Source organism: Gopherus evgoodei, chromosome 5, assembly GCF_007399415.2.
Source record: "Gopherus evgoodei ecotype Sinaloan lineage chromosome 5, rGopEvg1_v1.p, whole genome shotgun sequence".
NCBI classification, from domain to species: domain Eukaryota; kingdom Metazoa; phylum Chordata; order Testudines; family Testudinidae; genus Gopherus; species Gopherus evgoodei.
Window position 1 is genome coordinate 86,342,170 of NC_044326.1, and position 1,136,014 is coordinate 87,478,183.

Genomic DNA, 1,136,014 nt, shown 5'->3' on the forward strand with positions numbered 1-1,136,014 from the left:
GAATACCATAATCATTACACTAAAGATTATAAGGGAGGCAGGAGCCACTGCTGCCACCTTGAACTTCTCCCTGCCTCTACACCTTTTATGTGGATTTAGGTATGCTCCGAGCACTCTTAGCAGATCGAGTCCTCCTGGCAAGGCTGGGGGAGGGGAGGAGAAACAACTATCTTCCCCTGGTGTGAAGATTGCACTGACTCTTAGGCATAAATTAGGTGTCCAGATGCCTGCCTGAGGCATCAGTGTGCATGCTCAGAGGCAGAAACTTAGGTTCCAAGGGGACTTTTACAGCAAACGTTTAGGGGCCAATTAAGGCACCTACGGAGTTAGGAAGCAGCTGAGTGGAGGATTTGTGGGTCTCAGTAGTGGCCAAATCTGGTACTTGAATCCTTTTGTATATCTAGGCCTATGTCACTGTCACCAAGAGCTGGTTGACAAAAGTAATATTTTATGAAAAATATAAAAGAAATGAACTTTTGGAGGGTGATTGATTTTTTTATTTTATTTATTTATTTTTAGTATTTTTGTTTATGAAGACAAAATTCCAAATCACAGGATTAAATATTTTGTTTCAGTGGGTAAAACATTTTCTCTCACTATCACATTTTTTTCTACTGGAAAATGGAAGAAAAATTTAAAAAATGACAGGTGTTTCTCTCTCCCTTCCCCTACACAGCCACACTTCTTTACACTGCAAGAAAGGGATGAGAAGCTTTTAAAAGAGAGAGAGAGTAGGTTTTCCCACCAAAATGTAACAAAACATTTCAAAAAACCTTATTTAGAAATTTCATTTAAAAAGTAAATAAGTGCTGTGAAAATGGACATTTTCACAAGATAATTTCTGTTGATGGGAAAGCCATTTTTCCTCCAAAAAAGCTAATGAAAATATGTTGACCAACATGTGTATTGTCTCTGTTCATGACATGTATATCCTGATTGTTTTTTCTTTCCTTTAGGAAAGCTCATTATTTTGATTTTTCTTTACTTCTCCCTCAAAGGCAAATTCTTTTAATAGCCCCCTTTCTGTTATAGACTTGTGCCCTTAATTACCTTTAATTGTTCTTTCAGCTAGATTATGGCTACCTTTCCTATAATCAACGTGTGTCAGCCTGCTTAGAGCTCTGCCTCTAACACTTTAGTAGTGGGATCTCTTTTGAATGCGTCTTCCTCTGAACAACTTTTGCTGCTGTTTCTACACACCCACACACACACCCCAGTTTCAAAGCTGCAGTGAAATGTGAGGCCTTCCTCAGTAAACAGTCTCTATATATTCTGTGTGGATTCTATATATTAATGTGTAACTTATTTCCATGATATATAATTGTAAAACTGGTAGCACTGTGACAGCTTTCTTAATTGAGCCACATAAGAGGAAATGGATTCACCTTCATGTTATTTCTTTTATGAACTGGATGATAAATGTTCATACAGAAATGTTGTAATTTGTGCAAATCTTTCATCATCAGGGTTCTGTGAAACCTTCAAAGTACACAGTGCACAGTTTTTACTCCCTTTAAACCCAGCTGAGCTGGAACTCTTCTCTTGTACTATCTCATTAACTTCAAAATACTGCTTCAGCCTGTGTTGGCCAGGCGTCTCTAAAGAGCACTATCAAAAAGGTATCCTTTTTTTCAGTATTTCTTGACATGCTCTCTGTGCAGCTGAGCAAGTTATAGTATCCACACCACATGCCTAATGCTGCTCAGGTGGAAATTGAAGAGACAGCAGCAGTCTGTATCATACACAAGTAAAATCTGTGAGGTTGGGTTCCTTTTCTCCAAGCATAAGGTTCTTAAGTCCTTATCATTGGGTGTAATGCTTAGTTGAGTTTTGAATACAAAGCAACTATACACTCATAACTCTGTGAATCATAACAAGCTTTTTTTCTGCCACAGCAATAATTTTTAAAATAGTGCCACTTTAGAGAAGCACAGTAAATACAAATAGTAACTTTAAGTAACTTGAAGCCTGTAACACTGATTGAAATTGAATCCGAAGACTTATGAGGGCCTTGTGTTTTTTCCAACCCCATATACAGATTTTCATCATTTTAATTTTCATAGCAGAGTAGTCTGGATGTATTTTATTTGTATACAGTTATTACTTTTAATTCACTCGAATTCTCTATTTTCTAAAGTTTAATTCATTTAAAAATAATAAAACTTTTGTCAGTAATACCTTTCAGCAGATTCACTTAGAGCTGGGTGAAATTTTTTTCAGCAAGTAGTAATGTCACTGAAAAATGCCTGTTTGGAGGGCACCAAAACTATTTGCAAATTCAGGTTGAATTCAGCAAATAGTTTCAGCCAAAAAACCTCATAATTCTTTTTTTTTTTAATATCAAAACAAAAAGACATTTTGAAATGAAACATTTTGTTGTAGAAACAGCATTTCATTTTGAAATTTAGCTAATTTTGTAAGGGTGAAACTCATTCATAAAATGACCTGAAACTAAACAGAAAATTGGGGGTGGAGGGTGGTTTCAGGTTGAAAAAAACATTTTGTTTGGCCCTACATTATTTTCTCCCCAGTTTTTTGTTGCAGCAAGAAAAACAAAAACAAAAAAATTGTTTTGATGTGAACCAAACTGCAATGTTTACAATTTGTCCCCCAAACCAAAAACAAAGCATTAGCTCATCTCTAGATTCACTACATAGTTTTTATATAGCACAGCACAGTCTTCTTCTCCAGGATTTTTTTTTTAAAAAAGCTTCAGTTACTATCTGTCTCTCTCTATTTATGAAGATATTTGGCTAGATTCTGCAATTGAAATTAAACTGGTGAACCCTCGTGCCCATGCAAAGACCCACTCAGGTCAATCAATGCTAGGATCAACACACATGGATCTGATTGCTAGGTCAGGGCTAAAATGTATCTATAGCTAGATAAACGTTTATAGATATAGATACACCAAAGCAAACTAAAGTTTCCATTGAAGTCTATGGGTCCTTTGCCTTTGATCTGAATGTGTGCCATTTGAAAGGGAAATAAATGGAATGCAATAACAAACTTTTTAAAAGTTAATAATATAGCAATTAAATTAGGTAATAAAAAGCTTATAGAATTGGATGATTCTTCATTTTTCTTCCTGCAGGCTATCCAAAGCAAGCTGCTAGATTTGTTTTAAAGTATGGTTATACTCTGAAAAAGTGGCGCAGTAAGAATGTCATTGTGGTGATTAATGTTTGCTATCTTTCAACAACTTCCAGACTACATTTTTTTAGTATACAAATCAAACAATATTTTTGCTGTCATCTCTGCAAACTCAAACTGAGCTTTGAGAATCACAGTATATTCTCTGGCTCTGACATCACCAATAATAAAGATTCTCCAGTATATGTCTGATCATTTTAACCAATAATTTGCATGCTAACACTGAATAAATGTACATTTAATTGAATGATTTGTTAATGTAAATGAGATAATCAAATGCATAAATTGAGATGCGTGTGCACCAATTTTCTGCACATCAAAGAATACCTCTTTATAAACATAGTCCATTATATTTATTCTTTGGAAATTTTTAAGATCTCAAAGAGTCAGAACTCCCTACAGATTAGCAAGTATCTCATAAAGCAGGGGTCGACAACCTTTCAGAAGTGGTGTACCGAGTCTTCATTTTTTTCACTCTAATTTAAGGTTGCACATGCCAGTAATACTTTTTAGCGTTTTTAGGTCTCTTTCTATAAGTCTATAATATATAATTAAACTATTGTTGTATGTAAAGTAAATAAGGTTTTAAAAATGTTTAAGAAGCTTCATTTAAAATTAAATTAAAATGCAGAGCCCCCCCGGACTGGTGGCCAGGAGCCGGGCAGTATGAGTGCCACTGAAAATCAGCTCGTGTGCCACCTTTGTCATGCGTGCCATAGGTTGGCTACTTCTGTCATAAAGACAACATTTTGGCTTTCCCCACTTATTGCATGTGCAGGGCTCAGTTGTGTCTTTAGGGTCTGACCTTCTAGTAATCTATTCCTTGCATTGCCTGACTTGTACTGCCAGCTGATGCATAGGGGCCAGGGCTTCAACAACAGCCCTTCTTCACCTCTGCAGTTCCCTGCCCCTTTTGAGGATTCTGCATCTCCCGGTCCATATGGAAGGAGCAGTTCCTGTTCCCCTGGCAGGGCCGGCTTTAGGCCGATTCGCCTGATTCCCGGGAATCGGGCCCCGCGCCTAAGAGGGCCCCGCTCCTTAGGCGCCTTTTTAATTTATTTTACTTACTCCGACTGCGGCCTGCTCCGGGGTCTTCCATGGCCCCGCTCCCCTGACCAAAGCACCGGCGAGAGCGTGGCTGCCCCACAGCCCCGCTCTCCTGACTGGCGTTCCAGCTGGAGTGCGGCAAGCCCCGTGCCCCCGGCTGGAGCTCCGGGCACTTTAAACAGCCCCCAGAGCCCTGGGATAGCGGGGGGCTTGGGGGCTATTTAAAGGGCTGGGGCTCCAGCTGCCTCTGCTGCATCCCCTGACCTGCCCACACCAGCCCTCCCACCTGCCGCCAGCTCTGCACCCCCTGCCCACAGCCAGCCCCTACCAAACCCCCTGCCCTGTCGCCAGCCAACTCCTGCTACACACCCCTTCAGCCCTGCCCAAGCCAGCCATCCCCACACACACACCCCTGCCCGCACCAGCCCTGCACTGCCCTGTCTCCAGCCAACCCCTGCTGCACCCCCCTGTCTGAAGCCAGCCAATCCCACACTGCTCTGTCTCCAACCCTGCCAACCCCTGCTGCACTCCCCTGCGGCCCTGCCTGAAGCCAACCCGCCCCATGCTCCCCTGTCTCCAGCCAGCCCCGCACCCCTTGCCCTGCCTGCAGCCAGACCCTACCTCCAGTCAGCCCCTGCCCTGCCTCAAACCAGCCCCATGTCCACTGCTGCCCTGCAGTTCCCAGGCCAGTAACCTGCACACCTGCTTCAATGAGGGGGGCAGGGAGCAGCTGGAACCCACACGTGCACACCCCCAGGGAGTGGCGGGGACCCACACATGTGAAACGGCAGTCATTAATAACCAATCAACAACATATATGATGCAATGTACATAATTTTTAATTTTATTATTTATATAGTTATTGAAAGTAAATAATACATGGAAGAAATGGAAAGCTTTTTTTTACACTTTTTTCTTTTCAAGTCATCCCTGCCAGGGCCCTGCCGAAAGTGTTCAAATTGGGCCCCGCACTTCCTAAAGCCGGCCCTGTCCCCTGGGAGCACAAAGCCTGCATGCCCTGCTGCAACACAGGCCTGGTCTACACTACATGTTTATACCAATTTTAGCAGAGTTAAACTGATTTAACGCTGCACCCGTCCACACAACGAGGCCCTTTATATCGATATAAAGGGCTCTTTAAACTGGTTTCTGTACTCCTCCCCAACGAGCAGGGCCAGCTCTAGCCATTTCGCTGCCCCAAGCACGGCGGCACGCCGCGGGGGGCGCTCTGCCGCTCGCCGGTCCCGTGGCTCCGGTGAACCTCCCGCAGGCGTCCCAGCGGACCCTCCACAGGCATGCCTGCGGGAGGTCCACTGGAGCCGCCTGCCACCCTCCCGGCAACCGGCAGAGCGCCCCCCACGGCATGCCGCCTCAAGCACTCGCTTGGCGCGCTGGGGCCTGGAGCCAGCCCTGCCGACGAGAGGAGTAGCGCTGAAATCGGTATTACCATATCAGATTAGGGTTAGTGTGGTCACAAATCAATGGTATTGGCCTCCAGGTGGTATCCCACAGTGCACCACTGTGACCGCTCTGGACAGCAATCTGAATTAGGATGCACTGGCCAGGTAGACAGGAAAAGCCCCGCGAACTTTTGAATTTCATTTCCTGTTTGGCCAGCGTGGAGAGCTCACCAGCACAGGTGACCACGCAGAGCTCATCACCACAGGTAACAATGCAGTCTCCTGAGAATAGAAAAAGAGCTCCAGCATGGACCGCATGGGAGGTACTGGATCTGATCGCTATATGGGGAGAGGATTCAGTGCTAACAGAACTCCGTTCCAAAAGACGAAATGAAAAAACATTTGAAAAAATTTCCAAGGCTATAATGGAGAAAGGCCACATCAGGGACTCAGTGCAGTGCAGAGTGAAAGTTAAGGAGCTCAGACAAGCCTACCAGAAAACCAAAGAAGCAAACGGAAGGTCCAGGGCAGGGCCGAAAACATACCACTTCTACACTGAGCTGCTTGCAATTCTAGGGGGGTCCGCCACCACTACCCCACCCCTGTCCGTGGATTCCAAGGTGGGGGTGGTAATCTCAGCCATGCCTGAGGATTCTGCGGACGGGGAAGATGGAGGATGAGCTTGCAGAGAGCACACAGCCAGGAGCTTTTTCTCACTCAGAAGGAATTACCCTCCCAGCCCTCCCAAGCCACTAGCCCAGAAAATGAAGCCATGGAAGCAACCTCTGGTGAGTGTACCTTTGTAAATATAAAACGTGGTTTAAAAGCAAGCATTTTTTAATGATTGATTTGCCCTGAGGACTTGGGATGCATTCACGGCCAGTACAGTTATTGGAAAAGTTTGTTAACATGTCTGGGGATGGAGCGGAAATCCTCCAGGGACATCTCCATGAAGCTCTCCTGGAGGTACTCCAAAAGCCTTTGCAGAAGGTTTCTGGGCAAGGCAGCCTTATTCCGTCCACCATGGTAGGACACTTGACCACGCCATGCATGTAGCAAGTAATCTGGTATCATTGCATTACAAAGCCTAGCTGGGTATGGTCCCGGTGATTGCTGGCATTCAAGCAACATCCATTCTTTATCTCGCTGTGTTATCCTCAGGAGAGTGATATCGTTCATGGTAACCTGGTTGAAATTCAGGAATTTATTTAAGGGGACAGAGATGGCCATTCCTACTGGGCTGTTTGCCTGTTGCTTAAAAGAAATCCTTCCTTGCAAGTAGCCAAGCGGCAGGAGGAGGGGGGGGGGTAATGGCGCTGAGCTTTTTCACGTTTGGCTAGCAGGGATCTTCCCTGCTACCAGCCACATGGTGGTGGGGGGTAAGGGGGATGATTAGCAGTGATCTTCCATGATACCAGCCACTTCGTGGGGGGAGGGGTAAAGCGATCATCCCAGAGAATTGGATGGGGGCGGTGGTTTCTGCTGCTGCATGTTAACAGGAAAGAAGCAGCACTGAACAGGATTTGCTTGATATTTGGGAAAGGAGGACACTGTGTATATGAAGGCTGCAGAAGCCAAAAGACAATGGCTTACCATGGCCGCATGGAAGCTGAATTCTGCTGCCCAGACCTGCATCTGTGAGATCTCTAACACCAGAGCCGCAGGCACTCAAGATGCAAAATGCGACCTTGTAGTGAAATCACATGTGCTATGTAAGGTGAATAGTGTTGTTCACTGTGAAAGAGTATAACCATTGTTCTGTAAAATGTATCTTTTCAAATACTTCTCTCCCTTTTTTACCTCCCTCATGCAACTGCAAATTTTTCAAGCCTCCCTACTCCATCCCGAAGGCTATCTCAGATAAGGCAGAAGAAAAAAAAGACACAAGACAAAATGTTCTCGGAAATCATGGAAGTAACCCGCAATGAAAGAGCTCATCTGAATGAGTGGAAGGACGTGGTATCAAATTACAGGAAAGATGCCAGTGAACGTGAGGACAGGAGGGACCAACATGAGGATAGGAGGGACGAACGTGAGGAGAGGAGAGACGCTTGAGATGAGAGTGGCGGCAGAAAGATCAGAGGTGTAGGCAGGAAGATCAGCAGCGGCAGGATGAAACCCTGGGGCTGCTGCGTGATCAAACTGACATCCTCTGACATCTGGTGGAGCTTCAGGAAGAGCAGCGGGGTCACAGAGTGCCGCTGCAGCCCCTGTGTAACCACCCTCACCACTCACCATGTTCCATATCTTCCTCACCCAGACGTGTAAGAACGCGTGGGGGAAGGCTTCGTGCACCCGCCCACTCCACCCCCATGGACAGTCCAACCAAAAGGCTGTCATTACTTTGAAATATTTTTAGTGGCCTTTTCCTTCCCTCCTATCCTCCTCCCAAACCACACCCAGGATAGCTTGTCAGTTCTCTCCCTCTTTTTATAATGACTTTTTAATAAAGAATACATGATTTTTAAACAATAGTGACTTTATTTCCTTAAGCAAGCTGTTATCGAAGGGGGAGGGTGGGTTGCTTGCAGGGAATGAGTCAATCAGCAGTGGGGGTTCATCAAAGGGAAACAAACACAACAGTCACACTGTACCCTGGCCCGTGATGAAACTCGTTTTCAAAGCTTCTCTGATGCGCACCGCTTTGTGGTGTGCTCTTCTAATCGCCCTGGTGTCTGGCTGCACATAATCAGTGGCCAGGTGATTTGCCTCAGCCTCCCACCCCGCCATAAAGGTCTCCCCCTTACTCTCACAGAGATTGTGGAGCACACAGCAAGCAGCAATAACAATGGGGACACTGGTTTGGCTGAGGTCTGCGTGAGTCAGTAATGTGCACCAGCGCACCTTTAAACAGCCAAATGCACATTCTACCACCATTCTGCACTTGATCAGCCTGTAGTTGAACAGCTCCTGACTACTGTCCAGGCTGCCTGTGTATGGCTTGATGAGCCATGGCATCAAGGGGTAGGCTGGGTCACCCAGGATAACTACAGGCATTTCAACATCCCCAACTGTTATTTTCTGGTCTGGGAAGTAAGTCCCTTGCTGCAGCCGTTTAAACAGAGTAGTGTTTCTGAAGATGCGAGCGTCATGAACCCTTCCTGGCCATCCCACGTGGATGTTGGTGAAATGTCCCTTGTGATCCACCAGTGCTTGCAGCACCATTGAAAAGTACCCCTTGCGGTTTACGTACTAGGTGCCCTGGTGCTCCGGTGCCAAGATAGGGATATGGGTTCCATCTATCGCCCCCCCACAGTTAGGGAATCCCATTGCAGCAAAGCCATCCACTATGACCTGCACGTTTCCCAGAATCACAACCTTTTGTAGCAGGAGCTTAATGATTGCTTTGGCTACTTGCATCACAGCAGCCCCCACAGTAGATTTTCCCACTCCAAATTGATTTCTGACTGACCGGTAGCTGTCTGGCGTTGCAAGCTTCCAGAGGGCTATTGCCACTCGCTTCTCAACTGTGAGGGCTGTTCTCATCTTGGTATTATGGCATTTCAGAGCAGGGGAAAGCAAGTCACAAAGTTCCATGAAAGTGCCCTTATGCATGCGAAAGTTTTGCAGCCACTGCGAATCGTCCCAAACCTGCAAAACTATGTGGTCCCACCAGTCTGTGCTTGTTTTCCGGGCCCAAAATCGGCGTTCAATGACTAGAACCTGCCCCATTATCAGCAGGATCTCCAAAGCGCAGGGGCCTGCGGTTTGAGAGAATTCTGTGTCTATGTCCTCATCACTCTCGTCACCACTCTGCCGTAGCCGCCTCCTCCTCGCCTGGCTTTGCAGGTCCTGGTTCAGCACAGACTGCACGAGAATGCACAAGGTGTTTACAATGTCCATGATTGCAGTCTTGATCTGAGCAGGGTCCATGCTTGCTGTGCTATGGCATTTGCACAACAGGAAAAAAGGCGCGAAAGGATTGTCTGCTGCTTTCACGGAGGGAGGGGTGAGGTTGTACTCAGAACCACCCGCGACAATGTTTTTTGCCCCATCAGGCACTGGGATCTCAAGAATTCCAAGGGGCTGAGGAGACTGCGGGAACTATGGGATAGCTATGGAATAGCTACCCACAGTGCAACGCTCCGGAAATCGACGCTACCCTCGGTACATGGACGCACACCGCCGAATTAATGTGCTTAGTGTGGCCGCGTGCACTCGACTTTATACAATCTGTTTTACAAAACCGGTTTATGTAAAATCAGAATAATACCGTAGTGTAGACATACCCACAGATATGCAAGAGAGGAAGTTCTTTGTGCTCGCTTCTTCAGCCCCACATCATCTGCCTACCTAATAAGCAGCCATGTACTATCTGGTCCTTAATTAACAGCTTCCAGATCATTTGCAATGGTCACTGGAATAGAGAGAGATTGTAACATATGTCCTGGTGCTGCCATTTAAATTGCATCAGATACCCTTGTAGAGAATGTATTCTGTAGAAGCAAGAGTCTTAGAAATAGCTGAATAGGAAAATTTTGTGTGGATAACAGTCTGGTATCCATTTCTGTGTTCCAACAGAGAACCATTTTTCAGAAGAGCTCAGCTACCATTGAGGCACTTCAGCATGAACTTGATTTTCAGAACTACTCAGCCCCCATTATGTGTTGAACTCATTTCAAAATCTGGCCCTGAGTATGCTGAGCAGTTTTGAAAATATAGCCCATATATCTAACCTCTATAGTCACAGATTGCTGAAAGGCTGTTCCATAGGGAAATTACAGGAGATTTTGCTGAAAACTCTGTCTCCTGCTACTGAAATAATGAGCCAAGTGTATTTCACGAAAAGCAACATCTCTCAGCACATTAGGAAAAATAAAAGAAATTAGTAAAAGAGTAAGAAACACAATTAAACCAGAGGCTAACTTCCAAATGTTAGTACAATAAACATTATGGGCCAGATTCTGATCTCAGTTACCACAGTGACTGGAGTAACTCTACCAAAGTCAAAGGAATCTAGCTGAGACTAGAATCTGCCCTTATGGGTATGTATATATTGTCCAAAATGTGACAGAACTGCCTAGGCAATCTTAATCTGTCTTTTAAAATTTTGCTGTATTTGAAAAACAGCCTTTGATGACCTCTAACTCTGGAAACGTGTTGTTGTTAGAGTTGCTCATCATGTAGCATATATTCAACTTCAACTCTACTGGAGTTATTCCTGTAGAAAGGACCCTGGTTAGTGGAGCTACTTTTGAGCATCATATTTAAAAAGAAGAATGTATCACTAAACTGCACACCATGAAGCCACAGCAACTTAGGCAAAACTAAGAATAAACCTCATCACCAAATTGCTGCATCAGAGAAAAGCTGTAGCGAGAGGTATTCAGAATTCAGGGCACAAACTCCAGAATCAGTCAGCCATTTGGGAGAGGCGGAGCAAATATCAAACATTCACATTAGTTAGCGAACTATGCAGAATTGACAGGGACTGCCACCACTGGCTGAGGCACCTACACACATTTTTACTCTTAAATATTCTATGTAGAATGTCTGTTGTCACTATATGTACATCCCTTTGGGGAGGGAACAACATCAGCCTGCTCGAGCATAGTGACTCAGTTCTGCATTTGCTTCTCAGTTTCAATATTAGTTGCATAACTATGCCCAGTATAGGTCTGGTTCATTATAGATGTTCTTATTCTGGTAGGTACGAACAGGGCCATCCTTAGGATTTATGGGGCCCTATGCAGTATTATTAAACTGGTGCCAGACAGCAGCCTGGGCTGGCAGCCTTGCGTGAGGAGGGATGAGGAATCAAAGGATACCAAGCTGCCCGGCCTGCCTCACAGCGGCAGAGAGTCACAGTTCCCCACAGAGACCCCCGTACCCTCTCCCTCACACAGAATGCACAGCACCAGCACATTTGGCTCTGTGAATATGGCCCCTGCCTAAGGAGATTGCAGTGCACACTGGGTGTGTGGGAGCCAACCTGCTTTTACCTGTTGTCATGGGCAGTGGGTGAAGCTGCCGCTTGGGAGGCTAGCTCCCCAACCTACCTCTTTTGCCTGTGGCCCTGCCGATTCTCCACTCCTGCTCTGCCCCAGGCCCTGTCCCCACTCTGCCCCTCCCCATGTCTCCCTCCTCTCTTCCCCACTCATCCCTGCTTATACCTTTCCAGCCAAATCCCTGAACCCAAATGAAGCAAATGACATGAAAGAAATTGCAGAAGAGTGTTTTTTCAAAAGAAAATGGAGCACGTTTTCCACTGTATGTCAGATGGTGAAGACTGGACATGCAGAAGGTACCTAATTAAAAGCACTAAACTTGGGAATAAAAAATGTCAGTCACAGGTATTTTGATATGCCCTGAAGTTTGTCAGAGATTTATTTGCAAAAACTTCGTAGTAAGGGCCAGTCAGCTGTCCTGCTGAATACAACATTAAATATTGTGGAATACATGATGCAGCTCTTCTGTTTTACATTTTCTTATTCAGTATTTCTAAGCTGATTTTATATTTTAAATGTACTCTTAAGCCTTCATGAAGTAATCATTCTAGATGTCTACATATTTAACTCACTGAAACAAAGACATCATTTTAAATTAATCAGTGACAGAGGTTTAGTGTGTTCATAATAATGTACATTGCTTTTAGAAAAAGGGAACACTAATCTACTTTGTGTAATCTCCATAACAATAGACATGTTTATGAAATTTCACTAACTTTAAAAAAATATGTTCCCAAAGATTTTAGGCATAGCAAAGGCTTTATATCTTAGGCCATGTCTACATCTAAAATTTTGCAGCGCTGGTTGTTACAGCTGTATTAGTACAGCTGTATAGGGCCAGCGCTGCAGAGTGGCCACACTTACAGCAACCAGCGCTGCAAGTGGTGTTAGATGTGGCCACACTGCAGCGCTGTTGGGCGGCTTCAAGGGGGGTTCCGGGAACGCGAGAGCAAACCGGGAAAGGAGACCAGCTTCGCCGCGGTTTGCTCTCGCGTTCCCGGAGCCACCCTGCAAACCGCAGGGAAGGAGACCTGCTTGCTCGGCGGTTCGGGGAACGAGAGAGCAAACCGGGAAAGGAGACCAGCTTTGCCGCGGTTTGCTCTCGCGTTCCCGGAGCCACCCTGCAAACCGCAGGGAAGGAGACCTGCTTGCTCGGCGGTTCGGGGAACGAGAGAGCAAACCGGGAAAGGAGACCAGCTTCACCGCGGTTTGCTCTCGCGTTCCCGGAGCCACCCTGCAAACCGCAGGGAAGGAGACCTGCTTGCTCGGCGGTTCGGGGAACGAGAGAGCAAACCGGGAAAGGAGACCAGCTTCGCCGCGGTTTGCTCTCGCGTTCCCGGAGCCACCCTGCAAACCGCAGGGAAGGAGACCTGCTTGCTCGGGGTTCCGGGAACGAGAGAGCAAACCGGGAAAGGAGACCAGCTTGATTACCAGAGGCTTCCTCCTTCCACGGAGGTCAAGAAAAGCGCTGGTAAGTGTCTACATTGGATTACCAGCGCTGGATCCTCTACACCCGAGACAAAACGGGAGTACGGCCAGCGCTGCAAACAGGGAGTTGCAGCGCTGGTGATGCCCTGCAGATGTGTACACCTTCAAAGTTGCAGCGCTGTAACTCCCTCACCAGCGCTGCAACTTTCTGATGTAGACAAGCCCTTAGTAAGGTACTGATTTTGCTGGAGGGTTCTCTTAAAACTAGTTAATCAAATAGTCAGAAGTAAAGAAAGGGAAACTCGTTTGTCCAGCTATCTGGAAGGAACAGGCTGTTGTCCCTTTAAGGGCTGTCTTCAACAATGGGGGTGAAGGGAGAAAGAGATGGGCAGAAAGGACAGGAAGCAAGAACTTTGGAAGCAAGTTTTTTGTACTATAGTAATTCAAATGAAAATGTATATTTTAGATAAGGGTGGTCTTTTGAAGGATTTATTTAAAAAAAACTGTATGTCTGAAGGTCCAAGCATTTAACACTAAAGATGAATGCTCAGATTGTGCATCTAAAAATCTATTTAAGGATTTTTTTAGAGATATGATTTTATAATCTTTAGCAATCTGCTAATGAAATATTTTTAAAGCAAATTTTAAACTAAGGTCCTGTAGACTAACATGTTCTGAGTAAATATTACAGTAATGCACAACAGTAAATTCAGAGACTGACAGTATATACCTGGGGGTTGGCAAATTCCTGTTAAATGGCTTCATTACCACTTGAATGGCTCTTTAACCCTTTCATTGTTGTGCTAATAGGTCTGGCAGGCTAGAAGGCTTTTTCACTTTTAATTAGATCCCCTCCAATAGAAGACTCATCAGGCTGTGGGAGCTAGCTGTGGGAGCCTGCAGGAAGGGTCAGAACAGGGATAGGAAGAGGTGGGGAATGTGGACCCTAAAACCCAGCAGTGCCCTAAATTTTCAGGTGCCCTATGCCGCGGCATATGCCTAAGAACGGCCCTGGATATTAAATGTTTTCATAATCACAAACTGTTTGCTTTGGGTTTTCCTATTATTGAAAGGCAGACACAGGCCCACTGCTATTACTGACTTCAATATTTGCTTCAATATCTGCTTCAATATATGCTCAAGTGATATATGTCTATAGCAGTATTCTGAGAGCTGAATATTTTTCTGCCCATCCCATTTTTTTTTAATTTGTCATTTAAGGGTTGCACAGTACTTGTTCATGTTCTGTGATTTTAATGCAATTTATTTGATATATTCTTTCCTAGAATGAATACTATTTGGTATGTCTGTGATTCCCCTCAAAGGCTCCTCCTGCTCTGTTGCATCTGTGTTACATAGTCACCACTAGAACTGGTTAACTAATATTAAAAGGGATGCATGAATATTTTTATGAATAAAAGCAGACATTTTTTCTTGATATTATTTGAAGGGTTATAACATTGATTATTTGCATGTATTCAGACAGCCGCTTGTAAAAAGGGCTGTGAATTTCAAGTTTGCATGGATTTTAGCACCACTTATTATTAAGGCTACATTTTAGTCATGGGTATTTTTTGTAAAAGTCATGGACAGATCATGGGCAGTGAACAAAAATTCACAGCTTGTCACCTGTCCATGACTTTTACTATATACCTCTGATTAAAAATGGAGAGGGGCTTCTCAGGGGTCCCACGGGGGCTGGGGGAGGGCAGCCTGGGTGCTAGGAAGTGGGGCAGGTGGTGGCGTGCGGCCCAGGACCCCTGCTGTTACTGGGGGGTTGCAGTGGTGGAGCTGGTAGACATGCTTCCTGCCTGGCTCCGCGCCTCCTTCCCGCCCCCCAGCAGCAACAGAGTTTGGGTGTGGGAGAGGGCAGGGGGTTGGGGTAGGTTGAGGTGGGTTCTGGGCAGTGCTTACCTGGGGGGGCTCCCCAGAAGCAGTGACATCCTCCTCACTCAGCTACTAGGTGGAGGCGTGGCCAGGTAGTGCTGTGTGCTGCTTCTGCCCAGAGCGCTGGCTTCACAGTGCTCATTGGCTGGGAACCGCAGCTAATGGGAACTGCCAGGTGGAGGCAGCACACAGAGCTGCCTGGCCATGCCTCAGCCTAGGAGCTGAGCAAGGGGGATGTTGCAGCTTCCAGGGAGCCCCCAGGTAAGCACCGCTCAAAGCCCACCTCATCCTATCCCGTGCCCCAACCCTTTTCCCCCCCCTCTCTCCTCCTACCTGTTGGGAAGGAAGAGAGAATTTTTTTGTTACTTTTCTTTTTCTTTTCTCTTTCTCATTTGTTTGTGAGCTCCTTGTGTGGAAAAGTCAAAGACTCTTAGATTTCCACAGGGTCCAAAACCAGAAGGGAGCACTGTGATCATCTAGTCTGACCTCTTGTATAACATAGGCCATAGAACTTCCCCAAAATAATTCCTAAAGCAGATCTGTTACATTGGCATCGAGTTTCTAATCTGCCGCTGGGGGAAGAAGAGGGGGCTGCCCAGGCCCCACCCCCACCTTGCTTCTTTCCAGTCCCACGCTGCCCCACCCCTTCCTGTCCCAGCCCCGCCCCTGGCCCACCCAGTTCCACCCCATCCCCCAAGCACTGCGCCCTCGCTCACCCCCCACAGCGAAACAACTGATCTGCAGCAGGCTGTAGGTGCTGGGAGGGAGTGGGAGGCACTGATCTGAAGGGCCCACCAATGGGCATGAGGCGCTGGGGAGAAGGGGAGGTTCTGGTAGGGGGGCTGCCGGTGGCTGCTGAGCACCCACCATTTTTTCCCCGTGGGTGCTCCAGAAAAACACTGGAAAAACATCCAATCTTGATTTTAAAATTGTCTAACTTAAACTTCCAGTTACTGGACTGTGTTATTTTTTTCTCTGCTAGAGTGAAGAGCCCATAATCAAATATTTGTTCCCCATGCAGGTACTTACAGATTGTACTCAAGTCACCCATTCGCCTTCTCTTTGTTAGACTCAAGGAGCTCACTCCACTTAGCATATCATTATGAGGCATGTTTTCTAGTCCGTTAGTCATTTGTGTGGCTCTTCTATGAACCCTCTCCAATTTATCAACATCCTTCTTGCATTGTGGGCACCAGAATTGGACACAGATGAGTTTTGCATTTAGAGAAGAGTATTGCATTTACTTCTGAATGTGGTGAGGTCAGTGCTTATTCTTATCTCTTGTGGGGGCAAGTTCTCCAACCATCACAAGCCTTCCACTTTGGATGATTGTTTTATTATTCTAATGCAATGCTAGCTGCTTTGGGAGGCCCTGATTGTGGCAAAAAAGGTGATTTTTTTTCCCCCCAGGTAGCTAGAGCCAGTCCTGTGGGAGAGTTTCTGTTAACATCAATGGACTTTGGATCTGGCCTTTAGTGCTTATGTCCTGATGCATGTGGGCTAACAAGTGTTATACATTTTACTCTCATTAACTAATTCTGAAGAAATTGCATTAGTCATCTGTACGGAGGCACAATCAAAAATGTTGCTGTTGAAATATTTTCTAGTTATTTCTAAAGGCAAAGAAAAATCAAAATATTCATAACACTTCTTCCTTCTTAGTTTAAGCATATAGACTTCTACTTAAATGAATATGCTCTGTGCTTGCCTAACAATTATCACTTGAGATTCAATTCAGCAGAGATTCAGCACTGTTAACAAGTCAATACAAAATGTGCTATTTGTCACTGAACCTGCTGTCAGATTGCATGATGCTTCTTTACATTGCCCAATCTGTTTGAGAAAGGTTCTCATGATTCTGTGTCAGGCAATATCAGGCTTATTCAAATAAATTTATGAAGATTAACAGTGAAATTGAAAGTGATCTGATGAGGGGCTTTTTGGTTATCATAAAGAGACTTATCGTATAATACTTTCTGGATGGGATTAATTTATCATTGAGTATCATTATATCATCTGTGATAGCCTGTTGGCCTGAGTACATGATAGACATGGAACCTTCTTCAAAATGTTGATGACAACTGCAGTTTGGCACTGGGGGATATGATTCTGATAGTTTTGTATGGCGGATGCGGAAGAGATGACATAACTTGTGATCCATGCGAAGAACATAAAGGCACCATACTTCAGTTATCAGCACCTATTTGCTACTTCCCCAGGTATTATACTTGGCATAATTATAGATCTGACACTATCCAACAACAGTTCAACAACAAATGAAAATTACTGGTGACCCACCATGCTTTAGGCAGATTTCATTGTCAATTTAAAATAATCTTTCTTGTGTTCCATAGGAAAGGTGCTCAGATACCACAGTGATAAGGAATAGGAGATGATGGCTTGATCCTGACAGATGCTGAGTACCTCTAATTCCCATTGAATTCGGTAAGAATTATGGGTTATCTACTCCTCTCAGAATTATGCTTTTAATACAGAACTAGACTGGTAAAGAAGGTAAGAAGAAAGAAATGAGTGGTTTTGGCTATGTGGACAGGGCCTAAGTCGGTCACTGGAGAACCACTAAGGTTTCCAGTGCAATTTTATGTTACCTTTAATTAAAACCTTAGGCAAATAATATTGGGAAGCCACTAGTATTAAACTTCAATGGGATTAATCATGTGCTTAAAGCTAAGCATGTGCTTAAGTACTTGGCTGGACTGGAGACTAAAACAGGTTTCTCAGTATTTGTTTTGTGACTGCCTGTACAGGACAGATACTCATTTGTTCTGATCTGAGCAAACAAAGAAAGAGCTTCCTCATGAGATAATCAAAAGCTTTTATTTATTATTGCTGAGCAACCCAAATTAAACAGATAAATGTTAACATTTCCTTTAAACTTTGTGTATGAAATTGGTACATAGAAAGTCAGCTTTTGTGTATTAAAACATACCTAGGAAGTTGACAAAATCAAAGACAATATTGTGCAATTTTACATACCAGTTTCCATTTCATGTAGGCAGGGTAGTTTTCAGGGATGAGCACAGAGTTAGGAGTCAAGAACTCCTGATTTTTAACACCAGTTCTGCTACTGACTTGCTGTTTAGCCTTACACAAGACACTTTTATCTCTCTGCCTTATAATTCCCACCTATAACCTAAAGAGGATAATTTTTTAAAAACTTTTTGCATGGGTGTAGTGAACGTTACTTAATCAATATTCCTATAATGCTTTGAACATTTAAAGGTCATTATATAAATTATTGTTCTTATGCTCTATTGAGATCAGAGGCTTCCATGTGACGGAGCCACGTTTGACCGATACTCAGTTAGTTTTGCCCAATAGATTCAGCAACAACTTTTATCTTTCAAATCTGCCTCTTATCTGAGAGATCTTTGAGCTCCTGTCTATCCCACAGTGCCCCCAAAGTCACGGTTCCGTGAAGTGTGGTGATCAGTGTTTGTTGAGCTCCCTTTTCCCAGCGGCTGCTGATAGCCGCTGCTGATAGCAGCTGCTACTACTGCTAAGTCTCTCTTTTCTGGAGGATACTGGCCTGTCTTCAATAGCACTAGCCCCTGGAAATTCTATGGAGGGTTCCAGCCCACTTGGTGATCTTGGGAAAGGTGGAGGTGGAGCTGCTAGGGCCACTGGAATTATCAGTGTTACCTGGATTACACTACGGTAATTCTTAATTTAAAGGGAGCTTGTGATGACATGGTGTCCAAAATGAAGAATATAGAAAAGGTACATGTTACTTCTATTAAGTGCCTTACACTGCCACCACCACCCCCTTAAATTTCACATACCTTTTAACTCCTTCTTTCTTACTTGTAAGAGAGACGAGGTGTTTCACTGGAATAACTTCTGTGGGTGAAAGAGACATGTTTTTGAGCTACACAGAGCTCTTCTTCATCTCTTATTTACCTGTAAGGCACTTAATGCATTCTGATGGAACTTTCATCATCAAATGCCAAATCTGCAAAAGGAAAAATCCAAGATCTTCTTACAGAGTTGCATTACAAATCTGATGTTTGCATACAAACAGCTAGTCAGGTGGCTAAATTGACCTTGTGCCTCTCCTTAAAAGTTGGCCTCGAATTCCCTGGTCAGCCTCTGAAATCAGAACCAACATGTTGATTTGTTTATCTGAAATGCAAGCTAAAATTTCTGAGGGAGGGCTTATATCAGCTGTGGAACTCACATGCTCTTTGGTGCTCTGCTTCCAGCAATTGCCTGCTGCTTCAGAAAAAGGTGGAAAAACCCACTATAATACATATAATGCTGCACATCGGAAAATAATTCCTTCCAGACTTCAGATACATCCAGTTTATACCAAGAAGCATGAGATATTAATATCATTGTCATTATCTAAATTATCCTAGTTATAAATGGCATTAGTGATCATAAAATCTTGCACTTAAAAAAAATCCAAACTTAGTAATTGTTTTAACAAAGCCCATTCAATATTTGTTAAACAGAAACATAAAGATAGCTTGGTCAGCAGGATTTGACTTCAAGGCTTCTGAATTTGTGAATAGTTGACTATCGTGGGGTTGGTCATTACTGAGCCTGCTAAAAAAATACCTTTACGAGACAGGTATTTTAAATGTTATGTAACTATAAATGGCTGCAGTGCTGATGCACACCAAACCTTTTCAGCTATTCAGCAGTGCCCCAAGTGCACTGTAACTCAGAGACAAGCACTGAAAGTGCTTGAGCTTCTAGGCCCTATAGCCTCTACCTCTGGCCACTGGCTCTGTGTACCCAAGAATTCCCTTCCTGCCAGGGCCGGCTCTAGGCACCAGCCTTCCAAGCATGTGCTTGGGCGGCACTTTCTAAGGGGCGGCAAAACCCACCCCACCCCCCTTTTATTTATTTATTTATTTATTGCTTGGAGTGGCACAGCCCACTCGGGCGGGGAAACGCTGCACCACCCTGGGGAGACTAAGACTGGCAGCGGCAGCAGGACCCCTTCTCCCTCCCTGCATCCCAGGCCCTGCTTCCCTCTCTCCCCGGCTCCTCACACACTCTGGGAGCCCCTCTTGCAGCCGCAGCCCGGGCTCAGCTCCCCCTCCCTCCTTGGCTCTTCACACACTCTGGGAGCCCCTCTCGCCGCTGCCATAGCCTGCACTCGGCTCCAGGGCCTGGGCTGCGGCAGCGAGAGGAGCTCCCAGAGTGTGTGAGGAGCCAGGGAGAGAGGGAAGCGGGGTCCCCTGGAGCCAAGCCCAGGTGTATGAGGAGGTGAGCAGGTGGTTGGGTTCGTCAGTGCTGAGCAGGTAGCCCTGCAACTGGAGAGGATCGCCTTCCCACCTGCCGGGGGTGGGCCAGGGCAAGGTGAGGCTGAAGAGCCGCAGGTCCGGGGGTGTCTCCAGGTCCTTGGCCAGCATGTCGAGGTTGAGGGCGGTGAGCAAGAACTGCTCCACCTCGACCACCAGCAGCGCCCCAAAGCCCAGGGAGTGGGACGTGTTCTCCGCGCCGCCCCGCAGCCGCACGACCACCTGGAAGTACTCCCACTCGGCGCCGCCCAGCAGTTCCACCCGCATGGGGATGAAGTTGCGGCTGGGCCAGGGCTCAGCCACCATGTGTTAGTAGCGGATCCGACGTTTGAGGGTGGGGAGCCTAGTGTTGGGGAAGCAGGGGGTGTGTGGAGGGGGAAGAGAGAGCTCAGAGCTGGGGTGGTGGGGCACTGGTGGGCGGGGGGGAGCCCAGGGCTGGGGTGGGCGAGGGAGCCAAAAAAATTTTTACTTGGGGCCGCAAAAAGCCTAGAGCCAGCCCTGCTTCCTGCTTCTCTCTGCTCAGTCTTCTAGCTGCAAGGCCCTTGCTACTTCGCATAACTGCTGCATAGATCTGAATCTGGTAGCAATGTCTGCCAGTCACAGTCAGTCCAGGTCTGGCTTGCCAGCTCCTGCTGCAGTCTGCACCACTTCCTCTTTGCCTCATGGTTGCTTCCATCTTGCCATGCTACTGCTGCCTTCCCCCTAGTGTGTAGTTTCCCATTCAGCATCACCATCCCAGTTATAAGGTGAGGTTTTGGCAATTGGATGGCTTAGAGGATTGGTAATTGGAAACTAGAGAGAGTTATAAACAAAACAGAATATTTTGACTTATATAATGTCATAATGTCATGTCCTATTGTATGACGAGATGACAAATCATGCCACATTCTGCACTGCTACTTTTGGCATATCAAACTAATGCAAACATAATCAAAATATTGCAAAAATAAAAAATAAAAGTTAAAACAAAAATGACATGTTGAAATGAAATTTCAAAAATTTTACAGAACAAAATTTTCTGAACAATTTTTGTAGAATTTTTATTTTGTAGGAAATTTCAACATTTGTTTTCATTCCAGTTCAGCACAAAAACAAATGTCAAAACATCAGAGTTTCCCATTAAATGGAAATTCTGAGTTTTGACTAGCTCTATTCATAACCAGTTGCAGAAGGGGAAGCAAAAGGCAGTTGGGCAGGGGGCATCTATTAACTCTATGTCTAGCCATGCTGCTGATTCAAACACTTCTGTTTAAAATCACAAAGTATAACACAGTTCTTTTTCGCAATCAAATACATACTTTCTTATTAACACAGTTGCCCTTTCGGGGCACAAATCAGAGCCTTGAGGGCCATAAGTAGGTGACAGATGTCCCAATTTCATAGGGACAGTCCCGATATTTGGGGCGTTTTCTTATATAGGTGCCAATTACTTCTCCCCCTCCCTGATTTTTCACAGTGGTTCCCAAACTGGGGTTCGTGAACCCCTGGGAGTTCACAAAATGTTACAGGGGGTTCTTGGGAAAAAAATCCCTAATGGCAGACAGAACTTTCCCTAGGGACCCCATGGGCAGCACGGGGCCAGCAGCCCAGAGCCCCTGGACTTCCAAGAGCTAGGCAGATCAAAGCAAGCATATCTATCACACTGAGGAGATTTAAACTTCAAGACCCCTTATCAGAAATGGAAAGGGAGGTGGATATTTTTTGCTGTTTTTAAAATTAAATAGGCAGCTAGTATTGTTTTTAAAATTATGATGAAGAACAAGCTTAAGCTTTGTTGTAACGTGCGTTGTTTGCCTTGACTGCTGAAGACCTGAATCCTTGTGTAGGAGGAACTCTTTGAGTTGGCTTCTTCATGTTGTTTCACATCTGATATTCCTTGATGAAACATAGGAGCCATGTCCTATAACAGGCTTATTCAAAGTGATACAAGCTATGAAAGTGAGATCTTGAAAGAGTGTTGCCATTTTCATAATGTAATAAAAATATACTGTAACGATAAATAATAATAAATAGTGTGTAATAAGCATGTCATAAAAACAAATTTTATATTTCTAAGATCACTGCTTTTATAATTTATGCTCAGGTAAATGAGAAAATCCCTGGAAATATTCATTTTTAGGAGGGGTGCATAAGACTTGACATTTTAGTGAAAGTGGTTCACAGGTTGTTAAAGTTTGGGAACCACTGCCCTAGCCGTAAATGGCCACTGGGCCAAAGAGCAGACATCAGTTCCATATATATGTAAGCAAGAGTAATCCAATTTGCATTTTCATATTTTATTCTTGCTTTGTTGGTTAGGACTGCAGATCTGTCAAACCTTAACAATCGATGAACAAAATTTGTATGTCACCTATTTTTGCTGAAAACCTTTTTTCTCCATAATTCAAGTGGAAGCAGTCATTCCTCCATCATCCAAACCACTTCCAAAAAAAAACCTCTTCAAAGTCTTTTGCCTCTTAAGAGAAGTAGTAAAACCCAGTGTATTTGTTCTGCAGACTTATTCCTACTGAGTTTGTGATCTTGTCATCTGTCTACAAAAGACTCATTTTCAAGGAGAATGAAAAATGGATCTCTTCTGTTATGAGAGACTCACCTCTGTATGCCTCATTGGTACTTTCAGCTATCATGACAGTGGCTACCTAGCAACCATGTCTTTCAATTCTAGACAGCTTTATTTAAAAATATCTCTCTCTCTCTACCAGTGTGTAGTGGGGAAGATGCCTTAAAATATTAATTTACTTGGCTGTGATAAGCTAAAGCATCTCCTTTTTGAGAAATTAAAAAAAAAAATCAACAGTGTGGAGAAACACAAAAAAGGCTTATTTGTTAGCCGTATAGGAGTTCCTGTTTACGTTCAAGGTACTGCTCTACTGTACCTCAGACTGCAAGATACAAAAATTGTAACCTGTTGCAAAAAGCCTACAGAACATTAAGATGTACAAACATAAATCCCTTCAACACTAACAAAAACAGCACTTATAACAATTCAGACCCTTGCTAGTAGGTGGTCTTTATACTTATGCTACAGAAGGAATTGCTGTTACTCCTTGAACGTTACTGCTTATAACACCTACTTTTTTGCCCAGAAGGCTGGTTGGCGCTTTGCTCTAAAGAGAGGAATTAGTTGTGCTTGGTGTCCTGATACAAAAAGCAACTAATGGTAGCAAGCAGGACAAAGACAAAGGAACCTGACTTAAACCTGAATTACGTTAAACTTGTCAAGTTTTTTCCCCCTATGACAAGCAAAATTAAAAAGAGGATATATATATTATATATATATATTGCACAGAGCTTATCTGATGTCTCCCTTTTTCCACGCTGTATGGAACAATACCTAATGAAGAAGAAAATCTATTCCTCTTCATATTTACATTGGCACAGTTGCAGTAATTCATGGGAGAATATAACTCTTCAAAAAATGTTTAATATGGTTTTACATTTAACCACAGCACCATGGTGTTCTGAATGTAGGCCTCTTTCAGTAGTTTTTTCCCAAACGTTCAGACCAATTCCTTCATTGCATCTTTTTTCACTTGATTCACAAGAATTGTCAGGAATATAGAAAGTTCAGATAAGGAGTTCATATTATGACATTATTCAGAATTCTTTCGTTGGTAGTTGTCTTCCTCTGTCTCTCATTTACAATTGGCTCACTGTAGCAGTTGTGTCCTACATAGTATGGTATGATTGTCCATATGACTGAGTAATTTTTTACTTCAGTAGTTGTAGGATCAGACAGTTACTGACTGCTAGTTTTCCTTTAACTCACCAAAGACCTGATATGAAGAGATAATGAGCATCCATAACTTCTTTTATAGGTAATGGTAGCCCACATCTCTCAGAATTAGGTTTTAGTTGTCTTCAGGTGTCACATTTTTCTGCCCAAATCTATAGAACAGCACAGATTGATTAGTTATTTAATTTTTTATTCTCATGCTCTTATGTGATCATGCTTTTATTATCATGGGTCTCTGCCCCAAAGAGCTTGCAATCAAAGTATAAGATAAGAGACAAGAGATGGCTACAGAGAGACAGGTGAATACAGGGAAACAATGAGCAGCCTACCAATGTCTGTTTTTTGTAGGCATCACACCAAAAGAAAGTTTTAAGGAGGGATTTGAAGGAAGATGAGTTAGTTTTGTGGATGCTTACAAGGAGCAGCATAGGAAATAGTATGAAGATGCTTGTTTACAAACTTAACAAGTGAGTGAGGGGTGCTGGTATCATGGATTGATCAGAGGTGGGAGTCAATCTTTGGATACTGAATGAAAGAGGATAGGTAGAATAGGTAAAGGTGGTGAAGGGCCTTGAAAGTGAAGACGGGAAGCTTATGTCTGATGTGAAAGAGGGAGGGGAGGCAGTGGAGCGATGCAAAAAGAAGGGTGACATGGTCAAAGTGACAAGCTAGAAATAGTGTCAGAGGGGTTGCCGTGTTAGTCTGAATCTGTTAAAAGTGACAAAGAGTCCTGTGGCACCTTATAGACTAACAGAAGTATTGGAGCATAAGCTTTCATGGGTGAACACCCACTTGGTCAGACCATGGAAATGTGCATGCAATATATTATAGTCATATGCATATATTTGTATCTATTTCTCTACTTTAGTGGTTCCCAAACTTGTTTCGCCACTTGTGCAGGGAAAGCCCCTGGCAGGCCAGGCCAGTTTGTTTACCTGCCACATCTGCAGGTTTGGCCGATCGTGGCTTCCTGTGGCCGCGGTTCGCTGCTCCAGGCCAATGGGAGCTGCTGGAAGTGGTGGCCAGTACGTCCCTCGGCCTGCGCCACTTCCAGCAGCTCCCATTGGCCTGGAGCAGCGAACCGCAGCCACTGGGAGCCACAACTGGCCGAACTGTGGAAGCGGCAGGTAAACAAAACAGCCCGGCCCGCCAGGGGCTTTTCCTGCACAAGCGGAGGAACAAGTTTGGGAACCACTGCTCTACTTATATGGTTCCGGTCCCAGTAGTATCTGAGCACCCCACAATCATTAATGAATTTATCTTCACACCACCTCTGTGAAGCAGGGATCTATTATTATCTGTGAAATTGGGATGGGGAGATGAGGTGACTTGCCCAAAGTCACACAGGAAGTCTCTGTCGGAGCTAGGAATTGAATACAGTCCCAGTCCAATGCTGTAACCACAATAAAATCCTTCCAGTCAGGCTCCTTTAAAACTGAATTAACATGAGTTTTCATGCTCCTAAACTACTATAGGGTAATTTCTAAATCTTTTCTGTATATATTCTATATTGCAGATCCTACTCTCTCATGACAAGGAAAGCATAATAAGTGGGAAGATTAAATGTTTATGACCTTGAATTTATAGACCATAGTACTAGAATTCTTTCCAAAGAGATCATATATAAAAGAAAATATTGAGTTCTGACAAAATGGCTAAACATGCTCATGAGGCATGTTGAATAGAAAGGCAATAAGTATTAAGTAATTCTGGTTTTGGTTTATATGTAAATATTTCATTCGGCACACAAAACAATTTAATCAAATCAGTTTTCATTAATATATATGTATTACCTGTGGTAATTTTGGTAATTATCATTATTTTAAGAAAATTTATATTTCCTAACCATTAAAAATACAAAACCACACACTTCCTGTCTACATAACAATAAAAGGGTGCATATCACTGTCGTCATTTTGGCATGAATAGTTCCAGTTGACATTAAGACAAGTCATAATCCATGGAAACAGACATCCCAAATTCCCATTTATACCATGTGAGTTAAACCCTGCAGCCAACAGAAGGGTTGTGGAAGGCACCAGAGGAAGAAAAACTGGTGAAGTTCAACTGCATATGGTGAGTGTCCTAGGCCACCAGGGGATTCTGCTCCATTTATGACCACAGCACAGTGGTCTCACAGTAGTAGGTCTCACAACACCACCATGCAGGGGCTTTTTGAAGATGGAGTCAGATTGAGGGAGCTATAGAGGAATAGACCTGTAATAGATTATTTTGACCAATACACCAGTGTGTCAGGGGCCACAAGTGTTGCGGATGTTACTGCAGCCCTAACAGAAGCTCTGAATCCACAGAGGAATTTTGCAGGAGACCTGAATTGGTTGTGGAAATATTCCCCTTGACACTGCTTAATACCCATATGCAATGCCTGAATAAATGGACTTTACACAGCTGTCAGGATTTGACCCCTTATTAGTGAGGTTGAAAGAGAAACATCCCATAGGCAAATAAAACAAAGAATTACCAATAGAAGAACAACAGCATGGAAGCAGACAGAATAATAGACAAGACAAGCACAGTCAAGCAAATGACTAAATGTATGTCAGAAATGTTACATGAGCATTATATAACATATAGAGGATTGCTGAGTACAGGTGTGTGAGTATCCTAAGGGTAGTGAGTGGGCAACACTTCTGAATATCAGGCCACTTTTTTTAGCAGTTTGAATATGGATTTAGGAATCTAACTTTAGGCTTCCAGGCTTGAAAATGTTGGACAATATAACTAAATAAAAATGTATGATCAGGCATGTGTCATTTATTGCACTCTCAATAAGTAACTACAGTAATTACTCTAGTTAAACTATAGATGCAAAATGCAATTAAAGATAAATCTTATTTTAGCAATGTTGTACTTTTAATGGGGCAGAATGAAATTAGTATGATTTAGTCAAGATTTTTGTTTAACAAAACGCACTTAGTGAGTTAAATTCATCTCTGGTGTAAGCCCACAAAAAACAGTGGAAGTATACCAGCGATGAATTAGGGATGATCCCTGGATGAATTTGGCTCAATTTATCTAATGGTTACTGCAGGGAACAAGAAACCTGATCTAGAGGTGCCTTGATGCTTGCAGCTCCCTGGCCCAGATCCTCAAAGGAATTTAGGGTCCTTATTTCCATTGTGGAAAATACCTTCGAGGATCTGGGCCCCAATCATACTAAGCACTCAAATTTGGAAAATTAAACTCTCCTTATCTCAGTTTTCCCATCTGTAAAATGAGGATAAAAACATGTCTACCTCACAAGAGTGCTGAGGCTTAATCAAAGTTTGAAAGACTTCATGATCCATGGAGGAATTATAATTATCATTCATTAGAATTGAAGATTAATCTTTGATTCTAAGGAGATTTGATCCATTACTATTTTTATTATATCTAATGAGCTTCAATTTGATTTATTTTCATAGTCTGTAATTTTGAAGTAACAGGAAAAGGTCATACTGGGGGCTCTAAGGTGTCTTCCTGGTATCAAGGATTCTATTAAGTACGTTGAACTGATGTAAATCTATTAGTTTATCCAAGGAGTATAATTGTATACCTTAGTCTTCAAGGGAAAGCAGCAACTACCTCTGTTAATTACTGTTTCATTGCTAGTACCCCAGAGCAAGCACAGTTAGATGTTCAATGTTCCAAAGTAATTGGTAATGACTTAGTTAGAACCAATACAACACATTTATACTAACTACAAAGGTTAATTGGCAGAACTGAAAATAAGTGTAAGAATTTAGCAATTATCCAGCACTGAAACAAAAAATAACAAATAACAAAAAGCTGAATCCTATTTACAAGCCAGCATGAATGTTTGTAAAAATAATAAATGTGTATTTAAGTGCTGCTTAAGTAGATACCTAATATATCAATAACAAGAAAGTATTATCTATGAGTCACCATCCAAATTCAACATACGTACAGGAAAATAAACCTTAAAAAAAAAATGAGAACCAACTGTTAAAAGACCCCCATTCTGCTTTGCAGATGTGGGTCATCATAACCACATTGTAGTAAATATTAAAGCAAAAAATATTCCAGAGAGAATTCATAGTAAATAGCAGTAGTAGTGATTTCCTAATTTCCATTGTCAGTGTCTGCTAATATTTACTCTCTAGTGGACAGTTCCTTGGGGCAATTTTGGTAGTGTATGCAAAGAAAGTTTTTGTTTATTTTTACAGCAACATTAAAGCTAGTAAGATACTAACTAGAAAACCAAGAAAGAAACAGTTAAAGATGGAAATATTGGAATGGCTAGTCTGGTGAATATGGAAAGGCAGAGGATACTGATGGGCTAATATCATTGGCAATGTCTGGTTATGGTGTCTGATAATATAGTTAGAATTACCATATTTTCTAAATAAAAAAGGGATACTTTTGTACTGCCATTCATATTCAAGATAAAATGTATACTTATTTTAAAAAATGTGCTGATGCTATTGCTGTGACACAGTTCTTGGAGTGGTTACATTTTTTCCAGTAATTTACTCATTTAATGAGTTTGTCTTGAATCACCGAACAAGTGCAACTGACATTACTCTGAGCAAGAGAACAGCTTGGACAGCATGTATACTCATTCCATTTTTCTTTTCAGTCCAAATGCTGTTCACTACACTGAAATTGCCCCACTGAACAACCTGTTCCTTGTGAATACAGAGCAAATTCTACTTGATATAGCAGTATGTCTTGAATTACATTTTGTAGTTATTAAAAAAATTGATTAAATGACAACCTAGGACATTTCATGTTTCCTGAAAGAAGTCCCTGGCACACCAAGATATCATGTGAAAAACTGGGTCTGTCCCAGATAGTCATATTAAATATAGTACTCAAAACCATTTTAGATATTTCATTAATTTCTTCTGGCATGTAGCATTACTAGCAATAGAGAGGATAAGTGACTTACTGTCAAAGCTAATTCCCCACTCTGGCACTTCTAGTGAAGAAGGTGGGAGCCTGCAAGAATTCTAAAAATTAATACTGGCCACTCCAGGCTTGTATTAAACTCCCAAGGTTACAGCTTTTCTCTGACCTGAGATTGGTAGATGCTGCTACCACCCAAGTGCAGAACCTCTTTGAGAGCCCAGGAAGGCACACTTGGGAATTCCTTCCTGTAGGGTACCCTCAAACCCTTTCACTCCACCTCCAGGGAAGAGCTGAGAACGAAGAAGGGGAAAAAAGGAAATTAGCTGTTGCCACCAGCTAATTAAACAACGTGCACAAACCCCTTAAGACACAAATATCCAATTCTGTTCTTAAAAAAGGTAAATTTTATTAATAAAAAAAAGAAACTATATCTGGCAACTCAGGCTATTGCTAGATTTTAAAAGAGCTACTACAAGGATTAAGTACCAATAATAGCTTTCTTGAGGTCCAGCTTAAAGGTTACAAACAAAACAAAAGCACCTGGGGTTAGCACAGAGGAATCCACAAGCCATAACAAAATAAAAGGGATAAATCCAATCGCTTCTTCCTAGACATTTCCTGATCTACTTACATATCTGGGGTTTTAAATGAGTAGTTTCTAGGTATGATACTGATCATTTTTTCATCCCTGGCCCAAACGTCTTACAACATAGCTGCTCCCCTGTCCACCTCTCCCCAGGAGAACAGACAGACAGAGAAAAGGGGAGTCTTTTCAATTTTAAAAAGTTCTAGCCTTCCCATTGGCTCTTTTGGCCAGGTGCCCACTCACTTCCTTTTACCTATGCAGAGCAGTGAGACTTTTTAACCCTTTACAGGTAGAGCAATTATAGAACAGCTACTAAGAGGGATTTTATAGCTCCTGGCTGGCTGGGTGTCCATAAAAATGAGTCCTCCCCCCGTCCCCTTCATTTATCACACGAATAAAGCTTTTGGCAGAGCTGGGAAGAGAATTCAGGCTCCAATATTGTCCTGCAACACCAACACTTTTGAAATCTCAGTTTTGAATCAGTTATGGAGACATATTCTGCCAGAAACCTGATAAACTGCAGGTGTAATGGTATCAAAAACAGCCTGCTAAATTTGCTAAGAGATTTGCCACCAATTTGTGGATAAAATTTATTTTCCTATACTTCAAATGTATTTTTCCCACACTGAGAAGGAAGCTTCTTAACAAAAAAAAAAAAAAAAAAAGACTGTATTTATTAAAACTGTGCATAGCTATAGTGAATTTAGTGGCAATCTTGTACCTTCATAAATGAAGTTGCTTCCCTTTGGCAGCTGGTCTGATACTTGTTTTTGTTTACGCATAGTGCCAAAAACAGTTAAGGACTACACTTCTAGAGTAACTTCGTGATAGGGTGGGATAATTCATGTCATTTGTCATTTTCAGCAGGGCAAATGTTTCTAAACCTTATTCCTAACTCTCCTCTGACTTAAACCAGTTTTATACCAGTACAGTTTCAAGGGAGTTACTCATACTGATTTAAATCATGAATGAGATTAGAAGCTGGTTCATTGATTGGAAAAACCTTTTAATGGCCACGTATTTAGGAGTGCATCATCCAAAATTAAGTTAGGGTAGGAGGGAAATTTACAACACTCATAAAACTATTCCTAGCAATCAATGATTAGATCAGGGTGGCCAACCTGTGGCTCCAGAGCCGCATGCAACTCTTCAAACAAAAATATGCAGGTCTTGCTAGGAGCTGACTCTGGGGGAAAATGGTAAGTGCTCAGCACCCACCAGCAACCCTATCAGCCCCTACTCCCTGCTCCAGCTCCTCCCACCCACCAGTGGCTCCCTGATCAGAGCCTCCTCCTCCCTCGCCTAGCGCCTCTCGACCACCACGATCAGCTGTTTCATGGTGTTCAAAAGGCTCTGGGGGGCGGGGGGAGAAGGGCAAAGGAGTGAGAATGCGGTGTTCAGCCTCACCCTTCCGTCCCACAGCACCTTCTCCTCCCTCTCTGTGCCTCCCCCCGCCACAATCAGCTGTTCTGCAACGCACAGGAGGACACAGCTCACTCGGGGGAGGGGGCAGGAAGAGGCAGGGCAGATGAGGACTTGGAAAAATGGGTGGAGTGAGGCAGAGCCAGGGGTCCAGCATCCGCTGGCCGACACCGGTGTCTCCTTGAATAAAGCATACAGTGACTAGCTGGTGTGGAAATTTTTAATCAAAATTTATCTTACACCATCTAACAATGGAAGGCAAGAGCAAACAGGAAATAAAATGTACAGATGAAAATTGAGGCTTCCAACAGGAGTGGGAGAATGAGTACTTTTTCGTTGTACGTAATGGTAAGGCCATGTGTCTTCTTTGCCAGACGTGTATCTCTCAGTTCAAATCTTCAGACTTGCAGCATCATTTTGCTTCTAGCAGTGCACATATGGATCAAGAATTCCCACAAGGTTCTGAACTCCACATTTAAAAACTGAAAACTTTGAAAAAACAAACAGATGTAGAAGTCCAGTTCTTCACCAGATTTGCCAACTGATCACAGACTGTAATGTTAGCCTCCTATTATGTGGCCTGGGACATAGCCCGTGCAAAAAAGCCCTACTCTGAAGTAGAGCTTATAAAAACGTGCCTCACTGATGTGATTTCAATCCTGTTACCAGAGAATGAGAATCTACAGAAGAAAATTTCTGGCCTGCAGCTTTCACACTACACAATAGAACGCAGAATCTCCAACCTGAATAGTGACATTGAATCGCAACTGCACTCGCAACTTCAGCAGTTTGAGTATTTGAGCATCGCTTTGGATGAGTCATGCCATGCACAGGATAAACCTCAGTTATCTGTATTTGTCCGCACTGTGTCTGATGACTGTGTTTTAAGGGAAGAACTCCTCAATATCATGTCACTAAAGGACACAATTCATGGATGAGATCTAAAGGAAGTGTTGATGTTTGTAGTTGCAAAAAGCCATTTGCCTTTACAGAAGCTTACTGCCATTGCAATGGATGGGGCTCCGTCCTCTGGGGATCTGCGAATGGATTAGTAGGACTTTGTAAATCTGATGAGAGCATTCCTGAATTTTGGACGTTTCACTGTATTATTCATCGAGAGCAACTGGTATCTACAAATCTCAGATTTGATCATGTCGTGAAACCTGTCTTGCACATTGTGAAATTCATTCTCTCATATGCACTCAATCACAGACAATTTCAAAATCTAATTGAAGAACTGGATGAAGACAACTCCCCTGCCAATTTGCCATTTCACTGCGCAGTTCGATGGCTCTCGAGAGGTAAAGTTATTTCCTGTTTTTTCGAGCTCCTGGAGCCAGTAAAATTGTTTACAGAGAAGCACAGAATACTCCCCAAGCTTACAAATCCTGGATGGGTTCTAGACTTGGCATTTCTTGCAGACATGCTGCTGCATTTGCATAAACTAAACATGGGCTTACAAGGAAAATTCCAGTTGCTGGCTGATCTAGTGCAAGGCCTTTTTGCATTCATAAACAAACTGCTGTTGTTTCACAGACAAATGCTTGAGGGAGAGCTGACACACTTTCCCTCAATGTCACAACTTCAAGCCAGATCAAAAAAAGATGCAGCAGAACCCCTAAAACGGAGCGCAACTAGATATGCGAGCATGATTAAAGATCTTAAGGACAGTTTTGAGGAAAGATTCCAAGATTTGCAGCAGAAAAGACCTCAAATCATATTTCTGATTGACCCTTAGTGCTGAAGCCGATTGTCTGAAGCCTCCTTTAGTCACTGATGAAGTGACATCCCAGAGGGAAATAATAGAACTTTTGGAAGATGACAGATTGAAATCTGTTCAGAAGACAGAGGGGACCCTTACTTTCCAGAAATCTATACCAAACGATAAATACTCCAACATCAGAGGTGCAGCTGTAAAATTAATCTTGATGTTTGCCTCGACCTATCTTTGTGAGTCTGTTTTCTCAACACTCAAACATGTTAAATCCAAGCACTGATCCATTTTGACAGCCACTTAAGAAAACTGCTGTGTGTGAGCACAACTGAACACAAACTAAACTTCAAGGGCATTGTTGAAAGCAAAGATTGCCAGAAGCCCCACAAAGTAAAAGGTTAAAATATTTTTACAGTCAACTATATAGATTATCAACTTATATAATGATTATGTTTATGCATACACACACACACACATATATACATTACATATTACTGTGGCTCTTTGGCATTGTACATTGGTAAATTCTGGCTCCTTCTCAGGCTCAGATTGGCCATCCTGGATTAGATTTATACTCTGTCATGTGAACTATAAGAGTCCCTTCCTTTTTGATGTCATTCTATAGGGATTCAGTTACCCCCACTCATTACATATACATAGACCAGACAGACTCACACAGCAAAAACAAGTTATAGTACAATAATCTTTAATAATCACAAACATAAAAATATATGTGTGAGCCTTTATGAGGCATTTTTACCTGAAATAGTAGAAATTCTGTTTGTTTAAAAGTGAAGATTAGAAAAAGTGGTGTCAGTCAAATAAATCTGTTCTCCCAAAGATCAAGCACTATAGCCATCCATGTGCTTTGCTCTGATTAATTTTATATTAAATAATATTTGTTTTGAAATTTTCAGCAGTGTTTAAAAGGAGGGTTAATTTTCTCATGAGCATGTGCTGAAAAGTGTCCTTGTGCATTCAGTCAACTGACTTCACAATCCCTAGTGGTACTCTTCTGAAACTGTTACAGAATGTATTGGTTGCATATTTCATTTGTTTCTGGAAAAAGTAATTAGCTGAGTGCTTAATTAATTATAAGTGATTTTTCCTTCATGAATCATGGTCAGCTGACTGAAGGCTTGATGGCAGTCAGTAATAATTGATTAATACATTTATCAGGATAACTACAGTGTACTTGGAAAACAAGGTGACAGGCACCTTGGAAATACCTAATGGCCTGGTGTAAATCAGAGACTTCCACTGAAATTAATGGGACTATTTTGATCTCACCAGTTGAGAAAGCAGGCCAATGTATTTAGATATAGTTCTAAAACGTAGAAGTCCCATGGACAAATTTTGCCTTAAGCTAAGCAAGCACACTTACTTTAACAAGGTAGTGCATCAGGACAATAATTTGCCCTTTAATTTTGACAAATTCACATTTCTGGAATAAACTTAATTTTAAAAAGACCTAAAATGCCTGAAATGTTTTTAAAATACATAAAGTTTTGCACTTCTAAGGCTTCTTTTATCCAAGCATCTCAAACTATTTCATAAAGGTTTCTATTTCTATTCTATTTCATTATACTTATTTTTATAAGGAGGAGGAAACTGAGGCATAGAGATTAAGTAAATAGTGCAAGGTCCCACTAGTTAGTGGGAGGAGTGGGAACAGAAATTTGGTCTCCTGACACCCAGTACCCTGTCCTGTACTTACCAACAACTTCAAACAAGAATGTATTTAGAAGAATGTATAAATTTGTGTTAGTAGTTCTGCTAGTGTCCAAGGAAAATTGTATCTTTCTGCATCAAACTTCCTTATTGGGATTCAGCTCCCTCAGAAAGCTCTTTCCCACCTTAGCATTCTCTGCATTTTCAGAAGGTTTAGATACTCCAATGATGGATACTAATAAATGTTGCGATAGACAGTCAAGCTTAACAACACAGGGAATGGGAAAGGGAAATAGGGCTATGGAGTAATTGACATGATTGAGACTCAGCAACAGCACAGTCAACCACAATCCCACTTAGTCTACACACTACACTCTCCAATACATTCACACCCAAAATGTATTCATTCCATACTCTGCATTCTCCTGCTCATTCATTCAATACTCACTTCCCACTTCTACACTTATTCAATACTTATCCATGATGGGGTCCTGTAAGCCGGTTGTGTCGGGGCTCGTCCCCCTCAGGCGCAGCGGGGAGCCAGGGCGCCTCCTTACGCACTGCAGTCCGGGTCGGCTTAGTCCCTCGGCAGGTGTTGAGTGGGGTATAAGGTCTGTAAACAGGGTAGAGCCCCAGCCCTCTAGCCGGGATCGGGGCTCTCAAAGTCAATAAGCCCCGGCCCTTGGACAGGGCGGGCAGCAATAGTTCAGGCTCAGGCCCCTAGCAGGGGCTGAGCAAACACAGTATCAGCCCGGGCCCTTGGCTCGGGCGGGACACCAAACAAAAGTCTAGTTAGCCCTAGCCTCTTGGGTCAGGGCAGAGCAGTGACAAAGTCAACGGGGCCCAGCCCATGGTTCGGGCGGGGCACCAAACACAAGTCTAATTAGCTCTGGCCCTTTGGGTCAGGGCAGAGCAGTGGCAAAGTCAAAGGGGCCCAGCCCTTGGTCCGGGCAGGGCACCAAACACAAGTCTAATTAGCTCTGGCCCTTTGGGTCAGGGCAGAGCAGTGGCAAAGTCAACGGGGCCCAGCCCTTGGTTCGAGCGGGGCACTAAACACAAGTCTAATTAGCTCTAGCCCTTGGGGTCAGGGCAGAGCAGTGGCAAAGTCAACGGGGCCCAGCCCTTGGTTCAGGCGGGGCACCAAACACAAGTCTAATTTGCCCTGGCCCTTTGGGTCAGGGCAGAGCAGTGGCAACAGGCGGGAAGAGGGGGAGTCTGCCACCCGGTTACGGGTGGCAGGGGGAACGCAGGCCCTCCCACTCCACTGCGTTCCAGCCCGGGGCCCTAGCAGCGGTCAAGACCCGCTGCGGTCAGTGGGGATCCTGGCCACAACACACTGACATGGGTTCGGGCTCTTCCGGAGCCAAACCAGGGTCGGCTACCCCCGGGCCACTTCCGACCTCCCCCTCTCTGGGTACCTGGTCCTTGCCAGCGTCGTCTGGGGGGTCCCAGACCATGGGTTCCTCCGGGTACCGGTCGTGGGGAAGCTCAGGCCACTCCTCGGGGTATCGGGCACACAGCAGGTCAGGCCGACGTTCCTCCAGGTACCGGATCTGAGGCAAGTCCAGCCAGCGCTCCTCTGGGTAGTTGGCGCGGGGCAGGTCCGGCCAGCGCTCCTCTGGGTAGTTGGCGCGGGGCAGGTCCGGCCAGCGTTCCTCTGGGTAGTGGGCGTGGGGCAGGTCCGGCCAGCGTTCCTCTGGGTAGTTGGCGCGGGGCAGGTCCGGCCAGCGCTCCTCCAGGTAGTGGGCGTGGGGCAGGTCAGGCCAGCGCTCCTCGGGGTAGTGGGCGCGGGGCAGGTCCGGCCCGGCGGGAGCCCGGGCACCAGCATCTGTCCTCTCCGGCAGCCTACTTCCAACTGAGTGCTGGGGCTGGGCTTTTATACTTCCTGTCCTGCCCCTTGACTTCTGGGGGGCGGGGACAGGCCGTGCTGACTCCGCCTACTGAGGCGCCTTCTCTGGCTCGTCCCCCTCAGGCACGGCGGGGAGCCAGGGCGCCTCCTTACAGGTCCCCAGGGTACAACCTAGAACTGTGGTACCACTGTGCCCTATTAACTCTCCAGTCTGGGCTGTCTCTCACAATGCTTTGATAGTGACAACAGCAAACCCTTCCAGGTGCTGTAATCACGTAGCCCAACAGCATGTGGAGCCCCTCATCCAGCTAAGTTGTGTGAATGCTCCCTGAGACACTCACGAGTCACACAGAGAGGCACCAGCAAATCTCCCACACCCCCAGCCTTCCACTCCAGAACTGTTTCATCTTGCCCTGGTCAGAAGCCTGACCAGTGTAAGTTCATTACCCAGTCCACCCCTCCCTTGATGTGGAGAGGACACACTCCAGCCTTTGTAAACTGAGTTGAGATTTCCCAAGCACTTCAACCAAAACACACTGTTATAGGTAAAATATAAAACAGATTTAACAACTACAGACTATTGATTATAAATGGTAGGCACAAAAGATCAAAGTAGTACCAAAGAAAATAAAAGGTAAGCGCATAGTCTAAATCTTAAGCCTTATTAGACTAAGCAGTATTTGGATCAAGCAATTTTTCTCACTCCACTGGATGTTGCAGTTCTTAATACATAGACTTCCCTTGTAAGCCTGGGACCAGTCTCCTCATTTCAAGTCTATTTCTGCCCAGCATACTTGTTGCTTCCAGCATAGATGGAGGAGGAAAAAGGCAAAACCATGATGCCACTGTCCCATATTTTATATTCTCAGTCTATGTGCCTGGAAGACACTAGTCCAGGCATGCCTGGTGGGACTTGTTGAGTTACAGGGTTGACAATCCCCATTGTGTGGTGCTTGTGCAACTGTCATTGAATTGTAAATCCCTTGTTTACTATTCCTCCTGCTGGCAATGGCTGATGATGATTGTTCAATGCCTACCCAGTCACCTCCTTTGTTGTTGTCACTGGACAGCTAGCAACGTGCAACTCTCAAACTCACAACATATTTCAATAACAAGCATACAGCAAAATCGCATAACTTCATATGCACTAATGATATACATATTTTGACAGAACAATGGGTTTCAGCATATCATGACCTTTTCTATGACATCTTACATGTCATGCTTTGTATGAATATCACAGCCATATATGAATGATGAATATTGGGGTTACAGTGTGCTGCTTTGAGGTACAGTGTGTTACACTCACACAGTTGATACTAATTCTTTCCCACATGCTACAGGCAACTTTTATCCATTTCCCACTTGCACCCACTCCCCTGTATTTTAACACACCTACATCCACTCACATTAATTTTTTTCTCCACTCCTCCACATCACTCACTATCTGACTCTCCATACACTTATTTCACACCAAGTTCCACATTCCACATCTAGTTTTGCACTATCCATGCTTCCACACTTATCCATTCACTACTCCACTCTCATTCACATGCTCCCCCATATTTTTCCCACGACTACATAGTTATTCAATCTACCTCAGGTATCCCCAAAGCTCACTCATTCCACACACACTCTTCCATATCCATTCATATTGAGTACACACACTAACCATACTACACACTCAGGCTTGATCCAAAACTCCTGCACTCCAGTTATTCAGTCCTCAGACACAACTTCATACCTGTTTTTCCCACACTCGTTTGATCGGCACTCATTCATTCCACAAGCACACCCAGTCAATCCAAATTCACACCTACATATCTGCCATCAATCAGAGATAAGATGAGAAAAGAAATTTCATTAACCCTTCCCAGCATCTACTGGGGAAGTGGAAATGAAGGAGACGGTCACCAATACGCCTTACTTCCATAAGCAGAACTCTCAAAAGCTGGGTACAGGACTATTCTTTCATTCAAGTAAATTTGCCCCTGTGCAGAGGGCCAGCACAAGTCCTATGCACTACTTAAATACCATATAGGTCCTATTTGAAGGCTCTACGTGGGATTTAAATGGTATATAGGCCTTGTGCTGGTCCTCTGTATGGAGTCCATTTCACCCTCAAACTCAGAATGCATGGTGTGTTGGGCTTTGGATCAGGCCCAGAATGAAGCACTCCATTATAACGAAGGCAATTACTTTTAATAAATGACTATCCATTTAGAAATAATTACTTTAATTATTTTATTTTTTAAAACATTTTCAAAATAAGTATTTAAATTTAATTTAATTTCCATCCAAAAAGCTAGTTATTTTTATTTTGTGTTGGTAGTCTGAAATTGCACTGCATGCAGCTTTCCTCTCCTTTCCTAATAAGCTATCTATAAATAAATGTTGCACACCTGCCTCCTCCCTGTATACCATCCAACTGATTCTAAGAACCAAACATGTATGTAGTCGTCTGTTAAAAGCTTTACTAAAGCCTAGGCAGGAAACATCATATGCACTGCTTTTTGTCAATTGCCTATTTACTTCCTCAGTCAAAGAATTTAGATTGCTCTAGCATGCTCTACATCTTTGTGAAACATTTTGCCAAGCAATTATAATGTAAAAAATCCATTTCCTCATTCTGTACTTTGTGGCAGTTTGCAGACTTTTACTTGAGCCTGAAGTTGCACTAACTGCACTAACTTCCTGATTATTTTCCTTTTGAAAGGGGAAGGTAACATGAGTAACCTTCCAGTCCTCTGCAATTATTCTTGATACCAGGGACAGGCTCACTATGCACACCAACATTTGGAACAACTGAAGATCAATTATGACATAATCCTAGAACCACATTCCAATGTTTGTGAAGATACCACACCTATTAATCAAGGATAATCTAGAATTACACAACCAAGTTCTGCTACGTGTTAAAGATCTGCAACCCTAGTTACTCTGAAGTTGTATACACATTACTGATTGCAGATGTTGACGCAGCAGGTGTGTATTAGCATTGCTCCTTTAAGGTCAGTGGAGCTATGGTGATTTACACCATGTAAAGATCTGACCCATGATTAAGGCAACATTTATGTCACGTAGGTCATGGAATCTGTGACTTCCCAAGACCTCTGTGACATTCACTGCTTCAGCACTAGGGGCTGCGGGACTCTGGAGCTGGTAGCCAGCAGGGCCCTAGCAGGGTTTTGATGAAGGGGGGCCCCCTGCAATGTTCCAGTGACAGGTGACAGATTACTGAGGGGGCCCTTCTTAGGGTTCCAGCAACGGGCAACAGCCTCACGTGGGAGGGATGGGGATGCCTCAGGTGAGTGGCTAGGGGTGTCCTGTTTTCCCTTTGGGAAACATGGTCACCCTGCAGCTCCCAACTGCAGTGGGAAGAGGGGGAACCCCACAGCTCCCAGACACCACAGTGGCAGGGGAAACCATGGAACCACAGCAGCAAAAGTCACAGACAGGTCCCAGCTTCTGTGAATTTTTGTTTATTGCCTGTGACCTGTCCGTGACTCTTACTAAAAATAACTATGACAAAATCTTAGCCTCACCCATGATGTGTATTTGCACAGATTCTTTGTGCCTCTCAAAAGATGGAAAAATTTAACTATTTAGTTCTTTTCTCATTTCTAAACCTATTGTGAATATCAATATCCTTATCAAACAGCATCATATTTTGCACACCATGTTGGGTATTTGCATTTAGAAGTTAGCACACCCAAGTGTCCACACTTACATTTGAATGTGATCCATACTGTACCTATATGGGACCCCCCCTTAGTCTCATGTACTTTAAGGCAGTAAAAATGGGCCTTAAAGTGAGTGTAATGTAACTTACACCCACTTTAAGGCATCTTGACATGACCACAATGATGTAAAGAGATCTTAATAAAAATGAGAATCTGGTCTGTAAAGTGGATATAGAACCTAACCCAGAGTCCATTGAAGTCAATGGAAAAGTTCCATTGACTAGAATGAAGCTGTTGATGACAACCTTATAGAATCATAGAATCATAGAACTGGAAGGGATCTTGAGATGTCATCTAGCCCAGTCCTCTGCACTTACGGCAGGACTAAGTATTATCTAGACCAGGGGTCGGCAACCTTTCAGATGTGGTGTTCCAAGTCTTCATTTATTCACTCTGATTTAAGGTTTCGCATGCCAGTAATACATTTTAACATTTTTAGAAGATCTCTTTCTATAAGTCTATAATATATAACTAAACTATTGTTGTATGTAAAGTAAATAAGGTTTTTAAAATGTTTAAGAAGCTTCATTTAAAATTAAATTAAAATTGCAGAGCCCCTCGGATTGGTGATGAGGATCCGGGCAGTGTGAGTGCCACTGAAAATCAGCTCGTGTGCCGCCTTTGGCACACGTGCCATAGGTTGCCTACCCCTGATATAGAACATCTCTTACAGGTGTTTGTCCAACCTACTCTTAAAAATATCCAATGATGGAGATTCTACAACCTACTTAGGCAATTTATTCTAGTGCTTAACTACTCTGACAGTTAGGAAGTTTTTCCTAATTTCCAACATAAACCGCCCTTGCTGCAATTTAAGCCCATTGCTTCTTGTCCTATCCTCAGAGGTTCAGGAGAACAGTTTTTCTCCCTCCTTCTTGTAACAACTTTTTATGTACTTGAAAACTGTTATGTTTCCTCTCAGTCTTCTGTTCTCCAGACTAAATAAACCCAATATTTTCAAACTTCCCTCTTAGGCCTTGCTTTCAAGACCTTTAATCATTTTTGTTGCTCTTCTCTGGACTTTCTCCAATTTGTCCACATCTTTCCTGAAATGTGGCACCCAGACCTGGATACAATACTCCAGTTGAGGCCTAATCAGTGTGGAGTAGAGCAGAAGAATTACTTATTGTGTCTTGCTTACAATACTCCTGCTAATACATCCAAAAATGATGTTCACTTTTTTTGCAACAGTGTTATGCTGTTGACTCATATTTAGCTTGTCATCCACTGTGACCCCCAGATCCCTTTCCACAGTACTCCTTGCTAGGTAGTCATTTCCCATTTTGTATATGTGCAACTGATTGTTCTTTCCTAAGTGGAGTACTTTGCATTTGTCCTTACTGAGTTTCATCCTATTTACTTCAGTTTGTCCAGATCATTTTGAATTTTAATCCTATTCTCCAAAGCACTTGCAACCCCTCCCACTTGGTATCATCCGCAAACTCCCTATGCCATAATCTAAATCGTTGATGAAGATGTTGAACAGAACCAGACCCAGAACCGATCCCTGCGGAGCCCCACTCATTATGCCCTTCCAGCATGACTGAGAACCACTGATAACTACTCTCTGGGAATGATTTTCCAACCAGTTATTTCTAGTGCCATCTAGGTTGTATTACCCTAGTTTTTTTATGAGAAGGTCATGCGAGACAGTATCAAAAGCCTTATTAAAGTCAAGATATACCACATCTACCACTCCCTCCCCTATCCACAAGGCTTGTTACCCTGTCAAAGAAACCTATCAAGTTGGTTTGACATGATTTTTTCTTGACAAATCCATGATGACTGTTACTTATCACTTCATTATCTTCTAGGTGTTTGCAAACTGATTTCTTAATTATTTGCTCCATTATCGTTCCGGGTACAGAAGTTAAGCTGACCTGTCTGTAATTCCCCAGGTTGTCCTTATTTCCCTTTTTATAGATGGGCACTATATTTGCCCTTTTCCAGTCTTCTGGAATGTCTTCCATCTTCCATGACTTTTCAAAGATAATTGCTAATGGCTCAGATATCTCCTCAATCAGCCCCTTGATTATTCTAGGATGCATTTCATCAGGTTCTGGTGATTCAAAGGCATATAACTTGTCTAAGTAATTTTTGACTTGTTCGTTCCCTATTTTAGACTCTGATTCTACCTTATTTTCAGTGGCATTCACTGTGTTAGACGTCTAATCACCACCAACCTTCTTGGTGAAAACTGAAACAAAGAAGTCATTAAGCACCTCTGCCACTTACACATTTTCTGTTACTGTCTTTTCCCCCTCATTGAGTAATGGGCCTACTCTGTCCTTGGTCTTCCTCTTGCTTCTAATATGTTTATTTACTAGCATTTCGAATTCTTCCTGCTTAGTCCCCATACTTATAGACTCATAGACTCATAGACCCTAGCACCGGAAGGGACCTCGAGAGGTCATCGAGTCCAGTCCCCTGCCCTCATGGAGGACCAAATACTGTCTAGACCATCCCTAAGAGACATTTATACTTCTTGCATTAGTATACAGACATCTAAGATACTGATTTGATTCCTCCCCCCCAGTTCTGTCTTGTCTCTCCCTTATTTCTGCTATAACTGCCCATGCTCCCCCAGATTCCAACCCTTCTCCCAGGTCTCCATGTTTTTGACTTACCTGTGGGCTTTGGTCACCTGCCCCTGTATTATTTGTTTTGTAGTAGCACTTGGTAACCCCTATAATGGACCAGGACCCTTGGACTATACAAATACCTAACAAAAAGAATGTCCCTGCCCCAAGAGCTTACCATCTAACTATAATCTTAGCAGACAATGACAAAGTGAATGGTCATGATAATTTTGTCAAAGCTAGAATTGGTGCTACAGCTCCTGAAATATGAGTCACAAGAGCAGTTGGGGACATTACATATACCTATTCAGTAGTGACTCAGTGTAGTTAGGAGCTTTTGAAGCAATTAAACAGTTGCACCCACAAGGAAAAGAAATTAGTAGTAGTATAAATGTTGCGAATACCGTTGAAATAATGGAATTTTTACCATGTCAGTGAACAACAGTTTCATTACCCTTCAGTCTGCACTAAATATTGCTCAGTCTAGTACTAGGACAAAACTCCTGTTAAAGCCAATGAGGAAGTAATGAAGATCCATAGTATGTTGTAAGTAAGGAAAGTTTTCATATAGGGTTACTTTCATCTTATATTTACAGATATTTCAGCCATGCACTGAAGAATACAGTGTAAGGTAGTTAAGCAGATATACATTACACTGAATTATTTTTTCAGCTGACCCATATACATTCCATTCATATTAGTGAGATACTTTAAATGCAGGTGGTCACTTTTTTGTGTGTGAAAATAAGGGGAAATATCTGATTTAAGTTCCTGTAATTCTTGAGCTGGAACCCTAGAAAGGAATCCTTTGAACTAGATGCAATGGCCCCTTATTGTGTTTTTGTTTACAGAACAATCATATTATTAAAAAAAACCCTGACTTAATCATACACCGTCATTATGGAAAGAGTACTATGAAAGGGTTTCAGACTTACTTTATGTCAGTGTAACTCTATTGATTTCCACAGGTTTATGTCAGTTTGCACCATCTAGGGGTAAAACCAGTTGGTGGGTGAGAGGTGCAGTTTTATTAATATTTTCAAGATTTCTCCATTCCAAGGATTTCTTAAAAGTCTACACCTTTTCAAGAAACATTTGAGAGTTCTATACATTATCTTTAAAATGTCCAGACATGTCCCTTGAAAGAGATTTGACTACTTATAAATTAAGACAGTAGTCAATCAACTAATGGGATTTAATCCAACTAGCAAACAGTCTTTGAAAGTGTTGAAGAAAAAAGACACAATAAATTAGGAACATTTTTTTAATGAGTAGAAAATGATTTTTGATCCATTTCCAAGTCATTAAAGCCTTTCTCATCCTACCTAAATCCCAGCCAGAATACCTTAATAGCCTTTAGAGTCACAATTGAATTGACTTTGGAATTAAACTTGTAACAGTCAAAAGTAACATACTTTTGATGACATAGGAAATGATAAGGGTAATATTTCATCTTCTAATGTTTAACACTTAAAAGTACTATTAACTTTATATTTGAATAAAAAATATTTTAGGACAGAAAATATTTACATTTAAAACAGAATAACTGTAGATTTCTTGAATTGATGTAATCTTCTTTACTTTTACATGAGAAATATGCATTAACAATATAAATTGCTTTAACATAACTGACTATAAGACTTTACCAAGAGTGTTAAAAATGTTCTTATCCTCAGTCAGAGCATTCACACACACAGATATGAAGGTTAGTCTTGTTTCTTATCTGAAAGAAATATATTTACTGTATTTATCATGTGTGTATGCATGAACGTATACACAGAATTAGAAAAACAATTATAATTGCTTTTACCAAGTATAGTATGAATTCTTGTTTTTTCATATTGTGCTTTGTTACACTCTAAGAATAAACTTTCATGGGTACTTAGGAAAAAAATGAGTTTCGGTAAGATTCTTTCCTTTGGCTGAACTATGTTAAAATTATTTTAAACTTCTTTACTGCATTACCATCCTTATGTGATTTTCCAAAAACCAGACTGAATCCAAATCCATGATTTGATTCTGAACAGATATACCAGGGCAAAATTCTGCAGTTGATTTCCATGGATTTCAGCATTTGATGTCAAGTATCTACAGTTTCAATAACTACAGACATGCCTACAAATACATTGTCTGGCAGATCTCTGTTATAACATAAGAACATAAGAACAGCATACTGGGTCAGACCAGAAGTCCATCTAGCCCAGCATCCTGTCTACCGACAGTGGCCAATGTCTGGTGCCCCAGAGGGAATGAACAGAGCAGGTAATCAAGTGATCTGTCCCCTGTCGTCCATTCCCAGCTTCTAGCAAATAGAAGTTAAGAACACCATCCCTGTCCATCCTGGCTAATAGCCATTCATGGACTTATCCTCCATGAATTTATCTAGCTCTTTTTTGAACCCTATTATAGTCTTGGCCTTCACAACATCCTCAGGCATAGAGTTCCACAGGTTGACTGGGCATTGTGTGAAGAAATATTTCCTTTTGTTTGTTTTAAACCTACTGCCTATTAATTTTATTTTGTGACCCCTAGTTCTTGTGTTATGAGAAGGCGCAAATAACACTTCCTTATTTACTTTCTCCACACCAGTCATGATTTTATAGACTTTAATCATATCCCCCCTTAGTCATCTCTTTTCCAAGCTGCAAAGTCTCAATCTTATTAATCTTTCCTCATACGGAAGCCGTTCCGTACCCCTAATCATCTTTGTTGCTGTTTTCTATACCTTTCCCAATTCCAATATATCTTTTTTGAGATGGGGCAATCACATCTGCACGCAGTATTCAAGATGTGGGCATACTATGGATGTATATAAAGGCAATACGATATTTTCTGTCAGTATCTTTCCCCTTTTTAATCATTCCCAACATTCTGTTAGCTTTTTTGAGTGCCACTGCACATTGAGTGGATATTTTCAGATAACTATCCACAATGACGCAAACATGTCTCTCTTGAGTGAAAACAGCTGATTTAGATCCCATCATTTTATATGCATATTTGGGGGTTATAGTTTCCAATGTGCATTACTTTGCATTTATCAACATTGAATTTCATCTGCCATTTTGTTGCCCAGTGGGGTGACCAGACAGCAAATGTGAAAAATTGGGACAGGGAGTGGGGTATAATAGGAGCCTATATAAGAAAAAGACCCCAAAATGTCCCTGTAAAATCAGGACATCTGGTCACCCTATTTCCCATTCACCCAATTTTGTGAGATCCCTTTGTAGCTCTTTGCATCCATCTGTTCCTGGTGACTTATTACTGTTTAATTTATCAGTTTGTTCCAAAACCTGTTCTAATGACACCTCAATCTGGGACAGTTCCTCAGATTTGTCACCTAAAAAGAATGGCTCAGGTTTGGGAATCTCCCTAACATCCTCAGCTGTGAAGACCAATGCAGAAAATCCATTTAGTTTCTCTGCAATGGCCTTATCGCCCTTGAGTGCTCTTTTAGCATCCCAATCATCCAGTGACCCCACTGGTTGCTTAACAGGCTTCCTGCTTCTGATGTACTTAAAAAAATGTTGATATTACTTTTTGAGTCTGGCTAGCTGTTCTTGAAATTCTTTTTGGCCTTCCTAATTATATTTTTACACTTCATTTCCCAGAGTCTATGCTCCTTTCTATTTTCCTCACTGGGGCCTTGGCTACACTAGCGCTTTACAGCGCTGCAACTTTCTCGCTCAGGGGTGTGAAAAAACACCCCCCTGAGCGCAGCAAGTTACAGCGCTGTAAAGCGCCAGTGTAAACAGTGCCCCAGCGCTGGGAGCGCGGTTCCCAGCGCTGTAAGCTAATCCCCACGGGGAGGTGGAGTACCTGCAGTGCTGGGAGAGCTCTCTCCCAGCGCTGACGCTGTGACCACACTCACACTTCAAAGCGCTGCCGTGGGAGCGCTCCCGTGGCAAAGCTGTACAGCTGCAAGTGTAGCCATACCCTAGGATTTAACTTAGACTTTTAAAAGGATGCCTTTTTGCCTCTCACTGCTTCTTTTACTTTGTTATTTAGCCACAGTGGTACTTTTTTGGTTCTCTTATTATGTTTTTTAAATTTGGGGGATACATTTGTGTTGAGCCTCTTATAGAGAGAATTTTCTCTGTCATAAAGATAATATGCTGATCTTTGTACCTCAGGGAGCTTTTATCTTTAAATAACAATAACATAGACAACCTGGCATAAGATATTAGTGTTTTGTACTTTCTCTAAAAAAAATCACTGATTTCCTGTTTGATCAAGAATTGTATTTTCAAAGTGCTGTCAGAGCAAATTTCCACTTTTTCAGATTTTTTTTCTATTTTCTGTTCTACACCAATCCCTATGATATGTGAGTGCCTGCCTTGCTTCTTTTGCTTTCTGCCTTTGGTACACATGATAAAGACATTTAGGGAGATAATAAAAATAAAACAGAAGTTATTTCCTTATTGCCAATACCTCTCTAAATCAGATATTTATTCTTCTCTTCTTTTGTACAGTGTTTGGGCCTGATCCTAGAATTATTTTCTCATACAGGTAGTCCTATTGAGCATTGTTGGCAGCTATGATGATTACCAAGTGGCTAAGGGTTTGCAGGAACAACTCCTTACTCTTCCTTAGACAAATTCCAGGACCATTATCCTATAATGTGTGTAGTGTTCAAATATCAGGAACATAAAAAATCATAAGACTGGCTTAAAATCATGAAGTTTTTTCAAAAAGTCATACACTTTGTTCTTTTTATTTGCCTTCTACTTTCTGGGTCTTTAGGGTGCACTCAGATCAAGTTTTCCAGCTTTTCTGTTCAACTATGAGGGTTAGAAACATATTACTCGTTTAAATGAAAGCTGAGAGACATACATAATCGCAGGTCTCCGGGAAGATGGTCTTTAAGAAAAACCAACTATCAGGAGATTTGGAATAAAACCACAGGACTTGGAAACAGTGTATTGGCACATAGGTAGTCCCCTGTGCCTGTATGGAGCCCCACTGAAGTTAATGAGGCTCCTTGGAGGTCTACTCATATGCCATGCAATATCAAGGCCTTGAATTCTACAAGACTTGAAATTGATTCCATCCTCCACTCTCTCTCCACATCTATTTATTTTAAAACTTCTATTTTTACACAAAGGGTCATAAACATTCAATAGCAGAAGAAGAAAGCCAATATATTTCACACAGCAAATACTCATCAATTGTGCAATGTCACCAAAGAGCATAAGGTACAGTAAAGTCACCTACAGCTGTAAGTGCCCCATTATTCATTCTTACTCAAACCATCAAAAGGTTTCTTCTATACTCAAAATCAGCCATATGGCCCTTAGACGAGGACTCTAAAGAGTTTAAACAGGTTCTTCATTACTGATCCTGATTGCAGTGAGTAATTTAAGTGTCCATGGGGTGTCAAAGATATAATGATACAAGGCATACACACCAAAAAAATGGGAATGCTTTTTGAGCTTAACACCAAATGAACACTGGCAAAGTGTCTGAAGAATTGTTTCCTCCAATCCCTGAAAGACATTTCTTTCATATCCTGTTTTTGTTTCTAGCCTTCAATGTGACTGTCCCTTCAAACCAAACAGAGTAGTATAATGTCTGTGGGGGAGGGGATGGCTTTAAAATCAAGGAACCTCCACAATATATTACAATTCATTGCAATGAAGCACTCAAAGAAAACCCATAACTTCCTGCAGTCATCAGAGTAAAATCTTGTAGAATTTGCAGTTTTGGAGCATCAGTACTGATTGAGGAGAAGAGTGACCTAGGCTGCTTGGGGAGCTTTCTTTGGTTGATAGCTTGTGGCTAGCCTGGTTAGGTATATTTAAATATTTAATTTTGTCTACCCTGGTAAAAATATGAGCCAGATGAAGAGGTCAGTGCAGGATTTGTACTAGAGAGGAAGCATGTCCACTAAGGACTGTACTCATTTGTTTCAGTTTTGATCAGTTAGAACAAAAACACATGGCTGCTCCACCCAACCTAACAATCCCAATGTCCCTGGGCTAGGTCCACAAAATGGCAACTAAATGCTAGTTGCCTTGCTCACTAGTGGAATTACAACCCCCAGACTCCCTATGCATTGTGTAGGGAGAGTTAAACACCTAAGAAAAGACTCACAGACCCAAGCAAGCTGAACAGGGAGCCACCTAAATTAGTCAGTAGGAAATGTCAAGGAGAGGTAGTTAGGCACCTAAGTGTGGGATGGAAGGCAGTGCCTCCCTCCGCTTTGGATTCTCAGCTGTGAACCCTCTTCTAGAATTTAGATGCCTATGCCAAGTAAATCCTTTCTCAGGCCTGGTCTACACTACGCGTTTAAACCGAATTTAGCAGCATTAAACCAATTTAACCCTGCACCCATCCACACAACGAAGCCTCCGATATATATATCGATATAAAGGGTTCTTTAAACCGGTTTCTGTACTTCTCCCCGATGAGAGGAGTAGCGCTGAAATCAGTATTGCCATGACAGATTAGGGTTAGTGTGGCCACAAATTGACGGTATTGGCCTCCGGGCGGTATCCCACAGTGCACCATTGTGACCGCCCTGGAAAGCAATCTGAACTCAGATGCACTGGCCAGGTAGACAGGAGAAGCCCCTCGAACTTTTGAATTTCATTTCCTGTTTGCTCAGCGTGGAGCTCTGATCAGCACGGGTGGCGATGCAGTCCCAAATCCAAAAAGAGCTCCAGCATGGACCGTACGGGAGATACTGGATCTGATCGCTGTATGAGGAGACAAATCTGTTCTATCAGAGCTCTGTTACAGAAGACGAAATGACAAAGCATTTGAAAAAATCTCCAGGCTATGATAGACAGAGGCCACAGCACAGTGCTGTGTGACAAGCGTAACGGAAAGCCAAATAATCAAATGGACGCTCATGGAAGGAGGGAGGGGGTACTGAGGACTCCAGCTATCCCATAGTCCCCGCAGACTCCGAAAAGTATTTGCATTCTTGGCTGAGCTCCCAATGCATGAAGGGTCAAAAACATTTTCCCGGGTGTTACAGGGTATATGTCGTCAATTTACACCGTTCCTCCCACCCCGAAAGAAAAGGGAAAAAAAAACGTTTCTCACCTTTTTTCAATGTCACCCTATGTCTACTGCATGCCGCTGGTAGACAGAGTGCTGCAGCACTGAACACTAGCATCCCCTTGCCAATGGCAGATGGTACAATATGACTGCTATCCATCGTCGTCATCAGCCCATGAGTGCTCCTGGCTGGCCTCGGTGAGATCGGCCGGGAGCGCAGGGGTAAAAATGGGAATGACTCCTGGTCATCCCTGGCAGATGGTACAGAATGGCTGGTAACCGTCTTCATCATAGCAACTGGAGGCTGAGCTCTATCAGCACCCCCTTTTCATATCTAAAGAAAAGATTCTGTACTGCCTGGACTATCATAGCAGTGGGAGGCTTCCTCCCCCTCATTTTATCTCACTAAAAAGTCAGTGTTTCTTATTCCTGCATTCTTTATGACTTCATCACACAAATGGAGGGACACTGCCACGGTAGCCCAGGAGGATTGGGGGAAGAGGGAAGCAATGGGTGGGGTTGTTGCAGGGGCACCCCCTGGAATGGCATGCAGCTCATCATTTCTGCGGGATCTCTGGGGCTCTGACACGGAGTTCTCTAGTACACTTGCCCCATATTCTAGTCATTCCCATTTTTGTCCATGCGCCCCGGCCGACCTCAGTGAGGCCAGTCAGGAGCACCCATGACAGCAGCAGACGGTACAGAACGACTGATAACTGTCATCGCCAATTTACAATGGCATGGCAGACAGTGCAATAGGGATGGTAACCGTCTCTGCTACCTTGCAAAGGCAAATGAATGCTGCTCTGTAGCACTGCAGTACTGCGTCTGTCAGCAGCATCCGGTACACACATGGTGACAGTGACAAAAGGCAAAACGGGCTCTATGGTTGCTATGCTATGGTATCTGCCAGGGCAATCCAGGGAAAAAGGGCACAAAATGATTGTCTGCCATTGCTTTCACGGAGGAAGGATTGAGTGATGACATTTACCCAGAATCACCCGCGGCACTGTTTTTGCATTGGGATCTCAACCCAGAATTCCAATGGGCGGAGGAGACTGCGGGAACTATGGGATAGCTACAGAATAGCTACCCACAGTGCAACGCTCCGGAAATCGACGCTAGCCTCGATACATGGACGCACACCGCCGAATTAATGTGCTTAGTGTGGCCACGTGCACTTGACTTTATACAATCTGTTTTACAAAACCGGTTTATGTAAAATCGGAATAATCCCATAGTGTAGACATACCCACAGAAAGCAGAGAAAGACAGAGATACTCCCAATAGTCTGGTGGTTAGGGCACTCTCCTGAAATGTAGTCGACCTGTTTTCAAATCCTCATTTTATTCAAAGTTTCCGTGGCAGAGATTGAGAGAGACTCACCCCAAAAATGAGCGCTTCATAGCTAGCCAGCCACATTTTGCCCCAGATGCCACTTTTTAGGTAGAGCTCATTTCAATTATCTAATCACTAGGTGACAAAGGTATGGATGATGATTATGAGGTTGGCCTCTGAAAGGAGAGGAATACAAAATATCTGTCTTGGCCACTGCTCCTGCCTGATTTAAAATCAGGAGAGGAGCTGAAAGAGACCCCAAACTGCACACTTGTGTAACAAATGATGTGTATACATCCTCACTGAAATCTTCCAGTTCCTTCCTCCAACCTACCAACATCACTTCAGATTTAACTGCAATAAGTCTGAGCCAGTTAGCTCTCATCCATGCCCCACTTCACATAGTGTGTATGGATATTGTTTATGTATTTACATATATATTTTGGATGGGTACATGTACCTGAAATTGAAAATTAATTAAAAATACTAACATTTGTAATTTGTGACTCTGAGAAGGGGCATAGCAATCTTGAAGGGTAAGCCCCACCAAGCCAGGTAGCGTTGAGGTTTTGTAGTTAAATTCCTGAAAGTGTGTTCACAGTCATCTCAAAGAGGCACTCCCAGCTGTGAAGTGATCAGATGCAGCTGAGCCTAGGGAGGCTGAGAATGTTAAAATGAGGTGGAGCTGCTCTCAGGGGTACCTTGGGGGGTTATTTAGAAGCATGAATACAGTGCTCTTGAGAGAGGATGTCTGACCTGCTTGTGTTTACAAGTAATTTTTAGTGTTTAATGATTTAAACTAACTGAAGAGAATGTGATTATTGGTGTTCTTCTGATTACACAAGAAAGAGCTGTTTGTCTAAACTGGGCCTTCTGTGAAGTTACATGCTAGGAGTGAAATTCATGCTATACACAGAGCCAGCACGAGATCTATTTGCCATTTGTTTTAAGGGCTTCAGCTGTCTGCTACAGGAGTGAACTTCCACTGTAGGTGCACATTGTAGGCTCTGCCGCAGTATTTTTAATATGAACTAATAAATCCATATATTACAAATACAAGAGGATTTGTGTTATAACTCTTATGTGAGTTATCATCACATCACCAATATGTATGTCCACTGACTTTCTGCTCTCTATTCCATGGCTCTTATTTTATTTTATTTTAATTTTTTTTTGCCTCACTCTTTTTGCTATTCTAGCCCCATTTCAACAATTTGAAAGGCTCTCTTTTGTATTGTTTTATATAATCACCTACCTAATATTACTTCACCTTAGCATTCACTGTATTCTCTGCCATGTTCTTTTTACAGCCCTTTGCTTCAGAGTAGAAAATATTACTGCCAGAAATTCTCACAGTGTCTTTCTAGGTGGCTCCTTCCTTGACTTTTCCACTTTAAGACTTAGCATAGTTGTCACTCTGGGAAGTCTAGTCAATGACTGCCTGGCACATGCTGCTGGCCACCAATATCCATCATCAGTTAAACAGCATATTGATGGAAGTCTATCCTCTGACTGTAGACAGAACCCTCTTGCCTGAGTCCTTATTCTTCAGAACAAAACCCATGTAACAAACGTGAAGATGATGGACATAAAACAGTAGTTCCTTGCTATCCCTAACTTGGTGATACTTTTTCCTTCTTGTAATTGTGATTAAATGCTGAATCTCATTCTGAAATGGATGAGGTACTGTACATAATATCCGCATGAGAATTATTTTTTTATGGGAAATTTATGAATTCAGTGTCAAACAGCAGCAGAACACCAACTATATTATATAGACATTCTGTAATTTCAGCTACAATATTCCACTCTGAATGATCTGTCACATCATGGTGACACATGGCTAGCATTATTTCATTCCAGTCAGCCATCTGTACTGATACTTTTAGCCAATATCTTGCCACCAGGAAATTAGTTCTTGGAGATATATTTTCAGTGCAGTGCAGCGGGAAATAGATAATTATTTTTAAAAAGAATTGGTAGCCTGCCTGCCCCTCTCTCTTTCTCTGTCACATATGATGCCTATAACCATGGTCTCAAAGCATCTAGTAGGATGGGGAAATCTGAAAATTGATCTGAAAGTATAATTTTGGATAGTCATTCCCACTTCAGGACAGTTCATTGGCAAAATATATATCCATCTAAATGGTTGACTGCAAAATTCCGAAGATGCCAAAATTGTAAATATGGCAAACAACAAGGAAGAATTAAAACAGATCCAAAGAAAGCCTAATCTAGGTGATTTACAATGAAATATAATTGTAAATATACAATTCAGTGTAGACAAATGTAGAATAGTGATAATAGGAACAATTAATCAAAATATGGGATGGCATAAATGGATCTGTCACACAATATACTGAAAAAGGAAAAAATACAGGTATTTATCATGAAAAAAATCCCTGAAACATTCAGTCCAGCTTATAAGATTCATAAGTAAGGCTACAATTTTGGCACAGGTATTGTTATATATATATATAAATAGTGAGATGCTTAAAGCAGTGGTTCTCAACCAGGGGCCTTGGGCCTCTGGGGGTGGGGGGCGCTGCAAGCAGGTTTCAGGGGGTCCACCAAGCATAGCCAGTGTTAGACTCGCTATGACCCAGGGCAGAAAGCCAAAGCCCCACCGCATGGGACCGCAGCCCAGGGCACCAAGACCTACTACCCTAGGCTGAAGCCAAAGTCTGAGTAACTTAGTTTCGCAGTGCCCCCTGTGGCAGGGGCCCTGGGCAATTGCCCTGCTTGTTACCCTCTAATATCTGGCTTTTATATGCAGAAGAACAGTTGTTATGACGCAGCTGGGCTGTGGAGTTTTTATAGCACGGGGAGGGGGCTCAGAAAGGTTGAGAACCCCTGGCTTAAAGGATAGTAGCCATTCAACATGTTAAAAGAGAGAGAAATTCCGTTACCTTCAGCTGAAGGGAGTTGGACACTGGTTTACAGAAATAATAAAAAACAATAAAAATCTATATCAGAGATTTTTCTAGCCAAGTGCAAACACTAGGCTGTTAATCGGAGGCTTCACCAGCAGCTAATTCCACTTTGAGCAGTGTTAGCTTTAATATTTAAATAAATAACCTCCAGGGCTTTGCAGTTTTTGGATATCAATTATTGGGCAAAGCAGAAAGCTGATAGCGGTGACAAACCTGAAGTCTCCATCCTTGATCAGTTTTCTCAGGCTGACCAAAAAAACAATGATAAGTTCTTAAAAGTCCTCCCTACACCTGCAGGAATTTCAGAGAAACAAGTCAATCAGAGAAGGATTCTAGATTTGTAGCTTCTGCTGCATGTGAGATTTTCTATATTTGGGAAAAAATATATCCTTAAAAGACATTAATTTTCTTTCAAGCACCCTTATAACTCCAGTTACAATCAATAGAAGTTCAGTTAGTGCTTGGAAGAAAACAGGCCCATAAGTGAGGCCTACCTTATCTTCCCAGCAGAGAATATCTATCCCTAATGAAGAAATTTCCTCCAAAGTACTTATCAACCTTCATATTATTACTGTTACAACTTACAAATGCATTATTCAAAGTCTTGGGTGGAACTTAAATGTTTCATTTGAGAAATTATGCAATATTATGAAAATGCTACTTTACATAATAGACCTCAGCCAATTTGTCTACTTGAATGATTTACAACTGGTACAGATATTATCATAAAAATATACAAGTAAATTACTCTGATCTTGAGTTTTCTTTCTGTACAGAGTAGCCTTTAATTCTGTGTTGTTATCTTTTGAAGCATATCATTGTTACGATGATTGCAACATGCATACAAAACAGACTTTGTGGGAGGGAATAACTTATTGTAGCAATTTAGGGAGGCAGCAAGATTTTGTAATAAACTTTCCATAGCAGTCACATTGCAGATTTTTTAAAACAGTGCTTAGTCAAAATAAAGCATAAGATGTTGCAAAAATTCAGTGAGGAGGAGAGTAAATAAGCCCAGAGATATAATTAAGGTATGTACTCACTCTAGGGGCATCTGTTGTTAATTCTAAGATATACTTTTTAAAAGTTTGAGAGTCTCACCTCTGTTCTTGCTCATTCACACCAAACTCCAAGAAGTGTAAAGGGGGCTTCAAACCACTTTAGCCCTCCTAGGCTATGAATTCTGTACTAAACCTCTGGGTGGCAAAGCACAGAATCTCCCTCAACAGGTTAGATTCTTAATTACACTAGGACCCTTCAACATTCTCCATTAGTATGAGTGTAGATTACATTTACACCCTTTTAAAGACCCTTGACATTACCAGAATGGAGAATCAGGGCCAAAAGTTTTATTTCCACATTCAACATTTCTGCATACTTTAAAAATACACAAATCATATTTGCCTGCAAATATGTGCAGTAGCAGAATGTTTATAATGTACAAGATAGAGTACGTACATCTTGATTACTAACGCCCAGATATAGAATCCAGTGCATGACAAAGACTTAAAAGGAGGGAAATTTTACAAAAATAATCAGGAAACTTAAAATGCTGTCAGATTCATTCCTTTAGTTTGTTTCTCTTTCTGCACCCTCAGTTTCAGGATTCTTCATTTCTGATGTAAATAATTTTCAACAACATTACTGACCGGACACCAAATTTGTGCAAAATCTTACTAAATGGGTGGCATCCTTTGAAATGACAGACATTTAAGAGGTATGGGAGAGGGTGTTTCTTTGCAACCTTTATCTTGACAGTTAGTGATTTAACTTTTTCTTTAAGGTGTTGGGAATAATATCTTGAGGCAAATTTCATAGCAGGTCATAACTAACCCTGCCTGAAATGCTATGTCCCTTCTTTACCTTCTAGTCTTTCAAGGGACAGTATGTGGCAAAAGTAGAAAAATAACTTTAAATTAAGGTTTCAAATATTATTTTCAATAAAGGGTTAACAACCACTGCAAATGCATTTACACTAGCTGGGTCTGAAGTTGAAGTAAATGGAGCATTTAAAGGGAAATAACAGATACCATCAGACAGGATAGATAATTACAAATGCTGAAGATTACAAATGCTGCTGTTAATTAAGAGGGACAGAGAAGTTTGAACAAGGTTCCTTTTTGTTTCAGAGCATCAAGAAGCAAAGAGTGGGCTTTCTAGTCCAACCTCCCAAGCCACATATCTAAGCCCATTCAGCATTATGAACAAAAGAATACTGTGTGATAGGGAGGAGTTTCTTAGAATTGAACCATATTTCACCTGAAGGAACAGCTGGAACAGTTTGAAGAAAAAGCAATCAAAAGCAGTCTGGCTGATGTCTCAAAATGGTCTTCTTGGGAGCCGGTCCAAAGCAGTTTGCTGGAATTCTAAAAGTTGTGTTCTGCATCAGGGCATTATTAACTTTACTTTTGTCACATAACAGAATTTGCAGCCAAAAGTGCACATACTTGTATATAAATTTAGAAAAGGGTACAGTATCCTGTGGGAAATATTTCTTTACTTACAGAGTAATTAACTCTTTCCAAGAGATCAGATTTTCTTGACCATTTGGAAACCATGTAAATATTTAATACAATAGAAAACAAGGAGCTTGTCTCCACCAACAGTGTTCACAGGATTGTTGTTTGTGAAGCACTCTGAAGATAAAAAGTGCCTGATATCATTTTCTATTAAATACAGTTATTTATTATTTCAGCATTATTATATATACATTCATTTGGTTTCAATTGTTCAGTCCTCCACTATGTTTATGCTGAAGGTAACTGTTTACTTTGTATCTTGCCATACATTTAGGCAGGAAAATAAAAGGGGGAGTATTTAATCCAAGTAGTCATTTTAACAAGAGATATAAGAGAGAGATTAGGAGGCATGGAATGTTCTAAAGCCTATGCTGCAAAGCACTTCAGCTGGTGTGAATTAAGTGTGTTTGGCTCAAACTCTGTTGCATTAGAAAAGATAAAATACCACTTCATATAGAAATGCATTAAATCCACTATGTTTACAGTGCAGTGTACCACAGTTGGACATCACAGTCTGAGCATTTTGTGGCTCTTTGAGCAAGCAGGTGCATTGCTACTTACACTACAGCTGAATTTGGTCCAATATGTCCACTCTCTCCCAGTTTTCTTCCCTAACCCCAGCTAAAGGGAGGAACTGAAAAAGGTCTTCCTCTTCTTTTCAGCTGTCACTTTTCTAGCATTTTGGAGCACAGTGGAGTCCTAGTCCAAATAATTAAAATTAATAAGGGGAAGGATTCCAGTGGCTCCAGTCCTGTTTACCCAGTGCTCCCTATTTGATTTCCATATGTTTGGTAGAGTGAGGAGTACTCTTCTTCTGAGACCTACAGCAACCCCAAAAGCTGCAGGCAAGTTTACGACTAGAGTTTGATGATCATGTCCATGGAGAAATGGATGTTTGAATATGACTGAGTAAAGGCTTCAGCAATCTGGACTCCCACCCTCCTTATGTATGATGAGTACGGATCCTGAAAGGAGCATTTAAGGTTCTGGGTTCCGGAATGTTGCAAAAAGGGAAATGTGACTTATTCAATATCCAATCCAAATCCATACCGTTTGGCTGAAGAAGTTGCCACCTTTACTCCTCCAAAATAGCCATTAAGGAGGCAACATAGTCTTCTTCCCTCCACCTCCAGAATGTCTCCTGAGGACAGTTTTGCAATCCTCCTGAATGTGGAATGCCTCATGAATGGGAATTAAGGAGTAAACCTTTCACTTCTATGTCACTGATTCAAATGCGTACCAGCCTGGCAGTGATTACCAATTGATGGGTGTCTGATGTCAGTGTAATAAGCTGCTGTTTTTGAAAAACAAATTCTGCCACTACATCTGCCTCAGTAACCCTGGTGGTTTCAAGGAGATGCACAGGTATAACTAACACCAAAATTTGTCCCCAGGTGTCTTCATCCCAAAAACTACATCTATTTTGCCATCAGTTGGCATCCTTGTTGGCAGTCACAGCAGAGAAATTAAGGACTGAAAAAAACTGGCATGGAGATTGAACTGTCCACTGGTTTCTAGAGGTGATCCCTCAGAGTAGCCATTACTGCCACTCCCTCCCCAGGCCAGATCTGTTCTTTGGATAGGGAACTTGTCTTCAGGGCTATCAAACAGCACTTCTCACAAGCATTACTTTAACTTTAAAAATATTATGAAATCATCATCTGCAAGACTGCAAAAAGTAATTCCTAGTTTCCTTCTGCTTTCTAGTCCGGTTGTTGCAGACCTGTCTGTGTGTGTATCTAGGCGGAAGTGAGAATGTGGATTTTAAGGATGATGTCCTGGCAAAGTTCCCATGAACTTAATGTGCCTTTCACCCTAAGGCTGCACTCCTTCATCACATGTTAGAAGTCAGCCAATAGCTACACCGTATAGTATCTTGTTTGAGTGTGTTATTGATGAGATGCTGTGTTTCAGATGGTAAACACAGATCTCACACTTTATTTTCCCTGTCACCCAGCTTTGTATATACAGATTTATTTTCCAAAGTCATGCATGCAGATTATTGTTGTTGTTGTTGTTGTCTAAGTGAGGAAATAATGGGGCCAAAAGATCATTTTAGATCCCCTCCTTGAACAGAAGATCAAATGTACCATATCTGAACTTACACAAATATCAGGAAATGAAAAAAGCCAACTATTTATAGGTCTAACTGGGTGGTCACCTAAATATGCAAATCCCCAGTTTATATATGCAATCATCTTGTTAGCCAGTGCAAATTACCCATGTAGTTTCACTTACATATTTGCGTATGCAATTGCATGGCTAACTTTATGCAAATCAGACCCAAACAACTCTGGCCCAGGCTTAGAAAAGTAACACACAATAGCAATATACTATAACAGGTGCCTGCTTTAGTAAAACTGAGAATCTGGACAATACACATCACATTTGTAATCACAATAACAACACTGTTCATTGATCACTACACAAGAAACGTACCTCTGACTCCATCTACACACAACTATGCATGCCAGTGGGTAATTCATTACTGTGCATGCCACCCAAGTATGGCTGTTGCTGGAAATGTACATAATAGTGATTATATGTGTCAGTGGGATTTCCCAGTACATGATATCTCACAATGACATGTGGACACTGTCCCAATGAGACTCCTCAATTAGGTGTGACTATGGTAGCAGTGCACAATCATTAAATAGTATGGGTGGGTGTCTTGATGCCCTGAGTTTGGGTATTCTGAATGCTGATGACGGATACATGAGTACATTTTCCTCTGCTTTAGAGTAAGAGATATGGGAGCTATATTATATGATATCCTTTTTACAGAAACTGAGCCTGGTGTCCTGAGAATTCTCCTAATCAGTTTGATATTCTTAGTAGCTAGTGTTTCATTCTGATTTTAACATTATCAGAACTATATGTATATCTAATAGACACATACAGCTGCCCAGTGTCTCTCCATCTGCCTTAACCATTAGATTAACTATTTAAGAGGTAGAAGACCATTTTCACAAGACATGGCACAAATTCTGAGAGTGCAGAATCTGTTCTAATGGTGTTGCAAGCTAAAAATAGCACTTTTGTTGACCCATTGGGGGCAACGAAGACGTGTTATTCTTGCTATCAAAATGATCTTTGGATCTCTGTGTGTGTGCATGTGTGTGTGTAGATGCACATGCAAAGAAGGAATAGTTTCTCATTGTAACTAAGATAAATCAATTTTCAATATCTCAAATTTACCTTGTGACTCCCATAAGAGGGTTTGGCTCTCAGTTTGATAAAAATTGTTGTAAAACAATAAAAGCTCTGTGTCATTACTGAATACCAGCATGCTAAATGATGTATAAAGCAGCCAAACGGACGTATTCTGTTCTCAGTCCATGCCAAAAGTACCACGAGACTGCAAATGAGGATCATATGTGGATTCAGCCATTCTGACACAAACAACTCAATAAAAGTACAGGTTTTAAAAATACAGCCTTAAAACCAAATAGCTTCTGATGGTTATTGTGAAGAAGTATTAGTTTATGCCTAATGTTTTAGATTAGTTTCCTTACGTATGTTTCAGTTCTCAGAAAAGCTTCCTGATTCACAGGTTTCTTCGTTGTAAAATTAACTTGTGAAGGGAGGATATCCAATGCATGATGGCTATCTCCTGTGGGTGAAGGTGAGGCAAAGTAGTGTAAAACAAATCAAACAGGAGGGGTAAAATCATAGCACTGGTTAAAAGTAACACATTAGAGACTTGCCCAATTTCTGCATTAAGAGATTACCTCCAATTCTGTTCTGATAGCTTCCATCGAGCTCTAGAAAAAGCCTAACACTATGTGTTGCTCTACCCTTGTAGTTCTCTGCCATAGCCCTTTTAAATTTGAGCATCTAGCTCAGCAGCTATGTCTAGGGTGACCAGACAGCAAGTGTGAAAAATCAGGACAGGGGGTGGGGGATAATAGGAGCCTATATAAGAAAAAGACCAAAAATCAGGACTGTCTCTATAAAATTGGGACATCTGGTCACCCCAGCTTTGTCTGATTTTCACATTGTTTTGTTCTCATGTTGTTAAAGTAGTTTTGAATAAAATTTTAGCCAGACATTGCAGCTGAGTGTGTGCCATTGTTCAGCTGGTAGAACTCCAGAACAGACAGATAGGTGAAATGTTTATTTAAACAGACATTTAATTTTATGCAGCTCTGTGATTGTGTTCTTAAACGTCCTCCAACACCTGAACCTCAGGAAAAAGCCTCCTGATGAGAGAGAAATTTGTTTCTCATGGACTAGATTAGGGATCGGCAGCCTTTCAGCAGTGGTGTGCCGCGTCTTCATTTATTCACTCTAATTTAAGGTTTCATGTGCTAGTAATACATTTTAACATTTTAAGAAGGTCTCTTTCTATAAGTCTATAATATATAACTAAACTATTGTTGTATGTAAAGTAAATAAGGTTTTAAAATGTTTAAGAAACTTAATTTAAAATTAAATTAAAATGCAGAGCTCCCAAACCGGTGGCCAGGACCCGGCAGTGTGAGTGCCACTGAAAATCAGCTCCCATGCCGCCTTCAGCACACATGCCATAGGTTGCCTACCTCTGGACTAGATCATAGTTTTAAGCTATAGTGAAGGTGGATGAAAGGTGGCATGTAGGTGCAGTTCACCACCTGTAGGGGGTGAAAGCAGCCTCAGATTATCATCAGGTGGACAGAGCCCCCACCAACAAGCCACCCCTCCTGAAAAGTGTGTAGTGTTCCTGTTAAACTAAGACTCTCTGAAACTTATGCTCACAGGGGAGAAAGAACCAGGATTTTGACTCTCTCCTTTGCAGATGTACAAAAGAGGGGAAGAGCCCCTTGAACCCTTTCCAGCCACCTTTATGCCTCCATACAGGAGCAGTCAGAATCTAGCTCTCTCATGACGATTTGGCCATCTCCAAAGGCTGAGGGTGGGGGAGGGAAGGAATTGCTCATTAACACTTCCCTAGGTTCAAGTGGCATTGTGACAAAGACTGTCTGCTACATAGTTTCCCTGCAGCAGCCTCTAAACAGGGAGAAACCATCCACAAGATTTCAGCTCCACTCCATGTCAGTGGAGTCAGACTGATCTGAGGAGTTTCCACCAGCTTTGTGCCACAGAGCAGAGTGAGGCCAGGATCTGTCCCTTCATTAATTAAAAAAAAAAAAGCCACATTAGTTCTAAAGAGAACACAATTATCTTTCTGTTTTGCTCTTTGTACTAATTTATGTCTCTCCTTCCATATAGAGATATTGAGCTGCCTAGCCTTTTTCTTACGCTTTGAGCTATGTCCACTTTATGATTTTTGGGGGTGGAGGAAAGAAAGTTAGGTCACGACTTTTTGATTTTTGTGTAGCTTCAGTACATATTTGACAGCATTGAAAGCAAATCTAGACCAGGAAGGCAGACATTCTTTGAAGTTATACAGTAGTGCTTGAGGAGGTATATTCCAGAGAGCTTTCAAAATTTATTTAAAGAAAAATGACCTTGTTGTGCAACTTTGTTTGGAACTGTTAATTAAAATTAACGATCTTGCTACTCTGCGCTGGCTTGTTTCTGTGATCCAGATAGTCCATTCTGCTGCCTGCTCTAGTCTGTTTCTTAGGTCAGATGAGGAACCAGGAAGCTGATGATAGACTGAGTGGGGTTTAGACATTAACGGCATTAAGTGGCAACTTTTTGAGCCTTTCTAGGTATTTGGAATTTAAGGCATGTCCACAGACAATAAGAATGTGTTGGTAATTCTTGTAAAATATTAAGAGATTTCCCTCCAAAATCTGTGGAATCTCTGTAGGGTTGGGAGGTACTTTTATCCCTGCTTTATCTGGTCCTACTCCTATTGTAATCTGATGCTAGTTAACATTGCAATATAATCACCTCACTGTTACCTTTGGCTACCATGGTCTGTTTGTTGTCTTTTATCATATACCTAGATAGTAAGCTTTTGGGGGCAGGGATCCTCTTTTTGCCATGGTATGTACAGTGTCTAGGGCAACAGTCACTGATAAATGCCTCTAGATAATACTGCAATAATAATAAGTAGTTCAAATATTTATTAGTTTTTCCTCCTGTCAGACAAAATTTTATTGAAAACCCAACTGTCTCACATACTCTTCAAACCACACCAAGGAAAAGCATGATCTGATTTCTTGTGAGTCATTCCAAGGTTTGTTCTGACAAAATGGTTGCTCACCCACACTAGATAGTCTAGAAATGGAGGACCAGATTCATCAGTACATTCCAGGTGGCTTACACTGGTCCAGTGATGCAGAATAGCTCTAAACCTGGCCTAACCAACTAGTTCAGACAGACTTACAGCTTGTAATAAGAAGTAGTAAAATGCAGCTGGAGCTTACTGGTGAAACTGTCCCTTATTATGTTAGATCCACAGACAGTTCCATTATTTTTGCTAGGTGTGCAGGGAACTTTGCAGAGAAATAAAAGAGACGACTAGAGCTGGTTGAAATTTCCCCATTAACATTTGAAAACTTCAACCAGCTCTTGTGATGGGTCTCTGCAACAAGGAACTTACAAAGTAGGGAATTGAATTGCACTCTTAGGAACCGGATCTGCACATGGGGGATGATGACAAAAAGCATCACCCAGATCTGCTCCAGCAAGTATAGGTTTAAGGGCATTACCCCTACTTGCAACTGAAAACCACTTTTAAAAAATATCCATTCTGTGTCATTCTGCAGACGCTTCTACAGCCCAGTAGCCAGTCAAAGTTGCTTCTGCAGCCATTGCTCACCCAATCCTTCACTCTACTCATTCTCTGCCCATTTCCAAACCCTGTCTACAAGAGTAGATATAGATAACTCTAACCTATCTGAACTCTGCAGCACACAGGGATACCTTCCTGAAATCCTGTCTCCCACATCCTGGCCTTGCACTGGGGAACTGCACCAGTCCTCTCACAAGGAGGAATTCCATGTCTGCTGAGGACAAGCTGGAGATGACCCGTGTGCTTATAACATGGCACATGTGAAAAAGATAAAGAACTTCAGAAGATTTACAGTATCCCTTATGGAAAAGTCTTTATAGAATTTAATTTTTGAAAAAAAACTTACCTGTAGGTTATTTAAACCAACCTCTAAAATCTAATAGAAACTAGTATCTATGAATTCTACAGGAAGATTTAAAAAAAAATTATTGAAAGAAGATCATTCTCTATTAAATCCTGTCCCTAGAGTAATTCCTACAGAACCCTATTACACTTGTAGACAACACTATTGGTTGCCTTCCTATTAAACTTTGAAGGACTTTTTCTATAAGGAATGTAACCAAATTATTGTATCATATAAATTATTACCTTTATGTAAATATGTGATAAGATAAATGGAATCTGAAATGATTAACTAACCTTTCATTTAACAACATTTCTGACATTTCATGCAAGGAATGAGGACTAACCTGCTTTACTGGGGCTTTAACTATGGAATATTTGGGATATGTAATGGTCATTAATAGAGCTTGATTATACTTTTGATCATCTTTGTACAGTTATTGGAAATATGATAATAAAATAAAGAAACAATCAAACATCAGTTCTCCATGGCCCAGACTCAGACATGTTTTAGTGGAACTACTATTATTCCCTGTAGCTCAGATTCACTGACATCGATTAGACTACTTATGTGCTTAAAGTTAGGCATGTGCTTAAGTAACTTGCTGAATTGGGGCCTTGAGTCTAGTCATCTGTAATCTTATTCTGTTTAGTCTGTCATCCTTTTTTTATCTGCCAACTATTTAGAAAAAATAATTCATTTTTTACTCTAAATGATGCGTACAAAAATTGTTTCAGCAAAATCTATAGATTTTAAAGATTCAGTATGAAAAATAGAGACACAACATCAGCAGGAACAGTACTTTACTTTGATTAAAACTACAGCAAACTGCTTGTATTTTCTTAGTTTTGCATATTACAATTAGGAATTTTCATAGCCCTCACACTTTTAAAATATACTTGCATGTTCATGAAGAATATAAGGGTTTTCCTTGTAGTAGAAGGGGATTTAGAGACATTTTGTATTGATTACTTGTAGATTGTATGTCCTTAAGCTTTACATATTTACAAAAAGAAAAACATTAAGGGCCTAATTTCAAAAATGACTGTACAAACAAGCATGTATTTGCACATGCAAAATGCATAATAGTGCATACAAGTGTCAGTTTACAATAGGAGTTATGTAAGCATGTGTGTTTGTCCACAGTTATCGGGGTACCTGTGCATATTTTGTGGCTTTCTTTTTTTTTTAATTTGGACCCAAGAAGTAATTTCATAAACCCTTTTCAATACATTTTAACTGCCTGTCAACAATACTATCTATGTTGTAACTTCATTAACTTTATTATCTTTGAAAAAAAAATTCCTCTTATCAGCCCTAGGGACATCATTTACATGAGATTACAGCTGCAGCCGGGGACTGATAGAAAACCCATTGAAATCAATGGGAGTCTTCTCTATGACTGCTATGGGCTTTGAGTCAGCCCTGATCAATGATCAATACTCTTTCTACCTACATTTCACTTCTCCAGTTTTTCTAAGGCATCTTTCCTGCTGTTTTCTCCATGTCCTTCTTCCCTAAATCTGAAATTCAGCCACCCTTCTACCCCCAAATTTTCCCCTAAAAGTCTCTTTGCAGTCTCTTTTTAGATCAGTGGTCAACAACCAGTCGATCACGATCAACTGGTCGATCCTGGAGACTTCCAGTCGATCATGCTCTCTGGCAGTGTAACAGGGCTGCTGCTAAGGCAGGCTCCCTGCCTGTCCCAGCCCCACACCCCTCCCAAAAGCAGCCAGCAAGACCCCATGGCCCAGGGTGAGGGGGCATGCAGGGGTCTCCGTGCGCTGCTCCTGTCTGCAAGCACTGCCCCTGCAGCTCCCATTGGCTGGGAAAGGGGAGCTGTGGCCAATGGAAGCTGCGGGGGTAGTGCCTGCAGAGCGGGGCCATGTGTGGAGCCACATACCCACCCCCAGGAGCCAGAGGGGCACACTGGCCTCTTCCGGGAGTGGTGTGGGGCCGGGCCAGGAAGGGAACCTGCCTTAGCCCTGCTGCACCTCCAACCGGAAGCCACTTGAGGTAAGCACCTCCTGGGCAGAGCCTGCACCCCAACCCTCCTCCTGGAGCCAGCACCCCGTACTCCCTCCGGCACCCCAACCCCCTGCCCCAGCCCTGACCCCCTCATGTATCCAAACTCCCTCCCAGAACCCGCACCCCACACCCCCTCTGGCACCCCAGCCTCCTGCCCCAAGCTTAGCCTGGAACCCCCTCACACACTGTGACCCTCTTGGCCCCAGCCCAGAGCCCACACACCCTCCCAAACCCCAATGCCCTGCCCCAGCCCAGTGAAAGTGAGTGAGGGTAGGGGAGAGCAAGCGACAGAGGGGGAGGATGGAGTGAGTGGGGTGGGGTTTCGGCAAAGATCCTAGGTTGCCCTTAAATTCAAAAAATGATCTTGGGCGTAAAAAAGGTAGGAGACCACTGTTTTAGATTACCTGCCCATTCTGACAGGCATATCAGCTTGCTGTCTCCCTCATGGTTATATTCTTCACTCCATATGTCCACTTGATCTCCATTAATCCTCCACAGGATTAATACTTATAAATATATCAAAAAATCCTTCTGTAATTTTTGTGCTTAGTCAGGTCTGTATGTCAGATGATATAAGCACTGAAAACTTCATTTTATGTCTGAGTGAGATTATGATCCTCCAGCTAGAAGCTAAGGGAACAAACATTCCAAAGTACTCACTGGCTAATCCAATCTCTTTACCTGTGTCTTATAGCTGTTATCCCAATATATCAGGCTGCCTCAAAAAAAAAACAAAAAAAACCCAACCATAATGCTATGCCTGTCTCCTCTCCTCTTTACTCATTTTTATTTGTGTGATGTTCAGATAATTTGGTTAATCAGTTGTACCTACTTTGTTTCTTGGTTTCATCTACTTAGTCTTCTGCATGTTATTGTCCTGATATTTTTTGCTTTACTTAGTTTTTCTTTCCAGTATTTTTGCTTTGCTGCTGTTTGCAGAACTGACCAGTCTTCCACATGTTCTGTATTTTTCTACACACATTTTTTTCTCAATAAAAGTCTTCCATTGGGCCTTTTAAGGCTTTGTAGGTCAACACCATCACTGAGAAGAACACTGTCCAGAAGCCAAATAAGCTAGTGCAGATTCTGTTAGCACAGGTATTATGTGCTCATGGTAGAATACTCCTCTTATCAAGCATGATGCCACATTTTGCATTAGTGTCAGTTTCCACATGAAATCAAGGCAGAGCCCATGTGAAGTAGTCTAGTCTAGAGGTGATGAAAATATGAATCTTGGTGTAAGATCCAGATTCTAAATCAAAGGCCATAACCTCTTGACCAGATCAGAAGAAATTAATCTGTTTTTGCAGCTGTACCTATCTGATCATTCCACAGCAACCGAGAGTCTAACCAGACCTCCAAATTGCAGACTTTGGTCACAAATGTTAGATGTATAGCTTCAGTCAGTGGGCCAGTTATAACACCTGATAGTTGCCATCGTCACCTCAGTCTTCACAGGATTTAGCTTCAACCTGTTCACTATCACCCATATCCCAGTTGTGCCCAAACACAGAGAAATGCAATCAACTGAACTCTCTGGATTGGATGAGACAGAAATGTACAGTGGGGTATCATCGAGAACATTTCAGCCCAAATCTTCTCATTAAGGGCCTGCTCCAATACCAATTGAAGTCAGTGGAAAGATGCCCATTAACTTCAGTGGCCTTTGGATCAGGCCTTAACTCTCCAACTTGCCAAATATATACATGGAGTCAGAAGGGTGACAGAGTAGATTCTTATCATATTCTATATGATCATGCCCTCAGCACGGAAGCAATCAACCAATATTACCCTTGGAACCTCTCTGTGAAAAAGGACCAAAGCCACTGAAATATAGCCCTGTCTCCTGAAAGAGACTGAAAACCTATCAACAAAACCTCATAAGTGTCGAAGACAGCAATAGTTCTAGCAATATCAGTATGGACACCTGGTATGAAATCCTGGCATTGCTGAAGTCAATAGGAGTTTTGCCATTGACTTCAATGAGACATTATTTCACCCCTTTATCCATCTCTGGGGGGGAAATCATTAACCAATCTTTAAGCTGTATCCAAGTCAGAATTCCAATTGCTCAGGCATCCAGATAATTTGAGTTTTCTTGTCACAACATTTTCCATAATTATAACCAAAAACTGAATACTGAAGGACAGTTCTTTCATCCGCTATTTTGTTGACATGCTCCAAGAATTTGAGCAGATTAGAGAAGAAGGATTTTCTGTCAGTAGTCATGATATCACCTGTATCTTGGTGTTTTCATATTATTATTCTACATTATTGTTTCAATCAGTTTTCCTGGGACTGAAATCATACATATTGACTGGTAATTCTTGGGGTAACCACTAGAATCTTTTTTTTAATACAGGCATAAAACCTGTAGCTGATCTCAGTCAGAGTTTGTTTGTAGTTCAGCTGCTTCATTTTCAAATACTTCTGTCAGGTTATGATGACATGTTGCTCTTTAATTTATCAGTTTCTGCCAGCATGCCTTCTTTTAACAACTCGGTTTTTAATAGTGCCTCGTCTTTACTACCAGAGAACAGTGAGCATGTCCTCCAAAATCCTCTGTGTGGTAAAGAGTGGTGCAAAGAAGATATAAGTTCTGAGGAGTAATCAGCCTGCTCTACCTTTATTAGAAGGCTGCTCCCATCTAAGGGAGTTTGTCACTCCTTGCCATCCTTGGTCCCCTCCCATCAGGAAACTAGCTTTTTCGGGTTACAGGATCTGGGTAGCCAGTTGTGAGATAGGCCAACTCCACAGTGAGGCTATATGATGTGTCTCTAAATAGTTCTGTTCCTCCAGATGCCATAAAAGCCTCAGTCATTGGGAACTTTGCTCTGTGACTACATGTTTTGGGGCAATAGGGTTTATAACACATTTTGAGATGCAGAAAATCAATTTTAATATTCCTACAAAAACTAACTATTGTAGCAGAAGGTTATTAAATGCTGCCAGCCACTCTTTTGCACTGGAGGTCTGAAGACAAGTCCTGCAAAACTAAAAGGACACTCAATCCCTTTTTCAGGCAATTACTATTGTGACAGTAATTATGAGTATGACACACTGTAGGGAAACTGAAATAAAAACTGCATTTTTCCATCTTAATCCCCTTCAGAACACTGTTTCATCTGTTAAAACAAAAGATGAAACATGATGCTGTGCCAATATGTTCATAGAGAAAACCCTGTTTGTTCCAGCATCACGTCAAAGACCAAATGAGGAAACCTAACACCAGCATCAAGAGACTGAAAATCCCAATAGAGAATGCTGAAAAAGAAAATCCCCAAACAGAAGATTTAAAAAGAAAGTTAATGTCCTACTAGTCACTATAAAAAGACATCCCATGTTTGTAACTGTCTTTGAAGTATGGGACTCTTAATTGGATCCCTTAGCATATTTTACTACATTTAAAGCATTAAACTAGACCCATCCAGATTCTTTGTGGCCTGCAACAGACCCCAATGGCTATATTCCTTTTAATGGTTGAACTTCACAGATAAGAAAAGGGTAGTAAAGAAATCAGATCTATGCTGTATTTCCAGTTCTGCCTTGGGCTTCCTATGCATGCGATCTTGGCCAAGAATCTGTCTACACTGCAATTAAAAACCCACAGCTGGTCCATGTTAGCTGATTCAGGCTCATGGGGCCTGGGCTAAGGGGCATTTAATTCTGGTATAAATGTTTGGGCTCAGGCTGGAGCTCGGGCTCTAGGACCCCCATGGGGGGGGAGGGTCCCAAAATGTCTACACCACTATGAAATAGCCCCTTAGCACAAGCCTGAGTCAGCTGACATGGACCAGCTGCGTGTGTTTAATTGCCATGTAGATATACCCTGAGAAAGGGATAATCAATAGGAGGACCGCGGGCCAAATCTGGACCACCAGACGCTTTTGAACAGATCCCAAAATCTTTTTATTTACTTACTATTATCATAATTGTTATTTTTTGTATTATTTCCTCTTATTATTTTGTATTATTTCCTGGACTTTGACTATACCTTGAGCAAGAAATTTGAACCTTGACAAAAAAATAATTGACTACCTATGCCCTAAGGCCTTGATTCAGCAAAGAACTTAAACGTGTGGTTAAGTCCACCCCTATTCAGCAAAACATGTAAGTAGGGTCAGCCTTATGGGTAGGCGACCACTCAGAGCGCCGTGGTCAGGGAAAGTGCCATGGTCAAGAGGCCTGGGGTGCAAGGCTGTGGAATGGAGGTTGGGGCAATGGGAGATGGAGGCAACAGGTTCTCAGGGGTTGGGAGGGCAGGGGTGCCAAAATACAAGTTTGCCCAGGGCGCCATTTTCCTTATAGCTAGCCCTGCATGTAAGCATGTGCTTCAGTCCCACTGCCTTTAATGACTTAATTGGGACTTAAGTACAGGTTTAAAGTTAAAGCCTGTTTAAGTACTTTGCTGAATCAGGGGGTTAATGTCTCTGTGGCTTCGTTTCATCATCTATAAAATGCTTTAAAACTCTCATGGATATTGTAAGGTTATATTCATTATGTTTTTGAAGCAAGATGGAAAGCACTAAAGAAATGCCTAAAAGGTGTGTCAAATGGGGAAAGAGAATTGTAGAAATTGAGCAAGTCAGGCATCTGACCTTTTAAGATTGTAAAAGACTGTATTTTCAAAGTTTCAGAATTACAGAATCAGGGATTTCAGCTACTGGGATTATTAAAAGAGAATGTTCTATCATTTTTCACTAATTGAGACTGTTTGGTGCTGCCCAAAAAGTGCATATCTACAAATAATGGGTTATTTGGTATCAAATCATAATACTCAACTTCGGAAAAATCAATTAATATTTTTTCTTGGTGAAAGTAATGCTTTATAATTTTGTCCAGATCCTGTCACTAACTGTTCTCACTGAAGTAAATTATTTAAATAAAAGTGAGTTTTGCCACTGACTTCAGTGGAAGCAGCATTGGGCACTTTTTTTCCTCTTTGGTCAGTAGAGTTGGTTGAAAAGTTTCCAACAGAACAGTTTGTTGTTGGCAAATATTGATTCAACAAAATCAAAACTTTTCATAGGAATGTGCTGATTTTATCAGACTTTGTGCGGAAAATGGCTGAACTGCAATGAAAGGCTGTATTAATAATATATTATAAAAGACAAATCTAAATGAAATATTTTGACCTTATCAAAAAGAAACCTTTCAATAAGATCAAAATGAAATGTTTTCAGAATATTTAGTTTTGCAAAAAATTCTGAGATTTCAACTTTGGCCCATTTCTGGTGAAACCAAATTTTGAAATCGTGGAATTTCCTGTGGGACAAAAATTTTAAATTTTGATCAGCTGTAGTCATCAGCAACATAAGTGAAGTGCATTTAAAGTACATCAGCCAGGCGACAATTCTAACTCGTGCATCCCTGCCTTTCCAGAATTGTTTAGTGTGCGTTGTACGTGCACTGACACTTCATTATTTGCTGATATCGAGTGTTTTCTCTTCTCTGACTGGTTTCTCTTTTGTATTTGTACATGCTTACCTCTTCCCTTCCTAATGCATTCTGGAAGACTACACTACTGATAATTCATGAAGCTATACATCATTTTCATTTAATAATAAGAAATAGTTATGTTGCCCAAGATTTCTATGTAATACATATGAAAATCAGCCTTGTGTTTGACACAGCACAAACCTTTTCAAACTGGGCCTTGTTTCACAAATAAGTAGCTGTTCAAGAAATACTTATCCTATTTTTTATTTTCTTCTAAATGTTCCACATAATAGCACCATGAAGCCAGTTCTAAAAGAAATACATGTTAAGTGCAAAGAGCCAAATACAATAAAGCTGGGAGCAAACGGTTCATACAGCACATTTGTATGTGTACCAAACTACAAGATATATATTTCTAAGACAAACAAATGTTGTTGTGAATAACTGTTGGTATTATAATCCATCTGCTCTCAAAAGTGAGAAGGTGCATCAGAAATATTTTAAATATATTGCTTCAGAAGGATTCAGGAAATAACAGGTTTCAGTGACTACGTCATCAGAAAAAAAATTCAGTGTAGAAATGATTGCAGAGAAGTCAAATCAGATATTTCTGAACCCATAGTGACATGTAAGTACAGTGTATTGTATAGTACCATATACACTTCAGCGTTATAAGAACAATAGGTATAACCATCTGAACTTTACATAAGAGCCCTCAAAATGCATAGTTTTCAGATGGACATTGCAATGTATCAAGGAACACTGTAGACTGCAGATTTCTGAGTGATTGAAAAAAATCTGTGTTCTATTTTTGCTAGGGCAAAATTCTTCTTGTAGAGATTCTTGCTTTTAACTGCTATTTTGATGTCGCTCCCTAAAAGCAACAAAGGCTGCACAGCTTTTACTAAATTCTTTGATACCACAAACATTTATTTCCAATGTGTGACTGGCACAGGGAGAGGTCTGAAAATTCATACTACAGAAACACATGGTTTGGATTCAGCTGATATCAGCCACTACAGGGGCTAGACTTTAAGAATGTTTTATTAAAGATGACTAGATAACAGGGCCTAGAAATATGTATATAGATAAAGAGTTCAAAGTGCATGTTTCTGGTTTCCTGAAACGGGCTCCCTAGTTACTTCTATAAGTGAATTATATACATCATTTTCCTACCTTGCACCAAATGGTGGACAATTGTTCCTGCTATAATTCAAAAGATTACTTCACAATGCTGAATATTTTGAAAACTGCCACGTATTATCAATAGAGTAAGTCATATATCACATGCTAGACATTCTAAATTATGTCTGCTTTCTTCAAGAGGTTATATTCCAAAACAAAACTATACAGATTGCAAAATTTGTGACATACATGTCTTTGATGTAAAAGTAGGGCTTCTGATTTTAGTTTAACTGATAAACACTGATAAAACACCCTGATTTACAAAAAGGGGGAAAAAATGGGTGTACCCAGTAAATGCTGGAAAAACACCAGAAATGGTTACTTGTATCTAAGAGTTTGTCTACATAGAGTAGTAATGTGGACTACAGGAGTGTAACTTCTGAAGTGCAGTAACATGTTGCACATTTAATTGTTCTGTGTAGACCCTGCTGGTGCATACTGAAGCTTCCCTAGTGCACTTTAACATAGTGCTGTTTGAAACAGTACTATATTAAGGTGCACAAGAGAACATTACAAAGAGATTACTCATTACAAATATTATATATATATACATATATATATAAACACACACATTACACACAAAGACAGAACCAAGACAAATCCTGATTTTTTTTGGACATCTGTTAAAAAAAAATTAAAATTTATAAACCCTGAAGAACAGAAGCCCTATGTAGAAAGGTATGTCACATAACTGCTTTTCGACTGTGGGTGCCAAGCTGTGCTATATCAGCTGCTAGTTTTTGATATGTCACATTTCAAAAGCAAGAGTGTGATATGTCTATTACTTCAAAACACACACTTGTCAAATTTTAAAAAAATGTTTCGCTGCCTTTCATATGTTATATTCTGTTTTGTTCTCTCACTCTTGTGGCCAGATTTGCTCCTGCAGCAAATCCACTGACAATGTTTTTACACCCTAACTAAATTTGTCTCATGGTGCATATAAACTGTTAAAAACAACTGTGCCCATTTTGTATGCAGTGTTGTTGTAGCTGTGTTTCCCCAGACCTGAAGAAGAACTCTGTGTAAGCTTTGAAGCTTGTCTCTCTCACCAACAGAAATTGGTCCAATAAAAGATTTTACCTCACCCATCTTGTCTTATACCCATTTTGTTCATTTTTGAAGTTTGATATTTCAAAATATGATGCTAAATTATTATATAGCAATATAAATCTAAATGATATAAATTCATATTGAGGGTTTAATTCATGCTGCATCCTGTTTCTTATATTATGCAATCTCAAAGTGCTGGTACACGGCAGGTAAGTGCAGTTTTCATATAAGCAGTCTGAGATATACAAGAGGAGGGTTATACCATATGTGCTCTATGGTGGCTTTTTTTACTTCGGTAGAATCAAATGACGCCAAGTACCAACAAAATCGAAATCATATTATTGGGAATGGTCATTTGTATTAGGACCTTTACATTTGTAAATATGCATGCACTGTAGTTCTTCTCATCTTATAAGAATGGGCCTAACTATGGGCTTTTGTTAAGACTCTGACCATGCCCAGTGTGAACTAGATGTTTCAAGAAGCCTAAGCTGAGCTGGGATGAACTGAATGGACTTAGTTGTGCTGTGTCCTTTCTCTTGATCAATTTTTATTATTTTACTTATATTATTATTAAACATTAAAACAATAAAAATGTCAACTCTTTCTCAGGACAATAAACAATGAATCTTAAAAGCTATCTAATGTAAAAGCTGTCTCAGCAACAAAGTGTTGCTGTACTTTTTTTTTAAACCAACACACTTTTTTCAGTCTGGTGTCTATAGGTACTCAACTGAAAGGAAATATTCTATTTGCTGTGTTACTCTACTTTTGAATGCAAACTAGTCCCTGCATGCTAGAGAGGCAGCTGTGAGACACCTGCCATTTTTTGTTTCAGCTCAAATGCAGAATGTTACAGTGAGCCACTATATTCTTTCTCTCATGGAACTTTGTGTTTGTTAAATTTTCCTTCCCTGGAAATAAAAGTGTCTTGACAAACAAATACATTATTTGCTTTCATGTATTCAGGGGGACCAACCCTATAATGGAAAACAGGGAATGGGAGGATCTCTTTGGCTGAGGAACAACTGTACTGAAGAAGATGGGGCAGCAGCACTTGGACTGAGGAACAGAGGGTCTAGCAGATAATGAAACTACATGTCACTGAGCTCTCCATGAAGAGATTGTAGCAGCTGTTGGACTGCCGTAGCATTCTTTCCCTGAGCTCTTTGATCTGGCTCCGGGGTGACTCTGCTATTTCTTTCCCCAGACCTCTTTTCTCATCCAACAGAGGGCAAATTCTCCATTCTGAAAGGGGAACAAGGTAACAGATGGATTTGCTTCCCTACCAGTGGCAGGTCAAAGGCCCTCCTGAAGGAGAGTAGTGGACATTCTGGCAATCACTGAAAACTCTTCAGGGAAGTAAGAAGGAGATTAGCAATGAGGCATAGCTGCTCTTACCCCCCTCTTACCTCTTCTTAGCTAGGATGACAATATTTCCCAAAGTGAAAATGAGAGACCACATGGCGCACTCTCCCAATGCAAGGCTGGCCCAAGCCACCTGCCGTCACCGCTATATCTCCCCCATCCCCCAAATGTTCCTCTGTGCCCTCCTAGAAGGACACGCCCCACTTTTTTTGGCAAAACTGGGCCTTTGTCCTGTTAGCTTTTGCCAACTGATGACCAGTTAGCAAGACCAAATGGAATAAAGGCCTAGTTTTTCCAAAAAAGTCAGGATGTCTGGGTCAGGGTTTAAAAGGGGGACTGTCCCAGCCAAAACAGGACATATGGTCACCCTACCCTTATCTTTCCATTCAATCGGGGTTTCCTTCAAAACCTCAGTTTGAAAGTGTTTGTGATTAGTGGGGGGGAGGGGGGAAATCCCTAAACTGTTCATAAGCCTCTCCTTAAAGTTTTATTATCAAGAATTTTTTTCCATGTAAAACAGACTGCTTTGACTTCAGAGAGAAACCCAGAAATGCCCCCACCTTGTCCTTAAATTCTACTCACTGAATGAAGACCCTCAAGCCAGGTATCACTTCAACCCAACCCAGTCTCCATTCAGGTAAAAGGTTATAACAGCCATAACGAGGACCATTGAGAGCTGAGGGATAACTATGAAGTCAGCCTCCTGTGAGTACAGTACTTTAAGACACCTTGCCAATGAAAATTGGTCCAGTACAGGGCAGTTCTAAATCCTCATCTACACCCTCACCCCCAAATATGGTCTGTGATGAATTAAGTATCCTCTGCTTTAGAGTATTTGAATAATTAAAAAGAGCCTAAATAGGTTTTTAGCTTCCCTGCTTGTTATTTTGTAAATAAGTAGAGAGAGGGAGCTGATAGAGGGGTTGGGTTGATTCTCTACCCAGCTCTCTGCCACAGCAGAGATTAGAGCATCCTCTCCAGCCACTCCTTCTCCCTGCCCTGCCACATCCCTCCCCATCCCTGACACACACCCTGAGCCAAGAGCAGACTAGGAGATGAGCTAGTTAAGATAGCTCATTACCCACAGCTCTTCACCCACAGCAGATGCTGGGGAATTCCCTGGCACTGGCCATTTGCACAGCCTGTTAGCTGCAAAAGGAAGAGGACAGGACAGAAAATCTACCCCAGAATGTTTTCTTGTGAAGTTTTCTCATGTGCTGTGTACCATGTATATTTAAAATGCAGTCTTACGCAGCCTGAGAAAATTATTCATTATTAAACAAGTATTCCCTTGCTTAAATCTCTTCTCTTTCTGTTTAGCATTTACAAAGGACAAAGTGAATTAAACTCTCAGACAACTGTCAGTGAGAGAAAGGAAATGCAAACACTGAATTGTGTACAAATTTCTCTTACGCATTTAACAATCAATATATATTCTATTTCATCATGCACTTTAATGCTTTTACTTATTCTGCCTTAGTAAACCTTGACATTTTAAATTAAAACCTTTGAGCTGCACAACTCCTACTTGTTCAATGAGAATGTAAGAACAGTGATACCTTTTACCCCAGCTCTGTACTCATAGTTAAGGACCTGATCATTCTCCTTGATTCATGCATGAGGGAGCCCACATAACATTAGGGGTGAGCTACCACTGAGGCACAATCTGTTCCTGAGATCCTACAGAAGGTCTCAGTGGGGTCCATAAGCTGTATGTGGATTGAGTGAGGGGCAAAGAATGATTGCAAAGGATAATGCACATGTCCGTACAGGGGAACAAGATAAGAAACAAGGTGGTTCAAGAAACAGCCATCTGTGGAGGCTTCCTTGGCCGCATGGCTCCAGTGGAGTCAATGTGAAGATATAGAGTCTCTGGATGAATGTCCTTGTGCCTCAAACCGACCCACTAAGAATTCAGGAATTTATAAGTTTGGGTTTGAGAAGCTCCTTTATTTTTTGAGATGATGCAAGTTCCAGCCCTTCAATGAAAGAATTGTCAAGGAAATCACACAGGGTGTTTTCTTTTCCCACTGTCCCTTTCTTGTCTGAGGTTTCCATGTATGTGAGTTATCTCCTCCTAAGTTAAAGTGTTATCCTGAAATGCTATCCAAACATGTCAGAGGCTAAATAGGTCACACTGACTTGAGCACTAGATTAGTTTCCACTGAAACTTTGCTAAGGTACCTCACTGCCAACTTTTATCACTTCTACCATATTATGTCTGAGCCTTTTTTGGTATATCACTCCAAGTCAGGTTGGTAAATAAAAGTTCATTACAGATCTGACTTTAACTTTTGGCCTAATGAGGCACAAAGTTGGTGTTTTAATCTACTTTACCACTTATCCCTCTGGGGATTCATAACTCAGCCATGAATGTTTGTTTTGAGCAGAAACTTGTTATGCAGGTTCTCAGCCTGGGAGCAATTTCAGGGTGGAAGGAGAAACATTCAAGCAGCAATAGTGCACATGGGCTGGAACACCTGGGAATAGCAGGCGTGGTAGAAGGATGGGAGGCGGGGTGGCCTGGGGAGCAAAAATGGGAGGGGGAGAGTTACAAGACATGTATCTAATATCACCTTGGATAATTTGCTCATGTGTTTTGTCTGCTATTGTTTGTCTGCCTTGACCTTTTTTAGACTTTAGGATGGTGTCTGGTCTTCCTACAGCTTCATACAGGACCTAGCCCAATGTACCATGACTGTAGACTATTGGTGTTAATATAGCAATATAATTATGATAAAATCTGTTTGGTTGTTTTTCATTTATAAAATTGGACATTTTGTGTTTGTCAGCACACATTTGTACATTTTTAATTATTATAACCAGAGGGGTTTTTTTTACATAGCTTAATGTTTTAAAGGATTATATTGTATTTTAGATACTTATATGGTACTCATTATCATAGTATGAGTGTCTCAAAATCTCTAATGTTTTCATTATCACAACACCTATGTGTGGTAGAGAACTGCTATTATCTCAATTTCACAGCTGGGAACTGAGGCATAGACAGGCTAAGTGACTTGCCTGATGTCACACAGAAAGTCTCTGGGAGACAGAGACATCAACCCAGGTCTCCTGAGGCCTAGGCTATGGCCTTTGCTACTGGACCATTCTAATGTGGACTAGAAACTCTAACAGTTAAAACGGGGATCAGCAACCTTTGGCACATGGACGGTCAGGGAAATCTGCCGGTGGGCCGGGACGGTTGTTTACCTGCAGCATCCACAGGTTCAGCCAGTCGCAGATCCAAACACATCCCTCAGCCCACGCCGCTTCCCACAGCCCCCCATTCACCTGGAATGGTGAACCACAGCCAGTGGGAGCTGTGATCAGCCATACTTGCGGACGCTGCAGGTAAATAAACCAGTCCAGCCCAGCAGCAGATTTCCCTGGTGGGCCGTGTGCCACAGGTTGCCGATTCCTAAATTAAAACATAAAATGAAAGAGTTACCTCCTCTTGGAAAGTGTGTGTGTGGGTGGGTGGGGGGGTATATATGTCATGTTTCCCTGCAGAGTCCCTAGATTTTACTTTTTAGAGTCCCAACTTTACATTAAGGATATTAATGGGTGGACAAATAAGAAAAATGGTCCTAAGGAAAGGGTTTTTTTTGTTATCTTAAATTCTCATTCTATTCTGATGAAGACTAAAACAAGTCTTAAGAAACAAGTTTCTGATTTTGCTTACATAGCAATTTCTTTCTCCAAGCATCTTTCATTGGGTCTTAGTTAATTATTTTAATTACAGTCTGCCTAGATTTTGAAACTTTAAGTGAAAATCTCAGAAAATGAAAACAACATTTAGAAAACTGTATATATATATATATATATGTATATACACACATACACACTCTGCTTCTGGTCAAAAGCATACATGCAATCCCCACACACAGTTTAGGTATGTAAATCTCGATGTTATGGATTGTGTAGGTGGAGGCACAGAACCTTAGCTGCAGCCAGTGTTTGCTAGACGGAGGTGCAGAGGAAAATTGCAAAACAGACATTAGTGGCTTCCCTACTACTGAACTAGTTTTTAGCAGCTGGTTATGTCAGCAAGAAGCCAGTTTACTTTCTAGCCCCTTTCTTCTAACCCCAAAACCAGGAGACAGCACAGCTTCACCGGCTGAATTCCCTCCTGGAACTTGCTCACAATGGAGTTCTCGGTTGGCCTGTTATGCCAGCTTTGTGACTGATTGGAGCTGCTTCAGCAATGCAAAGCAGCTTATGCAGTGGCCAAGGATTTGAGCCATAATGTCTAGCTATAGTATGCAAGTACACTGTAATGCACATTCTTTAGAAAATACAAAATAATCAAAGTTGCATGTGCACAAATGCATACAGGGTTGAGTCTCTCTTGAAAGTTTGGCCCTTCATACCAATCCCACAGGAGGATATGACCACTAAAAGGCTGCCCCACAGAGAATGAAATGATCAATTATCAGGTCACCAACATAGCCTTCATCTTCAACAACCAAGTGAAAAAGGCAATGCTCACATGCTAACAGCAGCTATCTGTCATCATGCAGTTTCAATAACAAGACAGCAAGAGTATGCAAAAGTGTGATCTGAATTAAGCCTGCCAATGTTATCAGTGGTGTCATTATACAATATGATGCTATATCACACAGGATGCCTGGCACAGCCATACATGGCTCCGTATGTGATGCAGGAAAATGGCTACATAGCAGTGTCAAATGAACACAGCAATCATAATCAGCCATTTGCATAAGACTTTGCTAGAGACCAGTTTACAAGTAAACACTGGACATACAATCACTTTTGCTGTAACTCCATACAACGCTATTATAATAGCAAGTAATAGCAAAGTACTTTGCACGTGGCTATACCAACCAGTCACGTCTTCATGGGAATCAAACTATATCATCCACACCCTGAAACTAATGAGGGCCTTTTGACCCAATAAATTACATAAGAGTGGCTGTTGCTAGAGGCAGTCATGCAGACCGAAATCAAAATAAGTGGCCATGCACCTATGTCTTGAGTTGCTGAGTCACTAACAGGGAAAGTAACTAGTGGTTCAACAGGTATCTCTATGTTATGTGTATTGTATCAACCACGTCAAACTACATGATCCATTGTCATGCCACAAAGAAAATTCTTCAAATATGCAGTATCTCATTGAACACCCAACAAGCTGCAAATGTCATAGGAAAACACCATGAAATATCTGGCACTGAGAAACTGTCAAATGATATCCCATCAGTGAGAGACTCACGTAGGCCATATGTAGATCCACACCCATAAAAACACTGCCTCACTATACATAATTGTAGATATGTAGCATAGACAGAAACCATATCTTTTGGTAATTGTTCCAGTGCTTGTTAAAAATTTGAGTCTTCTCAGTTTGAATTGTTCTCGCTTCAACTTCTAGCTATTGGAATTTGTTTTTCCTTTATCTGCTAAATTAAAGAGTTCAAATTCACATGGTTGTTGCCAGTTTCTCAGTTGCCTCTTTAACAAATAAGCAACAAGGAAATGAAGGTGTATATATATATATAAGCCATGCAAGAGGTCATCAAATAACAAAAGTATGTTCATACTCATGATCTCCATTTTCTTACCCTCATATTATCACATATTGAGTTGTGTCCTCAGCCGCTATAATAGCAAGACAAATATGGGTAGGCTCAGCACATCATTGCTATACTGTAAATGCTCTTCACAATTTATTCCACACAGGCAGAGGGCATCTGCCTTCCATTTTCACCCTCAACTTCATGGAGCTCCCCACCATGTCATTGGTCCCAATTAATGGATAGTACAGACACATGCCCTAGATTGAAGAATATTAGGCACCAGTAGAGTCATTAAGAGGATGAGGAGTAGAAGTACTGGAGGAGCATGAATATATCACAGATAATTAACTTTATCTTCTATAGCAAATATGCTTTATAATTCAGGTACGCATGTTAGCTGTAAACAAACAATTAATATGTCTTGTGCTTCTCATTTTGTCTGATAAATACAGCTATGAAAACAGCCTATCTTTACCCCAGAATATATGAGACCACACCACCCCCAAACCACATAAGACTTATATGTCTATTGAGAGACAAACAGAATTAGGTATCCCCTCCAATTTCCCTTTGTGGAAAAAAAGGCAAATCATCAAATCTGGTATCAGTGTGTACACCACCACAGCTGACAATTCTGCTACCTGCCTTCCTTCTGCTTTACATATTCATATCAGCATTAACATGCTTTAAAGTCCCCGTTGCTTGTCCAGGAGCAGTTATGTCAGTGCTGAGTGCTTTTGCATGTTACACCCTACATATCCAATGACTTACTTAAAGCTGATTACACCTCACATACATTTGAGCATGTCACATCAGACAGGTGCCACAAAAGATAGCTTAGTTACTACCATGAATGTAATAAATGTAGTAATGATCATGTGTCATCTAAAAATAACACAGTGCACAAAAACTCCAGGGCACTGCCTAATCTATTACGTGATATGTATGGTTTGAAAACATGGGTTGAGGCTTCTGCATCATCTCAAACATGCTCTGGAAATCAAATATGTATATCCACAGGGAGGAGTTAGGCGCACACATGTGAGCAAATGTGTTTATCATAACAACACGCACTAGCAGAGGACATTTACTGTGGCAGTACAGGGAACAGCCACAGACCCTACCATTATTTTTAGATTTGTACAAAGTGTCATAAAAGAGCAACCATCCAATGCTCTAGAGCAGGGGTTCCCAAACTTGTTTTGCAGCTTGTTCAGGGTAAGCTCCTGGCAGGCCACAAGACAGTTTATTTAGCTGACCGTCTGCAGGTACGGCCTCTTGCAGCTTCCAGTGGCTGCAGTTCGCCAGTCCTGGCCAATGGGAGCTGGACTCTGATTCTGTCCCCATTGAAATGAAAACTGCAATTGATTTCAATGGGGCAGGATCAAGGCTGTGGAAAGGAAGTGAGTTCCAAAGGTCATTCTTATAGAAAAGGGGCTTCATCCCAGGTATGTCTGCTGACCATAACTGTGGCAATATGTCACAGGGAGAGAGAAACAGAGAGACTCTCTTGGATAGCTAGGTCCCAGGCCATTTAGGCTCTCTATGTCAAAAACAACAACTTAAAATAAATCCAGACACCAACAGGAAGCCAGTGCAATTTGTAAAGTTCAAGTTTAATATACTCATAGAAAAATACATCACTCAGTAAGTGAGATGCCAAATTCTGCACCAGTTGACAACAGTCTAATCTTAAGGAGGCAAAGGTAGGAATGACAGCTGCAAGGTCCACACTGAAAGAAATGGATGCAAGTTACCAGCCAGCTGTAGATGTAAAATGGCTGACGTGGGTAGAGCTGCCACCTGATCTGGTAACAGCTGCTAGTCTATCCAGCCTCCTGATTACTAACCCAATCAGCCAAAGGTGAGTACACACACTCAGTCAAAGAGGAAGAAATAACTCCTGACATTTCTTCTGGTTGCTCCTCAAACCAACCAATATCATCCCAGTCTTTTCTGGGCTAAGTCTCAGCCAATTAACTCTCATTCACCCTTAACCACATAACACAGAAACCTCAAAACTCTCAATCATAGCTCTGGACTAGATTGGGGAAGATGAATATTTCACATATGGAGGTCAGTGTGCCAACTACTGTATTGTGCATGCTAGCACTGGCACAAGATTAACATATACACCCAAAGAAATGCACAGTAATAACAGTTTTATTACAAACAAGTAAAATAAAGAATTCTGCTTATGCATAGCTATTGAAGAACCACCTTCAAAGATCAAAATATAGATTACTTCCATCAAAGAACAAAACTTTACAGAATATACAAATCCCAACTGATACCATACACAACGAGTGGATTTGTGCAGTTATGGTAGTCATATTAACCCACAAACACGTAACAGCCTGGATATGGCAGACCCTACACTGTACTTTAACTGTGGTACAGGATTTTCCCTTATATGGGCACTCAGGGTATGTCTACACTACGGGATTATTCCGATTTTACATAAACCGGTTTTGTAAAACAGATTGTATAAAGTCGAGTGCACACGGCCACACTAAGCACATTAATTCGGTGGTGTGCGTCCATGTACCGAGGCTAGCATCGATTTCTGGAGCGTTGCACTGTGGGTAGCTATCCCGTAACTATCCCATAGTTCCCGCAGTCTCCCCTGCCCATTGGAATTCTGGGTTGAGATCCCAATGCATGATGGTGCAAAAATAGTGTCACGGGTCATTCTGGGTAAATGTCGTCACTCATTCCTTCCTCCATGAAAGCAATGGCGGACAATCATTTCGCGCCCTTTTTCCCTGGATTGCACTGGCAGACGCCATAGCATGGCAACCATGGAGCCCGTTTTGCCTTTTGTCACTGTCACCATATGTGTACTGGATGCCGCTGACAGAGGCGGTACTGCAGCGCTACACAGCAGCATTCATTTGCCTTTACAAAATAGCAGAGACGATTATCAGTTGTTCTGTACCATCTGCCATGCCATTGTAAATTGGCGATGACATGATGGTTATCAGTCGTTCTGTATCATCTGCTGCTGTCATGGGTGCTCCTGGCTGAGATTGGCCGGGGGGGCAAAGACAAAAATGGGAATGACTCCCCAGGTCATTCCCTCCTTTATGTTGTATCTAAAAATAGAGGCAGTCCTGCCTAGAATATGGGGCAAGTGTGCTAGAGAACCAGTGTACCAGAGAGCATAGCCGCTCCGTGTCAGATCCAACAGAAATGATGAGCTGCATGCCATTCTAGGAGGTGCCCCTGCAACAACCCCATTCTTTAATTCTCTGCTCCCCCAACCTTCCTAGGCTACCGTTGCAGTGTCCCCCCCATTTGTGTGATGAAGTAATAAAGAATGCAGGAAAAAGAAACACTGACTTGTTAGTGAGATAAAATGAGGGGAGGCAGCCTCCAGCTGCTATGATAGTCCAGGCAGGACATTAAGCGGTGCGCGGGAGAGGAGCCCAACCTCCCGCTGCTATGATAGTCCAGGCAGTACAGAATCTTTTCTTTAGACATGAAAGGAGGGGGCTGATGGAGCTAAGCCCCCAGTTGCTATGATGAAGACGGTTACCAGCCATTCTGTACCATCTACTGGGAATGACCGGGAGTCATTCCTATTTTTACCCAGGCGCCCCGGCTGACCTCACCTGAGGCCAGCCAGGAGCACTCACAGGCTGATGATGATGATAGATAGCCGTCATATTGTACCATCTGCCACCGGGGAGGGGATGGGAGAGGGTGCTCCTGTTCCTTGCCCCAGCACCATGTCTACCAGCAGCATGCAGTAGACATAGGGTGACATATAAGGAAGTCAAGAAATGATTTTTTTCCCTTTTCTTTCATGGGGGGCGGTAAATTGACAAGCTATACCCTGAACACCGCGGACAATGTGTTTGACTCTACAGGCATTTGGAGCTCAGCCAAGAATGGAAATGCTTTTCGGAGACTGCGGGGACTGTGGGATAGCTGGAGTCCTCAGTACCCCCTCCCTCCCTCCATGAGCATCCATTTGATTATTTGGCTTTCCGTTACGCTTGTCACGCAGCACTATGCTGAATCCCTGCTGTGGCCTCTGGCTGGAGATTTTTTCAAATGCTTTGTCATTTCGTCTTCTGGAACGGAGGTCTGATAGAACAGATTTGCCTCCCCATACAGCAATCAGATCCAGTATCTCCCGTACGGTCCATGCTGGAGCTCTTTTTGGATTTGGGACTTCATCGCCACCCGTGCTGATCAGAGCTCCACTCTGGGCAAACAGGAAATGAAATTCAAAAGTTTGCGGGGCTTTTCCTGTTTACCTGGCCAGTGCATCCGAGTTCGGATTGCTGTCCAGAGTGGTCACAATGGTGCACTGTGGGATACCACCCGGAGGCCAATACCATCGATTTGCAGCCACACTAACTCTAATCCGACATGGCAATACCAATTTCAGCGCTACTCCTCTCGTTGGGGAGGAGTACAGAAACCGGTTTAAAGAGCCCTTTATATTGATATAAAGGGCCTCGTTGTGTGGACGGGTGCAGCCTTAAATCGGTTTAACACTGCTAAATTTGGTTTAAATGCGTAGTGTAGACCAGGCCTTAGAAGCAATCCTGATCTCCACATCTGTGGATAGCCCCTGGGTAGTGGAATCAATGCACCAATGTTTTATGTCTCTATTTCTCTCTTCTTTTTTGTCTTTTTCTTTCCTTTTTTTTTTCCTGTTTCTTTTCTCTCTGGGTGTATTGTTCTCTCCCCCATTCTTTTATCTACTGATTGCTTCTTTTCCTCCCTCATTGTTTTTCTCCCTTTGGGCCTAGGTTGTGGATCTCTTACTCAAATCATTGAGCACATATTTATACAAGCAGTCCCACTGAATTCCTAAGTGCTTGTTGGCATATGTAAGGTCTCCACAATCTGGACCTTCATGTTTTTCTCTCTTTCCCCTTTCAGATAGTTCCCTCCACCTCTTCATCTTTATTATGTACGTGTCTTCCCATCGTTTACCTATTTGGTGAAGAAATAGCACAGAAATAATATTTCGAGTGAATGAGAAAAAGTGGACTTCTGATGTTTTCCATTATATGAATATGAGAAATTAGTGTGTGCAATTTGGATAGAACACTGGCCTAGAACTCAAGGGCCCTGGGTTCTATTTCTGGCTGTGTCACTGGCCTGCTGGATGAGCTTGGTCCAATGACTTTGTCTCTCTGTGAATCAGTTTCCTAATTTGTAAAATGGGGTTCATGATAATGACTTACTTTCCAAAGTGCTTTGAATTAAAAACACTCAGTATTATTATTCATCAACCTCCACAGAGTTCATTACTCTATCCTAGCCCCACTGATTTATCCTAGCTGAAGGTCTGGCCCATTAAATGAATTCTTTCAGAATCAACCGTCTGAAAGAGCTAAGGATGATTCTCTTTCAAAGGGATTTAATAGCAGAAGTAGAGTGACATGTCACTAAATGGTCTTTGCATACAATATCTGCATTGAAATTTTGCAGATTTAATTTACCAGTGAGAATTAATAACATTTGCAGTTTTCCACAGCTTCCAGAGCACTTGCAGTGCTTCTAAAACTAGTAGCTTCATCACTAGAGTTAAAAACGTAAGATGATTAATATTCTTAGACAACATTTTATTAGCTACAAAAGGCTGAGAAGTTTTTGATTTTCATTTACAGTGTATTATGCGTTTTTCATGGGCTTTGGGGTTCCCTGTGATTACTAAGAAGTCAGTTTTAACACCTACTCAGAGCACAAAATGGTTACATTTTACTGTACGCACACTGAGTCAAACTTGAATAGACCTTTGTTGAAAGAAAGAAAGAAAGAAAGAAAGAAAGAAAGAAAGAAAGAAAATGTCTTTGTCAGTTAGTTTTTAAAAAATCAAATATAATCTGTGCCCCCAGGAACAACTGCAAATATTTTTGGGTTCATGAGTTATTAGCAACTTTCTTTTGTCACATTATTTTCCAGACATAGTCAGGCATAAACTGGAATCTTCAGGAGACTGGAATTCATAAGTGGATCTGTCTGATTTAGCTATCCAAGATCTGGAATGGTAGAAATCGAATATGATTTTCAGTTACACAATTATATTTCATTTCAAGATCCTTATCAACGGGACATTCAATATTGGAGAATAATTATTGTATACCTTGGATAATACAGCAGTAGTGCCAAGTACAGTTTAACCAAAAGTAAAGAAAATTTTATATATCATACAGCATTGGAAAGGTACCACTACAGAACTGGTTTATAGAGTGAGAAATAATATTTTTAAAAATGATATCTGGCTACATATATATAGATGCCAGGGGTCTCCTGACCTTGCACAGCCAGTACAAGGGCCTATCTCAGTTAAAATCCTTAAACTTAAAAGTAAGGCAGAGGCTCAGAGCTACTCGTGAGGAGCAGAGTCAAGAACCACAAGACCATCTAATTTGCAAGTGATTAATTCATATAAATATGTAATTAAAACAAAGCCTCTTTGAAAAAAAAAGAATTAGTATTTTAAAAAAAGAAGCAGTTATAAATGCTCATTCTACTGTTTGCTACACAACTGTGGATAAACTACTCTGTGGTAACTCTAAAAAGAAAGATGCAAAGTCTGCTTTAGTTTTCTCCAGTTTTATTTACAGTTCAGCAACTTCAGTCTGAATACAGGACAGCTTCTCTCTGATGTCATCAGTCATTGAAAATCACTCCTGCTCCCTAGGACCAGCCAAGCCTCATATTTCTGTGTATACGTTCTCCTGAAGTTGCAGCTCTCCCACTGACAAACAGTTAGATTCAACAGAAAACAAATAGGTAATTTGCACAGAGCAGTAATATCCCACTTGAAATTCTTTGGTGAATCTACAAGGAGTCATACAATAACAAGAAGTCACAAAATCTTTAAGCCTCATAGAAGCAACCATTTCCACTGAGGTTGACATATTGTTCCAAGGAATTGCTCAAGATCTATTAAAGAGTTAGCTTGATAAGGTGGTCACATATTTAACATTTTTCAACACAGACAGAAAGAGCTATCAGTAAGGGTCCAGCACTGGTTCAACAGCAAGATGACCTGTTCAGCAGAAAGGTCAACCTACAAGGAAACCTCATACCGAAGAAAAAAACCTGCTCTACAATGGAAAGATAAAGAACTGTTTGCAGGAGATAGCTCACTTCATACAAATGATCTCCTCACCTCTTGTGCTTCACAGTTCCCAACTCTTGGATATAACTCAACCCACCTAGAGCCATGTAATCCAGGAGAGCTACTACGGGGACATCTTAGACACAGGAGAGGATCCATGGATTTTGATATAGGTATGTTCTGATGATTTATTACTGTATAATTTATAAAGCATGTTAGTGTAGCAAGCCCAGGTACCATTATTATCATTTCTGTGCTGTTATTACCAGACAGAAAGGAGGATCCAGTAGTTAGGGAAATAGCCTAGGAATTGGGAGAGTTGAGTTCAGTTCTTTGCTCTCCCAAAGACTTATTGTGTGACCAAATCACTTAGTCTTTCTGGCCCATGTGCTCAAAGATATTTAGGTGCCTAACTTGCACTGAAATCAGTAGGAGTTAGGTGCAACTTTTGATCATCTAGGCAGGGGCGGCTCTAGGTATTTTGTCGCCCCAAGCACTGCAGGCAGACTGCCCTCGGCAGCTTGCCTGCGGGAGGTCTCTGGTCCCGTGGATTCGGCGGCACACCTGCACGAAGCCACGGGACCAGTGGACCCTCTGCAGGCTTGCAGCCGAAGGCAACCTGCCTGCCGCCTTCGCGGAAGCCAGCAGAGCGCCCCCGCGGCTTGCTGCCCCAAGCACACACTTGGCGTGCTGGTGCCCGGAGCTGCCCCTGCATCTAGGCCTCTGTTCCCAGAGTATAAACGAGGGATAATAGCACCACTCTACCTCAGAGATGTTGTGAGGATACATATTTTAAAGACTAAGAGGCACTCATATGCTACAGTAATGGGATTCATACATGTCTTAGATAGATATTATTTATTTAGTGCCAAAAGGGCCAGACAAGGGACTTATCCCAAAGAGCTTAGAATCCGCTTTAAAAATACACTTGCAATTTTGTGATGGGAAACTGCCCACTGGAGTTATTTTTGGTTAGGGGCTGTTTACACACAGAGGTTGGAAGGCATAATGGTCATGGTCTCTTGTCAAATCAGGTTTTTTCTATAGTTTGCTTTCTTTTTCTGATCACTGTTTATTTTGGAAAAAGAATGAGTCTTTTGCCTGGTGGGCCTGTTTCTTCCCCTCTCTAGCTAATCTTTGAAACAAAGACACAGTCTCTTTAAAATTCTTCCTAGGCTGACTGATGTTCATTCATCAGGGAACAAACCCATCCCTATGTTGGGTATTGCTAAGCAACTCAGGGAGTTCTTCAGTCGCATTTCCAAGAGCTCAGTCATTTAGGGTGGCCATCTTTCAAGTCAGCTCCAGCTGTTCTTATGAAAATACACTGCGTATATCAAAGTACACCCCTTTCCTACTTGTGATCCATTAAAAAACTCTTCTCCTGGGAAGAAATGATCTCCCTTCTCTTCCCAACTTCTTCCATTTCTGTAGTTGAGGGTGAAGAGCTCCTGAGATGGGGCTTTCACTATGACTCCTGGGTTTAGGGATGTGAATGAGATTTCCATGCTTGCCTCATCAGAGACGTTTTTAACTGAGAAGGTATTATTAACCCTACTTACAGATGGGTAAGTGAGGTGCAGAGAAATTAAGAACTTCATTCAAAGTTACAGAAAAAAGTCTGTAGCACCACCAGAAATTGAATACTGATCTTCTGAGTCCCTGTTGAGTACCCTAACTACAAGACCATCTCTGATAAATGAGGGGGGGAGCTCCCTCTTATGGACACCCAGTGAGCTCTAAAGTCCCTCTTCATGGCTGTTCTCTGCTTGCTTTATCTGAAAAAGGTTAAAAAAAATCCACCAGATAAAGGAAAGGGGTTGTTAAGGCACCTGACCAAAAGAGCCAATGGGAAGGCTGGAACTTTTTAAAATGGGGAAAAAACTTCCCCTTTGTGTCCGTAGTTGTTCTCTGGGAAAGAGGGGGAACAGGGAGTAGTTATGCTGTGAGAAGATGAAGGTCAGATATGAAAATCATCAGACCATATCTAGAGCTACTTATTTAACAACCCAGATATGTAAGTAGATCATGAATGTTTAGAAAGATGCGGTTAGGTTAATTTCTTATTGGCTTGTGGACTCCTCTGTGCTAACCCCAGCTGCTTTTGTTGGCTTGAAACCTTTAAGCTAATACTCAAGAAAGCTACTTTGGGTGCTTAATTTTTGGAATTGCTCTTCTAAAATCTAGCAATACCCTGAGTTTTCAGATGGTTTTTTTTCCTTCTTCTTGTTTTTAAAAATGTTTTCCTTTTTTAAGATCGGGATTTGAATTTTTGTGTCTTGAGGTTTGTGCACATGTTTTTTAATTAGCTGGTGGTAACAGCTGATTTCCTTTGTTTTTCTTTCTCAACTCTTCCCTGGGTGGGTGTGGGTGTGGGTGTGTGTGAAAGCGCTTGAGGGTACCCCACAGGAAGGAATTCCCAAGTGCTCCTTCCTGAGTTCCAAGGGGTTTTGCATTTGGGTGGTGGCAGCATTACCTATCCAAGGTCAGAGAGAAGCTGTAACCTTGGGAGTTTAATACAAGCCTGGAGTGGCCAGTATTAGTTTTTACAATCCTTGCAGGCCCCCACTTTCTGCACTTGAAGTGCCAAAGTGGGGAATCAGCCTTGACATCCATCCTTCCTCCTCCTCCTCATTCACTCCAATTCTGTGTGACAGTGGAGTGCTGATTCAATGTGCTTCCTGCAGCATAGCCAGCAATTTAGGGGCAGTATAGGCAGTATCTGGTCACTAAAACATTTTGGAACAGATTTATACCTGACATAAGTGGGAGCAACTGGGCTATGCCAAGGCTGAATTTGCCTCTGTATCCATCATGCTACATTTTTATTTTGCTGAATAGGATGAGAAGCTTTTTGGTAAACTGCACCCAGTGAACACCGTATAGTCCAGCTCTACTGCAGCTTCCTATATACTGTCACACATGAGGTCTTAGAATCAATGAGTTGGGTAGAGTCCGGGTCAATCATATGCCAGGACACAGATCCATCAACCATTGCCCTCTGTAAAAAAAGTGATGCAAAGGCCACAGACCCAGAATATTTTAATCTTGACTGCGGAGTGGCTCTGCTGCTACCTCACACTGCAGTACCTACACCATGTGTGAAGAGGCCCCAATGTCTAGCACCCACAAGACAAATTAAGTCAAAGATGTTAAATCATGTGTAGGGCTTTGTGCTCTGCCCTATGGGAATTTTCACCCATTACACTATTCAAAAGAGAAAAAAATAACAAGTTTGGCATTGTTAGAGTACTTGTGGGTACCCTTTAAATGAAGATGAGTTTGTTTTCCGTTTCCCAGTTGCCTTATATTATGTTTATATTCAATTTCCTAATTCTCTGCCAGGTTTTTGGACATGAGCATGCCAATCTCTGAAAAAGAAGGGGGAGGATGCTGTGACTTTATATGCTTCTTAAAAGTATTGCCTCTGAAAGGATCACTCCAGTTGGCATTAGTAAACATTTCAATGTCATTGCCAGAAGCACCATTTTCAGGAGTGAGTAATACTTGCATCATCTTACAAAATGGTGACAGTCATCAATTCACATGTATTTAATTCAGCTTGGGACCTCTGAACATACTGTCTTGAAAATACCTTAAATTTGCTGTACCACAGTGACCTTGTCTACCTTCCTGTGTGTAAATGAAAAGACTAACTGTGCCATATTTATTAATAACTTTCTATCCTGTTTTAAAAAAGAGAGACAAATCCGCTTTCAAAACATTTGCATTGCCCATTTACTTCTTACACAAAAGAAGCCAATAACCTAGTAGAGGGATGCATACAAAACTATGATCCAGAATTTCTATGAAACTCCAAAGACAAATGATGAAATCCTGCTTTTATTGGTTGAAGTCATGATGGAGAGAACAGTATTGAGCCTTGTGTTGGTTACAAGAATTTCACTGCTGGCTCTGAGCAAGAAGCTCCCCTGCTTGGTGGGGCTTCAGGTGCTGCAGATTGTCAGTGTGCATGTTGCCGATTGAGGCCTGGCCATGCCTTCTAGCCAACAGACCACAACACTTTGGGAGTCATGGTTCTCTAGCCATCGTATTATCAGAACCTGCTCTCCAGAATTCTCTTAGGAATCTTGCACTGCTGTGCATGGGGGAATAGGCTTACTATGCCCTATTCTCCATACTGATGAACCTGAGAAGAACAAAATAGGATAAAGCCCACAGTTTTATAAACAAATTTCAGTAAACACTTTCAAGAAATAGTATAATCATGTTCCGTTCCTTTGGTGCTTGCTGTAATAAGATTAATCATGATGCACTCAATCAGTGCTAATGTGGATGTTATGAGTATCTGTGTAGGACTGCCTCTGTAATTCAGCATTAATTAGCTGAATCATTATTTTAGAGTGTTACTGAATCATCTTACAATTACCACCTAACTTGGTGCTTGTAAATGAGACAACAGAAGGAAATTCTTTTAAAGGGTATAATAAACATACCATTCTGTCTTCTTTAGACAGTTCTTCATTGTAATGTTCTGTGAGATGTAAAGCTACTGCCATTGCTTCCACCTATACCTTGTGGATTTATTAATTGTAATAATTTCAAATGAAAATGAATATTATTCAGCTTTATTACTCAGTAACTTATCTTCATGAGCACAAAGGTAACCATGTTGCTTCTTCATCAACCTAACTGTAAGGACAATTAAAATTCCTCTGCTCAAAATTCCTCTGGGATAGAAGGAATCATCTGCTAATTCCCATAATCTGTTTTGTTAGTAACCCATCTTCTCTAATTCCCATCAAAATCAGACCTAGTCATTATACACTAAAAATCCACATTCCTGCTTGGATGAGGTACAGATCTGTAGAATTCCACATGCATTTTATTGCCACTAATCATGTTGCTTTATACATGTATTTTGGAAGAAAAATTATCAAAGTATAGCATGTATTGCAAATGATAATGTACCATATGCTCCTGCCTTACATGTGCTGAAATAATGGCAGCCAAAAGAACTGTCAAAGCAAATGGAAAAGAGTTTTAGATCATCTGATTGGCACAACCCAATATTCAGCTGCAACATACATTTAAAAACAGGTTCTGACTGGAACTCACCAAAAGAACTTGGAAGCATAGTTTATTCACCAGAAAATGCAAACAAATTAACAACACAGTTTTGGCCCCCCAAAAAATTTGTTTTCAGGACTTAGGCTCCATTCACAAAGTGGTGTGAGAAGTAGGAAGTGATGATGAGTCTGCTACTGCCTCCTTTCTAAGCTCTAGCCCAGTGATTAGGGCACTCATCAGGATGTGTGGCCCTGGGTTCAATCCTCCTGTCTGTGGAGAAGGAGATCCAAGTTCAGATTCTATCTGCAGAGGCGAGTGCTATGAGATGTTCTGCAGGTTGAGGCCGTTCCTCTCTCTATAAAATACTTGACTAGTTATTGATCCAGAAAAATGAGCATGAGAATGATTCTGTCACCTGGTTGTTAGGACACTCCTTGGGAAAATAGGACCCAGGTTTATATTCTGGCATCTTCCAGCCATTTTGTGACTCTAGCCCTTCATTTCCTTTCATTTTCTTTTAAAAAGTGCCCAGAAATGAAATGTTCAGTTTGACCAAAATGAACTTCTTGTTGACTTTTTTTGATTTGCTGAAATCTTTTGGAATTTTCAAGTTTGGTTCAAATCAATTTTTTTTTCAATTTTTCAGAACTTTCAATGAACCAAAGAATCAGTTATTCAGTCTACTCTAATTTAAACATTTTGCTCAGCCTGCATGTGTACAAGAGAAACAACTGAGTGCATAGAAAAATAGCATTTGTTAAATCATCTTCTGAGTGTGCATACATATATTTATAAAGGAACAAATACAAAGAGGCATTTTAACAAATAAACCTGCTTCAATCCTCAGAGTTTCCACAGTCATTCTACTTAGGCAAAGGAGAATATCTGGAAGATCAACAAACTTGGGTTCCATTAGACCACTTGGGGAATAAATGTTGTGCAACAAGTTATACTAGGAAGCAGACATTTCTTTCATGCTTTAGTTTTTCAGGGTATTTTCAGAGATTTGCAGCAGACATTTATATTCTGAATACTCTTGGCTATCACATGCTTCCTACGTGGGAGTCACTGGCATATCTGAAGCTTCTCCCTTAATAGTGTTTTGCAATGAGGTCTGAGGGCATTAAGGTACTTAAGTAGCTAAGTAATCCTAACAATGAAACAAAAATCAATATGTAGATATGAAAAATTAAGATAGATACTTGAAAAATCTTTGTCATGGACATATTTTGGCTTTCCTGTCCTTGATACTACATCCTATGCAGTACTGAAATAATGAAATAGTTTATTGTGAGTGATTCTGGATGTTGCTCATGCACCCAAATTATGAAATATTAAATCTTTTTCTTAATATTTACAGAAAGATGTGATTTTCATATCCTGGCATGTTTGTTATTTTGAGACTAAGCCAGTTATTTATTAGGGTTTACTCTGTAGTTCCTATAAAGAGAGAATATTACTATTGTAATTGCTCTTCTCACTAGAATCATGATAGCATTCACTCCTCATAGTATGTGGCTTAAATCATGAGGAAAAAACACAGTACAGTTAAACAGTTTCATGGTAAACATAGCCTACAAAAGATGAATGAGCTACACATTACCATGATTTCACAGGTGATAGGTGATTTTTCTTGTAAAAGCAGCAAAGAATCCTGTGGCATCTTATAGACTAACAGATGTTTTGGAGCATGAGCTTTCGTGAGTGAATACCCACTTCCTCAGATGCATCAGGATTCTTTGCTGCTTTTACAGATCCAGACTAACACGGCTACCCCTCTGATACTTGACACCATGCAAGGCACTGCATTTAGCCGTATGGAGTGGAAATCCATCAATGCATCTGAGGAAGTGGGTATTCACCCACGAAAGCTCATGCTCCAAAACGTCTGTTAGTCTATTAGGTGCCACAGGATTCTTTGCTGCTTTTACAGACCAGACTAACACGGCTACCCCTCTGATACTTGATTTTTCTTGTGTTTACCAAAATGAGCTTTCCTATCTGTAATGGGATGTAAAGCCCCCAAAGGCAGAAAAAGAATTAAATGGAGCCAAAAACCATTAGTTCACTTGGTTGCACCAATGAAGGGAGGGCAATTTAGAATTAGGCCCAATTTAGGATTAGGCCCAGTGGGGAGAAGTTAGATGTCTAAATTAAGGATGAGTCCCAGCTGAGAGGAGCATTGGTGACTAAGAAAGGAAGAACTTCCTGGCAGTAGAAAAGAGCCAGGAAGTTGTAGGGGCTGGGATAAACTCCTGAGAAGGGAAATACCAGTAAATAGCTATGTGAGATAGTGGAAAGTTACAGAAGTAGAGTGAATGTCTGTGGTGAGTCTTGACAAAAGGATAAGATGCCAGGAGGCAGACTGGGGGTTGTTGTTTTTTTCTGGAGGAAATAGAGAGCCTTATTAGGGGAGGTAGATAATCGATGGGCTTCTAGTGAGACAGCCCTGGGAGGTATTTTCTGCCAGAAAAAACTCCATAGAGCTGGGGAAGGGGTGAAGAATTCTGTGGAGGAGAGAGCCCAGTAAGGGGCTATGGTAAAGGGCCTAGGGGCAGAGTGAGGGAGGTAGAACTCCTGTAAAGAATCTGAAGGAGCAGAGTTTAGCTGCTTGCTCGAGTCCCTGGATTGGGGCCAACAGTTAAGGAAGAGCTTGGTTTCACTTAGTGGCTACTGAGAGGTGGTATGAGAGCCCTCTGGTGTGAAGACCTGGCATAAAGTCATTGGACTACTGTTCTGTGGGGCTTTCTCTTACCCCAGAAAGGGTGAGACTGAATGTGACCTGGCTGGAGAGCTGGAATGAGAAGAAGCAGACTCCTAGACAAGAGGGTACTGGAGGAGGAAACTATTGTGGTTTGCCCACCAACAAGGGGGTATGCTAGCTGGTGAGTCACTCTTCTATGCTATCTCTTTATTCAAATATCGTTCCTTCATGGGTTCCCATGAGAAAAATCTAGTGCTGCTCATATGCTATAATCTAAGCAATCCCCCATCCTTGGAGAAGCAGTCTGTTTCCTCTTGCATTCTAACTCTTTCCTGCTTATACCACTTGTGTAAGATTGATGGTGATGCCATATGAAAATAGTGAGGACTTGGCCATCTAATAAAAAGTATACACCATCACTTATCCCTGCAATCAACTTTAAAAAAAGCTGGCCCAGGTCCATTATTAGGAAACATGCTTACTAGACAATACAATATGAAGCCTATAAAAGGCTATGGGAGGAGAACTTCTGCATATACTCTGCAGGGCCAGGGGTGGCCCCCAGCTGAAAATCTCAGATCTGAGTTCAGGTTGTTTTCAAACTCCACCCACAACTTGAACTCTGTTCAGATTTGCAATGTTGCAAATGATGATACATGCACTAATCAGAACTTGGATCTGAGGCTGGATTTTAAAAAATCATCCAAATTGAGAGATTCTGATTTAGGGGGCTGCATCAGGCCCATCTTTAACCAGAAATTCTGTATTAAAAAATATACACACACACACCCCTACCTATATTGACCTTGCCAGCATTGGAAAAGAAAGCCTGAGTATGTAACTTTATTTAGCACCAGATTTAATGCTTTCCTAAAAGTAACTCTGAAGTGAATCCATTAAAACAAATCGTTGTGCCTGGCCAGAAACCAATTATTATTTTTTATGAATAACTGCTCACCTGTCTCTTGGAGCTGTAGCTTAAATGTAACATGACTTGGAAATACTTCTAAAGGAAAGGTGAATTTCTGCCTTTAAAAAGTGTTTCTTTCATCTGATCCAAAGAGTAAAGCTGGGTATGGATACACGACTTACTTCAGTACCTGACTCACCAGTATCTTGGAATATCTCTGGAGCTAAATTACGGATCATGTGCTGACAATGAACAAGAGAGTGGAAGGACATACGTCTGTCTCCTATAGCAAAGGATGGGAACATGGATTAAATGTACATCTTGGTGGTTAGCTCACAGTCTGATGGTACACCTCTAGCTCGATATAACACTGTCGTCGGGAGCCAAAAAATCTTACCATGTTATAGGTGAAACTATGTTATATTGAATTTGCTTTGATCCAGTAGAGTGCACAGCCCTGCCCCCCTGGAGCACTGCTTTACTGCGTTATATCCGAATTCATGTTATATCGGGTCGTGTTATGTCGAGGTAGAGGTGTAGTACAAAAAGGCATTTGCAAAAGCAGATCTTGTGATCTCTCACTTGATTACAGCTACCTTATTTTTCATGGTTGTGGTGGTGATTTGTTGGTTGGTTTGTTTTTTAAAGGAGCCTGCTTCAGAAAATGGTCCTCCCTATGGATTTACTACTCTTTCAGATATACTGCTTGCTTGGAGCTGGAGTCAAGATCAGAAAGCCTGTAATTTCTGCCTTTCCTGTTCATCAGATCTCTTGATGGTGGCAAGCCTATATGATATGCTATTGCAAAGTATACAGTAGTCAGCTTTACATTTTAGTCCACCAAAAAGAAAGCTCACCCAAGACTCTGCATAACTATGCAGCAATCTGTAAATCATGGTTTGTTTTTTGAAATCTGAATATTTCTGGTGGCGCTCAAACTAGTATTTAACTTCTCTGCACCTGTTGAACTGTCCTCATCCTTGTCCTGTACCAGTTTAGTTGCAACAGTTTCTAGACTCAAGGCTGTCAATAGAAGATTCCCAGGAGAACTCAAAGGTCTTGGGAGTTCAAAAAGGGGGAAACAAACTTGGTAGTCCCAGTTCAACACTACTGTTTTTCTCTTGACAGGTCCAGTTTATGATCTAACATAGCTACTAGATCTAGTGGCAAATCTGGAAAATGCAGTTTCATTCAATTCAGCATCCCTTCCTTCTTCCAATTAAATCTTTTATTTCCCATTATTCTGAGGATGCAGTAACTTCAATCAAAGCACTTGCACAAAAATAAGTTCCCAAGTATCTACTTCACTATTTGCCTTAATTTGATACTTTCTTCCCAATGGGAAGAATTCAGTCCTATTGGATACCATTTAGTGATTGTCTTGACTTTTGGGGGACATCCCCATCTCTAATACTGTACAGCCTGACTAAAAGATTCCTACATATTTAAGTAATCTGTGTAGCAAAGCATAGCTTTATTTTTATTAGGGGGTCTCGGCTGTCAAATCTAATTTTAATTTCCAATAAGTATAATCCATTATACTACTTAACGCTTCCACAGTGTCACGCTCATAGTCTGCTTTCCTGGGTTCACTGAAGCAATCTTTTCTGCTTCTTAATCTAACAAGGATCCTCCTAAAATAAAGAAGTGCCACCCCCCATATTCCAAACAATCTCTGCCTTCCTATATTCACTTGTTTTCCCCACAAACTGCAGATGACCTCCAACTTTAAAATAATGAGTCTTAAGTATCTTCAAGAGGCAAACTGAATCCTTTCCCTGTATCCATTACAGTGGCTTTTTAGTGCAAATGTCTATAAAGAAAAACAAATATATTTTGGCTTGGTTTTTTAAGGTGAAATGTCCATTGCGCAATGTTCATAAAATATTAACTATTGTATTCTAGATTACCAGAACACCTGGCGTAATGTGCACCAGAACAAAACCAAACTCAATAGAAACTATTATATTTTCCAGTTGAGTGACTGCAGCTATAATTCATTACACTAGTGAATTTTGAAACCCTTTCACAGTGTCTGAATAATCAAGCCTGTATCATTAGGCTGGGTCACAAGTTTCAGCTTCAAGATAGACAACTAAAAGGAGATCTGGGGAGCTGTACTCTTCTTTTATTTGAGGAACACTGGCCCTCTAGAAACTGGGTGAAGAACCATTTTAAATTATGGGCTAGCCCCAACCACTTCAGTGGATGCCTTAAATAAAACGCCCCCATTTTAAATCAAGTCTGTCCAATTTGCCTGCTTACTTAGAAATGATAAATTAAAATGCAATAATCGTCTCAGGAAAGGGACAACACAGTTTACTACAATGATGGTTTTATGCATACTATGCATGGAATGACTTCTAAGGACAATTACACATAGTGCATTTTTAGTACAGTGTAGTTAAAGCTAAACTACCAGGACCCTGAAACAGATTAAGGAGTGCTCTTCTCCCTCTGGCCTGATTCTCCTTCATAACCGTAGATCCTCAAAGAAGCCACCATTTCCCTGCCCTAATGGGGGCTATATTGCCTAGGAACAGAGGTGAAAGTAAGCGGTCTGGCATACCAGCAAGTATGCTGGTAAGTTCTTTAAGTTACTTTCACCCCTGCCTAAGAACAAGATGGCAAGAGTTCTAGAGCCAGCACAGCATGTCTGTGAGACTGGCTCTTGCCTATTACAGCTGCACCAGGATCAACAGCATTTCAGGGCAGAACTTCTGTTTTGTTCTGGGAAGGGCTGGGGGAAGGAGAAAGAGTCATGAACATCTTTTTTGTAGCTGTCTTACAAGGGTTTTATATCCTGATTCTCCCAACTTCTCCACTTCAATTTTCTTGCCAAAGACAGACTTTAAAAAGGCATTTAGTCTCTTCTAAAGGTTGGCATCATTAATGTCAAACTCTCCCTCGCCTATTATCTGCTACTTTTTCCTATAGTCTCTTGTCTAAAAGTACCTTTTTATCTTATTGGGTTAGCCCAACACATTGTGTTCTTCTGATGCCAGGGATCTATTTCCTGCCAACTGTGATAGACTCTCCATATTGTTTGGTTGCCGTTATGCTGCTCTTCCATTTCCAGTACAGGGTTCCAGTCCAGCTCTCTCAATCTGAGTTCTCCTTTATGAAGTCACATAAGCCATTCTTTTTGTTCTCTGATTATTTTTTTTCAGGAAGTGCTGTGTGCTCTAATTATAGTAGCTTTTAGAATCCTCATCCATTCTGTCACACTGATAGATTCTAGTAGTTCCTCCTATTGCACCTTGTAAGAATTAACTTTCCAAAATCAGCTTTCTTGAAATGTAATACTTTTTATTCTGACCTATTCCTTGCAATGTTAAAGTACTTTTGTGGTCATGATACTGTAGCCTGCTTCACTAGTATTCTCATCTTTATCAGTAAGATGTAAATGAAGAATGACTTCTCTGCTTTTGATTCATACTTTTTTCTCTGCATAAAACAGAAATTCTAGTGATTCCTTGTCCTACCAATCTTGACACTAATAATCTGTCACAAACATGGTATCTTAAGGCTTCAAGTACCTGGAAACCTGGTCCAATAATCTATCTTTCCTCCATCCTAATAGTCTGTAGCAGATGCCCACTATTTACTTTTTTGGCTTTTATTCTTGTATTCTTACCTTAAGAAATTAACCACTATCTTCTTCCTTGTCAAACTCTCATTGGCAGTGTTCAGTAGATAATTTTTTTAACAAGTAATCCCTGCTTTGTGTCTGACAGCATAGACTGATCTCCTCTCTACTGATGTTCCACCTAGCAAATCAACCTACCAGTTTTCACTATGCCTCTTAGAAAAAGGAGATTATGATTTATCACTTCTAGTTTGCCTTGTTTTCCATATTCCTTCTATCTTATAGACACTCTTCTTGGTGTACAGTTCTTATTCTTCTGTTGAAGTAAAACTCCTTCAGACTTCTTTGTATATTGGAAGTATCAGTTTGTGAAGTTTCCTCTTCCTCATTTCAGATCTGGTTTAAAGCCTGCCTAACAAGCCCTGCCAGTTCTGAACTAAAATCCATATACTATTTGCTTATATGGAGATCATCTGGATTAGACTTTAGACAGCATTCCACTGATCCATGAATTCAAAAGTCTTCTGCCAACATTTTATCTCTACTATGTCATCTTTCAGTTGGCATCAGAAAGGATCTCAAAGATCAACCCTTCAGTCCTAGATGACATCCTTAATATTATTGGATCATTTGTCTGCAATTAGATTAGATAAGGTGAATTCTCAATCATTCTTCAAGATAATCTCCTTGCTTTTATTCCATCGCCTATCCTCCTTCTCAGGAGAAAGCATACCATACAGTATCAAAGCTTCTTCTGTAGTTGTACTATTAGAGATTGAATTACTATCTTTTGTCCTTATGTTTAATTTATCAAGCATAGTGAGTAACAGTTCTGTCTACCTCATTTAGACACTGGACAAATTATTTAGGTGTTAGACTCAGCATGGTCCTATTCCTTTCCCTTCCTGAGATTCTGCTTCAGTAAATGTGTCAGAACTAATGGTACGTCTAGGGAGAGAATACTTACCTGCTTCTCATTGAAGACACAGAAATGGATAACCCCATAATCAGGAAAATAAGAGTACGCTGAAGGCTATCAGTTACACTGTTGCTTCTGCTGATAAATAATATGGCAATATTTCTACATTTGGTGTACAGTTGCTAACTTCCAGTTACTGCTGAGAAAATAATGCTGAATAAATCAAATATTACATTTACATGGAATATTTGTACAGATCTGAATTTTTAAATGGACTGCAACTGGCCATGTTCATTTCCCCCTTTGTCTTTACTTTCCAGGAACACTTGAGTAACCTGGATCCTACTGTCAAAATTGGTCATGAAAAGCAGATCTCAAAGGTACATATGCAAGTATGGTAGGGGCAGAAGCCAAACTTCAGATGTGCATGTACATCCTCCTCCTGAATGGGAACAGAAAACAAGGGCCATAGTGGAGTTAAGCACTAAATGCTTTCAGGCTCTGGGCTGCTGTGACTTACCTGACTAGGCTCAGCTATGTAATGCAGTTTGATCCTGGAATAGCTGTGACTAGTCCACAGAGGTAAAAATCCTGAAAATATACTTGCATAACAAACTGAGGGAAGCATGAGCTGCTTGCTTTCCCCATACAACAATCAAATACACTTAATCACACGATCAAGCTCATGTCAAATTGTCTGGAACAGCCTGTTTACTGATGGCAAGTGGGCATAACGGTATACACCTTGAGCCAGTAAAAGCATAGCTACTAGTAGGACCTAGTGACAATAATCCCATTTCTGTCACTTCCTTCTCCCATCATGCTCATTTTTATTTTTTTAATGTGAGCAAACATGGGATTGAAGACAAGAAGTTGGCAATAACTGGTATGAGGGATGAGTGTAGGGATTGCATGTTATGTATATCTGAGGTCTTCAGGACATGAGGGAGAGTGTTCCCCGCCTAAGATGGTAGCTCATCTTAATGGTGATTGATTGGAATGACAGCATACTTTAGGATGCAGAATCCATTCTAGTCTGTTTGAAGTGTGTGTGTGTGTGTGTGGGTGTGTTTTTGGTTTTTTGGTTTTTAAATCTTAACTTTCATGATAAAACCAGCTATGTACTTCTCACTATGCATGAGGAATTAATAACCAGACTAGCATGGTCATGCAGTAGTTTGATTCGTAAAATGCCAATGCATTTATTAATCCTTATACCAGTGACAAGACTCCAACTTTCTTGCTTCAGACAATCTCTCTCTCTCTCTCTCTCTCTCTCTCTCTCTCTCTCCCCCCCCCCGCCCCGGCATGTCCCTGATTTCCTCCCTTCTAGCCACATACAAATTTGACTTCTCCTGTATCGCTTATCAAACCATGCTAGATTTCCTTCAGGGCAGATGCTGCTTGCGCTTGATGAGCATGCATTTCTTGTGGGTTCACAACAGAACTTGGAGGTGACCTTATTCATGTCCTTGCACGGACTCCAGTCTGTTGTGACTGCATCCAGTCACTTCATTATCCCATAGGGGCGTGGTTTGTTTGTTTTTTTGGTTTTTGTTTATTTTTTAACGTCTGAATTACAGACGCCCGGGCTCTGGGAAATGACTGGTCATGGTTCCTAGTTGTGGGTCTCAAGCATGCTCCCATCTCTCTCACTTCTTTGGTGAGGAGGGTGCAGGAGGGCAGAATAGAGAAAGCACTGGAATCTCTGAGTGTCCAAATTCAACCTAATGTTCTGGATCGGTGATGTTGGCTTGGACCCTTACACTGGTTTATATGTGTCCCAAGAGTACAGGTATAGCCAATTGTCTTCATAGTGGCTTCATACCTGATATAGGCTGAATAACTAATGAACAGCTGCTAAGTATATCATTAGGACTTGATACAACCTTCATTTCAGCCAGGGTTGTGATGGTAGGCTGCAGAATAGGGTTACAGTGAGACAAAAATGCTGCCTTTTTTTTCATGTGTCTTTCATAATCCCTCATCTAGGGAAAAGAAATTTAAATGGCTCCACTTTCTAATCTATGCAGGATGAATCTGAAGGTAGAATCATGTGGCCCAGCCCCCAGGTTATTTTGTGGAAGTTGGCACACTGCATGAGCTGGTCCTGCTAGGGCACAACCTACACAGGAATTGCATATTTAAAACTCAGACTGATCCAAAATCCCCTGAAGTCAATGGGACTCTCTCATTTAACATTGGACACACTTCACCGTCCACTAAAGTTTATCACTTTTCCTTAACTATAAAGTGTTCATTTAATCAAGTGTATCTGTAGAACACTACATTTCAGTCAGGTTCTATCTTAGCTTTCTCTCTTCCAAAAACTAAATTCTTGACTCTTGAAAAAGATCTTCAAGCCTCAATATTACTGTGATGCAGTTCCTTACTTTGCTATTTATATAATATCTTTGCATATATAATTTTGGAATTCTAAATGGATATGAATTCCTCATTCCATAAGGAAAGTAAGATTGTACATATAGTATGCCACTGTAAAGCGAACTTCTCCTTGGATTTCAAGAGTCTTGAATTAGACTTGACCTTGTTATCCAAATTATTATGACATTTCTGTTCCTCAAATGAGTGCTTCCTCTAGAGTTGTGAACAGTAAGTAAATTTACTAGCCTATAGAGTGATTAAAGTGCCTCTAACTTGCATTTGATATATTATGTGGTGGAAGATGTGTTTTGGGGTTTTTTGCTGTTACACGACAAACTCAGGCACAGTGTTTAAATACAGTACTATTGCATTTACTAAAAGACTTTACTCAGATTACTGTTACATTTGATACTATAAAAATGCTAGTAGATAAATATTAAGATTCAATTAGCTGCGCAACAATTTGTTTGGAAATTAATATTGCACTAAGTCAGTGTTCTATTAATTTTTTAAAGTTCTTATATTTATAATTTATGCTTTCATGCAAATATTAAGTGTATGTAGTATACAAACTGGAAGTTGAAAATAAGGTACATAAATTGATATGGCAATATTAAAATATTAAAGCTACAAGAAACAAAGTTCTGCATATATTATTGCTTCTGCTACATCTACCCTACCATTGCCAATAAAACCTAATATTTTAAATATATAGCTCCTTGCATTTGGAACTAAACTATCAGTAAAAATCATGACTTGAAATATGCTGGAAACGTATTTTCAAAATGCATGTCCTGGCCCTCCATACAAGCTCGTGGTTGCTAATGTCAACATGCATTAGCAATGAAATTGTACTATACTTAGATGTGGTTCAACCACATCTATGGGCTGAGCCATTAAAGAGCATTTTTAAAAAAGAGAAGAAATAAACTAGGTGAAAGGGAAAATGTCTTGTCGGCTAAAACAATCAAGTATATCTATAATTAGCATTAAATGGTTCAAAATAGACTGCAGAATAATCTAGTACAGTAGGCTGAATTTAGACTTCACCATTATTCCTGTAGCTCCCAAAACACTTTCCTAATTTAGAGACCATTGGTGGATGAGAAATGTGAAAGCTGCGGAGTTTTGGTGGTGATTTTATTTGGCAATACATTAGCCATAGCAAATTTACCCCATCTTTAGGAACAAAGATGACAACTGCTATAGCATGACTAACCCTTGTCTGTCTGCTGCTTTCAATCTCATGTGTCTGACATGAGTGGACCTCTCCTCTAATGCAAGGGATGAGAATTTCTCATCTAAGGTGTTCACATTGCTGCTCTTGACCTCCTTGAAAAATTATGATGATGGTCTGTATTTGCTTATTGCTACATTGCTGTGGGAGCCCATCACAGAATTTTGAATGTTGGTTACATATTTATATGCACATTTTAAATTATTTTAAAAATTTTACTAATTCTATATTTATAATTTCACCATAGTCCTTAAGCTCCCCCTTTTTTAGTGTACATAGTCACAAGTGTTTTTCCAAAATGCATTTTATTTCTTGATCTAGTCTGGCTCTTTATATTAAAAAATATAATGCTGTTTTCTTGTTCAATGTTATCTTTGCTAGTGATAACTGTTAAAATGCTGCTAAAATACATATAGTGCCAACAACTGACAAGTGACATGCTCCTATGAGCCGCAAGCAGAAAACAAGTGGGGTTTCCCTTGAATTTGTGGAAAACTTGTGAGCATCCTGTACCTTCTCCCCCTCCTCCAGGAGTGCTTTATTCTTCCTGTAACCATCACTATATAGAGTATAATAGAAAACAGACATACAATTAATACACAAGATAAATTTTCTAATATGAAAAAATCTGACTTTTAAAAAAAAATACAGGTGCAATCATGTCAAAACCCTACGTCCCCTCCCCCCCAAACAAACCAAAAAATGTCAGGGGCTTGCTTTCTTTTACACTCTCACTTATTATGGAAATGAAAATTTAATTGCAAACTTTATTCTTTGAAAAAGTTAAAAATGCAAAAGAAGAGAGTCATTAGTATACAAGGTGATAGTATCAATTGTGGAATATACAATCACATTATTGTGATTTGCAGGATTATTTAAGTCATTAAATAGAGGTTTTCTTCTGCTTATGAACTGCAAATTGTAGCCCATACTTTGTAGCTCTGTTTAAACAAATTATCTGTATTCCAAACCAGACTTGACACACAAAGAAGAGAATAGAAGGTTCCTAATTTTTGTTAAAATACATATCAGTACATTTCTCCCTTTTCAGCTACATTATGTGTGAATATAGTTTGCTAGTGTGGGCATAGTGAAATATTGGTTTTCAATTAAAAACAACAGTAATTGTACTATTGAATTCTGTCATTCTAAAGTCTGGCCTTACAACTGTCTTAGGCTTCTTGAGTTAACATTTATCAAGTTCATCATAAACTTCAGATGGATGCGTGGACAGAGTAGACAATAACTGAATTAAAAAGCGGGCCTCAGTGGCTACCTAGGTTCATGCACATGCATAACTTTACTTTTATGAGTAATGTTGTGGGTCAACTGACATCTGGAAAACTACTCCTGCATCTTTGCAGGATCATGATCACAACCCTGAACTCTAAAACAAATGTATATAAAATTGGGCATGTTCTTAAGCACCTTACTGAGTCAGGGCCTTAACGTACAGCTGTCTCTTCAGACTTTATTTTTCACTAAGAAAATAAAATTAGAATATATTTAACATCTTAAAATAAACAAAATCAAACTTCTAAAATTCCAGCTATAAGTGAAATATTAATGTCATTCTCATTAAAAGTGAACACTAAAGCTAAATACACAAGTTTTTCTGGGTCATGAAAGCAAAGGGTAACACTCTACCCCTATTAACTGCTTGTGACCCTTGCATGCAGTAAATGGGGTTTGGTATCCCTATTTTACAGATGTGGAAAGGAGATACAGAAGTTAAAGCAAAAATGTTCAGACTTGTGTGTGTATAAATGTAAGCATCCAACTTTAGGTACCTACATAAATGGCCTGATTGTGCAAGTATGGCCCTTCTAAAGCACCTGTTGAAGTTCATGGTAACTATGGATGCTCAATACCTCAGGAGTTAGGGAGCCATATTTTGAGCCTGTGCTGAGTCACAACGATAACATCTCTATCTTAACTAGCCAAAGCCCAAATGTGGAATGCAGGAAACTTAAGCTGTGAAATTATTTTGTTTACTGTAAATAACTCTGTACCTTCAGTTACATAATTCTTCAATTCTAATGTAAATAACTTTCAGTCATAAATTTGCAACCCTCACTTTTGTAATCTTATTGCTAACTCTGGGTCTACAATGAGTGACTGCCCTCAAGATGGGGGACATCTGAGCAATGTCGATGTCAAAGTCTCTGAGGGCTGGTCCACACTAGGGGGGGGAAATCGATCTTAGATACGCAACTTCAGCTACGTGAATAACGTAGCTGAAGTCGAATATCTAAGATCGGATTACTCACCCATCCAGACGGCGCGGGATCGATGTTCGCGGCTCTCCCTGTCAATTCCGGAACTCCGTTGGGGTTGATGGAGTTCCGGAATCGATATAAGCACGCTCGGGGATCGATATATCGCGTCTAGATATATCGATCCCCGAGCAATCGATTTTAACCCGCCGATACGGCGGGTAGTCTGGACGTACCCTCAGTTGGAATTAGTCCTTTGTAAACTCAGTCCTTGCTCAGACCATGCTGGTTCTCACACACTTGAGCTTCCTCTTGCAGCCAACCATTGGATGCTCAGCAGAGATGGTTCAGCAGCAGGCAGTTTGTGCTGGTTTTAGCACCACCTGTGTGTTGGGCTAGAGCTGCCTGTGAGATGATGCTGGGGTTGTCCCTTGTTCCCCCCCAAAAGATGAAACAGCTAGGGCTATGGATTTTCAGAACCCCAGAGGCCAACTCTGGGGTGTAACTTTGAAGGAGAGAACTGTAGGAAAAAGCCTGTAACAGGCTTTCACTCCAATGACTGGTTTGAGCACATGGGTAGTGAAACAATTTGCATAATGGGGGTGACATTGAACAAACTGTAAATTCACCCTGCATAGGATGGAAACTACTTCAAGCGTGGGGGTGTTAGCACCCCTCGTTTCACAAGCTGTTAGAGCGGTTTCCAGGCTATGTGGGCACAAGGCTGGGGGTGGAAAGAGAGGGCTTCGTGGGTGGAAGCTGATATTCGCCCTAGGGAGGGCGAAGGCCGGCTCTCGCACATGAAGCTGAGCAGCACACACCTGCGGGGAGAAAGCCAGCTGGGCTGTGTGTCAGGCTGGCCAGGAGTCAGTCAGCCCCGCGCTAACTTTCATCATTCCAGCGCCGTCAGAGCGGAGCCGGATTTCCCTCGCCCACTGGAGCCAAGGAGGTGTCCCCCGACCGGGCTTTAAGGAGGGCAGGGCTAATGCCCGGGGCAACACCAGCCCTATGGCCGCAGGTCAGCGCGAACCCGTCACGGCCCTTCCAGCCAGGGCAGAAGGTGGCTCCCGCCGTGCGTCACCGCACAGAGCCCCGGCCGCGGCAGCAGCCGCCCCTACCCTCCATTCTCGGGCAGCAGCAGCAGCAGCAAGCGCTTCTCTCCGCCTGACGGCTACGGCGTGGCCCTGCCCACTGGCCGGGCCTGCTCCGCTCGCCTCCCCCCTGCCCCGCTAGGTGTCTGGGCGAACGCGGCGCGGCCAGCCGGAGCAAAGCGACTCCAAGTCCCTGCGGCGCTCGCTCCTCCTGCCGCCGCCGCTGCGGGGAAGGCGGGGGTGGGCTCCAGCGCTTCAGACTGGTGCTGTCAGAGCCGAGAGACACGCTCCGCCTGGGGAGAAGGGAGGGAGCTATACTCCTCCCCCCTGGCCTGCCTCCCTCCTTCCTTCCTCCCTCCCTCTCCTCCAGCAGCTCCACAAACCAGGAACCAGAGCCAGCTGCAGCCTCCTGTGCGTGAGAAAAACACGGGGAAGCCAAGCGGGGAGTGCGGAGCAGCGCCAGGAGAGGGAAGGTGAAGGAGGACGGAAGCAGGAGGGGAAGCACAGAGAGGTTGTCAACATAAAAGGGAGGAAAAAGTTTACACCCGTGTTACTCTCGCCTCCCTCTTCCTGGGTGGCGTCGCCGGGAGTTTTACCTGGAATGGCAAGTTTTTTTCAGGGTGGCTCTTTCTCCGACTCCCCCCTCCAGCAGCGGATGAGGGTGTGACACAAGGGGGAACCCGCCCCGCCACCTAATCCTCTATGGTGGGAGCTGTCACCAAGAGCAGAGAGGAGCTGATCCGGGTGGACTTCACTGTTTCCAGCTCCACTCTTACAGTGCTGCAGCCCCCCGTGGTGCTGGAGTCAGAGAGGAACTGCTGCCGCTGGGGGTTGTGTGTGAGAGTGTTACAGCCCCCTTCTTCCAGGATATAACTAAAACCACCTCGAGCATTTTAAGTCGCATCTTCATCATTCGTTTCCTCCTAATTCTTGCTATTGCTGCTTGTTGGATGGCTTGTTAGCAATAGCTGGGGGTCTTGCCTCCTCCAGCCGCCCCACCATGTCCTAGATAAGGTGAGTGCAGTCAAATCACTTTGCACAGAGTCCTGGGGGAAAGGCCGGGTAGAGAGCGTTTCTTTATGGGGAAAGCAATAGAGCAAAAAAGCGAGGATCGACTATGTTAGTTTGGAGGGCAGTGTGTTGAGAGGGGAGAACTAATAACTGTGTCTACAGAGATTTTTCAGCAGAAAGATTGTGTGTCCAGGTCAAGATCGGTTCTATTAAAATCAGCTAAAACTTAGGTTGTTTTTTTTTTAAAAAAACCTTGTTCATTGCTTAAATAATAACTCATTAGCAGCCGTGTCTCTGGGTAGCTCTGCTAGGTCTGGGAGCCAGGCTCATTCCTCGGCCCATGTCTACTGCTGGGTCTGGAAGTGGAGATCAATTTTTGGCAGAATATTAAAACATGGAAGGCACGTGACTTTTTAAAAAATAATCCTAAAGTAAATACGTTACTGCGCCCATCTGATAAAAAATGTAACCCCTAGTTTTCTAAAATATAAATTCCACGGAATATTTAAATATATTTCTCTACTCTTAAACCGCTTTTATTGCACGATTCTTCTGCAGATTTCCCTTTTTCCCAGGGTACCTCTAATTTTATGGGATTTGCTCGGGGCATGAGGGAGTTTATTCTTGTCTGGGAATTAAATGGAGAGAGATGGGATCAAGGGGGGCGGGGAGTGTCTGTGTCAGGTTTTAGCTGGCGAGAAAGAGAAGCTCTCTACACCATTGCTGCTGGTGTCAAAATCTGGAGAAGGGGAAACATACATTTTCATTGATTGATGCTTAGGAGTGCCCGTCATTATTGCTGATTTTGAAGCCCAGGGTTAAAGGATGTTGGTAAAGAACTACTGAGGAATGTATCATTTTAAAGTTTACATTGTTCTTTTCTTTTTAAAATATTTCTAAACTTTGGAAACTAGCAAACAAGGACGATGAAATTAAATGCTTCAGGCTCCAGACAGCGACTCGAGTTTTAAAACCGTTTTATTGCTCTCATTTATCATTTACCCTCACTTGAAAAGGACGAAAAGAGAGAAAATCTGTGCGCAGCATTTACAAAGGCTCACTAGGCGCAATAAAATGAACCCAGAGACAAGCAAAGGACAAGTCCTTGAACCTTAGTGAGTTTCTCTGTTTTAAATCATTACTGCATCGATAACATGCATATTCATACATTGTTTAAACACGGAAATTGAAATGGAAACGTGATAGTCTTGCTGCACGGGTAAGAGGCGATGATTATAAGCACAGAAAGGAAAAGGCTGCGTCCTTCCAAATTTGCTCCCTGGCCAGTCAAGCTGCTCACCTTGGCGCAGGTGGAGTTAACTTTGTCTCCAGGAGACTGCGGTGGGCGGAGACAAAGGCTCCCTTTTTATAGACCCTAGTTTCTAGCTCTACCTGAGGAGAGGAACCACCCCCACTCCCAAGCCTGCCTTCAGTCAAAGGAGTGGGGAGTGAAATGGACAAAACCCCAAGCGGGGAGGGCACGCTCTGCATCATAGCCCTGCCAAGACTCCGTTGGGAGGGAGCCTCCCTCCTGGATTCATTTCAAGGCACTCTTAAAAAGTATTTCCCTCGTTAATTTATAATGAGGTGTTTTTAACTCCTCCAGTCGATAACAGCGGGCAACTGTCCTGACTCCACTCCGGCTGGGGAATTGGACTAGAAGGGATGTTTGGAGGGCTGCACCTTGCATTGGGAGAGGTAGCTCTGTCCCAGGCTCTGCGCTCTCTCAACGAGCCTCTGTGGCTTTAAGGAGCGATACATTTTCCAGTCTGTGTCGCAGCAACTTTGTATCAGTCATGTCGCCTGCCCGTTGATTGAAACGGCTTTCGTCCAATGAGAAACCCTCTTGAGCCGAATAGCGCGTCTCTTCTCTTTCTCTCCGCCAGTAGAGGCAACTGAAGGGCGGGATATTAACTTGAACTTTATCTGAGCATGTGACATATTTTTAAAAGGACTTGGCACCTTTTTTTTTTCTTTCTTCGTCTGCCCTGTTCAGTGTCATTGGGCGGCGTAGCGAACTTCTGGTTAAGAGGAAAGCCAGCGGATTTACCTGCTGGCGAATAATTATTTCTTGTTCTAATGTGAAACCATCTGCATTTTCTGGCCTGGATGTTGGATTTAGGTGGGTTACACTTTAATGGAAATGCGGACTGTAGCAACAGGTGGAGACAGATAGCGCAGGTGTGCGGGGGAAGCACTGTCAGTTCTTGTCCTCTTATGGCTCAGTGTCGTTGTATCCACTTTGCAAAGGAGGTAGGGCTTTGCGATGTTTTCTTTTTGCAAGGGGAGATGGGGCTTCAGATGTCCCTTTTTAGTGCCGGAGATGCTGCATGTTTTTATTATTTTATGATTTTAGTCTAGGATCTTTGTGTTTAGAATGCATATGGTCATTTACAAGTGTGCCTTGTACCCAAGCTTTCCCACACCAAGAGATTTCCCCCCCCCCCAAAAAAGTTTTGTTTATTGCATTTTAAAAAGCAGATCCACAGATCAGATTTGTAATTGTTAATTAGAAATAGGTCAGAAAGTTTCAACAACTTCCAGTATAAAATCAGCTGTCTTAAACCTAGGTAGAAGTCAAACTGAGTACATGCAGTGATCTGTTTAATGTTCATCAGTCTGTAATTGGTTTTCTTTATATATATTAAATCAATTTGCTAGCTATGTTTCATGGTTTTTTGGTTTCAGTGACAAACATCCTCAATGTTTCCTTGATTTCTCTGGCATCATTTTGTTTTGTACGGTTAGTCAGAGGGACTATTCCTTATGTTCCATTCTTGGCCTTTTATTCAGATGTACTGTACAGATCCATTTGTGTATTGTAGTATAATCATTTTCATACTGTAAATTAGAATTATGTGTCTCTCAAACTTAGCTAACTGTGCCTATATTTTATAATCCAATACAGAATATCTAATTTTCCCATGAAAATATAAAGCTAAACTGTTTAGTGAGGTGAGGGGCATGGGATCTGAGAAAAAGAGCACATTAAAACATAAAGAAAATACTTTCTATACTCCATTTTCTATCTTTGGTAATTTTTCATATTTGTATAAAAAAGCTTTCTCTAGCTGTGTGATCCTATTCTGAAGCCTTAATTCTGATTTTATGCCATCACAGAATGTTGTCTTGAAAATAATTAAGAAATCATAAATTACGCATTCTATCACTGTAGGATAAGTGAGAGGAAGTGATGAGTATTGAGGGAGAAAATTCTAAATTCAGCAAAGATATCTTTTGATAATTAACACACAAGGCAAAGCAAATAGCCATTTGTCTTTCATCTAATTCTTATGTTTAATGTGACATTGCTGAGAAAAAAACAGAACTAGTTCATTTTTAATCCTTAATGCAAATAAGGAAATAAATTCAATCCATGTTTTCAAACTATTGTAATTCTAAATAAAAAATTAAATAACTTGAAGAAATAAAAAATTAGAAAAATAAGTAAAGATTTTAAAACAGTTCAGCAACTAGGAATATGCCACATTCCTTCCTTGCATGCCGCACACACAAAATCCCATGTAATGCTCTATGTCTTAAGACAAATGAAGAAGAAAAAAATAGTGGATATATTTATTTCTCCAAGGGGCATATACTACCCTATTTAGCATGTGGGATACCCTTTACCATTCATGGGAATTCTGCGAAAGAAAGAGGAATGTGAACCATTTTCTGCTCTGTTACCCTGTGCAATGCTGTTGAAGTAACTGTGATTGCCTGGGAGTCATTGACAGAAGAATGTGGTCCTCAGTCCTTAACTTTGCATTTAAGATTTTCAGCTGTCAGACTTTCATTAGTCCAGTCCTTCTATCTGCTTTCATTTGTAAATGGTACTTCGCTAACTTGGGAAAGTCAGGTCTGAGGATAAAACTTGGATCTCCTGAGTAGTATTACATCTAGGTCATCAAAGTGGCACACTAATGAATGATATTTAAAGAAAACTCAAATAACAACAAAGAAATATAACATTTCCAAGTTAGTCACTGATTTAGATACACCTCTACCTCGATATAACGCTGTCTTGGGAGCCAAAAAAATCTTACCGTGTTATAGGTGAAACCGCGTTACATCGAACTTGGTTTGATCCGCTGGAGTGCGCAAACCCCCGCCCCGAGCGCTGCTTTACCGCATTATATCCAAATTCGTGTTATATTGGGGTAGAGGTGTATTAGAATTTAAAAAAACTGGATTTAGTTCTGATTTCCTTACACTTAGGTGACCTTCCCAGTACAGGGATTCCAGGCACCATATAATTTCATTTTTATTTGACCGTTGCTGAGAAATGGGTTTTATGCCTGATTATCTGGCGACTTGGACTGCAAAGACTGCATTTGTTGAATGTTCTGTGGTGAAACACTTAGGTCACAAATGTTAATGTTCAAATACACTTTTGATGTTGGGGGAACAGGTTTGTTCATAATATGCATTTGCCATTTTATAAATATTTATAAGTATAATTTCCAACATAAATACAGTCCCTTCCTCCATTGTCAGCTCTTGTGAATTAGACTCTGGGTTAAAACTTCTTAGAGATTTGTAAAAATGTCTGTACAGTACATGGTGTATAGATAGGATGTGCATACACAAGTCAATGGATTCTTTTATCAATTTTTGCTTTTAAAAAACAAACCAAAACCTGATCCCATCAGCAATCCGAAATAGACTTCTTAGCATTAGTACCCACTGCAACACGTATTGATGACAATAATCAGCACTACCAAGGGACCTGTTTGTCACGTGTTTTTATTTATAATTTTAGACCTAGCTTATATCTGGCTATATATAAATCTTTCCAGGCTTTTTACCCCTCCCAAAATGTATCTTCCAAAGAATGGACCTCTTACTATAGCTGCTGGACCAGGAAATTTGCCACTTTGACTGCTATAGGCTTTGATTTGTTAAACTTTTCAAGTTTATATGCCTAATGCTTAGGCACTAAAGATGAAATTTACCCCTGTGCAGTGGTGTCTATGCACCACTTAAGTTCTATGGCTTAAATGGACATAAGTGGTGCACAAGTCTTCTGCTGGGCCTCTGCACAGGATTGAAATTCACTCTAAATCCATATTTATGCCTCTAAATGAGTGTTCTCACTTTTAGAAATGCTGATTGCTCCATGGCTTCATTTGGTTTCAGAGAGTATTGGGGGGTCTCAACATGTTTTAAATATGTTTCTTTAGGAGTCTAAAATATTGGTTTATGTGTGTAACTGTAGGCATTTATGTTTGAAAACTTTAATGTATATGCACACACTTTGACATGTAGGTAACTGGTTTATTGAAGAGCATCACAATTTTGGCTGTGCAAGGAATTCAACTTGATGCCAAACATAATGCTTTTATTGGTCCATAATTTCGTAAATTTTTGTGCAACACTTGTGGCTAAGGCGCAGTTGTCTACTTTTAACCTCATCCTTGATGGAACTGTCAGCAGTGATAGGTGTACATAAGTTTCTATCTGTTCTATGACTTCACTGCAGCTGCATTTCAACACTTTATGCATCATCTCTTTTCCAAGATGCATGTCGTCATCTTGGCATTTATTATATATCCAAGCAGACTGCATAAATTTTCCTAGGTAGCAAGGAATCTAACCATTAATTCAAACGTATGCCCAGTTATATGATGTCATCTGCATAAACTAAGGAGCTTAACTCAAGATTACCCAATGTCATGGTCTCCAACTTGTCTACCATTCTTAATGTCCAGTTTAAGAACATAATGGAAAGCGATCATGATCCCATGTCTTACACCAAACTTTGACTTAAACCAGTTGCTTGCTTTTCCAATGATTTTTATGGCACTGCAGGAGTCCTTATACAATTACATACATGAGTGTAATGATCTATCTGAAACTTTATATGATTTTTGCTACTTTCCATAATGTTTTCTTCCAAACAGTATTACTCTCTGGTCTGGAAGCAGCTGATTTCATTAAGCAGACATCTGATGGCTGGAGGCAGTACAAATGAAAGTTCTTCCAAAGGTGACAGGTGTAAAGTCCAATGATTTTAAGACAGATAAAGAAATTAAATGGAGAGGAGGATGTGAAATTGGGTTTTCAGATGGCTGCCATTGAAAAAGATTACTTTGGTGGAGACATTGCAGAAGACAAACACATAAGATGCCAAAGAAAATAATACAAACACCACAGAAGCTGACCAGTGACTAGATGGTGGGATATTATATGCAGGGACATGATGAGGCAGGCCTTTAATGGAGGAACAAGCAATGGATAGGAATCAGTGGTGATGCTGTACTGCTCTCTATGTCTGCAAAGATGCTTTTGGCTGAAAAAAGAAGAAATTCAGGGTCAGGACTCTCTATATATTTTAAGCAAAAAATATAAATCCTGTTTTCAAATTCTTTTATTTAGGTGAGTACAAACTTTTTAAAAAATTGGGGAGGAAAAAAATGTCACGGTTTGAAATAGATTGGACATTAACATTGAATACTGAGCACTCAATATATTGATCAAACTAAAAAAATCCTTTTGTATACTGTAAGGTTTATAAGTATTTATGTTTAATTTTGTCCATAACTTTTAAAATCACTAAAATAGTCATTGAACTAACATTTAATTCAATAAAGTCTTTATTTGTTAGATTTTTTTTGAAAATAATGTAGGACTAGATAGTACATTTTATGCACAGCTGTGGTAGGTGAGGAGTATTTTGCTTACAGTCTTTTTCAGGGTACAGCTCATTTTCTACCTGGCCTGGCTAGCATAGAGGGCAGTGTGGAATCATGGGTCCATTCACTGCCTGTCCTTCTCCTCCCACTTTACTCATTTGTTCTCTGGAGGAAGCATTGCCTGTGCAGGCTTTGTGCTTCCCTCAGCTCCCAGAGGTAAGGTTTAATGGCCCTCTAAAGTAGTTGCATAGGCAGGAGGTGATCTGTACACCCTCCTATTTGTCTGCATGGCTATGTTACGACTAATCAAAATCTATGGTGCTGTTTTATGATATTAGATTTTATATAGAGAAATAACATCACATGATAAAAGTATTTTACATTTATTAACATCTCTGAATTGTCATATGGAATCATAAAAAGCCTATCATTTATTAATTTTACTTTTTTGTATTTTTTCGTAGTTATGGAGACAAAAGGATACTACAGTTACCCAGAAGGCTTAGACATGGAGAAACGGTGGGGTCAAGTTTCTCAGTCTGTGGAGTATTCTTCAGGTGCTGGAGAACGGACTGATGAGAGTAACTATATGGAGATTGTAAACATAAGCTGTGTATCGGGTGCTTTTCCAAACAGCAATGCTCAAGGAAACAGCAAAGAAAAACCTGAACTACTCCCTAGCCTGCAGCAAGATAATAATCAGCCTGGTATTTTAAACTCTGACATAAAGAGTGAGTCAGACTCAAAGGAACTTTCAGCAACAGTTGCTGAATCTATGGGTTTATACATGGATTCCATACGAGATGCTGATTATAGCTACGATCAGCAAAATCAACAAGGGAGCATAAGTCCTGGGAAGACTTATCAAAATGTTGAGCAGCTGGTAAAGTTCTATAAGGAAAATGGCCATTGTGCCTCTCCTTAAACAGTGCAAATAGGCCCTTGAGATCTTTGATATCAGACTCTGAAAGTTCTGTGAATGGTGGTCTCATGCACACTATTGTCAAAAGCCCTATAATGTGTCCTGAGAGAACTCCTTCTGGCAGTAGTCCTCAGAACATGACTCCTTCAGTTTGTAGCCCCAACTGGCATTAACTGTGTATCCTCAACTACTTCTGCTAATTTTGTAAATTTTCCAGTGCACAGCCCAGTCAGCCAGGGAACTCCTTTGTCATGCTCACCTAACATTGAAAACCGGAGCTCTAGGTTGCACAGTCCTGCACATGTTAGTAATGTGGGATCTCCTCTTTCTAGTCCTATAAGTAGCATGAAATCACCAATTTCAAGCCCTCCTAGTCACTGCAGTGTGAAATCTCCAGTCTCAAGTCCTAATAATATCACTATGGAGATCTTCTGTGTCCAGTCCTGCAAATATGAACTCAAGGTGCTCTATTGCCAGCCCTTCCAATACAAATAATAGGTCCAGTCTTTCTAGTCCAGCTGTTAGCACTGTGGGATCTTCTATCTGTAGCCCAGTAAACAATGCCCTAGGCTTCCCTGCTTCTGGTGCACCTGCTGGACCTAGCACAGGCCAAGATACTATTCCTAGTCCAGAAACAAAAGACAAGGTGCTCAAGAAATCACATTTCCTAAAATGGAAGAAATAGAGAATGCCATCTCAACAATTGTGTAGCTGGTCAGATGAATCTTGTTCAGTTTATAAAGCCGACCCAGATGGAGCATTCGGTAGCTCATGTATTGGAGGAAAACAGTAAATCAACTCTGATTCCCCATTTTCAGTACCAGTAAAACAGGAATCAGCTAAACATTCTTGTTCTGGTGCCTCTTTTAAAGGGAATCAAGCAGTAAATCCCATTTCCATTTATGGATGGTTCATATTTTTCTTTTATGGATGACCAAAGACTATTATTCTCTTTCTGGGATTTTAGGACCACCTGTTTCATCATTTGATGGCAATTGTGAAGGTAGTGGGTTTCCAAATCCAGGCCTACCTGTGGGTATTAAACAGGAGCCTGATGATGGCAGCTATTATCAAGAGAACAGTATGCCATCGTCTGCCATTGTTGGTGTGAATTCAGGTGGACAATCATTTCACTACAGGATTGGAGCTCAAGGCACGATATCTCTATCACGACCTGTTGCTAGAGAGCAGACTTTTCAGCATGTGAGCTCATTTCCTCCAGTCAGTACACTAGTTGAGACATGGAAATCACATACTGACTTAGCATCCAGAAGACATGATGGGTATCCAGTTTTAGAATACATTCCAGAAAATGTGTCAAGGTGAGCAAACTGAAATCCTGTTTGTTTTTTCATACTACACAATGTCTAAATAAGTATGACTGTTTGTTCCCCCCCCCCACCAATTTAGGCTTGATATTTTCTTTTTAATTTCTGAAGCTGGATACATTTTTCTTTACTAGGTGCATTTCAGTGATTTATTAGTCAGTTTCTCCATTAATCTTGCTAGATTTTGATTCTGGTTTTAATAAAAACAACCTGCACGTTTCATATTCAATATTTAAATACATTATATATTATCATTAGATGTGACAGTGCTACTTTTTGAGCTTCTTCCACAATAAGTATTTTTTTTTAATAGTGGAGCTTGTTTCCATTACTTTCATGTATCATATACTGGCTGTTCTTTCTTGGTTGTTGCTTTGATGCTTTGTACTGTTGATGATGGTCAGAAGGAAATAAACAGAATGGAAATGGTACATTAGGGACTTAAAGTTTCTAAGTTTTGTGTTATGAACTTGTATCCATCTTTAATTGACTAAATTTAAAAACTAAGCATGCGGGTCTGTGGCAAACGTTCTGAATCGTAATTATATGAACAGTGTGGTTTACACATGCATAGAAATTTCTCTTAAACTGAGGAGGGTTTTTAAAGACTTGACACATTTGAAACAACTACAGTCTGATTTAGGCACTTCTGGTGAAGTGAACTATGCCAATATCATTTGAATTGTGTACTACTTTTCTGAATCATAAGTAGTCATGCTTTAATAACAAATGGAGTATCCCTATACTTCAAATAGAACAGTGTATGTATTTAGGGCAATAATATTTAGAATAGGGAAGGTATTAAAAGAAGCTGCAAGTAAGTGCAAATAATTGACTTTAGAATTGTTGATAGTATACATTTATCATAGTTCTGTACTAACACCACAAATGAGTAGTAATATACTTTGCACTAATATAACACACTTCAACCTGGGATCTCAGTGAATCTTATAAAATGGATGGTATTGTGCCTATTTAATAGAGATTTGAAGTCCTTCTCTACAGAGGAAGGAAACATGGAGACCTATAATTAAGCACTGTGTAGCTGTACTGATGATAGTGTTGGTGGAAGTTGTACTGTAAACAGGGCTTAAGCATTTTCATTGTGTTATCTATCTAACCTTGCTCAGAGCACACCTGAACACTCTCTACTTTACAGCTTGCACTGTCGCTACTGCCAGGAGAACTGCACTGGTGGACTCCTTTGGTGAATCACATGTCCAGTTTTGACAGTGTAGGTGCAGCCAGAACAATTTGCTGAAGGTTGTGCAGAATACTCAGTTGAAGAGTTGGGGACAGAACTCATGTTTTCCCACCCCAGGTCCATTGCTCTGATAGTAGATTCATTACCTTTTGGGAATGCAAACATTTATCTTTTCCTTTCGGGGGAGGGGGGAGGGAGAAATCGCAGAAAAATATATTCTATTTTATACTTTTTTTTTCAGATTTTTTTTAAATTGTATGTTCTAATTTAAAAAACAAACTGAATATACTACTGTGGCTGACAGGATGGAAATCTGTCTACATTAAGCCTATGGGCAAAAGAATTAAAGAAATACTAAAATGTTCTCCCTAAGCCTGAAAAACATGTAAATAAACACCAATCCAGTCTTTCTTCCTCCACCCTATCATTTTCCAAGCCATATTTCACATTTGCTTTGGCTATCCATAAAGCACATATTTACTGACATACATTTTTTTTTGGTATCTGTCTCAACTTGAAAAGTGTATACTCCACCCCTAATACAAAACTTGGGTATACCGCAATCTGGCACATTTACGTTTTAAAATATAGTTTTCTGCATCCTAGAATAAAGTTCACTAGAGGATTAGTGAAATATTTAAAGGAAAGAAATCACATTGAGGTCATTACTTCTGTAAGTAGTCCTAGTGACATCCGTGAGAGTACTTGCATCACTAAGTGCTACTCATCATGAATAAGGGTTTGCAATGCTCATATGTTATGACTTTTTTGGTGTTTCACTTTGTGACATTGTATACATTTTATTGTTATAAGCATGTTCACCCAACAATTAAATGCCTAAACTGCTCTTTAGGGACATATGAAATTCTTAACAGTATTGTAGCAATGTCTTGTGATTTGCTTGTCACAATAGTCAAGGATAGCTCTACCCACTTATTTGCCTCTTTTTAGACCAATAGGTAAAAATCAGTGCCCTCAGAGTGGAATCTAAACTTTTGATGCATGTTTGGTATGAGTGTCAGTGTTGTCCTTACTATGTATATGACCCAGATCCTGAAATTTTTATCATGTCCGTATACTGCTGCATTAAGGAGAAGTTATTACTTATTCCCATAATACAAGAACTAGGGGTCACCAAATGAAATAATAGGTAGCAGGTTTAAAACAAATAAAAGGAAGTTCTTCGCACAGCACACAGTCAACTTGTGGAACTCCTTACCTGAGGAGGTTGTGAAGGCTGGGACTCTAACAGTGTTTAAAGGGAACTGGATAAATTCATGGTGGCTAAGTCCATAAATGGCTATTAGCCAGGAAGGGTAAAGAATGGTGTCCATAGCCTCTGTTCATCGGAGGATGGAGATGAATGGCAGGAGAGAGATCACTTGATCATTGCCTGTTTGCTTCACTCCCTCTGGGGCACCTTGCATTGGCCACTGTTGGTCTGACCCGGTACGGCCATTCTTATGTTCTTAGCCCCATTGAAGATGATGTGGGGCTTTGTCTTGGCATAGCAGTCCACCCATCTGTTGTACATTTCAGTGTGGGAGCATGTATTATCATTTTCACAGCATAACCCTATTGTGGTGGTAAAACAATACTACTATTAAGCTGTTTGGAATGGCTCTGTAATACAGGTACAATCATAGTTCCATCATCAGCCTTATTTACAAATGCACTTTCTATAATTTTTTTGAAGGGAAACAATCTGACCTGAAAAAAAATTGTTCTTTGAGTGGAGAAGATTTTATTCTTTGTATGAAGTTTGAAAGAAATTGCAGTCCTCATTTTCACATTATAGATTAGTAAATTTCATAGGTCATTTTGCACGTAGAGTAAATTCTCTTGGATACTTTTTTAAATCAGAAATGGCTTGTATTTTTTACTTAAATGTATTGTAGTTGTCTTAGTATTTGTTACTTAGGATTGTGTTTGAAGGAAAATTCAAAACATAAGAACTTTTGTTTATTTGCTAATGATTGGCGTGCGTGTGGTATTTATATAGTGTTTAATGGAGATAGGAATCTCTTTGCCACAGAGAAACTAATTTTCTCTTTAGTGCAGAAAGAGATCTGTTCAGAAGTCAGAAAATACTGATACGTGCAGAAAACTTTCATATAAGATGTCACTTTTTTTTTTAGGAACGGTTATCTCCATACTAAGTTTCAAAACACAACTGTAACTCTTTCTTTCTTAGTCCCTGTCTACCCTGTAATGCGGGGGGACACACCTTATGCTATTCCTTTTCAGACTGCACATAACGAACACTAAGATGCCCTCTAATTACTGCTGCCTTACATGGTGAAGCCATAGGATGGCTGGGTATGGAGCAAAGTTAAATTTAGGTTTTGAGAATTAATCTTGAGGCCATAATGAGAATGAATATTCTTTTCTTAAAATGATACCTATTAAACTGGGGCTTTCACAAGTCAGTTGTGGTTGCTAACCAGATCTAATAAACATTATCCAGACATAACAGATTCTTGCACCATGCTCATTATGCCTAGTACAAACCATCATCAGGAACATTCCCCTTTTCTCCTCATTTATTTTGTCATTGTTTTTTCATAGTTGTTGCTCTTTTGATGTTTAGTCAATAAGGGTTTATTATTTGTAGAACTAGTACTTAATATGATGAGGAAAGATGTCTTACCATGAAAAATACATTTGCTTTTGAATTTTATGCTAATGTGTATACAGCATGTTTTGTTTTTTTTTTAAATTAGGTGCATAAATGTTTGTGTGCATCACCCATGTGAATAACATTTCTTAGAAATATCATTCATTTTGAAAAAATATAAAGTAAATAGCAACATGGGTTTAAAACCAGTCAGGTATGTTTGGTTGTGTGACTTCATTGAAAGAAATGTGTATTTGGAATGAAATAAGATATTTTTTAAAAGTAATTGCTCATCTGAGGCAAAATGCAGTTGTAAGACTCATGATCATGCTAGCTTATAATTTTCAAAACGGTTAAGTAAGAAACAACAGTAAAACTGAAAAAGATAACCTTCTGCTTCAGAATTGATGAAAAAGCCCTCAGCGCCAATGTGCCTTTCTCAGCAACTTACCAGAACTCCTCACACATGTATATACTTTCATTTTATTTTTTTTCTTAGTCATCTTGGTGCAAAAAGCAACCAATATTTTCTATAGGTTTACCACTAACAGCTATTTAAGAGTAATTTCTTTAGTAATTTAAAATTCACATATTGGGCCAATTCATCCCCTTACACAGTAAAATCCTTTGTGGCAATCCTCCCAACACCATCCCACTGGAGGGATCTGCCTGTTGCATTCCGCCCCCCAAATCGTGCTTGTTCCCTAACCCAGTGGATTTATGGCAGAGTGGCTCTATAGTAGCTATGCTACTAGGGATTTCATGGTTGCTGTCTTCGGGGCACCCAAGTATAGCAGGGATTGGGAAGAGGATATTGCAGAAAAGATAATACAGCCTCAGTGGGGCCAGAGAGGGACAATGTGTATCTCTCCCCCAACCCTAGCTCACCCCACTCCTCTCCCCAACCTGACCAGTTTCAACTTCCTCTCCCAACATAGTTCCCAAGTGGAATGTGGTCACATCCCCTTCCTGTTCAAGAGTGGGAAGATCCATGCACAGATGGTGAGGAAACAACCCTGGGGCATTGACTTAGATTTGTGGTTCAGAAGTGTTACTTGTTCAGACAGGTGATAAAAGAAATTACTCAAGTTTAACTCTTTTATTTTCCAGTGATTTGAATTACATTTTTGGCCAGTGCCATTTCAGTTTGATAGGTCCATTTTTAACTCTGTGCCCCACCACAGATCCCCCCCATACTAAGCTACTTGGATCCTTCCTTGCTGAGCTGCCTGCCCCCACCTGGGCACCTGGCACGGCGGGGCAGGGCCCTGGGATGTTTCTGGGACAGGCCCGGTCCTTGTGCTGTGTCAGTATTGGGTTCAGCGTCACTGCTGCGTCCGTGTTCTGGGGGGGAGGAGCTGCTCAGTGGTCTCCCACCTCCTGTACAGCCAGAGGCCTGTGCCTCCCCAATGCCATGGTGGAACTCACATTTATTTGACAAATAAAATTTGCAGAATTTTAAAATATTTTGTGCAGAATTTTTAATTTTCTGGCACAGAATTTTTACTCTTTTGGCACAGAATGCCCTCAGAAGTAAGTTTTAATATCATGATTGGGTTGTGGGGGGGATGGAGAGGAGGGCTCAGAAAAAGTTTGAGAACCCCTGTACTAGAGGACTTTATACAACAGTACAAGCTGCTAAAATGTTCTCCAAACTTGACAAGTTTTTTCCCCACCTTAGCTTCCCAAAAGTAGTACAGTGAAACCCTGCTATAATGTGACCTTTGGGGTCCAAAAAAATCCATCGTGCTAAATGCGGGGTCGCCAGTATAGCGGGGTTTCAAATCAGTCAGTTTTTCAGTGGTCCCCAAAGCAGTGCATTGAGTGCACCACCTAGTGCCCCTGGTGCCTGGTGCCCAGCAGGGGAGAGGAGCCGCGGCTCCCTGCCTGCCAGAGACAGAGAACTCGGGGCTGCGGATGCCAATGCTCTCTGTCCTTGGCAGGCGCGGGACTGCGGCTTCTCTCCCGCTTCAAGAGGAGCCACGGTTCCCTGCCTGCTGGGGACAGAGAGCACCGGCGCCCGTAGCCTTGGAGAAGCTGGAGAGAAGCTGGGGCCCCACGGCTGCTGGGGACAGAGAGCACCAGTGCCAGCAAGCCTCGGAATTCTCTGTCCCCAGCAGGTACGGGGCTGCAGCTTCTCTCCCCTGCCATGGTGTTGGGGACCATTGGTACAGTACCATACTGTATATACTGTACTTTAAAGGGGAGCAACCTGTGATCGCGTTATATGCGATTTCACGTTATGGCAGGGTTTGACTGTATTATGAAAAGTTTGTCACTAAGTAATGATTCTTTGTTAATGTAAAGTTAGTTTTAAGCATAGTTTTGCTTTCTTCCATTTTTTTACATGATCGATTATCTTTGTAGCTTATTTATGTTATTTTTTTAACAATTTTTGGTGTAGTCTTGGTAAAGCAGCAACTACTGTGTATTTTTTTTATTTCCCTCAATAGGAGAGTAAATGAGAATTTACAAGATCACATGAATATTTGAGGCCAAATGTTCAAAGTGTTACTTAGCTGTTCCTATGTGCATTTATGTGCCCAGTGGTCTGCTGTTTTTGTTTCCTCAGTTGTTTGTGGGCTTTTTGTGCTCACAAAATCAGATTTTGTAAATATATAGCACAACATTTCAAAGATACTCTGAAAATTTGGCTTTGAGGCTTAATTTTCAATGGAAAAAAATGTTAATACAAGATAATTTCTATTGGATGCTGCATCCAAAAATTGTCAGTGAAAGGTCCACATAGAGCAAAATATGTGACATGGATGTTTGTGCCCGAGAGAGCTGCATATTTAAATCTGTTTATGCACAACACTGGCTTTTTTAAGGTTTTTATTAATGTTCTGACCTCCAGATTTTCATAAGACAAAAAGCCATGGGGTATGGAAACACTTACAGAGGAAACTTGACAATTTGCCCTAATTGCTGAATTTGTAACTGAAAGAACACACAGAGAATAGGATACTGCAACACATATTATTTGGTTAATTTATTATGAAAATAATAGCCTAGTATTGTACTTTCATAATGTACTTTCAGTAATATAAGACCTCGTAACAGAAGTCTGCTATTAAAGCTTTGCTGAGAGGTGAGAAGATGGCACCAATTTTTGTGTGCAGATTCTAAAATATGCAGATTAAAGAAATCTAAATTAGCAAAATTCTACTGAAAATACAACTCACTGTATATAAGCGATCAAAAACTGGTTCGTTTATAAGCTGACTCTCCCCCACTGAGACAGATAAGTAAAAATGGAAATTTTGTATAACCTGTTCATAAGCCGACCCAATAATTCAGGGGTCAGTGTGTTAAGAGAGGAATCAAAGGGTAATTCAGTTTTGGTCAATTTTTTTTCTATCATTCCACAACTTTACATTCTGATTCTAAACAAAACTTGTTTATTTACATACAGAAGCATAACTATTTTTAAATAGTCCCTTAATTAAAAAAAATTATATAGGCACTTCAGCTGCTATCATACAACTTCTTTCCTGGCATTACCTCTGCGTATATATATAAAAATCGTGATTCAGACCCTCCAGTTGCAAGATCTTTACAAAATAAGTTTCACCTTTTTAAAATCTACCTTTTGATTTTTGAGAACCTAAGGAGATGTATGTTATATCAGATTCAACATGAAACTTTAATGCATTACTTCCTCCAGCTCAAAAGGGAAATTCAGTTACTTACCTGGTGTGAGCACCATCTGTTCTCTCCATCCTTCTTCCTTGTAATTATCTCCCCTTTTGTGCTCCACCCCTTCATGTTCCTGGCTGTCCCAAGCATTCATGTCTTCCTATACTTCCCTTCCTTTGCCCTCACAGTTAGTTATTTCCTACCATTCACAGTCTCTTCTCTGCCATTCCTGTTCCCTATCATACCATCAGACTTCCTTCTGGCCATGCTACACTACAGAGTTGCAGCGCTGGTGAGGGGGTTACAGCACTGCAACTTAGGATGTGGCCACACTTGCAAAGCACAGCCAGCGCTGCAACTCCCTGGTTGCAGCGCTGGCTGTACACCCGGTCGAGCCTCGGGTGTAGCGATTCCAGCGCTGGTGATCCAGCGCTGGTCAGCAAGTGTGGACCCCCACCAGCGCATTTATTGACCTCCGGCGTATAGGAGGTATCCCAGAATTCCTGTCCACAAGCAAAACACCGGAAGAAAGGGAGAGCTCAGAGTTCAGCCAAACGGCTTATTTAAAAAACAACACAGCTCTGTTTGCTGATCGAGCGGAGGCAGGCAGGGGAATTACTTTGGAATGTTCACAGCTGTTTGCTTGAAGAGAGAAACAGCACGCTCAACGGCAGAGGGGGAGGGGGAAGTCCATGTGAGCAGAGCTTATCTGGTTCTGACGGCTATTTAGGAGTACAAATTTGCATTTAGTGAATGACGAGAGGGGGTGGGCGAAGGGGTCAGAACTTTTAAAATGATTGAAGTGGCACTGTGTGTCTTCCAGTCCTTAGAACTTGCAAGGCAGGGAGCTGAGAACAGTGTCAACTCCAAAAATCCATTCTCTCTGTCTCCTCCACACTCCCTGGCACATTCCACCCCACTCCCCTCTTTTGAAAAGCACGTTGCAGCCAATTGAATGCTGGGATAGCTGCCCACAATGCATCACTCTCAACAGCGCTGCAAATGCTGCAAATGTGGCCACACTGCAGCGCTGGTAGCTGTCAGTGTGGCCACACTGCAGCGCTGGCCCTACACAGCTGTATGAACACAGCTGTAACTACCAGCGCTGCTGAACTGTAAGTGTAGCCATGGCCCCAGTTCCTCCTTTTCCCTGACTGTTCTCCATCTCCTTCCTGATGGCAACATGAGGAACTTAAAAAACAAACAAACATCAAATATTGTGCATCTCATGATAAAATCATGAGTTGGTGACATTGCTTTTCCCACAATCCTTGTCTTTCCACCCTCTTTGACCAAAATATCTTGACTGCTCCATGCCTGTATGTCCACACACCTGCACAGAGGCAACTCTTTTTCCACCCTACATATCAACTATCACAATCTCACATACCAGCATCAGCACCCACCTTTATCCTGTGACCAGCATGAGATTGTAGGCAGGCAGTTTGGCAAGAAGATCTCTCTCACTGTACTCCAGGGAGTGGGAATGCTCCATTCTTAAATGATTCTCCCCATGAAAGTACGAGGGGTTCTTCTATCCCCCTCCCTACAGATGAGGGATGGAGAACCATGGCTGTCTTATATGCCTCTAGGGAGCCACCATGGCCTCTGTCTCACTGAAAATGGGGGATGGGGAAGCTGGAAGGTTGTTCTCTTTTTCTCACTTCAGAGGCATGAGGAGGAGACAGAGAGGGCTTCTAGAAACTGAATTGGTTTGCTGCTGGAAGAGCAAGCAGGAACTTCTATCTGTGCTCTGATTCTTCTGTTTGTCTTGCTTTCAGCTGTGTTTGAATCCCAGTGCTGAACTTTAAGCAAACAAAAAGATCAAAACTCTTCTTGCTTGGCTTGACTGCATTTCCGCAGGATACTGATAGGAACTTACCATGCCCCTTTTATAGACACTGAATTAAAAACAACTGAAACAAATGCTAGAAAATCTTTTGTCTTATTAAGTTTCTGCTTCTGTAGCATTGTTAAGAAATGCAGTTCTGTTTGTTAACTTTGCAAACAATATTTAATGGCTGGACCCTGCTCTTTCTGAAATGAATGAGAGTTTTGCCATTGATTTACTTGTGGGCGTATTCCTGCTCCTACTGTAAGGTAGATAACGGTGACTAAGTTAATTATGCTTTTCGTATTTATGCATTATTTGATCTGGAATTACTAAGATGTCTTGCTTTTTTTTTTAACACCTTTTTTGAGTGTTTAGATTTGATTTAACAGAGAATGCACTGTATATTTTATATGGGAATAACCTTTGTACGAATTGTATTACCTAAATATTTCCTTTTTCTTTTATTTCTTTTTTTTTACAGAAAATAAGGACTGCATAGATAATATACCTAAATTTCAGATTTCATTTTACTTCTGGATCAGAATTCTTCAATTAAATACATGCTAGGACAACATTTAGTCAGTTATGAATTAAACTGACTTAAAAGCTTTTTTCTGAAATAAGATTCTCTTTTGGGCTTTTTTTTCTGTTGCACTGCTCTTGAATTATCATTAGTATTTGAAATCTTAACTCTTTGTGATCCATGGTCACAGGCAGGGCATGGTTTTTAAGGTGAATTATCCAGGGACGACTTGAATTGTCTGACAAGAAAATAAGATAGTCACAGTTTATTAGCATTTGCTTTCATTTACTTTAAGATTAAACTGTTTTATGCAAATGTTGTGCCTCACCCAAGGACAAGATGATGTCTGATTGGACCCACATTTAGAAACTGTGGTTGCACTGAATGATCAGCACATCACATTGAGGCTGAAAATTTACCTTCCAACTCTTTCTTTCTCCTTTTTTTTCTTTTCTTTTTTTTTTTAAACCTCACCAAATGAAGATTACTCCCAAGGTGCAGTAGAGTAGAACGTGCAAAATGAGTGTAATTATACATGTACACGTCTCCTGGAGGGCACTATAAGCTACTAGGATAGTAAATTATTTATTTAGCTTTTTAAAAATAAGCAAAAAGATTGTCAGGCATGAGATCAGTTTTGTAGCTGCAGTTTAGATATGCTCATCAGTCAGTGAACTCAACATTTTTAAGCATAAGCCAGTATCAGGAAATAAGTAATTAAATTTGTCCACAGTGGAATTTTAGTTTTCCCAGACTGTCAAAATATAGAGTTTTTCCTAGCCCTTTTGCTAACGTTTTTTCTGAATTCCATATTATCCTAACATGATACTGCAGTTATGTGAAACCTGTAAATAGACTACATTTCCATTTCTTTTTTTGTCTGTCTTTTCATGTGTTGCTGCTGCCTTTTTATGAGCGATAAGGATGCAGATGGCACTGAAAAATTGCATTTAAAAAAAAATTGTGTCTACCTAAATCTACAGTGCTATTTCAAGAGTGCAATGCTGAAATGTACGCCTTGCATGAATGTAGAAATAACTTTTAAATATTTTTTCTTTTGCTTATTTTTCTTTAATAAAATTTTAAGACTGTTGAAACATACTGTGAAACAAGTTAAGTAATGGCACTGTTTACCTGATTGTTTTTCATAAGGGTGAAGACACATTAATTCAAAGCAATGGAAATCAAAAGTACTATCTTTTGGTGCTGAAACGTCAGAATTCATTTTTTCCGTTTAATTTATTCTTTAGAGTAGATTGAGCTATGTTTTTAAGAGGCTGCTCATGAAATTTAGAGATCACACTGTACGATTCTGAATCCCTTAAATTGGTTTAAGCAGTTTGCTAGGCAAAGCAGTGGTCTGTTCAGAAGAGTTTTTGTAATCATGCTTTGTTACACAATGGCAGATTCAGGCCACAGAGGACAAGGGATTGCAGTTACGTTTAGTTCGTATTCAGATAGAGCCAAAAGCCCATATTTTCAAAAATGGACATTTGAATAGTGTGTGTAAATCCTGAAGTGCTTGCACAAGTCAGAAATTTGTAAACACACATCTGTGTACTTCATAACCCTCACTTATGTGCACATTGACAGCGCTGCTCCCATAAATCAGGCCATTTTGAAACTTTGTGTCATAGTCTAAAAGTCCCAGTTTACTCTGGCAACATCTTGCCTTTAAAAATCAATCTTGGTTTGTATACTTAGCTCTTTTATTAACACTGTTAAAAACTACGGAGTGATTAAGGGAGGATTTTAAGATTAGGCTGTATTCCTAGTTCAAGGACAACTAATGATCTGATTTCAAAAACATCAGAATTGAAGCTGGAAATGAAAATTGGCCTCTTTTCGCTGTTTCCTTGTAAATACCATCAAATTGGGAGAAGGAGATGTTGCACTTCTGAGACAATGCATCATGGCAATAACCTTTTAGCTGTGCAGACTAAGGACCTTGGTTCAAAAGAGGATATTAGCATTATTTATTCTGTCTACAGAAAAAAATAATTACAAAACAGGGTGCGATTGTCACGGTTCTTTTTTCTTAAGGAGTAGAATAGTTTGAAATTGCAGATTAAGATTAAAGTAAGTGGGAAATTTGCTGTGGTTCTATCAATAGTGTTCATGAGCGGTCAGTTCTGTTACTCTGACTGTATCCAAAATTGTACTACAGAGTACAGTCAGGAATGATGCATTTGCTTATTTACATTATGTATAGGTTTGTATATGCACTACATCCATGAGTCCTGCTACTCTTAAAATGAGGGTTTTGCACCTGCCCTGGGGTTTTGCACCTGCCCTGCTTCAGGGGAGTTTCATGCACCCAAGCAGGGAGGGAATTCTTGGGGGGAGGGAGCTGGGATTCCCCAGCTAAACATCTTCCTGCAATGAATTGTATAGGGAAGCAACTGGAGGCTGCTGCTGTGGCCCTGAGATGCCAATAGAGGCCACAGAGCTCCTCCATTCATAGTGTTGCAGCCCTGGGGAAGAATCTGTTCCCCCTATTCCCTGCTGACCTCTTCAGTTTATAGTGTGTTTATTCAGGTGTGCTGGGGGAGGATTGCATCTTGGTTTGAATTATTTTTTAGCACCAAGTCTTATTTAAGTTAATAATTAAAAACAAATGTTGGTCACTAAACATTCTTTAAGGATTTGGTTTACAAAAAAGTTACTTAAATGACTAACCTGTTAGCACTTTACACTAAGCCTTTATCATAGACCAGCATGCTGTAAAAGGTGAAGTAAAACCACATTTCAGCAGGAGTAGCCATGTAAACCCTGTATAACTTAACCATCAGAGTCCTTCAAATACACTATGGAATAACTGAATAATTTAAATAAATTCAATTATAATTCCTTAAATCTGTATTTGAATTTGTGCAAACTAGCAGGAAGATGAACAAAGTGTGAGGTGGTGGAGTGGAGGGGAGAGTCAGACATGTCAGTCATGTCAGTTTCTATTCAGTATATGGAAGTAAATATTGGATACTACCCAAAATTTTATTACCACTGCCAGCTAACTCTTTGTAATTTTTTTAATGAAATAATTTATTTGATTTGCACTTTTTGTAACTACCCCTTTCATGTCTTGAGACAGAAATTTAGATTTTTAAAAAAACATCAATGTGCCTCAGGTGGCACCTGACCAGGATTTATCACTGAATTTGGTCCACTGGTCCATCATTAGCTTCCCTGGTCCACGGAGTGCAATCTGAACACTGGTCCATGTGTGTCCCTGCCCTCCCCTTCCCGTACCAGAATTGACATTAAGACATAGATTAGACACCACATTTTTGACTTATTAAATATGGGTCAGTGACAGTGTCAGTCTGCAGAAACAGATAATGTGCTGTTATTCATTTCAAATTAAACTTTTGGGGGAGGAAAGGAGGGGCCTCTAACCTTCACATTTTAATATGTTTTGTACAAAAGTTTCAATTTATTTAAAAGAAATCAGGAGTGAGTTATGGTGAAAAGTATGTGTAACTATTAGCAATATAATTTTCTTTTTAAAGTGGGACTAGTCTGCAGCAAAAATAGATTTAAGAGTGCCCTATTTTTATCAATGAACTCACCTCTGCAGAGGGCCAGCAAAAGTGTTTGACACCATTTTGGCCTGAACCTGATGACCTTCAAGGACTCAGTGCAGCATTCCTCTTCTATACCAGGTGTTTGGAAATGGAAAGGAATTGTAATTGTAGCCATGGGAAATTATTCAAGAGGGGGGGAAATTTGAGGTGGGTTATTTTAAATTGTTGCACTTTTATTTATAAGTTACGTCAGGAGATTCAAGAACATATGGATGGGCTTCCTTTTTAGCACTGCTATAAATAAAAACAAAGTCTAAGTCCAATACAAGGACAGTGGAACTTTAGTGATTAATAAGCCTTGAGATGTCCCTCTTTACAGGAATGAATTTCCTCCATTTGAGGTGGTAAAAACATCCACATGTGGTATACACACATGCATACGTGCACACGTGCATTATACACCTGATTTGTCATAAAAAAGCAAAGAGGTGTGGTGGTATAGGCAGCTTAGTTAGATACTGCCAAGTAGTAGTAAATTTTGCAAACTAATTTAACAGATCAAACTGCCTTGTATTGAAAAACAAGCTATCTTATGGATCAATACAACTTTATAAAAGCAAACTTATTGTATCACAGCTAGTTATACATTGTAAAGGCCGGATAAATTCATTTTAACATGGAATGAAACTGAATCAAAAGTTTTGAATGTTTTTACCTTATGTACACAAAGTATCCTTGTAAGGCTAATGCTATTTGAGTCAAATATAATTAGTTGATTTCCAAATAAAATATAAAGTTGCGTTTATTAATATGGTACCTTTTATATAACGTTTTCAATATGTTGGCTTCCTAATATTTTATAATTTGTTTTTTACTACTTTACATGAAAATGGATAAAATAAGAAGGAAAACATTAAAATGTCCTTCTAAATTAGAGAGAATATTTTATTTTATGATTCTTCTGTATGTCTAGCAGTCTGTTTTTGTTTTTCTAATATACCAATAACATCATTCTTGGATGCTAGAGTGTCTTGACACCTTCCACAAAACTCTCATGAAGAGTTTCCTTTTCATTATTCTCAGATCTTCTGTGCTCTGACAGTGAAGTCTTCTCCTATTGCAGTTGTAAATACACACAACTGATCGACTTCCTGGACCTATATTAAGTCCTCCCTGCTCTCAGTAGGAATGGGGTTTATATACCCATCACAGGTACATTATATCCCCAAAGTTCCTGAAAAGCAAATGCATTGGGGCAGTAATTCTTGGTTGGAGGATATACTACCTTTTTTCTACTATGCAGAGTACACCAAATTTAGAGGTGATCTAAGTGGTGTCATAAGTTACATGTCAGTAAATCAGTGTTCATCAAGGTAATTTGTATACTGAAGGCACAGAAGATTAGATGTTCGGGTCATAGCAGGAATAGTAACAGCATCAGGAGCGGGAAGGAATAAGGAAATGAGAGACTATGAAATTGAAAGGAAATTTAATAAGAATGTGGAAAGAGAGAGGAAACAAGAAAAGCAAGATAGGTATTGGCATAAAAACTTGGCATATAATAAAAAATATAACATAGTGGGGAAAACCTGAGAGATACTAAGTCCTCTCCATTCTCTTTGGCGTTACTGAGAGTTGTGTCCCAAATCTCTCGGGATTTTAGTTCAACACGTTTAAAAATAGGTTAATCTTTTTCAGTATTTCTAATCTAAGGAAATCTAAAAGAGGATTTTGATAACTGTGTTCTCTGACTCCTGATATCTTACCTGGGTGGGTTAAGGACTCCTTAATTTGTTCTGTATTGGGAGCACTACAAGTGTAATAGTTCATAAGGGCATATATTAAATCCTCTGTCAATTAATGGAAGAATGTTTTACAGTCATCTGCAATTCAATAGAAAACCTTGCATTTATATTTTTTTCATTAGCTACAAACACAAACATGCAATTCAGCAGGACTTTATTTTGTATGTTATCTTGACTATTATGTGTAAATTGTCCCAAACAATTTTGCTGTTATAAGTTTCACATATCAAAAAATAGTTTTCAAATTGTATTAATATAACAACATAATATTAGGAGTGTAACACAGGAAAGTTGGACATAGAGCATGAATTCTACCCTTGGGGCTCCTTCAACCAGTCGTAGACAAGAGCAGCATCATACTGTAAACTAGGCTTGAAGTAAACATTGTTTCTTAGCAATAATTGTAAGATTAAGTAAAATCATGCTCTACAAGATATTATTTCCATAGTACGCAATTGTTTTCATCTATCTAATCTTATCTATCTAGCTAATATGCTACCACTTAAAATAATACTAGATTTTGTAAGTGAAGATCTTTGGTTGGTCCACGTGTCTGATGACAAGTTAACTCAAATATTATAAAGGAGGGGGAGCATGGACTGCCTTCTGCAATAAAATGAAACCCTGCCCTAATTGAGGTCTCTAGATACTACCACAATATAATAGTAAAAATGGGTGTATGTTTTACATTGTGGTGTAATTCAAGCCTGCCAATAGATGCCATAATTTGGGGTTATCTGCATATCCAACATAAAGGGAGAGAATATGCATCAATTTAGATTGTGTTCTGACTTGCAGAACTTTAGCTTACAGGTGGGGAAATCTCTGTAGTTGGTGGCCTGATTCTTTCATGTACTTTGGTTTTACACTAATGTTCCTCTGCTGGTGTGAAAGAATTCAGCCCAATAGTTCCTGTAAAAGGAGACCCATGAATTATCAGCCTGCCCAGTAATGACATACAAAGGCTGTCTATAAGTGAGTTGGTATTCGAATCTCCATTAATCTCTACTATATAGGTGTGTATGTAGTATAAATAAAATCTTATCTTCTTAAGAGAAATAGAACTCTGGGATCTAGTTTTGCCCAAAGTGGGGAGAGAGAGAGAGAGAGAGAGAGCGTGTGTGTGTATGTAAGGGAGGAGGAGCAAGGCATGGAAAAATTTGGTTGACCAGTTAATGTCTGAGTTTTTGAGCCTATAAATAGAGTCCAGCAGAATATTTCTAGCTAGTTATGGTGAAAGTCAGTGGCCATGCAGGAGATTGGTTCTGCTCTCGGGGTGGGGGAAGCATAGGAGGTGTATTGAAAATCAAGCAGTGAAATCAATAAAAAAAATTTCTCCATTCGGGCTTCAGTTTGTGTGTCAGTCCTGTGTATTCTGAGCAAAAACTACATCAGCAGCCTGATATAAGCCTTTAAAAGACCCAGAAAAGTAGCAGTAACGAGAGAAGTCAGAACTCAGCATTCAGTGGTGTACACAGTTGTTGGAATGATTATAGTACTCTCTTGGTGCTAGGTATATTAGAGAAAGGGAATTAAAGAGAGAAAACTGAAAGCTAAATTTTTAGCCATTATAATGGAAAATAAATTATTCTTATAAATTGGAATTTAAGGAGTTTGTTTTAAAAAAAGGAAAAAGATGACATTTTAATGTGCAAACTGGTTAAAATATCTTTTGAATCCAGAAACCAGAATATACAGAGGGGCACATTCTACTTCTGCAATTGTAGGGGAAACTTCTAGAAAAGTAATATTGAATGCTTGTGAAAAACAGCTGTCAAATTTCCTTTTCAAACCAGTTCAATGTAATGTAACCAACAAGAGATTTTTCTGTGATATTTTACAGTATTGCTAGAGTATAAAATAGTTTATATTGAGGAGATTGTTTTACCAATGACGAATAACTTTCATCTGAAAGCAATCAGAGAACTAACTGTGAAACCTTGGGCTTTGATCATGCAAATATGTGAGTAATTTAGTGCATATGAGTAACTCTCTACAAATCAGTAGATCCAAACTTCTGCGTAAATTTTTGTAGGACTGGGGCCTTCAACTGCTGTGATTTTCTGTATAGTAAATGAGTCTGTGGAGAACAGTATTAACCACAGAAATGGTATGTCTGCCCTGGATGGGAAGAAACTAATGACAACACTGTTGCTCTTTTGACTTGTAATGGTCAACTGTTTTTTTTTTCAAGTAATATATCAGAATACTGATTCTATATTGAATTGTTAAGACAACGATATAGGTTGGAGCTATGAACTCAAGAGTTTGTCTGCTGACACGTATTATGAAGTGTCTGTGCCTGGTTGCAGTTGCAGCTTTAGTTTTATCATAAAAAAATCAAATAGAAAACCAAATACAATAAAACACTGAAGTGCGTCAACACTCAGTGCTACTTTTCTTTAGGGCAGTGTTTCTCAAACTTGGGATACCACTTGTGTAGAGAAAGCCCCTGGCTGGCAGAACCGGTTGTTTACCTGCTGTGCCTGCAGATCCGGCCGATCGCGGCTCCCACTGTCCGCGGTTCGCTGCTCCAGGCCAATGGGAGCTGCTGGAAGTGGCGCGGGCCGAGGGATGTACTGGCCACCGCTTCCAGCAGCTCCCGTTGGCCTGGAGCAGCGAACTGTGGCCAGTGGGAGGCATGACTGGACCTGCAGACGTGGTAGGTAAACAAACCAGCCCGGCCCGCCAAGGGCTTTCCCTACACAAGCGACGTCCCCAGTTTGGGAAACACTGCTTTAGGGCATGTCTACACTTGCCATTTAAAATGCAGAAAATCTCCTTTTTGCGCAAAAATCTCAGGACTATTTATATTTGCCAATGACTTTTTTTACAGTGAAATTCAGAAATTTCACTGCAAACAGAAAACCACCTCCACAAGAGGCGTATGGCTCTTACCAGTGATACTTTTGCAATGATGTGCGAGTGAAGACACGTTCTTCCTCTTTAGATAGCTTTTAGCCTCTGGAGGATATCCCATAGTGTCTGCGTGACCACTCTAGCCATAAGTTGTGCTGCTCTGATGCCAGGTAAACAGACGTCTGCCCCTCCCTCTGTAAAGCTCCGGGAACTTTTAAATTCCCCTTCCTGTTTTTGGCAAGTGCTCACTTATCTGGCCAGGTGACAATGCCTGCTCCACGGAGCAAACGATTCCTGCTTGGAGCAATGGTGAGCTACTGAAGCTGATCAGTATTTGTGGAGAGGAGACTGTGCAGGGACCAAGGATGCCCTGCGATCAAACTCCCCCCGCCCCCCACAAGACCTGATCTATCAAAATGGAGAGAGCTGCACTGTGGGATAGCTGCCCTCAGTGCGCTGCTCTCATCGGAGATGGAAGTGCTGCAAATGTGAACACTATCTGATGCCTGTGGAAGTGAGTGAGAATACATACCAGCGCTTTTATTTTACTGGTTCCCTATCACCAGTGAAACTCAATCAAATTCTGACAATGTCTACACTTGCAATCTTCTTTCATTATAAACTTCTTAATTTTTGTTCACTTTAGTGCTTGTAATGATAGTTCTAAAATTTTTAATACATTTAGTCTCAGTTTATGGTAGCTGTAATGTACTTCAGTTTTCTGCATTAGTTAGAGTAAGGGCATATACTGAGAGGATGAGAGAACAAACATGATACAGATGCCATTGGAATATGCTCAGATACCATAGTGATGAGAGCAGTATAAAGAACCTATGTAGAACAGAATAGAAACAAATATCTTTGTCTGCCAAGAGGTTTACTGAACCACTTTTTGTCTATCTTAATATTCATAGTAGTAGAACACAGTCTATGGTAATGTAAATACAGTAAAGATTTTTTTCATAAATAATTCTACAGTTTGAGTCTGAACTCAGAATTATTTTAGTGGAAAACTAGAGAGGTTGGAGGAGAGACTAATTGTGAAAAAGAGTAATTCTCTTATACAGTGAAAGCTTTATTCATTAAAACTTGCATTGTCTAAAAGAGAAACTGATGGACAAGTTATTAATCAGGTAGGTTTTATTTATTAAATAGGCAAATGTTTCCCTTTCAAATGACATTACTATCTCAATTCATTACAGAAAGTGTTATTACTGTACAAGTTGATGTTATCCATGTGCTATTTGGAAAAAAAGCTATGATTATAATGAACAAATATTTTAACTCTAAGATATTAAAACTTAACCTCAAAAGAACTGTACTAACATCGTTCAACTTAAGAAGAAAATTCCACCCTGCATCAGCTGGGTGAAATTCGATCCCCATTTAAGCCAATGGGAGTTTTGCTGTTAACTGTAATTCACATTTACAGTTTGTGATGTTTTGGAGATCTATTCCAGAATGGTTCATTCTAGGGGGGAAATGTAACTTTTAAATATTGTCAAGATAGATGTGACCTAGAGTCATATACTATGCACAGAAAGCACAGTTATATATAATACTTAAAACTTTTGTGGGCTACTTTCACTTACGTGTTAGTTTTTATCTAAGTTCTGGGAACTACTGGTCTAAACTTGTTCCGCTGCTTGTGAAGGGAAAGCCCCTGGTGGGCTGGGCCAGTTTGTTTACCTGCCGTGTCTGCAGATTTGGCCGATCGCTGCTCCCAGTGGCGTCGATTTGCCTCTCCAAGCCAATGAGAGCTGCGGGAAGCGGTGTGGGCTGAGGGATGTACTGGCTGCTGCTTCCCACAGCCCCCATTGGCCTGGAGCAGTGAACCACGGCCACTAGGAGCTGCAATCGGCCGAACCTGTGGATGTGGCAGGTAAAGAAACTGGCTTGGCCTGCCAGGGGCTTTCCCTTCACAAGCAGCGGAACAAGTCAGGTAACCACTGTTCTAGACATTTTGGAAAATAAAATAAAATAATGTATTAAGTTACTTTTTCAATTCCTTTTCTGTCATGTATCTGGGAACTTTACTCAAATGTACGCCACATTTTATGAAGTAGGACACCAACATTGCATGATTTATATAACTAGTCTTCTTCTGCCATCTCTGCATTTAGATTATGGAAAAAAATAGAAGAAGCTTGTTTTAAGTGAGATCAGGGTAGAGCCCTAACATAACACATTTCAAGAGTTCTGATAAAGTGGATTCTTCCTTCTTTCTTTGTTTCATTTCAAAGTCATGTATTTAATATGTATGTCATGTGTCCAAAAAAGGGCAGCAGCAGCTCTGGATTTAGTGGTGTTTTTTATCATTTCTAGTTTCTGAAATACTGGCTGCTCAGATTTTCAGGACAGAAGGGCTACTGTGTAATTCTTGGATGCATAAACAGGAGAATGTCAAGTAGAAGTAGGGAAGTTGTATTAGCTCTGTATTTGGCACTGCTGTAACTTCCGCTGAAATATTATGTCCTAGTTCTGGTGTCCATAATTCCAGAAGGATATGATAATTTGGAGAGGGTTCAGAGATGAGCCACAAGAATGGACTGGAAAACATGCCTTGCAGCGATAGATTCCAAGAGCTCAATCTACTTACCCTATTTTAAAAGTGAAAAGGCTAAGGGGGTGACCTGATCATGGTTGAAAAGTACCTGTATGGGGAGATATTTGATACTAGACTCTTCAAACTAGTATACAAAGGTGTAACATAGCATACAAATATCCTGTGAGTGGTAGTTGAAGCTGAACAACTTCAGACTGGAAAATAGGCATACACACGAAAAATAGCACTGTGGGGAGTTAACCATGAAAACAAGAGTTGTGATGGATACTCCATTTCTGGCAATTTTAAAAACAAGATGGAATTTTTTTCTAATTGATATGCTCTGGTTCAAATAGGAATTATGATGGGGAAATTTTATGGCTTGTAATACATGGGAGGTCAGGACTAGATAATTACAGTGGTCTCTTTTGGCTTTGTAATCCATGAATCCTATGTTCAGTGGTAAAGTCCTGTCTCTATTGAAGTCATTGGGAGTTCTTCTGCAGGCTTCAGTTGGCACAAGATGTGGTGCTAGGGTCCTGATTCTGTATAGACTTAAGCACTTGTGTAACTTTATACACGTAAGTACTTCTGTTAAAGTCAATGGGACTACTCATGTGTATAGTTTAGTCACAAACCTAAAGTCTTTGCAGGATCTGAGCCTAAATGCATAGTTAATTGGTATTACCTGTTACTGTATGTCTTATTTCTGAGTTGCTCTTTTTTGCACATTGAATTGTGTTCTTGTGATTCATACCATGAATTCCTTACAACCTTCCAAACCCTGCCTCTAATGACTTGAATCTTTTGTTATTTTGTGATTGATTGTGGTGCTACAAACTGTATCAAATCAAAACCCCCACAAGGCATCTTTTGAAGGAACTGTCTGACCTTTGATTTAACTGCCTCACAAATTACTTATCTGGTGGATATGTGGTTTTTTAGCATCCTGCTACATTTGGATCAAGTCTGTGAAATAGTTTGAGATATCTGAAGAACAGAGAACCTGATGGGTTACTTCATGCCTTGCTTAGGTCCAGCCATTCAGAGAACCAGCAAGGCTGCATGTTGAATTAAATAAGGAATTATATATAAAGGCGGTGGATGTACAGTATTACATTCTGTATATTTATTACAGAATAGGTTTTAGTACAGATTTCTATTGTCAAAGTCTGATTTTTCTCTTAAATGTTTGTACACTGATATGACATTCTATACCTTGAGGCAGCATACTGTAACCCCCATATTCCTCTTTCATATAATCATGATATTACATATAAAGCATGCCTTGTAAGGTATCAGGGGAAAGATTATGATCTGCTGGAAGTAATTTCTCTATCTATATATGTGTATCATTAATACATATGAAGTTATGAGAATTGTGTTGTATGATGGTCAGTAAAACATGCTGTGAATTGGGGAATCAGCCAGATATTACTTCCCCGGAGGCAACAGAAAGGAAAATAACCAACACTCAGGTGGGGTGTCAAACAACCCATCAACTGCTGTTGTCCAGCAAGGGAGTTACAGTGCAACGAGTCACCTGTATGAGGCCACACCGGGGAATTGCTCAGCTTTGCTTGGAGAGACTCAGCAATGCCCCCCAGACATGCCTGGACATGTGCTCCCTAAGCACATGGACTGAGGGTATAAAACAGACAGAGTGGACACATATTGGGCCCTTCTCCTGCCTCCACCTTCGCTGAAAGCAACAAAAGAAGACAAGACTCCAACGAAGGAGATTAGCCCAGGTTTAAGGAACAAACCTGTATATTAAGGACTGCAGTATCCAGTGGGGGTGAGAAAAACTGCTTAATCTAGATGTTGCCCAGTCTAATAGAGTTGAGAATTTAGATTGTGTGCTTATTTAATTTTATTTTGGAGACCACTCTGACTTTTTGCCTATCACTTATCACTAAAAATCTACCTTTGTAGTTAATAAATCTGCTCGTTTATTCTACCTGAAGCAGTATGTTTGGTTTGAAGTGTGTCAGAGACTCCTCGTAGAATAACAAGCCTGGTACATATCAGTTTTTTTTGTTAAATTGATGAACTCATGCCCGCTGGACACTGCAAGCTGATATAATTGGATACTGCAAGATGAAGGTTCCTAAGGTTCTGTCTGGGACTGGAGATTGGCTAGTGTCATGCAGTTACACAATCCAAGGAGCAGCTACATGCTAGACACTATGAACGCCCAGGAATGGGGGTTTTCACAGCGGCTCCCAGAGTCAAGGATTGGGACTAGTAGATCACCAGTCCAAGATAACACTACAGGGGAATGTCATAACTGGTAAAGTACAACTGTAGCTATGTGTAAGAAAATGTGAGTGAGAAATAGATTAGCAAAGGAGCTGTTTGCATTTGATGTTTCATGCATTGTACAAGTGGTGGTTTGTAAAATAGATTTTATCCCTTGGGATCTAATAAGAGGCTACAGACTTATTTGGTTTATAAATCTGCGTAGGATATTATTTTAGATCTCCATAGAGAAAAGGCCAGTGAATGTCTCTTAAGTTATCAATTCCTCTATGGGAAACTATATAAAAACTAGAAAATATAATACTATATAATTTAGGAACACTATATGTAATGTGGGTTGAGAGACAATTACAGTGTTTTATTTCCCTGTATTTTACATTTTACTAAATGGATTCCAGCAACAATTGGTTTCTGGCTGTAATGCTATTTGTAAGTGTTTTATGAAGCTGCGGAGCAAATTACTGTGGTGTACCAGATAAAATCAGATCCTGATTTCATTCTTGAAAGCCATATCATGAGTAGTTGCTACTTATGGAGTTATACATACTTACCTATATAAACCAAGACACAAATCAATCTTTTCAATCTCAAAGGTCAGTTTTTAAAGCTATTTGATGACTAGGACCTTTTCTGTACTTACATCACTTTTTAGAGTTTACTGGTTTAAAAGCTGCTCTTTAGTTGTACCGATATGCATAAAATATTGGGAATTGTAGATGTTTGCTTCTCATAAAGGCCTGTTGTCTGGTCTCCTATTGAAGGGGCTGGTCTTCTAGTACCTTTACTTGATAAGAATCAACTTTTATATTGGGTCACAAGTGTTTAAAAACAGAAATATGTTTACTGTCAGTAGCATTATTGACATTAGCTTCCCCATGTACCTAATTTGATAACATATTGCATACTTTCAGTGATCTGCTTTGGAATCCTGAATTGCTTCTACCAGATTGTTAGGAAAGTCCTGTAGATTTTGCAAAGAGAAAGTTCCATATCATGTTTAGATAAGTCTTGACTTCAGCAAATTAGTGTTACTTTTCATACTGAAAGGCTAGTTTCTCAAGTGGATGTGGGTTAGAACACAATGATGATATAGAGAGAAAACCGTTCTGTAAAGACTAGCTACAATAAATATGTGGGTAGTAGGAGTTAGGATTTTTTGAAATAAAACAGTCGGTATTCCATTTGAAAAATGAAGTATTTATGTTAAAACATGTACACTGATCAGCCATTGTCTCCTGCTTCAATGCAATTTTTTGAGCTGGCTCCTCCATTTAGGTAACTTAACATTTGTTGCAATACATTTTACAAATAAATGATACTTCCTTACCAGAACCATATTCAGTAGTCTCTTGAACATGATTAAATCAGTTAGTAAACATCACCATGCCTTCTTGTCTCAGTCTCTCTAAGCTCCACACCAATTCAACTCCAGCTAGCAGGGATGACAGTCTTTGGTCATCTCAAATTCTAGAAATGTGTGAGAATGGTGAGTGATCCCCAGAGAAGGAAACCCTTTCCTTCACTCTGAAGCAAGACGGAAGATTCTGAGTGCGCCTCGCAGAAAGAGTGTTGGCAGTAGGGGAGTTTGATGTGCTCTGGGAAGCAATGGAACAATCCTGGATTTTGTTACAAAATAGGTTATTGAAGTCTAGGCAAAAGCCCTGCCTGTTTCCCTTTCCATGACGACATCAAGGATGTGGTAATGGAAACCTGGGATATGCCAGATGCTTGAATCTCTTTAGGGCTAAACATTATTTTTACTGCCTCCGTGAAAGGTGTGTTGAGATCTGTGAGTCATGCCTGTGTATAAAACTGATGTCACCCATCCTGAAAAGGTGGTTTTCTAATAGGAACCTGAGGATACATCATGAGCTTAAAGCAACAATAACTACAAAACCCAACTAAACTAAGACACTCCACTCCATCCACTTCTCCCTCTGGGAGCAAGAGAAGAGACAAACATGTGATGGATGTAAGTCATGATGCTTAATGCACTACTGGAAAGTGCTCTGATACTACCGTGATGAGTTGAATATTATAACCTATATAGAATAGGATAGAATGACATGCCAATGTGACCTCCAGTTTCTTTATCAGACAAGTAAATGAAAAAAAGTCTGGGCCAACCTCTGTTTGTTTTCCAAGTTCATATATAGTGATGATGGTCGTTTATTATTTGTATTTCAGTAGTGCTTAGAGTCCCTCAATATACTGGCTTCTTTACAAATTTTAGACAGTTCCTGCTGGTGTCCCTGCTATTTACATGTAAGCTTACAGGGAAGAGCATCCTCTGGTTAAGGGCATGATGCCAGAAAAGATGACTCATTGCCACTTTATTCACAGGAATAACATTATTGAGGAGTCTTGATTCAAGCTCATTAGAACCTCCATATTGAAAAGAACATCTTGGTGGAGACCAAGAATCTTCATGGTTCTCGTTCACTCACCAGGATGCTCATGTCCTCATGGATATCCTTTCAGGTCTTGCATAGTAAGACTTCTAGAACTCATCTTGTAGCAAGAGGCCCCAAGGAAGATGGCTGAGTTCACTAAGAAGGCCAAAGAGAATTTTTTCAAAGTGAGGGAAGCCAACCTCCACAGATCCATTTCTTTCACCAGCAGCAGGCGGTGGAAGGGAGAACACAAAGTGTCACTGGATACTGTTCATGATCTCTTCAGTTTACTTACTAATTCCACTCTTCCAGATTCTCATAGGTTTGCCTGATATGCCAATTTTTCTGCCAGAGGAACAAGAAGCAATAGGACATGCCCTATCCCATCTGGATATCAAAAAGGTCTGGAGGGCCAGAGTAGGAGCATTTTACAGGGATATATTTTCAACTGTTTGTAGTGCCTGATAGATAGGGGGGGGTCTCAGTCTAGTCCTAGATCTGAAGTTCTTCAGTGCCTTCCTTTCCCTTCTATTCTGCAGCCTACACTTTTCTCTCATAAACGATATTCCAGGGTGGATGCTATATAGCCTTAGCTACTGCCCAGAACAAATTCATTATCATAAAATGAATTCCCTCTATGAGCCTGGAAATTTGTTTTGCATTAAAAATAAACTTTTTGCTTTTACATATGTTTGTGAAAATAAGTGCTTTGGAAATACTCCCCTCTCCCCACTACTTAGTCAGCATCTTCCAGGTGGTGTTGAGCATATCTCAGGATCAGGCCTGAAGTGTCAGTACATCTTAGTGCTTTAAGTAGGTTACATGCATTGTAAATCTCTGTTTTCCTGTAACTCTCTGTGTATGTGCTTGTTTTTACCAAGGACTACTGGAGAACAATACTGTCTTTTTTTTTCCAGCATCTAGTGGGTTTAATTAGGCCAAATAAATACTTTGAGAGCATTAGCTGTGATTTGCCTCATTAGATAGAAATGCACATTTTATAGGTTCTGCTCACTTTACTGTATTCACCAGAAAATTCAGAGTACTTCTAAATGAATGTATGTTTTGTTAGGCAATGTTCTGTTGTATACTTTTAAATATATACATTTTACTAATGTATACTTAAAATTTTTGGCATCATAACTGTTTGGCATCATAACTGACTGGTGTATTGTAAAAGTATACTTCAGAAAGTGAGGTATATATCTGGAAGGAAAGAGGAAAAAGCAAAAAGGGGGAGGGGGGTGACAAATGTACAAAAAACACGAAATTAAGTCTCAAATATTTCAATGTTTTCCATTAATAGAAATTCGTAAACTTGGAGACTCTAGCTCAAGCTTTTGTGTCCTCAAAAGTGATAAGTGTTTGCTCACAAAATATCTCAAGTGATTTTAATTCCCCTAGTACCTGTGACCTGACAGTTGGGGCACAAATGCATGTTGTCCTTGTGGAAAGGTAAATTTAAAAACTTCAGACACTACCAATGCTAACCCTTGCTTTCCTAGCAACTCTTATTTCTGTCTTAAGTCTTTAAACGATTTTAATTACGTTGCTGAGATTCTGGAATATAATGGCAACAGCATAAAATTATTTTATGAGGCTATCTCTTATTTGAACTCACTGAGTTTCTTTTTAAAAAAAGACTGTGCTAGTGTGAGCTGCTACTGCATATGAGACCAGAATAAAAATGATCCTGGCTGGCAAAGAAAAAGAGGTAGTTGGTTGAAAACTTGTGTGTTCTCTCAGGGATACTGCACCAGATGAATGTGTGACACACAAATGTCTTTGTTGGAAAGACAGAGCATATGGTCCAGGTCTGAGCGAGAGTGTTCAGAATTAAAAACAAAAACAAACTCCTTAATATGTTAACGTAACAGTCACCAAAAATTAGTTTAGAGGATATTTGTTCTTGAATTGGAATGAGCATTTCAAATGGAAATCTTCAGAATGTGAGATTGCTATATGGAATATAAGAGCGATTGTCAATGGATAATTAAACAAGTGATAGCTAATAAAATATACAGCCCATTGCTTCAAACTAAGAAATTGTAACTCTGCCTTAGGGATGAATGTTTTTCATTATTTTTTAATTGTTGCCAGTGTTGACCTTAAAGGTCTTTTTCTGGCAGATAATTTGTTATGGCAAGGATGAGATCACTAAGTAATTTAGCACAAGCTGCATGATGCAAATACTTTCCTAATATTATAGAATGCTGATGTGGTAAGAGTTGTGTTTTCTAGGCATTGGTTCTCCATATTTAGTGATTCCCCCCCCCCCAATCATACGTTAAAAGGACACTTCTTTAGCTTTGCAGGACAATGACTGTAGGTAATATAGTAGCAGCATTAACAGTATCCATGGGATTTATGATAGGTTCTGAAAAAGAACAGTAGACTTCAATAAAAATATTACTGTACTGTAAAATTCTCAGTAGAATTCTTGGCTCCTGGTAATATTTGTATCATACCAAAAACAAATAACGACTTTTCCTTGTTTGGTTGGTTCATGAAAGCATCTATATAGTTTGTAGGGTTTCTCCACACACTGAAGTGAATGTCTGTGGTATCTGAGGTTCCAGAGCCTGTATTCAAGAAACTGAGTGTTGCTAAATTTAGTTGGTTATATACTGCAACTCTGTATTATGATTTCAGTGTTTGCACAGATAGGTGCTAAAAATATATATTAAGTAAATATCAAATATTGCCATGACTAGTATTTACAATCTATTTTAAATTTTCAGCAATTAAATATTTTTGATCAAGTAGCAGATACACCTGCTTAGTAGGGAAGATACATGGTTTCCAAATGTGTGTTTGTGTGTGTGTTGGTTTAGGATATTTTTTGGTGTTTGTGTGTGGCTGCTCTTATCCTGCAGTTCAGTTGCCTCAGTTTTTGGGCTAAAATATTTGGCTTGTTCTATCTTCATAAATATGAACAAAATGAAGTTTAATGATTGTTGATGAGAGAGAGATTCTTGCTCACGTTAGTGCCGAAAGATGAAGTCTAGCTCTTGTTACCAATATTAATGATGTCATGTAATGTAATAGATTAAAATTAATATAATTATTAATTGGATTTTCATTTTAATCTTTACTACAAACAAAGACTAGCCATGAGCCTGAGAAATGTGCTATGCATATTCTTGGACCAAAATTTTACCTACTGCTGATTGTTCTCTAATGAGGAAAGGCTGCTAGATACAAAACACCTAGTTTTTATTCTACTGTTGTACATTCTTATTTTTAAATAGTTACTGCAGAAAACTTGCATTGATTTGGCCTTCAGTAATTTATAGACCCAATAATTTCACAAGCAATTTCCCTGCTCTTCTGTGTTTTTTAAAAATGAGATTTTTTCCTATGTGCAGCTTAATGTCAGAAGCAGACCTGTCACTCAAATTCACAAGTTAGTCTCATGTTTTGGACTGAGTTCAAAATTGTTCTGCTTCTCCACAACAACAACAATTTTTATACTCTTTTCCCAAAATTTTCATTGGGGATATATCATGATTTAGTTACATTAAGTATACAATCCTGGTGATTGCAACCAATAAATGTATTTTATCACTATGTTGCAAAAACAAGTGCACACTATACAAGTGACTGAAAGGAGCAAAAGGATTTTTCATAGAATGACATGCTTCCTATATTAGGTTATCAGCTGCACTGCTTGGAAAAAGATGAATTGAGTCAGATAAACAAGTTAAAAATCTCTGATATACGTCAATTTTTATAAACTTATAGATGTATTCTGTGACTCATAATTTCTTTACTGTGTTCCCTTATTTTCATGCAATACTCTTTTACTATAACATCTGGATAGTCCCATGGAGGGGAGGACTTGCTCCTGAGTAACAGGTATGGTTCTATTTCTAGCTGCATTGAGAAGAGAAAACACAGCAGGATTTTTGGACAAAAAAATGGAAGAAAACAAAAGAACAGGACTGTGGGTTTTTTTTTTGTTTGGTGGTTTGTTTGTTTTTAAGTTGAGCCACATGTTCAATTACATGTGCCCTAGTCCTTTCTGAGCTACACGTATGGCACAAAGCAGCCACATTCTGTCTTCAAGTGGCCAGCGAAGAATTTCCCTGGCCATTGGGAACTTCTCCACTGGTATAAAATAAACAGAGCCAGCTCCTGAGCCAGCCATCTCACTTCTTGTCCTGGCATAAGAGGTGTGTGTGGGGTGGTAGAGGGGCATGTTGACGGGGTGGGAATTCAAGTTCGCTTGTTTTGAGGGATGTTCTAATATATTTTGCAGCTAAATATGTAAATTTCTGCTTTTAGTCATAATCAGTTTAGTGACCTCCACATTTTTAAAATGATCTTGCAGATAAGATGCAAAACTGAAATCTTAGCTACATGTGCTTATTAAAGAGACTGTGGCTCTTTTCTCATGACCAGACTGTTCTCATACCGACTTGCAATGTGGGAAATTCCATGTATGTTTCACTCAATTACCCCCACTTCCCTGCAGATTAAATTAGATGCGGGGAAAAGATGACCTAATCTAAACTCAGTTAAACTTAAACTCATGCTTCATATTGCTGTATGCCGTCAGATGAGTTAAACAGTTCCTCTATTTAATCTTAGAGGTGGCTGTATTTCAGTAGTAGATGAAGGGAATCCTCTGTAATTTGTACTTGTCTTAAATATACAAAATGCTTAGGGTTATTCAAATAAGCTAATAGTATTTTGAAAAAGGAGGCACTGCTGGTCAGAGTGACCCGAGTTAACTGCCTTTTTCTTTCTCAGTGCTCATATCTTGCAGGCGTCGTAACATATTTGTCATGACATGGGTTGCACCTGTTCAACAGAAGATATACAGCTGAGTGATAGCCACTTACTGTAGGTAATGAAGGCTGTATTGTGTCATTACCTCTTCTATAATTCTTGTGTAGATATTGCAGCAGGAGAAGGAGATGGATAGATACATGTGGAACTCTGCATGTGAAGCAGTTCCCATGGTCACTGTTTCTAGAACTTGTTTGAGAGGAATGAATGAAGCCATTTGTAGTTCTGTGCTGGCTATTCCTGCTATATCATGTGTTGGTCACCAGCACCTTTTGGAAAGACTCTGTCAAAAGCTAAAATATTGGGTGGTAATGGAGGATGGGCATTCTAACCATCGCCATAAGAATGTCACGAGACCCAGTACTTATTGTCAACAGGTTATGCCTAAACAAGTTACCTCAGCAAAAGAAGAACCCTGAATGTAACAGGTCCTCGAGGGGATGGCTACACAGTAATGTAAGCCTAGAGTTAGTGAAACTCAAGTCAGTAGACCCATGTAAGGGAACCCTCGGCTTGAATGTCTGCATTGCATTTTAACCTTAGATTAAGGATTATCTGACCTGTGCTCGAACCTATGGCTCTAGAGTCCACACTGCAGTGCACAGAACTGAGTCAAAGTAACCCTGTCCCAGAGTGCCTAGCACACCCCCAACACCTAGTGTTGACACTGTAGCCCTACAAATGTGTTGCACTGTGGGAAAATGCTACTGCCCACCCTGTTTCCTAAATGTGGTGGTGCTATTGATGACTCGGATGCTCATAAGGAGAACATGAGAACATAAACTGCATAATTAGCTCATTTCATGGTTGTCTAAGAAGAATGGCTGAAGTTTGAGAAGGCTTCTGAGCTACCATTTAATCTAAGAATTGGGCTCTCTGCTTTTAGGCTGAATCACATTGACTGGAAAATGCCCATGTGCACCTGTTCTGAAAATAATTAGCACATCAGTCTCCATGGTAGTAAAATGAAACTTTGCAATTCTTAATTTTTAAAATGGGATGTTCAATTGAGCTGTTTTTAAAATTTTTTTTTATTTAATTTATTTTTATCTGTTTTTGAAGTTTGACATATAATGTAGGTTTGGGAGGAAACACATAAGCGCAGCCTAGCCTGGCTGCTGCCAGCTGCAGAGAGATGAAGTGCATCCCCAGGGCTTGGAGTGCACTGTGCTCCAGCAGCCCCTGGGGAGCCCTTATCCCTGGCCATGGGAGGGCAGGAAAGGCCCAGGAGCAATGAAGATCTGGAGCTGGAGCCGCAGAAGACTGTGGGGAAGTTTAGGGGCTGGTTCCCATTTGCCTCCCTGACAGTGCGTGCTGCCTGGGTGTCCCTGCAAAATGTAGCCCCAGGGAGGGCAGGGTGGGGGACAGAGAACAGAGCGGGGACCAAGGTGGTGGGGTAGCAATGTATATCAATGATGAGGTAGCCTGTAAAGAAATAAGAAGTGATGGAATGGATAAGACAGAGTCTGTCTGGGCAAAAATCACATTGGGAAAGAAAGCTACTAGAGCCTCCCCTGAGATAGTGCTTGGAGTGTGCTACAGACTGCCGGGATCCAATTTGGATATGGATAGAGACCTCTTAAATGTTTTTAATGAAGTAAACACTAATGGGAATTGTGTGATCATGGGAGACTTTAACTTCCCATTTATAGACTGGAGGACAAGTTCTAGTAATAATAATAGAGCTCAGATTTTTCTGGATGTGATAACTGATGGATTCCTTCACCAAGTCGTTGAAGAACCAACAAGATGGGATGCCATTTTAGATTTGGTTTTGGTGAGTAGTGAGGACCTCATAGGAGAAATGGTTGTAGGAGACAGCCTTGGTTTGAGTGATCATGAGCTAATTCAGTTCAAGCTAGATGGAAAGACAAATAAAAATAGATCTGGGACTTGATTTCAAAAGGGCTAACTTTAAATAATTAAGGAAATTAGTTAGGGAAGTGGATTGGACTGAAGAACTTGTGGATCTAAAGGTGGAGGAGGCCTGGAATTACTTCAAGTCGAAGTTGCAGAAGCTATCAGAAGCCTGCATCCCAAGAAAGGGGGGAAAAATCATAGGCAGGAGTTGTAGACCAAGCTGGATGAGCAAACATCTCAGAGAGGTGATTAAGAAAAAGCAGAAAGCCTACAAAGAGTGGAAGATGGGCGGGATTAGCAAGGAAAGCTACCTTATTGAGGTCAGAACATGTAAGGATAAGGTAAGAAAGGCCAAAAGCCATGTACAGTTGAACCTTGCAAAGGGGATTAAAACCAATAGTAAAAGGTTTTATAGCTATACAAATAAGAAGAAAAGAAAGAAAGAAGTGGGACTGCTAAACACTGAGGATGGAGTGGAGGTTAAGGATAATCTAGGCATGGCCAAATATCTAAACAAATACTTTGCCTCAGTCTTTAATGGTGAGCTTAGGGATAATGGTAGGATGACAAATGGGAATGAGGATATGGAGGTAGATATTACCACATCCGAGGTAGAAGCCAAACTCTAACAGTTTAATGGGACTAAATCGGGGAGCCCAGATAATCTTTATCTAAGAATATTAAAGGAACTGGCACATGAAATTGCAAGCCCATTAGCAAGAATTTTTAAAGAATCAGTAAACTCAAGGGTTGTACTGTACGACTGGAGAATTGCTAACATAGTTTCTATTTTTAAGAAAGAGAAAAAAATGTGATCCGAGTAACTATAGGTCTATTAGTTTGACATCTGTAGTATGCAAGGTCTTGGAAAATTTTTTGAAGGAGAAAGTAGTTAAGGACATTGAGGTCAGTGGTAATTGGGACAAAATACAACATGGTTTTACAAAAGGTAGATCGTGTCAAACCAACCTGATCTCCTTATTTGAGAAGGTAACAGATTTTTTAGACAAAGGAAACACAGTGAATCTTATTTACCTCAATTTCAGTAAGGCATTTGATACGGTTCCACATGGGGAATTATTAGCTAAATTGGAAAAGATGGGGATCAATATGAAAATTGAAAGAAGGATAAGGAACTGGTTAAAGGGGAGACTACAGTGGGTCATACTGAAAGGTGAACTGTCAGGCTGAAAGGAGGTTACTAGTGGAGTTCCTCAGGGATCGATTTTGGGACCAATCTTATTTAATCTTTTGATTACTGACCTTGGCACAAAAAATGGGAATGTGCTAATAAAGTTTGCAGATGACACAAAGCTGGGAGGTATTGCTAATACAGAGAAGGACTGGGATATCATACAGGAAGATCTAGATCACCTTGTAAACTGGCGTGGTAATAGGATGAAATTTAGTAGTGCAAAATGCAAGGTCATGCATTTAGGGATTACTAACAAGAATTTTGGTTATAAATTGGGGACACATCAGTTGGAGGAGAAGGACCTTGGAGTATTAGTTGATCACAGGATGACTATGAGTCGCCAATGTGATATGGCTGTTAAAATAGGTAATGCGGTCTTGGGATGCATCAGGCGAGGTATTTCCAGTAAAGATAAGGAGGTGTTAATACCATTATACAAGGCACCGGTGAGACCTCATCTGGAATATTGTGTGCAGTTCTGGTCTCCCATGTTTAAGAAGGATGAATTCGTACTGAAACTGGAACAGGTACATAGAAGGGCTACTAGGATGATCTGAGGAATGGAAAACTTGTCTTATGAAAGGACACTGAAAGAGCTTGGCTTGTTTAGCCTAACCAAAAGAAGGCTGAGGGGAGATATGATTGCTCTCTATGAATATATCAGAGGGATAAATAGCAGGGAGGGAGAGGAATTATTTAAACTTAGTACCAATGTGGACACGAGCAAATGGATATAAACTGGACATTAGGAAGTTTAGACTTGAAATTAGACAAAGGTTTCTAACAATTAGAGGAGTGAAGTTCTGGAACAGCCTTCCAAGGGGAATAGTGGGGGCAAAAGACATATCTGGCTTCAAGACTAAGCTTGATAAATTTATGGAGGGGATGGTATGATGAGATAGCCTAATTTTGGCAATTACTTGATCTTTGATTATTAGCAGGTAAATATGCCCAGTGGTCTAAGATGGGATGTTAGATGGGGTGGGATCTGAGTTACTACAGAGAATTCTTTTTTGGGTGCTGGCGGGTGAGTCTTGCCTACATGCTGACGGTTTAACTGATATTTGGGGTCGGGAAGGAATTTTCCTCCAAGGTAGATTGTCAGAGGCCCTGGAGGTTTTTCGCCTTCCTTTGCAGCGTGAGGCATGGGTCACTTGCTGGAGGATTCTCTGCACCTTGCGGTCTTTAAACCACGATTTGAGGACTTCAGTAACTCAGAGAAAGGTAAGGGGGTTGATACATGAGTGGGTGTGTTAGATTCTGTGGCCTGCATTGTGCAGGAGGTCGACGAGATGATCATAATGGTTCCTTCTGACCTTAAAGTCTATGAGTCTGAGTCTATAAGTGACTGCCCTGAAGGGAGGGGGAGTAGCCAGATGTTTGGGATCATTGCTTCTCTGGCTGTGCTGAACAGAGCTGCCAGCTTTTTAGTTATCTGCTGGTACACGTGGTCATTCCTTGTGCTTTTGCTGAAGTCCAAAGTTTTACTGGTCTCACAAGACAGATTCACCAAAATCTGGAAGCAAGTGTTGTGTATTCCACTGAAAAGCTGAAATGTCAAGTCCATTTTTAGGTTGAGGGCTGATATTGTCATTGGACCAGAGTAAATTTTTTTGGTGGTAATCTTGAGGTGTAGGGAAGGGGCAAAGAGTGCACATTTTTTGGGGGGGGGAAGGTAAAGGTAAATATTTGGAGGAAGGTCCGTTTTCTTATTTATTTTTAAATGGCTTATTAAAACTACTTGGATATTTGGAATGTTGCCAGATGCAGACTAATGATAGAGTGCAGGTAAGGTCATCAAAAGTGCATGATAAATTGCAGAGTTGATAAATTCCACTTAACACATAGGTTGATATTACCTGCACATAGCTGGAGGTCCAGTTTCTCTCCTTTCTGAGAGTGAAATGATTGGCTGACGGAATGGGAGTTTAATACTTCTGAGCGCAGCTCTTTATTCCCAAATGTGTTCATGCATTTGGTCTAGTCACTCCACTTACTAATTCTCCTTCTTTCTTTTCCATAATTCAATTCACCTATTATTATCCACGCTTTTCTTTCTCTTTGCCACTTGTCTTCTCACTAATTTTCCCCTCTTCTCATTTCTCTGTCCTAATACAGTTCCTTCTTGTCAGTTTTCCTTTCCCACTCTCATTCACGTTGTCCCATTTGCTCATCCTGTCTCATCCATTCATTCATTTTCTCACCTCCTTCTCATTTAATCTTTCTTGCTCCCTCATCCCATCTCTCTCCCCATCACTAGTGTGATTCTCACTCACCACTCCCCTGTCTCAGTCATTTCTCATTCTCTCCTCCCCTTCCTTTCTCTCTCTGCTCATTTAGTCATTCAGCGCTTCCAGGATCTTCACTCTCCTTTACTCCTGGCCTGAAGTTGGGAAAGGAGATGTCATGATTTTCACTCTCCTATGTCTAGGTGTGGGGAGATAATGAGATCTTCATAGTTTTGCAGGCCTGAGAGATTTGGAGCTGCCAGAATCTACTCTTTCCCTCTCAAATCTGAAATTAGGGAGTCACTGGTATCTTCATTCTCCCTCCCCCCACACCTTCCCCACAGGACTCGGGGAAGGACTACATTGCTGGGATATTTACTGCTCCAGATTTTGTGACACTGATAAATGAAATTGTTTTTAATTGTTCACTTTATTAATGTAACTTCTGTTCACCATTCACTACACTTGCCTACACTGTAACTTCTGTTCCATATTGTAATTCAACCCCCATTTTAAAATACTCACTCCATTTTGTAAAAGCTTCCTCCAACCTTCATTTTTGCAAACCCTGCTGTAATCGTATTAGTTTAGTTTAGATGTGTGAATGAGGTATGTGTGGATGACGGAATCAACCTCCAGCCCCAGCCTGTCCTGATGAGATAAAGTTCAAATACCAACGGCTGAAGACCTAGACAACAGCCCTAAACTAAGTAAGAAGCATCCACCCTAAAAAGAAAAGGGCAACAGAACAACAGAAGGAAGATCAAAGCCAGGTTCAAGGCTGAAAGTCACGCCTGCAATTGATGGGTGATCAGTCTAAACCCAGAGGCAGCGTGACACAGCAAGACCTATAGACTTTGAATCCAAACTAAAAGCCTATAAAAAAGAAGGGTGAGATGAGAGACTCTGGGTAACATTCTGCTGCCAACATAGAAGGACATCAGTGCCTGCCCAGCAGAGATCCAGCTTGTCCTTGTGCCTGGCTTTCCTGGCCAGTTAGCCGCCACAAGTTACGAACCCAAGCTACAAAATCAAGCTATGAACTTAAGCTATCTTCAGGACTGGTAACTATGCAGCAGCTGCAGAACATCTGATGGATGTGTGTGTGTGTGTGTGTGTGTGTGTGTGTGTGAATGTGTGTGTGTGTGTGTGTGTGTATAGGTAATAGGTATAATGTGTGTGTATAAGAATTGAGATATTAGTTATTAGTCATAAATTATTATCATAATAAATGTAGCATCTTTGTCTTGTCCCCTTTAATAAGATCCTGCTGGTTTTTACTGGTCTAGTATAATTGGTATAACAATTTGACAGGAGCTGCACTGAGACTTTCACTGGTTGCAGGTTTGAGGTGAGTGGAGCCATGGGGATGTTCACTCATTCTGTCCCATGGCCAAGGGTATAGATCCTGTGCTGGCCGAATATCAGGTTGTCATGGTATAATCCCCCACTCTGAACCTTAGCATCCAAAAGATGGGGTACCAGCACGAATTCCTCTAAGCTCAATTACCAGCTTAGTACTTGTAGCGCTGCCACCAACCAGGAATTCCAGTGCCTGGTACACTCTGGTCCCCCAAAACCTTGCCCGGGGACCCCCAATACCCAGACCCTCTGGATCTTAATGCAAGGAAAGTAAACCCTTTCCCTCACCGTTGTCTCTCCCAGACTTCCTCGCCCTGGGTTACCCTGGAAGATCACTGTGATTCAAACTCCTTGAATCTTGAAACAGAGAGGAAAATCCACCTTCCCCCCCTCCTTCTCTCTCCCCCTCCCAGACTCTCCCTGAGAGAGAAAGTAATCCTAACACAGAGAGAAAATTAACCTTCTCTCCCCTTTCCCTCCTTTCTCCCCACCAATTCCCTGGTGGATCCAGACCCAGTCCCCTGGGGTCTCACCAGAATAAAAAAAACAATCAGGTTCTTAAACAAGAAAAGCTTTTAATTAAAGAAAGAAAAAAACAGTAAAAATTATCTTTGTACATTTAAGATGGAATATGTTACAGGGTCTTTCAGCTATAGACACTGGGAATACCCTCCCAGCCTAAGTATACAAGTACAAATTAAAATCCTTTCAGCAAAATACAAATTTGAACTCCTTCCAGCCAAATACACATTTGCAGATAAAGAAAACAAACATAAGCCTAACTCGCCTTAACCACCTAGTACTTACTATTCTGGACATATATGAGACTGTATCAGAGAGATTGGAGAGAAACCTGGTTGCATGTCTGGTCCCTCTGAGAACCCGGAGAGAACAATAACCAAAAACTAACAGCACACACAAAAACTTCCCTCCCTCAAGATTTGAATGTATCCTGTCCCCTGACTGGTCCTCTGGTCAGGTGACAGCCGGGCTCACTGAACTTGGTAACCCTTTACAGGCAAAAGAGACATGAAGTACTACTGTTCTATTAACCCTTAACTATCTGTTTATGACACGCCCCCCAAATCGCTGACAGTGTGGAACCTCACTGGCGGTGATTTCTCCCTAGAACTTTAGAATAAACAGATTAATAAACACATACACCTTTACATATACTACTAACTATGTAAAACTACAAGATTCTTTACATTGTAAGGACCATTTTTAACTAGTTGATTCTGGGAAACTTTCACTAGAGAGTGCATCAGCTACTTTGTTTGAAGCTCCTGAAATGTGTTGAACTTCAAAATCAAAATCTTGGAGAGCTAAACTCCATCGAAGCAGTTTTTTGTTATTTCCCTTGGCAGTATGAAACCATTTTAGCGCAGCATGGTCGGTCTGCAGCTGGAACTGCCGTCCCCAAACGTATGGATGCAGCTTTTCCAGGGCGTAGACAATGGCGTAGCATTCCTTTTCACTGACTGACCAGTGACTTTCCTTCTCAGACAGTTCTTTGCTGAGAAACACGACAGGATGGAAGTTGTGATCCAGTCCTTCCTGCATGAGAACTGCTCCCACACCACGCTCATATGCGTCGGTGGTTACCATGAATGGTTTGTCAAAGTCCGGGGCCCTTAGCACAGGGTCAGACATGAGCGTCGCCTTAAGCTGGGTAAAGGCCTTCTGACACTCATCAGTCCACTTAACTGCATTTGGCTAGGTCTTTTTGGTCAGGTCGGTCAGTGGGGCAGCGATTTGGCTGTAGTGTGGTACAAATAGCCTGTAATACCCGGCCAAGCCTAAGAAGGATTGGACCTGTTTTTTGGACTTTGGGACAGGCTACTTTTGAATAGCCTCCACCTTGGCCTATAGGGGGTTTATGGTTCCTCGACCCACCTGGTAGGGTGGGGTTCTAATTGGGTGAGCATTACCTGTGTCAATGGAGTGGTATGCCCGTTCAGTCCGCCCTGGGGTGGCTGAGAACAATGGGGCGAAGCTAGTGCACAGCTCCTTGATCTGTTGCCGCTGCAGATGTTCCAGGGTTGTGGAGAGGTTCACCTCTTCCATGCCACTGTCTTTTTTCCCTTCATAGTAGACACTGTCAGGCCACTCAGCGTCATCTCCTCCCTGGGCTGTAAACTGACAAACCTTTAAGTCTCTGGAATAAAAGAGCTTGAGAGAATTAACGTGGTACACTTTGGGCTTTAGGGAGGAATTGGGAAATGCTATGAGGTAGTTAACAGCTCCCAGGCACTCCTGGACTGTGAATGGCCCTTCCCATGATGCTTCCATCTTATGGGCCTGTTGCGCCTTCAAGACCATAACCTGGTCTCCTACCTTGAAGGAACGCTCTCTATTATGTCTATCATAACAAGCCTTTTGCTCTTTTTGAGCATCCTTTTGGTTTTGTTTAGCGAGGGCTAAAGAGTGTTGGAGGGTGTTTTGTAGGTTGCTTACAAAGTCCAAAATGTTAGTTCCTGGAGAGGGTGTAAACCCCTCCCATTGCTGCTTCACCAACTGTAATGGCCCTTTAACCTCGTGGCCATACACAAGCTCAAACGGTGAGAACCCTAAACTGGGATGTGGTACAGCCCTGTAGGCAAAGAGCAACTGCTGCAACACTAGGTCCCAGTCATTGGAGTGTTCATTCACGAATTTATGTATCATGGCCCCCAAAGTTCCATTAAACCTTTCCACCAGGCCATTGGTTTGATGGTGGTACGGGGTGGCAACTAAGTGATTCACCCCATGAGTCTCCCACAGTTCTTTAATGGTCCCTGCCAGCAAATTAGTCCCTGAATCCGTAAGGATGTCGGAGGGCCAACCTACCCTGGCAAAAATGCCTGTTAGGGCCTGGCACACAGTTTTAGCCCTGGTGTTGCCTAGAGCTACTGCTTCCGGCCATCGGGTAGCAAAGTCCACGAAAGTCAGTATGTACTGCTTTCCTCTGGGGGTCTTCTTTGGGAAAGGACTCAGAATATTCACAGCTACTCGCTGAAATGGAACCTCAATTATGGGGAGTGGCTGCAGAGGGGCCTTGCCCTGGTCTTGGGGCTTTCCCACTTTTTGGCACATCTCACAAGACCGGACATACTTGGCAACATCCTTGCCCATCCCCTCCCAGTGGAAGGACTTACCCAACCTGTCTTTGGTTCTGTTCACCCTAGCATGGCCACTGGGATGATCATGGGCTAAGCTTAAGAGCTTCCCCCGGTACCTAGCTGGAATCACCAACTGTTTTTGTGGATGCCAGTCTTTCCGGTGTCCACCAGAAAGAGTCTCCTTATATAAAAGCCCTTGTTCTATAACAAACTGGGATCGGTTAGAAGAGTTGAGAGGCAGTGGGATGCTCCGTGCTGCCGCCCACGCTTTTTGAAGGCTGTCATCTGCTTCCTGCTCAGTCTGGAACTATTTCCTGGAGGCTGGAGACACCAGTTCTTCCTTAGACTGTGGACTTGGGCTTGGTCCTTCGGGAAGCGATGTAGGTGATGGGGCTGTTTTCGTGGCTGGTGAACCGCTCTCCGCTGGTGCACCAGGTGGTATTTCAGGCTCTGGCTGAACCTCTTGGGAATAGTGGTCTGCTGCTTCTGCCAGTTCAGGCTCACTGGCGTCCTCTGGCGTTGGGGTTGAAGATGCATTTGTAAGCGCTGGTGTCAGTGCTGGCAATGGTTCTGGTGCTGGTTGCGTTTCCAGGTCTGGGTCTGGGACTGGAGGTACTGTGGCTGTTGCAGTCGTTGGCAGGGGATCCGGGTCCACTATCTCTGTCTGGGTCTCTGCTAACACAGACAGGGCCCCTGTGGACAGCTCAGGAACAGGGATGGGTCTGGAAGCTTGCCTGGCTTGGCTGCGTGTAACCATTCCCACCCTCTTGGCTCACTTTACCTGGTTGGCCAAGTCAGTAGCATGGGGATGTGATAATTGTTATAGACTGCAAAAGTCCACATTCCTGACCAGCCTTTGTATTGGACAGGCAGTTTAGCTGTAGGCAAGTCTACAGCTTGTGAAATGAAGGGGTAAATTGTCACTTGGGCCTTTGGGTTGACGAATTTGAGATCCACTAAGGATTGGTGGATAGCTGACACTTGTGCTCCTGTGTCTCTCCACGCGATAACCTTCTTCCCGCCCACTCAAAATTTCCCTTTGCTCCGAGGGTATTTGAGAGGCAGCTGGGCCTGGGGATCTTTGGAGTGATGGAGATATAATGAACTGCACTCGGTTGGGGTTCTTGGGGCAGTTGGCCTTTATATGTCCCAGTTCATTACACTTGAAGCATCGCCCAGCTGACTGGTCACTGGGCCAAGGTGGGTTACTGGAGATTGGTGAGGTGAGAGAATAGGGAGTCGGCGACTTTCCTTGGGTTGTAGGTGGGGTCCTGGGTTGCCCTCGGTGATAGGGTTTATAGTTGGTGTGCCCCCTGTGGTATTCACTCCCCTTGATAGTAGCTCTTTTCTTTTCTGCCGCTTCCACCCATCTGGCTCCAATCTCCCCCACCTCGGTTACAGTTTTGGGCTTCCCATCTAGGATGTACCTTTGTGTTTCCTCCGGAACACCCTCTAAGAACTGTTCCAATTGTATTAGGAGTTGCATCTCATCCAGAGATTTAACATTGGCTCCTGATATCCAGGCATTATAATTCTTTCCAATGTGGTAGGCGTGTCGGGTGAATGACACATCTGGTTTCCACTTTAGGGCTCTGAACCTCCGACGGGCATGCTCAGGTGTTATCCCCATTCTGTATCTGGCCTTGGTTTGAAAAAGTTTATAATCGTTCATGTTCTCCTAAGGCATTTCAGCTGCCACCTCTGCTAGGGGTCCACTGAGCAGTGGCCTCAGCTCTATCATGTACTGGTCTTCAGTGATGCTGTACCCATGGCAGGTCCTTTCAAAATTTTCTAGGAAGGCCTCAGTGTCATCACCTGCCTTGTAGGTGGAAAATTTCTTGGGATGTGGAACAATAACTGGCGAAGGGTTGTTAGGATTGGCTGTGTTCTTCTGCTTAGCCTGTTCTAATTCCAGGACCTGCTGGTGGGCCTCCCTCTGGAGTTCTATCTGTCTTCTGTGGGCTGCCTCTTTTTCTTGCCTCTCTCTTTCCCTCTCTTCCCTCTCTCTTTCCATCTCTTTTTCTTTTATCTCCAGCTATCTCCTGTGGGCAGCCTCTCTTTCTCTTTCTCTCAGCTCCATCTCTTTTTGTTTTATTTCTAGTTCTTGTAGTTTCTTTTCCATGTCTCGCTTGTGGTCTACATCTTTGATTGGTTCCTCTGCCTCCAGTTTTGCCTGTTCCTGTTTCAGGGTGTCCTTGGTAGTCATGGTTTCTGCTTTCTGGTGTTGGGGCGCCCTTTGCTGTTTACTGCCTGAAATGCTGCTTCTCTGTTGCATCCTTAGGGTTGCTAAGCAACCCTGTCTTTTTTTAACAACTTCTACCTTGCTATTCCCAACAGAGTTAGAAAGAAAAAAAACCATTCATTTGCAAATGTGTTTTGCTGCTGTATGGTGACTCACAACTGGAGTCCCTTTGTTTAACAAAGATCCTCGTTAAACCCTAATGCCTTTGCCTTCAGAGTACTCAGAAGGGAGAGACCAAAAAAACTTGCAGACCTTTGCTTTTAAAAACTATCTCCTCTAGCCTGCTTTACACACAACTAGCAGGGAAAGAGAAAGAAAAAATCCTACTGGCTTTTGCTTCTAAACCCAAACCTCAGTCTGCCTGCAGATAGCTAGCAGGGAGAGAAATAAAAACCTCACTGGCTTTTGGATTCTATCTGTCTCTCCCACATGCTGCACACCATGTTATGGTATAATCCCTCACTCTGAACCTTAGCATCCAAAAGATGGGTACCAGCATGAATTCCTCTAAGATCAATTACCAGCTTAGCACTTGTAGCGCTGCCACCAACCAGGAATTCCAGTGCCTGGTACACTCTGGTCCCCCCAAAACCTTGCCCGGGGACCCCCAAGACCCAGACCCTCTGGATCTTAACGCAAGGAAAGTAAACCCTTTCCCCCCGTTGCCTCTCCCAGACTTTCCCTCCCTGGGTTACCCTGGAAGATCACTGTGATTCAAACTCTTTGAATCTTAAAACAGAGAGGAAAATTCACCTTCCCCCCTCCTTCTCTCTCCCCCTCCCAGACTCACCCTGAGAGAGAAAGTAATCCTAACACAGAGAGAAAATTAACCTTCTCTCCCCTTTCCCTCCTTTCTCCCCACCAATTCCCTGGTCGATCCAAACCCAGTCTCACCAGAATAAAAAAACAATCAGGTTCTTAAACAAGAAAAGCTTTTAATTAAAGAAAGAAAAAAACAGTAAAATTATCTTTGTAAATTTAAGATGGAATATGTTACAGGGTCTTTCAGCTATAGACACTGGGAATACCCTCCCAGCCTAAGTATACAAGTACAAATTAAAATCCTTTCAGCAAAATACAAATTTGAACTCCTTCCAGCCAAATACACATTTGCCAATAAAGAAAACAAACATAAGCCTAACTCGCCTTAACTACCTAGTACTTACTATTCTGGACATATATGAGACTGTATCAGAGAGATTGGAGAGAAACCTGGTTGCACGTCTGGTCCCTCTGAGAACCCAGAGAGAACAACAACCAAAAACTAACAGCACACACAAAAACTTCCCTCCCTCAAGATTTGAAAGTATCCTGTCCCCTGACTGGTCCTCTGGTCAGGTGACAGCCGGGCTCACTGAACTTGGTAACCCTTTACAGGCAAAAGAGACATAAAGTACTACTGTTCTATTAACCCTTAACTATCTGTTTATGACACAGGTACAGCGGAAAGCAATTGTTCTTATCTTGGTTCCTCTTGCATTTCCTGCTCTATAGCTTCAATGGCTGGAATCCCCTGCTAAGTACCTCTAGAGAAGCCATTTAGGCACACATCAATGAGGGAACCCCGGTGCACTGCGGTGTGAGTGTTCTTACCATTCAAAGCCCCTTTGTCTAGCTTGCTGTTTCTTACTGCCTCCTGCAGTCTCTCATGTTTTTAAGAGATGTTCTAGAAGCTTTTTAGGCTTAAAGTATGGGTATCCATTGAGGGGGATATGTTCCAAGAGGAGGCAATTTCTGACTTGTTACTCATCCTTGAAGAAATAAATCTCAGTGAATTACTCACCGTTCTTCTCCCTGTAGAGTTGAGGTGGCTGAAATTTCATATTAGTATTTTATTGATGTTTTAATTGACTGCTATTATGGAGGTATTTTTACCCCTCATTTCAAAGAAACTGACTGTTGTAATACTGCTCGGAGCCTATGTACCTCAGCAAGGACAGTGCCAAAATCCCTCCCAGCAGGTCAAATGGTTTAGAATTAGGTGTAGGAATTTTGCTTTAGGTCTCTAGGTAGGAGCGTAGACAACCCTAAGAGGGGTAAGAGAAGAGCACTTAGGAGTTTATCTCATTTTCAGGAAAATAACCATGTTCATATACTCTCAGGAATGAAGTTTAAATCCTCAAAAGGCCAAATTCTCTGCTGGTGCAGCTTTAGCAAAACCAGGAGAATTACACCAGCAGTGAATTTGGACCTCAGAGTTAAGGTTGGAGTTCCAGTTTTAGCCAGCTGTGTTATATAAATTGATATCTCCAAACCTTATATGATGTAAAACATCATACAGTATATGCGACCAGGTTTGGGGGAAACATAAATATGAACTAAACCATGTTAACCAGTATATTACTTTCTTATTCAAGTAGTTGGCTTTAATAAGTTAAATTGTTAATATTACTACTACCCTAACATTTCTCATTCCTTTGCATGTTCTTTTTTGAATGTATTTAAGAGTTTTCTTAATGTTCATAAAAAGTATTGGGCTGAAAAAATATGGGTTTAATTATATGAAGTTTTACTTTCATATTGACTACTTTCAAGAGTATGTCTGAAGCACACAAAACCAGCAACACCACACTGAATCCTTTTGTCCTTCCTGTTGGGTGAAACAGTAGATAGCCTACTGTAAATATGGATGACTGCCAATCTGTGTCGCAGATTCTTTTTCTAATACTGTAAACTGGCAAGAGATCAAGAATTGCAGTTCTTCCTTTTATTTACTTTCTCCATCTGCATTACAGTTCAGTGAATAAGAGGAAAACACGGCTGACTTAAATGTTGAGTGAAAGTTTCATATTGACTAACCATTGCAAAAAATATATTTTTTTCCCATTTCTTTTTGGTGATACTGGAAATATCAATTACTTCATATGGAATAGATTAAATCATTGAAAAGGCAATGCAGAGATTTAAATGAGGACTGAACATAATATGCATAATACAAAATACTTGACTACTTCTGACTTGATGCTTGTGTGCTTTCTGCTAACGTCTTTCACATTCATATTAATAATATGCACTTTATCTATCATGAGAAGTTTTATAAAGTGTTTTCTTTCTGGCAGACTGAGGCTTCCTGAAATAGCTCCTAGGTTCTCTATTCTGTGCGGGTTTTTTATGAAAGAAGCACAGGGAAACTGAAAAGGAGTGTGTAGTTCCTCCAACTGGTTTTCAAATACAAGGCACGTCTTGAAGTTTATTTTATTTGCATACCAGGAAGAGAATAGGAAATGCTGTTTTTTGTCTAATTGTGTTGCTAATATAATGGACATTCCCTACTAAAAATAAGGGGAATTAAATTACTTTTTATTTATATTATGTAAGGCTTACTAAAATTTTCATGGTTTATACACAGAGAAATAAAGTTCTACAAGGATATAATTTGAAAATCAAATAAGATAAAATCATATTTAACAAATACCATGTTTAATGTACAAATTGGGATTTTTAACAAATATTATCAAATCTCATAGTATACTGCAGTTGGTTCAAATATCTCGCTGTAACAGTTACATTGTATTGCCCAGTTAGCAATATATAGCTTTATTGTGTGTGTTTCTTACCTGGTGGTGAATCTTGAAATATATTGTACAGTTTAAATTTATACAGATCTATGAAAGGTATCAGTAACAGTAAAAAATGTTTCATGAAGTTATAAATTATGGTTGATTTAATTTATGTATGTTAGGGTTCCTTTTTACACATTGAATTGTACCCTCCACTGGAAATTTGGGGGGCTATGGTTTGTGGGAAGGGAGGATGGGTAGTTCTGTTTTCAAGGTGCTGGACTGTGACTCAGGAAACTTGGGTTCAATTTTTGACTCTGCCACAGACTTGCTGTATCAGACTGGCCAAGTTCTTAAAATCTATTTATGCCTCAGTTCCTCACTTGTTAGGTGAGATACTACTACTTTCCTATCTCATAGCAGTGTGGCAGGGATACATTTGTGAATGTTTGTGAGGAATTGTGATACTACTTGAGAGGAACTGTATGAGTTGTTTTTAAATTATATTTACTTGAAGTGTTTAGAATGTTCTCTTCCCCCAGAAAAGGGCATTTATTGCAGGTCTGTAGCATACAAATGAAGGGGTGGGGGGAGAGACACACAAATATTTCTTGCAGGATGCTTAAAATTCTGCAAGATTCCTTCCTTTAGTGCCTTTCTTCATTTTGTTGGAAAGAAATTTACTCTTTTTTGCTACTTGGGTAGCATAATTCGTTATTTCTGAAGTAAATAATTTTTAACTATGAAATTGAGAGGCTATGAAATTTAGAACGTAGGGAATACTGGGACTAAAATATGAATACCTACCTCAAAATGAGTTAAATTTGAGAGAAGTGTTCTGAAAATGAGAGCACCTTAAAAGGGAAAAAATTAAACACTTGTTTTCCTAAGTGAAAAGGAAACTCTTTTTTTGAAGAAAACTCCCTTGAAGGTGCAAATCAGAAAAAAATATCAGTCTATAACTGATATCAGTCAGGAATTTCTCCCTCTCTGACTTTAGTTGTTTTTATTGAAAACTTTAGTTCAGGCTCATTCAAAATGTGTATGAAAGACTTATTGAAAAATGACACATAGTTCAGGGGAAATGTCTGAAAGTTAATTAGCCTGAACAAAATCTAGCCCAAGAAAATCAATATAAATATCTTGCAGACACAAACCCATTACCATTTTAGAGTCCCTTTTATTAAATTTGTAGCTGTTTTGAAAAGCTTTTTCAGAATTGCATGTCACCTAGAAAATTGGAATTCATTCCTTTTAACCATCTTTCCCCTTAAAGGGGAAAATAAACTGAATTCCCATTTTAAAAATCCTTTATAGTCTTTATATTTTTAACTCCTCTCTATTTATTGTTAAAGTGATGACATTTCATCTCTTAGCTTGACTAATTTGTTTTACCGCCATGTTAAATTAAGGAAAAAATAGAGAAGTATCTGTACAGAGTTTGAGGTAGGGTATATCCTCGAGGAACAGGTCGTTCTGAGTTAAATCACACTATATTAAAAAAACATTTTCTCCTATTGATACTATGCACAGATTTTCTGGATTTTTATAGAATAATCTGCAAATTTCAATTGATCTTCTTTTTGAAAATTCCAAGTAATTAAATATTTAACATAAATACTAGATTGATTGCTTTAGCATAGAAGGCCATATTATGATAGAATTTTGCAATGTCTATTGCTATTTCTTAGCGTTTCCTAATGAGGGCATACAGTTATTCATGTTACCCAGCTCTCCAAATTTGATTTTTGTATTTATCTCCTAATTGGGCTTTCATTAAAATTGATCTGGAAGCAATAGAACATGGATTTCATACTTGCTTCTTGGTATAGGGGTTCAAAGTATTAATAAAAATCTTTGCCTAGCGTGGATGTCTCCAAAATTACATTTGGCAGTAAACGAATAGGTTCAGTTGAAGGTTTTATTGACTGTGTATATAGACTTAAACAATTTAGGACTGAGGTACTTAAACACTGTCTTTTATCCTTTTATATCACCAAGGTAGTTAAAATAAGCCAAATTTACCTCTCCTCCAAGGTTCCTTATGGATCAGGTGAGGGCTGGGCCAGCTTTGTTCAGGGACCCCGTCTGTGAAGTCCTCCTAGTGAGAATTACCTGCGAAATCCACGCTGTTGGCTGGTGTCCAAAAGAAGTGTTGAGGCTGGCTATAAAATCCCTGATCCTCCCACAAAAAAATTTCAAGACACTTCACAGAATCACTTCTGATCTCTCAAGTAAAGTCAGCTAAATTGGGTCCCTTCCCTACCCCCTCCCCATAAATAAATTCTGCCCCACAAGTAGCTCTTCTGCTATAACTCCTGCCATTATTTCCCTGCTCCTGAAAATGAATAGAAAAACACCCTCTGCTCTGCTCCCTTCATCGTCCTCCTTCTGCAGGTCACAATCAAATGGAACCTGCCCATACTGAGTAGCAGAAAATACCTACCATCTTTTATGCACTAAATGCATTTCTGTTGAAGTGTCATTGGAAATTGTGGAGGATTCTATTTACACACCATTAATTACAGTAAATTTTGTAGTATTTTCTCAGGGTGGTCTGATGTGATAATGGATGCAATTTACTGGTGTTTTGTTGGATTGATTAATTAGCCAAAAGGATCCTTGAAATTCTAGCCATCTTTGCTAAAACAGATCTGCTCTCATGAGTCAGGAAACGTACTCTGCAATTGTTTTACTGTTGTCTCTCTGCTGGACCCCATATGAGAGAGACCTGCAGGCCAAGACCATCCTAACCCTCACATTCTGGCACTCTCTAGGGTGGAAGAACCTCCATATCCCATATTGCTCCAGAAAGATCTGGGATCCTCTGAGGATAGTAGTTACTAAACACAAACTTTCAGGATTTGGGAGCTTCTGGGACTCCTCTAACCCAAATACCTTGAGATGCAGGCAATAAATTTGACACACACAAACCCTTAGTCTTCACGTCACAGGTGACAAACCAGGTTGTGCAGATGTCCATTGAGACAAAACAAATGGTGAGGTCCTAAATCAATAAGCAGTGTGCTTTAGGAACAAGAGATTATCATGAGAAGCACTATTTCTCAAGATGACAATCTTTTCTTTTGTATGAATGTAAAAGAAGGGAAGACAAATAATTTTTATCAGCTATTACATATTGTGGTTCTCAAAGTTTTTTCAGATATCAATTCCATGAGGAAATCCATTTCAGGTTTATTTTTGTTTTGTTTTTCTCTTTACTGGTAGGAGGAGAACTGAGACAGGAAAAGACGTGGGTATCTCTCAGCATATAAATTAAACATACAATGTGTTTTATACAGAATGGAAACATTCATAGATTTTTACCTGACTACCTAAAGTGAAAATTCTGAACCTGAATTACTGGCTAACATTAGAGAAAAAAAGTGTGTTTTCTTGCCCTAATTTTGAATATACTTACTGGTGTCTGTAGGCATACTCCTGGTGTGTAGGCCTACTTACAATGTATCATGTTAAGCACTTGTATTAGTATTTGCAGGATCAGGGCCTTATTTTACGGATTAACCTGAATTTTTAACTTGCTTTATTTATTAAAATATGCTCTATCAACTTCATCTGTTGCTGCTTTCTGCAGTGACTTACAGTGACTTACAGTACCTGATCGCTTGATAATTAGTAAGGTCAAAGAAGTGTCACTATCTCAGAAATGAACGTGTAGCCCTTTGTTTTGAGGAAACAGTGTACTTTTGAGATTTACATAAAATATAATGTTAATATAATGGACAAAACTTAATTTTCTAGAGAGCTCAATTGAGAATACCCTGGAAATTGTCTTATTTTCTTGTTGCTGAGGAGCATGAGGAGTGAAGTAAATGAAAAGATTTATTTAGTTATAATGTAGAATTCAGTAGTTTTTCACCTCAGAAAATTGTAACGCGGCCTGACTGGTTGTCTGCTCAGACACACGTAGAATGAAATAGCAGAGGTCAAGCTGAAGTGCATTTCCAGAACTTTTAAAGAAATTTATTTTAAGATTAAGAATATATGACTTGTTTCCAAAGGTGTATGTGTTTTGAGTGTATATGCATCGTGTCTGTTTCTTGCCTACACCATCACCTTCCTGAAAAGGTGGCCTCAATTTATAGAAAAGAAACCTTCATAAAAATTGTATTGTATAAAAATATTTTTCCAGATAATATTTTGAACATTATTTCATGTATTTTACTAGTTTGAGCTCAGTCTGCTGTACATTATAAAGGTTACTTGGTCAGCACTACAGTAGTTACAGTAAAGTTGCAATACAGTTTCCATTATAACAGTCTTTTTCACATATTCATAGGTATCTGAAACATTCGTCTTTTTTTTTTAAGTGACCTTTTCTATGCTTGTATTCTGTGTGAAAGTGTGTTTGCTTAAAAGGATTAAACACAATCCCTTCCACTATTTTTTCATTTTGAGTAGAGAGAAAAATTACATTGTTTCTATTATAAAAAATCAGACATTTTTAGCAATAGCTACAGCAAAAATGGCTAAAGCTTGACAATTGGTACAAATGCATTCTTCATCAGATTAGTGTGTATGCTTGAAGTAAAAAATAATTGGTTTTGATATAATGAGGATATCACAGATGGAAAATTGCTTACTGAACACTTAGAATACAAAGTTTCATTGTTTATAGGTACATATGTAAAGGCTTCAATCCTGTCCCTAGTAAGCATTAGGTGTAGTGCGAGGGGAGTCACAAAGAGGAACTGTTGGTTGCTTTGTGATCTTGAGATCAACTGGATGCTATTTCAGCCTCCATCTTCTAAACTACACATGGTTGGCTGCAGCTCTAAGGTGCCAATGCAGGAGGTGTCAGTTGTCAATGTGCTTTGTACTCCACCCATAAACCATTCCTACTCCAGAAGCCAAAACAGGGGTGGCATAAAAGCTGGCCATGCCAGGTTTGGCTACTAAGAGGTTCCCTTTACTCGACGGGATTGCCCAGTTGAGGAGGTATGCCAGCTTCCTGTTCTCTTGTGACACCAGATCAACACAAAGGGACTGGAACAGAGGTCAGGGTTGAGCACACAGTTTGGTGCATGCGAGGTGCACCTAATTCAAGGTTTTACAAGCTTTTAATTTTTGTTATCTTCTAAAGTTTGGAAATTAAATGGACACCTATGTTAATGCTACATTATGATTGCATAGTATAAATAATATCAGAGTGCAAAAGTTTAGGTTCCAGTAGCAACGAGTCTGTCACATTTCACACATGCATCATTTTCTATTCCTGTTTTTTCTTATTCAATATACAATGTAATAACTATCTATCTATTTTAGATATTATATGGCTGCCATCAATGTAGTAGCTGAGCGCCTCACAAACATGAATAATTTTATCCTTGCTACATCCCTGTGAGGGAGGGGAGCTTATCCCCATTTTACAGATGGAGAACTGAGGCAAAGAGAGTTCTAGTGACTTGCTCAAAGTCGCATAGGAATTCTGCCAGAGCTTGGAACTGAACACAAATCTCCTGAGTCTCAGTCCAGTGACAAGTATATTACTGTTTATGATGAAATTATACACACACTGTTATGTATAGAGGATGTCCAGAAAGACTCGGTTAACATTACTACTTAATTTTTGCCTTCCTTTACTTTTTGTAACTTTAATGGTGCACAGATTTTGCTGTGGTTCTCAGTGAAAGGGAGAGAGCATCCCCTCTGCCCGGGATGGTGGTGTTAAAAGCCCCAGCAAAGGATGATGGCGGGCCCTGAAATCCCCAACCAAATGTCCTGAAAGAATACCCTGAAATCCCTGGCAGAGAAGCTGCGGGAGCTCTGAAAAAAGCCCTTGCAAGTGATGGGTGCGTTGGTCTATGTTTTGGCGAGTCCATGATTAGCAGATGGATTGTTGTGAGAGGACAGTGAAATTTGTTTTGCTATATTAACTATTGTAGAGCCATCAGTCTGAATATATTGATTCTATATTTACCCTATAGAATGTGGAATAGTTTAATCGTGCTGGCATTTTTAAGTAGTTTCCTATTTATTGCTCAGCAGTGAATGCATGATCTGTGGCTTCCTTCCTCTTCCTCTTTTGTCACTTTCTCGTAATCTCAAGTACAATTCCTTTATAATGTAAATAGTATATATTTCCAATTGCAATTGAATGAGTATTAGTTTCAGATAGCTAATGAACTGAAGAACTCAACTTGATTATCTCATCATTCAATCCACTAGCCTGTCTTAAATTCTTGGCTAATCACTCTTTATACATGATTGCATACTTCGAATTGTTTTTGATACTTCAGCATTTTTTGTATTTTAATAGGGAGTTGGACTTCTTTGTAAGTATCTCTTCAGCTTTTTAATGTATTTGATTTTTGTTTTAAATAAATAACCTTGCTAATTTGCACTAATGATTGAGACACCCTTGCAAATTTTGTAAATTGGTCAGTGAACAATAAAAATATCAAGAGTAATGCATAACAAAATACACTTGATTTATGTGAGTATAGTTTATTTTTAATTATTTAAAACAGTTTATGCTGTACTAAGAAAAGTTCTGCATCATCTTTTGTAAAAGCTATTTGGTCTTAGTAAAACAAGACTTCACAGCCAGGATGGGCAGGGATGCAAAACCATATAACACTCTGCTTTTAATCACTGTTCAGAAATGGAGAGAGATTACCATGAGAGAGAGAGAGAGAGAGAGAGAGTATTATTGACTGTACAGATTAACAAAGTGTGAGTTAGTACTGTACGGACTTATTGAATCAAACGTTTATGGACATTTAATGTTTATGGAACTTGCAAATACTCAATTCCTCTCAGGATTTGGCAATTTGATTCCATTTATAATGTACAGATATACCAACAGATCAAACAGAAGTTACCAAATGTGTTTTTACCGTGAATTGGTGGTTGTATTAGATTCATCTTCACCAGAGGCTGGAAGGCATCTCTTCTCCCCCTCAGACATGTGCGGAGAGCATCCTGTGTTCATGGACTTGCCCCTAACTGTGTGGAAAGAGGATCACCTCCTGATGCAGGATGTGGGATCTATGGGTGCGGTTAAGGTGGGGCTGGAAGAATACACTGGTGTCCACTCAACAATCTTGTTGGGGAATACATTGAAAATTTTGGCTATATTAACATTCTGCAGAGACTGTTCTATGCCAGCTGACCATCCTTTAAAGCCAAGCAAACTGTTTTCTTGCTTCCAGGTTCATGATTTCACTGCATGTCAGACTTAGTGGAACAAATTCCTCCCTCTCCCATCAACTCCTAAATGACTGTCTTCTTTTCAGCTAAGGAGGTGGCTTCCCAGCTGCGGAAGGGTTTTCCCTGGCAGAGTCTAGCCTTTATGTATAGTTCTGTTCTCATACTTCCTCCATGACTGCCAAGTATGTCACTCTGTTTTGGATGTACAGTCAACACTGCTTCATTTTTGCATCCGTATAGAGTATTACTGAGTTGTCTGTACCTTGATTTCTTCTGTCACTGTTAAGAATTGAAGTGCCAGATTTGTTTCCATACAAGGTCTCAGCATGTAAAATAAGTCTTTGAATGATCTCTTGTGCAAAAATGTGGTTGCAGCCCACTTTTCTTGTTTTGCTGTTTCCCTCCAAGCAGGAGTTTATTGTACTGACAGGGTAGCTCCTTATCAACAATAAATATTTTCAGTAGCATATGGTTCCTCATCTAATGGCCATGTGGCACTTGGAACCTTAAATATGAAATAAAATACGGACTTCAGAGGGATGCCAGTGTGATGTGAGATGTGATCTCCAAAAAAAAAATTAGTAAGTAGAATGTGTCTTTCTAATGTAATATAATGAACAGTTATTCAGCAAACTAATTGTACATTAATTGCTTTCTTGGAATATGCTATGCTAGCCTGAACATATGACATTTATAATGTGACTCAACTATGTTGTCACTTTTAATCTAAAAGTGAACAAGGAGAACATGTTATACTGGGCTGTAAACATCTCTAATTTGCCCGGATCTCATAAGTCCAGTGGGCCCTATAGGGAACTGTCAGGCTCTGGCTGCTCTTTCTTCAGCTTCTGTTGTATTAGCCACCAGGGATTTTGTACAGAGGAAGAAAGGAAGTGAAGAGAGGATAGCATGGGTTGAGGTGGACATTTTGGATGAGTGAGACAAAAGAAGTAGGATATAGAAAGTGGGAGCACTTGATTGTTTTTTCCAACTGGGGGCCCATTTTGGCACATACATGAATAAGGCTGCACCCATGATTTCACATGAACATTGAATTGCAACCCCTGAATGTGAAACTTTACAATAGACTTGTCATTAGTTGTGTGAAGAAATTTCCCTCTTGTTGGTCCTGGTACTGTTTAGACTTGTTATTGATTGGTTTCCAATGTTAAAAAGTAGATGGTGGGTTTGGTCTGCTTCTTGCTCTAGGATTGCCAAGCCTCCAGTTTTCTACCAGAATGCCCAGTTGAAAAGAGACACTGGTGGCTCCAGTCAGCACTGCTGATCAGGCTGCTAAAAGTCCAGTCAGCGGCGCAGCAGAGCTAAGGTGGGCTCCCTAACTGCCCTGGCTCCATGTGGCTCCTGGAAGTGGTTGGCATGTATGGCTCCTAGGTGCAGGGGCCAGCGAGGTGCTGTGCACTGCCCCAGCCCTGAGCACTGGCTCCGCAGCTTCCATTGGCCCAGGTTTGTACTCTGCACAGCTAGCCACCATGGTTAACTTTTGTGTCTTGTGTGCTACCTCCGATGAGAGCTAGCATGAGTATATGTACACAAGCTGGGAATCCCACTACGAGCTAGCAGTATACCTGTAGACTCCGCTATCAGGAGATGAGGTTAACCTAACTAGAGATTTGGGTGTGAACTGTAACGTTGGGAACTCTGAACTTAAGTCCCAATAACTTTTGCAGAGCTGCAGCCCCACACTGGGCTGCAAAAGGGCCTGCAGGGACTGCCCATACCTTTATAGTACTGTTATTGGAGTTGCAGCTAAGTTGCTGACATTTCCAAAGTAAAGATCCAGGACAGTATACCACAGTACACTGCTTTGTGAGTCTAACCAGCTAGAGTTTTACTTTTCACCCATATTTTAAAAAATAAAGTATTCATTTGAAAATGAACTACTTGACCAACTATTAAAAAGTCTGATTGATCCTCTCTAGTTAATCTGTTACCCTCGTCTTCCATAAATATCATAGAATTAAGATATTTCAAGGCATATTACATAGAATCAGTGTTGCTAATCAAATAGTTTGTGTGTTATGATCTCCTCTGACATCTGAAAATGAATGTAAGGAATGGGAGAACTCATGTTCAGAAAACAAGGTAACTGTGCTAAAGAATATATCATTCTGTCTTTTCATAAGTAAGGCACTTTATCGTTATGCCTATCCAAACTTCTGTCTGGTGTTTTTTACAACAACCTGAATAATGGTAAAGAGTCAGACTCTTAACTCTAATCGGCATGGTCAACAAATAGTTAGATGTCTAATGTTTCTCATAAATCATTGCTGATGTAATTATTGGCATGAGCAAAATTGCACTCACAAAAAATAGAATAGAATGCTCAAAGGTCTGGGCCTTTATCTCTACATTTTCACCAATAGATTTACTGGAACAAAAATTTAGTACCTCTAGTACCAAAATTTAGTACCGACGCCATCAGTACTTCATTCTGGTCCTCATTCAGCAAGGTATTTAAGTTCATGCATAACTTGTTGCCCCAAGTGCAACACCTCAATACAATACCTGTGGAAATGTGTAGTAATCAAAAACTTGTGAGATTGAATACTAACCTATTTTATGAAATGCACAAACCAACAAGAAGCTTACTGCTGACCCCATTCTGCATATCCTGGTACTGGACATAGGAAAAAATATGAAAATTGAAAACATGCTGGGTAAAATTTTCAAAAGTACCTAAATCCCATTTTCAAAAGTGACTTAGACACTATGGGACACATTTACAAAGATATTTAGGGGCTGGATCCACATAGGGATATAGGTGCTGTGCCATCCAGTGGAATTCTCAGCACTGAGTTAGGTGCCCAGGCTCCCTATACAATGCATGGGGAGAGTTGGTCACCTAAGAAAGGGACCCTTGGAAGACAGCAATGTGAGCAGGGATCTACCTAAGCTAGCCAGTAAAAAAAGTCAAGGAGGGGTACACCTAAGCATTGACCCTCAGGGATAGCTAGGTGCCTGTTTCAATTTGGGATTCACAGCCATGCAGGGTTATTTATTTATGGAAAGGGGAAGATTGAGACTCCCCCCTCTCCCAGTAGCCAACAGCCTTGTGGTCAGGACACTCACCTGGGATTTGGGAGACCTGGCTTCAAGTCCCTGCCCTGTATCAGGCACAGTAGGGATTTGAAAACAGGTCTCCCACATCCCAGGTGAGTGCCCTGAACTCTGGGCTGTGGGTTATTCTTGCGTCAGTCAGCCTGCCCCCAAATTCCTCATCTAGTCACCCTGCCTGTAAAAGTTTGACCAAAGAAAGCTTTGTCCACGCACATTAGTGAAAATGAATAAAAAGAAGTATGAACACTATAAAAATGAAATTCTATATCAAGGTTGTAAAAAATAAATAAATTATTTTTCTCTGTGTTCACCCACCTACAGTGCAGATGACATTGTGGTGTTCTATTCTATGTAGGTTCTTATACTGCCCTCATCACCATAGTATCTGAGTCCCAGATTTTCAAAGGTATTTAGGTGCCTAAAGATGTAGATAGGTGCTTTTGTAAATCACATTTGTCACCTAAGCAAGTTAGGTGTCTAACTGCCTTTGAAATCAATGGGAGTGCTTAGGTACTTTTTTAAATCCCACTATGTACTTATCTACATTTTTAGGCACCTAATTACCTTTGAAAATCTATCCCTGTGTCTTCCAGTAATGCATGAAGTAAGTAATGTGACTGTCTCATGTGATTCACATGTGGCTCATTCCACACGTGGTGGTGTCATCCTTACTGCCAGCCAAGCCTTTTTGTCTTCTTTCTGGGTTTGGCATAGGATAGCAACCATTCCTTCTTGTGAAACTGATGTCTGAATATGGACTTACGCTCTGGTGAAAATGCACAAATGTAGACATGTCTGTTGAATTTGAAAAATAATTAACTTTAATTTGGCCCTGATTCCCTAACTTCTAACCATGTGAGTAGTTCCAGTGAAACAAATGGGGCTCAGTGATAGCACATGGGGTTGCCTGCCTGAAACAGCTTGTATTACTCAGAGCTTAACCAGGAGTCTGTGTTCCACAACATGCTGAAATTTATATATGTTCATACTAGAAAATTTACCATATAGCAATTTATTTGATCCTTCAACTAATTCATGCTTTTTATGTTATAACAAAGGTAAATGACAGTTTATTGTAGCTTTTCTGAAACTGTATTCTGGACATTATTTTTAACATGTATTTAGGGGAAAAAAACAGCACTGAGGAGCAATAATATACATTTTTATTGTTTCAACACCACCACATCAGCATTTCCTGTAAGAACGTATATTGGAGTAGACCATGTATACAGTAAACTTTTATAAAGTGGTTATTCAAATTAATTTCTTTAGCCAGGTTTATAAATACGTAAATTATACTAAAATGTCAGTTATTTATACATTAACTTTATAGAGTTTAAAAATAAGAGGAGAATTTTGATGGATTTCTAAATAGGTGTGCTGTGCAATGTTGGGAACTGATTATAGGTATGTTTTCTTTGTGCGGATGATAATGAGAATAAAAGTAACCACTACACTGTAAGTAAATGTTGTTTAGATAAGTATTCTGAAGATATGTCTTGTTCTTTACAAATATGATTGCTTTGATAAGACAAGATTCAAAACTAGCTACTTGGTGAACTGCTTACATTTCTGGTTCAACTTTGTTGGTCAGCTTTAGTTTACAGGATAAATTTGGTATCGACAACAATAAATTGTGTACTGATAACAAGGAAAACTGTATTTCAACATTTGTGTCAAGGAGTTCATGGTAAACCATTTTTCATAAATTTCCCCGGACGTGGTGGTGGTGTGCTGTTCTCATCACACAAATACAATGCTTTCTTTTATTTCTTCCTTGTTTGATAAATGTCACACTATAAAGGAGGAGAATTATTTCCTTTTCTCATCATTCTAATAAATGAATGAGAATTGTTTTGTCTGCATGTCTGTAGCATGTAAAAGTATATTTCTGTCACAGGGAGAATTTATACAAGACATTAGTAATGTATACATATTCAAACTGAATTACCTAATCTTTTGTGTCACTAATGCTATCCATAATATTATCTTGTAGGTTAGCCCTAGTATAATCAACTTGGTAAACATTATCTACTGTGTTGTTTAGTGACAACTGCATGCAATCCTTCCAATTCTTCAGAAATTATATAGTGCTGAAATTAGAACACACAGGATAGTATTCAGAATATTAGCACTATTGTTTTGCAGATACAGCACTGGCATTATAACATTTGCTGTGCATTAAAGTTTTATTCAGTTTCTCAAAATTTATTACAAAAGCTGTCAAAACATTTTTGTGTTTTTAATATATTGCTTATTTCCATTGAAAGGTTATTTTCTCAACCCATTTCATCATATTTTTATTAGTCTAGAAAACTGCATTATTGACACTTTTTAAAATAAAGCAAAAGAGCAAAGCAAATTGAGAATTTTAAGTGCTATAAGCATACAAGAATTTTTAAGAACAAGGACTGAAGTTATAGCAGAACCCACAAGAATTTTAGAATTGTGTGTCCTAGTAGAGCGCCATCATGAGGTAATTTATTGTAATACAGCAGAAAGCTACCCAATTGATAACTTAATTTCACAAACTATTCTACAGTAACTACTATAGCTTATTTTGAGCATTCATTTCTCTCTTCCACTGATGAAAGTATTGATTGTGGATCGGTTAGTCCAGATTTGCAAAATTCATAACTTAAAAGGAAAGAACCTTAAATAACATTAAAGCATTAAGGTCCTTATATTGTGTTCAATCTTCTGATTTACACACAATCCTCTCTCTCACCCATCTATTTTAATAAAAGCTATTCAGTTAAGCAGTTTGTTTTATAAAATATGACTTTATTTCTTATAGAGGAAGTTAATTTGCATATGTATATGTAAGGATGGATGCTCATAGGCCCTCTTTCACAGCAGTGTTTGGGCTGAATGTGGACTTCCATAAGAAAATCATATTTATCATGTGCGTTGTTTTTGTTAGAGAGTGCTGTACCAGTTTGAGTGGGATTGTGTGGCTGGGCTGCTTGTGATGTTCGAAGGCAGCCTTGAGGGTCCCTTCTGGTTTATATGGATGCTCCTAAAAGGTCACGTTTCAGGGTTTCAGCTGGCCACCTGTAGGGATCAGGAAGGGATCCCCCCTTTTCCACTCCCCTCCCCATGTGGCAGGGTTTCTGTTTTCTTGCTTGCTTGCTTGTTTGTTTATTGCGTTCCTCTGAAGCATCAGAGATGGCCACGGCTGTAGGTGGGACATTGGACCAGTTGGGCCAGGGCCCTAAGGTGGCATTGAGCATTATTTCTATGAGGCTTGGTTGTCTGCTTTGTGCTTCCATGGTCGGGGCCTAACTAATGACCATATGAGGAGTCAAGAAGGAATTTTCTCCCAGGTCAGACTGGCAGTGACCTTGGGAGGTGAGAGTGGGGGTTGCCTTTCTTTGCGGAATGGAGTATGAATTGCTTGCCAGGGCCATCTGGGTATATCTCAATCAATTTCCTGCCATTGTGGAGGCCGCAGTCAGCGGTGCATCTCATTTCTTCCTATTCTTAGCCTGTGGCACTGCATAGTTTAGTCTCCTAAGGCTGTAATATCTTGGTCTAATTTCAGTTGTTGGGTTTGGTGTGTGGGCGCTGGGTGATGATGATGACCTGGAATACAGAGGAGATCAGAATAGATGATCTAGTGGTCTTGTCTGGCCTTAAACTTCTGTCTCCTCCCCACTGCACCCAGAAACTCTAAGAGGTATTGTTCATAATCCACTGTGATGCCAAGCTGAAGGAATTTGTTGAGGTGGGCACTTCCATGCTGTTCTAGTGCAGGACATTGCTTGCAAGTCTCAGTCCAGCCCCATACATACTATTATGCTGTTATACTTTGTACAACACCATGTGATTGGATCCAGATGCATCCCTGTATTCAATTTGAATGTAATATATACAATGTAGAAATAGCACTTGCCATGTGTAAAATGTCAGTCAAAACTCTGTGCAATGGCATTTTCTTATCTGATAAGTGTGGAAAAAAAACAATGACTGCAGGAAAACAGATAACCCTTTCTAATTACAGCTGACTTGAAACTCAGTTCTATTTCACACTGGCTGGTTGCTGCTTAAATACTATGGTCCTGATCCAAAGTCTATTGAAGTAAATGGAAAGACTCCCACTGCGTTCAGTTGACTTTGGATCAGGCCCTCTAAAAGTACATTTTTATTAATACTACTAATGTACTTTGAAGAGAAAAAACAGAGTAGTAAACTGCGAATAGAATATATAAGGCAGACTCAAACCTACTATGCTGCAAGAATTATTAATTTCTAAGTAAAGAACCTCTATTTCTATTGGGGGAAATGAGTGGGGCGGGGAGACCATAAAGTTGCTATTGGCCAACAGAACAGAACCATCTGCTAGAATTATGAATGGTTGGCTAAGCTTAATAGCCATCTCTGTCCTAATCAGTAGCAATTATTTTAGTAAATGGTAATCAAAGAAGCAGGTGAACAAAGATGGGAATAATGTATAACATTTGGAAAAAATGAAAGTGGAAAACGTTTAAGAAATAGTTAAGAGTTCCAACAATGGGGTGTTTTTCAGTGTCAGGTTTTATAATCAATCTCTCAAAAGGCACTGCACATGCCATGTGATGATTAGCTTCAGTTGTAAAGAGTTTTACAATGTTTTGCCACTTCCTTTTTCTTTTTTTGTTCTTTCCTTCTTTCTTTTCTTTTTTGTGACATTCCATTTCTCTTCTGCAAACAGCTAGGATGAACTTGAGCATTCTCTGTTTTCCGTTAGGTCTGATTTGCTACAGTTTTCTGCCTTTAAATTACTTCTGAACCACAGAATCTGGCAAGGCCCTTTGGAAGGCATTTGAGGACAACTACTTGATCTGGAATTCAGCCATGTACAGTATTTGAAGGCATAGAACAAAACAGTATACATTTGGATTGTTTTACTAAATGTTTATGACTCTTCCAGGAGAATTAAAGAGAAATCTTTATTAAGACGCAGTATGTAAATACTCACTTTTATTGTATCAAGAAAAGCTTTCAACTTTTCTGTATGAAGACAAAGGCCTATTTAACGGCCTTTCCTTAGAAGTGTCCCTAATCTAACATTTCTTGTCTAGTCACAGCAGATTAAGCACATATAAGAATTGCTAACATCAGATGTACTTAATAATTTAAGGAGGACTGGCCAGTTTAATAGATTAATCACTTCTGTTACAGCTTTGCCACCATAGTTGAAATTCAGTCTGAAGAAAAGCAAATGCAAATCTTTATAATCGCTGACAGCAACTCCGTTTCGAGAATAAGTGTTTTGATATTTTGTGCCAAATTCTAACCTCACTTACACCCATTCTACCTCATTGACTTAAGTGTGTTGTATGGATGTGTAAATTAAAGCAAAAATTGGGCTTCTGTGTCAACTTAGTCTCTTAAAAAGAAGACACTCAGTAAAGAAAATAGTTATAGGCTATCTGCTTTCATAATAGCTGCCATGTAGCAGTTTCCATCAGTAAATTTTGAAGTGTTTATAAGGAGATATCTGTATCCTATTATTGGGGAAACCAAGGCACTGAGAAGTGAAGTGACATACTTAAGTCACCAAGCAGGTCAGCAAGAGGTTTAGGAGATGTGGATTTTATTCCCAACTCCTGGTTTAGTGCCCATTCCACACTACCTCCTCTTACCAGTTGAAAAACCCCTCATGAAAGTATGTGAACTGAAATCTAATTTTGAGAATGTGTTTGAGAGAGACTAGTGGCACAACATGGAGAGGCATGTATTATTAGACACTAGTACCAAGGCATTAAACATGCTTTTAAACAACCAAGGATCTCAGTCTGTGTAATGACTGGAGCATGAGTTAGCTGCCATTTTTTCTTATCCTCTGCAGCTTGTTGTCTTTGTGTGACAATTTCATTGTGTTTCCAGGAACTTTAAACATAAAGGATTACTTTTTCTAAATGTGGCCAGTATTTTTGTGCACACAACTTGATGTACAGAATCACTTATGGTGTTTTTACCACATTTCCATGTGCAAAACAAAACTTGCACATGCAAATTTAGCATATGTGGACTCTTCCCATATAAATTGCAATTTCCATGTGTGATACAGCTTAAAAATTGAATATAAATGGGAGACCAGCTTGAAACCCTTGGAAAATTTGATGCAAATAGATAGTGCTGTTTTTTCTAGGTCAATTTTATTTCTGATGTTAAAGGCGATAAATTCTAAATTAAGGACATTGCAGATGAATACATAGAACAGTTCTTTGTTTTTAAGACTGAGAGCTAAGTATCTGTTGCTGAAAACAGTGTGGTGTATTTAAAGTACACTAAAGATTTTTGGCTCTCATCAAGCAATGCTATGTTTATAAAGTAGCTCAGATTCATGATATTCGTTCTATAACTTTGTGACTTTCTTGTGTGCCCTACCAATGTACTACTGAAATTAATGTGTGTTAAAAGATTATTCTGACTTATCAGCAAGTTTGATTAATTCTCAAGGTGTAGTCATTGCATTTTAAAGTATAGTAAGGGCCAAATTTTCTGCTTTGCAATGGTTACTGTTCACCAGCTGAAGAACGCTAGAGTGCAGTGTGTGCCTCCTTGTCCTATATGCCCCCTATGCTTGTGTCTGCTACGAGCGTGGCATTGGAGTTGGCTCGGTCCCTATGCATTCTGAGGACTCCCCCATGTTTAGGGAATCCTAACTGGAGAGATGCAGGTGTTTCTGTCCCCAGAGCAGTGCAAGGCAGGAGATGGATTGTGTGTCTGCCCTACATTGTGTAAAGGCATAGTCCCTGCAAAGTGCTGAGTAAAAAGAACAGGAGTACTTGTTACACCTTAGAGACTAACAAATTATTTGAGCATAAGCTTTCATGGGCTATAGCCCACTTCATCGAACGCATAGAATGGAACATATAGTGAGGAGATATATATACGTACAGAGAATATGAAAAGGTGGGAAGGAAGGACAGCACCTTTCAGCATCATGCCCCTACTTGTCAAAATACATTTTGAGGAATGTTGTCAATGTATATTTGCAGTCATTACTTTTATGTAAGGAAGAATGATCTGTGAGTATTTCTCTTTCTTTTGTTGTGAACTCTTGCCCAAATACTTTCTTAATTAAAAAAAAAAAATTAAAAAACCCACTATTGATGATTGCAATTCACACAGACCTTTTTCTACTTTATTGCTGGTATGTATTGTACCTCCATAATCCTTGCACACAGTACATTTAATAATTAATAAATACATCATGTAAAAGTAAGTCTTAAGGTACCTCATATAAACACTGAGTTCCCTAATAGCTCTTTCTTAAGGTTGATTAGCAGAAAATCCATTAAGTTGGTGCTGTTTGAGGAAAAATGTGAGAGCCTGAGGAATGGAATATTTCCTTCATAATCTTTAGAGTGGCTTTTTGTTTTCTTTTCAGGAACCGGTTGAAAATGTACCTTTATTGAGCCAAAAGTAAAATATTTTACATGTGAAACATTGCATAGTAGCAGGTTCAGTTCAAGAGCGCATGAAATTTCCACCTGCTTCCTGATGCCAATTAGGGTGCAGCAACAGGATCATTTAGAATAAAAAGGGCAGGAAGTGACAAAAAGCTTGTAGCTATCTGTGTATATGGGAGTTCTAGGAGTTATTAGAAAATAAATGTTTTTTCATAATTTTGTAATGTTGGAAAAATGAAGATTTAAGTACCTGATGATGAAAAAGCTACTTTATTTTTAAGGCTGTTAGGAGTTACTAAAAATAACATTTACAGATTCAGAGATGTGGGAACAATATTAGGAAGAGGGCACATGTTCTGTTCACAACTGGTTATTATGGGACAAGAGGAAAAATAGCTGAAATGCAAAGTTTTCCAAAGTTGGATTTTGTTTTGTATATAGTATCCAACCATGCCTTATGAATTCCATTTCACATAACAAACATAAAAGGAACGAGAGCAATATGTATTTTATGGAAGAGTCATCTCTTAATTGATTCATTGAGAAAAGATTTAGAATATTTTATTTCAAATAAGCAAAGCTTAAAGAAAGGCCTGGCCTACACCTAAAACATAGGTCGACCTAGTTACATTGCTCAGCTCAGTGAAAAATTCCATGCCCTATGTGATATAGTTAGGTTGACCTAACCCCACTGTAGATGCAGTTTGATTGGTTGACCTAATCCCCACTGTAGATGCAGTTTGGTTGATGGAAGAATTCTTCCATTGACTTAGCTACTGTCTCTTGGAGGGGATGGTTTTTCTACAGTGATAGAAAAATCTCCTCCCTCGCTGTAGCAAGTGCCTACCTACACTGCAGAGACATAGCTGTAGCCTGTGCCACTGTAGTGTTAGGTACACAAAACTCTACTCAGGGTCGGCTCCAGGGGCCAGTTTAGCAAGCAGGTGCTTGGGGTGGCCACTCCGTAGAGGGGGTGGCACGTCCAGGTATTGGCAGCAATTCGGCGGAGGGTCCCTCGCTCCTGCTCAGAGCCAAGGACCTCCCACTGAATTGCCGCGGATTGCGACTTTTTTTTTTTTTGGCTGCTTGGGCCCTGCCCTTACTGACAAACATTAAACAACTCTGCCACTGTTAATTTCCTCTGCCACTCAGCTTATTTGATGCCTAGCCCATCATTGTTCTGGCCTCTTCTCTCTAATTTCTCTTCTCTGCTTAGAAGAACTCCCCATGCTTCATGGAAGTAATTCTGTTACAAAAAAGTGCTAAATTGCTGTCTACAAGACTTTTTTTTTCTTTTCCTCCCTTCCTAATACAGAGTTGTTTTGAGCAGCAAGGAGAAACTTGGCAGTGCTCAGTGCATTCCTCATTTGTGTTCAGCTGCAGAAGAATGAAACAGAGATTGGAGCAATACAGTGGTGGTATTTAAAGATTCTACTACAGTAGTAGAGTAGACTAATACAATTCTATTAATATGGCTCAATAGTAAGAGAATATTCCTTAAACTACTGCATTCCATGCAATACAGTTTATTTGTATGAAGCTGCAAATAGATGTCAGTGGGATACAATACTTCAGAGGTCGGTGCAACTACTGCCTTACACGCAAGAAAAAGAAAGCAACACAGTAAATGGAATAAAAGAAAGAGAAATGAAATGTAAAAGCAGCAAAGACTTAAGTAGTCTCGCAGCATCTGCTAGTCTCAGTGAGAGGAGAATGGAAGAATGCAGTAATAAGAGGACGGGAAGAGTGAATGGAGTTTAGTGTCAATCAGATTAAAGTGTACAGAAAAGTTTTTAAGGTGAAAGTTGAAGAAGAGTATTAGATTGGATGATGGCATTCCAGATAGAAGAGAGAGAGCCCCCAGCTGGGTAGTCACGGGAATGGGACAGTCAGGAATGCATGAGTGGGGCGTCATTGGATGATAGATACAAGACTAGAAAGTTAGGGTCGGGTGAGTCCAGGGAGAGTTTTGAAAAACCAGGCCAATGACATGAATTGGATCAGTGAAAGATATAAATATGTTACAGTGACATAATTATGGATGTTTTAAGGTTTTACTTTCTGGAGTTAGAGAATAGTCTTGTTAACAGAATTCTGGATCCTTGCTGTTTTAGACTGTAGGATTAGGAAGAACCACAAAAAGAAAAAATTGTGCTAGTTGAGGATGGTATGTGATTGAGGCACGAATAAGAATTTAAATAGAATATGCAGTTAAAATAAATAACTTCTGCTTCACACTGGTGAGTATGTGGGATATTATTGAAAGAATCCAAAATGACTGTGCACACACTTTTAAATAAAACTAAATAAATTACATTCTATAAACGTTTTATTAGAACATCTTCATGCATGAGTTTTCAACTTATGTCCCAAATGAAATGTTTTGGGTTTTTTAAGTCCATTGACTGAATTTTAAATTCTGATGTTCAGTTACCATGAAAATGAGCACCTTTTCAGTGCCTAGATAGATTCCTTAGAAGCAATTGCATCCAGATCTTGGTCAATTTCAAGTTAATGTACACTAAGCAGCGACCCATTAATAAGTGGAGGTTATAGTAAAACACTCATTGAGATAGCAATGGTGTTGGAAATGGGTATTAATGTAGTTTGAATGGCTTTCTTTCATGGTAAAAATAGTATTTATTATACATACAATAGAAATTTAAACCTAATTCAGGGTCTCATGAGTTTACTGACGTAACTTTTCTCATCCACACTGTCATGATTGGGATGTCAGCTGTCTGATCCAGTGGTCGTAGCAGGCGTCAGTAGTCAGGCTGGGGTCAGATACCAGGAGGTCAGAGTTGAAACAGTTTAGAGGGCAAAGAGAGTTAAGTGTTAAGAGGCAGGCAAGGTCAGATTACCAGGTGATCAGGGTCAGGTGCCAGGTTATAAACGGCAATCAAATAGGGAGGTCATAGATCAACTTGGGTCAGAAGCCAGAGCCTAGGGTCTATCACAAGCAGGATCTGGAGCAGAAACAGGCAGACAGTCTGTGTGTGTTTGCTCAGACAGCTCCCCACTGTGATTTCCTGGTTTATAAACTGGTACCCGGCCAATCAGTGGGTTGTGAGGGGCTACCACTCGGGGCCTGCTCATCCGTACTTCCTGTTGAGTGGTCCTCCAGTGGGGGCCCAGCCAAAGCATCTAATGATAATGTGGAGGTTTCCTTGGTCCCCATGCAGGTTTTTATTCACACAAATGGAACTATATAAATAATAAAAGCACCTATATCTCTAGTGCTTTATAATGCATCCTTTCCTAATAACCTGTGTTCTGTTAGAATTAGCTCAGTTTCTGGCCAAAGAATATGTTTTTTTTCCTTCATCTGTGGCCTTGGCCGGTAGAGATGCAATGATACCCTCCGACAGTTTTTGTCTCTTTCCTATTTCATTTCTAAACTCTTCAGGGCAGGGACTGTGTCTTTCTATGTATTTGTAACGTGCCTAGCAGAATGAGGCACCAGTTTTCATTTGGGGCCTGCTAGGCACAACTGTAAATACAAATAATAATAACAATAGTTGAAACTAAGTGGATTCTAGTAATCTGAAAAAATAATTTGATTACTCTATCTCTAGCCTTTGATCAAGAAAACTTTAACTTGTGTTTTTTAAGGGAATCTGTATGCTTGCTTTCCAACATACAGTAACTCCTCACTTAACGTTGTAGTTATGTTCCTGAAAAATGCAACTTTAAGTGAAATAATGTTAAACAAATCCAATTTCCCCATAAGAATTAATGTACATGGAGGGGAGGGGTTAGGTTCCAGGGACACATTTTTTGCCAGACAAAAGGCATTATATACCTTTTAAACAATTTTTAACAACAACCAATTTAATACTACACTGCGGGGAAGTAGTGTGCACGTTCTGTGTGTTTACAAACACGGTACGTACTATAGTTGAGTGGTGCCTCGGCCATATCCCACACAGGCACAGTCCTCTGGCACTACAGATGAAGCACGCAAGGAAGGCTGAAGGTGCTGTAGGCTAGGAGAAGCGTGTTGGCGCTGACAGCGGCAGCTTCCCCTACTCTGCAAGCACTGGGGCAGGGGGGAAGGGCTCAACCCTCAGCCTGCCCACTCACCCCTTCCCCCAAGCTCTCATCCTTAACCTGCCTATTCTCCCCCCCACCTACTCCTCCTTTACTTCCCATGCTGTGCCCTCGCGCCTCCCTCCCTCCTTTTAAACACTGCAAGACAACTGATTGCTGCCAGCAGGAGGCAGGGGAAGGAAGGAGAGCCTGCATGCTGAGTCTTTGCCTCCTCCCCACTCCCTCCTTCCTGGGGCAGTCAGCTGGCTTGCGATGTTTAGAGGGGGAGGAGCGAGGACTGAGTGTACAGGCTTCCCCTCCTGCCCAGGGCAATCACGGCTTGCGGCTGTTCAGGAGGGTAGGAGAGGGAGGGGGAGCCTGTGCGCCGAGTCCTCGCTCCTGCCCTTGAAATGCTGCAAGCTAGCTGATTGCTTTGGGCAGGAGGCAGGAGAGGAGGGAGAACGTGCTAATCTACGGGGTCTGCCACAGGCAGAGGCGCTGTGGGACGAGGGGAGGGGGGACATAGGGAGGCTGCCAGTTGTGGAGAAAGCAGGCAGCCAAACAACGTAAGAGTGAGCATTGCAACAACTTTAAATGAGCATGTTCCCTAATTGATCAGCAATGTAACACAAAACAACATTAACTAGGACGATTTAAAGTGAGGAGTTACTGTACTAAAAAATAAAAATGATAAAATCTGATAGAGAAAAGCTTAGTGAATTATTTAGATAGTGATTTTTCTCTTTGTGTTAGAAAGATATGTCCATCCATCATAAAAAAAAAAATTCTGATCTCTCACAAGTAAGCAGAGAAAATCCACCAACCTCCAAATCCTCAGAGAAAATTATGGAAAAAATAAAATTAAATAGTCTCCTCAATCATGCATTTATTAATGCCAGAAGGGATCATTATGATCATCTAGTCTGACCTCATATATAACACAGGCCATAGAACTTTCTTGTGTTAAGTAAATATAAAATTCCTGTTCCTTATTAGTTCTTCCCCAACTTGCAGCTTCATGAGGGCCAGTATTTCAACCTGGATAATGTAAAAGGGCTGTGTTTTGACAAAAGAGCCTAGGGATAAATCTTGTTCACGGTTACTGGAGTAGTCCTATTGGAGTCATGGGCCAGACCCTCACAGTCCTTGAGGGTGCAATTTGGGATTGATCCTGCTTTGAGCAGAGGGTTGGACTAGATGATCTCTGAGGGTCCCTTCCAACCCTAATAATCTATGATTCTAAGATCAGTGTATCGGTCAGTAGCAAACTTCTTTGACAGCCTTTTCTCCATTTGTTTTTGTGGCCCAGTGCCTCTCAGCTCTTCTGTTTACACTCTGACTGTGTTTTCAGCCTGGCCTTCCTCCCACCATCCTATCTCTGTTGATATTCCACAGGGCTCTGAGTTTAGTCCCCTCTTCTGTCGGCACCTAATCTCTGGGTCACCCCATCTATTTACACAATATTAATTATCACCTGTATCAGGATGAGTCTTGAATCTACTTTTGCACTATTGGTCCTGCCTTGTGCTGTTCAATATCTCATTTTTTACTTTCTCTATTATCCTAGATGTTTGCTGCTGCCAACCTCAGTCTTAACATTGAAAAAAATAAGCTTAAACCATCTAATCTTTACCTTTTCCCTTAAGTTAGACATCCCCACCATCCTTTTCCATCACTATTTCACACAGGCTTGTGTACATATTCAATTCTGTCCTCTCCTTCCATCTCCTATTCAGGCTGTTACCAAGTGTTGCTGCCTCTTTGTCTACAAGTATAGAAAGTATGACAAAAATATTGTCCCATGCCCTACTTCCCCGTGCACTTTGATTACTGCAACTCTTCCTCTCTGCTATTTCTTTGCTCATCAGTCAGACCAAATTACTTTTCTCTTTGAATCCCTTCACTGCTCACTCTTACCTACCATGTCACAAATAATCTTGTTCTCTTCTCAGGGGCGGCTCCAGGCACCAGCGCAGGAACACGTGCCTGGGGCGGCAAGCGGTGGGGGGTGGCCTGCCAGTCGCTGTGAGGGCGGCAGGCAGGCGGCTTTCGGTGACGCACCTGTTGGAGGTTCGCCGGTCCTGTGGCTTCAGCAGCAATTCAGCGGTGGGGATGCCGAATCCCGCGTGACAGCAGACCGCCCGCAGGTGCACCGCTGAATCCACGTGACCAGCGGACCACCCACAGGCACGCCACCGAAAGCCGCTTGCCTGCCGTGCTTGTGGCAGCAAAATTAAATAGAGCTGTCCCTGTCTCTTCTTCAAAGCCTTGCACAACTCCACTCCACCTTATGGATCTTAGTGGGGGGTGTGTGTGTGTGTAATGTATCTGAAGCAATATTTTTTGAATAGTTCAGGCTGTCTGATATTGCAATTCAACACTTGTATTTTTTTCCCTTATTTTGAATAAAATTTTCCATGCCCCCATTTCACGGAATGAAATCTCAGTGTTAGTGCAGCAGGGTTTCTACCTTCTACTCTTCACATCTCTACTGAAATACCACATTCTCTGTGACAACTAGAGATAGTAGCCTAAGTCAGTTACATTCCCTGTTTTGAAAGAGGAGGAATGGAGGTAATTTAGAAATATCTTACAGTTTCTGATGCATCTTGTCTTACCTGTATTTGTTGTTTCACTTGTAAGTTCTTCGAAGCAAAGTCTCTGTTTGCATCTTGTACATCATCAGGCACATTGGTACTTAATATTTCACTTTGAAATACCTTTCAAAATGAAATATTGTCTTCTAATATGTAAGCAGTAACTATGGTTTCTAAATCTAATCCTGTATCTTCAACATAGCAAATAGTATTTTACAGTTTTACATGACATGACAATGACTATGAAAAATCCTCCCCAGACCAAAGAGGGACAAGTGAAGAGCAGCTATGAATTCATTGTCCTGTGTCTCAACTTTAACACGATTCATGATGTAGCATTTATAACTTAATATTTTCCTGTATGTCAAAAGTGAGCTATTAACTTTTCAGTCTTGAAGTCTAATTGACAATTTTTTGTTGATTTGAAGAATGTCATGTTTCTCATGATATACATTTGTAAGATGTTTATTTGCCTGTAAAGTGATCAGTCCAGTGAATTGTTCATGACAGAAGGCAAAGTGAATGAGTCAGCCCATCAGATCATACTTCATGAGTCTATTATTTTAAAGTTTGACATGCCCGTGCTGTTTATAGAATATGTATTTCTGTTAACAACACCTTTGAATTGGAATCATGAAGCAAGATTTGTCTCTTCACACAGTTCATGTCAGTGGGCTTAGAAATGTGTGACACCTGTTCAGCGCTTAGAATTAATGCAAATACTTCTAAAGACAAGTTTGGTAGACAAGCTTCTGGTCTTTCGCATAACTCATGCTTTGTATCTGTGACTGCTGAGTGTTCATTCATAGTGGAGAGAAGTCATTCACTAGCATACCTAAACTTTTTTCTTATTATAAAATACTGCAAGTTACAGAAATGCATTGGTAGAAAGCATTCATACATATGCAGTAGTATATTTGGAATGTCTTCAGGTATGCATATATATTATAATATTTTGTATTCCTTAAATCAGCATTTCACTAAAGGGTACCAAGTGGGATTTACAAAAGCATTTTTAGCACCTCACTCTCATTGAAGCCAATAGACGTTTGGTACCTAATCTGTTTAGGCACTACTGAAAATCCCACTAGTCACCTAGCTGCTTCAGTAGGCATCTAAATACTCTTGAAATCTGGCCCTATATGACTTCCTCAGGGAGGTGCTTCTTCCTTAAGAAGGGAGATGGTCTCTAAGGCTGCTAAACCCTGACCATCTGTGGACATTCCTGGAAACAGAATTAGTTCTGCATACTTTTACACATTTCTGGTTTAAAAAAAAAAAGCTAATTATTTACTCTTAATTTCCTATGTAACTATAATAATCCGACTGAAAAAAATATTTTGTGATGGCTAAAACAGATTAGATTAAAAACTATTTTTGGAGCACTGAAACTACCAGTTCATAAATCAAAATAGATATGTATTGCATGCTTGTTATATTAAATTACTTCATAGTTTTTCTGTTAATCAGGTTTATATATTTTTGAATAACAAACAAATAAAAAAGAACCTGGTTCACTTAGTGCTGAAAAAATGTATGGGGCCAGGCCAACTTTCTTGTTTGTGTGTCTTCAGATTAAAGGTCTCATTATCATTGTCTGTGCTGAGTTTGGAAAGTACAGAGATCTTTTCATATATAGTATAATATCTGAAGCAATACTTTTGCATAGTTCAGGATGTCTGATACTGGAATTCAGCAATTCTGCTTTTTTCCTGTTTCGAGTGAAAATATTATGATGTTGTGTAAAGTTGCTTTGTGTGTATGTGTATGTTGTGTATATCTATGTATATCAGCAACACTGTTAAAAGACACATGATTTTGTTTACTAGTATGCTTTGTTTGTGAATGCTCATGCATTTTTAATCTGGTTTTGGATCATTGCTTCAAATGGACTTTACCAACCAATCAAAAATAATGGGCCTGATTTCAGACTAATTCCACCAGCTTTGAGGTGCCTCATCAGCACAAAGCAGGAGAACTTCTTTAAAGGGGCAACCAAGGATTCCCATGAGAAAAGGAAATCGCTGTGGCACAGAGTGACTGTGTAGCTCGTTATACACCTCCCACTGCCATTCCCATTTGGGTAGGGGGATGTATTGAGGGAGGGAGAGATGTGTTGGGGTGTGCTGGGGCAGAAAGGGAGAAGGACAAGGGGCAATGCACAGCGCTATACTTGATCCTCAGCTGGTCCCTATGGGATCGTTGCAACAGGCATAATTTAAAAGAACCCCTAGGATGCTTTCTAAATTATGCCAGCCAGATCAAGACAGTGGAAAGATGGCTTAGAGCAGGGATGGGCAAACTACAGCCTGTGGGCTGATCTGTCCCGTCAGGGCTTTCAATTCGGCCCATGGGATTGCCTGTCCTGTGGCACAGTCACCATGCCTGCGGCCAACACCATGTCCCTGCTGTGGGGGTAGGGCTCCAGGGTAGGGCTCCTTGCCTGTAGGGCCCCCCCCCACAGTTCCCATTGGCCGGGAACGGGGAACCACGGTCAGTAGGAGCTTCAAGGGTGGTATCTGCAGGCGAGGGCAGTGAGGCGGCTGAGCCGCTCTGCCCCACCCCCGGAAGCCACTGCTGGACATGCTGGGCCACTTCTAGGGAGTGTGCGGGCCAGGGCAGGCAGGGAACCTGCCTTAGCTATGCTGCTTGCCGCTGCCATCCTGGAGCCAGCTCGAGATGAACGACGCCAGACCAGAACCCTGCATCCTGAACCACTTCTTCACCCCACACCCCAACCCCCTGCCCTGAGCCTTCTAACCCCCTGCTGTTCCCTTCCTACACCCCCTGCCCTGAGCCCCTTCCTGCACACCACACTACACCTCACACTCCCTCCTGCACCCCTCCCCCAGCTCTAAATTCATGGCCCTGCATACAATTTCCCCACCCAGATGTGGCCCTCAGGCCACAAAGTTTGCCCACCCCAGTTTAGAGCTATTTCCCTCTCCCCCTCCCACACAAACATCTCACCACCCAAGCCTACTCAGCTGCCTCAAGAGTTAACTTAGCTGTTAAAATGCTATCCATTTTAATAGAGGGAGAAACAGTGACCCTGGTATTTAGATCGATTAACAATTTCCATTATAAAAATAATTGTGGAAACTTTGTTTTGAAGAACTCTAGCATTTCCACTGTTTTCAGCAAGAATTTAAAATTTGGCAGGTGGGATAATCCTGGAGTCAGAGGGATACCTTGTGCTCTCCCTATGTAATCTTTTGTTCTGATTTGGTTGGGTTCTATTAAAAGCCACCATTTTTCTGTCTGTTTCACACAATACATTGGTCCTAGTGTGAGGCCCGACGCTTTTAGATTCCATTAAGAGTGCACATACGCTGCATCTGTATCTTGTTTCAGCAGTCTGCACACAAAGTGAAACCTTCACAGGGATCACAGACAAAATGGATAACAGAAAACTATGTGCACTTGACTCAGTTCTTCTACTTTCTGTTAGTTCTTGCACCAGTTCAGCCAGTAAAGCATCAGCCTAACTTCGACTCATGAATAGTCCCATTGAAGTTTGGTACAAACCGTGCTAAATTGGGGCATCTGTGCCCTGTCATCACCATTATTTTGAGCAAGCCTCACAGTCCTGTACTCTCAGAGAGACAGGTGTCCTGTGGAGGGGAAAAAAGTATGTAATCATGTAATTAACCGGATTATAATTTATATGAACAAGAGAAATGTAGAATTATGGTTACGCAAGCATATTTATTAGAAGGCTAATTATGGGCAAAGATTAGAAGTTCATTACATTTTGGGGCCTAATGTTGGTTGTATCCCTAAAAATGTCTGTGATTTCATTTTTCTGGGCTGCCAAGAAACTTGAAAGAATAACAGTTCTGTGACACAATTGGTGTTAAACTGAGCAGTTCCTGCCTCCTTTTACAACTGAAATAGTAAAGGTTGTTTTATATGGGTTTATAAAAGACCCTAGAATGAATGCAAAGCTGTAATTCATGAAGGGTGTGTTTGTCAGAGCCCAGAGTTGAGTAATCTGACCTAGTAGTTGGAGCCCAGAATAGAATTGGGGTCACAATCAGGAGTCACGCCAAGGATTGTAGCCAGAGTAAAAAGCCATGCCAAGGGTTAAATTGGAGTCAGAGCCACAAGTCATGCCAAGGGTCAAAGCTGGAGTCTGAGTCAGAGGCCACACCAAGAGTTAAGAAGAGCAGCAGTCAGGGCAAAGGTCAAAACCAGAGTAACTGGACTTAGGGCAAGGAAGCAGGAACCAAGAACAAAAGGTGGTAACGGGCAAGGAGGCAGGAACTTGCTCCCAGGTTTGGTCAGAAGGAGACCTAGCAACTAGCAGCTCAGACAAGGGGTGTGGCGGGAACAGGAAGCCGTCTACTACTAATCAGCTCATCCCACCTGAATCCACAGATTTAGCACTTTTTTATAGGGTATTGGGCAGCAGTTTCCTCATCTGGCCTTGAGGTGTGGCAGCACAGAGGGTAAGACTCTTTTTTTCAGCAACATTGCAGGCCTGGGTTTGAGCCCTGAGGTGTCTGACACCCACCCCACAGACACCCAGTAAAAGGCCTGTTTTGGGTGGAAGTATGTTTCTTGTTATATAAACAAATTTGGCAAATGGAAGTAACACATCCCAGTTATTTTGACAATAGTTAAGGAAACAGTGTAGATACTGTTCAAGTACCTGGTTGACCTTTTTCAACTGGTTGGTCATCTAGGGGTGAGGGGCAGTGTATGTTTGAGACCAGATGTCCGGATGTGAAACATCTCCTTCCAGAACCTGGAGATAAACTGAGAGCCTCAGACTGTGATAAGATGATTGGGGAGGCCATGGAGGCAAAAAAAAACACACACAATGAGGAGTTGTACAGTAACTTTGCAGTCAGAAGACACACATATGATATAAAATGACCCATTTTGGTAAGTTGATTGTCCTTCAAATTCTGATAGTTCTACTGTAAAATCAAGGATTATACCTCAGAAGGAGGTTTCAGACAGCATCAGGCTCAGACTCACTTCAAGAAGTTTTAGTTTGAGTGCAGGTGTTGCAGGATTTGATTTAGGATTAGATGTTGTCCTGCATTTGTGGCCACCAGAAGAAGTGGAAATACTACACGCCAAGTATTGGATTCTCCCGGGGAGTTATGGTGCATGAGCAGCACCGTAAATCTTGGGGGCCCATCAGGGACCTATAGATAGTCACTATCATCTATAGAGACTAGTTCGTCAACCAGAATTATTGCAGAGAGCAGCGCCGATATCTCCTGGGATGACTACGTGAGCTTTACAAAAGCACCTTTAGGATTGGCTACTCGAAGCGAGGTAAGAAAGTTCGATGATACAGCTCCACAAAGGAAATGGTGTGGTTTCAATATGCAGGGTGGTGGTTCCTTGGGGTTCATGGATTCATATAGTATTCACCCTTTTGTGAAAATGCATCTGCCTTACTGTTATGATCATAAAGTCAAATCTTGAAAAGAACACGGCCCAATGTAACTGCTGCTGATTTAGTGCCTTGGTGAATCATATATATTCCAGGTTTTTGTGGTCTGTTATGACCTAGTATGAGATTCCTGTCATCCCCCGCCACCTTCCGTAGCATTGTGTCATGTCTGGATTCCTCCATGATTGCGAGGAATTCCTTGTCAGTTATTTCATAATTGCATTCAGCTAGAAGACATTTCTCCCCCACCCCAGGAGAAAAAATGCACATGGGTGTATTTCTTGCTGGTACCCCATTCTTTGGGACAGCATGACTCCAATGGCTACATCAGAGGTGCTGGTCTCAAGAGTAAAGGGTTGGTCAGGAACAGAGTGATCCAGCTCTGGGGCTGAAGTGAAAGCTACCACTGGACATTCAAAATTTGGGGCCTTTAGGAGCCAGTGAAATTTAGCAGGTTAAAAGGATGGCAGTTATTAGAGGGGAGAGGGGTGATTTTTTTTTTTTTTAAGTTTGAGACAAGTGTCATGGACATGGTGTTCATGTTTATGGCTTGGTCACTGGAGTACATTGATATAATCCAGATATGTGATCGCACATTGGTCTAGGATGTCTCAAAGATGCTGTAAATTAGGTACTGAAAGGTGGCAGTGGTGTTAATAAGGTGGAAGACCATTACTAAATACTTGAAATGCTTATACCTAGTTTTGAAGGCTACCTTCCATTCATTCCCTGCCCTAATGCAAATTAGGTTATATGCTTTTCTAAGATCCAGTTTTGTGAACACCTAAGTCAACCATACCTGACCCAAGAGCTCCAGAATGAATGGCAGTGGGTACTGGTTTGTATATGGTTTCTTGGTTAAGTACCATGTAGTCCATGAAATTCTGAGAGCCCTCTTTCTTTTAATGAAAAGTACTGGGGCGTCTGTGGGGGAGGTATAGCGGCAGATGAAGCTGTTGTCGAGGTTTTCCTGAATATTTGCTCTTAAAGGCTGCTAATTTAGCTTGGACATAGAATTTATGCATCTGAACAGAATTTTGGCTCTGGGTTGAAGGTCTGTGGTGCTGTGCTAATATGTCTGCATTTCATTTTTCAAAGACTTCCTGGTAATCTTGGTATTTTATGAGAAGACATGGTTCGTTATGGAGATTTGGCCTTTCTAGATTTGATAGTATGGTCACCTCGTGGGAGGTGGTCTGGGTTCTTGGAAGAGGGTTCTCTGCCTTGGGTGCTACGATTCTTCTTTGAGTGATTGCTCATGTGCATTCCACAATAGGTGTGCATGCTCAAAACATGCACCGGTGCCAGAAGTTTTTCCTTCAGCAGTACCCATAAGGGAGTGCCCCTAGTGACCCCTGGAGTGGTGCCTCCATGGCGCGTATAAGGGGCACTACACAGTCCTCCCACCCTCAGTTCTTTCTTGCTGCCAGTGAAGGTGCATCAGAACTGCTCTGCTCCAGCTTGGCTACAGCTTCCCCCTTGGACTCTGTTAGTTCATAGTTTAGTAGTACCTGTAGTTGAAGTAGTTTAGCTTACAGTTAGTTTAGTGTGCTCGGCTTTAAGTCATGTGACACTTGCAAGCGGCCAATGCCCGTGAGTGATCTGCATGCAGACTGTTTACGCTGTCTGAAGGAAACCCATCTCAGCAATTGCTGCAAGATTTGCAGATCCTTCAAGCCTTGGACCAAGAAGGAGCCCAGCTCCAAGCCCTTTTGATGAACCCATTCCGCTCCAAGCCATTTTGATTAGGTTGATCCTGACTTCGACACCATTGTGCCACTCTGAGTTGACACCGAGCACCGTGGCATTGGTGCGTGGTGATCCTTCGGTGCCTTCCACCAGCCAGAACCGCTCCCCTTCCATGGAACCCTCCAAAAGGCTAAGAAGAGGTCTTCGCCACCGAGATACCTGAGCAAGACCGGGAAGACAGTAGACCCACGTTGGGCAGTTCTCGTCCCCGTTGGCCTCCTGGCCTCTGACTCAGGTTGAGCAGAGTAGTCCGGCCCACTCTGTACCGACCTCCCAAGATGTCCGGGTGCCCTCCACGACAGAGGCCCTGCAAGCGGCCTGGGACATTATGTCTGTGCCGGTACCAGGGGCGCTGATACCAGGGGCACCGCCATCATTGGCTCCTCAGTCCAGAGGCAAGCCACCGCTTGGATCCCCGCAGTCGCTGCCTGGTCAGTACCATTCATGGCCTAAGGAATGGTCCCAACATCATTTGCCACTCAGCAACCGCCCCGTGCACGGTCCGCGCCGGTCCCAATCGACCCCCACCAGGTTGTCTGGCTGGGTACTGACTGCCAGAGGTTCCAGGCACTGCTCTGCCTTGAGAGTCTGTAGACCTCACGAGGAGAGCGTGCCCTGTTGAGACCAGGACAGACGGCACTGGAGGTCCTCGTCTCCAAGAGGCTACTATAGCCCTTCGTGGTACGGGCATTGACGCCATTCCCGTTCTTGTCTTACTTGAGGTCCCTGCCTCGGCACCGCTCCCATGGTCCCAGATGTCAATCTCCTGCACCTCGCAATCGCCTTCTCATGAGGCCCTGCCCAAGCAGGGGGTGGGGTGGCTCCTTGGCCTAGGAACAGTGGAGTTGGTAACAGAGGAGTTCAGACACAAGGGTTTCTACTCCCGCCATTTCCTTTTCTTGAAGGCCAGAGGAGGGCTCAGGCCCATCCTGGACCTGTGAGGCCTGGACCAGTACATGGTAAAGCTCCAGTTTCGCATGGTTTCTCTGGCCTCTATCATCCTGTCCCTGTATCCCACAGACTGGTATGCTGCCCTCGATCTGCAGGACACGTACTTCCACATTCATATATTTGAGGGACACCGAAGTTTCCTTGATTTCACAGGTGGGCAGGAATGCTACCAATTTATGGTCCTCCTGTTTTGCCTGTCCGCTGCTCCCAGGATATTCACAAAGTGCATGTCTGTGGTAGTGGCCTACCTCAGACATCGCGGGTCCAGATCTTCCCCATCTTGAGGACTGGCTAGTCAAGGGCAACTCCAGGTCGCAGGGGCAGGATCACGTGGTGCTCCTCCTGTCCACGTGTGCCACTCTGGGCCTGTTGGTAAACGACACCAAGTTCACGTTAGTCCCAGTGCAGAGCATAGAGTTTATTGGGGCAGTCCTGGATGTGACGTCAGCCAGGGCCTCCCTCCCACTGGACAGATTCAAGACCCTAAGGGTATGTCTATACTACGAAATTAGGTTGATTTAATAGAAGTCAATTTTTTAGAAATCGATTTGATACAGTCAATTGTGTGTCCCCAGTAAGTGCATTAAGTTGGCGGAGTGCGTCCACAGGACCGAGGCTAGCATCGACTTTCGGAGGGTTGCACTGTGGTAGCTATCCCACAGTTCCTGCAGTCTCTGCCGCCCATTGGAATTCTGGGTTGAGCTCCCAATGTCTGATGAGGCAAAAAAATTGTCGCGGGTGGTTCTGGGTACATGTCGTCAGCCCCACCCCCCTCCTTGAAAGCAATGGCAAAAAATCGTTTTTCCCCATTTTTCCTGGGTTAACTGTGCAGAGGACATACCTCGGCAAGCATGAAGCCCGCTCAGCTCACTGTCACCGTACATCTCCTGGGTGCTGCTGACAGACGCGGGTCTGCATTGCTACGCAGCAGCAGCTCCTTGCCTTTGCAAGTTAGCAAAGACGGTTAGCAGCCATGTTGCACCGTCTGCTGCTGTCTCATGGTTGCTCCTGGCCCATCTCAGAGCTGTTCAACTATAGGCTGAGCAAGTGCAGAATGGTGGTAGAATGTGCATTTGGCATTTAAAAGTGCACTGGTGCAGTTTATTGACTTGGTTAGACCTCAGTGAAACCAAGATTCCCATCATTATTACTGCTTGCTGTGTGCTCCACAATAGCTGTGAGAGTAAGGGGGAAATGTTTATGGCGGGGTAGGCGGTTGAGGCAAATTGCCTGGCCACTCATTACGCGCAGCCAGACACCAGGGCCGTTAGAAGAGCATAGCAGGGTGCACTCCACATCAGAGAAGCTTTGAAAACCAGTTTCATCACTGGCCAGGCTAGGGTGTGAAAGTTCTGTTTGTTTCTCCTTGATGAAGACCCATCCCCTTGGTTCACTCTACTTTCCTGTAAGCCAACCCCCCTCACCTCCCCCCTTTGATCATCGCTTCCAGAGGCAATAAAGTCGTTTCAAATTCATGCATTCTTTATTAATTCGTCACACAAATGGGGGGATAACTGCAAAGGTAGCCCAGGAGGGGTGAAGGAAGAGGGAAGCAGCGGGTGGGGTGGTGGAGAAGGGACGGACAAGGCCACACTGTACTTCAAAACTTATTTATTGAATGCCAGCTTTCTGTTGCTTGGGCAGTCTTCTACGGTGGAATGGTTGGATGCCTGGAAGCACACCCCACCCCGTTCTTGTGCATCTGGGTGAGGAGGCTATGGAACTTGGGGAGGAGGGCGGTTGGTTACACAGGGGCTGCAGTGGTGGTCTGTGCTCCTGCTGCCTTTCCTGCACCTCAACCATATGCTGGAGCATATCAGTTTGATCTTCCGGTAGCCTAAGCATTGCTTACTGCCTCCTCTCATCATGCTGACGCTGCCTACCATCTTGCTCCCGCCACCTGTCCTCTCGTGCATCCCTCCTGTCCTCGCGTTCATTTTGTGCTTTCCTGCATGCTGACATTGTCTGCCTCCATGCATTCTGCTGGGCTCTGTCAGTGCAGGAGGACTGCATGAGCTCAGAGAAGATTTCACCTTCTATTCTTCGCTAGCCTCTGGGATGGAGATGATATGGGGAGCATTGAAACATTTGCAGCTGCGGGAGGGAAAAAAGGGAGAGTTGTCTTTAAAAGACACATGTTTAGAGAACAATAGGTAGACTCTTTCACAGTGAACCATGCTGTTAAAATTACATAGCACGTGTGCTTTCTTTACAAGGTCGCATTTTGCCTCTTATATTTAGGGCCTGCCGGTTTGGTGTGTGAGATCACATATGTAGGGCTGGCGGGCAACAGAATTCGGCTTGCAGGCAGCCATGGTAAGACAGTATTTTGGCTTCTTTACCTTCATAACATGTGGGAATGGTTTCAAACAGCAGCACCCTCATTTCACATACCAAGCACCCATTGGGTTGGCGATTTAAAAGGAAGGGCTGCCGTTTTTGGGTTAACGTGCAGCACAAACCCAACTAACTCTCCCCACACACACACACAATTCTCTGGGATGATTGCTTCACCCCTTCCCCCATCGCATGGCTAACAGGCTTTGGGAGTACATCCAGGAGAGCTTCACTGAGATGTTCCTGGAGGATTTCCGTTCCATCCCCATACATATAAACAGACTTTTCCAGTAGCTGTGCTGGCTGAGAATGCGTCCCAAGTCTTCAGGGCAAATTAATCATTAAACACACTTGCTTTTAAACCATGTATTATATTAACAAAGGTACACTCCCCAGAGGTCCCTTCTCCTCCTTCTAGGTCTGGGAGCCCACCTTCAGTGGGTTGGGAGGGTATAAGATCCAGGGTGAAAAACAGTTCCTGGTTGTCGGGGAAATTGGTTTCTCTGCTTGCTTGCTTGCTGTGTGCTATCTTCAGCGTACTCGTATTCTTCCTTGTTATCTTCCTCATCCCCAAAATCCACATCCCTGTTGCATGAGAATCCATTGACCGAGTCCACCCACACGGCTGGGGTAGTTGTAGGGGCACCCCTTAGAATAATACGCAGCTCATCATAGAAACGGCATGTCTGGGGCTATGACCTGGAGTGGCCATTTGCCTCTCTGGCTCTTTGGTAGGCTTACCTGAGCGCCTTAAGTTTCACATGGCACTGCTGTGGGTCCCTGTTATAGCCTCTGTCCTTCATGCCCTTGGAGATTTTTTCAAATATTTTGGCATTTCATCTTTTGGAATGGAGTTCTGATAGCACGAATTTGTCTCCCCATACAGCGATCAGATTCAGTACCTCCTGTTTGGTCCATGCTGGAGCTCTTTTGCGATTCTGGGATTCCATGGTCACCTGTGCTGATGAGCTCTGCGGTCAACTCTAAGCTCGCCACACTGGTCAAACAGGAAATGAAATTCAAAAGTTTGCGGGGTTTTTCCTCTCTACCTGGCCAGTGCATCTGAGTTGAGAGTGCTGTCCAGAGTGGTCACAATGGAGCACTCTGGGATAGCTCCCAGAGGCCAGTGCTGTCGAATTGCATCCACACTAACCCAAATTCAGCCCAGCAGGGTCGATTTCAGCACTAATCCCCTCGTCGGGGAGGAGTATAGAAATCAATTTTAAGAGCCCTTTAAGTCAACAAACATGGCTTCGTCATGTGAACGGGTTCAGGGTTAAATTGATCTAATGCTGCTAAATTCGACCTAAACTCATAGTGTAGACCAGGGCTAAGGGAGCTCATCGGCACAGTCACAAGGTTCCCCGTGACCACAGCCAGAGTGTGCCTCTAGCTTTTGGGCCACATATTGGCGTGCACATATGTGGTTTGCCATGCCAGACTCAGGATGAGGCCCCACCAAGTGTTCTCCCAGTACAGAGACAGGATGGACAAAGTCCTCACTGTGCCCAAACCTCCCTACAATGGTGGTCTTCTCTGGGAAACATGCTCCACAGGGTCCCATTCAGGGGCAGGTCCCTATCAGTGGAGCTTGTGTCTGACACGTCGTACCTGGGGTGGGAAGCCCATGTGGGGAGCATTCAGACCCAAGGTCTGTGGTCTGCGTGGGACCTTGCCCTACGTATAATGTCAAGGAGCTCAGGGCAGTCCATCTGTATGCATGGGCTTCCACTCGCACTGGAGGGTAGAGTGATCAGGGTTCTCATGGAGAACACAGCCTTGATGTTCTAACACAATAGGCAAGGCGGGGCCCACTCCTTCATCCTCTGCCAGGAAGCCCTCTGGCTGTGGACTTTGTACAGCCCACAATATTTCCGGAAGGCCACCACTTACCGGGTGCCTGGAACTCACAGGCGGATCGCCTGAACTAAGACTTTTCCTCTCGGCACAAGTGGTCACTACACCAGAAGTGGTGCACAGGATTTTCCAAAAGTGGGACACTCCCCAGTGGACCTGTTTGCGATACAGGAGAACCACCAGTGTCCCCATTTCTGCTCCGAGGTGGGTTGGGCAGGGGTGCCATCTCCGATATCTTCCTCTGTCTGGTCGGGCAAGCTTGAGTTTTAAGGAGAGACAAGGGGGTACCCGCAGCTGCTCTGAGCACTGTAACTTGTTCCCTCAGGGAGCAATTTTCCTTTTGTGTACTTGTTCCCTAAGTTGTGCTAAAAGGAGCAAGGAGTAGGAATCAGGAGAGGAGGAAGAAACTTTGTCTCAGGGTCTAATCTGCAGCAGGCCTAGTAACTAGTTGCGCAGACAGTGGGTTTGACAGGAGCTGGAAGATTTATGCTAAGAGGTGTCCAACTGGCAGTCTGCTGCTAGTCAGCTGATTACATTAGGTCTATGTAGTAGCCCCTGTTGTGGGGTGTCAGCTGCACTTTCCTCATCTAATCTTGCAGCATGGTGGTGCCAGGGGTAAGGCTTTTGCTTGGCAACACTCATGCCTAGGTTCAAGATCTCTGGCACCTGATACTTCGTTGCTAATGTAGCACACAATTTGATCCGTTTATAAATGTCCAAATTCAGCCTTTAGACTGGAGTCATTATCAAATATTTTACTTTTAACATTTTAAACCAGTAATATTTTTACTTTTAACTGTAGAAAAAAGTTTTGGAGTTATAATAGCAGAACGAAGTGAAGCTCAGGATTTAATTATGGACTTCATGGGACTAATTCTTCACTGAAGTCAGAATAAGGGGGAAGGAAATCTGATTATTTGAAAAATACCCAACAACTAACCTAATTTCATTTTCCATTTAAAGTTATTTGTTCCCCCTGTCAATGACAGCAACAAGGCAAACATTTTATTTAAAATTTGCTGTGTTTTATATAAAATTGTAAAAGGAATTGTTTGAGGAATATAATTGACTTATTGGGAATTTTGAAATGATGAATATTGTAAGGGGACCTGGCACAATTGTTTACAGATTAATATTTATTACCTATCTGATTATAAACATTACTAATATTTGTTAACTCCATGGCACTTCAAGAAGTTTACTTAACCCATGTATCCAGTTGAATAGCAGAGAAGATTTGGTCTCCAGATAAATACAATTTGATCAAATAATTCACCACTGAGAGGGTTGATTTTCAATTTTTTTGGCTCTCAGCATTTACATTCCTCATTATGGACTGGCGAGTGATTGCCCTTTTGCAGTGAAGGGTGGAAGAAGCCTTTTCTCACTTGAATGCTCTAGTAGACTCAGTCTTTGCTATCCCCTGAGAAAGCAGTCTGCTCTCTGATTTAACATCACCCCAAAGGGGGCGTTGAGAAGATGTATCCATGAACCTGCTTTCCCTTCTTCGTACATTGGCCCACTCTATACTATTATAACAAAGCAGGCTGCATGAAGCAGGAAGCTCTGGATGGGTTTGTGTAGTGTCTGTTAAGAAAACATATTTCAATTTCTAATAGTAGGAATTTTTAAAAAATGTGAAGAGTACTATAATTTTGTTGATATATTGTTTAAAAAAAACAAACAAGCAAAAACCTTCCAACGTGGTAGCCTTTTTCTCAGAAATGGCCTTTTGAGAGGCAAATTAGCAATTTAATCCATAGTTCATCCCAAACACACACTGGATCGTTTTTTACTTTTTGTTACACCGCTATTCAGTTTATAGAATCACAGAAGATTAGGATTATAAGAGACCTCAAGAGATCATCTAGTCCAACCCCCTGCTCAAAGCAGGACCAACACCAACAAATCATCCCAGCCAGGGCTTTGCTGCTTATCTTCTGAGTTTTAGTGTTCCTTTTATATTTAATTTTCAGCGTTACTTTTGTCCTTTCTTATTATTAGACACGGTAAAAATAATTTTAATTATTCTGTTTCCAAATGTAAGAATTCCTATTCTATATAGATTTTTAGTTTTTTATATGGCCCCATTTCTGTAGCATCTGAGCAGCCACTTGGAAAACTGCTGGCATATTCAGATTAGAGAAATCTTAAAGGCAGTAGTGGCTCATGGGGCAGTGGGGTTTGCATAGATCATTTAAAAAGGGTAACTTTTATAGGAAGAACTGTAAGCCAGTAGCCACTGATGACTAATTACATGATTTGTTTAGTGCACCCCTAGCCTGCAAAAATAAATCAGAGCTGGGGATCAAATTGTGTCCCCTCTCCGTTGTGCATGCGATATATATCTTGAAAGGAAATTTCCACCACGTAAGCTCTGGGGACTGTAATTCATATATAAAATGACCTCCTCCACATGGTGCCTGGGGGATAGTACAGTAATTCATGCTACAGATAATAAAACCATTATAAAAACACAATAAAAATACCAATGTGATAAAACCACATAAGCTATCTTTCTTCACATGATGAAAATAATGTATTGGAAGTAACCAGGCTATATTTTCCCCTTGAGGAATGTCATCTGGCAACATAGGCAAAGAATAGGCCTTTGAGGAAAAAAAGAAAGGGGGAAAAAAGCATAGCTTTGTTGAACATCATTGGTTCTTAAAGTGGAGTCCAAATTGGAGCCTTTCAGAGTTATCTGGGCAAATCAAAAAAGATATACCTTTGCCTCAGTTGAATTTAAAAATGCTTGTCTTTCTAAATCTCTTTTCATGTCACAAAAAATTAGATTTTTTATGTATAGATGAAATATATTTTAATAGCAGGAAGTGCACTTCAGCCTACGACCTAAGTGGGCCAGTAGCCAAAGAGTGTTTGAAAGATGTTCAGTGGAGACAGTAGAAGGCTGTGTCTACACTGAGCTTCAAACAAAGTGAAAGAACTATATTTAGACATGGTTTGACTGTCCAGAGAATGTCTGGAGCCCTCTATAAAAATATTTTCCAGAAATTTACTGCTTATTGGGAATATTGAAAACCATCTCTCCATTGAGATGGCTGGGGAGAAACAAAACACAGAAACAGGCAGTAATGTCTTTTCAGCAGGAGAGAATTTATATAAATATAAATTGAAAAAGGCAACATAAGCAAAATGAGTAACTGGAGGGTTGGTGCTCTGTTTCCTTTGCCCAGGAAGGTCTAACTGCAGGTCAAAGTCTCTTTCAAGCCCTTTCCCTAAGGGGAGACAGTTTATGAATTTAAATAAAAACTCAAAGTAACACAACACAAGACCTGACCGGACACAGGCTTTTAAAAGTGAAAATACTCCTCACTTTCAAACTAAAAACACCTAGTTTATCCAGTTAACCTCAACTTTTCCAAATATTATCCTTCTAGCAGCAAATCACAATGAGAATTTCAGGCAAAAAGTTTTTGTTCTGAGTGGAGTGTGGCCAAAACTGAGGTTATAATGGAAAGCCACTTTGAGCTTTTGGGCTAATTGGTAGCATTTAGCCACAGCCTAGAGTAGAAGAAAAATGAGGATCTGCATGACCCATGAAGTACCCTGGCTGAGAATTTTCCATAGTTGATGCAATCCTTTCCCCAGTTTCTCCATGTCCAGAGAGAGTATGCATGCTTCTCTATCCCTTTGAATTCTGTTCTGTTCAGATTCTAATGTTTCTGTCCTCTCAAACATACACCTGGAGATTGTACTTCAGTACTTGTATGAGATGAACTTAAAAATACTGTTTCTTTTGTTTATATTTTTTACAGTGCAAATATTTGTAATAAAAAATTACAGTACAAAGTATACAGTGCTCACTTATATTGTGTTGTAACTGAAATCAATATATTTGAAAATGTAGAAAAACATCAAAAATATTTAAATAATACTCTATAATTGTCCAATAGTACAATTAAAACTCTGATTAATTGTGATTATTTTTTAATCTCTCAATTAATAATTTTAATCATTTGACAGCCCTACATTAAAGTAATATATGTTTGGTGGGTTGAGTAATCTTTTTATAATCTTCTGGTGCAATATATTGATTCTGGATTTTTTCTCTGTGAAACTAGCAGTCACATTCATTTTATTTTTTTGTTTTTATTTAACAAACAGTGGTAAGAAGAGTGGCACAAATGTGTCAGAAACTGTGGATGAGAATATTACTCTGTGACATCTGGGCCAGTTATTCAGAAGGACCCTGTTTTAGGGAGAGAGAAGGAAGACTATTAAGGAAAGATTCAGCTTTAATGTAAATAATCTGATTAGTTTAAACAAAACACTTTTTTCCTATTTTTGATAGTGTGGATGTGTTTTCTTGACCTCTAGGTTCTACCCATCAGTTCATAAAGTGAAATAAGTTAGTTATTTTAGGTATTGCAGATGAGTTGTTTCACTCAAACCTTGAACCAAAATTGTGGCGAGTGGCTGAGTAAGAGACATTGTAAGCATTATATTCTTAAACCCGTGAAAATAAATAATTACTGCAAATGATCTAAGGACTATAAAAGAAGAGTTTCCCAAGATCACACTTCATATTTTCTCAGACACTATACATGTGATGGTTTATATTACAGGCATACCTTGAGTACACATGTATTTTATTCAATCTAAGCACAGTTCTGCTATAGCTAAGTACCTTTTAACTTCAAAATACCTATAACCAACAGACATAATAGAATAAAGATACAGCAAATAAATACAATTTGAGATGCTTTCATTTTAGCAGTGTTCCTTTCACTCAACTTTGCTGGCAATATATTTACTACTGTTCATATTGGTGTTTGTTCATATTTTTGGAACAATGCATGAAAGAGACAGACAAGCACATAGCCTTCTTCCCAGCAAGTAATAGAAGTACTTGCGGAAATATGGAGCAGTAGAGCGTAAATACATTACCTCGACTAATACTGAGATTATATTTAATCTTGTCATCCAGATACAATGGCTGTGGTTTCCAAACATATTTTTTTTAACTTGTCATGCAGTAAGTTGGTGGCATGGTACTCCCATAACTCCTTTTGCTATGCCCCTGCTACAGGTGTGTTCTTCTACTTCTCTCTATCCATTCATTCTCTCCTTTTGTGACTCCATTAATTTTTCTCCTCTAGTTTTGGTTTGTTTTTTTATTCAGTTTTCTCTTTTAGGGTTTTTTCCTCGTCTTGCCTGATTGGCACTCTTGTTTCCCCAACTGTCAGTTGGGGGGAAATCCATTGCTGGTTTTGTTTGGCTGGGACACATGCTGTAACATATCATAGCATCTAAGCTATGAGAGTAGACACCCAGAGTTTAGACTGGTGAGCTACTTCCTGAACCTGTAATGTTGAATCCTTGAGCTGATACTGTGTCCATTTGTGTTGGGGACCACTGCAGCAATCAGGTTTCAAGAAACTGTCCTCTGCTTTATCCAGGGCTGGCCCGTTCATATAGCGCACTAGGCAGGGTTGCCTACGGGTGCCAGTTAATGGGGCACCAAATTTGAGGGGAAAAATCAAGTTAAAAAAAATGGAAAAAATACAAATAAAAGAATGGTCATTATTTCAATTCCCATGCACGCACGGAGGGAATATGAATCAAATTAATTTTCTCTACATTTCTGAGAATCATTAATATGTCAAATCTTTTATTTACTGCAAAAATAAATAAAATTTTAGCAATTTTTTTTCAATTTGCAACGTAGGATCAAGATGACCCACTCTGCAATTTTGATAAGCTATAACTCAGCCACGGTGAAACACATCTGCCAGCGGCAAGAGCTGCAATGCTAGTGACACCTAATTTGAATATACATCAAGGGTGCATAGCCTGAAATTCATGTAGAGCGGAGATATCGCGAGTTGATACATGTCAGAAGGTCATTTTAACACATGTTGCAGGTAGATGGTTAAGAATTGAGTGAATTACTGGTGGAAAACTTTGTTTCTTGGTGCCAAAGAATAAAGAATAATGTCTTTCAGCATCATAAATCCAAAATGTGAGTATCTTTAAGTGTTATTAAACCTTAGTGTTATTATCTGGATGTATAATTGTGAACTTTCCTTTGTTATTACTGGTTCACATGTAGTAAATAAGGTCCATAAAAGAAAGGTAACAGCGTTAACGTTTAATAGACTACGAAAGTGATGACATCACATTCTAAGCAGATAATCTTGAGGAAGGAGTTTACTTTTCAGACAACCAGTGTTGGGTTATAATGTTGAAAAAGGTCATTTTGTTTCTGTGTAAATGCTGTAACTAACTGTTTTAATAGGCAAGTGAGTGTATGTTACTAATCATTGAACCTTTAAGCAGTGAAAAGATGTGTTGGGATGGCTGCAGTGTGGTTTAAATCTCCAGCCATGTGGGGTGTGAGCCATCCTTAACGCTATAATGCTTGCAGTCAGGAGCACAGTACATAACAAATTCAGATGCCCCATGGCAGAAAGAGGAAAAAGAAACCTTGAGGAGCTGAGTATCATAAGGAAGGCTGAGAAGGAAAAAGACCAAGAAACAGCTGGGATCCTTCCGAAAATATGTTCTCTTTAATCTAAATAAAAATGGAAGCAGTTCACAGCATCCAGATGAAGAAATTTTTACTTGGAGAGGAGGTTAACTCACATCCTCATGGAAGCAGTTGGACATCAAGATGAAGGTATATTACTTCGAGGTGAGGGTAGCTCACATGCACAAAACAAGCAGTTGGGAACTCAAGATGATGGAAATTTACTCTAGATGAAGGCAGCTCACAGCATCAGACTGACAGGGAATGGAGAAAATGTATTCACCTTCAGAGACACGTGCAGAAATTGAAGTAAATGAAGTAGAAAGGAAGAAAGGATGAGGAAGTTACAACAAGTTACAATATGGGGACCCAGCTTCATGGTCCAGATATGATGACTGTGTGCGTCAAATTCTCGTGCAACATGGACCCGAACAAGTTCATGAATTTCCCTTCCCTGTGGATGGAAATTAAAAAAAATTTCTGTTCAGCATTACAAGAGGAAACTCATTAATGGGGAAGAAGAATTCATCAAAACTGGTTACAATATTCAGTGTCGAAGGACTCTGTATTTTGCTTTTGCTGCAAGTTGTTTAGAAATCACTTACTAAAAATGGTTCGAAGGACTGAAAAAGCATATCTTCAATTCTATACTTTAATGTGAAGAGAGAACATTTTGGAATGTTTTTGGAATTGGAAAGAACTTGAATTACAATTGAAAAAAGGAAAACTATAGATTTGAAGAAAATTTATGTGTCATCAAGGAAAAAGAATAATATTGGTAACAAATATTAGAACATCTGATTGCTTTAGTGAGTTCTTGATGGGCAAAATTTAGCATTCCTGCGGCCACGGTAGAAATGAAAAATTATATACTCCAGGTAATGGAACTTTTTTAAAAATTTGTTGAATATCTAGCTTTGTTTGATCCAGTCATGAAGGAGCATCTAAGTAGGATATCTGATCATGAAACACAGGTTCATTACTTAGAAAAAAATATGCAGAATTAACTGATTCAAATCCTAGCAAATGCCATTAAAAAGAATATTGTAGAAGCTACCCATTCTGCAAAATACTATTTATTAATACTGGACTGGACACCAAATGCGAGTCATATTGAACAAATGACGATCATTTGTTTTGTGGATATGGAAAAGTCTGCAGATGAAGATAATGTTGAAGTGCTCATAAAGAAACATTTTTTGGGGTTTTGAACCACTGAAGGAGACGACTGGAGCATTTATGACTGAAACTATTCTATAAGAGCTTGAAATAGTGTCATTATCTGTTGAAAACTTCCGTGGCCAAGGCTATGATAATGGGAGTAATATGAAGGGTAAAAGCAATAGTGTGCAAAGGAGAATGATGGAAATCATTCCCAGGGCCTTTTTTGTTCCTTGCAGTGTGTATACTGTGAATTTGGTTGTCAAGTGATGTTGCTCGATGCCTTTTGGAACTTGGAAACATTTATGATGCCCTAATTGAAATTTCTGATGATACTGGATCATCTGGCAATATGGTACGTTCAGATGCATAAGCTCTTGCAAATGGCCTTTTCAACTTCAAATTTATGACTTCACTCATTTTGTGGTATAATATCCTTTTCGAGATTAACCTCATTAGTAAGTATCAGAGGGTAGCCGTGTTAGTCTGGATCTGTAAAAGCAGCAAAGAATCCTGTGGCACTTTATAGACTAACAGACGTTTTGGAGCATGAGCTTTCATGGGTGAATACCCACTTCCTCAGATGCATGTAATGGAAATATCCAGGGGCAGGTATCTCGTTATCTCTAGCTTGCTTGCTAGCACACATATATATACCTGCCCCTGGATATTTCCATTACATGCATCTGAGGAAGTGGGTATTCACCCACGAAAGCTCATGCTCCAAAACGTCTGTTAGTCTATAAGGTGCCACAGGATTCTTTGCTGCTCTCACTAGTAAGCAGCTTCAGGAAAAGAACTTGAATATACATTCTGCTATTCAAAAACTGCAGCAAACTAAAAATATTCTCGAGGAATTCAGAAGTGATGAAGGGTTTGAAAGAACACTGCTAGATTCTCTTGAGCTTGCTGAAGAAATAGACTTTCCGACAGAATTTAAAGCAGAACCAGTTCGTATTCGGCAAAAGAAACAGCAGTTTTCATATGAAGGACGAGACACACCCATTCAGAATCCAAAACAAAGTTTCAAAGTGAATTTCTACTTTGCAGTCCTTGATACTGCTATTCACTCGGTTGAAGAAAGATTTCAACAGATGCAGCAACTAGAGTCAATATTTGGCTTTCTATATGATATCCACAGCTTGCAAAAGAATTTTGTATAAAACTGGAGTCGGCATTGACTCATGAAAATTCAAAAGACGTTGATGCTACAGATTTGTGTAGTGAGCTTCAGGCTTTTTCAAGATGACTTAAGAAACAGTCCATTCCTGAAGAAGTACTGAAGTTTGTTTGTGAAAATAAACACAGACAGTTTTCCATAATTTTTATAGCTCTACGCATTCTCTTAACTTTGCCAGTTTCCATAGCTAGTGGGGAATGTAGTTTCTCAAAGTTAAAATTGATAAAAACATATCTGTGTTCAACAGTGGTGCAAGAGAGACTTGTTGGACTTGCCACAGTGTCAATAGAGCTGGGAAACTGAATCTAGAAGAACTAGTGACTGAATTTTTTCAAAATGTAAAGCAAGAAAAGTCATATTTTAAGAGCATAGTGTGTTTTGTATTCAGAGTGTTTTGTAAATACAAGTTAAAGTTCATTGAAGGTTTTTTGTTTTTTTTTTATTTCTTGCTATGTTGGATGTGGTGCTAATGGCAGTTAAACCAGGGTAGCATAATGGATGATTTTGGATTCGTAGTAATAAAAATTACACAAATGCATTAAAATGTTAATTATTTGAAATTTGACTGAAATATCATCTAGCTGTTGTGTACAAATCTATTCTGAAAATTTTGTGTCTCTGTTTTATCTGATCTCGTAAACTTTGGTTGGACAGACAGAGAAACCGAATAATTAAGCTTCTGTTTAAAAAAAAAAAAAAAAAAAGCTCAAAAACATTAAAAGGAAAAAAGGGGCAAGATGTTTACCAGTTTACCAAAAACCTCAGCCTAGATCTGCCCTTGGGGTTTGAGGGTGGGGGGCGCCGATTGCATGGTGCGCCTAGGGCGCCAGTTGCTGGCAGCTAGTCTAGGGGTGCCCCTGGCTTTATCCACAGCAACATGTTTGTATGGAGAGTCAGAATAAGTACAGCTAATGTAGCTTTCACTAGAAAATTATATCTAAATATTTTGCCTTTGAGAAAGATTGAGTCAGTTTTTTGTGTTATGTAGGTGCAGAGATGCCTATTGAAGTCAATGGGGACTGTTGATTCTCAGTGCATCTAAAAATTATGCCATCTAAAGATTATGCATCTTGCTCTGCATTATAAAAGATTAAGTGCTTAATGTTTTTGTTTTGAGGAGTTTAAGTTTTTATATTTATTTAATTCAGTCAGTATTTTTTTAGTATTTTTAGGAGATATTGTGAAAACAAAAATTACTATATTACCTACATTACTGAAGCAAAAGGGAATGTCGTCTTCTGTCCTCTATTTTTAACACTTTTTGAAAAAGTGAGTTTTATAGACAAACACTTAGGTCCATCCAGTGGCAGGGAAGGTAGTTTATAGTAACTTAGAGTGCTACAAAAGTAGACAGAAAACCGATTCAGCAGCAAGGTAGCTGCCTAAGTGACACAATCCCATTGGATAGTCTGTGTTCAGGACATATCACAGAACATTTGTAGAAGTTTCAGAGAAAACAGAAATGGGTATATAGAGAAATCAAGTGTGTAGAGTCCTGGCCAGGGTCTGATTATACTTGTATCTCCTTAGTTATGCCACTTTGGTTTTGTTGGAAAATCAGTTGCAAGTTACTATTGCTCATGGAATCAGTAATTTGCAGACACGTGGCTGCACAACCTGGTTCTCTTTCATCATCAAATGTGGCTGGCTCCAGATCCCTCAGGGTCAGATGGCACCCTTTGGTTTTGTATTATTATTGATGAATGTGGGCTGATGACCATTAAAGATATTAGTAGCTGTCTTCGTGGGTGTATCTCTCCCCTTGTCATGTTTGCCCACAGTACCTATAGATGTACAGTAGTTCTGGCCTTTGTCAACTTTACTATCAGAGAGACAAAGTGGGTGAGGTAATTTTTTTTATTGGACGAACTTCTATTGTATGAGACAAGCTTTTGATCTTACACAGACCTGAAGAAGAGCTGTCTGTAAGCAAAAAAGCTCGTCTCTCTCACCGAGAGAGAGAAGTTGGTCCAATAAAAGATATTACCTCACCCACCTTGTCTCTCTATTATCCTGGGACCAACACAGCTACAATACTGCATACAGCTTTACAATTAGCATGTCAGGTATACTTGTGGCACCTTAGAGACTAACAAATTTATTTGAGGTTATTTGTGGTTCCATTCCATGCATCCGAAGAAGTGGGCTGTAGCCCACGAAAGCTTATGCTCAAATAAATTTGTTAGTCTCTAAGGTACCACAAATACTCCTGTTCTCTTTGTGGATACAGACTTAACACGGCTGCTGCTCTGAAACCTGTCATGACAGGTATGGTCTGCTTATATTGAGCTTTGTAGCCATGATTCCTTACTGCTGTGTTTCCAGAGATACATGCCTTTAAGATATGATAATACAGCTTTTCTTTTTTCTGCCTTTTTTTGGTAATACTCCCTTATTTATTGTATTTATTTATTTATTTTTAAGATGGCGTGAGAAGTCAGAGGCACTGTACGCTCCATAGATACATAGGTGCCTTATTTCTAGTTCAAATTTGACTAGTTTCAATTTCTAGTCACTGGATCTTGTTATACCTTGTCTGCTAGACTGAAGAGCCCTCTGTTACCAAATTTCTGTTCCCCATGCAGGTACTTGTATACTGATCAAATCATCTCTTAATCTTCTCTTTAATAAGCTAAACGGATTGAAATCCTTGAGTCTTCGCTATAAAGCATGATTTCTAATTGTTTAATCATTCTTGTGACTCTTCTCTGAAGCCTTTCCAATTTATCTACCACCTTTTTGGATGGTGGGCACCTGAACTGAACATAGTATTTCAGTAGTAGCAGGGCCATCCAGAGGATTCAGGGGGCCTGGGGTCTTTGACAGCAGGGGGCCCTTGCTGCCGAAGACCCGGCACTTCGGCGGTGGCTCCTGGAGTGGAAGGACTCCCCCACTGCAGAAGAAGCTCCGGGGGCCCAGACCCCGCAAGAGTTTTCCAGGGCCCCTGGAGCAAGTGAAGGACCCCGCTCCAGGGGCCCCGAAAAACTCTTATGGGGGCCCCTGCAGGGCCCGGGGCCTGGGGCAAATTGCCCTACTTGCCCCCCCACCTCTGGGTGGCCCTGAGTAGCAGTCGTACCAGCGCCAAAAACATAGGTAATGTAACTTTTCTCTACTCCTACTTGAGATTCTCCTGTTTATACATTGAAGGCTCACATTATCCCTATAGCTACAGCATCCTGTTGAGAGAACACGTTAAGCTGATTATCCACCATGACCCCAAGATTTTTTTTCTAACTTATAATTTCCTAGGATAGAATCTACTATTCTGTAAGTATGGCCTGCATTCTTTCTGGCTAGATATATTACTTTACATTTGGATGTATTTAAATGCATATTGTTTGCTTGCAGCCAGCTTTCCAATGGATCCAGGTCGCTTTCTGTCACAGACCTGTTGTCTTCGTTTTTTACCAGTCTCCAAATCTTGGTGTCATCAGTAAACTTTATCAGTAATGATTTTATTTTCTTCCAAGTCATTGATAAAAATGTTATATAGTGTAGGACCAAGAACTGATCCCTGAGACTCCCTCACAAGACACACCTTCATTTAGTGATGATCTGTTTACAGATAAATTTTGAGACCTATCAGGTAGCCAGTTTTTAATCCATTTAATATATGCCATGTTGATTTTTATGTTGTTCTAGTTTCTTAATCAAAGTGTCATGTGGTACCAAATCCAATGCCTTCCAGAAGTCTAAGAATGTTACATTAACACTATTCTCTTTATCAGTCAAATGTGTAATCCCATCAGAAAAGATATAAAGCTAGTTTGATTTATTTTCCATAAATCCATGTTGGTTGGTATTATTGTGTTACCTTCCTTTTCATTCATTCATTCAGTCAGTCAGTCAGTCAGTCAGTCTTTTCCATTAGTTTGCCAAGATATCAGGATGATAGGCCTATAATTACTCATATCATCCAGTTTACCCTTAGCACAATGTCAGCTTTCTTACAGCCCTCTGCATATTCTCCAGTGTTCTAAGACTTATTCAAAATCAAGTCCAGAGAGCTCCTTGCCAGATCTTTTGAAGTTTTGGATGCAAGGTATTCTGACCTGCTGATGTAAAAATGTCTAACATTAGTAGTTACTGATTACCATCCTCCTGAATCACTGTAGGAACAGAAATCTACAGTTACTCTTTTTGCTTATATTGCCCTATATTTAAATAGATTTTCTCCTGCTGAAAAAACATTATTGCATGTTGCTATGTTTTGTTTCTCCATAGTCATTTCACCAATTTATAAGTGATTTTTCAATATTCTTAACGAACAGTACATTTCTGGAAAAGATTTTTATAGAGACTATTATGTATTTTTGCGGGGAAGGGAACATGTAAGAATCAGCCTGTAGAGATGTGATAAGAATTTTCAAAGCCTTTATGATACATGCATCAAAAGTGGTACTTAAGCATTGGAAATGGGCCAAAAATGTAATTAACTAAACATGATTTTTAATAGGGATTATCTAATGGAGAGATTTTGATAGGTGTAATAGATATGTTCTTTGGGGCAGGGACTGTCTGTCTGTGTGTTGGTACAGCTCTAGTGTAATGAGGCCAAAACCTGATTGTGGCTTTTTGGAAATACTGCAGTGCTACTACTACTAACTAATGCATAATGGATAATAGGATGCCTAAAAGTAAAAATCTAAATCCAGAGACTGGGATGTGTCTGGACATAAAATGTCAAACTCCATCATTCATCTACATGTTCATGGTTCAGCATCAAAGGAGGGCAGTTGAACAGGTTGACAGACTTTCACATGCACTGTGCCCTATTATGATTACTCTCAAAACAAATCACTGTGTACTTTGCTTTACTATTTCAAAGAAAAAAACCCTCTAAGCGGTTACTTAGATATTCAGATCGCACATAAATGTAATTCTCATGTACAGAGAACACTTTGCCTGCAAAATGAGAAATGTTGACACCTTCTAGGGCTGTCTACTGCTGCAAACTTGGCTTATATACCAATTTCTATGTACATATCAGGGAGGTATAATACGCTAATGAAAAAAATGGCCTGGATTCTGTTATGTCTGTCTGATACTTGAAACTTGGCCATCAGTGGAACCATGTAAGTAGGTTGCCAGCACCCTTGCAAGGAAAGGGCATGGGATAGATTTATTTCTTTGTATGCTTACAAATTTAATTCAGCCATTCTAGAGTAGTTAGGCAGCTATTACAACACTGAAATTTCAGGCATGTCTGGAGTGCAGCTCTAAGATACATGAACTGACATGTTTGAAAACTGGACTCATGCTATCCAAAGATTCTGTGATACCAGTCAAGTCGTCTTCATATTTATCCTTTGCTGATTTTTTTTTTCAAAATACTTTTCCAGTGTTTTCCTAAAGGCCTAAAGATTGTTGATCTTATCATGGTTTTATTCTTACTTCCCTGGAAAATTTTCTCTTACCCGTTAAGTACAGTAGACTGGATTTTGTCTGTTACACAACTGAAAATTAGGAGTACTATATTTCTACTGAAATCATTAGAGTTACTCCAGTACAAAACAGGTGTAAGATCAAAATCAGACCTAGTGACTTTAAGGTAATTCCGAAATAGGGTTAAACGCCTGTAGTCTTAATTGAAGGCCCAACCCTGCAAATAACTATTATTGTGCATATCTTCACCCCCATGTACAGTCCCATTGATGTCAGCTGGTATGCTTGAGGAAGGACTGCAAGATTTGGCCCTAAATTATTTATGGTGTATTTTAAAATAAATATATTTCTTCCATGTAGGGATTCTCAAAGTTGCCTAAAATTTTAAGAGGAAAGCCTACTTTCCTTAGTCTTCTGATCTGTACTTGTTGTATTTTTCCTGCAGCAATCCAAGTGCATTGAAGAAGTGACCTATATTTTCTTTTCTCATAGTTTTAATAAGGTAAAGAAAGCCAATAAAAATGTGCAGCCTGTATTTAAAAACCAAAAACCCACACACCTCTAGATAACTACAAGAAAATGGCGACTGGAGGTAACTAATGATCTTCAGAAAACTTTTGCCAAATCAAGATGTTATATAGTTTAGATTTGATTTTTTTAAAAAGTGCACATCCAGATTTATTTTTTTTCCATTGCTGCTGTCACCTGAAATGATCTCTGTACATCCTGACTCAGAGCTCGCTTGTGGATGTAATGTGTGGATTATCAAGCAAAAATGTAATCTCATTTGAAGGGCAAAGATTTTCTTTTTTTAAAATACTTTTCTACAAAAAAGTTTAATACGAATAAAAATAAAAGTATATATTTAAATCACAAAACACGACTGTCATTCTGCACTTTAAAAGCATAGGGCCAGTTAACACATGTTTAAAACAGTCTTTTTTTCATAGCAAAGGCATAGCCTCAGAGGTAATATATCCCTCCTTCCCTTCCTCTGAGCCTAAGATAGCATCACTTTGTTCACAGTGAGGGACTAAGGCTCTGAGGATTTGTATGGAAGAAGAGTAAACTGGGAAGCATCCATTATAGGTAGTGCTTTCCCTTTCTTAATCTCACAAATTTCACCCATGGTCCCACTCCAGCTGAAAGGTTGATGACTATGAAATTGCTTGATGAGCATCGCAAGGTTTCTGTCTCTCATGTTATATTTCTGTGGGAGTGGATGAGTTTGTCCATAAAAAATAATGCATATCAATAGCTAAATATTTTCTTACATTTAATAGTTTGTCTCAGATATTAAAAATGCAACTTCTTCCTGTTACTCTTTAGCAGAGATGAATGATAAGTTTTGTTTTTGCTGACTTGTTTATGCTATCTCGCCCTTCCTCCCCCGAAAATCATATACGATTCTGCTATAGAAAGTGACTCTAAAAATGGCATTCTGATTGTCTGTCCGAATTGTGTTGTACTTACTTACAGAAAAAAATTACTCAATGAGTAAAAAGATGATTTTTTTTTAATTGATGTTACTGAAAACTGGCTCTGGGGTCTGAAAGTCAAGTTGGTTTTTATATGACTCGTGTATCATCATAAGTAATACAAATTCTGCAGGCCACATTTTGCATTGAGTCACACCTGTGCAGCACTGTTGTTTTTCAAATTATGTCATCACTTATATATGTGCAATTGTGTTTGTTTTCAGTGTGGTTCCACAGATATAACTGACAGCAGAATTTGACTCTGCATATGGAACTTCATTAACAGTTTTGTTGGTGCGTGAAGCAGAAATATGCCATTCCCCCAGAGCTGTATCAGTCAATAGGAGTAAAAAGTAGTAAAAACGAACAATAAAACAGTAAGCCCCCTACACACCCATTCTCACTAAAATTTGCAGGTATTATCATGCCCACAGAAAGCAGAATTGTTGTGTAAGAAAGGTGTCATTTTTACATAGTCACTTCTAAGAGAAGAACTACACTTCATGTATACTTGCTTATTTAGTGCATATTGATGTGTTTTATTTTAGGAATGTGTTAGTTTTAAATTAAAGATTAGCAGTTAGATATTCTTTGTACCACAATGAGTATGCACTGGTTGCAGGTTTCATTTGCTTGTGTTAGGATGTCAGCAAAATTTAGTTGCCCTGTATGAGATTTAAACTCAGTTTTGCTTTCAAGATCTGTTGGCACAGTTTGAGGGGAAAAAAGAGAGTATTGAATATGAGTGGATCTTAGCTTTTTGTTTTAAAATGCATTTAGACAATAATTAGGATACAGAGATTCTCCCAATAGCCTAAGATTACATATTGATGCTATCTCCTGTTAAAATTCTTAGAAGATCTATGTACTGACTTGAACTAGTTGATACATGGTGCAAGTCAATAATCGTTCTGGGCTAGGTTCTGTGGGGTGTAGTCTATTGCTGTGCATCAGAAGAGCTGTTGCATAAATGTGAAAGCTTTCTAACAGAAACTCTGCTTGGTGTAACTGAGGTAATTTTGGGCTGCAGCTCTCACAGCCACCATTGTGACAAATTTTGAGGGCTGGGGGAAGGTTAGAAAAAGAAGGAATTGGTATGGTGTAATTTTTGTACAATGGCTTGCAGTAACTATGCATTATATCTTAGCAAACTATTCACAAACAACTAGAAGTCATGCACTGTAGATGCAGGCCTTTCAAGGTATCAAAAGCCTTTTTAGTAAATTATTCCTGTTATATGCAGGCATAATTTTACACCTATAGTTGGATAGACAAAATAAGAAGAGCCATTTAATATTACTTGTCATATAAAACTGCTTATTTTGATAGTATTAACTTATTTGTTGTGAATGATTTGCCACAACTTTACAATATGTCCTTATTAGTGGCAGTTAAGAAATATGCTTCTGTTTGTTTGTTTAGAGCACTATGACATTCTTGTCTTTAAGTATGGACCTGCAGAATTAAAATAGTTTTTTATGCCTTTAAAAAAATAACTGGGTACTAAATATAAGTAGGAAACAAAAAGAATAATAAGTTTGCATTTTATTTTACTTGGCACAAATGTTTGCTGCAGTTGATTTGAATGATGACTTGTAAGAATGCATTTAATAGCAGAGAGATTTCACAAAACATACAATTCTAATTAATGGGTTAGATCATCTAGTCCAGTGGTTTTCAGCCTGTGGTCTGCAAACCCCCAGAGGACTATGAAAATTAAGCTTCAAATCCCTGAAAAGGCAATCCGTTTTTCTGGTCAATCAAAAGTACCGTATGTGAATACCCCCACCTACGGGTCAAAGCCCAGAAGTAGTGGTGTTACCACAGAAGCCCAGAGTTTAACACTCTTTCTAACAGAGCATCAAATGCCATGCTAAATGCGTGCAACATATATTGGATTTTATTCAGTCAGTTTTCGGTCTAAGACATCAATGGTAAGGGTCCATGGACCAGAGGTTGAATTTCCAAAGGGGTCTGCACCTTCATTCAAAAATTTTTAGGGGTCTGCAAATGAAAAAAGTTTGAAAACCACTGATTTTAGTCTGATCTTCTGTATGTCACAATTATATTTCACCCAGTTACCTCTGTAGTCTACCACAAACCATTGGGCTGAATAAAGTATATTTTCCAGAAATGCATCAATTTGAAGACCCCAAAAGATGGAGACTCCACCACTTCCATAGTAGTTTTTAATCACTCTCACTGAATTTATCTGGCTTCAGCTTCCAGTCATTGGTTCTTGTAAGACGTTTCCCTTAAGATTAAGGAGCCCTTGAGTACTCAATATTTTATCCCTGTGAAGGTACTTAACCACTATAATCCATTCACCACTCAGTTGTCTTTTTGATAAACTAAACTAAACAGCTTGATCTCTTTTGCAGTCTTACTAGAAGGCATTTTCTGCAGCCCTTGAATCATTTTTGTCTTTATCGCTCTCCATTTTTTAAATATTTTTTTTAAAATATGGATACCAGAACTGTATGCAGTATTCCAGTATTATTCTTACCAATGCCATATACAGACGTAAAATTACCTCCCTGCTCCTACTCACTACTCCCCTGTTTATACATCCGAGAATTGCATTATCACACTGGGAGCTCATATTGAGTTGTTTGTCCATTATGATGCTTAGGTCCTTTTTGGAGTCACTGCTTTTCCAGAATACAGTCTCCTATTCTGTAGGTATGAACTGTATTCATTGTTTCTAGATGTATAATTTTTCATTTGTCTATATTCAAATGTACTTTGTTTGAGTGGACTCAGCTTACTGAGTGATCCTGATTGTTTGACTGCACTGTCCTCATCAGTATATACCAATCTGTCAATCTTTGTGACATTTGCAAATTTTATCATCAGTGATTCTATCTTTATTTTCAGATCACTGATGAAAATGTTGAATAGCACTGGATGGTGTTCTGATCCCCAAGGAACCCCACTATAGGACCCCCCCCATTCCATGGAGATTCCCCATTGATAACTACTTTTTAGATCGGTCAGTTAGCTAGTCCTTAATCCATTTAACATGCTTTATTGATATTGTACACTTGTCATGTGATACTAAGTCAAACATCTTATAAAAGCCTAAGTATACTATATCTATGCAATAACCTTTATCAACAAAACTTGAAATCTCCTTAAAGAATGTAACCAGATTTAACTGACAACATCCATTTTCCATAAAACCAAGTTGACTGGCATTGATTACATTCCTATCCTTTAATTATTTTATTACTTAAATCCCCAATCAGTTTTTCCATTATTTTGCATGGGACTGTGTCAGGCTAACTGGTCTGCAATTACCTGGATCATCCTGCTTCCCCTTTTAGAATAGTGGCACAACATTAGCACTCTTCCAGTCTTCTGGAATTTCCTTGATATTCCAAGATTTATTGAAAATTAACATCAGTGGGCCAGATATGTCCTTAGCCAGCTCTTGGGTGCAAGTTATCCAGGTTTTAAAAATGTTTCTTCCTTGTAGATTTTGTTTAACATTGATTACTAATGGACTGGAAAGTACTTCGTCATCCTCACATCACATCATCCGACATATCTGCAGATACAGAACAGAAATATTTACTGAAAACTTCTGCCTTTTCAACATCTTTATTAATGATCTTAGCATCTCCATCCAATAATGAGCCTGTACCATTGTGAGGATTTCTTTTGTTCCTAATAGAGTGGATCCTGGTTATTAGCAATCCCGAGATTGACATCTTCCAGTTACTAGCAACATTTTGCCATGGAATAATCCTGTGCCATTAATGGGATTTGGATATAAGCAACCAGAATGCTTCTTACTGACTCCCCGCCTCCCCCATACAGTCCTCCCACCCCTCTGCAGCTGTCCTGCCTGCAGCCTCCCTGCCCAATCCGCAGCACTGGGACTCCGGCAGAGGAGGAGGGCTATAGCCTGGATGCCGGTACCTTCTATGGGGAGTGGGAGACCTGGGGGAGCTACACAGTTCCTCTCCCTATGTTTTCTGGGCTGTTTCTTGCCCTGGCACCAGTGGTCCAGGCTCAGCACATCCCAGCACTTCCTTCCATAGCTGCACCCTTGAGGGCAGGTTTGCAGGATTTCAGCCAGGGAAGAAAGTGCTGGGGGGAATGTGGCAAGCACCAGCTGTAAGCAGGGCTGCAGTCAGGGAAGGCATGTCGCAGTACTTCCTTCCCTGGCTGTAGTCCTGCAAACCTGCCTTTTGCTTATTGGCAACTGTAGTGACACATTTTTGCTTTTCTCTGGGTGGTTGCTAATAAGCAGAAACTACAGTAAACTTTAAAAACAAACAAAAAAAGCCTTCTTACTGTGCTTAGTCCTGTGATGGACTTTTCCCTGATGTCTTTAGCCTTTCTTATCACTTTCTTACACTTCAGAACTTCTAATTTATATTGATTGCTATTTTTTTCTCTTTTTTCCCATTGCTTTTTATTTCTGATTGCAGCCTTCATTTGTCACTGAACCAGGATAAGCCTTTAGGCAAAGTTGTCCTCTTTCTTGATTATGGAACTGTGGTCTGCTAAGAAATTCACCTTAAAGAATTCACATTTTTGTGTCTACATTTTTCCAGTCATTTTCTTTCATAATTTTCCACCCTTAGGAAATTAGCCTGTTTGAAGCACCAAATATATTATTGATTGAGACTGACTTGTTTTACATAGTGAACTAGTCTCTAGTTAGCTTCTGTTGGATGCAGTACCTCTTGTGTTAGAAACTTACATATACATTTGAAACTCCAGTGATGTTTTGCTAATGGCTGCATGAGGTATCCCCAGATGTCTCCAAAATTTAAGTCCCATAAAACAAAACACTTTACAGGCAGGTGCTTAAGGAGCCACACATGCTGTTCTATAGTTTCATGCAGTTTGTAACAGACGTCCCCACCCCCCACCCCGGCACCCCTTTCCGGGCTTTGTTAGTTATCACTGTCACAGTTCAGTGCACCTGCATCTGTGTTTCCCCTCGGTGATCCAGCAAGAGCGCTGACTCTCAGCTCCCCAGCTGTTGCCTTTCTGGATGGAGACCTGCATCTCTCTCCTTTCTGACCTGGGTATTTCCACGCTACACAGTTCCCTGCCTTCGGTGTTATTCCAAGCAGAGACAAGCTGTCCAAGCAGGCCTCCTTGCTTTCTCTTCTTAGGCCACGTCCAGACTAGGGTATTAAAATCGATTTTAGATACGCAACTTCAGCTACGTGAATAACGTAGCTGAAGTCGAATTTCTAAAATCGAGGTACTCACCCGTCCAGACGGCGCGGCATCGATGTCCGCGGCTCTCCATGTCGATTCCGGAACTCTGTTCGGGTTGATGGAGTTCCGGAATCGATGTAAGCGCGCTCGGGGATCGATACATCGCGTCCAGACTAGACGCGATATATCGATCCCGAGCAATCGATTTTACCCGCCGATGCCGCGGGTTAGTCTGGACATGGGCAGAGACTAACAGGTGTAATTTCTATTACTATAAGCGTCACGCAGGTCTTTCTATCTGTGCAAGCCTATTTTATTGTGAAGGTAAAAAGCACTACAGACAAAATGTTAAAAACAATAAAAGAACCTACGCATGTGCTAATAAACTTACCGAAATTCACTCCAACCCTAACATGGATTCTTTCAGGAGCAGTCCTTCAGTCCCTACCCAAGTGGATTCCTTGTGGTTACAAGTTCATCACAGCTTCAGCTCAGAACATGCACAGTCTGTGGAGCCTCAGTAGGCACAAGGTTTGGACCAGGGTCCTCTCTGTTTTCTGGCTCAGGAAGAAGACTCTAAGCCAGTTTTAAAACCAGGCTATTTTCTCAAAAAATCCTTTTTGTCTGTTTTGGTCTCTGGAGAATCTAATTTGAACTAGTATAAGAACACCTCTCCAGGGCAGGTGACTTCAAAGGGCTGATAAATGAGGAAGTGCATTATAATCTCCATCCTACTACAGAAGGTATATACAATGCCATATACACAATTTAACACTATGTACCCAAAGACATTAAGCTTATCCTTTCAAGTTAGCGCACACACAAATTATTTAAACCTTTTTTATAAATAAATTCTCATTTCCATAACGTTTATTCAGGATATTACAAGATATTATCAGTCTGTCACACTCACATTGATTTATATGTAGTCAAGATCCTGTGGTTTTGAATTATAAGCAACTCTAAAAAAAAAGGCCACCCACTCTCACCTCTTTTGCACACACTGTCCTTCCTAAACAGGTTATAACCAGTAATTTTAACATTCTAATCATGCAATTTATCCCACCAAGTTTCAGTAATTCCAATTAGATCAATTTTTTTCTCATTAATGAGAATTTTCAGTTGCTCTTGCTTGTTACCCAGACTCCTAAATTGGTATAAAAGCAATTGAAGCATGTATTCTCTTTGTATTCTTTGCCACATTAGTTCAATCTGTTCATGACATGCTGATTTCACGTTCATAGCACATTTGCCACCTTATTACCTTCCCCTTGCATTGCTAGTTAAACGTCCTCTTGGCAGTTCCAGCTGAGGTTAGCTCCCCAACCTGTGTGAAGAGGATGACCTGCAACTCACAGCGCTCTCTACAAGATGCAATGCAAGCTAAATTGGTAAATGCTATTTCATATACTCTGCAACATTTTTTTAATTGATTCTTTTATAAAAAAAGAATGTTTTAATCGTTTCTATATGTGTGCTGACTTGAAAGGATAAAATAATTGCATCATTATTTTTAATAGCACTTGGAAGAGATGCTTTTCTTGCTCATTTTATTCAAAATCATACTGACTTAAAAGCACTTTTCATGCAATCTCGGTTTTAAGTACTTTTTTCTACTTAAAACGCAATTTAAAATGCTTCCTGTAAAGATACAGAAATCCAAACGACCTTTCCTTGTTTGGATGTCCTTCATTTTATCTGGTACAGACTGTCAAATATTATGTGGTGGCTCATATGATAGAGTAGTCCCAAAAGTGAATATTGTGTTAGAGAAGATACATCAGCATGAGATGATAGTAGTGTATGACAGAGAGAAGGATATGATTACAATATTTCAAACTTAAAAATGCCAAATGGCCCCATTACAGGTCCAGTTATCAAAAACGCTTGAGGGGAGAAACATATCTCTCCAGAAATTGTGCTTGCGTTTTCTATTCAGGAGTTCAAGCTTTTCATTTGCCTTTCGATATTGCAGACTTATCCAGGGGGTGCGGGGAGTACTATATTTACTGTAAATAATTTATAGCCGTTTGTAGAAAACAGAAGATAAAATTTCCCACCTTAGTCAAATCTAACAAGAGTCTTGACATTATTGAGTAATGAGGATGCATATAGCTGATATCTGTTTTCCTCTTTATTTTTGCTTCAATATGAAATTACTGATTGATGATTTTATCACTGAGGTAGCGGAAATCACAGAATCTGTGACTTCGAGACCTCCATGACTTCAGCCGCAATGACTGGGAGCTGCAGCAGCGCACCCCCTGCCGTGCTCCAAGCCCCCCACGGCTGGTGGGGGCTCCCCGAGCTTCGAGTGGGGCCCTGCATCTGCCAGTCACTGCAGGCAGTGTGGGGACCCAGCAGCTGAATTCCCCATTTCATCACAATTTTAGTGATATTTTTAGTGAAAGTCACAGATAGGTCACAGGCTTCTGTGAATTTTTCTTTATTGCCGATGACTTGTCCATGACTTTTACTATAAACATCCGTGACAAAATCTTTGCCTTAGCTTCACCTCTTTGGTTTTGGTTCTCAAAGGGAGCAGGTGGGGGGGGGGGGTCTTTTAACCTTGTTGTAAAGCAATTTTTAAAAATAAAAGATGAACCAGTATGTGCTATATACAATTAGATATGCATGTTGAACATTCAAAGTCTGCTCTCATGTGCAAACGATGAATCACAGAGCCATAATTTTGAGAGAGAGGCACAAGAGGAGAGTTCACTTACTGGAATAGCAGTTGAAAAGCAAAAAAAAAAAAGTTGCTGTCTGCCAAATTTTGTTTCTTGCCTTTGTCATTACTTTTGAATGTGGTAATGAAACACTTTATTTTAAATGTGTATTTTTCACAGATAAGCTGCAGAATCTCCTATCAGAGAATATCAGGGTTGGAAGGGACCTCAGGAGGCAGGGCTGGTGCAACCATTTAGGCGGACTAGGCGGTTGCTAGGGCGCCGAGATTTGAGGGCGCCAAAAAGTGCCCTCCAATTTTTTTTTAAATGGTTGAGCAGCCACTGCTGCTGGGACAGAGAGGGAGTCCCCCGGGTCAGGGCGCCCCGGCAGCCGGCAGCCCAGGGTGTCCCCCGGGTCAGGGCGCCTCCGCGGCAGCCCTCAGCCCAGGGTGTCCCCCGGGTCAGTGCGCTGCCCTGGCAGCCCGCAGCCCAAGGGCGGGGGTTCCCTGGCCCCGGGAAACCCTGGGCTGCTGGCTGCCGCGGAGGCGCACTGACCCTGGGTCAGGGCGCCGCTGCGGTAGCCGGCAGTCCAAGGTGTCCGGAGGGGGCGGCAGGCAGCTCCCGTGAAGCTGCCGCAGTTGTGCCTGCAGACGGTCGGCTGCTCGCACGGCTCCGGTGGACTTCCCACAGACACCACTGCGGCAGCTCCACTGGAGCCGCGGGACCAGCGCACGGGGCGGCGAAATTGCTGTCCACCTAGGGTGCTCAAAACCCTAGCGCCGGTCCTGTCAGGAGGTCATCTAGTCCAACCCCTTGCTCAAAGCAAGACCAATCCCCAGACAGATTTTTGCCCCACACACCTAAATGGCCCCCTCGGGAATTGTACTCACAACCCTGGATTTAGCAGGCCAATGCACAAACCACTGAGCTATCCCTTCTCCAAACTCCTATGAGCAGTTGATTTCATTTATTTTATAGTACTTTAATTGCATCTCTTAATAGTAATGTGTAATCTTCTTGTTCAAATCTTACAAAAGCTGTATCCAAGTTCAATTTTGTTTTGCTAGTGTAAACATTTAATCCTACTGAGAAGAGAATCCTTCACCAAAGTAAAAAGAAAATTATTCTTGTGTTCAGAGTAAAAGAAAGATAAGTAGAAAGAAAGTAAAAGAGAGGCTCAATATCCTAGCCTATATGGTAACACAAAACAAGGTATAATTTTAAACATGGGTAGATTTAATCTGTTGTTAATATTGTAAACACTTCTTGTAAACAAATATCTTTTAGGCATTCAAATGATAAAATATTTTATCACTTTAATCTTTTGAATTTCTGGGTATTATGTTTTGCTATCTATTTTAAAATCCACATCAATATTGGGGTTTCCAACTATTTAATCGCACCCAAACAGCCTTGCCCTGTCCTGAGGCCATGCCACTGCCCTGCCCCTTCTCCGAGGCCCCGCCCCTGTTCGCTCCATCCCTCCTCCCTCTGTTGCTCACTCTTCCCCTCCCTTCCTCCCTCCCTCACTGTCACTGGGCTGGGGCGTGGGGCTGGAGTGCGGGAGGGGGTGTGGGCTGGCTGGTGGGGCTGACCGGTTCTGAGCGGGAGGGGGCTCCCATCTGGGGCAGGAGTTTGGGCTGTGGGTGGGGGCTCAGAGCTGGGGTGGGGGTTGGGGTGAAGGAGCGGGTTCAGGGTGGTGGCTCTGGGAGAGTCATCACACTGGCTTGGAGGTTTAATGCTCTTGGGGAACTTTCCATTAAGCAACATTACCTCAGATTATTTCAAGATGATGTAGTAGCAAGGCCAGCCCGTCTCCTTTCTCAAAAGCCTTCCACTTAAAATAGTCGACTTCTCTGCTGTCTTTGTGCACTAAACCCTCTAATATTCTGAAAGACAGTTATACTCTTCAGATGTGATCAAGGCAGTAAACTTCTGCATCACAGAACTAAACCAGGGAGGAAGACCGGTTAGTTTTGTTGGCATTAAATAGGAATCTTTAGTGCAAAGCATCAAAGTCTTACATATGTAGGCAGAGTAAGTCAACTACCTTTCAAGCTCCCAAAACATCTAATAGAGACCATCCTGAATGTAGAGGATGTTGATTGGCAGATTGCAATATGGTGTAGGTAAGAGTCTCTTATATGCTTCTAAGATTTAGGGCTTGTCTACATCAGAAAGTTGCAGCGCTGGTGAGGGAGTTACAGCGCTGCAACTTAGGAGGTGTACACATCTGCAGGGCATCACCAGCGCTGCAACTCCCTGTTTGCAGCGCTGGCCGTACTCCCGTTTTGTCTCGGGTGTAGAGGATCCAGCGCTGGTGATCCAGCGCTGGTAATCAAGTATAGACACTTACCAGCGCTTTTCTTGACCTCCGTGGAATAAGCAGGTATCCCAGCATCACCGAGGAAGCCTCTGGTAATCAAACTGGTCTCCTTCCCCAGCTTGCTCTCGCGTTCCCCAAACCCCGAGCAAGCAGGTCTCCTTCCCTGAGGTTTGCTGGGTGGTTCCGGGAACGCGAGAGCAAACCGCGGCGAAGCTGGTCTCCTTCCCCGGTTTGCTATCGCGTTCCCCGAACAAGCAGGTCTCCTTCCCTACGGTTTGCAGGGTGGTTCCGGGAAGACGAGAGCAAACCGCGGCAAAGCTGGTCTCCTTCCCCGGTTTGCTATCGCGTTCCCCGAACAAGCAGGTCTCCTTCCCTACGGTTTGCTGGGTGGTTCCGGGAACGCGAGAGCAAACCGCGGCGAAGCTGGTCTCCTTCCCCGGTTTGCTCTCGCGTTCCCCGAACCCCGAGCAAGCAGGTCTCCTTCCCTACGGTTTGCAGGGTGGTTCGGGGAACGCGAGAGCAAACCGCGGCGAAGCTGGTCTCCTTCCCCGGTTTGCTATCGTGTTCCCCGAACAAGCAGGTCTCCTTCCCTACGGTTTGCAGGGTGGTTCCGGGAACGCAAGAGCAAACTGCGGCGAAGCTGGTCTCCTTCCCCGGTTTGCTATCGCGTTCCCCGAACCCCGAGCAAGCAGGTCTCCTTCCCTGCGGTTTGCAGGGTGGTTCAGGGAATGCGAGAGCAAACCGCGGCGAAGCTGGTCTCCTTTCCCGGTTTGCTCTCGCGTTCCCCGAACCCCCCTTGAAGCCGCCCAACAGCGCTGCAGTGTGGCCACATCTAACACCACTTGCAGCGCTGGTTGCTGTAAGTGTGGCCACTCTGCAGCGCTGACCCTATACAGCTGTACTAATACAGCTGTAACAACCAGCGCTGCAAAATTTTAGATGTAGACATGGCCTTAGAAAACGTGGGGGGAAACAGCAATACCAGGCCTAATGGAGCAGTGAACTGCCAATCTGTAAAGGAAAAAAATAAAAGTTAGGAAACTAACTTTTCAATGTGAAGGATTTTTGTCTCTGGGTTTAAATGAGACATTTCCAGTTTCCCATATCCTAATTAATTCCAACAATCTGAGAAAAGCAGGAGGCAAGACAGAAAGTGCACGTTGTGTTTGCTTCCTTTGAGACATTACTTTACATGTAGCCAGAAAATATAGACTGAATAGGGCAAGATTTTCTATGTTTAGAAAGTAATGGAGAAAAACTACAAAAGATAAATAAGAACTAGGTATAATTCAGAAAAGGCAAGCAACCAGACTCAACAAGTTGCTCAGGAAAAGATTCATAGATTCATAGATTCTAGGGTCAGAAGGGATCAATGTGATCATCTAGTCCAACCCCCTGCACAAAGCAGGCCACAGAACCCTACCCATCCACTTCTATAACAAACCCCTAACCTATGCCTGAGTTATTGAAGTCTTCAAATTGTGGTTTGAAGACCTCAAGCTGCAGAGAATCCACCAGCAAGTGACCCATGCCCCACGCTGCAGGGGAAGGCGAAAAACCTCCAGGGCCCCTGCCAATCTGCCCTGGAGGAAAATTCCTTCTCGACCCCAAATATGGCGATCAGCTAAACCCTGAGCATGTGGGCAAGACTCACCAGCCAGCACTCAGAAAAGAATTCTCTGCAGTAACTCAGATCCCATCCCATCCAACATCCCATCACCAACCACTGGGCATACTTATCTGGTGATAATCAAAGATCAATTGCCAAAATTAGGCTCTCCCATCATACCATCCCTTCCAAAAAATAATCAAGCTTAATCTTAAAGCCAGATATTTTTTTGCCCCCACTACTCCCCTTGGAAGGCTGTTCCAGAACTTTACTCCTCTAATGGTTTGAAACCTTCGTATAATTTCAAGTCTAAACTTCCTAGTGTCCAGTTTATACCCATTCGTTCTTGTATCTACATTGGTACTAAGCTTAAATAATTTCTCTCCCTCCCTAATATTAATCCCTCTGATATATTTATAAAGAGCAAGCATATCCCCCCTCAGCCTTCTTTTGGCTAGACTAAGCAAGCCAAGCTCTTTGAGTCTCCTTTCATACGACAGGTTTTCCATTCCTCAGATCATCCTAGTAGCCCGTCTCTGAACCTGTTCCAGTTTGAATTCATCCTTCTTAAACGTGGGAGACCAGAACTGCACACGGTATTCCAGGTGGGGTCTCACCAGTGCCTTATATAACGGTACTAACACCTCCTTATCTTTGCTGGAAATACCTCGCCTGATGCATCCTAAAACTGCATTAGCTTTTTTCACGGCCATATCACATTGGCGGCTCATAGTCATCCTGTGATCTACCAATACCCCAAGGTCCTTCTCCTCCTCTGATCTATTCTTTCAAAAAAAATCCAAGAAAATTAAAGAATAGGAAATAGAGAAATCTGTTATCAACCATCTGCTAAACATAGGAACTTGAAAACCTATTCCTGTGACACAAAAAATCCCTTAGGCTTGAACTCCATTTTTTGCATGATGCCCAAGAGAAGTGGAGGCTAAAATACGATACTAGAGTTTGAGTATGTTTATGAGTTGTTACAATTCTGAATTGAAATTTTACTATTAATCCTAGCAGTGTCTTATACATGAGGCATGTTATTAAGCACTAACTTTCAGCAAGCTTTCTGGCATGCTGCAGGAGTACACAGGTGCCACCATTCTTTTGCATGAAGTAGCTATCACCACTGCTGTGTCCCACAGTGAAGAAGAGCAAGATCATGGCCCTGGCTCCTCCTCACCAACTTTTGATGGATTACACCTGCAAGAGGGTACACGGAGGGAAAGCAGTTCCTACCTTTCACCTAAGTACAGGGACTGTGATTGATCTCTCTGTAACCTTTGTATGGAGAATACACAGGGAGTGGAAGGCCTCGTCTGACCTGCCGCCTCGTCTGACCTGCCACTTCCCTCCCCCTGCAAGAGCCACGGAAAATAAGGCCCAGAATAATCAAGACAATTTGGTACATTTTAAACAAGTGGTACTTCATTTTGGATTTGGTTAAAAATTTGTTTTATGCAGTGTAATTGTAACCATGTTGGTCCCAGGATTTTAGAGAGCCAAGGTAGGGGAGAGAATGTCTTTTATTGGACCAGCTTCTGTTGGTGAGAGAGACAAGCTTTTGAACTTACACAGAGCTGTTCTTCATGTTTGGGAAGCTTACTCAGAGTGTTAGAGCTAAATACATGGTGGAAGAGACCGTTTAGCAGGAAAGATATGGACAAATTGGAGGAAGTCCAGAGAAGAGCAACAAAAATGATTAAAGCCCTAGAAAACATGACCTATGAGGGAAGATTGAAAAAATTGGGTTTGTTTAATCTGGAGAAGAGAAGACCAAGAGGTCTTTCAAGTACCTAAAAGGTTGTTACCAGGAAGAGGAAGAAAAATTGTTCTACTTAATCTCTGAGGATAGGACAAGAAGCAATGGGCTTAAATTACAGCAAGGTCAGTTTTGGTTGGATGTTAGGAAAACTTCCTGTCAGGGTAGTTAAGCACTGGAATAAATTACCTACAGAGGTTGTGGAATCTCTGTCATTGGAGATTTTTAAGAGCAGGTTAGACGAACACTGGTTAGGGATGGTCTGTGTAATACTTAGTCCTGTTGTAAGTATAGGGACTGGACTAGATAACTTCTCAAGGTCCTTTCCAGTCCTATGATTCTATAAGTAGTTAACATATATTTCAAGCTGAAATGTCCCATTAATATCCCTCCTGTCATAGGGAAGAAGGTAGCTGAGGGAGGGGAGTTGCTAGTGGGTTATACTTTCTTTTTAATAAGCCATAAATTCAGTGTGCCTATTCAGTCCATGATTTTTAGTGCCTAGCAAAGTTATGAATTTAAGCTCCAAGACTTGTCTTTTGAAAGTGTTGTGCAGGTTTCCTTTGAGGATGTGAACTGACAGGTCAGGTATAGAGTTATCACTTTGTGAAAAGTATTCACCCACAGCTGATATGGTGTTTTCTCTTTTCATTTTCCTCTATGAGTTCATTCGAGAGCATAGTGATCATCTGCTTTCATCTACATAGTTATTAATTGTGGCATTTAGTGCACTGGATGATGTACCACATGTTGTGATAGGCATGTGTAGGAACCCTGGATCTTGAAAGGTATGTTGTAGGAGGTGTTGATCATTGTAGCAGTGGAGATATGTCTGCAGGTTTTGCATATGTTATTCCGGTGCTGCTTTGACTTGGTGTTTGTGATCTGTGGGGAGATTGCTTCTTATGATTAGGTTGGAAGGTTGTTTGAAGGCCAGAAGAGGGGAGGTCATGATACATTTCTTTCAGGAGGAGTCCCCATTGGATATGGGTTGTAGTTTTTTGATGATGCCCTATATGGGTTGGTAGGTGACAACCAAGGGTGTGCAGTCGAAGGGAGGTTATTTCTTTATAGTGTTTCCCAGAACAAATACTGAATTTAATTCTATAGCTAGCTATCAGAGTTCTACCAGGAGTATATTTTTCTTGATTTATGGATCGGATTTAATAAAAATTAATCCTCTCCTCCTCACCTGACCCGGTGGTTTTCTTGAGATTCTCAGGGGGACAGTAAATAATACAGAGGAGAGCAAACAGATTGCTGATTCATTAAGGGTAATTCTGAGATCTAATAGACTTATGTTACATAGCAGCATTGTGTAATTCTTGCATACCAGGGCAAGGGTGCATTTCTTGTGTTTTGACATGTTGTGATCAGAGTCTAAATGCTGATAGCATTTAACTTCTGGATTTCAACCAGTGGACAATGACAGTATGTCCATTTGATGGAGGAATATATTCTGCAGACAAGTTATCTGGTGATGTCTATTCAAAAAGAGAACTAGATGCAGTTCACGTGCAAGCTTGGTCACAGTGCACATGCTTGCTTTCCTGCTGACGTCTAATGCAAGCTGCCATGTCCTTGAAGAATATGAAATAGACAAAATAAAACATCCTCCAGCTTTTATTTAGCCTCTGCCACTTAAGCCCACTGCCTAGATGTACAGTTATTAGTTTTTATACTGTAAATTGTAATCATAACTTAACTATTCACAAGCTTCAACTCACATTAGATTATGTGCTTTAAAGTAACACTGACCCCTGAAGGAATGGCAGGTTTATTTTCTGTCTAGACTTGGAGAATTTAAATGATTTTATGAATTCAGAACGAAAAGGAACATAGTTTTGAAACTTCATTACAATCAAATAATGAAAAAACATGGTTCTTGTTTTCAAAGAAGGTCTCTAAGACTCTACTGAGAAATGCAATTATGCTTAGCACGGTAGTTCTTAAAAGTTTTTTTATTTTTAAGGACAAAACAAATAAGATCATGTTAGCTTTAATAAGTAGTAGTAAAAAAGGATTTTTTTTGGTAAATATTGCATGACATGATTACGGAGATAGCCATGTATTTGATCTAAGAAGTGCATTTGAAATAGAACATAAAGATCTCTAGGTGCAAGACATAATTGATCCATGTGTCTCCCAATAGTAATAGTGAAATTAGGCTCATATTTGCAAATGAAAACACCTGTATTTACGCACACACAAATAAAGTAGATGCATAATGGTGTGTGTTCTTTTTGTATATTTACAGGTAACTACAGGTGCAAATTTAGGTCCCACTGCTGCAGCTGATTCCAGACCGTTGTGTCCGTGGACACCCATAGTGATATCTCAGGGGCTTCGTGTGGGTGCAGGAGTTGATCCATGCAGATCTGAGTGTGTTTTTGAGGCCTAAGAGGCACCAAAGAGCAAGCCTCTTTGATAATTTGGCCTTTTACTGACATACTTGCCCCAGATTATGGCTTTATTAAGATATATTATCACACTTACTGATCTTACTAATAGCATCCAATGATGGCATAATCCCATCATCTATCTGTCATTTCTTACCTCTTACATCATATTCTGCACATTTGTAATGCCATTGATGATTAATCTAAATCCTTTAAGACCTTCATAATTCGGTAGGGTCCTTCTTAATCACATACTCTGACAAATAGTCCCACTGATTTCTGTGGGACTAATCTTGTGAATAACTGCTTGATTGGAGATGCTTTAGTCTGGTTTTAGACAATGCCTCTCCCTTATACAAATCAGCCTGCCAGGTCTGACACAAGTTGTGAGATGAAATCCTGATCTCATTAAGTCAATGGTAAAACTCCCATTGATTTCAGTGGTTCAGGTTTTCACCCTTGATCTTTCCATATCCCAGGCTATGAGTTGATAAAAAATGCCTACCAGTGCTTTGAAGTATGAGAAATAATCGGCTCCAGAACTAGAACCAAATGCTGCTCTCCCAGCGCATGTGCCACTTCAGTTGATATAGTTGTATCAAAAGTTTTATACATTGTTTCCTTTCAGATGTTGCTCATTCAGATTATAAACTGCTTCTAGTACACCGAGCTCTATTGGAATACAAATTAATAACAACTTTATTTATCATGGATTTTCACTCTCTCTCTTTGTCCTAGCCCAGTGGTGAGCAGCCTGTGGGCTGCCAGGGTAATCCACTGGCAGGCTGCAAGACATTTTGTGGACGTTGACCATCCACAGGCATGGCTGCTCGCAACTCCCATCTTTAATTTTAGGGGTGAAAAAACAAGTGAGCTGTACAACTTGGAGCAGATAAACTCTCGTAGCAGCTCAGTCTGGAAATGGAAAAAGTCTTATAGAATTTAGTAATAGAAAATTACGGCTTTTGTGTAGGTTGTTTAACCAATCTATATCACGCAATAGAAAATGATATTCCTGATATGGGTTCTATAGGATGATTTAAAACACCTGTGGAAATGCAATTATTGTCTAATGAATTTGTGGGCTTTCAGAGTAATTCTATAGAACCCTATCACATTTTTATAGTGACAGATTGATTTAATCCCTACCAAATGATATAAATATCCATAGGGATCATAACAGAAAGCAAAAACCAGGTTATTTTGTCTCTGTGACAATTTGTGTTGGGCTTCATTAAATTATTCAGTGTATTATTTCATTAAAACCCACATATTTTTGCTCAGTGTAAATTTTTTTGCACACCATACTTGATTATATGGAGCATTACCCTTTCTCCAAAACATACCCTTAAACCAAGGATGTGGGTTTTTTTTTTCTATTCTTTAGTGATATTTGTCAATCATTCCTGATTTATTTTGCCAAACTTTTTTTGTTCTTGCTCAACATGGTAAAGTCCCCCTCTTCCCCCGCCCATAATGAGTTGGGTCTAGAACAGTACACTTTAGAATGTTTGCTTTTAACAGAAGAGCTTCATGAGAGAGAAAATTCTTAGAAGTATGAGACTCAACTCTACACACCTTTTTGTATTTTTTCCATAATTTTGTGCTGCCTTTTGCAGATATTCTTATATGCTCTATATATTTAAATAGATTCCTAGAACCTAATAATACATCTTCTGTTAATTCCTGATATGAAATTGTGCGATTCTATTCTCACACCTCTTTTACATGAAAATAATTGAATTTAATTCAACAGATTTACACTACTGCGTGATGGACTCACCAGTCAGCTTACTTCGTGATGTAAATTTGTTCCATGATGAAATGCTAATGTCATCATTACAGGATTGTGATTTTTTTAATGTAATCCAGCAGAGGGAGACATAAAATTTAATAGTAGAAATGAATGAACAGAAAAAATATTGGCACATTTATTTTAAATATGAGTCTTTTCTTTTCTCAAGTTTGTCCACAGCTTGAAAGTTCTCTTTAACAACTAGTCATTATTTTTATAATACTTTTTCATTATGTATATTTTTGATAGGCACTTATACAGCCAAGCATTGCCTATGTTTTGGTCTGCCTAGCCCCACCCACATGCAGTTAACATCAAAACAAGGTTTTCATATTTACTTCTACCCTTTCATTCTTGTGCCATTAGTCATCCATTTCTTAAGCTCCATAATTCTTATGCAGCTACCATCACTGACTCTTTTTCTGCATCATTTTTCCTGAGGGGCAGACATCAATTTTAGGAATGATCCCTAGTTTCTATTTGAATAATATGTGCATACTCACAAATCTGGACACATAGGGCCAGATCGTAAGTCCTGCCACTGCAATACAAAACAGCCCCAAACTTGTTTTACCAGGCTACTTGAGGATTTGTCATGAGTTGAGGAATCACTTGTTGAAGAGAGTCAGTATAGCAGTTTGTGCACCACTCATTCCCTGTCCCTATACCCCAGTCATTCCTGGCTGTAGAAATGATCCCTTCAGACGTCAGGTAGTCGCCATAAATTACTGTAGCCTTGAGGGTACTCTAACATGTGCAGTGCGCATTTCATATTAAAATCACCTCTTCTGTTTCATCCTTAGTTTTATGCAAAGCACATCTTGATCTGAGTGCAAATACTCGGTAATAATGTTTGCGATGCATTCTAACATTGCCATGTTATAGAGTACTCTGTGAGAAGTCTATGTAACACAGTCCCACTTCTAGGTTAAAATAGGATTTCTGTCATTCTCAGTTTTCATTAATTTTCTTGTATTACTGATTTAAATTTTGTTCCTGATTTCTATATTAGAAATCTTAGATGTTTGAAATTAAACTATTTCCCGCACTCAAGTGTCCACTTGTCTGCATGACTGCACAATCTATAAAGGAAATGAGGTCAAATGGTAAAATACAGATGTATTTCACATAATTCAGTGTGGGCAGTGTATACATCATATGAAATTAAAACTAATAATTTTTTTTAATTAATACTGCCCAAGATCAGACCTAGAACATCAAAAACATTACATAACTGTTGCCTGAGCAATCCAGTTTGTGCAATTCTTGTCTTGGTGACCAGATAATGTATGTTATGTACATGGTGAGAGTAATTAAGAGTAGTTTCATAAATGATAAACTGCTGTCACTTTTTCTTTTGCATAGCTTTAGTCTTTAAAAAAGATCTATCTCTTTATGTATATAGATGTGAAAAAGTGACAGCAGTTTGTCATTTATGAAAGTACTCTTAATTACTCACACCACATATATATAACATACATTTAAAAATATATATAATATATGTAAAAATTATAGGTATGAATTCTTTTGTGTATACCACCACTTTTGATCATCATGCCTGGAGAAAACCATATTGATTATCATTTTCTAAATACGCAAACATTGCTAAAATTATATTACAATAAGGTCACAATTCAGACAATGTTGTATTCCTTGTGCAGAGCATTTTAGCTGACTCAGTCTCAGCAGTGTTCTTTTTATTGGTATATCAAAAGCCTTTAACACAAACACATAACAGGTGACTGCTTCTGAATTATGGATGACTAGACTTTTGTCACTATAATTTGAATAGATCTCTAGGATAAAATGTTATAGGATAATTCACAAAGGTGGGCTTTATTTCTGTATTTTCAGACTGTGCATATAGTATTTTTGCTTGTAAGTGAAAAGGAAAAGCTGGTTCTAAGAGATTCATGTTATAGATACTGTGATGAGAATAGTTCTAGAAAAAACATATGCAATTAAGTGTTGAAAATACATGAGCATAGGAAAGTACTTCCTCTCTTGTTCCGCTCAGTGTACACTGAGGCCTCAGAAAACATCTCTGCAATACTTGATTTTTACCAGTGACTACAGAATTTCTATTTCATCATAACCTAAGTTAAGTGAATGAAGTGGCATTGCTGGAAGAAGATAAAGAAATCCAGAGGAAAATCTAGAGCCAGAAACACACATGTTTATGGAAGATACTAATGTGCCAGCTGCTGCTCTTGACGGAAAAATAGTTTACATATCTGACATCTGAATCTTATAAATCTTGTTTGTAGATGAGGTACCACATAGTGGAAGAGAAGAAAACCCCTTGATCCAGAAGTTCAGATTTTCAGAGAAGGAATTCAGGAAGTAAGATGATAAAACGCAGTGTAAGAAAGACCCTGAAGAAAACTTCTAAGCTAATTATGAAAATGCAAGAAATATGTTGAAAAAAGGAAACGTAAATTTTAATTCTCCAGAAATAACCTAGAATGACTTTTCTGTACATAAAAATGATGCATCTTTAAAGTTGATTAGTTGATTCGTAAACCTGTAAAGGAAAAGGTAGTGAGTGCTGTTTCCCCATTGGAAAGCAAGGAATCTTGTGATCTAAAACATCCACTTCTAGCCGAGCGAGGATGCAAAATATCAGACATTGAAGTTTTGACATTTTTATCTTGAATAAATTCTGTTACTGGTGCTCAAGTCTGAATCTTTCCCTTAATTTGTTTAGGTCCAATTTTATTTTAGGTGAAATTCCATCCCTTTCTGGAAAAGGGGGAGTTTCAGCCAAGGTGCTTTAAAAAAAATCAGCTGTAGAAGTTTCTTATCGGTTTGGAAAATTAGAATAAATCCCAGGGGAGGTAGATCAGTGTGGAGGTAGCTGAGATCACAGGTGCATAATAAATTCACTCTTCAGAGCTCTGCAATTGATAACATGGTTCTGAAGTTTATCATCTAGTTCTTGTGTGTTTATATACATAGTAAGTATGCATAATAAATCATTTTTGTATAAAGATGTTATGAAATCTATATATATGTGAATATTGCATAAATGAAATTTTAGGATATGCGCAAATGAGGGGAGGCTGCAAAATAGTGTTTCAATGTGCTCATTCATCATGTTTACTAAAATGTTTTTCCAAGACCAAATGAGTAGGGTGGGATTGTATTTTAAACAACAAGCTCACTCTGGCTAATTTATATAATTCTGAAAATCATAGGCACTATTAGATGATGATCAATAACAATGTAAGATGGGGTTGCTTAATGGCTCCCATCAAGCTAACACCTAGGATGTGGAACTGTTGCATTGTGTCCAAAAGGCCATTGCCTGGCAGAAGATCTTATAAAATGGCTTCCCAGATGCTTTAATAAGGGACTTGTAGAAAATGGAAATATAGAATACAAAGTAAAACAGAAGCAACTGCTCTGCCTCTGGTTATAGAGTTGCTGAACAAGGTGGAGAGTGCAGAGATGCAGAAATTATATATGTGAAATAATGGAAAATGAGGGCCATTTCCTACTTTCTCTTAAACTCTCGGGACAAATTCTGCTCTGATTAATACTCACACAGTTAAGTTAACATCTGTAGATCAGGGCAGATTGGTCCCCTTATCTCCACTCTGTATTTAATTTAAACGGAAGAGCTCCATTATGTGGCTCCTTGCTTAAATAATTTGTAATTATTTTTCTCCCATAAGAAACTGGAATTTCAGATTCAGAATGAAGACATGTTATTTTCAGCACTAGCAGCATTGTAAATTTGAAGGACTGCTTTCTTACATGAAAGCATCTTGAAAGAGCATGCCTCTCTCTCTCTCTGGTTTTCTGAGAATAAGCAGTATTTAGGGAAGTAAACATATTACTTTACTATACCAGTAATATTAAGAATCAGTATTGAAGTTAAATCTGGCCTACTGTGCATAAAATTTGGAAAAATGTTTCTCCTTGTCTTTTCATCAAGCAGATGATATAAAATTTAGTTCAAGTGAAACATTGCCTAGAAACCTGTATGTGCCAAACTGTCTTCCAAACTTAACCCTATCAAACTGCATAGAAGATCTCCAGTGAACTGCAAGATATGCATATAGAATAGTGACATAGAGTTATGAGGTGGCCAAGGTCTATAGGGTCATTTTATCCATATTTCTGTCAAGACACCACTGTTTCCTACAATGTAATCTTAAGTGATTTCTGCATTAAAGTTTTAAATGACCCAACTGGGGGGAGGGTGGAAGGAGAGTTCAAAATAAAGTGCTTCTGGGTCCATTCCCATAAAAAATATTGTGCTCATAAATCTGCTGAAATTGCATTGTTATATTTAAAAAATCTTTTAACATTTTGCTTCCTAGCGAGCAGATTTTTTTCCCTAAGAATATCAGCTGAACTGTGAACTTTTCTAGAACAGTGACCAGTCTATAAATAGTTAGACTTGTTCATTGGAGTAGCTCCCTTCACAGAGAACTTCAGTCATATTGAATTAGGTGCACTGTAGTATGATCATGAAGAACACACTATTCCGCAGTTTGGAGGGAGGGATCATGAAGAACACACTATTCCGCAGTTTGGAGGGAGGGATCATGAAGAACACACTATTCCGCAGTTTGGAGGGAGGGAGAAGGAGGTGCTGATTGGCAGGGCAAACTTTGACAAACTTGAGGAAATGTGGCTAAATATTAAAGAAGTGTTGACTAAAGACAGTAGTGTAAGAAAGTTAATAAAATTCTTTGTTTTCCTTCATGTTTTCATATAATATGTGACTTTGTTGTAATAAGATCTAAATAGACAAAAACATTACAACGTCTAATCTCAATTTCCATAGAACTGGATTTCAGTTATTCAGTTTATATTTATCTTAATAGTCAAGGTCTATGAATAAGATGACAAATGTATATATGTCATGTTTTGTTAGTAAATGTGAGAGTGAATCAAATTTTTGTATTTTTAATTATAGCTCTTTAGGGCTTAATTTCTGTAAAGAAATTGTGTGAAGTAAAATATAGTCTGATCTTTAATATTTTCTTGATCACAAGGCAAGCCTTTAAACCAGGAGTGGCCAACCTGAGCCTGAAAAGGAGCCGGAATTTACTAATGTACATTGCCAAAGAGCCACAGTAATATGTCAGCAGCCCCATCAGCCCCGCCACCCCCAGAACCTCCTGCCTGCCGACAGCCCTGCCAATCAGCACCTCCTTCTCCCTCCCCATGCCTCCTGCCCGCCATGATCAGTTGTTTTGCAGTGTACAGGAGGCTCTGGGATGGAGCGGGGAGGAGCAAGGGTGCAGCTGGCTCAGGGGATGGGGGCCTGGGCCTGGGGTTGAGCAGTGGAAAGTTGGCACCTGTCCCTCCAGCCCTGGAGTCAGCACCTATGCAAGGAGCCGCATATTAACTTCTGAAGAGTTGCATGCGGCTCAGGAGTCACAGGTTGGCCACTCCTGCTCTAAATAATTAATTAAATTTGCAGAATGTCCTTAAATTTAAGATCAAGATTTTCCAGTCTTAGCAGAGGAATTTCTGCATGAGGGAAAGATGAAACTGTAGAAATATTATTTCAGCAGTTTCATAATTTGTGGTGATGACCTCATGGTTCAAGAATAATTACTGCATGTCACCACTGGCAATATACCATACCTTCATTCATAAACCTGTTAGATTTTTTTCTGTTTTTTCAAGAATCATTACTATTTTTATGTAGCAGCTGTGTGCCTTAAGAAGCACAATTGATTGAAGTTTTTAAATGTTTTGGGACCTGACTAGTATGTACAAAAAAAATAGATTTGGACTTTTGTAAATATTGTGAAAATTTTTATATATCAATCTTCTGCAGAAAGTTTAGACTATACTTATGATGATGATAAAACACCCTTCTTCCAGAAATATCCCAGAGCACTTTATAGACATAGATCTCATTTTATCACTACTGAAATGTACCCACTTCTAATGTGTCATCGTGCTATTTTATTAACACTCCATACAGATTTTTAGAAGAAATGAAGAATATTTTCTTCATATGAAATGCTAAAGTATAATTAATGGAATGTATTACAGGAGTGGGTGGGTGAGGTTCTGTGGCCTCTGATGTGCAGGAGGTCAGACTAGATGATCACAATGGTCCCTTCTGGCCTTAAAGTCTAATTCGGTTTCAGTCTCTTAGGACACCAGGGTTGATGCTTTTTTGACAAGAGCAGTATAGCTGCTCTGTTATAGGATGTTTGCCTGGGACCTGAAGAGATCATAGGCCAAGATACAGTAGTATGGTGACAGGCTATTCACCTGCTGTGGTTATGAAGATCATCTTAATATTAATTCAAATGAGTTGGACCCTAAATTCAATTAGTGGATAAAATGTTATTTTTTAAGTGTACTCAAAAAGTTTTCCACTTTAAATTGATCAGAGTTGACAACTTGTTTTATTATTTTGCTCACACTGGTCAGAAATAAAGAAGATCAGTTTGACATGTAAGGAACAGTTTGCACCTGGTTCTGTGAAGAGAGTGTAAGGAGTCTCCCCACCACTTCCATTCCTGTGCAGGGATCAGGCACAATCCTGATATTTGCAGTCATGGAAGGCAAGGACTGTGATTGTGTCTGACCTCTATGAAGGGCACAAGTGGGGTAGGATAGTGTCTTCTTTTGACCATCCCTTCATATATTTCTCATCTACACAGGGATAAAAGCCCCACGGGGCAGCTGGCTCGAGCTTGCAGGGCTCTGGCTCTGAGGCTAAAAATTGCTGTGTAGTTGTTTGGGCTCGGGCTGGAGCCCAAGTTCTGGGACTCTTTACCCTCACAGGGCTGGACATACAGATAGAGAGCTAAGTATTAACTATCCCTACGCATTTCAGAATTTTAGACACTTGAGTTTCTCTTATCACTTTGATTCTTGCTCAAGTGCTTATACGGCACATTGTACACCTGTTTATAGCAGAAATAATTTCAACACTTGCTAAAACATATTGTCAAAGCTTCTTTGAGGATAGCCATAAAATGCTTAATGGAGCAAAGAATTAATGTAGTCAGACTCTTTATTAGGGATTTAATTATGCTCTATCTGAGAGCTATCTCTATCCATTCATTTTTACAATGAATTGCGCTAACCAAAAACCTGCTTTTACATGCAGAATTCTGCTAATTTCATGGATAAATACATATGTAGGAACAGATTTACATGATATGCACTACAGGCATCAGTTTGACCATGTAGTTGCAGATTTGGGTGGATTAGCAGTCAAAAATTAAAAGGGGAGCATTTGGGAGCATTAATGCATGGGACCTACTCCTGCCCCCACTGAAATCAATTAAAGCTTCCCCCAGGATCAAGCCTCATTTTATTTAGTTAATGAAAGCAAGATTCACAAGGGGATCTGAGGTGCCTAATTGCCACTTTTAGGTCCTGAAGTCCAACATTTAGGCACCACTGGCATTCACAAAACCACCACTCAGCTGCCACCTAACCCTTTGGACATCTAAAGCTTCTAAGTGCCTACGTTTCCACTGGTAAAGTCCCATGGTATCCAAATATCTGATAGTGGGTATGTGCACATCTGCCTAAGTGCTGACACCACCAAGCTGGTTGGCACCCAACTCACACATTGGATCAGGTGAGAGTCACAAATTATGCATTTTCCTGCCAATCTCCTCATTTGGGCCAGGTATGGGACACGTGTTCTGAGAACACCCACACAAAAGAGAGGAGGAGCAGGTGATGATCTTACGCCCATTAGCAAGGTCACTCATACATGATGTGAGAGACCTGGGTTAAAATTCCTCCTCTGCCTGATTCAGAGCATGAACCCTGGGTCTCCCACCTCCCATGTGAGTGACCAGACTCCTGGCATATACTTAAATAGTCATTGGGCAAACCAAGAGAGTGGGTAAGACTCTAGCCCAATAGTTAGGGCACTCGCCTCAGAGTGGAGGGAGACCTTGATTCAAATCCCCGCAGAATCAGTCAGAGGATGGATTTGAAGCGTGGCCTCTAATATACTGGGGAAATGCTCTGACCACTAGGAGATTGAGCCGCCTCCTCTCTTGAGAAAAAACTATCCTGACTTAAGTTCTGACTCCAGGAGAACTCATGGATGTTCCTGAGTGAAAATAGCTGCCTAACTTCAGCAGGAATGGAGGTAAGTGCCTAAGTTCTTTGAAGGTGGAGCTTACTCCCCCCACCTATTGCATTTCCCACTAGATAGCTTATGTGGCTCCCTGATCCATCTTCTGGCTTTTGTTAATCAATTTCTAGATACCTCCTCATGCGTTGCATCAGGAGCCTGGTGTTGTGAATAACACTGGATGGAAGGACACCTCAAAGTTAGGCATTGCAATAAGAACAAGTTCCATATGAGGACAGATTAATAAAACTGGGACTTTTCAGCTTGAAAAAGAGACGACTAAGAGGGGATATGATAGAGGTCTATAAAATCCTGACTGGTGTGGAGAAAGTAAATAAGGAAGTGTTATTTACTCCTCATAACACAAGAACTGGGGATCACTAAATGAAATTAATTAGCAGCAGGTTTAAAACAAACAAAAAGGAAGTACTTCTTCACACAACGCAGAATCAACCTGTGGAACTCTTTGCCAGAGGAGGTGGTGATGGCCATGACTATAACAGGGTTCCAGAAAAGCTAGGTAAGTTCGTGGAGTATAGGTCCATCAATGGCTATTAACCAAAATGGGCTGGGATGCAAAACCATGCTTTGAAGGGTCCCTAGCTTCTGTTTTGCCAGAAGCTGGGAGTTGACCACAGAGGATGGATCACTTGATGTTTGCCTGTTCTGTTCATCCCCTCTGGAGCACCTAGCATTGGCCACTGTCAAAGACCGTATACAGGGTTGGATGGACCATTGGACCAGTATGGACATTCTTATATTCAGTGCTCAGACTTCTGAATCTAGTCCTGATTTTTTTGATATAATTCAGTGAAGGATTTAGGTGGGGAAACAGTGGTTGTGTAAGGTGCAGAACAAATAACTTTCATGTTTTTTGTTTTGTTTTATATTTTCATTTTCTTTGAGTCTTTTCTATGTAAAGTTCAGGTCTTCAGCTATAAAGAGAGGATGAAAAGTAGAGCACTGTATATCATTTAATTTTTGAGAAATTGAATGAAATTTAACTGAATAACCAACTCTTGGACCTGAGGTTGTGAACATTTCTAGTTTGCCTTGACAATCCTGTCAAGACAAAATTTGAACTTTGTCAGTAATTGAGATCACTACAGGAGAATTACCAAAAGTATTTATTTGCTGTAGATATCAGTCAGTGATTTCAGCTCTAGTCTGCTACTTCACCAAAATTTTCCATGGCAGTTGGCAGGCTATTATTTCTCACTCTAATGTGTAATAGAAGGATATTTTAGTTGATTTAAATGTTAAATAATAGAGTACTCTTATACTCTGCAACTGCTATCTGTCAGTGTTTGCACTTGCCATGGAAAAATGAGAAAAAGATTTGGATAGATTAGAATTTTGGTTTCTTTAAAAACATGTAACATAATTTTTCATAACTTACTTGTCTTGCATGTGATAAGTTTGAATATTTATTAGTAGAGTACTTTTCATTTTACAGTTTTAATGACAGAATTTTTTTACTGCTGCATAATTATAATAGTTTTAAGAATGGATCTGTTTCTATTTCTAATTATTTAAAATGCTTTGAATTAGCATCTGAAGAATTAAAAATAAGTATAGTGCAAAAAGTTTCAAATTCTAATTTCCAGTCTCATATTTTGTGCTTTGAACTGGGAGACATACTATTTTAAATTTCATTATTTTAAAATGTTGGAACCACACAGTGTAAGTGAAATAAGAAGTATATCTATCTGTTAGCTAGAGTGGTAGGATAGTGTAGCAGTCTGATCTTGCATTTGAGGATTGGAAACCCCTGAGTCCTGCCTCTGATGCTGTTGTGGCATGAGAATTTGTTCAAGTCGCTTACCTGCTCTGTCATTGTCTCTCCATCTCTAAAATAGGTATAATGCTAACCTGATCACAATAGCATGTAAAGGTTGATTAAAGTTTGTAAAGTTGTGAAAATCTTTAGAGTGCACTGTTATGAATATCTGTGTCAGTGGTTCTCAAACTTTTTTTTGTGTGGACCACTTGAAAATAGCTGAGGGTCTCAGTGGACAACTTAATGAACTTTCCAAATGTTGTTTGTACCATTAGCTAACTATTGTAAAGCGCTTTGGATAAAAGCGCTATATATAAAAAAAAAACAATAATTTTTTTTGTCCTACAAATAAAAGCACACAACTCATATTTTAATATCAGTAGTCTTACCTTTCTAATGCAATGGATGTGCCCTCTCTCCCCCTCTGTGGCAGTCCCCGAGCTGGGGCTGGGAAAGAGGGAGGTTTCTCCTGCTGCGGCAGCCCCCAAGCTGAGACTGGGAAGGAGGGCTGTCTCTCCCCAGCAGCCACAGCCCTGGAACTTGGGAAAGTTGCGTTTTTCTCTAGTCACCTCAACCCTGCACATCCCAAATTCCCCCCAGCCCCTCTTCTCACCCCACTGACCCCTCCCACCTACCCCATATCCCCCCCTAACACCACCACCTGAGCCTATATGTGCGCCCTCAAGGATCCAGGCACCTGATTAGTGGAGCCACAGCTCCACAGACCACAGTTTGAGAACCTCTGATCTATGTAATAAGATTCCAAGATTGTCTCTGTGTGTCTCTAACGGCTAGAATGTCTGAGTCAGTGTGAAGCAATGGAAACAGCTGCAAGCATTGTTGAAACCTCTCTCTGTTCTGAATGTCACAAAGTTTAATCATCACTGGTATTTGTCCTTTGTTGCCATCCAATGTTTAAGTTCTCAGCCATTTTGACTTTGCTGTTGCGCAGATGTAAGCTGTAAAACTTGTATCTATACAGGCCAAGAGTCCTGGACAATTGTAGTACCAGAGATAACTCAATCACCACTCTTATTCTACAGCTAATTTATGTGCAACACTTTCATTGGTTTTATGAGGGAGATAGTATAGATGGTGGATTACTTGGCCCAATGGGAATACCTGTGCAATAGCATTGGCTTTCAGCTACTTAGTGTATATGTATGCACATACATATAATGTTTGACATACAATCATGGATGGGGAAACTTCAAGTAGTATCAACTGCAACGTTTCAAAATGTATGTGCCAAACCTCAGCAAATCAAGATGATGTATTATTGGTATGTCATTTTTTATTTTTGAGTTCCCCGTGTCTTTCCACCACCACTCTCCCCCCCCCCATATTGTGCCAATTAATGTTCCAACATTCCCAAATATATCAGGGTGGTTTTGGCCCCTTCTGCAGGCACTCTCAGCCCCTGTCTCCAGTTTGGTGGGGCTGCATCAGTTCCCCTTTAGCGCCCTTCCAGGCTGAGGGGAGGGGCAACTCCAGGAGCTTCATTCTCCCCTGCTCCTTTCCAGGTCTGATGTCAATGGGATTGGCTCCCAAGAGGTGGGAGAGAGAGAGACCTTTGTCTGTTTCTTGCAGTGGCTCTTATTAGCTGTTGTTCCTCCTTTATTGGGACAGGTGAGGAACATAGTCGATCAGAGCGGGTTCCGCTAGCAGGGCTGATATGCAATATGCGTGAAAGATGATTGTGCCAATGAGTCGTGTTGTGACTTAGCACATGGGCTCCTTCTCTTAGTCCTGGGATCCAGCTCCATCCTATGCCACCCAGCTCTGGTTACTTCTTCCCCATTGGTGGAGGTGTGCCCTGCCCCTGTCCACTGCTGGGGGGGGGGGGCAGAGGCCTGGCCAGAACCTGTTTGGAAGCTGAGAGCCAATCAGGCAATGGGGAGGTGCTAACTGGAGCTGAGTGGTGTGGACGGAATCCGAGTCTGTGTTGATGAGAAAGCAGAGCTGAGTGGAACAGTATGATACAGAAACAGTTTTACTAAAAGACTGTACCCCTCAGTAACCCAGCTTAATTTGGGAGGGGGGGGAAATGTGGGGCTGAGACCCTCTGTGAGCCCCCTTACCTTAAGCACAGTGCCTGGTGCTCAGATTTGGGTGGGCCTGGATACTAATTGAGTGGCCCATGGCCTACCTGTGGCTATGGCCCCGCTCAACCCTCCCCTCAAAAAAAATTTGTTTTCCTTTGCCACCTATGATTACTGGAGCTTTTCACATCATAGCTAGACTGGCTCCAACCCTGGCTAAAATCCTGTGACTTGTGAAGAAATTGTGATTGTTGGAAACACCACTACTCATTCTCTTTAAAATAAGCAGGTGCTTAAGAGCTTTGCTGAATCAAGGCCTTAGTGAGTGAGTCCATGGCTCCAGGACACAAGCTAGCTACATTAAAGTTACCTTGGTTATGACTGCTGGAGCTGCAATCACGCTCTGCGTCATCCAGACCACAGCCCGGAAAAACACAGGGTATTGAGGAAAGAAGAGAAGAACCCAAGAGGGAGAAAATGATGGGAAGAGAACCTCTGGAGAAGGAGGGTAAAGAGCTGTTGGCATGGGCTCAGGGAATGAAGAGAAGAATGGGGAATAGGAAGGCCAAGCAGAGGGAAGGAGAAAATGGGAAGAATTTAAAAGGGGTGGGCGAGTTGGAGGGAGGAATGAAAGTAGGGTGGGGAGGAAAGAAGATTGGAAATCTTGAAGACAGAAAGACTCACTGTGACAAAATAAAGCATAGGAGATAGGAAGAGAAAAGAGAATAAAAAGAGGTATATTGTGTTTTGTTCATTTTGAAATAAATAGTTTTTAACTACAAAGTTTGCTTGCTTTAAATCGTGGATGGGTGAGCGGGGAGAGGAACTGAAAACTCTTCTGGACATTTAGCCAAGTCAGAAAAGATCTTCCCATCCCTGACCTTATCCGAGTTTTATCTGTGTAAGTGATATGTTCCTCTCACTTTTGTTCTAAAGGTTGATAGGTATGACTCATTGCCTTGCCAATACAGAATTGTTTAGCACAGTGTTATCCTAACCAAGTGCCTGAAAGATCACCGCTACACCTTGCAAAACTGGGAACTGCAAAGGTGGTAGCCAAGGGTAAGGGAATTTAGACCTGCTTTCTAATACTAGACTTGACCTAACTCCACTGGCAGTTGAACAATGAAAGAGTGGTAGAAGTTGGACTTTGCTTCTCTATTTTTCCAGGTTGGTGGCAGGATTCTTTATGGAGGTGCTGGAACCTGTAATATGGGAAGAGCAATTCTTCAGCACAGAGCTACTGATTTCCCTTCCCCTCCCCCCCATTCCTTCTGCAGCTGGCCAACTGGAGAGTCAGCATCTATGGCTTTCTAATGTTTGTGTGGCCTGCAATGCCATGGATATTTTCTCTTGATTGGACTTCATAGGTTTAACTGTTGGCTTGATAGTTTTTCAGGTACCAACTTCTTTCTTTCTCGCTTGCTCTCTTTCTCTTCTCTCTGTCACATAGGTCATCTGTCATATTGACCAAATTCTGCAGCTGTTCCAAGTATAGTTTTCCCATTAACTTGGAGTTCCGTGCACAGAGCAGCTGTTTTACAAAATCAAACCTTAAACCAGTAATTGGTTTTTATATGGATTTGCACTTTCAAGCCTGCAGGTGCACACACAAATATAGATGTACTGGGCACAGACAGTTCAGCATGAGTTTGTGTGTTCATGCATCTTTCTACTTCCACAGATGAAACTTTATAAAACAAATAGCTTCGGTTATATTTTCTTTATTTGATAATAATCTGCATTAAAATAGTATGAATAATTCTACTAAACCAAAAATTGCCATTTTTTTTGTTTTAAGACTCATACTTTCATTAATTCATAATGTGCCTACAATTTCAGATGATGTATGGAAACATTTTTTTGAAGTGCCTTGATAGAGCTTCTACTAATAATAGCGTGAGGTAAGGCTGGAATGCTACTCTAAGCATTCTTTTGAGAAGGTAAGGCAAGTCAGATATTTTCATATTTCTTTTCAGTAACACTTAAGCTAGTGTGTCCTACCTTTAGTACCTTTAGAGTCTTATTTCTCTCTAAAATAACTTTTTATTAACATATATTAAAGTAAAACACATTGCAGAGACATATAAAATGATAGTGATGATATAGCCGCCTGCCTTAAAATGCTTATAAACTGAAGTCCAAATAATTATATAGTTCTGTATCTATAATCTGTTAACACACCTTATGATAAATTACAAGGAAATAAATTATAGACACTGATTATATTAAAGTGTTTTTCCCTTATTTGTTTGACGTTTTGCATTTTGTGCAAACTTCCCTTTGAAGTCAAAAGGACCGTTCACATAGCTAAGAATATGTGGAATTAGAATATAATACTTCCTGTTACTATTATTACTGTTCTGATGCATAAACTCTTAGCACAGATGGCTTATTTCTGTAGTTTTGCATTTTTGTGGGTTGTAGGTTTACTTTGATGCACAGACAAATAATGGAGATTTTTTTTGTTTTGTTTTGTTTTGTGTTGATTGGTTTCAGCTCCAATAGTGCTTATGCAAGTGGTCTTTAGAAGTCAGCGGGACTACTCACATGAGTAAGGCTTGCAGGAATGAGGCTTTTATTTGATGGTTGGAAAGGAGTGTTTGTTTCCATGGTAACTTTTTGTGCTTTAGTGCATTTTTCCCCCACATTTGTTGGTTGTTTTGGATGTTTTTCTGTTGTGGTATTTTAATCCCCATCAGACTGGGACAGTAGGGTGGTTGAGTTTTTTGTTTTGTTTTTTGTCTTTTGTTTTTTTTTTTTTTGTTTTTGTTTTTTGCCATTTATAAATGTAGTTCCTTTGTAAAATGTTTGTTACTGGAGAAGGCTATTGTTACTGCTCACTGTGGGCACTACTGATTATTGTTTTGGTTTTAAGTATATAATACACTCAGAAGTCAAACAATGTGTGAATAGTAAATTATTAAACAAATTAAAATTAAACCAGATAGTGACCCTTTCATGTATTTTCATGCTTCTTTTTTAAACTGATGTCTCTTTGCAATCAGTATTCCATTAGATCACACAGTGATATGCTCTTGCCAGATATACCCAGTACATTTTTTGCTTCATTGAAAGCTAATTTTCTTTACCTCTCAAGTTAATGAGTTTAAGCTTTAATTTCATTTCTGGTTGGCTAATGGTGATGGTTTCCTCTCAGTCCTCTTTCACATGGGAAATATTGTGTTCATGAGTGGGCTGGTTGGGTAAGACTGGGATGAGAATATGAAAGGAGAAGGTAAGGTTTTTGTTGGAAAGGAAAGGCTTTAATTTAGACTAGTTCCATTAATGGTAGCACCTCTCTCACAGTTGGTTCCCACATAGGCCTCTTTTCCTCTAGCTCTCTGCTTCCATTTTTCCTCCTCCCAGGAGTCCTCACTGCATAAGAAAATGGTCATGCAGTCTAATCCTTCCTGTGCACCTGCATAGTAATGGTGTCTCAGTAGTGCCAACATCAGCAGGTGAAACTCATTTGACTTAATCTATTTTGCAGTACTAAAATATTGCTGACTGTGGCATCACCAAGAAAACATTCTGCAAGAGTGCAAGTGTGACTAGGGTATATAATAAATCATTTAGTTTTTTCTTATTGTGTGAGTAGTAAAATGTGAGAAGGTTCAGTGAAACACGGGATTCTCAAAGATTTATTCTTTGCTCTTCTTCAGAGAGGTAGCGAATGCAGTGGTGCAAGCCAAGAAGGAGTTAAATGAGTCCCCCATAAATAAACTTACAATAATTAACTAGAACCTTTTTATGGGTAAACCTATGTTCCTGCCTTATCTTGCCATACAATAGATTGTAATTTATAATCCACACAGAACAAATGCCAAAGCATGTATTTAAACTACACTTTATAGAAATAAATGAACCTGGTATTAAAAAGTCAAAGAAAATGTCCTATCATGCTTCAGTATTCCTCTCTAATGTGCATAGTTAGATTTGCTATAACTTATATGTTTCGTTCCTAGGTTAACCATTCCATTTGAACAGATAGCTGTATTTATGTATCTCAAAATTGCAGAATAAATACATTTTATTTCCTCAGGTAGCTGGATCTTGTTACTTGTGATAGTGATTAGAGAAAAGTACATATCTGTATCTGAAGAATTTTAGGAACCCACATTATATTTTAGAATGTCAGTGATCAGCTGATCATTTGTTGAAAACTAGATTCATTCCCTTGGGGGTACATACTGCTCAGTTTCCATCTGCCAAAATTTGTTTATCTACACCAGGGGTCGGCAACCTTTCAGAAGTGGTGTGCCGAGTCTTCATTTATTCACTCTAATTTAAGGTTTTGCGTGCCAGTAATACATTTTAACCTTTTTAGAAAGTCTCTTTCTAGAAGCCTATAATATATAACTACACTATTGTTGTATGAAAAGTAAATAAGGTTTCAAAATGTTTATAAGTTTCATTTAAAATTACATTAAAATGCAGAGCCCCCGAACCAGTGGCCAGGGCCTGGGCAGTGTGAGTGCCACTGAAAATCAGCTTGCATGCTGTCTTCGGCACATATACCATAGGTTGCTACCGCTGATCTACACATACTAAGTTTACATTTTCCCATAGTCAACAGATTACTTTAAGGTAAAATCTGAATGCTTTTGTGTTTGTTTAAGGCCATCTAAAACTACTGCTTAAAGAAGGCTATAGTTAATTTATGATAATACTCCATTATGTCAAGGTAAAGCTCTAGGGCCAGATCCTGCAAAGTCATCTCTTGGTAGGTAATGAAAGCCTTCAACTTCTACTGAAGTAAATGGTAATTCAGGATGATTAGCACCTCATAGAATTAAAACTCTTTGCGTCATTTATGAACAGGAATGGTTAAGTGCAGTTTGAGTTTGCAGGTTAACCTGACCACAGATGCTGTCCTGTTGGTGACTCAAAAATGAGAAAATTCCATAGTTTCAATTTGCACAGCTAAATACTTGCAGCTCTAATGATTTCTAAGCCTGAGCTGATCTCATTTTGAGCTCCTTTGGGGTATTTCTTTTGATCAGTGCACAGAAAACCATTAAAGTCATTGGGGCCCAGGCATGTGGAAGGAGGAGGCAGGGAAAACATGCCCCTTTGACTTTATTTAATAATGCCTAGAAGTTATTAAAAAATGGGAACAGTTGAGTCAGTGAAGGGTGCGGGATCTCAGTGGGACCAGATGGAGGTGGGGCCTCAGAGGGAAGAGGAGAGGCAGGAGCAGGGCCATGTGCGGGGCAGGGCTCATGCATATGTCATGCTTTTGCCTAGTGTGTTACCAGTCCAACTGAAAGCAGCGCCTGAGCTCTAACCTATAACTCCAGCCAGGCCATCTAGCCTGGAGAGGAGGCATCACTAAACTAGGGTGATGAAAGGGTTGTATGTCTGGACTGGAGGGGATTTAAGGGCAACAACTGAGTAAGAGCTCAAGTTAACTTACTGGAGTGAACACACCCCCCCTCATGCTCACATGCTGCCTCCTTAAGCAGACTACACTGGTGAACTTTATTTGTAGCACCAAAAGTCATCTCTTCAAACTAGGGTGACCAGTTGTCCAGATTTTATAGGGACAGTCTCAATATTTGGGGCTTTTTCTTATATGGGCACCTATTACCCCCTGATTTTTCATACTTGCTTTCTCGTCACGCTACTGCAAACTGTTCTGGATTGTTAATTTACAGGTGAATCCGTGTATGGGAATGAGATGGTGAAATAGAAAGAGCTACTGGCAAGCTACATTTTTTAAATCCCCTCAATCTTTGTACCTTTTGACTATTTGTTTTTGGTGAGAATAAGATGTGTGTTTGTTTTTTCAGCTTCCCTTCAGCTTTAGTTCAGTATGACTTTATTCTTTCAGTTGTAATGTTGTATCCTGCATCGAAATTCTTACAGCCTCTTTTTGTAGATTATTGGAAATTACAGCAGAAAAAGGAATAAACAATTATACTGAACCAAACTCATAATGAGTAATTTAGATTTAAAAAAAAAATAAATATTTGGAACAAGTTAGTTCATGTTCAATTTTACAGCTTGAAAGCAAGCATTCCAAACAAGCCTATCACCAAGGAGCAAAAGTTTGTTAAACTGTATTTCTGTATGTAACATCTGGTTTGAGAAGAATAATAGCCCATATAATCAGCTTTTAAAATGGTGGCTTATCTGTGTTTTTTATTGACTCTTCTTTACAAAATCTGTTGTTTTTTTTAAATTAATATTCCATGTCAGTATTACTTACAGCAACTTGGAAAGGCACAAATGAGCTTGATGGCAATGGTTGGTCCAGGCCAGTATTTAACTACTACCAATTTACACTGCTGTAAAACAGGTTTATTCTCTCTCACATACTATACAGTGTGACCAATGCTATTGGAAAATTCTAAGCAGCCATTTTAGAAATCTGTAAGAAGATAGATATCCATTTGAGATTATGACTGCTTCCTAGATCCCTGAGCTCTACCATCACACTTATAAAAGAGTCATAAAAATGTATTCCGTTATATCTGTTGTGTTCAAGTCCTGCAATATTTTTTGTGGTTGGAAGGCTCAAAATAGAAGTGTCAGTTGCCCTAAAAAAAATGTTTAGGATCTCATTGTTTCCTTTCCACCCTCTTTGGATCTCATTAAATATAGAAATTTGACATTTGTTTATTAATATTTTTTAACTACAGTGCTGAATATCAGCCATCTTGCTTACGGTTTTTATTTGTTTTCTTTAAACTTCTGACAAACACTACTGTTGGCTTTTTTTAGCCTTGATCATATGTGGAATTCTATTGTCATATCTTTCATTGCTAATAATTGTTTAGTGATGTAAAAGATAATTTGGCTTATTTATATGGATGACATTTCCCACAGTATCTGATCCATTTCTTTTCCTCTTATGTTTCTATCATGTTTGGTATCTCTACCATCACATACAGTATTAATATACAGGTGTGCCGCAGCACTTCTGCTTTCTTTTTGGAATGAAACCTAATGATGGCAGCCATAGCTAGAGCTGGTAATAACTTCAGATTTCATTTTGCAAGAAATTGCAATATTTCAAAATTTGTTTTAATTCTGAATTGGAGAGAAAACAGAATTTTGAAATTTCCCACAAAATAGAAATACCAAAAAAAATTCACTTTGGAAAAATATATGTTTTGTTTCAAAATAAAACTTTAATTTGAAATATGTTTTATTTTTTGGAGGGGAGGTGTTAAACAACAATTATGTTATTGTTTTCAGTGGGAGCTAAGATGCCTAAATACCTTTAGAAATCTGGCCCCTTGTTTTCTAGACCAAAGTGTCTCCTGTTTATCTTGCAATACAACAGCTTAACACTTTGAACAGGGTTTGTCATCCTGCAATCATTTTTCTAGGATATTGAAAACAGCTGCTCCTCTAATTAGTGACTAAGTGCTTATCTTGTTTAAAATGTTTAACTGATTCATCACAACACTTACAGGAGACATTTCAATCCAGAAAACATAAATATAAAGATCTTGTGAGTTTGCACAGTTCCTATGAGAACTGGGCAGCAGCAGGATGGTGGGAGTGGAGAGCCTGGGGGATGGGGACCCTGAACCAATCTCCTTCCACCTACCCTGCCACGGGGACAACCAGTATTTTGCATTATATTTGTTGTGTGTCTATGAATATTGACTGGTACATTAATATGTTTATTTGGATAATGGTGTGTTAATGAAAACAAAGGAAAATCAATTTAATTGCAGCCTTACTAATGTCCTCATACAGCAAAATAGTTACGCAAATCAGAGTAGTCTGATTTCAACATGTCAAATTAAGCACAGACATAAGCCTTTCGAGGTTCAAACCTAAGTTGGCAATTTTCCTTTAGTGATATTTTTCTGAAAACTAGATTTATTTCGGCCATATCCAGATATAAACTTAATTAGATTTAGGAAGGGATTTTGAAAAAAACATTTAGTTACTTGTCTAACTGAATGAAGTCATTAGTAAAACTTCTGCCCTTCTTTGGTATTTTCATTTGATCAGACTACCATTTTTCCCCAAAGAATTTATTACCTGAGCAAACTAATTTTTGGTCTCTTTTGACCTGTAGAAGTAGCAATTTTTGCCAAATAATATGTTGTTTTAAGAACTAAACTAGAAAAAGAGCTAAGAATAATCAATGTTATAATCAACTGAACTGAATGTCTAATGCTAACTATGAAACCTCACATCCATATACCTGTCTCCAGATTTCTTCATCAGCATGATTTAAAAATCACAGCCCTTTCCATAGTATCATTTTTGTTAGCAGGAGCACAGTGATTGTAATATATGGCAGATTCACAAGGGAAGGAGGATAATGTCCTTGTTCATATAATTTATAGTAGAGGGAGAAACATGACTAGGAGAGTGAATGTTTCAAAGTGAATGTACTTTATTTCCTGGTTTAGAAACATACTGTTTTTCATTCTTAGATTGTTTCTTTCAGTAAATGTAAAATCTGACTGATATTATTTAATCTGGTGGAAAAATTTAGAAATCCAGTTCTGTGGAGTGAAATGCTGAATATTTGGCCTGGAATTTTTAAAAGTTCTTGTTTCAGTAATCTTGTTTGTCATGGTTAAGTCAAGCCATTGAGGAAAAACTTGACAACTTGATTATAAGAGTGCTTTAGGACAAAAAGGTGTAACCATCTGTGCATCCCTGTTGAGTAAGAAATAGCTTTCGTGAACAGAATGACTGAATTCAAGATTAGCAGTATGAATTGCAGTAAATTTTTAGAAGTGATCACTTTCATACATTGTCCATATTATACAAACAACTGTACCTACTGTATGAAGTAATTTAACATCATTTTTAAAACAATAAAGGTGAAGGTGCACCATGCAGGAACATATAGCAAGCTTATTTTAAAAAAAAAAACCTAGTGTTATTCATTTATAATCCAATGCTGACCCAAACTATCACTGAAATTGGTGGGAGGTTTATGGGTGCATAAGGAATCCACTGTTAAATATATAGTAGGTATATGCTTTAGAATGTACTTAGTAGGTAAATATTGTGTAGGTATGTAGCATCAAGCATGAAACAACCATCGTCCTCCCCGCTTTCTCTTTTTTACCTGTGAATCCAGTGAGAACATAATTTCACATTCATTACTAGAATAGGTTGGGAAATGCTTTTTAATTTAAAGTTTTCCTCAAAAAATTAAAACAAAAGTATTTTGGCTGAAAATCAAAATATTTAAATTCTGAAATGCCACTATGGTGCCTCATGGGAATTGTCTCATGCTCCCATACTGCTATATAGGCCAGGCTCCCTGATCAGGTTGTTTGCCATGATATACCACCGTCTTCCCTGAGGGAAGACAGTGCATCCTAGCATTCACATGGAGGTAAAGTCTGGCTGAGCAGCTCAGCCACACAGGAGAATGGGACTGCAGCATTCGAGAATCAAAGTATTTTATGTTTCAGCCAAAACATTTTGATTTTCAGTTGAAAACATTTTTAGTTCTCATGCAGTTTTTGACAAACAATTGAAATATTCTGGTGAAAGCAGAGAGTTTTTTGCAAAAAGTTTTAGTTTTTCATCGAGAAACAGTTTTAACAGATTTTTTTGACCAGCCCTATTCATTATTGAAGCAGACTATGTATTCAACTATAATGCTTTAAAATATTAAGTTATAAATGCAGCTTTAGTTGTGTAGTTTTACTCAGGATTTATGAAAATGACCATCCGTTTATGCTTTCTCTGCTGTTGGAGAGGTATATATTATATTGAGGACTACAACTTGAGAAAAATGTAATGATTATTATTCCTTCAGAAACATTTATCAAGGCTTTCCCCTGTCTTTATAATAAATAAATATTACCATGAATTAAAAATCTGAGTACTTTTGTATTTCACAGTGAAGAACAAATAAATACACATTTTTGAGCTTGAGAATGTTAGAAAATAAATGTTCACTGTTAATATAAAACTATTCTGCTACTGTAGAATACCATTGTAGCAGATATGTGAAATTTTGAAATAGTATAGCTATTTGGAACTCAATATAAAACTTTGTGGATACTTTAAAATTTATCCTTGTTACATTAAAGGTAATGAGCACATGAGAATGCCAACTGATTGTGCTTGCCAAGGGAAGTGATGAGATATTAGGGAGCAAGATTGTGCCTGACCATAGGTATACAGTAGTGGTTGATGGAGTCAGAAGCCTTCCTTATTCTTGATCAACTGCTTCTTTGAGCATAAGAAATGCATTGAACTAGCACTGCCAGTTGCACAAGCTTCCTTAAAGGGGATGAGGAATCTCCAGACCAGCAAGCAGAACTGACTCTTGAAACTCTTGAAGTTGGGGGAATGTCTCAAGTTTGCCATCTACTGAGGGTTGTGCATAAATCCCCAGTTCAACCCCAAACCACCATGTGCCACGTTCTTGAAGCTGAGTTTGAAAGATACTAGTCCATATGTGAAGTTTCTGAACCCTTTGCCTACACCTCCAACATTCCCCCCCCCCCATTCTGTCAGGCAAAATACTATAGAAAAGTTCTCTATGCTTTTTTGAAATAACATACTTTAAAAGTATATATGCTATTAGGCTGTTTAATGAAATGTAATATGAACAGAAATATTAACTAACTGTAAACTTGTGGAGTAATGTGGTAAGTCAGAGTAGAAATAAGAACGGCATAGTGCATTACCTAAACAGTACTGAACACATGTATTGCTAAATTAAAGATTATTTATTATTGTTGTTTTATTTAATTTATTATTATTTATTTTAGTCATCTACTGTCAGTAAACACAATTGCCCTTTTGGAAATTTCCTCACTTGAGCATTGATAGGTTTATGAGTATTTTAAAATGAGCAACAAAAATATTTCATGTACTAATTAAGGCAACTGTGGTTGTATGCAATCAGGCAATGCTAGAAAGAGTTTTGGTTCTCTAATTGTTAGATGTTTAGAGCAATACACCTTGTTATAAATTATTAATTGAACTTCACATTATTGCCAGTGTTTTTTGAAATATTAATCATTTCATTTTATTTTTTGCCAGCTCCTCTCTTAGAAGTGTATCAACTGGATCCTCAAGACCTTCCAAAGTATGTCTCGTGTGTGGGGATGAGGCATCTGGATGTCATTATGGGGTGGTTACCTGTGGCAGTTGCAAAGTTTTCTTCAAAAGAGCAGTGGAAGGTAAATGTTCATGTGGGTGCTTCTTTTATTCACTTTCTGATGTTGTTATATTTTCATGATTAATGCTGCAATGTTGCTAGCCTTAAAAAAAATGTTGTATTAACTCAGCAGTTATGAAAATTACTGCTTTAGTAAAGTTCCAGGCATTTTCCAAATAATGTACACCTTAAAGACTTTGCTTTATATCCACCAAATCAGCTTCCCACTCCTCCACCCACAATTGTTTTTTTCGGTTAGACATACAGGAAATAATTTTATTTGGTCACAGATATACCCAAATCTTTCAAGAGCTGTAAGAGAATTTTGGATAAAAACTGGGAAGTATCTGACTGTGCTTCAGAATTCCATTACTCCCATAACATGTAGCTTCTATACTAAGATAAGACTTATGCAAATGTGCCTAGGACTCATTAATATATTCCCCCTCCCCTGCAAAAAGAGAGCGGTGACTTGAAGGTCAGTGAATCTTGGTGAAAAAGCCTGGGTTGGAGGGTCTCAAATTACTTAGAGGTAAATGATGACGTTCTACACCTGCATTAAGATTTTCTCTCTGAGACAACATTTTAATTGGTATTTTTAAATATGGCATTTCCATTACCAAGTGGCTGTTTGGGCTGTTGCCTTTCCTTTTATTATGCTAGTTAATGTACAAATGCTCTTGCCAGGGGAACTCTGAAAGAATTCATGGAGATAACCTTGAGTGCTGCAGGAGCTTGGTTTTGCCTCATATTAATTGGTCCGAGCTCAGAATAAAATAAAAAATGTTATTTACAAACTCTCTGTAAATGTAAAATATTTCCAAGTGGCAGATGTTACACTTTCACTAACAAGGACCAAGGTTTGTGTAGGGCTTTTTGTTGACTATTTAGCAAATACAGTAACTCCTCACTTAACGTTGTCGTTATGTTCCTGAAAATGCGACTTTAAGCAAAACGATGTTAAGCTAATCCAATTTCCCCATAAGAATTAATGTAAATGGTGGGGGTTAGGTTCCAGGGAAATGTTTTTCACTGGACAAAAAACTGTGTGTATATATATATATGTATATACACACACACACACACACACACACACACACACACACACACACACACTGTACATTTTAAACATACAGTTTAATACTGTTCACAGCTATGATGGTTGTGAAGCTTGGTTGAGGTGGTGAAGTAAGAGGGTAGGATATTTCCCAGGGAATGTCTTGCTGCTAAATCAGTGGTTCTCAAACTTTTGTACTGGTGACCCCTTTCATATAGCAAGCCTCTGAATGCGGCACCCCCACCCATAAATTAAAAATACTTTTAAAAAAAATATATTTAACGCCATTGTAAATGCTAGAGGCAAAGCAGGGTTTGAGGTGGACGCTGACCCCTCGTGACCTCCACCCCCCCCCCGTAATAACCTCAGTTTGAGAACCCCTGTGCTAAATGATGAACTAGCACTCGGCTGTTGATGATGAACTAGCACATTGTTGTTAATGTAGCCTCTCACTCTACAAAGCAGCAGGAATGGAGGGGAGAGGAGATAGCATAGCAGACAGAGACAGACATACACCTTGTGTTTGGGGGAGAGAGAGAGATGCAACACTGCCTCTTTAAGTAAGCTGACCCACTCTTAAGTGCATTGTCTTTTTAAGTGGATCAGGAAGTTGAGAGAGCAGCTGCTGCCCCAGGCTCTCTGTCTCTCTCTGTCTCCCCATCCTGCTCTATATGGAGTAGATGGGGTAAGCAGGGTGTAGGAGCAGAAGGGAGGGGGACACCCTGACATTAGCCCCCCCTACTTGCCCCTGCACAGCAAACAGGAGTGTCAAGGAGCAGCTCCAAGGCAGAAGGCAGGAGCAGCACATGGCAGTGGCGGGGAGGGACAGCTGCAATTACTAGCCTGCTGGGCAGCTGCTTATGGGAGCAGGGAGCTGATAGGGGAGCTGCCGGTCCAGCCTGGTTCCAAGTCCCCCACCAGCTCGCTGCAACAGGCTGCTCTTCCTGCAAGCAGTGGACAAAGCAGATGGCTGCCAAACAAGGTTAGAAGGGAGCATTGCACAACTTTAAACTAGCATGTTCCCTAACTGATCAGCAGCAGAACAACAAAACAATGTTAGCCAGGACTACTTTAAGTGAGGAGTTACTGTAAGAAGCTTGTGAGTAAATAGACTGCTCCTCCAGTGACTATGACAAGAGACCTATCCTAAAGAGGAAATGTATTCTCGACAGTGCCCAGCTGGTTCTGGGGAAAGAGTAGAGTCTGATCAAAGAGGTATGATATTAATCATATGATTAACTTCTTTTTGTGGTCCTTAGATCAGTTTGTTGATAACAGAATAGCAAAATGGATTTGTACCCATTAAGGGGCGGGAGGGGTAGCTCAGTGGTTTGAACATTGGCCTGCTAAACTCAGGGTTGTGAGTTCAGTCCTTGAGAGGGCCATTGCTGCATCTCCAGGTACCTCCCCTGAAGTTCCCATTGGCTGCAGTTTCCCCTTTCCCGGCCTGTGGCGGCAGTGCCTGGACACAAGGGCACCAGCACAGAGTCCTCTGTCTCCCCCTACCCCCACCTGGGGGCCACAGGAATGTGGTGCTGGCAGCACTGTGGGCTGGATCTAAACCGCCGAGGAGCTGGATCTAAACCCCCAAGATCTGGCCTGCAGGCTGTAGTTTGCCCACCCCGCTCTAGTCTCTTATCCTCTGGGCTGAGTTTTTAGCTGCTCATTTTCCTACTGTCTAAATTGGAGGATTCAAGTTTATGGTACCAGATAATTTTTTTTAACTTAAAATCTTAGTAGATGGGCACTCCAGAGGCTAGTTTGGTCCAGGTTTCTATTACTAATATTTAGGTGGCAAGGTTTGCCTCATAACTCTAATGTATGAAGCACAAACACACTCCCTTAGTTTCCTCCTACATATTCCCTTCCCAGCAAGTGTCTACCCACTTTTAATTTAGTGTAAAATTTCACTAAAATGAATGTTTGAAGTTATTGTATAGCTTTAAGTTTCTAACATCTTGGTGTGCTTATTTGATGGCTTTCCTTTCCCTGCATACAATTCTAAGGAAAGATGTGGAAGAGTCATTTTAGGAGGTATCAGGGGACTGAGATTTGGTTTTCAAGTCACAGAAACCAAACTTCTGGTGGGGAAAAATACCCCTCAATCAGCAATAAATGTAATATTAAAATACAAGTATAAGTAATTACTGAATAATTAGCATTCAGAGTTAACTCAGTAGACTGAAATCTTTTTGTCCTACAGGTGAAAGATGAAGAGTAGAAAGTTGATTTTGTTTTAGAGAGTCACAGAATAAGGGATTGTTATTTTGCAATTAAATAGTACAAACTTTGAGCAATTGTTAAATTTGTTTTGCATAGTTTGGAAATGTAGTTCATTTTGTAAAGATTTTTCCATACCTTCAAAGATGTATATGTTTTAACTTTACAGACTTCAATAGGACTACTCAAAAGGCATAAAGTTAAGCACGTATGTAAGTTTCATGAGTATTGGTGATGAAAAATTACATTCACCATTTCATATCTAAAATAATTATAGGCATTAAAATATGGTACTGTAGTGATAAACACCCTAAATATACTTAAAATAGACACATTTCCTTAGCACACAACTGTTTTGTTAAGGTAAATGAATGGCTCTTTATGAGTGGATGTATATGCAGTGGAAAACACAATGGAGTGTCAGAAAGGAAAAGTGTACCAAAAATGTATATTAATTTAGTATCATCTGAAGAGCTATTCCATTTTTAAAAAGCTCATTTAAAATGCACTTCATGTGACAGATTTGAGACAAATGTACAACAAAAATAAGTGCCTATTTACATACATTAGTTGAGAGTTTTCTTAATTTTATTGAAATATTTTTATTAACTTCTCTGGCTTATATCTATGTGAAGATATATGCAAGAATGTGCAGTAACACTCTATATAATATATGTATAATATAGAAAGTAGGAAGTTTGATATTAAATATATTAATTATGGAAGTACCACTCATGGGATCTTAGTTAAAGTTGAGTTTTGCACTTACAGCAGGGATTCGGGCACTTCATTATGTATGAATAATACAGCAATCCTCCTCAAAATTATATTACTTAGTCTTTGAGTGAATTTTCTGAGAATTTACAAATAAATTAGCTAATTACTTTGAGTTAAAATTAATATTCAAAAATAATCCTTTAAGATATTTAGAATTCAGTGTTTCCTTCTTTTTCTTAAATGACCTAAACAGGATAATGCAGATGTTTTTAACTCTGCTTATAGTTAGCACTCTCAGAAATCTTGTACATAGGCTATATTGGAAACCTTTTTTTAGGGTTAATGGACATTTTCCCCCATTATTTTTATATTGAATGTTTCTTCTTCAGCAAGGGATGGCAGATTTCACAAAGGGGAATTACATGTGTAACTATGCTCTCTCAAAATGGCTGGCTGACATAACCTTATTCCCAGATTCTGGACCTTAGCGTCCAAAATTTGGGGGTTAGCATGAAAACCTCCAAGCTTAGTTACCAGCTTGGACCTGGTACTGCTGCCACCACCCAAAAAATTAGAGTGTTTTGGGGCACTCTGGTCCCCCTGAAAAACCTTCCCTGGGGACCACAAGACCCAAATCCCTTGAGTCTCACAACAAAGGGAAATAATCCTGATTCCCTTCCCCCCTCCAGGTGCTCCTGGAGAGATACACAGACACAAGCTCTGTGAAACTACGCAGAGTGAGTCCCCCTCTCCGTTCCCAATCCTGGAACAAAAGCACTTTCCTCTTCACCCAGAGGAAATGCAAAATCAGGCTAGCAATCCAACACACAGCTTTCCCCTGATTTCTTCCTCCCACCAATTCCCTGGTGAGTACAGACTTAATTTCCCTGAAGTAAAGAAAAACTCCAACAGGTCTTAAAAGAAAACTTTATATAAAAAAGAAAGAAAAAATACAAATGTTCTCTCTGTATTAAGATGATACAACACAGGGTCAATTGCTTAAAAGAATATTGAATAAACAGCCTTATTCAAAAAGAATACAAATCAAAGCACCCAGCACTTATATTCATGCAAATACCAAAGAAAAGAAACCATAGAACTTACTATCTGATCTCTTTGTCCTTACACTTAGAAACAGAAGACTAGAAAGTAGAGAGTACTTCTCCAAAGCTCAGAGGAAACAGGCAGACAGACAAAAGACTCAGAGACACACTTCCCTCCACCCAAAGTTGAAAAAATCCGGTTTCCTGATTGGTTCTCTGGTCAGGTGTTTCAGGTGAAAGAGACATTAACCCTTAGCTATCTGTTTATGACACGCCCCCCAAATTGCAGACAGTGGGGAAGCTCACTGGCGGCAATTTCCTTCTAGAACTTGAAAATAAACAGATTAATACAACACATGCACCTTTACATATACTACTAAGTATATAACTAACAGACTTTTACATTTTAAGAACACTTTTTAACTACTGGATTCTGGGAAACTCTCACGGGAGAGTGCATCAGCAACTTTGTTAGAAGCTCCTGTGATGTGTTGAATTTCAAAATCAAAATCTTGGAGAGCTAAACTCCAACGAAGAAGTTTCTTGTTGTTCCCCTTGGCAGTATGAAGCCACTTTAGTGCAGCATGGTCAGTTTGTAGTTGGAACCGCCGTCCCCAAACATATGGGCGTAGCTTTTCCAGGGCGTACACAATGGCATAGCATTCCTTTTCACTGACTGACCAGTGACTTTCCCTCTCAGACAGTTTCTTGCTGAGAAACACGACAGGATGGAAGTTGTGATCGGTTGCTTCCTGCATGAGCACTGCTCCTATACCACGCTCAGATGCATCTGTGGTTACTAGGAATGGCTTGTTAAAGTCCGGGGCCCTGAGCACAGGGTCCGACATGAGCGTTGCCTTAAGCTGGGTAAAGGCTTTTTGACACTCATCAGTCCACTTAACGGCATTTGGCTGGGTCTTTTTGGTCAGGTCGGTCAATGGGGCAGCGATTTGGCTGTAGTGTGGTACAAATCGCCTGTAGTATCCGGCCAAGCCTAAGAAGGATTGGACCTGTTTCTTTGACCTTGGGACAGGCCACTTTTGGATAGCATCCACCTTGGCCTGTAGGGGGTTTATGGTTCCTCGACCCACCTGGTGCCCCAGGTAAGTTACTCTGTTTTGGCCTATTTGACACTTTTTGGCCTTAACAGTTAGTCCTGCCTGCCTGATGCGCTCAAAGACCTTTTCCAGGTGGAGTAGGTGTTCGGGCCAGGAGTCTGAAAAAATGGCCACATCATCGAGGTAGGCAACTGCGAATTCTCCCAGTCCAGCTAGTAGACCGTCTACCAGCCTCTGGAAGGTGGCGGGTGCATTTCGAAGGCCGAAAGGAAGGACATTGAATTCATACACCCCCGTATGGGTGACGAATGCTGACCTCTCCTTGGCAGGTTCATCTAGCGGTACTTGCCAGTACCCCTTGGTTAAGTCTATGGTAGAGATGAACTGGGCACGTCCCAACTTTTCCAATAGCTCATCAGTACGTGGCATTGGATAGTTGTCCGGACGAGTTACAGCATTTAGCTTACGGTAGTCCACGCAAAAGCGTATTTCCCCATCTGGTTTGGGTACCAGAACCACTGGAGATGCCCATGCACTGGTAGATGGGCGGATTATACCCATCTGTAGCATGTTCTGGATCTCCCGTTCTATAGCAGCTTGGGCATGAGGAGACACCCGGTAGGGTGGGGTTCTGATTGGGTGAGCATTACCTGTATCAATGGAGTGGTATGCCCGTTCAGTCCGTCCTGGGGTGGCTGAGAACAATGGGGCGAAGCTAGTGCACAGCTCCTTGATTTGTTGCCGCTGCAGACGTTCCAGGGTGGTTGAGAGGTTTACCTCTTCCACGCCACCGTCTTTTTTTCCATCGTAGTAGACACCGTCAGGCCACTCAGCATCATCTCCCTGGACTGTAAACTGACAAACCTGTAAGTCTCTGGAATAGAAAGGCTTGAGAGAATTAACATGGTACACTTTAGGCTTTAGTGAGGAATTGGGAAATGCTATGAGGTAGTTTACAGCTCCCAGGCGCTCTTGGACCGTGAATGGCCCTTCCCATGATGCTTCCATCTTATGGGCCTGTTGCGCCTTCAAGACCATAACCTGGTCTCCTACCTTGAAGGAACGTTCTCTGGCATGTCTGTCATACCAGGCCTTTTGCTCTTCTTGAGCATCCTTTAGGTTCTCTCTAGCAAGGGCTAAAGAGTGTCGGAGGGTGCTTTGTAGGTTGCTTACAAAGTCCAGAATGTTAGTTCCTGGAGAAGGCGTAAACCCCTCCCATTGCTGCTTCACCAACTGTAATGGCCCCTTAACCTCGTGACCATACACAAGTTCAAATGGTGAAAACCCTAAACTGGGATGTGGTACAGCCCTGTAGGCAAACAGCAACTGCTGCAACACTAGGTCCCAATTATTGGAGAATTCGTTGATGAATTTTCGTATCATGGCCCCCAAAGTTCCATTGAACCTTTCCACCAGGCCATTGGTTTGATGGTGGTACGGGGTGGCAACCAAGTGATTCACCCCATGAGTTTCCCACAGTTTTTCCATGGTCCCTGCCAGGAAATTAGACCCTGAATCTGTAAGGATGTCAGAGGGCCAACCTACCCTGGCAAAGATGTCTGTTAGGGCCAGGCACACAGTGTTAGCCCTGGTGTTGCCTAGAGCTACTGCTTCTGGCCATCGGGTAGCAAAGCCCACTAAAGTCAGTACGTACTGCTTTCCTCTGGGCGTCTTTTTTGGGAAAGGGCCCAGAATATCCACAGCTACTCGCTGAAATGGGACCTCAATTATGGGGAGTGGCTGGAGAGGGGCCTTGACCTGGTCTTGAGGCTTTCCCACTCTTTGGCATACCTCACAAGACCGGACATACTTGGCAACGTCCTTGCCCATCCCCTCCCAGTGGAAGGACTTCCCCAACCGGTCCTTGGTTCTGTTCACCCCAGCATGGCCACTGGGATGATCATGGGCTAAGCTTAAGAGCTTCTCCCGGTACTTAGTTGGGACCACCAACTGTTTTTGCGGCTGCCATTCTTCCCGGTGTCCACCAGAAAGAATTTCCTTGTATAAAAGTCCTTGGTCTATAACAAACCGGGATCGATTAGAAGAGCTGAGAGGCGGTGGGGTGCTCCGTGCCGCCGCCCACGCTTTCTGAAGGCTGTCATCTGCTTCCTGCTCAGCCTGGAACTGTTCCCTTGAGGCTGGGGTCACCAGTTCCTCCTCAGACTGTGGACTTGGGCTTGGTCCCTCTGGAAGCGATGTAGGTGATGGGGTTGTTTCCGTTGCTGGTGAACCGCTCTCCGCTGGTGCACCTGAGGGTATTTCAGGCTCTGGCTGAGCCTTTTGGGTATGGCTGTCTGTTGCTTCTGCCAGTTCTGGCTCGCTGGCGCCCTCTGGCGTTGAGTTTGAAGATGTGGTTGCACTTGCTGGTGCTGGTTGCTGTTCCAGTTCCGGGCCTGGTACTGGAGATGCTGTGGCTGTTTCAGTGGTAGGCATGGAATCCGGGTCCACTACCTCTGTCTGGGTCTCTGGTAACACAGACGGGGCGTCTGTGGACGGCTCAGGAACAGGAATGGGTCTGGAAACTTGCCTGGTTTGGCTACGGGTAACCATTCCCACTCTCTTGGCCCGCTTCACTTGGTTGGCCAAGTCTTCCCCCAGTAGCATGGGGATAGGATAATTGTCATAGACTGCAAAAGTCCACATTCCTGACCAGCCTTTGTACTGGACAGGCAGTTGAGCTGTAGGCAAGTCTACAGCTTGTGACATGAAGGGGTAAATTGTAACTTTGGCCTTTGGGTTGATGAATTTGGGGTCAACGAAGGATTGGTGGATAGCTGACACTTGTGCCCCCGTGTCTCTCCACGCAGTAACCTTCTTTCCGCCCACTCTCAAATTTTCCCTTCGCTCCAAGGGTATTTGAGAGGCATCTGGGCCTGGGGATCTTTGGGGTGATGGTGGTGTAATGAATTGCACTCGCATGGTGTTCTTGGGACAGTTGGCCTTGATATGTCCCAGTTCATTACACTTAAAGCATCTTCCATCTGATGGGTCACTGGGCCGAGGTGAGTTACTGGAGACTGGTGAGGTTGAAGAGTAGGGTATCTGTGGCTTTACTTGGGTGGTATGGAGGGTCTTTGGCTGTCCTCGGTTGTAGGGTTTATGGTCTGTGTGCCCCCTGGGGTAATCGTTCCCCTTGACAGTAGCTTTTTTGCTTTCTGCCAGTTCCATCCATTTGGCTCCAATCTCCCCCGCCTCAGCGATAGTTTTGGGATTTCTATCTTGTATGTACCGTGTGATGTCTTCAGGAACACCATCCAAGAACTGCTCCATTTGTATGAGGAGGTTCACTTCTTCCAAGGTTTGAATGTTGTTTCCTGTTAACCAGGCCTCATAGTTTTTTGCAATGTAGTAGGCGTGTTTGGGAAATGACACCTCTGGTTTCCATTTTTGGGTTCTGAAGCGCCGACGGGCATGATCTGGGGTTATCCCCATCCTGTATCTGGCCTTGGTTTGAAAAAGTTTATAGTCATTCATTTGCGGCTTGGGCATTTCAGCTGCCACCTCTGCTAAAGGTCCACTGAGGTGTGGCCTTAATTCTACCATGTACTGGTCTTCGGGGATGCTGTACCCAAGACAGGCTCTTTCAAAATTTTCCAAGAAGGCCTCGGTGTCATCACCTGCCTTGTAGGTGGGAAATTTCCTGTGCTGTGGAGCAATAATTGGCGCCGGGTTGTTAGGGTTGGCTGGCACATGCAGCCCAGCTTTTGCCATCTCCAGTTCATGTTTTCTCTGTTTTTCCTTCTCTTCATTCTCTTTTTGTTGTTTTTCCATTTCTTTTTGTTGTTTTTCCATTTCTTTTTGGTGCTTTTCCATTTCTTTTTGGTGCTTTTCCATTTCTCGGCGGTGGGCCGCCTCTTCTTCTGCTTGTTTCCTTCGGTAGGCCACCTCTTCTTCTTCTAGTTTTCTTTTGTGTGCTGCCTCTTGGGCTGCCTGTTCTCTTTGGAAGGCTGCCAGTTTGAGGCTTTCTTCCTTTTCTTTCATCTCCATCTGTCGCCTGTGTTCAGCGTCTTTGATTTGTTCTTCGGCGTCAATCCTTGCCTTAGAAGTCATGGTTCCTGTTTTCTTGTGTTGGGGTGCCCTCCGGTGTTTCTCTTTTGAACTGCAGGCTCTGTTGCCTCCTGAAGTCTGCCTAGCAACAGTGCTTTTTTCCCTTTCTCTCTCTAGCTAATGTTCAATGAAGGGAAACCAGAAAAACCACTTTATTTGCATGCATATAGAGTGCTGGTATGACTCTCAATGGGAGTGCTATTGTGTGACAATAGACTGTCAATAGTCTGCTAATGGCCTCTTGCTTACTATGCAAGCCACAAACTGCTAGAGAGAGCAGAAAAAAAAATTCTCTCTGGTTCCCTTTTAAAACCAAACTGTTTCTCTCTGCTAAAAAACCCTTAGCAGAGAAAAGAAAAAAATAATATTCCTACTGGCTTCTGGATTCTGTCTATATCCCGCCGCTGCTACACCATGACATAACCTTATTCCCAGATTCTGGACCTTAGCGTCCAAAATTTGGGGGTTAGCATGAAAACCTCCAAGCTTAGTTACCAGCTTGGACCTGGTACTGCTGCCACCACCCAAAAAATTAGAGTGTTTTGGGGCACTCTGGTCCCCCTGAAAAACCTTCCCTGGGGACCACAAGACCCAAATCCCTTGAGTCTCACAACAAAGGGAAATAATCCTGATTCCCTTCCCCCCTCCAGGTGCTCCTGGAGAGATACACAGACACAAGCTCTGTGAAACTACGCAGAGTGAGTCCCCCTCTCCGTTCCCAATCCTGGAACAAAAGCACTTTCCTCTTCACCCAGAGGAAATGCAAAATCAGGCTAGCAATCCAACACACAGCTTTCCCCTGATTTCTTCCTCCCACTAATTCCCTGGTGAGTACAGACTTAATTTCCCTGAAGTAAAGAAAAACTCCAACAGGTCTTAAAAGAAAACTTTATATAAAAAAGAAAGAAAAAATACAAATGTTCTCTCTGTATTAAGATGATACAACACAGGGTCAATTGCTTAAAAGAATATTGAATAAACAGCCTTATTCAAAAAGAATACAAATCAAAGCACCCAGCACTTATATTCATGCAAATACCAAAGAAAAGAAACCATAGAACTTACTATCTGATCTCTTTGTCCTTACACTTAGAAACAGAAGACTAGAAAGTAGAGAGTACTTCTCCAAAGCTCAGAGGAAACAGGCAGACAGACAAAAGACTCAGAGACACACTTCCCTCCACCCAAAGTTGAAAAAATCCGGTTTCCTGATTGGTTCTCTGGTCAGGTGTTTCAGGTGAAAGAGACATTAACCCTTAGCTATCTGTTTATGACACTGGCATCTCCAATTGTTATCAGTAGGACTTACGCCATAGGCTGATCTTCACAAAGATATCTGCTGGCTTCACTCTCACTGTGACAGTGGGAGATGGTGGCCATTTTCCAAGAGGTCAACTCGTCATGAGTTCCCATGAAAAGAAAGATTCTTATGTGCCAGCCTCTGCTTAAGGATAACCCTTTCATTTATGAAAATTAATGGGAAAAATTATCACAAATCCTAAAAACTTCTTTGAAAGCTACCTAGTGTACCAGATATATTTAACAAAGATGATAGAAAGGGGCAACTGGGGGTTTGGATGAGATGACAGGAGTAAGAAGGGTGGGGAGAATTAGCGTATACAGGGGAATGAAGGAAGTGAGGTGCAAGAGGCTTAGGGGAATTTGAAAGACAGAAGGGAGAGGGAAACTGGGCTGTATGCTCTAAAAGTTCCCTAGTGTGCTTTGATTTACTTAGGTTTCAAAGTAGGTAAGTCAGAGTACACTAGAGAACTTTTAGTAGATGGCAGCAGAGTCCACATGGATATTTAGTCCATGGCAAGCTAGTGCAGGGTAGATTTATACCCCGGCTTGCCAAAAACTTGTGTAGACAATCCCTGAATATGAGGTCTCAGGATTTTCATTTCCATGCTCCATTTTCTTTTTTGTTTGTCTAAATTCCAGAGAACTGTCCCAAAGTGGAACTATATCAGTTGTTCTCTGTGTCCACTGATGGTGTTACAAGAAGTAATGAGTTTGATCTGCAGCAAGGGAGATTTAGGTTATATATTAGGAAGATTTTTCTAACTATAAGGGTAGTCGAGCTCGGGAAAAGGCTTCCAAGGGAGGTTGTGCAATTCCCATCACTGGCGGTTTTTAAGAACAGATTGGACAAATACCTGTCTGAGATGGTCTGGGTTTACTTGAGCCTTAGCGCAGGGGAGTGAATGGATGACGTCTCAAGGTCCCTTCCAGCCCTACATTTCTATGATTCTTTGATAAGCGAAGGGAACATTCTTGACCCAAGGAAACTGCCCCCAGCATAATTACATGCTTACTTTTCTTAAACTGGCCACTGGATAGCGTACAGTACTGTACACTCATTAATAAGCCAAATATTTTTGGTAAAAAAGTGACGCATCAAAGAGCGGGGGTCAGCTTATAAATGGGTCTACACCAGAATTTGATTATTTTAAACTCTATGGAATCATTGAATTGAATATTTATTTACATGGAGTGTCTGCAGGCAGGGAGACCCTCAGCTCCCTGTGGCCCTGGTTCGGCATTCCCAGACAGTGGGAGCTGCAGGAAATAGATTGCCACTTCCTGCAGCCCCCATTGGCTGGGAACGGCAAACTGCAGCCACTGGGAGTTGAGGGGCTCCGTGCCTCTGAATGCCCCAGGTAAACAAAACATTCAGGCCTGCTAGAGGCTTACCCTAACGGGCTAGGAGCCAAAGCTTGCCAACCCCTGAAATATAGATTGGCTTATGAAAGAGTCATACCGTTTTTGCTATTTTTACCTAACCATCTTGGGGGAGGTCAGCTTATAAATGAACGGGCTAATGAACAAGTATATACAGTATTTTACGTGCACCTCAGTGAACAGCTGATAGAGATATATCATCTTTGGTATAGGTTTGCATATAAAGTCTCCAAGCCTTCTTCTCAATAGACTTCCACTGAGGGGAAAAAAATTATCTTTGGTGGCAACTTCTGAAGGTCCTGAACTCCTGAAAGAATTTTGACCATCCAAAACCTGGAGCTTGGGTATTCTCAACTCCAGTTTCTGGATGGTTGTTTATTGCCACATTGTGCATTAGAATGGGGGATAACACACTGGACCAAAAGATCAAGCTTCCTATCCACAAGCTATTCAAGAGAATTACAAATCTGCGTATGCAATAAACCCAAGGTAATCTTTTTGCCATAAAATGATGCAGAATCATCTTAGCATGCCAGCCTGCCAATTCGCTGGAGGAGAGATGCAGTTCTTCTGGAAGGCAGAGGTATTCTGCAGTAATTTAGCATCAGGCCAGATGCATGATATTAGTTTGGCAGAATTACTTTATCGTTTCCCTGTCCAGAAAGTCTGCTGCCTTTCCTCTTTTCAGGCTACATGTAGTATATATTTCAGATTTCGGCAGTTGACCGATTGTCTTGCCATATGCTATTTAAAACATATTTCTCTGCGTTCCATGCTTTTGAATAGAAATGAAAGAGAAATGAAGGTGCCTCTTTCATGGTTCTGGGGCTCTCAGTCAGGTTTCAGGCTTTGCCATCACCTTTCTTGGGGAGGGACCAGTCCCCCTATGCTTCATTGTGTTTACCCAACAGGTCTGACCTTAGCCCTGATTTCGCAGTTTTGCCCTCTCTCACAAAGGCCTGTGAGAATATGCAGTAGTGACCAACCAGCTTTCACAGAGCACAGTACATTTATTTTAGGACAAAAGCATTACAGAGAGAACATATCATAAGACAAACTGTCTTCCATGTGGGGAATCTCAAAGTCCTTCTAGCAGGGTTTGCCCTCTAGGTTACAATCTCATGTCAGTTTTGGATCATAATGAGAAATGCCACAAGACTGTTCAGGTGGACATTTTATACAGTTGTGGACCTTTGTTTTCCCCTTGCTTCCTAAAACAGGTAAAACCAGTAAATGCTCCCACTCCCCAGGGAGTGAAATTTCAAAGGCTGGGTGTCTGCTAGAGCAGTGTGAATACCAAACAAAAAAAAATCCAGTAATTAAATTTTCATTTAGATCAGAGATAAAATATTTTTGGTGTTCTTGACAAAGGAAAAACTGAAAAAAAAATCATTCATGTAGAACTAAATGATTTGACTATGAACTCAAAACTACATTTCAAAATGAAATGTCAGCATTTTCTAAACAAAATGTCAATTTGAATTATTGCATTTGAAAATTTTAGTTTTGAAACAAAATGTCATAACTGTTTTGACACTTCCCAAATCTTTTTTTTTTCCAACCAAACTATTCGCCGATCTTTTTCAGCTAAATTTTTATTCATTGAGGAAAAAATTGCTCAACTCTAATATCTTTATAACTGGCTTTGGAAACTTTGCATTAATTTCCCCTCCCCTCCTGCCAATTGTAGATTCCACAAGAAACCCACCTAACAAGCCAGAAATACAAAGATGCATATAACACATATTGATATAAAAGCCCCATGAATATTCTATATGCTGTAGCATTGGGTACACCTCAGTGTAGTAGTCTTTTGAAATTTCCATGCTTCCTAGTGATGCTTCTGTCGCAATGCCTTTCTTTTATTAAAACTAGGAATTCTAGGCTAGAAGAAGGTGAGAAGCATACCAAACAAGCAGAATGAAATGCTAGAAAATTCTTAGACTTTGCTTAGTTAGCAAAACTAAAAAGAGAACTTTGTTATGAGAATAGAAGTTTATTAGAAAGAGATTATTTTGATGAACAAGAGAGTGAAAGTGTTTTGTCACTTAAAAAGCAATATTTTTGTCCATGCTAAATAAATTGAATTGAAGAGATTTCTTTGTACTATCATTGTGTGGTGTTTGCTAGCAAGGATTACTTTTTGTCTGCACCCCCATCTCTAGTATAAATTATATACACAATCCCTTCCTGTACTTCTGCATTCTCCTATTCATTCTACAGTGTTGGAGCCAGTATTTTTCCATTACAGGCTGCAGTTTTCATTTTAACAGCTTTCACAAGGTCAGTGACCTTTCTGAATTCAACATTGTTCTATACAAATGTCCATACCTTATCTCAGAATCTGTATGTATTCAGAGGATCCCTGAAATCGAGTCTGCTTCTGACCTATTGTGCCAATCTGAATTTACAGCCTTATCACACTGAAATAGTGGTTTAAGGACAAGCTGAGGGGTAGTCTGCTGAGGGCTTGAGAGCTTGTACAGGCTCACCTGTTCCCAATGTGGTATTTCCATACAGGTGATGTGTCACGGTTTACAACTGCAAAATAAAAATGTTACTGATCATCCCTGGTTTTGAAAGTGCCACCGGATTTCAATTTTTTTATAGGAATAGGAAGGATTCCTCCACCCTTCCTCCCTGGTAGGCACAGTGCTGAGTGGGGTAATGGCTACAGTTATTTCCTGCCCCTAACTGGCTGCAGTAACTGAAACCTTAGGAGACTGGGAAAGGGAGCCAGAAATGGCAACAGCTGCACCACAAAAAGAAAAAGAAAAAGAAAAAAAAGCAAAGTAGAGAAGATTAATTAAAGGCAAGGCACTTTACAGTAGGTCAGTCACAAGTTATTGGAGGAAAAAAGTGTTCTGTTGCTGCTATGCATGTATGTGAACTGCATAGCAAACTGCACAGTGAAACTGAAAGCTTGGGAATAAATGTTAGGTGTACAGTACTAATGGAGCAGGCTCATTCTGGTGCTATATTTCAGAAAAAAAATTCTAGCTGATGCAGTCTCTTGGTTTTAAAACTAGCAAGGAGTCAGTGACAATTTTAGCAGCTTCAGTGCCATAGGGAACCACAAACTGAAGCTGTTAATGACTAGAAAAGTGGAAAAATACTGATGCTTTCACAACAAGCAGATCTAAAAACCTGCTAGTGTTTTAATTAAATTAAAAAAAAAATCTCATGTTGAATTTTTATTTTCAAGACTTCTCAGTGATTTCAGTGCAGGTCGGTTCCTAGTAACCTAGTGCTAAAATGTGCCATCATTTTCTGTAGCTTTAAATCCTCTCCACTTTAAGACTCCAAATTCTAACTCCCATTCTTCTGGCTGACATCTTAGTCTGTTCATGAGTTACTGTTGAATGATTCAAGTCATTCCCTTCCCCATGGCTGAGCATTGCCCCAGAGAGCAACAAACAGGTACCAAGGTAGGTATTTAAACATGAGTCTCCTGCATAGCGCTGAAAAACACTACAACTATCCCTCAGGATCAGCCCTAATTCGATATTTTTAGTTTTGTGACTGCTGGTTGTTAGTTTCAATGTTAAAATTACATTCATAAAAGTATAACCTTCCTCTGTTTGCCCGTTTTCTAATTAAGAATGACGCCATGGACCCCGATAGTGAGGATCTATATATCTTAAGTATTTATATTGCTCCCATAACCATAGTACCTGAGTGTATCACAGTCTTTAATATATTTATCCTCACAGCACCTCTGTGAGGTAGAGTACCACTGTTATTCCCATTTTACAGATGGGAACTGATGCAGAGAGAAACTAAGGCCTAGATCCTCAAAAGTAGTTAGGCACCTAAAGACCCACTGACATTCTCAACACTGCCACTCAGCTGCCAGCTAACTTTTTGAAGAGTTTCTGCCTGTCAGCATTCACAAAGCCAACTAAGTGCTGATGCCCCCTGACAGCTAACAAGAAGCTTGGATCCCTAGTTGAAGCCAAAGCCCCAAAGTAGGATCTTACCACTGGAGGTTGATCTTATAGGCCTGCTCTGAACATGAGTAAGGCCTGATACCTGTCAGATCCTACAGCAGGAAAGCTGGATGCAGACCACTGATAGGGTGAAGAGGCAACACATCACCTGCAGAAAAGACATCCAAGGACACAAGGAAACATAAGATGATGTGGATTTAAGTCCCAACTCCGAATCAGGCAAAGCAGGGATTTGAACCTGTCTCTCACATCCCAGGTGAATGCCTTAAATACCAAGTTATAGGTGTATGCATGTGCGTACTCGCTCTCTCTCTCTCTCCCTCCTCCTCCCCCCCCCCCCATCTTGATGTGGAATTGGAAAATCTCATAGGATGGGAAAACCAGGTCTAGTGACCACTTTTTCAGCTGTTAGTGCCTGGGCTACCTGAGCAGCTGACCTGGCTTAGGCATCTACCTCCTGAAGAAGATTCAAAGCTGAACATCCTGAGCAGAGGAGAGGTACCTATCTCTGGCCTATCTCAGCTGCCTTAGCTCTTTCCTATACATTTCCTATACATCTCAGCTGCCTTAGCTCTTTCCTATACATTTCATTCATGGCTAGTTTACACAGCTTCCTGCTCAGCTTGCTGGCCTCTGAGGATCACTTGCCTAGGCACTTGACTCTCCTCATGCGTTGTATGGGGAGCCGGTGTGTCTAACTACTAGGGATGAGGATTCCACTAGGCAGCAGACTGCCAAGGGGTTGGGCAGGCACTACAATGCTGAGCAAATCTGGACCTACGCGACTTTCCCAAGGTCACGCAGTAAGCCTGAAGTAGAGCAGGGCACTGAGCCCAGGCCTCCTAAATCCTAAGCTAGCATCCTTCCTTTAATAACAGGCAAGTCAAAGCAGTATTTTCTGCTAAACATATGCAAGATCAGAAGTCGCAGCTATTAGTTCAATGGATGCACATGAATACCTACAACATATTCACCTGAAAAAAACTCCCCATTTTTTCTAACTGCATTACAGTTTGTCAGAAGCAGTAATGTCCATTTTGGGAACACTGAAAGACAATAATTTAAAATGGAGTGCTTAATTTATGCACATAGCATCAACTGAGAAATTAACAATGAAGACAGAAGAACTCAAACACATAAAGTTAACATAGCTACTAATACTGGAATGAAAATAACCAGTGGTACAGAAAGAATGGATGAATCAACCAATCTAAACTTGGGATGTGAAACAGTAATGAGGACATTTTCCCAGATCCTGCCTCTGGATCATCTTGATGTAAAGTGCTGGGAGTCCATCTGGAGAAAATGGAGCTAGTGATGGGACAAAAGATACTCTGCAGTGGCGGGGAGGGGGAACTGCTGATAGTCAAGTTTAGAGGGAAGGATGAGGGAATTGTTTATGTGTAGGTTGTATTTGAAAATCCAATTTCCAAGCCAAAATCAAGGGCAAAATTTTGATATATGCATTCAGAACAGGGTGGGAACTTCACATTTTCACAGACTAATACATGTAACTTGGAAGAGGAAGAAGTGTAGAATTGTATTTCTTAAAATGAAGATCTGTGTCACTCAGCAGTCCAAACATATTTGGCAAAAACCCTGAAAGGGCATCAGACAGTTTATGATTATTTTCTGAATCAAACATATGGACGTCTGGTGAAACTATTAATTCTTCTCCCAAGTGGCTTCTGCATATTCCCACTTGTAGGACACACTTTTTCCTTAGCCTTTTTTGTGAGTACCACTGAGCTTCCAGAAGAGCAATCCTTTCTGGGACTGCATGAATACCCTTTCACCCTCCCCTGAGAGCGCTGAACATTAGGTGCTCAAGATACAAGCTGAAGTTACTGGTCACTTCAGTTTTTTCCTTTCCATGGAGTAGCTGCAGAGTGTCTCTTCTCAAATCTGGAGAGATTTCTCTAGTTGTTAGATCATTGCAATTTTAGATAGCTTTGATAGCTTTTAGGTAAATTAGATAATCTGAGTTCGTTTCTGCACCACTATGGTTTAAACTCACAGACTGATTCAGTTTTTATTCCGAGCTCATTCTTGCTGCTGCTTATTATTAATCAAGTTTATTACAGTAGTGCCTAGGGAACAACCAAGATCAGAGCCCCATTGTGCTAGGCACTGCACAAACACAGACTCATAGATTCATAGACTCTAGGACTGGAAGGGATCTCGAGAGGTCATCAAGTCCAGTCCCCTGCCCTGAAGAGTTTATAATCTAAATAGACAAAGCAGACCAGGGAGAAAGGGATGTAATATCTAAGCAGAGCATCCAATATAATGTCAACAAATGTGATGTTAGTTCCATGATTTTCTGGGGGTAGGGAGGTAGCTTTAGTTAGGAAGGGATTAGCTAAATGGAAAGACAAAGGAAGGGAGGGGGTGAGCAGGACAGAGCAGGGCAGAAAGGTCAGAGGGACAGATGTAGAGTGAGGCTGAGATGAAGAGACTATGAGACAGGAGCTGGGAAGGGGCTGAAGCACATAAGCAATCAGCATAGAACAGTAATAATATTTTCTACAGTTTTTACTGGATATTTTTTTGTCTGCCAGTCCATGCTTAACCTGCTTGTGTAGCTGCTCCTATTAATTCAATCCCTGCAGTTAAATTCTTCCTCCTAGCTCACGTGTTGGAGGATGGGGATCATTGCATGGGTCCTAGTGCCCCTAGAGTGTATTGATCTCTCTTCCACAATTCTGAATCCAGGGGGTGCTGTGGCGGTGGGGTCACTAGCTGGACTCCATGTTACCCCTCCACTCCACTGCAGTAGTACTTGTTATGCTGCTTTTGCAGCTGGTCTGCCAGTTTCCATCTCTCACTTCAGTGTCCTTGCAGCTTATTATTGCTTTTCATTTGTTCTCCAGCAGCCTGCAGCATAACAATGTTCTAAGCATATTCCAGAACTGAAGGCAGGGTCCCTGCCGTGAACAGAACAGGTAAAATATACTCATGTTGCTCTTCAAGAGACTCGGTGTCTATTTTTTATAAGCATCGTAACAGACATGAGTTTTCAAGTGTAATCATAATGTGGAAAGAATGGAGGCATTTCACATAACCTTAGGAAAGCTTCACTTTCATTTTTCTTTTGAGACATCTCATCCTCTTTTTACTCTTCAGACGGGAGAGTCCCAAACATGTGCTATTTTTAAAAAAGGGGAAATCATGTGCCTGTAATACTGCTTTTTTGAAGATACCATCTTACAAAATTCTCATTTGCCTGCCTGCCCAATCTCCACTCTAATTTCAAGGTTACAACTTTATTTTATTTTTTACTTTTTTCCAGTCAGGTTTGTTTTTATTCTCTTCTGACCCATTTTTGATTTTAGGTTTATCATCTTAAACTTTTCTTTCTGCTCCGTCAAAGGAAGTGACTGAAACATTCCATAGCGCTATATGTGTTCAGGGCACAGCTCCCATTGATTTCAGTTGCAGTTGAGTGCTCAGCGCTTCTCCAAATCAGGCCTCAAGGTATCAAGTTGGGTGACCAGAAAATGCAGAATGCACAATTAGTGACCACCTATGAAAAGTTGAAGTAATTTACTTACATCACACAGGAATTTAGTGGCCAAGGCAGGGATAGAATCCAGATGTCAATGCAGCATTCAAATGCCTTAACCATGAAACCCTCTTTTCTCTTCCTATAGTCCTAACCCTGCGACTGAGTAGAAGTTTCCTTGATAATCACACACAAAAGAAGAGGAAAGAATATTAGTATGTTCACTCATTAACTACCTATTTCAATTTGTGCAACAAGAGAAAGCTGGATGTCTTACAGACAACAGCCTCCTTCACTACACAGCACCGATTCATCCCCGGAGTGTAGGTAAAAACAGCCTTAATTCAGGCATTCCCTAACTTTTAAGTGCCCAATTTTGCAACCTTACAATGTTATTTTAATGTTTTTTGTGTGTAATTATTATTTATGATGGTATCGCGGCACACATTTTACTCTACCAACATCCTGCCTAATTAGCTATTTAGGGTTAAATTGTAGCATTTTACCCTGGCTTCCATTGGTGCATAACTACATAGAACCAAGTGAATTTGGGAAGGCACAATCACAGATTCCTGGCATCTGTGGGAATGTGTCCTCCTCTCTCCCCTTTGTGCCCACAATAAATCCCAACATATTTGGTGATTTAGCTATTTTGAATCTCTGGTAACTTGTACTACGTAAATTTAATCTGCAGATTGTTGCAGCATCTGATGTTGATGTGGTTAACTTGCCATTTTGCTGTAGTCCTGTGGTGCTGCTAGTTTCCTGAATACACGGCAGGTGTTGCACATGTGATTTGAGATTCATTTCTGATGCTGCACTGTGAACCACTTCCTTTATCAGGATTTGTGGTGTTACACTGAGTCTGATATAAAACAACTTGCTGTGTCTTGGCCCTCCATGTAGAAAGCTCCACTTTAATTACTCACCTTATAATAACATATTTTATAATTATCAAAAGTTGTGCTAAAGTAAAGTTATATGCAAAGGGGCACTGTATTTTTCATGGGATAAATTTTTGTCTGGTGTAGCAAGAATTAAAATATTTTCATTTGTTTTAAGGATTTATTGAGTTCAGAGATATTTCCTATGTATAAAATGAAGAATCAGTGTAAAAATGGTCAACTGTTTCAAATCAACATAAATATTTTAAGTACATTTAAAACATTATGTTTCTGGATATTTTCATATATATTTTTTGAAAATGGTGTGGTCAGTTGTGATGTATCAAAATTACTAAATAAGAAGTTATGTAACAATTTTCCATGCCTCTTTTGTTCTTTATGAAAGGGAGATGGAAGCCTACAAAAATATTGAGCGGATCTTGAATGTTTGTGTTTTGTTATGTGCAGGATTTTTTGGAGGAAGATACTATTAATCGTGTGTGTGAGAGAGAGAGAGTGTGAGAGAGATGTATCAATGAAACTTCTTTTCAGCATTAGTTTTTCAGATAATTTTTTTGCTTTTTACTCAATCCCCACCTATCTTAATGAGGTAGAAGGAAATCAAAGGACATATTCAAGGACACAGAATAAGTCAGTTGCCCAGCTGGAGCAGAATCCAGAATATCCCTGACTCCTAATCTTTTGCTCTGATTACTAAGCTTCCATTCCCTATTTTATATTGACGGGCTTTGCAACACCTTAACTGTAAGCAGAAAAGTAAGCAAGCTGCTCTAGTGGAGTTGACTTATTCTGTCTAAGGCTGAACCAAGAAAGTAGCATAAAAACAATACCACCACCAGTTTTCCTAGCAGAGACTACTTGTGAGTTAAGCTCAGCCTTCAACACGAAGTAAACCATAGCTCTCTTGCTGAGTCACTGTGCTAGTTAATGTATAAGGTGGCAAAAAAGAAAGACAGAAAGCCATTCTGCATTGACAGTGCCTCTGATCTCTCACAAGTGACTTCCATTTACTTTAGCAACCTAGTATGTAAAAAATCAGTCTACATACAGATTTTGTTTAATAGTGCAATAGGCAACCAACAGTGAGAACAGGAAATTGTATTGGAATTATTACTGTAGGCAGTAGATATGTATATTATTCACTAAACTACATGCACACCATAGTTCGGAAAAGAATAGTTCAGAATTTCAGAAAAGATAAAAGAAATGCCTTATGGAAGGAATATCATGAGAAGGAATTTGGGCAAGGTTATATTTTAGAAAGTGGAGGTGTAGGTTAGATGAAAGCCAAGGTGTTAACAAATATCTTGGTGTGTGTGAAAATGAAATGGATTATAAGATGACAACATAGGCCACATTTGCAAAACTGATTTCAGCTGCATAGGTATAACATGCACATAACCAAAATCCTGGGCTTTCGTGCAAACCCTAATTTGCATGTAAATATCTATATGAGAATAAGTCAGTGTTAGTGCAAAAGCATTGAAGCTAGTGTGCTCCCCGTGTGGTGCATGTCATTTTGAAAATTTAAATTAAGGAAATCACCAACAGAGAAGTATCCTCTGTGGTACACGAACAACCTGATTTCAAATATGACTCGAAATCCATAAACAAAAATTAATTTAAAATGTTTTTAGAACACAAATTAGGTGATTTTTGAAACTTTTTTTTTACAATTTGTTGAAAAATAGTATTTTTGTAGTTGTTTTGCAAGTGCTAATCAAATAAAATTGTTGTCATTTGTAAAATACTAGCATTATGATATACAAAATATTTTGAATTTTTAATTTTAATTCTGTTCCTCTGTTTCCAAAGAAAAATCTGTAATTATCATAGGTTCAGTGCACTTGGGTCAAATTTCTGCTCTTGCCCCATTTGCTGCTTGTGCTTCATTTTAACTCTAGCTGAAAGCTAGATCCAAAATGCCTTTTACACTCTTTCTTGTTCAGTTCACTTGCATTCATTCCTCTATTACAGCCTAATATTTTCTCTACTAGTTCTATAGCCCATCACCTAGACTATAGCTGTAACTAAGCAGTAGAACTACTGTACAGCTTTTCATTTATAATATACTCAGCTGCTCATTTTATTCATCTGGGAACTGGCTCATGTAACATTTATAAGGCAGAAGAGAGATGGACTGGATATTTTGTATTTTATAGTTTCAGGTTTTCTATATATTGTACCATAACTCTCTTGCTTACTTTGTAACAAATAAAAAACCTGAGTTTTTTTGTATAGGGAAAAAAACCTAAGGTTGGAGGTAGACATATGGCAAACAGTTCTTCCAATTGTCAAAACAGATGTTTATTACAGAAATGGGTGATGGATGATATTGAAAACTGTAATGTTACTTTGCTGGAGAGATTAACTGTATGATACTGTATGGGCACAGATCAAAGGAACTGAGCTGTAACTTTTTTCTAAAGGGAACAATTTAAACTGCAGTTTGTAAGATTCCTTCAAACTTTGTGCTTGCCTAGCCTGATAGTGAAAGTACTGTTTTAAACCTTTATTTTAATAGGCTAGGACTACAGTTTTAAATTAATCGGTGAATAAGATTTAAAGAGAAAAGAGTGCTCTGCACCTTCGAAAATCAGGTAGTTTTTAGTGTTACAATCAAGTTCCTAATTCTACATTTTATTAATCCATTTCTGAACATATGGGCAGGCATAGAATCACTGAGTCATAGAAATGTAGGACTGGAAGAGATCTCGATAGGTCCAGTCCCCTGCACTGAAGCAGAACTGGGTATTATCTAGTCCATTCCTAACAGATATTTGTCTAACCTATTCTTAAAAACCTCCAGTGATGGAGATTCCACAACCTCGCTTGGTAATTCGTTCCAGCGCTTAATGACCCTGACAGTTAGGAAGTTTTTCTTAATGTCTAATCTAAATTTCCCTTGCTGCAATTTAAGCACATTGCTTCTTGTCCTTTTATGTACTTGAACACTGTTATCATGTCCCCTCTCAGTCTTCTCTTCTCCAAACTAACCACGCCCACATTTTTTCAATTTTTCCTCATAGATCATGTTTTCTAGATCTTTAATTGTTTTTCTTGCTCTCCTCTGGACTTCCTCCAATTTGTTCACATCTTTTCCGAAGTGTGGTGCCCAGAACTGGACACACAAATCCAGCTGAGGCCTTATCAGTACTGAGTAAAGTGGAAGAATTACTTCTTGTGTCTTGCTTATGATATAAAAGATTATTTGTAAATAGATATATATTTATTTGTTTTACAGACTTGTACTGTAACTTGTTTTCTAAATATAGTTGTATATTTTCACCTAAGCATTCAATAATTTATTCATCCACTTTACCATGTGGATTTAGAAATGAAAGGGACTTGGTGTTAGTGTGTGCATCATATGATGCATGCAAATACCATTCTTAACAATGCTGCTTGAAATTACAAAAATTATAGTTGCTCATTTTCTCTGATACAGTGGAATTATAACGTTGGTCAAAGGGGGAAAATTAATAACTACTTTTTATTTAGTATGCACTGGCATCTAAAATAAAAAACTCCAATAAAAGATATCACTCCATTTTAAAATAATACTTAGATTTTCTATCATGTTAATAATGGCCTAACCATAGGAAAATACTTATGCAGTGGTAACCTCAGATTCTTGAGTGAGACTGCTACTGCCAGTGGTATTTTAATGATATTATACAGAAGATATGCAGTGGCAAACAGATGAATTAAAATGACAGGATCTCACAAATGTTCAAATGCTTTAGAGAGCCTTGGGAACTATAAATGATCTCTCATATTCCCATTCTTCTGTAGTATCATGATGCAGGTACTCCCAGCTGCCCTACTTACTGTACAGCACAGAAGTCATTCAAATACAGTAGGTCAGTGCAGTGAATTCAATTATATGGATGTTTTAATGCAACGGAACAAAACTGCCAATAACTTTTTAATAAATTAGTGCACTAGAAACAAATAATGCTTTTGCTAGCCCAAATGGCCACACTGACTTGTGGTATTCTAGTCTCAATTTATTTTGGGAAGCAAAACCATTTTTAGATCAGATTTTTACTAAGAATGCCTGCCAATTGCTCTATTTTAATTGTTCATTTAAGAAGAGGAGGCTGCAATATCTTGTGACTGGAAAGCATGAGAAAGGAGCAAAGGGTATAAACAGACAAGCAAAGCATGCTTATTAGCACATGCAGGAAATTATTTTATGATAAAGATTGAACAGTGGTTGACCAGTAATAGTTTTTCTAAGAGATGCACTTACTTGAACATCTTCAAGTATTCTAATAGCAGCATCCCTCCTCCTGTTGTTTCTAGGAAACTTGACTGTCCTTCAAGTCCCTCCTCATGAGTCAATATTGTGTTCAGCATTATGCTACTAACCTTCATTCTGCCTGATCTCCTGATCACTCCTGCACCTAATCATTTTCTGTTATTCCTCTTCTACGAGCTACATTTTATTGCTGAATGATTTTTTATAATTCTTCTCTCTACCCTCTCTCACTCCCAATTTTTTTTAAATTAAATATGAAACTCATTAGCCATAATGTAAGAACAATAAGCCACTGTGGAAAATGAGGGAAATATCTGTATTATTTTTTATAGATATCAAGTGCTCCTCAGTTTACTTGCTCAGTTTTGTACTGCTGCCTACCTGGACTCAAAGGGTTAAGTCACAGACCATGACTTTAATTCAGTCACCATATTTAAAGATAATACACATGAATTCCTTGGAAGCTTCACCTCCAGCTGAAGTCTCCCTGACAACTCCAGGGGAGGGGAGGGGAAAGAAATTGCTAGGAAGAGAAATAAACCTGTTCTGCCCAGAGAGCAAATGAAGGGGCTTAGGGGAAAATCAGGACAAGATGTTTGAACTGGATAAAATGTGGGCCTCTGGAACATAGAGAGGGATACAAAGAGCATGCTGCAGCAATAGTCTGTTACTTCCATTTCTGGGGTGAGAGAAACTCGGAGTAGAACCCACCAAATCTGGCAAAGAAAGATTAAGGTTTAAATAAGGGGGACATATATGTATAGACCTTTACTGTTTAAACACTTTGCTCTGTGTGCTGCATACCTTTTGGGTGAATAAATAATGTTTTGTTTTGAAGGTGTTTTTGAGCCCCTTTAATCAACTTCATAGTTTGATTCCTGGAGGAAAATTGCTTACAGATGCCAAACCCAGTTAAATGGCTCAGTGAACACGGAACTACATGGTTCCACCTGGAGAGAGATGAATGTAGTGAAAGCTGCCCACAGAGGGGTGTACTTGAGAGGGGCTAAAATGGGCTTAAAGTGCATCTCACTCTCTCTAATAACAGCCACTCTGTGGTGTGGTTTAGTAGGCTGTTGACTAACATCCTGGTGGTTGAAGGAACTCTGCTTCTACAGTGGGTTGGAGGCATCCACATTTTGTGTGCTAATGTATACAGTGCAGCTGATTGCTGTATTAATTCACAATTCAGTCACATGATAAAATATAATAAGCCTCTCTTTCTTTATTTTCAATACTCAGTTTGTCTGGGGACTTTTCACGTTACATAAGCATAGACTGCCCTCAGTTTATTAGAACCCCTTGTTTTTTGGTAAAGCCATGGCTCTCAAGTGGCTGATTAGCTGGGTTAATTTCATTTTGTGTAGCTTGTAACACAGGTCCATTTAAAAGTATCTGAAGCATGTCCATGGATTTCTCCTTATGCCTCACTACATTTGCAAGTTGACAGTACTCTGCCATGCCTTATTGCTTAATTATGAGGGTTAACTGACCACTTCCCAGAAATAGTGGAAAACAGAGGTCAACAATCACTGATTAAACACAAAAGAAGATCTCTCACAACTTTGTCTTAAATCCACCATAGCAACATAATTGCATAGCTCATATTCTTTGCTTCCTCAAGAAGGGGCAAACTTTATCTCCACCCCCCATAAAATGTGTACACCTGTTCTTTAAGTTCATCTTAATTGTAGTTCAACCCATCACATGTACTCCCAATTGAAAAGATCAAAACAATTGAACCAGTTACCTAATTAAAGTCAATGCAACCATAGGAATAGGGAACAAATGTTCAATTTTGCAATGTCTATTGCAGGATTAAAGAGTTTAGCTATAATTTGATTGTAATATATGGATGTAATAGTTTAGCTCCTTAGACGAAGCAAATTTTTATGATAATTCAGTAACCCACGTGACTTCTAAACTTTCAGTTTGTATTTTCATTTCTCCAGAGTGATGTATTGTTTGATAAAGTGCATCTATTTTAGAGTATTTAAGTATCCATTCATTTTAATGGAATTGGTTCTAATATCCATTCCAAAGGATATTTTAGAACAGATTTGATTAAATTGAATTTTTCTCTTGTTTGTGGTTATTACCTGAAAGCTCTTTTTCTGTCCTTACAAGATTTTATGAAAATAGAAGCTGTAAATATTGAATAGTGGCAATATATAATCTGTGTCTAAGCAGCTAACATAGGTTTTTGTGAGAAAATCTATGTTTTTTGCTGTAATTTATGGAAATTGCATGAGAGCAACTGAGAATAGTTGGGAATTCAGTATAAGCATATCATTGAAATTTGAATACACTTAATTTTTTTGAAGCAGTTGTGACACAGTATGTAGCACTGATTAAATAGGCCCTGAAAAGAAAAATCAGGGGACCCAGGTCCCTGTTCTTCTCTTTAGGGTTGCTGAGAAATTGTCTTTTCAAAACACGTGTGAGCAGTCTTCTTTGACAAACCTAACTTGTACATGGAATTGGTAAGGAAGAAGTATCATAAACTCACTTTATTATGTACTATTATTATGTGCATTGCACAATCTGTGAGGTGTAAGAGGGGGTGGAATGTATCCTTAGCTATTATGTCCTGTGCCAAAAGCAGGAATGCCTGCTGCAGTCTCACAAGTTGAGCTCAAATGTCCCCTTCTGCAAAACTTGCAAGGCCATTACTAGCAGGTGGGTAAAGGGAGGAAAACTTTTAACAGAGATGATAATTAATCACTGAAACAATTTATTAAGGGATGAGGTGGATTCTCCACCACCTGACATTTTAAATCAAGATTGTGTGTCTTGCTATCAAATATTCTGTAGCTCAGACAGAATTTATGGTCTTAATGCAGGAATTACAGCGTGAATGAATACTCTTATGCAGAAGGTCAGACTAGATAATCATCATAATCCCTTCTCGCCTTGAAATCTATTAAATCTTCATCTTGTTCAGAGGGATGAGGTTTGGAACCAGGGTTCGCTTCAGGCAATTAAACCGGTGGCCATCTCTGGAATTTCCTGGATCCACACACAGGCAGGGGATTCCACAGGAATCTTAGTGTCTCCACAACAGTGCTGGGGCCCTTAACTCCTTTGTAGTGCAGCTACCATTTCAATGAATCATGATCCATATCTTCCACTCCTTCCTATTCACAGATCCCTGGACTAGTGCGGAGCCCTGCATAGATCCAAGAAAGGGGCTATTGATGCAGCAGATACCCATTCTCTCCTGTAGAGGAAGCGATCTGAATACAGATCTAGAGGTCAAAATCTGAGCTATTGTCATTACACACAATTGACCTTCAGAGTCATATAAAACAGCATGAAATATTGTTGCAGGAAAGCGATTTTAAACTTCAAAATGCACCATAGTGTAACCATGATAATTTAGAGAGATGTTTATGTATATTATATCAAAAACACCTATGTTAAAAGAATGTTAATGTTGCAAAATCAAGTACTCAAAAATTAGGAAATACCAGAATGCATTTCAGTACCAAGGCAACCTTAATTTGGCCCCCTAATGCATATGTGTTATGATACAGTCTTTAATTACACGATCACAGCCCCCCACCTCACTCAGTGAAAGGGCAGTTATTCAATATTTTGTCTTATCGTTCAAATCTAGTGTATGGCCCTAAGTGGTGTTTACTGCAAACACTTTGCTGCATACATAATTATTAATTTCCTCCTGGGCATTTCTGTGGTGCTCTTGACAGCATATTTCAGTGCTTGAGAAACATTAATTAATTAATCTTCACAATACCCCTGTGAGATTAGGTAGTAGTATTATTCCCTTTTTACAGAGAGTGAACCAGGGCACAAAGGGATGAAGGCCACCATTGTCAAATATGTCTAATAATTTTGGGTGCCCTGCTTAAGACTGAGGGCCTGATTTTTCAGAATACTTAGCATTTTTATAGTACTTTATATGTGTTCAGAGCATAGCACCAATCAACTTCAGCTGCAGTGATCGAAAGGGGCAGACCTGGGTTTCAAAGGCCAAATCTCTCACATTGGGCACACAGAAAATGAGGAATACTCAGTAACTAGCTCTGAACGCTCTGGTTTACGTGACTTACCAAGCATCATACAGGAACCCCGCGACAGAGGCAGGGATAGAATCCAGTTTTCCATGGTGGCATTCAACTTCTTTAACCATGAGAGCCTCCTTTCTCTATCTGCGTTCTCTGCCTCATTCATGACACACCTTCCAACTTCTGCAAAAAGAGACAAATTCTATAGACAGTATAATTCACTCTGATGTATCCACAGAGCAAGCCAATCCTGTGCACTGAATGAGGCAGGGGTCCTGTGGAAAAAATAGTATGTGATCATGTAATGCTCAATGCACATGCATAAGGGAGCTGAATTAAGGGTCTGGCATTTCCTCACTTTTGAGTGCTTGAGTTTATAACCTTAAGTTTCTTTTAGTATAGTTTTTAGGATTTAATTTCCCACATCTTTGTAAAACAAACTGGAAAAAAAATGCTGTCATGTGGAACCATACAGACCCCCTAAAGTGGGTCATCAGCAGGGTTTGGACCTTCAGATCCCAGCACACACTTTTACCACTTGAGCAAATGATGTAACTGATAGCAGCAGTAGTAGATTGTTAACCTCTATATGGACTGAGCACTAGAAGGGGATGAGAGAGACACTTTGCCAGCGGCTTTCAAAGCTGTTTGCTGACAGGAGATGAATGGTGAGACTTTGGACTCCTAGGTGCTGGAGGGGAGCATGCTCTAGCAGTTACAGAACTTTTGACCCCTCCTACCCAAATATGTCTCTGTCTGCCCTCTGCTTATGTCCATCCCACCCTCTCCTCCTACCCACCCTGCAGCCATTGACTCCTGCCCCTCCAGCTCCTACTCTCCTCTCCCTCAGTTTCTCCCCTGCTCTCCTATATTTCCAGTCACTTCCCATCTCCTCCTTCCCTCTCGCTCTCTGTTTCTATCCAACTCAACACATCCATGGCCCAGTTACTGCCCTTTCCTACTTTGCTCCTATCCCCCTGTCTCTTGCTTCTTTCTTGGTCAATTCCATCTCTGAGTTCTTGTCCCCGACAGCAGTTCCTGCCATTCCTCCCCCTCCCCCTGTTCCCATTTACTCTTTCACCTCCCTCCCACTCCTCTTCCATTGCTTCTGTCCAGCCTCCCCCTCATGTTCCTGTCCCCACCAACTTTCCCCCTCCTCCAGTTCCTGTTCCACCTCCCCACCCTCTAGACCCTGCAACCCCTGTCTGCCCCTGTACTCCTCTGCTTTGTAATTAGGTTGCTTCCTCCTTCTCATGATTTCCTGACTGCCAGAATTAAGGACACAGGAGAGAGTGTCCCCCTTTGCTAACGCATCACCTGGCAGCCAAGAGGAGCAATTACAGGGAAAGTTCTGCTCAGCTCTTGCAGCCCTTAGCTGGAGCATGCTCTGTGTAGAAGGAATCTTCAGAGAATTTAGCTACCAAGCTCTAACAAACTTCAAAGCATGTGCAAACAGATTTTTTTTTCAGTGCTTGCAACTTGGCCAGATTTGGGCAAAAAATCATGGGGATATCAAAAGGCACATCTCTGACACAACATTTTAAATTTCTGCTCCAAAGCATGTAGGTGCTAGTGCTTCTCAACAAAACAGTTGTAAGAATTTTTTTCCCATGGGCAAAACATCATATTTTCCCCTAACCTCATTCTCAGAAATGGCTGAACTGTTTTAGCTGATACTTAAAATTCACCCTGAGGCAGACATCTGGTATGGAAAATTTCAGACTAACTGTTAAAGGTTTTCAGTTGCTTGCAACTTTGCCAACAAGGTTTTATAATGGGAAGTGTCAGGGCAACCTTAACTATACGTAGTGCCACCTATAATCTGTTTTTTGAGAGATTTCATACTGTTTGCAATATTATTATAGAAAATAAAAAATATTCCCTTAAGTTAAAATACCAGGGCTATAGATACTGCACTTGCAAGTAATGAAAGTGATGATCAACCATGCAGTCATTTTACCTTCTGCCAGAAACTTAACAATTTTACTGCAAAAGGTCTATAATATAAAATCAAAATTACTGATACACTGAAACAGAGAACTGTTGACTTTATGCCAATCCTTACCTCATTCCCATAAATCTAGTACTCACACTTTTACACAATTCTATTTCAGGTAAATGTATATGTATAAGAATACCGAGAAATTATAATGCATTACTAGCCCAAAAAAGAGCCAAGGTCAGCATACCTTTCAGATTTGCATGTGCAACATAATTTAGTAATAAAATGCTGACCTTTTGATAAGCACTTCAGATTTCTATCTTTTGTTTAAAAAAAGAGTCGTTCAATTGTAAGTCTCTATAAACCTCTTGAAATTGCTGCCATTGCTTTCTGAGCTTCTTTCTTCAACAGCTCTGTATTTATTTTCTCTGATCTTGGAACTCTAAAACTTGGGTATATATAACACCATAAGTGAATCATAGAAATTAGTATAACTTATTCACAAGCAGAAACTTGCTGAAGAATGAAAGTGTCTTTCAGTGGAGGCCAGTTAACAACTCAGAAATATGTTTTGTGACTTTCATGAAAAATCTTCACCTTTAAACTTCCCTTCCCTTGGAACTGAACAGCTAGGGGATCCAGCCAGTCCTGCAGTGCTATATAATCTTTAATTATGATCACCTCACCTGATTTATGTCACCCATAGTGGAAGGTTGTTAAGTCATCTAGTCAATCCCCACCAATGCGAGATTGATTGCTGCTGTACATATTTAGTGCATTGTCAAGTTTTAGATACTGAGAGTTTTTCCACTGATGTCAATGAGACGACATGTAAAGTTAAGAGTGTGCATAAGTCTATCCAGGACCAGGGCCGTAGTTTTAAATGTCTCAAGCAATGAAACTTCCACCATTTCCTTTAAGAGACTATTACATAGTCACTGTCAGGAAATTTTCTTCTATATCTGGCCTAACCATTTTCCTGTCTTAATTTTATCCTATTACTCATAGTTAAACCTTCATGTACCACTTTTAAGTAATACTCACTCACATGCTTAAAATTAGACATATGCTTAAGTAGCTTGCTGAATTGGGGCCTTGGACTTGACACTCTGAAACTACACCTAGACTTTATATCCACTTTAGTTGTCATTTATGGCACGTCTGCACATGCAGTGCTATAGTTGTACAGCTGCACCAATGCAGTGTATCTGGTGAAGATGCTCTGTGCCAATGGGAGAGAGCTCGCCCATCGGCATAATAAACCCACCTCTGCAAGTGGCAGAAGCTATGTGGCCAGTGCTTATGTCGGCGGCTGGTGGTTTATTCACACCCCTGAGCAACATAAGTTGTGCTAATATAAGCTGTAGTGTAGCCATAGGTTAGTCAAATTATAGATATATAAAGCGAGGGGAAGCAGAACACAGGAGGATGGGGCAACTAGCACCCCCACAAGGGAAATATTGGGGGAGGAGGGCTGATGTATGTTTTCACTCTGTCCTCCCATATCTCATGGAGGCAAGAGTAGGACCTGGAGGAGGGGCTGGAGCAGTTGCCACAGCGCACGAGATCATGCTAGCCACTGGGGAGCAGGTAGGAATAGCACTCCTCTCCCAGCCACCATGGGTTCTGGAATAGTGGCAGGAGCACATGTGCCAGCTACTAGGGCACTTGCACCTGGGTAGGGGATAGAAGGGTGTCAGTGCTCAGGGTGCCAGTCACTGAGGAGTTGGATGGAGGACAAGATGCCACCCACTGAGGAGCTGCCATAGGAATGTTAGTATGAACTGCAGGGTTGCCCCTTCCCAGCCTGGAACTAGCTGCCTTCTTTCCTGCCCATCCCCTGAAGCTCAGTAGCTCCCCTTGCTCCCTTGCCTATTCTCTGTCACCCCATAGCTTCCACCCCTCTTATATAAAGAAGTTATTTTAATCTTTCCTCATAAGTCACTGTCTCCCGCTCCTAATCACTTCTGTTCCACTTCTGTGAACTCCCTCCAGTTTGTTTATATCTTTCCCATAATGAACGTGCCTGAACAGACTGTAGTATTCCAGGTGTGTTTTCAACAAAACTGCATAGAGAAAAAACTATTATGCCATCCTGCTCTACATTATAATGCCTCTGCGTATGCAGCCCAAAAAGTTATTGACAGTTTGTGCTGCCATTTTACACTGAGTAATTAAGGCTAATTTGTCCTCTTATCCCTAGGTTTCCTTCAACATTACTGCTTGCCAAGTTTCCCTCCATTATTAAAAAAAAAATGTGTGGATTGTTCCCTGGGTGCATTTTCTTATTTTTTTTTGAAACTTGAACTTCATTTGATTTTCTGTCCATGTTTCTAATTTCTGTAGATCCTTTCATATAATTTCCCTGTCCTCAATAGAGCTTACACTCTTCTTCCTGTTTCCAGACTGCTAATGAAGATAATTAATAAAACCAGAACAAACAGCAGTAGCTGGGCTACCCTACTAGAAAGATTCCTACAACCTGGTAAACCACCAGAGACAAACTCAAATTCTCGGCAGTCTCATTATCTCTAAGTCAACGTCACATTACTATAAAAGTTCTCGCTTACAGGACTGGTACGCAGCTGATAAATCCTGCCCAGGTAGTCAAATAATAAGTAGGAACTTAGGTGTAGTGATTTTTAGCCGGTGAATGAGAACAGCAGAGTGGGGAAATAAACTGAGCATAGTAATTCATCAGTGAATGAGTAAAATAGGTTTCCTGTCTGAATGTGTAGCCTGCACACCTCTTGGGTGTGGTTTTCTGTCCCATATAGTGGCACCGAGACCAGTTAGAGCGATAAAATGAGTCTGCTCTACAGCCTTAGCTAATGACTAGTTGGCTTTTAGCTCATGCAGTAGAGGCTCATGCACTAAACTCCAGAGGTCTTGCCCGCCAGCGACCGGGGTCTGTCAGCGTTACAAATGCATCTCAGATTGCTCTTTGATACCTCGCTAATCCCACCCTTAAAACTCTGTATTAAGGAACTCTGTGTAGTTCAACACAATCAGGGACAAATCCATCCTCCACTTCCTTGGGCATTGAGGTATCCTTGGCAGCAGAACTAGCATCATTTTGCTATGTTAAATCAGAGGGTGGATATTGCAAGGACACAGCCAGCAAATACTATTTATTCCACAAAGTGGATTTTTAGACTTCATTACCTGATTCTCCTTTCACCTTATGTAGTCATTTAAACCTGTGCAAAATGGGTAAAAATATAGTGCCACTAATCTTATCTTGTAGATTTTTACACCCACTTTATACAGGTATAAGTGACTAAGCAAAGAGGCATATTCATCTCTGTGCTGGCAACGGTGCTGCTGTAGGGGCACTGGAGAGGCAGTTTTCAGACGACGTTGGGCCCAGTGTTGCCCATGACACAGGCTAAGAAAGTACTGAAGACTGCCCTAAGTTGTGCCCCTGTTTCAGTGGCCCCTAAGGCCTTGCAAGTATGCAGAATTGCAGGAGGACAGATCTGGTCTGGACACATCCCCTCCTGCCCCTGATCTATACACTCCAGACCTCCTGCCTGCCTCCACTTTGCCCCAACTCACACGCCCACTCTACTACTGACATATCCTGGGATGCATCCTCCACCGTAGGCAGCTGCACAGCTGATGAAGCCAGCTCTAGACCTGGACATAGTGGTTTCCTGGAACAGCGGTATTCCCAAGAGAGGCTCTATGCTTGCCCTACAAGCTCTTCACACACCCAGAGGCTGTAGTGACAGGATGAATCTGGCTTTTTACATACTTTCATCTTTTCATTTGTGTTTTTAAAAAATAGTTTACTTCAGTTGCATCCATTTAATGTTCTATAACTGAATTATTCTAATTTGGGCCTTTACGATAACTAATAGTCACTCTCTATTAAAAAGCAAAAATGATTTCCACATAATTTCTTAATTGTTTCTGCATGTTAGTTTTGGCTATATGCCAATTATGGAATCATCACACCGCTTCAGAGTGTAAATCAGTGGGACTGGATTAATAAATTGTGTGAAACACAGTACCACACTTCATTATAATCCATTTACCAAACTGGAAAAACCTTTTAGTACATAAAGTTCATCAGCTTTTAAGTTTGTTTGATCTCATCTTTTATGTACTTTGAGACACAAATGTACCTTTCAGGGTAGGGTTTAACACAGCTCTCTACCAGTTTCAGAGTTACTTCTAAAAACAGCAACACTAAGCCATACTGCAAAGGTACTCCCCGTACATCAGAGAAAGTATAGGATCTAATTGTCCTTTCATTTTCATAGTTATGAGTCAGGAGTATCTCAGTTACAGTGGTGTAAAACTGGTATACTTACAGAAACAACAGAATCTTACTTTTTGTTTAGTCCATTTGCAACTTCCCTTTAATTCTTAATTCTTTTTGTGGGGATGGGGTCCAAATCCTCCCCTCCCCCCATTTATAAAATATGTTGGCTATTAATAGAATTCTGTTTTTAATCTTTATCCCTTTTTATAACTGTCAAATGTGTTATGGATACCAGCAGCATAGCCCTACCGTCTGTAATATCTGACAATGGACTCAGATAGCTGGGTAAAACTGGGGGATAAAAAGGCATTGACTGGCACAATTCTTCAAATACTCTCTTCCTGGCAAAGTATTCCATTTACTTCAATGGGAATACTCACAGCTGTAATTCTAAAACTGGTAGTAGGTAAATACCAGATAATGCATATTTGATTTTAATAAGGTGTCGATATGTGGACTCACCCCTGCGGTGCCTCCTGCTGGTCGTCCTTGGGAATTAGCTCTTCGACCCAGGAGCGCCCTCTGCAGGCCGGAGATCCGTGTGCCCTCTGCTCGCCCCTGTGCCCTTATCCCAGGGTTCTGCCTCCTGCAGTACCCCACAATCTTACTCGGTTTCCCCACCCCCAGGGAACCCCCACTTCCTATCCCCACATCGCCTCAGTCGTGGCTACTGCCAGTCTCTGTTTAGCCCCCACACCCTGGGGCAGACTGCAGTGTATTAGCCAATCATCACAGGCAACAAGGGGTTTGGACTGGCTGCTTCTACCCACCCTCCGGCTGCTCCTCTGCAAGCCCAATACCCGGAAGGCCTAGAGCTAGGCCCTGCAGCCTGGGGAGTTGCTAGCCTAGGGCTTCCCAGCTCTAAGGCCTTTCCCCAGCTCTGCCTCCCCATAGGTCCCCTGGGTGAGTTCCCCAGCAGCCAGGCCTGTCTCCCTCTCCAGTCAGAGAGAGACTCCCTTTTGCTTCTGGCTCCCCTGACCTTCTTATACCACCTTGTGGCTCAGTGTGGGGTGTGGACCCCATCTGCAGCCACTCCTGCCATCAGCCCAGGCTTCTGGCACCAGCTAGGGCCCCTTCCCACGGCTGCTTTTAACCCCTTCAGGGCAGGAGCAGGGATCCACCCTGCTACACAAGGGAATTGCTAAATCTTATTAAAATTGGCCCAGAGCATTTTCATACTCATCATGTTCTTTTGTTAGGCCATCACATGTCAATGCTTAGCATTACTGGACTTTTAATAAAGAAACTGAAGTAAAATTATAAAAATCACCCATGTTCCTCTTTGAAACTAAATATTAATAAATTGCAGAAAAACAAGATTTTCATAAATGGGCATATTTGGGATGGACATTAGTTTCTTCAAATTATATGTTCTGTTTGGTTCTGGAGTGAATACTGGTTATAATCTATAGTGTTTCACTGAAATTGGTCTTTTGGTTTAACTAAGCAAAACAATTTTTGAAAAAGTTATTGTCAATTAAACACAATGATTTCTGAAAGTAAAATGAAATGTCTTTTTATGCCATGGAATGCGTTGGTTATACTGTCAGAAAGTACCTTTGTTCCAAGTCCTTGCTTTCCAGTGTTCTGTTAAACTATAATAATAATCTGGGCTAAAATATCTCATGCTTATTATTACATACATATGTATGAATTTTTGTGGTGGTGGGGGAAAGTTTGTAAAATTACATTTTGCCATTTGAATTATGTCAGCATGAAATGTGTTTTAAACACATGAAGAAAATTTAAAATGCTTGTTTTAACTTAAAAACTATTTAGATTTAAAACTTCATGTTTGGCAACAACTTAGAGATGAATTCTGTAAAAACTATTGTATGTGAGTAAAATTACTCATGAGTGACCCTTGAGAGAGGCTCATAGTGTTGAATGAGGACAAATTACTTTAACATGACTGAAGAAGTCTATTTTGGGAACAATGAGTTTATAGTTATTTTAAAATTGTACATAGGACATGTGCAGTTCAGTACTTTCACTCAATTGTTAATCACTCTGAAGCTGATCATTTCATTGTGCCAGTCATTGTTTTTTCTTTCTATTTTCCCTTTTTTATTATTTATCTCTGTGAGAAATTAACATGAAATTCAATGAAAAATCTTCATTAATGCAATGTTGAGTACATAAACATCCAGAATTCAGGTAATTCAAAATTATAGTTTTCACAGCAACTGTAACTTGACCACATTACACGTGTAATGTGCTTGAAAAAAGCACTATACTAATGTTAAGTATAAATATTTTCTTTCTCCTTTCCTATACCTCAGCTTACCACTCTGCTGGGGTATAGACCATACTTTAATCTTTTCAGGACCTTCATTCAGAGAAAGAGAAAGTGAGTACAAAGTTATATCTCTGAGAGAACAAAAGTGACAGTCTTTAAAGGATGAATATTTACTAAATCTGTATCTGTAGAGAGATAGAAATGCAAAACAGTTTACTTGTAACTCATGAAAAATTATAAATATTGTCAATTACTTTTTAAAGATAACATTTTCAGGCAGGTTTCCCCAACTGGTTACTATCACTAGTTCAATGCAAATATAATTGTGCATATGCATATGCTCCCACAGGACACGACTCCATCTCTGTTGAATGGTTCCAAACCCTCTGTAGGGCATGCCAGCTCCTTAAAGTTGAGAAGTGAGATAGTCCCATGTTCTCATTCAAACTCTCCTTGAGTCTTTGCAGTGTCAGTCTGCAATTTGCCTCACCAAGCAGCAAGTTCTAAGATCTCTTCTTCTTTAGTGGAGTGAAGGGATTTGCAGTCTTAATCCAACAAAACTGGCAAAGCTGTGGAATGCAATACTTACAGGAGACCCATCTGGTTCTTGCGCTGTTCCTCTCTGCTGAGTTCTTAAGTCTGGCTACCATTCCTACTCTTTATAAAGTTCTCCCCCCTCCTCTTGGGTTCTCAGTGGTTCCACTCTGAGAGCGACTCTGGGTGTGTCCTGACAGGCTTCTTGCCCAAAATGGAAATCACCCAAGTAACTTCAAACAACTAATGAGCACACATGGTGCCCACCATACCCAATTTCTGGATGATTCTGGCCCATCTGGCAGAGTCACTCTGCCCAGCTCTGGTAAGTGTGCAGTCACAAAAAACCAAGAACTATGTATCTCTTTCACTGTTTCTTCCTTTATTTACACCACTAAAAACTGTAGAGCAAACATGTGGCCTACACATGCATTCTGTTTTCAGCTGTAGTTATATTAGGTCTTGTAGACAAAGCACAGAATGTGGATTTTGTTAATATTTTGATGATGTCCTCCAGGGAGATTGACATGCTGTAGGAACTGGAAGTGAGGTTGGTGACTGAGTTGAGTAGCTGGCACTCGTCTCTTTGGATCAATATTAGGTGGCACTCTGATGCTTGTATAAGATGTGAAACTAAGGTCCTGATGACTGGTGGACAACAAAAAATCCAGAAGTTTTGTAAGAGATGAGATGAGGGATTAAACTAAGGGGAATTAGGGAATGGATTGCAGGGAGGAGCACAATTCTCCTTCTTGCCCTGGCTTGGGAAAGTTGCACTTCCCCACAGCTTCTCGTCTTCTGGACTAGTGTCATTAGAGTTCCCAAATTCCAACATAAGTAATGACTAGATTAGGCTATATCCTCAGCAGATATAATCAGTGAGGTCAAAGGAGTTGTACTGATTTACACCAGTTGAGAGTCTGGCTCACTATAGCTGTTAAAATTCCTCCTCTTCTTTAAGGTATAAGTTAAGGATAACTTACCCTCCTGAAATCAAGAAAGCAAATAAGCAAACAAATGAATAGTTTGTTCTACTGGTACAGAATGGTTGCTGTGTTTCATTTCAGAGGATTTCTCTCTGCCCCTCACAAGTCAACGGGCTAAACCAGAGATGACATTCCTAATATTAAGGTTAAAAAAATGGTCAGACCTTCTATATCCATCCTGAAGAAGTAAAAGATAAGCATGAGCCCCCTTTTTAAAAAACGTTCTGCAGGTTATATTTAATGTTTTGAGTGTCTAATGTTAGTTTGATAGTCAACAGTTCCATGTTCTGAATCTCAAAAGATATTTTTTAAAGTTTCTGTTATTAATGAATTACTTGCAACATTTAAAGCAAGTTCCCAGGTGAAAAGAGTTGCCAGAGCCTTTACTGACAGTATTATAAATTATTGCTGCCACAGTGAATTTATAATACTCCCACTCTGAGTCCTAGTGTGATGGGATATACAAACCCCTCACTGGGCCCGAAGCGATTAAAAGGCAATACTGGGCCCAGATAGCATTACCCCACTGGCCCTGCTGCGCATGCTCCATCTGGAGGAGTGGGTTAGAAGGAGCTCAGAACCAGCCCAGGCAAAGGGGTGGTGGACAGGTTGCAGGAGAGAGGAAATTTATCCAGGAATCAAGACAGAAGGTTGAACCTGAGAGGTGGCCATAGAGTCAGTAAGGCAAATTGGCAGTGCCTTCTCCAACCACCACCACCCCCTTTTGAGAGCCAGGAGGTCCTGTCAGACCCTGCTCATTTGAACTCATTGTTAAGTGATTGGCTGTTTAAACTGTAGGGGCCAAGCCCAAAACTGAAGCAGCATATAACTAGGAAGTAGCCCAAGGGAGCAGACTTAGACTAATTAGTCTGAGGAAATATGAACAATGAAAAAAACAGAAGAAAAGATAAATCATGGGATAGAAGGAACACTAGATAATAGACAGAAACGGAAGGAAGTACGAAAAATGTCAAGCTCAACATAGTAAATGCATTTGCTTTATAATGTATATTTTAAATCTATGATTAATTTTTTTTTTATTTTTTATAAAAAGAAAAACTGGGAAATGTTCTCTGCCTTGGACACCTGTACCCAAACCTCACTCTCTTGCAGTAGCATAGATTTTGCATCATTATTTTTTTGAACAAATGGCAAACGCAGCCTCTCTCTGCGTCAGCAAGCATGTTGATCTGGAAATTATATGGTCACACAGACAACCAAACCTATTGAGTTATAAAGAATATAGAGCCATATTATGACTCCAGAATTAGTCTGAATATTGGAAAAAATTTAATGTTCACTTTCTCTTTTTTAAAAGGAGGGACAATATATACATATATATCTATATTCATATATATCTATATAAATTCTGTGTTTTTTCTCATGGCACTTGTAAGCATCTTAATCCTGCACTACTCATAAATGTCAGCAGCCGGAAGTGTTGTTTATTACTTTATTATGGTCAGACTGGACTGGTTTAAACAGAACTGAGGAAGTTAATTATCAGATGTTTCAGTAAGCTCTAACAATAAGTAACTAGTTATTGAGAGAGGGTGACTTACTGTAGATTCAATATTGTAGCTCTTGAGAAGGGGGATGGAGGAGTGGTGCATGCAACTGACTTTGGATTACAGAATTCAGAGGGACTGCCCTAATCTGTTTCCCAGGTTGTTCTAACCAGTTCAAGAGCAGTAAAACAAGGTTATGTAATTGACATGTGATGTAGCCTAAAATAGTGACTGCAAACATAGGCTGCTGTTGCTGGGCAGTTGTCAACTGCTTTTAAAAAATTCTTTAACAGTACAATGAAAATGCAGTTCAGATTTAAATGGAGTCAGTGTAAGGCATTTGTATTTTTTAATACCATAAGAATAGTGACTTTTCTAAAATATGGAAATTTAGAGGAGATTGAAAATGGCATTCTTAGTCATTTTGATTTGCTTCAGAGTGCCCATTATATATCATAAAATAAAGATTGGTTAGGTATATGCAGTTACTTTCTAGAAAGGAACAGTGATAGAACTTTTGTTAAACATGTCTTTTGGTTATTCCATGTGGCAAATTATCATAAGTTTTAGCAACATTTTTATTTGTATCATTCTTATATGATAGAGGGGAAAAGATTCAGGGTAATATACTTTACGAATTAAAAGAAATTGACAGAGTTACAGTAATAACATTGATTTCACAATGTGGAGGTTTCAGAGCTGTCTGTGACAAATGAGAGGTTGAGATGGGCAGATTATATGATTTCATGCTGCAAGAGGAAAACTCCGTCAGTAGGGTTATGCTAGAGGGGGTAGGGGAGAGAATCCTGGTTAGATGCAGTTTTGTCTGTGAACCAGATATTCTGGAAATAAGTGGTCTCCCCTATTCCTCTGCTTCATTGATTTTTTTTCCTTTTTTGGCATGCACATTTTCATTCTCTTCCATTCAACCGGATAAATAATACAGTACCTAGTTTCAGAATTAATATGGGAACCAAAATCTGTGCAAAACTAAGACGCTAAAGCGCCACAGGAGATGGAGAGAGCTGCTTCAGTCTATTTAGTAAATAGTGCTAATTAATGGGAATGGGGGAACCTTAATATAGAACTACATACATTGAGTCCAGGATAATGTGGGCTTGATTCTCCTCTCTCCCATAGACTAGTATATGTCAGGAATAATTCCACTGAAGTCAGTGGAGTTGCTTGGTGTGAGCGAGAGGAGAATACAGCCCTTAAATTTCACATAGGACAAAGCACTTTTCATTGGATGAAGTTCATTCACCGTGGAGATCCTGTGAAAGGCACTCTACACCACTTATGCCTGCCAGTGTGAGGGTTGGTGTTTTGGGGCTTTCATAACCCACTCTGTACCATGAAGCTTCTCACTGGGGGCTGAGGTTGTTTGCGGCGATTGAGAAGAAGCTAGTAGATCCTATGCAGATCCAGTGGCCAAATATACCTACAGATGGTGAATGAGGGGCAGGCAGAAGCCCTTATACTGGTCCAAAGACGGGAATAGTGGCTGCTGAGGGGATGCTTTGCAATCAGGCAACATATGGATTTTTGAGACAAATTCTAGTCTCTCTTTCCTCAGATCTGTTGATTAGTTCCCAACAGAAAGTCTGATCACTCTTGCTTGATGGAGGGAGAAGACAGTTTTGCCCACCATTAGTAAAATGAAATCTGTAGCTGAAATTAAAATATTCCATATGTGAAAGAGGGAGATTATGGACTATAGAGATGTTGCTTTTTAACTGTGCTGATGGAGTAGGTGACCTTTTTAAAAGGTTGTTTTTGGAGGGTGAAGGGGGGAGGAGGAAGGGAGGTCTCTGCTCCACTCTTTCTTGGTCCCTAGATGCAGTTTAGGGTTGTTGTTGGAAGTGTACTTTTCTGTTCCATTCTCTTGTGCTGTGGGGATGCAGAAGACAAGGAAAAATCATTCTCTTGCTACCACTATTTCATCACATTACTAGCCCCAGCACAGCCTTCCTGATCACCTCATCTCTGTTATTGGACCAGACAAAGTTCCCCACTGTTGATTTAGAAGTTGTAGTTAATGCAGTTTCAGAACTTTCTCTGTATTTGTTCTGAGAGATCTTGCAATGAAATCTACAACTTTAACAGAGGAAGGGAACTTTTTGTCTACTGAGCTAGACAAAGCAAACATTTTCCAATCAGTTTCAACAAAAGTGAACATTCTTTGAACATTATAGAAGTTTCAGTTGAGACCATAGGCAGAAGAAATCCAGGAAAATAATTACATTCCGTGCATGTCCTTGCTCAGACTTTGAAAAAAGAAAATGTAATTTTACAGAAGGAGAATGAAAACATGGACAATTTTACCAACTTTAATAATTTAAGAATTTTGCCTTTTCCCAGTTATAATTTTAAAAAAGTAATTGGGCCTTGATCCTGCGCAGTGATGCATGTGGGCAGATCCCTGCACCTGTGTGGAGCCTTGTTGAAGTTCTTTCATACCACCTTGCAGGATCAGTCACTTAGTCAGGATACTAGGTTTTAATGAGGGGAAGGAATATGCCATCATTTCCACAGGTGTTAAGTTTTCAGGAGTCTTAGCATGCTGTAACTCATTGGATCAGTAGTAATTGACCTTTTTGTTTGCTACTGGATTTTGTTTCTTCAAGGAAATATAATAGAGTAAGACAGAACAAATTGAAGGAAATGAGGATATCAGTTTAGATTTGTGCCATATATAACCAGAAAAATCCAGGAAATTCACGAGTCTGAAACTGTTTTCAGCTCACCCTGTCACACTTGAGGTGTCACAATGCATATTACGCTGCTCTACAGCCAGAATGCTTCTGAAATAAATGTAGTCCAACTTTACTAATTCTGGGTCACTGAGAACGAAAATGATGCTTAAAATTGTTGATTGGCTCTAGTTTTCAAGATATGCTATTGGGTCAGTTTATACGACCCTAGACTTGGGAATGGCGGAAGATAAGTGAGTTATAAAGGGAAGGGATCTCAATTTAAACCAGAATGACTAAAATACATCTTTGACTGGATCTATGAATAAATCTATGACTGGGTTTGGACAGTACTTGCTTTTGAGGCAAAACAGTGAATGATGCAATCTGAAGCTGGTATTGCGTCATACATGATATGAATTGCATCATGTTATTCCTAGAAGTCATGGATGATGCAATCATAACGAAGCTTACATCACTCTGCTGAACAAATTGCCCTATATCAGCTCTAGAAATCGTACAGTGTCGTGCTCTTTTATTTGTCAGTGTTTGATTTTGCAAAGGGACACATTTCTGTTTAGCCAAAGTGAACAGAGATGCCTCATACTGTTGATTACTGATTACTCTCGCCCCTTGCTCCACCGATATGGCCACCAGGTGCCCGTTATCTACCGGGTAATGAGCGTTGGGGTAGGGCGGAGGTTCGATCACTGGATGCCCTGGGGGGGGTGTCAAGTGCCCACGGGTAGCGACGGAGAAAACGCAAGCAATCACTTTTAGTGTTAAAGAGAATGAGGATTTATTAGCTGAGTCACAGACTAGGATAAGGGACAACACGATTAGTTACAGCTTGGGCTTACAATATAATACCAGAACGAATAATACAAATACTGCAATTACAAATAGAAGTTGGCCCTGGTATTTTTCCAAGTCCCAGTAATTATTCAGGTCGTTCCAGGGGTTAGTAAAAGTGATATTGGTGCTCTTAGTAATCATAAATGCAGCAACTAATCTCACTAAACAAATTGTGAGGCTCGACTGGTCCCCCTTGCTTTCAAGGTTTCCTGGTCAACGGGTTTCCCCTAGCAGGAGCCTTGGGGCGGCTGGAATCAGTCTTTGCCTCTTATCTAGCAGCACAGTTATACTTAACAGCTAATTCTACTTACACATACAAACCACAAAAGTTTCATTACGGCCGGCAAGCGGTTAGGCTTCAGGAAACGCGTGAGCCGAGAGAGAGCTTCAGGTTGATCAGGCCTGGGTACGGTTCGACGGGAATTCGAGTTCTCTCCGCCCGTCCCCAGGAGGGGGCCGGCAATATATAGCAAATTTTTCGTCATAATTTATAATAAGCCAATTGCGGGGTCGCGAGTGGCTCATGCCCATACAAGGGAGGCAAGCGGGCCCCAACATCCCTACCCAGGAAGCAACCGTCGCGGGGGAACTTCGGCCCTCCAGGCCGGCCGACCACAAGGTTGCTTTTCCTGTTGCAAATTCTGCTTTCTAAGCAACTACGTGACCAGTGACAGTTCTGGGGGCTGGGGGAAAAATCCGTTGGGGGATGGAGGCCGGAGCACCCGTTGTCTGGCCCTGGGGCCCCAGCTTGGGGTTTAACACATACTTGTGTTAACAGTGCAGATAACTTCTGCTATGTTTGTGGTGAAGTGACTTTTGCATCACAAAAGCTCAGTATAACCACTATGGTTAAGAAAGCCTATCACCTTTATTTTGGCTGCAAAATTGGACATCAGGACAAGAGGTGGGCCCCACACGTATGCTGCAACACTTGTGCAACAAATCTTCGCCAGTGGTTGAACAGGAAAAGGAAATCTATGCCTTTTGCAGTGCCAATGATTTGGAGAGAGCCAACAGATCATACCAGCAATTGTTACTTCTGCATGGTGCCTCCTGTTGGGAAAGGTGTGTCAAAGAAGAAAAAGTGGACTGTGCATTATCCAAACATTCCATCAGCTATACTCCCAGTACCCCACGGAGAAGGACTGCCTGGTCCTGATGCACCAGAATCATTCTCACTTGAGTCAGACGAGGAAGAGGAAGAGAATGAAACTTCTGGTCCTGAACCATCAATGTCACAGGATCCACATTTTCTCCCATCCTCCTCCTTTGAACCACACCTCATAACACAAGGTGAACTGAATGACCTTGTCAGGGATTTGGAACTACCCAAGAGTAAGGCAGAGCTGTTGGGCTCCAGACTACAGCAGTGGAATTTCCTGGCAGGCTATCAGGGCAAATGGAGCCCATCAGTGCTTGCAGACTATTGCTGGACAGTGACAAGAGATGTTCCATTTAATGAATACAAGAGACAAGCCAAGAGTAGACGCTGAATAGGACTAAACTATGTACATCATAGTTTTTTGCCTTTTGTTTCATAATAAATTTTATTTATATACCCCTTTTGCTGATTTTTAAAGTGTTACATAAACAGGACAGGTGAAATATTATCATGTAAAGCAACCATAAACACATGAAAAGACCTAGGTTTACAATTTATGATTAAAACTCTACTATCTACACAATATACATAGACATAAAATGTAAAAACTTAAATATCTTAGAAACAGTAGCCAATCAGTTGTTTTAATTGTCATATTTGAATTCAGCACATCAAAATACATAATAAATATCACATTTTATCTCTGAAGTAGACAACTTCTCAAAAATTATAGACCAGTGTTATACATGAATATGTACATCTTATATGTCTCAATTTTCTAAACTTGAGAACTATAAACAAAGTGATTCTGGCAGCTATACTCTTGATGTGACAACTCTATTACGTTCTTCTTAATAAGTAACCCCGTGGTACCTATTTATCTTTTATGTTGAACAGTTAATTTTCCAGGCATTTTGTCTTAACTATTTTAAGTGAAACAAGGATTACTTATATATAAATTCAATAATGGCATTTGCTAAAAATTACTTTTACCTTACTGCATTGCTATGTGGGAAAAAAGAATTTGATTCCTACTCTCTTACTTCCCAACCCATTATTGACTTGAGTAAACTGAATAAAAAGAAGAGTTGAGTTAAGCTAAACTCAGACAAGATTGATTTGTTTCTGGGAAGAGACATATGCTTTAAAGATCTAGCCACCACAATTACATCAGTTTCCTTTGAGAATGTCTTCTGTTGAGATCATCAAAATAATTCAGAGCCCTAAAGGTATTCCGGAATCCTCAGCGCTGTATGATTCTCTAGTACCTATGGTTTCTTTAAGTGTTTTCTACTACCTGTGTTTGGGCAGGAAGTTGCATCCTATCCTGTTAATGACCATCCTGTTAAATGTTGATTGGCCATAGTGCTACATGCTTTTGTGATATCTAAGGTTGCTTATTCCAATGCACCTTGGAAAGAAAACTGCAGCCTTGAAAAAGTGACAGTTCAGAATGAACAGGAGTACTTATGGCACCTTAAAGACTAACAAATTTATTTGAGCAGATGCTTTCATGGGCTACAGCCCACTTCGTTGGATGCATGCAGTGGAAAATACAGTAGGAAGTTGTATATATGCACGGAGGACATGAAACAATGGGTGTTACCATACACACACTAACAATAGTGATCAGTTAAGGTGAGCTATTAACTGATCACTCTCGTTAGAGTACGTATAACGGGTCGGCAACCTGCGGCACGCATGCCAAAGACGGCACGTGAGCCAATTTTTAATGGTCCGCTGCTGCCTGCCGGGGTCCCGGCCCCACTCAGCCCCTCCACCCACCGGTGTCTCCTGACTTCTGCACCCTCCACACATACCCAGCCATCCCACACCCTGACTCCTGCACCCCCAACACACTTCCAGACCCCATTCTGACTCCTGCACCCCTCCCACATCCCCAGCCCCCCCATACCCCATGCCCTGACTCTTGCACCCCTCACATCCCCACCCACACCCTGAGCACCAAACGGGAGCTCCTGCAACATCCCCCCCCCCCATTCCCACCTGCACCCCTGGTCTGGGGTCCCGGCCACTGGCCCTGCTCAGTTTGCTGCCAAACTAGGTGAACGGAACCTCAGGCTGGCAGCGGCTGAGTGGGCCAGTGGCGTAAGATCAGCATTTTAATTTAATTTTAAATTAAGTTTCGTAAACATTTTGAAAACCGTGTTTACTTTACATACAATAGTTTAGTTATATAATATAGACTTATAGAGAGGAACCTTCTGAAAAACGTTATGATGTGTTACCGGCACGCGAAACCTTAAGTTAAAGTGAATAAGTGAAGACTCGGCACACTACTTCTGAAAGGTTGCCGACCCCTGGTGTATGGTAACACCCATTGTTTCATGTTCTCTGTGTATATATCTATATCTTCCTACTGTGTTTTCCACTGCATGCATCTGATGAAGTGGGCTGTAGCCCATGAAAGCTTATGCTCAAATAAATTTATTAGTCTCTAAGGTGCCACAAGTACTCCTGTTCTTTTTGCGGATACAGAATAACATGGCTGCTACTCTGAAACTTTAGTTCAGAATGAAGCAACCCATCTATAGCAACATAGATTTACATCACTGACTCCCCAGTGAGCATGGAAGCAAATTCACGGTCTCCATTCTAATCTTCAAAACCATACAAGGAATTCACCAAAACCTACATAAGAGACAACTTCTCTTTTAAGGATCATGACCTCTCCTGTCAGCTTCTGTCTTCAGGAATCATGCAGCTGTCAAACATATGAGTAAAATCAGGAGTGTAAGACCCTGCATTCTCAGTGGCTGGACATAAATATGGACTCTGTCTTTCAACAGTGCAAAATGATCTTGCATCTTGCTGCTTTCAGGAGAAACTGTAAAATGAACTTAATTGACATACTTATGAAAACTTCATTTAAAAATTAACCGTGCAGAAAGAAGAGAACCGGGGGCTAGACTCATGTTGAATGTAACAAGGTGTTTATATGCCATAGTGATGAGTATAACATATTCTAGTATATATAAGTATAACATATAGCCCCATCCCCTCTCATCTTCTGTCCTGCCGCACCTTTGTTCTCATCCACAATTTAACTCTTGTCCTCAAGCTATCATTCTCATCAGCTTCCTTTCCTTCCCAATACAAGCATGCTTTGGTCTCCCCTATTTTAAAGAATGCTAGCCATGACCCTATCTCTCTTTCAAACTATCACCTAATCTCTCTTCTCTCCTCCATTCCAGGACTCACATGCTCTCTACTATCACTGTCATCTGTAGTTCCATTCTTCCAATATCATTCTTGACCCTCTCCCATCTGACTTCCACTTTGTGCTCCACTGAAAATGCTCTGAAGTCTCTAAAATAACCTCTTTGTGGTCAAATCTTAGGGCCTCTATTCTATCATTGTCCTCTTAGATTTCTCAGCAATTTTTTATACCGTGGACCATTCCTTACTTTTTGAAATGTTGTCCTCATTGTCTTTTGTTTGTCATCTTTTTGTTCTCCTGATGTGTTTGTCATCTTATTATTCTCTCTGATTGTTCCTTTTAATGTCTCATCTACTGAATCATCTTCTCCCCTTTTTTGTGGGTGTCCCTGAGAGACTCACTCTTTAGTCCCCTTCTTTTCCTCTACTCCCTGTTTCCAGGTACTCTTATCTGCAGGCCTGGCTCTAACTACCATATTTATGCTGAAGACTCACAGATCTCCCTCTCTACTATATTCCTTCATCCAGTCTAGCGTCTTGGCCTGTCTTCCTGACTTCTCTTTATAGATGTCCATTTGTCATCTTAATCTCAGTATAGAACAAACTGAGTTTACGATCTCCCACTCTGCCAGCCCTGTTTTCTTCCTTTTCTCTATCACTTGGACAATAGCACCATCCTCCTAGTCACTCAATTCCGTAATCTGGGTGCTATCGTTGACTCAGTCCTCTCCCTTATTGCACATGTTGAGTTTTTCTAAATCTTAGTGCTTTTCTCAAATCTCTCCTTTCCTCTCTATTTTATCAGCCAAAATCTCATAATTTAGAGCCCTGAAGTCATACGACATTTGCATCCACATCTGATCCGCGATTAGGGTGACCAGATATCCCAATTTTATAGGAACAGTCCCGATTTTTGGGTCTTTTTCTTATATAGGCTCCGATTACCCCCCTACCCCGTCCCGATTTTTCACACTTGCTGTCTGTCACCCTATCCGTGATCCACAAAAACGATCCATGGATGCAAATATCTGTGGGTATAATGTGGATATCTGCAGATTTGCAGGGCTTTAAATATATAATTTGGATCTGCATCCATCTGCAATCCACAAAAATGGTCTGCGGATGCAAATATCTGCAGGTATAAAGTGGATATCCAGAGATTTGCAGGGCTCTACTCAATTTCCCATCTTGATTACTGCAACCTCTCTTTTCTGGCCTTCAAGTTTTGCTTTCTTCTTGTGTCTTCAGAATGTTACTCTAAAATCACTATTTGGGCTTGTTACTAGGAGTACATCGGCACCCTCTTGGAGCCCCGCCACTGGCTCTGTCTTCACTTCCACGCTCCATACAAACTCTTGTCTTTATATTTAGGGTCCTTCATAATTCATTCCCTCCCAACCTAACTGACCTGGTAACCTACTGTGTTATTGAATTCCGCTTTCTGCAGTAGTCCCAGGCTGTGCTGCCCACCAGTCAGCATCTCCCTTAAACACTTCTGCACTTTCTCCCAACTGTCCTTTATGGATGGGAAAACCTCCCTGATAATATCCAAACAGCCACTATCTTCCTTCAGATCTCTCCAAAAGACTTACCTGTGCCAGAATATTTACAAAACCCAGCCTTCTGATCATGGCTAAACGGGTGACAAGCTGTGCCTATTTCTCTTTCCCTTTTTTCCTTTTCCTTCTTATTTCTTCCCTACTTGTCATCCCAATTAAAAAATAAACCAAAGCCTACAATACATGAAACAAAGTACTTTAAAACACTGCTGTTTCAATAAGCGTTGTAGCTCAGTTGACCTTTCACAGCGCTCAGAGTGGCCCTGGTGGCACTTCAGTGAAAGGGCTAGTTGCCTCAGTGTGTGTCAGAGGCCATAACTCAGAGAGGGAAAGAGTGTGGGAAGGGAGGAGTAGCCAGAATTAAGAGGCTGAAATAGAGAATTAGAAGGGCAGTTGGAGAATCAGGAGACAGAGAAAGAGAGAAGGTAGAAAGAGCCAGATTTTCAAAGACATTTAGGCATCCAAGGATCCAGATAGGCACCTGGTGGTATTTTCAGAAGTGCCTATTTCCTAATTCCCATTGAAATCAAAGGGAAGAAGGGAGTGAGATGGGGTACAGTAATTTATTATCAATTGTAAAGCTCCTTGGGGATACTTGAGATCGAGGTGTGCTATATAAATGTAGGATATTACATTTAATAGTGATATAATTTTGAATTGCCTTGCTTTTGTTGGTTTGTTTCACATCATTAGGGATGTTTTTTAGCATACCACAGTTTTAATTGTATATGCATCTAAACACAGTTCCATTAATTATGTAAAAAATAAACAATTATAGGGAGTTGATGTAGAGGTTTTTGCATTATTTTGTTGTATAATTTCTACTTAAGTGAGAACTTAAAAAGAATATCTACAGGTAAAGTGTTTTAAAATATTTCTAGACTTTTATCCAAGTAAATTGGCCTATGGAATTGAGAACTTTAAGAGCTTGTCAATGGATACTATATTTCTGTGCAATTTAAAAGAAAAGCTGTTTGCATCTCATATTAGTTGAAGTTTTCAAGGACACAGTGTTTCAAAATTGATATGTCTTTACTGAATTATATTTTCAGTAAACATTTAGCAACAGAAAGCGTATGTAGTAGTTGCAGTCTAACCAAAGTATCCTAAATCTGACTCATGAAAGTATTCAGGTATAGAAGGAATATGTCTTGTGAAGGGCACAGTAAGACAAGGATTTAAATCAAATAAACATTTCCACAATGTATACAAAATATATCCTATATAATTATCCTGAAGTACATAAATGTTAACCTACTTCTACTAAGCTCATCAGTTTTTGAAAGCCATAATGAAATATGTTGACTTAGCAGGTGTACAATTTCATAGAACAAACTGCCTTCAGGGGAAATCTGCAGAGGGGTTCATTTTGCAGCATCAGAGCTGACTTGCCATATTAATAGCCTGCACCCGCCTGTGAAAGCCTAAAAATGGAATTGCAGTACTCCGTGTTGTACAAAGGACATTGTGCAAAACACTGAAAAGCTGCAGTACTGAACATTCATACACACATTTCCAGCAGAAAATATCAAATTCTTTAAAATTATATCAAAATTTAGGTTTTTGAATGACACCCTTTTAGTATTCAGCATTACTTTAATACTTACTTTTCACTTTAATTTTAGACTTGCATTCCAATTTGCAGTTCTGTTGCATAATATTTTTAGAAGGTGTATTAAATCAGTAGACAGAAAATATATTAATAGGCATTAAATACATTTTTCTCTTGGTGGTCACCTAAATGACCTTCATTATGATATCTTTCTATGTTACATAGGTTGATTTTGTACACAAACATATTACATTTTAAGCAGATTTTCCTTTTAAGATTAGCCCATTATGATTTTACTTTTCAATTACTATTTTAGCAGGCTTATTTAAATATCAGTTTTCAAGTTGGTTTTGTTTAAGCTGTTGATTAATCGCAATTAACTCACACAATTAACTAAAACTGCCATTGATCATGATTAATATTTTTGAATCTCACTGTTAAACAGTAGAATACCAATTGACATATATTAAATATTTTTGGATGTTTGTCTACATTTTTAAATATATTGATTTCAATTACAACACAGAATACAAAGTATATAGTGCTCACTTTGTTATTTTTATTTCAAGTATTTACACTGTAAAAATGATAAAAGAAATAGTATTTTTCAATTCATGTCATACAAGTACTGTAGTGCGATCTCTTTATCATGAAAGTGCAGCTTACAAATACAGATTTTTTTTGTTACATAACTGAACTCAAACAAAGCAATGTAAAACTTTAGAGCCTACAGGTCCACTCAGTCCTACTTCTCGTTCAGCCACACTCAGGCCTGGTCCACACTACAGCGTTAAATCGATTTAAACAGCGTTAAATCGATTTAACGCTGTACTCATCCACACTACAAGGCACTTAAAATCGATTTTAAGGGGTCTTAAAATCGATTTCTGTACTCCTCAACGAGAGGAGTAACCCTAAAATCGATATTACTATATCGATTTAGGGTTAGTGTGGACGGAAATCGAAGTTATTGGTCCCATTCTTTTACTGAGCTACCCAGAGTGCACCGCTCCGGAAATCGATGGTAGCCTGGGACCATGGACGCACACCACCGAAGTAACGTGCCCTAGTGTGGACGCGTAAAATCGATTTTATAAAATCTGTTTTATAAAATCGATTTTATTAGTTTCGATTTTACTCTGTAGTGTGGACGTGGCCTAAGAGAAACAAGTTTGTTTACATTTACAGCAGATAATGCTACCCGTTTCTTATTTATGATGTCATCTGAAAGTGAGAACAGGCATTCACATGGCACTTTTGTAGCCGAGTTTGCAAGGTATTTACATGCCAGATATACTAAATATTCATATGCCCCTTCATACTTCAGCCACCATTCCAGAGGACATGCTTCCATGCTGACGATGCTTATTTGAAAAACAAACAAACAATGCATTCATTAAATTAGCGATTGAACTCCTTGGGAGAGAACTGTATGTCTCCTGCTCTGTTTTACCCACAGTCTGCCATGTATTTCATGTTATAGCCCATGATGTTCTTAAAATGAACACTTCCTCTGCAGATTTGACAAAATGCAAAGGAAGTACCAGTGTGAGATTTCTAAAGATAGCTATAGCATTCAAATCAAGGTTTAAGAATCTGAAGTGCCTTCCAAAATCTGAGAGGGACGAGGTGTGGAATATGCTTTCAAAAGTCTTAGAAGAGCAACACTCCAATGCAAAAATTTCAGAACCTGAACCACCAAAAAATAAAATCAGCCTTCTGCTGGTGGCATCTGACTCAGATGATTAAAATGAACATGCATCAGTCTGCAGCGCTTTGGATTGTTATCAAGCAGAACCCATCACCAGCATGGATGCAAGTCCTTTGGAATGGTGGTTGAAGCATGAAGGGACTTATGAATCTGTAGCATGTCTGGCACATAAATATCTTGCGACACCAGCTGCAACAGTGCCATGTGAACACCTGTTCTCACTTTCAGGTGACATTGTAAACACGAAGAGGGCAGCATTATCTCCTGCAAATATAAACAAACTTGTTTGTCTGAGTGATTGGCTGAACAAGAAGTAGGACTGAGTGGACTTATAGGCTCTAAAGTTTTTAAATTGTTTTGTTTTTGACTGCAGTTATTTTTCGTACATAATTCTGCATTTGTAAGTTTAACTTTCAAGATAAAGAGATTACGCTACAGTACTCGTATTAGCTGATTCGAAAAATACTGTTTCTTTTGATTTTTACAGTGCAAATATTTGTAATAAAAATAAATATAAAGTGAGCACTGTACACTTTGTATTGTGTATTGTAATTGAAATCAATATATTTGAAAATGTAGAAAATGTTCAAAAATATTTAAATAAATGATATTCTCCTATTGTTTAACAGTGCGATTAATCATGCAATTAATTTTTTTAATTGCTTGACAGCCCTAGTTTCATTATATTATCCAGCTTGCTTTTAATTTGTTTTCTTTCTTCGACACACATTCATGAATGGACTACCCCAAAGTTCCAGTCTTTTTGTCGGAGTTGTGCTGCAGGGATCAGAGTTCTTATTAAACTTCCGGTGGCATACTTATAGGACTTTAGGTTTTTAATTCACCATTTTATTACGATTTATTTGTTGTCTTACAGCAGTGTCTAGCAGACCCAAGTGACACTGGGTCCCTGCTGTGCCAGGTGATGAATGGATGTAAAAGGTCCCTGCCTTTACATTCTAAGTAGACCAGACAGACATAGGGCGTGAGGGAAAACAAAGTCACAGAAGTCTTGCCCAAGGTCAGACAGCATATCAGTGGAATAGCCAGGAATAGAACCCAGTTCTCCTGAGTCCTAGTTCAAAGTGCCCTGTTGAATTTTGTGCTTCTATTTTCCTTGAGTCTCCACAGGAAGTTATTCTGCCTCGTGGTGAGCATCCTGGCACTTGCCATTAGCAGCTCCCTAGGCATTTTAACCTACTTTGTACCTCCTGTTTGGAAAAAAATCTCCTGTGGCTGTATGTCTGTATCTAATTAGTGCCCCATGTCCCTGCGTTCTTTTGCCTCCAAGCTTCTTCACCTCTGCAATCCAGTTCCTACTTGTTCCATTTCACTCCAAGTGCTTTTACTGACACCAATATAGAGCTCTTCCTAATGGCCTCCTTGATCTAGCAGTTTCCTTTGTCACAGTGCTACAGTCAGTTCTCTTGACTCTTAGTTTTCTTCATACTTCTCTAACCACTACTTCACCACAATGCCTGAGTGGTTCCTCATCCCTTCGCCACAATCTGCCGGTGCTGTTCTTGGCCTTTTGTCTTCGCCCTCTGTACTCTTTTTGTGAACAACCTCATTCACTCCCATATTTCAGTTACCTTTTCTTCTATGATAATTCACAAAACTCCTCTCATTTACCGCCCCCCCCATCTTGTCTCTCTGACATCTTCACTGGTACCTCAAACTCAATAAAGTGAAAACTGAACTTGCCCTCTTTTCTCCCAAATGCTTCTCCTTCACAGTTCACAGCTAATGTTTTTATTGTGTCTGTTGCACAAACTGACAACATCAGTATTGTATTTGACTTTTGTCTATTCTTCTGAATCCATGCTTTTGTCAAATCCTGTCATTTCTTTCTCTACACCTACTCTGAGCTCTCCCTAGTCATGCCACAAAACCTCTTTATATATGTACAGGATATCTGTTACCCCAGCTGCTGCAAACTCATCCTCTTCTGATGTACCCAACATTGCATCATGCCCCTTCCAGTCTGAATAAAAGGATGCAACTAAAATGATCTTCTCTCACATCACTCTGACCATGTTATGCTAGCACTTTGCTGCTGTCGTCTTTCCTTCCATATCAGATTTAAGCATCTTGTGTTTATTTTAAAAAATTCTTCATGATACTGCCCCACCTACAATTCTGCTCTTATTTCTGCCTTTTCCCAATCTGCAAAACTGAATATCCTTTTGTATCCTTTCCACACCCTCATCTTCATGCCTTCTTCCTTTGTTTATACTTCCTTTCTTTTATTCATTGTGAACCAAATATCTGCCCTCTCTCAATTCAAATCCATCCATTGGGCTTGATTCATAACTGCATAAAATTGGAGTAATGCATTGGTGAATCAGACCCTTATTTGCAAAGCTTTCAGAAATAATCAACTACATATAAGATAACTGTTTAAAACAAACACACTCTGAACTGCTTAAAAAGATTGGACTCTATTGTAATAGTTTATTTTACATCTGCCCTGTATTGTCTGTTTCTAATTTAGATTGTAAACACTATGGGGCAGGGACTATATCTTTATTTTTTGTACAGAACAGAGCTTTGTACTTGTGGGTCTTAAATAACTTGTAATGATGATACAACTGTAGAGGCTCCCAAAAACCTCAACCCCAGTGTATCTGAGACCCATTTTTAAATAAGCAGTTTAATCCTGTTCACGGGATAGAAAAGAAATCCATCTAATGAGTGATGCAAATATTCATCTCCTCTGATGAAAAGATGAAAACTGAAGGTCCAACTTCCTGTAGAAAGGGGTAGTTTATGTTTGCTTTGGAAGCATGAGGGAAGGTTCTATTATAGGTCACCAAGGTAGCTAGAGAATGGGAAGAGAGATTCTGTGCATTAACGGTAAACTCAAAATGACTGCAGAATGAATGGAAAATAGAATGAATGGGAAATATTTATATATACAGTATCCAAATAACATTCTGTTTTGTTTTTGGTTCATTCAGGGCAGCACAATTACCTATGTGCAGGAAGAAATGACTGTATTATTGATAAGATTCGAAGGAAGAACTGCCCAGCTTGCCGATTACAGAAGTGTCTACAAGCTGGAATGAATTTAGGAGGTAAGCATAACATTTAGAGTTATTTATTTTAATCTTATTAGGCAAAAATATTTTTAACATGCTTCTTTTTACATACATAGCTGCATAATCTCAAACCTTTACACTGAGAGAAATGCGCAAAAGCTAATAAGCCCTACTGTCATTCTAAATCAGTTTTTTGGAAATATGTATTTTATGGCTCAGAACAAGAAAAGCGGGTGTTTGCTGCTGACAGTAATTTTAGTGGCGTTTAACTAAAGCTATGAGTGTGGAAGCTTCAAGAATTGTGTATGGGATTTTTTGTGGTGATGATGGGGAAAGTTCTTGAGATCATTTAAAAACATTGTACATCTTAACAAAAGACAAGATCTTGCAAAGTGATACCTCTCAGCTTTAATGTTAATGTCCATTCTAGTAAAAATTGAAGTCTGCTGTAGTTTGAATATGCATTTATTTTGATAGATTAATGCTGCCTAATTCATATTCAAATAACAGGACTGAAAACATTTTCTTTATAATATAATTATCACAAGCATTCTGAAAATCATGTTGTTGTCATCGTGATCATGGCAAATCCCAAAGGGACTTGGCCTCCTTGCAGATTGAGCACCAACCACATTGATCTCTGGCTAGGTCCGTAAGATGGTTTGACTGGATATTCAGTGTATGTTCATCACTGGCGATCTTATCACACTATCGAAGCTGCTGGTGTCCATGTAATCACTGGATGTGTAGTGGTATTCTTTGGTATACGTATTTCGGAATTCATTAGTCTTCTATTGCAATATATACATACAAGACAGCCACTGAACCTGTTCTGATGGAGGTGATTGGTGGGTTCTGCTTTCAACATCCTCATTTCTGATCTTTTCCTGCCACTTGATGTGGAGCAGTTGATGTAGATGATGAGAATCGAAAACATCAATCCAGTCTTCTTCAGCCTTTCTCAGTGCCTGTGTTTCAATTCTATACAACAGAGATGATAAAAACAGTGGTACTATAGATCTGCAGCTTCACAGCAACTTTGGTGTCACAGTGTCCCTGTAGAGGCAACTGAAGGGCCCAAAATTGCTGCCTTACTAGTGTCTGCATCTTTCGAGCATCCTCCTGCACTGTCTATGCCTGCCCAAATATTTGACAGTTGCCAGCTACTCAATGTTCTGTCTTGACAGGTTGAGACTGAGGTGGTTGGAATCAAGAGCTGGAGGCTGCTTGATGGTAATGGCCAGAGACTTTGTTTTATCTGGATTAATAACCAGACCAGTGAGCACTGCTTCTTGTTAAGCCAGATCGTCCATCAGCTGCAGTGATTCAGTGAACTGAGCCAACAAGACAATATGATTCACATATTTGAGATCTTGAAGCAGTATGGTCTTCTGTTCAGTGCAACAGCAAGAGTTGTTCCCTCAATTTTGTCCATCAACCAATCAATGCCAATATCAAACTATGATGGTGAAAGAATGCAGCCTTGATGAATTCCTGTGGCGATAGGAAACCATGCCATGTATCTGTTACTCAAACACAGCTTTCCATTCTATTATAGAGATCTTCTATCAATGGCATTCCTGGGAAGATAGTGTCAGGTTGCATTATCAGATCCCACAGACTTGCTCATGCACTGAATCAAAGGCCTGACAGAAGTCTATAAAAAGTGGTGCACATGGCTTATTAAATTCAGCAGTGCTTTCAAATAGCTGTCTCAAGGTAAAGATCTAATTGGCATTGGAATGATCAATTCTTCAAGTAGTGTCCCCATGTTTGTTCTATTTCAGGTGCGGATGAGCCTCTCAAACCCTTGATCAGAGATTTTTCCGCTAGGAGTATCTGTCCAGCTCATGCATGCACCTTATGCTCCCTCCTCTGAGGAAGTGAAAGAGGTGTAACTGAATAGTAGGAAGAGGGCAACCTGTACTATTTATCTACAGAAATGGAAGAGATTCTCCCATTATCTCTGCTCTTCTTGCTTAGAGAAATTATCTCAATTTAATTTCACACCATCTAATTTGAATGAAAGATATACCCCAAAGACAAACTAAATCAAAGCTGCCGTATGTGTTGGACTTCCAAGGGAACTTATTTTCTAACCGAATAGGTTGTATGTTTTAGACAGGGCCTATTGGAAAACTTCTTTAAATTCTAAATGGTAGTCCCCAGATATTGCTCTGGATCTGTCTTCCTAGGGTTTCTAAAGAAATTCACTCTCCTTTGTATCCCTCCTGATCTGTTGATCAGAATGAAAGAACAAAAACTCTTACTCAAACTTTTCTTCAGTAGAATTTTCAAAGCACATTACATTTTATAATGTAAAAGTTAGCTACCATCTTACTTCTTTCTTCGTCTCTGTATGGAAAACTTTTTATTAGCAAACAAAATTAACAGAATAATGGAAAATCCAGGGTAAATATTCCACATTTTTCTGGAATAAATGCAGTGAGTTTTATTTTGCTCATCTTTGCTCATCCTCATGTATTTTGCTGATCTTTTTTGACACCATTGGTCTTTTTTTCTGGGTTTACAGTAATACAGACTGTTATGTGTGTATTTTGAGTATGTACATTTTGCCTTATAGTGTTCAGGCTTTTTTTTAAAATGTAGTCCTTTGTTTTATGTTAAAGCATCTGTGCCGTGTTTTGGCACCTTTTACAAAAATGTATCTAAAACAGTGCTTACAAAAACCAACAGAGAAGACTTACTCAAGTTAATATAGCTATTTTATCATTTACTACCTTATTATATATGATGAAAATTGTATCATCATCCATTCTCCTTTTATACTTTGATAGCTTTTGGACAATTATTCATGAAGTCACCACATAATGATTTCTTCAGTGAGGTTATTTACTCCATGGGTCTGTCTGATTTTATGAGAAGGGACGATAATTAGTAGTTGCTACAAAAGTTAAAGTACCTAAATGTTAACATAGTCCATCCCTCTCCTTCACAGAGAATCTCTCGCCCTCTCCCTGCAACAAGTATTACTGTGAACTGTTTCTGTACCCACTGTTTGGGGTTTTTTTTTTGCTTCTAATGCTGTATGTTAGACTTAATTATTGAAAGAGATTCAGATAAAGCAACTGTATTAAAAATGTTTGGCCCATTTTTAGTCTATGCTTTTTTCCAAGATACTGTAATTAATTTTCAATTATTTATGGACCAGATAGATTTAAGAAGTTCTGACGTTTTCTTCCTGAATGTACTATGGTACAGGCCCAGAATACTTTTCTTCCTTGAATCCTATCAGAAAGTTTGTCCCTTGCAACAACAAAAATTTGATGGTCTTAAGGCTTACTGAAATATTGATAAAATGTTTAAGATAAATAGGATTGATTGTCAATTTGCAAATTAAATGATTTACCATTCTGGCTGTGGAGACTACAAATCTTATATAAAGAATACATAGGTAAGTTAGGCCCTGAACTTGTATTCACTTACATATGTGAATAATTTCATCCATGGGATTCTGTTACTCTATTAGCTCTACTTAATGAAATATTCTTACTGTATTAAAGATAATCTGAAAGAAAGATTGGGTCAGGTTATTGATAATATGATAAGTCTTTCACTTCTTTTTCCAGATCTAATTGATAGGGGTTTAAAATGGTGGCCTGTGTGGTCTTAGTTCAGTTCTTAGTGCATAGATGTTATCCTTTCCCCAAAATGATCATCCTTACATTTGACATGATTTATCACCTTTCATAGAAGTATGATTATAAAGTCCAATGTACATGGAGACTGAAAAGTTTTTTTTTTTTTTTAATTCATAGAATAATATCTCCAGGTCATGGTTAAGGCATGTTGAACAATCAGCATGAAAAATATTTGCGCTGCTGGCTTTGTATTAATTCTCTAAATGCTTCATTCAGGTTTAACTGAAAAAAAAGACATACAGGTATTTATTAGCGCTGGTGGAAAAATTGTAATTTATTTTCTGTGGAAAAATTCAAAAGAAAACACATTTTCAGTTTTTGGAGAAGGAGAAAAAGAAATGAGGGGAGAACTGAAACATAATTTTTTTAAGCTGAAAACCAAGAAAAGTTTGTTTTCTATTTTTCATTGAAACTTTTCATTTTGGGAGAAAATTATCTGCAAACATTTCATTTTGATCAAAAAGCCTTTATATTTCCATCATATAGTATGTGAGTTGATCCCACCATGAATTTATACCTAAAGTTAGTCTGCATGTCAAAGCCCGCCATTATACATGGAGTGGTCTCTCAAGGGAAGTTGTAAAAATCCCATTATGCATTTGAAACTTTAGACTTCACAAAACACTAGGCAATCTAGTTGCTGTAGGGAACAATCCTGCGTTAGCAGGGAAATGGACTAGCTAGCCCACTATATCTTTTCTATCTTTAATTTCCATAATCCCGCCTAAATGTTTCACAAGAGTTGTCTGCTTTTTCCAAGTCTTAAACTATACAATATGGAATTAATTCTGTCCATGTGTGTGCATGTGTGTCAGAGAGAGAGAATAACCTCTAATTTGAACCTTTTAATTTTTTCAGTAAAAAAAAATTTACTTTGGAACAGCTATGAATTAGTGGTTTCATTTGATCATGCACATTAATCTGATTTAGCATAACTATATGTTAGAATGGAAAAAGTTACAGAAACTAAATATGCAATCAGTTTTTTGCCCTTTTGTAATGTATCGTTTTAAATTTCACAAAAAGGTACCTGAACATATTACTAAATACCATTTCACCTGAATTATGAACACCTTACTTTTGCCATTTATATTTGGATTTAGTTAGGTAATTTAATTTTCAATTACTATCTTTTATTTCCAAACTGAAATGAATAATTGATTAGAATCAGTTTATCCCTATTTTCCAAATGCAAATTAGTCTAAGTTGCAAAAGAAGACACAAGAAGATTGCATGATTTAAAAAATGCAACAACTTTATGTTCCATGACAAAGTTGTAAATATTTTGTTAAATTTTAGGCTGTTTTGTTGTTTTTAACATCTACCAATTTTCAGATGCTTATTAGTTGTGCTTCACATGATGTGTATATTACTTTTAGCTCAGTAAACACGTTCAGGTTTCACAGAAATCAAACAACTTATGGTGTTGAATTTTAAAATCTGAGACTTTTTTTTGACAAAAAAAGAAAATAGGAAAATCAGCGGTCATGTTCAATGTTGTCATTTGGGAGGGGTTGTTCAGTTTGTAACGTAATCTTGAATCTTTGTAGCCTGCAACCACACTACCTTGTGCTGTGATCTTGTCAGATCTCATAAATTAAGCAGCCTCTGGCTGTAACTGGAAGAGCTATCTGCAAGCCAATCCAAGTTGCTGCATGAAGTTCTTACTGGTAATTCAGTAGGTGACATTTCCCCCACGACTCAATACTTGTGGGTCAGTATTGCATTATGAGGTCATCTCTTGGATCAGGGGTGGCAAACCTGTGGCTCTGCGGCTCTTCAAAAGTTAATATGTGGCTCCTTGTATAGGCACCAACTCCGGGGCTGGAGCTACAGGCACCAACTTTCCAATGTGTTGGGGGGGTGCTCACTGCTCATCCTCTGGCTCTGCCACAGGCCCTGCCCCCACTCCACCCCTTTCCATCCCCTCCCCTGAGTCTGCTGTGCCCTTGCTCCTCTCCCTCTCCCCCAGAGCCTCGTGCATGCCACGAAACAGTTGATTGGGATGTTCTGGGAGGGAGGGGAAGGCACTGATGGGCGGGGCTGCCTGTGGGCAGGAGGCACTGGGAGTGGAGGAGAGTGGGGAGCTGATCGGGGGCTGCTGACATATTACTGTGGCTCTTTGGCAATGTACATTGGTAAATTTTGGCTCCTTCTCAGGCTCAGGTTGGCCACCTCTGTCTTGGATGATATGTAAACTAAATTCTTTGGTCTTTTTTCTATGCTTGCCCTTCTTCTTGCATCATCAGCAATAACAATAATAATAGTACAAATCTTTAGAGGCACATTTTGCCAGTCCTAAGCTTCTCCCCTGGATCTTGTTTACATTGTTAGAACCACTTTTCTTGCTACTTCATTTTCTGGTGTACTCCATGTGAGTAGATGCTCCTCCTCCCCAGATCATTCTGACTGTCTGCTTCTTCAATGGCAGGAATTCAGGCATCCAGAGCTTGATTACCCAGAAAGCTATCACCATATTTATAGCTATTTACTATGAATATTTGCGATGTTTTAGCTCTTCTTGAAGAAACAACTGAAGATAATTACAAACACATTTAGCTACTGGAGCTGTTAAGAAAGTATTTAGGGAATGATGACAGGAATTCAAGATTTTGGAGAAATGCTGACATCTGACCTTAAACTGATAAGCAAATTATCCATTTTTAAACTAATTTTGAGGAAACTATCTTCTGCATTTTACATTTTCTTTCTCTAGTTTTATTTGATTTATTGCAGCACAGGAAAATACATTACAATAGTATATAAACTAAAAGCATAAATATAAAATGTTAAAGCATAAATACCAATGTTTATGTGACCTATCAAAACACCATTAATTGCTATCTATCAGTAACGACATAACCCACCCCTCCCCCCTGCCCCCGTAAAGACTCAGTTTCATGGGACAAAAGGTAGTCTTTTTATAGCTTGATATCAGTCATCTTAACTGTATGAACTAATCCATGCCCTCCTCCTCCATCTATGAGGTTGCTCTTTTGGGGAAACTAAGATACTAGAAACTCCACAACAAGGTGCCCTTTGCTCTTTTTCGTGAGAGAGAGCTCTTATTGCTGCTTTGGGTTTTGCACGCTTTAAATTGATCTAAGCAGTAGCCCCTTCTGCTACTGTCACACCCAAAATATATTGTTTATGCATTGTTTCTTAGCAGTATATGTGCATTATTTCAAGTTGCCTTAACTTTAATTGCCTTTTTTTAACTCAAATTACTATACTGCAATGGTTTTTCAAGTTACTGTTTTATTTTCTCAAGGAAGCGCTGTAGAGTACACTGGTAAATAGGAGTGGATGGTAAACATTAGAATTGTAGTTGACTAATTTATGGCAATCTAGTACTTGGATTTTGCTTCTAGTTCTTTGTTAGACTTGTATTTGATGAACATGTGTAATGATGTACTTAATATACCATGCAAAACTCCAAAAACACTAAATGTGACATAATTTATGAATGAATAAATAATAGATTAATTATATGAACATCTGAACAAGAATGATTAAGCCTGGCTTTCAGGAAAGATAACATTTTCTTTCTTGGACAGTTATTTTTAAGTTCTTTGCATATTGGATTGCCATTTTAAAATGTAGTCAATGCATCTCTCTTGTTATTGATGAAAGTTCACAGAAAGATACTTCATATACTAAAAATATTAGCAAATTTGCAATGTGTCTGTTTTGCTGTTTTTTCCAAGATATGATATGTGGGCAGAATCTTCAGACTTCTAGCTATTTCTCATTAAGCTTTTTTGGATAAAGCTTTTTAATTTTGTTTTTGATTTTTACCAGAAAACTACTCATTGGCATTTGGTAAAAGTTGTTCCCTCACAGAGGAGTAGTATCCTATGAAGCTGTTCTTTGTCAATTAATCATCACTTTGCGAATTGCTAAAATGTAAGCAAATGCATTAGACTTTTTTTCTGGCAACGTAAATATTCCTATAAAATTGTCTTTGGAAATAGGCCCCACAGGCAGGGTGACACAGACAACAATGCAGAGGATGATTTCTTCCAAGCAGCTTCTCCATAGCCTCTCCCTGTACATTGGAACCTTTTCTGTTCTTTTGATTTTTTCAGGCATTGTAACAGAAGGCAGGATTTGCTCCCAAGAACACAGTTGTTCTGTATCTGCTTGAGAAAAATGTGAAAATTATTTAGAGAGAGAGAAATACAGTAATAAACTAGAACTGCTAGTCAAACAACATATCTAAAAACTAGGACACCCGTTATTTAACTACAGAGTCCAGAGTAGCTAGAAACCAAGACACCGCCAATTATTTAATTACAGAATTGTTTAACCACCAGTGTGTATCTAGTAATATTCATTTAACAATCACTGTTGGCAACTCCACTATTATTCTAATCCTTTGGGCTCACAACATTGGTATAATTTTCTACTCCTCTCCCTTCCTTCCTTCCTCCCTCCCTTCTCTGAAGCTGTGCCTAAATTCTACTTCTGTGCTTTTCCTTCTTTTTTTACATATACACCACTTTCTTTCTTTTTCCCCCTCTATGGCTTTTCTCTCTGTGTTCTGTTCACTTTGTCTTATGTTTCACCTCTTTCCTTAAACCTTTTTCTAAAGTAGAGCAGCATGCCTTTCCCCTTCATTCTATATTTCTTCTCTCTTCTCTATGTTCATGTTCTTTTTGTGGCCTGTCTTCAATCTTTCACCTGTTCTGTACTCTTTTCCCTCTTGTGTTCCCCTTTCTTTGGTCCTTCTCCTGATAAGTTCTCCTCTTCTCCATATGCAGCCTCTGTTCCATGCCTTCCATTCTGTGTATGTGCATGGGGGAGAAATAACACACTACACTACTGTTGTGGTCTCTCCCTTTTCCTTATCCCGGTTGCCTGCTTCTCTGGTAAATCCCCATAAGTTTCTTGTGGCGGGAAATCTGGTTGGTCTGCTGATTATGTAAGTCAGGCAGTTGTTTAAGTCTAACAAGCACTATTAAATGGGGCTGTAGGAAGAGAGGCTGACACCTGTGGCAGTGTGTGGCTGTAAGGCTGTTTGTTCCTCCCTCTCCATTTTCCAAAAAGACTTGTGATGCTGCATCACTGTTGACTGACTTTTTTTTTTCTTTTTTTCTTTTTTTTCAGGTTTTGAGTGAGGCTAAAGTTCTCCTAGCCATGATTAGCTTAGTCCTTGTATTCCAGCAGAATTTAAACTAAGATAAATAGAGCTCTAACTTTGGCAACGTTAACTAGTCATTAGCTGTGCAAACAATAATTAAGTTTGTGATGGGCAGCAACCAAGCTGTTCTCTGAATACATCACTTATGTAAAAATCCTTCTTCCCTTGTGCAAGGGGAACATTGCTTGTTACAGGTGCTCCTGCATTTGATTTTGTGCTTATATTGTAACTACAGGTTTTTTTAGAAAACATTTTTGTGGTTATTTAAGGCAAAAAGCAGGGGAAAGGGAAAATTACAAGGGATCCCATGTTACTTAGATGTGTCTCAGCATGAAAAGAAAAAAGTAATCTATAGATTTGTGGACTAAAGAAATACAGAAAAACAAAATACTATACCATTGTAACACAGCCAAATTAATCACATTAATACTGTTCAATATTTGAGTATGGTATTATCCGATAGTTGTATCATGCTATTTTCCAGCATTTGTGTCTCCCTGAAATATGATGTCAGTGGTGAAAATGAAAATTATTAATTTCAAGCATATATAAGAGTTCATTAGAATTCATATTGCATAAGTTAACATTCAGCAATATGAATTACAACATATCAATCACCAAAATTATACTACGTGCTTTACAGATCATAAGAAGACAGTTTTCAAATGTTCAGGACCTAGTTTTTCACCAACATTCCACAGGTTCAAAAGAGAGGCTCTGGTATCTGTGTACCAGCTCCCTCTTCAGTGCTGGCTTCTCCAAACAGTCATTTTAGGAAAATGTGGTCCATCCATCTTGCCTGAATCAAAAAGCTGAATTGGAGAAGGGGGAGAAATATCCTCTGAGTTGTAGCGCTAACAGCATTTTATACTAAAAGCAGGTTTAATACTATATTTCCATTTTCCTTCTTCTCCAGAGCTTGCATAGGGATTCTGTATCTCAGGGGTCCCCAACCTGCTGCCTGCGGGCGCCCTGGCACCCGCGGGAGCATTTAAATGCGCCCACATCCTGGCCAGCAATCGAGCATCTGCCGAAATGCTGTCAAAATTCATTGGCATTTCGGCGGTGACAACTCTGGATGACGCTGCTTGCCACCGCCACGGATGCTCGACCGCCACCACGGTCCTTCGTCTGGTGCCCGGCAGACGAAAAGGTTGGGGACCACTGCTGTATCTTGTTTCCAGTCAAGTATCTTGATACTTAATTTAAGCATCTTTACAATTAAGTCCTCTGTATATCCTACCAACTCATCAGGCTCCCTTACTTTAAGGATTCTCACACCTAGATTCCAAGTCTTCACATGGTTTTACAAGTTCTCCAAACATCTCTTAGGATAGTGGGCTATACTTGACATTTTACCATTTACTTCCATTAGTTCAGGATTGATTCTATTGATCAGGATTGGTCCTCATTTAGTTTTATTTATTTCTCCATTGTAAATACATTAGTGGTAGTAGCAGTAGATTATCTCCGTTTTAGTGTTATTTAAGTGGACATCCATTTTAGCTGAACAAGTAGAGATGACTTTTCTGATATGATGTCTGCCATATTTCTCCATTACAGAGATGACTAGTATTGTAGAGTATAAATGTTATTGTGTACTGCAGCAATACTTTTGCATATTTTCCTCTTTTTCAACCTGTTGCTGTAGTGCTGTCTGTAGCTTCGAAAAGTCAACATTATATGATTTTCCACAAGACTTCCTCTTGTATTTTATTTTAAATTTTGTATTCTGGTGCATAAGAATATTAGACATCTACAAATACTGATCTAACAAAAAAAAATCTTTGTTAAAGCCAAAGCCATTTGCAAGGCATCTTTCACCACACTTCTCTTTTCTTCAGCTATTTATCTGTTTCAGAAAACCTTAAGAATATAAGAATTTAGGAACTGTGGTGCAGGATCAGAATTATGAAAGTCTTGTCCTAACCCTTAATAGTTAGAGATTGGCTTAAGCCCTAGAACATGAGATTTTATATCCTTTCCAAAACTTTTTTTTTGCATAGACTATTATAACTTTTGATATTCCTATTATTCACATAAGTGTCCAATCAATCTTAGAATACTGATGTTGAATTTCTTGATATGAATTACACACATGTTTCTAAAGAAAATAATTACAGGATTTGAGCTTTTGATTAGCAGTTATCTTTAGTCAGAATTCCTGCTGATTTGCCTTGTGACTATGTTAAGTTTTATGACATTGTGGGGTACGGGCAGGAGCTATGATGTATATTTTCTTTCCAATTTTGAGTTGTCTTTATTAGCTTTATATTTGATAGTCCAATTAAAGAACAATTGTGAAACACACCTTTAAAAAAAATTAAACTCAGTGCAGTTACTTCTCAGAGGTTCTCAGAATCTTTTGTAGTTGGCTGCTGGTTTCTGTGTGAATTACCAAACCAGTTGAGCTAGAGTCCTGGCATGAAACCAAATGAAAAACACAGTTCTTTTCACTGTAAACATGACTATAAAGCAGTAATATTTTTCTCAGCTTCGTTTTGATGGTATAACAGAAGAAAATGAAATTGAAACATACTTTTTGTGATATTGTCATGGAAGAAAACAAAAATTAAACACAAAAATACTTGGAGAGGAAAATCAGAGGATTTATATCTTGGCTAAATGGGCTGTCAGTTTAGCTAAGCTGCTAGATGTTTGTGGGAACTACCAAACCAGTTCAGTTAGCATTCTGGCATGATCCCAGATGAAAATATAGTTTCTGCTTCTGCACACATGAAAGACGCATAAGATTCTCCTTGTTAGACTCTTTGTGCTAATGGAAATAAAACATAGAGCTTGAAAAACAAATGAATAATAAAAATAAGCAGTGATATTTGATCCTTTTTTATTCCTTCAGGCCTATTTTTAACATTTTTCAGTGATGCATGTCACTGTTACCTCATTATCAAGTATTGTGCTGAATGGGGACATCATAGCTTGGCTCTTGGGATACATTTGGTTGCAAAAAGTGCTAGTTCAGCTTTGGCTTGCTAAAATAACTCAGTAGTCATAGTGATCCCACCTCTGCGTGCAGTACTGTACGTATAACTGCATTCAATAGGGAGCAAATGCATTTTCACTTACTTTACACTAAGTTTAATAAGCTTGTGCACATTGCCAGTTTGGAACTCAGTATTTATTGGGAGTGGGGAGGAGAATAAGTATATTTACCGAAACACAAGATCAGCAGCTGCTTTGTAAGGGCTCCTACTGGATACTATTCATTTCATTCTGAGGCAGGTAGGGAAGGGAGTTCAAAGAGAAGCTGTGTGCCACCAGTAGAAATGCCTCTGTGAGTAAAACGAGCAGAGTTTATTCTAATGGGTGTCCTCTGGCTGGCTGACAAAAATGCTAAAGGTGCTGTTGCTCTTTGGTTCCTGCCACAGAATATTTTTACATTTAATGCACCTCATATTGTTTTAATGGTATTTGATCAGGTCTGGGATTGTTAGACTAGAGGATGGGATTCATGGAGCATTTAACCATCACAGATTTAAACTAGGCACTGGCATTTTATTTTTATTTGCACTGGTTGCATGTAATTTAACAAAGTTTTAGATCAGTTGCATAATTATACCTTTTCAAAAAGAAATTAGAAAATGTCTTATGGTTAAGTTTTAAAAAAAGAAAAAGAAGCAGGTAGTAATACTAAAATGGAACAATAACTATAATCTGTTAAACAGTACTGTAGAGCTGCTTGAAATGTAGAAGTAGGAGCATCTTTTGTGGTAAAGAGAAGATATGGTAAGTTAAGGGAAAATATGAATATTTTTCAGAACAGAAAAATCACTGATACAGTGAATTAAATACTAGTGAGTAATACATAAATAAAGCTATTTTTAGAAAACTTGTCTCCCATTTTATTTTTTTTCCATTTTTTTTCTTCATAAATGTTCAGATTATTACAATTACTTTAGAAAAATCTACTTTGGTAATAGTCCCAGACTGACATGCTAATGTCATCACATCCATAGAGGTAGATTACTAGTGTATGAAAACATTTATTCCCTCAGTTGTACTTCTACTCAAAGGCACTGGGCCTAAATTATTTGATTAAGTTTTTGTATCTTATAAAGTTTCCCAATCTGTTATACATGTGGCTGGTTGAATAATTGAATTTTAAATGATGACAGTCAGCTTTTGATTAATACTGATACATAGTTGTATATTTTATCCTTTTATAAAAATTTCCCTCTGGTTTGCACAGCTGTGGGCATCTCATGGTTACGTCAACACTGCAGTTTCTGCATAACATCCCTAAGATTGCAGCTCAGGTAGGCATACCCATGTGATTGCAGCAAGGCATACCCATGCTAGCTTTAATCTAGATGCAGTGGTGTGGGCTCCAGTGCATGCTGTACAAGCCTGTCCAGAACCATGGGTATGTACTTATGTTGGTAGTCTGTGCCGCCATGTCTTCACTGCTTTAACGTGCTGAAAGCTAGTGTGGGTTTGCCTACCTAAGCTGCAGCTGTGCCTCCGATTGCTGTGTAGACATACCTACAGAGAAAGAAGTAAGAACTAAAAGTACAAAGATATTATACAGACAAAAAATAATAAAATGTGATGCAACTTTTTTATGGAGCGGAGTGTATGGATGTTTTGCAATGATCGCATGAATGGAGCTGAACATGCACTTGCCACCGGGTATAGTGTTCACTGTTGAACTCGTGACTAATCCTATTGACTTCAAAAAAACTAATTCCAGGACTGGATCTAACAATAGGGTCGGGCCCAGTATCTTTAAGGCCTTGCATTTGATATTATTTTATTACCATCGTGCCTCGGAGGCACAGTCGTCATGACCCAGGACCCCATTGTGCTAGGCACTGTACAAACACAGAACATAAAGATGGTCTGTGCCCCAAAGAACTTATAATCTAAATATAAGAAGAGAGACAACAGTTGGTAACAAACATAGAGGTGAGTACAAAAAAATAAATAGAATTGGTCAGCATGATAGTGGTCTAAGCATACCAGCTGCCTTTTTTTTTTTAAGCATCATGGAAAAAGAGTTTTGAGGAGGTTTTTGAAGGAGAATAATGAAGTGGCTTTGTAGATGTTTATGGAGAACTCTCAAATATGAGGGACAGCATGGAAGAAAGCACAAAAGTTCTTTCAAAAGTGTTTTGAAATTTTAACAAATGAGTGATGTAGGCTGGCATCGTGGAATCAGGAAGCAGGAATCAAGATTGCGATAGTGAATAAGAGATGATAGTTAAGGTAGGGATAGGCTCAGAAAAGCCTTAAAAGTGAATGTTTCAACACAAGCATCTTGTGTTTGATGTGATAAAGAAGGGGGAGCCAGTGGAAGGAGGCAAAGACAGAGGTACATTCTCAAAGAAGTAGGTTAGGATAATGATCTTAGTAGCAGCATTTTTAATGGCTCTGAAGGGTGAAATTGCATTTGTCAAGGCCAGAGAAAAGGTGCGAGATGATGAGAACTTTGAGAAGAGTTTTAGCTCTGTGGGTGGGTAGGAAAGGTTGTATCTTAGGGATGTTATGTGGAAAAAATTGCCAATATTTAGTCATAACCTATTTATTTTGATTTTATTATTTTTTTGTTTCAATTTTGTCTTCATCACATACTCTGTTTTAAAATAATATGTACGGTATCTCAGTGCAGTCCATCCTGATGTTAAGGGAGACATATTAGAGTGTTTTCAGCTACAAGTGCAGTGCCTTTGACAATATTTCAATCATTAGTTTATAATGGTGGTTTATTGTCAAAGGCACTGTACTTGTAGCTGAAAACACTCCAATATGCCTCCCTTAACATCAGGAGTTCTTTGGCCTGCGTTAGACAGGAGGTCGAACACTGGATTATCATAATGGTCCCTTTTGACCCTAAAATCTATGAACCTTTTTGTCCAAGTCCTATAACTGGCTAAGAAATTGAATTCACTGTAATGTAGGGCTAAACATTGGCCCATGCTGTCCCTTCCCATCTTAAAGACTATGAGAGTCAGTGAAGAGGAGGATCTCTGCACTTAGTTCATCCCCAGTCATGTCAGCATTGCACTTTTGCTCCTTCCCCCAGAATAAACTGTGGGTTCAACTCTCAAATCTGGGAAATATCCTAGATCCTAAGGCAGCAGTGGGCAACCTGTGGCCAGCGGGCTGCATGCGGCCCATTAGGATAATCTGATTGCAGGCCGTGTTTTTTTTTTTCTTCCTGCCTTTGGCCGTCTGCAGGCATGGCCCCAGCAGCTCCCAGTGGCCGTGGTTCACCATTCCCAGCCAATGGGAGCTGCGGGAAGCGGTGGGCTGCAGGGACTTGGAATCGGCTTGCTCCTGGGTTTCTAGGCACCAGTTGGATGCTTCAGGCTGACATACTAACCTCCAGATATGAAGTAGGATGCCTGAGTTTTGGAGTCCAATGCAAAGCCTCATATGGAAATTGTGTCTTTTTTAAAAAATAAATGTTTGGCCTAGATGTGGAAAGATTACCTCCTCTCCCCTCCACCCCCAGCCATCATGGAATTTTGGAGGTTTGTGGAATGTTCCTACAAAAGGTAGGAATGATGGGAAAAGACTCCCACTTAAGTTTGTAAAATAACTTTTTTTCAGGTCTGGGCTTTTATCAAAATAAAATATTTTGATCAACCAGAAACAAACAAAAAAGGCTAATTTCATTTTATGGGAAATTTCCAGGGTTGTTTTTGTGTGTGGGGGGGTGTTTTGTTCCATTGCCTTGCTCACATGGGGAAAAGGTGTTTTTTATGCTCTTTCACCTCTCCCCACTTCTTGGATATCTACATAGCATTTCATCTTTAATACCGAAGATGTTGACAGAATCAGTTCACGATCCACTGCAAGTTGGGAGAGTCATCTAAGTTTTCCCTTGAGAGCCACCCTCCCCCAATATTGAACTCATTGATATAATAGACCTTTTAACAGGAATCACAGTCTATACAATGTAATATGTTGACATAATCTGGATCTTTTATTCTCTATGCTTAGATAATATGGTAATATATGCTATGTAAATACCTAAGGTAGAAGTTTGATCAATTTTACTTCACTGTGAGCCAAATCATATACCCTGTGAAAGCCCAAGTAATCAAGAAAATGAGGTTTCTGCAGCAGATGGAGAGAAAAAGGAATCTCCCTCTCTTCCCTCCAGTGAACCACCAGCAGAGCTATTCTGTAGTCTTGCAGCTGGTGGAGCTTCTGTGGTAGTTATTCCCCTATGCAAGGGACAGGGAAATATAGCTGATTGTTCCTCATATTTACAGAACAATCAGTCACTTTACATTATGTGAATGGAAAATATGGAGGGCCCTCTGCACCCTGCATCCTTTCATATAGTGTTAACATATCACTGTTGCTGTCTTCCAACTGAGCATATGCACCAAAGGAGCATAGGGAGGACAGGATTTGCTGTTTAAAAATGTAGTTTCGGTATGGTCAAGTTCACTCTAATAAAGCAGTACTATAACTGAAATATGTAAAAATTGGCTTAACGGCAGGAAGTGGGGAGAAGTGAATTAACAGCAGAGAGAGAGATGTTTTATACTTCTCAGGCTCAGAATTTTTTTGTTAACTGGCTATATATGGTCATAGTGTAATTTCAAAAGTAGCCAGAAGAGAAGACTGAGTCGTGAGATGAGGAAGTACTAAGGTAGAAAAAAAGAGTTACAATGACAAAGTGGTTTGACTAGATTAGACTAATAGGTTGGTAGGTGACTTGTGATCTATGTATAGAAATGGAAAATACTAAGACTAGGGGCCAGAAAGAATTATCTTGTTTACCAAATGCAATATGAGACTAGAGATCATGAAGAAAAATGTATGGGTGAGAGATGATTAAGATAAAAACCTACAAAACAAATCAAAACCATTTTTACGTTTCATATAAATTGAAAAAGGTAACTAGGAAACAGGGTGTATTTATAGAAGCATCAACAATAAATTAGCAGACATCATTATTTCACTATTGAAATGTTACAACAGGGGACAACAAAAATGATTCATGGTTGTAGCAGAATTAATTATTATAAAGTAAGAGAGGTAAGCCTTACTTGATTTTTGTTAATGTATTTGCATTGGGGAAAAAGGAGAGGGGAGAGAGTGTGTCTTAGAAGAACATTTTAGAGATAGAGATGACATTTAGGTTTATTGGTACAGTATATCCTGGATTTAATTGGGTAGCAGCCTGCTTGTATATTTTTCTCCTGGCTCATGTTCCATTGTTGACTGTGTTCTGGTATTGTCATGCGTACTATTGGGTGAAGATGGTTTACATATTAATTTCATTTTCGAAATAATCTTTTTATGCCTCCATCAAGTAAAGGTTGTATCAGATTTCTGTGATTCTCTTGTTCTTCTTTTCAGCCCGAAAGTCCAAAAAGTTGGGAAAATTGAAAGGGATGCATGAAGAACAGCAACAGCAGCAGCAGCAACAGCCACCACCCCAAAGCCCAGAGGAAGGGACTACATATATTGCTCCAGTAAAAGAGCCATCTGTAAACACAACACTTGTTCCTCACCTGTCTGCTATTTCACCAGCGCTTGCTCTTTCACCCTCTATGGTCCTTGAAAGCATTGAGCCTGAAATAGTGTATGCAGGATATGATAATTCAAAACCAGATACAGCGGAGCACTTGCTTTCCACTTTAAACCGCCTTGCTGGCAAGCAGATGGTTCAGGTCGTTAAGTGGGCAAAGATACTTCCAGGTAAGAATGTATTTTATTGTATGTGTTTTCTTTTGAAAATAGGATTTGTGGCTTAATATGCCATTTTACCAACAGGTCTAGGTAAAATTAATCTTCTTTCATACATTTTAAAGATAGATAATATAATATTTTTGCAGGGGAGGAGGCGATAAATATTGTATTGCATAGTTAATGTAATGATTGGTTTTTGTTTTTCTGATTGAAAATTAAAACTTTGTCTTGTTGGTATTAGTAATAACCACCTAAATAAAATAAATGTTGGGTTGCTAGAACTAAGAGTTCTGTTTGGGACTGTATTGTTGTTTAAAATGTGCAGACTAAGAATAGATTTCAGTGCTACAATTATCAGAGGGGTAACCGTGTTAGTCTGGATCTGTAAAAAGCAACAAAGAGTCTTGTGGCACCTTAAAGACTAACAGATGTATTGGAGCATGAGCTTTTGTGGGTACATGCCCTCTTCATCAGATGCATGTGTCTGACGAAGTGGGCATTCACTCATGAAAGCTTATGCTCCAATACATCTGTTAGTCTTTAAGGTGCCACAGGACTCTTTAATGCTACAATTGTTTCATTGAATATTTGAGCTTTTTTCCAGTTTGAGTTTAAGGTACTTCACACTACATTGCACCTGAATGTTGTTTGTAGTTTGTGATTAATCATTTTGTTCTTCAGGATTTAGAAACTTGCCTCTCGAGGACCAAATTACTCTAATCCAGTACTCATGGATGTGTCTATCATCATTTGCCTTGAGCTGGAGATCATACAAACATACAAACAGCCAATTCCTCTATTTTGCTCCAGACCTGGTCTTTAATGAGTAAGTATCTATTAAATTGACCTTTTCAAAGTAAGATGGATAGAGTTCAGATATTATAATATTTTTAAATATATACATGGAATATGAAAAATTCAAATTCCCAATTTGAAATGTGGATACAGAAAGCTGAGCAACTGAAAACTTTCAACAAAGCTACACTACCTCCTTCCAATTTTCTTTGTGTATGCAAGTGCATATAGAAATGTTCCCAAAACAAGGATGTTATGTTGGCTTTGAAATATGACAGATATACAACCCAGATTAATAAAAAACAGTCTCTTTTTGGTATCTACTATAGTTCGGAAGAATATCTCATTTCTAGGAAATGTAAATGTTTAAATTGCAAGTTTTTCTAAGCAGATTCAGATAATGGTTCTTTTGTTAACCGTATACAGCTGCTCAGTGTGTTTTCATGACAATCATAATTGCCCTTCTTTATAGTCATGAAAGAAGCCAAAATGTTTTTTTATAACGAAACATTCCTAGCTGTATGATGCAAAAAAAAAAAAAGAAAAAAACTGAAGGAACTATTTCCTTCCGAGCATGTGCATTCGTTCTTATTTTAAGTTAATATTTTAGTGCTGGTTATTTGCTGAATTAGTGATTTTAATTTGTGCTTGTTTATTCAGAATGGTAGTGTCAGGAAATAAAAATAACAAACAGTCAAATTGGGATAGCATCACATGGTCATTCCAGAAGAGAACTCTATCTAAAAATATGAAAGAGGAACAACCAATAGAACAGGAGGAGTGGTGTGGAAGAAAAACAGGAAAAGAATGGACAAGAAATAGAAACTTCCAACTCAATTCACTAAACCATTCTGAACCATTTCTCTTGGCGAATGTGTTGCAAAATGTTATTGGTACTATTTCTGCATATGCTACAATGCAGACAATTAACATTTTATGTATTATTAGTTATTGCATTGTTTTGTCATCATCAGCCTGAGCCAAAGCCCATTAAAATCAATGAGAGTCTTCCCATTTACTTCAAAAGGCTTTGGACTCAATCCCATAATGGTAAATACCAAAACAGGTTTGACTAAGGGAATGGCATTAGTCAATGGGAATGTGGTTAGAAATATACTTTCAGTCTGTGTGCTGAAGAAATTGAATAGGGAGTTCAAAACTTACATTAGTAGGAATGAATCCCACCTGCAAACAAAAATGTACTTGCAGTTTACAATGAGAAATAATAGTAAAATTAGCATAAACTCTAGCAGTTGAGTTAAAAAAGTATGGATTGAATGAATGGACTATAGACTAGGACTATAAAGTGGATAGAAAGCTGGCTAGATCATCGGGCTCCAGATGTAGTGATCAATGACTCAATGTCTAGTTGGCAGCTGGTATTAAGCAGAGTGCCCTAGGGGTCAGTCCTGGGGCCAGTTTTGTTCTGCATCTTCATTAATGATCTAGATGATGGGATGGATTGCACGCTCAGCAAGTTCACGGATGACACTAAGCTGCGGGGAGAGAGAGAGAGATGCTGGAGGGTAGGGATAAGGTCCCTAGTAACCTAGACAAATTGGAGGATTGGGCCAAAAGAAATCTGATGAGGTTCAACAAGGGCAAGTGCAGAGTCCTGCACTTAGGATGGAAGAATCCCATACACTGCTACAGGCTGGGGACTGACTCACTAAGCAGCAGTTCTGCAGAACAGGATCTGGGGATTACAGTGGATGAGAAACTGGATATGAGTCAACAGTGTGCCCTTGTTGCCAAGAAGGCTAATGGTACCTTGGGCTGCATTAGTAGGATCATTGCCAGCAGATCGAGGGAAGTGATTTTTCCCCTCTATTCGGCACTGATGAGGCCACATCTGGAGTATTGCATCCAGTTTTTGGCCCTCCACTGCAGAAAGGATGTGGACAAATTGGAGAGAGTCCATGGAGGGCATGAAAATGCTTAGGGGGCTGGGGCACATGATTTAAGAGGAGAGGCTGAGGGAATTGGGATTATTTAGTCTGCAGAAGAGAAGAATGAGGAGGGGATTTGATGGCAGCCTTCAACTACCTGAAGGGGGGTTCCAAAGAGGATGGAACTCGGCTGTTTTCAATGGTGGCAGATGACAGAACAAGGAGCAATGGTCTCAAGTTCCAGTGGGTGAGGTGTAGGTTGGATATTAGGAAAAACTATTTCACTAGGAGGATGGAGAAGCACTGGAATGGGTTACCAAGGGAGCTGGTGGAATCCGCTTCCTTAGAGGTTTTTAAGGCCCATCTTGACAAAGCCCTGGCTGGGATGATTTAGTTGAGGTTGGTCCTGCTTTGAGCAGGGGGTTGGACTAGATGACCTCCTGAGGTCTCTTCCAATCCTAATATTCTATTATTCTGGTTTCATGGGTTTTATGCTGCAGGTGCTAAAATAAATGTCCACAGGAGTTGCAGAGGCTGAGATTAGGATCAGATCAGTGAAAGGTACTATGGACTGCCTGCAAAAAAACTCTACGGATATGCAAAAAGAGCTAGCTTTGTGAAAAAATAAGATGAATGATCTGAACTGCTCTAGACTGAACAATATACTTACTATAATGCTAACAAAATCAGCATCCCACAGGTATTTTTTGGACGTTGGAAGATGGAACTGAAATTGTAGATAGATTAAAAGCTTCTTTTTGTACATCTACAGTACGAAATTAATTCAAATTTATTTTATTCAAATTTTGGGAAGCGATTTTATACATTTGATGTTGTGTGTCTCCACTAAAGCACGTGAATTTGGTGAAGTGCATCCACAGTACCGAGGCTAGCATCGAATGTCAGAGCGGTCTACTGTGGTAGCTATCCCACAATTCCCGCAGTCTCTGCTGCCCATTGGAATTGTGGGTTAAGCTCCCAGTGCATTATCGGGCAAAAACATTCTCAGGGGTGTTGCTGGGCGTGTGCTATCACTCACTTCTCCCTCCGTGAAAGCTACGGTAGACGCCATACTACCAGCAGACTGTGCAGCACAGTGAACCACCTGTCTCCTGGCCTCGCATGTCCTCTCGTCTTTCTATCTACTCTTTCATCTAACCATTTCCCGCCTTTTTTCGGCTACCATGAACAGAGCCACACAGCTTCTGCCGCTTTTTCCGTGTTATCTGTCCTGGGCTCCCGTGGAAGCTACAGAAGGCAACAATTCCCTGCTGTTTTTCAGCCATCGTGAACAGAGCCGCACAGCTTCCGCTGCAAACTCTGCTCTTCCGCTCTTGCAGTTTTAACGAGTTTCCTGACTCTGTGAAAGCTACAGAAGACAACCATTTACTTACTGTGGCAGAGCTCTGACCTTGCTCCCATGGGCCCTGCGCTTCTAGGTGGCTTATGCTAGCCTCAGTGGCTCACTGTGACCCTCACGTAGCCCTTCTCTCTCTAGGGCCAGAGTTACAGTCTACTGAGTCCTTTTCATCATAGGCCTGCAAGGAGGTTGGTGAGAGAACTCCCACAGTCTCTGTTCAGCCTCCCATCCTGACAGGGGTTTGACTTCCCCTTCCAGGAGATGTTCTTGTAGTGGTGGGTTGGGGGGAACCCGGGCCCGCCCTCTACTCCGGGTTCCGGCCCAGGGACCCTAATAGTAGCAGTTGTTGGCAGCCAACCTTTCACTGCCAGAGTTGCTACATTTCCCTGGGCCACTTCCCCACAGCTCTCCTGCTTCTTGCTTCTTCACCTTTATCTTAGGGCTCCTTTAACGATGGTCTGAGGGTGTCTTCAGTAACCAGTCCTTCAGCTGCACTTCCTCGCCTCTGGCTTCCTGGCTCCTCCCTGTCTGACTGAAGTGAGCCCTTTTTATAGTATCAGCAGGGCCTTAATTAGAGTCAGGTGGTCACATTAACTGAATGGCCTCACCTGACTCTTTGCAGGTTAATTAGAGTCAGGTGTTCTCATTAGCCTGGAGCAGCCCCTGCTCTGGTCAGCCAGGGAACAGAAAACTGTTAACCCAGTGGCCAGTATATCTGCCTTCTGCTATTCTGCTGTACCCAACTGGCCTGGGTCTATCACATTACTTTTATCAGCCATCTTGAACCAAACAGCTCATTTTGCGCCTTTTTTCCAGAACTACTCGTTCAGGCACCATATCGCGGCAAGCATGGATCCCGCTCAGATCTCCGCTGCAGTTTTGACCATTGTAAATACCTTGCACATTATCCAGTACTATGTGCAGTACCTGCAAAACAGGGTGAGGAAGCGACGACAACGCAGTTACTATACTGATGAGGACATAGACACAGACATTCCTAGAAGCATGACATGTGGCAATTGGGAGATCATGGTGGCATTGGGCCTGGTTCATGCCGTGGAATGGCGATTCTAGGCCCGGGAAACAAGCACAGACTGGTGGGACCGCATAGTGTTGCAGGTCTGGGATGATTCCCAGTGGCTGCGAAACTTTTGTATGTGTAGGGCCACTTTCATGGAACTTTGTGGCTTGCTGTCCCCTGCCCTGAAGCACAAAGACACTAAAATGAGAGCAGCCCTCACAGTTGAGAAGCGAGTGGCCATAGCCCTGTGGAAGCTTGTAACGCCAGACAGCTACCGGTCAGTCGGGAATCAGTTTGGAGTGGGCAAATCTACTATGGAGGCTGCAGTGCTGCAGGTAGCCAGTGCAATCATTGACCAGCTGCTGTCAAGGGTAGTGACTCTGGGAAATGTGCAGACCATTGTGGATGGCTTTAATGCGCTGGGGTTCCCTAACTGCGGTGGGGCGATAGACGGAACACACATCCCTATCTTGGCCCTGGCACATCAGAGCAGCCAGTACATAAACCGCAAGGGGTACTTTTCCATGATGCTGCAAGCACTGGTGGATCATAAGGGACGTTTCACTGACGTCAACGTGGGATGGCTGGGAAAGGTACATGTCGTTCGCATCTTCAGGAACTCTGGTCTGTTTGAACAGCTGCAGGAAGGGACTTACTGCCCAGACCAGAAAATTACTGTTGGGGATGTTGAAATGCCTATAGTTATCCTCTGGGACCAAGCCTACCCCTTAATGCCATGGCTCATGAAGCCATACAGAGACACCCTGGACAGTAGTAAGGAGCAGTTCAGCTATAGGCTGAGCAAGTGTAGAATGGTGGTAGAATGTGCTTTTGGACGTTTGAAAGTGCACTGGCACAGTTTACTGACTCGGTTAGATCTCAGCACAACCAATATTCCAATTGTAATTGCTACTTGTTGTGTGCTCCACAAACTCTGTGAGAGTAAAGGGGAGACGTTTATGGCGGAATGGGAGGTTGAAGCAACTCGCCTGGAGGCCAATTTCGCACAGCCAGAAAACAGGGTGATTAGAAGAGTGCAGCAGGGCACGCTGTGCATCAGAGAAGTTTTGAAAGCCAGTTTCATGACTGGCCAGGGTATGGTGTAACAGTTGTGTTTGTTTCTCTTGAAGTTACCCACCCTCTTTATATATGAAAGGAAATAAAGTCTAAATTGTTTAAAAACTGTTCTTTATTATTTGTTGCACAACACATTGAGATAAATTAGAAGGCAGACTGGGGGAAGCGGGGTGAGTTAAGGGGTTGGAAGAGGAGGGAAGGATAAGTCGAGAAACCAAATCAAAAGTTCATAGCTTCCCTCCTCATGTTCTTGGGCATCTGGGTGAGGAGGCTATGGAACTAGGGGAGGAGGGAGGGCGGCTATACAGGGGCTGCAGTGACAGTCTGTGGTCTTGCTGCCTTTCCCGCATTAGATCCATCATACAGCGGCGCATGTCAGTTTGCTCCCCCATGAGCTTGACCATAGCATCCTGCCTGCTCTCATTGCGTGCGTCCTTCCTCTGTTCTTGTTCCTGTAATGCTTTATGGGACTCTGCAATTGTTTGCCTCCATGCATTCAGCTGGGCCCTATCAGTGCGGGAGGACTTCATGAGCTCAGCAAACATGTCTTCCCAAGTTAATTTTTTCCTCCTTCTAATCTGGACCAGCCTCTGGGATGAAGTAGATAGGGGCCACGTTGAAACATTTGCACCTGTGGGAGGAGAAAAAGAGGGTAGTATTTTAAAATATACATTTCAGAGAACAAAGAGGACACTTTGGTATGAGTAAGCCATCACACACAGCTGGGCAACAGAATTCAACTTGCAGGCAGCCTAGGGGCACACAGGGTTCTGCTTCTTCTACATTCATTTCAATGTTTTCAAACTGCTGGGATCCCTTTATCATAGCAAGCAATGCCTGGTGGCTTTTCCATGAAGGAGGGCCTGCAGGCTCTTTGGGATGATCACTTCATACAACTCCCCGCACCCACCACATGGCACCGATGAGGCTCTGAGCAGGGATGAGTCCTTTAAACAATATGCGAACATCCCCTGCCCCTCACTGTGTGGCTCCGACCAGGCTCTCACTCACCAGAAGTACCTTCTCTAGGGTCCTGGTCCAGGAGCCCGCACTGGAAGTGGAGGGAAGCTATTGGCTCTAGCGTTAAGCATAGTTCCTGGCTGGGGGGGGAAATGGATTCCCCACTTGCCGCCTGTGCACTGTCCTCTTCCTCTTCTTTGTCCTCCAATGACTCTTCCTCCTTGTTCCGTGCAACCCTCCCCCCCCCCGCAAGTGTCCACAGAAAGTGGTGGGGTAGTAGTGGCATCACCCCCCATAACTGCATGGAACTCACGGTAGAAGCGAAATGTATGGGGCTGTGACCCAGAGCGCCTATATACCTCCCTGGCTTTTTGGTACGCTTGCCTGAGCTCCTTGATTTTTGTACGACACTGCTCTGTGTCCCTGGAGTAGCCTCTTTCTGTCATGGCCCTGGAGACTTTAGCGTACGTTTTTGGGTTCCTTTTTTTGAAATGTAGTTCTGCCATAACAGACTCGTCTCCCCAACATGCGATGAGATCCAGTACCTCCCGTTCAGACCATGCTGGAGCTCATCTGCGAATCCGGGACTGCATGATCTCTTGTGATGGTGGACTCTGCATGGTCGCCTGTGATGGTGGACTGTGCTGACAGTCACCTGTGCTGATGGTGACCAAACAGGAAATGAAATTCAAAAGTTCCTGGGTCTTTTCCTGCCAACCAGGCTAGTGCATCAGAGTTGAGCGTGTTGTCCAGAGCAGTCACAAGGGAGCATTCTTGGATAGCTCCCAGAGGCCAATAACATTGAACTGTGTCCACAATACCTTTAACCTGGGTTGCAATCTAGATTTAAGCGCTACTCCACTTGCTGAGGTGGAGTACAGAAATCAATTTAAAGAGCCCTTTAAATCAAAAAAGCCGGTTTGGTCAGGTATACAGAATCATTTTTTTTCCAAATTAACTCAGCTAATTCCAAAGTAACAGACTAGTGTAGACCAGACCTTTGTTTAGGATTTGTTGACTATTAAATAAATTGATAATTATGATAGTTTGATAGATTATGATAAGATACCATGGTAATAGCGGCCTTTGAACTACCTAAGAAAGACAAGTCCATATAAATTCCTTGTTCAGCACTAGGGGCATAAATTCTTGGGAGTGAAGAAGTACCTATAAAATTGAATGAAAATATCCATTTAAATAAACAGAAACAAAAATATTTAAGCTTGAAAGAATTAACCACGTCATGCTACATTAGAAATCATTTATACCCTGACCTGGGAATTCTGATCCAGGTTTCTTGACTACCAGAATAGTGCTCTGTTCAGTAGGCCACACAGCCAGGACGATACTTATATCTTGGCCTATCCTGTCATGGAGGGGTGGACACTTTGTTTTGATGAACAATTAATAAAAAATAGTTAAATTAATATAACTGAATAAAAAGGAGGGTGGTGTCAATCCCAGAAAGTGTATGAGACGCATGAGTGAGTGAGGAACAAAGTATAGTATATACACAACTAATGCATTTTTGTTCCTTATAAGGTAAAATAACTAATGTAATAAGTTTGTTAGTTTTTAACAAATTGTTTTCTTTGACATTCAGAATATTATCTTTTCACTTTTTTCTTAAATACTGTGAGCAAAAGGAAGTTCTACATCTGAAAATGTTGGAAATGGTGTGATATGGCGACTGTTTTCTGTGACTCATTTCTTATTGCTCTGATGGCTGGCTTACAAGAAATGATTAGCAAATAAGAATCTCTTGTTACTTATCTGTTAAGTACATCCTTTAATCATCAAAAATGTATTCCACAGGCCCCTCCATGCCTATATTTGATTTGATTTCCATGTAAGGGTTACGCAGGACTAGAAATATTTGCCCACCTTCACCAGCCTCTGGTGTATACCTGAATAAATGTACCGTGTCTTTATGAATTATGCACATATTCCACCTCTTTGACTGTGCTTAGAGAACAAGATGTGAGCCAAGTGATAAAAGGAAGATAAAATGCTTTTCAACTATGTCTCTTAATGTGTTGTGGAAATTTCTAAACACTTTAAAATTGGTATTAATTAAACCAATGCTATATATTTTGTTCATGTGTGTGCATATGTACTATATGTACACTGCTTGAATGTGTATATTACACAGCACAGGGGTCATCATTAAAAGAAAATATTCATAGAGCATTACTTTATCAGAATTATTTTCCATTGTAAATCTAGTGAAAGATTGTGCTATATGTGGTGCAGCATAGTGGTTACTATTGGTAAATGTTGACTTAAATGGAAATCACTGTATAAGTAATACATAGAAAGAATAAATGATGAATGTGGTGCAGTATAAAGTTTTTATCAGCAGCATGCCTTTCAGCTGGCCATATTTCTTACGTGTAGTGAAGCTTTTACGATGCATTTTCCCACCATAGACAGGAGGTCACATTTCAAAAGCACTCAAGTGACATGGGGGCTAGATCTGCAAAGGGAGTCAGCCCTGACACTGCTGAGCTGTTTGGCATCCTAGCTCACGCCTGTGCCCCAACAGCCTTCTTGAAATATACATTCTGCCCCCTATCTCAGCTGCAGGGTCCAATCTGGTAGCCATTCTGAGAGCACACCTCCTCAGGGCGGGGGGAACATCTCTTGGATACCCAGTAGCCCAATGGTTAGGGCACTCATCTGGGTTTGGGAAAGTTGCATTAAATGATTAAATATATATTGGGCTAGAGAGGGAAAGTGAGAGCATGACTCTATAGCCCAGTAGTCAGGGCACCCAGATGGAATATGGGAGACCAAGTTCAATTCCTTACTCCAAATCAGGTAATTTGAAGCAGGGATTTGAAAAAAGGTCTGCCATATCCCAGGTGAGTGCCCTGGCAATTGGATAGAACGATAGACTCCTGAATGGATAGGCGCCCATTTTCCTTTGACAGGTGGGTCTTAGGTTCTGCCTCTCTCCTCAGCATTTTTTATTGGCTGGCTTTGGCAATTCATTACTCAGCATGCTGACATCTGAGAAACCCATTCTCAGGTGCCTAACTCTCCCCAAGCATTATATAGGGAGCCTAACTCAGGGCTGAGAATTCCAGTGATCAGCACGGTCCCTAAAAGTTAAGCCTTGTAATACAAAGTATTGCAGTTCCTAAGTCACACTGTGGATTCAGTCATTAGGAGCCTAAAACTTTGGTCCAGAGCCTCATAGGTATTTAGGTACCTAACTCCCATGGGTTTCAATGGGAGTTAGGTGCCTAAATGTCTTTGAGGATTTGGACCTTAGATGTAGGCTCCTAAGTCATTTAAGCACTTTTGAAAATTTTACCCAAAGTCTCTGTTTCAGCCATCTGTAAAATGGGCATAATAATTTACATCACAGGAACTTTGAGAGGCTTCATTAGAGTTGGGAAAATTCTCTGACACTCTTATAAAAGACATTATAGAAGTATAATGTAGCAGCATTGAAACGATAATGTATAAACACAATGTATTAGTAGCTATAACTAATAAAATACTTTATACTTTTCCTTGCTCCTCTGATGCTTTCTTGGTTTTCATCTGCACTGTAGGAAATAAAGAGAAATACTGTAAAAATCGTGGGTATATACAAGTTAATGGTCCAGATCTTAAAGTTTTTATTGAGTTCTGTCTATTTACTAAATTCATTCAAGGATAATTTTGCCTGAGCAGAGACTTGAGGGTTTGTCCAATAAAAATACCTCTAGATGCCACAGAGGTACCAGGAAGTGTGCTCAGTTCACAATAAAATTGAAAGGTTAAAGTGAAGTTGAAGGGAAGAAACTAAAAATATAATTTTCACTAATATTTATCTAAGATATCTGTGATTTCCAGTTCCACCACTGGAGCTCTGCTATTAGTTCACACAGTCACCATGTTCAGTCAGTTACAGTAAGAAAGACTCATTAGAAGGTAACTGAAGCTGCAGCATAATTAGAGTTGACATACATTTTTAAGGGTTCAGTAAAACATACTATTCCAGCTGGTATTTTAAATTGATAAGAAAAAGAAATTATTAGCCAATTTATTGATATTGGAATGAAAAAATCTCTCTAGTGAGTAGTAATCCCTTTAGTCTATGACTTCAGACAATATATCACACTGTTAGCCACTGTTCTGAGTTGTTATGCAATATTTTTGCATTATATAAATTTAACTCTTGTCCATATAAAAACCAATACGTTCATTTCCATATACAAAGCCCAGTGCTCAGTGTAAAGCAGAACACTAATTTTCAGTAAAATAGAACTTCATTTTGTATAGCATCCTTTATACTAAACACTTTGTGGCTCCCACAATTGCAAAGTTTGAAATAATGAAAGTGGAGTAAGAGAGGAATTAGAAACATTTTTCAGATGAGGTTTGAAAATGGATAGTGAGCAGATGAAGAGGAGAGATGAAGAAAAGCTGTTTCAGATTTCAGGAGCTGCCAAGGTGGCTCCTGCACTAACAGTGACAAGATTATGTGACTGGGCAGAGGATTTGGCAATACTAAGGAACATCAGAATTTTTAAATTAAAAGCTAGTAAACTGGAATTTAATTGTAGCTATGATTTTATTTTAAATCTGATTTTTATTAATTTTACATTTTTTTAGACAATGTATGTCCTGTTTACTTTTTATTATGTCCGTGACATCCTCTCATAGAATATTCGTGGAACCGGAGACCATTAGGATTAGTGTTGCATAACACGCTGTAATAATACAACTACCTCTGTGTGACCTTTAGATGCTGAAGCCTATAATTCTTCCTGGTATTCTGATTTCTATAGTAACAGTAAGGAGGATAAATGCAACTAAATACGCTGCATATTTAAGAGCGCCAGATATGTTTTGACTATACATGTTTGGGAGGAAAAAAGATGATTCCTTAGATTTTCAATGTCTATCAAAAACAATTACTAGTCCATTCAGCATTTCGCATGGGGTTGAATATAACCCCAACAGTACTGATGCTAGTCTAGATTTCAAGCTATTAATCCAATAGTGTCCAATTTTAGCACAATTTTGTAATCTTTTAAATCAAACAGTCATTAAGTCCCCTTTTCTTTCCTTTATTGTCTAGACACTTGTTCTTATCAGTTTGATAAGATTCATACTTTGCCAATAAAAGGCTAAACCTGTGATCACTGATCTGTTAGAGGATCAGCAAGCATGTTTCTGTCTGTAATTTATCTGCTTGTATATATCTCCTGTCAAGAGAGGACTTGAGCTCATGAAATCTGAACCATCAGTGCAGTGAGAAGTGGGTGTGGACATGCACAGCTTTATCAGTGATGTTTGAATACATGTTAATTCTTTACTTTCCTTAAAGATCAGTTCAGGTCACTTTCTGAAATAAGTGTATCAAAGCATTTAGTTTTGTGTACAGTACAAAAACCAGTGTCATTCTAATGAAGTACACGAAAAGGAAACCTGCAGATTTATATCTGATACTGTTATAAAAATGCAACAAACAGTAGTTGCTCTGTAGGTTTTATTTCACTGGATGGTCTTTGAGAATAGTTATTGGTCAAGCAAAGCACGGTCCTGTACTCAACTAGATGGCATTTCTGTGTCTGTCTTTCTGTTTGTCTGTAAATGAAGTAACTTTTGAATGCCACAGCCGACTGATGCCAATTTTTAGGTTTAAATATTTGGATGATTTTAATTATTTTAATGTGAATCCTAATATGAATTTTATCAGAGTTAATGTGCTTTAAAAATGGAAAGTGATGTGATGTTACATATAAATTGATATGATCCTTGGCAATGTAGAACAAATATCTTTACTTTCTCGAGGGAGAAACTTAATGTATTATTAATGTGATGGTATAAGAGTACTACAATGAAGACATATTCATTTAAAATCAGGGGAATGTATTTTTGTTCTTATAGTCCAAGTCTTAAAGTCACAGCCCATGCTGGATCGGCATGAAGGGGCTATGCTGCAACAAACTCCAGGAATTTTAGCTGTCTGTTCCAGAAGACTTTCTGTGAGAGCATCTTCCATATGGAGCTCCACTATTTTGGAAGAGGGTACAGCATGCGTTTCCATTCACAGCAGGACAGCAGGGGTGGTCCCTTTTGGGGACACTGGTGCTGCTGGCAATGCTAGCCATGTGTAGAGTCTGTATACCCTAGTCCCACTGTGTCTGGTCCTTCCACTAGGACCAGCAGTAGCTGACAGTTGGCTGTGCCTCCCCTCCTTTTCATAAAAACAGAAGCCTGAACATGAATGGTTTATTGTAAAAGTCATTGTTTTAAAACACTTATCTTCATTTTGCCCAAGCAATGTCCATTTCCATTAAAATAGTGGCAGAAAAGGCAACTGGCAGTCAGCAGCTGGAATTAACAAGAATTCAGCAGCTGCCTGCTACTCAGTTTTTATTTGCATAGAAACAGACATTTGATTGGTGAACGCAATCCTGTGCCAAGTGGGTTAGAATGGTAACTAGTTTAAGAATTTTACCTTCTTTTGAGTGAAGGAAGAGGTTGCTGATCTTATGTCTATTTCCTTGAGAAGTAGAGGAGGAACAGCAGCCAGCAGTTAATTTGTTAATTTCTGTTTACAGGGTTAGGAACTGAAATTCTTGTTTTCCAAAGAACTATAGGCTGCTGCTAGTTCCACTGTTGATAGGTATGTGGTTTCAGGGAGGGCACTTAGCTGAGACCTTAAGGTAGCTGTGATTCACTTAACGTCTGTTCCTTGGACTGCATTCCCCAGGTTTGTCAGAAGGGCTTTCTGAAGAGACAACCCTTATTTTTATAATTCATTCACTTAATTTCAGGTACAATGCAAAGCCTATTTATTTAGCTTAGAGGGCTTGTTGTTGTTTATTCCTGGTAATAACAGTGTAATGGGCTAGATTTTTAAAGGCATATGTGCACTTTTGCATATATGAAGCTCCAGCACACCTAAAACTGGCTCTGCACTTTTGCCTGCACACTTTGGAAAATCAGGCCTTGTATTGAATAAGACCTTTGTGGGCTGTGGTGCAGTATATGTTTAACATTTTTGTAAATAGCACCTTGTTACTATTATAAGCACTGCATAGATTACCAAAGTTGTTGTTTTAGTATACAAGGAGAAAAGAATATATTACACCAATATGTTGCTTATACACATATAGAAACAGGGTGTTTTGTAGATAAATAAGATATTGTCTCTGACCCAAAATGTTTATGGGTAAATTTAGTTATAACACTACCAGAGATAGCAGCATACAGTGTGTAGGGGGAAGTGGGAGGACACAGTTTACACTAATAAGTTCATGTATTTACTTAGGTTAGTATATACACATGTTGTTGATTCCTTTGCTTGTGTTAAATATTTTCTTTGTTTATAAACAAAAGTTGTCATTGGTGACAGCTTCTTCAGAATATTTACATTTTAGTGGCCAAGCCCATAATTTTACAATAAAGGGACTGGGGTGGAAAAGGAAAATAAAGCAATAGATACCTGCTTGAATCAGCATAATTTCTAAGAAATAAGAAACTGGAACTCTTTCATGCAAGAGAATGAAACACATATGCAGGGATTTTAAAGCTGCAATTTTAATAACTTTTAACTTTAAGGCGGGGGAAGGGGGTGGAGGGACTAACTCCTATAAAATACCAGGTAGCTTCTTGGACCTAAGACAATGCAAAATGGCCTCCGTGCTGAATAACCTATATTCAGGGTTGGGCCTCACAGCCCAATCCCTAGCATTGAACTCACTTCAGAATTCTCTCATTTGACTGCCTCTTCAGTTCATAGAATCATAGAATATCAGGGTTGGAAGGGACCTCAGGAGGTTATCTAGTCCAACCCCCTGCTCAAAGCAGGACCAATCCCCAACAAAAACATCCCAGCCAAGGCTTTGTCAAACCTGACCTTAAAAACCTCTAAGGAAGGAGATTCCACCACATGTCTAGGTAACCCATTCCAGTGCTTCACCACCCTCCTAGTGAAAAAGTTTTTCCTAATATCCAACCTAAACCTCCCCCACTGCAACTTGAGCCCACTGCTCTTTGTTCTGTCGTCTGGTACCACTGAGAACAGTCTAGATCCATCCTCTTTGGAACCCCCTTTCAGGTGATTGAAAGCAGCTATCAAATCCCCCCTCATTCTTCTCTTCTGCAGACTAAACAATCCCAGTTCACTCAGTCTCTCCTCATAAGTCATGTGCTCCAGCCCCCTAATCATTTTTGTTGCCTTCCGCTGGACTCTTTCCAATCTTTCCACATTCTTCTTGTAGTGTGTGGCCCAAAACTTGACACAATACTCCAGATGAGGCCTTGCCAATGCCAAATAGAGGGGAATGAGCAAATTCCTCGATCTGCTGGCAGTGCTCCTACTTATACCGCCCAAAATGCTGTTACCCTTCTTGGCAACAAGGGCACACTGTTGGCTAAGATCCAGCTTCTCATCCACTGTAACCCCTGGGTCTTTTTCTGCAGAACTGCTGCCTAGCCACTCGGTCCCTAGTCTGTAGCAGTGCATGGGATTCTTCCGTCCTAAGTGCAGGACTCTGCACTTGTCCTTGTTGAACGTCATCAGATTTCTTTTGGCCCAATCCTCTAATTTGTCTTGGTCCCTCTGTATCCCATCCCTACCCTCCAGCATATCTATCACTTCTCCCAATTTCATATCATCTGCAATCCACACCATCCTCCAGATCATTAATGAAGATATTGAACAAAACCGGCCCCAGGATCAACCCTTGGGGCACTCCGCTTGATCTGCCAATTAGACTATGCCAATTAGACATAGAGCCATTGATCACTACCTGTTGAGCCTGACAATCTGGCCAGCTTTCTATCCACTTTATAGTCTATTCATCCAGCCCATACTTTAACTTGCTGACAAAAATATTGTGGGAGACTGTATCAAAAGCTTTGCTAAAGTCACGGACTAACACGTCCGCTGTTTTCCCCTCATCCACAGAGCCAGTTATCTCATCAAAGAAGGCAATTAGGTTAGTCACTTACCACATGGTCCAGATCGGAAACTTTAGTGTCCTCAGCTCTGCTGCTGTTCTGAAAAAAACAGTATTAATTCAGCTGTAAATAGTTCACAGCTTTATTCTGCTATCAGCTCTTGAATCTCCCTCCACCTACAGAGGTAGAAGCTTACTCCAATAGAGCTCTTGCAACGATCATAGAGCCTCTTCAGGACGTACCTCTCCTAGACATCTGTAAAGTGGCCATGTGGTTTTCCATCCATACATTTGCAAGGCATTATGTCCTGGTGCAGGACTTGGCTGCTGATGCCTCTTTTGAGATAGCGGTTCTCTGCTCAACCCTACCATCCTCATCCTCATACGTCCCCCCTATTTAAGTGCTGTTTGTCAATCACCCACAGTGGAATACAGCAGGGGCCATCACTCAAAGAAGAAGAGGAGGTTACTTACCTGTAACCGGAGGTTCTTTGAGTTGTGTGGTCCCTATCTGTATTCCACTTTCCACCCTCTTTCCCCACTGCTTCGGATCTTACGAGAAGCAATTGAAGAGACTATCAGTCCACCCTGTCCTTTATCACCTTGGTTGGAGGCATGAGGTGAGCCAGGGTGCATGCCTGGACCAACAGACACTACTTTCAAATTCTCTGACTCCGGGTGCCTGGTGCGCATGCGTAACCCACAGTGGAATTCCAAATTTTGATCAAATACTTTTTTTTCAATACTTTTAGAGTAGAGGATCTGCCTTTGTTGTTTGATTTCTGCTATGGATAGAAATTCCATACTTGAATAATAAAAATGTAGCAGTAGGAATGTACTACTGTCCTCCTGACTGGGATGCTGGTGGTGATTGTGAAATGCTCTGGGAGATTAAAAATAGAAACTCAGTTATGGGGATTTCAACTATCCCCATATTGATTGGGTGCAGCAGGACAGGATGCAGAGATAAAGTTTATAGAAACCATAAATGACGACTACTTGGAGCAGCTGGAACCTTCAAGAGAAGCAATTCTTGATTTAGTCCTAAGTGGAGACAGGATCTGGTCCAAGAGGTGAATATAGCTGAATCTCTTGGTTATAGCGATCATAATGTAATTAAATTTAACATCCTTGTGGGGGCTGAGGGGAAAGTACCAAAGAAGCCCACCACAGTAGCATTCAACTTCAGAAAGGAGAACTAGACAAAATTACTGCTGGGAGAATTCCCCACCAAAACATTAAAAATTCTTCGCAAAGTATTTTAAAATTCTGCTTATATTATTTGTCAAAATAACATAATATAATCACGCCAGTTTCAATTATTTTGGTAATGTATTTCAAAATGCCCATCAGTGAGTATGTCTGTAACAATACAGACAACAAAAAGATTCAGGAAATGTTTTGACAAATACATTCTTTATTAGGCATATTAATACAGAACTTTGAGTAATATTCATTTAAACTACAATACAGAAATTTATTTCCCGCATCCCTCAATAGCAGTGCAAAGGCTGGGAGGAGTCAGGGATACGGAAGAGCTGAGGAAGAGGGAAGTAATTGATGGGAAGGAGTCTAGGAGTGAACCTGGAGAGGTTTGGGGTATGGGTGGGAAAAGTATGGAACAGGGTTTGTTTGTTTTTTTTGCAGGGTGAGGGATTGTCCTGACTGATCATTAGCTTCTTCCATTCAATCAGGCACATCTGTCCCCGTCCCCATGTGGCCCAGCAATCCCACTCCCATTCAGCCGCTTGCTCAGTGTTGTCACCCCACTAACTCCTATGCTCCCACGACTAGACCTTCTGAACCCCAGTCTGCGTGACCCCCCCAGCAGCCCTGTGTTGCCTACTCTGTTCATCATCCCATATCCTTTGCCTCTTCACCTGGCCCCATGGGCAGGGATCTGTGAGGAAGGCAGCTTCTGCCTCCTCCTTCTCCACGACTGGCTGCTCTAGCCTTACTGCCAACTGCCCTCTCTTCTGGTGCCACATCAGCCCGATAGGTGAAAGGTGTAAATGCAGTGTGACCCCTCTCATGGCTTCCCTTCACCTCCTTGTCAGAATCAATTATTCTATGGGGGGGACGTTAATTCAGCGTTTGCGCAATGACACAGAATTCCCCTAGGAGTAAAAAAGGAGGAAGCTAGTTAAACAGAAATTAAAAAATGCAGTCACAAAAGTAAAAAAGCCTGCAAGCTGCATGGAAACTTTTAAAAACATCATAATAGAAGCTCACATTGAATGTATGCCGCTAATTAAAAAGCATAGTAAGAAGACCAAAAAAGTGCCACAATGGCTAAAAAATGAAGTAGAAGAAGCAGTTAGCAAGAAAAAGGCATCTTTTCAAAACTGTACCCAGTACCTTTCCCAGATCTGAAGAATTGCTCTGCGTAGCTCAAAAGCTTGTCTCTCTAACCAACAGAAATTGGTCCAATAAAATATATTACCTTACTCACATTGTTTCTCTATTTGGCAACTAGTTTTTTGTGCAACATTACCCTCAGCTCATCCATGTCAAAACATCTGCAAGTAATTCCTGGAAGTAAACTAAAGAAGTCTATATTTGCACACAGTATGGATAGGAGACTAGATAAATAATAATAATAATGAATAATCGAGATCACAACTAATAAATGCCTCTGCTTTAAGCAAACATACATCAATAAAAGAAAAACACTAATGACAGAACCAGAAAGAATATGTAAAAAAACCCAGTCCCAAAACAAAAAACAACTGTAACAATCTATGCTTAGAATCAGATAATTTTTATGCTAATAAAGGTACAAACTGTTTCAATATGTTGTTTGATGTTGACCAGGCCAAACGTCTGATAGACACATGGGGTGGGTTTAAATGAGTATTAATTACACCTCGGTGAGGGGCACTTCACTGCCCTTTTCCTGCTTTCAAATACTAATCATGTAATTGGTTCCAATGCAGATCACAGGACTTTAACCACAAACCAAACTATAACTCAGAAGAGAGTCTACCCTAAACTCAGTTCTGTTGTATGCACTCCCCCAAAGGACACACCAGGGGGGTGGAATGTCCGAGGCTGGGAGTGGGGAACCTCAGTCTGTAAAGTCTGCTTCCCCCCATGGGCGTAGGGGCCAGCTGTGAAATTGCTGGTCTTATTTACCTCTGGGATCTGGCCCTTTTAGCCTTTACCTGCCCTGGACACTGGTGGCAAGTTGCAGTTTATATGAACCTTGAATCCTATTGTTTTTAATCCAGTTGTGGCGCCAGAAGGTTGGAAGGAAGGTGAAAAATCCCACTGGACCATATGCCAATTTGGCCCAGTGGGGAAGAAACAGATGATTGGTCAGACCCACAACTTCTAATCTTCAACTAAGGGAAGGGAGGGTGAGGCTGCTAACTGGAGAGTAAAGGTACATGTACACTGCAAAGACAAACCCGTTATACCATGTCTCAGAGCCCAGGTCAATTGACTCGAGGTTGCAGGACTTGTGCTGCGAGGCTAAAAATAGTGGTGTAGACATTTGGGCTGGAGCCTGGACTCCAAGACCCTTCCCCCGTCACCAGGTTTGAGGCTGCAGCCCAAGCAGGAACATCTACACTGCTATTTGTAGCCCTGTGAGCCCAAGTCAATTGACCCAAGCTCTGAGACTTCGTGTTGCAGTGTAGACATCCCTAAGAGGCTTTTGAAAAGTCTGGTCAACTTTAAATAGGTAGTGGGGGGCACCTGGAAGCCAATCACCTGGTCCTTTCCCCTCTTACCCAGCCAATGACTAAACGGAGAACCAAAGGGAGATAAGGAATACAGGGGAGTACCCCTCGCCCATTCCTGGCACTCATGGGGTTTGGACTTCTTTCATTTCCTGCTGTCCAGTCAAAAGGTCCTCCCCTGTTAAAGGTGGTGAGAGGGTAGAGGAATAAGAAACCAGAGACAGCATTGAGCACAAGATGTTTCATTCACTCATACATAATGATGTGGCTTGTGGTGTTAGATGTAAAGTCTGGGATATTACAGCATGGTCCATTTCTTGTGTATAAGCAGTCAAGCTAAAATTGTGAAGGATCCTGCATCTATTCTAATCTACAATTTATGTGTATATGGATCAGTATATTTATCTGACTTCATGGCATCTGTAGGTGAATTTCAAGTTTCTTGCTGGCCCCAGGCAGTTAGTGGTTGGTTTATGTCCTGAAGCATGAGAAATTACTTCCTTTACAAAACTTTCATCTTAGTAAATGTTAATTATTACTTAATAATGAGTTAATTATTCATACAAATCTGTTTTTTAAAAAAATCCTACTAAGCTCTTAGCCTCAGAGGTGTCTTATGGCTGGTTAATATGCACTGTGTAAAAATGTATTTCATTTTATAATATTTAAATGTTACCTTTTAATATCATTGTCCCTTTATTTGTGTATTAGGACAGTGGATAAAAAGGAGAATTCAGTCCCTTTTCAATACTATTAATTCAGTTTTGGGCAATTTCAGACTAGGGGTGAGTGAATTCCAAAAATGGGGGCAAGTCTGGAGAATGCTCTACCCATTACACCTTGTCTTTTGAACGGAAGGGCCTCAACTGACTGACTGCAGCAGTATAGCACAGGGACAGGTAGCTTGTCAAGTAGGAAGGTCCCAGCCATTGAATGATTTATAGGTTAGAGCCAGCACCTTAAATGCATCACAGAAACCTACAGTATAATACCTAGTCCTCTCACCTTAATCTGCACACCAGATCTAGAGTGTGACCAGCTGCATGAGCTGAGCATTCAGCACCAGGGATAATCTTATGGGTGTGTTGGTGGTCATGAAATCCTGAACCCTTCCTCTTTTACCTGTAGGGTTACAGTCAGTGGTGAGCTGGACCCTGTTCATACCGGTTTGCACAAACCGGTTGTTAAATTTAGAAGCCAGTTTAGAACCGGTTGTTAAAGGGGTGGGCAAACTCCGGCCCGCGGAACTGTCCTGTCTGGCCCTTGAACTCCCAGCTGGGGAGGCTCCCCTGGCCCCTCCCTCGCCTTTCTCCCTGTTGCAGAGCTCAGTGCCAGCGCTCTGGACTGCTCCTGGGCAACTCTGCAGCTCCTGCCGCTTTGAGCAGCAAGGTAAGGGGGTGGGGCTGCGAGCTCCAGTGGGCCACATGGCATCCATACACGCTCCCCTGAGCAGTATGGTAAGGGGACCAGGCCGGGGCTGGGAGGAGGGGTTGGATAAGGGGTGGGGAGCGGTTGGAGTGGGCGGAGTTTCGGGGGGGTGGGGAACGGGGGGGTTGAGTAGGCATTGGTGTTGCGGTGGTCTGTTTGGGTGGTGGTGGATGGGGTCAGGGGACAGGGGGTGGGGCGAGTTGGGTAGAGGGTGGGGTCCTGGGGGGGGCAGTTAGGGTGGGGGGTCTCGGGCTTGTACTCACTGGTTGACACTTAATAACCGGTTCCCTAACGGGTCAGCACTTAGCTGGCGGGTTGTTCACTTGCTCCAGGTCTTCAGCAGCACTGAAGGACCCACTGCCGAAGTGCCGCTGAAAACCCAGAGCGAGTGAAGGACGTGCTACCGAAGACCCGGTAGGGAACTGGTTATTAACATTTTGGCAGTTCATCACTAGTTAGTTAATTTAGAACACGGGTATGTATATGAATAGATAGAAATAATTTTATCAGTGGTTCCAGAATATTCCCTAACCTTAGACGCACTGAATTTCATTAGCTATAGTTCTTGCCAGTCACTGAGCTCTGTTAGTGCCTCCTGCTGGTTCCTCAGATGTTTCTCTAGTTTTGTCTAATCTAAATAATATTGTCAGATACATAACTGAGAGACAATAAAATTCCCCAGTAGCATTAGTAGCCAGGAATGCTTTTTTCATAATAATTTGACAGAGAGATTTTTAACTGTTCCTTCTGGAAGCTGACTTCACAAATTTAACCCATGTTGTCATCACCTGCACATTGCATTTCTGCAATGAGCTTTTCTTGGGGCTCCAATTAGGAACTTGAGTTAGTGCAGAATATGCAGTAATGCTCACTTTTCTGTTTGCCGTTTATGTTACTTCAGCTACATTGGTTTCCAGTTCATTTTGAATTGCAATTCAAGGTGTAGATTTTGAACTACAAATCCCTATGTATTTTTGGCCATGGCTACCTTAGGGGACTGCCTTACTCTTTTTGCCTTATCACAACAATGGAGATTGATTTGGACAAAAACAGTTCCTAGATGTGGACAGAAGAGGATGTAGGGCATATTATTTTCCTACTAGTCCAAAATAAACAGTTTGTTAGGCCTTGGGGCTCTATTTACCCAGCTTTTTGCCTAATGATATGGTTTGGGGGTGGGGGATTTAGTTCTGGACTGGATTTTCAAATGGTATTGTTTTACTTTAGAATTATATTATCTGTGATTTTATATTTTGCACAGGCACATTAATACAGTAAAAAATAAATAAAATGTTCCCCTAGATACACATGCAGATCTTCCATCGACTTCACGCAGAGGTTGCACCTATGTATGTGAAGGCAGAACTGGGCCCATTTTTTCCTATTCTATGCAAATTTCTGCCTTGTCCTGTGGATCTTCTGGGTGGGCAGATGGCAAAGGACCATTTTTCCTCATTTCTCCCTTTGCCCACTGCTCCTCTGCAGAAGCTTGATGCAGAGCTTTCCTGGGTTGATGCACAAACCGTGGCATGCCACAGCCCCAAAGAGTTATGGATTGCTCTGTGGCATCGTGGAATAGAATGAGCATCCTTAAATTCCTAGTTGCGTTTGGTGACTTAATAACATTAACTTAGTATTTACAGAATTTGTTAAGTATTCCTTATAAGATTGAAGGAAAATGTAGGAAATATTGCCTATCTAAGGCAAACCAGAAAAGTTTTAAAGCATAATCACTATAGGTGCTGAGATACTTGATGTACATCCTGGTGCAGTAGTAGTTTAACTGTCTCCAGACTCCCATGAGCAAGGTGGAATGACTCAGAGAATCAGGATTCAACCATTACTGCAATACTAAAAGAGGAAATGTTAGAATGTAGACCGATTATGCCATAGTTTTCAAAATGTCTGTTTATTTCAATTTAATATTCTGTACCTTGATTTTGCACATCCTTACTTGTGTGTCAAGCTTATTCGCATGAACAGTCCAATTCAAGTCATAGGGGCTGCTGTGTGAATAAGTTATATTCAATCAGAGTAAACATTGCAGCCTTAGATCGTAAGCTGTTTGAGGCAGTGACTATGTCTTTTTCCATGTTTTGTACTTTCAGTACTTAATAAGTAATAACTGTTGATCTCGTTAGTTTTTCTAGTAAGAAAGTCTAAGAATATTCTAGTCAGTGTTCGAAGTGTTGGAAATGTTTCCTTTTGATTTTCCTGTTCCTTTTCATATCCTTAGTCCATGATGGATCATGGCAAATTAAAAATAACATGGCACGACTACTTGTAACTAAGCTAGAAGGCTTTACAAAATCTCAGGAAGAGGGTGGAAAAGAGGAGAGAATGTAGAGGGAGAACATTTTCTTTGCATTCAGAAGAAAAAAAAAATCTGCTAAGGAAAGAGAGAAAACACCAGGAAGATTTAATAAGTCTTTGTTTGCATACATTATGATTCTTCTCTTTCACCAGCCAGTTTGTATGTTTGAAAAGTCATTTTGCTTGGTAAAAATAATTAGTTGAACTTAATCCAGCCCCTGTATTAATTGAATAAGTATTTTGAGTAAGTACAGAAAAGTGTTGCTGATCAATAAGAAGTGGCTAGTGATCATTGAACAATTATAGTGCTCTATTGTACACCTATCTTATGTTCTAATTTTACAAGTGAGGCAAGCAATCCAGGTCCTCATGGCTGTTCACTTTCTTTTGTCTTGCTATTGCATCTTAAACACAGCAAAGTTCTAATTAGTGCTGTCTGAAATTTTAATACAGGATAGTTTAGTCTGAGATTGCCTAAGAAACGAGTTACTTGGAGATATGAAGAGAAAGTAGAATTTGTTTGTTTTAAACTATGACCTCAAAATTTTTATCTCTAATATGGTCTGGTATGCTGACATATTGTTATGTAACTTCTCTTAAAATAGAAAAAAAAATTGGTTAATAAGAGTTTTGTTTGTATAAACTTCCTCATTTCAGATCGTCTCATAGGATTACAAAAAGACATTTTCTTCTTTATAAAGGCATCATAAATATATATACTTTGTCAGCCACTGGTATTCCAATATAGCAGAACTGCAGCAGTTTGACTAAATACCTAAAAGTTCCTTGTTCACTTTAAAAATCGTTTCCTTTAGGCAGTTCAATGAATTATACTAAACTCTAACATAAATTATCTACTAGTTATTTAAGTTTATCAGATTCACTTTTATTGTAGCACACATTTATCTTTGTAGCTTGACCTTCTGTGTTGCCAGGAAAATAGTTAGAACAGCTTTTGAAACAGAAGTTATTTGGGGTGGACAAATGCTAAAGCTAGCAGAAATCTAGAATAGCTGATGCACTATTATTTAGTCCTGATATCCTCTTTAATACCCAGATGTCTATCCACAGCATTAAGCTGCTAACTCCTTTGTGGTATATGACAGTGATTTGAAGGAGATAACATGCAGTCATGCATTTAATTTTATTTTTATAAGCCACTTGCCTCATTTCTCATTCCTTTCCTAAAACTGCTGGCTGTATTTTTACAATAGAACACCATCCAAAGTCAAGATGTCTGCCAGTATGCTGAAAGAATCTCTCTTGACTTCCCCTCATTTTTGTGTAAAACTGACCATATACTTTATCTTTCCTCGTTACCATATTTCTTCCCCTCACACTACACTTGCACACTTAGCCAATTCCCTGCTATACAGTGAGCACAGTTGCGTAGGTGATTCAAAACATTACACAATGTGGGCTCAGATATTGCAGCCCATACGTCTCCTTTGGAACATTGTCTTGTCAATGTTGCCTTCAGCCAGAAAAAAATTGAAAGGACACTGACAACCTTATTTTGCAATTTTTTTTTTTTTACTTAGTCTGTTATTACTAATAGCTTCAAAACTTAAATCTCAAATTTGTTTTCAAATGATATTTATCTTTATTTCTGTAGCTTTTTCCCACTAATATAGTATTACCACAGCTTACCTATAGTAAGCCCAGTTAACGAAAATTCCTGGTTCCGGGAAATTGACTTATGAGCCTAGGTCATGACGGGCCTCTCAGCTTAAAAGGACTCTGTTCTGGGTCCTCCAAGGCCAGAATGCAGTGATTAGAATTTGGAAAGGTCAGCTAGTTTTAAAGTGGCTGCATTCTGTATTTTCTCATTCCTGGAGCACATAGAAGAGGTTGCCACTCACAATAAGATGAAGCACATACAGTCTCTGTAGGCCATAAATCTGTTGCTAAACAAGAAGGAGCTGCAAGCTTTATTGAAGTTCTCTGTTGGCTGCGTTTCACTGGAAGGTTGTACTTTGACTTTCCTGATGCGTGAGTTGCCATTGTGGATGTTGTTATGTATTTGCATTCTCACATGCTGCTGTTCTGTTTTTCCTTTGCAGGGAGAGGATGCGCCAGTCTGCAATGTTTGAACTGTGCCAGGGAATGCACCAGATCAGCCTGCAGTTTGTTCGCTTGCAGATTAGCTTTGAAGAATATACCATAATGAAAGTTTTGCTGCTGTTAAGCACAGGTAGGTTAGCTCCAATTGTTACTCAGCGTACTTTCTAATTGTTAGATGGCATATTGATTTAGCACCTGTACTTCACAAAATGATACAAGACATTTAACTACAAGAGTGACAAAAGAGGAGGCAAATTTTGTCCTGGAAGGTTCATATGTTTACAAGAGAAGGGGTGGAAACAAGGAACCTGAGCATCCCTGCTGCACAGCCTCAGAGCACAACTGCAGTTCCTGCTCCCCATTATAGCAGGGACTGCTCTTTCTGTTGAGGATGTCATATATCCTGCAGGGAGTGTAAAGGAAGCAAGGCCATAGCCCTATCCCTCTATGCATGAACCAACAGACCTGGCCAAGCACACCAAGGGAGCCTGCTGCTTCTCATGAAAAGAAGTAGCTGAAGACCTGCTCCCCTGCATGCTGGGGAACTGGGAGGAATTCTGACTCACTCAGTATACATTGTCCTCAACACAAGTGACTTAAAAGCATCATCAGGATCAAAACATGCACGTCCTTGACAAAATGAGTCTAGTGTTAGTATCAAGTAACTGAGTGTGTAGTATGCTATAATATATTACACTGAAAGTGTACTAAATTGTATTCCTTTTTTCTCAAGTTGGGGCTAGAGTTTCAGAGACTTACTTTTTATAATAAAGAATTGCATCACAGGGCATGTCTACATACCTCTGCCATTCAGACTACAGGGGAGTGAACTGCAGTGTTGCACTATAACTCCCCAGTGTGGACACTGCAGGCACCAACTTAAAAGGTCTCTAGTTGGTGTGAGTGTAGCCTTGTTTGAAGAGGACTACAATGGTGCAAACTTGGGACCCTTAAGTTCATGCCCGCAGTGTCCATGTGGGAAAGTTACAGGGTAGCACTTTGGTGTACACTCTAGTTCACACCACCACAGTCGAAACTGTGAGGCAGTGTAGACATGCCCTCAGTGTTAATGACAACATTGTTTAATAATTAATCTTTTTTTAATCTACTTCTTGTCTTATAACAGAAACAGTTAAAGAACTATAACCCCATTACAAATGTCTATAAAACAAACATTAAAACAGCATGAACATTTACTGTATTTCCTTCCCCATCAGTGCTGATTCCCATCTGTTTTGCAAACAGAAACTTTCTTCTGTGTAATCAACCTCCATTTTTTGTCTGATTCATTCAGTCACATCAGAAAAGGATTGTTTATGTTATCATATCTTTCTTTGGTGCTTTGTGATGTCAAGATACTGCACTGTGACTTCACTGAATTCATCAGGCAGGAATTCCCCCATCACAAGGGGGTCCCCATGTGGCACAGAGCTGGTGGAAGAGGAATAAAGGGGGCATGTCTAGAGAAAATGAGGTATGGCCAGAGCACCACTGCACTTGAGCTCTTCCTGATTTCTACTTGTGAGTTACTGGCAGCTGAGAGCAAGCCTAGGGCTGCTCTGACCTGGGTCAGAGGCCACTTCGAGTTTGTCTACATGGCAGCTAGGAGTAAGCCTCCTGGCCTGGGCTTGAGCTCATGCACTAAAAATAGCAGTGTGGACATTGTGGCTTGGGCTGGAAATTGGGATCTCAAGCCCTCCCAGCCTCATAGGTGTGAGAGCCCAAGCTCCAGGTCAAGACACAATGTCCATGGTGCTACTTGTAGCATGCTAGTTCAAACCCGCTAGCATAAGTCTGTCTGCCTGGGGTGGGAGGCTCCCAGTTGCAGTGTCAACATACTTTCGGCTCTTAGCCAGCTCCATACTAGAACCCCTCCCAGGTCCAGTGCCAAGTGGATCTCAGCAGCACCCGACATTCTCTCTCCTCCCCTCAATAGGGACACAGGACAATTCTCTCCCTGGGAACAAGAGGAGAGAAAGAACAAACTACAAGTGAGAGATGTTAGTTATGCTGCTTAGTGCACTGCTGGAACATGCTCAGATACTATCTATGATTGTGAGTACGGTATAGGAACTGTATGATAGAACAGAGTAGAATAAAGAAGTGGATCTCCTGTTTTTGTAATTAGCAGTGAAAGGAGAGAAACTATAGAAAAGTAATAATAGTTTAATTGCATATAGCAATTAATGTGGTGGCAGTTGTTTCAGTAAAATAGATATGTATTATTCTACCTTTTTCTTAGACTATTAACAAATGGGTTTGAGGAGTTCATTGCAAGAACCTGTTGGGTAAAGTAAATTACTTGGTTCATTCTGAAATGGAGAATGATGTCTTTAGAAAATCTACACAATTTTTTGTGTCAGTTTTGGGTTAGTCTGATTATTTACATTATGAAACTATAATAGGGAGGAAGAAAGTTGGATAAAAAGAAAATGAAGGTCATGATAACACATATAGAATATTGTCTGTGATCAGCAATAATTCCAGTTTCTAATAACTTCACCTTGATACTATATTGTGATAGAAAATAACATGCTTCTTTTTCTTTCTTTTTTTTTTTAATTGAATCATGTCACGTGTAGCATACTATTTGCTTTGAAACTTCTGTGATGACCACATCAAGGAAGTTTCACTCCATTTACATGTAGAAGAAACCACATATTACATCTCAGTTGTTTTCTTGCTTTTCCCCAGCCCATGAATCTTGGATGATTGCCAGTACCCCTTCTGCATTTAATAAGTAAAATCAGAAACACTCAGCAGTCCTCCAAAATTTGGTGTTTTGCTTGACTTCCTTTTATTTGTGATTTTATTTCTTCTTTTTATAATCTGGGTGAGATGATGATGTAATGATTTTCCAATATAACAGTAAAATAAAGAAATAAATTGACAGAAATAGAAGTATGGCTTTAATTCACATTTGTATAATGCCATTAGGAATGCAGGAGTTATATTTTCCTACTTTTAATTGGATGGATTTGTAAATATTGAGGAAATAGTTAAGTCCTTGCATTTTATGCAAGTGCCCTTAGCATGTTGTAACTATTTTATTTTTTACTGAAGCAAGTGCCCTTAGCATGTTGTAACTATTTTATTTTTTACTGAAGGAAATTTGTATCTCCAACAAAGAAAGGTGATTGGTGTTTATTCACTCGATATGGACTTTGCTCACAAATCTATTTAAAACAATGGTTGTTTTGTATTAGCTGTCTTTGAATGTCATGTGCCTTCAAGTTTATTATTGCAATAGAAAATATGTAAAGAAACCGATTTACTGTTGATTTGCAGATTGACACATTACCTGTTAGCTTGTCTAAACCAGAGGTTCTCATACTGTGCTCCCCAGGGCACTTGGTGGTCTTTCACAGATTGCTTGCTGGTCACATGATTGTAGATCTCTTATTTATTTCCCACTGCTAAATTACTTTAGTGGGCACCTAAAAAACTATTAAATTCATTCCTAACTCTATTCCATGTAAGTAATTTTGGAAGTAGCCCCATGGACATTTTGTGATCACAGTGGGAGAGAAGGTGAACCATGGGATTAAGAGGGAGGGTGTCCACAGAACAGTCTCTGTTGAGATGCCATCCACACATTTAAAAAAACCTGTTCTAGGTAATCCTCTACCATAGTTAACTATCAGAAAATAAACTCACTTCTTGCACTTGAAGTAGTTAATTTTCTTGTTGCAGACCTGAGTTACTACATCCAAGATTTTATATTTGTTTCGTGATTCAACAATATCTAAACAACTTAGTGAATACTAAAACATCATGACATTGTTGAGAGTTATTAGTAACCTTTTCAAGGGCAGGTCCAGGATTCAGTTTTGGTCTGATCCTACAGACATTTACCACTGGGTGTAGTACCTATTACAGTGAATAGTCTGGTTGAAGTTTCTAAATAAATAATGGTAGGTCCACTGAAATCAGTCAAACTGCCCACAGAAATCAGTACTACAGTAGAACCTCAGAGTCACAAACTGACCAGTCAACCACACGTCTCATTTGGAACCAGAAATATGCAATCAGACAGCAGCAGAGACAAAAACAGAGAAAAGCAAATACAGTGCTTAAATGTAAACTACTAAAAAAAAAATGGAAAGTTCAAAAATATTTGACAAGGTAAGGAAACTGTTTCTGTGCTTGTTTCGTTTAAATTAAGATGATTAAAAGCACTGTTTTTCTTCTGCATAGTAAAGTTTCAAAGCTGTATTAAGTCAAGTTCCGTTGTCAACTTTTGAAAGAACCACCATAAAGTTTTGTTCAGTTACCAACATTGCAGAGTTCTGAACAACCTCCATTCCCCAGGTGTTCATAACTCTGAGGTTCTACGTATGCTCAGTAGAATTTCAGAAACGGGCCCTTCACTAGTACAGATGAGAATTTTAAAGGGGTGTTAAGAAGAAAGCTTTCATTGAGACTGCAGACATATTATCTGGTCAAATCTTTAAGCAGAATGTGAACTTAGAAAAAATACTCTTGCTCTGCATTAGCATGATGGCTCTCTTTAAGATGTCACACACATGCTCAATAATGTCCTAACCTTCCGACATGGTTTGATTGCCTAAGAAATGTGTTATTTGATGTAGCTTTACCACACTTGGTAGTTATAATTTGAGTTAGTACAATATCAAAGCAATTGCAAGTATGTGCTGTACGTTGCCCCTCCCCCAAGTATAGTATAGCAGACAAGTGCTGGTATGTAGTGTCTTCAATTCTAGAGAGAGACTCCTGCTGCCTCTGCTATCATTTTGTGCTTAGGTCAAATGAAAAAAATCATTTCAGTGGGTAGCTAGTATGTTCTGTATTTTCAAGATGCTGTCCTGCCCCACTTAACCCTTCTGCATATACTAATCCACATACACAGATCTGGAAAGGACTCTTGTATCGTTTGAAAATGTTTATGATGCTCCCATACAACACAAAGACACTTCTATAACCCTTCAACCATTAACTTTAGAATGTAGATAATATAAGAATATTCAATAAAATGAATATTAATACGAAGATGTCATTTTACTGGCAGTTCCCAAGGATGGCCTCAAAAGCCAAGCTGCATTTGAAGAAATGAGGGCAAATTACATCAAAGAACTAAGGAAGATGGTAACTAAATGTCCAAGTAACTCTGGACAAAGTTGGCAGAGATTCTACCAATTGACTAAGCTTCTGGACTCCATGCACGATGTAAGTATAACCCATCAGGGAGCTTATAGCATGTAGGGTGGTATCTTTAAGAAGGGTTAAAGAAAAAATCTTTCCCTTAAGGTAAACTAGTAATTTTTCATTACACTAACCAGCAAGAAAGCAACAGGCAATCAGTTTTTAAAGTGTCTGTTAGAAGTTTCTGGACAAATTTAGGGGAAAATTGCACATAAAATTAAAAAATAAAAACCTTTAAGGGCCAGGTTTTGATACTTTTATTCATGTGAATAGTACCTCACACCACGAATAGTCAACAATAGTCAATGTTGAAGTCAACAGAACTATTCGCTGAGTCAGGTGTTACTCAATATGAGTAAAAGTACTGGAATCTGGCCCTATACCAGCAGATGAATAGTGTAAACCGTTTTTTCAGAGAGCAAGATTAGTGAAATATGCAGTGTGTTGTTAAAACTTAAGGAACACCCCTGAGTCAGTTCACAACGCAAGGTATTGGATTAGAGTTTCACCCTTTTTGTAATTTAAGAACTGGTTTGTTAATAAAATGTTTACTTCACTGTTGAACACATATGTGACCCGTTACAACTGCTAATCTCATAACTCAATCTTTCTAAAACATTTGTTAATGGTTTAGAGTCAACTTGGGTATCTTGAAGTTTTGCTGAGTTTTCAGATCCAGCATAAATGAATTTTAATTATTTCTGTCCTTCAATTTTGTTTCAAAGGTATTCTGTGATGTAGAGGTTTACCTTGTAACCACCAGTTACCTATCAGTAAAAACTGTTTAAACTGTATAGCAAAAGAAAGCAAACACCCTCATTCTATCATGATGTGGCACAAAAATAATTTTGCTGTGAGCTGCATGTTGAATGTTGGGCCCTAATTGTAGAAGCTGTATATAAATGTCTCTTTCATGTTTGTCTTAGTTTTCATTTTTGTGGATGTAGTTCAGTGCAGTTTAGGTCAGATCTGTAAGAGAGCTTGAGGTGTGTTTACAGAATGTACATACGGAATTATTTTTCAAATATTATTCTGTTGTTCATTAAATCATTTAAAAACTCAGTAGGAGGAAAAGGGTATTATTAGTACTGCAGTAATAGCTCATTCTTTAGAGATCAGTTTTGTTCATTGTGCCAATGAAGGATGTTTTACTGTTTGGTTTGAAGTAATGGGCTGGGAGGTGAAAGAAAGTCATTTGCAAGTTGTTCACATATGACTCTCCACAGCAGTTCATACATTCCTCCCATGCCCCTGCTTTTGTAATATTTTTCATACATTTCATTGAAAGTTACATAATTGTCTTCTGAAATACAGAGTTTGTGTTTTATTTGGTAATTCTTTTGTACTGTTTTTAAAAAGGAGAATTGTGTGGATGGGAAGTAATAGCTTAACAGAATTCTACAGTTATTTAAAATAATACAGTATTCTACTGTAATCACCCAAAACATTGCATTAGTATTGTAACCTATAGTGTTTTGATCAACTCACTTCAGAATGCTGTGGTATTCTACTTAATTTTTAGTAAGGATCAGAATTGATGATGCCATTTTTATTATATTACATTTTATTTTAGTATAAACAAGTTAATAAGGGATTTTTAAAGAAGGTCTTGTCGTCAGTATTCTCTTTAAAACAGCCAGCTGTCTGCACAACACTACTATTTTTTGTAACTTACCAGACAAGCACTTATTTTTCTCCTTACAGTTTACTTTTTACTTGAATTGGCTTAGATTGTTCCCAAGGATGTGTGTTAATCCAAAGGAAGACTAATCTCAATATCAAAATTGGCCAAATGATAAATTAATTTAGACAAAGCACATGAGAATAATTTTACAGTAATGTTGACAAGAGATGAGAATTGCTCTGCGGAGAGTAGAATTTCTCAGGTCTTATCATGGAAATGCAGATGCGTTTTGTTTTGGTTTTTTTTGGGCTAAAATCCTCAGTACAGGTCAATACTTTTCAACTGTCACCAGTATAATTTTAATTTTCATTCCATGTAATTTGCTAGGATCAGAATGTACTTAGTCCTGTGACTGCTCTAATCTCAGCTGAAATCCCATGTTTGTATCTCTGCACAGATACAGCATTGGCATTTGCAGCAGAAGCCTGAAGGGACCTCTGTAGAATTCATGCTTATTCAGTCCTGCTGCTGCCTCCAGCTTTTTCATTAGAGCAAAGCAGCATGTCATTATTTGTGGAGTTTACTTTACCTGGGTGTAGTGCCACACAATCATATGGTTTCTTTGTATCTTAAGACTTGCTTTTATTAACCTCATTCTTAAATATTCTTTTTTTAAGGACTGTATAAAATAAGAAAGTTGAATACTGCATGATACTGTATTTGGCTTAAATAATACGAATAGTATAATAACCAATGAGATGGTTTTACACTGCGCAGTGCTTTCAGCCTTTCATCCACATGGTGAGCATATGTGCAGACAAAAAAAGTGCCGAGATAAGGAAAAAAGAAAGGAAGAGCAGGTAGGCAGTAAAGTATTTGAAAATATCAGCAACTTTAAGCAATGACTCATAAAACCTCCAAGCACAGAAAACAAAACTGAAGAACAGAAGAACAAAGCCATTCCTGAACGCCTCAGGTGAAGATCTGTGCATCAGATAGCTGAAATACAAATAAAAACAATCATACACACTCAGGCCATGTCTACATCTAAAATTTTGCAGCGCTGGTAGTTACAGCTGTATTAGTACAGCTGTATAGGGCCAGCGCTGCAGAGTGGCCACACTTACAGCAACCAGCGCTGCAAGTGGTGTTAGATGTGGCCACACTGCAGCGCTGTTGGGCGGCTTCAAGGGGGGGTTCGGGGAACGGGAGAGCAAACCGGGAAAGGAGACCAGCTTCGCCGCGGTTTGCTCTCGCGTTCCCGAACCCCCTGCAAACCGCAGGGAAGGAGACCTGCTTGCTCGGGGAACGGGAGAGCAAACCGCGGCGAAGCTGGTCTCCTTTCCCGGTTTGCTCTCGCGTTCCCGGAGCCACCCAGCAAACCGCAGGGAAGGAGACCTGCTTGCCCGGGGCTCCGGGAACGAGAGAGCAAACCGGGAAAGGAGACCCGCTTCGCCGCGGTTTGCTCTCGCGTTCCCGGAGCCCCTGCAAACCGCAGGGAAGGAGACCTGCTTGCTCGGGGTTCCGGGAACGAGAGAGCAAACCGGGAAAGGAGACCCGCTTCGCCGCGGTTTGCTCTCGCGTTCCCGAACCCCCTGCAAACCGCAGGGAAGGAGACCTGCTTGCTCGGGGAACGGGAGAGCAAACTGCGGCGAAGCTGGTCTCCTTTCCCGGTTTGCTCTCGCGTTCCCGGAGCCACCCAGCAAACCGCAGGGAAGGAGACCTGCTTGCTCGGGGCTCCGGGAACTAGAGAGCAAACCGGGAAAGGAGACCCGCTTCGCCGCGGTTTGCTCTCGCATTCCCGGAGCCACCCTGCAAACCGCAGGGAAGGAGACCTGCTTGCTCGGGGAACGGGAGAGCCAACCGCAGCGAAGCTGGTCTCCTTTCCCAGTTTGCTCTCGCGTTCCCGAACCCCCCTGCAAACCGCAGGGAAGGAGACCTGCTTGCTCGGGGTTCCGGGAACGCGAGAGCAAGCTGGGGAAGGAGACCAGCTTGATTACCAGAGGCTTCCTCCTTCCACGGAGGTCAAGAAAAGCGCTGGTAAGTGTTTACATTGCATTACCAGCGCTGGATCACCAGCGCTGGATCCTCTACACCCGAGACAAAACGGGAGTACGGCCAGCGCTGCAAACAGGGAGTTGCAGCGCTGGTGATGCCCTGCAGATGTGTACACCTTCAAAGTTGCAGCGCTGTAACTCCCTCACCAGCGCTGCAACTTTCTGATGTAGACAAGCCCTCAGTTTTATCAGTGTTGTGGGGACCAACATAGTTAATCCTCATTTCCCTTTTTCAGGCATTTTCTTTTTAACAATTCTGACTGTCATAATAAGCAAATTTCTAATGATTTCATTAAACAGCATTGTTTGTTCAGAACCATAATGCAGTGAAGCTAGTTGATTCCATTTCCTAACCAAATTGGTAAGCAATTCAGTCTCAGACCCAGGGATGACCCAGGGTATTTGAGAGAGAGCGAGCGAGAGCCAGTTCTTGTTTGTGATCAGCCAACTAGCATGCAGGAACATAAGAAACAGATGCATTACATGTGCTATCAAAATTTTCATTTGGATTTTCAACATCTCCTGGAGCAAGTCTGCTTTGAGGGCAAGGGCTGTATCATGACAATCTTTAATATATGTTTCAGCAGTTCTCAAAACAGAAGTTTTCAGTTTCAGTCTGACTGATATTTAAACAGACTTTCAGTTCTAAGCGCTTTTTGTTTCGATGCAGTGTCATTAAACCCTAACATGAACCTACCCTTTGGCATAGTGTGATGAGTATTGCACTGTTGTTTGCGTGTTGATATTTTCAGCCTGATAAAAATAAACTCTTTAAGGACCATGCTGCTGAATTATTAATATTTATGGTTCCTGAAGGGAATACTGTACAGCTGAAGTGGATCTTCCCATACGCTCAGGCTGTGAGAACAAAGATTTTCCTTCTCTGAAAAAAGCTGATATTGGTGGTACAATACAGTGTGTCATGAATTCACAGGAGAATTACTTTACATGAAAACACGAAGGCTTTTTGCTTGTCCCTGATATTGTAACTAATCCTAGGGAGAAATTACTCACTCTGTGCTGTTACCCAAACACTGTCTTAAATTATTTGAATTTGTTAATTTTCTAGTTGATTATGAAATCATGGTTTCCATAGATGTAGTTTTAATCATAATGATACTGTAGGTAAACTTTGGGAGGAGTCAAGAAATGACTGTAAAATTTCGTGCCATAGACAGAGATAGAGAGGGATTTCTAAGTGAAAGGACTGGCTCATCTTGATAACGTACACCTTTGCAGCCTGAAGTAGTTTTTGTTACTCCTGAATGTACAAAGTTGTGGTGAAAATTATAAGGCTGAAATCTGGATGACTATTCACCACGAAAATGCCACACATGCTTGCGGTCCACTATAACTGTGTTGTCTTTGGTGATGGAATGATGTTCATTTCTCTGAATTCGAAGAGTAATATAGGTGAGCGTTTCATAGAAAAAATAAATAATGACAAACTGAAGTTTAGTTAATCTATGAAATTTGAAAGATCTTAAATATAGAATGCAGATGCAAAGACTGGTTATTGAGACCGTAATCATTGTTACATAAAGATGCAAGAATCTTAATAAGCCTACTTTAATCTTAAAAATGTTTAAATGCAGTGTGTTTTTTGTGAAACACATTGCCTGTTCATGAATTAGGTAGAAATGACAATTATTCATTAATGATTAATGCGAGACTCTCTGTCCAGGTATATTATCAAATCACTCGTAAAAGCCAGCATGGTTAGTTCATTAGGCGGATAGCAACTTTTCATGTCTTACTGTGGTTTAAGTGACATTGAGGTAAATATTATGAATTCTGTCTTTATAATAAAATACACACTGTAGGCACCATCACCTGGGTTTTATTTTATTTGTTTATTTAGGGGTGCTTATGGAGCGAGGTTTGTTGCATACACCAAGATACAAAGCCACATTTTATTGCATTCTATCAAAGTGAGCTAGACAACAACTTCATATAATTGGTAGGAGTGATCTATTGTTTTTTCCCTCTGGCAAGAGTGTGACTAATAAGAATTTTGAAGGAAGTAGAAATTATTTATTCTATATACTCGCAGCTAAGCAAGCAAAACCTTATCATCCAAGTAACTCTTCAGTAATTTAATAGTTTTTTTTACAATTAATGGTTGTAAAAATAAATAATTTCTGTCCAAGATTCTATTTGTTAAATCAGTGGTGCCTTCATTCACACTGCTTAATTAGAGTGTTGCCGTTCACATAGCTCTAGCAGAGGTGGTATCAGCACTTCCATTATAAACTCCTGCTTTCATGGGAGGAAATGGGATAAAATGTAACAGCAAATTCTCAGCACACTGTGATGTTATATAGCTGCTTGCATTCCCTTAGTTTAATTCAAACCTCACTAAATCTCAAGTTGCTGTAATTTAAATGATGGTCTGTAAGAGGGGTAAGTTAAAGAAAGGGGTTAGTTTAGCATAAGCCTTCCAGCTCCTTGGTGTGCGTTTTACTGCAAGAGAGACTCCCTTTTATACAGGTTGGAGTGAATCCTAATGTAAGGGGATCTGAGTCAGCATGGGGGAGTTAAATGACTTGTCTAGCATTACACAGGAACTCTGTGGCAGAGGCAGGGATAGAATTAATTTAACCAGAGCAGCCTTAACTATAAAAATCTCCTTTCCTTACTTTTCTTTCCACACCACCTCATTTCTGCAACAAATGGATCAGGGGTCCCACAAGCAACAGCCTTCTTTACTACACAAGTCTACTTCATCCTCAGAGCAGGCTTATCCTGTCCATTGAGTGAGGCTAGGGTCCTCTGAAAAGTTTGGTTTAGGTGAGTGTGTTACATAGGAACTCTATGGCAGGGATGTGTGCTGTACTGGGCACAGACTCTTCTTTCCATTTCCCCTGCATTTAACTCTTTCTGCTTAATCCCCTCAAACCTGTCCTTGCCCAGTCCTGTCCTGTCACTTCCCCACCCCTGGGTCCTTGTCAGAGCCCAGTTCTCCTTGCCTGCCCTGTCCCAGTTTCCACTATTCAAGCTTCTCATCTCAATCCCAGTCTCCTTGCCCAGCTGTCTTAGTATAAACCCCAATCTCCCCTCCACCTGACTCCCAGTCTCTCCCCTTCTCAGTCACCTAACTAAAACATTCAAAGTTGTGAGATGGAAAAACTAGATTTTTAAATTACAGGTAAAGTATTGTTGAGATGTTTGTATCTATGTGTAAGTGTAAATGCCAGCATTATCACTAGAATGAATACACATTCACACTTTTGTACAGGATTCCTGCATTTTTAAGTATAGAGACTAGGGTTAACCAGAGCAGAGTCAAGTATTTTGTAGAATCATAGATGCTAGGGTTGGAAAAGTTCCTTAAAGTCACCCAGCCCAACTCCCAGTCTTGAGCAGGATCAACTTCCATGGTATTCTCACCAAGATTATTCATATCTGTATTGGTGGGACTGAAGAACTTCACAAGACTGTTCATTCTAGTGATTGTTTGCCCTCATTTATTATTAAAGGTGCAACTATAGTTGTTGTCCCCAGATTAAATTATAAACTTATATGAAATACTGTGCTATGTGGCAGTTAAGGTTCGTCTGCAGAAATATACCTAGTACATTAAAAAGCAAGGAAATGAGAAAAGTCACCTAAGCTTATATCCTCACCTCCCCCCTCTGGATACACAAACTTGACAACTAGTAGTACAACTGCTCTGCACGATAGATCTCTCTCATAGGTATTCCAGTCTTTTGTCACCCCTGCTGCAGATTCCACCCCACCCACACTGACCAATGACTCATCATTTATGCTCAGTTTCATGAAACTATATGTGCTCAGATTTAAGAGGGTGGTGAAAAGCATCGGCACTGTAGGGGCAGAGTTAAGGTTGTATCTTTTGGTCTGTGTATGGTGGAGAAGTAGACAGGATAGGTATGATGTATGGTCTTAGTTGCCTTCACTTTTTATTTCCTTTTTGTGTGTTTTTTTGTACACTATTTGTAGTTATACAACTTTCTTCCAACTTTTCAAACTGTGTATATTGAAAAGCAATATATGTTTTCTTGAAACAGAGAAAAACATCCATCGTGTTACTTTTGTGTACCTGATAGGTATTTTTTTGTGTGTGCGCACGCGCGTATACATACACACACACATAAAAAAATCAGGATGGTATAACATGATCTCTGTTTAATGTACCCACAAAATTTTCAATTGTTAGCTCATTGCTCATCAGCTGTTTTTCACCATCTTTATGTAGCATATATAACACAAGCCCACTTCCCTGATTAATATCAGCTAGAACTTTGCAATGGCTAAAGTGATCCTGTAACTTATTGACTTGTGCTGGTAATGTTTGTCCTTTGTTTGCAGAATTACTTACATATTTGCAAGGACAATTGTGAAAATATTGAAAACAGAATTAGAGAAAGTTCATACTTCTATATACAGTAACATGTTGATACATTTCAAACCTCAGCCCTTTCATTAATTTTCTTTGTTCAGCAATCTTCTAATTATCCCTTTATCTTTGAGCCCTACCTTCGTCTTTTCCATTGTGTCATTTTGCATTATGTGTTTCACATATACAATAGACTTTATTCACATGGAGGAGGAGCCATGACCCAGGAGGAGGCTTGTAACACAAGGAAATCGAAACACAAGAGGAAAATAAATAAATCCAACCTAGGAAAAAATAAGGGTTTAAAAAAAAAAAAACTACTTACAAGAAAAAACTTAGTAGCCTGAAAATGCATCTGCTGAGAAGCACTTCCCACATGATACATACAGTGTGGATTGTATTGAAAATTCAGTATTTCAAGCCTCCTGCTGGTAGCCCTCATTTTGCTGAAAAGTGACTCAGTGAGCTAATAGCTACTCAAATTACTTAGTTTGCATCCAGCTTTCTGAAAAGAACTGTGAACATTACATACTTTGCGTAACTCATGGCACATTTTACTATTCTATTCAGATTCTTATCCTGTGTTGTCTGTGGGGTATTTGAATGTTCTGCATTAACATAAGGAGGGGCCCTCCATGTGAAAGGGAAGATTCAGCTATCTCCATGGCACTTCTCCTCCATCCCTAGACTCTGCAGCAACCTCTCCACACTGTCCATACAGGGGGAGGCAATGTGGAAAAGGAAATGCCTCGTATTATTTCCCTCCCAGCCCCACAGAATTTAGCTGGAAAAGTAACACAGTTCAAAGTTGTATTATATTCTCTCTCTCTTTCACACACACACACACACACACACACACACACACACACACACACACACACACACACACACACACACACACACACACACACACACACTCTCTCTCTCTCTCTCTCTCTCTCTCTCTCTCTCTCTCTCTCTCTCTCTCTCTCTCTCTCTCTCTCTCTCTCTCTCCCCCTCCTTCCTCCACCCCACAAAGTGAGTGAAAACAGTTTCAAGTTGTATTATTCTCTGTCTCTCTCTCCTCCAAAGTGAGTGAAAATTCAGATTTAGTAATATTTTACACCCCTGGGCATAAATGATTAAATAAGAAGTGAGACTCAGACCACTGATCTAATACCTGTCAAATGGGCTCCAGTGTAAATAGGTAAAACCTGCTGAAGGAGTCGGGACTCTGCAAATTAAATGCCCAACCTTAAGTCTTCCCACTTGTATGTATGCATGCTGCAGAGTCTTTAATTACATGATCACATACTCTCTCACATTATATAATATAATACACCTTTTTTTTCTTACAAACTTGTTGGTAGGAATAGAAGTGGTGCAAGATGCTTAAAAATGATGTAGGGCTTTGCAGGATTATTCCCTCAAGTTGTTTTACTTGGGTCTGCATGGCAGAAATAGTTATACACAGTAATGAAAATGTATATATGAACATAGATAAGATTTGCACAATATGTCATGGTATTTGAGAATTTATAATCATATAATTAAAGTCTATCATAATGCAAGCACACAGAGGAGTAGAATTAAGTCATGCATAACTTTTAGTTATGTGACTTTAAAGTTGATCTAACAAACAGGTTTTTTTAAAATGGAATATTCTGTAGCTTTTAGTCAATGGAGCAGCACATAAAGCAGTGAAGATAGGTGAATGTACAAAGCCAGATGTGCCAGGCCATGGGGAACAATGATTTAATGACCTGCAGTGGGAAGATGTGCTAACTCAGATCAAGATTCAGGTCTCTTGTTTGCTGGCAAACACAAGGTGCCCAAATCTATTCTGTGATTTTGTCCACACCATTCTGACTTTAACAAGGGATGTCAGTTAGTCCAAGGCAGAAATCATAGATGACTTAACTTACTGTAGGACTTTACAAGATTGTTAGACAGTTGCTATTTTTGAAATGCCTTTCTTTTTTCTGATATTACTACTATAACCTAGTATTTGTTTGTAATAAGAAGGGAATGCAACATTTAATAAATTGCCTTTAGCTTTCTAGTTGCCCCCCAGCCCATCTCTTCTATAGCAAAGAGAAATTGCAGTTTGTGATCTTCTATCACAGAATTGCAAGAGACAGAAAAAAAATCCCATTTTAAAATGTCAGAAAGACAGAGCTAAATACATTACAAGAAGGGGGCCACAGCATTCACATATGCCAGTATAGACCAAAATGAAGTCTCTAATCTGCAATGAAGAAAAACCTGTGTGAAAAAGAAAGTTTGAGACAGTCAGATTAGCATTGTCAGTTCTTTGAGATGTACTATATTTTTTCATTGCCAAAATAATAGACAGCTGTCTGCCTTTTGGCATCCCAGCCTAAATGTTCAAGGGGTCCCTGTTATATTGGGATTTCAAAATGGCAGCCAGAGAAAGTCACTCTTTGAAGGATCTATGCTAAGGTCATCTCCACGCTTGCCCTCCCTGGTCAGAGTTGGCTGAAATATTGTGATCATTATGAAATATGAGTTGTAAGATGCAACTTTCACCTAGACAACCACTGGAAAATTGTAATTGTAGTTTTATAGAAAATACCTTTGCCCTTAATCAAATCTTAATGTATGTGAAATCAAAGAAAAGTGCAGCTACTCAGAACCTCTGCAAGTCAAACCTACGGTATCTTGGTTTCACTCGATTCCCCATTTGCTGATTTTCAGGGGAAAAAAGATAATCAGTAGAGCTGATCTTTCTTGGTAATATTCCAAAGTACTGTTGTTGTCTCTCTGTGGGCACAATTAATTTGATACATTTTCTAATAATCCTCTGCGCTTTTTTGCATTTCAGCTTGTTAGTGACTTGTTAGAATTCTGTTTCTACACCTTCCGAGAGTCTCAGGCACTGAAAGTGGAGTTTCCGGCCATGCTGGTGGAAATCATCAGTGACCAGTTACCAAAGGTGGAGTCTGGAAATGCCAAGGCCCTGTACTTTCACAGGAAGTGATGAAAAATGTCTTAATAGAAGAACTTTGCCTTAAGTTTCCTTGTGTTATTCCACACCCATGAAGGACCCAAGAAACCACATTTTAAATGTGCTATTTACACTTGTTCAGCAGCCTCTGACTAGTCTAAAATCATGTGAAGGGTTTGGAAAACATTTGATCTGGATTTGGCAAGACCTAGATGTTTGAAAATTACCCCCTTCCTCCCAACACTTAGAAAATGTTCCTGTTCCTCTGGATGAAAAGCCATATCTAGTCAATAACTTTGATTTTGATATTTTAACAGATGGAAGTTTTAAATATGCCATGTAGTTTCTGGTATTGTTTGCTTGTTTTAAAAGGGTTCAAGGACTAATACAAACTTTTTAAAGCTTACCCCTTGGTTTGCACATAAAATGTAAAGTCAATATGGGGCATTAATATTCTTTTCTTGTAAAAATATATACAAAAAACCCCTGAAGTGTAAAGTAATAACAGAACATTTGGTGTGGAATACTCGTTATCCCCACCTGTGGCATTTGTTATCCTATGTTATCCATCATAGGTGATATACACTGTGTTAAGTGTCCATTTACTATTTAATTAAAAAGGATAAGATGTTAAAACAAATGCCTCAGTTTCAGTTTATAGTATCTATTGTGCTGGCTTTACAAATAATTTTTCGCAGTCTTTTGCTGTACTGTACATTGCTGTATGTATAAATTGTGAAGGACCTGAAATAAGGTGTAAGGAGCTTTTGTAAATGAGAAAAATCTTTAATGGTTAATAGGATGAACGGGAAAGTATTTTTGAAAGAATTCTATTTTGCTGGAGACTATTTAAGTACTATCTTTGTCTAAACAAACAAGGTATTTTTTTTTCGTAAAGTGAAATGTTCTGCATGCATAATGGACCGTTTACAGTGTATTTAAGAAAGGGAAAGCTGTGCCTTTTTTAGCATCATATCTAATTTACCATTTTACACTATCTGTTGTAAATAACCACACAACCTTTTTTAGTTGTATTTAAGCCTATTTTTTGGTACATTTTTCTCCATTTTTGTCTACTTCTTGCAAGTATATGTGACTTCAGCTCATTTTAGGAATACTGCTTCATATTTCTGTAGGAAACTACACTATGTTGTGTTTGCAGCTTTATGGTGGTTTCATTTAACAAGATATTACTGTATCTCAAAAGCTTTTGCCAGCTTTATGATGTGGTGAGTTTCTGCCCTCTACTCCAGATTACTCAAGGAGATAAAAGCAAATCATAGGATGTTAAATGATTTTTTTTTCCTTTTTCAAAATTAGAGTTTCCCAAATTTGCTGTTATTCCTTTTAATATTGAATGCATGTAACCTTTTAAAGGTCCAGTTGTCACCTCTGATTTAAGAGAGTGAATTCCGATTATGGTTAAGGGAACAGAGATCATTACAGTAAGTATACTAGATATATTTTGATTGGCAAGGATGAATGGTATGGTACTGATAGTGGCAGATTATCTTGGTGAGGTTTTTAGTTATAAATTCAAAACATTATTGTAAAAATGTAAGCAGACCTACATCTAAACAGATACTTTCACTGTGAATATTTCTATCTTAGTTCTCAATTTTTGTCTCAAAACCATGTCCTCTGGTGTAACGCTATGAAAATGCACCTTTCATCGGGTGACTTTCACAATTTGTAAATAAATACAAAATTCTGGAGTAGAATAGAGACCAGATGAGCTTTTCTGAACATCATTGTTACTGTTATATACTAATTTGAATAGAATCATTTTTCAGCGAGTCATGATTCCTAAATTGTCTGTCTGGGCAAGAGTGACATTTTTGAGCTACAGCTGTCCCTGGACCAGTCAGAATGTAGCATTCTTATAAATGGTAATCTAATAAATGTACCTCTGCCCCCCTTTCTGATTCAAAACTCTGAGGTGTGCTTCTGGCACATGACAAGCAGTGTTGACTCTGTCTTGCTTTTTAAATGACACCTGCCTTATGCAATGGGTAATCTGTAGAGGCTGTATTCAGAGAGGGGGATCTGACGGTATATATTAATGTATACATACATACATACATTATTTGCAATTTTGAAAGTCTAATTCATAGGTAGATCCTTAAATACAATCAACTGACTTGCACAGCAATATGAAAGCCACATGTCCAACATGATAAATACACAGCATGCAGACTGGTTGTTTACAGTAAAGAAATGGTCAGAAAACCTTTAATTTACTTTTTTTTTTCTTTAAATACTGATAATGGAATTTCAGAAATAGCCAAGTTTGGGGTGAATACAGTCTGCGGCAGCTTTTTATATTAACAAAGTTACTAGCTCCTTTTCTATCTCTAAGTAACTTTGCTTAGTTAAAACAGCAAAGCCATATTCTAAACTTCACCGTTAAATGCCTGTCCCAGTACAAATTGTTGTCTGTTTGCTCTTATTTTTGTACCTTATTGCTTTTAATCTTGGTTTGGTACAATTCATAATTCACAGAAATTTCATATAATTAAAAAGACACTAAATTAGTTTTAAAAAGCAATTTATATCTTTATGCAAAAACGTATGTCTGTCTTTGCAAACAACTGTAAGAAGATTACAATAAATCCTTTACTTTAATCACCTGGTGTTTATGAAACCATTCATTGATTTCTTTTTGCTAGAAATCATTCGATATGATTGGATACAGATGTTTTAAGAGACAGTATTCTCTTCTCCAGAACACTTGAGCAGAATAGCCATCTCACCTTAACTAACCAAATCTACAGCAAAATATATAAAATACTGTTTTAAGCTACAACAAAGAAATGAAAGTATTTTGAACTTGTTTAGAATGAAATAGGCATTTGTCTCCTGCAAAATATAAGACAAACTCAATGAAATTTCAAAATGTCTGTTTTAAAAGTGGGCTTCGCTGATTGCGTTAAATAATTTTGTTGCAAGGAAAGAATGGGGATATACAGCAAGAACATTGTATACACATTTAAAAATGTAAAATAGTTTTAATGTACTGCAGCAGGTATTTCAAGAATACTAGATCACATTGTGCAACTCTTGAGTTGCACAAAATAAAATAAGGCTAAAGTTTGCAATATCAGATTCTTATTAAAAAGATACTTTACAATCAAGCTAATTCACAGGGTGGTGTTTTCACTGACTTGTATAAACATTTATGAATTTAAAACAATCTACAATTAATGCACTTTTAATGGTTAAAGATTTGACTTTCTTTTTGTAGAGCAATGTTCTCAGCTGGAGGTCAATGACTTGATAAAATAGACAGCAGTTCTGAGGTCAGTGGAATGTTTAAGAATTCTTGGAGTTTAAATAGATTTTTGGATGAAAAATAAAAGCAGTCAGCACTATGGTGTAAACAGTAAAATCTATGCATAATGATGCATTTATAATTAGGGATTTGCTTCTGTATGGTTAAAGCTTTTTAAATAAATAGAAAATATTGTTTGGTCTTTGTTAATGTCTGCAAGTACACTTTTTTTTTAATATAAATTGTACAAATATACATGGATTAAAATGGTCTGATTGCAAGTATTCCTTGCACTTCAATCTTCACTAGCGGATGGTGCATTGATTTCCTTGGAAACAAGCCTGTGTTCACTTCCAAACAATCTATTTAGACAACATGAAATTAATTGCAATGTTACATAATTTTTGTCATTCTTCATGCACACTGAAATCTATTTTTCACAAGCCTCTTTATAAGGGTGGGTTGTGGTGGTGCTAACATACACATCACAGTACCTGTTGACAGGACAGGTGGTCCAGGAGGGTAGCAGGTCCTACCCTGGGAACTTGCTTAAGCAAATTGGGCAACTGTGTTTTCCAGGAGAGCTGGCATGAGACTGTTTGACACGGAAGATGAAGCACGTGACACACAAAATGATGGCCTATGAAAAGGTTTAGCACAATAAAAGCTAGAGTTAGGCTCTTACCTGTATCTTCACTTGGACTCTACTCTCCTACAACAGCTACTTTTATTGTCCATGTAATTAGAATTTTTCCCAGTGCACTATTGATTGCACAAGTTCAGAATGCTAGGAGCGTGCACTCTAATCCTCTGAATTTCAGACAGCAGTAGCAATCAAGTTGCACTAAAACATTTTGGTGCCCAGAAATCTTAATCCTGCCCTACACCTCTGAAACTCATTCAGCAGAAAAGAATAATAGTGACCTCAAGAGTGGTAAGGCAAAATAACAATCCCCTTCCCCAAATGCTTGGATGGTGTGACAGTCAACTGTGTTGATCTGTTAAGGTTGTGTGTTTTGGAAAACCAGTTTGTGATGTTGGGGTACATGTTGGTTATTGGCAGTGCTTAATTTGTAAGTGATGTGGAAAGCCCCGAGGTGCCCGAGATACGAACTGCCAAGCCGAGAGGTGCAGGAGCTCTGCGCTGGTTTTGGGTGTCTGTCTCAGATGGAAATAAAGCTTTATGGAGTGTTTTGGGGCATTGTGGTCAATACAAACGTGGAAAAGAAATGCACAATTCTCTCCCCTTAATTTCCATTCTTTTAATATTTTGGGTGACTAGGAAGTGCCCTACCTCTACTTTTAAACTGTCACTAAAGGTAAATTTTGTTTGCTAATATCAACAAGAGTGTTCGCCGCTGAACACTGTTTTACTGCACGTGTAGAGCAGGACGTACTGTATTCAGCACTGTTTCAGAAAACCCTGTCAAGCCATATTTAGCGTGGTTTATTGTATGGCACATACGTAAGTTAGTCCTAACCCAGTTCAGCACTGGGGCAGCTGCAGCCTTGCTGTTTAATTAGACAACGCAGCTGAGACCAGGACAGCAGGCATGGGTGGGAAGGGTAGCAAAGAGAGAGTGCGTGTGAGAGTTAAGGGGACCTCAATTATCTGCATGGTGAAATTATGGAGACCCACACACTGAAGCAAGAGCAATGCATGAGCATGGAAGGGCAGGGCTTGTCTACACAGTAACTAAAGGAGGGAATGACTGATTTTCTGTTAGTTATTTCAGTGCTAGTCTACATGTGGTCACTTAATCCAAAAGAAGAGTGCCCTATTTCGAGATTACGTAACTGAGTAAGAATAGATTTATGTTAAAACAGAGCCCCCACTGTGTGCACACAGACTTGTAATTCATATATTTAGTTACTTCAGTGCAACCAATTTTATTATTTCAGTTATGTAGCCAAGTTCTGAAGGCTCTGCAGCGAGTCATCTGCTGTATGTGAGCTAGAATGCACCAGAGAGGGAAACCAGCCATGAAGAGCAGTAAGAAGAATGATTTTCTTGGGCCTCTGAGTAGAGTTAAGCACAGAAGTTTCTACTGAGCTTGACCTTCTAGAGCCAAGGCAGAATAATGGAGCAAGAGGAGAATCTTGTTTAATTACTGTCACATACTGATGTTCCTGCTGCATGCATTGTTTGGCCTAGGGTCTAGGCACTTACACTTGCTGGTGAGAACAAAAAGAGCAGAGCATAAAGCTAATTCCATCTTTTCTATCTGATTCATGGTCATTGGGACCTTCTCAGACCAGAGTTGTCCTCTAAGTAAAAGAAATAAAGGTGGTTAGTGTGTGTGAGAGAGTATTTTCACCCACCTGACAGGAGAGGAGGATAGGCAAACTAGGACTCTAGCTGGAGCAATACCAGTGCTCCAGCTCATAGACTTTAAGGTCAGAAGGGACCATTATGATCATCTAGTCCGACCACTTGCACAACACAGGCCACACAATCTCACCCACCCACTCCTGTAACAAACCCCTAACCTATGTCTGAGCTATTGAAGTCCTCAAATTGTGGTTTAAAGACCTCAAGGTGCAGAGAATCCTCCAGCAAGTGACCCGTGCCCCACACTGCAGAGGAAGGCGAAAACCCCCCAGGGCTTCTGCCAATCTGCCTTGGAGGAAAATTCCTTCCCGACCCCAAATAGCAATATCTGCATCCCTGCCCATCCTGGCTAATAGCCATTGATGGACCTATCCTCCGTGAACTTATCTAGTTCTTTTTGTAGTCTAGTTATACTTTTGGCCTTCACAACATCCCCTGGCAGCGAGTTCCACAGCCTGACTGCGTTGGGTAAAGAAATACTTCCTTATGTTTGTTTTAAACCTGCTGCCTGTTCATTTCATTGGGTGACCCCTGGTTCTTGTGTTATGTGAAGAGGTAAACACTTCCTTATACACTGTTTCCACCCCTTTCATGGTTTTATAGACCTCAATCATCTCCCCCCTTAGTTGTCTCTTTTCCAGACTGAAGAGCCCCAGTCTTTTTAATCTCTCCTCATACGGAAGCCGTTCCAGACCCCTCATCATTTTTGTTATCCTTCTCTGCTACAACACTAGACCACCACGGGGAGGAAGCAGCTGCTGAGAACCCAGCAGTGCTCTGCTAAAGAGAAGTGAAAACTGCTGCAGTGCTGAAAACCTGAGAGTGGGAGAATCTCTGGAGTGGAGAAGGCAGGCCTTCACTCTGCTACCAAAGACAGAGAGTGGGAAACAAAGGAGCAGTAGGGCTATTACTTACTTACGGCTCTGGGAAGGAGAAGGAGACAGCAGCAAGCCAGCAACCAGGCTGCAATGGCTGATGCAAAGCTGAAATAAAGCAACATGGAACCCAAACCCCGTACCACAATTAAGTATACGAACCTACAACCAAATCTCTTGGGAGAAGGGAGTAAATGGCCTCAGAGGCAGTGATGTTAACTTGCCCAATGGGGATAGGATCCCTTGAACACTTCATCATCCAGTGGGGATCAGAACAATTAGCATAGACTGCCCTGGAAAGTGCTCTCCAAGATTCCTTCTAGCACTGGCAATTGGTGCAGGCTAACCACTGAAAAGCTAAATAGCAGCACACTCAGGTGACTTTCCCTATTCTTGTCATTGGAGTCAACATTGTCATTAAGAAGGAGTTGGATTCAAAGAGCTGAGCCCTAGGCCCCATGCTTCCAGGAAAAGAGGCATGTATATTACGTGCTTCGAAAAAGTCTGTCTTTACGTATCTTCTAACTTTCACTGTTCTTTGCCTCTTTGACGCGTGATGTCCTAACACTGATTTTCTGAAATACTGCACAAGATGGATGGAGAGAGGGGACAAAACAGACAGCAGGGCTACCACTCTGTTACCAAGAGCTATCAATACTTCATCGGCTTCCCTCAGCATTAATCAGAGTATAAGCTAAGGCGGAAGATCTTCCCACCAGTACCAGAGTTACCAGAGCTGAATTCTTAAAAGTAGTAGGCAGTATGCTCAACTCGGCACAGTTCTGACTCATCTTACTCATACCCTTGCTTCTACAAAAGCCTTAATAAGAAAAGACGAATTAGGAATGAAAAATGAAATTAGCATTACCTCTCCTATCAGGAAATAATACACTTAACAGGGTTCTCTTCCTCTTCTTAGGGTTGCTTGGAGCTGGCATAGATTTACTTGAGCTACCAGAGGCAAAAGAACCTGAAATAACAGGAAGTTCAGAATAGCTTATGCAGGAGTTTGCAGACCTGAAGGCAATGCAGCAAACAGGATCTTAGTAGTGGGTGAGGTGGCACTCCACAAGTTAAAATCTCTTACTACTTTTCCTCTACCTTTTTTAACCAATGTTAGTTGCATGCTAGACCAAGAACTAAAGCATTTGGAAGACAGTGGAGGACCAAACACACTCTGAGCCAAAATATTATGCACAATTTGGTGCTATTGGTTGTTCACAAATGAAAATGACTGACTGCCAAACACTGCCTTCCAAACTGAACAAATTTGAGGGAGCAAACCTATGCTCTATTGCTCAATGTTATCAGAGGGATTATTTCCTTACTCCTATGTCAAGGGACAGATTAGAGCACTTAATCTCATTACAGTAGTTCTACACCATCTTCATTATAACCTCCCAGCCAGAATTGCCTTAAAGCTGTTTGGCAAAGCTCACCATCCCCTCAGACACAATGACATATACTAAACCTCATAGCTTGGAAGAGTACCATTTGGACCGCAATACCAACTTAGCCAACCATCTGAAGTTCATTTGTGTTTACTCAGAAGGTCTAGGCACAGGAACAGATAATGGCAGTGCATGAAAACTTTTCTTTAAAAAGAAAATAAAACAGGAGTAGTTAATATTCTTTCAAGACTAGTAACTTAATATAGCTGCAATATTTTTTGGTTTGCAAAAATAGTCAAAATGCATGAAGCTCACTTTAATGCAGTGTATTAGTCTTAAAAGGTTGTGTTATTTGTTCATGTTTTTAAGCAAGAATGGAAAGAGAGAAGACAAATTGCACTCAGCACAATAACTACTTTTCAACATATTTTTAACGTGGCAAAGATTTGTGAGATACACAGTTCACTACTTGAGGAGTAAGATACTATTTAGTAAAACTAGCTACTACTCAGTACAACTAAGGGCTCTTTGAAGTCATTGGTAAAACTCCCCTTGACTTTTACTGGATATGTTTCAGGATGTAAGGTCAGATTAAGATGGCAGGGTCAGAATAGGGGCCTCTGCTAAGGGGAGAAGTGGGGCACAAAACTCCTGGCATGAAGGCAGAATGGGAAGCAATGGGGCGTGTGTCTTCCAGAGTCCCTGAAATAGGAAGGGATGGAAGGGTGGCCCGCAGGGAGCTTGTGCGGGGAACACAGGGAGACCCTCTAGTGTGCAATGAGCTCGTCCTACAGAATCAATGCAGCATGTGACCCTGTAGTTGTATTTAGCAGATGTTAATGAAGTCAGTAAGTAAGTTGTTTGCTGAGAGGAATGGTCTCCCTAACTCATAGCTGTTCTGAATCAGCAGTGCCTTCCTCTTTAGTGATTCTGCACACACACCTTCCAGTAACTAAGAGAAGTTTATTTCAGTTACTGATTTATAGAAACAGAGCAAATCATTCTCTAACAACTTGAGAAAGAGACAAATAGTAAATAACATTAAATTTACAGTGATTTTTTTGGGTGACAAACCTGTACTTTAAAAATTTCACAATATGGAACCCGAGGTACTGGAGCCTGAAATAAATGTTGTTGAAAATAATATAAATGAAGCTACACACATCACATAAAGGCATCTGCATTTTGAAGACACTTGAAAATCTCATATCGCTCTCTCTATGGGTTTTATTTATCTGAAAATCTGATCCAGCTACTTCCCCTCCCCTTTTAGAATATTTCTCTGCCTTCAGCATAAGAGCCTCTTTGCCCAATCACTGTTCAGAACCAGAAAAATAGAGGGTTGACACAACATTTAACAGTGGATATAAATACAGTTTTCAAATTGCAATTTAGTCAGCACCAGGACAATAAAAATACTTTAGAATTTTTCTCCAAATGACAGCTGAATCTGAGTTCAACCACATATCTGACTTAAAATTCTCGTTATCCTGCAAACATATTGCTGTTGTGCTTTTCTCATGTAAAAACCCTGTTCATAAAATTAAACTACCCCTCCAGCCCCGCTCCTTCCCCCCCCCCAAAAAAAAAACAAAACACCTTACAAATCACATCTCTGCAATTCCTATTTGGTAACAATTTTGTCTTTATACAGATTAGGCTCTTCATCTCATTATCTAGCTCTTCCTTGATTAAAACCAGTCACCAAAGCGGGAGAAGTGATTAACAAAAATCCATGGATACCATGTACACCTTCTGGGCATTAAATGCAGAGAGCTAAAGAAACTGAACATAGTTTTGTGGAATAAGTCCTCTCCTGCCATTTAGAGTTCCTTCAAGCCATCCTGGTTCTCTGGAAAGTTGCACTACAAAAGGAAGAAAAGGTTTTACTAGTCTCCATTGCATTTCTATTAAACTTGCAGTTTCAACTTATATCTTCCTGAAAAAAGCACAGCAAAGCATTAAACCTTTTGCACAGACCAGTGTGGAGAACATAGCTAGGAAAAGAAGAGGTTTCTGATTAACTCATTTAAATATTGGTATGTGTCATTAGGAGCTAGGACATGCCAGACTCGCAGAGGTTCTCACAACAAAAATTTTGGTGGCCTCAGCATGCAGCCACCAACTCTTCCTGGTGGCCGCTCTGACAATTTTTCATAGAATACTTAATTACCCTTAGGAAAAACAAATAAATATGCACATATACAGGTTCAATTTATTTATGTAGGGTCTTTGGTAACCTAAATGTACAATTCTCTCTGTTCTTTACTGGATCTAAACACATATAAGGTGCTTTGCATGTTCTTTTGTTTTATTTGGGGGTTTGTTTGGGTTTTTGTTTTGCTTTTTTGGTTGCTTTTTAAATGTCTTGCTAGCTAGTAAGTCTACTTCTGTGAAAAGTGATACTTGGATGTTTGTTAATATCACTTTTCACAGCAGCAGACTTGATAGCTAGAAGGCAGTGAAAAGTGATACTAACAAACATACAAATACCACTTTTCAGAGCAGACTTACTCAGCCCCCCTAAGCCAGAGGACAAATTAAGCCCTGGATGGGGAGGTGGGTAGGGAGGCAGCAGGGGGCCAGGGGAAGCAACAGGGGCCAGGGGTGATGGGGTGGCCAGAGCCCAAAGCCCTGCAGCTGTGGATGGAGCCTGCTGCCTTGCGGCCGGACAGAGCCTGCCACCCGAGAGATGAAGCCTGAACCCCACCACCCTTGGGAGGGTGGGGAACTCAAACTGGCTCCCTGCTCCTCTGGTGTTTGTGTCTCTGCTGCCTCCTCCCACCCCCCGCCTCGCCGAGGAGGCTGTGACCACAAGAAAAGCCCTTGGAGAATGCATGCAGCCACAGTGGCCATATTTGAGAAATGCTGTGCCAGAGGCATGGGTTGAGCATGAGAGCTAAATCTGGTTCGTTGGTTGGTTGCAGGAAGGTTGGGCATTTTTTGTGGTCAGCCTAGGAGATCAGAACATGGTGAAGGGGTTTGCAAGGAAGGTCAGGAAAGGATACAAAGTGATCGTGCTTGCAGGATACCATCTCAGGAGGAAGGTTAGAGCTTGGATCTTATCAGGGATTATACCAGTGTTTATAAGCTTAGTGGGGAAGAGTTCTTGCCAAGCACAGTAGGAAAGTTTTAGCAGTTGAGAACAGAGTAAGACCAAAAACTTGTCTTGGGTGTAGGGGGGCAGTTTGGAAGCTTGGGGCTGTGGGAGAAGTCAGATCAGGTTTCACTACAAGAGGTTTAAGGCATGTGAAGCGGGGGGGGGGGGGTAGACACAAGTGGGCTTGGATTGTGGGGCTATAAAACTGCAGTGTAGACATTCGGGCTCAGGCTAGAATTCTGGCACCCCGCCAGTCAGGAGGGTACCAGAGCGCAGGCTCCAGTCCAAGCCTGAACATCGACACTGCAATGTTATAGACCCCCAGCCCACAAGCTCACATGGGCCAGCTGCAGGGCTGCTCAGAGGATTCAGGGGGCCTGGGGCAAAGCAATTTTTGGGGCCTCTTCCATAAAAAAAGTTGCAGTATTCTATATTCTCATGGGGGTCCCTGTGAGGCCTGGGGCAAACTGCCCCATTTGCCTGCCCCTCTGGGCAGCCCTGGCCAGCTGCAGGTGGTTTATTGTAGTGTAGACATGCCAGTAGGCACTTAGGTTCCTTGACTGTCAATGAAACTTAGGCTCTTAAGTCACTTAAAAATGGCATGTGGGTACTTCTGAAAAATGTACCATGTGCACTTTCTTTTCCTCTGTCCCAAGGTGATTATTATTGCCAGGTAACAGGAGAATGGCACTGCTCAGGCAAGTTCTGTCAAAATAAAAACTGTAGTTTGAAAAGGACTTTAAAAATGTAGATAGCAGAACTGCCTTCAGATTTTAAAATGATACTTTAACAGTTATAGCAGTAATCTGGTAGCACATTTTGTAATGGAAGGTTTTCATTAAAAATTTACCAAAGGAAAAATAGTACATAGAAAAGTGCCTTTTTAAATCTCTCCACATACAGTAACTTACAGTCCTATTAATAATTAGCATGCCCTCCCTTTGTCACTTTCATTCCATGATTACAGAGTACACATGCACACATTTCTAAATGCAACACTCTGGCACCACCGCCACCTCCCTCCAAAAGTTTCATCACAGCTGTTATAGCTCTGCCACAGCGAGCAAACATTGACATTGCTGAGACAACCCTGGCCCTCTTCCTGAGGGGATGTATCCGCAAGACTGGCTTGTGAAAGTCAGAAACTCACTTTTATCAAAAAAGAACATGAACTCAAGACAAAAACAAAGAAAAAAAAACTATAAATGTGAAACTCTTCCTTGCAATTTGGAATTCAAAGACTAAATATATTTTGGTCAATTCAATACATAGACAGAATGTGGGGGTTGGACACACGGTGTACACAATTCAAAGGCCCTGTTTAACAACCCCAAATTAGGGTATATATACATTCAGATTCAAATTCAAAGATTTGAAGTCACTGGGAGTTGAGGACACCTGACAGGATGAAGACCTAAAACTGAGGTAGAAGAGGAAATCTTTGCTGAGCTAAATGAGATCACTGGACTGGCAGCAGTAGGAGTGAATTTTAGAAGCCATTTTATGAATAACTATTGTTTAGATTTCAGTGTGAAATAATCAATACAGCATTTTAGGATGTAACCCACAAACCCCATCATTTCAAAACTAGATTTTTGAGTGAAAAATATCATTGTCACCTCAAGGACACCAGAAAGGGAACAGCAGGGATATCACAGGATCAGTAGTGAGGTGCAACAAAGCTCTGTGTTTGGGAAGTCTGCATACCATCCATCTGCATTACACCTGGCTCGAGGCAGCATTATTGGTATGTCACTTTCATGAAGATAAAATTCACAGGGGTGTTGTGAAGATTAAAGTAAAGGAAAAAGTAAGTATAATGGTGAGATTGCCCCACTGAAACTGATCCAGATTTATAAACTGTGCCCTGACTAGTAGGCCCTAATTTTAACTAGCTTTGATGTCCCAGTTTTCTCCATTCATCTTTTTCCTAAGTGTTTAGTTACAGACACATTCACTAACAAGCTCACCAGACTCAGTCGCTCTGGTATCATACATGCTGCCATTAAAGTTCTCTTTAAATCCAAGTTGTTCAGATCCAATTTTTCAGGAAAATCTCAAGCTCAAGAGCAGCTCTTTTGCGTCCCCTTTCTGTCATTTCTTCTCAATCAACCATGATTACAGTTCTTAGCACTTTCTCAAATCTGCCTCATTTAAAAACACCTTGCTGCAGAGACTATGCACTGGGCCTCAAAACTGCTACTATTCATTATTGGACCAAGCATCCCACAGGAGTTATGTTTTATGTTGGCCCAGGACAGTAAGGGACAATATTTGTAGGTAAAAAAATACAGGGCAAAGAAATTAAAATGAACTGTGACACAGCGACATTAACCATGACCCGCAAAGACTGCACCACAGTGCTGATCGAAGACCAATTCTCAAAAGCTATCACCTCCCAAGACCTGTGGAAATACCAGCTGAAAAACCCACTGCAGTACCTGTATTTGCTCTTTTTACCTTGTAATGGAGGCAAACTTGGAAAAGGTTCTAAGGTGAAGGTCTAAGGAGTGCCACAGGAAAACTACTAAAACACATGCGCACAAACCCAGACACATCCCACAATTATCCTTAAAAACAGCACAGTGATGGCCCTTACAATATTACCAGTTTTACCTAGGTAAGCTAAATAGATAGTGTTATTTCTAACTGCAAATAGGTTTGCCAACTTTGTAATCGCTAACACCTAGCCCCACCCCTTTCCTGAAGCCAGACCCCCGTTCACCCACCTCTTTCCCAAGGCCCCGCTCCCTACATTTCCCCTTCCTCGGTAGCTCGCTCTCCCCCACCCTCATTCACTTTCACTGGGCTGGGGCAGGGCTGTGGGAGGGGGTGAGAGCTCTAACTGAGGATGCAGGCTCCAGGGTGAGGCCAGAAATGAGGGGCTCAGGGTGCTGAAGGAGGCTCTGGGCTGGGGCAGGAGGTTGGGTGCAGGAGGGGGTGAGAGCTCCAGGATAGGGTCAGGAGTGCGGGAGGGGGCTCCAGGATGAGGGTGGGGGGCTGAGGGATTTGGAGCATGGGAGGGTATGGGCTCTGGGGTGGGGCCGGAGATAAGAGGTGTGGGATGCTGGAGCGGGCTCCAGGTTGAGGGTGTGGGGCTGAGGGATTTGGAGTGTGGGTTTACCTCGGGCAGCTCCCGGTCAGCAGTGCAGTGAGACTAAGGCAGGCTCCCTGCCTGTCTTAACTCTGTGCTGTGCCCAAGAAGAAGCCAGCAGGTCCAAATCCTAGGTGAGGGGGCTCCACGTGCGGCTCTTGCTCAAAGGCACCGCCTCCGCAGCAACCACTGGCCTCGGTTCTTGGCCAATGGGAGTGAAAAGCTGGTGCTCGGGGTGGTGGCAGCACGCAGAGCCCCCTGACCCATTCCCCACCTAGCAGCTGGACCTGCTGGCTACTTCTGGGGCACAGCGCGGAGACAGGAAAGGTAGGGACTAGTCTGCCTTAGCCCCTCAGTACCGTTGACCAGACTTTCAATGGCCCAGTTGGAAGTGCTGACCGGAGCTGCCAGTGTCCCTTTTCGACCAGGAGTTCTGGTCGAAAACTGATGCCTGGCAACCCTAATTGCAAATACACCTCTACCCTGATATAACACTGTCCTTGGGAGACAAAAAATCTTACTGAATTATAGGTGAAACCACGTTATATCAAACTTGCTTTGATCTGCTGGAGTGCACAGCCCTGCCCACCCCCCCGGAGCACTGCTCTACTGCGTTATATTTGAATTCCTGTTTAATCGGGTGGCGTTATATTGGGGTAGAGGTGTACTTATTTAGGCCCATGCTCTGGGTGTTCCTACATCTCTGACTGCCATATGCTGGGACTGGATGACAGGGGATGATCACTTGGTGACTGCCCTATTCTGTTTGTTTTCTTTGAAGTATCTGGCATTGCCCACTGTTAAAAGACAGAATACTGGACTACATGGACCATTCGTCTGACCGAGTATGGCCATTTCTTATGTTCTTATTATGTTCAGAACCTGCAAGATGCCCCACTTAGAGACCTGCCACTTAGAGACCTGCTTGAGTCAACAAGGGCTTGTCCACATAGGGAGTTGTTCTAGAATAGCTATTTCTGATTAACTCCATATGTGGATGCTCTTATTCTGGAATAAAATAGGAATAGTTAACCCACTGTTGGTCATGTCTGTGTGAACACTTCGTTTGCGGCAAGATGGATACTGCTAAGACAAAAGTCTCAGACAACTGTGCACGTGGGCATGCACACACCTAGAATGGAATCGACATGAGCAAGCTCTCGAGGAAGAAAGGCTGTTATTCAGGCTAGTGCCAGGCTGAGCAAAAGGACTTGCCTATGACAATAACTGATAGGAGAGCACTGCTAGATTAATCACAGTGAGGCCAAGAGCAAAAGCGGGGGGGGGAAGGGGAGAAGGGAAAGAAGAACAAGAGAGAGAAGTGCGGGGGGTTAGGGGGAGAGACAGGAAGACAGAAAAAACAGCAAGAGCTGACAAAGCTGGAGAAGGCGTGGGGGGTGAGACACATAAAACCCTAATGGAAGCAACACCTTTTTGTCAGACACTAATTTAACAGTTACTTTAATGGTTGATATTAGCTGTAGGTCAGCTTGATTGATGCATTGTCACTTTGATAGTTAAGGTTATTGGTAGAGCAGCAGAATTGATGTATTATTACTTTATTTCTTCATTTGGGGGCTTATTAGGGTATATGGGAATTTAAATTGAGTAAGTGAAGAACTTGAATTGATTCATTGGAGTCGGATTTCAGTATAAATGCACCAGGGGGTAGATACTATAATAGGTGAAGAGACGGGTACCTCTCTGAAGGAATTCAAAAACTGGCTGAAAACAAGGAGATGGCCTTAAAATATTTAAAGAACATGAGACCCCTAAATACCCTTCCATTCTGACAAAGCCTATTTATTCTATGTCCAAATGGGAATTGCTACGGAACACTATCATGACATGTCTAGTTCTCACCTTGATCACATTACTTCTATGTGGTTTCCATTTTCCTGTCTTGCTTTTTAGATTATAAATTTTGTCTTCTTTTCTGCTTGCCCAGCATCTAGGACATTGTGTGTGATACCAGACCAAATAAATAAAAAGCAGTGAGTCCATTGATGAGGCTGTAATTAGCTTTCACTATGAACCCATTCTTATTCCCCACCCCAACTACAAATTTCTGTGTAGTCCAACTTTTACGAAGGATATAGTTCAAAAGCACTCAGAGCACTGCCCACATATCCAAGGGCACAATTCAGCCAGGGGTGAAAAGGATTTCACCCCAAAACTATTATCCTGGTGCAAAGCAGGAGGGCAGAGAAGGCCAAGGGAGAGCGGATGTGCTGCTGGGTGAACTTTACTGCTGCTCTGAAAAGATCAGCAACATAATTCCTGGCTCCTGACTATCCTCCTGGGCATAAAGCTTGGGGCCTGGCCATGCACTATAACTGAAACACCACGTCCTGTTGAGTGCACCATGGAGTAGGGCAACTGGGACTCACTCCTAGGACCCTTCCTTTGCACTAGGAAAAAATCTTGGCCTGTGGCCATATTAGTGCACAAGAGAGGAGACGAAGCTTCCAACAGCCCCTTCTCCCCATCTTAGCTGGTGAGAGTGCAACACAGGGCAGATGTCCTGTGTTAGAAAGTCCACCTTGTACATCATTTGCTTCAAAAATCCAGATTTTTCCTGTATATGGATCTCTGTCTGAAGAAGATCCTTCCTAGTCATGTTAAAAAAATGGTAAATTAAAATAACTTGCATTAGAGACTTTGAAGAGAACAATCATTTAGCTAATTTCTCTTTAAAAGGTCTCCCACCTAACTTGATGCAGACGTGATCTGCCTGCAAGGCAGCTCTGTGACAGGAAGCACGTCCATCACGCACATTCCTTTACTGAGTGTACTGGAGGGGGGAGAGTGTGACTGGGGGCCCCAGATCTTCTCATCTGCTGTAACATACAGAACTGAAACCTGGAGCAGACTTGTTTGGGGAAATATGTCTCTGCACAACCAAACAAGAGTTTGTGAGATACGATATTTCTGCTTTAAATTAAGTTTGTTTTTCTGGGGTTTTTTCTTGTGCAGTGAAAAAGACATTCTGCTGAACTCCCCACTTGTTCCAGCTTGTTAAAAAACTCAGAAGGAACATTCTGGTGGGGGTAGGGGGAGAGAGGTGATGAAAAGATTTTAGTTTCTGAGAAACTTTCCACACACATCTATGGTCCAATATAACAGTTAGTAGAATGCATTGTTGAATATATGGGCCACATTAACTACCTTTTAAAAAAAATGCCTGTGGGTTGATTTTTTAGCTGCTCTAGTCTGTGTACTTTTTTCCTTTTCCTACTAGATCTAAGCTGGGAATTGGAATTCCTCCTACGTTAGGAGCACACTGCAGAGATTCTCTTCCTTGGTGTCTGTGTCACTCTAAGCACATACCAGTCAGTATGTTTGGAATACTGGGACAGTGTGTCACAGTTTCAGGATAAATGCACATACATCCCCCGTCCATGGGCCACTCCAGGAGCATCCAGTCAGGTCTCCGGTCTCCAGCCATCTGCTGACTTTGGGGAGGGACCTTTGTCCCACTCCCTTCCAGGGGCGGCTCCAGGCACCAGCACGCCAAGCACATGCCTGGGGCAGCAAGCCACGGGGGGCACTGGGCCGGTCGCCGCGAGGGAGGCAAGCAGGCTACCTTCAGCGGCATGCCTGCGGAGAGTCCGCTGGTCCCACGGCTTCGGCAGACCTCCCCCAGGCAGCCGCCGAATCCGCTGGTCCGGGGACCTCCCGCAGGCAAGCCGCCGAAGGCAGCCTGCCTGCAGTGCTGGGGGCGGCAAAATACCTAGAGCCGCCCCTGCTCCCTTCTGACCAGAGGTTTTTAGGCTACACAGCTCTCTGCCTTACACTATGATATCCCTAGCAAGCCAGACTGCCTAATGGCCAGTGCCTGTGCTTTGCTTTCTCTCCAAGGGCTAACAGTGCATTGCCAGCAGTTACAAGTCACCACTCTGCTCTTTCCAAGCGAGCAAATTATTTTTAAGGTTACAGAGAAAACACAATAAAAACAAACAGATTTAAATGTTCTAGGGATCACCCATCAGTCTTATGGGGCCCGACTAGGTCAAAGTCTTCCCAACCATTCTGTAAAGGCTGGACAACCCCCTGGGACAGAAGGTCCGGTCCATTGGCTGGATCAGAAAGAAAGCCACTAGTCAGTTCCAGCTCATCCTTTTATAGCAGTGGTTTTCAAGCAGGGGTCTGCAGACTATGTCTAAGGGGTCAGCAAAAGGCTGTTGTTACTATAGAAAGTGTTTTTCAATTTGTGGTCTACAGATCCCTCAGGGTTCACAGACTCTGTCTAAGTTTTCTGAAGGGGTCTGCACCTCCATTGAAAATGAAAAAAGATTGAAAAAACCACTGTTTTATACCAAAAGCTCTTTTTTTCTTAGGTAGCCTCTGGAAAACCCAGCCTGAATCAGCATACGCAAACCACCCCACGGGGTAGACCTTCTCTGGAATTGTTTAGTCCCAGTGGTCTAGCTTCATCACCCCCATTGTCTTTTAGTTCCTGGGGGAGCTGTGGTTACCTTTCCTCCATGGAGCAGAACACAGTCATACATAAACCATTAATTAACTTAATACAATGGTCCCAAAAGATCACAGAATCAGAGGACTGTAGGGCTGCAAAAGACTTTTGAGAAGTCATCAGGTTCAGTACCTGTCCTGAGGCAGGACCAAGTAAACATAAACCATCCTTGACAAGTGTTTGTCCAACCTGTTCAGAAAAATTTCCGGTGATGGAGATTTCACAACCTCCCTCGGAAGTCCATTTCAAAGCTTTACTAACCTGATAGAAAGTTTTTCTTAATGCCTAGCCTAAATCTCCCTTGCTGCAGATTCAGCCCATTACTTCTTGTCCTACCTTCAGTGAACATGAACAACAATTGATCAAAGTCTTCTTTATCACAGACTATTTGAAGAATTTATCAGCTGCCCCCTCAGTCTTCCCCCACCCAAGACTTAAGTATGCCAAGTTTTTTAATCTTTCCACATAGGTCAGGTTTTCTAAATCTTTTATCATTTTTATTGATCTCCTTGGGACTCTTTCCAGTTTGTCCACATCCTTCCTAAGGTGTGACACCCAGAACTTGACACAACACTTCAACAGAGCCCTCACCAGTGCCCAGCTGAGCAGATAATTACCTCCTGTGTCTTACATATAACATTCCTGTTAATACAATACTAGCCTTTTTTGCAATTTCATATTCAGCTTGTGATCCGCTATAATTTCCCAAATCCTTTTCTGTAGTATTACCACATAACCAGTTATTCCCTATTTTGTAGTTGGCATCTGATTTTTCCTTCCTAAGTGCACTTGTCTTTATTGAATTTCATCTTGTTGAATTCAGACCAATTGTCCAATTTGTTACGGTTGTTTTGAATTCTAATCCTGTCCTCCAAAGTGCTAGCAATCCCTCCCAGGTTGGTGTCATCTGCAAATTTTGTAAGCATACTCTTGACTCTAATACCAAAGTCATTAATGAAAAAATATTGATTAGTACCAGACCCTGGACTGACCCCTGTAAGATCATGCTCGATATGCCTGCACAGTTTGACAGCAGAGTTGTGATATCTGTCACACAGTGCATATCCACTTTCTGACACTAGTAGTAAATTGAACAGCTGGGAATAAATTAGGAGGTACCAGGTATGTTGGCCAATGGAAGAATTTCCAGGCTCTTCTGGATCAGTGTGCCCTTTGTTCCAGCACACAGATCCCAGCATTTTGTACAAAATTTTCAGGGAATTAATTAGGGAATAACTTGGGAGCTTCAAATTACACAAAACTTGGTTGAGCATTTTATTGAACATAAGTTTTGGGGTTTTTTCAATGTGACACCATGTAGCAAGGCCTCATAACAGAGGCACTTGTTGAGTACTCTTGCTATTATTTGATGATTTTCTAACAGCAGTGCATAGTCCATTGCATTGATAGGGCAATAACTGCCAAATATTACATTTAAAATTCTTCACAACAGCCCCTGCTTCCATGTCCCCCTACTCTCTGCTGCTGGTGGGGAGAAGCCGAAATGGCTACTCCTTCTCACGTGTTTTTAGGGGTAAATGACATGTTCAGTCGCCTCTTAGCTCTTCAGGATTTCAATAATAGCCCCTGCTAGCACAAAGGGAGAACTACAGGAAAAGCTCCCGTCAACTCAGTGTCTCTGGGACAGAAGCAGCTGATTGGAAGCCAGGATAGATTAACTAAATTTGGGATGCCCTGAACAAATCAGGATGGTTGGCAAGTACACCCTCAAATGAGGATCTGTTTATGGACATCCATATTTACCTGTATATTTGTGTGCATGGACATACACCATCACTTGGCCTCACATAAGGCATACTCACCCCTCATATACATATATTCACCATTCCTCCATGCCCCCTCCCCACCAAAAATCCCTATCCTGCTCTAAATCCTGAGGTAAACTTGTAGGAAAATGATGTTTCAATACAAAGCCCCACTGAATTTACAAAGCTAAGTATGTGAAAAGGAAGGTTCACATACAGCAATGTTTTTCTGTGCTGCCAAATAAGCATTTCTACACAATTGCAAGTGCCTCCTCACCTGAGTCTACAGCAGGGGTTGGCAACCTTTCAGCAGTGGTGTGCCGAGTCTTCATTTATTCACTTTAATTTAAAGTTTCGTGTGCCGGCAATACGTTTTAATGTTTTTTAGAAGGTCTCTCTCTATGTCTACATATTATATAACTAAACTAGCATTGTATTGTAAAATAAACAAGGTTTTCAAAATGTTTAAGAAGCTTCATTTAAAATTAAATTAAAATGTTGATCTTATGCCGCTGACCCGCTCAGCCTACTGCTGGTCTGGGTTTATGTTCACCTAGGCTGGCAGCAGGCTGAGTGGTGTCTGCAGCCGGGACCCCAGCTGGCAAGGGTCCGGCAGCCAGAACCCTAGACTGGCAGCGGGCTGTGTGGGGCCAGCGGCTGGGACCCCAGACCGGCAGTGGGCTGAGTGGCTCAGCCCACTGCTGCTCAGGGGTTCCATCCACCAGCTCCTGCCAGCCGGGATCCTGGCTGCTGGACCTGCTCAGCCTGCTGCCGGTCTGGGGTCCCGGCCCTGCCCACATACAGTGGGTACCTACCTTCTCCCTGCTTCTGGCCCATTCTCTTCCTCTCTGCACTGAGCTGAGGGTGGGAGTGCACTGAGCACAGGGCTGGTGGTGAATGGTCTGGCCAGGAGCTAGAATGAGGGAAGGGGCTCAGGGTTAGGGCAGGAGGTTTGGCTGTGGGGCACTTACTTGGGCAGGTCCCATTTGGTGCTCAGGGTGGGGGCGGAAACTCTGCTCCTTCCGGACCCCCTCCCTTGCAAGGTCCATCAGCTGATCGCTGGCAGGGAGGGAGGGACAGAGAGGTGGAGGAGGGGCAGGAACCCAGCACACTACGGGAACAGGCAGGGTAGCTGGCAAAACCAAGCTTCTGCCCATAGGTGTGCGCAGCACATTTCATTAGGGTGTGCACCCAGGGAGCCCTGCCCTAGCCCCACCCCCACCATGCCCTAGCCCTGCCCCCATCCACTTCCCTCCTACTTCCCACCCCCTGAATGCCCCTCTCAGAACCCCCAACCCCCCTACTCCTTGTCGCCTGACTACTCCCTCCTGGGATCCTTGCCTCTAACTGCCTCCCAGGACCCCACCCCCTATCTAAGCCTTCCTGCTCCCTAGGACCCTACCCCCTACCTGTGCCCTGACTACCCCAGCAACTCCCATGCCTATCCAACCATTCCCCGGCCCCTGACAGGACCCCCAGAACTCCTGACCCATACAACCTCACTTGCTCCCTGCCTGCCCCAATCCCTCTCCACACTCCTGCCTCCCGACAGGCCCCCCACAGAACTCTTGACTCATCCAACACCCCCTCCCAGCTCCTTGTCCCCTGACCACCCGCTCCAGAGACCCCACACACACACACTAACTGCCCTGTGGGAGCATGTGGTCCTGGCCCCCAGAGCGCTGCGCATGCGGCAGCATGACTCCAGGGGAGGGGCCGGCATCTTGCTCAGCCAGGCGCTCCAGCCCGGGAGCACAGACCCTGCAGCTTGCTGCGCCAGGAGAGTGGGGCCATTTGACCATCCCTGCATTAGGTTGTGCCTGGGCACACCCTGCACACCCTATGTGCACACTTATGTTTCTGCCCCCTGCCCCCGCGGGGGGAGCGGAGGGTGGAGAAGAGCAGGTCAGGCCAGGCTTGGCAGGATTTTTAATGGCTCGCTGCTGCCTACTAGGACTCCAGCAGGCAGCAGTGTGCCATTAAAAATCGTCTTGTGTCATCTGTAGTTGCCGACCCCTGGCCTAGAGTATCATCACCATAATGCACTAATACATGCCCAATAAAATGTATATCAACATGCCAGAAATCAATTAGGTCCCAGGCTATTTGTAGTCAGCCACCTTGGCATATCATTAATAGGAGGGGAGGGATAGCTTAGTAGTTTGAGCATTAGCCTGCTAAACCTAGGGTTGTGAGTTCAATCCTTGAGGGAGCCACTTAGCGATCTAGGGCAAAAATCAGTACTTGGTCCTGCTAGTGAAGACAGGGGAGCTAGGGTTGATGACCTTTCAAGGTCCTTCCCGTTCTAGGAGACTGGTATATCTCCATATTATTATTATTATATAGTTATGATTGTATTTTTGTCTGAGGTCATTTAGGACAGTTTTCAATTTGCTAGTTTTAACATTTATGTGTAGAGTACTTACCATCTTCAAAAACTGCTCCTATTTGAAAAGATAATTCAGAGCTATGTTCTGCCTCACAAGGGTACACTGCTCTTGCTCTTCTGTTGAGAACACTGAAAGTGGGACATAAAATGAAATATGCTTATCAATGGCTGAAAGAAACAAATATCCATTTATAAAAAATTTGGGGCCCAGTTTCAGGACTTTAAGCACAGAATTTCATGTGCACAATTGCGTGTTCCTAATTTGCACACACAAACAGCACAATTTCATTTCACAGCTTGCCATTTGAACTTGTGCATAGCCAGTTTGTAAATGTAATCATAGCTCTGCACACACAGTTGTGCATATCTCACTTTCAAAACAAATTATGTAAAACACTGCCCAAGGAAATCAGCAATGAAACAAACATGGGGTAAAGGATACAGTACTTAATTTTAAAATAATCTTTAGCTATTGAGACCCATTTCTTCAGTCAACTTCAACCTCACGTTTTCAGTCTTGCTGTATGCAGTCCTGTATTTGAATTGTTCTTGTACTTTCTTATCATACAACGGTCTAAAAAAACCACAGAACATGTTCTGTCCTAAATAAAATTTTGGACAGTATTCTAGAAATCTATTGAAGAGGTTTGATAATGAAATATCACTGCAAATTTTTTCAGGATAACTATGCACTTCTGAAGATACCATGACCAGAAATCTTAGAGCTTTTTTGGCCTGGCTTATTTAAAAATACTTTCCTGAATAAACAGTAACTGGATACTTTACAATGCATTATTTTGACAAAGCACCACATTATTAATTCATCATTTGTTGAGTCCTCACAGCAAAAAAACTGTACGGAAATATTGGAAGAAACTGTCCCTGCCCCAGTGAACTTGCAGTCAAAAGGACAATACAGCTGTAGCACAGTGTAACAAGCGGCCAGAAACAGCATTTATGACAAAGTGGTGCAGAGGATTTGTTAGTATGTCTGACTGTGCTCCTTAGCAATGTAAATAGTACAGCAGTCCTTTGTTTGTAGAGGTAATGCAGATGGGCATCACAGAAGAGATAGGTTTTAAGAAGGAAAAGATGAGATGATAGAGGCCTAGGGTGACCAGATGTCCCATTTTTAAAGGGACATTCCTGTTTTTTGGGACTTTTTCTTATATAGGCACCTATAACCCCCCACCCCCTGTCCCTGTTTTTCACAGTTGCTATCTGGAAACCTTACAGAGTCCTAGTGCATCCTGGGCAGAAGGCAGAGGGAAAACAAAGAAGAAGGCACAATAAGACTGAGGGGAAAAACAACTGAGGAAAGTTGGCAGTTTTTCAAAGGGACGCTATTAAGGGCCCAAAAGCAAGTTATTCTGATGGTTAGGAAAGATAGAAAATGTGGCAAAAGACCACCTTGGCTTACCCTTGAGATCTTGCGTGACCTACAAAATAAAAAGGCGTCATATAAAAAATGGAAACTAGGTCAGATCACAAAGGATGAATATAGGCAAATAACACAGGAATGCAGAGGCAAGATTAGAAAAGCAAAGGCACAAAATGAACTCAAACTAGCTATGGGAATAAAGGGAAACAAGAAGACTTTTTATCAATACATTAGAAGCAAGAGGAAGACTAAGGACAGGGTAGGCCCACTGCTCAATGAGGAGGGGGTAACAGTAACGGGAGACTTGGAAATGGCAGAGATGCTTAATGACTTCTTTGTTTCGGTCTTCACTGAGAAGTCTGAAGGAATGTCTAGTATAGCGAATGCTTACGGGAAGAGGGTAGGTTTAGAAGAGAAAATAAGGAAAGAGCAAGTAAAAAATCACTTAGAAAAGTTAGATGCCTGCAAGTCACCAGGGCCTGATGGAATGCATCCTAGAATACTCAAGGAGTTAATGGAAGAGGTATCTGAGCCTCTAGCTATTATCTTTGGGAAATCATGGGAGACGGGGGAGATTCCAGAAGACTGGAAGGGGGCAAATATAGTTCCCATCTATAAAAAGGGAAATAAAAACAACCCAGGAAACTACAGACCAGTTAGTTCAACTTCTGTGCCAGGGAAGATAATGGAGCAGGTAATCAAAGAAATCATCTGCAAACACTTGGAAGGTGGTAAGGTGATAGGGAATAGCCAGCATAGATTTGTAAAGAACAAATCGTGTCAAACTAATCTGATAACGTTCTTTGATAGGATAACGAGCCTTGTGGATAAGGGAGAAGCGGTGGATGTGATATACCTAGACTTTAGTAAGGCATTTGATACAGTTTCACATGATATTCTTATAGATAAGCTAGGAAAGTACAATTTAGATGGGGCTACTATAAGGTGGGTGCATAACTGGCTGGATAACCGTACTCAGAGAGTAGTTGTTAATGGCTCCCAATCCTGCTGGAAAGGTATAACAAGTGGGGTTCCGCAGGGGTCTGTTTTGGGACCAGTTCTGTTCAATATCTTCATCAACGATTTAGATGTTGGCATAGAAAGTACGCTTATTAAGTTTGCGGACGATACCAAACTGGGAGGGATTGCAACTGCTCTGGAGGACAGGGTCAAAATTCAAAATGATCTGGACAAATTGGAGAAATGGTCTGAGGTAAACAGGATGAAGTTCAATAAAGATAAATGCAAAGTGCTCCACTTAGGAAGGAAAAATCAGTTTCACACATACAGAATGGGAAGAGACTGTCTAGGAAGGAGTATGGCAGAAAGAGATCTAGGGGTCATAGTGGACCACAAGCTTAATATGAGTCAACAGTGTGATACTGTTGCAAAAAAAGCAAACGTGATTCTGGGATGCATTAACAGGTGTGTTGTAAACAAGACACGAGAAGTCATTCTTCCGCTTTACTCTGCGCTGGTTAGGCCTCAACTGGAGTATTGTGTCCAGTTCTGGGCACCGCATTTCAAGAAAGATGTGGAGAAATTGGAGAGGGTCCAGAGAAGAGCAACAAGAATGATTAAAGGTCTTGAGAACATGACCTATGAAGGAAGGCTGAAGGAATTGGGTTTGTTTAGTTTGGAAAAGAGAAGACTGAGAGGGGACATGATAGCAGTTTTCACGTATCTAAAAGGGTGTCATCAGGAGGAGGGGGAAAACTTGTTCACCTTAGCCTCCAATGACAGAATAAGAAGCAATGGGCTTAAACTGCAGCAAGGGAGATTTAGGTTGGACATTAGGAAAAAGTTCCTAACTGTCAGGGTAGTTAAACACTGGAATAGATTGCCTAGGGAAGTTGTGGAATCTCCATCGCTGGAGATATTTAAGAGTAGGTTAGATAAATGTCTATCAGGGATGGTCTAGACAGTATTTGGTCCTGCCATGAGGGCAGGGGACTGGACTCGATGACCTCTCGAGGTCCCTTCCAGTCCTAGAGTCTATGAGTCTATGATGAGAGTGGGAGGAGAGAGAGGGAGTGAAAGGAGTGAGGAGAAAAAGATGAGATTAGAGACATGGACAGTGGAAGAGTTATGCAGAAGCTTGAAGGCAAGAACAAGAAGCTTGAATTTGATATGAAAGGCAAAGGAATACAGCTGGAGGTATGTTTTGATGAAGGGACCATCTACCTGTAATATAGTAAATTGTTGAGGAAAGCAGCAAATAAGATACATTATGAGCAAGAAAAAACGGTTACCTACCATTTCGTAACTGTTATTCTTTGAGATGTGTTGTTTATGTCCATTCCACATTAGGTGTGCGCGCGCTGCATGCACAAGTGTCGGAAAATTTTCCCTTAGCGGCACCCATCGGGGCCCCCACCTGAGTGGCGCCACTGCATCGTGTATATATACCTCCGCTGGCCAGACCCCCTCCAGGTCCTTCTTGCCAGCGACTCCAACAGAGGAGTAAGAGGGCGGGTGGTAGAAGGGACGTGAACAACACATCTCAAAAAATAACAGTTACGAAAAGGTAGGTAATCGTTTTTTCTTCTTCGACTGCTTGTTTACGTCCATTCCACATTAGGTGAATCACAAGCTTACCTTTGGAGGAGGGTAGGAGTCATGGAGCAATTGATCAGAGACCATTCCATCAACCGCTATGTCGTCTTGGGCCTGCTGGTTGACCACGTAGTGGGTCGTAAAGGTATGCACCGACGACCAGGTGGCTGCTCTGCAGATCTCCTGGACAGGGACCTGTGCCAGGAAAGCCGCTGAAGCTGCTTGCACCCTGGTCAAGTGGGCCGTGACTGCTGGGGCCGGGACACCTGCAAGGTCATAACATGCCTGAATGCAGTCTGTAATCCAGGAGGAGATTCGCTGCACCTTTCCGCCACAACCACAAACAGCTGCATAGATTTATGAAAAGGCTTGGTGCGCTCCAAGTAGAACGCCAACTCTCGGACATCCAGGGTGTGCAGGTTGCGGTGACTTGGGTCCACATGGGGTTTGGGGAAGAACACTGGCAGACAAATATCCTGGCCTAGATGGAACTGAGAGACCACTTTTGGGAGGAACTTGAGGTGTTGGTGAAGCTGCACTTTGTCTTTATGAAATACTGTAAATGGCGGCTCCGAGGTGAGTGCTCTCAGCTCAGATACCCTTCTGGCTGAGGTAATGGCCCCCAGGAATGCCACCTTCCAGGAAAGATGGAGGAGGAAGCAGGAAGCAAGGGGCTCAAACGGAGGCCCCATGAGCTTAGAAAGGACTAAGCTGAGATTCCATGGGAGGACTTGGGGGACATAACGTCCTTTAAGGAACTTCCCCACCATTGAGTGGGAGAACACGAGCCCCCTGAAAATCCCGGGTGGAAGGCAGAGATGCCTGCCAGATGCACCCTGATAGTGGATGGGGCCAGCCCCTGTTGCTTGAGGTGCAGTAGATACTCTAGAATGGTCGGACCGGAGCTTGGCATGACAACCTGTTGAGGCCCACACCAGCACAAGAACCTTTTCCACTTGGCCAGGTAAGTCGCCCTGGTAGAGGGCTTCCTATTACCAAGTAGAACCTGCTGCATAGGGAGGGAGCACTGGCTTTCCAAAGCCTTCAGCCACAGAGCTTCCATGTCATCAGATGCAGTGATTGCAGGTCAGGGTGGAGGAACTGCCCTCCGTCCTGCATGACGAGGTTCCGGTGTAGGGGCAGGGTCACCAGGACTTCACCACGCTCCTGAAGCTATTGGTGGAACCAGTGCTGGCGGGGCCAGGCCGGGGCAATGAGGATGACCGCCACTCCATCCCTGCACACCTTGAGCAGGATCCTGTGCACCAGAGGAAGCGGGGGGAAGGCGTATTTTAATTCCCCTCCCAACGGGATCGCAAACACATCTGCTATTGAGCCCGGGCTGCGGCCCTGGAATGAGCAGAACTGAGGGCACTGGGCGTTGCCCCTGGTGGCAAACAGATCTACCCGGGGAAACCCCCACTTGCGGAAGAACGAATACACAATGTCCGCTCGGAGCGTCCACTCGTGCATGTGATATGACCTGCTGAGGTGGTCCGCTAGTTCGTTCCGCACCCCGGGAGATGTGACGTCTCGAGGTGAATGGCGTAGGCTATGCAGAAGTTCCAGAGGAGGAGAGCTTCGTGGCAGAGCGGTGAGGAGCGGGCTCCACCCTGCTTGTTTATATAAAACATGGCGGTCATGCTGTCTGTCAGAACTGTCATGCTGTGACCACTCAAAGGTCTGGCAAGCTAAACGAACTGCCCTGAGCTCCTTCACATTGATATGGAGGGACCACAAGCCCTGAATCTTGAGGTCTCCAAGGTGAGCGCCCCATCCGAGGTCTGACACGTCTGTCACAAGTGTCAGGTCCAGCTGTTGTGCACCAAAGGGGATGCCTTCACAAACCACCGTCTGGGACAGCCACCACTGTAGGGAGTCCAACACTTCACTACCAAGTCCAGGGGGTCCCTACCTGGGCGGTACACACGGGCGAGTCAAGCCTGCAGCGTCCTGAGTCTCAGTCTGCATGTTTGACCACATGCGTGCATGCTACCATGTGGCCCAGCAGCCTCAGGCAGCATCTGGCTGTTGTAGTGGGAAACTGGCACAGGGAGTTCACTGCTTGCTGGATGGCCAGGAATCGTGATACTGGGAAGCTCGCCTTTGCCTGTACTGCATCTAGGACCGCCCCTATGAATTCCACTCTCTGCGCTGGAATGAGGGTGGACTTGGAGACATTGACCAGGAGCCCCAGCGTGCAGAATAGTCTCAGGGCCACTTGCACGTGAGACCGAACTGCCTCTTTGGATCGACCCGCCGGAGCTAGTCGTCGAGGTATGGGTAAACTCATACCCTCTGCCTCCGTAAGAAGGTCACCACCACCACGCATTTTGTGAACACCCATGAGGCTGTAGATAGGCCAAACAAGAGAACCGTGAACTGTGAACTTGGTTCATGAAGGACACATACTTTCATATCGCCATCCACTCGGCGCATCACCGATTCCTGCGCTTCACTGTGAACTTGGTGATGCGCCGAGTGGATGGCGATATGAAAGTATGTGTCCTTCATGTTGAGGGCAGCGTACCAGTCCCCCAGACCCAGGGAAGGGATGATGGTCCCCAGAGAGACCATGCGGAACCAGGCCTTGACCAGGAACTTGCTGAGCCCACGCAGGTCCAGAATGGGATGAAGGCCTCCTTTGGCCTTGGGAATGAGGAAGTAGCGGGAATAGAACCCTTTCCCTCTTAGGTCCTTTGGTACCAACTGTACTGCTCCTGCCTCTAGGAGGGTGCAAACCTCTTCTTCCAGGAGATGCTCGTGAGAAGGGTCCCTGAAGAGGGATGGGGAAGGGGGGTTGGAGGTAGGCAGGGAGGAGAACTGCAGCCTGTAACCGCTTTGCACCGTGTGTAACACCAAGAGGTCCGACATAAAACTGGACCACGTATGGGAGGAACGGGACAGGCAGTCCAGGAAACAAGGGGATGGATCCGATGATTGGTCTGGTATGCTGTTCTTGAGCACACCTTCAAAAGCCTGGTTTAGAGCCTTGGCTCCGGCCTGTTGTTGTTATTGTGCTGCCTTCTGTTATCCCCATTTGCCTGCGATAAGGTTCCTGCCTAGGACAAGGTTGGTAGTGACACTGAGGAGGCGGCTGCAGCTTGAAGGGCTTTCTTTGGGTCGCAAGGGTGTGCATATCCAGCGACTTGAGTGTGGCCCTCAAGTCCTTGAGGCTATGCAGCTTTGCATCTATCTGGTCCGAAAAGAGCCCGGACCCTTCAAAGAGGAGGTCCTGGAGTGAGTTCTGGGCCTCAGGTGGCAGACCTGACTCCTGCAGCCATGCTGAGCGTCGCATGACCATGCCAGACACGATTGTTCTAGCTGCCGCGTCTGCCGAATCCAAGGATGCCTGGAGAGAGGTCTTCGCTACGGCCTTGCGTTCGTCCATCAGCACCATAAACTCCTGCTGGGAACTCTGTGGGAGGCTGTCCTTAAACTTCCTCACTGCCGCCCAGGAGTTGAAGTTATGTCTGTTGAGGAAGGCCTGTTGGTTAGCAGTCCTCAGCTGAAGGCCTCCTGAGGAATACACCTTCCTGCCAAACAGGTCGAGGCGCTTCGTTTCCTTGGCCTTAGGGGCTGGAACCTACTGCCCATGGCACTCTTTCTCGTTTACTGCTTAGACTACCAGGGAACATGCGCTTGGGGAGCAAAACAAGAAGTCGTACCCCTTTGATGGGGTGAAGTACTTGCCTTCCACACCTTTGGCTATTGGAGGGCTGAAGGCCACGGTCTGCCAACTAGTCTTGCAGTTCGATTGTATGGTATTAATGAGCAGAAGCACTATTCTGGATGGACCCTCTGGACTCAGGATGTCCACCACGAGTTCCTCCTGCTCCACCGTCTCCTCGGCTTGTAACCCCAAGTTATGTGCAACCTTACACAGCAGCTCTTGGTGAGCTCTGTGGTCTACTGGAGGTCCTGATACCGCTGTGCCTGCCACCGCTTCATCCGGGGATGACGAGGAGGTCAGCAGCTGCTCAGCTTCCTCCTGCTGGTCCCTTTGGTCCCTCTCCCCCGAAGGAGGGGCTTCCAGCTCGGGCCCAGACAGCTGATCCTGAGGTGGCACTGGACTCAGTGCTGGTTTCTCTGGTCTCTCGCTCGGCGATGGCGCAGGCGAAGGTTTGGACATCATAGCTTCCCGCATGGAGGAGTGTCGGTGCAGGGACCGGGACTGGTGCATCGAGTAGCTGGCCCTGGAGGGAGCCCCTTGCTGCTGGTGGTAGGCCCAAGGGGTCCAGAAGAGGTGTCCTGGCAGTCCCCACTGGGGTTGTCACCCAGCCAGGTGTTCTCTGTTGTCCGGTGCCCGGTGCGGGTAACTGTATCGGCTCAGGTCAGCGCTGGACTCCAGCGACACCAAGTGCGAAGGCCATGTCGGTGCCGTCGATCTGTGCTGGTGGAGGTCAACGAGCGGCTTCTTGCCAATTGGGACGGGGACCCGGTATCAGTGATCTTGAGATCTGGCCCGGGACCGGGACTTCCGGAAGCCTAGGGCAATGGTCGGCTCACCTTCTCCTGATGCCGGTTTCTGGAGGGTGTCAGAGAGTGTTGGATCCCTTGCACTAACCCTGTGTACTGACTTGCCTCTGGTACTGAGGCTTCCCTCCGCATCTGGGGTAACTGACAGTCCACAGACTCGACGCTCAACTGGGAACAACGCTGCGCACCATTGTCGGCTTTCCCCTCGATGGCACCGTGGGCCCGGGTGCTGGAGGCATCTCCCTGATTGGGAGGGGGCTCACTGCCGACAACCTGATGAGGTCCTTTGCCACTTCAAAGGTATCAGGCGTGGAGGGCTGATCCATTACTCTCTCGAGCCCACTGTTCACTTATGACTGGACTCAGAGGGACTTGTGGCACTGGTGCCACCGCTACTGGCAATGGTACAATGTCCATCCCACTCTTTCCAGTGCCTGGGCCCTTAGATGGCGCCGGTCTCCTTTGCGGGGAATGTCCACGCCCTTCTTTTAGTTTGGCCTTGGGCCGCACCGGGGAGGATGAGCGGTGCTGGGGCCTACTTTTCTCCAGGGCCGACGGCTTGCAGTGCTTGTCCAGCACCGGGTCTCTTGACGATTACGGGGCACTCCACACCGAGGAGAATGGAGCCAGCGTCAGGCGCTCCAGGTCTGATGGCTGCAGTGCTGCCTCCATCAACAACTGCTTCAAGCGAAAGTCTCTCTCTTTCTTTGTTCTAGGTTTAAACGCCTTGCAAATCTTACACCTTTCTGTTTGGTATGTTGCCCCCAGGCAACATAGACAGGAGTCATGGGGGTCACTAACTGGCATGGGCTTGTGGCATGTGATGCAAGCCTTAAAACCCTGGGCCTGTGGCACACCCTGCGGCCCGGGGCGGGTGCTGGAAGCCTCCAAGCACCTAATCTATCAAGTGTCCGCAACAGTAGAATGCTAATGAACTGATAGCAGCTAAGTACTCTAAAGCTAAGGGATTGCTTCTCGTAGGAAAGCAAGAGCTTGTTCCAAAGCCACCACAGAATGGTAAGAAGGAACTCAAGGGGGTCGGGCCAGCGGGGATATATATGCACGGCGCAGTGGTGCCACTCAGGGAAAAGTTTCCCCAGGCTCGTGCACGCAGCGCACACACACCTAATGTGGAATGGATGTGAACAAGCACTCGAAGAAGTAGTAAAGGTCCACTCAAGACAATTTACAGTGTTGGCATCATTCCCCAAGCAGTTATAACTACCACCTTGAGTAGCATGAGGCACCTCTCTGCTTGCAAATGGCTACATTCTTGAAGTTGTGGTGGGTTTCTGTATTACAATGGTTTTCAACCTTTCGTCATGTGCAGATCCCTACACATTTTTGAAGAGAGGTGCAGACCCTGTTGGAAATCATTGACATAGTCTGCGGGCCCCCCAGATGCAGAGCACAGGTTGAAAACCACTGTTCTATGGTGTCAAATATCAGGGCGTAGCCATGTTAGTCTGTTATGCACAAAAACAACGAGAAGTCCGGTGGCACCTTAAACACTCACAGATTTATTTGGTTATAAGCTTTCGTGGATAAAAATCCCACTTCTTCAGATGCATTCTTCTCCACCGGACTCCTCACTGTTCTATAGTCATGACGACCCTTCTCCTTAGACATAGTCTGCGGACCCCTAGACTGAAAATCACTGCTGTATTACAGTAGAACCTGAGAGTTACAAACACCTCGGGAATGGAGGTTGGTTGTAACTCTGAAATGTTCATAACTCTGAACAAAACATAGTTCTTTCAACAGTTTACAACTGAACAGTCGATTTAATACAGCTTTGAAATTTCATTATGCAGAAGAAAAATGCTGCTTTTCCTTTTTTTTTTTTAGTAGTTTATGCTTAACACAGCACTGTACTTGCTTTTGGGGGGGGAGGTGTCTCTGCTGCTGCCTTATTGTGTATTTCCAGTCCGAAATGAGATATGTGGTTGACTGGTGAGTTCCTAACTCTGAGGTTCTATTGTACATTAAGACCCAAGTTTGTTTTTTTCCTTAGGACAATGATAGAGAGAGAAGCAAGTAAAGAAAACATCAACAAAAACTGAAAAGGATATTGTACCTTTCAGCAGGTCTGTCACTCCCTGTGGCAGAGGTGGGGAAGGGGAAAGATGATGGTGCTGGGGTTTTGATAGCTGAGGTAGGTGTTGTGGTGGACTGTGTATTCAACCATGAGACCATCGATGAACGAATCTGACTGGGGCTAAGGGAAGAAATTTTTCAGGACTGCATTAATAACTTGTGTGCAATTCTCTTTCACATCAGAAACATTCCATGTGGGACTCTGTGACTACAGGGACTACTGAACTCCTTAAAACTCACGATTAGTGGGGTTGCTGAACTGATTTTCCAGCCATGGTTCTGAATTTCCTGACAAAGTATTTCTCCTACATGTCTTACATCCCAAGACAAATACATCTCTCAAACTGATGATATACTCAGCAAAAATGCAAACATTCCCAATTCCTTATGTAATAAAGGCAGATACAATGGAACCACATCTTGCAGGCTATTATTTGAGCTGCCACTACCTACGCCTTCACAAGTTTTGACAAATCTATTTTAAGATCTTTTCAGTACTGCACTAAGCCATGTACGGCTGGAGGCTTTCAAAAAAGGTTGCAGCTATTACAATGGTGGGATCATGATGCTGGCTCTCAGCACTAGTGTCACATTTGAGCACAGCATGGGCCTTCATGGCCTCTGTCAAGGCTTGTGGAGATGTCAAGAGAACAAAGCCTCTCCCAACAGTGATATTGTAACAATGCTCACTGTGATGCTTCTGGACTGAGATCCAGAGGCCACACAACCTGGGCAGTTTGTTGAAGATTCAGACCAACCAGAATCTTTGGAAAATGGAAACTTGTATACTTATGAGTCACAATGAAGTTTTGCATTGAAAGAAAGTGTAAAGAAACCCAAACTTTTTTCATAACCTTATTTGCTGAACATAAACAATGTGTTCATCTGTGAACAGAGTTGATGAGAAGTCTCAATGACTTTACCATCCAAGAATATTATATATTGTGTGTGCGCATGCCTCGGTGCACATGTGCCAGGAAGGAGGAATTTCATATATTAAAAAAAACTAAGAGACACAAAAACCTGAATTTTTTCCCTAGTTTGAATATCATTTCAGGACACACAAAAAAGGCCCAGTGGTTAAAAAAAATGAACATCTGTTTCTTTTTTGGACTAAAGGTACTGAAGTGCAAGCAACACCTATGTAAAAACACAGTTCAAATGACAAACATGTTAGTTACATTCATTCAGGCATCATCAATCATCCTGGAGGGCTAACTATGCTAGTCTGACTACATTACTGGTTACGTAAGGCGCAGACTTGTACATGCCTGAAAATATTAAGACCCCGATTCGCACACTTCAATAGCTAAGTGATGATCTACATCAGCTGAGAGTCTTAAAGTATGTTTGTATTTAAATAAACCCAACTTTTTAAAACATCATATTGATTGTTTTTATTTACTTTTAACATTTCCCACTTTAAAACCAGTGCCAGGCTGATTTCTGAAACCCGTATAAAGTATAGAGAAAGGGAAAAAAAATATTCTGGGTTTGTTTACTCTATTGCCAAAACTAAAGTATGTCAGCACCCACTTAAACCACTACATGTAGCAACCACCAACAGCTTGAGGATGTTCTACCAAATGAAGTGCCTTCTAGAACTGCAGATCAGATTTGGCATCCTTGGCTCTCAACCAGTGAATAATAAACACATTCATTCATGAATGTTTGGTTTAAAAAACAAAACAAAAAACCCATACCGAATGTATTACTTTATTTCTAATAATTTGACCAGTTGTACCAGTGAAAAACAACTAGTTTTGTCTGTGCGTGAGAGAGACGGACCAGGTGGAGGGGTTAGAAACAAAACTTTCATTTTTTTACTAAAAATCTCTCATCCAGAAACATAATTCACAAGGACGCACACAACATAAAAGATGGGTTCCCTTTGAGTGTTGGCGGCGTGGGGGGAAAATGTGTCTGGAGAGGGGTAGGGGAAGAAATGAAATGCTCAGATCAATATGTATGTCTGATGTTATGTGAATAACACTACTGATCATCTTGTGTAGTATCAACCAATAAGAATGCACTGCCCTCCACCTGAGGCACAGTGTAAAACTGAATACAAATGTAGATACATTCTCTGCAAGCCTAATGCGAATCCCATATTTCCAGTGGAAAAACCTTTAGAACTGCAGGCACCTCTGAGCTCTGTGCTTCTCCCTCACCCACTTTTTGATGTATTCTCTTAATACGATTCAGCTGTAGAGAAAGCACTGCGGTACTGCTCTTGAATTTGCCTGTCAGTTTCATCTTGTGGTTACAGATCAAGAGTTCATGGTCTATGATGCAGCAACGAAAAACCCTATTTCTGAACATAACATGGTGAAACAATCACTAATAACAAAAATATGAAGCAGACACCTGACCTTCTTGTATTTTGGATTTTCTTTATTTACTATACTTGACTACCTAAAGAACCAGTGATTTTATTCTATTTTTAAACAGAAGTTTTAACTCAATACAAAAAAATCTTCCAAATGCAGTGCTGCAGAAGCCCCCTACTACAGGATTTTTTTTAAAAAGGATATTTGTGATAAAGTTATTTACATAAAAAGATATTTAAAGATAAAGTTGTAAGAAAAGCCCTGCTTACCAAGATGATAATAAAAACCTACTAGTATATCTTATGTCAAATTTAACACAGTCTGTTAAACAAATCTACTCGCCTAAAGGCTGAAATGAATGCAATGCGTTTCCTGACATAATCATCTCTTTTTGAGAAGAAACATTATTGTCTGGTATAGAGAATGGGGGATGGGGGGAGAGAGGAGGGAGGGAGCCTTACTGAAAATAAGCTAGAGATTTCATACTGAAATTCAGAAACAAACTCCTGAAAACAAGATTTTACTGGATGTTTATCTGGCTGGTTCCTAAGGTAACACAGCTACTAAGGAGCCTCTTATCTTCAGAGCAAGCAAGACAGAGAGCCTGTGAAAAGAATCTACACACTAACTTTTTAGGAAACAGGTTTATTTCATAGAAGGGTTAGGCAGCCCTGTGTCTATCATATCACACTATATTCCTCACACAAAACCCCGTGAAAGTGCTTTTAAAATGATTTATTATAACACGACATGTATCAAAAGGTATTGGCTATTTCTGATTCAATATGCCATCCAATATTCTCCAGCACCAGACAATACACTCCATGCATATTAAACTTTCTTGCTGTATGAAAGCTCAGGCTTTTTGGTGAGGTGGGGGGTGGGGAGATACACTGTTGGATGCAGTTTCTACTGTTGGACTGTTGTAGTTTGAGCCAGAGCAAGGGACAGCATCCAAAGGGCTTAAGAAAAAGACCCACCACCACTCGGAAGGAACACGTACAGTACACAGAGCACACATAAATCTTCTTCATTTGTACAGATGTGGATCAGCCAACACTGGAACAGAGGTTTCTTTAAACCTAGATTGTGACGTCTCAGTGGAGCAGCTAACACATTAGTGCAATGATCTTTCATGGCAGTCTGGTAAATCTAAAGCATACATCTACAACAGCTGTCCTAGGATAAAGCATATTATAATTTAGTTAGAACAAAATAAAGTATATGTATATCTGTATGCTACAGCTAACCGCTGACCAAAGGTTGTTCCTCTTCCAGAAACCAAGAGTAATTATGCTCCCTGGATTGAAAAGAGCCACTGTAAGAGAAAGAGGAAAATAGTCTGCAATGCATAGCCCATTATTTTATAACACTCCCTCTTGTAACATATATACCATTTATCTCATATAATATGACACAGTGATTCTAGTGCAGTGTTTCTAGCTGCCTAACCTACTTTTTGAAGACCGTTTAGGTGATAGCCAACCCTGTTTCTTGTAGGAAACAAATGACCTGAGAGTCAAGTTAAATCGTGCCTGTTTCAATGGAGTTGCAAAAATGGTGGGCATTACTGTCCTTGTACCACAAAAGGCAGAATTAAAACAAGTGCCAAATACCTCCAAAAACTGCAGTAACTGAGTGGGTGACAGTGATGAAACAATACAAAAATGAGCACAACTAGTGCGTATGATTGCTGTATAATTGGATCATGTCTTTTTTAAAGCTGTTTAAATGTGTTCTTCCCTAAAATAACTTAAAGACCTCAGATAATCACACAGAAGGAACGTAACAAGGTTCAAGACTGTCATTAAAGTCACCTGCCACCTGTACAGAGCCTGTGAATTTGCATCACCACTCAAAGCTACAGAAAGGAACCACTTCAGTTTTCCAGGGAGATAAGCTGACTGATTGTAGACATAACAAGGCTGATGTGAATTCATTTGGTAGGCAGGCAAACAGGAGTAATTATCTCCAAGACTTTTGTTGTGTTCAGGACATTGCTATTTCCTCCTTCTCCTGCCTTCTGACAGCTCCTTTGACAATGGTTTTTCTCTTCAGGATTTCAGCCATCCTGAGATTTACTGTTGCTTTGCTTTTATCATTAGTTTCCTCACCCACTGCTCACAGACATCCAGAAAGGCACTCTGTGATGATTTGGGGAATCTGTCTATGGACAGCTTATGAATTCTGATTTATTTTATGAGCTCTATGTATAACTCTAACTCTTGTTATGTAATAAACTAACCACGGACTGACAAGGACTCTGTAATATATCACACACTCCTGTCTAGGAGAAGCTATAGACAAACAAAAGAAGTTGTTAGCATTCTAATGACTGTTCTCTGGCAAGGCAATAAGTATACTAAGGTAAGGTGCCTGAGCTGGAAGAATCCAATTAATTCCAGGTGATCTCAGGCAGGGGATTTTGGAGCAGTGGAATTTCCCCAGAAAAGAGAACAAACATGAGGTGTTAGTTCAGCCATTTAAAAACACAGAGATTAGATGAGTCAGGGAGACGAAGCTGAAGAAAGAGAGAGGAACAAAATGAGACAGGATTTTGGAGGAATCAGGAACCTTTTTGCCTACCAAATCAGCAAGTGGACAAGAAAACTGCCTGCAGGACAGAGGGAGACTCCATATTCTGATGAAACCATGAGGCTCCAGAACAGGGTTCTTGATCAGGGCAGAGATTCACTCAAAACAAACAGTATGGTCAAATGTAGCCCTGGTCACTATTATACAAACTTCTTTTGTGCATTTCACAAGAGGCACACACATAATACAGTTTGTGTCTACTGTAATGCAATCACATTGACAATATAATAGTGGTATTGTAATCTATATAAACCAAATATTTCCCATCATACTGTTTAAATATGAATTTATGGTACTATAGGAAAGGAAACAATGAATTCACACTACTGTGGCTCTTTTGGGTAATGTTGACTACTAACTTGGCTCCTGAACACCGAGGTTTGAGTATCACTACTGTGAAGTGCCTAGAACAAGAGGTCCCTGAACTGTAATACAAATAATTAACAGCAGCAACAGTAGCTCTCTAGAACACTAAACAAACATTTAGGAGCTCTGTGCATTTTTTGCTGTGTTCTTAAACATTTACTTCTTTAACAAGGCTGAATATTACTGTTATTCACCTTCACCTACAAAATCCCAAAGAGAGCATTTCCCTAGGCAACAAAGTACAGGAGCACAGTGGCAAATGCTTCAGCTGTGAGTGATTTCACATTCCTCTGTTTCAAATGATCACTGGATGAAACTAGGTGGCTGGCTGGCTCAGCTTTAGAGTCTACACAACACAGAAAAAAGAAATCACATTGTGTCAGCTGTTCTTCATTAAAGCAATAAAATATTTTACACTTCTTCATGCCTTGTAGCCAAGGATTTCACCGGGCTTTAAAAAAACAACACATTGAAGCAGGAAAGTTTCACCCTCATTTTAGGCATGAAGAAAACTGAGGTACTGAGCGATTAAGTGACAGGAGTCACACACCAAAGTCTGCTTCAAAACCAGGAATATCAAATAGATCCAATTATAATTTCTATGGCTTGAGTCACAACACACTTCCCTTCCAGTTTCAGAGGGGACAAGACACATCACGAGGACAATTCCCTTTTCTGTGTGGAGTTACACAAGTTATAAATTTAAAAGGAAATACAAACTTAAAAGTATGTTAAAAAGTAATATTTTACCATTCAGACTAAAGATAGAATTGGAGAAACAGCCTTTGCAATACCTGAATAGTGAGAAAGAGAACACAGTTTTTAAACAGGAGTATTTGGCCATTTTAACTTAGGGCAACTGTGACAGTGCAGAGAATGAACATCTATGAGTTCCAGGAAGTGGGTGGGCACATCTGAAAGCCCCTCCCCCAGCCTAAAAGGAGGAGTGACTAAACACAGGGCTCAAATGATTTTGGGAAACATCTAATAAGAAAACAGGGACAGGTGTGAGGTCATAAGGCCATAAGCAGGGATCCTGAGGGACACACTGAGCAGAGAACCCCGAACCGTGCCCACTGCTCCTCAAAGGTTTCTAGGGAGCCAGCGGACGTGGCCCAGAGGAACGGGCCCAGATGTATGATCAAAGGGAGCAAAAGAACGGACGTAGGCCCCACAGTTGCAGAGCACCTCCCCATCCAGCATCCTCAACTTGGTTTTATAAATGGCCATATTAGCCAGCACCGGAAAGAGGTTGATGAGAAGGTCTCATGACTTTGTGGGGCCACGGACAGGATGTACATAGATCAGGAGGTGTGGGGAAAAGTGCAGCTGGAACCTAACAGAAGGTTCTGGAGGAGCCAGAAAAGGGGCTGCAACTTGGTGCACTCCAGGGAGGTGTGTGCCAGGCTTTCCCTCACACCTCTGGAGCCCGGCCACGATATCTGGGGCCTGACTCAGGATGTTGAGCCAGTGCCAGAGCATGGACAGGACCACCGATTGAGCACCTGTGTCCAGACCCAAGGAGCACATCATCGGTATATGCTGACAGGAACACCCACAATTCTAGTTTGCAGAGCACCAACCCCGTCAACCTCCTATCGAGGAAAGGCTCAATGGCCACAGTGTACAGCTGGCCTGACAGCAGACAGCCCTGACACACCCATTGCCCGAAGCTGACAGGTTTGATCGGATCCAGCTGAGCTTGACCAAACAGTCCATAGAGGCATAAAGCACCTGTAGAAAGCCCACAAAATGGGGCCCAAATATCTATCCCTTTCTTAATGATTCCCTACATTGTTAGCTTGTTTGACTACTGCTGCACACTGAGTGACAGCAGCTATTTCTCAAGAGACATCAATATTTTTCTGTGTGTGTTGGGCGTGTGTGGTAGGGGTGAGATCACAAAAAGTTCTCCTTGCCATGGACTATTCTATCATATGTAACTGAGGATAATCTGTTTAAAGAAAACTGCTTTATTGATAGAAAATAACTTTGGAGCATCTGAAATATCTTGAACTCTGATGCAATGCCCTCCTAGGAAACAAAGCCAATGATTCTTCTGCAGCAATGAATTCATCCATTCCCTTATTCACTGTATAGATAATTAGTAGCTCCACCGTGATTAATCTCCAACAACTACTACCCACAAGTTATAAACATCGGCAGAAACTTGAGAAACCAGATTCTCCTGCATTCCATCTGCCTTAGGCTCAGAATGGTATTTACAAGAGCTGGGCGGAGAACTGGCTGGTGTGTATAAATTGAAACATTCCACAAAACCACATTGATTTTGATGAACTTCTGCTGGAAACCAGTCAGTTTCTGATAGAACCCTGGCTGTCAGTCAGATTTAAACCTACCTGGCTTCCTGCCAGCTTGCCTGGCTGGCTCCTCAGCAGCCTCAGGCTTTCCAATGCCCCTGGTTCTGTGGAGGATTTCAAAATTTTGGGGGTTTGTTCTGAATTAGAATGAAACCAAATGTCTAAATCCTAAAATCTTCCATGAAATTGAATTACTGTTCTGACAAAAATGCTGAGTCAAGATTTTTCTGACCAGTTCTAGTATTGACACACTAGCATTGCGTTCGAGACTTACCGCGTTGCCTTTCCTGCAGTACTTTTTGTCCAATTCCTCAACCACTGTGCAAAATTTCAGATAAATGGGCTAGGAATCAGTCTGAAATCCTCCTCCTCAAACTGCGAACTATCAGTGGAGCTATTCCTCAGCAGCTGCTGCAGACTAAGGCCTGTAGCAGAGTCCACTTTCCATGCACAATCTCTCCTGGGATAGTTGTGGCTAGCAGATCAATGCAGTGGCAAATCCACCAGCTAGTACACTGCCCTTTCCCCAGCCCACAGCCTTCCCCAACACATGCAGAAAGAGGGAGTGCTGTGCAGAGTACAGTATTCCATGGTGCACCAGGACTGAAAAAGTCCTCCATGCATATTTTCCACAGCCTTCTTCCCTCTCTCACCAACCACTCCCTCACGTGTGAGACCACACTGATTTCCCCGTGTTTAAGGCTCTCTGGGTCTACAGGAAGAGGAAGAGAAGCTATTTCATGTAGAATGTGACTGAGAGAATGTGCTGCTTTGAAGCCAACGGCGTTAAGGCTCAGCACTTCCACAAAGCTATGCTCCTCAAACTTTTCAAGAGAGGTGAGTGGGAAAGGCAAACAGCTTTTGACTAATAAACTAAGTGTACAATGTGTTTGCTTATTATTTGCAAACCTGAAGTAACTGCAGTACTTCCCATTGAGCAAAAACGATCAGATCCTCAAAGAAAAAAGTACAAGATGCAGTAATGCAGAGTTAGGAAAATGCATGGGAGCAAAAATACCGAATGCTCCTGGAGTTGCTCGGCAGTGGAAATGTCTTGCTAAATGCAATTTTCCTAGCTAGCCTGCACACACACACCTGACAGAAAACCTCAAGAAGAAAAACTGCAGACAAAAAGAGGAATTTCATGCTTCTACTGAAAGTTAGCATTTGCATGGAAAGTCATTATGGATCTGCATTACTTTTAACTACACGCCAAAAAAAAAAAGGGGGGGGGAGAGAAAATTACAACCCAATCCAGAGGCAACAGTGCCCAAAGCATATCCACATAAATGAGAGCAAATAGACCCAGCTGTAATTACATGGACGCCTTAAAGACTTATGTTCTTTCGCCCCATTTGGGAAAAATGTTATTACAATTAATAAGTACTTACCAATAACATATATATCGTACAAGCAGGCCAGGCCACTCAAAATGTTATTAAGGAAAATATCCGTAACAAAAAAGCAAAATCTCTTCCCCTGACTTATTTCATTCACCTTTTTGACTTTCAAGGTTAGAGATTTTTTCCATGACATTTTAAATTTTGTATGAATAGTAAACTAGGGAATTCACTCAGAATTTGATTTATGATAAAAAAAAATGTCAGCCTCCTTAGGTTTCAAGCATGGCCGTGTTGTGAATTGAGCCCCAGTGTACTACAACTTGCAATGTCACTTTTTGCTGAACTAGAACCAAGCTTGCTAACTGCTACAAAGCCTATTCAAGTGACAGACTGCAAATTAATTGAAAATACAGGCATTTTTATGTGTTAATGTATTATATAGATTTAAGTCTGTCCTTGAACAGCAATGTTCAGCTCCCATTAAGTTTAACAGGTGCTTATGTATGTATCCAAAGACAGAATTTGACCATACAGCTTGATGGTAACATACTACCACCCACAGCTACTACAGCGTATAGACACTTCTTCAGGGTAGGTATATGGGGGACCTAGTGGTTTGAAATAAAACAATGGTAATGTATTATGCACAGAATACTCTACAAATGCAGTGCCTAAATAAAACAGTGTAAATCATGAAACCTCTCGTAGTAAAACACCTCGACTTTCCACAGAAAAAGCTAAAATATAATTTAGCACAATGGTTCGCAACCAGGAGTATGTGTATCCCTGGGGGTACGCAGAGGTCTTCCAGAGGGCACTCAACTCATCTATAGATTTGCCTAATTTTACAACAGGCTACATAAAAAGCACTAGTAAAGTCAATACAAACTAAATACTGCTCTATATACGATACACTGAAATGTAAGTACAATATTTATATTCCAAACATTTCATTTTATAATTATATGGTAAAATGAGAAAGTATGCAATTTTCCAGTAATAGCAGGCTGAGAAACTTTTGTATTTTTATGTCTGATTTTATAAGTAAGTAGTTTTCAAGTGAAGTGAAACTTGGGGTACACAAGACAAATCAGACACCTGAAAGGGGTACAGTAATCTGGAAGGGTTGAGAGCCACTGATTTAGCATATATAATTGTCAGATGCAGAACTGTATTTTGAGAACCATTTTGAGACATGAAACAGATCAATTTTTTATTCACTTACTCCTTCACTCCCCATAGTTGTAGCAATGGAAACCAAGTATAATCACTTCAAAAAGTTACTTGGTTGCACTCAAAGTAGGTGGAGAGAAGGTGTCAGTGCATCTGTCTCCTCTTTCAGAACCAACTGAAATAATGTTACTTACTGATTGGCTGTCCAGTCCGCTAGGTCTCCACTCTCCAGAATAAGGTGATTTTTGTCTGGCTCAAGGGGGCTACTGGAGACTGCAGGTGTAGGAGAGTGAGAAGAAAGAGAATCCATACTGCCAGTAGGAGTGTCCTCCCTGGGAGGGCTGTGGTTGTCAACTAGAAGAGGAAAGCACAACGATACAAGAAGTAAGGAAGATACAATTAAAAAAAAAAAAATCCAGTGTACAGTAAATTACTTAATTATCCAAAGTACATCGTATGTTACAGTGAAACCTTTACAAGAAACAACTTTCAGTGTAACAAGTATCCCTCACCTCCAAATATACATTATTAGTATCACCCAAAAGTATTTCCAAAACTATGGAACACAGTTTTGCTCCACTTTTCTTAGAAGGTTACCTCTGCTAAGCAAACTAATTCTGGCATTCCTCTGAGTGGTAATTTATGACAGACTTCCTGTTCAGATTGGGATCCTTTGGGTCCCCTATATTTGTTAGCGTTCTTAAATAAAAGAGTCTTAAAACAAATAATGTAACACAAACTCTCGGGAAATGATTTTTCACAAGATAATGCAAAAATCATAATTGTATCAAATGCAAGACTGTGGAGTTTACAGAGGTCGCAGTAGGCAACAAACAGACCATTGTGAAACACACAATATCTTTAGGACATTTTAGAGTATTGCTACTGCTAATCTGTAATTAACCCCACCATTTTCTGGTCGGCTAATTGTTTTACACGCCGCTCCTAGAATATCACCTAGTGTGTAAAATATTCAGAGATGATTTATTTAGCTGGCAGCTTTGTTTCTCAACCACTAGAGACCCTTTAAGAAACAGAGCATCTATTTCATCACAAACAATGACAAATAAAATTACAGGTATGCCGCGTCATTGTGTATGAGATCCCCAAGACAAAAAACACATCCCACATTGTGGTGTTCTGCTTGGATCTATCTATTTAGAAGACAGCTTTTCATTTTTAAATGTACAGTTAGAAATGTCTGGAGAGCTTACAAATATTACACTACCCAGCATAACAAGGCCCCAATCCCTCTGGGTGCTACCATAATATAAATATACACTAGTAATAATATTCAAGACAACCTTCACAGGATTCCCTCATTTATTCTCTCACTTCACCTCCATTCTACTCCCACTAACATATGCCCACACATCCCAGAGCAGTGGTGATTAATACGATATTAAAAATATTATATAGTGATGACACCCTCAACCTCATCATTGAGTTCAACTCCTTCAGGCAAAAGCTACAAACCCAAATCCTACCATGCCATGTCTATATAATTATCTGATCAATGGTCTCTAAATTGTAGCATTAGTTCGAGGAGCTGCACATTGCGTATACAGCACTCTACATGAAAAAAAACCCTTACAAATATGTTCTAATTCAATAATTGACATAATTAATCCCCACAGAGAACGGCTCAGTTTGATACAACATAATCTGAGTTGACTGTTCTACTGTTTCACTGATTTGATTTCCTTTTCCCTTTTTTTTTTTTTAAATTTAAATATTGTCAACTAGGAATACCTTCAGAGAATAAAAGCCATTGTCCTCCACCTCACAACTACTTTATCCAAGTCAATTTCTTCCACTGAACTAGCAGAAACTCATCAAAGCAGTCAACTCCTGCTTTCCCAGCCAGCTCTTCACCATCCCTCTTGGTAATTTTGAGAGAACAGCTTCCCTAGAGATTAAAATGACATACAACTAAAGACACTCAAGTGATAAAAAGTGATCATCTGAAAATTTCTCCCTAAAGTAGCTTCTAATTTAAGGATCTAAATTAGCCTGTAGTAGCAAAAGATGAAATTCTGAGGAGAATGCTAACCTCAGAAAATGACTCATTCATATGCTAGCCTAATCCTGCTCACTCACAGAGTAGCTGCACTACCTTACTGCTTTGCAATGATACTTTGAGCTTACAATTCTTCGACACTGCCATTCTAATTTGCATGGCATGACATGCCATGAGAACTGTACAAGTGTCAGGTAAAAAGTAATTCATTACCTCTCGTTTACAGGTATACATGTCAAAATCAGAAACATATTCTAAAGATTAGACAGTAATTTTGTAATCTTACTTCGTAAGGTAATTTAATTCTTTAAAACTAAATAAACTAAGTTGTAATGTACATTTCCCCTTAAAGTCTTGCTTTTCAGACCCAGTTACACTGATGGCACAAAGATCCTCAGTCAACATAATCACACTGTTTCAGAGGATTTGTCTGCTTCTGTGATTTGCTAAACATTTACAATCATAAACCATCAAATGGGAATATAATCTATATAAATGCATGCAGACAGGTCAAGAATATAAAGAACTTCTATGAGTGTGCAAATACTCAGCAGGAGGGTTGTTTTAGTTTACAGGTAGGCTTGGCAGTGCTTCCATATTACAAGTTGCAGGTATAGTATGAAGTCCTTCATACACAGGGTGAAATCCTGGATCCACTCAAATCAATGACAAAACTCCCACTGACTTCAATGGGGTCAGGATTTTACATGTAGATTTTACAGTTTGTCACAATTTCTTTCCTATAGCATAAATATGGATATGGATGTGCCTTCATTAGCCTAAAACAACATACTGCATTGTTGCCTTCTATTAACACAAAAGATTTTTTGCTACACATAGATAATATCAGTGTTAGGCCTTCGCTACACTTGGAGGTCTGCAGCGCTGGGATTTACAGCTGTCTTCGCACAGCTGTGTAAGGAAAGCGCTGGAGTGGGGCCACACTGACAGCTACCAGCACTGCAGTGTGGCCACATTTGCAGCATTTGCAGCGCTGTTGGGAGTGGTGCATTATGGGCAACTATCTCATAGAGCACCTCGTCCCATTTTGGTGCCGTGAGTTGTGGGAAGAGGATGGAAGGGTGTGGGTCATTCTGCTTCCTGTCCCAACGCTCCGTGATGCATCGCTTCACATTCCAGCAGTCCCTGTTTTTCTGTCCATATTTGGCACCATTGTGACTCTCCCAACGGTTTCTGTGCAGCGCAATTTCTGTGGGAAATGGAGCCCGAACTGCTGAGGAGTATGCTGACGAGTCTCGCCAGCACATCACATTTGGCAGTTGAGCTATTCCTTAAGATCCAAAGTGATGAGGAGTCCGACGATGACTGCGAGTCGCCTGACGCGCATGACATGACATTGCTTGTGGCTTTCATGGAAATGCTCAGCGCTGTAGAACGCCGCTTTTGGGCTCGGGAAACAAGCACTGAGAGGTGGGATCACATCGTCATGGAAGTCCGGGATGACGAGCAGTTGCTGCAGAACTTTTGGATGAGAAAAGCCACTTTCATGGGACTGTGTGCTGAGCTCGCCCCCATCCTGCGGTGCAAAGACACGAGATTGAGAGCTGCCCTGCCGGTGGAGAAGCGGGTGGCTATTGTGGTCTGGAAGCTGGCAACTTCAGACAGCTACCGATTGGTCGGGAACCAGTTTGGAGCGGGCAAGACGACCGTTGGAGTCGTTTTGATGCAAGTTTGCAAGGCCATTAATCGCATCCTGCTAAGACGAACCGTGACTCTGGGGAACGCACAGGACATTGTGGATGGCTTTGCACAAATGGGTTTCCGTAACTGTGGAGGGGTGATAGATGGGACACATAGTCCTATTCTGGCACCACCCCACCTAGCATCCGAGTACATTAATCGGAAGGGGTATTTCTCTATGGTTCTCCAAGCGCTTGTGGATCACCGTGGGCGTTTCATTGACATTAACACAGGCTGGCCTGGAAAGGTGCATGATGCAGGCATCTCTCGGAACACTGGCCTGTTCAGGAAGCTGCAGGCAGGGACTTTTTTCCCAGACCAGATGATCACAGTAGGGGACACTGAAATGCCCACTGTGATCCTTGGAGACCCCGCTTACCCATTAATGCCTTGGCTCATGAAACCGTATACAGGGAAGCTTGACAGGAGCAAGGACCGGTTCAACTACAGGCTGAGCCGGTGCCGAATGACACTGGAGTGTGCTTTTGGCTGTTTAAAAGGGCGCTGGCGATCTCTGTATGGGAAGCTAGACTTGGGGGAAAGCAGCATCCCTGTGGTTATATCCGTGTGCTGTACCCTCCATAATATTTGTGAAGGGAAGGGTGAAACATTCAGTCAGGCATGGACCTCTGAGGTTCAATGCCTGGAGGCTGAATTTGCACAGCCAGAGAGCAGGGCTACTAGAGAGGCCCAGCACAGGGCTTTAAGGATCAGGGATGCTTTGTGGGAGGAATTTGAGGCTGAAAACCAACAGTAATGTTTGGTGCCTTGCAGGGGAGTGAAGTGCAGTGGTTACAATGTTAGTAGGAATCTGTTTTTCCTAAGCTGATTGGCAGTGCCTGTTTCTTTCCTGGGCTAAGGTATCTTTGATTTTCTGCAATAATAAAGACTGTTTTCAAAGCCAAGAATTCATTTATTGAAAAGAAAATAACTTTATTGACAGACACACAACATTTTCGGAACCTAAAAGGGCGGGGGGGTGTGGTGGGGAACTGTATAGTCACAGGTTTGAATATGTCCTGTCTGGAGTGCTGTGCGATGACTGCTGCACTTCAGGATGCCTATACTGCATGGTAATGGGGGTTGAGTGCAGAGGGTAAGGGTCGTAGTTCTCAGGGCTGGTTGGTGAACGTACAGGTGTTGGAGGCAGCTGGTGGTGGTAAGAACCTGGATGCTGGGGAAGGGGGTTTTGAGCTGACATTGAGGCACAAGGGAAAGAGCTTTGGGACGGGGGGTGGTCCGGTAGTGCTCTGCCTGCATGGCTACGAGCGCCTGGATAGAGTTCGCTTGGCGTGCCAGGATGCTTATCAGCTGCTTTGTGCTTTTCTTCCTGGCCGCTGCATTTCTCTGGCGGAACCTGCTTTCCCTCCCTCCCTCCAGTGCTGCAGTTTTTTATTCTCTCTGGCAGAGTGATCCATAACTGTTTGCAGCAGGTCGTCTTTGCTTTTTCATGGCTTCCGCAGGTTTTGGAGTCTTTGAGCTGCCGTTAACACGGGCAGCTGAGAACTCAAGATTGCTTGTGGAAAGGAAAAAAAGGCAACAGTTAACAGAGGCAGTATTCTTTATATCTCAGACAGTTATTCCCACACAGTGAAGGAGTTTATAGTCTTCACTTTAGCACAATTTTCCCATACCAAAGAGAGCGCACATAACACACAGGAGCCCCGAAATGGTGAGTAAGGGGGACTGATTGCTTCAGGGCTGTGCTGGGGTTTCTGTGCACCGGGGAAAGCAAACAGCTGCAGGGGGCACCTACACTGAACACTCTCCCAACATTTTCCATAGGAGTTAATCCTGGAAGATATCACGCTGCTGCGGGTCACCTGGGAAGAGCGGGAGGGTCTTCTACAGCAATGCAGATTCTGCCCTGGCCCCTATGCAGCTTCCCTGTATGCAGCAATGGTCCCCCCACCCCTCGTGGCACAGTGGCGGGGACGCGTTAGCCTGACTGGGACAAGGACCACAGTGACTCTCGCTATAAACTTGTGCAAGCACATTGCCCAAGCTCTGGCTGAAACTTTTGAAGAGATTACCAAGGCCGATTACCGCGACGTGATAGGCCACATCAATGGGCTATTCCACATCTAGGCATGCATGCAGCCCTAACCTTCCCTCCTCTCCCAAAACTTTTCCATCCTGAAAATAAAAGCTGCTTACCGGGAACTCGCTCCTCTGCTTGTCCTTCACCAAGTACTGGCTGCTGCGACTGGCTACCTTCCTCCTGGCTTGAGAAGAGCTCCTGGCTGCATGCCTCCAGGGACTCCGGGGTGTCTCCCCCCACCCCAGTACCCTCACACTCGGTTTCCTCCTCCCCCTCCTCTGCCTCCACTTTCCCTCCCCGCTCTGAAGTGTCCATCGTGGTCCTTGGATTGGCGGTGGGGTCACCCCCAAGTATCGCGCCCAGCTCTTTGTAAAAACGGCAGGTTGTGGGGGCAGCACCAGAGCAGCAGTTTCCCTCATGGGCTTTGCAATAGGCACTCCGCAGCTCCTTCACTTTAATCCTGCACTGCACCGTGTCTCAATCCTGGCCCCTTTCCAGCATGGCCCTTGATATCTGCCCATAGGTATCGAATTCCTACAGCTGGAGCGCAGCTGTGACTGCACAGCTTCCTCCTCACAAACACTGATGAGGTCCATCAACTCGCCACTGCTCCATGCTGGGGCTTGTTTGGCGCGTGGAGGCATGGTCATCTGGAAAAAATCACTGATTGCACTCCATACCTGGCTGAGCAAACAGGAAGGGGATTTTTAAAATTCCTGGGGCATTTAAAGGGCGGGTCACCTGAGGCCAGGACAGTAGAGTTTGAACTGATGAGCAGAGTGGCTGAATAGGCATTCTGAGATACCTCTGAATACCTCTGGAGACCAATAACAGCGCTTTTCGTGGCCACACTGGCGAAGCAGCGCTGCATCACCAGCGCTGCAGTCGTTATTCCCCAGCCAGAGGTGGAGTACATGCAGCCCTGTAGCCAGGGAGATACAGCGCTGTATATGCCTTGCAAGTGTGGACGGTGAGTAAGTTGCAGCGCTGTAAAGCCACCACCAGCGCTGCAACTCTCCAGTGTAGCCAAGGTCATAGTTTTGGAGACTAACTTATGTCCCCCAAATTCTAAATTAATTTTAATACATTCACAGAGTTTAGGACCAGAAGGGAGTTGTAGTGATAGTTGGGGCCTGGTAGGCCTACCCCAGTTGTGAGTCTAGCTGTGGGGAAACTGGATAAAAATCCACAAAATGTCATGATAACCTATAACAATAAATACCGATGGGAAAAGGAGAAAAAGGGAGAAAGAAAGACTGAGTTAGTGTAAACAAAAAGGCCAACTGAGACACCTCAAGGACTGTGTTAAAATCATACCCTGTAAAGAAGAGAAGTGTGGGACTGAAAATTAATGGACCAAAATTGGTGTGTAGGCCTAATCGGTGAACTAAGCAATGAGAAAACAAGTTATTCTGCCCATCACTCCCTTTGGGGTCCTTAAAAGAAAATATTATTGGGGGGGGGGGTGTGGATTGGAAATGAATACAATTGCTGACTGAAAGAAGAGGAATGGCTGCCACCTCCACCATCTGCTATGATGCTGGGATCCACCCTAACACCGTTGGTCCTTCATCATCCAAATCCTGAAGGATGTCCTGATCATACCAGGATGAGGGGTGGGGGTGGGGGGAGAATGGGAGGACGACAACCACGATGATGACCCGAATTACACCACCATCTCTGGTTAAATCTCAGATATCATTTGGGATGGGAGATTGTTGTCCCTCTCGTTTCAATTTCATTTTTTCACTCCCTTAATTCCTTAACTCCCACACTCCTGACCTTCTCCTTCTCCTTATTTCTACTCCCAGTTAAAAAGAAAAAAAAATGTTTTGTTTGACAAAATCTGCAACAAAACTGTTCAATCACCACAGTATTCAATAAGTTTGTGTTATTTCCCCTTCCCAACTCTCTCTCATCCCTCCCCCAGCCCAAAATCAGAGATTCTTAGGGTTGAAATACTCTAAATAAATAAAATGTAATAACATTACCCATATCAGAATCCAAACTTTCCAGCTCAGCTAGCCAATTTTATCTTTCTTTTTAAAAATTTATTGTTGCTGCTGTGATTGGAATGCATGTTCCGTTCAAAGAATATTTTGTTGTTGACGTCAGAAACTGAAATATCTTGACGAACATCAAGAATCAGTCTTTGGCTTTAATCCAAGAATTTTAAATAAGAAAACTTCCATTTGTAACAAGAACTAAGAAAACCAGACAGCTAACACCTTCTCTCTCAAGCAATTAACCAATTTTTCTGCAAACTAACTTAAGTAGAGTTACAGATTGCACCATCAAAAGAAAAAGTCATCTTTAAGATCAGCCTTACTAACAACATCTATGGGTCAAAAGTAGTTTATAAAAATGAAAAATTCTGTAGTAACAGTATGCAACGTGAAGCCTTCACACATTCCACTGAGATATCAAGATGACGACCAGGGTATAAATCAGGGGTTAGGAACCTTTCAGAAGTGGTGTGCTGAGTCTTCATTTATTCACTCTGATTTAAGGTTTCGCATGCCAGTAATACATTTTCACGTTTTTAGAGGGTCTTTTTCTACAAGCCTATAATATATAACTAAACTATTGTTGTATGTAAAGTAAATAAGGTTTTTAAAATGTTTAAGAAGCTTCATTTAAAATTAAATTAAAATGCAGAGCCCCCCGGACCAGTGGCCAGGACCCAGGCAGTGTGAATGCCACTGAAAATCAGCCCACGTGCTGCCTCTGGCACGCGTGCCATAGGTTGCCTACCCTGGTATAAATTATTAGCAGAATAAAATGTTTTCATGCACTTGAAGGTGTCACGTTGGCTGTACAGATATCCCAAACTGGGAGGCTGAAAGACCTCCACTCCTCTTTTTTTTCCACCTTGCATACTGTAATAAAGAAAGTCTAATGTAGGTTAGTAGCAAATAGAGTTGAGATATTCATTCACCATAAGGAAAAATTTCTCCTCAATAATACAGATATCTAACTAAGTAGAAACTAGTCTTATTTGTCTGTGAATTTATAATGGGTACATTCAATATTTTCATTTAAAAAGAAACTTCACAGATTAGAGACGGTAACTATGCACATAATAAACATCCACAGCAGAGTAACAATGACATTTGACACTAGAACTTCAGCATGTACAGCAGAAGAGTGAAATGGTATGAAAATATGACAGAGGATCAGTTGTCTTACAATGTCAATACAAGTTAAAAGGAATCACATGATATGAAGCACGGATCACATTATTAAGTCAGTGGCAGCTAATAGGCATTATGTTATGACATGAACCACCACCTCTACTTCAAAAGGTCAATGGAATTCTTATGTAAATTAGATTATGAACTGAAGGGGACCAGTTAGGTCACAGTGTTAACAGAAGTCAAAACAATTACCTTATACTGTTGAAGTAGAACATTCACATTTACATAATCACAACAGAAGTCAAAAGATTCTGAGACAAGATACTTAAGCTCCTAAAGTGAGAAGAAAAAACTAGTCAACCTACTTTTATTTGCCCCTCCACAGCTGTCACATAATGGATTTGATTAGCACTGCTGTTGCAATTTGCACCCCTGTGCCAACAAGGGCTGGTTAACCCCTGAAAGCCTGGGAAGGGTGGCTGGGTTTGCACTGATATCCAACTTCAGGGATTCCACCAGAAGAATGCAGCTTTATATTATGGTCAGGGATCATCAGATGACTCAACAATGGAGGCTCTTTGGAACCATATTAAGTCAGCCCATCTCTAATTTGGGCTTTGACTCTCCCAGACCAACAATGTTACATTGCCCACTTTTGGATAGTGCTAGCTAGCCAGCTCCAGCTGTATAGGGACTGTGAGCCTCTTGTGCCAATACCTCTACCATTTAGGGGGATAGCTCAGTGGTTTGAGCATTGGCCTACTAAACCCAGGGTTGTGAGTTCAATCCTTGAGGGGGCCATTTGGGGAACTGGGGTGAAGAATCTGTCTGGGGATTGGTCCTGCTTGGAGCAGGGGACTGGACTAGATGACCTCCTGAGGTCCTTTCCAACCCTAATATTCTATGGTTCTAAGGGTGGATTTCCCACCACTACAGTCCACACTTATGTTCAAATGGCAGAAATTAGGAGCAGTCTTTTATATTAAGATCTGAAGAAAGAACATCCAGTGCTGAGGAAATTAATCTCAGTATCATCATTTTCTTTCCAACTGAAATTGGTAAGCAGAACTCTGCTTACTACTCAGACCCAGTCTACATCCCCCAAATTGCACTTATTTCACTAAATCTGTTTCTAAATTGACTTAATCAAACCAGTCCAAACCCTCTCATATGGACACACTTTGGAGCAAGTTTATTTTGGTAGAAAACCTTAACAAACAACACTAAGATTAAAAAAACAAAAAACAAATTTCAGGATTCCTGAAATACTAGTGTCTGAATATCCCGGTGTGAAAGACAGCTTTATTACTGCATGTCATTACATGGGAAAGATCTTTGTTATTGTGTAGCAAATCCCATAGACCTTTACTATCTTGGTACGTAGTTAGACTACATAAAACGTGTTATTAGGTTTTCCATTACTTAAAATGTAAAAAGGACTGTTGCACACTGCAATCAATACAGATTTCTGTCAGATAGTGGGCAGTAGATGACTTGTTTATCCATCAGAATAATGCTTCTTTTCTAAACACATGCAGTAAGAGTCAAGGCTGCATAACATTATGTAGGCCAATTTTTCTTTATGCTAATATAATTTTTAACATATGGCTTCAATGATTGACCTCACTTTTTTACTAAAGAAAGACCAGCTTTGATTTGTTTAAAAGAGTGTGTGTGTGTGTGTGTGTGTGTGTGTGTGTGTGTGTGTGTGTGTGTGTGTGTGTGTGTAAAAATGCATGTATATATTATACACAATGAAGAGGTTTTTATTAGAGAGATTATTTTCCCCAACCCCATAATGATTCAGAAATGCTAGAAAAGCAGCATCAAGAGGCAGAACCTGTCTGAAGATTTGTTCATGCAGCTTAAGGTCTGTAGCCAAAACGTGGGGGAAAGGAAATGTGTCTTCCATTTGCAAGACATTACAAACTCAAGGCACTTCTCTTTCCTCACTCACCCCAAAGTTTTTTTAATTTTTTTAAAATGTTTGTATAGATTTAAAAACAAACAAACAAACAAAAACACGGGTTTTCCAGTCACACTTTTACCGCCTAGAATATCTTGGAATTACCTTCATTTATATCTGTTCCTCATCAGGTTCCCCCTTAAAATGTAGAAAAAACCGTCAGTAAAAACCACACAGATGTGCTGAGTTGTAGGTGAACCTTTCACTGAGATAACTTAAAGTGAAATGCTTCAGGAATTCTCATCTCTTCATCAAGCTGTGGCAACCAGTTCCAGGCACAGTCACAGATCCGAAGTTGGGGCATCATTTTAGACCTCACAATTAAATTCTGAGATATGACAGATCAAAAGGGAACTGTGTGAACAGAAATCAGATACAAAAGTGTGGAGTTCCTCTCTTTACTCTTTGTGGATTACAATGACAAGAGGAGGCTCTTATCAGTCAGAATGAAAAACTATGGTGAAGCTCCTAGGGAACCTCCTATAGAAGAGCCATAGGTCACCAAAAGGGGAGGAAGATACAGCTAGAAGAGAAAGCAAAGATAGTTGCTCGTGAGAAGGCAGTGCCATGACTACACTTGTACAAAAATCTCCACTCTAGGCAAACGTTAGTGCTCCCCATATGGCATCAAATATCCTTAAACCCAGGGCTATTTTGTTAAAAGTTTTCTGTTCTTTTCAGGACACAGTTTCATATTGCACGGCTGTGAAACAAAGGCAGGTGGCAAGGGGTTTATGGTGCCTTTCTCATCGACGACGTCATTATTATCATGGGTTTATTTTGACTTGCCTTCCGAGTTTTGCAGCATTGGGTTTGGCAATCCTGCCAGTTAGTGGGGCCATGCCAGATGATTGCTGTGGAACTCCTGTGTCTGCCTGCACCAGGTAGACATGGACTGCAGAAAGAGCTCATGCACTCAATACAGGTTCCCCAACTGATAAACAGACCACATCACCTTGTTATCCACTTTTCTTTTTCTATTTAGTATAAAAAACCAAATACTTTCCTGCCTTCATTTAGAAGGAAGCGCTAGCATTAGCAGTAATTGAACAAGCTTAACATTGCTACAGTGCAATGAAGACACCGGGGTAAGTCGACCTAAGCTATGTTGACTCCAGCTATATTATTCACGTAGCTGGAGTAGCATAAGTTAGGTCAACTTACCCTGGTAGTGAAGACAAGCCCTAACATGCCCCACCATCCCTAACAAGCCCTTATCACCCCTCCTGTTCATTATATAGTGGACTGTCGGAAAGGTTAATGAGGAGGCCTATGCTGAAGTGTGTTATACATGCTAATGACACTCAGCTCTGTTTCTATTTTGCCTGAATTAGAGAGTGTGGCCAACAGAAAGGCCATTCTGGGTCAGACCAACGGTCCCTCTAGCCCAGAATCTTGTGTTCCAACAGCGGCCAATGCCAGGTGCTTCAGAAGAAATGAACAGAACAGCCAATCATTGAGTTATCCAGCCCCTGTCATCCTGGCAGTCAGAGATTTAGGGACACCCAGAGCATGGGGTCACATCCCCGACCATCTTAGCTAAAAGCATTTGATGGGCCTGTCCCCCATGAACTTATCTAATTTTTTACTGAACGCACTTATACTTTTGGCCTTCACAACATCCCCTGGCAATGAGTTCCACAGATTGACTGTGCATTGCGTGAAGAAGTACTTCCCTGTATTTGTTTTAAACCTGCTATCTATTAACTTCACTGGGTGATCCCTGGTTCTTGTGTTACATGAAGGGCTAAACAACACTTCCTTATTCAGTTTCTCTACACCATTTATAATTTTTATAGATCTCTATCATATCCCCCCTTAGTTGTCTCTTTTCTAGCTGAACAGTACCAGTATTTTTAATCTCTCCTCATATGGATGCTGCTCCAGACCCTTAATCATTTTTGTTGCCCTTCTCTGTAATTTTCCCCCAATTCTAGTGTATCTATCTTCACAGTATTCAACATGTGGGAATGCCATGGATTTATATATTGGCATTATGAAATTTTCTGTCTCATCTATCCCTTTCTAACAATTCCAAAGATTCTGTTAGCTTTTTGATTCCAAAAATTCTGTTAGCTTTTTGACTTCAGCTGCATATTGAGCGGATGTTTTCAGAGAACTATTTACAATGACTCCAAGATCTGTTTCTTGAATGGTAATAGCTAAAGAGGAGTCTGTCTCCATGAATAGTAGCACACTGAGAATGGATGAGACGGTCAGGGCTGTGGTTCAATCCACAGACGACAGAGATAACATTGTTAGGTTAAGGAAAGCAACTATAAGATATGGCAAAGTTTGTATTGGCCCTTTTGACTGAAGGTGCGTGTTTGTCATGTGTGATCACAATTTCGGTGTCTTGCTAGTTTCCAGCTTATAACATAAGGCAGCAATGACTAAAACAGCTTTTTCCACCTCCATATGATCAGGAGCTTTATGTTCTGCTCTTACATGCAAGGAACATCCATCATCCATGCCTTGGGACACTTCAAGATTAGGCTATTGTAATGTACTTTTCAAGGGGCTAAACATTAAATCTATTCAGTAACCTAACATGTTGTAGAAGACAACCACTCATTTCCTTAGGGTGTATCCCAAGTGTTACACATCTTACATGACATTCTTGCCTATATGTTGCTGCTCACACCATCTCGCAGGACAGCTGAATTCTATTCTATCTCTTGGGCTCCAGCCAGGCAGCAGAGTACTGGCTACAGCTTCAATTCCTAACCCCCAGATCCCCACCGTGGCTCCCTTCTGATCAGGCACCCACTCTGTTATTCTACCCCGCTGTTGGTTCCTAGCCAAAAAGGAGCAATTGTAGTTTGAATTAGGGAAGGAGGCAGTCTGTCTGTCTGTTTGTCTGTCTCAGCTTTCCACTGTCAGGGGGAAATGAAAAGCCTAAAAGAGAATCCAGGAGCTGTCTGGGAAGGACAGGATCTAATGGGGAAAAGGAGGGGAAGAAGATAATGGGAGAATAGGAACAGAATTTGGATGACTGAATGAGAAAGGGTAAAGGGGAGTAGGAGCAAAACAGGGGAAGGTTTCCTTAACTCTCCCATCAACCCCTTATATTCAGAACCCCAGACTCTTCTCACCAACACTGAACAACACCAACAGCAGAGACAAAAACATCACACTAAAAGAAATGCTCACTCATTTACTCCAGTGTTATTCCTCATTAATAGGACTTGAGCCTATTGCTTCAGCTGTTTATTCTGCAAGCATCCTTGCATGCTTGAGTAAGGAATATTATATTTTGAATGGAGGTTGGATAGTGCACAGCTGGCATGAAGCAAGGGTACTTGTCAGTGGCTTCCATGCTTGGGATTAATGGCTTTTAGTATGCCAAATTGGCCTGCTTACAGTATTATGTGCCTTTCATGTGTGTGTGCAGAAGGTGGAGCATTACAGAGATAGAGGAATATTGCCGGAGATCTGACTTTTAATGATGCTCCTTCTCCAGGAAGATTGACCCTATATCGTAGGCTCACTGGTCCTCTTATCCTCTCATTATTTTTTTTATTTTCACTTCAGTCATGTCCTCTTTTCAATGCTTTCAGTATCCATTTTAATTGTAGCTAAAATTTTATTTTTGAATATTCTTACAAGTTCTGTTTTGCATACTGAAAGTGAGAGAGCACTTTGCCTATATTTGGGAAATAAAAATGTACCTGGAAAGAGACTCTGGATGTGGCATTGGATACTTCATGGGGTGGAGAAAAGCCAGCACCTGACAGTTACACAAACATTTCTATCAGCAAAGCCAGAAATGGAGGCGATGCTTGTAGCTTTCGGTTTCTCCAATCCTAAAGGCCACCATGATAATTACAATTCTGAGGCTACAGATGATTCCCTACCTCCATTTTTAATAATTTTGGATGAGGCTTTTATTTTTATTTGTTGGAAGGGGACTGGGTCAATAGATTTTCCTCATTTTGCCTCTCAGAGCATTTTTCTGTGGACTGTAAAATGTAAAAGTAAATAAATTTAGGAAGCAACAACATTTTAATTGTCTTTTGGATGCAATATAGACAGAGCTCTCTTCTGAGAATCTTTGTTGACTGTCCATGTAAAAACTGAGGACCCCATGGCATTTTTTGGAAAAAAGAAGGGGGATCTCCCTCAATAGAACAGGTTCTAATTTTCAAGGCTATCCATCTACTGCATTTGTAAGGCTAGTATGACACACAAATCTCAAGAGATACTGCACAACCAATACACAACTCTCCATAATGTTCTGAGAGATAGTATATGAAAGATGCTATTTTGAAAAAAAAAAACCATCTAGTTTCTAGTTGCAGAGAGCAGGCAAACTCTGAACTGATCACAATATCATTTTGGGGGCAAATCTGGTAGAAATGTTCTGCAGTGAGAACTGGAGGATCAGGCCATACTCAAAGTACTTGTAGGTCCCCATTAAGAGGTGTTCTACTTGAAATACTGACAGGATGGAACACTTCAGCATGTAGCTTTTGTAATTTCCTTACCGTGGAAAAACTAAAAAAAAAGACCAACAAAAACAATATCTGTTGTGACTTGGTTTGTCTTGCTGACAAGTTGGTAAAATATAATTTTGGAATTGTTTGCAAATAGGTTTAATATCACCCAATTACCATGTGTAAGGAAAATCTATGTGTTATCAGACCCTACTGTAGCTAATTACATGAAGACAAAATAAAGATATCAATCAGTGTGTTTTTCAACCTATTACAACTATCAATATTCATTTCAGTTACAGCCCTATGTCTGCGTAGTTACTGCAAACATTTTGGGTGCACTCAAGAATACCTGTGATTTGAGAGTGCTTTTTAGGAAGAAAAAAATGACCTAGATCTTGTGCTTTCAATCCAACTAGTGGACTCTGCAGCCCGTTGACTCCCTGAGCAGCTGATAATTAAAGGCTTGTTTCCTCTTTCCAAATGATTTTCTGGTTGCATAACAATTCTAAGTGAAACATCCTCAAGAAATTTTCAAGCACAAAGACAGTTTTACTTAGTCTCAAACACACTGCTGAGAGTTCAGCATTATTTTGTTAATTAAGACCTATATATATATATACACACACACACACACACACACACACACACACGCTAATTTTAAGGTACATTTTTCTATAAATATATAAAAACTAACTACTCTCTAAACAACAAGGTTGTGACAAATTGATCAAATCCAGCAAATACAAAAATATTGGCCAATGCTCTGTGCTTAACTCAAGCCATTGTGAATTTTAAAAAAAAAAGGGAGGGGATGGTTTAATGTTTAATTTCCTGTTGCAACACATACACAAGATAAAATCTTCCAAGAGCAGTTATAAAACATGTATTTGTTAGCCAAGAAACTAAGAAAATATGGAATAAAGCCCAACCTAACTTCTGTTCTTTCTCCCTTCTCCACTGAATGAAGTAACTAAAAGCTTGTAAGAACATATTTAGAGCTATTCAGGTCTAACCAGTGACGTGATAATTAATGAGGCTGTTAATACATATTATGTTTCTCATTCACCAAAATGATCTTTCACATAATGACATAATTGGGTTAAACATTCTGTGTTACTGTATGTATCATACCCAATGTCAAATAATTAGGATATTGGCTACTGACAAAAGTTCCTCAGAAAACTGAACAACTAAATTCAAATTAGAAGAAAACTCATCGTTAATATGTAATGCAGTACAGAGAAGCCACCTATCAAACAGCCAGTTCCTAAGAGCAAGATGCTGAGAGTCCTGAGTGAATGTCACTGATTTCAACATGCATGTATTATACTAAGGGGGGAATTTTTCAAAGGCACAAAAGGAAGTTAGACACCCCACTCCTACTGACACTAAATATAGAGTTGCCAACTTTCTAATGGCACAAAACTCAACATCTCTGCCCCCTCCCTTCCCTGAAGCCTCACCCCTTCTCCAAGGCCCTACCCCCACTCGCTCCATCCCCCCTCCCTCTGACGCTCACTCTCCCCAGCCATAACTCACTTTCAGCAGGCTGGGGCCGGGGGTTGGGATGAGGGTTCTGGGTAGGGCCAGAAATAAGGGATTCAGGGTGCAGGAGAGGGCTCAGAGCTGGAGCAAAGAGTTGGGGTGCGGTGGGGGTGAGGGCTCTGGGGTGGGGCTGGGGTGCGGGCTCACAACAGTGCTTACCTTGTCTCCCAGGTAGTGGCTGCCAGGTCTCTGCAGCCCCTAGATGCGTGGGCGGCCAGGGAGGTTCCACGCACTACTCTTACCACTGCAGGCGCTGCCCCCGCAGCTCCTATTGGTCACAGTTGCCAGCCAACGGAAGCTGCAGGAGCAGCACCTGTGGGCGCGAGGGCAGTGCGCGGAGCCTCCCTGGCTGCCCATGCGTCTTGGGGCCGCAAGGACCTGGCGGCCACTTCTGGGAGCCATGCAGAGCTAGTGCAGGTAGGGAGTCTGCCTTAGCTCTGGCCCCTGCTACGTCGCTGATCGAACTTTTAATGGCCCGGTCAGCGGTGCTGACTGGAGCTGCTAGGGTTCCTTTTTGGCCGGGTGTTCCGGTCAAAATCCGGACGCATGGCAACCCTAACTAAGCAGGAGTTAGCTACTTAATTACCCTTTCACGCTTTGAAAAATTGTCCCCCAAATACCTTTTAGGATCATCTGACAAACCCCTACATCACAGTATTGTGACATCTGACTCACGACAACACAGAACCCATCCCCATCCACTGTGATGGCATATTACTAGGTTATCATACAGCATCAAATCATTACAACACAACCCACAGGCCTCAAAGCAAGCGCTGAATTACCATGTTTCACACAGTAATGTTCAAGCTTTAACATCTCAGCCTTTTTCTTATTTCAAAATACCCAAATCAGGAGGGAACATGGGCTGTTTCTTCGGCTAAATGGCAGGGTTGGACAATCTGCCCCACCTTGTATTTAGCTCACACGCTGGTTATCTTTCCCAGGCCTGAGGAAGAGCTCTGTGAAGCTCGGAAGCTTCTCTCTTCCACCAACAGAAGATGGTCCAATAAAAGATATCACCTCACCCACCTTGTCTCTATCAAAGTATAATTATTTTGTTACCAATACCACTGTTTTAAGAGACTAATCCTGGTCCCAATGAAGTCAACAAGAAAACCAACAACTGCACTAGGATCAGGATCAGATCCTTAATGTGAGATGCTGCTACTGTGCGGTGGGAATTCATGGATCTAAACAGAGTTTGTATTCAAAATGGTGACAGTGGCAACTTCAAACATGCTCAGCAGGCATTCAAGCTATATAAAAATATTTAAATTGAAGATTAATTTCTAATTGGAGAAACTTTTTATGTCTTTTAGTTTGTCAGCATATTCTTCAGTCAGCAAGAACCACACACCCAGTAATTTGTTAACCTTTTTAGTATATCCCTCTAGTTTCATACGTCTTTTAAAAAAAAGAAAAAAGCAGAGTTTCCCCATCTCACCAATAAGCTGAAAAGTACTGCAGAGACGCCGAGTCTCTTGCAGACATTTCTCAGAGTCTGATACAGTTGTGCTGAGTTTGTTTATTAAACTTGCATGTACAGTTATAGTAAGCATCTCTGCTTCCTCACTAACAAATTCACCATGGCAGGAGGCCATGTAATGACAGTGTATTGATAAAAGACAGTTACCTTTTCCATAACTGGTGTTCTTCAAAATGCATTGCTCATGTATATTCCACAATAGGTGTGTGTGCTCGCCACGTGCACTGGTCCCAGAAGTTTTTCTCTTAGCAGTACCTGTAGGGGAGCGCCCTAGCAACTCCTGGAGTGGCACCTCCATGGTGCAGTATAAGGGGCGCTGCACGCTCCCCGCACCTTCAATTCCTTGTGCAGCTCAGGGAGATGGTGTTGAGGACCCACTGGTCTGAGCTCAGCCGTGTCCACTTTGGGAGCTTCATTGAGAGTGGATCCCTGATGAGAACGGGGAGGGCGACCTCGGGCACCCCGTCAAAATCGCCTTTTCCCCGCCTACTTGCCCTTGGAGGACTCAGGCCGAGGGGCAGGCTGAGACTGCCTCTGTAGGCGCCTCTTACAGTCCTGCAACTTTTTATTTTGAATGGGTGGCCTGAGTGGGAGTCTGCTGTGGCTTGAACTTAGGTTTAGCCAGAGTCAGAATATAAAGATCCAGAGTCTGGAGCATCTTGCAGGAGTCTTTCAGCCATTTGTTATGCAAACAGAGCTTTGCCATCAAATGGAAGGTCCTACAAGAAGGCCTGTGCCTTTCTGGACAGCCCAAAGAGCAGGAGCCATGATGCCCTGCTCATGGACACCGTGGAGGCCATGGACTGTGCGGCTGTGTCCACTGCATCTGAAGATGCCTGCAGGGTTGCCCTGACAGCCCCTGTGCCCTCCTCCACCAGCACTTTTAACTCCTTTCTGTCACGCTCCTGGAGGGAATCCTCGAACTTGGGCAGGGAGTCCCACAGATTGAACTCATACCGACCCAGGAGAGCCTGGTGGTTCGCCACCTGTAACTGGAAGCTCGAGGATGAATAAATTTTTCTTCCAAATGAGTCTAGCCTCCTTGAATCTTTATTTTTTGGGGTAGGGGCTAGTTGGCCCTGTTGTCCTCTGTGCTGACCAACTCGACAACCAGGGAGTTAGGAGCAGGGTGGGTGTACAAGTATTCATGCCCATTGGCAGGTACAAAATACTTGCGTTCTGCTCTCTTAGAGATGCGGGCCAGTGAGGCCGGGGTTTGCCACAGGGCATTTGAAATTTTCGCCACTCCTTCGTGGAGAGGCAAGGCCACCCTGCCCGGTGCCAAGGAGGACAGTACATTAAACAGGGAGTCCAAGGGCTCCTCCATCTCCTCTGCCTGGAAGTGGAGGCTTGATGCCACCCTTTTTAAGAGTTCTTGGTGGCCCCTAAAGTCGTCCTGTGGGATGGAGGGAGCAGCAGCCATAATTGCCTCATCCAGGGAGGGCGAGGAGGCTGGAGCAGTACTGTGTGTGTCCACTGGCACCGGAGGGTCTACCACCTGGTTGGTTTCCGGGCATGATGCCGAGGATGTATGTCCCACCGACTCCTTCCTCAGAGGTCTGGAGAGGGAGGCCGATGGTCCTTCTGAGGATCCGGCTACCGAGCGAGCCCCCACTGGGGGCTGCGTCAGGGGACATGGTGTCCACTGGTACCATTGGGCCAGCCATGGGTCCCGATGCCACTGCACCTGCTGTGCCACCAGCGGAGCCGGCTGTTTGGCCTGGCTCGTAGATGGATGACTAAGAAGGCCGAGCAGACATACGACCTGCTGCTGTCCCTGGACTGGGAGGAACAAGCAGCACCAGGAGCAATGCTAACCATGGGACCACGATCCCGACATGGAAGACCAGTACCACCTGTAACAGCTGCTCCACAATAGGCTCCGGAGGGTTAACCTGCGATGGCGAGATGACACCGATTGCCACCTGGGCTATGTAGGCAGTGTCATGGTGGAGTCCTGGAGCGGGACGATGAACAGGAATGACGTCAACATTCATGCCACGACTGGCTGCGATAGCCCCTCCAACACAAGGACCTTTGGCGTCGTCTGCCTCGGTCCCATCGGTGTTCGCTCCTCGAGGCGGAGCAGTGCCGAGAGTCTCGGTCAGATGGAACCCAACCAGATAGCCTTCAGGGCTGGGCATTCAGGGTGATCCACGTGGACTTTGCCCTGAACGGTTGCTACGTGGTGAACAGTGTCAGGAACATTCCTTCAACCAAGACCGGTGCCAAACCAGGGGCAACTGCAGAGATCCCAGTGGAGGTTTGCCTCTGGAGCGTGGGGCTGACATTGGTGGTGCTCCTGGTACCAGCATGGACATAACATACCAGGCCGCCTGCAGGGCCTCCAGTGTAGAGGGCATCTGGACATCCAGGAAGGCCAGCTCCAAATTGGCCGGGCTACGACTCAAATTGAGCGGAGGAGGCCTAGAGGCCAGTGGGGATTGAGGACTGCCCAACATCGATCTAGCCTCTGTCCCAGCTTTACTCCAGTGCCGCGGCTAAGAAAACCTCTTCCTAGCCTTCTTGGCGTGCCCTGTGGATGGGGAGTGGTGCTGATTAGTCAATGGCAAAGAAGGGTCGCCATGCACCGACACCACGCTGCCCGGTGCTGACCTGAAGCGGCGCTTCAGAGCCGGGGTCAGCACCGATTCCATCAGAATAGCCAGGAGCCTAATGTCCCTTTCTCTCTTGGTCCAAGGCTTAAATGACTTGCAAATCTTGCAGTAATCTATGAGATTGGTTTTCCCCAAACAGCATAAACAGTCTGTATGCGGATCACTCACTGGCATAGGTCACCTACAAGTGTCGCACGACTTAAAACCCAGGGCATGCCCCGGCCTGAGCATTCTAGCTAAACTACACTAATTAAACAACTAACTAACTACAGGTACCATACACTGAATGAATAAGCAGTTTGAGGGACGAGTTCCAGCAAAGCTGGGGCAGAGCAGTTCCAAAGCACCTTCACTGGCGGCAAGAAGGAACTGAGGGTGGGGGGAGCAGGCATCACCCCTCATACCGCGCATTGAAGGCGCTACTCCAGGGGTTGCTATGGGTGCTCCCCTATGGGTACTGCTAGAGGAAAAACTTCTGGCACTGGTGCCCGTGGTGAGCATGCACATCTATTGTGGAATACACATGAGCAATCACTCGAAGAAGTCTCATACTAGTACATAACATTCAAGTCTTCATTTTGTTCACTTTAATGTTAAGTGGGCTTTGTGTCTTGATTTCATGCTGCGTCATGTGGACGGATAATTAACTAACTACACTGAGAGAGAGAGGAAGGGACTAAAGTGGAGAGGGCTGCAATACAAACTGAGCACTGACTTGCCTTTTTAGAACTGCACAGCCTTCAAACCACAAGATTTCAAGAAAATGGCCAGGTTTTGAGCTAAATGCCAGGACATGCAAGATACCGTATATTCCATATTGCACTATATGATATTTCTGCATACTGCACGTCCAGCAAGATTTCTTGCTTCTCAGCAGCACAGAGCAGTATGCAAGTATTTACTGCCACTGAACATCAAGGTATTAAAGATTCAAGTACAGTAGCAGTATTTTTCAGTTCACTGAGTGACCTGAGCCTTTAATCCAGATGAATTTAACATTAGAGTGCATTAGCTCATCTCATAAAAGATTTGCTTTAATTCTAGTTCCCTCTCCATTTATCTTATGGTTGCATAATCTTCAGTAGAGGTCATATAGTTTTCCCCAAAGGGGAACTATCTTTTTCTTAAAATGGGTGGTGAGGGGCAGGGGGCAGGAATGGGACTTTAGGCAATTATTCCCCAGTTTCAAATACGTACAAGAATATACTCTCTTCGCCTCCCTACTCCTTTCCATGTCTCAAATGATGAAAAGAAAAAAATAGAAATGTGAAATGGAAAATTACTATAGACTCACACAAGATATACAAAAACACCCATCTGCTGCCAAGATAGACAATATAATTAAAATCTTACCATCATCAAGCTCAAGACACAGATTATATACAGCCAGAGGCCGCTTATTACGCTGCCCTTGTCTTCTCGATTGCCTTGGTGGGACATTTGGAGGAGATACTGACACAGAGATTGGCTCAGGGAAAGTGGAATCAGGCAGGGTTTTGAAGATCTGCAATCAAGAACACAAGAGGTATTAATTATTTACCATGAACAGCAACCGGTGCAATGCAACTATAAACCATTATCATACAACATTTGTTCTGGATTTCATTCAAAGCAGACAAGAGCCAAAAATCCATTCCTTCAAGTTTGGGGAATGTGTTGTGGGTCCTTAAGGATTGCTTTTTAAATAAATACATACGTACAAAATAAAAATAAGCAAAAGCACTGTCTACACATTAACCAGGCAGCAGATCAGTTAATCCAAAGACTAAATATGTGCAGCCATGCTTGCCAGCTAGGGGAAAACAATGAATTAACTCTATGAACCACTATCCAGAAAAGTAAATTTCACTTAGGGCCTGTAATTTTGCCAGAATAGCCATATTAATTTTCAAAATTTACGACAAAGTCATACTCTCATATTAACCCCTAAAAAATAGCATGGTCTTGGAGGGAGAGTGTGTGGCGAAGTTGCTGTGAGGGAGGCAGGAGTGGCATACTGTACTGGAACTTTTTCAATTAGCCATTAAATAATGAGTCCGCATACTTTTACTAACAATGATAATACCCACAAAGACACACACAAGAGATTACATTTCCTTTAGTCATTTTATCTTTTGATTCATGACCTCCAGAACATTAAAATCCAACATAAAGCATCATGTCATTTCTCTTTGGGTAAAGCAGCAATACACGTATGTTCAAGTTTCCTGCATTTTTTACTAGTCCATGATGCTGATTTATTTATAAAAGCTGCTCAATATGCCTATATAGCATTTAATAGCAGCCCTTCACATTTGATCATGGCAAATTCATGTAAGCAAGTTAGCATACTACAGATTTCTCTGAAGACAACAGCCATGAGACAGTAAACATGCACATAGCTTTACAAAAATGAAGTATTGTGTTTCCTTTACACCATATAGCAGCACAGCATAATGGTATAACAAGAAACAACATAATTAAATAGTGTATGGTGTTTCTGTGTTATACAGAGACAAACATTTTGTATATTACAGCAAGAGGTTATAAAGAAGGAGTTCACAATAAGCATTCAGAGAAAAAACCTTTTATGAAGCAGAAATTTAAGAAGTTGAAAGTAAAGAGACTCCCAGGTAGCACATTTCAGGATAATTACAACATGCCTTACGTGTGTGTAAGGCACAAAGCTAAAAGCCAAGCGATTAAACACATGAGAAGTGCAGTAGTCACTCAGATAAACCACTCAGTGCACGATGTTCTTTGAATTAAAAGAAACTCTTACATGGAATCTTTTGCTGGCCTGATTATCCTGAGTATCGCATGTATATGAATTAGACTGTACAGCACAGATATTCAAGGCAAGAGCCCACATTCACACTGATCTCTCTGGCATCAATTTAGGTTTATCTACTTCCAAGGAGAGGTGGCTGCAATGATGCAAAATGGTCAGAACCACCCTTCTGACTTGGAAGGAAGCACAGGGCATCCAAAGGAAAGCAATGTTGGAAACACTGTCTGACTTCTCTGAAATGCAAAGTGGCATAATTTAAACCTCCCCATACCAGCTTTACAGAATCTGTCTCCTTCTTTTACATACCTATACATACTGTAAGAGACTAAAAACACTGTGTACAATTGCAATTACAGCTCTATAAATGCACAAAATAATTTACATGTAGAAAAGAAAACTATCTGTGTATTCCCTGTATAGATCGTTCCTTGTGTAGATGCAATATCTCGTGGGCCACTCACAAAGCTCTAATTGTGCTCAGAGTTCTAAAGCCGTTTCTTAAAATATGATGCAATGCATAGTATAATAAAATATAATGTGTGCACACAAGGCATTTGGCTAACAGTACCATACTGCCCTCTTATGTGTAAATACAACAAAGCTGAATTAAACAAGTTTATGGATAAATATTTGTTTCTCAAAAATTAAAGAGAATGCTTTGAACTTCTAACGCCATTATCTCCATGGGCTGATTGTTGCATTTGTGCTCTCTGATAAATAGTAAGCCATCTAGACGTTTTTTAAAGGATTCAGTGTCTTACATACTACATTACATTCCACAAGCGTGGGTTTGTTTAGCCGTATCTACATATCTCAGTTCAAACTTGATGCTCTGGGTGTGAAGAGCAGGCTTTCTCCAGGAGTGCTGCAAGAGATCAACCTGCTTGTATGTGTTAGGTTGACTTTGCAAGAGCTGTACTAAATTTTCTCTATTTTGATCCTCCACAAATATTTCAGTATGTCTCTGTAAAATTACTGGACTAAGAGACCAAATAAGTTAAAAAAAACAAAACAGAAACTATAAGCAAACTATTAAAGAAAACCTCATTCAATGAAACACTGAGCTAAACACATGCACTATGTTAATGAAATGGATACAGGAAGTGAACCCACCCATAACTGCAGCTTAATTAGCAGCGGTAATGGAAAAAATAGTTTAAGAACTGGGGGAGCAGAGCAACACATGAAGTGGTCACATAGTGATTCTCTGCTGCAAACTGTCATTTTGTGATCCATTTACAAAACAATTGCCCCTGACGTGCATGTGCACACAAAACAAACAAGACAAACACCAATTCAAGTCTTCTCCTTTACTTCTAGGATCCCTGAAAAGCTCGGTTTCATCCTCTGGCTGGAATCGGCCATGCTAAATGCGAACTCCTTCATGAAGGTGTCATCATCTGCCTTACGACATAGGAAAGTGCTGTAAGGCTAAATAACTTGTTTTAAAAGTACTTAGCTAGTGAAGTGGCAAAATTATTCACTGCTACTTCATAATGGCATCATGCAATTTAAGTAACCATCTCAAGGCCAGCTCAAGCAAATCTGGTCTCACTTATGAAGGCGTACAGTTGGGCATCAAGCCACAACCCCGTCAACTTCCTTCATCCGCCTCCCCAAGTTGCTCAGGCCAAGTCATAAGAGAGATTTTATTTCTGGGGTATGGAAGGTCAATAGGGAACTTTTCCAGAAAAGGTGTATTTTTAATCTAGGGAACAGAAATTAATTCTAGAGAGCTCTTGGACAGCACAATGCAGCTTGTATCCCCTACACTCAGGAATTACAGCATGAGTACAAGTAACACAATTTCAGTGTTTCCCTGGTCTTATGCAATATGGTGTTTTCTGCCAAATTTCAAATCACCTCCATCCTCAGTGCTGAGGGAAAGGTTTAGAAATTTCCAAGAGTTCTCCAATCTGCAAAAAAACAGTCAGTTGGATATAGAGTGGAGAAATCCAAACTCTTGACCATCAGCAACATAGCAATTCACACTTAACCATGGGCCCAATCCTCCAAACACTGCTGTGCTCTGTGCTTCCTGGTATGAGTAGTCCTGCAGGACTCCATTTGACAAATTCACAGCATTAAGTTTTGCAGAATCAGACTCTATATATGCTAAAATGTTACTGTATGTATGTTAGGGACTATTTAGTATAAGAGCCGCACAAAACTAAGTTCTGTCCTAATGTACTGTACTGGAACATGTGTTTTGGGGTCCATCTTTCCTCTTTTCATGTAGGCCAAAAACTCAAGCTTTTTTTTAAGTCATTTCCTCTTTTTATTAGACAAATGTGATATATAATGTAACCTTCATAACTAGATCTGTCTTTCCTATGACTGCAATCTGTCTCTGCAGGCCAAAGTTGCAGCTCACACCATACTTTCTCGGAGTCAGTGTTTGAGAAACAATCAGAACGGCCAAACTCTACCACTGAAGGTGCACATGTGGCTGTCATTGACTTCCCTTTTCTCACTTTCCCCAGGGTCCTGTAACTGACTTCACCTTTCCTTGTATGCAGTGCTGGTGTAGCCATGTTGGTCCCAGGTTATTAGAGAGACAAGGTTGGTCAGGTAATATTTTTTATTGGACCAATTTTTGTTGGTGATAGCTCTGTGTGGCTCAAAAGCTTGTCTCTCACACCAACAGAAGTTGGTCCAAGATATTACTTCACCTTTCCAAAAGAGAAATTCCTTTCATAGTGTCTTAACTGATACTTGGCTGCTAATATTAAGATCTATTGGGAATTAGAATAAAGTTTGGTATAGCTAAACTGTGAGGTAAGGGGATGTGTTAAATTAAATTCACCTTTGTTTTTCATCAGTCATTTAGATATCACTGGAAGTCTGCTAAATGCTTTATAGGCAACACCAGGTCCCTGCCCTGAAAAGCTTACAATCTAAAATAGGTAATGTATAGACAGAAGATGGGATGCATCAAGACATATGAGTGATAAGTGAAGTTTAGCATGTATGATCAGTTGTACAGTGTGGTATTTTACAAACCCTTCTTTGAGGCTTTGACTCAAAGGACAGTGAGGAGGCATAACTGACCAGGTCTCCACGGTTATTCTAGGTTCATCGAGTCACATAGTACAGCTCCTGTAATTATATCTAACAGAATGGAATCCCATCCCAAGCAAGCCACCAACATCAAAGCAGAGCTAGGATAACATGATTCATAAAAATCATTATCCCTCTGTTACTCCACAGGAGTCTCCCTTCAAATAAAAGGTAATTGCTCACATGGATTCCAGAAGTAATGACAGCCCAGAGATTAGTTTGTATGAACACAATTACTGGGGTGAACTCTGGCCACTAAATTATCTAGTTTTAGTAGGGATAAAAACCTATTACTCAAACTTCAAGAGCATAGGGAGATTACAGTCACATGACATGATGTATACATGTGAGGCTGTGGTCAAACAGTGCTGGATTTACAGTAGAATACCAACACTCTGAAATTTACCTCCCACTATTGTTAGCATCACTCATCTCCTAGTGTCATTTTATCAGCATTAAACCAGTCTGTGCCAGACACTGAAGCTACCAATATATATGATTTAAACAGGTATGTACCTAATCTCTCTGTCCACCAAGACTCTGAGCACCAACACAATTATATCAGGCAATAATCAAAAACTACTCTCAGTTCCTCCTTAATATACGGATAAAGTATGAGAGAAAGTTTTACTTTTAAGAGGTTGTTTTAATTTGCTTTTAATGTAGGGATTATTTACATACTCATCCTGTTGCTGGGTCAGTCTTCAGGACTACTGTAGAAAAGCTAGAGGAAAGAGATATGCCTCTTATGGTGGGCTTTTTAAACACTGAGATGCTTGACTGATTTCTTTCTGTTCTGTAGTACAGAAAATGTACATTACTGAACTAAGCAAACCACTAACGATCTTGGATACAAACCACAACTAACAAATCAGTCTTGAGAACTACAGTGCTAAGACCGTTCCTGTACTGCAGTTATTCAGATTTCTAACCATAGATCCCATAAGGTTTCCAGATACATTTCTTGGAGTAAGAAGCCAAATTCAACATGTTCCTTCAACTGTATTCCATTAGCACAGTGGTCTCCAACCTTTTTACGCCCAAGATCGCTTTTTGAATTTAATGGCAACCTAGGATCTGCCCTGCCCCTTCCCTGAACCCTGCCCTCCGCTCACTCCATTCCTCCCCTCCCCGTTGCTTACTCTCCTTCACCCTCACTCACTGGGCAGGGGTTTGGGAAGGGCTGCGGGCTCTGGGCTGGGGCTGAGGGGTTTGCAGCTTGGGAGGGAGCTACAGACTGAGCCTGGGGCAGGAGGTTGGGGGGCAGGAGTGGGTGAGAGGTGTAAACTCCGGGAGGGAGTTGGGGTGCAGGAGGGGGCTTTGGGCTGTGGCAGAGTGTTGGAGTGAAGGAAGGGGTGCAGGCTCTCGGAGGGAGTTTGGGTGCAGGAGGGGGCTTCAGGCTGTGGCAGTATTAGGTTGCAGGAAGGGGTACGGGGTGCTGGCTCTGGGAGGGGGGTCAGAGATGGGGTGCAGGCTCTGGGCTGGAGGTGCTTATCTCAGGCAGCTCTCAGTTGAACGCGCAGCAGGGCTAAGGCAGGCTCCCTGATTGCCTGGGCCCCTCGCCACCCCCAGAAGGGGCTAATGTGCCCCTCCAACTCCTGATAGGGGCACGTGGCTCCACACGCTGCCCCTCTCTGCAGGCACCACCCCTGTAGCTCCTATTGGCCACAGTTCCCCATTTCCAGCCAATGGGAGTTGCAGGAGCAGTGCTTGCAGGCAGGAGCAGCATGCAGAGACCCCTGCACGCCCCTCCCCTGCCCCGAGCGCATGCTGGTCACTTCCGGAAGCAGCATGGCACCGTGGCAGGCAGAAAGCCTGCCTTAGCAGCAGCCCCGCCACACCACCAATGATCATGATCGACTGGGAGATTCTCCAGAATCGACCAATCATGATCGACCGGTTGGTGACCACTGCACAAGCAGAGATGCCACATGGCAACAGAAAAAACATTTTGCTGCACTCCCCAAACTGAACAACAGATGGTGTTAGAGATGATACCAGATTAATGCTAACTCCTCTCTCATTCATTCTGTTTCCAGATTCCCAACTCTTACTAGAGCGCTTGCTCCTGGGGCCCACAAAACCTACAGCCAAGGAAGCCCCTAATTCAGCTGGGGTAATTCATAATTTTTTCAGCCATGAATTACATGTGGAATTGTGGATTCTGCTGCTATATGAGGACACCAATCTAGTAAATCTAGTCTCTCTCATCTCAGAAAAAGATAATTAAATGAACTTCAGTATGTTTACTAGGAGCCATTCTAGCCATCACACCATCTTTCTTATTTGGACCACTGTGGCAGTGACGATTTCATCCAAAATCAGTGGAACAGAAACAGTAAGTAGAAAAACTGGGTAAGATGAAAATAAGAGAGAATATGGGGAAATTTGGCCGTAAGATTGTAGAGGAGGAGAATCTTAAAAGAAAATCTCCAAGATCTGAAAGTTGTCCCTGGATTTTGTCATGTATACAAGCAAGAATCACAAATCTGTAATTTGACATCTAATCCCTTTTACAGGATGCTGGAACAGTAGGGTCACTTGGGGTCCTGGACTGGTGGCTCTCTGCCACCAGGATAATGATCTCTGTTATAATATTATATTTGGAGCTCCTCAAGACATTCAGTGCAATAACACAAGTTTGTATCTAGTAATTTCCCTTCAGTACACAGGTGCACTACAATTGGTAAATAAAAGGAAAAAGGACACACATTCATTTCAAGTGATCTTTATTGAACAACAGTTCTCCATCTAGGCCAAGTGTACTACTCTGCCCATGTGCCCTACATGCCAACTGCTCCCTCCCTGCCTTTCCAATGTATAGAGGCCTAAGAATATGTTACACAGTAAAGACTCAAGTACTCAAGGGTAACCTAATCATCCCCACAAATTCTTCTTTGCTGGCTCGGCTTTTGTTGGACATGGTGATAAGATAACTGGGTTTATACTGAGCAACCTGTACAAAAGCAAAAAATACTTATTAGAAACATACCAGTGCTCAGGATAAAAGGCAAATTATGTTACTGGTTCAGAATATGAACTTACTCTGCTGGAATCTACACCCAGTTTATCCCTTGAGGCAATGAAGACGGTGGATCATTTTTCTGCAATCTAAAGCAACAAAGCATGCATGGTAAGTCAATGTTTTAGCGTAGATGGAGAAGCAAAAAGCACGTTAGGGTGTGCAAGGTGAAATATATGGAGATAATGCTATGTACCTTTGATAAATTCTTCCACGGAAAGGACAACTCAAGCTTCAAAGTAACATTCTGGACACAATCATGGTTCATAATTCTAACAACAATGATAAAAAAATTCAGTATCATATCAACTGCTAAACATTATTTATTAGCAAAAAACATTGCTTTGGAAATTATAGTACTGTATAACTAATGTAAAAGATTAACATTTAGCAGGACAGGCCAAAAATGTTATTTTAAAATCACATCTCTTCACCAAAGTTATTGTTCTAGGAGATTGCTAAAACTAAACATTTAAAATATTTTTTCCATAATATATACTTTTTATTTTTTGCATTTCATTACATTTGGAGGACAATAGATCAGTTTCACGTTTGTATTTACCCCAGCGTCTAGATGTTTCACCTTCTGGATCTTATTTCCAGAATTTGATATGTGTAATGAACACTGGTAGGAAATATTTGTACCCAAACAAAACTTTTTTTTATTTTAATATGGTTAATTTGATTAAAAGAGTTCTATTGATATTAAATCTGTACAACTTTTAAAAAAGGTTTTTCACCAAAACCTGAATTATGTGACTGTCCAATAAAATTTAGCAATAATTTAATTGCAATTGTAAAGTTGCTTACCTCCCCAGGGTCACCCCTCTGTGGTCCAGATACAAGTAGGCCAGCTTCTCTAACATACAGTCCAGAAGCCATTAGTCATGTGATTTTCCATGCATTGGCTTCCATGGGATTGCACAAAATGTGCACCTCTGGACTTTGATGCTTGAATCTCATTGCAACACAACGTATGTGATTATACGGTATCCATAATTCTTAAGTCTGAAAAAAATTTCTGATCAATGCAACCAAGTGGACTGCCTGAAGAGTCAATAGGTAAAAAGTCATAACTAGAGTGGAACAGGAACCATCATTGGCCGATGTAGCCTATAGGTATAAGTATTTACTAGGTAATGCATAGGTATAAGCAAAGGCAGTAATGCAATGAGCCTCAAAGGCTTGTAAAACAATAGCCTAGCTAAACTAATCAAGGCATAAGGCCCAAAAAAGTCCTAGCATAAGTAGCTAACCAAGAGTAACCGTAAATCATAAGATATCGTAATATAGAATGCTGAATGACAAAGCTGCTGGTAGGTAACTACAAGATGCTAGTTTATACCCACTTGGAATATTTTAAGTTAGTGACATCAGCTGATGTCTGACCACCAGTGTGCCACGGTAACTAACTAATGCAGTGGTTCTTAACCTGGGGTGCACGCATCCCCTGGGTGTGTGAGACATGCCAGATGTTTTTAGAAGGTAAAGCATCAAAAACACAAATTAAGCACAGGCACATAAGTACAACTACTATGTTTCATCAAACCTATGTATTTATTAACATTATACATTTTTTAATGATTATTGTGTTAAATTTTAACTGCAAAATTAAAATAAATATATAATTCTCTCTCTTTCATTCTATAGTTATGATATATCTAGGTTTAAAGAACTGACCTAATGATTTTTGATAAGGGGTGCGAGAACATATTTTTGAGAACCAAAGAGGTACAGGCTGCAGCAAAGGTTAAGAACCACTGAACTGATGTATATACTAATAAGACTGAGGTACAAGGATTAATAACCTGTGGGAGAAGGGCATCCCAACATGAGTTAGGGAGAGAAACTATAAATAAAGAAAAGGGAGTGAAACTTCTACAGAATATGCATTAGAGTTAGTGGTGTTAAAATAACATATTATAAAACCTAAATCCCAGCCTGTGTGCCTTTGGAGATGCCAGGAGGAAAACCAGTGGTGGTATTGATGAGGAAGGACATGAGGAGAAGGAAGATCATGACTAACATTTTATCTTTAGTAATGAGAGTGAGTATGCTTAGATCTCCAAAATGAAACACAGGCATCTGTGAAAAATTATACATGAAGAATACAGGCAACATTCAATCTATCCATCAAAGTTTTAGTTGTATGAAACATGGGAATGAAATAGTTTAAAGCATGATCTTTGAGAGTGGAGTTATATGTAACAGGTCTTGAATAGCATAGTAAGAATCCTGCTATTATTTTTCCTTCCATGCAACAAAAAGGATTTGTATCTTTAATTCAATTTGTAGTTTGCAACTACAGAACTCCTTCACAAACAAATGTATCTTGTGCTCCCCAGTCTATTTGTAATATGCTCGCAAGTGCTTTGGGGCAGGGATCATGTTTTAATTACGTTGTGCATAACACCTACCACAATAAGGCTCTGATCCTTGACTGATGACAGATGGCATGACCACAATACAAATAAACAACTGTTGCAACCAAAGGAATACATATTGACTTTGCTAGGTGGGAAATGCTGCTAAAATGGATCATACACATGATTCTAAAGACATCTTCAATAAAGCAAAAGTGGGTTAGAATTCATGAAGAACATAGGCAGAAACACTGGGCTAAATTAGGTACTCACACCCACTTGGCTGAGGGCTGGTCTTCCCTATGGGGAAATAGACGCTGCTGCAATCGATACAGCAGGGGTTGATTTAGTGGGTCTAGTGAAGACACGCTAAAATACGACCACAGTGCACTCTCCAGTTAACCCCAGTGCTCCAGCTCCCCAAGAAGAGTAAGGCAAGTCAACTGGAGAGTGTCTCCTGTCAACACAGTGCAGGGAATACGCTTGGGTAAGTCGACCTAAGCTTAATCGATTCCAGCTATGTTATTCATGTAACTGGAGTAGCATAATATAGGTCGACTTACCCAACTAGTGAAGATAAGCCCTAAGACTGGACAGATTGTAATTTAGATCAGTTTAGACAACAGAGAACAACAAGATAAAATCTTGTAAATTCTGCACTTTATTTATGAAAGGAAGCTGCAGCAGAGGATAATTCCAGGGAATGCTCAATCTATGGAAGGTTTTAATTTTTTTCACATCTTCAAAAATGCTGTGATTACATTTTCTCAGAGCATTTTCTGGCAAAGTTTCCTGACTTGGTATTTCCTTTTATTACCAAATACATTTAGCAGCATTCCTTCTGGAGCCCTCCAAAGTTATCTCCTTAGGCTAAACACACTGAAGTCAGTACCTTAAGAGGCTCTGCCATCTAGCCCCAAAGAGAGTATTAGTCATCTGAATTCCACTTACTATTCTCATTTCTGTTTGCCTGCTTAGGAATTTTGTCAATGCTGCATTTTGTTAAAAAGAACAGAAGTCTACTCCATTTGGAAGTTTTATATGGAGTTGAAAGAAGTATTCCACAGTAATCTATTGTATGTGAAAACATAGAAAGAAGAATTGTCCACTTGCATGCAGTGCATGTGTACACGGATGTATTTGTAGTCCATGTTTTGATAGGTTGCTTTCAGACTTTGAGAACATTTTTTTTTAAACACTGATCTGACGATTTACACAATTTTTATTTTCTTGGAGCCATGTACAACAATACCTTGAACCATGCTCTGTTCTTTTTGATCTCAGCAGCTGTTGCACAATTGGAACAAGATCACATACACAGCCTCCTCTCTATTATAAGCTACTTTTTAAGACACACAAAACAAGATTTTTTTTAAAAAAAGAATGCACTGATTTGTTTTCAATGAATTGCTACATCACGAGGCTGCCTTCGGAGGCTGCTTTCCACCAGGATCCCCCTGTACAACAACTATCTAGTGGGACCCATCTCCATAGGATGACGAAAGGACTTTAAAAACCCAGCCACTCCCTGCCCAGTCTAGAAGACTCCTTGCTAAGTTGCCCTCCACCAGGGCACAGCATAGATTTTTTTTTTTGGTTGCTTTTCAGAGTCTCGATCTAGCAAAGCTTGTAAGCACATGTATAGTCCCACTGATGTCACTGATTACTCATGTGCCTAACACTAAGCATAAGCTTAAGTGCTTTCATGGATTAAAATCAAAGTATTGCTGTAAAACCTTCCCTAACCAGAAGCAGGGCACATGAGCATATGCCAGAACAAGAAGCATTCAGAATGGGCTGTTTCAAGAAGCTCTGCCATGTTTTATGCTATATCTTGGTCCACCATCCCAATCTTCATGGCAAAGGGGACTTGGGGTAGTACATCAAGTTTTCCAACATTAAGACAGGTCTGTTAAGTCTAAGGCTATGTCCTCACTACCCACTGTATCGTCTCATCTAGACGCGATATACCGATCCCCAAACACACTTATATCGATTCCGGAACTCCACCAACCCGAACGGAGTTGCGAAGTCGACATGGGGAGCCGCGGACATCGATCCCTCGCAGTGAGGACGGTGAGTAATTCGATCTTAGATACTTCGACTTCAGATACGTTATTCACGTAGCTGAAGTTGCGTATCTGAGATCGATTTTCCCCCGCAGTGTAGACCAGGCCTAAGGTTCCCTCCATCCCCTTCTTTGAGGATCCGCTTACACATTCCTCCTTGAAGACTAGTGAGGGAGGAAAGCTTTGCCTTCAGAGATGGCTTTACCAGCCTGTCCTAGAGGTCTTGAGCACTCTGCAGCAACAGTGCCCTGACAACAGAAATTAGAAGTGTTGCTAAGCATGCTGCTTTGTGGCCACACCTTACAAACTCTGCAGTCTTGAGCAGACCTTCACCTCTCTGCTTCTGTTCTCCCATCTGTAAGAAAGGGCTATTTCCCTGACCTCTGTTATGACTATTGTGAGGATTAGTGTCTGTAGAATGCTTAAGACAAAAGAGTACTAAGTTTTATTTTCTGAAATAATTACTAGCTTGACAGATAAAAATATTAAACTACTACTCTATATTAAACTACCTTTTAATTTTAAATACAAATACTGTGGCATGTCTACTTCAAAACTAAATGATGAAAATACATTCAAATATTGGTACTTCACTTTAATGAGTTCCCCATATGAACAGACTACAATACCAGATATAAAGATACATTTTAAGCTACATAAAATTCAGTTAACTACCCTTAACATTTATAAAGCCGAAGAAGGAAAAAGAATGAATACATTCTTCACTCTTCCAACAGCAATTAACATATATTTTAAAAACGAACATTTCTGGATGGTTTTTGCCTATGGATTTAAATTTTCTGAATTCTTTGGAGGGGTCTCATTCTTTTTTTACTCCTCTTTTCCTCTTTGCTCTCTTTCCTTAGCAGACTCTGGTTTCCTTCTTTCTTTATGAGACTCTTGTCTGGCCCTTCTTTCAATTTTTTTCCTTTGTAATCTTCATTTTCTCCTGTTTTTGCCATTTCTTCTTGCTATTTTGTCCTCCCCTCACTGTTCCCCCATTCTCTTCTCACTGAGACCTTTCCTCTTTTCTAGCATTTTTCCCCTGTCGTATTTTCTTTTTCACACTTTTTTTTTCTTTTTTAATTTCAGCTTTTTTCTTTTAATGGAAGCTTATTTTGGGGTTGAGGAACCAAAATGCTCCACATTAAGGTATGCCTCAATGGCACACAAGTAACACTTTTGGATGGTGATGGTTACACTAATTTCACTGAACAGTCTTTCCAATGACAGGCCAAAACATTATGCTGCTTGGTGACAAGGACGTGTACTCTCTTCATGTTACCAGGCAACAGAAGAACAGTCTTCTTGAGTGTAGGTTCTTATACCTCCAATGGCACTCAGGAGCAGAGACCACTAGGCAGCTATTGCTAGGAACTGCTGGCCAGTGCAACTCTTGGGGAAAAAGTCAAATAATAGTCTTTAACCCACCAAGAGAAATAGAAAGAGACACATCAAGGCCTCTTTCATGAAAGGTTGATATTATTATTGGTCATGTTTACTACAGTAGTACCCAAAGACCAAGCAAAGAACAGAGCACTACTGTGCAAGGCACTGTGCAAATCAAAACTAGTAGATGGTTCTTGCCCTGAAGAGCTTACAATCTAAACAGACAAAACAGGCACAGCGTGGGGTACAGGGTATGTGTTACAAGCAGAGTGAACAATGTGATGGCAGAAAACCTCATGTTAGTTCCATGATTTTTGGGAGATGGCAATCAGATAAATGGAAATAAGCGTGAAGGAAGAGGGGACACTGAAGGAAAAGAGGATATGGGGGAACAGGACAAGGGTGAAGAAGGTTAGAAGTGCAGGTGTGAAGTGAAATTGACGTGAAATGATTGTGAGAGAGGGGGAAAGAAAGGGTTGAAGCAAACAGCCAATCAGCACAGAACAGAGGAACTCTAGAAAAAGTTCTCTAAATGTTGGAAGGTCCCTGCCTCCTGCAGCTGGTCCTACCAGCTGGAGTCCGGGGTAGATGACAGTGTGTCAAAAGTAGAGTGTACCCTAATACACTCATTTACATTTGACAAATGAATACTGAACTCATCTTTCCTTAATTCCCATTCACTCCTTGTATCCTTAATCTCACTTTGATTCTAATGCCGGCTACTGATCCCTCAGGTTCCTTTAGCTGCAGCAGTCATTGCTTCCACAGACTCAGTACTGGTCCAGTTTAATTTGATACACCCACCGCTACAAAGCTACTATAATTGGCTTGCCACCACCACTTAGAAATACGTATAAGGTCTGTAAACAAGGTGAAAGCTGTACTGATTGTTTTCCAGCTAGCAGAAAATAAAGTACTTAACAAAGCTTCAAAAATAGCTTCTGGATTAAGCAAGATATTCTTATTCCAGGGCAAGTCCCAGAGCCAGTTTTCCTCACACATAAATTGTATAAAAGTTCTCTAATTAAGATTCAGTTGAGTGATGATGGCTGTTACTGCACCGTTATTTCAAAGTTAGTAACCTAATTAATTATTTCTCTTACTAAGACTGAGTTGTTGTAATCCGTCAACAAAGCTGCCCATACAGCAGTGCTTAGAGAACGTTAATGATACTTAATGACAGCTTGACAGCATCATGAAAGGTGGCACAGTTTTATCTTTGTTCACTGACTAAAACCTACTGAACCCATTGACTTTGGTCTAGAAAAACTGGTTCAATATTCACTTCTGAAGTTATGGTCGGTTTTTAAATACTGAATTGAATTTGATGCCAAAGAAAGGAGGGTTTCCTCTATAGAATGCAAGAGGCATGCATTGTGCAGGCAGAAGCTGGGTAAGTGTTACTTCAAACTTCTCACTGCACCTCAGTCTTGACCCTACAGAACTACTACTATCCCAATTTTAGATTCTCTAAAGCAGAAGCTGCTAATCATTAGCAAGGAGAGAGATTTACAACTGAATGAAATGTCACATCTCTACATGTTTAACATGCCAGGATTGTACCCACAGCTGGCAGACTGTCTCCTGGGATTTTACCAAGGTTATAAATAAAATAAAAATAATGTAAGTCTGACACATGTAGAAGTTTTGTTATTAAGAAAACTATCTATGCAAAAATGAGCATCTTGCTGCTAATACACCTGTTTGCCTATACTGCCAACTACTTGTTGAGAGCCAGGGAAAGAAGATTCGTTTTTAAAAGAAAATGTGTTTAGTCTGACTATGTAATGGCTGTGACACACCAACAGGTGTCTGCCTGCCCGTTTAGCTATCATACACTGAGTCCACCCTCCATTAGCCTTGGAGATTCCTGCCAGTCTGGGCGACAGCAACACTGTGCACAACAGAGAAGGGTCAGTGGGATAGGTAGACCCTTGCTGGCAAGGGTAATGGTAGAAACTAAAAGTCCCTTTAGAAAAATATATAAATGATAGCCCTTCAAGATCCTAAAGAGGCATAAAAGATTGAGTTGTGTAAGCTGATACAATATCACTTTTGATGTACTTTCCATTCCCAACTTCTCTGCTACACTTCTTTTCACAGGGAACGAGAAATGCCACTACAACTGCTGATTCAAACATTCAGTCCGGTGTCCAGTTTCTAAAAAGATACAAGCAGCTGAGATGGCAAAGAACCCGCCTGGTGTTATGTTTGACAATGATGTGTTGTTTAGGGATCTAGATAAGCAGGAATTAAATGGACCATGGCTTGGATTCAGCCTTTATGTACCAGAATGGCAAACTCGCACCTTTTTCAGGAAGCCTTTTTATTTTTGGTCTCCAGAATCTAAACTATAAATTAAAAATGTATATCTATAGCTATAGACAGATATATAGTTGTTACAGTTGCTGAGATAGCATTAAAAAATATGAACCAAGTTTTACATTTGGGTTCCTTTGCAGAACCGAAAACAATTGTTCCAAGGGGTGCAGGCTGTTCCATTCATCTGAATGGAGACTAACTCAGATAACTAATGATATTAACATTTCAAGTATAACTATTTCACTGCTCAAAGCACATAAAAAAAAAGAGAGAAGATCATATTATTAATTTCTGCACGATCTACTGTGACAGCTCATTTTGACAATGTAAGTGGGAAGGCTTGGGATTTGCCAACTCTTTCTCCCAACCACTCCAGTCAAGAAGGAATTATACCCATGAGGAACCCAACAAAGCCAAGCAGGGCATCTGAGGCCTCACAAAAGGGGGATTACATTCAAGATACCAAGCTGGGCCCAAAAGACTCACTAAGGGGAAGTCAAGCAGGGGATGCCTAGTAGAACCTCTGGGTGGGTTTAGACTGCAATGATGGGAAGCCAAGAGAGGATGCATGATGATATTTTGAATGTCTGCTCTGAGGAACATTGTATGGGGTACTTTAACTAGCAGCAACAGCTTCCATTGTAACTTTTACACTAGAAAGTAAAGACTTGGGAAAACGAAAACATTTTAAATGAGAATTTTTTAAATAAGAATATTATCGATACCTAGCTCTCAAACAGTGCTTTCCTCCTATAAAGCTCAAAGTCTATGAGTCCTGTTTTATAGGTGAGGAAAACAAGCACAGAAAGGTTAAGTGGTATGATCAAGTTCAGGCAAAGCTGAAAACAGAGCACAGGTTCTCTCACTTCCAGTCACTGTCACATCCAATAGACAGAAGGAGCCCCTTTCTTTGTGCAAGTGTTCATGAAAACTCATGTGTACACAATTAGCACAGATGTCTGTGCATTCTGAGTAAATACGCATCGAAATATGCTTAATGTGTACGTTGATAGGTCAATTTACACACTCAAAAGTGCTAATTATGGGGGTGATGGGGCACATGTGAAAAATCTGTAAGTATATATGTAAAATCATATGCCTGTAAGATGTAATGTCTATTTCATGCCACATTCTATGCATAATAATAATGCTATCAAGCAAATTTTTAAACACACACAGAGTCTCACCTTCTCATGGTTTTCTATAAGGATTTCCACTACGATATTCTGAAACTTTAGGTCCATAATAGCTGCCACAGTTTCTTCCTGTGGCCTCATTAAGGTTGGTCCAAATACTACTCCTAAATTTGCAACAGTCATTAGATTTTTCTTGGCATGGTCTGCAACGCTTTTTCAAAAGAATTGGAAGAAAAAAAACAGGAAACAAGTTATGAAAAATTGCCAATACTCTTGGAAGCTGAAGTATACTTTACAAATGAAAATATTACATTTCCTTAATCCATATTTTAGAAGTTTATTTTGTGCAAAGTTTCTCCAAAGAAAACCATGTTGCATTTTGGAAAGCAGGAAACCCATTCTTCCATTTTAAGAGGAAACAAAAGTCGTCATTTATTGAACTTAAATGTGTACAATGCACTTAGCCTTGGACTTTGGTAAATGTGAAACCAATCTAATTTTGCTAACAAACCACTAATATTCTCTTTGCCAGAATTTGCAAAGGGAATGCATAAATTCACTTTCCACTTCAATCAGCCCTCAATTGCTGGCAGAACTGCTAAGTAAATACTTATATGACTTCATTAACAGATTAGATTTCTGCCCTCTCTTCCAAAACACACATAGCATGAGTCAAACTTCTCATCTTCTTCTATAGGTTTGGTGCCTGGTACTGTGTCTAATACCATCATGAGCAGCCTTGGTGCCAACCAGAGTCAATGTGCCCAATTGTAAATAAAATAGGGGAAAAAATGGGGGGCGGGAGAAACGGGGAGAACTCTCTGAAAACTAATAAAAGAAGCCATGGTGCTTACTTTGCTAAATGTTTCACCAAAATGTCCAGCATCTCTTTGTTCTTCTCTGGAAGTTTATGAACCAAGAAGTGGATAGCGTTAACTCTGGACTCAGGGCTGCCACTTTCTACATAATAGAAACAATTAACTGTATCTCAAAAATAGAAATCCTGCCCCACCCATACACACCAACCCCCAAAACAAAACATTCCTAGCATACTTTGGTTCTGCACTTAGATATTTCCAAATAGAGCAGAACTCAATACATGCACGTTGTATTCTAGTACTATCTGCCCATTTCTTATTTTGTGTAGTGATTTTCAATCCACTTGTAAATGGATGCTTCTTTCTGCTCATCTATATTTGAAAAAAAGATGCAGATATTCTACTGCATCACACACATGCTTAGAAAAATACTGCTAAGCAAGGGGTCATGTTACTAGCTACAGCATCTCATTGTGAAAACCAAGTGTGAAAGGATGCTTCTTTATCCTTTTGACATCACTTATTAATTATACTTATTTACATTGAGTTTTGTTGGTGCTAGACACCTGTTGACACTGCTTCAAAATACCTTGCATTAGAAACTGCACCGGAAAATAACATTCAGAGAGGAGTAAAGAGTTCAGAAGAGAAAAACTAACTCTTTTCAAAGATGTAGGCCAATAACCCCAATAAGGCTGCAGAGTTAGATTACCAGGATAAAGGATTCTTGATACCAAATACATATCACTGCTGGCAGTGGTGTAATTGGTAACACGGTTGGGTGTAAAAATGCAATGGCTTCCTTGTACATAGCAAAGAAAAACAATTTAGGCCACACAAGGGCTTATTTATTATTTATTAAATAGCTGAAAAAGATTTGTAAGATGTGAAAAAAATGAATCAGTCTTTTTTTATTTTACATTATTGTTTGTCTTTATAAAACTAAATCTGAAGACTGGATTATAGTAAGGTGTGTGTAAGACCATATCTTTTTGTAAGTTAGTACTGAAGGCAAGGTACATAATAGAAAACCATTATGGGCATTAGGACATACAGTGAACCTGAGAAGTTCTGAAACCAATACTACTGCTCTGACTGCACTATCCTAAATTTATTCCAGACATTAGATATCTACTGAAAACAAACAAACAAACAAAAAAAACCCCCACCATTTTTGTTAGATGTTTCTTTTAATAGATTTGGAAACATTTTTGGTAGAGAACATTCTTGGTGGAACTTCACTGAGGAAAATGCCACCAGCAAGCCAACAGTTTTACTTCTGATTAGCCAAATTCAGAGAGCCCCAAAAAACAATCCAACTCTCTTCAGAGTAAAAGTCCTTCAGAGTACTGTGGAATCCTGAATGCCAGATGAAGTGACGCTTCATCAAATGAATTATGTGTCACTGTCAAGGGCTTCTGATTGCTCCAATCAGTACTTGTTAAGAAAAAGGGGTGGAGTACACTCTGCTGCAATTTAATAACAGCCCATTCCTTATTATCTACTACGTTTTTATACCTTAGGTTAGAAAGATACTTAGAAGCTTTTAAAAAAAAAATGGAATGGCTGAAATTAACGTAGTGTTGTTCAAGTTTCTTCTCCTTGCTTGACAAGTTTAGCCATTGCACATATGAGCTTATGCAATTTTTTAGTACTTGTGGATATTGTATTCTTAAGACCAGTAAACAAACATCTTCCAGTAGACCTAATAAAATGGGAGAGGGGAGTTTCAGAATACAGAAACTTATACTGTTATTTCCTTTGGGAAAAGGGAATGTTTTAAATCCTATTGCATGTAACTCTGTATATACTCATTATTTATATAAATGTCTTGAATTCTACTAAGCTCTTCACCTCAATTACATTGCATGGCAGTGAATTTCAAGGCTAACTATGCAATAAGGTTAGAAAATATTTCCTCTTTGTTGCCACTTGTGAATTCTGCAAAAAAAAAATCTATCACAACAATGATGGTGTAAGCAAACATATATATACACATACACACACACCTAAACCTGTTCAGTAAAGTTTTATCTCTTTTTTGAAATATGAAAATACTCTAGCAAGGACTAGAAACTAGCATTCTGCTGTTTTTCCAGCCTTTAATACTAGTCAACAAGATAAAGTAAAATTTTGAGGACAATTGTTTTTAACTTCAATTCTCATGAATTGCCAGAAGTGCCACAGGCTGGAAAGCAAATCAGCTAAATATTTGTTGGCTATTCTGCCAACATTTTTTCTTATGCAATTTCTACTCCTCAGACAATTCCATGTATATTAGAAATCATGCAGCTGAACTACAACTCCGGCTCTACCTTCTCTAAATCTTTACTTTAACTGCAACAGTTTAATTTGGCCTGTACATTCCTTTCTTCTAGTAATATATAAAGCACCTTTAGGCCAGCTTGGATACAGGTCTCACAGGGATATGGCTCTGAAAACAAGGATCAGGTGGCAGTCATTTTTTATGATCCAAGGGAGCTTGTCTCTCTCCCCTTCCGCTGCGCCCCTCCACCCCCCAGCATACTGTATCCTACTAAATTTCATTTCTTTATAAATGGCTTAAGGAGACGAAAATATTACCGTCCCAAACTACTGCAAGAAAATTGGGTATATAATATTCACTATGGTAGAACTGGTACAGGAAATAAATCCAGAACTTTAAAATTCTAACTAAAAAATTCATATAAATCTAAACAGAGTGAAATGCACTAAGCCAAGCAAAAACTTGCCCCATTGAGTTTATCAATATACAATGCATTTATGTATCTATGAACATATATATGTTTATACATATATAGTTCTCTATAGATATTGCATGATGGCATACACCTATTTAACTTCATATTAACATCCCCAACTTTCTTTTTTAAAAGGTTCCAATTTTTTTCCTACACTTCTGTTATTTATTCAGTTAAAATGAGCAATTTGTCTGAGACTACATTTTCAACGTCTATTCCTCAGTGCTAGAACGGTGCTATTATAAAATAGTTCCATTTGAACTGTAGTCAAATATTTACTGGCAGGAATGATGAACTCTCTGTGCAACTCATACGTCATTAGGGGCTCTGGAAGACTTCTGGAAGACAAAGATGACATGGAATCACTAAATACAGTAAGCTCATGTACATTTGTTTCTATTTGTATTTATTCCGAGCAGGAAAGTCTTTCAATATGACACAGTGTCACCTTCCACCAGGGAGAGCCGCTCACGGGGGGGGCAGCTTGCAGGATTTCAGTGATTTATAGTACAAACTGAAGCGTGACATTTAAAAGCACAATCCTAGGAAAACAACATGGTTAAACCCAAGACCTAAACTCCACCAGTTGAAGTGAGGCCTCCAATATAGTATAAACACCTTTCGTACATTCTGAGATTGCCTTACAGATGAATAAAATATAGGCATGCTGTGTAACTAACTGTTCATCAGTTTCTTTTAAAAATGTGCTCACTGCAACTGAATGTTGTAGGTCTGTGTCCCCTTTAAGGGACCCCTGTACAATTGGGTTACAAGGGTGGGGAGGAGGAATTTATCTAAATGGAGCTAAGGGAGGAACAGGATGTGGCCGAACATGTATCCATTCCAGTTTTACTCTGCCCCCGGGGATGGGGGCGGGGTGTCATATCCTGTGTATTCCTGGAGAAGCCCTTACTTTTATCAATCATGAGATAGTAACACCCACCATCCCATCAATGGGATTAGAACAGAACTATTTATTTCATGATCTGCTGGGGGCACTGCACTAGTCACCTTTTTATTTCAGGGCTGGGAAGGAATTTTTCCCTCATCACCTGACTGGCCAAGTCAGAGTGCTGTTGGTTGTTTTTTTTTGCCCTGCTAGGACCTTACTATTGCCTTATCTCAAATGAAGTTACAGTAGGTTACAGAAAGCCATTCATCTGGTCACTGTATAATTTCCCTATGATGTACCTGCACTGGACATCTGCTCCACACTTACATAATGAGTTGTAAAAGTAGCAAAGAGTCCTGTGTCACCTTATAGACTAACAGACATATTGGAGCATGAACTTTCATGGGTGAATACCCACTGCGTTGGATGCATAATGAGTTGCAACATCATAGCCTAACTCCCTTCCCTACTTACCATAACAAATCCCTCCCTAAACCTGCTGTGGGGAAGGTAGAAAAAACCCCACTCCACCTAGGCCAATCTGGTGGTGAGGGAAAAATTCCTTCCCTGTCTCCCGTTCCCCCCCAAAGGTGCAGCTAGCCCGATGACCACAGCAGGTCCTAACTAAACCTGGCATTCTGCCACCTCACAGGGAGGGAGGATGGGTGCTGCTCTACCCGATCCAGAGAAGAGAGTCCTCTCCCACCAGGATTTGAACTCTCCAGACCTTCCAATCTCTGAGGACCAATCAGCATCACCGTGCTTACCCACTCCCCACTTTTGCAACAGTTTATGATCCTTGCTCCCTCTCCTAGCCAGGAAGTGCTACACCTTCTCACCCCAACAAGCTGGGCAACAGTCTCCCACCCCCTACTTGGAAGTAGACTGGGGAATGCTGGATTTGTGGTTTTTAATTTCTGGTAGAAGATAGCCTCTCCTCCACTTTTTCTACCACTCCTAACCCTCATACAAGAAGAGGGCGAGAGGGTCTTAAATACAGTTTGGCAGTGTGCAGGCTGGAAAGGGGGAGGTCTGACAGCTGACCTCCCAGTTAGGTGGAAACAATAAAGGAAAGAATGATGATCTGCACTGTATAATTTATTGCTGGATATTCTCAGATATTTTAAGTGAATAAAGTTGTGGCCCAATTAAACCACATCCATTGCATCTCATCTTTCTTCCTGCATGGCCAGGATGATAGAGAGAGTCAGGTGGCCAGATGGCTTGATTTAAAAATAAGGAAGTGCAACAGAATATTTTATTATATCAGATGCAAAGGAATACATAAAACCCTCTACACTAGAGCTAAATGAATAATTGACTGTAATCTATCCATTAATATACCATCTTTTTAGTTCACAGATATTAAAGAACAAATCATAATTTCCTTTAATTTACTTGAACATAAATATTTTATGAATTTTTGTTGTAAATTTAGTTAACTATGAACTGATCACAACCGTTCTTTGCAAGTATTTTCTATTTGAGTTGTGCTGGTTAGTGAGTCACAATGTAAGCACAAAACAACGATGAGTCTTGTGGTACCTTAGAGACTAACAAGTTTATTTGGGCATAAGCTTTTGTGGGCTAAAACCCACTTCATCAGATGCATGGAGTAAAATTGTAAAGTGAATAGGCCTCCCTCGCTGTTTTTGCTGATACAGACTAACACGGCTACCACTCTGAAACCTGTCATAATGTAAGCACAAAGGATTGTGGGATTCAGGTTACAGAAAGAGAAACCTTTTCTTTCAACAGCATCATCTTTTTCTTGCAGTAGGTGCTAGAGAGCTGATAGCCATTTTCAAAACTGACTAGTGATTTAGGATGCCTCAATTTTTGGCTCTCTAACTTTCAGGCATTAAGGCAGGGGTGGGCAAACTTTTTGGGCTGAAGGCCACATCTGGGTGAGGAAATTGTATGCAGGGCCAAGGCAGGGGGTTGGGGTGTGGGAGGGAGTGAGGGGGGTGCGATGTGCAGGAAGGGGCTCAGGGCAAGGGATTGGGGCACAGGAAGGGTGCGGGATGTCTGAGGGGGCTCAGTGAAGGGGGTTGGTGTGCAGGAGGGGTGTAGGGTGTGGCAGAGGGCTCAGGAAAGGGGATTGGGTTGCACAGGGGTGCAGGATACAGCAGGGTGCTCAGTACAGGGGGTTGGGGTGCAGGAGGGGCATGGGGTGTATGACGGGGATCAGGGCAGGGAGTTGGGGGGCGGGGTGCAGGCGGGGTTCGGGCTCTGGGGTGTCTGCAGTGCGCACCAGGGCCGGCTCCCTGCATGCCTGCCCTGGTCCTGCGCAGCTCCAGGAAGTGCTGCTGCCCCTGGGGGTGGGGGCGCAGAGGGCTCCGTGTGCCCTGCCCTTGCCGCAGCTCCAGGCACCTCCCCTGAAGCTCCCGTTGGCTGCGGTACTCCATTCCCGGCCAATGGAAGCTGCGGGGGGGGGGAGTGCCCGGAGGCAAGGGCAACACACGGAGCCCTCTGCCCCCCCCACCCGGGGGCCGCAGGGACATGGTGCCGTTCACTTCTGAGAGCAGTGCGGGGCCCACGGAGCCACGGGAGGCAATCCCGCGGGCTATATCCAAACCCCTGAGGGGTCGGATCCAGCCTGCGGGCCGTAGTTTGCTCACCTCTGCATTAAGGGGTCTAATATCCAGGAAGTATTGAGTACCAACCATCTGAAAATCACTTCCCTTTAAAATGTCTCAAAACTGCTAGTCACATATAAAAAATATTGTCCACCGGCTAATAAAATTCTTATTAACTAATGGGAAAAACAGAAAAATTTGACAAACATTTTTTAGAAAAAAACTCAAGTATATTGAGTTAACTTTATTCATGTTTTAAAATTACTGTAGAAAATATCAGGATCTTCTGGATCAGCAATATTATTTTATTTTGTGCATTGAAACAAATCTTTTTCTCCTCTCTGAAGTCTATAAACTATACTTCAAGAGCCAAGCTTGATACACATCTACCCCGATATAATGCTGTCCTCGGGAGCCAAAAAATCTTACTGGGTTATAGGTGAAACCATGTTATATCGAACTTGCGTGATCCGCCGGAGTGCACAGCCCTGCCCCCCCAGAGTGCTTTTTTATCTCATTATATCCAAATTCGCGTTATATCGGGTCGTGTTATATCGGGGTAGAGGTGTACTTAAAAATTCCTCCTTTTTTTTCTAGTCACTTTATTGATACCAGGAATATTAATGTAAAAGAGTTCGAATTTGAATGTAAATGGATTTTCACCACTGAAAAGCCAGTGCTGTTTAGGTTTCAAGAAAAACAAACAAAACAAAAATGTTTTGTTCATATTAAACCATAATGGACACACAAAAAGTTGTATATTTTTACATAGTTCAGCTGAATATCTCAACAGGGAATCAGAAAACTGGTTTGCACACAGAACAGACCCAAACCTCTAAAGAGGCACTTCTCTTAATTTTTGTCCTGGCAGCTTTTACAGCTCCTTGGGACCAGGAGAAGTAGTAAAATATAAAGCTAGTCAAATTTTTCAGATTTCAAAATGTAAACATAAATTTCAAATTACTTATTAATGATATTTTTGTGATTTTCCCCCCTCCTTTTTTGGATCAGCTCTACCAAAGTACCCTAAGGAAGAAATACCGTTGAACAGCCTAACCTGACTGGAAGCAGCAAATTGTGTAAGAAAGGCCAATTCTGCAGACCCAAGATTTCTACAGAATCTGCTGAACACTTAGGTGTTTATCCCCTCTAAACATTTTGAAGTTTGTCAGTCACTAATCTTAATCCACTCTTTGTGAAATTATGAAACTCCCATCTCCAAACAAATACAGTGCCTTAAATAAATGTGAATTTGTAGTCAGCGTAGACTTCCATCCAAACAACAGTAAAAACGAGCAACCAAAACAACAATAAAACATCATGTCATCAATCTGTGGTAATTAGAATTCAATTATGAATAGTTAACACATAGAACCTTACCTCAGGTACTGCTTCATAGCACTGGTAATCGTCTTCACGTCCCAATCTATAGAGTTTTCCAGATCAATTTCACTGCAGGTGTTTGCATCTAACAAATGACCATAAAGGAAAAAGAAATCAAAATCTATACATACATAAAAGATTTTATCAAAGTTAAATTCATGGCAGAATGTGAATAATCTGTGAAATCAGACAACAATATTATAATAATCCTAAAGGAAACAACTAAATGCAAGGTCCTTGAATGGAAGTATATCAAATTTGAAGTCAATAATTTAGAAACTTTTGTTAGTTTAAATCCAAAATTGTCCTTTACCTCTTAATATTAAAATACAAGTAGGATTTAAAATCTAAAATACATGTCTATCTCATTTGAAAATTTATTTACAAGTGTTTTTTAAATTATTTCACTGATTTTTCTCTCCTTAGTGAGCAATACAATTAAACTAGACTTAATTTAAAATATCTTTATTGAAGGGTTTTTCCCCCCAGACTTCCTTATTTAGAAGAGGCAGAGAGCTTTCCATATGGGGATATTCATGAACAGATGCAGATCAAACTCACTTTAAAGAAAAAGCCACTGAGGAACAAATAAAATGACAGCCAATTACCCAAGATGTTTTGTGTCTTTAAGTACTTCAACTTTTTTTTGATTACAGCCACTGACAGCAACAAGCCATAAATTATAACAATGGTAATTAACATGGATTACATTTTGATCAGTTCCTGCAATTCAGAATTCATTTGTTACTGTGCTTGTTGGACAAACGACAGATACATTTAAAAAATCAAATTAGGCACCCTTATTAAAGGTGCAGTCCTTTCTAACTGGGACTAAATAATTATGTTCTAAAGTCTGTGCCAGCCAATTATTTCTGTAACTGAATATTCTCTCTCATTCAATCAATTATTTAAATCTTATTTTAAAATACCAGTCAGTTAACATTTTCTGTCAACTTGCTACCACCAGCCAACCACCATCCAAAAACCTGAAGACTGTCTAAAACGGAATCTTTTATTTTCTTCTTTCCAGCATATTCCTGTGCTCTGAGAATCACATTCTTTCCACTGAGAAGGAAACCTTTCTACTGACTTCATGGAATAAAAAGCAGCTGTCACATCAGAAACTAATGACTCTAGTGACTATGTTAGTAATCCACTATTAAATTTTCACTGTTTTCAAATAACTCTTCAATCATCACTGACTCTCCTTCAGAATCAGAGGGTTCACTTAGTTGTGTGGAATTTGTTAATGATATATTTGAAATTCATACTTCAGAAAACACTGTGAATAATCATCCTTAAAATATTAGAAAAGTATTTTCGCTTTTTAAAAATAGTAAAATTTGTGGGAAAGGATTCCATTATTCATTCCTGGGGCAAAACACTAGAACTTCTCAAAGACTATTCTCCTGTTAACCCCACCTCAAAAAAACAGGCATGAGACTACAAAAAGAAATGGAGATCAAACACTTTTCTTGACTCTCTGGTTCTGCCTGTTGTCTTTTATTTAAACAGTTTCCTTTATTCTACTTTACTGCTACATTCCACTGTGTCCTAAACATTTAAGGATCACATTTGCTAAGGGGTCTCAATAGGATTTCGGCAGTCATGCTAGCAATTTTGCACACACAACTATTTGTGCATGCAAAAACTAAATGTACACACAAGAATGGCAGCTGCAGATGCAAATATTTGTGTGCACACAAATAAAGGTGTGTAGATTTAAAGAGTTTTTGAAAATTCAGCTCTAAATCTCCTAAAATTTCTGATATTATGGAACTAGGGTTTATAAAAGCCATGAGGCTCATTGAGCTAGGTTAGGAGGAGCGGCTTTGTTTCTAGTTTTGATTTTAATATGGCCACTGTGGGAGTTTAAATGTATTATAATACACTGTATATAAAATAGGGTAAACAATGGATTCAGAGCAGTAACTTTCACAGCTGTTTTAAAATGTAGGTGGAGTTCCAAAATTCTTTTCTATGAAATATGATGCCTGGCATTTTTCATGACGGTCACTATCAGAAGTCAAAACTGAACCCATCAATAAAATATACAAGATTTTAATGGCCACCTCATCATAAAGTCACTTTATAAAAACATGTTTCTTTGTAGATTTTTGCACTTAAATAACACTATTTATTCTGTGACTCATACATGAAGTACTGAGTGGAACTGAGTATCCTGCTGGCTGCACTACAACAGTGCAGTCAATAAGGCTTAAGACTGAGACTCCTAACACCTTCAAACTAGTGACTCTGTATCCGTGTTTATAACAAGTTGGAAGATTAACTTAATATCCATTTCAGTCAAAAATGATACCTTTGTTTACAAGATGTTAGCCTTTGCCATTCACATATAAACAAGACTATTGTTGAAAATCAGAACATGGCACTATATAGGTTACAGACAAATTCAATGAGTAAATCAATTACAGAATGAACATACTGTCTGTTTTACAGAATTACATGGTTTTTGTTTTAACTGAATTTAATTTATGATCATAAGCAAGGCTTGATTCCACAAACTTTTACTCTGGCAGGTGGGACTCCTTCAGAGTAAGGTATTACACAAACAGGCCCATAACTGAGGTCTTTCCACCTTCCTTCCATATACCTCTTCTTCTGGTTCTATGTCTTTTCCAAAAAGAGAGAGAAACGCTATATTCCTAGCATCTGACGTCTATTTTAATCGTTTTGCATTCTGGACCACATGCATTGGATTGTCCATGATAAATAAAAGTAGCTTGAAAACTCTTTGAGATCTTATTTTAAAAAGTTAATATGCTGAAAGTTAAATCAGAGATAATCAAAGATGAGGTTTTGTTTTATTTTTAATGACACTGAAGGGAGGATTTTATCAAGGATATTTAAACTCAAAGACAACGGGGTATAGATTAATCAGATGTTTTCGATTCTTTTGCACTGTATAACAAAAAGAAACCCTTCTCTAGTCTTCCTTGAGACCACATAAAAATAAGTATGCAAACAGGATCACATCATGATACTTTCAGTGAACTATTAGGAGAGGGGAAGGGCACCTGGCTATAACATTACATGTCCTCTATTTGATGTTTCTCGCTGTCTTGACATTAATATAATCTTTCCATTCCAAATCATCACATGAATCTTGGAAAGGAGCAAAAAAGTGTTTCTAATTTAAAAATTAAGTAAAATCAGATGCTGGAATCCCCATTAAACTCTTCCAGCTGCTACTGAACCACTGGAATCTGAGTCTATTTTAATTTGGAACCACTAATGGTAGGGAGGAAAATCTGACTGCCAAAACTGCACACCCTAGATAAACCAGAGAGCAGAAAAACAAAAACAGCCCATGGCAGCAAATGCATTCTAACGAGGTTCTTCAACTGATGACAGGTAATTGTTCCCGGGCTAAAGGCTAAAAAAAGGCTATTGCTTACTGAGTCTTTAATTCCAATACAGCTAAACAGCCATCAGAATCTGTTGTGTGTTGGTTGTTTATATTAATCTTGGTTTATGCTTCCTGACACTCCCTTCTTGTTATAACACTTTAAAATACAGACAGGTTTACATGCATTGACAGAGTACCTCAGGGCATTGTTAATATTGATTAAAGTAAGATATCATATAAATTAATATTTAGCAAGGTCATTATGACAGACTGATATGACATACAGGCCCTCAAACCTGAAGTCTTATCATCACTCCTGAAGAGACAGCCTGCTTAAAGAAAGAAAGAAAGAAAGAAAGAAAGAAAGAAAGAAAGAAAGAAAGAAAGACATACATACATACATACATACATACATACATACATACAGGTGGCACTGAATTGACAGCAGCGTACAATATAAAAGCGCTTTGTCATTCACATAATGTCTGGGGTAATGAAATGAATTCACTTTCTAGTTTCCTCCAGTTTGCTGTGCCAAAGAACACTGTGTTATCAGCACAGATGGAGCATGCATGGTTCTGGAGAAGAGCCTGGTGCAAACTGCAAACAAGCTTCTCTGAATACCAATGAATCCCTGAGAATCAGACCCTTGCTGTCAAGTGACAGGTTTGGAAGCTCCATAAAAATGAACTAATCTCTGTGGTCTTGTCCAACTGCATGTACTGTCAGTGCTCTGGACAGGAAATTTGGAAATGTTGCACATTGTGCAGTCATGGCTATAACTTTGGTGTAATATACTAAGCAGGTGAGGAAATTCAGCCAAATGCCAGCACTTTTCTGGAGGCAATGGGGTGGCAGGAAAAGTCTGACTACTGGGACTAAATGAGTATTAAGTTTTCCAGAAGAAAAAGAAAATAATATTCCGGTGGCATTAATGTGATGAGCCCAATTCAGAGTGGTTATATAGGGTGATGTATAAGCTACCCATTGCTAAATGCATGTGAGGAAGTCTAAATGAAGGCTTGTCTTCACATACAGCACTTCTCCTGTCAGCATAGTTAATCCTTGAGAGGTGGCTGCTATGTCGACGGCAGAAATCTCCCATCAACATAGCGCTGTCTACATGGGGATAAGGCCGCTATAATTATGTGTGGATTTTCCATACCCTGGAGTAATGTAGTTATACTGATACAGGTCTGTAGTGCAGACTATGAGCATGGACTGGTCAACACTGAAAAGTTACATCAGCATAGCTATGTCTCTCGGGGTGGCGGGTGAAAAATACACATCACAGACATATGTAGTTAAGCCGACCTAACTCCCAGTGAAGACATTGCTAGGTCACCTGAAGAATTCTTCTGTCAACCTAGTTACCACCTCTCAGGGGGATGGATTACCTACAGCAGCAGGAGAACCGCTCCCATCTATACCTGGGTGGACAAACTTTTTGACCTAAGGGCCACATCTGGGTATGGAAATTGTATGGCGGGCCACGAAATGCTCACGCAATTGGGGGTTGAGATGGAGGAGGGGGTGAGGGCTCTGGCTAGGGGTGAGGGCTCTTGAGATGGGCCAGAAATGAGTTCAGGGGCGGGAGAAGCTCAAGGCTGGGGGTTGGGGGGAGGGCTCCAGCTGCGTGTGCAGGCTCTGGGATGGGCGTGGGGATGAGGGGTTAGGGGTGCAGGAGGTTGCTCCGGGCTGGGACAGAGGGGTTCAGAGGGCAGGACGGGTATCAGGGTTGGGGCAGGAGGTTGAGGGGCAGGAGGGGGGCAGGGGTGTAGGCTCCAGGCGGCACTTATCCATAAGAAGTAGCATGTCCCCGCTCTGGCTCCTACGTGAAGGGGCGGCCAGGCAGCTCTGCACCCTACCCCATCTGCAGGCACCGCCCCTGCAGCTCCCATTGGCCACAGGATTCCCAGACAATGGGAGCTGCAGGGGCAGTGTTTGGAGCCCACTAGCTGCCCTTATATGTAGGAGCCAGAGCAGGGACATGCCGCTGTTTCTGGCAGCCTCACGGAGCGGGACAAGCCCCTGACCCCACTCCCTGGCTGGAGCAAAGGAGCAGGGCAAACCCTGGATCTTGCTCCCCAGCGGGAACTTGAGGTCCAGATTAAAACGTCTGGAGGGCTGGTCTACACTGAAGTGCAACAGCGGCACAGCTGTAGCATTTTAAGTGTTGATGTATGTTGATGAAAACTATACTAGCATAGCTATGTTACTATACCAACTTAACTCCATAGTGCAGACGCAGCAGACACCAATTGGTTTTTCTACAGCTATAGGAATTAGGGCTGTCAAAAAAATTAATCGCGATTAACTGCACTGTTAAACAATAATAAAATACTATTTATTTAAATATTTTGGATGTTTTCTATATTTTCAAATATATTGATTTCAATTACAAAACAGAATACAAAGTGTACGGCGCTCGCTTTATATTTATTATATATTAAATATTTGCACTGTAAAAAACAAAAGAAATAGTATTTTTCAATTCACCTAATACAAGTACTATAGTGCAATCTCTTTATCATAAAAGTTGAATTTACAAGTGTAGAATTATGTACAAAAAAATACTCCATTCAAAAATAAAACAATGTAAAACTTTTAGAACCTACAAGTCCATTCAGTCCTACAGCCAATTGCTCAAACAAGTTCGTTTATGTTTTCAGAAGATAATGCTGCCTGCTTCTTGTTTATAATGTAACCTGAAAGTGAGAACAGGCATTTGCATGGCACTGTTGTACCTGGTGTCGCACGACATTTATATGCCAGATGCACTAAAGATTTGTATGTCCCTTGATGCTTCAATCACCATACCAGAGGACATGCGTCCGTGCTGATGACTGGCTCTGCTCGATAATGATCCAAAGCAGTGTGGATTGACACATGTTCATTTTCATCCTCTGAGTCAGATGCCACCATCAGAAGATTAATTTTCCTTTTTGGTGGTTCGGATTCTCTAGTTTCTGCATCAGAGTGTTGCTCTTTTAAGACTTCTGAAAGCATGCTCCACACCTCATCCCTCTCAGATTTTGGAAGGCACTTCTGATTCTTAAATCTTGAGTCAAATGCTGTTGCTATCTTTAGAAATTTCACATTGGTATCTTCTTTGCATTTTGTCAAATTTGCAGTGAAAGTGTTCTTAACAAGAAAACGTGCTGGGTCATCATCTGAGACTGCTATAACGTGAAATATATGGCAGAATGCAGGTAAAACAGAGCAGGACACATACAATTGTCCCCCAAGTAATTCAGTAAAAAATTTAATTTACACAGTTGTTCTTTTAATGAGTGTCATCAGCGTGGAAGCATGTTCTTTGGAACGATGGCCAAAGCATGAAGAGGCATATGAATCTTTAGTGCATCTGGCACGTAAATATCTTGCAATGCCAGCTACAACAGTGCCATGAAAATGCCTGTTCTCATTTTCAGATAACATTGTAATTAAGAAGTGGACAGCATTATCTCCTGTAAACGTAAACAAACTTGATTCTCTTCACGATTGGCTGAATGAGGAGGAGGACTGCACTGACTGGGACTTGTACGCTCTAAAGTTTTACACTGTTTTGTTTTTGAGTGCAGTTCTGTAACAAAAGAAACCTACATTTGTTAAGTTGAACTTTCATGACAAAGAGATTGCATGACATTACTTGTATGAGGTGAATTGAAAAATACTATTTATTTTATCATTTTTACAGTGCAAATATTTGTAATAAAAAATAACATAAAGTGATCACTGTACACTTTGTGTTTTGTGTAGTAATTGAAATCGATATATTTGAAAATGTAGAAAAACATCCAAACATATTTAATAAATTTCAACTGGTATTCTATTGTTTAACAGAGCGATTAATCACAATTTTTTTGTGATAATTGCGATTTATTTATTTTCAGTTAATCATGTGAGTTAACTGTGATTAATTGACAGCCCTACTAGGAATACTACCTCCCTCAATGACAGTGGTTATGTGGAATGAAGTATTCTTCCATCAACATAGCTGCCTCTATACTAGGTCATCATAGCTACCTTGGTCAAGGGTTGTGCCCTCCCACCCACACATCCCTGACCAAAGTAGCTATGTCGGCCTAACTTTTAAATGTAGACCAAGCTTAAGGCCTTGTCCACACATGAGTTATACTACTTTAAGTATATCAGTATGTAAAGTGGTACCACCCCTCATAATGTGGATGCAGTTATATCAGTATCGATGTGCTCATACTGGTATAGCTTATCCCCCCTTCCCACATGGAAGAAAGCTATATTGGTATAACCACATCTATACTTGTATAATTGTGCCCATACCAGGCCCTGTATCTGGATAACTATATTATTTGAAAAAATATATAAATATTTAAAAAAAAAATCACATCTCTAATTGACATATTTACACTGATACAAATCCTGTGTGAAGACCAGGCCAAAGGGAATTTAAGTTCATGTAATTTACTCACCATGAGTCAAAAACAGTAGACGACAAAAAACAGGAAGGTGTAAAAAAGGAGACTTTCCCCTCCCATATACCCACTTTTCTACACTTCCAGACTGTGGGTGTAGATTAGATTAATTTAAACTCAGGCTCCTTTTAACCTACTTATACCACACCCATGATTTGCCCCAACAGGTCCTTTTGGCTGTTTTCTTTGTTTATACTAACAGCTAAAACTTGCTTGCCTTACTTAGCCAAGAGGCCACAGTGAGTGCAGGATAGAACTATTTGCATGAGTAAGGCAAGATAAAATTTGACCCAAAATAATGAATAAGTAAATGTAAACAGTACTTAAAAATCAACACTGAAATTAAATCAACCATGAATCAAAATTAAAACATGGTAAAAGTTGTTATAAATAGAGGCATACCGATTAGCAAACTCAGAAGTCTCTGGACCTTTGAACTCACCCCCACAACTCTGTATAATCCTTGGTCATTTATACCTATTGAGGAAGAAAACAGATCAGTCAGAGGATTCAAATAAACAGCAAATAAAACTTTAAAAACCTTCAAATGCTAAACAAGAAGTTTTCATCAAAGTCGCATTCACCACATTGTCACTTATGACTACGACAGGAATACACTGCAAATAAAGTATCAGAGGGTAGCCGGGTTAGTCTGGATCTGTAAAAAGTGACAAAGAGTCCTGTGGCACCTCATAGACTAACAGAAGTATTGGAACATGAGCTTTTGTGGGTGAATATCCACTTTGTCAGATGCATGTGGTGGAAATTTCCAGAGGCAAGTATAAATGTACAGGCAAGAATCAGTTTAGAGATAACAAGCTTAGTTCAATCAGGGAGGATGAGACCCTCTTCTAGCAGCTGAGGTGTGAACACCGAGGGAGGAGAAATTGCTTTTGTAGTTGGCTAGCCGTTCACAGTCTTTGTTTAATCCTGAGCTGATGGTGTCAAATTTGCAAATGAACTGAAGTTCAGCAGTTTCTCTTTGAAGTCTGGTCCTGAAGTTTTTTTGCTGCAGGATGGCTATCTTTAAATCTGCTATTGTGCGTCCAAGAGGCTGAAGTGTTCTCCTAAAGGTTTTTGTACATTGCCATTCCTAATATCTGACTTGTGTCCATTTATCCTTTTCCATAGGGACTGACCAGTTTGGCTGATGTACATAGCAGAGGGGCATTGCTGGCATATGATGGCATATATTACATTGGTGGACGTGCAAGTGAATGAACCGGTGATGTTGTGGCTGATCTGGTTAGATCCTGTGACGGTGTCACTGGTGTAAATATGTGGGCAAAGGTTTGTTGCATGGATTGGTTCCTGAGTTAGACTTACTATGGTGCAGTGTGCAGTTACTGGTGAGAATATGCTTAAGGTTGGTGGGTTGTCTGCGGGCGAGGACTGGGCTGCCACTCAAGGCCTGTGAAAGCGAGGGATCATTGTCCAGGATGGGTTGTAGATCACTGATGAGGCATTGGAGAGGTTTTAGCTGAGGACTGTATGTGATGGCCAGTGGAGTTCTGTTGGTTTCTTTTCTGGGCTTGTCTTGCAGCAGGAGGCTTCTGGGTATACGTCTGGCTCTGTTAATTTGTTTCCTTATTTCCTTGTGTAGGTATCGTAGTTTTGAGAATGCTTGGTGAAGATTTTGTAGGTGTTGGTCTCTGTCTGAGAGGTTTGAGCAAATGTGGTTATACCTCAGCACTTGGCTGTAGACGATGGATTGTGTGGTGTGTCCGGGATGGAAGCTAGGCATGAAGGTAGGCACAGCGGTCGGTGAGTTTTCGGTATAGGGTGGTGTTAACGTGACCGTCACTTATTTGTAACGTGGTGTCTAGGAAGTGGACCTCCAATGTAGATTGGTCCAGGCTGAGGTTGATGGTGGGGTGGAAGCTATTGAATTCATGGTGGAATTCTTCCAGAGTCTCCTTCCCATGTGTCCAGATAATGAAGATATCATCAATGTACCGTAGGTAGAGAAGAGGAGTGAGTGGACGAGAGCTGAGAAAGCGTTGTTCCAGGTCATTCGTAAAAATGTTGGCATATTGTAGGGCCATGCAGGTGCCCATAGTGGTATCACTGGTCTGGAGGTATATATTATCACCAAATTTGAAATAATTGTGTGTGAGGATAAAGTCACAGAGCTCAGCAACCAGTTGTGCTGTGGCATCATCAGGGATACTGTTCCTAACAACTTGTATTCCATTTGTGTGTGGGATGTTTGTGTAGAGAGCCTCCACATCCATGGTGGCTAGGATGGTGTTTTCTGGAAGATCACCAATGCATCGTAGTTTTCTCAGGAAATCAGTGGTGTCATAGAGATAGCTGGGAGCGCTGGTGGTGTAGTTTCTGAGCAGAGTGTCCACATATCTGGACAGTCTTTCAGTGAGAGTGCCAATTCCAGAGATGATGGGGCATCCAGGGTTACCAGGTTTGTGGATCTTAGGTAGTAGATAGAATAACCCCGGTCGTAGCTTTAAGAATATGTTGATTTGTTCCTGTGTTAGTGTAGGGAGTGTTCTGAGTAGATGGTGCAGTTTCTTAGTATATTCCTCAGTGAGATCGGAGAAAAGTCACCTGCAGAATTTGGTACTGGAGAGTTGTCTGGCAGCCTCCTTTTGGTAATCAGACCTGTTCATGATGATGACAGCACATCCTTTATCAGACTCCTTGATTATAATGTTAGGATTGTTTCTGAGGCTGTGGATGGCATTGAGTTCTGCATGACTTAGGTTATGAGGCAAGCAATGTTGTTTTTCCAGAATTTCTGCCTGTGAACGTCGGCGGAAGCATTCTATGTATAGGTCCAGACTGTCGTTTCAACCCTCCAGAGGGGTCCATGTGGAGTTCTTCTTCTTGTGCTGTTGGGGGGGTAGGGGGATATCTGTGTATCAGTGCCCTGTTCAGCGTTATCTTGAAAGTATTCTTTGAGTCAGAGATGGTGAAAGTAGGCTTCCAGATCACCACAGAACTGTAACCCATCCTGGACAACAATCCCTCATTTTCACAGGCCTTGGGAGGCAGGCCAGTCCTCACCCACAGACAACCCACCAACTTTAAGCATATTCTCAGCAGCAACCACACACCACACCATAGTAACTTTAACTCAGGGACCAATCCATGCAACAAACTTTGATGCCAACTCTGCCCACATATTTACACCAGTGACACTGTCACAGGATCTAACCAGATCAGCCACATCATCACCGGTTCATTCACTTGCATGTCCACCGATGTAATATAAGCCATCATATGCCAGCAATGCCCCTCTGCTATGTACATCAGCCAAACTGGTCAGTCCCTATGGAAAAGGATAAATGGACACAAGTCAGATATTAGGAATGGCAATGTACAAAAACCTGTAGGAGAACACTTCAACCTCCCTGGACGCACAATAGCAGATTTAAAGGCAGCCATCCTGCAGCAAAAAAACTTCAGGACAAGACTTCAAAGAGAAACTGCTGAACTTCAGTTCATTTGCAAATTTGACACCATCAGCTCAGGATTAAACAAAGACTGTGAACGGCTAGCCAACTACAAAAGCAATTTCTCCTCCCTCGGTGTTCACACCTCAGCTGCTAGAAGAGGGTCTCATCCTCCCTGATTGAACTAAGCTTGTTATCTCTAAACTGATTCTTGCCTGTACATTTATACTTGTCTCTGGAAATTTCCACCACATGCATCTGACAAAGTGGATATTCACCCACAAAAGCTCATGTTCCAATACTTCTGTTAGTCTATGAGGTGCCACAGGACTCTTTGTCGCTTCTTACTTGTCTACAATCCTCTTTTTTGCTGTCCATTAAAATAAATCCAAACTAAATAATATGTTGCTCTTCAGGAAAAAGGTGCATGAGCATTTTTTGCAATGCACTGACAGACCATTTAGGAGTTTGTGAATAGTTTTAAGGTTTGTTTTTCCCCCCTGTTTTACGAGCTCTTTCCTAAAAATTCAAACCAAACTTTTTTCACATCAGTAAACAATGCTCTTTCCTTAAGATAAAAGGTATCATTCCAACCCACTGTGCTTCCCACACTGGGTACAAACAGAGGAACCCAACTTCAGGACTGAGGCCAGAAGTTTCTCTCCTGTCCTTTTTGTGGGATGCAACCTCAACAGCCAGATGAGCATCCACAGCCTCCCACTATCTTAATTTACTCAGCTCTGGAACATGGACACTGGATATCTTCTCTTGTTCCCCACTCTCGTTTTCTGTATCGACATTGATTGTTGCTCATATTCCATCCAACCTCACTCCCCTTCCACTGTAACCATTTAGCTGCCCAGCGTCACTCAACATGTCATTATGCTGTTCACTTTCCTTTCACCCCCCTTCTCTTTCTTCCCCTTTGCTCCTTCTCCCTCTATTCAGTCCCTTTCGACTACAACATTCCCTTTCTCCCCTCACTGAAATCTCACATAACCTCCCTCCAAAAAACTAAGATTTTTTAGCATAAATAAATATGAAAAGAAGATTAAAAAAGTAAAAAAACCCAGATGTTGTATGCCCACCATCACACTGCTTGTATGTTGAATCCCTTTACCCCACCCGTTTTTACATGTCTGTACACAACATAGCACAATAGGGCTCAGAACCTGATTGTGACTTTGGGGTTATCATGCAATCCAATTTACAATAACAAGCTTGGTACTTCCTGGTTTCATAGGAACTAGAAGGGGAAATGCGGACATGCACCAAAGTATATATATACTGTGAGAACAATCTTTATTTTCTCTTTGTAACTACAGGGTAGGTTTTGCATGACTGGCTTTTATTTTTCATTATTACTATTATTATTATTATTATTTATTAAAGAATACAACATACAGAGACATCAGACCTGTGGAGAACTCCCAGATTCAACAACAGATGGTTCCAACACAGAGCAGAAGAAAAAACAAGCAGAACTAATCAAATAATGGAAAAAACTTATACTTGAATATTAGATAAATATCTTAAAAAATAGTAAGTATAATTTACAATAAATATTATTCTTAATGAATTACTCTAGCAGCTTCACAAATGAGACACCACCACCACCTAGTATACTCAGTGGTGAAAACATCCTGATGTTTGAAAAGTAAAGGGGTCTTCTAGATTTTCTTCTTCTTCTTCCTGGGCTTTCTTTCTTATGTCTAGATGGCCACAGATCTAATGATATTATAACATGAATTTACATATACAAAAAGTAACTTCCCATACCTCTCGGTTTTCCAGAGCCCCATGTTTAAGATTAAGATCACAACCACACATGTACTACATATCACTAAGAAAATTGCCAGCAGGAAACAATTACAATAATTTCTGACCCACCCAAGACTAGGAAGCACTGGAAATCTTGGGGGACTGGAGAAGATGCAAAGTAAAGAGCAGTTCCTGCTTGAATTTTCCTTGGGATTCCCTGGGAACTCCAGCCCAAAGATGTATAGATGTTTCACAAGAATATCCAACTTTCTAATGCTCTGCCAAATGGCACTAGGCCTTTTTGCAGGAGGATCCAACTTTAGTTTCTAGTGCTGCAGAACAAATCTTCTGCACTGTATGCAAGAAACAAGGAAAAGTTGAAGCAACATTCTTACAATCAAATCTATCTTACTGTTTTTGCTCATCTCAGAAGTTCAAACTGTCAGGTTGCATATTGATTTACTGCACTGCTAACGTTAAAACTAGTGAGAACAAAATTGTGCTGACTCAAAAAATGTTGGTACCTTAGGCTTAAAAATAATTTAGGACAAGCCACAGCAACCCTTGTTTGGTTTTAAAAACAGATGTACTGCTGTGAAGTGTCTGAAATGACAGTAATATTGAAACTAGAATGCCACTTTAGCAATAGTAATGACTCTGCACTGGTAATTACTATCAGATAATTGATCAAGTTCAAATTCATCAACCTGAAAGAAGCAGAGCTAATTGCTAATGCATAATGAGAGGTGCAGAGGGGAATTAATGCTTCTCAGCCCTGTTTTTACTTTAATGAAATTTTAAATAAAACACAAACACAGTTTGAAATCATGTGATTTCAAATCTGAAAGTTTGAATGCTGCAGAGTACCTGAGACTGATAACTGTGGAAAAAGTTTTCCTAATCACTGAGGCCATGGCTATACTGGCGCTTTACAGCGCTGCAACTTTCGCGCTCAGGGGTGTGAAAAAACAGCCCCCTGAGCGCTGCAAGATACAGCGCTGTAAAGCCTCAGTGTAATCAGTGCCGCAGCGCTGGGAGTGCGGCTCCCAGCGCTGCAAGCTACACCCGTAAGGGATGTGGTTTACGTGCAGCACTGGGAGAGCTCTCTCCCAGTGCTGGCGCTCTGACCACACTCACACTTCAAAGCGCTGCCAAATGTCAAGTGTAGCCATACCCTGAGCGATTGACAAGGTGATTCGTTTTAGAGCGTTAGCTTATTGCCAACTAGAATACAAATTCTGATTGGTTCAGCCAGCAGTAGTGGCCTTTGAACCAAGCACTATTAACAGCTTTGAGAGCTGCATATTCTAATTCCTTTTTTATATTTACATGAATTATGGGTAACTGCTTCTCAGAATACCAGGGCTTGACTTAGATACACATGGCTTGCTAGGCATGCCAATAAACAAATTTACTACAAGTAAAACAAGTCCCCCTGTCTAAAATGTATGCCATAGCAGGGAGGGTGTGCCTACCAACAACGTACAACTTAGATGAAGGTTTTTTTGTACATATTGCTAATGTGGGCTAATAATACAGCTGCAGAAATAACACAGTTTACTTATGTATTCTGTTCAATTATGTACTACAGATGTGCTTACACACACATACTGACAAATCAAGGTAATACCAGGTTGTTCCTATGGGAAGGTTCCCTATTTTCTCACCAGTGAAATAAAAATTCTTACTGAGGAAAAATTGAGATGATAGCTCACTGCTGCCATCTGTCCCTACATCTTAGAATAGGTGTTGCCGCAGTACCAATTACTAACACAATGGAAATTTGTTATTAACCCTTAGCACTGGCATTTTACAGAATGCCACCTAATAAGCGCTCAAAGGAAGTACAGTCTCTCTCTCTCTCTCTCACACACACACACACACACACACACACACACACACAGAGTTTTTCCTATCGGAAGAACAGCGCTCTGATGCTTCTATAATCTTTTCTCTCTCATTTTTATTATCCACTAAGGTGCTGAACTTTAAATAATGGAATAAAAAACATCCAGTCTTACTCTCAGATACAGTATATGGTTGAAAAACCCATCAGAGTTGTGCTCATGCTCAGAGAAAAATGGGCCCACAGAGTTTTTAAAATACAATGCTGATTTAATAGCTCAAGTTTTCTAATCTAGTAAATTAGGAAATATCCTTATACATCAGCTCACAAGAATTCTAGTCTACTAGCTAATATTACTTTTAATTGAAGTAGTTTTTTTAATTCAAAGTGAATTATTTCTTCTCAGCTTGACAAAATGAATAACACAACCAAGAAAATCATTCAGCCATTGACAATTTAATGCTCAATATTTTCATTTTCTTTTTTTTCTTTGCATACCAGCTTTCTGCTATGACATGACAAGACTATTCTCAGTTTCCACCCACACTAGACTGTCCTCTCTTTCCTCCCACACCAACCTCACACCCATTATGATTAAAAGAGATAAAACATGGCATACAGACACAGACTCTGAGGAGCATCTGTCTTCTATTTTCTTTTATTAAACATTACTTCCTTTAGCAACTTACTGTAAAATATTCACAGTAAAAGTTGTTATAAGGTTGAATTTAGTACATCTTCACTTACCGAGGTATAAAAACTGGAGGTTTGAAGGGTAATAGTTTTCCTCATATTATTATTATAAAGGTAAATCAAGGAGACTTGCCTAAATTCTTTCACCACTTATGCTCATACAGCTCAACAGACATCATTAGAGATGTATGGGTGTGACAGTGAAGAAACTGATCTATCTCTATGAGAGCAACAGCACTTGTCATACACAAGGCAAGATTTTGTTTTATTTTGTTTTCAAATACATCTTAAGTATGTTCAGAGTTAGAGTGACCAGATGTCCCGTTTTTAAAGAGACAGTCCCGTTTTTTTTTTACTTTTTCTTATATAGGCACCTATTACCTCTCCCCCACCCCTAGTCCCGTTTTTTCACAGTTGCTATCAGGTAACTCTATTCAGAGTCAATGAACAAATAAACAATAACCATGGCTTTGTATACTATTTCCAAGTCATGTTCCCTTAGGTCGCAACTGAGTGGATTGTGGAATGCTACATAGAAGTCATATTGCCTACACCCACACCTGAATTCCCCACCCTACAAATAAAAGGGAATATTTATTTTTGAAAACTTTTATAAAATCAAAATAATAAAGAAAACTTTTGTTTTCACGAGTAACTATCATTGTGCATGTTATCTACTATATATATATATATATATAGCATATAGTAACTACATAAAAAGAAAATTAGAATAAGGTTGCAAAGTCAAGCACTCCAAAGTTAGGAAAATGCCAGAATTCATTCAGCCCCCTTGTGTGTATGCATAACAATGTAACTTCAATTACATGATCACAGTATTTTTTCTAGAGGACTATGCCTCATTTCAGTGCACTAGGGATGAATGAGGGTTGTGTAGTAAAGAAGACAGATGGCTGCAGGACTCCTGCTTCATGTGCAGCATTTGCTAACTTTTGAGTGCTTGACTTTGCAACCTTACTGTTACTTTAACATAGTTTTGAGTGTGCAGTTTCCTAGTTTAAAAACAAAATGCACCACATAGCATCATGTTGACAATCATATGGCTCATCAGCAGATCCACCACACAGATCCCTGCCCCTTGAGCTAACTGTTCACATGATAGCAGGAATAGCAGCACTAAAGGAGGATGGGGCAATTTGTCAGTGGGTTACACAGATATTTGATGACAGCAGAGGAATGGTGAGCCTTGGGAATCTTGGGTTCCATTCTGGTTCTGCAAGGGAGTGAACTCTACTGGGCACAGACACGTCTGTTCATTTACCCAAGCTTGACCCCTTTCACAATTCCCCATGCAACCTGTCCTTGTTCCAGTCCTGGTCTTCCCCACCCCAAGATCCTCATCCTAGTCACACTCACCTCACCTAGCCACCACCAGTATCCACTCCTCTGGCTTCTCACCCCAGTCTCAAACACCCTGGCCAGCAGGTCCTAATCTCACCCCTCTGGACTCCATATCCCAGTCCCAGTCTCCCCTCCTCCCCCAGCTCCTCATCTGATTTCCCTTCACGGCCTCCCATCATCCCCAGCCTACAGTTACATTCTTTATCCCACTGCTTTCCAGTCCAACTCTTACCACATATGCCCTCAGCTCCTTGTCTCAGTCTTTTTGCCCAGCCAATCCCGGTGCTCCCCCTTCACACTGTTCCACATCAGATCCATCTCCACTTCCCACTGGATTCTCAGTCCCAGTCTTCTCATCCCCATCTATTTCCACCAACAGGTATAGCTCTTGTTCACTCTACATTAGAATCAGACATCCTCCTCCACCCTGTTTAGGCCCAGCAGAGGGTCACTGAGAGGACAGTAGAGACAGTCTTCCAGCTCTCACAGTTCAGGTGTCCAGACCTTGGCCCAGTACAGCCAACTATAGCCCAAAGCTGAAATTGCAGGGAAAGTCCAGCTGATCTTAGGGCTGGAGCATGCTCATTATAGATGGAATTGTTAGAGATTTTAGTAACTAAAATCTGAGAAATATCTACTCAGCACGTACGAACTGTGATTTTTCTAAGGCTTATAACTTGCCCAAATTTGGGCAGATCTTCACAGGGATGGCAAAAGACACATTCCTGACACACAAAGGACGCCCCTACCAAATTTCAAGTCCTTGCGCCAATGCATGGGGGTACTAGAGTTTTTCAAAGAAAAAGTCTAGGATTTTTTAACACAGGCAAAATAAGGTATTTTTTCCTAGCCCTGATCCCTGAAAGAGCTAAATCATTTTAACGGAAATGCTCAATAAATCAATCAATCCGTTGGCCTGAGGCACACACCTGGCATGAAAAAAATTAAAGTTTGGCAAAGTTATAAACAACTGAAAACAGAGTTTTATAAGTTCAGGCAACCCTAATAACAGGCCAGGCTACCAGCCCCGTTTCTAATAGTAACATAATTATACAACTTGTATGTAATTGTTGATAAAGTAGTTTGCTACTTCCTCACTCCTGTGGAGAAAAGCATGTGTTTTAAGACTTATTTACATTTTATCAGCATTTTTTTTTAATGATGACACACACAAATCTAAGATTTTAATTTAGATCAGTGGTTCTCAACCATTTTTGATTTGTGGAGCCCTAGATTTCAAATGGAGGTGCAGACCCATTTGGAAATCTGTTGTTTACATATATAGTTGAATTCTGTTCAGTAAGTTTTCAATCTAAGTCTTTCACAAACCCCTTAGATACAGTCCATGGACCCCCAGGGGGTCCGCGGACCACAGGCTGAGAACCACTCATCTAGATAACTAAAATAATTAAAATGATGGATTAAGCTAAGGAAATCTGACAACTATTTGAAAAACTATAAAGCCCAAAATAATGTCAATTCATATCTGGTCTAACCTGAAATTATTCGAAAACCTATCAGAGTGGATTGATGTTAAAATCCAAGTGAAAACAGTTCCTGAGATTATTCTTTGTTATTAATAGTGAAGTTCCCAGCTTCACAAAACTACTTGTATTCATCAGTTACATGGTATTCTAAGTACACAAATAGAAAACTTTGCTTAACAAGAAGGACCTTGCACTGACAGCAGATGTGACAGAACTACTGTTTTACACCACTGCATCCTGAAAGTAAGGAAAGTGGTATAACGGAAAGATACTAATCTGCTCTGTGCAACATTAGTCACTCAGCTCCAGTATGGAAAGACTAAACAACTCCAATTCCAATTGCTCTTTTCACATCAAGAAGAACAAATAGAGGGTAGTAAATTTTCCATTTTAATTTAATCTCCTCTTCAAAAGGAAAACATGAACACATATTAGTTCATTTCACTGTTCTGCCTCACTCAACATTGCTCTCTTGAAAGACAAGTCTAAACAAATGTTATAACTTTTTAAAAAGTAAAAGCTTAATTAGCAGCATATTTAGCCCCTTATAGCCTGCAGAGTGAGGAGTAGGAACGACACACATCCCTGGATGGTGTCTCAGTAACCACTGGCAAATATCTAACCTACTTTCTACAAACACTGGGATTGCATGAGGCCTGACACAAGAGTGAGGAAGAATATACCTACAGACCCTCCACTAGGGTTTCCTCAGGAGAACAGGACACATTTTCATATACACAAGAGCAGATCCCCCTTAGACCCAACAAATCCTGCATCTTGGCAGTGGGTTAGACAAAATGACCCTTACGGTCCCTTCTAATCGTATGGTTCAATGATTCTATCTGGAGCACAGCAACAGCTAAAATGGAAGGGCTGAACAGATGCTTCTTCTGCATCTGACCTCCACCTTCTCCAAGCTCTACAATGGACCAGGTGAGACTTTATATCAGATCCACACACACACACATCACTTCCACCTTGTTGCAGGCCTCAGTCATCTTTGCCCTTCCCTCATGAGCAGCAGCACTTGGCTGAGTTGATCATTACCTCGTGTTTCAATGGCACTGATGCATTTTCTCAGAATTGTGAACCCTATGTTATCCAACTGTGCACCTAAAAGGAAAAACAGTTTGAAAAGGTTTTAAGGACAATTAATAATATATTTGTCTTTTTCTCACAGATGGCATGTCTACACAAACACTATATGCAGCAAGCTGGGGTGTAAATTTACAGCATTCCAGCATGCTTCACAACAGCTCTCTGTGTGGACCTTGCTGCTATGCTCTACACATTCCCTAATGTATTTTCACCTACTTCTGTTTCAAACCACAGTACGTCAACGCACACTAGGGAACTTTTCACGTGTATCAGCAGGGACCACAGAACAGTCAGTGCGCAGCATGTTGGAATGCTGCAGAGACACACCCCTGCTTGCTGTGCAGGAAGTGTTCATGTAGACATGCCAAAAGATACAAAGATTCAAGGCCAATCTAGTGCTGCTTTCTTGGTAGAAAGTAATATCGCACCTAACCCTACAGACAGGGCTCACTCAGGCCAAACTGAGGAAAAATTCCAGGAGTAGGCACCTTTGTTACATTTTCTAGAGAATTTTTTCTTTTTTGCTCTCTTATATTTGTACAGAACCCATCCTGCAAGCACTTGCTACAAGGTGTAGTGACTTCAGGGAGTCTATTCACAGTAGTAAGTCTTTGCAGGATTGGACCCGTAATTAGACACACATGTTGGCAGGAGAAGAATGTGGTTTAAGATTATTTACTACAAAGCAAGGCAGACTAATCCTAAAAAATTCTCAGCTCATTGGAACATGTCCTGCAGGATCTTGAATATTTGAATACTTGCTATAAGCACTGTAGATTTTTGAAGGAAAACCCCAATTCTGAAAACACACCCATAAAACTAAAATGCGCACAGAGACTTTCTGATGGAAAACCCTCAACAAACAGCCAAAAAGACAATAACTGTATTTCAGATCTTGTTTAAATAATTCCATGATATTCCCTTTTAAAATAAAAAGTGAAAATCATATGATGAGAAGTCTCATGTGAACTTGTCATTTATTAAATAAAGGATATGATTGAAAAAATCAATTTTTAAGCTATACATTTTTTAAATTATTTTTGAACAATTTTTTAAAATTATCTCTCGAAGTTTGAAATATTAAAATATTTCAAACTTCGAGAGGTCATTTCAAGAAATTGGTTTATCAAAAATCATTATTTATAACTTTAGCTTTAAATATTTTGACAAACCTAAAAAATTGATCCAATGTCTCTTTTTTTAAAAGTATTATGTATAATGAATAAAATCTAAGAAAGTTAACCCAATTGGAGAAGACAGTAATTGTACAGAACACATTGCGATGCTTCTCCCCTATGGAATCATTCTATCATCCCCAACAAAATATGTCCTACACAAGCCAAAAGAATTTCCCCACCACAGATTTAGGACATGTATGTGCATTTCTTCATGGCAGCTGATGAATGGACTACCTAAAACCTAATGTATTCACAGGATAATACTCGAGGACCAACTAACTTTGTGGAACTGTCTAATCCCTTTTCTACTAAATCAAAACTCATATTCCAAATCCACATTTCACCTAAGCATCTGGTCTTCACCTTCACTGTTGGCTTGATCCTACACCATGGAAGTTTTTCCATCCACTTGAGTGGGAGCAGAATAAAGCCCAGGATTACAAAGAACACATGCATTAACCCCTGAATGCAAGGAGAATAGCTGCGTTCATTGTTGGGACGGTGTCAAATTATTATGAATTATTGTGATTGATATGAATGACTGTGGTGAACATGAGTTTGTATGGCTTGATATGTTTGAATTTGCTAGAGGATTCTGGGAGCAGGGTTCTCTTAGCATCAGACAGTTGGTATGGAAATTTATTGAGAGTGATCAGAGGCTCTATCTGTGTGTGTGTTTCAAAATGGAACTTTGAAACATATAAGCCAATGGCCAGCTCAACAAGTAAAGAAAATGCAAAAACACACAATCAGTGAGGTTGGCACAGACTGACCCAGGTCAAAATGACCCTTTAAGATGGCACCACACTAAGAGCTCAAGTGAATGATTGAGGAGAGGATAAACATCAACTGATCTTTGGTCTCTGTTTTGCAGTCCTTTCTATAATATTAATTAGAAAAACTAGTAATGAATAAGGCTGTCGATTATTTGTAGATAACTCAGGCGATTAACTCAAAAAATTTATCACGATTAATCGCAGTATTAATCACACTGTTAAACAAGATAATACTAATTAAAATTTATTAAATATTTTGGATGTTTTTCTACATTTTCATATATATCTTGTATTCTGTGTTGTAATTGAAATCAAAATTTTGATTACAAATATTTGCACTGTAAAAATGATAAACAGAAGAAATAGTATTTTTCCATTCACCTCATACAAGTACAATAGTGCAATCTCTTTGTCCTGAAAGTGCAACTTACAAATGTAGATTTTGTTTTGTTTTGTTAGGTAACTGCACTCAAAAACAAAACAATGTAAAACTTCAGAGCCTACAAGTTCTACTTCTTGTTGAGCCTATCACTAAGACAAACAAGTTTCTTTACATTTACAAGAGATAACGCTGTCCTCTTCTTATTTACAATGTCACCAGAAAGTGAGAACAGGCATTTGCATGGCACTTTTGTAGCCAGCATTGCAAGGTATTTACATGCCAGATATGCTAAACATTTGTATGCCCCTTCATGCTTCGGCCACCGTTCCAGAGGGCATGCTTCCATGCTTCCACTCAGATAAAGAAAATGAACATGTGTTAGTCTGCACTGCTTTGGATTGCTATCGAGCAGAACCCGTCATAAGCACAGACGCATGCCCCCTGGAATGGTGATTGAGGCGTGAAGAAACATATCAATATTTAGCACAACTGGCACATAAATATCTTGTGACACTGGCTACAATAGTGCCATGAGAATGTCTATCCTCACTTTCAGGTGACATTGTAAATGAAAAGCAGGCAGCATGTCTATCCTCACTTTCAGGTGACATTGTAAATGAAAAGCAGGCAGCATTATCTCCTGCAAATATAAACAAACTTATTTGTCTGAGCGATTGGCTGAACAAGAAGTAGGACTGACTGGACTTGTAGGCTCTAAAATTTTACATTGTTTTATTTTTGAATGCTTTTTTTTGTACATAATTCTATATTTGTAAGTTCAATTTTCAGGATAAAGAGACTGCACTACAGTACTTGTATGAGGTGAATTGAAAAATACTATTTCTTTTGTCTTTTTATAGTGCAAACACTTGTAATCAAAAATAAATATAAAGTGAGCACTATACACTTTGTCAAGTGTCAGAGGGGTAGCCGTGTTAGTCTGGATCTGTGAAAAGTTACAAAGAGCCCTGTAGCAGCTTATAGACTAACAGAAGTATTGGAGCATAAGCTTTCATGGATGAATACCCAATTCGTCAAACGCATGACACTGTACACTTTGTATTCTGTGTTGTAATTGAAATCAATATATTTGAAAATGTAGAAAACATCCAAAAATATTTAAATAAATGGTGTTCTATTATCATTGAACAGTGTGATTAATCATGATTACTTTTTTTAATTACTTGACAGCCCTAGTAATGAAATGCACACAGGGCATATTTCTGGGACATGTAACTCCTCTGAGAACAAGAGGTATAAATGCTAAGAAGAGTTCGTTAGTTCACCAGTTAACATCTGAAGAGGCCTGTGATGCTGTAAGACAGAAGGCCTCAGAGTAGCCAACAACCTGCTCCGAGGGACTTTTGTAGGACTTTTGAACCAGAGGGTCTCGGGGTAACCAAGACCCTTCTTCGGGAGACATTTGACAGAACAAGTAACTGAGGAGAGGAGAGGAGAGGAACTGAGTCTCCATTTAGGACTGGTAGCTATACCTGCTTTGTTTGCCAATCAAGATACTGTGTAAGGCCAACATAGTTACTGTGGGTTTACGATTGGGGAATTGAGGCTTATTAGGAAGATGTATTATATAACCTTTTACTGCTTGTGTAATTCTTTCTCCAATAAACTGCTGTGCATTGAGCAAACTGAATCCGAATTTTCACTGGTACTTGTAATAATCTGCCCAGCTGTGGGCCATTAAATATCCTTTTCAACATTCATCATTACTTTATTTTATATATATATATATATATATAATGCCAGGTTATGGTTCAGATTTCGAGGATACACAAGTTTTGATTCTCACTGCTAGATTAACTCACTACTCTTGCAGATCTGCAATATTTTATACTACTATATAAGAAGTTAGCCTTTATGCTCTTTTTATATATGTGTGCAATGTGACTAAGTTATTGTTTCCAATGCCATAACATTGAACCTTCTGACTTCCATAAAAATATAATCTCAATCAGTAAAGTTTTGTTATGTTTAGAAGTAAGTTGTACCTTTAAGGCACTAATAGTATGAAATGAGTTGACATGAACAATGGGACAGTTTTTCTCAAAGCAGGCATGAATTTAGACCTCAACACTACATATATGTATGCCTGTGCTTAATTTTACTCCTGTGAGAAGAACTATTAACTTCTGTGGGACAACTTATGTTAGTCAAGTTAAACATATGCATACTAGTTTTCAGAATCAGAGCCTAAGCGATTAAAATTGAGGTTTTTTTAAAAGTGTGTAATCCCTTGTAAAACATTTTTATCTATGCATTTCAGAATTAAAATGTTAAATATTTAATTGATATTTATTTATTAAAATGTTAACATATTTAGTAAAATAAACATTAGTTTTAATAGTAGCTCCAGGTACTTACTTCCCTCCCGTCTTGTGTTGGCTCTATACAAATTGATGAACAGCTAATAGAAAAATAAAAAATGTAAGCACCCTGCAGTAAAAAAGTTCATAAGGACAGAATCAAGATGCTTCCTGCTTAATGCCAAGTAGGCACAACTGCAACACTTGACTGCTAACAAATACTGGGCCTCATTAGCCTAGAGGGGCTCAAATAACAATTTCCAGCCCATGGGGAATTCAGATATTTGACATTTGTGTTTGTTCCAAAGAGCATGAAGAGTCAAACCATCTAAACTTTTTGTGGAACACCACATTTCATTTTCGGTTAGAACAACATTAAACTACAACCACTTAAGCTGCAACAGAGCCTTACAAGAGTTGAAGTTAAGGTGCTCCACACCTCCATTTTTCTCTACAGCAGATTCCCTGGCTGCCTGCTGTAAATTCATTAAAGATGTAATCAGGCCGGGAAGCTCATCCTAGAGAGGACACTGAAGGCATGGGGTACTTGTATTACATCTCCCAAATGGCACCATGGCAGCTGAGGTAGATGCAAATTTTAATGTCAACCCAAACAAACAACATTTTTCAATTAGATTTTCCAGAACTATTGGCAACTCAACATTATATATATTTAACTGCTGAATTCTGCTGGGTAAATCAAGTCCTGGTGAATTATAACCAGAACATATTCAAGGCTTTAAAAAGTTTTTGCTATGATGCTTACAAAAAAGGGGTAAAGAAAAGAATTTTTAAATTCACAGGAACTATCTGTTGTGACACAGAAATAATAATACCTACTATCAAGTCCCACTGTCCTTGGCTTACAAAACCTAAACCCTAGCTCTGAATACTCAAGGATAACAACACGAATAATCCAGTGCTGTATCCTAACTCTCCAACTCCATTCCATTTCTAAAGTATTTTGATATGAACCAAAAACAGGACAACTACTCAGTCATGAACAGATTAAAAAATAAAATCATTTTCAAGTAAGACTTATTATTTTCCAGTGTACAGTACATTTTTAAGCTTATAGAAATATTGTCACGACTGCTCATGCAAGTCTATTTGAATAGAATAAACTGTTATCAGCAAAAGTGATTAAGTCTGCACTAGCCATTACCTAGAATAGTGACATCATCATTGTAATGGAATCTATTTATAAAATCAATTTTTGTTGTTACAAAAATGAAACACCACAGCTTCACCACAATCTTTACAGATCTCTATCCTGTGCTACTGTTTTATTTCATGGATATTCTCTTTCAGCAAATCTATCATTTTGCAGAACAATGTAAACCTGGTATACAAGGACTGCAGAAAACATGATCATCATTACACTATAGCTGTATGTGAAAAAATAATCCATATATTATATTCTTACAGCTTCTTTTCCATCCAAGATTTCCATCCACAGCTTCCTGTCCTCCTCAGAAAATGCCTGCATGGTCACAGGAGTAACAGATCTACAGGAAAACCAATAAAGGAAAATAACTACATATGTCTTTTTATAAGCCAATCCATAGAATATCAATTTTATCTCTTTTTGAATGCCACATCCCATCACCATCACAAAATTCACTGTCCAATAACTTTTTTTTTTTTTTGGCTATATTACAGAACATTGTTCACTCTTGAAATTGATGTACAGTAACTCGTCATTTAACGTCGTCCCACTTAACGTTGTTTCAATGTTACGTCCCTGCTCAATTAGGGAACATGCTCATTTAAAGCTGTGCGATGCTCCCTTATAACATCGTTTGGCTGCCTGCCTGTAAGATTCTGCAGAACAGCAGCGACTTTACAAGGGAGCATCACACAAGTTCTGCTTCTCCACCTCCTCCTCGTCCCTCCAGTGCTTTCCCCACTGCCAAACAGCGCTTAGGACTTTCTGGGAGGGAGGGGCAGGAGTGGAGACGTGAGGCTTCCCTGCTCCTCCTCCTTCCTCCCAGCACTTCGCTCTTAGGACTTTCTGGGATGGAGGGGCAGGAGTGGGGAAGTGCTGCGTCTCCGCTCCTCCCTCTCCCTCCCAGGAAGTTCTTAGCGCTGCCAAACAGCTTGGGGGGGGGGGAATGTGGTGTGCTCCGGAGAGGAGGTGGAGTGAGGGTGGGAAGAGGTGGGCCTGGAGTGGAGCGGGGACAGGAAGAAGTGGGCCTGGAGCATTCCCAGCAAAGTCCGAGCTTGTTCTTCTCCGGGGAAGCTGCCACTGCGGCTGCTAAGGTGTTTTCTAGCATCCTTGCCTGCAGCGGGCTGTACCTGTGTGGGGTAAGCCAGGGGCACTTCCCAACCACAGTACAGTACTGTACAGTATATTATGCCTTTTGCCTGCCCCCCAAAAAATTTTCTTGGAACCAAACCCCCCACATTTACATTAAATCTTATGGGACAATTGGATTTGTTCAGCATTTTGCAGGAACATAACTACAACGTTAAGTGAGGAGTTACTGTATTGACAAATCAACTGTATCCCCAAAGTGAACAGATATTCTGCAAATTAGGCAGCCAGAAAAAAAAATAACAATCCACTATACACTACTTATTTAAAGTAGAAGCTTCTTAATTTCACCAAGAGCTGAGAATTACTGAATTTTGTGAATTATAAGATCTACAAGATATAGAAGATCAGGGCCATTGTACAAAAAAATTACTTTGTTAATTGATTTGAAATGTAGAGTTCAGTTTTAATTATTTGTGCCAATACTCTATAGTATTCTAGTAAATATTCTATAGTGCATTTTATAAAGAGTAATTAAGTCTTAATATAATACCTCATTACAAAATTCAGCTATTAAAATTTTCCTAGCAAGTGAAGAAAGTTTCAGTTTTGGGATGTAGAGATTAGTAAATGGAGATTAGTTTAAATGTAACATTTTTTTTTTAAATAGAGTATGAGGGAACTTTTAAAAATGAATAATTGTGAAGCCTAGTTAAAAAAAAACAAGTGCAAGGGAAGTTGACAGCTGCAATGAAGCAGGAATGGTGATGCCAGTAATTATTTTCCTGCCAATCAAAAAAAGTGTATCACATTCACCCTGCCACTGAATACCATATTTATAAATATGATATGCCTCAATCCTTTTCATGTCTGCTTTCCAATTACTGAACTATGTTTTGGTTTTCCAAATTAATTTCAGCATAGCACTGAGCAGATAGGAATTATGGTGCCCTGCTCCCTTGCTCAGTGCATCCCTTTGGATTACACATCAGGACATAATACCCATACAATCCAGGGATTCAAGATACCGTAGTAAATGGAAGCTCCCTGCCTCAGATTTTTTTTTTTAATTGTCCTTCCTCTGAGCCAATGCTGTCCTCAGGGGAGCCAATTATAATTATGGAAATGAACTGCAAATGGCATAAACATTTCTCTTTAGATGATATTCTATGATTCTATTAAAGTGAGGGTACTATCATTGCACATACAAGAGGTATCCTACTCTCCTGAAAAACAATGCTTCCCCCAGCAGGTATAAAAATAAACCATAAAAAAAAAGTCTTCTGCAGAACTTTATTAAATGTGTGCATCTTATATCCTTTATGGCTAAATGTAAGCAAATACATATATGAATAGAAGTAGTAAGATTGGGGCGGAGGGAGAGAGGGGTAAGGCAGACTTCCCAGGCCAAACAGGCTTTTCAAGGCTTGAGTATTTAATATTTATTAGTTTCAACCATGCTACATGTACAAAACTGAATAATTCTGCAAGGAAAAAAAAGCAGGGATATGGCTGAACTAGCAAAAGGACCACATTATATTTCAATGTCTTCTCTTATCTCCTTTTTTTAGTGAAAGTCAAAACCCAATATATCGCTTTTACATTATGAAAATGCTCCTCTTCTTCACTGGAATTATAAAAGTGAAGTGAAAGCGCTAAAACTGATTCTCTCTCTCTCTCAGCAGCATATCATGAGAATCATCCAAGTTCTGTATTGGTACAAAGCTAGTCTAGGAGAGATATTTATTCCTTCTCTTCCTCCAAAAAGGTTGTCTACATTTAAGGTTTCATTTCTTAAAATTTGCCAGTATTATCACCACCTGTTAAACTACTGGAATGTTAGTGCAGTCAGGGAACCTAGCCCACTCTAGAACTTCTGCCATTGCTACTTCTGGTGGAACCAAATCAACTGGTAACAATGCAGGAAACTTTCTGGTGGAACCATATCAACTAGTAACAATGCAAGGAAAAAATCTCTTGGGCAGGCAAGGTCTATTGCATCATCAGGGAATAAACTACAGTGATGAAAAGCCTCTTATCAGGATGAACAAGTGTACAGTGGGCTAGACATTTACGGAGAAGTGCAGGTATCACTGCAAAGTCAAAAAAGCATACATGCTGCAGACACAGAAACAGTATGAAATAAGGAAATTTGTACTATCTGTTCACTGATATTAAAAATGTTAAATACTCAAATTACTCACATCTTCCACTGTCACTGTAACGACAAGTACATTAATGTTTAACTATTTCTCAAAAAATTCGAGTACTTCAAAACATTAAATAGATTCCCATAGCACAGACCCATTCTTATGTTGTACATATTTGAGAGTAGAAAAGCATCAAACGTGACACGAGACATTAAATCAGAAGAATTGGTATCTATTTGTTGTTAGCTTGAGGCAAGTTTTGGATCCCATAAAATCTACAGCTTGGATTCTAAGTAAGGGTAAAGGACAATCACAGCTTCTGTTTAAAAAAATGAGAGTTAGTTTCTTGCTAAGAGAGCTTTAAAAACAAACAGATGTCAATTTATTGCTAAACCTGAGATTCTTTCCTAGAAATTATTGGTCACTCCCTGTATCCGAGCCATGGGGACACACAAAACCCATGACCAATGGTTAGTCTTTTGATTAGTTTTGTGGGGAGATCTCTGAGCAATACACGGCAGTGCTGTCCAAACTGCTATTAATGAAGCTAGGGCAGCTGCTAAGCCCATACGACAGCTGAGACAGTGCCTCTACTGAGCAGCCAGCACAGCCTCTATCCACAAGGGGAACATAAGAACGGCCATACTGGATCAGAGCAAAGGTCCATCTAGCCCAGTATCCTGTCTTCCGACAGCGGCCACTGCCAGGTGTCCCAGAGGGAATGAACAGAAGAGGTAATCATCAAGTGATCCATCCAACCCCGTCACTCATTCCCAGTTTCTAACAAACAGAGGTTAGAGAAACCATCCCTGTCCATCCTGGCTAATAGTCATTGATGGACCGATCCTCCACGAACTTATCTAGTTTTGTTTTGTTTTTAAATCCGGTTATAGACTTGGCCTTCACAACATTCACTGGCAAGGAGTTCCACAGGTTGACTGTGCGTTGTGTGAAGAATACTTTATTTTGTTTGTTTTAAACCTGCTGCCTATTAATTACATTTGCTGACCCCTAGTTCCTATGTTCTGAGAAGGAGTAAATAACACTTCTTTATTTACTTACTCCACATCAGTCATGACTTTGTAGACCTCTATCATATCCCCCCTTAGTCGTCTCTTTTCCAAGCTGAAAAGTCCCACTCTTATTAATCTTTCCTCATATGGCATATTCATATTCCATATTCCATAGCCCTAATCATTTTTGTTGCCCTTTTCTGAACCTTTTCCAATTCCAACATAACTTTTCGAGATGGCGCGACCATATCTCCACGCAGCATTCAAGACGTGGGCATACCATGGATTTACATAGAAGCAATATGATATTTTCTGTCTTATTATTTATCCCTTTCTTAATGATTCCCAACATTCTGTTCACTTTTTTTTCACTGCATCTGCACACTGAGTGGATGTTTTCAGAGAACTATCCACAATGACTCCAAGATCTTTCTTGAGTGGTAACAGCCAATTTAGACCCCATCATTTTGTATGTATAGTTGGGATAATGTTTTCTAATGTGCATTATTTTACATTTATCAACACTGAATTTCATTTGTCATTTTGTTGCCCAGTTACCTAGTTTTGAGAGAACCTTTGTAGCTCTTTGCAGTCTGCCTGGAACATAACTAGGGTGACCAGACAGCAAGTGTGAAAAATCTGGACAAGGAGTGGGGGGTAATTGGCGCCTATATAAGAAAAAGTCCCAAATATCAGGACTGTCCCTATAAAATAGTTAAATCTAGGGTGACCAGATGTCCCTATCACCCTTAACCATCTCGAGTAGTTTTGTATCATCTGCAAATTTTGCCATCTCACTGTTTACTACTTTTTCCAGATCATTTATGAATATGCTGAAAATCAATGGTCCCAGTACAGACCCCTGAGGGACACCACTATTTACCTCCATTTTGAAAACTGACCATATATTCCTATCCTTTGTTTTCTATCTTTTAGAAAGTTACAACTCAATATCACAACAGGCAGCCTTGTCTACTGATCACAGTGAACATGAATTGGTTCAATTTTGCAGGGGGAAGATGGGCATGAAAAATTGTTTTACAGTATCAACCAAACATTCTCCATTCCAGCTCAGTGGCAATAAGCACGAGACTGAAGAATTTGAAGAATTAAGTTTACACACCATGTGCCAGGTTAGAACGGCATTAATTGGCAAGCTCAGGGAGTAACTTGGATGGGCTGGAAAGCAAGAGCCACAAAAGGACGAAGTCAGAAAAATGTTCGAGAAATATCACAGAAAGTGACAGATTACTCTGTGCATAAGGTCACAAAGAGTGTTACATCATCAGAAGACTTGCCAGAGTAATGGGGAATGGCAAAAAGCAAAGTAACATTTAAAAAAATAATCCAGCTCTCATTTTGAAACATTTTTCTAGAATCTGTGGATTTCTCCACACTCATGGAAGTGAACAGAGAGTTAGGAGTAAAAACTGTAGCTTTCCTGATGCCTGGTAGGCTACTATAAACCTGTTCCACCCTGGCATAGGGCTTAATAAAGATGACAATTTGCATGTGTCAGAGACAGACAGATGCAGATTCCACATTAACCACTAAATCACGCATAGAGACCCCTGAAAATCTTATCCACAGACCATTTTTGTGGATTGGATACAGATACAAATTTTGTATCTGGGCAGGGCTCTAATCATGCTGAGTAATGGGGTGTTACAGACACAAGGCACACTGGGAAGAGTCTCTACCCCAGGATATCCAATGATGCATCAGTGTAAAGGAGTTTGGATTATATTTGACCATCTCATCTATAATCCGACCTCCAATATGCAGTTTAAATTAAGTATTTTGGAGCCTGAAACCCGTAATTGGGAATTGATGAGACTCTCCTACATTCCAAGTAGCATTTCGTACTAGACCTACTCCAGTCCAGTGCAGAGAGAGAAAACTGTTTAACTAATGGAATACATCTTGGTCAAAGAAGTATTTTTATTCACAATGCCCTTCTAAACTGGATTCTCCGACCCTGTCACTGAATGAAAACCAGTTAAGGTGCAAAACATAAAATTTGACATATTTTAAAATATTAGATTTCTCTGATAGGCAAAATGAGTACATGGTTTCCTGAGTTTGAGATAAACCAGTAGAACACAAATGGAGTCACACAAGAGAGATGGTTGCACCATTATATGGGATGTATCATGCCCTATAATGAAAAATTTGAACAGTAGAACTCAGCGTTATGAACACATCGGGAATGGAGGATGTTTGTAACTCTGAACAAAACATTATGGCTGTTCTTTCAAAAGTATACAACTTAACACTGACTTAATAGTTTTAAAACTTAATTATGAAGAAGAAAAATGCGGCTTTTATACGTCTTAATTTAAATGAAACAAGCACAGAAACAATTTCCTTACCTTGTCAAATCTTTTTAAATTTTCCCTTTTTTAATATTTTATGATTAACACAGTATTGTACTGTTTGCTTTTTTCTTTTCTTATTTGGGAGTGGGAGGAGGAGAGGAGCCCTCTGCTGCTGCCTGATTGTGTATTTCTGGTTCCAAATGAGGTGTGTGGTTGACCAGTCAGTTCGTAACTCTGATGTTTGTGACTCTGAGATGCTACTGTATGTTACTTTTATATTGCCTTTGTATGCCATAATAAGGATAAATTGCCTGGTTCTAACTTAGCCAAAATGCAGCTTTGTAATATGCCTTTCATTTCAGTGACCAGCATACAACAAACCACAAGAAACTGTAATTCTCCATGGGGTTCTTCCCTCTAACATTGAGTCACAGAGAACCCTGTGCATCTGAGATCCTCGCAGTGAGAGGTAGAATATTATTACTAACATTTACCCTGATGCTTTCTTTAGTATATTTTACCAGCTTACCTGTCTGCAGCTTCTATGTCAAAACAGAAACGCCTGTCTATAGTATCCACATTTCTTTTGGTACAGCATGTAAGCAGGAAAACGTTCCCATCACCCTATAAAGGAGAGGGTTTTATTATATGCTTTATGTAATAACAAAACTTAAATCCAAAGCTTCTGTAAGCCATGTGATGCAACCTGAATACAGTAAACCTATATTAAAGCAAAAGCTGGATTGAAACTGACACGTGCAATGGAATTCAGTTATGGCTGCTATTCAGGTCTTTAAAATCTAAATGTGTTACTGCAGAAGTCTCAATAAACAAGGCTATTTTATACATCTTATACATCTGCAGCAATAGTGTGTCTTTTATTTGAAATTTGGCAGCTTAAATGAATAAGAACATTGTAATAAAAAAAATCAGAACTTTACACCCATTGCAACATCAATGCAAAAATATTGTAAGAGAGACTTTCACTGCAATATTTTTCCCCAGACATAATAATATTCCAAATTCCACTTTAAAGGGCTACAATAAAAGTAGTTAGAACAAAAAAGGGACTTACAGTACCACGAAATTTGACTTTTATAGCATGTGTTATCTTCAAAACCTACCATGTGTTCATAGCACATTTGCAAACTCATCCTTATAGGATCCAAAAATCAAATACACGAAATAAACTGTGACTGAATTTCAATAAACTGCTGTATGACTCACTCTCCTGTATCAGAACCTGCAGCCATTAGTTTTGTGTGGTGGACAGTACATTATGCATTTTAATTAATTTTAACATTTCCAGATGCATGAAGCCTTGGTTTGAAATAATAAATTATACTGTGGAGTTCAAGAAGGGGAAATCTTTAAAAAAGGACAAATGCCAGCCAGAACAAGAAGTTACATTTTTTGGCTTAGCTGCCTTGCTGGTGTCTCTTTAGAAACTTTTTAGTGCATGATTTCATATTTCATTTGGTTAAACTAAAATGGTCTATATTACAGTCACAATAAGTTAGAGTGTAAATTTACAAAAGTGTCTACATGACTTAGGAGCCTAAGTGCTATAGACTTCCAATGGCATTTATACTCAGAAGTCATTTATCAGAGGGTAGCCGTGTTAGTCTGGATCTGTAAAAGCAGCAAAGAATCCTGTGGCACCTTATAGACTAACAGACGTTTTGGAGCATGAGCTTTCGTGGGTGAATACCCACTTCCTCAGATGCATGTAATGGAAATATCCAGGGGCAGGTATATATATGTGTGCTAGCAAGCAAGCTAGAGATAACGAGGTCAGTTCAATCAGGGAGGATGAGGCCCTGTTCTAGCAGTTGAGGTGTGAAAACCAAGAGAGGAGAAACTGGTTCTGTAATTGGCAAGCCATTCACAGTCTTTGTTCAATCCTGAGCTGATGGTGTCAAATTTGCAGATGAACTGAAGCTCAGCAGTTTCTCTTTGAAGTCTGGTCCTGAAGTTTTTTTGCTGCAGGATGGCCACCTTAAGGTCTGCTATAGTGTGGCCAGGGAGGTTGAAGTGCTCTCCTACAGGTTTTTGTATATTGCCATTCCTAATGTCTGATTTGTGTCCATTTATCCTTTTCCGTAGAGACTGTCCAGTTTGGCCGATGTACATAGCAGAGGGGCACTGCTGGCATATGATGGCGTATATTACATTGGTGGATGTGCAGGTGAATGAACCAGTGATGGTGTGGCTGATCTGGTTAGGTCCTGTGATGGTGTCGCTGGTGTAGATATGTGGGCAGAGTTGGCATCGAGGTTTGTTGCATGGATTGGTTCCTGAGCTAGAGTTATTATGGTGTGGTGTGCAGTTACTGGTGAGAATATGTTTCAGGTTGGCAGGTTGTCTGTGGGCAAGGATTGGCCTGCCACCCAAGGCCTGTGAAAGTGTGGGATCATTGTCAAGGATCTACAACCCATCCTGGACAATGATCCCACACTTTCACAGGCCTTGGGTGGCAGGCCAATCCTTGCCCACAGACAACCTGCCAACCTGAAACATATTCTCACCAGTAACTGCACACCACACCATAATAACTCTAGCTCAGGAACCAATCCATGCAACAAACCTCGATGCCAACTCTGCCCACATATCTACACCAGCGACACCATCACAGGACCTAACCAGATCAGCCACACCATCACTGGTTCATTCACCTGCACATCCACCAATGTAATATACGCCATCATATGCCAGCAATGCCCCTCTGCTATGTACATCGGCCAAACTGGACAGTCTCTACGGAAAAGGATAAATGGACACAAATCAGACATTAGGAATGGCAATATACAAAAACCTGTAGGAGAGCACTTCAACCTCCCTGGCCACACTATAGCAGACCTTAAGGTGGCCATCCTGCAGCAAAAAAACTTCAGGACCAGACTTCAAAGAGAAACTGCTGAGCTTCAGTTCATCTGCAAATTTGACACCATCAGCTCAGGATTGAACAAAGACTGTGAATGGCTTGCCAATTACAGAACCAGTTTCTCCTCTCTTGGTTTTCACACCTCAACTGCTAGAACAGGGCCTCATCCTCCCTGATTGAACTGACCTCGTTATCTCTAGCTTGCTTGCTAGCACACATATATATACCTGCCCCTGGATATTTCCATTACATGCATCTGAGGAAGTGGGTATTCACCCACGAAAGCTCATGCTCCAAAACGTCTGTTAGTCTATAAGGTGCCACAGGATTCTTTGCTGCTTTTACAGAAGTCATTTAGGCACTTATGAAAATTTTACCCAATACATTTAAAGAAATATGTTTTACTAAGAATGATGAAAAGATCCTCCTCTCTACCAAGCATACATGGATATAATCTTTAATGGAGGTCCAAGCCCTGGGGACTATTAAAACTAAACAGGACAAAAACAGGGCAGGATGCTGCATTTACAGGAAGATTGACTGGGAGATCTAAAATGTCTTTTTCATCTTCAAATTTATTATTTCTGTAACAAAAACATATTTCACTCATACTCATGCTGTCATTTAATGCCAGACCCTGCAAGATGCTGAGTGCCCTCAATTCCCAATCACTTCAATGGGAATTAAAGGCATTCAGCATCCAACAGAGGACTGAGCCCTGAATGTTCTAGATGTTATCAAGGAAAGCTTAAATTATTTATCTGATTGTCTGTGCAAATTACATTCCATTTTAAGAATTATTTAAAAGCCTCCTAACCTAACCTCCCGGCCAGCTCTCCTGTCTGCCATGGAAGAAAAATTTGGATGGAGAGTATAAGTGAGAAACCTAATGCGACTGTACTCTCTCAATTCACACTTGGTTATAATCAGACTAAACTTTAAATCCCCTTAGCGAAAACCACACATTTAAGGCACATTAGGTGCATTTTAGCTCTCATATATTCTCTACTTTTCCAAAACTAAGCAACTAAAACTTCCACAGAATCCTTATCTATTAAACCATTCCATTACTTTAGCTTAATGTCCTTAGAGGGCAAATTGTGAACTGCATGAAAAAGATATTTTGACATATCTTATCTAACATATCCTCTCATTTAAATACAGGGCATGAAAAAGTATAATGAAATGTACTTACAATTTTCCCTCCTGACCTGTGTTCAAATGGGATCATGGTGAACTTCTTTGTCTCCTTCCTATACATGCAATAATGTTTTACCCAACTGGAGCCAAATGGGGCAGGCCCTTAAAGAAAATCAAAGCATTAACTATATCTTATTATTTAAAATGTTTTGTTGCTCTTCCCAGTTTACAAGGCCCCTTTCACTGACCCTTTCAAACATCACAGCTATAGCTTGAACTGGGCATACACATGGGGAACACGGTGCATACTCACTTCTGAGACACCATTTTTTTCCTAAACTTATGACAGTGGTATCACCAGCCAGCCAGAACCAGAGCACCAAAATCAAAAGTGCAGCTGGCAAGCTGGAACATAAAAAACCAAGCCCAGCTTGCTACTGCATCACTTCTCTCAGCAGAGACCAATTGACAATGGAACCAGCAGGAGCTGTCACTGCAGAAATTCCTGCGCTATGAGCAGTAAGGAGTCTTTACTGCTGCAACCTGACTATTTGCTGGGACAGAAACTCAGGAAGGCAGGAGTCCAGCCCAGCATATGATCTTAGCAAGGGAGCCAAGACCTCAGCATATCAGTGTGGTGGGTAGGCACAGCTTGGGAGAATCAGCCCTTCCTCCCACCCAGTCTGATCCTGGTCAAAGCCTAAATTTAGTGAGATCAGATTAATATTCATAGCTTTTTTGGTCCAGTCAGCCTTGAGACTATACTTCTATATTTGTTTACTGTTTCAGACCACAAAGCATTTTTTTAAATGAGGATCAGGATGTTTTTAATCAGTTTGGTTGTTTTGATATTGTAAAGTAGCTAGGTCCCATATTTATCAGCTATGGGCACTTTATTATTATTAAATACATGTAGCAGAATGCCTAAAGGATAGTCAATTAACTCCAGGTGCAGTCCAGGGAGACTACATCCAAGGACATAATTTTCCATACTGATTTGAGCAGAAGCGTAAGCTGGTCAGGAAACGTTGTTTACACGAACAGGAGGGAGCAAGGTCCAACCCACTGTATTGGGAGGCAACACAACTCTGGAATTGGTATATTCAACATAGATCAGCCTTTCCACAGTGCTCCTCTTGGCTGAGTGGCCCACATGAGCTTAATAACTGAATGGTGCCAATTATGATTGCTATTCCTAGATGGTCTGGGAATTGTAAAGAATTGGTATATGTTAACAGTATGGGTACAACAGAGAATGGAACCTATAACAGCATTATCCCAATGTAACGATAGCAAAACGAGGAGAGGAAATAAACACAGCCTGCTGTTCTGCACAGACAGTTCTATGAGTAATCAGCAAGAACGAACCCGACCACAACTGAGGGAGCTTGGGCCCGACTAGTCATTAAAGAGAGAGTAAAGGAGGTGGTACAGCTAGGGGACACAGTATGTGCTCTGGGATACCAAAACTTTTTAGTGAGGACAACACCATGCCAGGGGAACCTGACTGGATTTTGTCTGAACCTCACCTCTCCAGCTCAGATTGGGACCTATGCCCTATGGCCAGGTGTGCAGATGAAGGAAGATGTGACAGAGGCTGTGACAGATCACACCAAATGAGTCACTGGTGACCGCTCTCTTTGCACCCATACTTCCTTTGTCCACTAACACCACTGATTTGGTACAAAGGAAAAAAGAGCAATTGGTGTCCATTGCCCAGCTTATAGCTGAGCAACAGGAAATTGGTGACAGTACTGTACAGGCAGTGGAGACATCCTGATGGGAGTATTCCAGAGCAGTTAAGCTTGCAACCCTTGGTTCATACTTTGAGTCTAATATTAATGATGATTCAAACGATTACAACTACTCTGGTCTTAGGCATGTGTTGCTGGGTAACAAACTTGTGAAGGAAGGCACAGAAAGACAGGATTATGATGCAAAGAAATGCTAGTGTAGGTAAGCTTGACCTCACATGAGCAATTAAACACGTGTGGGAAGGCCTCATTCTTTGGAAAATAGAATTAGGGAGGTAAATTAATCACCAGGCTGAAAAAAGGACATTTGTGCTAAATAAGAGAAGTAAATAGGTCAGTAGACTAACAAAACAGAATGTCTGAGCCTGCTGAGATAAGAGGGAGAACACCCAGGGAAACATTTACTATAAACAAGATAACAATGGACAGGATAAGTTAGAAATGTAGAGATGTGGTAAAGAGTTGGTAATATATGGCCAATGAATAAACAGAAAGCTTGCTGCACAGCCCCTGAAAAGTAACCATGCCAATTCAAAAATGTGTGATGCAGCATATAGTAAATGCAATGAGACGTGCAATGTATATAAAGAGAGAGGGTTTCAGCATAACTTTGGAGCTATGATGTACCCTGCATCCACCACCCCTGTATTTGGATCTAATAAACTCAGCGTAGCGCTGCTGTATGCAAAATAAAAATAAGTGAGTAATGAATACCTGAGTTCTTGGAAAGCCAAGCGGAAAGAGGTCTTGGAGGGAATCCCACCACATTAATAGGGGCTCCAGAGACTCCAGTAAGGCCAGTAGATGGCATCATACTGATACTTCAGCAGACCCCATGGTGATTACCATTGATCCATGGTTGGCAGGTAAGGGTCCTGTGGAAGTGGAGATCCCCAAAAGGCTCTGGGGGCCCTGTATGAACGGACATGCTGTGGACAGACCATCAGTGTAACTGACGGCACTCATTCCTCCTCAGAGTAAGAGTTGTCAGACTCTAAGGGTGGAACCATCTGTACTGGCTGCATTCAGCCAGAGGTGTAAGCAGGTGAATAGCTTCCCAACGGTGTTGGAGTATCCATAGCCCTGCCGCTCAAGACGGGCAAGTGACACCTGGACAACGTTGTGATTGAACCATCAGGTCCAATCAGATTGGTGACTCTGGATGTGTGTAAATAGTCAGATCCTCAATAAGGGCATACCAAGGTCTGGCAAGAGAACTGACTAGCGTCTTTGGAATTGGATCCATCATGTAGGTGTGGCTATGGTAGTTTTAGCATTGTGCAAAACCGATGGTGCTAAATGTCTAGGGATTAACAGGGGGGAAACCCCTGGTCCCCACTCACTAAACTACAGCTATATACTAATTAACTATGAAACTATTAACTAACAAAACTATTAAAACTATATACAATATTTCTACATGAAGCTGAGCTTAAGAAGCTAGAAACTACTAACACAGGCGGTTCTGTCCTAGACCACACGTGGCAGAAAAAGAACTGAAGAGGTGGTCGGTCCACGTCGCCACATCTGCCTGCAGTTCACCCCACAAGGAGGCATAGTGCACCAGCACAGACCAATAGACATTGCTATTGAAGAATTTCCAGTACCAGACACATGGAATGCATGTTCACCCACAATGAATAGCTTGGTTCCAGCCTCAAAGAAGAATAAACATTTCCTATAAAGGGCTTTACATTCAACAACAAAATCTTTAGTGCACTGTACAGTGAATCAGTTGAAGACTATCCCCAGCTCTGTCACCGATTCACTGTGTGACATTGGCAAACTCACTGAGCCTTTCTGTGCCTCACTGGAATACTAAGACAGGAATATTACAGCCTCCCTACCTCACTGGAGGTTTCCTTAATTGATATTTGTCAGTGCTTGGAGATCACTGTATGAAAGACTATATATTAAGTATAATATTAAATTTGTAAAGAGACGAAAACGTCTGCGAATGGCCGCATGCAAGTGCAGTATGGCACTGGTGTCAGCTCCAGGGGCAGCTTCTAATGCCAAATTAACCGCCCCTGCTGAGACAGGAATTTGGGTGGGATCAGTAACGTGTATAAAGGGTGTGGCCACCAATTGCTGTTGAATAGTTGTATTGGATCCCACAGGGCTATGGAAGCTCCTGCAATTGCCCATATTCGATCGTGTGGAGTAACTAAAGTTCCCGGAGGGATATATAATCCTTTAAAACTGCCTTTCATTGCTAAAATGGCAGCTGCCAGGGTGGTAAGTGACCAAATGCGATTATTTAATAAAGGGTGACCCGGGAAGCCTCGTGCCCAATTGGCCGTTTTGGCTAAGGTGCCGGCCTCCTCGCGGTCCACCAGTTCTGCTCCGTGTTCTAAGGCTAGCCGCCCGACCCAAACCATGGGTGCGTCGGCTTTTCGTTGCGTTTCCTTTAAAAACTCTTTAAGTTCGGCCTTAGTACGTGTTCGCAGTTCAGTAACCTGCGTGGTGTTGCCTGTTTGTGCATCTATTTTAGTTTTAGTTATTGCAATAGGCAAAGCTTCTGCTATGGTTTCAGATTCTGCAAATTCTGGGGCTGTTCGCAGAGCTGGATACAGAGGAGTTTTAGGAGCTTCATATGGGGGTGGCAAAATTTTCCGAGAGGGACTTGTGTGGGGAGGTAGTGATGGGCTCTACCTTTTCTGTCTTCTTCTCATTATCACCTTTAGGAGAGCCTGGGGCTGCCTGTTTAGCTGCAAACATTGTGCCTCCATGGAGGACAGAACACAGATCGAGGGCCTTGCATATCATGCTAAACAGGACGGTGGAAACATCCTCAGATTTATATTCATCGGGTCGCAATTTTTTGGTTTTCTTAATCAAATTTAATTCTTTTATCATTTAGCATAATAATTTATGTGCCGGATCAGCAGGTATTACCCAAGGTGGGGGAATTAATTTGGAAACGGTGCCTCCAGATTTTCTAACAATGCGGCTACATTCTCTCCAAAGTTGAGAGGGATCTGCAGCACTGAGGTTTTCCACAGTCTCCGTGCACTGAGGCTGCAGGGAACAATCGGCTGGCTGACTCCTAAAGCTCGGGTGGCACCGAAGGAGGCATCCCATATCTGCCAGGGTTAATGGTACAATATAACCTTTTAGAGTTTTGCCCTAGCCAAGAGAACAGATCCATTCTATTTTTGGATTAGTCGAATTTTGGCTAGTAAGAAGGTGAAACTGCAAATGTTGGAACTGTTCAGTTTCACTATCTGCGCAATCTGCAGTGTGCCACGGGCATGGCCCAACTTCCGTGCATCCTGTTCGTGACGTCATGTAGATTGCCACGTACTTTAGGGGCGAAAGAAAAATGCAGATCTGTTATTTACCAGGCTGCACATGGCAATAGACTGTATAGGTAAGGGATGCAAGGAGGGTCTGGGTCATGATGCAAACTGCAGGCACGCACACAACTAAAATTAATTAATTAAAAGTTTTATTGGGGATAGTTACAAGGGGTAGGGGAGCAGCGTATGATTAGCTAATAGACTTAATGGAACTTAAAACATACAATGGCTAAAGTATTTACTATTAAACAATATTTATAAACAAAGATGCAGTAAACAATATTTATAAACACAGATGCAGCATTTAGTAATAACCAATACTTACAAATACAAACCAACTCATAACGACCGGCAAACGTAGAAACTCTGCTTAAAACACGTGAGCTGAGAGAGGCTTCGAGGTGATCACGCTCGGTTACGGGTGTGTACAAGGTACACAGGATTCATTTTTCTTTCTCCTCTTTCGCCTGCACATGGCAGACCAGCCTAGAATACCCACTATGACATCATAGAAGTGTCATAGGGGACGGGCCCCAAAAACTGTGTGTGTTCGTTTCTGATTGGTACAAGCAAAGTTTACACCAAGTAGGGGAGCAGGTGCCTGAAAGTCTGGCTTTGCCCCCGAAAGGTGAGGAAATGCATATAGTTTAGAATGCCTTTAACACTGAATGACAAAGGAAGAGGCCAGGGCAATACCGGTATGGGCAAGTCTTAGGATGCAGACAGGAACTTATCTTAACACCTACCTCAGTGGAGGTTTCCTTAATTGATATTTGTCAGTGCTTGGAGATCACTGTATGAAAGACTATATATTAATATTAAGTATGATATTAAATTTGTAAAGAGACGAAAACACTGAATTATAAACGCACTTTTCTTAAACCAAATGCTTTTTTAGTAGAAACTTTGTGCGTGCGTGCATGCATATTAGTTGAAGTACATGTACTTGCATGTGTATAGCACTTAGAAGATTTGGGGCACAACGGGGATACAAATAATAAAATAAAAATGTATCTTACTTTTTTCCTGTACATAAAGGTAGCCTTCTATTGTAAACTGATTTGCTCTTTTATGTTCCTGAGGATTTCGCCTGATTTTGTTCATGAGCTCCTCCACTTCCGATCTTGTTCCTTCAAAGCGATTTCTTGTCTAAATTTAAAAAAAAAATTAAAACAGAAAAATACTAAGAAAGCTACGTTCTGAAGCTTTGTGAGCAGCCTGTCTCAACCCTCCAGCATCAAGACACACACAAGGAGAACAGGCATCCATCCTGGTCCAGAAGCAGGTTGCTATACCCACTTGGAAACAGGCTATCCCTGACTGCTACTGGTCTGTTGCTAACCAATTTGGCTTTGGAAAGCTGAATGTAGGCAAAGTGGTTGCAGAGGTTTCTGGGGCATTCCTAAAGTAAATCCTGCCTTTGAGAGAATGGGGTTTTCAAACTGCACTGGGCCATTGCTGGAATTCAGGTGCCCATAGTTTGCTTGCCCTCCAAAAGGAGCACATGAGTACATAAACTAAAAAAGGTACTGCTCCATTGTAATGCAGGCCTTTGAAGACCATATCAACATGGGCTGCACTGGAAAAGATCACAATGCCAGGGTTTTCTGCCAATTGGGAGTCTACATTCAAGGACAGGCTGGAACACTAGTCCCATGAAATGACATCGCCATAAACAAGAGTTACTCTCCCACTATCATTCTAGGGGACATCCCACCCCCCCCCCCATTACCCTATTTTGCTTTGGCTTATAAAAGCATACCCTAATCTCAGAGGCCCTGGCAAAACAAGGTTAAATTACACTTTCAAAAGGTGCAGAAAATGGTGGCTGAATGTGGCGTGGCAGACAGAAACCCCCCTGGCAGAGACCCATTTGAATTCCAATGTCATCAATGCTGTTTGCATTACGGTGGCTTGTTGTGCTCTTCACAATCTTTGGGAAGCAAAAGATGAGACACTTCTCCAGAATGGACCTTTGACAGTGACAGACTGCTGAGCCAGTACCTCAGCCACAAAATGCAGCTACCACAGCTGCAGCAGGATACACCTGGGCAACAGAAATTAGAGATGCTCTATGCTCTCACATGATGGACCAATGGAAGACAGAAAATAACACCCTTTATGAATGTGCTTATGCAATTGTTACAATATATTAGGTGAGATGGGAGTGGTGGGGGTTGATTGTCATGCATTGTACTGCTTAAAAGACATGTGTGAAACAGATTAATAGATTCTAAGGCCAGAAGGGACCATTGTGATCATCTAGTCTGACCTCCTGTACAGAACAGGTCATACATAGAACTTCCCCAAAATAATTCCTAGGGAAGATATTTTAGAAAAATATTCAATCTTGATTTTAAAGTTACATCAACCGTGATTCTACACCACTCAGGGAGGTGGCAATACTGGACTGGCATAGAGAGACACTTTACAGTGGACAGCACCACTGACCACGTCTTTTGAGCTCTCAAACTCAGGGTCATTTCTGACTCTTTTTTCCATTCTCCTCCCACATCCAAGGCTGTCACCAAGTTTTGCCACTCCTTCCTCTAGAGCATTTTGAAAATCCAACCCAGCCTTTCAATTCCAACAGTTATAACACTAATCTCCCACCTTCATTACTGCAACCTCTGCATTTCCTGATGCACATATTGTTATCATTCAGTCCATCCAAAATATTGCTACAAAGATTATTTTCCTTTCCCATTGCTCTGACCATATCATTTCCCTCTTCAAACTTCTCACTGGCTCACCTTCATCTACAATTTCAAGTTCAACTCCTCATCTTCACCTTCAAAGCTCTATACAACTTCATCCTGGCCTGTATTTCTGATCTTATTTCTTATCCTGTCCTACTTCAGCTTTTTTTGCTCTAATACCAATCTAATACTAATATCAGACTCAATGCCCTTTTACTATCCTTCTCCTACTTGCACCTTGGTGCCTTCTTTTATGCTGCCATCTGTGCTTGGAATAAACTCCCAATCCCAGTGGGAAAGACCTCTCATTCAATTCCCTCCAGAAAGGGTGACTTCTTCCAGGAAGCCCACTACCACAAAGTCACAACTGAAAAATTCCTTTGGCAACCCAATACCACTTGGGAATTGGTGAGGGCAGAGAAAAGATGTACACAAACAAAAAGGAAATACAAGTGTGGTATCACCAAAGATGTTAACTTACATAACCATATATTATCGTAACTCTTTTCTGCTTTTTCTCCCCACTACCATCTGTTGTTCTGACTCATTGATCCATGTCTATAATCAGACTGTCACCTCTCAGAACTACCGTGTCGTAATTCCAGACAACCCTGGCAGCCAACAGTCAACCAACAAAATAAGTGTTGCCTGGGAAATAGCAGTCTAAGTTTCCTTTAACAGTTCAATACTTGAGTGCTTTAAGTACATTATTTTATGAAAGTATAGTTCTGAAGAAGGAAGTCTGGTTCAGAGCCTCTATGTCATTCTTTCTTTGGCTCCTTTAATGGAAGTACCAACAAATGTGACAAAAATTGTTAGGAAGCCTGTCTGTCTCATTGTATGTTCTTCACTGTATGTTCTTCAGTTACCTACAGTATAGTTCTGTAGTAATGACTTAAAGTCAATCCAATTCAGATGTATTCCATTGCCAAACCTCTGAGCCAGCCAACTGCACATAATTAAAATAAATTGTTAATTACATTAAACGTAAACATATTGAGTGTGAACATGAAAGAATTTAAACAAACTATGAAAAGTTGACAGAAAATATTTTAAAGAGTATTAGAGAACACTAGGTGGCAGGATTAGCTATATTCTCAATTATTGCTCAATTCAGTCACATAGGTGGTTAGCCAGAAGATGGCACTATAACCCCAAAGTTTTTCTTGATAAACTCACATTACCAAGAAACAAGTTACCCAAATATACAGTACACATTTTTTATTCCAAAAATTTTTTAATGGCTTAAATAAAAAAAAATCTTAACTTACATTCTGGATATTGATCTGCAGAGCCATTTTGTAGTGATTGAAGTCTTTGGCAAGTTCATAGCCCTGATGATAGAAAGTGAATATACCCTGAAAAAATGACAGTACCTGGAATACAAGCAGGAGAGCTTTCTTAGCAGGGAGAACACGAATTGCCAGCAAAGATTACTGTATTCTCATTTAGTCTTTAGTAAGCATTTAAAAGAACAAGTAAACAAAAACTATCCGATTTTTTAAAATAAAATTATTCCTACTAATGTCTACTATTTACGAGAGTCTATTTAGTTAAAAATGGCTAACACCACAACTAACACCTGTGGAGCCTGTCTTGCTTCCAGTCTACTACAAATTATCTTTATTTTAAATTTGATCAAACAAGAAAGAAATAGGGATGACGATTAATTGCAGTTAACTCACATGATTAACTCAAAAACATTAATCGCGATTAATCACAGTTTTAATTGCATTGTTTAACAACAGAATACCAAATTGAAATTTATTAAATAATTTTGGATTCTTTTCTACATTCTCAAATAATTTTGATTTCAATTACAACACAGAATATAAAGTGTACAATGCTCACTTCATATTATTTTATTACAAATATTTGCACTGTAAAAATTATAAACAAAAATAGCATTTTCAATTCACCTCATACAAGTACGATAGTGCAATCTCTTTATTGAGAAAGCACCACTTACAAATATAGATTTTTTTATGTTACATAACTGCACTCAAAAACAAAACAATGTAAAACTTTAGAGCCTGCAAGTCCACTCAGTTCTACTTCTTGTTTAGCCAATCGCTAAGACAAACAAGTTTGTTTACTTTTACGGGAGATAATGCTGCCCACTTCTTATTTACAATGTCACAAGAAAGTGAGAACAGGCATTCACATGGCACTTTTGTAGCTGGCATTGCAAGGTATTTATGTGCCAGATATTAAAGTTTATTAGAGAATATTTAAATAAAGATGATACAAGGAGTTTGAAGCGTCAGTTATTGGTCATTGGGGGCAACATACAGAGTATAGGGGGACGCTGGTATTTGGAAATTGGTTAGCACATAATATATACAGTCTGTAAGGTCCCCAATGCGGGTGTATGGTGGGTGGGATCAAGAAGCAGTAAGGAAGCAGTGAGGGTACATCGCTCATACAGTGCGTTACACGCAGTCACGGGTATAAGTAAGCGGGATGGGTAATAGGGACAGGATGACCCTCACATGGTGGAATCCAGTTCGGTGGGTTTAGGGCTCAGGGGATATGGTTCAGTGCGGGGGGTTTATAGGCCACCTCCTTCCCCGTGGGTGCACGAAATCACGCCGGCTCACTCCTGGTATTGGCAGTGGCCGGTGATGTGCTCTGTGTAAATGTCCCTAGACCACCGGATAGTGTCCGAGACCATCAAACGTCTCATGAGCCGTGCATAGCGATGGCCCACCCCACAGGCCCTAAGTACTCGTTCATTACAGGGGTCCCAGGCACCCAGCGCCCCAACGATCAGGGCGTCGGTGTAAACCTCGTAGCCCTTTGCCCGCAGGGTGTCAGCCAAGGGGGCATATTTTTCAAGTTTGCGGGCTCGGGCCTCGCGGAGGGCCGGGGTCCTGTTCTCAAACAGGATCGTAACGTCGATGAGGATGATCTTTTTCCGTTCCTTGTCCGTGATGACGATGTCCGGGCGCAGCAGGCTGTCGGTGTCGGGGATAGTGCGGTTGACTGCGATCTCACCCAGGTGTGAGGCAATGGCCTTCACTACTACACATGATCTTAGCCAAAAGGCCATTCGTATGACTCTTCATACCACCACTCCAGAGGACATGCTTCCATGCCCATGATGCTTGTTAAAAAAAAAAACTTTTGTTAAAATTGTGACTGAATTCCTTAGGAAAGAACTGCATGTCTCCTGCTCTGTTTTACCTGCATTCTGCCATATATTTCATATTATAGCAGTCTCGGTTGATGGCCCAGCACATGTTGTTCATTTTAAGAACACTTTCATTGCAGATCTGACACAACACAAAGAAGGTCCGGTGAGATTTTAAAGATAGCTACAGCATTCAACCCAAGGTTTAAGAATCTAAAGTGCCTTCCAAAATCTGAGAGGGATGAGGTGTGGAGCATGCTTTCAGAAGTCTTAAAAGAGCAATGATCTGATGTGGAAACTACAGAACACGAACTACCAAAAAAAAAAAAAAAAAAAAAAAAAGTCAACCTTCTGCTGATGACTTCTGACTCAAGATGATGAAAATGAACACGCATTGCTTTGGATTGCTAACAAGCAGAACTCGTAATCAGCATGGAGGCATGTCCTCTGAAATGGTGGTTGAAGCATGAAGGGACATATGAATCTCTAGTGCATCTGGCACAAAAATGTCTTGCAATGATGACTACAACATTGCCATGTGAACACCTATTCTCACTTTCAGGTGACACTGTACACAAGAAGTGGGCACCATTATCTCCTGCAAATGTAAACAAACTTATTTGTCTGAGCAATTGGCTGAACAAAAAGTAGAACTGAGTGGATTTGTAGGCTCTAAAATTTTATGCTGTTTTATTTTTGAATGCAATTATCTTTTGTACACAATTCTACATTTACAAGTTCAACTTTCATGATAAAGAGATTGCATTGTAGTACTTACATTAGGTGAATTAAAAATAGTATTTTATTTTTTATAGTGTAAATATTTGCAATACAAATAAAGTGAGCACTGCACACTTTGTATTTTGTGTTGTAACTGAAATCAATATATTTAAAAATGTAGAAAACATCCAAAAACATTTAAATAAATGGAATTCTGTTATTGCTTAACACTGTAATCAACTGAGAAATCGTTTTAAAATCGTGCAATTAATTGTGATTAATTTTTTAAATATCTTGACATCCCTAGTAAGAAAAGAATAGGCAACTCCCAAAGCAAAGCGAGGAGGGAAAACCCACAGAAAGACAGGCTCTGTATTATGGAGAAAAGCTGCCACAGACTGATAATGTAATAATACTTTGAAGTCACATTTAAGCAAACTATTTTCAAAATAGTGGTTCACTATCCTTGCAAAAATGCAAGGCTCAGAAAATATCTATGTGGCAAAGGAGGAGATGGGAACAAGCAACTGGTACCAGGTACACAACTAACCATCTCAATTCATTCCCTCAGTGAAAATTTTTAAAATAATATAATTTGCAGATATTCAGATACAAATCAAGCAATAATTTCCTCCAACATACAACTTACCCAGTCTGCAGAGGGAAAGGCTGTTGCGAAAAGCAGCTGAAAGAACCAGTTCACCAGGGTATGGACATGAAATTTGAAAACGTAATTTGGAGAGGTACTAGTTTTAATTGGGCTTTCAGGAAGATAAATGGCTTTTGTTATGGAATCGCTAGATACCACAATACTAAGCTTGTAGATTCATTTATTTTAATTTGTTTTAACAGGACTTAGGAGACTCATGCAAAAACACCTAAGGCCTTGTCTATAAACAAGCTGTGCCACCACTTCAAATATGTTTCTATAGGCAGAGCAATACAAACCCCCTACTATATGGACATAGTTTATATCAGAGTGCTTATACCAGTATAGCTTATTCATGTACAGAAAGGAGAACTTTTAACCAGTATAACTGTTGGCACGTGGCTTTATACTGGTGTGACTGTCTGTTTAAAAAAAAAAAAAATCACACCCCTAACCCAAAAAGTTATACCGCTACAAAATCTGACCTAAGGCATTTAGGAGCACAAGTCAGTAAGACTTATTATCTTAAGTCCCTATGCAGTGCTGAGAAACATCATACACCATCTCAATAACTATCACAGTAAGAGTGGTTCTGAATGTTTCATAAATACATCTGAAACCAGAGGATATTGGCATAGCTTAAGGTTTTGTTACAAACCTAATTCATCTCTGTGAAGGTCTGGAGAAATTTTAGAGCAAGCCCCCCGCAGGAACTTTGAGTAAGCCTGGTCAGCATTGTTATGGTTTAGCTTGAAACCAAGTGAAACTCATTGGTTTTACACAGTTTAAACCCTGGACACGTTTGGTAGTTTTAGACTAATTTTGCTTTGAGATTTTGGACCAGATTCAGCCTTTTAGTGAGTGGGCTCAACTATAAATGAAGTAAAATAGGAGTTGAACCTGCAAACCCGATCCTGGAAATATGCTCCTTGGATTATTCACGTTACATTTCAGAGGCTATTAATTCAATAAAAAAAACAAAAACTGTTTGCCCAAAGACCCTGTGAATAAAAGCTGCCAAGTTTTACACATCTCTACCCTTAACACCCTAAGCCAGGGTCTTCTGTAGAACATCTCCAGGGCTTGTCTGTACTCAAAAACTTGCATCAGTTTGTCTCTCTCTATATATATGTTGGGAGTTTGCATAGATGTAATATGATAGTTTTTAATTCTACTTAGTTACCCAGTTACTTAGTTTTTAAAAAAGCAGAAATCAGCACTGATCCTCATTGTTTTTCACCCTATTACACTCCATCCCTCCCCCTTGTCAAAGCCATCAGGTGTAGCTTTCTTATGTAACACATTTTATAGCACTTACAGGTTCCACGCACTCAAATTTCTTCCGTTCCTGTATCTCCTGCAGCTTGCACACATATTCAAGTGACAGCTCATAAAAGTGTTTTCTATTTTGCTCCACTTGATAATCTGCCTACAGACAGAACAGAGCTGTTTTAGGTTTACAGACATTATGCAGATAGCTTCAGAATGACATGTATACAAAGCTGAAGATGGTAAGTGATAAGACTCTCCAGACAAAGGACTAGCCCCAACAGTACACATCCTTCATTACTGTAGTTTACTTTGGATATATTAACAGCAGTGCCTTTTACCATTTGCTTGGTTGTGTTCTGTTTCAGAAGGTGGAGTGTTTTTGGAAACTCACATGACATTTCATTTTAATTGCAATGCAGATCACAAACATGTCAGTGCAAACATCCACTGATTATTTAATATCACACAAGAGGGCCCTGCACAGAATGAGGCCATGGCTACACTGGCGTTTTACAGCGCTGCAACTTTCTCGCTCAGGGGTGTGAAAAAAACACACCTCGAGGGCTGCAAGATACAGCGCTGTAAAGCGCCAGTGTAAACAGTGCCGCAGTGCTGGGAGCGCAGCTCCCAGCGCTGCAAGCTAATCCCCATGAGGAGCTGGAGTATGTGCAGCACTGGGAGAGCTCTCTCCAGCGCTGGCGCTGCGACCACACTCACACTTCAAAACGCTGCCGCGGCAGCGCTCCCACGGCAGCGCTTTGAAGTTTCGAGTGTAGCCATACCCACAGAGAGGATAAGAAGACTCATATCTAAGAGATGCGAACTGCTTCCATTCAATCCTGGGTGGAAGTGTTAAGGCTGAAGGTTCTCTGTCATTGTCTGTATTGCTCCCCACCCCCAAAAACAGTGCTCTGAAAACTCTGGAAGGTTTCATCTCTTCCTTTCCTGCCCATCCTGAACATGTATGAATTGTGATGGCAAACAAGATGATCACCTGTCTCCTATCTTACTTGCTGACTTGTCAAGGGTTTCTTTGATGTATTATACAGACATCCATACTGTGTACCACTAGCAATAAAAGACAATTTAAAAGAAGCCCACCCTTTATTCTAGGTATTAAACAAACCATATAGCCTACAAAATATTGGAAATTTAATAAATGTAGCCTTAGTTCTGACCCATGCAGATGTATTAATATTTTGGATTTTATAACGTGCCAATTTCATACTGATCTCATGTATTAATTACATTTTAGCTATCATCCATTCCTATACAGGCACAAATATGACTTCATTCTATTAGGAAATTAGTATAGGCTATTAACAAAGATACATGTGTCCAAGCCAAGTCTTCGACTGAAGAGGAACTGAAAAATGGCTAATTCTCTTATTAAAATAAATTGAAGGAAAGGACATAGTGTCATTCCAATTGTTAGACCATCATTACTGAAGTCCTCCTCTGTGAAATGGTATCTACTGCCTTCCAGGAGTTTCATAAAAGTCTTAGACCCCACAAAAGTGCAAACTCCAGAGAAAGAGGAGAGAAAGGAAGGGACAGGAAAAGAAAAGAAAAACTCAGACTTACCACCTCCAACTCAAAAGACTATCAAAACATGGTTCAGGCACAACATTAACTACTGGGCTGTGAAGTAACCATATGTCAAAAATAGCTTCAAAAACAAAAATCAATCCTCTATTGTTCTGTGTCAACAGTTTGTGAACGAAGACACATACACTGAATGATCACATTTTAAAAAAGAACCACACACTGTAGCCATCTGCATGTTTGCAACATTAAGGAAACAGGTTTAAAAATAGCAGAGTCCTGTGGCACCTGATAGACTAACTTGCACAAATACAGACAGATATCTCTTGCACAAACACAGACAGATATCATCTTCCTTTCCAAATGCAAACGGATGGACATCATACCAAATGGACTAAAGGTAAAAAATCCAGTCTGTTAGTCTATAAGGTGCCACAGGACTCTTTGCTGCTTTTACAGATCCAGACTAACATGGCTACTCCTCTGAGGTTTAAAAATAAATGGATTAGTACCTAGAAACCTTATTTTTGCATGGAATACAATTTATGTATAGTTTGCAAAGTTAGTCATGCCTATAATGCATTGTATGCAACACATAGCTATTTAGAATCATAGGATGTAGACATAAAAAGGGCCTCTTAAGTGATTGTGATGGGGTTTACTATCTATCTATGTCCCTTAGGACTAGGGTTACCCAGGTGGAGCCAAGGTCTAGCTCTCTATTATTATTATTATTATTATTTAGAGTTAAAGGCCCCAGATGGCACTACACCCTATCACAGACACTTAGTCCATCCCCTTGTCAATGAAGGATTACATTCCCTAAACTTTCTGAGGTATGAACTACGTCTTTGTTGGGGTACTGCACTTTGTTTGTACATCATCAGAGGTTCTGTACAAACAATATCTGCATCATGCCTTATAGTTTCAGGAACAATTCTACACTGACAGAGGCAGGAGCCCTGCCACAGTAATATAGCTACCACCACAACACAGCACATTTTCTTGGTTTTGTCAAGTTCACTTTTAACTTTCTCATTTAAATGCATACTACATACACATAAGGAAAAGGACACAGAAAGCCAAGTGTATGGCTAATTTAGTAGCCAACTCCACCAATTTTATGCATACACGTTTCCTAAGCTTATACAAAAGTTTTTTTCCATTTAAAGTCCTATATGCATAACATAAAAGCACGTTTTGGCGGTTAAAATGTTTAGTATTCTGTTTTCTAACATTTCTAAAAGCAGGAATGAGAAGTTATATCTGACAAGTTTTAAAGAATATTTTTAATTGATAATAGAAGGAATTGTTGTAAGTGAACTTCGTATTTGAAAATTCAGTAAAGAAAATTAAATACATCCACTTTTACTTTCTATACTTTGAACAAGTGGTGCTGATACTGTTACTAGACCTCCGTTCAACACGGCTCTGAGGCTGCTCTCTTTGGAGTGTTCTGCATTTCCACTCAGGTGGTATCTCATCTCTGTTTTAGATGTTTACAAGTTTCCAAAATAGGCCTATACAAAGATGGAAAATAACACTTTCATTTTTCTGTATCAAGTTTTCGATGGTATCTGATCAACTTGGTAAGAACAAGTTCTACCCATGCTCCTACAAACACTTATGCACGTTCTTAAAGTTAAACACATAAGCAGTTCCAATTGACTTCAATCAGACTACTCATCTGTTCAAAGTTAAGCTCATGGAGACTTGCAAAATCAGGGCCTAACTTTCTGAGTAACACAACATGCAGAGATAACATGCTGATGAAATGCAAGTATGTACTGAGTGCTCAAATTACTAGGTAACTGGCTGATTGTGAAAATGATTTATATGAAGGAGGCTGATGGGAACATTTTGTTCAGAAAAAAACTTAGATTTGGGGGACTTTTAAGTGCTACTAAATATATGTAAAGCATGTAGAAGCAAAAGAGAAAATTAAGAATTCTGGGAGATTTTCCTAATGTAATGTAACCTTTCTGTCAACAGAGGCTCGAACAAACTTCTTTTGCTCAGAAACTAACAAAATCTATCATGGACCACTGAGGGGACCGAAGGAATGCCAACAAAAACAGAGGTTTGTAAGTCTTGACTTTGAGCTATAAAGACATCAACAATCTTTCCTCCTCTTGCATAGCATCGCTGGATAATGAGGTTCTCCAAGTTTTAAAAAATATCAGCATGCAAGCTGTTGCATTTAGCATTACATTCCATTATATCAATTGTCTAGCTGTCAACCCAATCTACATATTACAGTGTAAGCATATATGCAGTGAAACTTTACTATAAATGCAGGTGTGTCCACACTACATTCATGCTTTACTACTCCTCGAACTGTCTGTAAAAGTAACAAAGTTCAGTAGTGTTGTGTATATGTACTAAAAATATTTACTCTTAATCCAAACGACATCAAACAATGGCAATGTTCAAATGATATTGATTTTCTTGAAGAAAAAAGACGGTTACTCACCTTTGTAACTGTTGTTCTTCGAGATGTGTTGCTCACATCCATTCCAGGTAGGTGTGCGCGCCGCGCGTGCACGTTCGTCGGAAACTTTTTTACCCTAGCAACTCCAGTGGGCCGGCAGGTCGCCCCCTAGAGTGGCGCCGCCATGGCGCTCTATATATACCCCTGCCGGCCCGCCCGCTCCTCAGTTCCTTCTTGCCGGCTACTCCGACAGTGGGGAAGGAGGGCGGGTGTGGAATGGATGTGAGCAACACATCTCGAAGAACAACAGTTACAAAGGTGAGTAACCGTCTTTTCTTCTTCGAGTGATTGCTCACATCCATTCCAGGTAGGTGACTCCCAAGCCATACCTAGGCGGTGGGGTCGGAGTGAGAAGTCGCGGCACGGAGCACTGCAGTTCCGAAGGCCGCATCCTCCCTCGACTGCTGGACCAGGGCGTAGTGGGAAGCAAAGGTGTGGACCGATGACCAGGTCGCTGCCCGACAGATTTCCTGGATGGGCACACGGGCGAGGAAAGCTAGCGACGACGCCTGCGCCCTGGTAGAATGCGCAGTCACACGGCCCGTAGGGACATGGGCCAAGTCATAACAGGTCCTGATACAGGACGTAACCCAAGAGGATACCCTCTGGGAGGAGATAGGAAGCCCTTTCATACGGTCCGTTACCGCCACGAAAAGCTGGGGGGATTTTCGGAAGGGCTTAGTCCTCTCTATGTAGAACGCGAGAGCCCTACGGACATCCAGCGAGTGGAGCTGCTGCTCCCTGCCTGAGGAGTGAGGTTTTGGGAAAAAAACCGGAAGGAAAATCTCTTGGTTGACGTGGAAGGCTGAGACCACCTTGGGCAGAAAAGCAGGGTGTGGTCTCAGCTGCACCTTGTCCTTGTGGAAGACCGTATATGGGGGGTCTACCACAAGAGCTCGGAGCTCCGACACCCGTCTAGCTGAGGTGATAGCCACTAGAAAGGCAGTTTTCCAAGAGAGGTAGAGCAGGGAGCAAGTAGCTAACGGCTCAAAGGGGGGCCCCATGAGCCGGGACAACACCAGGTTAAGATCCCAGGTTGGAGCAGGGGGACGGACGTTAGGGAATAAACGTTCCAGCCCTTTAAGGAATCTCGACACCGTCGGGTGAGAAAAAACGGAGCGACCGTCCGCACCCGGGTGAAAGGTGGAGATAGCTGCTAGGTGGACTCGCAACGACGATAAGGCCAGACCTTGCCCTTTGAGGGACCAAACGTAGTCTAAGATTTCGGTTACCGAAACTTCCATAGGGCGGAGATTTCTCTCTACGCACCAACAGGAGAAGCGCTTCCATTTCGCCGAATATGTGGCTCTTGTGGACGGTTTCCTGCTGCTCAAGAGCACCTCTCTCACAGGCGTGGAGCAGCGCAGCTCGGAACCAGTCAGCCACGCAGGAGCCACGCCGCTAGGTGCAGCGACTGCAGGTCTGGGTGACAGAGGGTCCCGTGGTCCTGGGTAATCAGGTCCGGATGAAGGGGCAGGGGAACTGGGTCGGCTATGGCCAAGTCCAGCAGCATGGTGTACCAGTGCTGCCTGGGCCATGCCGGGGCCACCATGATCACGAGAGCCCTGTCCCTGCGCACCTTCAGGAGGACCTTGTGGACCAGAGGGAACGGGGGAAATGCATAGTACAGGTGGGTTGACCACTGGATGAGGAAGGCATCCGCTATCGACCCCGGCTCCCTGCCCTGAAAGGAGCAGAACGCTTGGCACTTCCTGTTCCCTTTGGACGCGAAGAGGTCCACCCGGGGATAACCCCACCTCCGGAAAATGGAGAGAGCGACGTCCGGGCGAAGGGACCACTCGTGTGACAGGAAGGATCTGCTCAATCGATCTGCCAGAGTGTTCCGTACTCCAGGGAGGAAGGAAGCCCTGAGGTGAATGGAGTGGGCTACGCAAAAGTCCCAGAGTCGTATCGCCTCGTGGCACAGGGAGGAGGACCTGGTGCCTCCCTGCTTGTTGATATAGTACATGGTTGTCGTGTTGTCCGTGAACACGGCGACACAACGACCCTGAAGCTGATGACAAAACGCTTGACAAGCAAGGCGGACCGCTCTCAACTCCCGCATGTTGATGTGGAGCCCCACCTCCTCCTGGGACCACAGGCCCTGTGTCCGCAGGGTCCCTAGGTGGGCCCCCCAGCCTAGATCTGAGGCATCCGTTGTCAGGGATACCGAGGGCTGAGAGGGGTGAAAGGGAAGACCCGCACATAATACGGACTGGTCTAACCACCAGCCGAGAGAATCTAAGACCTTCTGGGGGATTGTGACTAACATGTCTAAAGGTTGCCTTGCCGGCCTGTAATGACTGATAAGCCACAGCTGGAGAGGCCTCATGTGGAGCCGAGCGTAGTCGGTCACAAAAGTGCACGCCGCCATGTGGCCTAACAGGGCAAGACATGTCCTCACTGACGTCAATGGGGCTGACCGCAAACGTTGAACGATCGCCGCCATGGTCTGGAACCGTTGCAGAGGCAGCGAAGCCCTGCCCACAGTGGCATCCAGGACGGCCCCGATAAATTCCACCTTCTGCGTGGGCCTCAGAGTGGACTTGTCTGTGTTTATCAAGAGGCCCAGACTTGCAAATATGGCGGTGATCATGCGGACATGGCTGTTGACCTGCTGTTCCGACGTGCCCCGAATCAACCAGTCGTCCAGATAAGGGAACACGTGGACGCGGTTGCGTCGAAGATGCGCCACGACAACTGCCATGCATTTTGTAAACACCCTCGGGGCCGTGGACAGGCCGAATGGGAGGACTGCAAACTGATAATGAAGAGCCCCCACAACGAAGCGGAGAAAGCGTCTGTGGCGCGGCCAAATGGCAATGTGGAAATACGCGTCCTGCATGTCGAGGGCGGCGTACCAGTCTCCCGGATCCAGGGATGGAATAATGGTCCCCAGGGATACCATGCGGAACTTCAACTTCATGAGGTATTTGTTGAGTTCTCGCAGGTCGAGGATAGGCCTGAGGCCCCCCTTGGCCTTGGGGATCAGAAAGTAGCGGGAATAAAACCCCTTGCCTTTCTCGTTTTCCGGAACCGCCTCTATAGCTCCTTTGCTGAGGAGCGTCTGCACCTCCTGCCGAAGGAATTGCTCGTGAGAGGGGTCCCTGAAGAGGGACGAGGAAGGAGGGCGGGAAGGAGGAAACGAAACAAACTGCAGGCGGTATCCCGTCTGCACCATGCTTAAGACCCAGCGGTCTGATGTTATTTGGGACCACGCCGGGAGGAAAAACGAAAGGCGGTTTGAAAACAGGGGGGGAAGGATCCATAGGGGAAACTGTTACCGCGCCCTCGGGCGCACCTTCAAAATGAAGGCTTAGGACCAGGCGGGGGTTTTGAGGAGCCTTGGTTCTGCCCCCCTTGGTTCCCAGACTGCCTGCGCCTGCCGTTCCTGCCGCGGCGCCTGTGAAGGTCCTGCCGCTGGCGGAACTGGGAAAACGGCCTACGTTGTTGCTGTTGTTGCGACCTAAAGGGTCTACGCTGCGTCACGGGGGTGTGCATCCCGAGGGACCGCATGATGACCCTGTTGTCTTTTAGACTCTTGAGTCTGGGGTCTGTCTTATCGGAAAACAGGCCCTGGCCTTCGAAAGGAAGGTCCTGTATAGTGTGCTGGAGCTCCGGCGGAAGGCCGGAAACCTGCAGCCAGGAGATGCGACGCATCGTAACTCCTGACGCGAGGGTACGGGCAGCCGAGTCCGCAGCGTCCAAGGAGGCTTGTAAGGCCGTGCGTGCGACCTTCTTGCCTTCGTCCAAGATGGCCGTAAACTCTTGGCGAGCATCCTGTGGCAGCAGCTCCTTAAATTTGTCCACTGCCACCCAGGAGTTAAAGGCGTATCTGCTCAGCAGGGCCTGCTGGTTAGAGACCCTGAGCTGCAGCGCCCCAGCCGAATACACCTTACGGCCAAGGAGGTCCATCTGCCTGGCCTCTCTGGACTTGGGGGCCGGAGCCTCCTGGCCGTGACGCTCCCTATCGTTCACCGATTGCACCACCAGTGAACCGGGAGTCGGGTGAACATGTAGATATTCATATCCCCTAGAAGGGGCCATGTACTTTCTCTCGACTCCTTTCGCTGTCGGAGGGATGGAGGCCGGGGACTGCCAGATAGTATTGGCGTTGGCCTAGATGGTCCGTATGAAGGGCAGGGCGACCCTGGTGGGAGCATCAGAAGAGAGGATGGTGACAATTGGATCCTCTATCTCCGAGACCTCCTCTGCCTGCAGACTCAGATTTTGAGCCAATCGCCTGAGGAGGTCCTGGTGCGCCCTGAGATCCAGCGGGGGGGGGACTGTTGGAGGAGGTACCCGCCACCGCCTCATCCGGGGAGGAGGATGATGAGACCCCAGGCACGAGAGTGTCCAACTGAGGGTCTTCCTCAGCCCTCGCCTCTGCCTCCGGAGCCACAGCGGAGTCCTGCTGTTTGGACCCTTCCTCCCCTTCCGGGGAGGGAGGGGGGCGAGACAAGGAGGCTTCAGGGGCCCTACGCTCCGCAGTCGCCGGTCTAGCAGGGAGCTGCTGGGGGCCCTGGGCCTGATGGTATGCCCAGGGTGTCCAGAATCCCCACTGTTGTGGGCCTTGGTCTTGCAGCGGCGGATCCCCGAACAGCGCCGCCTGCCGGTCGGTGCCCAGCGCATACCCGCTGTCCGTCTGGGAGGATACGGACGGCTGTCTCGAGGGCCACGGTGGGGCCGACCCCGGATGGTAAGGGTCTGCGCGGGCCGGCACGGAGGATCGTCTCGGTGCCGGGGACCGGTGCCGGGAGTCATATCGGTGCCGGGACCGGGATCGGGACCGGGATCTGTCACGGTGCCGGGATCCTGATCGGTACCGGGTGCCGCTTCGGTACCGGGACCTGCCACCAGCTCGGTGCCGGGAGGTCGACCGGGACCTACCACCAGCTCGGCGCCGGGAGGTCGACCGAGACCGGGACCTGCCACCAGCTCGGTGCCGGGAGGTCGACCGGTGCGGCGAGTAGCGTCGGGACCTGCTCCTGGAGTCGCGGTGCCGGTGTCGCCGACTGGAGCCTGACCGCGACCGCCTCGATGCCGACCGTTGCCGCGAGTGCGACCGGTACCGCTGAGGGGAGCGGTGCCGGGACTGCGAGCGGCGTCGGGATCTGGAGCGCCCAAGACGTCGGGACCTGGATGGCGAACGACTGTCTCTGGGCGGCGCCGACATCATGGGCTTGCCTCTGGACACAACCCGCACCGGAGGTACCGGGGGTGGCAGCCGAGTGGGCTCAGTCAGGGCAATAAGGTCCCGAGCCGAGGCGAAGGTCTCCGGTGTGGATGGGACCACTACCTCAACCCCAGATCTCATGGGGGAGCTCGGCGGCACCGGACTCAACGGACCCGCCGGGCCCGGAGTCAACGGTGCTGACGGTGCCAGCGGCGCCGCGGCCGATGTCGAGGCCGGGCGCTCAAGCCGGGTCTGCCTGGCCGGAGTATCAGACTTCGACGGCCTTGGCTCTGATTCCAGTGCCGGAGAAGGTCGGTGCCGAGGAGTCTTCTCGGTGCCGGAGCGATCCGGTGCCGGTGCCGATACCACGGCCTGCGAAGCCGACGGGTCAAGTGCCGCCTCCATTAGGAGAGTTCGGAGCCTCTGATCCCTCTCCTTCTTTGTCCTCGGCTTAAAAGCCTTACAGATGCGGCACTTGTCGGATCTGTGCGATTCCCCGAGGCACTTCAGGCACGCTTCGTGGGGATCGCTGGTAGGCATGGGCTTCTTGCAGGCCGCACACTGCTTGAAGCCCGGCGAAACAGGCATGAGCCCCCGGCAAAGAACTACTTAACAACTATTTGACTAAACTATCTACTTAACAAACTAATTAACAACTATAATGGAACTAGAGATGAACGATAGATAAACGATAGAGAACTAGGAGAGCTAGGGACGTGGAGGACAGCTAAGCCGCGCTCCACAGTTCCAACGACCGACACGGCGGTAAGAAGGAACTGAGGAGCGGGCGGGCCGGCAGGGGTATATATAGAGCGCCATGGCGGCGCCACTCTAGGGGGCGACCTGCCGGCCCACTGGAGTTGCTAGGGTAAAAAAGTTTCCGACGAACGTGCACGCGCGGCGCGCACACCTACCTGGAATGGATGTGAGCAATCACTCGAAGAAGAACCAAATTTCCTTGGTTGACGGCCATTTTTTCTTCAACAGCTTCTGTGCTCTTTTTGTACTATCATTAATATATTTAAGTACTCAAGGCAAAAAGGAAAGATCGTCATTTTCAGCAATCTTGCTGAAGAAATAGTAGCAGCAGTACCTCTAGTAGCTGTGGCTCTTTCTTCCTAGCTGATAAATTTAAATGCTTCTCTAAAAAGCTGTAGTTTTTCTCTGTCTCTTTATCAAACTTCTTCTTTTCTTCCTGCAAGTAAAAAGTAATACATTCAATATCATTCACTTAAATATAAAATACAAGAACAATGTGTCTGTTTGCTTGTTAAAGCTGTAGGTGAGAGGTGTAGCAGAGCAGCAATAAGGGCGTAAAAAACAAAATGCCTTGTGCCCCACAGTAAATGAGAACAAGCAACACTTTAAATTATTTTTTTAATCCTGTCTGAGGGCCTAAACGGAATCAAAGGCCAGTTGCACTGTAATGACAGAAACTCTGTCATACTAACAAATGCTTGAGCTTTTCCAGTGTTAAAAAAAAAAAAAGTTAAAAAAAACCTTACAACTATATTTAGTGTTGCCAAGTCTTGAGATTTTATTGTGAATCTCATGAAACTTAGTGTTTTGTTTTGTTTTAAAAGACCCTGCTCTTGGCTTCATGATAACATGAGAATCTCACCTTTAATTTTTAAAAAAGATGTATGTTTCTAGCCCTCATGGTGGCAGAGAAAAGCTTGAAAATATGACCCAAGCATACCCTAAAGGTTCAGAAACCAGAAAATAAAATTAATTAAATTCGTTATTTTTTTTTTTAAATCTCATTATTTTAAAAGCTATCTATTTGTTTGGCTTGATTCATGATTTTTGATCACTGGGTTTGGAAATACTGAGTGCTACTAGGGTATAGAGAGTTGTAAAAGGCTAACGGCAAAGTTTATGACAAACTTGAGCTAAAGCCTGGATCTCTGGGCTGAATTCCTCCATCACACTGTGGGGCATTCAAGAAAGATGTGGACTTCTTTCCACCTTAAAGTTACTAGTGTTATATCAGTAATGGTTTGTCTACTGGAACATTTATTTGTTAGAGTATTAGTGTACGGTAATTTGGGGTTGTCTGTACATCTTTTATTCTATATGTACCCTCAGAAGGGGCAGCTCCAGGCACCAGTGCAGCAAGCACGTGCCAGGGGGCGGCCTGCCTATCACTGTGAGGGCGGCAGTCAGGAAGCCTTCGGCGGCGTTTCTGCGGCAGGCCTACCAGTCCTGTGGTTTTGGCGGTGGGTACAACAAACATGCGGGACCGTCAGATCACCTGCAGAACTGACGCCGAATCTGCGGACCTCCCGCAGAAAAGCTGCCAAAGGCTACCTGACTGCCGTGCTTGGGGTGGCAAAAACCAGAGCCACGCCTGATCCTCAGCCATACACGTGCACATGTGCATGAAGCAACACAAGAACAAAGCATTGTATTCTTAAACCTTTGTGGTCAGGATCTGACCAATAGTCTTACTAGTTATTGTAATAATTGTTTATACGGTTTCATGGAATTCTGTTACATCAGAGACTTCTGTCCCAGAATGGTGCACTTTTAGTTATTTTCAGCATACACAAAACCCAGAACTACAGATTGATTAGTGGGAGTCTTTAGGATAGAAATGTATCTTTAGGTCAAAATTACTATACACTTTGTTTAAAGCATTGACATACTCTGAAAAATGACTCTAAAATGCTATCATGAGGGTCCATATTTTATTTTCTCTCAATGGTTTCCCAACCAAATCCATTCAGACTACAAGGAAGAGTTTTTTCCCCTCCTAGCTACTGAATTAAAGTTAAGCTGTGCAACAAACTTATTTAACAATCTTGTTATGCATGTGCCAGAACAGAATCCATTTGACTCTCTAACAGCATTACAGAGTCAATGCATCCAATATGAGTAAAAGCACTAAATTGCTTAATTTAGACAAAGTAAGCAAATACGACCCCATATGTATACCCAAAGGAGATCAGTTGAGTGCCAAGAGGAAATGCACCTTTAGACTAGGGACTATACACTTCTCCCTTCTCCCTTTCATCTCTAATCTCATTAAACATGTTGTCTACAATCGCTACTGGAATTCCTCTCCTCCAGCTTCATCCTCGACTCTCTTCAATCCAGCTTCTGCTCTTGTATTCCACTGAAACCACCAAAAAGTACAGGAGTACTTGTGGCACCATAGAGACTAACAAATTTATTTGAGCATAAGCTTTCATGGGATGAATTTCCATGCATCCAAAGAAGTGGGCTGTAGCCCATGAAAGCTTATGCTCAAATAAATTTGTTAGTCTCTAAGGGGTCACAAGTACTCCTGTTCTTTTTGCGGATACAGACTAACACGGCTGCTACTCTGAAACCTGAAACCACCAAGTTTCTAATGACCTCTTCCTAGCCAAAGCTCAGAACCAAGGTCAAGGAGGATGAGAATTGACTATCAGCCACCTTCAACACAGTGGACCATGCTCCTCTTTCTGAAATCATGTCTTCCCTTCGCACCTGTAATTCTATCCTGTCCCGGTCCTCCTACCTCTCTCATCATTCTTTCATCATGTTCTTCGGAGAAGCTTCCTCATTCCCCCGCTTCAACTTTCTGTGGGGGTTCCACCAAGCTCTCTCTCCTTGGTCCCCTTCTCTTCTTCATTTACATCTGATCTCTGGGAAATGTCATCCGCAAACATAAATTCAACAACCATCTCTACGCTGATGACTCACAGATCTCTCTCTCTACCCCAGGCCTGTCTCCTCCAGTCCAAATTAAAATCTCAGTCTGTCTCTCTGACATCTCCTCGTGGATATCTAACCACCAACTGAAGTTAAACCTGGCTAAAACAGCTTCTAATCCCCCCTATCCCTCTCTCCCACCAAAGCCCTGCCAGCATTGTGAATACCACCACGATCCTGCCTTTTGCTGTGGCCTGAAACCTAGATCTCTCTTTTGACTCAGACCTGTCACATCTAGGGTATGTCTAAACCTTGCTGCTTCTTTCTGAAAAACTTCTCTAAGGCTAGGTCTACACTTTGGGAGGGTGTAAGGTGTCAACCTAAGATACGCAACTTCAGCTATGCGAATAGCGTAGCTGAAGTAAGCGTATTTTAGGTCGATTTACCTGGCCGTGAGGACAGCGGCAAGTCAACTGCTGCCACTCCCCCATCGACTCCGCTTCCGCCTCTCACCGCAGTGGAGTTCTGGGGTCAATGGCAGAGCGATTGAGGATCGATTTTATCACGTCTACACTAGACGCAATAAATCGATCCCCAACAGATCAATCACTACCCAGGTAGTGTAGACGTACCCTAAGATGTGAACTATCCTATCAGCTAGAACTCTGGTCCAAGCTCTCATCAGCTCCTGTCTATATTACTATATAACCTTCCCTCTTGCCTTAGCGAACACAATCTTGCCTTGCTCATATCCATAAGCTACTTGTCTTCTCTTTCATGGTCTTTCAGGGTCTATCCCTTCTCCATCTCTCATTTGCTACTGAAGTATTGACTCTTGCCTTCCATCAGCCCATGAGGCCAGCTCCGTAGCCCGCTTGTTAAATTTTCTAACAATCACATTTGTGCTTTCTCCTATACTGCCCCTCATGCTTGGGAGGAGCTCCCCTTAAAAACCTGCAAAATACACAGAAAAAGATAAATATTCTTTTATAAAGTGTATTTGAAAAGTCTTCATAAAATCATAGTCCACTTGTTCACAAAAAAAACAGTCAGGTAATTCAATCTATGCCCCTTTGCACTTAACAGAACTACTTCCTACAGTTCCAACTAAAGTCTCATCTCATTAACTGATTCATATTTCCTGGGGGCAAGGGGGAAAGCGCAGGACTAAGAGGCATCCATTGACATTTTAAAATCATGCACTAACTTGAGGAATCTCCAAATTCAATATTAAACCACCTCTGATGTCCTTGATGCCACTGGTCATGCACACCATTTCATTTTCTATTAAATCAACTAACTTTTTGGAATGTTTAAGGCAATGCAATATCCTGACTACCTTCAATGGCTGTATAGGTCTTTTTCCTAATACACAACCTAATCCAAAGCCTGCTTAAGTATTTCCATTAACCTCCATAGGCTGTGGTTCAGGTATATACAGCCTATATTTATTTTTCTGGAATCTCAGAAATGGGTGCAACCAGGAGCAATTTAACTACTAGATTTGTGTGCACAAATGCCACTTACACATGCAAATCAAAATTTTGCAGCATCCAAAATACTGCATTTACAAAAGTGACAGCCCAAGTATTAATTATTTCAGATTTGTTGGAAATATGACTTTATAGGTCTAATGTTGCAGAAACAATTTCACAACAATCTTTCCCTTTAACCATTTCTATTTTTCTTGATTCAGTTAATTACAGAGTCAAGTCAATACTAGGGCTACTGGCAATCAGATCAATTTTTGTGCTGTCTTGTTATAGGAGTAGTAACAATTAAAATTTAATAAAAATATAATATAATATTGGGATCATATTCTAAGAATGATGACAGGTTATTTGCCACAAGATGCTAATTAAATTCAAATTTCCTACCACCCTATATTATTCTGAAAACACGTATGTATCTATTACAGGGTTCTCAAACTGTGGATCATGACCCCAAAGTGCGTTGTGACCCCATTTTAATTTTAATGGAGTCACCAATGCTGGTGTTGGCCCTGGGCCCCAGCAAGTCTGAAGCCCAAGCCCCACCCCAACTGCCTAGGGCTAAGGTTACATGCCAGTGCCCAAGGTAGAAGCCCTGGGCTTTCAGCTTTGCCCCGCCCCCCACTCCCAGGGTCTCATGCAACAGGGGTCAGTCTTCTGTCCCCCCTCTTGGGGTTGTGTAGTAATTTTTGTTGTCAGAAGAGGGTCACGGTGATGAAGTTTGAGAACTGCTCATCTGTTATATCAAAGACATATTGGTTATGATCTACTCACTGAAGTACCCACTAAATTTTCTCTTACACTTTCTGCTTTGTTCTTAATGACATCAGATAATATTCTCTTCCCTGAGCTGCATGACTTCGAAGAAACCTTCATCTTATTTGAACAGGAACCCTTTTATCTGTTTAGGACCTGCCCATAAGCAAGATTTTACAAAATGTAATGTTAATAAAACACTTAGTTTAGACCTAAAATATGGGTTTCCTATCTCATGGGGATCCTTTAAGCATACCATTATTCTAGACATTGTCCCTTTAATTAAACTCATCTAAAATTAAAGATGACGATGTAGTGTTTGGGTCAATCAGACCCTTTACCAGAGTCAAGCCTAAACATGAAATTAAATTCTAAAGAGAGGAAGAAGCCAAAATCAAACAGATAAATTACTGAAGTGAAATAATATAATAAATAGTTTCAGCCTCATTATAGACTATGTGAGAATAGCACATGGGAGGCGGAGGGGGAACAGGAAGAGGATAGAGATGTCGTTGTGTTTACATATTACATTCCCTTGAGTGCTTAAGTATTTGTGCTTTGCAAAAAAAAACAAAAACAAAAACAAAAAACTTCCTTCCCCATGTGCAAAACCCCAGTGTATTCTGTTTACATTCAGCTGGGGGTATTTTGGTGGTTCTTGTTGTTTTTTTTTTTTTCCCAACTGTGATGCTTCTTTCCAATGGGTCAATTCGATAAGGGCTCAGAATTGGACCTAATCTATTCAATCCAGACTCATTTATCCATAGGAGTAGAACTATTCAATAAGCAGCAGTAATTTAAGGTGAACTAAACATTCTATGTGTGTTTTTTGTAGTGAGCATGTGTATTTCTCCTACAGCAAATATCCATACTGTTCTATATTCAGACGTAATAGTTCTAACTGTATTACACTTGGAGATGTTGATACTATTCAATGTTATCTTTCCAATACCATAGCTAACATTTCAGCACTTCCATTATACTGGATATTTTTAAAAAAATTCCTGAAAAATATTCTTCAGGTCTCTGTAAAACCACTTTTTAAAAAAATATGTTCTATTTAAGCTTAAAATTTAGCACTATTCAGTTCTTAATATATAAGATGTTTTGTTCTAAATACATTTAAAATTCTACAGCTAGAGGCCAAATCCTGAATTTCCTACAGTTTTTATTTTGTCCTTACACAGGTAAAACTGTTTAAAGTCAATATGAGGTTTGCCTAAATAAAGACTGCAAAAAAATGGAGTAAGAGCTTAAAACTTGGCCCAAGGTCATCTATGTTGCTATTATGCTTGTGGAGAAATTACCCTTTCGATAATGTTAGGAAACCCAGGTTTCAATTCCCTTGAAGAAAGCCTTTGTGAGTTTATAGATACAGTACATATATTTATCATGACCCTGAATTTATACAAAGCTTTTCATCCAAAAAAAATCCTGAAGCATTTTTCAAATCTTGTGTACTGAAGGCATATGTTGTACTGGGGTCCTTTTGGCCACCACTGAAGTACAGCCACTTCCAGGATGGAACATGTTATGTTAGCTGTTTGACAGTTCACAGTAGTATTGTAGAGGTTGAGACAGGAAGTGAGGAATGATGTATCCAGATGAAAATGTATTGAGAAATTCAGGGGGGTAGAATGCAATTACACAGTTGACAGGACAGAAGGGTTAAACACAGGTGAAAAGTACCATGAGATTTTGAATTATCATAAATGATCACGAGCTCTCATCTAAAAGACATAAACACCCTTTACCATCACAAATAGCATGCTGGGGTATTGGTTCAATACTGACCTTTGGCGGTCAGAGGCTAACTATGGCACCACTAACTAGGTTTTTTTTTCCCACCTTAAAAGAAGCCCAATTACTGAAACAACTTTTAAAATACGCTAGACAAAAACCCTGCTTAACTTGTGAGCTCTGACAAAACTCTCATGGACCCCAGAAGATTAAGTGAAGGCAGAACAGATGTTCAGTTTTAATTGTTTACGATCCAGGATGGAACATTTTCCCCTCATGTTCTGTGAAGAGGTATTCTTGTTCTGAGTTTAAAGTGAATCAGGAAGCAACATTTAGAGACTCAATAAAAGAGAAAGGGCTCTTCACTCCGGTGCTGCACAAAGTGGAATTTTACCTTCCTGATGGAAAAACTCAGCAACCGAAGTTCACGCAGGAGGAAATGGACCTGTTGTACTACAGAAGCACTAACTTTTGACTGGAGAGATTTTGGCTGAGGTGAGAGGGTTTTGTTTTGTTTTTTTTTTTTTAACAGACAATTTGCCTTTCTTGCAAGTTCTTGCATTTTGCTGCAAGTGCTATAGAAGAAAAAGTGTAAAAAAGTGTTTTCTGTATTAGAAACTATTTTGAAAATTCACCATGCCTGTGTTCCTGGTAAGGCAGATTTAAGCATTTTAACCCTTAATTGAAATTTCACTGTAATTTTTTAAATATCACTTCCAAGGGTCAAGCTCTGACATCTGCAGACTGATTACACAATTTATTAGGGAGAGTTTTAGAAATGTACACAGTGAAAGACAGTGTTAAGAAGTTTTTCTTAGGGCTTTTTTGTTAGTTTAAAAACTGTCTTTAGGAGGAAAAGCTACAAGGAGGTAAACTCTGTATCTTATTTCCATCTGTAAAGAATGTCTTTAAAGAATGGTTTAATATAAGGAGTTCAGGCTTCATTATTAAAGATAAATATGATACAGACAGGAGAGACAGACATCCTTAATCACAAAGGGCCAGGAATTCTTTGGAACAGGCTGAGACAAGCCAAACTCTAAACTACCCACCCTCCCAATCCACCACCCCAAACAATTTGGAATAATTATATTTTTAATAAAAAGTTATCAATTCTAATTTCAACAATGGGAAATATAAAATGAAAAGGTATGAGGACGAATTCTTGAGGTTGTTAACACGTAGCAGGCTTTTAAATATGCAAGTAAGTGGACGTACAGCAGAAGATTATGGCCATCCATTAGCAACATGAGAATGCTCTTTGTGGCATTTATTTTATCCAAGACAGAAAAGTCAAGGGAGGGAGGAGAGGGAAAGAGAGAAAAGGATACATTCCTCCCCTCTCGGGGCATATTTCCCATTTTTTTCTGAACCAAGTTTTCAAAGAAAAAAAATTGGCACATAAAATAATATAAATACCAGCATTTCTCTGTGCTCTGCCAAATGGGAGTCATGAGGATACTTTGACCAAATAGAGAAATTAAACTCATCTCTTTAAAAAATGGCAAACAAATAAATTAGAAACGAACCTTTACAGCTCCTAGCTGCTCCTTCCTAAATTTTTCCAAAGGTTTGATCAGAGTTTCGGTAACACTCAGTGCCTAGAGAAAGAAAAACAACAACGTATATAGCATGTTATCCACAGAGGAGGAAGGCAAGTCATTTAGTTTACCCTCTCAACTGCAAATAATACAAAAAAATTAAAACTCCAAAGTATCTTTTTCAAAAGCACTTAAATAAGTTAGGAGCCTAAGCCCCATTTTCAAAACCCATATGGATTCTAAATCACTTAAGAGCTTTTGGAAAAATTATTCCTCAGCTCATCTTGAAGCAAACGTTAAAATACTTCCAAAGTTGAGCATCATGAACTGTACAAATATTCTGATGAAAATACAATAGTGAAGGTTTGGCTGAGGTTTCCTCCAGTCCTTCTGAACAAGGCAACGGCCTTTTAACAATTGAGCTTTGTCCCATTCATTAACAAAACCTTTCATTGCATTTTTTCCTTATAAATTCCAACTATTTAATTTTACTCGGGGGCATCAGATCACGTTATTGCAACAAATGGAGAGCTGAACAGCAAATACACTCTTCATTTGCAGTCAGTAGTCCCACCTGCCAATTAAGTCTTGCAATATATTTCTCATATACTGTACTAAGATTAATTGTACACACAAAACACCCTACATTAAAATAAAATTATTTAAGTTGCAAAGTCATATTCTCAAAACTTAGGAAATGACAGATTTACAGTTGTCTTCATTTCACACTCTGCATATTCATCCTGTGCACTGAAAAACAGCAGTTTTTGCACAGGAACATCAGGCCCCAAACTCTGTCATCTCCCCCAAAAGTTGGAGAAGCTCCTGCTCTACATTGTGCCCCCAGAGTGGTGGACATGGTTGAAGTCAAGCACTGGGAATGGAGAGGTGAAAGGGAAAGGGAGCCTGGCTCAGTCCACATCGCCACACACACTACAGATACTCCAGTGACTACTAGCTGTTTCCAATGCAGCAGTGGTCATGTGGGCCTCACTCTTTAGAAAATTCATGTCTTTAGTATTTTGACAGGCCGCAAACATTTTTCTGAGAAATGAAAGCAGAGTAAGGAAATGGCAATTTTAACACTTTATAATTGGGTGAACTCTAAAATCAATATCATGGGTCAAGCAAAAGGCAAGTCTCTAGCCTCAGGGCTCTGTCCCTGCTGAATATTAAAGGCCTGCTGTTTACAATGGAGATGCGAGAGCTTCTCATAAAAGGCCTACAATACTTTTATAATGGAAAATGTTACATAACGTAAATATAGGGGTTGCTACGAGCTCTCTCTAGGATACCAAAGTGAGGGAGCAAGACACTAGCTCTCCCGCCCCCCCGGGAACAGAGCTCAAGTAGGCTAAGAGGCTGGAAGCAGAGTTATAATCTGGAGCAGGGGTAAGCAACCTATGGCACGTGTGCTGAAGGCGGCACACGAGCTGATTTTCAATGGCACTCACACTGCCGGGGTCCTGGCCACCAGTCCGGGGGAGGTTCTACATTTTAATTTTATATTAAATTAAACTTCTTAAACATTTTAAAAACCTTATTTACTTTACATACAACAATAATTTAGTTATATAATATAGACTTATAAAAAGAGACCTTCTAAAAACGTTAACATATATTACTGGCATGTGAAACCTTAAATTAGAATGCATAAATGAAGACTCGGCACACCACTTCTGAAAGGTTGCCGACCCCTGATCTAGGGCAACCCAGCACCAGACTTGGGGACCTGGGTTGCCCAGTCACCCCCTGAAGCTCAGTGCTTGCCAGGAAGACAGTACACCATGATGAGGGGAAACCAGCTGTGTAGGGAGGATTGTGAGGTAGCTAAGGAACTCTCATAGGTTCAAATAAACTTCAAATGAGCATCTAAACACTATTCACCAACAGTAAGATTGTAAAATATAAGATTATTAAACAATAAAAGTCAAAACTGAGGTGCAGCAACTTGTTGCAGCAAAGGAGAATTATAAATTAGCAAAACTTATTAGGAACTTCAAACAAACAGGTGAGTAAACAGTTAACTGGCCTCATGACATGTTCAACAGTTCAATTAAAACAGCACTGAGCCAAGCCTAGCATTTGTTGGAATAAGGGTTTTACATTGTAAAAGAAAGGACACAATTAAATACTGTAAAATTTACCCACGTTGATCGGGGTATGGAAGGTAAAGTACTTGTAAAGGAAATTGATCTCTGACGACTTTCTTCTATATTTTTTTAAATAGCTTTTCCCTTGTCCTTCACAATATGAAGACTTTCCTTACCCTCTACATGGCAAGAAGAATTTTACCCTCATTTAACTGCATATATCAATCATAATCTACTCCAAATAAGAGAAGACAAAAAGACTTGAAAAATTCACATCCCCAAGCACTGAGTTAAGCTAACCTAACCCCCTATGTAAGGACACCTAGGTTGACTGAAAAATTCTTCCGTGGACCTAGCTGATCAGGGAGGTGGATTATCTACACTGATGGAAAAACTCCTTCCATTGATGTAGGAAGCATCCACACATGCCATTAGTACTCTGCATTAGATTGGAAGAATTTGCTCTTCAGTGACTTCTTCTGGTGCGGTTAATATGCAGCACTGGCTGGCTCTGGAGGAAGCATGGTCTTGTCCTCCCACCATCTATGAGTGGCAGGCCGTAGGAAAAAAAAGAAAACTAGAGATGTTCTTTGGAGAGTTACCCAGATAATTTTTTAAAAAATGAAACCAGACAAAAGAAACAGAAAGGTGGCGACAAATATATATTAAAAAAAAAAAATCACACCATTTATGCTGTTGCACAGTGTAAGAGTTATCTGACATTCACATCCAACCCAAAATTCTGATGATACAACTTAGAATGGTGTTTTTGAAACATGCTGAGACAGAGTCTAAGTTACCCAATCACACAGAACTGAAGGTTAATTTGCAAAAAGAGGACATGGTTACACTGCTGCTCTGCTTCCACCCTACCTCCCACCCCCACCCTCAAAAAAGTATATGGTCAATGGATGACATAGTTTAAATAAAATAAGTGCCAACAAAATTAAATCTATAAAGGAAGGATCTGCACTATCAAAAAAACACGAGAAATGTAGAGCAGGGAGGAATACTCAGTATATTCCTATAGGGGAGGATACTGCTCCCCTACAAGAAGGCTATTTAGCTGCAATTGCAGTTCTCTGACAGTACAAACTGTACAAGAGTCATATTCTCAGGTCAACACTTCCAGTGTAAAGGCAATTGGTAAATCCTATAGATTTAAAGGTTAGAGGAAAGCTATATCTCTTCTAAAGTTTCTATTGCTTCACATGCTAGTTTGCTGAATGACATTTCCTCAGGAAACCATATCTGGCTGAACACTTTCATTTTATATTTTGGCCAATCCATCTCCGATATTATAAGACAGTATGGTTAAATTCTTGGACAGTTTGCTTGCAAGGTATTAATCTTACCCTTGCTGCATGAGTCTAATGTAACTGTCTTAGAGTTATAAGAACATAGTCTGAGTTGAATATGCCCAATCCTCTCTCTTTAATTAGCCATCCTTCGGCTGTGAAACTTTTACATTGAAACTGGAGCACCAGTGCTTGCTCGACACTGCCATTTAAAACCTGTACTTTGCCATGTCCTCTTGCAAAAACCTCTGACCAATGCTCCCTACTCCAGAGACATCCCTAGAGCTCTTTAGTTTGGAGTTTCCACTATGGGAGTTTCCACCTACCACACACTGGAAATATGAACCAGGAGTGGTTTTATTAAAACTGAGTTCTTTAGACTAGAGGACATTTAACAAACAGTTCCCTGCAACTTTTAAGTTTGTATAAGAAATCTATAAGTAAGACATACAAGAGAAAAGAGACCAGACATCCCTTCCTGGCTTACATGAACATTTGACAATAAGCAGACAGTATAAATTATTGGATTATATCAAAGTGAAACATAAACATAAACCAGTCCTGATATATAATTTCATTCCTTCTATCAGAGATCAGAGCCTACCTGTAATAAGTTAACCAATCTCATAATGTTATTTTAAAAGTTCATAAAACTACCAAAGTGGTTTGATAAGGGGAACTGTTTCTAAATCAGCCCTACATGGAATTGCATGCTTTGGTCCAAAATGGAAGCAGGATCATGTTTTGCACATTTAACATTCTTAAAAGCAAGACCCTTGGCATAGAGAAGAAATGCCAGCAGCTGGTTCTTGGGTCCTCATTTCAGTCTCATTTTATTTTCCAGTCAGTGGAAGCTTATGATCCGGTCCAAAAGACACTCACAGATGTCTCCAACGACCTATATGGTGCTCTGTGTTCCACTTTGAAAGAACACTTTGAATCCATTTTATTGGAAAAGGGACTGCAGGCCTCACAAAGTTAGTAAGCTAATATCAGCAGAGAGGACAAAAACGCAACAATATTTCATGAAGTCTTTCTTATATAAAAACGAAAGACAAGTGAAGGAGGATGGTGATTTTCAATGGAAGAGTATTAAGGAAGCCATGGTCAGTTTTTTGGAAGCTTTAACTTTTTAAGAAGTAACTTCTACAAAACTTATGAACAGAAATATTTTCAGTAACACAGCAACAGGAATCAGGGAAGACAGGGACTCAGAAAGAGTCTAAGATACTATTACCTTTTCAAGCAAAAATATTCAATGTTGCCAGTTGGGAAGGGGAAGAGGGTTGGAGGAAAAATATCTCTTCCAAAAATCAGTTTCCAAATGGAAAACATAGGATGTGAGAACTAGACAGCGAAGCGTATCAGAAAACAGGTCTAGATCTCAGTAATAGAGAATCCTCTGAAGTTTGCCCTTTCAGTCAGCAACTAGTTTTTCCTTGTTCTCAAAAAGCTTATATACTTCAGTCAGATGGTATTAAGAAACTCATTTCTCCTGTTTATTATAAAATTAATTAGAGGATGAAAAGGCTTCACTGAAAAGCAAGGCATCCAAGTGCCAGTGCCAGCTGCAATGTTTATCATCCAACATTTCATTCTCATCAGTTTACTCCTCTTCCACACTGAACTTAATAAAAACACCACTACCAGCAAAACTAGCTAATATCAATTTTTAATTTTATATGAAAAACAGAACCAGTCAGCTAAAGGTTAAGACTGGTTATGGCTGTACAAAGAGACTGGGATTGAGTGTGTGTTCAGCAAATTAAAGCATCTCATCTCAGGCTAGGCATCCAAAGGGGCCTGATTTCAGAAAGTGTTGGGACTCTTTAAGGTGTCTCAACATGGGCAACCACAAAGTCACTGTTCACTTTCTGAACATCTTGGCCTATGGGTCAGCAGAGATCAGATTCTCAGTAAAGCTAACTTTGCCAGCGAGTGGGGTGGTGCATGGGGCAGAAGAGTAAGGTGTTTAAGGTTTGTGCATTTCTATATTATATATACACAAATACACACACACACACAACTGTACATATGCACATATATACTTTACACAAAAAACTAAGTTAAAACAACTTTAAAGTTATGAAGTCAAGCACTCAGAAGTTGAGATAATGCCAGAATTGTGTATTATTTCGGCCCCCTTGTTTGTGTGTATTATGATATAGTTTCCAATTACATCATCAAATACCATTCTACAACCCTCTTCTTCCTCTTCCCTGCTCCCCCCCCCCCCGGACCCATTTCACAGGATGGATGGGCCTCACTTAACAAGCAGGTATTAAATATTTTGTTTTCTCTTCATTGATCAGTGTGTGCCTCCTGTCTTATTCACTGCGAACTATTCAAACCCTGCTCTGAAGACGTAATTATTAAATTTTGTCAGAGGCTTTCCTATGGGGTTCATTACTATAGCATCAGAGTGTAGAACATATTCATTTTTACAACACCCCTGTGCAATGAGGTTTTACCTCCATTTTCTACAGTGGCGGCTGGGACAGAGAGACATTAAGGTCAAAAGTATCCACTAATTTTGGGTGCCCAATTTCAGACAACTAGGACCTGATTTTTCAGAGTACATAGCATTATATAGCAGTTTGTATAACCAAAGCACAGCTCCCATTGACTTCTGCAAATCAAACCCCAGAAAATGAGGTATGTACAGTTAACAACTATCTGTGAAAAGTTTGGTTTAAGTGACTTCCTCAACCATGAGTCTCTCCTCTTTGTTCTTGCAATTCCCTGCCTCATTCACTACTCACCTTCCAACTATTGCAACAAATGAATTCTACAGACAAGTCTCCTTCACTACACAGCCCTGATTCATACCCAAGAGCAGATTCATCCTGAATGAGGTGAGGGTTCTGTGGGAAAAACTAGTATGCAATCATGTAATTAAAGACTATCATATGGCATACATGCAAAAGAGCTGAATTTGTCACCCTCTATTCAGACTAGCACTAGAAACTTTGCTAGTGGGTTTCACAAATATTTGCTGACAGCAGAGGAAAAGCAAGACTCAGGAATCTTGGAAACTATCCCAGGCTCTGGAGGGAAGTGTGTTCTAATGGGCAGAGACTCTTCTGCCCACTCCCCCCACCCCAGCTTGATCCCCCCTCCCTTTCCACCCTGCCCTGTCCTACCTCCTCCTGCCCCTGACTCATCATCCCAATCCCATTCTCTTCCACTACCCAGTGCCAGTTTCCACTCATAGCCCTCGTCCCCTTGGCCAGCCAGACCTACCCTCCTCCAGACTCTCCATCTCACTTCCACCACATACTCAATCCCAGTCTCTTTGCACAGCCATAACCAGTTCCCTGCTCCCCCAAGTCCTCATCATATCAGCCTGTCTCCTCCCTTTAGTCTCCAGTCACCCTCATACTCCCTTCCCCCTCCACCTCAGCCTCCCTCCTTAGGCTCCTCAGCCAATCTCAGTGTCCCATCCCCTTCAAAGACTCACTGGCCCAGTCTCTTTGGTCCAGGCTTCTCCTCTCCTTTGTCCAGGCTTCTCCTCTCTTCCTCACCCCCAATCCAAGTCTCCAAAAGCACATCCCTGACATGAAGGCCACACACTACCAAATTGAGTCCTGGCTGGAAAGCAAGGAGAAGCTGGAGCTTCTCAAAGAAAAGGTTGCCAAACATTTAACATTGGCAAAATATATTTTTCCCTAGCCTCGGTCTCAAATGCAGCTGAACAGTTTCAGCTAAAATTGTCCAAAAAAATTCAGTGAGTGGCAGACAGACTCTAATCATTTGGGTTGAAGTTTTCTGTGCAATTTGGCAAAGATTATAAGCAACTGAAAACAGGTTGTTATAATGGGAAGTGATAGTCAAGCATAATTATAGGTGGTGCTATCAGCTCAACCAAAAATATACACACTAACCTATGTTCCTACGTGCATGTATTTGAAGGTACATAAGCTAGTGAGATAACGGACAAGGTTCTGAGGTGCAGCACTGAACTCGCACCCCAAAGGTTATGGGGTGACCACGGTGGCTTTAAGTCACTCTGAGAGACTAAATTACAGCACCCTCCCAGGCTGCCCTACAGGCTTCAGAGATGTGTGCTCTGGTCCTGCTTGCAAAATCACTGCCAGTCCTTAGCCACTCCGCCCATCACCAGCATGTGTGTGCAGGTCCTTAGAAGACAACCTAATGACTGTCTTCTGCAACCCTGCACTAGGAGAAACCCTCCTCTGGCCACAACCAGGGCTTCTGGGAGGCCTCTATACCACTCCAGCCCTTTCATGTGGCATTAAGATGCCACAACAAGAGTGAAGATCTCACTCTTAAGAGACAAAATAAATTAAATTCAGAAGATGGGCAGAAAATACTCCACAATTTGCTATTTTTGAAATATTTTCAATTTCAGGCCAATTTTAAAAATTTTTTACAAAGCTCTAACTTCCTAAAAAATAGTTACTATTTCTACTATAGAGCCTAACTATAATTATCGGTGCTAGAGTTAGGATCTATCATACCTAAAGTAAGTTAACTGGAAACAAGATTCTAAAATACATTTTAAGTTAAGTAAGAAGAAACTTTTCCATTAATGGCTGACAACGACTTAGAGCGACTACAGACCTCTAATTAAACTAGAATATTTCTGTAATGCCGAACCAGTTAGACATGACTTCCTATATTCCACTCATCCTTAATATAACAGAAACATTTCCAGAATGGCCTCCAGAGGCAAAGTGCCCTGCTTCATATTTGCCTTGGGGAATTCCATTAAGTTACAGTGTTATGGAAAAGTGCAATTTGTTTTCTCTGGGCCACTCTATAATTCAACTGAATTCTTGGGTTAATGCCTGGATTTTCTTTTCACAAACCTACTAAATCCCTTGGTATTTAGAAACATGACCTTTGCAACCAATGGAAATCCTTAAACTGAAAACAAAAATAAAACTGCTTGCATGCAAATATTACATATCCAACTCATGCCAGATCAACATGGTAGCAGGCCAAAATGGGGTGGACAGTATGGAAAATTTTATGAACTCAAGATTCACATCTACACATGTTGCAACTGCCTTGGGAAACTATGTAAAATATACTTGAAAAAGCTTTTTATCCTAGTCTGGAATTCAAAGTCTGAAATATTTGCATTTACCATATGGCTATTAAAATCATTTTTGCATTTGCTGAACACACAAAATGTAATTTTAAAAAACAGCAACCTATTAAGCATACATGTGTCAGTAATTAAGCAAAAGGAATTTATACACTATATCTTATCTGTAACTGTACTTCTTATCTGCAATTCGCTCAGCACAGTCACAGCCACTGTACGAGTCACAAGCCTCCACATTGCTTTTCAGAATAGCAAAGAGGAAAAAAAAGCCTGATAAGAGGATGTTGGAATGGGAGGAACTCCTTTGTGAAAAGCTTTAAAATGTGTAGCATAAACATTGCACCACAACTGAAAATCTTTATAGCCCTGGCGACAAACGTTGTGGGTGCAGAGCATTCTAACATTCCATTGATTTCAATAGAACATCCATGAAACTTTGGCACAATTACACTGTTCATTGAGGAGACAAAGAAAAGGAATCAGATCAGCAGACGATCTCCCCAACAACACACAAATTAATTTTTTCAGAAACTAATCCCCTTGGTTCTCTTTCCACTTGCTCACCTTAATGGCGATACGGTTCTAAAATATTTGCTAGAGCAGGGATGGGCAAACTATGGCCCGCAGCCATTTTAAGCCAGCCCTCGAGCTCCTGCTCGGGTGCAGGGTCTGGGACTTGCCCAGTTTTGGCGCTCCAGCTGGGAAGCACTGTCGGGGGCCACTCCATGAGTGCGGCATGGCCCCCCTCTGCCTCCTCCGTGCTCCAATGGCCCCCTCTGATTGTGGACGGGGCAGCGCGCAGAAATGCCTGGCCGTGCCTCCACATAGAAGCCAGAGAAGGGACATGCCGCTGCTTCCGGGAGCCGCTTGAGGTAAGCACCGCCCAAAGCCTGCACCCCTGAGCCTGTGCTAGACTATAGAAGTACTGATGAAAGAAACCACACCTCAGGAAAAGTATTCAGTTTCCATTTGAAATATTAGCTCCATGAGGAACTTTGTCATCAGATCTTTCATTGTCTGAACACATGCTTTACATGATCTTTTCCATTTCGTTTCATGTTTTCCATAAGGCAACCAGCATACAGTACACATATAATGTCATACAACTTCCTTACCTGCAAACAGGCTGCATATGAAAAGAGGAAGTAACACAATGGCCATAGCACAATTGCAGCGTCCAGAGATTATACAGCCAAGAGTGCATTCTATGGATCCAGAGCTGCATTTGGCTACATGTTATCACTGTTGCTGAGGAAGTCAGTGAAATGCGCCACAAAATTCTCCTATTTTCAGTGCTGAAGTTGGTATTGGAATATCCCAAGATATGGCTTGGATAATTATAAAAATTGTAATTCCTGAAGTATCCCAAAGACTTTTACTAGCTCTACACATACAACTCCACTAACACAGTCACATCAGAGGTGGAAGAAAACAGCAAGATGGATGCTATTCTTTACAACTGTGGCGAGAGAAGACATTTTGACAACAGCAAAACACCCACTCTTACAGCACAGCATTTTGAGATATCTAATATCCACGCAAGACCATTGCTTTGAATGTTCTACAATGCTCCACGTGGTATTCAACATGCAACAGAGGAAGGGTTGAGTGGCACATGAAGAATCATGAATCGCAGCGATGATGAATCAAACTCCAGCACAACAGCAGGACAAACCACCAGCTGCATCAAACATGCAAGAAAAACTTATGTGCACTGAGTTCCCAATGCCCCAGCAGACTTCACAACTTTACACAAGCAAAATGCCTCCATTCACACCGTTCAGGTGCCACGGGTATTTCTCCCTGCTCCTACCTCCAACACTCCTCTACAGCTCCAAATTTGTCTGTTAATTCTAACTGAAGTATGTCTGACTGCTGATGTTGGCAAATAAGGGCCTGAAACACAGAATTTCTACACAGATAACCTCTAGAAACTAATACCATACTGGAGACTAAGAACAATACTGCCCCAAAGATAAGAAATCCATGTATTAGTTTCCACATATGTGATCAGAGCTATGTGAATCAATGCAAATCTCTCACACAAATCCTATCTAATCCCTGCAGGTACTTTTGTAATCACATATGTGAATTTAGGTGGAAAGTAAATTATATCTATTGGAAAGAAGCTAGACTACAGACTACCTAGAGTTAAATTAATCTTTTAAAAACATCACATTCATGGCATTAAAACAAGTAACAGTGAAATCTTATCAGTTACCATTAATTATCATCATTTACTTAACGGGGGCAATTACTAACACGTACTGGACCTTAAAAACAAAATCTATGAGCAGGGAAGCCAGGAATTTAAAGTGGAATCTATAGATTTTACTTTTTTCTAGAGCCTCTTTTACTGTAGCATTTAAGCACTGTTAAAAATTAGTGAGCATAAAATCTCAAAGTCAGTCCTGTGAGGCAAAATCAGCATTAATTCCACTATGATGGAGTACCCTGTTCTTACCAGATTCATATGCTGTTCATCTCTTGCCTTGGCATGCCATACTTCTGTGTATACAGGTAGCTGACAAGTCATCCTAGATCTCTCAATCATCCTCCCCCACACACAAGATGGGAAAAAATGTTGCAGTACAAAGCCTCCATTTTAATCATTCATCTATTGTATTAAACGGAAGAGATGCAAGTCGACAACCTGCATAGTCAAAAATCATGCCAATAAGCTTACTTGGTAAGAAAGGTGGCTACCTAAACAGTTCATTTTCCTTAAAGATGTACTGAAAGCCAACTGCAACAGCTTGCTGCACAGCCAACTATAATGGAACAAGTTCATCAACTGAAGGCAAAGACCAAGCTATTCCCCTCATTTCTACCCACCAAAAGTTCTGCCTCTGATCATGGAACAGATTTGGTTATAAAACTCCCCTTCTGTTTTTTTCTGTTGTTTTTATGTATCCTTTTCTTTAGGCAGTACCATGCCTTCTTCCTTTTGTTCTCATCCTGTCTGTTCACAAGGAACAGCAGAGTATAGAGGCATTTTTTTTTTTAATCATGAGCCCTCCAACTTAGCAGCTCCGTGCCAGACAATCCCTCTGCCATAACACATGTTCAATACATAATGCAGCATCCCTGAGCAATTCAGAAGAAGAACTGCCTGCTCACTGCCCATTGACCCTAACTCTGCCAGAAGATGTGGCTCCAAGCCAGGATAGCATGGCAGAGCCTCACAATTTTCCACCCTGAGAAACCATGACTGCCCCTGGGCTTGTTACTGCCAGAAACAGGGACATTAAAATTGGAGACACAGAGAGAAGAGAACTGAACTGCTGAACTTGTTTCAGCGCTGAATGTAGAGCACTTGGCATGGAGGAGCAAGTAGAATGGCTTAGCCTCATAGCTTCCTGTCAATGCTGAGCCATATTTGACTTTCACAGAGATCAAGACACAGCTATCAGTCACAGATTGGGGGAGATGTTATGATCCAGAACAGGGGTCGGCAACGTTTCAGAGGTGGTGTGCCAAATCTTCATTATTCACTCTAATTTAAGGTTTTGCGTGCCGGTAATACATTTTAACGTTTTTAGAAGGTCTTTCTCTATAAGTCCATAAACGATTGTTGTATGTAAAGTAAACAAGTTTTTTAAAAAGTGTAAGAAGCTTCATTTAAAATTAAATTAAAATGCAGATCTTATTAGTTTAGTGCAGTGGTTCTTAACCTGGGGTGCATGCCAGCCATCCTCAGGGGCTGCTCCCCAGACCAGGTTCCCCCCTCCCTGCCCCCTGAACTCCCCTGGAGGGTGCACAGCCCCCTCGCGAGCCCGCTCCACTCCACACCACCCAGGGGGCCCCCACCCCAAGTACACTCACTGGCTTCGCCAGGCTTGGGCCACTGCAGCAGCTCGGCAGGGAGGAGCTAATTGGCTCTTAATCCATCTTATGATTTGTTTACAGTAAAACGTTGCAACTCACCAAGATTTCTCTTTGCTCTTCCAGATTTTTTAAGAAATTTGAAAACTCACGCAGGGATGCATCTGTAACACGGAAAAAGAAAAAAAGAAATAATGGAATAGGAGTGCATAACAAAAGCAGTAATGCACACGCATGTACACACACAGAGCTTTTACATACCTATACATCTTTCATCATCCGTCTCTGCATCACCAATGAATTCAAATTTAAAATCCCTCAGAGAGTGGGCAAACTTTCTTTGGGCTGCCGAAAGGTCTGCAAGGCAAACAACAAGGATTTAAAACTATATATGCTTTTAATTCAAACAAAAGCCGTTAGCAACTTGAACGTCATGTGAAATTTGATATTCAAGAAATGTGTCATTTTATATCTTTCAATAGACTTCAGCAATTTCTTGTCCTATACTGAAGTGAAACACTTCATTAGAACTGTGAAGTTCCACAACTATGCAATTCTTAAATCCCATTTAAAAAGACAAATGCATAGCACTGCAAAATTCTTGTACAAAAATAATTCCGACTTTCCTAGCCAGTTTCTCACTGCTGCTTTTATTGATAGTATTTGACTACTATTGGCACAAAACTGCTCTAGTTATGGGCAGACTATTTCCTTCCTTCAGGAAGCTATTGAATATATTAACTAGTCAAAATTCTGCTCTCAGTTACAATATCACAATGTTATAAACAATCATTAAGATTTCTAATACTGAAGTTGAGATTAAAACATAACCTTTTCTACTGTAATGTCTGATTACAGTACATGAGAGAGTTTGGAATGTCATCAACCCTAAAGGCAGGTCTTGGTGGAGAAGAGGATGAAAGTCCCCATATGCTCTGAACTCGCAGTAAAGATTCTCCTTACATCTTTATACTTGGCCAATATTAAGAGCAATTTGATATATTTAGTTAATCTTTAATCTTTTAGCTATCTCGTGCAATTCAGAAGGACCAGGAGTGACTATTATAAAACACACTGTGTAAACATTTTATTGTCAGGATTAGCTGGAGCTGAAACACAAACTGTTTTTACATCCCTTTAGCATATACTGTTTCCAGTCTGCTGTATGTTTTTCCCAATTTCACATAGATAAGGACATATCTGACTCCAAATGCTACATTGTACTGTGTGGCACCAACTAATTAAAGGGATACTATCCAATTCCTATGCACCCTAGCAGGACACAGACACAAAAGCCACACATTTGCGGATCCCTTTCCTCTGTCTTACATTCCCTTCCTCTCACATCTTTTGCCTGGTTCCTTTTCTCCCCTCCTCCTTACACTCCTCTTCCACATCCCACCCCAGCCCTCTTTGTGTGACACTACCATTCTAGTTGATCCTACAGTGCTGGGTTTTTCTCTCTTGTGAATGGTGCTACAACTATGCATTCTCCCTTCAACATCAAGACTCAGAGGGGTGGGGGGGGGGCGGAGGACAAGCTAACATCACAGATACTCCCACATCATGGAAAAGGGGAAGGCATTTTCAATTTAAAATGCAACCTGTTAGCTGCAGGGGTGCATGTAATGTAGAAAGCATTGGGAACATAAGTTCAGATGCTTCTTTGTTACAAGCAGCTTGGGACAAAATAAGCATGATTTACAAATTGAGAATAAAGTCCACCTCACTATTTGTCTGTTCCAGAAAACTAGAACTGAAAGTAGGAGTCATGATGCTGCACCGAATTCATGGAACAATGGTATAAAAAATAATGTAGTATTGTTGAGCCGAAGGTGATGGGAACCAGCCATGTAGTGATGCCTTCTCTACAGCTCCTTCCCCTTGCCCTTTTGCCCAGATGCTGAAGGCTTCAAATACCCAAGACTAGGAAAGAGGATGCATATCACCCCATCACCAATGGCAAGTCCTCAAAGGTTAATGCAACCAAAGGCTACATTAATTTTTTTTGCACTGCTCCCCTGTGCTCTGTGGAGTCCCTCTAAGAAAGGCTCTAGAGCCGCAGACAGAGTCCCACTGGAACACTCTGCCATGGAGCAGGTTGGATTATAGGTTAAGAATGAGTAAGCATCCTGGGATTTGTGCCCATCATCTCTAAAAGGACAGACTGAAGAGATGATAAAATCTCTGTGACGGGGCTGCCTGCCCCTTTAAGGGCCAGGAGGCCTGAGTTAGTCAGCTCCACTTGTGCCATAATTACCTTTCCCAGTCTTAGGAGGCTGGACTAACTTGGGTCAGGTGACAACCCGAAACACCTTGACCTCATAAAAGAGTTGACAGGAGAAAACAAAGAGCAAGCTGGGCTCCTGTGGAAGCCCCTGAAGTAGGGTCTGGACGACCCCTGGAATGTAGCCTGGGAATCGGTGGACTAGCCCAGAGCAGAGAAGATAGAAAGGTAGCCTAAAAGGGACTGAGACTCTGAGGGGACTCTAGGGAAGAAGACTAAGAGTCAGGGCTCTATCCCAGTGCCTGAGAGATTTAAAAGTAATCCAGAAGGGAACAGGAACTAAGCCCAGAGGGTGGGCTGAAGAAAAGTCCAATAGGAGCAGAAGAACCTTTATCCTGGACGTCTGTTATCCCAGAAGCGGACTGAACTTAGAGTGACCCAGTCAGAGGTGTGAGACATCTGAATCCCTGGGAAAGTAAGAAAACCCAGGTGAGGGGGAAGTCAAGCAAGAAGTCCCTCCAGCACCACGCTCAGCCAGCTTGTGGGGGGAAGGGTTACAGGACAGGCATGCCCTACGGTAAAGCTTTATATTAGGAGTGCTAAATCCTTTAAAGACTGACATAGGGGAAAAGAGCAACATGAACAAAACAATCATAGTACAGATTGGTTATCTGTAGTCCCATGTTGCTGGGCACAGTGATTAATCACCGCAAAGTGATCTAGGAATGTGTAAACCTTTGCACAAGCCATGGAATTGGGGCTGGGGGAGGAGAGAGGGTGACCATTAGAGAGAGAGATTCTGGTCTACAGAAAGGATGTTTGAATTAAATGATTCAACAGACTGCAGGAGACAAAGCATACAAGCATTGTTGACATAAAGCTTTTAATTCTATTTAGTCAATAGACTGTCACCACAAGATTTACTCCGTCTCAGGAAGGTTTGCCTAGAATCCAGCGGTGTCATTTTATTCTGTAAAAGCAGCAAAGAGTCCTGTGGCACCTTATAGACTAACAGATGTATTGCAGCATGAGCTTTTGTGGGTGAATACCCACTTCGTCGGATCACCCACGAAAGCTCTTGCTCCAATACGTCTGTCAGTCTATAAGGTGCCACAGGACTCTTTGCTGCTTTTACAGATCCAGACTAATACGGCTACCCCTCTGATACTCATTTTATTCTGTTAACTTATGTTAAAATTCATTTATATTTTTCTTTCCTATGCCAAATAAATCTTTTCCTAACATACTTGGATTTTGTTTCTGTGACAGGAGACAATCACTGGTACACAGTTGTTCCCTGGAAAGAAAATGGAAACTTTGCCCCTCTCACCTCCCAGAGAGGGCTGAGGCTAGGTGACAGGCTTCAGCATTCAGTTACAGTCAGGGGTATGACTCAGAGAGCCATTCCTAAGGCAGTGGACTCAGGACACTGAATGTAGTCAGCTCAGCATAGGGAAAACTTGAAGACCAGGCTCAGGGACAGCTCAGTGCAGGGTTTATTTGAGGCTTGAAGGGGAATGGCTGAAGATAGATACTTGAGAAGTCTGTAGACAAACATTTTAATTCTGTCTGGAAATCATTAGGCAATCAGTTCACCCTTCATCCTTCTAAAATCAGCCTGCTATAGGAAAAACAAAGTTGTTGATGTAATTACCACAAATATTATAGAACTCTGTAAAAATACATGGTGACTCCAGAAACAAAATGTGGCAATTCACCCCCACTCTACACTATTTAAACCATAAGTTACAAGTTTCATAGACACTAACTCTCAGATATACATTTCCTTGCATCCTGTGCTAGGTCAAAAGCACTTTGCTAATCTGCATATATCCTGTAACCTCTAGTTGTTAATAATTTGGTAGAGAAATATATTTCATTTCTGTTCCATAAAACAAACTTCCTTTATAGGGCAACATTCTACTGCTATAACTTCAAATAATAAGCAGTATCTTGGGTTTACAGCACCTGTGCCTCAAAGGACCCCCCAGAGTACTTCACAAGCACATGGGAGCAGGGGCAGGGAGTTATATGGGCCTGTGATGCCCATGCTCCAGCAAGTTCAAGGCTCGGGGGTCCAGCTCCACCAATGTTCAGGGCTGGGTCTCTCCCCTGGTCCCGCTTGCCGCCCTGTGCACCTCCCTCGGAGCATCCCCCGGCCCCGCTTGCCACCCCTGCATGCCTCCCCTGGAGCATCCCTGCCTGTGCCCTTGGCAGCTGCCCTGCCGCTCCATACTGCACTCCGCTCCCTCGCCAGCCGCTGCCTGCTACAAAAGGGAGAGGCACCTTCGCCTGCAGAAGGAGGAAGGGAGGAGATGCACATGTGATGGCAGCCCTCCCCACTCTGTCACCCACCACAGGAGAGGCTTCCTGGACCTGAGAGGGGGCCGCCTCTAGGAGCACATGCAGTGATTGCGCCAGATGACTGTGCTGCCAGTGGGAGAGAGCTGGGGGGACTGTGGAGTTCTCCTCTCTGACCCCAGCCCCAGGGCAGCCTGCCTGCATTCCAAACTCCTCATCCCCAGCCCCAGCACAGCTTGCCTTAACCCCAAACTCCTCATCCCCAGCCCCACCCAGAGCCTGCACCCCCAGCCAGAACCCGCACCCCCAGCATCCCAACTCTCTGCCTCAGCCCTGAACCCCCTCGTGCACTGTGAACCCCTCATCCCTGGCCCCACCCCGCAGCCCTCACCCCCACACCTCAACCCTCTGCCCCAGCCCTGAACCCTGTCATGCACCGTGAACCCCTCATCCTTGGCCCCACCCCGCAGCCCTCACCCCAACCCTCTGCTCCAGCACTGAGCCCCTCTCACACCCCAACCCTCTGCCCTAGCCCTTATCCCCAGCCCCACCCCAGAGCCCTCATCCCCCAACACCCCAACTCTCTGCCCCAGCACTGAGCCCCCCTCACACCCTAACTCCACATTCCCAGCCTCACCCCAGAGCCTCCATCCTCCACACTCCAATCCTCTGCACTAGCCCTGAGCCCCCTCCCACACCCCAAACCCCTCATCCTCAGCCCCACCCCAGAACCCTCATCCCCAGCCACAGCCCTCATCCCCTCACACCCCAACCCTCTGCCATAGCCCGAGCCCCCTCTCACACCCTCAGCCAGAACCCTCATCCTTCCACACACATCCACACTGTGCAATATAGGAAAACTGTTAAACGCTTACTGTTTCCAGTCTATTTTTACATTATTTTAAAAAACAAAAGGCGGGGGGGGAGGGGCAGGACTTGGATACATTCTGGTCACCACCCAAAATTATACAGACCTGCCGCCCCTGCATGGGACTAATCCTACAAGGTGCCAAGCATCCTCAAATCTTTCAATATTGTTTTAAAAGCCAAGGGGAAATGAGGTCACTATGCAACTTGCAAGATCTGGCCCTATATTCACACTGTACAGTAGAAAAACCACACACACATTACACACAGCAGCCACCCCCACAGTTTAGCAATGTACAGTACACAATGGTTTAGGATTGTAAAAAGAGCAATACTGTGTCCAGTTGACAATGCACCAGGAGTTTAGGAAGGTAGAACGCAATGAGTTCACTCATTTTCCCAGCAATATAGCATGCTGATCACAGGAGGAAACATGCAGAGACCAGGAAGAGAGCAGTATGTTGCTGAAAGTCACTGCTACCATCTAATGGGAAAACAGGAAAAAACAAGCAACGTCTCTAGACATCAGTGTTTAAGACCATTTGGTGAGAGGTGTCAAATATCAAAATATCAGTATTAGGTCCAAGACACAGTCTTAGTTATGATGGATTGCTGGCAAAAATCAAAATTAAGGTTGCATCAGAGAATTGTGTGTAAGCAGGGAAAGAATGGGAATATCTACTAAATGTTTTACTACAGGATAAAGATAAAACAACCTAATAAAATCAACCACTGGAGGGCTTTTCATTTTCTGTGTAGCTGGAACTTCTATAGAACTAATGTATTCTAAAATACTGGGAAATAAAGACAGATGTTTTTGAAATTGGGTCCCTGATGTCTCACTTTAAAAAAAAAAAAAGTTTTACAAAGTGTACAAATGGAGATTCTACACCAAGCTTCTGGTGTTACAGTATACCTACAACTTACACAAGTATCACCTATATTTTTCCACTTTACTGTTCTAGAAAATACTGTTCTATTTCATAACTGATTTAAGCTATGCCAGTTTGAAAGCACCCCATTAACACTACGACAACACTGCTTGCTAGGCAGTGACCTATCTCCATATGACACCAGTTCCAATGGCTCCATTTACTCTAGTGTCAACAGCAACTTCCGTGTCACCAATCTGAAGTGCTGCATTAAGTAATGACAATGTTCTTTACTAGGTAATGTCCTAGGTCTTCTATACATGACAGCAGATTCACACTAAGTTGCAACAGCCACATTAAATCTAACGTTGACAGTTTTCATAGTCAAACACTCACTACAGTCTCTGGTGGTTCACTACATCATTGGTATTCTTTTCAAGGAATTGTATTACCTGCTTTTTATTTTACATCACCAATTTATGCAGGTTCTTTAAAACACAAGGCAATTCACACAGAAAAAAACAACCTTTGTTTAATGTTAATTAAGGTTGCGTTGTTCTACCTTAACATTTTCCTCAGATGCTGAAAGGGCACCACATACCAGGTAGCTCAGCCATTACACTTTTGTTTCTCTGCCTACAACAGTAATACAAAACTCATCAACTCTTCTTACTATGCTTCTTCAGAACACCCAAGGCTTCACAATTAACATACAGCCTTAACGTCAACATACATACAAGGACATATTAAAAGTAATAATTTATTTCCTTCTTTTAAGATCTGTTTCTCTTTTTGGATTTCTTAAACACAGGTTTTGTGTTTGGCTCAAGACTCTTTAAAAAGCAACAAATTTAATAGAAATTGGCCAGTCAACAAATACAATCCAATTTTTGTTAATTACCTAATGACAAACTTGGGATAGTTACAAACAAATATTAATTCTTCTCACTTCTCACAAAAGAGAAAAGATTTAAAAAAAATTGAAAGTCAGCCCATCAATCCCAATAAGTTTGCAAGTGAAAACATGTTTGATGTTTATTAAAGAAAAACAAAATATTTGGCACTAGATTGAAGTTACTTTAGGTCAAGAGTGAGATATTTCTCATTAATAAAATAGTTTCACATATAAAGACATTTTTCTTGCTGGATTAATATCTTTTTATAGACAGTACTGTTCTCAGAACAGGACACCCATGTTTTTTAAAAAGTTGATGGATTCCACTATCAACAAAAGTACCCACCAAATTGAAAATCCAGAAACTGCAATATTGAAGAAGAAACACCAATGTAACTCAGATGTAAATACAGGATTTAACAACAGTTTACTGGCTAACTATGCGCTTCTTTTTAAATGGATGACAGTTTGAATTGATTCTGCTACATCTAAAACCCAAACATTGAAGCACGATGCTAATAACATGAGAGGCTGGAAATGAAAGACTGGAAACAAGAGAAATTGCCTAGTCTATTTTCACTGTCCAACCCGAGAGAATTATAGAAAATAAACAGCACAAATAGTGAAAAGAACATTGATATAAAAATTAGTTAATTCTTAGTTACCCAAAGACACAATAGGAACAATGTCTCTAACAAGAACTAGTTAGTGCTAAAAAGAGCGGGCTATCACGATGGAAGAGATCTATCTGTAAGCAGCTATATGTGCCACATGCCAAATTGTATTTTGGTTTATTTTCTGTATTTTTAATTTAAAACAAATGGTATTTTTAACAGTTGCATAATTAAGATACAGTATCAGCTTCAATGCATCTTGAAGTCATTATCAATGCTGTGGACTTGTAGACTTTCATGGTGAAAAAGTTATGATTTCAGATTACAGAAACTAAGAAATATTTTGCATATTTATGAAAATATAGACACTATATTCCCTAAATATCCTGCTCTGCAGAATAAATATTTAAGGAGTGTTTTGACTTGCATATTTTGATTATTGGGGGGAAAAGATAATGTGTACACTACATTTTGGTACTTGCCCAACTGATTAACACCTGGAAGTCCATTGCAAAATCGTATGATGTATGAGGAAACTGCTGCATTGAAATGTAGCAAAGAAATCAGGTTACCCTGTCTATAAACAATACAACAGGCATTTTAAACTCTGAGATAAATGGGACAACAGGAACAGCAGGGTAAGTTACTTTTGATGAGTCATCTAAGAATTGGAGCATATTATAAACAGTAGAACCTCAGAGTTACAAACACCTCGGGAATGGAAGTTGTTTGTAACTCTGAAATGTTGGTAACTCTGAACAAAACATTATGGTTGTTCTTTCAAAAGTTTACAACTGAACATTGACTTAACACAGCTTTGAAACTTTACCATGCAGAGAAAAATGCAAATCCTAACCCACCACCCCAATCTGCTTTACCCATTTCCCCAGCCCCACCTCACACACCTTTCCTACTCCACTGCAGGCACTCACCGCTGTATAGGAAACAGAATGGTGGCCATGCAGGGTGCCCAGCACACACAAAAGGGGAGGACCTAGGAGGCAATGAGCTGGAGAGGCCACTCTCCCTCACCCAGCAGGAGAAGTGGCTCCATCCCACCCTCTCCGCTTCTCACTGGAGCCCTGCTTGTGGAAACAGGGGCCAAGTGAGCTGGAAACATTCTGGAGGCGAGGCAGGGGAACAACAGAGCCCCTCAACCCCTAGCAGGCCAAGCTGAGCAAGCCCTGGGCAGCCTGGCACTTGCAGAAATTGGAGGGGGGGAACGGGGGAGAGGAGAGAGCAGTGGCACTTGACCCCACGTGATCCCCCCATGCCGCATCTCTGTTTGAAGGAACAATGTCCACTCTCCCTCGCCCCCAAAACTACTCCCATGTGTGTGGCTGACAGTTCAGTTCATAACTCTGGTGTTCATATGTCTGAGGTTCTACTGTACTGTAATTTTTAAAATGAGATTAAATAATTAAAGATAAACAGAAGCATACCCTGCTGGAACAAAACCAGCTAAGTTTTTAAGAACACAGTTTGAAGTGCTCTTGCTCCTTTAGAAAAGTACACAAGTTGGACAAAATTATTACCCTACATGTTATCTGTATACACAGCAGGCTCTCCCAGGACTGCCTGGGGGAGGGGGGGCAAGTGGGGCAATTTGCCCCAGGCCCCGCAGGGGCCCCCACCAGAGTTGGGAGCCGCCAAAGCCCCCAAGCCCCCAAATCCTCTGGGCGGCCTTGGGCTCTCCACTTAGTCATCAATGATAGCAGCACATCTAATTGGGATTTAATACCCTGTAAGCAATAATATACAAAAATTAAATATGAAAATGGAGTTTTTAAGCCTGATTCCATTTATAACAACCTGACGCTTCATACTACAGAACTGTATTAGGAAGAAATATGCCGGAGCCTGTACAGCAAAGTCAATTTGGTCCCATGTTCACTGTACCGTACATTGGCATGGGTAGGCTAAAAGCAAAGGAGAGACAGGAAGACGAAGACACACAGCAGGGGAGCAAACATGCAACAACTTTCCCTTTTTTAGGTGTGTGTTATTACATAATGAAGTTCCATTTTGTGAAAAAACATTATTTTATTTGCCTTACAATACAGATATATAAATCCACTGAAGCAATAAGACCACCTGCATCCAAAAAAAATTAAAGTAAATAAGATAAATACTATATGGTGCAATAGCAAAGTAACACACTGTCTGGCAAAGGCAAACCCTTAAAGTGTGCTTCCAAGGCTGCCCTCAGCCACACAGCATCAGATAGTCTCTAGTAAATGGCCTTGGATCAGGCTGCTCAAAAATCAGCAGACAGCCTGCTCACTTCCCTCCTCTACCCTGATGGTAGCATTTCCCCCTTCATCTTGCAGATATTATACAAACCACAACATGCAGCAACAACAGGAACATTTGGCTCACCAAGATCAAGTCTAACCACAAGACATCACCACCAGCCCTTTAATCTGCCCAAGGCACATTTTAGAGTCATCCTGCATCTGCTCAGGTGATAGTTAAATCTTTCTTTACTGATATCCAGGTGCCTAGTGTCTGGCTTCACGGGTCAGGAAAGCAACTTAAACTCTTTCCCCCCCACCGTGTTCTATTTTATGTACTGAATGATGCAGGGGTTCTGTTTGTGGGGAGGGAAGGGGGAAAAGTGATCATGAAGCTAAAGTCTAGTATATACAAGGAGGCAGAATTGAGGTTGCCAGTGAAACACCAGATCAGATATTTCTACCTTTTCTGTGTTTGACTTTTCAAATCTAAATACCATTCTTTTAATGTTGTTAATTTGTATACAATTTCCCAGTTTGTTTGTTTAATGTAAAAACAAACAACAAAAATTCTATAACATATAAATGTAAGAACCTTACATCATGAGCAGGATTTGAACGGTGAGCTTTCAGGTCTGCAGCACAGACCTCCACACCTTTAGCTCTAGGATTAACTTCATTACTTGGCAGCAGCAGCAGAAGGCTGTTATCCTAGGAAAAGAGTCCAGCTAAGTGGGCTCTGTATGGCTCCATCTACCAGGGACAGTAAAGGTAATCTGACTAACATAGCAGCTCCTAGCGCAGTGCTGCCATCTTGGCATTATGTGCCCAAACTTAAAATTCTCATGTTCAGTTATTAATTTTGGCATGTTGCCGAAGTTCTTCCCAAGTTCTGCAAGCAAGAGAAGGGAAATGGCCATTTTCCACATTTTATATCTCAGCAAAACCTAAACAGAATTTTACAGGCCAAAGAAAAAGCACTTATCTAGACTGACCGATCTTTCCACCTATTTAATTACAAATGTCTGCTGCAAACAATGAAGATATTAATGCTTCCAAAAAGAAGTAGCAAAAATCTTTTATACTGGAAAGCGTTAGGCAGCCAAAACACAGGAATTGCTACCTGCTCCCCCTATAATAAATATACATGTACTTAAATTAGCTTTAAAATGTATTCAGTTCAAGATACGTTTTCAAATATCCTATAAAGATGTATATCATGAACTCTGCTGAGATGACAATGTTAAACACATTATATGTATATGAATAAACCTCTTTTTAAAAAAGTCATTCAAAACATGTTTTCCTCTTTCAGAACAGCACACATCTGAAAATAGTGTCAGCTGTATGGAGCCACTTTCTATCATCTATCTAGCATCTGAGGAAGTGGGTATTCACCCACGAAAGCTCATGCTCCAAAACGTCTGTTAGTCTATAAGGTGCCACAGGATTCTTTGCTACTTTCTATCAAGGAATCTTTTGCATGTGAAGACAAAGCCAACAAGCTCAAACTTGCAACATACTCTGAAATATTAAGACAATAGTACATGTCAAAACATGTATTCACCATTCCAACATATACAGTGTACTAGGCCACATCTTCTGAACATTAAGTGTTATACTAAAGCCACAAAGGATCAGAGACTAAATTACATTTCCACCCATTCCCCCCATTCATTTGATCCATGAAAGTTAATCAGATTTCCTCCAATGCCCAGAGAAAGAAACTAGATGGTATAATTCAGGGGTTGGCAACCTACAGCACGCATGCCAAAGGTGGCATGCGAACTGATTTTTGATGGCACGCAGGTGGACTGAGCTGCTCAGCCCGCCGCTGGTCTGGGCCCCTTGCCAGCCGGGGTCCCGCCGCCAGTTCCACTCAGCACCTGCTGCTGGCCTGGGTGAAGGAATCCCTGGCTGGCAGCGGGCTGAGACCTTGGCTGGCAGGAGCCAGCGGCCAAAACTCCAGAACTGGGCAAGCTGAGACGCTCAGCCCACCACCGAAACCCTTGCCAGCCGGGGTCCCCGCCGCAGCCCCACTCACCTTGCTTCCATTTGGAGTTCCCGCTCAGGGCCCCTGCCAGACAAGGTCCAGGCCCCTGGCCCTGCTCAGCCCTACCAGCCACCAGCTCCTCTCACCTCAGCTGCCGATCTGGGGTTCTAGAGAGTTAACAACTGATCACTCAGAAGCCTGCGTGCAGCATAAAGTATTAAAATACGTGCCACCAGACATTGGAAAACTCAGCAAGGAAAAGCAAGGGCAAGGATCACACTAAACTAATAAGATCTGCATTTTAATTTAATTATAAATAAAGCTTCTGAAACATTTTGAAAACCTTGCTTACTTTACATATAACAGTAGTTTGGTTACATATTATAAACTGAGAGAGAGAGACCTTCTAAAAAACATTAAAATGTATTACCGGCACATGAAGACTTAAGTTAGAGTGTATACATGAAGACTCGGCACACCACTGCTGAAAGGTAGCCGACCCTGGTATAATTTCACACTCAGCCTCATCCCCAAGCAAGATGGAATCCAAGCAGGTATAGGAAACTGAAGTATTACACAAGCGAGGTATTCAAAGATTAGCAAAGTTATTGCCCAGTGCCCAATCTCCACATACAAAGACTACATTTTTGTTCAACACTTCAGATTTTAAATGTATGTATAACTGACTGCCGAAAGTGTCACTGTTTGGAAGAACCTCAGATCCAACTGCAAACTGCTTAGGCGGAGGTGATCTCTGCTTCAACTGAGTACCTCTGATTAAACTTTAGGTTTGTCAATCTATTTAAAAGCACTTCATACATCTAGTCCTCTGCACACGGGAATGAGATACCCAGTATAAGGCTTTTGAAGGGTTGAGGGAATCCTAGAGTGGCTCAGTAACAGGTAGGACACAAGAGAAGAGTAAATCAAACAGTTTAACTGAGGGCTTGTTTTCACGCTACATTAGGGCGAATCATCATATCACACACTAATTGGCTGTGTGGACCCTTCTGGCACACAATAAAAGCTCCTTCAAACAGGACTAGGTCAACATGTATTAGGGAACTTTCAGTGCATGCGAGCAGGATCTATGCAACCAGTTCCTGTGTAACACACAAGTGCACACTTAGGGTGACCACATGTTTTGGCTGGGGACAGTCCTATTTTTAAGCCCTGCCCCAGCTGTCCCAACTTTTTCTCCCCTAAAAGAAGGCATTTTGTCCTGTTTACTCTTGCTGACTTGATCAGCTGGCAATAGGGTTGCCAACACAAAATCAAACATTTTTGCCCCACTCCCTGCCCTGCCATTTCCCTGAGGCCCCGCACCCACTCACTTCATTCTCCCTCACTCCGTCGCTCACTCTCCCCCACCCACACTCACATTCAGCTGGCCGGGGCAGTAAGTTAGAGTGTGGGGAGGAGTGAGGGCTCCATATGGAGATGTGGGCTCTGGGTGGAGCCACAAATGAGGGGTTCACGGTGCAGGAGGGGGATCCAGGTTGGGGTGTGGGAAGGGGTGAGAGCTCCAGCTGGAACTGCAGGCTCTGGGGTGGGGCTGGGGATGAGGGGTTTAGGGTTCAGGAGGGGTCTCCAGGCTAGGGGTGTGGGCTCTGGGGATGAAGGGTTTGGGGTGAAGGAGGGGGCTCAGGGCTGGGACAGGGGGTAGGGTACAGACTCCAACAGGGGGTTAGGGTGCGAGCCCCAGCAAGGAGTTAGGGTGTGTGGAGGGGTTCCAACCTGGGGCAGGGGGCTGGGTTATGAGAGGGGGTTCGGGGTGCAGGCTCCTGCCATGCGGTGTTTACCTCAGGCGGCTCCTGGTCAGCAGTGCAGGGCTAAGGCAGGCTCCCTGCCTGCCCTGGCTCCACGCTGCTCCCGGAAGCGGCTGGCATGTCCAGCTCTGAAGCAGAGGTGTGGCTAGGGGGCTCAGTACGCTGCCCTTGCCTGAAGATGCCACCCCTACAGCCCCCATTGGCAAGAGCAAACAGGGCAAATGCCCACGTTTGTCAAAATAGTGGGGTGCGGTACAGAGGGAGTGAGCAGAGATTCCTGCCCTCCTAGAGAGGGGAGATAAGGAGCAGGGGTTCCAGCAACCGGGCAACTGCCTCCCGGGGGGAGGGGAGCGGCACAGGGTTCAAGTGACTGGCCAACAGCCTGGCATGAGAGGGGAGGGGAGGGTTCCAGCGACCAGCAATAGTGGGGGGGAAGGGGGAACCTCAGGCAAATGGCTGTGGTGTCCCATATTCTCTTTGGGTCACCCCATACACACTAGAATTCACACCCCAGCTTGTGACACTAACACACTGTGTAGACAAACTGTGAGGTACAACTTGCAGTGATAATGGCCCTGAAGGCAGCCTCATGTACAAATCCCAGGAAGAGCACTGCACAGCAGGTACTGTGGCTATACCAGATGCCCAGATACCTTTAAAAAAATCTGACCATTTGTCTCATTATATAGCTTTTTAAAATGTCACTAGGTGCCCAACGGCATCTTTAGGCGCCTAAAAACCTTTGAAAATCTGGTCATACGTGTCTATCTTAGGAATTTCTAAGGAGATCACCACAGTACACAAGCTCCAGTAGGGAGTCTTTCCATCTGCTTTAATATGAGTTGGATCAGGCCAAGTAGCACTGAAATTATAAGCCCTCATTGGAACAGACCGAAAAACAGCGTGACAGCACTGACATGTGTGGGCCCTCTCATCCTGCTGTGCTCCTTCCTGTTTTCTGCTAGGGAAATGTTTGCTGCTCTTAAAAGCTGACTCCACTCCAGAAGCATCTTCTATCTCTACCCAAGCCTATGTAACTGGGTGGAGGGGAAGAGATGCTGCTTGGCACCTGCTGACTCTGGCCAAAGTTTCCCCCAACCTAGATGGGACTGTTCTCCCTACTTATGTCCAGGGCAACCTCCTACCCAGTATCAACCATTGGCTACTGGATGTCAAAGCTGCACCTTTATAAAAAGGTCTTCTATGGGGATTCTAGGGCAGCCTCCCTCAGGAAATAATTTTTTAAAAAGCTTCACTGTGCAACCTGATGCATTCTCAGAGGTAAAACATTAAGGATATGTTGACTCTGCAACTGGGAATGAGCCTCCCAGCATAGGTAGACAGACTTACGCTAGCAGGGCTCAAGCTAGCGTGCTAAAGATAAAAGTGTGGGTGTTGCAGCTCAAGCTCTAAAGCCCGCTCAGCCCCACATGTTCCGGGTCTATTTGATCACTATATTTGGCATAGAAGGGAATTTTCCCCCAGATCAGATTAGCAGAAAGCCTGGCAGTTTTCACCATCCTCTGCAGCATGGGGCACAGGTCACTTCCCATTTAAACTAGTGTAAATAGTGGATTCTCTGTAACTTGAAATCTTTAAATCGTGATTTGAGGACTTCAATAACTCTGACAGAAGCTGTAGGTCAATTATAGGAGTGCATGGGTGAGGTTCTGTAGCCTGCAATGTGCTGGAGGTCAGACTAGATTATTGTGATGGTCCCTTCTGACCTTAAAGTCTGAATCTTTTGATGGAATAAGTTACAGAAAAGTTTACATTTTCATTACAGTGCTTTGGACGTTTATTAATTTTGCTCTCTTAATGATCTCTGTACCAGACACCTTCTCTATTCCTTAATCCCCAGAGGCACTTTCAGCAACAGTTTGCAGCCCAGCACTCAATTCACTTGCTTTTTTATTATATATTAATATGGAACACTGAAACGATCCCAGTTTAGTTTCTAACCGATAAGTTAGAACAGTACAAAATGCTGCTGATATGGCAGTTTGGCAATTTATGAGGAGAGGGCTATCACTGTTTATTCTTCAGCTTTTCTTCTACTTTATAAACTTTGTGTGCGTGTTTTTGAGATTAGGGTCCAACGAGAGCTGGCTGTCAGATGCAACATCATTAAATTGGCCCAACCAATCAATCAGATTGTGGCTTTGAACACTCAATGGCCACCTCATTCTAATCAGAAGCAAATGCTATAGTAGCAATTTCTCCAGAATTGAGTATGTTGTTCAATGGTAAATGCTATGTAATTATACTATTCTTTGGAAGCAGGAGCCAAAGCCTCTCTGAAAATGGCAGTTTGTTTAGTTTTATATGATGTGACTTTCGTGTTTTAACTATTTCTAACAACCTATGATTTCAGTGTTAACACCAAACAAGAAATCTTAGAATAAACAGCACAATAAGGATTTTGTTTTAAAATATTTTTGTGGTTTTATATTATTGTTTCAAGAAATAGTTAAAATTTACTGTTGCACTGTGGAGGTAAATTACTCACTACTGAACTGTGGGAATGGGGTGAGCATGTGTGCAGGTGCGCACACACCTACCAACACGAATGTAGTCTCTAATCTTTCCAGGAGCAGCAAGTAAGCCAAAACACACATAAGCATAAATGTACGTACATACACAGTAGGGGGCCATAAACAAGCTTTATTTTTACTTGGTTCTTCTAGTTACATGCCAATGGTATTTCCATTACATGCGTACTTTTTATCTGTCTGAAAAATGCCTAACAAAGATACTTCTTTAAAATCCAGCTGAACAAGATGTCCAGTTTCTATCTGTTGTATTTCTTGTCTTAATAAAAGTTTGAGGTGTGAGACATGGGAGTTAAGTCTTACTCTAATTTTGGTTGAAATATGTGCATGTTACACTATTTTTAACTATTAGATAAGGATTGCATTCAGTAACTTTGAAGAGCTGATGCTTAATACAGTTACCAAAAAGAATTTCTATAGATTCTGCACAACCAGTACTATTTACCCTATATTTTGTGTTAATCATTAACTTAGCCTCTCCATCTCAGATGCATAATTAGGTATCTTGGTCTATGAACACAGTGTTCTCCCATAGGAGACAAAACAGCACTGCTTCTTTCAGAAGTCAGGTTGCACTGTTTTAGGCAGTGCACTAACGACAACCTCCCCCAGAATCTACAGCACAGCTTCTGAATTGGGAATGATTGTTCTCACCACTTTCAGAATACAAAGAGCATGTTACATAATAGTGTAGGAGTCAAGCAGTTATTCTTGCTAAGTTCTGTTTAAGAGTTTCACTCTTGGTAGTTTCAAAAAATGGTCAATATATTAAAAGAAGGGAGATGTTTCATTAAAATATGTTTGTGTTTGGAAAGTTTCTGTTACAAGTGCCACACAGCTGACATATTTAGATTGGGAGCTCTTCAGGGCACGAACCATCGTTCTGTAACGTGTTTGTATAGTATTTAGGTCTTTACTGGGTCTGCCGGCCACCACCATAATACAGATAAACAACAATAAAACTGCCATCAATCTGAAGAAGGGGACAATAATTCTAAGGAATGGTTGCTACCTTTGGGTAAAAGCTATGCTAGGCCTTCCACATCAGTTGTGCAGGAGTGGCAGCTAAAACTCTCTGGCTCGCTCTAAATAGGTAGGGTGACCAGACTGCAAGTGTGAAAAATCGGGACAGGGGGTAGAGGGTAATAGGACCCCATATAAAAAAAGCCCCAAATATCAGGACTGTCCCTATAAAAACGGGACCTCTGGTCACCCTATAAATAAGTGGGGGAGTGGCCACAGGATATGTGGCTATGGAGATCTAGAAGGATGTGCACAGGGACAGTGGCTCCTATTCCAATAAATAAAATGGAACAGCATCACAAAGAAGTCGTCCCAATAGAGAGTAACTGCAGTTTGGAGTGAAATCCACATTAACACAGCTTATTTCTCACCCGAAACCAGATGACTCAGGCAGTGTGGAGGGAATAGTGATTGCCACCCTTATGTAACTCTTTACCGTATGTCCTACTTTGGATATAAACTGGCATTAATACAAAGCAGGGTAACTATGGTATGCTTTCTGTCAAGATATCCAGTTTCTACACCGCTTAGCAGATACGAGCAATGACTTCACTCTGACACCACAAATGCTGCATCAATAAAAGCATTGCTGGAAAACAGAAGCACTCTGGTGTATCACAGGCAGCAAAATTACAACATAAACTAATTTAACCCAGTCTGCAGCACTTTGTTAAAAGGGACTACCATGGTAAACAGTAGTCTAGGCACTTCATCTAGCCAGTCACCACATGGTGGCGGGGAGTTTGAAGAAGGAAGAAGAGTGCATAATTTTAGTCTAGAAATTCATTAGGACCACAGGACTCATCTGGAGATGTACAAAATGAGTAGAGTTGGGTTTTATTTAACAAAATTCAGCATTTATGTAACAGGGTATTGCAGCAAAATATATTCATAGGTTACAGTATACTACATATCTTACTAGCCAATATACAAAGCATTAAATACTATATAAATCTGAAATCATTTCAAGTAAACAGCAAAATAGCAACATTTAGCCTATTATGTAGCATTAAATGAGTAAAGAGTTTTGTTCAGTGGCATTTTATGCAAGATGAGTCATGTGAGATGTCACTGGAAAAGTTATGATTTGCTGAATATGATTATTGTATTTGTATGCATGTATCATTTTTGTATCTGAAGTTATAAATATTGACTATGTATCTGTATTTCAAATGTAGTTATACCTGGGTAACGCCCACTAGACAAGATGCTTTCAGTCTCTAGATCAGGCGCGGGCAAACTTTTGGGCCTAAGGGCCAAAATGGAATTGCAAAACTGTATAGAGGGCAAGGTAGGAAAGACTGTGCCTCCCCGAACAGCTTGGCCCCCACCCCGTCTGCCCCCTCCCACTTCCCTGCCTCCCTCAGAACCCCCGACCCATCCAACGCCCCCTGCTTCTTGTCCTCTAATCGCCCCCTCCTGGGACCAACTGCCCCTCAGGACCCCATCCCCCTGCTCCCAGTCCCCTGACTGCCATGACCCCTATGCACACCTCCCACCCCCTGACAGGCCCCCTGGGACTCCCAAGCTTGTGCAATGCCCCTGTTCCCCACCCCCTGATCACCCCCCCAGAATCTCCACCCCATCCAACCGCTCCCCGCTCCCTGTCCCCTGCCCGCCCGCCAGGACCCCCTGCCCCTTATCCAACACCCCAGCCCCGGCCCCCTTACCATGCTACTCAGAGCAGCATGGCTGGCAGCCACGCCACCCAGCCGGAGCTAGACATATTGCTGCTCTGCTGCCCAGAGCACTGCTCACACGGTGGTGTGGCTGCGGGAAAGGGGACACAGCGGGAGAGGGGCCAGGGGTAAGCCTCCCTGGCCGGGAACTCAAGGGTCAAGCAGGACAGTCCTGCGGGCCGGATGTGGACTACGGGCCATAGTTTACCCACCTCCGCTCTAGACAATAGGTGGGGAAGGGCCTATTCAGGGCAACGGACCATTAGCAGGGTGGATAAAAATCAATTATTTTTTTAAATAAATTTTTAAAAATCAGATTTTTTTTTATTTAAATAGGATTTTTTTTGATAAAATGCTTTTTGGAGAAAAAACTTATCTAAAGATAGTTTTAATTAAGATACATTATAGCTCAAAGATATCTCAGCATGGAATAGGGATTATAAATTCTAATTCTATAGCATGAAACAATATATTCACGTAATGTTTAAGAAACGTTTTGTAAATGAGTTCCAATAGTTCATAGATTAGGGAACCAATTCTATGGGGTTTCAGGGGCTTCTGTATAGATTATTTAGGTTAATATTTCTATCTACCCAATGGGATTCAGTGCTCAGTCTAGAAGATACCATCAGAGATGCTACATTTTGTAGTTCTCATGTGGATTTGCGTCTCCAGAGGTAACACGCTTGTTGACAACAAAAATGTGTTTAAATAAATAAATAATATATAGAAGTGAGAAATAACAGACCTCAACTCTATTGTCCATCTGCAAATTTGTGTGCACAGAGTCAAACCCTTCTCTCTCTCTAAAAGTGCAAAGTTTCAAAAAGTTAAATGAACAGAAGATTGCTGTGGGTGGAACGGATCTGGCTGGTGAAGAAGTTTGGAAATAAATGCGAGAAGCGAGGGACATATGCTCATTGTGTTAAAATAATATATGTTTGCTGTTGAAGAAAAAAATCCAGAATATTTAACGTTGTTGTTTCAGTTAAATAAAACAATTTAAATGTCTGCCTGGTGATGTTCTTCTCTTAATACAGCATGGCAAGAAAATCGTTCAAATATTAATGATTAATTTGTTGAACTGGAGATAGTTCACCTCTCAATGACTTAATAAATATCTGCTTCATTTACCTTTGGTAAATGAAATAACCAATCATTCATTTTCTGATATAACTGTAAAACTAATTTGAAAAGTTTTCAAAATAAATGACTGTTTGAAAATGTATAGTGTGTATCTTCTAAAAATGAAACCTACATGTATCTCTGAGTTGTGAAAAATATGTATTAAGGTTATAACAACCTACAAGAATGCACTTTTATGTAGAAAACCACGATTATATCGAGCCCTCCCGACTAGTGATTTAAATTAATTTGATTTAAATCAAATCCACCCTGACCATTAGGAAAAACAACAGGCCTTAGGAGAAGCTTATCTCCCAACTGGGAAGCCTTCCTGAGAACGCTACAAAGAGCCTATAAGTAATGGCTGCTATGACTCTGCAAGGACATGTGATCAGACCATACCTCTGGACTCCATCTTGTGATGTCAGTATTTTTCCACAGACTGGTCTGGGAACCAAGCTTTGAACCAAAGGATTCCCACCCTATGCAAAAGCTATATAAAGGGAAGGCGTGACATCATCTGATGTTCTTCACTCCCTATACAAGACAACTCCTGGAAACACCTGAGGAAAAAAGACTGAACTGGGGGAAGTGCTGGACCCGGGCCAAAGGGATTTCTAGCCTGTAAATGAAACGCCTGGGAATTCCAAGCTGTAAAGCAAGTGAAGCTTGCCCCTTAAGAATCTGCAGCCTGCTTGTATCATCTCTTAGGGTTAGTATCTGCTAATTCATATCCAATCTATTTAGTATATTAAGCTTAGTTTGCATTTTTTGTTTATTTGCTAGGTAATCTGCTTTACTCTATCTTTTGTAGTTAATAAACTTGTTTTTGTTTGATCTAAATGAGTAAGTTGGAGTGAAATGTGTGGGAATCATAACTCAGGGGGCAAAAGCTATTGCATATTCCTCTCCACATTGAGAGAGGGAGTAAACTTTATAAGCCTACACTGTACATTTCCCTGTACAGCACAAGATGGTATAATTTTGAGTTTATACTCCAGAGGGGGTGCATGCCTGAGGAACTGGGAGTTGCCTTAGCTGTAGCCTTCCTATGCAGGGACTGGTCAGAGAGCCTGCATGTAACTGCAGCTGGGTATGTCCCTACCTGTATGTATGCTACAGAAAGCACAGGCTGGAAGGCTTTGCAGCTTGTCACACCAGTAAAGTGGAGGGAGCCCAGGCTGGTGGGCCAGGGGGCTCAGTGGTTCCCCAGTTCCAGGTAGCACCCGCGGGGAACCCATCACACTGACCACAAGTGAATTAACGAAATATTAATTTAAAAATCACTCTGTAAATCAAGTATTATGCCAATTAGGCATTTTAAAAACTGCCTATAGCTCTGACTTTTAATACATGTAAGTTGCAAGAATATTTAATATTCATAACAAAGAAAAAAAGGAAATATCACAACATTAACATTAGCTAGCCCTCAACATTTTAAGTCCAGCTTCCCTTTTGCATGAATGGCCTGGTGCTAGACTGGAAACAGATTAATTAATTCAATCATATTTACATCTGTAGTGATTTTTTTCAACATCCAACGTATTGGCACCTGAGCCATCATCAAGGAAATAGAGCAATTTAAGTTTCTTGTACTGTGAATAATAAGGCCACTATTATTCATGCTGACAGACTGCTGTGTCCCAGCAATGCCTAATATAGGATTTTTCTTCCCTTCCTTATCATTTAGGGCCTGACGGAAGCGGATTACAGTCAACAGACATCTTTCCATTGGTTTCACTGGACTTTGGTTCAGGGCCTTGCTGTCCACTCCCATCATATATCTTCTCACTATGCATCATCGTTGCGGCAATCTCTAACTGTGACTTTTCTGACCACACATCACTTTTAATCCCTTTTCCAGAGCTCTCCTGTTTCTCGGTTTAAAACTACCTGTTGTAATAATGACTTTTCTCCTCTTCTTTTGCATACCCAATATTTTGTTTTTACTTGGGATCACCATTTGCTGACTCATCGCAGAAGTGGGTTGCTATTGTTATCAATTATTTTAATGCTGCTGCTGCATTCATCTATTTCCAGTGCATTGGATCAAAGGACTTCTGCAAATTAAAGGTAATGAAAGAGCACACTAATCCTCATCCCATTTATTGTTTCTTTTTTCTCTCTATTTCTTTCCTGAAGTCCATTACAACTCTTGAATGTAAAGTGTGTGCCATAGATAAGCACACACTTGCCTAAGATGCAAAGCTGCTGCAATTGCAGTCCAGCAAGGAAAGAGCATGAACTGGAGAAGCAACCCTCAAGCATAGATACCAAAGCAAATATCTGTTCCCTCTCTTGGTGATACTACTGCCTGTCTCCATGTAAAAGGAAGGAGCATCTGTTGTCCAGACTGGTGGTTGAAACTAAATAAATTCTCTTAACAAGTACATTACAAACAAGAATAAAGTTTCACTGTGGGAGTATGTCATTCAATTCACTGCAGCTGACCAAACTCCACCTTGGGTTACTGCATTTTACTCAGAGTGCAAAGGCAACAAAACACCCACTAACAAACTGCTGTTTCATTCAAAATGGCCCTTTCTAGGATTGCAATTTTTAATCAGAACAAACTATTCTGCCTTTTATGGACATGCACATTTTAAAAGATATTTATAATATTAAATTTGAATATTAGGATTTGAGAAAAGAACCCTTCATGCACAGGTTTCAGTCATGATTATGAAGATTTCAAACCTAATTCTATAAACACTAAGGGTATGTCTACATTGGAAACTTCAAAGCGCTGCCACGAGAATGCTCCACGAGGGGATTAGCGTGGCTCCCAGTGCTCAGAGCCTGTCTACACTAGCACTTTAAAGCGCTCAGACTTGCTGCGCTCCAGACTTTCACACCCCTGAGCCAACAAGTTACATCGCTACAAAACATGAGTGTAGACAAGACCTAAGACCAGGTATACACTAAAATAATGTTTCCCAAACTTGGGACGCCGCTTGTGTAGGGAAAGCCCCTGGCAGCCAGGCCAGGCTGGTTTGTTTACCTGCCGCGTCCGCAGATCTGGCCGATCATGGCTCCCACTGGCCACGGTTCGCTGCTCCAAGGCCACTGGGAGCTGCGAGACGCGGGGGGCCAGTAGGTCCCTTGGCCTGCGCCGCTTCCAGCAGCTCCCATTGGCCTGGAGCAGTGAAGCGCAACCAGTGGGAGCCACGATCGGCCGGACCTGCGGACGCGGCAGATACACAAACCGGCCCGGCCCACCGGGGGCTTTCCCTACACAAGTGGCATCCCAGGTTTGGGAAACACTGCACTAAAAAGTTAGGCTGACCCAACTATAATCACTCAGGGGGGAAAAATCCATACCTGTGACTGACGTATTTAAGCCAACCTAATCCTCAGTGTAGACAGTGCGAGGTTTATGGAAGAATTCTTCCGGGACAGGAGAACCCCTCCTGTCTACACTGAATGAGCTTCTACACTGAAGTGCTACAGCAGCACAGCTACAGTTGTTCCACTGCAGCAGTTCTAGTGAAAATATACCTTTAAACTTGCTGTGGGCTAGTAGACAGATGTACAATCCATCTTTCTGATACAAAATATTTAAGAAAATACCAGTTTTGAGGATACATAAAACTAAACCTGAACAAGCCTTATTTTTTAGGTTAAACAAGTTTGCTGGATGAACCATGGAAAGACTGCCTAGGATGAACCTGTTGGGATCTGTGTTATATTCGTTTCAGATACAGATTTCCTCTTTCAAATGTGTGTAAGAGCAGGGGTTAAAAATGGCATCAAAGTAATTTAGAAGTAACAAACCAGAAGCTTGCCATGGGATCTGAGAGTCAGACAAGCAGAGGGGAAGGCTGTCCTAGATGATAATGCAACCTAGGAGAGAAACTGGAGAGAACTAAATGGGGGAGGACAGACAAAATTCTAGAATTGGAGAGGGACAGGAAATAGGCTGAAGAAGAAAGGAGGATGAGAAGGCAGGGGGAGGCTGCCCTGGTCCACAAGTCTCTTGAAAACATTATTTAAATAATGATGTGCTTGGCATACCAGAATATGAAATGGACCGGGGTACAGTGAAAATTTTTGCAGCTGAGATGACACGTAGCTACTGCTGAGCATAGAGACAGTGTGGCCACAACTTTGATATAGTTTGTCTAACATATACAGACCATGGCAGAGCAACCCAGATAGAGTAGCAAAGTCATTCACAGAGGGTCTGCAGTGGGGCAAGACATCCACAGCCACCTCTCCACCAGCACCCAAAAATGGATGGCAAAGGCTGAGAGAATGTCATAACAATAGAAGCTGGGGAATGCACTGTTCAGAACACCCCCATTATAGCCTCCACTGCCTGGAGTCCCTGAAACAGATTAGAGCTACTCCTGATCACAGGGAACTTCAACAAAGGGTAGGCACTTCCGTGCAGTCACCTAAATAACCCTCCCACAGCAGCAGGAAGATACTATTTTCCATTCCTTGGGCAGCAAGAATTAATCTAATCCAAAATAGGATAAAATTCTGATTTGCCAATTTTAGGTACCTAGAACCTGGGGGTAAAGAAAGTAGCAGTAGAATGAAGAGTCCTTCAAAACAGCTGTTGTCCTGTACTGTTGTCCCAGGTAATATAGAGTTCTTTTTAAAAAAGAGGTTAGGAGTTTTCAGTGTTAGAATATAACCCGTGGCTGGAATTACAATCAAGGTGTAGGAATCCAGAGATTGATAAATTTGTTAAGCTAAGCATATTTTATGAAGTGACTAGCAAATAAAATCAGGCTCAAGAATTGGCCCTGAAAGTTCGGAAAGGTCCGGAAAGCTGAAAGTTCAAAATTAGAATTCATTTTTAAAATCTCTCCAGGAACAACACAACGCATCAGAATGGCAAGCATGCTTTGTAAGGAAAAAGGTATTATCTGGAAGTTTAGTATTCCTCTCAAGATGCTGTTAGGGAGGAAGGATAACCAAAGCACAAGCAGCAGTACAGATGAACAAGAAAGAAAAGGGCTTGCTGCAGGACTATGTCTGTATCTTGGGTATGAGAACTCAGTACCCTTGGAAGGTGCTAAACTGACAGATCTATTGCCTTAAGTTTTCCATTCATCCCCTGGAGGAGGAGGAAGGGGGGAAAACAGATCAGTGAGGGCAGAAGAGAAAGCTCCCCACACTCCTTTGCAAAAGAATCTTACACCAGACGCAGTTGGACCCACTTCCACAGAAGGGACAGTTCTGTCCCTATACCCTTTCAATGCCTGACCTTTCCAATGAGGTCATCAACAATGTTGCCAATTATGTCCCTGATTTTTTTTAGCCCCCTCAAGTGTTCACTTATCTTGTGTGAATGGAACTGAGAGAACTCACTCATTTAATGCATCTTCTAATTGGTAACTTTCAGTTACTTCCCACCTGGGTTGGAGTTGAAACACAGATATGGGTGAAAGGTTCTATATCCCATTTCCGATCCACTGTGACATCCAGTCACCCCAAATAAACCTTTGTTACTGTTTTCCTTAAACGGGAGACAGTTCGTTACTAAAAAACTGTATGAAGTGGAAAACAACTGAAAAACTTGAGAACATAACATTTTACAAAATCTGTCACTATGTTCCTCCTCCTCTGCTGCTGCTGAAATACAAGACTGTTAGAACAGTTTGTACTTTTTCCACCTACCTTAGCCTCCTCTCAGATGTGATCAACTGATCTAAGATCATTTCTGTTACAAATTCCCACAATAAAAGTAAGTTGGCCTGGGCCTCCTGGAAATCATGGTTATTTTATCAGCTTTTGTACCAAACACTTTTAGCATTAGTGTGATTTCTAAAACAAGCACGAGAGAGAGTGTGATGGGAGTCACTTGTAGAACACCGTACCTGCTCAGTAGACCCTTAAGCAAAAAACTTGACTAGAGTGAGAACAACAAGGCTGAGAAACAAATCTGTGGGCCAATAACCATATCTGTATTTGATACACTGCATATTTCAAAATTTCCCCAAAACGATTCTTGAACATTGAACTCTGCAGACCATATGTTACTGCAGTTTGATAGTCTGACACGGGTACAGTTTGCAGTCCCTGTCTACCATAGCCAGAACTAGAGTGCAACATTTGCAGAGGTTCTGGATGTGTTCCATCTCCATTTTAGACAAAAAATGCAAGGTATTCCCATTACTGGGCTTGCGGTCTGCTGCCCCTTTTTGAGGTCTCTGTGAATGCACCTCCTTAGATGTCTTACCTCAGTTATTTGCCTCTAGGGTGGAATTCCATCGTCACCCACTCTTACATCAGGACCAAGGTTACAGTCCCCTAAGTACCAAATGTGACTAATTTAGCAGGTGTGTGGTTGGACTCTGGAAGGGATTCTCTTTGAGATGTTGTGTCAGTTTATGTTTGCAGTGAGATAAACAGTTTCTTCAAAACAAATTATTTTGTCCACAACATACAAAGCTTTTAGAGACGTGGACTTAAAGTAACAAAGAGACCTATATGCATAATTCCTACCTAAACTTAACCTCTCTACCCATAGTTGAAGCTGCTCCAGCTAATTCCCCATCTCTGATTTGGAAGAACCAGCCCAGACTGTTTGCAGTCTTCTTTTCCCTTGGTCTCTGTGTGTCTCAGTCAGTCAGCCTGCCTTTTTACTAACACACCCTGGACAGCCTCTCAGTTTAAACAACCACTCCTCTCCCTTTCTGCCTTCTCAACTTCTGAGAATGTTTTTATTCTAGGCTTAATCTTGGAAGAGTAAAGCCTGGACGGCGCCAGCTTGGTAAATTCTTATCCCAATTGATGTCCCAGCAATTGTTATCATATCTCCTTTAAAGATGGAAACCCACGGCTATCTTATCTGTATCATTGTTTTACCTTTCCTGCTGGGCCCCTTAACAGCCCCTGTAAAACCTCCTTTGAGTTAACGCCATGCATTTTGTCAGTGAGCAATACAAGGTTGAACACGGAAACAGTCACACATAATTTTTATTAATATTAATAGACATCTCACCAGCTCATAATGCAAAGATGCAGTAATCTATTTAGGACTACTACTTATCCTCTTCTAGCCCTTAAGTATCTGGCTAGTAACACCACAGTGCAGTTCTGCAATTAAATCAGTACAGAAAACCATGTCTCCAACACAGTTATCTTTCAAGTCAACACGCTTAGGAACAAATTGCTTGTTAAGCCCCACAATTGGCTTGTATCCTGAAGTTCTCTATCTGAGCCAAACAAAAAAACTCATTAATTTGCCCTGCTACTATAGCTAGCTCCCACCTTTCCCTCATTCATAACCAACCACCAGCAACCACTAACATTTATACAGCATCTTTCCTCCAAGCATCCCAAAGTGCATGACAAACTTTATAGACTATATACACATATGCAGGGATCACACAATTGAAGGAAACCATCTGTGGAGAATGAAGGGGTTTCTTACAAATACCATAAGCTCTTCAGTTTACCTGTTTGATATTATCCTGCCTGACTGGAAGGAGTTAAATCAATGGAGACTGACATATGTCTAAACCAGGGATCGGCAACCTTTCAGAAGTGGTGTGCCTAAGCTTCATTTATTCACTCTAATTTAAGATTTCGCATGGTGGTAATACATTTTATTGTTTTTAGAAGGTCTATTTCTATAAGTCTATAATATACAACTAAACTATTGTTGTATGTAAAGTAAGTAAGGTTATTAAAATGTTTAAGAAGCTTCATTTAAAATTAAATTAAAATGCAGAGCCCTCCAGATCAGTCACCAGGCCACGGGCAGTGTGAGTGCCACTGAAAAATCAGCTCGCTGGCTGCCTTTGGCACCCATGCCATAGGTTGCCTACCCCTGGTCTAGACATAGCCTTAGTATTCTCTGCACTTCTTAGGGTATGTCTACACTACAGGATTACTCTGATTTTACAGAATTCGATTTTTGGAAACAGATTGCATAAAGTCAAGTGCATGCGGCCACACGAAGCACATTAATTCGGCGGTGTGTGTCCATAGTACCGAGGCTAGCATCAACTTCTGGAGCATTGCACTTTGGGTAGCTATCCCATAGTTCCCACAGTCTCCCCCTCCCACTGGAATTCTGGGTTGAGATCTCAATGCCTGATGGGGCAAAAACCATTGTCGCGGGTGCTTCTGGGTACATGTCGTCAGTCCCCCCTCTCCCTCCCTCCGTGAAGCAACGGCAGACAACCGTTTCACGCCTTTTTCCTGGGTTACCTGTGCAGATGCCATACCATGGCAAGCATGGAGCCCGCTCAGCTCAACGCAGTAGTCATGAACATTGTAAACACCTCGCACATTATCATGCAGTTTACGCTGAACCAGAACCTGCAAAACCAGGCGAGGAGGCGGCGGCAGTGTGGCGACGAGAGTGATGAGGACATGGACACAGAATTCTCTCAAACAGCAGGCCCTGGCGCTTTGGAGATCATGGTGTTAATGGGGCAGGTTCATGCTGTGGAATGCCAATTCTGTGCCTGCGAAACAAGCACAGACTGGTGGGACTGCATAGTGTTACAGATGTGGGATGATTCCCAGTGGCTGCAAAACATTCATATACATAGGGCCACTTCCATGGAACTTTGTGACTTGCTTTCTCCTGCCCTGAAGTGCCAGAATACCAAGATGAGGGCAGCCCTCACAGTTGAGAAGCAAGTGGCAATAGCCCTGTGGAAGCTTGCAAAGCCAGACAGCTACCGATCAATCGGGAATCAATTTGGAGTGGGAAAATCTGCTGTAGGGGCTGCTGTGATGCAAGTAGCCAAAGCAATCACTGAGCTGCCCCTACCAAAGGAGTGACTCTGAGACACGTGCATGTCATATTGGATGACTTTGCTGCAATGGGATTCCCTAACTGCGGTGGGGCGATAGATGGAACCCATATCCCTATCTTGGCACCGAAGCACCAGGGCACCCAGTACATAAACAGCAAGGGGTACTTTTCAATGGTGCTGCAAGTACTCGTGGATCACAAGAGACGTTTCACTAACATCGACGTGGGATGGCCGGGAAGGGTTCATGACGCTCGCGTCTTCAGGAACACTAATCTGTTTAAACAGCTGCAGCAAGGGATTTACTTCCCAGACCAGAAAATAACAGCTGGGGACGTTGAAATGCATATAGTTATCCTTGGGGACCCAGCCTACCCCTTAATGCCATGGCTCATGAAACCATACACAGGCACCCTGGACAGTAGTCAGGAGTTCAACTATAGGCTGAGCAAGTGCAGAATGGTGGTAGAATGTGCATTTTGACGTTTAAAGGGACGCTGGTGCACTTTAATGACTCGCTCAGACCTCAGCCAAACCAATATTCGCATTGTTACTGCTGCTTGCTGTGCGCTCCACAATCTCTGTGAGAGTAAGGGGGAGACATTTACGGCGAGGTGGGAGGCTGAGGCAAATCGCCTGGCCACTAATTATGTGCAGCCGACACCAGGGCGATTAGAAGAGCACACCAGGAAGCGCTGCGCATCAGAGAAGCTTTGAAAACCAGTTTCATGACTGGCCAGGCTATGGTGTGACAGATCTGTTTGTTTCTCCTTGATGAAAACCTGCCCCCTTGATTGACTCATTCTCTGTAAGCCACCCACCCTCCCCCCTTCAATCACAGCTTGCATTCAAAGGAAATAAAGTCACTATCGTTTTAAAACCATGTATTCTTTATTAATTGATTATAAAAATAGGGAGAGAACTGACAAGGTAGACCAAGTGGGGTGTGGGAGAGGGAAGGAAGGAAAAGGCCATTTCAAAACTGGTTGAATGACAGCCTTTTGCTTGGGCTGTCCACTGGGGTGGAGTGGCAGGGTGCACGGAGCCTCCTGCCACCCCGCTCCCACCCACGTTCTTGGGCGTCTGGGTGAGGAGGCTATGGAACATGGGGAGGGTGGTTATACAGGGGCTACAGTGGCACTCTGTGATCCTGCTGCCGTTCCTGAAGCTCCAAATGCCGGAGCATGTACGTTTGATCCCGCAGTAGCTGCAGCATTGCATCCTGCCTCCTCTGATCTTCCTGCTGCCACCTCTCATCTCAAGCATCCCTCCTGTCCTCACGTTCATCCCTCCTGTCCTCACGTTCGTTGGCCGCTTTCCTGTACTGTGACACTGTGTCCTTCCACTCATTCAAATGAGCTCTTTCACTGCAGGTCAACTGCATGATCTCAGAGAACATTTCATCTCGCATGCATTTTTTTTGCTGTCTTATCTGAAATAGCCTTCGGGACGGAGGAGGGAGGCTTGAAAAATTTGCAGTTGCAGGAGGGAAAAAAAAGAGAGAAAAGATACATTTTACTGAACAATGCGTGTACTCTTTCATGATGAACAACACTATTCACTTACATAGCACATGTGATTTCGGTACAAGGTCGCATTTTGCATTTTAATATTGAGTGCCTGCGGCTTTGATGTTAGAGATCACAGAGATCACAGGCGCAGGGCCGGGCAACAGAATTCGGCTTGCATGCAACCAAGGTAAGCTATTATCTTTCGGCTTCTGCAACCTTCATAAAAGCAGCACCCTCCTTTCCCATACCAAGCAAAGCCCGTTGAGTGCTGCAGTTCTCGTGTTAACGTGCAGCAGCAGAAACCAAACTATCCCATCCTCATCCAATTCTCTGGGATGATCACTTTACCCCTCCCCACACCACATGGCTGGTATCAGAGAAGATCTCTGCTAGCCAAATGCGAACAGCTCAGCGCCAATTCCCCCCAGCTACCCTTGGCTAACTGCAGGGAAGAATTTCTTTTTAGCCACAGGCAAACAGACCCGTAGAAACAGCCACCTTTGTCCCCTTAATTAAATTCCCATATTTCAACTAGGTTACCATGAACTATATCACTCTCCTGAGGATAACACAGCGAGATAAAAAACGGATGTTGCTTGAAGCCAGCCAACACCAGGACCATATGCTGCCACGCTTTGTCATGCAATAATACCAGATTACTTGCTACTAGCATGGCGTGGTAAAGTGTCCTATCATGGAGAACGGAATATGGCTGCCCTGCCCAGAAACCTTCTGCAAAGGCTTCTGGAGTACCTCCAGGACAGCTTCATGGAGATGTTCCTGGAAGATTTCCACTCTATCCCCAGACACATTAACAGGCTTTTCCAGTAGCTGTACTGGCTGTGAAAGCATCCAAAGTCCTCAGGGCAAATTCATCATTAAAAATCTATTGCTTTTAAACCATGTTTATATTTACAAAAAAGTACACTCACCAGAGGTCCCTTCTATGACTTCATGGTATGGGACACCATCTTGGGAGGGTTGGGAGGATACTTCAGTCAGGCTGAGAAAGAGATCCTGGCTGATGGGGAGAATGGTGTGCTGTGTGCGCTACGCAAGCTCGTCCTCCGCCTCCTCCTCCTCATCTTCCCCGTCTGCGAAATTCTCAGGCACCGCTGAGAGTACCCCCCTCCTCAGAATCCACGGTTAGGGGTGGGGTAGTGATGGCGACGCTCCCTAGAATTGCATACAGCTCAGTGTAGAAGTGGCATGTCTGAGGCTCCGCACCAGACCATCTGTTTGCTTCTTTGGTTTTCTGGTACGCTTGTCTGAGCTCCTTAACTTTCATGCGGCACTGTAGTGAGTCCCTATTGTGGCCTCTCTCCATCGTGTCCTTGGAGACTTTTTCAAATGCTTTGGCATTCCATCTTTTGGAACGTAGTTCTGTGAGCAAGAAATCCTCTCCCCATACAGTGATCAGATCCAGTATCTCCCATATGGTCCATGCTGGAGCTTTTTTTCGATTCTCGGACTGCATAGTCACCTGTGCTGATCAGCTCTCCAGGCTGGGCAAGCAGGAAATGAAATTCAAAGGTTCCCGGGGCTTTTCCTGTCTACCTGGCCAGTCTATCCGAGTTCAGATTGCTGTCCAGAGCAGTCACAATGGTGCACTGTGGGATAGCTCCTGGAGGACAATACTACCAAATTGCATCCACGCTAACCCTAATTCGAACCGGCAATGTTGATTTCAGCGCAATTCCCCTCGTTGGAGAGGAGTACAGAAATCGATTTTAAGAGCCATTTAGGTCAAAGTAAATGGCTTCGTTGTGTGGACAGGTGCAGGGTTAATTCAATTTAGCACTGCTAAATTGGACCTAAACTCGTACTGTAGACCAGGACTTAGTATACCCAGGTCCATGTATCTTTTCTTGCAAACCTGTGCTTTTCAAGCTCATCTCTGAGCACGTCACACTGCATTGTTATGCATGTCTCATACCTGTGACAGCATGACCATGCTGTGATATGCTGATGTATTGGCTGCTGTGACTTGCGATGGCATATCCCAGGGTTCTTAGCTAATTGTAGCCTCTCTAGGCTTTGGTTCATATTGGAGTGTGGGACAACTTGTCTCTCCATCCCGCATCATTTGACTGGAAGTGCCCTTGCCCACCAACACATCCAGCTGAACCATTTTGGGTCTGCAGGATCCCTGCTACCATAGCCAGCAACATGGATTCAGTACCAGAAGACGACCTTTTCCTTTTCACAGTTACACCATTTCAGGATTCAGGCAAAACATCTGCAAGATGCTGGTGGACAATTTGGAGCAGTACTTATCCTATAGAAGGCAGATGTCAAGGCGGGAGAGACAGTGAGTGTATAGATATGTCATCTGTGACCCAGATGATGCACCTAAATGTCATATCTCACTACCTCAGATCCCCCATATTCAGACCCATGATTCTGGAGCAGAGCCACAAGCAGAGACTGGTGGGATCACGTTGTTATATGGAGCTTGGATTACCAGCAGTGGTTCCGAAACTTCTGCACGAAGCAGCAGATGATCCTAGACCCATGTGAGCCACTCGCACCTACCTTGTGCCATCAAGACACACACATGAAGGAAGTCATACCGGTCCGGAAACAGGTCACAGCGTCTATCTGGAAGCTGGCTACCCCAGACTACTACTAGCCCATGGCTAACCATGGTGTTGGCACGTCAACAAGGTTGTGATGGTGGAAATCTAGGTGGTGATCAGGTCTGCTTGCACAAAGATGGTGGGCATAAACGAAGTGCCTGAAATAACTGCCACCTTTGAAAGAGCAGGCTTCCAAAACTGTGGGGGGCTATCAATGGGATTTGTACCCATAATTCATCCTCCACAAAAAGCAAATGAGTACATAAACTGCAAAGGATACTACTCCATCATTATGCTGGCATTGATCAGTCACAGAGGCAGGTTCATGGACATCAATGTGCAGTGTACTAGCACAATTCAAGATGCCAGGGGGTTCTTGGAGATCAGGACTTTACCTTCTTGGACAAGCAAGGAATTTATATTTCCTCCAAATGACATGTATCAATGAAGTCTGTCCCCACTGTTATTCTAGGGGACACTGCATACCCATTCCTGACATGGGCTTATAAAATCATAGCCTGACTTCAGAGGGCCTAGCAGAAGAAGATCCAGTTACAAGCTCACTAGCTATAAAGATTGTGATGGAATGTGCAATTTGGCAGGTTGAAGGCAAGCTGGCATTGCTTTCAAAACTATTTGGATGCCAGTTTGCCAATCCTGCCTGCATTATTGTGGAAGCTATGCCTAACATCTGTGAGGCAAAAGGAGAACGATTTTGTCAGGAGTGGATTCAAGACACTGCTGGACTACAGGAACGGTACATGCAACCAGAAAGAGCACCTATCATTACTGGGGTGGGAATCCATGAACAAGGGAAGTCAGAGAAACCTTGTGCACCCACAGGATCAGTTTGCACGGTGATATGGATGACAGAGGATGAACTAATAGTTATCCCACAATTTTTGGAACCACTGCAGCTTACAAATATAATAAAACCTATTAATGTAACTCTATGCATCACTTACGTACTGCTCACATGAACTTTGATTTTTATGAGTTTAACAAAACCTATTCATGTAGCCTTGGGACTTCTTGTTCTTTGCAACCAAAACACTCTATTTGAGACATGTATATACAAAACACTTTAAAAACATTATAGGCAGACGAGCTGCCATCAAGAGGCAAAAGACAAAAAAAAAACACTAACAGAAGTGCAAAACTGGCAGACTATATACAGCGCCAACACTTCAGCTTCCACTGGTAGTGGAAGGTATGTCCCCTTCATGTCTGTTCCTTCAGAAGCATGTTGTCTATGTGGACTAGGTTTGTACACGGGTTGCCTACTGCACATAGTATATTCTATTATACGGGTCATGGACCAGCCAACCTCAGAATTGTCCAGTAACTGCACCAGCTGAAGGACATGATAGCATCAGAAGGCAGTGCATACTGTAGATGGACCTTGTACAGGAGCTGGTGCTGCATCTGGGGCCTGTTGCCTGGTGGCCATATAAGCAAGCAATCTCTCAAAAAGGTCCTGTGATATGTTAGATCACAGAACTCCCCTTGGGAGCTGCCACCTGATGTGTCAAGACTACTTCTGCCCCTGCTTTCCTGTCCTGTCAGCTTAGGACTTCAGTACCCTGCCTGGTTTGAGCCAGACTCACTAGTCTGCTGCAAGCCCAGATCCAGGTCTGAACCATGTCCCTTAACAGCTGTAGGCTTGAGTGAAAGCAATTTACTGAAGTGTTCTTATCTTCAACACTCAGATGCCAAACCCCAGTGGGGTCTAAACCCAAATAAATCTGTTTTACCATGTATAATGCTTATACAGGGAAAACCCATAAATTGTTTGCCCTCTAGAACATTGATGGAGAGATATGCACAGCTGTTTGTCCCCACTCCCAGATATTAATACATACTCTGTGTTAATTAATAAGTAAAAAGTGAATTTATTAAATACAGATAGTAGGATTTACATGATTCTAAGTAGTAACAGACAGAACAAAGTGAATTACCAAGTTAAATAAAATAAAACACGCAAATCTAAGTCTAATACAGTAATACAACTGAGTACAGATAAAAACCTCAACAGTAAGCTTCCTTTTATAGACTAATCTCCTTCTAGTCTGGGTCCAGCAATCACTCACCCCCCCCCTGTGGTTACTGTCCTTTGTTCCAGTTTCTTTCAGATATACTTGAGGTGGAGAGGCTCTCTCTTTAGCCAGATGAAGACAAAACGGATGGGTCTCCCACGGGCTTAAATAGACTCTCTCTTGTGGATGGAGACCCCCTCCTCTCTCTCCTATACAAAATCCAGCTCCAAGATGGCGTTTTGAAGCCACATGTCCTTGCATGACTCAGAACTACAGGTAGCAGCCATTGTTCACATGCTACCTTGAATGTCCTCAAGTAGACTTCTTATATGGATTGGAGCATTCCAAGATCCATTGTTCCTTAAGTGCTTCTTGATTGGGCACTTAACTTTGCAAATTCCTTTCTAAAGAAGCTGACCAAATGCCTTACAAAGCTTACTTAGAAATCAAGCAAGTATACAGCCAATGTTCATAACGTTAAGTACAAAAATGATATGTGTACAAATAGGATGAATAGATTCAGTAGACCATAACCTTTACAGAGATATGTGTACAAATAGGATGAATAGATTCAGTAGACCATAACCTTTACAGAGATATGCTACATGGCACATGTAGCATAAAACATATTCCAGTTATGTCTGCTGCACGCTGTTCTCTCCTCTGAACTTCCAGTCACGTTCCAGGAACTGTGCAACCATTCTCTCCTCATGCTGGGTTGTCTCATTCTCCCTCTGCAACCTTCTTTCGTTCACCTGTCTGGATCACAACATCCTGCAGCACTTCAGCTCTGATTCTCTTCCTTCTCCAGTATTGGTTCAGTGCCAGTCCTCCAGGCTCCGGGTTCCTTGTCTATGCTCAGAGATGGAAGAGCCTGCCAAGGAAAATGAAAGAGCATGTTATTGTTTGAACATTGGAGGAAGGGGATTCAAATATTCAAGGGCTGCATCATGACAAGATAACAGGTTGATATCTTTATCATTTGGGGTGGTGGTTTTTTAATTCATCCTTTATTCAGTGGCCTGTTCAGAAGCTCCAGCAAGCCAGGGAGCAAGCACAGATACATAATAAAAATAATTGTAAATATTATTAAAATCTCCATAATTCCTCCTCCCATCTCCCCCGCCCCCCCCGCCACACACACACACACACCCCTGAGGTGAGAAAGTGTTCCTATCAAGGTCCAAGTTCCTGGCTTTGATTTTAACATCCTTTCAGACACAATTGAGATTTGGTGGTCATAAGCTTTCTAGAGGAGGCTGCAAAGAGGAGAGAGCTCCTATTCCAGGCCAGTGGGGGACGGACATCCATCTATCCAAAGGAGATTTGGATGTGGTGACTGACCAGCATTTCTATTAACAGAAAGGACTCACGAACTATAGAAGTGGCTGTAATAAATATGTCTTACCCCAGAATCTGATTGACTGTCCAGAGTGCCTACTTTGCAAGAAGTCTGAATGCTAAACTAGTCAGGAATGGAGAAATCAATAAGATGTGGATGTTTAGACTTATTACAATCCCTTTACAACCACCCTATGCAGCATGCCAAGTCCAGATAGGGGCCCAGGAGACTAAACACATCCACTGCTGACTTTGGGACTGATAGTCTAGACAGCCTGGGACACTTTGGTTGTACCAGAAGGGCACTCTGGCATGGCAGCACTATAAACAGAGCTTTATGTGCAGATCTATGAATCTATGCTCAGTAAGGCTAAAAGCATCAACCATTTTTTGATCAACAAACAAACAGCTAGCGTTAACCTATTACTAGATACATGGTTAACTTTTTTCCCCTGTCTGGAAATCCATCTTAGCTCCCATCTGTTGTCAGTTATGGGGGCAGTCAGGGAAATGGCATCGCTTCTGTCCTCTACCGCAATGTTTCTCAAAGTCAGGCCGCCGCTTGTTCAGGGAAAGCCCCTGGTGATCCAGCCGGTTTGTTTACCTGTCGTGTACACAGGTTCGGCTGATCGTGGCTCCCATTGGCGGCGATTTACTACTCCAGGCCAATGGGGGCTGCCGGAAGCAGCGCGGGACAAGAGATGTGCTGGCCACCCTTCCCGCAGCCCCCATTAGCCTGGAGCAGCGAACCATGGCCAGTGGGAGCCACGATCGGCCGAACCTGTGGACACGGTAGGTAAACAAACTGGTCCGTACCACCATGGGCTGTCCCTGAACAAGCAGCGGACCGGCTTTGAGAAGCACTGCTCTACAGGAGCAAAGTACAACCCTTTGCATCTAATAATAATTATATTGGGCAAAACACAGAAATATCTCCCATTCTTAATAGCAATAATAAAATACAGTGATCATAACATACCAGACTCTGACGCTTCCTCTGCAGGCTGCTTCCCCAGGGCCATTCCCAAACAGGTCCTATGACAATGGACCTAGGACATCCCCTAGCTGGTCAATCTGTGTAGGCTGATCTTGGCCTGGCAGAAGCACCCTGGTTTATTCAGAGGTCTGCTCAAGCAACTCCAGGCTCTCCTTTGGTGGTGTGTCTGTTTCCGCTGTCTGTCTCAGGTTATAAGCATACGATCTCTGCTCAGGAGACTGTCATGCAGGACTTTGGTGCAGCTCCCAGTACCTAGTTGAATTCACTGTACCACGGGCAATAGCTAGGGAGTTCCCAGATTTATCATTCCCATCCTTCACTTTGCAATAGGCAGTCTTGAAGTGCTTGATCAGCTCCTAGCATGGAATAGCAGTTCACTGGATCCCCAGCCCGACCAGCCTCTAACATGCTTTCATAAGCATGCAGCTTTCTTGCTGCCAGAACCCTAGTGCATTCTTCTGGGCATCTTTTCAGTTTTCCAAAGAGCTCAGCTTACTTGTGTTTACAGCTAAGCAACCCACATAGAAAAGTTAAACATCGGGAAGTATTTCAAGTAGGAGGTTGCTTCCAGTTCCTGAGAGTCGAGTGTGACGTTGGGAGCGAGAAGGACCAGGACACACAGGCCCAAGGGAATGTGGGATAGCATTGGTAGACTCTCTGAATACAAACATAGGCTTCAGCAGCATCCTCACTGCAAAGTGGGTAGGCTTGGTTACAGGCTTGAGTGAAATGCAGGCTCATACCTATACGCCTAGGAGACTCAGCAAACCCATGTTTTGAGGAGGTACTGCCAAACGTCAGAGGGCCACACATGTGGACGGTAGAGAGGTTTGGAATTAAACATGTCAGAGACCAGATATATTATGCAGTGTAGACATATCCAAAAGGATCCTTGAGGAAATAATAAGGGAGCTATCAATTGGAGAACACCTTTACCTGTCTCCAACCAGGCTGGCAAGGTTTATTCTTCCCAGGCCTGAGCCTACAATCAAAGTGGATACTAATACCTTAAAAGAAGCTGACCTACAGAAGAAGGGGGTGGCGTGGGTTGTCACCAGCTGCCCATGGAGGAGACACTGACAGAGACACGCTGACAGAGACACACTGTGAGAAAGACACAAATTGTAGCAAGTATACTCCCTCCGCCAACCAAGAGACGGAGGTAACTGGGATGGAGGGAAATTTTAAAAAAAGCTTCCAAAGAACAATTCATGTTTAGGTGAGGGAAAAGATGCATTTAGGTCTTTATTGTTTTAATCCTTTGCTTTGCATGCTATGTAACTTTGGGGGAATAAACGCTTTGCTTTGAAGAAGCTGCATTTTTGAGTCACTTTAATCAGTTGCCATCATGGGCTCTTGGAGGTAAAGGGCTTACAAGTGCCAAAATACAGCTAGTCCTGTCAGGAGAACACCATTAGTAGACAAGGGGGCTGCAGCACAGAGATCCAGTTTAAGAGTGGGATAACCACATGATTCCTTTCCCAGAAAGGGGTGAAGGTAGCAAAACCCATCTACATCCCCAAAGTGGTACACTCGAGAATGATTAAAAGCAGCTTGCCATGTGACCATGATCTAATCTCTCTGGTTAGCAGTCAGCAGCCTACATGGCAGTTTACAGGAATAATGAAGAATAGTTCCCATTTCCTAAAAGAGAAAAATTCTGGGTCAGCAGAAGGAAATTATCAAACTGGAAACTAGTCAGGACACTGGAGTAAATCTCCCTGCTCTTACAAAGGAGACCACTGGATCTTTACTGACCACAATTGGCAAGACTTCAATTTTAGGTCTCTCATAGTAGTCAGAGGCTGAGTTAATGTAAAAGAGTTAATGCTTTTGAAAGAGTATTTAAGTGCAAATAAGAAAGCCAGACGGGACTATAATTTTCTGTACTGCTTACCACCACAGTGATATATCCTCCACCAACCCTTCTAGATCTCTAACAATCTTCAGTAACATAAACCCGGCACCCATTTGCTGTATTCCTTTCTGTTGCAATTTTAGAATACTGAAAACCTGTTATTGCAATTTTTTCCCTAAAAATTCAACTTATTCACAGGCTTCCCCCCACATTACCTCCATGTCTACAGAAACCAGGGTCTACCTTTTCCACTCTTCAGTTTTTGAGGGGAGAGAATTTATACCAGTTCGTGGCCATCTCATTCACTACAAACTTCTCCTCTGTCACCAGAATCTGTCTGAAGCCGAGCCAACTTCTATGCAGGGCAGCGTTGTGCTGCCTTTTAAGATGTGTGAGGGTGGAGGAGGAAATAATCGGTGCCATCAACATTTAACATAATGAACAATGGTTTCCTTTATTCTAATCATGAGTCCAAGAGTGACTGTCTATGGTGAAGTCATGTAACTTTCCATCCTACCCCCACCCCCATCTGTAAAATGGGGATAATATTTATTTACTTACTTCACAAAAGAAGGGTGATGGGAAGCTTTTGTAAAAGCACTACATAAGTGCTAAGAGGAGTGTGGATGACATATGGGTGGTAGAAAAGGAGACACACTGTGGGGAAAGTAAGAAGAAAAAAAAACATGGCGGGGGGGGACAGCATGAAAGACAGAGGGGACGGACAGCAGGGAATGGAGGTCAATAGGAAAAGTTAAATGAAAAGAGATAAAAACACAGCCACCACACAACCAAGCTTAGTTTATACACCTTCACTTGTTGCACTTCCCTGGCAGCCAGACATTCTACCTTACATATAATTACTGGATGCTACATTTGTGTTCTATTGTGTTAAACAGTAGAAGGTAGTAGAAAATAACCTGAAGTTCACCATAAACAGAAACAAAACCACTCCAGCAGTCCCCAAATCCTTGACTTGCTTTCTCTGAAGACAAGTTTTGGCTAATATGCATGTAGCCCAGCTGTGGAGCACTTGTCCTGAAGCAGAGAATACTAGTAGAGGCCCAAGGACTTCCCTCCCCTCTAAGTTTTTAAAAAATAAAAATTAATCTGGTGACCTTAAAGAATTCTCACCAACCATCCCCAAAATCCTGAAGTCAATCCTGTGCCTAGTGTTATGCTCCTACAGAGGGGTATCAGGTAAATTTGTCAGCAAAATTTGCTTTTGCATGCCTACTCAAAGGGTTGAAGGTTAAAGGGTGGCTTAAAAAGGAAGAATTTGATAACTTCAAGTATCTACACGCTACTCCCAAGTGTTTTCTTGGATTTTTTAGAGAATTTTTTTAAATATTTTAACCTATATTAAAAGGTCACACAGCTAATGCCATTCTGTTCTGCTACCAGTGACATTCTCACAAGTACACAACAGTTACCGTTTTTGAACATCAATCCGTTTTAGGCATGAGGCTTGATGGAGGAGCTCTATCTTACACCTGTTGAAGAACTCATTTCTGTAGCACACAGACACTGACTAGCCCAAAATGGCCCTACTAAATCAGAGAAAGACAATAATACTTGATCAATCTAAATCACTCAGACAGCTTTGCATTTTAAAAGAACTGTACAAACCATGAGATGCAGTAAATAAATGATTAAGGACTTCTTTTTTAAAAAGTTCTCTCTCAAAGCTTATCTGTAAAACTAATTTGGATATTAACAGTCAAATTAACAGAGATGGGTGGGAAGCGGCATTATTTTGGAGTACCAGGTAGACAGGGTTATCTGATTAGCCACAAGGTCTTTCAGCCCATCTTCTTTCCTGCACTCTGTTCTTGACCACATTTAACAAAAATCAGGCCAAAGTAAAAGAGGAACCTTCTTTTATTGTACGAAAAGTCTAAGATTAGACCAGTCGGTCTCTGTTTATAATGACTACATCTCCTTAGATGGCTCACAAAGATTTAAAAAAACAAGTCATGGGACAGGATGTGTTACATCTGAGAAATCTACTGGCATTTTTTTCCTCTTTTATGCAGCTTTTTTTACTGTATACTTTTAGTTACTGAATATATCAGTAAAGGTAATAAAGAAACACAAAGGTTAAGTTACTTTCCTGAAGGAAACAAATGAATTTCTTGAGAATTAAAATAAGATAAATTGATTTTTTTTTAAATAACTTGGAGAGGGAAAAACTAAGTGATGAATTGGAAGAAGAAATATAGGAACAAGTTCTGTAGGTGAAGAATCAGCAGCTGCAACACAATGCACAGAAGTGTTCCCTACTGGCTTTAATCTTCTACCTCTTTGCCAAACAGGACCACCTTTGCTGAGCATGTGAGATCACTCAAGATTACCAACTGGCAAGTTTGGATGCAGGCTAATGATTTTCTCTGGAAGCATGCCATGTACTGAGGCTGCAACTTCTTCACTTGCAGAGCCTGTTCCTGAAGTTCTGATACTAATTCTCCTTCCAGTTTTTTACTTTTTTTTCTTTTAATTAACTATACAAGGTATTTCTGAACTTTGGGGCAGTTCAGATCCAGACTTTGTGACTCTTACTGCAAACTACCAAGCATTGACATGTTGCATTGTTACAGCACAACCCAAGACTTCCACCACTGAATTTAATCATCCTACATAGGAACAGCATTGTTTTAGAGCAGGCCTTGGGGAAGGATGTGGGAGGGGCATCACAGACAGGCTACTGAGGGTATGGCTACACTTACAGTTGTACAGTGCTGGGAGTTACAGCTGTCTTCGTACAGCTGTGTAGGGAAAGCGTTGCAGTGTGGCCACACTGACAGCTACCAGCGCTGCAGTGTGGCCGCATTTGCAGCGCTGTTCGGAGTGGTACATTGTGGGCAGCAATCCCAGCGTTCAAGTGGCTGCAATGTGCTTTTCAAAAGAGGGGCGTGGGGTGGAGTGTGACAGGGAGCGTGGGGGAGACAGAGAGAGTGGATTTTTGGAGCTGACACTGTTCTCAGCTCCCTGCCTTGCAAGTTCTAAGAACTAGAAGATACACAGCACCTACCTTCAATCATTTAAAAAGTTTTGACCCCTTCCCCCACCCCTCTCTTATTCACTAAATGCAAATGATGCACTCCTAAATAGCCTTCAGACCACATAAGCAGCTGCTCAACACGGACTCCCCTCTCTCCTCAAACAAACAGCTGTGAACATTCCAAAGCAATTCCCCTGCCTCTGAAGAGCAGCTGTGTTTGTTTTTTAGATAAGTAGTTCCGGGGAGCTCGGAGTTCAGCCATTCTTCCGGTATGTTGTGAGCAGGCATTCTAGGATACCTCCTAATGCCCTGGAGGCCAATAACAGTGCTTTTGGTGGCCACACTTGATGAGCAGCGCTGCATCACCAGTGCTGCAATCGTTACACCCCAAGCAGACCAGGTGTACAGCCAGCGCTGCAGCCAAGGAGTTGCAGCGCTGAATATGCCTTGCAGGTGTGGACAGTTACTAAGTTGCAGCACTGTAAACCCACCACCAGCGCTGCAACTCTCCACTGTAGCCAAGCCCCCAGGTAATAGTTGGGTTTTGGCTGGGTTGTTGCTTTTAGTAGGGGAGGGTAGGGAGAAGGAAAAAACACAATTTTGAAATAAATGTCGATAGCAAGGTAAGTCTTCATGGCAGTCTATCTCTCTCTTTCCTTCCATCTCCACCCCTGCTTCCACTAACTCACCATACAAGTTATAAATGAATGCCTTTTATGAAAACACACACACACACACACACACACACACACACACACACACACTGCAACAATTTGAAAACATTAGTTCAAAATACTGATGTAAAGTGAATCCCTGCCACAGTCCCAAATTAGCTTAGAAAAAAAGTACAGTTCTAATGTAGGAATTATTTCAAATATTTTAAAATCTGTGTATTTGCCTCAGTTCAATATTGGTGCATCTTAGGTCCAGTTTTTAACAGAAATGTTTATAGCATGCAAGGTAATAAAAATGAATGGGCATTTGAATATATTACTGAGGTTCCAACATAAAGTAGATCCTCATGACAGCATTAAGCCTAACTCGTTTAGGAAGTAGCAGCCTGGGACTTTGACTCTTATTTGATCTGCCCATTCAAGCAGTTAATCTTTTATTCCATTCTCCATCCTTTGAATTGAAGTGTAGAATTCGTGCTCAACCAATTTATGAATGTTTAACTAGAATTAAATTGTGTAAGCCACATATTTAAAACCCCTCTTTTAAACCATACAGCTCTACACTTGCAATGTTGCAGCAGGGCTGTTTAAATAATTTATCATTTAATTTGTATATACACATACACAAAACCTGGGAAGTTTAGAATTTCACCAGTTATGACATTTTGGTTTTCTGAGGGCCACTCTAGCTCAAGTTGACCCTGGATATTCACAATTCAATAGGAGATGAAGATCCAAAGTTCAATGTATTTTTCCACAGTCTTGAACTTCTTCCTACTTAACTTCTTCTGTGAGGCTCTCAATTGCTAATCCATGTTAAAGTTGCTACACCACTACAGTGCATCCTTGTACATACAGCCTGTGAGAATCGATTGCAGTCTCAGGCCATGGCTACACTGGCACTTTACAGCGCTGCAACTTTTGCGCTCAGGGGTGTGAAAAAAACACCCCCCGAGCGCTGCAAGATACAGTGCTGTAAAGCCTCAGTGTAATCAGTGCAGCAGCGCTGGGAGCATGGCTCCCAGCGCTGCAAGCTACATCCAAAGAGGATATGGAGTACGTGCAGCACTGGGAGAACTCTCTCCCAGTGCTGACGCTGCGACCACACTCGAAACTTCAAAGCGCTGCCGCAGCAGCACTTTGAAGTGCAAGTGTAGCCATACCCTCAGGCCCTCAGTGTTGATCTACCTTTAAATTTGGCCAACACAGCTATCCTGGTCAGAGGTATGAAAAATCCACATCCTATAGCACTGTATCTGTGCAGACTTAACCCCCCAGTGTAAACGTAGCTAGTTCAACAGAAGAATGGTTCCATCGAACTAGCCACTATCACTTGTGGAGGTGGTGTTACAACAGCAATGGAAAACCTTTTCTGTCAGGGTAGGCTGAGTCTATACCATGTAGTTATATCGGAATGACTATGGCACCATAGCTACATTGGTACAGTTTCCATAGTGTAGACAGTCTCAGATTCCAATTAGGGTAGGGATAAAGTATTCGTGCATGTCTAAACGTTAAAAAACAGCAAGCTAAGTCACAAGAGAGGAGACATAGAGGGAGCTGGTATAAAGAACTACTACTGCTACTACAGAAAGAAAAATCTTCGACACTTTTTTTCTTCTGATTTTATATCCACACTTTTCCCTTTTTTTCTTTATGATTTTTGGAGGATAAAGTAAGGTAACAAAGTAACAAGCAGTAAGTACAGTGAGAAACATGTAAAAAAGGTTACAAAGATTAATTTTAAATAAAAAAAAAGTGTCATTTACTTGGGAGGGAAGGGAGACAAAAAATTAATGATAGTGCCACTGCTCCAAATTTCCTTCATAAGATGCCTCTTCTTACACACTTAATTTCTCTCTGTAGTTCATTGTCTCGGTAAGCTAGCTGCTACTGCTCTCAAGGCCTATAATCATTTTTCTTCTCTTCAAGTGTCTCCCTTCTGTGATTGTGTTCTGCAGTAATGGGAAGAGATACCCAGTTTCTAGGCCCTAAAATGGAAATGCCTGAATTAGTTACAGTTCAGTTTTCACTTTGTTTCCATAGTCTCTAACAATTTCCCTCTTGGAAGGTAGACATTCTAATTCCAAGTTCAATGGAAGCTATTGTAAAAGCGGCACTCCATGTACTATTGTTGTTGCCTCTGTTCCTTTAATTTATTCTCCTGGCTACACAAATGAGCGATCAATGATGCATGGCTTTCAACAGTGTTCACACTGAGTAGTTTACAAGACAATCTATATATTTCTGCCCTTACAAAGAAAGAGGGGGCATCTTCAACAGGGAAAAAATTTAGAATTACTACCATTTAGGGCAATCTGGAACTTAATGGAAGTGGTATGCAAAACCTGTATAAAAAAAAGTCTGCTCTTCTACTGCTGCAGCTTCGCTCACGTGAGACCTTTTGGTTTGGCCTCATCCTGTTTAAAGCACCATATAGTGAACTAGTGCAAAAAAACCTTAACTGCACACCTCTTTCTGAATTGTGGAGGTTGCAGAATGGAGGGGGTCGTTTTTTGGTTTTTTTTTTTTAAACAATATGTTGTTTAACTCTACTCAAAGAGGGTTCACTGATTGTTAGTTAAGTGGTCTAGTTTTCACAGTGTATAAGAAGTCAGAGATCCAGTTGGATATTGATGAAAAATATTTTAATGCCATAAGGAGTAAGTTTATGCTAGTTACAAAAAGCAAATATTCAAGTCCTTTACTTTGGACTTCATCTCCTTCTCAGTACGTCTGTGGTGCTGAGCAACATCAATTCATGCAAAAGCCAAAAGGGAGTGGAGGGCACTCAGCACATCATCGTGTTAGTATAGATATAGGAATATAGGAAATCAGGCAAGTATGATTTCTAAATGGTGCTACTAGTTAAAAAACAGACTTGAATGCAGTTAAAGAGAAGGGTCAGGACTAAAAAACCGACTGCAGAATTAGCATTTCAAAGACATAGGCCTTGTCTACACTGCCAAGTTTCTGAGCAGTAAAGCAGGTTTCTGTGTTATAACTCCTGAGATGTAAACACAGACAAGCCACTTAGTGCACAGAAACTATGCAGTTGTGGAGCTCTAAAAAAAATCACCCCGACAAGAGGCGCAGAGCTTTCTGCACTGGGGCTACTGTGCTTCGGTGCCAGTGTAGACACTGTGGTCAATTACAGTGTTGTGATTGGCCTCCGGGAGGTCCCACAATGCCTGTTCTCACCTCCCTGGTCATCGGTTTGAACTCTACTGCCCTGCCCTCAGGTGACCAAATGTCATCCCCACCTCATACGTTTTTCTGCAAATTTTCAAGTCCCCTTCCTGTTTGCTTGGTGATGCGTGCAGTGGTCTCATCGCATCTTTCCAGGTAGCCATGCTTGCTCTACACACCAGGCAATCCCCCGCTTGGAGCAATGCTGATCTGCTAGACATCATCAGCATTTGCGGAGAGGAGGCTGTCCAGTCCCATCTGCGCTCCAGCCATAGGAATTATGATACCTACGGACAGATTTCAAGATGCATGACAGAAAGGAACTATAACCGGAACACACTGCAGTGCAGGAGTGAAGAAGCTGCGGAGGTGTGGTAGGCAAACTGCCGCCCTGGTGCTGCACCCACGAGCTGCCAATTCTACAAAAAGCTGGGCGTGATACTCGGTGGCATTGCGAAGGCCACTGTGGACGCTTCGGTCGCTCACGTACTTGTCATAAACAGATAGCTAAGGGTTAATGTCTCTTTCACCTGAAGCACCTGACCAGAGGACCAATCAGGAAACCGGATTTTTTCAACTTTGGGTGGAGGGAATTTTGTGTCTGAGTCTTTGTCTGTCTGCCTGTTTTCTCTGAGCTTTGGAGAAGTAGTTTCTGCTTTCTAATCTTCTGTTTCTAAGTGTAAGAACAAAGAGATCAAATAGTAAGTTATATGGTTTCTTTTCTTTGGTATTTGCATAAATATAAGTGCTGGAGTGCTTTAATTTGTATTCTTTTTGAATAAGGCTGTTTATTCAATATTCTTTTAAGCAATTGACCCTGTATTTTGTCACCTTAATACAGAGAGACCATTTGTATGTATTTTTTCCTTTCTTTTTTTATATAAAGCTTTCTTTTAAGACCTGTTGGAGTTTTCTTTTCTGGGAAATTTCAGGGAAATTGAGTCTGTACTCACCAGGAAATTGGTGGGAGGAAGAAATCAGGGGAAGATCTGTGTGTGTTGGATTTGCTAGCCTGATTTTGCATTCCCTCTGGGTGAAGAGGAAAGTGCTTTTGTTTCCAGGACTGGGAACGGAGAGGGGGAGTCACTCTGTTTGAATTCACAGAGCTTGTGTCTGTGTATCTCTCCAGGAGCACCTGGAAGGGGGAAGGGAAAAAGGATTATTTCCCTTTGGTGTGAGACTCAACGGATTTGGGTCTTGGGGTCCCCAGGGAAGGTTTTTCAGGGGGACCAGAGTGCCCCAAAACACTCTAATTTTTTGGGTGGTGGCAGCAAGTACCAGGTCCAAGCTGGTAACTAAGCTTGGAGGTTTTCATGTTAACCCCCATATTTTGGACGCTAAGGTCCAAATCTGGGACTAAGGTTTGACAGTACTAGTCAAGAGTGGACGGAGGCAGGAGGAGGAAATCTTGGACAAAGAGGGGGAGGGGGACCCAGAAGCAGAGAATGGTTTGGAGGCCAGAGATGCATGCAGTCAGGAGCTCTTTTCTACCCTAGAAGAGCTGAGCCAGTCACAGCGGTCGGATCTTGGTGAAGCACAAACAGGAGAGGAGGTCCCTGGTAAGTGAATATGATTTTGGGAATTGCTGAAGCAATTTGTTGGGGGCAGGAGGGTTGCAGAAAGCAGGCTTATCTCCCATTCTGAGCAGTAGAAAAGGATGTTGATAGACTCCCTCACTTCATAGGAATCTCCCTCAGAGATCTCCAGGAAACTCTCTTGGAGATACTGGGCAATCCGCTGCCACAGGTTCCTCGGCAGAACTGCTTTGTTTCTTGCCCCATTAACGGTAACTTTCCCACACTGCTGTGCCATCATGGGGATGCACACAGGTGAGCTGCATGGGACCAGGGCAGAAGCCACAGGCTTAGAGAAGACCCTCTTCTGATACTCTGCTGACCCTCAGCAGTGAGATATCTTCCATAACGATCACATCCTGTGGAAAGTGTGGGGACAGGAATGATTATCAATGCCCCCCTACAGTGCTGGCTTCCCCCAAGAGCCACATGCCCAGTGTATAGCAGGGTCTGGGAAGAGTGCTTTACCCTGCCCTTGTGGCTACTCACCATTTTGGGGGTCTTGTGGCTCATGTGTGCTTGCCTGGGGTCAGCCGATTAGTGACAGGTGTGTGAGTACTGGCTGTGTTTTAAAGCACTGAATAAGCGTGGTCTGTGTTGCAAACAATGCTGATTCTGTAAAATGTTTCATTTAAACTTCACAGAGATGACCTTGGGAGCCCAGCCTCCCTTATCGGCAGCAGAACGACTGCTCAGAATTAGAAAGCGGCTATGAAGAACTAAGGACGACTTTCTTCATGAGGTTATGATGCACTCCGCTGCTGAGAAATAGTAATTGACGGAGTGGCGGGATAGTTAGAAGAGGGACCAAAAGGAGAATGCGGCACACCAGAAAGAAGCCACGGAGCAGCTCTTAAACATTATAAAGCGCCAAGTGGACATGCTCCAGGCGACACTAGCTCTTCAAACCGAGCAGCTCCATGCCCGCCCTCCTCTGTAGCCACTATCACAAAATGCTTTCCCATGCGCCTTCCCTCCACACATACACACACACACACACACACCACCACCACACTGTTATCAACCTCTTGGCTCCACACTCTACCCGCAGCATTTCACTCCTCCCTCCTCGGAATCCACACTGCTGGACTCTAACTATCCACTGCACTTAACACCCATCCCTCTGCAGTTTGGCCCTGCTGAAGTACAGCACCCGCTGCACTGTATTCCAAAGGAGAAGGTTGGCCATGATTCCTGGACAGACACAAATCTGTAGCTGTCCCGGGACCCCTCCTCCTCTGGAGACCTTCCCTTCCCCCATCCCCCTCCCTGCTGATGTATTTTTGTCATTTGACTCTCTCCCGGTTGTTGTCTTTTAATAAAAGAATTGTGTTGGTTTGAAAGCAATGTTTATTCTACTAAGTGAAAGCAAAAAGAGCACTTCAGAGCAACATGCAATTATGTTAAACCCCCTTATTGCATTATGTGCACCAGTCACCTCCTAGCATTACAAGCACTGCAATCTCAAGCATAGCAGCAAATATTAGTGTCTTTCAGCCTCAAATTGCTACCTCAAGGCATCCCTGATCCTTATGGCCCCACGCTGAGCCACTCTAATAGCCCTGCTATCTGGCTGTTCAAACTCAGCCTCCAGGTGCTGAGTCTCTGCTGTCCACCTCTGAATGAAGCTTTCACCCTTCCCATCACAAATATTATGGAGTGTATAGCATGCGGCTATAAGCATAGGAGTATTGTCACTGGCCAGGTCCAACCTCCCATATAAGCAGCGCCAGCGGGCCATTAAGTGGCCAAAAGCACACTCAACAGTCATTCTTCACTTTTTCAGCGGTGACCTTCTGTTCCAGGAAGGAAGTCCCTGCTTGCAGCTTCCTGATCAGGTCAGTGTTCCAAAAGATGCTTGCGTCATACACCTTTCTGGACCAGCCTGCGTTCATGTCCGTGCAATGCCCACAGTGATCCATAAGTGCCTAGAGAACCATAGAGAAATACCCCTTCCGATTAATGCACTCGGTGGTTAGTTGGTCTGGTGTCAGAATTGGAATGTGTGTGCCATCTATTACCCGCCCACAGTTAGGGAAGCCCATTTGTGCAAAGCCATCCACAAACTCACGCATGCTGCCCAGAGTCACGGTCTTTCACAGCAGGATGCAATTAATGGCCCTGCACACTTCCATCAACATGACTCCAACAGTCAACTTTCCCACTCCAAACTGGTTAGCAACTGATCGGTAGTAGTCTGGAGTAGCCAGCTTCTACAGTGCAATCGCCACACACTCCTCCAGCAACACAGCAGCTTATTCCCATGTCCTGACGCCGCAGAGCTGGGGCAAGCTTATCTCACAGTCCCATGAATGTGGCTTTCTTCGTCTGAAAGTTCTGCAGCCACTGCTTGTCATCCCAGATGTGTATGAGGATGTGATCTCACCACTCTGTGCTGGTTTCCCAAACCCAAAAGCGGCATTCTATTGTGGTCAACATCTCCGTGAATGCCACAAGCAATCTCGTGCCATAGCTACTTCATGTAGTGAAATCCATGTCACATTCCTCTTGCCTTTGTAGTTTAAGGAATAACTCCACTGCCACTCATGACGTGTTGGTCAGAGTGAGCAGCATACTGGTCAGCAGTTCAGGATCCATTCCTGCAGCCTGAAAGAGGCAGGGCGTGCAATGCACAAACCATTGGAAGATGGCACCAAATGCAGACGGAAGCAAAGAGATTGCTGGAATGCGAAGCAATGCATCACGGGGCACTGGAACTGGATCCAGGGATGGCCCCCTCCATCTTCCCACAAGTCTTAGCAGCAGAAGAGAAAGAGGTACTCTGTGGGATAGCTTCCCAGAGTGCACCACTCCCAATGCCAATGCAAGAGCTGCAAGGGTGAACATTCTATTTCACAGGCAGCTAACAGTGTGAACACACAACAGTAGTTTCCCTTCAGCGCTCTCTGAGGAGTGCTCTAACTGCCAATGTAGACATACCCTGAGGCCATGGCTCCACTGGCACTTTACAGCGCTGCAACTTTCGCGCTCAGGGGTGTGAAAAAAACACACACCCCGAGCGCTGCAAGATACAGCGCTGTAAAGCCTCAGTGTAAACAGTGCAGCAGCGCTGGGAGCCGAGCAAGCTACACCCGTAGAGGATGTGGAGTACGTGCAGCACTGCGAGAGAGCTCTCTCCCAGCGCCGGCGCTGCGACCACACAAGAAACTTCAAAGCGCTGCCGCGACAGCGCTTTGAAGTGCAAGTGTAGCCATACCCTAAGAGTTACATCCTTCCTTTTAGCTATGATCATCAAGGAAAAGGAGTGCCTGAGCTCCTGAACTGGTGCTCCGACATACCATTCCTTCTCAGAGCTCAGGCATGTGGCAGTTTAGTTCCATAAGAAGCAGCAGCCAACACAAAAGGTGTGGCAACCCAGTATGCAGGCAGACTTGATCACTCTTGTTTATCCTATTTGTGTCAACTGACTGTAAAGTATTTATAATGAGGAAACAACTCCCATATCAGTGCTGCTTATACATCTCCTCTTCCCCAGCCTACTATAAAATCCTCCCACTCAGCATTATTGCTTCACTTCTCAGGAAGTGAGAGAGCTGTCAAGCAGGCTGATCCTTAGTTATCATATTTGCCCTGATTTATTTTATCTCTGGCATGAAAAGTCAGGCTACAGAACAATACAAGGATCTACACTGCAACAACACACAAAGCAGCTGAATTGCAACAAACACCAAAAAGATGATGTGCCTGTGAGTGTTTAGTTATTACAGAGCAAGCTGATTCAGGACTAACACTTTTCATGGAACAGAGAAGGGGGACGAGGGGGGAGAAGTGTTTTGGGGACCACACTGAAAATTAATATTTTAGAAGAAAAAGAATCCAACCGGAATTGACAATCACAAGCTAAAGAATACCCATTTGACTCAACATTGAGAGGACAATGTTCACACGCAAACACAAAAGTATATACTATCTATGAAAAAAGCAGAGTCACAGAAGTGGCTTTTACCTTCAGGGAAGTCATGAATGCACAATCTGAAAACCCACATTATTATACATGCAAAAACACATGAATTTAAATTCCGCTATCATGGCTTTAGATATGCACTCTGACAAATCAAGTTAAGTCATCCTTTATGCCAATATAATAGTTTCATATTTTACATACATTAAGTACAACTTTAAAAAAGTAGTAAAATACTAGAAGACATTAAAGAACTTTTTTCAGTATTAAACTGGAAAAATAACAATTAATCAAGACTCAGATAATTAGGGGCTTTATTCAATCAGGACTCCTTGACAGAAACATCGTATATGTATTTTACTGAATAACATTTTAATAATTTTGTAAATTCACTCAGAGTCCTTTTGCCACCGAACATAAACAAACAGACTGAATAGCTGATTTCCCACAAATTAACTAAACTGAAAGCAATCTGTCAACTTTTAATGCTTATTATAATACAAGTGCAGCAAATCATCTCAGATCCATATTGTGAAATTACATGAAATACATCTCCTATTAGCACAACCAATTTCCATCAAGCAGGAGATATTGGTGGTAGAAACCCTGTACTTGTTAAGTTTATCATCTACCGTTCCTAAGTGTTTAGCATGTCAAGGAAGAAGAAAATGTAATTGAGAAGATAATCCTTGCACATGGGACTGAAAGTTAAAATACAAGTGGAAAGTACATAAGCAGAGAAAGGTATGTATAGGAAGATTCTCTCTCTGTTCAATTTCAGCAAGCATTCCAAAGTGAGACCAGATCAAAACAGATGACTGTGGTGTAGACAAAAGAACAGCTATTTGAGCATGTGGCTTGCCAGTTTTCAAAGTGGAAGTCACTGTACAACACTGTCTAGATATAGGATGTACAACATTGTCTAGATATGGGACACTTATTTAATATGTACATGGCAGAATGGTTTGGAGACAAGGCTCTTAAGGCTGGCTACTGCTCAAAAAGATTTCTAAAAACTGAATACGCCATTCCATCTAACTAGCTCTGATCATAGTCACATCAAAAGACCAAAAAGTAACAGTAAAAGACAAAAAAGGGAGAAGGGAGGGTGGAGTCACATCTCTGAGTAGCGTGCAACAGTAGGAACTGAAAAAAAGCTACAACAAAAAATTAAAGCAACAGGCTCATCACTCTCCTTCCTGTGACATAATCAAGCACTACAAATATATGGCTGAATGGGACTTATTTTCCAAGAAAAGCTGAATATTTGAAGAAGTCAGGTTTGGTATCCAAAGCAAAATAATAAGCTCACTTGTTTAACTGAAACCCTCGCCCAATAACCCTTAAACAGGAGCTAGCAACATCATCATTATTTCTGCAACCCTCCCACATGAACAAGAGTATTTCCACAAACGACACAGAAGTGGTTTGCTATTTCCAGGACCCAGGTAGGTCACAAAATCATACAGGCAGGAAAAAAAGTTGTTCAGCAGATACCGGAAGAAGCGTAACCCTCTGGATGTGATCTACATGTTACACATTGTTTGAAATGCCACAAAAGGCAGAACATTGCAGTAGCATTACAAGAGAAGCTGGATTCAGATCAATCTGACTACATGCTGATTATGGATAATCAGCCTCCGCCTACAGTAAGACAACAAAATCATCAGTTTTTTCTAGTATGAATGATGCCAAACCAACATTTCAAATGATGTACTCAAATATTATAGAAGAATAAACAGGATACAGATAATGAAGGTACCAGACTAACAATCATGCAGCTGACTGTAAGTGGAATGTCTTTTGTTTAGAGTGTATTAGGATGCTTATGATATGAATTTTAAAAGAACGGGAAGCAATAGTTGAAAGCATTCAACAACATGTACTGATTACTCAACTTTCTTAAACTGATAGAATTTGTACAGTACTTTAGGAAGTTCACTAATAAATTACACAGCACAAACTACTTTAAACCGTATTTATTTATATATGTGTATACATACACACACACCCCACAAACTTTTAAAGCATTTTATGTGTACATATCAATCACTGCACTTCCTAAAATACTGTACACATTGCATCAGTTTTAGGGGATGTCTACTCTACACACTCTTAAGTCGACCTATGTTAGGTTGACTTACAGCCACACAGTAATTACTCCAGCGGCTGCTGTCTACACTATCCTCCTTCTGTCAGCGGTGGGTATCCTCACCAGAAGGATGATCCACCAACTGAAGAGGGGCAGTGTCGGGGACTGATTTATTTGGGTAAGGAGGTTGGCCTTGTGGATTGCACATTTGACTAGAACTCAAGAGCCCTGGGTTCAGTTACTGACTTGGGTACAGTATTCTTTAATCCAGAATACTGGGAAGATAAAGCCTATCAATGGTTGTGAGGCATTCAGATACTAACGTATTGAGGGGCTTATAAATAGATAGACACAAAGTATCTGACAAAAAGAACAGGAGTACTTGAGACACCTTAGAGACTAACAAATTTATTTGAGCATAAGCTTTCATGGGCTAAAACCCACTTCATCGGAAAAAAGTATCTGAATCTCTGTCTAGCTGCACAGATGTTACAGGTGTTTCAATAACAAAATACTGCACAGATATTTCACCATAACACAGTTATAAAGAAAATAACCTTAAACATGAGTTTTACAAACAATGGATAGTTTTCATAATGTTTACCTTTCTGCTTCTGTTGTGTTTCAGGTAAAATATACAGACACAAAAAAGTCACAAGGTATGTGAAAACACCAACCTCTTATTAGAGACTGTGGTGCATAGTTTTTTTTGTTTGTTTTGCTTTTTAAACTAAAAGCTTCTTAAATTAAAAACAGGATCAGGGATATCTCTCTGTATCAAAGTTTGTACAAACACTTGCATAACCCTGATTGTGGCCTCCAGGTATTACTGTAATATAAAAATATTAAACAGAAGCTATTTTAACAAATATTGTGTAATCATTCATTCTAAATCAACTACCTAAATGGAAGCAAGAACCGATAATTTAGAGCTAGATATTTATCATCACTCACCCTTTCGCTCATTTTTCACTTAATACCCAAGAAAGTTCAACCTTGCAACCCAAACTGGTGCAAGTGTACATATGCAGAATTTCTGCAGGTACATTTTATTCTCTATTTTCCTGGGCCATATTTATCCACCAGACATCCCTTCTGGGCACCAAGCAAGCCTATTAAGAGCATATTTATTAGACAATTATAGATAGTAAGTTTTAATAATAAGTAAAATGGAAAAAATTCTGACAAAACTTCACACCTATGTAGCTTCAACTGAACACATTAGATTTTAGGAAGTTCTGTTTCATGGTAATTGAACATGGAATTTTCCAACTCTAGGTCACCAGTTTTAATCCAGAGCACTAGTGACTAGCAGCTGGTAAGCATTCAATGGCCATTCAGAATCACAGAAAGAGTTCAGATATTAAGTTTCACTTTCATATATATAAAACTGCTGAAGATTTAGCATTAACATTTAATTAAAAACATATATATATATTGAATGACACCTATACAAGTTTATTTAAGCATAAGCTTTCATGGTCTACAGCCCACTTCATCAGGTGCATAGAATGGAACATATAGTAAGAAATATATATATACATATACACACACACACACACACACACACAGAACATGAAAAGGTGAAAGTAGCCATACCAACTGCAAGAGGCTAATTAATTAAGATGGAGTATTATCAGCAGGAGAAAAAAAAACTTTTGTAGTGATAATCAAGACAGCCCATTTTAGACAGCTGACAAGAAGGTGTGAGGATACTTAACATGGGGAAATAGATCCAATATGTGCAATGACCCAGACACTCCCAGTCTCTATTCAAACTGGAGTTAGAGACAAACTGGGGAGAACAAGAGATGTCCTTGAACTCTCTACTGGCAAGAAGTAGTTAGTATAAAGAGCTGGAAAGTTTGACACCTGAAAAGTAGTTAAAAAAAAAAAGTCAGTGGAATGAAATTACTTTATTATGATATTAATTTAAAGCACTTATATCCCAGAAAAAAGGGATGTTCCCTGTCCCTGAGAAATCTGCAGTCTGAACAGGTACTAAAAGTCACAACTGATCATGGTGATAGGGAAGAAGTGGAAATGAGATAAAACAGAAGCCAACAAAAAGATACTATGAAACACTGAAGCATTATTTACAATAATTACACCATTTACTGTGGTTCAGTTTAAATTAAAAAGAAAGTCTTGTTTGCCCTACAGTCAAGCAGACTCAATCAATACACCACTAACAGCGGTGTGAGCACTCCTTCCCATTAGTCTTCCACTTATCTAAAACACTGCCATTAGCCATCAGGATAGTGAGCCAGAACTAACACTTTCCAGCAAGGTCTACCTAACCTACCAGAAGCTAGGGGGAAGGAATCTCTGGCTGCCTGTGTGATGCAGCAGTGCTCAGGGGCAAACCAGCAGCCAGATTTATATTATGAAGAATAATGTGTTCATACTCCAAGCCCACAGTTGGAAGTTATTTTAGACAACTGCAGATCTGGATACTCTCTGGTACTGCATTCACATTCAAAGGGGTTTCAAGCACAGATTGAAATGTACAAGTTCAAGGTCACACAACCAAGTTTCAGAAACAAGGCGCTATTAAAAATGGAAAAGGGAAGACTATAAATAAAGGAACTGGTCACAAGCCGACAGCTTGCTTTTTGGGGGTTTACTAGATTTCAAGATTTATTGGACTGTAAGAATTTACTCAGCAATCCATTCATCTATTCCTGGCCAAGAGAACGCTAACAGCTAAAGTTGCTTCACCTCAAACTCTGTCTTTGACTTCTGTGTAATAGGAAGGTGATAAGGAAACAGAGAAGTTATCCCTTTTAACTGGAAGCCAATATTTGTGGGCTTTGCATTTCTTTTGCCAAAAGAATGGAACTGAGATATTTAGGCTGCTGGAGGAATCGTTGTCTAATGGGAATGGTGAGAATGTGTGTGGTCTTAAGCTACCAAGTTTGCCAATGTTCTTGCAGATTTTTCCTGCTTAGATGTTTTCTTCTCCAAGCCTTACTTTACTGTCATTGATTGTCAGTGTGGTTGTCTTATTAAAGTCAACTAGCAGCAACAGTAGTATGTAATATATCCCATCTGTGTTATTTAATCTAACATTATAACCAGTTTAAAACCAACTTCCTGGCATTTTTTTGTTGATTTGTTTTTAACGGAAGGACAATGTTAATGTGTTCCTATATCAGAATTCCCTACTAAAAAAACCTGTAAAGGAGGCTAGGCTCTTGTCACTAGTTGCTATTAAATTAATCAACCTATCTTGTGCGTATTGTTAGACTGTGCAGTCTTTTGTTTTTGAATGAGTAATTGTCTATTGGTTTTTAATTAAATGTGAAAGTCTCCCATTAAGAAAAGGGACCCGTTGCAAGTTAATACAATATTTCATCATGGGACAAGTCAGCTATGTTTGTAGGATTCTTGGGGTCTTCCTTTCCCTCTAAGCAAAGCGACCAGCTCATTGTGCACAAACACATTCACTGCTAGTAATCCATGTCTTCGACATATGACTGCCATGCCTGCATTTCAGGTATTAGCTATGTCAGAATTAATTACCACATAAAGCTTGACAAAATCCTTCACAGCATTCAATGAACAATGTACTTGCAAAGGCCCCAGAATAGGTCACAGTGAGTAACAGATCTTGTGCAGGTCAGCAAGGCGTGTACTTCTGCTGACAGCCCTTTAAATAAATTATTGCTCCATAATTATTGGCTAACAGGCCACTAAGCATACTGTCAAGTTTTCAGTGACCTGTGATGTGCAAAAACTACAGCCTGTCATCTTTATGACTGAATGTGTGTCATTTGAAAAATCCCACCAGCATCACCTCATTGAGATGATATTGTATATGTAAACCTGCACAACCAATGCAAAGAGGTTAGCCTGGCATATATTTGCTTCATACTATTCTACTGAGCTTTAAAATTAAGGTTATTCATTTAATTGCATTTAATTTATTTAGAAACAGTTGCATATCAAGAAAATGCTCCAAACTGTAGTTTCTCTCATCAGTAAACCATTTCCCCTCCCTTTTCCTGCCCCCACCCTTTGCCATGGATACAAATGTGTGAAAGTCATTGACCTGGCTGGACTCTGACATTGCACTGAGTAGCTATTATCCAAATAACACTGTGAATTTGTCACTCTATTTCAACATCTCATTAGCAGTTATGTCCTGAGCAACTAATCTCTACAGATAACATTTTTATGTGGTTGGCAACCAACCAAAAGTAGGAAGTGTGGGGACAAACATGTTATTTGATTATATATCCTTCCTTCGTTATACCTGATGAAGAAAGTGGAAGGCACTTCCATCACTCTTCTTACTGTTGCTAAGTGCTTGCATTGTTATGGTTAACACTGTGTCTCTATTTTGCATTACACTCTTCTGATTTCATTTTTTAAGTCTCCCATAAAAATTTTGCTCAATATTAGAACTTTATATCTTCAGTACTAGCAACATAACTGCAGCACAGAAGCAGACAGAAAATAGAATTTCTAGCTTCATTTGTTTAATTTGTGCTTGAAGTTCAACGAAATTGATCTGTGGAGACAATTAAATATTTATGACTTGGTCTGACATTTTTGACATTTTGAAAAAAAGAGAAGCCAAGGAGATCATCTTTCCAAAAAGTCTCCTATGCATTACTGATACCTGAATTTGGCCCAATGTTTTTATCCAGTTGTCTGGAACAGATCTGAAATATTATAAACGCCTTTTTAAAATTGTTCATTAAAAATGAAATCTATAGAACTCTGCATTTAATATCTATATACACTATTAACTTTCAATGAAGTGTTTAGTATGTATTCCCAAACCAAAAGAAGAGTATATACATATGGACCTGCATAAGATAAATATCAATTATAAAGCACAAATCTAAAAATTTTAACACTATAAAAAATACTTCAGTTCCAGTCATATTTCCCCTTTCATTAAAAACAGAAGCAAATTCTTTATTTTGGAATCAAACTACTGGATCTTTGTGGATGATCTATCAGTTGCTAGACTGTGAGAGTGCTGAAATACAGTCCAACATATTTACATATTGCACACCACCACCCTCCAAGTCATTTATTCAAAGAGCTTTTTTTCCCCATCCAAGCATAAAAATGTACCCAAAGTAGATATATCCATACTAAACTGCAGCCTTGTGAAGTCATTCCCCCAGTAACTGAAGAAAGGATTGCTTTGGGTTGGCACTACCTGAAGTGAAAGCCAAATCTGCACCCCAGGATTTTCACAATGTTGTGAGTTTTTTGGTTGTTTCTTTTAGATTTTTCATGTAAGGTCATTTCCCCACTTGTGTGATTGAAAAGAAAAGAACTACTCACTTCCTTCTCAGATGTCAAGTACCCTTGGACAGCCAATATACAAGGACTTGGACGCCAAGCAATCTAATATGAGTGAGTTATTTTCATCTATGAAAGAAGGAACTTTTTAAAGGTTTACTTTTAACTACAGACAGACTGGGAAACTGTTAAAAAAAGTTACTCTATAGAAGCGGACAATTACAGACAGCTCCAGCTCCCCTGTAACACTAATAGCTGGCCTGTGCACAATTTAAAAGACAAGTTGGAAAATACGTTGGAAGGAAGAAAAGGGAAAAAGAAAAGACATATGCAAAGCCATTCAAAAGTCTTAAACATGAAGGAGAAGTTTACAATCAATAAGCACTTGTTGGAACATGGGCTATTACAGTCAACTTAAGATGCAATAATCTAGATGCAACTAAAACAAGAACATGCACACAGTAGTAAAAAGCTCTTCCCCGCAAAGGAATTGTTTTAAAACTGAATATAAAACAAAACTCAGAAACTTTTATATAAATCTAGGACCACATCATACCTATACTTTTAATATTAGAACTAATATTGTCAAACAAATTGTCCAGGAAATGACATTGCTCAATTAATGCTGCAACACTACATTTAAATATTAATTTTTAGTTAGGTGTAATTTCATAAAATTATGCGTTACTGAATATTTGTTGTACCTGATGATTACATAGAGATTATACAAATATCTGTATGATGGAAATAATAGCTATTCTTTCTACTGACAGACTCAGGGAAGACCACATATGGTCCTAAAATAAATTGCCAAGGGATGTGACAATGAAGTAGCAATTACTAACCTAATGCAACAGTCAGCTAATGCTGTGATAAATAAGATTTAAGCTACACCTAACAATCCAATTTCAAATCCTGAACTCATAACAACATGACTCTAGGATCTGACCCTGTAGCCTATATTCTTATGAAGTTCATAGGAATGCTCATATGAATAAATACTGCAAGATTGGGTTGGGGGGGCAGGGAAGCAGAGAAGGAGGCTGGGGAAAACAAAAACAGACAGACAGTCACATACACTCTGCTGTTTCCAATGGACCCCAAAGAGACCTTTCCATGGGGCCTGACTTCTCCTCTCTGGTTCTGTGAGATTTCAACAGGAGAGAAACATAACCTGGGACTATTATCCTTTCCATAGAACCCCTTGCTTCCTCCCCCAGGACAGGGGAGTCTGAAAGAGCAACTCCAATGGAGCCATGGTGCCAGGGGCCAGAACCCCCAGCACAGGGCTTCTACACAGATGGGAGCCTAGAACCAAGATTCATGTAGTTTGGGGCAGATCCTATAGTATTTTCCAGTGGGATCTGATGCAGAAGGGACAATATTCCTTCAGGTGGTGGGGAGTGAGAAATCACCGCCTCCTTTCTAGGAACCATGCCAGATACAAAAAACGGTGAGAAAAAATTCAGTACTATCCTGTGGTTATCCTATTGATCTATACCGTGACATGGAATAGGTTTATTTGTAGGGATTTCGATGGATCTTATCACCACTTTTAAAATCATCCTATAAGACACGTTTAAAGTCATATTTAATTTGTATTGCAGACAGGCCTTTCATTTCCTTAAGTCACAAGAAGTTGTAGTGAGACTTGCACATTTTGAAGCAGTTCTACATAAAATATGAAGGAGTTACTCCCTACCTAAAGAGTTATTCCATATTTAATGAACCAACCCTAGATTTACCACATCCTCTGATTTGATTTGTACTTCTCTTACTCTTCATCTGTGCCCCAATGGACAAAGTGATGACTAAATAAGGAACTCCAGACTTTTGCAACAGATCTGACAATTCTCATTCACTTTAAAAACTGCCCTAAAATGAATCCTACAAGCAAATTCTCACATTCCAGCAAAATTGTGGCAGATCATAAATGCTGCAAAATTTTTGTGAGGGGCTAAGGTGGGTGAAGCTATGAAAGAGAATTCTTCTCCATGCTGGCTCTCTGCAGTCATGTGGAAGGGAGGTTAAGGACACGACAGCTTAGGAGTGGATCCAGCAGCCAAATCCACTCGTGCAGCACAGATACCACAGTGGTGAGAACCACAATAACAGGACTGTCAGCCTTAGAATTTTTTGGGTGGCCATACAAAACAATGTTTTGGTCATTCCACACTAGTAAGAGATTTCTGTTCACTGAGATCATACTACTATGCACAAGGCCAGCCTGGAAACTTGGGACATGGCTTAACAACAAAGCAATTCTTTGGTGTCTGACCAAATTTGAAGAGACACGTGTGTGTGCGTGTGCGCGGACACGCGCGTGTGTAAAGAATTATTTTGTCTCCTTCATTTAAAACAGACTGTTTGAGAGCCCTTCCTACACCAAAATGGTTTGTTTGGGTGACAGACACTCGGGTGGTGTTGGTTTAAATGCAACTTTGCCCAGAAAGCCAGAGGGGAAGAGAGGGGAAATCTAAAACCTAATGTTTTCAGCCTAAGAGATCTCATAGGGCAGAGTATTCTAGTGCACTGAATATGAGGAGAAGGGTAACTCCAACTCTGATAGATCTGTTGGGTGATTCTGGGTAAACTACTCACTTTGAGTCTCACTTCAGCCATCTGTAAGATGCCTCTAATAGTTAATCTACCTCACAAGATGCTAAGGGTACATCTACACTACGGGATTATTCTGATTTTACATAAACCGGTTTTGTAAAACAGTTTGTATAAAGTCGAGTGCACGCGGCCACACTAGGCACATTAATTCGGTAGTATGCGTCCATGGTCCGAGGCTAGCATCGATTTCTGGAGCGTTGTACTGTGGGTAGCTATCCTGTAGCTATCCCATAGTTCCCGCAGTCTCCCCCACCCCTTGGAATTCTGGGTTGAGATCCCAGTGCCATATGGGGCAAAAAACATTGTCGCGGGTGGTTCTGGGTAAGTGTCGTCACTCATTCCTTCCTCCGGGAAAGCAACAGCAGACAATCATTTCGCGCCCTTTTTCCCTGGATTGCCCTGGCAGACGCCATAGCATGGCAACCATGGAGCCCGTTCAGCCTTTTTTTTTTACTGTCACCGTATGTGTACTGGATGCCGCTGACAGAGGCGATACTGCAGCGCTACACAGCAGCATTCATTTGCCTTTCCATGACAGCAGAGACGGTTATCAGTCAGTCATTCTGTACGTCTGCTGCGCCATTGTAAATTGGCTATGAGATAACGGTTATCTGTCGTTCTGTACCGTCTGCTGCTGTCATGGGTGCCGCTCCTGGATGAGGTCGGCCGGGGGCGCAAAGACAAAAATGAGAATGACATCCCGGGTCATTCCTTCCTTTTGGTATCTAAGAATAGAGTCAGTCCTGCCTAAAATATGGGGCACGTATACTAGAGAACCAGTGTATCAGAGAACCAGAGAGCACAGCCGCTCCGTGTCAGATCCCACAGAAATGATAAGCTGCATGGTATTCTAGGGGGTGTCCCTGCAGCAACCCCACCCATTGCTTCCCTCCTCCCCAAACCTTCCTGGGCTACCGTGGCACTGTCCCCTCCATTTGTGTGATGAAGTAATAAAGAATGCAGGAATAAGAAACACTGACTTGTTACTGAGATAAAATGGGGGGTAGGCAGGCTCCAGCTGCTATGATAGTCCAGGCAGGACCTTAAGCGGTGCGGGGGAGAGGAGCCCAGCATCTCACTGCAATGATAGTCCAGGCAGTACAGAAACTTTTCTTTACACATGAAAGGGGGGGGCTGATGGAGCTCAGCCCCCAGTTGCTATGATGAGGACCGTTACCAGCCGTTCTGTACCATCTACTGAGAATGACCGGGAATCATTCCTATTTTTACCCAGGCGCCCCAGGCCAGCCTCACTTGAAGCCAGCCAGGAGCACTCACAGGCTGATTATGATGACGGATAGCAGTCATATTGTACCGTCTGCCACCGGGGAGGGGAAGGGAGCGGATACTGCTCTTCACTGCCGCAGCATCGTGTCTACCAGCAGCACTCGGTAGACATAGGGTGACACTGAAAAAAATCAAGAAACGATTTTTTCCCTTTTCTTTCACGAGGGGGGAGGGGATACATTGACGAGCTATAACCTGAGCCACCCCAGACAATGTGTTTGACCCTACAGGCATTGGGAGCTCAGCCAAGAATGCAAATACTTTTTGGAGACTGCTGTGGAGTGTGGGATAGCTGGAGTCCTCAGTATCCCCTCCCTCCCACCATGAGCGTCCATTTGATTCTTTGGCTTTCCGTTACGCTTGTCACACAGCACTGTGCTGTGAACTCTATATCATAGCCTGGAGATTTTTTTCAAATGCTTTGTCATTTCGACTTCTGTAACGGAGCTCTGATAGAACAGATTTGTCTCCCCATACAGCGATCAGATCCAGTATCTCCCATACAGTCCACGCTGGAGCTCTTTTTGGATTTGGGACTGCATCGCCACCCATGCTGATCAGAGCTCCATGCTGGGCAAACAGGAAATGCAATTCAAAAGTTTGCAGGGCTTTTCCTGTTTACCTGGCCAGTGCATCCGAGTTCAGACTGCTGTCCAGAGCGGTCACAATGGTGCACTGTGGGATACCACCCGGAGGCCAATACCGTCGATTTGCGGCCATACTAACCCTAATCCGATATGGTAATACCGATTTTAGCACTACTCCTCTCGTTGGGGAGGAGTACAGAAACCTCATTGTGTGGACGGGTACAGCGTCAAATAGGTTTAACACAGCTAAAATCGGTTTAAACACGTAGTGTAGACCAGGCCTAAGAGGCTTCCTAAGTATCTCTAAAATGCTTTAAAGAATGGCAGATAATAACATTGCTTTAGCATTTCTATATGCAAATCAACAAAAATCATCAAAAACTACAATTCTTTAAGATCCTCAGACAAAAAGAGGTGCTATAATATATTATATTTTGGATACTGTACTTGATGCATAACATGACTACTACAAATGGAATAACAAAGTCATTATGAAGAATTTAAAATGGGCGTGGGCCTAGGCAAATCCTGCCTCAATGTTTCCATTAAAATATTATCTCACCAATCACTTTTTGTTTCCATTTCTCACTGGTATTACTTCCAATGGGTTTACCTGGTGGTAACAGTAATTTCCTGGCCAGATTTACTTAAATACCAAAAAACAGCTCCAAGCTCTGTACATTACTTTATTACAGATCAAAATGGGAACAGAGAGAGAGAGAGAGAGAAATTCCTTCTTCAGTTCACCTCATTGATACAAAACAACAGAACATGACAAACCGCTGACTAGTAAAACACCTACAATAGCCAGGCACAACAGGGTAAGTAAAGAACAAAATGAGTGCAGTAACTCTAAATTTCCTGGCTTCTGCCCATTACTTAACCCTTTGGATGCTGAAAACATTTGCTATGTCTGTATCTCATCCAAACAGATGAAACTAGGTGACTGGGCAACAAAATGGCAGATGAAATTCAATACTGATAAATACAAAGTAATGCACATTAGAAAACATAATTCCAACTATATATACAAAATGATGGTGTCGAAATTAGCTGTTACCACTCAAAACGGATCTTGGAGTCATCATGGATAGTTCTCTGAAAACATATGCTCAATGGTCAGCAACAGTCAAAAAGCTAACAGAATGTTAGGAACAATTAGAAAAGGGATAGATAATAAAGACAGCAAATATAAATCCATGGTATGCCCACACCTTGAATACTGTGTGCAGTTTTGGTCAGCCCGTCTCAGAAAAAAGATATATTAGAAATGGAAAAAGGTCCAGAGAAGGGCAGCAAAAATGATTAAGGGTTTTGGAATAGATTTCATGAGGAGAAATTAAAAAGACTGGGACAATTCAGCTTGGAAAAGAGATCACTAAGAGGGATATAATAGAGGTCTACAAAATAATGGATGGGTGTGGAGAAAGTGAATAAGGAAGTGTTATTTACCCCAGAACATAACACAAGAACCACGGGTCACCCAATGAAATTAACAGGCAGTAGGTTTAAAACAAATAAAGGGAAGAACTTCTTCACAAAACGCACAGTCAACTTGTGGAACTCATTGCCAGGAGATGTTTTGAAAGCCAGAACTATAACTGGATCCAAGAAAGAATTAGATAAATTCATGGAGGATAGGTTCATCAGTGGCTATTAGCCAAGATGGTCAGAGATGCAACCCTGTGCTTTGGATGTCCTGAAGCCTCAGATTCTCAGATGCTGGAACTGGACAACAAGGGAGGATCACTTGATGATTACCCCGTTCTGTTCATTCCCTTTAAAGCATCTGGCATTGGTCACTGTTAGAAAACAGGATACTGGGCTAAATGGCCATTCTTATGTTCCTATGTATTTAGAACAGTAATAAAATGTCGTACTTCTGTGCCACAAGGGTGCTCAAAAGCACTGAACAACCTCACAACAACCCGAAGGCAAGTACTGTCATCTCTATTTTACAATCAGGAACAAAATAACGATAAAAAGCTGGAAACTATGCAATGCTCTCCTTGGAAGTTGCTCAATAATTTTGCATGTAATCCTTCTCAGAGCAAGTCTAAACCAAACAGTATTAGAGGCTGATAACTGCAAAAATCTTGTCCAGGCTACCAATGTAGGGTGTACTACTGGTGAAGGTGTACTACTGGTCAAGCTGCATTCGTGTTAGTAATAGTGATTTTTCCAAAGAAAAACCTAGACTTGTAGACCAGTCTCTGGTGAATGAGAAACAATGAGTGGAAGATGAGAGGAAGCCAAAGAGAAACAGAAAAAAATAGTTATATTAAAAAAACCAAAAGAGCCAATAGATCAAAGAAGGAGGGGAGAGCTAGAGACAACAAGAACACAGAAGATAGCTAAATGGAGAGACGGAGTGAACTGCAATGGGACAAGGAAGAATGACATGAGCTGGGAGCTAGCAGAGAATTTCCAATCACCAGCCTAGCAGAAGTGAGAGTTCCCATGTCTCCTCTCCCCACCCCCCCCCCAAAAAATAAATAAAATAAAATAAGAAATAGGTTGAAAGCCACTAGGTTACTGTCAACTGTTTTCAAAGTAAATTCCATAATGGCTCCACCTTAGTTCCTTATACTTATCGCTTCTGGAATTCCAACCAGTTCCACCCATCCAGTGACTCAAACTGAAATCTCAACAGCTGTTCATCTCTCTCTCAACTACCACACTAATAATAGTTTTCAGGAAGCAACGTTCCAATGAGAGCAACACTGAATAACCTCATGACATGTGAGGCCAACTCCTGACCATTAACAAAATATAAATTTTCCATTAAAAGAAGAACAACCAAGACAAATATGTCTGTGAGGCAGAATGACTTTCATACACCATATTCTAGAACTCTCTTTAGGGCTAAAGCTTCCAATTCTTTTCAAAGTTACTTCTTAATTTTCAAACATGAGGCTCTAAACGGGCAGAATATTTCTTCCAAGTGACTGTCTAGGACAGGGGTGGCCAAACCACAGCTCATATGCAGCATGCTGCTTTTTCACTGTTAAAGTGCAGCTCACGGAGCCCCCCAAGCCCAGCTCACTCTCTGCCTACCATTCTGGGGGTGGAGCTCAGGGCAGTTTCTGCCCTGTGGTGGGGTGGTGGGGCTCGGGGCTTCTGCCAGAGACTGACGCCTGCTGAGGGAGGTGAGGGGGAAAACATAATTTAAAGGTTTGCCGCCCCCCACAACAGCTTGTCACTCCTCCCCTTTACCAGCAGCAGCCCCTCCCTGCAGCTCCCAGATGTTAGATCAGGGTGGGCAAATTACAACCCACAAGCTGTTTTAAGATGGCCCGCAAGTTCCCGCTGGGGAGTGGGGTCTGGAGCTTGCCCCACTCTGGCACTCCGGCCAGGGCACTGGGTTGGGGGTTGCACATGTGGCTCGGCTCCGCTCCAGTGGGGGCACAGGGTTGGGGGCCGCACCACGCAGCTCCCAAAAGCCGCAGCATGATGCTGCTCTGGCTCCTACACGGTCCAATGGCCTCTTCCAGCACACCAATGGGAGCTGCAAGGGCGGTGCCTGCGGATGGGGCAGTGTGCAGAGCCACCTGTCCATGCCTCCACATAGGAGCCGGAGAAGGGACATGCCACTGTTTCCGAGAGCCACTTGAGGTAAGAGTCACTCGGAGTCCGGAGCCCTGAGTCTCTCCTCATGCCCCAACCCTCTACCCTAGTCCTGATCCCCCTCCCACCCTCCAAACCCCTTGGCCCCAGCCCAGAGCACCCTCCTACACCCCAAACTCCTCATCCTCAGCCCCACCCAAGAGCCTGCATCCCCAAACAGAGCCCTCACCCCCTCCCGCACTCCAACCCCAATTTTGTGAGCATTCATGGCCCACCATACAATTTCCATTCCCTGATGTGGGGATATGGCCCTCAGGCCAAAAAGTTTCCCCACCCCTGTGTTAGATCCATGTGGAAAGGCAGTGGCAAACAGCTGGGAACTGCAGGGAGAGGCAGCAGCAAGAGCAGCATTTCTCCCTGCAGCTCCCAGCAGTTTGCCACTGCCTCTTCCTATGGCCGCAGCTCCCAGTTTGCCTGCTCCAGCAGCTGCCATGCAGGGAGGGGGCCTGGCCATGAGACCAAGCGGGGCAAGCGCATTGCCTCTGGCTTCTGCCCGAAGGGGAGAGGGACTAGGGGATGAGGAGAAAGCTGGATATAGAGAAATTTAGAGAAATTTCTGCTTATGCAGCCACATTTTCTTTAACTATTAATCAAATAATAAACAAAAGTAATCTATTCCAGTTTGCTTGTTCCATCCAAACCAAGATGCAATCCTCTTGAAGTTATTCAGACACATCCAGTACAAAGTAGCAGAAAAGAACAAATTCTTTAAAACAAAGAGCCATTTTCCTTGCACATCCTCTCAATTAAACGCATGCACACAAACAGCAAAAAGGAAGAGAAAACAAGGAATACTCTCTAAATACAGACAGTATTTTTATGTTTTCTATGAAGCTAAAGTGTGGCTTTCAATAAATGTATCTAGAGCTTATAGTGAGAAGTCAATATATTCCAATTTTTCCTCTTGAATTACCGATGCGTATTTCCCATAAGAAAATTCATTATACTATCTACAATAGGTAATAGCAAAAGCCAAACACTGCTGGCTGAAGTTTCCACACCAAGAGTCAGCATAGAGAGTGCAGCACAGCTGCTCTGTGAGCTCATAGAGCTGTTTTCTCCATGCTAGGATATCTAAAACCTCTCTGGTATGAGGATAAACGTTGACTCCCATCAGATTCTATTTTTAGCACATTTCTTTGTAAGGGGAATGTGTTCCACTTTATAACACTATGGTTTAATTGAAATGCTGAATGTAGAGGTAGTCTGAAGTGAAGAGTAACAGAATGGTCCTGGAGGACTATCATTGCAGAAGATATTAAAAGCAGCTGATGTATGAGGGTTCCAAGTTTACACCGTAACTTGATACTGAGCACTTTTGTATGGCCACATCTATACGTAGGAGACAGGAGTACGATTCCCCTTTTTGTGTACACACTCTTGCACTAGCTCTCATTGAGCTTGCACAAATAGAAGAATAGCTGCAGGAGCAATAGCAAAGGCATGACTGAGCAATGCCAAGTACAAATCCACCTGAAACCTATGGGTATGTACTCAGCATGGCTCAGCTGTGCATCTGCTACCACGACCCACGCTACCACAGATACACTGCTATTTATACTAATGTCAGCTCAACGAGAACTAGCCTGAGTATGTATACATGAGAAAGGGAATCACACCCTAGCTCCTAGTGTACACTTAGCATACAGCACTCACCTATTCAAAGTACTTAAACACTAATCCTCACAATATCCATGAGAGGAAGCTAACAGTTTATCAGAAGTGGATGGTAAATGTGAAGGGAGTTGCCCAAAGCCACACAGCAAGTCATTCATCGATTCTAAAGCCAGAAGAGACCACTGTTATCATCTAGTAAGTCTGAGCTCCTGCATAACACAGGCCATAGAACTTCCCCAAATAACTCCTGTTTGAACTGGAGCATATCTTTTAGAAAAATATTAACAGTCAGGATTAGAACTGATATCAACTCCCAAACCTGCAGTCTCTTAGTATAAAGTTCTGCTAAACTGGGTTCTGATATCCTATGAAATTCTCCTTTTATTGTGAAGTATCAAACTTAGTTCCTGACCTGCATTTTTGGGGTGGCATTTATAACGCAACTATTAAAGTGAGATTATAAAACTGATTTTTCAAATTAATTTAAAAAAAGTGTTCTGGCCATGCTTATATAAGGTTGTTGACCATCTGTTCATTTGCCGACTCTTTGAGGAGACCAGTACGAAGGACGCCACTGCAGCGATGGAAAAAGCCACTGCTTGTCTACTTCTGGAAAAACATCTTGTTTGTGACAAGGACATGAGAAGCAGCAGCAGCTAGAATAAAGCTGCCAGGATTCCGGAATGAAACATGAAGTCCCTCTTTTCTGAACATCCACAACAACTTCAAGTGCTGTTCTCACTACCACCAGTTTTACTGGTAACTGCCAGCACCGTCCAGCCCACAAGTGAAGGACTAAGATCAGTCCTCAAAAATGTGTTCCTCACATAATGCAATACGGTACTAATTCTAAACATAAGGCCAGTTAATTGTATGCTGTGGAGATATCTTTAAGAAGCATCAGAGAACCAAAAGCACAGGTTTTAAATGCAGGTTTAAATGCATTATTTTACAGTTTTTGAGAGCCTTTAAATTTGGTAGCTCTTCTATCTGCATCTTGTTTTTCTGTAAACACTGTAACATACTGAGACAGTGTTTTCTTTTTAAACTAACTTTTACCTGGCAGAGCAGAAGTCACTCTAATTTAAACAGTATTTACAGCACAAATGAAAGTTTTTTTCTAAAAGATATAAACTGATAAGAACAGAGAATGTTCTTGTATGTGACCAAATTAAAGACTTTCCTCACAGTTGTAGAGCTCTCAACTTTTACTTTGCAAAATAAAATAAAGAGGAGAATGTTACAATTGTAAGGAAATGAACAGATAAGGGGGGGAAAGAGGTGGAGGGGGGAAAGTAACATATGTCCTCTAATACATACATGAAATACACGGACCCTGCATCTAAAGAGATTCAGTTATTGTATGAAAAAAATTGTATGTTTCTCACTTTGAGATATACCTATCTCACAGATCTGGAAGAGACCCTGAAGGGTCATCAAATGCAGCCCCTTGCCTTCACTAGCAGGGCTAAGTACTGATTTTGCCCAAATCCCTAAATGGGACTGAACTCACAACCCTGGGTTTAGCAGGCCAATCCTCAAACCACTGAGCTATCCCTCCCACATGCACATGCATTTTTTCTCAATACTATGCTACATTAGGAAAAAATGTCTCTAATGTAGTTTTAATATGCAAATATTATCCAGAATGTACAACAGCAATAAAAAGTAAAAGATACAACAGGGAATGTATTAAGATTACTTCGATTACTGGTACAAACTGGTGGTTATGAAGAGACGTTGTGTGGAGTGGAGCCCATAATTTTAACAATGTACTGGATTTAGTACATTTTTATTGTGATATAAAATCAGAATCTTGTTTTCCTATGGGAATCTAAAGGTATTCAGTGAAGTAATTTTACACATTGCTGTTAGAAATAATGGATGCATTTTGGCACATAATGCTATCCAAGCAGGTAGTTCCATTTCTTGGTGACAAGAATGTTAAGCCAGCTATAAAACAGGAATTGGCAACTATTCAGACTATCTGAGGTATAATAGGAATTTAAAATAATTTTACGTTGTTTTATTACCGGGAGTTGATTTTAAGAGAAAAGATTTGACTGACTGGGGGAGGGGGATGGAAGCACAAGAAAAGAACTGTGATAATAATATCTACCTCATATCCTTCTTACCAGTGGATCTCAAAGTGCTTCAAAATTTTTAATGCATTTATCCTCACAACATCTCTAAGAGGCAGGAAAATACGGTACTATTTATCCCTATTTTACAGAGGAAGAACTGAGGCACAAAGAGCTAAGTGATTTGCCCAGAGCTGCACAGTATGTTATTGTACTGTAACACTACTGGGCCTGGTCTATACTACACGTTTAAACCGAATTTAGGGGCGTTAAACCGATTTAACCCTGCACCCATCCATACAACAAGGCCCTTTATATCGATATAAAGGGCTCTTTAAATCGGTTTCTGTACTCCTCCCTAACGAGAGGAGTAGCGCTGAAATCAGGATTGCCATGACGGATTAGGGTTAGTGTGGTCGCAAATCGACAGTATCCCACAGTGCACCATTGTGACCGCTCTGGACAGCAGTCCGAACTCGGCCAGTTAAACAGGAAAAGCCCCGCGAACTTTTGAATTGCATTTCCTTTTTGCCCAGCATGGAGCTCTGATCAGCACGGGTGGCGATGCAGTCCCAAATCCAAAAAGAGCTCCAGCATGGACCGTACGGGAGATACTGGATCTGATCGCTGTATGGGGAGACAAATCTGTTCTATCAGAGCTCCGTTACAGAAGACGAAATCACAAAGCATTTGAAAAAATCTCCAGGCTATGATACAGAATCCACAGCACAGTGCTGTGTGACAAGCGTAACGGAAAGCCAAAGAATCAAATGGACACTCATGGAGGGAGAGAGAGGGTACTGTGGACTTCAGCTACCCCACAGTCCCCGCAGTCTCCGAAAAGTATTTGCATTCTTGGCTGAGCTCCAAATGCCTGAAGGGTCAAAAACATTTTCCCGGGTGTTTCATGGTATATGTCATCAATTTACACCCTTCCCCCCCCGAAAGAAAAGGAAAAAAAAGTTTCTCGCCTTTTTTCAGTGTCACCCTATGTCTACTGCATGCTGCTGGTAGACGGGGTGCTGCAGCGCTGAACACCAGCATCCCCTTCCCGATGGCAGACGGTACAATATGACTGATATCCGTCTTCATCTTCAGCCCATGAGTGCTCCTGGCTGGCCTCGATGAGGTCGGCTGGGGGCGCCTGGGTAAAAATGGGAATGACTCCCGGTCATCCCCGGCAGATGGTACAGAACGGCTGGTAACCGTCTTCACCATAGCAACTGGAGGCTGAGCTCTATCAGCCCCCCCCCCCTTTCATGTCTAAAGAAAAGATTCTGTACTGCCTAGACTATCATAGCAGCAGGAGGCTAGGCTCCTCTCCCCTGCCACCCTTTTACGTCCTGCCTGGACTATCATAGCAGCTGGAGGCTGCCTCCTCCTCATTTTATCTCACTAAAAACTCTGTGTTTCTTATTCCTGCATTCTTTATTACTTCATCACACAAATATGGGAGGACACTGCCACGGTAGCCCAGGAGGGGTTGAGGGAGGAGGGAAGCAACGGATGGGGTTGTTGTAGGGGCACCCCCTAGAATGGCATGCAGCTCATCACTTCTGCGGGATCTCTGGGGCTCTGGCATGGAGTGGCTGTCCTCTCTGGTTCTCTAGTACACATGCCCCATATTCTAGGCAGGACTGACTCTATATTTAGACAAAACATAAAGAAGGGAATGACCCAGGGAGTCATTCCCATTTTTGTCCACGCGCCCCTGGCCGACCTCAGCGAGGCCAGCCAGGAGCACCCATGACAGCAGCAGATGGTACAGAACGACTGATAACCATCATCTCACCAATTTACAATGGCATGGCAGATAGTGCAATAGGGATGGTAACCGTCTCTGCTACCTTGCAAAGGCAAATGAATGCTGCTGTGTAGCACTGCAGTACCGCGTCTGTCAGCAGCATCCAGTACACATACGGTGACAGTGACAAAAGGCAAAACGGGCTCCATGGTTGCCATGCGATGGCGTCTGCCAGGGCAATTCCGGGAAAAAAGGGTGCAAAATGATTGTCTGCTGTTGCTTTCACGGAAGAAGGATTGAGTGACGACATTTATCCAGAATCACCCGCGACACTGTTTTTGCATTGGGATCTCAACCCAGAATTCCAACGGGCAGGAGAGACTGCGGGAACTATGGGATAGCTACGGGATAGCTACCCACAGTGCTACACTCTGGAAATCGACACTCGGTACATGGAAGCACACTGCCAAATTAATGTGCTTAGTGTGGCCGCGTGCACTCGACTTTATACAATCTGTTTTACAAAACCAGTTTCTGTAAAATCGGAATAATCCCGTAGTGTAGACATGCCCCTGGATAGCAGGAAAGTCTGGAAGTGGAGTAATTATTCTGGAAGAAGAGTCTCCACATGGGGGAGTTATACCAGCACAGCTATAGGGAAATAATTATTCCATTATAACTATCCTGTCAATTTCCGCAGTAGACAAGCATGGAAAGCTTAAAAATTCACTTTTTAAAATAAAAAAGCACAAAAAAAACAAATTGTATTGTTTTATTCTGAGATTACTCAAATTATATCTTTAAAATACAAACATGCTTTGAAACTATAAAATGTTCACATTGCATTTTATGTGGATTAATCAATTGCTAATTCAGCCACCTGACAGTTACAGAACAGTGCCCCCACCGCTACAAACTAGGGCTTGAAAAGTTTATCCATTCCATCGTTACATTGCAGCATGTCCCTTCAATTATTTACTAGTTAATCTTTTTTAAAATGAGGCTTTTCCTAACAATTCACTCTTTCATTGTAATCTTGACTACAAGTGTTCAGCACAGCAATTTAAAAGGCTTTTTTAAGTGTTCAAATATCTTTAATGCTATTGGACAGTACAACTAGTGTGTAGCTAGCATTACTGAACATTTAAAACTACAGAATGGAACCCAAAAGAAAAATAAGGCTATTTCTTGTGGGTCTCTGCTTAGGAGGGGACGCACTTGGACTCACGTCACTCACATTTTCAGGTTCAAAGAAACAGCTTTAGCTTTTTGTAGGGCTGCAATGAGAAAAGTTCAATAGGAAGTTTAGTTTCTTCACCATGCCTTTCATTCCTTACTTATAAGGAGCATGTGTGACACTCTGTACCTCGGGGGAACACCCCCAGGTTCACCCTTGTAAAATGATTGTGTGCTATCCAATGCAAAGTTTGTCATGTCAGTTGTCTTCGGAAGACTAATGGTGCACTCAGCATTGTAATCGTAATTGTTGTTGCAGTAATGTTATAATTTCATGTATATAGTTATGAGGCTGAAAATGAATCCCCATGGCTTAAAATAAGACCAGACAAAAACTCTCCAAGAGGGAGAGGAAGTTCATACCTCATCAGGGCACGTATGGGACAAACCCAGACCAGCCTCACAGGAACAAAAGAGGCTGGCCTAGGTAGCAACAAAAGGATCTGTTGGACTCTCGAGTGAGTTACTCCCGCCTTCCCAATTTGGTCAGTTTGGGACTGCAATGAGGTAATACTCACCTGACTCTGAAAGGGGGTGGGGGAGAAGGCACAAAGCCAAGAGGGAAGGAAGAACATGATAAAAGGGAGAGATGCTTACCATGCTCTTCCTCTCTCTTCCACCTACATCTACAGATACCACACCAAGCGACTGAAGCACTGATCAAAGGGGAGAGCCTGGCTGAAGAGATCAGCCAGCCTGTGGTGAGAAGCATCTAGTTTGTAAGGATATTTAAAGTGTTAAGATCAGCTTAAAATGCATTTTGCTTTTATTTCATTTGACTAGATCAGACTTGTTATGCTTTGACTTATAATCACTTAAAATCTACCTTTGTAGTTAATAAATCTGTTCGTTTGTTCTACCTGAAGCAGTGTGTTTGGTTTGAAGTATGTCAGAGACTCCCCGTTAGGATAACAAGCCTGGTACATATCAATTTCTTTGTTAAAATTGACAAACTCCTATAAGCCTGCAGCATCCAGCAGGCATAACTGGGTGGGCACTGCAAGACTGAGGTTCTTAGGATTGTGTGTGGGATGCTAGTGTCATTCGATTGCACAATCCAAGGAGCAGTTAATATGCCAGAAGCTGTGCGTGAACAGCCCAGGAGTGGGGGTTCTCACAGCAGCACAGGGTACGGCTGGCTCCCAGTGTCAAGAATTAAAGTGACCGAGCAGATCACCAGTCCAGATAACACCAGAGGGAAACGTCACAGCACGCAATTTAAAAAAATACAGGGAACAGACTAGTTTTTTTTTAATTTAGAGAATACTTGCTAGCAGCATGCTGGTTCTAGGCATACTTTTGTTCAGGACATCATTCCAATTTCTGCTACAGAAAATCCTATTACTTCCGATAAACTCTTTGCTGAGGTAGGAGAGCCCTATTCAGACATTTATGCTTTGCAAGATACCCAGTTTACCTTGCATGTTTAAACTGGGATTCCCCTCCATGATGGACAATACCAATAATCCCATCATCCCCTCAGCATATACAAATGTATAGAATTAGAGTTCAATTACAACTTTTTGTTTTGTTTTTAAATTCAGGACTTGGGTCTACCAAGGAAAACAAACCAAACCTAATAGGAAAATCAGAACTTGAAGCTTCTAATGTGCTTCTCATCTTCCCAGGAAGACAGGCTGTATTGTATAATCCCAGCTTGAAGACCAGCTTTTGGCAGGTGCACTTAGTTAAGGGTGCGAGTCGGAAATATTTAGAAAAATGTTTTATTTTATTTAAAGAGTCCTTAATCCCCCATCCCCCTTTTGCAGGTAGCTTTTCCTACTACTGCTTCTCTCCCACAAGGGAGTAACTCATCATAAACAATTGGCAAGGACTTCCCAATTCAGCATAAAGCCATTGCAGACATATAGCTCAAGGTTAGACCAACAGGAGAAAATATTCCATCTTGAGACAAGGAAATATAGAAAGAAAAGCAAAAAGTTAACTGACTAGCGGGGATAAGACAAGAGCCATTCTCACATGAACAGAATGATAGCATGACCCCATCTGCACAAGTAGGCATGGAAAGAGAACTCACACCCATTCAGCTCATAGTCTGCATTTCAGAAACGGTAACTTTTCAGAAACATCTTTCTGAAGCAAAAACTTGTAGTAAGCGCAGGCCTTATCTCAGACTTGAGCTGTACTTCCTCTTTCTAATTTCATGCAGTATGAGGACTGCAACACACTCATGAATGTGTATTCTTACACTCACTGGACAGTTCTATTTCCAATCGGAGTTGAAGTGACCAGGCCATCCCCTCAAAATGTGGCAAATACCTGAAAAATACTACAGTAAAAGCTCTGTTATCCGACATGTTGGGGTAATGGGGCTGCTAGTTAATCGAGTATTCTGGTTAACTGAGAATTATACTTTTTTGCCAATGGAATACCAATCTTCAAAGAATCAGAATACAATAAAATGAATAAAGTATAAAATAGTATACAGGTACTCACCAATCCAATAATAGTACTGCACTGCAAAGTGGTTGGTTTCTTGAAGCACTTAGGTGTATACAGGTAAAGTTTTGTATATAGTAGGTTCTCTTATGACACTTCATATCACTATGGGCAGTGCATGGTGTACACCCAGATCACTAAAAATACATTTCACACTAAAACTATACTGAACATAATTAAATCTTTCTTTGATGATTCAGAAGACACTTCAGGATCTTGCAGCACCTCAGGGTCATCATCATCATCATCAATTATCACTGTAGATGTAGAATGGACTGGGCTTACTGAGAAGGAGATTGGGCTGAATCTGTAATGACCCTATGACACCCGGGAAGTTGCTTTTTTTAATAAATCCCTGATATCAGCTTGCTTACTTGTCTTCTGCCTCTTTTGCATAAAAGTACAGTGCAGAATGTGCAATTGCATGATGTGCTGGGCAACACACTTATCCTGGTTACTAGAGTTATGATTTCTATTGGGAGATAGCTCAATTAACTGGCATTTCTGATTTCTGGTTAATTGAGTGTCAGATAACAGAGCTTTCACCATAGTATACATTCATTGTGGGGTTTTGTACCACTACTAGACTATTGTCATAAAACTGTCTCTGTGAATCTTATTTGGAAATTCAGAGAAGTCATTTAAGAGGAAGACTCCAGCACCACACTCCCAAGATTTAAAACCAAAAGAAAATCCCACCAAATATAACAACTGCCAGTCATACAAACTACTCTGTAAAGCCATGAACTACCTTCCAAAAGCATTAAGTTTGGTAATAATATTCATTTAAATTATGTTGCACCTTCACTTCATATTTTTGGAACATTTTATATGTTGATCAATTTTAAAAAGTTAACATTTTTAAACAAAGCACAGCAAGACCAAACATAGGCCCAAGTATGTAATGTTAAGATGTACATTACCATTGCAAATGACTTGTTTTTCCATCATATTCTTTCAGAAAAACAAGCAGGTGAGCAGAAATCATTTTAATTCTATATTTTCACCAATAAGTCCCAGAAAGAAAGGGACTTGTTTGATTTTAAATAAAATTCAGCAGAATTTCCTAACAAATTCACAGAATAGGCTCTGTAGTTGCTCTGTGCAGACACTTACACTACTCTCTCAACAACAACAACAAAAAAGAGTTTTCAGCATGGATTAAGAGGGGAAATTACAAGTGCTGGCTCCAATCCTGCAAACACCAACACACATGCTTAATTGTATGTACCAGAAAATTCCTGAGTATAATGACACTGATAATGTATGGGGAATTAAGCATGGGTTTGTTTCCAGGACTCAAAGAGGTAGAAATTGGAATGCCTAGGGGCAGTGGGAGTAGGATACAGAGCTCTGGGTTCTAGGTCACCAGTGAACATACGTGTTACCACAGGTAGCCTGTGAGAAGTAAGTTGGTATTCTTATTCTAATTATTATTACAAATCACAAAAACCACCATCAGTCCACTGCTGACAGTCTCAAGCAGAAAGGCCAAGGACAAAATAAGCAGAGACATAACTATTCTTCTACCTTTCACTCAGAAGAAGGCAGAAGCACACTGGCAAGGAAGCTACACTACTCCTGCCTGTGCTATACATTTCAGGTGACTGATAGGACGTCAAGTTCTGGGCCATCAGTCTGACAAATAACACCAGCACTAAGTTCACTGGGCCTGATTCATGTGTACCCATTTATGCCTGTGCAAAGGGAATATAAAACACTACCAAATCACAATGCTGCAAAGTATTTTATTATTTTTATTACCACAGTGCCTCAGAGCCGCATGGAACGCCACTGTTCTATGTACTGTACAAACACAGAACAACAAGACAGACTCTGCCCCGAAGAGCTTAGAATGTATTGCTTTAGCCCCACTTTGCACTGGTATGACTATACAAGGTACAAGGCAGTGGAGAATAGTTGCCCAGAATGAAGTAATGGATTAAAAACCCAGAGGATTCATTCTTAACAAGCCCATGGGCAATGGTCAGTCACTCAAAAAAGACTCAAGAGTTTCTGGACTTCCCCTCCCCTGAGTGCTCTGGTTCAGGAACTAAAATAACTACAGCAGTATAAGGCACCTTTGTACAGGCATGATTGTGTCCAAACTAGGGCTTTTCCAGAGTAGCTATGGTGGCAAAAAGGTCACCCCCTAACCAACAGTCACACCAGTACTACTTCTAAGTGTAGACCATCCACAGATGAAGCACGCTGTCTATTTTTCTTCACTTTCTAAAACCAGTAAAGTCTCTAAGGTGTGTTATATGACCATCTGAACAACAACAACTCTCATGCAAATGCATGAAGTCAGCATCTTTTAATTTTGGAAGATGGAATTTTCCTGCCTCAGACTCAGCAGCCGTTCTCTAATTTTACCATCAATTTAGTTTCAAACTGGGGATTCGAACTGCAGGATCCAAGACAGATCCATCTTGCAGCTTCTATGATATGTTCTGCAGAACTTGAGTCTAAGCTTTCATTTAAAAAAAAGAAAAGCTACACTTAAAAAAAACAGACTGTGAATGGAGCCTACTAAATGTGATCTACCCAATGACTCTGAAAAGTGTGAACTACACCACTCATTTCACTTGACTCTGAAGCCTAATGATGACATTAACAACCAGCATCTCAAATACTTGCAATTCAGAATTTTTACCTGCAGTAAGAATTGATCAAGTGCATGCACAACATGGTTAAAAGACAGAACTAGCTATGGTCCTAGAAATGTCCTACATCATTCCCCACACCACCAATTGATCCCAAATGCAGTAACAACTTCATAAGATAGCTGAGCTACTAGTTAAAGACTATGATAGGAAATGAAGTGAGGTTGTGAGGGACCTAATGCAGGTTGCCCCAACTGAAGACAAGTTGAGGGAGGCTAGGCAACAGTCCTTAGTACGTACATGTCCAACAGAGACCTGAGAGTTATATTGGTAGGATAGCAATTAGCATGTACAGGGAGAGGCCAAAGATTTGCTACATGGACTGGATATCAGAGGACCTTAAAGAGACCAGCTTGCATGACAGCCAGGCATACAATCATGAGTTTTGGAAAAAGGCTATAAAAGTTGGCAGCCCCAAATACAGAAGTGACAAGAAAGAAGACAACAATGATGACTAAAGACTATATGCTATCCTTGATCTTCAGGCAACCTCCCCTTGACATTACTGAAAGATGTGCAGAGGAGAGAACGTAGGCTATGGCACTAATTTTGTAATCCCAGCTCAGATCACATTTAAAAATTGTAATTTGGTCCTCTCCATAGAATTAGTTTGCCGTCTCTACTATAGAGCAGTACCACTGCATTTACATAAAGATGAATGTCTTCTTTTGGGTGGGGCTAAATGGAAAGACTCTCAGACCACTTTCTTATACAATAGCAACTTTTTCCATTAGCAGGGGAGTCATGTTATTAGAATGTTAATTACAAGGAGCACTGAGAAGAGTGGCTGCTACTGGCTAAAAAGAAGCCAAGGACCGTGATCTCCATGTAAACCTCTCTTAAAATAAAGTCAGATCAGATTTGGCCCAAAAATCACAAAACTTACGATTTTTAGAAATGTTTCCACTATATTTTGAAATTCCATTTTTTCTTAAAAAGCAAGCAAACATTCTCTGGCAGCATTTGCAACAAACACTGTATGCTAGGGCATGGGGATGCCAGTACAAAGTGAACTAGTTATCTTCCATTTTGCAACCTTAGAGAAATTCATAAGCATAATCATCCTACTGAAGAGCAAGTGAGCTATTTAGAAACCTACCAGTTTAAGTAATCTACAATATTACTTGTAACAAAGAAAGGCTTTTCCTTTTATTTTTTTTAAATAATAAAAGCAAACCTGCTGAGAACCAATATCAGATGCCTTCTTTGAAACATTTACTGAGCACTCATTTAAACTACAGTTGAAATTACAGTTTTCAGATTGAATGCTCCTCTCCATTTCCTTATGTGTTTTACATATTAAGTCCATCATAACTATTTAAACTGGCAACAATTCCAGAGTCTTTGAGAGCTAGTAACATTACTCAATGTTACTAATGCAAGCCACTGAGCCACAAGTTTAGCTGACTCTCACATGGAAAGCCTTAAAAAACTGGTGTTGATCAACAATAACATGACTCTGTCCCTCAAATGTTAATCTGAATGCTGCTGGGCTCTATGTAGGTTATAACCATGTATAGTGTTTAGAGTTTTAAACAAACTTTTCAAATGCACATTTTATCTCAAACTAAGGATTCATTTATTTACTGCGTGCATTTTCATTCAGTATCTCTCTCAACTTCCCAGTGGCTACCTCTATTCAGAAACGATCTTCAAAAAACAAACTTTACATCCTAAATGGTTGGAGTTTCTTGAGAAATAATTGATATTTCTATTGTAAATGTGTGTACTGTTTGACGCATTTAATAGCAAACACCAAAAAAAAAAGTCAACTGAAATATGGAAAAAGGGAAGTGTAATGAAAACAGATCAGTGAACGGCTAAAACCAGTGTTTGTTTGTTTATTCATTCTTTCTTTCTTACTTTCCAGTCTTTGGTTTCAAGAAATGACACCTCGATGATGCAAGGTTTTACACAGGAAACACAAGAGAACTTCAAGTCTGAACTGGTTACCTTTCAGATTCATGAAAGAATCAGAAATTGGAATTTAAAAGCAGCACTAAAAGTCTGGCTCATGCTGAAAACTAGAAAGTTCAGTTAAGGCTGCAGCAGAGATAGTTTATTTATTGGTAATGTACTTGTGTACTAATAACTAACTCTGCAACTTCTACTTATAAACAAGTTTGAACTGGGGAGAAAACACTGCTCAGTGTAACTGAAAAAGAAGGGTGAACAAAGACAACAAGAAGGGGGACCACAACAAAACTACTGCCTTGATCCTGAAAGGCAGTGACAACACCTACTGTCAAGAGGAGTGGTATATGCTTACTGCCTCTCAGGATGTGGCCCAATGCAAATGTCACAGTCATTCACAATGCTCTCTGTTAAACAGGAAGTAGGACTTCTTCAATTTTAGGGGTTTCCCTCATACTCAGCAGAAGATGGAGAGGACCATCATGAAGTTTTTGTCAGCTGTTGCTCTTGTTTTTGTTATTTTTTTATTTTAAAAAACAAACAAATAAAGGAAAGATCTATATTTATCCTAAATGATGAGGGTACAGATATGATGCTGCAGTTGTTGAGAGAAATGATCTTGAATAACCCAATTTACAGAACAACATTTAATATGCCTGAAGTCATATTTACCATTAAACTATTTCCCATCCAAAAACAAAATCCAAATAGTTGAGTTCTTCAATCTAAAAAAAAATCCTGATATTGATTAGCTTATTTTAATTTATTCTTCTTAAGATGAAAATCAACTACTACTCAATACTAAGTGTCAGCCTTCAGGAAATGCCTATTGCATACCCATAAATATTGGGGGCAAAAGGCTGAAACAACTCTCATAGAGGCAAAAATTCACTATCAGCAAAGTCACAATGCAACTAATTTTCTGTACTATATAAAATCAGTGGCACCTACCAACCCCTTCCATACAATACCTCTATTCAGAAGGGTTAATAGGATGAAATGTCACTTAATACAGTAGGCACAATTTGTGCTGCAAAAGTATTTACCCAGTAAAACTAAGGATATTAAAGTAAGACTATGGTTATCATTAAGATAACATGTTAATTCAAGAGACAAGGTGAGTAATATCTTTTATTGAACCAATAAAAGATATTACCTCACTTATCTTGTCTCTCTAACATCCTGGAACCAGCACAGCTGCAACTATACTGCATACTTTCATTCAAAGCATTTTCAGTACCTTTCGCACTCTGTAAAAGTTACATAATTTTTTCACATGAAGTTCATGTGGGTAAACTAAGACCAGAAATAGAAGTTTTGGAAAAGATTCAGAAAATTCTGTCCCACTGTTTGAAGTATACTCACAAAGGGGGGAAAGAACCATTTTTCACAAGTTTAGTAACATTGTAGAAATTCTTCTAAACTAAAGTGTGAAGTAAAAATATTTTGGATTTCAAATATATATGATTTGGACATGCATGCAATCTCCAAAGAACACATTATCTTGTCAAATACAGAAAATGTGGTGCCCAACAAATAAAGAAGAGTTATAAACAAGTGAAAAGGGCATAATGTATGCTATCTCCTTTACCCATTTAAGTAAACACCAAGCAGAGATATACATGTTCTGCCCTGCTTCTACTTGGTAAAATGAGATATCTAAAAATCTTCAACCCCAGAAGCTTCCCCAGCTGCAGTCACTTATTCTGTCCCATGAACAATCCGATGAATTCCCCCCAATTTACAGCTGCTGGGCCCTGCTATGTGCATTTTCAAATTTTACGTGCTCTCAAGGGAGCAGTACAGTAACTCCTCACTTAACATTATGTTCCTGAAAAATGTGATTTTATGCAAAATGATGTTAAGCTAATCCAATTTCCCCAAAAGAATGAATGTAAATGAGGGGGTTAGGTTCTAGGGAATTTTTTTTCACCAGACCAAAGACGTGTGTGTATACATTTTATATATATTATATATATACACACACACACACACACACACACACACAGTATAAGTTTTAAACAAACAATTTAATACTGGTACACAGTGATGACGACTGTGAAGCTTGGTTGAGGTGGAGGACTCAGAGGGTGGGATATTTCCCAGGGAATGCCTTACTCCTAAATGATGAACCAGCAATTGGCTGGGCCCTCAAGGGTTAACTCTCACACTCTACAAGGCAGCAGGAATGGAGGGAGGGGAGACAGCATACCAGACAGAGACATACATTCTGTGTGTGTGTGAGAGAGAGAAAGAGATGCACATTTCCCCTTTAAGTACACTGCTTTGTTAATTAGATCAGCTTACTGAGATCACAGCTGCTGCCAACGAGCTCCCTCTGTCCTGAGCCCTGTCTTGCGTCCCCCCTGCTCTATGGAAGATGGGGTAAAAGGGGTGCAGCAGCAGGGGGACATCCTGACATTAGTCCCTCTCTTCTTCCCCGCACAGCAAGCAGGAGGCTCAGGGAGCACCTCCAAGGCAGAGGGCAGGAGCAGCACATGGCAGTGGGGGGAGGGACAGCTACAATTACTAGCCTGGTGGGCAGCTGCTGTACAGGGAACTTAGGGAAGTGGGGAGCTGAAAGGGGGGCTGCTAGTCCACTCTGGTTCCAAGCCCCCACCAGCTAGCTGCAATGGGCTGGTCTTCCTGCAATCGCTGCACAAAGCAGGTGGCAGCCAAATGATCCTATTGGCATCCAGCGGGGGTGGGCGGGCAAAGCCCGCCCACTTCTAAAGGGCCTCCCTCCAGCCTAAGGGGAGGACCCACAGGTCTTGGACACCAAGTAATTATGGGGGACAACTAATGAAAAAACAGGATCGGGAGTGAGGTCATAGGGCTAAACAAAGGGAACTAGATGGGGACACCGAGCAGAGAACCCCGGACAAGGCTCACTGCTCCTCGAAGGCGTCAAGGGAGCCAGTGGACGCCGCCCATAGGAACTCTGCCCGGATGCATGAACAGACGGAGGAACGGAAATGGGCCCTACAGTCGCAGGAAATCCCGTCGGCTAACCTCCTCTCCCTGGTGTTGTAGATGGCCAGTTTGGCCAGGGCCAAAAGGAGGTTGAGAAGGAGATCCCGCGACTTTGTGGGGCCACGGATGGGGAGCGTGCAGATAAAAAGGTGAGGGGAAAAGTGCAACCAAAAACGCAAGAAAATATTCAGGAGGAGCCGGAACAGGGGCTGCAACCTGGCGCACTCCAAATAAATGTGCGCCAAGGTCTCCTTCTCACCACAGAAAGGGCAGGTGCTAGGGACAGAGGCGAACCGCGCCAAGTACACGCCCATGCTCACAGCCCCGTGAAGGAGCCGCCAAATGATATCCCCGGCGGGCCTCGGGACCAGGGCAGAGTACAAGCTGGCCCACCGGGGCTCCTCACCCTCGAGAGGTGGCAGGAGGTCTCGCCATTTAGTATCGGGGCCGGACGTGAGGGTGAAGTAGTGAAGGGTATGGAGCACAAGCCTGTACAGATGTTTCTGTGGCGCAGTCTGGAACAGAACTGGCTGCAGATCATGCAGCCGGCTGGCAGTGAAAGGGTGAGGGGGCCGATTGGGTCCACGGGGCAGGGGCCCGATAAAAATATCCATGGGGCCTGGGGTGGAGGGTGGACAGGGCATGCCCTCTCGCAGGACCCAGTCGAGGTAAGCCTGAGCAGCAGGCAGTAAAGCGGCCTTCACCTCCTGAAGTATGCGCTGGGGAGTACGAGGTCTGGAGAGCCCCATGCGCTGAGCGAGCGTCAGGGGATCCAGCCAGTCTCCCCGGTCGTAGTCCAGGAGGTCTCCGACTCTGGTGACTCCCGCTGAGACCAGCCTCTGGCACACCGTGGGGGACTCCGCCACCTGCACACGAAGCTGGGGATTGTGTAGCAGGGGCTCCGCGAGGAGGTCAACCCCCACGGTGGCCGCCACAGACCTGGTTGTTGCAAAGAGCTTCCAGGTCCAGAGGAGGTCTTGGTAGAAGACCGCCAGCCCGGAGAGGTCTCGCGGAAGACCTCGGATGGAGGTAAAAGAGCTGCCGGTCGTATCAGAGCCCTCGGAAGCGGCGGAGGAAGGCGTGCGCCAATACGCTCCACGCCGGACTACCCGCACCAAACAGGAGCCTCTGCAGGGCCTGGAGGCGGAAGACATGGACCTGAGTGCGTAAGCACTTCAGGCCCTGCCCCCCCTCCTCCAGGGGCACAGCCAAATGATGTTAGAAGGGAGCATTGCACAACTTTAAACAAGCATGTTCCCTAATTGATCAGCAAGGTAACATTAACTGGGATGACTTTAAGTAAGGAGTTACTGTATAGTTTAGGGCAGTGATTTTTGAACTTTTTTTTTGGCAACCCAATTACAGAAAATTGTTGATGCCCATGACCCAGTGGAGCTGGGGATGAGGGGTTTCAGGTTGGGGGGGGGGCTCAGGGCTGGGGCAGAAGGTTGGGGTGAGGACTGTGGGGTGGGGCTGGGAATGAGGGGCTCAGGATGTGGGGGGGGCACTGGACTTGGGCGGGGGGGCACTGGACTTGGGCAGGGGTGCAGGAGGGAGTGAGGGCTCTGGGGTAAGGCCAGAGATGAGGGGCTTGGGGTGGAGCAGGGGCTCAGACTGGGAGGGCTCATGGCTGGGGATTGGGGAATAGAGTTGGGGCATCAGCTTACCTCAGGTGCCTCCCAGTCAAGGGCACAATGGGGGTGCTAAGACAGGCTTCCTGCCTTTCCTGGCACCGCAGACCACACTGCGCCTTGGAAGCAAGCCCTGCGCAGAGGCACACAAGCGACTCCACACAGCTCTCACCCACAGGCATCACCCCTTCCCACCAGCTCCCATTGGCTGATTCCTGGGCAATGGGCGTTCAGAGTTTGTAGCACTCCTGCCTAGGAGCCTGACTTGCCACACCAGCATAGTGTCAGAACAGGTAGGGACTAGCCTGCCTTAGCCAAGCAGCACCGCCAATGGGACTTTTAATGGCCTGGTCAGCAGTGCTGACCAGAGTTGCCACAATCCAGCACTGGGCCACAAAACGTAGTTTGAAAACCACTAGTTTAAGGAACATAGACCCAGCATATGTGAAAATCAAAGTGAAATAAATACATTTGTTTGTTTAAATTATCACTGGATTCAAATAAGCATTGAACTACACTCGCCTGTTTGAACTTAAATTTTAAGAAGTTATGTGAATGCAACACTACAGACAAGAATGTAAATATGTAGTCCTGCCACTCAGAGTTATGGTACCCACAAACCATGATGTAGCCATCTTTGTGCATTTAAAACCCCAACCATGATGTTTCATCAACTTGATTTAGACAGTTACTGTGACCACACACACTATCTTCCTTTCAGGATGGAAAATACACAAGCAAATGCAGTGGGTGGCACAAAGTCAGTGTCAGGGTACCGGGTATATGTATAAAGCATCCAAACCCTTCTGTGGGCTGTAGAGACATAGAATAAGGCAGGCCTGTGCCAGGAAATCGCAGAGATGTAACTAAGGTTACAAAAAGTTCTGTTAAAAGAGAGTTGCTGTCATTAGCAGGCCTGTTATCACTTTCCCACGATCACAAGGGCAGGAAGATAGCGGTTTCCTCAAGCTGGAATGAGGGGGTTCTAAATAGGGCGAAAGGTGATGAGGGAAATTAACTAACTTCAACTCAGAGCAAAACCTTTCCTCACACGAAGTGCAAAAATTTAAAAACCTGCATGAGGTGGCAGGCATTCAGCTGGGGAAGAGAGGAGCAACTTGGCACCGCTTGCAAATGCCATTCTCTCTCTCCGCGCGCCTCAGCCAGCAGGAAACCCTGGCTTTGTGCAAGGCACACCGCCATCTGCCCTCCCAGCTCAGGCAAGCCAGTTTGCAGCAGCAGCAGCTGCTGCCGGCAACACAGGAGAGCAGCAGCTAGCACCCAGGATGACAGCGGGGCAACACAAAGCCTGCAGGGCAGGAAACCTCCCTGCTCTGCACAAGGAGGCTCTCAGCAAGACTCTCGATGCAGCGCCGATAACTGCCGCACATACAGGGACCCCTGCAAAACACCGCACCAGTCTTATTGCAGCAAACAGACGCTATCTGGCCTCACTGTCCCTGCCAGCACCTCCTCACCCCCGCCTCCCTTCCCACTCACTTTTGGTTGCAGCGATGAGGTTCTTTCCATCCTTGAGCAGCTCCTTGATGAACTTGTTGGTTTTCTCCAGTTCCGCCTCATGGGCTCTGATCCTCTCCCTGAACCAGGGGCTATCCAGGTAGCAATCGCTGAACTCCAAAGGCTGCAGCCCCATAGCTGCTGCAGCTGCACCAGAGCTCAGCTCCTTGCAAATCCCTCTTCACCAGGCAGCAGCAGCCTCAAGAGCCAACTCTACGGAGCAGGGCCCGCGGTGCCTCCCAGCTACAGCGATTCCCCCAGATGACCAGGCAACTGGCACTTTCAAACCACGGCATGGGGGGGGCGGTCCCCGAGGCCAGCCGCACCCCGGGCCCGGGGGCTCTTGCAAAAGAGCGTGAGGAGGGGGGCAGAGCGGCAGCTACTCCGAAAGCTTCATCAGCGCCCGGAGAAGCCTCCCACCGTGAGAGCAGCTAGAAGGACTGAGGTGACGCTGCTGCCCAGCTCCCGGCAGCCTCCGCCACAGGCAGCCTCGGCATCCCAGCCCCGCCCCGCTCCCAGCTCCACCCTGCCAAGTTCCAACCCCCCGCCCCCGGCTCAGCCTGAGCTGCTCGCGTCTCTCCCTGCTGGTGGTGGGCGCGCTCCCCGCGCGGAGCTGCCCTGGGCGCGCTCCCAAATTCCAGGGACCTTGTTGTATTAGCAACTTGTGACGAGGCAGGAGACGTGCCAGGAACGGGGGTTGCGGCAGCGCCTGCCCGGGGTGCGGCTTTACAGCGTGCTGGGGTTGTGCGGCCCAGAGCAGGGCATGATTTACCCTACCTCCCACAGCGCCGCGCCTGTATCCTCGCTATCCACGTGCCATTATTGCCCGGTCCAGACTCAGCAGCAAGTTGCGGCACAGGGTGTTGTCTCCCCTGCCTGGTGATTTCACTGTGAGCCAGGCTCTACCCCGCTCTGAACTCCCAGCTGCGCTCACACACTGATACCTTAACATAAGTGCCGCCTCATCTTCGCCCAGGTGCACATCCTCCCTACATCGAACCGGTTCATGTCTGTACGCAGTACATAGGGGTAAATGGTGCCGCGATGGGCCTTCAGGTTTTCTCCTAGGTGCGCGCTGTGTTTAGAAATACTTGTTAGAAATACAAAGTTTGTGGTAGAGGTGGCTGGGTGTCAACGTTTGTTCAAGAAGGTTCCCTAGCTGGACATTTCTCTGTTTTTCAGGGACGTTGCACTGAAGCAACTTAAACTCTAAATCAACCCAGGTTTCGGTGGTGGGATGTAACTTTGGTGATGCAAATCACAAAATGCATGTTCTATCCTCACATTCATTCCTTTAATTTCAAACTTCCATTCAAGTATATAATTCTTGGGAGCAAATACCAAAGCACCACTCGCTCAAGAGGACATCTGTATTTGGCTTTCTTTTTGATGGGGGGGCGGGGTGGAGAAGGTTTTTTTTCAGTCTGTTAGAACTTCACCGACCCATGAACACTGTGAAAATTTATGAAGTGAAATAGCTCTGACAGTACAATAACTGGATGTACTCACTTAGATGCCAAGAACTCTGCCTATGCTATTATTACAAATTACTTCCTAAGTATAACAAGGAATTAATTATTCTTGATTTTAGGGGATATTTTTAAATGAAGAACAGTAAAGGAGTATGCAATTTGTCTAGGGATATCTGAAAATTGTTGGTCTGTAGGTTTTGTTTTTGTTTGTTTTGTTTTGCTTGTTTTTGCCATCACTTTTAAAGTCTTCCTTCGTGGGTTTACATCAGTGCCATACCACAGGATTTGGTTAACATTCTGGTCTTAAATGTGGTGCAAATCAGTTGAAGGTATAGGCTGTCTTTGTAAGAGATAATGTTGAAAGATATCTGATCTTTTCTCAGATGAGTATAAAAAGATTAGGAAGGAATTTTGGAAGCTCTCAAGTGATCAACTCATCACCAGTATTATCTAATTCAATCTAACCAAAGAATATTGTTGCAAATTCCTCAGAGGCAGCACTAAACACCAGCAGTGTAACAAGCAATTTAAAATGTGCATACACATTTGTTACTTTGTGACTGCCCTAGATCCTTAATCTCCTAAAGTTACTCCTGATATGATCAGAGCATATGAAATTAGATAACTTGTCTAGAAGTACAGTATGTTATTTAAAAACTTGACGAAGAACAAAATAATCTGCCAGTGCACAAAGATGCTGGCTCTAGGAAATTAAAATACTACTCAGTGAGGTAGACAGAACATGTAACACTCATACACACCCGTTAAAGGCCAAGATTGCCGTGTTTATTTTTCAATATAAAATATAATATTAGTCATATTATATATTTTACCATCTTCTTCAGTTTAGTACCTACAAAATTGTGAATTTCAACACAGGAATTCCAAGCCAGGGACAGGATTTATAGTATTTGGCCTGATCCTGCTCCCTTTTAAGTCATTGAGTTTTGTTATTGATTTAAATTGCAATACCATGTGATCTAAAGTTAAGCCCACACTACGCTGTCCAGGGAAACTGTATTGAAATCATCTTAGCACCTTGTTGGGAAGAACTGTACTAAAAAGGACACTGTCATTTTATAAATAACAGTGTTGTTTTAAATTCTTATTGTTACAAAAAAAATCTGAAAGAAAAGAGGAGGGGAAACCTGTATTTTTTCACTTTGTTTATTTTGTTCATTTGAGAGCATTTTGTGTATGGTATAGTCAGTTTATCTGTTTTCACTGTCTACTTCATGAGCATCTCCAAGGCTCCATCCTGCACCCAGTTATGTATGTGAGTAACTATGTATTTTAGGAGGTCTCATTAAGCTCAATGGGTCTTCTTGCATTTGGAAAATTACACGTGTGTAAGGCCAGGTCTACACTAAAAAGCTAAGTTGACCCACTGTATCACTTAGGAGTGTGAAAACTCCACACCTCTGAGCAACATAGTTAGGACAACTTGTGTAGACAGTGCTAGGTTGATAGGACAACAGAAGGATTCTTCCATCAACGACTTTTCAGGGAGATGGATTAACTACAGCCATGGGACAACCCCTCCCATGGCTGTAGTGTTTACAGTGAAGCACTATAGTAGCATAGCCTGATCTATACCACAAAGTTAAGTCAACATACGCTGCCCTGCATCAATGTAGTTGTGCACGTGTCTACACTTACATTTGTCTCCCACTGATCTGAGCATCCCTTTAGGCTGACACACTAACACCACCTCCCCAAGCGGCGTTGAGCCATAGTCGATATACGGAGGTCAATGCAGCGCAAGGGTAGAGACTGTGTTGCATATGTTGACCCTAAAAGTCCCCCAGCAGTGGTCACACAATGAGTGACACTGACCACTCTGGTTACAGTTGTGAACTCCATTGCCCCACAGTCACAGAGTCCAGAAGACACCTGCACTCTCCTGTAAAGCTTGCAAATTTTTAAAATGCCTTTTTCTGAATGTACAGCTTGGCAAGCACACCTAGCAACTCTTCATTGTTGTGTACAACTGCCTAGCTGACTACGACAGCTACACACTCCAGACATGATCCAGCTCAGAATAAACAGGAGATACTGGATCTCCTGGGCCTCTGGGGAGATGAGGCAGTGCAGGCATAGCTACAGATCGGCCATAGAAATATGGACATCTACAAGCAGATTGCATGGGAGATGCAGGAGAAGGGGTACAACAGGGAGCAGCAGTAATGCCGTGTGAAAGCAAAGGAATGGTGTCAGGCATATCAGGAGGCCAGGGAGGCCAACAGTCAATCTAATGCCAAGTTCCAAACTTGCCACTTCTACAAAGAGCTGCATGCCATACTTTGCAGAGACCCCACCACCATGCTGCAGACAACCAAGGAGACCAAGTTAGAGGCCCCTGGCATGAACAGTGAGGACCAGGAAGAAGAGGAGGAGGAGGGATTTGCAACTGGGGATCCAATAATACCACAAGCCATCGCAGTCCAGTCAGTCCTGGCAGTTGAGTACAGTCAAACCCAATGCAGAGGAAGGAACCTCTGGTAAGTATGTAACTGTATGTCCCATTACAATGATATACTGATGGCACCCCCAACTAAAAGGGACACAGCTATCCACTTTTAATTAATTTACTTGTAGCTGAAGAGGTACTGGTATAACAAAGAGAGGTAGCATTATTATCTGCTTTCATTCCCCTGCAGACTTAGGCGGGGAAGAGGGGCATGTGGAGCAAATTGTTTATGTACACAGGGACATCCCTTGAATCTTCCTGAGAGATTTCAACATTTTCATGGAGGAACTTTGCAATTCTTTTGCAAAGGTTTTTAGAGATGGTAGCCTTATTTCTTCCTCTGCAGTTGGGCACTTTCCCATGGCTGTTAGCAATAACTTTGACAGGCACTGTTACAGCACACAGGCTAGGAAAGGGGTAGGCAAACTTATTGGTCCGAAGGCCACATCTGGGTATGGAAATTGAATGCTCATGAAATTGGGGTTTGGGGTGCAGGAGAGGGTGAGGGCTTCACCTAGGGGGTGCAGGCGCTGGGGAAGGGCCTAAAATGAGGAGTTCACTGTGTCCTTTACATTGCCTGGAGTCACAGTCCTGTAAAGCAGGAGACAATTAGTGGCCCTGCTGCACATTTGCATGACAGTGGCCCCCATTCTGGATTTTCCAACTCCAAAATAATTTCAACTGATGCACAAATTTTCACAGTGCAGTCGCTGATCCCTTCTCCACTGTGAGTGCAGCTCTCATTCTCGTGTCTCTGCGGTGAGCTTGGCACACAGATCCAGGAATATGGCTTTGCATATCTGCAAGTTCTGCAGCCACTGCTTGTCTTCCCAAATCTGCATTATGATGCAATCCCACCAGTCAGTGCTCATTTCTTGGGCCCAGAATTGGCGCTTTACCATCTGTAGCAACTTTGTGAACACCATCAACATGCTAGTATTGGTTCTTGCTACGTCCCACAGCAATCTATCCTCCAAGAAATTATCATGTTTCCCACTGATTCAGTTCTTCTTACAACTCTGCAAATACTGGAGGATAGTGTGTCCTGTGCTTGCAATGCTTATGACAATAGATGGCAAACAGTGAGGACAGCCACGTGGGTTTGTGGGAATTTTTTAAAAGGCATGAAAATTATGGGATATAGATGACATTATGGGATGGAGACAGTTGCATACTGGAAAGTTGACCCTTTCCTCTCAGTCGCTCTGTCCAACTCATTTCTTCCACCCACACATTTCTTCTGATATTTCAGCCTATTTTCTTTATCCGTACAGCTGAAGATGAGAGTTACCAACAGAAGAAACTTTTTCAAATGTATAACCCAAACAGATCCTACCAAGATTCTGCTGATGCAGAAATAATCTCTGTCTCTTTATACACAAAACATAGCCAAGATCTAGGAGATCCTATAGCAGGAGCCAATCAAGTCACAACACTGTCTAGCACAGAATTGTTATTAGTATTTGGATTGTGATGATGCTTAGAGGTCCTAATCAGACCTGAGGCCCTATTATGTTAGGGAATGCATACACACATACTGAAAACACTGTCCCCATGGCAAAGAGCTTATCTCTGAGAAGTGGAAGATTTACTCACATTCCACCCTCAATAACTAGCACCTAAAACACCAGCTTTTCTGAATCAACTGATTTTAACATAGTAGAAGATATTTCCCAGAAAAGTACTGGAGAGATTATCCTGGGAGGCATAACCACAAACAAAACAGCAATATTGTATATAATAAGTATTAAATATATTATGTATGCATAACTATTTAGTTTTGTCTCAGAAACTAAAGCTCTTGTCAGAAAGCTTCAGAAAGCTGTTTGCTGTTGGAAAATATCATTGTTATCTTTGCAGGTGACCTTCCCTACAGTCTTAAGGATCATCGAGAATCAGGGTTGTGGAGGAAAGAAGTAGGCTCTCTTGAGGAGGAAGTAATACAGTAAGCTATAGGATACTGTACATCATGGGACCATGTATGAAAAGATAGCGTGTTCTTCATTTGTACAGTATCTCATGAACCCCATTATGGAACACTAAGCATTGGCTGAACTCAGTGCTGAGTGAGTTTGAAAATCCCACCATAGTAGCTATATGGCCTATATGTGAACTAGGAAATATTAATTCTGTAACCTAATAGCCAAACTTCTGCTCACCTGTTTCCACTTTCCAAGGTGGATTGGACTCAATGCATTGAATATTTTTCATATGCAATTTTGTAAACAAATTTAATTATGCCATTTTTTATTTTGTAGTGTGGTTATATATTGTTGTTGTTTTTAAAGCTTCTGCACAGTACACTGGAGACACCTACTGGAAATGTTAAAATGAAACATGCAGTTTTTACAATATTGTTATGAGCTGGGTGAAACCTTGTTATGATTTGGATTAAGCTCCACCTAAAACAAAATGTGTGTTTTAACCCACCCAGGAACTTTTGGGCAGTGTGGGTTGGGTTAGATTGTTTTGGGTAGGTGTGTGTGGGCGTGGGAGAGAACACACAAAAAGATCACAGATAAGAAGGCAGAGGAAGAGAGGCATGGAAAAGCCACGCAGGAGCCTTTAAGCATGGTATGACCCTGGAGAAAGCTAGAGAGAGAGTTTTTTAGTCTGGTGTTGGCTACAGGGACTTGTGGGGATGGCAAACTGAGAAACTGCTCCTTTTTTTCCTTGGATCCTTCTATGGTCAGAGACACAGGACTTTGTATATTCCTTGTAAATAAATAAGATTGCATAAAAGAAATACCTGGCTACCACCAATTTCTATTCCCAACTGGACTACCCACTGAGCTTGGAACTTTGACTAGCCACTTGGGTCAAAAAGAGGCAATAATATCCAGGGTCGTCCCTAACTTTTTTGGCGCCCTATGCAGCCCCCCCCCCCCGCATGGGGTGGCTGTGTGAGGCCCCAAGCCTCCATGGGGGGAGGATGGCCCCAGGCCTCTGTGGGGGGACTGTGTGGGGCCCCATCCTAGGCCTCCGTGGTGGGGAGGGCTGGCCCCAGACCTCCGCAGGGGGGCTGTGTGGGACCCTGCCCCAAGCCTATGCAGGGTGGGAGGGCTTGCCACTTCCTGCAGGAAGTGGAGTGACCCAGTCCAAGCCTGCTCCCCTGGCTCCAAGGCTTGTGGGGAGGAGGGAACCACCCCCACCCCCCCGCACTCGCCAGCAGCACGCCTGGGATGCAGCAGAGCGGAGCAGGCTGGGGCCAGGTTGCTCTATTCACCGGTTAGTGCAGGCCCAGCTGCTTCTGGAGTCCTCAGAGGCGCTGGGGCTGGGGCAGGGAAGGGGGGGAGCAGGGGCCCTAGGGAAGAGCTGGAGCAGGGCTGCAGTAGCACGCAACTGCGTACTTTGCATATGGGTAAGGACAGCCCTGATAATATCTTTCTGATATATCACACAACAGAATAGTTGATGTGTGACATAGTTAAAATGTAATATAGTGTCAGAATGGTATATAACAAAATATGGCTTTATGAGCTTTGATACAATAAAGCTCTGTAAATGTGAGTTAGTTAAAAGGTCTTCAGTAAGTCTGTTTTCTCAAAAACTGGTCTGTTGCATGACATTCAATACGTGATACAATTCCTATACTATTAAATAATAACATTAACTAATGCTTAGCTTCTATATAGTGGGTTTTCATCCAAAGATTTCAATGGACTTTATATCTCCATTTTTCTTATGGGGAAATAGAGACAGAGACGACCAAATTTCAAGAAAGCTCAGGACCAGATTTTCAAAGATTCCTGTCCCCTTTTAGACGCCTAAATAAAGGCCAGATTTTCAAACGTATGAGCATGCAACAACTCCCACTGTGATACTTATGATTAGATTTTCTAAAGAACTCAGCACCCCCAGCATGCTGAGCTCTGTTGAAAATTTCCCATTTATTTTGGTGATTTTGTGATCAGGTGTTCACCCCACACAAGGCAGAGCAAGTAAATTAGGATAATTAACCTGATAGGCTGCACTGGGGGAAGAGCCTTGTCCTGAAGGGCTGACTGAAGATGGATCCCTGCTGGAGAAGAACAGTAGGAGTTGTATAAAGCCAGTAAATTGACAGTAGAAAGGGATTGCAGAGGAAGTAGGCTGTGTTCACTACCTGGGAATAGGGAGGTATTTGAGGCTATGGAGTTCAACAGTTACTCCCTTAAACAAGGGGATTTGAGTTGGTGCACCTAAAGAGGGCGAAGCCAGAAGCTGTAGGAAGGAGTCAGGGAAAGAGCAACAAGGTCTGAGGGAAAGCAGACCACAGTTTCCAGGTACAGGGTCCCTGGACTGAAGCCTGGAGTAGTGGGAGGGCCTAGGTTTCCCTCCCAGCCACTGGGGAAGTGGCACAGACCAGGCAGTGAAGCATAGACTGCCTATGATGGTTGTCCAGTGGGACTCTGGTACCCTGGAAGGGGAAAACACAGTGACCTGGTGGGAGTGCCAAGCCATGAAGGCCTAGCACCCAGAGTTGCAGAGAGAGAGAGTGAGTGGCAGCAGAGTGTGCAGCAAGCAGCAGAAAGGGGCATTGGATTAGACTGGTGATAATCCCCAAATGTAGCTAGGAGGTGGCACCCTAGTGGTGAGGGGACCCTGTGACAATGCCTAATATAGGTGCTGAACTCTTGAAAATCTGGCCTGTAGTAGTTAAAGACCAAATTTTCAAAAGTAGCCTCTATGTTTTACATGCCTTAGTGTTTTTGGTACAAAATGAGAAGTGTGTCTCTTCCAAAAGTCAGCTCTAAGCTAACAGAAGTCAGTTGGAGCTGTGAGTGCTCACCACCTTTGAAAAATCAGGCCACTCTGTCTCAAGTTGGGCATCCAAAATTTGCAGCTCTGTAGTAAACTTTGAAAAAATGGATTTAAGTGATTGATTCATCTGAAATCACAGAGCAAGTCAGGGAGCAGAGTTGGAACTACAACCCAAATATCCTGACTCTCACAGTGTCCAATTTGCCAGATCTTGTTATCTGCTGTGATGTTTATTTTTCAGATTTTAGTTTCAGTTGAGAGGTAGCTCTATTTCTGGACATATAGAATCATATTACACTGAAAGGGACACTATTAGTAAAAAATATCCTATATTAAAAGATCCATGCTGCTGTTTAGATTGAAACTAAAATTTCATAATCAAATTTACTTTCACCAGTTTTTTCTTATTGCCATTCACTCTGCTTCAGCAAGTAAATTAGAATAGTTGTTTTCCCTATTTGTTTATAATTGCTTTGATTATCATACACCAGAAATATTGCAATATTTGGGTTCCATACACCAGGGAGTTTTTATATTAAAACAAAATATTTTCATTTAACAAGGAAAAATAATTGAAATGTTTGTGTTAGCACTGAGTTCAAAAACAAATGATAAAAATATAAAATACAGAATTCTGATATAGGACAGTGTCTCTGTTGGAAATCAATATACCACAACTGGTGAGGTAAAAATACATTCCATTATATTAACAGTTAGGAATTTTATAATAAGAAACATTCCATCAGATATCCAACTGCAGCAGTAGTATAATAGCAACAGTCGGTCCTTCAAATCAAGCCAAAACAATGTAAACTGCCAGCAAATTACCCCAACAAAAATGGCTTGTATATATTTAGTAGATTGAGTAACTTACTACTTTTTTGGATATTCCCAATTCAGTTCCTGTCCACCAAAGAAAATCATCTAGTGTCTCTTCCTGTACTTCGTCCAGTAATATAAAACACTGTCTGATCGTGACCTAGCAGGAAGAGCTCTGCGATGCTTGGGTGGGGGGAAAATCCTATATCACATCCTGGTTTAAAGAGACACATAAATAAAGGTTACACATCTATCAAGCAATACCAGCAAAAGTCTTTGGGATCCATACCTTACTGAAAAGTTGATTCAGGTCACTTTAGATAAAGTATTTATACCAGCAGCCCAGAAAATACTAATAAATTTAATGCAAGGGAATTTCACAGGCACCTTTGCTCTTTGTCTTTGGAATAGAGAGTGGGGAAAAATAGCCAAAACTAGTGGACTGAGGCTATAAAAAAAAGATGTATTTCCAGAAATATAGCATTTATGCAAACCCACATCTTTATAGTCCATAGAAAGTGAAAGCGATGTAGCTAAATTGATACAAGCTCCAAGAGAAGATGTGTTTCAGTAGTGTAAAAGAAGTGAATGGCATTGCCGTGGCTTACCTCATTTTCAAACAACAGTGTAACATAGACATAAACGGGTTTAAGATGTCAGTTTAGGATTATCCTTGTTTATGGGAATCATCTAGTGATGTAAGTTTGAGGTAGCCAGCATTATGCTATCCTCTCCTGCAGACCCCCTACAATGCAGTGTGTGGTTGGGGAAAGGGATATTGCCCATGCTCAAATTATGGGAAAAGCCTAGGTGGGTTCTGAATGTCAAGTGGCTTGCTTTAATTTTAACAGTAGTGAGAAGTAAAGGGGGCATAAGAGAAGTGAGATAATCCCTAAAGTAGTAAGGGAGCCTGGCTACCTTATCCTCTCCCCTCCATAATTTGAGCATTGGACTTGGCTGGATTACAGCTAAACTGTGGCAATCCCTAGCTACCAGAATGACCCCTGGGCAAGCTGTTGCAGCTGGGCACAAATCAGAGAAGCCCTGAAACTGCTCTGAGCTATGCCAGGTGTAGAACTGATAAATGAAATTGTTTTTAATTTATTAATGTAACTTCTGTTCACCATCCACACTGCACTTGCCTACACTGTAACTTCTGTTCCATATTGTAATTCAAACCCCATTTTAAAACACTCACTCCATTTTGTAAAAGCTTCCTCCAACCTTCATTTTTGCAAACCCTGCTGTAATCTTATTAGTTTAGTTTAGATGTGTGAATGAGGTATGTATGGATGACGGAATCAACCTCCAGCCCCAGCCTGTCCTGATGAGATAAAGTTCAAATACCAACGGCTGAAGACCTAGACAACAGCCCTAAACAAAGTAAGAAGCATCCACCCTAAAAAGAAAAGGACAACAGAAGGAAGATCAAAGCCAGGTTCAAGGCTGAAAGTCACGCCTGCAATTGATGGGTGATCAATCTAAACCCAGAGGCAGCGTGACACAGCAAGACCTATAGACTTTGAATCCAAACTAAAAGCCTATAAAAAAGAAGGGTGAGATGAGAGACTCTGGGTAACATTCTGCTGCCAACATGGAAGGACATCAGTGCCTGCCCAACAGAGATCCAGCTTGTCCTTGTGCCTGGCTTTCCTGGCCAGTTAGCCGCCACAAGCTACGAACCCAAGCTACAAAATCAAGCTATGAACTTAAGCTATCTTCAGGACTGGTAACTATGCAGCAGCTGCAGAACATCTGATGGATGTGAGTGTGTGTGAATGTGTGTGAGTGTATAGGTATTAGGTATAATGTGTGTGTATAAGAATTAAGATATTAGTTATGAGTCATAAATCAAATTATCATAATAAATGTGGCATCTTTGTCTTGTCCCCTTTAATAAGATCCTGCTGGTTTTTACTGGTCTAATATAATTGGTATAACACAGGGACTATATCAGCCCCTAGCCAGTCTCAAGATCCCAGGGGTATGGTTCAAACCCAGGAATGTATACCTAATTTATTGGTGAATGTAAAGTCCTTGAAATCCTCAGGTGGAAAGCAGTAACAATCATAATAATAATGTCAAAGAAACACAGGGCTCAAAATCAGTGTACCCTGCTTTGAAAACAAATGTTGAGAAAAGCCTCAATACATTTTACATTGCAAGAGGAGGCCATTACTTTTGAGAAAAGTCAATTCCATGAACATTACCTGTTCACTAGAACAATTAAATGTCATCCCTTTCGTCCACATAGGAACTGTAAAGCACATTGTTTTTAAAATAATATCTTAGTCGTTCTGCTCTTCTTTCAAGTAAAGTTATAAAATGCAAACTGTTAAATTCATATAATATGGTATATGTTAGATCTGACTACCAATATTGCTTAATCTCAAACTGTATCCTGCCTTAGATATTTTTATTTAGTTCAGTGAGTGTACTAGATTTTACCATGAAAGAAAGCACAATTATAACTGGTCAAGGAGTTTTTTCACAGAATGGGATAACAGCATTAAAAAAAAAAGCAATAGGAAACTTGTTTCTGAAGTTTTTTTTAAAAAAAGGACTAACCTTGCTCCCCATGAGAAGCTAACAGTATTGGCAGAGGTAGGCAGCTGAAGGGATCAAGTCTAGAATCACTGTATAATAATGACTCCTAGTGGATGACTTAGAAGTACCAGTGATAAAATCAAAAGAGTTCCAAACTGTCCTTTCTGGCTGTTGGTTAGTGTGGTATATCATCCACGTGAGATTTATATCTGTGAGGCCAAATATTGGAACCAGCACAAATAAGCAAGTTGTGCTGGAGACTTCTTTCCTCCCATTAGCAACAATGCTGGTATTTCAGCCTCTCAGCACACCTTCTCCACAAGCAACGATGACTTATGGATCTATAGTTGCAGATTGACAGGACATTCGTCTGTAATAAAAAGAATGTGACACGCAGGAGAACTGGGAAGAGAATAAACTTTATTTCCAGGGCTCATGGTTACAAAAGGTTTTACACCATCTAGTGGCAGAGGTCAATATCCATTAACTCCATTGGATATTGTTACAGCTCCCAATATTGCCTTGATGCTCAACCACCTCTGTGTACTGAGGTGCATGAGCACAGGAGATCCAAAACTCTGTCCCAACCCCTTGTCAACGCCGACCACATTCTGCTGGTACATGGTACTTTGCAGCCAGGCAGAAAAAGGGGAAGATCTGGCCCCTATTAAGTAAAGGCAGAGACCCTGAGGTTTTCTGCTAACAATCCAACATTCCTATTTTTTACTCTCCAAATGACCCATTAAGGACTATTGAGTAGTGTAACTCAAAAGTGATTTCCTGCTAGGGTGCCCATATTTCTGAAAGGGAAAATAGGACACTGGCAGAGGGTCTCCTCCCCCTCCCCAAGCAAGGCAATGGTTGCTGCTCTCTGGAGTCCTGCCTGCCCACCCCCCACTCTCCCCGACGTGAGGCTGCGGGTGGTGTTGATGCCGCTCCCCTTCCCCACTCTCCCTGTGCAGGGCTGACATTGCCATTGGCCCACCCGCACGTTCTATGCACCCCACTTTTTTGCCAAAATGGGCATTTGTCCCATTTGCTCTTTCCAACTGATCAAATTGGCAAGAGCAAACAGGACAAATGCACACTTTTGCCCAAAAAGTCCAGACAACTGGGACAGGACTTAAAAAAGATACTTTCCTTTCCAAAATGGGATGTACGGTCACCCTATTTCTTCTGGCACTATATATTCTGATCATCATCACTACAGAGCTCTATGTGCAGCTATGATTATATGATATTTGGAAGTTGGGATATGTGACTTTAAAGGAAGCAGCTGAGACCCAGAGTTTAAGGCCGGAAGAGACTACCAGATAATCTATTTTGATCTCCTCTACATCACTGAGCTGTACCCACACCAAGCCAGCAACCAGAGAGAAAGTGGAACATTGTGGAGAGAGCCTCAAAAACTCATCTGAGATTACTTTGGATGGATGTGAACAGAGGTGGGGAGATCTATAATGGGTGGGAAAAGATGTAAATTGAATAGTTACAGTGAACTCATTGAACATGCCCTTAAAAGAAAAGGATGAGATCAATATTAAAAATGAAATCTACCACTATGAAATAGACACTTTTTTAAATGAATTTTTCATACTCATGGCCTTTCTAGTGTGCATTTGACCCATTACTAAAATTGTAAATCATAATAAGTTTGCTTATATTGATACATTACAATACCTCAATGTTGCCAACTCTCATGATTTTATTATGAGTCTCATAATATTTAGTGTTTTTCTTAAAGCCTCAACTTCTGGATTAACGTGAATACCTAAGAATCTCAGCTTTCATAAAAATAGTTACTAGACCTCATAGTTGAGGAGAAAAGCTTTAAAATGTAATCCAAGTGGACCCTAAAGGTAAAAAACCCAAAAATAAATAAAAGTAACCCACAATGTATTTTTTAAATCTCATGACTTTTAATAAAATTTTATGATTTGGGGGGGTTTTACTTACAATTTCTGAACAGTTCCAGTTAGGTACCAGTATTGCTATCTTTGATTCAAGTGATGATAATTAACGGACAGATCCTGCCAAAAATTTTTCATGCAATTTGTTTTTCACTCATGCAAGAAGTCCAGTTCACTTCAGTGATTCCACTTGCATAATTTAAACGGCTTAAAGTGATTTTTTACAAGATTAGGCCCTATATTTATGTTTGTGCAGCATGCCTGGTAAAATGTGCTGTCCTCTGGGCCGGGGTAAAATCCTAGGGCTGGCTAGTTGGAGGGGCAGGGCTCCCCATACTGGTCAAAAAGCCCTCCTTTATCCTAAACATGTCCCCCTCTTTGTCACCCTCCTACTGCCCCTCTGTCCCCCCCATTTCACACAGCAAACACCCTGTCATCTCTGACCAAAGTTGCGTGTGGAGAAGCTGTTATATAAGATAGTGGAATGTGGCTGGGAGACTATACTGGGACAGCTGCCCCCCTCCTGCAGAACAGGGGTTAAAAGCAGCCAAGTGAGGTGGATTGGGGAAGCAGCCACAGGTGTGGCTGGCTGGCTTAATCAGGCCACAGCTGACCTGGATAAAAGGGCTGTGGGGGGGCCAGAAGATAGGGGAGTCTCTCCAGGCCTAGAGGGAGAAGGGGTAGCTGAAGCAGAGTAGTGCTGGGTAAGGGCTAGGGAGCTCCAGCCTGGTAAACCCCTATGCTGCAGGCCTATAAAAAGGTACTGGGGCTGCAGAGGGCAGCTTGAGGATAGGCAAAGGCATTAGCATCCTAACCCCAACCCCTTACCAATGATGAGTGGCCATTATAGACTGCAGTTTGCCTCAGTGAAAGGGGACTAGATAATGACTGGCAGTAGTCACTAACGCAAAGTGGGTGTCATAAACAGATAGTTAAGGGTTAATAGAACAGGAGCACTTCATGTCTCTTTTGCCTGTAAAGGGTTAAAAAGTTCAGTGAGCCTGGCTGTCACCTGACCAGAGGACCAATCAGGGGACAGGATACTTTCAAATCTTGAGGGAGGGAAGTTTTTGTGTGTGCTGTTAGTTTTTGGTTGTTGTTCTCTCTGGGTTCTGAGAGTGACCAGATGTGCAACCAGGTTTCTCTCCAATCTCCCTGATACAGGTTCTTATAGATTCAAAATAGTAAGTACTAGGTGATAAGGTGAGTTAGGCTTATGTTTGTTTTCTTTATTTGCAAATGTGTATTTGGCTGGAAGGAGTTCAAATTTGTATTTTGCTGAAAGGATTTTAATTTGTACTTGTATACTTAGGCTGGGAGAGTATTCCCAGTGTCTATAGCTGAAAGACTCTGTAACATATTCCATCTTAAATTTACAAAGATAATTTTTACTGTTTTTTTCCCTCTTTAAAAGGTTTTCTTGTTTAAGAACCTGATTGTTTTTTTATTCTGGTGAGACCCCAGGGGACTGGGTCTGTATTCACCAGGGAATTGGTGGGGAGAAAGAAGGGAAGGGGGAGAGAGAGGTTAATTTTCTCTCTGTGTTGGGATTACTTTCTCTCTCAGGGAGAGTCTGGGAGGAGGAGAGAGAAGGAGGGGGGGAAGGTGGATTTTCCTCTCTGTTCCAAGATTCAAGGAGTTTGAATCACAGTGATCTTCCAGGGTAACCCAGGGAGGGGAAGCCTGGGAGAGACAATGGTTGAGGGAAAGGGTTTACTTTCCTTGTGTTAAGATCCAGAGGGTCTGGGTCTTGGGGGTCCCCGGGCAAGGTCTTGGGGGACCAGAGTGTACCAGGCACTGGAATTCCTGGTTGGTGGCAGCGCTACAAGTACTAAACTGGTAATTGAGCTTAGAGGAATTCATGCTGGTACCCCATCTTTTGGATGCTAAGGTTCAGAGTAGGGAATTATACCATGACAGTGGGTTTAGAGGGTTGGGGGTTCCCCCTGGGAGGGAAGACCCAGAGTGTGGGGGTACTGTTGGGGCAGAACCCTGAGGAAAAGGGTACTGGGGTCTGGGAGGGACATGGGACTTGAGGCAGGTGAGACATCAGCTGGCAGAGGGTGCTCTGGAGCTGCAAACATTAATTCCCAGGATGACCAGCAGGAGACATTACATTGGTGAGTCTTCACTCACAACAGAGATCAAAGATCATCTTCCACTTCCATCCTGGAGGGCAGAGCTCTGGACAGCAGGGACACAGAAGGGAACAGCAAACTGCTGTGGACAGCAGGGGTTGATTACTGTGTATTTAGAAAAAAAGTAATATAACTGTTAAATTTAAGCTCTGGGTACCTTACTGGGAAATACAGTACAAGTCTAGGCTCCATGGTGGTAGGGGCAGAGATCTGGATAAAAATGGGCTTTCTTTCTAATTATTACAGAATCCCTGCAAGGAAGCTCAGAGAAAAAAGCCAATTCCTGTCTATTGTCAGCCACATTTCTCACTCAATGCACTTGAGAATGAGAGATAAAGAGGGCAAATGCCCAGTGTAATGTTACATTTGCTACTGGTAGCAGTTACTGATGTCTAGGTATTCTCTCTTGCTGCCTTGTCAGAATTTGCTGCCTCTGTATTTCCCCATCTTGTAGGCCAAGAGTAGTACATTGTGATGGGTGGTAGTGTTCATGTCACAATCTGCTACCTCCAACTTTTCCCTACCTCGGGGTTCAGGGGTAGCCAGCAGTGATGGATGGGGCACCTGTCACAAATTGCTATCCAGCCCTTCCCATCATCTTGTCTGGGGTAGCAAATCATGACAGGTATATCTATCAATATCAATTTTCTGACCCCACCCTGTGACAAACTGGACTAGCAAAAGTAGAAAAATGTTCAAGCCAGGTCAAAGGGTTGATTAAATGTTTTTGGGAAGGAATGCTGCAGTCTGCTGTGGTTCCCCTGATTGCTGTTGTCAAAAATAAGGCCACTTTAATTCTGAACAGGAGCATCTACAAAAACATTTAAGGTGCTGTAACTTACATCAACCAACTTCACACTTTAGTGTCACATCATGTAGACAAGCCTTTAATAAAGGAAGGGAATGAGGGAGAAAAAATAAATTTTAATTCCTTTAGTCTAAAATGCTTTAACTGCTTTTCCATGACACCCATACAAATGGGGGAGGAGAGCTGCAGACATTCAGCAGCAAATACCTCTCATGGCAAAGGAGCAGTTTTAGCTACACAATAATAGTAGCAGAGTTTTCAAGCAATGAATAATTCATCTAACATCTCAGTCAGCATTATAGTCTGTATCCTCAGTGTTCAGAAAGTGTGTTTCTGCCACTGGGTAACTAACATGCATTAGCTATCCCATTGTAAAAAAACAGTGGAGACAAGAAACTTTAGCAGTGTCACCAAAAGGCATAAGGGGAGATCAGCACTATGCCACCTGGGGATCAAATGCAAAGAAATAACAGGATAAATCACTTTAAAAAAATCTTTTTTTTTGGTCAGTATAAAATAGTGCACATACCAGAATGAAGAGCAGCACTGAAATGTATCTTTGCTTTTTAAGTTTGCTATATATTTTGTTATGTTTTTCAAGTGATTGCACATACCATTCCACTTTGGGTGTGTGGAGTGACTCATACACTAGAGTCAGAGATTTTTCTCTAAGCAGTGTGAAGTATAAATTAAGTAGAAACATCAACATATACAATAAATCAGGTAACTGAAGAGTAAAGTGTGCAGGATTGAGGATTACTTACAGAATCATAGAAGTAAGGATTTCAGTTACAAAGGAGAGGAGGAATCACATTACTGGAAATCCAAAATGGTATTGAATGTTATAGGAATGTATAACCGTTTTAAGTATGTGGCTTCTTTGTGAGAGGTAACAAAAAAAGTATTAAGCTAATGCACTTAGAGGCTCAGAAATAAAAAAGCGAATTAAAAGAACCCAAATGTTTGTTTTAATTTAATACATTTCAAGTATTCATGATTTTTAAATACTTGTAGTTGTCAATCATTCAAGGGATTTTATATCTATATTTACTAAAATTTACAGTAGAAATGGCCTCTGAGAAGGATTTCATACAAGAATGGCCTGTCCAGCCCTGTGCTGTCTGCATGCCCCTTCCCATCAGGGGAGGGCCCATGTTATGCCACACAGTCCCTGCACATCACCAGAACATCCCCAATTCCCTATGGCCAAAGGACCCCTGGACCTGCTGTGCCTAGCACCCCTCCCAGACCCTGTCACAAATGCACAGTGACCTTATTGCCAGATTTTTAAAGGTATTTAGGCGAATAGTGGGGTTTTCAAAAGCATCTAGTTACTTTCAAATTCTAAAAATCTGGCCTTTAGTGAATATTTGGGGACCATGTTCTACACACAAGTGGCAACATGAAAAAACACTGGGGTGCTGGATAGAGAGGCAAAGTAAGAGTTGACAAAGGCAATTCCCATTGACAGATCAAAGGAAACTGAAAAAGTTTTGACATTAACTCAGGAAATCAGTCAGACTTGAAGTTATATAATCCCAAAGAATGAACTTGTGTATTAAAAAAAATAGAATTAAAAACTAATAGCACACTCCAAAAAGGATGTTATACTAGAAACACTGACAGATGTGATTGCTGAAGCTACTAGCAACTATTAATATTTTCAACAATTCTTTGCTAATATAAACCAAATAGCACAATGACATCTATCTGCACAATGTTAGTGAAGATAAATGATGAAGTGCTAGGATTAATAAAAATAACTCTTTAAAAAGTAAATAATTTAGACTGGAACAACATTTACAGTGGATTAAAAAAAGCCAGTCCAGTTCAGATTCAGCTCAGAAAAATTTGTGAACTGCCACAAGGCTTTATACAGACATAGAAACTGATAAGGGATTTTTTAAACATTAAAAATGTGTGATAATTATAATTTCTGGAGAGGGGGTGCAAGTATGTAAAATAGTCTGACTCAAGTTTTCTTTAGCAGCTGAGAACACTATCAGATAGGGAAGAACTGTCTTGTCTAGGCATTGGGATGCACTGCGTCTTTAAAAATGCAACTCTGGGAGGCAGGTGCTGAGATGCACTGGGGACAGGGAATAGAATATATATGGAAATATACCTATCTTATAGAACTGGAAGGGACCCTGAAAGGTCATTGAGTCCAGCCCCCTGCTTTCAGTAGCAGGACCAAGTACTGATTTTGCCCCTGATCCCTAAGTGGCCCCCTCAAGGATTGAACTCACAACCCTGGGTTTAGCAGGCCAATGCTCAAACCACTGAGCTCTCTCTCCCCCCCTTGCCTCATACAAGCTGTTGTTTTAACCACTGCCAGTGGATCACCCTATCAGGGTACCAAGGCATGGGGTGGCCCACCCTGGGCATCCCCTCTCGTATGTTAAAGGAGGTGAGGGCAGCCTTACCTCCTGCTTTTCTTGCTTTCCTGCAGTGAGCCCTTTAGGATGATGGTCCCCTTCAACCCTTACCCTACAAAATTTGTCACTGGGCCCCAGCCCCACAAGCCACCTGAGCTGACTGCATGATAACCAGCTGGTCCACTCTGAATCATACCCAGAGAACATCTGTATACACTTGTGCTTCGTGCTATCCACTTCCTCTCCCTCGTGTGTGCTGTCCTGACACTAAATGGTGAGACCTATGGCCACTAGCAGAGGGCAAGGGACCCTGGTGGACCAGCCTGTACTCCACTCTGGTTCCATGTTCCATTGGGGATATTAGCTGCAGCTGCAGAAATTCCCCTAACAACACCTGTCCCTTTGTGGTGAGAGGGAGACCCTGGCATACATCTACATAGGGTGTGTTAGTTGCAACCCCTCTTCCAGCTCCTCCGGAACCTTCTATTGAGGTTCTGTCTCACAGATGGGCAAGGGCTGCATCCAGCCCTTCAGACATTTTAATCCAGCCCCTGAGCTTCCACTGGGGAGCAGAGTCCGAGGCTTGTCCTGCTCTGCACGTGCCGTGGCTCCACACAGCTCCCAGGAGCAGCGACATGTCCCCCCTCTGGCTCCTATGCATAGGGGCAACCAGGGGGCTCCACACACTGCCCCCATCCTAACTGTGCAGCTCCCATTGGCTTGGAACTGCGGCAAATGAGAGCTGCAGGGGTGGTGCCTGTAGCTGGGTTAGTGTGCAGAACCACCTGGCTGCCCCTCTGTGTAGGAGCCAGAGGGGAGACATGCCGTTGCTTCCAGGAGGTGCTTGAGGTCAGTGCTGGGCTTACAAGGGTTTCAGTGGTGCCATGCAGCCGGGCCCATGCTCAGAAGGGGCCCCGGCCTGCTCTGCTTGCACTGTGCCTTGAGAGCCCAGTGGCTGCCCCCCACACTCTGCCCACCACTTGCTCCTCTCAGCCTGCCCGCTGGCCGGCCGAGGGCTCCTCTCTACTCACTGGCCTCACCCACCAGCTTCTCTCTTCCTTCTGCCCAGACCCCAGTGCACCTCCGGCTCCAGGTAGTCTCTGCTTCCAACCACCTGTGGGGCTTCACCTGTCTCCCTGGAACTGAGCCACCTAGGACTGATGCAGAAGCCTGGCCAGTCTTGGCCAGTTGGGGGAGAGGAACAAATGTGTGGGGGGCTTGGCTGGGCCCTTCCAGGCAAGTGGGTCCCGAGGGAGCCCAGGTGGGGCAGGCCTTGGCCTGGCTGATCATGCCACTTCTGAGGAGTTGGAGTGATTCCCCTGGCAGCTCAGCCTGGCAATCACAGTCACCTCCCAAAAGGGCCAGTGAGTGGGGCCAAGAGGCAGGGCATGGGGGAGTGGGTCTATGAGGGTTGGGGGGGGGTGATGCTGGGCTGAGGGGGCAGAGATCTCTGTGTGTTGGGGCACTAGGGAGTGGAGGTTCTGTGTGGGGTGCTGGGCAGTTGTGGTGTTGTGCAGGGCACTGTGCATGTGTAATGGGGTTGGGGTGTGTGTGCTGGGCATAGCAGATCCAGGGGGGCTTTGGCAATAGGGAATTGGGGGCAGGGGTGTTCTGGTGTTGGGCGGGGGCTGTGTGGCATAACATGGGCTCACCCCCGATGGGAAGGGGCATGTGGGCAACACTGGGTCAGGCGGGCCATTGTGCATCTGGCAACTGCCGGTTTGTAAATAGCGCCCTGGCACTGGGCTGGGCGGAGCATGGCTGCCCTGCTATGCCATGCCCCATTGCCCCTGGCTGGCTCCTTGCTTTGGGGACTGAACTCCCTGGGGCCAGGCCCACAAAAGGTTAATCCAGCCCTGCTTGAGGTAAGTGCCTTCCCATGCCCCAGCCCTGATCAAAAAGTTTGCCCACTCCTCTTCTGGCTGCTCTTTTCCCTGTGCCTCCACATCCTAGCACCCCCTTCCCCCCAAAGTCCCACAGGGTTGTGGGACCACCTCATCAATATCCTCCTATTGATGGGGTGGTCCCTCCTGAGGGCTACCCTTCACACCAGGAGGAGGAAGCCAGACTGCGGTTTATCCAATCATGCCTCTGAGATGGGTCCACTGACTCCCTAGATGCCTTTGAGGAGCATTGGGTGCTAGTGGGGACTCTCTTCTTGGTGTCGCCCATTGGGATCCCTCATTTTCAACCGATCATCTCACTCTCACTCCCATTGGTTAATTTATTGTCCTCGGGCTTGAAATCAATTGTAGCCTGCGCTTAGCAGGTCCTCCCCACGAGCCCCTCTCCTGTCCCTGCCTGTCTGGCCCCGTGCGCGGTGATCGGCTCTCCCCGCTCCATCCCCGTGAGGGCAGGGCGCACCCCTCCCCAAGTAAGGGCAGCGGATTCACCAGACGTTACTGAGCATGCTCAGTTCTCCCGAGCACGTTCAGTGACCTCCAGGTTGCCCGTCGCAAAGTGACGTCACACTGGCCGGGTGAGCGGCGGCGCGCGGCGCGGCTTCCCGGGCTTCACTTCTGCGCGTGGGCGAGCGATGTGCTGAGACGCGCACGGCCCGGCGCTGCGTGCGGCCTCTGGCGGGACCTGGCGTCTTACGCCCAGGTTGTAACTGCAAGGCAGGGTCGCCGCCCGGCGCAAAAATGGCGGCCCCCGGCTGGCGCGTCCGCCGCTGGCTCCGGATCTGTGCTGTGGGCCGAGCCGTAAGCAGCCAGGCCCGCCGGAAGAATCGCTGAGGTGACCAACCCTCGTCTCCCCCGCTCCCTACCGCGTGCTACACCTCCTGGATCGCTCTCAGCACTGCCGCCCCAGGCTGCTGCTTCCCAGGCAGGAGCTCGTCTCCTCCCTCGCAGGCACCATTTCCTCAGATCGATGTGCGTCAACCCCCCCCCTTGCCCTGCCCTGTTCGTCTGCTCTACCGTATACGCTCATTTCTTCACAGAGGGGAACATTCGACCCCCCTCATATGCTCATTCTGTCACACAGAGGGTACATCTGTGTCTCGTATGCCCCTGCACCCAGGGCATTTTTAGAGAATAAATACAAAAATAAAAGGAAATGGCCACTGTGCCCATTTAATGTAGGCAGTACAAGTAGTTGGATGATTCTTGCAGCATGACTGCCAAGCAGACATAAAATAGAACAAACAGGTACTGAGGAAAATTGTTTTCCCGCAGGGTTTGGCAGGAGGGAAATCCCACCAGCCTGATACATGTGAAAGTGCTTCTGCAGAAAATGCATGGATATCAACATGGCTCTGTTGCAGCTTTTCCAGTGTCTGGCACTCATTTCCTCCCATAGGAACAATACTTTCCCGCCATAGAGTTGATCAACAGATGTTTACATTGGTATTTTAAAGTATATCCATCATCTGAACTTTTCTCTTACTGTTCTGTTTTCTCTTTATTTAATCCATTTCTTCAGATAACTACGTCATGTCTGTCATACTCATGTTACATAGATAGATGGAATTACATAACTGCAGAATAGTTGATGAATTTTCATGTGGATTACTGTTATTTTTTTGTGGTGTAATACATCTTGAAAACATCTCTGCTGATGTAACTATATTGGAAACTTGCTTTTTGCATTATCTTTCAGTCCTGGGATATAGTCTGAAAATCCTGAAGGCAGGACTAGGGCCTATATATGGAAGTAAGCATTTAAAATTAAAGGAGGCACTATTTCACAAAATGTGGCATAAGATTATACACAAATTCCTATGACATTTTTCCATGTTATTGTTATGGAAAAAGTCATAACTTGTTGCTCTTAGATGTTAAGTACAAAGTAGGTTGTCCTCAGTATCCCTTTATGGAAACTATTTTGTCTTGGTATATGTTACACCAGTTGTATTACTGAAAAAGTTTAATTGTAAATTTTTTGGGTAGCTAAGCTTGAAATTGCGTGTGTATATATAAGTTTATAAAAACAAGTTGATCCTCCAGAAACATGCTAAAAGGTTTTCAAAAGTTTAGTAGAAAAAGTTGTAGGCCTTGTAGAGACTTGTACACATGTTTAACAGTGGAAATAACTCAGAATGTGTAAAGTTAAGCAGATCATCAACTCTTTGTAGGATCAGGGGGACCTTCTTCACTGCATGCTAGAATTTTAAAATATTTTGACCTGTTACTTTTATTTGCAACTTACAATACTCTAGGATAAGAATCCTTTTTTTGTTTTCTTTTTGTTTATGGGAATACACAGTTAATTTTCTTCAAAATGCCCAACTCTAATACCAAATCTCATCGTGGCCACCAAGGTGGTCAGGAAGCTGGCAGACGTGAGCTGGTTTCCAGATCTTTACAGAGTGCTCAGCATTATCTGGAAGATCAGGATTTTGGAACTGCATATGCCCATTATCTCCTGGTACTAAATCTAGCTCCTGAGCTAAAAAATGATGTCAGGGTGAGTGCTTTTTGAATTATTTTAGACAGTCCAATCTCAATTATATTTTTTCACTATTTAACTTTCTAATGAACAGATGTTGCTTTATTTTGTGTGTAACTTATTTTGAAGAATGGAAAGGAGAATTAAAGAGAAACAGAGCAGTGTTATGGATGACTCCGTAATTTGGTTAACCAGAGCTGTATGTGCTTCAGGGATAGGGTTCGACTCATTTAATCTTAAAAGTTGAGTGAATTTAGGGGTTCGTAAAAATGAGGCGCTATTAGAACTGGCTTGCACTGTGCAAACTTTCTACATATAGCTCTGAGACATGTTAAGCTGTGTGCTGATTAGAGGTAAGGGTAGATGAAGTACTAGGAATAGACTACCTCACTGGAGAACCTAAGCTAACACTTCCAGCATTATGGAAATAACTGCTCATGTTCGTTTCAGAACTAATTTCATCCTGTCTCCTCTAAGTTTCCAGTGTCTTCAATTTCCTGCTTTTGATATGCTATTACTGAGTTAGCAATATTTGCGTCACTTTTCAGGAAACTTTCCAGTTTACCCTCTTCAAATGGGCTGAAGAGCTAGCTTCTCTTGCACGAATTCAAGATTTATTTAACTGCTATGAGCAGGCCCTTGAACTGTTTCCTAATGATGAAATAATATGTAATAGTATGGGGGAACATCTCTTCAGGTTGGTAGTAATCTATATTCAATTTTTTTTAGATGCTCTATTTATTATTAATTAGTAATAAACATATAAGGATCTGATTCAGCTTTGCTGAATAGGTAGTATCTTTGAGCATGGGCACAATGTTACGTATGTAATACTGAATTTGAAATCTGTTAAATCAGTATAAATATATGTACAGTAGCCACTGCTTAAACATACTATTTAATCCTAAGAAATGCATTTGGTCTTTAAAAAATAATAAAAATATACTGCCTTTCAAATGTCATTTACCAACCCACGCAGTAGTTATTTAATAAAAAATTAGACCAGAATGGTTGAAAGCCACTGTGAAAGTTATAGTTTTGGGTAACTTACTTTTTGTAAATGGTTATGTTCCATGTTTCCGTAGGTGTTATGAAGATCCTTTACCTCTGCTCTGTTCTGTTTCTCCTAAAGATCCCACATTACAGCCAGTTCAGCTAAAGAAGGGCTAGTTCAGAATATGATTACCCTGTAAATCCCCTCTTCTTGGTTGGTTTGAGCCTTAGTCTTTGTTTAATAATCTAAAGCATTTCCCTTCCCTGTGTAGTTCCTAAAACGTGCTTCACATGCTGCCCCCACAGTGGTTCAAGTTCCTGCCAGCGTGTTGTGTTAGAATAGGACTTGGCCTTGAAACCATAATTCCTGACTGGAAATCCAGACCACTGCTATTAGAGTGGTCCGCTCTGATTTTCTTTTTCAGAAATAAAGAGCAAAAAAACCCCTTTCTGACTATATTTTCCTTGGTTGTTTTTCTTAAATTTTAAAAATGTTAAATTTTTAATTGTTCCTGGATTGAGAGTTTCAGCCCAGAGCAATATTTTATGGTAATTAGAATCATGTTAAAATTGTGATCTAATGTAAACACTGTAACTCAAGCTGTGACAATTTGATATGAGCTGTGATGTCATACATTACACCTGGATTGGGTAATATCTTACTTTGCTTTGGTTTTTGGAGATTTGACGTGGCTCCATTCTGGCTTGCATTTCTCATTAACTGTTGCTGGTTTTATTGTGCAAATAATCCTTATAAGATGCCAGTTGTTTTACAGCAGCAAAGTCATGTATGAAATGGAGAGGTAGAAGCAGAGTACAATAAATGATATATTTTATGTATTTTTGTATTTAAATCACTAAGGGTAGTACTATAAATCTTATTTTATAAGATAACTTCATCCTTTTTGACACAGAACCACTATATCACTGGTTAAAGAACTTAAGTTTTATATCCTTTAAAATGTGAAAACATAGAGACTTTATGCAGTAGTGCTTCATAACTCAATTTTAGCCAAGTACATTGCTTGGTTTAATGAAAACATTATTTTATAAAGGAGCATATTTAGAGTAAAGGGATATTTCTCTGAAACAGTCTTGTAAATGATAAATTCCTATTTTCAACACTCTCTTAAATTAGTTAAAGCTCACTTTTTTTTTATAGTTTGCCCAAGGTGTACCTCCCCCAATATGAAGACATAACCCTTAAAGCAAAATAAAGTAGCTTTCAAATTGTGACTATAACAGTTATTAAAAACAACAGTACTTAACAATTCAGTAACAAATGCCTAAAAATGTGGTGATTTTTCCCAACATCTTCAAGTTTCAGATATCTGGAAGCCAACTGTATACTTCCTGCTTATTATTTATTTGTCATTTTTACTATTAGAATGGGCTTTAGAGATGAAGCAGCTGGATATTTTCACAAAGCACTGAAGCTAAACCCTGACTTTGCTGATGCAAAGGAGAATTTTTACCGTGTTGCAAACTGGCTGGTAGAACGTTGGCACTTTATCATGCTTAATGACACCAACAGGAATCTGATTTACCAGAAAGCGATTGAGAAGGTGGTCCGCTCTGGTTGCAGAACTGTTCTAGATATTGGAGCAGGAACAGGAATACTGAGGTTTGTCATAAATGCATGTTTAACGTAAACTATATTAATATAAATATACTTGCTTTTTAGCAGTCATTGTCATGTATTTTACATTATCCTTTGTGAAAAAACTGAAAATTAATTTTCATATATTATTAAAACAAAGCTTAAGGAAGGAAAGACACTACTAGAATTGTTATTGTGAAGCGAGTACCTAGAACTGTGTCACTAATGATATGTCTGGTATCTACATGCTGATTTAATACATGTTCATTCAGTCACAATGTTGAATTGGAAAACATACCTTGCAGTGATAACTAAACAGATTGGGCTCCTGGAGTCTAACAGAGAGATGATTAAGGAATGATTTGGTCACAGTACATAAGTACCTGTGTGAGGAAGAAAAAGTTGATAATGGGCTCTTCTATGTAACACATAAAGGTATAGCAAGATCCAATGGCTGGAAGCTGAAATTCAAATTCAAACCAGAAATAAGGTGCAGATTTTTAACAGTGAGCATAAATAACCAGTGGAACATCTTATCAAGGACAGTGGTGGATTCTCCATCACTGGCAATTTTTAAATCAAGACTGGATGTTTTTCCTAACAGATACGCTTTAGTTCACATAGGAATTAGTTCAGGGAGGTCCTGTGGCCTTGTACATGAGGTCAGACTAGATGATCACTGTATTTGCTTTGGTTTTATAGCGTATGAATTACTGCCTTTATGTCATACATATTATCTTTGTAGTAGATTTGGACTAACTGTACTGCTGATAATACAGAGTATACTGGGGAATCAGATATCTACCCAAGTGCTATAGTTTGCATTAGTACTGATATCAGATACTAGTAATAGTATTAAGAATATGAAATAAATGCTACAGTAAATGTAAATATACTTAAAAAAAATCAGACTTTTCTTACCTAAAATTATTTCTAATTGAAATTTTGATAAGAATAAACTAATTCCTGTGGTGTTTTCTGTTATTTTGCAGTATGTTTGCCAAGAAGGCTGGTGCACCTTGCGTCTATGCCTGTGAGTTGTCGAAGACCATGTATGAACTTGCTTGTGATGTGGTAGCAGCAAATAATATGGAAGGAGAGATCAAACTTCTGCCTATAAAGTCTCTTGATATAGAAATTCCAAAGCACATACCTGAAAGGTAGCTTAAAATAGCCTACTGTGATATCTTCTTATTTCAGTTTTGTTCATGAAAGTGGAGAACTGCACAATGTAACATACACAGAAAATAATTGTCTATTGAAATGGTACTTAAGAATTCTCACAATTTGTCTGTTAGATTAATATTTCTCTGTCATAGAAGGCCATATTTAACTGTATTGCAAGTAATGTTTCACTGTTCAATATTAGAGTAAACTTCATTCATTCAAACCATTTCCCTACCAGGTAAAGCATTTGGACAGACAACCGGAAAGGAGACAAAGAGTTAAAAATAGAACAATACACTCAGTTAGGTCAGTGTCTGGTTGTCAGTCAGGAGTCTTCCTCCTCCTGTTCTTGGAAATTTTTTGGCAGTAGCTTTTGTGTTTGCTGTCGGGATTGGTAAGTCTGGTTAGCTGTTTAGGTCCATTCATTTTCAACAATGCCAGACCATTCTTTAATGACTGTAAGGTTCTTTACATCATAAAGGTTCCAGGAGAATAATTCTACATCATTATCTTTCAGATTAGTTCCACTGTAGACATCTATGTACAGTAGGTGTTTTGAGTCCACAATTCCAAGAAATTACTGTCCTAGAGATTTTACAAAAGCTTAACTACTTAGTCAAGAGGGAAAAAAAGCTAATTCTAGATCCTGCAATGTGCTACATCTGTTGACTTTAATGGATACTCTTCACCTATTTGGAGTGCTTTCTAATGGCATGATCCTAAAAATAAGTTTAGGGGGATAAAGCAAAAGGAAAGATGGAACCCAGTCCAATATAAATCTGGGATGAATATCTATGATTTCAAAAGGTTCATAGTTTCAAAAGGTTGTCTACTAAGTTTAAAATCTATCCCATATTTTGTTTAGGTGCAGTGAGAAGATAAATTACCTTACCAGCTTAAACCAAAGACTTCAGAGTAATTTGCATTTTAAAAATTTAGCCTTGTATCTTCAAAATTCAGTTGGTGTTTCTCAAAATATATATACTTCACTGCTGGAGTAATCATAATGTGATTAATGGATTCCAAAGCCAGAAGGGACAGCTGTGACCATCCAGCCTGACTTCCTGTATAACACAGGCCATAGAAATTCTCCAGTATACACCTCTACCCCAATATAACACAACCTGATATAACACGGGTTCGCATACAATGCAGTAAAGCTCTGACATGCTGCTCTGAGCAGCATGTTAAGGGTGCCAGGCCGGGGCTGAGGGATTGGATAAGGGGCAGAGGGTCTCGGGGGCAGTCAGAGGCTCCCCCCCTCCCAGGGTCTAGGAGGCAGGAGCTGTGGGGGGCCCCACAGTTCCAGAATGGCCCGGGGGATTAGCAGGGGGCCGGGAGCAGCCCACTCCACTTCTCTCGCCCCGACCCCAGATGTGTCGCTCCGGGGGATGGGGCTTGGAGGAAGGGATTTCCCCCCCCCCGCTCCCTCCCCCCCAAGACTCACCAGCGGAAGCGGAGCAGCCTGGCCCCAGCTTGCTCCGCTCTGCCAGCTCCCAGCCGGGGCTCTCCGCTTCCTGCCGCAGGTGAGTGCGGGACCTTTCCCCAAATGTGACCTCCCGCCCCTTAGCAACATGGCTGGGGCTGGGGCTGGGGCAGCATCGCTCTGCTTTCTGCCGCTGGTGAGTGCGGAGGGCGTCCTTTCCCTAACCTCCCCACACTCACCAGCAGCAGGAAGCGGAGCACCGCAGCTGGGAAGTGGCAGAGTGGAATGGGATGGGGCCGCATTGCTTTGCTTCCCACCATAGATGAGTTCAGAGAGCGTCCTTTCCCCAACCTCCCCACACTCACCAGCAGTGGGAAGTGGAGCAGCCTGGCCCCAGCCTGCTCTACTCCACCAGCTCCCAGCTGCGGCACTCCTCTTCCCGCCACAGATGAGTGCGGGAGGCATCCTTTCCCCAACCTCCCCACACTCACTGATGGTGGGAGGTGGGAGGTGGCTGAGTGGAGTGGGCTGGGGCCATGTTGCTCCCATTCCCGCCGTTGCCAGTAAGTGCCTGTCCGGGGGCGGGAGGTGTGGATAGGGGTCACAGCAGTCAGGGTACAGGGAGCAGGGGGGTTGGGTAGGAATTGGGGCCCTGGGGGTGATTAGGGACAGGGGTCTCTGAAGGAAGTGGTCAGGGAACAAAGAACACCAAAGCAAGTTCGATAAAACACGGTCTCACCTATAACACGGTGAGATTTTGTGTCTTCTGAGAACATCGGGGTAGAGATGTAATTCCTTTTGAACTAGAGAATATCTTTTTTTAAAAAACCAGACATCCAATCTTGATTTAAAATTACCAAGTGATTGAGACTCCACCACAACTCTTGGTAAGTTGTTCCAATTGTTAATTATCCTCACTGTTAAAAATTTAGGCCTTATTTCTGATCGGAATTTGTCTAACTTTAGATTCTGGCCATTGGATTGCCATTGGACACAAGTCATTGGTGGACTTGCATCCTAAAAGTTTGACATCTTTGTTTATTTTGAGAGACTTTTGTACTTAAGAAAACTTTCAAGTTTACCATGCTTAAATACAATTTTTTTTCACATGTTTAATAACTTTTTAGCCATATTTTCTAATTACCAAATATGTTTACATGTGTATTTTGCTCTGGTACATCTTGTACTTAATTCTGCAATTAATTATAATGTCAAGTTTGGAAGATCTCGCTGATTTCTGTAGTAGGTCTGAGATGCCATAAACAAAGGATTTTAACTTCATTACTGAAAGGAAATTTGTTGTATTCAGGAGTGAGACAAGATGTAAGGGGATCCGCATATGAGGTGGACATTTCTTGGTGACCTCTAGGAGGTTGGTGGGAATTGCCCTTTTGCAGATCCTCCACCCTGAGGTTGGAGAAGTTTAAGCAGCACAGAGGGCTGCTTTAGACACTGGGCTGAAGTAATTATCTTCAGGGCCATGTTACAACTGCTCCCAGTGGATTCTAGTTCTGACACATTTCTCCCACCACACATTCCTCTGCAGAGCACCTCACACTTGTTGCTGGCAGCTAGCACAATGATTTCATTCTTAGCAAGTTCAGGTTCTCTGGTAGCTTTCAGAAAAGGGCATATTTTTGTCCGGTTTATAAGATTTCTAATATTGGTAACTTCATATTGTCTTTATTCACACTTAAACGTATTCATGTAGCATCAGTATATTTTAGCTTTATTTTCTGTTTTTGTCTTGAAAGATGTATATATGTATTTGCTCTACAGTTGTCCTCTCATCTTTATTGCTAGTATGTCCTTTTGTATGGTGGTTATGGGTTAAACAGTAGTCTCGCTTTAACCGAATTATAATGTATTTAAAAAACTTTGTTGATTAGGCTACTGAGTCCACTCAGTATCCCAGAAAGCTGTTGGAGTTGGCAAACCACAGTTTGACCTAGCATTTTAGTTTTCAGCACATCTGGTTAAGAATTGTTTTCAAGTGGGATGTTTCCGGGGAGCTGTAAGTTTAAATAGCAGAAATCTATTAAGGGTTGCTGGTGTAGACTCAGCACTATTTTACTGCACCTTATTCATCATTTCAGCCTTGTTGCTGTTGATAGTATTGAGATTTAAGATGAATCCAAGATTAATATAGGTGCCTTAGCTTTTAGTCTCAAATTAAATTAGTAATTTAAAGGTAATATGTGGCCACTAATCTTTTTTCATGTCCTGCCTAGAAGTTGCATTGAAAGTATAACTATAAAATTGCACTGTTTGCATGCTTATAACAAACTGATGATAGAGAGAAAATTTTATGGAATCTCCTTCAAGTGCTAATCACTGTTTAATTTATTTTACATGTAAGCATGTGTTTTAGGATATAGTCTGCCATATTTCAAGTCTGTTTGAAAGGTCCTATTTATTTTTTTGTTAGTCTTAGGTTCTTCTCATACCTAAAGATTCATAAGCATTGTCTGGAAAGTTTCATGGTAAATTGTTGCTCAGAGTTTATAAACTTGTTATAACAACCACTTAAAATATGTCCCTCTGCTGGATGTGTTTTGCTTTTCGCTTACATGAATTAATTCTTTAATAGCACAGCTTTTTATCAACATTTGCTGCCTCTAGACTCAGTTTACTAACTGTAACTACCTTTTCTTAAAAACAATTTTTTGTAGAGTTTCTCTGGTTGTCACAGAAACGGTAGATGCAGGTTTGTTTGGAGAAGGGATTGTGGAGAGTTTGATACATGCTTGGGAGCATTTGCTTTTACAACCAAAGGTAGGTGATATACTCAGATACTCCTAAATCAGAACCACGTTGAGACATACATACTTAATACATCCTTATTATGAATGTTGCACTTTTCCTAATGCTTAGACAATTGATGATTTATTTTTAAATTTGAGTTACATTAATGCTTGTGAAAGTGAGATTTTACAGCCTTGTTGGCAAAAGTACTGTATCATACCTGTTATGTCAGTAGACAAACAGTGACAATGCCGTGTGAATGACACTGCCTTATCAATGTTTTTCAACACTAACCTGGCAGGAGTAGCATACAGAGGGTAGTTCAGTCTTTGTGGTTCTTCAGTCCTTGACCTCTGTGTCTATCAGTGTGTGTGTTGTGGACACCTGTCTATTGCAAACCAGACTGAAACCTATTAATTTAATATTAAGACACAAAACAGCTATCAGAAGGCCATGCAGTCAGTAGAGATCTAGGCTGGATTTGAAACAGCAGCCGAGAAAGAAAAGGGTTCACTGTGACTGAAACCAAAATCACCTCGTATGTTAACTAATAAAAACTTGTATCCATCTGCTTCTAACACTAGAGGGCATTCTGTTATCAGTCTGTTAAATCTTCCAGTTCACCCTTATTTTATATTATTTAATAATTCCTTGGTGAGTCATTTGAAAAGCTAGAAGTTGCTAGATGCACCTTGCCTTTAAGACTATGTAAATGTAACTCCCCTCCCCTGCACCAAAAACACCCACCTCTACTTTTTACCTGTGTCTGAGGGTATGGCTACACTTACAGTTTTGCAGCGCTGGTAGTTACAGCTGTGTTAGTACAGCTCTGTAGGGCCAGCGCTGCAGAGTGGCCACACTTACAGCAACCAGCGCTGCAGTGTGGCCACATTTACAGCACTTGCAGCGCTGTTGGGAGTAGTGCATTGTGGGCAGCTATCCCACAGAGCACCTCGTCCCATTTTGGCGCTGTGGCTTGTGGGAAGGGGAAGGAAGTGTGCGGGTCTTTCCGCTTCCTGTTCCAACGCCCCGTGGTGCTTTGCTACACATTCCGAGCAGTTTGGCAGCATTGTGATTCTGCCGTGCGATTTCTGCGGTTTTTGTTATAAATGGAGCCTGAGCTGCTGAGGACCTTGCTGATGAATGTTGCCAGCACATCACGCATGGCAGTGGAGCTATTCCTTCAGCTGCAAAGTGAGAGTAACAGTGACAGTGAGGAGTCAGACGATGATATTGAATCGCCTGACGGTGAAGACACTAAATTGCTTGTGGCAGCAACAGACGGGCTCAGCACCGTGGAACGGCGCCTTTGGGCTCGGGAAACCAGCACTCAGTGGTGGGATCACATCATCCTGCAATCTTGGGATGACGAGCAGTGGCTGCAGAACTTTCGGATGAGAAAACCACTTTCATGGCACTGTGTGCTGAGCTTGCCCCTACCCTCCGGCGCAGGGACACGAGATTGAGAGCTGCCCTGCCAGTGGAGAAGCGGGTGGCTATTGCAATCTGGAAGCTGGCAACTCCAGACTGCTTCCGATCGGTGGCGAACCAGTTTGGAGTGGGAAAGTCTACCGTTGGAATGGTGCTGATGCAAGTTTGCACAGCCATTAATCGCACCCTGCTAAGAAGAACCGTGACTCTTGGGAACGTGCAGGACATTGTGGATGGCTTTGCAGAAATGGGTTTCCCTAACTGTGGAGGGGCAATAGATGGGATGCATATTCCTATTCTGTCACAACTCCACCTGGCATCAGAGTACGTTAATCGCAAGGGGTATTTCTCCGTGGTTCTGCAAGTGCTTGTGGATCACTGTGGGCGTTTCACTGACATTTACTCAGGATGGCCTGGAAAGGTGCACGATGCATGCATCTTTAGGAACAGTTCCCTGTTCAGGAGGCTGAGGGCCGGGACTTTTTTCCCAGACCGCAAGATCACAGTAGGGGACGTCGAAATGCCCACTGTGATCCTTGGAGACCCCGCTTACCCCTTAATGCCATGGCTCATGAAACCGTATACAGGGAAGCTTGACAGGAGCAAGGACCGGTTCACCTACAGGCTGAGCCGGTGCAGAATGTCTGTGGAGTGTGCTTTTGGCCGTTTAAAAGCCCTTTGGAGATGTCTTTACGGGAAGCTAGATTTGGGGGAAAGCAGCATCTCCGCTGTTATATCCGCGTGCTGTACCCTCCATAATATTTGTGAAGGGAAGGGTGAAAGATTCAGTGAGGAATGGACCTCCGAGGTTCGACGCCTAGAGGATGAGTTTGCTCAGCCAGAGAGCAGGGCTAATAGGGAGGCCCAGGAAAGGGCTTCAAGGATTAGGGATGCTTTAAGGGAGCAATTTGATGCTGAGAGCCAACAGTAATGTTTGGTGCATTTGATGTGCTTTGCTTTACCTTGGGGTACAATATTTACCACTTCCAGCAATAATATAACGTAGTGAAAAAGAAAAAAAATTCTTTATTCAACATTCAGTACTTAAAAGGCAAGGGGGTCGGGGTGGTGGACTGTACATTCACAGGTTTGAATATGTCCTATTTTGATCACTATTCAATGTCTGCTGCACTTCAGGATTACTATGCTGCAGGGTAATGGGGGTGGAGTGAACAGGGTAAGAATTATAGTTATCAGGGCTGGTAGGTGATCGTACAGGTGTTGGGGGCAGCTGGGGGTAATAAGAAACTGGCTGCTGGAGAAAGTTGTTTTGTGGAAATACTGGGGAACAAGAAAGAGGGCTTTGGGAGGGCTGTGGGTTACAACGGTACATATTTGTCTGCATGGCTACGAGAGACTCGAAAGACTCAGTTTGGCGAGCCAGGAGGCTTATCATCTGCTTTGTGGTTTTTTTGGCAGACAATTCCTTTCTCCTGCTTTCTGTTTGCCTCCATTCATGTACACTCTGTCTCCATTCATACATTTTCTCTCTCCATTCCTGTGTCTTCCTACTTTCTCTGTTGTAATGACTCATAACTGATTTGATCAATTCCTCTTTTGATTTTCTGGGATTTCGTCTCAAGTTCTGCAATCTACGTGAGGCCGGTGATCCGGCTGCATTAGTCAAGGTCACTAGAAAAAAGAGAGAGAGAACCATGTAATACACAGAGGCTACATTGTTTATTATCACACAGTGAAGGACTTTTTAGACTTTTGGTGGCATCCTTCTCACATACCTCACATAACACAGAGAGGGCAGGGAAGCTAAAGTCATGGTGAACAATGGGGTGAGTGGTTTTCCCCCGAGTTCCCCTTGGGAGTGGGAATTGACCGATGGGTCACTGGGGTTTATCTGCAATGGGTACAGGAGGTAGCTGGTGTCCTGAACAGGGGACACTAGTGAACAGGAAGGTGGCGAGCTGCTGGGGGGCGGTGTGTTGGGCTTTGGTACGCGTTCACGCCGTCCTGCTGGTGAGGGGGGGAGGGGGGAACGCACCGCAGTGCTGGATGCCTGCTTGGAGGGGGGTGCATAACACCAGAGCATACCGCGGGGCTAGCTACGTGCTGGGAGGGGGGTGGGGAACACCAGAGCGCACCGCGGTGCTGGATGCCTGCTTGGAGGGGGGTGCATAACACCGGAGCACACTGCAGGGCTAGCTAAGTGCTGGGAGGAGGGCGGGGAACACCGGAGCGCACCGGGGTTCTGGATGCCTGCTGGGAGGGGGGTGCATAACACCGGAGCGCACCGCGTGGCTGGCTACGTGCTTGGACCGGGGGGGGGGGTAAACAACAGAGCGCAATGGGCTGGGGAAACGCGAACCTGGCGCCCTGCACTCAAGTATCCCTAAATTCTCAACAGGGTTTCCTACTGCCAGACATATCACTGCTGCGTGTTACCTGGGAAGAGAGGGAGGGTCTTCTACAGCAATGTGGATACCGCCCTGGCCCCTATGCAGCTTGCCTGTGTGCAGCCATGGTCCCCCCACCCCTCGCTGCACCGTGGATCAGACGAGTTAGCCTGACCGGGACAAGGACCACAGTGGCTCTCCCGATCAACTTGAGAAAGCAAATTGCAAACGCTCTGGCTGCAACTTTTCAAGAGATTACCGAGGCAGATTACAGAGACGTGATAGAGCAAATCAATGGGCTATTCCACGTTTAGGCATGCATGCAGGCAGCCATAACCCAAACCCTCCTCTCCCAAAACATAAAAATCTGCTTACCCTGAGCACGATCCTCAGTTTCTTCCTCACCATCAACTTCCTGCTGCTGCGACTGGCTAGCCTCCTTCTGGCTTGAGAAGAGCTCCTGGCTGCATGTGTACTGGGACTCCAGGGTGTCTCCCTCCACGCCAGTAGCCTGCACTGTCGCTTCCTCTACACCCTCCCCCACTTCTCCCTGCTCTGAACTCTCCATCGTGGTCCTCGGATTGGCAGTGGGGTCACACCCAAGTATGGCATCCAGCTCCTGGTAAAAACGGCAGGTTGTGGGGGCAGCTCCTGAGCGGCGATTTCCCTCACGAGCTTTGCAGTAAGCACTCCTCAGCTCATTTTGACCCTGCACTGCAACGCTTCCCGTTCATGGCCCCTTCTCATCAAAGACTGCGATATCTGCCCATAGGTATCATAATTTCTCCTTCTGGAGCGCAGCTGTGCTTGCACAGCCTCCTCTCCCCAAACACTTATGAGGTCCTGCAGCTCTGCATTGGTCCATGCTGGGGCTCGTTTGGTGCGTGGAGGCATGGTCGCTGATTGATTGATTGATTGAGTAATTGCACTCCACACCTGGCTGAGCAAACAGGAAGGGGATTTTTAAAATTCCCGGGGCATTTAAAGGAGGGGTCAGGTGAGCCCAGGACAGTGGAATTTGCATGATTACCAGAGAGGCTTCTAAGGTATGCTGGGACACCTACTTATGCCACGGAGATCAATAAAAACGCTAGTGGGTGTCTACACTTGCTGACCAGCGCTGGATGACCAGTGCTGGATCCTTTACACCCGAGGCTCGACCGGGTGTACAGCCAGCGCTGCAACCAGGGAGTTGCAGCGCTGGCCGTGCTGTGCAAGTGTGTACACATCCTAAGTTGCAGCGCTGTAACCCCCTCACCAGCGCTGCAACTCTGTAGTGTAGCCAAGGCCTGACAAACTTCTGTTTAGGTCTCATGAAATAATGGGATGCAGTCTGTGAAAAGTTACAGGATCTAGTTCTTCTTTTATGTTTCCCTCCCAAACAAAAAGAAAAAAATTACCTTAAAATCACCATCTAGATGAAGGTTTTTTTTATCTTCTGTATTAGACTGAAATTGATGACCTCTAGTGTTATAAAACAGGAATAGTTTGATCTATTTATTATGCATGTTTTTAGCTAACTTGTATTCCTTCAAGTTAGGATCAAATACAGGGTTTAAAATTGCACAAGAAAATACAATGAGCTGTCACACACAACTGGTGTGTAAATAATTGAAAGTTTATGTGTAGCTCCATAAGAGGGTAGTTTTAGATGTACTAAACATAAGAACTATTTATGAGGTTCCTTCTTTCGATTCACTCTCTTTCTGCCATGTTTATGTTGTCATTCAGTGAGTTTATATATATTGATCAGCAGCTTGTTTATGTTGGACAGTGAAGAGAGAAAAAAGACAATAGAGAGAAAGCTAACCTATATCTAAAATACAAAGACTTGACTAGAACAAGATAAGCGTGGAAAATAAATATTTGAGAAAAAGTATGCAGTTGATACAAGAGAAACAACGAATGCTGAAAGATAGGTGGTAAAAGCAAAGTATTTTAAAAACACATATTGAAGCTATCAAATTAATTACTGGGAAGTTATCAAGATAAGCAGGGGATAGACTCAAAATCACATTGGGGAGCATGACGTATTAGAAACTATCAGTTGAGAATTCATATTTAATACAGATTGGCATTATTGAGAAATAAGGAGTTTTGGAAAAATATTACTTTACAGTTAAACCTGGAACTGAAAATGGGATATTCTTCAGGCAGATACATAGGGGGGAAAAAACAAAAATACTATCTCCTAGTGAGTGACTCTTTAATATGCCATCAGTTTGTTGTGATGAAAGTGTATGCAAAGAAAAGGTACTTGTGCATGCAACAATATCAAAGGAGCATGTGAAATGCTATGAGAAATGAAAAAAGTGGGAAAATAACAACAGCTTCTAGAGTTTTCATCCTTCAGTATATATAATATACAATTGGCTGTTTTTCCAGGAAAAGGGGCATAATTTAATTCACTGCATTTGCACAAAAAATTGAATTGACTGCAATTACAAAAAAAATTTAAAACATCTTTAGTCTTGAGAATATTTATTAAAGTTTTTGAGATAATAATGAACGACACAGAGAAATAACAAACTTAAACTCAGCAATACCAGTGGAAATGAGTCTTCATCTCATTATGCCATCTTATTTATTTACATTTTCACAGCCTAAAAATCAAGACATTGGCCCAGAAGACTATGGTCAAGTTATTCCTGCAGGTGCTAATGTATTTGGGATGGCAGTGGAATGCAAAGAGATACGTAGACATCACAGGTGTGTTTATACTTTGACAGGATTTGGAGCTCACGTTTGACAGATTTAGGAAAAGAATGTGATCAATTTAAACAAAAAGGAAATATTTTTTTATTTTCCATTCACTGAACACAAATATTTGTATGTCTTATTTTGTGTGTGTGTGTAGTTAAATGAGACCACCAACTTAAGCAGCTGTGAAAGTATGAACAGAATTTCTGTATGGTTGAGTGACTGAGCTGGTACTGATTAACTTTTAGGTCTGTGTCTAACTCCTGAAAGAGGTGAATGTTTACTATTCTAGGAACAACTACCAACAGTGACTATTATCACACTACATACTCAATATGTTCAAAAAGAACAGGAGTACTTGTGGCACCTTAGAGACTAAGAAATTTATTTGAGCATAAGCTTTCATGGGCTACAGTCCACTTCTTTGGATGCATAGAATGGAACATATAGTGAGGAGATATATTTACACATACAGAGAGCATGAAAAGGTGGGAGTTGTCTTACCAACTCTGAGAGGCCAATTAAGTAAGAAGAAAAAAAACAGCCCAGTATAGACAGTTTGATAAGAAGTGAGAGAATATTTACGTGGGGAGATAGATTCAGTGTTTGTAATGACTCAGCCATTCTCAGTCTCTTTTCAAGCCTAAGTTGATATGTTCAGTGTTCAAGGGGAAGGATTGTGTATAGCTTTGATTTGTCTAATTTAGGCTTCTTTGTGGTTTTCTTCCTCCCTGCTCCCCTCCTAGGGTGGGAGTACAAGAAGTTGCCTGTGTGCATTTGGCAGAAACGGTTGAGTTCTGTAGTCCAACACGTGCTTCTGTGAACTCGGAGGAAACTATTGAACCTTACACCACAGAAAAACTCAGTAGAGTTCCTGGGGGTTATATTCCGCTAACAGAACCCTTTCAAGCCATGACAGTGGATTTCAACAATCTGGAGGTAATGATTTCTTCACTGTCTTACATCCTAAAAGAAAAACACAAACCTGTAGAGCAGCTGATGCAGAGCCAAAAATCTGGCTTGTTTCTAAGGGTATTTATTCATTGCAGTTCAGCTGGGTGATAGTTATCTGAGTCTGAGCACCCAAATTAGCCTATGCTGGGTGTGAATAGCCACACTGCAAAGCCATACCTGAGTTAATGTGTGCTCACTGGGGCTGCACTCACCCGTATGCATCATTAGGACTTCTAGGGGTATATCTCGTGGTTCCTTGTGCTGCAGGATTCTTTCCCAGTGAATTATAGAAGAACTTTTCTGTCCTTCTGGGAGGGAATTGTGGGAAAGCTGTCAGCACTCAAGTGACTTAGCTGCATTCTCACTGGAAAGTGGACAGGTTACCAGTCTGAGTGAAAGTGTCACCTGAGCTCTTGGCTGTAGCCCCAGTTAGGCCAGCTAGTCTGGGTTGAAAGCATCAATTAACATGGGTGAGAGGGTTTTTGTGTGTGACTAGAAGTAGAGATGGGGACAACATCCAAGAAAGACCCTGAGGAACTCTGCAGTAAAGACATACCCTAAGTAAATTTATTAAATGTGGTGTTACATATTTGTCCATATGCCTGTGACTTATTGGCTCATTTTTACCACTAGAATTTCAATATATAAATGAGTTGTGACTGATCAGATTTCAACTACAATTATAGGAGTGCATTTGAATTATTGAGGATGACACAGGAAGGAGAGTATTTTATATTTAAAGTCAAAACATTACCACTTAACAATGAGCTGCTTATAGATGGTTGCAGTGGAGGGTGGGATAAGTCACCATTCAAAACAACTCATGCCTTTTTTTTCCCCCCATGCAAACTATTTTGTACATCTACATTTTGACAATGCAGATAAGTTTATTTTGTGTGTATGTGTAATGCCGACAGACCCCGGTCATCAGCGGACAGAATCGAACAGGGGACCTCTGGAGCTTAGTGCATGAGCCTCTATCTCATGAGCTAAAAGCCACCTGACTGGTAGCTAAGGCTGTAGAGCAGACTCGTTTTAACTCTGTGTAACTGGTCTCAGTGCCACGAGATGGGACAGAACAGCACCCCCAGAAGGTGTGTGGGTTACATATGCACAAAATAGAGCTGAATTGGGGTGTAGGTCTCTGAGCCAGTGATGGCCATGCAGACTGAAAGGGTGATACATTTTGATGCTGGTACATCTCTTTCTGGTTTGTTGATCCGTGGAGAGGAGTTTGCACCAAAGTGGTGAGCCAAAGCTTAAAATAAATTGTTATAGAGAGAAAATCATTCTTGGCTACTGATTGGTTGGGAATTGCTATGTTCTGTATTGGTAACTTTCCCTGTTCACCTTATCTGACATCTAAGGTCAACATATGAAGTAAAGCAAAGCTCTTGAATATATTACAGGGAACTATGCTGCAACAACCTCTGTCTTTTCCAGTTCTGGCTGCTCTGATAAACAATTAGTGTCTTGTCAAATGCTTAATCTTGAACAAGTTATCCTCAACTTGTGCCTATATATATATTTAATCTTGCAGAATACAGTTGAGAAGATCCTAGAAATAATGTGAAACTCTCTAAACTATTTATTACCTAGATCTTCAAATAAAGCAAATTCCAGCCTTACTGTGTGAAGAGGTATAGATATAATATACAGCAGGTGAAAACAAATGTATTCATTTTCATTTATTTGGAACAATGAATACTCATGACTGTGCAGCTTTTTGCCACCAGCAATCTGTTGGCAATGGAGTTACCTCTGCGTATACTGGCAACTCACTCGTTTCTCCCCCCCCTCCTCCCCATGCCCATGGTTGGGTCTCAAATAGTGTCATTCAAACATTCCCTTTTTAAAAACAAACAAACAAAAACTAACAGTTGGGAGCAGGGTTACATATCAAAGTATGAAATTCAGAAATAAAATTAATTGCATTTGGGGTTAATTCTAAAAACAGGCTCTGAACTTACATTCCCAACAGTAAAAAGGAATCTGATATGCATTGCGTTCTCAACATTAGTCAGCCACCACTCTTGGGGAAAGAGATACTCAAGTTTTATTTCTCTTTTTACCATCTTGATCAGGAATTGAAAAGCCTGGCAACTAGGAAGCCTTGCAAGATCAGCATATCTGTCACTCAAGGAGGCGTGCTGGATGCTATTGTGGTATGGTTTGTACTACAGCTTGATGATGAGCACAGTCTGTCTACAAGTCCCAGTGAGGAAACTTGCTGGGAACAAGCAGTCTACCCTGTGCAGGGCCTTCCTGGTATGTGGATTTTCCATGGCAATACTGTTAACATTTTATTTGATAGCATCCTTTAAAGACTAGTTACTATCAATTTGCCTCCGAGATAAGGGAACAAACATATTAGGGAAAAAGGACCATGTGTCACTAAACATAGCAGAATCCTTATTTCTCTTCCTCAGTCTCCCTGATCATTCCTTGGAATCCTTACTTCATTATTAACTTAGTTAGCCTTTCCCCACCCATCACTGTCCCTCTTCTCTCCTCCTGCTGTGTCAGTAGTTTCCTAATAGTAAATGGAAAATGGCTCTAGTGTAGTTTTTGCTTCCTAAAACCACAGATTAGGCATTTGTATGGACACTCCCTTATAATTTCTGAAAGTTATTAATGTACCATTTTGTACTTTTTTGATAAGATTATTCTGTGAAACCTGGAGACACTGTGATGATGGAAGTATGCTGCCAAGATTGCTACTTGAGGATCCAGAAGATTTCTGTTTTGACTTCAGAGTATGGGATGGACATTGAAAGGGAGAACACACTGTCTTCTGGCAATGAGGCTGAACTATGTAGTGCTTTGGCTAGTCTTCAAACTACTAGCACACTGGATGGCATGGGGCAGGAATGCATGCTGGAATCCACTGAAATTGCACTTCTAAACAATGTGCCATACCATGAATGCTTTAATGCTGCCATTGGCAAAGTGTTGTCATCCTTGATCCCAACGAGAGAATCTCTGTCAATGGATGTTGATGGTCACAATAGAGAGATGAACTTTGAAAAGAGTCAAAACAAGAATTCCTCATATACAACTCATGACCCTTTGTATGTATTGGATGTGTCTGAGGGCTTTTCGATTCTGCCAATAATTGCTGGCAAACTTGGGCCAGTTAAAGCTTACAGTTCTGTTGAAAAAGAGCAGCATCAAATAGCCCTTAACATAATTTCAGAAGCCAACCATTTCCCTAAAGAAACATTAGAGTTTTGGCTCAGCCACTTAGAGGATGAGAGTGTGATGTTACGGAGACCCAAATCAGACAAACTGTGGAGTATTATAATTCTGGATGTCATAGAGACTTCAGGTTTAATCCAGCAGGAGGTGATGGAAAAGGCAGCAATATCCAGGTACTGTATGACATTTATAAATCTTCTGAAGGTCATAGAGAACCTTCCTAGTAATTCCAAGCTTCAACCTGTCTGACCAAAGGAGGGAGAGAAATTATTTAACCTCAGTACGAGTGTGGACATAAGAAGAAATGGATATAAACTGGCCATCAGGAAGTTTAGACTTGAAATTAGACAAAGATTTCTAACTGTGAGAGAAGTGAAGTTCTGGAAAAGCCTTCCAAGGGGAGCAGTGGGGGCAGGAGACATATCTGGCTTCAAGACTAAGCTTGATAAATTTATGAAGGGGATGGTATGATGGGATAGCCTAATTTTGGCAATTAATTGATCTTTTGACTATTAGCAGTAAATATGCCTGATGGGATGTTAGATGGGGTGGGATCTGAGTTACTACAGAGAATTCTTTCCTGGGTGTCTGGCTGGTGAGTCTTGCCTACATGCTCAGGGTTTAGCTGATCGCCATATTTGTGGTTGGGAAGGAATTTTCCTCCAGGGCAGATTGGCAGAGGCCCTGGGGGGTTTTCACCTTCCTCTGCAGCGTGGGGCATGGATCACTTGCTGGAGGATTCTCTGCACCTTGAAGTCTTTAAACCATGATTTGAGAACTTCAGTAGCTCGGAGATAGGTTAAGGGTTTGATACAGGAGTGGGGGAGTGAGATTCTGTGGCCTGTGTTGTGCAGGAGGTCAGATTAAACGATAATAATGGTCCCTTCTGACCTTTAAGTCTTTGATTCTAGTTAGTGATAAATTTCTGTAAAATTTAAATAATTTATGTGATTTAAACAAAACAAAAAAAACCCAAGGGAAAATCTTATGCTTAGCATACCAGAAATCTGAACAACCATTGTCTTGTTAACAGCTGAAGCCTGAAATTTTAAGAGAACTGACTGATAGAACAAGCTCAGAATCTTGTACTTTTCAAGTTGCTGTGGAACAGACTGAAATCTGCCAGAAACAGATACATGTGAGCTAGAACAGAGATAGAGAAAAAGTGATAGCTAACAAGCAAAAAGATAACACAAAGCAAGAGAAAAATGAAGAAAATACAGGACAAAATAATAGAAAATAGCAAGAAGGGCAAAAACAAACTGGGAGGAATATTAAAGAAAGGATGAATCTTCAGTTTTAGAGGGTTTTTATTGGGATGGTATGTGTAACATTTTCATCTATTCATCCAGACCTTTAGTGAGGTCAGGATAATAATAGCCAAGGGGGGTTGATTGTGTCATATCTAAATTCACATCAGTTGTCAGAGACTGTAAACATGTGGCTAAGAAGGAAGTCTCTCTGTTTTTGCCATTTGTTGTTCCTGCTAGTGCCTTTGTGAAGAGACCTCTGCTAGAAAACAAGAACACAAAGTTAATGCAGAATTAAATACCTACATGCTGCTGCTCTTGACAGCTCAGCGGTCTGTGTCAGGGAACTGAAGAAGCCTTTGAGTTTAGCACAAGCATACTGTTTACTTTGTTCTTGTGTGTATTGAGAATGATTTAGTTAAATATTTAAAACATTGCTGGCATCCCACATCTGGGTGATTTTATCTAATTAGCACTACCCTGGGCACATCATGGATTAACTGAATTCCTGCCATTTTCATTCTGCGCAAGGGACTGACTTTCAGGCAGGATCCCACTCTCCTGAACAGTGCCCTGCTGATCTCTTTCCCAGCACCCTCTGGCTTCCAGTTTTATTAACAGCTTCAGTTGCCATTTTTTCACAATCCTTCAGTATTGTCTAAGGAATCACAATGTTGTAAATAAACCAGGCCTTGTATTTGAAGCCTGAATAGCCTATAACACCATCTTAATAAAATAACTACCTTCAACATAAGAATGGCCATGCCAGGTAAGAACAATGATCCATCTAACCTAGTATCCTGACTTCCAACAGTGGCCAGTGCCAGATGTTTCAAAGAGAATGAACAGAACAGAGCAATTATCAAGTGACCTGGACATCCGGTCCCAGCGTCTGGCAGGGCACTGGCCTGGAAGGGTAGGGCTTGCACTGACAGAATGGCGTGTCTCCAGTGCTCATCCACTTGACCTGTCATTGTTCTTCACTGGGTATTTTATATTTTGAGATCCCCAAGTCAAAGACAAACTAAGATCAACCAGCCTTCAAAGAAAATGAATCCTGGTATAATACAGTGGAGAATTTGACAAGGTATTTTAGATTGGGAGTAATCTGAATAGATGTTAGACCCTAATTCGGGGAAGCACTTAAACACTTCTGACTTCAGTGGAACTTAAGTGCCCATCCTGAATCAAGACATTAACGCAGTCAGTTTAGTTCAGGGGTGGGCAAAATATAGCCTGCAGGCTGGATCCGACCCATGGCCGTTTTAAGCCGGCCTGTGAGCTCCTGCTGGGGTGCCCGGTCGGGGGCCACACACACGGCTCGGCCCTGCTTCAGTTCTCCGGCCAGGGCGCCGGGTTGGGGGCCGCACCATGTGGCTCCTGGAAGCCATGGCATGGCCCCACTCCGAGAGTTATGGGTCACTCCATGCCTAGGAGCTGGAGAAGGGACATGCCACTGCTTCCAGGAGCCACTTGAGGCCAGTGCTGCTCGGAGCCTGCACCCCTGAGCCTCTCCCCGCACCCCAACCCTCTGCCACAGCCCTGATCCCCCTCCTGCACTCCAAACCTTCATCCCCAGCCCCACCCAAATTTGCACCCCTTCCCGCATCCCTGCCCCAGCTCTCATCCCCCTCCTGCCCTCTGAACGCCTTGGCTCAGCCGAGAGCACCCTCCTACGCCTCAGAGCCCGCACTCTCTCTCACACCCCAACCCCAATTTTGTGAGCATTCATGGCCCGCTATACAATTTCCATTCCCCGATGTGGCCCTCACGCAAAAAAATTTGCCCACCTCTGGTTTAGTTTCTTACTAACAGGAGAAGACATTTTGGCAATAAACATTTCTCTCTCTCTTTACAGGTGTTTGCTTCACTCTGGAGGAAAGATATTCCCACAATACGTGGTGATGTATGGGATGCTTGTAGAATCACAATCCTTAGTACTTGAAAGTGCAGTTCAAGGGACTGAACCCACACTTGGGTTTAATATAGCACCTTTTATCAACCAGTTCAAGGTAGGACGTTAACGACGTGCTTCAATATCAAGCATAGCTCTCAAAACCCATAAATGCCTAACTGAGGGCCACAATCACAATATAAGGAATTTAAGAAAAAGCAGTGCTGGAAGTATTAATGATGTTGGATTAATTTCTTCAGTATTTTTTGTAACCTAAATTCTGTGCATAGATACTGATGTAAATTTACTATAATAGAAGTCAAGAGAGATGCTTCAGGTAGGGCAGAAGTGATTTGTGATCTGATATGGAGAGCAGTAAAAGTTACGACTTTCAACACTTCAGTGTTCAGAAAAACAGCTTTGGTAGGAGACTGATTCCTTATGTAACTTGTGTCACAAGGACCAGATTTTAAAAAGGATTAGCAGTGAGTTATTTTAGCAGTTCAGTTCCTTTAGGAAACAGTGCAATAATTCAGAGATTGAAAGTTGCTGTTGTATAATTAAGCCTGAAAGCCTGGTATATTCTTCCTCAGGTGCCTGTTCGTGTGTTTTTGGATCTCGCCACATTACCATGCGTGCCCTTAAGCAAGCCAACAGAACTGCTAAGACTAGATCTCATGAATCCCTATTTGAACAGCTCCAGTAGAGAAGTAAAGGTAAATCGAGCACACACTTCTTCTCTCCCCCCCCCCCCCCACTTCAATTCCTCATTACTATGGTTGAAAAATTCAGTACAAAAGCTATTTCAATGCAGGCCACTTTGAAGTAGATTTGAACAGTTTGAACCACTGTATTTGATTTTCTTGGTGATCTGGACACTGCCATAATCGAAATAAAATCAGTGAAAAATTAGAGTTCTACTTCCTTAAACATCCTCTTTTCATTTTTTAGGTGCAAGTTTCTAAGTCTGGCCACGTCACTGCCATTCCATTTTGGTATCATATACATCTAGATGAAGATATTTATTTGGATACGTCAAGTGATTCCTCCCACTGGAAACAAGCTGCAGTTGTTCTTGACAAACCAATCCAAGTTCAGCTTGGAGACGAACTTGTGCTCAACATTCAGCACTATAAAAGTAATGTCAGCATCACTGTAAAGCAGTGAAGAGTAGTCACTTGGAATCTGGTTCTAATGCTCAAATCAAAGAAAATTATTTTGGTTTAAATATAATTATCTATGCACACTGGCACAATGGCTCAGCATTTGAGATGTTTAATAGAAGATGAACATAAAATCTAGGTTTTATGTTTTGGCCCAAAAGGGTTTTTTATTATTGATTACAAATATTTTGTTTGTTTTAAGAGGACCTATTGATGAACTACAAGCCATTGTGCAAGGACATCTTGAACTGTTATAGTGAAGTCATGTCTTGCTCAGCAGCAGGAAGCTTCATTCTTAACTGAATTGATTAGTTCTCCAATTTTCCTTTGTACAAGCTGCAGAGGAAGCTGTAATTTGTTACAGGAGGCTCACAAATTTGTTTTTGTGTAAGGTGCTTAGATACCTTAGTAAATGCTGTATAAATATCTACATACAGAGAATGCAATATTGTGAAACAACTAGATCCTCCCCTCAATCCCACACCTTCTTTGTGGCAACTATTTTAAGTTACATTAAGTGGTATTAAGGAGGCAGTTTTGAAATAAATTCATGAATACCCTATGTCGCTATGTTCCCTCCTCTTTAACTCCTTTTTTTCCCCTGGTTGTAGATCTTTGTGTATATTTCTTTTTCACGGTGCCAGGCCCCCACGTTTTGTCCTTTTGAGTCTGCAGTACCCTTACAATTGCAGCAGCACAAGTTTATTCACAGTTGAACTTACTCTCACGAATCAGAGGGGTAGCCGTGTTAGTCTGGATCTGTAAAAAGCAACAGAGTCCTGTGGCACTTTATAGATAACAAATGTATTGGAGCATAAGCTTTTGTGGGTGAATACCCACTTCATCGGATGAAGTGGGTATTCACCCACAAAAGCTTATGCTCCAATACATTTGTTAGTCTGGAAGCTGCCACAGGACTCAGTGCTTTTTACTCTCAAGAAATACTTGTCAAAATCATGAAGCTGTTGTGCAGGGTAGAATGATAGTCATGTGGTTAAGACACCAAGAACTGCATTATGTGAACCTTGAGTCACTTATTCTGTTTCACTTTACCCATCTGGAAAATGGGGATGCTAGTTCCCTAACTACCAAGTTCACCAAGATCGTTAAACGTTCAATATATTCAGATTCTGTGGTGGGGGGTGCACTTGTATGAGGTTATTTTGCTGCTCAGAAGAGACTTTTACAAACTCTTAAATCTTGCACTGGAATGCACCACTTGACAAATGCTTCACTACTGTGCAAGAGGCACATGCACTAGCTACTGTTGGAGAAATCTTAACTTTGTTATATGGCAAAGATTAAGAAGTTGAGGTATAATTGAAGGGAATTAGAAAATTTCAAAAAGAAAGGCAAAAAATAGGGTAGGAAAGAAAAACGGTAAGCTGACTTCTCAAATTTCAGTGGCAGGAAAGCAGGGACCAAGACGGTTTTTTCCACATTAAGATTCTAAAACAAGCTATTGTCACTGTTTCTTTGTTTCCTACTAAACAGACTGTGGACCTTAAAGAAAGGGATGAGTGCATTTTTTATTTAGTAGAAAGAGCTCCAACTATAGTTCAAGCTCTGAGCCATTCAATACAAATAGCAGCCTATGCACACTGTGGCACATGCACAATAAACCACTGCTTTTATTAAAGGTAAATCTGAATTCTCTGCCAAAGCCAGGCTATTCAGACAGCAGAGCAAGGGAGTCTGATAATCTGTCTATAAAAACTCATTCAGTTGCAGTGCTTAGTCTGCCTTGATTTCTTCTTTCCTCCTGTGCAAGGGAAGGATACAATTACAGTTTGATCTTCACCTGTGCCAACAGTGTCAGCATAAAGGGCTGTCAATACTATTCAAGGCTCTCCTTGGTGTGTGGAAGAAAAGTCTCGCCAAGTCACCACTATCCCATTTTGGCTTCTGTGTCACTGCATATTCTCACTGTCCACAGATTCCCAAAGGAGAACTCTTGCAGGTGCCAATTCCATTGGGCCTGCTAGATATGATGGCTGGCTGCCAGAGGGATGCAGTCCAAGGACCCAGCCAGGGAGAAATAAACAGGAAGTTAAATTCAGAAATCTTGATTCTCCACTGTTTTGCATGTTGCATAATCTACACACCTGTGTGAAGTAAAATACGAACAGATCCAAATTGCTTTTTCTACAATCTGTTTGGCCAGGCCCTTGCAAATGTATCTTCTAAAGGCCAACTTTGCTGCTATCATCTATACTAGTCATCTGAGCACTGCCAGAAGCACTTGAGCTGCAATCCACACTGAATGGGGGAAGGAGGCTGCCGGAAGGGCATTCCTTTGGAGAGGCATGCACTTCTGGAATACAGGTCTGTGCATCTTACGTGCATTTAACATGTGTGATTTCAGCTTCATACGGTCAGCAAAACCAAAAAAAAAGAAAAATAATTTTAATACTGTACCTGTAGTACGGGTGATTCTGCCCACCATTCAACTCAATGTAATTTTGACTATATGCAGTTTTCGCTTTACGTGCTAACCATGGATGAGACTCACTTGGACAGTCCTCTGCCAAACAATTGGAATTGGTTAACACTTAGAACAGATTACAAATCCCATCTATTTTCTCAGGCCATTAGGCAGAGAAAGATGAGGTTTAGAACTGTGGGGAGTGAATCTTTGATCTTTAGCACTCCAGTTATTTCATCTTGTCTACATAATGGGAAGAGGCTAAAGGATCTGTGAATGTATTCTTTTTTGAATATGGTTTTAATGTCAAAAGGCTCCTGGGAGATGCTTATGGATAAAATCAATAAGCAGACTGGTATTGTTTACTAACTCAATTCAGGTGACATTGCCAAAATTCCTTTTTCCATGGCAAGCATCAAGACACTGAAAATGCTGAACAAGTGATTGGATTAGTTGCATTTAAGACATCTTATTTGAAAGAGGGAGGTATTCTCCCCCTGCACCCTACATCCAAGACTCCTTAACTAGATTACAGAAATAAATCAAATAAAATAGACAATGAACACATTTAAATAAAATCTTTATTTGCTTATTTACAATGAAGGCAATGAATTGGCATATTGTAAGTGTGATTTGTTCTTTTCTAACAACTTCAAATACATTAAGTACATACTCCACTTCAGCTATAAAATATGCAGCCTAGTGAATAAGGCAAAATATTAACATAACACTAGTACTGCAAAAAGCACTTTTAAGATGAATTCACTGTAAGAGTAAGAAGTTACAATTAAAAATCTGTTTTGTAAAGGGTATCAATGCTGGAAAAAAGTTACAAGTACTGTTTGGTGGAATGTTGCAGATACCACTTTAAAAAGCATCTATGCTTCTCCAGTTTTATTTCTCTATATAAATGTCAAATTGCAAGCATGCAATGCAAATGCAAGTTTGATGTTGGGATAGAAAAAATACCCCCCTGGTTTCATCAGATATGCAAAAAAAATCCTTAGTACTCTGATATAAATGCCATTATTCTTGATCTGAAGTCTGTAACGTTAGTATCTTCCGTATTACACTACTACTTGATTCCATTTTAATGAATATCTTACTGTCCCTCCACATGAGAGGGCAAGTTTGCTACTGAATTTGAACCTAGGCTATAGCAGAGGCATAAGATGACAGTATACTGACAAACAAACAAAATCTATACATAGACAACTAGACACATTTTGTTGGGAAATACACCTCAAAAATCTTAACCATGTCAAAGTAGCGTAAGTTTATTGCAGCTCTAAGTACAGAAGTCAGTTTCTCCTTCAACTTATGAAATGCTTTTCCTCTTTGATGCTTCACAAACAGTAATTATTCTTACCAGTATGCATGTGAAGTAGCTGTTATTCCCATTTTAGAGACAGAGAAAATGGTGGCAAAATGTAAATTACTTGCCTAGATTTGTGATTAAAATACATTTCTGGGTCACAGTCCTGTGCTCAGACCATGCAACTCAGGGCTGCCATGCTAAGGATGGCAATTTGAGGTTCTGGGCTGTCTCTTACGACTTAGACCTGTACGGAGAACTTAGTTTTTAAAGGGATGCTTTGGCTGACGCCAGAGACATTGGTGCTCTGTAATGGAAGAGAGGGTATCTTAATTAAGCAGTTTCAGTTGTGTGTTTGTATACAAGGGAAGGTGAAGAAGTCAGTACTCCAGCCACACACTACCCCAAATTTACTGGGTCACCACCTCACTGGAGAGGTAAGCTCAACGCAAGAAGTCCCTACAGTTCAGTTGCTTAAATTACATCCCTGAAATCAAGTCTCCCAGTTAGCAGCTCTACCTATATCCTACACATTTGAAAAGCAATAGGAGTATTTATTTACAGATATATCTTCTGTGTTAACAGACACCAGTGTCATCTCAGTGTAACACTTCCCTTTTTATCCTAGGTACTATATAGCTTTCTAAATACTTTATCCCTATTAAGAAATGGATTCTTAAAATCTGTGCTGGAAATTTAAACTACGTACATGGACACACTATATACTCAAATCCATTATAGAATTTAAACGAATTCAGTATTCAGAACCGAGACTCCAACCACTTACTTTGTTCCTGCAGTTTGTCCAGCTATTAACAACCTCTTCAAGAGCAATGGAATACGTCTTCATTAAACAATATGGTAGGAAAGCACAGAATAGATTCTTTAGCACACTCAACTGGAGATGGGCTTAACTTTTATCCAAAGGCTTCTCAGATGTATTATGCCCTGGAACAAAGTAATCCTCATTCTCTTCTGCAACAATAGTGTTATAAATGCCATCAGATATTGTGGTTGTTGTAGGTATAGTCAGAGGTGTCACAGTGTGTCCAAACCCCTGGTAGTGGCCACTCATGGGTGAAGATGGCATAGAAGCAGCATCGGAAATTGGGTCTTGAGTAGATGAAGACAGTAAACTTGTATGTTCGTTTTGTTCATGATCCTCAGCAAAAAATATTTTCCTTGGTTGGCCCAACACCGTCCTTCCTAAAATTGTGCCACATTAAAAAGTATTATTACTTATTATTTTTATGGCTCAAATGGCATGCTAGGTGCTTTGTAGATATTTAGTACAAAATAGTAAGCGTGCTACATGAAACTGGTCTTTGTCTTAATATATATCAGACATTGAAGATGGGAGGCTTAAGCCATAGCAGAAAAAACAAGAAATAGTGGATAAACAATCACTTCAGTGAATCAGAATGAAAACATGTCACTAAATATTCATATCTTCATCTCTCTCACCCTCAAAATATTTATCCCAAAACAAAGTAATAAAAACACACAAGCCCAACCCCATCAGAATTTTTATCCCAACAAGGAGAAGTGCCAAAAACTCTACTAAAGTCTTCAATTGCCATCAAATTTATGCGGAAGGTGCTCAGATATTGCAGTGACAGGTAGCAACAGAAAACCTTAAGATAAATATTTTATAAAAATCGATGCATCAGCCCAGTACTTACCAACATTTCGAACCTGTTCAGATATATCTGCCCTAATATCAGAAATATCCCACATTGCAAGAAAGGAATCAAAGCATGATCCTTCTTCAGCTTCTTGGACATAAGGTTTATAGGAAAAACTGTAGTGATGAGCAATAGCAGCAAAGAACATCTCCACACAGATGATAAAATCCTGCAACAAGGACACACACTTATTCATATCTAGTCCTGCAAGAACATCACCATGACAAAATATGCATTCCTAGATCTCTGTGTCCAGTGCAAGACTGGCAGGAACTCCCTCAGCTCTGAAAAATTGATGCTTTGGGCACTGATAGCTGCTCCTTGTGCACCAGCAGCATTTCAAGAGCCCACGTGAGTCTGGCAGATTGCTTTGACCACCAGGCTTACTACAGCCTGCTCCAATTTGGCACTTTGTGGCATCCAAGCCCATATCCTGACTTGCTGGAAGACGACACTCAGTAATGAATATCTTTTGATGAAGTATTCAAAAACGTATGTATTTTATGTGCAAAAAAAATCTCAGTTGGGACTATTTAAAATATATTTCTATAATACATGACACGTGACAAGGTGCTGAGCGTAACATTCTTCAGTTCTCATTCAGGATGACTTGCATTGCTTACTCATAATTAAGGCTACAATTTAGTCACAGAATCCGTGACTTCCAGTGACCTCCGTGACTTCAGCCTGTGGTGGTTGGAAGATGCAGGGTCCCCCACCGCTCACGGAGTCAGGAAGCTGCAGCGTACCCCCCAGAACCCCAGCTTCCAGGGGTGGCGAAGGAGTAACCCAAAGCCCCCAACTGCTGCAGGCGGCTTCTAGCCCTTGCACAGCTGCCTGTTTCAGGTGGTATGGGGACCCACATAGCCCCATTTTGTGAAGGATATTTTTAGTAAAAGTCACAGACAGGTCATGGTTTCTGTGACTTTTTCTTTTTTGCTCATGACTTAAGTTCCTTGTAAGCTGCACAGCTGCGCCACAGCCTATTTAGTGCCATGCAGGCGCTCAGGGAACCCACCCGAGGACCTGCCGCAGCCATGGGAAAAGCAACCCATCCCCGGCCCCAACCTACCCCAGCCCTGAAACCTGCTGGGGTGACTCTGCCCAGCCCTGTCACAGGGCGCCCCTTCCCAAATCCAGCCATGGCCTGGAGTGCTTATCCTGCAGACCCAGCCTCCAAGCTGCTGCAACAGGAGAGGCATCTCTCCCCCGCAGCCTAGGTGCTGTAGGGGGAGAGAGCGGGGGGGAACCCTCTCTCCTTCCTGTAGCCCCGGACAAACTCCTCATCCCCAGCCCCACCCCAACCCCGACCCTCTGACCCAGCCCTGATCCCCTCATCCCTGGTCTCATCCCAGAGCCTGCACCCCAGCTAGAGCCCTCACACCCCTGTACCCCAACCCTCTGCCCCAGCTCTGAGCTCCCTTCCATACTCCAAATTCCTCGGCCCCACCCACACCACATGAATTTTGTTATGTGCACTGATATGGAGTGACACATCACCTCCATACTGGTGCACATAACAAAATTCATTCCGCACGTGGGTGGGAAAAATTAGAGGGAACACTGCTCGTGACCTGTCTGTGACTTTTACTAAAAATACCTGCGACAAAATCTTAGCCTTACTCATAATACTATCCGATATGCAGCAGAAATCTGGTCTCTCTCATTGGAAAGATGAGTTTCTATGAACACGCAATCCTGTTTGTAACTTTCATTTGGAAATACTCTTCACCCCCTACCAGTTCCCTGTAAGCAACAGCTGTGTGTACTTACCTGTAGGCCTGTGGCCACAGCTTCCACACTTTGCCATTCCCAAGTGCGTTTTTCAGAAATAACACCAATTTTCACCAGCAATGCAATAAGTACAGCTTGCCTATAAAGATTATTTATATTATAGTAAGACCTAAAGGACCCATTATACTAGACACTGTAAAAACACATTTCAAAACAGTCCCTGTCCTAAGCAGCTTACAATCTAAATAGATGAGACAAAGAACAGAGGAAACAGGCACAAAGTAGTACATTTTCACATGGGATCACACAAAAGAACAGAACAGTGGAAGAGTCTGAACAAAAACCCCAAGCTTCCCAGAGTCCCAGGGTCAGTGCCTCTACACTAGAACACTGCCTCTCATAACAGAAATAGAGCAAGTTATTTGTTAACCTTATGTGACCAAGCACTCAGACTGATCTGCTGACTAGCATACAGAGTTGTGTGTAAGGCTTTGAATACAAAATTCTAGTATTGTAGGTGAATAAAAAGTAACAAATCAGTCTCCCACAATACAAAGTTTGCCTAGATACTTTATATTTCTTTTAAATAAACTTGCTAGTTAAGTCTTTACATTAATTTAAAAGATAACTTTGAATTCCAACAATGGTAGATTTCTGTGCTTTAGAGATAAGAACGACCATACTGTCTCAGACCAATAGTTCATCTAGCCCAGTCTCCGGTCTTCCAACACCGGCCAGTGCCAGTTGCTTTGGAGGGAATGAACAGAACAGGGGAGTTGAATGATGCATCCCCTGTTGTCCAGTCCTAGTTTCTGGCAATCAGAGGTTTAGGGGCACCTAGAGCATAAGATTGCATCCCTGACCGTCTTGGCTGACGTCAATGACCTGAACATTTTCAGTTCTACTGGAATAAACTCTGGAACAAGCAATACTGATTAAATATTTACTTACCAGAAGGAAACAAAAACTACCATCTTCACACAAAGAAACTTGCCAACAGGCTGGATTGGGTTCAGCTCTTCACGCAGTACTTTATAAAAAAGCACAAGGCAATACATCGCAAACTGGAGGAAAAGAAAAATTCTTACCTTTTTACAGGTTTTTAAATTATGTTTATTTTGCGAGCAGTTATTTTAAAGCAACTGTTTTATTATATAAAATATGTTACTGTAGAATACAAGAAAAAAGATAAATAGATTAGAGTTTTTCTTTTGGATATTTAAGAACTTCTACTCTGCTTATCATTTTAAAGACTACACTTTTTAAAATTTGTTTAAGAAATGTGTCACGTTGACAGTCCTATAAAGTCTTCCATCCACAGAATAAGATAAAGCACTGGAAGCTGCCATGCAAACCTCACTGTGTTTCATCACCGGTACAAATCTAACACGGATAAACCATCTCTACTGATATGTGCATAAAATGCCACACCCTTTAGATGTTGGACTCTGCTGAGAGCGCCAGCAAGGCTGTCAATGCCAAATATGTCATTTTTTATAATGTTCACCAAAAACTGGAATGAGTTCAAATTATTTAACTTAAACTGTAAGGAGAAAACAGTTGCACATGACTTGCATTGACTACAGACAGACTGGACTTCAATCAGTGATCTAGAGGTGAGAGGCTATATATTACCTTACTAAAACACTAAGCCTTTTAGTTCTCTCCACCTAACCACAAAGGCAAATTTTGTATATTTTCTACATAAGTGTCTAATAATGAAGAAATCAAATCCCACAGAATGACATTTTTTCCTTCTGTTATGTATGTAGAGGAGATTTAGTAGATACGGTTTTGAGAAGATTTTAATAAATTACTATTAGTATCTTGAAACAAAACAAGTTTCAGGTGATACTGACAATATTTTAAAATCATAATTTGAACAAAACACCAAAAAGAGACATTCTTGGTACTCACCAGTTGTGACATATTGTTAAGGATAACCAAGTAAGTCCAAGCATTTTTGAAGCTAAAGTTTCCTTCATCGTATACACCAACCAACTCACAGATTCTGGAACAAAGTTTGGTATTAACCATTGTACAAGTGAGCCTCTTTTCTAAAAGTGCTGCTAAACTGGTATCCCACTGATCAGCTGTCAGAATGTAAAACCTACGCTCACTAATATCAGTGCTGAGAGCCTGTACAAGAATGGAAGAAATTACAACTTTCAAAAATTTACATAACACAGCAAAATGTATCGTAGTACTTCTACAATGGAAAAGGAACTGAGCCTTCAGAGCTGGGGAAAAAACCCACTCATTCAAGTGAGCAACAGGAGTTTAAGCCCGCAATTTTTTTTTTATTATTTTTTTTCAGAATTTGTTTCCATTTAAAGAAATTAAACTTCTAGCCATTATGGTTGTGAAGGTAACCTTTCAAATATGAACCAACTTTAAACTGAAGAAGAATAGTTTGATGCTGCTCATATTTTTGGCAAGCATAAGAAGAGCTATATTGGTAAAACAATTATTGAAAAGACTGAGGCTTCCCAAGCTCCCTTACCAAGATCCAAGGGCAACTGCTAAAGGAAAATCTCAACATTCTCCTTTTTCCTAGCAGCAGCAAATTGGTGGAGCTAGGCTTTTCACCTGGCCACTGTCTCAACTATATATTTCATATCTACCTCAGGTCTACAGGAAATTCTTTTGAGCCCTATTACAGGAGGCCTGAACTGAAATACATGTTTACTGCCTGCAATGGATTCAACAGTATAGAAAGAGTTCCCATTTGTTACCATGTGAAACTGACACTGACACATTTTAACTGTCCACATACATACAGTAACGCCTCACTTAACGTTGTAGTTATGTTCCTGAAAAATGCGACTTTATGCAAAACGATGTTAAGTGAATCCAATTTTCCCATAAGAATAATGTAAATGGGGTGGGGGGGGTTAGGTTCCAGGGAAATGACAAAAGACATATACATATAGAGTATAAGTTTTAAACAGTTTAATACTGTACACAGCAATGAATGATTGTGAAGCTTGGTGGTGGAGTAAGAGGGTGGAATATTTCCCAGGGAATGCCTTGCTGCTAAATGATGAACCAGCACTGGGCTGAGCTCTCAAGGGTTAATATGTTGCTGTTAATGTAGCCTCACACTCTACAAGGCAGCATGGACTGAGGCAGGAGGGAGGAAACACAACAGATGCAGGGCAGTAGCTGCAAACACTTCCCTGCAAAAAGTTAACATGCTGATGAGCCCATCCTATCCAGCTGGAGCACACCACTCCCTCCTCCTGACAGCACATGCACAGCTGCTGACTTTCCAAAGTGCTGGGGAGTGCATGCATGAGTCAGAGAGAGATGTGCATTGCCCCTTTAAGTAGGCTGATGCCACTTCAAGTATGTTGCCCTTTTAAGCAGGTCAGCCAGTTCAGACAGGAAGCAAGTTTCCAGCTAGCTCCCTCCTTTCTGTCCCTGTGCCCTGTCCCCATCCTCTGCTTTGTGGAGAGGGGATATGGTACAGAGCAGGAGCAGGGGGACATCTTGATATCAGTAATCCTCTCCCCTCAGCAAGCAGGAAGCTCTCGGGAGCAGCTCCAAAGCAGAGGGCAGGGCTGAAGCAGCACAGCAGTGCAATTCGGGGAGGGCCACCTGAACTGCCGAACCACATACCTTACAGGGAATTTAGGGGAGCTGATGTGGTGATGTGTGTGCCAGCCCCCCTGCTTCTAATCCCCACAAGGAGGGGCTGCTCTTCCAGAGAATCCTGCAAGCAGTGGACAAAGCAGGCAGCTGCCCAAGGACATTATAAGGGAGCATTGTGCAAATTTAAAAAATCTTGTTCCCTAAAAAGATCAGCAATGTAACAACGAAACAACATTAACCGGGACAACATTAAATGAGGAGTTACTGTACAGCTGGTTTAAATAAGGTCTATGCTACAATTCACAAAGGACACAAATATTTGGAAATTACGCAACACTAATAGCAATTACAGTAACTTCAAAGTTAACTCAGTTTTTACAGGTGACATCATTCTTTTATCACTAAGTTTAGGATTTTAAAATATTTCAGATTTCCAGGAGGGCGCACAGTCAAATTGCTTGCATGCACAGTCGTTGAAGGTGGGTTAAACTAACGTAATCTGATTGAGAAATAGTCATTTGTCAAAAAAGCAAGAGGAAGCCTGCCCATCCTCTAAGACTTTTCAATTTAGCATTTTTATAGGGAATTTTATATTTTTCTTCTTTCTGCATCAGAAGTTAAATACTCATTATCTCAGCTCAGGAAATGGTGAGCAGGGGTCACAAAAAAGTCATAGGTTGATATAGTTAAATCAGTTTCAGCTCCACTTACAACAGAGCAAAACAAAAAAGTTATGCTTTTAGAGTCCATCAATTCAAATATAAAAACCAACTATGTAAAGAGTCTTTTCTAGTATAGCTCAAAGATTATATCCTAAAGACAACATAAATTCTTTATGAGCATACTTACAGAGCAATAATGGTGGTAAGTGGTCTGACAACAGTGTACTGCAGCACGCCTAGTTTACATCTAAATAATAAAACTCTGCAAACAAACACAGAATTCATCACTTCAGAAACTAAGAAAAATCAACTCATGAAAAATTCCTGTCCTTAGTGTTTTCACTAAATTAAAACTTTACTTCAAGCTAATCTACTTCCAGAACGTTTCAGTAATTAGCTCAAATATCATACAACCATTATGCAACAATTCATAGAATCATGGAAATGCAGGGCTGGAAAGGACACTGAGAAATCATCCAGTCCAGCCCCCTGCACGCTGACAGGCCCAAGTAAACCATCCCTGACAGGTGTTTGTCCAACCTGTTTTTAAAAAACTTAAAACAACAGGGATTCCACAAGATTCCTTGGAAGCCTACACCAGAGCTTAACTAGTTTTTCCTAATACCGAACCTGTATTTCTCTTCCTCCAGACTAAACCCATCACTTCTTGTCATACCTTCAATGGACATTGAGAACAACTGATCATTATCTTCTTTGTAACAACCCTTAACATATTTCAAAATTTATCAGGCACCTCTCCCTGCCCCCCGTCTTCTTTTCTCAAAACTAATCATATTCAGCTTTTTAACTCTCTCCTTATAGGTCAGGTTTTCTAAACCTTTTATCATTTGCTCTCCTCTGCACTCTCTCCAGTTTGTCCACATCTTTCCTGAAGTGTGGTGCTCAGATCTCGAGAGAGTACTTCAGCTGAGCCCTCACTAGTGCCCAGTCAAGTGGGACAATTACCTCCCATACCTTTTAAACAGCACTCCTCTTAATACACCCCAGAATATTATTAGTCTTTCAGTGATTTATTAATCATTCAATTTGTGATCCACTATATCTCATATATCCTTTTCAGCAGTACTAGCCCATAGCCAATTATTTTCTCTTTTGTAGATGTGCATTTGAATTTTTCCTTCTGAAGTGAAGTACTTTGCGCTTATCTTTACTGAATTTCATCTTGTTGATTTCAGACCAATTTTCCAATTTGTCAAAGTCATTTTGAATTCTAGTCCTTCGAAGGGCTTGGTGTCATCTGCAATTTTATAAACTTACTCTCCAGTCCACTATCCCAGTCATTAATGAAAATATTGACTAGTACCAGACCCAGGACTGACCCCTGTGGAATTCCACTAAATGCCTGCCCCCATTTTGACAGCAAACCATTGATAGCTACTCTTAAGTATGGTCTTTGTACCAGCTGTACACTCACCTTAAGAGTAATTTCATCAAGACCACATTCCCATAGTTTGCTTATGAGAATAGCATGTGGGACTGTATTAAAAGCCTTACTAAAAATGAAGATATATTACATTACTACTTTCCCCCCCCATCCACTAGGCTAGTAATCCTTTTAAAGAAGGAAACTAGATTGCTTTGGCATGATTTGTTCTTGACAAATCCATGCTGGCTACTTGTTATAACACTATTATCTTCTAAGTGCCTATAAAGTGAATAATAATTTGTTGCAGTATTTTTCCAGATATTGTATTTAAACTGACTCGTCTACGATTCCCTAGATGAAGATAGGTACAATGTTTTCCTTTCGCTAGTCTTTTGGGACCTCACTCATCCTCAAGTAACTCTTGAAGATAATTGCTACAGGTTCTGAGATCACTTCAGCTATTTCCTTAAAATACCATAAGATGAATTTCATCAGGCCCAGCCAACTTGAATACATTCTAACTTATCTAAATATTCTTTAACCTGTTCTTTCTCTATTTTGACTCATATTCCTTCCCTTTTGTCATTAAAATTAATTGTGTTGAGTGGTCACCAATTAACCTTTTTAGTGAAGACTGAAGCAAGAGGCATTAAAGACCTTAGCTGTCTTCATGCCATCAGTTACTAGCTCTCCTTTCCTGCTAAGCACAGGACGAACACTTTCCTCTGTGTTTCTCTTACTCCTAATGAATTTAAAGAACTTTTTATTGCCTTTTATGTCCTTTGCTTTTTGTGTTTTAGCCTGATATTGTTCTGACATGCTTGTGCTATACTTTTGTACTCCTCCTTAGCAATCTGTCCAGGTTTCCACTTCTTTTAGGCTTCCTTTTTGTTTTTCAGATCCTAATGGAGCCATATTGGCCTCTTACTAGTATTCCTATCGTTCCGTCACATCAAGATAGTTTGCAATTTTGCCTTTAAAACACTTCTACCTCGGTATAACGCTATCCTCTGGAGCCAAAAAATCTTACTGCGTTATAGATGAAACCGCGTTATATCGAACTTGCTTTGATCCACCGGAGTGTGCAGCCCCGCCCCCCCCCCCCCCGGGGCATTGCTTTACTGTGTTATATTCGAATTGGTGTTATATCGGGTCACATTATATCGGGGTACTGTCTCCTTTTGGAACTGCCAAGTCTGCTGAACAACTTTTCCCTTAGATTTTTTTCCCAAGGGATCTTATCTCTGAGTTTGTTAAAGTCTGCTTTTTTAAGTCAATTATCTTTATTCTGCAGGTCTCACACTTTCATTTTCATGATCACTTTCATCCAAACTGTGTCCCACCTTCAGATTTGCTACCATTTCTTCCCTATTGTGTCAGAATCAAGTCTAAAATGGCTGTCACCCTAGTTACCTCCACTACTTTCTGGAACAAAAAACTGTCCCAATACATTCCAAGAACTTATTAGAAATTTTGAATTTTGCCCTATTATATTCATAGACTCTAGGACTGGTAGGGACCTCAAGAGGTCATCGAGTTCAGTCCCCTGCCCTCATGGCAGGACCAAATACTGTCTAGACCATCCCTGATAGACATTTATCTAACCTACTCTTAAATATCTCCAGAGATGGAGATTCCACAACCTCCCTAGACAATTTATTCCAGTGTTTAACTACTCTGACAGTTAGGAACTTTTTCCTAATGTCCAACCTAAATCTCCCTTGCTGCAGTTTAAGCCCATTGCTTCTTGTTCTATCATTAGAGGCTAAGGTGAACAAGTTTTCTCCCTCCTCCTGATGACACCCTTTTAGATACCTAAAAACTGCTATCATGCCCCTTCTCAGTCTTCTCTTTTCTAAACTAAATAAACCCAATTCTTTCAGCCTTCCTTCATAGGTCATGTTCTCAAGACCTTTCATCATTCCTGTTGCTCTTCTCTGGACCCTCTCCAATTTCTCCACATCTTTCTTGAAATGCAGTGCCCAGGACTGGACACAATACTCCAGCTGAGGCCTAACCAGCGCAGAGTAGAGCGGAAGAATGATTTCTCGTGTCTTGTTTACAACACACCTGTTAAATGCATCCCAGAACCACGTTTGCTTTTTTAACAACAGTATCACACTGTTGACTCATATTTAGCTTGTGGTCCATTATGACCCCTAGATCTCTTTCTGCCATACTCCTTCTAGACAGTCTCTTCCTATTCTGTATGTGTGAAACTGATTGTTCCTTCCTAAGTGGAGCACTTTGCTTTTGTCTTTATTGAACTTCATCCTGTTTACCTCAGACCATTTCTCCAATTTGTCCAGATCATTTTGAATTTTGACCCTGTCCTCCAAAGCAGTTGCAATCCCTCCATTTTCAATGGATGTCTGGGTAGTTAGAGTCCCTCATGACTATCGGGTCTTAATGTTTTGGATATTTCTGTTATTTGTTCTAGAAATGCCTCATCCATCCCCTCTTCCTGATTTGGTGATCTATAGTAGACCTGTACCATGTCGTCACCCTATTTTTTAACTCCTTTTATCTTTACCCAGAGGCTCTCAACTGGTCTACCTCCCACCTCCCTCCAGATCTCAGAACAAATGTACATATCTGTAACCTCCAAGAAGATAGCCCCAGGAATCCAGGTTCTGTCTGCTGGCAGCTCAGAGAGAGGCACATTGTCCCTGGTAGAGAGGGGGAGCCAAGGCAGACTCAGAGTCTGCCCGGCAACCAATAGGTAGCTCAGGAAAGGGGAGAAACCATTTTTGAGTCAGCTGGGAGCCAGCCAGGGCAAGGGCAGGACTGGCTGTGTGGGGAGCTGGTGAGTCCCAGACCCGCATGCAGGGTTCCCCGAGAGCTGGCCTCTAGGAATCTGACAGCAAGATCCCTCAGCTGGGTTCTTCCTTCTCCACTGATGATTCCCAGTTTGTAGAGTTCTGCAGGAAATTTCCCCAGCCAGGCTGAGTTAGCCCTCCAGTTCCATGAGACCAGTCGCCACATGGTCAGCTCTGCTCTGTCTGCTAGTCCAGGGTTGCTGCCTGCTGTGTGTCTCTCTCGATGCTGGGCTAGGAGACTACAGTTTGGCTTTTAGTATAGTTGTGTAATCTGCACCTTAAGCCCTGCACCCCTTTGTGGTGAGGGGAAATCCTAGGACCAAAGCAGCCTGATTCCTGCCAGCAGAGATCAGCTCTTCTGCAGTGACTGAGGAGTTCAGAGTCATCTCTGAACCTGAGGATCATTCATGGAGTTTGTGAGTGCACCACCTTTTAGTCAGTCAGTCAGGGAATCTGTTTTGGGGACCCCCTACTTCCTGAACTGTGTCCTCAAGACAGGGAGTACGGGTTTGGGGATTTTATAACCAGCTGCATATTAAACCTGTGGAGGGACTTACACCTCCTTCTACCTGTGAGTCCTTTGGGCTGTACTGAACCCAGTCAGCCACACTGCTAAACCACCACAGAGAAGAATTTTGTGGTCATAGATCATCAAGGGCCCCAACAAAGTACATGTACCAACAGGACACTAATCTTATATTTGCTACAGCCGGTCACATGACTGGGGAAAGTCACAGGTATTATCAGCGTGGGCACCGGTGACCCTAAAAATAAATAGTGTTTTACCCTGTTATGTTACGTTTGTCTCCTGTTTAATATAATTATTGTGTTGAATATATTGTATGTTGATGTTATTTCTTGGAAGTCTCCAACTATCTGACAAGTAAGTGGGGATTACCCTGTGGTTAGAATTTTCCTCCCAAACTGCCCTGGTTACCCTGCCAGGAATGGGTGATGGGGGTGGAGGCACCGCCAAATAAATTCATAGAAAAAAAAATAAAGAAGATACCTTGCTAAGTGAGTGGTGGGATACAGAAGAACCCAAACCTGTCCATCAACATCTGTAAGCCGACTGGCATTAAAAAAGGTAACCAGGTAGAGAGGGAGTGCTACATATCCTTGATGTATAATCCAACACCTCCTCTCATTTTACCCTGTCTGTCTTTTCTGAAAAAGCTATACCTCTCTACACCAATATTCCAGTCATGAGATTTATCCCACCAAGTCTCTGTGATGCCATCATACATTATACAATGGCAGTAGCTCTCAATCTTTTCAGATTACTGTACCCCTTTCAGGAGTCTGATTTGTCTTGTGTACTCCAAGTTTCACCTCACTTAAAAACTTGTAACATCAGACATAAAAATACAAAAGTGTCACAGCACACTATTACTGAAAAATTGCTTACTTTCTCATTTTTACCATATAATTATAAAATAAATCAATTGGAATATAAATACTGTATTTACATTTCGTGTATAGTAAACAAATCAGTATAAACAAATCATTGTCTATGAAATTTTGGTTTGTACTAAGTTCTCTAGTGCTTTTTATGTAGCTTGCTGTAAAACTAGGCAAATATCTAGATGTGTTGATGTATCCCCTGGAAGACTTCCAATTATCCCAAGGGGTACACGTACCCCTGGTTGAGAACCACTGCACTATGGAATATAGACTGGCAAACTGTTTTATTTCACCCTACAGAACACTGACATATAGAAAGAAAGAGACAATGCTTCCTTTCCTTCAGCTGCAAAAAACCTGACTATTAGCACTCTATTGTGCTGTGTATTTCAGATGTGTTATAGGATACAGCCACTAATGATGTCAAAACATTTGCTTAGTAATAAAACAAAGTCATTCTGAAAAACTCATGATACTCCAGCTTATCAAAATATCAAACAGGAGAAAGAGGGCATATTATTCATCAGATGAAGCAACTAGAAACATCAGTTAGTGGGCCAAATCCTGCTCATCTTACATTAGTTGAAGTGAAGTCAATGGAGCTACACTGCATGAGTAAGTCTACAATCACAGGATTTGGCCCCTGATCTAGGGTACTGCTGGAAAATAGCGTGCCCCAAAAAGAGGCAAATTCAAGAGAAGCACCTGTTCTACATGATGAATGTTGCTTTCATACCTATTTTTAGAAAATACGGAAGTCTTTCAGTATCGTATAAGTTAATTAGTTATCTAAAAACATCTAAATTCTGTAATGTTTAACAGCTAATTTAAAAGACTTTCCACAACCAACTCAGAAGTGGTAAACCAAACCCTCTGTACTGTGTGCACACTGTAAATTGACTTAGCTAGATAGCATCAACTATAGTACCAAATATGAGCAACAGTATCTTCTGTATCAAAGTACACAGTATTAACCATTATTAATATAAAGATACTATAATGTACTTACTCTCCCATAGCCCATGATGGACAACAACAAAGGGGAGGTAGATGTCTCTGCTGATCTTTGGCTTCTATGATTAATACCAGATTTGGATACCGGTTGGTTAAATAATTTGAAAGGAATACCATAAAATTGTAGATGACATATGCTTCATAGCATTCTCTACAGGTATCCACATATATTGCAATGTTGGGATATTTCAGAGCTATCCACTATAAGAAAACATGGAGACATTAAAAAGTTGCATTCAAGTAAAACAAATGAATCCAAGTATAGACTGAATACTTTTCATATAAATTACTTTTATGGACAGGATCCCTGGCATACCCAAAGACACTACAATGTGTTATGCATAGGTATTTAAGGTTGCAGAAAAATATATAAGCAACAGTATGTCCAAGTAACTGAAAACTGTGTATTATACGAGGGAGGGAGTTAAAGTTGCACTTTTTCATTCCATAAACTGGCACTATTTGGCTAGACAATACCCTACTGTTGTTGCCTAACACCTCAGTCAGAGCTTAGAATTTCCTGTCTAGTGGACACCTGGTCTGAGAGCCCCACAATATTGATATATTCTCCCATGGCCTTTGTGAGAAATAGCATTATTGCCATTTTACATATGGGAAACTGAGGCACAGATTAAATAGCTTGCCAAAGGTCACACAGGGGAAGAGTTAGAACACTGAATTGAACCTAGGTATGCGTTCCAGACCAGCGATTTAATCACAAAAGCATCCTTTTTCAAAAGAACTAAAATAGACTATGAAGTGCAGAGAATCAAGGCCAACCAGTAAGAGTCTGAAATAGAACTTGTGACATCCCAACTCCCATTCATTTTCTCATTGCCCAACAGTAAGCAGTAGCAGGCTCCCTTTTGCTAGGCATTACATTCCCCCAATCATTTGGAAAGGAGTTCCAACAGCACTAGAGGACTTCGAAGCTGTATCTATGCATGCTAGTACAGCCTACCTTCACTGTTTTAGGAAGTGCTATAGACCAGTAGCATTTTTTAGTATATGAACGAAGTTCAGTTTTCAGAGGTTGATAGCTCTGTCAAAAAACAATTTTCCCTAATATATCCAAGCACTTTGCAGTGATGGCTATTTCCATGAAAATTTCAACTGTCTCTCTCCCTCCCCACCCCCTGTTTAAGGGTTAGAACTCTTAAAATAAGTTGCAAGTTTTTAATGTGAAAAGTATGTTTCAAACAGAGACCCCATAACTCCACAATACTTTTGTTTAATGTAAATAAGAAATCTTACTTTCAAACAGACTCCAAGACAAAGTTTCAGAAATTTATAAGCAACCAAAGATAGAGGATTAGACTAGAAATTATGCAACTGCATCTTAAAAGGAGCCATATTTATGTACTTATTTGGGGTTTATTCCCAATTTTGCCACCCACTCGGCTGCCAGCCTCTGTGCTTCAGTTAGACCATCCATAACGTGGGTACAAGTTTTAAAATATGCTAGTCACATTTTGAAAGATACCCACTACTTTTTAAACAGCTGAGACATATTTGTAGTAGACAAGTCATGTAACAACATGAGCCATAACAACAGTATTGGTTTAAATAACAACTTCCATTAGGTTCTGCCTTCCTACTCTTTGCAGATATAAGCTATCTGAAATATTCATGTTTGGCCTGAAGTTTTCTAAACTTGGTCTCTACCCAAAGGCACATCTTTTGTAGAAGTTTGAGGAAAATCCCCTTCAGTTAAAGAGAGGAAAGAGGCATACAATAATTTCTCATTCAAAAAACCCAGTCTAATTTTTTTTGTGTACCAAAAACACTGAAGAAACTTGACAAGAACACAATTCTTCAGTGAGGACATCATATTTGTGATTTTTTGCAAGGCAAAAATCTACAGTAATTATCCTCTACCACTTCCTTCTCATGCTATTTCTCTGCACAGAATGTCCCTGCTAGCCTCTATTGCTGTTCCCTCCCTCCTTGGCCAGCTAGCTCCTTTGCTTGGTCACTCCACATTCCTCTCTTGAAAAGAGATTAAGAAATGGAAGAATTAAGTCCTTTGACTGTAACACAATGTACTACCAGGACAGATCTAGAATAGCTATTGTGATCCTGTAGTATCTGAAAGGGATTTGGAATGTTGCTTGGCTCTGCTAACAGAAACAGTGTATTGTGCAATATACTTATGGAGAACCAAAGGAGTGTATTTATGAAGATAGCCTCTGTTAGAGGCTGACATGTGGGGTTTCGCTGTGCCCAATACCATGGTTGGATGGCTTAGGATCCTTTGGTACTGATGGTTTTGTTTTCACTCCAGGAATGGAGAACAGTACTTTCAGTGGGATCTTAGGCTGCTCTTTTTATTCTCCAAGGGGAAAGGAGCCAATGAAAGCCTTATCTTATTCACAAATTCTGAGTACATGGAACCAGATTAGGCTGCTAGAGTGTAGACCAGCAAGATTTGGGGACTGATTTAGCACTCCTTGTGAGCTCTTGGAGTGAAGGTGCTGTACACTGCATGCTGCAAAATATATTTTTCCTCCAATTATGCCAGACACCTCATATGGGTGTCCAGATTGGGGAATACAACATGACAGGAAGCACCCCTCTTGAAACAGGCCTTCTCTCCCCTTTGGATCTGTGAACTCATATCAAGGTGCAGGAACTAATAAAGCTTAAAAAATATCTTTATAAATAAAAACCAAAAATATAAACAATTATGAATCCTGACTTATTAATAAATTTAACTAAGGCACGGAATCTCTGACGAAGCTAGAGAGGTTCCTGGTCCATCAGGTACTGCAGTTGAAAGGAACCGAGGAGGACAGAGCGCCACTCCCCTTTTACAATCTTACCCTCAGAAAGTTCAGGAACAGTGAGGGGAAGGCTAGGAGGGTGCATGAGAGTGCTCCAGCAGTCACTGCTAGGTTCAACCACCAGAGCTGCATTGCTGGCACACCAATGTGCAGAGGCCATTTGAAGAACTATCAGGTTTATAGCAATGATTTCACATTAGCATTGTTTCTGCACAGTGTTACACTGGTTTCCATTTCCCCCAGAGCAAGCAAAATACAATAGTTCAGTGAATTCCAAACTAGAAACTGGAAAGAATACACTTACGCTGTCTAAACTGTAAATCGGCACCATCCATAGAATCCTGTATTGATGACAAAAGAACGTCTGAGATTATTGCACGTATTTTCATCACCAGGAATGAAATTTAATATTAGCAGCAAAGAATATGTAAAGTGTTACCTTATTATTGGTTTCTGTAATTCAGGTTGAGTATAATGAACTAAGTGTTGCAATATATCCCAGAGAGAAATTGGTATTGTCATCAGTAGAAAAATTCCAGCAATAAACCATGCTTTGGTATGAATTCCAACCTTAGAAGGGAGGGAAGGAAGAACAGCATAACTACAAAATATGTAATGTTAATTTACTGTACCTGTATAACTACCATTTTAATCAGTTTTTGAAGTATGGGTTTTTTAAATGGGAGTAGCCTCTTAAATGATACAATAGGATTATGCACTGAACATACAAAATAAAGCACAAGAGCAGGAATTCAGCAAATATCCGTGAGAGTGAAACTGGTGTGTTTAAGTGTTTAAAAGTGTTAAGCATCAGGAAATAAGAATTACCAAAATAAAATCAAAGCATCAATATTGATACATGGGAGAAACAAAACCAAAGACAGAAATATTGATAGTTGTTCAGTTATGAGACTAATTCAGGGAGTGATCCCACATTACGTTCCCTTTGGTTCTTCTTCTCATACAGTAGGGGAAGGCAACCAACGAAAACAAACTTAACTTTATAATAAATTAAAGTTGTTAATAAAATTAATAATGGAAGGAAATTAAAATCAATATGGGAAATGTGATTGCAACTAATAGAGAAAGTAGATGTATTACATAATGTAAAAGGTAAATTAATGATACAATATATTGATTATATTAAAATATTAAAAATAAATTCTAAAACTATCAAAAAATAAAAAAAGCATAAAATGTAATTAAAATCAGAGGAAACAATATCACAAAGCAAGTGTATGTTCAACAAGGAAATACAACTGAATAATATTATTCTATTTAATTTATGACATAATGTCACTTTAGGGAATCAGTTAAAAGGGCACAGTACTCAACTGAGGTAGACAACACTCCAAATCTTTAATATAATTTGACAGCCATACTTAATGAATGAGTATAGTATAAGAACATAAGAATGGCCATACTGGGTCGGACCAAAGGTCCATCTAGCCCAGTATCCTGTCTACCGACAGAGACCAATGCCAGGTGTCCCAGAGGGAGTAAACCTAAGAGGTAATGATCAAGTGATCTCTCTCCTGCCATCCATCTCCACCCTCTGACAAATAGAGGCTAGGGACACCATTATTTACCCATCCTGGCTAATAGCCATTAATGGACAACCTCCATGAATTTATCCAGTTCTCTTTTAAACACTGTTATAGTCCTAGCCTTCACAACCTCCTCAGGCAATGAGTTCCACACGTTGACTGTGCGCTGTGTGAAGAAGAAAGTCCTTTTATTTGTTTTAAACCTGCTGCCCATTAATTTCATTTGGTGGCCCCTAGTTCTTACATTATGGGAACAAGTAAATAACTTTTCCTTATTCACTTTCTCTACACCACTCATGATTTTATACTCTTCTATCATATTCCCCCCCCTTAAGTCTCCTCCAAGCTGAAAAGTCCTAGCCTCTTTAATCTCTCCTCATATGGGACATGTTCCAAACCCCTAATCATTTTAGTTGCCCTTCTCTGAACCTTTTCTAATGCCAGTACATTTTTTTTTGAGATGAGGAGACCACATCTGTATGCAGGATTCAAGATATGGGTGTACTATGGATTTATATAAGGGCAATAAAATATTCTCCGTTTTATTCTCTATCCCTTTTTTAATGATTCCTAACATCCTGTTTGCCTTTTTGACTGCTGGTGCACACTGCATGGACATCTTCAAAGAACTATCCATGGGGACTCCAAGATCTCTTTCCTGATTAGCTGTAGCTAAATTAGCTCCCACCCCCAATTTCTATGTATAGTTGGGATTATTTTTACCAATGTGCATTATTTTACATTTATCCACATTAAATTTCATTTGCCTATTTGTTGCCCAATCACTTAGTTTTGTGAGATCTTTTTGAAGTTCTTCACAGTCTGCTTTGGTCTTAACTATCTTGAGCAGTTTAGTATTATCTGCAAACTTCGCCACCTCACTGCTTACCTCTTTCTCGAGATCATTTATTAATAAGTTGAATAGGATTGGTCCTAGGACTGACCCTTGGGGAACACCACTAGTTCTTCTTCGAGTGATTGCTCATATCCATTCCAGTTAGGTGTACGCGCCGCGCGTGCACATTCGTCGGAAAACTTTTACCCTAGCAACTCAGTGGGCCGGCAGGTCGCCCCCTAGAGTGGCGCCACCATGGCGCTCCATATATACTCCTGCCGGCCCACCCGCTCCTCAGTTCCTTCTTACCGCCCGTGTCGGTCGTTGGAACAGTGGAGCGCGGCTTAGCTGACCTCCACTTCCCTAGCTACTCGTTTTCTCGTATATAATTATGCAGTTATAACCCTTTTATATATATATTTGTATGGTTATACGTGTTTTCTTTGCTAACATGGTTAGTTTAGTTAGCGGGGTTCAGGAAGTAGCCCCTTCCATGAGCCCAGTGCCGGAGCCATGCATGGCTCACCGGGTTTTAAAAGGGGCCCGGCTTGCCAGAAGCCGCGGCCGAAGAGAGATCTACATGACTCCTGTTTGAAGTGCCTCAGGGAATCACACTTGACAGATAAGTGCCCCATTTGCAAGACTTTTAAGCCGAGAACAAAAGGTGCGGGACTTTCACTTACCCCTCCACCTTGGGCGCCGAGCGATGTTCAAGCGGCGGGCAGAAGCGCCTCCTCGGCACCGGACCCCGCCGGTACCACCAAGGCCTTTCGGCACCGACCGTCGCCGGCACCGATGTCGACTCGGCACCGCTCCCTTCTTCCGAGGTCGAGAGAGTCTACGATTCCTGCTGGTGCCTGGCGGCTCCCCGGCACGCGCCGTGGTTGAGCCCCCTGCTCCCGCTGCTTCCGTGCCACCTGCATCGCAGCCAGAGAGCTCGCCTAAGTTGCGTTATCCGGCACCGTCACCTGCAGAGGCACCGATGACTTCGGCTCCGTCGATTCCAGTCCCCCAGGACCATGGAATCCGGTGCCTGGCAGCTCCCCGGCTCGCGCCGTGGTAGAGCTTACTGCTCCTGCTGCTTCTGTGCCAGCTGCACCACAGCTAGACAGCTCGTCTAAGATGGCTCGCCCGGCACCGACGACGTCGGCACCGTCGATCCCGGTCCCACGAGGGCCGTAGAATCCGGTGCCTGACGGCTCCCCGGCACGCGCCGTGGTTGAGCGTATTGCTCCTGCTGCTTCCGTGCCAGCGGCACCGCAGCCAGAGAGCTCGTCTAAGTCGGATCGCCCGGCGCCGACACCTGCTACGGCACCGATGACGTCGTCACCGTGATCCCGGTCCCACAAGGGCCGTAGAATCCGGTGCCTGACGGCTCCCCGGCACGCGCCGTGGTTGAGCGTATTGCTCCTGCTGCTTCCGTGCCAGCGGCACCGCAGCCAGAGGGCTCGTCTACGTCGGATCGCCCGGCACCGACACCTGCTGCGGCACCGATGTCGTCGGCACCGTCGATCCCGGTCCCACAAGGGCCGTAGAATCCGGTGCCTGACGGCTCCCCGGCACGCGCCGTGGTTGAGCGTATTGCTCCTGCTGCTCCGTGCCAGCGGCACCGCAGCCAGAGGCCTCGTCTACGTCGGATCACCCGGCACCGACACCTGCTGCGGCACCGATGGCGTCGGCACCGTCGATCCCGGTCCCACAAGGGCCGTAGAATCCGGTGCCTGACGGCTCCCCGGCACGCGCCGTGGTTGAGCGTATTGCTCCTGCTGCTTCCGTGCCAACGGCACCGCAGCCAGAGAGCTCGTCTACGTCGGATCGCCCGGCACCGACACCTGCTGCGGCACCGATGACGTCGGCACCGTCGATCCCGGTCCCACAAGGGCCGTAGTATCCGGTGCCTGACGGCTCCCCGGCACGCGCCGTGGTCGAGCTAATGCTCCGGCTGCTTCCGTGCCAACGGCACCGCGGCCAGAGGGCTGGTCTAAGTCGGATCGCCCGGCACCGACACCTGCTGCGGCACCGATGACGTCGGCACCGTCGATCCCGGTCCCGCAAGGGCCGTAGAATCCGGTGCCTGACGGCTCCCCGGCACGCGCCGTGGTTGAGCTCCTGCTCCGGCTGCTTCCATGCCAACCGAAGCCTCTGAGGCACCGACAACATCGGCACCGTCGATTCCAGTCCCACAAGGGCTATCGAATCCGGTGCCCGACGGCTCCCCGGCACGCGCCGTGGTTGAGCGTATTACTCCCGCTGCTTCAGTGCTGACGGCACCGCAGCCAGACAGCTTATCTAGCTCGGTTCGCCCGGCACCGGCACCTACCGAAGCTCTGATGACCTCGGTACCGTGGATCCCGGCCCCACGAGGGCCGTCGAATCCGGTGCCTGACAGCTCCCCAGTACGCTCTGTGGTTGAGCCTGCTGTTCCCTGCACGCCGGAGATGTTACCAACGGCGAGGGCTCTCAGTGCCATGACAGAGTCAGTGCTGCCTGACCCGGGCACCGCCGGTACGGGTAATACAGTCTCTTCAAGGGACTGTCCCCTGTCAGTACAGCAGAGCGGCACCGTTCATGATCACGGTCCCGCAGACACTCCAAGTCCTGTCGGCACGCCGGACACCACTGGCAGTCCCGGTGCTGTTTTCCTCGGTACTGGTCACACTCGCTGCACCGGTCGGTATCCCGTTCGCCGACCCGCTATCGGCACCGTTCCGACATCTGGCACCGGGGCAGGTACCTTGACTCCTGTAGCTCTTCTCCGAGCCTCGAGATCTCGGTCGACCTCCCGACACCGTTCTGGTTGCGGGTCTGGATCTCGTTCCAGGTACCGATACGCCTCCCGATGCCGGTCCCCGGTGCCGAGTTGGGCAAGGTCCGAGTGAGTCAGAGACTCGGCCCGTGCCTTCTTTCGTACCTCCATGGCCGTCCGGACACGCATCCGTGTCATCCCATATGCGCAGATTTTATGCTCAGGACCACGATCCTGATATGATGGCCAGCGGGCGCCAGCCCCGAAGCAGAAAGAGCCTTGGCGAATGCAAGGTGTACTCTGCAGGGGCCCTGCACCTCTGGGTAGCAAAGCAACAAGCCTTGCTTAGCTGCGATAATTATAGCACCTGGGTGGAGGAGTTTCTCCCTCGAACCTCCCACCTGGAGTTCGCTGCCGTCTTGGAGGACGGGGGAAAGAATTTACCCTTTGTTGGTAAAGGCATCTTCGCGGCACACAGCCCCAGACTGCGAAGCCTGCTGGACATTAGGGTCCTAATGCGTCTCAGCATGTATACGCCAGCGACCAAACGCAGGCCTTTATGGCCCCAGCCGCCATACTCTGTGCCTAGCCAGAGGCAGAACTCTGGAGAACGGCAAGGCCAAGGTGGTCGCAGACAAAAGTCAGGCCCCCTAAAAAGCCAAAGTCAAGGTCCCTCGCAATTACCACTGGGACAAAAGACGGACCTTCCAAGGTTCGCCGGAGGGCGGTGTACCAGTCGCAGGACGGGATCCTGATCCCGCTTTCTCCTGGCATGGCCCCAGTTACTTTCAGATCGCTGGGTCCTGCGCACGATGGAGCATAGGTACCACCTTTAAATTGCTCCAGCCCTGTCCCCCTTCAGCGGACGAAAGGGGCTAGGGGTTTTACTCCCGTTATGCCCTAGTCCCCCACTCGAACACAGGTCTCAGACCTCCCTGGTCCTGCATGGACTCAACCGGTTTGGGATAAGGTTGAAGTTCTGCATGGTATCCCTGGGAACCATTATTCCATCCTTGCCTCCTGGGGGCTACTATGCCGCCCTGGATAGGAAGGACGCGTACTTTCGCAATGCCATCTTCCCTCTGCACGGGAGATGCCTCCGCTTTATAGCCAGCGGTGAATACTCCCGGTTTACGGCCATAGTCGCCGCCTACCGTAGCTATGTCGGATATGCGTTTTTCCGTATTGGGACGATTCGCTTATCCGAGGAGACTCTGAGACACAAACCACTCAGCCCGTGGGCATCGTCACGGTCTTATTCACAGCTCAAGGCCTGATGATTACTATAGAGCAATCCACTCTGGTTCCCACGCAGAGGTTGGGCTTCCTAGGGGCGATCTTGGTCTCCTACCTAGCTGGAGCCTGCTTATCACAACTGCGGTTTTAGGCGATGGCAACAATCATCTGAGGTCTGAAGGCTTTCCCAACGACCTCAGCTCGTTCTTGTCTCAGTCTCCTGGGTCCATGGTTGCCTGCAAGTTTGTAACCAAACACGCCAAGCTCCGCCTCCGTCCTCTCCAAGTCCGGCCCACCTCGGCGTACCGCTTGGACAGGGAGCCAGTGGTCATGGTAGTCACCGTTCCCTCGAACGCCTTAGGCTCCCTAGAGTGGTGGCTAACTCCCTCCTTGGTGTGGACAGGGATGCGGTTTCATCCGCCCCAGCCCTCACTGCCCCTGACGGCGGACGCATCATCTCTCTGCTCGAGTGCTCATGGTCACCTCCGAGCTTAAGGCCTTCGGTCTTCTAGGGAGCTGGCATTCCTCATTAATGCCCCAAAAATGAGAGTAGTCCGCCTGGCATGCCAGGGGCTCCAGCGGCAGCTGCGAGGCCGTTGTATCTCGGTGTTTACAGCCAACTCAATGGCCAGGTGCTTCATAAGTATTCAGGGGGGACATAGTCCTTCCCCCTTTTTTGTCAGGAGGCCATCCATTTCCGGGTCTTTTGCATGGCCCACTCGATGGAGCTGGCGACGTCCTTTCTCCCAGGCGTTCGGAACGTCTTAACTCTTTGACTCAGCAGGTTTTTCCTGTCTTACGAGTGATCACTCTGCCCCATGTGAGGCGTCCCGCTTTCCGGAAGTGGAGATGGTTCCTCACACAGACCTGTTCGCTCATCGCGAGAGCAGGAAATGCCAGGTGTTCTGCTCCTTCCAAGGTCTCTCCTCGGAATCGATCTTGGACGCATTCCTGATGCCGTGGAACGGCCAACTGCATTATGCCTTCCCACTGTTCCCACTGGTTCGTTACGTCCTGCTCAAACTCCGCAGGGGCAGAGCGTGCATCATCATGATCACTCCAGAGTGGTCCAGGCAGCACTGACATACCACGTTGCTCGGCCTGTCAGCCCAGACCTCATCACTCAGGGCAATGACAGGCTTCGCCACTCGGACCTGCAGCCTCTTCGCCTCACGGTGGCTCCTGCGTACCTGAGTCGGGGTGACAGGCAGCCTTCCACCTGGTCAACGTACCGAGCCAGGTGGAAGCGTTTCCTTTACAGCTGCAGTACGCTCGATCTTGCTCCTGCTGAGGTCTCGATCCCCTCTATTTGGCCTGCCTCTGGCCTTCAGCGGCAGGATCTGGCGGTATCATCGCTGAGGATACTCTCAGCAGCCATCCCTACCTTCCAGCAGGCTAAGATGGACGTTCAGTGTCCCACGCTCTATGGGTTCGAGGTCCCTCAAGGGCTTGGAGCGCTTGCACCCTCGGGTGCGCCGCCCAGCCCCGCCCTGGGACCTCAACCTAGTCTTGGCCAGACGGGTCTCTGAGATCAGAGCTCTTACGAAGGTTCCACAAAGACAAGGTGCAGTTATGACCGCACCCGGCTTTCCTCCCTAAAGTGTTTTGGCCTTTCATGTTACCCACAGCTCAACGCAATGGGCATAACCGTTGCACTCCTTGGACATCTGTGGAGTGCTCGCATTATATTGTGCTGACAGAATCATTGCCTACGGCGCCCCAGCTCTGCCCCGGTAGCGGGCCAAAGGGAGGGCTTGCTTGTTTTCCTCTCAGAGGATCTCATCTTGGGTGATGGCGGACATCCCCACTTGTTATGATTTGGCTCATAGTTCCCCAAGCCACATCACCGTGCATTCTACCAGGGCTCAGGCTTCATCTGCCGCCTTGCTGGCTCGTGTTTCTACCCACGAGACCTGTCGCGAAGCTCCATTGGTCCTCGGTCCTTACCTTTGCTTCGCAGTATGCCCTGGTTCAGCAGTCAAGAGAGGCTGTAGCCTCTGGCTCGGCAGTTTTATTCTGCCACATTTCACTCCGACCCCACCGCCTTTGTAAGGCTTGGGATTCACCTAACTGGAATGGATATGAGCAATCACTCGAAGAAGAAAAGACGGTTACTCACCTTTGTAACTGTTGTTCTTCGAGATGTGTTGCTCATATCCATTCCGCACCCGCCCTCCTTCCCCACTGTCGGAGTAGCCGGCAAGAAGGAACTGAGGAGCGGGTGGGCCGGCAGGAGTATATATGGAGCGCCATGGTGGCGCCACTCTAGGGGGCGACCTGCCGGCCCACTGAGTTGCTAGGGTAAAAGTTTTCCGACGAATGTGCACGCGCGGCGCGTACACCTAACTGGAATGGATATGAGCAACACATCTCGAAGAACAACAGTTACAAAGGTGAGTAACCGTCTTTTACCCCTCTCCATTTTGAAAATTCCTACCCTTTGAGATTGAAGAGAACAACTTCAAATCAGGTGGTAACTGTAAGCTCAATGCTACATTTTTAGTGTACTTCTAATTATTGTTTCAATAATAATCGCCACAGGATATATATATATTGACTAGAACAGCCTCAATACCATAAAGGTTGTGCAGGGTTAGTTAGCAGGTTTTGTAGGTTTGAAGTTAGTGTCCAATGCAAGGGTATAAAGCTGAGGCTTAAGTTGAGCAAGGTGAGGTGTGCTTAAGAAGGTTGGTGGGATGAGACAATGAAGTCCCAGGGACTAAACAGAGAGGAAGATAACAATTCTGAGAAGCTTTTACGTTTGAACACAGAATGGTCAAACTTAAAATGCAAAAAGGAATATAGAAATACAACTTGCTCTCAGAGCTTGGGTAAAACAAGGAAATGTTAGTTATAATCTAAGAAGGAACACAGTTGTCGGACTAGTGAGAATTCCTAACCATCAGAATTCATTCTGAAGTGTGAACACTTATAAACAGGATAAATAGAAAAGAAAGCATTTCATGATCTGGAAAACAAACATAAGGTTGAAATAAGGTAGAAATTATGATAGGTTATTTTCTCTCACTCACACAGCATAAACAGCAGGCAGTGGAAGTGGAGGAAAAAAACCAAGATTACTTGTCTCTTACTCACTTAGGACTGGTCTACATTACAGTTAGGTCAACATAAGACAGCTTATGTTAACCTAATCATGTCAGTGTCTGTATTACAGCCTTCCTCCCACCAATATAAGTACTGCACTGCACCAACATAACTCCATCTCCATGAGAGGTGTAAGGCTTATGTCGGTGTAGTTAGGACACAGTGTCTGTGCAGACTGCCTCCCTTCACACCAACTGTTGGGTCTCTTGTCAATTTCATGGCAGGAACTATGAAATTGACAAGGAAGGTGGGTAGCTAGAGCCCAGCTGAACTCTGCTCTGGGCTGGGAGACAGAATGGACCCAACTCCCAGCTCGGAGTCAGGGGCAAGAAGCCCTTGTGGCTCCCCGCTAATCCTGGCTCCTAAACTAGGAACAACTTCAAATCAGGAAGCCCCAGGGGCTCTGGACCCTGCTCCGAGCTGGGAGCCAGGAGTCAAACAGCCTTGTCAATTTCAAAAAGAGGGAACAAGGGCAGAGGGGCCAAGAAGCCAGTGCAGCTGCACCCCACTCCCCAGGGGTGAGAGGCTCAAGGTGGCTTCCCTCAGCTTCAGCAGGGAACAAAGAGGGGAGAAGCTCTGGTCTCTCAGCTCTGCTGGCTGCCCCACAGGCTCCCATCAGGCTGCCTCCCCTTTGACTTCAACAGAAATCAGTCTTTATTAAGGTGGATTTCTAGTTTAAATGAAGGTGTGTGTGTGTGTGTGTGTGTGTGTGTGTGTGTGTGTGTGTGTGTGTGTGTGTGTGTACACACCACATGAGCCTAATGCATACTAAATTCATGTCTCAGACAGGTTTCAAACTTGTTTTCTTTTATTTAAAAAGTTGACTTATTTAAATATTTATTTAATTAGACTATTAAACTAGTATAAAAAGCTTTGAAACTTGTTCAGCATGTTGCACTGACAGACTCTCATCCATGCTTGAGTGGCAAAGAACATCACTTTTAAAGGGAAACAGGCAACTTAATCACTTATGTCTGAATGTTTAACTCACTATTGTTAAAATAACTAAGAATACTGATCCTGAAGGAGGAGAAAAGTATTTTCTTCTATTGTTTATGTTGTGCTTTTATCAGCACTTGAATACAGTTAGTTTTCACAGTTTCCATTCAGTCATTCATTTGCTACTGTTTGTTATCTTTAAATCCACAAAAATTGGCATAGCCTCAAGAGAAGTATCAGAGGGGTAGCCCTGTTAGACTGGACGTGTAAAAGCAGCAGAGTCCTGTGGCACCATATAGACTAACAGACGTATTGGAGCATGAGCTTTCCAATATGTCTGTTAGTCTATAAGGTGCCACAAGACTCTTTGCTCCTCAAGAGAAGGTAAAGTAACTTTAATTTTTTTTTTACTTAGCAGATTTTGAGTCAGCGACCTTTCATTATGTTGATACTAGCACTAGGCAGAAAAATTTAAGACTTCTGAGAGAGCTGGACTTCATAGTTAATGGGCCTTACATTGAGAACTTTCGATTAACTTTTCTGATGTCACTTTCTTTTTATGACATCACTCAAACTATAAATCTGAAGACAGAGTTTATAAATAAGATTTTGTATTTATGAAGGTAACAGTAGGTGTAACTACAAAGAGTAAATAAGAGGAAATGAGCCTCAAGATGATTGTTTTGAACAAGGCATGAGAGTCGTCGCTGGACCAAATGCAAGACTGAAATAGGAGCACTGTTGCCAAGGTGCACAGCGTGTGCCCCTGTGGACAGAGAAGTGATAGGACGCTACACGCACAGTTTTACTCACGGCACTTGAAGGTGTGAACGTTAATTTTGTTTTCAGAGCCCAGCGCTCTGTGCTGATGCCAGCCTAGCAAGCGGGGAAGCCCATCGCATGTATACAAACCAGGCGAGCCCACGCTAAGGCTGCAGCCTTGTTTGTTTATGTCGTGCCCGGCGCCATGCCGTGCTGCTGTCACTCTCGCCCAGCCAGGCCCCGCAGCGCGCACCCCGGCCCCTCGGTTCTCTGGGGGGAGGGAGGAAGGCAGCGAGGGCCACTTACCTCCAGCTTCTGCAGCTCCCACACGCACAAGGGAACCGCCACCAGCAGCCCCACAACGTAGAGAACAACGACGAGCGGCCGGATCCACCTCCGCCAGTTGCCGCAGGTGCACGGCATGGTCCCGACGGAGAGCGGGGCGCGGCGCGGCGCCTCCCTGTCTCCACCGCCCACGGCCCCGGGGCGGCGGGCTCAGGTGCTGGGAGCCGGCCTGGAGCGCGCGAGCGGCGGGGACATCACCGGCCGGGACTCGCCAGGCGGCCGACCCATCTCACCGCCCCCTGCGGGACGCAGCCCGCACCTGCCCCGCTTCCTCCTCCTCACTTGGGGTCTCGGCTCCAAGAAACCCCAGCACCACTTCCGCCCCGCCGCCTGACCACACTTCCGGCTCCTCGCTCAACCACGCCGCAGTCCAGCGCTGATTGGCTGCCTGTGAGGCGTACCTTTCGCTATCCCGCCCTTCTTGTTCTCTGATTGAGCAGAAGAGACGTCAGTCCATGGGACGGGGTCGATTGATCCATGAATCAGTGATTTGGTTATACGGTGCCTGCTTTGACACTCCTTCCACGCTGGTTTCTCGCACCTGCTTCCCCCCATCGCTCCAGAGCATTGGTCTGTCCTACCCCCTCCCAGTCGCAGGCCTCCGAGTGTTGCTCTCAGATGTTCCCTCCTCGAGCGGCGGCCTCTGGCCGTTGCTCGGGCAGGAGAGGGGGGCGGTGTCTGCCTTGGGGGCCCTTGCTCCCCCCTGGGCATTGCCATCGTGTGCTCAGAACGAGACACCGCCAGTAGCAGGGCCGGCTCTTGGGGTGACTTGTTAAGTGAGAAGCAGGGGGTGCGTCCTGGATAGAGGCAATTGTGGCCGCTTCGCTCCAGCATGGAGCTTGGTCTACACCAGGGATTGGCAGCCTTTCAGAAGTGGTGTGTCCAGTCTTCATTTATTCACTCTAATTTAAGGTTTCACGTGCCAGTATACATCTTAACATTTTTAGAAGGTCTCTTTCTGTAAGTCTATAATATACAACAATAGTTTAGTTACGTGTAAAGTAAATAAGTTTTTTAAAATGTTTAAGAAGCTTCATATAAAGTTAAAATGCAGAGTTCCCCTGGACTGGAGGCCAGGACCCAGACAGTGTGAGAGCCCCTGAAAATCAGCCCGTATCCAGCCTTTGGCACATGTGCCATAGGTTGCCTACCCCTAGTCTACAGCCTGTTTGGGGTTAAATCCCTTGTGCTCACTTACTGCCCAATTCAGTTGTGGGGAGGTGCCACTATGGACAGTTTTTTCCTTTTAAACACTCTTACATTGTTTAAAAGAAAGTGGGCTAGTTTGTCAGTCTTATTAAAAGAAAGGCTCAAATCACAATTGCCTTGCGCTGTAGACAGCCATAAAGGCCTTGGCTAGATTAGGGTTGAGCATATGTTGTTAGATTGCATTACCCAACTAACAGCTTCTAACCCTCTAGTCAAGAAACTTAAACACATGCTAAACTGCTGGGACTACATGCTAAACTCTTGCTGGATTTTAATTTGAGCAGTGTAACATGTTATGGGAGGCAGGCTTTACTGACATTTGACTTTTTTAGAAGGTAGTAGTTAATGCCAGCTAACCTTTCAGCCTCTTATTCTAAATTAGATAATGTTTAAATGACTAAAAAAGGTACTGGGTAAGCACATTGGGGGCTACATCTTTTTATCACTACTGGTAATTTGTGGACATATGTTTTCCTGCATCACAGAGAGCAGGAGCTGGGAAAGCACTAAGGGATTAATCCTGCAAGTGTTTACCCACATGAATACTTCCACTCAAGCTACATATAGAAGGATTGGTTGGATTTGACCCTTGCTTTGCATTGTGCAAATTGTGTTTCTGAACACTCATGTTCCCCTGACATTTAGGCATTGGAGAGAATTTCATTTCACAACAACATGGCAGCAGGAAAACCAGACTTGTCAAACTGCTTAGCCAGAAGGGAAGCTGGTAATATGGAGAGCTGGCTGTGCTCTGTTTTCCTCCCACCACCCTAGATTTAAGGAACAAAGCAACCTAAAATACCAAAGACTACATCCTCAGTAATTTACACAGGTTTCCTAACATGAGAAGAGGAATGAGAAGAGAGAGGTTGAAGCCTGAGGCAGGAGCCATTGCTGCCCAGAGGATTCAAGGAGAAAGGAGTAGTAAGTGGCAGTAAGGGGCGGAATTCCACACAGATGACTCTCCCTGTATGCCTCCCCCACAAAAAACTCAACACAAAACACCCAAACTGTATGGATTACTAACATCCAGGCATTTTGGTTCAAAATCACCAGCAGCTTCTGCAGTGGACTGGAAGTAGCAACCCCCCCCGGCAATGGATAAATGAAAAGGGTAACTGCACATTCCAAGATCAACAAAGGTACTTATGCACCCCAGTCCCTTTTTTAGGTGCCACTGCAATCTACAAAATTCCTGATTGGCTACCACCTAAACTTGTAGATGCCTAAATTTACTTGGCACCTAATTTTTTTCCTCTGGGCATGAGCATGACAGCCTCACTCTATGTGCCCAGGCACCTATCTCCTGCATAAGCCCCAGCCTGAGTCACAAACTGAGGACAGGTGTTTAGCAGCTCCAGTTGCATGCAGGGGCCTGCCTACTAGATTATGCTCCTCAGGCAAGTTAATACAAAGCAGCTGGGGAGTGGGGAAAGAAAGAGGAGTCTTTATCCTATATAATCTTTATATTAGTTGTTAGGGTACTCACCCACCCAGGATGTGGGAGACCCCCAGCTTAACAGGGATCTGCCATCTCTTCGGTGAGTGCTGCAACCACTAGGCTATTGAGTCATTCTTACTCTTTATCTAGCCCAACTAATGTTTAAGTATAACATTGTTTAATTAAAGTGAAACAACTTCAATAGCAGAGATTGAGGGAGACACACATCAGACTATCCTAGAATCCATAGTGGCTAGGGCACTCATCTGAGAGGTGGCAGATCCCTTTTTAAATATCTTCTGCCCTTGAGGAGGACATGGTACTTGATATGGGCGTCTCCACATCCTGGGCGAGTAATCTAACCAACTGACTAAAGATCATAACGGAGCTTTCTTTCCCCCCGAGCTGTTTTGTTTCAGGTCCTGCACACAACTTAGGTGGCCAACCATCTATCTTCCCCCACATTATGCCTCACTAGCAGAGCTAGGTGCCTCTTTCCGGGGAGGAGAGCTCATCTCACACCCCTCTGGTCAATGTCTCCCACTGGTTAGCTTAGGCAGCGCCCTTGTAGCTTGCATTCTGATGTGCCTGTCTCTCCACATTCATTGTATAAAAGCCTAGGCACCAAACTCGGGCTTTGTGGATCACAGTGATTTTCCAGTCACCTTAAAGGTAGGTGCTGTGACACAGCTTTGCAATGCCTAAAAGTCCTTGTGGATCCCACCCTGTGTCTTTAAGGCATAACCATTATTGAGTTTGTACTGCTAACACTACAGCCCTAGAACATATACAAAAGGGATGATGGCCAGACTTGTGTGGAATTTTACGCCAAGACTGAAAAGATCCTACTGCTGCAAAGGAACCCTCTTCCCCACTAAAAAACAAATACACAGAACCAAAAAACCTACTATCTTCATATTCATAGGTATAGGCGTGGAGAGAGTAGGAGGTTTAATACAAAAATCCTGGCAGCACCATTGTCATTTTGTCAGGCAGTCACTGAATTTTACAGATGGGAAATCAGAAGCACAGCAAAGATAGTTTGCCCAAGGTTACACATCAAAGCAGAGGCAGAGTTTGGAACAAAATCCTGTTCTCTGGTACAGTCACTAGACAACAGCTTTTCTGTAGAACCTCAGAGTTATAAACAAGAGTTACGAACTGACCAGTCAGCCACACACCTCATTTGGAACTGGAAGTATGCAATCAGGCAGCAGTAGAGAGACACAAAAAAAATAATTAAAAAAATGCAAATACAGTACAGTACTGTTAAATGTAAACTACTAAAAATAAAGGGAAAGTTAAAATATTTGACAAGGTAAGGAAACTGTTTCTGGGCTTGTTTCATTTAAATTAACATGGTTAAAACAGCATTTTTCTTCTACATAGTAAAGTTTCAAAATTATATTAAGTCAATGTTCAGTTGTAAACCTTTGAAAGAACAATCATAACATTTTGTTCAGAGTTACGAACATTTCAGAGTTATGAACAAGCTCCATTCCCGAGGTGTTCATTACTCTGAGTTTCTACTGTTTTCCAGTGTGCATTATTTTGCATTTATCAACACTGAATTTTGCATGTTGTTGCCCAGTCATCCAGTTTTGTGAGATCCATTTGTAACTCTTTGCAGTCTGCTTTGGATTTAACTATCTTTAGTAGTTTTGTATCATCTGCAAATTTTACCACCTTGTTGTTTGCCCCCTTTTCCAGCTCATTTATGAACATGTTGAACAGCACTAGTCCCAGTGCAGATCCCTGGGGACACCAATATTTACCTCTCTCCATTCTGAAAACTGACAATTTATTCCTACCTTTTGTTTCCTGTCTTTTAATCAGTTACTGATCCATGACATCCCTCTTATCCCAAGACTGCTTACTTTCCTTAAGAGCCTTTGGTGAGGGATCTGTTTGTTTGGCAGGTTTCCTGTTTCTGATATACTTAATTTTTTTTTTGCTGTTTGTTTTTGAGTCTGCTACTAGGTCCTCTCTCTTCCAATTCTTTTTTGGCCTGCCTAATTATGCTTTTATATTTCACTTGCCAGAATTTATGCTCCTTTCTATTAGAAAAAGTTAAACAGAAAAAGTTCTCTTAAGGAATTTATTTAAAAGGACAGTTTCCAGAATAACTACTATAAGAAAAAACCTGTGAGTGTATTAATATCCACTGTGAATTTTCCATAATTAATACATACAAATTGATAGCAAGCAGTTTTATTTCTTGGTAATTCATGATTTAACAACGCATTTAAAAATTAACACACTTTCTTCCATCATTTTTGCTCTTTGAAGGCCAAACCCTCCTCCCTCTTTTAATGTAGTGAAAGTATAAAATTAAAGAATTAAAGTTAGTTTAGGAACTAAACTAATTAAGGAAATATATAATAAAGAAAGGCTCTAACTAGCAAGTAGAAGGAAGACCTTGAAAAAGGCCAGAAGGGATAAAGTAAGGTGGATGTCTGGTTCAAAGACTAACTAACAAGATAAGGGGAAGTTTCTAGAGGGAAGGGAGATAGATAGATTAATGGAAGATAGGTCTGTCAATGGCTATTAGCCAGGATGGGCAGGAATGGTTTCCCTAGCCTCTGTTTGCCAGAAGCTGGGATTGGGTGACAGGGCATGGATCACTTGATGGTAACCTATCTGCTCATTCCCTTTGGGGTACCTGCCATTGGCCACTGTCAGAGGACAGGATACTGGGCTTGATGAACCTTTGGTCTGACCCAGTATGGCCGTTCTTATGTTCTAAAATGAAGGCCTCTGACCAATAGGGGTGACTACAGATGGTTTTAAATTAAACAAAGAAAATCTGTCTTAAAATGAGCCAACACAGCCCTTCCCCAACCCACACACTAGTGTTAAAGCCAATGTGAATGCAGATAAAATGGGGAAACTGTTGGGCAACAAGGAGGAGAGGAAAGGCCTTAGGAAGAAAGGAGATTGTAAATCTTATCTGGATTAAGACTGGAAATAAGGGTAAACTGTCTCCAATTGGTTTTTAGCTGAAGTTAGTAATTGGCAGTGACACCAGTAGTTTGTTAAAGGGTATAAAAAGTAAACTCTTAGGTTCATTGCTAATTGCTGCCTGACCATGCTGGACTCAACCACTATGGGTCTAGTATTTCTGGGTTTAGCCCATTAGTAAGTATCTTGACCAAATGCTTATAAATGTTTTGTTACTCTTTGGGTATAGTAAATTGCTTATTATTTGCATATATAGAGCAACTGCATAAAGTACCATTTGGCATTGGATTGAATAAAGAAATTTATGGCTAAATTGGTGTTTGGTGATTTCCCACACTAATATTAATAATTCCAATGTCTAGTGATATTAAAGGAAGCTGAGCAGTTGGTTATGAGGAGTCTTCCTTCAAATTACTCCTAATACCAGAGCACAGCACCAGTGCCCTCTCAAAATGCTGGATTGGGAACAGCCTGCCAGCAGTCTTTGGGCATAATCTGATTCCCCCAGAAGGAGAAAGGTGCTGGTCACTAGTGGACTCCTTCAGGTTTCTTCAGCATAAAACCCCTCAAATATTGTGCTGTTCACAGGATTTGGCATAGATTTTATTCTGAGCTCTTGCAGACCTTATCTATTGCCCCCCATTCTGTACCTTTTTGTTTCATGCTTCAAGGCAGCAATACCTCCCAGAACTAACGCAGTATTTTTTTAAGGTTCTGAGCCTAACTAGGCGCAACTGACCTGCTTACTCCCCAGCTGGAAGTCCCTTCCTGAGCTGATTTTCAAAACTTGTGCCTGACTATAATCCAAAGAGTCCCATGCCACTGTTTGGCTTATTCAGCCTTTTTCTGTATAGCCTCCTGCACATCCTCTATTCCTGAAGACTCTCAGGTTCTGTTTAATTTGCAAGCCTCCATCTGTGTCAGACTATGACATAGTTTCTCTCTGTTCCACATGCTTTTTTTCTGCTTGATTCCAAGGAGTGTAATTCTTTTATTTTTGAAACAATACAAGGAGTGATTCTCTTACTGATCACCTGCAGCTAGCACTGTTCTTTAATGCAGGGGCTGAGGAAAATCAGTTCACCATCACCCCACTGTTACTGTTTCATCCCTTCTCTCTGTAAAGAACTCTTTTTATCCCTTCCCCAGCTCTGGTCCTCCTGCAACAAAAAACCAAGCACCCTACCTCTTTTAAACTAGGGAAAAATTTCTATTAATTCTTTGTAGTATGCAGTCTGTAACACACTGTTGATTAGTCCTGATTCATCCAGAAGAGAACACTGTTGCTTATTCATGCTAGTGACTGTTACAGTATTTATATTTTATTAAAACTTCATAAACCATTTAAAAACTGATTTTAAAGTACCATAGTTTCCCTCTTTATCAACATTAACCACCCCTTTCCCCCATCACTGGCTTCTATCATATTTGAAGATAACAATGGTGACACCAGTTCCAGAAAGTTTGATCTTTGTTATGAGAATCTGGTAAACTGCCATCACATCCTGCCTGCCTACCTACTTCCTTGCTTTTTTATGGATGGTGACTGAGGAGAATGGGTGTTCAGCTCCAGAAGCATCTCTCACCAGCAGCTTATGTGATAATTTCCAGTGTGGCTCCTTTGCTCAAGGTTACACTGATCTGTGTGTATCAGCTGGGGACTTGTTTCATTATTATTATTGGTAGGTTGATTGACACTTTTAATCATGAATTCCTGTTACAGTAAATGAACATCTGTATTTCTGTGGTACATCACTTAGTTTATTTTTTTAATTTAAGTACAGTGACTCAAAGTATATTATGGAGCGTAAAGACCAGAGGCTGTGTAACACAGAAAATAGTGGCCATAAAGCAATCAAACATAAATAACTCTTTCACACCAGTCCTCAAAAGGGCACATCTATCAATGCTCTGACTTGTTACAATATACAAAGGATGGGTGCCAAGTGTTCTTAAATTCAGCAAGCTTATTATGAAGTCCTGCTCCAAGAAAGTAATGTCACACTCCTGTCAAGTTCAGTAATATGAAAACCTTTCCAAAATTTCATCATCTGTGTCTAGCAGCATAGAACAAATGTCTTTTAATTGATCCCATATATTTTGTTGCCAAAAGCCCAGCAGTCACCTAGGCAGCTTCAAAAGAGTGACAAGTTAGGATACCCGGAACATTGGAATGCTTTCTGTAGTGAGGACTGTTGGGTATGAGCTGGTTTAGAGCGGTGTTTAATTAATATAAAGGAATGAAATCTTGCCCAGAATAGCACAGGTAGGGGGTAAAAGATGCTGTCTAGCACATCCTCAGCAAACAGACTTCAACCAACTATGGCAGAAAGAATACACCATAATTTGACAAGAGTAAAGACCCCCCCCCAAGTTATTTTTCTAACATTAAACAAGGCATTTTATTAGTCTACAGAAAATATGCTATCTCTCTTCTAACAAGTAATTACCTATTATATACTTATTGCTGAGAAGATAGCAGTTTTTCACAATTAACATAAGAACGGCCATACTGGGTCAGACCAAAGATCCATTTAGCCCAGTATCCTGTCTACCGACAGTGGCCAATGCCAGGTGCCCCAGAGGGAGTGAACCTAACAGGTAACGATCAAGTGATCTCTCTCCTGCCATCCATCTCCACCCTCTGACAAACAGAGGCTAGGACACCATTCCTTACCCATCCTGGCTAATAGCCATTAATGGACTTAACCTCCATGAATTTATCCAGTTCCCTTTTTAAACACCGTTAGAGCCCTAGGCTTCACAACCTCCTCAGGCAAGGAGTTCCACAAGCTGACTGTGCACTGTGTGAAGAACTTCCTTTTAAACCTGCTGCCCATTAATTTCATTTGATGGCCCCCAGTTCTTGTATTATGGGAATAGGTAAATAACTTTTCCTTATCTACTTTCTCCATATCACTCATAATTTTTATATCATATCCCCCTAGTCTCCTCTTTTCCAAGCTGAAAAATCCTAGCCTCTTTAATCTCTCCTCATATAGTACCCTCTCCAAACCCCTAATCATTTTAGTTGCCCTTTTCTGAACCTTTTCTAGTGCCAGATGAGGCGACCACATCTGAATGCAGTATTCAAGATGCAGGCATACCATCAATTTATATAAGGGCAATAATATATTCTCTGTCTTATTCTCTATCCCCTTTTTAATGATTCCTAACATCCTGTTTGCTTTTTTGATCGCCTCTGCACACTGCGTGGACATCTTCAGAGAACTATCCATAATGACTCCAAGATTTTTTTCTGATTTGTTGTAGCTAAATTAGCCCCCACCATATTGTATGTATAGTTGGGGTTATTTTTTCCAATGTGCATTACTTTACATTTCTCCACATTAAATTTCATTTGCCATTTTGTTGCCCAATCACTTAGGGTAAGTCTACACTTCGGGATTATTCAGATTTTACATAAACCGGTTTTGTAAAACAGATTGTATAAAGTCGAGTGCACGCCACCACACTAAGCACATTAATTCGGTGGTGTGCGTCCATGGTCCGAGGCTAGTGTTGATTTCCGGAGCGTTGCACTGTGGGTAGCTATTCCGTAGCTATCCCATAGTTCCCGCAGTGTCCCCCGCCTCTTGGAATTCTGGATTGAGATCCCAGTGCCTGATGGGGCAAAAATCATTGTCGCGGGTGGTTCTGGGTGAGTGTTGTCACTCATTCCTTCCTCTGGGAAAGCAACAGCACACAATCATTTCACTCCCTTTTTCCCTGGATTGCCCTGGCAGACACCATAGCATGGCAACCATGGAGCCCGTTCAGCTTTTTTTTTACTGTCACTGTATGTGTACTGGATGCTGCTGACAGAGGCGATACTGCAGCGCTACACAGCAGCATTCATTTGCTTTTGCATGATAGCAGAGATGGTTATCAGTTGTTCTGTACCGTCTGCTGCCATTGTAAATTGGCAATGAGATGATGGCTAGCTGTCATTCTGTACTGTCTGCTGCTATCATGAGTGCCCCTGGTTGAGGTCAGCCGGGGGTGCAAAGGCAAAAATGGGAATGACTCCCTGAGTCAATCCCTCCTTTATGGTATCTAAAAATAGAGTCAGTCCTGCCTAGAATATGGGGCAAGTGTACTAGAGAACCAGTGTATCAGAGAACCAGAGAGCAAAGCTGCTCCATGTCAGATCCCGCAGAAATGATGAGTTGCATGCCATTCACAGGGGTTGCCCCTGCAACAACCCCACCTGTTGCTTTCCTCCTCCACAACCTTCCTGGGCTACCATGGCAGTGTCCCCCCCATTTGTGTCATGAAGTTATAAAGAATGCAGGATAAGAAACAGTGACTTGTTAGTGAGATAAAATAAGGGGGAGTCAGCCTCCAGCTGCTATGATAGTTCAGGCAGGACATTAAGCGGTGTGGGGGAGAGGAGCCCAGTATCCTGCTGCTATGACAGTCCAGACAGGACATTAAGCGGTGTGGGGGAGAGGAGCCCAGCATCCCACTGCTATGATAGTCCAGGCAGTACAGAATCTTTTCTTTACACATGAAAGGGAGGGGGCTGATTGAAGCTCAGCCCCCAGTTGCTATGATGAAGACGGTTACCAGCCATCTACTGGGAATGACCAGGAATCATTCCTATTTTTACCCAGGTGCACCCTCCCAGCCGGCCTCACCTGAGGCCAGCCAGGGGTATTCAGCAGCTATCAAGCATATTGTACCATCTGCCACCAGGGAGGGAAGAGGAGCGGATATGGCTCTTTACTGCCACAGCATCGCGTCTACCAGCAGCATTCAGTACACATAGGGTGACATTAAAAAAAAGTCAAGAAATGATATTTTCCCCTTTTCTTTCACGTGGGGGGGAAGGGGGTACATTGACGAGCTATACCCTGAACCACGCCGGACAATGTGTTTGAACCTACAGGCATTGGGAGCTCAGCCAAGAATGCAAATACTTTTTGGAGACTGCTGTGGACTGTGGGATAGCTGGAGTCCTCAGTACCTCCTCCCTCCCTCCATGAGCGTCCATTTGATTCTTTGACTTTCCGTTACGTTTGTCACGCAGCACTGTGTAGCCTGGAGATTTTTTTCCAAATGCTTTGGCATTCCATCTTCTGTAACGGAGCTCTGATAGAACAGATTTGTTTCCCCATACAGCGATCAGATCCAGTATCTCCCATACTGTCCATGCTGGAGCTCTTCTTGGATTTGGGACTGCATCGCCACCCGTGCTGATCAGAGCTCCACGCTGGGCAAACAGGAAATGAAAATCAAAATTTTGCGGGGCTTTTCCTGTTTACCTGGCCACTGCATCTCAGTTCAGATTGCTGTCCAGGGCGGTCACAGTGGTGCACTGTGGGATACCACCCGGAGGCCAGTACCGTCGATTTGCGGCCACACTAACCCTAATCAGATATGGCAATACCGATTTTAGCGCTACTCCTCTCGTTGGGGAGGAGTACAGAAACCTATTTAAAGAGCCCTTTATATTGATATAAAGGGCCTCATAGTGTGGACGGGTACAGCGTTAAATCGGTTTAACACTGCTAAAATCAGTTTAAACGTGTAGTGTAGACCAGGCCTTATTTTTGTGAGATCTTTTTGAAGATCTTCTCTCTCTCCCTCTCCCCCTTTGATTCACTGTTGAGCTTTTGTTTAAAACATATTATTTTCTGCCTCCCACTTGTCTTTCTGCTATAGTATTAAGGAAGTAGAATACCTATCCACCTATGGTTGGTGCTGAAATTAGAGCTTCTGGGATCTTTCCCATTCTTCCTTCTAGGAAAGAAACAGGTGGGATCTTCACTTCCCTCCCAGCCCTGGAAGGAGCTCAAGAGCAGGGGATCTTCTCTTCCATTTCATAGCCCTGTAGCGGGATTTGTGGCAGATAGAGGAAGATGGGATTGCTTGCAGGTTCACCTCTCCCATATTAGGCGAGAGATTGGCAATAATAGTGACAATGTCCAATATTTAAAAAACATGAGCCAGGCACCAAAAATAGCATGACTCTGGCTTAAAAAGTCTGAGAAGAAAGATAGTATTTATTTAGTTATATTGTCTTATTTGCTCTCTGGATTTTGAGCCTTTAAGAATCACTTTTTAAAGCATTTATCTGAAACCATGAAGGTTAGAAATTTACTTGTTTAACATGAAATTTTATATGTAAGAATATGATTTCAGGAGCTAGGACATTAGGAGGAACACCAAATATGAGTCTTGCAATAAAATTATAAGAGTTGCCAGGACTGAGGCAGAAAGGAGCAGAAAGAGCAGCAGGGAATCCAAATAAGAAGAACAGCAGCTGGGAAGAGTCATGTCCCTGGGCTGGTCCAGACTGGGGGGGGGGAAATCGATCTTAGATACGCAACTTCAGCTACGTGAATAACGTAGCTGAAGTCGAATATCTAAGATCGGATTACTCACCCGTCCAGACGGTGCGGGATCGATGTCCGCGGCTCTCCGTATCGATTCCGGAACTCCGTTCGGGTTGATGGAGTTCCGGAATCGATATAAGCGCGCTCGGGGATCGATATATCGCGTCTAGATTAGATGCGATATATCGATCCCCGAGCAATCGATTTTAACCCGCCGATACGGTGGGTAGTCTGGACGTACCCCCTGAGTGAACTGTTTCTCCTCCACAGCAGCAGCTCCTGCTGCAAAGGGTCTGCTTTTAGCTAACTAATACCAGATTGGGAGAGGGGACAAGACCAGAAGTATAGCAGCAGGTGTCAATAACCTGGTCCCAGATTTGGACTTTAGCGTCCAAAATATGGGGGTTAGCATGAAAACCTCCAAGCTTAGTTACCAGCTTGGACCTGGTACTGCTGCCACCACCCAAAAAATTAGAGTGTTTTGGGGCACTCTAGTCCCCCCAAAAACCTTCCCTGGGGACCCCAAGACCCAAATCCCTTGAGTCTCACCACAAAGGGAAATAAACCTTTTCCCTCCCCTCCCCCCCTCCAGGTATTCCTGGAGAGAGAGACCGAAGCAAGCTCCGGGAATCTAAACAGAGGGATTCCACCCTCCCCGTTCCCACCTGACTTCTTCCTCCCACCAATTCCCTGGTGAGTACAGACTCAATTCCCTGGAGTTCCCCAGTAAAGAAAAACTCCAACAGGTCTTAAAAAGAAAGCTTTATATAAAAAGAAAGAAAAATACATAAAAATGGTCTCTCTGTATTAAGGTGACAAATACAGGGTCAATTGCTTAAAAGAATATTGAATAAACAGCCTTATTCAAAAAGAATACAATTCAAAGCACTCCAGCAACTATAGACATGTAAATACAAAAGAAAAAACCCACTTTGTACTCACAACTTGGAAACAGAAGATTAGAAAGCAGGAAATAGAAAAATCCTTCTCTAGCTGAGAGAGATTCAGGCAGAAAAACAAAGAACTCAGACACAAACTTCCCTCCACCCAGAGTTGAAAAAAATCCTGTTTCCTGATTGGTCCTCTGGTCAGGTGCTTCAGGTTACTTTTTTTTCCAAGTGAAAGAGATATTAACCTTTAGCTATCTGTTTATGACACAGGAAGCAGGCCATTTACCAGGCAAATATCCAGCTGGCCTGGTTGCTCAGTTGGGACCTGTGAGAATCTTTTTAACAGGGCAGGGCAATGTGCGGTGGAACACACTTTTTGCTAATTCTCCGAGCAGGAGTAAAAGCACAGCCTAGGCTAGTGAGTGCTGCTAATGACAGGATTGGCACTAATCAGCTGGGATACAAAAGATCCTATGTTCCCCTGGGGACATGGGCCATCCTAGTGCATTAACTGGCAAGTTAGCCAGGCCCACCCCTTGTTGTCACTCTCTCTTGGATACTATGATAGGGTCCTACCCTGCTACTTGCATGGGAGGAAGATGCACCTTATGCCCTCTATCCCACGTGGCGAACAGAAGAAAAGAAGGCAGTTTTAGCCCCTATAATATATAAATAATACTCTGTTTACACATCTATTCCTTTAGCAAGTATACATTTTACCTGGCACAATCTGCTGGAAAGAGAAGTACTCTTATAAAGCCATTATCTGTGTTATCAGAGACCGAGGAATATATTGTTCTGGAAGAATGTTTTGCAGTCATCTAATCACACTGAGGTTACTTGGAACAGAACTGAGTACATGATCAAGATTTTTCAGTGGATTTAAGTACAATACCTAGTTATCATTCACAGTTTCCCACTTCAAAAAAGAGAGCTAAAAAGCTATTGAATTGGGGTATTCAGAGATGTCAGTTACCTATGGTTTAAAAAGATCACTAAAATATTTCATTTTTAAAACTCTCATAATGACAACTCATGATTCATCACTTCAGACAGATTTCAATGATTTAACTGTTATGAAATGCACTGAGACATTTAATATCCTTCATTCCTGAGGTTAGCTTTATAGTTTTATTCAGGGTGTGAATTTTTAATTACTATATACAGCCCTTCTCCCCAATTACCTAAAAAAGGATGCTCAGATAGAAACAGAACTCGTATAAAGGATATTTTTTATGAGAAAATGAAATTTACTGGGTATGTTGTGCTAACTACTGTGAATTCTGCTTAAAAACTGATGATATTACAAAGAGGTGTGTTTTGAATTTAAAAAGACAAATAAAAGGACCTGACACGGCAATATCTAAAACCTCTGTACTCCTGGATTATCTCAGTTCAGTCACTTAACCCCTGATACTTTTTAGTTAATTTATAAGGCAAGGACAGGAAAAGATCTGAAGCCTTCCTAATGCAGAAAAGATGACTTAGGTTACGTCTACACTACAGGATTATTTTAGTTTTACATAGACTGGTTTTGTAAAACAGATTGTATAAAGTCGAGTGCACACAGTCACACTAAGCACATTAATTTGGTGGTGTGTGTCCATGTACCAAGGCTAGCATCAATTTCTGGAGCGTTGCACTGTGGGTAGCTATCCCGTAGCTATCCCATAGTTCCTGCAGTCTCCCCTGCCCATTGGAATTCTGGGTTGAGATTCCAATGCATGATAGTGCAAAAACAGTGTCGCGGATGATTCTGGGTAAATGTTGTCACTCATTCCTTCCTCTGTGAAAGCAATGGCAGACAATCATTTTGCGCCCTTTTTCCCTGGATTTCCCTGGCAGACTCCATAGCATGGCAGCCATGGAGCCCGTTTTGCCTTTTGTCACTGTCACCATATGTGAACTAGATGCCGCTGACAGAGGCGGTACTGCAGTGCTACACAGCAGCATTCATTTGCCTTTGCAAGGTAGCAGAGATGGTTACCAGTTGTTCTGTACCATCTGCTGTGCCATTGTAATTTGGTGATGACAGTTATCAGTTATTCTGTACTGTCTGCTGCTGTCATGGGTGCTCCTAGCTGGCCTTTGCTGAGGTCGGCCGGGGGTGCAAAGACAAAAATGGGAATGACTCCCCAGGTCATTCCCTCCTTTATGTTTTATCTAAAAATAGAGTCAGTCCTGCCTAGAATATGGGGCAAGTGTGCTAGAGAACCAGAGAGCACAGCTGCTCCGGTTCAGTGCCCCAGAGATCCCACAGAAATGATGATCTGCATGCCATTCTAGGGAGTGCCCCTGCAACAACCCCACGCGTTGCTTCCCTTCTCCCCCAACCCTTCTGGGCTACCGTGGCAGTGTCCCCCCTATTTGTGTGATGAAGTAATAAAGAATGCAGGAATAAGAAACAGAGTTTTTAGTGAGATAAAATGAGGGGGAGGCAACCTCCAGCTGCTATGATAGTTCAGGCAGGACATTAAACAGTGGGGAGGAGAGGAGCCCAGCATCCCACTGCTATGATAGTCCAGGCAGTACAGAATCTTTTCTTTAGACATGAAAGGGGGGGGGCTGATGGAGCTCAGCCCCCAGTTGCTATCATGAGGACGGTTACCAGCCGTTCTGTACCATCTGCCAGGAATGACCAGGAGTCATTCCTATTTTTACCCAGGCGCCCCCTGCCGGCCTCACCTGAGGCCAGCCAGGAGTTCTCACGGGATGATGACAAATATGGCTATCAGTCCTTTTGTACTGTACCATCTGCAGGAGGGGAGTGGAGGGAAGAGGATGCTGCTGTTCAGTGCCACAGCACCGCGTCTACCAGCAGCATGCTGTAAACATAGGGTGACACTGAAAAAAATCAAGAAATGATTTTTTTCCCTTTTCTTTCATGGGGGGGAGGGGAGGTAAATTGACGAGATATACCCTGAACCTCTCCGGACAATGTGTCTGACCCTACAGGCATTGGGAGCTCAGCCAAGAATGCAAATACTTTTTCGAGACTGCAGGGACTGTGGGATAGCTGGAATCCTCAGTCCCCCCTCCTTTCCTCCATGACTGTCCTTTTGATTCTTTGGCTTTCCATTACGCTTGTCACACAGCACTGTGCTGTGGACTCTGTATCATAGCCTGGAGATTTTTTTCTAATGCTTTGGGATTTCGTCTTTTGTAATGGAGCTCTGATAGAACAGATTTGTCTCCCCATTCAGTGATCAGATCCAGTATCTCCTTTACGGTCCATGCTGGAGCTCTTTTTGGATTTGGGACTGCATCACCACCCATGCTGATCAGAGCTCCATGCTGGGCAAACAGAAAATGCAATTCAAAATTTCGCGGGGCTTTTCCTGTCTACCTGGCCAGTGCATCTGTGTTCAGATTGCTTTCCAGAGTGGTCACAATGGTGCACTGTGGGATACCGCGCGGCGGCCAATACCGTTGATTTGCGGCCACACTAACCCTAATCCGACATGGCAATACTGATTTCAGCGCTACTCCTCTCGTCGGGGAGGAGTACAGAAACTGGTTTAAAGAGCCCCTTATATCGATATTAAGGGCCTCGTTGTGTGGACAGGTGCAGGGTTAAATTGGTTTAACGCTGCTAAATTCGGTTTAAATGCGTAGTGTAGACCAGGCCTTAAATAATATGCAAGAGAAATGCAGTAAAACAGCGGTAATGACCACTAGGGTGTGCTATAGTTCTAAAATTGAAGCCAAACTCTCTATAAGTTGTGAATACTGAGAAATTCTCTAGTGTAGTGTAAACATAATACACTAGTATTATCTTTTGAAGAATTCAGAAAAGTATAGAATACAGATTTTCATAAGGAAAGGGAATAGAAGATTTGACTGCTGAGAAAATCTTTTAGTTTTACACAGAGCTATAGAAGTTATGCATTAAAATGGGATTTTTATTAAAGGATGGTCACTGCAGTAATGACATTAATTCAGTGTAAATCCTATAATATACCCTAAATTACATGTGAATATACATACAGTAGATATCAGATTACAATTATGCTAGGAAAATACATTGATTCCTCTATGGGAAACCAAATGTATGTGTACAAAACAGAGGCAAAAATTTGGATAACATACATATGTAATCTGTACAAATATGTATAATGCAGAGAACTCAATTTGCTTTCTGTGTTCAAAATTTTCAAGTGACGTAATAGAAACTTTGTTGTGTGGGTCTTCTCTGGTTTGCACCACATGTAAGAATATTTATTAAACAATGGTTTTGTAAATGATATTCATAAGCATTGTTTCTCTTTTTATGATGGATTTAAGTAGATACATTGACTTACTGGGTATGAAATAATTCATGTGTGTTTTATGAAAATGTTGGAACCATCTGTGATGATGGAAACTTTCAAAGTATGGTTTTTAGAATTAGCCTTTGTGTTGCAGATATTTTTTTGGTACGTTCATCTCTAGAATATTTCAAATGCTAGAGTTCTTCAGTGTTAATTTTAGATGCTGTCACAGTGGACAACACATTTTTAAGCAGTGTAAATGGAGAAAGAAGATGCAAAGGAACACAACAAATAAAATATTTACTCTCTCCTATATGAAATATTTTAACAGTTTTCAAAAATAAGACACTTCATTACAAAACCAGTGGAATTATTTTCTAGTCAATTCTATCCTTGATTTTCAGAGCTTATTTCCAATCTTCTATCTTGAGACTTGTGTTAAATAAGCAATTTTACTAAAACTACAGCACAAAAGAAAAATGATTGAAGGATCTATCATGGCTCTACAAGCCACGACAATGCTGTGAATGGGCTGGAAAGACCTTTGAACCAGCATGAGTTCCTGGAGACATTTGATCTATGGAAAATCTTTGGATATGCAATGCCTCTGATGGCATGGGGGAGAATATGCTACTTCCTTCCCTTTCTGGACTTTGTTTAGTGTTGTAAGTTATACAGCAAAAGCATAAAGCGTGGCAAAACCCTGTCAACGGTGTTCTGCATTTATTCTGACACTAATATATTGTAGAGGGTAGAATGGGCAAAATGAACTAGTAGGTCTTTTCTGTCTTTAATTTATATGTTTCTCTGACTGCTATTACTTTCACGACTCCCTTAAAAAATGTTAAAATAGAATATTTCCAATCACTCTTGCTACCACCACCCAAAAAGGTAAAACTTATTAAAGATAAAAGTCTTGATCCTGCTCCCTTTGAAATCAATAGCAAAACTTGCTTTTAATTCAGTGGAAATGGAGTGTTAAAGAAAGAAGAAACTGTGTGTCTGTGGGGAATGGATACCATTTGTACCTAGTTCTTGAGGCTTCTACATTTCTGCCAAATCTATACAGCTCTCTTCACTTTAAAACAAATCAATTAAAAGGAATCTTTGTGAATTTAACCTGAATTCTCCCCAGAAGTGTTCTGTAAAGTGGCTCAAAGAGCTGCTGAAAGGAGGACAAGAAAAGTAAAAAAGCTTTTGTTTTCAGAATATGTGCATGATTCTGCTTTTGTCCTCACAGATTTATTTAGCTAGAGTTACTGTAACAGCTTATGCACCTGATTAGATTTAATCATTCATTATGGAATAAAATTATAAAGACAAATATTCACTTTCTTAATAAACAGGGGCATAGAAAAACAAAGCCATATGAGGATTCAGTAGACTTTGATCCCAGCAAACATACAGTATAAGCAATCGTGACTGGAAGACATTCTTGCTAAATACATTTCAAATGAATAGCTATTACTGGAAAAACGTTTTTCAGTAATCACGAAAACAAGTAAAAACAAAATCCTCCTTTTGAAGTAGCAAATTGTTAGCTTTTGTGCTGTAGTGTAGAGAAATCTATGAAACAGATTGAAACCCCTGAACTGGGCCCCAGAAAAAGAAAATTTCAATATTTTAAAGTGGCTTTTTGGGCTTCCTGAGTCTTTCTGGCACATCATTCTCAGATCCTTATGGACTGGGATGCTGCCAAACAGCTCTTTTCCCACAAAACTCTAGTAAACTTTGAGTGCTGGACAACAGGGTAGTACATTTCCCAAAGAGAAATATATTGTTTCAAAATACCTAAATTACAGGAGTTAGCCTTCAAATGAACTCAAGGATTTTTCTCAGTTTTCTTATAAATACAAGAAAATAAATATCCATGTCTTGTACTGGTTCAGTATTTTTCTCGCTCATGCTGAAGAATTTTTTTGCATTTATGTACATTGTATCAGCAATGTGTTCATCTGTCCATCCTTTTTAATAAAGGAGACATTTATCCTTATCAAAAACATTTTACCAAGTACTAAAAGCTTTTCTGAGCCTTAAAGTGCTGTCTAACTACAAATATTTCAACTCATCTTCAAACAAAAGAGGAAATGGTATAAATACTATGGGCCAAATTCTGCTCTAAGTTACCAAGGCTAGATCAAGCAAATCTCAGACTTCTTGCATTTAGCTGGGCCACTTGATATGGATCTTAAGATTTATGACTAGATTTTCAAAACAGTGCTCAATACCCAGTAACTTTCCTGGAGAATAATCGGTGATCAGCATGTTTGAAAAATCAGGCTATTTATGTATAATTTCATTTGCACCCATATACTTGCTTCAAATTTATATTCCATCTGAAGGAGGGAGCTGTTCAAGCCCACAGGGGAGTGGCAAGGAATGTGGCATGTATGTATGTTTATGGTAGCTGAGAGTTAGGGTAACAATGGATGGAAATTTCCTTTTAAATAGTTTGAGGGAAGTTGCTGTGATTTGCTCGCAGCCAGCTATGAAGGGGCAATTTAAGTTCTCAGCCAATGTGCCACAGCTTGTATTCCACACCCCACACAATTGGGGAAGGAATATTGAACATTAATATTTCAACTTGTCCCTTGTGCTTTCATACCCTTGTGACCCAGGAGCCCACTGCTGTGATGGGTTTGACAGCATTGTCTGAACCAGCACTGTCAGTTCCCTGAGTGCAGTCCCTACTGATTTCACTGGAAGTTGTTCACCTGTAACTGAGAACAGAATTTGGCCTTTTGGCATTTGTAGTAGTGAATGTCACAGCTAAAAAGCTAAATTCAGCTCTGAGATATGCCAGTGCAGTATCTGAAAAGAGAAATTGGCTCAAATTCTAAGAGTCTGATTCTACACTACTTTACTCAGGCAAAGCTTCCATTGAGTTTGATTCTCTGAAATCAAAGTATAAAACAGCATTTAAATAAAATGTAGAGAGAGTCAAGAGTGCATCTTTGACTGGCCTAAAGATTACACGCTTCCATTGTAAAGTCCTATTTCATTTGTTCATACATTCCTGAGAAATTATGCTTTGCAGTCAAAACTTTTATGCTTCTTTTAGCCCACAAATGATTTTTTGGGAAAGTTTGAGGAAAACTGTTCAGCTATAGTTGCTGTTATTGTCAAAGGACAAAATTTACTGCTTCAGCTTTAAAAAATGAAGACATTTTTGCTTGCCAATACTACAAAAAACAAAAACCCAGTCTTGGACACAATTCACATTTGATATTCCTCAGTGAGAAGCTGTGCCTTTGTAGTTTTGAAGAAAAAAAATACAGATTTTTAAATTAATTCTTTTATGTGCATGATCATTAGCTGACTCAAAAAATAGTTGAGTCTGTGTGCTGCACAGATTGAGCTGGAATGTGGTGGTGAACAGGACCAGATCTTTAATCTTAATTTTGAAGAATCTAACCTTTCACTTAGAAAAAAAATGAAATGATAGCCACAGTGGTTGTGAAGAAATCCTTCCAAATGTAAACTGAATGTGACATGATGCTGTGATATCTGACTCCGCAGGGAGCCAGAAAGCTCAGCTCCTAGAGGTGTGAAATGTCCCTAATTAAGACAATTTAAACAGGGATATTCACAAAAATGATTTTAAAACCACATTATTAAAGCTGCAAAGTCACTCACAAGTTAGTCAGTACTTGTTTTAAGGTTGCCTGTGTAGCCTTAATTTGGCTCTTGTGTGTGTTTGCATTACTATAATTCTTTAATTCTGTGATCGCCTACTGTTTTTTTCCATATGACTGATGCATCATTCAGTGATGGGCAGTGTTCATTTAAGGATTAGTTATTCAATATTTTGTTTTCTCCTTGTTGCTCAATGTGTGGCCTCATGGCTTATTTACCGTACATTATTTGAAACCTGTTCTGAAGACAATTATTCATTTTCTTTTTTATGGCTGTCATAAACAGATTGTTAAGGGTTAATGTCTCTTTTACCTGTAAAGGGTTAAGAAGCTCAGTAAACCTGGCTGACACCTGACCAGAGGACCAATAGGAGGACAAGATACTTTCAAATCTTGTGGAGGGAAGTCTTTTGTTTGTGCTCTTTCTGTTATTGTTGTTTGTCTCAGAACTGAGAGGGACGGGACATCAATCCAGGCTCTCCAAATCTTTCTGAATCAGTCTCTCATGTTTCAAACTTGTAAGTAATTAGCCAGGCAAGGCGTGTTAGTCTTATGTTTGTTTTCTCAACTTGTAAATGTTTCTTTTTGCTGGAAGGATTTTACCTCTGTTTGCTGTAACTTTGAACCTAAGGCTGGGGGGGCTCCTCTGGTCTATAGAAATCTGATTACCCAGTAAAGCTTTTCCATCCTGATTTTACAGAGATAATTTTTACCTTTTCTTTCTTTAATTAAAAGCTTTCTTTTTAAGAACCTGATTGATTTTTCCTTGTTTTAAGATCCAAGGGAATTGGATCTGGACTCACCAGGGATTGGTGGGGGAAAGGAAGGGGGATGGTTAAATTCTCCTTGTTTTAAGATCCAAGGGGTTTGGATCAGTGTTCACCAGGGAATTGGTGAAGTCCCTCAAGGCAACCGAGGGAGGGGATGAAGTTTTGGGGGAACAGAGAGTGCCCCAGACACTGGAATTCTGGGTGGTGGCAGTGTATACCAGATCTAAGCTAGTAATTAGGCTTAGAAGTGTCCATGCAGGTCCCCACATCTGTACCCTAAAGTTCAGGGTGGGGAAAGAAACCTTGACAATGGCATTCATCAGTATGGATTGGAGTGCTTTACAACCATTGATTAGTTTATCTTCTCAACACTCCTGTGAGATGAATGGATCATATTATCCCAAATTTGCAGATGGGAAGCAAAGGAGCAGAGATTAAGGTAAAGTTATCCACTCATTTGGGTGCCCTGTGTGAGACCATTAGGATTGGATTTTAAGAGTATTTAGCATTAAACAATACTTAGGGTATGTCTACACTACGGGATTATTCCGATTTTACATAAACCGGTTTTATAAAACAGATTGTATAAAGTCGAGTGCACGCGGCCACACTAAGCACATTAATTCAGCGGTGTGCGTCCATGGTCCGAGGCTAGAGCTGATTACCGGAGCGTTGCACTGTGGGTAGCTATCCTGTAGTTCCCACAGTCTCCCCCGCCCCTTGGAATTCTGGGTTGAGATCCCAGTGCCTGATGGGGCAAAAATCATTGTCGCGGGTGGTTCTGGGTAAATGTCATCACTCATTCCTTCCTCCGGGAAAGCAACGGTAGACAATCATTTCGCTCCCTTTTTCCCTGGATTGCCCTGGCAGATGCCATAGCACGGCAACCATGGAGCCCGTTCAGCTTTTTTTTACTGTCACCATATGTGTACTGGATGCCGCTGACAGAGGTGTTACTGCAGCGCTACACAGCAGCATTTGTTTGCTTTTGCATGATAGCAGAGATGGTTATCAGTTGTCCTGTACCATCTGCTGCCATTGTAAATTGGCAGTAAGATGACGGTTATCTGTTGGTCTGTACTGTCTGCTGTTATCATGGGTGCCCCTGGCTGAGGTTGGCTGGGGGTGTAAAGGCAAAACTGGGAATGACTCCCCAAGTCAATCCCTCCTTTATGGTTTCTAAAAATAGTCACTCCTGCCTAGAATATGGGGCAAGTGTACTAGAGAACCAGTGTATCAGAGAGCACAGCTGCTCCATGTCAGATCCTGCAGAAATGGTGAGCTACATGCCATTCACGGAGGGTGCCCCTGCAACAACCCCACCCATTGCTTCCCTCCTCCCCCAACCTTCCTGGGCTACCATGGCAGTGTCCCCATTTGTGTCATGAAGTTATAAAGAATGCAGGAATAAGAAACAGTGACTTGTTAGTGAGATAAAATGAGGGGGAGGCAGCCTCCAGGTGCTATGACAGTCCAGACAGGACATTAAGCGGTGCAGAGGAGAGGAGACCAACATCCTGCTGCTATGATAGTCCAGGCAGTACAGAATCATTTCTTTACACATGAAAGTGGGGGAGCTGATGGAGCTCAGTCCCCAGTTGCTATGATGAGGACGGTTACCAGCCGTTCTGTACCATCTGCCGGGAATGACCAGGAGTCATTCCTATTTTTACCCAGGCGCCCCCGGCCGACCTGACCTGAGGCAAGCCAGGAGCACTCACGGGCTGATGGTGATGACGGGTATCAGTCATATTGTACCGTCTTCCACCAGGGAGGGGAGAGGAGCGGATACTGCTCCTCACTGCTGCAGCATCGCGTCTACCACGAGCATTCAGTAGACATAGGGTGACATTGAAAAAAGTCAAGAAACGATTTCTTTCCCTTTTCTTTCACGTGGTGCGGAGAGGGGGTACATTGACGAGCTATACCCTGAACCACACCGGACAATGTGTTTGAACCTACAGGCATTGGGAGCTCAGCCAAGAATGCAAATACTTTTCAGAGACAGCTGTGGGATAGCTGGAGTCCTCAGTACCCCCTCCCTCCCTCCATGAGCGTCCATTTGATTCTTTGACTTTTCGTTATGTTTGTCATGCAGCACTGTGTAGCCTGGAGATTTTTTTCAAATGCTTTGGCATTTCGTCTTCTGTAATGGATAGAACAGATTTGTCTCCCCATACAGCGATCAGATCCAGTATCTCCTGTACGGTCCATGCTGGAGCTCTTTTTGGATTTGGGACTGCATCACCACCTGTGCTGATCAGAGTTCCATGCTGGGCAAACTGGAAATGTAATTCAAAATTTTGCGGGGCTTCTCCTGTTTACCTGGCCACTGCATCTGAGTTCAGATTGCTGTCCAGAGTGGTCACAGTGGTGCACTGTGGGATACCACCCGGAGGCCAATACCGTCGATTTGCAGCCACACTAACCCTAATCCGATATGGTAATAACGATTTTAGCGCTACTCCTCTCATTGGGGAGGAGTACAGAAACCGATTTAAAGAGCCCTTTATATTGATATAAAGGGCCTCGTAGTATGGACAAGTACAGTGTTAAATCGGTTTAACGCTGCTAAAATCGGTTTAAACGCGTAGTGTAGACCAGGCCTTACATGTTCAAAGCACAGCTTCCATTGACTTCAACTGCACTTCCGCAAATCAAACCCTAGGGTCTCAAGTCAGGCACCGAGAAACAGAGGAACAAACAATTAGTGACCAGGCATCACATAGGAACTCTAGGACAGAGGCAGGGACTGACTCCACTTCTTCAAGCAGCATTCAGTTGCCTTATCCATGAGACCCTCCTTTCTCTTTCAGTAATCTCATGCCTCATTCACTACACAACTTCCAGCTTCTGGAACAAATGAAACCAGGGTTCCACACACAACAGCCTCCTTTATTACACAACCATGAGTCATCCCCAGAGCAGGTGCATCCTGTGCACCGAATGAGGGTCCTTGGGAAATAAGAGTATGTGATCATGTAATTAAGTATCATAATACATACACACAAGGGGCCAAATGAAAGTTACCCAGGCAACATTAATTGTGGCAATTCCTAATTTTTGAGTGCTTGACTTTGCAACCTTAATATTGTTCTTTTAACATGGCATGTGTTTAATAATTTTGTAGCAATTTTAAAAAAGCAACCTGAAAAAACTAAAATTCTATCCTTTGGCAGCTTAGTGACAACCTATGGTTCAACTGCTAGGTTGGAGTCTTTAGATCTACCCTACAAACCTCTGCCACTTGAGCTAATGGAATAATTGATCATAGTAGTAGGTTGTCATCCTCTATATGGACCAGTGCAAAGGGGGCTGACATATTAACTTTGCCAGTGGGTTTCACAAATATTTGCTGACAGTGGCAGAATGGCAAGACTGAGAAATCATCTGTTCTGTTTCAGGTTCTAGTGAGCCCAGACTCTTGCTTGTTTCTCTTATGCTTGAGCCCTTCTGCTTTATCCCTATCCCATTCCTTTCTCTTCCCCCATCCTTGGCTCCGTGTCCCAGTCTGATTCAGGTCACCTAGCCAGTCCCAGTTTCCACGCCTCAGGCTCTTCATCCCATTCCCAGTGCATTTTTACTGATTAATATGTGCTAAAATATTATCTGTGTAGCACCTTCCCATCTGGATCAGTTCAATACGTCTTAAACTCAGGCCCAGAGCTAGAGCCACAGGGCAAAAAAAAGATTGCTACATTGTTGAAGATCCTGTCCCTTGAATGAGAGGCTAAATACCCAGATTTCATCATCCTGTGTTTTGTATTTGTTGTGGTGGACGTCAAAGATGCTGCTGCTCTGTTTACAGTTACTGGAGGATGATAGTTTTCAGGCCAAAATTCCTCAGTAATTAATACATCAAAGAATGTTTGGAGTCAATCATTGTAACTGTTGAGGATTTGACGTCTGAAGCCACATGATAACTTGCTGGCTGATGCAAATACATTAAACACCCTTATACTCCTCTCCAAAAAATTTAATGGAAAGAATTACCAAATATTTATTATGGTCATCATAACTATAGTTATAGTTACAGCCAAATACCAGTATAAAGTCTGCAGGTATTTTCCTGTGGGTCTTTTAAGATTACTTTCTTGACTCCTTCCATGTGACTGTGATAGAAAACAGAACCACAGACTGTAATAGTGACAGCATTACTGCTGCATCAGAACAGAAATCTGGCTCCTCATGGCATGAGTGCCTGAAGACCATGAGTTGGAAGCAGCAAGTAATTCCAGAGGAATAATAAGCAAAAGAGATAGATAGTACAAATCATAGAAGCTGGCTCAAAATTTCCAGCATCCCTAGCAGTGAACATGAAATATACTGTGAACATGTAACTAAAAATTGCTTTAAGCTGTATGTCCAGCTACTTATATGGCTCTCCATCACCATAGTATCAGAGCATCTCTCAAATACTAATCTATCACCATTTTACTGATGGGGAAGTAAGCAGAGAAAAATTAAGGCCAATTCTGAGCCACTTTACAGTGGATTAGCTGATGAAAAGATGCTTCAAAGTCAGTTTAATCAGCTCATGGGAAATTCTTCCAGCCTGGAGTATGCCAGGACTGCTTTACATTCCAGCTAATCTGGGACAGTGGAGTGATCCATAGGTACCTCTTCAAAGACTCCCATGGACTGCTCTATCTTAGGGCCAGAATCCTTGAGCTGCTGCAGTAATCTTTGAGTGGTGCAGAACAGAATTAGGACCTAAATGGGTTACCAAATGTGACATAGGAATTCTGTGGCAGAGCCAGCAATTGAATCCAGTTCTCCTGAATCTTAGCCCAGGACTGTAACCACAAGACTAGCTGTGTTCAATTTAAGAGTTGAGTCACATAACTAATTGGTGGGCTAATAAAGAGACTAAAAAATCCTGGTCAATCATATAGGAAAGGAAAAATGAATATATCAGCTAGAATTTTGTGGAGTTAAAGGCTGGATAGTGAAGTCTGAAGAGTGGGTTACATATATTCTCTCGCAAAGATCTGGTTTATCAGAGGAAATGGCACACTCATTAAAATATGCTGATCCAGCAAATTTGTGCTCAGGATATCTAACAGGAAAGGCTTTTATTGAACTTTTGTCTTATTTCTTAATTCTGTTGGTTTTGCTGTCACTCAGTAACCCTCTAAGCAACAGTGCCTTCTGCAATACCAGGCTGATGGCTAAAGATGTTGAATGCAGATGAACATAAGTGTACAGCTGTTACATCCGCTGTAACTAAACCAGATATGGTGGGTGAGTGTGTTAGGCTGAAATGCTTGCCGTTCCTACCTTGGAGATGATCCATTAAGTAACCTACAGAAATAAGATTTTGATACTGCTCCTATTGAATTGAAGTCAATGGACCAAGTTCCATCTACTTCAGTGGAGCAAGATTAGGCCTTAACTGCATAAAATACAAATATTTTAAAAAACTGATTTTTTTTCTTGAAGAGATGAGGAAGAGAGAAAATGGTTAGTTACGAGTAAATATAATTTAACTCTTGAAGGTACTGTGTAACACTTACATATTATTCAACAGGTAACAGTTACCAGCATAACTGTACCAGTTCTGTTAGCAGGGAAATTGTGTCTTACTAATCTATTAGAGTTCTTTGAAGGGGTCAATAAAAAAATGGACAAGGGGGATCCAGTGGACATAGTGTACTTAGATTTCCAGAAAGCCTTTGACAAGGTCCCTCACCAAAGGCTCTTACGTAAATTAAGCTGTCATGGAATAAAAGGGAAGGTCCTTTCATGGATTGAAAACTGGTTAAAAGACAGGGAATAAAGGGTAGGAATTAATGGTAAATTCTCAGAATGGAGAGGGGTAACTAGTGGTGTTCCCCAAGGGTCAGTCCTAGGACCAATTCCATTCCATTTGGAGAAAGGGGTAAACAGTGAGGTGGCAAAGTTTGCAGATGATACTGAGCTACTCAAGATAGTTAAGACCAAAGCAGATTGTGAAGAACTTCAAAAAGATCTCACAAAACTAAGTGATTGGGCAACAAAATGGCAAATGAAATTTAATGTGGAGAAATATAAAGTAATGCACATTGGAAAAAATAACCCGAACTATACATACAGTATGATGGGGGCTAATTTAGCTACAGTGAGTCAGGAAAAAGATCGTGGCGTCATCGTGGATAGTTCTCTGAAGATGTCCACGCAGTGCGCAGAGGCGGTCAAAAAAGCAAACAGAATGTTAGGAATCATTAAAAAGGGGATAGAGAATAAGACTGAGAATATATTATTGCCCTTATATAAATCCGTGGTACGCCCACATCTCAAATACTGTGTACAGATGTGGTCTCCTCACCTCAAAAAAGATATTCTAGCACTAGAAAAGGTTCAGAAAAGGGCAACTAAAATGATTAGGGGTTTGGAGAGGGTCCCATATGAGGAAAGATTAAAGAGGCTAGGCCTCTTCAGCTTGGAAAAGAGGAGACTAAGGGGGGATATGATAGAGGTATATAAAATCATAAGTGATGTGGAGAAAGTGGATAAGGAAAAGTTATTTACTTATTCCCATAATACAAGAACTAGGGGTCACCAAATGAAATTAATAGGTAGCAGGTTTAAAACAAATAAAAGGAAGTTCTTCTTCACACAGCGCATAGTCAACTTGTGGAACTCCTTACCTGAGGAGGTTGTCGAGGCTGGGATTATAACAATGTTTAAAAGGGAACTGGATAAATTCATGGTGGCTAAGTACATAAATGGCTATTAGCCAAGAAGGGTAAAGAATGGTGTCCCTAGCGTCTGTTCACCAGAGGATGGAGATGGATGGCAGGAGAGAGATCACTTGACCATTGCCTGTTAGCTTCACTCCTTCTGGGGCATCTGGCATTGGCCACTGTTGGTAGACAGATACTGGGCTAGATGGACCTTTGGTCTGACCTGGTATGGCCATTCTTATGTTCTTAGGAGGAATCCTGGATTTCCATATCAATTGTGTAAACTTAATCTAGAGGAGGATAAGGTCAATCAATTCTTTCAGTAAATTTTCACTGTGATTCATCATATACACTTCATGTTAGAATGGTGTAGGGGCACTCTCTCGAACAGTATCTTCACAGAGCATTTTGAGTGCTTTTAAGAATGGAATTAGAAAAATATATCTATTTGTATATATTGATTTGTTTACAATACTTGGCCAATGGAGCATATAATTCTATGTCTATTTTAGAGAGGGGGAAAAAAAAGACAGAAAATAACTAATGCTTTTACTTCCCAGCAATTTCTCATATATTTTGCAGTAACTGAAGCCATTTACTGACTGCATTCAGCATAGTTAGTTAGCAGAGTATATTGAGATCCCCCTCACATCCCCAGATCACCTCCTGTTAAATAATATCATTAAATAGGCAAGGCACACATTTAACACAGAGGGATCTTCTACTTCACATATAAATCCAGGGAGTGGTTCAATGTCTAATTTACAGATAATCCTTGTTCAGACCCATAGATCTTTTGCTGGTTAATGGTGATGGCACAAGTCATAACTTGATAGATGGGAAAGATTCATCTCAAATGAGCATACTGTCAGTTCTCAAATGAGAAACTTAGTTGTACTCAAAACACTGGAGTGGACAAGTTAGATTGCTCCATAGTAAAATATAATTATGGCAGTACTTAATCCAATGACTCACTTATCCTGGCATGGAGGCATGTTTATCTTTATGTACAGATGATCAGTTCTTAAAGAACTCATCTTATCTGTACTGCGTGACAAAGCTCTGTCCTTGTCTCCGCGGGTCCTGCGTTTCCTGACGGATTTCACTAGCCTCAGAGGCCCACTGTTACCCTCCCTTTAACCTTCTCTCTCTAGAGACAAGGGTCAGTCTTCTGAGCCATGTTCATCATAAGCCAGCAAGGGAGGTGGGGAGAAGCTATCCTTCCTTGCACAATCTCTGTTGTCTCCCAGTCTCAGTGATTGATCGGGGGCAAAGATCCCAGGCCCACCCTCTACTCTGGGATCCAGCACTGGGACCCTAATAGTATCAGCTATGGTAGCTGACCTTTTAGGAACAGGACACATACAATTTCCTGGGCTACTTCCCCACAGTAGCCCCCACTTCCTCAAACTCCACTTCACCTTTACCTCAGGGCCTCCTTCCTTGTACCTAGTATGGTATCTACAGCTCAGGGTTTGGCTACACTTGCAGCTGTGCAGTGCTGGGAGTTAAAGCTGTCTTTGTACAGCTGTGTAGGGAAAGTGCTGCAGTGTGGCCACACTGACAGCTACCAGCGCTGCAGTGTGGCCACATTTGCAGCATTTGCAGCGCTGTTGGGAGTGGTGCATTATGGGCAGCTATCCCAGCGTTCAAGTGGCTGCAACGTGCTTTTCAAAAGAGGGGGGTGGGGTGGAGTGTGACAAGGAGCATGGGGAAGACAGAGAGAGTAGATTTTTGGAGCTGACACTGTGTCAGCTCCCTGCCTTGCAAGTTCCGACCCCTTTCCCCACCCATCTCTCATTCACTAAATGCAAATAGCCTTCTTTGTTTTTTCCTCACAGACCAGATAAGCAGCTGCTCTGAAATGGACCTCCCCACTCCCACCCACCCACCCACCCACCGTGCTGCTTCTCTCCTCAAGCAAACACTAGCTGTGGACATTCCAAAGGGATCCCCCTGCCGGCATCTGCTCATTCACTGCAAACAGTAGCTGTGTTTGTTTTTTAGATAACTTGGGAGCCCCAAGTTCACAACAAAACAAAGAGTGTTATCTTTACTTAAAGGCATTATGGGAAGGTTCTGGAGGTCAGTTACAGCATAGTAAGATTAATCGCTGTTTACATTGGCACCCCAGCGCTGCAAGAGCAGCGCAGTTCTCTTTATTCCTCTCCTTGAGGTGGAGTACAACCAGCACTGTAGCCAGGGAGATACAGCACTGTATGTGCCTTGCCAGTGTGGACGGGGAGTAAGTTACAGCGCTGTAAGGCCACCACCAATGCTGTAACTCTCAAGTGTAGCCAAGCCCTCAGTCTCTCCAACAGCACAACTTCTCACAGCTCCTGACATGCACACCCACCTGACTAACTGGGAGGCTTTTTAACTAGTTTCAGCCAGCCCTTAATTGGCTTCAGGTGTCCCAATCAACCTAGCAATCTCCACTGCCTTCTGGAAATATCTTAATTGGCCCCAGGTATCTTAATTGACCTGGAGCAGCTGCCATTTACTTATCCTGTACCAAGGATTTGTTTAACCTGGGGCTAATATATCTATCTCCCATTACTTTTCTATAGTCATCTGGCCTTGCCCCATCACAACTGTCTTGTTTTATTCTTTTACGTAATTTTTTCATGAATCACAAAAGTTATAAATTGAAAAGACCTATTAGGAGATTAGCTTGTCTACTGCTTGGTGAAATGTTGTACACTTACATTTCTCTGTTATCATGACTGAGTGTGCAAATCAAGGGATCACATACTCAACTGCCTAATTGGACACTTAATTCTCAATCTCCACACACAACCATCATGACTGGCCTTAGAGGTGGGTGATCCGGGCTGCTGGCCACCAACAGTTGGAGGCACCAAATATCCTGGCTCTTTTTAAAAAATGTTGCTTGTACCTTTTGGATGTGTGAAGGGATGGTGCCAAAAACATTTTCTGCCCTCAGTGACACAACACCTAGGACTGGCTCTGACAGATGTGATAACCGTACATGTAAATTGGATATAAAACTGAACACACATTTTTCCACACTGGCCACGTGTTTCCTTTAAAACAAACATACAAACCCCTCAGGCCCTACATGGCCAAACTAATGGGACTTCCATTACTTCCCTTGGGAGACTATTCCTCCATTCAACAATGCTGAAGAATCACAGAAAGAGTTTCTTTCTTCTCACTGTGACCAAAAATCTTTATTAAAGCAAGGAAAAACCATTTTATCTCTAAATCTATGCGGTGTCTCTCTGATTCACTGTAGAACTTCTGTCTAGAAATTCACCAGCCGCTCTCCCGCTTGGCTTCATCCTACAGTTTTAAAGAAAATATACGCATATAAACACAACAGCCTAATACATACCACTGTCACAAAATTTTCTTCATAATAAGCCAAAAATTTCCTTTTTTTAATTTAATTCCATTGTCCTACTTATATCCTCTTTATTGTCCTAAATAATTCCTATCCCTTTTTGGTATTTACACCCTTCAAATATTTGTGGACTGTTGTATTTGGGCAGGGCTACCGGTGGGGGGGGGCAAGCGGGGCAATTTGCCCCGGGCTCTGCAGGGGTCCCCATGAGAGTTTTTTGGGGCCCCTGGAGCAGGGTCCTTCACTCGCTCTGAGGGCCCTGGAAAACTCTTGCAGGGCCCGGGCCCCAGGCACCCGGAGCTTCTTCTGCTCCGGGTCTTTGGTGGCAATTTGGTGGCGGGGGATCCTTCTGCTCTGGGACCTGCCACCTAAGTGCCCCAAAGACCCACGGCGGGGGGTCCTTACGCCCCGGGACCCACTGCGGAAGTGCAGGGTCTTCAGTGGCAATTTGGCAGAGGGGGCCCCCGGCTGCCGAAGACCCTAGGCCCCCTGAATCCTCTGGGCGGCCTTGTATTTGGGAGACTGTTGCCTCTGTTAGTCATTACTTATCTAAGTTATAACATATTTAGTGCTTTTAATCTTTTTGCATAAATCAATCCCTTCAGCTTCCTTAAAAAATATGTTGCTCTTCTCTTTGTATCTTCCAGTTTATCTGGTATGGCGGTATAGGGATCTGAATGCATTATTTTACATACCATCACGCTGCAATCATATATTATATTCCTGCCCCAAGACATGATGTCTCTGCACATGCAGCTCAAAATTGCGCATTTGTCTGTTTTGCTGCCACATCACATGACAAACTCATAAGTTATTTGCTGTTCACTGTCAACAGTAGCTCTATTTCACATACGTCCTAGCTTTCATTATATAGCAACTCAATTTCCCCCCAAATATATTAGTGTACATTTCCCCAAATTAATCCCTTTTATTTTCTGCCCATGTTTCTCTAGGTCTAATCTCTTCTATGATACTAAAATAATCCCACTTTCATTGACTTATTTCAGTGTTTTTATTCAATCCTTTGTATTCCCACCCCTCTTTTTTATTTAGTGCTTGTGAAAGGTGCCAGATCAGCAGCACTAGAAACTGAGAATATGCACAGCACAGCCACTATAAGGGTAGTTAAATTCTGGAATATGCTTCCAAGGGGGGTTGTGGGATCCACTTCATTGGAGGTTCTTAAGAACATGATAGACAAACATCTGTTAGGGATGGTCTGAGAGGTATACTTTATCCTGCCTCAGTGTAAGGGGCTAGGCTGGAGAACCTCTTGAGGCCCCTTCCAGCCTTCTATGATTCTATGATATGATGCTTTATAGAGGAAAGAAAGACATGAACCCCAAATTCGCTAAAGACTTCTTATGCCATTTTGGTAGCATAAAAGAGCCTTCAAGGGGATGGAAACAGCCACCCAAGAATAACCCCTGCTCTGGGCCCTCCCTGGTTGATGTAGAATTAAGATAAGAGCTCTGTGCCGGTCCTAGCAGAGGGTGTTTCGGCGGGGGGGACTGGGGGACAAAAGGGGAAGGCAGGGCGTAATTTGATGCAACTTGATAATTTCAATGGCTGGCATTATTACTGGACAGAGAATGGAAAGAGTTTTGAGTAGGGATTTGAAGGAGGAGATTGTTTGGATGTATAGGATCAGGGGAGCCATTTCAGCCATGGGGGACAGCATGGAAGTGCCTGTGGGACAGAAAATGAAGAGTTGTGTGAAAGGACATGGAATTAGTGGAGTTTGAGGCCCCTGCAGGAGCTGAGATATATCACACTGACAGGTTTGGTATGAATCCCAGGTAGAATGAGAAGGTAATGGGAGATGTAAGAGACAAGTTGTAATCTGGGGGAAAGCCTTGAGGATGAGGAGTTTGAATTTAATGCAGAGCTTGTCACCTATCCTGCTGCATATAGACTATTCAGACAAAAAGAAAGAGATTTTATTATTATTTGTATTTCAATTTTTTTAACCAAAGCAGCACTTGGAATACATTTTATAAAGTCCCTGGTGAGTTCAGTATTGTTCATGAGCAGCATTGTTTGTTTATTTAGGTCTTCCCATTTTCTCCTGAAACCTACAGTAAATACATTACTCCTTACCAGTCTAGCAGATATTAACCAATTGTAGGAAACACTGTAATGGCAGTATACTTGCAAAGCAATGCACAGGGCAGATCTAAAATTATATTTTCAAATACGATATAAACAAATAATCAATTAAAAATAACTATTTGTATTCAACTGGGAGAATGAATTGAGAAAAAGGCAGTTAATTAACTAGCAATTGAAGCATTGCTTTGCATTCTGTTCTTGTCTGAGGCCCTTTTTATTCCAAGGATTATGTAAAAGTATATAGCAGAACTCTGTGGCATATGGTAATAAGTGTGTCAGTTTGGTTAATTCATAGAAAACACCATTTTCTCTATGGCATAATTCTTTCCCCACTTGACAATTTTCCTTGTGTACAAAGCAAGGTTTATGAGATCACTTACACATGGTTAAAGCTGCAGAGTGGGAATGACTTTACATTTCAGTTCTCATGCAATGTTTAGTTAGTGTAAACTGTATTTTCCCAAAGCCTACATAACACATCGTTGGAACAGCTAAATATATAATCGGCCACAGAAGATGAAACTTTCAGAGAGTGCTGTGTAAACTGAAAGGATGCCAGTCCTAGAGGTCAGGTCTATATGAACAGAATTGAAAGGGGTAAAACAGGATAAAACCCCACTGAGATGCTGTTTTTCTTGTGTGTATCAAGTGCTTCAGGAACACAGCAGGTTATAGCCCCTGCGACAGCAAATACTAAAAGCTGATCTTGCAATCCTCACTCACACGACTAGTCCTACTGATGTTTATGCAATGATTTGCATAAGTAAGAGCTACTCATGTGAGTAAGGGTTCCAGGATCAGGCCCATACCCTTTACCTGAGGAATATAAATATGCTTTTGCTACAGTGCCCCCTGGAGCTTCATGATAATGCAGGCTTTGGAGAGAAATCTATCACATTCTTTTAAGGGGTGCAGCATGCTTCCCCCCTCCATCTCTCATGTGGCTAATTATGTCATTCAGTGTGGTTGCATGCAGCTCTTTGTGTAAGAAAATGAAAATATCTTGAACAAATGCAGTTAGATTGGCTGAACCCCTCTGACATTTTATGTTTTCTTTGCTTAACATTTCAAAATAGAAAAGATTAAAAAATGTAACATGTCCCCTATCTGGAAAAAATAAATTAGTTATGCAACACAAAACTAGGATAGAGTTGATATACTATGTAAGGCCATTTATGGCCCAAAGAGTTTAGAAGTCTTGGAAATGGGTCCGATCATTGTTCAGCTGGGTTTTGTACTAAATACATTGTTGATAATCATCTTTTACATATTAGCTAGCAGTAATCAAACTATTAATTGTGAATAAGTTACCTTAGGATTGTAATCATTTTTTTTGTCTTGTGAATTGTTGAAACAGACTGATTTTTATGCATGTATTCACTATTTTCCCTTGCTTAGCAAAAGCTTATGTGAACAAAGTTTAGACTTTTGGCTGTCTATGAACTGTTCACATAAACTAATTACTATTTGTGGTATGTGACTGGTCATTTAAGTCACATAGCATTGTTTCTGCCTCTTACTGAATAACTGCCACTTTTTAAATAAACAGAACAGGTAATACCTTAGTTCAGGCACAAACAGCTTGTTTTTTATGCGAATACAGGTATTTGTTTGAAGAATAACCATTCCCTAAACAACTGTGCAAAGAAAATCTCATTTGCACAAATGTTCACAAAAAGGGGCAAATCAAGCATCTTCCTCTGAGGTGAAGGACTCTTTGGCATTGGAACCATTGTGTTTCCACTACGGTAAAGGTGAGTTAGATATGGGGACTGGTTGAATACTGTTAAAATTATTTATCAGATAATTTATCATATACAAGAAAGAACGTTAGTTGAATAATACATTTGAAAATAATATTTGACCAGCTCTAATGACAAATCACAAAAGGATCAGAATACAGGAACTACCGTTAGAATAGTGGTCCACACTGTTCAATATCCTGTCTCTGACAATGGTGAATATTAGATGCTTCAGAGGAAAGTAGAAGAATCCTGTACTGGACACTTATGAAACAGCTTGTCCATAGAGGAAATTTCTTCCTAATCACAGGAAGTTAATAGCTGGCTTATGTCCTGAAGCATGAGGATTTATATCCCTTATTTTTTGTGTTAGCAAATTTAACTGTGGATGTTCTCATTGTCCATATAAAAGTCTAATCTCATTTTTTAATCCTGGCTGAATTGCGAAAAGTGATGTTGGCAGGGCAGTAGTTACTTTTCCTGGAAGAAATCAGTAAATTTCCCCTTCCAGTAGTATTAATCTGTCCCCCAGAGTCATACATTACTTTTCTATTTAAAAACTCATCCTAATAATATGTGACTTTTCTGGTCATGTGATTTATCAGTGCTTCTACATTGCAATATACCACAGATCACAAAGATGGATGCTTTATTGATATTTTTGTAACTATTTAAAACCAAGAAATGACATGAACTTTGTTCAGAGACATTATACAGGAGGAGGTCTCTTTCTGCATATTTCTTTTAATATTAACAAGAGCTTAAACCTTGGTTCCGTCTATGTCTAGTGAATTGGAATGAGATGGGATATTTCCACCAGTGCTCTGTAGGGTGAGTTCCCAAATGCTGAACTGATTTAAAAAAAAAAAAGATTTGGGGTTAACCAAATTTGAGTTGTTTACATAGTAGGGTATCAGAGCTTTTAATTTCAAAATGAAAATTGTGAGTTATACCTTCATTATTGGATCCTGGTATTTTCTCTTCACTGTACAATGATTCGATGCTTAAAGAGATCATACGTAGCCCACTGTGGCAAAGTTGTGCTTTCCTCTAACTGTACTTGCACATGCAGTTGTAAAGTTGCTTATTTGCCAACTTTGCCCACTATTCCACTTCAAGGACACAAATATTACCCTGATTTTTGTAAATTTAATTTTAATCCATGTGGGTCTATAAGTTAGTGACTACAGAAATCTGTTTCCTAATTAACTTTATTCTGAAATAAAAGTTTTAAAAGTACAGTATCTTTCCTATGCCTTCTGCAGAGTTCCAGGATGTGGAAAATTATGGACTCTGTCACCATAAATGACAATGGGCAGAGTTTCCCAAGTTGCCTGACTATTAATGAGGATTGTCTCTGGGCTACTAGTGATATGTAACAGCTGTTGCAACAATATGTTGTAATGTGGAGCTGAAAGGAAGCTATTCCTCTAGGCCACTTGTATGGGCAGCACCCAGTCAGCACAAATGAAAAAGTAACCCTATCATACATTACTGCATGGACTTATTGGGTGCCAGAATGGACAGGAACATATTGGTCATTCTGTCACCTAGTGATACTAAACCACATGGCACTTGCAGTTACTGGATGACATTCTCCTGACAGTATGCACTGGATTTTACTGTTTAGTCCTATAGCAGTTTTATTCAATGAGTAACTTCAGTCATTTGACCAAATGCCTGGTCCTAATTTTTGTCAGTAGACCAAAGGTTTGGTAGTTTTAATTATTTAGGGAAATTCACAAGTGAAATGTTCATTTCACTGACTGAAGTTTGACAGAATGTTGGTAACTTACTGTAGATATCCAAACTGCAGGGCTTGATTCTGAACTCCTAGGGGAAACCTTAGTAAAAGTATAAAAGAATCCCAGTTTAAAAGCTGCTTTGATAGAGCATAATAGTGTTGCATTTCTCTCTATTCAAATCTTGGGTAACTGACTCTACCCGTACTTTATTCTAACGGAATGCAATTCAAAGGTGTAATTCCTTCTTTCCCTTTTCTCTTTGGCTTCCTATGACTAATTTAAGAAGCCCTGGACATAACACTGATACATTAACTGAATGCTCAGAAAAAGTATGTGATATTACTATGTTTTTTTTTAAAAAATGTATTTGTAAATCATTTAAAATATATGTAACACTTTACAAAACAGAGTAGGACTCAGTCTCTTACAATCCAATACAACTAAGAGAAAACAAAGGTGGGAAGTCTGGAGCAGGAAACTAGGCAAATGGATATTTGCTTGCTCAGATTTATTGAGGTTGGGTTAGAAGAGAGAAAAATATTTAAGGGGTCCAATTTTTTTTCCTATCTGAGATTGATATATGTAGCAAATCCTTTCCTTCCCAAAATAATGGGGAAGTGAACTTTGGAAACCTCCTAAAATACCTTAAAAAATAACCAGTGCAAAGTAATATATGGCCTGTAGAGGTATAGATACAATAGCATAAGAAATTATAATAATTGTGAGAAACTACTAGCAACATATGATCTCTCTATCTGAGGACATATAAAGATTAAATGGTCCCCATATTTTCCCAAATCCTCAGTTTTCCTCCTTTTGCAGGTCTACATAATCACTTATTTCATGGTATTTCTTACAGTATTTAGCTTGCTTACCAACTTCCAATTCCTTATAATAATTCTTTCAGCAGCTATTGATGCTCTCAGCAAAAGTTGCTTTTGAAGATTACTTAACCTCCTAATAAGCTTGAAGTCCTGTACTCTGAAGATCATTGGATCTCCTGGGATATTGTTGTTTAAAACATACTCTCCTTCCAAAACTTTGTTTTAGGCCTATATAGAAGATTCTCATTCTCTTTCCCACAATTCCAGGATCACCCCATATCTTACATTCAGAATTGTCAAGCCAAAGTATTCAGAAGTCATGAGTCAATCCCCCAAAATCACGAGATGGCTTAACATTATTTTAAAAAATGTATTTTGGATGCTTTTATTTGCCTTCTGGGCTTTGAGCCTTTAAGGGTCACATTTTTCAGGGCTTTTTTCCCCATAGCCTAAAAGCCTAGCAACTTACCTTTTTAAAAAAATTAAAGTTTAGGTTTCATTATTATCACATGACTCCAAAAGTGGAGCATAAAGAAAAACTCTAAATATCTGCTAACAAGTGACACAGGGACACTAAACTTTAGAAAGGAAGATTTCCATAAAATTAGAAGTTTAGTCAAAAAGGCCCTAAAGTAAAAAGTAAAAGCACTAAAGTCCTTACAGGTGGAATGGTTATTATTAAAATAAATAAATAAATAACTAAAATATGGAGTCTCAGAAGACATGCATACTGCTGAAGTAAAAGGGTACTAGGGAGGGAAGGAATGAAGCAATATGGCTGAATGACAAGGCTCAAGAGGCTGTTTGAGCCAAACAGAAAATGGTCCAAATTCTGAAAGCTGACCTTAGTGAAGCCAATAAACAGCAGCATAAATTATAAAAAGTATTAATTAAGTGGGAAATTACAAGGGCACTTGCTCTTTCCTGGTTATTAAGATGAGGTATTCTCAGAGACAGAAGTGTGAGAAGAAAGAGTTCTGGAACGAACTGACAATTTAAAAAGCAATATATCACCAGGCCCAGATGTCGTACATCCAAAGGTTCTGAAGGAGCTTAAGTATGAAGTAGCTGAGTGCTAACAAATGCAGTCTCTCATTAAAAAGAGTACTGGAAGGTACCAAATTTTGTACCTATATTGAAAAAAGCTTATGGGGTAGTCCAGGGATATAGAGGCCAGTAAGCATTACATCTGTACCTGGCAAAGTGGTTGAAATGACAATTAAAAAAAATAACAAAGCAACTGGAAGATTGCGATATGCTATGGTTTAACCAGCATGGATATTGCAAAGGAAAATTGTGTTTCACTAATCTCTTAGAATTCTTTGAAAATGTCAGTAAAATGGTGGATAAAGGAGAACCTGTCAGCATAATGTATTTATACTTCCAAAAGGCCTTTGACAAGGTTACTAAAGTAGTTCAGTATTCATGGTGGATTGAAAGCTGGTTAGGAGAAAGAAAGCAAAGAATAGGATTAAATAATAAATGTTCTTCATACCTAAGTTTAACAGCAATATCCTGAGGTTATGTACATTATATATTTATTAACAATCTGGAAAGTGAGTGAGCAGTGATGTAGTAAAACTTGCAAATGATAATTTATTTAGAGAGGCCTGTGAGGAAATTCAGAGTGACATAACCAAGCTAGATGAATGGACAATAGGATGGCCAATGACATTAAATGTCAATAATGCAAAGTAATGCACAAAATTCGTTAGTGGAAGATACCTTTCTCTTCTCCCTTTCCTCCAGAAGCACAACGGAGAAAGCAGCAGGGGACAGCTGGAGCTAGGGGAGGAAGTGCTGGGAAATTCTAGTCCCTTCAGCACATCAACATAGAGTGCAATCAGGGGAGGGAGAGTGATGGCAGGATGGAGGGTGGTGGTGGTGGAGGTCTAGCCCTAAAGAAAGCTCCTGGCTCCATTGAAAGTGTAGAACAGAGCTGAGAATTCCAAATGCTGCGTTTCCAGTTCCTTGTGGGGAAAAATCAGGATGCTCTGGTGTCTCAGTGCTGGCACACCCCATCTCAGGGACCCGAGTTGGGGAAAGCTGAGGGAGAGGGAGCAAGGAGGTTGCCAGGCTGTGATTTAGAAGAGGTAGCAACTAGGGGCCTGTGACTTGGCAAGAGTGGTGAAAGGTGGAGCAGGGGAATTTGTGACCTGGTGGAGGATGGAATGGGGAGCCTGTGACCTGGTGACTGTAGGGAGCAGAGCAGAGTGAAGTTTGCTGATTTTATTAGGGGACTCAGAAAAGAGTGTGTGTGTATGTCTTATGGGGTGCATATCAGAAATATTTTTTTTGAGGGTTGACATGGTATTTGTTCTTACAGTTAGGAAGTTTTTCCTGAGATTTAATCTAAATCTGCTTTGTTTTAGTTTGAACCCATTATTCCTTCTTGGTCTCTGTGGCAAGAGAGAATAACTTTTCTCCATCTTTTTATGACAGCCTTTCAAGTATTTGATGCTCACTATCATGTCCCCTGTGGCAAACTCAGGACACTTAGCTACCAGGAGAGGGGTAGTAATTAGTCCCAGAAGGCTTAACCATGGAGGAATAAGGTTCAGCTGGAACAGGGGTTACCAGGGAGCTAATTAGTTTCAGCTGGCCCCAATGGCTGGAGACCTTTTTAAACCCTCCCTGGCAGGGAAGCAGGGGGGGTGGGGAGAAGTGAAGCGAAGCTGCCAGTGAGTAGGGGCAGCTGAACTCTGAAACTTTTCTTGCAAGGCAGATTGCACTCTCCCCAGAAGGAGAGGAAAACAGAGCAAGGGCCGTCTGAGAAGGGATCAGCCAGACCCTGCGTGACTGTGAAGGGCTTTTGCTTTGCCCAAGCCTGTGTCTCCAAGGCTAAGAAGGACTCAGCTAGCAGAGGAGAGGCAGGTACTTTGCCACACCCCCTTTAATCTCCTATTTTACAGACTATACATACTCAGCTCCTTCAGCCTTTGCTCATATGGCTTGTGTTCCATCCCTTTGATCATCATTGTCACTCACCTCTGGATCCTTTCCAGTTTAGCTACATCCTTGCTATACATTCGTGAGCAAAACTGATCACAGTACTCCAGCTGAGGCCTAATCAGTTCTTAGTAGAGTGATACTGTCACTTCCTGAGACTTACATGCTATGCCTCTGTTAATGCAACCTAAAATTGCATTTGCTTTTTTTGCAATAGAATCACATTGTTGACTCATGCTGAAATTGTCATCCACCACAACTCCCAGATCCCTCTCAGCAGTGCTGCTCCAAGACAGTTATCCTGCATTCTGCGTTTGTGCATTTGGTTTTTCTTCCCTAAGTGTAGCACCTTACATTGGTCTTTGCTGAATTTCATTTTATTGCCTATAGCCCAGTTCTCCAATGTATCAAGATCCCTCTGAATTTTAGCTCGATCCTTCAAAGTTTTAGCAGCATTCTTCCACTCTCCAACTTTGTGTTAGCTGCAGATGTGATCAGTCTGCTCTCCATTCCTATATCGAGGTAGTTAGTAAAAATGTTAAACAACACCTGACTCAGAACAGATCCATGTGGATACCCACTTGAGACATCCTTGCTATCTGACATCATTCCATTCATAGCTACTCTTTGTTTGCGGTTGTTAAACCAATTATGTATCCACTTAATGGTAATTCTGTTGAGCCCGCATTTCTCCAGTTTACTTAGAGTGTCATGTGGGACTGTGTCAAAAGCCTTGCTAAAGTCCAGCTATATTATGTCCACCACATTCCCCCATCCTCCAAGCCGGTTACCTCATGAAAGAAGGGAATCAAGCTGGTTTGGCATGATTTGTTCTAGTAAATCAAATGCTGGCTGGTAGTGATCACACCTTCATCCTCCAGGTATTCGCAAATTGAATGTTTTATATATTGCTCTATAAAAGCAGCAAAGAATCCTGTGGCACCTTATAGACTAACAGATGTTTTGGAGCATGAGCTTTCGTGGGTGAAAGCTCATGTTCCAAAATGTCTGTTAGTCTATAAGGTGTCACAGGATTCTTTGCTGCTTTTACAGATCCAGACTAACACGACTACCCCTCTGATATTATATTGCTTCAGTAGCTTCCCAGGTATCGAGGTCAGGCTGATTGATCTATAGTTCCCTGGCTCCTCCTTCCCCCCCCCTTTTAAAGATAGGTTCTATGTTAGCCCTTCTCCAGTCTTCCAGAACCTCTTCTGTCATCCAGACATTAGCAAATATTATTGCCAGTGGTGCCAAGATTTCTTCAGCTAATTCCTTCAGCACCCTGGGGTGACCTGGGGTAGGTGGGTAGCCTATGTGACCTGAAATCACTAGATATGATGGGCTTGGGAGCAGAGTGGTGAGAAAAGAGTCAGAGAGGCCCTGAAATAAGAAGATGGAGTGGTGGAGCTAGGAAATGAGATATGAGGTGTCAGTGGCCTGGAAATGAGTATTGACAAGGCAGGAGAGTCTTGTGCATGTGAGCCATAACCAGTGACTCTTGTTCCTTTTGAAATCTGTATTAAAGAATTAATAAATATGATTGTATAAGATTTCAAAAGGGATAGGATGTAAGAGTTCCTGAATGTCATGTGTTCACTGAGTAGAATAATGCTTTATTAATAGAATTGGATAACTGAGCTGCTTTGGAGTTATGAAGTGTGTTGATTGTGTAGTGGTATAGGTTTATATAAGTGTATGCAGACTAGAGCTGGGCAACATTTTTCGTGCAACTCCCCATCCCCACATTATGCCAAAAAATGCAGGGAAAAAAACCCTCAAAAATTCCAGAAAATTGAAAAGTTTGAAAATGTTGAAACAAAAATTGAATGTTTCTATTTGTTGATTGGAAATAACTTTTTGTTTTGAATTTTAGTGCAGTTTTATTTTTAAAAAAGTGAAAAACCTGAGAACAAAATGAAATGTATCATTTGGAGTTAAACAAAAGGTTTTGCTTCACCCAAAACAATTTTTTTCCTGGTTTGGCCACCAAACTGAAAAATCAGTTACTCACACAGCTCCAGTAGAGACCTTTCAAATTTTCAACTACAATGTGCAGCAGCTAACATAGGTAGCTTACTTCTAACATAGTAGATATTAGTATTTGAATATACACCTCTACCCCGATATAACATGACCCAATATAACATGAATTTGGATATAACACGGTAAAGCGGTGCTCTGGGGGGGGGCTACGCACTCTGGTGGATCGAAGCAAGTTAAATATAACACTGTTTCACCTATAACCTGGTAAAATTTTTTGGCTCTTGAGGACAGTGTTATATCGGGGTAGAGGTGTACTAGAAATTGATACCTTGAATAGCAAATAGATTTTATAATCTCCTAGAAATTTATTTTCACCTTTGTGTATATTTTTCCACATTTTAGGAAACAATATTAAGGTTGGATGAGCCATATAAGTTAGGTGGGATATTAGTAAGTGCTGAAGGATTATGTGTCATTGAGGAACAGGCTGATTCCATAACTATTCACTTCCAGGAATTCAACATTTGGATTTTTAAAAGATGCCATTTTTAATCCTTTAAATAGTAATTTCTTTTTGGGTGTTATGTGGACTCCAATGAAACACACATTTGGGCCTTAAGCCTAGTAGTAACTCACCCTCTGCTTTTCCCTTTCATGGTTTCAACTTTGTTTCCTGATTTTATGTCAAGATGCATTGAATTACCATAGGCCAATTCTATTTATACAATACTGCTAGATTCCTAAAGAGCAGAAAATATTTGAGACAGAGGGAGAGACTCTTACCTGTTTTGCTGAATTGTGTATTAGCAGGAATACATGTAATGCAATACTTTCATTTGAATATAAGGGACAAGGAGAGTTACATTTGCAGCTCTTGATAACAATTGCAGGAGGGATGTGATATACTGTACATTCTGTTGATGCACAGGCAGCACAACATAATCAAATACCATGCAATGGCTTGCAGTACATGTTGCTGAAATGAATAAAGTGCAGAAACAAACTTTTCAGGTTACTTCCATGAACTTAAAGTGGCACTGTTCTGACACTGGGTATGCAGTTTGCTTTACTTCTAAATCAGCATTTCCAACAGTGCTCCAATATGCAGCCTTTTCAAACTGAAGCAATTTGCTCCCAGGCCAACTCTATCCTCCTGTTGATACGTCTGACTTCAGTTCTAAAAGACATATGGTGAGGCAGCAGAGAGTGTAGGAATTCTAGAAGCAATGTGAAATGCTTGGTGTATCCTTTCACATGTCATTATGTACAGTACTTTTCCAGCTCAATGATTTAGTGTCAGCTCTGGCATAAAGCTGAGCATCATGATTTTTACCTTACTTCATTGGTTGCACGTAAAAGATGGAACTGAACTGAAAAAATACAGAGCTACAGTTTAATGTATGTAAAGACCCAGAGGAATTTGGAATTTAGAAACAGTATTTTTAGACAGAACAACAATCTGAAAGTAACAGTAGCTACTGTAACCTTATGAGACTGCAGAAGTGTAAATCAAGAAGCAACTGATTTTGGCAGCAATCACGTCTGCATAGAGTCTTGCTGACTGTAGATGGACTCTCAGAGGTCATTTTATTTCATCTTCCTTTAGAGAGAGTGCAGGTAACCTACATTTTAGATTTGTTTTTCTTTCCCTTTGCCCACACTGTACTGTGTTTATTTTATATCAGCATTATAAACATTCCATGATTTTTTTTCTATACAGTTTGGGGTGGTAGTTGTGATGGTTTCTGTTTTTATAAACCTTTTTATGCTGCTTCATCCATTCACATTTTGAAGATAATTGCCCTTGATGAGTCATTGGCAGGCTGAGGAGTGTAAATTAGGAATAATTGCTGATCCAAGTTTTGAATGGCAGCTTCCCTTGAAGGAATTAGGGCAATATTAGTATGCAGCCTGAGTGGGTCTTCTAATGAAAATGTTTGTTGTGCCTTGAGGAAATTTCAGAATATTTGAGCAGAAATCTTTGCTTGTATATAATTCTATAGAGTTTGATTTTGTATCATGTCCTCATACAAACTGTATCCCACAATGCTATGAGAATCAAATAATACAGTTACAAAGTTATAGTAAAAATGAAAACAGTGGGAGATGCACAAGCTTGTAGAGCCCACTCTGCCATACCTTCACTGCAATTGTTGGCCACACTAGCTAAATTGGAGCTAGCATGGATCTGTCTATACAAGGGCAACCAGATCGCTCACTGCAGGATAGACACCCCTAAATGAGGAATATAGGTCAAGAGAACAGAGTTTACTAGAGACATCAATTCATGTTGAACTGTGTCACATCATAATGCATTCTGTCACTGTGGCATTGGTGATGTCAGAGTACGGAGAAACTCCACTATGTCAAAACTCTCAGAATTATCATTATTTGTCCGATTATTGATAGAGTTTGGGTGATAGGCTGTTTTGAAAGAAATTCAGCCAGGTCTCATTCAACAGCATGCTCTTGAGCACCATTACAGAGCATTGTCAGATTATATATTTAAGTTTTTAATATATTAGCACACATTCATATGTGTGTGTATATATACATGCATATATGCCATAAAGACAAAAGCACACAAAAATACATAAAGTAATTTATGAAGCAGTTTTTTCATATACACTGTGCATGTAAACATTTGAGAAATTGTGCAGTGGAAGTCACTGTAGTCACTTAATATTTTGACTTTGTAAATGATGTGCAGGCTCATGTCTTCCATTTGAAACACAACTGGATGTTAAGAACTACATTGTGTAGCTGTTGCTATTACTTTTCAACCTGGTAAAACAGATACTATAAATCTTATGGCAGATTTCTGCAGCAGGTATATTGTATATGATAGTGTTATATTTCATTCCACTATTTAGTAAAATGCTATCTAATCAGCAAATGTAATAGCCAGACAATGATTTTCATGCCATGTAACCAAAAAGTTGACAATAACAAAGAGAAAGTTATGTCACATGTTTACATGTATGTGAGCAATAGCATCTATTACATTATATCGTCAGTTGCATTTATATGGTTAATAACCCCAATAAAAACATCACTCATTTTAAATGTTTGAACTTCATAAGCATCTCTCTCTCTCCGCGCGCGCGCGCGCGCGCGCGCACACACACACACACACACACACACACACACACACACACACACACACACACACACACACACAGAGCATATGCATGCACAACTCCTATGGACTCCAATAGGAGTTTTGCCTTCACATGGACTGAAACTTCAGGTCCACAATTTGTAAGCAGTGATCATCTTCTGAGAACAGTTTTGGACACTTTTAGTAACACTTTACTGTGTTACATTGATATTGCTGCACTCCACTTCAACTTAAATCCAAGAAAGATACAGTCTCTGCAGAATAACAGGCCTAAGAGCTAAACATGACTGGCTAATTATAAATGTGCTTCAAGATTCTCTTTTACAAATGATTGCTCTTTTGCTGATACAGAAAAATATATGTTTATTTTGTAAAGAGAGTTAGAATAAATAGCACGTTATAATACCCTACTTTTGGTATCAGTCTGTGCTGTAAGTGCCTAATGTTGGTGCTATTTTTAGATGGTCTATTCCTATCTTTGAATTGTGAAATGCTAACTTCCCAGCTAATGTTGTCTCATTTTGAAAAATTAAGTAAATAAAATACTGGTGTGGACTGACACATTTCCAAATAAAAGCTTTTAAAATTCATGCTAAACAGACTTTTATACAGAATATATTCACCACTCAGTTAAATGTTTCTTTTAAAAAGTGGCAGAAAGACAGAGATAAACTATATCCTCACAGATTCCACATTCAACATCTTCTGAAAATCCCATGGTGACTAATTCTAATTGGCCATCAAGTAAAAAGATGGCTGGGTACCAGGTACACACTGGACATTTCCTGCTTAGGTCAAAGATTGTAAACATCCTGCACAGTGCTGAGAGACTCTTTCATTTTTCATTAAGAAGGTAAATGTAATTTTCAGAAACAGCAACATTGTCAAGAGGATCCGAATGTGCAGATCTTTTAATTTATAGTCAATCCATTAAATCAACTCTGAAATTAGGTAGAAGGGCAAAGAACGTCTGAATGGATTATATTTTGTGGAACACTCAGTGGATTCTCTCTTAAACAGCTTTCATGTAATATTTTTTGCTCCTGGATTCTGAAGTGGTCTCAGTGTCCTTCAGTCTCAGTTTATGCTGTCCTTATGGCTGCTTCGATCTGTATTGTGGTTATTTAGTTCATGGTTTTTCCATTGAATGCTTGTTCCATTCATTGGCACTGAAGTCACTAGACTTTTGGATCGGTAGCAGCAACAGCAGAGACATGACTGGAAAGAAAAAAAGATTCCAAATAACATAAATCTAGAAACTCTCTATAGAACTATATTCTGTCTTCAGACGTGTGCATGGGATTCCAAGTGAAGAAGCGGGAGCTGCACATAGGCAGAGTTTGGCCTTAAAAATGCAGGTGATTCTGTAATTGCCCATCTCTATGACACAACAAAATTAAGGCCTGACCTTACACTCCTTATTTAGGCAAAATTTTCGCTTCACTGAATGGGAATTTTGCCTGAGTAGGATGTGCAAGTTGAGATGCCACCACACTCCTCAAGTGTAATGCATTGTGTGATACATTCCACTCTACAGCAGATCATCCCTTCCTGTCCTGCAAACTAAGGCAGTGTTCCAAGACAAGGTCTAGTAGTAGCAGACAGGAGAGGGTGAGGAAAACAAGAGCTCCTCAACCTCATCCTCTTTAGATTCCCATCCTCAGCCTTTCTTTCTCGCTTCTTCATCCCTTCCACCCTTCTAAAAAGCAGAGAGAGTAAGAGTAGGAGCAGACTTTTTTTTTAGCCAGGAGAGTGGTGAGGATGGTGACTCAAGCCTATGCTGCTGGATTCTGCACAGGCTGGGAGGCTCCCTTACCTCTTTTGAAAAGTGCAGCAACACAACCTGCTCCCTCGGTCTTCCTCCCCCCTCTCATGGAAAACAAAGTCCGATCCTAGGCAGGTGGGATTCCTGACTCTGCTCCAGAAAGGGAAGGGGAATGAGGACTGGGATTCCAGCAGCAATAGCAGGACTAGTGACCTCTCCGGGACACAGCAGCAGCAAAAGAGCTTTGCAGCTAGGCAGAACTAGACTTAAGTTAACTGTATTGTGTATTTGTGGGTTGGGATGTAAAATAACTGTACTGATACTCAAGTAGAGGGATAACTTAATTGTCACATGCAGGAGCGTCGCCAGGGTTTTTGGCGCCCTAGGCGGGGGTCCTTCCGCGCTCCTGGTCGGCGGCAATCTGGCGGCGGAACGGTCCTTCTGCGCTCCCGGTCTTCGAGGCACTTCAGCAGCGGGTCCCAGAGCACGGAAGGATCTCCCGCCGCTGAATTGCTGCCGAAGACATGGAGCGCGGAAGGACCCCCCGCCACCGAATGGCTCCTGAGGGCCGCAAAATGCCACCCTCCCAAAGCCTGGTGCCCTAGGCGACCGCCTAGGTTGACTAAATGGAAGCGTTGGCCCTGGTCACGTGGGAGGGTGGCCTGAATGTATTGTGTTTGGTATCGGAGATGTAGGGGTAGGTTATAGTGAGGGGATGAGAGGCATAAATTAATTATATGATGGGGTGCAGGGTGGCCTGAACTAATTGTACTGGGGCAGGCAGAGGGACTGAATTAATTATATTGGAGGCAGCCTGGGTAGGCAGAACTCTATTTCCAGCCCCAGTTCTCCAAATATCCAATGAGAGGTCCAGGCAAAGATCCGTTCCACAAACCCACCAGTCCCCAAGCACCCTGGGCAGGGATTGCCCTCTCAGCCCCCCGCAATTTGTAACTGCTCGCAAACCTGGTTTTATTTCATTTATAAAGTGTGGAAATATCCAGGGCCAGCTCCAATTATTTTGCTGCCTCGAGCAAAAAAAAAAAGCTAGAGTGCCGCCCCTTTAAAAATGGCCGGAATGTCGCCTCGTGAAGAGCGCCACCCCAAGCACATGCTTGGAACGCTGGTGCCTAGAGCTGGCCCTGGAAATATCCTAAAAAACCCTCTAAATTAGTGCATGCAATGCTGAACAAAACACAAGTGTTCCACATGGTAACCATTTGTCACATGATTCATTGGTTTATGTCACACATTGGCAGGTTTGCTTTCTTTCCTTTGCATATAATCCTAACAGCTAAGGAAACTATACATATTTTGAAGGATCAGCTGGTTTCACAGTCCCCTCCCCACCATTGTACTTCTTTCTACTCTCTCTTCACTCTCATCTTCTCTTTCACTTTACTACTTTTGTTGTGAATGGGTACTTTAGGAAGCACCAACAACAGCAATTTGGAGGTACTGTGTGATAAGTAAAGGAGGTTACTTTAGCCCCAAGTTTTCAGGGGTCCATTTTGAGTTCATGTGAAAAATGGACTATACAGCTGTCCAGCAACTGTGAAAGCCATTCCACTTATTTAACTTCCAGAGTTTGGATTTAGTTTCCTAACTTTGGGCTTCCAAAGTTGAAAATTTGAGCTGAAGTGTGATTTCCTGATCACGGGGAGATTGCGATTTCTGCCAGATGTATTCATCATTCTGAGTAAATGCTAAAATTGGGAGATGTGATCAAATGAATTCCACTCCATGTATGTGCATTAGGTGGGAAGACAGTACCTAACATGTACATGCACAGATCACTGAATGTTTGACTTTGTGGAGTTTGTCAAAATTCTATTATACTGATTTAGTATCTACACTGCATGGATAGTTTCAGCTCTCAGTCTGGTATGTGCTATGTGACCTTCTGGCTAATAAATTAGATAGCTTCATACCTTTAAATGCTCTTCCTTAAACTTTATAAATACCTATATTAAGTACTTTAATGGAGCATATCTGCGGGACAGATACATAAAAATGTCTCATGCCAGAAGTCTTACCTGGAAACAGTTTTTAAACTTCTTGCTCACAAAATAGAGAGCTATGGGGTTTATACAAGAGTTCATGGTTGCCAGATTAATGCTGATGTAATCCAAAGGCAACAAGAAACTAGGCAACAAAAGAGAAAGTAAAATAATTACAACTCTTTACACATTGCACAAGCATAGCACATGGATACTTTTCTCTGACGTATAGGCCAATTCTCTGCTGGGGTTCGTGAAATGTTACAGGGGGTTCTCAGGAAAAAATTCTCGAATGGCAGGCAGAGCTGACCCTAGAGACCGCGGGCAGCCTGGGGCCAGCAGCCCAGAGCCCCTGGACTTCCAAGAGCTAAGCAAATCAAAGCGAGCATCTCTATCACACTGAGCAGATTTAAACTGCAAGACTCCTTATAAGAAATGGAAAGGGAGGTGGATTTTTTTTGTTGTTTTTAAAATTAAATAGGCAGCTAGTATTGTTTTTAAAATTATTATGAAGAACAAGCTTAAGCTTTGTTGTAATGTACATTCTTTGCCTGGACTGCTGAAGACCTGAATGCTTGTGTAGGAGGAACTCTTTGAGTTGGCTTCTTAAATACCTTCCCACTCTTTCACATCTGATACTCCTTGATGAAACATAGGAGCCTTGTCTTATAACGGGCTTATTCAAACTGACACAAGCTACAAAAGTGAGATCTTGGAAGAGTGTTACCCTTTTAATAGTTTAATAAAAATACTGTAATGATAAATAATAATTAATCATAAATAGTGTGTAATAAGCATGTCATAAAAACAAATTTTATATTTCCAAGATCACTGCTTTTATAATTTATACTCAGGTAAAGGAGAAAATTCCTGGAAATATTCACTTTTAGGAGGGGGTTCGTGAGATTTGACATTCTATTGAAAGAGGTTCATAGGTTGTTAAAGTTTGGGAACCACTGGTCTATACTGATCTTCTAGCATAGGTAATGTGTCAGCAAAGGCCTGTCTGAAATAACTAGTCAGACATAGTTTGGAAGAATGAGAGGAAGGTGAACATAATGCCAATGGTCCAGATTCTGTTCTATCATGAAACCTCATTGGAATGGAATCCCCTAAAACTGAAGGATATAATGGAAAGATCAGAAAATGGAAGAGTCAGCACTTACAATCTTCTAATGTCTGGCTCTGACTGGTCAAGTTACCAGTTCTCACAGCTGCATGAACAATCACGTTAAACTCTAGGTAACATATCACCCTATATTTTTTCATTCTAAATGGTTGAGAGAAGAAGATACAGTACTTGAGCAGTTCACATCTGTTAGGGTCCCTTTCATTGTATACCATTTTCTTCAAAATTCGGCTCAAATGGAGAGGAAACCAGCAAAGGGCAAAAATCACTACCAGACAGAAAACTGTCTTTGCAACTTCTCGACGCTGAAGGAAGAAAGCAAAGAAAAAGATTACTGATACATGTCAGTCACATTGCTATATAAGGGCAGAGAAGTGATAGCAGCACAAAAATAGGCAGTCTAGATAAAAGCATGCACTTAAGATTGCTCATGCAAAACTCATCTTTATTCAGGAACAATTATTAAATTGAGTGGGAGCTTTTCATGAGCAGACTACTGGCTCAGGCCTTTACAGGTGGTTTCACCTGAGTCTTGTCAATGCATATGTCCTGTCCAACAGGTGTGGGTGGGTTAGTGAAAGGAATTGTGTGTGTGTGTGTGTGTGGGTGGGGGGGGGAGTGTTTGAGAATATAGTTCTTGCCTCTGCAGCTGCCACTGGAATATAACATGCAGTGTAAGCCTCTGTTGTTACAATTTTCAGCCACATTACTCCAGTTAATTTCCAGATATGACTTAATATTATTGCTTCTTTCTTGTAATAGCAGTTATCAAAATATGAAATCTGATGCAACTTTGACTTCTGTGCTAAGAATGGGGCTGCTGCAGTCAGGAGCACAATTAAGCATTAACGTGGAGGAGGCTGTGTGAGGAAGGGGAGAAAGTGAGAGAGCAAAAATGACAATTAAAAAAACAGTTTTTTATAAACTGAGGCATAAATCCACCTTGGCTGGGCTTTGGAGATCACAGCAAAGTAGTGGGAGGAGGGAAAGTAATGGGAGGAGTCCTCTCCACACACTTCTATTTCTAATGGCTGGACTGGACTCCGGGGTCCTAAAGCCACGTTCCCCATGTGGGGAAGGACAGGAGCATCTGCATGGTGGAGGATGCAGTCTCTCCTTTGGCCCACCTGACTCTGGCTCTATTCCCTTTCAAGCACAGCTGTGGAGAGCACTCTCATAGAGCTCACTAGGGATAAAAACCCTAGACCTCACCCTTGTGCAGTGAGACTGCACAGGTATAGCCTTTAAAGGTTCATTCACAGCTGTAGACAGAGGGTCAGGATTTGAGGGGGTGAGATAGCAATTGTAGCCTCCTTTCAGACCTTAATTGCAGGGACTTGGCTAAAGGTTTTAAAACCGCAGTCTGGAAGGTAATACAGAAAAGAGCTGCAAACCAAGCAAAGTACGGTCTGATATTACTGTGTAACTTTGCGTCGTAATCAGTGTTTACACTAGACTTCTTGTTGCCACTCACGGTTGCAATAATGGGAGCATCAGTGTAAACAAGACATTGATGTTTTTATCACTATCTAAAAGTATTCAGAGTAGGCATAGATGAGGGAGTGGCAAAAATACTGATGGCGGCCCTGAATCCTGTCTACACTAGTGCTCTTACTGTTTCTACCACCAGTAAAACAAAGGGTGATTTCTCCAAAAAGTCTAGTGTAGACAAAGTCAAAGTGTTTATAACCAGGATGCATGATCTCTAGCTCTTTTCAAGAAATGTAAAGTATTCAGCTGTAGCTAAAGCGGAAAGGACCAGCAGAGCCTTATGTTTAGGGTAAAAATTTAGAAAACATATTTTTGCCAAATCTTTGTAGCAGCATTCCAAGGAATTTAACCAGTAGAGATTTAAGGTTAAAGAGTGGATGAGCAAGACTCACACTTTCTTAGGAAAGGAAATAAACACTGTTTAGTCTCTTGAACATACAGTCTCCAATATCTACGTATTCTATAAATTACTCTTGTGTTCTGGGTTTGGTTGAATACCTCAAGGTCAGAAGTCACCAGTAGCCTCACTTTCTATTTCTGGCATTTATTTTATTAAAACCTGTTTTGAAATTTTTATAAACCAACTTGCAGACACAACAGCAGTGTTTTCCCAACCTGGGATTCCCTAATATTTACCTGCTTAAGATGTTCACTGAGGGCAATTCTCAAATTGTTGTTCCTTCTGTTTAACATTTCACAAGTCATTAGTGTGTAAAAGACAGCAGTACATGCTAGTGGCACACAGAAATAAAATCCAAACAGCCACCAATCCTTTGCGTTTTTGTAAAACTGAAGATGAGAGAAAAAAAGAGAATGAATTCTCTCCAAATGCAGTGCAACAAACAACAGAAATATAATAGAACATGTGGTGGTTGATAGTGGTTCTTCTGAGCCTGTTAAGTGGAGTGAGCTTTGTGCATTCTTGTTCCTTATAAGATGTGTTTGTAGTGGAGTAGGATTCTGATTGTTTGCAGAAGATTTTTTTCTAAGGCATCATCAAGACATTTCTCAGGGAACAAGATAAATATATCTAATTCCTACTCCTGATTTATCATCACTTGTTAATTAGCCCACAGTTTTAAAGGGTTTGGATTAGTAATAAACCTGTATTTTAATCTTCATAATGGTATGACTAAACTCATCCCTTATATTAAACTGAATAGTTATAAGGTGTTCTCTTACCAAGGTTTGCACCTAGCATATTATGCCCTTGATTACCGTGCTATTTCTATATCTAATACAGAGGAATCAGGGAGATGACCTTTACCCTTGAATACTTTATAGAGACAAAACAGGCATTTGGCAGCAGCATAAACATTTAATTTACCCTGGTGATAACCTGTCTATAACTTTGTTACAATCTGTCTTGGGCTGTAAATTGCTGCTTCAGGAAGTGCTTGCTGGGTATTTATGCTCATTCATGTAAATCAGTGCTCAACACTTACCACACAACTGACTTGCCAAATAGAAACAAGTTGCAGGTTGACTCCTAAGTCCCAATAATAACACAAACACTACACTGCATATTAAACCTCTAGGATAACAAGTCTTGATAAGAGCCTTTCTCAGCAAAAGTCATTTACCTTTTAAGGCTCCTGTAAACTGTTCTGGATTCCAAAACTGGCAGGTTAAAAATGTCTTGTAAATGTAATCATCCTCAGTTATCAGTGGATAGATTACTAGTTGGTGTGCTTATGTAGTAGGCAGATAGAGGCCACTTAATGTGCGCTTGTCTGGAAAATGTGACGGTTAAGACTGGCTGCTTCCAATGGCTTCAGCGGCCTGGTTAGTTTTAACCATTTATTTACCTGGTACGTGTGATATGTGACTTTCATGACAGGAAATCAGGCCCAACAATAACGTCCCAGTATTTTCCTATGTACAGTTAAACTGCTGGTAGTGATTTAGGAAGCATATTACATTTGACAAAACATTTACAATTTTATTCCTCTGTTGGCAGCTATATTTGCACACTTGAGGACATGCTGTATTCTATTTTCCCTTTTTAAAGAAGAGCTGTTTTAATCACCAAAACTCTCCATTGAAATATTACATTTTAAATACTTCCTGTCTCTAGGTTATTAGTCACTGAGCCGGATGTGTGTAAAATGGGACCATCCCCTTCTTTCTCAAACTCTTTCCCCTAGCTTGTTTATTCCTAACGGATGTGATCTTACTTGTAACATCACAGTTCCCACACCAAAATATCATGATGTTAATAATGGAGGATTATATGTCTCCTAACTACTGTAGAAAGAAGTCAGAGGTCTGAGATCTTGTTTATGTATATTTCTGAATAGTGCTCAGTTTCTGAAAAGGAACAAAATCAAAGCTATGCTCCAGATTAATTGACGTACATTTAATGAGGTTGATTTTTTATGCACTCCATCAGTACAGCCATGGGTTACTTCAGAGGAAACATAAGTTACTAAGGGAAAGCTTTCTCTCTGGACAGTTTGAAGGAAAGGAGGGACCACTGGTCATAGGCCTGGTTCTGAAACCTTTATACATGTTGACTATCACACAAATATTCCCATTGAAGCCAGTGGGACTGTTAGTAAGAAAGTACTACTCAGGATAAGATTTTCAGAACTGGGCCCAATAGCACTTCTCCTCTAGAATGATTTTGGGTCTTAAGTAGGGTTTTAAAGCCCAGTGCACCCAATTTCCAATGGACTTCCCCACTAGCTAGGAGGTAACCAGGTCAAACTTCAGTGAACTTACTCCTTCTCCTGTTGCACAGATAAAGTCCAGAACTGAGATCTGAGAGGTGTTACTGGGAGGAAGGCATAAAGGAGATAGTTCAGGAGGACGTCTCATAGGAATGACTTTACATTCCAGATGGGACTTCATAGGAGCACACCTAGAAAAGCCACTCAGGGCATATGATGAATCAACACACATCCTTAGTGCACTGGCCAAACTCCCTCCCCAGCTGACTTTCTGAATTGTATTGGTTGGCTCTTTTCTCATCATCACCACATGGAGGAGGGGGTGGTGGGCTCTTTGCATAGCTGTATTCTCTGTGGGCAGAAGTTCCACCACGTGGGATGCACAGCCTGGATTCTAGAAGCAGAAACCCAAAAGAGTCAAGCCTCACATTTTAAAATTTTTGCTGCCTGGGCTGGGCAGGTGGAGATTGCCATTTGCCACCTTGTTGGCAGAGAGACAAGGACTGACAAGACATACACAGAAAGAATAATTTTCCCTGCTACAGGATGTTCCTCCAGATCATGCTTGAAGCATCTTGGTAGGGGAATGTAGGGAAACTTGCACTGCTGTTCCCCATGGTGGACCTGTTCTGTGCTGAAAAGGAACACTTCACTTTCTAAAACTCCCATGAGGACTATGTGAGTGTGACAAAGAAAAGTTCAAATGAACAACAAAAAATACACCCACAACCTTTACCAACTTGTAGTCTCTGTATACAGCACTTACTTATTGACATGTCGAAGTTATAAAACCTACAGCAAGATGCCTGTAAATGATTAATTAAGGAATCTGAGCTGCAAGAAGCTTACATCAAAGTACAAAGCTGGACTCATTTAAGAGAAATAGGCATCCTTTTGTTTGCCTTGTAAGTCCACATGGAACTAGTTTTCTACAGGAAATGTGCCTTTTAAACATGTTTCCTAATGCTCTCAGCCTCCTGGGATTCACGTCCTCACATGAGTCTTTCAAGTCTTTCAAAGGAGAATACTTTAAGGTCAGATTTACTTTTATTAGCTGAGGCTGAATATGGAGACTCATGACTAAAACTGAAGTTCCCTATCCTAGTTAATCTACTTTTGTATGAGTCTCAAACTTTAATGGATAAATAAAGCTTTATTTCACTCTTCAGTGTGACATCCTGCAAGAGTCTATATTCTAAACTGTCGATTGCAAAAGAAGGAACTTTGATTACTTTAATATTATACATACCATCATAAACTTGTTTGTAGCATTGAGCATGCAGGTAATATGATTTTCATCTTTGTATTTGAAAGGTATCATGACAAAACCAATTGCTTCTGGAATAGCCAGTATAAAGGACAGAATCCAGATGGAGAAAATTTCAATAGCAGTGATCATGGGGATACCAATTCCCTGAACACGACTCCAGGAGGCAACTGCTCTGTACCTAAAATAAAGAGATAAGCATGACATTCTAGCCTATTTTCTTTATTAAGATCTAGAGTTCTTGGGTTGTCTTAACATATCAGGGATGGTTCTAGCTTCCTTAACCTGCCTCAGAATGGCAGTCTTAGATCTGTGTTACCTACGTGATAACAGAGGACCCTACTCATCCCGGAAACCTACCACCCATAATGCCACCAGCAGCATTGTGGAACAGATCAGGAGGTTGGTGGTAGACAGCTGGATGCAAATATTTACATAAGGCAGCACTGTATCTGCAGGCAGTTAACTAATATTTTATATCCAGAGTAGGGCTGTCAATCTTCCTAGACTAAAATACTGAAAAAAACCCCAAAGCAAAACCAGTCGCAAGCAGGAAAACGTGTGTTTTGTTTACTCAGCTTAAAGTGCAATCTTCCATTTATTTTAAATGCTAAAAATACCAGATTTTATAATATGGGGCAATTTCTAGCCTGGCATCAGAATACAAATAGTATGGGTGCTAGATAGTGTTATTGACAGCATGTCAATTCAGTTGCAGTACCTACATCACTTTTCCTATGAGAAACTGAAACACGGGATAAGAAAGTCTGAAAATAAAATCCATGCTAAAAACAGGTCACTTTTTTCCATAACGTTATCCATTTAAAAATAAAGAGGTTACCAGTACTTTTCAGAAACAGACTGTGGTTCTTTGGCAGCAATAGTATATTGTCCCCCTGTAATAATCTAAAGTGGCCTGGTGGGCAGAATTCTTTAATCTATTCAGTTCCACTTTGCAAAATGTTTATGCTTAATTTGTTTGTTTACTTCCCCAAAATAGCAATAAATGAATATAGTATAGTAATTCCAGATGGGGAGGTATAGGTTTATCATACTGTCTGTTGAAGAAGCATTTTTCTGAAGTTTGGAAAACAAAATAGGAATCCTAGACATACTGTCCAACTCCTTACACAATAGTTATGTACAATATGAATATGGGCTCACTGAAACAGTAAAAATATCAATGGGAGATGTTGTTAGTTATTGTAGGGCCTGGTGGAAGTTTCATGTACAATCTCATTAATGTGATGGTAGCCTTATGAATTCAGTCCCATACAGCAAGGATATTTGGGAAATAGACTGAATCAATGGATGCAGGGTTGGGCCCTTACTCTCAGAGGAAAACTATTGGATGGCAGGACTGTAGAATAATAGCAGAGAATATAAAAGTGGAAGATGCAAAGTGCTCAGTTTTTCATCACTTTAATAGTATACAGACTAGAATCTCTCTCTCTGGTGTATACTACAAGCTCATACAGCATACTTGCAAGACATGCTGGGGAAAGATTCTTAGTCTTAAGTTATATAAGCTCTTCAAGATATTAAAATAGCTTAGGCCATTTTAGATTTGGGGGGGGGGGGGAAAGGAAAAATTCAAAAAAAACCCTTGTTTGAAATGTATTCCTATGCTCTGAGAATGCCCTATGGGCTTTGCTACACTGGAGAGTTGCAGCGCTGGTGGTGGCTTTACAGCGCAGCAACTTACTCACCGTCCACGCTTGCAAGGCACATACAGTGCTGTATCTCCCTGGCTACAGCACTGCATGTACTCCACCTCTGCCTGGGGAATAACGACTGCAGCGCTGGTGATGCAGCGCTGCTCTGCCAGTGTGGCCACCAAAAGTGCTGTTATTGGCCTCCAGAGATATTCGGAGGTATCCCAGAATGCCTGTTCAGCCACTCTGCTCATCAGTTCAAACTCTACTGTCCTGGCCTCAGGTGACCCGCCCTTTAAATGCCCCGGGAATTTTAAAAATCCCCTTCCTGTTTGCTCAGCCAGGTGTGGAGTGCAGTCAGTGAACCTTTCCAGGTGACCATGCCTCCACGCGCCAAACAAGCCCCAGCATGGAGCAATGGCGAGTTGCTGGACTTCATCAGTGTTTAGGAGGAGGAAGTTGTGAAGTCCCAGCTGCACTCCAGCTGCAGGAATTACGATACCTATGGGCAGATATCAAGGGCCATGCTGGAAAGGGGCCATGACCGGGACGCACTGCAGTGCAGGGTTAAAGTGAAGGAGCTGCGGAGTGCCTACTGCAAAGCCCACGAGGGAAACTGCCACTCTGGCACTGCCCCCATGACCTGCCATTTTTACAAAGAGCTGGACGACGCGATACTTGGGGGTGACCCCATTGCCAATCCAAGGACCACGATGGACACTTCAGAGTGGGGGGAGGGGAGGAGGAGGAGGAGGGAGCAGGGGAGGAGGAAACTGAGAGTGAGGGTACTGGGGTGGGGGGAGACACCCCGGAGTCCCAGGAGGTATGCAGCCAGGAGCTTTTCTCAAGCCAAGAGGAAGGCAGCCAGTCGCAGCAGCTGATGCTTGGTGAAGGACAAGCAGAGGAGTGGGCTCCCGGTAAGCGGCTTTTATTTTCAGGATGGAAATGTTTCGGGAAAGGAGGGAGAGTTAGGGCTGCATGCATGCATGCCTAGATGTGGAATAGCCCATTGATGTGGTCTATCACATCATGGTAATCGGCCTCGGTAATCTCTTCAAAAGTTTCAGCCAGAGCGTGGGCAATGCACTTGCGCAAATTTATAGGGAGAGCCACTGTGGTCCTTGTCCCAGTCAGGCTAACGCATCCGTGCCACTGTGCCACGAGGGGTGGGAGGACCATTGCTGCACACAGGCAAGCTGAATAGGAGCCAAGGTGGAATCCGCATTGCTGTAGAAGACCCTCCCGCTCTTCCCAGGTGACCCGCAGCAGCGAGATATCTTCCAGGATCAACTCCTGTGGAAAATGCTGGCAGAGTTTAAAAACCCCAGTACAGCCCTGAAGCAATCAGTCCCCCTTACTCACCATTTCGGGGCTCCTGTGGGTTATGTGTGCTCTCTTTGGTATGGGAAAATTATGCTAAAGTGAAGACTGTAAACTCCTTCACTGTGTGGGAATAACTGTCTGAGATATAAACAATGCTGCCTCTGTTAAGTGTTGCCTTTTTTGTCTTTCCACAAGCAACCTTGAGATCTCGGCTGCCCTTGTTATCAACAGCTCAAAGACTCCAAAACCTCTGGAAGAAGCCGCAAAAAAGCAAAGACTACCTGCTGCAAGCAGTTACGGATCAGTCTGCCAGAGAGAATCAAAAAGTGTAGGACTGGAAGGAAAGGGAAAGCAGGATCCGCCAGAGAAATGCAGCGGCCAGGAAGAAAAGCACAAAGCAGCTGATAAGCAACTTGGTGCGCCAAGTGGACTCTATCCAGGTGCTCGTAGCCATGCAGGCAGAGCACTACCGTGCCGCCCCCACCAAGTCCCAAAGCTCTTTCCCTTGTGCCCCAATGTCAGCTCAAAATCCCCTTCCCCAGCATCCAGGTTCTTACCATCATCAGCTGCCTCCAACACCTGTACATTCACCAACCAGCCCTGAGAACTACGACCCTTACCCTCTGCACTCAACCCCCATCACCATGCAGTATAGGCATCCTGAAGTGCAGCAGTCATCGCACAGCACTCCAGACAGGACATATTCAAACCTGTGACTGTACAGTTCCCCACCCCACCCCCTGCCCTTTTAGGTTCCCAAAATGTTGTGTGTCTGTCAATAAAGTTATTTTCTTTTCAATGTATGAATTCTTGGCTTTGAAAACAGTCTTTATTATTGCAGAAAGTCAAAGATACCTTAGCCCAGGAAAGAAACAGGCACTGCCAATCAGCTTAGGAAAAACAGATTCCTACTAACATTGTAACCACTGCACTTCACTCCCCTGCAAGGCACCAAACATTACTGTTGGTTTTCAGCCTCAAATTCCTCCCTCAAGGCATCCCTAATCCTTGAAGCCCTGTGCTGGGCCTCTCTAGTAGCCTTGCTCTCTGGCTGTGCAAATTCAGCCTCCAGGCGTTGAACCTCGGAGGTTCACCCTTCCCTTCACAAATATTATGGAGGGTACAGCATGCGGATATAACCGCAAGGATGCTGCTTTCCCCCAAGTCTAGTTTCCCATACAGAGATCGCCAGCGCCCTTTTAAAAGGCCAGAAGCACACTCCACAGTCATTCGGCACCGGCTCAGCCTATAGTTGAACCAGTCCTTGCTCCTGTTAAGCTTCCCTGTATACGGTTTCGTGAGCCAAGGCATTAATGGGTAAGCGGGGTCTCCAAGGATCACAATGGGCATTTCAATGTCCCCTACTGTGATCTTCCGGTCTGGTAAAAAAGTCCCTGCCTGCAGCTTCCTGAACAGGCCAGTGTTCCAAAAGATGCGTGCATCATGCACCTTTCCAGGCCAGCCTGTGTTAATGTCAATGAAACGCCCATGGTGATCCACAAGCGCCTGGAGAACCATAGAGAAATACTCCTTCTGATTAACGTACTTGGATGCTAGGTGGGGTGGTGCCAGAATAGGAATATGCGTCCCATCTATCGCTCCTCCACAGTTAGGGAAACCCATTTGTGCAAAGCCATCCACAATTTCCTGCATGTTCCCCAGAGTCATGGTTCTTCTTAGCAGGATGCGATTAATGGCCCTGCAAACTTGCATCAAAACGATTCCAATGGTCGACTTTCCCACTCCAAACTGGTTCCCGACCGATCGGTAGCTGTCTGGAGTTGCCAGCTTCCAGATTAGAATAGCCACCTGCTTCTCCACTGGCAGGGCAGCTCTCAATCTCGTGTCCTTGCGCCGCAGGTTGGGGGCGAGCTCAGCACACAGTCCCATGAAAGTGGCTTTTCTCATCCGAAAGTTCTGCAGCCACTGCTCGTCATCCCAGACTTCCATGACTATGTGATCCCACCACTCAGTGCTTGTTTCCCGAGCCCAAAAGCGGCGTTCCACTGTGTTGAGCATTTCCGTGAATGCCAGAAGCAATTTCGTGTCGTACGTGTCAGGCGACTCGCAATCATCATCGGACTCCTCATCACTTTGGATCTTAAGGAATAGCTCAACTGCCAAACGTGATGTGCTGGCGAGACTCGTCAGCATACTCCTCAGCAGTTTGGACTCCATTTCCCATAGAAATCGTGCTGCACAGAAACTGTTGAGAGAGTCAAGATGGCGCCAAACGTGGACGGAAAAACAGGGATGCTGGAATGTGAAGCGATGCACCATGGGGCGTTGGGACAGGAAGCAGAATAACCTGCACCCTCCGCCCCCTTCCCACAACTCACGGTGCCAAAATGGGACGAGGTGCTCTGTGGGATAGCTGCCAATAATGCACCACTCCCAACAGTGTTGCAAATGCTGCAAATGTGGCCACACTGCAGCGCTGGTAGCTGTCAGTGTGGCCACACTCCAGTGCTTTCCCTACACAGCTATATGAAGACAGCTGTAACTTCCAGCGCTGTACATCTGCAAGTGTAGCCAAGCCCTAAGAGTTTAAGTGTTTGCTCAGTCCCTGGAGGGCATATGAGACAAAGCTATAAGATCATCTAACTGAGCAAACTGTATTTGAATAATTTAGGAAATTACCCTCCGTAACAGAGCTGACTGAATAGCCAAAGAAATTTTGCCATAATATTCACTTTCAAAATCAAGTTTGTTTGATCATATCTTTGACCCTTTTCAATGTTGCTTTGTGAAAAAATGTCAAGTGCTTGAATTTTATTAGCAGGAATATCCAAGAAGGATACATTCAGCATATGTACATGAATAATAATAGAAACTGAACTTTGAATTGTATGCTTGTAAAATTCTCATTCAGATACACAAGTCCACGTGATATTATTTCAGTTCCCCAATTGGATGATATATATAACTAATATTGCGTGTAACTGTGAACTACAAATTACAGTCAAGTACACTATCTGAAGTTCGTGCTGTTAGTTACTCATGTAACTTTTGTAATTGAGTGAATTGCAAGTTGTGAACCTGATTCTCTACTTCCCTACACTTTGTGCAGTCTTTTACACTTGTGCAAAGTAAACTATTATTCAGAATTGGTCATGTTTTACAACCTTTTTGCACAGCTGTAAATCACTATGCAAGAAGAAGGGCCGTGGAGAATTGGGTCCTGCATATTCAGTGATTTTTGCAGCTCACAATTCAAATAACTCATCAGACCAAAAATTATTTATTGAATTTGAATAATTTCAAATAAAGAATACATTTAATAATTTGATTATCAGAATTTGTTGAATACGTTTTCATACAGAAATTATATGGTCAGTTGTACTCAATTGGTACAAGGATAACATCAGTAAAATAGTGTGCTGTAATTTTACAAGTGTGTGTACTGTGAACTATTTAATACAAAGGATCTTTCTCTAGCTCCCAAAGGCCTATAATTAGGTGCGTGAAAATGTTGCAGAGTTTGATTCCTTCAAACTTACAGAAATATAGTATGTATATCAGGGAAATATAATAAAACAAAGGAGCATAATACATTGCATTCAATTCCCCAACCTAAAAGCCAAGTGTGTGTTTTCTGACTTTTCTTTTTCTTTTGTTTTTCTTTTCCTTTTCCTGTCATCAGTGTCTAACACATTCTATTCATCTCCAGTTTGTTTTCTTTTATCTTTTTCTGCATTTGTTATTCTCTCTATTCTTTGAAAAGCCTTGTCTTCTTTCTTTTCAATCTTTAGCTTTCCTATTATATTGTTTACCCACTTGCTTGCTCCTATATCGTATTGTGACCATCCCTTGCTGTCCTTCTCCAGTTCTCTCTGCTTTCTTTTACGCTATACAGTCTTAATTATTTATCCTCACTTGCTCTTCATTGCTTCTAACCAGTCCTCCCTATTATTTAGCATGTATATAATGCTTTTAGATTCATAGAGTTTAAGACTACAAGGAACCATTAAATCATCTAGTCCAAGGATGGGCAAACTATGGCCCAGGGGCTGCATCTGGCCTTTCAGACAGCTGGCCCTTGAGCTCCTGCTAAGGAGCAGGGTCCAGGGCTTGCCCCACTCTGCGTGTGCTGCGGCTCCACGCAGCTCCCAGAAGCAGCGACATGTCCCACCTCCAGCTCCTATGAATAGAGGGAACCAAGGGGCTCTGCACATCACCCCACCCCAATCTCGCAGCTTCCATTGGCTTGGCTACCCCTCTGTGTAGGAGTCAGATGGGGGACATGCCACTGCTTCCGGGAGCTGCTTGAGGTAAGCACCGCCTGCAGCCTGCACCCCTGTCCCCCTCTCGTGCCCCTGCCCCAGCCCTGATCCTCCTCCCACCCTCCAAAACCCTTGGTCACAGCCCAGAGCACCCTCCTGCACCCCCAGCCCCTCATCCCAACCCCACCAGAGTCCACCATCACATTAATTTCATGAGCATTCATGGCCTGCCATACAATTTTCATACCCAGATGTGGCCCTCGGGCTAAAAAGTTTGCCCACCCCTGATCTAGTCTTATCTTCTGTATATAACAGACCTTTAAATATAATCTAGGCAGTGTTCCCTCTAATTTTTCCCACACATGTGGAATGAATTTTGTTATGTGCACCAGTGTGGAGGTGATGTGTGATGCATCATCTTTATATTGGTGCACATAACAAAATTCATGGGGCGGGTGTGGGGCTGAGGGGTTTGGAGTGTGGGTGGAGGCTTAAGGCTCTCCCCACCATGGCAGCTCTGGGGCTGGGGCCACAGAATAGGCACCCCCTTCCCTGGCCATGTCAGGTCTGGGCCAGGATTGGGTTTGGGCTGCCCCTCCCCTGGCTGCAGCAGGTCCTGACTGGGTGGTTTCCCTGAGCGCCTGCGTGGCACTTAGTAGGCTGCTGCACAGCTGCGCAGCTGCACAGTTTACAGAGAACTTAGCTGGGTACCCCTGCAATGAGCGCAATAGTCTGTGTTTTGCTAAAGTGTATGCGTCAAAAAAGCATCCCGTCTTGATTTGAAGACATCAGGAGATGGAGAATCCACCACTATTCTTGGCAGATTGTTCCAATGGTTAATCACCCTCACTGTTAAAAATGCGTGCCTTATTTCTGATTGGAATTTGCCTCACTTCATCTTCCAGCCATTGGTTCTTATGCCTTCCTCCACTAGAATGAAGAGCCCTTTAGTATCCGGTATTTTCTTCCTGAAGAGGTACTTAGGTATGTCTTAGGGTATGCTGGATCTATCGGGGATCGATGTATTGCATCTCGTCTAGACATGATACATCGATCCCCAAACGTGCTCCCCGTTGACTCCAGAACTCCACCAGGGCGAGAGGTGGAAGCAGAGTCAATGGTGGAGTGGCGGCCATCGATCCCGTGCCGCGAGGACGTGAAGTAAGTCAATCTAAGTCGATCTAAGATACGTCGACTTCAGCTACGCTATTTTCGTAGCTGAAGTTGTGTATCTTAGATCGATCCCCCCCAGTGTAGACCAGATATACACTGTAATCAAGTGTGTGTACAGATATACACTGTAATCAAGTCATTCTCAATTTTCTGTTTGATAAACTGAATCGACAGAGGTTTTTAAGTGTCTCATTGGAAGGCTTTTCCCCCAGGCTTTGAATTATTTTTGTGGGTTTTTCCTGCACCCTCTCCATATGCAGTATTCCTGTATCGGTCTCACCAATGCTGAATACAGAGGTAAAATCATCTGTCTGCTCCTACTCACTAATCCCCTGTTTATATAGAGGTTAAGAAACATTATATAATCGTCGCAACAACCCTACAGTAGCTAAGTACTACCATCCCCATTTTACAGAAGGGGAAACTAATGCACAAAGGGGAAGTGATTTGACCACGGACAAAGAACGAGTTATTGTCAGAATCAAATTTAGAGTACAAATAATCCCTTGCTTTCATTCCTATGCTAACTCCACTAAACCACACTGGTTCTACTGCTATTGATCTGTTCTTTTTGGGAAGAGACTAGAATGACTGCTTACTAGAAAAGCCAGCTCAGCTGTAGCCAGCTGGGTGGTGGCTGGGAGGATATTTATGGTGACCACTCAGTGCTGTGGTTTATTGGCATGATCTTGCCCTTCTGCATAGATACTGAAAACTGGGCTACCAGATGAAAGCATATTACCTGGAGTGAGTGTTCCACACAGTATAGTATGCTGCAAAGGCTAAATGAGACCTTACACATACGGGATAAGATCCTTACCTTTACCCTTCACCTTACAATCATTGTCTAGGACATGAGCAAGAGTAAAAAAACTCAGTGGGGAAAAAAAAAACCCTCAGTGACCTAAGTTTTCCCAACATTACGCAGTAGTGTAGACATAGCCTTAGTCACAGTCAGGCACTATTTAGAAAAGACTCAGATTGTAGTCATCACCATGAACCAGAGTTTAAAAATGCCTGACAGGGATTTGCAACAAATGTGCGTTTCCTTTAAAGGGTAAACGGCTGGTGTGGCACTGTCTGTCAGCCTCTAAAAACCTTCTCCACATGTGAACAGCATTGTTCCCTTGGGCATAAATGGTTAAACCTTAGTACACCATCCATGCAGGCCAGTTTCTGTGTGGGCATGGGTGATGGGCAGGGTTTCATAATAGACAGACGTAGTTAAAGGCAGGGACAATCCTTGCAAAAAGGAGCAAACTTATGGTTCATAAATCAGGGTTAACGTCCACAAAAGATGATTAGAGGAGCAACAGTGACCAAAGAGGTGGAACGCTGGGTTTTTCTGATTAAGTTCTGCCATTTGAAGTCAAAGATGTATGTGTAATTGACACCAACTGTGGGGCTCTGGCATAAAACAAAGCTGTTTTATTAATGACCATGTATAACTTTTCCAGATATTTAATTATCTATTGCTCTAGAGAAGTAGAAGTTAAAGCAGCAATGCTTTGTCTTGGCTTCCCTTTCAGATAGAATTTCACTGGAGTTTGAATCAGTGTTCAGACTTCTTTTCCAGTAAGATCTCAGATTTATTTTGTATTTTAACAAGGCTTTTAATATAACAAAAGAGGTTGGAGGGGTTTTTTTTTTTAGCTTATTACCTATGAAAAATAAGAATGATTCTTGTTTTGGCAATTTACAGGGCTAACTGATCAGATTTTACTGGAATATATTCATTTACCTTGCTACGTCGTTTCAACAGTTCTAAAATTCTTTCTGCTGCTAACACTAATTTGGAAGTTCGTAACAAACAACCCATGATCCGTTTTTACATATACATTTGTTATTTTGAATGACAAAAGATGTCCAATCATCTTTGATAGCAAGATGATAATAGTTATCATGTTTATGAATACTGTTATTTTACTCCCAGCCCATGTTTCTGTGCTTTGCACAATAAGACCAATTAATTTGGCAATAACAAATGAAGCTTTTACTTATGTAAGACATACTTATTTTGTTCTCTGCTTTACTTTCTCAAGTTCTAGTTGAAAATGCTGATAACTTTGATACACAATTTGTCCACAAATATAAAAAATGATATTGTGTTAATGCTATGATGCCAAGCTTAAAGCAGCACTTCCAAAAACTATGTTGGCTTAGTTTTGCACCATGGAAAACAAGATGCACAATTTAAAAATTTACATAATCCACAATCAGCATGGGTAACTTAGTAGTATCTGTATCTGAAATGGAACATAACATTGGGCTATTATCTCATATTTCTTTAACTGCACCCCAAAACTGAAAAACTTAAAACTCCATCCAAATACTGGGTCTGAGCACTGGAAAAATAATTTTCTCTCCCAAAAGATGTGGGAATGATATTTGCCTCAGTGTAAAACTTTGAAGTAGAAATGTGAGATCGTGAGAGAGTGCTCTAAGGAACAGATCCTACATCAACAATATATGTGGAATGTATAGTTTATGGGATCAATTCTGACCAGTGCAATCCCACTGGGCCCTATGCTACTGTCACTAATACTGCAGTAAATTAGGAGTAACTCCATTGCCGTCAATTATCACATATATAATACTTTACAAACATTAACTAATTAATCACCAAAACAACCCTATGCTATTTCCATTAAAGAATAAAGCTAGTGTGGGATTAGAATCAGTATTGTAACTCCTCGCTTAACATTGTAGTTATGTTCCTGAAAAATGCGACTTTAAGCAAAACAATGTTAAGAGAATCCAATTTCTGCATAAGAATTAATGTGTTGGGGGCAAACAGACATGTAAGGTCAGATTTAAATTTCAGTTGCACCAGAGTAAATCTCAACCCCAGTGAAATCAGGAACTGACCCAGAGAGGTTAATACCAAAATTTTCAAATGAGGGAGTCTAAAGTTAAATACTTACATAAAAGTGACCTGAGTTTCAGAGATGCACTCGGATCTCCCACTGACTTCAACACTTTTGAAAATCAGGCCCACTTTATTTAAATCAATGGGACATCTACTAACATGAGTAGGAGCACTGGATGCTCTTTGAGTGCACCCCTAAAAATAAGGACACTTTTATTTAGGGGCCTGCATATGGATGTAAGTTCTTGACCTTAGGCATTCAGGTTTGAAAATTTGGGCATGAGTGATTTTTCCATGGCTACAAAGGAAGTAAGCACCAGCCAGGATCAGAACACAGGGATTCTTTGGCCCCTGTGCTGTGCTCTTAGATCATTGCCCACAATGACTTGCACCTAGGAAAGCTATTTGTCACTATTTGAGTGAGGAAAAATTGGGATTTTAGTACACACACTTTCAAAAAAGGCTAAAACTTGCCATATAACAAATCCTAACAGTAAAACTGAATCCTATATGTTTTTGAGAGTATGAACAAGACACACTGTTAAGGTATGCACTTATATCTGTGGTATAACCACACCATTCATGACTCTCAGTTCTAGAACAAGCACAAGTGAGAGGTCTCAAAGAACAGTGTCCAACAAAAGGATGAGAGATACTATACCTGTCCACACTAAGGGCACAGAGATTGAGGACTGTGATGCCCACTGATGCCTTCTGTATAAAGGGGAGGAATTTGCAAAGAAACAGCCCGAAATCAGAATCCTCAAATGGCCACCGCTGAGCATGAAGCTAAAGAAAGGACATAAGATAATCAGAAACTTTGATAATGATAATATAGACTGTGAATATGTAACAAACTGTAATCATGACCTATCTTCAGATCCACACCTAATAGCGCCAAATTCTTCATGTTTAAGCAATTCTCTTGGTAGTGAATGAAACGGGGAGGTAATTCTGATGCCATAGAAACATGGAAGAATTAAGGAGAGTGTTTGAACATAAGCGGTGGGAGGATGTATTGATCCTCTCCAACTGAGGTGGTAACAGTTTCACTGTTAAAGGAGTCTTTCCTAAAATGCTTCAGCCACTGTTACGCACACAGAAAATCAAATTCAATCCTATCCTGGCATAAACTGGACCAAACCCCCTGTGTCTGCTTTCATGAGGGCTGAATCTGGCCCAGAGTCTAGCATTCAAGCCATGACTCACACCTCATAATGGGACACATAAGAGCCTAATTCTCATTGTTGCACACAAACAGATTCTTATCTTGTAAATTTACCACTTGTGACAGTTTTGGATGCCGGATTATGAAACCTGTGGAAAGATTATTATTATATGTATACAGTTTGTATCATGTTGTATTTTAAAGGGGAGGCATCCCCCAGGTGGGCTGTGGTAGATGACAATAGAGAGGCAGTTGTAAGTGCGTATATGCATGAGTGACAGCAGTTTGGACTAGCATTTCTCTCCCCTAGGATGTATCAGCATAACAAATGTGAATAAATTGATTCTTGTGCATAATTAGGGAACCAAGAGTAATCTCCATCCCAGATGTCAGTTATGCTTTGAACAAGTAAAGATACTTACAAAGCTTTGCTCCTTGTATTACTCCCACTTTTTTCACATCTATGAAATAGGTTTTATAACTCAAAGCCTTATATGTAAAATTGAAATACAGTGCATCTGAGCCTGGGATGAGATTCTGTCAATGTCCTCAAGTCTGCATAACAGCATTTTTTGAAGGAAGTACAGAATAATAATAATACGTTCATTTTTTTCTTTATACTCAGTCTTACTGACCAAAGGCATGAAACACAGAGTATTTGCATGACACTCTGCAAGTGGTAATCACAAATGTCTTCCATTTGTTTCAGAGGAAAGTGGGAAGCAATACCCAGTTACTTTAGAGAGTTGGAGAGACTATGCTGAGTTTCTTATTGTGCATAACTTAACTAACAGCAATGATGGGTCCAACCAGCCCCCTTGGGTCCTAATCCTCTGAACATTTGAGGAAGCTCAGATCCAGATCTAGATCTGAATTTTGTGGATGGCTGAATTAAACCCTGAAATTTGAATATCCCCAAGTTTCACCTCAGGAAAGAGTAGTCCCTCCACTTGTGCGTTTCTTCCTCTCTGCACACCAGCACGCAGGTCAGGCACAATCTGACCAAAAACCTTAAATCACAACATCCTTCTTCTAAACACTGGCCAATCACAGTGTGAATTGGTGCCGAGTTAGAATTGATAATGAAATCCAAAACCACATGAGTTTCATGACATTTGGGTTTTGCTGCGTACATTTCCTACACATCTGCTAAGCACACAGAATATTATTTTTAAATGTTAACGTAATAGCCTAGAGATACATCTGTGGCATTTCCAATCAAAAAATTGTGGTACATCATATTCTGGCTGCCACTGAGCAAGGGCTCAATGCTGGAAAGGTGGGAGCAAGGAGTCATCCTTTTCCCTTGTACAGCTACACAAGAATCAGTTGGAATCTCGGTGCTTTTGCCTTTTGAATACAAAAGGAAAAGTGAGTGTTAGTGGGTCTATACTCCATTATTGCTGCAGTAGGCTTAAAAGTCATGGAATAATCTTGTATATTAATTCTGCTACTAAGAAAGCTACAAGGTGAGGTCTTTGGTATAATGTCTCAAGGAGCCTCTCAAGATAAAATCACTCAGAGAAAAAAACTATATAACATCTTTTCTGATTGTGTTTGTAGAATTGGAATAGATCCGATTCTCTAAAATTCCTAGCAAAACCTTTGGGCCTCTTTCTCCTCTCTCTTATGCCGGTTTTACATCATTATAACTCAGTGGAATTACTCTGATTACATTGGTACAAATGGTAGCAGAATGAGACTTCATCCCTGTAAACTGATGCTGCCCATCTGTACAACAGCCCACCATCTGAGTGCTAGCTTGAGTTTGCTTGTTTTTAGATTACAAAAATCTTGAGTTTATTTCCACAAATTCTCGCCCCCTACCCCCATCTTCATTTCTATTTGCAGCCTGAAATCTGGGGAAAGAGAAGATCTTGGACACTTCCCAGCCAGCATCTTTTCTCATGTGAGCCCCAAACAGAACTTTGGTCACTGTGGAGGTCAGGAAACTTCCCAACCCTTATTGTTTATTACTGGACACCATAAAGGCATCTATTCCTGAAATGCTTTTATACTGAGATTGGCTCCTCAGGTAAGTCTAATTCAGAGCTTTGACAATCAGATGGTCCAAAAACATCTGTCCTCTTGTTTCCTGACTGAAGCCCAGACAAATGATTACTCTGTGGTATTAGTTGGTTTTCAGTCATTCATTAGTTTGTTGTGGGGTTTCTTGCACCTTCCTTTGAAGCATCTGGCTATGACAGGATCCTGGAATAAACTGGACAACAGGGTTTGATCTGTTGTGGCAATTACCAATTGTTCTCAGCCAATTCCAAACATCTCTCCACTACACTACTTTGTTGCTAAAGCTTTTTATCTTTGGAGATATTTTGAAAATCTGTCTCTTCTGTTTGTGCACTTCGGTTTCCAGACTATCAATTCTTTTGTCCACCTTGATTATATGGTTAGTAATTTGGACTGTATTTTTTTCAAGATTACATTCCAGAATCCACATATGATGTGGATGACCATCAATGTTGGTAAAGGAAGGTGTGTGGTAGCAGTTTTGAGCACAGGACTGAGAATCATGACTCCTTAGTTCTATACCCAGCTCTGCCCCTGAGTGCTGTGTAAACTGGGCAAGTCACTGCATGGCTCTGTGCCTCAGTTTACCCATCTTTAAAATAATGCTTACTTACCAGGTTTATTGTGCAATGTTTTCAAAATACTTTGAGTGCAAAAGCATTACTAATCTTATCAGTACTAAATAATTGAACCTATGGATTTGACATTGAAGAGATTAAAATGAAGATTATCTTTGTAACTGGGCTAGTGCCAATGCTGTGCTGAGTGTCAAGATGGCCTAAATTCATTTGGCTAGGCTCCTGTTTTCTTTAGTGTCTGTGGCATTTAGTCCAATTCAAAAATGGAAGTTTGCATTATTCATTTTCATGTAATCCAATACAAGTCAGTACAAAAATGCTTGTTGTTTTGATATTGAATTTAATTAATTTTACTTTGCCCCTGCCGTTTTCATGTTTCCATGTTTTGCAGCTTGTTATAGTGGCATTCTATAACTGCGTTTTAGAAGCTGGATAAGAAGTGGGCGAGGGAAACTCAAAGTTTTGATAGCTGGAAGTTTTACTACCTGGGAAATGCAGGAGGTAGCTTAATATATTGGGATAAGCATATTATCTGAATGCTTTTCCTAATATAATAAGCAGTAAAATAGTTAATAGTGTTGAAAATCAATGTCATTAGGTTTCAGAGTCAACACCCAGTTTATGTTTTGGGCTATCTGCATACTTGGATAGATTCTACTACTTTGGCATATAGTCAGTTCATATTCTGAAAGTTATATTTGCAGTCATATGGCTTAGAACCTTTTTTTCTAAATGAAAGCTTAGATTTTGGAGCACAGTTCTGCAGCATGTGTGGGTGAATGCTGCACCAAATTCTGCGGCAGCAGAATTATAGAAAAGACACTGGTAATAGCTCTGCATTGTGACATCCAAAGTAGACACTCTTTTTCTCTCTATTAATATGTTTCAATTGTTAAAAATTATTTAATCAAAATATGACAAATTATAAATATTCCTATGAGATCAGCAAAATTTACATCTGGTTTAATCTTACTTATAGTACAGGCTACTTATCTAGTATTTCTAAATTAAACTTCACAGCTTGTGGTTGTCAGAGCTACTGGGTGTGGTGGGAAAAGTTTGCATATCACAGCAAAATATTCAGTATTCATTGAATACTGAGCATTTAGGTATTGAACCTGTCCTTTAAGGATCAGCTCTGATCTGGCCCATTGAAATTTTGCCCCAGCCTACACCCATCTGCCACAGTCACTCAGAATACTTGGATTGCTTCTATTTATATTTTTTGACACATAATAGTTTTTTTAAGAAGTGCTCCTTCAAATATTTGAAAAAATCAGTGTGTGTTGTGTGGAGCATCTTCTTTCCTTCATTTCAGGCCCACTTCCATGTTCTAATTGGATTACTCAGATTTTAACAGGAATATTTTGTTCCTTTAACTGTATATAAAATATGTAAATACTAGAGAGAGAGAGAGTCCCAGACCAAAATCCCAGGTCTCAGTACCCCTATTTTTGGAGAGGTTTAGAATATAAGCTTGGTTTCACTTGCTATTATACTAAGGGCATGATTCTACAAGGTGCTGAGCACTTCACCTTCCTCAGGAAATGCTCAGCACTTTCAGGTGTGATCTGTAAAGCGGCACACTTGTATTTAACCAAACCACAGCAGACAAAATGCTGTCAGCTCTCCAATGGTTTCCCACTTCGATGAAAACATACACCCTACATACCAACTTCTGATATCCTAATTTAGGATTTGTGCTTGAACCATTGTAAATAATAATGAATGATAGGATGAAGTTTCACCAGCAAGTTATTGACCAGTTCCTTTGATTCTAGCTGAACTTACAGAATGTATTTAACAAACTACAAGCCCCAGTTTTGCAAAGGGATCATCATGCACAAGAAACACATTCTACCTACACTCCCATCTATTAAACAGGGAGGAGTGCAGTCTGGCTCCCATTCATTATACCGCGAGTAACCCAATTAACTTCTTGATGACCACTTTAGTACAGCCAGCAAGAATCTATTCTACATGGACTGGCTGTACTCTAACAAATATTTGCCAGGTATATATTTGCTTTTTCTCAATAATTCTTCTCTTGGTTGAGGCCTTCAATTCATTTCAGGCCACAGAATAGCTGTCAGAGATGGAAGGGCCTAATGTTTAAGATTTTGATTTCCAATGCCCCACAAGATAATTGCCCAGCCAGTTATGGAGACATGGCTCCAGCTGCGAAATTCAGATCTAGGTTTTGATTCCAGACTCTCAGTGTTTGGATCTGGGCCAAATAACTATTGCTTTCACTTCCTACTGCTGAAGGTAGGATTTGAAGTAGCACTGTCAAGGGGAAAGGCTTGGCATGCTGTAATCAATCCCCTTAGCCATCCAAACATTTCTGTACCATTCTAGTTAACACTTAAGAGTTAGTAGAAAGAAAGTCAGTTGTTCTTTTATTTGCACTGTATATGGCCCCAGCATATTTCAAGCAATGGAAACGAACGTGCACTTTGTAGTGACTATCTGAAACTCTGCTACTATAAAGCAAATATTGTTATCAAAAAGAAAAGTCTTGTACTTGGAAAAAGGTTCATTTAGTCACTGGTTTTCACAGTGAGACCCTGTCATAGTTGCAGCATGTACACTTCCTCCTGACACCCCAGGAATCTCTCCTTTTGCAAGATGAAAAGTATTTTTTTCCTTTTGTTTCGTCCTTTCTATTTTTTCCTTAACTGAAGCAACACTAGTATTGAATCATTGTACGTCCCTTTTGAAGTTGATTTTAATAAAAATCACTGGAATCAGAATTAATTTATTTCATTTTTCAGATTAATTTTACAATTATTTTGGTGCATAGTTTCCATTATTATTCAGCCCTGCTTACGCATTCATTACTTTCCTTTGGATAAGGTGTCAGATTTTTCCTCTTCAAATATCTTTAGAATCAGTAGGTCTGATCCTGGTTGCACTTGCATTAGATTTACACCACTGCAAGTCCAATGGTCTCTATTTTCCCATTAGGATGCAAGTAACTCCTAAGAACTTTAGTAGGAGTTACTCATATCATTTGCATGGGACTTTTGGACCCATTTATTTTAATGGAGTTACTTCTGATTTACATGGGCATGAGGTAAAAATCGGACCCACTAGGCCTGATCTTCCATTGCCTTGCATGTTATATAGCCTGTGCAAAGTAGATGTATAATGCTACCTAATCAAAATGGCACTCAAGGAACAAGACAGTGGAGAATCAGGCTCAGTATCCCTCCAGGTGTTCTGACTCTCCATAACACAGGCCACGTCTCCACCACAGGAACTGTAGGGACAGATCTACAGCACCACAGCTTTGCCAGTATAGCCCACTAGTGTAGATGCAACATACAGCAACAGAAGGGATCTCCCTGTCACTGTAGGAATCCCACCTCCCTGAGCGATGGTAGCTAGGTCAATGGAAGAATTCTTTCTTTGCTGGAGCTGCGTTTACACTGGGGTTATGATGGCTAAGCTACAGCACACAGGGATGTGGATTTTTTATACCCTTGATCACTGTAGCTATGTCGACCTAAGTTTTGAGGCCCCCATCAAATGGACTGTGCTTCTTTAATATCATTAGTAAAGTCTCCAAGGTTTCAGGACAGGACACTTCCCAAAAGAAACATGTTTTCCCCTTGTGTATTTCACAGCTGCAGGGTAGTCTGTAAAATCAATCTATGGTGCAATTCCTTAGAGAGAACAGAGTGTTGTCAACAACATATTTTTACACTGAAATCAGAAACTGAGATTTCAAGGTTCTACTCTTGGTATTCAGAAAAATTGACCAACCAATCACAACTTCCAGAGCATTCCCCTCTCTTCTTACAACAGCCTCTCCACCCTGATTCTGGAAAATTGAAGCAAACAAAACAGAAGTATTGAGAACATTTCACTGGAATGATTTTTAAATGTCACTCAGTTGGTTTTACTTTGATGTTCTTGCTATTTGTTAATCACTATTAGTGTGCTAGCTGCTGTACAAAACACAGATAAAGACCCAGGCACCCAGTCTGGGTCCCAAGCAACTTATAGTGTAAGGGACATAATGTTACAGTCCTCCTACATGTGTACACATCAGTACATATACCCATAGGAAAATCTTGAACCTAGAGTCAAATATATAGGCTGCATTGGGTACTGGATGTAAAATGGCTCTGAGCTGCTCTGGAGGTGCAGGTGGCCATGGCCACATCCCCAGAAAACCAGACATTCCGGTATTTCTAGGAACAGCGTGGGTCCTCCACTGCTGGTGTGACCTCACACACATGGTACATGTAAGGTTACACCACATGGAGGATGCCATTTTTCAGAGCATGCCAACCTGGACCTGACAGCATGACCTTGTGTCCTCTCTGAAACTGGGCTCTGTTTAACAGAGGATGTGTGCTTTTTATGTAGCAGGCCTTCCCCTTATGCAGTGCAATTGCATAGGTTCCATCACCAAAGGACCCTTTGTTGCTGTGGAGGTGGAGCTGGATTTGTTGCTTAGTGAAGACCTCTAGATGGAGCTTTGCTAGGCATTGTAGTCTCCAACAGCTGTACTTCCAGGACTGCAATCTGCTTGTCACAACTTGCTAATATGGCCCTCATTTTGAAAAAGTCTCAAAACCCTTGAGATGAACCATGCAACTTGAAGCAGAGCAATGTGACATTTTTTGCTTACAGCTCTGCTGTTTGTAGAGTAAAAGAAGATGATTTTGACCCATATTTCCCTCCTGCCCAAAACTGGGTGGAAGAGAACAAACTAATATAGAATATCTTTAGCTCTTCCAGAGCCACAGTCCTGGTGTACCCTCCCCCTGGTCTGTGAGATTATTGAGGGAGTATGGATGGGAGGCAGGGAGTTAGTCTGGGACCCAAACTATCCCAAGCCTCAATATTGAAGACACCCAGCCAGCTGTGTGTTGGGACTCCCTCTACACATCTGTCTGATCCTCCCCAGCCTCTTCTGGCCAGTATTCTATCATTGGTCATCTACCCTTATGTTTTATAGGTCAGTTGTTCTCAAGCAGGGGTCTGAGGCCCCCTGGGGAGCTGTGAGCAGGTTTCGGGGGGCCACCAAGCAGGGCCAATGTTAGACTTGCTGGGACCCAGGACAGGAAGCCAAAGCCCCATCACATGGGATTAAAGCCTGGGGCTCTGAGTGCCACCAGCCGGGGCTGAAACTGAAGCCTGAGGAATGTAGCTTCACTGGGACTCAGTTTGAGCATTGGCCTGCTAAACTCAGGGTTGTGAGTTCAATCCTTGAAGGAGCCATTTAGGAATTTGGGGATTTAGTTGGGGATTGGTCCTGCTTTGAGCAGGGGGTTGGACTAGATGACCTCCTGAGGTCCCTTCCAACCCTGATATTCTGACTCCTGTGGTGTGGGGCCCCAGGTAATTGCCCTGCTTGCTACCCTCTATAGCCAGCTCTGACTTCTATATGCAGAAAACCAGTTACTGTTGGCGAGGGCCTCAGAAAGAAAAAGGTTGAGAACCCCTGTTATAGGGGATCATGGAGCTTCAAACAACATTAACTTTCCAGAATGCATATTGCAGCTCTTTAGCAATTGGTTGTGGGGAGCATATTATTAGTTTTGCTCCTCCCTCCTAGTTGATTTTTTGCAAGGACAAAGGGCTGCCTGTATTTCTTTGTGAGGGGTGAAATGTCATGTGGAGAGGTAGGTAGTATCAGCAAAGCCATTTCATTTTCTCCCCTCTGTACTGTCCCATCACAGTTTCTTCTGCAGCTTTTACTCTCCTTTGTCCTGCTAAGCAGAGGTGGGAGTGAGCAACAAGGCCTCTGGCAATAATATTCTTGGATTCCTAGTTCTTTTCTTCCCACTTAGGCAGTGAGATGTAACTATGGATGGGACTGTACAGGTCTCACAGTGAAGCAGAAGGGTTACATTTCACACAGATGCTGAAAGCTCAGATAACGAATGCCTGGTTCTGAAGCAAACAGTAGGTAAATGTTTTTGAGTTTGAGTTTGTCTTTAAAATTCTTGTACTATTATTTTACAAAGTCTGCCTAGTGGTAAAGCATTCCTTACAATTCTAGACATCTCCCTTGTGGTATTTTTATTGTTTACACAGTATGATTAGTTGCTTTTTTTATTTGGTCTGTGGTTTTGGCAAACATCCTCTTCTTTTGAGGTGTACTGTACGTCAAGCTGTGCTGCTCTTCTTCAGAGGAATTATCTGTTAGGTATGCTTGTGTGCATGGTGGTTTGTTGAAAAGATTTTTTTCCCAATCCCTGGGCAAAGTGCCTTTTTTATTTTATTTCCAACTGTGTTGCTTTTTGTATGTTGCTAAAAGAGAGTGACAGTATTGCTAATGAACTACTGCAGAACTCGTGAACCCTGGATATGCACAGTCAGAACGCTCCCTTGTTATCTGTCTATTTCAGCTGATTGAAGAAGGAACAGAGAGAACATTCTAGTTATACCTAAGGCACCTAGCTACTACAGTGATCAATGCACTACCAATCCACAGACACCATATATTAGAAGGAAGAGCAGGGAGGAATTGGTTATGTGCTGGGTGAGGAGAAGTTACCTCTCAAGGGGTCTCAATACTGCCTATTAGGTACAGCTGTGAGTAAGAGGTGATGCAGCTGTGCACCACCACAGGGGGAGCTCTGGTAAGGATTGTACCACAGGAGGCAAAGTCTCTTCCCCTAACTCTTTGGAGTGCAGTGCAAGGGTACATGTTGTACTTTCTTTTAGGTTACTATAGTCTGCTCCCACAGTGCAAATGGGGAAGACAGGTCCTTGATTCTGTCTCTTCATGGCCCTTATCAACCCCATTTGGGGTGATTTGTGCCACTAGTTACATTAAGATGGAGCAATTCCTGTATCCTCTCAGGGCTGCTTTTGTACCCTGCATGTGGGCATCAGGAAGGGAAGACTCATTTTGCTTCTCCTCTCCCAGACACTCAGACTCAGGCACATTCTGACCATTAATGTACTGAGTTCTGCATAACTTGCAGGTACCAAGCCACTACTTCTTACAGTCACTGATCTGAACAGAGTGGAAGTTTGGTTGCAATCGGTATGCAATCTACCCTTGAGTGAGCTAATCCTTAATGGAAAAAATGTATTGTACACGGGCCAAATCCTGCTTTAAATTGGAGTTTCTCACCTGAGTAAGGATAGCAGGGTTTAGATTTATGTTTACAGTGGGCTTGGTCCTGCACCCCTTTTGCATACGAGAGTCCTGTAGACTTCAGTGGATGCGACTTGCTTAGAAGGACTACTGGATCAGGTCCATTTTGTTTCATCATTATCCATATTATCTGTGTTAATTGTGATGGTAAAAAGAAACCCAGATAAGTGTACCAAACTGTCAAATATTGCGACTTGTAATTAAATCCTTGTGCAATAGGTGGGGATAGGTTGGTTTAGCTCCTCACCCCACATTCAGACTTTCCGCTGCCCAAAAATGCTAATGGCTAGTAGTGCTGCAACATAAGACTTCTTTCAGCAGAAAGAAAAAGGCAGAGAATTCATGCTATTTAACCACAGGCTGGTTATATGCTATTTGCCAGAGGCATGCCTTTCACAATACTCAGCCTAATGCTACTCTACATCAACTGCTGAGGTTTGGATGCTAGTGTGACTAGAATATGAACCTGCCAACAGAAAACCTCAGTCCATAAAAGATAACACCCTTTTGTTCAGCTTGAGCACTGTAGATATATATCAGCTCTCTGAATTGGGGTCATTGACTTCACCACCAGTAAAATGAATATGGAAAATACCTTATTAATCAGATTTAAAGAAGCAAGGTACAGAAGAAGCCAGTTTGGCCTCAGTTATTTGTATGTAATCTAATGGTCCAGAGAGTTAAAAACTACTAAATGTAAGGCAATAAGTCATACATCAACCTTATTTCCTAGGTTAGTTTTGAATGATTAGATCTTTGCTTTAAATATACAATAAAAACACACAGGGTGGAAGGTGAGCTCATGTTAAAATTGTAACTGAATGCTTTCCTGGGAAGCTAGGTTGCATTTGACTATTTAATTTATGTTTTAATAATAAATAATTATGACGTCCTATTTCAGCCCCTATCAAATATTACTCAGTCCTGAACACTGCCATATTTTACTTCTTATGTTCACTGCTCCAGCAATTTTTTACAAAAAATAGTGATCAGTTTTTTTATTCCCTTGCTGGATACAAGTAACTCTCATGGACGTATAAGCATCGGGAAGGGATCCCTGTGTGTGTGTGGGGGAGGGGGTGGGGGGGATTATTTGGGCCCAAGCAGTGTAAACACAATATAAATTTGATTACAAACAAAACTAAAAGTTGTCTTAAGACCAATGTTTCAGTCTGTTCGGGCTCAGGCCAACTTCAAAGGTCATTAGTGAATATTGCTAATGTCTAGAACATTTTTGTAAATCCTTAGGGGGAGCAGTCATGAGGAAAAGAGGTTATAGGGTAATAGTAGTTGGAGACAAAAAACTCCTAGAAGATATTTGAGTCCATCTTTCTGCCAAGGCAGATTTAGAAAATAACTTAAACATAAAGGACCAGATCCTCAGCTGATATATGGCTCTACTATGTCTGTTTGCAGTACCGCTTCACATTTAATTAGTTCAAACTGCATACTACAGGAAGGATCTCAGTTGGTAATATAGTGGTGGACTCTTCAAGAAGAGATAAAGGTTCAGATTGTGAGAGTAAAACCAGTAATTTATTTCCTGGAGACCACTTTCTAGCATTTTGATTAGGTTTATGTAAAAATATATCCAAGTTCTGAATATATTCTTCACTTTTTATGATAATGTATGACTGACAATTAGTAGATTTGCTGCATTTGAAATTTGCTGCATTTGAGATTTGGTGCATTTTATCACTATAATACATTTAGGTTAATTTATATTTTCATGATTGCATATATGTTATGAATGCAAACAAATGCAAATGTAAAGAAACACAAAACAAACAGATTTTGATACAGCAAACAATAATGTAATAACCTGCCCATAGAGGAAGCTTATTCTTAGGCCCAGTCAGTTAGTGTATGCTTTATGCCTTGAATCGTGAAGGTTATGCATTTTTATCCTATGTTGCCTAATTGCGGAAGTCTTATTATCCAGATAAATGTTTGCAGTCTCTGATGTCCATGGCAGTTTGCCTGACTAAATGGTGCAGGATCAGATCTATAACTTACAAAAAATTTGAAATCATTTATACATAAAATATTTTGTTATATTGATTAGTAATAGAAGCAATTAATACTATCTACAGCAGAAAACTGTTCTGGCCCCTCCAAGTCAAACTGGTCTGGCTTTGCTGCAGTTTATATGGTTCAGCATGAAGCTGACCTCTGAAATATAGACTCTTAAAACAGTTCAAAACTGAGTGCAGAAAACCTTGAAACTGGTGATTGACCCGCAAGGAAGAAAGCAAACTCTCTGTGTCTTTGAATTCTGATTTTTCATTAAAAACCAGTCACATTCATTTCCAAATTCCAGTAGTATTTTCAGCAGGGTCCCAAAGAAGATGTCATGAGTTGCAGCTGTCAGAATGCTGTTAAATGCTGCTGTGGATTTAGGATTCCTATAAGTCCTAAAGACAGAGTGTATTTTAAAAACAACTCTTCCTTTGACTAATAATATCACCATGTCTTTTTTAAAGTCATGGAATGGTTTATATTAAAAATGTGCTATAATAGCATTAACATTTGTTATGGGAATTGCCAAGGTGCTCAGTTCTAATAAACGCTTGTCAGCCAACTCACAGTATACTTGAGGGATGTAAATATATAATATATTATATTTCAAAAACTTATTCAGGTCAAGCACTTAAAAATTAAGAAATGGGAGAATTAAGTTTCACGCAACTTTAATTCTGCTCCCTATGTATATGGATTGAACACAAGTTGAAATCCTAGCCCCAGAGAAGTAAATGGCAAAACTCCCACTGACTTCAGTGGGGCCAGGATTTCAACTACAGTCTTTAATTACATGATTATATACTATTTTTTCCACAGTGCCAAAAGAGTATTTTGATAGGGTGAGCTAGAGCCATTTTCTTTGTATTCGGTGTGGCTGCTTCAGAATGATGCTTGAGGTACAGTAGGGCTGGGGAGCATGCATAATGCCAATGGAATATTCAGAGATACAAGATAGGTAATATCTTTTATTAGACTAACTTCCGTTGGTGAGAGAGACAAGCTTTTGAGCCACAGAGAGATCTTCTCAGGTAGGAAGAAGAGCTTTTGTGGCTCAAAAGCTCAAGAGCTCTGTGTGGCTCAAAAGCTTGTCTCTCTCACCAACAGAAGTTGGTCCAATAAAAGATATTACCTCACCCACCTTGTCTCTCCAATGTCATGGAACTGACATGGCTACAGCTACACTGTACACAATAATGGAATATTTAGAAAGTTAATGAACAAATCTTGAACAGGTTCTATGACACATCTAAAAATGACAACTTTCTCTAGCTTGTAGCTAGATTAAATTACAATGAATTTTCATAAAACCAGCAAAAGGCAGTTCCTCTGATCCATGACTATCCTCCTCCCAAATTTCAAGTTTCTGCTCTAAATCAAGGAGGTGCTAGAGCTGTTTAAAAAATAGCTTGAGGAAAATTTTTAATATTAGCAAAATTACCTCTAACCTCATTCTCAAAACACCTGTACCACTTTTGCTGAAACTTTCCAGTCAAATTCCATATCAGGCAAAAGCAGAGCATAGAAAATATTCCAAGATACACCATTGCAGTTCAGCCAGAGAAAGACTAGAGATCATGGAGGATGTAGTTCAGCCACCAAGTCCAGCCCATAGAGAAGAATGGGAGCATGAGGCACCTGAATGGAAGCATGACGTACCTGAGGGAGTGGGGGAGGCAACATAGTGACAGATAATGTGGAAAAAGCTGAAGTACTCAATGCTTTTTTTGCCTCGGTCTTCACAGACAAGGTCAGCTCCCAGACTGCTGCACTGGGCAACACAGTATGGGGAGGAGGTGAGCAGCCCTCAGTGGTGAAAGGACTGGTTAAGGACTATTTAGAAAATCTGGACAAGCACAAGTCCATGGGTCCAGATCTAATGCAGCCCAGGTGCTGAGGGGGTTGGCTGATGTGATTGCAGAGCCATTGGCCATTATCTTTGAAAATTCATGGTGAGCGGGGGGAGGTCACGGATGGAAAAAGGCAAATATAGTGCCCATCTTTAAAAAAGGGAAGAAAGAGAACCCGGCAAACTACAGACCAGTCAGCTTCACTTCAGTCCCTGGCAAAATCATGAAACAGGTCCTCAAGGAATCCATTTTGAAGCACTTGGAGGAGAGGAAGGTGATCAGGAACAGTCAACATGGATTCACCAAGAGCAAGTCATGCTTGACCAACCTGTTTGCCTTCTATGATGAGATAACTGGCTCTGTGGATATGGGAAAAGTGGTGGATGTGATGTATCTTGACTTTAGCAAAGCTTTTGGTACAGTCTCCCACAGTATTCTTGCCAGCAAGCTAAAAAAGTATGGATTGGATGAATGGACTATAAGATGAATAGAAAACTGGCTAGATTGTAGGGCTCAATGGGTAGCGATCAATGGCTAGATGTCTAGTTGGCAGCTGGTATCAAGTGGAGTGCCCCAGAGGTCGGTCATGGGGCTGGTTTTGTTCAACATCTTTATTAATGATCTGGATGATGGGATGAATTGCACCCTCAGCAAATTCTCAGATGACACTAAGTTGGGGGGGAGAGATAGATATGCTGGAGGGTAGAAACAGGGTCCAGAGTGACCTAGACAAATTAGAGGATTGGGCCAAAAGAAATCTGATGAGGTTCAACAAGGACAAGTGCAGTGCACTTAGGAAGGAAGAATCCCATGCAATGCTACAGGCTGGGGACCGACTGGCTAAGCAGCAGTTCTGCAGAAAAGGATCTGGTGGTTACAGTAGATGAGAAGCTGGGTATGAATCAGCAGTGTGCCCTTGTTGCCAAGAAGGCCAACGGCATATTGGCTGTATTAGTACGATCATTGCCAGCAGATCGAGGGAAGTGATTATTCCCCTCTATTCGGCATTGGTGAGGCCACATGTGGAGTATTGCGTCCAGTTTTGGTCCCCCCACTACAGAAGGGATGTGGACAATTGGAGAGAGTCCAGTGGAGGGCAACATATATGATTAGGGGGCTGGGGCACATGACTTATGAGGAGAGCCTGAGGGAACTGGGATTATTTAGTCTGCGGAAGAGAAGAGTGAGAGGGGATTTGATAGCAACCTTCAACTACCTGAAGAGGGGTTCCAAAGAGGATGGAGCTAGGCTGTTTTCAGTGGCGGCAGATGACAGAACAAGAAGCAATGGTCTTCAGTTGCAGTGGGGGAGATCTAAGTTGGATATTAGGAAACACTATTTCAATAGGAGGGTGGTGAATCAGTGGAATGGGTTACCTAGGGAGGTGGTGGAATCTCCATCCTTAGAGGTTTTTAAGACATCTTGAGAAAGCCCTTGCTGGGATGATTTATTTGGTGTTGGTCCTGCTTTGAGCAGGGGTTGGACTAGATGATCTCCTGACATCTTCCAACCCTAATATTCTATGATTCTATGATCTCCCATAAATCACCAAAGCAACTCAGGCAGATGTATATTAATGTCAGAATGATCCAAACCTAAACCTTTAGAGTCTATTCCATAAGCCAAAATATTTTGATTTGTGTCAGCTCAGCCTGAAACAAAATATTTCATTTTGATTTTCACAATGGAAAATTGAACATTTTTGGCAATGTTAACATTTTATCACAGAACATTTCAATTTTTGCAGAATTTACACTTTCCATTGAAAAACAATTTTTCATGGAAAATTTACATCCAGTGTAGTTGCTACCAGTTTCTACTACAACACATGCATTTTTATGACCATCGCTTTGACTTGATTCTGATCTCAGTGGTTTAAAATCAGGGTAATGCTATTAACTTAAATGGAATAACTTCTAATTTATACCAGTGTAAGTGAGGTCAGAAACAGGCCTTGTGTCTTATTTCATACATACATACATATATTTGATTAGTTTTATAAAAAAGAAATGAGAATTTCTTATAGCCTTGTGGTATGTACAACCGTATTATAGTTATGCCCTTAATTATAATTCATAGTATATATTTCTAGAGAGGGATATTTTCAAAATCTTTTACTTTAAAACCCATTTGTAAGCCCTAATAGGCAAACATTTTTATATATTTTATTTATGAATAAAGATATATATGTGAGTGTGAACAAAATCCAAAATTTGCCAGAATTTTTGGGGGTTAAATTGTTTATTTTATAACAGTGGTTTTCAACCCCAGTGGGGGTCCACAGACTATGTCTAAGAGGTCTGTGAAAGGTTGTCATTACTGTAGAACAGTGGTTTTCAATCTGTGGTTGGCGAACCCTTGGGGGTCTGTAGGCTATGTCTAAGATTTCCAAAGGGGCCTGCAACTCCATTCAAAAGTTTTTAGGGGTCCACAAATGAAAAAAAGGTTGAGAGCCACTATTTTATAATGTTATGCCTTGTTTGAGGTCTTAAGGAAAGAATAGTCATAATAATCTCAGCAGTGTGTTTGCTTTCCAGGCTCACAAGGCTAAAGTGAGAAAAACTTTATAAATATATTTCAAAGGTTTCTAAAACACATTCAGGCAAGTTTTAAGATCATCCAAATATTTTGATCCTCATGAAAAATAACAAAGGGTCCAATGCTGTTCTTATTCATGTCAACAACAGCTATATTAGGGCCCACAGGAGTCTTCTGCTCATTTATAAAAAAGTGTCTTTTAAAATCTATTTCTAATTGTATTTCTGTCTTTCCAACCCACAGCATATATCAGTGGAGTCCAGACCTCTTTGGGTCCAATATAATCATATGATTAATCAGGCAAGTTGATGGTCAAATTTGGGCCAGTAAATGTATAATTCAATATAAAAAGTAACCTTTTGAGTGTTTGCATAGTTATATATTAAATCTAGGCTGCACAGCGTAATTTAGTTACATTTAAAAGAGTTGTTTATAATCCTTCATGTATTTTGATAAATCCAGCTGCCAAACAGTATTTAAACACTGTTCTGATGTATGTGGCCTTAAGAATCATAAACTGATTTGAGATTCTGCCATGAATGAATGTTAAATTCAAGCCCTAACACTCAACTCTAGAAGGGCTATTAAATCATCACATAAAGACTGTGTAAATCATGGGAAATATTTTCTGTATAAACAAAGGAAGAATAGAATATGTTCCCAAAATAGTAGCTATCAATCTGATCCATAAAGAGAATAGCAGTATCTTCAAAAGATGCTCTCTTCATTTGTTTTACTCTGTCTTCAGCTAGTTGTCTGAAGGACACCATACAAAATCAAATTTTATTGTATTTTATTTGTAACCAGGGGCTGCTAAATACACAAGGACACACCTTGCTATGGTAGGTCAGAATAACTTGCAAAAGAGGATACATTGTATCTTCATAAGGAGAAACCTAAAAATGATGTCTTGACATTTGCTTTTGAACATAGACTGAGTTACATTTCCCTTTCCTTTATACTTTTGCTTATTAATAAATAGAATAGCAGTAATTAGAAACAAACACACTGATACGTTGTGAACCTGTTAAAGCACAGCAGTTAAAGTGTACCCGTTGTTGCTTCCTACCTTATATACATTGATCGGAATATCAATGACAATATAGATAAGATCTCCGAGTGCCAGGCTAGCTATCAGCGCATTGGGGCCATTCCTCATACACTTGTTCTGGTAAATGATCCTCAGCAAAGTTGCATTCCCAACCAATCCAACGATGAAAATAATACAAGATATCACTGTGTTAATGTATTTGAAAGTGTCAGCAATTTTAGCCCGTTGGGAGCAATAGTCTGTTTTGTTGGGTACCATGGGTCGGATAGTAGTAAGGAGTAAGCTGGGCTCTAGTCCAGAGTAGGTGGTCAAATAGTTTCCAGAATCACTCAGATTGGTGTAATATCTGTCAGAACTGTCGCTGAGGCCACATCCAGCAACAAGCAGTAGCAAGGAGACTCTTAAACAAAAGGTTTCCATCCTAAAATCTTGAATGGCAGGCACAATCAATGAAATACTTCTTTCAACGTTTCAGTGTGATCCTTCTTACTTCTTCACCTATATGCAGAAACAAAACAGATTGACAATCATCTTATTTCTCATTTCAAAAGAAGTGCTTGTACAGCTTGTTTTTATACTAGTTAAGCTATCTTGGATAATAGATTACAAAATGAGACAGAAAATCCCCATGGCATTTGAGAGGTAGTGCTAAAGAAATCCTGCCAGATCACAAAAGTGTGTAGGAGTATTTGTCTATATAAGGGATAAAGCATTCCAGACAACAAGTGGTGGATAAGAGTTTTGTCACAAGACTTAAGCTTCCAAGTCGAGTAAATCAGCATGGGATGTCTTGGCAGCATTACTGATACTTTAGTCAAAAGAAAATTTAAATTTTTCGATAGCTGGAGTTCTGCTAAATAACAAAGCCACAATCCTAAATTCATAAATTCTATTTAAGGCCAGAATGTATTATTATTATTTGTTTTAATATTTGTTGGTGTACTGCAAAAATGATGCTATAGATCTATTTTTCTTTTCCATAATAATTAGCTGGCTTTTAAAATTTAAAAGCCCTGAATATATAATTTTCAAATCCAATTCATGAATAAGTAGTTCATTTAGTGCCAGATCCAAAGCCCTCAGAAGTGTGTGGGGAGACTCATATTGACTTCAGTAGGCTTTGGATAAGGCCCTTAATACTTTTAAATCTGCTACATATACCAGTGGGCTAGTAGAAATTTATCCTGGATATTTCAGAATTCCAGTGCAGCTCATGTTCAGATGTTAGCTGTAGATAAGTTAATTATAATTGTATAAAAAGAAAACATGATAGATATTGCATACTAAATACTTGGCATGGCATCCCAAGGAATAACCCATGAAATCTGCTGCTTGTAAAGGGCACATCAGTAGCAGGACATTCTTCCACCACAAGTGTGACCCTGAGTAACAGAAAAGTCTGTGGCCTATTTACTGCAGTAGAGAATGGTTATCGTCAATATTAGTAATGCTGCATCATGCTTCAGGTCATAGAGACCACTCTGGGATTCTCTTTTGTGAAGTTTAGTGTGGACTCTCAAACCCCAAAGATTTTTTCCCCTTCCCTTCCGCTCAGTGTGACAAATTATTACAAGATATCTCTGTGTGAGCTAGGATAAAGTCAAGGGCAGTGTTGAGCCAAACTGGAGATTTGAAAGTCCAGTGTTGCATAATAACACTAGGAGAACTTGAATGAAGGAGTTGCAGAGATACTTTTAAGTTAATAAATTCCAGTATATGTGGAGATTCCCGAATAACAGTGAAGAATTTACAGTGGAAAACAATGAGAGAGAGTTCACTGACACTGGGCCTTTGGGCACTATTATAATACAAATATTTAGTACTACTACCTACTATGCTCTTCCATTCCAGTAGGTGGTATGTAAAGAGTCATGAATGTGTAACAGGAGTATATGCATCCCTAATATGTGTGTGTGCGCGCATGCGTGTGTATTTTGCATAGAGAATATGTATTCCTGTGTTTGTCCTCAGTGGTACAAATTCTGACCCTACTACATTGGTGTAGCTAAAATCATAACCTGGCCCACTATATTAGTCTGTGTATATGATCTTAAATCCTAATGAACTGGATATCCGTCTAAGATATTTATTTTAAAAATGCTTGTTCTACTGGTATCTAAGGACCACTAGCAATACTTTGCACCACTTTAGTGCTTTCAGTTTAGGATTCTTAAGCACTTTGTAACAATTTTTCAACAACAATTTTACAAATGGAGAAAACTAAGTCACCGAGAATTGCAGTGACTTATCCCGTTCATAGAATAAATCAGTGATACAGCCAGGTATAGAATCTAGATTTTCTAACACCTAGTCCTATGATTAAACCATGCCACTAACCTTCTCTTTCTCAATTTATGAACTTTGTATGTGCAAATTTGATATATTACTTATATACCACATAAATGTGATGTCAACATGGCAGTCGTACTAACAGCATGAGGAACGATGGACAAAATACCCAAGACCCCAAGTAGAAACTTTTCCTGAAGAGGTAGCAAAATCAAAACAAAAAAAAATTCCCATATACTAATTTCCAAGAACATGGATTCATGATATACATATTCAAGATATGGAGTCACTGACAAATCCTCCATTACTATGTGCTTGTTTTCAGTGTGCCTGTATGCATGTGTAATAGCTGTGCGCAAGCACCCCATTGCATGCAATATAATAATATTTGTGTTAACTGTCTGTAAGAATACAATAAAATAGGCCATTGTATTTATGTAATCTCAGTATCTAGAATAGCTAAGGAATTTCTGTGCATTTACAGGCCATGCACATGTGGTGTCAGTGTGTCATTAACACAATGGTACACAAAATTTCTTACAACCAGCATGGGACGCTGAGAACAAAACTCCTAACTTCCTAGCAACAAATATCCTGCTAGGGAGAGTAAAGCCAGGACAATCCCCATGCCAAGATTTCCAAAACCAAACCGGAAAGTTTGAAATGAATTGTTTAATTGATTAAACACTACTGAGATTTGTAAACATTTAAATCATTAAATTAAAAAAGCCAAAAGGCACATGAGGTTTAAAATGGGATCTAATAAACTTAACTAGGATGGACGTTTCAAAGCAATTACAATAAAACGTACTTAAAAAAATCATTTTCTTCTAGTTAGATCTCACTAAGCAAAGTGTAGTTGGTTGTGGGATATCTGCCCTTTTCCCTTCTTCGAGCACAAAATAAAACACCCTCCCTTCTAGCACTGTCAAAAGATCAGTTCCAAAATGCAAGTGGCAAAGCATTACCATCCACAACTCCCCTTCAGTACTGGGTATCTGATATGCTCTATATATTTTAAACTTTTTAAAATAACATTTATTGAAAAGGTAAAATAAGATGCCTGATAACTAACAAACACTTTTATCATCATCACCCAATCCCTTTCTGAATTGTTAAGGATAAGTGCTAAAACCATACCATGAAGCTCCCTCTAGGCTCTCACACGGGGAACATGCAGCTGCTTCTGCCCCCATTTCCGTGCATAGGAGACTGCAAACCCATTCCAAGTGTAGTTCAGGCTGCTGCTGAGAATTTACTCAATGTGGTTTCTCCTGGGAAAGCCTTACCAAATCCTCCTTTCTCAATGTGACTGGGTGGGATTGGAAATCTCCACCTCCGCTGTATCAGCAAGAGAGAGAGAGACAGAGACAGAGATGTCAGAACATCCCCTCTTTCTGTCCCCTCCCCCATTTGCCCCCTCCCCCCCAAACCTCCAGCTCAGACAGAGACCCTGCCAATGTTAAACACAAAGGCTGCCTCCCGGGCACAAGGAAACAGTGAGTTCTTTAACCATTTCCTCTCTGAAATGGAGTTAACTTAATATGCTAGGTTCATTTAAGCAATAGATCTTAGAAATCTACTACAGTAGCTTTCTGCTAAAGAAGCCCAGGACAGCCCATTGAAATACTGGACAAATGAGAGAAATAGGAGGCATAAGACATATAAGCACAGTGGGAAAACATTGGCTCTTGAAGATTTCCATAATCTTTGCTTTGTAATTTCCCATTTGTTATGATTAAAAGACTTTTACAAGAGAGTCACTAAAATATGATTTGTAAAGTGTTAAAAAAACCTGTATCCTGAAAGTCAGATTGCCCAGAGGCAGAATTCTCCAAACTGTGGTCCGTGGATAGCTTGGTGGTCACATGTTGCTATATTTCCTCCCCTGTGATTTCCAACTGCTAAAATGCATTAAAAAAGTCAGTGAAAATACATTACATTTCCTAATATTGCTACGTTTCCTAATATTTCCAAGTATTATTCTTCCAGGTGAGCAATATCTTGTGTAGTTGTACTTGCCTCAGAGATGTTAAGCATTTGTGAATGGGAGGGCGTACTGTCCATGGAATTGCAGATGAGAGAGGAGATGTCCATGACAGTCTCTCTGTTCAAATGAGGTCCATGCTATCAAAAGTTTGAGAAGCCCCACGTATGGTCATGAACCTTTTTTATTTTGAGAAAAATATGATTATCTCACCAAAGGCACCTTTCTCCACTCATGGGGCCTTAGGCACAGTAAAAAATTTGGCTTAGGATAAGTGTCATATTAAAGCAATCCAGGAATGCAAGCACACTACAACTCAGGGCTCTGTGGGTATGTCTACACAGCAACAACAACAAAATCCCATGGCTGGCCCATTCCAAGCAGCTTGGGCTCATGAGGCTTGAGCTGCAGGGCTCTTTCATTGCTGTATAGACTTCTGGACTTGGGCTGAAGACCGAGCTCTAGGACTCTTCCATCCCACAGAGTCATAGAGTTTGAGCCCTAGCCCGAGCCTGGACTACACAGCAAATGAAACAGCCCAGCAGCCCGAGCTTGAGTTGGCTGGCATGGGTCAGCCACGTTTTTTTCTTTGCTGTGCAGACATACTCTATCTGGCCCAGAGTCCATCCGTGGTTGGTATGGCAAAAGCAGAGGGGCCCACTTCTCTCTCAGAGAAACAGAGGTGTCAGGGCCTCTCTCCTCCCCCCAAGAATGGCCTCTGCCCATGTCTCTTTGGGGACAGCAAAGATCCTCCTTCTCCAGTAGAGAGGCAGAGGAGGCAGCAAGTGATAGCCTGGTCCTTACCCCAGCAGTTGAGGTGCTCTTGATTGGGTAGGTGGGAAGGTCCTTCCCAGAATGTTCTGCTGGGATGGTGTTGATAGTGCCCCTCCCTACCAACCTGAGCATTCTGAGCAGTAGGTCTTGGCGTTAACACCTCCATTGAAATCAATAGGGCAGTTTATGCCTCTTGGAGCTATTGTTTCAGAATCTTTGCAGACTTCTGCAGAGGTTACAGTGTCAGCTACATTGAGCTTATGTTTTCAAGCTCTTCTTTTAAACCACCAGGGCTGGAAACATTTTTCAAATGAAAGCTCAGATTTTGAGGTAATCACATGACTCCCAGAGCCTGGGTCTAGGCAAAGGCATGTTGTGACCATGTTTTCATTCAGCCCTAGCTGAGATGATTTGATACTCCATGAAAGCTAACCAATGTTGTCTTTGAGCCCCTGGCTGAAGCCTTTTAAGATCTTTATTTCAAGAGCTAATTTTGACTTCTCAAGTGGTTACACCAGAGGAATAGCTTTATAAACTTTTGTGGACTCCTTTTTGAGCACTAAAAGACAACCTTGCTCAATTTGATGCCAACATTTGCCATTCTAAAAGAATAGGAACAGATTAGGAAGAATGGATCAAGATGATGGAGCCACACAGTCTGCAAAACTTGGAGATTTGGTAACCAGATCATATGAGAAATTCATTTATACTTGCTCTGAGTATTGGATAGTAAATTTTCAGAAACTGAAATATCTCTAAAATCCTCTTTTAGACCAACTTAGTGAAAAGATTGATAGATTTCAAAATCAGATAACAGCAGTGGAAAAAAGAGCTGTGGCATCTGAGTCAGTCCAAACAACAGGCACTTTTATGTATCTCATAGAAAACCAGCTCACCTACTTGATGAGTAAGAACACTGCCTATCTTAAAAGAAACATAATCCCTTGTTTAGAAACTCTTCAGAAGCCTGAAATTTGCGAAGTCAAGCAGAAAAGCTTAACTCAACATATCTTAAGGCATGTTTTACTTTAAATTAATGCCGGTATGTAATTAAACTGGCAATATTGTTTGTTAAATGAAAGATATTTAAATAATTCATATTTATTAGTTTTATTGTACATACTTAGAATCACTGATGTGTTTTTATTAGGAATCATCTTGCGTTGACAATCATTGATGATCCAGACTCAGTGCAGTCTGCATTTTCCATATAATCAATAGACTAAGCATACATTAAGGAGGCCTATATGAAATAACATTTGTATCTTTCTCATAGACTCTCTAAACAGTCTCAACATCCTATTCTTTCCTATGGCCTATTGATCCTGATGCCTAACTTGCTAAATAGGAGTAAACTTGAATTTCTGCTCTCATTCAAGCCCACATCTTACCTTACTGATTTATAACTAATCTAATTAATTTGGAAGGTTCAAACAACACACTCCAAATTAAGCCATGTTTAGTTGTATGTATTTAATATTAAACAAAATAAGAAAAATTCATAGTACTTGTAAAGCTCTCTCTTCTACAAATTACAATAAAGATAGGGCTGTTACCATAGTACATAATTCTGTTATTGCCAGTCAGCCTTTCTAGTGTTAACTATACAGTATGACAATATTAATGATGGTTAATAATGGTTCTGTGTTCTTTAACAACTGGACCTTTGTTCTGTCTTTAATCATGACAGTTTACCTTCAGCAGGGTCTTGTAGTTAGTTTTAATGTATCTAAAATCTGGTTTAATTTAGAAGTTTCATATAATTAGTCAGTCGATTACCAGCTAGTTTTCCTATAGACAAAGCTCTTAAGTTTTTGTTTTTACCAAAAAATTCGTCAGGTTTACAAAAGTTATTCGGTTTTCACCAATTTTTACCTGAATTTTGAGTACATGTATGCAAGTACATGAAATTACTGATTATCTTAAGAAAATTGAATAGATTACAGTAGGTAGATGTGTTTATGCTATAAATTAGTTTAATTGTAAATGTGAGGCTGTATGTAAAGTGGGGAAATGTAGTGGAAGGTACACGTGCGGGCATACGGCAAAAACAACTCCCCAGACCCAGCTTCCCTGAGCTGCAAGGAGAGATGTCAGTTTGGTAACTTGGGTAGACCCTACGGGAGCCCAGGTGGATTCCCCCATACCCAGCTCCCTGCAACCCTGGAAAGGGAGAAAACTGCTTGGTGACGTGGGCGACCCAGGTTATCGAATTGCCATCTCTCCTTCTGGAGTGGGTACCAGAGCCAGAAGTACTCCTTCTTTTCTCTGTCGCTTTTCTTCTGTTCTCCCATCCCCCAATATTGACCCTGATATTTGCCCAGAAACTCTGAGTTTATTTTTTGTAGTGTTTTTCACCTATTTTTTTATTTTTTTAATCAAGACATGGGAAATTCTAAAATAAAATCCGAAAATGAAATGAAGAAGAATCTGAAGAAGTGGGCTGTAGCCCATGAAAGCTTATGCTCAAATAAATTTGTTAGTCTCTAAGGTGCCACAAGTACTCCTGTTCTTTTTGCGGATACAGACTAATATGGCTGCTACTCTGAAACTTACCTAGGAAAGATACCCTGCAGAGTAAAATAACATTAAGCAAAATGCAATCTGCCATAGATGCTGAGAAGTCATTCAATAGGGTTCTTTGGGCCTGCATTCTTTTAGTACTGGAGAAGTTTTGGCCTTCATTATCTGTAAGTCTCTGTATGCATTACTTTGTTTGAACAGATCCCAATTAAAGACATTCTCTTGAAAAAGTGGCACAGCGCAACGCAAGAATGTTCTCTCACCTCTCGTGACAGGTTTCTCCACCGAACCACTTGCATTAGCTTTAGGAGATTCAGAGCATCATAACACTCATGATGACATGATTATTGGCTGTGCAGATGGACATTCTATTATATTTCAGTGAAACACAAGCTTCCATTCTATACCTTAAATAATTCTTAAAGGCGTACAGGACTATGTTTTGATAGCTGAAGCAATTGACCTTTCAATGAGATGCTAAGTACTTTCTTAAGCTTATGGTCCTCTGAGGAATTCAGTTGTCAAAGGAACACAACTTTCACCCAGTTTAACTAAACTAATAATGTTAAACCTGCAACCCCTTTTATACACTTGCCCTTTAAAGGTGGCATAATTTAGCATTATCTATGTTTGGATGCGTTAAATGGATTAAAATTAATGTTACCTGAGTACTATAGTACCCATAAGTCTTTCTACTACTGCTACCTGGTTGATATAAAAAAAGAGTAGATAAAATGAATATGCTACAATTTTTATAGCTTGAAAATTGTCAACAAATCTATTTGCTGAGGTTCAAAAGAAAGAAAACATGCAAAGATACTAACACCCTCCTTGTCATTGCAATCTGGACAATTGTAATTTAAGATGTTTGGGACAGGTTGGATTTTACAAAAAAACAGCTCTCCAAGGCAAAACATTAAAACAGCTTGTTACTCTTATTCTTTCCAACTTGATTTATGACAGATGCTTGTCCCCCTCGGGAGATCAGACAAAATCCTATCCTAGGGAACATTCTGCAAATATGGAGAAAAATAATTGGGTACCTTGGTGTAATGCCAGAACTCACAGTGGCTTCCTGGATGTATGGACCATCAGGTTTTCCTCCAGGACTGGATGATGCTAACTTTAAAAGATGAGATGCCAAAGGTCTGTGAACCATTGGAGATATTTTCCATGGTATAACACTAACAGAAATTTGTACAGCTCAGAATTAAATTTAATCTAGCGTCTTGAGCTTTCTCTGTGTATCTAAAAGTTAGCCAGTAGTTCTCAACCTATTTACCATTTTGGGCCACATCCAATACTACCTGTATGGCCCTAAGAATGTCACATAGGCCGCAGCTCTGTGCTGATTGGGCCGCAAGTGGCTTGTGGGCCACACGTTGAGTTAGACAGTTCCTAGCCCAAGTTATTTAAAAAAGAAACTGAACAATGAAGAAGAAGCAATTATAAGATGGTGGCTAACCTAAGTAAGCTTCTGTCTCTCCCATACAAGTGCATCTCCAAGGAACACAAAATAGTGTATAAGCCAAATTCTATAACCTGCACTCAAGACATTAAAATTCCTCTTAAGAATAATCAATATCAGAAAGCATTTGAAAACTCCATTGAGGTCTCTATTTGCAGCACTCCTAAGCAAGTGCGGTACTTTGTGGTGCATAGACTTTAGCATTTTCCTCCATTTTTGAAGGAAAATAATCCAAATATACATTTGTTCATGTTCCTAAATGTGATTATCAACCACCCTCACTGATACATTGTTTATGGAGTTGCTGTAACACAAACCCATTTTGGGCACTAATCTCCACCTTTTCATATATCCAGCATGGCAACTGACTCAATGTTTACACCTGTGCTGGGGTATACAAACCTCGCACCTCTAAGGAAGAGGTTAAGCAGCTGTTCTGGGCCTAGGCAGCCCCAACCCATCACACCTATAAAAAGATGCATGGCTTGGAGGAAGAGCTCAAAAGGAGAGCAGGCCAGCTCAGTAAGGCAGCAGACTGAAGAGGTGAGCTGACCTACATTTCTGAGCTCCTGCAGCCTGAGGCCTGACTGTAGTATGGCCAAACCCAAAGAAAAGAGACTTGGGAGTTGTAGGTCTGAGAATTTATCTCTGATTTCCACTTATTTAATGTCTTTGCTTTACCCGTTGGAAAACAGAGAACTGGTAGGAAGTGTGATCCAGGGAAGCAACAGTATAGCACTTTGGTAGTGCAGAATGTAGCTGCCTACACTGGGCCCTGCATTGGAACATGGTGGAGAAGATTGGCCTATGAACCCCTAAGACGTGCCAGAATGGAGCAGATCCCTGATACAGGGAGTCTAAGGGAGAGAAGGCCCTGAAGCCTGAAGGACAAGATACCGAGACCTCAACTCAGAGTGAGACCCAGAGACCCACAATTAACCCAGAGAGCTACTTTGTTGTTGAACTCTTCATATACCCTGAAAGGGGCAGACCTGAAACATGTGACCTGATCAGAGGGGGCTGAGTCATGGAAGGACCAGATCACTGCAGCACCAGAGCAACTGTCAACAGGGGCAGCCTCTGGATCCCTGATTTTGTACTTATAACACTTATTCTTGACCCTGTTCTTCATTAGTTGTCCCCCATCCTCATTTGAATCCCAGCTCAAGTAGCTCCTCCCCTTATGTGGGGGGAGAGGCCTTCAGATGTGGGCGGGCTTGCACCCTCTCGCCTCCCAGACTTCAATAGGTGTGAACTGGGGCACCAGGAGAGAAGAGGACTTGCCATGCCCTGCCTGACCACTAGATGAGTGAACCCCTTCACAAAACCATTATTATACATTCTGGGACTAACCTTATGCGTGGCTAGCATTGTAGGTAATGGAATATAATGTCTGAGGGAACGTGTTTATAAGTAGAGATTCAAATAATGAAATATTTTAACTGATATCATACTCATTGAAGTTGTAAAAATCTGATTGCTTTTCATAAAATACACAGAAAGTCACGGTTTCCCAGTAAGTGCTTTATTTACAGTATGTTTCCTGTTATGACATATTTATTAATCCTACTCTACCTAAATGATAAGCGCAAATAAACCCTCTATTCCTATGCCAAGTACAGCTTATTCTCTCCCTTCTTTCATCAGGTTCCCAGAGTACTATAGCCACTAATAACACGGATTTATAATTCAAAGTAAATTCTAAGGAGGACATTTTTATATTAGATCATCATAATTAGGTAGATGTTCAGAGTAGTGCCACCAAAGAATCTCCATAATGGTCTTGTATTGGCTTAGGCACAAGGCTGTGACGGAGTGCCAAGAAAGGATAGAGGATCCATGTCTAAATGACATAGTAGAGCCAACACCTTGTGCAGTTGGTTCAGGATGAGCTGCAGCTGCTATTCCAGCCCATAGATGATAATATGAGTCAGGGGTTGAGGATGTGGAATGGCTTTGGAGCTCTGCTGCAGCCTGTTGTGGTCTCATCATCCTAGAGCATCCTTCCAAGGTGTGACAGTATTTCAGAGACTCTGCTTTGCTTTCCTCTTCAAAACTTCAGTGGTCTGGTACAGTGGTTACTTGGTCCTCCTGCCAGCTCACATTATAGTTCCTCCCCTTCTGGGGTATTTATGTGCCAGACAAATAGTGCTTGGCAAATAGTGATAACCTACACAACCTCTTCCATCCCTCCTGGGCTCCTCTTCAGCCTCACTTTTCTTCCAGAGCAATGGAGTCCCTCAGCAAATCTTAAAAAAAAAAAAAAAAAAGGCAATTTCTTCCGGTGCTTCTTGTCTTGAGCTTTTAGTCCATTTTACACTCTTCCCATTGCTCCATTCTTCTGCAGAACATCAACCGACATGACTACCTCCTTGGAATCTTGCCCCTGTTTCAAGGCCCACAAAGAGCTATCTCCACTCCTTTCCCATAGATATATGGCCACCTGGCTTCCCTCAGGCACTTCCCACAGAAAAAGAACTCCAGGCCACCTCTTTCCTGGGTCTACTTTTCACATGCACTAAACTCCTTCCCTTTAACTCCTCCCTCCTGAGTCTGATTCACTCTCAAGATGTAACAAAATGGGGATAAAAGAAATCTTGGGCTCTTGGTTGGTGTGCAGTTTATACACCCATTCACACAACCTCACCCACTGATCCTGATTTGGGGGCATGTGAACTTTACCTTCCAAATCTCTATGCACTCCACTTGTACAGAACGTGACTTCTCAGGCTCTCTTGTGACTGTAGTGGATTTCACCCTCTATTGGAAAGATGTAAGGCTCCTCCAGTTTAATATACCTTATTACAGTTGTGCTACACTTGGTTACCCATAGATTACATTATTCTGTATATAAATGAAATTATTTTAGAGAAGAATGATGCAAAAGCTACAATAAGAGAGGAGATCACTGTCCTTTTAGCATTCAGCTTGGAGAATTGCTAACCTGAATCATTTACTGTCTTCAATTACTGACCCTTTCTGCGTCCCCCAGAAGTATATTTTCATATTTTGTTTGAAATAGTAGTCTAAGAATAAACCCAGGAAACAGTGTCTGGGAGAGGTAGGAAGTGCTGCTCTGTGTTATACACCTCTACCCCCATATAATGCCAACTGATATAACATGAATTCAGATATAACACAGTAAAACAGCGCTCCGGGGGAAGGGCGGCGGGGCTGCGCACTCCAGCAGATCAAAGCAAGTTCGATATAACGTGGTTTCACCTATAATGCGGTAAGATTTTTTGGCTACCAAGGACAGCGTTATATCGGGGTAGAGGTGTCATTTGTCAGCATCAAACCTTTGGGGATATAAAACAAAACGTTACATTTCCTTTCCTTTTTAAACATGAAAATTGTTACAGTAGTTTTCTATTTACTGGAAAAAAACTACCATAAGCAGAGAGTCTCAGCATCACAAAGAATATACTGTGTCAAGCCACAACCCCTTCACCCTGCGCCAAACATATTGCATCCAAGATCCCTGGTTTGCAGAGAAGGGAGGGGATTTTAGGAAAGAATGTAAGTAGTAATAACTCTGTACTTTTACTCTTCATATATTTTTGACAGGTTTCCATGCCCCCTGTTATATTTTGTTCCACTCCCTTTTTTGCTCCAGGAGTTGACTGTATGGCGGCAAAGTCCCTCTTACCTGTCCCAGGAGCCCCAGGTACCATGTTTGGACATTTTTGGTACTATTGGCCACTTTGAGGGCGAGGGATTTTTAAATTTTATTTAATTTATCCTTACTGAAATCATTAAAATAAATGAATAAGTACAGATTTCATGCCTTTTCCTCATTTTAAGTGGAACATATGCTTGCTATGCATTTAGTACACATCTAAAGTTATTAAAATTGTACAAAATCAACAAAGGAGAAGTGTCAATACATATATCCATACAAATTATTTTTTTTAAAAAAAAAGCACAGAAAGCACAAAAAAGGCAGAGAGAAGAGAAAAGCATCTCACCTCACAGACTATTACTAGTCAAATGGCAGAAACCCCTGTTCTTTGACCTGATGGAATCATATACTGTATGATAAAATATTAAATTGCATTACATTTCATGAAGATTTTTCTAACCCCGTGGCCTTTTATGGAATTATTCATTGTGGTACATTAAATTATAACTGAAAGATAAAATACCGTCCAAAATGAGCAAGTATGTAGATTTCTTTAGAAAACTTTTTACAAAACTTAAGCTAATTTAGTAATTAGCCTTATTTGTTTTCTAATTCTGCATCAGGAATAAAATTTCCTCTTTTTATACAATTCCTTTAACAATAGTCTTGAAAAACAGATAGAGGACCTAATGTAGTTACATGCCGAACCCTTATCAAAATTTCTTTTATTCTATTTACTCAAAGTAATGTCTTCCTTCATAACTATGTATATTTACTGGAAATTAGCAACTGTATTAGAGCCCTTATAATTTTAGAAAAGTTTTTGAAGGACAGATAAATTAAAATAATATTTTAGAAAAATATACAACATATACACTTTAGCAATAAAACAAAAAGAGCAATGGCGTAATCAGGAAACCTATATTTTAATTTTTGGGAGGCAGTACAGGGCCAGTGCAAGGATGTTTCGGCCCCCCCGCCGTGCCTCCGCCCTGAGGTGCTCCCCTTCGCGGCAACTCCTCCCCTCTGCCCTGAGGCGCCCCTCTTGCGGCAGCTCCCCACCCACCTCTCTGCTCTGAGGCACCCCCTCCTCCCCAGCTCACCCCTTCTCCGTCTGCATCCTGAGCATGCTGTTGCTGCTTCACTTCTCCTGCCTCCCAGGCTTGTGGCAACGAATTGAATTTTTTTTGGTTTGAAACTGTTTTTTATCTATCCTTTGATAGTTATCATGCTAGAGCATGGACAAGCGTTTGTCATGCAGAAACTCTACCAAACTTCATGAAGCATTATTGTTTTGCCAAACTATCTAACTGCTCTGTCACAGGGTATCAGAATATATATAGAATATATAATATTTAATAAAAGCACTGGGCAGATGACATACTTGGTGATATTTTGTAATAGTACCTGCAAAGCAACTATTACATTTGTTTTTGTTTTATTTTTCATCAAACTGAAAGAATTATTTTTCCTGTTCTTATGTACAAGATGTAACTCTAGTTAATTTACAGTGTTAAATAATGTAAGACAATATATGATATACCTGAGAAATTACTGAAAAAAAGAGGCATTATGGTGACTAAAACCTTAATTCACGTCATTAGACCTTTAATGATAAACAGTATGTCTAACAGAAGGATATTGAGAAAATGGACATTTTTGATTAAAAAAGAGAATATGGGAAAAGAGGAAGGGAGTGTGGGGGACAGCCTTTACCTCTATCCTTCATGAAGTTACAAGGCAATGGCTTGTCTTTTCACTTTTATTTTTTAAATAGTAAAACCCCTGGGTAAATGATGGATTTTTTCACTGTACCCTGGAATCTAAATTTTTCTTCACAATTTACAAATGATGAGCCTTTAGTACAGTTATCTCCTTTCTTTATATGTTGAGAAGATTTTGTTTGGCTATTTTTTTTTTTGCCCACTGTGCAAAATTTTAAAAACAAACTAATACTATTTTTAAAGGTTGGTAGAATGTATCTTTTAATCATTGTAATAGAATTTTTGTTTTATGCTACCGCTTCCTCTTAGATTAAGACAAAATGTTGATGAGAGGTGCTGTGTAGGGGTGTGAGCTAGAAGTTACAGTTTCTGTAAAATGAACTATACAATTTAAAGTTTTATACAAGTGCAGGAAAATTAATTCTTCTGGGCTGCTTCAATATGATGATAAATAAAATGGGGAAAGAATAATTGGTTTGTAGATAGTTCTATTCTTCTTCCTTTTTATGGCAAGAGAGGTGATTGACAACAGTCAAATAAACAATCCCAGGTTAGTAAACCAGTGCATAACTTTGGAAGTGGATTCGTTTGGCTTGTGGAGTTACCTTGTAGCTATAAAATATTGCTACAAATGTAAAACTGTTTTGTTTTGACTGTAACACAGAGCTTTTTTATCAGCCAAAAATGTCTGGGCTTGGAGATGTGCCCCAGTGTGGCTCACAGTACTTTGCCAATGGCTTTCCACCCCATCATTCTGTTAGGTTTCATCTTTAGTCACAGCTATTCATTTAGGGTCCAACATGTGTCAATATACAAAAGTTGTTGCTTTTGAGGTACTTCTGTACAACATATATGTAACGACAAGCATATTTGTTATGTTACAGTGTTTTTCTTCCCAGTCAGAAATGACCAATTGCGCGTTTTTGCCTTTGTATACATGCCCAATCCTCCTGATGCAAATTTGCAAAGAATATCATTTGCAATGAATAATTTGACTGACTCCATTATATGCAGGGTATCTGGAGAAATGGAGCTTGCTGTGGCTACTTGAAATTCAGTCAACTGCAGTTTCTTTTCGAGACACTCTGACTCGCCTATGCTTGACTGATTTCTACTAGAAGCCTACTTGTTCAGATGATGAAATCTGTATAAAGAAGCCAAATGCTCAGACTGCTAGGACTAAGAGACAAATTTTTTTTTTGAATAGTAGAAAACTTCCCAACAGCAAGAAACTAGATTTTTTTAAAGGGCCTTGAGGTTAGGTTAGTCAGGCCGAATGGTTATTTATGTTTAGAGTAACTCTTCAGCGAAATACCCAAATTCGTAACTACGCATTGGAGAAAAAAATGTTCTAATGATTCAGGATTAACAGACTATGGAGAAAAGAGTTTAGGGATCATTAGTATCTTTAAGGTACAGCCATATATTGGGGGCATTAAGAAATTGCACTGCTCCAGCATGCTTTCTGATACACTCTTCAGGGTTACAGCATATTCACTCCCAAATGGCTGACCAACTCTGTGGCCAATGTGTGAAATGGTAGGCTCCTGACAACTCATTCTGCTTACCCTCTTTAGGGTATCTTATACCTGAGGAGGTTCATGGAGGGCTCAAGGACTGATATTGTGCCCCCTGCTGGGCAGGGATGTAAAGGGAGGGGCTCTTTGCAGCACCCCTTGTTTCCCCCTCCTCTACTGTACACTTGTGAAACATCTGGGCACAATCTGGCCTGATCCTAATCCCTTCAGCCCTGATTCAGTAGCCCATCCTAACTTAAATACATGCTTGACTTTAATTCAATTGACTTCACTGCACTTAAATTCTTTGCTGAACTAAGATGGATTTATGCATGTACTTAAATATGCTTTTCTGAATTGGGGCCTTTGAGGGCAGTAAGAGTGTGTCTGTTGAGCAGGTTTGATTCCTTTTATCATAAAATCACAGTCCAGATCCACTGTCTGTCTCTCTCTCTTAAAAAAAAGAGAGTTTTTCATCTGTAGGATTAGATTTTAGTGATTTGGGTCTGGATATACCAGCTAATTCAGGATGAAAGTCGTAAAAGACCTGGAATGTTTTCCAGTAGATAAAGCTCTTAAAGTCTCCTGCTATGGATGCAAAATGTTTCTTGTCACACAGAGCACAATGTCTGAGTCCATGCAAGTGATGTGGGAAATTAAATATGAATGACCTTTTAAATGTTGTAGTGTTCAATGTTTAAAATAATTATTTTCTTTTAAAAATTGTGTTTATTGGTATTTTTTGTCTGCAGAGCATGTTCATAAGCAGACATATGACATTGCAGGTACATGTAATATGTAACAATTGTTTATATGCAGAGTGAAATTATATAGGTTCTCTTTACGTTAGTTTCCTAGTTGATTTATATAGCTTTGGTATTGTTTGGCAGTTTTACTTCTTCTCAGTCTGGCTCATTCCATTTAATTTCCATTAATCTAGTATGTATTCCTTTCTCATCCACATAGGGACTGTTCACTAAGGATATTTTTATTATTGCTATAAAATATATGCAATCACATCAAAGAGCTGGGAGACCAAGTATGGGAATGCCTGAACACTGAAGGGGTCATGTCCTCTCAGCTCCCACTAGTTGTGTTGGTGCCTACATACATCAAATCTTCTTTACTTGTTCGGTATTACAGAAATACAAATAATTCCAGGAAAAAGAACCAGGAGATAGTTTCACCCTTTTACTTTTTTACTGCATCAAATCAAACATTTCCTGGATACTTGAAATTAAACTGCCATTTCAATTGGAAACCTAGTAACAATGATATGCATTTACAATAAATAATATACCGGTAATATCAAAATTAAGGAACTATTTTGAGATCCTCCACATTGATCAGGAACACTATGCAGAATTATGCTTGGTTATTTACTGTAACAGAAGTTTTATGGGTTTGGATTTTATTGACTCAATCCATAATATTTTTACAGTGCAGCTATGGACCCTTTTCCCTTTGGGAGCTGCTCAGTACTGCTGAAAGTCAGGCCCCTGTATGGAACTAATTCACTCATCAGTACTTGGCTACATTAACAGAACAAAATGTATGATAAGTCTTGGAGCCCTCAGGATAATTGCACTTATCTTGAGGATTCTAAACTAGGGGTTGGGAGTCAAGGAGACTTGGCGCTCATTTCACTCCTCTTTTCCCTATATCCCAGATCATACGGAGCCTTGTTTCTCTTCCTGCTCCTTTCTCTCTAGCAAGGCCCTCTCATATCTTTTCTTGCCTCATATGTGTACCAGAAGGCCCCACAACCCCAGTTGGCTGACATCCTAACATTGCTGGTCCCCATTCCCTCTACTGAGGACCCGATGGCTTTTCTCTTCCCAATCTCTCACACCACTGGAAATTTGCCAGTTCCATCTGTCACAGATCCTAGAGATTGCACCTTCCTGCCACCCGCTAGGATAGCTGGGAGGGGAATTGAAGCCTGTGCTACTCTGGATCCTCAGGGTGTTTCAAGCTCCTAGAGACTGAACGGAGTCTAGCCACTGCCCCAAATTTGAGGACCCTAGGCACAGTCTCAGGATTCAGACTTTCTGTCTGGCACCACCTTCTGAATGTTGGAACCCGCCACCCAGATGCCTACCCCCTCTGGGCACAACACTGACCCTTCAGACTTTCCAGTACTTAAATGCATCCCTCACTCAGAACTCTACCCAAAAGGTCTGAAGCTTTAACTCTCTCAGGGGAAAACAACATTTGTGAAGCAGTCAATATGCATACACTTGTACAGTGTACCATCTTTATACTCTTTTATCCTTAATCATGTGAAGCGGAGGAGAATAGAGATAATACAAAACAATGAAACATCCTAAATGCAATGTCCCTCAGTAGCTCACCTTATCCTTTGGAATCCTTGAGGGGCCATCTGTGTTCTGGCAGGAAGGGTCCTCTGCCCCCTTACTTACCCTGCCCCTGCAGCAGCCTCCCTTATCTTAATCTGGTACAAAATGGTTCTCACTCCCAGTTTCCCCCTTTTATTAGACTGCAGCTGTTCTGTCTTTTGGTGATTTTTCCATTGCTCTCAAAACCTCCTCCCTTCAGACAGGAGGAGAAAGAAGTATCTTCTCCCAGTTATAACAAATTCATTGTTCCAAGGTGTTTAACGTTGAATAGACTATCATTGAGTGTTGTTCTCTCACATTGGCTCTGGCCTGGCAGTGACATGACACAATCCTGCTAAGCAGTGTTGTTGTAGCTGTGTTAGTCCCAGGATATTGGAGAGACAAGATGGGTGAGATAATATATTTTAATCAATGGACCAACTTCTGTTGATGAAAGAAATAAGTGTTTGAGACACACATACCTGAAGAACCTCCACCATGTCACAACATGGGGGTGGGGTGGACCATTTTGAAGAATGCACCGCTTCTCCCCTGCTGGCATTCAAGGTCACACTGGTGGGGGTGGAGTGGCACATTCTTCAAAATGGCATGCCCCATCAAATACTTGACAAAACCACATCCGGTTTTGTCTGAGTACTGTACAGGGGACAAATTCTAGAAAAACAGGACTGTCTGGTTTAATACCAGATGAATGGCCTGCCTAGGTTAGGAATGACCAGTGGAAGAAAGCAAGCATATACAGAAGGCAGGCCTGGGAAGAAATGGGGTTCCTAGGAAGACTGAAGTAGAATCAGTCAGGAGAGAAGAAGCGGGGTTCCTGTGGTAGGTTCCACTGAGGTTACAAACGTTCTAAACAAGCGATCCAACCTAGTCCTGCCTCCCGTTGACCTGAAACTCTTCCGCCTCTGGGGACAGTCACATTTAGCCACTCCCCTGAAGTATTTTGAAACTGAGCAATCTTCCAAGTGTTAAACAGTTGGGAATTAGAAAGTATCCTAAGAATTAAAAGAAAATTATGGAAAGACTTTCATACTAAGGAAAATGGTTAACCATGCTAGACCTAATTATATGCTCATAATTTACTTTCTGTTTGGTTTTCATTTTTTTCTTGCCACAGTTGCTAATTCTCAGAAAGACTGTTTTTAAACAAGAGATCTGTTCCTTCCCAGTCTGTCTTCTCTTCCTATTTGATTCTGCAGTAAAGTTATATGAGCATGACTGTTTTAGAAGTACTAACCAATTGTGACTCTGGGTGAAGTCAATAGGAGCTGCTGAAGCTCAGCACTTTAAAGTCAGGCTCATAATATTAAATTTTTGACAGCACATCAATTTCAGAGCAACAGTCTCGCATGTCACAACGGAAAAAAACATTCACAGCACAAACAAGGCCAAATTTGTCTGTCAGGGAGAAACAGAGAGGAATTTGATTCATTGTAGAAAAATAAAAATCAGGTACTGTCGAGACCTGTGCAATACCTGGATACAGTAGGATGCATAATGAAAGGAACTTTAGACTTTATTCAGAGTTATTCTGAATATGGTCAAAAGCACTGCAATTTTTTTGCTATTGTTGGTAATTAAATAGAACTGTATATTTATTTGATGTGACAGCAAGCAGAATAACTCACATTTTTTAAAAATTAACTTTAACTTCTACTTTTCTCAGTTCCTAACTAATTATATTAACCGTAATTGCTTTAGTATGTTGCCCTACTTAACGTATTAAAAAGCAGGTTTTTTTAATATAAGGAATGAATACACGAATATGAGCTTATGCATGCTTTGAAACACTGAGCTCATAATTTGCATCATACCTTCCTAAGGAGAAACATCTGGAAAAACACTTTCAAGTGCCTCATAAACATAAAATTCATCTTCTTAATCAATAAGTAAATGATATCATGCTAAATCTTAAGTAGGCCACATTTAAGGCAGTGGGAATTTAATTTTCTCTTTAGCAAGATGCAAGCTCTGTGGCTGTCTGGCATTCTGAAGTATGAGTATACTGAAGACCATGCATATCCACATCATATTTTGCTGATTGTGAGGTTTCACCTTATTTCCCTTTCTGTATTAGGAATAAAAACACTAGCCTCCCTGATAACCTTTTTAGAAAAGTTGTCCACTCAAGTCCCACTGAAATCTTTACGGTGTAAAGTTTATGCTTCTAACCCTGCTAGGTTGTGAGATCTCACACCTTACTATCATCAGATTCTCAGTTGGTGTAAATTGGCACAAGTCTATTGAAGAAAATGGAACTTTGCTGATTTGCTGACAATGTTTCTTTATAAGCAGAAAAGTAATTTTAAGTTAATTTTTACAGATTTACAAAAAGTATTCTTCCTCTTCTTCTTTTGGTATTTACAAGCTCCAGAGATAAAAATATGGTTTCAATAGTTTTAAAAAAGATGTTTTGTAAAACATTGCTAAAATAGCTTTTTAAAAAAATATATAGCATATAAAGATTCAGCTATGTATGTGTTTGCCACTTTGGAGTGATTATGGCCATCTCAGACTCATGCCAGTAAGACTTTATTCAGAACTACGCCACAGTTTTTAAATAAATTTACTTCAACCACATTCGTATCCCTTTGTTTTTATATTTCATTAATGTTCTGCCAAATGAATTTATTATAGGTGGAAATGTTTGCCTATATCAATAGTGTTGAAAAGTTTTGGTAATCTCTAGCATTTCTACCAGAAACTTTATTCTAAGAAAGAGAAATGTTTACCTTGCGATCTGTGTCCAGTCAAACCAGCTTGAATTTCAAATACACCTAAGATTCAAACACTTGGATCAAAAACTGCACCTACTGTTTTTGATCATGTGTTGCATCCATTTAGAAAATTCGTATTTTCTAGTTCTTGTTTTGTGGCTCTCAAATCACATGCAAATCACTCCTTATAATACGTTGAGCAAAAAAGACTGGAAATCTCACAAGAACCACTAATCTCATGAGAGTTTAATCCATTTAGGAGTGAAATCTCATTGGAACAGATTGTAAGATTTTGGTAAAATTTAATCGAGTTTAGAACTCTAATTCCAATTTGGCCTTGAACCTGCACCTTAGATCCAAAGCCTAACCTTTACTTAGACCTGGGTTTGAACACTGATTCCATCTGTGGAATCTGTATTAAAAATAGAGTGGGTTGGAGGCAGGGGAAACAGTAAAAATGAGAGAATATATTTGAAATTTTTTACTGTTTCCTTGAAATTTCAAAAAATATTAAAATGTCAAGATCTTTTTATTGTCAAAAAATGTTTACTAGCCATGTAGCTAATTGAAATCCTCAAACGATTTAGACACACTTTTTGTCATACTTTTTTTGTTCAATTTTCATTTAAAAGAAAAACAAATTTTCAACAATAAAAAATAATCAAGAGTGCTATGTCTGGGAAATCTCAACTATCTCTTTTAAACAGTATTCTATTTCCAGATATTTTCATGGTTTATTGCCTTCTCTTAGATTAAAGAATTTAAATTCACATCCATGTATATTTAAATATAAAATCTGTACACAAATACTAGATTATTGGAAGAATTTGCCTATTGTTCAAATTCATATATAAAAATACCCTCTTGAGTTATATAGAAATAGAAAGAAATCCTATATGATTGTAGTTGCTAGCATTTGGCTAGACTAAAGAGAAACGAATCAAACAGATATCCTACTGACTGTCAAAACATAATGAGTGTGGTATTAATGAACATGTCTGGACTAAGTACTCTCTAGAGATAGAGGCAATAATTGTTTCCTCCACAGAAGTCATGAGACTAGTCTGTACAGTTCTCTAATTGGAACAAATACTCAATTGCTTTTTATTTTTAATGAAGAACTGCTCTTATTACAACGTTGTCTGCACATTTAACTAACAGTCTCTAACATATCTCAGAGAACAAAAATTTTTTTAAATATAGTGAATAGAAGCTTATAGTTTATTCCTTATGTCCTGATGGGATTGTGTGACATGGTGTGTTGAGGAAATGCTAGTTTGAATAGATGAGTTTGGTAGCTTACTCTAAAGGTGATTAAATTCAGGCTCAGCCTGCTTCCCTGTGGAAATTTGTTCTATAACGGTGAACCCTACTTCCATCATCATAGTGGAGCTGTTGGTTACCAGAGTGTCCTGATAGAAAGTAGCAAGTGTGTTGGAGAGTGGAGAGTGTGACTGTCCCAGGGACAACAGGGTCCTGTTTTATTCAAGGCTTTGAATATGAGATTGAGAAACTTTAAAGGGTCCTAGAATTCTATTAGCGGCTAATACAGTGTGCAGAGCACAAGTTTTAACCCTAGTTGGCATTGTTTAGAAGATAAAATATAGCTTGTTGCACCACCTATAGTTTCTGCATAGCCCTTGGGTCATTCCCAAATAGAGGGAGTAGTAGTAGCCCAGCTTCAGTATGATAGAAATTGTCTGCTGTGGTAGGAATCGGCATTGCTTATTGCTCTGAGTAGATAATAGGTAAGGTATTAAAGGTCACTCTAGCTACCACTGTCTGAAGAGCAGAGAGGAGCTAAGCACAACCTTTGATCACGGGGGGCCAGTAATAATAGGAAAGGCCATCTTAAAAGCTAGTTCCTCAAAATATTTCTTCCTACTGAAGTGGGGTCCATCTGGCATGCATTGTGCTTGAGCTAGCTGCTCTTCATATAAGTCCTCATTTCACACAGTCATTGCATTAATAAGGGGATCACTGTGTCTAGGCTAGCTGAAGGTGGCTTCAAAAGATACTAAAGAAGAAACAGGATGAATAGAGAGGAAACAGGATGAATCCCTGAAGGACTTCACATGTGAGAGCCTTTGAGGAATTGGACAAGTTTTTCTTCTCTACTCTGGCATCTCTAAAAAAAGAACAAAAGTAACCATCTTAAAGAAGCTTTACTTACATCTACCAAGTGCCACTGGTGGCCATATTACTACTACTACTTATTATTTGTTATGTGTGAGTGCTTTACAGAACCTCTGTCTAGAAGAGTTTGTAACCTAAATTCAGACAGGACACAATAAAAGACAAGAATTACAATTGTGAGATCACATGGTGTTTCAGTTAAATTTTATACATATCTTGACTGTATACATAGTCACAATTAGGGCACTTAAATGCACTCATAAGTTTTGTACAGGGAGTCCCAGAGGCTACAATAAGGCACTGTCTATGTACAGTTACTGCAGGCGAAAGAACATTCTGCCTTATTATTGGAAGCACATACTCAAAATGGTGGTGCAACTCCCATAAACAAGCAGCAAGTAAGATCAGGGTGAAGCATGCCTCCATCCCTTAATAGCTAACTACAATGAGAATGACCTCCACACTATCTAGGTAGAATGCAGGTATCTACCTCAGTGCCTTCAGAAAATGTCAAAATCACACAAGTAAATTCCTGCATGCAGCACTTGTTCCCTCAGCTTCTACTACATAAATCAATTATAACTGACACATACACATAACATATAACTGGCATAATCATGTTGGCAAGCTCAGCTGAGAACAAAGGACTGAATGGGCATAAAAACTGAACAATCTTCTCATCACTAGATGTGGTCCCTCCAGGTCAAGGTTGAGGCCTGTTGGCAAATCCATGTGGGTGGACTTCCACTGTCACTGCTATTCTGTACTTGTTCTGTGGATAAATATAGGGTTTCAGTCTCCAGGTGTGTCAATGTGGCATTGTAAGTACTAAATTAACCACACATAAAAATCTACTTACATACTGGGTTTATCCTGGAGAGTCTTCAAAGGACCAAGATAAGTGTCAATTTAAACAGAATTCTGTTAAGCGTTTACCTTTTCGGTTACCTCTGATATCTCATTCTCACACATAGAGCAGTTGATACTGTCTGTGTCTAATGTAGCTGCAGTATCTCAAGAAGGAGAAAGAGTTTTTTTAATGGATAATACTGTGTTTTCACCCACTTAATAAAAGTCAAGCTGATCCCGAGTTTTAAAATGAGACCAAACATGGCTGGTGCCCAGAATAAGATCAGTGCATACAAAATAATGAATTTCTGCTGTGTGGCATTCTTTTGTGCTTTTACAGGCAGTTAGCAGTTGCACTGGAGAACTGGTATAAAATATCTGCTATTCTACTTCTTACAGTGACATGGCTCTTCTTTCCTAGCTCAAATTAGAGAAAACCACAAAAAGGGTAAAAAGCTGTGAAATGGTATAATTTGATTAGAAAATCAATTAAAAGATATCTCTAATTAATAAACTGATTGATGTATGTAATTCACATCTACTAACAACTGCTGTAACTTAAAACTGCCTTCAGAAAGTCTTCCTCAGTGAATAGTAGCATACATATTATAGTAGCAAGGCAAACAATCTTGGCTGATTTTACTAAGTACTGGTATACACTACAGTTAGGTCAGTGTAAGGCAGCTTATGTCAGCCTAACTCTGTAATTGTCTACACTAAAATGTAGCTCCCACCAATGTAACTTGCCCACTACACCGACGTAATAACTCCTCCTCTGCGAGAGGCGTAACACTTAGGTTGCTGTGGTTAGGTTGACACAGTGTCAGTATTGATACTGCATTCCTTACATTGGCTGTTGCTGCCCTTCAGAATCCGGCCCACAATACCCCACACTGAAAGTTAAATTGGTGCAAGTGCTTCTGGTGAAAACATGCACCACTGACACCAGGAGCGCATGCAAAACCTATTTAATAACTGTGGTGACTGTTAGTCGACATAACTTAGATCACTTAATTTTGTAGTGTAGACTTTCCCTAAGTGAACAGGGTCCATTTATGAAGTTTTTATTTAGGCAAAACTACCATTGGAATTAGTCATAGTTTTATGCGAGTAAGCACTGTAGGGTCAGATTTCCAATATTGATGCAATAGGTAATATCAAGTGCTTCATAATTGTTACTCCACTTAGCGATGGCACCTTTTTTACTTACGTTTATAGTAGCGTATGTTCTATAATTTAATATAAGGATTTAGTTGTAAACTAGTTTACAGAGCCTTCCCAGAGGACAGGTGGCAGGAAATAGCTATTTATACAAGGAAGCAGCCGGTTAAGAAGATTCTTGTATTTCTGGAACCTATCTTTCCAATGTAGGGAATGTGTCCTATGTTGGTCATATCAGATTTGTGTTGAACAGACTTTGTTATTAGACACTGAGCCAGAACCCAAACTTCTCCCTTACATAATCTTCAGCTAATTCTTATCTACCACCAGGATGTATCATGCTGCATTTATTTATGTCATGTTGCAGGACAAATAGGAGGCAGTTCTGCTCACATTATTATCCTAAAAAGGAACATGGCATTTAGGTTTGGCCAAAATCCTGTAGTGCTTGCTTTAAAAACAAAACAAAAAACCTTATATAAAAATTACTTTGTTTCTCCACAGATGTTTCCTGTCACCCCAGGCCATAGATTCATTAGGTTAAAAGTTTATCTGGACTCAAATGTTTTAATGTAATGGTTGAGAATCAGTCAAATCGGAACTATTTGAGAGTAAAAAGATAATCTTCTACTCTTTGAATTTGTATTTTGCTCAGTAAAACCTTCTTGGTATCAGATTGGAAAGATTTGTCTCTTTCCATCTATCCATGACAGTATCCAATTATAGAACACATCCTAGTAAGGGTAATACACAATAGTAATAAGAGGGGAGTGAGAGAAGGGAAGACATAGTCCACTTTCAATGGTGCCAAATAAGACCCTTTAATAAGAACTCTTTATATTCTTTTGAAATTCACATTGCAAAGAATTTTTCCCTTGTTATAGAGGAATGTACTCTTCTAACTTCCTAGTGCATTTGAAAATATACTAAATGAAGCAGCACCTTCTGCACTGAACAAAAAAAACCTATGCTTACACATTTATTCCTGACAGGAATCTCCCACAGGTTTCCAAGGCTTCTGAAAGACAAGATGCTAATTTTGCAGAACCCTAGATTGAAAGGAATGGGTCAATGGATCAAATGTTTATAAAGTAAGGCGGCACTAAATTTATGACTTCACAGAGACATGCTTGTACATGGGGTCAGAAATGTTTGTGAAGTGTCTGGAGCCCATCAGTATGTTTATTGATTATCACCATTTGAACTTCTTACCCCTTGCTCTTCCCAGGTTGAGATCCCTGCAACTATAGACTTGGTAACTTGTCTCAATTTGTTGTATGACATGCCTATTCATTTACAAATTTTTTTTTCATTTTCCTAATTTTGGTCCTCTTGCTGGGGAGAATTAATTCCCAATACTTGTGGTTTTATCCAGTACTGAAAAGGCAATGTCTCGGTTATACCTTCTAATATCAAGAAACAAACAGATAAGAGTGATTTTCAGATAATCACCTCTGTGCATGTGCTTTCCCCTTATCTGTGTAGTTCCTCCCTGATGACTAGTGCAGTACTCAGAGCAGGGAGAGTATGCATCTCCACTGTGCCATTCCACTCCCATTCCATTATTATTATGGTTTATTATTTGTATTACCATAGTATCTAGGAGTCCTAGTCATGGACTATTGTGCTAGGCACTGTGTACAAACACAGAACAAAAAGACAGTCCATGCCCCAAAGAGCTCACAATCTAGGTATAAGACAAGAGACAACAGATGGATTTGGACAGACGGGGAGTACCAGGAAACAGTATTCTTCAGCATGCTAGGCAGTGGTCACTGGACACCAGTGGGCTCACTCTGTCAATTTTCTTGAAGGCATTACAGCAAAGGAGAGTTTTGAGGAGGGATTTGAAGGTGGATAATGAGCTTTGTGGATGGTCTGAGGGAGTGGCTCCCCAGCAAGCAGGGCCGCATGGGCTAAAGTCTAAAGGGGTTTGTTTGAAAATTTAACAAGTGAGCAGTGGAGGCTGGCCTCATGGGCAGGTCTGAGACTAGCATCCACAGCTAAATAGTGACTGATAGATGATTGATAGGGTGGCAATTGACTGTGAAGGGCCTGTAAAGTGAATACAAACAGCTTATGTTTGATGTGATAGAGAAGAGGGAGCCAGTGGAGGGATTCAAAAATAGGGGTGACATTGTCAAAACAACAGGCTAGAAAAATGATCTTTGCAGCAGCATTCTGAATGGATACGAGTGGCGCAGGGTTGCATTTGTCAAAGCCAGAGAGAAGGATGGTTGCTGTAATCAAAACGTGAGATGATTGAGACTCTGAATGAGAGTTTTTGTTGTGAGGATGGATAGGAAAATCCATATCTTAGCGATGTCACGCAGCAAGAAACAGAATGATTTAGACATGGCCTGCTTGTGAGGACCTAGACAAACATTATGCCAGTTTACAGGTTTCAGTCCATCGCAGATCTTAATATGTATTTGTGTGTCTGTTTTTTGCTCGGGTTAGAAGGGTGTACTTATGCGGAAGATTTTTCCTCAACATGGAAGTAAACCCCAACATTTCTAAAACGTACAAGATAATCCCCCCTGTATTAATACATTTGTGTTTCTCATTAGGTTTAGTACTGAGTGTTCAGTTGACTTATAGGAATAAAACAAAAGCTACTACAAAGATTCAGTAGGGGGGTGAAAAAACAGCATGTCTCATGGCAAGAAAAGTGATTTCTGTTTCCAACTCTGCAGGGAAAATAATGTGTTACTTAATACCAGTCCACTCCTTTCAACAGGGGGACATCTTGTGCATATCCAAAAATGTTGTGCCTGGATAAGTAGAACTAGAATAAGACCACTAAATAACCAGATGATATCTTGCCATAGAAGACAATGTATAATTGAATTTATAATCATTATTATTTATATAGCATCATTATAATGGAGCACTGCCTCAGCTACAGTTAAGGTTAAGACCAGCTTTTTGCTTAAAATTTGACTCAAAGTGCTCTAAAATTCTCAGGGTTACTCAGATTGCCTTGAAATTTGGCATGCTTCATGGGGCAATGGGGTTAAGTTACTGATATAAACTTTGGACCTTTTGATCAAGTGGTTACCGAAATACACCCACCTCCGAACCCCCCTACCTCATTCTTTTTTAAAGTTGATGTGTTTTGGCAATGTCTTTTTATGCACAGATAGAGATCAAATCAGAGCTGAGATCATCGCACCACAGTCTTAAATGCTCGAGAGTTACCACAACAGAGTACATACCACTCACTAGGCCTTTGGGGGAAATAAAATTCCAACTTTATTAGCCAAAGAATTTGGTTCTCCACTTAGTTACATGGCAAGCAGTTCTAAGGCTCACATGCCAAATGGATAACACTGTGTGTGCAGCGAGTGACACTAAGGGGGTTGAAAGTCATTTACAACCCACAAAATCTGAATAGTTCAAGGGGGAATGTTGTGCTTATGGAACCTGAGTACCAGCTAGCCAGTGGAGTTCAAATCCAACCTTAGGCAACACGGAGGGAGGGAGGAGGGACTGAGGACTCTAGCTATCACACAGTTCCCGCACTCTCCGAAAACCATTTGCATTCTTGGCTGAGCTCCCCACGCCTGAAGGGTCAAAAACATTGTTGCGGGTGGTTCAGGGTATATGTCATCAATCCCCCCCACTCCGTGAAAGAAAAGGGAAAAAAATCATTTCTCTCCTTTTTTCAATGTCACCGTATGTCTACTGGATGCTGCTGGCAGACACGGTGCTGCAGCACTACAAAGCAGCATCCCCTTGCCTTCCCTTCCTGATGGCAGATGGTACAATATGACTGGTATCCATCGTCATCATCATCATCCCGGGAGTGCTCCTGGCTGGCCTCGGTGAGGGGGCCTTCTTTAAGCTTTGTCTCCTGGAGATTCAGTCCTGTCTGGAATATCATAGCAGCTGGAGGCTGCGCTCCCCTCCCCCCTTTAATGTCTAATGGATATTCAGTCCTGCCTGGAATATCATAGCAGCTGGAGGCTGCCTCCCCCAACATTTTATCTCTGATTGCAGATGCAATAAAGTCAGCATTGTTTCTTATTCATGCATTCTTTATTACTTCATCACACAAATGGGGGGGGGGATAACTGCCACGGTAGCCCAGGAGGGGTAGGGGAGTAGGGAAGCAACAGGGGGGATTGTTGCAGGGGTACCCCCTAGAATGGCATGCAGCTCATCATTTCAGTGGGATGTCTGGGGCTCTGACCCGGAGCGGCTGTTTGCCTCTCTGGTTCTTTAGTAGACTTGCCGGATATTCTAGGCAGGACTGACTCTACCTTTAGACAAAACTTAAAGAAGGGAATGACCTGGGGAGTCATTCCCATTTTTGTCAATGCGCCCCTGGCCGACCCAGCCAGGAGCACTCATGACAGCAGCAGATGGTACAATATGACTGGCAACCATCTCTGCTAACTTGCAAAGGCAAGGGGATGCTGCTGTGTAAGCACTGCAGTACTGTATCTGCCAGCAGCATCCAGTGACAATGAAAAAAGGCTGAACAGGCTCCATGGTTGCCATGCTATGGCGTCTGCCAGGGCAATCCAGGGAAAACGGGTGCGAAATGATTGTCTGCCGTTGCTTTCATAGAGGGAGGGTTGACTGACGACATTTATCCAGAATCACCCGCGACACTGTTTTTGCCCCATCATGCATTGTGATCTCAACCCAGAATTCCATAGGCAGGGGAGACTGCGGGAACTATGAAATAGCTACGGGATAGCTACCCACAGTGCAACACTCCAGAATTGATGCTAGCCTCGGTACATGGACACACACCATCGAATTAATGTGCTTAGTGTGACCGCGTGCACTTGACTTTATACAACCTGTTTCCAAATGCCGGTTTCTGTAAAATCGGAATAATCCTGTAGTGTAGACATACCCTTACCCTTTGTTAAATTCACAGCTCAAACTCATCCTCCCAACTAACTGCTGACAGTCCCCATGGCAGGAAGACCTCAGTGTCCTGATAGTGACACAGCATACACAATGCAGTGACAAAATGAGGTATACTGGTTCTCTCAAAGTACACATGCTCTTCTTTCCTTTCACATATACAGAGCTCAGGGAGAGAGGCTCACTCCCTGTGCCCCTCAATGACAGCCCTTCAGCTCACCTCATATCAAGCTTCCAAGCTGTTCCAGCTTATTCCTGTACTATTCAGTAAAGCTACATTTAACACAGAGAATGCAGCTGGAGTGCATGCAGAATTCCCCAGTGACTATTGCAAACTCCAAGGGGACTGAGAAAGGTATCTTGGGCCTGTACCTGAACTCTGCATTTCCTGGTTTTCATATATGTGAGTTTTGCTGAACTCAACATTCTGGAAGGGCACAAGCTATCATCAGGCAACCTTAACTCTATGTTAATTAAGTTTTCTGTCATTTGCTTTTCTGTTTTCTGTCATATGCATACAATCCCTGCTGTCTTGAACGTCAGTGCAGCGTTCAAGCACAGTTGTATACATGTGCTTAGGCTATTGTGTGAGATATATTAACCAGCCCAAGAAGGCCAATACATTCTTTTCCACTGTAGACTGGCAGAGGGGAGTTTGTGCAGTACTCTCTTAAGTACCTCCTGAACGCTGGGGAGTTTATGCAGTACCCTCTACATGCTGGAAAGCTATAGCAGACTTTGTATCTACACAACAGGGAGTAGTGTCTACCAGGTGTAATTCAATCACTGTTACTTCAGTATTGAAACCATAAATCCAACTAAGTCTTTATAAAAAGGAAATTATATATAAAGACAATTCAAGGGCCAACCACCTAACCATGCGTAAACACAAAATATTACAATAATCTTATAAAACTATTCCCAGAATACAGAACATTGTGATTATACTGGACTTTGTTGGTGGATAAATGCTGTGATAGAAGAGACTAAAATCATCCTATTTTATAGCTGAAAGATTGAATCTATTTTGGTACAATAACTTCTGAGGACAATTGAATTTTCTATGTAATTATTTTTATTTTTATTTAGAAAAAATAGACAGCATATTAGAATGTGTGTAGCATGTTTGTGGAATATGTCAAAAAACTGTCGTTATCTGTGATGTACTTGAATCCAAAAGCCTAGTCATGAAAAGACATGTGACTAGCCAATGGGGTGCTTGCACAAATAGTTACTCAAATGTGCACCTATTTTTTTTTTCCAGGATAGCACCCAGTGCTATTCAATCTACTGAAATTTGTTCCATTATCAAGGTATAGAACTAATGTAGCACCCATACTATAATTATTCTTGTACAGTACAATTCCAAGTTTTGTTAGACATCTTTCTGAATTATGCAGATATTGTATGATTATGGCAAATAATTTCAGACTCATCTTCAGGGCCAGATTTTCAGATAGGGTCAACAGATGTAGCTCCATTGGCTTCAGTGAAGCTATCCTTACTTATATCAGCTGAGGATCTGATTCACTGAATATAAAACACATATGTGGCTTTAGATCAGGACCTTGTCTCTTGTAAATGTTAAGCTGTTATTTATATTCTTTACAAGTAATAAACTAGTACATAAACAATATCTGAGTTAAAATGACATGAAGATATGGGTAAAAAATGTACTTGACTGATGGAAAAAGGGCAAAAGAGGTAACCCACAAAGGAAATTCCTTCAGTTATTCATATCAAAATGTCCAGAGTTTTTGCTAAGAAGACATGTATCATAATCCTGTAACTCTGCTTACGGCATTTTTTGAAGATCACTTTATATTTTTTCAGAAATGTTCCATTAAGTTATCATCACTGACTTTCACAATTTTTCTTCAGAACAGAAATATACAGCTTTGATTCTATGAACTTAAACCTCAGATACCAACACAACTCTTCCATTTCAGGCAAAGCAATTGTGTGTTTTGTATGCTACTTTCTCTTGTGTTTATGAGAAGTAATGTATATATAGCTTATTTTACTAAGAAGATCAAATAAATAATACATCTCTACTTTACATATAAATATGCAAAGGCAGCCCAATGTATATAGAGGAACTAAATGTGTAGTAGTCCTTTAATACTTCATTAGCTAAGGGCTAGATTGAGAGATTATTTGCAGAGCTGTGTAAGGAGCAGCATGGAGCTCTATCATTCCAAGAGTTGCTGTGGAAAGAAAATGACTCAGAGACACCTCTGAGTAATATATTCTCTATTACTCCTGTTTTGCGCAGGGGAAGTATATGACATCAGCCCACTAACAGGCCCAGCGTAATCTTTCTCTCTCTCCTCAGCCCACCATTATATCCTGCTAGCTTTTCTGCCTGATATATGGTGTGTGTGTGTGTGTGGTGGGGTGCGAGCCATGGATCTGCCTTCTCCCTGCTATTTGTCACGTCTCCTCACCCTGCTAGGAATATTGGCTACATAACTCCTGTTCTCCTCCCCAAGCCTGAACTCAGCTAAATCCCTATGTGCTGGGCATGCATGGGGTGCAGTTGGGCCTTATCCCCTTTATTTCCCTACACAGCTGTTTAGGACAGAGACTTATTCCAGCTCTTAATGAAAGTTTTTGCCTTTTCTCTTTTAGAGGGATGTATGAATTAAAAAGTTGACACATGCCTTCTTAGCGATCTTACATTTGAATATTCATTTTGATTTTTATGAGGCCACTGAGCTTTAGGGTACATGTATAGAATCATAGACTATTAGGGTTAGAAGGGACCTCAGGAGGTCATCTAGTCCAACCCCCTGCTCCAAGCAGGACCATCCCCAGATTTTTACCCCAGTTCCCTTAATGGCCCTCTCAGGGATTGAACTCACAACCCTGGGTTTAGTAGGCCAATGCTCAAACCCCTGAGCTATCCCTCCCCCGCATTGTGTCCATTATGGCTCTTGGGTCCTTTAAAGCTGGGAGCAGTAGTTACCAGGCATATGACTAGAAGCAAGCCTGTGACTTATAGGAAGTCAGTTTCAAAGACATCCTGAAAGTACATCTTAAAAAGGGAGACATCAACTCAACAAACTGGGAGGACTCAGCACGGAACAGAACACAGTGGCACCACACAATACACTGAGCCACAGTTCACTTTGAGGAGAACAGACATACTCATGAGACAGAGAAGCAACAAAGGAGGAAAGAAAGGGCACAACAGTCCAGCCAACAACTCTGTCTCTTCTAAGATTACACCCGTGACTTCTGTGGGAAAATCTGGAGGGCAAGAATTGGGTCCTCAGCTACTTAAAAACCTACCAGCGAACCGAACCCCCTTGGCAGACACCCTCGCATCGAGAGATGGACGAAAAAGAAGTTATAAAGCTTCCTGCTTCTTAGGCAGGAGCAGCAGATGGGAGAGCTGGAAGGAAGGGCTACTAAAGGGTGTGTGCTCTCCCCTCAAAGCCAGAAGACCTTGGGTAGTTCTTACCCAGTAGTTTGAGTTCATTTGTTCCGGATTTGAGTCCATGTTTTAGGAGTAAAGCAAGCCCTGAGGAAGGTGATATGAAGAGACCTGTAGTTGGGACTTCATTTTTCCATCCCTGGCTGGTGAGTCTGCACACTAACCTACACTGCTATCTTGGAATTTTTGATGAAGCATATCAGAAATGCATTGCATGAATAAACTGCAATGATATTTCACAAACAAACTGTTGTGCTGCTAAAACTGTAGAAATATCTAACTAAAATAGCACCTACTAAAAGTATAGAAGTCCCTAAGATCTGCTTTGGTGGGGCCAGGGCCGGTGCAAGGATGTTTCGTGCCCTAGGCAAAACTTCCACCTTGCGCCCTCCCCCCCACGCCTCCGCCCTGAGGTGCTCCCCTTCACGGCAACTCCTCCCCTCCGCCCTGAGGCGCCCCCCTTGTGGCAGTTCCCCACCCATCCCTCCGCCCTGAGGCACCCCCCCCTCCACAGCTCACCCCTTCTCTGTCTCCACCCTGAGCATGCTGCTGCTGCTTCACTTCTCCTGTCTCCCAGGCTTGTGGCGCCAATCCGCTTACGCGCCGCAAGCCTGGGAGGTGGGAGAAGTGAAGCAGCCCCGGTGTGCTCGGGGTGGAGATGGAGCAGGGGTGAGCTGAGGCGGGGAGTTCTCCTGCGTGCTGCCTCCCCATCGCTTGCAGCAGGCGGCCCTCTCTGTGCTCCCCTGCCTCAGCTCCCTCTGCCTAAATGCTGGCGGCGGCCGAAGATCTGGCCGCTGCGGTCGCTGCTGAAGAAAATGGTGCCCCCCAAATCCTAGCACCCTAGGTGAGCGCCTAGTTTGTCTAAATGGTTGCACCGGCCCTGGGTGGGGCAAATAAGCAACAAGAGGGTTAAGGAAAGCCTGTGGACCCAGTTGTCCCAGTTCTGCCACACCTGTAGACATTGTCAGGCAAGGAGAGGGGAGTTAAAGGAGGAGACTTAGTCCAGTTCAAGGCTGACCAGGAAGGCTAGCAAAGTTCTCCTACACCCTCAACAAGGGAAGCCTGGTTCCAGCTAACAGCCTCAAACAGCTTGGTACCCAGATGAGACATTTGGGGGTTGGAGTAACGAGGCCTAGGAAGATGGACAGTAAAGGATTCACTGCCCAGAGACAAGCCCAGAGCAGAAGGATAGAGTCCTGCTGATGCATTCTAGCATGACTCTGATTTTTAGCTTGCTATTTTCCTTTTTTTGTTTTGGACATTAACACCCAAGAAGCTGTAGGACTTCAGTGTTCCTTAGCTAGAGGGCAAAGGCATCATGGCACCAGCTCTGCGAGGAGTGACATCATCCCCTTATAAGCCACAAGGGGGCGCCACCTAGATAGCTCAGTTACAGGCACATTGAAATTGTTGGGCCAAATTCTATACAGCAGAATGAAGTTCAGAGGAGTAGCATGCATATACTCAATTAAGCTGAATTTGAACCCTGAGGATTTTTCATTCCAGTTCTTCTGGCCTTAGTCACTGGCTTTGAGAAATAAACAAGGTGAAGTGTATTGGAAAACTAGTAATGTACATTTAGGAGAAATGTTTCTTTAATAATTATTCTTCTAAAATGTGTTCTGGCATATTAATGTAAGATATTATTAACTATATAAATATTACCATTTGTGCCACATGGTTGAAAGTGCTCTCTGAGCCTTGACAGAAAAATAGTCTTAATTTTATATAAACACTGCAGAACTAAACTTTTTTTAAAAATTGGAATAGAAACATGAAAATCTTTAAATTTTGAAAGGATGAGATGTCATTGTGAGAGTCTCACACACATCTAATTTGCTCCATCCATCACATATGGTAAGTTTAGCAGAATTTTATATATATATATATATAAAATAATTTCAAGTGATAATATCATGGTGTATTTTAAGCATTTTTTCAATTTTTATCAATTTAAATTTTCACAATTGTAAGTAATTATGGAGAGGTTGTCAGACAATAATTACTTAGTGAGTGTAGATGTTGGGATTCAAAAAGGAAAGCTTTATAACTATCAAAATGCAAGTTGTCAACCTCATATGTCAAAATAGACAAAACAAATATCCTTAAATCACACTCTAATAAATTCTCAAGCAGCATTTTCCTCATTTTGCTATGTGTGAATTTCAATTATTATTGATGGAAATATTTTTCTGTTTGTGTGTGTGGTGAAATTGACATTTACCAACATTTACCGATAAAAATCGAATCCTTCCACGCTTATCAATGGGTAACAATTTTTCAGTGGGAACCACAGTATTCACTAAGGGCTGGATTGGTACTTTGCAAACTCTGAGTAAAGGACAGCGTGTAGTAGCATTGCCCAAGGAGGAAAGCAGAGACAGAATTGTAACTGAGAGTCATTGTTTGGTCTTTGTTTTCCCCACGTACATCATGGAAGCAGTAAGCTATGCCAGCCCTTTTGGTAGTCCAGTTTACTTTCTCCTTTGTGTTTACTCAGCTGAAGTAACTGGTGCATTGGAGAAGTTAAACTCCAGCTTCACTCCACTCATCTTCATGCTCTCTTCCTAGTACCACCCATGCTGTTGATAGCCTACACAAAGGACTATGGGATGCCTTAAACCTTCTTTTTGTCCTCAATGGCAGGAGTTCTCAACCTTTTTCTTTCTGAGGCTCCTGGAATATGTGATAAAAACTCCATGGCCTATCTGTGCCACAACAACTATTTTTTTGATATAACAACCAGGGCCGGCATTAGGGGGTAGCAAGCAGGGCAGTTCCCCCCTGGCCCACGCCACAATAGGTCCTGCAAAGCTAAATTGCTCAGGCTTTGGCTTCAGCCCTGGGTGACAGGGCTCAGAGTGGTGGGGGTTCAGCTTTCTGCCCTGGGCCCCAATGAGTCTAATGCCGGCCCTGCTTGGCGGACCCCCTGAAACCTGCTTGCAGCCACCCAGGGGCCTTGGACTCTTGGCTGAGAACCGCTGCTCAGTGGGACCATAGCCAGGGTTACAATATGGTTCTAAATGAAAAAATAATCACAGGTGTTGGGCTGTGGATATCCCTTGAGTTCCTGAATACCTTTGGTTCCCAATAGGAATTGAGCGTATTCAGCACCATGGAGGATCAAGGTCTTAAAGCCTGAAACTGCCTTCTTTACTCAAGTTGAATATTGGCTTACTCCAGAAATGCTGACATATACATAGGGGCAACACCCTCCAGAGTAAAGATGGAAGAATCAGGCCTTTAGTTATCACTTTGGTTCTTGGATAACATTAATGTAAAGGGCCCATCCTGCTCCAGTTCAGCATCGTGGGTTTCTTGAAATTGGCATTTCAGTTTGAAGGGTGAAAGATTGCAAATACTTTCAAAATGGTAACAGCATTGTTGGAAGGAATATTTCTTGTTCCCTGTGTGCAAACATAAGTTTAGCTCCACAAGAGGAGATAAATACACTAGTGACTTCAGTTCTCAAGTCAGGGACATCTGAAAGCATTTATCTTATGAATGAACTACTTCAACATTGAGCTTGTATAATAATTAAGTAAACACTGCACATTGCTTTATCTTTTCAGGTTCAGGCAGCCAGTAGTTTACTAGGAGAAAGCCAGAGAACTGGAGAGGTGCAAGCAGGGAGAAGAAAGGGTCACTGGTATTATTTGCTAATGAAATGATCATTTTGGTGTTCTGTTTGTTACAGATAAATACTTTTTCATGGAAATTTTTGGACCTTGTGACACTGAGTAATGCACTGTGTCAAACCCATGGAAAGCCATTCACGCTGTTAAAAAGCATTCCATGTGAGTTTAACACAAATGTGGTGGGACCTAAACTGCACATGTTCAGTACAGAGCAAAGTCATCACGATTCAGAAGGGCTGAAAGGAAATAACAAGAAAGGCACATGGTTCCACGGCCTGCAGCAAAGCCAGGGCAGAGGTTAAAGGAGAGGGCACTACCAGCATAAACAACTATACTGAAATTCAGTGAATAGTGGATGGATTGGCTGGAGTGATTGGTTCCATTTGCAGGAGCAGCTATAGGAAAGAAATTGTGTACATCATTGCTGGCTCTGGGAATATATAACATGAAACAATGATTGATTCTGCTGCTATTTCAGAAGTATCACACTCACACTAGGCCAAATTCTTCTTTCACTTACATTGGCATAAATACAGAGTAAGTCTATTGACTTCAATTAAGTTGGTAGGCCCTAAATTTGCAGATATGTTCCAAATACTGTCAGTGTTGACATTAATGGTGATACTTTAGATTTATACTAGGGTAACTGAGAGCAGAATTTGTTCCAGTATGTATATCACAAGAATGGGGATATCTGTCTTTTAAATAGACCTTCATAATGAAACCTCATGCTGCCTAATTTTCAGGTTTTATTACCTACCAGAAATTCAGGCTTAACAAAAAATTGAACAAAGGTTGCAAACATTTCAGGCAAACCTGGGTTGAGACATCCTTTTTCACATATATCAGGTTAGTTTCAGGCTGAAACCATATGAAATCAGTTTAGACTGATTTTCACTTTTGTTTGAACTGAAATATCAAAGCAAAATTCAGTGGATTGTAGATTAAAATCTAGAGAAAGAAAATATTTACCAAACCCAGCATTAATTGAAACAACTGAGCTTCACACAACTCTGCTTTGAAACTGAAAAAATTGTCTGGATGCAGCCAAGTGAAAATCTTTCAATATGTGAAGGAGCTTGGGCTTCCAGCAGACTGTTTGAGATCTGTATGGATCATTGGGCCTTTTTAGAGCTCGGTGACTGAAAGCCTGCTACTGCCCACGCTCTTTTTGTCAAGTATCAGAGGGGTAGCCATGTTAGTCTGGATCTGTAAAAGCAGCAAAGAGTCCTGTGGCACCTTATAGACTAACAGACGTATTGGAGCATGAGCTTTTGTGGGTGAATACCCACTTCATCAGATGCATGTATTCACCCACAAAAGCTCATGCTCGAATACGTCTGTTAGTCTATAAGGTGCCACAGGACTCTTTGCTACTCCTTTTGTCATGATCCCAGAGGTCTCAAACCTGGCTCTGCAGCATTTATAGGCATAGTCCTGTGCTAACTCTCTACCTAGCAACCTGCTGATGATTGCTTACTTCAGAGTCATGAAGACCAGCCCCAGTGTGACGCTCTGCCCCTGAGATCCAGTTGGCAGAGTCCCAGAGCAGCCGATTAGTCCTCTAGTCCTATTTAATCCAGCAGCAGGAATAAGAGGCTGTCTAAACAACTGGGTTATGCCTTGCTCTGGACTATGTGCCCCCTGGCTTGATTTCCTGGTATCTTGTCCCAGTGTGACTCCTGGTATTGGACTTGTGGTTCTGACTTCCAGTTTGTCTCCTGCTTCAGATATCTTCACTTCTGTCTCATGACTGTGGACTCTGTCTCTGACTACTAGGTATGGCCAGCCATGACACTTTTGTTCTTTACACAGCAAATACGATATGAAGGGAACACAGGGGCATGTTGGGGTCTAAATACCCGTGTTTGTTAAATATACACAACATGCAAGGCCTGCCTACTTTTACACTATGGCTGCTCTAGCTGGTTTCTAGAACATAGAACTTGGCTAAAGGACTTACAAACTATTTAAAGAGATACTACCAAATTCCTGTACAGTGTGGGTGGGAAGTAGCAAAACAGGCCCACTTCTTCATGGAATTTTCCTCTCCTTTCTGCTTTCCAGAGATTTTTCCTGAGATAGGGTGGCCTGGCTCTTTATGGTGGATCCAGCCTCCCACTTGTGCTATATCCCCTAGAGCAGTGGTCACCAGTGGTCTCCCAGTCGATCGCGTTCTCTGGTGATGCAGTGTGGCTGCTTCTAAGGCAGACTCCCTGCCTATCCCAGCCCCACGCTGCTCCTGGAAGCAGCCATCACAGCCCTGCAGCCTCTGGGGTGGGAAGGGGTCTCCCTCTGTTTGCTGCTTCTGCCTGCAAGCACTGCTCCCATAGCTCCCATTGGCCAGGAGAGCTGCAGGGGTGGTGCTTGCAGAGAGAGGCAGTGCGCAGAGCCATGTGCCCCGCCCCACTCCCCCAGAGGCTGCAAGAGTGCGTTGGCCCCTTCCGGAAGTGGTGTGGGGCCAGAGTAGGCAGGAAGCCTGCCTTAGCCTTGCCGTGCCCGCCGTCAACTGGGAGCCACCAGAGTTACGTGCTGCCTGGTGGGAGGCTGCACCCCAACCCCCGTCTCTGAGCCAGCACCCCAAACCTCCTCCTGCACCCCAAGCCCCAGCCTGGAGCCCCCTCCCAGAACCAGACCCTGTACCCTCTCATGCATCCCAATACTCTGCCTTATCCCAGAGCCCCCTTCTGCACCAAAATTCCCACCTACAGCTTGCACCCCTCACCTCCTCCTGAACCCCAACCCCTACCTGAGGCTCAGCCCAGAGTCCCCTCCCACACTGAGAACCCCTTGGCCCCAGCCCATAGCCTGCACCCCATCCAAAACCCCAACCCCAGCCCGGTGAAAGTGAGGGAGGGTGGGGGAGGGCGAGCGACAGAGAGAGGGGATGATGGAATGAGTGAGGTGAGGCTTCAGGGAAGGAGCGGGGCCTCGGAAGGGGTGGGGTAGATCCTGGGTTGCCTTCAGATTCAAAAAGTGATCTTGGACGTAATAAGGTTGGACACCACTGCTCTCGGGGCATGAGGAGACTTTAAAAAATATAGGAAATGGTATGATTTGCACATAAAATTATTCCCTAGTTCCTCATTTTTTAAAAATAATCTCTGCATAGCATACAAGAGCAGCAAGCCAAGTAAAAGGTGACCCTTAAAACATTCCAAGATCAGGTTTGATTTGGATAAATGACCAGATTTTGGATGTGCCTCTGAAATGCATCCAAACCTCTTGGATGAGCAAAAGTGGGTTGGAAGCCTTATGGCTTTCTCATAAGACTTCTGGCACTTCCGTTCAGTCCCAGCTGGAAGTTCATAGGAGCAGCCTTCCCACATCATTTTGGCACTGTCAGTCCTGGCTCAGTCTAGGAAGGTTTCCTCTGTAAAGGTTTAGTTCAATTTAGCTCTATAAATGAACAAAAGTTTGGGGTCAGTGGGGATACTGATTTAATATGGAGTAATTTTCATTTTCATAGTAATATTTTAATTGTCTTCTTTATGTTCTGTTAAGAGTAGAATACAAGTGTCATACTGGATTGTGAATCAGTCTTTGTTCTTAAATTTTATTTTTGACTCATTCTCTCAGCTGTCGACTATAGTTTTAACTGAGTCAAACTCCATGTTTTCCTCCTGACATGTGGAAGCCTTAATATATGGTGCACAACAGACAAATATGAACACAAACAATGCATTTATTTCACTCTGTGCTGACTGACTTAGCCTTTAACTTGTGCCTCCGCTAAGCAGACTGAGTTTACACTATATTTGAGAAAAACAAGTGAGATATAATGGTAGATAACATGACCATGAATTATATGGTCATACTTCTGAGAAATATCAGTTTAGTTTTGCTGGCAAATAATTATTAAAACAACTCAACTTAAAACCCCTTGATTTAACCAAAGAACATTGACTACAGTAAACCCATCAGCTAATTCTGTTTTGTGTCACAAATGCTGACAGTGACTAATACTTGGAAATTTCTTCTTGGGCCAATGAAATATCTCAGAGGCCTCATTAAACTCACTTTGTCATTCTGGTTCAGATAAAACAAAACCTCTTTGCTTGCTGTTATTCATGTTTTTAAGGTTAATCCATGTGCATACTCTTAAAAATAAGATTTTCAAAAATCAGAACCTAGAGTTAGGATGTCTTCGCTACAAAATTAAGTCGACCTAACTTCTGCAGAAGAGAAGAGTGAGGGGAGATTTGATAGCAGACTTCAACTACCTGAAGATGGGTTCCAGTGAGGATGAAGCCTGGCTGATCTCAGTGGTGGAAGATGACAGAAGAAGGAGCAACGGTCTGAAGTTGCAGTGGGGGTGATCTAGGTTGGATATTAGGAAAAACTATTTCACTAGGAGGGTGGTGAAGCACCGGAATGGGCTACCTAGGGAGGTGCTGGAATCTCCATCCTTAGAGGTTTTTAAGGCCCAACTTGACAAAGTCCTGGTTGGGATGATTTAGTTGGGGTTGGTCTTACTTTGAGCAGGGGGTTGGACTAGATGACCTTCTGAGGTCTCTTCCAACCCTAATATTTTATGATTCTATGATTCTATAACTTACATTGGCATACAGCTGCCTCAGTAATTACATCACTTGTGCATGTGTACATATTGCTTCTTGTGTCAGCGGCACGTGTCCTCATCAGGAGCGCTTATACTGATTGAACTGTCAGTGTAGGGCACTGTGGGATGGCTTCTGAAAGCCAACAACAGTTAATATAAGCAATGCAGTATTTACACTGACACTGCATCAACCTAAATACATTGATATTAACTCTATGCCTCTCGTGGAGGTGGAGTTATTAAGTTGTTGTAGCAGGTGAGTTATGTTGACAGGAGTGAAATTTCAGTGTAGACACTTACAGAGTTAGGTTGACATTAGCTGCCTTGCATTGACTTAACTCTGGGCTTAGGCTTGTACATCCACAGTAAGGCACCTAAATAAATAGCTTGATTTTCAAAAAAGAGTGAATTGCCCAACAACTCATAGTGGCCTCAAAGGAAGTTGTTGAGGACCCTGCACTCTTGAAAACCACACCCCTTAATCAGGTCATTTTGAAAATCTTAGCCTAAATCTCTAAGGACTGTGGGGTGGAAAGTCAGTGGGATATATGCTTCCTAAGTCACTTCTGTGCTTTTTGAAATCCCAACCATGGAGTTTGCAGAAACAGTAAGTCATTTTGCTTTACAGAGAACACACATACTTCTGTTTCTTCAGGGAGAATTTACTTTTGTTTACAGTTAGATTTATTGTTTGTTCTCTTGATCTAAAAGAAAGCTCATTCTGGAAAGAGGGACTCTCAATACATTAGTCACTATGTTTGTACCTTGAGAGGAATGGACTGATCATGCACTCCATGGAGGGGACCAGCATACTGCTCCCACATTCCATGTAATACAAGGAAATGGTTACATACATGCTAGTTAATAGCTGACACATTCCCATAGTTAGACAAAGCTCATCCTGTACCATCTCATGTTCACGGGATTCTACTTTGTACAATCAGGCAGCAAGCTGTGATGATTCCGTGGCCACCTAGAACTTCACTATGTTTACTATTCTGGATGTTACTGTTGTAGATGTGGTGAGATGTCACTGAAGCTGGACTGTGTAACTGCCTTTCATTTAAAATAGCTGTAAGTAACCATTAAGCTCTTTTATGAAACCATAGTGACCTCCACACTGAACTCAGGCAGATGTCACTGCCTAAAGCAAAGGCACAGTAAATTATGTGGGAGGGGTTTGATGTGTGTGTGTGAGAGAGATGCAGAAATATCACAGAAATAGAGAAGGAGCAGAAAAGCCAGAGATAGCCTGAATGAGCCCTGAGACCACGGACCTGAGAAAAGCCTAGAGACAGAAATGTTGGGCTGAGTGCTGGCTGAAAAGTGGCTTGGAGCTGTGAGGAAAGAAACAGTCTTCTGTTTGATTTCTCCTGTGTTCAAGGGAACAGAACTTTGTCTACTCTTTGTAAACAAACACGATTTCATGAAAGACACACCTGACTTCATCATCAAATTCTCCTCCTAACAGAAAACAACCGCAAGGCTCTGAACTTTGGTTGACCACTGGGATTAAAAGGGGAAACACTATATAACCTGAACTTTCTAGTTGTAAGGAAGGAGTGAACTTGCTTCTGGAGATTCTCCCTTATCCCCAATGACATTTGATGAAACTTCATGAAATCTCCAAATCAAAAGCTGTATATGACAGTGTGAGCAATTTTTCAGCCTTCTCCTTTTCTGAGGAGTTGCTTGGCTTTAACTCTTTCTGTTTGTTTTTTAGTCTGTTCCAAGGTTTTTGTTTTATTTTTCTTTCAAACTGTGAATTTCAGAAAAATTGTGATGAAACCTTTCTTTTTCTATGGCACTGCAGTTGCTGCTTACCTGTACTTAGCAAAGTTACAGCATGCTCTCTGCTCACAGTTCAGAAAGATGCACCCATCCTGAGTCTGAGGGGACCCCAGAGACCTGAACTGTTTTTCACTTGCTTTTTGTCATTGACAAAAAGCCAACTGTTTGCAAACCATTTTGCGAATACTTTTCTTGAGATAGGGTTACAGACAGATTACCAATCTCAAGGTTATCATTTGCTTGAGTAACTTGAGTGAAATTAGGGGAAAATATCAATTAATGCTAACTCTTCATGTAAAGGATTCATTCCTTTCATCTTTTCAATATGAAAATCTATTTTGTCTTGGCACAGAATATGTTCTTTGCCTTTCCCCCCTTTCTTCACTTTAACCAAAACATCAGGATCACTGTTAATCTTTTATTCTGGCAGACAGTCAAGTAAAATAGATCTCACTCATATAAATACTTAAAGTTCTGTCAGGCATTTGACTTGTTACCACATGACATTTTGATTAAAAAAACTAGAACAACCTAAAAATAACATGGCACACATTCAATGGATTAAAAACTTGCTAACTGATTGGTCTCAAAATGTAACTGTAAACAGGGAATTGTCACTGAATGGGTCTCTTTTCCATGGGGTTCTGCAGGGAGCAGTTCTTGGCCCTATGCTATTTAACATTTTTATCAATGCCATGGGGGCAAAAAACAAAATCATCATTGATAAAGAAGGAAGTGGATAAATTGACAAGGGTTCAGAGAAGAGCCATAAGAATGATTAATGAATTAGAAAACATGTATCATTGTGAAGGTTACGATTCTGTTATGGAGATCATGGAGGTCACAGATTCTGTGTCTTTCCAGGACTTCCATGACTTCTTCTGGGGCTGGGCTGCAGCAGCTGTCAGCCCTGGGGCTGCCAGAGCAGTAGTCCCTGGATGCAAGAGCAACAGGAGGGTGGGTGGAGCAGCTGCAAGCCCTGACAGCACTCTGTTTGTCCCCCACAACCACCCCAGAGTACTTTTAGTAAAAGTCAGAGACAAGTTGTGGGCTTCTGTGAATTTTTGTTTATTGCCCACAACCTGTCCCTGTGACAGAATCTTAATCTTACTCAGAGTGATAGACTCATGGTGCCCAATCTATTTAGCTTAACAAAGACAAGGTGAAGGGGTGACTTCATTACTGTCTGTAAGTATCTACTTGGCAACAAATATTTAATAAAGGACTTTTCAATCTAGCATGATCCAATGGCTGGAAATTTAAGCTAGACAAATTCAGACCACAAATAAGGTATAATTTTTTTAATGGTGAGAGTAATTAACCATTGGAACAATTTACCCAGGGTCATGGTGTATTCTCCATTAGTGACAATTTTAAAATTAAGATTGGATGTTTTTTCTAAAAGTCATGATCTAGTAATTATTTTGTGAAAGTTCTATAGCTTGTGTTATACAGGAGGTCAGACTAGATGATCATGATGGTCCTTTCTGTCCTTGAAATCTCTGAATTTATATCTTTACCCACATACACGTGTATGTGTGTGACGTGTATGAAAGACATGTGTATGAACAGATATGTGGACAGAGTTGGCAATGGGCTTTGTTGCAAGGATAGGTTCCTGGGTTAGTGTTTTTGTTGTGTGATCTGTGGTTGCTGGTGAGAATTTGCTTCAGGTTAGGGGCACTATCCACATATCTATTCAGGGGACACCATCATAGGATCTAATCACATCAGCCACACTATCAGAGGCTCGTTCACCTGCACATCTACTAGTGTGATATGTGTCATTATGTGCCAGCAATGTCCCTCTGCCATGTACATTGGCCAAACCGGACAGTCTCTACATAAAAGAATAAATGGACACAAATCAGACGTCAGGAATTACAACATTCAAAAACCAGTCGGAGAACACTTCAATCTCCCTGGTCACTCGATTACAGACCTAAAAATCGCAATATTACAACAAAAAAACTTCAAAAACAGACTCTAACAAGAGACTGCTGACTTGGAATTAATTTGCAAAATGGATACCATTAAATTACGCTTAAATAAAGACTGGGAGTGGATGAGTCATTACACAAAGTAAAACTATTTGCTCATGTTCCGCCTCCCTCCCTGGGTTCCTCACAACTTCTTGTCAACTGCTGCAAATGGACCATTTTGATTACCACTACAAAAAGTTTTTTTCTCTCCTGCTGGTAATAGCTCACCTTAACTGATCACTCTCATTAGAGAGTGTATGATAACACCCATTGTTTCATGTTCTCTGTGTATGTGTGTATATCTTCCTACTCTATTTTCCACTGCATGCATCCAATGAAGTGGGCTGTAGCCCATGAAAGTTTATGCTCAAATAAATTTATTAGTCTCTAAGGTGCCACAAGTACTCCTGTTCTTTTTGTGGATACAGACTAACATGGCTGCTACTCTGAAACCAGTTTCTTAATGTATTAGGCTTAGACTTGCATGTTGTTTTATTTTGCCTGGTAGCTTACTTTGTTCTGTCAGTTATTACTTGAAACTACTTAAATCTTACTTTTTATACTTAATTAATAAACAAAAGTGATTTTATTAACTCAGAGTAAGAGATTAATACCTGGGGGAGCAAACAGCTGTGTGTATCTCTCTATCAGTGTTATAGAGGGCTGACAATTTATGAGTTTACCCTGTATAAACTTTATACAGAGTAAAACGAATGTATTTGGGGTTTGGATTTCATTGGGAACTGGGTGTCTGCATGCTGGAGATAGGTAACCTGCTGAGTGGTTTTTGGTTAAACCCTGCAGCTTTGCAGGTGTGGACCAGACCTGGATCTGTGTTGCACCAGGCTAGTGTGTCTGGCTCAACAAAGCAGGGTTCTGGAGTCCCAAGCTACCAGGGAAAATGGGCTTAGAGGTAGTTTCAGCACATCAAGTGACAGTCCCAAAGGGGTCTCTGTGACCGAACTCATCACACGTAGCCTTTCTGCAGCCTGGGAGTGGTAAACTGGATAATAAATTCATACTGGTCTGGGTTTTGACCAGGACAGGACAGCACAGCTATTGGGTCTTAGGCTGGGAAGCTGGAGGTTATCTTGGCTGTAGCCTCTCTATTGTTGGACTATGCAGTGGCTTGTTGGAGCCTGCATGTAACTACAGTTGGTGTGTCCCTGCCTGTGTGAATGCTGGTGGGAGTATAGGACTGGGAACCATCTATAGTTTGTCACAGCAGCACAGTGTGAAAGGGAGCATAGGCTGGTGAGTCAGAGGGCTTGGTGGTACCCAAGTTCCAGGTGCGCACTGGGGGGAACTCATCAAAGGAGTTTTTCCTGGATAATATTTATTTTTTTAATGTTTATTTTACTGTTGTACTCAGGGTTTCCGGTCAGGATTGGGACTCCATTGTGCTAGGCATTGTTCTAACACGTACAAAGATATGGTCCTTGCTCTGAACAATTTCCAGTATAAAGAGATGAATAACCTGTGGAGACTAGAAGAGAGGGATGCAAACAAATATACACAGTTGTTATATATTTATGTATGTTTTCAATTGAATAATATCCTAACTAGACAAAGTAGATACTTCATCCTAATCCTCATTAATTACTCAATCAAGCAAACACTTATAAAATGGTCATAAAGTTGAGCACATGTGTAAGTGTTTGTAGGAGCAGGGCCTACTTGAATAATTTTTGCATAGGTGTCATGCCAGAAGTTGATCTTGAACAGAGACCTGAAGGGGGAGAAACCAGAAAGGATTACTAGTTACATTAACAGTCCTTCTTTTCTTTTAATAATTTGAAAAATAGTGACTTGAAAATGTGCACAGAGTTAGTCTGTATATCTGCATGCATCAGTCACTGTAACTCTAGCTTTCTCTTTCCCAATGTTTGGGCCTGATTCAGGAAAGCACTTAAGCATGTGCTTAAAGCTAAGCACATACTTAAGTTTCCTTCCTGAATACAGATGCTTTCCTGAATTAGGGCTTTTGTTTGTTACACCCATGTTATCTGTCTTAATTTAGATTGCAAGCTTTAAAGGGCAGAGATTTTTACTCCAGGCATGTCTTCACTGTGTTAGCTTGAGATATAACTCAAGTGTTGACCCTAATCTGGCTCCTGTACACATACAAATTTCTAGCTCAGGTAAGAGCTTTAAACTCCAGCTAGCTGGCATGTCAGCAAGTGTGGGCTGAACGCTTGAGTGCCACAGATGCTGGAGCTAGTAATGGAGTGGGGGTGCAGCTACTCTGTGCTGTCAATACAATCACTGTGTGCACTCTGGAGTGTTAATAGTTTGGTCGTTCTCACTCCAGCTAGACTAAATCGAGAGGAATTAATTTTGAGTGTAGTTAACCCTGCAGTGAAAGCATATTGTGATGGGGTGTATAAATCCTGCACTGACAGGGAAGGGGCTAGGGACACTCTGTGTGCTAAGGTAGCTTGGTTAATCGTGCATGATAGGGAGGAGGTTTTTGAAAGGAGGAAGTTGAAGTCAGCAAGAGGAAGCCCTGAAGCAGGATTTGGAATACCCATGTCAGAGAACCATCAGGTCTGGGAAGAGTCCAGCCAGTCTCACAGGTAAATCAGGTGGGGAGAGACTGATCCAGCTCTCTGCCTGGAAGAACTCAGGGCTTGTCTACATCACAAAGTTGCAGCGCTGGTGAGGGGGTTACAGCGCTGCAACTTAGGAGGTGTACACATCTGCAGGGCATCACCAGCGCTGCAACTCCCTGTTTGCAGCGCTGGCCGTACTCCCGTTTTGTCTCGGGTGTAGAGGATCCAGCGCTGGTGATCCAGCGCTGGTAATCAAGTGTAGACACTTACCAGCGCTTTTCTTGACCTCCGTGGAATAAGCAGGTATCCCAGCAAACCTGAGGAAGCCTCTGGTAATCAAGCAGGTCTCCTTCCCCGGTTTGCTCTCGCGTTCCCGGAACCCCCGAGCAAGCAGGTCTCCTTCCCTGCGGTTTTCAGGGGGGTTCGGGGAACGCGAGAGCAAACCGCGGCGAAGCTGGTCTCCTTCCCCGGTTTGCTCTCGCGTTCCCGGAACCCCCGTGCAAGCAGGTCTCCTTCCCTGCGGTTTGCAGGGGGGTTCGGGGAACGCGAGAGCAAACCGCGGCGAAGCTGGTCTCCTTCCCCGGTTTGCTCTCGCGTTCCCCGAATCCCCGAGCAAGCAGGTCTCCTTCCCTGCGGTTTGCTCTCGCGTTCCCCGAACCCCCGTGCAAGCAGGTCTCCTTCCCTGCGGTTTGCAGGGGGGTTTGGGGAACGCGAGAGCAAACCGCGGCGAAGCTGGTCTCCTTCCCCGGTTTGCTCTCGCGTTCCCCGAACCCCCCTTGAAGCTGCCCAACAGCGCTGCAGTGTGGCCACATCTAACACCACTTGCAGCGCTGGTTGCTGTAAGTGTGGCCACTCTGCAGCGCTGGCCCTATACAGCTGTACTAATACAGCTGTAACAACCAGCGCTGCAAAATTGTAGATGTAGACATACCCTCAGTAAAGCTGCTATGCAGGCACTCCTAAACTAAGGTGGTGCCACTGATGTTTTTCTCTTTTTGCTCACCCTGAAAAAGGTTCTGTGAGTTTGAACTTTTGCTTACCCCACATGCAAACAAAGTAAGAAGGCCAGCAAGGATAGGGCCCATTGTAAGGCTGGGCTGACCCTGTTTTAGGGTTGCCAAGCCTCCAGGATTGTCCCAGAGTCTCCAGGAATTAACCTTTAATTAAAGATTAAACGTTATGTCATGTGATGAAATCTCCAGGAATACATCAAACCAAAATTGGCAACCCTACAAGTGGTATCTGGGTGTGGCAAGGGGCCCCAGCCCAGCTAGAAAGCTGCCCTAGAAAGACTCTTTTGCACATATCCTATGTGATTATACAGCGCCCAGCACAATGGGCTGCTGCTCTGACTGGGTCCTGTGGGCACAACTATACTATGTGTTTTATGAGGGCTAGTCTACACTACTGCGGTAAATCGATCTAACTTATGCAACTTCTGTTATGTGAATAACATAACTGAAATTGATGTAGTTAGATCCACCTACCGTGGTGGCTACACTGCGCTGTACTGATGGGAGAGCATCTCCTGTCTACTTCTCTTGCACTTCTCAGGGAGGTGGAGTACATAAATCGATGGGAGAGTGCTCTCCCATCGATTTAGCATGTTTTCACCAGACCTACTAAATCGACACTTGCTATATGATTCCAGTAGTGCCGATCTACCAGTAAGTGTAGACATGCCCTGAGAATAGCACACTGAGATCTATGGATTAAAAAAGCTCTGAAGACTTAAGTCTTATTACTGGCAATAATTTGAATCTAATAATGAAATAATGTAAGTATAACAACATCAGGAGTTTCCCACTGAGTTGAGTCTTATAACAATATATTAATATCTAATTCTTCCCACATCTCCTTCTCTCCATCTAGATATCTGTGCTTACATATGTTGTGCTTGTGTACAGTTATACAGTCTTTCTTGTCTGGAAATTGTCATTTTTCACCAGCATCTTTTGATAACGTCTCTTTGTGATTTTAATATTTGGACCCATTAGTGTTATATCTTATCAAATGTTGATATTAATACTAGAAAAATATATTCGGTAGACATATTATATGTGTTCTCATATTTTAAACAGTTGATGTTCAGTGCAAAGCCTTTGTATTTTGGATCTCATCATTAATATCCATGTGTAGCCCTTTCACAGATACTCAACCACATATCAAGCATGTCAACAATAAATCATTCTCACTCATTCATTCACCTCTTAATTTCTTGGGTCATGGAAAATGAAACCTTTTTAAAGAGTTCAACTTTTGAACCAATTAGTTGATAGAATTAGATAAACTGTAGCTGGAAATACTTGTTAAACTACCTATTCCATCCTTTTATTAGGATTTGCAGGCTTGTGCCCTGTAGAATTCTGTGCAGTACATTGTCCACTCTAAGTTTAAATGATCAAAACAATGGGGTTTCTACCACTTCCTTTAAGAGTCCATCTGGCAGTCTAATAGATATTATTAAGAAATATTTTGGTTCCATTGTCTTTAAGGTATAAGCTGAAATCATCATTGTATCTAATGAATCCCCAAAGCTACTGGATAACTGCCTCTTCAGCAGAGGCACAGTGAAGAAATCAAAGTGTAGTTATTCTGCAAAGAGACTGTAAAAAGTAGGGTTCCATATCTATTCTCTCTCAATGACTTCTATATCCATTCTGCTCAATTTACAAGTAAAAAATGTACAGTACTTTTTCTAATTGCCAGCCCTGCAAATTCAGCTTGGGATCTATACATAAAGCTGTGTTCCGTCTGGCTTGTGTAGTAATAAAGATCCTGCATTTGGAACTTAATTATCAATTCTGCTGATGAGTGAGTCAGAAAACAATCCAGGGCACTCCTGCGTGTAACTTTATTCCTGTTACTAGGCAGAGCAGCAGTCTCATTTATGACAGTTTGGCTTTCCCTGTGCTCCCTGTCCTGCACATCACTCTTCACCTAAAACTACACACTCCGCACTCCACCTGCACTGAGCAGGTATGGCTACACAGCTCATGGCAGCAGGGCCGCACAGAGGATTCAAGGGGCCTGGTGCAGGGCTGGGTCTTCGGAGGGAAAGACCCGCCGCCAAACTGCAGCCGAAGAATGAAATGGCGTAGTAGAGCAGCCGAAGTGCTACTAGGGCAGTCTAAGTGCTGCCGATCGCGGCTTTTTTTTTTTCTCCTGCCGCTTGCGGTGCTTGTACTCACCAGGCAGTGCTCTGAGGCATCGGCAGTGCTTCAGCGACGGGTCCTTCGCTTGCTCTGAGTCTTCCGTTGCACTGAAGGACCTGCCACCGAAGACCTGGAGCGAGTGAAGGCCTGGCCGCAAAAGTGCCGCAGAAAACCCGGAGCGGCTCACGGGTCTCCTGCAGGGCCTGGGGCAAATTGTCCCACTTGCCCCTCCCCCCCCCGGGTGGCCCAGCATGGCAGCGAATCACCCAGCCCGGGTAGACAGGACTCACACTAGCACTCTAACAGGCTTCAGAGCCTGAGCTGCAGCTTCAAAGCACTGTCTACCCAGCTATTATTAGAGTGCTAGCATGAGCCCCTGCTAGCCCAAGTCTGTTGATCTGGGCTGGGAGGCTTGTTGCTGTGTGGAGGTACTCTGTGGGATCAAGCCCACTCAATACAGATAATGTCATCTAGGGCTTTACCTTTCTTGTGTCTGTATGTAACCTTTATTCACACTTATACTGGAGTGAAACAATGCTGAGCTTTCTTTTGCATCTTGTAAGGAATTCGATAATCAAGGCTTTTATGGTATATCCTACTTATATTATTTCCTTGCAAGGTAATTGTAACTTTTAATGATCTTCATTTAGATTTAAGAGCCTAATTGTCAAAGAATGCAAAACCCACTGATGTTAATAGGAGTCTTTCCATTGACTCAGTGGACTTTGGATCAGGCCCTTAAGAAGTTTTAATATCACTTGTACCTTTTAAAAATGCTCCCTTAGACTTCCCATCTGTTCATAGGTAGGATAATCTGTGCACTCCCTCTGATATTTCTTAACCTCTGTATTCATTACAGTTTTATGTATTCTAGATGTTTGAAAGTACAGTTACCAAATATGTCTAAAGATCATAGAATCATAGAATATCAGGGTTGGAAGGGACCTCATGAGGTTATCTAGTCCAGCCCCGTGCACAAGCAGGACCAATCCCCAACTAAATCATCCCAGCCAGGGCTTTGTCAAGCCTGACCTTAAAAACCTCTAAGAAAAGAGATTCCACCACCTCCCTAGGTAACGCATTCCAGTGCTTCACCATCCTCCTAGTGAAAAAGTTTTTCCTAATATCCAACCGAAACCTCCTCCACTGCAACTTGAGACCATTACTCCTTGTTCTGTCATCTGGTACCACTGAGAACAGTCTAGATCCATCCTCTTTGGAACCCTCTTTCAGGTAGTTGAAAGCAGCTATCAAATCCCTCCTCATTATTCTCTTCCGCAGACTAAATAATCCCAGTTCCCTCAGCCTCTCCTCATAAATCATGTGCTCCAGCCCCCTAATCCTTCTTGTAGTGTGGGGCCCAAAACTGGACACAGTACTCCAGATGAGGCCTCACCAATGCCAAATAGAGGGGAATGATCAAGTCCCTCATCTGCTGGCAATGCTCCTACTTATACAGCCCAAAATGCTGTTACCCTTCTTGGCAACAAGGGCACAGTGTTGACTCATATCCAGCTTCTCGTCCACTGTAACCCCTAGATCCTTTTCTGCAGAACTGCTGCCTAGCCACTCGGTCCCTAATCTGTAGCAGTGCATGGGATTCTTCCGTCCAAAGTGCAGGACTCTGCACCTGTCCTTGTTGAACGTCATCAGATTTCTTTTGGCCCAATCCTCTAATTTGTCTAGGTCACTCTGTATCCTATCCCTACCCTCCAGCATATCTACCACTCCTCACAGTTTAAAGTCATCTGCGAACTTGCTGAGGGTGCACTCCTTGCCATCCTTCAGATCATTAATGAAGATCTGGAGGTATCAAATGCAGAAAAGTTCACAGCAACATATTAATGTATAAATGAGAAATGGTAAAGAGTGTTTATAAATAAAGATCACAAAAGAGGAAATACCATATTCAAAATATCGGTTTTTGTACATGTACTCAGTGCATGAGTCTGATACCAGTTTAACTTGTGTAAATCCTCTGAAGGCAGTTACCTCCTAACTGAAGTGTGAATCTGACTTGAAATTAAGTACAGTACAACCTCAGAGTTGCAAACACCAGAATTATGAACTGACCACCCACACACCGCATTTGGAACTATAAGTACATAATCAGGCAGCAACAGAGACAAAAAATAAAGCAAACACAGTACTGTGTTAAATGTAAACTATTAAACTGCTGCTTTCCCTTTATATTTTCTTCTGCATAGTAAAGTTTCAAAGCTGTATTAAGTCAATGTTCAGCTGTGAACTTTTGAAGGAATAACCATAACATTTTGTCCAGTTATGAACATTTCAGAGTTATGAACAACCTCCATTCCTGAGGTGTTTGTAACTCTGAGGTTCTACTGTAAGGCAAATTTTCAGAATTGATCAAGTATAGCTGAGCTCTAAAGCCATATTTAGGCACTTCTAATGAAATGGGGTGATTTTCAAAGATTTTGAAGACTTGTAGATTCCATCGAAGACCATGGGAATTGTATACACTCAACATCTCTGAAAATCAGACCACTTTATTAAGATGCCTAAGTTTGGATTTAGGGGCATAACTTGAGATAACCACTTCTGGAAATTTTAGCCTTAGTGGCTTCACATCCAGACAAGAAATGAGTAAATGAGTTAGTAGCATGAAATCCCATTTTGTGAGTGTCTGATCTGAACTTACCTTGTGACTTAAATATACTATTGTTCCATCTCATTAACAACTTCATTAGCCAATGTGCTTTAATTACAGAGGTCAATTACTGTTAACTCATTATTTCTCTCCATAATCTATAAAAATGTATACAATACCCTTTAAACTTTTCATTTGTTTCTTTCATTTGGTGAGAGAGAAATCTGCTGTCCATATGTATAATATAATAGGTCAGCTGAGACACATTACTAATTTCACTCAGCTGTGTGCACCATTAAATTCCTCTTCACCCCCCTGTTATACAGCTACAATGCAAAATAATCTGTCAGACTCATGAGATGTAAAGTTATGTTTCTGATTTTGATGAGCATAACAATTAAATAAAAATCATCTGTACATACCGAGAGAATTATCCAAGCATTCTGATACCACATCTGCAAGGCACATAATTGTACACAGAACTATAAAAATAATAGCTATTTTTTGTTCCGTGTGGTAAGATATTCTCTTTTCAAAGAGTTTGTGTATGGATACACACAGTATTATATATCTGGAGGGACAACCTCTTTCTTTTCAATAGTGTTTTTCACTATTTCCAGCATTGTTCTGACCTTAGGTTTCATCCCACCATGGTCAGTGTGCCTATAAATCCCTACCGAGGAATGCTACGTGTCCATTTAACACAATCCCTTTAGTTACATAGACTGAGACACCTTTGAGTAGAAATGGGATACTCGATATTGAAAGGTTTGGAGGCTTGATTAACTTTGGATGCATATCCAGACTTCCTTGTTCTGGAAATTAAGAACAGGCTTTATTACTCATTTTTATTTCTTCTGTGGATCAGCCAGATCGGAAATCCTATGAGAATAATCTTACTCATGGTCCTTTTATTTCACGTTTTTTTCTTCTCATATTTCATTCACTTCATACTTTGCATATTCCTTAAGGGGGAAAAGTCAGAGAAGAGTTCTGTATTAGCATGTGTAGGCATATGTGCTTAGCTTTAATCCTAAAGGCAGAAAATTGTTATGCATATTAATTACTCTTGTGATCAGAGATAGGCCTGAATCGATATCTAAGAATTGAACTTTGGGGGGAAGGGAGGAGTAGTATTTGAATTCCACACCTACATCAAGAGAAATTTTTACAGCTGGTCACTTTGGGCCAGATTTTCAAAGGTATTTACTCACTTAAAGATGCAGAGAGGCACCGAGTAGGATTTCCAAAGGTGCCTAAGCAGGTTAGGCACTTAATCCCATGGATTTCAGTGGGACTCTGGCACCCAAACGAGTTGGGCATTTTTGAAAATCCCACTAGGTGCCTATCTGCACCCTAAAGTGCCTAAATGCCTTTGAAAATCTGGCCCTTCGTCAACAGTGGACCAAACCAAACCCCAAATCTAAACACTGCCAAACGTCAGTCTGAAATTCATATCTAGATCTGAATCTTACACCCTGAACTCACCTCTCCTGTACACATGTATACATTACTTGTGTATTACATTTCAAAGTACTGTACTACAATTGAGTTATGATAGACTTAAATAACAGGTATTTTTCCATTCAAATATTTTACAATGCTGATCCTTTGTAGTATCTTACCCATAGAATAGGGTCATATAACTTTAATGGCTAAAATAATTGTATTGTACATGCAGCTTTCCAATATTGCACATGGCTTGAGGTTTGTGGTCTGCAGTATTGGGAGCTGAGTGGTCTGTGTGCTTTCATCAGTGTCATGATGGCTTTTTTTGTCTGCTTACAGTACTAAAAACTGGTGGAGTGTCTGCCATAGTGATTGGCAATATTTCATTTTTGAGCTACAATTATTATTGTATGAAAGGCTTAAACATGCAAGATTTTTAATATTTTGACATCTCAAGGTCTAAGCTGATGAACAAATTTCCATAATTGATTCAACTGGAGGTATGATTAAAGGCCTGATTTACAAAGGCCTGCGTACACTGCTAATATAAGTGTACATGAGCAAATCAAATGATTAGCTTGGGCTCATGGCCAATAATATGTCCAGTGTGTCACCTCCATTTGCAAGTACTCATTTTCAAACACTGTTGTGCTCTGGAGCTTCGGCTCAAGGAGTCATTTTATAAAGGGTTTCAAGTAGGGTGACAAGACAGCAAGTGTTAAAAATAAGGACAGGGGTTGGGGGTTAACAGGAGCATATATAAGAAAAAGCCCCAAATATTGGGACTGTCCCTATAAAATCGGGACATCTGGTCACCCTAGTTTCAAGTGAGTAGTCCCAACAATGTTTGTTGATAAAATCTTTGAACAAAGCACTATTTTACTACTTTTGCTCTGATCTCAGTGTCTGCAGGTAACTGGCTCCAATCTTTGTATCACCTTTACCCCGAGAGGAGAAATATTATCAACATGACTAGCTGCTTTCAGTGTCAGTGTGAATTAGGAGTTCATTGTCTACCAAGAGGTGCTCAGCTCATTGTGGGATAAAGCTCTTAGAGACTTCTGAGAAACTAATGGTCTCAGCTCATCCTGACGGTTTTAGGTTTGCTTGCATGCACACACAGTGCTGTTTATTTTTGGTTTTTTTTCTGTCAATTCCTTTGATACTTGCTGTGCACTTGTGAAACAGAAGGTATGAGTTATGTTTATGCTTCCAAACTTTCAGCTGAAATTTACTTTCTCTTCTTACTGCTGTCTGAATTGATGGTGTATAAATGTTTTATGTTAGGAAATAAAATGAAGGCATTTTGATAGTATTGGGAAATGCCTTAATGCATCCAAAAATGCAATTTCATTAACTTGCCCAGAGATGAAATATTGCAGCTGGGCACTTGTCTGAAGACAGATATTCAATATGTAGTTTCTTTTAGATTACATGAGGAAAATCTATAACGAAGTGGTAGCTGATGCCTCTTTCAGGAAAAAAAAAGACTGGACAAACAAGAAATTAAATGTTTGTACGTACATGTGAGTCTTGAAATAAGTGTCTCATGAAGACTTTTGAGAGTAATTATACTTGAGAACTGAGAGATGTGGACAGAGTTAGTGATTTACTGATAGGATCACTGCCTGCATCTTCACATATTGTATTACCTCTCACCACTGCCCCTAAAAATGGGACCCTATCTTCATGGCTGGAACTAATATTAGCTCTTTGGTGAGGATTTTTTTGAATTGTGACAAAGTTTTATTTTCAGTAAGCTTCATTCTGATCCCACTTACAACTGACTTACTCTGGTACTTTACACCGGGCTTCAGCTGATTTACTACTGACTTATACTGGTGTTAGTGAGAGCAGAATTGGGCCCTATTCTTGCAGTGGGCATCATGGCTTGTAGGGACCAAATCCGGCACTAATTTACACTTATGAAACCCCCTTGATTGATCAAAATAGCCTGATTAATAATAAAGAGTTGCTATGGGTTTAACTAAGGGCAGAATTTGTCCCTAGGTGTTTAACTTACTGAATATTTAGATCCTGATATCACCCTATTTCAGACAATTGCTGTGAATAATAATAAATAATACCATACCAAACTGAATTGTAGTGTTTTCACCAGATTCTCACAGTCTCATTCCCTTTCTCATTTTTAATGGGTTCATGAACTATTCAAACTTCTCTGGACGTAAGTACAGCCCCTCAGTTAAGTCATTAGTAATTCTATACAACAAAGGAAGCAGGGCCTCTGTCTGGCAACAATTACATTCCAGGTTTGTTTCTTTATTTCTAATGATTTGTGCTCACCATTGCTATGGCCTTGTGCTAAAGGGCCAAGTGAGGTTACATGTAGGTCAAGATACAGAGTGGCCTTAGCAAACCAGTGTATCAGGTACAATGGCATGTAAAGAATTCCCCTTGCAGTAGGAAATTCTCCACTGGTGGAAATTTGGTGGAAGCAGCATTGCTGCTTCTTGCACCAGCTTCTCCTTGCACTACTGGTATAAGAGGAAGAAAGAGGCAGGTTGGGGACAGAGTCTAAGCAGAATTGAGAAGGGATGAGGCAGTGTGGGACTCATGTGCCAGTGCTCTATACTAAGGCTTTCTTTGTGCAATTGTAACGTCTGCTGGAGCTGAATGGCTCCAAACCAGCTTTGCAGCCCTTGGCAAAACTCACAGGGAGTGAAAAATCAAGTCCCTAGAGAACTGTGTGGCACAGTTTCAGGGTAATTGCACCTGTATTCCCTGCTCCCTCCCTGTGGTACACTCCAGGAGTGCTCAGTCAGGTCTCTAGCCATCACCTGTCTCTGAACAGGGACCCTTGTCCCATGGTCTTCTAACTGGGAGTTTAGGGTGGCACAGCTCCCTGCCTTACACTGTAATATCCCCAGAAAGCCAGTCTACTTAAAGGCTGGTGCTTATGCTTTGTTTTTTCTGAGGGCTGTGACCAGTGTATTTCCAACAGTTACATGTTACCACATAGATCTTTCTAAGCAAGCAAATTTATTCTTAAAGTTAAAAACATTACAGAGAAAACATAAAACCAGTAGAAGTTCCTATATGGGTGCTAATAGCTTACTAGAGCTCACACATTTGAGATCCCATCAGTCTTATGGGACTGTAATAGGTCAAAGTCTTTCCAGCTCTTCTGCAAGGATTGAAACCCCACTTTGGGCAGAAGGTTCTGTCTATTTGCTGATCAAAAAGAAGGCATGTGTCAGTTCAAGCTCATCCTTTTGTACAGCCTTGAAAGGCTTAGATTGTTATTGGTAAATGTTGGTAAACATCAATTTCACCATACACACATAGACAAAAAAAGATTTACGTTGATGGTGAGCAGAATTGACAGATGGGCAAAAAGAAAAATGCTGCTTGAGAACTTATTAGAGTTTGATTTAAGGAAATTTACTTTGTACATTTTGATATGATGTTGACAGTTTGGTTTTGAATGGTTATTAAGCTCTAACTTTTTGAATCTCGAATGTCTGTCATTAAATTGTCTGCCCCCTCCATATCTTCCCAAAACTGACAACTTAATAGATAAACATTGATATCTGTCAAAATTATTAAAAAAATAAAAATGGATTTCCTCTTAGCTTACTTTTATACTAAAAGCCCTTTCTTTGTCTCCTAGTCTCAGGAAAACCCAACTTGAACCAGTATATGCAAACCACTCCAGAAGGAATTCCTCTCTAGAGTTGTTTAGTCTCAGTGACTGTACTTAATTTCCTCCCCCCACAAACTGTTTTAAATTCTTGTAGAAGCTGTGGTAACCCTCCCCATGAAGTAAAACATAAATATATTAAAGGTTTATGTTTACACTGGGCCCCAAAGATACTGCATGGGGTTGCGATATGTGTCACACAAGGCACTATTTAGGGCATCCATATTATTGAAAGGAGAGAACTGGGTAGAGCACTGAAGAGGGCAACTATTGTATCACAATAAAATATTTCAGAGAATTAGCTTTGTGGAGTGGTGAGAAAAAATAGCTGCATGATCATTAGAAAGGAGAACAACAACTAAGAGGAATAAGAAAGATCATCTCATCAATCATGTCTGTCGAGTAGGCCTTCCAAGACACCTAACTGAAGCAGAAGTGTCCCAAAGCCTCCTCTAATTTCTTACCAGTACCTGTTCAGATCACTTTTTCCACTCACTTTCATAATATGTGGCCAGCATGTGGAGCTCAGTACTGAATAGGTGTAGTCCTTCTTCTGTTAACACAGACATGAGCATTGCCCTGACTAGCACTCAGCACCCTGCTCTGGCTGAGTAGAGTGGCGATAATTGGATTGACTGAAGCTGAGGGGAGGACTGATAGTTTCTCTGTAGACTACACAAAATTAAATTTTGTTTACTTCTTTTATACTGTAAACAAAATCAAAATCCACAACCTCATTATTCACACATTCCTCCAAACCACTTCAGCTCATTTCTAGTCATATTTCTGGAGTTGTAGACTTTTGATTTCATGGAGAGTTCCCATCTTGACCATCCTACTGAGTTTTGTGAAGCTCTTGCTAATGGGATTACTTTTCTGCTGCCAATGTTGAGTGGGCTTTCATGTTCTGCATACAAATCCTGAGGTGCATACTGAAGGTTCCTTCCTGTCTATGTAAACAAGGCAATGAGGTGATAAATCCAGTGATTTTTCTTGAATATGGGGTGTCCAGCCAATATTCTGATGAGAGACGATGAGAAATAAAATCTTTCATGTCTCTTCACTTTAATCACCAGTGCCTACTATCTGACTTGCTTTAGATTAGATTTCAACTCCTCACTCTTCTCATATGGATTCCTGAGGCCTGTGCCATAGTCATTTTTTTTAATACCCTAGGATCTTCCATGATCTTATAAGATATTCTTTGTACATTGCTAACTGCAGTCATCTTTTATGAAGTTGACACTATCCTTTAAAATGTTAGTTCAGAATTGACCTTCCATTGTTTTGACCTGCTCTGAATCAATATCCAATGGTGCAAACAGGGTATCAAATCCCACACTCAGTTACACAGCTTTAGCTCTACAGAAATCAGAGGGGTTCCGCTCATGTAACTCAGCACAGAATTTGGCTTAGAATGTATAAAACTCCTCTGGGAAATCCTATAGTTTGTGGGAAACATCTAACCTCTTTCATTTTCCCATTCATTGCCTTTCAGGCGTCCTGTAGGACTGCTGGGATTCTCCTCTCAGAAATCCAAGACATATAGTCCCTAATATAAATATACTGAAACAGAACAAGGCATATGGCTTACCAGTTTTTTTTTTTCTCCCCTCAAAGGAAAAAGTGGGTATAAATTCAAATTACTTCTGAATCCCACGTTAGCTCTAGCTCAGTTACTCAATATATTCTGTATTTATGAACAATAAATATGGAAAGTCATTCAAACAGAGTGTGAGTTAGCTACTGTTATCTTCAGCTGCCTGGCAGAGCAGAATAATGGCCTGGTTCTGTCTGCTGACTATAAATAAACCGGAAAATTAAAGGTCAGATTTTCACACCTTTGGCCAGTCTGAGTAATACTTTACTTTATGAGTAGTTCCAAAGCAAATCAGTGTCACAGCTGGAATTAAGTCCTTGCTCAGACAATCTCTGCAACTCATGCTATTGAGCATCTTGGCCTTGTGATCCGAGGTCATGCTATCTTCTCAGCCGGTACAGAACTGCTCCTTACATTTGGGGTCTTCCCAAAAATCAAAGTATCACAGGTTAGATGGTATTGCCAACTCTGAGTATTCAAAAATAATTAGTCAGGTCCCTAAAAATCATGAGATTTGCTTTAAAAATGAGATTAACAAAAATTCATCTAGGAATATTTATATTTGTTTTCTGGCATTGGAGCCTTTAGGGGTCACATTTTCATTTTTTCCTCTGAAACCCTGAGAGCTAGAATCTCCCTCTTTTAAAGTGAGAGCTGAGATACTCTTGTAATAGCATGGCTCCAGGAGCTGCAGCTTGTAGGAAAACTCTAAATAGAGCTAGACCAGGGGTGGGCAAACTTTTTGGTCTGAGGGCTACATTGGGGTTGCAAAACTGTATGGAGGAATGGGTAGGGAAGGCTGTGCCTCCCCAAACAGCCTGGCCTTGTCCCCTATCTGCCCCCTCCTACTTCCTGCCCCCCTGACTGCCCCCCTCAGAAACCCCGACCCATCCAATCCCCGCTGCTCCTTGTCCCTTGACCGCCCCCTCCTGGGACCCCCGCCCACTATACAACCCCCTTGCTCCCTGTCCTCCTACTTCCCCAACTCCTATCCACACACCCTCCCCCTGACAGCTCCCCCCCGGACTCCCACTCCCTATCCAACTGCCCTCTGCTCCTTGTCCCCTGACCACCCCCTCCTGCGACCCCCTGCCCTTAACCATCCCCCCAGAACAGACTGTCTCGTATCCAACCACCCCACTCCCTGCCCCCTGACTGCCCCCTGACCCCTATTCACACCACTGACCCTTGACAGCCCCCCTGGGACCCTACCCCCAACCCAAACGCCCCCTGCTCCCTGTCCTTGGACTGCCCCGACCCCTATCCACACCCCCACACCCTGACATGCTCCCCCCCAGGACTCCCACGCCTATCCAGCCCCTCCTGTTCTCCATCCCCTGACCCCTATCCACGCACCCACCCCTGACAGACCCCCTGAGACCCCACGCCTATCCAACCCCCCTGTTCCCCATCCCCTGACTGCCCCGCCCAGAACCTCCACTCCATCCACCTGCCTCCTACTCCCTGTCCCCTGACTTTCCCCCAGAACCCCTGGCCCCCTTACCATGCCACTCAGAGCAGCATGTCTGGCAGCCACATCGCCCGGTTGGAGTCAGCTGTGCTCTCCGCACGGCGGCGTAGCTGTGGGGGTTCGGTATCGCAAGGGAGGGGCTGGGGTCTAGCCTCCCCGGCTGGGAGCTCAAGGGCCGGGCAAAACGGTCCCGGAGGCCGACTGTGGCCTGCAGGATATAGTTTGCCCACCTCTGAGCAGGACTCACAATAACATTGCAAGAGTTGACAACCCTGTTCATGAGTTTCTGGACTGTAAGGGTCACTCTGCTTGCCTGTGAATAACTTGTTTTCTTTAGGCAACATCAGTTACAAGCTTTCAATCGTAGATGTTGGTTTGCATCACTTTATATTTTCAAGGTCATATTTTAATGAAAAGGGCTAGAAACTTACTCTAAAACAAACTTTACATTTCCTGGATCTCCAAATGAGGGAGGCTTACAGCTGCTGAATGTATATATCATTACAAAAACTTGGCTAGGAATGATTTATTAAATGACAGAATGGCTAATCCATTTTTAAATATTCACAGCCTGAGGTCAATGATCTTTCCATAGCTTTTATCTTACTGCCATGTTACAAGGAAATTAACACTCATGGGGCTGATCTGAGGATTTAAGGCTTGTCAGGAATCAGGGCCTGAAGTGTAAACAGGACTTGCAGCAGTACATTGGGCAACCTAATGAGTGCAGCTGGTCTATAGTAGGTTGCCCGATTGGCCGCACCACATGACTGGTTGGAAGAGTCAGCCTATCAGCTCTTAAGCCCAGCCACAGCATCTATTCAAAATATTTGGCCATGGCTGTGATAGTTCTGCTCTCCTTCATTCCCTCCAGGTAATCTGGGTGTGATCTTTGGCTCTAGTGCCTGGCCTCTCACTGTGGCTCTGATTTCTTCTCTAACTATGGGGCATACCTGTTGACTTCCCAGTCACTGACAATATGTTTGTTGTATGGTTCATTTTATTTTTAAAAGTTAAAGGTTTCTAACTTAAGGATTCTTCAGAATTAAGGCTCTTTATTTCCCCCATCTCATGTATTGCGCAATGCATCAAAAATGATGTCCTTTCTCTGGATGATGTGTGTGCCTATATAAAACATTATTGACACTCTTTAAATCCCTCTATTGCTTTATTAGAGGGAAAAGGGTTGAAAACTTGTTGAGGTGGTGGTAGACCTACATTCCTTGTTTCCAATACATATTTTTTAAATGAAATTTTAAATAAATTTTTTATCATTACTTAAAACTGAGAATGCATACAACTATATTTGAAGCGCCTAATCATTCAGAGGCATCAATAAATCCCACGTATCCACATGCTCTATTCTCTCATGTTGTTATTTTGAGGTGCAATGGCAAGACAGAGTATGCATCTCATGGACAGTATAGAAGACAAATGAGGACAGAGTCCTGCACATTAAATGACCGGTCAGTGTAATCCAGAGGTTAGATCTGATTTGTATTTCAAATTATAGTATTTCTGACCCTACTACTGAAAGTTATATTTGTTTTTTATTTCAATGTCATGGCTATCTGGCTTATCTTGTGTTTATAATGACACTGAAATTCTTGCTTCCCACATTATTTTTTTTCTTGAAGTAACAACTAAATTTTCTATCAGCTGTTTCCCCTCCCCTATATCCACTCTGTTCAAATTACCATATGTACAAAATTCAGCTGTGAGATTTCTAACTGGCCTTGGGTCCTGGGAACATACCACTCTTGTTTTGATTTCTCTGAATTAGCTTCCTGGACAATTTCCTGTCAAATAATCCTGAGACTTGTCCTTGTGTGTGTGAGTGATCTTCTGTTTTCACTGCACTTAAACTTTCTCTGCCTAGTTAGCTGAAGCCTATTTATTGAGCCTTTATGTGGGTAAATGCAAATAAGCCTTCCTCTACTATGCATGTACCAGGTTCTTGGAACTGGACTCACGGTCATATTCCAGGTTAATACTCAGAATGTAAACATAAAGGGGTGTGTGTCTTTTTTTTTTATTTTTTTTTATTTTCTAACATAGCATTTCCTGGCATCTTAAAAGTTACTTTCATATTATTTATTAAGATCTCAGCTCTATGAACTTTGTTACGTATAGATAACATAAAACCAAATTTTGGAAGGAAGCATGGCCTAGTGGTTAACCACAAGAGAGGGCTAATACTGACTCTGCCCTGACTTGATGTGTGACTGAAGAGAAGTTAAAAATTTTCTAAAAGTGGAAATTAATTTTGAGTAAGTGTGTATGGTGTCAAGATTATTTGCGCCTGATTTTCATGGACATCAGGTCTCAGGTTGGACACTGAAAGCCAGCAGCTGCTTTTGCAATCTTTGACCACAGGAGTTTTGTGAGGCTTTATTCTAGAAACAGGCATGGACCATTTGATACCTACAGTCTCCGGATCCAAATCTTGTACCTCACAATGATCTCTAAACTTTGTAAAGCTATTTTATGTCACTGGATGGAAGGCTCTTATATAAGGGCCTAATCCAAAGCCCACTGAAATTTATGTGTGTGTTTCCACTCTTTTTCGGTGGGCTATGGATAAGGTTCCAAATCTGAAATATAGATTTATGCCAAGTTTTACTCCTGTGTGTACTGGTGTAGATCTGTAGAAATGCCATCAATTTATACCAGTGCAACTCAGAGTTGTATTTGGCTCATTATTATATGTTCAGTTTCATGGACAGTGGTATTGAAATCCTCACTATCCAGTTACTAATGCAATTAAAAATTCTGCTAGGCTGTGGTTAAAAATATAAATTCAAATGGAAACTGTAACTGGTCACAAATTGCAATTAAAAATGGAAATAAGTATATTTTGCTTTTGAAATGTCTTAACTCAAGCTAGATAAAGTGGAAATAAGGGGCCTGATCCAAGGTCCATTGAATCAAAAGGAGACTTTCCTTTGGATTTTGTATCCTGCTCTAGCAGAATTTTAGAACAGCAACCAACTAAACTTCATTTGCCTCAGCATCCCAACCACTCCCCTCCAACTTTCCAAATACAACAGAAATCACTGCTACTCTGTTCAGCCACTTAGTATTATCTGTTCCCTTATTCTTTGCTGCTTCATATCTTTTTCTAGAATTTGTTAAACCTGCTTGTTGTCCCATTGTAAGCCATTTGGGGCAGGCCGAACCTCTTATTGCAGTGGTCCCCAAACTTTTTACCTTGTGTCCCCCCCCACTTACCCCTGTCTGCGTGGTCTTCCCCTTCCCCCTACCCCTACCACAGCCAGGGCTGGGAACAGGGCTGTGGCTCTGGGAGGGGGGAAGTAAACAGGGATAAGGGGGCTGAGGCTGGGGCAACAGCTTGATTGGTCAGGCTGAGTAGTATCTTACTACTGAAGCAATCTCGAAATTAATATGACTAAGATAATACTCTTTTTGTGCAGAATATCAGGGCCATAGACAAGACTAGTACTATGTGGTACAGCCCTGATATTGCAAAACCACTGCACGTGCTTACTAAACACAGAATTAAGTGGAACTCTGCACTACAAATGTACCGTTTATAATGTTGCTCAGGAGTGTGAAAAATCCACACCCCTGAGCAATGTACTTTTGTCAACACCAGGGGTTAGGTTGGTATGAGAGCTTCTCCCATTGACAGAGTGATCACCTCTTGGGGAGGTGGATTAACTACATCCAAGGGAGAAACTCTTCTGTTGGCATAGTAGTGTCACTGAAGTGCTACATCAGTGCAGCTGCACTCGTACAGCGCTGTACATGTAGACATGCCCTCTCGTAGCTGAAGTTAAACATGTGATTAAGTGGTTGTAGGACGAAGGGCTAGGTATCTTTCTAACCTCTGGGTTCCTATAATTCATTAACTAGAAATATTAAAAGCAATAGCAACTTTTATAAAGTCAAATGTGAGCAGGATTTACAAGAAGCAATTTTCCAGTGAACCACTTCTGTTACTATTCAGTACAAACACTGCCATTACTACAGTGTGTGAAATATCAGAGAGCTGGATGATGACTTAACACATGTGGAGCTAGTTAAACATCATCTCATAAAAATCTGAAGTGCTGCAATCTGGGGGCACTTGCAGTTTTGTAATAAGCTGGAGTTCCGTGTGAAATTCTACTTTGTGGTTTTAATCATTGCAGCTTCTCACAGAAATCAATCTGTTAGCACAGTACAACTCTCCCATATACCATGTGTTCTCCTGCATGCATTGATGTAAGGCCAAAACTTTGAACTAAACCTTTTTGTGTTTTTATATTCAGATGTCCTTAAAGGAATTAAACATATAATATTGGGTTTGGTCAAATGTCCAGCATCTACAGAGTGTTCCATTCCTATAGGTATTGGATCTCAAAACTCTTGCTTATTCTCCTGTCACAGATATCCCTTTATAAGAGATGTATCTTAACGGATCATTCCTTTAGGTACAAAGTAAATAGATTTTTACATGGGAGATGGATATGGATATTGAAAGGGAGTGGTACAACTAGAGTCGTTGTGTGGTGATTTTTTTTCTTTTTTTAAAGCTTATCAGAGAAGCCAGCCCACTTTTACGGCTGCTACTTGGCTTGGTTGGTTAAAGGACAATGTGTCATTGCTATGAAGACAGCAACTACAACAACAAAATCTGTTTCTCTTTCATAAGGAACTCTTAGACACAGTTTCAGTGTGCAATAGGCAAAAATACCCAAATAATTTTACAGAGAGCTTCCAATGTACTCAGGTTTGTGCTGTAAACCTTACAGAGAAAAGATAGGTTAGGAAATGCCTTTTTATTGGACCACCTATTGGTGAGAGAGAAGTTTTTGAGCTTACACAGAGCTCTTCTTCAGGTCTGGGAAACGTTATGTTATTCCCACAGAAATACCCCATGAATAGACGTCCTTGCAATTCTGTCTGCTGAGAATCAGAGAGATTTTTATTCCCTATGGAAAGGGAAGGATAGTTATGTATTTGAAAAGTTAATTCAAGAAAGATTTATATTTTTTCTCTCTAGTTCCTGATATTTTACTTTCCATTGGGTAGAAATGAGGGCTGTTGTACTGAAATTGGTAAGTTGTGGCTCAAAAGACATTATCAGCCAATTTGTTTAAAGGTATCCAATCCCACACTCAAATACTAGTGCATACAGAAGCTAAATGCACATCTAACTACCTGTCTGCTCTATTACCTGATCTGCATTTTCAAATGCCTATTTGCACTTGCAAATGTAGGACCTTTGGGTGCAATGAATATGGTAAGTTTTGCAGATGCTGTTTAGAAGGACTAGTGCTTTTGGATGGATTGGATATACAGTAAGACATTGTCAAATGCAAAATCAGAACCTACTACTACACCCTTAATTTGTTTGTAAGTCACAATTTTCATATAGAAATGTAGGATGTGTGAGCATGTTAAATGGGCATCCTGTTTTGCGGGTTCTATTTACATATAATCTAGATCTGGTTGAATAGTCATGAAAGAGTTTGTTCAATCAATACTGATGTTTATTTTAATTTATGTCCATACTGCATTATTTTAATGAACAAAATCTCTGAATAATTTGACAAATTTCATGACTTTTTCAAATGAAGTAAGAGTTATTTTTATTTGCCCAGTTTTTGTGCCAGACTTTGAAAATACAACCTTATTATTATTATTATTATTATTATTATTTTTATTTTTATTAGTTAAGTTTGTATTCAGTGTATGTTTTTTCCTTTGGCACTGTGTGGCTGTGTGTACCACCTGCTGTGTGATTATATTTCAAGCATGAGAACCCTCCATATTTAGTCTATTGATTGTTGTTTTTGTCTGTGATAAATCCAAGTTGTTTTTTTTTTGTAAAAAGAAATAGTATCACTGCAAGAGGATCACACTCTGCAGCATCAGAAGTGGGATCTAATCAGGAGCACACGTTTAAACACATACTGAACTATAATTGCAGAGGGAATACGCTGAACATCCTCAGAGACTCTAGCACTGTCTAGCACTTTGGCTGAGTTTTAAATTGGCTGATGTAAGGGTGTAATGAGTCATCTGTGAAGCTGAATTACAGTAAAGCATCCCTTGTGACATATGCTACAGCTGAATAGGTTGGCCTATAGCAAAATTAAGCTCTATGACCTATTGTGTGGAATGAAAAGCAAGAGACACTCTTTTTTTCTTCAGCTAGCCTTAAGGAACAATGACTATATAAATCTGACTGTCTTGTTACCTTTCATTTTCTATTAACAAAATGGTATATGTGGATTTAGTCGCTGACCTGACATCCCTTGAGTCTGAAGAATGAAATTCTCTATATAACCAAAGCAGATATAGCCAAGGAAACAGCAGTGACATTTTCTTGCACTGCTCCAAGTATATGTGTGTGTTCTGAAATGGAGGGACAACCTTTAGTAGAAAGAGGAGTAGTTCAGCCTCCCTGCTCTTTAACTGTTTGATCCCATGCCATTGTTGTCAAATGCTGTTGGACTGGACCTGCAAGCTTTGCCCAGTCTGCTGAGACTTCCAACAATTAGTGCCAATTCTGAATTCTTCAGCGTGTTTCTTAACTAATGACCAAACTCTGCTCTTGGAGGCAAGTTTCCACTGAGGTCAGTTTGAGGGGAGAACTTGCACCAATGGCCCTAACAGCTTTTTACATATCTTATCTGAGAATGCTGTAGTGCTCTGACAATGTGTGCACTGATGGGGCAAAGATATTTTTGCAGTTAAATCAAAGTTCAACAGCTTCTTTTATAATAGCAGGTGTAAGGCTGACTGATTAGCCTTCCATTCTGTGACAAGGAAAGGGGTTTAGAAAAGCTGGGTTGCTACTGACATGCAGTAAGCAGAAAAAGTCTTGTAGTGTCTAGCTCCATCTACATTAACAAGCTTTATAGCTACAGTTCACAGTGCAGCTCCAATGTTGGTAAAGGGAAAAGCTGTAGTGTAGACAGAGCTCATGTGTTACTACTTAAACCAACTCAGACAACCTTAATCTGCTGTATGGTGGAAAAAAGCATGTGAGACCTATCTACACTATAGAGCTTTCTCCACTTCTACCTTTGATAGAGGGTGAAATTATAGCTACAAAGTGTGCAAGTGTAGATGAGGCCATTAATAAACATGACTAATCCCATCTGATTCTGATACCGCCACTGCTGCTTGACTAGTGAGAGATCTTTGAAGTTGACAGTTTTTTCTTTGCTGCTGCCAACATAAAAATACTAAAAACAAACAGATCAGCAGCAAGATCTGTGTATTCAGTAAAATAAAAAATGAGCAAATGTGGTAAGAGCTAATATTCCATCTGGTGTTGGGGGCAGGGGGGGATTTAATCTTGCAATTAATGTCAACTCCAAAAGTAATTCTCATGTTTTGTTTTTACTAGATGTTGCAGTACAAAGAGAGTGTATGGCACATGAAGACATAATCCCAGATGAAAAAGGTAAACAATTCTCAAACAGTTATTGACATTGGACCTCAATTATGAGATCAGTGAGTTTTTTGCCTTAAGAAAAACTCCACAAGTCTGGGCTAATTCAAACTGAATCCAGCCCATATCTTTGCCCCTCCTTTAAAATGAAGAGGCTTTTTGTCTATTTCTTTTGTTCTGTCCTTTCCCATCCCCCCACTCCCAATATACTTCCAGAAGTACATATACTCTGTACTTCCTGGATATAGATGGGTCCAGAATTGAAAGCGCTGGAATAGTCTGAAAGGCTGATCTCATATTTCCAGCCACCTGAGCAAAAACTGGAAGTTATAACAATAATTTACACTCCTCTTGTACTTACTGTCAGATGATGTGATAGTGATTAACGAGCATTAATGAATTAAGAGGCAGGATGGCCTTGTGGTTTAAGCACTAGATTGTGTCTCAGTTGAGTTGAGTTCTCTTCCTGACTCTGCTACAGATTTTCTGTCTGACTGTGGGCAAATCAGTTCATCACTTTCTGTGCCCTTTCTGGTGAATGGGGATAATATTTCTGTACCTCACAGGGACATTTTGAGGACAAATTCATTAATGTTCACAAAGTGCTCAAAGTGTGGTAAGGAAGGCTGTATACATACCTAGACTGGATAGCTAAATTAGAAGTATTACCGCACTTCGTAAGTATGGAAACAGATGCCTAGAGAGGGTAAATGACTTGCTCAATGCAAGTTTATGGCAGTGCTGGAAATACATCCCTGGTGTCTGACTCTTAGTCTCATGCTGTAACTGCTGGATCATGTTTCTCCTGCTGGAGTGCTTGTGAAAGAGCTTGTTTTCTGGAGGCTCAAGCCTGATTTTGTGTAGCAAACTGATTCAGATAAATATCAGGAACGTCAAGGTTCTTTACCAAACCAAGTCTTTAAACATTCTGGGTTTTGTCCATCATTACTGAAAGTGTTCCTTGTTGAATTGCAACAGCAAGTCTCTTCCCCTGGTGACTAGGGTTATTCATCATATGAAACCATGTCCCTGCTGCCTAAACATTTTTGCAGCTTTAATGATATTGTGCTTCTTTTGAAGGAGGGTGGGGAAATAGCCCAAGGCAAAGCTGATCATTTTTTCATACTTTAACAATACTATTTTTATAAAATAGGGGCTGGATTTGAAATGTAGTTAAAGTATATTGAGGCTATTGGAATGGACACTGTTATAGGAACCCATCAGTCAAGAGTGGTTTTAATTTACTGTAAGGACATCAGCCTGTGATATGCCTGTTCATTTTATTTTCCTTTTTCTTTTTTTTCTTTTTGTTTTAATAAACTTTCATAAAAACTTTAGTTGAAACAGAATGTTCCTGGTAGGTCCAAGACTGTAATTCATAGTAAATAAAACAGTGGGCTATTGTTTTGGTGTACTAAACGAGCAGAAAACATGTAAGGGAACGCTAATGTGGTTCTGAGAACTGGAACATAAAATTTGTATGACCTCATGACTGATAGGTCTCTATTCCTAGTGGGATTGTGTGTCTTACTGGGAAGCCATGATAGCTCCTCTAAGTTTTGGCCAGAAGCCCAGGAGCAAAACCAAAACTTTGTTACATATTATATTCATTCAGAGATCATCAAAACTTTAATTTTAAGATGAGAACATCAGCAGCAAATAGGTGTGCAGCTAGAGAATTCATAGTTCTGCTTTATCATATACCTATCTAAATAAAAATGATGAACTATTCCTTTTTTCTCTGGGGGCCAAGTCTTCATTGTAGTAAGTTTAGTTGAAAATTTTTGAATGGATCAGGAAATGCAGTTTTGTTGAAATTGAAATGTTTCTCAAGAATGTATGGATCTGAACTACATTTTCAATGGAAAAAAGTCTAATTGTTTTGAATGATTTCATTTTGAAAATGTTCAAACACTTCATTTGAATGTTGAAACTCTTTAAAATAAAAGTCAAAGTATTAACTTGAATATGTCTCATATTATTGTGAGGTGGATGTAATAGAGCAGTTAGTGCATTTGGGTGTACCTGACGGGTGGGTCAGGCTCAACTGAAGATTAAGTTTAGCTGGGGGAGAAGGTGGGCTGTGAGCATGAAGGGAGCAAGCCCAGATGAGAAGGAAATGGTACAAAGGGGCAAAGGAAGAACTCCGCAGTCCCTCTCTGGTTCTTAGAGTGGAGGAAAAGCCTAGATGGAGGCAGACATATGGTAAACCTAGGGGAAAGAAGGAAGGCCTGAAGGAAGGCCAAGATAGAAGAAGTCCAGGGAGGCAGTTTAAGGAATCTGAAGGAACAGACTAGCTGCTTGCCACAGAGTCCCTGGACTGGAACCCAGAGGAGAGGAGGGCTTAGGTTTCCTTATCGGTCTACCAGGAGAGGTGGAGTGGAAACACCTTGGCACAAGGACAATTACTGAGTTTGGAGCCTGGTCTCCTGTGAGAAAGTGCTGGGTTCCCACAAGAGGAGGAGGACAACCTGGGAAAGGGTGAAATTATGTTTATTTTATTTGGCCTTTTTTCACCCTGAAGGGCAGGAGTAGGGAACTAAATGTAACCTAGCTACAGACCCAAATCACAAAAAGGGGAGACCACCACAAAGCTGCACTTGCTGTTAGCAGGGGGGTGCCAGAGGAGGAGAGATGGCTATGCCACCCCAGAGAGGAGGTGTCTGTGTGTGTGTGTGTGTGCCAGTGGTGAGTCTACTTCTCTACAGTGATAGAGGTAGTTAATATTTTACTGTTTTGACACTATTAAAATGTTTCTGAATTTTTGTTCCACAGGAAACTCAAAACTTGGCTTTTTGTTCCAATTCGGTACAAGTGGGTACTGGCCCCAGGCTGCTCTTCCTCTCCCCACCCCCAAAATTGGAATTTCTCATATTGCTGGTCAGAAACCAGAATCTCTGTTCCAGCTGTTGTATCCAGGCTGAGCAACTGGGATGGGCAGATTCACAGGAGGCCAGAATTAGAGCGATCCACCCACCTACACAATCTGCTGTGTAGCTGCACCACGGAAGTTACTTCTGCCCAATGACTCTGTGCTCTTGTACACCCTCCAAGAAGTATTGAGATGGACAACTGGACACTCCACCCAGTAATGCAATCTCCTTGGCTTGGCCTTGCCTCCACCCACCCACCTTTGTGCAAACTGCAGGCATGCCACGTACCAAGCCTTCCAAACCCAGCCCCAGTTGCAGCAAGTCTCATCTGGTTCTGCTAACACTGGAGATCCTCTGGAGGCAGTGTCATAGTATCTTTCCCCAATCTGAACCTTAGAGTCCAAAAGTTGGGGTACTAGCATGAATTCCTCTAAGCTTAATTACCTGCTTAGATCTGATAAGCTGCCACCAATCAGGAATTCCAGTGCCTGATACACTCTGGTCTCCCCCAAACCTTCCCTGGGGACCCCAAGACCCAAATTCCTTGAGTCTTACAGGGGAATAAACCATTTCCCTCCCCTTCTCCTCCCCTCCAGGTGTTCCCTCCCTGGGCTCCTGGAGAGATATACAGATTCAAGCTCCGTGAATCTAAAACAAAGGGATTCCACCCTTCTCCCTCCCTGTTAAGTACAGACTCAATTCCCTTGAACCTCAACAAGGGGAAAAAAATCAGACAGGTCTTAACAGCAAAACTTTTAATAAAAGAAAAAAGAATAAAGAAAATCACTGTAAATTCAAGATGGAATATTACAGGGTCTGTCAGCTTTTAGAAACTGAAGAAAAAGCCTCCTCCAGCAGAAATACAATTTAAAATACTTCCAGCCAAATACACATTAGACCTCTACCAGCCAGATACACATTTGCAAATAAAGAAAACCAATTAAAAAGACTAAACCGCCTTTCTACTTGCACTTACTACTTGAACAGAAAATTAGAGCCTGTAGTACATCCAGTCACTCTCAGATCCTGGAGAGAACAAAGCCAAACCCAAAAAACACAAACAAAGGCTTCCCTTCACCGAGATTTGAAAGTATCTTGTCTCCTGATTGGTCCTCTGGTCAGGTGTTTAGTTCCCTGTTTGTTAACCCTTTACAGGTAAAAGAGACATTAACCCTTAACTATCTGTTTATGACAGGCAGGAGTCAGCATTTTTCCCCTTTAAATCATAAAAGTTAGAATTAAACCAACAGGCAAGAACTAAGATGTCTGTGTGTCAGCATAGTTAGCATGGGACCTGACATTTGTGAGTGCAGCAAGACTTAGAATGATCCTTCTCCAAGCCTACCCATACCCCATCCAAAGACTTTTCTTATCACAGTGTTGTATGGAGCCTGTTCCCTGTGGGGAACATGAGCTAGTACTTTCTCAAAGACAGATGGAATTTAAGGGCTTCAAAAATGTGCTGGCCATGTACGAAGATCCATTTTGTAAAATGCCTCTTATTTCTATTTTCAGTGGTCAGCACTGTCCTGCATAGACTGTTGAGAAAACACACCTTGACAAATCCCACAGCCTGAATGCTTATTTAACCCTTTAGTTCAATGAGCTACCTCAATAGCCCATTGTGAACTACTCAATGATCAAAAGGTTCTCCTACTCTCAGAGGACTGGAAATGCTTTGCTTGCACAGAGCCAGCTCTCAATTAGTTCTGGGCAAAATTTTTCGTCAAATTTTTTTCAGCAAACATGTAGATTTGGCAACACCAAAAACATTTCATGAATTTGTGTAGGTTTTGCTGAATTGTTCACATTGGAGAAAACAAACTTTTTTTTTAGCATTCCAGAAAGAAAACATTCAGATTTGTTTTTCAGTTCAAAATCATTTTTCATATGGAAATTTCCTTCAATTTTATTAAAAAGCAATAAACTCGAAAATGGTTGACACTGAAACAAAATACCTCATTTTTGTGTTAAATAAAACATTTTGTTTGATCCAGAATACTTTTTCTGACTCTCCAGTTAGCCAAACACTTAATTCTGGGTTTGACACAACTTGTTTTTATTATTTTTTTGTTTTTTCAGAATTGCCACTGAGCTGAAAAATCTGTTACTTAGATAGCTCCTCTGCCAGCTGGCTCTGTAGCTTTTCCCATACTTATATCACATCACCTTCTAGGCCTGCCTCTTCAGAGTCCCCACTCTGTGCAATGCAACTTCAGCTATCTGTGCTCGTCTGGCACAACTACAGCTCTGGTCTTCACAACCACAGCTGCTCAGTGCAAGCTGCCTAGGTGGCCAGCCCTTCTTCCGGGTTATCCTGTTATCTACCCTGCTTGTCTTGCTCCCTGCACACAGTCTTTTCCTCCCAGCTTGCCATCCTGACTCCCTCCTGCTCCTACTTCTCCTTTAGCTGCAACTTTTTATCTGCCATCCCTTCAACTCCTGAAAAATATTCAGTAAAGAAGGGTTAAAATAAACCTCCTCCCTCACCTGCCATCTGTTTAGAGTTATAGCTGAAGCAGAAGGGATTATTTTTTTACAAATGGGTTTGTGGCAAGTACAAAACTGCTTTGCACTAAAGACTCATTATCACTCATTTAATCTTTCCTTTTTTTGTTTTTACTATTCAAACCATCTGTGCCTCTGATTTTATCAATTTATTTTACTTCACTATGCTTTTTTCCAGATTGTTCCCTTCCCTCCTGCACTGGATAAAGTGTCTAAAAACCCCATCGGTTTGGACATGGTGCACCTTATCGAATACCAACTTCACTTTGGAGATGAAAGGGTGTTGAGGGCAAATGTTTAACCCAGGTGCAGCCTAAGGCTGGATAAAGGTTTTAAAAAATATTAATATAATGAATTTATGGTTTTGAAATGTTAAAACTTGGCACTAAAGCAACTTTAAAATAAGGCCTAGATTATCCCTGGCACTTGCATGACTCCTTAGGGAGGGAGGAAGAATATGAAAAGAGCTTTTCCTATCTTGAAGATCCTGTGATCTCTCCACACTCCTCTTTCAGAGATTTGCACAGACGGGAGGGGCAGAGGAGTTGGGTCCAAGGACCTTCCCTGGCCTGTGGAGCTGGCTGGGTATATCAGGGGGAGCAGAGCATACCTCCTGTGAGATAATCTGCTCCCAAACTCCAGCTGTGCAACAGAGCTCCACACTATATCAAATGCAGACCCCATGTTATAATCTGCCCCTAAATCAAGCTCTGTCCACTAAATCCCACTAAACTTGCAATAAGGACTGACTCTTTGGCTGGCAAAGTGGCTTGTTGTTTGTGTTCAGCAGCAACACAAGATCAGCTTTCTATTGCTGAGCTCTGCAGAAGGATGTGATCCAGGACAATGCCAGCATTTTGGAATGGGCTGGTAAAGCTATTCTTCAGGCTTCCCATCAAACTTAACTAACTTCTGCCCAACTGTACACCACTACACACAGGACCAGGCTTAGGAAAAGGTCAGCAAGACAATTCCTTGGGTCCCTCACAAAATTAACTGACTTTTATATAAAAGTTAAGGGATCTTCAGAGTGCCACCCATCTCCTCTGTGTCAGAAGTGTCTACTGCTCTTTGGGTCTGTGAATAACTGCCAACAGTTGCGCTCTTTTATTTTCAAGGGATAATTCACCAAATCAACAAGGTTTCTAGAACTGTTAAGGTTTTATTCTCCCTCAGGATTTTATGGCCATTCTGGTGCACCTAGCACAATGTTGGTAGTACAGAACAGTAACAATGAACAACAGAACAATGTATCTTAATCACAGAATCCAGAGTAGCCAGAAATATTTACATAATTACTGGTCAAAATTGCCATACATGCTGGGACTCTTTTTCTGGTCTTTTCTCCGTGGGCAGTTAAGGTTGAAAATGTGATTGTCCCAACTTTTGGGGAGCTGGTTAATTCTGCTTTTCTCTCAGTTTAATGAAGTATTGTTGCTGCTGCAATTGTCTTAAAGCATTTCTCCACATGCTGTTTGGTTTTGAACTACTGTTCCTTAGGCTTCCCATTTTTACTCCCTTTGGCTTTTAAGTGTATCTGGCAATCAGCTGGCCAATATGCTTAGTATGAACTTGCTTTAATATAAATCAAAATTCCAGACTAAGTCAGAACTGAGACTAGAATTTATTTCAACTGCAAGCGAAAAGTCTAATAGATCATTGAGTCCTCAACCTTTCCAGACTACTGTATCCCTTTCAGGAGTTGGATTTGTCTTGCATACTCCAAGTTTCACCTTACTTAAAAACTATTTGCTTACAAAATCAGACAGAAAATGACAAACGTGTCACAACACACTATTACTGAAAATTACTTATTTTTTCATTTTGTCTGTATGAAATTTTAGTTTGCATTGACTTTGCTAGTGATTTTATGTAGCTTGTTGCAAAACTAGGCAAATATCTAAATGAGTTGAGGTACCCCCAGGGATACATGTCTCCCTGATTGAGAACTGCTGCAGTAGACTCATAGAACATCAGAATTGGAAGGGACCTTAGGAGATCATTTAGTCCAACCTCCCCTCTTCAAAGTAGGGCCAATCCCCAGACAGATTTTTGCCCCAGTACCTAAATGGCCTACTCAAGGACTGAGCTCACAACCTTAGGTTTAGCAGGCCAATGCTCAAACCACTGAGCTATCCCTCCCTGGGGCTGGTGCAACAATTTAAGCAAACTAGGTGGCCGCCTAGGGCGCCTAGTGGTTGGGGGCGCCTAAAAGTCCCCTCAAGAGAGGAGGTGGAGTGGATATGAGCTGGGGGGGGCACATGGGGAGGGCTACCCGCAGTAACCGGGGGTGGGGGCGCACAGGGGAACAGCTCCCCGCCCCAGCTCACCTCCGCTCTGCCTCCTCCACTGAGCACACAGCCCAGCTCTAAGTCTCCTCCAATCAGCACCGCAAGCCTGGGCGGGGAGGAGAATTAGAGCAGCGCTGGCGTGCTCAGTGGAGGAGGCGGAGCCGATGTGAGCTGTGGCAGACTACTCAGGCAGGGTTAGTTTCTGCAGGAGGTCTCCCCAGGCAGGGCTAGCTGCTGGGGGAAGGGGGGAAGTCTCCCCAGGCAAGGTTAGCTGCCGGGGGTTGGGGGAAGGGGGGAAGTCTCCCCAGGCAAGGTTAGCTGCCGGGGGAGGGGAAGGAAGGGGGGAAGTCTCCCCAGGCAGGGTTAGCTGCCGGTGGAAGGGGAGAAGTCTCCCCAGGCAGGGTTAGCTGCCGGGGGAGGGGGGAAGGGGAGAAGTCTTCCCAGGCAGGATTAGTTGCCATGGGGGGATAGGGAGGAGAAGGGTTAGCTGTTGTGGTGGGGGGGGGAGCTGCTGCGGGAGGGGCTCCCCGGGTGGGGGGCTGAGTTAGCTGCCATGGGGGGGCGGGGTTGGCTGGGAGGGTGCAAGGTGGAAGTTTCGCCTAGGGTGCGAAACTTCCTTGCACTGGCCCTGCCCCTCCCTGTAGATAACATCCATCTGGTTTGATATCTACTTCCAATGATATAGCTCAGCATTGCTGATGCTACTGCTGTTCAGTGCTTGCTGTATTCATCAATGTTTTGTTCCTGGTTCCGTGTGTATGTGTGTGGCTTGTTTTGTTTAAGTTCATGGTGAAAAACTATATTCTCCCCCAGCAGTGATACAAGACAGTAAGAACATTATTTATATCTAGCACAATTGTCTTGAAAGGCAGGTGGCCTAGTGATCTAGAGCTTTGTCAAATGTGCATGTGCATTGTTTGTGAAAATATGTTTATGCCATCAAATATATATCCCTACAGATAAAATTTTGGAAATAAGAATCAAGATGATCTCTCCTTGCTGTGTCTTCTAGTACTTCTCTTGTTGCTTGAGATTCTGCAAGAGTTAGGCCATGGCTACACTAGAGAGTTGCAGCGCTGGTGAGGGGGTTACAGCGCTGCAACTTAGGATGTGGCCACACTTGCAAAACATGGCCAGCGCTGCAACTCCCTGGTTGCAGCGCTGGCTGTACACCCGGTCGAGCCTCGGGTGTAGCGATTCCAGCACTGGTGATCCAGCGCTGGTCAGCAAGTGTGGACCCCACCAGTGCTTTTATTGACCTCCGGGGTATAAGGAGGTATCCCAGAATTCCTGTCCACAACAAACCGGAAGAAAGGGAGAGCTCGGAGTTCAGCCAAACTGCTTATTTAAAAAACAAACACAGCTCCTGTTTGCTGAGCGAGCGGAGGCAGGCAGGGGAATTACTTTGGAATGTTCACAGCTGTTTGCTTGAAGAGAGAAACAGCACGCTCACACGGAAGAGGGGGAGGGAGAAGTCCATGTTGAGCAGATGCTTATCTGGTCTGACGGCTATTTAGGAGTACATAATTTGCATTTAGTGAATGAGAGAGGGGTGGGCGAAGGGGTCAGAACTTTTAAAATGATTGAAAGTAGGCACTGTGTGTCTTCCAGTCCTTAGAACTTGCAAGGCAGGGAGCTGAGAACAGTGTCAACTCCAAAAATCCATTCTCTCTATCTCCCCCACGCTCCCTGTCACATTCCACCCCACCCCTCCCTTTTGAAAAGCACGTTGCAGCCACTTGAATGCTGGGATAGCTGCCCACAATGCACCACTCCCAACAGCGCTGCAAAAGCTGCAAATGTGGCCACACTGCAGCGCTGGTAGCTGTCAGTGTGGCCACACTGCAGCGCTGGCCCTACACAGCTGTACGAACACAGCTGTAACTACCAGCGCTGCACAACTGTAAGTGTAGCCATGGCCTTAGAAAGTGCTCATCTTGAGAAGGAACAGACTTCATTAGCAATGGGAATTAAGTCAATCATGAAATAAAGTGCTGACACATTTACCTGGCTTGATCTCATTGGAATAATCCTTACTCAGGTTCCGTCAGTTCACAGCTCAGTTTGCACAGTGTGTTCTAAATGGGTGATAGTGAGTACTGTCTTTAGTGCTCTGCATGGACTGGCATCCCAGCATGCATGATAGATACCTCTGAAATAAGTCATTGTTGCCTCAAACTATCAATATGAGCTTGACAGAACTGTAATCTTTTGGAACCTAAGTAGTAAAATTTGACTAGACATTTCAAAATAAGCTCAAACTTTGAAGTAAATCTTTTCTGGGATCCAGAAAAACAAGATCTAGCAAAAAGAGCTGTAATTTGTGGTTGGTGTCTCTCAGTCCCATGAGGAATAGTCTATCTAAACATAGACTTCACTCCAGTTGAGCTACTACTGTTCCCTATGACACCATCCAAAGTCAGGTGACCCTGTTTTGACGTTTTTTTTCCTCCTTGATTTCCCATAACTGTGGATGCTATTTTTATTCCTCAGCTATCCTAGCTTCCAAGACTGCTAGGTCATATAACTCTTCTGCTAGGTGCTAATAGCAGCCACAAGGGTTGAAAGCAATGGGTCTAGTGGTCCTTTTCTAAAATAAATAAAATTATGGCTTAAGCCCCCTATCCACAGCTACTTCTGCTTCTACCTTTGGACAATTAAATGTACCCTCCTTCATTAGCTCAGCAAGTGCGCTTGAGTCCTTGGGAATAGGGAACTACACATACCTTTAGTTTTCTCCAAATAAGACAAAAGAAAAATCAGATATATTTTGCACATTGACTGGGTTTTGCTCACTTATTGTGTCAGAAATATGGTCAACCCCATAGTCTGAAGTATAGTTGGCTTGTTGAACTGCTGAAGTCTTGTTCAAGGCAGTTCCCACCCATCTAAAACCCTATTCACTGGTCCCATTAGAATCTGGGGCTTTTCTCTGCCTGTCTGTCCCTGTCCAGAGAAGTTGGCACCATCATGTTTGTGACACAGAGGCCCATTGGTGTCAACTGGCAAATAGTTCATTCCTCTGTGTCAGCAACTCGTATCAGCCCTGACAAACTCACTATCCTCAACATGTTGCTTTCATGGTATTTATCCAAAATGTGTCTTGTAAGATATCTAATAAAAGATTGTGTCATACTGATTCTCAAAATTGTTGCAAGATGTAGGTACCGCTCCATGTAAAGAGGTGTGTGTGTGTGTGTGTGTGTGTGTGTGTGTATAGATATATATACTGGAAATATGTTCTTAAAAAGTTTGTATTAAGGTAGAGTTGACAAACCAGTTTCTTCCAGATAGGAGATAAGATGCGTGTATCTTTCTTTGACATGTGAATTAAGTCAACACCATGGAAGCTCCATTTGTACATGAAGTTTACAGGAAAAACAGGTTGACCTGAGGGGTAAGGGATGTGAAACCAACAGAGGGGAGCATACCAGAGAATAAGCAATGGAGAAGACGAGTCTTAACTGGGAGTGCCCCAATCAAAATGGGCATTTCAAAGGTTTACTATAAGGAAGGAAAAAGTACCAACCCCTTTTCTTATCCTTCACTGAGGAAGCAAAAAGGACAGTGCTTTCTGTATTCATGAAAGTTGGATTCTGGTCATGTGGCTAGTGATGCTGGGAGCTTGTTTTAGGTGTGAAATTGCTTTAGACAAGGATTTTAGCCTGTTAGAGTCAAGTTTAGACTCTAAGAATTGTGTGAGATCTCTTGTTTTACATGTAACCTGTGATTATCTTTGCACACTCCCTCTCTCTTTTTAATCTGAACTTTTGTTAAACTTGTATCTGTTTTCACTATAAACAGATTTTAGGGATGTGCCATTCCATTGGAATGGATACTCTGCGGAATGAAACAAGCTTGTGTATGTTGTATGCCCTTGGGAATAGTGAACCTATTAATTACTATGAGTGCCCAGTGATGGGCTGGATATTGCAGTGGGGAGGCTGGCAGAGGGGCTCTGGGGTTGGTGTATAGCTGTCACTAGCCTCCATAGAGAGGGCGAGTTCTGTGGAGACATGGAAATCTGTGCTCGTCTGTGGCCACAAGCTGTTGGTTTCAGGGAGCTGAGCTACAGCAGGCAGCAGTGAAAAAGTGCTTCATGGTAAGTAAAGTTCTCCCATGGGGGCAGGGAGGGGGCATCTACTTCTACTTCAGGTAGCAGCACATTCTACTCAGATGTGCTGCTACCTGACACAGTTTTGTGACATCCACTCTGCTGCCACTGGTCTGCACAGGGCCTGTTGTAAATTCGACTCTGCTTTGCTATCTCTGGTCTAACTGTGCCCTTGCTTTGACGTCTACTGGTCTGGCTCTGTTGCAAAGCCTGCTTTGTGCTGCGGCCACCAGTTCAGCTTAGCCCAGTCCTGCAGAACCATTCCAGGTGGAGAAATCTGAACAACACAGGGCCCTTGGACAGAGTCCATGATCCCTTGGACAGAGTTCCTGTTCTCTGTAACAGAGCCCTCTACCCTCCCTTGTGGAACTTCAGTCCTGTTCCTAAACCACAGTCTACTACCTGGTTGGATGACTCACTCACTCCAGGGCCTACCTTGTACACTTCCTATGCCTGTTCAGGAGTATAGTTACAGGAAGAACCAGTGTCACTTATACACAGAACGTACACAAATTCCAACTAAAGCAACAACACACTGTATGAACTATGCATCAGCAACATTATAATGAATGTAAATGAGGCTAACCAGAGCTGGCTTTTCCCCTAGAGAGGCAGTTGAGAGTTCCAAGTCTCTAAGCCTAATATCTAGGGCTGACATCACAAAACACTTTCCAGTCCTCTACAAATTTGATGTAATCTGATTCTTGCTCAAGTAACTAAGCACAGTAACAAACTCCAAAGACTTCTGTCAGCCCCTGATCTCACTTTTTGTCAATGCTGAATTAGAGGAAGTATTGGTTCAAAGAATACAACAGACTTTAGTAACACTATTCATGTGCTTAAAGTTTAGGCACCCTGCTGAATCAGGACCAGACAGCAGACAATTTGAGGGTAAAGATTTTGCAATAACAAATCGCTAACAATAACTAAGCCATTTAAAAATAAACTTTTGCCACCTTTGTTTTCACCCTGCTCTATTGTCATGCTTCCCCGCGTACCTTCATCTCATATTTCCCTCCCGCTTATCCTCTGCAAACTAGCCCAGGGTTGAGCTTTGCATGCTGGCAAGTCATAAACGAACACAACAGAATCCTTATTTCCAAGACTGTATTGTACATTCAGAAAAGGTGAATCATTGCTTTCTGCACCTGCATCAGCATGTTATTTGCCAAATGTTTCCCTTTGTTCATCAACTGATTTTCTAAGCAGTGTTTGAGTTGGGCAGTAAATTGGGTAATCATCTGTAAAGCACACGTGAAACCACAAAGGAGGTCACTTGTCACAAGTAAAAAAGATACAAAGGATGAAGCATTTCTCTCTGACAAATGGCTAATTGGGATAGGGCAGGTCAGTTCTCTTTCTGTAGGCATGGCATGCATACAGAGCCACAGAGCCATGAACAACTTCATCCTATTTTTTTATTCCTATTGGTTAATTCTTTGTTTTTTTTAATTGGGTTCCTACCATTTTTTTGGAACTGTTGCCCACAAACACCTGCTGGATTAATTGAACTGCTGAAGTGTGGGGTTTTTCTTTTCATAATATTTTTTCTAAGCAACATTTTCCCCTGTGCTTTTTTTTTAATAAATTTTTTAAAAAACCTTCTAACTTTTGTCTTTTGGCAGGACTTGAAGTGTGAATTGTGATGCTCATCACTAACAGAAATTCCCTGGATTGTCCTCGACAAAAACAGCAGCTGATTTTTAACAGAGAAAAACAAGAGCCTATTACTGAAATATGATAGATTATGATAGATGTCCTGCTCCCACTACAGTCAATGGCAAATGTCCTCCAGTGGGAGTGGATTCAGGCTCTGTATATGTTAGGAGGTTAAGAAAGTCTGATGACAGTCTGGTCTCTGCCCTGTATTTCTTTCAATAATCTTACCAGGTAAATGGATTTTGATTACTCACCCGCTTTCATTTTAAAGTTGACCAGACATAAAGTGACATTCCTACAAACTCTAGATAATGAGTGCCTAAACCATATTCCACCAAATAGGAGCCCACTCCTTCAATACACTGAGGTTGATGGAAGCTCCTGAACTAGTTATCTCCCAGGCATTGTTCAACACCTGAGTGAGGTGTCAGTAAAGAACCTGTTTTAGCATTGAAAAAGTCATCTTCAGTAATAGCACTAGAATCAATATATTTGGCACTTTTTCTGTGGATTTTCTGTATGAATTCTTGGCCTTTTCAAATTCAGATTGGATTGGCAAAATTAAAAAATAATTAGCATATGTTGGCTTCTTCATGGCCTGTATGAAATGAGTTGGTGGTCTCAGTCAAATTCCTAAATGGACACAATAGCACAGACTCTCTACCACAAATGACAAAAAACAGCACAGGTGTTAAAGACTACATGGGTATTATATTTTTTGTCTGCTCGTGTTCAAGTTATTTAAATTGATACTTGCTCACCTAAATTTTGAAATGAGGTCAGAGAAGAACATGAAAAGTGCACACTTCTGGTTGGTGTAATCTTTCTTCCAAAATACTCTTTTTATAATTTCATTTATTTTCACTTTTTTCACTGCATATTGTTGGATCTAGGTGCTTTGATATATTTTAAACAACCAACTTTTCATAAAAAAGTTGTCTGTTTAAGAAATGCTTGCAAAAATTTTTACCCATTACCAATTTGTTTAATGTAATAATGTGGAAAACCATTTCTATTATTGCACATAGAGGATGAAGTTACATTCAGGGCTTTGTTCTACTAGCTGCTGTACAGACAGAGTTAGACACAGTTCTTGTCTGGAAGAGCAATCCAAAGACTACTTACTGTATGTACATAAATGCTTGTGCGGATACTCATTTGCAGGATTAGCCCACAGGCTATTGAGGAAAAGTCCACTTTCTCTGAAGTCACACTTTAATGCAAAACAAACCATTAATAATCATTCTGTTTGTGGGTTATTGAGAGACTGCAGACCCCTATAACAACGTTATTCACTTCTCTTTTCTTTTTTATCTTTACGTACCTATCCCAATTACAGTACTGGTCTTTTGCACAACTTCTGAACACCATCAGGGTCTGGTGGATGACAAAATACATATTGCAGAGGATATGTGTGCAGCTTTTAAAGATCCAAGGGGAAACAAATATGTATACTTGTAAATATATGTGCATAAAATAGACACTGAGTGCAAATGCTGTCCATTGTATGCTACATCTAAATGACTCCTAATTATTTTAGGCAATGTTGCATGATTTGATTGTAATGCTTCCTTTATATCACAACGTTTTCCTATTGAAACTGACTCATACTAGCATTCATGCAAACTTACTTTCCTTCACATGGCATTGAGGGGAAATTATGTTAAGAGAAATATATTCATTTCAGGAAAACTTTAAAGATGAACTTTATTTAACTAACGTTTGGTTCTCTGATCCATTTTTTCTTTTTTTTCCTTCAAGCATTCTGAAGGATTTATATTTAAGGTAAAAAGGCTGTCCAAGTTATGTTAGGTAGCTTGAATCTATGTGAGATCTATTTTTTTTAAAAAAAAGCCACGGTATTTCAGAATAATAGTTCACCCTCTCAGAGCATGGTTGTAGGGCTTGTTGGCCAATGACGTTACAGTGGTGTGAAAGGGGGCTCACTGATGAGAGTATTGAACCCAAAACCCTTGTGCAGATGCATAAATTAGTTTGACAGTGGCAAAAATATTTTCCTTTTCCCTTACCATCCATACATCTTGTATGAAACTTATTTTATTAAATGTATAAATGCTATGCATCCACTTTCTGAACCGACCTTGAAAGAATTTGTGGCAGCCCACCCTTCATCAATCAGATCTCAAATCCCAAGACACATGCCTGAGAGAAAGCTGTATGCCTCCCACTCAACCCCTGTGCATCCTTTTTATAACCTTTCTGAAGGAGGCAGGATTTAACTGCAGAAATAAATGCTGTACTCAGGGCCGGTGCAACCATTTAGGTGACCTAGGTGGTCGCCTAGGGTGCTAGGATTTGGGGGGCACCATTTTCTTCGGCAGCGACCGCAGCGGCTGGATCTTCGGCTGCCCCGGTCGCTGCTGGCATTTAGGCGGAGGAAGCTGGGGCAGAGGAGCGCAGGGAGGGCCGCCTGCAGCAAGTAAGGGGGCGGGGGGGTGGCACGCAGGGGAACTCCTCGCCCCCGCTTACCCCTGCCCCGCCTCCTCCCTGAGCACGCCGTTGCTGCTTCACTTCTCCCACCTCTCAGGCTTGCAGTGCCAATCAGCTTAGGCGCCGCAAGCCTGGGAGGCGGGAGAAGTGAAGCAGCGATGGTGTGCTCGGGGTGCTCGTGCTTGTGCGCGGAGCAGGGGTGAGCTGGGACGGGGGGGTGCCTCAGGGCGGAGGGTGGGGGATGGGGAGCTGCTGTGCAGGGTGGGAGCCTCAGGGCGGAGGTGGGGAGCTGCCATGGAGGGGGGCGCCTCAGGGCAGGGGCTCAGGGACCGGGGAGGGCACAATGTGGAAGATTTGCCTGGGGCGCGAAACATCCTTGCACCAGCCCTGGTTGTACTCCAATCAACAGGTTGGGTCTGTGTACGCTGCAGTTAGACAGCCGTGGCTGGCCCATATCAGGTGACTGGGGCTCAGGCTATGAGGTTGTCTAATTGCAATGTTGTAGATGCTGCAGCCTGAGCTCTAAGACCCTCTCATCTTGCAGAGTTCTAGAGCCTGGGCTTCAGTCCAAGCCTGAACATCTACACAACAATTAAACAGGCGTGAACTTGAGTCAGCTGGGTTTTTAATTAAAGTGTAGACATCCCCTTAATCTGCCCCGTGACAAAACCTCAGGTAGTACAAAGGATCATTCAAGGGCTTCTGTGAGAAGTCTCCCAGCTCCAGTATTTGTCATGTGCACCTTGTAGGTTGCAGGGCTGCTACTAGCAGGTCAGGCTGCTGTACCAGATTTGGACTGGCTATAGCGCTTCCTTCATGGAAAGAGACACAAGATGCGTTCTCTTTGAGATATTTTAATGCATTGCCAGGTACGGCTGTGATCAGCTCAGGTGAGGTATGTTACATATGATGCCACCTCGTGGCTGAACATTATATAATACAGTGTTAGCATTCCATCACAGCAATAGTACAATGTACCGAGTCCCCAACACATACATACTCTTCGACCCTACTACCAGTGTCTTGTTAAAAAACAGGTATTTTGCTGCTTGTAGTCACTTAGTGCTCAGCCTCTGCTGCATTGCCTGGTGTGCATCCACACACTCACTTTGCTGGTTCAGAGTTCTGCTGCTGTATATAGGCTGCCTCCTCCTCCAGCAACACACATTCTCACATCAGGCATATGTCTCCTCTTTACAGCCCCACCCTGATGTCAGTTGATTAGCTTAGACTTGACCAGCTGGCCTGGACCTACCTGTCCCTATGTGGGCAGGGTGGAGCTCCTGCTATGCAGTGACATTCCTGTCCTTCCCCGTGGGAGGTAGTCTGGCAATAGGAAGTCAGGGATGGGATTTCCTCCTCATCCTACAGCTAACTATGGCTCGGGGGCCAGCTCCCTTCTCTGACCCACTTGTACACAAACAGGACTCTTCCAGTTAGGGTTGAACCCTTCACATTGCAGTGGGACTCCACATCATTCAGATTTCAACCTGCTTTCCCGTATTATTCAATATTTATACAAGGCTGCTGGGAGAACTGGCGAGAATCCAGAGACTAAGGTGTTAGTAGTTTGCAGACAACATCCATCTTCTGTAGGAGACAGTAGTGTACATTTTACAATGCTGAGATGAAATCACCCCCTGGATGGCTGAAGCTGAGACCAGGTTAATCTGAGGTGACACTGTTGGGAGAGGGCAGTGCTTTTAGTAACTTGCTCATACTATAACTTCTCCCACTATTGAAGATATCTACTGTCGTACTGTCAAGTTGGACTGCAGCTTTGGGGTCCTTTTGGGACTCCTCAGTGCTATTGGACGCCCAGATAGCTCTGATGGCTGGCTACCCATGCTGCCATGGCTGCACTGCTATTTTTTAGCAGGCTAGCTCCAGCAGAGGTAGGGTGTGTCTGTCTGCCCACACTAAGAAACACACTCCCAGTGACAGTGTGGACGATCCTTACTCATAGTTAGTTCTCCTTTAGCTGACATCACAGAAGCATGTGCATCTGCTGGCAAAGGGTCAGTCCTCACTGGTGACTGGGTTGTCTGCATATGTGTGACCATAGATATATTACAAAGCGACTTGGATTTCAAGTCTCCTGTAGATTTAGCAGCACCACCAGTCTCCTGTTTATTTTGGTGCAGGAGGAAAAGGGAGAATGTTGTTTTAAATGTTTGAAGTGAACAAACAGACGGAAACTCCTGCATTCATTTCTCTTGGTGAGCTACTCCCTCTGATACTACTGTTCCAGACTCTTTTACTAGTAAAAACAAGAGCATATTATCCTAACTGAACACAGATCAACCATCTCATGCTCTACTTTTTTCTGTATTTGCTCATGGTGATTTATTTCTTTTTGGCAATTATGGCTTTACTTGATTCATTCATAGAATCATATTCAGCAGTGTTTGTACAGTGCCTGGAAACTGAAAAGTCCCGCATAGAAACTGTTAAGTGTAAAAGTATATTGCATTGTTTCCCATTAACAAAACCATATATATGCAACAGTGACTGTTTCATATTGTTCAGACGTGTAAGCATGAAACTGGTCAGATAAATCACCAGTTTTATTGGATTAATAAACAGCAATGTAGAATGACATTCAGAGAGGTATTCAGCTGGATAAACTAGGTACTTTTCAATAGGCTTTCAGATTCTTTATATTTATTTCTCCACACTAAATGTATATGGGATAAGCTTAGGAGGTCAAGAGAAAATAAGCAAAAGTCAAAGAGAGACTTGCAAAATAAACAGCACCATCTGGCAAATGACTTCCTCCTTCCTTCACAGGAAGAGTTCTTGTTCAATGCAGTTCATGTGAAATGTTTTTCTTGGCATGATTATAGGATTAATGTCCATCAATCTGGGAACGGGGTTCATACAGGTTTATTATATTCCTATTAATCTTAAAAAAAAACTACAAAGCTGGATGGTTACATGTAGAAGCCATATGCAGCAAAGGACGACAAACTAATGTTTTATGTTGAACTATTATAAACAGGGTTTATCCCCCTAAAACTTAGTAATTTTATGAAGACTTTTCCCATCTCTGTTCTAAATTACATGACTATACTGACGAGTCCTAGCATAACAGTTGTTCTTCCTTTCAATTAATGCACTTCAGACCCATCTTCAATTAAACAAAAAGATACTAAACTCCTAGGACTAGATGGAGCCCAGAGATTCAGCAGCTCCCACTTAATGTGTGAGGACCCTGGGAGAAGAAAGTCTTCCCAAAGAAGGTTGGTGGCACCAAACATCAGTGGCATTGGATATGAAGGGGACATGGCTAAACTGATAGGTTGAACGACTTGTTCAGTGAATTCTTGCAATAGTTCTGCTGACAGGACTTCTAGGGAGCCCAGGCTGTGAGTTAAAGCTGCCCTTCCCAGCAGAATTGCCTCGGATGGGTGGCAGTGCAAACTTGGGAGTGAATCCTCTCTGAGATCCATTTTCCCCAAATGGAGCAAGGGTGAACATGCAATTTTAACAGTATGGAAGAAAAAGTCCCTAATCTCTACAAACAGAGGTTTAAAAGTTCACAGACAGCTAGTTTCCTCAGTCAGAATCCACATAGTAGTGCTCAGTCATATGAGTACTTCACTGAATTCATCTAAGCATGTTAAGACTTTAGACATCGGTAATGAAATTTCCTGTGGTCTTTTGCACTGCTTGGACTTTGTTCAATAGTAAATAGTTTAATTGGAAGAACAGAAATGATCCCCTCTGAACTTGGGTATGTTTGGACAAAATGGAAACCAAAGAAACTCTGTAGGAGCAGCTGGCGCCTGGACCAAAATCTGTGCTTTAGTTCAGCCTCGCGTGCTGTGTGAAAGGCTGTTTTTAATGGTTTTTCAGTGATGGGCTGAGAGATTAACTGTCATTCATGAGGCCACACGGAAGATACCTTCCCCTTGCTTGCAGGCAGTGGGGAAAGGAGATGGGGGAGATTAGAGAGATGGATGAAAGCGAAGTCCTCTTCACTACACATAATTCCCTTGATATACAATATTAAAAATTCCAGAAACAGGGTTTGTAATTTGGTAGCATCTGCATTTGTACTGTCAAATTCTGCCTGCCTTACTTGAGGGGCCATGATAATTGCAACAGAGCAAAATGTGGCCCATACAGTGAAAATACCATAAATGCAGTCTTGTAGACTGTCCAGATTAATTGCAATGTGATCCTGATGCCAGTACACCAGGTTAGCTTCTTCAGTCGAGTCATTCCTGATTTAAACTTATGCAATGAAAGCACACTCTGGCCCTCTGCTTTTACATTTATAATGAAATGTGTCTGCGGTCTTTGCTGAAAGCAGAAGAATCCTCTTTGTTGGCAATTTTGGGTGAATCATACAGTTGTCCTGATAACAGGAGATAGTTGTATTTAACTGTCTTCTTTGATTAATGTCCTCTGGCTACTCCTTATCTACCAAAATATGACCTCTCTGTAGGCATCCTCCACCTCATGTCAGCAAGGGCAAAAGCCAATTTCTGGGCCTTTGTAGCTTGGGCTAAAGGAAGGTATTGGGAGCAGAGAGCCACAATGGATGAAAGTCTGGGAACAATTATTTCTAGTTGATCAACACACCAAAAAAAGCAGGAAGCAAGCTTATTTATGGAACAACTTGTCTATTAAGAAAACTACTGTAGTTTTATTTCTATCCCAGCCCCAACCCACCAAAAAGGTTAAATAAAAAGTAAGCAAAGGAAAAACATTTGCGCTGTTTGAAAATTAAAACAATCTCAAGATCAACCAAAGGGGAGAAAAGTCTCAAACTTCTCAGGGAGTTTCAGTAGTCATTTCCTTAAAATGCAAGACAGCCATTTTGTCTCTGCTTTCTAAAGCACATTTTGTCTATTCTTTTTCTAAAGGTGATATAATCTTATAAGAAGATAAGAAAATGATTCCTCACATAGAAAGGAGACATTCCAAGGTGGGTAAAGTTTCATTTAATTTTAAAGGTGAGCATTAATCAAGTGTATATCCGTGGGCTAGTGTGTGCAAATTTTTCAGGCCTCAGAGTTCAGGGCAGGACTGTGCTGTGCTGCCCATTGAACAGCACAGGGAGAAATTCTGCTTCCAGTAGGAAGAATTCCTCTACAGTGCACAGCATGAACATGTGAAATGCTGCAGCCCTTCAGCTGGTCCAGAATAACCACTGTTCTCCCCAAATGCATTGGTCCTGCTCCAGCATGGTCTCATATTTTCCTTTTGGTGTGGATTCAACCTCTAAGGACAAGGGGAGAAAGTGATATCAGCACTCTCCTGAGCCCAGTGTCTACAATTGTGGCTGGACCTTATGCAGATCGTGCAAGGTGAGGAAGATTCCTTGTACTCTTCCCCCATTATGACCATGTGAGGGCCAGACACAATCTGCCTCTGTGGCTATTGTCAGTCACATGTACACTGTTCTAGCATTATTTAAAAGACAAAATGAGTAAAGATAAATCATTCTCTTTGAAAAGTGCTGCTATATTGGGCTGATTTATTGGACAGATTCTCTTTTGATCTCTCCTTGCATTTTTCACCCATTTTGCACAGGTATAAATGATAAGGTAGAAGGCAGTGGAGAATCAAGCCCTGTATTACCTTTACTCAATGTGAGCAACACCAGGTCATGTGAGGAGTCCTTACTGACTGCTACTCTGTGAAAGGAATTGGACCCTGGATGTTTTTCTTAAAGACTCTGGGCCAAACTATGCAGAGATGAGTGGAAGAAGAAGGCACAAGCAGCCTGCTCACTTTCTCCCCTGCACAGGAACTGGGCACCATTTCAGTCCTTGAGCAATATGAGCGTGAAACCCATTAGGCCAGTAACCACTGCAGCATTAGACTCTCCAAAATGAGCAGATGGCAAGGTCATAGTCTCACTCCCTTTCACAAGGGCCAGTAGAACTGTTTCCTAGTGTATCAGTACATGCTGCATCCTGTAAAAAGGCAGACCAGTGGCTTCTAGTCCTCTGTGCTTCCCAGCACGCCAAGTAACTTTGAGCCTCACTCAGCACCTCTAAAAGCCAGCCATTCCTTTGAAATGTAACAAGAAGAATGTCATCATAAATTCATATTTTAAAAATAATTGTTTGCAAGGACTGTAATTATGAAGAATACAGCTGGTTAGTTCCTGATGCATCTTTTTGAACTGAGATGAAATTTATAACTTTTGGGGGGAAATTTTGGCAAAGTTTGAATTGAATGTCCTGAATATATTTTGGCTACAGTCACTATCTTTTTATTAAATCACACCACGCTGAGTTTGTATGGTATTAGGCATAACTACTAAGTCTAGAACATTGTTACAAGAAGATGATTTTAACAAAATAGATTATGTTAAAACATTGGGAAACCACTTTCAACCCCCATTTTAAGTACCAAGGACAAATTTAGGATATCCATTTACAGTGCTACCGATCTATTTTCTTATATATCCTTCATCACATGAACCCTGAGCGCCTCCCACATTAAAAGGAAGAACAATTGTCTAGAACCTTCTTTGGCTCTGACACTTGGCAAAGAACCAAGTGGCAGTGACAGACTGGGTGGAGGTGGGGCTGTGTCTGTGTCACCCATCTCCTAGCACTGGCCAGCAGGGTGAGTAGAGGGTTGTACAAGTTGTACCCACATAATACACCATTCCCCAAAGAGGAGTGTGCCATCTATTAGGTATGAATGAGCCCATACCTCACCTCTCCACCCCTTCTCCACACCCACATCAATATTATTAATAAAAACAGATGTAATCCATGCTAATGCAGAGAGACAGCTCAGGAAAATTCCACCAAATGAAAAAATACATCTCTCATGAGGCTAAGAACTCTAAGACCCCCACCTGATTTAGTTGGATGCTCTTCTCATAAAGATTTGAACCACTGCAACAGATGATCACTTTGCAAGATTTTATCCTGTGTAATTGTACTTCTGACATACAAATTCTACTATCTGGCTAAGTTATTTATTATTTTTAAATGACTGCTTACTTTATTGTGTATGCAGTTCACTTATTTCCTGGGTGTGTAATTTTGGAGATAAATGTTCTGTAGTATGGAATGTCAACCATCATATTTTAAGCTAATTCAAAAACTCATAGATTTTGTCTGTGATGTCACTTACTCACAGGAAAAATTGTTCTCTCTGAAAGAGGGAATGCAAGTGATATCTTTGGTTGAAAAACAGAATGAGAAAAGAGAGCGCATAAGCACATGTCCTTATAAATGAAAGCTGATTTGTTGAACAAGCTAGGATTTCATAGTAATGTCTATTATTTTCTAAACAAAAACACGTTCTCCAGGTGTTGAGTGTGAAGAGAGTGATCAGGAGACTTCAGTCTTTTGTGTACAGATGTTACCTCCAGCTTTCAATGTGGATTTACGCTTGATAAGACATCATGGATCATCACTCATTATTCTGGGAGGAGAATAAAAGGAAGGAATGCTTGAGAAATAAATGGTCTTTGGTTGTACATTACATCCTGTGGCTAGCTGTAATTTAAACAAATCCTTGCTTATATATTTCCTTCCAACTCTGGGCTGAGTGCAGACTGTGTTTATACCTCAGGTGCTTCCTGTGAACTTTTGGAAACTATTGGGCCAGATCCTCAGATGGTGTAAACAGTCATAGCTCCATTGGATCTGAGCCAGTGAAATTCGCTCACCTCCCATTACACCTAGAAGACAGAGTTTCACTTTTAGTCTACTTGACTTTGTATCTCACTTTGAAGCAATCTGAGCTTCTGAGGGGTCAGATGTTTAACACCCCTCTGACGTCTATGGGTCAAATTAAGACACGTGAAATGACATTGTGATTCTCAGCTGAGACCTCACTGGACATTCATCTTTGCCACAAAACCACCAAAGAAAGAACACAACAAGAACATTAAAATAACAAAAATTAAAAACAAAGGACTAGTCTATCCCAAAATTCATTTATATCACTATCAACCTGCACCTCCTCAGTGCATTAAAGAGCAAACTTGTAAAATATTTTCATCTTATCAGTACTACAAATAATACTTGAGTGATTCATGGCAAACCTTCACTCTTTATTCTTCCACCCCACTCAGAAACTGAGCCATATTGTGCTTGTAAAGCACAGTCCTGTGTTGGGGAGCAGTATGCAGGTGCACTCTCCTTGGGTGAGCTCCAGAAGGCACTGTACCTCCTTTGGAGATGCTAGAATAGGCAGTAGGGCTAGAACTGAGCAGCTCTTGCACTCTCTGAGCGCAAGGACTGCCATTGTGCCCAGCACTACATGGGAATAGAATGGAGGAAAGCTCCTTTTGCCCTCTTCCCACCTGCAAATCAGTACAGAAGCTAGACACAATCTTGCTCACTGTCTATATTGCTATCCCAATTTGTTGTTCAATGATAGTCTGAGAAAGAAAGCAGTGTCACAGCCTGCTTTTCCTCCTCATCTGTTGTGTATTGGGCTCAGGCTAAGATCAATAGCTTTTGCAGATTTAATGATGTTACAGCAAGTCACACATCCAATGCCAGGCAATCTAAGTCCCAGTTTAGGAGAAGAGTTAAGAGGCAAAGTCTGATAGTGACTCTGCCAGGGGAATAGAGTCTTTGTTCTGAAGCCAGAAACAAGGCATGTGAGTAACTTTTTACAGTGAAAGCAAAAGGAGGTTTAGGGATTCAGAAAGAGAGCAAGTGAACAAGATGTCTGACAAGTCAACTCTCATTTTTTAGGGACAAGTCTGGTTTTAAAAGTAATGACGGTTATTTCCAAACAATAACAGGTTTAGAGGCTTTATCCTTACTCTTGTTTTATTTCTTTTTTTGGTTTGTTTGGTGGGCTTGGAGGGGGAGAGGTGATCATTGTCTCAAGCCAAAATGGAGGAAGAGTCTTCTTCTTTGATGGTCCCTATTTGTTTTTGTTTGATTTCAGGCTAGTAAGACTTCCCAGGCATAGGCCTTTTTTAGAGATGGTTGGAAAATGGAGTTTTTAATTCATAGAAAATTTTGACTTAGCATTGAAAAACTGAAAACCAAAGATTTTCTGTGTTTTTTTTCCCTGAAAACTCAACATTTTCCATGAAAAGCATTTCCCCCCCAAATTTTTGTTTAGTCAAAAATCCAATTTTCCATAGTAAAACAGTTTTGATGAAAAATTTTCAACCTGCCTTTGTTGGTATGGGGTAAAAGATGGCTCCCTGAGGGAAGGGATGTGTTCTCCACAGTCTTTGCCTACTTGTCTGTCTGCCTTTAGATCCCTTATTGAATGGCTAGAAAACACCTAGGACAGCATGAATGCTACTACAAACAAATAATTAAGAATACAATGCTAATAAGCATATTGTAAGAATGAGCAAGTTGATCCATGAAGTCTGAACATACCGATTAGCATGATTAAATCAAACAGGCAAAGTTAAAAACTTCTGTGGAAAATGAGTGAATTATATGTAGGGTCCTTTTACAAGTATCATAGACCCTCAGGCTTACCTATGTGGTATTATCCTGCCTGAATGCATATGAAATCAAAGGAAGTTGAAAGAACAACCTACAGGGAATGAAACAATGGCAAAGATAAAGGCTATGATACATATATTAACAGTCCCTGAGGGCAACCATTAACTGGGGGTAATACCCAATGCCTAGCTTCAGCTAGTCTGGCGAGGTGTATTCTTTTCTCAAAGGAAATCTTGAAGATAGTGGTCTAAAGATAATGTGAGGGGTTTGGGTTGTCAGCAGACAGACAATGATATTCATATTGACTGAGTTACACAGTGAGAGAGAGTGAGAGAGAGCATGATGCAAGCAGTCAAGTCTGCTTCTCCCATTCAGAGAAGTGGGGTTAGCTGGGTTGAGGGGAATTTACAAATGCTTGTAAGGAAAGATTAAGGTGTAGGTAAAGGGAAGTATGCATATAGGACTGTTTGTTGTTTTAAACCTTTGCTTAGCATGCTATGTATGGTTGAGGGAAAGAATAAATAATGCTTGTTTTGGAAGAAGCTATTTTTTGAGTTACTAATAAACCACTGTCACAGACTTCTGGAGAAAAAGACTTACAGGTACCAATCTCAGTTGAGCCTGTAAGGTTAGCATGATTGGGAAGCAAGGAGGGCTGCCACTCAGAGACCCAATCTCAGAGTGGTTGGACTGCATCGTTCCACCCAGAGCGAGGTGCAGGAAACCAGGCCTGTCACCTGAGGGGGGCACTGGAGAGGCACAAAAAAGGGTCTAAGATGCAGCTTGCCCAGTAACCGTGACCCTACTTTGTGAGTATTCACTTTCCCCAAGCGGACCCTAAATTGTCTTTGGTAAGACACCTAGAGATGCCATGAGATGAAAAGAGATGATGGAGCAAATTCTGGCCTTTGATATAGTATGGATTTACCTCAAAGGAATTGCATATGTCTATCTGAGGGCAGAAGTTGTCTCTCTGCAACGAAGATAGTGTTGCTGTTAGTTAAAATTTGCTATTATTTATTTGTATTAATGAACCTGTTCTCTCTCCTCATCAGTTATTCACTCTTCTTTCCACATAACTCCTCCTTTACTTCCATCTTGTTCCTTTGGGAAGTGGGGCAGGGGTGTGTGTGTGTGTGCACATTAAGTTACTGCAAACCTTGAAAGGATGCAGTTTACTTCCCTTCCTGTACTTTGATTAGAGTGTGTGTGGTGTGATGGGGCAGAGTCATGTCTCTGCTCTCCCTGCCTCCTCCCCTCTTGCTTGCTTGAAATGGGGAGTATTTGGGAAACGAGTCTTGTGTTTCCCACCAGATCTAGTTAGGCTGAGCAATGTGTCTTGGGGGTCTTACTTCCCTCCTCTGGTAAGACCAAGGCACAGTGCAGCCCTTAATATTTTTTCTGCTTGCTGGTGGATGACTGAATGTTTCAAAATAAGAGAACAGTGAGTAACTACTAGCAGGTAACACATTCCAATAAGAACTTTCAGAAAAATATTCATTCATTTGTATAACTCTTGGGATTGGTGAATCTTTTCATGGATATCCAAATACTCGTTTAGAACCAAGAATATGGCCCACAAAGTACAGCACTCAGGACTTGGTATTTTTCTGCACCAAAATAGTTGAGTGGGTTTTTGTATTATTTCTCCATCTGGTCGTGTAAGTCTGGGCAGGCCTGGCTCAAGGTAGCTCTCTTACAGATAGATAGATCAAGAAGAACTGTTACTTTTATCTTCCCCTCTTATGAGATGCTGTAAGTTGCTGACATATCATCCCAGGGTGGGAAATGGCTTTGTGTCTCATCACACGGCTACATCAGCCAGTGCCTGCCTTAGGTCTCAGGATATTACTGTCAGGGGGATCTGAGGTAATTCCAAAGGCAGGTGCTGGCTGCTCCTGCTTGGAAGAGAGTGGCTTTGGAAGACCAAGAGAAGCTTACGTGGCAACAAGATGTTAGTGCTAAGGGATCACAGAGTCAGATCACATGTTTCTCCTGTCTTTCTGTCATTGGAAAACTTCAAAAAGGTTGTCAAGTATCAGAGGGGTAGCCGTGTTAGTCTGGATCTGTAAAAGCAGCGAAGAATCCTGTGGCACCTTATAGACCAAAACATCTGTTAGTCTATAAGGTGCCACAGGATTCTTCAAAAAGGTTGAAATTTCAAAGGAAAATTAAAAAGCAAATTCTGTAAAAATGTTTGAAGAATTTCCCCCCACACACACACTTTTTGCCCGGCTGTCATATGTTCTCATGCTCAGTGTTGCAGCACATTTTTTTCTGACTTCCTCCAATATTGTTCGAATTAGCTAATGACCCCCAAGGCCTCTAGTCTCTCTTGTGCCCACTGGTAGTCAGGACCTTTTGCTCTTACAAAGACCTGCCTGGCCTGACCCAGCTTTAGGCTGTTTCCGGCACAGGCTGCACAAACAAAAGTCAACTCTGCTGCAGCTTCAATGCAAGAAAATAAACACAAACACACAGACACTAAAAGCAATGAAAGTCAGGCAATTTCTTTTCAGTTCAGCCTTACTCAACTAGGGAGCCTAGAGGAAAAAGTCAGGCGTGGAAGGAAGAGTCCTGCCTGTCTTTCATGCAGAGAAGCCTGACTTCTTCATCCTTTTCAAGGCAACAGAACGTCAAGTAAGGTTGTGTTGCCTCAGGCTGCTATGCAGCAAGGGGATTTAAATGTAACCTCAGCATACAGAAAAAGGAAGTCCCTTAATTCATTCAATATTTTATTAGAAATCTCTTAATGCTGGCCTTATTCCTGAAGGTAAACATCTCAGAGGCTTTTCAAAGCCTGTATTTCATTATTTAATAATCTGTTTTCAGTAATACAACTCCCAAGCTTGAAGCTTGTAACTACATCCACAGGCTGGAAATAGCAGCAGTCCAGGAATCGTTAAATAATTAAGTTGTTGGTGCCTGAAAGTGTTAAGGCTCAAATCACTCATATTTTTATTATCACAAACTACTGGGGAAGAAAAGTGCTGTAAAAAGCAAAGATAACTCACTAACTCACTTAAAATAAGATTTTGCCTACAAGGAAATATTGTCAAAGTGATGCTTATGGATGAATCCTTATCAGTGGGCCTGATCATAGCCTATCCCTCAATCCCTCATGGAAGACACACTCTCCTGTATGGAATGAGGCCATACCTTCTTTTGGACCCTCTTTATTCACACAGATGCTGTAATACACTTTTATGGCCTTTCCTTTGTAGTGGGGAGTTCTCTTAAAGTGGTCACAGGAAGAGACACAGGCTGCAGACGCTGTGACAGGCATGAGTCTGCTGCAGCTGGATTGCTATATTTTGTGTGTGTGTGTGGGCTGACAGAGACAGAGCCGGTGTGAAGGCAGAAGCCCTCTTTGCAGATGGACCTTAGCATTCACAAGATTTTCTCCACAGGTGGTCTCTGTGTGTGTGCATGTGCTCATAAACTGTACCCCGAATGGAATGATTGGAGAGAAGGCTCTGTGAGGTGGAACTAAGGGCCAAACATATGCACAGTTGTACAAAAATACAGGAAGACCCAATCCCTGAAGTACTGCCACTTAACTCCTCAATCAGGAACTGAGGTAAATGAGAGATACTTTTGAATACATAGGATGTGACACCGGTTATTGTCTAATTGCAGGATCATAAAGGTGAGGTCAATAGATCCACAAATGTCTGTGGGTGACATGTCATGATTTTTCTTCTGAGGATCAAGATGAAGATGATGCAATCACCGTACCAGTTACTCCTGAGGGGAAACAGAAAGAGGAATATGAAGGTTGTGGTAGGAAAGAATAGAACATGGAGGAGGAGGATAACATAGAGGACTAAGCATTAATAATATGTATGCCAAAGTATGCTCACAGTAGAAAATGTGCCAGTGGCTGCCTTATTTCAATGCAGAACCAGACTGCCTTTTGCCTTCAATTAGTTAACAGGTGTATGCTTGTAAGCACAGACTCATAGTACTACACTCAGTCCTCAGGAATTGGCACACATATCAGAACTATCTTTTTTGTTTGGTTTCATTTGATTATATGATATAAACAACTTGTATCCATCTGTATCTTTATATATAAGTGTATTTATTATCTATAAAACCTTGCATATAAGATTTACAGATGGTGAGGGGATGGAAGTGGCCCCATTATTCATTGTATGTATTTGACATCTGTCATAGTATAATTCCCAAATCTGAACCTTAGCGTCCAAAATATGGGTACTAGCATGAATTCCCCTAAGCTTAATTACCAGCTTAGATCCTGTAGTGCTGCCACCAATCAGGACTTAGAGTAGAGCGCCTGATAGACTCTGGTCTCCCCCCAAACCTTCCCTGGGGACCCCAAGACCCAAATTCCTTGAGTCTAACAACAAAGGGGAATAAACCATTTCCCTTCCCCCTCCTGTCTTCCTCCCAGCTCTTTCCCGCCCTGGGTGCACTAGGAGATCACCATGATTCAACTCCTTGAATCACCACACAGAGAGGAATGATACCTTCCCCCAGAGGCAATCCAGATTTGAGTTCCGTGAATCTAAAACAAAGGGATTCCCCCTTCTCCCCTCCCTCCCTGTTAAGTACAGACTCAATTCCCTTGAGCCTCAACAAGGAGAAAAAATCAGACAGGTCTTAAAAGCAAAACTTTTAATAAAAAGAAAGAAAAAAGTAAAAGGTCTATCTCTGCAATGTAGATGGTAAAAAGTTACAGGGTCTGTCAGCTTATAGAAACTAAAAAGAAGCCTCCCCCCAGCAAATACAATTTAAAATACTTCCAGCAAACTACACAATTGCAAATAAAGGAAAAGAAATAAAAAGACTATACCACCTTTCTACCTTTTTACTCACAAAATGGGAATAGAAGATTAGAGAGACTGTAGGTACGTGTGGTCAGTCTCAGAGTCCAGAGACAACAAAGCCAAACCCAAAAACACACACAAAGGCTTCCCTCCACCAAGATTTGAAAGTATCATGTCTCCTGATTAGTCCTCTGGTCAGGCGTTGCAGGTCACTGTTTGTTAACCCTTTACAGGTGAAAGAGACATTAACCCTTAGCTATCTGTTTATGACAACATCCTAATTATTTTAGAGCTCATACGATCAGTAGTGGGAAATCTCTCTCTATTCCCTTGAGGATTTGTAGTTTGCTATGTTTAACAGGCCAATCTATGTTGATGTGTTTATTAAGGAGGAATCAGTTTTGGGAGAATCAGGGGGCTTTCAGAACTCTATACATATAACTGCACACAAGGACTACTTTAAAAGAACATTATTAAGGTTTCAAAGTCAGGCCACAAAAAGTTAGAAAATTCTAGAATTAAGATTGCCTGTACAACCTTAATTCAGCTCTCTTGTGTATGCATTATAAGTCTTTAATTATATGTTCACATACTATTTTTTTCTTAATTCAACTCTAATTCTGGTATTTCCTAACGTTTGAGTGGCTTGATTTTTTTTTCAAATTTAACAGTGTCCTTGTGTGTAATTTCCTAGATTGTTTGTTTTAAACAGAAAACTGAGAAAACAGAAATTCCATCATGTGGTATCATGTTGACAACTCAGATGGGTATTCAGCAAGTTTGAAATCTTTAGATACACTGCACAGATCCCTGCTACTTGAGCTAAGGGAGTAACTGACAGCAGTAGTAGGTTATCACCCCCTGCATGGACTAACAGTAGAGGGGGATGGGATGTTTTGCCAGTGGGTTTCACAGATGGTTGCTGTCAGTGGAGGAATGACAAGATCCAGGAATTCTGGGTTCCTTACCAGACTCTGCAGGGTACTGTGCTCTAGTAGGCACAGACACTTCTACCCACTTCCCCCAAGCTTGCTCTGTTCTGCCTCTTCCCCTCCACCCTGTCCATGTCCCAGTCCTGTCTCTCCCCACTCCTGGACCTTTGTTAAGTTTTCAAAAGTCTTAATAACTCAAAAGTTAGCAAATCATCCTAGTCCCCTTCTGCTCACCCAGCAAGTCCCAATCTCCACCTCTCAGGCTTCTCATCCCAATTTCAGTCTCCTTGTCCCTCACATCCTGGTCACCCTCCTCACTCCCTTCCCAATCACTTTTTCCTAGCCAGTTCCAGTTCTCTGATTGCACTGTGACTCCTTGTTAAATCTGTCTCTTCTCACCTCCCACTTCCTTCCCACAACCCCTCCAATTTCCCAGTCCCAGTCTCTTCCCCCAGCTCCAGATCTCAGCCTTGGCACCATCTCAACACACTCAGTCCCAGGTTCCCTCTCCCCTACCAACTTCTCACTCTCAGCCCAGATTCCTTGCCCCAATCTATTCCTCCACCCCAGGGCTCAGCTCTTTCCCCTTCTTCAGTTGAATCAGATAATTACTTTCTCTACACTGCCTGTGCCTAGCAGGGGCATCACTGAGAGCACCAGAAAGACAGGACCCCTATTCTCTGTTTCAGTGCCCAGCATTAGCCAGGCCCACAGCACTCTAGAACTGCTTTTGCAGGGACATATCTGCTCAGCCATGAGCTGGAACATGCCCAATGTTGGATGTAATCTCTGGGAAATGTTAGAGCTTTTGCTAAAAGGTTCTACTGAGCATGCGTAAATTGTGATTTCTTCAAAGGCTTATATCTTGACCAAATTTGAGTGGATTTTCCTGGGGATGGCAAAAAGGCAAATCCCTGGCTTGAAGATCATCCCCTATGAAATTTCAAGTCCTTGCTCCAAAACATGAGGAACTAGAGTTTCTGAAAGTAAAAGTAATCAGAATTTTTTTAGTGTAGTTTTTTTCCTAGCCTTATTCCTGGAAACAATTGAACCATTTTGGCTGAAATTTTCGATGTCAGGCTGGAAGGAGGTCACTAGTGGAGTCCCTCAAGGATCGGTTTTGGGACCGATCTTATTTAACCTTTTTATTACTGACCTTGGCACAAAGAGCGGGAATGTGCTAATAAAGTTTGCGGATGACACGAAGCTGGGGGGTATTGCTAACACGGAGAAGGACAGGGATACTATTCAGGAAGATCTGAACCACCTTGTAAACTGGAGTAATAGAAATAGGATGAAATACAATAGTGAAAAGTGCAAGGTTATGCATTTAGGAACTAATAATAAGAATTTTGGATATACGTTGGGGGCGCATCAGTTGGAAGCGACGGAGGAGGAGAAGGACCTTGGGGTGCTGGTTGATAGCAGGATGACTATGAGTCGCCAATGTGATACGGCTGTTAAAAAAACAAATGCGATTTTGGGATGCATCAGGCGGGGTATTTCCTGCAAGGATAAGGAGGTGTTAGTACCGTTATACAAGGCGTTGGTGAGACCCCATCTGGAATACTGTGTGCAGTTCTGGTGTCCCATGTTCAAGAAGGATGAATTCAAACTGGAACAGGTTCAGAGACGGGCTACAAGGATGATCCGAGGAATGGAAAAACTGCCTTATGAAAGGAGACTCAAAGAGCTTGGCTTGTTTAGCCTGGCCAAAAGAAGGCTGCGGGGGGATATGCTTGCTCTGTATAAATATATCAGGGGGGTTAACGTTAGGGAGGGAGAGGAATTATTTAAGTTTAGTACTAATGTAGGCACGAGGACGAATGGGTATAAACTGGATATTAGGAAGTTTAGACTTGAAATTAGACGAAGGTTTCTAACCATTAGGGGAGTGAAGTTCTGGAACAGCCTTCCGAGGGAAGTAGTGGGGGCAAAAGACTTTCCTGGCTTTAAGACAAAGCTTGATAAGTATATGGAGGGGATGTTATGATAGGATTGTTAATTTGGGCAATTGATTTTGGATTACCACCAGATAGGTCTGCTCAATGGTCTGCGGGGAGATGTTGGATGGCATGGGAACTGAGTTACTGCAGAGAATTCCTTCTTGGGTGCTGGCTGGTGACTCTTGCCCACATGCTCAGGGTTTAGCTGATCGCCATATTTGGGGTCGGGAAGGAATTTTCCTCCAGGGCGGATTGGCTGGGGCCCTGGAGGTTTTTCGCCTTCCCCTGCAGCGTGGGGCACGGGTCGCTTGCTGGTGGTTTCTCTGCAGCTTGAGGTCTTCAAACCAGTTTTGAAGATTTCAATAACTCGATCCAGGGATAGGGGTTGTTATAAAACTGGATGGGTGGGGTTCTGTGGCCTGCCTTGTGCAGGAGGTCAGACTAGATGATCAGATTGGTCCCTTCTGACCTATGAGTCTATGAGTCTATGAGTTTACCTCAAGCTAAAATTTGGCAAAGTTATAAGCAACTGAAAACAGGGTCTTATAATGGAAAGTGTCAGGCAACTTTATTAGTAACAGCCATGCCTGAACTATGCTACTTCTGCTGTTGCTATTACATGGCTCCTTTGTTTAATTTATGGACCTTAGTTGAGATGGCTGTTATGTTACTTTCATATTAAATTAATTTAGTTTAATTACATCCAGCTTTCAGCTATGGGCCTGACATTCGTTTTCTGCTAACAGTGACATGAACAAAACTTTGTTTGTCTGAAGATTCATGAGAAGTGAATACAAAATGGGTGAAGATATGAGTTGAAAAACTGAAATTTGATTTCTAATTTATCCAAGTATTTATGAATAATTTTTCTTCCATCTCCAGCACTGAACTAATTTCTTTAGTCTATTTTTTTAAAGTTTATATTCAATTACTGTTTTGAATCTTTCCATTGTCAATGATGAGTTAATGTCCTTTGAAAAAACTATGATCATTTTCAGCTGTCTTGAGCCAGGGCTGCCCAGAGTGGGGGGCAAGTGGGGCAATTTGCCCCAGGCCATGGGCCTCGCAGGGGCCCCCATGAGAGTTTTTCGGGGCCCCTGGAGCAGGGTCCTTCACTTGTTCTGGGGGCCCCAGAAAACTCTCGCGGGGCCCGGGCGCCTGGAGCTTCTTCCTCTCCAGGTCTTTGGTTACAAATCGGCAGCAGGGGGTCCTTCTGCCCCGGGACCCGCCACCAAAGTGCCGGGTCTTCAGCAACAATTCGGCGGCAGGGGCCCCCCACCGCTGAAGACCCCAGGCTCCCTGAATCCTCTGGGTGGCCCTGTCTTGAGCAACTAGTGAACTCCAGATCAAAAATCAGTAAGCTGTACATGAATGCTGCAAGCCAATCAAAGAGTGTTTCTGCAGTTACAAATACAACCTATATATCTAAGTAATGCCTTCAGTTTAATTATAAATCACTTACAAATTCTTATTAATAATTGAATATTTGAAGTACAACCTTCTTTCTCATGGTCTCTTTTCTTTTGATCCTTCTTCAAGCAATAAAATCCTACTTTTATGGTAACTTCCAAAAGCACCAGAAATAAAGAGTTATAATTTCAGTCACATTAAGGGAGCAAAAAGGGACAATTGTATGCCGAGACATCGAAAGCAGTTACTAATCCAATACTTCCAGATGAAATATTCAGACCTCCAATAAAGGTGAATTGATTTTACTTTTTATTTTGGGGGCTTAAAGTGTGTTTTGCAAAGCCAGTGAGTAAAGAACTCTGAGTAGGGCTGGTTTAAACTTTGTGTCAAATTTCTTTTTTGGTTTTCAACAAAACAATTTTTTTTCTCAAAAAGTGGCTGCTTTCTGCAGAAAATGTTGAATGTTCATCAAAACACTAGTTTTCACTTTTTTGACGAAAAGCCAAAATTTCCTGCTGGGGAATATAATGTTTTCTGACTACTTCTAGCTTGAGATGTGTGTCAGATACTTTTCTGAGGCTGAAAGAGACTTCCTGAAAAGAATTGGGGAAGAGTGGTTAATACTTCAAAACAATTTTTGGTAGTGTCTCTCTGGCAACTTTGGCTGATCTTACCTAATGGTCCTACTTGCTTCTAATTCTGCATTTTATCAGGAGAAGAAAGAAGTTAGAAATGAATGGCTTCCAGACTGTCACCTGAGTCACTGCCAAATTTTATCCTATGTAAAGTAAAGAAACTCAACATCTGCAACAGTAATAGAGAATAAACACCATCAGCTGAAGAAGCAAATGAATTCAGAAAATCTTTGATTGCAAATTTCTGTTCTTAAGTCTCTCCACTGCTCTATGCCCCAGTTTCCCCATCTATAAAATGGGGATACTTATAAAGCAATTTGACATCTATACCTGAAAAGCACTACATATTATTATTGTTGCTATTATAGTTACTATTTTTTTTCCTTTTGCAACAACTCCCATCCTCCTTCAGTAAATCAGTTTACAAAACTGTTCTAGGTGTCTCTAAAAATCAACTAACTGTTGAGAACTTTACTGTGTATTTTAAGAAGTGGGAATGAACGCCACATGCAGTTTTAAATGCTATTAAAATGCTCTTCACATCTGATCCTTGTTGTTATAACTACTATTCTAGCCAGTGGTGTTTGGTATTAATTAAAAAAACCCAAAGTTTTCCATCATTAACTTTCAACATTCTGAAATTTTCCAACAGTGATGTGTTTTTAATATACACATTTTAATATGCCTTAGTTCATTGAAAAGGTATCCAGTATTTCCTTCAATAATGCCATTTTATCCCACTGAGGCCTTTCTATTGTTTGCTTTGCAATAAAGTCATGTTGCAGTTCACATTTTTTAACTTTTCTCAACTCCAGTGTCAGCTTTCTGTTTTTTGCTTCCATAAAGTTAAACCATACATTTCCCTTCCAGTGAAATATGAGTTATAATCATACTCCTTATATGAAAGACTAACCCCTTTAATAGCATACTCAGCATAAACATTCCTCGGGAAAGGACTTTTGGCTATAAATTACACGAGTATTTACCCATGTTTTATCTGTATTTAAAAAAGCAAACAGGTTTATAGGGGGAAAATTGATATTAAACCCATTATACCAAAGTGAAATTGACACAAAGGACATACATTCAAAGAGGTCAGAACATTTATCAGTTAAATTATCTTTATGACAGCAACACCAGAAACCTTGATCTTCCTGTTCATTCTTTATGGGTCAAGTGATAAAGTTTTAAAGTTATAAAAAGTGATTGTGTTATCTCTGTTCTACTTCCAGTTTTAAACCCTCTTACATCTTGGTCAGGACAATGGATTCAAGTTTAGCAGCTTTTGTTCTTTTTATTGTCTGTGCCAGGAGAATATGGCACCAGAAGCGGCATGCTGAATATCATGGGCCAAGCTTCTGTGTTCTTTTCAAAATTCTGTATTTTGTTTAGTGGCTAAAGACACTTACAGGTAAATTTTCAGGATAGCATGTAGGGAGTCAGTTTTCAGGTCCCATTAATCCCGATGAGATTTGTCAGTGGAATCTCTACACAAATCATTTTGAAAATCTCTTATGGAATACAAAAGGCTAGATGAGCATTCCTTTACTAGTCTTAACAATTAGTAGTTTTCCTTATTGCATGGGTAGTAAAAATAACATAAGCATGTGATGCAAGAAGATCACAGAGCTGTGTAGGAAACTGTTTTCCCATCTTTGGAAAATTTTTGAGATTTTGAAAAATTTTCCATTCCTGGCTCAAGATAACAAGTTGAAATCTTAAATTATTTCAAACCAACAATCTAAAAAAACCAAATACCAAACCAACCAACCAACCAAAATAAAGAACAAAAAAAAAAACCCAACTCAGTTTCAGTCAATCATGATGTTTCGTTTTGATTTTGACATTTAAAATTTTTTTTACTCTTAGTTTAAATTTCAAAATGAAAAAGTCATTTTGAACTGAAAAAAAAATTCTCATTTTGCAAATGTCAAAACAGGATGTTTGACAATTTCAAAAAGTTTTTTTTTCTGATTTTTTTCAAATGAGAAATTAATTGAAGCAGACCCTTTCCCATGAACAGCTTTGGTTTTGATGAACTGACATTTTCCAAGAAAAAAAACATTTAGTCAGAAAATTCTCAACTACCTTCAGATCAGAAGAACAATTATAGGCTCATGAAATGAAGAAGTAGGCAGCAGTAAGCTGGCTGAATGTCACATGGAAAGAAAGAAAAGGTGAAATCATGCTTGTGGGGCATTTGTTCTAAGATGGACTGAATGTGTCTGCTGCTGGTGCAGATATTGAAGATGATAATGGGAGGGTATAGTGAGAAAATGGGTATGTAAACTGGCACAGAGGAGACATGAGAACAAAATCATCTTCAATACAGTGATCATAGAATCATAGAAATGTAGGGCTGGAAGGTACCTTGAGAAGTCATCAGGTCCAGCTTCCTGTGCTGAGGCAGGACCAAGTAAACCTACATCATCCTTGACATGTGTTTGTCCAATCTATTCTTAAAAAGCTTGAATGTTGGGGATCCCACAACCTCTCTTGGTAGCCTATTTCAGAGCTTAACTACCCTGATAGTTTAGAATTTTTTCCTAATATCTAACCTAATCTTTTTTGTTGCAGATTAAATCTATTGCATGTTGTTCTCCCTTCAGTGGACATGGAGAACAATTGATCATAGCCCTTAACATATTTGAAGACTGTGATTAGGTCTCTGGTCAGTGTTCTTTTCTCAAGACTAAACATACCCAGTTTTTTAAAAAATCTGATAGGTCAGATTTTCTAAACCTTTTATCATTTTTGTTACTCTCTGCTAAACTCTCTCCAGTTTGTCCACATTTCTCCTAGAATTGGCCACTGCACTGCAGCTGAGGCCCACCAGCGCCAATTACAGAGGGACAATTACCTCCTGGGTCTTACATAGGACACTCCGGTTAATACACCCCAGGATATTAGCCTTTTTTTGCCACTGCATCACATCATTGACTCATATTGAATTTGTGATCCATTGTAAATCTCCAGATCATTTTCAGTAATTCTGCCACCTAACCAGTTGTTCCCCATTTTGTCATTGTACATTCCCCATTTGATTTTTCCTTCCTAAGTGAAGTACTTTTCACTTGTCTATGTTGAATTTAATCTTGTTGATTTCAAACCAGTTCTCCAATTTGTCAAGTTCATTTTGAATTCTAATTCAGTCCTCCACAGTGCTAACAACCCATCCAAGCTTGGTGGCATCTGCAAATTTTATAAGCATATTCTCCATTCAAGTTATTAGTGAAAATAGGACAGACTCCTATGGGACCCTAGTAGATACACCCTCCCAGTTTGACAGCAAGCCATTGATAGAACACTTCACCCACATAAAAGAATTATCCTATCACAGTGACTCACTGACCTTCTCCTATGGGTTGTCAGAGAGGCAGATCCTCTCATGAAATAACACTATCCAGTCCTCGATGGAGTTGTGCTCTGGGCACCACCATGAAGGTTAAGTCAGAAGCTAGAGAAGTGACATCATGAGGAGAGTTGGAAAAAAATAAAAAAGCCTTCAAATGTAATTAAGTGGACTGCAGTTAAAGTATCTTGTACACTGGGCCTCGATATGTTTTCCTGAACAGTTATCAGTACATATGAATTTTTGTTTCTAATCTGAAGACAAAGTGATTCCCCAAGGAAACAGGAAAGCTGCAGTTTACGAGAGACAGTGATACTCTGACCCTGATTAACAGGCAAAAGGTGAGCTCAGTTGCCCAGGGAGAAAAGTTGAGAAAAGCACCTGCAATAGAGCATGCAAATGTTGCAAAAGGAATTTAATTATGTTACTCTGAGTTTATTGTATACATGTTTATGATTATTTTTGTTGGTTTCCTGTTCTAAGATTGCTTTAAAGTTTTTGGCAAGGTTTTCTGCTGTAGCTGAGATGTTTTAGGCACAGCAAAGAGGGTGGCTTTCTGAAGGGTGGGTTACATTCTCTCCCAGGTTTGAGACTGTCTTTTGTTAGAGCAGCCTAGGTTTCTCTAACCTACACAATCTAAAATAGTTTGCAAAGGACCATTGACCCTCTGGGGATAAATGAAATGCAATCTGATCTGTCCACACTTCTTATACCAACCCTGCAACAAGGTTGGAGGCTGGCATAGGTGTTGGCTATATGTGTGCTGGGTATTCTCCACATATATCTGAGCAGTTTCTGCTCCATTTGCACCGGTTGGGTGATGCAAAGGATGGGTTGAGCCCTTTATTTGTATTAAGTTTTGGTTTATAAGTTACCTGCCAAGTTTTTAGACAAGCAAAGAGTATGGACACTTGGAGTAATATTTTCAAAAGTGACTCAGGAGCCTCAGTCTCATTGACTTTCAGGCAAAGACCCTATCTTTGAAAATATGAAATTGCAACATGCTTTAGGATTCTTTATAGATGCTCATTCTTAAGGATACTGAACAAGACTGTCCTTCATTGGGATATATATTACAGATATACTAAAGTGGCTTGCACAAATTATTGATTTGTATTCTGATATGTGACCCTAAGAATGAATCCATGCCAACTGGCAAAGGGTTCACTGCTCTGTACAGTAGTCCCCAACAGCCTGAAAAACTCAGTACAGCCAACATATTGCTGTCAGAGTATTTATCTGCCATTAAATGAAACTGATCTTCCCAATCATTATATGATGTATGTATGGACAATATGTAAGAAATTGTGCATATGTACTTGTGATGGGGTGTTTGTCACACTAGCCTAGAAGGACGTCAAGTATCAGAGAGGTAGCCATGTTAGTCTGGATCTGTAAACGCAGCAAAGAGTCCTGTGGCACCTTATAGACTAACAGACGTATTGGAGCGTGAGCTTTCATGGTTGAATACCCACTTCGTCAGATGCATGTAGTGCGTTTACATAGCCTAGAAGGAGTTAATAAGGCCTAGGGGCCAACTAGATAGGCTACAGCTGAAGGGAATTAGGTGGCCTAAGTAATCTCTTAAATGAAGATGGAGCCCAGCTGAGAAAGTACAGGTTTGGCTAGTATAAAGCCAGGAAGCTGGCAGCAGCAAGGGGCTGCAGTGAGGGAGCCTGTAGCTGCTTCCTGGAGAGGGAGATCTACCTGAGAGGGTGTAGGAAAACAGGGAAACAGCAGCAATGTTCAATACGGTGCAATTCTCGGCTGCTGATTAGAGGGTCCCTGAGTTGGAACCCAGAGTAGAGAGTGGGCTTGGATTCCCCTGCCAGCCAGTGGGAAAGTGGCACACTCCAGACAGTGGATGGGAAGACTGCCAGAGACAGTGAGTAGGAGAGACTATGATACCTTGGAAGGGGAGGACTATCATGACCTGACCAGAGGGCCAATTCAAGAAGAGAGAGCACCCTGAGTCTCAGAGAGAGAGACAGCAAGGCATGTGAATAAGCAGCAGAAGGGGTATCATATCTGGAAAGAGCTAATCCCCAGAGCAACCAGGAGGAGGTGCCCTAGCCATATTGGTTGGCAATGCTGAGAGATTGCTTTAGGTGAGAACTACTTTAGACAAAAATTGTAGCCATTAAAGTTCAGACTCTAAGAAACATGTTATATATTTAGTTTTATATGTAAGCATTCCTTTTTCCATTATCTTTACTCACTATTTCTTAAATCCTTATCGTTGATCATAAACGTATAATAATTTTCACTACATCTTAGTGCTGTGATGTTATAAATGAACTGATCCTGAGTTGTACCAGTCAAGCTGGTACATGCATCTGAGGAAGTGGGTATTCACCCACGAAAGCTTATGCTCCAAAACGTCTGTTAGTCTATAAGGTGCCACAGGATTCTTTGCTGCTTTTACCAGTCAAGCTGTGGGTATATTGTTCTCCTGAAGATAGAAAACCTGGTAATTTCTGTGAGTGTCTGGTGACATGGGCTAGACATTACAGGGGTACATTAAGTACGTTGTATGTGTCCAGAAAAACTTGATTGTGCAAAAGGAGCTCAGTATTTATAATGGACTCAAATGATGTTTTATTCACTAGTGTGTGTTATTTTTATTGGAAAGCAGTTAACATGGAGAAAAGGCTACAGAAAATGTTTAGAAGATCTGAAGTACTAATACAAACACTTAAGACTTCCTACATCAGCTCAATTGCATGCTAAACTATCCTTTATAATTGCTTAAATATTCTTTATGATCAAGATCAGAATTCGACATGTCAAGCTCATCTTTGCTACAAACTTGTTTTATATTTTCTTTAGTAGAAAAAATATTTTTCTTAGAGGACTGAAGCCAATTTAAATGTTTAGTTGCTTATGTATTGCTTGTATTTCTTTAAGGTCTTTAAAAATCTGCTCAGTAAAGAGTCGTTAGAATAGCGTTCTGTCACAAAGTGCTAATTGGCTAAGGTGAGCACTCTGAGATTTAACTTTGAATAATATCAAATAATTATAGTATGAGATGCAACATTAACACCTACATACTTGGGAAAGGATAGAGTGCAAACCCACAGACTGCAATAACTGTGTGAGTGTTGGAGAGTATTTTTGGAGGCAGGAAAGCTACAGTCATTTAAAATGTGTAAATAGGATTATTTCAAAAATTCCTTTTGTACAAGGGTTTTTTTCCCACAGAGGTCACAGATTGGACCGGGTAACTAAAACAGATTTTAAATTAGTCCAAAAATATAACATCTTATAAATTAAACTACTGAATCCTAGAAAGTAATGAGATTAGAAAGAAGGTTAGAAGGCAAACCCCACATGGAGTCTAAAGAAGGCAACGTAACACATGGTGGATTCTGAAAGTAAATTGCAATTGAGAACGTCAGAAAGGCAGTATCAGAAAAATGAAAATGGCTTACAGGGATGAATATGCACCCAGAATAACTAGCCCGTCTGCCAGAAATAAGCTACCATAGTATTGACCTGTCCTCTCAGCCTGCATTTGAGACTCACTTCCCTCTGAATCTGGGATCACTTAACTTATTATTTCCTGAAGTGTCCCCATTTCCAGTTGTGCTTTTTTGATCCCAGGAGAGCATCCACTTTTGTTGAGAAATGTGAGAAGAGAAAGCCTTTTGGCACGTTATCACCATTACAGTGAAGTGGGCAATGGATTGAAAATAAGCAGGGTCTGGAAACATGAGGGTATTGCAGGTGGAAAGGGAGAGGAAAATAATAGAAGAAAAGACGTAAAATAAGAGGTGGCAGACTCTAATATGCTGTATGGAGATACAAGGCTTCTCTCCTGAATTATTGTGATGCTTGGCCCATGAAGAAAAATGCAGAATAATTATTGAGGTTTTTTTATTTAAAAAAAGTCAACAGTCTTTTTCTTTAAGAACTTATTTTGCATGAATAAAGTTAATTCGCTACTGAAATAGCAATCAATAATTCAATTCCACATTACCCTTCTTATAGCAGATATAATGCATAAAACCATCATTTTACAACAATCATTTTACTATTTTAACTTTTAAAAGGTTGCTTTAATATTAAGCAGCAAAGAATCCTGTGGCACCTTATAGACTATCAGACGTTTTGAAGCATGAGCTTTCGTGGGTGAATACCCACTTCGTCAGATGCATGATTAAGAACATTTTGAAAATGCAGTGGCACAGTGTGGGGAAAAGAACTAAAAGGTGGTGAGTGAATAAATCTGTGCCTTGGAGCTTTGTCAGCTCTGTGTTTGGTTCTTTCCTCTCTCCACTGGATTGCTGATATGGAGCTTTGTGAGGAGTACCTGGAATTTAGCATCCCCTTGTTCAAGTGACTTTGTTTTGGCAGGAAGAGTAAATTTTGTTAATTATTATTCAGAAATAAGTATCCGCAAAACCCCAGCCAAGGGGGAATAAAAATTACTTGATACAATGCAGGTGGAGAATGTATTATGGGAGAATGGGTCTACCCAAGAGCTTAGTCATCAGGGTCTAGGTCTATTTTTTTTCCTTTCATAGGATCGAAAGAGAAATCTCCCCAACAAGAAGTTTATCATTAACAACAAGAATTGCTAAGTCAAGAATGTAGTAAAGATTGATGCTCTTACACTGAAACTGAGAGTTTACAGCCAGAACTTTAAAAAGTGAAATCCAAGTATGCAAAGGCTGATATTAATTGAAGGAAAAGTTCTAATGTTTAAAGAACTGAAGAAGCTGGAAATTTACTGTAAAAACAAGAATAAAAGAGGGTAAGGTGGAAATGGAACCTTTAGATGGCATTTAAAATTGATTGGAAATGTTGCTGGAAACTAAATTTGAGACATCCATATGAGTAGAGAATGTTTGAGGGATCCCTGGGCTACTATTATGGTTATTATTTATTAAGCACTGATGATGTGACTCTTGCTGTATGAGTATGGTGGGCAGTGGCATTGGAACACTTCTAATAGTGGGGGTGCTGCACCCCCTCTTACCACTGTCTGTGCTCCCAGCTGCCCCTAGAGCTGGGGCCAAGAGCAGGGCCACAGGCTTGGGGCTGGCGACTGGGACCACATGTGCAGGGCCAGGAGCAGAGCCCCATGTAAAACCTGGGGATGCTGCAGCACCCCCTGTACCCCTAGTTCCTGCACCTATGCCAAGGAGAGGTTAAAGAACTCCTGTGGTCGCAGTCTGCCCCAACCTACCACACCTCTGAGGCTTGCCAGACCTGGGAGCTGGCCCTTGAAAGGGAGGAATTCAGTACAGTTGGGGTGGCATTTGGAAGCAAGCAGAGTTTGGGCTTCCAGACTGTAGCACTAACTGATGGATAGCTTGAGAATGCTGCCTGCCTTGGCCCTCTGAGGACCATGATGACTTGGACTGGTTTTTTTGGTTTTCTTGTTAAATCCCAGGACTAAGCCTGAGTTTAGCTTCACAAAAGAGTGGGCGCTGAGACATGCCTCTCCCTTACATGAGAAGGAGAGCCTGACTTCTTTAGGATGGCAGAAGTGTTCTTCTTTTCTTTGGACTGCATTATGTCCCCTGGGAGTTGATAGGCTTGCTAACAGGCTCGGTTGGAAGGCTGTACGCTGTATCCCAGAACTGGAGCGCAGAATTGTGGCTATTCAGGGTGTGATGTATGAGCTAAGCAAGATACCTGTCCTCACTGCAAGGGAGTGACCTTGAGACCTAACTTTTTTGACATCAAGGAACAAATGAAGACAGCCTTTGAACCTGAAGAGGTTACAGGAAAAAAGACAGATCCAGAGATGTCAAGATGTGGGGAGAATGAGAAGAAATGGTAACTTACTTACTTTTTTCTCTAATTGTTGAAATCTTCTATTATTGATGTTTCTTACTGGCTAATTACTGCTCATAGATTACTAGAATGACAGAGTAGATCTCAAAGGTTTACGCTGGTGGAGATATTTAAAAAATTTTAATGTAAATATTATGAATCACAGATGTACTACATCAACAGTCGTCTCTTTAGCCAGAGAAGAATGTATGACCTGGCTACTGACAAAGCTTAACTTTTGGATAGTTTTATTACTCCATTTTGGACAGAGCAGAAGAGAGGGATAGAGAAACTGGGGAGGCCACAGTCTACTTGCTGATGCTCCAGGCCCTAAGGAGCTTTTAACAGGGTCTGTTCAGAAGGACTATCATTGTGACTTTTTCTTTGGCTATAAAAAGCATGGGCCTGAGTCACTTCCTGTATTGATGCAGAGGCTGGTGCAGGGAACCAAGGGGGGATAGTTTGTGCTTCCATTATCCTGGCACTGGTTCAGCACCCAATGAAGGTTAGGACATGCTAGGAGCTGGCTTAGCTTGTGCCCTGGCTGTCTTGGCCCCTGGGCTTTGTGGCAGCGAGGAAATGACAGGGCACAGGAATGCCTTACATATCTCTCTCAACATTCCCTGGAATGTGAGCTGCTGCAGGGTACCAATTATTCAGGCTCTATGAACACATAAGGAAGTCCCATTGCCTTCACTGCATTGACCCAGTGTGCTATACATAAATAAATGGACCCAGATGATGATGAAGGGAAATTTTGTCTGAGAATCCAAACATCTGTTTTCTGACTGACCTCCAGTTACACAATTTAGGAAGAAAAAGTCAGAGCATTTAATACTTAAATATCTCCAGACTGGAGTGGATGTTGTAGTGGTATACACAGAGTGCTTCCTGTAGAGATTATATTTATTTAACTGGATGGTGCTATGAAACGTGGATACACAGTTGTTGATTAAATTGTAAATGTGAAGAAAAAAGTGCTTCCTGGGGAGATGAGCCTGCTGAAATGGAAAAGGACTTGTGTATTGGGCCCCAGCCTGTTCTCATTGATGTTTTTGACAAAGTTCCATTTGATTTCAGTGGGAGCAAGAGCAGATCCATTTCACAGACCTATTGGAGGAAGAAATAAGCATAAAGGAGCAGAAAGAGATTGGCATTTTTTAAATGTGGGGTGCATTCAAGAGGCTCCCCCCAATCAAACTCTGCAGTGCTCTCACAAGTGTGACTTTATTGCCTTCAGTGGAATTGCATTGGTACAACTGACAGCTGAACTTGGTCCCATATGTTACCTTTTTCAATCGGAGAACTGTAACAACTGTATTTTTATTGTAACAACTGAGTTTTATTTCCTTATTTAAATAGCAGCACATGTAGGAAGAACGGAAAGAGTTTTTCTTTCAGCGCCTCTCTGGGTCAAAGTTACAAGATGTATTGTGGCTGCACAACTCTGCACTTCCTGTTTTGTGGAGGACAGGAAGTAGAAATACTATAAAAAAGACAAGGCTATTCTTGCAATATTTTCAGCCCCGCCCATATAAAAATACTAGTGGTCTCCCATGATCGCTTGCTCTCCTGAGATTTGCAGCCCACTTTCCAGATCAAATGTCAATGAAGTTTCACTATAGAAAATTGAGGGGAAAATGTAAGCACCTTAAGTAGTGCCAAGGGGTCAAATCACAGGAAGATGAAAATACCTTGCCGACTGTATGAAAACTTAAAAAGTCTTCCACAACGGAAACATCTTGCCAATGCTATCAACTGTAATTTCTTTCTTGTTCAAACTCCAAATACATGCTCACAAACCTTTTAGAATGAAGAGACATTATGAACTGTACAGTCCTTATTCTGCTCTCCAGTGTATAGGGGAAACTCTTACTGAAGCATATGGATGCTTTGCTCTACCTACGATTCTATTAGTGTGACTGATGGCATCTCTTCTTCAGCCTCATGTTCATTCTTCATGAGATGTTTTTAACGTAAGATTTGTATTACTGACTTTCTAACAAGACATTTCAATAAGTGTGTTTTGTGTGTGTCAGCAAGCACAAGAGCCAAAAGGAGGCAGGTGCTATCTGTTTCCACTTATTTGGTTATTATTACCAGGTGTATTTGAAGCTGTATTTCAGTAAGACAACTGTAGATGATTCTATCAAAAATATAAGTCTTTTGGCTATCAAATGCCAAACACTATGCACAAAGTACAAACAGGTATGTGTAGTTATGGGTATATCTACATTAGAGGTTTTATTTAACTTTTCTTATTTGATTGCTGATTATATCTAGTTAAATAACACCTTTGTACATACTAATCTGCTCTATCTACAACCATTTATTCCAAAATATAGAGCATTCAGATGTGTTAGCAAATTCTAGTTCATTGGCAGTCAACTCACTCATAGTGAAGGGTCTAGTGTAGACATACCCTGTGTATGTGCTTCTGTTGATCCTTCTGCATCATCTCACATGTCATTTGATTGATTCAGAAAAGGTTGGAAGGATTATCCATTAGAGAGAGAAAAAAGCACCAAAAAAGTAACATCACTGCACAGATAAAGCTCTTTTCTCTTCTCTTCTATTTTTTTTTTTGCCTTTACTCAAATTGTATTGCTCCACTCCTTTATTCAATACTCTGGCTGCGTTACTAAATGCTCGTGGAAAAAATCTTGATTCTACTTCGAGAAGTAATTTCTTTGGGTACCAAATCCTGTCTCCTATTTTGTCCGGTGCCTGATTATCTCATTAAATGTGGTCATTATTATTTTACTACGTAGTTCTCAAGTTATTATGGTAACACTCACATAGGGGGCCCATTCTGGTAAACACTGTACAAGCACATAATGAGAGACAGTCCCCGGCCAAAGAATTTACAATCTAAATAGTTAAGACAGCATGGAGGGAAGGAAGTATTATTGTCCCCTTTTAGCAGCTTCTAATAGTAACATTGTACTCTTCCTCAGATGAGGGAAACTTCAATAAATTAGTCCTACTGTTGGTGTTAATATGGCTTCAGGTTTCCAAAAGGGTTGAGTATCTTAGATGCTGGATGTTAGGAAAGGAAAGGAGCGTACTCATTTTTCTCCTGTTCTATCCTCAAGAAATGACAGACAAAACTTGTGAAAGAAATGTGATATTTTCTCACCTGAGCAATGACGATATTCTAAATTCACCTACTGAATATCTGACTTTAAACTGTTTAAAATCAGACTCAAACTGAAAAGAGCAGATTATTTTAAATGTTTTCACAAAAAACTAGCAGGATAATTTTGCTAAGTGCATAGAAGTTGGGTTTTTTTTGTTTGACTTTTCTTCTGCTGACCAATACTTGCCTAGTCACAATACGCATGGTCAGCTCCTCTCTGGCACGCTCACTTCTGTTTGCTTGACATTTCTGCATATTCTGGAAAAGAAACATTATAAATGAGTGTCTACAGCTTTCCCCCTTGCATGATTTTGAATAAATTAAGCAGTCAATTATAGCTGTGGTTTTTAAATATATATATTTATGATGTAAAGATATCCAGAGGATCCATAGCCCCTCTGGTGAAGTCTTTCCAACTTCCTGTCACATGGAGGGACTAATCACCTCCTGGTGGCTCTCAGCCCATCGTAGGAGCAAGCTCAAGAGCAGTTATGGCAGGAATGCAAATGAATTCCATGATACAGTTTTAACCAATAACATCCAAGGACAGCTGTTACTGCCTCCTGTCCAGTTCTGAGGGGGATGAGGAAGGAAGAATAAAGAGAACCCAACAGTTTAACAGAAATGCCACTTGCATGATGTGGAGTATTATGATAAATTCTATTTTTTTTGGACAAGGAACAATGACCTGAAGGAAGGGAAACATTTAGGCAGTAAGAGCAACTGGGTGTGCAGGAATAGACTCCTAATGGTGGTGATGGATGTTCAAAAACAGTTTAGAAGACTTGTGCAAGTCCTGCACGATGCAAGGCGCTCAAATTGGGTAGCCCAGGGAGCACCTTTTGTGGGTCTAGATGCACTTCGGGACATTTAAAAAGGCTGAGAACAGTTCACAAAATAAATCTGACTCCTTTTTAAAATAGAAAAGTTATAGAAAGAGTAGGAAGGATACCACAGCAAATTCATTTTTCTTAACGTTGTAGTCTTTTGATGTGTCATAAGCTTGTTGTTGCCTTCCCAACAGAAACAGAGCAACATCAGTCTAACAGCTGCTTCAGTTGCTCCCTGGGCCAAATCCTTACTCACTCCTTTCTTAGGCAAACTCCAAAATATTTTAAATAACTTTTCATCTATTCCTTGTTTGTCTCCCATCTTTAATTTTTTTTTTAATGCAACCTCCCCCTGACTGGCCTTCTCACTGCTCAGAGCGCACCCATCCAAAATGTGGCCACTGAAATGATTTTTCTTGTCCAATCACTCTTTGAATTCTGCCACTATCTCCAATTCCCTCCATGATCCCTGGGTCAAGTTTACATTTCATCATCTATAAGGCATAAATCACTCATCCTTGCCTACATCTCCAATCTACCTGCTTACTGTGGCACCATCTCTTTCCCTTCCACTCCTTTACCCCATACCCCTTACCCACCCCACAGTACATTTCCATCTTTCCTTCTCATTCCTTTATGGGCCCATAATGTGCCCATCTTCTGTGGTTTAGAGATGGATGTGGTTCATTCTATTTGTGCCACTCTTTATACTAGCTAAAGGGTGTTGACACGACATCATGCAAGGTGCTCACTTCCTCCAGAGCCGGAGATACCTATACAGTGCTCCAATTGCCTGCTAGCCTGCACATTCAGAACTAAGAATGGCGTCTAAACTTGGCTCCTGGAATGGCAGCCAGTGCTGGAGCCAGCCCAGATATAATTTAAAAGTGTCCAGCTTCATTTTTTGTTTTTCTCTCAGCAGCTCTATGAAGACAAGGAGCCATGTCGCCATATTGCCATCAGGGGAATCTGCTAACATCAAAAATATTGAGTGGAAACGTATGGCCAGATACAATGCTGGTGTAAATCAGGATAGCTCCACTTAAGTAAATTGGACTACACCAATTTATACTGAGTGAGGGTTTGGCCCTTAGAGGATTTCTCAATAGAATCTATGATATGTAATATTTTTGTATATCTTTGTTCTTTATGTGTGTGTATTACAATACAAGGGTACACTGTGGTTTTATATTTACTACATATTTTTCATGATAACCACCACAAAGTAAAATGACTTTTTATATTGTGGCTTACATAAACTTTGAGAAAACACGTTAGCTTCAGATATTAAGTATGTCATTTATTTATTTTACTGAAAACTTTTGGCTGCCTATTGCTATGGCATGTATTCACTAACAAAAAATAAACATAGAAGCCACTTTCAGAGTGTAGCAACAAGGTTGTACTGCTGGGGCTAGAGATATAGCAACCATTAAATTTCTGGCGCCCAACAAACATGCAAAATATTAACCAGCAGTGAACTTAGATAAAAGCATTTTGTACCACTGGCTTTCAAACCCAGGCTCTGGTGGAATGAGTTCCAAAGACAAGGACACTCTTACTGAGAGCTCCTTGCCAGTCCTGGAGAACTCATTCCATGACAGCAGATAGCGCAGATCTTTTCCATTCAGTGTTTGCCCTGCACTGATGGGGCCTGATTCTGATCTTATTTACATCAGTGTAAATCAGGTGACAGCTACACCATATATAAATTATGTTTCAAAATAAAGGGTTGGCTGTACCCCTCTAGGCCTGCAGGGCAAAAACCTCAGGAGAGAGGTTTAACATAGGGGAGGCCAGGCAGTAATAACACTGTATGTTCTTCTAAGGGATTCCATCAGGCATGGACAACTTTAAAACGCAGGAGTCCTGCTTACAGCAGTTCACTAGGAGATAAACTAACAATTCATCTTCTGCCCTGGTCCCATCCAATCCATGGCCAACCTAATATATTTTATGGACTGTACTGTTCAGTTCCACATCCTCAGCTCAATGGGGTTTGCAGGCAGGGAAAACTCTGCCACTGAGGCTGTATAGCCATGTTCCTCCAGAAGAAACTAGAGGAGCCTAGACAATGAATCTGATCCAAAGTTGGGATGGTTACTGACACTTGAGTCTGATGCTCACATTGGCCATTAATGTGAAAAGTGACATCTGTGACCCCAGCAGTGTAGATGTTCAGAGCCAGAGACTATTTCAGTGTCAATATTTAAATGTTGAATATTAGATTAAATATTAAGGTGTTGATTCTCCACTCCATTACACCAGTCTTATGCCAGTGTTACTACACTGACTAAATCGTCAAATATTAAATCTCTTCTGACTGCTATGCAACCTCTGGCACTGGGCTCCAAAGCTGCTGCTTGTATCACAAATGATGCCAGTTGCTAGAAACACGAGGATTAGCAGCAGCAAGAGATGTTGTAATATCTACTTTAATTGCAAACTTTTCTTTTGAATTACAATTTACAGTTGATAAATGTTGTGAAACCCACTTTTCAACATAGTTTTCAGAACCCTGCACCAAGCAACAGGGCCTTGACAAAAGCAATTCCCCCACTGTGTGACAGAAAGCAGCTAAACCAATTCTGCCAGTCTTCAGCATGTTTTTCTCGACTCAAACTTGGTGGCAGTCTAAACTTTACAGCAGGGATTCAAAGCCTCAGAGGAACACTAGAGACTCAAACCTTTTCCCCAGCATCCATCACAGAGTTAGGCAGGAAAGCAGTGCAACAGCAGATTCTGGCTTGTGCTAAAATAGGATAATGAATAGCTCCAGGGCACATAGGCCAATGCCATCTATTAATTAGTTTGAAGGTAATTTAGCAAAATGTTGCTCAAAATTATAAGCATTGCCATCCAGAGGTGAGTGATTTGTTAGGTGTCCTACGCAACAGGAATACCAGTGTGTAGTCACTGCAAATGTGCTACATAGTGGGAGATTTCAGTTCTGAAAGTTCAGCTCATTCTATTCACCTTTACACTAAGTCTAGACTAGTTGAGAAAGGTACATACATTGCTTACAAAAAACTTGACAATGGTAATGTTGTTGGAGTACAAAGGCCACTGTCTATCATGCTAACTGGTATTGTCTCATTGTTCACTTTAGCTTCTTTGTCTATCTGTTTCCATCTGTTCACTTGTCTTAAATTTAGACTGTAAGCTCCTTAGACTGGGACTGTCTTTTTGTTCTGTGTTTGTACAGCACCTAGCAGAATGGTCCTTGACTAGGGCTCCTGGGTACTACAGTAATACAAGTAATACATCTTCTCATCCTGGAACATCTTTGCAACTATTTATGTGGGCCCTGAGTGGATGAAAGACAAGACAGCTGAAGAGTTTGCACGCTAAATTATTTTTTTTCTTCAACTTAAACATTCAAGTATTTGTTAGATGTACTCATCTATTCAGGAACAGTGAACAGAGAACAGTGCCACATGACTGTCCTACCACAACTTGAATTTGAAATACCAAGCATTTGTGATCAATCCAAAAAGAAGAAACATTTAATACAGCTTCATAAAAAGATTGTGATCAGCTTGTGGATATTCTTTGAGCAGGAAAACAGGCTAAGCGCACGGAATAAATTATTCCTTATGAATGACTCATTCAGCTCTAATTGTGGAGTAACTCAGTGTTTGTAAAGCTGATATTGGAATGTGCTATGTAAGTGCGAAAGCATTATTCTGTTGCTCAAGACATCTCCTCTGCTTAGATCCTTCCTAGATGATTTCTACCTGCTCTTTTCAATATTCTTCTTTGTTCCAAATAACTTTTCTTAATTTCCCTGTAATTTTCAGGTTCAGCTGGCACTGTGTGCTTCTTGGTAAAACAATGACAGGAATCTCAATATCCCATTGCAGAAGCTTATTTTAAAGGGCATCCCATACTACTGGGTATGCTGCTCCAAGCATTTGACAATTGCTTTGCTGAGGTCAGCATAGGAAAAGGCATTTGAGTGATATTTTAAAATGAGGGGAGATACCAGGTTTCTATATGTAATGGACTGGCTAAGAGAGTATGACTGATGCACAGAGAAGAAAAAGCTTTAATATATCTGATTGAGAGCAGATTCGCCTTTAGGTCCAGAGGTAGCGTCTGTATTTTTGGAGTCAAAGGTCTGTGGGGTCTATTATTGATGAAAATTATAATGTCTATAGGTAAACCAAAAACATGTTCAGTTTTTAGTATTGGCTTTATATGGCCATTTCTTTTTGCTCTTCTGAATATACTGCTTATGTTTAGGCTAGATGAGGGTTATTCTTGCTGCTGGGAAATGATTTGATCTTTGTAGAAGCACTTGAAGTCAGAAAATGCATGTGAAATTGGAAAATGCACAATCTGCTTTTCCCTTAATGGTCCCTGAAATTCCTTATTGCTTTTGGTTGCTGTCTTTGTTCAGTGACTAATTCTGTATTTGTGTACCATGCGTAACACCTGCTATTTTGACAGCACACTACAGAGTGTACTAGAAGGAATATGAATGACCTTCATATAGCTCCTGTATCTGAGAGTAGAATAAAGGAGGGTCTGGGAAAAATAGACCATTAAGTCAATTGAGAGTTAGATTTTTAATATTTAAGAGAAGGTAAATTTACAAAACATTTAGAACTATGTAAGTCACCAAAGGAAACCTCAGGATCAGAGAGAGAGAGAGAGAGATCCTATTTGACAGGCTGCTTGAATTCTTAGAGAACATTATGAAAAATATAAACATCTTTCTCTGAATTTAATTAGATCTTTCAATATTATACTGTACCCGTACAGCGGTTAGTGATGTTGATCATCAAAAGTATGATATGGGGGAACACTAGTGAAACAGATTAAAAAATAGTTAAGGAGAGGTTTCCAACAGAGGTTAGAAATACCCTTCTGTCTCAGAAAACTTTAAGTAGTAAAGATGTGATTAATTTTCTCTCTTGCCTATGGTTCCTTTTTAATTCAAGGACAGAAACGTAATCTTTCCTGAGCTATTTCCTCCCTCATACCTTTTTTTTAATTCATTTTTTTTCTCTTTAAGCAGCTCTTTGCTGCAGAAGTGTGTTGGGTCGGGGGAGGTGGGGAGGTAAAATGGAGGAAAGACTATTTGTAGAATTAGCTCCACCCATAGGTGTGGTTACAATAATTAGGATTCAATCTAAAGTCTTATATATTCCCCTCTGGTTGTCAGAACAGTTAGTGTGGTTTATTCTGGTGGTGACTGAGTATGTAAATAGTCTGTTTTATATTGTTCTGCTCTCTTCATTTACTTTTTGAACATCTTATGGAGTTTTTATTTAAGTATTATCCGTTGCACCTGAAATTTTGATATATACATAGACTGCTTTTATCCATTCTCCAAATCCCATCACAAAAAAGAAATGTGGCTTTCAGCAAAAGCGAAGAAAGGATCATGAATCACCATACTTCTCGCTTACTTATCTAATTTTGATGTGAATTACTTTAGGCAGGCAGCCTTCTTCATCATCTGTATTGTTAGCATGTTTCTTCTAATTTCTAGTTTATTTTGTCTTTCACTAACATAAAGCCTGTAGTCTTTTTGTTCTAAAGTCTGGCATAGAGTCTTTCTCTCTCTTATACTTTTAATCTTTAAGAACAATAACAACAACAAAAAAGCATTTTAAGAGCAATGAAGGCAATGAAATGTAAATGCATGTACCCGAGAGAGAATCTGAGCCCCTGTATTTAAATAAAGTTATCATATTCTTGTTTGAACATTTATTTAGGTTCAATTTCCTGAACCTGTCTTTATAAAACATATTCTGAAGTCACCGCTATCTTTGCGCATTGCTTTCAGAAAAATTCAGGGGTCAAATAGATAACAAGTGAGGGGCCACAACACTTGGTAGTAGGCCAAGTGTGGTATTCCATGTGTAGGTATGCCTAATAGAGGGGAAAAAAAGAATCCAAATGGATTTATGGGATAATAAAGTGAGATGAGAAATGATTTTGGCAGTGCAGTTTCCAAAAGGTCAGTACAAGAGGTAAATGACTAAACAGAAACATATCCTTTAGTGGAGACCAGTTCACAACACAGAAAAAGAATTTGGGGAGGGGGAAATCATAACACTAAAAATATCTGAACCAGGCTTAACAGCTGCAAATAATGTAAAGATGTATAAACTATATAGGTAGAGATGCAGAATCTAGGTGATGGGGTATGGAGTAATCTTCCAGTGTTAGTAGTAAAGTTGTAAGAATTAATTTGAGAGAGAGAGACAATTTTGAAATAGGAGACTATATCAGTACATAGATGTTAGGAGGCATCACTAAATAGATGTTTTTAATTAAGATGCAGGCACTTCAGTTTTGCAAAAAGCCAGGGAGTGTATGCCAGTATGTATAGCATTTCTTGAAGAACAAATGTATATCATAAGTGGAATAAAATATGATATCTGTTTCCCATTTCCCCAGCACTTTCATGGGCTTACTGCTTGCTGGTGCTTTCCTGAGCCAGGACTCCCCCTGACTAAAACTGATAAGCAATCTCAGTTCTTTCCCTCTGAGTACCTTAAAATATTGACCCCTCCTGTAGACATATTGACAGCTTTATTCAGTGGATGGAAATGTTCCCAGGTAATTGTAACAGGGTGTTGGCCAGGAGGTCCTGAACCAGGCCCTTGTTAGCCCAGCTCCAGTAAAGCTGCATTAATTGGGGCTGGCTGAGTATGCCACACCTAATTGCTAGCTGATATAGGGAGCTATATCAGGCTGGCAGGAAGGAAGAGAAAGGAAAGGGTGGAGTCAAAGGCTATACATCCTTGCTGGCTGGAGAAGCTAGCTGTTCCCCAGGTTGCTGGTTTGGAGCAGACTGTAAATAGAAGGTGGTGGGAGCTGACACTGAAAATGAAAAGCACTAGTGATTGCCTCAGAAGGGGTCTCTGGCTGACTTGTTGTGAGGGCAAGCGAAGGCCTCATTGCAGTAATGTTTTAGCTTTTGAATTCACTTTCTTCTTGGTCCTAAATCTGATAACTCTCAGGTAATCTTGCAAAAGTCAAAGCTGCAGACTGTAAGCATGGTGCAGCCTGGGAGAAGCCTAGAGAAAGGTTTTGGGACAAGGGTGCTGGCTGAAACATGGGCCTGTAAATTAAGAAACCACTCCTTTTACTTCTGGTTCCTCCTGCGTTCACAGAAATAGGACTCTTGACATTCTTTGTAAATAAACAATATTGAATCAAGAAAATACCAGACGACATCATCAATTTCTGCTTCCAACTGGAACATCCCCAGGGCCCAAAGTTTGACTAGTGGCTTGGGTCAAAAAGGGGTAATCTAATATGACAGGCTTCCCACCTTTAGCTGTTAACAGAAAAACAATTTGAATTCAGTCTTAACAGCGTGTTAAACATACACTACTTCTAAGATACAAACAAAACTTTAACTCCATCTCAGTAAGTGCTAAGAACTTGTCCTGCCAGGACCTTAGACTGAAGAAAGGTGATAAATCTTGTCAAAATCTTAAAGAAATGCTGCTTCTTTTTTCTGCTTCATAACCTCTGAAATCCTTTGTGACTTCATATTATAGTAAATTATTCCAGACAAACCTGACACTAATGTATTGAAGCCTGAACCTAGATATAGTGAAGCCATACTATTTGAGAGTAGTAAGGTACCTGCTTGCATACAGTAAAAGAGATGATGGTTTCTGATGTGTAATATTTCATGTCTTACTAGAAATGATTTTGTTTTTTTGCTGGGAAGGAGCAGAACTCCTTAAAGGAGCAGCTGACTGTTTTCTGTAGGAAACATGTTCTCCTATGCCGTGACTTATTGTTACAAATCATACAGAGATGAGTTCAAGCTGCAAAATCTAGGACCAGATCTCAATTTGAATACTACAAAGATCAGGATGTTTTAATCTGTGGGATGGATTAGTTCTATTGTAAGGATAGAGGGGCTACTTTTATAAATTGGGATCCGGGTCTAGGTTTGGAGTTCAGGTCCCCTCCAAACTCTGAGTATGATAGAAAAAAGAGTTTTTTGGTTCAGGTGCAACTCTAAGTGTAAAGCCAGTAGACTTTGGGCCAGATTTTTAAGATACTTAGGTGCTTAGAGATGTGCATGGATGCTTAGTGAGATTTTCAGAAGCATCCAAGACTCTAACTCCCATTGATTTCAATGAGAGTTGGGCACCTATTAGGATTTTCAAAAGTGCCTGGGTGCCTATCTTTATCTTTAGGCCAAGATAGGGTAAGAGACTGACTGATGAGTTGTCTCCTATCTAATATAAGCTTGGAACCCCACAAATCATAAGACAAATGATATACACTATAGATTTCCTCCTAGGGAACAGACAAATGGAGTAGCTAATAATTTCTACAACTGCAGGTTATATGCTTTCCATTCGTACAATACACTGTATCTTATCTTCCAGGCTGGGCAATGTGGGGTATGGTTTTCTACATCATGTGTCATTCCGGTTAGTGCAAACTAAAGTCTTTGTTTCTGTACTGGCAACTGGAAGCAGCAACTCCAAGTTTATTTTTGGAAGAGAATTGCATTATCTCATGATAACATGAACACAATGAAGTGTTGTCTGAGTGATTGTTTCCAACATTTTAACTTGTTCCCTGTTAAAAATTAGTTTTCATTCACAGAATATGAATTAAAACTTCAGTATGGTTCAGATTAGCTTGTCTACTCCAACTAATGTGTAATTACTGTACCTGACAGCAGGGTCCAGATCCTTAGCTGCTGTTCTTCATCATAGTTGTTTTTATTATCATGGCACCTGGAAGCCCAGGTCATGGACAAGGACCCATTGCACTGGGTGCTGTATAAACAAGAACAAAAAGATGGTCCCTGTACCAATGATCTTGAAATCTAAGCATAAGACCAGTGACAACAGAGGGTTACAGACAGACACAGGGGAAGAAATTGGGGAGTACAAGGGAACAAGGAGATGACATTGTCCGACATGAGAGGCAGTGGTCTTAGTACAATTCCACTGAAACAAATGGAACTACACCAGTCTACATTAGGTGATCTGCTTTCAAGACACTAAAATGAATACAATGAAATTACTATATAGATTAAGAAAAAAACTTTAAATGAGAAGCACAAGGTTATACAAAATATAACAACTTCAGGGGAAATTTTCAAAAGCACCTAAGGAGCTTAGGAGCCCAGATTGTATTGACTTTCGATGGTAAATAGCTGTGATACTCTGAGTATCTTTTCCAGACCTGAAAATGAGCTGTGTTATCATCAGGAGAGGCACCAGGGTTTTTGGCGCCCTAGGTGGGGGTCCTTCCGCGCTCCCGGTTGTTGGAGGCAATTCTGCGGTGAGGAGTCCTTCCGCAGCTCCCGGTCTTCGAGGCACTTTGGCGGCGGGTCCCGGAGTGAGTGAAGGACCCGCCGCAGAATTGCCACCGAAGACCCGGAGCATGGAAGGACCCCCCACTGCCGAATTGCTGCTGAGGGTGGCAAAATGCCACCCCCCCCAAATCCTAGAGCCCTAGGCGACCGCCTAGGTCACTTAAATGGAAGTGCAGGCCCTGGTTATCATTTGAAAGCTTGTCTCTCTCACCAACAGTAGTTGGTCTAATGAAAGATATCACCTCACCCATCATGTCTCTCTGATAAAATGGTTAAACATTTGTGAATCTCTCCCTCTCTATTTTTAAATAGTTTACTTTCCTGTTCTAAATGCCATTAAGAGAACTAGTGAATTCTACCAGTGTTGTCTTTATTGTTTGTGTTAGGAACATTGCGGAAAGCAGAGCTGTCATCAATGTCTTCCTAAATTCTCTTTACTAGCACTGTTTCCTTTATGAATTCATAACTTTTCACTTAATATTGGACTAGACTGGAGAAAGCACAGGACAATATGTAGCAAGGAGTGCTCCTGCAGTGGTAGGAACAATGAGTATTTTCATTCTCTAATTTCCGATATTTTACAACATTTTTGGGACAATAAAATCTGTTTTAAAAACTAGTTTAGCTAGAATTGAGATTTTTTTTTCAAATTAGTAAACCAAATGCAAAAAACTGCAATATAATAATTTGACTGGGATTTTAAATGAGCAAAGTCAGGAAATGTAAGTTATAGTTCCCACAACTATAATTTGGCCACATTGCACATATATATGAAGGCATACAGAATAATGTCAACATTTCCCATTAAAAGATCCTGTTTTCAGTTGCTTATAACTTTGTCAAACTTTTAATGTTTGGGCTGAAATTTTCCATATTGGGTGTCTGTCTCAAGCTGATTTTTTTTTTTTTAATTTCAGCCACAATAGTTCAGTTGTTTCCAACAATGTGCTTGGGAAAAATACATCGTTCTGAACATGTTAAAAAATTCTGGCAACTTTTTCATTGAAAATCTCTGCCGTCCTCATGCTTTGGAGCAGGGAATTGAAATTTAACAGAGAGGTGGTCTTTGTGTCAGGGATATGCCTATGAAAATCCACTCAAATGTTGCCAAATTATAAGCCTTTGAAAAAATCAGTTTGTATTTGCTCAGTAGAAATTTCTTATATTTTTAGCATCTAAATTCCCTGAAGATTCTGTCTATACTAGGTATGGTCTAGGCTAGAGCTGAGCTGGACTTTTCCTGGGCTGGTGCAGGCTGTGCCAAGTCTCTGTCTGGGCACCTGAACTGAGAGAGGGGAGACTGTCTCTCCTGTGCTCTCAGCTACTGCCCTGCTGGGCCCTGGTGGCATGGAGGAGGAAGCTGCCTGATTTGAATGCAGTGAGGACAAGAGCCAGAATGAGCAGGAGTGTGGGAAATAGATTGGGACAACAGGTCTGGTGGGAAAGATGGAGATTGCAGGCTGGCCTGGAGTTTGGAAAATAGGGACTGGAAGGTGGGGTGGGTGAAGACTGAGGCTGGCAGGGGGATGAGGGAAGACAGATCTGATGAGGAGATAGGGTCAGGAAACGAACCGAGGCTGCCTGGGCAAAAAGACTGGAATAAGGAACTAGGGTGTGGTTGGGATACTGAAGTTGAACAAGGAGCCTGGAGAGAATGATTAAAACAAGGCTGATGGTGCAGAGGGCTGTTCTAAAAGCATTCGAACCTGTACACATGGTAGTATGGTGTCAAGTATCAGAGAGGTAGCCGTGTTAGTCTGGATCTGTAAAAGCAGCAAAGAATCCTGTGGCACCTTATAGACTAACAGACGTTTTGGAGCATGTGCTTTCGTGGGTGAATACCCACTTCTTCAGATGCATGTAGTATGACACACTAAATTGAAATACACAATACTGTGATGTTCACCCCATAATGCTTTATAGAAATATGCTTATGAGTGTAAATATGACATAACTGGAATATGTTTTATGCTAGATATGCCATATATTTGCAAAAGTTATGTTGTACTGAATGCATTAATCCTATTAGTATGCATGTATAATTTTTATTCTGAAGTTATGAGCATTGGCTATATGCTTGTATTTAAAGTGATTGCTGTAGAAAGCACCTTAGGCAGATTTGGTCAACATAGTGTGAAGGGGTTATTTAAGTAAATGGAAGTACTTTGCTAACAATGGACCTTGATAAACACCAATCCAAATCTGAGCTTTCCAGGGAACGTTTGAGCTAACATGTGGGCAATGGCTCAGCCTGTAGAGAACTGAGTCATAATGGGCATGTGACTTGCCCATGTGACTCCAAAACACCATCTTGTAGCTGTGATTCTACACAGGCGGGAGAGAGGGGTTTCCACCCACAAGAGAGAGACTACATAAGCCCCTGGAAATCCCTCCATTTTGTATTCAGCAGGCTCAAGAGATAGCCTCTCCACCCCAAAGATATGCTTGAAAGAAACTGGAACAAAGGGCAGTAGAAACTACAGGGATGTGAGTGATTTCTGGACCCAGATTAGGAGGGAATTTAGTCTGTAGAAGAAGCTTATTGGAACATCTCTGAGGGTGAGATTTACCTGCATTTAGTTTCTTACTGTATTAGACTTAGACTTGCATGTTTTGTTTTATTTTGCTTGGTAATTCACTTTGTTCTGTCTGTTATTACTTGGAACCACTTAAATCCTACTTCTTATATTTAATAAAATCACTTTTTACTTATTAATTAACCCAGAGTAAGTATTAATTCCTGGGGGAGTCAACAGCTGTGCATATCTCTCTATCAGTGTTTTAGAGGGCAAACAATTTGGGTTTACCCTGTATAAGCTTTATACAGAGTAAAACGGATTTATTTGGGGTTTGTTTCCCATTGGGAACTGGGTATCTGGATGTTGGAGACAGGAGCACTTCTTAAACTGTTCTCAGTTAAATCTTCAGCTTTTAGGGGATGTGGTTCAGACCTGGGTCTGTTTGTAACAGGCTAGCATGCCTGGCATGATCAGGAAGGGCACTGAAGTCCCCAGCTGGCAGGGAAAATGGGCTCAGAGATAGTCCCAGAACATCAGGTGGCAGTTCCCAAGGGGATTTCTGTGACCCAACCTGTCACAAATACAAATTAATAATTGTCCCATTGTGTGGTTTCTTTCATCCACAAATTCCAGAAAGCTTTACAATCTTGTCATAGTTGAGCCACAAAACACCTTTGCAATGGGGGCAAGTATTATCCTCTTTTACTAAATGCTGTGAAGCACAGCAGTTATAATAATAGGTCAGATTCTAAGTATCTGTAAATTAGCATAGCTCCATTGACTTCATTGCAGCTACACGGTTTTAGCATCTGGCTGATGATATTTCATTACCACATGAAAAGTGAATGTCTGGTACCAATGATAATGAGAGGATTGGAGGCACATTGTAGAAATACAACCTCTAATCATCAAAGTGTTGGAAAACTTAAGAAATGATCCAAAAATATAACTAGAAATCTTGTGTATTGTGAAGTTCCGGTTGGAAAACAGCTGTTTGACTAAGACTTAATTTATCAAGAAGATAATGACGCAAAACATTCTTCTAAACTATGTAGAGTCTATTTAAACAAAAAATAGTATCTGGGGAATTAATTAGGATAGAGTAACATCTTGCAGCTCTGACCTCAGGCCATGGAACAAATATGGTATTAACATCCCTCAAAATTATGAACAACAAATAGATGATTAATTTCATTTTGCTCAAACCTCACCTGAAGTTAGTCTGTGACAAAGTTTGTAGTGAATATGAAGGAATTTATCTGCAGAATTTTTGAAAAAATTGCATAGCTACATTGACCCTGAGACCGGAGGTGAAATGTGAGACAGAAAAGATTTTGGCTTTAAACTATGGCTGTAACTTTATTAAACTTTAAGGACAAAAATTAAAGGGTTAGTCCAATTCAACTGGGAGGAAAGATGCAAGCCTTCACCTGGAATCTGGACCTAACTGCCAAAATCCCCTGACCCCTTTACTCACCAGTTTTGAGGGTCAGCCTGGTGGAACCACAGACAATACAAGAGATTGAGGTTCATACCCTCACTCTTCACTACATAGGCCTTTGACCTTCCCATCAGTTCATTGGGCTCAACTCCTGGTCCACGCTAACCAAACAACCCTGCACTGGACACCTGCTTCAGTCATGAAAAACTAACTAAACTATTACCCCAAACGAACCCTCATGGATTCTGAAAGGCATGCAAAAACCACCAAAGTACAGGCCGGTCTAGCACTGGGAGAAAAGTTCCTTCCTGACTCCAAATGGTGACCAGCTAGCTGACCCTTCAACTCATCAAAAAAATTCAGCAGTCTACTTTGGTCCCATGATATTTTCAACATATATGTAGAGTAGGGTTGGTAGGAATGCTAAAAGGGCCCTGGTAAGTGGTCAGGCTGTCCCTTCCTTGGAAGACCCTTTAAAAACAATGGGGGCCAACCACCATATTCAGATCAGTAAGGCCTCATGTAGATTGAGTGGCCAGCCAGGGACTATACTAATTTGATTTAATACTGTATTTTAAACAAATTCCAAATTTATCGCTTTAAACATTTTTCTCTGATAGGTTTACATCCTTCTATATAAATCAAGACATTTTAGAGATAAGGGTCAATCCATATCATGGAATATTTCAATAAGTACCAAATTTTTAAAACTGCTGCCCATTTAAATAGCCAAATTAAACAAGACAGAATTAAGGATGTATTGTTTCCCTTTCTAGAGCTCCCAGCTATGGCGTTATGAATTATGGGGTGCTGGAGCTGAGGAAGGAGACTGGAAGAATGTTTTGTTTAGACTGCTACAATGGCCAATTCAATGTCATACGAGGAATGCTGTAGGTTAGGAGTGAGGTAAACTGGGAGAGCTACTATAAATGTGGTGGGTTTCTGAGTTGAAATGATTTAATTCACATTTTCCTCCAAATTTCTTTCCAATGTCTAAGGCTTATAGTATTTACAACCATTTTATACTAGCAACTAAACACCGCCAATGGGTAAAACCATGTCCCTTTTCCTTTTTATCACTGCATGTCTCAAATTCAAATATTTTTTACAGTTTAGTTTTGAATGATGTGTTCGAGTCCCACCTCTGCCACACTAGCTTGCTGCATGCCACTAGCTTTCAAGTCACTGCACCTAGGGTGACCAGATGTCCTGATTTTATAGGGATAGTCCGGATTTTTGGTTCTTTTTCTTTTTCTTAGTCTCCTATTGCCCTCCACCCCCTGTCCTGATTTTTTACACTTGCTGTCTGGTCACTCTAACTGCGCCTCTCTGTGCCTCTTTCCTTATCTATAAAATGGGGATAATGTTACTGCCTCCATTTTCAAAGTGATTTGAGAGATACAGAAAAAAGAACCATCGAGTTAAATATTATTTATAGTTTCCTTACAGAGTGGATCCTGTAAGTGCTCTTCACAAAGAACTCCTAAAGAAATCTTAGTCTTCCCACTAAATTTGTGCGTGTAGCAAATTGCAATCTTGTGACACTACTCATAGGGTAGAAATGCAAGCATGTGCACTAGTCTGTGTGGGATTGGGGATTTAGATTGTAACCTCTTGAGGGCAGGTACTGTCTTTTACTGTGGGCTATACATGTAAAATACCACAGCTGCACCGCTGTAGTGGTTCAGCTTAGACACTATCCATGTGGACGGGAGGAATTCTCCAGTTGGCATAGATAATTCACTTCCCTGAGAGTTGGTAGCTAGATAGATGGAAGAATTCTTCTGTTGACCTAGCACTGTCTACATGGGGATTTAAGTCAGTTTAACTACGCCGCTCCAGGATGTGGATTTTTCACACCACACATGACGTAGTTATGCTAACCTACTTTTCTAGTGTAGATCAGGCCTGAGTGTTGGTACAGCACCCAGCACAATGAGGTCACAATCTCAGTAAGGCCTCTGGGAGCTAATGTAATCCAAATAAGATTATTGAGAAATAAATGAGCTAAATTTTTATCCCAATTACAACAGTGTAAAAACTGAGTCATTCACTATTCAGAACAGTCTGGTCTCGATGTTCTGATCATACTTCTATTTAGGCTACTGGTTTTTTTTGTTTTAAAGTATGTACTGTGCCATAGATGCCACTCACTGACTGTAAAAGACAGTGTTGAACGTCTGGACTCAGCATGTGTGTAATCTAGAATCTGCAGACCAATGTATTCTGTTCCCAGACTCTAGTGAGCAGTCATTAAATCTTATACTTTATCTGCAGCAGCAGCTTTAGAACTGCATGAAGGGCAGATCAAGTTTAGGTTATGAAAACACTTGTGTCTGATTCACTGAGAAAGAAGTTACATGGAGACAGCTCTGTAAACATGAACTGTTTGTAATCTGGATAATGTCTCTAGCATGCACAGATTCTTCATAGTTCTTTGGTTTTGTTCTCATGTGCACTGCAATAGAAGGATCGAGTCTGGGACCCCTTTAAAGATAATTTAAAAAAAAAAGAGGAGTCAGTTACCTGGATTTGTTAGAATGTTGATCCACTAACCAATTGTAATACTTCAGGTCAGCTCTTGGGTACCTGTATTATTATTAATTAAAATGATAACATATAGTATGTATTTTCAAAGTGCATGTGATAAGGTGGGAGAGTGCTCACAAGTGGGGATATAAAGATAGAGGGGAAGTGGCTGTGGTTATAGCTACCTGGGGGATGAATGTGTCTTTTCTCCTCCCAGGTGGTTAAGAAGCTAGAAAGGTCTGTAGCAGTTGGGACTGTTCTGAGTAGCTTCATTTTATCTGGATTTCTGGATTCAACACACGAAAACCCAGCAGAAAGGGGATGAAACTCTGCTGCTAAGGAGATTATGATTCATCTTCCTTGGCTGGCAATTCTACCCATTGGCCTATAGTACTGTACAAATAGAAAGGACTTGATTATATCTCAAAGTCACAACTGAATGTTGGAGCACGGTCTATATTAGTCCCCACCAAAAGCCCAGGAAATGTGCCACAGCAGCTTTGTGGCTTGGGAGTTCTTGGGCATGGAAGGGGATGTAGATGTACTCAATCCTGCTCTCCTCCTTGAAGCCAACCACCTTTCCTGATGATTGCACAAGGGATGGGAATATAGTCATGGTCCTGCTCCTTCTAAGCCACTTTTTTATCCTTTGGATAGGTTAGTGCTGCTGCTGAGGCTCAGGTTGGTTCCTTATTCCCAGTTCCTTAATTCAAAAGCCAAATTTAAAAAAAAAATTCTCCAGATATTTTTAAATTTTTAGAAATGTTAACAAAATAAATGAGCTTGAAGTTTGACAACATGTATTCAGTAACCCAAGAAGTATGATGTCAAAGCCTACTATTCTGGAAGCATCTGCAAAAGGGAAGGTTGAGGTGTGTGATATGTGACAGCATTTTGCACAGGTATAAAGCTTTGGGTCATGGAGGGGCATGTCCCCACTATTTAAAAAAAGTCTAATAGTCTTTAGGTCATGTCATTTGGAGTGACATGAGAAGTATTTTGTCATTTATATATCCTCAAATCTCAGTTACTTTTTCAAATTAAGACATAATTATACCATTTGGGACTGATGTCTTGTTTATAGCTCAGAAAAGTGTATTCCTAGACACAACTATATATGGATATTAAAATTTCCTTGGAAGTTTGCTGGAGTCATAGCAAAATCACTGAACAGAGAATTGGGAAGGAAGATGATTTCACAGTTCCATTATGTCTTCTTGCAGTGAGGATTAAGTAACAAGTTAATGCTGATTATTTTTATTGGTGATGTTGGAGCAGGCACTGGGACAATGATAATTTTATATAACTGGTTATAATATTGAAATCAAATCTAGTTTTTCAAGATATAATTTCTCCAATGGAGCTACCTCGTCCCCCTAATCTGTCATTGTTCCAATCCAGTTCCTTAAAGTGTATTAGATGATGAACACATGGGTGTTTCCTGAAGCAACACTTCACTTGTTCACTTCCTAGGCAGGTAAGATCATGTTTACATCGTTTCTTGCTCACAGTCTCAGACAAACAGAGAATCATATCTCAGCAGTCATCAAAGAGGAACTCCCCCAATGCATGTACTCAGTTTACCCTGCCATCACTGTGTAGTCCCAAACTTAACTAGCAGTGTTAAATGTTCCAGCATTAGATGCCAGTGTTTACTAGTGAAATGATTTGTCTGTGTTTGATTTCATGTAGCTGATGCAGGGCTTTCTGCTTTTTTTTTTTAAAGCCAAATATTGAAGCATCAACGGCATCATATCTGGCTGATAGCCCAGAATAATTTTTCTGTTACTTAATTCAAGATCAGTGTGGCAACTAATATCTCTAACTCTCTTTCGTTGGTTTTATCTTGGGGGGAGGGGAGGTATTAATGTGTTAAAAGACGGATGAACATGGAAGCATAATATTAGAATTAAAAAAAACTCTAGCTAACTAATTTTTAAAAAGTTTCATATCATGTTCTGCACTATTTATTAGAAATCTGCCACAATCACTTTATGGTATTTAAATACTGTTCTGAATCTGTTTAAAAAAATAAATAAAAGGTTTTCTTACTACAGTAATTCTTCCACCCAGACTCCATCATACTTCCCAAGTCTACTCTGCCCCCTTTTTTTTTTAATGTGCTCATGCAACATACTTCTACAAGAGGGTCAGAAAAATCCTGTCCAAGGCTGAACTCCTGGCCAGCAACTGAGAGCCAGCAGGCTGTTGTGGATGCACAGATGGTGCTCAGCAGCTCTGGAATAGTAAATCAATCCACCTTTCTCACTGTGTTTAGAAAGCGGGGATTACAGGCTATTTCCAAGTCTCCTGAATGTTTTCCCATAGCTGTTGTGTATATTCATTTTTATCTCCTATGCTATTTGAATTTGTTGTAAGATACAGTGTTACAAAAAACAATAATTTATAAAAGGTATTTTTATTACAGCAGTGCCTAGAAGTCCAAATGAGATTGGTGCCCTGTTGTGTTAAGTGTTGTTCAAGCATACAGTCACTGCCCTGAAGAACGTGCAGTTTAAATAGATAAAACAGAAAAAGGATGGGAAGGGAAACCAAGAGACAAGTGACTCACCCAACCTCACAGGAAATAGCAGAGCTGGGAAGAGAATCCAGTCTCCTGATTCTCAGTCCTGTCAGTGCCTTAGCTACTAGGCCACTCTGCTTCTCAATAAAATATATCAGAGCCTAGAATTTAGGGAAAGAAAAACACTCTTCAGTTCTATGAAGTAAAGTTAAGGCCGGCAGTAGTCGGCTTATGAAGGGGGATTCAGCTATTTTGTTAGTCAAGACTGTTTTTACTGTAGTACAATGATGCAACATTGTTTACATAGCAATTCTGGTTTTCCTTTAATTGTTTCCATTACAAGCAGATCATCCTCCTTTAGCTTAATCAGTGGCTGATTAACTTTTGCTTCTTGTCCTTGCTGTGCTCTTATTTTGAAGGCCACTGTGACAGATAACATTACTCTTTGCTTGTCATAAAGGACACTTAGTTAATAATCAAAAGTATTTTCCTATTAAAAATAAATGCCGTATTTTAAGTGTCTTATTGTACTTACTAAGGATGAAGGGGAAAGACTCAATGTAAGTTCATCATATAACAGTGTGATTATGGTTCATGGTCTTTTGGTGGTTTCCTTATAAACTCTGGGCTAAAACAATTGGTGGTGTAAGCGGGTGGAGTTCCATTGACAGGAGGTTAGAATTTTGCTACTTTGAGGGATTTACACCTGACATTTGGCTACAACATGGATACTTGTTTACAGTCCAAATGTAACATCACCACTGTCTCTCTTCCCTACTGCTGCCTCATTTGTCTTGTATGATATAATGTATTAAGAATAATTTGTTCTAGAGAATCCCATTCCCCACAGTGTGGTTGCGTCTGCGCTGTAGCAGACTGCATTTGAGTGGCAATTCCTGCTTCAGCTTGGAATGGAGACTTCTCACTATATAAAGGTTTAGAACACAGAAGACAAATTGCAGTGGTGTAAATGAGAGATGGATTTATCCTATGGAAGGGGTTATCATGCTGTGGTAGTCTCCTTAACACTCTCTGAGCTGGTCAGTGTGATGCTGGCACTTTCAGATCCTAAAAGTTGGCATGAGAACACTGCTGCAAACTGCTTAGTGGTGGTGCAAGGGGCAGTCTGGTTCCTCACCTGCCAAGAATGGAATAATTAATTTTGATCCCCAAAAGACAAATATTTCAGAAGACCAAGAAATATAGCTGATCAATTGCTCTGCATCTTGGGGTATACAACAGGAATCCAATCAAAGGGCATCATCGTGAAACATGCTCCAACTCAATACTCTAGTAAATGTAAGAAGAAATGCAAGAAGTCAAGGAGAAATGCAGACTCTGATTACCCAACCCCCACTACTGTGCACTGGACACAATAAATATTTCTGTTCAAGAAACAATTATGTACAACATGAGCACAGATGCATCAGATGCAGGTGAAAAGCCTGTCTGTCTCTGTGGATGCAGATGGTTGTTCTTTCTTATGTACCGATTCTCTCTCTCATACAGGCCAAGTCAAGGACATCTGGAGGGTGTTTTTGCTGTTTAAGTGCCAATTGCATAAGATGACTGGGCTGTTTTAATTTGTATGTCTGACTTTTGGAAAATAGTCTGTGTTTTGTTCTGATAAATCCACATTCATGTTCATTTGGGGCGGAGCACCTTAGTTTTCTAATGGCTGGTTTCAAACTAGCAGCCGTGTTAGTCTGTATCCACAAAAAGAACAGGAGTACTTGTGGCACCTGAGAGACTAACAAATTTATTTGAGCGTAAGTGAAGTGGGCTATAGCCCATGAAAGCTTATGCTCAAATAGATTTGCTAGTCTCTAAGGTGCCACAAGTACTCCTGTTAATTTTCTAATGTTTCCTTATCTTTTGGTTTATCCACTCCCCACCCTTTTCTCTTGCTTTGAACTGAGTGGGTCCTCCTGGATAGCAAATAACTGAAGATGGTGCGAGTTGGTTCCTCTTCCTACACCATTTAAAGATGGATTTAGTCTTTGCTTACACACATTCCTTTTAAATGAGTATGAGATACAACTGATTCAATACATGGCATTGACGAGCCTAGTCATTCAAAAAACATGAGTCATGTCCTCAAAATCATGAGAGATTTTAAATAATAATGTTTTGAAACTTTCACATACAATTGGATGACATTTTCAAACTTCTCTCCAACCATGAAGATCACATTTTTTTAAATGAACCTAAAGTTCTCAAGTATTCATTTGATTCCAAGAGCTGCAACTTTAAGAAGCACAACAAATATCATAAGACTCATAATAAAATCATTAGAGTTGGCAGCACTGAATAAAATCAAAGTGTTTCTGAAAACATTCTCTTGAATAAAGAATCAAACGTATTTTGGCTGTGTCTGCACCCCTATTTCATTTGCTTTTTCTTATATATTCCAGAAAATGAACTTACAGGAACGTTCATGGACAGAACAAATTTTAACTTCATGTTAGACAATAATTGTGGAAAGTGAATTTTGAAATCAGAAGTATTTATGAGCACTCAAGCACTAGAAAACTGACTAAAAGTTACACTCATCTAATTAGGAAATTAGAACAATACCCTGTGAATTGTACCTAATGTAACTCGCAGAGCTCAAATTTGAAACCATCATAGTTAGTTGTTGACAGTCTGCAGATCAAGAATTATTGATACAAATTATTTGGCAAATAATTTCATAGAACAAACACATTCAATACAATCATAAGCTGCTTGCAGACAATTAGCAAACAGAAAAGCAGGCCACATTCATTTAATAAATTATTTATTGTGTGTATTTGGTCAGCTCTAGTATTAAAGAAGAATTTCAAACAAAAATATTTACTTTAATAAAACAAAAATGTCTAAATTCAGTTTCAGAGTTGGCTATGAAAACACTGATAGACATAGGAAGAGTTCCGAACCAGTCTTGATTGTACATTCATTTAGTGATTTTTTTTTCTAGTTTTGTTTTCAGACATCTCTGATTCCCAAAATTTGGTCCGTTAATGGGTTCTTAAAATTGCCTCTTACTGTTAGGCCTACTTCCTTCCACCTCAGCCTTCGTCCCAGATGCCCTCCTACCCTTTCTCTCCTGTTGCTTTCTTCCTACATCCTTTTCCAGATCCTCCCACTGAATAGGTCCTTTCTTCCAACTCCCATGCACCATTCTGTTGTCATGACTGCTATCAGTACCTGATACTTGTTTTTATAGCTGTAGGACACTGAGAGTCACAACTGGTTAACTGATAAATGTCCATAAAGAAATAGTCCCAATCCTAACACCCAGTCTGATCAAGACAAAAGCAGAAATCAATTCAGAGTTTCAGAACTGTTTGATGGAATAAACAAGATTATATGAATAGGATGGGATTAGGTTATTGATGGTTGTGAAACCTTGTTAATATGTTGTCCTTTTACAGAGTGAATACCACTTTTTTCGCAAAGTGAGTCATATTGAACCAATGTTCAACAAGCTGGTATATATGATAGTTGATTTCTTCATTTTCATAGTCTAAGAATTAGTATAATTTATACCTTGGCACATGAGCCTATTCTTCTAAGAGATTCTGTACTTTTCATGCAGAATGGAAGGACTGCTCCATGCCATGGTAAATTCATTCCATTGGGTTCATGTGACATTGATTCATGTACTGCTATCTTTTCAGGATATTTTATTGTATCACTATAATACTGTGAATGTAAAGTATCCTACTATGATGGTCTGGTTGATAAAGTGACTTATTTTGGGGCTGGATGAAAACAAATATTCGGATGGCTTAGTGATAGAGTACGAGGACTGGGAGTGGTGTGTGTCTTTTTATAAATGAAATCAGCTTCACTGGCTGCCTATCAAAGATCACAACACACACAGCTCCTTATCCTCCCCAAGCACACCAAGACGCTGAATACTGCACTCGCTTTATTATCCACATCAATCATCTTCCATCTGTGTGGAGACTAAGGCCTGATCTGTACTTAAAAATCAGATCAACCAAGCTACTTCACTTAGGGCTGTGAAAAATGTTGTACCCTGTGAGACATAGTTAGGTCGATCTAAGCCCAGGTATAAGTGCAACTCGGTTGACAGAATAATTCTTCTATTGACCCAGCTGCTGCCTTTTAGAGAGATGGTGTAAGTACATTCACAGAAAACATACTTCCGTCTCTGTAGGAAGCATCTACACTCTGGTACTATAGCAGCACAGCTGGAATGCTGCTTTAGCAGCTGAAGTGTAGACATGGCCCAAATTATATACTTATATGCTATTGTACACCTTCCAGCAGAAGCAATCTGTTCTAACAAAGGACCCAGTCCCGCTTTGTAACCCACTAAAACAAATTCCTGCACCCAGGCAGAGTCCTATTGTTTTCAGTGGGTCTCTGCATGTGTGCAAGGCTTAGCAGATTGCATTGGAGGACTAGAGCCATAAAGATATACATAGTCTTGACAGTCAAGTTTTTGCACTTGGTGAGATATTTAATAGATTATGTCCTTTGTATCTAATGCATACTGCTTTGGGGACATTATTTCCTTTTCTGGAAAAGAATTTGTAGATTTTTTACTATAATCAGTTCCTGCAAGGATTTAAATATCCTTATACATATTAGTCCAGTCCATTTCAATACTGTTATTGGCCCAGAAGATTTTAATGAGGTATAAGGAATTACCCAGTTGTACTGACCTCTGGTCATGGCCCTGACCCTCTGTTAAGAATTTATGTATGTCAAAATGATCCTAAACTGTCCTGATTGGAAAAAACATAAGGGGAAGAAATATACACCAGCAAAAAGGGATTGAGTATCATGACTTCATCTAGCGGATGGAGTAATGGTGTAAGAAATAATGTTTGTAGCCTTTCTATTCTAAAGCATCATAAAAACTCCTGGTACAACTTTGGCTACTTGTAAATGCTGAAGTTAAGGTTTAGCTACAGTTTCACCGATTCATTGCTTCTAACTTTCTCAGATAAATTCTTGCTTAATATTTGTGATGCCTAGTCTTAACCCAATGGTCTAGTTTTTGGAAAATTTGAGCAAAATCAGTTCAGCTGTTTGAGTTACAGGTGTATGGGACATGTATATTCTCCATGTACTCCAGCTAACATTTTTGTGCTTACATAACTCAAACAAAACTGCTGTTATAAATCTCAAACTCAGCTTGTTTTACAGTCCTAATATGAGAATGAAAATTAATTTACACTTTGGAAAGATTAGTTCATTATTTTTAAGGCTGATGGCTTTGCCCAGACATGTAGAATAATTTATCATATTGGACATTAACAGATAAGAACACCATTAGGTAAGGCCATCTGAGATATACAAATACATTCTACATATGTATTTATTAAGACCTATGTTAGTTAAGCCCTCCTAAGTTTAGTGTGTCTAACTTAAAGGACACAGTCAACTTACACAATCACACTTCTGAATTTTTTTAAAATTACTATTGTTACAAATAACACCTAAGATTATTACAATTGAACTCATAGCATTTTAAAAAAAAATCTGTGTTTTCCACCCTGTTTGCTTATGCATTTGACAGTACTTTGTGCATAATCAGTTTTACTGTTTCTCTGGGTACGTCTATGCTATCCGCTGAATCGGCAGATAGTGTTCGATGTATCAGGGATCGATTTATCACGTCTTGTCTGGATGTGATAAATGGATACACTAATCGACGCCTGTACTCCACCTTGGCAGGAGGAGTAAGCAGAGTTGCTGGGGGAGCCGCAGCAGTCGACTTGCCGCTATGAGGATGGCCAGGTAAGTCAAACTCAGATACTTCGACTTCAGCTACATGAATAGCATAGCTGAAGTTGCATATCTTAGTTCGAACTCCCCCGATAGTGTAGCCCAGGCCTCTGTGTAGACTTTCTATTTCACCTATTTGTGTGGGTCACACATCAGCAAAGGAAAGGAAAACATTTTTTTTTTAAAACAGGAAAATGTTTCTAAAACTAAAAAATTAGAAGAGCACTCAAGAGCAGGTATAATATCTAAAACTACTTTTAGCTCATTGTTTTACAAATTAACTAGATTTCAAGTCGATTGTGTCCCTCTAAATTTATGCTGCTAAAGCAATTTAAAAACACTAAGGCATATTGAAAGCAATTTTGTCCATATTTTCTTCTCTTCCTAAAGGCAATCAGGGAAATTAACTACACGAGTTAGTGTTTGTGCAATATTAATGTCGTGTGGTCAAGCATTAAAAAATTAGAAAAATCCAGCAATAAAGGTTTCTACCATCCACAACATTAACTTGACAAGATTATGTAAATAGAGTATTTGCTACTTCCATTTGCCTTGTTAAATGCAAACCTTAATAAATCATGCTTTGGTATGTAATCTGTGCTACAAAGCTTTGCAATTTGGCTGAGGTAACATTTTTATAAAATCTTTAACTTTTGGAGCCTCCCGATTTTTAGTGCATTGTACGATTCTCAGCTCTAGCAGATTCTTACATTATTAATCTTGGTATTTAGTGTTTTGTATTACAGTGTGTCTACAGGCCCCAATTGTGATCAAGGCCTCATTGTGCTAGGCACCAGGCAAGCATGTAATAAGAGACAATTCCTGCCCTGAAGAGCTTATAGTCAGACAAGGGTATGAGAAAAGAAATATTGCTATCTCCATTTTACAGATGGGAGACAGTGTCAGGGAAAGATTATATAATTTGTTCAAGGTCTCCCTGGAAGTCTGCAACACAGCTGGCAACTGAACCCCCATCACTAAAGTCCCAATTTAGTGCTTTAACCACAAGATATTTCTACGTCTCAGCTCTCCTACATTTAATAGTAATAAACAGCAATAGTATAGTGTTGTCTCTTTCATAGAACAAAAATCTTGTGACAAAAGCCAATGGCCACTTCAAGAGAAATAAACTCTTAGGGGAAATAAACTTGGTCAGTGGCACGGTAACTATTTACATGGGCTGAGAACCGCTCCTTAGAATGTAGATATCTTTAGGCATATTGAAATGGTGAAGCACTATCTGTCTGTCTAGAATTTTATAGCACGTTCATCACCACAGTGCCTGAGCATTATGTGACTTAGTATCAAGCCAAAAGTTATAGCCCAGCATAATTTTATAATGGCAGCAAAGACTAGTGGTAACACCTCACTACTAAACATTTTAAATCACATGGATTATTTTTCTTTTTCTTAATCATATTGCTTTATCTAACTGCTCTCTGAATCTGCTTTCACATCCTCTGAGGCCTTTTTTAAATCATAGCCAAGGCAAATTACACCCTTTGATCTGAAAGTTGGGGCTGGGGAAGGAGAGGGGTGTTGGGTAAGAAACAGGTTTTGTTTAAAGTTGTTTACCATTGTTAGCAGGAAACTCAATGTCATTATGAAGTGAGCTATAGGAATAGCTGACTGTAGGGTAGTGCTGATCACTGTCAGATGTTTGGGAAAACTCTGAGTGAATGAAAAAGTGGTTAGATATTCGTCTAATGAGAGCAGGGAGACTGACCGAAATGATATTTACAGTTCTCATAAAATTACAAAGGCATATATATAGATTTTTTAAAAGCTCAAGCTCAGACAGGTTCTGGGCCTTCGTCAGAGTTAGAGTTGAGAGGGCTGGGAACTGGAGCCTTCACCTGCTTCAAGGAGGACAGCTTTAGCTGAGTTCATGTAGTATGCATAGCACGTTGCTGCAGTCTAACTTTTATGGCTTTTAATGTCTCCGAACCACCTCATCGCTTGAGAGGGAATATATTGGAGTTTGCCTTCACTCAGCTTGACAAGGTGATTGGAGGTATATATCCCCCTTACATGAAAACACTTGTCAGTTGTATCAAATTTGATAAGACAAGCCCCAACGTCACCTTGAGAAAAATGTAACTCAGCTGACATCCAATGCATATGCGTATACCAGATGCTGCAACAAGGACCTAATTTCAAGTGATTTATGCAAATACACCCTATTTTCCTTTTTCTATTTCCATGATGCTTTCTCTCAACGCTGCATCTTTACAGATTAAAAATATTGGGCAGCTTCTTCTGAGTCCCCTGTTTAAATAGGCAACATGGGAGAATTCTCACCATATTGTTGTCCAACTTCATCTGAGTTGTTTCCTGTTTAAATAAGTAACCAGGGAGAATTTTCTGCTATGCTGTTTGGTTTGGTATTTAAAAAAAAAACATAAAATGAACAAACAAACAACCCACCCTAAATCCAGAGCTCTCAACCTCCTGTTCTAATTTTATTTTATGGTTTGGGTTACACTGACACAGCCAGCCAGCCTCAGTTCAAAACACTATGATTAGATATTAGTGAATTATCTGGCTTTGTAAGAACTCTGCAGTATATTCATCCCTGATGTAAGTTCATCGACTTCAGTGGTGTTACAGCAGTAATGAATTTCGCCCTTTCTGTTAAACACTAGTCCATTAATAGTCTGTGCTATATGAAGGCCAGACTTACAGTAACTATGCTTACACACTTTGCTGGGAACACATTGCCTTCTGCAGAAGTGTGAATATAATAATTGTGCCTGTCTAGGAGCCTGATTCTTCTTCTACTCTGTGCTTGGAACTGCTAGTGCACTCCCAGTGGGAATTTCCCAGTCTCTTAAGTGCTGATGGATAAACCATTTTGTCCCATTTTATCCACTCTGAAATATAATCCTTCCTGACAACTAAACTTCAAATCAAACTTTTTCTTAGATTTTAGTTTTAATTTCACACATTTTGGCATGCCTTGGTTTTGACTCAGACATTGCAAATACTGAAAAGTGCTGAATCTCCCCTCCCCCATTTATGTGGAAGTAAACTGGAATTCCAGGTGCTCAGCACCTGTCAGAATATAGGAGAGATTGGTGAAGGAGACATTAACCCCCTTAGTTCCTTGAACCACTCCTTGTAGGAGCCAGAGTATTGAGCTTTGCAATCTATCAGTTTTTCAAATGTCTGTACCCTGACTGGCTACTAAGAGCTGGCCATATACCAGTTAGAGTACCAGGATTCCCATATTAAGATCCTATTGAGATGTAAGCATAATGGGCTAAATTGTGTACTTTTTACTGGTGCTGAGTAGTAACTAATTTCATAGTGTAAATGAAACTGCTTGTGGAGTAAAGCATTATTTAAATGGGTGGCAGGATCTGATGATCAGGGCTGACAAGGCGGGAGAAAGTGGGGTCTGAGTTCAGGTCTTCCCCCAAAAAATCAGTAACTGGAATGAGATGGGGGTGAAATGGGAGGAGGTGGTGTCCCAGTAAACATGCACTGGTGCCCCCAATTTCTCTCTCTGTGACCCTACTGATGATTATTCCAATGAGATTATCCACAACCCATCAGAGTTCAGGAAATCATACACGGGGAAAAACTATAGTTACATAGTAACAGCTACGCACCATTCCTGCATTTAGAATAGCTGGGACAATTCAGTTTGTCTAATAAATCTTAATTTAAAAGCCACCATCTATCTTAACATTTAAATCCTATGTATCATGTAGTACTGACAGCAGAAACATTGTGATTGGCAGCCAGTTGATTAAGAATATAGGTTTTTTAGGGGATTAGTTGTTTATTTAATAAGGATGTATGAAAAAGTCCGAGGGTAACAGAAGGCAGTTTTATTGTCTAGGAAAGATTCAAAGGCAGTGGACTGAAGCAGTGGTTGAAAGGTCTTTATTACACTGCTGCTGTCTAGCCAAACTTGAAAACGAGACATATTTGCTCACATGGCTGGAGTTTATCATGCAAAACGAGTAATTATATTTGAATTGTGTCAGCCAACTACCCTAAAATGAAGGGAAGTCAATGAATGTTGTTCCAAGGAGAAGGGGATTATTCGTTATAATTATACTCAGTCCAAGAGAAATGCTTCACTCTCCCCAAATCTGTTGCAAAGAGGGGAGGGGGGACTTTGGTATGTCTTTTGATGCTTAAACTTTTTGAAGGAAGCATTTCCTTGCAGAAATTCCAGCTAAACAAAGTATTATGTGGCTAGTTAAATATCAGGGGGCCCACTCAGGCTGTGTGTAACTTACTAACAACAGTTTAAAATGTGCCCTGTAACAAATCTGCTGATTTTAGCATAATTCAAAATCCACGATTTTCTTACAATAACAGACTTGACCAGAGTTTTCTGTGAGACATTAAATAATAGTTAATCGAGAAATACCTGCATTAGCCATTTGCAGAATATAGCATCATAGCCACATAACAAGAGAGCACTTCTGGTGGAGAAAACTGTTGCTATAGGTGGAGATGGCAGAACTGCCTACAGTTAAAGTTCCCTAATGCATTCCATTACAAGACTTTGTTTCCAGTAGCTTATAGTTTTCCCAAGCTTCAATCATTCGGGCTGAAATTTTCCATAATGGACATCTGCCTTTGACTGATTTTTTTTTTAAGTTTCTCTAAAAATGGCGTAGCTGTTTCTGAGATCAGGACTGGGGGAAAAACATTGTTTTTCCAATTATAAAAATTCTTATTATGAACTGTTGAGATGCTGTAGTGCCTGGGGTCAGGGATGTGTCTTTTATTGTCCCTGGGCAAATCACCTAAAATTTGTCTGAATTATAGGCTTTAATAATCACCTTCACATGCTTAACAGTTACATGTTAGAGTTTGACAGTAAAACTCTCTGAAGATTCAGTATGGAGTGAGCATACTCCAGAACACTTCCTGCAATTGTTCTTCTAGACTACCAGAGGCAACTATCATGCTGGGCATCAGAACTGGGAGCAGAGCAACTCTCCTATGCTCCCAATTCTCCATCTGCTGGTGTCCAGGAGAAGGAGGAAACAGCCTGAGTTGAACAGAGAGATAATAAGAAGAAAGTGTACAGGTCATGTTTTACTTTGTGTAACGACCCATCCACTCCCAGTCTTTATTCAAGCCTAATTTAATGGTGTCCAGTTTTAATAAAAGAACACAAATCAGACGTCAAGAATTATAACATTAAGAAACCAGTCGGAGAACACTTCAACCTCCCTGGTGTGGTGGAGAAATGGGGGGCCCCAATTATTTGGACTTTGCGTAGTTGGCTTCGGGCCTGTCCAGTGCCTGATGGGCCTGAAAACCTTGACCAAAATACTATGTGGGGGTGGAGGGGGAAGGTAAAGTGGAAAGCTCCAGCAACGAGAAATATTTTCAATATGTATGCGCTGCTTATGAAATATAATAACTGCTAATGTGAAGCAATTATCTATAATAAGCCCTAAGTGCCCTCCTGACCTCCCCCCATCATGTGGTAAGGCCCAGTGGGGACAGTTGGGTAAGACAATACCCATAAAAGGCAAAGGTATAACCACGCTGGAAAGTACCAAGGAAGACCTTAACCCAAATTGCACCCATACAAAGGAAGAGTTGGGAAAGGACAATGGAAAGTACCCAAAGACCCTCACTCTCTAATTCCTAATAAGGTTGTTGTTGCTCAAGCATGTGTAATTTTATTCCTAATGTGGTTATCATTTCTTAACTGTGTGTAATTTGTTTGCGGTTTTAAGCTTTAAAAGTCTCCGTGAGCTTTGTATTGGGGGTGCAGTATCAAAGCTGCTACAACACGTTGGTGTGTTATCAATAAACGGGCCTCAGGCTTGAGTATCTGAACTAAAATAACTGTGTGGGTGGCTTTTTCCACAACACTCGTCACTCAGTTACAGACCTAAAAGTCACAATTTTCCAACAAAAAACTTCAAAAACACACTCCAACGAGAAATTGCAGAATTGGAATTAATTTGCAAACTGGACACCATTAAGTTAGGCGTGAATAAAGACTGGGAGTGGATGGGTCATTACACAAAGTAAAAACTATTTCCCCAGGCTAATTTTCCCCCTACTGTTACTCACACCTTCTTGTCAACTGTTGGAAATGGGTCATCCTGATGATCACTACAAAAGATTTTTTTCCTGCTGATAATAGCCCACTTTAATTGAGTAGTCTCGTTATAGTCGGCATGGCAACACCCATTTTTTCATGTTCTCTGTGTATATATATCTTCCTACTGTATTTTCCACTCCATGCATCTGATGAGGTGGGTTTTAGCCCACCAAAGCTTATGGCAAATAAATGTGTTAGTCTCTAAGGTGCCACAAGGACTCCTGTTCTTTTTGCTGATACAGACTAACACGGCTGCTACTCTGAAACCTGTCAAATCAATGTTTCAGAGAGGAAAAATCATTTTAAAGTTTCCAAAGTAACATTGTTCTCATTGTTCAGAGTGTGGTTTTAGACAAAACTGGATGTTATGCAGAGGCTCAGCTCAACAGATGTGTAACAGAGATGTAGCTGTTGTTTGCTGATTCTTGGGTTACTTTCCTGTACGATCTGTCATCTCTCTGCTGAATACTTCAATCTGCAGAATGTAATTTTTTGGATTAGTTGTAGTTTAGTAGTTTATTTTAGCAGATAGAAAGCCTTTTATATCACATATAAATTACCAAATGTCACGTTGTCTTAGTTCATGCCTCAAAAGTTAGTTTGGCCTCTTTAACTCCGTAGCTCAAGTTTTGTGTCTGAAAATTAAATTGTTTTCCAGGGCACTTTGCATGTGCAGAATGGGTCTTCTATGTACAGTACTATTGTAAAATGATTAGCATGTGATTAGAGCCCCTCATCATTCATGGGAAATGTTGCCTACTTCTGCAGATTTTTGTGTTTGTGTGTGAAAATCTGCTGGTCTTTAAGCAAGTTTACAGCATATGTGAATACTAATAATTTGTTTGGTAAATTATGTATATTGTGTTGAAGATCTTAAAATAAAACTTCATTTCAAATTTTAATCCCTGATCATTTTATCTCCTCTTTACCTTTCTGGGAGAGAGAGACTGTGCTTCTACCAGAGGATGATGTGTCCAGCTCCTATCTCCCCTGGCAAGGCCAAGTCACTGGGTGAGAAGATTCAGGAAGGAAGGTGGTGTGACAAGAAAAAAGCCAAAATCTCATTAGAGTTCAGCCAAAAGTTAATGCCTAGTGGTCCCATTTTTGATGGAAGGTTTGCTTGTAACGACGTGCAAAATGGATGGAAATCACCGAGCTGGAAAGCTGACCACTTTCATGTACCCTGGGTGAAATCATTGAGATTTAAAACATTTAAAGTCACAATGTTAGAGATTATTGTTCTCCTTAACATCATGGCGACAAAAAGTGACATGATTTTTAGAGGTTTTCAGCAGCTCCAGCTCCCATTGACATCAGTTGTGGGTGCTCCACACCTCTGCAAATCAGGCCATTTTCTATTTATGTACCTAAATGTGGAGTTAGATGCCAACCCCCACCCCACGAAACATTAATGGGAACATATAGATGATTGGAAAAAAATGTACTCCCCTGAGCAGAAATAGGATGATCCTACTACATGATGTAAGCAAGTGGAATTTCCTGCTATACAGTCTATATGTAATCTAGATTTATAGCCTTCCTTGATAGGTAACTCAACATACAGACTATAAATCACACTCTAAACTTTTTTTCTTAGCTTAGCTTTTCCTTTATATTCCTTCCTTTATCCTAGTCCCTAGATTTCTCTCCCATAGAGAGAGACTTCAGAGCCCCTATATCCTCATTTTAGCTAATGAGGTCCACCTGTCAGTATGAGTCAGCTATAATCGCTTACACATGGCTCTAACACCTGAGTTTAGGGTGGCTCACGAGAACAGCCCTGTATTCTGATGTGAGATCCTAGAAACTGTCGTCTTCACACACAATGCTGTTCTCCTGAACCAGCCAGCCAGCTCCAGAGGTACATTTTTACCAAGTGCTTTAGGGAAATCTTGAATCAATTAGCAATGGTATACATGATAAGAAACATCACCAGGAGCTCTGAAGAGAGACACTGCACCAGAAGATAATCCCAGTAAGACTATTTAGGTGGTTTTGACTATAAATAGTGAATATCTCATGTTAACCACAAATTCTCCAGTGTCTTCTGCCTGTAATTCTTTGCATGGACAATTTATCCAAATGTAGGGAATTCATGGCTAAATATTTGTGGGATTTACTAAAGACTAAATATATTGTATAATCTCAACAGTTTAGTCTCACAGAAAAGAAGGGAAAGCTGTGTTCAGTGTCCATCTTTCATGATTTACTGCTAGTTTTTCATTTAAAAATGCCCTTAAAATCAGATACTGGAAAGTTGTCTGGGAGAGTGGTGGAAGAGGGATCAAATGTACTGTGTAATTTTGTACTTCATATGGTGGTAATCTCCTGTCTGTTGAACCTATGGTGTTGGAAGAATGTGAGAGTGAAATGAGTCTCATTTTCCCTGGCTCTGCCTTCAGCGGTATGTTGTTCTTTCAACTTCTGAAAGGGAAAAAAGGGCAATGCACTCTCAGAGAGACAAAGTAAGAGAATTGAGTTAGAAATTGAAATTTCTCTAACTTATTGGAAAATAAACATAGCATTATTTCTGTATATTACAAATAAAGGGTCAATCTTTCAAATGGGTGAAAGCTGAGGCCTCCATGCAAAAAAGGTCAAACAGAAACCAATACGTGCGCTAAGTTGATTCATAGCACACACACTGGGTACTCAGCAAACTTGCTGCTTTGCATAAATATGTGCAATGCATTGTATGTAATACATATGTTTGTACCCGTACAATTTTTCTCAGTCTCCGCCATTTTGTAAATGTGTCACAAAATGGTACTGAATTTTAGGCAAATAGAACAAAAAAGAAAAGATAATTTCATGTGCTGAGTTATATAAACAAAAAACTTTCGAAGTGGTGGAGTCAGAAGGGAGAGGTGCCTCAAATTGATCTAAAAAGTCAGACAAAAGGACATTGCTAGGGGCTTGGGAAGAAATGTGGATTGGTTTTAATTAACATTTTGCTTAAGGTCATGTCATGCTTATTCAGTTATGTCTTTGTTATGATGAGGCCTCTTTCTTCTTATATATGTTTTCAATAACTGACATGGAAAGGATTCAGTTCTTTTCCAGAGGAAAGTGATGTAATGTATTGTTATGTCTTTAGTGAGGGAAATGTGTTTTGTGTTTCGTATTTCTAAATCTCATTGACAACAGGGCATCTATGAACAAGCAAGCAAATGCAGCACCATTTTTCAACTGTGATTTTTGTTGTTGATTTTTCCATTCCAAAGCATTAGAATAATCTTCTTGGTGGTTTAATCACTGCTTTCCTTGAAGTTTCAATATGTTTATCTAACACATTACAACTTGTTCTTCAGCATTTGGCAGAAATGACAGTGTCTGTGTTACGTTATTCACCTTTCATTATATGTTTCAGCAGCCCTAAAGAACAGGTACTTTGAGTTTTGCAAATGCAGTGCTCTTTTCTCATTATGGTAACCCTTTGTGTTGATTTATTTTTTTAAAAACAATAATTTACTTCCTTTGGGTTCATGTGCTCTGAATCAGGTACCCTTGTTCTGTAGGAGAATGGAATATCTTTTAGGACTACATAGATCATTGTGGAGACTTCTTCAATAAATTATTTCCTTCCAGTATCAACCTACATCCCTCTTTAGACTGTTATGTATAGAATGAATTCCTCTAATAACCCTTTTATGCTGAAGGAAAAAATTAGTAATGATAGACATATATCCAACTCAGAAAGAAACACAGTAGGATTATGGTATCCCTCTTCACAAATACTCCCCATATCCCAGACAAGCAATTTGATAGCTCCTACAAGCAGCTGTTGGTAATGGAGTACTAAGCACTGCAACTCTTTGAGCAATCCCACCCTATGCCTGAACTAGGAAAGCTCATATTGTGAAAAATATTAACCAGGGGTGAAGGAATAGGAGGTTCTCCAACTATTTCAGCCATTATCACTTACTAGTAGTATGATGATGATCGTCTTTTACATGATGTGTAACTGGAAAAAACTGTTTTACTGTCAATACAGTAAGGTTCCCACAACCTTGTCTGTTTAAATACAGATTCAAAGCAATCTAATCACCTGGTACTGCAAGAATGAAGTAAGTCAGAAATGAGTGTTCTCAGCACCTTTCTGGATAGAGGCATAAGCCAGAGCATTCTGAGGCTGTTACCTGTTTCTTTATTTGCGTCCCAGAGCATTCAGTCAAATGTTCGGACTAATAACCACAAACAAAAGTAAAACAGCAGTAAATAAAAATCTAGTAGAGTTCTGAGTGTTTGTGGATGGATGTGGGGAAATATTTGTCCTGCCAATAGCAGTTTCCATTTCAGGAAGTCTTTTCAAAAGCTTTGTATATTGTTTATAATTTGTTTATTCTGAGAAAGAACTATAAAAAATTAAATGTGTCTGTTTGGGTTTCCTACTGATTTGACCATCTGGGGGCAGTGAGGGACAGGGACAGGGATATTCTTTTGTTTTCCATATGTGGGATGTGATTTGACATGTATAGAGGAAGGATGGTCTTATGTGTAAGACACTAGACAGGGAGTTCAGGGGGTGGGAGGCCTGGGTTCAACTTTTGGCTGTGTTGCAAATGTCCTGTATGAACTTGGATAAGCCAGGATCTCTGTGTCTCAGTTTCCCATCTGTAAAATGGGGTTATTTTTTCTTTACCTTACAGGAGTGTTATGAAGATAAGGAGTCATAGAAGTATCTGCTAGGCTATGTTGGATGTACAATATATGCAGGATATGTTGGATGGCTGATTCTGGTTTCACTTACATTGCTTTTACATCAGTGTAACTCTACTGACTTCACTGGAGCTACTCTTGACTTATATTGGTATCACACAAAAAGCCACAATGTTATTTAGGTTTCAAAGTCAAGTATTCAAAAGTTAAGGAATGCTGGATTCAAAGTTGCCTAAGCAATATTAATTCTGCCCCCTTGTGTATTCATCCTGGGCTCTAAAAAGAAGCAGATACTGTGGGGAAAAATAGTATGTGATCAGTAATAAGACTGGTATAATGCATTCATGTGAGGGTACAAAATTAAGATTGCATAGGTAACTGTAAATAATCTGGCATTTTCTCTGCAGCTTTCAAGTGCTTGCATTTGAATTTGCAACCTCAATAACATTATTTTCAATGCAGTTTTTGTAACTGGTTGTGTTTTTTTTTTAAAGAAAAAAGGTTAAAACTAATTCCATTATGTATAACTGTGACAACCTTCCCTTTGTGCATCATGAACAATGTTTGAACCTCTAGTATGGTAGCACAGACTCTTAACAGTAGAGCTACCTGAATAATTACATCTATTGGCAGCAGAAGTCTGTCATCTTAGCGGGGGAAGGGAACTGCTGAGGTTATGCTCTGAGTCTGAGGGCATGTCTACAATCAATGCACTGGGAGGGGGGTCAATTTAGTGAGTCTGATTTAGCAAGTCTGCACTAATCATAGATTGCTCTCCCATTGACTCTGGTACTCCACCAGAATGAGAAGCGTAAGGTAAGTCAATGGGAGAATTTCTCCCATCAATCCAGTGCAGTGTGGACACTGCAGTAAGTTGACCTAAGCTCCATCGAATCCAGCTATCTTATTCACATAGCTGGAGTTGCGTAACTTAGGTTGACTTACTCCCATAATGTAGACAAGGCCTGGGGGGCGTGTTGGGGAGTCCAATCCAGCTTTCTTCCCCATTGCTCCTGCAGCTGTCAGGCATTCCCAGTGTGGTGTATGCTGCTGTGTCTACAGCAGTGGTATGGGTCCAGTACTTTAACATATTCATAGTTATTATTTTGGCATGCTGCCAACGTTTTCCTGTGGCCTGCAAGTAAGGGAAGGGAAACTTTGAAAATGAATTACTCATTAGAGCAAGTTTCATGATATAAGTGAAAGGCATATCTCTACCCCACAGTATGCTGCCCTGATGAATTTCAAAGGCTTACTGCAAACAATGAAGGAGAGCTGCTCAAAAAAAGTTTGCAAGAATCTTTTTATAATAGAAAGCGTTAGCTTAAGTAGAGGACTTGCTACCAGCTTCTCTAACACTATGAAACTCACTTGAGGAGAAACAAGTAAACAAGAAGATGGCAGCATTATCTTAGGCAAATGTAAACAAACTTCTTTGTCTGAGTTATTGGCTGAACTAGAAGTAGGACTGATTGGACTTGTAGGCGCTAAAGGTTTATATTGTTTTGTTTTTGAATGGAGGTTTTTTCTACATAATTCTACATTTGTAAGTTTAATTCTTATGATAAAGAGATTGCACTATAGTAATTGTATGAGGTGAACTGAAAAATACTATCTTATTATTTACAGTGCAAATATTTGTAATAAAAATAAATATAAAGTGAGCACTGTACACTTTGTATTGTGTTGTAATTGAAATCAATATATTTGAAAATGTAGAAATATTTAAATGGTATTCTATTATTGTTTAACAGTGCGATTAATCCTGCGATTAATTTTTTTTTAATTAATTGACAGTCCTAGTTCCTAGCTCATGAGGTTTTATCTGACCTTTTGGGTTCTTTTGCAAACTACAAGCAAGTCTCTAACTGAAAATTTAGGCTGTTTCATTAGGGAACAGTTCCCTGTCCCTCTCTCCTCCCCTCTTTCCTCTCACCCCCCAAAATGCTGGAAGGCTTTAAGGTGGAACAGACCAAACTTGCTGGCCTCCTGAAAAAGCAGTATGTGGTAAGCAGATGGGCCAGGTGTCTCTGGAAGATGACAGTGGGGAGGGACCTCTGGCCCATGGACCTCTCCTCAGAAGCCAACTTAAGATGGGTGTGGAGAATGAGATATCCGTATTATTTTGTATCAATAGTAAAAGTGCCTCAGTTTACCTGGTTTATATTGTTCTAGCTAACTGCATAGAATTTAATCAAAGGAGGCTGTGGGGGTGGGGAGCAAGGAGGAAATGAAACAATGACAGAAACAACTTGTCACCTGAGAGGTGCTCTCATGAGAGATTTCAAGAGGGGTACAAGGCACTGCTCGCTGTGGAATCCTGGCGAGACAGTAATAGGGAGTGTTGTAGCCCGATGATCTAATCTAAAGTGGAGGGAATGAAGGAGTTCCTCTCTGGAGAAAGTACAAGCTGAGGCCTGTCACTTGGAAAGAGTGCCCATGGGGAGAGACTGAGGGAGAAATCACAGATCCAGCTTGCCCCTGAGCTGTCACAAAGGATGGATTGGGGAAGCCCTAGTTTGTAGGGAAGGGGACCTGTGGAGATCCTGGATATTGAAAAGAGATGAGTTTCACATGGTTTTTGCTTTCATTACAAACGGTTGATGTAGCTCTAATTGAAATGGCATTCTGTTGTAATGAAAAAAAAGCAACAGTACAAGTGGAAAGGATTCAAGATTTTACTTTATTTAGATCCACAGTTGCTTTCCTAGTGATATTCAGTGATCACTTTGTTCTCTTGTAATCCATATTAAGTTGCTAGTCAAAATTTTCAGTGACTGATGTAGTTCACTGACTGGAGCAGCCTCAGATCTCAGTGTTTCACTTGTTTATTAGTGAAGCATGTTTCAGTAATATGATTTTCTTTTTTCCAAATGCTAGTCTCTTTTGATTTATGCTTTGACATCAAATGGTTGATTGTTTTGCTTAATATCATTAATATCCTTAAATAAATGTTTTTATTTCTTCAGACTTATAGAGAATTTTAATATTCATTTGACCTGCTGCTCATTCACCAACATTATTCACCTGCTTCTAGCATGGATTTGTTTTTAAAATGCAGCTGAACTCTTCTGCTCGACATATTTTAACGTATCATCCATCTTGATCTGTGACCCTTAGTAAACTCTCTGACCTCTTGCTATTAGCACTTACTCTAAGTACTGTTTGACCTCAAAACATTGACACTGGAAGTTTACCAAAGAGATGTATCTGAGCTTTGATCCTGGATCTATTACAAAAACTTGAGTTGGACTGGACCAAACCCACAGAACTGAAAAACCCTAAAATTTAAAGAAGTTCCAATCTTGTAAAATGGGCATTTATGTGCAACATTCTGTGTAGCAAATACTGAGAATATGATGCAGCTTTACTTGTTACCGTTTTATCAAGCTTTTTAGCCATCCCACACTGATTTTTCAAAAAAAAAATTTTTTTTTTGCTTAACTCACTTATTAAAGTCCATTTTTCAAACCATTTTCAGTATCTGTGAGGATTTAATTACAGCGCTTCAGTGTGAGCATGGAAGTCTTGTCTCCTCTTGCATTGGGCCTTTGTAGCTGGCTTTTGTGATTTGTTTTGGACTTAAGTCAGAACCTTTTGTACTATGCAAAGACTAATAACTCAGAACAGCCATTTACAGAGCAAGAGAGTCTATTCTTGCCATTTCATGAGAACAAGGCAGGAGATAATTAACAGCACATTGTGCAACTAACGTGTTTTGTATTGCATTGTTAAGCAGCACTATGCTGGACTGGCTCTTTGCAATGTATTGTGATATGAGACCTACAAGATATCTTCTATCTCCTTTTAGGATTATCAGTGTTGCTAACCATGCTAGCAATAGTACAAGCCCTGATGTGGATCATCCTCAGATATTTTCATAAAGTTATAGTGCTAATTAAGATACTCCAACAGCCTACATCCTAGGAGTCTCGCGGAAGCTGCCGAGACATTTATCCTACAATATCACCAAGATTTTCAGGGAAATTTTGATATGCAATTCCATTTCACATTTTAGAGGAGTACCACATAGCCAACAGCAGAGTTACAATGTTTTCTCTTCTCTCTTTGGCCAAACAAGTATTGGCCGACAAAGTATTTACAAGTCACGCCTGCCTGAGACACACAGGATCTCATTTTCAAACATAGAAACTCCAAATGTGCCCACAAAATATGCCGTGCTTTGAAGATGCAAATGCATCTGTGGTGTATAGAATTATCTACTGAGCTTGTGCACACATTTTTGAGATGCAACTTAGATATGTATGTCTGAAAAAATGACCTATAATACAAAGGACACTGGGCCAAATTCATCTCTGGTCTGTACCAGCTTCTGCTGGTGTAGACCCTGCTGGAGGGCTCCTGGTGCCAGTGAGTTGGTTTAAAGCTGTCCTCTCCCAGGAATGAATTGCTCTTGCGGTGCAGCCTGTAGAGATGCAGTGTGCACCTTTCTATGCCAGTGGGGATGAGTGGATAGACATTTTAAACTCAGCGTGGCACAAAATACAAGTTCTGATTTGTTCACTATACTGCTGCTTTCCTAAATCCCTGCTAAACCGAAATATATTTCAAGTTTAAGACCTTTACTATACTGTTACTTAAACCTTACAATAGGTATCATATTATTCCAATGACATGACACAATCAGGTTATGTTAAGTCAGGGGCGGCTCTAGACATTTCGCCACCCCAAGCATGACATCACGCCTCGGGGGGCACTCTGCCGGTCGCAGGTCCCGTGGCTCTGGTGGACCTCCCGCAGGTATGCCGCCCCAAGCATGCGCTTGGCATGCTGGGGCCTGGAGCCGCCCCTGCGTTAAGTTGCCTAGTTGCTTAACATATGGTTTGGAATAGGACAGATGTTAACTTACAATATGTACAAGTATCATGTATGAAGAAAAGTAACATGCAACAGCTGATTAGTACAGCATGGCTTTCATTGTTTTTCAGTGGTGTATTTGCACTGTTAATACTAACATCCTGGCCATGAGGGTTCTTTTACAGAGATTTTTGTGGGAAGAGAGAAATGTTTATACAATGAAAAACATGTCCTGCCTCCTAACCTAGAAATGAAAGTGCAGCCCATTTTAATGAAGACCAGCTATTCTCAGAGAAATAGGCATAAAAGGTCTGTCAATGGAAGATATTTATTGTGATGTAGACCCTGGCACTCATTACCAGAACTTTTTGCAATGATATATATTGTAAATACTAGCGTGGTAATAGAAGAACCCCCTTTACCACACTTCATACTTATTTCTGGGCTGGTTATGGGGTTGATTCTATTCAGCTGGGATTTCTCATTCTTTTAAAATTAAATAAATGTGTATGTAGTCCAGAGTAATGACTCAAGCCCCAATCCGGTAAAGCATTTTATCACATGGTTAATGTAAGCCATGTGATGATGTCCATCCCTATTCAACAAAGTGCTTGAGCACATGCTTATACCTGATTGACTGCAGGCTTTAGTACTTTGCTGAAGTGGGGCCTGTGTCCAGCCTATGGCATTTACAGTAGCTACACCCCTAAGTAGCAAGGGCTGTGGAGCTACACTGTCATTCCTTTACCTTCCCCCTCCTCCTCCCCACAACATGCAATGGGAGTGCATGATGGGAAATATTCCTGCAATAGCCCAGATTGCATCAAATGGAAGATATTTTCCCACAGTGATATACGATGAACACTATGCTAGGACATTCAGTATATTTTTCAAGAACAAAGAACACCCCTTTCCAGCAAAGTGCAGCTTCGTGTATAGTTGATTGCTATGTGGTGCTGCCCCTTTCCTTGCTCATGGGTGAGGTTTTTGTTGTCAAAATAGATTCTCTAGTTCCTCACTCCTTTGCAGCCTTGGTACTTGGAACATAGAAGGTGCAAAAAAATTAAGTTTGAGAGCCCCTTGTTATGCTATTAAACATCACAATGTTTTAAAAATTGACCAGCAACATCATTCAATAAATCCTAACTTTTTTCCATTGGAATAAGCAGTTATCAGACTATCAAGGTTGTGGTCTTCCAGTTAACATATGTCATCTGCCTTTGCTTATCTGGGTCTAAGCACTGTCAAAAAACGCCCTCCTTCTCTCTCTGTATTTTTTTTTTTAGCATCACTGTTTTTTTCCAAATAAGGAAGCTATAGCCACAGAGTGAGTCTGCCAAGCTTTAGCTTAGTATACTGCCTCATATTTGCAGTTTTGAAATCTGCTTTTTATGAGGCCTTTCCTCTTTTGCAGCAAATTGTTCTGTTATTTCTGTAATCCTCAGCCAGCCATTTGGCCTGCCTGCCTGGATCCCCTCTCCATCCTCTTGATACAGTCCTGCTGTGTAAACAAAGGACAGCTGAACCTGATTCAAAACAGTCTAGCATATAAATATTACCTCCCAGTGAACCACTTTTCAAGAAATAGATACAAGACACCTTGCTTAATCACAGTTTCTGTGTATCATCTTTTTACACGGTTAATGATGAATACCAAAACAAAATTGAATTTTTTTTTTCATTTTGCTGTAATTCAAATTTAGTTGTTCCCAGAGATTTTGCTTAGGACTAGTCTCATTGTGATAGATGCTGTATTGTCCCTGAAGAATTTGCAGTCTAATTTAAGAAAAGACATATGTGGATCTATCAAATAATTGGCAGTAACTGGAGAGAGACTAGGAGGGCAACAGTGAAAGGAACATGTGATTACTTATAATAACTATGCTAAACTGGACTCTGGGAATTTCATTGTGCTGTAGCAGCATTCACGTGGGATGTTAATGCATGGCAATCTGGTGCACTGTAGATTCGCATCCTGGTTTGCCATGTAGATAAGGCCTTAGGCTTAGTTTTCAAGAGTAACAAATTGAATATGTGGGACAAGTAATAGCTCAGCCAGTCGAAAACAGAACCACACAGAGTACGCTTATAAAGTTTGTGGATGATACCAAGCTGGAAGGGTTTGCAAGTGCTTTGGCGGACAGGGTTAGAATTCAAAATGACCTTGACAAACTGGAGAAATGGTCTGAAATAGGAAGAAATTCAGTAAGGAAAAATGCAAAGTACTATGCTTAGCAAGGAATAATGAACCGCACAAATAAAAAATGGGAAGTGACTGCCTAGGAAGGAATACTGCAGAAAGGGATCTGGGGGTTATATGCATCACAAACTAAATATGAGTCAACAATGTAATACTATTGCAAAACAGTGAACATCATTCTGGGATGTATTAGCAGGAGTGTTGTAAGCAAGGCATGAGAAGTAATTTTTCCACTTTACTCTGTGCTGATAAGACCTCAGCCGGAGTACTGTGTCTAGTTCTGGGCACCATGCTTCGGGAAAGATGTGGACAAATGGGAGAAAGTCCAGAGGACAGCAACAAAAATGATTAAAAATCTAGAAAACATGACCTATGAGGAAAGATTGGAAAAAATGGGGTTTGTTTAGTCTGGAGAAGAGAAGACTCAGGTGGGACATGATGATAACAGTCTTCAAGTATGTAAAAGGCTGTTATTACGGGTGATAAATTGTTATCCTTAACCACTGAGGATAGGACAAGAAGTAATTGGTTTAAATTGTAGCAAGGAAGATTTAAGTTAGACTTTAAGGAAAACTTCCTAACTGTAAGGGTAGTTAAGCATTGGAAATTGGCTAGGGAGGATGTGGAATCTCTGTCATTGGAGGGTTTTAAGAACAGGGTGAACAAACACCTGTCAGAGACCGTCTAGATCAGAGGTTCTCAAACTGTGCTCTATGAGCTCTATTCAGGTGGTCCGCAGATAGTTCTCTCTAAGGTGCATACTTGGGTGGTCGCACATGAGAGAATGAAGGGCCACCCACCTAATTAGTGGAGCTGTGCAGGTGTGGCTCCACTAATTAGGTGCCTGGACTCTGGAGAAGACACACATACAAGGTGAGGTGGCCTGGGGGGGAATAGGGAGTAGGTGGGAGGGGGCAGTGGGGTGAGAAGAGGGGGTGGGGGAAAATTTTGGGACATGAAGGGCTGCAGTGGCCAAAGAATGAGGTGAATTCCCCCAGCTCCAGGGTTGCAGCTGCCACGGAGAGATGGCCCTCCTTCCCAACCTCAGCCCTCTGGCTGCTGTGGTCGGGGAGAGACTCCCCCTTCTTCCTAGCCCCAGGGGGCTGCCGCGGTGTGTGGGAGAGGGCACATAAGTGGACCGCAAAAAAAAAAAAGTTTGAGAAACACTGGTCTAGATAATACTTAGTCCTGTCTCAGTGCAGGGGACTGGATTAGATGACCTATCAAGGTCCCTTCCAGTCCTACATTTCTGCAATTGTATGTTTCAGTAGCAAATGTAGAATTAATCTTCAGAATTATCCAAAACCAACAGAAATAAATCAAGAACAGGAAGCTAGAAACATATCAACAATTCATGAACATACAGTTCCTACAATGATCATTAAATAGTTCAGCTTTTGGACAATGTACAACTTCTGGAATATTTTCAATCTTCTGTAGTGTAGGGCCAAATATTTTCACCAGACGTCTGTACTGCTCTCCAGTAAGCATTTAACATGAAGTATAGCCTGGACTAAAATAAATGATTTTTTGGGATCCTTCCTCATTAACAATAAAGGACCAGAGTCTTGGGTTACATAAATCTGCATAAATTTATCAAGTTCAAAGATGTTTCACAAATTTACACCAGCAGAAGATCTGGTCCAGAATTTTTAGATATGTAGAAAAATGTATTCCTTGAACAATGACCATGTGCTTGAGCAATACAGGTCTCGAAATCACCCCAAATCAGATTTATTGAGAGAGATCCATAATTCTAACAGAACATAATTTGGAGATGGTTTGTTTGCTATTGATCTGCTTGCACTCAAAAGTCCACAGGCAATACTGGAATCATACCATGGATCTACCTGATGATAGGATGGAGCATTTGAAAACCAGAGAGATTAGAAATGGGAAGGAGCCTGGGTAAGTAAAGCCATTGGCTAAATCACAAATAAGAGAACTAGGCTTTTAAGAGCTGAACTAATTGCATCCATTCCTCAAACAAGAAAGAACCTGAGCATGAAAATGGGAAAAATTGACAAAATCAGTATGAAATGAATCCAAAATATCAATACAACCTATTAACAGCCATGTGATAAACTAATCAATAGGTAGTAGGGCACAGCTGCTGAACAGTCCACTTAATACCATCAGTAGTCAATGGGGAAAACTCAGAGGGACTAGTGGCTTTGGGGCTTTGTCAAAAAGCAAAATATAAAATAAAACAAAGAAATAGCAATAAGGTAACATCCATAGTCTCAGGTTGACGCGCACCTACCATGCAAATTGAATCTGATGCCATGAGCATGTGACTAATAATGTAAATGAAGAATTTCACAGTCCAAAATAGTAATTAACAGGAAATGAAGTAGGAGAAAACACAACTAATATTCAAAAGCGCTCTGCATTGGCCTAACTCTGATTCCATTGAAGTCAATGGTAAAACTCATCCTCCTTTCCATGGGAGCAGAGAGAGGTTAAACTAATGATGAGCTCCATTGAAAACTTTGCTCTCATTTTCAGGTACCTATTACAACAGTAATGTTTTCTAGTTCTTTCTTTGCAAAGGTATGTGAGGAACATCTTCAGCAAATTCAAATGGGCTGGATTGGAGGGTTCTGGATTTCAAACACTTTCCAGAAATGCTTCCAAGAGGGCACTCTGTATTTTTGCCAAATATTTTGTAAATCTTTTTGACAAGAGATGGGCGTTGCATCTGACAAATACATAGTGGGTGTTTCTATTCTGACAGTTTGTCCTAGTGCCAGAGGCATTCCCCAGAGTGAAAGTGGCCTCCGTGCAGGGTGGCAGCACAGCATGAGCAAACACCTGTCAGAGACCATCTAGATCCTTCCACCCATGTACAGCTGTGTGTGGACCTCTTATATATGAATCTCTGTGCTGCTGGCAGGACTGCTCACTCCTGCTCCCTCTCACATGCAGAGGTCCTGGTCCCTATCCCCATAGCCAAAAAGGGGGCAGGGTGGGGTAGGTCCCACACCAATCTGTGGGATGAGTCTGATGTAATGGCTGGGCATTCACCTAATAGGGTGAAGGCATCCAAGGAACACGCCTGTAACTTTGTTTTTAAAGGTGCTGAGCATAGCAAAAGAATGTGAATGGTCATCACCTCTGGAAATCTGACCATTGATGTCTCTGTGGTCCTATTGGACCCCCAGACTGCACTGTAGCAACCTGTATGGAACTTGAGAGTAGGACCACAGCTCGCAGGAGGGCATCAGTCTGTGTGCACAAGGCTAGAATGCTGGCTACGGTTGCAGCATCTCTGTAAAAAAAAAAAAAACCTCAGTAAAGAACCAGTTTAGTTTTACAAGAATTAAATCCTTTCATATTGTTATCCAGTACACAGTACATAAAAAATAGTCCTGTCTGCATTCCCGAATTAGAAACTTTAAGCAAAGGAACTACTCTGGGTTTCTTATGTTTTTCCACTTTCCCCTTTCTTCCAATTTCTTTAAGACTGAGTGGTAGTATGATGTTTACTTGCCCTTCTGGGACAGCTTCTCCATAGAAATAACACAGTGGTTTAAAAAAATACTTTGTTTACAGAGTTCTTCATTCTGATACACTTCAGTTCCAACGGCTTGGAGACTGAAAATCCCATAAGGCTTTAAAACAGTTGTAAAAATGCAGGCCTCCATTTCTCATTACCAGAAGACTACAGTGAGATTCATGTCTTTAGGTTCCCTCAGAACGACCCATTATTTAGTTTGGAGTCCGTTTATAACTTTTTTCACTCACTTAGATTTATGTTTGGCTCTAACATTAACAGTCTGTGCAAGACCAATTAATGGTTTAAGCATTTTGTGCTGACAGAACACCCAATGTGTTAAATGGCAGCTTTGGTTCTTCTGATATACAGCCTGCTGGCAAAAGCTGCTAAACATAGTTAGGCTTATCACAGTACTAGCATTGGGGAGTGTGGCATTTCTGTGACAGGAAGCCAGCACCATACACTCCAGACATACCTGCCATTCATCACTCTCCTTTACAAGGACTGCACTGGCATTCCTACACATATCAGCCAAAATCAGTTCTCGGAAAGTGTCATCTGCACAAAATCATGGTAATCATTTGGCGTGATAGCTGCTGAATTCATCATGTCCTGATTACTTAGATTGACACTGCAAAGAAAGAGAAGAAACCAAGAGAAAGTAATGCAAAGATAATTTGCAGAATTAGTTCCCATAAAGTTGGACAGCTCTAACACTGCATGTCACTGTGACCCGTTTTCCACTTGATGCAGTCAAAATTAACCTTGGAATAAAAAGGGCCTGCAGCACATAGAAAACACTGAAATCAATGGGATTGGAAGGTGCCTAGCACGCTGCCAGATAAGGCCCTTCTATCTGAGTGACTGGGATTCCAAATGCAAGTTTTAAGATTTAAATTTAAATGAAATATGATTAAATGAATCTTGAGTACTGGAAGGTTTGGGCAAGTTCAGTTCTGCTTTTTTGTTTGAAATTTCACTGTATATAAACTTACATGTTTAAAACCAAATTAAAATCAAGCGAGTCTGAGGCCCTAATCATGCACTTGCACACATGCATAACTTTAGGTATGAGTAGTCCTATTGCAAAGATATATCTGAAGGGTATGTGTAAACTGGCTGGGATTATATATGTACGTACCTATTTGCAAGACTGGGGACTAAGGTATCAGTGATTGGTTCGCAGGTTTTATGGTAAGTACCTGGAAAGGCAAATCTCAACTCTCCAGTGCTCCTGAGTCTTAAAAATCAGAATATAATTTCTTCCAGTTAGGCCAGAAATAAAATCAGAGTAACTGTCAACCTGTTTGGACCTGGCTGAACAATGGAAAAATGTATTTGAACAATTATTTTATGGAAAAATATCCCCAAATTCCACAGTGAGTATTTGCAGCAAATTATTTGACCAGCTCCACTCCTGTTGTTTGGTATTTCCACTGTTACATGTCTGCTGGAACCTAGAAATTCAGAGATGAGCACAGAGTAAAAATATAATGAAAAAGAAAAACTAAGGTTTGGGTTTTTTTGGAACTTCTAAAAGGTTCAGTTTAAGTTTGCGGTGAAGAGTTGGAGGGATTCTTATTTTATCCAAAGCAGTTCTCTCTCCTTAGTACAAACCAAGCTTCAGAGGTGAACAGTATTAAACCATGGGTTCTTCTAGAAAAAACAAGAAATGAAGTTAATTGATGAATCACTTAATACAGCCAAGTCTAATTCACTCAGAGTGGACTAGGCTTGCTGTGAAGAGGTGAACATTCTCCCCAAGGGAGGGACTTGGCTGCCTCTTGCACAAAGGCTGTCTCAGGACTATCCACAAGAGAGGAGCTGGTGCCAGCTACAAAGGTCACTGCTCATTTGCCCCCTGGCTGAAGGAAAAAACATAACCAGGGAGAAAAATGAACTGCAGAGGAGACAACGTAGTATAGGCAGCAGACAAAAATGTGAGCTGTCACTGGGCTGCGGGGGGGGAGGAGGGGAGTGGGGCGGGGAAGAGAGAGAGAAGCTTGACAAATGAGGAAATGCACAGTCTGTGCCCTGAACATCAGTGGGTCCTGATCATCAGTCAGTGGAGGGGTTGATCAGTCCCCCACCATGAACAATTTTTTTTTTAAAGTAAGACATCTAAAGTCTGCTCAAAATAAAAATCACATCCTCCCATAGCTGCCCAAATGCTATGCTGTAATGTTATCAAAATTGCCCAGACTACAAGTACTAATCTAATATTTCCTAACTCCACCAGTTATGCTCTTATATGACACCCTACTCAATATAGAGTGGTGCTGAGAGCACACTTAGAGGGCCTAACTCTCATATACAGTAAGCCCTCTTTACACCATTCTGGCTATGTAAAGGGGCTTAAAATGGGAGTACACTACATTTACACTGCCAAAGCGGAATAAAAGTAGGGGTGTGTGTGTGTGTAAAACCATCCCCAACTCTCAGGGAACTGTTTTCCTCAGGGAGTAGGAACAAGACATTTAGTATGTTCTTTCAGAGCCATAGCAGTAGTCCCCCAATATCTGGGTCTGGTTTGGAGAGGCAGACAGGCAGGTTGACAAGAAATTAGACAGAGAACAGCTATGGTAAGTGCAGGTGGGCAGATGTGTATGCTTAGAAGTAGGCAGCTGGGGCTCAAGCTGTTGTCATGACAGAACTCTCATCACAGAGCAGTTCATGCTCTGTCCCATGTGGCACTGGAGATAATAGTAGGCCTCACATTTACAGTGGGGGGCCCATGTAAAATGTAATAGCCCAGTAAAACTGGTATATTTAGGGGGAGACACTGGAAAGAGGACGAAATATATTGCAACACAGGGTGCACATGCTAGCAGACAAAAAGGAGCCAAGGACCACTAGTGAGAAATTCTTGAAAAAAGAGCAGAGTAACTGAACAAGTCATTTGGGGGATTTGCCTTACAGAGTTGCAGGAAGTGATGGGAGAGGGTGGAAGGAGGATTATGAAACAAGTATGAGCTTAGAAGAAAAGAAAGCAGATAGGATTTATGTAAGGGACTTGGAAAACTCCCTGCAGACATTAGTTTGAAGTGATTCTTACCACTTATGACATAAGTGAAATGTGGGAGTCCTGTCTGCCAGAAGCTGGGAATGGGCGACGGAGGATGGATCACTTGATGACTACCTGTTCTGTTCATTCCCTCTGGGGAACCTGGCATTGGTCACTGTCAGAAGACAGGATACTGGTTAGATGGACTTTTAATCGGACCCAGTACGGCCGTTCTTATGTCCCTGAAGTGAGGCGTTTGAGACCTGAGGCCAGTAGGAGCCAAATTGTTCCCATGGTACACATAAAAGCTAGAGGTAGCATTAACCAGATAGCTAGGGTTTGCTGACAATTTTCCTAAGCGGAGCACCTACATTTTGCAGTGACTTGGTGCTGAATTAGACCTCTGAAAGTGATATGTGAAATTAAGCTCTAAGATGCAGCATTAATGACGGCTGGGCTATGCGTTTTGAAGTGCCATATGAATCTGCCTTTAAGAGCTAGAGGCATGTTTCCTAACCCAGTAAACAAAATTAGAAAAACGAGAGAGAACTGACATTTCAGCTGCTCTGTGCTGATTTATGTTAATGGTTATAAAGTATTTGCAATGTAATCAGTGCTGCCCTTTGGAGGAAAAATATGCTGAAAAACTGAAGAACTGAGCTGTTTTTGTACTGAAAGCAACTCCCTTAGACCATAGCTGTGGATTAACTGAATGTCAGCTATGAGATGTTTTTTACCTGATGCTTTTTATTGCTAATCTAATTTTGTATTGCAAAAGAGTATTTATGCCTTTTTCTTCCATATCCTTAGGCCAGAGCCAGCCAAGGTAGATGGGCCAGGTGCTGGCAGCATATTGAGGACAGGACAAAAGGAATTTTCTCTGACCGTTTGCCGAGTGGCTATGGAGCTCCACGGCTCCCACTGCAGCTCTGATGCATTCTTTGCAGGGGCTGAAGGTTGGGAATGGATCTTCAGGTCTGGCTTCATCTTCTTGCTAAGCCCATCCCAATCAGCACCTGCACACTGTCAGGCAAGGAGCACCCCCAATGATGTAGCACACCCTCTGCACAGTCCCTTTAAATCTGTCCGTACAATGGGACAGCAGAACCATACTTGTTCTGCTGTCAAGGGACACCCAGTGCAGCTGCAGAGGAAAGGGCAGGATTTGCCACTTGTATGGCACTTGTTTGCATGACCTGCCTGTAGCTATTGTGGTGGTTAATATTTTCCTTTTAAGGTTTCCGTAAGTTATTTTATCTCCTAGCTCCTCTAGGCCCATCCTTCTGCCTAGGAACAATCTTTTGACAGCCTTTGTGGCCTGCTGCTCTTGTCAGTTTAACCTTTGTGTTATTAAAAGGTTAAATGAGAGACTATTCACTGTGGGACCACAATGGTCCATGGTGCTTTATTTTGGGTATTGGCCTGAGATGACTATGGAACTAGGAGACTATGGATACTGAGACGGAAGATGAGTGCAGTAGTGAGATGATTTGGGAAGATTGTGAGAGTGAGGAACAGCTGATGTGCCCTCAGGAGAAATGGAAACAGCTGGATATGCAGTCAATGATGGCAGCATTGGCAGTGGCAACAGGTGTTTTTGGCAGTGATATTTAGACGTGGTGGTAGATGAACTAAGGCACACATTTACCCATATATAGATAGAAATTACAGGGCCCTCACATTCTTGTACTTTACTCTGAGGTCTCCTCAGTTCTAGATATTTTTAAGCACGATTTCCATACTTGATTGTCTAAGTTAGAGTACACAATTCCACATGTGCGTACTTAAGTGCCAATCAGAACATATCAATGCAGAATTCAGTATCCTAATTTAGGTGCCTACATTGTCAAAAAGGTCTCTAGTAAAGGAGTCCTTATGCAATCAGTGTAAACAGAAGAACCACAAATTCTATTGGTCAGATGGCTACTCTGACCTTCTCTAACCTTTAGCAAGGGTTGATTTTCCACTCAGAGCTGGCCTTCACTACAGGGAGATTGATGCTGCTTCAATCAATCCGGCAGGGATCGATTTTTAGCAGGTCTAGCAAAGACCCGCTAAATCAACAGCAGAATGCTCTCTGGTCAACCCCGGTACTCCAGCTATCCAAGAAGAGTAAGGGAAGTTGATCAGAGAGTGTCTCCTGTTGATGCAGCTCAGTGAAGACGCTGGAGTAAGTCGACCTAAGCTACATCAACTCCAGCTATGTTGTTCATGTAACTGGAGTAGCGTAACTTAGGTTGACTTTCCCCTGCAGTGAACACAAGTTCTCAGAGATGGGACAAGGAGCAAGATAAACAAGGGTTTTCCTTTTAAAAATTGTGAACTTTTAAAGGGAAATACTATGTTTGCCAATAGCACAGCACAATGGCATAAATAGTTTCTTTGTTAACAGATACATTGGGATTTTTTTGCCGAGTTCATATTTTTCAGATGAATGAACATACTCATATGTATAAATAAATATGTTCATGTTAACATCCCAAACCATTAACTAAATACAAGTGCATATCAAAAATTATCTGAGGCATCTCTATAGGTACCTTTAGGGCATCTCTATAGGTATCTTTCCCCCAGGCATTCTCTAGATTTCCTGAGGCTTTTTCAGCATTAGCTAGTAGATGAATAAAAGAAGCTTGGGGAATATATCCTTCCATGTGCTTCTTTCTTCACATACCAGATCCATAATAATCAACCGATGTGTGAGGTTAGGATATCAGGGTTTCTTTACATGGCACTTGGGGATTATTCTTTCAGGCTACAGAATAAAATACTAAAGAAAAGAATAAATGTTTGTGCTTCCTGATCTTATGTTAAATCTTTGATCTTTTTGGAGTTTTTGAATGATACAATTGCTTGTGCTGGGAGTAAAGCTTCTGTCCTGGAATAGGGTTGCCAGGCTCTATGCTGGTGGGAATTTGATATATTTGGTTCCATGTTCTCTGATTTCCCACTCCCCCCCGATTCCTGTTTGATAGGGGATCATTACAATTTAAAATGCCAAAGCTTAGTCACTACAACTTCTCAAGTGAGGGGTACTTACATATCACAATGTTTATTGCAGTAAGCACATGACAGAGTTAAAAGACAAGTTATGAACATGGAGAGTTTTGGAAAGTAAAAAATTATATGAGTACACAATGTATATTTAAAAAAAATCTACTAGATTCTAGTGTAGTCTGTTCAAACTCATAGCCTACGGGCAGCATATTAGGGAGGGGTGTGTGTGTGTGTGAGAGAGAGAGAGAGAGAGAGAGAGAGAGAGAGAGAGACTAGCACTCATGGAAAAAGTCATCAACTTCTTGTTAGAATTTGAGTTAATGAGGAAATTCCACTTGACCTAAAAAATGCCAATATTGTGACCATTTTTAAGAAAGAGGACAAGTCAATGTGAGGGAATTACCAAGATATTGCCCTCCTCTCCATTGCTGGGAAGATTCTTGCTTGCATCCTTTTGAACAGTCTCCTCCCTCTTGCTGAAGACACCCTTCTGGAATCCCAGTGTGGTTTCAGACCATCTTGGAGTACCACCAACATGATTTCTTTTGCACTAAGTTTCAAGAGAAGTGTATAGAACACCACCAGACATGCTATTATTTATGGCATTTATTGACCTAACTAAGTCCTTTGATTCCATCAGTCATGAAGCATTATGGAGATGCTGTCTAGGTTTGGTTGTCCATTGAAGTTCATTTGTGTTCTCAGGCTACTTCAGGATGGGATAACTGCCACCATCCTCTATAATGCGTTAGAGACAGACCTGTTCACCATCTATACTGGTGTTAAGCAGGGCGGTATGATTGCCCCAGCTCTTTTTTCCATCTATCTTGCTGTAACCTTGATTCTTATTCGTGACCGCCTTTCTTCTGAAATTGGGATTGAGTATCACATGGACAGTCAACTCTTCAAACTGCGATATCTTCATTCTAAAACTAAAGTCACCAAGGCTATGGTTATCAATCTTCAGTATGCTGTTAACTGTGCTATCCTCACCACACTGAGGATATACAACTGTACAGGAACATAGCCCCTTACATTTTACAAAAATCCTTTAGAGGTGAAAGTAATGGGTGAGGACGTTTCCATGCTCAAAACAGTTCTGATACTCCAGAAATGCAGCAAGAACAGGAATGGCCAGAAAGTCAGCAAGAAAATTAGCTAGAGAGAGATGTAGTCTTGCACATAAAGAAAAATAATTCATAGCTTAGACAGTTTTAGGAGAAAATTATGCTTCAGATCTGCATGGCTGATCTGGGCCCCCAATATTCTACTCTTTACCAGCCTTGTGGATACTAGGAACATTTCATGGATTCATGGTTAAAAGACAGGGAACAAAGGGTAGGAATAAATGGTAAATTCTCAGAATGGAGAAGGGTAACTAGTAGTGTTCCCAAGGGTCAGTCCTCGGACCAATCCTATTCAACTTATTCATAAATGATCTGGAGAAAGGGGTAAAAAGTGAGGTGGCAAAGTTTGCAGATGATACTAAACTGCTCAAGATAGTTAAGACCAAAGCCTACCATGAAGAACTTCAAAAAGAACTCACAAAACTAAGTGATTGGGCAACAAAATGGCAAATGAAATTTAATGTGGATAAATGTAAAGTAATGCACATTGGAAAAAATAACCCCAACTATACATACAGTATGATGGGGTCTAATTTAGCTACAACAAATCAGGAAAAAGATCTTGGCATCATCGTGGATAGTTCTCTGAAGATGTCCATGCAGTGTGCAGCGGCAGTGAAAAAAGCAAACAGGATGTTAGGAATCATTAAAAAGGAGATAGAGCAGGGGTTCTCAAACTGGCGGTCGGGACCCCTCGGGGTCACAAGGTTATTTCATGGAGGGTTGCGAGCTGTTAGCCTCTACCCCAAATCCCGCATTGAATCCAGCATTTATAATGGTGTTAAATATATTAAAAAGTGTTTTTTAATTTACAAGGGGGGTTGCACTCAGAGGCTTGGTATTTGAAAGGAGTCGCCAGTACAAAAGTTTGAGAACCACTGGGATAGAGAATAAGACAGAGAATATATTATTGCCGTTATTTAAATCAAGGGTATGTCCACATCTTGAATACTGCGTTCAGATGTGGTCTCCTCATCTCAAAAAAGATATACTGGCTCTGGAAAAGGTTCAGAGAAGGGAACTAAAATGATTAGGGGGTTGGAATGGGTCCCATATGAGGAGAGATTAAAGAGGCGAGGACTTTTCAGCTTGGAAAAGAGGAGACTAAGGGGGGATCTGATAGAGGTATATAAAATCATGAGTGATGTGGAGAAAGTAGATAAGGAAAAGTTATTTACTTATTCCTATACTACAAGAACTAGGGGCCACCAAATGAAATTAATAGGCAGCAGGTTTAAAACATATAAAAGGAAGTTCTTCACACAGTGCACGGTCAACCTGCGGAACTCCTTACCTGAGGAGGTTGTGAAGGCTGGGACTATAACAGGGTTTAAAAGAGAACTGAATAAATTCATGGAGGTGAAGTCCATTCATGGCTATTAACCAGGATGGGTAAGGAATGGTGTTCCTAGCCTCTGTTTGTCAGAGGGTGGAGATAGATGGCAGGAAAGAGATCACTTGATCATTACCTGTTAGGTTCACTCCCTCTGGGGCACCTGGCATTGGCCACTGTCGGTAGACAGGATACTGGGCTAGATGGACCTTTGGTCTGACCCAGTACAGCCGTTCTTATGTTCCATAAGATAAGAGAATAGAGCCAACCTTCAGTTGAGAATTGCACTTCATGCTGAACAATTTGGAGATCTACAGCAAGTTAAATTCAGGGGAAGAAATCATTTAATGGTTTTTGAAGCACTTTACTTTATCACTGCTTCCAATCGGTTAGCAAAGTTTTGCATTCCACTGCTCTCCACTAAGTGCTTGTTAAAGGAGTAATGAGTTAGGCACACATTCAGATTACTGCTTCTTTTTCTAATTTATTTAGAAATATGTAAACTCTTGGATGGGGATATTAGATGGCAAGGGCTGAGTGAATTTTATACCTCACAGAAGTTGGATGCATTTTTTTTCCCCAGAGTTCCAGTAAAGGTGTCTTGTTTCTCTGCAAGATTCTTTCTTCAGCTTTGTCTAAACTAGGGACATTTTCTGAACACTTCCCACCATTGCTAACACTAGGGCTGCACTGAGAGCTTTTAGTGTGGACAGGCCTCCAACTGTCACCTCCATTTTAAGTGCCTCATTAACTTAGAGGCCTGATCCAACTCCCCCAAATGGCTCCCATTGACTGACTTAGGCCAATTTGGATTGGTTCCTAAATACTGAAGCCCTGATTTTCCACTGCTTCCAAAAAGCCCTAGTGTTAGCAATGGTGGGAAGTGTTCAGAAAATGTGTCTGGTTTAGACAGAGCTGAAGAAAGAATCTTGCAGAGAAACAAGACACCTTTGCTGGAACTCTGGGGAAAAAAATGCATTCAACTTTTGTGAGGTATAAAATTCACTCAGCCCTTGCCATCTAATATCCCCATCCAAGAGTTTACATAAATATAGAGGGCAGTAGTTAGCCGCAGGGAACTAGCAACAGCTCCCTAATCTATGCCTGCTCTGCCCTGGTAGAAGTTAGAGCAATAGGGGGAATTCTCCAGGGGAAATCTCTGGTCCCCTGAAGTTGACTTTGCATGACTTAAATTGTGCAAAATGAATTTAGCAGACAGGAGAATCTGATTCCAAGACTCTGATTACACAATATACTTACTACATGTCTAACTTTCAACATGGGAGTAGTTCTGTTCAGTTCAGTATGACTATTAACTTGCTTAAAATTATGCATGTGGTTAAGTATCTTGAAGAATCAGGTCCTGAGTAATTATGTTCCAGTTGCTGTCTGCTATTTATTAGTACACATAATTGAGTAACATTCTGTCTTTATTTTTCTGGACAGAATACTTCAGAATACCTCTGAAGCCCAAATAAAATATTTTAAATCACTCCTCCTGAAGAAGCTTCTGAAGTAGGGTGTGATGCTTTGAAGATAAAGATAACATCATGTTTTATCTGACCAAGTTCGAAAGATGGAACTTGGAACATCCAAAAGAGTAATGAAGATTGTGTGCATCATGTTCTAGTGGCGAAACATTAAAACAAAAGCAAATTAATCACAATTGCTTTTCTGTCAAAATTAGATTCCCAGTGATGTGTGGGAACAATTAGGAAATGAATTAATTTGTCCTTACCAAAGATGTGTTCAAACTCAAATAGTAAAATGAAGATGATGAAGGAAAAAAGAGAGATAAATATGGTAATATTAAGCCACAAAACAGCAATAAATACAAACATATTCTCCAGCACATATACATATTTTAGAGTTGTGTCCCTACTAACAAAATAGATTGTGCAGTATAACGTCTTAATAGCAATAATTTAATGCTGATGATTTAATCATACACCACTAAAATGTATGGTGTCTACTCGCAGCTTTCCTGTTTTTCATTTAAATGAAAAATGAAACTGAGCTTGTCCGTTCCCAGCTGCAATATTTAACCCTCTTGCAAATTTCCATATTTTGTAACACAATGTGGATAGTTATTTGGCTTGGTTTTTCTTAGCAACAATCTTTTCCCTATCATCTCTTTTCTGTATGTTTGTGATACTACCTCCACCTCAGAACACAGAGCCTTTCAGGTCACTGAAGAAATCACTGTCCAAGATTATATATATTTATATATATATATTTGCCCAGTTACAGCATCTTTCTCATTTGTGTCTTCATCATTCTAGTCCATGTCCTAGATGTCCTAAAAATAACACAAACTCTCTCTTATAGGTTTAGCAAATCACTCCTTTCTCTGTCCTTTTTAGGAGAGGGAGGAATTGGAATGCATGATCTCAAAAGTAGGAGAGGGCATCTATCAGGAAAAACTGCAAGAGTGATGCACTTGCAGTAAACAAAATACAGTGGAATCCTTTTTGTGGAGACAAATCTTGCCCCAGCCTCCAAGGTCATAGAAGAGTTTGACAACAGAACTATTACAGCTCTGTTGCATAAGAGTGGGGCATGACTTAAGGGGGTGGAGTGGGTGGGTCTGTAGAATGCAACCATATTGCTGAAGGGCTTCTGTAAATTATCTTTGCAATAGAGCAGGGTGAATAATTGATTTTTTCAATATGCTGGCAGTTTGGAAAAATGAAAAATAATTCAGTTAATAAGAACCAAATCTGAACATTCAAAACAATTTTGACAAAACTGTTTCAGATTAAATGAAAGATTTTGTTCAATCCCGAACAAAATGTCTTGTTTTGTTTTTGGGTCCTTTTTCACGTAAGAGAAAAGGAAATGAAGGGCTATATTCACAAAAGGATGTCAATGAGAGGAGGTGCCTGGTAGTGCCCATCTGAACGTTTAATCCAGTGTTTAGGATACTCACTTGGGAGGCAGGAGGCCTGGGTTCAACTTACCCCACCCCACCTCACCTGATATGGAGCAAGAATTTGTACTTGGGTCACTCACATTGCAGCAGAATGTCCTGGCCTATGGAATGGGCTGGCGTGGAGGCTCTCTGTCTCTCCCATTGAAGCTGTTGCTGTTTGTATAAAATAGTTAAATAGTAATTGGGCCATAGATAGTAAGTAAGAATGACACTACAGCCTGCTGGTTAGGGAACTCACTTTTGTGGTGGGGAAACCAGAGTTTATGTATGTCTCTACTCCAGTGTCTCTTTAATTATGCACAGTGGAACATCTTCGACAGGAGAGATTGAGGGAGCTCTGCATGAAAATATCCCATAGCCCAGTAGTTAACATAATGTTCTGTAATGTGGGAGACTCAAATTCAAATCCCTGCTCTACATTAGGCATAGGGCCAAACTGAACCTTGGTCTCCTACATCCCAGGTATGTGTCTTAACCAATGAGCTAACAGTTCTACAGGGCAGCACGACCACCATTTTCCGTATCAGAGGGGTAGCCGTGTTAGTCTGGATAAAAGCAGCAAAGAATTCTGTGGCACCTTATAGACTAACAGACATTTTGGAGCATGAGCTTTCGTGGGTGAATACTCACTTCGTCGGATGCAGGTAGTGGAAATTTCCAGGGGCAGGTATATATCATGGAGATAGCTGGGAGTGCTGGTGGCATCCAGACAGTCCTTCAGTGAGAGTGCCAATGCCCGAGATGATGGGGCATCCAGGATTTCCGGGTTTGTGGATCTTGGGTAGTAGAGCTGCTTTGGCTAGTTTTGGGATGAAAATCACTCTATTATTTGAATGCAGGGGTAATGAAATGTTATCCTTATTGTACGAGTAATGGGCAGCAGAACTGTGCTTAGCCTGTCCTGACTGAGTGGGTCACCTCAACTGAACCTCACTTGCTAAGCAGGAGTTTAGGGAGGCCAAATTCCACAGAAGAGGAGAGTGGGTTTTGTGAGGGGAGTTGTTTTCTATGCCATTTGGCTGGCTTCTCTCCAGCGTTTAAAGACAGCACTGATTAGACTCAGTGAGAGTTTTTGTTTCTGGTTGGTGATTCCTAGAGCTGACATCATGGCTGACCAGGTCTTGGGGCTAAGCCTTAGACCTTGTGTGGGGACAGTGTTGCTGCAAAAGACCACACAGAAACTGCACTGGTAGTGAGGTTCCCTGCTATCTGCTGAAATCACTAAGAGCTGGGTTAAGTGGTGGAACCTCAGAACGTGACATGGTGGAGAGGCAGTAGCGGTCGGCAGTGGCAGAGAGACAGTGGCATTTGTGAGCTGGTTGCAGAGATGGTGGCAGCAGCAGCAGCACATGCATTGCTGAAAGCTCTCCACACCCTGCAGAGTGATCGATGAACCTCCACAAATACACCCCTGAACAGTCTTTGTAACTAAGTTGGCTAACTGTGAGTGGGCTGCAACAAAGGCAGAGGGAGTGATATGTTAATGCATAATTATTCGTTGGACTTTCATGCTTCAAGGTGAGAAAATGATGCCAAGGACACTGCCTTAAGCACTGGGGGGGGGGATGTTTCCCTCCGGTCACGTGCCCCCCCCCAATTTAATGTTGAGTCCCCTTTTCCTTTTAGTAAAATTTTTATTTATTGTACACAGACTCAGTTCTTGAGAGAGAGGAAGTATTGCCTCTCAGAGGTGCCTAAGGGTGGTGGTAAGTTAATTTTTCCCAGATTACTGGGTGGAGGCTTGAGTTGGTTCTGTTTTGTGTTGTTAAGAGGAACCCTGACATATTGAACCCGGCCCTTGTTGCTGCTGACTTCACCTGGTACAAGGTTTATATATATTAGTTTTTACTAGCCTTTAACTTATTTTGATCAGTTATTAGCTCTAGAAGGTTGATTTACTTTTTAATTGTAAAATTATTGCAAAGCACCTTAAGATATACAGGCATTGTGAGAGGCTAGAAAAGTTTAGTTGTTGGTTCTGCTTGAAAAAGCCTGTGTAAACACAGTCTATGCTCAGAAATTGTTTTTTCAAGTGAGAAAACAGCATTTAAAGCTTTAACAATAGTCCACAGGGATTCACTCCTCTGAGAAGAAAATATAAATTTAGGCTGTGAAAGGGAATTCATGCTGCCCATGAAGCAACATTCTTCAGGAACTCCACCTCATATTATAGTAAAATTGCAGCTATGAGTTATACTGCAACCAGGGTGTAATGAACAGAAATAAATAATTATTAATTGTTTGTATTATATTGAGCCTAGCTGTAAAATTATTCTAGTTTTTACTGTAATACAGATTAAGAGACTATTTCTTTTTTCAAAGCTGCAGAAGCTCACAAAACTGCATGGAGGAATTATATGCCTAATTTTGTGTGTGTGCGGTTACTGCAATTGTGTTCAAGTTGGATATTTGTGTGCCAGGCAACAACTACTATAAATGTCTAACAGTCCATTTGTGCAGAGAGTCCAGTGAAACCAACATACAACCCTAACATCTCAAGATAAACTCATTGATTAGTTGAGCAAATTTTAGTGCATATTGGGTATGACTCTGGGATCCTAAGATATTGAACTCAATCCTTAAATGGCTTAAGTCATATAATTGTTCTTATCTTACTATTAAAATCAGCACAAAACCACAAGAAAGGTTGATCATTATTAAAACTTATACTATCGTCTTTGCAAGTAATTAATGTGGCAGCAATATTAATAATTTCCTTAGTTGAATATAGGCATTCCTATGATACATTCGCCTACTTCAAAAGGCAAATAATAAGGACTTTAGTGGCTATCACTGTTAAATTAACAACCAATGACTCTATGAAACCAATACATTTTTTTAAAAATTTATTGTAAAAGGACTAATTACACGGTCATGATGGATTTTAATCTCCTAAAAGCTATGAGCTCTCTAAACCAATCTTTAAGGATATTCCAATGCTGTTTGCTACTGTAGTTGTTTATACTGTGGTAGTATCTAGAGACCAGCTAGGTTGGGCGCCACAGATTTGGTGCAGGTATACAGAAAATAACAGTCCCAGCACCAAAGAACTTGCAGTATTAAAGACAAGACATGACAGGTGGATGAAGCAAACATATGGCCTAGGGAGGAGGAGGAAGATGTGATCAACAAAATAATATAAAGAACAGAATTCTTCTCAAGTCAGGAATAGTACCCACTACTCACCACTTGCCACTTGATAACAGCAGTTTACAGTATGCATTGTGGAAAAGGTGAGTTTTGGGGAGGGACTTGAAGGAGGATAAACTAATGGCTTTAAATATTTTGAATGGGGTGTTTTGTGCTAAGGGACATGCGAGATTGCACAAAAGTGCTTGCTGGGGAAGTGGAGAATCAGGCAACTGAGTCTGTACAGTAACACTTCTTGGACTGCCTCAATATCCTTCACTTCACTTACTGAGGACTGTAAGTATTTTTTTTTTTTGTGACAAGCAAATATCCTGATTGCTAAGAAGAGGCTAATGCTGCAGGTCACTAATATTAGATGCATTTTGAAATGTTTTACAAACTGTAAATCTGAAGAAATTTACCATTTTGCTTATGTTGAGATGTCATTTTCCTATTATGTTCAATGAAGTATTGGGAAATACCACTTTCAGTGAAGACTTTTTCAGTTAACTTTAGATTTTACTCTGTTAAAATGAGTTAAACATTCAAGATTACATCATATTTATATTTCCTTAAAGTATAGTATTTTTACACCCATTATACAACTGAGCAGAGAGCAAAAACATTCCAAATTCCCCCAAAATGTCGACAGGGAAAGGAATGGAGAAATACAAGTGAGGAAACCACAGTTTCCTCTATAGCAGGAAGATCAAGAGATGTGAGCTCAGATTCATCAAGGAGGGGAAAGAGGAGTTGTGTATAGTAACAGAGCATGCTGCAAAGTGAAACACAAAATGACATGATTTTTTTAAAAGACAATGTTCAGTTCTGTGGAGCTGAAATGTTGTGTGTTCAGTGGTGCTTTTTCTTTCTGTAAGACTTTGATTAGCCCTTGCTTTGTAATTTTAATTGAGTAAATGTTTTTTTGAATGTACAGTATTTGGTTCTGGTATTATATGAGTCCTATTCTCAGTATCCATATTGGCTTGACTTACAGGGTTTTTCTTTTTGAAATTGCAGGATGGGACTTGTGTCCCTATGACCATATATCAGAGTCACCACTCTTCTAGCTAAGGGAGACAGTTGAGGAGGTATTTTCCACTGCACAGGATGGTTGCCATTGTGTGAAACTTTTCAACTCTTCTCCCTGAACTTCACTGGGACTATAAGTAGTAAAAATCAATGCTGAATTTGGCTGCTAATGTTAAAGAAATCTTAGCATTGAGTACAGTCAGTACTCTCCAGTAAGGTTGCCAGCTCTCCCATTTTCAGCTTAACACCTGGTCAAAAAGGGACCCTCCTCAGCCTGGTGAAAATGAGCAAGTAAGTGACAGAGGGAGGGGGGGTGCAGTGAGCAGGATGGGGCCCCGAGACAGGGAGGGGCAGGGATTTTCAGTTTTGTTTGGTGAGAAAGTTGGCAACCCAGGCTTGTTTACAATTGTGCTACCATATTGACCTCAGTGGGGACACTAAGCATAAATGAAGGTAGAATTTAGCCCTGAGTGTGTAGTACAAGCTATTTAGGCAAATTATTTGTCTGTCTTATGAATTTAGTGGCTTTCCTCAAAAGCATTAATCAATTATAATGCAGTTTGATGGTCATGTCCAATAACTGTCAAGTGACTAAATGGTGTTGATAAGCAGAAATGCTCAACCTTTTACATTTGTGCAGAACCTCAAACTGCTTTAAGAAGATGGAGTTTATACAGCAGTTAAGCCTCTCAGACAAATGGCTAATTCCCCTCAAATGCAATATTAAACAAGAAGGCTTTAGCGTAAGTATTTATATGCCTGCTCTGAAGTATTCCATCAGTACTTTTAATTTCTGGAAGCATATAATAAACATCTCTTTTCTGTGATGAAGCGTGAATAAAATGATCTGCAAGAACAATCAGGATTTCTAATACAGTTTAAAGCTGCTCTATTATTTTCTCAGTGAAATGTACCCATTTGTATAAACAGAAGTTGAAAATGCAATGAGAAAATGTATACCACATAATTCTGTTGTACATAATGTATTTAACTTGACTCTATACAGTTATTTTGAAACCCACTGCTTCAGATGTATTTACTTCAAATTATTATTTTCAGACACCAAGCCGTATAATATTTATGATTACTATTCCTAGCAATATACATATATAATCAGATTTCTTGCATAGGGATTTAGCATCTCCCCAAAATGTGACCATTTTATACAGTACGACAATAAGAAATTTAGAATTACTGTATACGTAAGTGAGAAAGTATCACATGGTTTCAGTTGTTATCAAATTTGTCAATATTAAACAAATAAGTAGTCTTAAAGATTTTGGTACTAAAGTGTTTTCACTGAAACAAAAGAGATCTCAAAATATTGACAATTTTACATTATCTATTTGTCTTAAGGTTTTGTATAGCATCCATCACCTCTACCTTTTAGGATCTGGGCATAAATGTGTTTTCTTGAGTGTTTCATGCAATGCTGAGGGATTGCCCCAATCTCAGAAATGTATGTGAGCATTGCATTTTCCCTAAATTAGCTGAGTTCTTTGGAACATTTTTATCACCCACATCACATCCTGAAATGTTTTGGGTCCCTAACTTCCTTAGACTCCTTTGAAAATTCTAGCCTGAATCTGTGTATTAAGTTATAAATAAATAATACTAATAATAATTGGAGATATACCAATCTCCTGGAACTGGAAGGGACCTTGAAAGGTCATCTAGTTCAGCTCCCTGCCTTCACTAGCAGGACCAAGTACTGATTTTTTGCCTCAGATTCCTAAGTGGCCCCCTGAAGGACTGAACTCACAAGCCTGAGTTTAGCAGGCCAATGCTCAAACCACTGAGCTATCCCTCCCCCATGAAATTGCTAGCATAATTTTATGTAGTAGACTGGAACCTGTGAATCTGTACTTAATCCATAAACTTTATAATTTGCACAAAATAGGTTTATTTCTTCTCTGTAAAGATTTATCAACAATGGGGCCATGAGAGATGTCTCACATTAACACTACATTTTAACAGAATAGACTAGAGTACATTTGAATGCATTTTAAAGTGCAATCATAAATAAATAAAACTAAATGACACTTGTCAAAACAAATGAACAGAGTACATTTTGTTATATATATGCCTGTCTTGTTCTAATGTATTCATTCATTATTGGCTAATTTTCAAAACTCAGTCACAATTGTTCTCCCAGTCACTAGTTCCAATTAAAGAAGTTCTCTGCTGCAATTGATCATTCAGAGGACTTCACAGAGGGGACCATATTGTGCTATCGATTTTTTTTTAAGCTTAAAAATCAATGGCACAACATTGCCTGGGGCTTTTCATCAAGCTATATTTATTTATTTTTCTTCTGCACTCTTACGTAACTGATCTTCCCTGACATAGTGAGAAGAAGATCTGACATAACTGTGGAACTGACCCTCTACCACATGATGCACAAATCAATGTTTTTGGAGAGTTTAAAAAAAAAGGCATTTTTCCATTCATGGAATATTAGCAAAGCTGCTCTTTGGTACAAGTAGATCTCCCCCACCCCCATTCCAGTTCCCAGGGAGGTACAAAGTTGGTTTTGGACAAATCTGGTAAGTAGAAAAATAAACAACCAACTTTTGTACCAGAAGCTTCAGTGAAGAAAATTTTATATCATAATGTATGAAAGATGATTGAACAGACTAGATGTCTGTAGAGGCTTTAAACATGGGGCAATGATCAAGACTAATACTTAATTCAGATTTCCAGCAATACCATCATCACTGTGTAATAGTTGAAATAGTTCCATCTGGTCCATTATTAGTTATTTCATTGCTTGACAAGAAGACATGAAATCCAAGGCAAAGTGGGGGAAGGGAGAATTAAAACTGTGTGAAATGTTTAACCTTTTAGCATAGTTCAACAAAGCTTAAAGTTTCTGGCAAATTGCCTAGATTTTTGCAAGGCAGTCATGTTTTGTAATCCCCAAAAGATCATAGTGCTTCTGAAATTGCATGGAGCCAAAGCTGAAGAGTCCTGAAAACTAAAACATGGTAAACCATAGGGAGTAAATAGTTCAAAATTGCTACCCACTAATGATGCTCCTGTGAGAGCTCTCTGTAGACTACCATGTCCCATTCAGATAGCATTCAGATAACATCGTCTGGCATCAGAACACTTCGTGGGAACAAGGAGAGGTCAACAGGTTCATGAAACAGTATCTTTTTATTTTTATTTACAAAATGAGCAGGAAAAAAGAAACAATGAGAGTTTGTTCTGTAAATTTACGCGGTGATATTACTTGCAACTCATTAGCCACATTAACTTGTATTATATCAGTGCTTCACTTATGAAAAAAACTATGGAGAAAGTGAAGAAAAAATATGTTTTCCTAAAACATGTGTTGGGGGGGGTGGGGGGGGTTAACAATATAAATACAAGATAGAATTCAGGAGCATAAAAGGTGTTATGGCTCTGAGAAAAGTGACCACTTCATTCTACACTAGGGGGTGCTGATGTGGGAATGGTGACAGGTGAACTTCAGAGGGCTCATCAGTTAAGCATCCAATCACAGCTGGCTTTCCTGTCACAATTTTCATATCCCCACAAATGGACCCATACCTTTTCATTGTGACCACAACTTGAAGCACATGAGGATTTTGGGGAGAGTCTACAAGATAATTTTGTGGGGAACCCCAGACTAATTGACTCATTTTATATAAAATGTTCATTCTGCTTCTCATGCTACTTAACTGCCCTTCCTTGCAGCCAGGCCTCATATTAGTTGTCTGCACTAACATAATGAGTGACAGTGCTACTGGTCCTGCCCCTAGGACCACAAACTACTTGGGGTCTCAGAGAAATCAAGAGATTTATGGCTCTACAGATCCCAATGAATAGCCCTGGGTTAAAATAGGTAGCGAATGACTATGATCTTCAGGAAAAAGTGATCATCTTTCAGTCCTGGTGAGCAGAAAGAGTGGACATATTTTCAATGATACTTTTGCAAGAAAAAAGGCCTAACAACTTCCTATTTTTAAAACTGAAACCTGAAATTAGCCCTGGCATTTCTTCTTCCCCCAAATCCTTAAGGAATAAGGCCCAGGCATCATAATATTCACAGGGTAGATCTGCATCTGTCTGAAGCTTATACAATCCAGTTCACTCTCTTTGTTCTGAAAATTGGGCTGAAAAATCTCCAAAGATCTGGCTGTCTCACAAAGCCCTCATTACTGTATTTCTTGGTTTAATATGGAGATGTAAAGTCTTTCCCACAATAGTAGGAACTTCAGACTTACGTGAAAGCAAGAAGTGCCAGGATGTGGAACTTCAGAAAAGGTTCATGCTTGGCTCACACTTTAGAGGAAGATTTAAGTTGGCTCATACTTTACCCAAACCTTTTTAGCCATAGCTACTTAGTAGATAGAACATTATGGACCCAGTTTTGAATTCCTTGCACAGGGCATACAGGATGAGGCCTTTGACATTAATGCGACTCAGGGAAAAGGCCTATTCTGAAATAAAAATGTTTATTTAAAAAAAACACTTAATACTTTTTTTTCTTTATACTGCCATATATTTCAAATAATAGTATAACAGTTTAGGTTCAAACAGCCAGTTCACTGAAAGCTGCCATGGATTTAAATGTCTGATAAGAAGTATAGTTAGGTACATTTGACTGAATATAGAAAAGGTAGAGGAAATATTTTAAAGGATCAACTAAGTGACCTTTTAAAACATGGAAATATTGCAAAAAATCTTTCCTAATTGTTTCCTAGTTTTAAAATATTGTTTAAAATACACCACAAATTTGTGCTCCTTTTATTGATTAACAGCCACATATTTTGGGGACCAGAGTAATTTGGTCTTCAGCCTCATGCCCCAAAATGCTCCTATATCCTGCTATTATAACACTGTAACACATACTTTGTCATGTGCTATTACTTACAGTACATGTCACAGGACAAATGTTTGTTATTAGCAGAAGTTTCATGGATGAGTTTTACCATTCAGTTTCTAGTCCACTCCAATTTAACAACAATTTTATATTTTGCCTTCAGGCTAGAGAGCTAAGCTTGCGCTAGAGACATTTCTATTTTAGCTGTCAGGGCTTAAAATTAACATTTTTTGTTTTTAAAAAGAACTGGAAAACTTATTTTGACATTTTAAAAAATTCCTATAAACAAATAGCTGGCTTATACAGTTTCCTCTACAATATATATTAGTCTTTAGTTTCATAGCAAATAGTTGAGGTAGAACTTGACGAAGTTCATTACTTTAAATACATTATTTGATGCTCCTGTTAACTTTTTTGTGGATTCTAAGTTTAGAATCTGTGTATCACTGATGATCATAGGGAACAATATTAACATCTAGTGATTAGATACTGTAGGAAAATGACCAATGTGTGTTCTTTAGTCATATCCTCCTAGAAGGTGTTGTCAGTAATTTATGCCAGCATCTAGTTCCTTTTAGAAAGGGTCTGCTTAAATATAAAATATTCTATTTACAAACAAACTGCATGGTGTTCTGACTTCAGACATGAAGTGGTTTACATGCATGGGTTCTGGGCAGACCCAGGAGTTAATATAGGCACCATATAGAGTCCCAGTAAACTCCCTGTGCTTGATTCTAATTTACACTAAAGCTTTTTTACAGCTCTCTGCAAACGTATACAGATCTTATCTCCCATTTACACTGCCAGAGCACTATAAAGTGGTCTTAGAATAAATGAGACACTTCATCTTTCCGGTCACTTCTGAAAAATTGTCCTTTTCTACTTTCACTGTCTCTTCTTGTAAGGGAAAAGGGGAAGAGTGGTAACAAAAGGGACAGAAAAGGAGGTAGGGAAAAAAATCTGACAACCAAAAACGGATTTATCTCTGAAAACAAACATTTCAGTTTAAAACAAAATGAAACTTTTTGCTTTGAATTTTGTTAGTTTTTCATGGGAGATTTTTTAAATCGGTTCCTATTGTGAACTATGCTCATGGTTCATTAAAGCACTTACGCATGTACTTAAATCCATCTCCATTCAGCAAAGTCCCACTAAAGTCAGTTGGACTTAAACACACACCTAACATTAAGAAAAAGTTCCAGTGCTTTGCTGATTAGGGATAGTTTGTTGATTGTGGTTGAATGAGAGGTTTGTGCAAACCTTGGGCTGAGCTGAATCTGATTGGCAGTTCTCTCCTTCCTTGTGGCTCCTCCTTTCCTCAAGAGGCCTTAGACTTCCTGTACCTTTTGAGGCAACCTTCTGGGCAGAGAGTGGGCCTTCAGCAATCTCCTCTTTCTGAAGTTTTGAGTCTAATCCTTTTCCCCATTCTAGGTTCTTCAAGCAGCTGTTGGATGACCTTTCTCAGAGCAGATGCATTTATGTACTGTTCAGAAAATGGGTGGAAAGTGCTTGGAGCAAAAACAGAGAGATTTGAAGAGATGCATGCCAGCCAGTCAGCTATGGCCACCAGCCAAACAGCTTTGATAGGGATGCGTTCCAGATTCTAACCTTAGGAAAAAAGAGATGCCAGCTGGCCATTTTGAAAACTCTGGGGAACAAAACAGGAGCTTTACTTAACTTATGTCAGTTAAATGGGGTTGTATTATAGACACAATGTTGGCATCCTTTTGCAATTAGAGCTACTTACTTTGCAAACTAATTTAAACTGACTGAGCATAGAGCTCAAACCACTATAAAAAGGGGTGGTCCAGGTCCTATTATTTTTCATGTAGTGAATGGGGAACTAAAATAAGGGAAAATGCCAACTAAAACTTTACTTTCAAATTATTTGAAAAGCTACATTAATAAAGCACATTAATACGTCTAAAATGGCTATTTTGAGTGCTTAGTACACAGACAATAATCTTCCTGGACACAATGTTCTTATATTTTGATTCAGTAAAGTACTTAAGCACATGCATAACTCCAGGCTTGTGAGTAGTCCTGCTGCAGTCAGTAGAAGTTCATACAATCCAGATAACAAAAAAATCAAAGCATTTAAAAAAAAGAAAAAAACTATTGCTATCCTTTTTTATCCTAAGTGGTTAGCCAATATTCAGACCCTTGTATGTGGCTGGTTTCTATTAGAAGGAGAAACTGATGAATTTTCCTTTGTCACAAACCTGTTTATTTACAATGTCCTGTTTTGATGAACACTGTGGGAATCAAACAGGAGACCATCTTTCCTCATTGTTCCAGCCTCTTCCCAGATAGCACTCTGCCCCAAAAGCCGTCTCTTAGCTTTCTCTCAGGGCCACATTACCTGCACTTTTCTTATTGTCTTTCTAGTCCTCTTCTTCCTTTGCTGCTGGCTTTTATACTTCTGATTCATGGGCACAGTTCCACCGACCAATACACAATCCGTGTGTTTGCAGGAAAAGTGTTCCGCTCCTACTTCAGCCTTGCCATGCTGGTCCATGATTTCAGAGGTGGCTTCTATTGTTTCAGCTGTCACTAAACAAAGGGGCTTTTAACTGCTCCCTCATTTAGCCTGAATGGAAGGCAGATTTGTGACTGTCCATAGATCAGACACTGTCAGGGTTCCCTCCCCACTCTGAACTCTAGGGTCCAGACATGGGGACCCACATGAAAGACCCCATAAGATTATTTCTACCATCTTAGATTAAAAACTCCCCAAGGCACAAATCCTTCCTTATACCTTGGATTAGGTAACGCTGCCACCACCAATCGATTTAAACAAACATTTAGGGAGGGCCACTTGGAGCCCTACCTTCCCCAAATATCCCCCAAGCCAGTATACCTCTTTTCCTGGGCAGGCTTGGGAATAATCCCCCAAGCCGCTACACCCCCTTTCCTGGGGAGGCTTGAGAATATATCCTCACCAATTGCTACAGGTGAACACAGACCCAAACCGTTGGATCTTAAAACAATGAAAAATCAATCAGGTTCTTAAAAGAAGAATTTTAATTAAAGAAAAAAAGTTGAAAAGAGTACCCCTGTAAGATTAGAATGGAAGATAATCTCACAAGCAATCAGATTCAAAACACAGAGGGTTTCCCTCTGGGCAAAACTTTAAAGTTACAAAAAGAAAAGCAGGAATACCCTCCCTCTCAGCACAGAGAAAATTCACAAGCCAAAATAAAAGTAAATCTAATGCATTTCCTTGCTAAATACTTACTAATTCTATAGGAGTTGGTTGAATTGCTTGCTTCTTTGATCTTGCTTGGGCCAAAGCCGCACAGAGCAGACAGAACAAAAACCTCCCCCAGATTTGAAAGTATCTTGTCCCCTTATTGGTCCTTTGGGTCAGGTGTCAGCCAGGGACTTGAGCTTCTTAACCCTTTACAAGTAAGAGGATTTGGTGCCTCTAGCCAGGAAGGTTTTTATAGTACTGTATACAAGAAGGTTGTTACCCTTCCCTTTATATTTGACAGACACACTCTCTGGGAGCCATCCAACCTCCAACATAACACTATACATCAATCAGAATAATGCATTTATCTCTGTGATATATAACTATCACCCTTTTCAGGATCTAGGATGTTCAATGATGATAAAATTGGCAATCTTCTTGACAGCAGAGGCAGATCTTCAGCTGGTATAAATCAATGTAACTCATTTGACCATAGGTGAGCTATGCTGATTTATACCAACTACATATCTGACCTCAGGTCTCTGTCTTTGAACCTGCATGAACATTTACACATACAGCCTTATTTATATTAGAAAAAGAATCTACTCTTGCAAAAAAAGGGCACATTCCTAGTAAATTGTGATCGCTGCGATTCTTTTACAACTCACAAAACAGAAAGCAGGCAAAAATAGTTGCAGTAGGGGAGGGGTATTTACAAAGAAATGTACTTGGAATTGTTCCTCCACATCCATCTCTGAGTTCCTCTCCAGTCTCTCTCTGTTACCTCTTTTCAACCTGAATGTCTAATCAGTCTGGGGCCTTGGGGATGCTCCAGGAGGGAGTAAAAGTTGGTGATAGGTATTTCTCTGATGTAGTTTTGTTTATTTACAGACTACACACACAGTCCTGTGTTTCTGAAAGCAGAAGGAATCATTTAATAGGAAAGTGCTTCTTTTGCTCACAGACACCAAGAACACTCTTTGCAGTCTCCATATCAGACTCAAAAACTTCTCCCCAGGTTTCTTGTAGGCATACATGCCGGGGCTGGAGAACCCACAGGAAAAAAATGGTGGGCACTGAGCACCCAGTGGCAGCCCCCCCCCCCAGCTCCTCCCACCTGCTGCAATCAGCTATTCTGCAGTGTGCAGGAGGTGCTGATGGCATGGGGTGTGCTCAGGGGAAGGGGTGGAACAGGGTAGATCAGGGAAAGAAGAGGCAGGGCGGGGTGGAGCAGAGGTGGGGTGGGCGTTCAGGGAAAGGGGTGAGTGGGGCAGGGCTAGGGGCAGAGCTGGGGTTGAGCACCCTCCAGCACATTAGAAAGTCAGTGCCTCTGCTTGCAGGTCAGACACTATGCTTTCAGTTGCTCCTTCCCGCAGTCTGTGTCACTCCCTCTGTGTTCTGTTCCCACCAATACACACACTTCTAAACAAAACAATACTCATCAAAAGCTCCTGGATGGGATCACATACTTCTTTTGTCTTATGTGGGGGCTTATCATTATAACTGCTAATTGAAGGTTGCATTCATACCTATCAGCCTCAATGAGGTTCTATCTGAAACAGATAACAAGGTTTCACCTAGCTCATAACAGTCTCTTTCCTTTTTCCTAGCCATTCTCAAACTGTGGGTCGGGACCCCAAAGTGGGTTATGACCCCATTTTAATGGGGTCACCAGGGCTAGTGTTAGACTTGCTGGGGTCCAGGGCCAAACCCCGAGGTCTTTGGCCCTGGGTGGTGGGGCTCAGGCTACAGGCCCCTGCCATGGCTGAAACCCTTGGGCTTTGGCCCCCACACCCAGGGTGGTGGGGTTCAAGCTTTTTCCCCTTCCCCTGCTCGGGGCAGTAGGACTCAGGCAGGCTCAGGCTTCAGTCCCCCCTACTGGGGTCATGTAGTAATTTTTGTTGTCAGAAGTGGGTAGTGGTGCAATGACATTTGAGAATCCCTATGTGACATCTGAGGAGGAAAAAGATCTTTCAGAAATAACTTGACTAAAGGAAAGCTTGTGTCCATGTTCTCTCTTTGCATCTGATGCTATGCCCACGGAAGTCATTGACAGCAATTCCATTAATTTCAATGGGAACAGGATCAATCCCTTTACTACTTTTCTTAGAAAAGTATTTTATAGACATTTTGTGCTAGCATAGGCAGCTAAAAGAAGGCATTCATTCCATAACAATATGACAGCAGAAATACCAAACTTAAAAACATGTTAGCATATTCTTACTGTAAAAAAAAACACATATTAAATCCATGCTACTTCAGTAACACATTAGTACAACTAGAGAAGGAATTGTTTCTGGGAGTTTTACTGGCACTTGCCTGAAACTCTCCATTCATCCAGCCATTTGACCCTTCACTGCTTACATTCTTTTGTGTTAAGTGTATATGAGAACAAAAGCTGTCAGTATCATACTTCCCAGGTGTCAATTAGAACTAGTGGGCTTAAGCAGGTCTGGAAAAGTGAGAGTATCTTTGAAATGAGGGTGCAGATCCCTGGATAAACTTTGGTGGAGAACACTGTTCTCTCTAATTTTTCCCACCCATGTGCGTAATGAATTTTGTTATGTGCACCATATTGGTGCACATAACAAAATTCATGTGGTGGAGGTGGGGCCGAGGGGTTTGGAGTGTGGGAGGGAGCTCAGGGATGGGGCAGAGGATTGGGTGCAGGGGGTGAGGGCTCCAGTGGGGTGTGGGATCTGAGGTGGGGCTGGGGATGAGGGGTTTGGGGTGCAGGAGGGTGCTCTAGGGCTACAGTGGGGAGAGGCGCCTCTCCCCACTGCGGGAGCTCTGGGGCTGGGGCTGCAGGATAGGTGCCCATCCTTATCCCCAGCAGGTCCGGGCTGGGGGAGGACCGCCCCTGCCATGGCTGGATCCAGGCCGTTCTGGGATTGGGCCAGGCCAGGCTGCGCCGCCCCTGCTACGCCTGGACCTGATCCAGCCACAATTGATCCGAGCCACTCCAGCTGCGCCGGCCCAGATGTGGCAGGTCCAGGCCATAAGCTGAGTGGAGCTGGGGGAGGGGTGCCCCTCCCCAGAGTGTGGCAGGTCCCCGGCAGGTTCCCTGGGAGCCTGTGCAGTGCTAAATAGGCTGCTGTGTGGCCATGCAGCTTACGGGGAATTTAGGTGAGGAAGGAATATTATTCACTGTTTAGGGAAAGTTTAGCTGTTTGAAAGAGTTTGTGGACCAGATTATCATCTTGTGTAAATCAGCATACCTCTAGTAAAGTCAGTGGAGTGATGTTATGAGGTTATGATGTATATAAGGTGAGGAACTGGGCCTTTATTCCTCCATAAATAATAAACCAGATGGTTTAACTTTAGGAATATCAACTCTTGACTTCTTTCTTTTTGCTGGATGTCCCCCTAGATGACTGAAAAAACTGAAGTTTAAGAAACACAAATGATAAAATGCAATTTACAGTTTTGAAGAGGTAAATTTTGGAGAAGAGTCTTCATGGCTCAGAAGGGGGAAAAACTGGTGGTATTCTACAAAGGCCATGGCCACAATCCAAATTCTGTCCATAATCCCAGAATATCTGTTTTTTTGATAAATTGACAAGCACTTAAATATTCTTCAGCAATATAGGCATTTTAGTTTGTCCTGATTAGGAATGATGAGTAACATTCTATTGAGATAAATGTGGGAAATGCATAACTCAGAGATACTGGTCAAGAATTTAATACATTAGTTCCTGAGGGAAGAACACCCCTCCTTCTCCCTACCGCTTTCTGCTGGATAAGAGCCAGAGTAGTATAAATGAGCCATAAGATATCTGTGACTGTCTGGGAAGGTTTCCCCCAGTGTTGGGACTGCAGACCTAGCCTTAAGGCTGTCTTCTGAGGACCACTTTGCAAGCCCTGGTGTAAGAGGCATGCCAGGTAATATCTTGTGTTGGACCAACTTCTGTTGGTGAGAGAGACAAGTTTTCAAGCTGCACAGAGCTCTTCTTCAGCTCTGGGAAAGGAACCTGGGCTATCAACGCCAAATACAAGGTTGAACGGATGGTTTGTTTAGCATAAGTAGTTAACACATATTGTGAGAGACTGTTACATTCTGGGATACAGTCCAGACTACTGAGGGTTTGTATCATCGCCTGCAATCTTGGGTGCCTCACCTGCAGGGTGACCTCAATACGCTCCCAGTCTCAAATTTTCCCCCAAACCGTCCAGCCCTTTCTTTAGACAGTGCACATATTAAAGGTCCATTGCTCCTGTAAAGGGCCAAATTCAACAGTTTGCTACTTTAACAGGAGTTGCCAAATAGTTCCGTTTAAACACAGCACTGGTTTAGTTTTGATTAAAAAAATAAAACAAGTTTGACTAAGAGAGAGATTTTAAGTATTAGTATAAGGCATTGTCATAAAAAATGGTTACAAGAGAAATAAAGATAAAACACTTTCTAGTAGCTAAACTTAATAAGCTATACTTGGTTCAATGTAAAATCCTTATCACTGGTTCCCAGCCACAGGGCTGACCACATTCTCAGGTTAGGACCTCTCCCTCAAAGTCACAGGGTTGGTTCCTTTCACTCACCTAAGAAGACAGAGAGAGAGAGAGAGAGAGAGAGAGAGAGAGAGAGAGAGAGAGAGAGAGAGAGACCTTGGGGTGGTTTTGCCCCTCACTTTTATATCCCAGTCACTCTTTGAAGTGTATTTTTCTGAGGATTACCCCTCAAAGCAAAATTTATCCAAACAGTAAAGAAGGTGACATGGAGGGTGGTGGTGAAGGTGGCACCATGTTCTTTCTTCTTTCTGTGTATGCTGAAAAGCAGATTTGCCTTGTCTCCTTCCATTTCCCTCTCTTGATATCTCCAGGACCTTGTTTACTACTTATGTAAATTGAGGTAAACACATTCCTTTGTTTAGGATAAACCTGTGTAACAACTTTTGCTTAATCAGGGCCATGTGGGTTTGAACATATGCTAGTAACATCTTACAAAGGGAATTCAAAACTATGCATATAATGTTGCTACATACAGTTCACAATGATATTACTGTCCAGCAAGTTATTGGTTTTCAAATATACCTCACAAGGCATATTTTGTACAAAGATTATTGCAATAGTGTATAGGATGTGAATACAGGGGTGCTTTCAGCCATAGAGACCATGCAAAATGAAAAAGCCATGAATTCAGTGTCTTTATTAAGACCATGACTTTGTGTCTAGCAAAGCTATGAAGTTAAGATCCTAAGCTCATCTTATTGAGGTGCTGTGCAGGTTTCCTTTGAGGATAAGGATTGAGAGGCCAAATATGGAATGATCATTAAAGCATTCACCCACAGGTGTTATGATATTTTTGTCATAATTTTTCTGCGAGAGTTCATTCAAAAGTTTAGTGATTGTCTGGTTTCGCTTACATCATTGTTGTTGGGGCATTTAGTGCACTGGATGAGATATACAATATGTTGTGAAGGTGCATGTAGGAGTAATGAATCTTGAAAGGCGTGTTGTGTGGGTATGGATCATCATGGCAAGGGAGATAAGTCTGCAGATTTTGCATCTGTTGTTATGGCAGGGTCTGGTACTGCTTTAAGTTAGTGTGTCCTGACCTTGCTTCTGATGATGAGCTGAGTGAGGTTGTGGAGTGATTTTGAAGATCAGAAGAGGGGGTTTCGCAAACATTTCTTTCAGGATGTGGCCCCTATCAAGTATTTAATGATATCCTGTTTGGGTTCCAATGTTGGGTGGGAGGTGACAAATAGGGATGTGCGGTCAGACTATTTCCCCCCCTGTATTGAAGCAGGTTCTCTCAGGGTATTTGGATGGGCCTTTCCATCCAATCAGTTTCTCTGGTGGAGTGTCCTTGTTTGGTGAAGGCAGTTTTAAGTGTGTTAAAGTTTGTATCCTGGACTTTCTTCTCAGAGCATATTCTGTGGTATCTGAGTGCCAGGCTATAGATGACAGATTTCTTGCTGTGTTTGTGGTGGTTACTGGATCTATGAAGGTAGCTATGGTGGGGTTTCCTGTATATACTTTTCTTTAGGGTTCTATTGCTGAAGCTGATGGTGGTGTCCAGGAATTTGATGATGGTGTGGGAGTGTTCTAGACAGAGTTTGAATTTCATAGGGCAGCCCAGACAGACTGCCATCATTTAGATAGTTACTAAGGCTGTCTAAGCTATACTGCATGCTTCTCAGTTCTGAGCTTCCAGAGCAGGCCAGGACTGGGGGTAAAGGGCCACAAAAATAGCTTAAAGACACCATAGCCTCCCCTTGCAGTGGGCAGAGACGTCTGCAATAATCCTTTTGTAGTTGCAGCACAGAATCTCACCCCAGATTTTCTGAGGTGCTATAGTTCCTGTAAAATAAAGACCAGAAGATAAGCTCTGTTGCTCGAAAGCTTCTCTCTCTCTCACCAACAGAAGTTGGTCCAATACTTTGTCTCTCTAGTCTCTAATATCCGGGGACTGACACAGCTACAACTACACTGCATTTTACTGTGGAAGAGGTAAGAGTAGTGGCTTGACAAGGCGATTGCATAGGGGGAACCTTGGAAGAAGGCACTAAAACTTTTGTGTGCAAAGGAGATGAAGTGGTTTTAAGTCAAGGTTGGTACTCTTAGCAGAAGTGAGGGGGAACCGTGTGGGGTGGGGATTTCAGGAGGTTTTCTAGAGGCTCATAGAGGATAGATCTTAATGCTCATCAAGAAGCACCTTGCAGGATGCCAAGTCTAAATGTGTGTCTTCAGAGGGAGGAGAATAAGAAGGGTTCCAGTAGCTGTAAAAGGCTGTCAGGTCTTGGCTGGGACTTACGCTATCAGGAGAGTTCAAGCTAGTAGGGGTTGTGCTGTTTAGAAAAGGGGTGTTTCTGCCAGAGTGGGTGAGTGAATTGTCTAGAGACAGTTAAAAAGGAATTTTCAGTTTTGTACTGTAGGATTGCTAAGTACGATATGCTCAGAGTACTGTACTTCTATAGCAACAGGCTAAAGGTCAGATTCATAAAAGCATGGAGTTTATCAAAAGATTTTAGTTACAGCGGTGGAAGAATATATATAAACAAGTAACCAATTGGTAGTTTCAAAGCTCAGAATGTCTCAGTTCTGTGAAATCTACAGTCACACTGTAATTAATCAGAATAAGTCAGTGCTGGAGAATAGACGATACCTTGTAAATAGGGAAACATTCTTACCGCTAGTAATCTTGAACTGTTATATAACTGTGGATTCCATTCTCAGTTTTCACATTCTTAGTCTTGTGCCTCATTGTGTCAGTTGTCTTCTCACCTCCCTAATAATTATTATTCCTTGTATTGCAGTTGCATCTGGAGCTAGGGTGACCAGATGTCCAGATATTTATAGGAACAGTCCTGATGTTTGGGGCTATTACCCACCACCCTCCCAATTTTTCATACTTACTGTCTGGTCACCCTAGCTCCAGGTGAGATTAGGACGTCATTGAGCTAGGCAGTGAGGATAGCTCTTGCCTTCCCGCGGGCACAGGGAAAGAGGCCATAGCTGTTAGATGTGGCAACTGAGAGAAAAAAATGGCAGGTTTTAATAAAAAATAAGACCACTCATGGTTTGTAAATTGAGAGGGATGCAGAGTACTTATTTTTTTCTCCCTTCCTGGGTTGTGCAGATATGTGCCATTGTATATAAATAGATGTTTGCTATCACTAAACAAGGCAACGACTCCAACCATATCAGTAGCACTATGGCTACGCTCTAATACACTAGCTCAACTTTTTTCTTATTTTTACACAGACATTGTCCTTACAATTTTTACATGTAACATTACACTGTTCTCCTCTAATGTGATTCTTTACTTTTGTTATGAGAGTATAATAGCCTAACATTCAGAGCTGCTGATAATCTGCTCCCAAATTTAGAAATACCAGGAGCCAAGAATCACAGTGTATCAAATCTCCAAAATAAATGATGCATGTTTCAAACTTTCCTATCCACGGACAAGAAGATGCTATGGACACTTTTGTGTTTGATTGCTGATAAGGGACTGCAGCTTTGAAGTGCTGACTGATGCTGGACTCCAGGATAAAGCAAAGGGGAGGAGGCAGAAGACACAGAAAGCTGTCTTTGATATCTTAATGTTTGATATTTATTATTTATTTTTATTATTTCTGTTGGGATATACAATTGGATGAGTGCAGGGAAGAAGGATACATAATTTATTTACATCATTGCAGAATATTTTAGCTAAATCACAGCACTGGTAATCAGAAGATTTGGATTCTGCTCTAGAACTTCAGCAGACCTCCTGTATAACCTTGGACAAATCATTTAGGTCAAACTTTTCAAAAGTGGTCACTAGTTTTGGTTACTTCAGTAATTGAGAGATCTTCAACTGGTGCTGTTGGAACATGACATTTCTGAAAATCATGCCTATATTATCTCATGTAAGGTCTTGAAAAATTCATGCACCAAAATTAGTGGACACTTTGGAAAGTTTGGTCTTTCACTGCCCTGTATCTCAGTTTCCAATTTGTAAAATGAGGATAATACTTCTCTTTCAAGAGGAGTGTCATAAGACTAAATCAGTTTTCTGTTTCAGTCTTAATGCAGGGTTCACAATCAATAAGTGCTATACAAGCCCTTACACAGAGAAGTGGCAGATTTCAGTTAGCTTTGCACTGTTAAAAATGTTGGATCTGATTCTCTTCTCATTTATACTGGTGTAAAACGGGAGCTGAAGTTGGTAGGCTTACACTGGTGGAAAATGGCTGGGAGGAGAACTGAGCTTATATAGGCATTGGTGTAAAACAATGTCAAACTCAAAGGGAGAATAAGATTTAATGGGTGAAAAATTGTGGGGGAGGAGGTTCAGAATATCTGCTATTACTTTACAGATTATTCATTGGAAATCATACGAATCTGTATCAATGCACAATTTTTCTGTGCACACTAATTTTCCTGAGTTAGTCACACATTTGGCATGAGTGCTTATATGACTAGGGATCTCTTTCTCTTCTTCAAGAGTTACAGTTCTTGTTTCTCATTACAGTGTTTTCTTTCTCAGAGATATGTCAGTTGCTCACTTACACCTGAGCAATCAGATAGAAACTTTCTCAGTAACAGATACTGTGTCATGATGGAACCAAACCTGCTGTCCCACAATTATAAATAGATTCTTGCATAGGTCTGGGAAGGGCACATAGACATTCAAGAATATAGAAGTACTGTAAACAAAAAAACATACCCTGTGGTACCACGACTCTGTGTTCAGTTCAGAGTTCTTTCCTTTGTTGGTGGGATTGGCCTGTGTGATGTTTTGCATAGCTTTTTTTATTTCATGTATATAATTTCCTCTCACCAACACATGAACTACTGCTACCCAGAATAATTTCTCTGGAAGAGGGGGCAGATTCCATTCTTGTAACCATCTCTGATTTCCATTTTGATGCCTTCTTCTTGCAGCATTTGTCCCCAGTACCCAGTTACCAGGGTATTCAAATGACTATATATAAATAATTTCCTTGGTAGTGGTAAAAATCTCCACAGGAAAATCAGCAAATATTTGGAAGTGTTTTCAGTGGCTTTCCTGGGATGCCAAAATTTTTTGTGACCCCGGGGTGAAAGTAACTGAGGACACTTACTGTTACAGGGGATGGCTCTGGCCCCCAGAAGGGATGGGGCCTCGGGTGGAAGGGGAGGGGCTGGTGTTCAGCATCCCCCAGCCAGCCCTTAGCCTGTGCTGCCCAGGATTCCCACATTGATTTAAAGGGCTGTGGCAGCGGCGTACAGAGCCCTGGGCCCTTTGAAATCGCTGGCCCCATGGCAGCTGGTCCCTCCCCCCCCCCGCCTGGGGGGGCAAAAGAGGCAGGGATGTTAAAATGCTACAGGGTCCTTTGCCACTGCATCACTTTAATGTGGTCTGGGTATGGGTCTTTGCAGGTTCTTACTGGTACAGAGTACTGGCCTTGGCCTGTACTGGCTCACTTGCACCCCTGGGTGAGCCATCAAAAAAGTGTGTTATTTTACAGTAAAAAAAAGCAGTTTGCAGACAGAAAGTTGCATTGCTCACTATGAGCAGCCCTGTCTAAATGCTTATGCTGGTCAAAATATTAGATAGTTCATTTAATGAATTTTTCAGTATTACTCAAATACATTATCTGACTTTTCATATTTTGCCCAACTTTTAGAATAGGGCAAATAATTCGTAAATATGTACAAATCATTACATTTTGACTAAAATCTTAATGCATATTTTTCATCATTTGCATACCTCCACAGAAACTGCAAGGTCTTGTAGACCTGCTGGGCTGTGTTCTGGAGTAAAAAAGAAAACAAGAAGTCTTATTAACAAAGTTGATGCACAAATACCTGATATGGGGGCAAATACCAAGTTTTTGCACTCATAAGGTAGACGTATGTATACAGTTGCATATGTTTACATTTGAAAGTCTGTCCCCATGTGTAATACCTCCAGTACAAGTTGATTTCCTAACTAATTAAAGGATTATACTGAATGAAATTACACTTATCCATTCCCTATAACATTTCTCTCTTCTGGGGCATTTACTGTGTATATGTATTTGTCCTTACTTTTTTAAAAAAGTAATTCAAATATGACCACAGTTTAATAAAACAATTATTTAGTGAAAGGTTAAGTTTGCACAATTAAAAATAATAACAGATTTGGAACTTCAACATATCAGTTTCTACAATAAAGGTAACTTGGTCATATTGTGCATCTTATGCTTCTTCAAAGATAGGTTGTGTTATTAGCTCTTCCTCTATTTAATATTGCCTAATGCAGCACTATTATTAAGGCCTGGTCTATATTTAAACATTAGATTGAGAGCTAGCCAAAGACTCAAAAAGTAATAGCAATTTTTTTTAAGTAAATCAGAAGCAGGAAGCCTGCTAAACAACCAGTGGGGCCACTGGACGATCGAGATGCTAAAGGAGCATTCAAGGATGATAAGGCCATTGTGGAAAAGCTAAATTAATTCTTTGCCTCGGTCTTCACGGTTGAGGATGTGATGGAGATTCCTGAACCTGAGTCATTCTTTTTAGGTGACAAATCTGAAGACCTGTCCCAGATTGAGGTGTCATTAGAAGAGGTTTTGGAACAAATTGATAGACTACACAGTAATAAATCACCAGGACCAGATGGTATTCACCTAAGGGTTCTGAAGGAACTCAAATGTGAAATTGCAAAACTACTAGTTGTAGTTTAAATCAGCTTCTATACCAAATGAATAGAGGATAGCTATTGTCACACTCATTTTTAAAAGGGGCTCCAGAGGTGACCCTGGCAATTTCAGGCTGGTAAACCTGACTTCAGTACCAGGCAAACTGCTTGAAACTATAGTAAAGAACAAAATTGTCAGACACATAGATGAACATAATTTGTTGGGGAACAGTCAACGTGGTTTTTGTAAACGGAAATCATGCCTCACCAATCTATTAGAATTCTTTGAGGGGGTCAACAAGCATGTGGACAAGGTGGATCCAGTGATATAGTGTATTTAGATTTTCAGAAAGCCTTTTACAATGTCCCTCAATAAAGGCTCTTAAGCAAAGTAAGCACTCATAGGACAAGAGGGAAGGTTCTCTCATGGGATTGGTTAAAAGATAGGAAACAAAGGGGAGGAATAAGTGGTCAATTTTTAGAATGGAGAGAGGTAAATATTGGTGTCCCCAGGGGTCTGTACTGGAACCTGTCCTATTTAGCATATTCATAAATGATCTGGAAAAGGGGGTAAACAGTGAGGTGGCAAAATGTGCAGATAATACAAAACTACTCAAGATAGTTAAGTCCCAGGCAGACTGCGAAGAGCTACAAAAGGATCTCTTAAAACTGGGTGACTTAGCAACAAAATGGCAGATGAAATTCAATGTTGATAAATGCATAGTAATGCACATTGGAAAACATCTTGAGTCATTGTAGCTAGTTCTCCGAACACATCCACTCTGTGTGCAGTGGCAGTCAAAAAAGTGAACAGAATGTTGGGAATCATTAAGAAAGGGATAGATAATAAGATAGAAAATATCATATTGCCTCTATATAAATCCATGGTATGCCCACATCTTGAATATTGCATGCAGATGTAGTCACCCCATTTCAAAAAAGATAGATTGGAACTGGAGAAGATTCAGGAACGGGTAACAAAAATGATAAAGGGTATGGATCATCTGCCATATGAGGAGAGTTTAATAAGACTGGGACTTTTCAGTTTGGAAAAGAGACAACTAAAGGAGGATATGATAGAGATCTGTAAAATCATGAATGGTGTGGAGAAAGTAAATAAATATTATTTATTCCTTCTCATAACACAAGAACTACAGGCCACCAAATGGAATTAATAGGCAGCAGGTTTAAAGCAAACAAAGAGAAGTATTTTTTTACACAATGCACAATCAACCTGTGGAACGTCTTGCCAGAGAATGTTGTGAAGACCAAGACTATAACAGGGTTCAAAAAAGAATTAGATAAATTCATGGAGGATAGGGCCATTAATGGCTATTGGCCAGGATGGACAGGGATGGTGTCCCTAGACTCTGTTTGCCAGAAGCTGGGAATGGGCAACAGGGGATGGATCACTTGACAATTACCTGTTCTGTTCATTCCCTCAGGGGCATCTGACATTGGCCACTGTCAGAAGATGGGCTAGATGGACCTTTGGTCTGACCCAATATGGCGGTTCTTATGTTCTTTGCAAGGGCATGTCCTATGGCATGTCTATACAAAGGCTTCCTGTACTTCCTTGCTTTGGCCCCGTTGCTTTATGATAGTCTTTAACAGCATGATCACATTTTTTCCCCTCCGATCCCTGCACAAGTTAGTAAACAGAATGGACAATGATCACTTAATGGGTAGTTATTTGATATTTCTTTTTATCCTCGTTGTTTGATGTGTTGCTTCATGTCTTATTTATTGATTGTTCTCCTAGGGAAGACTAGGAATCCAGGGAAAAATGATTTGTGCTGGTGCACAAAGCAAAGGAGACATTGTCTTTTTTTTCTCAGGGACCAATTTCTGTACTACCTAACATTGTCAGAGGTTTCAGTGAGTAAGGTCGACAGCTGAGAAGTTTACAATAACTTCAGTAAGGAGTGCAGGATTTTACCTCATTTCAGAAACCAACAAAGCTAGAGTGGTATTTTATATTGTTGTTTTTTGTGTGCGTTCTACATCTTTCACACACTTGCATACTCATGCAACTGAGAGACATTTTCCTCAAGTCTTGCTAACAATTTGGTTTTCTCTGTTTTTGTTGTAATGAAAGTTCTAGATCCTTGAGGATAAAAAGCCCCTATGAAGGGAAACATACAAATAGTAAAGTTGACTAAGAAATCACCTGTCAAAAATTCAAGATTCCTCAAAATATTAATGGCAGCTATAATCTGAAAAATCACTGTGCAGTATCACTTCATTCTGTAAAATAAACACTGTATACACTCATTCTGTATAGTCTTGCCAATGTGTAAGTATGCTTAATATGCCCACTAGATGTCACTGTTGTTCTTTGCCACATATTTCCTTAACGTTTTATAAGCAAATACTGTATAAAGAGAAATTCAGATTATTCCTGTTTTTCTTACTATTTAATACTAAAAGAGGGACTGTTTGACTAAAAGTATTTCCATGAAGACATGTTTACAGGAAATTGCATATCAAATTGAGAATATCAGACTGAGACAGTCATTAAGTGTGTATAACAATTATTCACATATTCTTGGGCATTATTAGTGAGGTGGTAATAAGATTCCCAGAAGTGCTACTTTTGACTGGTGTCTTCTGGAAATTATAATGAAAACAAGCATTTCTAAAACCATAACATCATTCCTGCAAATACTTGTATCCTCAAGAGAATAATAGTAAATCATGGAATTACTTGCTTTTGTCCATAGGTGAGAGCATGACAATCCCTATCTTACATTGGATTCAGCAGGTGTTACCATGATTTCAGACTTTACATTATCTATACAATGAGCCATAATTGTTCTAATCTGGTTTCCATTTAAGTTAAGCATAATAACTTCAAAGGCGATACATCAGTTCCAACAACTATGTTAACTAATGCTTTATTTATATGTTGTTAGTACAACTCATAGACACCTCTGCCAGACACTCTATACTAACATATAGGTCAGTTATGTTCCCACAAACAATAACCTTCTCTTCCCTTTTTTTAAGTAGAAGGGAGTATTCTTTTTTGTATGCAGTGAACTATATTTTAACTAGAAAAGTGTGCAAGGGTCCTATGATAAAAATTAAATGGGGGTGTTAATAAAGCTAAATATGAAACAAATTATTGCTCCTGAAATCTGTGGCGATCAAGAAATGCTTCTACTTAACTTTTGTTCATTATTGTCCATTACTTCTTTGATATGTTGTATCAGTTGATGCAATATATCTATTAACAAAACCCAAATCAAAACCCTATGTTAGAGGGACATTGGAGTGCTTAACTCTGCAACCTTAAAGTGCCAAAAGTAACCTTGATTCAGTCCCCTTGTGTGTATGCATTATGTTACTGTCTTTAATTACCACACACCAATTTTTGCTTATGGGGCCCCTGACTCATCCAGTGCACAGAATGAATGGTGCTTAATTAATGAGCGGCTATTCAATATTTAGTTTTATCCTCACTGTTCAATGTGTGGTCATAGGCTTTATTTACTGCATGCATTTCAAACCTTGCTATGAAGACAGAATTATTAATTTCTTCATGGGCATTTCTATGGTGCTCTCACATAGTGTCACAGTGTTTCACAAACATTGTGAATTTATCTTCGCAACACCTCTTGTCAAGTTAGGGGTTATTATTCCATTTTTACAGGTGGGGGAAAGGAGGTAGAGAGATTAAGGCCAAAATTGTCATCTGTCCATTAATTTTGGGTGCCCAGATTGAAACACTTGGAACTTGATTTTTCACAGTAGTTACCATTTTTGTTATGTTCAAAGCACAGCTCCCACTGATTTCAGCTGCAACTGGGAGTGATCAGCACTTCCGTAAATCAGATCTTAGGTGTCTCACATTGGGAATCCAGAAAATGAGGTGCATACCAGTAATGGCCATCTTTGAAAAGTTTGGTTTAAGTGACTTCTCTAGCATCACACACAAACTCTGTGGCAGACGCAGGGATAGAATCCAGTTACCCAGGGCACTGTTCAGTTGTCTTAACCATGAGACCCTCTTTTGCTGCAATCTCCTGCCTCATTCACTGCGCACGCCTTCCAACTTCTGCAACAGAAAAAGGAGAGGCTCCACAGTTGTTTTCCTCATTACACAACCTAGATTGATCCCCCGCATCCTGTGCACTGACTGAGGCAGGGGCCCTGTGGGGGGAAAATATTATGTGATCGTGTAATGAAATACTGTACTATAATCAATATGTAGAAGAGTGTCAAATAAGGTTTTACAGGCAACCTTAATTCTGGCATCTTCTAGCTTCTGAGAGCCTCAGTTGGTGAACTTAGTAATGGTGAAATATTGGGCAAACTTAAGTATAGGTGCATAGGCAGCCTGTGACCCAGCTGTTGGGGGAGGCTAGTCCCTGGCCCCTCCACTTGTGTCCAAGGTCTTGCCCACCCCATCTGCCTCCCTCCTCCTCAGGAGCCCAGAGCACCCCCACCACGGCCCCTGGTCCCAGCGCTGGGTGGCTAGGGGAAGAGGCTCCAGCCTCAGTGCGCAAGGTGGCTGGACAGCACAGCGGGCCCTGGTGGTCCGGGTGGCATGGCCCCAATACCTGCTGCCCTGATTTCATATGAGAGGTAGACTGGCCAGCCAAAGCAGAGCACTGGGAACCACAGGAAGGGGCCTGGCCTGGCCTGGGGGTGGAGTGTGGGTGGTGCCATGCTAGGCTGTTTGGAAAGGCACAGCCTACTCTGCCTGCAATACTACTAGCTCCACATAATCATGTTCTTCTAACAACATTGTGTGTTTGCGTATGTGTGTGTGCATGTAGTTTCCTCATGTACAGGTGTGGGCAAGTCCCTGAGTACCCCCTTTCATACCAATGTGGTGCCACAAGTGTGCTCCAACTGTAATTTCCCCAAACAGAGCAGCAATGAATTCTGGTTTAACAGCCCAGGGCAAGAAGAAGCCAGTTAGGGTGACCAGACAGCAAGTGTGAAAAACTGGGACAGGGGGTGGGGGTTAATAGGAGCCTATATAAGAAAAAGACTAGAAAATCAGGACTGTCCCTATAAAATCGGGACATCTGGTCACCCTAAAGCCAGTATACATTAAGTAAATGTCATGTTCCTTCAGTAAACTTCAGCTCAGTAAGCATTACTACTAACAGTTCCTCAGTCCAGGAATCATTACAACCGTTTCATTTGGCCCAAGGTTCAGGGCCGAGTTCTGCCACTTAAGCAAACTGAGCTGTAACTGATAGCAATAACAGGTTGTCATCCTCTGTGTGAACCAGCATTAGAGGGGGATGGGACACTTTGCTAGTGAGTTTCATGGATATTTGCTGACAGCAGAGGAATGGTGACACTTCATTCCAGGCTCTGGATGGGAATGTGCTCTAGTGGTCACAGATTCTACTGTCCTCCCCCTCTAACTTGACAACTTCTGCCCCATCCCTTCCAACCTGCCTCCCCTCACTCCTAGTCCTAGGCTTCCTCTCCTCCATTTGCAGCCGCAGTATGCTTGCCCAACTACTCCCCATTTCTCAACTCCTGGTTCCTTGTCCAATCTGTCTCATATTTTCCACCTGTGTTTCCCATCCCACTGCCTCCCAGTCCCACTTTCCCTCCCTGCACTCCTTCTCCAATCTCTTTCCTCCTTCTCCCTCTGACTCGTTGTCTCATTCCCTTTGCCCAGCCAGTCTCAGTTCTCACCCAGCATCCTCAGTCTACCTCAGATTTGCTTTCTCTCCCTTCACTTTCTTTCCCCCTTCCTGCACTGGTTCCCAGGCCCAGTATCTTTGCCCAACCAGTCCCAGATTCCCCCACTGGCTTCTTGTCTGATTTCCATTCCTTCTTTCCCTCTTCCCCTCCCGCCCCCAACTCCCATTTTCCTCCCAGTATCATTGCCAAGCCAGTTTCAGCTAAGGTTGGGTGAGATGATCTAATGGCCACTTCTGACCTTAAAATCTATTAACCTATAAACCTTGCCCTCCCCAGCCTCTGTCTCCCAGTCTCTATCCCCCAACTGCCAGCCCCAGTTTTGCCTCAGGCTCTTTGCCCAGTTTACTCCCCCTGCCCTCCAATATCCATGAAAGGTCCAGGTCTTGTCCCTTCTGCATTCAAATCAAGGAGCAGCAGCATCCTTCATGTGTTCCAGGCCCAGCTGGAGGTCAGCACAGCCTGATGCAGTCCAGAGCTGCAATTGCAGTGAAAGTCCTACTCAACCCTGCACTGGTACATGTTCAGGGTGGATGGAATTTGAGAAATTCAGCAGTTAAAATCTAAGAAGTCTATTAGGCATATGCAAAGTATGATTATTTTCAGTGGCTTATAACTTGGCCAAATTTGGGTGGATTTTCACAGAGATGGCAATATTCTTGACACAAAGGCCATTCCCTGCTAAATTTCAGCTCTCTGGCCTAAAGCGTAGGATTACTAGAGATTTTCAAATAAAAGGTTGTCTGGCCTCTGTGTGGGGTGTGAAAAACAGTGGGAAGGTTCTTTGCAACCTCTCTCCCCTTGTGCACGTATTCAGGGCTGGGAACAATTTTGTAATTAACTTCCAATATTTTTTTTCTAGAAATCCAATTTTTATGGTCTGGATTAACTCAAAAGTAGAACCCTTTTGGTTCCCACTAGCACAATGAACAGACTTTGGATTGCTTAACCAGGAAAGGAATCCAGTCTTTAACAAAATCTTTTTTTGTTTCTCTTTGTAAAATGGTGGCTAAGAATACTGGCTTCATTTTTGCTGGTTATACTGAGGACTCTTTCTGGGCAGCTGACAGCAGAACAGCAAGAACTCTTACAGATTTCCAAAGGCAAAGGCAAACTAGCGAGAGTGCTGATTCTCCATTAGCTCATACAGAGAGTTTCACATCCAAAAAGTGCCCAATATCTGTAGTGTGTTAACTAGGAAATAGACAAAAAACTGAAATATTTGTTGCCATTTCATACATATACAAATTTGAAAGAGAAGGAAGAAATAGGCTAAAGACATGAGTCTTAATCTGAGTAGACTCTATATCCACTCTGCAAGTTGCATCAAGGACAGATTGTGATAACACTTGGTCACGCTTTTTGAATGTAATATTGTAAGGAAAATTATGCTTTTTGGACTTGAAAACTTGAATTCATTCTTGAACTTTATGGCCTGATGATTATTGTGGAAAAAGATGTCTAACACAACAGTTATGGCAGGTATGCAGCTACAGTACAATCTAACCACAACTAACCTAGTGATTCCGTAGGAGTTTTTTTTTTCATATCATGGAGCACTTTTTCAGGCAGAGACCCTTTCCACAAATACTGCTCTCCCCACCTCCAAACCCTAATCCTACACCTCTCATGCTGCAACTATAGTACTTGGCGTACAGAGAGGTACTCAAGATTTATTTAAAGTTTAGTTGGCCATAAATGCCTCCGGAAACCCTATCACTTTTTGAAGACTGACATGGCTCCATGGACTACATGTCAAGGACCATTGAACTAACCTATTGGTTATCATCTTTCACAATGCCCATAAAAATATATGTTATTAAATCAAAAACAAACAAAAAAACCCAAATTGAAAGAACAGTAAGAATGCAAAGTCAATCACTGAAGAAATGCCAGGTTTAAGAGTCAGCAGTGCCTGTCATTAAGAATACAATAATCCTGTAACTGCACAAGGCTATTTTTATGGTCACTTTTCTGAGGCTAATCTTACTGTAAGGTTGCATTCAGCATTCCATTAGAACTTTCAGATGTTCTAAACTTTGTGGAAGACATCTTCAGAAATTTTCATTGCTTGAATCCAACTCAAGTGATGGATTTTTCTTTGGAAAGTCTAAGCAAAATCTGTTCAGCCACTTTTGAGTTATGTGAGAATTAAAAGAATTAACTTTTTTTTTAAAAAAAGATAGGGAGACTGGTTTTACATGCACAAAAATGGACATACTTTCCAAGCTGAAATCTTTCCAGCTGTTGGTCTTAATGGAGAATAAGTATCCAGGCCTACATGTAAAACAAACATTAAAAAAAGGAAGTTATTAAAATTTAAAAATCAAATTTCCACTTAGTTTACATTTATGGTACTAATTATGTGAATATGAAATAATAGATATTGGACTCAACTGATTTGCCATTTAAATCAAAGGGAATTTTGCTTTGGATTGGACATTTTATCAATGCTATATCCGTAAAACTTGATATGTGCTGCTATTTCAATATAGAGATTTATTTATTTAAATTGATAAAATGCACTACCCAAGGATATATGCACAGACAACTCAATTTAAAAATATATACAAAGATAGATATTACAGCTATAGATTTATATAACTATATACAGATATACTGTACATATGATATATACACTTCCATATAAGACACCAGTGAATTTACTACAGAACTTGGCAACAGTTTGCAGTAGTGTTTTCAGGGTTGCACAATATTTTTCCTCACTTCTACAGAAAGACTTTGGGAAACTGTCCATAATTTAGCTGATATTGTGTATTGTATATCTACAATTATAGCAGGTTAGTCTGTGTGTCATTTATACACATAGTTGGGTGTTAGAGAGATGTGAGTGGTAAATTAGTATTCAACTAACGCAAACACTTTATAAAAAGAGATTATTGAACTGATTCACATTAACCTGCTCTGACTACATGTTTCAGCTTTCTAAAAATTGGGACCCCATTCAGCACACGAAAATTTGATGGATGTTAATAGGAGTATTCAGGATAGTTTAAGAACAGCAAGACAATTAAAAAAGAATAAAAAGAGCTGAGTTCAAAATTCATTTCCGGGGGTGAAGAGAGATCATAAATCTATTATTTAAGAAAGAAATACAGCCAATGTGATAGTGCCTTCCCACATCTTCTGGCTAGGTGCTATGTGCATATAAATGTTTCACGTTAAGCTTTAAGATCAAGGGAAAGTCTGTGGGGAACCTTGTTTCCTGGAGATATGCTTGCTTGAGCAGTTCCCAAGTACTGACTAGGATACATTATTTTCTGGAACACCAGTTCTTTGCTTGCCTCTGTGTCCACAGTTATGAAGCCTGCATTGCCAGAAGTGGCTTTGCATAGATGTTTGGTCATAAACCAGCCTAACTATTATCCTCTCTGTTTTGTGCATGTTTAATACAAAGTTTCACCTTTCTTCCATATGATAAAGTGAACAAAAGACATAGTTGCATTAGTTGAGAGTGTCTGCTTTTTAGAACCAATTGCACTTACTGGGTCTCTGCCCTGTATACCTCAAAGTGCCCTCATCTCCCCTTGAGCTTAAGGAGAGTTGAGGGGAATTCCTTGCACAAAAATAGATGCTATTTTTCAAAATTTGGCATAATTAACACAAATGTTTTCAATATGCCATATGGGAAGCATAGCTGAGGGATTCTTCTAATTGAAATATAATTAGTTATTTTAACTACTGTCATCTGTTATTTAGTTAAATTTTTATATTTCTAGTAAAACATCCCCAATATGAAATTTTATATTTCTTTCTCAGATATATAGCAGATGGCTCTTTGGTCCACTGTAGTAATGAATTCTTAAAAGAACTATTTTCTACTTTATGTTGCTAATAAAAATATCTGTTTAATTTTTAACTTTTGCTGGCAAAATTGGTGCTTGTTGCTCTTTTCTTAAACTGTCTAATAGATATTTGATTATTTTAAGAGGATAAGTTCTTAGAATACAACATATAAAATGATTACAAATATATTGCTTCAGAGTACAGATTTGTTACTCGTATATGAACTGTAACATATCCATATAAGATAGTAAACATGTATATAGTACCAGTATTTATATAGTGATATCATGTACAACAAAATGGATGAAATCATTTAGATTAAGAACAAATTAATACAAAGAATAAGTATAAAAAAAACCCAGTAACTTAGTAGGGAGAAAAGTGGTCATTCCTTCCCCAAAGAGAGTCTGAAGTCCTGGGCACAGACCTGTCACTTCCTTTTGCATGCTTGCTTCCATATTCTCATTGGATAGCACTGAAATACTGGAACTCTTCACTGAAACAGTTGTGGCAGCTACTGATTCATCATCATGCCTGGAAGGAGATGCCATCGAGCTATTTGGGGAAAGAGAGTTGATGGCATTCTTTATCATCTGGAGAGTTTATGCTCCTGCATTTTTTCAACATGGCACTCATGTCAAATGCAAAGTTAACAAGGTCTGATCCATATGCTATATTGTACATATGTCACTGCTGAATTTAGTTCCTGCTGACTCTGGAGAAGAGCAATTACTGTGATGCTTGATTCCAGACCTACACTTGATAGCTTCAAGTAACAGGTATGGACAGAGAGAGAATCTTTATCCCTTTTAACTCTCCACTATGTTGATGTGCAGTATCTTGCCTTTCTGCCCTCATAAACATTTCAATTGATTTCCACCCAACGATCCTTCATTGGATTTTAAAAAATGAAAGAAAGACATTAAATTGCAAGTAAAGGTAAATACGACTACCAGAGCTGACTGAATATTTTAAAATATCTTACATTAATTTCTGTTCAAATTTTCACATGAATTTGCTTCAATCTTGTTTCCTTCTCTGTAGTGAAGCCAAATGTACTTATTGTGAAAAGCCAAGTTTCCAGCAGTGGAAGATTCGTTCAGTAATCCTCTGCACCAGTGGTAGGAAATTTCCATTCTCACACTTTAAGAGAGAAGTGGGATGAGCCATTAAACATAACAGTTTATATTCATGACAATGTAATTGGACTAAAGGATGGTGCTTCAATAGTTTATTATCTGGCACTGTACAGCATGTTGAACTATTTCCAAGACTTGTATAGAAACTTGTTTATGGCAGATGAATGTGTCTGTTTAGACTTACTCTGATGATTAGTCTAGATTTTCTTGCATTGCCTTTAATAGTGTACAGTTCAAGTAAACAAAGAACTTTACTAGTAATTTTTTAAAAGCAAACTAAAAAAAGTTTGTTGTTTAAAATAAATAACAATGTAAAAGATGCATTTTGATTCATAACGTCTAATGCTGGGAAATCTAAGCCCTTCTCATCTATAGTGTTCTAGCCATAACATGCTTTACTAGAAGTGTTCCATTTTCCCATCTACTTTTATTTATGACATTCTCATTGAAAAGAAAATGGGCTCCATGAGGAAGTCATATAGGATGGAAACAGAAGGAAGGAAGTCTAAGTAGGAAAAGAGAACCACATAATTTAAATTCATTTATCTTAAAAGACAAACAGATAAAAGCACAATAAACAGGAGACTAATATCACTGGCACAGGAAGGAGTTAGATAAGATACTTGGCTGATTGCCCTAGCAGCTATTAACTTCAGCTCAGCAGTTCTGTGCAGTTGTGAATATGGACAGAAGTCTGAGTCCAAGTCCTAAAAAAGAGGACAGTACAATTAATGAGAGCTACTGAAAACAGTTTAGGACTGTGAATCTTAAGAGCTTCAAAATCTCAGTCCTTCTGCTTAGAGCGTTTTCAGTCTTTTAAATAAATGTAGCCCACACTACTCTTTAAAAAATTGAGTATTGTTACTCTTATGGCTCTGATTCAGCAAAGCATGTAAACATATACTTAAAGCTAAGCATGTATTTAAGTACTTTGCTGAATTGGGGGTTATAGTAGAAATTTATTTTAATCTTGAAAATACTTTTTTTTGGAAGAATATGGTGCAGTGTAAGTGTTGTGTTACCAAAATATTTTTAATTAAGCCCCATTGCCCTAAACTACTTCCTTTTTCTAAGGTTATGTGATAATCGCAAAGAGCTCCCCAGGGAAGGGAGCCATAGCTCAGTGGTTTGAACATTGGCCTGCTAGACTCAGGGTTATGAGCTCAATCCTTGAGGGGGCCACTTAGGGAGCTGGGACAAAATCAGTACTTGGTCCTGTTAGTGAAGGCAGGCAGGAGGCTAGACTCCATAACCTTTCAGGGTTCCTTCCAGTTCTATGAGATAGGTATCTCTCCATATATTACATGGTTGCACAGGCCTGATCTAAAGCCTACTGAAATCAATATATATAATCAAGCATTTTTTGGGGGGAGGAGGGATTTCTCAGTGGTTTGAGTATTGGCCTGCTAAATCCAGAGTTGTGAGTTCAGTCCTTGAGGGGGCCATTTGGGGAACTGGGCAAAAAATCTGTCTGGGGATTGGCCCTGCTTTGAGCAGGGGGTTGGACTAGATGACCTCCTGAGATCCCTTCCAGCCCTAGTATCCTATGATTCTATGCAGAGCAGGCAGTAATAAGTGTGTTTAAGACAGGAAAGGCGGCTACATCCAAAATATGAAACTCCATGTAGAAGTCCTAAACTCACACTTTAAGGCCCATCTACATTACTAAATTAAACTACTTGTACAAATGGGTATTAAAACATGTTTATTTGACGCTGCAGGGGAGCATACTGACAACATACAATATAAAGGAAGTTTCCTGAGCAATAAGCCTGTGCCACCCCATGAAAAAAGGGATGTGTCTTTCACAACACCAGAATCGACACATGATTAAGCAAAACCATCAAATACAGACAGAAGAAAGAAAAAGTAAAGGTGTCTCTTGCAAAGAATTCTCCCGCACCAAGTAACTATTGTTCAGGCAATATCCAGTCAGGAGATATCCCAACATTTCTCAGAAGAGGAAGAAAAAGCTAGGATTAATAATAATCCAAATACTTGGATTTATACAAATGTTATTCCTCTTCACACTAGTTTAGAAATATTAACTTATTAGTCCTTACAACACACCTGACGTAGATGAAAACTGGTACGTGTTAATATCTCCATTTTGTGATTGGGAAGCTGAGGCAGAGAAGCCCCACAGAGTCAGTGACAGGGAGAAAATCGACTTTGGGTCCTTCAATCAATATGCAAGATAAGGCCACATCTTCAGATGATGTGAATCTCTGTAGCTGCCATGGTTTCACTGGAACTGTGAAGATTTATACTACCTCTCTTAGCCATGAATGCCAAGATCATAACAGGGTTCAAAAAAGAACTAGATAAATTCATGGAGGCTAGGTCCATCAATGATTATTAGCCAGGATGGGCAGGCATGGTGTCCCTAGTCTCTGTTTTCCAGAGGCTAGCAATGAGCGACAGGGGATGGATCACTTGAGGATTATTTGTTCTCTGGGGCACCTGGCACTGACCCAGGGCCAGCTCCAGGCACCAGCTTATCAAGCAGGTGCTTGGGGCGGCAAGTCCGGAGTGGGGTGGCACTTTCAGGTATTCGGTGGCAATTCGGCAGAGGGTCCCTTACTCCCACTCGGAGCGAATTGCCGCAGATCGTGATCGTGGCTTTTTTTTTTTTTTTTTGGCTGCTTGGGGTGGCAAAACCCCTGGAGTCGGCCCTGCACTGACCACTACTGGAAGACAGGATACTGGGATATATGGACATTTGGTCTGACCCAGTAGGGCCATTCTTATGTTACCTGATGATCTAACTCCATGTTTTTGTGTCACAAAAGTAGTTGCGTGTGGGTGACTGTAATAATAAATGGCAATATACCTATCTCATAGAACTGGAAGGGACTGTGAAAGGTCATTGAGTCCAGTCCCCTGCTATCACTAGCAGGACCAAGTGGCAGTGTTTGGTTTTTTCTCCCCCTCAGGTCCCTAAATGCCCCCATCAAAGAGTGAACTCCTAACCCTGGGTTTAGCAAGCTAATGTTCAAACCACTGAGCTATCCCTCCTCCTAAATTGCTTTGGCATGCTGCAGAAGGGGGTTTGGTGAGGAGCTGCCAGGTCTTCATGGGATGCCAAGGTCAGAAGTTGCATGAAGCATCTGGAATAGGAAGGACTGGTAATTACCTACCAAAGTATCATATTTGGAACCTGAGTTTCTCAGGGATGATGGGGTTCCCCTCTCTGATTGGGAAGTGGATATTTCTGGCTGATGTTAGGAAGGGAACTGTTAACTACCTGGGACCCTGACTCAGGTAAGAGGGAAGGCAGCCAAGCTAATGGCTGGCACCTTTTTGTAGCAGAAGTCCAGTGCACATATTCTTTCTATAGAGGGTCCAGCTCCCTGATAAACTGGAATTGGGAGTGGGCTTAGGAGAAGGAATCTCCCAATGAAGCTGAAAAATGGGGCTGGTATACCTAACGTCCGCCACTTTTCTTCATAAATAAAAATTTCTCCAGCCGGAACTGGTAAATAATGTTCTGCTGCAGGAAAGCTGGCTTCTTTCAAAATTAGAGAGACAAGGTGGATGAGGTTATATCTCTTACTGGACCAACTTCTGTTGATGAGAGAGACAAGCTTTTGAGCTTACACAGAGTTCTTCAGAAGAAGTTGGTGCAAAGAAAGATATAACCTCATCCACCTTGCCTCTCTACTATCCTGGGACCAACATGTCTACAACACTGCATTCTTTCAAAATGACTGCCATCTCCTATTCTCAAGAGGACTGAAGCCACAACTCCTTCAAGCAGAGATGCCTACTCAAAGTGTCTTCCACCTCATATTGGTCCTAGTAGGAGTGATATTACAGTACCCTCAGCTAAAATGGTGGCCCCTGACTGGTTAGGGAATCATATAAGTAGGGTCTATTGAAAATATTGTGTCAAAACTGTTTTTGAAAAGAAAATTGGGTTTCAATTAAACAAAATTTTAATGCAAAAAAAGTCTGTTTTGCAGAATATTTTGAGTTTTCTACAAAAACACTTTGGCTGAAAACCATTTTTTTTTCATGTCTTCAATGAAAAGTCAAAATTTTCTGGGGACAATTTCAATAAAAGTGAATTTTTAAAATTTTCTGTGAAGGAAGAAAAATCCTATTTTCCAACTAGCTCTATAAATAATCCTTGTTTGAGAGATAATTACATCATCCTTGTAATCTTTTTATACTCAAATTATTCATATATATTCTTAGTCTTAACTCCAGTTTAACATAATTTGTATCTTGAAATAGATACAGTAAAATGTTTCTGAAAATGTCAAGTAAACCAGGAGAAATACTAAATATCTTAAATGTACAAGAAAAGCAAATAATAAGTCATTATGTTCATGTTAAACGTGATAATCTTTACTTTGCTGCCTGTCAGATACTACAAATTATCTTAACATTTAAATGTATCTTACATAGGGCCTGATCCCTCAATGTTTATTCATACAAAATGCAAATTGAGGTCAGTAGGAGATTTGCTTATGGTCTTCAGGACTGTTTGAATATGAGCCCCTGCCGTAGTTGTATAAAAATATGTATACACAGAAGTCGGTAGAATAAGTTCCTATAATTCTTTTTCTCCTAATTGCATCCTTCCCAATTTTTCTTTTCTAAATCTCTCAATTCTCTCTGTATCTCCACTACTAATATGTCTGCGCATTTCTCATTTCGTCTGAAAATTACACCCTCCTCCCCAACCTCTGCTCCCCCACTTTTTTGGACAGGACTGTGTAGTTCCCTTTTCAGGTCCACTGAAACCTGAAGCGGAGGAGCCATTTCCCCTTTCCAGGTCCACAGTGGTCTTTACAGGAACCACTTTCCCCACTGCCAGGACTTCAGAGGCATGAGGATTAATTCCATGGTTTCGAAGACAAAAGACCCAAAGAGGAGGGGATGTCTGTGGTGACACAAAGTAATTACAAGCCTCTGCCTGCAGTGGGAAGATGAAGTGGGTTAACACCACCCAAAAAGTGCAAGCTGAAGAATACCTAGAAAACCCCCAGCGCAGTTTAAAGCAGCCCTGCCTTGGTGCAAAGAATGATAATTTACACTAATATTTTTTTAAATATATGCTGATACTATAGCATAAGCCTCATTTGTTAATTAAATGAATGGCTTGATAAATATTTAAATAGGAATATTAGATGCAAACTCTAATAATTCCTTGAAAGGTACCAAAAGAAACTGAACAGTTTTTAAAATAAAACATGCTTTGCACTCCTGGAAGATACAGTGTAAGATTCATGGAGCTTGTGTTTAGCCTGGTACATTCTCCTTTTTGTTGTTGTTTCCCCCGCCCCCCTTAAATCGAAGGCTTTGGTAATTAACACTATGAGTCACAGTAACATGTTATGATCTGAGCTAGCATTTATAACAAAATACAGCTTCTAGCCTTGGATGCCTCTCCTACAGGTCACTTGTCCTAGTGATGGAGAGAGTGGTTGCTCCCAAGCGAAAGGAAATACACCCATTAAGTCAGCTCACACCCTGGGAAAGGCTACCAATTTCAGAGTTTCTATTTGTACAACATCTTCAGTTCTGCCTTCTAAGTGAGGTCAATGTTATAACAGCCGAGAGAGAAAGAGGCTTTGGCAGTGAGTGAGTGCCTGGAGAAACAGTGCAACTTACTCTGTAAGGGAAATTTGTAATTTGTAGACAGGCAGGCTCATTTTGTGCTCATTTTTGGAAATACCTATATGATGGCTTGTTTTGTGGATTATTGATTTAGATGTCAGGCAGATAAAAAGCATCATTTCTATGATACCTTTATCATCACTCTGACAAGGATTGCTTTCAAGTTAAAGACCGATAAAAATACCAACTTTTGACATTCCCACAACAGCCATGTCATTTTTTCTTTTTCTTTTGTTTTGTTGTTGTCAGTGAAACTACAGTATAGACGAATGATGGTATCAGACATGTTAATAGAGTGACATGTCACTCTTTTCTTTTTAATTGTTTTAATTGATTTATAAAGCATAATACAATTTAATTAGGAAATATCTACATGGGAGAAACCTCTGACTACCCAGTATCAGCACTCTCCAGGCCTACAAGGCCAAATTCATCCTTGATATTATATCACGGAGTTACAGCAGCCAAGAATCTCCACTATAAAAACTAATACATTTAGTTTTTAACAGTGTACAGCAAAGATGATAGTGTAAATTGTTCATTCAGGCTGCAAGTGAGCAGTGAATAAGAGATTCTGAAGAGTTCATTTCTACAGACGAACAAAAATCTGATGGCCTTGATCACACTTAAGCTCAAACATTCCATTTTAACCCATTCTTCTATCCCTCTTATTTCCCCTCCTCTGCCTTTTTTTCTTTCTGCCAGTGTACTAGTTTGATAGCTATTCAACCAGAGATGTCTTTGTTAAAATAGTTCATCTAATAATACTTTCCACTCCTACAGCACCTTATAACTGAGGATTTCAAAGCACTTTACAAATATTAACTGAATTAATCAGCACCCAAGGAGGTCAACATTATTAATCTCTTTTTACAAGTGCGTAAACTGAGGAACAGAGTGACAATGGATGCCTGTATCAGGACTAGGCACAGAGCTTGCATTTCTTAACTCCCATTCCTGTGCTTTAACTGCTAGACCATCCTTTCCCCCCAATAAATACATAGTTATTACTGTGATTAAAGGATACGTGTTAACATTCTTAATCTATTGGAGATTGTTAATATGATGTGTCAATTTCCTACACTAAAAGCCTTCCAATTTGCTATGTCTCCCTCACTGTAGTATTTTAGGACTGAGGCAGGTAGAAAATATGTTGATAGCGATCACATACTGCAAAATCCCCAGGATAGATCAGCTGTACTTGTAAGCCAGCTATGCAGGTTAATGTGTAGTAAGTGAATTGAAGGAAAGAGAAAAAGGATTAGAGATGAAGAGAAAAAAAAGACTGTGATAAGCTAACCAAGCAAGAAAGATAAAGGAGGTTACAAAAGGGAGGATGAGAGAAGTTTTTTTTTATGAAGTTGGAAATATACAAGCACAGGTCTGAATTGTGTAGTGTAACTACAATTCATGACTAACAATTGAACATAGTTTGGTACATTGCATACCAAGCCCTCCTCTAAATCATTACAGTCTTTCCTGCAAGTTTGGAATATAGGTAAGATATTTATTTACTGTCAAGATATATCCAGATACTGTTGTCAGATCATTTATTTACAACATATAGTGATGAAAAAATAAACATTTTCCTTAGATTTCAGTGCCATGACATTGTATAAAGTATAGATAAAATACTTTGTATTGACAGTACATAGCAGCTTTTATTCAAGGATCTTAACATCCTTTACAAATGTTAATTCAAACTAATAACTCTCCTGCAAAATACAAATACATGTTAAAGCCCGAAGGAACTATTCTAATAATCTAGTGTGACCTCCTGTATAACACAGACCACAGTTTCACCCACGGATTTCTGCATCTAGCCCAACATCTTGTGTTTAAACTACAGCACATCTTTTAGAAAGAAATGTACTGATGTACAGTAAGTCAATGGAAGAGCCAGGTATCTTAGGATTTGTGAATCCAAACCCTTACTATATACACATTCTTAGACTCCAAATTCCATATTTTTGGTGGTTTTACAATTTGAATCAGATACATTTATTTATGACCATGTGACACATTTGTTTCTGAATGTGAATTGTTACAAAATTTGAAGAAACAATGAGAATATTTAAAGAGCCACAGCCATTTGGCTACAAGTGTGCATAATACCAAAAGGAAAAATCTTTCTTTGGAGAAAGACAGCTAAGGAAGAATAAATTGAGGAGAAGAGCCAGTGCCAAGATATATCACACTGATGAATTCTCACTTTCTGTTTATATAGTAGCCTAGAATCACAGCATCATCAAAGTGAACATTATTTTGCTAGCTATGTTGTTTGTCTTATATTTGTAAATTGAAGGATATACTTCTCTGACTGTTATGTTGGTTTGCCGTAATAATTTCAGGAGTCTTTTTATTGATCCTACTATTGTAGAGGTTGAAGGATCCTGTGTATAGTGCTCTAGAAGTTGAACAAATAAATTTTATTATTCCTGAATAAATATAATGGAAAATCACAATAGGTCATATAATTAAGGCAAGATAGGAGTCTGAGATGTCACATAAGGGCCTAAATACTGCAGTCCTAACTCAGGTAAAGCTCTCATAAACATCAATGGGATTTTTGAGTAGGTGCTACAGGATTAGATCCCAAGTTGTACAGATCTGTGGTAATATATAAAATGCATATATACCTCTACCCCAATATAACGCTGCCCTGGGGAGCCAAAAAATCTTACCGCATTATAGGTGAAACCACGTTATATCGAACTTGCTTTGATCCGCCAAAGCGCACAGCCCCGCCCCTCACCAAGCACTGCTTTACCACGTTATATCCGAATTGGTGTTATATTGGGTCACATTATATCGGGGTAGAGGTGTATGTGTTTATCTATTCATAATTATATATTAGCAAACATTTCAAATTTCAGTAAGACTATGAAACAACCCAGAATTTAAATTATCTTTAATTTTGCTGAATATGAATATGTAGGGGATAAAAATTAGAGCAATGTGAAGACAGGGAAATAATGGGCTAGACAAAGTGCAAATTAACAGTGTTGTTATATGCGTATTAACCAATGAAAGTTTGGAGGGAAACTCTTAATTTGCCAATGAAGTATAATCCTTATATACAGGAGAGCACAGAGCTCCAGAGCAGTGATACTGTACAGAATGTTATTCCAAAGTAAGCCTATTTGTTCCTGTTTCTGTGTGTGTAGAATCCTCTTTCAAGACTTTGCTAGTGTGTAGTCACCTTCTGCACTAATGATTCTGCCTTCTGGGGATTAAATTGATTTTTCACATTTTAGCATCTGAAGGCCCAGAGTATGCCCTATTGCCTCAGAGTGTGTGGTGGCACCAGCAGCAGGGAATGTCAAGGCAAATGCTTTTAGGACAGCAGTAGCAATGACGGAAACACCACAAAGAGATGTAAGGTTCCATGGAACCGAAAAAAGTTCTGATTCTTACGTTAACAATTTAAGAGCAGTTCGATGTGGATTTAATGCATCGATAAAGACATGTCCCCATGATTACCTAAAATCCTGCTCTCTTGTTGTGCTTACTGGATGGGATGTGAACTTTTCTTTTTGTATTGTGCTGCTGAGTGATATTTTTATTGACTGCAGCTTTAAATGCTCTCAGGTTGCCTAATGTTTCTGCATAGGTGTTAAAAAACATGATGGATTAACAATAAAGAAAAAATAATAGAAATCTCTCTGGCCTGCCTGACTCTCTGTTCCACTTCTCTGAATTCAAGGTTTCCTAATGCCAAACAGAAGTGTCTCAAGATTTCCATTTTGTCCCATCCATTCAGCATGACCTTACCTTTGTCCCCAGTCAGAAGAGCTCCGTGTCTAAGGTCTATTTTTTGTGAAAGACACCGTAAAGAGGATACACTTATGTTAGTTGAACTGAATGGCATGGAAACCATGACTTCTGGGATACACAAAATCATTCAAGAATAAAAAAATAAAACCCCTGAAACTAGTTCTTACTTAAGAGGCAACAATGCTGGTCTCCTGACCACAGGTTGCCCTTTATTCTGGTTGGGAGTGAGGAGATCCCTGTTAAGAGTTGTTCTCTTTGGCCAGTGCCCAAGCTAAAGCCTGCCAAGGCCTGGCCAGAAGGCTTAGTAGAGAAGTCTAGAGTGGGACCCAGACCAACCCTTGGCAGTCTGTGTGGATAAATGTTATTGTCCTGTCCCAATACCAAATTACTAAACTGGGAGACAATACTGCCTACTCATAATTTAAAGCCATATATTTTGAGCATTTCTCTTGCAGGAAATAAATGCCTTTAATCACTGATTAGTGGCATCAGAGCCAAGCTAGTCATTGCCAATGCCAGTATGCACTAAGATCTCCCCAACAAATTACTGGGACAACTTCCTGGTTTAAGGGCTTATTTTTGGGGGTAGAATGAATGAAGAGAGATCTTAATCAACTTATGAAGGGTTGTCTTATTTCTATATGTGCTGTAGTAAGATATCAAATTATACCAGTGTAATCAGAGGGAAATGACCTGGTCAGAACAACTATAAGTCTGTCCACTCTCTTTTAATATCTTCTAGCAACCCGTGCCCCAATGGTCTGAGAAGGGAAGATGAAGTGGTACTCTCTCTTCAGAAGTGGGATGCCTGGCGCTGATCCCCACCTTCCAATCTTCCTGCGCCCCCTTACATGTGGAGTGGACTGCTAACCAGATGGCCCATCATGAAATCAGGACATGATCAATTGGGGGGAGCATATGCCTCTTCTGTCTCTTCATGCAGCCCTAGAAGAGCACTCTAGCTCCCCCCGACTTTGGATTCAGAGTGATACAGGCCAGGGACGATTCCTTCTGTACTTCGAAAAAATTGCTGAACTACCAGTTTAAAAAATCTAAATGACAATTACTTGTCATTCTTATAAATTACGATTGGTTAACAAAATGTCAAACAATCACAAACAAACCATTTAAGAAGTTATTAATAAACATTTTCAGAGTTTATTTATAGTGAGGTAGAAATGTACATGTAATTCCATCTGAGAAATATGGGAGCACCTCACAAGGCAGACCTCAAATGCTGGGATTGTAGGAATGACGAACTGGGCCTACTGGGGGCCTGCTGCTGGGATTGTGGACTTTAGCATAGAGTACCTGGACTTTCCCCCTTAATCTTACATCCTTTCCCTTGCAAGTGTGATGATGACATTCTTAGTACCTACAGAACTGTCTGTAAATACCATTGTGTTTATATATCATTGACATAAATTCTGCCTTTAGTTCTGTCTGTGTATTTACATCCTGGTCTGCATAACAAGTCAATGGGAGTGTTGCCATTTATTTAAATGGGAACAGGAGTAAGTCAGTTCAGAACATTATATTCTCAGGATCTTTAAAACATGACTGCTGTTTACTGAGCACCATTCCTGGCCCAGGGGGTCTCTGCAGACCCCCTTTCCCGAACTTCTGCTTTCCCTCTCTTCAGGAGGCTTTAAGAACTCACAAAGGCTTTCTCTGGTTAACAGTACCCCAGCCAGGAGTAGTTTAGTACCAGAATCAGTTTATAACAACTCACAGACCCAATACTTAGCTCTGATATTTTCTCTTACCCTCCAGGGCTCTTCTTCCATCACAGTCCATCTCAGTCCATCACTAGGGCTCTGACATTCTGTCCCAAACTGTCAGGGTCCCTCCACCACCATCACTCAGGAGCCTTTTGCTCAGTGGGCTTTAGCATCCAAGTTGCACTGTGTGTTGCCTAATCCTCACCCCCCACCCTCATCATTCAGTAATCAGGGTTGGCTTAGGCCCAGACTCTCCAGCCCACAGGGCAGCTACCCTGTTACAACCTTTAAATATCAAAAGCAATTATTTTGCAATGTGGATTAAGCACCCCAAAAATAATTAAAAAGGAACTTTTTTTAGCTAAAGGATTGCAAGAGCCATTGAAACCTACCCTAGGATACCATTCTTTATCCTTGCCCCTCTTAATTGAAAAGATGCAGGATGCACCAATTTAAATGAACTCCAGTTCATAAATTTGCATTATACAATGAACCAAGTTTCAGATCAATTAACAAATGTGGATTTCTATTATGAACTCCTGAGAAAAATTAGGTTTTTTTAGAATACTAACACTTATAATTACAGCAGTGCAAAGGGTTCTGCTTTTGTAATATATCCAATTTCAAAGGTAACTCTGAGAAATATTCAAACACTAATTCATGTTCACTATGAAATTAGTTTCTGTAGTTTTATAGATCTCAGCCTGCATTATTGCTTTTTAACAGGGACTTGATACATTTTTAAAGAAACATACGGTAAGCACTGTTCCTATAATAGAGTTTAGATGCTAGACTGTATATAAATATATAACCTGGCAGTTCATGTTCATTGATACCTAAATTGTGATTCACCAGGTGTATCTTTCTTCCATCCTGGGGCTCTCAAAAGACATTCAGTTTCATTGCATGTTGCTGTGATTTAAATCAATTTATTGAGGTTTTTAATGTTTTACCAGGATAAATTTCCTCTGTCCACTATGGCCTATATAATGAAGAGTGATGCTAAGATGTCACGTTGCCAACAGGTTTATATTCTGCCGCCTTACATTATTTTCTGTTGATGAATCCATTTAAAGCCTCATGGATTCTGGCCTCTGAGTATGATCAGTGAAAAAAAGGTACAGGTAGAAAAGTGCAAAGAATATGTTGCATCGTGTCACAGTAACAGAAGGAAGGGAAGGAAGAAGAACATAGTCAGATTTCAGGTTTATTTTAAACTTCTCTTGATTGTCAGGGAGGCCTGTTCAATACATGATTCTGAACAAAATACAGTCTTGCCTCGTGTTTTGGCTTCTGGGCCAACAGGGTCAGTCACAATAATCTCTAGATCTTACGTGATATGTAAACATGGCATGAGTTGTAGATACCCATTCCTTAACCAAACTGGATACTAACACATAACATCAGTCTATTCCATGTACAAGTTTTCATAAATATTGTAATAGACTCAGCCAACGAATATGAAACAAGTTCCTTCTGAAATAATTAAAAGGATAATCAACTGCAAGTAAACAACTTTATATAGATAAGCGCACACACTTTATTAAACTGGAGAGATGACTGAGATGTAATACTGAGATCCAGGTCCAAAATTTCAGGGATGTTGGGATCTGGGGTCTTGATGAAAGGCCCACCACTAAATAAATAGATACAATTCTAACTAGACTTCTACAGCTTTCCAAAATAATTCTCTTTTAAACTTGCTTTTGAAAAACAAACAATAGTAGAGTTAGAGTACTGGATGCTAAATTCTCCATACAGTACCTTATTCCTCGTTTGCTGAGCCCAAAATGGAAATGAATCAGCACAAAAAAAAAAACCCAAGATTTTCCTGAACCACATCTAAAATGCTCATCCTAAATATGCCATTTTTTTCCTTCGTCCCTCATTTAAAAATTTACATCTAAGAAATATTTCCCTGCACTTAGAGACTGCTCCAAATAGAATGTACATATACTGCATATATATTACAAACTTACCCCTTTCAGGGGTTTGGCTTTATGAGTAACTGGCATATTAATAAACAAGCTTTAGCATAAGCTTAACTATTCATAGGTTTCTCTACAGAATTCTTTGTATCCCCCTCATACCCGAAAGGTGGTAGAATTGTTGAGGTGGTGGTCCCTCCACACGTCCACAAGGGAATGATGGCCAATGATCTCCCTAAGGACATCTGCAGTGGTCTGGCACTTCTTCTCTCTCCTGATGTGGTCCCACTCATCCAGTATAGTGTTAAAGTTCCTGCCCAGGTCCAAGCACTTGCGAGGATCCAAGGTACCAAAGAAGGTAGATGCCAGCCGATAGAACTGTATCTATCCGTATTGAGGCAGAGATGTTAACAAGAGTGAGGATCAGCCCCCTCTGCACAGACCTGGAAGTGCAGTATGTGACCAGGCACAACCTCAGCAACCCACAGCATCTTTGTCCATAGGTTCTGGGAGAGCAGGGTGACCACCCTGCCCATGAACTCGCTGAGGTGGCTGAAGTACACTCTGTCTGCACACTGGATCAGTGTGAGTCTCATGCAGAAAAATCAGAGTTCTCTTCCCTCCCCTACAAAGGAAGGAGAGTACCTGGCACCTGCACCCTACACCCTCTGATGTTCAGAGATGCGATGGTGGTAGGTCTCACTGGGGGTGCTGAGGAGTCTTGTGGTCACTGGTGACACTGCCCACCTCTTTGGAACCAAACAGCAACCACTGGTCAATCCAGTAGGTGACAAGAGAATTGTAGAAGTTGCAGATCTATTGATAGGCTGAGGAACATTGTCCCTTGGTGCTTTTCCCTCCACCAACAAGGTCCTTGATTCAAATCCCCCAGCTGCTGGAGTGTGAGCTGCATCTTCCTTTTGGAGCCTTTCAAGTCCTCCAGGAACTGGCACAGCTCATCCCATTGCACAGCTCATCCCATGGCACAGCAGGGCCTGAGAGGTCCACAGACTCAGCTGTGATGGCAGGGCCCATGCCCACCTGAGTCTTGGGGGAACCCAGCACCCTTCCTTGCCAGGGCAAGGGACAGTACCTTTGGACATGCCCTGAAGTCCCTCAGAGGAAGCACCAAGCCTCACCTGATGAGTAGTGGATCCAGTAAAGGGAGCTTTGATATGGCACAATGAAGGATCCTTCTAAGCTCCTATTTATTCACTGCTGTTGGCAGCTGAGGGGCGACTTGCTGGCAGAAGGAAAGCATTTGATGGAAGGTGAGGTCCTTACAGCCCAGCAGGAGAAGGTGGATCATAGAGAGCAATTTCTCCAAGGTGGACTAGAGAAGCAGAAGGGCAGTGTGGGGGAGGAAGGATGGGATGGATGTCAGTACCACTTTGCATCCAGGTTCCCCAAAGGCTTGAGGAGGACAAAATGGTCCCCACTGAGATGCCCTCCTGGGTGGTGGCCTCCAGAGACAGGAAGAAGACAACCTTCCCATACAGCTTGGAGACTGCCACAATGGCAGAGGGCCCCACCACCCATGCCAATGGACACCATGCCACCTGGCTGGGGAAATGGATGCAGTGCCTCCTGGTCAGTGTGGGGGAAAGGCCCAGCAGCAGTAGATGGAAGATGAGGAGGAGATGGCAGTGGTGGATGGAGGCACCACAGCAGATGATGATGGGACAGCCTTATATTTAAGAAAGGAAAGAAGAGTGATCTGGGAAACTATAGGCCTGTTTGTCTGAGCTCAATTGTAAGTGAGATCTTAAAACAAATTTGAAAGAGAGAGTAATTAAAGATATAGCGGTAAATGGTAATTGGCATAAAATACAACATGGTTTTACAAAAGGTGATCATGCCAGAGCAACCTCATCTCTTTCTTTGGGAAGATAACCAATTTTCTAGACAAAGGAAATGCAGATCTAATCTATGTAGATTTCAATAAAGCGTTTGGTACAATTCCCCATGTTTTCTGTAAGTGCAGCAAGCCACACAGTGAATGAGGAGGGTAAAAAGAAATATTGAATTATTACCTATTCATCAAATGATGCTGGGATCCTGTGGAAAAATAGACTGAGATTATGTAATTAAAGACTCTGTCATAATGCATACATGCAAGAAGGCTGAATTAAGATTGCATGGTCACCCTTAACCCTTATTTCCCAACTTCTGAGTGTTTGTCTTCGCAACTGTAATATTCTTTTTAAGGTAGTATTTTATGTAATATAATTATATATTTACTATATTCTGATTATATTTAAAGCTACAATATTTTTATTTAGCTTTGAATTATTATTGCTTATTATTATAGTCCATTCCACTAACTGTAAATCACCCCCATCTCACAGGGGGAGGTATGTGTCTGAGGGCTATTAAAAATTGATTTCCCCTTACACATGGTAATTATGGAAACACTTTTGCTAAGTAGCTGTGTCCTGATCCACACGGACAACTCTGTGTTCAATAGCTTTCAGCATCTCCCAGAGTTTCCCTGTCATGAGGTGGTCTATTGATTGCGTATGTGGGTTACAGCATTAAACACCTGTGAACACTGGTTCAAGATCTTTTTAAAGACTTTGTTTAATCCACCTTTAAGGCACCTCCTTTATCTTGGAACATCTTCCTGCTTCATCATGTACGTTCAGCAGAGGTCCTCTTTACTAATGAAATAACCACGCTATGCTCTTACAGAAACCAGATGAAGACTGAGATTGCATCTTAGCCCTAGGGAAGGAAAATATACACAAAAAGTGAAGGTGGTGAGCTTTATAAAAGCCGTAAGGACTGTCAGATCTTTTAAAATATAGACTTTCTGGCCTTCATCCTGCAACGAGATGTGTTCAAGCAGAACCTGAACCACTGCAGATCTGCACTGACATCAGTACATTTCCACAAGAAAACAAGGATACTATGTGCATCTCATTGCAGAATCAGGACCTTGGTCTACTGAACATGCATATACATAGTCTGCTTTCAGATTTTGGCAGTATTGGATTCAGACAACATTCTGAATGTGGGGGCGAGACTAATACATTTTACTGGGGAAAAGCCCTTTTATAGTTGACTTCTTGACTCAGAAAAATGTTATGGACCATTAATAATGTTTCACATCTAAAACTTCCAGCTGTCATTTCAAACGAGCTAAAGGAAAAGGAAAAAAGATCTTTTCCAAATGCTGCTTGGTTTATATGCACCCAAGAGATAACTATCAGCTCCTAGTAAAATGTATCACTTCTGAAATTCACACTGCTCTGCATTTATTAGATTTAATAAAGCACATTATTTACTGTACATAGCATACGCATGTGAAATTAGCAATAAAGAGCCCAATTCCACTACTATGACAGCCAGTCACAAAATTCCTATTGCCATGTCTGGGAGCAGGAGCAGGGCCCAATAATGACCTTGATACACAATTGTCTTTGCTGATAGCAAATGTTGTATCTGAAAGTATGATACAGCTATACATACTAAAAGAGAAGGGGGCTGAAGTGGGGGACATATCTGTGAGAGTTTCCTAATGGAGATTTATTGCCATTGAAAAGGGGAGAAGTATGGTTGAATATTCCCCCTGGAACCCCTGAGAAACAGGCTGCCAGAACAGCTCCTCAGATATGCATATCACTATAGACCTTGCGGGAATTCACCTTTAATGTGCTCCTGCTGGACACTTGCTCCCTGGAAGTTTGATTTCAAGGAACTGCACTGCCAGGGGTTCTAAAGCTGATGATCACCTCAGGAACTCCACAATGTGGGGCTGTGTTATCTTCCCACCCTGATCTCTGCATCGGAGGAGGATGTACATTCCCCCTCAGCCCTGATCTGGCACTACCTATTCCTTCCAGCCACCCACTAGTTGTCCTCCCAATGTTTGGATCCGCAGACCTGCAGACTACTGTCTGCTGATCTGGGGAGGGAGAGGGGATAGGTTGCTGTGGATGTATGTGGATCCCCCCATAACCAAATAACAGAGATGCACATCCTCTCTGAATGTGTATCCCATGGACAAATTGTACCCACAGTCACTTTCAGACATTACTTAAGCAAATTTCCACTGACTTTGGTGAAAGTTTACTTGAGTAAGGGCTGAGTAAAACTTGAGTAAGAAATTTGAGTAAGGATTTGACCCTAGATAATTATTTACTATAGTAATTACATTAAGAAAACTAATAAAATTCTATGACAATAAAAATAAAATAATTCATTTAAAAACTTTATTTTATACTACAATATTCAAATCTGATAATAGAAATTCTAGTTATAGGAAAAATCATTAGAGTTAATAGGCTACAGTATGTGATAAACAAACGTTTCCTGCAATTCATATAAAGCCTTATTTCTGTAATTTTCTGCAGTGCTATCACTGCTTCAGCTTTCTTTATATGTACACACTATGGGGTCTATAACCTTCAGCATGCTTGTAAATTCTTTTTTAGAAGATGAAATACGTTAACAGCTTTCTAGCTTGTGTTTTTTGGGTGGGGGGGTGGGGTGGGGTGTTATTTTGAATGAGTTCTTTTGACTTCAATGTAGCTTTTGCAGTGGACTGCACATCTGATACAGAGAATGGATTATAGTGACCTTAAACAGTAAAGTGTGCACAGTAACTGATATTATTTCAAGATATTGCCCCAATATAAAGACAGAATTTGTTATCCAAATGATGCACTGATGAATGTTCATTAATATGTCATATTTCTTTTAGGTACCATGCCCACAATCCAGGACCTCTTTTGGAGTTCATGTGAATTTTTTTTTTAATTCTGTATTTTCTCTCTCTTTAAATATTGTAAATCAAATAATCAACATATCCAAACGCCCATCAGTTCTTTGAATTCTTCTGGAAGACTCCCTGCTGTGCCCTCGGAATTTTTAAGCTTTTCATCATCTCATGTGACAGCAATTTTTTCTCCAATGGACGTAAGATGTGTACAAAACTGTCAGTGTTTTACAATCCTGTCATTCAGAAGGTACTTGAAAGTTCCTATTTTAACTTATTTTTTATAGTACTAACTGCTCAGGTACAAAATCAACAAATCCTGTGAACCCCACCTCTTGCACTAAAAGAATAACTAAAACCTGCTATCCCAGTAGTTAGTCTTAAATGTATTTGTTCTGAGCTGTGTTTTCACTTCTAGCCTTAAAATCACCAAGACTATATGTTTTCTTTTCCAGTATTGCTCTATGCACTCCTTCTAGTGAAACTACCATGTATAAACATTGTTTCTTGGTGGGGGAGAATGGAATTTCCCAAATGGCTCACAAACCATTTAATGAAACATGTAGCACAAACATTTCATTACAACATATTGTGTACTTTTGCCTTTAATAACTACATTCCTCATCCAAGAAGTCTCCATAGTTTTCAAAAATGAATTATACAAGTATTATTTCTCTCAGAATACATATTTTCCATGACAAGAATAGTACTTTCCTCAACTATTGTATTTATTAGTAACCTGTTGCCCTCTGACACTGGTATCATTTTCATCGACCTTGATAAAGTGTGTATCATTTAGAACCTCTTTAAAAATTATTAAAATAGTTTTATTTTATTGGATTCTTTTTTCTTAACAGCACATGAAACAAGAGAGCAAGAGATATTGTAAAACATTAGGATGTAATCCTTATTTGGAGGAAAGCAGAAAAAGCAGAACTGCCTCAGGGTGAAATCATTTTACCCGGCGCAAAAGTGTAATCAGGCTATATACCAGAGAAGTGTGGGTGGGCTGGGGAGGTGAAATTCCCCAACCCAGGGCCAAGGCATGGAGCTATAGCACTGCCCCATGGCCACTGCTCCTGCACTTCTCTTCTATTCTATATAGGTTCTTGTACTGTACTTAAAATCTCTGTAGTATGTGAACACCTGTCAGTAGTTCATTAAGTAATGTGACTACACATCTGTCACATGTTGTTTGTTCTCTAATCCTTTCCCCAGGGGGAGAAGTGTTTATAGTGGTATGTCTTGTTTTGGTAGTTTTTTGGTTTTGAAATCTCTCTCTCTCTCTTATCTATCTACCTACCTACCTACCTATAAAAACTGATATCACATTTCCATATATATATTTGTTGCTCTTGGTTTATGTTGAGAAAACAAGGTCAAAGAAATGTGCCTTGTGCTTGGTGTGGAAAGTTGTGAGGGTTGTGATGGTTCTTAGTTTCTGGAGGAATGCCACAGTCTCAGACCACCCCTAGAGAAAGTTCTGTCTCCTGCACAAAGTTAACTTTTATTATTGAGAGTTCCAGAGGAGCACATCTGCTGACCAAAGTCTTCATCCTGGAACTTTAGATTGTCTGTCTTTTAGGGTATGTTGACACTGCAACTGGGAGTAAGCCTCCGAGCCTGCTTAGACAGACTTGTACTAGCAGGGCTCGAGCTAGCAGGCTAAAAATAACAGTGTAGACATAGACTCATAGACTCTAGGACTGGAAGGGACCTCGAGAGGTCATCGAGTACAGTCCCCTGCCCTCATGGCAGGACCAAATACTGTCTAGACCATCCCTAATAGACATTTATCTAACCTACTCTTAAATATCTCCAGAGATGGAGATTCCACAACTTCCCTAGGCAATCTATTCCAGTGTTTAACTACCCTGACAGTTAGGAACTTTTTCCTAATGTCCAACCTAAATCTCCCTTGCTGCAGTTTAAGCCCATTGCTTCTTGTTCTATCATTGGAGGCTAAGGTGAACAAGTTTTCTCCCTCCTCCTGATGACACCCTTTTAGATAACTGAAAACTGCTATCATGTCCCCTCTCAGTCTTCTCTTTTCCAAACTAAACAAACCCAATTCCTTCAGCTTTCCTTCATAGGTCATGTTCTCAAGACCTTTAATCATTCTTGTTGCTCTTCTCTGGACCCTCTCCAATTTCTCCACATCTTTCTTGAAATGCGGTGCCCAGAACTGGACACAATACTCCAGTTGAGGCCTAACCAGCGCAGAGTAAAGCAGAAGAATGACTTCTCATGTCTTGTTTACAACACACCTGTTAATGCATCCCAGAATCACGTTTGCTTTTTTTGCAACAATATCACACTGTTGACTCATATTAAGCTTGTGGTCTACTATGACCCCAAGATCTCTTTCTGCCATACTCCTTCCTAGACAGTCTCTTCCCATTCTGTATGTGTGAAACTGATTGTTCCTTCCTAAGTGGAGCACTTTGCATTTATCTTTATTGAACTTCATCCTGTTTACCTCAGACCATTTCTCCAATTTGTCCAGATCATTTTGAATTTTGACCCTGTCCTCCAAAGCAGGTGCAATCCCTCCCAGTTTGGTATCGTCCGCAAACTTAATAAGCGTACTTTCTATGCCAACATCTAAATCGTTGATGAAGATATTGAACAGAGCCGGTCCCAAAACAGACCCCTGCGGAACCCCACTTGTTATACCTTTCCAGCAGGATTGGGAGCCATTAATAACTACTCTCTGAATACGGTCATTCAGCCAGTTATGCACCCACCTTATAGTAGCCCCATCTAAATTGTACTTTCCTAGTTTATCTATAAGAATATCATGCGAGACCATATCAAATGCCTTACTAAAGTCTAGGTATATCACATCCACCGCTTCTCCCTTATCCACAAGGCTTGTTATCCTATCAAAGAATGTTATCAGATTAGTTTGACACGATTTGTTCTTTACAATCCATGCTGGCTATTCCCTATCACCTTACCACCTTCCAAGTGTTTGCAGATGATATCTTTAATTACCTGCTCCACATTACCACATTGCAGCTTGGGCTGGAGCTCAGGATCTCAAGCTCACTTGACCTCCTAGGTTTGAAAGTCTGGGCTCCAGACCAAGCTGCAATGTCTATACTGCTATTTTTAGTGCACTAGCTCAAGCCCCAATAGTGGGAGCATCATTCCCAGCTACAGTGAAGACATACCCTAAGACATTCTGGACTCAGGCCATGAAGATAAGGACCAAGTGGATAAGGGGATCCCATATTCAGTTCCTTGCCCATCCACACTGGCGTAGTACCAGAGCTGAGACTTTCTTGGCTATGTGGCCTTTCTACCGAAACACCCTGCATATTCCTAGTGGTAGGCTTAAGTGATGTGGACGGTCTTGTGCTTCTCCTTCACACCACAGATGAATTTTAGCTCCAATTAATAGAGGTAATTATAGTAGGGGGGATTTCTTCCTGTGGGACAAATGAACACAAGTGCATTGACTTCTGGCACCTACACAACTCTCCTTCAAACTAATACATTCCTAATTAATTATTGTTCAATAACACCTAGCATTTTATAGCCATAGACATCTTATAAAAGCATTAGAAATATTAACCAATTTTTTCACGGTGATGGTCCCACAGTAGTTGCTACTCCCCCATGCTTTTGAATTACAGAGCTATGATTTGTTCCTGTAGATTCTGATGTTACCAAAACTGAAACAGTTATAACTTGAAAGTGCTTTGTAAAAGGTCATTTATATGACCTATGGGTAAATAGTGTCCATGTGGTCATTTGTACCTTTTTACCTGTTTTAACTGCTGACTTTTGAACAGCTCACACTTCCTTCCTCTCCCCAGCAAGAACAGAAGCACCCCCCCACGCACCCTCCCACACACACACCTTTCCAAACAGTCATGGTAAAATCACAATTTTTAAAATATTGTTAATGAGTTAGTGGCCATACTGCAGTTGCTGATGCATGAATGTCCAAATCACAACTACTGTTACTACTGGCACATAGCAGAACCTTATTTGCAGTCTCAGCTAGGGTGACCAGATGTCCTGATTTTATAGGGACAGTCCTGATTTTCAGGTCTTTTTCTTATATAGGCTCCTATCACCCCCCACCTTGTCCCAATTTTTCACACTTGCTGTCTGGTCACCCTAGAGCAAAGATCCTGAACTCCCTTTTCATTCCAAGAGTGGCTCTTCCAGAAAAAGGTTAAAGTATATTGATAGGGTGTGGTGGGAAAGCATGTACTCACATTCCTGTTCTGGAGTTGTTCTGTAGGTAAATTCAGGCTATCAGACTTCTTCAAGGCTGTCAGTCTATCAACTTTCATGAGCACTAAATTCACTTAAAAAACTTTGATCATGAAAAGTTAATTTTTTTATACAACTAAATTCAGAGGAACCTGATAAGTCATGGTTGAAATAAGTTCCTGTCTTTTCCACAGTATATCTGATATTTACTTGGGATACAATATTCTTTCTTTTTAAAAAAAATGAAGTCTTTATTTCGCATGTTATAATTCTGTCCTTGGGGCATTGCACAGTTGTGCTGCATGTACTGCTCTTGGCAGATATTTGAAAAGGAAACCTCTACTGTATGTACACCAGCAGCTTCATCTGTGCCTCAGGCTCACTTGCAGTGCTTACGCTAACAAAACTGACTTGACTATTGTTCCTTTCATTAGGCCCATATCTTTCCCCACCAAGGACAATAATTTGTCAGTGACTTCAGTGGATGCCAGCTCAAGCCCTTATCCATTATTTCAAGGCTCAACTGGCGATACAGTTCTCCAGTCCCCACATGCCTAAGCATTTGTCACTGAAATCAATGGAAAGACTCTCCTTGACTTTAATAAGAATTGGATTGTGCCCCAAGTACAGTAAAGAAATATGATCCAGTTATTTTAAGGGATGATCATGCATCATAAAAGTTATTGGAGCAGCACTAGGCCGTTAATTTGTATTTTCCCCTGAATTCCATTACATTTTATCCCTCCCTATATTTGGAATAAAAAATGAAAGCTTCTATATTGTAGAGAATGAGGGAGTTGTGTATAGTATTTCTTATGTATATCATATGCACCTCTGTTTAATGATTTGATATAACCCTGCCTGATTGCATAGAGTTAAATCAAAGGCAGTTGTTAAGGGGGAAAAAGAGGAGATAAAACAATGGGAGACACATCAGGGTCATTATGGGAACAATGGAGAGGGCTATGAATTGGGGAATATATCTGCCTGGCTCCAACCAGCATAGCAAGGTTTACCCTCCCCAGACCTAAGCCTAAGATCAATGGGATACAAAACCATCCCAGGCCTAGAAAAGGATGTGGGTAAGGAGGTTGAGTGGGTTGTCAGCAGCAGCTGGAGCAGAGTAAAGAGAGACAGAAACTGCAGTCAGCAGACTGATTCTCCTGACCCAGAGATGGTGGTAATTTGTCCGAAGGGATCTTACAAAAGCTTTCAAGAAAAAAATTATGGGATAGGTAAGACCCATGTTTTATCCCTTTACTCTGCATGCTATGTACCTTTAGGTAAATAAATAATGTTTTGTTTTGAAGAAGCTTCTTTTTGAATCACTTTAACCAGCTCTCTGGTCACAGACTCCTGGAAGAAAAGGGTTTACAAGTGCCAAATGCAGTTGGGCATGTGGGGTTAACACTGCTGAGAAACAGGGACTGGAGCGTAGAGGCCCAGTCTAACTGAGGTAGGACTGATTTCAGAGTAGTAGCTGTGTTAGTCTGTATCCGCAAAAAGAACAGGAGTACTTGTGACACCTTAGAGACTAACAAATTTATTTAAGCATAAGTGAAGTGGGCTACAACTTGCATGCATCCGATGAAGTGAGCTATAGCCCACAAAAGCTTATGTTACAATAAATTTGTTAGTCTCTAAGGTGCCACAAGTACTCCTGTTCTTTTTGAGGTAGGACTGTGTAGTTCCACCCAGAGAGGTGTGAAGATCACAAAACCAGTCTCCAGAGGAGTGTACTTTTGAGAGACTAAAGGGAGTCTAAACTCAGCTTGCTCTGTAACTAGAACATGTGTATTCCAGAGTGAGTTTTTTTAAATGACAGTTGTTGGCAATATATTTGTCACTTTCCTTTTCTAGCCCTCTATTCATTTGGACCCTTCATTTGTTTGTAATTGAACTGGGCAGCATTTTTCTCTGTACTCTGGTTTTATATTGCAACACAGTAACTTACTCCCTGGGTGCTTTGGTGGTAAGGAGGATGGCCACTACTGTGCAAATATATTTATGAATTATTATTTTATTTTCTATCTTATTAATAAATTGAGTCAAGGGAGATGCTGGTGGAAGCTTAAATTGTTGGGAATGTAAAGCCAATGCTGCAATGAACTTTAAGGCAAGCCGGGGTGGCTCTAGACATTTCGCCGCCCCAAGCATGGCGGCATGCCGTGGGGGGCGCTCTGCCGGTCGCTAGTCCCGCGGCTCCAGTGTACCTCCCGCAGGAGTGCCTGTGGAGGGTCCACTGGTCCAGCGGCTCTACCGAAGCCTGCAGGAGGTCCACCGGAGCTGCTGGACCAGCGGACCCTCTGCAGGCATGCCGCCAAAGGCACCCTGCCCGCCACCTTCCGGGCGACCGGCAGAGCACCCCCTGCGGCATGCCGCCCCAAGCACGCGCTTGGCATGCTGGGGCCTGGAGCCACCCCTGAAGGCAAGATAACTGCACATTTCTTTTATAGTCTAAATTAAAAAGAAATACAAAAGAAGAGTGCAACAGAGGGGATAATCTAAGGAGTTACATCAGTCAAACAGTGCTCCAAAGCAAAGGAGCAGCTCAAATACAGTTTTAGCACCTCTGGCTTTCAGAACTCAGTTGGATGTAATGTCTACATCAAGGAACTTACAGAATGAAGCTAACTGGTGTGAAAAAAACCACTCCTTCTGAAGAAGCTTCTAAATAGTAGTCATCTAAATCTATTGATAAGCATGGATGCATTATTAATGAAGCCTGAAGCCTGCCTGGTGCTGCTCAGATGGTTCAAGCATTTAGTAGGAAATATTTCTGTGAAGTGCTGCACAGAATAATGACAGTGTCTGTCTTAAATCGAACAAATGACTGTAGCAAGCTCTGGGGAGGCTCAGAGCAAGCAAATGCTTTCCAAGCGAAAGGCAGTGGGGTACCACCTGCTGTAGGCAGCCAGACAGTAGAAGGCCACTGAATATGACTAGTTAATAATTCAAGACAACAGGAACCCCTAGCTCTTCGAACATGGCACTGCCCCTTCATCATGTGCTTTTCATCACCCTAATGAGGTACTTGAAGAATTAGATGCCCCAGAGACTAAGGCTCAAGCTGCCATTATACTGAATAAGAAGTTGTCTGTAGTCTACAAAAGGAAGAGGATTTTAAAAAATTGGCAGGATAAATGTTTTGGATAAACACTACTGTATGTTACACATTGCATAATGTGTCATTAACCTGCAATCTATAAATCCATTAGGGATAGCATTCTTGGCTCTTGCAAGATATTTCTTATACTTAAAAAAATAAAATAAAGACAGAAAACCCTTTAGGTAGATTTGCAGGTTTATTGACAATCTGACTAGTAACAAGTAAAAGCGTTTAGGAAACTGACATGATGCTGTGAAAAGATTCTGACCAACTGGATTTTTCCAACAAATGCTTCCTAAAAAAAGGATATTGTTTTCTTGATCAGTATTTGTATGAGTTCCATCTGACCTCCCACCAATGAACTATATTTAATTAGGTAAATATAGAACTGAAAATAAATACACATTCAAAATGTAGCAAAAAAGACTTTATTGCCTCCTGGATTACTATAAACAACAGAAGTCCTCTTGCAAAAGCATTGCAGTTTTCTGATGACCTGTAGGCTCTGCCTTGCACCAATATACATCCTGATGATTTTTGATGATGCTTCTCTTTCAACATGCAGACTCAGAGGAAGGTTCTTATTCATTCACTGGTTTTTGATTTATGATATTTACTTTCAACAAACCTGCTGTTTCTAAGTTGTTTTTCAAATATTGTGTAATATTTTATTTTAAGTTGCCTCCTGATTACATTTTCATTTATCTACGGCTGAGTTGAACTGTCACTATAAATTAACAAAGCCAGAATCTTTTTCTTTGCAAACGTCATAGGGCCAGGTTTTGCTACCCTTACTCATACTGGCTAGTATTTTATGTAGTTTCATATAGTTAGGTTGGAATCAATTAGACTCCTCCTGGAGCAAGGTATTACTCATAATAAATAAGGGAGGCAGAATCTGATCTTGAGTGTAAAAATATTAGTTGGTAACAATAGCATGCAACATCCATCCTGCAAAGAGTGAAGCAGTCATGTAACAATGATAAGAACTCATAGAAAGAATCATTTGCTTCCAACACAGAACATGGAACATTATTAGAATAAGAAAAATAGTATTTTGACTAAAGATAGTTTCTGTCTGTCTCTGTCTGTCTCATTGCTTCGTTGTAGAACTTCTGCTTAGAACCTTTCCTGTCCCCTCCTACCTGATTTCCTGCCAGTGATTTAAAGAAACAGCAGAATATCTATATATTTTCTTCCCTATTCCCTCTTCGCGTGCATGTATAAACCATATTTAACAAGAATTAATATTTAACAACAAATTACAGATCCAAATGAGCAACTGACTATTCATCCAGATCTTGTCATCTTCTAGTCTTGTGGAGGGTTTTAGATTATGAAATCCCCAGAATGTAGACTGCTATTAATTAGGCTGAGGAGTCTTTCTCTTCACTCATGTTGTAAGCACCCTTACTATTATGGTCACATGTGTCACTGGATTTGGATCTAGCCACCAGTTTCTTCTGCACCAAGTATCTTTATCAGTCTAACAGAAGTTAGTTTAACTTCTGTGCCAGGGAAGATAATGGAGCAGGTAATTAAAGAAATCATCTGCAAACACTTGGAAGGTGGTAAGATGATAGGGAATAGCCAGCATGGATTTGTAAAGAACAAATCATGTCAAACTAATCTGATAGCATTCTTTGATAGGATAATGAGCCTTGTGGATAAGGGAGAAGCGGTGGATGTGATATACCTAGACTTTAGTAAGGCATTTGATACAGTCTCGCATGATATTCTTATAGATAAACTAGGAAAGTACAATTTAGATGGGGCTACTATAAGGTGGGTGCATAACTGGCTGAATGACCGTATTCAGAGAGTAGTTATTAATGGCTCCCAATCCTGCTGGAAAGGTATAACAAGTGGGGTTCCGCAGGGGTCTGTTTTGGGACCGGCTCTGTTCAATATCTTCATCAACGATTTAGATGTTGGCATAGAAAGTACGCTTATTAAGTTTGCGGACGATACCAAACTGGGAGGGATTGCACCTGCTTTGGAGGACAGGGTCAAAATTCAAAATGATCTGGACAAATTGGAGAAATGGTCTGAGGTAAACAGGATGAAGTTCAATAAAGATAAATGCAAAGTGCTCCACTTAGGAAGGAACAATCAGTTTCACACATACAGAATGGGAAGAGATTGTCTAGGAAGGAGTATGGCAGAAAGAGATCTTGGGGTCATAGTGGACCACAAGCTTAATATGAGTCAACAGTGTGATACTGTTGCAAAAAAACCAAACATGATTCTGGGATGCATTAACAGGTGTGTTGTAAACAAGACACGAGAAGTCATTCTTCCGCTTTACTCTGCGCTGGTTAGGCCTCAACTGGAGTATTGTGTCCAGTTCTGGGCACCGCATTTCAAGAAAGATGTGGAGAAATTGGAGAGGGTCCAGAGAAGAGCAACAAGAATGATTAAAGGTCTTGAGAACATGACCTATGAAGGAAGGCTGAAGGAATTGGGTTTGTTTAGTTTGGAAAAGAGAAGACTGAGAGGGGACATGATAGCAGTTTTCAGGTATTTAAAAGGGTGTCATCAAGAGGAGGGAGAAAACTTGTTCACCTTAGCCTCCAATGATAGAACAAGAAGCAATGGGCTTAAACTGCAGCAAGGGAGATTTAGGTTGGACATTAGGAAAAAGTTCCTAACTGTCAGGGTAGTTAAACACTGGAATAGATTGCCTAGGGAAGTTGTGGAATCTCCATCTCTGGAGATATTTAAGAGTAGGTTAGATAAATGTCTATTAGGGATGGTCTAGACAGTATTTGGTCCTGCCATGAGGGCAGGGGACTGTACTCGATGACCTCTCAAGGTCCCTTCCAGTCCTAGAGTCTATGAGTCTATGAGTCTCATCCATGTAATACTTCAGGGTCCAGCTGTATCCAGTAACTTCACCTGATGATAGCTAATATGTTTCCTCATCCAGTTTTATCTGGACTAGCTCACCTGGTTTAAGCTTATGGAAACTTTTAGGCTTCATTCCAACAATTAATGAAAGCCCAGGAACTCTTATATTTGGAACCCATAAGCCTCCCATCCTTTAAGCAGGACAGTGTTTTTCTGACCTGTCAACCCGTAAGCAACTGAGCTGGGTTTATTTATTGAACAGACATAGAAGTTGCCCGATAGCTCAACAAAGCTGATACAGGTTCTTTCTACTTTAGAATTCTCTTAGCAATTTGTACTGCTGTCTGTACCAGACCATTCCCTTGTGAGTAGTGGATGCTGGAAGTAATATGCTTGAAATCATGCTGTAACTAAAAAACTTGGAATTTAGATCTGCAAACTATGGCCCACGGCCAGTTACTATTTCCTCAAAAACACTAAAACAAGAAAATGTTCCTTTTGACTTTTCTATGATATCAGATGGCATGTGGGTCTAGCAGCTATTAAAATTACTACAAATTGAGGAAAATAGTCAGAGGGTACCATATATGCCCCTTCACAGAGCTATATTATATCATAGTGTGCTATGGGAGTTTCTTTGAATTGCACCTTTCTGGTCATGTTTCTAGATCCTGCTCCTCTGTTTCCCCCATGCAGGGGATCACAGAGACAGCTGGGGCTGCAATAACCTCCCCCCCCCACAGTGCAGGGGTTAGTGGAGGAGACAGAAGATCATGAGGCTGGGAGAGCTCAGCCAGCCTGTCCTACATAAATAAGTTGCTGAGGTAGTTAGTGTTTGTGGTAAGACTTCACTGTCCCCACTCCACTCTTATGATTGACCTGGGGAAGGGGATGTCTTTAATCCCACTGAGTCTATCATCCCTGCCTAACTGCTGTGTTTTAGAGCTGTCAGGTGACTCAGAAGGCCATGACCATCGGGTCCACTGTATTTCCTTGATTGTTACTCAGCCAGAGCAACCTGTACCTTTCCCCCAGACTAGGACATTGGTGACAACAACACTTCTGCTATTGGCCCCACTGCAATCTATACAACTACCATTGCCATATCAATGCCTATTTATAAATTTAGCTACTGATCATTGTAGGGATGTATCTACTTCCTCACAAAAATATAACAGAATTTTTGCATTCCATGTGTGGGCTACCAGCAAATGGCATATCAATTTTTGATTACCTAGCCAAATTATTTTGAATTCTAGACCACAATATCTCATTTAAAAACATTATCATCAGAATGTCAGTTCAACAACGCACAGCTTAGAAGTCCCTGTATGGTGATTGCCATAATGTAGCCCTGTACAGTTTCCTCATAGCTGTTGTATCTATTATCTGTGAGAAAATATGCAGAGTAGATTATCTGTGATTACCAGATACATCCATGCAGTGGGTGGATTTCCTGTATGCACAAAATCACAGGCGGGAGGCCACAGTGGGAATTTCACTGCACTTGTAGTTACCCCTCTCTGTCCCTGGCCTACTGGCTATTCATTGTCATTCATAGTGACAGTTCATTGTCATTTGTAAGAACACAAGAATGGCCCTCCTGGATCAGACCAAATGTCCATGTAGCCCAGTATCTTATCTTCCAACAGCGGCCAGTGCCAGGTGCCCCAGAGGGAATGAAGAGAACAGGTAATCATCAAGTGATTCATCCCCTGTTGTTCATTCCCAGCTTCTGGCAAACAGAGTCTAGGGACCCCATTGCTGCCCATCCTGGCTAATAGCCATTGATGGACCTTTCCTCTATTAATTTATCTAGTTCTTTTTTGAACCCTGTTATGGTCTTGGCCTTCACAACATCCTCTGGCAAGGAGTTCCATAGGTTGACTGTGTGTTGTGTGAAAAAAAACTTAATGTTATTTGTTTTTAACCTGCTACCTATTAATTTCATTTGGTGACCCCTAGTTCTTGTGTTATGAGAAGTACTAAACAATATTTACTTTCTCTACACCAGTCATGATTTTATATACCTCAATCATATCTCCCATAATGAATAGTCACTGAGCAAGGGAAAGAGAGTATGAATGACTGTATGGCCTGGTAGTTAGGGCACCCACCTACATTGTGGGATACCCAGGCTCAAGTTCATGCTCCAATGACTGTTTGTTTAATTATTTATACAAAGTGTAACAGCTTCAACACGAGAGACACAGAGCTCACCCTCCCCCATCACCAGCAAATCCCATCCTCCAGGGGTCAGGGTACCTTTCTGCAATGTGGGAGACCCAAGTGAAAATCCCTTCTCCACATCAGGCAGAACCTCATCTACTTCTCCACATCAGAATTGAACCTCATCTACAATGTCTCAACTGAATGCCCTCCCACTGAGCTAAAAGTTATAAGGAGGGCAGCACTGCCTCTCCTCCTCCAGGTGTTTAAAGAGTCTAGTCCTTTGCTTTAGTTAAAATGCCTAAAATTGAAACATACAAAAAATCATCAACTGAATGAAACGTTTAATTCTACCCAACTTGAAATATCGTCTGTCTTTTTGATTCACCAAAAACGTAAAATTTCATTTTCAGTTCATAGAATCATAGAATATCAGAGTTGGAAGGGACCTCAGGAGAAAATATGCAGAATCCAACCCCTTTCAACACTAAACAAAACTTTTTAAAAAAATTTTTAATTGCCAGCAAACTGAAAAAATCCATTATTCACCCAACTCTACTTGTAATACCATAAGTAGCAGCTTCTCCAGGTAAATGAAAAAGGGAACTTAATGGCTAAGCCAGTAAGAACTTTGCTAGGCTTACCTCAGCTGGACGTTGCTGTTTTGCAAACCTTACCATAGTGCACTCTAACGTGTACTAGTTGTCAAATGCTTTTAATGTTTCAAATGTCAGACCAGTGGCCCAACAGAGAGTTTCCAGGTCTTGTCACTCTACAATGGGACCACTGGACTCTGAGTGGAGACTACTGAGACCAGACAATTGTTGTAAGTATCATTGCGAGCCAAACGGTGATACTCTTATGTTTAGGAAGGGTACTCCATGTGAAGCTCCACTGAAATTAATGTGACTATTCACATTAGTTAGGGACTATCAAATATGAGTAAGGGTCACAATATGACCCTAACATTAAAATTAGGGCTGTCAAGTGATTAAAAAAAATTAATCGTGATTAATCACACTGTTCAACAATTTCTAGAATACCATGTATCTAAATATTTTTGGATGTTTTCTGCATTTTCAAACATACTGATTTCAATTACAACACAGAATACAAAGTGTACAGTGCTCACTTTATATTATTTTTTGTTACAAGCACTTCCACTGTAAAAAATAAAAGAAATAATATTTTTCAATTCACCTAATACAATTACTCGAGTGCAATCTCTTTTTAATGAAAGTTGAACTTACAAATGTAGAATTATGTACAAAAACCCCACATTTAAAAATAAAACAATGTAAAATTTTAGCACCTGCAAGTCCACTCAGTCCTACTTCTTATTCAGCCAATCGCTCAGACAAACAAGTTTGTTTACATTTGCAGGAGATAATGCTGCCTGCTTCTTGTTTACAATGTCACCTGAAAGTGAGAACAGGCATTCTCATGGCACTGTTGCAACCAGCATCACAGGATATTTACATGCCAAATGCACGAAAGATTTGTATGTCCCTTAGTGCTTCAACCACCCTTCCAGGGGACATGTATCCATGCTGATGACGGGTTCTGCTCAATAACAGTCCAAAGCAGTGCGGCCTGACCTATGTTCATTTTAATTATCTGAGTCAGATGCCACAAGCGGAGGGTTGATTTACCTTTTTGGTGGTTTGGGTTCTGTAGTTTCTGCATCGGAGTGTTGTTCTTTTAATACTTTGGCCCTGAAAGCATTCTCTACACCTCATCCCACTCAGATTTTGGAAGCCATTTCAGATTCTTAAACCTTGGGTTGAGTGATGTAGCTATCTTTAGAAATTTCACATTGGTACCTTCTTTGCTTTTTGTCAAATCTGCAGTGAAAGTGTTCTTAAAATGAACATCATGTGCTGGGTCAACATCTGAGACTGCTATAACATGAAATATATGGCAGAATGCAGGTAAAACATGAGGAGACATGCAATTCTTCCCCAAGGAGTTCAGTCCCAAATTTAATTAACATATTATTTTTTTAACTAGTGTCATCTGCATGGAAGCATGTCCTTTGGAATGGTGGCCAAAGCAGGAAGGGGCATACGAGTGTTTAGCATATCTGGCATGTCAATACCTTGCAATGCCAGCTGCAAAAGTGCCATGCAAATGCCTATTCTCACTTTCTGGTGACATTGTAAATAAGAAGAGGGCAGCATTATCTCCCGCAAATGTAAATAAACTTGTTGTCTTAGCGATTGGCTGAACAAAAAGTAGGACTGAGTGGACTTATAAGCACTGAAGTTTTACATTGTTTTGTTTTTGAGTGCAGTTATGCAACATAAAAAAATCTACATTTGTAAGTTGCACTTTCATGACAAAGAGATTGCACTACTGTACTTGTATGAGGTGAATTGAAAAATACTATTTCTTTTGTCATATTTACAGTGCAAATATTTGTAATAAAAAATAATATACACTTTGATTTCAATTGCAACACAGAATACAATATATATGAAAATGTAGAAAAACATCCAAAATATTTAATAAATTTCAATTGGTATTCTATTGTGTAACAGTGTGATTAAAACTGTGATTAATTGCGATTAAGTTTTTTAATTGTGATTAATTTTTATTAGTTGATCATGTGAGTTAAATGCGATTAATCAACAGCCCTAATTCAAATACAAATTTTCAAAAATTGGTAATGAAGTGGCACATACAAAGTATGCATCAGGTAATGTTGTATTCGTATTACATACTTGTGTGTACAAAACATGTAAGTATTCATAGAGATTTGCACTTTTATATTTATGAGCTTTTAGTATATGCAAATTTTCCATATAGGCTTTAGGGGCCTGATCCATATCCTACTGATTGAGGCCCTAGGTGCCTATTTTTAAATTTTTGAATCTACATATTTGTTTTAAATTATCAAAAGGAACTAAAAGCTAAGGTTCATACCAAACCAAGGCACATCAAGGTGAATTTTGAATGGAGGATCAGCCTTAAATGGTGTATAGACACTTTTAAAAAAATCCAAACAAACAGCTCCCAATGTGTTGTATAAGAGTTAAGCCTATAGGCAATAATTTTGCATTAAATTCATACACAAACTCTGCAGATTTTGTGGCAGGATTCTCTGGAGTCTCTGGAGTTTGTGGCAACTGGGTTCAGAAGACTAGGTATTCTCTGGTAGCTTCATGTAAATTTAAAAATGGGGCTTTTATTGAAGTAAATATAGTACTCAATAATACATTCAGTATATTTTAAGTTTTTTGGGGGCAGGGACTGTTTCTTGTTATATGTTTATACAGTGCTGAGGGCAAGGGGCCCTGATTTGGTTGGGCCATTAAGTGCTTCTATACTAATATAAATAATGAACAACAATAATAGTAATACAGTAGACTGATCATTATTACTTTTCATATTAAATTATTTATTTTAAGTTGGCCCCCACTTTTCAGTGATCATTGTATTCCATGTGTTTTCACTGTCAGCATATAACTGCACTGTAGGAGTCACCGGGGGAAATTTTAAGATGTGGATTCTGGGACAGGGGCATGACTTTTGGTCCCTGAAAATATGTGTCAGGCAGTTTTAGATTAGCACACTAGCTAAAAGCACACTACTAAAATGATCATCAGTAAATAACTGAAAATATAAATGTTCTCATTATCATGATAAGTTATCAGAGTCAACTCTCCATTGAGATGAATGATACAGTATTGTAACAACTGGGCCTACAAATTTACCTGAATTGTGAGCTCAACTGTAAAAAGTATGTAAAAGATAATAATCTCAATCCTTTCCCCGGTACAATAACCTATAATAGCAAATGTTGACTGGAAAAGGTATGAAAGAGAGACAGAATAAGTGAATTAGTCTAAACAAAAAGATCAAGTTGAAATGATTCAAGGACTGCGTTGAAATTATGCTTGTTAAAAACAGGAGAAGTGAAGTCAGAAGATAATGAGCCAAAATTGGTATGTTGGATATTAGGCCTAATAGGTTGACAAAATAATGAGGGGCTGAGCTATTCCACCTGTCATGCCTTTTGGGGGGCCTTAAAAGAAAGAGATTTTGTGGGGAAGTTCAAAAGAACAACAACAAAAAAGAATAGCAACTGAAGTAAGTTTCACCATCATGGCTACACCCCCCACCATTTCTTGCGATGCCAGGACTTCATCATTGTGATCTTGAGAAATGTCCTGACCAGACAAGGCCAGAAAGAAGCAGTCAGATGACATCACCCAGTTCCAGGCAAACTCTGAACATCTCCTGGGATGAAAGGACTTTAATAGCAGCAGAAACAACAGCAACCACTCCAGCTCATCTCAACTAACTTCTCTTTTTCTAAAAAGGACAGTTACAACCATCTTTGATAACCTCTAAGGGTATGTCTACACTTAAAATGCTACAGCAGCACAGCTGCACCACTGTAGCGCTTTAGTGTAGACACAACTTATGCTGATTGGAGGAGATCTTCCCAAGAGGCAGTAGTTAGGTGGATGGAAGAATTCTTCTGTTGACCTAGCACATTCTACAAGGGAATTTAAATTGGCTTAACTACGCCACTCAGGGGTATGGATTTTTCATGCTCCTAACTGCTGTAGTTAACATGTAGTTTCATGCTCCTAACTGCTGGATATTTCCACTACATGCATCTGAGGAAGTGGGTATTCACCCACGAAAGCTCATGCTCCAAAACGTCTGTTAGTCTATAAGGTGCCACAGGATTCTTTGCTGCTTTTACAGATCCAGACTAACACGGCTACCCCTCTGATACTTGACACCATGCAAGGCACTGCATTTAGCAGTATGGAGTGGAAATCCATCAACCTCATGAAGAAACTTGCACAAATACAGACAGATATCATCTTCCTTTCCAAATGCAGACGGATGGACATCATACCAAATGGACTAAAGGTAAAAAATCCACTGCTATCTACATACTACACAGACCACAGTGAGAGATTATGCCACACTCTATCAAAAAAACTGAGGAACCACCTGATCAGCATCCTATACAGCAAACAGGAAAACATCAAAAAAGAGCTCTCTAACCTGGAGACTCTCATTAATAACCAAACTTCTACACAAACGGACTTCACTAGAATAAGACAGGAGATCTACATTACTCACTTCACCTCTCTACAAAGGAAAAAGAACTGTAAGCTGTCTAAACTCCTACCTGCCACATGGGGCCACAATCGTGGTACCCCTAACCCACCCAGCAATATTGTCAATCTATCCACACACTCAGCCCAGAAGAAAAGTCTGTCCTATCTCAGGGACTCTCTTTCTGTCCTGCCACCCCCACCAACATAATACAGTTCTGTGGCAATCTGGAAGCCTACTTTTGCCGTCTCCGACTCAAAGAATACTTCCAGGACAACACCGAACAGTGCACTGATACACAAGTGCCCTCCCACCAACAGCACAAGAAGAAGAACTCCACATGGACTTCTCCTGAGGGTCGAAATGACAGTCTGGACCTATACATTGAATGCTTCCGCTGGCGTGCACAGGCAGAAATCGTGGAACAACAACATCGCTTGCCTCACAACCTAAGTCGTGCAGAACGCAATGCCATCCACAGCCTCAGAAACCACCCTGACATTATCATCAAAGAGGCTGATAAAGGAGGTGCCGTTGTCATAATGAACAGGTCTGACTACCAAAAGGAGGCCGCCAGACAACTCTCCAATACCAAATTCTACAGGCCACTTCGCTCAGATCCCACTGAGGAATACACTAAGAAACTACAGCATCTACTCAGGACACTCCCTACACTAACACCAGAAGAAATCAGCATACCCCTAGAGCCCCGACCAGGGTTATTCTATCTACTACCCAAGATCCACAAACCCGGAAATCCTACAATGCATTGGTCACCTCCCAGAAAACACCATCCTAGCCACCATGGATGTAGAGGCTCTCTACACAAACATCCCACACACAGATGGAATACAAGCTGTCAGGAACACTATCCCTGATGATGCCACAGCACAACTGGCTGCTGAGCTCTGTGCCTTTATACTCACACACAACTACTTCAAATTTGATGACAATATATATCTCCAGATCAGTGGCACTGCTATGGGCACCTGCATGGCCCCACAATATGCCAATATCTTTATGGCCGACCTGGAACAACGCTTCCTCAGCTCTCGTCCACTCACACCCCTTCTCTGCCTACGCTACATTGATGACATCTTCATCATCTGGACCCATGGGAAGGAGACTCTGGAAGAATTCCACCACGATTTCAACAGCTTCCACCCCACCATCAACCTCAGCCTGGACCAATCTACACAGGAGATCCACTTTCTTGACACCACGGTGCAAATAAGTGATGGTCACATTAACACCACCCTATATCGAAAACCTACCGACCACTATGCTTACCTTCACGCCTCCAGCTTCCATCCTGGACACATCACACGATCCATTGTCTACAGCCAAGCACTGAGGTACAACCGCATCTGCTCTAACCCCTCAGACAGAGACCAACACCTACAAAATCTCCATTGTCAAAACTACAATATCCGCACGAGGAAATAAGGAAACAGATCAACAGAGCCAGACGTGTACCCAGAAGCCTCCTACTGCAAGACAAACCAACAGGACTCCACTGTCCATCACATACAGCCCCCAGCTAAAACCTCTCCAACGCATCATCAAGGATCTACAACCCATCCTGGACAATGATCCCACACTTTCACAGGCCTTGGGTGGCAGGCCAGTTCTTGCCCACAGACAACCTGCCAACCTGAAACATATTCTCACCAGTAACTGCACACTGCACCATAATAACTCTAGCTCAGGAACCAATCCATGCAACAAACCTCGATGCCAACTCTGCCCACATATCTACACCAGCGATACCATCACAGGACCTAACCAGATCAGCCACACCATCACTGGTTCATTCACCTGCACATCCACCAATGTAATATACGCCATCATATGCCAGCAATGCCCCTCTGCTATGTACATCGGCCAAACTGGACAGTCTCTACGGAAAAGGATAAATGGACACAAATCAGACATTAGGAATGGCAATATACAAAAACCTGTAGGAGAGCACTTCAGCCTCCCTGGCCACACTATAGCAGACCTTAAGGTGGCCATCCTGCAGCAAAAAAACTTCAGGACCAGACTTCAAAGAGAAACTGCTGAGCTTCAGTTCATCTGCAAATTTGACACCATCAGCTCAGGATTGAACAAAGACTGTGAATGGCTTGCCAACTAGAGAACCAGTTTCTCCTCTCTTGGTTTTCACCCCTCAACTGCTAGAACAGGGCCTCATCCTCCCTGATTGAACTGACCTCGTTATCTCTAGCTTGCTTGCTAGCATATATATACCTGCCCCTGGATATTTCCACTACATGCATCTGGGGAAGTGGGTATTCACCCACAAAAGCTCATGCTCCAAAACGTCTGTTAGTCTATAAGGTGCCACAGGATTCTTTGCTGCTTTTACAGATCCAGACTAACACGGCTACCCCTCTGATGCTGTAGTTAAACCAACCTAATTTTCTGGTATAGACCAGACCTAAGAGACTGTCAGACAAGGAGGAGAGAGGGAGGCAGAGATAGCTCAGTGATTTGAACATTGTCCTGCTAAACTCAGGGTTGTGAGCTCAATCCTTGAGGGGGCCACTTAAGGATCTTAGGCAAAAATCAGTACATGGTCCTGCTAGTGAAGGTAGGGGGCTGGACTCAATGACCTTTCAAGGCCCCTTCCAGTTCTAGGAGACTGTTATATCTCCTATTGTTAAAAGGGTTTTTTTTCCCTTCTAAAACTCCTCCAGCTAAATAGAAAAGGAACAAGAAATGCCTTATTTAATACTTTGCATTTCAAATGCTTTAACTGTTTTCCTTCTTTTCTATATCTTTAATGAAACATTGAAAATTTTTTTAATGATGTGTGCCATGGTAGTAATTAGGCTGAAGTCTCTGTATTCCAAACCCTGTATTGTTTAAAACTGTTTAATATTAGACAGGGACTGGGTTACATTAAAACCTTTGGCTCATTTAGTCTATCTAAATTAATGAAGCTGTTCAAACCTCTCAGAGTTATTGTTTCAGGTTGTCTGCATTCTCAGGAAGACAGCACTGCACCAGTTACATTTGATTCAAGGGTGCCTTGAAGACGCATATGAGATATATAGATAAATAGATAGATAGATAGATTTTTTAAAAAAAAATACAGGGCTGTCTATACCAAGTTATTGAGAAGAAAGAGTTATTTTTCATGGCATATGGGGTTCCCCTAAACAACATACTTCATTTTATTTCTTTGGACCTTATTCTTTATAAACTGGAAAAATAAAAAGTTTATTTGCACAAATATGAAGAGTGAAACCCTGCCCCCCCCCGAAGTGAATGGCAAAACTCCCAGTGACATCCATGGAGCCAGAAATTCACCTCAAATATCTGTTGGTATTTTTTCTCTTGAATTTCCTATAAAAAAAAGATCAGTAAGGAATACATTTTTTAAAATATAATGACCACTTTTTCTTTTCACTTAGGAGTCTCTAGGTAGCTCAGGGTACAGAAAATGGGATTATTCAATGACACTTGTTCTGGCCATAGGACACACATCTAGCTCAATGCAATAGTAAGTGAAAGTCCCTTTCTTTTGAAAAGCTAAAAAGTAAATTAAGTAACTTAGTAAACCAGAGGTTTTGATTGAGTTCCCAGTGGACAAATATTTTTACCAGAAATGGCATGCTTGTTGGCGGTGTGATGGGTCTGGTCATACAGACCCCCTGGGGACAGTTCCCTGACGTGCTGGGAATTACTTCTGAGCCAGTTTTCCTTGCCAGTTTAGGACTCCTGAACCCTGCCTTGTTGAGCCAGACACACTAGCTTGCTGAAACATAGACCCAGGTCTTGTCCATGCCCCCAAAGCTGCAGACTTTAACCAAAAATTGTTCAGCAGGTCACCTATCTCCAGCACCCAGACACCCAGATTATGACTTTGTAATGATACCGTACAAGAAACCTTTTGCATAAAGCATATTCCAGTTACATTATATTCACACTCATAAGCGTATTTCCATAAAACATTATGGAGTGCAACATCACAAACCGGTGGAACCTCAGAAGGCTCTGCTGCGTCCCTTGCCTGTTATATAGGAGGTGTTCCAAAGGATGGCAATGGACATAGTGGGTCCTGTGCCACGCCCCACTCTGAGGGGGAACAAGTATATCTTAGTGGTGGTAGACTTTGCCACTCATTATCCTGAGGCAATCGCACTGTCTAACATAGAAGCTAAAACAGTGGCAAGAGCCCTGCTCACCATATTCAGAAAAGTGGGCTTCCATGAGGAGGTTTTGTCTGATTGGGGGGCAAATTTTATGTTGCAGATGTTCAATGAGCTATGGAAGCTGTGTGGAGTGAAACAGCTTAAGACAGCCCTCTAACACCCTAGGCCAATAGGCTAATTGAAAGGTTCAATGGGACCCTAAAATCCATGTTGGGGATATATGCCAAGAAAAGGGGATGAGTTATTGCCATTCCTGCTGTATGCCTACAGAGAAGTCCCCCAAGAGTCCACGGCATTTTCCCCATTTGACCTTCTGTATGGGAGGAAAGTGAGGAGACTTCTTGATCTCATTAGGGATTCCTGGGAAGGATGCAACAAGGTGAGGCAAGAACCCATGACTGAGTATGTTCAGAGGTTCAGGAAGAAATTGAAGGATATTATGGCAATTGTCCAAATCAATCTCCAGAGCAGTCAGGCCAAGAAAAGGCATGGTATGATAAAAATAATTGTAAACACACTTTTGACATAGGAGATTTGGTCATGGTACTCAGCCCTGTGAACAAGTTCAAAATGCAAAACTCCTTGGAGGGGCCCTTTGAAGTGGTAGAAGTGGGGAATGAGGACATCTATAAAGTTAAAAAGTCCCTTGATGATACTGTGCCCCAGTTGGTACATGTATATAGACTCAAGGCCTATCACTGTAGAGTGGCTGGGGTAAACATGATCTGTTGTGTCAAAGGGGAGACTGAGGTACATATTTCTCTATCAGTGTTATAGAGAGTGGACAATTTATGAGTTTACCCTGTATAAACTTGATACAGAGTAAAACAGATTTGTTTGGGTTTTGGATCTCGTTGGGAGCTGGGCGTCTGGGTGCTGGAGGCAAGTAACCTGCTGAGCAGTGTTTAGTTAAAGTTTGCAGCTTTGCGGGTGTGGACCAGACCTGGGTCTGTGTTGCAGCAGGCTATCATGTCTGGCTCAAGAAGGCAGGGTTCTAGAGTCCCAGGCTGCCAGGGAAAACGAGCTCAGAGGTTATTCCAGCACATCAGGGGACAGTCCCAACAGGGGTCTCTGTGACAGAACTTGTCAAAGGCAGTATCATCACAGACACCAGAATAAAAACAGGAGAGAGGGATGTGACAGGACTCAGTAGGAAAGCTTGAATGGCTGCTGCCTCTGCTGTATGTGGCTGCGAGATTAAAAGCATCTGATTCCAAAGAAGCAAATGTTTGCTTTAAAGAGTTCACTAATTTATTTCAGCAGTTATCTTTTCTAAATACACTGTCAGAAGGGATCAAAACATATTAAGGATCAACCTCATGTGAAGAGCAATATTTTTAGCCAGCCACAGACTAGCCTCCTATTTTGCATATCCCCTTGCTATTAGCACAACTGAACATTCCCACATGAGTGGGCGGACATAAAATCTGTATACGCAAATATAAATCTGATAACTAGGTACCTTGTTGCCCAAATTACACGTGCAAGTAGCTGATTGAATACATTAAATATGCACACACCCACCTTTGCAGACTCATGATTCAAAAATGAAGTGAATTCCAGAACCAGGGCTGAAAATGTAGTCCGCAATCCTATTCTTAAATTAACAGTTTTAACTTACATGAGTACAAAGCAGCATTTCTGTATGATCATATTATCTACAGTGGTGCTACTGGCCACATTCGCCTGCCTGATTTTCTAAATCTCATAATAGAATACGTAGACAATCTACTTTTCAGAAGATGTTACTCCAGGCTGTCAAAGCCTGAGACATCAACCAAACCTATGACATTCTCAAGGAGTGATATGCATTCACTTTGTATTCTGCAGTACACTTCTCTAGCAGAAGGAGAAAACTACAGAATTCCTCACCAACACTGCCAAGCAGACAGAATTTAAGGAGGAGAACATAATAGCGTTATTCAGGAGTGCCTTTGATCAAGGGAAATTAAAGCTTTTGAAATATCTTGAACTGGCTAGCTTGGAATGAAATTTTTAAAGGCTGCACGGATCTTAAAGCCTTCAGAGGTGTGCCTTCTGTCAAAAATCATGATGATTGTTCTCCTATCCTAGGCTATGCTAATAGGACAAATTCTCTCTTCATACATCAAAATTAGTATCTCAGTCTTACAGAAATATCTTTCAATAAAGTTAGTTGGAAATGCAGAATATCTTTTTGTTTTATTGAACTCTTTGGCATGTAGCCCAACAGGCCTGCCTAGGGGACCATCAGGTTATATATTGTGCATACGTGTCATAGATGCTACAAGGACCTGGGGGTAGACAGGGTGAGGACAGCCTCTACCATTTGCTGTCTTTTCAGAAGCAGAATAAAGAGTTAAGTAGCCAAGAGTACCCAAGAGTAATTAAAGTGGACCAATATTTCTTTAAAAGTTTGTATTGTATTTTGTTTTTAACCTAACAGGGGGAAAAAAGAGCTATATTGCAACAGACCTTATCACAATTATGAAAACCATTCAAGGAATCACCTTCTCATCAAAACTTCTGTGCAACCCAGTCTATAATAATCCTTACACCTATGGAGGTATTTTGGTGTAAAGCACCATGCAAGTGTTAAGTATTCCTATTATTTTTAATTGTTGTGGAAGAACCAGGTCTCTCCATCATTAAAGCTTTAACTAGTTTTCCATTGTAAGCCCAGTTTTCATAGATTATAAAGCCAGAAGGGACCGTTGTGATAATGCAGTCTGACCTTGTTGCTCTGCAAACTTGGGCAGGTCCCTTAAGCTTTCTTAGATTCTCAAGTTCATAGTCTAATTACAGGTCTTGACTACACTGTGAGTAAAGTACATGTAGCTTCTCTGTGTAATGACAAGCAGGCTGCGTTCATGCTGAGGTGTGTAGTTACAGAGGCTTTCCTTTGCATGCCTTCCTCCTGCTGGAGCTTTTTCATGCAACGAGGAAGGACTCCACCGCAAGGAGGTATCAGAGCAAGGCTCCAGCAGCTCCCAGCTTTCCTGTTGCCGGAGCCTTTCTTTGTGGTGGGAAAATACTCCAGCAGTGGGAGGCAGTAGTACATTCCACTGCTAAAAATAGTGTAGACATGGGAGGCATTGCTTGAGTGGATGGAGAGTCATGTACAATATATACCCTAAGGTTCTGATATGTCTTTACTTTTCTAAGCAGTGCCTCGCTCACTACACTGCTATTTATACACATGCTAGGTAGGCATGCAGTGTCTGTACTCTACACACTGCCATAAGTTTAGACAAAGCCTAAATTACACTAGTGGCTTCCATGGAGTTAATTTAAATTTATTTTGGTGTAATTTAGATCAGACTCTGTCTGTGGAGTGCAGATACTAAGATGTATTTCACTGGCTTGTTGTGAGAATTAATTAGATAATGTTTATACAGTGCTTTAAATATATATGGGATGCTACATAGTTGCCAAGTATTACACTATCAAAACCAGATGCCAGTATACTTTTATTCATAAGGTATAACACACATTATCTGAACCTAAAAATAAAATAATTCCTAGTAGCTCCAAGAATGCTCCTCTTCTTTTATATTTCTTTTTATTTTGCATGTGGGAAGAATTTTTGCAATTTTGACTGTCTTAGAAGAAAGGATATAATCTTACATAGTAATGTAACATCTTAAGGGAATCACTAAAGTGTGACATCCTGAGGAACAAGATATAGCAGTGGCATACAACACAGAGAAATGGCCTTTTTCCCAGAAGCATCTTTTTTATGACTACCTGTTCCCTACTAAGGGCAAGACCGCCCTATTATAGCCGCTTTTCCCCAGCATGCTTTCTCTGGGAGCTGGCCCTTTAAATTTGACAGAGCCAAGCAGCTGTTCTTCTGAAGTGGCCATTTTTCAACTGGGTGTTAGTTGCTGCATCTCTCTGATTCTGGCTGGTGAGTACTCATAACTTCTATTCTGTTTTCTCTCATTTTTGCTTTCCTATTCTGAGAAGATGGGACATTCTCACAAAGGCTAAGAATTATTCTGATTTCAGATTGTTTGTACTAACTAGAACTATATATGGCTAAAATGTCTATCCTGATTGTCTTACCACAAGATGTAAGTAACTCCAGTTGATTTTAATAGGAGGCCAGGAGCACAGGGCTGAACATTTAAGGTTAATACTGATAAAATTACAGAGAGAGGCAAATGGGCTCTCAATCAACTTACATTCTTTGCTTTTAGGCACACTTGGCTTTCAGTGTTCTGTTAAATCATTAGAGTGCCTGGATCCAGCTTTACTCAAATAAGCAAAAAAAAAAAAAAAGAGTATCTGGGTTTAAATGCTTGGCACTTGCCTTCTTTTGTGACTATCTCTCAAAATGTTACTGTCTCTCTGAGGATCTCTGCTGGCAACAATCTAGACTGACAAGTATCTGGTTACACTGGTAAGAATTGAATGCCTTGCAGAATTCAAGCACCCACATATGATTCCTTGTCTTGCTTATGGATGACATTATTTTGTGATCCACTTTAACCTGGGAGCAGGATTTACCTTCTTCCCCACCCTGGTAGCAAATACTGGAACCTTGGGGAGCTGCTGACTTTATGGGGCAGGTAGCTCATTAGACTCCAACCTGAATGAGCAGCTATGCCTGGAGGGTTTATGTGAAGTTATTTTTGATTAACCCTTTTATTGATTAAAAAAAACTAGCCTTAGGAGGTGGTGACTTTGACCCTTTTACAATAAGCATGTAGTTTATTGGAGTTGGTTGTGGACTCCATCAATTGATGCTTATTCTTGTGTTGGGTACATGCTATCTTGTGTTAAGAAATCCTCTCACCCAACACCAAAAATTACCTTCATGGCTTTTTAGTAAGTGGGAAATATAGAATCATGGATTATTAGGGTTGGAAGGGACCTCAGGAGATCATTTTATCCAACCCCCTGCTCAAAGCAGAGCCAATCCCCAAAGGGCCCCCTCAAGGATTGAACTCACAACTCTGGGTTTAGCAGGCCAATGCTCAAACCACTGAGCTGTCCCTCCCCCTCCTTATCCACCTCCTTCTGGATTTAACTAGTACTAGGATGTATTAGTTGTATCTATTCCACCATCCAGCCCCTTCTGGATTTAACCAGTACTAGGATGTATTAGTTGTACATTACAGTGTAATACATAGAGGGATTGCTGGATCTCCCCCACCCCCATGACCACCACCACCAAACAAAACAACACTTGACAGCGCAAGCACATATTTCCCATTTTTTCAGAACACAGAAAGGAGAATATCCTTATAATTGAGATCACATCAATTTTAATAGATTAGGCCAGGCTTATAGTAAATTTCTTTTGTACAGATGTTTGGAAGAGAGAGTTGAAACTCTGAGAACTGACTAAATTCATGTCTTCATTAAACTGCTCCTTCTATCTTTTTTGATCATCCTCCATTCCGTTAATGATTTTAGGTAGTGAACAATGTCTGTTTCTAAATAAAGCTTTGAGGAAAAGAGTAAGTGGTCAGTGAGAATACAACCATGGATATTTCCTACAGGTCTATGTTCCATAAGAATATTTTTACTGAAGAAACAAGGACTCTTGCTCTCTTCTTCCCCTCCTCTTTCTTTAAAAAGAACTGTGCATTTGTAAGTATCTCTTAAATAAGTTTGCAATTTTGGCATGTTGAGGTGCCAGAGCAGTGAAATGAACCATAAATGAGAAACATCAAAAGTAACTTCGAAAGAATTTTTTTTAATATTAAAGCGATGAATCACAGGCCAAATTAACAAGTAAAGGAATCCGCCTATAATGAAATCTTTTTTCCAACATAACACTTCATTATAAAGGGAGTTTTTTCTATAATAGTAGCAAGTGTAATTACATTTTTATATATAATTAGGACATTATTATCATTTCATCATATCAACGTTCATTATAAGACATCTCCAATGCATTTTTCATAAAGCAAAAATAAAAGGAGAACAGGGGTCCTTCAATTAGACTAGTATAAGGACATCCACAGAGACTGAAGGAAGCGGATCAAACAGCTTAGCCCAAAAGGGACCAGATAGAACGCTCACTGCTTTTATGGCACAGAGAAGTTGCATTTTTATATATCTTGCTTGGTTATTAATTATAGTTTTCTCCCACTCATATTCTACTCTAAAACATGGCTGAATCCTAAAGAATAAAGTTGCACTCCACCAAAACTGAACTTTGGAAGATCTTAAATCATTATCTTCCAAAGGTTTAGTTTTGTGAATAATTGGAATTATTTTATTGTTCAATATTATCATTATGCTCAGCACAGATATATATTAGTCACCAGGATGTCATGCAGATGGAGTCCACAGATATGATCCATCTTCTACCTTAAGTAATATATAGTTGTTTGAATAGAACTTCTGTGATAAGACACTTTCCTTGTTCAAACCCACTTCTTTCCTGAGTCCTTAGACAACTACTGAGACTAGGCAGATGGGCAGTTAGATATAACTGACATAGACTTTATTTTTTATTTTCTTTAAATGTATATAAAACTGTATGTATTTTGGATTTTATCCTTCTCTTTTATTCTTCTATGTGACTTGTTTTCTGATTTTCCCAGTGTGCTTAACTTTATGCCTGAGTGGTTCCACAGTGCCAGACAAATATTTCTTCATTGCCCCATACTCTAACACCAAATGACCTCTGCAAGAGGCCCAAACTGGGCTCTTTAGTCCTGGATTAGTGCTAGGTTTCCTGGATACTGTCTCATATCCATGTAGAACTAGAAACAGGAGATGTGCAGGTAGAAATGAGATGACAGCAGGGAAGTTTAACACCTAGGTTTTTAGTGCTCTTGAAATTAGAGGAATTTTCAAAGCTGGGGGTGGGTAGTGGTATAGTTCTGAAAATGGTGTCCCTTGATCTAGCTGCTCCTCCTTTGTCTGTTCTCTAGGATTTTTAAAAAGGCAGTGATTGCATTAAGTTATGGCACCCAGCTGCTACTGTGGCCAAATGCAAACATGTTCCTTTTATAATACAAGACCACATCAGGATATAGGTTCATTCTCTATACAGGAGCTGCATGCAGTGCCCTGAATCACTGTATATTACTCTAGAGCCCCAAGCTGAGTATTATTGACTCTTCCAGATTTGGCTGTTGGTTTTGCTACTTATTTAAAATGGCATTTAGCAGAGAATTGACCACAATAGTGGCATTGTATTTTGGTCATCTCAAATTATAATCCTGATTGTGTAACAATATATTTCTGGAGATTCAGCCTTATGTTTTTGGAGACCACTAACCTGTTCTGCTCAGATGTGTGGGTTATGTGTGATGCCTTTGTTCTCCAAATTCTGAGACCGAAGTTCTTGCTGCATTTCAAATGGAAATATTGCAATAATTTGTAATTCAGCTCTGCCTACTGCCTAGTGAAATACAAACTGCCAGTTAGTGAGTTTGTCGTTCAGGAGGTTAGAAAACAATATTTTTTAAATGGTTTAAATGTCTTGTTCCGGGTTTAAAACCATTCAAAACATGAATTAGCATTATGGACGTGAAAAGTCTTTGGAAATCCACTGGCAAATGTTCCATTTGGCACAATGAGTGTTGACATGCCCTGCTTTACTCCCCTGCCAGCACCCTGGATTGCTTATTCAGCTTTCAGAGAAAGTATAATCTATAGGAACATGTCGACATTAAATCCCATATACTAACTTTTTTTACTTTGTCCATTTGTTCATTTTTCCTTCTTTCTTTTCTCTCGCTGCACTTCCCATGAATTATGTGCTTTTATCTTTTTGTTCCCTTCTCTCATTTTTCCTCTCCTTTTGTGCTCTCTTGTTTGTCCTTTGGGACTCCACCATGCTCTGCATGCCACATCTTTCCCCACCTTTCCACCGACCATCTTTCTTTCCTTACCACACCAGTGCCAGCAGTTGCTTTCTCTTCCTGTCTTGACAAGATTAGGTGTTGTAACGGTTGGAGGTGTGCGTTTGGGCTCTGTCCATGTATTAATGGAAGCTTCTCTACAGAATGTAAATTTTAAGTTTATTTTCACAAAACATAGATTTTTGGGCCAGATCTGAGTGGAGAGTCTCTCTTTCTCTCTTCAATTCCTTCACAGATACTAAGGGGCCTACAGCTTATTACTATTTACTTTATTCCATTTACTTTAAAGGGATATTCTATTTACTTTAAAGGGGTATGCCTTTTCTTGCACTGTTCAAGTCACAGGGAGTTAGCTGTAGACTTCAGTGAAAGCCCCAGCAGGCTCTGTGCTCACTGAGGATTCTGCAACTCTTACTCAAATGTATAGTACTACTAGCTGAACCAGGATTGTGTGAGTAAGGGTCTTATTATTCATCAGTTATATTGTGGTAGCATCTAGAGGCCTCAGCCAGGTCAGGTTCTATAATACTATGCACTGGACAAAGAGATAGTAAGTCTTGTGTCATTTGAAAAATGTGAAGAACTCCCTCCCTTATTGCAGGGATAAAACTCTGAAAACAGTTCCTGCTTTGCTGTGCCACATGAGTGAGGTTTAGTAGATTTATAACAATCCCTGTCCCAAAGTGTTCATAATCTAAGGTTTTGATCCTGCAACTGATTCCACACAGGTGGATCCTTCTGCAGGATCTGAAGCTATAGGATGAGCCATTGGAGATGGATGAAACAAGCAAGCAGGCAAGATAGGAAGAATGGAGTAACAAATAATTAGATGATTTATTGCAGACTAACTGCACAATTTGTAGCCAGTTGGTCACAAGTTATTACTGCTACCAACCTAGATGACATCAGACTGCAGTTTTCTGTAAACATTATGACAGAGGTGAGGTATAAGGAGGGGCTTAAATGCAACTACAATGGTGGCTTGGGCTTTAAAGTTTGTTGTGTTATTTAGTCTGACATATGGGCCGTGTAGTATCACTGAGTTTTTAAAGTCTTGCTGCCATCTGAAAAATGTGAAGAACTCCCTCCCTTATTATCTAAGTCAGCAGGGATAAAACTCTGAAAACAGTTCCTGATTTGCAGTGCCACATGAGTGAGGTTTAGCTGATTTAGAAAATAAAAACAAGTCAAATATACACACTGTATTTACAGGGGGACTTCTTTTAACCATTCCAAATGTATCGCTTTACTTTTTGAATACAAGTCTGGTGAAACACCCCTTTTAACCTATCAAAGAACTAATCACACATTCAGAGTCTGAAACTATACGGATTCAAATTTAATTAATTATAAGTAGCTCGATTATTTGGCGAGGGGGGGGAAATGGTGATACGGATAACTCCCAAGTCATACAAACTCCTGCTGTCCCTTCCAGCCATGATAACCCTTCATCTTAAACAGCTGCCATCATTCTTTTTAAATAAAAAATTAATTTTGTGAGAGAAAAAGACATGAAAAAATGATAATGGGGGAAAAAGTGTTTGAAACCAAGCAGAAAAGGAGGAATACTATAACTGCTGTGAAATTTTATTTTTTCTCTTAATACTGTGCAATGGGAAGAAGGGAGGGGACCACCCAGCTGCTCTTGCTTACAGGTACATCGTTTCAGACAGAGACTTGTACACTGTTAAACCAGTACCTGTTTCACCTTTTGGCCTTTCGACAGTAGTGAGGGTAGGGAGTTTGCACCAGTGTAGTTTCTCTGGTATAGTTCCAGCAGGGCAAACACTTGGTATCAGTGTGCTGCATAAATGTAAATCATGACTTTCACTGAGGCAGATTTCCCCAGTTTGAGCCTTTTTTTATGCTAGACCATTCTGTCTGTACTAGAGGTTTGTGCAAATGCAGCCAAAATGGGACAGCTACATCAGTGCCAAAAATATAGCATAGACAAATGGCTACTATGGTAAGCCTTGTTTTCTGTGGGCCAGTAGAGTATGTTAATACACAAATGTGTATGCAAATAGATTTGAATTCCTTTTTCTTGGCTTGTGCACAGGCTACCTGTGAGCATTTTTAACTGCATTCTGAACATATAAGCTTTGCTGCTGTTGGGAAGTGTATTGCACTCCTTCCCTCTCTCCTACCCCTCTTTTCATGCAAACTGAGGCCTTTTATTGTAGGTTTCTTGTACCAGTTAGGACAAGACTGAAGTCTGTTTCATGCTAATGTTATAAATAACCTCCAACAGAGAATGCATCTCACCTTTTTTCCCCACTCTTCTGTTTTTCACAGGGCCTTGGGAAACTCTCATAAATTAGAGAAAGTGTGATTCTAGTGGCCACTAGTAGTAAGAAGCTTCTACAGTTCAGTAAGAAACTACATTTTGGCCTTGGCTAAGACACAGCCAAGTTTTCAGAAGTGGCCACTGATTTGTGGTGCCTTAATTTTTGGATTGCCAACTTTAGGTATCTTGAGCCTGGTTTTTGAGAGATGCTGAGCACTGACAAACTCATGGCAATATTAGTTGGAGATGTGGGAGCTCAGCATCTTGGGGGGGAAAACAGACTCAGCGTTTCTCAGATGGGCACTTTAAAACCAAGGCACCAAAAATTAGAGGCACTGAACTTCTCTCTTGGCTTCCCAATCTGTAAAAAAAAAAAAAAAGGTTGTTAATAGTTTCCTGCTTCAAAGACGTGTTCTGAAGATTCATTCCTCAATATGTGTAAAGCACTACATCAATAGTAGTTCTTTTTAAATAAAGTTCTATGTGTGAACCTTCCAAAAAAACCAAACAAGTTAAATGTTATTATGCGTCTGTATGCCTCTTGTTTCTTAAGAAAGCTATTACTCCTGCAATGAACAGCAAACATTACACTGCAGATATGGCCCTCAGAGCAACAGAAATGAAATGTCACTGACTGGGCTATTGCAATTTTTCCTGGTGTATGTTTGCAATGAAAGTGATGTTTGCCCACATTAGAATGGCACAGCACTTTGGGGTTCATATTTAAAATGTATATTTGTTTTCAAATGCAAGTCTGATGCCTCTAGAGAAAATGTTGCCATTTCCTTTTACTATATGGACAGCAAAAGCCCAAATAGCTGTTTTAGATGGGACTGAAGGTAGTGGTGATTGATTGATTGATTGATAGTACTGGTGTCCTTGGAATAGGATTCTCCCATTATTCTAATGCCAGGTGACCCCTCTAGCCTGGTACTTGTGCCTTTTCCTATTACTTTTTAACCATACAGCCCTAAGCACACTGTGACATACCCTCTCCGCATGGTTCCACTCATGCATCCCTGCCCAGTGGCCCCAACCCCCTACAATGACCATACTCCTCACATATATTTGAAGTGATGGTGGTGAGGGGAGGTCAGGGGGGTTACTCAGAGTGGCAGCAGCAAGCGTGGCTTCTTCCCTTCTAGAACAGCAGCAGAAGCCTCCCTCTTTTCAGGGTGGAGCAGGGGTCCCCTCTGTTGCTAGAGGCTCACTGCACTCTGCTGCTGAGGTGTTTTTTGCCTTCCCCTTAAAACACTAGTTCTGAGATGAATGGGGTGGTTTATACTTCCCATAAATATTGTTTCCAGCTCTGCAAATGCAGGGTGTTGTCACTGCATTGATTTCACTTGGGTCACAACCATATCAGCAAGAAACATTTTAATTAAATTAACTCTGAAATTCTGCTGTAGTCACATGGCTGCAGGATTTTTGAATCTAAGCACAGATCTAGAATGCCTAATTCTTATCCTGGACCTGAAGATACAATGGGTGGATGTCATGGACCAGTAGGGGCTCTCTTTGTTCTTTCTCCAGTTGAAATGTTAGTGTTCACATAGTTGGGCCCTGGAAAGGGTTGAGAGAATCATGTGGTGTTTAGGTTCCCATTCATTGTCCTGGATGTTTAGGTTCCCATTCATTGTACTGGATGTTTTGGGAGTACAGAGTCTCTAATGTTAGCCAAGCTCAGCTAGTGGTATAGTAGTTAGAATCTTGGCCTGAATTTCATCCCTATTTTTGGGGCTAGCTCAGTATCTAGGTAGTAGATGACACTGAATAGTTATGTCTCCCTGTTCTACCAGACTGCCTCTGACAGTGTTAAGTGAACTTAATACGAAACCCCCTTATCCTATATCAAGTAACTTGCTGAAATTTGTTTGTCAGTAGAAAGCATGTTTTGTTTTGTTTGTAACCATACCTGTTTATTATCTTCTTCTTATCACTTAAATATCTGTTCTTTGTTAATAAACCTAGTCTTTTACTGTCTACCAAACGGAAGAGTCAAATCCTCAGCCAAATTAACAGGCTGGTGTGTATTCTGCTTCTTTGGAGGCAGAGAACTTGATCACTTCAGTGAGGGTCCAGTGAGAGTGACTGGGCACTGCAGGGGAGATGGTTTTGGGGAGACTTGGGACTGTTGGTGTCAACCTGCACAGAATGACCAGGCTGGTAGAAGCCAGGGTGAGGCCATTGTGCTGTGAGCAGACTGCTGGTGTTAGGGCTCTGAGACAAAGCTGCATAGCACAGTAGTGTCAGGTAGTGACAGACCACCTTATTGGTCTGGGTGAATCCCACAGTGTCACAAGGGGAAATACAATATTCAGAAATATACAGCTGGAGTGTATGTGAAGGTGGCAGGTGTACCTTTGTGATGCCCCCTTTCTTACACTTACTGTAATTACAAATAACATAAATATCACCCAGTGGTCCTGGTCAGGATGAGGGTCCCATTTGCTGATCATTCTTCACACATCAAATAAAAGGCTGTCTGTCCTCCAGAGTGCTTACAATCAAATAGGGACATGACACAACAGGTGGGTATATAATGTAATGGAAGGAGCTGGTAGGCAGGGGGAGACAAGGTTGACAATAATGGGGACAAACAGCTGTCTATATTTGCTAAGAATGAGTCACCATGGGAGCTGCAATCACATGATGCTAAGAACATGATGCAGTAATCACGGTGGCTGAAACCAAACCAGGTATTGTGTGAAAGGAGGTCAGATCTAATGGTCCCTTCTGGCCTTAACATCTAGGAAAAGATGCTTGGCTGTTAGTGGTAGAAGCTTTGCCTGTCTTTCTCTGTTTTAACTTTACCTCTAATTATTAGCAACCAGGGAGCTGAGCTGCCAGCTATATTTTAATCACTCTTTTTTTTTTCTGCAGTGCTCTGAACAGGTGTGGTGGAGCTGTTTAGATTAGGTTTGTTCTTTTTCACCAGGATATTTGAGAACAATACGTGTGAATGGTTGCACCTAGCTACTGCTACTATGACGAGTACAGAAGTTAAATTATGAAGCAAACATAAGCTTTGAAGAAATTTTTATTTCATCTGTATTCCCCTGTTTCATCTGCTCATACACAATCTGCATCATTATTAACCACATCATATTTCTAAAAAGAGTATAAAAAGTAAGACATCTGTGGTATAACGTTAATATATTCAAAGGTTTTTACTTTCATCTTCCAGGCATTAACACTGTGTAAGTGCAATGTAGGCACAACTTACAGCATTGGTAACTTACCACAAGAAAAATGTACTTAGTGGCAAAAAGAGGAGGGGAGGGGGGGGAGGAAGATGCAATTAGACAAGGTATTATGTAAAAAGCTGGCTTTTATTCATAAATAGAGCCCTTTTACCTACTGCTCCTATACACCTTTATTTCTAATTGCTAGCACAGTTTTTAAGGCACTGAGGCAAGCCTCCAGCAGTGTGCAGAAGGTGTGTTTGTGCTGTTATGCCCTCTGGCTTTGCTGCCAGCCTGTTCCCTTAGATCAGAGCCAGAAGGCAGACTGTTTTCGAATACTGATCACCTCACCCGGACCTAACCCTTTGAGTTCTCTTTGGCATCTATTCCTTCTGCCAGTTTCCTCTTCTGTTCCTCTCTTTTCTTCTGAAGTTGACAACAAAGACATCCTCAGGGCCCTCCTTGATGTAAGACCACTCTTGATGTTGTTACAGTGTATTTTTTTGTATCCTAAAGTTGTGCTACTTTTATATTCAGCTAGCACAATATTTGCACACCAGAAGATAAAGAAAATGTGAATACATTATACAGGATGATAGTTTCTTTTTAATTTGTATACTTTGGTTCTTTGGATGGAAATTTTTTTCTTTTTCTGTCATTCATCTACATACCTGATCAAGAACCTGAAGGTATCTTTTTACAGTCTACATTACTTTAAATTGGCCTGACCTGCCACTTCTAATTTTAAAAAGATGGTTGTATGGAATGTGGATGAATATGGAATTTCTAGGCAGCACAAAACTTTTGAACGGTTCCTGTCCTCTGTGATACTGAGTTTTAAAAGGGAAATCTCCATAGAGCTAATTAGTAGACAAGTAGAGCTCAGACTGAACAAAGCTGAAAAGATAGCAGATAACTAAAAGGACCTGGCCATAGCTGACAAAAATCAAAGCACTGACAGAGAGCTGGCAGTAACCTTGGGCTGTTAACTGACAGGGACAATAAAAAAAAAGCTTCTGTATGTGGCAGAGAGTGACAGCCACAACCACAGGTTCTCTAAAGAGCACAAAACCTCCACCAAAATTAAGAGAGAATTTTTTGACTAGCAGTACCAGAGACTTTTCCATCCCACTCCAGTTCTGGAAGATCTAAGCTTGTTTAAATAATTCTCTAATGGAAGAATTTGAATTGAGAATGGAAACATGCAAAAATGACCTGAAAGGTTAGTGAAAAAGTGCTCTGGGCAGGAGAGGACTTGTTCAAATGTGTGTGAAAGATAAGGTTGGTTATAAGGAAATCAAAGTTTGTTTTATGCCTAACTTGAGATTCCTGCTGTGTTTCCACCCAGCTGTATGGACACTAGTCCTGCCACAATTAGATACTTCCTCTATGACCCATACATGTGTGACAAGGTAAATAAATGACACAAACTTTGAAGTTATTTACATTTTATATATGCCCCCTTTGCATGTAATGTGAAGTGAAATGTAAGATTAGCTTCTCCCAGGGAAGATATTCTGTGTTACCCCATATTTGTAGTTGTAACTTGGCCCAATTGGATTCTATAAGTCGCCTAACTATCATTTCATAGGTTGTGGTGATTCTCCATGTGAGCACTATTTGCACTCTTAATGCAATTTACTGTCTTTAAAACCACACTGTGTTCAGGTTAACAACCAATCATGCCTATAGTCTATCAAAATGTATTGCGAAAGTTCACCCAGATATCATGTCGCACAAGAAGCCAGCAAGCACAAAAGTATATCATCCATGAAAAAGTGTGAATCACAGGGACTTCTGGTGTCTCATTAGGTGGCATGGTTTTCCCCAGAAACCAGACTGAGATGAGTTTGAACAATTATATTGGATGGATGGGTGGGTTAGGGCAAAGATTTCAGAAGTTACATTCTCTTCTCCCAGTTTTCCACTCTCACCAATTTTTTTCTCCTTCCTTCACTATAAATGGCTAAAGGCCCATAGTCTATGCAATATATTAGTCTTACTCTTCAGCAGTGACCCTTGAATTACGTGGCAGGAGATCCAGAATTACATAGCGCTAGCCTACAGGAAAAGATAGAGCTCCTCCTTTTGCTCACATTTTGAGGGTTATCCTAGCAACCATTAAGGCTAGACACTCTTTTAAATTACTGCATTAATTCTAGAATGCAGTTTTACTCCAAAGTGGAAAAAGAGGCCACCTTAGAGGCCATTTAGGTGATGACACAATTGCATTGTCCACCAAGTCCTATATGTAGCTAGTGAAGCTGTTTAGAGCTACTGTCGTAGCTCTGTGTGTAAAGAATATTAGCATTTTTAAAAATTGCATTCTTTTTCACTATGAATAAAAATACCCTTCCTGTATGCTGCATTTCTCTTTTTCCTAATTTGTCTCTTGCACTCCTACTTCCTTTGCATCCTACCCCTTCTCAAAGACTTCTTTTCCTCCCTTTCATTCTCAGATTCTTGCAATCTCCCTTTTCACTTCAAATTCCTTGCATTTCTCAACTCTATTCTCTGTTTCTCACTTACATTTCCTCTGCATCCAATAGTCTCCCTGGCCTTCACTCATATGTCAAGTTCACCAGAGTGGCACAGAGGCCAGAGCTAGCCAGAGAATCTGGCCATTTGTATGCATGTCTTTTCTTGTCTCTCTTTTTCTGAGCTAAAATTCGCTTTAACTCCCCCCCCCCCTCAGTTTTCCTTTCCTCTTCAGACTGCAGTTTGCCAAACTAGATTGTCCTGCTGCAGTGAAGTGTCTGTAATTCATGGTGGTGCTTGAGTGTGTGCTGCTGCTTAAAGTAGATACACAATTGTATCCCCTTACACCTGCACTTCTTCATCCACATCAAATAGCAGCACTGATGTAACTGAGGCATCCCATGCTGATTGCAATTTTTTAAAAATATGCTTTTGATGTCTGGTTAATCTGAGTGATTTCCTTCTCTTATTAGCTATACAGTGGCTAGTAGTTTAGATTACATCATACATAAAATGAAGCTCTTAAACTCATTATTGATTATAGCAATGTGCTACTCTTATTTCACAAATCCATTCAAAATAAATAGCAATTTGGACAGGCGACACTGGTTTCAAGCAGCAATTATTTTAAACAAAACTAGACCAGGTTAACACAGATTGACACTAATTTGTTAATACACAGTTACTTATATCACACAATTTTACATATTATATGTTTAGGAATGATTTGTTACATTCATAATACGAATTCTCCGACATAGGTGAGATGGAGCTAAATCATTGTTATTTAATCTCTCAGGGTTGTATTGAGGGTTCATCCTGAGGAGCTCTTGTAGCAGTTTGCTGTAGAATAAAATAGGGAAGTGGGGACTGTTACCCGTAATTGGGCCAGCTAGTAATCTTAAGGAGGATTAATGACCCACTAGAGTTTGGCAGAAAGCAGCACTTTTATTATACTGATAGCTAAAGAACTGATTATACTTTTATTATATTGATAGCAAAAGAAGCCGGGGGAGGTCACATTCACACTTGCATACTCGCACTCCCAGGACTGGCACGGCACTGGAGATGTCAGAATTCTTTAAGGTAAGTGTTCCACAGCACAGCAATGGACGGTGTGATGAAGATAAGTCTTCCTGAGGCACAATGCAATGCAGCGAACCACTGGCCAGGCAGTCCGGGCGAAGGGCCTTCATGGCAGGTACAGTCTTGTGAGTGCACTGCTGAGCACATGGCCCCTTCCCCTCTTAAGGACGTGCTCCTCATAGGCTGCGATTAGAGATGACTTGGCTGCGTCTAGTTGGTCACACTCCACCTCGGGCAGTGTCCATGCAATGGGTGTGTGAGCGCTGCCTAATTAGAGTCCCAAACACTTTGTCTACCTGGGAGCTCTTCTGATCTTTCAGCTGTTCAACCAGCCCATTCATCCCACAAGCATCCCAGGAGGGTGGGAAAGGGAGAAAGCCACTTCACAGGTATTCAGAGAGAGAGAGAGAGGAGACAAGAGGTGTGGAGGGGAAGGAAGTGTAACAGACCTTTTGAGCATATAGGTTATACATAGCATACTGATCACTGGTGCTCCTACAACAGGCACCAGAGTTTTCTATAGGGCTTCCTGTAGAAGTTTCCTTTTATTTTTTTTTGACTGATTTCTCACTTACTTTGTTTCAGAATATTGTGTGATATAAGCCATTGCAGTAATGCACTTGTTATGTTAGTGCACTTTTTGAGAGGGCTCACTCTGATACTCCAACTTGACTCAATCTAAGAGGCATCCCAAAGAAAGGATAATGCTGTGGAGTAGTTAGTGGTTCTTGAGTGGAGGCGTGCTTAGAATCTGAAGTAATGAGGCATTATTTTGAATGCTAGACAGCTAAGACCTTTCTACTTTACTTTTCTCAGAACTACCTTGAGCAATGCTTTGGGATGTTAATATTCTATCAGTTCTGAGTATAAGCTATCACAGCAAATTACTTCCAATTTGTCAGTACCTCATTATTATTATTAATTTGTATTACATAGTACCTACCATCTCCAGTCATGGATCAGGATCCCATTGTGCAACGTGCTGTACAAACATCTGCTAGCAGAGTTGGTCAAAGAATGCGCAGAGCACTGTGTGTTTGTGTGTTTTTAGGTTGCTTTCTACACTGAACATCAACATGCCTCATAGAGTTGGCTGAAAAATTTTGGACAGAACAGTTTCCCATAAAAAAATGCAGTTTCATTGACATTTAAATGTTTTGCAGGAATATTCATGTTTCAATGACATTTTCAATGGAAAAGTATTAACATGTTTTTTGACTTTTTCATTCAGACATTTATAACTAGAAATGTAGTATATCTTTAAATATTTACTATTATAATGTTCTAACATTATGGAAGTAAATGCTTTCTTCTTGTTTGCAGACTGTATTTTTTCTAAACCCATCCACTAACATCAATACGTTTAACATCACAATTTTAACTTCCACTTCTTTCAGCCCTTCTTTGCTAGGGCCCTAGGAGGAAAGGAAGTCTCCATCTCTCTAGGGAGCTCCTTCAGTCCACACTCAGCTACCTGTGTCCTCCTCTCTATGATTAGTCAGCTGAGGGCTAATTAGTCCCTTACCTCCCTCAGCCTCTCCTTATTAGCTAATTAGTCAATCAGCTGTTACTGGGGGAACTAATTGAGACTACACTGATCAGAGTGCTGACCCATCTGTCAGATCTCAGCATTCTATCACACTTATCAAAACAAAATGTTTTTAATCAAAATATTTTTTAATTTTTGTTCCAATTCAGAATGAAAACAAATTTCAAAATGTCATAATCTCCCTCAAGGCAGAAATGTTTTTTTCCGACTGCCTTTAATGTTTAACCTGTATATAAAAACTTGTGATTTGTCTTCCATCAGAAGTCAGACTGTGTGTTCTTTATTTTGTGATTCTGAATATAGATGACACCATCCGTATGAGTTGTGATTTCTGATATTTATAGCCTGCACGCAGGATTCCTAGTTCCACTGCATTATGGCACCTGTAGCACAATTTCAGTTCCTGTTGCAGATTACAGTGTGTACTTTTTGAAAAAACAAGCATCTAGTTCTTCAAGAGATGCTTTGGAGAATATCGTACATGTTCAGAAATGGCCAAGTGGGGATGTGTATGTGCTACAGTGCAGCTGTTTTTCTAGTGCCTTTGGGATGCATTCAATTTGTCTTCCTGTTTTACTGCTCTCCTTTCTACATCTGGCATTTGTGCATAAGTAGAGTGGATCTTTCCTTCATCAAGGCCCCGATTTTCTTGGGGGACAATGCTTTTGAGAGAGTGCATTTCAAACTACATTCCATGTGCTAATTTTTCCTGTGTCTGTTCCACTTTCTCAGGAGTTGATTTGTAGTTCTCCAGTATGTCATGGTAGGCATCATGTAGGATAGCATCTTTGCATTTTAATTTGGAGCGTTCTCCCACTTCTTTTCCCTAATGTGTGGCAGCCTGCATCAAACAATTTCCCCCGTTTCTTTCTCTTTGAGTTGCAATCCTTCTTTGTTGGGTGTGTGGCTAGAGTTTGCTTTGCTAGAGTTCTCAATGGCAATGTCAGTGTCGTTTTGCTGTTTAGCTATAATGTTTGTTTAGAAACATATACATTCGAATTCCAGGGCATTCTCATTTTTCTTCTATCTGGAGACAAAATTTAAACTTCTTGGGAACCCGTAGAGGTTTTGTGATATGTTGTTTACTGCAATTTGGTGTGATTTGTTAGATATATCAACATTTAGCTGTGGTCTGAGTATGACTTCAGTTTGACTATTTGTCACTACAGTGTGGAGCCACTGGGACATGATTAATCATACTGTTCCATTTTGCTGACTGAAAGTAAATCTGCCTATCGAGACCCCTTCTGCTCTCCCATATAGACCAAGGATTTTACACATACTCAGTGGTTTCTTTTCATTTGTGTTGATGACAGTGTCAAAACTATGCTTGGGTTTCAGTGGTGTGTCTTAGAAAGCTGCATCGTCTCAAAATATATGCTTATTTCCCTCAGTAAGGACCAAGTTCAGTTTTCTATGCCTATCTGTGCACTTATATCCACTATACACTTATTTTGATGAATGTGAATGACCACACAAGGTGCAAAGCTCCCAGGGACTTAATCTTGAGATCTATTTTAAGTGAAGTTACTTCTAATTTATAATGCAGTAATGGAAAGCAGAATCAGACCCTATGTGTGAAGTGCCTCCTGTAATTTACTCATTACATTTAACATATCCTCAGATCCTCCTGTTGGTAGCAATAGAAGTAACCAACAGGAGAGTCTGAGATGTATTTGCAATGTGTTGGATTTAAAAAGGTGAAGCATCATCTGACAAGAAAACACAATGATTGCATGTGTACGGTGGTATTTATTTACTGATGGAGCATTATCACAAAGAGAGAGAAATGTAAATAGTGCCAACCTTCCTGTTTTCTTATATATGGAGTGATATATCCTCACTATCTCTTCTCCCTCCTACTCAAATTCTGAATGCTGCCTTATCTACATCTAACCCTCTGGGTTCTCCCTAAAACTCATCTGAACCCATGAGCCATTGAGCAATGTTTTGAGGGAAGCCAACCATTTGAGGTACCTCAACATATGATTTATGCAACTGAAGTTGGTAGTTGGTGAGAAACATAGACAGAAAAATAAATAGGATGAAATCCTGCATGTATTACACACACAATTATATTCTGCCATGGTAGTAAGGCCTAATCATACCTATCATTACCAAGTATACTACATTGCAATTATTAACTCCTCTTAACAGATTGCAAGTCCTTTTATCATATGTTTGTTTTCATTTACTAGAGCTATTGTACACTGCCTTTGAATATATTCTTAGGTTTGGTACATTAAGCATCTTTGGGAACATACGTGTTGCTCAAAAATCAAAAGCAGGCTGAAAAATGGAAAATAACATGTTGCTAAAAAAATTTTTTTTGGCGATTCAATTTTGTGTAGTTTGAACTGGATCTATTTTCTATTTTTCATAACTTTTTGCAATTTTTTTTACCAAAAGCTTTATTTTTTTAGAAATTTTTTGTTTATTGAACATTTTTCAGTAAAAGAAATATTTTAAAAACTACTTTGATAAAAAGTATATTGGAAAACGTTGCCAAAAACCAAGTCAATGTACCTATTGTGAGCAATTTTGCACTGAGGGTTTTTTTTTTTTCCCAAAAAGGAAATTTTTCAATGGAAAATTTCTTGTGCAAAGATTTTTAACCAGTGCTATGTTTAAATCAGCGCTGTTAGAAGTGTAATGTGTAGTGAGATAATAAAAAAGCTTCTGAGGTCTAAATTTTTTTGGTATAAAGAAATAGTTTCTTGCTTCTATACAGATTTAATATAAAAAGTACTGACTGGAAAAATTGCTCAGTCCTGCTTTTGTTAGTAAGATGTGCAAACTTATGTCCTTGGCTGCATGCAGTTCATTGGACAAATTGCAATACAAAAAGCCATGAGTGCTTTTTATACACATTTGGCAAGGCAAATTATGAATTTTCCTTTCAAGTGTGCACCTTGCCACAATTATCCATGCCCCATATTGCACTCTACTTGGGGCTCAATCTGATGACTATTTGGAAACTTCAGATAATACCATGTGCTTACTTGCTTGGTGCGTAGGATTGCTTACAGGAAATGTCACTAACCATGCTTGCCTTCAAGCGACTTCTAACTTCCAAATTGCTTGCAAATGAAATTCAAGGCCTTCACGATTTGAGTCTTGGCTACATTAGGGATCACCTCTCTCCTCATGGTCTAGCTTGACACTTGAGATCAGATGACATGTTTAACTGAAAAAAAGCACTTAAACCTCTGAGTTGGTGGCTCACTGCAGCATTGCAGTACTGACAAAGCCCTAGTTTGTTGATCGTCAGAGCTCCAGGTCTGATCTTTAGAAGAAGACTCTACCATGAGGTGTGGTTTGATATAGGGATTTACTGAGTTGTTGAACTGGGTTATTGTAGGAATCTGTTAATTGACAATGGCTCAGTTTGTCTAGTGTGTGTTAATCTTCTACATGCTCTTAGAGTCTTATAAGCATCTTTTAAAAATCAAACCAGACAACACTCTATTTTATGATACAGATAAAGAGAACTAATCATTAAAGCATATATTAAGACTATTTAAAAGAACAAAAACATACAGCATACAGTAGTCATATGAAATCAAAAAGGGATTACACTGTAACCTCATCACATTTAAAAAGCCACCAGGTTTATTCAGACAAATGAAAAAATGCTAGTTACAGTAAAAGATACAAGGTAAAATTAATGAGCCAAATTCATCCTTCATGACCTCAGGGGTGAATTTGCTCCAATGATACTTATGCCTAATTAACTCTTGTGTTAATTAGCTAACTTGAATTAACTCTGCAGAGAAGATATTATTAAGTAGAACACTTTTCTGCTGTTATAGGCATGTTTATCATTGTGCTCCTTTGGCCCATCTTTCTTGCAGGCTTCAGAGACATCATATATTCAGCTGCTCACAGAAAACCTAACTTGGCCTAGTAAGACCTGTAGGCTCCAGCTCCTCTAAACAAATAAAAATTACCTGCTGTTGTTAATAGGTTTCTTCTACTACAACCAGCACTCCAAACTGACTTTCAGATCAGAGCTGCAGTCAGAGGTAAACAAGAAAGGGGTAAATTCTCCAAAATATTTTAATTGATGGGGAGCACCTTCTGCCCCTTTCTAACAATCGGAGAGGAGGGTTACTCCAAGGACACTTCTGTCCAGTAATACAAATAAGCTCACAATTAATTATTTTTTTAAAAGCTATAAAAATCCAGGGGGTCAGCAGATGAGTTTAGAGGCTTATCCCCACACCAATGGCGATACAGGAGACTCTGGCCAGGAGGCATGAGGAAATGCTGACGTCAGTGTCCCATTTTCATTTATATAATATATTGGCAAGTACATATATTCAGTATACTGGTCTCCATTTTCCATCACTGCTGTCAGTTGTGTCATCAACAATTTAGTAGTCCTGCTCCATCTCAACATGAAAGATATGGTCAAATATCTGTCAAGGCCTGGCTGAAACTATGGTAGGTTATGGAAAAGGCTATGGTAAAAGCATGTAATAAAGTCACTGATGATTAAGATCCAAATCTACAGAACTATTGTGTGGCTTGGACCTACAGACAATGTTTAAGGAGCTCAGAAAGTTGCCTCTGAGGACAAACGTACATTTGAACTCACAGGGTAAATTTACGAACATGAAAATATTGTTGTCTGCTGTACAGATACAAGGTAACAGTAATTCCCAAAAAATAATGACTTCCCAGTCATGTTATGTTTTATTTATATAGTTAGAGTTTATTCTGAAAAATTACTCCCCATTTATTATGTTATGTTAATCAGACAAAATCCCAAGAATCTAGTGGAGGGACCTTCCAGCAACAGTACCAGGAGAAAGCATCTTCCCACCCTGACAGAATCCATCAGATGAATCTAACAGCTTATCAAAGACTTTTTTTTCCTCCCACCCCTGGCTTATGATGTAATGACAAAGTGATGATTTAAAATAGTTTAGACTGCCAGCAATAGCAATAGCCAGACTGTCCACATAATGGAGATTCACAGACCCTCCCACCACCATCACCACTAATTAGGTGAAATACCATTTCTAGTAACCCCCTGAACATTCAGATAACCACCTTTCCCATCCCTACCAAAAAAATCAAACCCAACAAATACTGTCATCCCTTCCCAAAATATCTGTGATTTGAGAGGTTTTTCAAAGTGATAAATGGATAAGACAAGCTGTCCTTCACCTTAGCTAATACTGTAGAAAGGGGATTGTTGTTTTATTTGCCAACTCAGCTTCATTTCAATTAGAATATTCAGGTAGTATGTGGTTAAAGCACTGGATCAGGCCTCGGGTTATCAAGATTCTTTCCTGGTTTTACCACAGCTGTTCTTCATGACTTTGAGGAAATCATTTTGTTTTTCTGTTGAGGATAAATTAGTGTATGTAAGTTGCTCAGATACAGGGTATGTGTACACTAGAAATGCAACTGCAGAGCTGTAGCATAGATGCTTACTACAGAGACAGAGGAGGTTCTTCTGTTGCTGTAGTAAATCCACCTTTCCCAGAGGCAGTTGCTAGGTCAATGAAGAATTCTTCTGTCAACCTAGTTGTGTCTACATTGGGGCTTAGCTTGGCTTAACTACATCTCTCAGGGAGTAGATTTGTCACTTCTCTGAGTTAGGTTAACCTAACTTTGTAGTGTAGTCCAGCCCACAGATGAACTCCTATAATAGGCTAGCAGTGTCCGCTTTAAATGTCTATGCTATTAGTTAGTGTTGATATTCCTAGGAAAGGTTTAAGTGGGTTCTGCTAACTCAGGCCTGGCCTACATTAGGAAATTAGGTTGGGATAACTACATCATGTGAAAAATCCACACCCCTGAGTGATAGTCAAACCAACCTAAACCCTGGTGTAGACAGCACTAGGTCGATGGGAGAAGTCTCCTAGCTACCACCTCTCAGGGAGGTGGATTACCTATGCCAATGGGAAAACCCCTCTAGGTAGCTTCTTCACTGAAGAGCTACAGCGACACAGCTGCAATGTTGTAAGTACAGACAAGCCCTCGTTCGGCAAATGGCTTGTTACTTCAGTCTGGATATAATGAAGGTATGTGGAAAGGGTGTGAACTGAATAGTCCTGAGGGAGTTCTGCTAGTAATACCAAATTTGGGGAAGTTCAAGCTGAACTTTTATTCTTGTTTTCTTTAATTAAGTTGTCATAAACAGACGGTTAAGGGTTAATGCCTCTTTTACCTGTAAAGGGTTAAAAAGCTCACCTAGCCTAGCTAACACCTGACCAGAGGAACCAATGGGAGAACAAGATGTTTCAAAAGGAAGGAGGGAAGTGTTTCCTTTGTTTTAGACTTTCAGTTTCAGCCGGAGTGAAAAAGATCAAGGAACCAGCCTCTTATCAGAGTAGTAAGATTTTAGAAAGGAATAAATAGGTTTATGTTTATGTCTTTGTAACCTGTCTTATGCAATTAGAGGTAGAATCAAATTGGGTATTTTTTTTATGTAACTAAATTGTGCCCACGGGCACATCCTCTGTTTTGAATCTGTTGTCTGTGAGAGTAGCTGGTATGCTAATCTCTCCCGGAGGGTTTTCTTTTACCTTTCTTTTCTTTAATTAAAAGCCTTTTTCTTAATACCTGATTGATTTTTTCCTTGTTTTTAGATCCAAGGGGATCGGATCTGGACTCACCAGGGAATTGGTGAAGGAGTCTCTCAAGGCTACCCAGGGAGGGGAAGGTTTTGGGGGGACAGTGAGTGATCCGGACACTGAAAATTCTGGATGGTGGCAGTGATACCAGATCTAAGCTAGTAATTAAGCTTAGAAGTGTCCATGCAGGTCCCTACATCTGTACCCTAAAGTTCAGAGTGGGGAAGGAACTTTGACAGAAGTCAAACCCAAGATAAGGGGGTAAGTTTGGACTCTACATAGTGAGTAAACTGTGTTTATAAAGCAAACTGGGAAAGGAACCTGCTTACAACTCTATGAAAAAGCCTATAAACAACTAACAAAATATTTAAAGGGCTTGACATGTAAATGTAATTTAATCAGAGGGATACTGGGAGCAAACTGGTTCACTGGGATTGATCCATGGTCCCTAATATCATTGTTCTTTGAGGAGTTTATTCTAATGCAACTGAATTCAGAAAGGGTTAAATAATAGGAGAGGATTTTAATATCTATAAATCCAGTGAGAGAGATTGGAATAATTAAACCCAGAACAGAAGGATAGTCAATGGGAGAAAGCTGTGAAGACTTAACTGCCTTTTTAGTAACCACTTAATTACAGATAAAAATTAAATTGCACAAGTAATTAAAGTACTTTGAACTCTTGATTTAATTAAATATTTAATTTGGGACACAACTAAAGTGGCTCTCTGGTTGCTTTATTAGCAAGGAATGAGAAAGGAGGGAGATTGTTGAAAGAATTATCAGTTCAGGAAAATAGGCATGAAACTACTGGAGATGTCACAGTTCTAGAAAAAGGGAAGTTTATTAATCCTGTACCCACTACTGCAATAGGGGATATATGTCCATAAACAGATATTCTATGAAAAGGGAGGCTAACGTGACAGATTATTAGGATATGTGCTATGAATGCAGAAGAGATAAAGGTTAACTCTAGAACAAAACAAAACAAAATCAATAAAAGGTACGGGAGAGAATTGGTTTATTATCTCTTGAAGGTTGCAAACACAGTTGTAGGTTATAAACAACTGAATACCACCCAAGATACTTGTTACCCAGACAGTGGGAAAAATCTCTTAGCTTGCATCCCTCACCCCTAAAATAGCACTACCAGATGTGCAGTTTTAGAAGGAGGCAGTTCCTGAAAAAGAAAATGAGGAAGATATAAAAGCCATGAAATCAAGTACATTGCCTGTCCAGATGGACTCAGATATAAATTTCCATCAGACCACTGGTTCATCTAGTCTAATATCCTGATTCTGCCCTGATTCAGGAAGATATTTAAGCACATGCATAACTTTAAGCTTAGGGATAGTCCTATTGTCTTCAGTATGGCTTTCTGACTCACGTGATCCTGGATTCTATATTTATTCAAGTATTACTGATTGAGGGGTGTCATAAACAGATAAGTAAGAGTTAATAGAACAGAAGTACTTCATATCTCTTTTGCCTGTAAAGGGTTAACAAAATCAGTGAGCCTGGCTGTCACCTGACCAGAGGACCAATCAGGGGACAGGATACTTTCAAATCTTGAGGGAGGGAAGTTTTTGTGCGTGCTGTTAGTGTTTGGTTGTTGTTCACTCTAGGGGCTCAGAGGGACCAGATGTGCAACCAGGTTTCTCTCTGATACAGGCTCTTATCAGTTCAGAACAGTGAGTACTAGGTAGATAAAGCAAATTAGGCTTATGTTTGTTTTCTTTATTTGCAAATGTGTATTTGGTTGGAAGGAGTTCAAATGTGTATTTGGCTAAAAGGATTTTAATTTGTACTTGAATACTTAGGCTGGGAGGGTATTCCCAGTGTCTACAGCTGAAAGACCCTGTAACTATTCCATTTTAAATTTACAAAGATAATTTTTACTGTTTTTTCTTTCTTTAATTTAAAGCTTTTCTTGTTTAAGAACCTTATTTTTTTTTTATTCTGGTGAGACCCCAGGGGACTGGGTCTGGAGTCACCAGGGAATTGGTGGGGAGAAAGGAGGGAAGGGGGAGAGAGAGAGGCTAATTTCTCTCTGTGTTAGTTTGTCTCTCAGGGAGAATCTGGGAGGGGAAGAGAGAAGGAGGGGAGAAGGTGGATTTTCCTCTCTGTTTCAAGATTCAAGGAGTTTGAATCACAGTGATCTTCCAGGGTAACCCAGGGAGGGGAAGCCTGGGAGAGGCAATGGTGAGGGAAAGGGTTTACTTTTCTTGTGTTAAGATCCAGAGGGTCTGGGTCTTGGGGGCCCCCGGGCAAGGTTTTGGGGGGACCAGAGTGTACCAGGCACTGGAATTCCTGGTTGGTGGCAGCGCTACAAGTACTAAGCTGGTAATTGAGCTTAGAGGAATTCATGCTAGTACCCCATCTTTTGGACGCTAAGGTTCAGAGTGGGGAATTATACTATGACAGGGGGTAAACTGATTCCTTAACTGCTGGTGCTGCATGATGTACTACAGCGGCCCCACAGAAAGAGCTGGAACAGCCCAATGCTAATGGTGAATGAACAGAATATGGGGACATATTAATCATGAAACAAGTGTTGCACATCAACTAACAGTAAGAAAAAGACTGTCCTGAAACTTGGATGCCTTAAAGTCTAGTACAATGCCCAAAGCAGTCAATAGGAGTTTGCATTTAAATGGCAGATTCAGAAGAGGAATACTCCAATACCTACAAGTCAAAAAGATTTATGGCTAAATCTTCCCATGCTATTAGAGGCTTGGAGCTGCTCCTTCAGTGTAAAGCACTGAGAGATCCTTGATTGGCACAGAGCTTCCATAGTAGCTCTTGTGCTACTCATCGGCTCTGTAGCCAGTGAATTCAATGGTGCCAGGATATGCCACAGTCTCGAGTTAGTGGATCTTGATTGTACATATTTGCTGCATGACCATAGGCAAGGAGGCAGGGCAAATCTCCCAGTATTGACACCAAGGGGGCATCTCTAGTAGTGCATCCCCCCATGGAGCCAGGGTAGGTAGGAGTCAAAGATCAGAGGCAGTACTGAGATAAAGGGCTGTGGCCCAGATCCTCAAAGTCAGTGGGAGTTAGGTGCCTAAATATCTTTGAGAATCTGCACCTGTGAGTATGGGGGGCCCTCTATCTCCAATGACACATGAAGTGTCCATGAGAAAATCTTTGCAAAAGTTTTCTTCTTCAGAGTCTCATCCCATGAGTTTAACTGCAGTGGAGGATGATCCCAGCCTCGTAAGAACCTCAGAATGTAGTTCTTAGTAACTGATTCCTTTCATAATCAATAATAATAATGGTAATTAATAATACCTAGCTCCTGTGTAGTGCTTGTCATCAGATCTCAATGTGCTTTACAAAAGAAGTCAGCATTATCATCCTCATTTTACAGATAGATAAACTGAGTCACAGAAAGATGATGTGATTTCCTCCAGATCCACCAGCAACAGAGCTAGGAATAGAACCCAGGGCTTCTGAGTCCTAGTCCAGTACTATGGGATTCTACTGCCACGCTGCCTCCTTAAGTAAGGAACATACACATTAAATAATTCAATCACTCCAAACAGGTTTAAAAGAACCTATTTTATGTTTCAGATATGTATAAAAACAATGCAAACAGCAAAAGCAAAAAGGACCTTCATAAAGATGAAATACTGTGTTGATTTTCTGAGAGGTTCAAGGCCAAATTCAGAGGTGAGTCAAAGTACTTGGGGGAGGGAGGAAACAGTAAGTGTGTTTAACTTCCGCCTGTTTTTGCTCTTCCCTTTTCCTCAGACCAACATTTATCCTCAAACTATCTGTGAATAACTAGTTGGTTTGTAGAAATTAGGATCAATTTTCAACAGAAAAAAGGGCTAAGTTGGTCAGATTATATTTGTAACCTATTTCAGTCAGTTTTAGGCAAGAGGCCCATTGATTTAAATGGGACAGGATCAGTCCCTTTAATAGTAACCATTGTATGTGCACATCTAAAGGAAACCATTAGCATTTAGCAAAACCTAGACTCATAGAACTTTGACGTGGGAGAAGACCCACTGGGTCATTCTGTTGATCTCCGTACCCATGTACGATTGTTCCCTACAGTAAAAGGTATGCTCTGTTACCTCACTGTCATAAATACGAATGACACAAGAAAGCTGAACTTTAAGCATTTGCTATAAAACACATACATAAGTGTTAGTTTATTAAAATTCTCTAAAATTATTCTATTCGTGTCTCATGATGCATGTGTCTCAGATCTGATTAAATAAATCTTGGAGTTTAAAGCACAAAGGGGATCCATTCATGCGTAGAATTAAAGGGCCCATTGAAGTCAGCAGCTGTTCCATGTACAGTGCTAATCACGCATGTTGAACAGAATGACCAATCTGAAAATGGCACAGGCAGCCCATCCCAGCCTGAACACTTAGATGCTCATAGGAAACTCTTTTTATGAACTTTACTGAGCTTAACAATAAATTGTAGAGCCCAGTAAAACAACAGCATTTAACATTTCTTTTTACTTCACTGTTGCTATCACTACATATCCTTTTCTTCTGCGCTGTCATGTCCTGCTAGTTTATCAGGTCTGAAAATAGATATAAGACAATATTGACACAAGAAAGGACGTAACCAAGTGTGGTGCTGGATCCAAAGTTTTGCTGGTGTTCAGATCTGCAATTTTGGTTTAGTCCATCCTAGAGGGAAAGGCCAACAACAAAATTGAGATTAAGATCAAAACTTGCTCTTAATTTGGATGTGTTTGTTTAAACAAATTTATAAGAGAAAAGGTCCATAAATATTCATATGAGGGCACTTCACAAAGTAAATCAAAATGCTGAAAACATTCTAGACCACAGCTGAAATGTTCTTTTCCCTTGAATCTTCTGTCAAAATATTTTTGTACTCATACCAGCCAACCAGGAGGGGAGAACAACTTGGAATGTACACCCCACTACCCATAAGGGCTGGTAGGATGTAGAGAGAGAAGAAAGAGATCATTTTCCTTCTCCCGTTTTTGGGAGAAAGATAAGCTCCCTCATAAATGCAGGTTTTCCTGAGGGCTGCAGCAGCCCCTTCCCCCAACCACCTGTCTTTGGTCCCTTCTCAAAGCATAAGGCTTCCTTCTCCACAGCAGAAAATGAAGGAAGAAAGAACATGAGAAACAGGGGAGCATTACAGTGTCACCAAATATGCGGGACAAATAGAAAAACAAATGTATCCATCTGTGATTAGATACCTCGGATGGACCACACTGAGAATGCCACACTCAGGGAAGACTGCAAGAAACAGAGCAGGCAATCCCCAAAAACGAGTGGTTTATTCTATAATTAGATTCACCAAGCCAGTAACAAAAGAGCTTCTGCAGTACCACACTGGTTAGCCAGAAGCCAAACACAGTCCCCCTTAAGAATTCTGGCCCTTGGCTCCCATCCAGACAAATAGATCTAATATAGTGAAAACCTAATTCACTCTATGCGGCATTCTTTCTAATGCCAAAGGATTAGATACTTACCCCAGTTCAATATGCATCTCAGATCTTGCCCAAATATCACTCTGTCAGCCAATCCTCAGTAAACTAAAGATGTATTAATAAAAGAAAAGACGAGAGTTATAAATGGTTAATAGATCATATACATGCAAATGCCTGCAAAGTTCTTATATCAGGTTTGTAGGAGTGATTGAATACATGGCTGGCTTGCAAAGTCATTCTGGTAACTTCCAAAAAATTGGAAGGTCCTCAGTCAGAGTTCAAGATACTTCTTTTAGTTGTAAATTCACAGTCCAGAGAATTAGAGCAGGAAAGAGGCAAAATGAATGCATCTCAGATGCATTTTATATCCTTTGCCATGTGAATGGAAATGTACTGTCCTAAACAAAGCTCACAGCACCTGTGTATGGAAAGTTGCTGGCCCAAGATGGAGTCCAGGATCACATGAGCATATCACATGTCCTTACATGTTTTGCTGAATCACAGGAGGTAGCCATTGGCTCCTTGCTGTCTGAGGTAGCTGTAGGAATACCTACTGGGTGGGATGTAATTCTTCAATGGCCCATGCGAGAGTGGAATGTCTTAATGGGACATCAACATATCACTGTCTATCTGAAGGGTGTCACCCAAGAATACAACACATGTTTAAGCTACAAGTCCATAGCCAATATTCATCACTTCAGATACAAACAGAGAAGATAAGCATATAAACAAGATAATCATACTTAGCAATTCATCACTTTTCTATTGATACCTTACATGACATATTTTGTGGGGCATGGGTCAGCATTCATGTCGTGCTCCCTGTCAGTACCCAGCCCAGACTGGGGAAGCTAATGATCCAAAAAGCAGACCAAATTCAATTATGCATCCTGGTCATGTGCCATGGGAAGTATGTTGCATGTACACTAGGAAGATGACATACTTTGTACAAAATTTATGGTAATTGTGTAACAGTGGTAACAACACTGTGGTTACTCTTTTTATACACAGAATCTCACCATCCATACGTGAGAAAAAATTGCAGAGAGCTTGAGCTCCTTATTGGTGGTAATTTAATTTTAGCAGTCAGGACGGCATGAGAGTGTTTTGAGGGCATGTACATTTTACACTTATGGATACATATTGTCCTTAATCCATAATAGAACTCTTATTGCTGTTCAAAGAAATGGTGAATGTGAATTTGAGGGCAATAAAATGCCTAAAGGTTTCAAGAGTGCCTTCACACACCACTTATGGTTCTATTCACAAAAAATATAAAGGGAACATTAATGCCAAGTGACACACACACACACACACACACACACACACACACACACAAAATCATAGAGGGGTTGAGTTACCATCTGCCCCGCAACTCTGGGTGCCTTACAATGCTTTGCTGCTGTTGCTTCCAACCTGGCCCTTCAGAAATAGCATGCAGGTCACACCCTGAGTATCTGTAGGTGCAGCCTGCCAGCTATACTTCAGTGCACTCTTGCTTCCACCAGCTTTAGGTACCACTTGCATGGTGACTTCAACACACTCCCAGCCTCTAAATTTCCCAAAAATGTTTGTTCTGAACTGTCCAGCCCTCTCCTGGACAGTTCAGATATTAGAAGTCTGTTGCCTCTGAAAGGGGTCAAGGTAGAACAGTTTGCTACTTTAACTGGAATTACAAAACAATTCAGTTTAAAAACAACATTAGATTATTTTTTGCTCAAAGTCAAAGGGCTGACTCCTTTGTCCTCTTGAGTAAGAGAACACCTGGGATATGTTTGCCTCTCCCTTTCATAGTCCAGTCACCCTTTGAAATACATTTTTCTGAGGGTTACCCCTAGAGAAAGTTCCTTCCCAATGTAAGGACGGAGACATGGAGTCTCATGGTGAAAGAAGTTCCACATTATTTGCTCAAATGCAGATCAGTCTGCTCCTGCCTCCCTTTCATTGCCAAAAATGGCTACTTGACAAGTGATTGCCAATCAGCTTTGACGCTTGGCTAGATGCATTAGCTTGTCCATTGTCTTTTCCCCCTCTCCAGACTTATCTGGTAAGTATATTTCAGTTACATATAATCTTGCCAAACACATTTCACCATGATATTGTTAACTGGTGAGTTATTAGTTTTCAAATGATACCTCCCAAGGCATATATTGTTCAAAGATTATTAAAGTAGTGCATAGGGTATGAATACAGAGGTGAATTTGGTCAGTCATATGCTGCTGTCCACTTTGTCTGTTGTTTGTCTTGACTGTTTAGATTATAATCTCTTGTGGTAGGAACCTTGTCTTTTATTATATTCAGCACCCTGGATACTGTTGGCTTTTAACAAATAATAGATAATAGGTCAGAACCTGATAGTCTTGCTACTTCTGGTGTAAAAGGTCAAACAGAGTGAAAAAAATTAGGGGACATCCTTATAAACTTTAAAGCAGCAATAAAAGGCATAAGCGATTTTAAAGAACATGTCGGCATGAACATGGATTGTTTTGTGAAGTACACTTAGAAATAGCTGATCCTTATACATTCAAGTAGCCCCGTTTTAAACAGTGGAGGTACTATAGCCACAATGTGGTCCTCAGCAGCAAATGATTTTCTAGGGAGCCAGATTGTAAACTCTTCCCCTGCTGACAGGGGCTCTGGCCAGGCAAGGTTCTACTGAAGGGTTTCCTTTTAGACAGGAATTGCTCTGCCCTCAAGAAGCTACCTTTTCACTGAAGAATCAAAAAGTGACTCAGCGTAGAGAGATGGAAATAGCTTTTTTTTTCCACCTAATGCATGGGCACGCGCACACAGCAGCTACTGTGTTCAGCGGGAAGGGCAAGTATATCTCTCTGGTCTCCACTGTAACAACTGTTGCCATCCCATGCAGTGAGAAAGCATCCATTTCCCTGGTAGTGGCTGATGGAAATCAGAGGAGGGAGAGCTTCTTCATGCTTCCCATCTTCCTTTCCAATTCCCCACTTTCTGTTGCCAGCCCCCAGACCTTGAATTTGTCTTGATGAGACATGAGTGTTGTCTTGCTCAGAGTTAATGAGTCATGAGCAGCCAATGAACTGAGGATATAAATAGCAGTTTTATCCCAGGTTCCCCACAGAAAGACTGCTTTGAAACACGTACTAATGGTACTACCTACTGATATGACTTTCCTTCATTCCAGGGAGCAGGCTTTTGTATTAACCTGCTGAGTAGAAGTGTGGGTTTATTGCTAAATATGTTTTACCGTGCCTCCTCATTGTTTGTTTGTGTGCACTATTGCTTACTGTTTGTGGTTACTGCTGTTGACATAGTCATCTGAGCAAATAGTTGGTAGCAAATATTTCACAAATTTAAATTAAATCAGCTTGTTTTTCTCATTGTGTAATGTTCACGAGTAGTTTACAATTTTCTCATATGTATGCATTATTTTAAACTTTTTATCAAATTTATTTTAATAATTCTTGGCCTGCAAATTGTCTGCAAGCAGTTCATTGAAATTTGAGTTGTGCTGACCACTCTCCTATGAACAAGTAGATCACTTTGTAACTAGGGTGACCAGATGTCTCAATTTTATAGGGACAGTCCTGATTTGTGGGGCTTTTTCTTATATAGGCTCCTGTTACCCCCCCCCCCCATCCTCTGTCCCGATATTTCACACTTGCTGTCTGGTCACCCTACTTTGTACTCTTTCCATTCTTTCACTGGATGGGAATAACTTGTAGTGAGATTTCCACTACTGACATTTATGCATTTGTTAGTTCTGTGAATGTTCCTGCCAGCAAACCTGCTTGCTAGAATACTTGTGGAAAGTGAAAATAAAAGAGCACAGGCGTATTTGCTTGAATACAAAATTGGATTTGTATCAGGCTAATGTTTTCAAAAAATGTAAGGTATTATTCAATCTGCTCATGCAGACAGATGTTTATCCTGTGATTTTATTGAAAAATAAATTATTTTTTTCCTACATTCCTCAGTTGATGACGGAGGAAGCAACAATTTGGAAAGTTGGGCTTTTTTATTTCAATTTCCTAGAGGAAATGTCTGGTGGCGGGGACTTGAATAATTTTTTTTAATTGACTAGGTAATATCCTAAAGTGTAATGAAAGAAATATTAATATCACCTGAACATGAGCCCATTGAAAGACTGTATAAATGAATTACTAGGTGAGCAGAGCTGTGGAGAAGCATTTGAAAGAGGAGCCTAGACTTAAGGGAACTTGATAATTGCATTTTAGTACATATGTACTTCGCCATTGCCCAGCTCAGCTTAGTCCTAAATAGACTAGTCCTGCTCTTTATAAGGTCATGGCCAGCCAAAATATGCTATATAATTATTAAACATTAGCAACCACTTCAAGGCTGCACTGCAAATATTTCTGTCTAACTTAGCTGCACAATGAAGACTATACTGAAGTGAAAAGCAGCTAAGACTTAAGGACCTTTTCAAAATGCAAAAATCTAGGGAGTGATGATACACACTTTGCAAGGTAAAAGTGGAAGTATTGTCAATATGGTTCCTCTAAGCTTTTCATGATTTTAAAAAATGAATTGTACTATTCAAATACACTAAGACACTTGCACTGCAGCCTTCTTTAATTGTTGATGGTGCGTAATTTTCAAAAAAAATTGATTCAAAATATACTATATATTCTTGGGTTGAGATTTTCAAAAGCTCATAGTGGGATTAAATCAAAATCACTTTTCTCTGGAATACTCAAAGGCATTTTTCCTGAAGTGCTTTTATGCCAGACTTCTTCTTTCAATCCCAAATGTTTTGGCTGCAGAAATGCACAGAAGATAAAGGAATAATTTTTATACTGGATTATAGTTTTGTTCACATATATTCAAAATTGGTGAAACCATATTTGCTCAAACTTTCCAAAAACCATTTCCATCAGACAGATACCTAAAGTAAGAAAATTTTAGTCTGACATCTGGAAGCTTCAGAAAGTTAAGAGCTACTGAAAATAAGATTAGAATGGAAACCGTTATACAACCTTCACTAAAACAGTCATGGTTGCTCCAACTACAAGACGTCATGGTATAATTTAATAATGCTCTAAGGTACAATTCAATGGAACTAATGAATTCTTAGTAATAGGAGAATTAACATAGACATTGTGCTATTAGTTGCTGAGAAGTAAATTGAGACCAAAGTAGGATTTTTGTTTCAAATAAGTGGTGTGCAGGTTATTTAAAAGAATTGGCAAGATTCCCTTGCATTTGAAAATAACAGAAAGTAGTTATCTAAATGCCATTTCTCATTGAATTTTAGCCTGTAACCTTGGGAAAGACTTACCTAAATAGCTTCTTCCTCACTGAATGGTTTGTTCCTCATTCTCTCTGCTGCCTTTTTGGAATATTTATATAGATTCCCTAGATATAAAAATCTTCCTCAAATGTCACACCATTTTAAATGAACTGTTTACATAATAGCAAAACTTAAGCAAAAAATGTAAAAGCATGTTAGTCATTATACTTGTGCTATAAATGCTTCCCTCTACCTTTTTGTTTGCACTCATCCTCAGGCTTTTCATATCACATTAAGCTTCTTCTCTTTTGTTGCATTTTGAGGAATTATTTCGCTTAATTCTCCTTTCACAGGACTTAGTGGAGTATCATCCACATAAAACCTGTGTGAATAAGATTAGAATCAGGCCTCAGTTTTAACTCACACAGTAAAACCGACCTTTGACACATCAGTGTGTAGCGACAAAGTTGATTTTGCCATAGATCACTAAACTTTCTAAATCGGACTGAATTAATCTGGTAGAATTTACTATAAAGCTTGTTTTTATACTTTGAAAAAAATCAGAAACTTCTGTTTATTTCAGTAAAGATTCCAGTCTGTTTCCAAGCAGGCCATGACTTCCAAAGCATTATTTAAATGCCTCAGCTGAATAAGGGGATTCTTTCATGTCATTCCATACATTGAAGTATCAAAAGGGTAAATAACTTGCAATATCATTTTTGACTGACTTGACTTTGAAAAATGCACAGCCTACATAAACAACTGCTCAGTTGTTAGGTGCTTAACTGCATCTCTAAATGGGGTCTCATATGTTAGTATGCTGATGTTGGTAATGATTATAAACACATCCGTTCACCATATTAATGAGTTACAGCCAATAGGAAAGGACAAAAATCCATAACTTTTCCACAAACTTAGTTAAATGTCAAGGTTTTTAAAGGCCTAGTTAGCAAGTATATTAGATGAGATATGTCAGTTTCCCAATTTACAACTCTGACTTGTCTCTTGTGATTCCTTATAGCCTCTAGCCATTCTCCTCTTACCTGAGGCATTCTCTGGCAAAAACCTGATGCTTCCAGTCATTCTGCATTCTTGTGTTCCTTCAAAAATAATTGGACAGGCACCTCTCCATAAACAATCATCATTAGTCATATAAGGTACACAGATAAGAATACCATACAAACAAGATTCAGTAGAATGTCTTGAGCCAAATAATAATAATTTGGCCAGCATGCTAAAAATGTGATTGACAAGGAGTTAATGCACTTAACAGTTTTCCAGCAGGCTGATGGAATTAGTTCTTTGATGCTCAAATAGTCCTGCTCCCAGAAAAGTGACACCGACATTGACCAGTGAGTTTGTTGCCTTTCAGTAACCTGCTCCATTGCCAGACTGTATGATTAAAGTCATTATGGGAACTGTCAGTAGATGGGGGGAAATGAAAACTGTCAAAAGAAGCAACTGTTGGAAATTTTAAAGATTTTTTTAATGTTAAGCTAATTTAAATATTGACTATAATTTTAATATTATGATACAAAGCTCAAATAACAAAACTCCAAATAATAAATAGAATCCTCTCAAGTTATAATGGAAATAGTGTACTTATTTTTCCTTGCTACTGGAAATCAATTAAATGAATTGTAAATAGTATTTTTCTTTTAAAATATAAGGCAAGAAATAACCATATTAAAATCCATTATCTTTGTTTAAACTCTCTCTACATCAAATTATATAAAATAGTAGAAAGAAAATCCATGAATTCACAGTATAAAACTCCTTTTTAATAGACTGCTATCTCAGTAAAGCTCAACAACATAAATTATTTCCAAGTGTAAGATTAACACATGCTAAAGAACTAATATTTTGCATGATATAGAGGTACCAAATTAAGAATGATTAATTTAAAATTTAAAATTGTCTACATTACTGTAATATCTGATGCAGTTTTACGTAAGTGTGCATATACAGTAATATATGAACATATGGCAGGCAATAGTTTCATAAAGTAGTTCACACTTTTGGATACCTACTAAATGTCATTTTCACTGAGCTACTGAATGCAGAAGGAGTATAGAAATTCCTAGTTTATTGTAATAGAGTACATAGTACTATATTTAATTTAATGTTTTGTTTAAAATATATAACAAATAACATTTTAGTATCTGACATGTGCTTGAATATTTTTTCAGTGGATTTTACAATGCCTCTTTACAAATGCAAACATACTTAAATCCTAAGTTTTATTTAAAGATTTTTTGTTCTTGCATATCAACATGAAGACCTGACCCTTTCCTCAATTATAGTTTAAGATACCTTTTATATAGCTCAAGAGGGAGCCTGGAAGAGAGGACAGCATCTTTATTTGATACAATAATATAAACACTATAATTTTCTTAGATTTGTTTTTCTTTCCTCACCTGCTGTGCCCAGGTTTTGACACTAAGAACATTGTGTTTGATATTTTCAGCATTAAAAACCACTTTAGGCTTTGGTTCCATTTTACTCCCAGTCAGAAAGATCAGAAAAAGCGCAAGTCACGCAGTGAGAAACTTTATCTACTGAATGAGACATTATCCATTCCACCGGACTACAAATCAAAGAGTATCTCTTAGGCTGCTTAAAAATTCATTTTAAAATCTGATTCTGATTGTACTTTTATGGTAATTTTATACCATCAATCATCCTTTTACCTTTAGTCTCTAGGTCCACTGCTTTCCCCATAGATCTCATTCACTCTACCTCATTATAATTCTTTAGGTGAGAAAACAGGGTAAGAAACCTTAACAGAAAGTGAGAGAGATGTAAATTTCTTGAGAAAAGTCAGGCTCACTAAGAAGCATGGCTAATGATATGTTCTGATCTATTTTTTGAAAAAATTAAAAGGGGGTGAGGGGAATGATAGAATAGAAATGAAAAAACATTTTTCCCATACAAATAGCATATTTGTAATCGGTATTCTACCTTGGTCAGTTAATTAATACTACTAAGCTGTCAAAATAATATCTTAGATGGAGTTTGGCTGAAAAAGAACAAAAGAGATATGTTTGAAACTCCATAGAACTCTTCTTTAATTTCAGTGTTAAACTTTCTAGGATTCTATAATTTCTATTAAGACTAAGGGAGCCTCGTCTTTGTTAATTCTATAGATTATGAGTTTTGATCATTAGCAAGTGGCACCATCTAAAGATTGCTGTAAACACACTGATCAAAAACTCTTCCGGATGCACAAATTCATATTATGTTAGTTATATAAAATCAGAGCTGTAACTTTTTGCTTATTTTCCATCTGGCAATGCTCAAGCCTTCTCCAGCAAACAATTAATCATAGGAAAGGAAAAATAATTTGTGGCTCTGTCAACCAATGCTCAGTGGCAACTAAAATTATGGGGAACATTAGCTTAAATCTAGTATTTGTCTAGTATTTTCTATATGATTCATATTTTACTAACAGTGAATGTTACAATTTTACTCTTGATTTGAATTCTTACTGTAAATGAAAAGCATATTTTTAGAGCAACAAGAGATATAACAGATAATAAACCCAGCAATGCACACCCAATACATTTAGACTGGAAGGAAAAATGGCTGTTAACCACAAGGGAAAAGAATATTTTTTTCCAAGACAGTTAGTCCATTGACATTGCAGTTCCTAATACATTTAACAATTTAACAATGCAGTTCCTAATACATTAAACCACTGAATACTGGTAATAGCAATCCCTTCTAAATGGCCTGTTACCAGCAGTTAGTAACCAGTTTCTTAGTTAATGGCCTGAGGGGAAGGGCTTAAAAAAAAAAAAAGGCTGTATTCACTGTTTCCTGTCAGGTTATTTAACTGTATGCATTAAAGTGCATTTTCATTGGGTTTCCAAATGTGTATGCTCTGATAAAATTCTAATCTGAGAGGGGAGGGTTGATTAAATCATGTTTATAGAACAAATTATAGCCTAAACACCTTGAAAGAGGTTATGAATTGCTTCATTAGTCTTCTGATTAACAACCTAAATTGTATTAGGATTTGGTGCAAAAAATAATATTCATGTTTTTTAAATATCACATGAAATCCAGTGCACTCTGCAACTCCATCTGAAAAAGATTTGCAGAATATTCATATAGATTTAAGGTAGGACAGAAAAATCATGGAATGCTGCAAAGAGCAGTTATGCCCTTTTTTTACAATATCAAATAGCTATTTTAAATATTCCTCATTCCTTTCCATAAAACAATTTTTTTTTAAAAAATTCTTATTTGGAGGTATGCTTCACACTAACATGATATATGGCAATATTGAAAGAGTTAATCCAATATAAAAACAGGATTGCATATAAGACAGCTAATACTGTTTTCATTAGACATTTTACTGAGTTAATACATTTTTTCATAAATGCTTCCAATTATGTCATTGATACACATGGAAATAATGTATACACATGCTCTGCCTAGATGCACACAACAGTATTTTTTTTTAAATATGCACTATTATTGAAAGACACAGTGCCACCAAGATTGAAAGCAAAGAATATAGTTTCTCTTGTTGCTTAGTAGTAATCTATAAATCAGCCAAAACCATGAATAAGTTACATGTTGACTAATTTATCTGCCTGTGCAACTCTTTGGATTTAAATGGTATCTCTTAGTTACTCATTAGCTGAGGGGATAAAAAGACTTATTAATGAGAAATATTAACCTGACTATGGCAGTATAGTCAAAGAAAATGATTGGCATTACACAGAACACGCCACTCCATACTATACACACAGGAATGCACTCATTCATTAGGCATACCACATTAAAAAAATTGACACTTTTACTTACACTATACACAGTGTAGGACTAAGGCATGAGAGACAAGAAAAACATGCATGCAGACCATTTTAGTGTGGAGAAAAATCAGACAGGGAGAGAATACTGGTTTCTACAGTCTCATGTAGGAATAGAAAGTTTATTTTTGAGGAACTAAAACTTCTGCGTTATGTATTTGAAACTTCTTGGATCAGAATTATTGGTGAAAGCCTGGTTGCCCACACACAACTCCAGTGAATTGATGTTGCATGGAAGACCCATGTGAGGATTTGAGGGGACTCCATCTACAGGCGGAGGGCGTGGGGCACTTGCACTGTTGGTACTTGTACCCAGCTGTATGAAGATTATATAAGAGTTTTGGCCAGTGGATCTATTCAGTTCATGAACCCATAGGCCATACCCCTAGAAATACCCCACACTCATGTTTGAAAGCTACTGCAGTACTCAACTCTGCTGTGTATATAAGACTATGGGTCCCCACTTCTGTTCTCTCCACTACCTGCCCTACATGCAGCACAGTTCTGGGAATTTTGAAGTTCCCATTCCTGGGACAATTTCACCTTATAGGATATTCAAGTTGTTTTTTATCACATTCTCCCTTAAGCAGGGCGTGCAGGAACTAGGGGTGCTGGGGATGTGGCAGCACCCCTGGCTTGAATTGGTTTCCATCATATACAGGGTTTACAGTTTCATTCAATGGCTTTCAGCTCCCCCTCCCCCCCCCATACAAACTGTTCCAACGCCACTTCCCTTAAGGTTGATGATTAATTCTAAACTGATCCCATAGATAGGTGAATTGTAGTGGGTGGAGAGAACTGTAGCCAAGATGAAGGGATTAGTAAGTAATACACAAGCAATGGTGGTTTGGGAAGCACAGTTAGCGGTGTTAAGTGGCATTGATACTTTTAAAGTAGAGACAAGATGGTGAGATAATATCTTTTATTGGACCAACTTTTGTTGGTGAAAGAGACCAGCTTTCAAGCTACGCAGAGCTCAGTAATAGCATAAGCAGTATTAAAATTAGTGAAATTAAACTTCAGTAGGTGGAAAAGCTATGTGTTGGACTTGAAAGGTAGTTAGGTAGGAATGAAGGAAACAAAGAAGATTGCCTGGAAGTTGAGTGACAGTAATTAGGCTCTGTAGACAAACAAAAGGAGACATGGACCACAGGAAGCAGAGTCAGAAGATCCTTCAAGAAAGAAAGGACATTGCCAAGAAAACCTACCCCAGGTGTTCCTTCTAGTCCAGGAAGGTAAAAAGTTTTAACATTTTGTTTTCCAACATAACAAGGTATAAATGATTCAGGCCCACCAATTGGGGGAGGAGGGACAAAGGAGGCAATTGTCCAGGGGCCTGGGTGATTGAAAAGGGCCCGGGAGCCTCGGGCCCTTTTAGATGGCCTGGGCTGACCTCAGGGCTCCTAGGTGTGTGCAGGGTGGCAACTGCTCTGGGCCCTGTGCTTTGGGGGGCCCCAAGGGCTGGTGTGATTGGCCAGTGCGGTTGGTCCCAGAAGTAACGGATTCGTCACTTCTGCCCTGGGGCCCTGCACCCACCTAATGGTGGCCCTGTGGCTCAGAATTGCTGTCAGTGGGCCTGAAATGATTCCATTTTGTTAGCAAAACATTCATTGCAGTATACTGAGTAATTTCTAAGGTAAAAAGATGTTCAAAAATTATCTGAAATATTTCTTTGAATACCTCAAGCCTTTTGAAATTATTTGAGATATTTCACCAAACCTCAAACTTCTACAAGTATTTCACCCTATTTTCTCCTCATACAACTTTGCCTGTATGCAGAGGAAACAGCAGTCATATTAAATGGGGAGAAATTCTGCCATCATTTACACAAACCTAGTGAGGTGGTGGTGTTGCATGATTGTAACTAGGGATAGCATTTGGGCTGAAGGAATTGAAAGAGGGAAAAGTACAGTGTTTTCTGTGTGTGTTAGAACTAGGAAAGTTCGCTGGATGCATTGGGGATGGAGATACTGTAGAATTGTGTCGAGTTCAGAAATATAGATCCATCCAGAGCAGGTAATTGTAGAAACAGTTGTTCATGAGTACTCATTTGAATTCGGATTGCTTTTTGTTCAACCATGGTTTTCCCTCTCATTTTTCATGGAATGTTCTTGAACAGGCATTTTTGTACAAGATTCCCAAGCTCTTGCAAGGCAATTTGCACACAGGCACTTAAAAGTGTGGGACAAGGATCTAGCCATACCTTTTGCACATACTTTGCACTAAAAGGGCACATACTTGTGTTGCTTGATGTGAATGTGATGACAGAAAAATTAAAACTCTGTAGCCAGTCAATAAAACTTAGAGAGGCCTACATTTGGCAGGAATTATTCTGTTTATCTTCTTCCTCTCCCTTAATTGTTACCTCTGAGAGAGACTGACAGCCAGCAGCATTTCTTCTAGGCTCCCGATTACAAAAGTTCAGTCAGTCAGTCATGTACCAAAAGCACATTGACCAAGTTCAACTGACAATTGGAATTTCAGATATCAAGTATTGAATACTCTCAGCAAATTACTTATAAAAAAAAGTTTACAAAAATATTCATTGAGTAAATTCAGATATATTTGAGAAAAGTTACTTGTGGATATTTCAAAAGGAAAAGAGTCTAAATTTGTCAAGTAAATTTTATTCAGTGCTGATTGTGCTCAGCACTACAGTTGTTACTGGATGGTTCTCTCATTAATATGTAGAGCATAGGGTGGGGTGTAGATTGAGGTCCACAACTGTTATCAGTATAGCAGAGTGTGTACTGCTAGGTATCTCAGAGTCAGAAGTTGATCAAGGATAGAGAAGAGCAGAGTTCAAGTTTTTATGGAACCTTAATTCTGAATTTCCTGACCTTTAGTCTCAGTTTTTGAACTGCAGCATTCCAATGAGGCTATTTTTGTGTAAGTCCCATAGATTTCCAACCGTATCTCCTTCAAAGTTTCTTTGTGGATATCTTTAGATTTCTTTTTAAGCAGCACCTTACAGAGATTTTTATAAAAACAATTTTTTTCTGATTTTTTTTCTGCTGTATTTCATAGGTAAAGAGAGCCTGTAAGGTCTTTAGTTTTTTAATTTCTGCTTGTTTTTTATCTTCAAAACACCAGCTCTGTTTTTTCCTGGTTTTTTTGGAAGACTTCCTGGATATCTTTTGACTATGTATATTGTTAGCTCTCAGACCATAACTGAATTGGAAGGGGAGATGGGGGTGAACCTTTATTAGAGAAAATCTTTCTCCAAAATACTAGTGGCAAATATGAATTAGAAGTGCTCAGTATGAAACTCTCCAGAAAAAAGGTTAAACATAGAGGGCCTGATCATTCAGGGGGTTTTGTGGGGTTACACACACTGTTTTACATGGAAAGAGATTAGCAGAAGTGCTGAGTAGTGTCAAACCTGCTTGGTATTGGGAACACGAGCAACATCTGGCCACTGGCTAGTGACTTTGGGCTAAGAGGTTTCCCTAAGAGCACAGATGAAGGAGAGAATAAAGAACTAAAAGCAAAGAGACAGAGATTAAGGCCACGTCCAGACTACCCACCGTATCGGCGGGTTAAAATTGATTGCTCGGGGATCGCTATATCACGTCTAATCTAGACGCGATATATCGATCCCTGAGCGCGCTTATATCGATTCCGGAACTCCATCAACCCCAACGGAGTTCCGGAATCGACACGGAGAGCTGCGAACATCGATCCCGCGCGGTGTGGACGGGTGAGTAATCTGATCTTAGATATTCGACTTCAGCTACGTTATTCACGTAGCTGAAGTTGCGTATCTAAGATCGATTTCCCCCCCCAGTGGGGACCAGCCCAAAGAGTGAAAGAGAGAGTAGGAAACTACTTAGCATCAGGCCTTGACGCAGTGGTGTATAAGCAGGATATTCTGCAAGTACTATTGCCTGTGTGCAGTTTCTCTATTTAAAGTAAAAGAATAAACAGATACATTTTATAAAGAAATAAGTTGCATTAGAAATATATGCCTGCTTCAGACTTCTCTGTGTAAAATGAAGGCTTCAGGCCCAGGGCTGCCCCTTTTCAAACCCTGCATTCCAGGAGGATGAGTCAGCAACCATAGGGACCCTTTAGCAGCAGTTTTCACACACCCCCCTGCCAAAAGACATAAATCAGTTTCCTTCATTCAACCAGCCAGCCAAACACCCCCCTTCACACCCCCCGCTTAAAGATGCAGGGTGGTCATTCTGCAAGTACTATTGCCTATGCGCAGTTTCTCTATTTACAGTAAAAGAATAAGCATATATATTTTATAATGAAATAAGTTGCATTAGAAATATATGCCTCATCTGCATCACCAATTTCTCTTCCAGTAGGAACCTGGACCATTGGAAAGTCCTAAAATCTGCTGCTGTGCAGAAAGGGGCAAAGTTTAATTCTCCTGCAGGCCTGGCAAGCTTTTACATATGTGTAGTGTAGGTTCTATGACTTAGGAAAAGGTCTAACCTCTAATATCTTTTATGAAGAATGAAATTAGTGATCTTGTCTTAATTCCTCTCCAGTTTTGTGCCACTGGTGATAGGGGAAGTGCAGATAATGGAATTTGAAAAGATGGCCGGTGGTGGAATTTGTGCACATGGTTGCTCTGACAACATAGGGAGTTATGGATGAGTGGCCATGTATCAAGAGATTTTTCAGTTCAAGATATTTTTCAGCTGGTGCACTTTGCCATACTGATAAATGTACTTTCTACTAACTGTTAACCTGTGTTCAGAAGGAATGGCAGCTATCTGTTCTACTAGGTGCCAAAGCAACAATACTTTGTTTGTGGTTTCATCCTTACTGTCTCCAAAGATCTTTCCACTTGCGTTTCAGTTCCCCAATGTTTTATTTAAACTGTATCTGTGAGATGATGGAGCATGAGAAGAGACTTTGTTTCATAGCTGGTCCTCAATTAGAACTACAGGCTCTAACAGAATTGCACAGTATTAGATGACCTATTATACAGACTTTTCAGTCAAAGCTCAGGTACCAAAAGTGGTCTGTAATGAAGCTGGTCTCATTCTGTAGCACAATTTGAAGTGATAATAGTGGTAGAGAAAAATAAACAAAACATTTAATAGGATGGGGGAAACTATAGAATAATTTGGTTTTGTTTAAAAAAAAAAATTTCCTTTCTTCCAAATGCTAATCTTGGTAGTCCATCAATCCGATGATGACAAATCTGTGCCGATCATCTATTGTTGGTCTCATGGTGTGCCCTCTGATGACTGTACAAGCCAATTCTAGAGGTGCACATTTTGCTGCAGATGGTGCATGGGAAGTTCACGGTCAGTGGATTGTGTGCTGCCGATGCTCTGTGATGTCGTTCGCATGCCTCTTGTAGATGCCAGCAGCGGTCTTCCTTAAAGGCGATGCAGGTATTTCTAACTGTTGCACGTCACTGTGTTCTGTCTCTGCTGGCGTCCTCAAGGTCCCTAGGTTTGATACTGCTGTACTGCAGATTGGCTTTGATGATGTCCTTGTAACGTTTCCGTGGATGACCTATATGCCGGATGCCCTGGGAGAACTCGCCATACAGAAGCTGGCTGGGGATTCTGTTGGCATCCATGCGGCTGACATGACCAGTCCAATGTAGCTGTGACTTCATGATCATCATTTCGATGCTTGTCATCTGGGCTCTCTTGAGGACCTCGAGATTGGGCACTTTGTCTTGCCAGTGGATCTTCATGATGATGTGGAGGCAGCGCATGTGGAATGCTTCAAGCTGCTTGATGTGATACCTATATAGTGTCCATGTTTCGCACCTGTACAAAAGAGATGAGAGAACAACAGCTCTGTACACAAGCAGTTTTGTTGCCATCCAGATGTTGCAGTGGTTTAAAACTTTGACACGCAGACAGCCAAGTGCCTGGCTTGCTTTGGATATTCATGCGTTGATCTCAGTATCCAGTGATCCATCACTGGATATGACACTACCCAGGAATTTAAAGTTTTCCACTACTTTAAGCTGAGTGCCGTCAATGGAGATACTCGGGGTAGAAGCATGTGATCCAGGTGCAGGTTGATGAAGAACTTCTGTCTTTCCAAGGCTAATAGTTAGTCCAAAGAGTTGCAAGGCCTCAGCAAACTTGTTGACCTTGTGCTGAAGATCATTTTCAGTGTGAGCCATGAGGGCACAGTCGTCAGCAAAGAGTGCCTCAAGAAGGAGTTTCTGCACTTAGTCTTTGCATTCAGGTGGCAGAGGTCAAAAAGTGAACCATCGTGCCGGTATTTCAAGTATATACCTCAGTCCAGATCTTTCTTTGCATGGTTAAGGATGCATGCAAAGAACAGGTTAAATAGGACAGGAGCGAGAACACATCCTTGTTTCACGCCATTGGTGATATTGAAGGGAGCTGATGTGGCTCCATCAGACAATACTTTGCCTGTCATGCTGTCATGAAAAAGCCATATAATCTGGACAAATTTTCTTGGGCAGCCAAGTCGTGTTAGAATGGTCCAAAGGGCTTCCCTGTTGATGGTATCAAATGCCTTTGTCAGATCTATGAAGACAGCATACAGGTGCATATTCCATTCAATGCACTTCTCTTGTATTTGTCTGACAGCAAACACTGTGCGACTGTCCTCTGCCCAGGTCGGAAACCACATTGACTTTCAGGTAGATTTGCCTCAGAAATACTGGCTATTAGGTGGTTCAAGATGATGCGGGTGATGATCTTTCCACCAACAGAGAGGAGGGATATGCCTCTATAATTTCCACATTCTGCTTTGCTGCCTTTGTTCTTGAAAAGAGAGACAATAGTAGCATCGCGGAGGTCCTGTGGTATGTTTTCATCCTCCCAGATGCTCATGATCACAGTGTGGAACGCTGCTAGTGCTGCTGGACCTGCTGCTTTGTGTATCTCTGCTGGTATCCCATCTTTTCCAGGAGCTTTTCCTGAACTCATCTGGCTAACAGTTTTCTTAATCTCATCTATAGTGGGCGGAAAGTCACGATCTGTCAGAGCAGGTTGTTGTGGAATTTCATTGAGGACATTATTATTCACGGTTGATGGTTTATTGAGAAGGTTGCTAAAGTGTTCTCGCCATCTTTTGTTGATGCCTTCTTTATCTTTAATCAGCATTGTATTGTCTGATGAGAGCAATGGGATGGTCCTTGGTTTAGAAGGTCCATAGACAGTCTTAATAGCACTGAAGAACATCTTCGAGTTGTGAGTCTCGGCATAATGCTCAGTTTCTTTGGCTTTGCTCTTCCACCAGTTGTCTTGTATCTGACCGAGGTCTTTCTGTGTTTTGCTCTGAAGGTACTTGAAATGGTCCCGTTTAGAGACTGAGGAGGGGTCCTTCTGCCATTCGATAAAGGCTTTTCTCTTTACTTCCAGAGCTGAGCATTTTTCTTCTTGGTTCTCATCAAACCAATCCTGATGTGTACTTTTGTTTGGTCCAAGAGATGTTATTGCTGTGTCAGTCACTATCTGCTGAACTGGTCCCACCTTTCGGTTACATTACTGATCAATTGTGTGTGGGATGTCAGTTTGTCATCAAGACCCCTCTGGAAATTGTTGAAACACTGAGCATCCTTCAGTTTGGCTATGTGGAAAGCAGGTCGCACATGCTTAGGGCGTTTGTGCCAAGAGGGAGCGATGTGAAGTTGAAGAGACATCCTGACTAATCTGTGATCTGTCCAGTACACTGTGCCTCGCATTACTCTGGTGATCAGTACGTCTCGGATGTCTTGCCTTCTGACAATGGCATAATCTATCAGATGCCACTGTTTGGACTTAGGGTGCATCCACGTAGTTTTGTATTTGTCCGCTTGTCGGAACAGAGTGTTTATAATGGTCAGGTCATTTTCAGAACAAAGGCTCAAAAGGAGTAGTCCATTGCTGTTCATTTTGCCTACACCATGTGGCCAGGTTACTCCTTTCCAGTTCTCGCTGTCAGCCCCAACTTGGGCATTGAAATCTCCAAGTAGTAGTTTGTCTGTCTGTTACAGGTATGGCCTTGATCAGTCTGTTGAGATCTTCATAGTATTGTTCCTTTGAGTTGTCGGAGCATGTTAGCGTGGGTGCATATGCACTGATGATGGTGGCATGACTTCTGGCATTTAGTGGGAAGCGTAGTTTCAGCAATCTTTCATTGATACCCACTGGAAGATCTGGGAGTTGATGCATCAATGAGGTTTTTATTGCCAGACCAACTCCATGTATTCTGTCCTCTGTCTCAGTCTTACCCTTCCAGAAGAAGGTGTAACCACTTCCTGGTTCGCTCAAGGAACCTTCTCCAGGCAATCTTGTTTCACTTAATGCCACTATATCAATGTTGTAGTGGGCTAGTTCTCGAGCAGTGAGAGCTGTCCTTCTCTCAGGTCTTGCAACAGCTTCTCCATCCATGAGGGTACGAACATTCCATACACCAATGGTAAGTTTCCTCAAATTTTTCTTTTGGTTTCAGCCACAGGTTGGGTTAAACTGCCAGCCGCGCTTGCTGGCCAGTTGTTGTAGGGCAGGCAATTTTTAGGCCACCTTTTCTAGGTCCCTCCCTTACTAGAGTGAGCAGTGCTGTCCTGAAGAGGGCTGCTCAGGTGCCTGGGATGCTGCTGGGCAACTCTGCTGCTCCAGGTACAGAGCTGGACGACCACCTATCCACAGGCCACCTGCGTGCAGGATTGGGACTACGACTCCCAGTGGTAACCTCCACCTGTCGCTTTGCCCCTCCCCCATCGCTGCAGGACTTGGGTGGTATGATGATGTTTGATGATTTGCACAGGACCTGTGCGTGAAAGCTTTTTAAGTGGTAGAGCTGTTGCACAGGAGCAATCTCACTCTCTCGACCTTAGAAGCCAGACCACCAACGGTACGAAAAATCGTCACGACTGGTAACTTCTTTGGTTGCAGTGGATGGCCTTGATGGCTTTCGTGCCTTGTCAAGCCCTTCGCTGTCCACAAAGCATTGCAGAACCGCCTTCTTGGCCATTGGATCATAGTGATCTTTTTCACCCAGTCTGCCAGAGCTGACGTTGCATGCAGGGTAGGCATATCCCTAATTCACTGAGGGTTTGAGTCCCCTTAGTTACACTCACTCACCCAAATGCTAATATAATCATGACAAATATGATTTTCTTAAAAGACACATATACAGAAGTTCTATAGGAAATGTCAGCCAGAGACAAAAACTCCTGCATTAAAGTGCATTCTGAAAGCTCTCTCATTTTTTATTTCTCATGCTGACTAGGAGCTTATTAAATTAACAAATATTGACCATCATTGTGATATCTTATTTAAATATTTTACATTAGATGCAACATGACTAGTATCTAAAAAGTGCATGAAAAATGCCCTCATATAATTCTCTTATAAATGACATTATGGACCATTCACATGTTTCAGTGGTAAGACTATGAAGAAAGAAAGAAAAATGGTCCTTTGCTCTCGTGTAATGACATACAGCTATGGGTACGATGGACTCTGTTAGAGGCCATCGTGATTTAACTTCGTGCTAGCAGTCTACTATTTAATGTCAGATTGCAATTAAAATTTTATGAACCCTTTCAAGTTTGGTTCAAAGAGCTTCCCAAATTTGTGTGTGGGAATTGCAGCATTTCCAGGCCCAACTGTTCAGAAATTATGAGTCAGGCCCTCCAAAATTCATGAGATTTTTAAAAATAACAAATTTTGGATTCTTCACTTGCCTTTTGGTTTTTGAGCCTGTAGGGTTCATATTTTCAAGTTCTTCTCTGCAACCATGAGGGCTAGGAACTTAATTTTTTTAAATGAATGCTGAAACATTATCACATCACTATAGGAGCTGAAACTTTAAGGAAAAGACTAAATATTGCAAGACTTGTGATTTTTTTTTTAATAGCAACATTAGAATTAGTTTGCCTGGGTTAAACAGACTCTGAAATATAAAAATAATTATATTTACCATGTGCCGGAGAATGTTCTTCCCAAACATACTACAGACTTAGCTGACTCTTCTTATAAAATTCCTGTTAGTCAGATATAGTAGATTCCCTGATCACAAAAACTTCATATAGACAGTCTGAGGAGAATCACAAGGGTTCCACGGAGGCTAATGGGCATATAGATAAGGCACTGGTGGTCAGTAGGCACCAGACCAAGAGCCCCTGTCCTGGCTGCAGGACAGATGCCAATCTCGGTACCAATGGTGATCTCTGGTGCCTATCCAAAAATAAGATAGCGGACAACGCCAACCTGGATCTTGAGGAGTCCCAGAGGCTCTTTAGTGACAATGGGGGAGCCAACCCCAATGGGCAATGTAGCGGGGTGGCTACCCCGCTTCTAAAATAGAAGGGCTTAAAACAGCCCTGGGAGAGGGCTGTGGGAGAGAAAGCAGCTAATAGGCTGATTGAGGAATCAGTCGCAGCTGGGTCTGTTATAAACAGATAGTTAAGGGTTAAAGTCTCTTTTACCTGTAAAGGGTTACAAGCAGTGAACCTGGACCACCTGACCAGAGGACCAATCAGAAGACAAGATACTTTCAAATCTCGGTGGAGGGAAGTCTTTGTTTGTGTGTTTTCTTTGTCTGTTGTTCTCTCTGGATTCTGAGAGTAACCAGATGTACCTACAGGCTCTCTAATTTTCTATTCAAATAGTGAGCATAAGTGGTTTAGTCTTTTTGATTGTTTGTTTTATTCGCAAATGTGTATTTTGCTGGAATGATTTTAATGTGTATTTGTGCTGGGGGGAAGGCTCCTCTCTAGTGTCTATAAGCTGAAAGACCCTGTAACATTTACCATCTAAATTACAGAGACAACTTTTACTTTTTTTTCTTTCTTTTTATTAAAAGTTTTCTTTCTAAGACCTGATTGATTTTTTCCCCCTTGTTGAGGCTCAAGGGAATTGAGTCTGTACTCATTAGGGAATTGGTGGGAGACAGGGAGAGAGAGAGGAGGAGGAAAGAGGAGGGGGTAAGGTGCACTCCTCTCTGTTTTTAGATTCAAGGAGTTTGAATCACAGTGATCTTCTAGGGTAACCCAGGGAGGGAAAGCTTGGGAGAGGCAACAGTGGGGGAAAGGGTTTACTTTCCTTGTGTAAGATCCAGGGGGTCTGGGTCTTGGGATCCTCTGAGAAGGTTTTGGGGGGACCAGAGTTTACCAGGCACTGCAAGTCCTACTTGGTGGCAGCACTACAAGATCTAAGCTGGTAATTAAGCTTAGGGGGATTCATGCTGGTACCCCATCTTTTGGACGCTAAGGGGATTTATACACACCCAGTCAGGCCTCAGCTGGCCCTGTATAAGAGGCTGGGAGCCAGGAGCTCAGCGGTCTCTCTCTCTAGCTGTAGAAGGAGATGGACCTGGCTGCAGGGACCCGAGCAGAGTACCTGAGAGGAGCAGGGCTGGGAAAAGGCAGAGGACTGGGGAGGATCTAGCCTGGAAAGCCCCAGGCTGCGGCCTAGCAGAAGGCCAACGGGTACTGGGATTTGCAGAGGACAGCCCACAGTTAGGCAGAGGCAGGAGGTCCAAACCCTCCTTGCCAGTGATGAGTCTGCATTCTGCCCCAGGGAACGGGGGCTAGTTGGTGACTGGCAGTAGCCCATGACTGAGGCAAGGAGGGGATAGAGGGTTGGGGGTTCCCCTGGATGGGGAGACCCTGAGACTGCAGGGGTATTGCCAGGGGGCAGCGCCCAAAGACAAGGGGCACCAGGTCCTGAGAAGAACACGGAGGCCAGTGGCAGTGGGACACCGGCCTGCAGAGGGCGCTCTGGCGGCTGGACAAGCTAATTCCCAGAGACAACCAGCAGGAGGTGTCCGAGGTGAGTCCCGTGCCTTTACAGGCAAACAGTCAGATTTGTCTGAAGCCCAATACAAGGGAAACATTAGTGCCAAAGACGAATGGGGGATTGGCATCAATGGTACCAGATGAGAGAGACTTCCACCCTAGAACTAGGAGAGATGCTGGTACCCAGGCTAAAGGTGGTACCAAGCTCAATTAAGAGATCTTTCACTGAGATGCACACCAATGCTGAGGGGGCCTTTGGTGCTAGGCCCAGTGTCGCCCTCAACTCCACAGTCTGAGGCCCTGGCGATGCAAGCTGTGGTGCCAATGAGCCTGATAGCTTTGTGCAGCAGCCAGAAGGTGCCAAGGGCTCAGCAGAGAATGAGGTGGTAGAAGCCATCTCACTAGCAAACTCTTGAACCAATGGAGAGTCCAGGACTGAGAGGCAAAGCAGGTCCGATGCCACCTGATATGCTGCAGGCATGGAGAGAGTTAGCACAGATGCCAACGTCATCAGTACTGGATTCAATGGATGCCCCATGGCTGGAACTGGAGTCAATGGTATGGACTCTTGCTGCTCTCAGCATGGTACTGGGGAGTGATTAGACAGACTGCTTCATCCTGTGTGCTGGAGAGAGTAGGGTGCCAGTCAGCACTCCTCTGAGAAGACTAGAAGCAGTCTACTCAATTCCTAGAATGGTCCCAATTCACTTTATGAGACCTCTTCCTTGCTGTACAAGAGGAGAGGGAATGACTCCTCTTCCTCTTGGCGGAAATGGCAGAGCCCAAGCACTGAGCAGCATTTTTTGCCAGATTTAAAAAACAACCAACCAAACCAAAAAAACCCCCAAAACATTATCAGCTCTTTCTCTTTGCCTTCTGGTTTTTGAACCATTGGGTTACACTCATCCCATTTTCAAGCTTTTTTAAGCAGCCATGCAGGTTACAAACTTTCATCAATGACAGCTGAGATTCTAACATATCTACATGACTCCAGGAGCTGGGCTTTAATAAGCACAGACGATAAAATGATGAGTTGACACCACTACATATAGACACCATCCATTCGCAAACAAAAACACAGTTAAAAACTAATTAAGCTATTTCTCCAACTTACTGTTAATGAAGAGAGAGATTATTTCTATTTTTAAATATTTGGGAGGTGCTTAGAAACGACAGTGATGGGGACTGTAAGTAGCAACAAAGATACCCGTATCATTCTGCTCGCCTGCCTCTGAACCCCCTGTATTTCTCAGGTATCCTTTTGAGATAAGAGTCATCATAACTTAATATTTTATTCCAAATGAGGGAATGCTTATGCTTCATGCAATGGCCTTCTGATAGTTTCAGCTCTATTTTCTGTCCCATTCTTTGCATATTCCATTGCTATTGAGACATTGCTGCTGCCCTTGGATTTCATTCTATCAGGAAGCCTGTGATAGAGTAGGGAATTGAACCTGGATCTCCTCAGTCCTCTAACTGCTGAGCCAACCTTCCTCTATCTTTTGTTGAGATGTTTAATGATGTGCAGGTGGTTTTCCTCAGTAGTTTCAGTTAATTTAGAAATCAACAATGTGTATGAGTTGTTCAAATATTACTTCAAATGTGCATTACCTTCAATTTTCCAACGATTGTCATCTGCCATCATGCTTCCTGTTTGCCTAAGTGCCTCTGAAGTTTCTTACTATTTCTGCTAGACTTAACTAATCTAAATAACGTTGTCATCTACACATTTTCCTACTTCATTGTTCTTCCCTCCCCTGACCTTGCATTCCAGATCAGTAATAAATATATTAAACACTAGTGAGTTTTAGTCCAGAACCCCGGATGGCATTCTGTTAACCTTTTGCCAAGATGAATAGTGACCATTTATTCCTACTATTTATTTTGTCTCTCTTAACTCTGTCCATTCCCTGATAGAACTTTACCCATTCATCTCATGATACTTGGTTTCCTTAAAATAGCCTAATTGTGAGGGACTGAGGGATTTTTGAAAGTCCAAATAAATTGTTACCTGGTTCTTTCTTATCTGCTAATTTGTTGCCACTAAAAGAATTCTACAGATTAGATTGGAGTGTTTTTAAAGTGAACAGTTTATATTTGAAAAGTACTAGACTGACTACACTGGGAACTGAAAACCTTCATGATATAAGATGTACAGAGTGGCCAGCAATGCATAAACTTCTCCATGATGCTTAGCAATAAGAGCCCCAGAATTCCCATGTACAGCAAGGACCACTTCTGAGGATGAGGCAAATGTTGACCTCTCCACTGAGACAACAAAAAAAGTATCTGTTGTAATTGGGATGGTAGCTTCGTTCCTAGGGCCATAAAGCACAAAACTAGTGAATCGAAAAGAGGGGACTCCTGGCAATTAACACTGAGCCATCATAGATCTCTCACATTGTAATCTGCAGTCTTATGTTGAAGGCTTTGATGCATAACCACATTCACTCTTTTACTTCAATACAGTATAGATTTGTGGATGATGGATAGCCTGCCCTGGATGACTAAGAATCCACAAAAAGGGAAATTTAGAGAAGAGTTGACTGCTAGCAGCACCACAGGAGTTACTTCATTTCCAAGAATCTAACTGCGTTCTTTGTGCTTGTCATGGTATAATTCCCCACTCTGACCCTTAGCGTCCAAAAGATGGGGTACCAGCACGAATTCCTCTAAGCTCAATTACCAGCTTAGTACTTGTAGTGCTGCCACCAACCAGGAATGCCAGTGCCTGGTACACTCTGGTGCCCCCAAAACCTTGCCCGGGGACCCCCAAGACCCAGATCCTCTGGATCTTAACACAAGGAAAGCAAACCCTTTCCCTCGCTGTTGCCTCTCCCAGGCTTCCCCTCCCTGGATTACCCTGGAAGATCACTGTGATTCAAACTCCTTGAATCTTAAAACAGAGAGGAAAATCCACCTTCTCCCCTCCTTCTCTCTCCCCCTCCCAGACTCTCCCTGAGAGAGAGAAAGTAATCCTAACACAGAGAGAAAATTAACCTTTCTCTCCCCCTTCCCTTCCCTTTTTGCCCACCAATTCCCTGGTGAATCCAGACCCAGTCCCCTGGGGTCTCACCAGAATAAAAAAACAATCGGGTTCTTAAACAAGAAAAGCTTTTAATTAAAGAAGAAAAAACAGTAAAAAATTATCTTTGTAAATTTAGGATGGAATATGTTACAGGGTCTTTCAGCTATAGACACTGGGAATACCCTCCCAGCCTAAGTATACAAGTACAAATTAAAATCCTTTCAGCAAAATACACATTTGAACTCCTTCCAGCCAAATACACATTTGCAAATAAAGAAAACAAACATAAGCCTAACTTGCTTTATCTATCTAGTACTTACTAGTCTGGACATATAAAAGCCTGTATCAGAGAGATTGGAGAGAAACCTGGTTGCACATCTGGTCACTCTCAGAACCCAGAAAGAACAACAACCAAAAACTAACAGCACACACAAAAACTTCCCTCCCTCAAGATTTGAAAGTATCCTGTCCCCTGATTGGTCCTCTGGTCAGGTGACAGCCAGGCTCACAGAACTTAACCCTTTACAGGCAAAAGAGACATGAAGTACTTCTGTTCTATTAACCCTTGACTATCTGTTTATGACAGTGCTTCTGACAGCATCGCTAACAAAATGCATTCTTGGCTACAAATCTTGTTTTCTATTGTTCAGGATGATGTCAAATACCAAAAGAACATAGCTGTGCATCTGTTAAGATGTACAGTGGTGAAATGATCAAAAACTTGTTTTGATTGGTAAACTCAACAAATATAAGGTGGAAGTTATAAAGCAAACATATCTGTGCAACGCGAAGGTCAGATCGAGAAAGTAACTGCTTCTCAAGCCTACAATGATCTTGCTTTTTTCTCTAAATTTCCTCAGGCTTCCACTGATCGATCTATCCAGTGCTTCCTCTTGACTACTCCTTTTGCCAGTCACACATCAAGTTCTATCCTTACTTGTTTTTCCTTGAAAAAAACAAACAAAAAGCCAAGTAAATAAAAATCGTAAGTGACTTTTGGAGAGAGAGTCAATGGGAGTGAGTGGGGAGGAAAGGAGGGATTTTAGGTTTTATTTACAAGTGTAAATTCCTATGGGTATACTTTTGCACTAAGACAAAACATGAGATGTTATATTTGAAGACAGGAGGCCTAAACTGGTCTGTTTCTGTGACACTGTTGTCTTATTCCTTTTTAGAAAGGCTGAGGAGTTTTTCCTTCCTCTCCATTGTCCCCTGCTGGGGTCTTTCAGACATTTTGATTCAGTCCCTGCAAAGAAGCATCTCTTCTCGTGACTCCATTTTGTTGCCTATTGTTTGACTTTTCCCTGGTGGACTGCTGGCCTATCTCCTCAGGAAGGAGTGATCCCATGCCCAGAATCTGGTTCAGACCATTTTCTCTGGGCTTCAAGCTTTATTTCTTCCGTGGAAAACTAGAACAGTACATCAATTGTCTGTTCCCCCTAACCTTGCCTGAGAGTCATACCTTGCTCCAGGGCCTCCCCACAAAAGCTGACCTGCTTCCTGTGACATTCAACACTCCCTTCCCCTATTGACTCAGTGGCTTCCTGCCAGATCCTCCTTGCTTGTGGCAGCTCTCTACACCAACTGAGTCACTTGCTTTGCAGTCCTTTTATAACCCTCTGATCCATAGTTCATCACTTTCAGCTGAGAGGTAGATGACTGGTTACATGTGAGGCTGGGCTCAATTAGCTTTAAGGGGCCAGCCAACCTGTAACACCCTTGCTTTTATTCTTCCATTATCAGTAGCTGGTTTCCTTTTGGTGCCGTCTTCTCAAATGTGATCCTGCTCACCCCTCTTTCTAGTGGGAGGAATCCTCTTGACTGTAACAACTTTCCTTTCTCGCAATAGTCTTAGAGAAAGTAACTGCTTCTCAAGCCTACAATGATCTTGCTTTTTTCTCTAAATTTCCTCAGGCTTCCACTGATCGATCTATCCAGTGCTTCCTCTTGACTGCTCCTTTTGCCAGTCACACATCAAGTTCCATCCTTACTTGTTTTCTTTGAAAAAAACAAACAAACAAAAAGCCAAGTAAATAAAAATCTTAAAAATCCCATGTATTCTTGCATAGCATTCTTGCTTCAGTGGTTGCACACTACTCTTTGACTACTCATCACCTGTTTGTTATGCTTGCTTGTACTATACCCACTCATGCTTTTAATTTAGTAGTTCAAGGCAAAGACCCTGTTCTCTTTATGGACTCCACCAATTGTAAATTCCTGTTTTACATTTTGCAGTGTGTAAATAAATGTATTTATAATGTATGTATTTGTTTCTATTTTTTTAATTCACCCAAATATCCAAGTCAATTTCAGTCTAGTTCTTTGTCTGACCATAGCAAAGAAAGAAGCCATCTCTATGTAGCTAACATCCCTGTTCTTTAGCTGCTGCTGATGATACACCTCTCCTTCCTCTGTGCATTCTTTGTCACTTTAGATCCTCCCTCCTCTTGAAAACTAACTCCAGAGTTGTAAAGCATTTTGGGATAGTTTGCCATACTAAATAAAATTGAACTATTCTGTCATTTTAGTAATACATATTGACTGCATCTGGTTTCTTTTAAGATTATGACAAGGTTATAATGAACATAGCTGTAGTAACTGACATATGATATTTAGCCAGAGGTCCTTCTAGTCAGGTAGCTTGACCAGTAAAAGTTGCTTCAAAGGATAGGGAAAGGAATCTTATAATGGAGAATTATGGAATAATCTGTCCATTGTAGTGCTTCTTCCAGACTCCTATCACTTTCTGGTTGCCTTCTGTGTTGAAGCAGTTTTATAGCATTTATAACCCTTTTTAAATCTTAAAATCATTCCACAACAAAATCCTAATTACCTCATTTAGCAGCGGGTGTTATCTATATATAAATATCTACTTCTTTTTTAACTTCTGTTAAGTTCTTGGATGTAGTAATGTAGTGTGGTAATGAGTGGCACAGATTATGCATGTGTACAAACACATGATGTACAGGGACTAATTAGTGTGGAACAAACATTATTTAAGAAACTAATTTATTATTAAATAGCTGCATAACTACAAAACTACTAAAAGGAAGTGTATTGCAAACATTTTGGAAACCAAACATCATTAGTTATTCCTAGGAGGGTTCCTTAACAGGCATAAACTGTGCAACAATTCATTTTCTGACTCTTTACTAAGGAACCAAATCTACAAAATCTTCTAGTTTTCATCTGGTCACATGATGAAAATAGGAGCAAGCAAATGTAGGCAACTCATAGGTCAGATTCTCAGCTGGCATAAGTCAGCCTATTAAATGGGACTACAGTTCTTGCCCACTGAGGATCTAGCTCCATGTATCTGAATGTTGTTCATTTGCTATCTTACAATAGATTTTTTTAATTAAAAGCAAATGAGCAGTTTTGCTCTGCGTAGCAATCTGAAAGTTCACATGGTGAGCAGTACTTCACTGTCACTACCTGTAAACCTAAAATAAGTGTTTGTTTAACATAGTGGGAAGCTTCTTGCTTATATTCTTTGGAGGTCTAACCAGTACTAATAAGAGGCTAGAAACCCATAAAATATCTTAGAAACCCAGTCCTGGCTCTGTGAACAGACATTGATTTCAATAAGACTACTCGCATGAGTAGGACCGTCACCAACCTTAGTCGTTATTTTGGTTGGCATATTTATAGGAGGCTGCATAGCTTGCAATAGAAAAGTATTAGATCTTCAGAATTTGTACTATACATGAGAATTTAAAAGAGAAAACTGGACTTGTCTTCATAATCCTCGAATACTTGTAAAGACATGTCAACTCCTGTAAGACATTGAGCATGTCACTGAATAATAGGGGAGGGCAAATAGACAGTATTCATGTGATACTTGTCTCCAGCATTCTTCTATTCTCCTCTAAACATGGATTTCATTATCCCCTTCGCCCCCTTTTCTTTCTAATGCTTGCTGCAGCTGCTGCCTTTGGAGTCTTCATCTCTCAGCTCCAGCCATGAATTCTTTCACAGCATCAGCTGCTTCTCTCTCAGTTCCAGCAATGCAGGGTGGGAAAGACCAGCACTAAACACTGCTATTTCAGGGGACCCTTCTGTTCACCTAGCACTGGCTGCTCAAATTTTCTAATCTCTACAGAGGAAGCAAAAGTAGTGCCCTGCTTAGGTACTGCTGAGCTGAAGGACTCTTCTTCGCCCACTGCTGGCTTCTCCTCTTCCCAAAAGGGTTTAAGAAAATCTCTTTTCTCCCTTTATCAGCTACTCCTTCCCTTCATCTTTTTAGAAAGAATGACATGGAAATAGCAGCAGATCCTTCTGAGAGAGGATGGTCATCCTAATACCCAAATATTTTTCATCTGTATTCAGCAGTCCAGACATGCCCACAGGAAAATCTGTCCTCTCTCCTAACATGCTATCATAACTCTAGTCCCAGATTTGGACCTTAGCGTCCAAAATATGGGGGTTAGCATGAAAACCTCCAAGCTAGTTACCAGCTTGGACCTGGTACTTGCTGCCACCACCCAAAAAATTAGAGTGTTTTGGGGCACTCTGGTCCCCCTGAAAAACCTTCCCTGGGGACCCCAAGACCCAAATCCCTTGAGTCTCACAACAAAGGGAAATAATCCTTTTTCCCTTCCCCCCTCCAGGTGCTCCTGGAGAGATACACAGACACAAGCTCTGTGAATCCAAACAGAGTGACTCCCCCTCTCCGTTCCCAGTCCTGGAAACAAAAGCACTTTCCTCTTCACCCAGAGGGAATGCAAAATCAGGCTAGCAAATCCAACACACACAGATCTCCCCCTGATTTCTTCCTCCCACCAATTCCCTGGTGAGTACAGACTCAATTTCCCTGAAATTTCCCAGTAAAGAAAACTTTAACAGGTTTTAAAAAGAAAGCTTTATATAAAAAAAGAAAGAAAAATACATACAAATGGTCTCTCTGTATTAATGTGACAAATACAGGGTTAATTGCTTAAAAGAAATATGAATAAACAGCCTTATTCAAAAAGAATACAACTCAAAGCACTCCAGCACTTATATTCATGCAAATACCAAAGAAAAGAGACCATATAACTTACTATCTGATCTCTTTGTCCTTACACTTAGAAACAGAAGATTAGAAAACAGAAACTACTTCTCCAAAGCTCAGAGAAAACAGGCAGACAGACAAAGACCTCAGACACAAAATTCCCTCCACCCAAAGTTGAAAAAATCCGGTTTCCTGATTGGTCCTCTGGTCAGGTGCTTCAGGTGAAAGAGACATTAACCCTTAGCTATCTGTTTATGACACGCCCCCCAAATTGCAGACAGTGGGGAAGCTCACTGGCGGCGATTTCCTTCAAGAACTTTAAAATAAACAGATTACTACAACACATGCACCTTTACATATACTACTAAGTATATAACTAACAGACTTCTACATTTTAAGAACACTTTTTAACTACTGAATTCTGGGAAACTCTCACCGGAGAGAGCATCAGCAACTTTGTTAGAAGCTCCTGTGATGTGTTGAATTTCAAAATCAAAATCTTGGAGAGCTAAACTCCAACGAAGAAGTTTCTTGTTGTTCCCCTTGGCAGTATGAAGCCACTTTAGTGCAGCATGGTCAGTTTGTAGTTGGAACCGCCGTCCCCAAACATATGGGCGTAGCTTTTCCAGGGCGTACACAATGGCATAGCATTCCTTTTCACTGACTGACCAGTGACTTTCCCTCTCAGACAGTTTCTTGCTGAGAAACACGACAGGATGGAAGCTGTGATCTGTTGCTTCCTGCATGAGCACTGCTTCTATACCACACTCAGATGCATCCGTGGTTACTAGGAATGGCTTGTCAAAGTCCGGGGCCCTGAGCACAGGGTCAGACATGAGTGTCATCTTAAGCTGGGTAAAGGCCTTTTGACACTGATCAGTCCACTTAACTGCATTTGGCTGGGTCTTTTTGGTCAGGTCGGTCAGTGGGGCAGCGATTTGGCTGTAGTGTGGTACAAATCGCCTGTAGTATCCGGCCAAGCCTAAGAAGGATTGGACCTGCTTCTTGGACCGTGGGACAGGCCACTTTTGGATAGCATCCACCTTGGCCTGTAGGGGGGTTATGGTTCCTCGACCCACATGGTGTCCCAGGTAAGTCACTCTGTTTTGGCCTATTTGACACTTTTTGGCCTTAACAGTTAGTCCAGCCTGCCTGATGCGCTCAAAGACCTTTTCCAGGTGTAGTAGGTGTTCGGGCCAGGAGTCTGAAAAAATGGCCACATCATCGAGGTAGGCAACTGCAAATTCTCCCAGTCCTGCTAGTAGACCATCTACCAGCCTCTGGAAGGTGGCGGGTGCATTTCGAAGGCCGAAAGGAAGGACATTGAATTCATACACCCCCGCATGGGTGACGAATGCTGACCTCTCTTTGGCAGGTTCATCTAGTGGTACTTGCCAGTACCCCTTGGTTAAGTCTATTGTAGAGATGAACTGGGCACGTCCCAACTTCTCCAGTAGCTCATCGGTGCGTGGCATTGGATAGTTGTCCGGATGAGTTACCGCATTTAGCTTACGGTAGTCCACGCAAAAGTGTATTTCCCCATCTGGTTTGGGTACCAGAACCACTGGAGATGCCCATGCCCTGGTAGATGGGCGGATTATACCCATCTGTAGCATGTTCTGGATCTCCCGTTCTACAGCAGCTTGGGCATGAGGAGACACCCGGTAGGGTGGGGTTCTGATTGGGTGAGCATTACCTGTGTCAATGGAGTGGTATGCCCGTTCAGTCCGTCCTGGGGTGGCTGAGAACAATGGGGCAAAGCTAGTGCACAGCTCCTTGATTTGTCACCGCTGCAGACGTTCCAGGGTGGTTGAGAGGTTCACCTGTTCCACGCCACCGTCTTTTTTTCCGTCGTAGTAGACACCGTCAGGCCACTCAGCATCATCTCCCTGGACTGTAAACTGACAAACCTGTAAGTCTCTGGAATAGAAAGGCTTGAGAGAATTAACGTGGTACACTCTAGGCTTTAGTGAGGAATTGGGAAATGCTATGAGGTAGTTTACAGTTCCCAGGCTCTCTTGGACCGTGAATGGCCCTTCCCATGATGCTTCCATCTTATGGGCCTGTTGCGCCTTCAAGACTATAACCTGGTCTCCTACCTTGAAGGAACGTTCTCTGGCATGTCTGTCATACCAGGATTTTGCTCTTCCTGAGCATCCTTTAGGTTCTCTCTAGCAAGGGCTAAAGAGTGTCGGAGGGTGCTTTGTAGGTTGCTTACAAAGTCCAGAATGTTAGTTCCTGGAGAAGGCGTAAACCCCTCCCATTGTTGCTTCACCAACTGTAATGGCCCCTTAACCTCGTGACCATACACAAGTTCAAACGGTGAAAACCCTAAACTGGGATGTGGTACAGCCCTGTAGGCAAACAGCAACTGCTGCAACACTAGGTCCCAATTATTGGAGTATTCGTTGATGAATTTACGTATCATGGCCCCCAAAGTTTCATTAAACCTTTCCACCAGGCCATTGGTTTGATGATGGTACGGGGTCGCAACCAAGTGATTCACCCCATGAGTTTCCCACAATTTTTGCATAGTCCCTGCCAGGAAATTAGATCCTGAATGAGTAAGGATGTCGGCGGGCCAACCGACCCTGGCAAAAATGTCTGTTAGGGCCAGGCACACAGTGTTAGCCCTGGTGTTGCCTAGAGCTACTGTTTCCGGCCATCGGGTAGCAAAGTCCACTAAAGTCAATACGTACTGCTTTCCTCTGGGTGTCTTTTTTGGGAAAGGACCCAGAATATCCACAGCTACTCGCTGAAATGGGACCTCAATTATGGGGAGTGGCTGGAGAGGGGCCTTGACCTGGCCTTGAGGCTTACCCACTCTTTGGCATACCTCACAAGACCGGCACATACTTGGCAACATCCTTGCCCATCCCCTCCCAGTGGAAGGACTTCCCCAACCGGTCCTTGGTTCTCTTCACCCCAGCATGGCCACTGGGATGATCATGGGGCTAAGCTTAAGAGCTTCCCCCGGTACTTAGTTGGAACCACCAACTGTTTTTGCGGCTGCCATTCTTCCCGGTGTCCACCAGAAAGAATCTCCTTGTATAAAAGTCCTTGGTCTATAACAAACCGGGATCGATTAGAAGAGCTGAGAGGCAGTGGGGTGCTCCGTGCCGCTGCCCACGCTTTTTGAAGGCTGTCATCTGCTTCCTGCTCAGTCTGGAACTGTTCCCTTGAGGCTGGGGTCACCAGTTCTTCCTCAGACTGTGGACTTGGGCTTGGTTCCCCTGGAAGCGATGTAGATGAGGGGTTTGTTTCCGCTGCTGGTGAACCGCTCTCTGCTGGTGCACTTGAGGGTATTTCAGGCTCTTGCTGAGTCTTTTGGGTATGGCTGTCTTTTGCTTCTGCCAGTTCTGGCTCGCTGGCGCCCTCTGGCATTAAGTTTGAAGATGTGGTTGCACTTGCTGGTGCTGGTTGCTGTTCCAGTTCCGGGGCTGGGACTGGAGGTGCTGTGGCTGTTTCAGTGGTAGGCATGGAATCCGGGTCCACTACCTCTGTCTGGGTCTCTGGTAACACAGACGGGGCCTCTGTGGACGGCTCAGGAACAGGAATGGGTCTGGAAGCTTGCCTGGTTTGGCTACGTGTAACCATTCCCACTCTCTTGGCCCGCTTCACCTGGTTGGCCAAGTCTTCCCCCAGTAGCATGGGGATAGGATAATTGTCATAGACTGCAAAAGTCCACATTCCTGACCAGCCTTTGTACTGGACAGGCAGTTCAGCTGTAGGCAAGTCTACAGCTTGTGACATGAAGGGGTAAATTGTAACTTTGGCCTTTGGGTTGATGAATTTGCGGTCTACGAAGGATTGGTGGATAGCTGACACTTGTGCCCCCGTGTCTCTCCACGCAGTAACCTTCTTTCCGCCCACTCTCAAATTTTCCCTTCGCTCCAAGGGTATTTGAGAGGCATCCGGGCCTGGGGATCTTTGGTGTGATGGTGGTGTAATGAATTGCACTCGCATGGTGTTCTTGGGACAGTTGGCCTTGATATGTCCCAGTTCATTACACTTAAAGCATCTTCCATCTGATGGGTCAGTGGGCCGAGGTGAGTTACTGGAGACTGGTGAGGTGGAAGAATAGGGCATCTGTGGCTTGACTTTGGTTGTATGTGGGGTCTTTGGCTGTCCTCGGTTGTAAGGTTTATGGTCGGTGTGCCCCCTGGGGTATTCGTTCCCCTTGACCGTAGCTTTCTTGCTTTCTGCTACTTCCATCCATCTGGCTCCAATCTCCCCCGCCTCAGCGAGATTTTTGGGTTTTCCATCTTGTATGTACCGTGTGATGTCCTCAGGAACACCATCCAAGAACTGCTCCATTTGTATGAGGAGGTGCAGTTCTTCCAAGGTTTTAACATTGTGTCCTGATATCCAGGCCTCATAATTTTTCCCAGTGTAGTAGGCGTGTTTGGGAAATGACACATCTGGTTTCCACTTTTGGGTTCTGAAACGCCGACGGGCATGATCCGGGGTTATCCCCATCCTGTATCTGGCCTTGGTTTGAAAAAGTTTATAGTCGTTCATGTTCTCTTTAGGCATTTCAGCTGCCACCTCTGCTAAAGGTCCACTGAGCTGTGGCCTCAATTCTACCATGTACTGGTCTTCAGGGATGCTGTACCCAAGACAGGCTCTTTCAAAATTTTCCAAGAAGGCCTCGGTGTCATCACCTGTCTTGTAGGTGGGAAATTTCCTGTGCTGTGGAACGATAATTGGCGCAGGGTTGTTAGGGTTGGCTGTGTTTTGCGTAGCCTTTTCTAATTCCATGGCCTGTCGGTGGGCTTCCCTCTGGAGTTCCATCTCTGTTTGTTGTTTTTCCATGTCTCGGCGGTGGGCTACCTCTTCTTCTTGTAGTTTTCTGTGGTGGGCTGCATTTTTGGCTTCTTCTTCTTTTTGTAGCCTTTCCATCTCTTGTTTGTGAGTTGCCTCATCTCTGGCCATCTGTGTTCTGAGCAGTTCCATCTGTTTTTTCATTGCCTCGAGCTGTACTGCCTCTGGTTTTCGTGACATTGTGTTTTCTTGTGTTGGGGTGCCCTCCGGTGTTTATTGTCTGAACTGCAGGCTCTCTGTTGCCTCCTGAAGTCTGCCTAGCAACAGTGATTATTTCCCTTTCTTTCTCTAGCGTAAACTAGAAAAACCACTTTATTTGCATGTATATAGTGCTGGTACTTGCCTCCTAATGGGAGGGCTATTGTGTGACAAAAGACCCTTAAGAGTCTGGTAATGGCTTCTTGCTTAACATGCAAGCCACAAACTGCCAGAGAGAGCAGAAAAAAAAATTCTCTTTTAAACCCAAACTGTTTCTCTCTGCTAAAAAGCCCTTAGCAGAGAAGAGAAAAAAAATAATATTCCTACTGGCTTCTGGATTTTGTCTATCCCGTAACCGCTACCACTCATATCATAACTCTAGTCCCAGATTTGGACCTTAGCGTCCAAAATATGGGGGTTAGCATGAAAACCTCCAAGTTTAATTACCAGCTTGGACCTGGTACTTGCTGCCACTACCCAAAAAATTAGAGTGTTTTGGGGCACTCTGGTCCCCCTGAAAAACCTTCCCTGGGGATCCCAAGACCCAAATCCCTTGAGTCTCACAACAAAGGGAAATAATCCTTTTTCCCTTCCCCCCTCCAGGTGCTCCTGGAGAGATACACAGACACAAGCTCTGTGAATCCAAACAGAGTGACTCCCCCTCTCCGTTCCCAGTCCTGGAAACAAAAGCACTTTCCTCTTCACCCAGAGGGAATGCAAAATCAGGCTAGCAAATCCAACACACACAGATCTCCCCCTGATTTCTTCCTCCCACCAATTCCCTGGTGAGTAAAGACTCAATTTCCCTGAAATTTCCCAGTAAAGAAAACTTTAACAGGTTTTAAAAAGAAAGCTTTATATAAAAAAGAAAGAAAAATACATACAAATGGTCTCTCTGTATTAAGGTGACAAATACAGGGTTAATTGCTTAAAAGAAATATGAATAAACAGCCTTATTCAAAAAGAATACAACTCAAAGCACTCCAGCACTTATATTCATGCAAATACCAAAGAAAAGAAACCATATAACTTACTATCTGATCTCTTTGTCCTTACACTTAGAAACAGAAGATTAGAAAACAGAAACTACTTCTCCAAAGCTCAGAGAAAACAGGCAGACAGACAAAGACCTCAGACACAAAATTCCCTCCACCCAAATTTGAAAAAATCCAGTTTCCTGATTGGTCCTCTGGTCAGGTGCTTCAGGTGAAAGAGACATTAACCCTTAGCTATCTGTTTATGACACATGCTGAGTGAAATTTTAGTGTTTTTGAGTGGTATTGGACTGAAGTCATCTTCATCCAGTGAGCAGGTAGAACAGCAGCAATGCAAGCCTCCTCACATGTCCGGGGAACCTCAGCCCTATCCTAGAGAGACTATGTCTACCTGGTGAAAAGTTAGGTTAGTTCCTATGCCCATTTAGTCCTTGACCTCTCTCCTGGTTTTTCCAAAATTCCAGTTATTGTAATTTGTGCTGACACCTGCCCCCTGGAAAGTGAAGTGTACTTCCCTTCATTCTCATTCTTTTTTTCTCAGCAAAACACTTGGCTTCACGCTCTTCCTTTTCATTTTCCTCTTCCTCCTTTTCCATTTGCCTTTTGCCCACCTCTCAGCTATTTCTCTCCCTCCCTCTCTCTTAATTATGTCTCTTTTCTCACATTCAACCCATCATCTTCCAATTCTTTCATCCATAGTCCTAACTTCTCATCCTTCTCTCAAGTCATTCCTATTTCTTTTCATTCCCTACACAACCTGTGCAGATGTTCACTATCTGTTCTCTCCTTCAACAATGATGCTTAAATGCTTTGTCCTTCTATCTCTGAACAGCCGCTCTTACTTTACATATAATTGCTTTCCTAAATAAGCACTAATTAGTTCTCTAATCTATACTCTGTATACTTCATTCCTCACTGTCTGGTTCTTCTCCAACTGCAACAGTCCATTCCTTGCACTCAAATCCATGGGAAATGTCTGTGACAACTGCCATCGTTCAGACCAAATCCTGTAAGACAATTCTTTAAACTTTCCATTTATTTTGGCTGGATCTGGTCTCTCTAGCACATTACAGTGAGTCCCAACGTTTACACAGCCCAGTCCATTGTTTTGATTTGTTTTGGAGGCAGCCTTGGCACAATCCATCTGGTACAATTAAAGAGCAATTTAACAGCCACTAACAAAGATTTATTTATTTTCTTTATTCTAAGGTTATTTGACTTGCACTTTTGACAAATGCAGTTTGTGCCAATACAATAAACTGTTGCTAAAGTGGCCAGATAGCATGGATAAGCTTAGGATGTTATACAGAAGATACAGCCCTCCACATCTATAACTAATTTGCTATTTTGAAACATATAAGAAAAAAGCATATTTATTCATTATTCTCAGATTCCAATACAGTAAAAAGAGCTCATGAGCTCCAAGTGAGGACTGTCACTTGAGCTCACTAGTAGGGGAAACTCTTTTGTGTAAGCTGCCCTGCTGATAAGCTAAAACTGTCTTTGGCTATGTTAATACAATCAAACATATGATTGTGATCATTTCAACCCTATGTGGAAAAACTGGTACAGAAAATAAGGAGCTACCAGTTGATCCTGCACACACTGAGGAAAATAATAATCAAAACATGTTGCTAATCCAACCTGATGACAAGATTGTGTGAAATTAAGAGATCTTTACTCCAAAAAAATCTTCAATGGCTGGAGGCAGTGAATGTAGGAAATGTACTGTGGGCTGTAATAATTGCTGTCTGCCCTGGGAAATGGCATCAAGGCCAGAGAAGTCATGGCTCCATGCAAGCACATCCTCTAATTATTGAAAAACCTGTGTAGAGTCTCAGTGTTAATCAGTCTCTCAGAGACTTCAGGTTTATGTGGTTGGTGCAGATTTATGGCATTTTTCCTTTCTTGTTATTAAAACTGATAGTTTCTTCCTTGTGAAATATCTCCAGACTACTATTAAAATGCAAAGTTTCAGTCATAAAAGAAAACTGCAGGATTATTCTGAGAATATCCCACAGAGAATCCAAACAAGGAAGATGATAAACAATACATCAAAGGCACAGGAAAAAAAATAAAAAGAAAAGATTTTAAAATTTTAACAAAAAATTCAACAGTTGGCCTATAGATTCAAGAGGTTATAGTGTAATTAATTTAAGTGCTGGTTACAATTATTGAAATAAACACTGCATACACAAATGCAATATGAATTATATATAATTATAGAAAGTACAAGATTTGCATGGATGTGTGCCTGGAGAGATTTGCATTGTTTCATCAATGATGTCATTAGAAAATGTACATATATATATAAAGCGTTTTTGAATGAAATTACATAAGACCAAACTTTGCCACCTTTACTGTACTTACAGGTTCTGCCAGGACACCCACTTTCAGCTCCCCAGCCATTGCCTTTCTTTGTGAAGACCAGCATCTCTCTCCCTTCTGACTTGGATATTCCCAGGCTGCATAGTTCCTTGCTTTCACCATGTATTTCCCAGCAAAGACAGTCTGTCTAAACCAGGGATCAGCAACCTTTGGCACGCGACCCATCAGGGAAATCCGCTGGCGAGCCAGGATGGTTTGTTTACCTACAGCTTCCGCAGGTTCGGCCAATGGCAGCAACCTTGGCCATGGTTCACCATTCCAGGCCAATGGGGATTGCGGGAAGCGGCATGGGCCAAGTGATGTGGGATTCTGCAGGTGTGAGGGATGACTCTTATCAGACAGAGCTGTCTCTGGGGCACTCTAGTCAGTATAACTTAAAGCAGCCACTATTTGTCAGTTCTAGGATTGCTGAAGCAGAAATGTGCCCGCAGACACCTTTTCTCCTACTGTAACATGCTGCATCAACTCTCCCTCACAAAATTATAGATAATGCAGCAAACAGTGGAGCCCTAGAAATGTAACAGTGCAGTATACAGAAAACAAGATCTTAACAATTACATAATTGTACATCACAGATTGAAACGGATAAGGATTTGGGATGGGGAGTAGGTCACCCACAACCAGATATGATAGTCATGCATGTCAGCCTGAAAAATCAGAACCAGCACTACATATAATGTTGGCTACAGGGACTTAGGAGATCCTGGTTATAGTCTTGTTTGATTTGCCTATAGCATTCAATTTACTACTCATTATTGACTGCTCTTTATAATACCATGAAATAACCATCCTAGGAAAAGTAACTTTAGACATAATCTCTCTGGGGAAAAAATGTACACATGGGCTAGCACAATGCATCGTAACTGATGATAGGACCTATTTCATATCATAGGACTGCCATGTTTATTCTGTACAGGATGAGCTGTAGGTATCATAGTGAAATCTTGTCAGCTACAGAGCACGAGAAGTTGGAAAGATGAAACCAGACTTTGCATAAAGCAATCTGAATAACTGAACTACAGCACAAAGCCTGGAACCAAAAACTGCTGATATTCTTTAGAACCTGCAGGTCAATAACTCATGCCACTTCTTCATAAGTCCAATGGAACAGTTTATATGGAAAAGAAATTATAGGTTAAGACACCACACATCGCTAGGAAAGGAGCAGAGCAACTTAAAAGTCCAAGTGACTATCTTGAAGGGCAAGATGTGTCACACAAAAGAAGGAAGATCTTGGAACCTAGATGTAAAGTTAGTTTTGAGAGAGATGGTAGTTGTGATAGGAAAAAATGAAATAGTATCCTTTCAGACAGTGAAGGTGGTCAGAGTCTCATGCAGAACTCATCACTGGTGAAGACATTTCAGATTGTCATGGACTAACTCATAGTCTGTAAACCAGTAGATAAGAACACAAGAATGGGCCAGTATTCTGTCTTTCAACAGTGGCTGGTGCCAGATGCGTTAGAAGGAGTGAATAAAACAGGGCAATTTATCAGATGATCCATCCCCTGTTGTCCAGTCTCAGCTTCCAGCAGTCAAAGGTTTAGGGACACACAGAGAATGGATTTGCATCCCTGACCATCTTGGCTAATAGCCATTGATGGACATATCTAACATGAACTTATCTAATTCTTATTTGATCCCAGTTATACTTTTGGCTTTCACAACATCCTCTGGCAATGAGTTCCACAGGTTGACTATGCATAGTGTGAAAAAATAATTCCTTATGTTTGATTTAAACACAAAATGATGGAAAGATCACAAGGTCAGGTGTCCTTAGATTATGGCTGTGTCCAACTCCCAACCAAAAAATAGGGCCTTTCAGGATTTGGATCTGACCTAGACCAAAACCATATAAGATTTTTGAAAAGCATCTAGGGTAAAAGCTCCCACTGACTGCAGTGGGATCAGGATTTTACCCATAGAATTGTTTATAAAAACATTCATCCCTACATAAAATACATTATTCTCTTTTACCATGACTAATATTACAATGTCTGCTATAAAATTATATGAAAAAAATAGCACAAGAATATAAAGCTGTGCAGCAAGGAAGCTAGTGGATTGTGTCAGCCAGACAAAAGCAAGTTTAGCTAAGGTTTGTTTATTTGACAACACAATGTGAAAGTTCATCAAGGAGCAAAAAGACTTCAATAATACACCTCTCGATGGTCTGCTCTAATAAGCATTAATATCCACATATTCTCGCTTTTGTTATATGTTGCTCTAGCTGTTCAGCCATTCCTAGAGATATGAAAATTAAGGCTCTTTTTAGAGAACTCCTATTGCTATAAACCACATGTAGGTTCCATTTAAATTATATGGAAGTGGCAGAATCAGGCTCTCCCCTCCTATTTGTAATGTTAAGTTGGTGTCAATCAGTGAAAAAATATCATGTAATATTAATAATGTAAAGAGAGAGTGGACTTCTGGTTAGTCAGCCTTCTTTATTTAACTGTCGTCTTTTCTAACTTGACATTCTGTGGCTTTATAGCAATACAGTATTACTCTTCCCCTTTTACATAAAAAAAATACTGGGGTTTGAAATAAGTAGTTAGTATGGTCATGCTAGATTGGCAGGTGTGATTGGACCATATTCACTTATAAATAAAGCAAAAGGTCTGCAAAGCCCCTTTAAAGTTCAAATCAAAGATGTTCCAGAAAGCACTTCTTCCCTGGTTCATTTCCTGCTGTTAGCCTGAGACCATTGCATACATGGGCATTTACCAACCTGCACTGCACCAGATATTCAGCAGCTGTTGCCAGAAAAAAGGGTAGCTTTAATCCTGGGGCCACCAAGCTGGTTCTTGGGTGCAACTTAATGAAGCCTCAGTATTGCTATATATTCTTCCAGCTGCCAGTGGCCTTTCAGGAGCTGATCTGCCAGCTGACACTTGCTGAGGCACAGGCACTCCCAGGGCAAAACCCCTCTGGCTGGCTCTAGGAATGGGGCCAGGGATTCCTCTCAACTCATTCCCCTCCAACAACTCTAAAACCAAATTCAAAGGGGGCCAGGTAAAATGGCATTACAGCTGCTCTGTGCTGCAGGAGAAGATATTTTATTTAATTTCAATAAAGTTCAAAAAAAGCTTCAAATCTTTACCACTTCGGGGGCAACATACTCAAGCTATTAGCTTGAAATCCCTCTCTCAAATGAGCCATGCATGTTACTGAAATATAATTTCAGTTCAGTTCGAGACAAAGAATGAAGTTCAATAGTGAGCCAAATCTGTCTGAATAACATTACTCCAACATATGATGATCCTATGTGAAAATGCATCTCTGGCAACCAGGCATCACAGAACTAATAAAGACAGAAATAGTTAGGACATAAATAACAAGGGCAAACCAGTTATAATGACTTCTTATACTAACAGATCTGTGCCAGGAAAAACACACACATTGATATAATCCTCTGCCCTTTTTGTGGTGCAGGGATGTAGTGAGCTGAAAACTCAATATTATTTTGAAAATAACAGAGTTGAGCCAGGGAGACAACATCCCCCATCTTTTTTATTCTGAGGAACGCCCCATGTACAAACTGCACATTTGGGCATGCAATTTCAATAATAAGGAGTTTGGCTGCACAGGCAAGACACAAAGCCATGAACCTCTACTCTCTGCAGTATCTTCCCCCATAAAACCCAGGGGGGTTCTCTCTCCATGTCAGTATTAAGTGACAGGGCTCATGCTTCACTCTGGGAAAGGGGCTGACCCTCTAAAATTGTGGGTCTTTGGATATGGACCATTTGTGCAAAGCCCTGTTCCACCTACCAAGCTCCCAGACCCAACCTCTATTCCCACAACAGCATAGCTTCCTCAGGAGACATATTCCTTGTCTTCAACAACTCTCTGAAAGGGATTACACTGAATAGATGAGCAACCAGCAAAAGATAATGCTGACTGAGTCAACATTATCTTATACCTCAAAGGGTGAAAGGAAGATAATGCAACAAACAGCAGCTCTTCCCCTCATCAATGCTACCCTAACCTGGCTTTGAGTCACACCCATAGTGCACTTGTGAAGAAGTTCTACAGGATTGGGGTGGGGGAGAGCATGCTGCAGAGCTGGTGCAAAATGGGCCTTATCTGCTGCCTCTTTCTGTACAGTAATAAACAGAAAAATCAGGACAATGTTACTGATATATGACTTGCGTGCATAGCACAATTGCATTTGATGCTCTGTGTTCTGGTAGTACTTCTGCTCAACTCTTCAGCTTCAGCAGTTCAGTTGTTTTTATTTTTATATTATCTGGTCATTTTAGATGTGGTTGTTTTACGTTTTTCAGCCTGTGTTAGATATTCTCTATAATCCCCAGAGTTTTGTATCCTGTTTTATACTACTTCTCTTGTTTTTATCAGTTGTCATCTACTATGCCTGAGCATTTTACTCTCGGGTGCTTCAATTATATATGAATGTGGTGTGCTTCACAGTAGTAGCTAGTTTCCGTTTGCCATCTAAATATCTTTGTACATGAATGGAGTAACCTACATTTAACTTCAGAGGCACTTGTGCAAATCTGTTGTATTTCAGCTTTTGCTTTTGTCTGCTTACTTTTATTTGATAATTGATTTCTAGTTGGTCCTTAGTTCTATTGTTTTTGGAATATACATTTTCTTTCAAAAACTAGCTAGGGAATAAATCACAGGGCTTTTTCTGAAAGCTGAATGATCCCAGGGCCATGCATATAAAGGCTACATACTGGCTCAATGCCCCCAGCAGCCCTTTCCAGACCGCAGCACAAATAATTCTTTACAAACATGTCAGAATAAGGCCTTCAGAATCTAGCCCTAAGCAGTGCAGCAACATACATACAATTACAGATCAGATACATGTTAGAGAAAGGTGTCATTCCAAAAGAGCAAGGAGAAAGCAGATGCCTGAGCAGACCAGACGTAAATCAATAAGCCACACAAAGTAAAAACTAGAGCTGGGCAACATTTTTTGGACTACATTTTTTTCATTGAAAAATGCAGATTAGGGTCAACTGAAACATTTTGCAAATTTGCATCGATTTTGGCAAATTGTATTAAACATAGGAATGGCCATAGTGGGTCAGACAAATGGTCCATCTAGCCCACTATCCTCTGTTCTGGAAGAAGCTGGTGTCACAGGCTTCAGAGGGAGTGAACAGATCAAGGCAATTAGTGAGTTATCCATCCCATGTCATCCAGTCCAAACTTCTAGTAGTCAGAGGTTTAGGGACACCCAGAGCATGGGGTTGCATCCATGACCATCTCAACTAATAGCCATTGATGGACCTATGCTCCATGAACTCATCTAATAATTTTTAAACCCAGTTCTGCTTTTGGCCTTCAACATTTCCCTGGCAACAAGTTCCACGTGTTGACTGTTTGTTGTGTGAAGAAGTACCTCTTTATGTTTTAAACCTGCTGCCTATTCATCTCATTGGGTGACCCCTGGTTTGCGTGTTATGTGAAGAGATAAACTACACTTTCTTATTCACCTTCTCCATACTATTCATGCTGAAATGAAAAGAGAAAAAAAATGTTGAGATTATCAGATGAAGCATTTTAACTTTTCTGACTAGAGTCACAAGGGGTTTTACGCATCATTCACAAACCTGTTGGTGGGTAACTTAGCCTTACTCTTATAACTATTATCTCAGCAGTTAGGGAACTCATGTGGGATATGGGAGACATAGGGTCAAATCCTCACTAAGGAACAGAGACTGGAATCTGGGTCTTCCCCTTCCTAGGTGAGTGCCCTAACTAGGCTATTCTGCGGGGAAGGGGGGGAGTTGTCTCCATCTCTCCTGCTGAAGATGTTCCACTTTGTATAGAATACTTGAATAGTCATTGGGCATGGCTCTATAGTCTGGTGGTTAGGGCATTCACTTGGGTGAGGGGACAGCAGTGCCTGGGGTTCCAGTCCCTGCTCCAATGACTATTTAAATATATCATAATGGAACAGCTTCAACAGTTACAGGAGGCATTGAGAGAGGTCTACAGCAGAATACCCAACAGCCCAGTGATTAGAGCATTCACCTAAAATGGGGGGGGGGAGAAGACCAGGTTCAAATTCCTGCTCTCGGGAAGGGATTCAAACCAGAATCTCTTACATCCTAGGTGAGCGCACTAGCCACCAGGCTAAAGATTATAAAGGTACCATCTCTTCCTCTGTTTTCAATTCCTTTTCTTTTATTTAAAATGTCTGACAGGAAATATTTTGTACAAGGTCAAATGAAATGTTTAGCTGAACCTGAAATACATTTTTCACACTTCTTTCAATTAGCTGAAAATTCTGAAATATATCAGTTTCAATTTGACCGGCACTGAAATTTTTATTTTTTTTATATTTCACAACAGCCAGTGAACTGAAAAATCAGTTATTCACCCAGCTCTGGGAAAATTTAGAACATTTTTCAGAATTTCAGGTATCTGCAACATAGATTTGAGTGTCTAACAGTTATAAGTATGGCTGATGGCTTTCTCACTGACTCCTGTAGCATTATGAGTCAGTTTTTACAAAAGGATAAACAGTATTTCAACTACACTTGGTTGGAGAATACACAAATTTTGATGACAAAAACATTTTCTCAAAAAATATTGCAGAAAGTTCTGTCTGTTCTATTTTTAATGACTTATTTGTAGAAATTATTATTTGCATAGCTCCAGCAGTGTGCAGGTGGCTTGATTTTCAGAGGTTCTGAGCTCCCACAACTCCTATTCAAGTCAATGAAACTGTTTGCTCAGCACTCTGAAAATTAGATGATAATCTGCAACTAGAAAGGCGATGTCCCTGTTCTGATATGATTATTACCTAGACAGAGAAGGTACAGATAAAGATGGGGATGGAATGCAACAAAAAGCAATGTGGTTCAACAGTAACATTTTGCACCTGCCTTAGTAGTTCCATGATTTTGCTTTTTTTTTTTTCCAGACAAAATCTGCAGCATGCAGTATACACAAATACTTTTTCATAGTAGCTGCACAGTTTCTGTTCAAATAAAGAGGAAATAAACATATGTGCAAATGCAAATAAATCTCATTCCCTGTTCATGTTTCTTTTCCTTTATCCCCACACAGTATCTTAGGGTAGTGGTTTGATACAGAAGATTGTTCCAATCATATCATATTTGTAAAATTCTTCCTTAAGACTCCTGAGCCAAATAGCAGTGTTCATAGACTTCCTGCACCAGCAGAAAACTTCTTCTAACACTGAGGTTATATTTTTACCTATTCATGTGATAACTGTGTCTCATTTTATGTTACTCAAAAGTGTGATGAGTGAACAATAACAATACATAATATATAAAGCCACACAGAGCTCATGAACTAACATGAGTATTTTGATTCTCTTCCCACCTCTTCATTTACTTAACGAACCCGATCATGTACCATGCAAGCATACCTATGGTTTAAAAAAAAAAGTGAGTAAACTAAGTGAAACTAAATTCCTTATTCTACAGACGAGAAATGGGTAAACTCCATATTCCCTCAAGGTCCCCCATGTGCACTACTGGTGTACATAAACATTTCCTTCCAACTCATACGATCATGTAACGTGTATAGCTAATGTGAAGAGGAGAGCCTGATGTTAATACTTGTATTCCTCCCTTAAGCAACTGAAAAAAAAATTGGGGGGAGTGGTGGGAGAATAAACTTGGTACTCACATTTGAAGACTGTATTCATATATACGTTTACACCAGTCCACATGGATGCCAGTAGACAGGTAAACTTTTGCAACAATAAACACATCCTCCTGTAGCAAAGATCTGTAGAACAGAAAGTAGTTATCTGAGGACAAAAAAAAAAAAATCAAAACAGAGTCTTTACTATTAGCTACATAATATTGTGTTTGTCTTTAAAAAAAAAAAAAAGTCCATGAGCACCTAAAATGCCTTTCTAACTGTTGGTAAAAATTTTAAAATATAACAATTTGAAAAGATTTTTGAATCAGTTTTTAATTCGTGACTTGACTGACAGTCTCACTAATCAGGAAAGCAGCATGAACTAGTGGCTAAGTAAATATGAGTCAAAAAGCATAATGAAATAAACAACTGAAAAAACAACAACAATCCGCTAGGGGATTTCCTGACTTCAAACCTGTTCAAACACAGATTGAGTTTAAGATGTGTGGTTATTTGTTAAACTATGTTTAATAAAATGTAAAGACCTATGTGCTTTTAAATGGATAATTTATGTGCAATTTTATTGTCTCTCAAGGTTTAATTAAATGTTTGCCTTGTGGCTAATCAGCTACAATTAATAACAGAAGCTTATATTCATGTCACTTATAGGGAATGCTGAAATTGTCTCCATGAGAATTTCAGTATCTTGTTTATGGATGGCTGAGAACACCAGTCTGATATACCAGATGCTTGGTCAAAACAACACTGAGGAAACTAAAACAAAATCTCACAAATATACCATGCAATATTTGTATCACAATACATTATGTTTTAAAGGCCACTGTGAAGATAAATATAAGAAACTTTCTCTAATATATTTGTACCGCACTTTTCATATTAAAGGTTCTAAAGTGCTAAAAAAACAGCTGCTTTGTACCTCTTAGCCTTATTGGGAGAAAGGGGCTTATATCTTATTGTTGAAGTATTCAGAAGAGAAGGAATTTTGTGCTGAAATTGGACTGAAGCAAAATTCTACATCTGGCCTTGACTGAGTCATTGTAATTGAAGGGTGTGAGCTATGGTATTTTAGCAAAATAGAAAAAAAGAAAAGGGTATGAGCTAGTGGTGCAAGGCATTAAATGTCTTTGAAGATACTGTGGGATGACGACTGGTTTTTATATTCCTACAAACTGTTCTGCCAAGTCCTGTTTCACACAAGCTGCTTGAGGTTTCATAATGCTGCAAGTGTTTTTGATGCTCAGCAGGTAAACATTTAAAATGTAAATAACTGATTACTAAAAGCTGTTCCCCAAGCTTAATATACTACATAAAACCATAGGCATCTACAAAGTTCATGACAACAAAGGCAATCCTTACCTGTCATTCTGGAAGTTGGATGGAAAGAGAATTCCAAATTGCTTGAGGAGCACACAAGACACCTCTTCTATGTAGTTATAATTATTGTTATAGGTTGGGTTAAACCTCACTGAAACTGGTAGTGTAAGAGCTGCCCTCCATGTAGGATAAATGTAAGAAGCAATAAGGGCCTCAAACCAGACCCAGGCACATGTCACTGGCCAAAACTAAGGCACATCTGAGTCTGCTCAGGAATGAGAACTATGTGCGAGGAGGGTTTTTGCTGGATATTCTTTAGTAGAGAGGAGTGCATGTGTCCATGAGAGAGAGGAGAAAAACACAAGAGAAGCAAAGAGGGGAGATAGCAAGGAAGCACCAGACACAACCTGCACAAGCTCTTGGAGCCTGTCCCAGAGATAAGCCTTAGAGACACCCTTTTGGGCTCAGCACTGGATGAATGAGGCTTGGAGCTGTGAGCAAAGAAATTACCTCCTGTTGTTCAGATTCCTCCTGTTTTCAGGAAAACAGGACTTAGTACATTCTTTGTAATTAGACAGGATTGCATCCAAGATATACCTGACTCCACCAATTTGTCCGTCTAATGGAAACAATTCGCATGGCTCAGAACTTTGGCTCACTACTCTGGCCAGAAAGAGGTAACATTATTTATTATTAGCATTGCAGTAGTGCCCAAAGGTCTCAGTCAAGATTGGGTTCTCACTGTACATGGTGATGCACAAATAAGACACAATCACTGTTCCAAATTGCTTACAGTCTAATTTAAAACAAGGCAGTGAGAGTTATGAACAGTAGGAGGGAATAGCAGAAGGAAGAAAAGGTTAACAGTAATAAGAATATATAGTTACCTAGGTGAGCTGTATTGCGCAGGTTCATAGTTCCAAATCACTGGAAAAATAGTTATCCTTCAATATATAAATATTAGCAATCTCCACTGGCTCTCTTCCTACCTATTAATTTCTCTGATGTAAAATGATTTTTTTCCTGTGGCTTAGGACATTGTAACAAACAAAGAGAATTGTGTGAGAGAACTTGTGTGTCATCATTTGTTTAATATAGTTTACAGTGACTGTTTTGACTTTAAGGTCTTGGTTTCTACCCAAGACCATGTTTTGAAAAAATCAGTCTGAAATGCAGTGCTGTGCAACACATTTGGAAGAACACAAAGGATTGTACTACACTCATTTTTGCACTGGTATAAATAATTAAAGATCTGTTTGTTTTTAATTCTTTAGAACACATCCAGAATGTTGGTTAGTTATGTATTAAGTAATATAAATAATTTGTTTTTAGTTTTAATATAATTTGTAGTTAAAAGTATAGTTTAAAGTAGAGTTAATCTGTGACAAACTAACATCATATAGTGAGATAAATGAGTCTTTGAAAATGAGAATATCTCACTTCTAAAGGGTGACTTATTTTTTTGTTAGGAATGTGAAAGACGCCTTTACCAAGAAGACTATAGCCTTCTCAGATATGTTTCCATTTAGTGTAACCTGAAGACCATCCAAAATGAAATATCTATATTGCATAAATTTGGAGGGCCAAATTCACTTATGCACCCATAAATGGCAATTGTGCCCCCTTAAACTGGAGCTGAATTTTGTCCTGGAATTCTGAATAAGCAAAACGCAGTAGGGCTTTCTGAAGGCAACTACAGTGAGAGAAAATTTCTGTGCTGACTTTTATACTGTGCTACTCGAAGTCAAAGGAGCTACTACAGAGTTCCTGTGATGTAACTCAAAGAGCAGAATTTAGCTCAGTTTGCAGTGGCTAGTATCAGATAAAGATAGTCTGTATCAGTTACTAATATGAATTCTGACTTAAAGTTTTAAACATTTCCTCAAAAACAAACAAAAACTTCTCCATAGAATAAACAGCAGCTCGACCTAGATTTTGATTATTACCTTTCATTCACTCAGGAAGGAGACCTTCAAACTGACTTGCCTGAGGCAATCAAGAGCTCCAGGTCTTTCGCATTCATGAAAGAAAGATAACACTCACTCTTCCAGGGAGAGACATTTGATTATACAAATTCACTGTTCTTTTGTATCCTTTACCAAACTGCACCTCTGTAGACTTCTAATTTCTTAACTGTTTATTTAGGCTTTTCTACATAATTCATTATGCTAACCTGTATGTCATGTGGATATTGAAATAGCAATGAAACGGATCAAGTATTGACCAGCTGCATCAGTGATGCTGAGTGATAAACTTTTATAAGTAAATCTTTCCTGATAAACTTTTTATGTTAAAAGTCACTGAAGCAAATAAGGTGATCACATTAGAAATGTTTTAGTAAGTCAACATCTATATGACACACACATAAATCTATATGTAATATATACAAATTCACCCATACATGGATGCACATATATATACCACATATATAAAGATGCTACCAACAGGATAAATTGTGGAGCCTTGTGATAAATTGCAGAGCTATGTGATTCATATATTTATCATGCACCTTTGACTGCTTTACTAGCCCTCTGCCCACTAATCCATCTCTACCTGACTTATTCTGAAAATCTAATTCCCTGGGCAGCTTCAAGGACTCATCATTTTCTTTAAATCAGCCTCCCAGAGAAAAGTTTCCTCCTATTCCTTTTCTCAAATATTACCCTGCCTAAGGCCCAGGACAGGCAACGTTCAGTTCTGCACTGAGGACTGGTCTTGTAAACAGAAAAATGTCACAGTTTTAAATACTGATATCTTTCACCCATACAGGGCTAAAAACAAAAGCTTTATACCAAATGGAGAGATTCCCAGCTTCCCAAAGAAGATCAGTACTCATTTTACCCTGAAAGGATTCTAGACATTCATTGAGTTTTAAAAATCCTGTTGTTAGGCTCCCAAGGCCATATTTAGGTACCTGATTTTTTCAATGAGAATAGAAAATCAGGTCATTGACTTGGGAGCCCTAAACTGAACTCCTATTTTTAAAGTCTCTTCCACTGATTTCAAAATTGTGACCTTTTTTTAGGTATTTCAGGTTATTTTAGAGGTGTTTATGGCTCCTTCTGGGCCTTACAGAGCTGGACTCTTGTTAGTGACGGTGTCTGGCTTTACAAGTGGCTTTACAAAACTATCCAAATGAATGTTTTAAAAACTCTCTAAAATATTTTGAGTTGTTTGTCTGTAAACATAAGTAGTGGTATATACCAAATATAGAATGGTGTGGCAAAGTATGAAGATTTTATCAGCATGAGTTTTGGATGGCTATATTACTCATGATTAATGGAGCCACAAGTGAATTAAGCCGTACCAAGCAAGTGCTAATAACATTTCCATACCACTCCACCACCTCATTTTTCCTATGTATGTGACATGGGTTATAGAAAAACTACTTTAGAAATGTCTGAGAGTTTTTGAAAAATATATTGGGATGCCTTAGTTATCATGATTTCAACTACATAGGGCTCAAAGGGAGAGGAAAATTATAACATGCATTTAGAACACTTCAAAGAATTACTTCTAAAAGTCTCACTTTAAAGTGCGATATCTCAGATTGTTTGGGGGGTTTTCCCCCAAAAGACATATCCTTTAATGTCACTATAACTATCAGTTTTTAAATCATGCTAGATAGTCTTCAGTAATAGAGATAAGCATTTACTGAAATAACCAGAAAAAAATACAATTCTCTTCTTTCCTGTAACAACCTGTGAGGATAGGTGTTGGAATTATGGGTGCTGGGGGAGGCTACTGCGCTCCCTGGCTTGAAGTGGTTTACATCATATACAGAGTTTACAGTTTTGTTCAAAGGTTCTCAGCACCCCCTCTATTCAAATTGTTCCAGCACCCCTCCCTGTGAGCTGTTTATTTAGGGCTAGTTTGTTTGCCAGCTTTCACTTACATGAGTAGTTCCATTGAAGTCAAAGGAACAACTTGTGTGAATAAGGGGTCACCAGCCTGTGTAAGACTAGCCTAACATGGCCCCAATTTTCTTTAGTTTTGCATTATAGTGGTTTAACTGGCATAAACAGAAGGAATAGGAAAGTTGATAAAACAGAATCTAAAGAGTTTAATCCTTTTGCTCTAATACTTTTTTGGAAGACTTCCATCTAAACAACTATTGATATGGTGAGATGAAATATGACAAGGAATGAAAAGCTGAACTAAAGGTATTGGAAGCTTGACTTTTCTCACAAATATTTGGCTCTTCCTTCAGCCTATCATGCCAGCCATGGGACTCGACACTGATCAGGTATGTTGAAGCATAATATGTATATGATGAACAGCAAGACTGGAGATCCCGACAGTGATTTCTACACTGTAGATTTTTGATTTTCATCTTCTGTCTCCATCTCATCATTCAAACAGAAAGTTAAAAAAGGAGAGACATTATGTAGACACATTGGTTGGTTGAACAGAATGTAAGTGCCACATTAGAAGAGTAGAAATCTTTAATCAGCAAGAAGCTGCTTATACAGATCCAGATATGTATTCACAGAAAACTGCAATGAAAGAAAAGATCAGATGCAAACCAGCAAGGTGAGTGTAAGCACCCATTTGTCTTTCAAATTAAAAATAACTCTTATTGTAGAGGGACCTTTTAAATTCAAGTTACACTTTACTGCTGTCAAAAAAGCAGTCATTTGGGTACTTCAGAAGTTCACAGCCATTTCTGATGGAGCCCTCCTTGAGGCAGACTGGAAGATTAGGGCCACCGAACTTGGTAAAATGGCTAATTATTACCTTTTTGAGAAGTCCTTCCATTTGTGAAATACTTATTTTTTTTTCATTCCACTTGCTGCTTGAGGTGCTACTTTCATGCTTCATCTGGCCTTAGGACTGATTCAGCAAGTTGCTCAGCACTCTCAGCTCCCACTGAAGTCACTGGTTGTTGAGGCTGCTTAGTATCTTGCAGGACTGAGTCCCTTACTGGCAGTTTTGCCCACGAACTCTTGCACATTTTTAATGGAACAAAGTGGCAACAGTATGTATCCGGTGACTTTGAGTAATACCTTTGTTTCATGTACTGCATGCTGGGGAAGAATATGAGAATGCTCCACATTTCTAAAACTAAACTGTCTCTTTATTAATCAAACTATATTTACAGATGCAACTGCAGCTAGCATTCAAATCAGATGCACACAGACTGGCTTCCTAGTGCCTCCTGCAACCATAATTTTCCTGCGGCAAACTGTGTCCCTCCTTCCTGCCATGCAGGTTGCCAAAACACTAAAAGGGAGTTTTGAACACTGTGCACAGGGAAGGAGCTGTTTGTGTGACTGATACCTAATTCTGGCTGGAAAAACAAAATAATGTGAAATCTTGTGAACTTCCAACTGAATCAAATGGTGACAGCAGAGGGGAGAGTTATTTATTGTCTTAAATATATTTTAACTTCCCATAGTAATAACTTAATCATAAAAGTTGATGGGGAAGGAATGTAGGATAGGGGGTGTGTGTGTCAGTAAAAATTACTGTAAGAAAATCCATTCTGATAAATGATAAGTCTGTGATGGTTGTAAAGGAAAGCTAGGAATTCAAGTAAAAAAGACTGAATGCAAAACACTTTAAATGTTTCTGGGCAATGACTCTACTTTTCTGTGTTTCTGTATATTTTATTTAGTGTCAAGAAGTGTTATTGCTGCCACAGTCACTCTGGGCATGGTGTGCCTTTCATCATTGGAGTGACTATTCATCTGTAATTTAGCATCATTCCAGACAGCATTCCAGTTGTAGTCAGTGGGAGGTTTCTGAATGAAGTGATGGCTGAGTGTTTTGCTAACTGCCTTGGAGGGGTGAATCCCTTGTTACAAGGTAAAGCATACAGTAATATGCTTACAGCTATGCAGTCACTCTGGTGATGACTGGCAGCTGTGACTCTGAGAGACTTTAATGGCTGACAGAACATCTATGATGGGGTTGCCATAATTTTTAATATCTACAAGGAAGTATCACTACAGATACTGGTTGTTATGCACTTTAAAGCCTAAAAGCTTTCCTCCTCTCTAAGTTTTAAAACAATCATAACTAATAATGATAAAGTGTGCTCCTGACTACTTTTCTAATAAATTACAAGCATCACTCAGAGAGTATCCATATATAAGGCTTTGATCAGTCCTCACCACTATTGCATTTGCAGACAAGACACATTAACAGCCATATTTTCCACTTACCTTTCAATATGTGCCCACATATTTTGTGTATGTAAATGACTGCACATATATACCAAAATACTGTAAATTTTTCATATACAGTTTAGGTATTAAAGCATGCAAATAGCTGGACACACATTTTTGCTCATGAAAATGAATTTGAAAATTTGGCCTTGTGTGTTTTGCAGATACTCTTATGTCTAAAGTTTAGCAAGGTAAAAACTACCTCGATCAACAGTAGTAAAATCCAAGCAAACAGAAACCCTCCAATTCACATCAACATTTACAGGATTGGCCCATAATTTCCACTGAAAGAAATGGAAGCAGGACTGAGCCCAAACCTATCCAAAAAATGTTAATAACTTTGAAATAATTTTTGTTCACACTTTGCAAAAATGAACTATTTTCTCTTCAGAGTGAATTCAACAATTTTCAGGCCAAGTAAATTTCCAAGCCAGTTACAAGGATGTTAAAATACAGCTTTTTAATGGAAGCTGGTTTCATCCTTCACTACGGAAAGGCTACTGTCTCTCCATATTACTACACAGATACAGACTGGCTTTGATTCTTTGTGTTAAAGACATGCCTTCTGTACGTTACATATTGGTTGGATTGGGGGATCCTTTGAACTTCTAAAATATCTCATAAGATTTTTTCTTACTATTCTTCCAAGTAAAATGACTTATAAATGTTTAATGCAGGAGACCCTAACATGGAGTAAAATCACTGCTTGTTCAACGTGTAGCTAGAATTTTTTTCCAGAATATTTTTTCACTCAAGTTCTCTTCTGGCATGCTATACAGGTAAGAGTCTATCTCTTTTACAAACAACTTTAGTGTCTGCCTGAAAGAGCATTTTCAGCATTGACAGGCTAAAAGTCTTACATATCGACTTGGTTAGAAGAAAAAAATAGTTACCTAAAACAAAGACTGAGGGAAAACAACAAACTGAGGATGCCACTTTTATTTGGGATCATAGACACAAGCGTGCACATTATATGCAACCCATCCCTCTGCTAAACTAGTGGCAGCCTAGCTTGTTTATTTTTGGTCACCCATTTTATCAGCTTGGATCTTTTAAATGTTGGTGTTGTATCCTTCATTGTGGAGAGCTGGTAGTATTTTCTGCTATAGGAGGATATCTGTCTATGAAAAGTGCAGAATACAATTCCTCATGGTGGGGATTAATCAAAAATATATGGGCTTAGATTCTCCATTATGCAGCACAAAGCGGCCTCTATAGGAGGAATCTCTGTTAGCATAAAGTTGGCAGACAATACACATTTGCCCTCCTATATGTGTCTGCCCTGCCACCTAACATAAGGTGGCACCAACAGGAAGTGTGGCAGAGCTGAACTACACTACACCCGATCCTTTGATGGCATCAGTGCTCTTATGCCAGCAGTTTAAACTACAGCAGGACCCTTCTATGTTTAAGTGAAATCAGAGCCAATGTCAAAAACTCTGAGTTTAAAAAAACAAAACAACAAAACACTCAAAAAAGATTGACAACACTGAGGTCCTTGCATCAGCTCAGTTTTGAAAGAAAAGGTTCATTTAAAAAATACAGACTTCATTTCACATAAATTTCAAGCACAGAACAGTATGTATAATGTCATATATATGACAAACAATAATATATAAATATATATATTGATCCTTTTAGTTTTAAGGTTTGCTGGGACAAAGTTTTGTCATAGTTATGTCTGAACCACCACCCCTCTCTCCAACCCCAAAGAAATCAACCTTTTCTAAACACTATGTAACATAGTTAAATCTCTACATTGACAAAGTCATAATACTCCTCCACTGCATTTACCTTAGTGCATGTAAACAGATATTCTTAGGGAGCATTTAAATTTATCCTGCAAAATTTCATAAAACCAGCAATTTAAATTTATACCAAAGACTTTTGGTAGAACATCTAATAACAGTAGTTATTAAAACTATGTATTATGGTAGTACCTCAAGGCCCCCAGTGAGACTACATCCCCATTGTGGTAGGCAGTGTACATACACCTAATAAACTTTTGGGGCCAGGATTTGTTTCTTATCATCTCAGTAGACATGACAACAAAGGCTGCAAGGGAAAGAAATTAGTGGCAGATCTGCATCTTTGAAGTTCCAGTCCAGTGTCCTGTCCACACAGTCACATTACTTGCAATAATTCTGTGCCGCATTTGGTGCTGTGCTTTTATAATAGAAGAATCATAAAAGATTAGGCTTGGAAGAGACCTCAGGAGGTCATCTAGTCCAACCCCCTGCTCAAAGCAGGACCAACACCAACTAAATCATCCCAGCCAAGGTTTTGTCAAGCAGGGCCTTAAAAACCTCTAAGGATGGAGATTCCACCACCTCCCTAGGTAACCCATTCCAGGGCTTCACCACCCTGCTAGTGAAACAGTTTTTCCTAATATCCATCCTAGACCTCCCCTACTGCAACTTGAGACCATTGCTCCTTGTTCTGTCACCTGCCACCACTGAGAACAGCCGAGCTCCGTCCTCTTTAGAACCCTCCCTTCAGATAGTTGAAGGCTGCCATCAAATCCCTCCTCACTCTTCACTTCTGCAGACTAAACAAGCCCAATTCTCTCAGTTTCTCCTTGTAAGTCAAGTGCCCTAGCCCCAGATCATTTTCGTTGCCCTCCGCTGGACTCTCTCCAATTTGTCCACATCCTTTCTGTAGTGGGGAACCCCCAAACCTGGATGCAATACTCCAGATGTGGCCTCACCAGTTCCAAATAGAGGGGGATAATCACTTCCCTCGAACTGCAGGCAATGCTCCTACTAAGGCAGCTCAATATGCCATTAGCCTTCTTGGCAACAAGAGCACACTGCTGACTCATATCCAGCTTCTCGTCCACTGTAATCCCCAGGTCCTATTCTGCAGAACTGCTGCTTATACAGTCGGTCCCCAGCCTGTAGAGGTGTATAGGATTCTTTCATTCTAAGTGCAGGACTCTGCACTTGTCCTTGTTGAACCTCATCAGATTTTTTTTTGGTCCAGTCCTCCAATTGGTCTAGGTTGCTCTCGACTCTGTCCCTACCCTCCAACATATCGACCACTCCCCACAGCTTAGTGTCATCCACAAACTTGCTGAGGGTGCAATCTACCCCATCGTCCAGGTCATTAATAAAGATGTTGAAGAAAACCAGCCCCAGGACCGACCCCTGGGGCACTCCACTTGATACCGGCTGACAATGAGACATCGAGCCATTGATTCCTACCCGTGGAGCCCAACAATCTAGCCAGCTTTCTATCCACTTTATAGTCTATTCATCCAATCCATACTTGTTTAACTTGCTGGCAAGAATACTGTGGGAGACCGTATCAAAAGCTTTGTTAAAGTCAAAATATTTCACATCTATCACTTTCCCCAAAACCACAAAGCGAGTAATCTCATCATAGAAGGCAAATAGGTTGGTCAGGCATGACTTGCCCTTGGTGAATCTATGTTGACTGATCCTGATCACCTTCCTCTCCTCCAAGTGCTTCAAAATGGTTTCCTTGAGGACCTGCTCCATGATTTTTCCAGGGACTGAGGTGTGGCTGACTGGGGTTGTGTAGTTCCCAGGTTTCTTCTTCTTCCCTTTTTTAAAGATGGCCAGGAGGCAAGTTAGAAGGGAGATAATAGCCAGGAGACAAGTTAGAAGGGAGCATTTTCTAAATCCAAGAATAAATAACTTTAAGGCAGTGATCCTGATACAAGCTCTGCATGGCTGTGTCTCTTTATTTTCAGTGGGGTTCTGTGTGGGCACAGGTCTCCACCTGTTTGGGGCAGGGATTGTCTCTATACGTGTTTAGCACCTAGCACAATGGCATCCTGATCCTCACTTGGGCCTCTAGGCCCTTCTGTGTTATATACATTAATAATAAATACTAGCAATAGGGAAGTGTCCTAGCAGAGATCATCAGCATCCTCTTCATGTTGTCGTTTTAAATTTTGTTTTCCCAGAGCTTTATGGGATGAAATATTGCTTTAAATTGTTTTATTTTTTGTGATGGCATTAGACTAAAATTTCAGAAGATAACAGGGAAAATTCTACCATGACAAAGACGCTTGACCAGCACTGTCTGCATAGCTTGGATCAGGGGCGGCTCCAGGCCCCAGCATGCAAAGCACGTGCTTGGGGCGGCAAGCCGCGGGGGGCGCTCTGCCAGCACCGCAGGGGCAGCAGGCAGGGTGCCTTTGGCGGCTTGCCTGCAGGTGGTCCGCTGGCCCACAGCTTCCCTATTCCAGTTTGCCTCTGGTTCTCTTAATATGGAATAAAGTAGCATTGTTCCCTATAAATGTGGGATTCTCTTTTGCTTTTCATCCCAGCTAACCTGGGGTATTATGTGAGACCTTTCCCTTCCAGCTGGTGTTCCCGGGATTCATTTATTCCTAACCAGGAATTAGTTTCAATACTTGCCTTTTATTTCCAGCTTCACACTTTTATTTCACATCTCTTAATCCCTGCTATCTTGTGTTAGAACAAAACATGGATTTTCCAGTTAATTCTTTAATTTCAGCGAAAGGGACAAATCCATTATTCTATCTGATTCCAATTCTTCCTTCTCAAATACCCCATCAATTCAATTATATCTCTTTAACTTTAATTTCTGTATTTTATAACTCAACTATTACAAGCACGTGCTATGTTTTCCCCACAGTCTAAGCAGCTTTCATCAAGTTATAGTAGCTTCCATTTAATAGCAACTTGGATAGTAACAACTTCCAGTTACTAATAACATTTTGTTGGCAAACAATTCTGCCTCGTTGACTTTAATATTAATGGGATTCAGCTATTGGCAACAGTACACAGCTTATTAAGAACACTTTTGTAAGAAAGGCCCCAGCTTCAGGTAGGTTTGCGAGGCTGAAGCCAGAGGGAAGGAAGTGCTGGGATATGCTGAGACACTGGAGCTGTACAGTGCTCTCTCCAAGCTGTGCCTCACTGGGACACTGGACCCAGAGAAGGGAGCCCTGGGATGTGCTGAGTTGCGATCCCTGGATGGTGTGTAAACCCCTAGTGCCCCCACTCCTCCTAGAAAGCCACAACATCCAGGTTGCAGCTCCCCTCCCCACTGCTGCCCTACCCACATCAAGGTTGCAGGGCTTCCTTCCCTGACTGCGCCCTTGCAAACCTGCCTTCCACTTATTGGCAACTGCCAGATGATGGCAACTTTTTGCTGGCAAATGTGGCGTTGCTAATAAATAAAATTTACTATATAATTAAATTTGGAAGGATTAGATTTTTGTCAGTAAATGTCAGTAAACCTCAATTTCACTGTACGCACACAAACCAAGGAACAAATATTTTCATTGACAATAACTGAAGTTCACTGACAGGCAAAATAAGAAAAAGGCTGTGTGAGAACTTCTTACAGTTCAGTTTAAGGCTATTTATTTTGTATATTTTGACATGTGATGTTGACAATTTGTGTTTTAACAGTTATTAAACTTTACCTTCTTGAGTCTATTGTCATTAAATAGTTATTTTACTCCCCCCCGTAATTTCCCACAACTGTGAAAATGTTAGATAAAAAAATGAAAATGTTTTAAAATAAACATTGACCTTTACCAGTGAAATTATATAAACAAAGATTGAATTCTGCTAAGCTGAATTATAATACATCTGTTCCATCACCAGCGCTGCATTATCAAAGGAGAAAGAGCAGCTAAATGCAATGTAGGCCTCTGCTTGTGCTTTGAAGCAGGATTGCCCTAACCTTGGCATGCATTGAAGCCGATTTCAGCCACCTTTGCCTTTAATACAGAAGTATATCTAGTAAAGTTCAGTGACAAGTAGATGACTGCGCTGATCAAGACACTGCATTCCACACTGAGGCTTGTTACTGTGCACTGTACTTTCACATCAGGGCAACTCTATCGATGAACTCTATTTTGCATTGGGCCATCTTTTGGCAAATGAGGATACAAAGCCCAAAGTCTCTTGCAATGACTGATGAATGATTGTGCTATTATATTTATACCTCATCTGGACAGGTAAGACTAAGGAGGCAATTTTTTTTTATCAAGGATGCCTTGAAGGTGCTTTGGCCAACATTCTTTACACCAAAGCCATTTCACGGTGTCCAGTCAATGGTCCATCCCTTCATGGGGTGTAGTTTAGGAACAACAAAAATTAACACGATAAAACTTCAGTTGCAGGCTTCGCCCCATACTTGGCTGTTCTGAGGCTTCCGATTCCAAGACTGCTCAGCGTACACCCTAGATCATCTCCCTCCAGAGAGCCACTCCCACCTTGCTTATATTAAACTGGAATTGGGACTGCAGAATGGTCTTATCCCTTTACTAGCAGGATCAATGCCCACTGAAGCAGGGAGTGGAGATCTCAGCCTATTACAAAGGGACAATGAGAGACAGCTATTCTTGTATGATGCTGATATTACAATAGGAATTTAGTCTTTACTGCAAATTTGCATCCCTTAAAGCTCTGTGCTCATCTCTTCTCTTTTCAGTTAAATCCTGCATAATCTCATCTGGGTGGTTTCTCCACCTTAACTCTTGTATCTTCCAGTGTTTATCCAACAACTCTTCCTCAGTGACTAACTGAATTTATCTTATCCCCTTCAAACTCCAGCTGCCTTCACCTCCTTATCTATTATTTCTGAAAAATCCACTATTCTACTCAGTTTGAAGTTTTGTCACCATGATGTCAGGTTCTTCTCTGGAAGCTTTGAATCTAACATTTTCCTTTCCAAAATTTTTAGCATTTGGCTCATCAACCTTGTTATTTGGTTTCTGTTCCCCCATGGAATAGCATCAGTGCCTGCCTTGGCTGCTGCTTCTTACTCCTCAAAACAGCAGCAATGAAACTGACATGACTGGCTTTTTCACTCCTGCCTAAGGAGTCCTATTAGCAGCCATGGAGCTTAATCCGAATTAATTTCACTTTGGGCTGAAACAGCCAGACAAAACTAGGAGCAGTAGTTTTGGTGCTGCCTGCCTGCCTGCAGACTTGGAAAGGTAGTGATGAGTTTGCCTTGATGGCTCTGTTCTGCTTAGCAACCCAGTTCAGCTTAGCAACCGATCAAGGCCTACTGAAAAATTTACTGGCTGGGGTAGACAGGTGTCATGGTATAATTCCCCACTCTGAACCTTAGCGTCCAAAAGACGGGGTACCAGCATGAATTCCTCTAAGCTTTGTACTTGTAGTGCTGCCACCAACCAGAGTTCCAGTGCCTGGTACACTCTGGTCCCCCCAAAACCTTGCCTGGGGACCCCCCAAGACCCAGACCGTCTAGATCTTAACACAAGGAAAGTAAACCCTTTCCCTCACCGTTGCCTCTCCCAGGCTTCCCCTCCCTGGGTTACCCTGGAAGATCACTGTGATTCAAACTCCTTGAATCTTGAAACAGAGAGGAAAATCTACCTTCCCCCCTCCTTCTCTCTCCCCCTCCCAGACTCTCCCTGAGAGAGAAAGTAATCCTAACACAGAGAGAAAATAACCTTTCTCTCCCCCTTCCCTCCTTTCTCCCCAACAATTCCCTGGTGGATCCAGACCCAGTCCCCTGGAGTCTCACCAGAAAAAAAAACAATCAGGTTCTTAAACAAGAAAAGCTTTTAATTAAAGAGGGAAAAACAGTAAAAATTATCTTTGTAAATTTAAGATGGAATATGTTACAGGGTCTTTCAGCTATAGACACTGGGAATACCCTCCCAGCCTAAGTATACAAGTACAAATTAAAATCCTTTCAGCCAAATACACATTTGAACTCCTTCCAGCCAAATACACATTTGCAAATAAAGAAAACAAACATAAGCCTAACTCGCCTTATCTACCTAGTACTTACTATTCTGGACATATAAGAAACTGTATCAAAGAGATTGGAGAGAAACCTGGTTGCACATCTGGTCACTCTCAGAACCCAGAGAGAACCACCACCAAAAACTAACAGCACACACAAAAACTTCCCTCCCTCAAGATTTGAATGTATCTTGTCCCCGATTGGTCCTCTGGTCAGGTGACAGCCAGGCTCACTGATCATGTTAACCCTTTACAGGCAAAAGAGATATGAAGTACTTCTGTTCTATTAACTCTTACTTATCTGTTTATGACAACAGGCCAGCTGTGTGACCTTGTTAGATAAGAGAATGCTTGCAGAGGCTGGAAAAAATGCTTGTAGATACTTTTTGAAGTAATATGTATTTTTTTTGTACTAACCATGAAGTTATCAAGAGAAACAGTTGTTCTTTGTTCCTCTCTTGTATGCTGGGAACGTATGCTGGGAAGGTATAACTGGGAAGGTACAGTGATGATGCGACGTAAGTGATGACGCAATGGAGTAGCTAATAAAAACAGTCTGCATCTGCAGTGGGGAGGCTGGTTCTGTATGGAGTGAGATGGGCAGTTCTCTGTTGTATTGGCACGCTACAATAAAGAACTTGATAGTTGCATCTTTGCTGGTCATTGCCTGTCTCTTTGCAGTCAGACAACGAAACCTGAGCTGTCCGGGATAAGAGAGATCCCCAACAGTAGCATAACACCATCACCGGGTTGTCCTCCTTTCAGTTAAGGATGGTTCTGTGGTAAGGATAAGGGAAATACATTTAATTTTTTTCCAGTGGAAGGCAAGATTCTGGAGAGGCTCCCACTGTGGAGACATGAATGAGGTCTAACACTGACATCAGCTCTCCACACTAAGATTGCAGTCCCTCTGTGTGCAACTGCCATACACCTAGGGTTGCCAAGCCTCCAGGATTGTCCTGGAGTCTCCAGGAATTAAAGATTAATCTTTAATTAAAGATTATGTCATGTGATGAAACCTCCAGGAATACAGCCAATCAAAACTGGCAACCCTAGGCACCTATCACAATTAGCATTGAGGGCCCCCACATGGCTCTTGCCCCAGCAGGGAGTCAGGGCCCCAAGGATGAGGTGAGGTGCCTCAGACTGCATTACCAGTGTAGTTACAAATTGCTTTCAGGACAATTTGCTACTGGTAGCCGCTACTGACATCTAGGTATGTTTTGCTTCCCTGCCACCAGGGGCGGCTCTAGGGATTTTGCTGCCCCAAGCACAGCAGGCAGGCTGCCTCCGGTGGTTTGCCTGCGGAGGGTCGGCTGGTCCCGCAGCTTCAGCGGACCTCCCGCAGCCTGCGGGAGGTCTGCCAAAGCCTTAGGACCAGTGGACTCTCCACAGGCACACCTGTGGGAGGTCTACCGAAGCCACAGGACCAGCGGACCCTCCGCAGGCAAACTGCTGGAGGCAGCCTGCCTGCCGCCCTCGCGGCATTGGCAGAGCGCCCCCGCGGCTTGCCGCCTCAAGCACGCGCTTGGTGTGCTGGGGCCTGGAGCCGCCCCTGCCTGCCACAATTTGCTATGCCATATCTTTCCCCATTGTCAGGTCCTATGGCAGCAAGTTTTATCCCTGTCATAATTTGCTACCATGAACTTTGCCCATGTCCTAGTCCAGGGGTAGCAAATTCTGCCAGAGGAGGACTCCCTGTCGGAATTTGCTCCCCACCCTTGGTTGTGTTTTGTTCCACAGACCAGAACTCAAGTATTTAGCTGCGTGCATTCCAACTGCCATTGTCTGTGTTCAGTGTAGCTGTACTGAATGGTGGAGCAATTAGCTGGAGCAGGCTGGTAGAATTGTCAAGGCATGGTTCTCAACCTGGGGTATGTGTACCCTTGGGGGTACACAGAGGTCTTCCAGGGGATATAACTCGTCTAGATATTTGCCTAGTTTTATAACAGGATACATAATATGAACTATAGAAATCAGTACAGACTAAAATGTCATACAATAACTTGTTTATATTGCTCTATATACTATACACTGAAAAGTAAGTAACATATTTATATTCCAATTGATTTATTTTATAATAATATGGTAAAAATGAGAAAGTATGCAATATTTTGGTAATAGTTTGCTGTGACACTTTTGTATTTTTATATCTGATTTTGTAAGCAATTAATTTTTATGTGAGATAAAACTTGGGGGTGTGCAAGACAAATCAGGCTCCTGAAAGGGGTACGGTAGTCTGGAAAGGTTGAGAGCCACTGCCTAAGGGATCAGTTATCCCTCCTTCCAGTGCTGAGGCTATAGGCTGTGTCAGCAGAGGTGCACAAGGACATCATCATGCCATGAGAACTGCCAGCAGTCAGGTGGTAAACATGGTAGTGCTGGGACTGAGGGATAAGTGAAGACCAGGGCCGGCTCTAGTAATTTCGCCGCCCCAAGCATGGCGGCATGCCGCAGGAGGCGCTCTGCCGCTCGTTGGTCCCGCGGCTCCAGTGGCCCTCCCGCAGGCTTCCCTGCAGGGGGTCCGGTGGTCCTGCGGCTCCGGTGGACCTCCCGCAGGCGTGCCTGCGGATGCTCCACCGGAGCCGTGGGACCAGTGGACTCTCCGCAGGCACACCTGCGGGAGGTCCACCGGAGCCGCCTGCTGCCCTCCCGGCAATCGGCAGAGCGCCCCCCACGGCGTGCCGCCCCAAGCACGTGCTTGGCGCGCTGTGGCCTGGAGCCGGCCCTGGTGAAGACGATGTCTCAGAAGCAATCCTCTGAACAAGGGTAAAGAGGAGATAACATTTTGCAAGTCTAGGGTGATTAGTGTAGATTAGGCTCAGTTTTGAGTGGAGACCAGGTGTAGGTAGCTCCTCTTTGCTAAATTGGACCTAAACCTAAGCTCTGCTTGAGCAAAAAGAAGTTATTTTGGTATACAGTGCTCATATGCTCTGTTCCCAAAGTGCTCTGTAGCATCTGTAAGGGTAGAATGCTACCATTTGTCTTACTGGTTTGATGGTCAAAGCTCAAAGAGAGGAGACAAGCTAAGGTTGCATTGCAGAGGTTGTGTGTACATTATCCTCTTGTTTCTTGCATTTCAGAGACTTACTTTTTAGCCACTCTTCACATTCCAGAAGGGCACAAGACACCACTGGGCGTGTGTAACTCTGCCTTAATTAAGTTTTTGGGCAGTAAACTACCTTGGTGTGGGTTTTTTTTTTGTTTTTTTTTTCCAATAATCAATTTGTTCAAACATGGAGGATAATAAGATGATAAGTAAAAGCCAGCATTGGTTTGTCAAGAACAAATTGTGCTAACTCAACATCACTTCCTTCTTTGACAGGACAACCAGTCCAGTGGATGGGAGGAATTAGTTGGCAGGATATACCTGG

General features: G+C 41.2%; 5 protein-coding genes, 4 long non-coding RNA genes and 1 pseudogene across 16 annotated transcripts; 3 read left to right on the forward strand and 7 right to left on the reverse strand.

Moving 5' to 3' along the window:
• The first annotated feature begins 109,053 nt into the window (after window positions 1–109,053).
• On the forward strand, window positions 109,054–374,685 carry NR3C2 (nuclear receptor subfamily 3 group C member 2). Its single transcript, XM_030563606.1, is given in 17 exon segments — window positions 109,054–110,049; window positions 115,027–115,482; window positions 115,485–115,642; window positions 115,644–115,907; window positions 115,909–116,125; window positions 116,128–116,186; window positions 116,189–116,228; window positions 116,231–116,373; window positions 116,375–116,419; window positions 116,421–116,806; window positions 255,237–255,376; window positions 311,922–312,038; window positions 329,148–329,489; window positions 330,162–330,306; window positions 354,982–355,112; window positions 360,012–360,169; window positions 371,011–374,685. Coding segments are annotated over 17 exon segments (2,970 nt in total). The 5' UTR covers window positions 109,054–110,036; the 3' UTR covers window positions 371,167–374,685.
• On the forward strand, window positions 155,231–169,748 carry LOC115652071. The gene is made up of 3 exons (XR_004000532.1): window positions 155,231–155,355; window positions 155,488–155,497; window positions 169,656–169,748. It is a non-coding gene; the product is annotated as an uncharacterized LOC115652071 (long non-coding RNA).
• On the reverse strand, window positions 269,980–270,713 carry LOC115651962 (annotated as a pseudogene).
• Window positions 374,686–379,951: 5,266 nt separating the features above from the next.
• ARHGAP10 (Rho GTPase activating protein 10) lies at window positions 379,952–629,416 on the reverse strand. Its single transcript, XM_030564158.1, has 23 exons — window positions 628,928–629,416; window positions 542,331–542,426; window positions 542,172–542,233; window positions 529,768–529,839; window positions 521,707–521,808; window positions 511,448–511,558; window positions 506,899–507,003; window positions 503,948–504,077; window positions 497,928–498,034; window positions 494,378–494,472; window positions 487,537–487,618; window positions 486,169–486,211; window positions 481,403–481,468; window positions 470,199–470,273; window positions 461,967–462,054; window positions 457,395–457,453; window positions 454,411–454,516; window positions 453,608–453,767; window positions 436,779–436,929; window positions 414,664–414,823; window positions 404,322–404,462; window positions 393,866–393,957; window positions 379,952–380,867 (listed from the first exon to the last, which is right to left on the reverse strand). The coding sequence occupies exons 1-23, from the start codon at window positions 629,079–629,081 to the stop codon at window positions 380,779–380,781; spliced, it is 2,346 nt and encodes a 781-aa protein (XP_030420018.1). The 5' UTR covers window positions 629,082–629,416; the 3' UTR covers window positions 379,952–380,778.
• On the reverse strand, window positions 444,051–445,602 carry LOC115652296. Its single transcript, XR_004000596.1, has 4 exons — window positions 445,088–445,602; window positions 444,474–444,549; window positions 444,301–444,366; window positions 444,051–444,211 (listed from the first exon to the last, which is right to left on the reverse strand). It is a non-coding gene; the product is annotated as an uncharacterized LOC115652296 (long non-coding RNA).
• Window positions 629,417–650,691: 21,275 nt separating the features above from the next.
• On the forward strand, window positions 650,692–676,063 carry PRMT9 (protein arginine methyltransferase 9). 7 transcript variants are annotated; one of them, XM_030563618.1, is made up of 14 exons: window positions 650,692–650,709; window positions 651,407–651,577; window positions 652,437–652,637; window positions 653,168–653,316; window positions 655,000–655,236; window positions 656,205–656,372; window positions 660,478–660,580; window positions 666,932–667,038; window positions 667,776–667,968; window positions 670,068–670,251; window positions 670,646–671,354; window positions 674,290–674,443; window positions 674,919–675,041; window positions 675,277–676,063. In XM_030563618.1, the coding sequence occupies exons 2-14, from the start codon at window positions 651,566–651,568 to the stop codon at window positions 675,490–675,492; spliced, it is 2,556 nt and encodes an 851-aa protein (XP_030419478.1). In that variant the 5' UTR covers window positions 650,692–650,709; window positions 651,407–651,565; the 3' UTR covers window positions 675,493–676,063. The 7 variants fall into 7 exon arrangements, with proteins under 7 accessions (XP_030419478.1, XP_030419480.1, XP_030419477.1 ...); XM_030563620.1 differs by lacking the exons at window positions 650,692–650,709; window positions 651,407–651,577 and adding exons at window positions 650,740–651,103; window positions 651,831–651,884; XM_030563617.1 differs by lacking the exon at window positions 650,692–650,709 and adding an exon at window positions 650,740–650,966.
• Window positions 676,064–678,476: 2,413 nt separating this feature from the next.
• Window positions 678,477–708,111, reverse strand: TMEM184C (transmembrane protein 184C). Its single transcript, XM_030563625.1, has 10 exons — window positions 707,787–708,111; window positions 696,750–696,880; window positions 696,615–696,651; window positions 693,523–693,728; window positions 687,091–687,165; window positions 684,565–684,658; window positions 683,599–683,711; window positions 682,687–682,786; window positions 680,911–681,082; window positions 678,477–680,434 (listed from the first exon to the last, which is right to left on the reverse strand). Exons 1-10 carry the CDS (start codon window positions 707,901–707,903, stop codon window positions 680,139–680,141), a joined length of 1,341 nt encoding a protein of 446 aa, XP_030419485.1. The 5' UTR covers window positions 707,904–708,111; the 3' UTR covers window positions 678,477–680,138.
• Window positions 708,112–753,874: 45,763 nt separating this feature from the next.
• On the reverse strand, window positions 753,875–797,410 carry EDNRA (endothelin receptor type A). Of its 2 annotated transcripts, none has more exons than XM_030564440.1 (8): window positions 797,188–797,410; window positions 793,777–794,256; window positions 776,062–776,189; window positions 764,140–764,338; window positions 760,855–761,007; window positions 758,899–759,032; window positions 757,635–757,743; window positions 753,875–755,051 (listed from the first exon to the last, which is right to left on the reverse strand). In XM_030564440.1, the coding sequence occupies exons 2-8, from the start codon at window positions 794,176–794,178 to the stop codon at window positions 754,911–754,913; spliced, it is 1,266 nt and encodes a 421-aa protein (XP_030420300.1). In that variant the 5' UTR covers window positions 794,179–794,256; window positions 797,188–797,410; the 3' UTR covers window positions 753,875–754,910. The 2 variants fall into 2 exon arrangements, with proteins under 2 accessions (XP_030420300.1, XP_030420301.1); XM_030564441.1 differs by having other exon boundaries at window positions 797,337–797,405.
• Window positions 797,411–998,230: 200,820 nt separating this feature from the next.
• On the reverse strand, window positions 998,231–1,001,785 carry LOC115652299. Its single transcript, XR_004000598.1, has 3 exons — window positions 1,001,700–1,001,785; window positions 1,001,081–1,001,269; window positions 998,231–999,184 (listed from the first exon to the last, which is right to left on the reverse strand). It is a non-coding gene; the product is annotated as an uncharacterized LOC115652299 (long non-coding RNA).
• A 69,004-nt stretch (window positions 1,001,786–1,070,789) lies between these two features.
• On the reverse strand, window positions 1,070,790–1,077,234 carry LOC115652117. The gene is made up of 3 exons (XR_004000553.1): window positions 1,077,128–1,077,234; window positions 1,071,690–1,071,752; window positions 1,070,790–1,070,871 (listed from the first exon to the last, which is right to left on the reverse strand). It is a non-coding gene; the product is annotated as an uncharacterized LOC115652117 (long non-coding RNA).
• Between the last annotated feature and the right edge of the window lie 58,780 nt (window positions 1,077,235–1,136,014).

What these genes read in the sequence shown, in the direction of transcription:
- TMEM184C (XM_030563625.1), bottom strand. Translation starts at nt 707,903, where the DNA reads ATGCCGTGCACCTGCGGCAACTGGCGGAGGTGGATCCGGCCGCTCGTC. An exon ending in CTTACCACCATTATTGCTCT is followed by an intron (nt 684,659 to 687,090) that starts GTAAGTATGCTC and finishes ACTTTGTTCCAG; the next exon opens with AATCTGTGAGTTGGTTGGTG. An exon ending in CTGTGGCCACAGGCCTACAG is followed by an intron (nt 681,083 to 682,686) that starts GTAAGTACACAC and finishes TCCTTGTTGCAG; the next exon opens with GATTTTATCATCTGTGTGGA.
- PRMT9 (XM_030563618.1), top strand. An exon ending in AGCTAAAAAATGATGTCAGG is followed by an intron (nt 652,638 to 653,167) that starts GTGAGTGCTTTT and finishes GTCACTTTTCAG; the next exon opens with GAAACTTTCCAGTTTACCCT. An exon ending in GCTCCAGTAGAGAAGTAAAG is followed by an intron (nt 675,042 to 675,276) that starts GTAAATCGAGCA and finishes TTCATTTTTTAG; the next exon opens with GTGCAAGTTTCTAAGTCTGG.
- ARHGAP10 (XM_030564158.1), bottom strand. Translation starts at nt 629,081, where the DNA reads ATGGGGCTGCAGCCTTTGGAGTTCAGCGATTGCTACCTGGATAGCCCC. An exon ending in CCTTTATGTACAGGAAAAAA is followed by an intron (nt 498,035 to 503,947) that starts GTAAGATACATT and finishes ATTTTCTTTAAG; the next exon opens with GGCCTGCCCCATTTGGCTCC. An exon ending in AGAGTTCATCATTCCTGCCA is followed by an intron (nt 454,517 to 457,394) that starts GTAAATATTTGA and finishes TCTATTATGTAG; the next exon opens with AAAGTGGCAGCCCTGAGTCC.
- EDNRA (XM_030564440.1), bottom strand. Translation starts at nt 794,178, where the DNA reads ATGGAAACCTTTTGTTTAAGAGTCTCCTTGCTACTGCTTGTTGCTGGA. An exon ending in CTACAAACAAGTTTATGATG is followed by an intron (nt 761,008 to 764,139) that starts GTATGTATAATA and finishes TCTCATCTTCAG; the next exon opens with TTTTACAAAAACGCAAAGGA. An exon ending in AGTTTAAAAACTGTTTCCAG is followed by an intron (nt 755,052 to 757,634) that starts GTAAGACTTCTG and finishes TTTTCTTTCCAG; the next exon opens with TCATGTCTCTGCTGTTGCTG.